The sequence below is a fragment of the Helicoverpa armigera genome, chromosome 11, assembly GCF_030705265.1.
Source record: "Helicoverpa armigera isolate CAAS_96S chromosome 11, ASM3070526v1, whole genome shotgun sequence".
In the NCBI taxonomy this organism is placed as follows: Eukaryota; Metazoa; Arthropoda; class Insecta; order Lepidoptera; family Noctuidae; genus Helicoverpa; species Helicoverpa armigera.
Genome location: NC_087130.1, coordinates 6,304,052 through 7,383,254, shown reverse-complemented (window position 1 = coordinate 7,383,254; position 1,079,203 = coordinate 6,304,052). Strand labels below are relative to the sequence as shown.

The 1,079,203-nt window shown below is 37.3% G+C and overlaps 97 protein-coding genes, 9 long non-coding RNA genes and 1 other non-coding gene across 149 annotated transcripts; 51 read left to right on the top strand and 56 right to left on the bottom strand.

The window, feature by feature from the left end:
* Nucleotides 1–7,849: 7,849 nt before the first annotated feature.
* LOC110380343 (uncharacterized) lies at nt 7,850–11,775 on the bottom strand. Its single transcript, XM_021340295.3, has 4 exons — nt 11,274–11,775; nt 10,817–11,171; nt 10,481–10,736; nt 7,850–10,278 (listed from the first exon to the last, which is right to left on the bottom strand). Exons 1-4 carry the CDS (start codon nt 11,773–11,775, stop codon nt 9,967–9,969), a joined length of 1,425 nt encoding a protein of 474 aa, XP_021195970.3. The 3' UTR covers nt 7,850–9,966.
* Nucleotides 11,776–11,785: 10 nt separating this feature from the next.
* Nucleotides 11,786–12,281, bottom strand: Cnir (cornichon related). Its single transcript, XM_021340300.3, has one exon. It carries the CDS (start codon nt 12,257–12,259, stop codon nt 11,786–11,788), a length of 474 nt encoding a protein of 157 aa, XP_021195975.1. The 5' UTR covers nt 12,260–12,281.
* Nucleotides 12,282–14,691: 2,410 nt separating this feature from the next.
* Nucleotides 14,692–49,095, bottom strand: LOC110380340 (uncharacterized). Of its 6 annotated transcripts, none has more exons than XM_049850930.2 (7): nt 48,898–49,095; nt 36,299–36,383; nt 22,580–22,802; nt 22,158–22,297; nt 20,455–20,520; nt 19,990–20,123; nt 14,692–19,847 (listed from the first exon to the last, which is right to left on the bottom strand). In XM_049850930.2, the coding sequence occupies exons 2-7, from the start codon at nt 36,381–36,383 to the stop codon at nt 17,682–17,684; spliced, it is 2,814 nt and encodes a 937-aa protein (XP_049706887.2). In that variant the 5' UTR covers nt 48,898–49,095; the 3' UTR covers nt 14,692–17,681. The 6 variants fall into 6 exon arrangements, with proteins under 6 accessions (XP_049706887.2, XP_049706889.2, XP_049706891.2 ...); XM_049850932.2 differs by lacking the exon at nt 36,299–36,383 and adding an exon at nt 34,348–34,405; XM_049850934.2 differs by lacking the exons at nt 36,299–36,383; nt 48,898–49,095 and adding exons at nt 34,348–34,405; nt 48,599–48,854.
* A 664-nt stretch (nt 49,096–49,759) lies between these two features.
* LOC110380336 (ethanolamine-phosphate cytidylyltransferase) lies at nt 49,760–56,777 on the bottom strand. 2 transcript variants are annotated; one of them, XM_021340288.3, is made up of 8 exons: nt 56,583–56,777; nt 56,047–56,297; nt 55,498–55,564; nt 54,370–54,447; nt 52,800–52,959; nt 52,113–52,301; nt 51,496–51,654; nt 49,760–51,332 (listed from the first exon to the last, which is right to left on the bottom strand). In XM_021340288.3, the coding sequence occupies exons 1-8, from the start codon at nt 56,633–56,635 to the stop codon at nt 51,150–51,152; spliced, it is 1,140 nt and encodes a 379-aa protein (XP_021195963.2). In that variant the 5' UTR covers nt 56,636–56,777; the 3' UTR covers nt 49,760–51,149. The 2 variants fall into 2 exon arrangements, with proteins under 2 accessions (XP_021195963.2, XP_049706906.1); XM_049850949.2 differs by having other exon boundaries at nt 52,800–52,956.
* A 3,064-nt stretch (nt 56,778–59,841) lies between these two features.
* LOC135117511 (uncharacterized) lies at nt 59,842–64,600 on the bottom strand. Of its 2 annotated transcripts, XM_064036894.1 has the most exons (5): nt 63,946–64,600; nt 61,332–61,538; nt 60,977–61,093; nt 60,213–60,329; nt 59,842–59,991 (listed from the first exon to the last, which is right to left on the bottom strand). In XM_064036894.1, the coding sequence occupies exons 1-5, from the start codon at nt 63,983–63,985 to the stop codon at nt 59,843–59,845; spliced, it is 630 nt and encodes a 209-aa protein (XP_063892964.1). In that variant the 5' UTR covers nt 63,986–64,600; the 3' UTR covers nt 59,842. The 2 variants fall into 2 exon arrangements, with proteins under 2 accessions (XP_063892964.1, XP_063892965.1); XM_064036895.1 differs by having other exon boundaries at nt 59,899–60,329.
* Nucleotides 64,601–66,261: 1,661 nt separating this feature from the next.
* LOC110380335 (meiotic recombination protein DMC1/LIM15 homolog) lies at nt 66,262–70,410 on the bottom strand. Its single transcript, XM_021340285.3, has 5 exons — nt 70,028–70,410; nt 69,452–69,619; nt 68,451–68,553; nt 67,569–67,736; nt 66,262–66,534 (listed from the first exon to the last, which is right to left on the bottom strand). Exons 1-5 carry the CDS (start codon nt 70,348–70,350, stop codon nt 66,277–66,279), a joined length of 1,020 nt encoding a protein of 339 aa, XP_021195960.1. The 5' UTR covers nt 70,351–70,410; the 3' UTR covers nt 66,262–66,276.
* Nucleotides 70,411–70,789: 379 nt separating this feature from the next.
* On the top strand, nt 70,790–80,751 carry LOC110380347 (zinc finger CCCH domain-containing protein 18). 4 transcript variants are annotated; one of them, XM_049850937.2, is made up of 16 exons: nt 70,790–70,920; nt 72,071–72,844; nt 72,954–73,111; nt 73,189–73,302; nt 73,430–73,565; nt 74,061–74,211; nt 74,563–74,713; nt 75,188–75,384; nt 75,784–75,949; nt 76,435–76,652; nt 77,888–77,953; nt 78,307–78,469; nt 78,634–78,721; nt 79,317–79,434; nt 79,900–79,979; nt 80,096–80,751. In XM_049850937.2, the coding sequence occupies exons 2-16, from the start codon at nt 72,073–72,075 to the stop codon at nt 80,233–80,235; spliced, it is 2,718 nt and encodes a 905-aa protein (XP_049706894.2). In that variant the 5' UTR covers nt 70,790–70,920; nt 72,071–72,072; the 3' UTR covers nt 80,236–80,751. The 4 variants fall into 4 exon arrangements, with proteins under 4 accessions (XP_049706894.2, XP_049706892.2, XP_049706895.2 ...); XM_049850935.2 differs by having other exon boundaries at nt 77,873–77,953; XM_049850936.2 differs by lacking the exon at nt 70,790–70,920 and adding an exon at nt 70,927–71,189 and having other exon boundaries at nt 77,873–77,953.
* Nucleotides 80,752–80,754: 3 nt separating this feature from the next.
* On the bottom strand, nt 80,755–83,683 carry LOC110380329 (ribonucleases P/MRP protein subunit POP1). The gene is given in 3 exon segments (XM_064036816.1): nt 80,755–81,063; nt 81,383–82,089; nt 82,167–83,683. Coding segments are annotated over 3 exon segments (2,391 nt in total). The 5' UTR covers nt 83,548–83,683; the 3' UTR covers nt 80,755–80,760.
* An 11,323-nt stretch (nt 83,684–95,006) lies between these two features.
* Nucleotides 95,007–107,294, bottom strand: LOC110380339 (uncharacterized). Its single transcript, XR_002429808.3, has 3 exons — nt 106,998–107,294; nt 103,461–103,559; nt 95,007–95,904 (listed from the first exon to the last, which is right to left on the bottom strand). It is a non-coding gene; the product is annotated as an uncharacterized LOC110380339 (long non-coding RNA).
* A 55,018-nt stretch (nt 107,295–162,312) lies between these two features.
* Nucleotides 162,313–204,581, bottom strand: LOC110379617 (zinc transporter ZIP11). The gene is made up of 7 exons (XM_021339354.3): nt 204,277–204,581; nt 203,955–204,189; nt 199,899–200,089; nt 197,909–198,102; nt 178,947–179,045; nt 171,113–171,271; nt 162,313–164,823 (listed from the first exon to the last, which is right to left on the bottom strand). Exons 1-7 carry the CDS (start codon nt 204,382–204,384, stop codon nt 164,745–164,747), a joined length of 1,065 nt encoding a protein of 354 aa, XP_021195029.1. The 5' UTR covers nt 204,385–204,581; the 3' UTR covers nt 162,313–164,744.
* Nucleotides 204,582–213,433: 8,852 nt separating this feature from the next.
* On the top strand, nt 213,434–227,092 carry LOC110379629 (uncharacterized). 2 transcript variants are annotated; one of them, XM_064037074.1, is made up of 9 exons: nt 213,434–214,093; nt 221,017–221,047; nt 221,519–221,754; nt 224,279–224,415; nt 224,594–224,726; nt 224,936–225,081; nt 225,398–225,606; nt 225,971–226,206; nt 226,415–227,092. In XM_064037074.1, the coding sequence occupies exons 1-9, from the start codon at nt 214,052–214,054 to the stop codon at nt 226,565–226,567; spliced, it is 1,323 nt and encodes a 440-aa protein (XP_063893144.1). In that variant the 5' UTR covers nt 213,434–214,051; the 3' UTR covers nt 226,568–227,092. The 2 variants fall into 2 exon arrangements, with proteins under 2 accessions (XP_063893144.1, XP_021195048.2); XM_021339373.3 differs by having other exon boundaries at nt 213,435–214,093; nt 224,594–224,735.
* Nucleotides 227,093–227,374: 282 nt separating this feature from the next.
* Nucleotides 227,375–229,130, top strand: LOC110379623 (aprataxin). The gene is made up of 3 exons (XM_021339362.3): nt 227,375–228,088; nt 228,261–228,431; nt 229,072–229,130. Exons 1-2 carry the CDS (start codon nt 227,665–227,667, stop codon nt 228,419–228,421), a joined length of 585 nt encoding a protein of 194 aa, XP_021195037.2. The 5' UTR covers nt 227,375–227,664; the 3' UTR covers nt 228,422–228,431; nt 229,072–229,130.
* On the bottom strand, nt 229,122–233,868 carry LOC110379621 (lariat debranching enzyme). Its single transcript, XM_021339360.3, has 6 exons — nt 233,510–233,868; nt 233,252–233,418; nt 232,907–233,132; nt 232,338–232,670; nt 231,331–231,967; nt 229,122–229,794 (listed from the first exon to the last, which is right to left on the bottom strand). The coding sequence occupies exons 1-5, from the start codon at nt 233,704–233,706 to the stop codon at nt 231,352–231,354; spliced, it is 1,539 nt and encodes a 512-aa protein (XP_021195035.3). The 5' UTR covers nt 233,707–233,868; the 3' UTR covers nt 229,122–229,794; nt 231,331–231,351.
* Nucleotides 233,869–238,768: 4,900 nt separating this feature from the next.
* LOC110379626 (transcription factor Sox-8) lies at nt 238,769–253,361 on the top strand. The gene is made up of 3 exons (XM_021339369.3): nt 238,769–239,007; nt 249,954–250,100; nt 252,325–253,361. Exons 1-3 carry the CDS (start codon nt 238,895–238,897, stop codon nt 252,716–252,718), a joined length of 654 nt encoding a protein of 217 aa, XP_021195044.2. The 5' UTR covers nt 238,769–238,894; the 3' UTR covers nt 252,719–253,361.
* Nucleotides 253,362–257,694: 4,333 nt separating this feature from the next.
* On the top strand, nt 257,695–265,372 carry LOC110379620 (N-alpha-acetyltransferase 60). Its single transcript, XM_021339359.3, has 6 exons — nt 257,695–257,878; nt 258,231–258,336; nt 259,024–259,255; nt 259,699–259,870; nt 262,789–263,001; nt 263,276–265,372. Exons 1-6 carry the CDS (start codon nt 257,862–257,864, stop codon nt 263,334–263,336), a joined length of 801 nt encoding a protein of 266 aa, XP_021195034.3. The 5' UTR covers nt 257,695–257,861; the 3' UTR covers nt 263,337–265,372.
* A 67-nt stretch (nt 265,373–265,439) lies between these two features.
* On the bottom strand, nt 265,440–314,100 carry Shab (Shaker cognate b). Of its 5 annotated transcripts, XM_049850954.2 has the most exons (14): nt 313,900–314,099; nt 313,708–313,804; nt 281,963–282,210; nt 281,009–281,236; nt 280,617–280,923; nt 270,436–271,282; nt 269,601–269,725; nt 269,205–269,297; nt 268,851–268,928; nt 268,232–268,382; nt 267,428–267,816; nt 267,111–267,183; nt 266,297–266,433; nt 265,440–265,891 (listed from the first exon to the last, which is right to left on the bottom strand). In XM_049850954.2, the coding sequence occupies exons 3-14, from the start codon at nt 282,136–282,138 to the stop codon at nt 265,793–265,795; spliced, it is 2,703 nt and encodes a 900-aa protein (XP_049706911.1). In that variant the 5' UTR covers nt 282,139–282,210; nt 313,708–313,804; nt 313,900–314,099; the 3' UTR covers nt 265,440–265,792. The 5 variants fall into 5 exon arrangements, 4 of the variants coding, with proteins under 4 accessions (XP_049706911.1, XP_063893082.1, XP_049706912.1 ...); XM_064037012.1 differs by having other exon boundaries at nt 313,708–314,099; XM_049850955.2 differs by having other exon boundaries at nt 267,428–267,777; nt 313,708–314,099.
* LOC135117585 (uncharacterized) lies at nt 271,770–275,632 on the top strand. Its single transcript, XR_010276978.1, has 4 exons — nt 271,770–272,422; nt 273,854–274,050; nt 274,318–274,494; nt 275,453–275,632. It is a non-coding gene; the product is annotated as an uncharacterized LOC135117585 (long non-coding RNA).
* Nucleotides 276,044–277,335, top strand: LOC135117601 (uncharacterized). The gene is made up of 2 exons (XR_010276991.1): nt 276,044–276,574; nt 277,282–277,335. It is a non-coding gene; the product is annotated as an uncharacterized LOC135117601 (long non-coding RNA).
* Nucleotides 314,101–316,376: 2,276 nt separating the features above from the next.
* On the top strand, nt 316,377–328,473 carry LOC110379634 (probable helicase senataxin). 2 transcript variants are annotated; one of them, XM_049850825.2, is made up of 17 exons: nt 316,377–316,468; nt 316,539–316,791; nt 317,431–318,514; nt 318,699–319,557; nt 320,515–320,675; nt 321,019–321,153; nt 321,668–321,906; nt 322,163–322,271; nt 322,554–322,715; nt 323,063–323,208; nt 324,264–324,383; nt 325,063–325,202; nt 325,514–325,658; nt 326,064–326,307; nt 326,681–326,837; nt 327,266–327,449; nt 328,317–328,473. In XM_049850825.2, exons 2-17 carry the CDS (start codon nt 316,609–316,611, stop codon nt 328,464–328,466), a joined length of 4,218 nt encoding a protein of 1,405 aa, XP_049706782.2. In that variant the 5' UTR covers nt 316,377–316,468; nt 316,539–316,608; the 3' UTR covers nt 328,467–328,473. The 2 variants fall into 2 exon arrangements, with proteins under 2 accessions (XP_049706782.2, XP_049706781.2); XM_049850824.2 differs by having other exon boundaries at nt 316,405–316,791.
* A 2,775-nt stretch (nt 328,474–331,248) lies between these two features.
* Nucleotides 331,249–338,384, bottom strand: Scny (scrawny). 2 transcript variants are annotated; one of them, XM_021339380.3, is made up of 11 exons: nt 337,894–338,384; nt 337,077–337,304; nt 336,606–336,759; nt 336,290–336,464; nt 336,093–336,206; nt 335,840–336,001; nt 334,756–335,696; nt 333,957–334,230; nt 333,597–333,737; nt 333,293–333,408; nt 331,249–333,148 (listed from the first exon to the last, which is right to left on the bottom strand). In XM_021339380.3, the coding sequence occupies exons 1-11, from the start codon at nt 338,162–338,164 to the stop codon at nt 333,112–333,114; spliced, it is 2,613 nt and encodes an 870-aa protein (XP_021195055.3). In that variant the 5' UTR covers nt 338,165–338,384; the 3' UTR covers nt 331,249–333,111. The 2 variants fall into 2 exon arrangements, with proteins under 2 accessions (XP_021195055.3, XP_021195057.3); XM_021339382.3 differs by having other exon boundaries at nt 334,939–335,696.
* Nucleotides 338,385–339,193: 809 nt separating this feature from the next.
* LOC110379615 (protein disulfide-isomerase TMX3) lies at nt 339,194–342,574 on the top strand. The gene is made up of 8 exons (XM_021339352.3): nt 339,194–339,366; nt 339,589–339,838; nt 339,921–340,104; nt 340,219–340,363; nt 340,491–340,713; nt 340,790–341,006; nt 341,679–341,874; nt 342,251–342,574. Exons 1-8 carry the CDS (start codon nt 339,327–339,329, stop codon nt 342,271–342,273), a joined length of 1,278 nt encoding a protein of 425 aa, XP_021195027.3. The 5' UTR covers nt 339,194–339,326; the 3' UTR covers nt 342,274–342,574.
* Nucleotides 342,575–346,048: 3,474 nt separating this feature from the next.
* LOC110379614 (probable ATP-dependent RNA helicase DDX20) lies at nt 346,049–348,917 on the bottom strand. The gene is made up of 3 exons (XM_021339351.3): nt 348,590–348,917; nt 348,070–348,240; nt 346,049–347,914 (listed from the first exon to the last, which is right to left on the bottom strand). The coding sequence occupies exons 1-3, from the start codon at nt 348,768–348,770 to the stop codon at nt 346,113–346,115; spliced, it is 2,154 nt and encodes a 717-aa protein (XP_021195026.3). The 5' UTR covers nt 348,771–348,917; the 3' UTR covers nt 346,049–346,112.
* Nucleotides 348,918–349,584: 667 nt separating this feature from the next.
* On the top strand, nt 349,585–355,814 carry LOC110379637 (SNF-related serine/threonine-protein kinase). Its single transcript, XM_049850469.2, is given in 10 exon segments — nt 349,585–349,866; nt 350,287–350,520; nt 350,889–351,094; nt 351,171–351,506; nt 351,906–352,196; nt 352,644–352,791; nt 352,868–353,071; nt 353,151–353,495; nt 353,498–353,543; nt 353,546–355,814. Coding segments are annotated over 9 exon segments (1,980 nt in total). The 5' UTR covers nt 349,585–349,866; nt 350,287–350,295; the 3' UTR covers nt 353,725–355,814.
* Nucleotides 355,815–358,451: 2,637 nt separating this feature from the next.
* On the bottom strand, nt 358,452–360,351 carry LOC110379627 (ubiquitin-conjugating enzyme E2 variant 2). Its single transcript, XM_021339370.3, has 4 exons — nt 360,097–360,351; nt 359,843–359,985; nt 359,641–359,766; nt 358,452–359,561 (listed from the first exon to the last, which is right to left on the bottom strand). Exons 1-4 carry the CDS (start codon nt 360,119–360,121, stop codon nt 359,421–359,423), a joined length of 435 nt encoding a protein of 144 aa, XP_021195045.1. The 5' UTR covers nt 360,122–360,351; the 3' UTR covers nt 358,452–359,420.
* A 1,219-nt stretch (nt 360,352–361,570) lies between these two features.
* LOC135117514 (uncharacterized) lies at nt 361,571–367,208 on the bottom strand. 2 transcript variants are annotated; one of them, XM_064036898.1, is made up of 3 exons: nt 366,660–367,208; nt 363,995–364,201; nt 361,571–363,756 (listed from the first exon to the last, which is right to left on the bottom strand). In XM_064036898.1, the coding sequence occupies exons 1-3, from the start codon at nt 366,697–366,699 to the stop codon at nt 363,632–363,634; spliced, it is 372 nt and encodes a 123-aa protein (XP_063892968.1). In that variant the 5' UTR covers nt 366,700–367,208; the 3' UTR covers nt 361,571–363,631. The 2 variants fall into 2 exon arrangements, 1 of the variants encoding a protein (XP_063892968.1); XR_010276948.1 differs by lacking the exon at nt 361,571–363,756 and having other exon boundaries at nt 363,777–364,487; nt 366,660–366,790.
* A 43-nt stretch (nt 367,209–367,251) lies between these two features.
* On the top strand, nt 367,252–375,230 carry Psa (Puromycin sensitive aminopeptidase). Its single transcript, XM_021339350.3, has 11 exons — nt 367,252–367,743; nt 367,822–368,780; nt 369,167–369,356; nt 369,869–369,982; nt 370,168–370,302; nt 371,753–371,845; nt 372,044–372,193; nt 372,371–372,648; nt 372,830–373,049; nt 373,261–373,383; nt 373,491–375,230. The coding sequence occupies exons 1-11, from the start codon at nt 367,372–367,374 to the stop codon at nt 373,701–373,703; spliced, it is 2,847 nt and encodes a 948-aa protein (XP_021195025.3). The 5' UTR covers nt 367,252–367,371; the 3' UTR covers nt 373,704–375,230.
* A 3,952-nt stretch (nt 375,231–379,182) lies between these two features.
* LOC135117515 (uncharacterized) lies at nt 379,183–380,020 on the top strand. The gene is made up of 2 exons (XR_010276950.1): nt 379,183–379,643; nt 379,817–380,020. It is a non-coding gene; the product is annotated as an uncharacterized LOC135117515 (long non-coding RNA).
* Nucleotides 380,021–380,166: 146 nt separating this feature from the next.
* On the bottom strand, nt 380,167–386,973 carry LOC110379628 (F-box/LRR-repeat protein 16). Its single transcript, XM_021339371.3, has 7 exons — nt 386,806–386,973; nt 385,130–385,805; nt 384,869–384,991; nt 384,315–384,483; nt 382,831–383,026; nt 382,203–382,351; nt 380,167–381,662 (listed from the first exon to the last, which is right to left on the bottom strand). Exons 2-7 carry the CDS (start codon nt 385,709–385,711, stop codon nt 381,514–381,516), a joined length of 1,368 nt encoding a protein of 455 aa, XP_021195046.1. The 5' UTR covers nt 385,712–385,805; nt 386,806–386,973; the 3' UTR covers nt 380,167–381,513.
* Nucleotides 386,974–387,266: 293 nt separating this feature from the next.
* On the top strand, nt 387,267–400,404 carry Nup160 (Nucleoporin 160kD). Its single transcript, XM_064037009.1, has 27 exons — nt 387,267–387,571; nt 387,688–387,793; nt 387,886–388,102; nt 388,238–388,343; nt 388,657–388,852; nt 388,972–389,144; nt 389,248–389,411; nt 389,495–389,588; nt 389,922–390,073; nt 390,545–390,684; nt 390,885–390,966; nt 391,055–391,181; nt 392,362–392,552; nt 393,054–393,180; nt 393,263–393,359; nt 393,798–393,938; nt 394,574–394,792; nt 395,177–395,295; nt 395,772–395,944; nt 396,271–396,366; nt 396,812–396,944; nt 397,449–397,610; nt 398,202–398,368; nt 398,552–398,633; nt 398,722–398,855; nt 399,585–399,791; nt 400,221–400,404. Exons 1-27 carry the CDS (start codon nt 387,478–387,480, stop codon nt 400,320–400,322), a joined length of 3,801 nt encoding a protein of 1,266 aa, XP_063893079.1. The 5' UTR covers nt 387,267–387,477; the 3' UTR covers nt 400,323–400,404.
* On the bottom strand, nt 400,350–403,935 carry LOC110379619 (peroxisomal membrane protein PMP34). Its single transcript, XM_021339358.3, has 3 exons — nt 403,703–403,935; nt 403,540–403,600; nt 400,350–402,617 (listed from the first exon to the last, which is right to left on the bottom strand). The coding sequence occupies exons 1-3, from the start codon at nt 403,757–403,759 to the stop codon at nt 401,896–401,898; spliced, it is 840 nt and encodes a 279-aa protein (XP_021195033.3). The 5' UTR covers nt 403,760–403,935; the 3' UTR covers nt 400,350–401,895.
* Nucleotides 403,936–405,381: 1,446 nt separating this feature from the next.
* Nucleotides 405,382–411,060, top strand: LOC110379635 (WASH complex subunit 5). Its single transcript, XM_049850467.2, has 11 exons — nt 405,382–405,738; nt 406,063–406,165; nt 406,367–406,558; nt 406,701–406,912; nt 406,980–408,397; nt 408,477–408,748; nt 408,885–409,012; nt 409,085–409,486; nt 409,829–410,058; nt 410,148–410,280; nt 410,839–411,060. The coding sequence occupies exons 1-11, from the start codon at nt 405,617–405,619 to the stop codon at nt 410,975–410,977; spliced, it is 3,351 nt and encodes a 1,116-aa protein (XP_049706424.2). The 5' UTR covers nt 405,382–405,616; the 3' UTR covers nt 410,978–411,060.
* LOC110379616 (leukocyte receptor cluster member 1 homolog) lies at nt 410,986–412,328 on the bottom strand. The gene is made up of 2 exons (XM_021339353.3): nt 412,206–412,328; nt 410,986–411,975 (listed from the first exon to the last, which is right to left on the bottom strand). Exons 1-2 carry the CDS (start codon nt 412,226–412,228, stop codon nt 411,138–411,140), a joined length of 861 nt encoding a protein of 286 aa, XP_021195028.3. The 5' UTR covers nt 412,229–412,328; the 3' UTR covers nt 410,986–411,137.
* Nucleotides 412,329–413,669: 1,341 nt separating this feature from the next.
* LOC110379630 (uncharacterized) lies at nt 413,670–421,508 on the top strand. Its single transcript, XM_021339375.3, has 6 exons — nt 413,670–413,778; nt 413,941–416,158; nt 416,353–416,528; nt 416,812–417,031; nt 417,859–418,002; nt 420,333–421,508. The coding sequence occupies exons 2-6, from the start codon at nt 413,957–413,959 to the stop codon at nt 420,483–420,485; spliced, it is 2,895 nt and encodes a 964-aa protein (XP_021195050.3). The 5' UTR covers nt 413,670–413,778; nt 413,941–413,956; the 3' UTR covers nt 420,486–421,508.
* LOC110379632 (uncharacterized) lies at nt 417,825–419,722 on the bottom strand. The gene is made up of 3 exons (XM_021339379.3): nt 419,535–419,722; nt 418,678–418,857; nt 417,825–418,442 (listed from the first exon to the last, which is right to left on the bottom strand). Exons 1-3 carry the CDS (start codon nt 419,625–419,627, stop codon nt 418,008–418,010), a joined length of 708 nt encoding a protein of 235 aa, XP_021195054.3. The 5' UTR covers nt 419,628–419,722; the 3' UTR covers nt 417,825–418,007.
* A 1,696-nt stretch (nt 421,509–423,204) lies between the features above and the next one.
* On the bottom strand, nt 423,205–431,779 carry LOC110379631 (general transcription and DNA repair factor IIH helicase subunit XPB). 3 transcript variants are annotated; one of them, XM_049850927.2, is made up of 16 exons: nt 431,642–431,779; nt 429,643–429,732; nt 429,356–429,503; nt 429,124–429,264; nt 428,810–429,004; nt 428,501–428,646; nt 428,115–428,272; nt 427,705–427,871; nt 427,037–427,207; nt 425,799–426,019; nt 425,291–425,474; nt 424,602–424,945; nt 424,243–424,385; nt 424,077–424,160; nt 423,661–423,873; nt 423,205–423,343 (listed from the first exon to the last, which is right to left on the bottom strand). In XM_049850927.2, exons 2-15 carry the CDS (start codon nt 429,698–429,700, stop codon nt 423,694–423,696), a joined length of 2,340 nt encoding a protein of 779 aa, XP_049706884.1. In that variant the 5' UTR covers nt 429,701–429,732; nt 431,642–431,779; the 3' UTR covers nt 423,205–423,343; nt 423,661–423,693. The 3 variants fall into 3 exon arrangements, with proteins under 3 accessions (XP_049706884.1, XP_021195052.1, XP_021195051.1); XM_021339377.3 differs by having other exon boundaries at nt 429,643–429,774; nt 431,642–431,775; XM_021339376.3 differs by lacking the exon at nt 431,642–431,779 and adding an exon at nt 429,859–430,095 and having other exon boundaries at nt 429,643–429,774.
* Nucleotides 431,780–431,813: 34 nt separating this feature from the next.
* LOC126055423 (uncharacterized) lies at nt 431,814–436,199 on the top strand. Of its 5 annotated transcripts, none has more exons than XR_010276962.1 (5): nt 431,814–431,832; nt 432,325–432,456; nt 432,542–432,680; nt 432,973–434,342; nt 435,330–436,199. It is a non-coding gene; the product is annotated as an uncharacterized LOC126055423 (long non-coding RNA). The 5 variants fall into 5 exon arrangements; XR_010276961.1 differs by having other exon boundaries at nt 431,818–431,836; XR_010276960.1 differs by lacking the exon at nt 431,814–431,832 and adding an exon at nt 431,958–432,074.
* A 4,428-nt stretch (nt 436,200–440,627) lies between these two features.
* On the bottom strand, nt 440,628–477,231 carry LOC110379624 (uncharacterized). 6 transcript variants are annotated; one of them, XM_049850772.2, is made up of 5 exons: nt 476,430–477,231; nt 450,469–450,590; nt 444,665–444,782; nt 443,753–443,933; nt 440,628–443,396 (listed from the first exon to the last, which is right to left on the bottom strand). In XM_049850772.2, exons 1-5 carry the CDS (start codon nt 477,002–477,004, stop codon nt 443,142–443,144), a joined length of 1,251 nt encoding a protein of 416 aa, XP_049706729.1. In that variant the 5' UTR covers nt 477,005–477,231; the 3' UTR covers nt 440,628–443,141. The 6 variants fall into 6 exon arrangements, with proteins under 6 accessions (XP_049706729.1, XP_049706730.1, XP_049706732.1 ...); XM_049850773.2 differs by having other exon boundaries at nt 444,665–444,765; nt 476,430–476,960; XM_049850775.2 differs by lacking the exons at nt 450,469–450,590; nt 476,430–477,231 and adding an exon at nt 447,788–448,277.
* LOC126056763 (uncharacterized) lies at nt 448,351–450,799 on the top strand. Its single transcript, XR_010276949.1, has 2 exons — nt 448,351–448,483; nt 450,417–450,799. It is a non-coding gene; the product is annotated as an uncharacterized LOC126056763 (long non-coding RNA).
* On the top strand, nt 460,318–476,944 carry LOC126056762 (uncharacterized). 2 transcript variants are annotated; one of them, XR_007512241.2, is made up of 3 exons: nt 460,318–460,652; nt 475,362–475,604; nt 476,276–476,944. It is a non-coding gene; the product is annotated as an uncharacterized LOC126056762 (long non-coding RNA). The 2 variants fall into 2 exon arrangements; XR_007512240.2 differs by lacking the exon at nt 460,318–460,652 and having other exon boundaries at nt 460,659–475,604.
* Nucleotides 477,232–504,730: 27,499 nt separating the features above from the next.
* Nucleotides 504,731–549,903, top strand: LOC110370133 (uncharacterized). Its single transcript, XM_049850778.2, has 5 exons — nt 504,731–505,039; nt 548,442–548,548; nt 548,693–548,809; nt 549,073–549,211; nt 549,465–549,903. Exons 1-5 carry the CDS (start codon nt 504,864–504,866, stop codon nt 549,607–549,609), a joined length of 684 nt encoding a protein of 227 aa, XP_049706735.2. The 5' UTR covers nt 504,731–504,863; the 3' UTR covers nt 549,610–549,903.
* Nucleotides 509,262–510,175, bottom strand: LOC135117592 (uncharacterized). The gene is made up of 2 exons (XR_010276982.1): nt 509,542–510,175; nt 509,262–509,397 (listed from the first exon to the last, which is right to left on the bottom strand). It is a non-coding gene; the product is annotated as an uncharacterized LOC135117592 (long non-coding RNA).
* A 106-nt stretch (nt 549,904–550,009) lies between the features above and the next one.
* Nucleotides 550,010–555,849, bottom strand: L(3)72dn (lethal (3) 72Dn). Its single transcript, XM_021325862.3, has 11 exons — nt 555,645–555,849; nt 555,184–555,563; nt 554,798–554,979; nt 554,356–554,546; nt 553,997–554,152; nt 553,559–553,895; nt 552,137–552,326; nt 551,758–551,981; nt 551,431–551,604; nt 550,949–551,026; nt 550,010–550,154 (listed from the first exon to the last, which is right to left on the bottom strand). Exons 1-11 carry the CDS (start codon nt 555,743–555,745, stop codon nt 550,035–550,037), a joined length of 2,133 nt encoding a protein of 710 aa, XP_021181537.3. The 5' UTR covers nt 555,746–555,849; the 3' UTR covers nt 550,010–550,034.
* A 399-nt stretch (nt 555,850–556,248) lies between these two features.
* LOC110370045 (type 1 phosphatidylinositol 4,5-bisphosphate 4-phosphatase) lies at nt 556,249–560,895 on the top strand. The gene is made up of 4 exons (XM_021325745.3): nt 556,249–556,466; nt 556,687–556,856; nt 557,049–557,258; nt 558,498–560,895. The coding sequence occupies exons 1-4, from the start codon at nt 556,424–556,426 to the stop codon at nt 558,780–558,782; spliced, it is 708 nt and encodes a 235-aa protein (XP_021181420.1). The 5' UTR covers nt 556,249–556,423; the 3' UTR covers nt 558,783–560,895.
* Nucleotides 560,896–560,947: 52 nt separating this feature from the next.
* Nucleotides 560,948–569,676, bottom strand: LOC110370046 (tubulin polymerization-promoting protein homolog). The gene is made up of 4 exons (XM_021325746.3): nt 569,564–569,676; nt 562,949–563,099; nt 562,420–562,701; nt 560,948–562,015 (listed from the first exon to the last, which is right to left on the bottom strand). The coding sequence occupies exons 2-4, from the start codon at nt 563,084–563,086 to the stop codon at nt 561,824–561,826; spliced, it is 612 nt and encodes a 203-aa protein (XP_021181421.3). The 5' UTR covers nt 563,087–563,099; nt 569,564–569,676; the 3' UTR covers nt 560,948–561,823.
* A 517-nt stretch (nt 569,677–570,193) lies between these two features.
* LOC110370042 (glycerol-3-phosphate phosphatase) lies at nt 570,194–573,659 on the bottom strand. Its single transcript, XM_021325739.3, has 5 exons — nt 573,394–573,659; nt 572,992–573,152; nt 572,541–572,678; nt 572,112–572,455; nt 570,194–571,732 (listed from the first exon to the last, which is right to left on the bottom strand). Exons 1-5 carry the CDS (start codon nt 573,608–573,610, stop codon nt 571,561–571,563), a joined length of 1,032 nt encoding a protein of 343 aa, XP_021181414.2. The 5' UTR covers nt 573,611–573,659; the 3' UTR covers nt 570,194–571,560.
* A 116-nt stretch (nt 573,660–573,775) lies between these two features.
* LOC110370044 (enoyl-CoA delta isomerase 2) lies at nt 573,776–575,191 on the top strand. Of its 2 annotated transcripts, none has more exons than XM_021325744.3 (4): nt 573,776–574,124; nt 574,210–574,594; nt 574,686–574,775; nt 574,861–575,191. In XM_021325744.3, exons 2-4 carry the CDS (start codon nt 574,223–574,225, stop codon nt 575,125–575,127), a joined length of 729 nt encoding a protein of 242 aa, XP_021181419.3. In that variant the 5' UTR covers nt 573,776–574,124; nt 574,210–574,222; the 3' UTR covers nt 575,128–575,191. The 2 variants fall into 2 exon arrangements, with proteins under 2 accessions (XP_021181419.3, XP_021181418.3); XM_021325743.3 differs by having other exon boundaries at nt 573,778–574,124; nt 574,213–574,594.
* A 921-nt stretch (nt 575,192–576,112) lies between these two features.
* LOC110370047 (sodium/potassium-transporting ATPase subunit alpha) lies at nt 576,113–585,601 on the top strand. The gene is made up of 18 exons (XM_064036953.1): nt 576,113–576,700; nt 578,771–578,920; nt 579,331–579,503; nt 579,919–580,089; nt 580,197–580,326; nt 580,595–580,831; nt 580,909–581,141; nt 581,599–581,619; nt 581,760–581,996; nt 582,257–582,428; nt 582,898–583,046; nt 583,208–583,409; nt 583,488–583,642; nt 583,728–583,914; nt 584,092–584,331; nt 584,760–584,948; nt 585,055–585,172; nt 585,248–585,601. Exons 1-18 carry the CDS (start codon nt 576,553–576,555, stop codon nt 585,360–585,362), a joined length of 3,027 nt encoding a protein of 1,008 aa, XP_063893023.1. The 5' UTR covers nt 576,113–576,552; the 3' UTR covers nt 585,363–585,601.
* LOC110370043 (uncharacterized) lies at nt 585,567–592,214 on the bottom strand. The gene is given in 8 exon segments (XM_049850779.2): nt 585,567–589,078; nt 590,529–590,622; nt 590,703–590,858; nt 590,934–591,003; nt 591,005–591,089; nt 591,092–591,364; nt 591,817–591,849; nt 591,983–592,214. Coding segments are annotated over 7 exon segments (864 nt in total). The 5' UTR covers nt 591,833–591,849; nt 591,983–592,214; the 3' UTR covers nt 585,567–588,908.
* Nucleotides 592,215–593,222: 1,008 nt separating this feature from the next.
* Nucleotides 593,223–610,521, bottom strand: LOC110370230 (dipeptidase 1). The gene is made up of 2 exons (XM_021325976.3): nt 610,083–610,521; nt 593,223–594,921 (listed from the first exon to the last, which is right to left on the bottom strand). Exons 1-2 carry the CDS (start codon nt 610,239–610,241, stop codon nt 593,578–593,580), a joined length of 1,503 nt encoding a protein of 500 aa, XP_021181651.1. The 5' UTR covers nt 610,242–610,521; the 3' UTR covers nt 593,223–593,577.
* Nucleotides 599,313–602,658, top strand: LOC135117535 (uncharacterized). Its single transcript, XM_064036930.1, is given in 5 exon segments — nt 599,313–600,315; nt 600,775–600,854; nt 600,947–601,002; nt 601,004–601,354; nt 601,356–602,658. Coding segments are annotated over 5 exon segments (2,247 nt in total). The 3' UTR covers nt 602,113–602,658.
* A 1,493-nt stretch (nt 610,522–612,014) lies between the features above and the next one.
* Nucleotides 612,015–621,126, top strand: LOC110370172 (uncharacterized). The gene is made up of 8 exons (XM_049850622.2): nt 612,015–612,413; nt 614,140–614,242; nt 616,419–616,550; nt 617,385–617,616; nt 619,103–619,258; nt 619,550–619,707; nt 620,055–620,109; nt 620,452–621,126. Exons 1-8 carry the CDS (start codon nt 612,339–612,341, stop codon nt 620,678–620,680), a joined length of 1,140 nt encoding a protein of 379 aa, XP_049706579.2. The 5' UTR covers nt 612,015–612,338; the 3' UTR covers nt 620,681–621,126.
* A 4,294-nt stretch (nt 621,127–625,420) lies between these two features.
* On the top strand, nt 625,421–629,462 carry LOC110370149 (opsin-2). The gene is made up of 8 exons (XM_021325881.3): nt 625,421–625,566; nt 625,639–625,830; nt 625,905–626,114; nt 626,541–626,677; nt 627,862–628,027; nt 628,115–628,301; nt 628,586–628,668; nt 628,983–629,462. Exons 1-8 carry the CDS (start codon nt 625,514–625,516, stop codon nt 629,092–629,094), a joined length of 1,140 nt encoding a protein of 379 aa, XP_021181556.1. The 5' UTR covers nt 625,421–625,513; the 3' UTR covers nt 629,095–629,462.
* Nucleotides 629,463–629,879: 417 nt separating this feature from the next.
* On the top strand, nt 629,880–631,366 carry LOC110370095 (uncharacterized protein C16orf52 homolog A). The gene is made up of 3 exons (XM_021325826.3): nt 629,880–630,194; nt 630,608–630,820; nt 631,077–631,366. The coding sequence occupies exons 1-3, from the start codon at nt 630,092–630,094 to the stop codon at nt 631,262–631,264; spliced, it is 504 nt and encodes a 167-aa protein (XP_021181501.1). The 5' UTR covers nt 629,880–630,091; the 3' UTR covers nt 631,265–631,366.
* A 1,661-nt stretch (nt 631,367–633,027) lies between these two features.
* On the bottom strand, nt 633,028–637,978 carry LOC110370199 (leukocyte receptor cluster member 8). Its single transcript, XM_021325945.3, has 5 exons — nt 636,583–637,978; nt 635,973–636,498; nt 635,646–635,850; nt 635,197–635,404; nt 633,028–633,706 (listed from the first exon to the last, which is right to left on the bottom strand). The coding sequence occupies exons 1-5, from the start codon at nt 637,659–637,661 to the stop codon at nt 633,544–633,546; spliced, it is 2,181 nt and encodes a 726-aa protein (XP_021181620.1). The 5' UTR covers nt 637,662–637,978; the 3' UTR covers nt 633,028–633,543.
* An 856-nt stretch (nt 637,979–638,834) lies between these two features.
* Nucleotides 638,835–646,829, top strand: LOC110370173 (vacuolar protein sorting-associated protein 8 homolog). Its single transcript, XM_064036929.1, is given in 11 exon segments — nt 638,835–638,994; nt 639,161–639,278; nt 639,961–640,140; nt 641,350–642,159; nt 642,282–642,613; nt 642,701–642,830; nt 643,081–643,234; nt 643,740–643,975; nt 644,923–645,093; nt 645,261–646,285; nt 646,287–646,829. Coding segments are annotated over 10 exon segments (3,423 nt in total). The 5' UTR covers nt 638,835–638,994; nt 639,161–639,188; the 3' UTR covers nt 646,582–646,829.
* Nucleotides 646,830–650,916: 4,087 nt separating this feature from the next.
* LOC110370138 (chromobox protein homolog 5) lies at nt 650,917–657,104 on the bottom strand. Of its 2 annotated transcripts, none has more exons than XM_021325869.3 (6): nt 656,669–657,104; nt 656,281–656,424; nt 655,489–655,629; nt 654,904–655,050; nt 654,210–654,259; nt 650,917–653,870 (listed from the first exon to the last, which is right to left on the bottom strand). In XM_021325869.3, the coding sequence occupies exons 1-6, from the start codon at nt 656,954–656,956 to the stop codon at nt 653,846–653,848; spliced, it is 795 nt and encodes a 264-aa protein (XP_021181544.1). In that variant the 5' UTR covers nt 656,957–657,104; the 3' UTR covers nt 650,917–653,845. The 2 variants fall into 2 exon arrangements, with proteins under 2 accessions (XP_021181544.1, XP_021181542.1); XM_021325867.3 differs by having other exon boundaries at nt 654,210–654,334; nt 656,669–657,102.
* A 1,461-nt stretch (nt 657,105–658,565) lies between these two features.
* LOC110370136 (acyl-coenzyme A diphosphatase FITM2) lies at nt 658,566–660,702 on the top strand. The gene has a single exon (XM_021325865.3). It carries the CDS (start codon nt 658,805–658,807, stop codon nt 659,891–659,893), a length of 1,089 nt encoding a protein of 362 aa, XP_021181540.3. The 5' UTR covers nt 658,566–658,804; the 3' UTR covers nt 659,894–660,702.
* On the bottom strand, nt 660,459–666,410 carry LOC110370137 (ganglioside-induced differentiation-associated protein 1). Its single transcript, XM_021325866.3, has 5 exons — nt 666,095–666,410; nt 665,743–665,935; nt 665,492–665,671; nt 665,126–665,326; nt 660,459–661,841 (listed from the first exon to the last, which is right to left on the bottom strand). Exons 1-5 carry the CDS (start codon nt 666,218–666,220, stop codon nt 661,540–661,542), a joined length of 1,002 nt encoding a protein of 333 aa, XP_021181541.3. The 5' UTR covers nt 666,221–666,410; the 3' UTR covers nt 660,459–661,539.
* Nucleotides 666,411–666,836: 426 nt separating this feature from the next.
* Nucleotides 666,837–671,198, top strand: LOC110370123 (YTH domain-containing protein 1). Its single transcript, XM_021325853.3, is given in 6 exon segments — nt 666,837–667,257; nt 667,259–667,725; nt 667,728–667,857; nt 667,859–668,256; nt 668,259–668,328; nt 668,330–671,198. Coding segments are annotated over 6 exon segments (1,311 nt in total). The 5' UTR covers nt 666,837–667,063; the 3' UTR covers nt 668,382–671,198.
* Nucleotides 671,199–676,330: 5,132 nt separating this feature from the next.
* Nmdar2 (NMDA receptor 2) lies at nt 676,331–686,333 on the top strand. The gene is made up of 16 exons (XM_049850627.2): nt 676,331–676,644; nt 680,054–680,458; nt 680,574–680,713; nt 680,814–681,029; nt 681,108–681,345; nt 681,504–681,817; nt 681,890–682,134; nt 683,047–683,248; nt 683,336–683,659; nt 683,784–684,061; nt 684,145–684,247; nt 684,437–684,585; nt 684,955–685,175; nt 685,332–685,426; nt 685,687–685,913; nt 686,029–686,333. The coding sequence occupies exons 2-16, from the start codon at nt 680,068–680,070 to the stop codon at nt 686,063–686,065; spliced, it is 3,180 nt and encodes a 1,059-aa protein (XP_049706584.1). The 5' UTR covers nt 676,331–676,644; nt 680,054–680,067; the 3' UTR covers nt 686,066–686,333.
* A 530-nt stretch (nt 686,334–686,863) lies between these two features.
* LOC110370060 (tether containing UBX domain for GLUT4) lies at nt 686,864–690,800 on the top strand. Its single transcript, XM_021325770.3, has 8 exons — nt 686,864–687,053; nt 687,176–687,368; nt 687,499–687,718; nt 687,791–688,148; nt 688,335–688,529; nt 688,785–688,947; nt 689,193–689,379; nt 690,061–690,800. The coding sequence occupies exons 1-8, from the start codon at nt 686,973–686,975 to the stop codon at nt 690,164–690,166; spliced, it is 1,503 nt and encodes a 500-aa protein (XP_021181445.3). The 5' UTR covers nt 686,864–686,972; the 3' UTR covers nt 690,167–690,800.
* A 182-nt stretch (nt 690,801–690,982) lies between these two features.
* LOC110370061 (zinc finger CCCH domain-containing protein 3) lies at nt 690,983–692,112 on the bottom strand. Its single transcript, XM_021325771.3, has one exon. It carries the CDS (start codon nt 692,109–692,111, stop codon nt 691,212–691,214), a length of 900 nt encoding a protein of 299 aa, XP_021181446.3. The 5' UTR covers nt 692,112; the 3' UTR covers nt 690,983–691,211.
* Nucleotides 692,113–692,576: 464 nt separating this feature from the next.
* On the bottom strand, nt 692,577–694,522 carry LOC110370062 (U6 snRNA phosphodiesterase 1). Of its 2 annotated transcripts, none has more exons than XM_049850633.2 (5): nt 694,382–694,522; nt 694,111–694,253; nt 693,847–694,030; nt 693,325–693,491; nt 692,577–692,762 (listed from the first exon to the last, which is right to left on the bottom strand). In XM_049850633.2, exons 1-5 carry the CDS (start codon nt 694,462–694,464, stop codon nt 692,719–692,721), a joined length of 621 nt encoding a protein of 206 aa, XP_049706590.2. In that variant the 5' UTR covers nt 694,465–694,522; the 3' UTR covers nt 692,577–692,718. The 2 variants fall into 2 exon arrangements, with proteins under 2 accessions (XP_049706590.2, XP_021181447.3); XM_021325772.3 differs by having other exon boundaries at nt 692,578–692,762; nt 693,329–693,491.
* An 87-nt stretch (nt 694,523–694,609) lies between these two features.
* On the top strand, nt 694,610–699,300 carry LOC110370115 (ATP-dependent DNA helicase Q4). The gene is given in 3 exon segments (XM_021325848.3): nt 694,610–695,246; nt 695,249–695,605; nt 695,608–699,300. Coding segments are annotated over 3 exon segments (3,843 nt in total). The 5' UTR covers nt 694,610–695,185; the 3' UTR covers nt 699,033–699,300.
* Nucleotides 699,301–700,884: 1,584 nt separating this feature from the next.
* Nucleotides 700,885–705,881, bottom strand: LOC110370094 (xylosyltransferase oxt). Its single transcript, XM_021325825.3, has 4 exons — nt 705,126–705,881; nt 704,689–704,831; nt 704,332–704,489; nt 700,885–702,842 (listed from the first exon to the last, which is right to left on the bottom strand). The coding sequence occupies exons 1-4, from the start codon at nt 705,716–705,718 to the stop codon at nt 701,037–701,039; spliced, it is 2,700 nt and encodes an 899-aa protein (XP_021181500.3). The 5' UTR covers nt 705,719–705,881; the 3' UTR covers nt 700,885–701,036.
* A 712-nt stretch (nt 705,882–706,593) lies between these two features.
* On the top strand, nt 706,594–710,302 carry LOC110370051 (uncharacterized). The gene is made up of 7 exons (XM_021325757.3): nt 706,594–706,734; nt 706,944–707,100; nt 708,385–708,562; nt 709,072–709,149; nt 709,329–709,475; nt 709,837–709,971; nt 710,084–710,302. Exons 2-7 carry the CDS (start codon nt 706,964–706,966, stop codon nt 710,252–710,254), a joined length of 846 nt encoding a protein of 281 aa, XP_021181432.3. The 5' UTR covers nt 706,594–706,734; nt 706,944–706,963; the 3' UTR covers nt 710,255–710,302.
* Trnae-cuc (transfer RNA glutamic acid (anticodon CUC)) lies at nt 709,601–709,672 on the bottom strand. Its single transcript has one exon. It is a non-coding gene; the product is annotated as a tRNA-Glu (tRNA).
* A 238-nt stretch (nt 710,303–710,540) lies between the features above and the next one.
* Nucleotides 710,541–712,882, bottom strand: Ecd (ecdysoneless). Its single transcript, XM_021325749.3, has 3 exons — nt 712,498–712,882; nt 712,203–712,405; nt 710,541–711,864 (listed from the first exon to the last, which is right to left on the bottom strand). Exons 1-3 carry the CDS (start codon nt 712,703–712,705, stop codon nt 710,581–710,583), a joined length of 1,695 nt encoding a protein of 564 aa, XP_021181424.3. The 5' UTR covers nt 712,706–712,882; the 3' UTR covers nt 710,541–710,580.
* Nucleotides 712,883–713,863: 981 nt separating this feature from the next.
* Pka-r1 (Protein kinase, cAMP-dependent, regulatory subunit type 1) lies at nt 713,864–719,230 on the bottom strand. Of its 2 annotated transcripts, none has more exons than XM_049850630.2 (7): nt 718,891–719,230; nt 716,084–716,245; nt 715,801–716,001; nt 715,506–715,725; nt 714,846–714,968; nt 714,329–714,503; nt 713,864–714,128 (listed from the first exon to the last, which is right to left on the bottom strand). In XM_049850630.2, the coding sequence occupies exons 1-7, from the start codon at nt 719,041–719,043 to the stop codon at nt 714,044–714,046; spliced, it is 1,119 nt and encodes a 372-aa protein (XP_049706587.1). In that variant the 5' UTR covers nt 719,044–719,230; the 3' UTR covers nt 713,864–714,043. The 2 variants fall into 2 exon arrangements, with proteins under 2 accessions (XP_049706587.1, XP_063892966.1); XM_064036896.1 differs by lacking the exon at nt 718,891–719,230 and adding an exon at nt 716,924–717,066.
* Nucleotides 719,231–720,477: 1,247 nt separating this feature from the next.
* LOC110370126 (nucleoprotein TPR) lies at nt 720,478–735,778 on the top strand. The gene is given in 14 exon segments (XM_064036924.1): nt 720,478–720,740; nt 723,369–726,854; nt 726,857–728,260; nt 729,147–729,340; nt 729,568–729,657; nt 730,068–730,203; nt 730,360–730,691; nt 730,820–730,948; nt 731,581–731,815; nt 732,147–732,243; nt 732,664–732,809; nt 733,681–733,781; nt 734,153–734,282; nt 735,302–735,778. Coding segments are annotated over 14 exon segments (6,741 nt in total). The 5' UTR covers nt 720,478–720,562; the 3' UTR covers nt 735,385–735,778.
* Nucleotides 735,779–739,718: 3,940 nt separating this feature from the next.
* On the bottom strand, nt 739,719–740,484 carry LOC110370167 (gamma-aminobutyric acid receptor-associated protein). The gene is given in 2 exon segments (XM_021325898.3): nt 739,719–740,274; nt 740,277–740,484. Coding segments are annotated over 2 exon segments (351 nt in total). The 5' UTR covers nt 740,335–740,484; the 3' UTR covers nt 739,719–739,981.
* Nucleotides 740,485–741,719: 1,235 nt separating this feature from the next.
* Nucleotides 741,720–743,955, top strand: LOC135116544 (uncharacterized). Its single transcript, XM_064036925.1, has 4 exons — nt 741,720–741,933; nt 742,934–743,173; nt 743,348–743,512; nt 743,664–743,955. Exons 1-4 carry the CDS (start codon nt 741,817–741,819, stop codon nt 743,799–743,801), a joined length of 660 nt encoding a protein of 219 aa, XP_063892995.1. The 5' UTR covers nt 741,720–741,816; the 3' UTR covers nt 743,802–743,955.
* Nucleotides 743,956–745,090: 1,135 nt separating this feature from the next.
* LOC110370103 (E3 ubiquitin-protein ligase rnf146) lies at nt 745,091–748,788 on the bottom strand. Its single transcript, XM_021325834.3, has 6 exons — nt 748,463–748,788; nt 747,859–747,944; nt 747,312–747,468; nt 746,434–746,625; nt 745,350–745,536; nt 745,091–745,249 (listed from the first exon to the last, which is right to left on the bottom strand). Exons 1-6 carry the CDS (start codon nt 748,497–748,499, stop codon nt 745,192–745,194), a joined length of 717 nt encoding a protein of 238 aa, XP_021181509.3. The 5' UTR covers nt 748,500–748,788; the 3' UTR covers nt 745,091–745,191.
* A 1,830-nt stretch (nt 748,789–750,618) lies between these two features.
* Nucleotides 750,619–751,271, top strand: LOC135117546 (uncharacterized). The gene is made up of 2 exons (XR_010276963.1): nt 750,619–750,700; nt 750,844–751,271. It is a non-coding gene; the product is annotated as an uncharacterized LOC135117546 (long non-coding RNA).
* Nucleotides 751,272–752,236: 965 nt separating this feature from the next.
* LOC110370206 (2-iminobutanoate/2-iminopropanoate deaminase) lies at nt 752,237–755,419 on the top strand. Of its 2 annotated transcripts, none has more exons than XM_064036978.1 (3): nt 752,237–752,312; nt 754,872–755,021; nt 755,096–755,419. In XM_064036978.1, exons 1-3 carry the CDS (start codon nt 752,305–752,307, stop codon nt 755,394–755,396), a joined length of 459 nt encoding a protein of 152 aa, XP_063893048.1. In that variant the 5' UTR covers nt 752,237–752,304; the 3' UTR covers nt 755,397–755,419. The 2 variants fall into 2 exon arrangements, with proteins under 2 accessions (XP_063893048.1, XP_063893049.1); XM_064036979.1 differs by having other exon boundaries at nt 752,247–752,312; nt 754,846–755,021; nt 755,096–755,413.
* A 752-nt stretch (nt 755,420–756,171) lies between these two features.
* Nucleotides 756,172–759,504, top strand: LOC135117568 (2-iminobutanoate/2-iminopropanoate deaminase-like). The gene is made up of 3 exons (XM_064036977.1): nt 756,172–756,348; nt 756,968–757,194; nt 759,127–759,504. The coding sequence occupies exons 1-3, from the start codon at nt 756,188–756,190 to the stop codon at nt 759,267–759,269; spliced, it is 531 nt and encodes a 176-aa protein (XP_063893047.1). The 5' UTR covers nt 756,172–756,187; the 3' UTR covers nt 759,270–759,504.
* Nucleotides 759,505–763,882: 4,378 nt separating this feature from the next.
* Nucleotides 763,883–768,861, top strand: LOC110370143 (uncharacterized). Its single transcript, XM_021325874.3, has 4 exons — nt 763,883–764,148; nt 764,757–764,945; nt 767,815–768,088; nt 768,684–768,861. Exons 1-4 carry the CDS (start codon nt 764,100–764,102, stop codon nt 768,832–768,834), a joined length of 663 nt encoding a protein of 220 aa, XP_021181549.3. The 5' UTR covers nt 763,883–764,099; the 3' UTR covers nt 768,835–768,861.
* Nucleotides 768,862–769,678: 817 nt separating this feature from the next.
* On the bottom strand, nt 769,679–771,931 carry LOC110370158 (RNA exonuclease 5). The gene is made up of 2 exons (XM_021325890.3): nt 771,747–771,931; nt 769,679–771,389 (listed from the first exon to the last, which is right to left on the bottom strand). The coding sequence occupies exons 1-2, from the start codon at nt 771,814–771,816 to the stop codon at nt 769,738–769,740; spliced, it is 1,722 nt and encodes a 573-aa protein (XP_021181565.3). The 5' UTR covers nt 771,817–771,931; the 3' UTR covers nt 769,679–769,737.
* A 2,366-nt stretch (nt 771,932–774,297) lies between these two features.
* On the bottom strand, nt 774,298–784,616 carry LOC135117470 (acyl-protein thioesterase 1-like). The gene is made up of 5 exons (XM_064036773.1): nt 784,447–784,616; nt 784,340–784,371; nt 784,034–784,247; nt 783,636–783,809; nt 774,298–778,215 (listed from the first exon to the last, which is right to left on the bottom strand). Exons 1-5 carry the CDS (start codon nt 784,495–784,497, stop codon nt 778,033–778,035), a joined length of 654 nt encoding a protein of 217 aa, XP_063892843.1. The 5' UTR covers nt 784,498–784,616; the 3' UTR covers nt 774,298–778,032.
* A 573-nt stretch (nt 784,617–785,189) lies between these two features.
* Nucleotides 785,190–788,261, top strand: LOC110370159 (UBA-like domain-containing protein 1). Its single transcript, XM_021325892.3, has 4 exons — nt 785,190–785,442; nt 786,102–786,179; nt 786,419–786,676; nt 787,485–788,261. The coding sequence occupies exons 1-4, from the start codon at nt 785,332–785,334 to the stop codon at nt 787,509–787,511; spliced, it is 474 nt and encodes a 157-aa protein (XP_021181567.1). The 5' UTR covers nt 785,190–785,331; the 3' UTR covers nt 787,512–788,261.
* Nucleotides 788,262–794,076: 5,815 nt separating this feature from the next.
* LOC110370097 (oxidative stress-responsive serine-rich protein 1) lies at nt 794,077–797,205 on the top strand. Its single transcript, XM_021325828.3, has 2 exons — nt 794,077–794,378; nt 795,127–797,205. Exon 2 carries the CDS (start codon nt 795,237–795,239, stop codon nt 795,762–795,764), a length of 528 nt encoding a protein of 175 aa, XP_021181503.2. The 5' UTR covers nt 794,077–794,378; nt 795,127–795,236; the 3' UTR covers nt 795,765–797,205.
* A 1,462-nt stretch (nt 797,206–798,667) lies between these two features.
* Nucleotides 798,668–805,389, top strand: LOC135117485 (sodium/hydrogen exchanger 8-like). The gene is made up of 7 exons (XM_064036824.1): nt 798,668–800,046; nt 800,188–800,344; nt 800,428–800,582; nt 800,735–800,886; nt 801,565–801,693; nt 802,258–802,350; nt 803,105–805,389. Exons 1-7 carry the CDS (start codon nt 798,822–798,824, stop codon nt 803,255–803,257), a joined length of 2,064 nt encoding a protein of 687 aa, XP_063892894.1. The 5' UTR covers nt 798,668–798,821; the 3' UTR covers nt 803,258–805,389.
* On the bottom strand, nt 805,164–806,361 carry LOC135117486 (probable prefoldin subunit 4). Its single transcript, XM_064036825.1, has 3 exons — nt 806,171–806,361; nt 805,885–806,106; nt 805,164–805,598 (listed from the first exon to the last, which is right to left on the bottom strand). Exons 1-3 carry the CDS (start codon nt 806,201–806,203, stop codon nt 805,446–805,448), a joined length of 408 nt encoding a protein of 135 aa, XP_063892895.1. The 5' UTR covers nt 806,204–806,361; the 3' UTR covers nt 805,164–805,445.
* A 1,712-nt stretch (nt 806,362–808,073) lies between these two features.
* On the top strand, nt 808,074–857,523 carry LOC110370067 (WW domain-binding protein 11). Of its 3 annotated transcripts, none has more exons than XM_021325778.3 (11): nt 808,074–808,351; nt 814,884–815,096; nt 824,658–824,828; nt 827,866–828,038; nt 829,676–829,819; nt 832,419–832,593; nt 848,238–848,408; nt 849,859–849,924; nt 850,572–850,733; nt 853,104–853,269; nt 856,762–857,523. In XM_021325778.3, the coding sequence occupies exons 1-11, from the start codon at nt 808,256–808,258 to the stop codon at nt 856,845–856,847; spliced, it is 1,623 nt and encodes a 540-aa protein (XP_021181453.1). In that variant the 5' UTR covers nt 808,074–808,255; the 3' UTR covers nt 856,848–857,523. The 3 variants fall into 3 exon arrangements, with proteins under 3 accessions (XP_021181453.1, XP_021181454.1, XP_063892922.1); XM_021325779.3 differs by having other exon boundaries at nt 808,075–808,351; nt 850,584–850,733; XM_064036852.1 differs by lacking the exons at nt 808,074–808,351; nt 814,884–815,096 and adding an exon at nt 824,135–824,191.
* LOC135117582 (uncharacterized) lies at nt 843,802–844,546 on the bottom strand. The gene has a single exon (XM_064037008.1). It carries the CDS (start codon nt 844,541–844,543, stop codon nt 844,094–844,096), a length of 450 nt encoding a protein of 149 aa, XP_063893078.1. The 5' UTR covers nt 844,544–844,546; the 3' UTR covers nt 843,802–844,093.
* A 9,784-nt stretch (nt 857,524–867,307) lies between the features above and the next one.
* LOC135117517 (BAI1-associated protein 3-like) lies at nt 867,308–922,768 on the top strand. Its single transcript, XM_064036901.1, has 25 exons — nt 867,308–867,604; nt 879,726–880,079; nt 880,971–881,175; nt 887,593–887,785; nt 891,323–891,542; nt 893,774–893,999; nt 894,781–894,959; nt 899,353–899,516; nt 901,201–901,487; nt 901,837–902,049; nt 903,745–903,828; nt 904,497–904,661; nt 905,338–905,389; nt 906,114–906,210; nt 909,946–910,093; nt 911,448–911,530; nt 912,931–912,994; nt 914,201–914,361; nt 914,587–914,677; nt 915,847–916,009; nt 916,359–916,584; nt 916,786–916,951; nt 918,033–918,192; nt 918,936–919,170; nt 920,218–922,768. Exons 2-25 carry the CDS (start codon nt 879,923–879,925, stop codon nt 920,310–920,312), a joined length of 3,834 nt encoding a protein of 1,277 aa, XP_063892971.1. The 5' UTR covers nt 867,308–867,604; nt 879,726–879,922; the 3' UTR covers nt 920,313–922,768.
* Nucleotides 922,769–930,042: 7,274 nt separating this feature from the next.
* LOC110370175 (ommochrome-binding protein) lies at nt 930,043–931,850 on the bottom strand. Its single transcript, XM_021325916.3, has 2 exons — nt 931,646–931,850; nt 930,043–930,674 (listed from the first exon to the last, which is right to left on the bottom strand). Exons 1-2 carry the CDS (start codon nt 931,848–931,850, stop codon nt 930,043–930,045), a joined length of 837 nt encoding a protein of 278 aa, XP_021181591.3.
* A 3,426-nt stretch (nt 931,851–935,276) lies between these two features.
* Nucleotides 935,277–937,444, bottom strand: LOC110370225 (lipase 3). The gene is made up of 5 exons (XM_064037002.1): nt 937,246–937,444; nt 936,765–936,969; nt 936,122–936,492; nt 935,879–936,037; nt 935,277–935,739 (listed from the first exon to the last, which is right to left on the bottom strand). The coding sequence occupies exons 1-5, from the start codon at nt 937,399–937,401 to the stop codon at nt 935,335–935,337; spliced, it is 1,296 nt and encodes a 431-aa protein (XP_063893072.1). The 5' UTR covers nt 937,402–937,444; the 3' UTR covers nt 935,277–935,334.
* A 3,633-nt stretch (nt 937,445–941,077) lies between these two features.
* On the bottom strand, nt 941,078–942,955 carry LOC110370214 (lipase 1). The gene is made up of 5 exons (XM_021325962.3): nt 942,763–942,955; nt 942,478–942,682; nt 942,018–942,388; nt 941,780–941,938; nt 941,078–941,544 (listed from the first exon to the last, which is right to left on the bottom strand). The coding sequence occupies exons 1-5, from the start codon at nt 942,913–942,915 to the stop codon at nt 941,140–941,142; spliced, it is 1,293 nt and encodes a 430-aa protein (XP_021181637.2). The 5' UTR covers nt 942,916–942,955; the 3' UTR covers nt 941,078–941,139.
* A 2,033-nt stretch (nt 942,956–944,988) lies between these two features.
* LOC110370176 (lipase 3) lies at nt 944,989–946,948 on the bottom strand. Its single transcript, XM_049850716.2, has 5 exons — nt 946,753–946,948; nt 946,472–946,676; nt 945,998–946,362; nt 945,762–945,920; nt 944,989–945,491 (listed from the first exon to the last, which is right to left on the bottom strand). Exons 1-5 carry the CDS (start codon nt 946,903–946,905, stop codon nt 945,084–945,086), a joined length of 1,290 nt encoding a protein of 429 aa, XP_049706673.2. The 5' UTR covers nt 946,906–946,948; the 3' UTR covers nt 944,989–945,083.
* Nucleotides 946,949–949,596: 2,648 nt separating this feature from the next.
* Nucleotides 949,597–952,583, bottom strand: LOC110370171 (lipase 3). The gene is made up of 5 exons (XM_021325911.3): nt 952,311–952,583; nt 951,586–951,790; nt 950,792–951,162; nt 950,555–950,713; nt 949,597–950,054 (listed from the first exon to the last, which is right to left on the bottom strand). The coding sequence occupies exons 1-5, from the start codon at nt 952,461–952,463 to the stop codon at nt 949,614–949,616; spliced, it is 1,329 nt and encodes a 442-aa protein (XP_021181586.3). The 5' UTR covers nt 952,464–952,583; the 3' UTR covers nt 949,597–949,613.
* A 1,174-nt stretch (nt 952,584–953,757) lies between these two features.
* On the bottom strand, nt 953,758–956,001 carry LOC135117534 (lipase 1-like). Its single transcript, XM_064036928.1, has 5 exons — nt 955,801–956,001; nt 955,453–955,657; nt 954,931–955,301; nt 954,561–954,719; nt 953,758–954,255 (listed from the first exon to the last, which is right to left on the bottom strand). Exons 1-5 carry the CDS (start codon nt 955,951–955,953, stop codon nt 953,818–953,820), a joined length of 1,326 nt encoding a protein of 441 aa, XP_063892998.1. The 5' UTR covers nt 955,954–956,001; the 3' UTR covers nt 953,758–953,817.
* A 761-nt stretch (nt 956,002–956,762) lies between these two features.
* LOC110370196 (programmed cell death protein 5) lies at nt 956,763–957,738 on the bottom strand. The gene is made up of 3 exons (XM_021325942.3): nt 957,562–957,738; nt 957,285–957,396; nt 956,763–957,174 (listed from the first exon to the last, which is right to left on the bottom strand). Exons 1-3 carry the CDS (start codon nt 957,625–957,627, stop codon nt 956,960–956,962), a joined length of 393 nt encoding a protein of 130 aa, XP_021181617.3. The 5' UTR covers nt 957,628–957,738; the 3' UTR covers nt 956,763–956,959.
* A 410-nt stretch (nt 957,739–958,148) lies between these two features.
* Nucleotides 958,149–959,867, bottom strand: LOC110370195 (tRNA-splicing endonuclease subunit Sen34). The gene is made up of 7 exons (XM_021325941.3): nt 959,547–959,867; nt 959,384–959,470; nt 959,172–959,307; nt 958,977–959,092; nt 958,788–958,898; nt 958,566–958,715; nt 958,149–958,365 (listed from the first exon to the last, which is right to left on the bottom strand). Exons 1-7 carry the CDS (start codon nt 959,596–959,598, stop codon nt 958,172–958,174), a joined length of 846 nt encoding a protein of 281 aa, XP_021181616.3. The 5' UTR covers nt 959,599–959,867; the 3' UTR covers nt 958,149–958,171.
* A 262-nt stretch (nt 959,868–960,129) lies between these two features.
* On the top strand, nt 960,130–965,029 carry LOC135117471 (epimerase family protein SDR39U1-like). The gene is made up of 5 exons (XM_064036789.1): nt 960,130–960,403; nt 960,895–961,096; nt 963,742–963,976; nt 964,137–964,370; nt 964,661–965,029. Exons 1-5 carry the CDS (start codon nt 960,379–960,381, stop codon nt 964,880–964,882), a joined length of 918 nt encoding a protein of 305 aa, XP_063892859.1. The 5' UTR covers nt 960,130–960,378; the 3' UTR covers nt 964,883–965,029.
* A 232-nt stretch (nt 965,030–965,261) lies between these two features.
* Nucleotides 965,262–972,668, bottom strand: LOC110370072 (purine nucleoside phosphorylase). 2 transcript variants are annotated; one of them, XM_021325787.3, is made up of 6 exons: nt 972,394–972,668; nt 970,276–970,388; nt 969,595–969,773; nt 967,822–968,064; nt 966,329–966,472; nt 965,262–966,058 (listed from the first exon to the last, which is right to left on the bottom strand). In XM_021325787.3, exons 1-6 carry the CDS (start codon nt 972,513–972,515, stop codon nt 965,858–965,860), a joined length of 1,002 nt encoding a protein of 333 aa, XP_021181462.1. In that variant the 5' UTR covers nt 972,516–972,668; the 3' UTR covers nt 965,262–965,857. The 2 variants fall into 2 exon arrangements, with proteins under 2 accessions (XP_021181462.1, XP_021181463.1); XM_021325788.3 differs by having other exon boundaries at nt 970,294–970,388.
* Nucleotides 968,951–982,867, top strand: LOC110370071 (farnesoate epoxidase). 3 transcript variants are annotated; one of them, XM_021325786.3, is made up of 9 exons: nt 968,951–969,214; nt 977,690–977,941; nt 978,055–978,280; nt 978,499–978,679; nt 979,393–979,492; nt 980,535–980,721; nt 981,416–981,533; nt 982,110–982,248; nt 982,419–982,867. In XM_021325786.3, exons 1-9 carry the CDS (start codon nt 969,211–969,213, stop codon nt 982,598–982,600), a joined length of 1,389 nt encoding a protein of 462 aa, XP_021181461.3. In that variant the 5' UTR covers nt 968,951–969,210; the 3' UTR covers nt 982,601–982,867. The 3 variants fall into 3 exon arrangements, with proteins under 3 accessions (XP_021181461.3, XP_049706669.2, XP_021181458.3); XM_049850712.2 differs by lacking the exon at nt 968,951–969,214 and adding an exon at nt 972,574–972,709 and having other exon boundaries at nt 982,419–982,864; XM_021325783.3 differs by lacking the exon at nt 968,951–969,214 and adding an exon at nt 976,797–977,624 and having other exon boundaries at nt 982,419–982,865.
* Nucleotides 982,868–983,017: 150 nt separating this feature from the next.
* On the top strand, nt 983,018–993,052 carry LOC110370228 (equilibrative nucleoside transporter 4). The gene is made up of 10 exons (XM_064036788.1): nt 983,018–983,705; nt 984,354–984,508; nt 987,533–987,736; nt 988,180–988,418; nt 988,515–988,590; nt 988,786–988,998; nt 989,370–989,557; nt 989,913–990,041; nt 990,439–990,550; nt 990,991–993,052. Exons 1-10 carry the CDS (start codon nt 983,536–983,538, stop codon nt 991,173–991,175), a joined length of 1,671 nt encoding a protein of 556 aa, XP_063892858.1. The 5' UTR covers nt 983,018–983,535; the 3' UTR covers nt 991,176–993,052.
* Nucleotides 993,053–1,000,088: 7,036 nt separating this feature from the next.
* LOC110370092 (enhanced level of genomic instability 1) lies at nt 1,000,089–1,006,678 on the bottom strand. 2 transcript variants are annotated; one of them, XM_021325821.3, is made up of 3 exons: nt 1,006,590–1,006,678; nt 1,002,724–1,006,368; nt 1,000,089–1,002,078 (listed from the first exon to the last, which is right to left on the bottom strand). In XM_021325821.3, the coding sequence occupies exons 2-3, from the start codon at nt 1,006,359–1,006,361 to the stop codon at nt 1,001,793–1,001,795; spliced, it is 3,924 nt and encodes a 1,307-aa protein (XP_021181496.3). In that variant the 5' UTR covers nt 1,006,362–1,006,368; nt 1,006,590–1,006,678; the 3' UTR covers nt 1,000,089–1,001,792. The 2 variants fall into 2 exon arrangements, with proteins under 2 accessions (XP_021181496.3, XP_021181497.3); XM_021325822.3 differs by having other exon boundaries at nt 1,006,478–1,006,604.
* Nucleotides 1,006,679–1,007,081: 403 nt separating this feature from the next.
* On the top strand, nt 1,007,082–1,011,832 carry LOC110370098 (cytochrome b-c1 complex subunit 2, mitochondrial). The gene is made up of 10 exons (XM_064036882.1): nt 1,007,082–1,007,245; nt 1,007,413–1,007,546; nt 1,008,264–1,008,438; nt 1,008,897–1,009,028; nt 1,009,320–1,009,490; nt 1,009,737–1,009,828; nt 1,010,139–1,010,236; nt 1,010,438–1,010,601; nt 1,011,050–1,011,271; nt 1,011,600–1,011,832. The coding sequence occupies exons 1-10, from the start codon at nt 1,007,195–1,007,197 to the stop codon at nt 1,011,681–1,011,683; spliced, it is 1,323 nt and encodes a 440-aa protein (XP_063892952.1). The 5' UTR covers nt 1,007,082–1,007,194; the 3' UTR covers nt 1,011,684–1,011,832.
* Nucleotides 1,011,833–1,012,495: 663 nt separating this feature from the next.
* LOC135117607 (uncharacterized) lies at nt 1,012,496–1,016,009 on the bottom strand. Its single transcript, XM_064037080.1, has one exon. The coding sequence runs from the start codon at nt 1,015,706–1,015,708 to the stop codon at nt 1,013,327–1,013,329; it is 2,382 nt and encodes a 793-aa protein (XP_063893150.1). The 5' UTR covers nt 1,015,709–1,016,009; the 3' UTR covers nt 1,012,496–1,013,326.
* A 3,789-nt stretch (nt 1,016,010–1,019,798) lies between these two features.
* On the bottom strand, nt 1,019,799–1,020,468 carry LOC110370059 (multifunctional methyltransferase subunit TRM112-like protein). The gene has a single exon (XM_021325769.3). It carries the CDS (start codon nt 1,020,331–1,020,333, stop codon nt 1,019,956–1,019,958), a length of 378 nt encoding a protein of 125 aa, XP_021181444.1. The 5' UTR covers nt 1,020,334–1,020,468; the 3' UTR covers nt 1,019,799–1,019,955.
* Nucleotides 1,020,469–1,021,103: 635 nt separating this feature from the next.
* On the bottom strand, nt 1,021,104–1,026,511 carry LOC135117605 (uncharacterized). Its single transcript, XM_064037079.1, has 7 exons — nt 1,026,369–1,026,511; nt 1,026,073–1,026,284; nt 1,025,705–1,025,781; nt 1,024,977–1,025,042; nt 1,024,188–1,024,274; nt 1,022,819–1,023,972; nt 1,021,104–1,022,209 (listed from the first exon to the last, which is right to left on the bottom strand). The coding sequence occupies exons 4-6, from the start codon at nt 1,024,990–1,024,992 to the stop codon at nt 1,023,464–1,023,466; spliced, it is 612 nt and encodes a 203-aa protein (XP_063893149.1). The 5' UTR covers nt 1,024,993–1,025,042; nt 1,025,705–1,025,781; nt 1,026,073–1,026,284; nt 1,026,369–1,026,511; the 3' UTR covers nt 1,021,104–1,022,209; nt 1,022,819–1,023,463.
* A 570-nt stretch (nt 1,026,512–1,027,081) lies between these two features.
* Nucleotides 1,027,082–1,030,806, top strand: LOC135117604 (DIS3-like exonuclease 2). The gene is given in 4 exon segments (XM_064037078.1): nt 1,027,082–1,028,040; nt 1,028,042–1,029,685; nt 1,029,798–1,030,056; nt 1,030,160–1,030,806. Coding segments are annotated over 4 exon segments (2,988 nt in total). The 5' UTR covers nt 1,027,082–1,027,165; the 3' UTR covers nt 1,030,370–1,030,806.
* A 627-nt stretch (nt 1,030,807–1,031,433) lies between these two features.
* Nucleotides 1,031,434–1,033,984, top strand: LOC135117603 (E3 ubiquitin-protein ligase Fancl). Its single transcript, XM_064037077.1, has 4 exons — nt 1,031,434–1,032,094; nt 1,032,261–1,032,419; nt 1,032,504–1,032,691; nt 1,033,008–1,033,984. Exons 1-4 carry the CDS (start codon nt 1,031,605–1,031,607, stop codon nt 1,033,110–1,033,112), a joined length of 942 nt encoding a protein of 313 aa, XP_063893147.1. The 5' UTR covers nt 1,031,434–1,031,604; the 3' UTR covers nt 1,033,113–1,033,984.
* A 4,487-nt stretch (nt 1,033,985–1,038,471) lies between these two features.
* Nucleotides 1,038,472–1,041,317, bottom strand: LOC135117503 (COP9 signalosome complex subunit 1-like). The gene is made up of 4 exons (XM_064036876.1): nt 1,041,175–1,041,317; nt 1,041,017–1,041,093; nt 1,039,582–1,040,928; nt 1,038,472–1,038,993 (listed from the first exon to the last, which is right to left on the bottom strand). The coding sequence occupies exons 2-4, from the start codon at nt 1,041,026–1,041,028 to the stop codon at nt 1,038,901–1,038,903; spliced, it is 1,452 nt and encodes a 483-aa protein (XP_063892946.1). The 5' UTR covers nt 1,041,029–1,041,093; nt 1,041,175–1,041,317; the 3' UTR covers nt 1,038,472–1,038,900.
* A 3,100-nt stretch (nt 1,041,318–1,044,417) lies between these two features.
* LOC135117520 (gamma-glutamyl hydrolase A-like) lies at nt 1,044,418–1,049,192 on the top strand. 2 transcript variants are annotated; one of them, XM_064036903.1, is made up of 7 exons: nt 1,044,418–1,044,440; nt 1,044,865–1,045,137; nt 1,045,440–1,045,490; nt 1,046,258–1,046,490; nt 1,047,047–1,047,153; nt 1,048,065–1,048,162; nt 1,048,780–1,049,192. In XM_064036903.1, the coding sequence occupies exons 1-7, from the start codon at nt 1,044,433–1,044,435 to the stop codon at nt 1,049,051–1,049,053; spliced, it is 1,044 nt and encodes a 347-aa protein (XP_063892973.1). In that variant the 5' UTR covers nt 1,044,418–1,044,432; the 3' UTR covers nt 1,049,054–1,049,192. The 2 variants fall into 2 exon arrangements, with proteins under 2 accessions (XP_063892973.1, XP_063892972.1); XM_064036902.1 differs by lacking the exon at nt 1,044,418–1,044,440 and adding an exon at nt 1,044,509–1,044,650.
* The last annotated feature ends 30,011 nt before the right edge of the window (nt 1,049,193–1,079,203 follow it).

Here is a 1,079,203-nt window from a genome sequence, read left to right as displayed (position 1 = left end):
TGCCGAGGGCCGCGACAGTCGCGCGCGAACGACGAATTTCGTGAGCCGCTCGCGGCCGTACGCTTCTCAACATGGTCTAGCGCTTAATAACATCTATAGAATTTTAGTAAAACCAGAATTAAATTGTTGACAATGCCGCGAGCAGCTTACGAAATTCGTCGGCCGCGCGCGACTGTCACGGGCCTCGGCAACGGTGCCATACATTTTCATAGGTTGACTATTGTCGCGTCCACGGAATTCTACCTTTAGATCGAAGTCGAAGTGAGAGTGATGTCGAAGTGAGTTGTGATATTTTATAGAATCGACATGCTGTGCTCGTCATGGGTGACTTCAACTGTCACCACTTTAGATGGGGCTCCAATCGTTGTGATTCGTTTGGGGAAGGTTTAGTAGAAATCTTGGATGATTTAGACCTTTGCATCTTAAATGATGGTAGCCCTACTCGTAGATCCCTTCCAGGACAGCAAAAGAGTTGTGTAGACCTCACATTCTGTTCAGTTGAGTTGGCGGCATCAATTCATTGGGAATGTACTACTCTGACGCATGGTAGCGACCATTTCCCCATTGTTGTAACTTTAATTAATAAAACTTATTTAGAGAAAACTTCTCCTCCACTATTGAAGTACAACTTGTCCAAACCTGATTGGTCGAAGTTTGCATCTTTACTGGAGGGGAAAATTAGTATGCTTCCAAATTTAAATTCAAGTTTCCAAGATTCTTCTGGTCACTGCCATGCTAAGAGCTGCTACGATGGCTTTATCTCGGCCATTACCTCAAGCGCAGACTCTACCTTTCCGTTGCGCAACTGTGCCAGAAATAAAATCCCGTCACCCCCGTGGTGGGATCAAGAATGCACATCGGTTATTAAAGAAAGAAAAGAGGCCGAAAAACAGTACAATGATGCGATGAATAGCGTCAATCTTATACGGTACAGACGAGTGTTAGCTCAATCTCGGCGGCTTCTTCGCAAGAAGAAACGTCGCGGTTGGGTTAAGTTTTGCACTTCTCTATCCCCTTCCACTCCTATTTCAGCAGTTTGGAAGAGCATTAATCGTTTCAGGCGAGGCTGCTCCCCATCTATCTCTTCCCGTATCTCGAGACAAACTGCTGAATCCTTTTTCGACAAAATTGCTCCAGCCTATGTTCCTTCTTCCTCAGAACTTCTGCTCCCGTCTGTAAATATTTTGGACGATCCTATGAATGAACCATTTTCGTTGGAGGAACTTGATGCGGTGTTACGTCATGTTAGGGATTCCGCCCCAGGCATAGACGGCATACCGTACTCATTTGCAGTTCATTTTGGTTTTGAAGCAAAAAAGTATTTTTTAGGAATAATAAATTATTGTTATCAATTTGGTTGGGTTCCTGAACAGTGGAAAGCTCAGATAGTAATTCCCCTTTTGAAGCCCGGCAAGACTGCTGATGATCCGAATGGCCTTAGACCAATTGCTTTGTCCTCAGTGTTGGCCAAGATATTGGAACATTTAATTAAAAATAGACTTGAGTGGTTGGTGGAGTCTAGGGATTTACTGCCGAGCCATCAGTTTGGCTTTAGAAAGGGGCTTAGCACCATGGACAGTGTGGCAATTTTGGTTACTGATATCCGTACAGCCTTTTCCAAAAATGAATCTGCTGTAGCCACTTTCCTTGACATCTCTTCCGCATACGACAGCGTCCTTCTTCCAGTTCTCAGGCAAAAATTGCAACAGCTGAAGATTCCGGGTAAGATGGTACAATGTATATGCGCACTCCTCATGTCTCGCTCTTTGATGCTCAGAGTGCAGGGGGAGGTATTTGAGGTGAGACAGACGTGGAAGGGCCTTCCCCAAGGCTCAGTTCTGAGCCCCCTACTATACAACCTGTATACAGCAGACATTGGCTCCTGCCTTAATTGTGACTGCCACCTTCTACAATACGCGGACGACCTAGTGTTGTATGTAGTAAATTCATCTATTGCGGACGCTGCCTCATCTCTCTGTCTCTCCCTGGACTCTCTGCACACATGGCTTTTGAACCATGGTCTCACGTTATCCGCCCCAAAAAGCTCGGTAGTGATTTTTTCCCGAAAACTACTGATCCCTCAGGTCTCAGTTAACATTCAAGGACAAGATATTCCCATAAATAATAAAACAAAATTTTTAGGCGTTTTCTTAGATTCAAAATTATCCGGGATTCACCACTTTAACTATTTGATCCAAAGATGCGAAAGAGCAATCACCATCTTAAAAGCTCTCGCTGGTGTCTGGTGGGGGGCCCATCCCTTCACTATGAAACTGGTCTACAATGCTTTAGTCCGCAGTATCCTGGACTATGGGTCACACTTGGTGATTCCAAGCAACAAAGGTGCCTTGGCCGGTTTAGATAGGATTCAGTCTCAATGCCTTCGAATCATCTCAGGTTGCATGAAGTCGTCGCCTATTAACGCCTTGCAGGTCGAATGCGCGGAACCTCCTCTAGCCCTGAGACGTCAGTACCTTGCTTCCCGTTTCCTATCCAGGGTTATTCCCAAGTCGTCCCACCCCCTCATCCCAAAACTCAGAGAGCTTGACACTCTTTGTCACAGCTCCAAATATTGGGAACACAAAGAAATCCCCCTATTCCTAAAAGCATACCGGTTTTTTCAAAATTTAGAATCCCCCATTGCTCCATATCCCAGACTTCCTCTATTTAATTACCCCTATGAAGTACTTTGCTTCACCCCTAAAATATTCTATAACATTGGCATATCCAAAAACTCCCCATCGGCAAATTCGGCCTTTAATGCGGTTTTGGGTGAACGATGGATTGGGTTTCAAAAGTTCTTCACGGATGCTTCCAAATCAAATGGTGGCTGTACTGGAGCCGCGGTTTACTATCAGAACTCTAAAATAATTTTGAAATTCAAATGTCCGAAGGAGTCTTCTGTATTTACAGGCGAGTGTGTGGCACTATTGGAAGCTTGTCGTTTTATAGAGTCCCATGAGATTAGCTATGGAGTTATCTTTACTGACTCCTTAGCTGTCTCCAAGCCCTATCCCAGAATCCCTTTAGAACTAAACTCCATTGTCCTATTGTCCTGGATATTAAAAAGTCCCTTTTCTCCTGCACTAGGCAAGAGAAAGAAGTTCACTTAGTCTGGATTCCTAGCCATTGCGGTATAGCGGGCAATGAATGTGCCGATGCATTGGCCAAAGATGCGTGTTCATCTGAGTCTGCTGACCTTGTACACTTCTCCCTTCAAGGGCATGACCTGCTAAACCTCCCTAAATTGAGTCTTGAGACCTCGTGGCAAGAATGCTGGAACATCTCCAGCAAAAAGAAGGGTAGCTCTTATTTCGCCATTCAACCGGTTGTAAAACCAAAACCGTGGTTTTCAAAATTTAAAAAATACCCTAAAAGGGTAATTTCAGTCCTGTGCAGAATACGGTTAGGTCACTGTTGTACACCGGTTTTTCTGCGCAAAATTCGGGTGCAGGATTCATCCCTCTGCGAGTGTGGACTGGATGAGGGTACCCTGGACCATATATTTTTTGACTGCCCTAACAACTCATCCTTTGATTTATATGGTCGTCTCCAAAAACTTAAAATTCCTCTCCCTACTAATTTCCGTTCCCTCTTATCCCACTCCTGTCCAGAACTGCTCCAGATGCTGTTGATGTTTATACATCAAAACAATATTAAATTATAAACTGTGGCCTATATTTAGGCCTCAGTTTGTATGGTTGTGGTATATGTATGTTATGTGTTACTAACATTTTCTTGTTATTTTTATATATGTAAATGTATTTCTGTTTGTTTCAGTGCCGTCCTACTAACACATTAAGTTACACAAGATCGGCCACAGCTCCGTCTTAAATCAATATATATATATATATATTTTTTTTTCATTAAAAGCACTACTTGCTTGTCATCCCACTTGTCATTGGCAGAATCGTCGAATTGACATCGACACGGATTGCCATATTCAAAAATAGAATAGAATACCTGCTGTCAATCGTCAGTGTATAAAATGCATGTCCGTTTGTGAGAACTGCTGTAGAAATCCTAACACCTAAATTCTACGAAATCACTCTTTGTTAAAATTGGAATGGTATCTACCTACTATTTAAATATTCTTAATTCTTAATAAGCGGGTAAGTAACCTAATCGTACCAGCACACTTATTATCCTAGATAGCGGCGCAACATTTGACTTGGTAAACTATCTGATGCTACCCTGAATGAATTCTAATCCTCACAAGAGAACTAAGCAGTAACACTTGTACCTACTTATAAATAGTCGCTCGTTCGGTAGCGCCTGTTCAAAGAATTATTTATAAGTCAGTAAATAAGGAGTACGTAAGAAGTGCTAATAGTAAGTAAGCTATGTGCAAGAACACCATTTAAGTGAATAAATTGTAGCTCATCTACACGGAAACTGCTAACGTATGTAGATTCAACGGTAATTCCAATTAATTGCTTTTTCAACATTTGGTTTGAAGAAAGTTAAGATTGATCGGAATTTACATGGACTTAACATCTTTAGACTGCCTACTAGGCTACCTTAATGGTGGACGTGCCTAGTAGGAACTCAATTATTACACATGGGCTGTAAGAAGGGTAAGAAGGTAAGATGTAAAAGGGCTAACAAGGAGTGAATGAACATTTTTACTGGATCAACTTTTTGGTGACCGACAACGACAACATGTCGTGTCTTAAGAGCAGGCCCGCCGCTAGCTGTTTGTTCGCCCGCGTGCAAAACTGATTATGCCGCCCTACGACTACATGCGTTTTGTCAAAAAATATAAAAGGGGGGGGGGGTCCAGGGGGTCCGGAAATTCATAGGTACATTACATACGTTACACATAACTTTTTATTTACCTACTTGAAATGTTCAGAGTAACCTAAGCAGTCCTGGGTTAGCCCATAAGCAAACTAAGCAATTACTTAGGGCATCAATGCAGTGCAATCATCACCCAAGTGGCCCCTATGTATTGAAAGATTGTGATTAACTTAAACTAACGCACTTAAATATCTATAACAATGTCAGTATTCAATATGTTAAAGTCAGTATTTAATATGTTATTTGGTGGGTTTCCCGTTGAAAGTCTGCTTATAAGACACAGTTAGTAAAGGTATGTAGGGTGAGTGCTAGCTAGCATGTGGTGTATAAATTATTTTACTGTATTGTCCTCTAATGTAATAAACAAATTAAATTGTATACAAATGTACATATCAAACAATGTTTAAGGTTCTTCTAACCTAACAGACAGACATGTGTTGCTGGGAGTTTGTTGCGCCACTTCTTCTTCCCAGCAAAAACACATAGGAAGTGGTGAAGGGTGGGCGTTTTGGGGGCTGTCTTTTGTAAAATTAATTTTTTGACGTTCGAAAAGTGCTGTTTTGCAGCCAAGTTTGAATAAATGACTTTTGATTTGATTTGATTTGATTTGATTTGATCATTCCATATGCAAGGAAGCGCGAGCGTAGCGAGCGCGAAAATTTTTTAGTCTAAGGACACAAAACAAATAAAAACCACTGTAAATTAACAAAGCAAAGTCAAAAAGTAAGATTATGCACAGAAGTCCAGTGCAAAAGCCGCGAGCGAAGCGAGCGCGATTTTTTCCTTAGAGTTTTCATGAAGTAAACATATGTATCATAAAAAGCCATAACGGACGTGCGCGAAAAATGTTTTTTCGGAATTGAATGCCTCAACAATTAAACAAAGATAAAATGCGATATCTGACATGGAGCCGCGAGCGCAGCGAGCGCGAATTTTTTTGGGTATGCAAAGGGTAAAACAGTCAAAATTGATAGGAGACGACCAAAGCTAGGGCGGCTTTTTCTGTAATTTTACCTATTGGTTTAATTTTGCCGCCCCCTAAATAGCATTTGCCCCACGTTACGCCACTGGTTGATCTTAAATCGTTTTTAAGAATCTTTAATTTTGAAAACGTCATTTCAACAGATGTACCTAACTGAAACCGGCAGTGTAAGTAATATTCTTGGCGCTATTGCTGTGTTCGGAAATCAGATTATTAGTAAAAAGATATTGTATTTTTTTAATACTACGTGATAACTCGCTAGATTTGCCGCCCCCTAGGACGTGCCGCCCGCGTGCGGTGCACGCGCTGCACGCCCGCTTACGGCGGGCGGGCCTGCTTAAGAGAACGCGTGTCACGGAGCAAAGAAAGAGGATCTAGTTTGTTTTCCGATATTATAAACAACTCTGCTCCTCTCCTGTATCCCTTCTGTTTCCTTTGAAGTGGAGTGGAAAAGAGATGTGGATTTCAGCCATGTGAATAGTGAATCGCGGCATAGCCCGTCTCCGCTCTGCATCGCTCAGTAGAACCGTAACTTAAGGATATGAAACATGTAGAAACCTTAACTATATTTCAAATCTTAGGATTCGCAGGGACCGTTTGGGTAACATCCAAGAACATAACACTTGGATTTTAAGTAGGTATCATTTAGAAAAGTGACGTTTAGACGTTATTATGTACTTAGGTGAAGATGTCTCGTTATTTCACCCCGTGGAACCTATTATTATTTAGGGGTACCTACGAAAAGCTCGGAGGCACTTCGCAATCCGCGTCGCATCCCACTTCCCACACACGACGCGCGCTAATGTCTTCTAAGCAACACATTAAGGCTCGTTACGTTGCGAGACTCGAGTAGAACAATGAATGCTGACTGCTAAGCTGCGTGTGATGCTACTCTCTTTTATGAGTCGTCAATGACAGCTCGAGGTTTCGCATCTTGTTAGTAAATAATAATAATTTGAAAAAGTTGGTATAATGTGCAGGAATACAGGTATGATCATGTGATGTCTCTCCGCTACTGAAAGTTAGCCATCAGTTCAGCGAATTTATCTTGTCCCAAAAAAAGTTTTAGGACTGACAATGCTAGTCATTTGGATGCTCGGCAACAGCCATATTTACAGGTGATTAAAAAGAAAACAATTCGTTATTTAGAATGCTGCGATTTTAATTACATATTTATCGTCATCGTATCTCTACAAATGTAGGTAGTTACAGTAATCATAATCACAATTAAAGCAACTAAACAAAATGTATTGGTTCGCTTAATTTCACATAGGTACGTAAATTCTAGTGTACTTAATAGGTACGTATGCATCTTATAAAGAAATGGATGTACGAATACGATTGCAGTTTTCAATATCAGTTTTACCAATATTTGATGTATTATCACACTTATATCGTCAAGAAACTTATTTTAACTTATAAATTACAAGTAGGATAACACAACTGCATACCCAAAGAATCAGGGGCGTAGCTACCGCCGTATCTGCCGTATCAATTATACGGGGCCCCCGGGCCACGGGGGCCCCAAAAGTGTGTAAGGACAAAAAATAAAAACTTCCTAATTTATTTTATTTTACAAATGTCAAAATTCTGAAAAGCAATTCTTTTTTTTCCCGCCTTAAGCGTGCGTTCAAAAGTTAACAACACTCTACATCGTTATGGCGGGCTGCGGGACTTCCCCGTTTTACTTACTTCATCTTCAACTCAGCGGGGAATCCTTCATCGATATCGCGATTTACGTGTACGTTGTTGTACTTTACATTGGATATTAAACCACGGAGTTAGTAGCAGCATAAGGGGCGGTACACACCACTGGTACCACGTCTCGGGGTGTGCCATCTCGGTCGACACATATCTGCACGACCAGGATGGCACGGGCAGAAGGGACAAGTCACTGAGGGTGCCATTCTAATCTGCAAAGCCTAGGTTCACTACCAGTCACTGCATGCTATTCAAATTTTAAACAAAACTACAACAGTGCATGTGCAAGACGTCGAGATGGCACTGAGAGGGATGCCAGTCCGGCTGTCACACCTCTCAATTGACAGTGACTTTTTTGTAATTTCTTTAGGTATCATTGCGTCCTGAAAATCAAAAATTTCGCGCTCGCTACGCACGCGGCTTCTTCTCTTTGCAGTGGTTTTTTTCACACCTGTTTATCTCAAAACTTAAAAACACACTGATTTTTAGGGTATAATTAGAGAGCTGATATTTTCACAGATGATGTATTTCTGCTGCCGCTATAACTCAGAAAACTAGAATTAAATGAATATTTTGGGGGGCTCCCATACAACAAGCATGATTTTTTTGTCCGTTTTATAAATAATGGTACCTACGGAACCCTTCGTGCGCGAGTCCGACTCGCACTTGGCCGGTTTTTATAAAACATGTTTGGGTTTTTTATATCCCAAATTTCAAAAATAGCGCTTCATAAGTTTGGAATGAGCCGTCTCCGGTTTCTTTACGTTAAACCTAGCAAAAACCACCACGAATGATTTCTACACGATTTTTAAGTAGGTACTTTTATTTACAATTTTAATCCATGATTATTGGGTGCTCAATAGTTAGTCCGCCGCGGGTGCCACCCGATGCTACGCCGGAGTGCAGTGCACTGTTTATTTACGCGCTTTATATAAATGTGCATTAAATGAATGAAAGGAAAATAGATTATCCCAGCGGCGCTGAGAAAAGAAAAAGTTAACAGAAAAGGGAAGAGGTTATAAAAAAGTGCCATATAAGGGCCTCCAAACAATTTTTTATACGGGGCCCCGACAAGGCAAGCTACGCCACTGCAAAGAATATAAAAGCGGAGGTCAGCTGTGTTGAAATGGTTCATCTTGTGATCTATCCTTAGTAACTAATAAAATCCTTGCACCATTTTGATAAGAATAGCAAAAAAGTGGAGTAAATAATCACTAAATCCCTCAATTGAATTTTGGAAGAAAAAAATAAAGTAAGAGAATTGAAAAATACGTAATTTTACAAATTATACACTCAAGTGCTTGTCTGACCTGAGGCAGTGCAAAATTGCCTGTCAGTACGGCTTTATGTTTATCTACCGAGGTAAGGATTAATTACCTTTTAAATTAAAAAAGCAATTCGTTGTCTTCAAATATTCCACCTCCTTTACAATTTTCACGTTGAGGAACTAACGAGAGTTAATTCACATAAAAGCAAAATAAAGTAAAAAAATGTTGTGTACACAAAACATATAAAGAGGAGACATTACAAAGCAGGAGGTATGTTGAAATACCCAACTATGAAGACAACATTTCCTGGGTAAGACGACCTTACTTTTATTTTACATATTTATTAATTATTATGTATTTTTCTGTTGAGTTGTTCGCGCATTAACTTTGACTAGAGCCTTTCTTATAGTATAATAGAACCTAGAGGGTAATTTCCAAAAAGTTTGAAACGTTCGATAATAGAGCGCCTATGTCGTCATAGCTGAGTTGGCGCCATAAAATCTAACTAAAATTATTTAGTTTCGCGCCTCACTAACAGTTCCATACAATTGTTGCACAGCAAACAAACTTAAGAATAGAAAAATATAAAAAAAAGAAAAACGAAAGAAACAATATAAATAATAACAACCATATTTCCGCGATGCGGTAAAAATTCAAAACGTAAACTTACTGTTACCTTATTTGTAATTGCATATGAACATTATTCAAAATGTATGAGCAGTCTCTGAGGTGCGTGAGCTGTGCTCTTCAAAACGAATCAGTAAGCCTCGTGATTGTTTTGCTCTTTACAATAATCGTAATATTTTCACAAAAGATATAAAAGGCTCACATATAATTTACCAAAGTGTACTATATTTTTATATCAATAAGACCGTAATAATTACGATTAAGAGGGCCCTTTTGATATAAAATTATCATTCCACAGACCTAATAAATTTAGAACTGTATGGCAGTAATGTTGGTTATGGGTAATAAATAAGCGCCTAAGTAGCTTGTTAGCTACTGAACTACACTATCTCTATAAATTCTTTTACCCTTTGGTACAGAATATCAAATTACCCTTAAAATAAGCTCTTACAATATTCATATTAAAAGTATAAAACACACAGATATTACAAAATTACACTTGATCTTATAGATAGGTAATGCAATCTACAAAATTATGTGACCAATATTTAGAATGTCAGAGTAAAATGCATGGTAGCAGTGGTGATGTTAAGTGGCTTCAGCGGGCGTCACAATGTTACCCCAGCCAATGTATACGAAGACTGTTGAATATGAATACATGAGACCGTATTGTGGACCGGAGTCTGCTCTCTGGCGCTTCACGTTGCTTGAGCGCGGTTCTGGCGGCGGGCGCTCCGGCCTATTGATTCCTAACTCTCCGTTGCCATAGCAACCGACAAGCCGAGTATTAGGGAATGCAGCCCTGAAGAATTCCTGCTCGTAGTCATGTTTATTATCGCGACCCACACACGACATCTTTATCACAACACTGTGTGTGAAGTGAGGAACTTTTCTTGCAAACTGAAACAATAATATTTTTTACCTAACTATGTTATATTATGTAGTATGTAGGATTTAATTTGGTGAAAAAAAGAAATAAGCCTTTGAATTGGGGAATTTATTTCTAAAATTTTTTCATGGATTTCCACAAAGTAATCCCTGATTCCATTATTGAATTTAGATAATAAATTGCTATTGGTTGTTAACTTGACCATAAACTTACCTCATTAATAGCAGCTTGTACCTTAGCCTTGGACCAGTCATGTGATTCAAGTATAAGTGAGAATACATCGAAGTTACAAACATCCATTTGAGAGTCCAAGACTTTAGGAACTGTGAACAGGCAAATGGATACAATGTTCTCACTCATCAGCTCTTTGCCAGCGTTCACTCCTTCTATCATAAAGTTCATATCTTCACTATCAGATACTGTGTCTTCTACTAAGCACCCACCCAGTGCATATGGCACATCCGGTTGGCTAAAACAAAACATATTTTAGGGAAAAAATTAAAATTAAATTGTTAAGGCAAGCATATCAAGACCGAAATGAATACTTACACATCCTTCAAATAATTTAAAAACACTATATCTTCCACAGAGTGGAGGATAAAGCTTTCATTGACAAAAACTAACGCTCCTTTCACATAGCGAGTCTCTGCCATCTTATCTATGGTTTTAATGAAGGTCCTTGGTATGTCCGCTAGTGATTTTATATTTATTACTTGAAACTCTACATTTGGTATCAGTGGTATATAGAGGCCGCCTATGAATGCACTGGACCTCCCAAACTTCTTGGTTACACGATACTGGTAGGTCAATGAGTGTTGCAGGGGCATGTATGATGTGTAACAGGCTTTTACTGCTAGCATACATGACTTCGGAACAGCTACTAAGTTTTTCAGCACGTCTAAAACTGAAAACAAAGTTTTCATTAGTATTGGCTTAAGAAAATTTAACTTCTCTTATAACATTACGTTACGTTGAGTATCTTTACATGTAATAAGTAAATACTTACGGTAATGGTCTTTATCACATGCTGGATCACAGGGGCAGGGTATCAATGTCTCACATTTGCTGGTAACAGAAAAGCCTGCCATATTAGCAAATGCCAAAACTACTAATGGTTCAGTGTAGAAACAGTCAGCTTGCATCAGCTTTATTCCATTTTTAATGTGACTAAGTCTTAAACTTATAGCAAAGTCAGAGGGGCCCATTTGCTCCTTCTGCAGTGTATGCACAGCCGAGCGCCACATTGAGCAAACATTCTTACATAGCAACTTATCTTGCCATTGCAGAAAGCTAAGTATTCTTTTCACTATTACATAGTTGGTAGCAACATTTTCCAACAAAGATTGGTCACATATAATTTGTTGAAAGCCTCTATTGAATTCCTGCCGCTTTAAAAAGGCAGCTATATGAACTGGTAGGTCTAACTTTACACATTTATTACTCTCATCAACTGTCTCTAGCTCATCAGAAACATTAAGAGAACTTGAAACTTCTAGATCTTCTGCCATCTTGATAATATTAGATTTCAGTTACAATTTGATCGTCTGCAGACCTCTGGAGGGGATCGCCTTTGAGCAACGCTAATATAAAGCAATAAAGATAAATGAAAAAGAATATCAAATAGTAGCCAACATAGATCATTATATCTCTTAAGTGTTTTCTTAGCTGGCCTCGGTTGAGGATCTCTGCAGGATCATAGGCACCCAAGTTTCCACGCGGAACAGTGAAATATTCGAAAGTTAGCCATATAAACAAAGGCAAGTTCAAAATGAATAAAATCAACTGGCCATGTAGTAACAATATGAATGTAATGAAAGTATGGGCTAGGTATTTGGGCAATAACCAGTAATTGAGCTTATCGCAACATTCTTGAGCATTCAAATAGTCGCACTCCAGGTCAGAAAGTGTTATTATGTAGTAAACTAAAAGGAATAATATACCACCGCTGTCGATAAGTGTCAAAGAAAACAGAAGCGTTTCAGCTAATATCATAACTAAATATTTTACCACGTTTCTTCTAAACGTCTGTAAAGCTTGAGCTTCAGTTATTCAAGATTCCACTAGCAACGGTATCGCAATCGAAATAATATAATTACAATCTCGCCACTGCTTGATTGATTTGACAACTAACTTGAAAAGATTTGACGCTTGAGGGGAAAATTTTCAACTTGTCAATCGTAGCGGCGGTACGTCAATTATGTCACTGTCACGTATTCTTTTTTGATCTTAAGCCTTGTACAGACTCGCGTTCATCTCACATTATACTCAACCTATAGTTACCGGCACGGATATTGGGCTCTCGGCGGAAGAGTGGGGATCGCTTTGCGCACCCGTACGCATAAGGCAATAAGGCAGCAAATCGCTTGTGCGCAGGTGAAGGTCAGGGCTCAATATCCGTGCCGATAACTGTACATAGTTGTTATTCTCAATGATATGCCTCGCAATCAAACAATCTCAATGAAAAGATGAGTCAAATTGGGCTCATTGTCCAACAGAGTTATAGCATATGCCGTTGGGAAGGTTTTTGTTTGTACTAAAATTGTTACTATGGGCACTACCTTCAATTCCATGGCAAAAAAAAGATATGCACCTAAACAGGTTTTGTAGAAAAAGAATTGTTAGGAGTCGTAGTGCGCTTGGTTGTTCATGACATAAAAGCTAATTCGCAGGATTTGATTATGCTAGGATTATGGGACCACTTTCATCACCAGATCAGGATCTGATGATGGAAACCCTGAGAAATCGAGGGCAACTTTAGAAAATTGTAGGCGTGCATAGGTTAAAAACTTGACAATGAGGTGTACGTTTGATAACACTATGCAACAGTGAAGGTTTGGAGCTGACCTGATGATGGAGACCGGAGAAGGTCGAGGGAACTCGACAACTGAATATGTAAACTACCTCGTGTTTGGGCTTATATTATTCGTATTGATGAGAACTTTCCACAAATGCGGATAGTGACAACTATGCTTGTCACTGAAAAGCCAAAAATAAAAAACTTTTTACAAAAAAATAAAACCGACTCCCAAAAACACTGAAAAGCAAAAAAATTCTTAGGTGCATCGGCATAGAAGTCGGTGGCGTATAAACTCAGGAACATCCATAGGAGACATCAGGAGACTCCATCTCGATTCAAGAGATGTTCGTGCACGTACATATTACGTATACATTCTGGTTAACAGAAACGAAATGGGTCGAGATGCCATCGCTCAGTATTAAGGTCGCACATTATAGCGGCACCGCAACAGCACGGCTGCAGCACGGCGTCGCCTCGAATTAAGACTACGACTAGCTGCCAGCGCGCTAACTACGCGTTGTCCGCAAGGTGCAAGCTCGCCGACCGCGCGCCGGTCGCGAGGTGTAAGCTTGCTGTCACCGCAAACTCAATATTATTTTAAGATAGTTATGATTGAACACGACGTAATGACGTTGTTTCGCTGCCGACTCGGAGTCGGCGCGTAATGAGCGTGCCGTCGGCGCGCTGTACGCATGAGGTCCGCTCGCTTGCAGCACGCGGGCTGCGTGGTAGTGTTGTGTGGTAGCAGCAAGCGCGCTGACTGCTCGCCGTTGGCTTTTTCATATTGACATTACGAAATATATTATAATATACACGATTTAATGCTCTAAATTGAATGACAACTTATGCTGGTGTGGAGCCGTGCTGTTGCGGTGCCGCTATACTGTGCCATGACCCTTACTGCTCGTGTCTAACAGGTAGACGCACAGTAGAAAGTTGTGCTCATATCATTTCAATAATATGGTATCTAGGGTTAGGCAGGCACACACAATTTAATCCACCGGTAGGATATTTAGACGACATTATTATTGATATTGATTGAAATGTTAACAAAAATAATTTTAACTGTTAGCAGTTGTTTTATTTTTTATGTATACATTAAACCTGGAATTAAAACTAGTTAAAGGTGTTCAATAACAAAACCTACAATGCCATAACAGCACTACTTTTTGCAGAATATTAGTTTATTTATGGTTAGAGAAAAATATTTATAGCAAAATAACCCAATGGATTCTTCGCAAAAATGAGTTTAAATCTTTATATTTAGTGCTTTACAGGTATATTCAAAGTGGTCTCATCTCTGTTGGTGGGTGAGCCCAGGCTTCATACATTTTTGCCCATGGTCCTTTGACATCCGTATTAATTCCATAAAAGCTATTCTAGGTTTCTACTGCTTCAGTTCCGTCTCACCTTGTGAGAACTAAGAAAGAGGCAGTTACTACTGCCTACAGAGGATCGGTTCAGGCGTTTTCACAACATAACAGGACTCAATTTCACGTGCCTTCCGAAACACGGAGGCATTCTTCATGTATGAATATTTGATCATCCTAGGGGCCAACCGCGCGAAGCTCTGCTAATTTACTGGTCGACCCATTGTAGTACTGCATACAACATAAGTGAAACAATATTTATCTCAAAAACTTTTTATTCAACATTCTCTCCTTATGCTAATAAAGGCTTGGTAAATATTTACAAGGCTTCATTACAGGGCAAGGTAAAAAAACTATCCAGTTACACTACAAATCCGACTCCTGTGGTTATCACATTATATTAAATTTATTGAATACTTGGCTCTGCTACAAACCAATGGCTTAAAGCCGTATTGCTTTTATCGCTTACTATTAAGGTACATTATTTCTAGTAAGTCAGTTAAAATGTATTCAACTGTGATCAATATTTAGTAAGAAGCCAATTGATTACATTATCTAAATATAAATATTTTTGCAGAGAGCAAATTAGGTAGCTATCGTAAATATTAGGTGCAGAATATTTAAGTCGGCATGGATATAACTTAGTATACAAACAAATATTAAAACTCTCCTAAAATAATTACAACAATAATAACAAGTATGCAGATAATATGCTATTTATCAAACATTAATCTCACTTAGTATCTCGTTAAATACATTTAAACTAATCTCTTACAGAAGAGTGAATACAAAGCTAATTAACACACTAGGCCTGTTAATATAAATATAGGAGATGACATGATAGTCACCTCCATACATGATTCGAATATATTTGACTAATATGGGTATAATTTTGATAATGAGCAAATAGATTTTACATATTTAAATCTAGTGTAAAGATTCCGTATAATTCACTTAGATAATGGAATATTACTTAAACAATAAAGCAAATTACAATTTGCGAGCCCTGTTTTTAATTTGAACGCAGCTTCACGCTGGCTCGGTGTTTTCGACAACTTTTGAAGTCCGAAACTAGCGACATTGATATAAAAATGTTAATCATGTTTATTTTTACATTTAGAGCCACACATATACAAATCCAATATACAAATTATGCAGTTATAAATATTTTTCTATATAAATTCAATGTTAACTTTTAATAGCACCATCCCATATGCGAATGTACTTCAGAGTTTTAAATTACAGTGTTCACATAAAGTACACGCGCATATCTATCCAATCATCCACCTGTCGATAAACAATACGCAAAACTTATCGCATTCAATAATTTAGGAAATATCCACCTTACTGCTTGGACTGTCGTTAATATACGTTTAGCCTGATATTGAACTTATTGGCACGTGTAGGGCAGTTATCAATAATTAATCGTTGTAGCAACAAGTATTCAAAAACTAAATAAATTGTAAATGCAAAAAATGGCAATATATTTTCGATTCTCAATTTTTGCTTTATCTAATCATTCTCCGATGAAGCAAAGGTAAACACTATAAACAACACGTGATATTATACAAAATACATTAGTAAAAACACTCACACATAGTAATGAATACAACAGAAACAAAAACCTGTAAGTACACTTGATTGACTTTATAAATAAATAAGTTATAATTATACACTCAAACAATTATGCAAGCAGACTGAAATTGTTTTGTGATTTACTTATAAGATTTACTTTACACGGTACTAAGGACAATAAATAACGAGCTAATGGTTAAATAAATAACTTAATCCTGACTACGTAACAGGTGCCACTTTATAATGGCTTTCATTAAGCACATAAGCAATTTAGATTACGTAAGCTATCTCTTTGTGAAGGCAGTTTCAAGCCTCATAAACAAAATTGGTCCAGTCGTTTGAGGCTCACTAAGATAAACACTAATTGTGCAACAGTCGGTAACCATTGCGTAATCGAGCACAAACGACAACTTATTGATAACGGCGCACCTATCCTACATTTTAGACATTATAATGGAATGATACATTTTTCAAAGAATGTTATGTTATTACAATAATTAAATAACTCTCTAGGTAAAATCAAATAATGAAGTTAATTTTGCAAGACATAATGACACTATATTTAGAAGAACGTCGAAGGTCTGCAGGTATTTATATAGAAGAGAGTGAATGTGTACGATTAACGAGTGATAACGAGAGTGCTTGCATCATTGCTTGAGTGCGAGGAGCCGGCTCCCTAAGATATCTAAATGAATTCATATCTAACATTGTTCCCAAGCTGGTCCCACCCATGACGATGGCTTGTGAATGTGCACCTTGTTCTCTGGTATTTTGCTACATTTTACAATTTTCACTAAATATAAACAATGGTTTTATAATTTGGTCAAAATTGTTAAAATAAATAATCATGATGCGAGAGACAAGTGCTCTTGTGCCACACTTTGCACTTCAACAAGACTGGAATGTCACTTATTGATTTGGGAAATAGCTATCCATGCGCTAGGGACAGCGTCAAGCGATTTTAACAATTGACACAACATCAATCATAAGCTTTTTTTATCGTATAATTATAATTAACACAATGTGTACGTGACCAGGTGACTCATAGATTGACTGTGACTAAACAAAAACAACTTTTCTTATGATAATTTTTTCCCTAAGTTTTAGTCATCGGGCGGAATGCAGAAATCCACAACTATGTTGAGTATTATTAATCTCAATATATACATAAGTAGATTATAATAATTATGCCTATAAATATTAAATAAAACGGACTTATCGTATTATGTGAGCCAAGTATGTCTGCACGCGACGGCGACGCGCAATCACTCACTAGTGAAGTAAATGAAACATTCAACTATTATCAGCTAGCGACACAAACGTTACATACAGCATTAAGTACATATATACTATATACTAATAAAGTAAATCATACAGTTCTATGTAAAATGTAAACACTTTGTGTTTCACAACATCTCTTATAGTTTTCAATAAAGTCAACACTATGGAAGAACGTGTCACGAGAGTAGACTAGCGCTTCGATCATCACCACTCCGCAGCGACTGATCCGAAGTAAGAAACATTTACTGTACAATACCACGTACACATCGTCCATTAGTCGATGGAGGTCACTCTTATGTACACGGAACCGTCACTCGCGAGAAAATGTAGAGCCGCGGAGACAAGAGGCGGTGAGAGATCATAGGGTAAGCAGTTGTGCGGCGGGCGGCGGTCAGGTGGCGTCATACTCGATGCGGTCCCACGAGTAGTGCTTGCGCGGGCGCGGCGCCAGCGGCGCGGCGCGGGCCGCCACGCCGCCCAGCAGCGGGTCGCACTGCGGCACGTGCCCGCGCCCGAACAGGTTGGGGATGAGCTCCGTGTCCATGTAGTCGCACGCGTCGCCGTCCACCGTCATGTGCGCCGCCGTGTCGATGCCGAACTCCTTCAGGTCGAACTCGCACGCGCGCTCGCCGAACGTGTCGTGCCGGGACTCCTCGTTCTGGAACGACGGCAACGACAAGTCGTCCATATATTCGAAACCGGTTCGCGTGTGATCCAATATGTCCCCGTTCGTTAAAGGAGTCATACTCATTCTTTCCGGTACGTCCTCGCCGATATCCATGGCCTGTGATTTATCTTCTATCCGGTCCCCGCCATCGCACGATAGTAAGCTGCCGAAAAAGTCATCGTTGTCCACAGAATTAGGATCTGAACCAAAATCAGTGTGAAATTCCCCATTAGACAGCAAATCCACTGTGATATCGGTATCTATGTCTGTTGTGGACGAGTCGACTTGGCATCGATTGCTAGCATTGACGGCTTGCAAGTCTGCATGATTCATGATTTCATTTTGAATATCATCAAGTTCCCTCTGCAATTCATCTGCGGCGAGCGAATCTCTAACGTGATTGTCGTTAAGAACGTCGTCTGTGAGAACATCTGTCGGAGCAAACGTGGTCGGTCCGTTAGAAACATAACTTGTATCCAATGATGGAGTGACTGTTACTTCACCGACAGCCGAAGGTGGCAATTCACCGTTCTCTACAAGGATCTCAAGGACGTCATCCATAATTTGACTATTCTCGGCATCGTGAACGTCCGGTGTTAGAGAAATTTGCGGCATGGGAGGTGGAGGAGGCGGAGGCGGGGGCGGGGGCGGAGGGGCGGCCCGCTCGGGCTCGTAGTGGGCCGTGGGCAGGATGGCGATGGGCACCACTTTAACGCCGTTCAGTATGTAGGCAGGGTTGGCGGTTTTCTGAGGCGCGGCGTCGGCGACGTCGGCGGCGGCGGCGGGCGGCGTGACGGTGAAGAGGCGCACGAGGCGGTCGGGCGCGGCGTCGGAGGCGGCCAGCACGTAGCGCGGCGGCGCGGGCGCGGGCGGCGCCTGCTGCAGCGCGTCCAGCTGCGCGCGCAGCTGCGTCACGCACAGGTGCGCCTGCAGCAGGCGCCGGCTCTGGTCGCTGGCCGCCGCGCCCGCCGCCTCGCGACGCACGGCTTCTAGCTGCTGACGAGACGCTTCCAACTTCCGCTCCAATTCTTCGATTAGCCGCCGCTGCGATTGAACGATGTCTTCGGGCGCCTCGGGCTCTAGTTTGACTTCTGGAGAGGCCATCGATACGAACGACGCGACCGACGCCGGTGATTTTGGCGGTTCCTCCTGTTTCTCCACAAGGAATGGCCGCAAGCGGTCGATCAGTTGTGGCTTCGGGCCGGAGACTCGGAGGTTGCGCCGTTTGCATTCAGCTCGCAAGTCTGAGACTTTCATATCTTCGAAGCGCGCGGAGCTGACGAGCGTGCCGCCGGACACGGGCAGTGGCGGCGGCGGCGGCGGCGCGGGGTACGCGTCGGAGGAGTCGGACGCCACGGACGCGGCGGACGAGGGCGCGGGCGACGCGGGCAGCATCAACTGCAGGAGCAACTGTTGCTGCTGGAGAAGCAGCTCGTACGGCGTCTCCACCGAACCGGGAGGTGATGATGCCTTCGCTGCATTCGGGGGACCTTTATATTCATGGAATTTAAATCTCGCTTTAGGTTGCTGTTTTTGTTTGCTCTTCTTTCTGTTCTTATCCTTGCCGGGCGCCGGGTGTTGCGGCGGCGACGCGACACTGACGGGGGATAACGTTGACGGCGGCGAAGGTGACGGGGATACTTCCTCAGGAGGTCCGCAATACGAGGAAGGATGTTGAGGTCGTCCAGATGCACCCTCACTGGTCGCCTTGAACGCTAGAGTTCCACTCTTAACAGCAGTTTCTATGGTCTCTTCCGTGTGTAGTATATTCTTCTTTATCAACTCAAGAGGCCCAGGCCTGTGAGACAGTTGGTCGTTGAGTTGATCTGCCAAACGTGCTTTCTTCAGCATGCGTTGTTTCTCTGCTAAACTGGGGTCTACATGGCTCTCCTGAAACGAAATTAATCATAATTCATTTTTGTGTCGCATTTCCTTCTTTCCTTTCACAAATGAGGAAGGAATTAGAGTGGGTAATTAATCTCAGCTTACTCGTGGTTCATAAAATATTTCAGAAAAATGACATTACACCTACTTGTTCCAGTATGTGTCTCCTCTCAAGTTCCTGTCGATCGGGACGCCGTTGAATTTTTGCTTTTAATAAGTCTCCAGTTTTCGCCCTCTCTAGTTGCTTGCATTGTTCGAAATAGGCTGGAGGAGTTTTCAAAGCTGAAAATGTATAAAAACATGTTAAAGATCAATCTTAACAACTGTTAAGAATAAGAACTATACTTTTATGTAGAATAAATTAATTTCAGACTTTGTAGGATTTAGTACAATATCGTTCTAGAAGCTAACAAAATTTATTCGATACAGTCATTCTCATTAAACGCATCGTTAAAATAGTAAATAAAATTCCTTCGTCCCACGCACATGTGCTGTGTGACGGTGTGCGCTTCCCGCAACACCAGGCACGTGTATACTATACTAATTTGCTATTTCACAGTATACGCCATTATCAAAGCAAAGCGAACGGACATTAATACATAACATCACTTACGCGGCATGATCCCTTGCGCCACAAGCTGGTTGATGGGACGTCTCATCATCAGCTTCACTTTTAAAGCTGTGAAACAAAAATATGTATCAGACATGTCGTTAACTAATAATAATGCATTGATTTGTATTACCTAACCAATTTTCCTTGTTATTTTTCCTTTGGCTCACAAACAATTCCAACAAAATCAGACCAACACAGAGTATACAATTAGTTAGAAGCATAATGCGACTGAATACCGATGTTTGCCGGTTACCTTTTGCATACAACAATGGGTACTGATTGAATAGATGGCATATCGTCGTGAAGAATACAGTGTTATGACGCCAGGTGACGAACTTTGACGTAGCATGTCGCGTGTGAAGTCGACGTGATCGATACGTCGATCGATACACCGAGATTATATCGATAAAGTTCGCAGCAGAGCGTAGGCGAGTGGAGCTATATTCTTGTTTGCTTGTAGACAAGCGGCGAGCAGGGAACGATGGGCGGACAACGCTGGCGCGACGCCAATATAAATAAACACTGCACAAGGAAACTAGTGTTATGCCGCGACCGTATTACAGACGAAACATTCACTACCACTGGGCCGAATATTGTGGGTTACTGGGCGTCTTTAGCTCGATACCCACTCAATTTTGCTTTACTCATGCATGCAGCTGGGAAATTATATTTATGGATCCGACATATTTTTTTAAGTATGTATTTTTATTTTACTTTTTTAAAGCGTAGGATTTGTAAAATATAGGATTAATCATATTTCACATGTTTATGTGATATTTTTGAGATTGCCTGTGTTATTCGGGCAAGGGTTGAGAATTTGTTTATTCGGGATGCGCGCAGACCGACAGACTATGCAAACATGGCCGGAAGTAGCGACAGCATTGGCATACTAATGCAAACAACAGACGAGCTACGAGACGAGCCTGGGGCCACTGCCCCTGAGGTTTCAACGCAATTTTAAAAAAATCGAGGAAGAAAAGAAAAAAAAAAAGGTTGAGAATTGCTTCCCGACAATCAGAAAGAATGTGGCCCAGAATGATGAAAGAAAGAATAAAACTAAAAACATTTAATGTCAATGTAAATTTTGCAGAAATTGCTGAATAAAAACAATATGTCAGATATCCATAAAGGCAAGGAGATGGATTTCAAAGTGGGCATTCAAATAGTTAATAATAAAGCGTATGCGTTTCACCATTATTGTTAACATTCATACATTCAACAAATGCGTCTGGCATGCGAGTAAATTTACAATATTCAACAGTAGACGGGAATGCAGCCGGGCTTGCAATCTTCAGATAAATGAAATATGTTCTATCATACCCTGACCAGCCTAAACTAAGCCGGTAAGTTGATTTGTAGACCGTATCAAGATTGCCACTTTTAAGGAAATGGTGATCACAATCTTGATCAGGGAGTACACCACGCACAAAAGGATTTCACTGATTCAGTGACATTCCACACAATTAGAACTTTTTCATGTCAGTTAGTAGTACGCCTAGTACATTTATATCTTCTATCCACATAAATATTGAGCTGGACACAACAGCCAACGTATTTCAAGTCATGAAATTTTACGCCCTTGTAACTAAACTAAGTATGCCAAAACTTACCCGGGAGTTACAAAATATGTTTAAATCGACACCTGAATTAGCAAAACCCATATTAATGACGGATGTTTTTTAGAAAGATTAAGTGGTACTTACATTCTTTGTGTTTGGTCATGGCTGGTTGCAGGGGGCTGTCGTCGACGACCACCTTAGGAGGTGAGACGCGCGGTGAGCTCGGCATCTCGCTAGCGCCGCTGCTGCTCGCCTGCCGTCCGGCCATCTCCTCCGCACCAGAACTGCAAACATACAACATGATATTATCAGGATTAACTTTTGAAAATGTGCCCATGTGAAATGCTGACTTCATTTCTTTAGATTCGGGAACAAATGGACTGCTGCTCCTACGCAGCTTATTTTGGGAAGTAAAATGAAAATTTGCGTGTAATGAAAAAATAAGCAGTGCATTTTCGTTTAATCAATATTTTTCAACTAAAGCCCAGCTGTATCTGAAGCTCAGATTTCGGTTGAAGCGATAGGGCGTATTATGTAAACTTGTTTTGAATATGTGTATTTGTTACCTAAAGGTGTCGTCTGAGGGCGGTGTGGCGGGAGTGCGCGGCGGCGAAGCGGGCGAGACCGGCGACGCCGCGCGGCTGCGCTCCCGGCGGTGCTGCGGCTTGAACCACTCGGGGTATATGGCGCTCAGGGTCTCCACGAGGTCGTGGTCCAGCGTCACACGCCAAGACGCACGCCCCTCCGAACCCTCCGAGTCGCCGCCTCCGCCACACGATGAACGGCTCTCTGCGTATCACAAATTAACATATAAATATCAAAAGTTCTACAGGATGACACCCAAGATCGACTCACATGAACATAATAATAGGAAGCGTGCTCTCAGCACGTTGGTCGTTGGGTGAGGTGAATTGGGCGAGGCGAACCAATGAAGCGCGTTGTGATCACGGTGCCCTCATTATTTCGGGTCCTTGAACGAGTTTATGCGCGAGAAGGTGCGTTACTTACTTTACTGCAATACGGCTGGGGAACGTTATGCCGTTTCAGTTTTATGATTACGTGAATAGGGTGAGAACAACATCTACAGCTTTACTGCATTTGATGTAAGTGTTTAGAAATTACGTTTGCCATGAATGTGAAATATTTGTGTATAACTTTTTATAAATAATGGAGGGATACACGCTTTACCAATAACATCCAAAGCATAACTACGCAATACATGTATAAATTATGGGTCTTTGTGAAGCTCTCTTTCAGTTTCAATCAAATAAATATATTGCGAGGCGCATTAACAAAACTATAAAATAGGCCTTAAAATCAAGAAACAGCAATTTGTACATATTATGGGTTTAGAGAACGTTTTTACTGTTACCATAGGCGTGGAGAGATGGATGTATTATGTAATGTTTAAAACTCTCATAAAGCTGGATATACGAGGGAAAGAAAATACGAGCTGAAAATAAAACATCTGTCTGTGAGTCACGCACAATATAAAACTAACAGTAAGGTAAACAAATGCAGTCTTCAAAATACGTAAAATCAGTGTTCAATTTTGCTACAAAATGCAACAGAAAATTAACATGTATTACCATTACGTACATGCAGTATGGAGAACGACTGAAAGTTTATTAGGTTTTCCATTTTACATTGTAGGCAAAGGTAACGCATGCCAAGATATTAGTTACATCAGCATGTTAATACATAATAGATAAAGTGCTATAAATGCTATCATTTCGATAGCTACACAACCGTAAATTAATAAGTGTGTAAATGCCTGTTACGCATTTCACGTCGGTGTTACAAAACAAAATTTTGTAAACAATCTGGCGCACGTGCGCACTGATGATTCATTACAAGTTTGGAGGAAATTATTTAGGCAGATGTACATAAAGACCCCAATCATTGTAGGAATATTGTTACTGAAACTAAAGAAACACCTTTCTTGACCTTGTCTTAAAATTCATATTATTGGAGGTGTCATTGCTATGCACAACTGCATACATTGCCAACAGGTTAACGCATGTTTCTTGCTAATTTGATAAATATTATTTTTGACATTTGTTGGGACAAAATGGATGTCCTACACATCCACAAGATACTTAGTTCTATCAACAAGACAATGACAAATGATAGGAATCTCCCCTCTCGTTCATTCGCATTCCGGTGTGTGTGCACCTAAACGCATTTCTAGTACATTCTGGCTTACTGTGTGATGGTAAAAATGTATAATGCACATAATTCTCTTAGTGAGGCGGCGACGTGGTAGTCATCGCAGCTGATTTGTCTCGTGTCCGCGCTGCCCACGCGACGTTGTATCATAATTCGGTATCACACGACACTACTTGCTTACTTAGTCAATCGGTCATTGGGCGTAATCATTCCGTTTATAGAACAGTTTTATTACTTTGAATATTTTTTACTTACGTGTATTTTATAATTATAGCATGACGTCGTTACTTCCTTCTAAAAATATTTAACTGCTTTATGTCACACATAATCTAATTAATTACAAGGGCTTCATATAAGAGAGATCTTTTAAGTTTTAATGTCTTGTTATAAAAAGTTTATGAAATAAAGGAACAAAAAAATCAAAAACACCGCTGGATTCAGTAGACTAGATCATGGATTTATTTACGTGAAAAGATTTTTGTTTTTAATATAGGTCAAGGCTTGCTCCTTTGATGTGAGTTCGCGTTTAAGTGGCTGGAAATTACGACGAAATAAAATGAACTAGTAGGCTGGCTGGTCGCATGCGTGATGCGCGTAGCGTAACACGTCAATCAAAATGTCAGCGTGGCTGCGCAGACGCCGCACACGTCCGCTAACGCATGCAGTCACGCAGTCGTCGCATCTAGTCTCAATTTTGTTGGTATCTGATTTATGGCCTGTTCCGAACACTACTCAAGCGTGGATAGTATTCTACTTTGTACGAATGTATTGACTTTATCATTCTCAGCTCATTCGCACCCTTGTAAACTAATCTGTTTATGTATCGCGCGTTATCAAAGCTATCAGTAGTAAAGAACGTAAAGTACCAAGTTTGTACAAAAAGGTATTAGTAGAAGTAGAAGATAAATAAAGATAAACCATAGGCTTGGCTCGTACACTAAAGGAAGATAAAGTAAAAGAAAAAGTGAGTCACCTCTTTGTTAATTGAAAAGCAACTCGATCACATTTTTAGCCAACAAAGAAAAACTGTTAACATTGTTTTCTTATATTCCTACAAATTACGGTTTCGTAGAACCGAAATATAGACCAGGGCATCCGTTTGTAACCCACGCAGGTTCTAGTAAAATTGAAAGTAATGTGTATGGAAATGAAGGAAGGTTCCGTATGCTACGTCATCGGAAGGTTGTCGCGGTGACGTCAGGTTGCACACGGCCCTGGGCGCTGCGTGGGCGCAAGCACCTGCCTCCACCCACAACACATGTTTATCAACTCGAATATCCACCACTGTCATGTCGAATTGACATTTAATTCAGTTAATAAGAATAAAGTACTGGTATAGTTTATACCTGTCTAGTTATTTTGTTGTAAGTCCTTGTTGCTAACCGCAGAACACAATCCTAGATCTGGTCTTGTCGCAATAAGGCGACATTATGTAGGTAATGTACATTTACCGACCGAATGAGACCTTGTAAGAAACTATTATTTTATGTTAGAAATGGAAGATATTGAATGGAAAGTAAATATTTTGCACCCCAATGACCCAGGTAACACTTTTGTTATGCTTGTGAAGCATTGTCTGTTTACTAACATTACATAAATGATTTAACTAGCAGTTCTTCGTGACATTAACATCAATCAAACTTAGTAAACAATTGAGCAAGATTCTGGACCAATCATCACTTCTATATATCCGTAGTACATAAAATGTTGGCTCATAGCGAGCGCGAATCATCGAGTAGCCCCAATGTCAGTCAACGACTCGGACGGAATTCATTTATCGACTTCCAAAAGTCAATAGGAAGATAATTTAGTACCTATCTTAATAGGCGTGTCTGAATTTATTTTTAATTACACTTTATATTTATACTGCTACTAAGCGACTGTCTATTTTATTAGCACAATACTATTTTAACATCTACTAAACGAATTGCAGTGGTGTCTGTTGCCTATGCCACAAAACAGAACTGCACTTTATTCACTTTGCCTGTCTGATGACCAATTTCTACATGACTTACGGTCTAAGTTCCATAGAAATTAGTCTATTCGACATTTAGAGCTATATAATAAAGGGCTACGTAGATATAAGCATTGATATTTGAACAAGAAATCTGAATTGATATTTGAAGAAATCTGATGTCAGACTAGCTGAATATTTTTGTTTACACTTATCTTTATTTACGTAATGTACTAACAGCATTCTGGCTACCAATCACACATTTCAATGCATCGTTGCGTCACAAGACGCAAAAATTAAAATATCACAAAAATGAATAGGTGGCTATCTCCTAAACAGCAAACACACGGACTACAAGTAATATGGAATAGCCATTGTTTTACACATCACGTAAACATTCGCGGTTGGTTGTTGATTTTTGTTGAAATGTATTACACTGCCTATCCGTCCAAACAATGAATCACCGTCGAGGTAAAAACATCGGCAACGTACAGTTTAATTGAGGTCCCAAACACAACAAACCTTGATGTATGTGTATCAATAGACATGGTTTATTGTATCAGTCAGTGAGACCATTTGGTCTGTTTGAAGCAGTCACAACTCGTATCTTTATTCATTTCTTGTGGAATTCATTGATACAGGTGAGACTGATTGAGCAATTATGAGCCAGTATTCACACCTCGAGCAGCTAATAATTGCTAGGTACCCTACGTATAAGAAGTGTTAATGTTTTTATAAATGCACTTATTTAGCGATTTACTACAGTTATATACCATATTCGATTTGAAGAAAGTGATGATGAAGATATCATGAAAGATATCAGACATACGCAGGCGGCGTCATCGAGGCGAAGAGCTGCTTTGTCTGTATTTCGACATTTGGCTTGAAAATATTTTGTTTCTATGGGGATTGATACATAAAGCGGAGAAAATATTTTAGAAAAGTCAGCATCGTTAAGATGTTGGTAACATATTATTTTCACATTATGTTTGTAAAAATCGTAGAAAAAACAAAAACAACAATCTTGTGGCATGGCGGACGACGGAACGGGGTCACTCGCCACACTTCTCTGTCGCCGTCCGTTCGAGATGCGTCCCACAAATCATATTTAGCCTAGCACTATGGAGAATTGTGACTATTGCCGTTTCTCTTGGAATAGACGGGTTAATGAAAGCGGGCATCTGATACATGGGACTGAGAGCGACCTCAATTTTATCCCCGAAAATAATTTCCATTTAATTAGGCACTATGTCAAATTAAAGAGCAGAATATAAACACATGAAATTCTATGAATTCATTTGAGAATAATTGAGACATTTAAGAGGCTATCAGCGATGAAACTTACGATGTAGAATTGATAACTATGACGCTAGTCCCGAGTACCGAATCTAAATTCTTTTCCAAACATAGACACATAATATAAGAACTTATAGCTCCGCTGAAGGCAGAAACCATAGCGAGGCGATGACGTAAAAGGATGTTTTCAGCGAGTCGGCAACAGCGGCCGTCTGTTTATCGTCGGAGCACAGTTAGAGCTACACCCAGTCTGGGCCTATGCCGAACTGCAGCTGTAAAAACACACGAATTACACCACTTCTGCCGATCGCAATAAATGTACATAGAATGCCTGTTACGCAACGCACAGCGCCCACAGATATGGCTAACCAACAATGTACGCTTAATGACGTGCGCTTTCAATACAATCATCTATGATAGAACGCTTTTGGGCTACATTTATATTGTATTGTATAGCTCAGTAGACTAATACAAATATCAATTATTTATCTTCTATATTGGGTACTAAGAATATGGGAGTTAATTTTGATGAAAAGCAATAACAACTTCAGGCTGCAAGTTCAGTAATCTAAATCAAGGACTTATTACTGAACTCTCCGCAGTCTCAGTTCCTAATTTTATAAGGTAGGTACTGTAACTTTAAATAATAATTAATTATTAATTTGCAAGTGATAAAAGTCATAATTTTGTAAAAAAATAGAGTAGGTAATATTTTTGAAAAAATACTAGAAATTCACTACATCTGTAATTAAATGGTATATTTACAATCTATCGCAGTTTTATTTTATAGGAAAATAGCAATAAAACACTGGTTCTAGTCGTTCTAGCATTATGCCAACTATGCGCGATTTCGCATTAAAATAAATCTAAATAAAAGTCAAGCTATGTGAAAAAATAAATGGCTCTTACGCAATATGCATGATTGGAGACATTTCAGTTGTTCAGCCAGTATAAACATTTCCACACATACAATTAGAATTTTCATCAAAATATATTATACACGCGTCTATTAATATGTCACATATTACTATCATGCGACTGCGCAGTTTTTATTCATACTAGTAAATCATAATTTTAGACATTCGACGACATCGCAGGCCATCGTTATGCCACTTTGGATAAAAAACATAATTTTATTTAAATTCGATTTAGCATGTACTTATTTTCCAACAGAAGTGAAAATATCTATAAAAACCGTATACCAAATTGGTACAAATATTTTATACGTGCAAGTTTGTAATGTACCTTTGTTACTCTCTCATGCAAGAACAACTGAACGAATTTTCTTGAAAATGGTGAGGGAAGATTTCCCTTTAAGAAATTATTTAGTACGAACAGGTTAATTTACCCTTTTTGCGTTATTTGTAAAAGAAAATCTTAGCAAGTTATTTAATTATGCGCAGAAAATTGTAGGTTTTACAAACTTTAGATAAATCCGACAATTTATTTTGTTGTTGACACTACAACTTATAATGCTATTTTTTCTTTCCTTATAATTAGAGTCATACATTTCCTGCAAGTGATTGCTACAATCTAACATTATTTTCACCGATGGCCTGACGCTATATTAAATATTATTTTTCCTGGGGACTGGCGACTGACATCAGTAGGTAAGGCTCATTTTAGCTTGTTTAGAGCGGATAAAATATAGAAAGAAAACGCGTATAGGTATTTTCTAAAAACGTTAAAGTCACTGACGCAAATCTCTACACATAAATTATGTGAAAATATTTTGGTTCGTTCACAAGTAGCTCTACATTCTTTATATTTATAAATAAGTGAGCGATATCAATCTGGTATATTTGGTGTTAGAATACTTTTCTTTTCGAGATAAATACTTGAATGAACTATTACAAAGGGCGATAAAACCTCTCGAGTCCCTATAAACAGACATTTTTACGAATGGTATTTACAACATAAACTTATTTACGTTTCTATTGAAGGAGCATAAATCTTCGAATTTTACGATTTAAAGCCGTATAGTAAGAATCTCTAAATTCATAGAACCGCAACACTACGTGAAGATGTTAACAATTTTATTTGTAACTGAAACATAACAGCTGTTCAGTATCAGGGGTGCCACCTCAACATTACATACTAAACTTTTTTATGTTTACAATCGTTAATTTTCTTGCACGAGTTCTAAAATTTATAAAGAAATCGTAATAAAATATTTTTAAACAGTTCCTCGGTTAAGATTAAAATCATAACACGAGCTTTTAAGCCGGCATCGTAAATCGCAGCCTTGACGACGTGCGACCCTGGTATACACCGACACTATGATGTCTGCTGATTAATCAGGATTTATAGATATTGGCAAGTGAGCGGAACTCACACCAGACAATTAACTGTAACACTTGTTAAATTGTCTCACGGAGACAGTAGGAAATAACTTTCGTTGGCAACGTTGTATCTTCAGCCACAATATGGCTGCTGGTGCTGTGGAATAAAGTGCCAAATAAAACACGTTTAACAACATGCATAATATTTAAGTAAATTGTTTTGTTTCGAATACTCACGTACGCCTGTTGTCTGTTATATAACCACGAGTGCAAATATTAATCCAGATAGAGGGAAAAATAAATTTAAACATGCTTCTTATGACCCAGTAACAACAAAACAAAATTTTCAAATGCCGAAATTACGATTTTGTGTTCATAAACCAAATCCTTTTGCCAAACAATCCGTTCAGCATTCACAGTATTTAACAACCAAAGCATGGCGAAGTTCATGATTTATGATCGCTCCACCAATCCCATAGAAGATTTTAAAACTGTTGTGGTATTGATTTAGCCAGAGATATTTGTTGCTACAAACTTCACTAATATGCATACTTAACACTTATGAATGACGCAAGTTTCATACTTCAGAAAATAAATATGATGCTAATTAAACTTGTGAAAAATTTAGAACCTCATCTGTTATTTAAATTGATAACTGTTTATATAAGTCAGTTTGTAAACAGGTAATAAATTCCAATAAATTGTACAGGTGTCGTTTTGGGCCGCGGTGTGTGGTTCGCTCCCGCACGTGACGACTCTGACGACCCCCATTCATCCGTCATGTTCCACGTGTGATACGGCTCTGCCTGCTCTGGCACTTTGCCGCGTGACGAGATCACACCACAATGATGGAAATTGTGCTTTACAAAACTCTTTAGCGTTCACTTCATCTTCATGCCGCATGGCAATTATTTGTCCTGAACACGCCGTAAACATTATTCAATACCGTGACAAATATCGATTCGGAACATTAAATATTTCGGATGATTGGTAAGTTTATGGCTAAATGACTACTAGTGCAATAGGCGGATGTTAATGTACATATAGTTCTGGCAATATTCACGACGGGCTAGTCGGCCACGCGAATAACAAACGAGCAAAGCGAGCACTGTTTTAGGTCAACGTTGAACAAATACCAAACGGGTCGGTCGGACGCTTCCGTGGTCTATTTCTGAACTGCATCTAAACGATGAGGACTGTGCTGGCGTTTCTGTCGCGACTTTCGCGACGTATGCACTCACACTCGCACTCCAGCTTTGAACTACTATGGTATGAGCTACCTATAAAGGTGTGCACCTTTCTATATTTTTCGATTTGGGGAACATGCAATTATTTTTTGTAAATGCATTTCTCTTCGAAGAGAATTGAATTATATTTCAATTGAAAAGATCGCCTTCCTTGCCTTATGAATTTGAAAACGCCGTCCAGAATTAGTTTGCTTATCATGCCTAAAATATTGACGTTCAGGTATTATAAAGGGATGCTCCACCCTTCATGTCCGATCAATACAGATTGCGGAAGTGATCATTCGTATCTATTTCGCGTAGCGGGCCAGGCGGCCCGATTGCGTGGTCGTCGTCTCCACTTCTATAATCTAAATAAGGAGCAAAAGTTCAACGGCCCGTCTCGGCAGACTAGGAAGAAACCGACAAAAGTCACCATGATATTATACATGACTTTTTCTAATTTATAGGACTGATCCCATTCCTCGAAGACGTCCCATTTGCTTAGTACAACAACAACTCAATAGATAGCGATTAACGCAACTGGTATTAAAATAATGAGATCGTTAAACTGAATGGGTTATAAATTAAATACTAAGATGTCGGTAAAATTTTCCCTGGCTCTAATTAAATCGTCAAATTTAAACGTGTAGAAACCACTAGCTAATAAATAAATTTGATGAAGTAAAAGAATCGGTTGTATTTAGTATTTTTAATACATTACACATACGTATTTTCTACAAATCTTGCTTGTCCTCAAATTCTCGAAATGTAATTAAAAAACTAGGTCATTATACCTGAAGTGAAGTCACCTGCGCGAGTTATTTCTACAAGAAAATAGGCTCAAAAGTCAAACGTCTCGAAGTAGCAGTTTCCTCTGCGTGTGGAGATGGCGACGCTTATGACGTAGTGCCTTGGCAAGCGCTAGAGCGTGAGACAGGAATTGCGTAAAGGTGTCGTGAACACTTCATTCGAACTGTCTCTGCGAACTTTTCACGACAACGAAAGTACAGAAATACCATTAGCGTCTGTCAACAACCACCAAAATAGTTGGGCATGTTCAGAATACTCCCACTGATATTTAATTGCTAATTACTTTAGGGCAAAATTAAATTTTTCTTTCAATAAAAACATATCTATTGTCTTGTAAACAAATGTTTGTGAGTAGTGTATTATTACGTTCATAAATAATTAAGATAAATTAAACAATTAATTGTAATATTACAAATAAGTTGCCCTAAATCAATAAAAAATGTACTCTATCCTTTAAACGCAACCCCGCATCCACATGTAAGCTAGTATTTATGTCTCATAAATACCATACTGACGCACTGAGCCGAAACATATTTTATTTTGAGATATAAAAGCTAGCAAAATAATGTTTTCCTATTCTAATAACGGCTTTGTCTAGATCAATAAGAGAAGATTAAAGATGTATAAAACAATAAAGAGATTTTTGTTGTGTTGCTCAGCAGCGAGGGAACGCGACAAGGAGTACATTGAATTATCGAACTAATCTACGAAACCTAAACGTGGAAAAAATCTTGGACGCACTCCAAGCAGCTGATTGATGAGGATGGTCATTTCGTACACGGCCAATCCCGAGATTTTTCTTATTATTTAGCAAAGTAGTGGACTAGTCTATTTCTGTGGCGAAAAACAAGCCGACGCAAAATATGCCGTCGATTTATAAAAAAACTAACTACAGAATTTGTTTTTGTAAGTGAATATTGTACGTTTATTTTACGTATGTGATATACTACGTAAAGACTACGCATCATTTGGTGCCCGTCATCACTTTACTTCATTTCCTCAAGGGACTCGTTTCACAAAGCTACTTTAAAATGTGCAGAATTGTTTTTTAACGAGTGATTGAGCGATATTATTTTGTTTATGAGCGTTTCCAGAACGATAAAATATGAGTAAAACAAGTAATTTGGAACTAGGTACAGTGAAAATAAATCAGGCATTAATTTATTAATGATCTGTGTTTCTGACTTACTAATAAATTAAACGATCATGTGCTGTTTTATGCTCCCATTGTTGTGGTCAACCGAGCATTTAACATAGAAGGCTGCAATATTTTTAAACAGCAAGGCAGACACCTTGTTGTTGAAAGTCCCGCGGACAAAACCGTGGGTATTAGTTAGTATAATATAATGAAATGAAACCAGCACGCGAAGCGGAGCAACAGCCTCAGCACGAGGCTCATAACGGAACCGCAGCTGCATGCAACGCTGCCTTTGATGCAGACTCATGAAGAATTATGCTAATTAATTGATTTAATATTTTATATTTATTCATATAATATCCGCGAGTGTATTCCAAAGATTATACTGGACTGGAACTGTTAGTAACAGTGTTGAAAACTAATTTATGCTTAGTACCAAAGGCATCGCACTGGAAGACCATGGCCTACTAACACGCGTTTCCAATTTTACATTAATTTTAAGAAAATACTTATGGAAGTCAATAAAACTGTACTACAAGATAATGATTAACGAAGTAAAAATGCTGCTTTTGGCCGGTGTGCAAGCGTGGGTGAGCCGAATGCGCTTAGCGACCAGATAAATAAAACGCTCCACATTTTGCACAGCTTGGCGGATATAATTCGACACACGATAATAGAATTAATAACAGCTGTTTTCTCAAGGAATGGCGCACACATTCACTAGCAAGTCCAATGGCTTTTATGTACTATACAATTTTCTGATACACTTTTCTTTTTATTGTTGTTGGAACTATCTATGCGTTTCATGAAATGCGATTAATCAGTATTCTGAGATTCTTATCCGAAAGATGCGATACAGATAGACGATCAGATTTGCCAGCGTTTAATTTATAGCATATTGCATCTATGGACTTATTTTTTGTCGTGCAATAATGAAATCTGGATTTATCAGCTCGTACGGTTCGGAGAATCAGTGGAAGTTTACATTGGACATAAGGAACTTCAGGAAAATGCAAGTTCTATTACTCTATCAACAAAACGGCGTACGTGATTTTAAATGTTTTCAAAGGGACGAGCTCGGCTTAAGACTAATTTGTACACCTGTCACGTAAATTAGTTCCTAACAATTTAAGGCACTAAAGAATTCTGCGCTGTGTATTTATTTATTCTACGCCCAAAGATCTATTAGTTATTTGATCTATTTTTTCTTAGAAATTCCACGTTCTTTCAGTTTTCAGATACTCATCTGTCACAAGTATGCACGCAAGGTTTTCCGACGGCGTAAGAGAGCAGGCAATTAAGAAAGTTTTTGTTTTTAAGTCGGATGTGGGTATATGCCTCTGCCAATATTATTTTAATTAATTAAACCGTTGAGAAGACCTCACAATAATGGAGTGGAGCGCCGCGTAGAGAGCGTTTCAGAGTGCAACTAGTCACGTAATACTGTCCCCAGACTTACCGAAATAATGTGCCAAGCATTTAGTCGTTCAGAAAGAAGGAACGTGAAGGTTAATTACCTGAAAATATAAAATAAACAATTAGAACTGGCGTACTGCTACGGCCTAAATAATACAACTAGGACTGCTCGGAAACATGTTTATAATGCAATTGTGAGATTGCACAAATTGCTTCTACTCAATATCCTGTAGTAGCACGAAGGTACTTGATTGAGTGCAAAATGAAAAAAGATGTTATGAGTTACTGGAATCAAAATTCTAAAGCGAATAATCAGTGAATTTTGTGGCAAACAGAAATTAAATTACAAAAAAATGTTTCTATAATTTTAGTAGCAATAAATAATGTGAAAGAGCAAGACTCGACGTATACACTATTTTCTCTTTTCAGGGGCTCGAACCTATATTCAGCTTTCCCGGTTGTAATAGGAAGGATAATGAAAAATTTTATCGAACAATAACAAAAATAGCTGAACAGGAACTTGTGCAGGAAAATCCAAAATTAACAGACAGATTAGGAATGTAAATTCTAAAAATAATCATAATAATACATCACGATGCGTTGGCAAAAGTTTAAACGTTTCGCTGGCGCTTGAATACGATTGTCAGAAAGCAGTACAGTAATTGGGGAGCACGCAAATAGACAAAACTTCGTAAACAAGTTTGACAGCATCGCCTGATACGACCCACCTACGCTCCAGTCGTCGCCCGAGCGAAACCCTAAAGAAAACAATATTATGTGCCCGACCATACTGCGAAATGCTATAAACTTTAAGGAAAAGTTTGTTTAACGCTTCTAGAACCTTTTATTTGATCGTATGTCCGTTGCTTATACTAATATAAGAATTAACTACGTATTCTGCTGTTGTTAGTTAATTATATTTGATGTGGATGATTCATACCAACTGAATAGTGCTAACGCAAAATGCAGCAGTGTGTATAGATATGGCAGGTATAGTCAATGAGTTACAGGTATGAATTTACCTGCACCCGTTTTATAGGTCATGCGGCTGAAGTTCGTTAATCTCTGAACTGACATTATTTTAGCCGACGGCGGGCTACGACCAGCGTATCGACAAGCCAAAAGGATCGGTCATTCTGGCGGTGTACCAAGGAACGCGAACCGGCCTAACTAATGTACATTACGAGACCCAAGTTGGCATTTTGTCTGGTAACCGAAGTTCCATTAGTTAGTTAGGTACTATTGGATCTTTGTCAGTTGAACGCCACAGCGAATTTTCTACGCTGATGCTGTCTTAATGTTATTAGTTTATATCTGGTGCCATTTCGGTTAGTTGTACTATTTCTACGGTGACTAAAACGTCGACAGGTGTTGAACGTATTGTATGTTATATTCAGGTATCAAAATAGGAAACTGCCAGTCTTACCATCATTGAAACTATTGTTGGTTATATCCAAGAAACCTTTTAACAACGCATAAGTACTGAGGTTTTATTTCCTCCAACTTTCAAATGAACACATCTTAAATCATGAATACCTGACTGATTTATCTCTTCCAAAACAATATACAAACTTTTACACATAACACTTGATTACTAAAGTACGAACTTAAATATCTTACTTTTACGAATACTATGCCAAGTAACATAAATAAAGCAGCTACATACATAAATCGCAAACGACCCTGTTAAAATTTACATATTTGAAATGAACTAGCAAATAGATTGACATTTATACGCCGTTAATCAACAGCACGTCATGTTACGAAGATGAAACAGTTTTCTTATTTAGTGTCGTACTATGTAAGAAACGCACTGCCCATTTCATTAATCTAAAATACATAATTCGTATTTAGGTCATATTTGGAAGACCAGAATCATTATTTGAAGACACGAAACTATATACCCAGCATTAGTTTGACTTTAACAGGGCCCCATGGAAAAGTAAATAAATAAAAAAAAGAAAATTGAACGAATAGTTTTTGTTATTGCCAACCTCTCTCATCCTGGCTGTTAGTTCGATATGATGATGCGGTGAGCGTGCCTCGTCTTTCTCCTCCACTTCGTTCTATTTTCGACATCTGTGTCAAAAACGTTGCATGTCAGGATGATCTAAATACACTACATTCCTCGGTATAAGGAAGAAACACTACGGATCTAATGTGAACTCAAGTATTAGGTATGAATAATGGCCGACCTAATTGATATGTCAAGGAACAATGCATGCGTAGCGTGTCTACAACAGGTGCAAGGCGTATCTGTTTACTTTATAAGATTAACATCTCTGATGTATCTAGTCAATCAATACATAATATAGAAGGCCATATGCCATTTTAAGCCGTTCATTGCAGTCTGCAGAGGAAAATTTAAGTCGACTATTGCTGTTAACAAAATGTGTCATGCATAAAATAAAAAAATAAATAATAAAAAAAATAAAATATTTATTTATTAGCGAAAAATTACAGATTACAGAAAAATTACAGATAGGTAGGCACAAAAAATAAATAAAAATAATATGCAGTGTTCGTTACAATGTACACGGGTACAATATTATTGTTGTTGCATTTGTTGCATAAAGTTTGGGTGTCAACCTAAATAAGATACTTATTTTTAACTATGTATGTAACCAATCTACAGTGAATTCTTCTACCCTATTTTCAATGGCATCTGTACCTTAATAATGAATAAAAGCATGAAAGATATAATGCAGGTAGAGTAGGGTCGTGGTGTATTCTGAAAACGATATTTTCTGAAAGGTAAAAATAAACCGGGTGGTAGATGAAGTGATCAAGTGACATTAAATATACTTTAAATAACAAAAGAAGTTTTGCAAATGAATAGGTAGTTGGTAAATTCAATGGCGTAGATAATTGCTATTTATCCACTTATTCGAAAACTGAAACGATACAATCCGGAATCGCGGACTGTGCTGAAGACATCCAGAAATTATCACTTTCGTCTGCAGTGTAAACTGACAGTATGATAGCCCTTCATATAAATCAAAATAATAAAGCGAAGCACATGATAATTTTCAAATGCACTGGTCATATATTGATCATCGAGCTTAATGGGACATGGCAAATACCATTCCAATAAAATAATAATTTCGCAGTCATATGGCCTGTATTTCCATCGGCGGGTGCGCATCGCGAGAGACGTTGCGAAATTCACGTCAACAAGCGCCAAGCGCACCCAGGCGGGACTGCCTCGGAGGATGACGCCCCCAGATGACACCGTATAGACAGAAATAAATCTGCAAGCTAAACAAACCTGGCATTTCCGGCGAACACGTGTGCACTGACACAATTAAATTTATTTCCCTAAATTGCATACCGGTTACAAGCTTACAACACGCACCGCCCCAGAGGTGAGCGCATAAAGTAAATAACCACTAGAGAGCGCACTCGCCAATTTCTTCTAAGAACACGACTCACCACTGCGGGCGGGGGGACGCGGCATAATCCGCGGCTACTATTGGTCAGTTCAAGGTCGAGTTGCATGAGTACGCTCAGCAAGGGATTGCTCTATTTCAATTAATAAATATCGATAAAATGTATTTCATCGTAGTAATAAAAACTCAATAAAAATCGTATAAGAATATTTAATAAAAATCAGTCTATTACAAAAAAGAACTCCTTACAAGAAAATGTTTGATTCTTAAAATGTGTTAATTTAGTATAAGTTTTTCGAATTATTGTTTTAGGGCCCTGATTGTTTTTGGTAAAAAACGATAATCGATCGTCTACATATTTCTTGATATATTTTAAATAGATACACGATGTAACTATTCCAAAATTATGAGTTTTATAAAAACTTACTAAGATAGGCAAAAACATTGTTGGAATCGCTGAACTAAATAAACGTCGGCATTATTTTAAATTACATTAAAAGTAATTTGTGGAGGCACCAAGAACAGCTGCCTCTAACGACGCTATAGTCAGTTAATTAACTCATTAGCCAAAATAAAACATATTTTTAAATTAATATTTTACTATTATCGATATCCACTTCATCCTTAAAGGTAACAGCCCGAATTTCATCGATAGGAATACAAAGGGCAAGAAAGAGATGGACGTATTAGAATTTCTTAATGAAAGAAAGGGACTTTTCCAAAAGACATCAACGAGCGTGAGCGCGGTTCACCAACCACCAATTTAAATAGACCCCTGTGGTATTTCGTAATATAATTAAATCAAAGCCTAATTTTGGTATTGATACTTGCCGATGCCATTCTTTTTGTAACTAGATGTCCTGGATTGTTTCCCGCACCATTTCATCGCGCATGTAGGCATTTTTTTTTATTTTTTACTAAATAAAATCCTCAATAATTTAGCGTGTTTGCAGGTCATAGACTTGGTCGCTACTAAAGGATCGTACTGATCGTAGCCTTATAGTACGCGCAAAATCACTAACTTTTGGCGAGCGTCGGGGCACTGTATGCGCAGTCAAGTGGTTTTATAGTCTTTGGGTGAGCGCGACGAAATTTCACTTTTGGCGACGATGTGCCATGAATGGACGCGTTATTACGTAACTTGGCTTGGTCTTCGCTCCTGACTCATTTGAACAGAATTAACATACATATGTGCAGTTGACTGGAACCTCCGCAGCTGCACTACATAAATCATTAATACAAATATTTGCTTTCTCGATTTTTCGGGAATTAAAATATATTTTGTTTTTGCGGCACATTATTCAAATAGGGAATTTGTTAGTACATATTTGGAAAATCCACTATCGGTAATTTGGGGACAAATTCACCTCCATCTACTCTATTGGTATGTATGATTTATAGCCACAGTGTGATGAGTGCGTGTTTGCCAAAATGAGGATTTGTTGTTGCTGGCATGCAGGAATTTTGGGAATTCACTTTTTAGTAAAATAAACTTCTTTCAATGTTCCAATTTCGAAATCAGAGGATGAATAAATAATCAGGTATGAAACATAATGATATTGTCCGTGGAATGGCCTTATGTTCCGGCTGTATAATGGATCGGCAACAAAACAAAACATAAACATTGTGTAAAAACTGTTATTTTTATCGTCGTCCATGGTTGTTTTAAAAACATTACAACAGAATGACGTTACATAACCCTAAAATCCCTAAAATAGTTAGAAGTAAAATGTACACCAGCTAAGCAGATAGACATGAAGTAGTTTCACATGCACTGATTCACTGAGCAACTAAACTAGCATCTTTTCGCGTGCATTTTAAAGCATTGACGTCAAAATCGCGAACAACTTCCAGCGCTTATATAACGTCGAGGAATAAGTGATGTCCAAACAGATCCGCTATACAACACCTGAGAGGGAATGAGATTCTACAGTTTACGTACATATTATCAACAGGAACTTCTTACGTCAACAAAATGAATCTAATGGAGAATTTACATTAACGTATTACATGTACGTGTAGTTAAAAAAGAGTTGTGATTGAATTGTAAACTAACATGTTTTCGAGGCAAAATTACAAAAACTGGGTAGTCACGACTCATAAAACTTTTAGTTTGAATGTATAAAACGTAGTACGTGACCCGGACCGGATAGACTAATCCAAATAGTCCCAATGTCGTGCTGTCTGAGACACTCTTTATTATATATTTGGGAATGCTTAGCGTTGGATGCCGAGCAGCACATTAATTTAACAGATTTGTCTTATGAAATCCCGTGAGTCGCCCCCGGTCGAAAGCGCGCGCGAGAACTGTATTTTTATTGGGCGTAAAGTGTATAAAACTACTTCATTATAATTTCAATGTAGTTTTTAACTACTTTAAAACTTCTATGTGAGTATCTGCGAGGAAGAAACTTTATTTGGCACATGTGGCAGATAAGAAAGTCTAAGGCTTTTGAGTTTACATTTTCCCCTTCACTCTGTAGAAAGTGGTTTTTCATTTAACCACTTGTGATTGTGATATGCTATTGGAATTTTTCATATTTCTTGCATATTATAAAAAAAGAAAGGAAACCCATGCGTCGTGGTTTCTACAAATTAAATCAATTGCGCACTTAACCTTTTACAAATAAAATTCAACCAGTATTCTAAACAAACATGAGCGTGAAACCATGTAAAAAGTTCTCTCTGAAATAAAAACAAATTCCGTTCTATATTTATCTAGGCGAGAATGGGAAAATCTATCATGTTAGGATTCCAGCATATTATTTTGGATGCCGACCGAAATATGTCTACACGTTGCATGTTGCATAATTAATGGGCGTCAGCATTAATTCTAAAGAATTTTCTTCTGAAATTTATTATAAGATATTAGCTTAAAACATTGGTTAATGATGCAGTTTTATAAAATTGTCAAACATTCCAACTTCATGCCAAACCTCAGCTTTTGTAATAGACATAAGGTGTATACTAAAATAAAGAGCTTTTATGATATTAATAAGAAGATTGATTTAATAAAGTCAGAAATTGAAAGTGTTTTGTCGGAGTCCAGTTGACACGGGTCCAAGATGCTGTCAGCAGATAACGGTAATATGGTTCATGTGGTCGGCGCACCTAGCGCTAATCGCGTTCGACGACACCTCCGCGTTAATCATACGGTCATACTGATTATACTGAATGCCCGACTCGCGTGCACGGCAAACGTACGAGCACGCATGGAGCTTATAAGCTCATGTCGTTATTGGTAATGCATTTGGCAGTAAACCACGGCCGTACACAATTCGTGTATAACGTACTATTATGTACCGGTATGTCGATTACCTTCGAGAACATAATACTATTACACCACAACAACAGAATGAATCGAATGATAACAACAACAATTAAGAAATTATGATATGTCGGCAACTTGCACCTGTCGTTTTACGAGTTTTACTAAAAGAAAAGTATAAAACCAGATAGTACATCGTAAAGTAACACAACGAGGTCAAGGTGGAGATTTAGAACGAGGACGAGCCAGCTAATTACTCAGCCATCGTCAATAATACATATGCTATGGAAAATAACAGCGATGATGGACAACATCGATTTAGGACAAAATAGTTCATGAAAATACACATGTCTTAATGAGCTACAGCAGCGTTTTCAACCTGTGGGTCGCGACCCTCTGGGGGGTCGCGTAACCAGTTTAGTTGTCCAGTAGTTGTATGTAGGGTATACTATGAGGTTAAGGCAATACATAAACACTTGTATAGCAAAAACAATATCGAGATTTATTTTTAAATTTATTTTTCAAATAAACTGTGTGAAATACTTCTTCCTGTAAAACAGTCATGAAAAAAGTTGCAAAACATTGAGATACAGAAAGTACGATGTGCTGGTCAATATTCAAACGTTATTTAGCATTTCCTGAACACTATACGCCAGGTGATGACAGTTTTATTGTCTCAATAGTTGTATCGTTTATTTATTGTCCACATTAAAGGCATTTCGATAATTAATAACACGTCATACTTGTTACGTTTTAATGTGAATAGATAGTTTGGATTGAACAAGTGGTTTATACATGAATTACACAACTACAGACAGTCAGTGCCAAAATTCTATTTGTGACGACAAACCGAGACTGGTATATTTAACTGCCACCCATAAACTGTCGAATAAGTACTGCTTCTGACAACACACAAAACAATCAAACAGGACAAGAATCACATCAACATTGAACTAACAACAGAAAATATCTAGGAAACACTAATTGTAATCTTAAATATTTTCTTATTCATCCTAATCTATTAATTTACACATGGTCACTTTTAGTGCAAAGAGAAGAGCCAAGTTGGAATAACACTAACCTATTTTCTTACAGTTTACTCTTACAACTCGCGTGGGATGATAGGCTGGTGATAGAAATGTATGCGGTTATACTATACGTGCTTATTCTGTTCCAAATAAATAAAATGAAGTACCTAGCCGTACAAAAATACAATGTTAAGTACAACATTGTTATCACAACTGTAACATTTACTAACAATACAGGGTATTATAATTTTAAGTGCAGAACAATCATTCACGTACTCAAAATTGATCCGGTGCTCAATTTCCAATGTTGGAATATACGCGAACACAATCACAGTAGAGTGCAACAACAACTGCCACATAATGCAATTTAAGCAGCTTGAGTCAGAGATAATGCCGCTTAACCCATACATTGTGTACGAGCTACTGTTCTCGGAATAATTATGGGTTTGTTTGCGACTCCTCAAACCAAACATTCCGTTCCTATGTGCGGTACGCACGACCTATAACACTACAGCGGCGACGCCGACGCTTGTTGCATAAATAGACTCATTTCTTGGATGGAAATTCACTTTTATTTTAAGGCCATCATCGAAGACGACGAAAACGTAGTCAACTAGTCATAGCCTCTGTACTATTTTTCGTGAAAAACAACGAAGCATGACGCCATGAAAGCAAACTATAAAAAAATACGATTAGTCCGCCGTGACGGTATAACACAGTTATTTTCAACAGCCAAACATGAATAAGCCGAGAATACGTAATGAAGCTAATAAAATACACAAATTAAGAATTTGGTGGAGTTTTTATCTTTTGAAAGAATGGCGATGGCGTCGATTGTCAAACTATATTTGATCACATTGTTAGGTTTAGGCAAACATAGGATCCGGACATCTCTAAGTAGGAAGCTAAGACACATGCTGGACAGAGGATGATCTTGAGTCGCAATAACGTATGGATGGAAATTTCTTCTCCCGTCACCACGAATACGAACCGAACGAACACCGTGTAAGATTTTTCACCTGGTACAACTTTTGGGATTTCCGGAACTATACAAAAAAAAGTTTTATTTATGTACCCACCAATTCTTAGACTCCCTCAAAACTTTGACAAATAATATAGAAAAAAAAAACAATATTTAATGCCAATTTTCTGCAATTCTGTCATAATTGAACTTTGAAAGCTTCGTGCTAATAATAGGAGATCCCTTCTCGTGGGTGTCACACAAGATGACTACGGAATAATATTAGGAAGATGAATAATACACATAGACTCAGAGACAAAACAACTCATTCATTGTTTTAAACATAGAAATATATAAGCTTTGGTTTTTCCAGAAAAAAGTTTCGCTAACGTGTTTATAGCAAAGAGCCTTCAACATAATCAACCCGAAAAAACAGTTATGAAAGTACATCAACATATTGAACTCTCATCATAAAAAAAGGCCGATACAAAAACAAATGAATTTACCTAAAGAAATTGATAACGCAATTTACGATGAACAAAACAATACACTGCTTCAATAAGGTAAATAAAAAGTCGCGATGACATAACGCAAATAGTTGTTCACATATTTGCGCTGGCATGTGTTGGGCGGGCGCCGCCGAACGTGGGAGCTGGGCGCGTAACCGCCCTACTATGCAAAAACAATTACGTTGCGACGCTGACCCCGTGACAACATGGACTCAGCACTCATACTATCGGTACAACATTTTACTTAGCACAGCATGCAATAGCATTTTCATTGTGAAAGAATCTCTAATGAGGAAAAACATCGATTAAAGAAATTGGCACAAAACGAAAGCTGTGAAGATAATATTTACTCACTGATTTCGAAATTTTTCAATGCACTCTAACAACTTTTAGCTTTTTTATAAGAAAAAGCAACATCAAAGCATCGCTAAACACTTTAAACATCAGAGATGACAGCTGTCAATCAATATTACTTTGTCCTCTACGATGACGAGCACCGATTACGCTTTCCTGACGTTTCAACAATCAATGCTAAACTGTAGACAGAAATTCATACTCATCCCCTATCATTTTACTTATACGTATATGCACTGCGAATGACGCAAAATAAAATTCCTAAATGGATGATCATGTGTTGACGAAATATAACTATTTTCGTGAACCTTCTAACGAGAACGTATATAGGTTAGCCTCGGAAATAAACAAAAATCAGAATGCATGCATCACGCATGGATTTAAAGAAACTTCTTAGAATTTAATTCTGGATACAAAGGCTAAGATTGTTTAAATGATTCTATCTATAGGATCTTCAAACTGTTGATTTAATGAACTGCTGTGAATTAGTTATTTTCACATCAGAAGGATTAACTAAACGTCTTATGACAGTCCTAATCACCTCATTGCCTTTAAAAAATGAGAGTTCATTCTCAAGATATATTAATGTTCATGGATCCATGATGTTTTTGTGTGGAGAATCCCCAACTTAAATCATCTTTTAGAAATACATATGTGCATCATTCCAGAAAGTAGTAGTCAACATTAAAAACGTTTCATCACAACTATGATGATAAGATCCACGACGAATTTACCAGATGTCTAGTCCCAATTAGTGAAATACACAAAGCTCAGTTTGGCATGAGTGCGGTAGCAGTATGTAGTAACAGGCTGCCAAGATGCCAGCCCGTCTGTCTATTACTGCAAGTTACAAGTTTACACAACTGTTATCCTTACGCCTAATAAGTATTACATGGAATGAGAGGAATGCTAAATTCCAGACCTTAAAACTTCCTGATTGTTGCGACAATCTCTGGTCTTCCTTTTTAAGTTATAATATCTGGATGTGCCTTGACAAGTGATATGCAGTAGGTACGCAGATACGACAGTTGAGCATCACAGCAACCATCTTCAGGGACTTTTCTAGCTAGACCATGTGATCAACATGGCAAATAACTAATCCGAATTTTACCCAATGACAAATGTTCGTAATAATTTGCATGACATAATACTAACTAGTGTTCTAGTTTCGAATGAATAGAAATAATAAATAGTACATGCTCTACAGTGGAGGTGGGCAGAACAGTGAAGATAATGCTACTACTTCTTAAACACGAGTTTCTATTGACATTTTCATTTTTGATGATGATTATGATCTATGTGGGTAATTAGAAACGGTTTAAGAGAGTATTTCCTCCTTATTAAAATCACAATTAATAAAGCGAGAGCAGACAGAATACCGAGCCAGTTTGATCGTAAAGCCGCGAGAGAGAAGTGACAGCTTGGCAAAGGCTACTAGCCTCATAGTACTACGTGAGCAACGATAGTTATGAATGATTCTACTCTTCTGATAAACGTGGAAAATAAACACAATGTTATTTAGAAGTACAGCCGAACTTGTGTACTTTCTTCACTTTGGGTTTCCAAAAGCGTAAGTCTTTGCATGTGCAGCATTTGCATTCATTAGCAGTGTTTAATTCAAAATTACTCTTAAAATTATCTAAGCTGTACTGCTGCTATAAGAATTTCCAGACACAGTTTTAACAGCTCATAACTGTTCCCAATTAATAAGATAATTTGGCCAGAATGTGCAGCTATGTATTTTGGCGAGATTCGTAATGATGACCGATGATTTCATTCGAGCGGTTGCGGTCTGCGGCTGTGGTCTCGACAGGCAATACTAATTAATCGACGTGCAAGTCTCGCCAGATCCCGTCGTTGAGTGACGCAGCACCTGTCACAACACCGGCTCAGTCACAACACACCCTTGCAGTATAGCTTGAATTAACAACTGCCAGTCAATCAATTCTGACTTAACTGCTGCAACAAACTTGATAACAGTAATTAAAATTATATTTCTGTTGAATAAGGAAAACACAAAGATGTGTGAATCATACTCGGTAAGGGTCATCGACATTATAAAACGGCAACTTGAACGCAAAATTAAAATGCGTTTACAGTGTGCAACGACGATACGTCTGCGATTAGCAAACCCTACAACAAAATAAGAGCGTACGAGCAATTCGCAACATGTGAAGGTAAGTCAGAATACGCATTTGTTTACGAGCTTTCTGTTACATAAGGTGGGGAATGTGGCCCACTCGTAGTGGAGTCTGAACACCTATTTATAAGCTCTTTCCATTCCCGACTGCGTGACACATATTACTTACTCCAGTGACTAAGGGCGGGCTAAAGATAATTTTCCTGCAGCGCAACCATTAACCGAATTTGCATTTCATTTCATAATTTCTTTTAGCACATGTTATAATGCGCTTCAATGTAAACAATGATTATGGTATGTACAGACTGAGATTCAACAGCGGGACGGACCGAGTAAAAATACATAAAACATTATCTTAACGATTTATTCCAGTTAAATATGAAGTAATGGTTTTCTTAATTGCATTGTTTCTATCCTTTCATGAATAAGAACACGCCAAGTAGCAGAAAGACCTATAAAGCGTTATCACACCTTGCCGACGGCAAGTGATAACGATCCAATTATCTCATAAAGTCGATGCTTACTATATATAATTCGGATATGAGTTATTAGCCAGTAAGAAAGAAGTTAAATAATTTTCATCTGTTTCGCTGTCAGGACCAAGTATCCGACTGTGCAGGGGAATGATGACCGCTATTTTATCAATTTGTAATCGAAAATAGTTCTTAACTATGTATTTATTATCTCATTACGAACTTTGGTAAAATGCTCTGTTCAAATTAGAAATGATGACTTCAAACTTAATCGACACATAATATAGACACCGATTATTATTAAAAGAATTGTTAATGTTTTATTTGATGGCAGAAAACACAACACTTCACGCGGTTTTATGTACTTTAATCCTTCAATTTCAAATCAGTGGATAAGTAATCTTGCAGAAAAGCAGAACTTGCGTTCAAGATAGATAGCCATTTTCTCCGAAATGTCAAGTATTACCAATAGTTCTTGATAGTTCTCGAACTCAAGCTGATAACGTGTTATTAGTTAAGGGGTTGGTTAAGACACCGAGTGTTAGATAAGTGTAATGTTTTTGCGAAAGGCCTGCGCTGCAAAGCAATGTATGTGATCGTACCGTCGCAGTGCCTGCAGCGCTTGGGCTCCGGGGGTGCGAGCTCGTCGCCGAGTTCGCGGTGTCGTACCGGCATGGCGGCGCATCCCGCGCCGGCGCCGCCACCACCCGTCTGTCAATACGAGGCTCGCGCGCTCCACCTCGACCGCTCTCTAGATGCGGCGGCGTCGCAGCTGCCACTGAGCTCAACCAAGCCGCCCGCCCCGGGCGGTAGGCGGCGCCCATTCCCAAGTTATTTTGGGCGGCTGTGACTCATGGCTCGAACTGCCCGAGGCGAGCGGCGCCTGCGCATCACAGGCTGTGCGGCGAATCCCGCCTAAGCCTACGCGCACTTCTAAGAGTCCTGCTGCATTTCTTTTATCGATAATTCGTCCTTTTCAGATAAAAATGGTTTTTCAAAATTTTCCAGACATACAGACGTAGGAAAACATGAAGGCTTTTCTGCAAGTTTGATGGGCTAGGTTATTTTTTTCTTAAATTTTATTATATTTATGTATAAACTATTAAATTATGAGTGGTGCAATATGAAGCTCAGATTTTTCCCATAATGCTAAGAAAATTATAAATATTCTGTCAGCTCTCACATCCCGCCATACAAAATCACATAGTTTGGTCAATCTTCAAATAAATTATTTAGATTGAGGAAGCTGAAAGGTTTTTTACCCCAAATGTTAAATAGCATCAAAAAAATATGAATTTACTTAGTACTGAGAATGATGGCAGAGAATAGTATCATGGGCAATCTTGGTATCCGATGCTCCAAATATCTGCATCTGCATTTGTCGCGATACAAGCATTCTAACTAGGTACACTCAATTTATCATGATTAATAAGGAAAGTAGCATTTATTGAATATGGGGTGACAATCTACAGCATTATGAGTAATTTAAACATCCTCATTTCTTCAGGAAAAAATTAATAAATTATATAAAAATTGCAATTTCTATACATATAAGGTAAAAGTGAATAATTTCCGTATAAGTAACCAAATGAAGTATAGGGAACAAACATGTGCTTAAAAAAACATAGATGAAGGTGTAACCGAGATTCCTTGCTATTTAAGAGTTTCGTAGTTTCTTTCTGTATAGTATAGAGGTCAAGTGCAATCTGAATTATACATAAACAAAGAAAGGCTATTTTCCATTGCACTACAAATAAATTACAGGCTCTAAAAATCTACAATTACTAGTGTTTTAAGCAGGTTACTAACCACTGTGTAGAACAAGCCTGAGAAATATAATTGCATAAAACAGCATGCCTTTCATGTAGTCGTGATATACTTTTTGACATAACTCTCCTTCTCGCGCAGTCGGGTAAAAACGTATACTGTTTACTTTTACATTGTGATCTTGACCTTGTTTTGAAGCAACTTTAGGCCACATTTGTTTTGTTCCAAAGTAGTCTTGAAAATTATACAACGTGTGAGAGTATGTATGTGATTTTGATACTATCTTATTTCCAATTAGTCTTTTGGGACCGAAATTAAACCGGCGTAAGTAGGTACCTTCATGTAACACATGAGTAATGACGAACTATTCCATTCAACAGGTGGATAATATTTAATTTTCTTTACCTCCAAACACAATCCTTTATTCCTGGTAACAACTGATGGAACCACAAGTTAATAATAACTTACAAATGCGTAGTGTCTGGTTACCGAACAAAAATCTATGTTACAATTGGAACTGTTTGCAATGTGATATCACGACTATCCTTGGGCTAATGTGACATTTATCAACAACAAAAGAAATGTTTATAATGGGCATTACTAATAAAAAGCAGATAATACAACGTGACACCGCAATAATAACTAGAAATAGACTAAAACGAAACAGATGAATACAACTGTGGGCGGCTACGCAAAAAACTTACCTTGTGTTTGAAATTATTGCTGTATTCAATAAAATCCCAGACCTAAAATGTTCTAATAGTATTCAGTCCAAAATCACTTTAATTCCGTTACACCACGTCACTATGATTTATTATTTCACAAACATAGAAATAAATATCTACTACTTGTTCCTGCCATTTTGAATTTTTGAAGAATGTTGCCACTCGTAGTGTCTTGTGAAAAATAATTTATGAAATGGATACCGGTCTTTTCGCACTTAAGCTCCATTCACACGACCCCAAAGATTAAACACAGACCTATTTTTTCATTAACGATGTGTTTACAGTAGGATGACTGGTAATCATATTAGTGACCAGTACTGGAACAAGTGATTCTAATCATGATAACTTTCCCAAAGTTACTTTTTATTTTTAGTTTGATCACGGAAACATAACAGCTGTTTCAAACTTTGAACTTTCTGTTTGTTTGTTTTGCTAGTGATTAAAGTAAAAAAAATTGATTGTGGGGAAACCACTTGTTCAAGTATCAGTCACTAATTAAAAAATGTGAAATACTTAACCAATTTTATTTATTTATTTAATTTGTTGTACACTTTTTCTTAAATATAATTTCCGACATCAGCATCCGCAGCATCTGAGTATTTTCAGCTGCATAATCTGTTTCGCACTGACGAATTTTCCGCGCGGCAATGTTCGGTTCGCACGGCACAAACTCAGAACTGCAAAATGATACAAGTGCTAATGACACCTGAGAGCAAGGGACAGGTTTCCTGCAGCACCACGATATCCTCTCTTGTGAAAGGGCCCAGAATTCATAATAGTCATCGGGTGGTGTAGGTACACGTCTGTGTTAGTTAAAAAAGGCAAAACAAAAAAAGATAACTTTTTATCTTCATACAACTTTATTGAAATAGAACGTGTTTTATTCTCGTAAACATTATTTATTATCGATACAGATTGTAGATTTAAGTCTACTTAATTATTGCGCCAATTTCATTTAACCTTGTATTCTCAAAAAAAAAAAACATTAAGAGAGCTATTAAAACTCGCGTCTAATGACGTAAATTAGATTAGATTTCGTAACAGAAATAAAACATATCAACAAAAACAATTTGTACATAACGTCAAATTATAATTAATTTTCTAACTTAGGAAATAACAATAAATTGTAAATACACCTCTGAACGATGCCACAATATTGATTCATAACATTAATAAATAAATCATAATAAATGTACCGACTGTATACTGCGCATTGTAATATTTCGTAATAAATATTAAAATCGATTTACATTTAAAGACAGTTGGACCATAAACAAATGCAATTAATTTACAACTAGGCAAAACGACAGTAATTTTACGGGCTATTTTATTATTTTGCTAACCTTACTGTACTACGTATGTATTTTCTTCCAAAGATTGTAATAAAATAACCTGTTGTTTTTTTAATATTACTAAAATAATAAGCCTTTTCTAAACCTTTGCAGGAACATTTCTACATAAAATATTTTTTCAGACAGAAAATTCAATTCCTCAACTATGTTTGCCAAGCTGTATGGAAATATGAGTCCAAGATTACAATTTTATACCTAACTATTATAATTGATAATTAATATGTAATTCATGCTCGACTACCGAAACATCGAATTTAAGTTAACGTTTGATATTAGTTCACTGCAACTTAGAAATAATTGTAATTAACAGCATCTGATGTGCTAGCCTTTGCTGTAGCAAATAATAATTTATTTTAAAATTAACTCGGCGAAAACATAAATACAATCAAATATTTGCTATGTTTGATACAACCTATTTTAAAAACTAATTCATTATAGTATAAGTATGTTGTAATTAATAGGCGGGCAAACACTGGAATTTCATTAAAACTATTAACTGACCCATAAAAAGTATTTACAGAGTAATAATGGCTAAAAATAAATTGTTTAATAGAGTTAGTGAAAAAAATCATGTTTCAATTGATTATAAGTATTTGAAGAATAAGCAATACAGAATAAATAAAATATTAGAATCATCACATCAAATCGAATATGGAAATAAATTATTAAATTATAATTCCTAATCGGTCCTACTGCGGAACCAGAGAAAAATATTTCCTAAATAGATGAACTAAATGTCATCAACAATGATTGTCCTTTGAGACAGTGGGGACTTCGCACTAACAATAGTGAACTGGTTTATTCTCGAATCTACACCTAAATAGCACAAACTAACACAAATATATTTGGTAAATAGAGTAAACTTCACAGCTCTCATCTTTAGCTAGTGTTGGCAATTTCACAATTGCCGTTTTGTTTAACATGCTGATCTTTTTTCAAAGCTTTCGATATGGCCAGCTCTTTTTGCTCTTTCCGTGTGTTGCGGACCTCAAATTCAAGACGATGGCGTATTATTCGTTGCACGATGTCTTCTGTTGTCATGGTGTTGCCAGAATTTATTATCTAAAAAAAACATAGTTTTAAAATTGTATAAAATTACGACCGATAGTCTGATTTTGCACAGCCATAGTTCTTCAATCCATACTTGAATAAAATAACTGTGCAAAAAGTAAACATCATTTTCGAGAGCATAAACGTATGCAACATTGGAATTTATTCTTCTTACCTTAAAGCAGCCGCGCTGTTTAGGCACTTTGTAAGGATCGGAGCCATCTGAATCAGTCGCTATCGTGGTCAGTCCGTGACACACCACCTTCACGCGGAAGTGGTCCATGAGATCAGCTGTCACGCTGTACGGTGCTCCGATCACAACTTCATGAACATACTGAAATAAAAATTCAATTTAATTGCTTTCAGGCTCAAAGGAAAATATGAAATTGTTGATTACATATATGGGTAATCTTCTGTCCAGCAAAATTGATGCATACAACCTGTAATCCAGGGTAAATAAAAACAAAGTTCTGTTACAGACAGTTTTTCTCATATTTTTTGGGACATGGCCTTGTTTTTACTAGATAGTGCTTATCAAAATGGAGCATCGCAAATAACATTAACCTTCTTTGTGGGACTGTGGTGTTATCCTACGAAAAATAACCTGCCCCTCCTACGAAAAATGCATCCCGGGTGCTACATGTAGCTCATGTAATTCGAGAATAGTGTAGATTTCAAACAGTGAAAGCATTCTTCGTCTTTCATTTATAATCGGTTCAATAGTTTTGGAGCAAACAAAAAGAAAATGTTTCCTCTTTATTCTATTAGTATAGTAGATAAAGCTTTATTTACCTTACAGGCAAGTACTGACAGCACCCGTTCATGTAAGTTCATGATTGGGTAGTTAGACCCCTTGTAGCGGTTCACTTCGAGATCAGTATGCAGGCCTACAATGAGGAAGTCGCCTTGTGCATGTGCAGCCTCTAAGAAGTCCAGGTGGCCAACGTGGAAGAGATCGAAGGCGCCAGCTACGTAAACAACCTGAAATAATTACTTCAGATTTAGTAAAATTATGGTAGATTTCTAAGATATTTGCGAGACATAATTTTTGAACTGATATTGTTTTTTTTGGAGCTTCGAGAAGTCAAGAACAACTCTCGAATATTGCAGACACAAACCACATAGCAACTTTAAAACGCGTTCATTTTTGTCGTCACTTAAAAGTAATTGCAATTTAGAACTGATCAGAAGATGAAATCTTCAAAGAATATAGCAACTGTCTCGTGTTTGAGCTTATATCAATTACTACCTAGCTGTTTTTCTCAGTTTCACTAGTATCGTGAACTTCCCCATGTATCTGGATAATACAATTTTATGCCACCCAGACATACTTTGTTTGACTTTCCAGCAGTCAGCCAGACAAAGACTGTTTCAAATCCGTTAATTAGTTACGAAGCCATTTTTCCTCTTTGTAATATTAGTTTATAAGACGAAAAAAAAATATCCAGGGTAAAAAAATCATAGGTAAAATGTACCAACCTTATCGGTGGGTTTCGGCGACAATCCACTGCTGAACTGTATGATCTTCTGCGTGGTGGGCAAGAATTGTGAGCAGCCAGTGTAAGGAGACCGGGCCGTTGAGTCAGTCCCCAGGTTAGATGAGTGCTCCAATGCTACGGAGTACTCTTTGTCACCTCTCCTGGAAATCAATAGGCCTTAAGTGTAAACGAGAATGAGATGATAAGGTGATTTATGATTTCAGTGACTCGATTGTGTGGCAGCTCGCTGTGACAGCATATTGAGCTGACATAGTGTAATCTCAATATATGACATGTCATAGAAACGAAAGAAGAGGAAGAATGGGTCGATTTAATGAATTGGTTTTTCATTCAGATTTTTACAAAGTCCTAATAAGACCATAGAAAAGGATTCTTATATGAAAACTTCATGTAAACTGCTATTACACTCTCATTTTTAAAATGGCTTAATAAGACCCCTAATATTCTTAGAGAAAAAACAACCTGTAATAAGACTTTACATTCTGATTTTTATAATGTTCTAATTAGACCCCTAGTAATTCTAAGACGAAAAATTCCGGTAAGACTATAAATGAATATAATTGTAATGTCGTTTCACTTTCATTTGGGTAAGTAAATAAATATTCCACCGCCAATATATAATGCTTGAATTTCCGGGATCACATAGACTTTATTTTTTGTTGAATACTAGATATTCATGAGAACATCTATCATTGTTTCAAAGAAAATAAAAGCGAAGATTTTGAGGAGCCTTGAGAATAACTGCCTATTCAATTCCTAGCATTACATAATCAAAGTATTTATTTTAAAATTAATTTATTAAATCATAATTTCTGGTTTTCAAAACCGGCCGCAAAACGCTTATTTTATAGCCTCATCAGGGTCAGGGTCGTGTCAATTATAGTAAGTCAATAACTTATGTTTAAAGCTAATTAACTAAGAAAGAAGGGAACTTCCTTGCTTATACACATTTTCTTAAGCATGTCTGACCGTCGCGTTTTCACGCCAAAATTACAAAACCGATTAACATGAAATTTTGAAGTCAGATAGACAAGAGCGTGAGAAAAGACATAGGCTTTTTACCGGCAGTGGGAAGTGGTTGAAATCGCAGGGAACAGCTAGTAAAAACATAATGGTTTAGATCAGCTGATTACATTTTTTTTTTATGAGTGTGTACTCGATTCATTATTTTTCTACCGCAAATGGCGCCTCACGGGTAAATACCAGAAATTGCTTGTAACTCTATTTATTTGACAGGCTTAAAAACGGAATCATAATTAACATAACATGTTAAGTATTTTAATAATGTTAAGTAGCGCCAACTCAAGGTAATGGTTATGTAATTAATATTCACTTCATAATTTACAATATTAATGATAATCATTGAAATAACATTAAACTCATTGAACCGTAAGCATTATTATTATTATGAGATCAAAGGTGACTGATTTTTTCCAACAATTCTCTAAGACAAACAGAATTTTAAATTATATCGACGTCAAGCGTCATAGCACGCGTTAAGAATCATTTTTCCAATGCTTAATTTTTATAAGAATGTCATGAATGTTTACTTGAAATGTTCTCTCGTAAGAAGTAGCATGCGCCCAACTAGGTCTGTGGTAGACACGCCAGCCGTCCTCTGCACTTCCCTGAAAACATACAAACATTCAAATAAAACATAACATTCTTAAAAAAAAAAACTGAAATAGCTAAGCAGGTTGTAATCCAGTCCTAAAAATATTATTCTGGCTTCACGGTTCATCCTGATTAATATATTACACCTAATTTGTAGGTCTTCCCAAATCAACACAATTATAAAAACAGATTTGACCGGGTGTATTATTTCACCTCCTTGAAGATTTATTAAGGCACTTAAAGACAAATAAAATTTTCCATCTTATTCGTAAACATTGCTTTTGCCAATAAATTACTTCCTATTTATAGATTTACATACGCAGGTACTTATTAAAAAATATCTTACATCCTAATAATATTTATCTTTGTGTATCTATATTTGATGCAAAACTGCTGAACAGATTTTGATGAAACTTGGCAGTAATATAGCTTTTATATTTTTATCCATAAGCGGAAAGTAGTCTCCTCGGGACGCGGGTGAAATCGCGGGTGGAAGTAGCGACAAATAAAATTGTAATAAACCTCAGAAAACCTGAAATAGGTATTCTAAATTTTTTGCTAGTAATGATTTAATCATAATAATATGCAGTGCATACAGTTGCTAATGGGGAAAGGTATCTTTTAAGGCTAAGGAAAATGGTTTATTAATGAATAACTTATATTACATTGTAAGTAATAATCTCATTATAAAAACCCAATATAGTAATAACAGAGGAAACAAAAACAATTGTATGGACATCAGAGGGTATGCTGTTCATGTGAATTAATTGACTCAGGTTTCGGGCATAATCGCAGAAAATTGATTTATGTTTTTAAGCAAGAGTAAAGCAGTATTTTATTGTTACACGAAATGCATAACAAATTAATTTTAATTGAAGTGAAAGTTAACGATAAAACAATGATTTTGTAATTTCAGAATGCAGGTTTTATTCTGCGTTTCACATTGACCAGTAACAATACATAATCTACAACGTTATAAAGTGTGAAATACCAATTTATTTTCAAGATTATGAATGGGCTATAAAATTTTATTGCATGCAGGTATTTTATGAACTTAAAATTACCTATAACGGCCGGCTTTTTTCACTAAGTGATACGTATCTATTCCATCTGCAGTCACTGTTATATCATCTGAAAATAAAATGTGCTTAGTGTTAAATCATTTAATCCACTATAACTTATTCCTAAGTAATAAAGAAAAAAAATTGATAACTTTGTTCAATGAGGTCTTTAAGCTAAAGTAGAATTATTTACACCAATGGGGCCAAAGGCCATAAATATTGAAAATTAGTCTCAGTATAAATAATGATTAAAAAAATGTGACCATTGATCATATGATCTCTGGGTTTTTTATGCCCAGAAGCATAAAAAAAGCAGAACACAACAAGTATTTAATATTTTTTGCAGTCATATTATAGAATGCAGGAAATACAATTGGCCCTGAAAAGATTACAAAAAAACTGTTTATAATGCAGTCTGTAAATATTTATTATTTACCTACAGTATTGTGTTTTATATAAAATATTTTATATGTTCATAATTTATTCACACAGTACATTAGTAATGAAAATAATATTTAAAATGTGATTTAATGAAACTATAAAAAGGATTACCTCCATGCACACAAAAATCACACTGATACTTGTCCAGAGTCTCAAGTGTGGTCACATAGGGAGCACCCTCCACCACCTGGTCAACCCACTTGATGGCACGCACCATTTTGTAGCGCTCCTCTTGTGTGAACACTGGGGGACCCTTGTGCTTCGAGATCTCTTCATCTGTGTGCACTCCCACAATCAGAACATCGCCCAGAGCTTTAGCCTGCCTCAGCGAATTTGCGTGCCCGAAATGCACCATATCATAACTGGAAATTAAACAGAAATCAGCACCCCACTTTGATACGCCGACTAATTATTTAGAGAAAACCATGTGTACACAGCGAGTGCAAACTGAAATCATTCGCGCCGGATGTTTTATAATTATTCCAGCGAGGTACTGTAGCTCATATTTATGAAAGTATTGCGGGACTTGTTCGCAAGATATGCTTTGTGACTGGAGCAAAACAACAGGAGCATTCGAGTAAGTGTAATGTTTCCAATAATCCAAGCACGAAGACATGAAGTAAAAATAAAAACCCGATATTACTCACCACCCATCGCACCACACACGAATTTCTTTTTTGTTTTCGTTATTTTCACTCATCTTTATAGAGCCTGATTTTATTTAAATCACACACAGAAAACTAATACTTTTATAGTAATATTTTTTGGTAATTGAATTAAAACGAAACAGTTCGCTCAACGCACAGCGCCTCCGCCCCTCGAAAGGTTCACGAAACAACTCATAGAGTATAGTAAATAGATTGGGAATAGAGAACCCACTTCGATTTTTTTCTGCAACCTTCAAACGATTTTTGAAGCGCCATCTGGTATCGTCTGCCGAAACAAATTGTTTATGTGTGCGTACATCCCATTTCACACACATGTATACATCAGTATTGTCTACAGGTTATTCGTCATCTCGACAGACTAAACTCACCATTAAAGTGTCGAGTTGGTGAAACTCGAAATTTGTACATTTATCATGTCGTCAACTCGCCACTCAAGATTTTCATTCGTGTCCAGTTAGTGAAACTTAGATTTTATCACTTTTATGTTTTCGCCAACTGGATACATTGTGTCACAAACATCATCGGCCACTGAACGTCCATTTTGCAAACGTTTGAAACGCGAAAAGTTGATTCCCAAACTTGGCGAAAACATAAAAGTGATAAAATCTAAGTTTCACTAACTGGACACGAATTAAAATCTTGACGTGGCGAGTTGACGACATGATAAATGTACAAATTTTGAGTTTCACCAACTCGACACATTCGTGGTGAGTTTAGTGTCGAGATGACGAATAACCGTCTATAGATATTCTAGGGAATTTGTTCATACGTACGTACTTACAAAATATAGCCACAGAATGTAGAAAATAGTTATTTATTGAAATATGGAAATACAACACAGATTACTACAACTCAACAGAACAACGTTATGTAGGAACATTTAGAAAGTACTTAGTAGGCGACCTGGAATTAAATAAAAATCATATTTACTTATGTTTATGTTTATTGTAATAAATTTGTGCTGAAAGTTTAGTTTCATCATCCTCATCACGATATTGGATTTTACCTGATAAAATTCGATTAATTGAGCGGCACCAACTATATACCAAAATATTTATTGTAATGTTTTCAAAAACATTTCTTAATTCTATCTTGTGGATATCGCAGGTGAAAGGATAATCCACAAATATGTCTAAAAACATTTTATCTTTTCTTTTAATTTAGTTTTTGGCACATTCTTTTCAAAATTTCTACTACAATATTTTGTATGTCTTTAAAACTTTTTCCGCCACTATATTGGGATACAACAGACAATGTTTTCCTTTTGTATATTCTTTTGCCCTTATATAACTATTTGATTTTAATTGACTGTCGCCAGTTAGTTCAGTTTTGCAGTGCCTGCATGATTTAGCAACTTTTTTAAAACATTTAGCCAGCACCCACCCACATACATAATTGGCCTGACCAGCATCAGCAGGCTCAGAATTTAAATTTATAAAAGGCACCTCAATTTCGTCATTTTCTTCTTGCTGAAATGGTAGAACCTCATTACTGGGAACATTAGAAGTGTTTTCTAAAAGTTTGTCTTCAAAAGAAACTCAATGTCTGAAGACAATCATTGTCATCATTTTCACAGTTAGCGTTAAGTGAATGGGGTGAGTTATAATTATTTAAAAGAAGTGATTTATAGGCACCTTCAAAGCTAATTGTGTTGGGTGCCGTATTCCTCACCCCAAAACTTCTAATGTTCCCAAAAAAATTTTCCAGTGGGTCCTGGTTAAAGTTTCTGGTCATCATTGTATCAAATAAATATTTTTGGGATAATATTTTCCACAACTGTTGCATGCCCTCAATAGTACGTATAAAATTTTTTATTGAAGGTACCGAACTCGTTTCAATTAATCTTATTTTATTTTCCTTTTCTTTTTTAACTTTAATAAATTTTATTGATTTTAATACCTTTTTGGCATTTTCCCATAATTCATGATGAGGAGAATTGTTTCTAACACCACATTTATACATTTTTCCATGTATCATATTAAATGAGCTTGAATTTAAGGAATCAAATAAATTGTCCATCATTTTGGTAAATGTAATTACTTGGCGGCACTCATTAGATAAATCGCCCCTAGCAGATAAATGTTCTGCAGCTGTAGCAACACTGCGGCTAAAAATTTGGGTTGCGTGTTTGACCTTCATTTTTTTTATTTTCTCCACATAAATATGTTCATCAGTTAGTTTCTGACATATTTTTAATTCACCATGTAATTTGTCCGCTTCATAAATTTTCTGGTAATATTCCCATTTTATCGTCTTTTCAACCTTTTCTTCGAAGTCGAAATATTTTAAGTCCTTCGTAAGTAAATTGTTTCTTACCCTTTCAATAAATGAGGGACATCAAATAATGGGATAATTTTAGATTTCCCTACTTCCATTACATCATGTCTCCATTCCTTATTTTCTTTTATGAATTTTATTCTACTATCTTCAATAATTTCATTCACTACACTGACATTTACTGTGCTTTGGTCGCACACTGTGCACAAAATATTAAGCCCTGTACCCTGAACATATTTAATGACTTTTATAGTCAAGGCTTTTAATTCTGCTTTGTTAACAGAATTTGTAAAAAGTATGCAACAGGCTGTTTAAATTTTTCTTTAATCCTTTGACCATGTAAACTAAAACATGGTCAGCAATTTTACTACGCCAAGCGAATCCCTTTAATTTATCCTTAGATCCGTCGTAATGGATCTGCGGCGATATTGACATCTCGTCAAAATAAGACAGCAGAGGCGATCTTCTGGACTTAATTCCTTCACAGTCTTTCTCATTTTTATGAATAAAACTTATTTAGCCCCGACTCTATTTCAATTTTCGCAAGAAGCCTTTTAATGATTTTATAGAGGGCAATGTAAAGTATTTATATAAAAGAGTATAACTCTTGGGACTCTTTTTGTACATGGAGAGACAAAACTTTTTCCTTTAAAGTAAACCTCCGCCCACGAGCTCTCTTGTGAGTTTGGGTGTACTGCATGTTTGTGAATATTTTTGCTGCAGTTGTCATATTTCTCGTTATTTTTTTTAAACAATTTGTATTGCTAATTTTATCAACGCTGGCTAATCTTTCTTTCAAACTACTACTCCGTTTACGTAACCGAATAATTTCGGTTTTTAAATTCTTCATTTGGAATCTTGAAATCTTTAATTCATTCTCCAGCGATGAAGTTGATTTCAGTTTTTCTGCAAAAAAAAAAAAACTTTTACTTTACTACTTTCCACACCCAGATAAAAGTAGCCTATGTATAAACATTTTTTTTGGATATCTTATGGTATAAACTACATTGGCACTTACTTTTGTCTCCTTTAAGTTTCCGTCTTTGTTGTATACCATGTTTACTGCAATAATTATGTTCTGCTGCTATAACACACGCATTGGGAGGTGCAGCTGAAAATAAAATAATAATAATTCACCATTGTCATTGTAAACATCAAAATTACTAGTGTGAGTTACATGAGGATTATTAACCTAAATTGTCATTACAATAAATCAAGTTGAAGTGTGTTTGTAATGACTACACAACAGTTACATATTACTTAATGCAGTAATTAATTATGGTAGCTAGTTAAACATAATTTGAGAATGTAGGTAGCCAAGCGTTTACATACCAGTGATTATTTGCTTTGATGTAGAAGGCAGATCCCATATATTATGTTCAGGCATAGGAAGTTCAGTTGGTATATGTGGAGTTGCAGGAGGCATATGAGCATCTTGTGATGGAGCACCTGGAAATAGTAAAACAAGTCTAAGATCCCACTAAACAACAACCTTCACCGAGTTGGTTAAGGGGTGAATGAACAGTATTTTATATCCAATTAAATATTACTATACTGCAAACAGGTGGCCTTAAAGGTATCTATGAAAAAATGAAATTTAAAAGCGTCGCCCCACCCAGAATACAAAGGGGCGGGATTCTCCATCGCGATTAGCTCCGGTACCCGCCTGGGGTATTATTACTCTATTTCGTAGTCGCATTAAATTATATTAGGAGCAATGTTTTAAAACTTAAGAAAAAAAAGTTAAGAGGTGAAAGAGAGAAGGTGACTGCAGAGTACATATTTTAAAGTAATAAGATATATATTTTATCAGACACTGAAGAGAAGGTAAAGGGAAAGGGAAGGTTAGTTGGGAAGTTGGGACCGTTAGTTGGAAAGGGTTAGCCGAGGTGTTATGACTATATTTTCTGATGGTACCTCATGTTTACCAATTGGCACAGGGTCGTCTAGTTCTTACTGACTTCTTTAAGCGTTCATGCCTTCCCCATCACGTCAAGGTGGCCCCATGGGGATTATTATTATAAAAAATGCAGTATTTAATTATGGCAGCTAGTTAAACATAATTTGAGAATGTAGGTAGCCAAGCATTTACGTACCAGTGACTATTTGCTTTGATGTAGAAGGCAGATTCCATATATTATGTTCAGGCATAGGAAGTTCAGTTGGTATATGTGGAGTTGCAGGAGGCATATGAGCATCTTGTGATGGAGCACCTGGAAATAGTAAAACAAGTCTAAGATCCCACTAAACAACAACCTTCACCGAGTTGGTTAAGGGGTGAATGAACTGCATTTTATATCCAATTAAATATTAATATACTGCAAACAGGTGGCCTAAAAGATTTCAGTTCAGTTTAATTGTGAATAATTAAGAATTTTGTTTTCTTAATGGCAATTTTAACTCAGTAGGTGGCATTGCGATCTAGTTCAAGAATAAAGATCTAAATCTTACCCTGAAGATGGAGAGTAGGAACAGCTATGTTATTTAAACGGTTGTTGCGATTCTTAAACTTGTCTGCAAAATGTATGTCACAGATGACTCGCTTTCTGTAAAATTTGATATCATCTGCAGTCTCCAGTTTTCCACCAACTATATTAACCCAGGCTTTGAATAACTCAGGATTCTTTTCTGGGTGTGGAAATTGATGTTGTGTCACACCTGAAAAATAAATTACAAAAATATGAAGTTTGTATGCTGATATTGTATAGTGTATGTATGAATGAATACCTATTACCTATGTATGTGTGCGCGTGTCTATCTATGTATGTCTATCTTATTAAATCATGTATCATTTCATATGGGATTCAGTAATAAATGGTTACTCGTAAGGAACTGTGTTTCTCTAAACGCCCAACCTTATAATTGACTGAGTTGGTATCTCCCGTGATGACAAGTTTATCCGGATGACTAGGAGCTTTCAGGAGCACGATTCTGGGGCCCGATTCTGTTAAGTTAATAATGTCAAAATTGAATAGAAATTGCATCGCAACAGCTTTTTTAACCATATCGGGCATTCTGTTACTAATATAAGACCAATCGTATTCCAACGACATTCGATTGGTTTGCGATTGGTCTGCCATTTTGGTCTATATTACCATAATATTCTTAGTCTATATTGCCATATTGCAATCGTAAATCATTTGCAGACAAAATGATTCATTATTGAATGACAGAAAGGATAAAACGTTTATTTCAAAGAAAAATTGCGCAGAATCCTGCCCTGCTAATTTTACTTTAGCGACATGCGATTCACATCCGACTGAGATCAATCACGACTCAATTACGATTGAAGCGTATGTGGCATTCCACTATTTTTCTTTTAAATAAACGTGTTTATCCTTTTCTGTGATTCAATAATGAATCATATTGTCTGCAAACGATTTACGATTGCAATATGGCAATATCATCATCCTCCGAGCCTTTTCCCAACTATGTTGGGGTCGGCTTCCAGTCTAACCGGATTCGAATTATTCCCAACTAGCGACCCGCCCCGGCTTCGCACGGGTAACAGTATTTCTCCATTATTTAATAGATGTTATTATACATAAAAACCTTCTCATGAGTTACTCTATCTATTAAAAAAAACCGCATCAAAATCCGTTGCGTAGTTTTAAAGATTTGAGCGTTCATAGGGACATACAACATGACACATGACAGAAAAAGCGACTTTGTTTTATACTATGTAGTAATAGTCCCTCTAGCTGTCCTCGGGGTGATAGCCGGGAATTGTCTTCCCAGTTATCACCGGGGTGACAATTGTGCCGACTGTTCCCTTTGAAAACTGACTAGAGGGACAAATGGGAAGTCTATTTCTCAGTTGTCACCGGGGTGACATTTGCTACGGTTCCTTCTTCCTTCCAAAGAAAAAAATGTAATTACCATAGATTTCAGGTTTTATTTATTATGCTACATAGAATCTTCCAAAGAAAAAAATGTAATTATCATAGATTTCAGGTTTTATTTCTTATAACAAACAACATTGTGTTTCCTTTAATAGGTACATCACATATTATTAATTTCTATTAACACCAATCGTTTTCTTAATTTTATTTAATTTAACAAGATTACAAACTGTGTTACAAATAAGCATGCGACTAATAAGCACTTTTAACTTAACCATTAGTGATTATCTGTGATTAGTATTAATTAAAGTTATCTGTGATTGTGCCTATTATAGGAAACATAATGTTGTTTTGTTTTTATAGTAGTATTAACTACTATAAAAAATCGATTTTGTAAGCCTGTTGACATTGTGTTAGTTAAAATAATAATATATATATTTTTTATGTGATTCTATGTAACATAATAAATAAAACCTGAAATCTATGGTAAAGAAGGAAGGAAGCAAATGTCACCCCGACAACTGAGAAATAGACTTCCCATTTGTCCCTCTAGTCAGTTTTCAAAGGAACAGTCGGCACAAATTGTCACCCGGTGATAACTGGAAGACCAGGACAGCTAGAAGACTATTGGGAATAATTCCCGGATTCAGCTGAGTACCAGTGCTGTACAAGGAGCGACTGCCTATCTGACCTCCTCAACCCAGCTACCGGGCAACCCGATACCCTTGGTTAGACTGGTGTCAGACTTACTGGCTTCTGACTACCCGTAACGACTGCCAAGGATGTTAAATGATAGCCGGGACCTACAGTTTAACGTGCCATCCGAAACACAGTCATTGGTTTCTAAGATATACTTAGAAAGTACATACAAACTTAGAAAAGTTGCATGGGTACTTGCCTGACCTGGAATCGAACCCACGCCCTCATACTTGTGAGGTTGGCTCTTTACCCACTAGGCCACCACGACTTTGAGGCAATATGGCAATATAGACTAAGAATAATATGGTAATATGTACCTATAAACCAAAACGGCAGACCAATAGCAACCAATCGAATGTCGTTGGAATACGATTGGTCTTATAAATATTAGTAGCAGAATGCCCGAAATGGTTAAAACTGATATTGCGATTTAATTTCTATTCAATTTTGATATTAATAACTTAATGATACTATTAACAGAATCGGGCCCTAGGTACTATGAACTTGATAAAGAAAGCACTTACCCGGGTTGTGTGAACATCCCAATTCGCACCGCCTCGGCATGATTATATGCACTCAAACAAGCGTCTCTAATCGCTAATAACACAATAACAGTGTCTATTTCACAAATATCACAAAAAAGGCGTCTTTATCGCAAATAATACTAAACACTAATGGCGTCTTTTCGCAAGTTATGTGAAACAATGAAACAGAGGAGCACAGCTCAACTCACTCACTAATTCACCGAAAACACAGCGGATGAGTAAAACTCAAATCAACGCAAGTCAACAGCAGAAAACACTTAAATGGACGAAAACTTAACACACAAATTGTATGTACTGTACTCGCCATTAAAATTCAAATTCTAACTTCAGCATTGGCAGTTGGCACGGTTTATTGCCAACCAAAAAAATAATTATAGAAAAATAATTTATGTATATAAAATAGTGTACAGATTTAATAAAAATAATTGATAGATTTCCTACGTAATACTAATATATAAAATAATTTTTAGATTTCAATAATTTTAGTGATATTTTATGGAAGTTAATTTTTGATTAAAGAGCCATCTATTATCACTTGAAGATATTAAATACTTTAGGAAGAGGATTGCAGATGGCGCTTTTCTAAATTTTTTACCGAAATCTAGTCAAGTACGGCAGTGACCAGCCCCTGAAACAACTGATAAAATTACGCTGTCACGTTTTTATTCTGCGTCATGTGTCAAAATGGGGAATTTTTTGGTGTGGTATTCTCGTTGTGGACTACACAGATTTCGCTGATTATTGGAGACTTCTGTTTTTTTTTCTGACTATGAAATTGATTAAAAAGCTCATTTTACTTTTGAGCTGAAGTGAGATTTAATGTATTTTTACATTTTTGATTCGAATAATGAAAGAAGTACAAAATAAGCACAAAAATATGTAAGTGGTCTGAGACATTACTTTGGTACTAGCACCAAAATAATGTTTCGTGTTCCATCAAATAACCCTGAGAAATATTTGTATATAGTTTATATCCTGATGCCAGGGCATTCGCAGACAGATTCCCGATAAAGATCCTCTTCAATATGAATCCAACAATGGTTAAATAGATTGAAAGGAAGGAAATCTTTATTTGTACAGCTCGCGCCAATTTTTTTGCTTGTCTGAAGTCGGCAATAGTTGACCTTACTTTAGTAAAATAATATGCACAAATCAAAAAGTGCAAAGTTTTTTGGCGCTACTGAACCAATAAGCATTTTTTAAGAAAAATAAAATGCATTCAAATATAAACCTGGAAAAAGATGAAGCGCTGAAAATAAATCAATAGGTTCTCATTGATACGCCTTGTACATTCACGTACACGACTTTTCGATGAATGCCGGCGTGGCGGGAAATATTCAATCATGACGAATAGTTCCACGATAATCATATCTATTGAGTAATGATACTGGTATATTTAGTTAATACGTACTGCGTACACACACGCGTGTAATAAACAACGTGTAGCGTAAATCATGAAAGTATGGTAGTTTGTTTATCTAATCGAGGCAAGGAACTTAATTGGTTCGTTTGAATCACGCCACTGTGTATGACGAAAACAAAACGATTTCGTTAACGATTGGACTTTGGGTTCGCTTGACTGCATATAGCGACAGAGCGGAGACGAACACGGGTTACAGAAGTTATCTCCATCTTCTGATTTTCAGGTCGATGACATTTTTGTACTAACAATTACGTACTTGATAATGTCTCGATCTATAATTAAATAGGTTTATTCTAATGAAGCCTTTTCAATGCGTGGAGAAAATTAACTTTTAGTACGCACTATATATTACGCACAACAGGTGAAAACTTAGACTTACGGGCAAAACTGTAGGGGGTACGGTCACCAAAATAATTAAAAGGAAAAAAATCTATACATCTGCGAAAATATGTTTAACCGTGGGCAGATTTTTTTATCTTATACATTTGATAATATTAAATACCTACCTATATTAGATGACTAGGTAGTGTCCACATTTTATCTTAGTGTTACCTACATGAAATCAGTCAAACGAATTAAGTACTTATCGTATCAAGAGTATGACGGTATGAGTAAGCGTCAATTCTGTCGTCTTAAATACTAATAACGTAATTCAATTTAATCTTGTATTACTCATTAGGTTAAGTATACCTATAGATTTTTAATTAGATAATTTAATAATTTACCTTGGTACTTCAAATGTGGGTCTTAGGTATGAAATGGTTGCTATGAACATTTTAATTCTGAACATTGAACAAAATTAATATGGGGTTTTTCCCCAAGAATGTTAGTTTTGGGAGGAACTCCTATCACTACGTAAATAAAACAGCGTATTGTTTCAATAATGTTTAATCTTTAGCATCAGCCACACCTCCATTTGTTATGGCAAAAGTGGCTTCACTTTCAGGCAAATCAGGCGAGTCGTATATTTTAGCGATTCTATTTTCTCCACGGCCCTTCCTCAAAGATATTCTCGTAGTAGATGCGTGGGCAAGAATATTGCCTCCTATAGGCTTCTTCGGGTCCACTTGGAAAGACAGTGTTGCCCCGGGATCGGCTGTCATTTGATTCGTTATAAAAACTGCCACATTATATTCTTCGGATATCTGATAAAAGGAAATAATAAAATAATGTGTTAACAATTTAAAATTCTCAATGAAATTATTTAACTCAGTATTCTTTTCTGTCTCTTTATTTGTATTTTTGATTTTTACCAGCTTAGAATTTTGCGCAAAGTACGAAGGGCAGATTGTAAAATAATAAAATTTAAATTAGGTAGGTACCTGATCGATGCAATGACGCAAGAAAGTAATTTATTAGCTAGTATCTAATTGTCCTTTATCTTTTTAATTTTTTGGTGCCAAACTGTCAATTCATGCAATATGATAATTTTGAAAAAATTGCAGTAACATGATGGTGCTAATTTTGACAATTTATGAACAAACTATTCACTTTAGGAACATCGATATCACTGTAGTTTTAATTCTTCAATGCGAAAAATCGCCACTAAAAGCCATGAGCATGACAAATGATCTTGATTAAGGCCGTCTATTGTTTTATCTCGAGTCAAGTAACTGAGTTATTAAACGTAGTTTCGTTCAAAACCGGATGCATGTTTATCTATTGAGACCAAACGAGTTAATCATGTGTTTGCTGTGATCTTGAACTCGCTCGGAAACTCATAACACGCAGTTCTTTTTAATTTTAGTGGCGCTTACAATACGCATGAAATAAGACGTAGAACACTGCGTGACACGAATACTGCACATGCAAATTAAGACGCAGTACTACTTTGTATATAAATAACAAAATAACTATGTACCCTATGTAGATGATGTGCCGATTTACATTCGAATGGATTTTATTCTAATAAAGGAATAAGTTACCTACTACTTACTTGGTGGCAATAGGCTCTATCCTGAACTAGGACTCAAACGTAACTGTCGCGGTTCCTTATGTGTTTTCAATGAACCCCATGAAATATTACACTTCAGCTTTAAGTGCCGAAAGGCATGATTTTATCCTACGACTTAAAAAGACCGCAACATTCTATTTTACTACTAGAATGTATTGAGATAGACGTATAATAGTACAAGCTACAGGTGATACGAACAATAGCTATCTCGGAACATGAACAAACCTTTTGTAACCGTGAGAGTACTTGCGCTAGTTTTTGCTGTCTATCAGCCAACTCGCCTCGTCCTGAGAAGTCGACTCTAAACAATGCCATGATAGAGTCTATTATAAGAAGCTTGAATAGACCAGCTTCTTCGTGGAACTTGGCTGCCACATAGTCTAGCAGTTCCGCCTGATTGTAAAAGACATGAGAAATTATATAAAACATTGATATTGATATCTTAGTATTTGATGTAGTGACTTCCTGGAAAAGTGGTTTGAAGATGTAGGAGGCACTTCAAACCTGGTTAGGTGAAGTCTCTCTAGAACATTCCTGGGGCACGATTCTCCTAATTTTACTTTAAAACATTCGATTTACGTTCGACTGCGATCCAATCCCGACTCGATTACGATTGAAACGTAGATAAGTGGCATTCCGCTATTTTTTCTTTGAAATAAACGTTTTTATCCTTTTCTGTCATTCAATAATGAATCATTTTGTCTGCAAATGATTAACTATTGCAATATGATTGTAGAGCAAACTACCGTGTAGACCAAAATCACCAAAATAGCAGACCAATCGCACACCAATCAAATGTCAATCGAATACGATTGGTCTTTTATTAGTAGCAGAATGCCGGAAATGGTTAAAACTGCTATTACGATCATATTGCGATTCGATTTCTATTCGATTTTGACATTATTAACTTAGGAGAATCGGGCGCCTAAGTTCGTGACTGCTGTACTTGAGTGAGTGCTTAGAGCAATATCGAGAAAGAGGAATAGTTACCTATATTGCGGGAAAACTAAGACGTGTGTAGGTGTTAAGGATGGACATTCAGAGTACTTAAAATTTCTAAGGAACAGCTAGAAAGTATATACCTAGGTACTTCAAGGATCTACTAACCTGATGTTCCGACGTGTATGCTCGGGCGTATAGCACGTTATCTAGGACTGCACTTTGGTCTAAATTGAATCTGTCTGCAATTGGCCGCAGTCGGTCAGGCCGGCTGATGTATTGTTAAGGAATTATCTAAATAACTACAATTTACAATGCAATGGCGAAGTCTTCTGTATACGATCCTAGTCAAGTCATCTTGATATAATATCTGGTATAGGTATTTACAAATGTATTATCTATATAATATGCCCATCATTACGGTGTTTTAAGCGTATTATTTTCCTAGCTATAAGGAAAATTAATAAACAGGTAAGTAGGTAGGTAAACTATATTTACCTACATAATATAATTATAAGGTGGTTATTCATGAATATTAATCAGGTGAGTACCAATACATCTAAAGAAAATGAAGCATTTATGCCATAACAAATATGTTGGCCTGAGATGGCCATGGCACACTTCTTAAAGGGGAACTATAAACTGATTTCTCTCTAACTGATCTCGTTAGAAAACAGCTAATTTTACAAAATTCGGATAGTAGTATCTCGGACTGGCCTCAAGCAGCGATGGATAGAGAAAAGTGGAAAGTTTTGGGGGAGGCCTTTGCCCAGCAGTGGGACAGCATCTACAAGCTTATCAAAAAAAATGTCGATAAATTACCTACCTAGGTACAGTTAACGCTGGCTCCCGACTCCATACACCTACCTACAAAAGGTCTGACAGCAGGAAACCGATTATTTAATAGGTAGCAAGGGGCTCCCGTTAGTAACACCTGTTATAGTACCTACAATCTATTATATTATTATATAGGTACCTACTTTGATATCGTATAGGTATTTATGAATTATGATAATTGCCTCTTAGGTATGCCTTAGAACACAGGTATTATATTTTTGTCGATCGTTTGAAAACTAATGTATTTTAATTGCCATTTAGTAGTTGATATCTGCTTTACATAGGTCGAGGTAAATAACTAAATTATATAGGTACTTAATCACAAAGGATACAATGTATGTTCAGTGTCAAGGAACATGACTTTCCCGCCGTGGTACCCCGTAGAGTTGGGGATTTGCGTTGTAACGCATAAAGTGTGCGACAGTTGAGTCTTGCCCGTGCGAAATTCACCGAACACTTCAGTAATCGCCATTGATTCCACTCCGCCAGCCAGTAACTTACTAAAATTATACAAAAAACCTATTAATTACCTACCTAGCTAGATCAAAAGTTAACCCCGTACCTACTCAGCAAGCACAATAGGCGCTTTGTAAGTCGTAGGTTTTCTATTCGTTGTATTCTAAATTCTTAGTAGGTACATTAATGATGGTCATATAAGAATACAAAATGCCATTCGTTGCTGGCTTTTGAATTTATCAAAAAAAAAAAAACTCACCTTAATTAAGTACATTTAAATAATGGTAGTTTGGCTAGAAAAACTTGATGAACGGACGATTGGAATCCACCAATAGTTGATAGGTCCATTATAGTTATAGCATTAACCTTATTGAAAACACTAGACAGGTACTTAGCTGAATAATTAGGAACATACTAGTAGATCTTTTAAATAAGTAGGTAATGTTACTTACTCTAATTCCGTACTCCCCGTACTGATTTTGAAAACTTGTTTCCGACGATCGCTGACTTCTAACGCTGTCATGAAACCAAGAGTTGCAACTTTTTGACAAGCTTCTTTGATTTTCTCAACTTTAGTATCAGAAAAACCTTTGATATTGCACAGTTTCTTCTTTGTGGACATCTGAATCCCCTTTATAGTGCATATTCCTGCCGCTTTTAATTTTTTTATGTCTGCTACATTGATACCATGCTTCTGTAATATGTCTACATCTTGGAAAAAGCTTTCCTCCTCGTCATTTTCAGACACGTTGTCGTCGAGAGCTTGATCAATCATTCTGAAATCGGAAAAATCGAAATAGGCTGATGAAATAAAAATAAAATTTTTTGGCGCCCTTTTTCGAATTCTTGAATTCATAGATTAGTCTATACTTTTTTTTACAAAAGCAATGTTGCCACTATTACAAAGAATTATTTTAGTTTATGGTGGCCTTGAATCCGCAACCAAGAAATTATGAATTAAATAGTCTCCAAAGTAAGACTGGAAGCCGACCCCAACATAGTTAGTTAGTGGCTTAATATTTTTCATATCTTTCGCATTTAAATTAAGTGTTAAACACTAAAAAAATGCCTGTAGAAAAAATAAATAAATCTTGAAAACCGTATATAAAGGTAGCCTTCCACGTGCCAAAAGCGACGAAAGCATAGACTACTTAGTAATAAATTTGTGTCCCACCTCTAGTTCACGGCGTCATTTTGGATTTTTGATTGATTGTGTTTTTTAGTCTATGGATTTGATGACTTCGCTTCGTTGAGAGAGAATCGTTAGCGGCGCAAATAAAGGATTATTTTTATTATAAATAACGATTACTTCAAGAAATTAACCGTCTAATCCATCTCAGTAAAGGTAAGGGCGTAAGTTAACCCTACGGAAGTACTGGAAAGTGATTATTTATTATGTTCATATATTTCCTTCAGTATCACAGCCATGTTGAAGTAGTGTTGATTTTACTAAGTTTTCGTCAGTTTATCGTTCAAAAAAGTTAAAAGTTGTTCACAAGTATATGTGACAGACCTAAGTTTCGTTTGTGTTGTGATTATAAAGTTGAAAGTCTTTGCAATATGAAAAGTGTTACAAAGTGCAACCAATTCTGGCTTCGAGGCGTCGTCGTGAAGGTAAGGCTGGATGTGTCTTCCAATATACATCACAACGTAGCATTTACCAGTTGTATAAAGTAATGAGTACATCTTTGAACCAAGTTGATACATTTTGATGATTACTTTTAAAGTTTTGATAAACATTCATATGATTCATACAAACATAAAATACAGAACTGGTCTTCATTGTAATGTCCTATTTGGTACTCGATAATGCAGGACTTGATTAAAAGTAGGTAGGTATACTCACGAATGATTCTAGTGTCCAATTTCTGTAGTAGTTGTACATTTAAAAATTGTTGTTAATTATTATTTATTACCAAACTACTAAGGTGAGTTAACAGCAGTATGCATGTTTTGTAAATCTTTTTCGGTATTGAAATTATTAAATTAATTATGATAATGCTAGTTTGACCTAACCTTGACATGTTTGTTTCAATATATTTTAAGCACTATTTGTGCTTTATTTCTACTTTCATGATAATATTAATGAATTAGGTGAGGTACTTTGTCAGGTGACAGGTAGCACACAAATGAATAGTAATCATTCATAAAGCATTAGGTATTTCTATATAATTATGTTTCTTGTACAGTCTATTAAGTAATTTGTATTATTTTAGTAAAGCAATCAAAAAATATACTGTTTTCATCATTTTACATGCTTTTTGAGTTTTTATTTATGGGATCAATAAAACTTTCAATGATTTTAAATTGGTCTACGGATATTTGCTGCTGTTGAAGTACATTGAAATTGTTTGAACTAACATTTTGAAACAGTATTGCATATTTTGACTGGTTGAAGCTATTGAAATAAATGAAATAACAATCAGAGTGCTTGTTTGGGTTGGGACCTATGTTCCAAGAGCTATAAGCTTCATTTGACACTTCCATTTTTACAGAGATGGATTCGGAAGACTCTCGAGATCAGTCTTCATCCAGTAGTAGCAGTACAAGCTCTAGGAGTAGAAGTAGAAGGAGCTCATCATCAGATAGAAGTGAACCTTCTAAAAAGGATGCAAAGTCCCCACCTCGCTCCCCAAGATCCCCAAGGTCCCAAGGACCACGCTCCCCTTCCCCTGAAAGTCGTTCACAGTCACCATCGCCACAGTCTCCAATTCATGGAAAGCCACCACGGTCACCGGATAACTTGAGTGGAGCACATTCTGATATTAATTCACCAGAAAATTCAATGCCTGGTTCACCAGTAGGCCCTAAGTCACCAGAAGGACCACACTCACCAAGTGATGTGGGTTCTAATGTGGGCTCACCTGGGCATGGTGATCAATATTCTTCAGCTCCATCAGCAGGGGATGGTCCTAAGACACCACAGAGTCCGAGTAGCTCAGCTAGGTCTCCTCCTGGCTCCCCAGATAATAGATCCAGACCTGCTTCACCTGACTCTGGTAGGCATGCCAGTCGCCGATCCCCCTCGTCAAGTCCTTCACCAGATCGAAAGTCATATAGATCATCTCCTCGCACTTCACCTTCTGTCAAACGTAATGAGTGGAGCCCAAAGGAGAGGAATGAGAAATGGAGGAGACATACAAAAGCTGAACAAAAGATGGTCCCTGTCCCTCGGGCCCGCAGCAGGTCAGACTCCAGTCAGTCTAGTAGGAGTTCTTCGTACAATAAAAGGAGTAATAAGGATCCTGCTACAGAAGAAATTTCAGAAGGTACTTTTCCTATTTGTAGCATGAAAATAAAACTAGAAGTCAGCTCTGAATTCCTGTATGTACCAATTTTACTTAAAAACCACAGGGTAATGAATTCGAACTCTTTTAGGTGAAATGGAATCAGATCAAGAGGACAGGAAATCAAGAAGTAAATCTAGGACTAGTGAGAAACCTGATGGAAAAGATCTTAATATAAGTCATGAGGATCTTTCTGATGTTTCTGACTTAGATTCTATGGGCCCAGAAGACTCTGAAAAAGGATCAAAGGTACAAACAGCACTTGGAAATACAGAGATAACTTATTACAAAGTGAATCTTGCTACAGTTTTTGTCTGTTTTTTTAGCCTAAGTCTCCACCAGCATCACCAGAGCACAAAGCGGAACCAGTGAACGGAACAAGTACACAGTCCTCACCACGTTCAGATAGCGGGAAAGGCGAAACACATAAACTCGAAAAAGTAAGTCTAAACAAATCCTTATTTTTATTCTAATAACAACATTGATGAGACTCATCATCTCCTGGTTCTTTTTTTTCTTTGGTTTTTTGATTTGAAGATTTTTTGACACATTAGTATGGTTCTTCAGGTACCACAAGAAAAGACTAGCAATACGGAAGATGGGGAAGAACAGTTAGATTTTGAAGCTGAAGAAGGGGAGTGTATAGAACCAAAACCTGTAGAACAATCAAATGGCGACGCTGAAGATAAAGCGACAGAAAAAGGTATGGTGGAATTAGGTAAAATAATTCAAAATATTGTAGGAATAATATAATAAGAAGATAGAATAATACAATATTTTTTCTATTCAAAGGGTTCTTAATTGGTGTTATGCATTGTACAGTCAACTTCAGGTCAGTGGTAACAGTTTTATAGGAAAATCGTACTTATTACTATTGAGTTAAGGTGCATGACAGTTACCACTGATGTGCGGTCTACCGTACATGTAAATAATACGTGTCAAATCGATAGTAGCACAGAAACGTGCTTATAATCTGAGAATTAGAGATTAGATAAAATAGATTTATCACAAAAAGATTTTTAATTTATAATTTACTAGCTTTTCCTGTAGAATCTACATACTGAACCTGAACAAAATCTATGTCGGCAGACCAACACTGAAAGCTTTTTTCAGATCAGTTAAACAGTTTTTGAGCCTTCAGGGCACAGAAAAAATCTCATCTTTATAATATTAGTATAGCAAATTTAATCATGTACAGAGGACGTAAGAGCGGCGAGGCGGTCCCGGGGTTCCTCGCTCGAGGAAGGCGAGGTGTCCGACGAAGCGGAGAGGCGGCCTGAGGAGAGTGAACCGCGGCCTGTCTGCCGGTTCTTTTCAAGGGGCGCATGTACTTGGGGAGTCAGCTGCAGGTATGTTAAAACTTGAAATTGGCAAGAAATTTGTATTAATAAAAATATCTAAATATCTAATTGACATAGATACTACCTACCATCTGCTCATACGATTTCTTTACGCCTGCCGACTCATCTCTTGTCAACATCACAACCAATCAACATTACAGTTTGTACAATAACAACTTGTAACAACCAACATAATAAGACCCAAAATCTGTTTACTAACGAAACATTATGCAATTTACATACCTTGTAAAATCTTCTATGAAACACTATAGTGGATCACCATATTGTCTTGCCACAATTGCTTGGATTAACAGTCGCTAACGACTGCCACTCTTAACTAACTCCTCTTTCCCCACCCAGGTTCCTGCACCCGGGTGTGACGGACAAGGGCAACTACAACATGTTTGACGTGGTGCGCGGCGTGCCGGCGTCGGGCGCCTACCCCGCACCCGCGCGGGACCAGGCGCCGCCCGAGTCCGCCTGGGAGCGAGGACTTAGGACTGCTAAAGAGGTGAGAGAAACACTTGGCCATACTTTGTAACTAACTAGCGACGCTCCCCGGCGTCGCACGGGATAACAGTATTTCTCCACTATTTAATGGATGTTATCATACATCTAAACTTTCATCTTCAATCACTCTATTTATTAAAATAAAACACATGAAAATCGGTTGCGTAGTTTTGAAGATTTAAGTGTACAAAGGGACACAGGGATATAGGGACAGAAAAAGCTGTTTTATGTAGAGATTTCAGTACTACAGTATTTGCACGTAAAGGTCATGACTGAGGCCAAAGTTGGCCGACACCATAAGCGGCCGTTTTTCTCAAAACAACTATATTGAAACTGCTACATGTTTTGAGTTTTGAATCAGTCTGATAAGCCTTTCAGTGAGTTTTACTGTTTTTTTAAGCTAACATGGTCTATTTGTATTACTAACTTGCCATGGGCCTTGGCGTCTGATATTAAAAGTTTTATCATCTCTCAGATGCTCCGAATAGCGAACAAACGTAAAGAACAAGACATGGACTTTGAAGAGAAGAAACTCCACCTCTCCGTGGGTGGCGTGGTACATGATCCGGACGCGGAGCTCGCGTACGCGGCCGCTGCCGTCGGCGCCTCCCCGCCGAGACATCACGACGGACCCGCGCCGCCGCATTATAGAGACCCTGAGGCTTTTAGGGGGTGAGTTTTGTATATGTGGATAATTTTATATGAAGTACTATTAAACACACAATGTAACAATGTCCGTCTGCAGACACTCCAATGAGTAAATGTTTATGAATGTTGCTTTAACTATATATGTATTACAATAAGGGTGAGTTGCTGCATATAATTATAACCAAAATCAGTCCTATACTTGCGGCCAAATCGGCGATTGAAATGATTATGGTTAACGTTATTGTTAAGTGGTGCAATGAACAGTGAATTTCGTTAATTTTCCTAAGAGCTGATAAAATCTATGATGATGTGAAGAATGTATAGTTAGTAAATCTCAGAATGGTCTTTTACTCAATATTTACTACAGCAGTGTCTCAACACTATATCTCATTTCAACATATAACAAATACATTTATTCTACAGTCCATACGGTCCTATGTACCGCGGTCGCTTCCCCCGACCCCCGGTTGACGAGCGCGAACGTTTCTACGAACGCGAGCACATGTACGAGCGCGAACGAGCCGCATACGACAGAGTGCCGCACTATGATGACAGGGTTCCCGTGCCTGAGGAAGGGCCATATCATAAGGTTTGTATCGATTTTATAGAGTTTTAATCCTGTAAGTAGGTCTTATAATAATGACTTTATTTGAAGAAATGAAATATCATTTGGGTATGTAAAAGTGACACCACTATAAACTGGTTAAAATACAAGCTCTAACATCATCCATCCTCCGAGCCTTTTCCCAAACATGTTGGGGTCAGCTTCCAGCCTAGGCTGCAATATAAGCTCAAACACTCGGGCAGTTATTAGAGAAACATTATTCTATAAACATTCCAGACGATGAAGACAACATTTCGGAAGATGCAAGACAGATTTGTAACTATTTGGTGCAAACAAGCCTTGATCTAACTTTAACACGATTTTTTCTGTACTCACTATGGATCTTCATACATCAATTTCTTCACTTCTTCTCTTCACTTTCTTTAAGTTCACTAAAAATACAGAACCTTAACTTTATTATACATATTATACTACTTATTTCTAACTGTAATACTTTTATTTGCAAACAGCGTCGCGTCCGTCCGTCTCGCGAAGTAATCGTCCAACGTGCGGAGGTAGAAAGGCGGGAAGGGCGCGAGGGACGCGAGGTGCGGGAGGGACGGGAGGGACGCGACATGCGCCGCGGGGACGGCCGCACCGAGGACTGGGCCGATCCCTGGATGCGGGCCGAACCCGCCGCCAGGAGAAGGAAACCACCCTCCTCTGATGACTCTTACTCATCATCCAGGTACGATAACATTCTTTATATAAAATACATGGTCAAAAGATATTGTACAGTTCTGGTCGAATAACTTTGACGCAAGTTTGTATTGCTATACACAAAAGCGGGCCGGTATTATTCGGCACATCTGTGCGAAAAAAATCGAGTATATGAATATTAATGCTCGGGAATCACTATGCGCTTGGCTGCCGAATCTCAAGAACCGCAAGAGTCGACGCATGCCGTTCGGCTTTTAGCGATCAAGGTAGTTTTTGATCGGCACAAGCCGAACAAGTGTAGTGTGCTTCGGGTCTCTTTTTTTTTTTTTTTAATGGTATCTCGCAGTTCAGCCTAGGAGGCTGTTGACTGCTTAACCGGTCAAATCCCTGTGGATGCCTAGAGTTTAAGGCCTCCAGCCAGGGACAAAAAAGCTTACAAACTAAGTGACTGCGCTAAGGGCACCCCCTGTGGGGTACGAGCCTCGGCTTAGGGCGTCGCTGACTAACAGCAAAGGGACAGGCTGGATCATGATTTAATTGTGGCTTTGTTGTTCGACATATACTGCCGAACCGATAATGCCGGCCCGCTTATGTGTGTAGCAACCCTCAATGATTTATTTTGACTGTACAATTCAGTTTTTGAATCATTTGGAGGGGCAAAGTTATTCGATTTGAACTGTATATTGAAAATCTTAGGATAAAAATTATAGTTTTTAGGTAGTAGGTAGGTAGTTTTTAGGTTGTAGGTCTACGTTGAGATATTGATACTAAGACAGTAAGACCGTGGTGCAGATAATATGAGAAGCTATTTAGGCATATTTGTATTCAATTAAGTTTTTTATAAATGTTGTGATTGTCTAAGAGGAGTAGAGCAAAGATGAATAAATGATACAGGTAGGTTTTCTATTATTATGGTGCACCCAAAATCGACAGGAGACCCAAATAGCACTACCTTATTTTTTGATATCTTAAAATACTTGTTTCCTGATGTAAATGTGATGTCCATGTTTATTTTACAATACAATATTTTAATTGAAATTTTCTCCTGCTTCGTCCCCCTCCCCTGGGCGATGGGTTTCGCTTTCATAACTCGTCTAACGTTGTGGTGTTTGCGGTGTTCGATTCCTCATGACTGTCATTATAATCTGGATTAACCACCACACTGCATGCTCGTTGTTGATATCATTGTCACATGTCCCGGCGTGTGCGTGTCGCATGCTGTCCCCGCCGCTCCCGCTCACTCCGCAGCTCTTCAAATTCCAGCTCCCGCAGCTCGCGCTCGCCCAGCGCCCGCCGCAAGAGGCGGGCCTCTTCGTCTTCCAGACAAAGGTGAGATAGATGTTTCTCCATTTCAATACAAAATATGCGTCTTCTTTATTCTTTAATTTTGCTCCCGGGAACGCGATATTCTTCGCTTATATCGAAAAGCGCGTTTTCCTGAAAATCTTCGCTATAATTGAACAATTTTCTTTGCTACTTCTTCTATCTATGGAAATATACCGAGTTTTTTCTAAAGTTCTTGCTATATTTTCTTCTGCGTCCTCTGATGGGCCTCTCCCATGCGCCACAACACTCGGTTTCCGCTGTTTGTTTTTTCTTACGCTGAATGTAGATTACCTAGATAACCTAGGCTGGAAAGTGCATCAACACATGGTTTGTATAATGAGGTTGGTGTGGTGCAGGTTGTCGCCGTCGGTGATAGTTCGCGAGCGGCGGCTGGCGACGGCCCGCGCGACTGCTATGAACCCGCCCGCGCCGCGGCGCCGGGCGCCGTCCCCGGCGGCGGCGCGGCAGCTGTCCGCCAACCCGCCGCCGCCCGCCTCACACGCGCTGCACCGACACAAGGTATAGTGGTGGATCTACCGTTCTGCTCACTACCCTAATTTACTTGTGACTTTTGATTTTTTATGTACTACTATAAACTCCCTTATACACTCTTATGAACTATGTACCTACCCTTATGTACTCTACTTACAAAGAGTATAAAAACTTAAAATATTTTCTACCAGGATGAAATGGACCCCTACGGGCGCAACAAGGCGTCGAGTCGCAACAGGGATAGGAAGAAATATTCACGATCCTCGTCATCAGGATCTGGTACGTATTTAAATACTAAATAACAGTGTCTCTAGTCACTTATTCATAATTTCACCAATGACCAGAGTGCTGATTCCGAGTTTTGTGTGCGTTCGCAACTCGATACGTAATTTAATTATAAGCCTATTGAAATAAAGAGTCATATTCTACGCCACATGATTTAGAAAGTACATGTTCATTTATTTTGCCGGTTAATAATGCTTACACTCGCAAAAGTGAGCTGGAGTGTTATACGACCAAGTACCGAAGACAGATTTTATTAAATAAACAATTCTATGATAAGTGCTACGTGATTCAATGGTATGATAATCTTCGCATCGAAAAAAATTACTTGCAAAACTCGCACTAGGCACTCAGTTACGATTAAGATCTCACAACCAACTTTCCATGGGGCGTAGAGCATATTGCTTGGGTAATTGGGTAGAGGGTGTCAGATAGGCAAAACCTACATATAAAACACGGTACTCTGCTGCATTATTGGATTAGACTGAAAGCCTTTTAAACTTTAATTTTGTTGAGAAAAGGCTAACAAAATTGATGATTGAAAAGGTACTTAAAAAAATTAATGTTTTATTATGTTTATGTTATGTTTTAGAATCGTCATCGTCATCAAGCGAGTCGGAGAGCGAGTCGCATTCGTCATCATCGTCGGGCAGCTCCGGCGCTCGCCGAGCACGACATGCGCGTCTGCTCAACGCCGCCGCCAGACCCAGGTAAGGAACCAGCTTGTAATTATTATTATAAACAATAATGTTATATTCACCGTTTGTGCCTACGGTTCTTTTTACTATTATCCAACAAAAAAAGAAAAGCTTATTGTCAGGCATAAAATACTGTCTGAAATAGCAACTGCGGTAATTTTAATATTATTATCCAACCACAAGTTAATGAAAACCAATTAAATCTTGATTATGATTGTTACCCGTTTGGGGAAAGTCGCGTATAGTCCACTTATACGACATTGCTGTAAGGAATCTTTTAACGCGACAGTTAAACCCTAGTTATTAATGTTAAAAAGAAAAATTACAAGCCTTCATGCGAGGAATCTTGTTGGACTTGTGCCTAACTTCCAAGACAAGACATACTGGATTTATCTACACTATCGATCCCACGATCTCGATAGTAAAAGCTAGATTCACTAGCTTCATGTGAAGTCATCATACAAAATTACTGCACAGGTTAAATGCAAAAACCAGCGCTGGTTTAGCGGCGGCCGTGACAACTGTCACAAGCAAGAAGGAGGTCCCCAGCGATAAAGGTAAGAATCACATTCCTATTGCGATATTATTGTATCATTGTACTTGATAAAAGTTAGCAATTACATTATGTACTAGTAATAAGAGTCTAGATTTCATGATCTTAATAACTTTTCAGAGTCGGGCGGTAAGAAGCGGTCGGCTACGTCTCCGATAAACACTGCGCCAGCCAAGAAATCAGTATCAAGGCGAGAGGAACTGTTAAAACAACTGAAGGCGGTAGAAGATGCGATTGCCAGGAAGCGGTCTAAAATCTAGGGATAATCTTATACCGAGCGTGTGTACATCTCATGATTTAGGCTGTTTCGGTGTCTGCGCCGAATATTCAGTTTTGCCTGGTGTTTGACTGTAGTAGCATAAATTGTACACTGTGTATCCGCGGGCCTATCCCACAAATTCGATGTACGCGTGTTACTGTAAAAACTGTATAGTTCTAGTGAACCTTTATCCAGGCAGAGTTGACCTCGTACAAATTTAAGCATTTAAATTATCTGCTATTACTGCAACGTGTTGATTCAATTATGAAATCTCATAAACAAAAGAAATTCTGAGAAGTGATTATGTTATGCTCAGATGTATTCCCTAATCATTGTTGTGCTGACGGAGAAAGCGGGTGTATCTTTAAAACTGTTGACAAGTGTTTGAACATAGTAAATTATTTTTGCTATTCATCACATACTGAGGGCGGAACCTAGAAATGTAGGTTTTTATGGTGAATTAGAATATGTTATAACATAATTAGTAAAAGAATAAAATACATAATTTTCTAAGAAATGGTTTTATTTACGTAGTATTAATGACCACTATATTAGCAAGTCTATATTTTCTTGATGTTGTGGTTCTCACAAGGACTTGGTTGAGTCCATTATTTAGTAGTAGTTGCAGGGCATTATATGCAATATAGCCAACACCGCAACTAAGTGCTTCAGTGAAACTGAATGCTCCTTGTGATACATAGCCCATCACTTGTCTCGAGGCTGTATTCCAGACTGTTACAACTTTGGATGGAAGCCATAACTCTCTCATTGATTTTACATATTCTGATGGCTCAGATTTTACCGTTTTTCGTAACTTGTCCGAAATTACCTGAAACATTCAGAACATGAGATAAATAAAATGTGTTATTATTTTATCATAGCTTCTTTTAAATACATCTGCAATCTGTCATTTATTTACATAGTTATATACATAGATATTTACAACACATAAAAAAAATATATATATACACAATATCTAAAAGGTGTCAAAAAATTCATCCCCATCGCTGTCAACTGGGAGCGTACCTAAGAGGCTGGCAGCATTACCTCGTTGGATGGCCATGCTGATCCTTTGTCCGAGGTAATAGCCAGCCTTTTGGTCACGAGAAGCGTCAAAATGTCAATTTAAATACATTGTATCAACATACCTTTTTCTTTTTTAGTTTTGCATTGTTTCTCTTACATTTTTTTAAGAATTTAAAGTGCTCAACATGTTTGAGCTTTCTAAGTTTCTCATTGGGGTCTTCATGATGTGGTTCAAATAAGGTTTTAACATTATTAACATCACTAGCTTCTGGTAAGCATATTAGTGAGTGTTTATGCAGACTACCTTTGGCCACTAATTTTATATAGACTGGAATTAAGCAGGAACCTGCATTTTCTACATTTGGTAGACTTTGTTTTCTAGTGACAGAATCCTGAAAAGCAAAATCGTTATTAATGTCATGTGATTAAGAAGAAAAATCTATGTTTCAGTAATTTTAGATTTTTACCTGGATTTCATTCAAGAGAGTTCTATTTCGCAATACAAAATAATCATTAATCTGATTTCCACACCAATCACTCAGCAATATGTTCCAAGGACATATAAAAGGGCTATTAATTCCTATTTTCACGTAATTAACCCGTTTGCTGGGTGGTAATTTAAAGTACTTTTCTCTTGATTCTATTTCTATTCGTTTTTCGTTTTCTTTTCCAGCATCGGAATCTGGTGGTAGATAACATTCCCCCATTTCAAATGCTACACTTTCCGTTTCTCGTAAACCTCCTGATCTTGCTCCAAACATAATGAATGTGAGCCAAAACGGCAGAGCGTAACCCCGAGGTATAATAATATCCCAACCGCTGCCATATCCTGAAATTTAAAATCGTATTATAAAAACTGATTGCATTCAATATTTGAAATGTATGTAAATAAATAAATTAACAAACCAATCTTCTTAAATTCAGAGTTCTGGGAACCGGATCTCTGTATCAATACAATAGGCACACTCTGCAATGCCGGATCGTGCTCATCAATCTCACCCGGAACTAATTGATTCTTGGTTATATGCTTTACAAACTGGCCGTTGGTCATTGATTCCTTTTTAATACTTTCATGTATTTTAACATCCCATAGTGGAGAACTTGACAGGTAGGGTGGAACAGTAAGTAAAGATTCTGTACTAATTTCAGTATTTGAGTCTTGTTTTGCCTTTGTGCGCCTTGAAGGCCGACTAAGGCGAGGATCTTTAACAACTAGCCCAACAATCATATTTGCGGGTAGTTGTGCTGGAGTGTTAGCTGTACTTATACTCTGCCAGTATTCATCTTTGTCTTTTAAATCTTTAGGCTTATGTAATGACACCCATTTGTCATTTTTGATGCAATCGATATCATTTACACACTTCAAACTCTGAGCTAGCACTGCATGGCTGTTCGGCCCTGTCAGACGAAATCTGTTGAAGGCTTGTGGCATTACTTGTATTTGAATGGTGGACTCATTCTCAACTCTTCTTCTTTTGCTAGCTACGTTATAGTCTTCTTTCTCATGAGAATTAGAAGCTTCTTCCAGTGCCAATTGTATGGATTTTATTTGCGATGGATGAACAAATAGCCACAGAGTTTTAACAATGCTCTCACTTGGCACCCAAATAAATTGTACTTTACCTATATAACCAAAAGGAAATGAGTTTACCCCAAAAATATGAGCTGTTCCTTGTCTTGTACCTTTTATATAAGCCATAGCACCAATGCTTAAACCACAAACACTACTAGTTATCTTTGCAAACATTTCTTTGATATTTTGTACATTGCCTGTTATTTGAATTGGTATGTGGTAGGATATATCTTGAAGAAGGCAGTGTGCAGAACTGCCTCTATAGCATGCTCTGAACGCCTTGTCGCACGGCGCGTATGGCAGGCGATGTCCCCAACGTTCAGTCATATGGAATCTCTTTGCATGCCAAATATGTGTTTCCAACCAAACATTTCGCTTTTGTCGTCTATTATACTCTTCTAATAGATTCGCTGGTCGACGTCTGTATTTCCTAGATGGTCGTTTTTGTTTAGGTGGCAATCCACTCTTTTTTAACTGTTCTAGATGGCCTTTTCGTAACTTTTGCGGCAATCGTTTGCAGTTGTGGCTCATAACCCGCCGCCTCATGTGTACCGGCAATGTTTGAAATATCAGTTTGGTTTTGCTTGGCCTTAGTATACTTTCAGTCATTGCTGCGATTTCTACGCTCCTGGAGGCAGCAAACTTCAAACTATTCGCTGCGTACGGGAGGTTTTCAGTACCACCTAAAGTGGCATCGAATTCCGTTGCTTCCATAGCTTAATATTAAACTTCACTGACAAAACTAGAAATTAAAATTACGCTTTCTTTAACAAACTTATTAAAATAACAAATTATTTATAAGCAAATGTAAGCAAAACGCCGAGGTTAACCTCAATCAAAACACGAATGTCAAAATTGGCATGTTGTTGACATTCGTTATGTCAGTTTTGCTGACAGCTGATGTAAATAGCACAAATTATATTTAAATCTGGCAACAATAAATTAAAAAATTATGGCCAAGAATAAATTAAAAAAAAAAAAACGGACATGAATGTACGATTGAGAAACGGTGGGTAGGCTTTTCTTGGGTAGTCTTCGCGGGGGCACTATCGTGTCCCAGGTCGTTACAAAAATGGCGAAGAGCAGTAAAACGATAGTCGTTTGCTTTACGGTGAGTTCATTTCACCTTTCATTATTTAAAATATTTAGTTGATTGAATGCTTGTATCATATTGAATGACCAATTCTGTTATCCATTGGCTAAAGACGGCCGTCGGGTCCCATCTTCGCCCTTGTTTGATTTGATTCAAATAATTAAAACACATTCCTTTGGTACTTAGGTATATTCCCAATTCATTTGTGGTAAGCGCAGCTTGTATTCTTCGATACATGTCTATAACGTCGTAGACTCACAGGTAATCTAATATAAGTTGGGGGGTACTTCGTACTCTCCCATCTCGCGGGTTCATTTTAGTCTCAAACCGAAACTTGGCAGCAGTTGTTGCATTTCCAAGCCAGGCTTTGCTCGTCGCGAGAACTCTTCTACTAGGGATCGCATTGTAGGTAGGTACACCTGCAGGGCACACGATAAGAACAAGAATATAGTTTTATAACGTTACGTATTTATAGCGTGTTCGGAGCCAGTCAACTGTGGATAGTATATATATTTTCCACTAATTCTTATTGGTTACCAGAAATTGTTGTTTCTGGGCCCAAATGGGCGAAAGGGAAGACTCAGCTTTTCATTAGATGGTGATCGGCTGATATTCGGGCTGTTGTTATCCCTACCTTCCTATACCAATCTAGAAATCATACCACACTTTTCAACCTACCTAAATGTATCTCTACTAAATAAAAACTTCAGCCAAACTCGCAGGCAATTGGTTGGGTGGTTACAGTTTGTCATACCTACACTTTATAGCTATCCAATCAATTGCTCAGATATGAAAATTTATTGGTAGGTACCGGGTTTATCTCATATACTTACGCGATTTGGTATCAGCAGCCTCGTTATCATTGTATGTACGTATCTATTTAGGTATAACCTACCTACCTCTTTACAAAGTAGCTAGTCCGTCATCATGTTTGCTCGACATTGATGCTTCCATAGTATAGTTCTGTTGAACAGTTGGTCCACAATCGTGTACGGTACACCGATTGTGGACCAACTTGCTTAGGTACACCGTGTACCTAAGCAAGTTAAAGCAAGCATGTTTGTACTTTATAGAACACACCCCTATTTGTTCACCCTATTTGTTGCCGTGAAAAAGGTGGCTATCCCCCTGGATACTATCCAGTTGCCTTTTTTTGCAAGTTAGTCAAACCGGGGGGTCGGGCTACTTTTGCGAAATCCTAGGGGAAACCAAACCAACGTTTTATAAGGAATAGATAGATTTAGATTACTAACGATAGGTACCTACTTAATTCGCAATTAATTTAGGATGGATGAATGAATGGCGGCAGGTAACAGGATGGGAACAATTTGTGACCACCGAATTCCCGTTAAACTTAAAGGGAGGATCTGTCCTGTATTGCTCAAAGCGGATGAATAGAAGACAGGAAGCGATTATGAGAACATTTAGAGGAATGTGTAATGGTAGGCGAATAGTATGTATATGTTATGGACCAAGTGATAAATTGGGCATTATACATAATGCCCGGTCATTATGAAAAATGCCCAATATGAGAATGCAATTTGATAATAATTATTCAAATAATCAAATTGACCGGGCACTATACATATTGCCCGTGACCTTTTGGGCAAAGTAATATAAACATATTTAATTTCATTTTTATTGTTATTGACATTTAACTTAAACTAAATATTAATAGCATGCAACATGCAGCAAGCATGGCTTCTGTCACGGCTCCGGCGCTGCGGGGCTCCGGCGGTCCCATGCGAGCTTATCGTCGCAGATGGTTTTCACGCTCACCGCCGCAGCTTCGGCTTTCTGGCCGGCTCTGCCGGCCAGCCTCAGCCGCGTCGGCGAGTGTTAAAACTACCTGCGCCTCAGCTCGCAGGCCGCCTCGCCCCTCCGCGCCGACGCGGTTTTGAATTGCCCTCTAGGGGTAGGGCAGACAAGACTACGTGGAGTCGGGTTTGCAGCGATTCGTTTTCGTCACTAACTTCAATTTTTTATTCAATGTTTTGAATCCAAATTAAATTCTACCATAAAAAAAACGAGCCAAGAAAAATGAGATCAAGAAAAACGATGCCGAGTAAGTAAATTAGATGACAATTGTCCAATAAATAATTTTGTGGTTAGACTTAAAATTTCCCATCAAAAAAGAACATATAATTTTCGAAACAATAATCATAAAATATGTAGCAACCGCATAAAATATAGCTTTATTATCAAATTGCCCAACTGTCATGTAGCAATATAATAATGCCCGTGCAATGTGATAAATAATGAAGTTAAGATAGTTATTAATCACTTGGCCCGATACAGCTAGACATTATTCATAATGCTCGGGCATTATAAATAATGCCCGAATTAATCACATGGTCCATAACATATATGTATGGTCAGGCTTATGATGCGGAGGAACGAGTATCATATTGTGAGGTTCAGGAGTCAGTTTCGGGTATGAATGTACCTCTATATAGAGGTGACGACCGAAGAAACGATGGATGTACTGTGTGAAAGTCGATATGACTGGGAAGATTGACGGTAGTATGGAAGAAGGAAACATGCTACCCCAACCCTAAATAAAAATTAGGATAGGGGTAGGAACATGAGGTGCTTAATTCACAGGCAAAGCAATCAATCTATTTACCTGCTTTACCTAAAGAGGATTCTTACCAGGCAAACAAGACCAATATGACTAACAAAAGGATGGAAATGTTGTGTACATACTAAGTCTTTGTTCGTTTTTTTTTTTTTCTATTGCTAGCTAGAAATATTGGGATTCGGCAATATTTCAATTAAAAGTCGTTAGATTTCTATAATATGCGTTTTATTTTAAGAGCACAACTTTGGCACAGCTTGACAAGACATGACAAATTTTCAAAGACAGAATCGCGCACGTTTGTGGAGACACTATCAAACAAAAGCGTTTACAAAGATATCTATCTTATAAATTTATTATTCAATACTCCCACTTAAATTTATAAGGTAGACGTTACAATTCACCAGGCACATATTTCAAAAACAACTTACAACTTATAGGCTACACTCATCACTATAAGTTACCATAACTTAAAACTTTTAACTTTTCTCTAGAAACAAAACTGTTAATTAACAAACACAAACGACAAGAATAGCAAAGCTCCCACTGCTTCTCTATATGGGAAATTAATAGTCTCTTTACTTGTATTCTTAGACAAATGTACATTTACATCAGCAGGAGTACTACTACTCTTAGCATCAAACATATTAAATTTATTTATTATCGTTTTAATACACTGTTTCTGACTAATACTTATACAATCTTTTTCTCTAGTTATTTCCATACCAATAAATGAATTACATTCTAAAATCTTAATATCAAACTTTTGTTTAAGACCATTTAATATATCTGACAAAACATCTTTACTTTTCGATAATAATAATCCGTCATCAACATAAATAACTAATATTACTTTGACATCATTAAAACATCCTACAAAAACACAATTATCAGACGGACACGGTTGGAAACCATAACTAGTTAGAAAAGAACTAAACTTCTCATTCCAACATCTCGACGATTGTTTAAGACCATATATAGATTTAAACAACTTACAGACTTTGGAAGGCTGAGTTTCCAATCCCTCTGGCACCTCCATGTATATGTCCTCAGAAAGCTCACCGTACAAGAAGGCTGTCTTCACATCAAACTGTTCGATGTGAAGCTCGTCTCTAGCAGCGATGCTCAGCAGCACCCTAATCGAGTCGTACCTGCTTGTGGGGGAAAAGGTCTCATTATAGTCCAAGCCCTTGACTTGTGTGAACCCTCGTGCACACAGTCGTGCTTTGTATCGTACTATTTCTCCATCTCTATTCTTCTTTATAGTAAACACCCATTTGCACGATACAGGCTTCTTTTCTTTCTTTTTCTTCTTTTCTTCTCTAAAGCTTTCTTCCACAGATGAGAATTTGGACTTTTCATAACTTCTTCATAACTGTTTGGAATTTCATATTCTCTATAATTAACTTCTAATCTTTTGTCTCGACGAGGACGTAATGAGATGGTTCTTGGTTCTTCCTGCATCAAATTTATACCTCTTGGAGGAACATAACTTTCATCCATATCTTCTAAACTCTTCATACTTTCATCTGATGATATTTCTTCAGGTTCAATATTTTGAGTTTGGGTTTCATTTAGTGGGGTAGATACTGTAGAATGTTCTTTTTCTTCTTCCAGCATACTACATTCATCAAACTTAACATCTCGTGATATTGTAATCTTCTTGGTATTTTGATCATACATTCTATAATTGTCGTGGTCATATCCAACTAACAACATCTTCACACTTTTCTTGGCAAGCTTCCTTCGCTTTTCCTTTGGAACATGTACATAACCAATTGATCCAAATATTCTGATATGTTGTAAGTTAGGCTTCACTCCATGCCACAGTTCAAATGGCGTAACATCTCCCGTCTGGCTTGATGTATTTCTATTCAACAAATATACCGCACAGTTAACAGCTTCTGCCCACAAGTTTAAAGGAATATCCTTTGCATATAACATTGTTCTTGCAGATTCCATGATAGAACGCATCTCTCTTTCTGCTCTCCCGTTCTGTTGTGGAGTATACGGAGCAGTACGTTCATGCGTTATCCCTTTACTCTCCAAAAAAGATTTGAATTCTTGGTTTACATATTCAGTACCATTATCTGTATGTAGTATCTGCAAATCACGCTGAAATCTATTCTTCACAATGGCATTGTACTTCAGAAAGCATTGAAATACTTCACTCTTATGCTTCATAAAGTAAACATGGCGATAGCTTGTAGCTCCATCTTTGAACAGCACAAAGTACTTCATACCCGATACAGAAGGTTCTTCTATAGGACCGCACACATCGCTGTACACAATTTCACCAGGTTGTGTTGGACCTCGGGTAGATTTCAAGAAGGGGCGTCTTGCTTGCTTTCCATATTGACATGCTTCACAAACAAAATTCTGATCACCGCTCAATGTAACTGGAATCACACCATTCTTTGACATATTTTGAAGTTCCTTGACATTTAAGTGTCCTAATCTTTCGTGCCAAACTTTTATATCCGTTTGCACAACATTACAATATTCTTGTTTGATTGTTTTTATATCCAATTCATATAAATTGTTCTCTTGCAACTGTGCACACATAACAACAACATTGCTCTTCATTATCATAGCATTCTTATTGTTCTTCACTATGACATATCCTCTTCTAGTAGCTGCACCTTCAGAAAACAGATTTCTTCGTAAATCAGGTACATACAACACATGCTCCAGTCTACATCTCTCCCATGTACCATTAACCTTCTTATCTATTAACACAGTTCCTTCGCCACATACCTTTATACTCTGCTTGTTGCTCAATTTAACGGAATTGTTGCATTGACATTCGTTCAACTCGCAGAAGTATTCTCTCCTGTAGGTCATATGCTTCGATGCTCCACTATCTAAAATCCATGCGTCTTCATCATGTTCAGATGAGCAACCTTCTGCGCTGAATGCCATGTTGTTGGTTTTCTTCTCATTGTACCTTTTCTTAGGCATCCTGCATTCTCTTGCGAAATGACCCCTTTTGTTACAATTGTAGCACACGAATCTGTGAGTTCTTTGTTCTGACGTTGGTTCTGACGTCTTTTGTTTGTCCTCATTTCTAGGTTTAAAATTTCTTTTTGACGTAACTAACGCGTTTTCACTACTATTACTCGTTTCATTGGCTAGGCTGGCTTCTTCATCAACTAAACGCGACGTAAGAGTTTGTATGGTCTGACGATCTTCATCGAGTGACAACCATGCTTGTCTAAGAGAACGATACGTTGACGGCAACGTGCTTAGAATCTTCGTCATAATGGCGGTGTCACTTATTTTCTCACCCGTCTCTCGCAGCTGCTTTGCCAAACTTTCAACCTTTGACACGTGCTGTGCCATCGTGTCACTGGCACTATACGAGTATTGATAAAACTGCTCATGAATTAACATCTTGTTGTATTCTGACTTCTGTTCATATATAGCTTCTAGTTTTGTCATCACTTGTTTTGCGGTTTCGCAGTTTTCTATTAACGATATCTGGTTTAAATCCATCGACGCGGTTAAAATAAACATGGCCATACCGTCGTCTTTATCCCACTGCACTTGCGAACCGGCTTCTAAGGGTCTTGCCTTCTCTATATTTAATCCCTTCGCTCTTAATGCGCATTTCACTTGAAATTTCCATTGTTTGAAATTTCTTCCATCAAACTTCTCGATTTTCATTCCGTTTGAAACCTCCATTTTACGGTCACTTTTATATCGGAAATAATCCTTGCTCTTAACGAACTAATAATTAAAATATATGCCTAGTTATGTGCCTGGGCCCATAACCTATTGGGATTCGGCAATATTTCAATTAAAAGTCGTTAGATTTCTATAATATGCGTTTTATTTTAAGAGCACAACTTTGGCACAGCTTGACAAGACATGACAAATTTTCTTAAGACAGAATCGCGCACGTTTGTGGAGACACTATCAAACAAAAGCGTTTACAAAGATATCTATCTTATAAATTTATTATTCAATAAGAAATTATAAAAGGCATTCTTATTTTAAAAAGTTTTTCATCAATCCATTCATATGATTACAATTTAACCCCTCTGCTCGACAAGATTTTGACATATGACTTTACCGTTGATTCGGCGGGAATTTTGAATCGCGACATGGAAGTCAAAAATTTGTACTAACTTTCAACACATGAATTCTAAGTCCGTAATGCCTGATCAGAAGTATTTCAACTATAACTTTAGAGCTCACTTATTTGACAACAACGTGCAAAGGTCAAATGGGGTCAGCTAATTCAGAAAAAGATAATAATTACGGTGTTTTTAAATCTATCGAAAAGTTAGGCATTTCAAATTTTGTGAAAACTTACCAATAAATAATCGCATCACTTTCTTAAACACAACACGAACGTTATATTTATAACATTTTCAATCCGTTGCAATACATCTCGTGCACTTATTTATGTTCAATAACTAAAAAATCAGCACATAAAATACACAATAAAAATGAACAATTATTTACAAGATCAAAGTCACAGACAAGAAGTAGAGAGTAGAGTTTGGAATGGAGTATTTTTTTTTTTCAATCAGCGGTGTGCATTCGATACCTAAATCGGATATTTATTATAAATAATCGAATACCAATTTTATATATACCAATTTTTTAATAGCAACTTATTTCAATTTTATTTATTAATTTTAAATTATAGGTTCAATTTGTTTTTGTTGTTAAGAAAAAAGATATTTAAGTTTTATGAAAGTTTTTAGCATTACATTTTTATATGTATTATTTATTTTGGTGTTGCGTCATTCGTAATAATTTTTAACTTTAATTTAAGTTTTATTACCTATTATGGAATTTTAATTTATTCTTATATTATTTCTCAACAATTCTAAGATTTTTGTTTCGGCCGAGGGTAAGCCTGGTGTTCTGAAATATAATGCTATTTGTAACTACCAAAGTAATGTACTTATTTGATGATGAGAAACAATAATAATAATTGATTGATTTTAAAGTCACCAAATATTTTTTACCGAATCCCAAAAAGGAGGTGGTTCTCAATTTGGATGTTCGTTTTTGGTCGAAAGGGTATATTCCCCATATTTGTTATTAGGTCCAGGATCTGATGATGGAAACCTTGAGAAATCGAGGGCAACTCTCGAAAATTGTAAGCATAGATAAGGTTATAACTTGACACTCAGATGTTTGTCTGATGAGATGTATGTCTATGAAACAGTAAAGGTTTGGAGCTGACCTGATGATGGAGACCATAGAAGGTCGAGGGAACTCGACAACCGAACTTCTCTCGTCTACATCTCCTTAACTGTTGCAGAGGCCTCGTAAATACGAATAATATAAGCACAAACACGAGAAAGTTTAAATATTCAGCTGTCGAGTTCCCTCGACCTTCACTGGTCTCCATCATCAGGTCAGCTCAAAGCCTTCACTTAAAATTTTGAATGTTGAATAGTGCTACCAGGCAAACACCTGAGTGATAAGATTTCAACCTATGTATTTCTGCAACTTTCGAAAGTCGCCCTCAAGGTTTCTCAAGGTTCCATCATCAGATCCTGACCTGACCACCTCGGAAGTATACGCTATCAAACAAAAAAAGAATCATCAAAATCGATAAATAAATGGCTGAGTAATCGCGTAACAAACCTACAAAAAAAAAACGGTCGAATTGAGAACCTCCGCTTTTTGGGAAGTTGGTTAAAAATAAGTCGGCGGCGGCCATCTTTCCATCTTGGACCAGCTTTCGATGAACAGCGAACTATTTGCCCTTTCAAACAATAAAATCGTCATAAAATTTTGCGATAGCTACACCTAACTACGGCTCTCGCCAAATAGCTTTGCCGCTCAGTTAAAAAGTTGGAAGTAACGAATCGCCATTAAGTTTGGCAGGTCTACAGGAATCCTGCACATAAAACACCCGAAGAAATAAATAAGTCTTCATTTGCCGTCTTCAGAAACCCTAAAAACCGAAGATTTTTTTTATTCCGGCTACAACGTATTTTCTACCACTGATGTCTAGCATTTTTTTCAAAATAAATTAAGTCATTTTACTTTTCCTAATTTATTTTCAGATTATGGTAAGTATACAAAAGTGCAATTTAGTAATATTATAATATCAAATAATATAAAATTATTAAATCGATTCTTTATGTCAATGAATCGGATCATTCGATGCAAAACTTCTATCACCGTTGCCATCTTGTCTATGCGTCTTCAAATTTAAAAAAACAACTAATGTAAACAAACATGGCGAGTTCGATCAGAATTCCCGGTAATTACGATTGGATTTTAAAAAGGTATATTTCTAACGGGATGCTAAATATGAAAGGTTTGAATGCGTACAAATAATTTAAATTTATTTAGTTATTTTATTTAGTACTCACAAATGTGGTTTGATTGGAAAGAAAATAAATATGAACGTAAATAATTAGGAAAGTGTATGACTGATTCGCAGACCCCAATTGGGGTCTAAACCGAGCTTACGGTGACATTGATGTTCAGACCCCGATTGGGGTCCGCTACGGATTTGACGGTTAAATGCAATTGCTTAATATTGTGAACTAGGCTTTAAGTTAGTGCTCAACTTTGGTCTAGGCTACCTGTCTGTTGACTACATATGCTATGTGTTTTACAATATTTTATTGTCGCGTAGATACACGGAAAGAGCACGAAACGACAGGCGCTAAAGTAGGCTGCTTGAATAGGCAAAAATGGCTCACTTTGAGATACGTTTTCACAAGTTATAAAAACATATTGTTAGTCACTTTTCCTTAGTATTATGATAAAGTAGTCGATTCACTTGCATATAGACGGAATCACGAGATAACAAATATTCCGTGGATACCTGCTTGCTTTTCATTTATCTCGGAAAGAAACGTTTAAATAGGTTCAAGAGCATAATCATGAAATCGTAGGAGACGGGTAGATGCATTCTTTTACTAAAGCGGTATTGAGTACCTGAAAATGTCGTATTCTCTTTAAATTAAAAAATAATTACTTTCTAAGTATATCAGCGTATCTAGAACGCTTTTACTATAGATACTGTGAAATCACGAATACCTCATGGAGCATGGTGGTACGCACGCTCAATCCTTCTCTGTGTGAGGAGGCCTGTGCCAAGCAGTGGGACGATAAAAAGGCTGATGATCATTATACAATGAGTAGTTACAATACGATATCATTGTCGACCACGTCGGTTGTTCTGTCTATGCAGACAGGACAGGACTTTATTATAGTGCACAGGCATTTGCGCGGGCACAGATCTAGTCCTGAGAATGCGCCTAGAATTATTTATTTGAGATTTTCAACTTTAGTCTGTTACTACGAAGGATCTTGTTATTAGTATGAGTAATAGATTCACGATCATTATTATATAAATCGGTCTCTTGATTAGGTACCTCAATCAATATACGTTCGTTAAAATTCAATTTTAATTATGTTACCTGTTTAAGGTAAAAATAAATAGTCGGAATGACCTACCCACTAATATTTTACACCAGAATTTTGTTTTCTTGGTGAGTTTTCTAACTATTGCTTCGATTTGGAAAATTCTTTCAGTGTCAGATTGTCCATTGATTGAGGGGGGTTGTAGGATTTGTGAAGAACTTCCCACGGGACGCCTGTGAAAGCTCTGCCAGAAGCTAGACGTTTTCTGACATGAATGTATAAAAGAAAACATGCTAGGAACGTCGTAAATAGGGATACCTCGAGAGAGCAGTGGCAATTTATACAATATAGGTATTTAGGAATAGGAGTTTCGAATCTTCTATTTATCATAAATCCTGTCGGTTCAAACGTACTTATGAATAGAAGCTACTCAGATTATTATGGTGGTAGTTTTGTATATCAAGGCTACCATTTTATTTTATGCCATCATTTTCATTATCAATTTGGAAGAACTTTGAGAAGAATATTGAAACAAAAAATTCTTGAGTAAGTAGCATATATTTTAATGAATTTGCATTAATTACATTGCAGAGGCATCAGGCTTTTCTCCTATTTTTGACATTATCAATTAAGTAGATACGGACAGTATAATGTAGTTGGTAATGTGAACGTAAAAGCAAGTTTACGCTAGATCCGTCCAAAGAAAGGGTGCAAAATAATGATAATTAACATTAAATTTTTTTCTTATTATAGTACCTAAGTATTATAGATTTTGCCAACAGCAGGCTATGTGAAAATTATTACATTTTACACATAATACATAACAGTAAGGCAGTACAGATTTTTGGAAAGCTTAGGCCGGCAATACACGGACCGCCTAAAGCAGCCAGGGGCGACAGCTTCAAGCTGTCGATTGCACAGTGAACTGCAGAGTTCTATGGACGCACAAACACGAACCGCTCGAGCAGTTGCAACTGATTCGGTCATTGAACAGCTTGAAGCTGTCGCCCCTGACTGCTTCAAGCGGGCCGTGTATTGCCGGCCTAAGCTTTCAAAAAATCGGTACAATAACGCATTTCTCCTCTGCGCCTATCTTATCTGTCAAAATTATTTAAGTTTTAGTTTACAAGAAAAATTATAAGGCTTAGGTTGAGCTTACAATCTATAATAGGTAGGTACTTTGTGTCAAATAACATATTTATAGTAAAACATTACGTTTGTATACATTTTACGCAATAAAACACACTCCAATATTAGTATTCATCCTCATTAAACATATATCAAAGACATTTTACATGATCACAATCCCATGATGATATTTCAGGGCTCATACAACCAGAAATTACAAAGATATTTTCCAAATAAATCACTTAATTTACACGCCAAAGTCTTTAATTTTTAACAAGTATTGAATTGAGTACATAACATACTTCTAAATATACATACATACACATACACAATTATACATTAAAATGACAAAATAATCTTCCTGTTAATTATTCTTCTCGTTGGTTGACAACCGCTACCGTTGAACTAGGAACAAAATCAGCTTTCACAATGATCTCAGAATATTGAACAATCTGTCAAATCATTATGAAAACCAGTTTCGTTATTCCTTTTCTTCTTTCTTCCAGATCTTCTTGCTTCTCTGTTCACTCCCCGGTGAAACCATTTACATTATAAACTAGGAACACATTATCTGTAGGAAAAATACCTGAATAATGTCCATGTAACTTACCTAAAGCGTAAATTCGCTGAGAAGAGGAAAACCGCAGTCAGTTAGCAACGAGCGTCATGTGCCGTTTCGTTATATGGACTTTAATTGCTTCGGAATTGCAAGAATTCAATGTTTAACACAACAGTTAACGGCAATGGAAGAATATGAATGGATTTGTCATCGCTCGATTGGGTGAAGTATGCGGCGGGAATGGGATGTGACGTCGGCGGCGGGACGCTCCCATTAGCCGCATCACCGCTGCTATGACATCATGCTGACTCAGGCGCACAGCGCGCACTACAATACTTCTCTCCTCCGCTAATTGTCATCCATCTGTAACACATAAAATAGTTATTAGTATCAACCAGTCGGAATAACTGCCCGCGAGTGTCAGTCGCTGCGGCACGTCCTTTGACAACTTATATTAGAGCTCATTATTATGTTTATATAATAGAAGTGAATTGACTAAAATAGTAATAAACGAAGGCGGCGGGGTCCGTGGTAAGCAATGCGGGCTCACCCACACCGCACGTCGGCTAATTAGGTGACGCGGTGTGAGTGCGCTGCTCGAGCCTCAAATGGTGCGGATAGCGGCTTCGGCCTTGTTCGGCCGTGCGCGGGAGTCGGCGCCACTACAATTATTTTGACAATTTATCGACATCGATGGTTGTACCACACACGTACCACCTACGACGACACGAAATCTGCATGCTCTTGCCGGACACGTCTAGCTTTCGATTTCTACTAAACAAATGCCGAAACCTTCGCATGTCTAGTCCAGCTATTAGCGTGGGAGTTGGCAGACTTAGCCTAGAGAAGACTCCGACTATGAAGGGTGATAGGCCGATATGTCACAAGATTAATTTGTGTTGATCATGTGGCTTGATTGGTCATACATTTGAATTTCGCAACTGAACAGTTTCCACAGAGAAGGTAGAAGAGTGTCTGGTGGTGGGAATGCGTGTGTTGGTGGTGGTGGTGGGTAGTGTGGCGGTGTGGGGGCGCAGGTGCAAGTGTGTCGCTGACGTCACGTCCGGCGCGGTGGCGGGAGCTCAATGGGCGCGCACTATGTGGGCCACACGTGTCGCCTCACCCCTCCCCGCTACTGCTCCCCCCCTGTGCCCTCACACACACAAACGCTGCTCTAATTGCTGACAACTATGGGAAATAGCGCAAATGTGTTACTTTTTATCGCGAAGCGTGTTTACACTTGTGATAATGACGAATGTGCCGTCTTTACATACTCATTTTTATCGCTACGAGTGCGGACCCTGTTTCAGCAAATTATATAGCCCAAGGAGACAGGTATTAAAGACAATAAAATAAATAAATACGAGTTCTAAGAACACTAAACGTCGACAAGTGTTACGAGCGAGGCGCCCCAATAAGAATGTGTGGCGAGCGGAAGTGTATAACGTTTTTGACAGAATTGGATCGTGTGAATAATAAACATCAGGTCCGCGGCATAACATTGTTGTATCGAATGCTTCGGTGTGGGACGATGAGAACCGGAGTTACGTCAGAGCGGCGCGGGGGCGCGGGTCGTCCGTCGCTGCGACGACGCACTCGCAGACGACGAACAATGGACTTAAAAATGGAATTTAGCGCATGAGGTGACGAAACGTGGTCCCGGCTGCGGCGCGGACGTCGCGACAAGTATGTAGGGCGGGTGACGCGCCGACTATTGATAGTGCGACGCCGCAACAACTACCATTATTCTCTTTACAATTCTGTGCTCTAGAATGCAGCGCGGAGCCGCTCCGAGCCTGCAAGCGGATCTATAGCCGTTCTATTTACAACCGGACTGTACAAACGCCGACGTGCCTTATATGTCGTGCCGTTTATCACGCTTATTAGGCATATGTTAAATATATTATGTGCGTTGTGCGTTCTTGCACAGACCGCTACTGTTAGTTTATAGGGCGTTTGTATTGAGCTACGCGTGTAGATAAATTCGTAGACCCCTGCTACGCCGTTTTAATATGGTGTCACATCCACTACGGAAGGAGAATGTTTTTGCAAATTCGGTTTTATTGAGAGATTTTATAGCAACTAAACCACAAAGTAGGTAGCACCAACAAGGGTAAAACCATGTCCAGTTCAACGGATTTAACCATTGAAGGATATAGGAAATGATAACAGTTCAGAAATTGTTGCAGAGGCATATATATTTCTACAATGCGCGAAAACTACATGTAATGTTCATAGTAGTCGTTGCGAACCATACCGCAAAGCATCAAGTGTAAGGAATACTTCTGATTAGCTATAAAAACTATTGCTCAGATGCATCTATTAAGACTAAAAGCCGGTTCCATAGTCGAGAAAAGGTTGATGAGTTATGATTGGTTACAATGTTGTGTATAGAGATAGAGCGGCATTCCGCGGCTGTAACGGTGAGTTATTTGGCGGGCGGCGGGTGTAGTGCGGCGTGAATGGCCGCGAGATGCAGCCTCCGCTGCAGCGCCGCAGGCTGCGCGGCCCCCGCCCCCCTCGCCCCGCGCCCCTCACCCCGCACCCCGCACCCCGCGCCCCGCGCACCGCGCCGCCGCGTGCGCATTCCGCCGAGCGTCGAGCGCCGCGAAGCTAGTCGCTTGCGCAACCTCCGTCGCCGCATTCCATTCATAGCGACGCGCGACTCGATAAACACAGCTTGTGACCGCTGCGGCTCGCTCGCGGCCCGACCTGCGCCGAGGGGCCCTCGCCTTCCCGGAATGGGAAAACGAGCGCAGTTTTTGAAATTTTAGAGCGTTACGCCACATTTGTTCGTGAACGTCACGGCGGCGCGGTCGGCCGGTGTGAATTCCGCCGGACGTTGACCCATACCGCCACTGCTTTCTCCGACTCAGTGTTTGCTATTGGAACGAATCTATTAATTGGAGAAACTCAGTTCACACATGAGCGTGGAAAGTAGACCGATGAGCTTTAGCTATTCGACTCGCACAGAACTAAAACGACATGCAAACGCCCTTTATGAATAATAATCATTTAAATTTAAGGTTTAAGACGGTATTTAAGTCATAACTTTCAAAGAATTTGAGCATGTACCGTCGGCGGTCATGTGCCGTTAAAACAGCGCTTGATTGTATGAGGTTTGTGTAAGCGGTAATAAAGTAGATCGGACTGTGCGGAGGGGTTTCCCGTGTATGTGATAGTAGTGCGGAGAGTCGACGTGTCTAAGCACAAGTGCAGCGCCGCGTGCGACGTGTGGCGGGGGATGCGCGTGCGCCGGCGAGCGAGGCGTGCGCCCGAATGCCGGAGGCTGCATTCCTCTCCCCGCCGCCCGCAGGTGAAATGTCACCAAACAGCATTCCGAAATATTTGAAACGACCTTTATGGCGCGAAAGAAAGTGTGTGGGGCGCGGGGCGCGGGGCCGCGCGACCGTGGGACAGCGGCGCGCGCGCCAGTCGCACGCCCCCACCCCCGCGCCCGCGCGCCCCGCGCATTCCAGCGCAGAGCCCTCACTGCGAGCGCGACCCGGCGCCGCAGCACCTTGTCCACTCGCCACCACCCTGTCACTGCATCCACCACCACCTTAGCTTCCTACCTACATACTGAACACACGTGTAATGGCGCTGACACACCGCTAACTAGCCGCAACACGAGTGCGCTCGTGATTCACTCACACCCAATCATTGACTATCAGGTATTTATACCTATTCGCGTTAATCATATTTATCTGATAAATTATCAGTTTTCGATGGGTGGCGGGGGAGTTATCAAGGATTCAAACAAAAGACTTCAACGCACATTAAGGTTTTAGAAAATGTATGCCGTCATCGGTCCTTTGGTATGTGTTCCGACTTTAGCAGAATATTTTTATGATTTGTGAATGGAGTTTAATCTTGATTGGTGGGAGTAGGTGAATATACCTAACTTGGCAGGTAGGTATAACAGTCACTAGCCAATCTATTTGCTAAGAAGTGAAGTGAATGGAGCTAGTCGAAAAAAATGAATGAAGAGAACGTACTCTCTGGAGAGTGGTCGAGGTTTGTGGAAGCAGTGGAAGAGTTGAGCAGAATGTGGTGTGGGGCGGCGGCGGTGTCGCAAATAGCCCGTGACGCGGCGGGCGCTGCACTTTGCGCGGTCATGTGCCCGGCGCCGCAGACGCTCGTAATCGCTCCTCTATTTAAAAACGTGGTCGTCGCGGCGCGGCGGGGAATGTGCGGCGACAATGCGCGGCGTCAACGACCGCTCGCAGCGGAAGCGACACACTTCCAGCCCGGAAATGTGCGCCCGCGCCTTAAGGGACCGCCGCCCGCTATTTATAACCGCGCAGGGCGCGCGTGGGGAGCCTCGTGTAATCAGCTTATTTCGGAACCGATCCCTTTACCCGCATGGCCGCGCGAGACTATCTACTGTCAAGCTAAAATTAAACCAATAACTTTGAATCGAGACATTAGGAGGACGTCCCTCGCTTCGTGCCGGCTGTAGCTGTAGGCGGATGTCGGGAACGCGCGACACTCGGCTGTTTCATTACTTCTCCGTCGGTCGGTTCCACTCGAGTGTGTGCGCACCATATAATTTCTATAACCGCAACTACGATCACAGTAATAAAAGAAAACTGTGGTGTTATTGTGACAGTGTTTCACAACATGGAAGTAATAACTCAATCGACTGCGGGTTCCCTTGCCTCGCTCCGGCGCGCGCTCATTAGCCGCGCCCGGGGTGCAGCCGGTGCAGGCCCAAGCCTCACCGGAGATAAGGTCAATAAATGCGCGCCTCTGAGCCTCATAATTAATAAGTGTGACGATAAGATCGCGGGGCAATTACCCAAATACAAGGAAAGCGGACCATCACAAACTCGTTACAACACATTCAATTACTACAATGTGCTTTAATAAGTACGTGCGGCGCATTACCGCTAGCTCGACTAACATGCTAACACTCGCTTATATTAATTAGAAAGAAAATATCTTGCCAATGTACATTACACAAGGTTAAAAAATCTATCAGCATGCCAGACAAAACGTCCAAATAGTCGAGGAAATTAGAATTAATGTACAATAGAGGAGCTCGGTCGCGTAGCACTTGACGAGCGCAGTCCCACGACTTTCGTGTCTTCAGAGCGCGTCATTAGCATTGTCAGAGCTCGTAGCTAATACCTCGCCGTAGAACGGGTCCCGCATATCAACACACGGTAATTAAGTCGGAACATTTAACATTTTTAAACTGTTAATCACGACCACGTATTCGATGTAAATATGACATGATTTTTGAAGCTGTTAAATAATTAGTTGCGAGCCTCCTCGTGGGAATCGGTGACGGAGTACCGTTAGGCTGGCTAGTTCACGCTCTGCTGTGCTACGGCGCTGCTACGAACTGCTACGAACGTTACGCTGTTTGACACTGTTCACTTCAATCAAGTTGTTCCGATATTTCATTGAATTGTTTTCGGATTGATTGTTGGTTTTACTATCTTGTGTTAGTGCGCATTTTATAAGTTCGTTTTAGTACAATATTTTTGAGTTAAAATTTCCATAATATTGCTAAAATATTGTTAAAGATGACAACTGGCGTAACAGACAGACTTTTGATAATTTTTGAAAAACAAAGCACAATTTTCTTGGTATGTAGCCAATTTCAATTACCTAGCTATATTCCAAAATACTAAGATGCATAATCCGCTACATTAAGAAATCACATTTAGGATGACTAAGTATGAGATAGCTGTACTAATTGTACAAAAGTATCTGTCCGTCAAGTCGACTGAATGACTAGCTAGACAATTTTTTCTATAAAAATAGCAAACAATACAAAATGCTTTCACAACAAACACGTTGCAGACACTTCGCATTCTCGGCGATTGCGTATTCGTTTACTGAATTTATTTACACAGAATAGACATTCTTGCGGCAGATCATATAACCAGCGGGGTGTCATTTACAAAAAATATTTATCGCATTTATAGTCTAATTTTCCGGTGAATGTTTGTTTTATTGTTTGTAGTTTGTGAAGGAATGTGGAGGTGTAAGCGGTTCGGCGGCGGACGTGTGCGTGCGTGTGTGTGTGTGTGTGTGCAGGCTATCAGTAGTGTTTCAGGCGTTGCGGCGTCGCGTCTAGCACTAGCTGTAGTGTTCGAGTTCGGCGGCGGCGGTGGCGCCAAGGCGCGCCGCTGCATGTATTATTCAAGCGGCCGCGACCTGCGCCGCCCCCGAATTTTGTTAGGCCGGCGCCCCACACTCGTCTCTAATTACATGCTATCATGACCGACTTTACGCTGTCACCATTATTTCGATTATCGTCAAAGTCAACAAGTTGTGGCGACACAAATGTTGTATGAATTACCTCTATTGTCGTTACGTCGCTATTATTTTGAGACGTTCAGCCACTGAATTAATCGCTTTGACGTAGGCAAATTTTCAGTTTCGTTTCTTTTCATTTATGAAGAGACAAAACATGGGGAGACATAGATTCGCTAGTAGCTAGTTGTTCGCAGAGCAATAGAAGATGATATACATTTAGAGGTGATAAGTACATAAGAGAGGGGGGCGCGGAGGGCGCAGGGGGCGGCTAGTCGGGTGTCGGCTCGGGTGTCGCGGAATAGTCCATTGTGCGCGCGCGCCGCCAGCAGCGGGAAACAGGTCAAGGTCTCACTGACGCCTACCTCACAGCACATACTGCCTACTTTATATACACCAATAAAACGTATCGAATTAAATAGCTCACATCTGTCACTATAACTTCACACAATTTTTATGATTCTATCCCAAATCTATATAAACTCGTATCGAGCAACAATGTTTCGGGAAAGATTTGTGTTCTTGATCTGATTCCATTAAATTAATGAGTATCGGCCTGTCTGGTTCAGTAAGCCGACGGAAGTATGTAAACGTTAATATTACAATATAAAATGTTGGCACGTAAACGCGATGGTCCCTGAAAATTTGTTTAAGCACATGTAAACGCGCGCCGACCGAGATGTGATGTGAGGCTCAGTTTAGGTGTGAAGGTCAATGACCGATAAGGTTGGCGTTACGTCGACCTCTCTTTTCCCCTCACTTCGGGCACTATCGCCAAGCGACCTATCAGCAAATATGTTGCCAAATACCTACCGTGCAGGACGGCCGGTGAGCTCAATACGTATGTGACCGACGTTGCCAGCTCATAATATAATCCGGGTTCAAACATTCGTCGTTTGCGTGATGTTTGTCAGAATATCGAAGCGTTGCCGATTCACTATCGCCCGAGGGAATGTTTACTGGGAACACATAGTGGTTGCGGTAGATTAACCAGGACACGGTTACAGTTTTACAATTTAATTATAAGGGCGTACACAGACTTGAGCACTTATAACGAGCACTTTGAAAAGGAGTAATTGTTTGTATAGTAAATGAGGGTATTTCCCATACGTGTCTGCAGTTGATAGTGTTTTGGTGGGCGCGAGGTGCGGGGGAGGAGGGGGGTGCTGCAGTATCGGCGCGGGCGCAAGGTGCACCTTATCGCGCCATTGTTAGCGCCGACAGATTTATAACTTCCCTTTGCCCTCAATAAGGGCCCGTGACCTGCGCACACCTTACGCTCCTAAATAACGCGAATACTTGAAACGATCACTCCAGTGCTCAATTCATATGCTTGTGTGGACAGCCACGGGAACGCGAAGTTCCTTCACCACTAAATATTGTATAGTACTTGTCCACAAATATTACTTATTGCGTACTTTAACTACAGTCAGTTCAGAATATTTGAGTAAATTTAGTGCATTTACAAACTAGACCGCCGTAAATAATAGCCGTAAATGTGTGTAACTAAATTAAGATACCTTAACTTTGAATAAAAATGCGATGAAATATTTACTAGGTTACAGACCCAAATTGGCTTTTCGTGTAAATAAATTTAGGTAAACAGGAAAATAGATGTTAGAAAAAATTTAAAGTAGGGACGTACATACCTGTCTAGTAGGGGAGTTCATCCAGTCCATCCAGTGTCGACACTCCAGCGATGAGGAGTGCGCCCGCGCAGCTTGCAGCAACTCTATCGCCTCACGCACCTGAAAAACCAATAAATATCTCCTTGAAATAAATAAAACACAAAACAATGACATACATATTAAAAAACTCTCAACGTTCTTCATTTACTTTTTATAGAAAATTTAAAGGATTGAGTTCCCAGCAGTAATTTAGACAATCTGTGAGAAATACCACTTGGCGCCATTCCGACTCCGCCAAAGTGACGTCCAATCATTAGGATTTTTTGTGCGAACATATATCGTATTTAGTTAATTGCCTTCCATTGCTATTTATTGATTTTACAGATAGTGGGAAACGTATATTTAAGTAACAATTATACGTTTCTATTGATCTGCCATGCGCATGCATATTAATTGTTCACTGACACTAGTGTGTCGCAAAACAATATTTTCACAGAAATTGACATTGTAATATCACGTTGAACCAGGAACCACAGAATGTAATGCAAGCGTTCCCCAAACAAGTCGAGCGTAAACCTAGCTTAACAAAGATACTCAACTCAAAACATCTTGATCCTATTAGACAAATATTCTGTTTATTTACGACTACCGTTATTCTAGCACTCGCGATGTGTTTATAAACCCTATGTTAACCATTTTGTTATAAAACTGGAATACTTCAGCCGTTATATTCAATTTTTAAGTGACTGTCTCTGGTTTTATTGCCCATTTAATTTATATGTTTATTATCGGAGATTCTAACGAAAAACTGTTAGTTTCGGTCGATGGCGCGTCACAAGCGGCGACAGTGATGATGTGATGCGTGAGGGCGGTAGGCGCTGGTATGCGACGCGCTAGCCGCATAACGGTGCGCGCGCGACGTCTGCGCGCGTTCCCAGGCTCCGCGAGCGCTCGATTAACGCCCCGAGATAAGCCCCATTCTATACGAAACCCAATAAGCCATTTCCTTGAAACTCTCACAGGAGAACCGCTCCCGTGAAAAAAAATGACCAAAACCATACAAAAAAAGCTCGTGAATAAGGCGGGAGCGTGAAATAAGAATGGCCCCAGTTCTGGGAAGGCTCGGCGCCGGTGCAGTCTTTACATCCTTTATAATGATCTTTTTTGTGGAGCGACCCTTAATGGCTTATCGTGGGGCTGGGAATGTTGGCACAGTGCGAAGCGGCGTGTACCTTATTAGCTGGCGAGCCCGACGATGTGGCCGAGCGGAAATCGACAATCGCTTAGAGATTTAACTGTGGAGATTGTGTGTGACGGAAGCGACGTCCGCGCTCAATAGCAGCCAGCATGAATGACGGAACGGTCGCAGTTGTAACTGCGGATACAACAATGACTGACCAATTTAGTAACGTGACATTTGCATATTACACTTGGATTCATCCTACACGCTGTCGCGACGTGTGGTGCAATTCGTGTCAATGTTTAATGAAGCGGTTTATGGGCAGAGTATCCATCGGCGGCGAGGTGTACGTCCTGGGTACATCCTCGGTGGGAGGAAGCGTGACGAAGGAAACGCTTATGAAATGGTCGCCCACGCGCGTGCGCCGCGCCGGAAGCGGAGGCGCGCACTCGGCAGCCGCGTGCGCCGTAGGCGTGCCGCGCCGCGCCGCGCCGACGCCGCCCGGACAGTGTAATCAATGCGCGATAAAATGAGAGCAAAGGTGAGAGGACCGAAGGGCGTCATGTGTGCGGCGACGTCACAGAGAGATGCTGTGACTCAGCGGGGACGAGCACACGTGTCGCTGACGTCACGTGCACCTGACTCATCACGTACTCATCATCTGGGAAAGACAGTGTTATGATAAACGCGCGCGCCGCCGGCCAGCGCTCGCCGCCCGACACCCAATCTAATGTCCCTCGAATGCACACACTGTACTTTTCCAAATAAGTTTCTACTTTGGGTTTATTATAACTGTATCTTCTTGTTATTCAAGCAATGATAATATCAAATATAGTTTCTATGATATAATTTACGAGATCCATTTTCATTTTTAAATGATTCCATTTTATTCTTCCCAAAAAAATTACCCAATTAACTGAAATATCAGGAAAAACTTCTATAATATTGGAACTGACATAAAAATGTAACTTGTAACTTTGATATTTTATTTACTTTCTTATTAGATTTGCAACAAATAGATGACTCCAATTTTCAAAATATGAAATTCAATATAGTTTTGCGGACTGACAAGTTTGACAGTTTCTTTTATTTAGGAGTTAAACGACAAAGTTTTTTGCAAATAATTTGGCCAAACTGGGAACATTATTATTTACTTTTTGTTACTATCACTAACAGGGACTAAGTTGATATTTTAATTCATTTATATTATTTAAAAGGAAGAGACAAACATACACACACGACACAGAACTTGTAACACTGATAGACATTATTTTCTGTTGATCGCAGCGAATGATCTCTGTGAAAAAGTGGAAAGTGTAACTGACCGACTCAATAGAGTTGGAATGCGGAGTGAAGTAAATCATCTAAATAAGCACAACGAGGGTAGGCCAAAGCAAGTGCCAGAGGGCAATGAACAGCCGGGGGTTAAGCAAAACTAGACGAGAGCAGGGCGAGTGTGCGAGCGGGACGGCCGAGCAGACGTCATGCTCTGGTGACGTACGTCCTGTCGGCAACGTGCTGGCGCGCCACACTCGGCTGCACAGCTGCGCCACCCCGCGCCACCGTGCGCCACCCCGCGCCACCGAGCGCCACCGAGCGCCACCCCGCGCCACTGTCAACACCACCCCGAGCCAGCACTGTCCAACACTCGCACAACAATGCACTCATACGGATTCATTAAACAACAACACCCTATCACTAAATGACAGTCATCATTTTTCAACAAAGTAAGAAGATAGCGACTACCCTCGTTTGCAAAAAAAATAATAAATGAATATTAAATTCGCGAAATTTAAAATTGCATGTTTCAATAATGTTCAACTGCTATTGAGGGCTTGCGATATTCAGACAGTCCAAGTATAAGAAAAAGAAAACCAAAATTAAATTTCTAATCTTACGCTACTGGGTGTAACATTCCATTGATACAGACGGAAAATCACTATGTAAATTCACTATGCACTAAATTTCACAGTTGATTTCGGTGTAGGGATTGAACGGACACTTGTTTCCAACACAACGCACGAAGTCCGGCCTCAACTAGCGGCGTTCACTAAACAACGTGATAATACAAAAAGAAGTCAGAGGTTACGATGTTATCGAGGGAGACATGAATATTCGAAGACGCGAGGGTCACGAGTGAGCGGTTGGCGTAGCATCGCGCGCCGGCGTGAATGGAACGACCGACATTTTATGAATCGAGAGCCGTCGCCCATTGAGCTGAGCGGCGAGGCGGGTGTCGCGAGCCCGACGGTGCGCGCGCGCAGCACCGCCGCCGCAGGGCCCACAGCTCGGGCCCGCTCCGGCGCCGGTTCCGGCCCCGGCGGAAGTGACGCTCCGACCGAACATGGCGGCGCGCGCGCAGGAAGTGCGCAGCTTACCTATCGGGACGTCTCCGCCGGCGGGCGGCGGGCGCAGCCGACACCCGCCGCCGTCCACCGCTTTGCGCAGCGCACGCGAACCCGCATGCGCCGATACCGATATCCGCAAAAGTGCGCGCGATCACTACCTTGCAAATAAATTATTCGTGCTGTTATCTAAAAATATTCGTGTGCGCCGCAGAGCGCTCGCAGCCCGCAGCCCGAGCCGACACGGAGTTGCACACGCGAACCGCTTCCCCGCTGCGGGGAGACTGATGAGGGCAGGCCGCGCCGGCGCCGGCGGAGGCTCCGACGCATGCGCACACCGCCGCCCGTCCCTTTCCGCGAACGCGCCGCCGCCGCGGAGCGAGCGGGACGACGACAACTCATTATCACAGCGGCGACTCGTGAACACCAATAGACCGAGGAGTAGGGACAAAATATTCGACCTTCACTTCACAACGCACACGAGCGCGTGGTCGGATCGCGTCGCGACAGCTCCCCACACATGCGCGCGCCTCGCAAATTGCTCGCGGCCGCCGCCGCGCCGCCGCCGCGCCGCCGGTGTGCTACATTTGACAATTTTTCCAGAAAACTGACATGCAGAGTCACCGTGGCCGAGGCGCGCCACGTGGCAGGCGCACCACCGACCACCGCCGCCGACAACCCGCGCACTCATTCCCACTCCCAACATACACTCGAACTACTGCTACTTCTCCAATCCAAATTAAAGGCAACTTAGATTAACATCTAAGTAGTCTGGAAAAAGTATTTCATAAAGATAGGTGCTATTAAATTACATAAGAAACCGTCAAATTTGAGTCAGCATCTACTAATTATTTTATGCGACTACCTACTATTCTAATGAATGCTGAATATAATAAACTATTTCATTCATTAGGTGTTGGTAAGCGGTTTGCAAAATAATGTTCAAATTAAGCTAACTTCTATCTATATAGATGTAGGTATGAGGCAGCTTATACAGGCATTAATTAGTAATATGACTTTTTATAATCTTCTAATGAAACACATTGAGTACCTGAATAAAATCTTAATGACATGTCTAATATTACAGAAGAGAATATTTCTGAAAAATTACTCTAACTCACATAGGTACACAGTTAATTCAAGCAAAGTGAAAATTATTACCTACCTAATGTAGGTGTAAGTAGGTACCTACTTACTTATATATTTTCATGAACTATTTTTTAATTCCTTATTACTCCTAATTATAAATAACTGAGGCATTAAATCAAAATTAAATTGTAGGCTAACTAATTGTAACAAAGTTACCTATTTCCAGTTTCAATTCACAATATTGCATTGCATCCTTTAGAGCTATGTTATTATTAGCTAATATTTTTATATATTTTTTTGTTGTAATTAAATAAAGATGTTTATTAAAAGGGTTTAAAATGGATACCTAGTTTCATAAAAAATACAAACTTATATTTTACCCATCACAAATTACTTAGGTAACATATTCACTAAAAAATATTTTTAGGTCTTTAAATAAACTCATTGTTCCTTAATTGAAACTTATTTAAATATTTTTAAATATCCATTTTTAAACTTTCTTTGTTTTAATCAAACATTTAACAAATATATTTTGGGTTCAAAATGATAGTTAAATGCTTTGTTGGAACATAATAGATTTTAAAAGATTTGAATGCGTTTTTCAATAGTATTTTTTATTCAGAAGACACAATAGAGAATTTATCTCACCTATTATGTGTGTAATTGAATTACAGAGAAATTTCATTGTTTGGTTTCTAGAAATACAAAATTTGGTTTTCAGCAAATAGACAAATGTTTATTTTGCAAAAAATATTAGCTTCAGTCTACATGTAAACTCATGCCAATTATTCCAAACAAAAAAAAGTGAACAAAATGTATTAAAGTGAAATTTATTTTTAAAATTATTTATTTTATTATAAATTATAACAATCAACTGATTTAAATTGTTTTAAAATTATATTTGGTCTAGTAAAGAACACTTGATGCAAAAACTAAGAGAAAAATGGCCCTTAAAAAAATATTTATCCATTATTAAATTTTCTTTTTCATTTATCCATGTTGCTAAACCTCCAAATAAACATATTCAACGCATTTGGAATAATTTAAATTACTAGTTTTAAAAAAATAGCCAAATATAAGTCTGATTCCAGTGGATTGAATCTGGCTTCACTAGGGCTAAATAAAGTGGCTATATTTGATGAAATTTATGTGAAAGTGTTGGGTTTTTTGTCAATTTCTAATAGGCGCTGAGTTATAGTGCGGGTAGATGTGGAAGAAGTACGCAGGAAGTGCGTGCCAGTGTTGCCACACGCAGCCGCGACCGTGCGCGGGCGCCGCTGTGCCGCGCGCTCTCACACACTCGAACACTAATATTTTAAAATCCACGCAAAATATGTGATTTAATTTTGCATTATTTTATTCCCTAATAATTCACATATTTAATACATTAAACAAAAATAATTATTTTTGAGTCTTTATTTTTGTATTTTTTTTAAATATCAATTTTAAGTTTTTTTTGTAACTTTACACTACATTTTCAATGATTAGAAATTAAAATTTATAATATTAAATGTCTTAAAAACTTCAAATTAAACATAAAATAATTATTCTTGTCAATTAAAATGAAATCACAAATTAGCCAATGGAAAATTGTTTGTGAAAACAAAGATAATCTTTTTATAGATTAGTTTTTATCATAAATGATTCATTAGGCATTGTTTCTGGCGATATTATGAAATGAATAATTAAAAATTAGACATTGAGAAGGTAAAAAGTTTTAAAAAGTACTGTTATTCAATTCTTAATTACAAGGTAGGTGGAAAAAAGGGAAATAGGTTGTCAAAAATAGTGGAAACCTATACCTATTATACATAGAATGATGATATTGTGAGCATGTGTGCGTAAGGTGGGTGTGCATGTGTGTAAATCGTTGGAATCCGGTGTCTTATCAGAAGTTAGGGCTGAGCCAATCTTATCTCGCTCCCACTTTAGCTCTTAGATAAAATTCACTTCTTTTCAAACATATTTCAACAATTTACCTCACATGTCGGCCCAATCATTCATTATTCACTAGAAATACTAACGAATATACGTTAATTGGCCGGTTTTCATGATATTAAATGTAGTTTAAAAGAAAAATAACAAAACCACGATTCAATCCATTATTAAAAAATATTTGATGCATAAAAATTACCTATTTATTTATTGAGAAAACTATATTGCCCGGTTTTCATGATATTAAATGTCATTTAAAAGAAAAATAACAATGAACTACAAAACCACGATTCAATCCATTATTAAAAAAATATTTGATGCATAAAAATTACCTATTTTTTTACTGAGAAAACTATGCAAAGGGTTTCTTAGGATAGTTCACTTTTAATTTTCACCTTTAAAAATTTTTTAAATACTATAACAACGAATATTTAATTACCAGCTAAATATATGTAGGTAATTCAATAAAAATGCAAGTAAATCCATAAATAAAATAATTTTCTACTATTTCAAACATTATTCTTTCACTGGCAATAACACTGTACTAAAGGTAGGATAATATAATTGCTCAAAACCTATTTCTAACAAAATAAACGCATCTTCTAATATTTTCAAGATATAAACCTAGGTAAAAAATACAGTTAGGTACTACTTGCAAAACTGTGATACCTAAACACAGGCTCTCAGGTATTTTTTTTTCAATACGTATGTAGAGACTAGATACGTTTAGGTAGTCTTTAATTTACCTAGGTATAATAATAGAAATTAAAAAAGTTGTAAAATATGCAGTGCTTACTATAAACTTTATTTTGCACAGTTAAATTAAAATAGTAGTATTTGCAATTATTGAAATGGCAACATTGCACGGGGAATACCCCAGAGTTAGGTATCAAACGTGCCTAACCTAGACTAAGAAACTATGTAGGTAGTTCAACAAAGTAAGATGAAGCGGATAGATTTCAGTTTATATGTGTATATAATTAAGTGGATACTTTAATGTATGTCCCTTCCTTAGTAAAAGGTATTTATTTTATTTGTCATTTACCTAATTAAAGTCTATATTTCTCCCTAAGGTTGATGATGGCTGGTATTTAAATTAAAAACTGAAAATTAAGGCAAAGACGTTACTGAAAGACCTACTGAATTTATTTTAAAGGTTGTTGAAGATTCTTAAATTCGGAAATAAAATTATTTGATTATTATAGTTCTGAAAAATAAATTAATTACTACCTACCTACCCGCCTCGTTAATAAATAACTAATTAATTCATATCAACTTATAAAGGAAATACCTATAGGTTAAAAAAATATATCTATTATGTTTAAAAAAGTAGTAAAGACCTACTTTACATTTAAAACACCATTAAAAATCTAAATAAAAAGTAAATTGAATCAAGCAGTGTACCTTAACTTACCTGTGCTTTTAGTATCACTTTGAAAATATTATGTAGTGCTTCTTGTTTTGACAATTTATCTTTTGAAAGTTCACAAAAATCAACGCACTTTTAAGTTCCCGAACCTCGCACACACTAAAATATTCAATTTGAATTCCGTTGCAATGTTCAAATCTCACTGGTCAAATTGTTCTACTGTCACCGTAACCGCGGAAACTTCAGAAAAGTGTCATTGCACAGAAATGCCGTTAATATTGCTGATAATTCGTGAGCCACAGATACACCAGCACAGCACATCAGTCCACTAACAGGGCGCTTGCCTCCACCCTCCCGGTTTATGATAACAAAGTCTTGGAGACACAATAGCGTATTAAGGTCGATGAATGTTCGTCCGATCGCTTGATTTATAAGAATTGATTTGAATGTGATGGGCTAGTGGTGTGCATGGGAGGCAGCAGTGTCGCGGCGCAGCGGAGGGCAGCCGGCGGCGGTGAGCTGCACTCGTCTTCTCTCAGGCGTGACGTCCGGCCGGGGTCAGCGAACGCAGGGCCGCCGATAGCTTTCTTGTGCCCGACAAACGACCCTCCGAGATGTCACTCACGTGTTTTCTGTCGCCCCTTCCCGGACTCACACTCGCCAACGACTATTCCGCCGTCCTCGCCGCGAACCCGCGCGCCCTTTGATTCTCCGTTTTGCTTCCAAACAAATGGCCCTGCAGGAAGTGTTCCGAACGTTCGGGTGTCACATTTTGAAGCACTATTATTATTTATTTGTACACAAACACACGCGGGACCCTCGTGAAGAGATATCATTAAGTCTGGGGGCTGAGTCTCGTTAATAGATAATTGTTGTGCGATATCATCGTTTGTTGGTCGCGGGCGCAGCCATCAGCGCTAACAGATTAATCGTGGCAATGTATCACACGTGCAGTCCGCGCTAGCGGCCCTTCTATTTGTAAACCGGCGCCGAGGGCCGCGCATTCCTAGCGTGCCTCGTGCCCTGCGCCCGCGCCACCCGAGCGCTCTCCGACGCAACTACCACTACCCACTATCGGTGACCGCCTATAGCACCGCTAACATCTACTACTACATTCTTATTTTCCCTACATTTGCCGCAGTGTATGGTGTCCATGGCGATAGACACTACTGCTTAACGCTTCCACTCGAGTTTGAACTCTAATGCTGTATTAAAAGCAATGCTACTGTTACTGTCAAACATTGAATATTGTTGAGAAGATTTCGTTAAATTCTTCAACCTTATTTGGAGTTGTAAATGGTTTCGAACGAAAGGTTTAACTGATTCTAAAATGTCATTTATTTTTGTATTTAAATAAATAAGAATTGTATGTAGTACAAACTGCAAATGGAATTAGTAAAGAATTTCTCAATTGATTTTTATTAACTGTTCCATTTTTTTTCCCGGCCCTTTTGAGCCGATTCTCCTTTAACTCTTAAGCGCTAAGGCTGTGCCAAATCGGCATGCAAAATAACAGTTACAGTTCCAATAAAAATTCTAAAGTGAAAACACTTTAGAATAAGGGCTTACAGGTCAAGATAACGAGTACACTAAACTATAACCCAAATACGGTTAAATAGCGTCTATTCATAATGAGATGTACCAAAGTACAGTCCCTGCATTCCGATGAATGGTGAGCGGGCGCCGCGCCACGGCCGGGTGTGCGGGGGAGGGGGGCAGCACGTACGCATGCCTGCGCGTGCGCCTGCCTGCGACAAATACCTGCTACAACTAATTCTAACAGGTGTCCACTTCAGACCAATTTTGGGCTTTTTGGACTACATGTGATTAGCGATCACATGTCACGTAGAAGCCCTTCGGATTACAGGAAGTTTAAAGCTACTAAACCAAATCCATTTGATCAAGAGCCTAAGAAAACTTGACTTGGAGAACAAAATCTTTGTCAATCAAGTATAAAAATCAAATAAAGAATGTGAACATGTCATCCGCAGCTCCATTCAATCAAAACATGGCAGTTAAACGATGAGCAATCATGACCATATACGGAACACTGTGACTCACCCGGATGCGCACGGAAATGAAAACTTCCGAATTTTCTCAGAACTACGCCATACATACCTAGAATCTAAGCAATTTCCGTACAGACGGACTCATTAATTACATCGCAGAGATGAATCAGAAGAATATAGCTACCTAATTTGCTCATTTACTGGTTGATTAAATAACCCGAATAGAGGCAATCAGCGGTCAGTGGTTGATCGAAGAGGTACTGCTTGCTGGAATGTTAATGAATGTGGTGCACTGTCGCAAATGACTCACACAGATATTTATTAAAGTGCCACATATTAAGAACATGTTCTAATGGAATGCGGATGCTTCCTGGAATCAGCAACTGTTAAAGCTATGACGGTCCTTCTAACGTGACTTGATTGTTTGAAACCGCTATCTGACTAACTTTGCTTACTTTTTGAAGAATTTGAGCGTTAGCTTTAAGTTTAGCTACCGTGAACTTGTATTTGTAAGAATGAGAAATAAGAGAGCATTGAGAAAGTTAGGACGCCACATGCACTAGGTACTGAAAAAAATACGTATTTATTGGAATTGATATTCAAAGCAATTGAACTCTTCAACATCTTTTAACAATAAGTTTGAAAATAAATAGAACATTATGAACTGTTGTGGCTTGGCTGCAGAGTATCCGCAAGAGGCGATAGTTTCAAAATTCAGAACCAGATTCTTCTAGAGGGTAAAATTTAAATTGAACCTCATCCTACTTACAATAATAGTGCGCCTATCCATTTATCTTAAAATCGCAAGATTACTATCAGTTTAATTCATGTATCTTACAGCATTTCCGAACGACCTCTTTAGCTAAGGAAGGAGTTCTCCAAGGCACCATTTTAGGTCCAACGCTTTTTTCTAAGACAATAAACTACCAATATAAACCAAATAGAAAAAACTTGGGCAGAAAAAACAATAATAGTTAAAAATAATAATGTAAATAGCGCATTTGCACTTAAGTTTTACAAAAGTTGCAATCTGTAGTAACAAAGTTGCGTTAAAAGCTGAGCGATCGTCCGTTGCGATAAGCGTTCAAAGATGTAACGATAGCAGCTTTTATGATATTTTACGAGAATTTTATGAGACAGGAATTTGTCTTCGAAGAAATGAAATTTTGTTAAAGTACACACACTTCTGGCTAAAAGCAAGAGTGTGTAATGGAACCTGTCTATGAATTTTAGAGAAGTTGCAGTTCCCATCAAATAAGTTCTCGCTTGCACAGTGACAACTTTTTACATGCATTTCGTAGAATGATTTAGAGATTTTGTTTGTAATGAGAAGTAATTGGTAGCTTAGGGACTAGGACTAGACTAGCAAAGCTGCGTGCAAAGGAGAAGATGATGATAGTAGCCGCATTAATCAAGCATTCATATTGTGGGCGCTGGCTTCTTCTTTCCAGCACATAGAACCTATTGTATTTTCAAAACAAAGCAATAAAATTGAACACCACGTGTTCCATCAAAATCAAATCAAACCGTAACATGGACCTTTAAAATTGAATTTCTTTATCCCCGTGGAAGCCTTGTTATCATTCCGATCATCATCATCGTCTCAGCCATAAGACGTCCACTGCTGAACATAGGTCTCCCCCTTAGATCTCCACAGATACCGGTTGGAAGCGACCTGCATCCATATCATTCCGATACTACATTTACTTACCTTTTGCTGGGGAGTTTGTTGAGCCACTTCTTCTTCCCAGCAAAAACACATAGGAAGTGGTGAAGGGTGGGCGTTTTGGGGGCTGTCTTTTGTAAATTTCTGACGTTCGAAAAGTGCTGTTTTGCAGCCTAATTTGAATAAATGACTTTTGATTTTAACCTACTAGCTAGAGTATTATTTGATGAATAAGCTTAAGTAAGTCAGTGTAAGTTAGTGGTGCAAGGTTCGTCGGCATTGCAGCTTGCGGCTCGCGGGTGGCTGCGGCGCGTGCGCGCGCAGGTGCGCCGGCGCACCCGGCCGCTTGTTGCAGCGCGCGTGAGAATTCCCCACCGTTGTAATTATCGACCCTTAGGGGTCTGTTAGCCAGCCTGCTAATCTTTAGCTTTAGTTAGTTAATTTCGCGTAACTATTGCGAATATCGGAAGTATTTAGAGGGTCATTTGGCAAATGCAAAGGGATGAAAGAGTGCATTGCTCTCTTCAGCGGAATTTCAATAGCTTTTTCATTTATTTAGCTTATAGTTTCGGGAAGCTTATAGTAAAATGATAAGAAATAAGAAAAACCTATCGATTTAAAATTGAATTAAGTTATTACCTTTTCATTTGTACTAAATGGTTAAGCATCGTAATTAATAATTGTGAAGCAGACTACCAAAATATTTTATTTACTCTCCATTTTAAACAGAATTTTAATGGACATTTGATAATAGGTATTTACTTATAGATTACTGATTGGATGCCCATTATCACTTATCGTAGTGAAAAAGACGATTATTCCAAAATTCTTAGGAAACCATTTATCTTTGAAACCAGTAGTAGAAGCACGTGCTAGATGATTAAGATATAATTTCAATCTCTACAATATATATTATTTTACTTATTTTTATCTTAATCGGTAGATATGCCTGCCCTTGTTTATTATTAAATAAAATAATAAACTAATCTACTTATAATTAACTTAATTGTCCTGTACCTAACCCGATATGTAGTGCACATCATATTTATAACGCAAGAATTTATTACACATTTTAAATACGAAAGCGATAAAATTCATTCAAAAAGGTCAAAAGGTTTTTTAATATGAAATAGAGAAAATTTTCACTATTATTAATTAAAAACAATATTTTACTAAAATCATCGTCTAAATAAATCAGTCAAAATTAAATAAAAGATATGACTCTAAATTACAATTTAAAAGCTGACTAAATTAATGGAATTGGAAATATCGAAGTTTATCGAATATTATTGACTGGCTATTTATTGACAATTATGCGATTGATCGAGTATGTTTTGCCTAATTTTTCATAACCAATTGATGTCATTTAATCACATACTATAATAACTTATTATGAGAAAATAATCCGCAAAATGAGATTAAAGTCAATTAACGGTGAGTTCATCAACAAATTAACTGTCTTTATCTTTCCCAAATAATGATTATGGCGTCCTTAATCCAATAAATAACATTAAATGAAAATTGCAAAATCCCTCAGGGTTGATAACCCCTTTTGGTTAAGCTAAAACTTTAAGAAAAAGATTGTTCTGTCTACTTGACACATTTTTTGCATAGCTAATAATGGTTTGGAAATCATCTCCCGAGATAGTAGTTTCAGGTAATCTAATCTCCAGAACATAAATTGTGACTCATATTCTACTAGAAATCAGATGACAATATTAACGAATTTCCTGATAAGCTCATTCCTTCTCTGTATGAGAAGACGCCAGGGTCTTGCAGTGGGACAAATTGCGGATGATCAAAAACATGTAATTATACTGAGGTTTCTACTACGTTGCCTTTGTGAACAGTTAACCAAGAACTGCTCACAACAGTTCAACTTTCAAGATGTAGCTGTAATCTTCAGCGCCCAAATACTCAAACGTCACCCAATCTTAAGCGGCATTTAAATCTCATGGTATCACCGTCACTTTAACGCACATAGTAGCAATAGAAATACTTTTAAGTGCAACTTAAAGTTAAGTGGTGTTTATAAGGGTGATATCTACACAGCTGGATCGACACCAACCAGTCATGTTCACAACTCCACAGAAAAAAACTAAGGCGCGTCCACATAAATGCCCAATTATTTTTATTCCACAATTGAAAACGTATCCCGAATAAGGAGTTTTAATTACAATGCTACAATGTAAAGTTCTGAGAAGTCGTCGGGTAAAGTGCTTCCAGTTAGATAACGTGAACGGTACTTTATCGTTATTTGCATTTTAGATAACATTCTTAATGGACACATCGTAATCCCATTACTAGCTCCCAGGAATGATCAGTCTACTAGTTTTTATGTTCGATCGGCTCCCTGTGACGCCCGCGGCCGATGGCGCTTGTAATCGTTTTCAAATGAATTAAATAACCTGTGTAATGTATGTCCGTAATAAAATGCGGTAAATTGTCGCCATTTAACTTAGTGGTGCAACGATTTCTAGCGGGTATTAGAAGGGTATGCGTTTCATCTGTTTACTGTAAGTGGATGTCAGAAAAGAGTTCCAGCTTAAGTTGTGGACATTTGGATTTCGTCTTTATTTCGGTAGAATCACAACGTTAGCTCATGTATCTCACAAAATAAAGAGACAGACAGAGTTGATTGAGTCGCTGAAGTATCCTATATGCATGCAGTTTCTATACTCCGTTTCGAGCAGATTTTTGGGGGCATTTACTGAATATAATTCAAGTCCAAAAATTGAAAGAGTGGTTTCCCATAAAATTTGTAACGCCCTTAAAATTAATCTTTTAAAGTATAACAAAATGATGTCTTACGAGGTGTTCTACAAGATATAAATACGTCACAATATAAGACCCTACGCTTTGAGCACATTGTCTGACGTTTCAGAAGGATTCACCCTAAGTAGCTCATGTTGGGGTGAGACGCAGCTGCTAAGAGCTTTAGTTGCTACGAGCGTAGTGTATAATGCTGTCATTTTTGACTTTTTTTACAATATTTTAAACTCACATGTACTTTTACTACATTTTGATGTTTTCATAGCTATTGTAAAATTATTGAATGCTTAACATAAAACTGGGGTAAGATTTTGATGTGATATTATTTTGTCTGTTGCAAATCCGAAGAGATTGTATGATGAAATATTGAGTAAATGTGATTTTTTCACGCTTAAAGGGTAGGTATGCATGATGGTTTAAGATTGTCATCGATAAGTATGAATCACTTGTTTTTTTGTGACTTCGTTACTTCTTTCTGAGAAACTTGAGAAATTGATTTAAAATAAAAAGTAAACACAATGACTCATGTTTTCGGGTGATAAGACTTAACTGAAAAGTGTCGATAGCAAAAAATGCATCATACTAATGTTTATCAGTTGTATTGGTGCATTATTTACAAGCTGCCCACATTGATTATTGTATTGTAATAGTACATGCATACTTAAGATACTGCAAGATTTTTTGTAGTCGCTTTACGCGAAGCACATGGCTAGGGTTAGGCTAGGGTAGGCTAGGCTAGGATTCAAATAAGGCGGACATTTTCATTTTTGACTTGTTTCATGATGAAGTAAATGGAACAGTCTTAAGAAGTGAGAGTTATCCTAAATAAGAAATTGTGGCTGGCATACAGACGTCACTACTCGTTGAAAATCTGACTCCCAAGTTTGGCATACATCTTTTTTTTGACTTCTTCGTTGATCTTCGTTTGAATTATTTTTTAGATGAAATAAAAATCCCTATTTATTTTTCTTGGTCCAGTTCAATTCGGTTGGAATAGAGTGAACTCATGAAATAAAGCGCTGAAAACTTGAATAAACTGCAAACTTATCTGTGGAATGTTAATTTGTTCGCGTATTTAACAGAAATCGTTAACCTAAATAGATAGGTGCGCATTTTTTTATTATCTGATGTTTTTATACCACAAATATATTTAATTACTGTGGCCATTTTGAACTTCAATTATAGATGTAAAACTTGCCTATATACTTCTCATACACCTTGGAAATCTGAATCGTTTAAAGAAGGTAAATTATTCCCTTAATTCGTATGAATAGGATCCAAAAATTTTACACTACAATATTTGAAAAGAAAAAAAATACAAGAAATACAAATAATTTTACTTGTAGTAATTAAAAGGATTTTTTATCTTTCTATATCGGAGAGAGAAAGATAATACACGAATCTTATCACAACATACGTCATTAATGAGCACATGGTAACTGCGATGAACCGCAAACTGTGGTGAACTCCTGTAAAACTGCGTCAAACTGACACGAAGAGACCTGTCGAGACATTTGCACTGAGTTCCATTTAACTACGAAGCTATTATTAAAACAATTATAAGAACAGTAATATTTGGCTATCGGCCACCGCTCTTAATCTCCCAGCTAATGATCTCAAATGAGAATTTTAACTTTTGTTGTCAGTTCACCCATTTTCTGTAACACATGACACGTGTAAAGACATTCTCATAGGGAACCGTTTTTGCAGGAGCAATGTCTGTTGTTGCTACAAGCTGCTTTTAACAGCACATCCTTCTTAAAAGGGGAAAATGTCCATAATTTCATCTCTGCTCGAAAGATAAAAGTTGCTGGGAGTGTTAAAAAGCAGGATCCACAAATGATGCGTAAATAAAGTGCGAAATGTTAAGTTTATTTACTGATTAGTTAATTATTTGCGCATGTAGAGTGTGTCATAGGGACACATATTACGCGATACAGATTGCGATGGCCGACCTTTTTACTCGCCTCTGCGCTGATAAAACGAAACAATGACGTTTGCGTACAATTATGTCCATTTCTGAGTAGCTAATTAATACGTTCCCATGAAATCACTTCAGTCATGGTAGAAAGATATTTGCATACACATAAATAAACAAGGATCGCGGTGTCCGCGCGAACAATGTCCAGGAAGTAGCTTAGCCGCTTTTTGTTTTCAATCAAGTACATTGATATTACTTATTATGAAATGTTATTCCCATGACATTACACGAACCATACTATATTTTAATGCCAAAAACATTTCAGCGGTCATTATTTACATTAAGTGCATTAGCGGTTCTACGCATTATTATGAATTACACGAAGGTCTCGTCTCGCTGCGTTCTAGCATTGAAGAAAAAATTGTGTGCTCGAAAGCGACAACAGCATTAATTCGATTGATAAACCTAAGTCGACTCGAGCAACGAAAGTGGAACAGGGTTTGTCAACATGGACCGTCAGCTGGCCCCGACGATAGTGCTTATCGCCTGCGGGACATAGTCCGCTCATTCACAAGCCTGTCCATTCATGCGCCTGCTCCCACCGCCTGCACCGGACCAATATAGTCCTTAAGACGCCCATTAAAGGGTTCAAATTCGTGTGTGGAATGTGAAGAGTGGGAGGTGGGGCGAGGGGTAATGTAGATCGAGGATATCGCGGGGTCAGCGCGGATTGCAGGCGCCCGATAAACGTCGATGGCGTCCAACGAGTCAACTAACAACCACACACAGGCTTGTCACCAACACACACACATGCTCACCATGTACAAATGTAACGCACATAAATATAATTGAATTATCACCCCATTAAATATTTTCAACATAATTTCTTACTCTCGTGCTGTCGATAAAGAAAATTTGTCATAAATAAAAAGTTCAACCGTCCCATTCATTTGTTGCGTGATAGTTAACTCGATAAGGGTTCAAGAGTGTCGGACGACGACGGCAGTTATTTTGTCATTTCACAGTAATTTCTCTATTTTGATAGCACCTTGCTGATGTAATGGAATCGCGGCATACTGTGTGCGTGTATTTATGAGCTGAGATGTTGACGAAAACAAATAGTTGTTTATTTGAGTTTAAGTCAACTAATCTGCTTAATTAAAAACATGATAACATGTCTTTGCGGTTGGCACATGAGCCTTACTTTCGTTGATCTTATACCGCAAAGTTTACAATTGCCTATAATATGGTACCATTTTATACATTGCAAGTAATTTAGGGTTGATGAACTCTAATCACTTACACAGGTAAGTTAGGACAGTCACAAGGGAACATTGCTCCACAACTTAGAGGGTCATATGTCATAATGCCAGAAGATAATCCAGAAGATGCCTGTCCTCAGAGTGGGTGATCATTTTACAAAATTTAGAGGCAGACTACATATCGAAGTTATTCTGCCTGATCAGTCACTTCTCGAGTACTAGTAATTATCCCATCGAACCATATTCCTGAGCACTATGTCCCTCAATTTAAAGAATGAACATACCTCTTACAGTGATATATTCATTGAATTCTACAGGAAAAATGGTATTAAGGTAATTTTGGTGATGTCAGACGTAAAAAATCTATTGTCTATAATACAATAGTTTTAGCTCGGGAATACAAAATCTAGGTTGCACCACTGATTGTAATACGCACGTCATTTTAATAATGACATGACGTGGTACACACGTTGACAATTGACGTTGGTCCAAAGTTGCGTCCTGCAAACCACTTATGAATACCCAGATAATTGTATTAGTCATTTATTTTCCTTCATTTAATATGCATTGATTCATTGATCATGTAAAATCATGACACATATGTACAATATGGTAACGATTTCCGTTAAAACTTGCAGGAGCCGACCCGCTTGACTTTTGACATCGAATTCTGAATCATCTAACAAATGTATCATGCGAAGTAACGACTGATTGCGTCAAACTTCTAGTAATTGTAGCTTGATACAGATAATTTACATAATCTTTGTTCTTTTTATGTTATCTTAAGTAAATATACTAAGTTATTCTTCAGCAGTCCCCATGAGTTTAATAGTTCCCCATAATACTATCAAACAAATGCGGGCCCATGATTGAAGACTCTTTCCGTTCCTCTTTTGCAATACTTAGTTCTAAACAATCAAGCATCAAAGTATCCAAGTACATTTCTAGAAGTAGTGCATACAGAACATATTTTAGTAGCTATGTACTACAAAAGGGCTTCTAGCGAAATTGCATAGTGATAAACTCAGACAAAAACAAACGTCATACTATGATGCTATACGAGCAATGAGCGAGCATGCTACATGCAATCGTCCATTATATTTGTAAGCATCACTCATTCATAATACGCGAAGCATTTAAAACGATTTTATTGTGGAGCAAAACAAACTACATTTACCTACGCAATTGATAAAATGGATTACACACTTGGATGTCCCCGCTTTGCGAGCAATCTGTAGCATTCTTTGTAATGCACGCGAATATGACGTCAATATAAAATGAACCGTAAGTGTAACGAGGCAAGGTTCTGTTTATATTGCAGTAGTGCACTTCATAATTACGTATGGCGCTGTATAAATGATTGTTTTGATCTGCCGAAGCCACTGCGTAATAACGTACGTACAAAGTTTAACAATGGTTTAAGTTACCATTGCATGTGGCGCCAAACTTCAAAAAACATATTTTACTAGCCCTAAAATCTGCCATGGTGCAGAATGAATTACCTATCTCGCTTTTGCCTTGATTAAAGATGATTAGGTATCAGAGCAACCCCTTAATTAAATCGTCAGTGCTTCATAGTTATATAATAAAATTATGAAATTTACAATCCCCTTAATCGGTCTTTCAGGATAGCTAAACATCAAGTGTGTTGACACGAAAAATGTGTTGAGCGCGATACAACAAAGCATTTTTGCTGTTGCTGCATCTGCAGTAATTTGAAACTACAATAGGTGAATGATTTGTCACGAGGCCATTTTCTTGAACGTATAAGAAGCCATATTGCAATGGGTAATTCGCATGCAAGTCCTATCGACTTGTTACTTGGTTGGCGCCCAAATGAAGCGTTACAGTCTTAAATCTCATTTTAGCAACACCAAATGCGCCAAACACCAAAAACGCGATGTTTACGCGAAGCCTGCCAGCTCGACCGGACGTCAGGGGATCTAACTTGACCCCGCCAATAAAGGGTTCCATTCATGACATCATTTATTGGCGACGTTTCCTACGAGGGTGCTTATCGAGCAACAAACTTCATTGATTGTGGCACGTCACAGGCGCCATCGCTAAATTCTATCGAGTTATCAATGTAAACGGTTTGTTTACACAGTTAACCGTAATCTTATCCGGTGACCTCCTTAGACTCTCCCGTTTCGAAATTGTATCGTCGGTATCGCGTAGTGTCCTTATTACTTGTCGGCGGAAGTGCGCGCTCGACTCGATCCGGCCACCAAACGTTCATTCATGTTCTACGTATTTATTTAGTGGCAAACGTACCTACCGCGCTCTTCAGATAATCACTTCAGACAGTTAAGGCACCTAGTTTATTTTTATGTTTATTGCTTTATCTACACGATGGTACTTGAATGAAGGAGTGACAAATTCTACAATGCGTTGGAATGCGCTTTGATGACAAAGAAAGTTCAAAGTCCTCTGTTGCATGTGCGTCGAGGGTGATACGAATTGTTTATACGAGGACAATTCTTGACGAAATGTTGTTCTTTTAACGGTATCTTTATTTTAAAAGTCATCGTTGTTTTTAACCTCGAAACTGTTGGGTTCACAATTGTTTTCAGAATTTATGTCGGAAATGTGCGTAGTATCCACAAGTACGGGACAGGTGGAATCCAGTGGATATGGAACAAAGCTAACACGAATGCTACCGATATCTATGTGGCTGTTCTGTTTGCTTTCCAAGGTGTCGGTTGGAGCGGAAGTGGCGAGTGGGAGCGGGAGGAAAGGGCCGCACGCGCAAGCTAATTGCCGGGAATTTCGGAGGTCGCCCGATAACCCGCGTCTGCACCGGAAGTTGATAGTGCTTTGATGTGCGGCGGTGGCCGCTCCCCTATGTAATGTACTTCACTAATAAACGGCCACCTACTAGAGCCCGCTTTCGCAACACTTTGGCGCAGTCGGTTGCATAAACAACTCATATTACGAATTCGTAATCCCTTATCTTGTACTTAGCATAAATCTTGGTTTCCTCTTTACTTTTCGGATATCACTGTTTAACACATTTTCAGCCAGGATCCCGTACTTTGGGTAATCAAGTCTTTGCAGAACAATTCTAACTAACTGATTATGAAAATAGTTCTCTTCCTGAAGATGTCAAAATGATTAGCGAGGGGATGATTAGCGACAAACGCAAGTGTGTCATGTTTACACAGAATACTCAGTACCAGAGGTTTTATTGGTTTCAAGAATTCTAGGTACTATGAGTAATGTGTCTGAGTGTATGCAGGAAAACTGCATCTTGTCATACAGGACGTTATCAGGAAAATGATGACTGATAATCATAATGAGCTGGGTGAGTAATAGCCACGTGGACAACGTGGACTTAGCACATTGCGAATTTTTTGCAGGCCGATAGTTTGTTTGGGCTCATATGGATAGTAGAATTCACATTACAACAATTCGATATTTAGTCGGCAACAGGCCGACTGAAAACTTTGATTGGATTAAAGATTTTCTTTAAATCTTTTTTTTTGGGTTCGACTGTCGGCCGAATGCTGCTGTTAGTAAAATACAGGAAAACTGCATCTTGTCATAGAGGACGTTATCAGGAAAATGATGGCTGATAATCAGAGTGAGTTGGCTGAGTAATAGCCACGTGGATGGCGAGGTCTGATTTTATAGTAGACATAATCAAACACCCATTTCTTGAGAAGGACAGACATTTTAAAGCAAAATGCTCAATTTTTTTTGGTGCGTCTTTTCCTAATTTGTTTTGTACTATATAGGTACTGTACTACCGGTATTCCACTCAATTAATAGAAATTGGCAAGTCAGCTTTCCTTAACGTGCTCTCTATTATTTAGGTTAATAAGGAGGTCTATTGTTTAAGTTATCATTTAGCTATATTTCCTCATTTGTTGCGAAGAGCGTGTGTTCTTTTGTTTTGCCTGATTTAATGCCAGTCATCATTTTCAACTTACAACTGTAGCCTTTACTATCAACATATTGTGTGACTACCCTCAAAGTGTGAAGCGGATTAGCGAATTTTGGTGTTACATAGATATTACCATTTATGGGGTTACATCTTATATTTACTACCTAATTAAAATTATTCCACCATAAAGACTTATCTAAATTCCAGCACAGGCTATCTTAATATGAACAACAATACACAAAGTTATAAATACAGCTCTTATCAAGTACTTATAAAAGGAAAATCGTAAGGTTTGAGCGATCCTGCGCACGCGCCTATTGAACAAGTTCCCCTGGGGATTACCGGCCACATCCCGGTAAATTAGTTGACGTCGTTTCCGGGACACATACGTCAATAACTTGTTACTATTTATAGATGTTATATTTCTTTTGTTACGCTAATTGGACTCGCTAACACTTGGTCGCGATTGGAACTATTTTTGTTTATTTAGGACTACTTTAGGTAGACATACGAATTTAAACAGGAAAATAGAGCTTGATTTCTCTTTCTTCTTGATTTGGTCTTTATGTGGTTTCATTGTTAGATATAAATGCAAATATTTAGGTTAATTTCGTCAAAATAAAAAACAGGAAAACATGTTGCGGTCCCAAAGTTTTTTGTTGATTGTGTAAGTATATCAGGTTAAGCGCCATCATCATTTACATGAGGATTTTAAATTGTCACGCAAACGCGATGTGTAACAGTCTTATCAATCTTCTAGTACCGATACATTCAATAAATAAATGTATGAAATTCATGGTGGTCCGGACCTTTAACCTAAGGTCTACTTAACCTAGTCAGTAGAGACACTTATCACGGATGCTACTGTGAAATAATTTCTGAACATTATGTGGACATTGTATAAGGAAGCTAATATATTAAGGAAGCACATTGCGATATTGTTTGGTGAGCTTTTTGGACTGGTTTCGGGACTGAGGAGCCCTTACATATACTTTCGTATGGAAATTTTCCGTAATTACTTACAAACTACGAACTTTTTCTCGTAGCTGGGGAAAAACTGGACTCTTGAAGTATTTTAAATCAGTTCAGTAGTTTTGGCCTGCAAGTGCGAGAGATAGACAGAGTATATTTGTAATATTAGAAAGGATCGACAAGTTTTCAGTACAGAGTGCGCGAAAACTCCAGCTACCTACATGCTTAATGCTTTTCAGTCACAAACATGGGCGTAGCGAGGTACGGGCAGGGAGGGGCAGCTGCCCCCCCCTGAGCGGGATGCGGGTCGAGCGAGCGAGAGCCGCGAGAGGCGAGGCATTAGACATGGGCAAAATGTGTCATTGAACAGAAAAGATAGATATGCATCTTTCAATCACTGGGATATGAATCACTCTTTCAGGTACCTTTTGTGATGAAACACACATGACATATTATTTTTGTATTTGTCAAGAAACAAAAAGTTAAGTACGTTTGGGCTAAATTTTACGTAATATTTGGTTTAAGTCCGATAAAAATTTCACGCTCGCTTCGCTCGCGTATTCAGAAACTATATGCCCTTATTTTTGCATTTGTCAACAAACAAAAAGATACGTACGTTTGGGCTAAATTTTACGTAATATTTGGTTTAAGTCCGATAAAAATTTCGCGCTCGCTTCGCTCGCGTATTCAGAGATTATATGCCCTTACTTTTGGCTTTTGTCGTGTGTGTGATTGTTTATTTTCTGTACCTGAAAATATATACCTCTCAAATTAAGGGATTAACAAGTTTGAGATTAACGGCTCAAGATACAAAAAATCGGAGGGCCCTCGCCTTCCCCCGGGGGATAGGTTGACTGCTGCCCCACCCTGAGCCCAAAGCTGGCTACGCCCATGGTCACAAATGAAGTTATACTTAGTGCTAGTAGAATAGGTGCGTTGAAAACATTTTCTGATCATGCAAACGCCTGATAATGTTTTTGTACATAGACTCTCAAGTAACGAAGATGTCCTAAGTGTCAGTTACAGCAACATCCCAATAGAATTGACGTTTATGAAGCAGATAACAACTACATTGAGTAACGGACTGATGAAATTTCGTCACTTTTTTATGATAAAAAATCAATTTGTGTCAGTCTGTTTAACCTTTATTATCAAAGGCCGCATGTTTTTGCTCTGGAATACTATCAAATGTGATAGTGCATCTTCTGGAGCATTTCTGCAATTGCAGCTACACACTTATTTATTCTTTAATGGATAATGTGTCTTCAATGATAGGTACTTGTTCTGTCAGAAAATACAAGCAGAATGTATATTTATACTCTCATCTCAGTTCAGTAAAAGATCCAAGTATATGGTATAGTATACTGGACTATCTAGGAAAGTGCGTAGGATTGGGGTTATATATAAGTACCTACATAGAAAAATGCACTGACAGCTTGACTTGTGCTGAGTGCAATTTTGTCCAAAACTCTTCTAACACGTGAAGAATATGCTTTTGAAAGGGCTACTAGACATATACATTGTTTCTGGGGATGATTTTGCATGGAATGAAACATAGTTGTCTTGTGAAATGATTGCCAGCGGAGGCAGTAAGTGCCACATAAAACATTATCGGGGCTACCACACGGTATCTATACGGTAACAAAATCTCTGTTCAATCCAATATTTTTTAACGTTATCTGTAGGAGTTGTAACATTTAAACAAATACGATAAGGGGACGGTAACTATATTGCTCCTACTTACGAAAAGTGTAACAACCGGATGTTAGGCAGTTCTAATGACAATGTTACAGATATCGCCGGTTCAATCTAAACTAATATCAATTTTCTGTGTACTTGTACTGGAATGTACTTTGATGGGTCGGGCAATGTGATTGAAGACACAAAGTATTATTTGTAGAGGAACTGCAGCATATTTGGAATACTGCAGGTAACTTGGAATACTTCGATATCTAAATATATATAAACGCCATCTGAGTTTTTATGCCGTAAACATAACGTCAAACGATAAACAAAGCCATACAGCATTAAAAACAGGACGTCATCTTGACATTTCGGCTACCAGCCCCCAGCGAACGAAACGCCTGATTTGAAAACTTTTTCGGTAAGAATGCAATCAGTGGTAATCATTTGCTGTAACACTCTAAATCTTTATTGTAATTATTTCAATTGCGGAGTGACCTTGTTAGTTTAAGATATTACTATGATTTTGTGAATATTTCTAGAATAAAAAATTTGACATGTAATTTTAAGTTAGGTTGGTGTGTTGTTAATTTGGAATACCGTGTTTTTTTTGCTTTTCAGTTTTTTTGGGAGTCGGTTTTATTTATTTGTAAGTTTCTTTTTTTGTAAAGAGCCAATGACTATAAAAATATTAGAATTCTATTAGTTTCTAAGAAAAAGTGTTAGCAATTTTCAAAGAAAAAAAAATGAATATAATTTGGAATACTATATTCCAAATTATCTGCACCCTAAGTCAAATCACATTTTTGGAGTATTTTTAGTTTAATAGGCATTTTGATAATATATCTGGTATTTTTTATATTTGATTGTTCTCATTATTAAAGTTTAATATTTTGACAATAATTTAATGTATTTTTTATTGAGCTATCCCGTTTCTCCTTCAATTTATTTTCAAAAAACAAACTGGTATTCCAAATATGCTTCACTTCCTCTAGGCTTCTTTTGTTATCAATTGATTCATTGACCTACTACTATACCTGGAATTACTATTATTAGCTTTTAAGTATAGTCTATCGATTCAGGTTAAAAAGCATTTCAGGAAAATTCCGAAGTAAGATTGTAGGTAATTTTGACATATCTGCATTTAGTCTACAGACTAACGTAACCGAAGGTTAGTCTTGAGTATAGTTGACATAGCTGGGGTACGCAATCTGCCAGGGCTGCGAACAATTGTGTAAGTGACGAGATATGCTCTGGACGGAAATAAGTAATATTACCTACATTTTGACATCCCCTTAACCAACCCAAAGTGGAGTAAGTTCCATCATTGCGAAGCTACAGATTGACATCGTATTTGTAGCATTTACATATTCATCATCATCTTCTAGGTTTTTTCTATCTTGGAGTCGGCTACCGGTCTAATCGGATGCATCTCAGTACCAGTGTTATACGTTAGTGACTTTCTATCCGACTTCTTCAACCCATTTCGTCAGACAACACGATTCGCTATGAGAGTGAAGGTTTAGACAGTGCTCCTGTGTGCCCAAATTCTTGTGCTCTATCCTGTTCTGCACATCTGGCTGATCTCCTTAGTGATACCAGTCGCCATTTCCAAAACTGATCGGACGCCATTATTATTATTATGTGACTTGTAAGTATGCTGGCAAGTCGTCATATTAAGTGAAAACAGCATATCCCAATATCCTTAAAAATATCATAACAATTGGTTTTCAATTACTGAATCTTATTTCCTAAACAGTCCTAAACCAACATAGAGCGATTAAAAGTACAACAATCGTGAGTTCTCGTCGCTTGTCGGGTTAATTCGTTGAGGTGTCAAACAATGATGTCCACGCCGCCTGCCGTGAGCACGCATCACAATTATCAACGACCTATTTACTGCCAACGATTATTTCGTGAACATACGCACCTACACGCGTCTACTAATCACACGTTTGATAAAACAACACCGTTCTTTTCCGTTCCTTTTCAATACAAAGACATTTAATATTAAGGTTATTAGTTAAACTTCTCTATGTTTACCTACTTAAAATTCTACAAATCACGGTACCTTGCAAAAACAGCTACTCACCATTGACCGGAGTTTCAGTACATCTGAAAGAAAAAGAAAATTCATTTCAGTAAAAGGTGGCAGGTAGTAAGGCCTATGTCCAGCAGTGGACTGCGATAGGCTGATGATGATGATGATGAGTAAGGTTGATGTACATGGTTGTTTATGTAAGCAAAGCCTTCGACTTCACAGATGTCTAAAAATACTTTTTGGGCCCCAATATTAGCCGAGTCGCAAGGATAAGGCGCGGAAGACGGTTGGTCTCACGTATATTGGGGCTGGGCTCTCGATCCGTGCTCCAGAAAACTGAGAAGCGGGCCGGCGGTCAGACAGTCTGCAATTAATCGATTACAATAATTGAATTACGTGATGACGTAGCGACAGCTGCGCAAGCGGCGCCGCTGTGTGCGCAGGTGCCGCTGTGACGAGCTCTTTGAGAAAATCAAAGGAAAACCCACGCGCTCGTCTCGGCCACTATCGACACGTTTTCATTTGCAAAATATTGGTGTTACCACCTGTAATCCGGTTACAATAATGTATTCTGCGCTCGGGGCGTCGACTTTGTTACTTTTTTTAACGAACATGACGCGAATTGTTAGCGTTCTGTATCATTAGCAAAATAAAAGTGGGGAAAATGTGGACATGTAAAGCATAATAAAATATATTATTCGAGCTCCTCGTATCTTCAGTCGGGGTGACGCTTGTCACCTTCTTAGTTAGTAAGTTAAATCCAATTAGCTTTTCAACGGGTTAAGAGTAATCGCAAATTTTCTTAGGACCAATATTTTCAGCTCAAAGTTCTCTGGCGATTGAAAAATCAGCCCTCAATAAAAATAATTGAGGTGGATGTTCTACAAAGTTCAAACATTTAAACTACTGATCTAAGCATGACATAAAGTGCACGCAGTACTAGTTCGCTGAGTTATTCGTCTAGCTAGGTACTCTAAAGTATGCAGCTTACTCACTGCATTAATGCAAAACTTATTACTGTTCACCTTGGGTCATGAACATCATTTAAAGTTATCCTAAGAACTGCGTGAATCATTCTCTGACTCATAATCAAATAATGATTAATCAACGACTTTTAATTTCAAATTGATATGAGCAATCAAAGCTTTGCATATTGTGATTCAGAATAAGACCATTCCATAAATACCTTAATCAATTTATTTATTTTTCTTAAAACAATATGGAAAATTAGTAAATCTAGGGCTTAAAACGAAAAAAAAATTGCTATCAATAAAAAATGCATCAATGAGAAAACATTCAGAAGTTAGGTACTTCATTTAGGTAAGGATCAGAATTCTACATTATCAGAATAGATGATATTAAACAAATGAACGTTAAACGTTATAGTTAGCTCGAGAAATACTCTTGAAAGCCATGAAGGATCTCGCTGGACTGAGTACAAGGAACTTTCAGGTGACTTTCAGTAACTATAGGAAATGGTGATAGCAGGAAAAACTGAGCTGTGCATCCTTTCTTCAAGTTGATTGATTTACCTATTTATATAAAAAATACAAGACCAGTCACCAAGTCTTCTAAGAAAATTACTCATGGATTTTTTAAGAAGAGAAGAAATTATTCACATAACAGTGACTGAAAGCAGCTGCCTTGCCACGTTGTGTGCTTGTGCTTTGGACAGAGCCAGCTTTCTGACTTTCATGCAAAGCGTTGAGAAGTCTTCTCGCTAATCATGTCTTCATATTTGAAGACACCAAAAGAATTCCATTTCGACAATACAAGCTGAATTGTCATATCAATCAATCAAAAAATCAAATCAATATCGTTGAGTGCTAAGCTAGGCAAGCAATATATCTAATATTGCTATCATTTCAGCAGCATACCTTATGTGGCTATCACTTGCATATTAGTCCCAACTTTTATCGAGGAAGATCTTACATTTTTCCTGTTGCCAAATATGATATTTAAAGGATCTTGGTCTATCAAAAGTTGTGACTGCAAGAAAGAAGAGGTTGCAAGTCAGAGGCCATTAGGTGGATTTGAGAAAACTATGATACTAAGGCTTGTTAGGAGGTGAGACACTGCAGCCCACATGATAATTTCAGTTGTTTTTAGAAATGCATATTATGTAATATACTTAAATATTCTGAACTTTGGCGTTCTTAAGTCTTAAGCAAATTAGAGAGGAAGCTATTGCTAGCTTATCGCCCATAAACAGCTGAATAAGCTGAGGTAGAGATGCAAAGCCTTGCAAATGTGTTAACCTGCAAAATACAAAGGTGGGTAAACTACCTCCCATTGAGAAGCAGAAAAAGGTTGGTTTCAATTTTGTTGAAGCCTAGGATCACTCATTATTATGTTTCCAACGGGATTTCATCCTAATGCTTAAAAACGGCTAGTATTTGAACACATTGAAGGAAATACATGGCGTATTTCCCTCACTGTCATTTCAACGTGTGTAGAAGCGACAGTCTTCTAAGTACAACACAAGTTAAGCGTGTTTAAGTATTTGGGAATTAGAGATGTAGGGACCTGCAGTGCAACATTCCATAGAAGTCGTTGAATTATGACAAATTGTATAGAAGTCATTTGGAAGTCGTGGATAAAGAAGCTTAAGGAAGTGGGTGATTGGCTACCTATATTTTTAGAACAGTTTTAAATAGGCGTAGGAACTAAATGATAAAAAAAAATCTTTTGTTAACAATAGCAACTTTGGCAAAATATTCAGCAAGTCTTTAGATTTTAGGAAGTGTATTAATCAAGCATATGTAACTGCCGCTTCTCCTCAAATGTTGGAAAGAATATCTTTCAGGAAGGTACTTAAATAAGTTTTTGGAGAAGAGTAGGTAGGTACATTTTCACAATTTAGTTGACACATTGGTAAAATTTGCGTATGGCAACCTAAAATAAGTTAGCCTGTGACAGTAAGTACCTATTTATAAATTTTAATTTTCAGGCATGCATCTTACAATTAGGTAGCTTCCTAAAATAATCATATTAATTAAAAAATAAATAATTAAAGCTATTACTAAAACCCTCACTAATCTTTATTTAAGTATAATTTTTAAGCTGTATATATTATGGTCGTAATTATAAAAAAATAAAATAAACCATAATTAATTAACAAAAAATAATAATTAACGTGATTATTGTTTAATTCTAAAAATAATTAATTAGGAAAAGATTTCAGATCTCAGTCGTTCATAGAAATACCTGATAATCCCAACTATGCAGTTAATTAAACAAATAAAATAAAAAAGATTTAAAAATAATAAATACGTATTGTGGTTTCAAATCTAAAGATTTTGAAAATATTAATAAATAATAAATTGGAAATAAGTGAAATGATATTGATATCGGGCGCAGGTTGTAGTGCGAGAGGCCGTGCGTGCGCATGTGTGCGTAGGTGTGGCTTGGTGGTGTGCGCGCGCGCCGCCGCGCGGTAGGTATGGTGAGAGGCCGAGCGGGGGCGCGAACACACACAGCCGCGCGGCGGCCAATCGCCGCGCCTCGGCCACGCACACCGCTGCGCGCCCGCTATGCCATAAACCTAGTTTTCTTACGAAAAACGAATTCATTTTGTGCAAGTTTAGGGTGTGGGTGCCCCCGCGCATGCCACCCGCCCTCACCACGACCACTATTAGCACTTCCACACATTCGGAACATATAGAAAAAAAATCACAAATATTCGCACTCGTACCGACACCCCACGGACTTCAATAAATTTTCAACATTTTTCCTGAACTTTTTTCTACCGATTAACTGCATCATTGGAAAGCTACTGAAACGCGCTTTCTAATGAGTGGAAATAGATCGAGAACACAAACGTAGAAAATATAATATGCCCTTTCAAACTCTACATATCTACCGACCGGTCTATTTTGACCTGAATAAAAAAAATGAGGTTTTTTATAAATTATTCTGATTGGAATATTCCTGTGGGAACCTTTTGCAAAATAAAATGTGCAATAGGAGCATGAATGTGAGGGTAAAGGCACTAGCGCGGGGGCCCGCCCAGGCGCAGTCGGCGCGGGCGCGGGGCGGCGGCTTCACTGCGCCCTCGCACTCGCACATAAGTGCTAAAAAAAAACTTCACCACCCTGAACCTTTTGCCCTCAATGCGTAGGCGCAAGTCTGTACATCACTTTTATAAAATAAAACCAGCGAAATATTCGCGCGTGTAACGAGGAAAATTGGTGAAATTTTTCCGACCTCACGGTTGGTTTGACGTCAAACCCGCGGCTCCCATAGTAATAAGATTTACAAAAAATATTTTAAATTGAAGTTTATAATTCATTTTATGCGGACAGTGCATAAAAAGTTACAATTCTTTGCAGAAAAGGAGAATAAAGTAAATTATAAAATCGGGATCATGCGTAATGACGCATTGGTTGAGGCGCTGTGCGTTGGCTGATATTAAAAAAATATTGATGTACTATAATCGTTCGAAATATATGTGAAAAGATAGAGGATCTAATGTTCTTCTAGTAGAGTGCATAAATGTGCAATTCATTGCGCGCGTGTCCTGAGCGCAACTGATCTGAACCCCAAAAACGTTTGCCCAAAACGCACTTTTTGTGACGATCGGTGTTTTTTTAGAGTTTATTCCATTTTATGTTATTTTTTAATTTAATTTAAAAATAGATTAAAGATTATTTACAAATACTTAAGAATTTGAAAAAAAAAAACTTATTAGAAAAAAATGACAAAAACCTGCGATCGAAAGGAAAAGGTCTCCATTGTTTTGATGAAATGGTCGACTTTTTAGAAGTCCCTCCTTAAGCCTTTTATGGTAGGTTTAATTTCAACCATTGGGTAATTTTTATTAATTAATAAAAACAATAGATGTTTTAAGTAAACAAATAAATAATTGTTTATTATGTAATGGCATGTAATAGCAAATTAAAGAAAAGAAAAAATTCAATCCACGAGGCGACAAAAATGATACAGGCAAATATTTTTGCAACAGAAACCATTAGGTTAAAATAATTTAAGAAACATTAACTTAGTTAAAGAATAGAACTTGAATATGTACCTACTTAAGAGTTGTTAAAGGGATTTCGTTGGAAACCTCAGTTATTATGATGAGGTATTCTGAACAGGAGAAGATCTGTATGGTATTTCAGGGTGAGAGTTTGCAAGAATGAACAAGTAGCAAGTGTTGCCTTTTGATCGTTACTACAAGATATTTTATCATACCTAGTACACACAGTTTTCAGTATCCTATATTTGGATAATGCACCTAATTGAGACCGAGAGAAGAAAATAATGTATTTCGAACAAACTAGAATAATTCTGAATCAAATATCATTAGAATAGTTTTGTTTTAAGGCACGTGTATGGGCCAAGGAATTTTATCAGCAGCACAGCGGTGTGGGTGAGATTCCCGGAATGCCGGGAACTAATCCTAGAGGCGCGAACACACACCGCCTCCCTGACGCCTGTGCAAGCGCACCGCACAACACACAACTACCAGGAATTTTTGTTCTTCACTGATAAAAAAATATAACAGTAGATGTCGGGAACATTTCCAATAATTTTTGAGAAAAAAAGTTGTCTTCCTGGTGTTTCGTTGAATTTATGAAGATTTGTTTAAGATGATGCAGTGCCATTTTTTTAATTGTCCAGCAATTATTTTTAATTTATTGATTTAAATATTCATTTCCAAAAAATATCTACTTAACTTAGGTATGTTTACACTTTGGCGCCAATGAAAATGTAGCCCTTGTGTTATTAAGAATTCTAAATAAAGAAGGGTGAACATAGATTCGCAGAAATGCAGTGACATCGATAACATTCGCAGTAAGCAGCGCTACTCTATTCGCATACCACTAGAATTAACACTAGAGTTGCAAGAATATCAGGGAAAACAAACAGATTACTTAGGAATTTATTAGAAAAGCTTGAAGGGTTTGTTTCGAGACCACTTCATATTAGAAGTGTGTTTTTACGGTTGAATTACAGATTGTTAATAACCGTTCTTAGAAGGCAGTCTTTACAATATCAAAAGAAATCGCTAAATAATTAGACAGACATCCACTTGTCCTTTGATCTCTCCTCTTCAAACAACAATTATAATCGCATAGAAGAATTAAGTACATCCGCGCACATTCCTGTAAGATTGTTAGCGCACAATGCTGGCATGCTTGGCGAAACATCACAGGTTGGCGCTATAGATTAGCCGGCTGCCGAACAAATGAACACAAACGTGATGCAGATTACACGTACTACAAGTGTCTATTTATACGATGTGGATAAAATTAATTATCATACAGTGGGGAGAAGGAAGGGGTGGAGTGCGTTGACCCCGGAACGGGAGCCTCTGCCTTAGCAATTGTTATTTTTTAATTTATCATGTGCAGGTGCTGAGTGGAATTTTGACGGCATTTTATTTTACAGAATAATAAATTAAATTGAGACTGGTAAACAGGCCAGGTGGCGCTTTTTTATGTTTGATGAAGAAATTAGCCTTCGATGGGTATTGTAGGATTGTGCGCACGCGCGTAGGTTCGGTGTACCTGTAGAGTTGCACGTTGCACCTTTGCACGTGGCTCCAAGGTGTCATATAGAAGTCCCGTCAAGTAACGCGACGTGCGTGTCTATATGTTTAATTATTATAATATTTTAGCTTACTTTATCGCCAAAGATCACTATCGTATCATATTTTTCCATCCGATGGAATTTTATTTCACAATTAATAACGCAATAATTGCTATTAAATATTTTAGAACCACCTATTGGTTTGGTAGCAAAATATGTTCGACTAATAATAAAATTAATTAGTTAGTTTTAATATCCAATAGGTAATTAAAGTTGGAACTTGCCAGTCCACCTGGAAACCTAAACCAGCTGTTGCGGTCCAACTTTTCCAAATGATATTTTATAAAAAAAAATGGCATAGGGACATGAGTACCTACTTAAGTATTCATAGGTCATAAATATTATTTTACACCTATTGTCACACTTGATATTTAATTTCAGCTTTTAATGAAGTGGCAGTTACTTATGTTTAACAGTTTTCTGTGTGACTGTATGCATCAAAGGTTTGTTTAAAGAACAAAGGTCCCTCTCAGTTAATTAAACGTGGTTTTCAACTTTATAGACGTTATTAATGTTTACGGTAGCTCCTTGTTTCCACAACTTTGCCCAAAAACTAACGAAAGTTTTTATTAATTCATAGCTAACAAAGGAAAATGAGCTTTCTCTATCGGCATTTAAGGTTTAAATTCGATAGCCGATCAGCTAAAGCAAATAGGACCTCTTCGTTAATTATAACGTCAGTAATTAAGTAAGACTTTTATTACTGTCCTTGGCTTACCCAAGGGAAGCGAAGGGCGGAAATAGAGTTTAGACACACGTGTTCCACATGCGACGATAACGATGCTTTATACTACTGCTGCCAAATATTTCCCACGAAACAAATAAGAATGTACCTTACACCGTGATGATAGAGTTAGAATTTCTTTAAAAAGTTGTACATTCGATAACAGAATGCACTGACAAAGGGAAAATATATTTGTCGTTGTAAGCGGGTAAGTAGAGGAAAATGATACCGCCTCGTGGCTAGGTAGGTGATGCACGTGGAAGCAGTTCCAAGTATTGGTGCACGGGAGCTAAGTATGCACGTATCTATAGCGCGAAATAGCTGACGTTGGCGTTGGCCGTGCGAACTATAGCTACCTAATAATACTGAACTAGCATGTTTTCCTTGTTGTCGGTACATTTTTCGTTTTTTTTTTAATCACTAGTACTTTATGTATGACATCATGTAAATAACCTTTTCCAGCTCTTCTTTTCAGAGAGAAGTTAGTCAGGTTATGAATATACAGGGTTACTGGTAAGTAGACCGCATCCTTTCAGGAAGTGATAGTATAGGTCAATACGGACAAATTTGACCCCGGGATACACCGGGCAAAAGTTGACCCGTTTCAAGATAATCGAATTTCAAGATCTTTTCTTTACAAGTCGTCTAGGTACACGAATACATTTTTATTATTAGTTAAAAGTCTCGTTTCTGCGGATTTTTGTGTGTTTTCTGCCTTTTTGGATAGCTAGATAGATGTAGATGTTTTTTAAGTATTCTGCACAAAAAAATGAAGAGTAACATTTTTGAGAAAATAACTACTAAAAAAGTAATTGCTGTTCGCTATAATTTCCTCTGTGATTTGTACAGTTTTATGGTTTGTTATTATGAAGTGATTCATCTTCTATCCAAAAAAACATAAACATCCACAAAAACGAGACTTTTGACTAATAATGAAAATTTATACGTGTACCTAGACGACTGATCTTGAAATTCGATTATCTTGAAATGAGTTAACTTTTGCCCAGTGTATCCCAGGGTCAAATTTGTCCGTATTGACCCATACTATCACCTCCTGAAAGGATGCGGTCTACTTACCAGTAACCCTGTATATATAGGTAAGGAAGATGATTGAATGTGAGTAATAGGTTATCAGCATCAGTCTGGATACTTTAGCAATAGATCAACGTTAGTCCAACCTTGGATGGCATGTAAAAGATGATAAGAAAGACATGGTGTGCTAACTCTCAATTTTCATGATAATATAACATATTACATATTTTTGGCATACGAATTTTAACTGTTCTTTAAATTCTAAACAGTGACATTATGGTAAGCGCAAAGCCACTGAAAACAACGCATGGCATACAATAACTACTTAATCAATAATTTCCTTAAGAAAAAACTGCAGAAATACCCTTTATCGACTTTCAACTCTTGCCGCTGTCGGAAAAATATTAGCCAAGAACAGACCACATTTTCGCCACAAAGGGAGACTGAAAGAACGTAGATCTGCCAAATACCTGCCTAATTGGGATAGACTCAGTTGTATGACGATGAAACATGCTACAAAAACTGTGTTGCGATGGAGAAGGAGAGAACCGAAAGAATGGATAGTTTGCCTGAAAGAGGACAGATTTTAAAAGGAACGTATTGCAAAGAGACGATGAATAAATAAAGAACAGGGCATTGAGGGCATAAAGAAGAAACTCATTTGTATCACATATAAGCTGACTTGGTCCTGTATATATCCAAAGAAACAATACCTAAGTAACGCAGTTAGAAAATTATTAACCATACGGTTGACTTTCCAGAGTAAGGTACCCACTAGATGCCCCAGGATAAACCAGCCAAGGAGTTTGAGGTAGGTACCTACAGATTCGCTTTTCCTTGCTTGCTGGCTTGCATTTCTGTCATGTTTCCATTTATTGTGAGAACAGACACAGATACATCAGGAATTAGTGGTAAGGCTTCTTCTCTTAATACAAGATGAAGATAAAAGCCATTCATTCAAAGCAGGTAGGCTAAAAATCAGCAGTTTTTGAACATTAATTTTACAAAAGGCAGTCCCCAAAAGCGCTCTCCCTTTAACACTTCCTATGTGTCTTTAGTGGAAAAAAATAAGAAAGAAGTATGTATGTTGGCAGTTTTGAGTTCTTTTCCTCAGTAGGAGTTTGAAATCTGCCATGAGTAATTTCAATTCTGGTGGGAAAAGTGTTGTGTTTTCAGGCACACTCACTGAAAGTTATTATATTATTTAAATGGATGTTTCGGTGTTAAATGTAGAAATATGGAACTCTACCATATACACATAGATATTCCGCCTACAATAAAATAAAAAGATCCCGACGAATTGAGAACCTCCTCCTCTTTGAGAAATCGGTTAAAAATATTATGGAGATGGTAACCAGATCATGATAGACACATGGTTCTATTTTATTATGGTTACTGATGGACTCTGTTTTAAGCAGCTGAACGTTTACTTAGTTTTCAAAAGCTTGAAGTTTTACGAGATCTTAAGAAGGACTGGACGCCTAAATTAATGTCAATTTACCATAAGTGTTTGATAGAATTTCGCTGATACGTTTTAACGCCACTTATCCACAGGTAAAACTTTATATTGGATCTAAAAATTCTCTAAAAAATAGGGCCAAACGATTAATCATCGATAAGGGAGAAAATTGTAAGAATATTGAAACAGACGTTTTAAGATCTTTTATACTTATTTATTTTAGATTCAATACTTATCGTAATCCTAGGTTAAGATTAGATGTAGGTCCCTTACGCACAAAATATCAACAATAGGTAGGTAGGTACATATTGATTGGTCGGCCATCGATATCTTTGTTATCTATGCAAAGATTTAAATGATATAGGTTGGTGAATTTTGCGCCATATCTTTATGTATCGATAAAACAATGATACTGGGTAAATAAGCTAGTGCTTATAACAATACCTAGGTATGTAATCACTAATCACCCGCCTACCTATGTTTTTGTCATATCTTTTATATACTAGCAATACCGATAGTGTATTTTATCGCCAGGTGTAATAATTTTGACGGTTGCTGTAACAGTTGCATCCTACAATGTAGCCAGTTCGTTACGATACGCATGTATTTTAATAGGTATTTATTCTTGTTTCTTTATATTTTCTTGATTTATTACTGAAAGAACATGTTATTTTAATTGTTTGCAATAAAATTGTAACGTTGAGAAGTTGAAATTTATTTTTTTTTGCGATATTTAGCCGTGAATTACGTGTAATGTGGTGTCAACGTTACGCTAAAGGCAATCTAAGTAATTGTGGTTAGAGATGTAGTGTTTTTAATTGATATGTAGGTAGAGCCAGCAAATATTACCTAAGGTTTTACAGAATTGTTTTCATAAAAGAATCTTCCAATACCTAGAAGACTTAGAAGTAAACATTATTGAAATAATGAGGAACCAATTAATTTTGTGGGTTATTCAATCTGATTTTTAAAAGATAAAAGCAGGAATGTTGGATATTTTGTAATTTAATTAGAAAATGCATTAAAAATATATTCGTTTATAAGAAGTAACCAAGTTACTTCAAGAATGTTAATAGAAGGCTTGAAATAAGTTAATCTAAAAAGTCGTACTGTGTTGTACATTAAAATGGTTTCTCTAATGGTGTATTGGTATGTAAAATATTTAAACAACTAGTATATTGCGACGAATCAATGGAATAAAACTCACAAATGAATATGGCCGGTGTGACCTCAAATAATATTTAGTGTTTCCTGGTTATATTCAACGGTAGTTTAGGTATACACAATGTGTGCGGAAAATTAGATTGGTAACTCATTAAAACAAAACTCTTTACATTTGCGTGGTGGTTCCAATTAAAACAATAGATTGCGAGTAGGTGCGTAGTCAATTTCCCTAATCGGTCGGCAATGTGCGCGTGCGCCGGCTACCTACTTGGGGCCGCGAGGGTGCCGTTACACACGCTGACACGCCTCCTAACGCACACCACACATTTATAAACCGAATATTAATTCATAATCGTATCAATTCTCATCTGAAACAAGTGTAATTCTCATCTGATTATCATCTTATTTGATACAACTAAGCTTGCTTGCATATTTTTCAGCGAGCCACAGCGAGAAGCACTGAAAACTTTTCTCGGAAAGTTCGGCCTCCTTACGCACACGCCGCTGCGTGAACCAATGGTTGCACATATATATTACTCACATATAGTCAGTTACGCACACATGTACACATTCGCCCCGTAGGTAGTTATATTTCTGCCATAGCGAGGATCGCGCAGAGGCCTCAGCAATATTAGTTACATTGAGTGGAATGTTCAAACCGTTGCGACAACGGTCGTTCATAACCGTTCGTGTATGAATTTCAATTGTAGAAAATATGGATTATGGCAGAGAGCCGCGCTCGGGAGGCGGTGTGAGTATGATCTATTAGAGCGCGCTTGTGTGAGTGAGGCCCACCAACTGCCACCGCCGAGGTTATCAATTTATGAATCGTAAAGTAAAAAAATGCGCATAAATGCGTACTGCGATCATGAATAGTGTCTGATCACGATCATCTAAGTATTATTTACAAGCCGTTACGTGTCAATGCTTGAGCTGAGCCGATATCACCGACCGACGGTTTTGTGTAAAGGACACGCCACCGTAAAGATAAAGTAATCACGAGGGCCTCGCATTCTACTTGCCGTCGTTATTTTTAAATAAATAAAACTGAAACTTGCGGTACTTAGGATTTCCTAGAGTATGAACACACTCTTTAAATTATTTTAGAGAGTGTACAGTCGGTGTCACAACTGTACATATTTTATTTGCATTGCTTAACACATAACGGATTGAGCGTACCTATTTGAATAAAATTAGAGTAAGTACATATTCATGGAGAATTCTTCTAAGTAGTTTAGAATCATTGTTTTAATGATGTGGTGAATTTTGAAGTTTTATAGCAGCGCAGATTTTGATCTCAGAGCCTCGTTAATGGACAGTGCAGCAGACATTCAAAATATATTTTGTGAAAACATAACTGAAAATTTTCTTTCTAGTCTAAAACCTAATGTAACTGTTTTTTCCTGATGTGCAATGTGTTTTTTTATTACAAAAAATCTTCAGCATGACTGTAGGTTATCTAGGAGCAATAAAACTAATTACCTAAAAGAAAAGCTTCAAGCTGAGCTTGGTCTATTGAATTGTCTATAAATAGAACATAGCGCGAATTCCATAAAGTTAGCATGTTATCGCAAAGGACGTGTGACAAAGTCGAATGTGTTGCAGGAACGCGAGCACGATTAGAGGTTGCATCGCTATGCAGGCGGCGGGGGCGCGGGGCGCGGGGTGGGGCGGCGGGGCGCGGTGCGACTGCGACGACCGCCGGAGGAATGCGACAGGTAACCAATTCCAGGAAGGCCGCGGCCCGTTACCGCGCCGAATATCTCCGGCAGTCAAACGCGCCGACAAGTGCGGCGGCCACTTGCGACAACACCGTCCGATGCGCCCGCGCCGCCCCGCCCCGCGCCCCCGCGCAGCCCGCCACCTGCATTCCACACGACATTGAGTTAGAAACCAGTCGAACGGACTCAGCGCATTCTATCTGCAGTACCTGGTGCACGCACCCGGACCTCCTTTACCTAATATCGCTTTACTATCTGTACTTCGGCCCGACGGTCGCTGTGAACCTGACACCACGCACCAGCTATGATGACTCACATCTGAGACCTACAGGGACGTAGTCGACTGTTGGCACTCGATATCGAAATGAGTTCAAATGCACCCCGGACGGAAACGGATGCCTATTTTGTTATTGCTTTTTTTAATTCTCCAAACTGATAATAAACTCTTGTGAACCCATTAAAGGAATGGTCGGCGTGCAATAATGACATTGATACCCACTAAACGGGGGTACTTAGGCGTTTGCGCAGTTTGTTTGTTTTAGGAAAGTCGTCGCGCGCACATTTGCCACGGTCTCGATACCTGCGTAAAGCACTTTAAGCACCCATTAAGGAAACATCTTTACGATGTTAACTTCGTACTTCTATTTATAAACAGTTTTACATTGTATACAAACTAGAAAGCGGAGCGCGTCTTTAACATTTCAATAAAAATGTCACTAAAGAATTGATCGTACACTTTTATCGGTAGTAAAATCAACCAAAAAGTATATTGAGAAGTTAAACGTACATGTCTGGGGCGACATCGAGAGGGCCCCGGACTCACCCGAACAAATTCATTCACATAATAATCATTCATAAGTCACAAGGACACGTCCAAGGGTCGTTCATTCATAAACGACCTACGTTTTCTATTTTGATGAAACAAAAAATGTAATGAAGCTTGTGAGCCAAATGTGTGGGGAGTAGCTCGGAGGTGGTGAGTGGTGTCGTGACATGGCTGCTAGATATCGGCTAGTGACAGATGTAGCCTCAGTTCCGAGTCCAGATGTGTGGGTACGTCACCAGCGAGGGAACTGCACATGTGGCGCCCAGCTCGCAGGAAACGTCTATTTGTTTCCTGATTACATTATCACATTGTAATTATGAGAGAGGAAATTGGAGAGCCACGATTGACTCGCTGGGAGAATTTTGTATCATTGAAACTATTTAATGAGTAAGTAGCTAGAGCATGAGATTTGGCTCCAAGTGTGAGATCCTCAGTAGAGAAATATTTCATGATCTTCAACTCAGTTCAATTGCAATTATTACAGATTCCCACTAATCAAAGAAAAGGAATACAATATTGATTCTGTGTACACCTTCAATAGTATGATTCAATAAACATGGACAGAATAAGAGCACCTTCTAACTCTGGTTAGTTAGTGATGTTGATTAATTAAATTGTAATTTGACTGTCTCTGACGTTTGGTTTTCATTTGTTTTAGGGTTATTTTCAGTGGTTAGAAATCCATATGGATGCTAAATCCCGAAACAAGGTGTACCTATAACAATATCCTTATTCTTGTACATATTTTAAGGAGGTACCCGAATGCTGCAGGTATGCAGCAGCTAGCATATGAATCTTTGTTTAACTACATAGAGTTAAGTGAGAGAGTTCACTGATTTGAAGACTTAGCATTAGTTCTAAAATATTATTTGTTTAATCTTATACCTAATTAGATTTTATAATTATAATTAGAGGACTTTATGTAGTAAGTTGTCGCTATCATCATACCATGTGTTATGAGAAGAGGCATTCACAAAATTACTTCAACTTAAGATTCAATTAACTAATCCTGATCTTTTAGGGTTTTCTAAAGTAACGTGGTCCAAGACAAATATTATTTTTGTATAAGCTTCAGCACATTCTTCAAATTCACCTTCATGTCACTTAATGCTTTTGAAATTAGATGAGAAATAGTTTCACAATCATCACCGTCCTCCCTCCTTGATTAAAATGTTATCCATACTTCTTTGTCTGATCTTAATAGATACAGAAACATAGTCTATAGATATTCTTACGACTTCTAAATATTCGCTGTTTTTATTCAACTTTAGTCTCTATTCCCTCTCAAACAAACGACCATAGGCATCCAAATCCCAAGGGATTATCGTCAGTAACCAGAAGATCGCTACGGTAACTTCATTCGTAAGTACAAAAGTTGTTTACAACGGTTTGTTTTTCTCCGACACTAAGTTATTTAACCTCTTTAAGTGAAAGCGTCACAGTGCGTAAACAAGGGACGTCATATCGACGCATTTAAGACCATTTGGGATAGAGGCAGACTCCACCAAAAAAATATGGCGGTGTGTTAATGAACTAACAATCGCACCAAATATGGTCACTTTAGAAAACGCATCTTCCACCCATTTGTCTCTGCCGTCAATTAATTTACGCCAATTAGAAATTGTAATTTAATTTTAAGGTAGCAATTATAGCGCAGTGGTTGTATTACAAAGTAACGCAGTAAGTTACGACGATTAGCTTAGCTATTGTGTTGTTATGTAAGTTAACTGCCCTAACAGAAAACTTAACGTCAACGCAAAACAGAGATGGTGAACATTTGGTGTAGGTTTTAACATATTTTTTGCACGGAGAAAGGTCATCCCTTGCCGACTGTCTAGATCTATTTACTATTGAAATCCCTAATTTAGAATTAGAGCAACAAAAGCCCATTCACATTAAAAGTTTATTTAGTTAGCTGTGTGATCCATTTACGGTTTATTGAAAACGAAGCATAATCTCACACAAATACTTCCCCGTCGATTAGTCACCACACATGGCGCGTCGGAGCTAAGTTTAAAGGAGCAAGCTATTTTGATAGTAGGGAGGAACCACCCCTGATTTATAAATATTATAATGACAAAAGCGAGCAACGGCACGGCTGCCACGTGGTCGCGGGGCCCGACACACCGGAAATATCATCGCGATATATTTTGAGAAGAGCGCCCCCTGCGACGCATCTCAATCATCCACTAATAAGCAGACGGAAGGAAAGTAATATAGACAAAAGTTTAAAAATAAGACGTCCAGGAATAGATCGAAAGGTGAGCTTGAGCGCGCCGGCCCCACGGGTTAAAAATACGTGCGTGTGGCGACGACGCCGAGCGGCCTACGCGCCCTACCGCCCCGCAGCACCGCCGCAAGCACCGGCCCATACACTCGTGCTTTATTTAAATAACTGTTCCCGATTCTACTCATTATACTATTCTACTATTTTCTATTACCCATAGAATAGGTACAGAAAAACGAAATGGGAAGAAAAATCGGTGCGCGTGCGTACGTAGCGTGTAGCATCAACTGTCAAAAATTTAAACCATTTTAATCTGTGGAGATGTAACGTCTAATACCCGCACAAAGTTAGCTATCAGTTTTACTTAAAAACTGTCTTTGAAGAGGTCAATGCCTGGGTATTATAAATTTATGTCCTGAAGAAAAAGAAGGGAACTCTGGAGTCTCTGACATACCTCTAAATAATGAGAAAGAAGCGCTCTACATAGTTCTGTTATGATAGTTCAGGACAGAATTTTGTTGGATACCAAAGGGTTTATTTGTTATCTTCCAAAAATGAACAGCGCCCATTTACAGAGAATGAACTTATCCATACATACTTGGTCATCTACCTGTGTTCAGAATAATGCGAGGAAAAACTACATGAATCCCATTAGGGATACAAAAGTCCCAAAATTAGCAACAAAAGCAAAATTTGAAGATGCCATGTGTTTTTTAACCATACTAGAGTATTGTAGCGTTGTCATTAAGAAATTAGGCAATCATACGTACGTAAGTAGTATGTACCCGCGTGCCATATCTACGCGAACTCATTTCGTATGAAATTAGGACAACGCGTACGTATCGAACGCACCAAGATAGTTTTATAGGTCGAGTTTAGTTTTATATTTATAAATGGATAATAACACGCATCTTGATATGTTTATTATGTTTTATAAACGTTTTTACATGATTGAGAAATGTTATTTTGATACAGAAACGTAAAACTGGCACAATCCCGCTTCGATCCTTTTTCAAAATGGTTTTTTGCCCAATAGACCAAAATTGAAGGAAATTCTACCAATTTCGAATTCTTATTGAGCAGTGCTTATGATTCCTGAAGGGATCGGTAACTATAATTTCAATATAAAACCTTGACTTTGGCAGAAAATAGATCCATTTCTATTTCAGCACCTATTCATATTTGACCTGAAAACATGGAAACTAGATTCTAATTTTAGTTTAGTACGGATAAATCTTTTTATAAACGAGAAATGAAGAAGATAATTTGAGATTGAAATGGTTTGTAAAGCCATTTCGCGTATAAAACATGAAATTACAAAGTTATGTGCGTTTAGTATTCAGTAAACGATATTTCAGAACTGCGGAATGAGCAAAACATTTAGATATTGAGAACATTTCAAAGGTTGCAGGAACTGCCCTAATCAGGGTTTCTTTAAACTACTTAAGTTAAATAGTTTTAATTAACATTCAGAATGCTGATGATGCTTTTGTAAATCCCCAAATTGTGGAAGAACCTACTTTATTTAGGTGTGTTAGTAGATGGTCTTTAATGGTTTCCTCCAAGCTAATCTGGAGATTTGCCCCTGTAGGTTTTATAGCAGCTAGTACAAAGTGGTTATACCTAACTTTTATAGGAGGATAACAGCACATATCAGCAGGCAATACGCTACAGCGTGAGCTACACCATCTGTATTCAGAGTTGGATGTTGCTGCTCTTTATTTTTGAGCAAAACGACAGAAGTAAACCCTTATCAACAACAGAGAGTCTCATTGCGTGCCATGTTTGTATTCAAGTTTGGAGATGGAGATTGCAATTTTTTTCTGCAATTCCATGCATCTTATGAAGTGAGTCTGTGTTATGATAGCTTCCCCTCTTGCAGTGAGTGCAGCGGGAGGGAGTATCACAGTTGCTTGGAGTTTTGTTATTTTCTGGAGCCGTGTAATCATAATCGCGGCATATTTTCCAAACACTCCCGGAACTCCGGTAGAGTTCTATCTATATCCCGGGATCTTGTCTTCGTAGATCAGCCTCAAGGGTTCATAGAGGAATACTCGCATCCATATTTCTACCTTTGTTTTATTCTGTGATGTTCGTATACGAAAGAAGTGATTAGTGTGTCGTACTTATGGGCCAGTGGGATGGTCGCGGCGTTTCGCGGAAGCCATGGTGTCGCCTTCCGTGTTGGATAGCTACGCGCATTTGACACGAGTGCATACGTCACGACTTGAGACACATTGTTGAGATACCTCGCATTTTAACTGTTGTTCTTGTGTATATCATTCAACAAAGGAGAGGGAGAAATTGAGAGTAGCAGTTATTCTGGTGGCCAGTTGATTCGACATTATTTAATTTTGGCGCCCCAGTGGGCCTTCCACATTTAGCGACAGCCTTCTCAGCAACCCAAAAACTACATTCTAAATACTATTAACAGATGATTTACAATTGGCTTTCGGCGACAAAAGGATGTCTTCTTTTCATTGCATTGAAAACCCAAGACCTTGTTTACATTTTCCGTAAATGAAACATTAGATAATCAAGAAATAATGCTAGTAAAGAATGTAATTGGCTTCAACGCAAGCAATCCCACCCTTTCCCCTTTGTTGAATCAATTTGTCGCTACGCTCTAACGCTCGGCCGAAGGGTGATTTTATCAATCTATGACCATTACGTATTACTTCCTCGGGTTTGAAGGAATTTCAATGTAATTATTGTGGCTTAATAACCCTTGCCTTTGTATAATGTTGTGCAAAATAAGGGCGCATACTTTTTTGCTTGAAATAGCATTACAGCGGCATTGCCACAACCGTTGGAGTGTTGAATGCAGTTTTGTTAACATGATGGGGCAAAAATTAATAAAAAAATTATCTTGAGTTGTATTTTATCTGATACGTCTGAAGATTTTTGTCCTTTCTTGGTACCATTTAGAATCATCCATTTCTGTGCCAGCCAAAAAAACTGCATCATATTTTTTACTACTAAGTAATTTCCATCAGTTTCATCACTCCTCATAATAGATCGTTTATTTTCCAGTACAGTAAAAAATAGATCCGTTTTCTATTCATAATATTACTAGCATCCGCTAGTTAATTCCTTTTTACACAGGACACAGTTTCATAGGTTTTAGATTGTATACATATTGTTTACTAATTGTTGACCGTGCGATTATGGGCGCGCTTCGTGCGGTCTCGTGGGAGCATAGATTTTCCCATATTTTTATGTAGCTGTGAGACAAAACAAACTATTCGGTATTTTGGCGGAAGAACGCTCATTCATCGGACGTTTAATTAGGCAATGTGTTTATTTAAATTTCAGCTGTAGTAATTGGATGATTGATTGCTAAGCGGTTAATTTAGTTTGTGAGGGTGGCGCTGTAAAGCTATTGAAGAATTTGGTACTTCTTCTTCTAGAACAATGAAGATAAAGCGGACAAATTGCCGTTAAACTTAGTTTGCTTATTGAAATGGGCCATTTGTTATATTCTACTTGATCAGTTATTATTAGTAGAACGCAGGCAAAGATATAACGAAGTCATGGCACAGTCGAATAAAGTATAATATAGCGTGTCAAGTGTTGAGTTGTTATAGTTTCAAAATTCAAACGAACTAATCAGAGAAGGCGGTTTCATACTAAGTGATATTTACATTTATTCCAAATACCTATATTTTAACAGCCATCTAATAAAAACTGAATTTATATAGAATACTTAATTATTCTTATTTCTCATGGATATACCACAGTTTTATAACATTTACAATACATTTAAATATTTTGGATATAAATCAGGTACCTACTATTCATTAGTATTGATGTCTATGTGCTTCAGAATGAACCGGATTTTCCACAAGTATGGAATACATCCTTTTGTTCTGAACAGCACATTAATCTTGCAGGCTGCCGCGTGAAATTCAAAGTATTCAGTTCTCACGGAAACTAAGTCCCACACAAAAGGTACGATTTTCAAAATGTAAGTCAAGGATGATTAGTGTTACGATGTGTCTAAGAACCGTGGGAGAGTTAGTCATCCCGCACGCCGCCGTACGTGACTAATACCTACTCAGCTGCTAGAAAAATTGTTGTCAATAATAATTGTGAACTCTGAAAGGAAGAAAAATAATGAGTAGTAGTAGGTCGCATGGGAAAGCGAGCTCGCCCCGCCCCGCTCGCTCCCACTAATATCATTATACGTGTTTCATTCATCTTGTCTTACAACAACGACATTTTATCTGGCTTTGTTTATGCGCGGCTCTCCGCATTTTGATGTCTTTTTTCTATTTAGGTATCTAGTATTTTATTATATTAGCTCCGTTTTGTGAACAAGTTTTGGCGTCGAGTTACGAGTTTTGAACGGAGCACTAGAAACAAGTAGCAGATATTGCGCACTCCGTTACACTCATAGTTTCGAAACTGTAGAGATAAGAAAATTAACACATATCTCCTAATATTCCTATCTATAGCATTGAGATTCAGTTTTATGTTAAAATGAGCCGAAGCAATCTGTAGATACGCTCAGCTTGTGCGCAGTAAGTTGTCGCCCATTGTGGCGGCAGCATTGAATGTAGACGAAGGAGACCGCGCGGATGTAAACAGACTTAGTGAGGTTCATTCAATTAGAGTCAGGACACTCGGGAGTGGGAGTCAGGGGTCGTCATTGAAGGGCCGATGGTGGCGCGGGGCGCGGGCGGCGCGGGGGCAGCCGGGAGCAGGAATATTCAAAGCGTGAGAACGCCGCGCGACCCGCATGCCGCGACTTCACATATCTCACGCGCAACCTCCACGCCCGCGAGCCACGCTAATACCGACTCTACGAGCCACATGTAAGGCTGTAATTCGGTTCGAGCCAGATTGTGGTTATCGCTTGGAACATCGAGGACAATACTTTTCTAGTTTAGGTACGGCGGTGTCGGCTGGCATTGGCCTGGATACTGCCGATGAGTGCGCACGTCCATTCGCTACTTACTGCCAACGAGAAGGATTCCTAATACCGCATTGGAATGTCTTACAGATGTCGTTACGGAATTGCAATAACTTGTCTCATTCTACTTTAACCTAGTCTACTTTAAAATGTTCTAAAGTTTATTAGTCACGGCGGCGTTGAATGTCACGATATCCTAAAATAGTCCTCTAGATGCCTGATCTACCACAAATTATGTGGGCAAGGTCTACGTCAAAAACTGCGAGTCGACAATAACTATTGTTTTATTGGTTGAACGTCGTGTTTATGTGTTCGTACACAGTAGGCGTGTCATAAAACATTTTCTTTCGGCCTCCACAACCGACCGGGCTAATCTTATTTTTGCGGTGAACTCAACGATCAACGTTCCTGGAAAGACAATATCTGGGAGGGTCACGGGGCGGCTGCGTGCCTGCCGCGGTGCAGTCAGCTCCACTCACCTTGAGACGGAGACGCACGGCTCCTAAATATAGGCAGGGGAAGCAGCGGCGGCGGGTGAGCTGCTGCAGCAGACGTTGCCGAAATGGGGGAATTTGGCAGGGGGTCAGGGGTGCGGCACGGCGCAGGGCTGCGGGGGCCGGGGTCGGTTTCGGTGGGCCCCCGGCGGGCGTCGACCTCGTGAAAGGCGCGCGGCGGATCCGCGCGCGCGCCGGCCGCTCGCCTTTTTACGCGCTCTTTCCCGCGCCGCGCGCCGCCGCCGCCGCCAACCCCGCGGGCCCCCGGCGCGGTCGCCGCCCGCAGATAGCGAGCCAGCCGCGACCAACCGATTCACTGTCTGCACCGCTAGCATTTATTTTATATTGACTGATGCTATAATTTTCGAGAAAATTTACAGTTTGACTTTTCAGCGGCCAATTAATTAGCACTATATTAAGATTGGCAAGTTTTAAAGAATTTTCCGAAAATTTTCCTGTTACGGTGAGAGCTTAACAAGTTTTTAAGATCTCTTTAGGCAGGGCCTATTTTTATCAAGACGATGGATCTATATCAACAAAATTAAACATGACGCCTGGCCTTAGTATCTACGGGAACCTAATGACAAAATTATAGGAAATCTGAAAATCTCTATTTGTGCCATTTTGTACGTTATTCGTATTGAAGCGGCGAATATTGTCAGCGAGTATTATGAAATAAAGCAAAATATAAATGAAAGTAATATTTACATGTAGGTTCACGTAGCGGGCCGCACGTGGGTGCCCCCTGGCCGCCGCTCCGCCGCCGCTTCGCCCTAATTAAACAATAATCGAAAAACTACAATGAACGGGCGCGCGGCTCCGCGTCCTCGGTGTCCCGCGCCCCCCCTCCCGCCCCACTCGCCGCACTGTGGCGTGACGTCACTATTGCACTCCTCATTATCGCCTCTCGACTCGAAGACACACTCACTAATAGATCCGACCGAAATATTCAGACTGGTTTTTTGTCAGATTTGTCTGCGAATTCGCGATGTCCATATCGATGAGAACGCGCTGTGTGCGCCCGCGCACCGCACGCTCACGCTCGCGCGCTGCAGCTGATGCGAACAGCTGTACGCGACGCTTGCAATTTCTGATGATTTATTTTTCTTTAAATATTACATAATAAATTATATTAATCAATAATATGCCTGTATAATTAAATGTAACAGACGTTTTGAAGAAATATTTTTCGCGAATTGTCTTACAAGTTTCCTTTCTTCCTCTGATAGCACAATACAACTGAAACACAATGCTCACTCACAAGATTTCTGTTCATTTGATTCTAAACACGACTATTTATAAACAATAAGAAACTTGTAATGAACTGAAGATTTGGGTTATAGCGCATGGGGATCCCATAATGATTTTTTTTAAATTAGGATTCCACAAATTCAAAGAAATTAATTGACGAATAAAGTATTGGATTATTTAGGAAAGCAAAAACATTAATCAATTCATTCTCAAAATACATGTCTCGTCACGGGACTGCGCCGATTGTCAATATCTAGTTCGTCAATCATTCCGTTACGTCACATCATCGGGGGTGGCCAACCTTCACTCTATTAATACATCACGGCTGTGAAACCTTACACCTTAATTAATAAGCATGTACATAGAGATTATGTGAAAAGCGGTGTGTTTGTCGACGCTGGGATTTACGCAGTGTCGTCACACACACAACGGTGACGCAATCCCAGCTGTAATGTATTCCTTCACTGCTACACGCATTAGTATGCCCAGTGCGATGCCTCACTTATAATGATTTAATTACACTAACAATACAATATACCATAATGCCATTGTAACCGCCACAATAACTCAACGTAACGAAGGGTGTGAATTTTAACTAATTACACATTAGTTCGTGCACGTACATGATTCGAATTGACTTGAGAAATGTTTGTGACATAAATACATACAAAATTTTTGAAGCCATGATGTCATCACGCTCCAAATAGATGCAAATGAATCGATTTAATTATAATTAAATAATTAATGGAAACCATGACCATTCTAAATTATTTTTTGGGTTTGTTTCATTTATTTATAAACATCCTACACTTTTAGTATTGCTATGATAAATACAGAGTATAGAAAGAGGAACAGTATGTATTTCCATTGTAGTCGGACACATAGCTATTTAAATGTTGTCAGCGCAGTATTTGTCTTAGCTTACTTACTTGTCTGGGAATTTAGCATATACTACGTTCAAACGAAAATAGCTCTTAAACACCTAGCAATAAAGTTCATTATCAATGTTTAGATTTTGTCTGAACAGTGATAAAGCTTCAACTGATTGAAAAGATGACGGCTGGTACTTATCAGCATTGTAATCACTTTTCACGACTTTGATTATTTTCCAATAAAAATATTAATTGTACAGGAAATCATTAGTCGGCTTAATACCATTTCTAAAAAGTAAATAATTTTGGCTTTAGTTACATAATTTTAATGATATTTAAATATTTTCTTTTACTATGGAAATTCTGTTTTATTAAAAAAGTCAATGATTTACATAACAATTTTCTTTCAGTATTTTTTATTCAATTTTGATTCACTAGTTTATCTTACTGTAAGGAAAGGAAAGGGAAAATATGCAAGTAAATATATTTACGTCAAAAAATGATGATTTAAAACTATTCCTAATAGTATTAAGGTCTCATTTCTCATGTAGTTGTCCGGTATGCGGTCGCACGACAAGGGTACTGCTATCATCGATGACGTCACAAGATATATTGTTCGCCGTTCATAACCTCGGCTAGGCCGTTGATCTACATCTAATACGTTTCTAGACGGTATGTACTTTGGGTAAGAATTAGACAAGGTAGAGATTCGGTGATGGCGCTGTTGCTACGAAAGTGGAAAGTAAGATATGATTTTTTTTAGGGCTACGGCTATACCAAACGGTTGTTAATTTAATTGTTCTTTTGACTAAATAAAATAATGTTTTTCAAGGTTAAGAAGAAAAAAGCAGGTTAAGAGAAGAAAATAGAGATTACCTAATTAAAAAAAAAACGAAAAAACAAAAAAATACAATGACATGAAAATATAGACAGAATGGTATTTTAAATGTGTTTTTCCTGTAAATAATTTCTTTCGCTCTATCCTAAATTCCTAAATCACAGGTACATAATTATGATTCTGATTTGACCAATGTTCTAAACAAAATTCCATCGTCTGATTCATACTCAGTGGCATCATAAGTACCTCAGCACAGACGGTGGGGGTTCGCGAGTGTGACGCACTGGCTGCGTCCGCGCAACAGCGTTAGACCATTGCTTATTCTGTACTAGGTACTGCCCGCGGCGTCGCACGAGTTCTTGTATGAGAAAAAAATAATTTTCGGATATATTTTTCAAAAAGAAAATGAGGGCGGAATTTCTGTTTTTAATATGTCTGCAAATCTCATAAAAATTGGTTCGCCCTTTAGAAATACTTTAAGTAAGAAATGCACTGAATTAAGACACAAAAAATAAACTACACAATTTTTTTGTCTTATATAAAAAAAAATGTGAATCTATTATTAGAACACAGCAAAACAGACACCTTAACTTTATACGTTTCTTTCTATTTAACTATTTACCACATAACTAACCTTACATCATAAGTTTTGGAAATGTTTTACCGCGATAATGCCCATTCATTACGTCACTCGGTATTTCGGGCGAAATGAGACTGTTAGTCTGCAATGCAACGTGACGTTTTGTGATTTCTTTTTTTTTTATTTGTAAATTCTTCATAAGTGACGGTATTACGGATAGGCGCCTAATGCTTAGATATATTCACAAGGATCTATGTATACATTGTTCTCGTAAAACCAAAGGAAGAATTTGTGCGAACAGTGGCGAATAGATCTGTTTTTTGGATATACTTATTTTGGGGGTTATTAGTATAGCTTATTTTATTAGTATAGCTAGATGCTCCGACCTGGCTCAGTAACAGTCCTAATTAGCTACAAGTCAAAAGCTGTCAAGAGTTTAGCAAACTCTAACAATGGAACTTGGGGATTTAATCCCCAAGTTCCATTGTTCCTGCAGCTCACTCGATATGAAGAAGACAGGGAGGATGATGAAACTACGAAGAACCAAACTGTACTTGGAAGTCAAGAAGGAACAGACTTAGCACATCCAGCTACTCCAATACATACATCCCATTCAACATTGAACCTTATTCTTTGGGGATAAAGTTGAAAATCTACTAAAAATGTCTGACTGTAGTAGCTTGAAGACAAACCATACCTAGGTACATCTGATCGTGATTGAAAGAGGATCGTCGTCGCCATCAACTTGTAAATTAGAGGAGACGTCTGTCTGTGGTACATAGGTACAGTGATCTATGTGTATCTCATTATCACCTCAGATAGTTTTTGCGCGGAGGCCCCGACAGACCGAATATTCAGTCGATTTTGACGTCACAATGTACCTACAATTACACGTTACATGATGTCTGTGAATTTTGTCACGATGCCGTCTAGAACCTGACGGATTTGAAAATTTGAATATTTATTCATTTTGCGAACCTACTTATTATCTCTAACCTGAATTGTGCAGTGCTTCGTGAGTATGGAATCTAAGGCGACTGAAAGCGGGAGAACTGCCGGGTCTGTGGGGTTGTCCGAAAGAGCTATCGCGGCCCTGGTACACAAAGTGCAGAAGAAACAAATGTGGATTTAGTAAAAGTCTGATGCTTCCCGCTGCACTAACAGTGAAAGGGGTTATCCGTCTGATGATTTTCGACCGCCAAAGAAGAGGATAAATGAGAATGAGATTCAATTCTTCACACCCTATCTGGAGAAGATGAATGTTCTATCTAGATTATATGTGTTCATATCTTTGGCAATAGCTATACTCCTAGGAAAATATATTTCGTGCACATTAAAGCGACAGGGCAACAATTCTAGACTAGTTTAGATTAGGTGCAGTATCAGAGATAAAGCAACACAAACACACAAAGTTGAAGGCTAGCGTTTACGTCCTAAGTTATAATTAGTTATGATTTTAATAAAATATATAATATCACACTGTACATATTCATGAAGACGCATTGCTCTTCAAACGAAAAGTTCTCTGCAGACCCGCGTCCCGAGGTAACTAATTCCTCATCAGGATAACAAGTACCTTTCTCGGACTCTAGAATATTTAGGAACCAAATTCAGTTCTTATGTAATAAATAATAAGTAGGAATACTACTTCAGCTTCCATCCCAGAATCTCGATTCAGAACCCAAGCCAGTTTCAGCAAGAATGGGCGCAGTTTAACAACTCACGAAAAACAAAAAAATGCGTTGATGTCTTTTGTTTTAATATTAATTTTTGCACCCTTATTTTGAGGTAATTTTGGACCAATTCCGATTTTTCATCAAATTGCTCATCCATGTCAAGAATGTTTAGTAATTCACCTGATTGGGGTACAGCATGGATAGGAAGCCCATTCCGATGCGTAATTAAGAAAATTGTACCATATATAAAATAGGTAGCTTGTCCTCAGATACTAACATTCAAGTAAGTCAATGTACGCCAATGATTTTTTTTGTTTCTTCAACTTTACTAAAAAGACCTCGGCCTCGCGTTTGATGGCTACTCGCTTATCTTGCGATTTCTTACTTACATCATTTGACGTAATTCATCGCGCGACAAAACTGATGATCCGTTCATATGTTCTTCCTCAAATCCTCAAGTTTGAGTAAAACGAGGGTCGATTAGAAACCTCATAAAATAGGTATGCTTATTGGTTGAAGTGTGTGTTTTTTAGTTTGACTGTGTCTTCGCAACATAGGCGCAGCAGAACTGCACTGGTCGTTCACATCTATTTGACTATCACCAACAACAGTTGCAGTCGTTAAATATATTTTAATATCCAAGAATAAGCTACTATTCTTTAGTAACTTTTTAACTTTCGTAATGTAAATAAATGTGGAATGTATTGTTTCTACAACGTCAACGAACAATCAGATACAGCGATTGATTACAGTATTACTTTAAGTTTTGTGTTGATATGTTACTGAACGTGTAGCGTAAACGTTGGTCGTCCATGCCAAATGATTTCCATAAATGGAGATGAACATTATGGCGATGTGAATTTGTATCTATTTACATAGTCAAGCGAGATGCTATCTGCTGATACGTATCTTTTGAACATTCCCACGATGATTTCCCATCAGACGTAACATCTAACATGTTGTAGTTGCACTGAAAAATGGCCTTTAAAACCATACGAAGTAGACAGGAATGTCTCAGCGTTGCTATTTATGTTCGTATTTCCCCGTGACGCAAACGATGCATCTGTTGCAACAGATAGCGCTTAATGCACAATATAAACGAAACAATCCACGTTATAACGCAAATATGGCGGGACGGGCAGGTGTGTGCGCCGGCGCAGCCCCTCAGGGCAGCCCCTGCCTGCTTCGGCGACCACTTCCGACGACGACTGCAACGCAAATTGCGGTTCACTCGCACAGCCGACCAACTCGAAATACGACCTTCATCCCAACACACAAGGTCCAATATCGAACGAACATTGCACCGCGTGTATTCATTATGTTAACGGTTTTTGATTTAATTTTAATGAAGCAACTAACGTTTAATTGATCCCAAAACAGACTAGCATAAGAATCCTGACCACACTTAAAATTGAACACCAAATATAAGTGAAGACAAGAACTGATGTGACGTGGAGCGACGCGACGCAGTATGTAAACAAACAAACAAGTCACGCATCGAATAGAGCGCATTGTGAAATGCACACACGGGACATGTAACACATGCATAACTTACGTGTTTATGCGCAGGCGACGGTACGTAAACAAAGCTGTAATAGTCCATCGATCGCTGAGTGCAGGGAACCTAGTGATCGATGGTGGCGCTGGCGCTGTGGCGAGGCAGTCTCGCGCGGTGCGGCCGCGCTCACCTCTATCCCGCACTACGTAAGGGTGAATTTAGTTAGAATGGTGGTTGCGTGAAGTTGGTCGGGATTTAAACGGGTGTAGAACGCGTGCGCGGTGCATAGGCCCGCGGTGCAGCGTGCAGCGTGCGCGGGGCGCGGGCGCGCGTCGCTGACTGCACGCGGCACCCCGCGCCGCCGCGCCCTCTGACCGCCACCACCATACATTGTCAACAAATGAATGGAAATCACTTTAATGGGCTTCTTCACGTTACATCGCCCATCAATGTTTCCGTACCATCTCGCAGTGCGCGCTCTTACATGCATATTTGAATTGCTCTAGTTTGATGTTTGAGAAAGTGTTTTGAATTTAAATGTGGAATACCTATTTATTAGGTAGATATGATATGATGTATGACCTGTAAGATAATTGCAATTTTGGTAATTACGAAAATATTTACCTAGGGATGAAATGTAAAATTTTTAGGTATCGAGACAGATAAGAGTGCAGAAAAATCACTAAAAATCCGTAACTCATTTTATTAATACTAATTTAGAGTTGCATTATTTGTAAATTGAAGGGGGAAGATGCATGTGTGTATTGAGTCGGTAGAAGCAGCATGATGCGGGCGTGATCCTCCAAAACAAATGCGTGAGCGCGCGTGCCTGGCCGGTGCTGAGCCACATGTAGGCATGCCTCGGATTCCATTCAGAGGGTTTTATCGGTGGCGGCGGAGAGAGGAGCTGCGTACGCGCAAGTATTCGGGTGTTTGGGTGCGCGCGGAGGGGTCGACGACCGCGTAGCGCCGCGCGCCCTTTGAGCGATTTTTCTAATGCGTAGCCGACGTCCCGCGCCTGAAGCGTACGGACTTCAGTTATCGCTTCACGTACGATAAACTTGATAAAGTTTGTTTTAGAGCTATTCGTTAAGTTCATGTTCCGTTACTTTCTTTTTGTTGATGAGCTTCTTCGGATTGTTTACTTTTTACTTATAATGACTTGGTTATCAAACTTTGGTAGCATGGTGGTTTGTTTTTTCAGTAAGTAACTGATTTAAAAAATACTTGGCAAACTTGATTTGTCCTGTTGTTTTGCAAATCACATTTCAGCCCTTCACTAACTCCTTCATTAACTGAAAGTAATAAATTGTTAATACGATATACTTTTTCAAGAGTAGTGTCTGCAAATTGCTTCTAATGGATTGGTTCTGCATTCTTTTTACGAACCAAAAACTGCGTTATTGTTGTCTTGAGACTACTTTGAATAACTTCATAAAAGCTAAGTTACTGATGTTTGTTTAGACTACCTACACTTTTCGCATAAAACTTTGCCTACCTTTTTGTGGCCAAAAAGTCCAGTTAAGTGTAAAATCGAGACAAAAATATGAATAAATCCGAATAACATCAACAAAATCCCAAACAAAATATTGAAATAGATCTTATTTGAAGTAGTTAAAGCTAAATAAATGAAGTCGTCACATGAGAACGGTCTCAGTAATGTTGTTTCCTGTTATAGATTACTCGATTCTCGGAACACTGATAAAATATCCAATAAAACAGTAAGGTTGACTCGGCCCACTGTGCTGTTCTAACTATACAGTATTAAAACACGTTTAACCAAAATAATAAAATATAAGTTTGTGTATAGGGACAAAAGTTCTTACACTGATGAATAAGTAGGCAAACGGTAGGTTAACAAATAATACCTATTTGTAAAGAGGGGGATGGTGTAGGTGGACCATTATCTTGCAATGCTTTTTTTTGCAGAATTTCAGGCAATACCACAGACAGAAGTAAGTAAAGATCCCCTTGGCACGGTTAATCTTAAAACGGGGTTGTTTAAAATCGAAGACGCAAAGTAGTCCTAAGATTTCAGCCCTAGCGAGTGCGGGCTAGCCACCCACAGTCAAAACTACTGAAATAACATCATTCTTTCTATCTCAAAATGTAAACAGTGTTATCTTGAGAGAGAAAAAAACTCACTTTTATCTTCCTTTATTCTGTTAACTGATAATTGTGAAAGTTTATAGTTATAGTTACAGCCTATTTATCGTCCCACTGCTGGGCACAGGCCTCCTCTCACACGGAGAAGGATTGAGCATAGAAAGTTTATGAGCAGCAAAATAAAATGACGGTAGAATGAAAAGGATGCATTTATGAATGAACGCGTTTCACACGAATTTCGATACAAGTTGGCATCCTTCGGTAAAGTTTAAGTTGCATTACGAACGTTACAAAAATTATTTGACACGTATACAAAATGCATTTATTTACACAGATATTTACAATACATATTTACAATAAAAATCAAAAACTATCCTAGTAAAACAAACAGTACAAATATTGCAAAGATGTGTAAAATAAAATAAGTTAAAGGCACAATAAGCAAACCCGGGTTGACTTGCTAAAAACCACTCAACTTTGCGCTCTTAGAAATAAAGTCGATAATATCTTGACTCACGCCAGTCTTTCCACTGAACCGGTGCAACATTGTTGCGTACTGAAAAGTTCATCGTCCCAAACAATTCAATTAGATTTTCAATTGTTTATTGTTTCTATCACCTAGTCACATGTGCCAGAATTTCTGTTGTTCTTCCAAGTCGTGTCTTCAACTTAAAACCAACAGCAACTGTAAAATCTTTGTGAACGATTTCTCTGACCGTCCCCTATAATATTAAGATCATAATGGTCCATTTTCGAGTTGCAAGCCTTTATTTATGGATTTAATTGATTTCTATAAAGTTTCAAAGTAAATAATTTTACCGGTTTATTTGCTGAGCGCTTGATTCTTCTACATACCTACATTCTTATGTCTAGCACAGCCGAAGACAATCAAAGTAGCAAACGGATATGCTCAGTGAAGTTTAATGTCAGTTATTAATTATTACTATTAAACGAATACCTACTTACCAATGATGGCTCTTATCGATGCTCCATACAGGTGTCGAAAACTTAAACAAAAATGTAGTTTGTTTTTTCGCGGTTACATTAATATTATTTAATTTCGACGTTTCGGATCACTTTACAGTATCCATGGTCACGGGCAGACTAAGGTGTTGGTCGTCTTGACATTTTAGTTACATACAGCTACCCTACATTTTGTTGATTATTATTGACAATCCAATATACGCAGAACGAGCTCACTGTATCCTTAGGTCAAGCAGATTTAGGCTTGGATTTGGATTTAATAGTTTCTATGATGGGCTGCCGAGCAGGTGGTGTGCTTCAGCCATCTTCTCTATTGAAATCGAAACTTCGGGATTCAATAAAATAAATATAACCGTGCTCTCTCTGTGGCGGTGTATTGGGCTGACATAGGGTAGTCTTAATATATGACATGTCATCAACACGAAAGAAGAAGAAGAAGAACTGCGACAAAATCCGTAAAAGTAGTTTATTTTAAACTCAAACAAAAATGTTGAAATTCGCCTTAATTAGGTGGTTGTATCGTGATGCGTTTACGTAACTGCGATAATGACGAGCGAATTCCTTCTCTCACTCGTGTTGTTATCTCAAGCTCTTCAAAAGAGCTTTGTGCACGTACCACGTGTAACTTGATGTATTATTGACTCGTTGTTTCTTGCGGTTTCAGCCGCGCCCTTTGGAAACTATTTCCCCTAGCCAGATGAAAAATATACTGAGCGCGCGGGGGAGTGCAGCTTCCCAACACTAAATCAATTTTCAAATCTTCTCAGTAGGTTCAGTATTATGATGCAAAGCAAAAATTCCTCTTTATAATATTGGTATCGGCAGTTTTAGTTTTTGAGGTCCCGTGACTGACTGGAATATGTCTTTATCCGAGGATGCTGCCAAGCCCAGTCTGTTCAATTTATATAATTTCAATAAATCAAAATTTTGCGGTTATGTATGTAGTTTAAGTTCTTCAGAAAGTATGTAGAGGGCCGTGTAGTTTTTGTTCCTCATGAAGGGAATCTTCATTGAAACGAAATGATTGAACAGAATGGTCGCTGACGAAGTCTGCAAATTATTCATAGTCCTTTTTAGGATTCACGAAGACATGAAAACCGCTTATGGTTTTTTGAAGAGCCTAGCAGGCACTATGGATATTACCTGTTTCAGTCACCCCTTTGACCGAAGTAGTCGGGCTTAAACTAGATTCTTCCCAACATTATCCACTTGACATGTGACAGCAAATACAAGAGGAAGTGTCGCTGGTACATATCTACAGCCAGGTTTATTAACGACCCAGCCGGGCCCCGTTTATCGGTCCCGTTCCATTTAAATACACTCGATAAGGAAAACTTTTGTTACGAGGTAAAATCACATTCCGTCCGTGGTTCATACATGTTCGGATAATGATGGTGTTTTTTAAGTTATGTAATTTAGAGTTTAATAGTTAGGTATTAAGGGTCAGAAGAAAACTTACTTACGTCGAAGGGTTTTCCATCTAACAAAAGGTTGAGAATTATGGGATATCAATTTCAATTTCGTTCATCTGGAACCATGCCCAATCTGAATTCAAAAAGGCATTTTTGATATATTTTGAATAATTAGAAAATTTTACGAAAAACTTTTACGTTTCAGTAGGCACATAAATAGAATTACCGCAAATGAATACATTCGTTAGTTAAATAGCTAAAAAAAACTCTTAAGATAATTGAAATTTTGAAATCAAAAGGGTATAAAACCCCTTTAACTCGACTGGTAACCAATGGAAAAGAGAGGAGGTTTTCAAATAAGACCACACAATGACACTGCATTTTGTATTATATAAAAACAAAAGTAATCTTAAGTAACAATGAATTCGGTCTCAAATTGTGCTATTGTGACAAGGTAACCTGACGATGAATGAATAAATGCAAAATAAACACTTTAAATTCACATAAAAACTACGTATACTTTGGAAGCACATAAATATAAATTCAGTAATTAAAATCTAAAAATAATTCAAAAATTCATAATCTTTTTTTGGAATAATCTATGGCCTAATTACATGCCCTAAGGTACTGAGCTCCGTCATAGCTAAATATAAAAAGTGCGTGCATATTTTGATTGAAGGCTAATTTACAGTTATGATTGTTCAAGAGTTTAGTATGAATTTTTACATATTTATACTACGCGTTTGAATAATTTAAAGTGTAAATTATCTTCGAACAAAACCAGAGGAGCTCACCCCTCACTATTTATCTAGTTCTGTAAAATGTGGTGTTATGTACAATTTCAAATTCTGAATATAAATTAGGCTTTTTCATGTCTTATAATAAATTCATATTGTCTTTTATTTTTATACTATAGGTATCATTAAAATTTCAAATAAGGCCTGTGTCTGTCACCGTCCATTCGGATAGTTTTACGAAATCGTATCTGGAATGCAATCGTCTAGCTGGTTCATAAAACAAGCGTTGTTTTCGAAGAATCCCGCACAGACATAGTTTAAGGAATTGTTAAGTTCTGTGAATAGAAAGGTCTGTCACAGCTATTTTGAACAGTGAAATCATTGACTTAATTGACTTAACTGGGAACATGCATAGTTATGCGTTCGCGTTACTGCGCCGGCGACTAGCTGACATGCACAGGCCTTAAAACGTTGGCTTACAATCAATAAAATACTCCTGAATAATGTAATCGCAGTAAAATGTGACTAAATTAAAGTGAAACTAATAAATAGTGCGACAACACCCGGGCGCAGGAGCAGGTGGAATTCGTAACTACTCAATAAATTTATCTACGCTAACCAAAATAACCGGAATACCACAAATATCTTACAGATACTTAAACAATACTTTGATATATAACACGTTAATATCATTTTTGGAATTATATATTTGACCACCTAGCGTGGGATAAAGCTTTCATTTATTTAATCATAAATGTATGTACCTATGTATTACTTATACGTTCTCAGTTATTTTGAACAGACCATTAATCTAATAAGAGCGGCGTAGGTCCATGAATATATTGTGTATGTATCGGGAAAATAAACGAACAGAAGTCAACTTTCAGTTATTTTTTATATATTTGCTGAATACAATGTTATGTAGCTAGCTACATACGGATTTATCTAATTGGTAAGTTCGAGACAAGATCGATGATTCTAAATTCTGCTAGACACACTCTGGTATTTACAGTTGTCAAAATATACATTTGACAACCGATGTGAATACAGGAATTGTATTTCGTTAAGTAAATATTATTTTAATACATACAGAGATTATGATTATATATTGTATATTTCAAAAGAAATATTCACCTGTGAAACTTCTAACCAATGGATTCGACTTACAAGGTTTGTTCATAACATTCAGTAGCTGCTTCGAGAAGAAACTATGCACATGCACCACTATATATCATACACTTTACATATTTACAACGAATTCCACCTTTTAGTAAATAAACATTGCCACAAATATATTACACATCTTTTTTCTTATTTCAAAGTTGAGATAAAGGTTCATATCGATTCTGATATAGAAGTTGCTGAACAAAAGTTAATTTAAAACATTTGGATATATAGTACGTAGGAAGGTAAGTAGGAATGATCCACATTTAAAATCTTTACTCAATAATAATTAATTAGTAACGTATTACTAAGTTCGGGAGTCGACATAAGTATCTAAGCCTAAAAATTTCACTTATAATCTGTATAATAATGTATACAAATGATTTTGGATACAATTGACATTCACGTCATCAATAGAACAACATTTACACGGAGACTTTCCTTCTAATATACAAGGCATAGTTTATTAAGTATCATCGGCGTTTGTCCAGTGTCCGTAATACAACCAATTATAGAAAACGTACAAAATCTGAGACACGTACACACTAGCCTGTAGTCTGTGCCGCGCAACTATTTCGACCAATGGATTCTTAACCTTTTAATGACCGGCTAAAACTTGAGATCGCTTCATTATGCAATTAAATTATTGAAACATTCCGATTTCAAAGTTTTGATTTGATTGTTTTAAGAACACATTTTGTGATTATATAATTTTTCAGTCAATTGACACATGTGATAATAAATACATTCCTATTATGTATCCAAAATCGAACGCTGATGAGCACATTTGAGTTAATACAAAAATATCTACATCTTAACTTAGAAGGGATACCTCATTTCGTTAATACTAGTCAGCATGAAGTCGGGTGACGAAGGCACGGCGTGAGAGGACGGGGCGCGATTAGCCGAGCCCCACGTCCAGGCACATCATGACCACGAAGCCGATGATGCAGCCCCAGGTCGCCAGCTTGCCGTTACCACTGAGAACAAACCACAGGCTTACTAACGAGCTAAAGGTAAGACGTTTTGTCATAAAATTGGACCTTTGACCTTCATACATCATCGTTCTGCTGTGAAGTTTTAACCTTATGCTGATCATATAAAATCTAAGATTACAGAATTATGAGTCATACTAAAGAAGGCTGTGGCAAAAGGCTATATTTGAAAGGGCAATAAACGTCAAGAGTTAAATACATATTGTTATTTCCATTCCCGCAGTTGCGAGTATTGCAACACGACATATTTATTATTTGCTGAATTAAGTTATTGCTAATTAAATTTTCCATTCGCGATTCCCTGCTTCCAGATTACGGATTACCAAAACGTGAAGGCTCGTAGCTGTTGATTTGGACAGCCGGAAACTTATATTACAATGTAAACGGACACATCATAAACACATTAAAATGTATGGCTCGTGTTAAGGAGGCAGTAATACGTTTACTGACGCACTTTGACTGTGATATACATAATGGTATGTACATAATAACATATAGGGGTCCGTTATAAAATTCTGTCGTCATACAATGCCGGCCATTGAGAAATAACGAGTAAACGATATTTGAATATCAAATAGGTAGCAAAATTACGATATCGGAAAGGCCGCCGATGGCGCTTGCGTCTCACGCACTCGGATTTACAGAACCCGCCGGCCGGAATACGCTAACTGGAATTACGGGCCATTACATTAAAACGATTCCTAGTACTTAGGTGCCATACCACGGTGTGTACATACACAATTTATTGGAAAATTGAACTCTCTTTAAACTTTACACCGCGCCTTATTAATAATCTAGGAACGAATAATGTTATACATGTTCATCTTTAATATTCACAAGTTTCTTAAGTTTCGCGGAATACAAATTTCCCAATCGAAATAGACTGATTTAGTATGAAACCGAGGTATTAGATAGGTACCTACGTTATGCAAAACAGAAGAAGTATGCATGATGTAACTCAGTATACGTAATTCAATCATTTAGTTTATATCTGTATATTTCGGATATATTTTGCCTCAATGTTGTTTTGCTTGATGCGCTAGCTCAGGACGTTCATTTTTAATTCATAATATTCTAGTAGCGTCTGTTTATCAATGTTTGTAGGTGACCTAATGCCAAGTAAGAATATTAACAGCACCTTAGGTAAGGTGGGTAATTCCCATCGTAACACTGTACCCAATCGTTGTATTACCTAATAGGGAATACAAGGGTCGTTGCAAGAGAGAATTGCCCAATGTGCACAACAGATTCGTTTGGCAGTCTGTAGTTGAGACATCCGGCTCGTGACGAGGAGTACCGCCGGAGTATGCAATGCTAACGAGTATGACAGCTCGGCGCACATTCCGCTCACGTGCCGTGGGGAACCCCGACTGGACACATGACAAGCACCTAAAAACCGCGGCTGACATCACGCCCAAAAATTGAGGAATTTTCAACAGAAACCCGAAGCTGACGTGAAAACTAATCAAGTGCTATCGTCGGAATGTATATTGTCATTAAATAATTAAGCATTGCACGCACGCCTGAATACGCAATCAGCTTTATTAGTGGAGTATGTAAATGATGAGTGGAATTATCTGAAAACCAACATTCCAGGGTTTTCTTGCGCTATATCAATTCTGAATGCATCGTAGAGACTTCTAAGAGTGTTTTTATAACTGAGGAGCGATCATTACAATATTCGGTCATCATCATCATCCTCCGAGCAATATTCCGACAATATTCGGTCGATCAAGAATATATGTTTTGCGTTAGGTAGGGCTACATCTATTTTTGAAATGGACTTGTCCTTTTAATAGTCATAACACAGTGTTAATATAGATAAAGCCAAATCCTGCGTCGGTTTTCGACCGAAAAAATGAAGATGCGGCAATTTGAATGTGAAAACTTGAATGGGGAGGTCATATCGATGGTGCAGTTGTCACACACGGGGTATATGCGGCGCGATGTCTGGAGGTAGGTCAGGGAGTGTCGGACGGCAGCGCACTGGATTCCCAGACAGTGACGTCAGCGCATAGACAAACTAGAGCGTCGTCACCGACTTTATCCCGGCAACAAACGCGTTATTTCTTATATTTATTGTTATTGACAGTGGCGAGACGGTGACAAGCCCACGCATGGCGGCGGCGCACCGAATTTACTTCATAATGCGCGAGGCTGCGCCGGCCGCCCTGAGCGCGCCGCCCGCCCGGTGCAAATAGACGCGACGCCGCATCCTCCGCCACCACGCAGACGACCTCTATCAACACGTCTACGCTATGTTACATGCGGAATTGTCTACGATATTATTTTAAGACCAAGAACGAATCAGATGTTATTATCTTTCAGTTTAAACAGACAACAGATGATCTTTTACTAAATTAAAAGTTATTCGTTTAAAGAAGACATTGAAATAAAAACAATAATACTTATCGAACGTTGAAAGCCTTCGTAAAAGGTTTCTAGCTCGATTTACACGAGTACACTAGTAATTTTCGCGAATAAAGTTGTCATTTTTCATTTCTCTAAAATATACATAGCCATAATTTCTTAGAAGTACCTATGTCTTTCAAAAGGATTGTCTATTGTATTGGGAACTCACGACAGCGAACCGACTCATTATAATAGCTTTAATACCGTTCTGTCTGTCGAAGCAGTTTTATCTAGTTAGCACTGGTTTTTTTGTTCAACTGTGTTACTGTGACACAGTACTGAAAACTAATTTATTGGAAAATCTTTGTAGGATAATTTCAGCAGTTCTTGATGTCATCTCTTAGTATGTTAGTTGCTTATTTATTTTGCCTTCGACGTCTTTAAGGCAAATGGCGACCATAAGAGCATCAATCAGAGCGATCGAATTCAATCGAATCCTTCAATATCAGCAAAATGTTTAAACATCACACCCTCGAAAATAACATTCTGACATTCAACTGCGTAAACAGTCCTGTCTCTGCTAAAACTAACAGTAAAGAAATTGCGTTACTTTCGACTCACCCGACTTGCGAACAAGCAGTAAATCAAAAGCAACACTTTCATATGCACTATAACAAATTACGAGTGGACTCATGAAAAATTGTGTCGTCTGGCGATTTAGTCGTAATTTAAATTTTATATTGTGGAGTAACAAATAGTGGGACATGTTGGTAGGCAATAAACTTCGGGCTATGTTGTCGCGTCGGCCGCGCGTCCGGGGTGTTAGACGGCGCGCCGCTATTTCGGGAAAGGGTATTTGCGTCCCGACGCCCGTCGCTGCGATTACACTTCACGTGCCGCTTGCAATGCAAAACGCTATTGTCTCACTTGCTATTATTGCAGGCTGGTATACTGCACACTGTATTCAAAGGTTCTACAGTTCATCGCGCAAGATGAACGCGTTTTCTTTTCGCTGCGGTCTGACTGAAAAACTGAATTTTCAAGGCTGAAAACTATTGCTGCATCGCCTGCACCCCTCTTTCAGTTTATTGGATAACTGTTGTTGATATGATATTTTAGGACAAAAACATAAGAGACATGAAAGAAAACTTCAAAGTCTACCTCATGTTTTTATGTCGAGTTTTCAGGAACAGGTAGATAAGTACCTACATAGGTATAACACGTTTCAAATAGAACTGCGTAAAAAAAGGGAAATGACAGTACATTCGTATACGTGCTATAAATATGATTTGGTCAAAGCATTCTCCGTGGACAAGAGGCTCGGAAGAGCACTCGTGGCGAGCAAACAGTTGTCATCTTCTACGACAATGCTAATCAGGCTGAGAGATGCGCGCGCGTGCTTCGCGGGGGAGTGTCAGGTGCTGCGCGCGCGCACGCTCTCTACACACTTATTTATTATTTATTTCCGTTATTTGACATTTCCAGTGCAAGAGTATTGGTCTGACTTTTATTATGGATATAAAACCTCTTAAAGCGTTTTTTAAGAACAATAAACAGTCAATAATTTCTAATGTTAAGTATAACCGCAAAAATTATTCCGCAATAACCCACCCCTACGTGTGCCTCTAGCATCAACAAATTACAGACAGAATAGTTTTATTATACGAGCGGGTAGACAGTTCAACAATATATGTAAGCAGTATGACTTTGATCCCTTTACGACTAGCGTGGCGTCGGCCAGAAGACGCATTAGCCTAAAGTTTTTTAAGTAGCATTTTGATTGTTTCCCTAGTTTTTAGAAATGTTTATAATATTTTTATTATTTAGTACTTTTTGCTTGTTAACTAAAGGTTTCTAGTTAATACTAATTGATCCTTGCAATTAACTTGTTTAATAAGCTGTAATGACTGTGTAAATATTGATATGCTCACTTCTTAATTGTAAGTCTGTTGCTATACGTGAGGACTTGTAATTGGCTTTCCGTAGTTTAGGTTGGCTTCTATTTTTAGTTAGTTTAAGCTGTAAGTTCTCCAGAGTGTAACAAATAAACAAATAACGAATCAATTCGGTACTTACTTATGTCAATCTTTATAAATTACAGACAATCCAGGCCACACAATTTGCTAGATTTCTTGAATTTAATTTGTCTTAACGATCATAATATACTTCATTATCCCACGTTTCATCAAGGATCTGAAACTTCGTATGAGAATCGCGAGATCCGTTGAAAGCTTTTATTAAAATATCTTTAGTAAGCTCTCATCATTATGTATTTGTAAATTGTACGTCTAGACGTCGAGACAGTGTATTCAGCAGACCGCAGACATAATAAGGCGAGCGACAATAGCCAGCGTTCATTAAAATCACACGACTTTATCGAAAGCCTATTGGCATCTGTATCTGTCTTTCATCTTCAAGCGTTTCCTCGTTGGGGTAAACAGTTAAGATTATTGTCAAAATTTTACAATTGTCGCTACACTTCCTTCTAGCCCGAACTCGTTGTATAAAAGAACTTGTATTCATACACAACGTTGTACGCGGTTACCACGCTTTGAAAGCTGTTGTTGCTTGGTCCCAGGACTAAACAATTAGTCAATAACGGGCCTCGACAGACAGGCTAGTCCGGAAGGGAGTCGCGACCGGTCTGCAACAATACTTAGATGGGCAACAATGCTGTCGCTAAGGGGAAGCATGTTCTTCGCTCGCACCCCACCGAACCTCTACATGTTGACGGTTAACAATCTATATCGGCCGAAATACTGACATGAATCAGAACAATCAAACACAGACGACCCTCGTCACTCCAATTATGTCAAGAGCCCGGAGATTCAATACTGTAGTTTTATATCGATATGTATAACGCCACCCATGTGTATGTATTCCGTCCTTATGTAGGAAGTTCTCAAACTAAATTAAGTCTCTTATGTTCAGCACAACAATGTCGACAGACACTCGCGTTATATCGATTTATGACTAACCCGAAGAAAATTATGCATTTCGTTGCTTTTAAAAGAGAGGCGCACACATTTTTGGAATGTATCGGCAATAAATGCAGGATAGACTTGACAAAATGCTTGACTCAGAAAAACTGCCAAAGGGCGTATTGCGGACACAAAACACAAAAGTATCATTTGTTTAACCTCCATCCACAGAACAATCCATTAGAAGTATATGTGTGATTTCGATCAGAATATTTGAACATGAATAGTAAAGAGATGCCAAATAAAAAGCGTTATTATCCTAAGCTCAGGTTAGGGGGCAGCGGCTGTCTCACAAGGGTCTACAACAAAGGTGGACTCGTACTCAAAATCTTTTTGGGTCATCTTCAAGGACAAATCCTTTAATTCGGCAACTGGAGGGGAAACACTGAGATCGCACATTATCTGTGCTAATCATTATGAACGTCTAGTCTGAGGTTTTATTCGGATTTCAAAGAAGTTGGTAGTTTGGCAAATTATTTAATACAGGTTTTGTTCTTTTGTGTGGGGTTCCAGTGGGTTTCTGGTTGTATTGTGTTAGGTGGTACATGTTGCTGAGAATGGCCTACCACCGAATTGTCACCATTAGGGTTCTTCGTCAGTCGTCCTAATTGATACAGATGCAGCATTTAAGGGAATGAAGTTTCTTTTCATACGAATGTACAGTCAACTTCAGGTCAGTGGTAACAGTTTTATAGGAAAATCGTACTTATTACTATTGAGTTAAGGTGCATGACAGTTACCACTGATGTGCGGTCTACCGTACATACCATACTACCGAACGCGATGAATGGAGAGACCAATTATTATCATTGCACTTATGTATTTATCAAGGAAGGCTTTAGGTTACTTTTTATTCGGGTTCGTGCAGAAGTTTCCACGGGACGTGGGTGAAACGTGAAACTGCTGACAGAAGCTAGTTAAAGTAATAAAAAGTCACTCACGATGCATTAGCTTCTGGTATGATGTCGTCCGCCACGACGTATATCATGGCACCAGCGGCGAAGGCGAGGGCATACGGCAGTGCCGGCTGTGCCGCGGCCACGGCAACGGCACCCAGCACGCCGAACACCGGCTCCACCATGCCGGAGAGCTGGCCGTACCTGTATGACAAAAATATAGTATGCTGAAATTATGTACGTGTACATCGGTAAAGTTGGTAAAAACATGTGTCGATACTACTTAATTGTATCGCAAGTCTAATTACCTACGGACAATATGGGAAATAAGTTTTATGACAATCCAGTATAAGTTAAATTATTGTAAGGGGAGGGGACGCCCGATTTTGTAATAGAAAACAATTTAGTTAATGCAATATACTTTTCCTCCACAATATTGATTTAATTTAAGAACCGTGCCGTTCTGGGCGGGAGTTGCTGTGGAATTATATCTAATGAATACAGAACTATTAAAAAAAAGTTTGCAGTAAGGAAGCATACAAGTATCTATTCCAAAACAAAACTGAATACATAGCAAAGTAAATCACGAGTAAACAAGGTACAACAATCCATCATATTTTTCTATCACCTTTGACTGGCTGCGCTCTACTAAATGCTAAGTAAGTACTAAATGCTCGCCAATGATAGGTTACGGCTCAAAGCCGAAGCCTAGTTGTAACTGTTAAAGCTAGGTGTAGCCAGCTAGAACCAGAGCCATCCCTAACATTAGGGCGGGCCCGGCTCGATAGGTTGACATGACAACGGGAAATGAAAGCCCGCGATGCGAAGCGAGGCGCCGTCAACTAGGAAAATTGATTGTTATACAGTTTAGGATGCGTTCCAAGTCTACGTGAACAATTTTCACCTACAATGATTTTCAATGCATGGGCGCATGTGCGCTTGTGTAAGAATTATGAGTTGTTTCGACGATTTATTTGTAATTGATGGATAATAAAATATTTTCCGATTGCTTTTCCAACTATTTCAGTTCAATGTGATTAATTTACTAACATTAGTCTCCCTGTTGGTACAACTAAACAGTAATTTCAGTCACTATCAAAGCCATAGGCTGCTCTAAAAGCATACAGAGTATATAAAACCGATGGAATTTCCAAAAGACGTTTTGAATCAAACGTTCATACTTAGTACAGAATCGGGTCGGAATCGTGTACGCTTTGCTCCATCTGATGCATTCTTGACGGTTAGATTGTAAGCTCTCATTTCAACTTTCTCAACATCCTGTCGGCGCGTCTCAACGCGCATTCTTTTATAATATCAATTAATTCGTTATTAAACGAAACATGTAACTAGATGGACGACCTTATGAACGATCGACTGAAACTTGCTTTCTGAACATAGGTAATATCGCCACCTACAAATCATACATCTACGGTATAATTTTGTTCAGGATACAAATACTTTCAGGTATGTCACCTTTCTCGTTTTTTATTGTCTAAGATGTATTTCATTGTTTGTTGCAAATTAAGAGCCAAGGTAACTTCTAAGGAATTCGCTCATATGCCGCTGCAGAGCCGCGTCACGTTTTTGTTCAAAGCAATAACGTGAGCTTTGCATACTTTCGATGAATGCTTGCAATTTCAATAATTTAATCGTATCGATCACTTTTTAAACATAAACACATTCAAAGATCTCGTATCTAATAGATTGGAGTCTAAAACGGAATCTCCTGAAAAAAGCTTTCAATGGAAAACTAACTCAAATAAGCATAAATGTCGAGAATATCGACTAAGTATCAGACTTTCAGTATGTTCTGAAGTAAACGTCCATGTAAAAGTGGGGCTAGTTTCAGGAACCTAACAAACACTCAAATGTTTAGAAATGCTATAAAATACTAAAACTATCGAACTTCGAAATCAGGTGTTGAAGATCTTTCAGACTGAAAGCATCGTATATTGGAAAGCATCCACCTCCAAGCCTAATATGTCTACATGTCTATGTACCTAGTAGGTAACGTAGCAAACTACTTTATCGTAATGTCGTATCTAGGGAGCCGGAACTGCAAAGGGCCGTATTCAAAATACTGATCACGACGTCATGTATCAGTAAGTTGTTAATTTTCACGTGTGCGGGTGGCGGGGTAGCGGGGTGGAGGGGTAGAGGCAAGCGCGCGGTGCGATGCCGAAAGAGGCCGCTAACGAATTGTTTTGGTGAAAGTGCGGGCCAGTGCCGCGACCACATTCCGACGAACTGGTCGAGGAGCCGCTGCTGTGGGAAACGCCGCCAGGGCCACCCCACACGACGACCAGCCTATATCTGCCTGCCAGCGATGCCTACCTCGCCAACCGACAACTCGCTGCTTTCTTACACGGGTACGCCCTGCGATATTAAACCGAACAGGCTCTGCTACTCTTTTGGGCACCGCCTAGATATTGAAAGTTTATCCGTCTCTGTTTGACCATGAATTGGAACTTTAGCAGAAAACCATTCACGGCTGAATAGAAAGTAGCTCAAAAAGAAATGCTTGAACATTTGAAAGTTTGGCTGGTTGTGTAAGGATATGATAACACGCACATAGGGAAGTTTAATTTGCATTAGATAACGAGTCGTGTAGTGGCAGCGCTAGGCGGAATGCGACGAGGAACGAGTTTGATGGAGTGGCGGTGTGCGGGGCGGCGCTGGGCGGCGAGCGCGCTGCGGCGGCGCGGCGGGTGCGCGACGTGATGTTATGTTATCGCATGCATTATTCAGCGGGTGGCGAAAGCGGCAATTTGCGACAATATCCACTGATTCGCAGAATCGCCGACTGTTGAGCCGCCGCCGAGCCATAAAACAGGATACCCGTCACTCAATAACTACGTTGAATTTAAATAAAAGCTCACGAATAAAAGACATACTTTGTACATTTTTACGAAATTGTCCATTGTTTATAATGGTACTTGGCAGTGATTTTTTGGTGGCGTGGGTAAAATATTGCTTTTACATAATATTTTTCATATTTATAATGAGTGAAGACAGAATGTTTATAAAAGTCAGTTCTGAAAGTCTTGGGACTCATTTATTTAGGCAAAGTATGTGGGCTTTGAAGACAGGTATGTTACGTATGAACACCTACCTACTACAAAATATGATGCGGTAAGAGTTAGTTGGTCACTCGATAACATTGATATTCAAGATATTTCTTCTTTTCGACGATTGAGGTTCCATTTATTTTTTATAGATTACGAAGTTTTCAGCGGTCACTGCTGTTGCTATATAAGTACAAGGAAGTCAACGGCATTGCAAAGCTAAATTCCCGTGCGTATGGCAATTATGTAGTAGCCAGGGTAAAGCCGTTAGAGACGACCGTATGGGAGAGATGGCTTATCGAAACCTTTTTGTCAGTACCTACTGATCATTATTTAGTGTTGAATTACAATTGGTTCGCTTCGTGCAGTGCTCGGAAGCAGCATACGACTTTTATGTTATTCTTATGAGTTTTTGGTGTTTAGTATAAAAATGTGTTTGGTTTAATATCATTAGCGGTTACTTTGTTAAATGTTAACTAAATATTCTGTACCGCCCTTAGGACAACAAGGAACGAAGCATGTATTCCATTCTACTATGGCAAGTCTCCCAGTTATGGCGGGAGGGATGGCCAACTGCTTCTCTATTCATTGAGTCGTTTTCCGTATAAAAAAATATAGTTATTAGTTGTTTATTAGGATTGCTGATTATTATAGAAACAAAGACTTGTACATGAAATAAATATTTTTAATTTTATGGCACTTTGAAAAAACTATGGCCGTCTCTAACGTGTTCGCCCTATACAATTGAGCATCACCGCATTCCTCCATGTTAAGGCCATATTAGTCATGATGGGTACGATGTCATCGTTAAAGTTAAAACATTGGTGTCGGAGGTATTCAGGAAGGTGTTCGAGAAGATTAGGCGCGGCAACAACGCAATATGCGGCCGACAAACCGGCCTCGATTGCGCAGAACAGCGCCACCAAGGCTGGCAGCGCCTTCCGCGACGACTTCTTCGGGGCCCGCAGCGGCCGCGCCGGTGCCAGTGGTCGGCGTCGCTCTCTCGATTTAATTATTTAACTGTGAAGGCCGATCGCCCGAGGCGGGCAGCGGGCGGTGCGCTGCGACTGGTCGGACGGGTGCGGTCCGGAAGAACGCGCAGACAGCGCGCCGCCGTCCGCTTGCCGCGCAACGCACCAGACTCCACGGCACCGCAGCGACACATCGCACACCGAGCTCACGCAACACTCAAATTTCGAAATAGACGACTTTCTCGGGTCCAGTTAGCAATGACCATCTGACCAAATAGCGTCGCTTGCGTCGAGAGCGGCCTCCAGACACGCGGACTCGGGCCCGTGCCGGCGACGGTCAGCCGCCGTCCAGCGCGCCCGACCGCTACTCACCGACCGCACTTACGAAAACTTTCGATAGGTAGGTAAATGTAATCGGTGTAACATTTTGGATATTTGCAAATCGATTTCATATCGATTGCACAAACCGAAGTCGATAAAAGAATGAACAAAGTCTCTTTCAATGTCTCAACTCTAACAATTTGGTCTAAATAAGAAAAAAGCCGAGTAAGCCATTAACAGTGATTTAATTGATTAGGTTTTCTAACGGATGAGGCACCTACTTGGTGCGTAAGCATGATGTTTGCTACGTCACTATGAGTCATATGCGCATGCGGTGAGAAATGTCGACCAGACGCATTGTCTACAACAATGGATCACTACACTGGTTAGACTTATATCTTGCCACAAAAAATTACCTCAAGTTGGTGCGACTAAACGACAGCCTTTTTTAATAACTATGCAAAGCTACGTTTGTATGAGGTCTCTTTAAATCTCAATTATTGTTTTAATAAATCTTACAATTATATCGTTCTTGTGTGCTAAATAGATCAGACATCAACATAGCTAGTGACACAGTTCAGTCACTTCACATAGTTTGGTGTCCACGATACACTATGAAAAGTCCTGTTCGATATAGTACGGAATAGCTAATGAGCTGCGGTACTATTCCAACACAGCTTTCTAAACGACTACGAAGCAGGATTTTTTTTGAAAGCCCTGTAAAGAAGATAACTCGAATCGAAACTTGAATTTCTTACTTTACTTTTTATCTAGCTCCGATCTATCAGACATGCAATGAATCGGACTGTTTTGAAGTCGACAACCAGATTCTAGCCCCTCGTTCATATTTTGGGTAACATTACCCAACTAAATGGCTTACGAACCACAGTTTTGGTTACACCCTGTTCCAACTTCTTGCTCAACATCAAAAGAGACAACAAAGGCAATTTAAACTGTTATGTCTCAACTCTGGTGTTAAGCTGTGTAACTCCTAAAAAATGCTTTTATGCTAACTTTATAAGGAGCAGAAGCAAAACAAGCCATCAATTCATTCTGATTGTGACACCGTAGATCGTTCAAAATGTCAATACCGATTTCGAAAGGTGCCTAACGTATAGGTACGAAACGGTGGCAAATGCGATCCCGTATCGGGCATGCGAGTTGGCCAGAGCACTTCTTGCTCAGTCCGCATTCCTCGCCCCTTGAATTCCGTACCGCAGACCCTATCGTACACGGCTCTACGTATGCTGTACGTACTAACATGCACACTTTCATTGAAATCAGTTTTAGATTCCGAATAATAATCAAATGAGACAAATGTTAAATATTTTCGGAACATTAGATTTACATAATTTACTTCTGATATATTGAGATCCTGAAGAAGCGCGGTTTCGTTTATATGTTCCTGAAGATATCGTTTGTGTTCGTGTAGCAGTTTGTCGTAAGTGTCCAATTCTCACCAACTGTTTCCGCCGATGATAGATAAAAATGTCTGTTTGACGTCAGCAACATTCACCACATTTTATGCTGCGTCTGCAAATGTGTACTGACTAACGTTTACTTATACGGTCAATTTTCAGTTCTTTATCGTGACGTTGGCTACGTAATCCTTTTCAGAAAGGAACAGTAATTCTTGAGTACATGAAAACTCACAGAACCTCAGTGATGGAAAACCGTAGACTTGGATTTAGTTTTACTCTCCCATGTCCCATAAAAGTCCTCCTCATATACAAAAAAAGTAATGTTCAGGTTACTTTTTTAGGCGACGTATCATCCCCTTCTAATAGATGGCGATAGAATCTTACCATACTCGACAGCGTCTCTATACCAAGCACGCTGCTTAGCTGCGCAGTTAGATGTAATTAGCAGCCAAGAATTCTATAAATTGCAGAGTAATTGCGTTTCATCGAGTAAATGCTTAGTTGTAAAAACGTATGATCGTTTAATTTTCCGCGGTCGCGTGCAACGTGTCTTAAGGTTGGGGTACACGGCACGAGCGCCCGGCCGGGGTCGTCGCTCGGCGCACATTCCCGGCCTACTCCGCGGCCAGGATTCCCACTCGAGCACATTCTTACAGCCACTGCCAGCTAAGGAGCTACGAAGTAGCCACACAGGACTCCGATTTTCTCCTCATTTTGGATGTGCTACTTTGTATTTTACTGAGTTTACGCCACATATCTTCCAATCTCTGTTATTTACTGGTAAGGAATGATGAGACGTAGGACTTCAGGATCTTTTAAGTGCGATGTTTTTAGTCTTCACACCACCTTCATTTCTTTAAACAGAAACCTTCATTTCCGAGATGTTTTCATCAGACATTTTGATACAACTTTTTAACAGTGTCATCATCCAGTTGTTACCAAAATGAGCTCTCTTTACAAGTTGGTAGTCTACCAGTTCACAAGTTGCCAAGTCACAAAACGTGAACAGCAAATCGTCTTTGAAAAGACAATTCGTCATAAACATAACGTATCTCTCTTGAAGGCAGACGGCGAATCCGTTTCCGCGTTCCTCAATAAAAGATTTTTAGCATTCTTTAAAGGCATAACGATTATGTACCGCGTTAGTTTATAAAAGTTTGTTAGCATTCTTCAAAGGCATATCCATTACCGTGTTTCGTAGCTCGTTAGTCGCGGGCTGTGCACCGGCGAAGCGGCGCCAGGGCAGCGGTTCCGAGAACACGACGGAATGCGACTATTTACAACTTTTACCTATTTGGTAACGTTTACAATGCGTGCACGTACCACAATGCCTAAGTAACCTTTTGCTCTGACAATTTAAATTTATTTAGAGTGTGTTCGCTTCATGACAAACGTTTTAGGATAAATCTTACTATAATACAGCTTTCAAGTAGATTGTTATACGTAATTAGCAATATTATAGATTGCTTTTCCTACTTAAGACTTACAGAGGTTAAGGAAAATGTGGTAGGTTAAAATAATCTGCATAAGTGTACAAATTTCTAGTTGCCGGAGGGACATCAAAAATCTGTGCGTGTTGAGCCGAGTTGGTCGGGCCGGCAACAGTCGCTAAATGAATTAGCCTGAACAGGAATGGGGTCGTCCAGTCTGGTTGCGTTGGCATCCGGCCTAACGACGAGCGGGCGCATTCTCTAACCGCGCGCCGTGCTCTAACTGCCGCCCGGCAAACTTGCTGCCACCATGTGAACCCTATTCCACAAACCAGTACGTGGAATCTTGTCAAACATTCATATATCATGACTTTGACAATTCGCTAAGTGACCTCTGAAATGTGGTCCTACGTATAACGACAGATATGAAACATGACAGTGAATAAGAAAGCGTTATCAGAATTATGTTCTTTTTGTATAAACTGAAATGTTTCTACATTTACATAAATATGCAAATCGCGTCAAGACAATTTGAAAGTATTCTCTTTGTTTAAATGTCGTATTCGTGGTACGTCGCTCGCCTAATATGTTTAACTTTTCTTTTAGGGGTTGGGGACATTGACCTGCGTAGCTGTACAGGTCGTGGTTATGATTTGCGAAATGTTGCTCACCAGAATGCTCTCCAGACGGAGAAGCCGGCAGCTTGTAGCGGCAAGCTGACAGCCAGCCCTTCAGGGAAGTTCTGGATGCCGATGCCTAGCGCCAGATTTCTGTGGACAAACAAAAAACTCAATTACAATAAACACTTTTTGTGGCCCCCTTAGGTACCATATCTCTGGAAAATGTAACCTATATGCTAATTGTTTTATGCGGACCTACCGTCAGATCAACTATTCACATACAATGTGTAACTGCAAAATAGAATAGTCTGATGACACCGTTACAAGGCATAAGCTTGACGTTTTCAAGGGAGAAATCGACGATGATTGCGAAAATGTTTGAGAAATAAAGCGGCGACCTTGTGCGAATGTGATTATTTTATTGCTTTTCCTTAGAATCAATGACTTGAAATGTTTAGACACTGATTAATTACATGAAACGTCATAAGAAGGGAAAAGTTTTTTAAATCATGCAATTAAGTGCGTATTAGTAATTATTTTTAATGACATCCTGAAACTGCGTACAAATATAAATGACAGTGTTGGTTTAGTAATAAGTTAAGGGATATTATAAATTGCATATCAAATAAATAATCGCCTATCAATAAATACTCATCATTTATATTCTTTTTACATCAAATAACTTACTTCACTACAAATAAACTAAATGTTTAACAAAACTCAAACTGCAGATAATTCGAAATGATACATCAATATGACATTGCTCTTTTTATTATAATGCAATACAGTTAAATTTATTCTTGTACAAAAATACTACATACATAGCATTAATACTGACTGCACAGCAAATTTTCCATATTTCATAGCAAAATAACTATCCCAGTCGCATATTAACCAGTAAGTACAACAAAACCTATTCATCATATTTGTCTTAATTTTCAAGAAGCCATGCTCGGCCAATTTAATGATTATTATAACAAAAAAATCCTGTCACATTGCATTATTTCTAAAACCAGAACAAATTAACTGAAAAGGTTCGCGGCTTCGCGCGCTTTTTCATCACTGGAGTGCAGAGTGGCGCGAGCGAGTAAGATAGAGTTCAATTAAAAAACATTGTATTAAAAATTTAAGCTAGTAACGAAAACGAATCGCTGCAAAACCGACTCCACGTAGTCTTGTTTGCCCTACCCCTAGAGTGCAATTCAAAACCGCGTAGGCGCGGAGGGGCGAGGCGGCCTGCGAGCTGAGGAGCAGGTAGTTTTAACGCTCGCCGACGCGGTTGAGGCTGGCCGGCTCTGCCGGCCAGTAAGCCGAAGCTGCGGTGGTGAGCGTGAAAACCATCTGCGACGATAAGCTCGCATGGGACCGCCGGAGCCCCGCAGCGCCGGAGCCGTGACAGAAGCCATGCTTGCTGCATGTTGCATGCTTACTTCCATGTTGCATGCCTGCTTACATGCTGCATGCCTGCTTGTATGCTTCAGGCTTGTTTGCATGCTTCTTACAGGAAAATAAAAATTCCAAAACTAGGCCAAAAGATGATTCTGACTATAAACATTCTGAAATATGATATTATAGTAGTAGCCTTTTAATGACTACTTATATGAAATGTATGCTAAAAGGAAATACTGACAATGACTGACAATGCACCAGCCCCATTTTTTTTAAGAACTATAGTATGTATGTGCAAGCATATCATCGGACTTGCGATCCGACTCAAGTACGTGGCGCCACCTGCAGAAGCTAAAAATGTTGCCTATTGGGCAAAAAAGGAGGCGTGAACGCTTATAAATAATTCAATAAATTACAATTTTGTATTTAATTTTATATTTTTTTGCTGATCTCATTATGCCGTAATTAATAAATAATAAGATGACTGTGACTAATAAAAAGCTGTTTTATTCAGAAAAACTGCTGTAAATAATATAAAAATAGAAGCTATATTTAAAAGAAAAAGAGTTAACATGTATAATGTGCATTAAGATTATTAGCTGTGCATTGATGAAAAAGCTTTTGCTTTAGGAAAAATCGCTGTACGCTGCGAAAATAAATTGTAGTGTGTTTAGTGATATTTTGAGTTGAATATTTTGCTGTGCAATCAGTAATTTTGATGGGAATTCGGAATCTTATTGCATAGAAAAAGGATATTTTTTGATTTGCGTTTAAATACTACCCATAAGTTAACATTAAGTAAACGTAGCACGAATACAGAATAAGATCATAATCAGGAGAACATAAAATGTGTACGATGTTAACATTAAGTAGCATGTATATCGTAACAAATAGAAGCAATAGCGGATATGTGCTGACACTGGCACATTCCTCTGCGCCGCGTCCCCCCTGCACCTGCCACCCTGGCCGCGAACCGCTCTAGGAATGCGACTAACTGTACTCCGCAGCCTCGGTCACCGTTAAACTCAACTGTTCCCGCGATGCAGCTAAAACTTAGCTCTCGTCATGTATTACGTAATGACGTAATAATATGCTATTCGCTGATTTCGATCGCCTTACTTAAAACGACCGTTAACTATGTCGGGGTACCAATCAAAGGTTCCTTTGTACTCGCTAACGTAACTGTATTACAGTAAGTATTTCAGACTGCCTCGTCTGAATGACGACATAAGGAAAACTGTTTTCTGAGGATTGATTTCAGTGGAAGCGTTAAGTAGCGCGAGTGTTTGTGGAATCAGTCGGATCAAAAGGGTTTATTGTGTGTTTTATTAGGACTCATTTCCGACTACGAGATCTTCGCAGGTTCGCAGTCAGATTATGTACCTTGCTACTTACATTCGAATGCTTACGCAAGAAAGAGAAGGCCACAAAGCTTTTCATTTAATATGACTTTAACGGGACACATTGAAGTACCATGACAACTAAAAGTACTAATAGCGACGTAAACGGAAGCCTCGGGAATTCCTGTTAAAATGGTTAAGTTAATAAACATGCACGGCGGCGCGAGCCTTTGAGCTCGGTGAAAGCTGCCTCGTGCGCGTGCGACACACCGCACACGGTACAACACTCATCAATTGAGTTTAAACTTCATCGGAACCAAACAGGACAGATGTACTTCAACTATTTATTTAGAAAATCACTTCGAGAAGTTATTTTTAAGAAATTGTATTAAATAGGAAGATGGCTTAAAATTTGAGATGGCAACCTGTGGTAGTATGTGGTATCATGACAACCAACAATGAGCAATGTAGGGACAAGCCATTACAGCGACTCCAAATTTCGGGAACGAGATGGAGAATATTGGTGATGGATATGGACATCCTTTGTGTCTTAAGTATAAATAGAAACAGTAAATGCATCATCGACATAAAACCTCATAGATTGCTCGTGGCAGATGACACCTAATAGTAGTGGACGAGGTGATGGTACCTGTATTTTTGATAGACAGTAGGTACTTAGTACCGATAATCTTACCCTTAGGACTGAAGTAGTAGAGAATATGTAAATTAAGCATTCATTTACGCGCACATTAAGACTCTTAGGAAAGAAGCGGAAAGAGGAAGACAAGCCGATTTGCTGAAGAACTCCCCAAAGTTTTAGTACCTATGTACAAAGTAAATGCTTAATACGCCTACAACGCTACAGGTACCTAAATGGTTATGACTGGATTGGACTCAACAGGATAAACATAAAAGAAAACCCAATTTAATAAACATGCAAAGGTGCTCCTAGTACTCTCTAGGTACCTAAGTATTTCGATATCGTTATTAGTTAGTTAAAAAAATAACGTCACTGAGAGCATTTAGATACGTTGATGATATTATTGATGTTTTATCGAAAGATGTAATGGTAAATGTATGTAGATAAATAAATAAATAAAAATAAATAAATAAATTTCTAGCACTGCTTCTAGTAAGCCATCTTTGGTTAAAGAATCTTTCTTCAGCTGATTGAATTGGATTCCAATAGTTTAGAGTTTCCAGAATTTATTTAGTGTCAGTCCTTCTAAATCACATAGCTTATTGAAAATTTAAAGTATTTACTTAAACGACAATCATACAACACATTCCAACCCACAAATATCAGGTTTCATATAATGATGCTTGGAAAACAACAATTGATTTGAAGTTATAATGGATCTTTGTTATATATATTTTGTATTATGTAAACTCATGTAACCCCATGTAAACTTATCTGCTTTTAAGATTCATATTTTTCATTCGGTAATTGCAGCAAGTATTTCCCGATCATGAAGAGATATTATTTATGATACAATTACGAAGCTTCGACTATGAATTACCAATGACTAACTGGCCTGAAGTCAATTGTAAATTCAAATTGGCTTTGTACCGGGGCTACGTCTGACTAAGCTGTTCAGAGAGATATGTAAACTACAAGTTATAACTTATGCAGTGGCGGCAGAAAAAAGTCATCTTACGCTTCATCGCTTCAACTGTTTACTGTGTCACGGAAACGGCTGCGGTGTGCGGCCTATTATGTCAACCAATACCTATAGAATTTTATAAGTGAATGGAGTAACGCTGACTCCGGATACATCCGAATTCCAATTACATCACAGACGGGTCCATTTCACTTTCCGACCTACCCGGAAGTGAATTCCTAAGCACGAGCATACGGCGCGGCCGAATTTTCAGCGACGCGAGCTAAACTAGACTTTGTGCTCGTAATCATAGAGCTCTCATAGCGAGCTGCGGCAGAAAGTCTTCGAGGCACGCACGAAACGACGAAGCGGATGTGAACGTTAGCAGACGCCGCTCCAAAAGTGACTCAGTTGTGTTGCACTAAAGTGCAAATTGTGATGATGGTGAGAGCGACAGTCGCGAAAGTAGTGGCAACTTTCACGGCACGATGGGGGCGCATGAGGCGGCTGCGCGGGGCCCTGCCGACGGCCCATTGACGACACCGTGACCTACATACCGCAGCTCCATTCATACCGTGGCCTCGCCAAGCGCGCACGCACAGGACTCTAGCCCGCACACTTGCCGCTGTTACAGCGACACCGGAATTTCCATCGGCCACTTACACAACTCGTGTCAGTCGCTGTCGCAATCGGACCTGCGCACTGGGCCGAGGTCGCACCACCATCACCACACTTGTTCAATTAGAGCCTCCAATAATATCTTCAATCGACCAAAATGTATTATGAGAAAACTAAAGCCACTCCAAATTATAAATAAAACATTAGGTAATAGCTATTAAGATAGCAATTAGCTAGACCATATAATGATAATTACATAATATTGTTTCAATATGAAACTGAAACATCTGGCGTGCTAATTGATCATCTAACGAGTAGGTAACGACGAGACAGTCTGTGTCAGCAAAGGTTTGACGTGACAAGTCAATATCGTGTCTCTCACGTCCTAATTATATACAATTTATGTATGAAATTCGCACGTTTTATAATACATGACTCTTAATTATACAACATTGACCTGGCTCATACCTTCGTAAAACTACAATAATCCTAGTAATCTGCAATTGCGGATTGCGTAATTAGGCAAGCATTCATCGCAGTCTTCGATTGTAAAATCTGTCTGAGATGCATATTGCATGATTCTGTCGCAATTTCCTGATATTTATAGCAAAAGGGGGCCATTACTAGCAGACCTAGACAAAAACAAAACGATAACGTTAGGATGTTTACAAACTTTCCATAACGAATGTCTCAATTTATGAATGCCGTCGCGCTGCGAGGACTAGAACTAGTTTCATCCATTTCTTGTAAAAGCTCTCCAAGAACAAAGCATTCGCGTCAATGAGTTATCTAAGCAATTAGATTAGGTCGTAAGACGCGAAATATTCTGATTTAAAATAATATTATGATGTATCTATCTAGTCAACCTTGGGAGGTGGCAATGAGTGAATTGTCGACGAGTATTTACTGTACCTAGCGAATATAAGGTGGTAGATGAATTAGCAATACGAGGTGGTTGCGCTAGGTATCGAGGCTTGCGGGGGGCGCAGGGGCGGCGGGGCGGCGCGTGGCTGCCAGACAGCGGGGCTCCGCATGGGAGGCTAGCACCAGCCTCTTGCATCGCTCGCTGCTCAACGTCGCGACAGCTTCACGCGCTGCTCCACTTTGATTCAAATTGCATATTAAGCCACGTTTACACGACACTTTAGCGAACAACATGTTAACTAGCTTGTGAGAACATTTCTGTTGACCTAGCCGAATTAAATAGGTACTTTAACACATCATGTCCGGCATAGCAACGCGTCACAAGTATAATTCAAGTGCTTGAGCAAAGATAAAACGTACCTAATACAAATATTGTGGGAATTAATAAAGGAACTAACTACCATTATTGAATTTACAAAGCCATCAGCCAACGGCCGAAAGAAGCATATAGTCTAAACAAGTACAATACTAAGTCAAGTCTGTCTATGTATGCCTTTGTTGCCGTATTACATGCTTTGAATATCAAACAAAGAACATAAATATTGAAATTGGGTAATTAAGATTAATCACATGAAAAACTATATCTTAGCAACTCTACACAAGGAAGGCACTTCGTTAAAAGTCATTTAATGACAGTATAATATCAATCTAAGTTGGCGCCACAGTCTACTTGCATAAACAAAGAGAGTGCGATTGTAACGCAATGTAGATCACTGAAACGCGCTTAGAATACAATCCTAATCGAAAACATTCAGTGCATTTGAATACTGCCATCTGATATTATGATTCTACTCACGAATGCAAATCTGCTTCTAATGACTTTATGAGCAAAAACTTTTTGGATTTCTTTAAACCCATTATTGTGAGAGATGGATATGGAGAACTAGCTGAACTGGTAGTCCAGCAACCAGTTTTACCTAGGGGTATTGGGTTTCCCAGGTAACAGTATTGAGGAGATCAGATAGGCAGACGCTCCTTGTTAAACACTGGTACTCAGCTGCATCCGGTTAGACGAAGCCAACTACAACATGTTGGGAAAAAGACTAGGCAGATGGCAGATAGATGTGATGGAGAACTACAGGGCAGATGAACAGAACATTGCCTTGTCCACTAAACACGTACCACACAGGAATTACAAAATGGTGCCAGAACATCAAAAAACAAATGATGTCTTCAACAGCAGATTGTCTTGACTATAACAAAGAAGATTAACCTGAATACTTAAGACTCAAAACGTACATGTGTTGAAGTACATGTGTGTGTATTGTAACAAGCACTCATGAACATTCCGAATGATACCAAACCAAACTTGCCTACTTAACCATACTATTTCCATATGGAGATATGTATGGAATGGTTGGAATGTAATATCTATTGAATGAGAGAGCAATTAATAATCAACATTGGAAAGCGTAAAAGATTACACGAGAGCCGACGAATTCCTTTGCAGCGCGCAGTCGGTTGCGGCGTTCATCAATAGCAGGACATTAACCAACTTCACCGCGGGACAGATGAGAAGCATCAATAACGACAAACCGATTGCCAAACAAAATTTACACCGCATTCAGTTCACTAACTGTAAAAAGGCATCATTAAAATGACTAATCAAACGATCGACGCTCAGGAATCTAGTAAATGTTAATTATATGTCGGAATTTATTGAAATTATTCGAAATAAAATTAATTCTTGTTGTGATATTTAGTAAAAGAGAGGTTTGGGTCGATTTTGGAGAAGTGGAAGGCTCCCACGGACCGGTTGAGGTAAGTGGTCCATCAACCTCTGCGGTTGGACGAACGCTCCGCTCGCCGCCGCCGCCGCCGCTGCCGCCGGTGCTTGGGACTTGGGCCCGCGCGCACAGCCCGTCAGACGCCCTTCACTATGTGCGCGCACTTCTAACCGTACACTCATTAGGAAAAACAACAAGCGCATTATGTATGAGCACATTCACAGACACCTGGATAGTTCTTGATTTTACCTCTTTATCGTCTAAAATATTAAGAATGTTGAAATACCAACTAAATTAGCAGAAGTTGCCAATTAGAAAACATCAAGAGAAGATAAAAGATAAACATTCACTACTTATAGCTATCAATTTTTCACACAAGATTCATGGCATTTGCTTCTAAATTCAATGATGATAGCAAACAAAGATAAAACAGTTGCAATGTATAAAATTAACTACCTACTAACTCCAAACTTTTCCCGAAATATAGAAAACCCAAATAGAAGCGCAAAACTGAAGAGACTAATGAGTATCAGTAACATCAAAAGATTCAGTCCATCCTTCAACGGCTCTAAGACTTTACAACCCCTAACGTAGCAAAAATCATGATTAAGATCTACAGTTTACTGAAGATAAGGCTTTTAAAGCTATAGATCCCCTAAATACGACCATAATAATGTACAAGGGATGTCAGCAAAATACAAAAGGCAGTGGTTGTTCAGTCAAAACTAAACACAGCAAGAAGGAATAAGGAAAGCCTTCATTACGTACCTAGAAATACGACTCCAAAGATGGCATTTCAATATTAAACACCAAAATTCATGATTTAATATGAAGAAGAATCAGTCTAAAAGAGCTATGTAGACCAATATAAATACCGCTGAACACTCCATTTAGCCAAATACCTCGACTTGCAATGCTTTTCTCTTAGTTAACGGAACAAAACGGACCACTTTCGAAGAGTTCCGTTTAAGTTATAGCTTCAAGCGAAATCGTTACTATGCATCAAACTTGAAGGCACACGCAGGAATGTGGCCGCAAAGTATTATGTTCTCCGACAGTGACAATTGTATCTAAGTATAGTACCGTTTGATGTCGCTGATAAACCGGGAAGGTTAAACCAGAAGCAGTTATTACAGAGTGTTTTTAAAATCTCAACACATAAGGCGCACCTTGGTTTGTAACTTTCCCAAAAGTAGAAGAAAATACCGTTAAGGCTGCTTTGAGGAACCCAATGTCCAGGCGCCATGATGGGATAATGATTTGAGGCTTTAGACTCAGAAGAACGATTGTATTGCAAATAGTAATGACTTTGACATAGATCTGTGTACTCACAGTTATTATAGGAATAAGGACTATACAGACTAAAAAATAAGTTAATGTTTAAATTGCAGTCAGACTTTTGAAGCAAGTGAGTTAAACAATACGTCTGTTGTCCCTACTTGTATCAAAGACTTCAGAACAGCAAGTATAGGAGGGATTTTTCCTGTATGCACTCACAATGTGAGCAATATCAAGCCAGCGAACTAAGAACCGTAATAAAGGCTCAATCTTCTAAGAACCTATCGATACTTTAAACCGCCCATGTTTTCAGCTGCTAAATAAGCTGTGGCGTTAAAACGAAGTAAGTCAAGGTACCTAATCGTAATAACGCGGTAGAACTGTTTGTGTTAAAGCAAACCCTTCGGTGAAGTGCATCGAGATCGGCGTCGGCGCCGCTCGCGTCACGCGACCGCATTCCATTGCGCGGGCGCCTTCATTCATGTCGTGATACTAGGGCTGCCAGTAATCCAACTTGAATCCCGGAATTCTAATGCCAATGAATAAGTTCCTTGAAGTTATTTGAATTTACATAAATACCAAGAGAACTAGTATGATAAACATCATTAGGATTATTGCCCTATTTGTTTTAATTTCTTGATAAGTTATTTTTTCATATTCTTATCGCTAGTTTTCCTTGTTTTCCGACTAGTTTGCCTGACTTATTTGCTGCTCACATAAGCACCCACTAGGAAGTAAAATAAGTACCTGTATTGAGGTTGCCAGCAAAAGAGTAGCAGTGATTCCTCTTGGATATCGATAAAGCAAATGGTTAAAGAAAAGTTGAAGCTATGAGAATCAATCAGTTCTATCTGGTATGCGTTTACTTAATATTACATCTTAAGATTGGCATGTAACTCTAATAAAATAGTTTTTAATTAGCGCTGTTCAATATATGCAAATTCCACGGGACTAGGCTAGGTGTGGGAATGCAAGCCCTATGCACGAGCGAGAGGTCGCAACGAGACCTTTGGACGGAACGAGAAAGGCGACGTGCGCCATTACCCAGTATGGGAACGCAATTCGTAGACGCACGCGCACGTATTTGATGCCGGACTTGCTGCGTTCCATCTCGCGCCCGTTTCCCGGCATAGCCGCGTCCCTGTCACTCACTAGGAGAATTTCCTTTCGGCGCAGTATCTACTGATGCGTCTGTTTGCATACTAGCGGTGTGATTTGATCGATCGCCGGTTTCCTGTGAGAAAAACAGGTTGTTTGTCAAGTCAGGTGGTGCGGTGCCTTACCGTTAATTCTTTGTGTGTGTCCGGACCGCACGCAATGCGTCTAGCCTATGTGGACTTGTACGGTTTATACGCAATAAAGTTTGTAACGTAAACAATAGTTGGCAGCCAAACAATATTAACTTGCCTTATCTACATCGTGGCTTTTGCGTTCTTATTGTCGTACTATAAAACAATGACCAAAATTGAGTTCAATGTAGCTACCCTTTACAAGTGTTCATAGCGAATCATAGCGCAAACTCCAAACCTCATAAACAAGAACAATGCAATAAGTGAATCCCAGTGTAGGTACGTCCACACAAAGTATGTGAATGTGAGGTGGTGGCTATGCAATATGCAGGTACATAAATAGCGACTGTTACAAAAAGGACCTGACTTGAAATTTTTAGCAGCTCCACGTATCTAGAAACATGAAACGTTTCACGAGCAATACAAGAATAGAGTATTGTCGCCCCGATACAGTTACGCTTAGTCACATCCGCCTATAAACATAGGTACACAATACAATAGCGAGAATTCTAAAAATAGGAGCAAAATGAACAATGAGACTTTCTTCTAAGAAACTGTTGCCGCTTAGCGCCTCTCTTATCCATATTTATATGTTTATTTAAAGTTTTTCGAAACGCCAATATAAGCAAAAAACAACAACCGTCCGCGCGCTACTTAGTCATCTCTGTAAAAGCAAGCAAGTATTACCTTATAAAATTAATAATAATTAATTGACCTAATTGATTCAAAGGATCTCTTATTTGGAAACCTCAGGTAGATTAATAATTTCTCAAAACCTACTCAAGCTCCACATGTCCCTATAACTTAATAAGTAGTGACTGATTGCACCCGAAGACAAATCAAATGTAGAAGAAACTAGACAGACACTTTCGTAGCTTCTGTCTAGCTACTCTAAATAAACACCATGTGCAACACAGACACAACAGAATGTGAGATGAATTACCAAAGCGAAAGATACAAAACCAGCACCAACTTAGTACACGAAGGAGGCTTCAATAGCAGCCAGACAGTGATAATGAAGGAGCATTCGAGATAATAACCGTTTCATATAAAAGCCTGTAACAGACCGAACTGTCTGTCGATTGCACTTTCAAGTATGCGACGGACAGTTTATTTTATATCACAACCTGGATTGTTGCCAAAAATGTCACAATAAGGAGAAAAATGTAAACACAGCCGCATTCTAATTCAAAAATAAGGTCGTCTCGTCTCCCTGTCCGTGAACGAGCCGAGGATGTCTCGCCAAAACAAAACTCGTGTTACCTACGAGTGCAGGGATTATTTCTGTGCAGACTCATTTATAAATACTTTAATGCTCTCAGACGACAAGACTAATGCTCTACAATATATTGAGACTAGTGCATGCCGCGACACTATACTCACATATTTATTAAAAGCTTTCTTTCGTAAGTTCCAAAGAGTCGTCACGCAAATATCGCAGTCTGCGCTCAGATCTTAAATAAAACGTCTGCGCCCGTGTTTACTTACATACAAAGCATGTGCATGAGTCCTTTCAGACCACATTTCATTAGCATGTAAACGATGAGCATCAGATATGCACCATTTAGCTAGTCTTCAACCTTTCTAATGCTAAATCTTCAGACCTTTTTGAGCATTTTGCTTCAGCGTGAGGTTGAAACAATTCGGAAACCTAATTTCGTAATATTCATGTTCAAGCCCTTTGTCAATCGCGTCAGCTATGCAAACGAATATGATGTCATGGCTGAGCAATATGCATAGGTACCTATCTGGCAAGTAGTTAAACAGATTATGTAGGTACGAGCGAAGGCGCCATTGCGGATTTCCTTCGGCGGTGCAGCATTCCTCGCGAGCCTCCGTCGTTAGTCAGCATCGCGTTTTACCGATAATCGCGCGAAGGTAATCGTTCGCATGTTGAACAGGTGAATTATGAATGGGACACGTCATTACACCCACGTGCGTGTCCGTGAAACCGCGGGCCCGGTGACACAGCAGGCGCCACCGACTGCTCACTGCACCAACAGAAGCCGAAGATACACACGATACTACCTACTTTATAACACGAGGGTAAAAAATTCAAAGCTCTTTACAAGTTAAATTGGCTTATTCAAATTCCTAGAAGCACATCTCAGCAGAACAAATCAACTGCACAACGCTTTTGATAGGCGATTACATTGACATTTCCTTAAACTTTCACTAGGAATATTGCAAAGTTTTTACGACAGTGATTGGTAATAGCAAGACATTTTCCCTTGCCTCCTACTTAGTATTTAGTCCAACTACAAAAGGCAAGGCGTCGAACCGCTGCTGTTATGGCATATTGATGACAAGGTGTATAATGTGCGAACTGAGTCATCCATTCATATCACCAAAGAAGGTAAGCGGCAACATCGTTTTGGAATGTATAGGTAGATTTACTCACCAATAAGTCTTAATAATCACACAACTTATTCATGCTATACTTGGAAAAATTGTGCATATGAAGAGAACCGGTCCGAGATGGTAAACAATCATGAGTCATGGATATCTGCAGTAAATAATTACTTATTCATATTATAAAAATAGTTGCGGATTTTCCTGTTGCAGGCTGTACGCGAGTGAGACACGAGAACATCAGTGCTGCATTCAGTCGCGTCGTGACTTATTGATTTGGTTCTCTTTGGCTGGCAGAGTGCGGCTTTTTCATTTTATTTGGAATGGTTGAATAACATAACAAGAGTGTACTTATCTATAAAAATAAATGAATCGTTTGCTAACGTCATGTCTGAAGTGCAACAATATAAATTGTTTGTTACCGGTGTGTTTAATAGGCAATTAGATGGTGGTGTGACGCGGGCAGCATAACGCATGCGCGTGCGCAGCTGACGTGTGGCGCGCACCCACCACGCACTAATTGATTCAGTTAAACAATGCCGTGTAAGAAACTGCAATGAATTTATGTAACTCATGATCAAGAGCACATGCTAGCTGCGCTAACACAAGTAAATAGTTTGCTAACGCTATAGCACCTCACACATCTGTACACCTACACTAGTCTGCGCAAATGGTCCAATGCACTATGTTCTACTGGCTCTCAAAAGCTGTTGTTTTGTACGATTAATAAAAAAGTTTGGATTCAAAAGCACGTCGATAAATAGCTGTCATTCCCACTAATATTTTGGGTATATCTTTATCCTATGGTGTGAACAAGCTCATAATACTTAAAGCGTTTAAAATAAAACAAAGCGAACATCGTCCGGCCGTGAGCAGCTTTAGTTCAGGAGCCCAATGTCCGGCGCGCGGCGATGCGCAGGAAATCGTAAAAGCTCATATAGAGCATCATCGGCGCGAGCGCATCTTCCGGTAAGGCGCTTTCCGACGTCTCGCGCGCACACTTCCGCCTTCCATCGCACTTTACGATTGAGTCCGGCGTTTACTGAACTCCTCTATTTCAGGAAATTATGTTATAATGCATTAATGGGTAACGCGAACCCAAAAGATGTGTTAGGAACGCATCTTTTGAGATTGAAAGGACAGTGATAAGAAAGATTACAAAGGTTGTGATGGTTGGAACTGGAATTGAAATAAGTTGGGGGCAATTCAAGTCTTAGACCTCGTTATGTAGGTAATTGCACACCTAGGTATATCACTTCATTTGGCACTAGAAGTAGGAGTCATAAAACATATCTGCATTACTATCGAAGACCCCTTTTTCGGGAACAGTGTTACAGATTACAATTTTACGGTGAATTCTTAGCGCAGCCATAAAGAGCGCCAATTGAACAAGGCGAAATATTTTAACTGCAATACGAAACTAACCGAGGCCAATCAATATAATTCTAATAGCAAATGCCTCAGATTCTACGGTAGGTTACTTTAACTATCCGTTCAGGATTTAAATGTTGCGAAAAGAATTTAAATTGATGGAATGTAGGTATTAACTTTATCGTATTCTAAAGTTGATTCCCTATCTACAAGGTGAAATTAATATTCAAAATGCATACTTTATCGAACAGACTAACCGAAGTCACCTTTCTCGAAAACACATTTCAAACAAAGCAAAAAATGTCAATACGTACAGGCGAACACTGTTTTAGAAAGTATCGCGTTAGTAAAGAATTCGTTATGAAATAGTATGAAAAGGTATTGTTTGTGGCGGCAAAGAAAAAATGAAAAAGCAAACAGTTGCGCATTCCATTGGCTAGTGCACGTGGTACATTCCAATGGGGTCATGCACCACACGGTGCGCGCGTGCGTAAAACAAGTGCAACGTTCTCAACCAATCCGGCCCTCTGCCTTCGCACATTTCACCCAAACGAGCCACGGCCTAACCGAAGTCTCTGTATCAAATCACATCACTAAACGCGAAACTTTACAACATTCGTTTTATTTGCAGATGCACGCCGCAATGTCTCAACAGTCTTCAATGAACATGTGGGTTCTCTACCAATCCTTCAAACTAAGTTTTACTTTGCATTATTTGATTTACATTAGATTCGATTTGATTTGCGGATGTACTGTCAGCTAGTGTGCCAATACATTTATGTCCATCAATATAAATGCAACAACACTCAATAGAGAGGTGTCATTCCGTTACATTTGCATATTTACTCCTACACACAAATTCTGAACTTTTTGCGGCAACACTGCAAACTGTAATGACTAACGCAAACAATGCCATGATTCAATCATGCCAAATATTGATGCAATGCATGCTTGTTCACATCCATGTGAAGTGGTGGTCGGGTAGGGTTTTAACGCGGGTATCGAAACTTAAAACATAAAGAGGGAAAATGAAGAATTACTACATGCATATTTATCATAACTTACTCTTGTTTCATCAAATTAGTGACTTTTACTTCATTGTCCGAAACGAAAGCATCTTAAGGGTCCAATTCTCAATCTACTGAAAGAAAAGCACATCGGGATAAAAATTATGAGTGTAAATCAATTTCCAAAACTAGAGCATGAAAGCTTTAGGATTCCACGTTTATTCAAAGCTTATGTCATCTTCTACCGTTTGCCGTCGTATATTAAACCTATCAACTACTTGACCGTAGACATTTGCGGAGCCTCTTATATTTTTTGCAGGCTCGGGTTACATAACAATGTCCACATAGACTCGTGATACGTATTTCGCTTTCATTCTATTAATACTCTATTTGTTACGCCGATGCGATGAAAGACACACCTAATGAGATCTCAAAAAGCTCCAACGATTCCGAAGAGTTCCGAGAATGAGACTTAATCTCCAAGACGTCCACAGCGTCAAAATGTATGGGGAAAGAATATATTTTTATGAAATTACCGAAAATAATCAGGCTTTCGCCACTGAAGCACAGCACAATTCAGAAGAGCCTGTTCAAAATTATGTTTGGCAAATGTCCTAGCACAATGTGAGTTCAGTATAAGAAATGTATGCAATGCTTAGATAGCATTGGGTATAGAGGGAAAGCGGCGGTCGGCAGAAGCTGGGACATGCGCACAGGGCGGTGGGTCGGAGGCTTCGCAGGAATGCGGCCGCTCCCCCCGCATCACCCTCCAGCGACCGCCCGCCCGCCCGCCGCGCCAATCATTATTTATGGACTTTGTAAACTTTAATCACAACTTTCAGATTCCTTTTCAAATTATAGAAAAGCTCTTTTATGACACGTGAAAGCAGGATTAGTGGTGGTTGGTTAGTGCTACCTAGATATTTCGAATCGATTCTAGTGTTCGCACTTTAGCAGCGTCTTCTAAGGGTTACAGAATTCTTCTCCATTTAGCAACCAGATTCATCATATTCTCAACCAGTTTTAATCTGTACCTCAAATAATGGTTTTCCTTAGTCAATTTATCAATTCGATAAATTACTGGTGTTCAATTCATTTAATTTTCAAATGATATTTCCAACGACTGATCTAACAGTTCGTCGTTTTTTCCAACCAACAAGAATTTTAATCGCCGAAAGGTACAAATTAAAATAAACCATAATCAGATATGATGCGTGTTAAGGCGTTTTCTGGCAAGGAGGAGGTAATATAAAATCGACAAAACGGCTCTGCGTCCATGGAAGGAGCGAACGCCGACACATTCCCGAGGCTTGAATCGTAAATTACGGCAGCGCGAGCGGCGCCGGCGCCGGGAGGAGCGCTTGTTACGATATTTGAACAAATTCCCGGCGGTGTTAATCTGCATAATAACAGCGGCGGATACAAAGCGGTTGCCGACTCCCATTATGCGCGGGCGCCACCCCCTCCCGCGCGCTCCCCGCTCCTCCGGGCACACTGCGCCCGAATACCTATACGTGATTACCCACACCAACTACGGTGTTAAATCCACCGCCTTATCGCTTGCCATCGTAATGAACGACCGCTACGAGTTTTCATACGGATTATTTATGAAAAATATGAAGTGATGGATAACGTGTAATTTGTAAAATCGTAGCATGAGTAGCACTTTAATGTACGCGAACTGAATTGTTGTTCCGGTGGTTAATAATAATTATGCTATCATCTTATTGGTAGGTTTAACTTTTGTTACACCTTTTCACATTCATATGCATACCTAATGGTTAATTTCATTCAAAGAATTAGCGGTTAACGTTTTAGCGATTCTAATCGTATTCGTGTAACAATACAAGAGAAGAAAGGTTATCGACGTTGCAAATGTATGCAGGGCTCTCAGTGCTACAAAAATAATTAAACAAACGTTAGCTCGTTAAAGAAGGTCCAATTATGAGTGTAATAAGCGGGAGGGCGATCTGCATAACAAGCGGGAACAAAGGAAACGCCGAGTGCTATCTCGTAGCCTCGTTACCTGCCATTACGCGGGGCGGCCCGACGCGAGCGAACCTACCCGCTGCGCCGGCTCTCACAAAACGCTATCGCTAAATCTTCACCTCAATATCAAACTTAATTCCTTTGTATTATGTGTGTTTTAATTAGGTCATGTATTTAGTGCAACAATTTTCTTTAACTTGAATTAGTTTATTAACTTTAGTTTTAGTACTTCAATAGTGTCTTTCTAGATATATCTATGATTTTGCACGAGCGTTGTTTTATTGCATAGTCGGCTGCTCTTGTAAGGTAGATCCGTGTGATTATACCAACACGTGTACTAGAGCGCTATATTGAATCATGCAGTAGTATAAGTTTTGTTTAAATAAGTACATTTCGCTATGATGATAAAGACTATAACGAAGATAGTAAAAGATCTCGTTATAGACACAACAACGGTGAGATTTCGAAAACATTCTGGGAAATTGTAACAAATGAGAAGAGTTGGAATCTTTCGAAAAGATCGGTAACGTCGCGTACATTTAGTGAGAGGTGCCAATATTTAACAGTTATGAATATGCTCGGAGGCACCCACGCGTCAGTATAGACGACGCGACAAATCGCCAAGGTTGACTTCAATGATACGGCGCGCGCCGCCGGATTTTTCAGTGAAATAGTTTCATCGGGCGGTTTCGGCGGCGGTGACGGCAACGTCTGCGCCGGCGCGCCGGTCGATGCCCCCGCGGCCACGCGATTTGGCTCCACTCGACGCAACTACTAATGAAACGCCGCTGCCAATACTCTCGCTGTGCCACTCGGCCGCGCTTCTACCACCTTTACCAACAACACACTTGCAGTACCTATCTCACCGACTCCTAATCACTACTCCGCTTTCATGCTGGACAAACCAGACATCCAAAATCTGCAAACAAATCGCTTGGGTATATAATCGAAAGTAAAAGCTCATATCTAAACGACCATCAGGCTTCACGAAAATCGGCGGTAGAAGAAACAAAGCACTAAATGTTTCATAATGAATTGGCAAAATGAACTCTTAATCTGTATCGCAATCCCCATGCCAAACGGCAAGTAGGCGTGTGACGACTCATGCCAAACACTCGATGAGACGAGACGAGACAATTCTCGACACTGCTTATCTTAAACGAAATTATACATTTATTTTTAGTTTGTGGAAACTAAAAACGAATCGGTGACAAACGACGAATATAAGCCCCCATCGAATGTACTTAATATGTTTGGATATCGATATAAATTAGAGTCAAGTTGGCGCAAGCAGCTATTGTTAACGTCGAGTAGCGGGTCCGATGCACAAGGCATAGTGCAGCCGTAGATAGCTAGCTGCATCCTGCTCGCGCCCGCAACTTATCAATGAAATGCCTGCGCAGCCGCCGCCGCAACGGTGCCTCGCGTTCCTTCTTCTGACGTAACAAAATGGCGGACAACACATTTACGTATGTACTTATCCTATTTAAGTATTTATAGAGAATTTGCTAGCAGAATTAACAATGCTTACGTTATACGCCATTAAATAAACATAATTCCCGAGAAGTACTGAATTTGAAGTGTCATGACTACGAAATTATGCTGGAAAGCACAGTTACACAACACAATAGATTTTTAAGAAACGACGATGTATTGGTATTGTGCTCTTTTACGTGGATATTGGTTTTAATTTTACATTAAGAATCATGCAATGGTGCGAGTATTTACGCCTTCTAACACGAGTTTACATTAAACTTCCTCAAATTATTGTAATTTAGAACCGTTATCACAGATATAGTACATTTTCTGTATTTTTTTCAATACATAAAATGTGTTTAGTAACGCCATCTACACATAAACCATGGTATCTGCAAAGTGCTTAAAAATTACTACTCGCATTCTAGTACCCGCGAACACAACAGAAGACACAAGTTTCTATAGATCCCGCTAGGTGGCATTGAGTTCAAACGCCGTTGATTTCAAGCAACATTTCATTGTGAAGCTAGATGGCGCTGCTAACACCTACTGACGTTGACCTTAGTTTACCTAAACTGATGAAACCTTTCGTTTGATACTTTTTGCTTTTTTTCGTCTGGCTTGAATGATATCATAGGAGATTTTTCCTTACCTGGCTGTGTGAAAGTTCGCTTCGTCGGATGAGCCGGCTGCAGCGAACGACACGCCAACGGCGAGCCCCTCGGGAATATTATGTACGGTGATCGCAACTACGAGAAGCATGATTCGCTTCCATTGCGACTGGCGCGCTTCTAGCGACCTCGTCACGCTGTCTCGCCGGTCACCTTCGCCATTCTCACCAGCTTTCTGAAATGGACAACAAAAGCTTTTAAAAATATATTCTGGATATGTTTTTGTCGTTTTAATTGAAAAAATAATCGTCTTTCCATAATTTTTTTCCCGATTTAGTTGATATGATGAGACAATTTCCATAGATTAAAATTGGAGCACACCTTAACTTGACTATAAAAATGCAAATAAAATGATGATCGATGGTGTAAAATATTATTAGAGTTCAATTAGTTTAAGTAGCTCTACAGATGCGGAATGATGAATATGATGCGGGCTGTTGTAGTATTTGGTTCATCTTGTTAAAGATAAATTCAAATACATTGTGAACCAAAAACGTACAAATCAGCAACAAGGAAAAAAAAAACTAAAATTACAAAACCATCAACATCGTAACATTTATTTTAAAATGTATTATCGAATTTATGGGGCATTTTGAGGCGCCAAATAATTGGCAAAACGAGTTTTGTCATTTTTTGTGTTCATTTATTATGCATGGGATTGATTTAAAATTAAAATTTTGGCTTTTGATGACGGATGAACCTTGCTATCTGAAGGTTTCTAATACCTACAACAGGGGTTACAGAATCTTTTACATCATTTTGATAAACATTTATGTACCGATAAAAATACATGATGATGTTTGTAGGGAATTGGCGGTTAATAACGTTCAATCATTTACAAAATTACAAAAGGGGTTAAAGAACCGATAACATATACAAGGGCATGGTCTTAGGCAGTGTCAATGCGCTGCTGAATAAATACAACTTTAAGTACTTAATCATAAGTCCATTAAGGATAACGAATGTGATTTTAAGTTTATTTTAGAATTCTTAGTTTATTCATTCAAGTGTTGTAAATATCTGACGACTTGTAAGCGCCCGCGGTTTGGGTTAATAATACTTTCGGAATAAAAAAGGTAAATAAACTGCGTCCATAGATACAGAACAAAGGTTAAGGTGAATGTAGCTCTACTAATTATAAAACTAGTTTCTATAACATTGACGATGTAGAAGATCACTGATCGTGAGTTATATGTCATCAATGTCACCTAGTGGTTATACGGACATTGTTTTTAACCGATCAATAATAACAACTAACAGTTAAAAGACTACAAATGTTTATGCAAACTTCTGTAGATAGGAAGTAACAATGCAATATACACGTACCAAGGCCAAAACCTGCTTTTTGTTTGGATACGAAATTTTGGTCCTCATCCTTAAATACTTAAAAGGACAGATTGTAGTAACAGCCTTTTCCGAACCTTGTTAGGGTCGTCTTTCATCTGCAGGCAGTTTTACCAATATTTTACTTATAGAGTCTACCTATATGTTCTCCTTAACCCAGCAACCTGGGCAACCCGAAACCCGTGGTAAGACTGGTTGTCTGACTTTCTGGCTTATGACTAGGTACTGCCAAAGATGTCAGTCAAAATGACAGCCGGGACCCATCAACTAAACTTCCGGAACATGGATATATCAGTCACTCAAATATAATAATGACTAACGTAACCAAATATTACCATCGCTTATTTTTACTAAGTCTCGGTAAATATTTGACACGTAAAAACAATGAATTGAAAAACGTTTCTCGATTTGCTCATTATTCATTAAATGGATAGGTACCTACAGTACATGCAATAAAACTCAGAGAAATTTTTAGTAAGCTTTGGCTGCGCAGAAAAAGAATTAAGGAACACAATTGTCTACTTACTACTCAATTGTCTATCAGCTAATATCATGACTTATTTTGGTAGTAGTACTGACGTGACGTGAAAGTTAGTCATTATTTATAATAATGAGTAGGTAACGAACCAGCGAGTGATGCGAGTGGTGATGTCCTCTTCTCCTCTGCGCCGTGTGCTGGTTGCTGATGCAGTCGGCGAAGTCTGCCGGCTGAGGGTCCATCGTCACGACACTCGTGTTGTTCGACGGCCGCCGGTTCAGCGCCGTCATCATCTCCAGGTCTTCCAACTTCTCCTTCGAGTCTTTACTCTTTGTTATAGCTGCAATGTTTAACATACTTCGTAAATACGCTGTAAATTATTCAAGTGTTATCCTACTTTGAAATAGTTCATGGGCGATAATTATTGCGCGGTTAAATAATAGCGATAGGCTCTTTCCTTATCATATTATTAACTGCGCTAATGCCTAAATAGAGGCTCAAATTAACTTCATAAATCTTAACGATACCCAGTGTAGGACTAAAAGATCATGACCAAGCATCGCAAATTGCTCTCTAATAATAGCCGTAAGTCATTACGCTACTCGTAAAGAAAATGTTTTGCTTGGGCGCTAGAATACCGATTACAGTGATCATTGCGAACAACTGTATAATAACAATGAATCTATGTAATACTTTGTTGACATGCTCATACTCATTCAAGTTATCTGCACTGGAGTACAAATCCACGAGTAGGTATTGTGATCTGGTTTAATTTGTAAGCAATGCAGTACAAAACTGCAGCGTCACGCCCAAATACTGTGATCGATATTACTTGAGCATTTGTGCAGGTACCGATACGGTTGAGCTTGAAGGACAACCTGGCTTTATTGCTTGAACAACTGACGAACTTTTAATTTATTTAAAATCCTCCGTAATAATGTTTACGTTCAAAACTTAGCAATATGTTATCGCTTTCTTCTATTTTATCTTCACGCGATCGTGGTTTTCATCACCTTTCGCCTAGGCATACAGTCATAAATATCCGAGTCACAAGCATTATATTTGTTCGTGTGCATATAAATAATTAAGTCAATTTGTTACCATTCTATTATGGCTGTTTATTACTAACTCCTGTAATTTAATCTTATGTAATTAAAGTAAATAGACGCATGTTTGTTTATTGTGATAAGAAACTACCATTTGGTTTAGATATAAGTATAATAACTTAAGTAGCTAGGTCTCGCAGATAACATAGAAATTCTTCATTCTTAGTTTAAAAACAAAAAGGATACACTGGAATAAAATATATAGAATATAATAAAGATAACAGACACTAGACTTACAAGGTAATCTTTGAATAAATACTCGGTACTTCCTTGAGCGCTAACTTTTGTCAGAAAACAAAAAAAAACGTACTTAATTTATGCCCTGCATTTTTCAATAAAAATAAATGAGGAAAATCATTAACACTGCACTGATACGAACTGTTTGGAGGAATTTTCACCACCTGTGTATTTTATCGTTTCTTAAAAACTATAGCGTGAATATTAATCTATCGTCCTCATTGACATTTATTAAGCGAGTCGGAAAGTCTGGATTGTATTTTTTTTGTTTGTATCGTAATAATCCATTTCTACATTCAACACTAGACTCAAGAACGGAAAATGATTCACATGCTCAAAACAGTAATAATGACTTTTGAAATGCTAAAAATATAAAAGGTCTTAACGTCCGTAATAATGTGTTTACGTTCACACTACCTGATTTACCAACTTTTTTATCATTAAGCTGCATTTATTTATAGTGTACCTTTATTTATATCTCTGTACTGAGAAGTTAAATGAAAATACGGGACATCATAGTCTGTAATTTATGAATGCATCTTACATTTCTCCACGTCTCAAAGAAACCTTCTGTATCAGATATCGAACATAGTAAATTAATGGACGACTAACTGAACTGCATTGATAACTGAACTCCCCATTAAAATTAATTGTACTGCCATTCGGAATTTATTTCAAACTATTAAATACATACCTATATTCTTTTATATAAATATAACATTTAAGAGAACACAAAGAAAGATATGATGTGAAATACCCTAAGGCGTTAAGTCCGCCGTCGTACATTGTGCAAAAAGTATAAATAAGTAAAATAATTGTATTATCGACTATCACAGTTATGTTTCAAAGTTATCTACCTCTAATAAATAGGCAAACGATAGCTTGCAATCTTGCTGCAAATTACATTTTTCATTTGCCTTTGTAGATTTTTTTCTATCTAATACGCGATGCATATACGTATGTAGGTATCTTCAGTATTTATTACATTATACGAGGTCAAAATAATATTTAATTAACCTGCACCGACACTTTTTGTTGGGGGGTTACCCGAAAGCGACATAATGAAGTATGCTATCGATGTTAAAAACATGTTGTTATTTCATTACAGAATTACCAGAATTACCTGATTGGCTGCTGAAGGTCAGCTAGGTGCACTGTGCACTAACCGTAATATTTAAATTATAAAAAATACGAATAAATTTAATAATACTCTGAGACATGAATGAATTAGTTACTGCAGCATTGAGCAAATGTCAGTAGATGATTTCTTTTTAAGTGAATAATATTTTTGGATTTCATTACAATGTTATAAAAAATATTCTATAGGTAATAGTTTCCAGTGCAAAACTGGTGCGGATAAGAAAATATGGATTTTTCGAAAATTTTCATTCGCATCTCATCCATTGTAATAGTAAAATAATTGCTGTGTTAATGTGCTCAACTCCCAATAAAACAAATGAAATCGTTAGAATTTAAAAAACTGTAGCATTCACTCACTTGCTGTGTACAAGTATCACCTTAATTATTCACTATGTCACAAATTTTAATTCATCTGTTTTTTATGCTTTTTGGAATGTATAAATTAGCCAAATATAATGCAAAGGTTATTGGGTGCAGTCCAAAAACTGGTTTAACTTTTTATAAACTTATTAAAATGAGAGTGGAATACTTTGCAGTTGTGGTATTTATATTAGAGATAGAATTGTTATGTATATAAGTATTTGAGTACATACATATTGTCAATGTACCAAGGTGCTACACATTAACTTTGATATTTTCTTATAGTATATATTGTCATCAAAGATTATAAACAAAACCTTGCTTTTTTTTGTTTGAAAAATAAAGATAGATTTTTAAAATTTCCATTACAATATTGAAAGCCAAGTGAACTTATTTACTCACTTGAATGGTTCTGGGAAATATTAAAGCAATATCAATATTGGTGTGTTTGTTTACCTTTAAATTAAGCTGGGTTTGTCCCAACTTTTGATCGATAACAAACAACTCTCATTGACATAGGTATATTCAGATTTTCCTTATATTTTCGACTAGCTTTGTCAAGCAGGTTTTAACCGCAGTGGACCCAAAGAAACTGAGATATTTTCCTCAAATGAATTGGAATGAAAGTCAAATGGGAAATGAATCTCTTATATTTGAAGCCCATTTCAGTCAGAGTTTCAACCAATTCTAGCCAGGTATAGTTAATATGTTTGATAAAATTACACTTTAATGTCAATATTAACTAAAGAATAATCATTCTAACATAATTAAAAAAACATAAATTATAATATTTCAAATTGCAATACTAGCAATTTCTCTCCCTCCTTAGTTCGAGAAGGAAAAGATATGGAATCACCATGAAGTTTATTTAGAATCAAATGTCAACCTTGATAACTGTTAAACTAATGCAATACTTTACTTGAGACTGTAAATATTGATAATCTTTATCAATGTCTACATCAAAACGATTAACATAATTCATATTTTATAGCACAATACAATATTTTACTACTGAGAACTGAACTAAGCTGCAATCGTCACTTCCTGAAAAAACTATGTAATGAAGAAAAAAACTTGTGACCAATTATTTTCATTGATTAATTGATAAAAGAAAATTAAATAATTGACATAATATAAGTTACATTACAAAATTTTATCAAGGAGTTTGCATTAACCGATAACAAAAAACACTGAGTTTTTGGTCAATGGGTCATCTTAGGGCATAAACCATTACCAAAATTTGTAAACATAGCTGGCACTTATAAACTTTGCACCTATAAAAATAAATGTATTTTATTTATCGCTAAAATATTATTTAATAGTCCTGGAAAATAAATAAAAAGAAAAACATTGAATACTTACTGATCATCATGCCAGTGGAGTTAATTCCTAAGTAATCCAGGAACTTATCAGTTCCAAAAACAAACACTGCTCCAAACAGGAATCCAAATGCAACTGGTAGGAAGGCATACTGTCCTTCAGATCCATATTTGTTTGACTTTTTACACATATTGATGGCTGGCTCCAGCAGAGACCAATATGACGCTGCGGTCATCACCCCCGCCGCGAAACCCAGTGACACGTCAAGTAATTTCCTCTAAAAAATAAAAACAAATCAATGATGCCCAATTTTGTCACTTGTTAGATAACTGTTTACGTATTTTAAGTAATCTGAATAACTTACATGTTTTCCCCTAATAAAGAATACACAACCGGCCCCCACAGCAGTTAATCCCCACGTCAGAAGGGTCCCTAGAAGGGCCTGGGTCACGGCTCCGTACCCTTCTATCATTTTGTACAATTTATTTCTAAGTAAACAATTTCAAGTTAAGTACACCTTATCACATAAACATTTTATGTGCACGAATGTTTCTTAAATTACGCGAACTTAACCATCATATTATCGACAAGAGTCACGACTTAAATCTTTTTATACATTCCACATGTTTTTATCGTAGTTTTGACCTTGTGTTGTGTCAGATTTTGTTCACAGATAATTTTACCACGTATATGTCACTGTCAAAATCTACTAAGTGTTACCAGCACCAACAGAGAAACCTTGTTTTAGAATGTAGAATATGTAAGTAAAAACACTTGTAATAAATACGCACTACCTATTGTAATAGTTTATGTTTAAAATCAACGAAAACGCTGCCTAATCACTGAAAATTTATGTAATATTGCTGAAATATTTCGATGGAATTTACAAGAATTTACTCCTGTCACATCCGTAATGTCAATGTCTCAAATGACGTATACTGTATAGTTCAGAAATATATACTGTGTGTAAAGATGAAAAAAGTTTTATGTGAACGTGTGCAAATGAGTAAAACTAACGTAAATGATGTTAAAATTATCGAGAACACTGAATTAAATAAAAATAGAACACAAGAGCTTGAAAAAACATGCGTGGTGCAGCATTCAGTATCATTTTTTGCGCAGGTTTTTTTTTCAAATATTGGTTTACATTACCAAATCCAGGCGGGGTTTTCAACTAGACACGGTGAAATCAATCAATTTATTTACTCACTACTATTAGTGGCTTGATAATTTCGGACTTGGCACGGGATCGGTACGAGGCTCCCGAATGAAATGTCTGGTTTTTAATACGCTTTTATTTGATTTTAAGTATTTTGGAGACGGTAGGTATAGGTAGAAATCCCCTATTTCTTATATGAAAAGTGTGCCACTTGATCTAGTAACCCTTTTTAAACGGGAATGACTCCTCCTTTCATGGAGTTTCTTGCCGGTTCTTCTCCATGAGACCAACTTTTTGGAACCGTGCAACTAATGTGACGTTTCATAGGTGCCTGCAAAGGCCTATGTGAAATAAAAAGATTTTGTCAGTCAGAGTCAGACAGTGTCAGAGTTTAACTGACAAAAGCCCAAGAGTAGGTACAAGGTAGCATATGTATTTTGGTCCTTCAGCTAACAGGGCTCAATATCTCTTTCGAGTCATCCTGGAGCCCTGACTTAAAAACCCTGACTTTTAAAAATATTGTTTCTGTTTCATATTTATTCAGACTTTGTCATTCTGTAGCAATTATTTGCTGGGATTAGGTACGTTACTGTAGGCCTCCAAGTTAATCATACTCAGAAGCCAAGACCATTTTCATCTAACATTGAATGGGTACCTAAACATTGTGTAAATATTTTCTTTTTTTATTGTTCGCACGTAGCTACCTACATAAAATAAAGTCAAGTGAGATAATATCATTAACATACTGTGAACGCAGCATTTAATAAAGAGTATGTTTTACTTAAATAGTGTATGCGTAAATTTCGTTCATATCTGTTTAACCGACTTTACACTTAAATTAAATGAGTCAGTTGCAGCAAACGCCGTTATAATGAGATGGCATTAATTAATAAAAACACGCAGTTTCGTACAAGTCCTTAGACAAACTATTTATTTTATCGCATGAGATATCAGTCACGTCGACGGCCCACTGACGAAAACTCGGTGTAAAAGTAAACAGCTTTTATGGCCCTTCTAAATTGCGTTAAGAAACAATTAAATAAGTAAGTATTTTTAATTGCCGTGAAAATGTACACGTTCCTGATTCTGGCAAGTAGGTAGTACAACTAAATTATAGGCAAACAATAAGCCTGGTAAGTGGTAATAAAGTAGCACATAATTATAATTATATGTGAATCATTATTGTAATTATTATTCTTTTGCTTCTCAAGAATACTTTCGATGAATAATTTTGATACACTAACCGTTACAATAAAGATTTATGTATTGTAATGTCTTTGGATATATTGTCCTCATTAGAATACTCGCAAGAAACGTCCAAGAGACAGTTAGAACACATCGATGTAATTACCGGCCCTGTTATTAGCGACAACCGCATACTTCACCTGTGATATATAGGTAGTACATTTTCCTAAGCAAACAATGGCTCTAGTCTTTGACAGCTGCATCTAATTAATTTTTACCGATATTGTAATTACGGAGTAATTTTACAGATTTTATTAGCGTATCGTTGCGACCTCGTCTCAACTCGTCTCTACCGCGTTTTGATCACCGTAAACGTGTCACTGGACCGTTACATTTTTCACTGATACGAATACAAAGGTAAAATAAAAATAACACCTTGTAGATTATGTCTAATAAAACTGGGTTTAAGAAAAATCAAACTAATCGTACCGATATCATTAGAATTTTAATGCAAAGCTCAGATACTACTCCTAGGTGCTAGTATTAGGTACAGCTATTTATCTACCTAAGAACACAAAAAAAATCCTTCCATATGTTCGTGATTGCGTGGATTTGTTTTATCAATACCTACAGTCAATTTCCGCACACAATGTATGTCAAAATACTTGACAACATGCACTTGACCAACATTTTCAACTTGCACTTGACTAGTTTTTTATGTCACCTAGAGCCTAATGATGAATAACATGTAGTGCGTGCCGACTACTTAAGGCTTGAATGGCGAAATATGCACGCAGAGCCGTCGGCCACAGGCATTACATTAAGCACCGTGCGCTGGCGCAGCAATCGCTGGGCGGTCCTGTCGCGGTGTAGCATTATGTCCCGCATGCTCCACATTCACCACAATTAGCGGGGAGGTACCTTGATACCTCATACAGCCGGCAAACTATATTGCCTCTTTGCCTTCAAACGGCTCTTGATAGCGAACCAGCTATCAAGCGAATAGACACAGCCAACCAATTACGTCTGAAACTGAAGTGTTGCGCAATTATGCCCTTAGCAGGTACAGCCAAGTAGGTAGGTGTTGTTCACTCAAATAAAGTAATAATTCTCAAATAAAACAAACAAGACTCATGAGGCGCCTTAATTCGGTGATCTAAATCAGACAACAAGGGAGCCATATAATTTGATGTTCAAAGCTACGCAACTGTTACAAATTCTCATGAGCGAGTGACGTGGTCTGCGTAGACGCAGCCACCGTAGCGTTAAACGAACAAAACATTCCGCTAGATCGTCATTATTCAAATTTTCGCTGTACTAGTTGCCCGCTTGTTCCGGCCTCTGCTTTTTGTCCTATTTCGTACTAGTCTGAAATTACGATTAGTCCGGTCAAAATGAGATGCGGTCATCCGTGGTGGATGGCCGTGTGAACGGTCCGTTATCCAAACAGCTTAAGCGGTTTGTGGAGATGCTCATTGTCTTGAAGGTTCCTAAGGAACGGAAGTAAGCATTTTGTCAATTTTCTTAAGATTAAAAGCATTAAAGCAAAGTGTTTTCTCGCATTTCTGGTCAAAACTGGACCAGCAACGAAAATATACCTACCTATTACAATCTGGCAAAATCATTGGATCGACATTTTATTTCTGCTGAGCGGTACTAGACTCTATTGAAAGAGTTTAGTTTGAATTTCTACCTGTGAGACAAACTTGAATAAACTATACATTATTGCATGCCTTTTTTCAGATTCCTACATAAGTGTAAATGGCTACTAAGTAGGTGAAATATGTGTGGTCCTGTCCTGGGACTGTTCTGCTGCCTGTCGTTTCGGGTCATCAATCAGATATAGAGTACGAAGCAATATAAATACAGGTACCTTCTATGTTCGACTCACCAAAATATACTTGAAATCAACCAACATCTTGTGGAAGTGTCAGTTTGTTGCCCTCATTCAGTATCGGTAATCTTTTATACAGTAGCAAGCTAAAAACTCTGCTAAGTACACAGACAAAAACCATACTTACGATCAAATAAAAAAGTACCTAATCGGAACTCCACCGTAGCAATTAAAAATTAGTAAGTAGGCTTTATAAATTTTCACGGACGGGCAAAAACGCGAGTTGTTTTATAAATCCAAGAAATCGATTTTTACCTCAATAATTAGTAAGCATTTGTTCCTTTTTCCAATCGGTTTATTGACACCTGGCACGGCTGCCCTTTACCTTACCGTTATGAAAGATCAACTAAAACGTAAGTACTTCGGTATAAAGTATGCGGTTTTACTGATTTCCATGTACGCTACCGCACGCTGTTACATAACGGGGCCACATACTGTTGGGATCAATTTCGGTGCGTCGGCGGATGATCTTTATACAATAGTAGGTGTCACTGCAGCATGCGGAAGACCGTAGATCATAAATCATAGAATTGGATTCGCAGCGCACGTCTGCAGGTAATGGAGGCAAAAACGCGCGGCAGCAATAGTCGCGTGCCTGGCATTTCCCGGCTGCAGGCGTGATTGTCACATCACATTGTAACAATTTACTGTTTCAATGCGCTTACATTGCTATTGCTTTATCGCTACATTGTTTACTTTAATGTATGATTTTCAGAAACATCTGTTTTTATTACATAGCCAGCAATATTGAAGATGTAGTTTTTGTTCGGTAAGGAATCTTTAAACCTTTGAACATGTTTACTTCATGCATTGAAAAAGGGGCTGGCCTATTTTTTAATGTTTTTTTTTTAAATGTCGACCAGTATGTACTTAACTAACTTGGAGTGGAATGTAAGGTAACTACATAATCTAACCATCCCAAGTTTAACCATCTTCCAAGGATCGCATCTTCCAGAAAATTGGCAACTGCATCTGCCTATGCAGCTCTGATGACAATACAATAATATGGTAGGTACTAAAGATTTGATCTGATGATGGAGAAGGAAGATATGAACTGGAACTTCGTGATGAATCCTTGTTTCGAAGCTATGTTTGGACTTGTTAGAAAAGTCTGTCTACGTGCATTTCTAAGAGCGTTTCTTTAAACTATTAATCGGGATATGTATAAACTTCGTATATGGTAAAATATTAAAGCCTGCTTTTTAGATTTAATATTTTAAGACCGAGTTCTATCCGCAAATTAATGAAAAAGTCGTAACACCTGTCAAAAGCACACTGAACAATGAACATCCATTCGAGAAAATAGCAATTATAGTGTTAATCAAAGATATTAGCGAAGACTTATCATTTTCTGGTCGACTGAATTCTTTATAATTAGCACGTCTTGTAACTCTTTACAATTTACGAGTAAGAAGTTAACTGCGCTCGGTGTCTATGAACATTTAGGAATTTTACAGCTTTTATTTACAACCTTCTTTGTATCGAAATAATTTTCCCACCCACAATAAAATTAATGATTACCAATGTAGTTAATAACGTTATTTATTTTTAATCAAATATATAGATATCTACACTATATTATGTACCTCTATACTTAGGTATACAAAAATAAAACATAAAGGTATTTATAAAAGAACATGTAGGTAGGTAAGTAATTCATATGCATTTTAATAATATAGCCATCTTAGAAATAAGTAGCAACACTATTGCACTAGGTACCTGCTGTAATAATGGTCGTTAATTTGACATTTATAGGTATGTAAATTAATTTTATTGACTTTCTTGTAGTTTCGAATTTTCTTTGTCATACTTAGGCTAGCCTACCTATTATAACAACGGGAACAAATATAATGACCACCATAAAATGCTTTGATACCCTAAGTTTTGCATCCAGAAATATCTACTGAACACCAGAAAAATAAAGTCTAAAAATGTAATAGTACCAGCTATTTTAGTCACAACTTCACTTTAAATTGTATTCGACCACCAAATTTAGTAAATGATCACCAACTCTTGACGACCAAATTAATGTATTATTTTTGCCTAAATAAGTCACTGTGATTGCCATAAAATGTAGGCTTATTACCAAATAAAGTATTATGATGCCATATTAAGTTATGTGTCCGGCTTGCAATGCATGCGTGAGTGTCAGTACGACGAGTGACAGGGGAAAATGGAAGAAAATGACATATTGCGCCGACCCCAAGTAAATTGGGAACAGGGCAGGAGAAAGAAGAAGAAGAATGTGTTTCTCAATACACTCCCTCGAAAACACACTCTTATCGCACTGTTTAGAGGCATGCAATAGACAATTTTCCACCCTAGTGCAGGAAAAGGGTCCCCATAATGTTATTACATCTATTGTATCAGGCCAACTTTGATTATCATTTTATATTAAAACACTGGTATAATTTTGATGATCATTTACTACTTTTGGTGATCATTTACTACTTTTGGGGTAACAATGATTAATTTGGACTCATTTTGCTTAAATAGGATAGCAGAATTTAAAAACTTTGGTTATAATCTTACTTTAAAATGGTGGTTTAATTTTGGTGATCACTTACTATTTTTGGCTTGCGCATGATTTATTTTGGAGTAATTTCACTTAAATAGGATAGCAAAGTGTTAAAACTTTGGTGATAGTTTTACATTAAAATGCGAGTTTCATTTTGGTGATCATTTACTATTTTTGTCTGCTATTTGTTACTATATCTGGTGATCAGTTAAACATAAGCCTATAACAACTAGGTACCAACATATCTTTTTGTTCAAACCTAAATATTTCACAACCGGAGTCCGTTATATACAACTGGATTATTCATTTTCTTTTAAAAGCAAGTGTACTTTTAAAAGAAAACGTTATGCGAATTACGTACTGGTTTGGAGCTAGACACAGCCATTAGTAAAATAGTTTTATTATACCTGTGTAACTGTTGATGTGACCATGAAACATATTTTAGTTTCAATAAAAATAAGTAAAACATTACTCAGTATTTTTAAGATGGCTTTTACCGTAACAACTTACAAGCTTTTACGGTAAACGTTAATATATGATGTTAATACCTAACAGAAAACCGATATTAAAACTGATTTTGCTATCTGTTTTATTGGCAAACAATAATTACCTAGGTAAGTGCATTTCTTGCGCAACTCGGTCCGAATGGGTCAATTTATTTAACAAAACATGTGCGCATCAAATGTTATATCAAAACGCAATTCAAGTGTAAGAAAGCACGTCACTCAAGCTCGTACTGTGTATGTAAACACAATCGGTGGAGGTTGACAGGCACTGCGTGTGCGCAAGCTTACTACTGACTACTAAATTGACCATCTGTCGGCGCGTCTACGCCGCGGTCCCACGTCGTTAGCATAAAAGACACAAACATGGCCAGTGACAGGTTGTGCTGCGATGGAAAACCTTTCAGTTGTGCATCTTCTTCCTTGTTGCATTGTGAGAGCTAGTTCCAGATCGCTTGCCGGTTACAGCCGGCTGTTCTCAGGAGATCAGCAAACAACGCAGGACATACTTACTTATTATACCTACTTAGGGAATTTATTATTTTAAATATTCGAACACAACACAACAGCCGCGGTGGGCAACTTTGATTTGATTATGTAATCAAATAATTTGCTTCCAATTGTACACACTTTAATTTACACATGGTGGAGTTGCAGAATCTGATAACGATCTTGTAAAACTAAATAATCGCTAGTTAACATAATTCAAACTAACATGAAAAGTTATGTTAAAGAAACACCCTATTAATCGGTGGGTATTTACAGCAAATACACGATAAACAGAGAAAAGTTCTCATAAAATAAAAATTGTGCATTTCATTACACGATACAGTTACTTTAACTTTCCATAGGGGATCTTATCTCTTGGTTTACGACATGCGCGCACACTTGTCAATTAGGAAATGAATAAAAGAGAAACTTTAATAATGTTATTTTATTAGTAAAGTTGTTGGTTCAATACACTTATTGTTATTAAGCGAAGTTCGAGTTACTGTAACCACGGCTAATGCACTTCTTTTTACTGCAGCAAAAACTCACACCGCCAGTCAAGGGAATGACCCATTAGATAAACTATCAATAGGAAGCTTACCACCATGGAATAGATTATAATAATAAGTTAGAAAAACTGAACAGTGATTCTAGTTGCAAGTTAATTAATAATTTCTTTCTTTTTATCAACTAACACGTTCAATGTTCATATATTATTTAAATTATTACTGAAAATCAAATTTTATTTTTAAACTTACCTACACTTTAAGTCGTCAACCTTATTATAAGAATGAGAAATTTTATTTGATAGAAACATGGTATGGTATTACAAGATGTTTCATCGCTCATGCGTGCAGTAGTTACAGAAAATCTTACATGAAAAAAATAAGTAAGTGCCGTCGTAGTGAAACAAGAATCTCGTGTTGACATTGCAAGGCTACATACACTTTATGGTAAAGATACGCAGTTGCCGGCACGAGCAGCTGCGGAAATATGCGCGTAAACCTAGATTAGCAAAGCAAGCAGCAAAGCATATTTAATAGGCTATCTAGACATAGATAGCTCCAGCACTTCACTATCACCACGACGTGGAAAGTAGGATAATTTCCCGAGTTCATGTCTCAACAGACGGATGATTGATTCAAATTACTATTGAAGACGACGAAGTCTACTGTGTTTATCTACGCAGAATGATAAAGTAGGACTTTTTGATTATTGTTTAAATGTGAAGTGGAGCGTCGTCAATTGCGGTTTACTTGGTCACTCACTGAATAATTCTGTCGAAAAAATACCAAAATCCGTTCCGTGTATTGCACCGCATCTGTTGATAATAATTGGAAACTATCCAGCCGTTTGTTTACTTTGGATTTACAATCGAACAATTTGCTGCTGACCGCTTTCATTCAATAGTTCACTAAATAAAAGAACCTATTACTTGGCCCAAATAGATTATTTTGAGACTTGACCATTTCTGAATATTTCTTATCTGCATCAGTATTTTGATAACTGCTTCGTAAGTTGGTAAGATAAACTATACAAGGCAAAGTCTAAACCTGCGTTAATCTTAGATTCGTAAGTACAACTGCAAATGATCATTGGATTGGTGAATTAAAAAGTTATCTTTTGCTTATCTGAAACTTTGATTGACTTTCTATAGCGGTTTAATTTCATATCGTTTAGATAGGCCCGTGCCCACGGTGCTCACCGGGGCTCACTCGGTCAGATATGAAGCTATTTGCTTATCTTATCTGCCAATCATCTTTAGCAGTCGGAGTCATCTTCAGAGATGGCGACCCAAACATAACAACGATGACCCGATACCGGCCGCAGCACCGAAATGCCACTCAATCATTAGGCAGGTACGCCGCAATTTCTCCACGCGAATGTCACGGTAATGAACGCGTCGCGGCGCTCGACGGAGCCCAATTCTCCCAATAATCCGACGCCAATCAACTATATAGATCACGAGATAGTTCGAGGCGGTTCGGTGATCGTGTCGTGAGAACGATAAGACACAGGCGAGCAGGTGGTTCCCTCCCCGGCCATGGCTAACTGTTCCACCATCATCAACGGAGCGAGCCGAGCGCGCCACCGCGCAGTCCCGAGACACCGGCGCAGCACGCGGGCCGCACTCGACTCCACCACCGCTACCGAATTGTTTGCAACTTGCGCGGGAAGCTTACCGGCGACTGTTGTGTTGCGCTATAGGACTTATGCAGTGCCAGTGAAGATACAACTATACTTGACGCATAAAATAACAGTGTTTATTTGTTTGATCGGATAGCTAATCCGAATTGTTGGGCGTATTTTTTTTGTATTTGAACGAGTACGGTAATCGGGGCAGATAGCATTAACGGTTGGCTCCGCGCTCGAGTGTGGCAGACCGCAAGCATGACGAGCGCCGGCGATTGCGCTCTCGTGCTCCTCCTATTGGTATGTTAAAGAGCTTTAACTACTCACTTATACTTTTGTCAATGAACACATAAATAAACGATACATAGCTCCTTCATTATGTTTTGAAAAATATCACGATTACGGATTCCCACTATTAATCGGATTGCTTAGAAAGTTAAGTGCATACTAATATAAGTAATGTAACGACTACACTATTTCCATTTAGCTATAAATCGTTTGGTTGCTCGCGGTGTGCTAAAATCTCAACGTTTCGTCCCCATTCTAGAGTATTGAAGACAAGTTTATATTTGAATCCGGTTTGGTTGTAGGAGAGTATAATCATAAACACAGTGTTTGTAATAAGCTCTAAGCTATATCTGCAACTGAACGCTGTCGACTGACCTACAATCGCATAGTTTACAATGTCGCGATCACCTACTCCACTGATCTGCATACAGAAGTTTTTGTGGAAATCAGGAAGTTTCACTATTTATCACTCAAGTTCATAAGAAAGTAATAGCTTAATAATATTGAATTGAGCTGGGTTTTACACGAGTTTGCAGGAACTGGTATGGTAATGTATTCACATACTCCGTACCTACCTGGTTTCGTGTTTCTGCGTAGAAGATACGAACCATCAAGTCAGCTACGAATTATTTCACAATGGCAAACAAAAATGAGCAATTATGTTTTCAACTGTCAGTAAGCCCAGATTATCAAGAGATTATCAAGTTATAATACGATTAACAAACTTTTGAGCTTTTCTTCATAAAATAGTTGAACCGAAGACCGAACAAACTGTTTGTAATTCTTAAGTACCTATCAAAAAGTCAATTCGATACCCGTTAAGTACATGACATCCAGTTTTTAAGTCCAGGACTTAAAAAAAAACTACTTACAAACTTCCTTAAAAACTGGGAAGTTTTTAAGTCCTGGACTTAAAAACTGGGAAGTCATGTACTTAACGGGTATCGAATTGACTTTTTGATAGGTACTTAAGAATTACAAACAGTTAGTTCGGTCTTCATCATTTCTTCTTCATCATTATAGGTACTTAAGAATTATTTGGCGAAGTTCCTACGTAATGCCTGGCTACTTTCATAAAACATCGTTATACGTAGATACTACTATAGGTAAAATTCTCATCAATAAATCAATGCTTGAACCTTTCGAACTGTTTTCTTGTTCTGAACTAAAACTTAATTTCATAAATTTCCATAAATGCAAAATATTAGCTATTAATATTTACTTGTCCTACTTTAAATCTACAACGAACGTCGGGCAAGCTACCAAAGGGTCAATATTACCTTACAGCTTTTCTTTTTATAACAACTTAATTAACAGTTCCGTCTTAATTATTACTTTACCCTCATTTTATCTGGTAAATATGAGCGATTATAATGAAACGAATTTTCATAAACTTCGCATCATTATCTACTTTCTCGCTACGATTCTAATAATGTGTTTCTGATGTATTTAGCTTCCGCATCGATACCGATCTCGGTTTCCGAACGTTAGCAAATTGCTTCTCATCGGCAAGATCTCTCGTTGCAATATATTGGGTATGAATTTCAGATAAAATATAGCCTCAAGTCCCATTATAGAAATTGCTCGTAAATTCGGTGTTCATGGACGGTAACTTTCACACGAACGTTTCAGAATCTGAGCTTTTCTCCGACTATTGCACACGCTCTTGATTTTTTCATGCACCTACACGAAGCTATCAATCCTTGCAATTAACTGTGTTTACGCTCTTTGACTATTGTATGCATATTTGTTTACATGAAATACGAGCCTGATTAACACTTTGATTGGAGTAATGATGTCGATTATTAACAGTTTATTGGACTCCCTGTTTTTTTCAAATGTATGTAAGTTTAAATAGCACGCATATAAGATTTAGGTACTTACCAACATCCAAAAATATTGGTGCTGACAGATTTTTTTCTTATGAAGAAAGCGAGCCATAATGCATGTGTCATAGTTAAAGTCGGTGCTTATATGGACATTCGCATTGTGGATTAATGTATGTGCCAATATTTTTCCTCAAATTGAATCTATTCTTAAAAGTATTTAGCAAGTAATCGCGTGGCGACAAAAATTGGCGCGGAAAGTTTTTTTTTAATGATCGTGCGTAGGTCACGTGCAAAGCTCGCGTAAGCGTAAACCCATGTGGAATTTAAGAACCTGACAATAAAAACTCTTTTCCGCAAAGCATACTATATACGGGTATAAATTCATTTTTTCTTATTATTATATTATTATTATATCTAGCCTGTAGTGTCCCACTGCTGGGCAAAGGCCTCCCCATCTCGCTTCCACTCTTCCCGATCTTTCGACCTTGTCCACCAATCCGGACGATAGGCGTCTAGTTCGTCACGCCATCTCTTCCGGGGCCTACCCCGCCTTTTTCTTAATAAACTAAAAATAAATCGTTTAAGAAATCTAGGTTACGTCTACGTGACGTCCTCTAAACTTTCACTGTTCGCTGAAAATGTTTTAATTTAATTTAGTTTTATTATTTTGTTACTTTTTTGGGAAACTAATCCAATTCGCTTTCTTCTTTGTTTGAGGTTCGTAAAAACTAATCGTTTTGCATCAGGTCTTATGGGAAAGGCTGATCATTGTTTTTTGTAATAGATTTAGAAAATAATAACAAAATAACGTGAGATTGGAGTGATTGATGAGTCGTGAAAGGTTTGGTTAGTATTTTTTTTTTGCAAAGAGCATAAAAAAGCAACAGCTTTTTAAATAGGTAGGTAAATATGAAATGCAAGAAACTAACTCGCAATAGTTAGGTACTTACAATTAAGTTTTATTTTCAGTTTTCTAGAAAAAATCAAATTTTGAGTAATAAGGTAAACCCAGTGGCCTAGTAACGAGTAGACCACACGGGCCATAAAATATTTACATCTAAAGGAGCAACTCTCTAGTGGCTCTAATGGCGCTTTACAACTGTTAAATCCGTTTAACCTCTTGATAATTTCCATAAAAACTGTTTGAAAGAACAAAATTACACGCAGTTTAGACATTTACATGATATTGTTATGAGGGAAAGAAAAATATACCAGACACAGCTTTCATGCTTAAATTAACTGCTAAACCAGAGATTAGAAAGTATTTTCTAAATGTTCTATCTTTCTCGACCTACTTATTGTAATATACACACCTATAGGTATCTACAACACAACGATGTAAATTATATTGCAAAACAATAACTTGGTATGAGAAAAACAATAGGGGCCACCACACTCTTCCGTAACAAAACATGGGCTACCCATCATTAAACTGCCTTCTTAAAAACAATAAATTCTGTTGGTAGGTACCTACGCTATGCCCCAATAACTTAATAACTAAATCAAGCCAACAAACCAGTACAGATCAAATCAAATTAGTATACAATTGTAACAAGTTGCTCACGGCGGTTACTCACCTCACGATCGATCGATCGATGATGATGGCTGTTACAGATCTTGCGCATGCGTGCTTCACTCGAATTAGCCTGCGCACGCTTTCAATGTCCGCTCCAACCAGACGTAACTGCATACTGCACTAACATTCGCATAAAAATGTCTTACTTTAATTTATGATGCATTAAACCTGATAGATTAAATTGATTCAAACTGATCAACGGTGAATTTATGAGATGTCGGCGAACAAAACCGTTTACGACATGGTAGTAGTAGGAGTTGAAAATATGAGTAGGAAAATCAATATTATATTTTATTTATAGACACATTAAACACTATAGTGTAAACTTTAATTTTTATTTTTGTCAAGTGGGTCACATTCAGTCTCCGTGAGAAATGCATCACAGTTTGAATAAAGTAAGTGTTGAATATGCATTAGTAATGACTTCAGCAGATTATTAAATCTCTAAGATACGCCTCTGCATATGCTTGATTAGGGTTTTACATTTTATGAAAAGCCTCGCCACCCTAACCAACGTACTTACCTACTTATTTTATTTGCGGAAAAATTGTTTTTCATACACTTCTACTACTTAGGTACTTACTTAAAAACAGGCTCTCGTTGTACTATTTTGAGATCTTCTAGTAACTATGTATAGGTATAAGTTTAACTTTTTGAACATCTTTGCAGACAAATAATTTACGCTAATTTTTTTTTTGTTGACAATGTCCTTTGAACAGTTTGTTCATGGAACCTGAAATAAAGCGATACATTTTTACGTCAGTATAGCTGGTGTTGAAAATCTTTAAAAATAACTAAGTAAACAAGAAAATTTTATAACACCACAAACCGAGCAAACCTAATGAAGAAATGAAACGTAATAAAAATTAAAACGGCATAAAATGCCCAGCCTAAATGGGTAGCCATTACATTTAAACAGTTCAGCACGGCAATTATACTTGTACAATAAAAGCAATGCTCTGGGAATATGATAAGGTACCGTGGGACTGTGAGACTGCGTAATCTCTAAATGAAGGAAGTGTTAATTTGTTGCTAGATAGTGCAAACGACTTGATTAGACATATTATGAGAAGAGAGTCTGCGCTTTACTATAATTACGGCGCGATACTAAATAGAAAACTAATGGACATGAATATGGACTTCATTTAGCACATAGAAACTGTAATTATGTAGATTGTGGGCGTCTGTAGTACTTACTTACGGATATGAGAACTTCTTATGTGATAGATGTTACTTGTAGTTACTCTCACCACAGACAGAGGTATGAATGAATGGATAACACTTACCTACATCTATTTACATCTGTCACATAGTCTCTATATTCACGTTACATACTTATATCTTATCCAGCATTCTGTCCTTATTAATAAGTAGGTTGAATGCGAAAGTGGATTTATCTGTTTGTTATATTTTCAAGCTCAAATAGCTGGAATCAATTTAAATAAAGTTTGCCACAGGGATCGGCTACGTCCTTTAATCCATGTGCTATGGCAGACGAAGTCGGGAGCGAAATCAATCCAGCAGTAAAATAATCATGTTTCTAAATAACCTGAGGATTTGATTGAATGCACTACTTATTGGTAAACTCTAGTTCTATCCTATAGATACCTTATTTCCTCGACACATACCTACGATATGATGATGACGATATCCTCCTAGACGTTTCCGTCGACGGCGACACCCTGGCATAGACACGTAACGTTTCTCATCTCGATTCTCGGTAGGAAATCCGTCAAATCATCCCGATGGGAATTATTTTTCTCGGTGTAAATGTGCTTAATGTCTACTAGTACGTTCAATAGCATTTGCGCCTGTAAGTAAGTTTCCGATCGAACTGGAATGTTGAGAATAGTAAAATTTTACGTTCTGAGTCCAGTGAGTGCTATTTGTTTGTTACATTTGTAGCAAGTTAAGGAATAGATCCATCATACACTGTTTACCCAGAATAAAGTACCCAAGTACCTATGTAGAAAACTGAAACTCTTATTAAACCATGTGGATCAAAAACCTTTGAATAAATAATGAAATGCTTTAGTGCAATACACTTACTTATAGGTATCCAATCCAAGCAGACAACAACGTAACGAAACCGTTTGAAACGCAGAATCAATTAGTTCCCCGAAACAACTCTTCACGCCCAATAATCAGAGTAAAACCGTTTTAGAAAAAAAAATAACCGTTTAACAGTCTGTTCAAAAATTTACATACAAGCAAGTAAGAGCGATTATCTTGCCGGACGTCGTTTCCGCACGAATTTCTGTGCCAACGGTCATCTGAATGACCCGCGTACGTTACCGAAAAAGATTCTCAAACGGCACACTTTTTAAACTTCGTATCTACTGCGTATACATAAGGCGTAGAAATATTAGTGGTTCGTATTGATTCAGCAATGTATATTGCACGATTCGCTATATTCCGAAGCAGTTGGAGCATGAACCGTGATAAAGTGTATAAAATCGACTTACTTTCAACGACGCCGCATCAGTCGACCTCACGTTCACGGACCAAATGATGTGGTATGGTTCGCTTCATTTGCAGAACCGCAACCACACTTGCTGGCTCACGTTTATGCGATATCTTTATAAAACTGCACTAGAAAAACAAAGTCGGTAAAAAAAACACGGAGAATAGACAATGCAGAATTTTCTTCTCCGTTCCTATTATTTGTAATTCAACAATTTTGAAGCTCTCTTAACGTATTTATATCGCAAGAATTGCTCTGATAAAATGCGTAGGCAGGAGCTCTAGGTAAATCTACCAATCAGAATCATTATCTATAAACAAAACAAACTTCTAACCAATAACGGCCACTGTCACAAAAACTCTAACAGTAAACATAATCACGTAAAACATTAAAAATAAAATAATACAGTGTCGACATCCGATCAGCTTTTCCGTAAAGATAATCGCAAACATTTTCTTTGTGGTCACTGTGATCGCTCCTAAGCTATCATTACGCTGATTTCTGGAATTATCTACGCTTAAGCGATATCCACTACCGATATATTTTCTTAGAACATCAACATTGGTTTATAAAAAGTTGTGGCCGTGCGTAATGCCACCATTCACAATATGGCTTTCATGAAAAGCAAAACATGCCAGTGAAGCATAGACGGTTTTTTTGTTGTAGTTTTATTTCTAAAAAGAAGATAATAAAAACACATAGTTATTGAATGGCTTAAAAAATTAAATTAGTTACAATATGGCTTAAATTAGTCATTCACAATTTCAGTCCGAAGGTTGATTAATTTTTAACTGTTCTAAACATCAATCTGATAAGCATAGGTATATAGACATATTTAACAATGGCACAGGATCAACTAAGATAACCATCAGATAAACTGAAGAATGCTTGTTCTACTGTAAGTCCCAAATAGATCTAGTCGTGATTAGCCTCAGAGTGTTTGTGAACACAATGTGAAAGGAAATTTGTGTATATGTGTGTAACAATACTTACATTCAATTAACCTCCTAATTGTTTGATGGCGTGTTAGTGTTCCTTCCTACAAATTGAATGCTCATTGTTACAGTTGCGGACTGCATTCGCACAAGACTACGATGGTACGTATTCACCGTTATTCATTCTTTTAAACTAGTATATTAGTTAACTACCTCGCTTCGATATCTGTGCCGAGCCTTCAGTTTGATTAAGAGGTCAAAGTTGGAAATCAATCCGAAAGAATACGGAGTCGATCTCTTTTTGATAACCGCAAAGCTATGTATAAAGCAATAGGTATGTACCTACGTAAGATAGCAATAAAATATTAAAACGATGAAACCCTAAATTAGGTCAATAAACTAAACATGATTTCCCTTACTTATTCCCGTCGTTAATTCTCATGTTTTACTGAAATCAAATGCTATTTATGATCATAAAACATAAATACCAATTAAGCGTGGCATTAATTACTATGATTATTAAACGACCTAAACACACAGGTGAAAACTCATTAACTTGGGGTCATGAAAATTGTAAAGTGACTAAGATGGTGACTACGACTTCAGATAAATTACAGCTACCATTTGTTTTAGTGACGGATATCCAGTGCACATTTGCGAGCGGAGGCACCGGTTTGCGGGATTCCGTCGCAGCCCTGCTGAGGAAGCCAGAGGGGTTCAGGGGTGCTCCACTGTTCGCCGATGACAGGGCCACGGACCCTGTAGCCGACCCTGTCTGCCAAATCCGACCTGAGCCTGAAGACCCCACCGGTCTACTGTACAGGCTACGGATCACGGATTTCTCGAGATGCGGCGTTCTCAAACGAAACGTAAGTTGAAAGGTCAATGTTTAGAAACGTTGTTTGATGTTATACTGACATTGCCTTGTACTAGGTTATGGTTTCGACTTTGCATTAGGTATGAGGATACGTCATGAAGTCATGGTACGTCCTAGGTAATATTTTTGCATGTCACAATTTGTTCCGTTTCTGTACCGATCCAAATAGTTTTGGTCGTTAGAGATCGAAATACTCCTATTTTTACGAGGCCTTTGTTTTTTGTTCACACATTAAATTAAAGTGTCGTTAGCAATATATCCGACAGACTATGTTCTGGACCACTTTATTTCGGTGTCGTACCGTGCGAAATACGGCTATTGTTTGTCGAGTTAGCGTTAAGTTTCGTGCGGCAGGCGCAGGCGCTTAATGATAACACAGACACCGGGTGTTGTGTCATCAGCAGATAATAACGTATTCCGTTACTAACAGTAGAGGTTCACAAGTGGCCTACACAAGGAGCTTCAGCTGATATATTATTAACCGCCGAGACCGGTACACTATTGAGGTAAAGAGAAATCTAAAACACGTGCGTCAATACGGGAATGTTGCATCGATTGAATACAATGCACAGCACTTATCTCGATGCCTACATTCTCGATAATTGTGTCAATCGATCTAGTTCTAGGTTACGGTGATCAGAAATCTGTTTAATGTCGCATAACAATAAGTTGGCTCACACTTTTCTCTACCTTTACTGCTGTAAAGTTAGTGGCTGTAAAAAGGGTTGTATTAATTAGGCATGATCCAAATATATACTTAGCTACTTCTACGTTCCCAAATACTTAGAATCACAGTACATATAGTTTTATTAAGTATATCAGATATTACAGTCTCATCATCCTTATATACCTCTACAATCAACTCAACAACAGTGAAATCAACAGATTAAAACCGAAAGAATGAACTTCAATAAAGTGCCTAATTAATTTTACCATCGCGATATGCAAAACATTTTCCTGCACGTTGACAAATAAGTACGAGTACCTAATAAATGTGGGTCCGGGGAAGTACCTAGATACATAAGCAGGTAGTATCGAACTGGTTAACCTGTTTGCCTATAAATACCACGATAATTCACTTCTCGGTTTCTCTCGGGCAACCGGCAACTGGCTGGACAATGATATGCATCATTTGTTAGCAATAGAATCTAGGTACTCCCTAGTTAATAAATGTGAGTTGGTTGGTTGTGATTTCGCTGTTGAAACGAGCCGATTGACACCATATTCGGTATGGGGATCGGTGCTTTCCAAGAGTGGTTAGAGAATTTCATTTCGATGTAGGCTGGTCTTAATTCTCAGTTATTTCTTATTATATTTTGTTAGTTTGATATTAGGTATCCAACATCATGATACCATGATGTAGGATTAAATACAGGCCTACGTCAAGGTTCTAATTAATTCTTATATGGAGGTTAAACATTTCATAATCTCCGGAACTAAAATATACATTATGACGTAGGAATAGAAGACGATTACAAAATTAATCTCATAATAAGGTCATCTAATTTAATATTCCAACTTAACTAACCGGAGCTCTGCATCTGGTATTGGATATCGGATTCAGAGAGAATCAGTCGGGATGTGCAAGATAAGAATCTGAAAACAAATCCTAAATGGAAGCCTCAATGGAGCCTGAACTAGAAACCCAGTTCTAACCGATGAGAAATAGGATACATCTAACTCAAAATAATGGTCATCAGAGAAATTGAAGCTGTAGACGGCGGAGTATTCCACTAACTTCTTTGACAAATCTTTTACTGTTCTGGCTGTTCAGCTATGGAATGCATTGCCCGTTAAGATAAGACAAGCTCAATCATTAGCGGTTTTCTAGAGTTTGATAAAAAGACACTTTTCCTCTTAACTGTAGGATTCAATATGTACAAAATATCTATATCTAACGTTGACATTATTTATAAGGACCTATATAGGTACGTATTTATTGTTATTATTTTATTTACTGCACCAAGATATACCCGGCTAGAGCTAGGTGTAGCCTCACTACCGGGTTTAGCCGTAACATATGTATAAATGTATGTGTATACATATAAAATCAAGTAGGTAATTTCTTTGTTAGTTATTAAGTTAATTATTCAGCGATTTCAAAGCGGAAAGTTATTGCTTCCATTTTATTGCAAGTGAAACCAATTATATATCTAATAAAATGTTCACATCTCGTTGTTGAGGCCATTAAACCTGCAAAAAAAATAATATTTATTACAAGCTTTTGCCCGTGACTTCGTTCGCGTTCGCGAATAGTGACTTCCGGCAGATTTTTGGTTTGACCAATAGATGATACTATTATGTCCGGAATAAATTTTATTTTTATATTTTTGTCGTAATAAAAACTATCCTATGTTTGTCAAGTTCCTACCTATGTCTGTACTGTACCAAATTTCACACAGATCGGTTCAGTATTTTAGGCGTGAAGAAAAGACAGACACACAGACAGACAGAAAGACAGACAGAGTTACTTTCACATTTATAATATTAGTATTATATATGCAATTTCCCCATAGGGTTTCGTCCACGTGCGAGTATGGTTCCCGCAATTCCCGGGCGTGGTGATGCAGTCAGACCAGGAGCTGATCATCATGTGCAAGCCGCCAGAACCCACCATCATTGAAAACAAAGCGGCAGGCTTCGCCGGAAGTTTGTAAGTCACATACACGTATCCTGTAAATTAAGCGTGTCCAATTTGTCATTTCAAGATTATGTATGCCAATATTTTCAGACAGTTATATTTTATCTCGTTAGGTAATTCATGCATTTTCCATTCACAGCCTGCTGTAAAGTATGAGTCCTATACATATACCTATGCAACTTTTCCGCAGTCCCCACGGAGCCCGAGTGTCCGGCGTGGTGGAAGAGACGCCAGGCCGCTTGGAGTACGAAGTGGCACTGTACAAGGAGGCGCCGCCAGTGACCAGGCACAACAACCATTCCGTTGACTTGCCTGTCGATCAGGTAACTGGTGTACGTTCCTTTGTTCTCTCTATCTCCGTTTAAGTCCTAGTAACATTTTAAGCCACAAAAATCTGAGCCCCGTCTGTCGAGAACAACATCAGTACCGTAATAACAAAAATATGGGAAATATGAAAAACAAAAGACGATTCTGGTCGTAAACCACTCTGTTGCAACTTTTATTGCAAATAATAAAACCGTCAAAAATTCAGGCGGTGCCAATCGGCACGAAGCTGCAGCTGCGTGCGCGCATCAACCCGGACTCAGCGTGGCGGCATATCAAACTTCTGGAGGTGGCTGTGTCGCCTGACCCGGATCGCCCGCACGCGCCCGGAGCCGTGCTCCTCGTCAAAGACGGGTAAATTCGCCAAGACATTCACATTTTTAGTTCCTTTTGTGACTCCAATTGGCAACGGCCGAGATATGCGTAGACGTTATGGTTTAGCTTGAAATTGCAAAAAAAAAGTAGCTACCTCAACGTGCAAGTTAGAGGCTAGCAAGTCTGTATTCTTTTTGATCATAGAAAATTGGAGGAATCCACCACCAATTGCACCTTCATTTATGGGTTACGAAAAAGCAACAGCAAATAGTGAAGGAACGTTAAAAACTCATAACAAAAATGAGTTTGAAAATAACGTATTTATAACGCACTTATTTTGATGGTAATTTCACAGATGTAGGAACCGTGACTTCGCGTCTATCATACCTCACCAGCCGGCCCGCTACCGGGAGCGGCACAACGAGGTGTTCCTAGACTTCGAGGCTTTCCTGCTCGCCTCCATGAAGGAGAGGTCCACGCTCTGGATACACTCGCAGATCAAGGCGTGTATGGACGCTGCCGACTGCCAACCAGACTACTGTTTAGACTTGTTTGAACCTTCAGGTAAAACCCTCGGTAAAAATACATAGAACTCATTTTTTTTTTCTAAAAACTACTATATGACCTATAAATGCGAATGTGTTTATGTGGGTATGTTTGTTCTATCATACAAAAACCACCGGATGGATTTTGATGAATCTTGGCAGTTCACATCACAATAACTAACAGGCTACATTTCGTCCGTAGCCGGGAAGTAGTCCTTCGAGATGCAGGAGAAACCGCGGGCGCAAATTAGAATAAGTAATATAGCCTGTAGTTGCATCCTAAATAAATCAAAACAACATGACATCACTTTCTAAAATTGTCAAGACAATAACACTTGCCACATTATATATGTATATTTAATTAAGTATTCTTTATTAAATAGGACACGGTCGCCGTCGGAGATCGCTGCCGGATGTTTCCCACAGCCACAACATCACGAGTTCGGCATTAACAGCTGACAACTCCACGACTCCATTCACACGGTTCAAAGAGAACTTGGAGTACTCTGTCGTGATGCCTGGCGAACTGTTCCATAGGACTCCTATAGAAGCTACTTGTGCAACCTCCATGATGGTAGCGGTGGCTTTGGGAGCGCTACTCTTCATGTCTGCTTTGCTAGTAAGTTTTAAATGGGATTTTGAGCTACGTGTTTGAGCTATGATCTTCTTGGGAAAGATTTTTTGGGGCTTTCCCGCTAATAGAGGATCATCGTAGGTTGATCATCATAGTGATCTTCAGTCTCTAAAATGCAACGTCTTTAGAAGTCGTTCTGCCATTTTTTCATGATAATAAATTTTGCAATAACTTGAACTGTTATCATTTTCAGATGTGCTACTTAGCAACGAAACTCAACTCCACGATGCTGAAGGCCAGTAATCTCCAGTCACCGTCTGGGAAGGGTTTTGAACAGATTCTAAGAGAGCTAGCGCATCACTCATTACCAGACACGGGCTACACCGGTCGTCCAACAGTGCAGTGATATTAGCTCTTCGTACCTAATATTTAGAAAATGTGCTCATTATCTTATTTTAAATCTATTTTCCTGAATAATTACCTACTTCGAACGTTTTCTATTATCAAAAAAGAAATCCCAAAGAATATGCAATGACTTGAATGAACAAAACTTGATCCAATAAGTCCCTACACAATGATTTACACGTCACATTGGTCAAAACTGCTAGCTAGGACAGCTTTTAGTGCCCTTGAATAGCTTCTGTCGTGAGATATCGCACTCCTCTAAAGATTTAACTAGGTTACCTTCAACGGCCTTTAAATTAAATCGTAATTTAAAAATAATTTATGTTAATTTAATTTATAAATACATTTAATTAAACTTATGACTGAAAAATCGCAAGTTTAACTTCATGCTAATTGCTTGGTAATTTTTTCAGTCATGACTGTCACATGAATAGTATTAATTATTAATTTAATGTCTAGTATTTAAGAATTAATTTATTTGGTACTAAAGTTATGAATAGAATAAAGAAAATTAAATTAATTGTTTTTTGGATGTAACATTATTTTCACCCATATTTGATAAGAAAGTGATCCCCACAAGTAGGAAAACCAAGTTTCCTAAATAATCAGGAAAATATACCGACTGTAGAACCACCTTTTTTGCTCTCTATATACTATCTCTTATATTTATGTGTTCATGCATTTGAAACGGTGCTATATCCAAGGGTGACTTGCACCATTCAACTATAACCATAGACATAATATAGCAAACATACCTATATAGACATAGTTTGGTATATTACACCAACAGTGTAATTGCCACCCATTAATCAAATCAGTGATTTGACAACTGAAGATGGGTCAGTTAATGTTGCAGATAAATGGTCCAACGCCCCGTGTTAGTAAGGTAAATAAATAAACAAAGAAAGAAAGGCGGTATAATCGAAAGATTTTAGCCTGGCGCATTGGCGAACAAAAAAATCAAGACCAACGTCATTAGTGTCACTTGCTAACTTGACAGTGACACAGGACACACAAAAATAAACAAGAATTTACCGATCAGTGACCAGTGAATTCGTTAATTAAATTCTTCATTATTTAAGAAAATACAAATCAAATATGAGTAAAAGAAGTGCGCCTATCGCGTCTGTGAACATGCACTCAAAGAAATCAAATCATTGGTCTTTAGGGCTAGTGGAATCAATGAAGGATCCCGAATGTATTGTGAAAAAAACTAAACAAGCTGTTGTTATTAAAGATAAATATCCTAAAGCTAAGATTCACTACTTAGTACTACCTGATGAAGATATAAACAGTATCTTTAAGTTAGATAAGTCCCACATAGGACTTTTGGAAGAATTTGGAGATGTCTACAACGAAATACAAAATGAAGTAGAATTACCAGTGAAGGCGGGTTTTCACGCTGTCCCGAGCATGCAGAGGCTTCATATGCATATAATTAGTACGGATATGGTGTCACCTAGTTTAAAAACTAAAATTCATTGGAATAGTTTCACTACGGAGTTTTTTAAACCTTATGCAGGTAAAAAAGATTGGACACTGAATAGGCTATTCAGCTATAAGTATACATATTATTTCATATTTTACTAATTAAAATACAAAAAAAAAACTGCAATTAGTTAAAAAGTTCATTTATTTAAAATTGATTATTTTCAAGGTAGAATAATAATAACTATGCCCTTATTTTGTTACAGAGGTCCTCGAAGAATTAAAAAAGAATGGCTGCATCAATAAAATGTCACCAGAGTTGCACAAAAGTCTCATGGCTACTGAACTGAAATGTAACCAATGCTCATACAAGCCTAAAAACATGCCACAACTAAAAGAACATTTACTTTCACATATTATGAAGTAGGAATTCATTCCATGGGCGTAGCGAGGTACGGGCAGGGAGGGGCAGCTGCCCCCCCCTGAGCGGGATGCGGGTCGAGCGAGCGAGAGCCGCGAGAGGCGAGGCATTAGACATGGGCAAAATGTGTCATTGAACAGAAAAGATAGATATGCATCTTTCAATCACTGGGATATGAATCACTCTTTCAGGTACCTTTTGTGATGAAACACACATGACATATTATTTTTGTATTTGTCAAGAAACAAAAAGTTAAGTACGTTTGGGCTAAATTTTACGTAATATTTGGTTTAAGTCCGATAAACGCTCGCTTCGCTCGCGTATTCAGAAACTATATGCCCTTATTTTGCATTTGTCAACAAACAAAAGATACGTACGTTTGGGCTAAATTTTACGTAATATTTGGTTTAAGTCCGATAATTTCTCGCTTCGCTCGCGTATTCAGAGATTATATGCCCTTACTTTTGGCTTTTGTCGTGTGTGTGATTGTTTATTTTCTGTACCTGAAAATATATACCTCTCAAATTAAGGGATTAACAAGTTTGAGATTAACGGCTCAAGATACAAAAAATCGGAGGGCCCTCGCCTTCCCCCGGGGGATAGGTTGACTGCTGCCCCACCCTGAGCCCAAAGCTGGCTACGCCCATGATTCATTCAATCTCATTGCTCATCCCATGTCTTAAAATAATATAATAAAACTACTGTTAATTATGAACCAATCTTTTTTTGTTACTTAACCCTGACTAGAACTGTAAGCGGTTTTCAGAAAAATTGCATAAGTAACTAATGTAGGTTTTAAAATTTAAAATACTACATACAATTTAAAAAAGGATTATACATATGTAAATTTATTTTAAGATAATTACATAAGCTACATTAATTACATGAGCCAAACTAACAACTGTAGAGCCAGACTTACACCTATGTCTGACTAATCTAATGATAAATGCAGCATTAGAGTATTTTAGTACATAATAAATCAATGTTAAGATTCATAAATGTTGTATATTATAAAAAGAATCAGGATATGTTACAGCACAATTATATTAAATTCTACAGATAACATGAATTATTCTAACGGTTGAGAAATTGCCAGGCATCTATGCAATCTTGTGACTTGATCATGATTCTAGCTTAGATCTAAATGAAGAGTCTATAGAAAAAGTTCAATACATTTTTAACCCTAATTTTATTATTTATCTATAATTTTTAATACATTGCACTTCATTATTTGCCTAAATTCGCATACATTTTCACTACATACGTTATAACATAGAGTTGAGCTGAAATTATATTGCTAGGTAGATTCACACAGGGCCTAAGGGTAGAATAACACCAGGAATGCATTGTCTGCGTGAAGCATCTTCAGATATGGTGTGCTGAAACCATAAAACAAATATCATTTTCTGCACTAAACAGGTAGGTAAAATATGAAATGTCAAGCCATGTACAGGATTACATTGTATCTATTACTACTTGTTAGTTGTATAGAAGAGAGTAACAGGCATCAATCTGTCTTTACTATAAAAAGGTAATATATGTTTGTTTGCATTGAATATGCTGAAGCTGAAGATACTGAAGCGATTTGAAAAAATCTTTCACTTGGAAGCAAGGAATAGGAATTCTCTGTATCCTGTACCCAAACAGGATTTCTAAGGGTTCGTTCACACAGACCGGCTCGGAGAGCATCGGCGCGCATTTTTCTTTTCACACAGACCGGAATCGGCTCCGATCGGCTGAAAGAGCGTGCAGTCGGAGACAAACGTCTGCAAGACCGAGAAAAAGTACGCGAACGGAGCCGGTCACACCGAGTGCCTACCAGCATTCTTAATAACAAATGCAGTGCACGTGTTAAGAATAGGCTAGTTTCCTAAAAAATAATAATTAGTCCGTCTTGTAGATTGTCCAAAATTAAGCGATACGTATTTTTTCTTTTTAGGGTTCCGTAGCCAAAATGGCAAAAACGGAACCCTTATAGTTTCGTCATGTCCGTCTGTCCGTCTGTCCGTCTGTCCGTCTGTCACAGCCGATTTACTCGGAAACTATAAGTACTACAGTGATGAAATTTGATGGGAATATGTGTTGTATGAACCGCTACAAAAATATGACACTAAATAGTAAAAAAAAGAATTGGGGGTGGGGCCCCCCATACATGTAACTGAGGGATGAAATTTTTTTTTTCGATGTACATACCCGTGTGGGGTATCAATGGAAAGGTCTTTTAAAATGATATAAAGTTTTCTAAAAAACATTTTTCTTAAAGTGAACGGTTTTTGAGATATCAGCTCTCAAAGTCGTAAAAAGTATGTCCCCCCCCCTCTATTTTTATAACTACGGGGTATAAAATTCTAAAAAAAATAGAGGTGATGCATGCTAATTAACTCTTTCAACGATTTTTGGTTTGATCAAAGTATCTCTTATAGTTTTTGAGATAGGTTGATTTAACTGTAATTTACGGAACCCTTCGTGCACGAGTCCGACTCGCACTTGGCCGGTTTTTTTAAATTGGATCAGAACTTGTTAAGATATAGCGTGTTAAAGTTGAGTGTGACGTCACAAGTTGCTACAATTTTCAGGACACTGTGACGTAAAAGGCCCCCACTCCTAATTTTTGAAGTGTATTATCTTTGTCATTTTATGTTTAATTAAAAAAAGAAAAAATACGTATCCAATATTTTTTGATTATCTAAAAAGCGGACTAAATATTATTTCATTATTTCGACCCTGGACACTACCCTATTTGCTCCCCGAGCCTGTCTGTCTGAAATTGTTAGTCTTTAGAAATCCTGTTTCGGTACAGGATTAAATTCTCCTTGAATGCAGAAGGGGTAAAATTGTGAACACCAGCTAGAATTTTAATACTAGGCATGATACATATGTTATGCAAATAGTACCAGTATGCTAAATCAACTTACATGTGTACTATATGTATACTTTCATTGGTATCCTCTGTAAGGTAATTTACTAGATCGAGGACTATCATCGAATGAAGAACTAGATTTAGTGCTAACACTCTCATCAGGATCTGGAGTGTAATTAGACATGTTACGTCTTTTAAAGGTTTTCTTTGGACCCGTAGACGTGGGGGTCCTACATTCATAAAACATTGTGCTTTCTGGAGTATCTGGTACTGTAGTAGTTTCTGGAGATGTAGCCTGTAGTGACTTCTCATTACTAGGAGTGACTGGTGCGGGGAGAAGTAATGACAGCCTTAATGATTTCATAGGGGTCTGAGATGGACTTTGAGATACAACTTGAGAGACATTCTCTTCTGAACTAGTAGGCCTTGTTCCTTCTCCGGGAGTTGCGGCATGTGGTTGTTTCATTGTGCGACCAGTTCGCGCCATTACTACCTGTACAGGATCATCAATACCCAATTTTTCGCACAGAGCTTCTGTTTGTGGATTCAGTATTGGTACAGTAGGAACAACTTTTCTAGCATTTGGATCGTGAATTGGAGCAGTCCTCACGAAACTTTCTTCCTTTATAACAAGGCTTCCAAGTAATCTGACTACATTTTCTTTCTCTTCATCAGTAGGTGAAAAATCAAACCTGGAGACAACACATTTGATCATAAGAGTTATTTAAATACAATCCTAACTAATATTATAAATGTGAAAGTAACTCTGTCTGTCTGTCTGTCTTTTCTTCACGCCTAAACTACTGAACCGATTTGTGTGAAATTTGGTACAGACATAGTTTGGAACTTGAGAAAGGACATAGGATAGTTTTTATTTCAAAAAAAATATAAAAAATAAAATTTATTCCGGACATATAGCGCCATCTATTGGTCAAACCAAAAATATGCCGGAAGTCACTATTCCATGCGAACGAAGTCGCGGGCAAAAGCTAGTATTTAATAAAATATGACTACTATATTTCAATTCTTTATTTATTATAACACAGAGTAGGTGATACAAACCTTCCATGTCCACCAGGCCCAGGCATGTGACAATTCATATTCCTTACACTCAGCAAATGATTAGTATTCTTCAATATTGCTAGCCATTCCACGTCATGTCTTAGGCACAACTCTCCGTCATACTCTGAAGGTATATCCAGTATTTGCAAATGCTTGCGCTTTGGCAAACATTTGTCCAAAGCCAAGAACTTAGTCTCCGTTTCTGTATCCTCATGTTTGACGAGGGCTGCATATTGACAATGCAGATGTGCTGCAAACCAATAGTCTGGCTTCAGAGTGCGAAGTACTTGCATCGCTGGGACACTGCCTAATCTATTAGACTCTATATCTTCCCTAAAATGAATTAGTTTTTAAATAAGCTTACTGTCTATGAGTAACACAAGACATGCCAAATAATTGGATGAAATAAATATTTTTAGGACACAAAATTCAAATTATTTTGTATTAACATGCATTCATGAGTGACATGAGAGCATTCCATCAGCGATCATGATTTAATTCCATAGCTAAAGCAAGTATTTTCTCTGCCTAGTCAATAATAAGATTTTAAAATAAATAAAATTACGTACTTCAAGAAAGTTTTCCATTTTAACAATTTGTTTGTATCACCATAATCTGTGATACCTCTTGGCCAGTCATGCGATAACATAACATGGATTTTATTTCTCAGTTGGCACAATCTGAACACTTCTAGAGACCTGACATGATAAACTGTTCTAAGAGAACTTTGATTATAAGGTAAACATTCCCAGTGTCCTTGTAAGTAGTCCTGTGGCTTGTATATTCCAGACATTCCTGAAAAAAAATTCAATAGTCACATAAATAAACTGGCTTGCAAATTACATATGTTACAACAATAAAATATGCTTGGATTTCTGGATTGTATCCAAAATATTGCTGCACATGATACAAACCTCCTATTCTTATATCTCCAAACTTCACAACTCCAGCTCGGCCCAAGTAATATATGTTAGGAGCCACCCAACCCCCGTAGGGGAGCTCTTGTAAATAGTTAGATGCTTCATGATTCCCACCAATAAATAGTGTTAATATCGGAGCTCTTTTCTCACCACTGTAATACCTGCAAACGTTTGAAGAAATATAAAGTCAATACGTAAATTTTTCTATAAATTTAGATAGTTAAGTACAGAATATTGATGACTGAAACTTACTTGTAAAAAGAGCACATATGTTGGTATTTCTCTGGTACAGCCATTGTCCCAAGATCTTCATGATTGCGAACAGATTGGAAGTCACCACAACATATCAATAAGTCAATTTTTATACGTTCTCTTCTCTGTGTTGCTTCAATACATTCATATATTTTTTCTAATTGGCCATGGGCGCATCCTTCTACAGCGATTTTCATTTTCAATCAATTAATTTTAAGTCACTAAAGCTTAAAATATATTATAGATTTTTAACCATTTATTATGTTTAAACCTAATTAAAATTACATTACTGTAAAAGTACAACAAAAAGCTAACCTAATAAAACTGAGTGAAGTCGGCAGAACCACAAACAACAATATTTTGACAATGACAAAAGAGAACTGTCATGGTGTATACAGATTATATATAATATATGTTACCGACCAAACTCAATTTCAGACAAGGAGTTTATCTCAGTGTGCCTATAAATATCAGGATCAACTAGTTTGGACTAGCCTAAACTGGTTTATCATTTCGGACTTAGGACAAATTAGTTTGAACTAGGCTATACTACTTAATACTATCGCGTGTAGGAAGAACTAGTTTAGCTAGGCAAAACTAGTTTGTCCTGAGATCGGGTTTGAAAGGTAACATGTATACTCTGTGATTTTAAAAAGGGCAAATGTTTTCATATTTTTTATGCGAATATTATTCCTTGTTTTAGTTGCCATGAAAATCGGATTAAATACTTAAAGTAATCGATAGCTTTACCTTAAAATATTCTTTGTCAGCCACTCTATGTCGAGTCACTCTAAATCGAGTCTCTAATCGCTAGTGTGAAAGAGCTCTAATATAGGAAAAGCCTTATTTAAAAAGTAATGGAAATCAAAGATCAAGAAAAATACCTAATATATTATGGTGGAGCTGCCATTCAATTTAGAATTGCAATTTTAAACTAAAAAAAAAGAAGTACAGACAAACCGTCCAACAACATACCTAATATGAACCAATTACCTAATAGACAAAAAACAAACTTTTACATTGTTTCGAATATTCCGCATATCACAAACACTAATTGAGATGTTTTAATCTGCAAAAATTAAAAATATTAAAAAAATAAAGAAAATACAATAAAGTTATAAAGTACTGGGAGTATAAATAATTTATACTCCCAGAACACCTTGTTGATGAGACAGGAAGAAAAAGAAAAAAATAACAATTAAGTAGATACCTAGCTCGGTACCTATTATTTCTTATTTTTTACAGATTCTCTGCTTATGCTTAAGAAATCTTTTCAAACAGACCCATCTACTTCCAAAACTTCAAAAAGACAGTCGAGAGACCCAGTTTAACCTGTCTCCCGAAACACGGAAGAAGTTATTATGTACATATAATAAGGTACTAGCGGTTTACCCGTGCCCTGTGAGAACTTCCGACCTATGCTACCCGGAGCCTTTTACAAACAAACAAAAAATCCGACTAAATTCAATTTCTATTTCCTGTTAAAATATTATAAGAATACTAGCTTTCGCCCGCGGTTTCACCTGCGTCCCGTAGCCGGATGGTGACAAAAACCCCTCTAATTTTCAGCCAAATAGGTCAAGCCGTTTTCATGTGTTATGTCGTGACAACTGAAACCAGAAAACTATATATATATATATAGATAAGAATAAGTATTAATATTTGTTGTTTTGTTTAGATAGTAGATACAATTCATTACATACAAAATTACTCAAACAATACGAAAAAGCTAAAACACTACTTTCCAAATTATGCACAATGTCAATAAATTAAACAAAGAATGTCAATTACAACAAATACTTAAGTGTAAGAAAATTAAACTTTAGGTATATGCAATATGCATATTTCAACAAATCGAACAAATGATGATTTTGTTTTAAATAAGTAAAGAAATGCTCATCCTTTTATTAGTACTAGCACTTTCGTAGCAAGTCGTAGCAGTCGTAGCACTTCGTTATGACGAAGATTTTTCTGCAAATCCCATTCTTGTGTCCGAAAAACACTAGTTCTGAAAGCAGTCGTAATATCGAGTAGATACCATCATGTAGGTATAATTATTTATTTTAATAGTTTATGTATACAGTTACACAGACAAGAACAAGAAGAAAAACCGGCCAAGTGCGAGTCGGACTCGTGCACGAAGGGTTCCGTAAATTACAGTTAAATCAACCTATCTCAAAAACTATAAGAGATACTTTGATCAAACCAAAAATCGTTGAAAGAGTTAATTAGCATGCATCACCTCTATTTTTTTTAGAATTTTATACCCCGTAGTTATAAAAATAGAGGGGGGGGACATACTTTTTACGACTTTGAGAGCTGATATCTCAAAAACCGTTCACTTTAAGAAAAATGGTTTTTAGAAAACTTTATATCATTTTAAAAGACCTTTCCATTGATACCCCACACGGGTATGTACATCGAAAAAAAAAATTTCATCCCTCAGTTACATGTATGGGGGGCCCCACCCCCAATTCTTTTTTTTACTATTTAGTGTCATATTTTTGTAGCGGTTCATACAACACATATTCCCATCAAATTTCATCACTGTAGTACTTATAGTTTCCGAGTAAATCGGCTGTGACAGACGGACAGACGGACAGACGGACATGACGAAACTATAAGGGTTCCGTTTTTGCCATTTTGGCTACGGAACCCTAAAAATGGAATATATAGTACTATATAAAGGCTCAGCTGATTTCTGAAGAAATCTCTTCCAGTAGGCCCTTTATGGGAGAGTTAGAATAAAAAGAAAATAATAACTGAATCTTCTAGTTTTACATGACCTAAAATAATTTGGTATGTCCTAAGTACCTACATATGATGATTTCTGCTCTACCCTAGGGGTAGTCTTCTTCTTCCGAGCCTTTCCCCAACTATGTTGGTGTCGGCTTCCAGTCTAATCGGATGCAGCTGAGTAGGGGTAGTGAAATACAAAATCACGGTGGCGCGGAGGGGTGGGGAGCTCGCGAGGTGAATAGCATGTAGTTGTAACACTCACCAAGCAATGGTGTCTGCTTTCCAACACAGGTCAGGCTTTTATGCTAAAATTGCTGGATCGATTAACATGTTTTGCATAAAGATAAAAGAGGTGGTGGAGATCCTATATCGTAAATACCTCGGGACTTGGGATGCAGTCAAAATCGCGATTAGAAAGTACTTAGGTACTTATGCATTGCTCCAGCCAGAAACATATACTTACCTACATAGATTGCTCTTTTGTACTACAAGACCTACCAAAACATACGTCAGTACATAGATTATTTAGGTACTTATGTATGTCGGTAGATTTTGTTTTACAAAATAGAATTAGGTACTTACCTAATTGCTAGTGCAATGTGTCCGTGACATCAGGCGCAATCCGATTAGATTGGAAGCCGACCTCAACATAATTGGTAAAGGGAAAGGAGATGCTAATGAGTTTATTTTATCAGTCAGATAGAAAGCTTCCTCTAGCGTTTTCACCCACCGCCTAGCTACTGCCCGCACCCGGATAAATTAATGGCAATGATATTTTGATGTACCTTAGTATTGGGTGCTGCCAAGTTTCATATTCTGTTCAGTCGTTTGCGCGTCAAGGAGTAACAAACATACTTACAACTGACACAGCACTTTTATAAATATAAGTGCGGCTAGTTCCTCTTTGGAAAAAATCTTTTCGTGTATGTTGTAAGTAGTGATGGTTTACAAGACGCGAACTCGGTAATTACTGACTTATAAATTACGTATTCAAAAATGTATTCCGCTCGTAATAGCATACTAAAATATTATAAATTAATCTGCTCTAGGCGTGGGTTAGGCTATAGATGGGTCACTGCTTCCTTAACATACCCGATGTTTCTCCGCCGGCCAGTCAGACAATGAGAGTAGAAACAACCGAAGTAACTAATAAGGTAATCTATGGTAAAACCAAGAATAGAAAGTCCTGTATGTAGCTAATGTGGTACACTTGTTCACAACAGCATGGCTTATTAAGCTGATCTCCTTCGAGAAAAGACGTAGTGGTCGAGAGACGATCTTAAAGACTATTAGCATATTTAATGTTATTTCTGGACGTTAAGTACTACACTCATTAGCTACGCACTTTATTATAAAGTACTTAGACGTTTTGCCGAAGAGCTTTCCAAAAATAAAATCATTTTTCAAATCGGTTCAGAATTTCCGGAGCTTTTATTTAGGGTAGGTACTTGCAAACAAACAAACAAAGAAATGTGTCTTCATTATTATATTAGTATAGATGAGGAGCTTGCCAGTTGCCTGTAAATTAATTATTAAAAATAATGCTATAAGTATAAGTAGGTAGGCATCTAAGTATGTATCTACATGTTTTACTAACTCGCTGAGGATAGCTCGCCTTCCTACCGCATACCTTGACAACTCAATTAGCGGTTACATTGCGTGAAGTGGGCACAAAATTAGATCGTGCTAATTGCTACGAAGTGGAAGGTTTAATAAAAAGCAACTAATTGCGTGTGTTAGTGGACCGTCGATCATGTAACGTGGCCGTAACACGTACCTGATGTTAACACTTGATCTATAGGTGTTATGCCCTACATAGTACCTACGTAGGTACTTAAGTTATTGTATTTAAATAATTCGCAATTGGTGTTAAGGATCTGTAACAAAATTTCTGCTTAAATGGGTTGTATGCGATTCGTAGGTGGCCAGTGAGATATCTCTATACTGAAAATGAACCTCGCTATCAGAGGTCGGACTAGCTTCTCCAGTAGTCACGAGATAAAGACCCGGGCGGTGTGACGTCAGAGCGGTCGCCGCGGCCGCGCGCGCCAATGACAAGGCGAGGCGGTGCTACAGGCGCGTGCGCACCGCCCACTTCACCGCTGCTGAAGGGAAAACTTGGAAAACTTGTAGCGCTCTCACGTTAACACATAAGCAATAGATTTATGAAGTAACTTACAAATCTGCATTACATTTTGGAAATATGTTTCAGATTTTGTTTACAAATAATTAAAAATAATCCTTTCCCTAAATTAATATATTAATACCTATGTTTCATTTACCACTGTATAAATAATTTTAATTTAGTTATGGACCGCGTTATCTGGCTGGGTAAAACATACTGAAAACTGTTGAATGTCATTCTATCAAGATATTTACTTAAAAGCATCTTTATAACTATATTTACTTTAAAAAGCAATATTATAATGAGTAATCGATAAGTAAACAAATACGAGACCGACGTATCAGCGGCCGGCGCGCGCGCCCCTTCTGTCAAACATTTTTATAGTTATGAGCAGAGCATAAGGAACTCTTTATAGTCTATGCGCGCGAGTCGGCCGCACGCGCGTTCATCTGGCGACTTAAAAAAAATCCTCGCGTTATTTGAATATTTTACGAGTTTATTTTACGTAGTTTGTGTTGACAATGAGCTGGGATCAAGATCGCAATCGGCCCTGTGACAAGCTCGAAATTAATGAAGCAGTCGGAAAACTTTTGGAAAGCTTCAACTATGACAGCATTGTGCCCCAACCGACGAGGTAAGTTTGTTTACTTACAATGTTTGCAATAATTTTCTTTTCACATTCGAGCTATGTTAATTAACAAGGGATACAATGTTAAGAAAAATAATATAGCTCCGTTTATAGAGAAATTATTAATTACGGAAAAACAGTTTTGGCGTGCGATGGTAGGTAGGTACATAAGATTTTCAATTTTCGTCGAATACTTATTCGCTTAAAATTTTTACTCTTTCTTAAGAAACATTAATTTCATCCAAAGAAGAAATTAATGTTCTTGATGAGCTTTTCGTCTAAATAGAGGTCTTAAACGTTTTATCGCGAAAGAGCTATGAAAACATATGAACATGGGTTTAGGCTAGGATTATGTAGTAATTAATACCTACCAAATGTTTATGGGAGACGTAATAAATATTATTATTTTAGATAGACCGGTTTATTTAATCTTTGATTTCCTCCAATGCTTATATTTTTTTTATAACGTAGATATGCTTGATAAGCTCGTACAAGTAAGCTGTATAACATCCTTGGACCTTGTACAACAAATAAATCGCGGTCGCGCCTGGTAACCTATTTGAGTACCTGGCGCTGTTCAAAATCGTAATTTAGCCGACTTCCAAAAAGGAGGTTTTACTTCGCCATTTTTTATATCTAGTCGTGTAACCTTCTTTTAAACATCAGTTTAGCGCATCAGCGCTTGCTCAATCTTCTAAAAGGCGGACTTAATTGCAAAAATATTTAGGAACTTCTGAGGTTCATAGGTCGACAGCTCGTGGCTTTCAGACCTCAGTAGGTACTTACACCATCAATGCTGAAATTTAATTGTCTAATAGTTTCTGCTAGCGGTTACACCCAAGCCTTCGTGGACACTTCTACTTTGAGCACTCGGATTATGAGAAGCCTATAGCTTTCTTTGATAAACAAACAAACTTTTCGGCTTATTAATATAGCAAAACCGGCCAAGTGCGAGTCGGACTCACGCAAGGGTTCCGTAGTATTATTTATAAAACGGACAAAAAATCACATTTGTTGTATGGGAGCCCCCTAAAATATTTATTTTATTCTAGTTTTCAGAATTTGTTGTTACAGCGGCAACAAAAATACATCATTTGTGAAAATTTCAACTCTCTATCACGGTTCATGACATACAGTCTGGTGACAGACGGACGGACGGACGGACTGAGGAGCGAAAACAGTAGGGTCCCGTTTTACCCTTTCGGTACGCAATCCTAAAAAGTACGAGTACCTATGTGTGAATACTACACTGGGAAAGAATGACTTGAGCTTACAACCGTCTTCAGTGGTCGTTTTCACAGTAAAACAGTTGCGACTTGGGACCCATTTAATCCGGGTTCGCGAAGCAGTGCACTTTACGATACCCAGAGGAAAGCGTAGTTTGTTTATGTTCCGTGTCAAAATATTGCTGCTTTTGTAAGAAATTTAATTGTAAGAAAGTTTATATAAAAAATTTTAAACACAATCCTAGATTCGTGAGGTAAAACTACTCTGCTCTCGATGCGACATTGTATATTCAACCAACCTTCTTCAAAAATTAAAAAGTTCTCAATTCGATTGCAACTATTCTTTCTCATACTAAAAATTAAATTACCTTAGTCTAAATCTAACATATTACGTCAAAATACTCGAACCCATTACGAATCCTTAGCCGTTGGCCGAAATAAACGTCAGCCTTTGCATTTTTGCCATATTCTTGAAAAGGAGCCTCTCGGCCTCCACGCACGACTATTCTTTTTAAGGTTTAACATGGACTACTACTAACCTTTGACGAAATTACCATTTGCCTTATACCTACAGTTGAGGGAACTCCTCAAAGCTTTGAAGAGTTTCCTCAACTATGCAGTACCTTGCGACCGCACACGAGCCTAAGCTAATCTGTGACCATACTAGCACGAAGGGTTAGTTTTTTCGCATTCATCTTTTAGTAGGCAAATATTACCTATGTATTCTAAATGGCTTATGGATTACGACATTAAGAATTTGTAGGTACTTACTTTATGTACAAAGATTAATTAATATAAATGATAAAATAGTAGATATGTATTTAACAACAAGTAACTCACCTGTTTATGTTATGGTTTTTAGTAGTTACTAGTATTTTCACCGAGATTAAGAACAAGCATTTTATCATGTATTTGTAAGCTATAAGCTGAACATCGCCTTCTACTCTAAATTCAAGAAAACTGCTAATATAAAAGCAACCCCAGCCGGAGAGACGATATCGGTTCCTCACCACTTAGAATTCCTGGCGTTTCAGACAGGATTTAAGCTTCTTCGAGTAACATACCGTACAATAACCAATGTGCTTTGGCCAACGTCCCATACTTATTTCATTTCTACGCTAATATGATGTCACAAGATAGGTATTCCCAGTAATTTTCCCAAGATAGAGATTACCTCCGCTCAAATAAATAGTGGTTGAAGCACTATAAGTAATTAAAGAACAATAAATTCGCTTTAAACGCCCATTTGTTTATCGTAATATTATTTATTGCTGAAGTGACCCCGTACAACATGAATTATTCCGTAATTAGTTATACTTATAGCTAAATAGATAGAGTAACTATCTAGCTAATGTCGACCCGGGGTCAGCGGGGCGGTGTACATGAAAACGGCACACGATTACCGCCTCTAATTGAATAGGCACTATGTTATCTGTTCCTTGTTTATTAATTCCGTATCCACTGCGTCGGCTCTTTACATCAGCCCCTTTCGGGACTTCAAGAATACGTTACATACTCTGTATCTCTATTTTTTTCTTGGTAAAGCATATTTTGTAATATGTAATAATTGATACCGTAACATGTACCCATACCAGCTACTGAAAATACCGATTTGAATACTGAAAATTGCCTAATTTTGTATCGAAACCACAACAACATTATGGACGGTGGCTTTAGCGATTTTAAGCGGTTACATCCAGTAATGTTGTGGTATTGGTGTTTGCCTTGTTATTAAACAGCTTTTTATAGTTTTTCCTTTCAGATAAGTTGTATTGTAAGGAGAAGCAAATGACTTTGCAAGTTTCGTACTATGCTCCTAAATCTTCAAGAATTTCCTTATAAATAAGAGGGCACTCCCGTCTGTGATATCCAAGTTTTCATAGAAACTGGATATCGGTGTATGAAAGACAAAAGGAAGCTTATAAAAGATTTGCTCCTCACTTACAGACTAGTAAAGCAAGTGAATAAAAGCTTACATAATTTAATATTTAATTTTATTTCATGACAGCGTAATAATATGTATTTGTAGAATGTTATTGTGATGATACGGAAGTAGAGAGCTACCTACTACTCTTCTACCCTACACAGTCTCAAGGTTTTCGACACTAGGCCAACTAGCGGTGTGTGATAATATTTGTAGTGTTCCCTTCCTGCCTGGCACCCAATTATTTCCGCGAGGCGTAGCGATAAATACGCCTGTGCAAACATTCTCAGTGTGGGGAGCTTATCTCCGCCGCCGTCGGCAGGGAGTCCCCGGACCTACTCCATGCCCATTCCTGCTAAACATTGACGAACATTAAAATTGGATACATAAGTATAAACTACAAATTAGACCACGCATGCAAAGAGTCCTTTTCGACACCATAATCACAATTTCCGGGTATTACTAGTTTCACAAGTCTCTAGTTGCCTCATTAGTTTTACCTGAATTCAAATTAGTTGAGACACTTTGAAAAGTTAGTGTGAACTATATTTTTAGGTACTCGTAAGAATTTCTTTCATTAGTCCTAAGTTATTATACGAAGAGCCTAGAGACTGTGAAGTTTTCAGTGCCCCAGTGAAATCAATACTGACAAAAACAAACACGATTTATCGAATACTTCGATCAATAAGTTAATCGTTTCGAACACATTTAGTGAGTTCAAAGAAAGCTCCGCGTCAGATTAAGATTTCCTCGCCTGCGTTGATCTCACCGGTGCGAGCAAACATCCCGTGGGTTTGCGCAGTGATTGTAGCCTGGCTTGTAAGTGTGTGCGCAAACAGGCACACAGGTGCCGCGCCGCCGGAACACAACCCCTGTTTGAACAGACCACTTCGCGCCCTCCGCTCACTTGTTACATCTTGACATTTGAACTTATAATCAAACTGTGGCCGCGGCTTCATTCATGCATTTAGGATAAGTGTTTATTGCTTTCAATCCCTTTCGGCTTGTAGTCACTGTAGCGCTTGATAAGCAAAGTCCGTTGTTTACTCTAAGTTAATTACTTACCAGTTTTTCTTAGAACCACAATTTACAAAACAGTTTTAGCAGATCTGTTCCTTCGGAATTATTTCTTTTGGATAAAACAGTGTGTACTTTTCACTCGTCGAATTTGCTGTCTTCGAGCTTGACAACATAATTATTTTTTACGACCAGCAAACTCTTTGGAATGACTTCATCGCATCGCCTGTACCGGGAGTGGCGGGATAGTTTCAAATATTGACAGAGTGTAATCTGGCCGGCACCGTATGTTGTTTAGCGGGGGCCCGGTAATGTGGCGAGTTAGCACTGCGCCTGCGCCGCGCACTGGCTCATTACCGCGACCCTACTATCTGGTACAGCGCGCTAAACGTTATTCGCGATGCCTTCCACGGACTGCGCAACATTTGTGCTTGTAATTGGATGAAGTTATGAACATAATGTACCTACCTGCATGTATATTTAACAAAAGGAAACGGTGAGGTGGCTTTGAATTTATAAACTGTCCAAGAGATATTCAGCTCTTCTCGGAAAGCTTTATATCGGTAGAGGCTCATCGTATGATAACCAAATTCAGCACATTGCAAATTTGATTCATATTTCATCAGCAGACTCAATTGCAATCATAACATTTACTTCAACCTACGCGGTTATTGAGATTTGATAAGAAAAAACCATATTATGTGCTCACATGACCACAATGTACTTTCTTAATGAAAGCTTTATGATAAGCATCACTTTGTATTTGAACGTCTTTTAATTAGCAAAAAAACTTTTAATTAATGGACTTGGACTTTTTTCCAAGAGGGTGAGTACCAAAACTAAAACTAATGATTTTATTTTGCCAATAGCAAGAAAAATATGGTTAAAACTTAGCGTACGTGCCGACATAAGTTGCTACGTACTTCCCTATTACGACGTATTTAGGTGGGCCCCGCAGGGCTCGTATTGACAAAGATATCGAGTACATGTTATCAGTGTTTTGTGGACACAGATGTGGTCTGCGAGTTCCCATGCATTACCACCCTTTCTTAGTGGCCGGTAATTGATCGCCCTAATGTAAGTCAAGGACTATTGGAAAATATTTCTATAAGTTATGACTTTTGTCTTATGTTCGATGTCTTTATTTCAATAAGACATGATTTTTCAAGATAAACTTGTGTCAATAAGCACATCTTTATTAACTATCGATTTGAAAAAGAAAATAAAATGGCCATTTGTTTTTTTTTTAAGTTATTTGTTGAAATTTCATTCGTAGGTAAGTAGGTAATCTGTTTTGTAGCAAGAGCTTTCTCAAAGCTCGAGTTCAGAAGATTTTCATTGCAATCCATTAATTTCATAGAAAATCTATAATGTAAAGCAAATTATAGAATCGTAGGAGTTCCGGGATGTAAGGCCAATCAGCTGATTCGCGGAACTCCGCCGGCTTATCTATTAAACAGTAAACAGGGCGCATCTGTAGGTAGGCGCGCCCTGTCTCGACTGCATTTGGTTTTTAACAAACAGATTTCAGAATCAAACACTTGAAAATCGAGAATTTGAATAGAATACAAGATTTTGTTCATATTGGCACTTCTTGTCATGAACTTTAAAGAATTGTTTTTCACTACTCACAGTTTTCTAGTACACAAGGAAACAGACAAGAAAAGGCGTTTCTATTATTTAAGAGACTGTAGCAGTATGTTGACATCATTTTTATCTTATCCTTAAAAAATATCATGTCAGATTTTCCCACTTCAGATACAGCGATATATTAAAAGCCCTCACCCTTCATTGGAATTCAATTCAGGGTGTGTTAACTTTACAAAACGTCATGTTTACTCTACAGGGAATTCTGTGAGAAAAATTTCCCCTTTTTCAATCGTTCGAATGGATTCCGATACGAGGACCGAACCCCGATTGAACCCTTACAAATTGATACGAATTTTCCCACCAACACTTGAGGCAGGTGCTACACATTATCTAATCAATAGGTAATTATTCGTTTGAACGCTGATAAAACTCACTCGAGTGGTAAAATAATGATTTTGAAAGTCATCTTTCAGCTACCGTCGGGTTTTACAGCGTCATTAATTGTTTTATAGCCGTTGTTACGTCCACTGTAAAGATAACTGCGGTCGTGGGGATGTTTATAAAATGCTGAAGGGGAGACTTTTAGTGCACTTTCAATGTAAACATCTCGGTCTTGGTTTTGACATTGATTTGCTAATACTTGACTGGTTTAGAAGTAGCGTTTTTTTTTTTTAATCAAATGGTAACAACAATTAAGCATAGGTAATTGTCGTTCGGTCTTACACCTCTTATTATACTTGCCCACACAAATCATAATAAGCTACAAAATTATTATGTGGAATGAAATAATCTTAGAAAATATTGTTTCTTTTGGACAGAATACTTTAATTGATTTATTGCGACCTTTACCATACAACTTGTTACAAACTTTAAAAAAATATTTTGAGTTTACAATATTTATCCATACAGAATAATCCATCTCTATTTCTTCAAGAAAATATCTTTGTACTTATTAAGTCAGCACAAATTAAGTTACCAAAGCTCATTTTGACTGTGATAAACTAATTTCGGTTTTTGAAAGTTCTCGAGTCGAAGGACAATTTGGTTTTAGTTACCAGGATTTCCGTATGGTGTTCGTATTATTGCAGGCGTAAATGGGTGCTACGTCTTAGTAAACACAATACATTAAGTGAAAATATTCACGAGATTCAGCCTGGTAACAGAAGGATGAAGTCTTAGTAGTAGAATCCTTTGTTCCCCGTTGAGTAGGCCCAGAAGACTGAATATCAAACCTCTTTTCTCTGAAACTTAATCTGAAAATAAAACTGCCTGAATTTATACATAGGTATCTTCTCACGTTCTTCGAACAGCATGTGTTATTAATTTTCCATATGCATCTAGATCAGACAGCGACCCCGCCCAGCTTCGATGTAAATGATAAGTAGGTATACTTACTAGGTATGATGTGCTAAAGTTTCATCATCATCATCATATTCATCTCTCTGTCTTATGATGTATGACATAGAAAATCGTTTAGTAATTTTATTTTGGCAGCTGAAGTAATGCCGATTTTTTTTCTTTTGAAGATTTTATGAATAGATATACCAACCTAGATTCATATAGTTAAACAAATAGTGTTGACCTATTCATAGTCCAGACCATTTTTCGCAGACCGTAACTAGTTATCAATGGGTAAATATGGTCGTAAGTCAGAAACGGCAACAAGAATGCTGCAACTAACGCACTTTGGCGGCAACACTGTCAAACGCCAGTTCCCTTGGCAAATTTATGCGCAATAACACAATAATACCTAAGTACGGTGGGCGGCTGCGTCGGCGCAACTCTGAAAAGCAGAAATAGCGTGGGCGGGCTCTTCACAGATGACAGCTATCTGTTCTGTTTATGACTTCCTCAGCCAATGGCCTCAGAGCCAGCGTATGCTTAGCCTAGACTAATTTGACTTATTAATAAATATATTTAGAAAAAAATATGTAAGGTTTAATATGTACATAGGAATTAGGTACATATGTTTCGTAATGAGTGAGAAAAGGGCTCGCTAATATTGATACTATGCGTGAAAATAGGTACCCACTTGAAAACATAATAGTACCAACTACTTGCAAATAATTTATAGTAAACACATACCTGGTACGTGTTCAAAAGTCAGCAAAGTATTAAACAATAGTTTTTAACTAGGCAATAGTTCTTCAAATGTAACTGTATCTTTGTTTTGGCACATCGATCACCGTAACTACCAGCTGCCAACATTGGGCTGCTGAGCTTTTCTAAACAATAGCTAATAACACATACCTACGCATACCTACCTTAGGACCACGTAATGTAGTTGCTCGCCGAAAATCAACGCGTGTAACCTTGAAAGAATTCAGTTCAATTGTTTTCGAACTACTTACTTAACGCTTTGTAAGAAGTTTTCAGTTGCTAGTCAGTTTTGCTACGTTTTATGACTTGGCTGACTTTTATCGGCTTTGTTAGAGTCTTACTGGCCATGGCATACCTAGCAAGGTAGCTTTCTGAAATATACCTAAGTACATCATAGCATAGCTGAAATTTCAAGCAACTCTGAACAAATAACATTGTCCTTTCATCTGTCGCTATATCAGTAGGTAACATAATTTTAATGCGAAAGCGAAACGCTACTTAGCTTTTTATCAGAACTTATTCATCAACACCAACTTTGAAACAAAACCGACTGGAGTCCATAACAAAAACATACTTAAATAAGATTGAGTAACGCGGATATAATAAACACGTGCCCTCTATGCCTAAAACTGAAACACTTGTAGATAAAAGGTGCGTATAGTTAACTAATACTTATGGCACTTATAAATCCTTAACATATACAGATGTACGGCAGACGGATGACTGTGAAATCTGGCCGTAAATCATTGCGCGCGCGACTATAAAACTTTTTGTCAATGACACGCCGTTCTATTATGTTTTTTAAATTATAATTGCGTAATGCTTGGTGAAGGGAACAAAGAATAGGTATTATAAACTATTATAGCCTGAAAAATACAGTAAGTCTCAAAATCAAGTGCTTTCACGAACATTTTGCAGTTTCATGAATTTAGTTTTCACATTAACCTATTTATTACCTACACCAACTTAGTAACCCATCATTTTTATTCAAGAAAAATCATCATCATCCTCCGAGCCTTTTCCTAATCATGTTGTCGGCTTCCAGTCTAACCGGATTTAGCTGAGTACTAGTGCTTTACAAGAAGCGACTGCCTATCTGACCTCCTCAACCCGGTTACCCGGGCAACCCAATACCCCTTGGTTAGACTGGTGTCAGACTTACTGGCTTCTGACTACCCGTAACGACTGCCAAGGATGTTCAATTTTATTCAAGAAAAATATGATAAAAAGAAAATATTTTGCCCTATGCAAGGTGTACCTAATGGTTTATCAGATGTATCTAAAAGATTTTGGATACTTAGCAAACTCACCTATACCGACTAGATATTGGCAGTTTTGGTGACACGTCAGCAATAAATCAAAGCGCAAAACGCCAAGAACCGACATAAATATTGCATCGATGCATCTTCAAGTGCCTAGTTTCATACAGCGATGAAATTTCTATCATTTCTAAATGACAACGGTGCCATATAAATCAGAGAGATCGCTGTGTAGGTACCACTTTGAGCACATTATGTTTGTTGTGGCAATTAAAGCAGGAGCTCCTATCAGTGATTGTCAGGAGCGCGATGTTACTAACCAGATGTCGGCGCGCGGAGGGTCTGTCGCAGCAAAAACTAGTACTCAATCTGTAATACAAAAGGAAGCGCCCATATGTACAACTACGCACTTTAATTTGTCATTCTTTGAGTATTGTGTCTGTCATGGAAAATTGTGTGGAATTTTCAGTATGGGGCAAAGCTTTTGCCAGTCACGGAGCTAGTAAACCATAGAAATATTTAAAATAAGCAACCAAAGTCTACTCATTTCTCAGTTCAGTATTAGTGTAATAAAAATGTTTTACATTAGGAGAACTCGTTCTGAGTAATAAACAAGGAAACCGCTGAAGTTCGCCGAAGCGGTAGGTGATTATTTCTCCTCATATTACTTCCCGAGAGTAATCCGTTAGAAATCGATCGACTTTTAGTGGCGTGTCAGTGTTTGAAGAAAAAAACATAATTTATTGTCAGCATTCAGATCGCAAGGAAACCCGAACGGGCATTAGAAAATAAAAAAGTAATAAAATAAGAGATGTTTACGAGCGTAAAATGACGTGAGTCGTGAGGCCGCGCCACTTGGGCTGTTTACAGCAGTTGGCAGCGCAGGCGCACCACTGTTCACTGCGACCGTACATAAAGGGTAAATCGTAATTTATTTTCTTTATAGTCGTTGGTCGTCGACGCTTGATGGGTTTGGTTACCTAGTAATTATCGGGCGCGCGCCGAAAGCTAAACCAATTTGAGTAGCGGGGCCGCGCCCGCTCAAGTGCGCATTTCATATTGTTTATGTCAATACCAGCTTTTTGTTCGGATATGGAAACTAAAACTATTTATAGCTCTGTTACCAAACAAAACAGCACGTTTTTATTACGTCAGTTTTTTGTCTTATACGGTTTATGAGTCTGACTGAGCAGAGGAGCTTAGATACAAATCCATACCATACCTATGTGTACTGTATGTGTAGGTTTTAGCCTAAAGAGCATTAACTTGGATACTAGATTTGCTTTTCACTAGAAGATGCCTGAAAATGAGAAGATGGGGTTCCTTTGTTGAGTAAATAAACTTTTACTTTCACCATCGTTTACCTACCGCATCCTGTATAACTAGGTACATTTCTCGGATGGAAACCATAGTTTGATAACGGATCGTCGTGAAGCTTACATGACATTATTAAGTTTAAGTTAAAGATTAAGTTTAAGAAAATTATTAACTGTATCAAAAAATAAGGCTTTTCGATTAAACAAATCTACGTTAATTTAAATTCTGCATCTGAAAACTAAACTTATTTGAGTCCTTTTTTTTTATTTGTGTTTCCTTTACTCCAAAGCTTTAAGTATCATTCTCCTGCCCTTATCATAATTTGATTACAGGTCGGCACAGCATGTTTTCTCCTTTAATATTCTTCTATCGGATATCTATCGTCATCTTACAAGTAACATTCTTGCTAGTTACATCGACTTTCACCCAAAGTAAAACAGCAAAGATTCTCTGATTTTTTTCGCCTATGATATTATTCCTGAGGTATCCAGCTTAACTTACTCAACCTTTTGTCAACAGGGGTGGTGGCTGCATGCGGCGGGCTCACGTCAAGAGGCCCATGAACGCGTTCATGGTGTTCGCCCAGGCGATGCGCCGGCGCCTCTCAGAGCAGCGGCCTGCGCTACACAACGCAGAGCTCAGCAAATCTTTAGGATCCATGTGGAAGTAAGTTGATCTTCACAGTACCTATTGCACTAATTTGTGTAAATGTTAAGTATCGTACCTAATATTCTAAATAGGCACGCAGGTCATCATCAATCATATTATTCATCATCATCATCATCATCATCTCAGCCATAGGACGTCCACTGCTGAACATAGGCCTCCCCCTTTGTTGGATGCAGGTCGCTTCCAACAGGTATCTGTGGAGATCAAAGGGGGAGGCCTATGTTCATATTATTCACTCAGTTCAAATTGTTACTTATGATTCATAAATACTTTGTGTGATTGGGTACCTATGTAATCAATATATGTATACTTAGATTTAAAATACATAGGTACCTAGCTAGGTATATCCAATGGCCCTCTGGATTCTAAGTTCCCTGTTACCTACCAGTATCTACCAGTTCACCATGAATTTTGGCCAGTTTTACGAAGACATATCGCATTCCTCAAGTCATATCCAAGTGAAATTGACCGGAGTGGACCGCGGAGCCGGGCGCTGCGCGTGCGGCGTCCAACAGCGCGGCGTGCATCGATTGTTTACTCATTAAAATGCTATCGCCGCTAACTGACGCGATAACATCTCTAACTGTTTCCACTTCGGCTCGCTCAAATAGAAAATTGTGGAACAAATTCGCACGGAGATCTTTCGGCGATCGAGTTTGTTGTCTTTGTTTGGGTGTGCTCAATAACTCGGAAATGACAAGAAATAAATGTATTTGTTTGTACCGAAAAAGATTTATTAAAAGTTATTTTATAAAAACTAAACATTTTAAATTAAAATATTTGTGAGTGTTTGAAAACACTACGCGCCTACGAAAAGCTCATAATTGACTACGCGACATTTTCGTAGCAAATGTAGCGTATTTATTGAGTCAGTTACTCACTCACGGGCAAGTTTGTCTTCGATTTCGATAAGAATTCTTTGAAATGAGTATACTATTTCCGAGCATGGGATCAAATAAGCACTAAGTAGTGCTGAGCGATCGTAAAAGCAACTTGTCGTAGGCCACCCGCGCACTCGCGCTCTCAAAGACACGATGACGAGAATGACATGACCACTACACTATAAGTATGAATAAACGTTATAGAGCCCTGATAACATTAAAAGGGTTTGTGGGCAATGGTTTGAGCACTTAATTTATAGGCTTGTTTTACATTTTCGGTTCTGTTGTTTTAACATTGTTTAAGTTATTAACTTTTTAACTTGTTATCTGTTTGTGGTTTTCAGTCATTTCAGACTTATTTTTCTGGTCTCTTTGTGAGATTGTATTTTTCCATATTTTCTGCGCTTTTAGCATCCATTGATCCGAACTTATACTAACATATCACATACAAAATCAAAATATTTTAACCATTTTGACCCACCTAACGATCAAGCCCAACCGCTTAGCGAAGGGCCGCTCTATATATTTTTTATACGCTCCGCCGTGGCACAAACTCTCGAATCATCAAAGAAAACAGTCGGTGAAGTGAGCCTGATTGGCGTGTTGTGATTGGTGGGCTCTCTTACATTGTCATCGCGCTCACCTCTCCACGCTGATCTCGATCAACTAGATTAGCAAGGTCGCAGGTCACAGATGTAAGATTGGCTTCAAATATTTTACGTAATTGAATGTCAGATCAACAAAATGTGAAGTTCCGAGACTTTTACCGTTGCTCCAATTCAATTAAGTTGCCATCTTCGGTATGAAATGACATTTGCTGGTCGGATTTTGAGATTTAACAGATCACAAATAAAACATTGTTAAAGCTCATAAATTATCTATTGCATTTGTATTCTGCAAGTAGTGTAAGTAGGGTCGAGCAAGTTAAGTGGCGCAGTGGAAGGGCTTACGGTACATTAGCAGAGCCGCCCGCGCCGGCATCTGGAAATAGTTCAGAAAAAACCGCTGTGACTCAGCAATTCACATCGAAATCAAAAGTCATGGAGGCAAATTGAGCGGAGATTCTGAATCTAGCTAAGCTTTACGTATATGTACTTTAAGAAATATAAATAACTATTTCTATTTGTAGTAACTAGTGGCTAGGTCAATAATGATGAAGTAGGTATGACTATCGGTCCCCTCCTACTTAGGGAGAAGACTTTTCACAAATAGCACAATAGGTACTTAGGTAGTTAAAAAAAATCGAAGTCATTGTGTGTCATGTTTCCCTGATTTGAAGATGAACTTTCACAATGTCGGCTAAGTATTGTTTAAAAAATAACCTACTATTTCCTTTACAGGAGTCTAAGTGAAGAGGAGAAGAAACCCTTCATCAATGAGGCAGATAAGCTGCGAACGCAGCATAAGAAGGAGTATCCTGACTACAAATATCAGCCTCGGCGTCGCAAGCCTCAGCCGACGTCGGCGGTTCGGCCGAAGAGAGAGCCATCCCCTGAGAGGGATCAGATCGACTTCGCTGGCATGCCGGACATCTCACCAGCGCTCCTGGCTGACGGCGCCCCTGACACGGCGGAGCTGGAGCAGTACCTGCCTCCAGGCTCCGTGCCCGACTATCACGAGCTGCAGCCGCGGTACGCCGCCCACAGCCTGCACCATCCCCCGCCGCCACTCTACGCCCCCGTGCCTCCTCGCCTCCACCCCGCGTGCGACTGGCAACATTACGCACACCCTTAAAATACAAAAAAATTTAAACATACGTGTCGTGATTTTACATGTTGCACATTGGTGCCTCAAAGACATTTAGTAATATCAAATAACTTATAAAATAGGTCAACCATTTGTAAATATAATTGGGTAGACGTAGTGCTGCGCGAAACGACGCGCACGTGCGTTTAATTTGTGTAAGCTGAATAAATATTTATTAGGTTAAAAACTTTATGTAAATTATTATTTTTGTTAACTATCGTGCCAAAATGTTTAAATGTTGTCCACGTGGGTTTACTTTATAAGTTTAATATGTAGTTGTACCAGACAAATTATTCCGTAACTTTCACATTTTAATCAGGGAGTGTCCACTCCTGAATTATTTCAGAACACATAGGTAGATACTATGGTTACAATAAAAATATGGGGTAAAATAAAAGCATCCTATAATTCAACTTGATCACTTCTCTACTTACATGGTAGGTACATTAGTTTGGTACTTTACGAAATTCCTCAAGTACCAAAGCTTAAGGTTAGTTAAGTGTAGTTAGGTTAAGTTATACATAGCTAGTGACTATAATTTCTGATAAGTTATTGTTGTGATTAATTAGTTTTATTTCTTTTAATAACAATCATGTTGTTCATTAAATATATTTTTCTATGTTCTACACTATGCTCTGGGTTTGTCTGCATCCTAAACCACCTTCTTTCTATTTCTCTTTGTCTGTTCGGTTTTAGGTTTCTTTTGCCTAGAACTACTTAAGTACAATTTCGAGGTACAATCCAAAAGGGCAAGAGATATTTCCTGTTTTTTCTATTGTTATCTTTATGCTATTTATTATTCACATATTTAGATAACATACTTTTTGGTACTTACTTAAATCGTATGGGGCGGTACAACATCACATATTACTAACTTTGTAGCCTAATCAAAAAGTATGTATCTCTTTGACAGTAGGTTCGTTTTCGTTTCCCCATTCGTCCCGCAGTTGACATTTCTGAGAAGAGGCAGTGGAGTAGGTACGGCTCGTCGGCTGATGCGCGATAGGGCGACCCCTGGCCGCCGCCGCTTCCGGCGCTCGCCCGCCCCGGCGCGGGCGCACAACGCCTCTCTTGTTCTCACCCCTATCTTATCACTCTCACATTTTTCGCGACCGACACTAATGAGGCCAATAAACATATCGGCAAATTATGTAATTATGACTACTTTAAGAGAATTTATGAGAAATAAGGCTGATTTATCGCAGGCGGAGTCTAAGATGTTACCGACCACCGATAAGCTCGGATCGAATCATCGATGAGCATCCGTTTGCTTTGTCTCAGGATAATGTAACTATATAGGATCGCGAGACATATGGTATGGGCACTTATTCAATAAGTACTTCATTATTTCATTGTAGCAACATGTCAACGCGCCCTAATCGATTAACATTGTTAATTTATCATCGCATGACTAATGTTACAATTCCGAGATTTCAAACTTCCAGAGAAATAAAAACATTGTACAAAAAGGTTGTTATGAATTAGTAATGGTGCATCGTGGCTGCAATATTAAGATTGAGTGCAAATGAAGCGCGAGGCGCGTGCGCCGGCGGCGGCTCGCGTTACACACTCGCTACACATGCACCGACTGACGGACGAGCGATATCTTATACTTTGACTAACACAGTTTTTGTGCGCCAACACATAAGATATTAATTACAGAGGCGGAGAACAGCATGCTCAATTTTACGCTTTAATCTCATGTGTTTTGCTCTTATTCGACGGATAAATACTTCATTAATATAAAACAGTGAGCTTAGGGACTGGCAAAAAGTGGAACTGAACTAAAAATTTTGTTAAATATACTACTCAACCAGAACTAATAACGGGCTGGGGATAAGGGCAGACATTTAGGCAAGTTTGTTAAAATGATAAAAATGAAGACTTCGAAACTGCGGTCTTATAATTGAACTGAACATTCTCAAGACCTAATACATAGATAGAAGCACATGTTAAGTTGGAAAGTAGCATTCTCGCACTGCAAGTAAGTATAAAACTAAACAGTGCAACTCAAGTGGAGTGATCGAGCGACATTTCGTGTGAACATAGTCCATCTGTGGCACGCTCAGTGTAAGGCGATACCGCGGCGTCTGGTGAGCATCGAGGAATCAAATCCTCCACTACAATAAGTACCCGCTGATACACTAACACATGTGGAATCACTCCGTTCAATTATTTACACTAGATGATCCTCGTGTATGGATTTCTTTATGGGTAGTATTTAAACGCAAATGAAAAAATATCCTTTTTCTATGCAATAAGATTCCGAATTCCCATCAAAATTACTGATTGCACAGCAAAATATTTAACTCAAAATATCACTAAACACACTCCAATTTATTTTCGCATCGTACAGCGATTTTTCCTAAAGCAAAAGCTTTTTCATCAATGCACAGCTAATAATCATAATGCACATTATACATGTTAACTCTTTTTCTTTTAAATATAGCTTCTATTTTTATATTATCTACAGCAGTTTTTCTGAATAAAACAGCTTTTTATTAGTCACAGTCATCTTATTATTTATTAATTACGGCATAATGAAATCAGCAAAAAAATATAAAATTAAATACAAAATTGTAATTTATTGAATTATTTATAAGCGTCCACGCTTCCTTTTTTGCCCAATAGGCAACATTTTTAGCTTCTGCAGGTGGCGCCACGTACTTGAGTCGGATCGCAAGTCCGATGCTATGCTTGCACATACATACTATAGTTCTTAAAAAAATTGGGGCTGGTGCATTGTCAGTCATTGTCAGTATTTCCTTTTGGCATACATTTCATATAAGTAGTCATTAAAAGGCTACTACTATAATATCATATTTCAGAATGTTTATATTCAGAATCATCTTTTGGCATAGTTTTGGAATTTTTATTTTCCTGTAAGAAGCATGCAAACAAGCCTGAAGCATGCAAGCAGGCATGCATCATGTAAGCAGGCATGCAACATGGAAGTAAGCATGCAACATGCAGCAAGCATGGCTTCTGTCACGGCTCCGGCGCTTCGTGGCTCCGGCGGTCCCATGCGAGCTTATCGTCGCAGTTGATTTTCACGCTCACCACCGTAGCTTCGGCTTACTGGCGTTAAAACTACCTGCTCCTCAGCTCGCAGGCCGCCTCGCCCCTCCGCGCCTACGCGGTTTTGAATTGCACTCTAGGGGTAGGGCAAACAAGACTACGTGGAGTCGATTTTGCAGCGATTCGTTTTCGTTACTAGCTTCAATTTTTAATACAATGTTTTTTAATTGAACTCTATCTTACTCGCTCGCGCCACTCTGCACTCCAGTGACGAAAAAGCGCGCGAAGCCGCGAACCTTTTTCAGTTAATTTGTTCTGTTTTTAGAAATAATCCAATGTGACAGGTTTTTTTGTTATAATACTCATTAAATTTGCCGAGCATGGCTTCTTGAAAATTAAGACAAATATGATGAATAGGTTTTGTTGTACTTACTGGTTAATATGCGACTGGGATAGTTATTTTGCTATGAAATATGGAAAATTTGCTGTGCATTCAGTATTAATGCTGTGTATGTAGTATTTTTGTACAAGAATAAATTTAACTGTATTGCATTATAATAAAAAAAGCAATTTCATATTGATGTATAATTTCGAATTATCTGCAGTTTGAGTTTTGTTAAACATTTAGTTTATTTGTAGTGAAGTAAGTTATTTGATGTAAAAAAGAATATAAATGATGAGTATTTATTGATAGGCGATTATTTATTTGATATGCAATTTATAATATCCCTTTCTTTATGACGTATTTGCATACTCGCATTCTGTTGATTTTTCCCAGTGGCCACCATTTACCTGTGACGTCATACTTCTTATTATTTATTTTTATGTACTTACCTTAATTATACTCTCCCATTAAACTTCCTTATGTAATACTTACCTCGTATACTCCATTACGTACCTACCTACTTAAGAACTTCCCTATGTACCAACTCCGTACCCCTATTTAGGTACTCACTTGTATACTAGCTCTGTATGTACATCCTTATGTACTCCTTATATAGCTCTATGTACCTAAATTTCATAAATGTAAATGTCGATATGTGATTTTTCAGCCATCTGAATCAGTGTCATCAGTGTCTGAAGAATGCGCTCACAACCTTTTCTGAGGGCTGGGTCCGCCCCTGATTTTTCCCATGTCGCCAGCACATATTTGAAAAGAGGAGGTAATCAGCCAAGATTTTCAGGAACGCATAGAATTGAGTTACATTTTTAACAAGTTGAAATGAATACGCCTTAAGGCCCGAACAAAAATAATAAAAAAAAAACAACTATAAAATAAATTGCATTTCCTATTTATTTTCAATATGAAATAAATACCTAACACTAGCTTCCTTACTTAGAATCACGACGAAAACAAGATTCTGTAGCACATTACGTGCTTTGTAAAATAAAATGTATAAAAATGAAGGAAGATATATGAAAAAACTACGGGTTCATAAGTGTATAACACAGTGGATTCTTGAGAAAAGAGAACTTGGACAGAGCTAAACCAAGGAAGGGCTGGCCAGTAGACTTTCTTGATCTAGGTATTTAAAAAGGTGAAGGCCCTTTTTCTGTAGCCAGTTTTTTTTATTTTTATTTATGACCATAGATACAAGGCTTTCAGTCAGAGATATAAATGCGAGATTGTAATCCTCTTTAGCCGCTTTTCCACAAAAGTTGCTACACCAAAAAAATTTTTTTTTTCATGTTGGCAATAAACGTCACGTTCCATGCCGGGGTTTAGCAATAACGACATATGAAGCATACTGTTTAGTAAGTTTTATATTTCAACAGTGAGTAAAAATCAATTATTATTACTCTCTATCACAAGTTATTTGATTTTATCTACTCGTTAGCTAAACGTACTCTTTAAAATCGACTATCAAAGCAATATTGAAAAACTTGCAGAATGACGCACTAGGCACTATTCTGTCAAATAATGTTTATGTCATAGTTGTCAATTGGTGATTAGGATTTGACAAATCGAATTTATTTAACTAGTCAAAAGGAAAATGTTATCGGATTTGCGCTTATAGTTCTCACTAATGCAATAGTATGAAAGTTTTTGGATGTGATAACATGTTTACTCGTAAAGATTATTGAGTGACAGTATTAATGGCCGATTTACCGAATGGCTGGGTTCAGCTGGTGAGTTCTTTTGCGTGTCCCTATTTATTTATCGGGATTCAATCGACTGTGTTTCTCGCTTGTTTGTGTGCCTGCTCTGTCTTCCTTGAACTCTATAATTGGATAAATTGATCAATTGAGCGGGCAAGGTACTCTATATTTGTTTTGAGTTTCAAATGCAACCTTTGTGTATACTTGCTTTAGGCGTGTTTATTATGCACTCTAAGCTGATTTTTAATTGTGTGAGAAAATATCATTTGTTCCCAATGCTAATTCCCTATACAACAAAAGCTAATAACATAAAGACTATGACATCATACAGTTTAGAATTATTTCAGTTCTGTAATAGTGTTTACTAATGGTTTTATTTCAGGTACCTTTCTGAAGGCTTCCAAGTAATAATTGAGAAGTCGAAAGACGCAAAATGCTCTCTAAAAGATATTCAGTTGCGTTTCTTGTGCCCTGATGACCTAGAGGAGGTTAGTGCTCATTATCACTATATCTGACATGACCTAATGAGTGACCCTGTAATATATGAACTCAACCTATAATAGGTCATAGCACCTATTTGATGTTTATCTTACTTATTTATAACTATCGTAAAATTCAAGTTAAAATATACATAAAATTTCATAATAGTTAAATCGGTTTCATAAGCTACAGTTAGGCTGTGAATTCATGTCTAAAAATAAATCCAAACACTGCAAAATTCCATATGAGTAATAAACATTTTACAGGTGGAAAAACATTTCCATAAATTAGGTGAGCAAGAATCATGACTCATTAAGTTGTGTAATAAATACACTATTTAATCAACTTCATACAATTTATTGCCTCTGTTAAAAATCTCAGGAATAGCCAATACTTTGGGTTTCCTCATTTAATCTTAGTAAGCAAAAGGTCACAGTTCAATATTGATTTAAGATGCAGTTTGTCAATAATTTTGTGAACAATACACATAAAATAATGACATTATTCATATTTCTATGGCCACTAACAATCACAGGGTTTCACAACATTAGGGATTGTAACCTTTCAAAAATAACATTGCATTGGTGTATGTTTATATGATTTCATGATAACGCTGCAGATCTGAGATATGTAATGTTAAGGTTTAACTTTTTTTTCTGTCTCTGTCAAACAATTTATTATTTTCGATATTTCAGGTGAGATCTCTATGCAGAGATTGGTTTCCTATAGAATACCCTCAGTCATGGTATGAGGACATTACTTCTTCAGAAAGGTTTTTTGCCCTGGCAGCGGTGCACAAAAGTGAGATTATAGGCCTTATTGTGGCTGAAATAAAGCCTTACTTGAAACTGAATGCAGAAGATCGGGGAATACTGTCAAGATGGTTCGCCTCAAAGGATACACTTGTTGCTTACATACTGTCTTTAGGTATGTTACTTTATTTACTGTTTTTATAAAGCATAACAATAAGTAAGAATAAGAAAGGCTACTGATTTTGAAGTGATTATCAGTGCATTAGCACAGAGCATAATTAGTTGTTGTTTCACAAACATCTAATTTTGTGTGCTCAATATTTGCCTGCTTGATGACTGCTTTGTTAGGTCTACTGTGTAAATAAGTTATAAAATATTACCAAAACAATATCCCCATTGTAGCATTCTAGGTGTGTTTTCAGAATAAACCAATAATGTACATACAAATACATATGTAAATCTTTCCTCTTTGTTATTGAAACTTATGGCCGTTCCCAATACATCGATCTTTTATGTTGTTTTGCTTATTTGTAATTACTTGTATGTGTGTCTAGTAAGCAAATCAAGATAGATTGAATATTGGGATTGCGGTTAATATGTAACTTGTATTGTCTGCAGGGGTAGCTCGTTCGTTCCGTCGGTCGGGCGTGGCGACGATGCTACTGGACGTGCTCATCAACCACCTGGCGGGCCCCGTGCCGCAGCCGCCGCATGAGCACCGCGTCAAGGCCATATTCCTGCACGTGCTCACCACCAACACAGAAGCTATACTTTTTTATGAACACAGAAGGTGAGTTGATTTTTTAATTATCAGCTTGTTTATTTCTTAGATAATACATTTAATTATCAGCTGGTTTATATTTTTCTTTAAGCCCATTTCTTTCATCAATAAGATAAACGTTATTTTAAGGGAAACTGCTGTTAAATTAGAACGCCCATTTGACTTTTTTTTTCGGATTTGGGTTCCTACAATACAATTGATTCCAAAGGCAAGGTTATTCAAAGTAAACCTCTAGGGGTCTAAAACTATTTCAAAGATAGCTGTACGGGCTACACTTAACAAATTCTCTATGTTATGTTGCTATGCGTAGATTACATTCGTTTTTAGTAGGTACATTGTTCGACATCTGTACTCAATGATAGGTGCGCCAATCGACGAAATGCGTGTCACGCTCATTCTTCGAAAATACTTTTTTATCAATAAGATATCGGTAGAGATAAATCGGTGTTTTCCTCTTACGTACTACCGATATAGTAAGTAGTTGAAAGTCACGGTAAAGCGGCGTGGGACTTTACGATACTCTACAAGGTTCTTTTTGCAATGATTCACGTTTTATCTTTCATTTCTGTTTTGAAGGTTTTTGACTACTTATGTGAATGTACCGAATTTTTCGTGCGAATGTACTAAGCGAAATATCTGAACAAAAAGTTTACTAAACGTTATATGAATCGCGAATTCATTTTCTCTTATCTGCCTGCATTCAGATAGATCAAAATATTTTACAACATATACTTATTCCGATATTATCTGTAGATATCTCACTAACTACTAACTTGATATTATATCAATTCGACAAAAAAATAGGTAGGTACTTATATTTAATCTTAATATCTGTATATGTGATATAAATTATGAAAATGCTCAATCCTTCTGCGTGTGAGAGGAGGCATGTGCCCAGCAGTGGGCCGATAAAAAAGACCGTAACGATATAAATTATGTAATTCAGTAAATAAAGTATTTAAACGCATTGAATTACACAAAATATTTATGATTAAAGATGAATAATAACTTATACTGCTTAAAAACTTTCTACTTTTATGACCTTCGATGCTCCACGTTATGTGGAATTTGCCCAAGGCACCGCTATTAGTAAAGTCTAGACAAAGTGCAAAGTCTGATATTATTCAATAGTAGACTTTACCAGTGATTCGCCACGCCTCGTGGGAACTACTTTCGACTTCGCACATCCGAATAAAACGTTTAAAAGTAAGCTATCTAGAATTTTTCAAATCAGACTAGTGTTCAGAGAGAGAACATTTAAGCAAAAAAGCAAACAAGCTCTTTTTTAACTTAAGCTTTGTAATATTAGTACTGACAGAGCATTAATTAACTTTTTAGTGAAGAAACAAATCTACTGATGTAACTATCTAAATAAACAGACATAGTGCACTAAAGCTTGGGTTTCCTAGGAAAGCGGTGCCGTCATATAGCGGCCGTCTTATTACGGACGCAAATAGACGGTCGTCTTTACGGTGATTACATGTGGAAAGTTCCACGGCCGTTTTAACACACCGTCATGAACTTTTTGTTAGTTGTATCATACTTACTAACCTGTTTTATTTAATATTTCTCAAATTTCACAACACCAATTCTGTTTCAGTTGACTTTTCTATAATCTCTACTTTTTATGTTAGATATTGCCTTCGTGGTTTCGAACGAAATCTATTAAAATTTCGTCGTCCTCGCTGCTCCAAGAGTTGTAACAAATTTTTGACGTTGTTCCGAAAAAAAAAACACAAATACGTATTAAAAAAGCTTCACCGCTTTCAATAAAACGTTCACCAAACTATCTGACACCGTCAAGACGGCCGTCATGCAAATGGCGGCACCGCTTTTTGAAGTTACGGCGTCAGTTACCGCTCTCTAGGAAACCGCCCCATTTTGTTTACATAGACAACGTTCTGGTGATGTCTTTCACCGCTGTATTACGGTCGCTATATGACGGCACCGCTTTCCTAGGAAACCAAAGCTTAATGCTCTTATAACGGGATGGTTCGATTCAGAAGATTATTATAGAAATAAGAACCTGTTGATTTAAAATACGCACTGCAGTATAATTGCATTATAACTGACCGGTAATAAATATCCGATTCATTACAGGATCGTAGTTTCTGATTCAAATATTAGACCTAAGAGGAAGGAAGCTTCCTTCCCTTCCAGTAATTTATAAAATATGATTTTACAAAGTTTCACTTATTCCTAAAATGGCAACAAGCAGCTAGGTTTACCAAAACTATTTTTTGTGACTCTAGTGATCTTCTTAACTTTCTGTCTGTCGTCTGTCTCATAGCTTTATTTAATCCATTGAAAATACCGATCATAATCCGTTCTGATGTAGTGACTAGCTGTTATCTTAAGTAGGAAGGTTTTATCATCATACAATACCCAATATGTCATACCTACTTGTAATAATATCTAGTTTTTAAACGTTGACGATGGAAGTACGAATGTACATAAACTATCTTATCAGCAATCTTAGATTGGATTTCCTTGACCTGCATTAGGTACCTACAGGTATAGTTACATGAAAACTATTTGTGAATGTAAAATAAAATACATGTAGAGGTACTATTTCAGTAAAAGATGTACAATGGTAACTATACACGCAAAGGTTTAGGTACTTGAGCGTGCATAGCACTCATTAGGTTCAAACTAAAATAAAATTTAGGACATAACAAAACACGAACCTTTTGTAATAGAACTTTTGTATAAAATAGATAATTATCAAAATCTAAATCTAATTTAAAACCAAGAGACCATGACGCTAACCCAGTGTTAAAATGGATAAACTTTCTGAACCAGACAGCACACAATGAACGTTCTGCTTTCTATAGAATCGACAATTGACTCCGCTAAGTTATTCTTCCTTTTAAATTCCTTTACATGTATTCTACTATATCTTAATAAATAAGTATTGTGTTTTGTAGATTTCGCCTGCACTCATTTCTGCCGTACTACTACTCGATCAAGGGGCGGTGTAAAGACGGCTTCACGTACGTGTACTACGTGAACGGCGGGCACGCGCCGTGGGGGCTGTACGACTACGTGAAGTACGTGGCGCGCGCGGCGTGGCGCGGCGGCGGCCTGTACCCGTGGCTGTGGGGCAAGCTGCGCACCGCGCTCACCATCGCCTGGCACAGGTAGTGCCGCGACCCCAGTGTGTCACACGAACAGTGCCGACTAACCTGCTAATATTACGCAACATTTTCGGTAGTTCTTAAACTAGTTTTACTTTTGTCATTCTTCTGCAAAGCATGTTTTTGTGATTGAATAAGTCCGTCGAACAAATATTGTGACTCACCCGATGTTTTTCCTTAGATGTAACAGGTAAAATCTGGCACTTCGTCAAAGGAATTGTTATTATTTTTACAAATTTAGTATTTAAGTTAAAATATTTTGCATTGTGTTTCTAAGGCGTTTCTCCAGCACGACGACGCGGATGGGCGCGGTTCGGTCTGATGGGGAAGCGATCTAACTCTACGCATTCCTGACATTCTCTCACCATGAGAATCGGAACACTTTATGGATTTCGTTTACAACTTTGCTACGTTTTCAGAAAATTCCACAAAACGTAGATGTGCAGTGTGTAAGCAGTGATTGAACGAGAGAATTTATTAATATCACTAAGTTATGAATAATTTATAGAGAGCACTGTTTATTGTTTTTATACATTGACGTGAAGCCAAATTTGATAGTAGTATATTAGCACAACAAGAACAACACCAACCCTGTGCTGTGGACATATTTTTATATTATTACGTAATTAGACTAGAAGGGGAAACACCAACACGAACAAACTCAAACAAACATTTTGCTCCCGCGAGGGACCATCAATTTGGCTTCATATATCAAACTGACAAAGTTATTTGTGATATTTTTATTACTCAAAGCTTTAAATTTAATAATTCATTGTATTTTCATATAAAACGAAAGAGGGATGATCATTTTGTACACGAAAATACAATTTGGTTTAAAATAGTTGCGTTTGTTTGAGTAAGAGGGACGGCATCGATTGCTACAGAAATATAACAAAGTGTCACGTGCCATGATATACTGCCAAGATTACTAAAGTAAGGTGCCTGTGTGTTCAATGTAAGACATAATGTACGGATAAACAATAATGTTGTAACAATAAAACTATTATTTATGAGCAATACCTGTATCGGCTGCATGAGCAATGCACGCGTGAGCGGAGAGATGGCCAATGGGGGCGAAACAGCTGTCAGCGTTAGTCTGATACCTACCAATCACTGCACAGACAAGACCATCTATTTCGGGTCAAAACAGACTATCTTCCTATCATGAGACTTTGGAACTTCGAAACACCAAATAACCCGAAATCATCTAATACCTTACGTATACGTATTGTATATGTAACAAGCCTATTGCTCCTTGAAAATTAATAGTATAGTTACATCAGATTTCGAAAAAGCTCTTGACTTTAAATCAGCGACTTACGCAATGTCTCAAACTGATGAGATTAAAAAAACTGTTTCATTGATGTAAATAATTATTATTTTTGCTGATTGCAGAAAATACCAATTTTAATATGGTTCTAAATATGACATAATGCTGATATCTGTTTCAAACTCTGTGAGTACGTCCATTAGTAAACGCTTTTAGTGTATAATATAATACTCTAATACTACACAATACCGTAGAATCTTCTCTAGGTAAATGTAAATTATTCGATTAGTAATTTATGTAAATAGTTTTTTAACGTGTATTTAAATAGGCATGTACAGATTACGAATAAGACGAATTTACAATTAATATTATCAAAAGAAGGCTGTTGTATTGTTTATTTCACGTGCCTAAACGTCTTCGAAGTTTTGTGAAGTATTAAAGTAAGATATGTACATTGTGTTCAGTTTGTAAAGTTTTTTAGTAGGTAATACACCTATGAAACTGAACAGTCTCTCCGATGCATGCATTTGTTACGATAAATTAATGTTCAAAGCCTCAGAGAGCTTTTCTCTCTAAGTGCTTTTAATTAAATGTACACTATCTAGCCGATAAATGGTTTAATTCACTTTCTGTGTTTCGTGTATATTTTGGGCACTTCAGAACAATTTATTTCTGCATCCAGTCAATCCAGTGTACGTAGATTTATTAATGTACTCACTTGAACCAAAGTATTTTAATGTGTTAGTTTTGTTATCACTCATACAATCGATGTTTAATTCTTTTTGATTTAGTATTAATTAAATTAATGTTTATCATTAATTTGAACATTGAGTATTATTATTCGGACCATTATTAAATTATTTGTATAAATTCCAAAAGCAGTCATGATAGTTGTATTACGTTTTGTAATTTGTGATATTGTCATCACTCGACTTGTAAAGTTTTGCAACATTGTAATATTAAGGTCGACATTTGTGTGTTAAATTGTCCTTTTCTATATAGCACGTTCCTAATGTTAAATGGAAATTTTACGTTATAATTCTATGTTTAATACTCTAAAATAGGAAAAGATTTTAGCTTCCAAATAAATATCATTGTTGACAATGCCTGTCTGTTATTGCGGTACCTGCCCAGCATCGAACACGCATAAAGGTTTAAAGAAAACAGTTGATAACAATTTCAGAAAATGTTTAATTTTAATAATTGCTTCATTTTTCATCAACTATGCTGTACAAACTATATCGCTTACATTAAAATTAGCAATTAATAATTGCACGTAAAAAAACTTAACAAATAGGTTTCTTCAACTTTTCGATTGGAATGAACGATTATTACAATAAGTAATATTTTTTACAATATTTATAATTCTACGAAATGAAAATCTATTCAACAAGCAGTCACAATCGCCCAATGATATGTTAAAATTATTTGTATATAATTTTATGTTATTGCATTCTAAGTATTAATGTTCGCGTCGTGTGTGGGGCGAGGCATGTCAAGCGAGAAGCGCCCTCTACACACTAACTACGTGACTAGGTTGTCTCTCTCCGCGGCGCCGCCCTTGTGGTTCTGCCCCTTGAAGTCTTTCAATCTAATCGGCGACGACTCGCTGCCAGAATCGCCCTGAAACATTGCCCCCATATAATCAATCTATCTAGCCTATCCCGTACAGGCTTTCGAAAAGCTACTACTTAACAATGGTAGGAACTCATTTTCAGATGCATCATTTGCAAGGCAAATAGGATTTCCTTATTTAGCGCATAACAATGAGGGTGAGTTGCACCATTTAACTTTATCGATACCCAAACTATTACCAGTCGTTAAATTGTCTCCCACTGGTCAATGGAAAATGGTTAAATGGTGCATCCCACCGTAATAGTCCCTTGTTTGAATAAGGAACATTTCACAACGCATAGACTTATTTTGCGGATAAGCCATAGAAAATGTTGGTATTTCACTTTTTTTTTGGTACGCTCTGTAGCAAATAGTTCTTATTTTAGCATAGTAAAATGTCTATGGTGTACTCACGTTGGCACCGAGCGAGGTGGTCTCCTGGAGTAGCAGCTCGCTGTCAGTGCCCCTCGACTCCTTGTTCTTGAGTATGGAGCGCGAGCGAGAGTCGCCCTCTAGCGGCCAGCCGCCGCCGCGCTTGTTGCCATTCTTACCTGTGTAGGTTCACAAAATATCAAATTATGCCACAAATCATTTCTTTTTATAGACCTGTGTGATAATTTTATTATAAACAAAGCTAAGTTTTGAGTCTAAACGAAAATAGAATTTTCAAGGAATGTAAATGCCGATGTGATGCCGGGACACTCATTTCGCGACGTTTTCTAGTTTGGTAAATTATATTATCATTCACCTATAACGGAATATGTAAGTAAATATCGGCTTTTAGGTTTTGACTACTGTCTCATTGTTTTTAAATTTAGTGTAGCAGCAGTGCATGATCGTATAAGGTAGCTAGGCCATTTTCTTCAAGGGGGAAAAAATGTAGGATTCTGTCTGTTTGTTACTGGACAAATCAAACCACACTGCAAAATCAATAATATCAGAATTCAGTTAAATGACAAAGGCATTTTAATAAGCCATTCAATCGTTTTCATTCTCAGACGTAGAAAATCACCTGTCTTAAATTATATATTATAGGCAGGCAAAGCTGGCATCGCAATCCGTATTACAGAACGATCTTGAGGCATGTTTTTTTTATAGCATTTGTCTTTTATAGTAAATTCCAGTCTAGTCGTATTTTTTGCAATTCCCATCGAATTATAGTTTGCCGTGTAGCTAAAGCTTACGTATATGGTTGTAAGTATGTATACGTAATTAAATAAAAACAAACCAAACAGGATGTGGTGATTAATGATCCTCGTGGCTATCCCTCTCGGCGGCTTCCTCTCTTCCTCCGTCCAGTCCTGTGGGACAAACGATCATGTTCGCGTTACCCACATGACCTTTGAAAGAAGCATCGTTATAACATGAAGGCAGTGACAGCACATGCATTCCAAACACGAGTAATATCTATTAGTCAAAATGTGCAACAGCATGCAACCATCACGTCGGACAAGGTTGGGAAGACGAGGGCACTCGGACACACTACCGAACCATTTGTATGAAGCTTGATATCGGTGAGCAGCGCTGCGGGTCGCGACAGCTCACCTGTTGGAAGCGAGCCTTTCTGTGTTTGGGCTTGGCGTCGTCGGCGGCGGCGGGCGCTTCGTCCAGCGGCTGCGGCAGACTCGTGCGCGACGCGTCCAGCGGCCGCGCCACCGCCCCCGCCCCCGGCGCCGCGCCCGCGCCCGTCAGGCTGACGCGCGAGCCGAGCGGCGACACTTCGCCCTGTGAACCTTTGGCACACAACACGCTTCCATCCCCAGATGCACTCCTGCGCACTCCATTATACTCTGCGGACACCCCGCCCCCACCCCCACCCGCGCCGCCACCGCCGCTACCGTCCAGAGGATTCACATACAAGTTTGATGAGTCGTTCTCGCATGCGATGTCGCCCTCTGAAGGAAAAGGGTGCGTAAGGCATGATGCAAATGTATCTGTAATGTAAGACATAATACGCACATGGAGCCGCACACGACAACATACGGCGTATGCTGCTCTTATACACATATCATACGATACACGTGGTTAGAGTACAATAAAAGGAACATATAAGTGCCGAAAGGACATCGACATCACAACAGTGAACGAATAAGGACAAAATACTAAATAGTGACAATTATTTATAGATCAAAATATTCTACGCCTACGGGATTATTGCACATTTAAGGAATACTAAGAACACAATCTAATAATTTAAATTGTAACAAAAGGTATGAACACGCGCCTCGTACACAACAGAATGGTTCGTACGACTTTTGCGACTTCGTGGTGAATTTATTAGACGTGTAAAAAACTTCTGTAGTCTACGGCAGTGTTGTGGCAGTGTTATATGTACATGTGCTTACGCACCTGGGCTGTCGAGGCTGTTGGGCGTGGCTTCGGGCAGCGCCTTGGGCGCGGGGTGTCGCTGCAGACACGCCAGCTCCACGCACACGGGCTGTCGCAGGTCCGACGTCGACATGGGCATCAGCTGCTCCGCGTCAATGAACTCCTTATAACCCTACATCAAGTGTTACGTTGACTGTTATTCATCTCAGAAAATAAACTACTAGGAATTTGTAGAAAATCGTTCTGAAATTAGGTACTACCGTAAACTTTTGAAACAATCACAGTGTCAGAGATAGAGAGAAGGAACTTCAGAGGAGAGAAAGTTGGAAATATGCAATTTTGGGCGCTATCAAGTGAAGGCTAGTAAGGTATATGTTTGATAAATATTACCTTTAAGAATCCTATGTTAATTAAATGATTAGCTGCAAACATTTCAACCGAAAGAAATCATACAAACCTACGGATGGGTAATTATTGTTCTAAACCTAAAATAATAAGTATGTAAATACTTACAGGTTAATGCTAGATGGAAATATTATTATTAGTCAAATACACCAAATAATAATAAAAGAAAATCGCATAATTAGGTAATTAATAATGAGGCAGCTACAATATCATGAAGGCGTTAGTATCTTAGTACCTTGAACGTGCAAAAACAACATTCAAACTCAGAAGGCAGCTGATCCAAGTCAAGCTGTTTGTCAGCCATCTTCTTTTCCTAGAAAAAGAGAAATCATTAGTAAGTAGTTAACCTCACTGCTAGCCTAAGGTTAGAGAATAAGTAGAAAATAAGTCCAAACCGCCGACGAGGTGCTGTTCGCTTTGAAGAATTAGAAATGCAATCGGTGATCGCCGACGGTTCATACAAGCTTAAATCTGTGTGCGTTTTAAATTCGGCTTTGACAAACAGGCAACTAGTATGACAGTTCTACAATGATTATTGTCGAATCGGCAACGACTGTTAGCAAAGGTGTAAACATAGATGATATCTTACTGGTGTAGGTTCAGGATTTATGAGCAAGCGTTTCTCCGGTGAACCGAGCCCCTCGTTCGAGTAACGACGCTCTTTCTGAGGGCTGCTCTGAAACTGTTACCTACAGTGTTAGCGGAAAGCCTATTGCTGCATTGTAACTACAGCTTCAAAAGGGTCCGTCCAAAGCTTAAAGCAGAAATATAAACGTTTTTAAGATGGTTAAAACGCGGTCTTCTCTAGTGTACTGCTGATATCTGCTGAAGCAAAAACAGATTGTGAAGTGAAATTGCAAGAAAATTGAGGACATTGTTTTAAATTGCTGTTTAAATATCTACGTAAAGGCTTGTTAGGACTCACCCTACTATAGCCAAGATGAATGTTGGACGTACCCAATACAGTTGAGAGCAAGTGTTTTACCTGGCTGGGGTCAGTACTCTGAGGCAGCTTACTGGTGATAGAGTGTTCGTACTGTTTGTAGCAGCCCGTGGTGGCCGGGGCCTCGCCCTCCAGGCTAGTGGCGTCCGCCTGCGACAAGTTGTGTCCTGAAGACACATACCACTGTGAGTAGCGACGTATTCCATATGGTTCACTATTATCCCCGTAATATTTACTGGTTTAATATAATTATAGTACGAAGAAACATTTAAAACATGACAAAAAACGGCGGTAACTACACAACACACATTCCACACGAACAGTACAGTACACAGAATCCAGCGTCCTCCGGATACACACATCAGACAGTCCACAGAAGATGAGTGTTATTCTAAGAAGCGTTAGGCTTACGCTGACAACGTAATCGACCTTATATTATAGTCTTCGTCGCACATCGCTAGCTACACGCGACGCGACTCGACCCCAAGTAACAGACTTAATATAAAGGGGTCGAGCGTGACCACTGTGACAGTGGCAAGATGCTCATCTGGCGTCGTCTCTCGCCTCAATGAGGACGCACTTGTCACCTGAAGACAAGGAATAAAACACTCTGAGTGCACCTCGCCGCAACCAACGAGTGAACATAGCGGTAGCTGCGATGTATCGTGAACTGTTTGGTTTGATTTGAGATGTCTGCGAGTCCGGAGAGCCATCGATGCGACGTGCACACATTCAACATTCATTGCATCCAATAAACACAGACACTGTTTGAGCACGGAAGGCATGCGTGCACAGTGATAGAGAGAGTTAACGTGCATTCCGAGCGAGAGACATGACATGGACAAGCGGCAAAGCGAGTGGTCTGCGCAGTACTGACCTGTGTCCACGATGACGTCGATGAGGTCCATGCTCTTGGCGAACGCGTCTCGCAAGTTAATGTGGTGGAAGGATACGATGGAGCCCTCGCGCTTGGCACGTTCGAGCGCCTCTCGTCGTTTGAGCGCCTTTTCGCGCCGCATCTGGTTCTTGTAAAACTCGGCGAAATTGTTGACGATAATAGGGATGGGTAACGCAATTACCAACACGCCGCAAATACAGCAAACTGAGCCGATGACCTTGCCCAACGGGGTCGTGGGGTAAATGTCACCGTATCCGACTGTGGTCATGGTGATGCCGGCCCACCAAAACGTTTCCGGAATGGAAATAAATTTAGTTCCCGGCTCTTCTTTCTCAGCGAAATATGCCAATGAGGAGAATATGAGTACTCCCATCGCAAGGAACAACATGAGCAATCCAAGCTCCTTATAGGAGTTTCTGAGCGTAAACCCGAGCGACTGTAGCCCGGTCGAGTGTCGGGCAAGTTTAAGAATGCGCAATATTCGCATAATACGGAAAATTTGCACAACACGACGCACGTCTTGAAACTGATCAGTGGCGTTCTTATTGGTTTCGAGCAGGAAAAGAGATACAAAATAAGGCAATATAGCCAGTAAGTCTATCACGTTGAGTCCACCCTTGAAGAACTTCCATTTATCCGGTGAAGCACTGAACCGCAGCACGTACTCGAGTGTGAACCACGTGATGCACACCGCCTCGACCATGGCCAGCTGCGGGTTATCCATGGGCGCGCCCTTGTCGTCGTACACTTGCATCTGGGGTATCGTGTTGAGAGTGAGCCCTATCGTGGACAGCACGATGAAGAGGATCGAGATGACCGCGATCACCTGCAAGCATGCACCAGTGAGCGGCGAGCGCGGGCGACTCGCTCGCCGCCACCGCGCTGCCACACTGCGCAACTAAGCCTCGGTACCTAGGCGTATGCCACATGTGTCAGATCGGTCAGTTATATGCCAGTGTCTATACAGAGCTACTCTTCCTACATGTTTGTACATCGGTAGTAATACTACTTAAATATTCCTAAGTTATATGTCATAGGTATATGTATTTACAGACAAACGGTTAAAGCCAATATCGTATGTAACAAAAACAATGTCTTAATAGTAATTGTAAATTTTGGTGTAGAAATAACATCTATTCGTGTGACTATGTTAGTAGTGTTGTGTGATTTCGGTGTAAATAAGTAGGTAATTTATAGGTACTAAAAGTGTGGGTGAACGGACGCGCGTCCGAGTTCGAAGTGAAATGCGTCTAGAGCAGAGGCGGAACGAAGTAGACGCTCGTCCGTCCATCGGCCGCATCGCTCGGTTAGTCGGATCAGTATCATGGGGATGCAACTGAAGTACAATAATTTTCTGAGGTTTTTTTTTAGAAATGCGCCATCTAGTGACGGATGCCCCGTAACTTGGGTATTTGTACTTCGTTTTAGTCACTAGATGTCACTGCACCTTAGACCGATATTTCATCGATTTAATAACAAATCTAAAAAAAGTTTTGTGATTAGAAATATTAACAAATATTGTAATTAAATAATTTTATGATTTATTTTTAATTCTTTTTTATCTATGAGGACGTCTTAGTTAATCACAATAATCACACTACTTGAAACCACTTGAAACACTGACGATTGACATTGACAGTCGACCATACTTTTAAATTAAACCGTTTTCCGTTTTCTAACGTGTTGGTTTATTCTGAGTGTTATTTTCTGGTTTTTTTATTACGATTGTTGCGTGTTCCTGGACTCTGATACTGACTGCTTCTGTGATTGACCTGGCTTCGTATTTTGGACCTGTGATCTACTGCATTTTCATTGACCCGGCTTTGTATTTTGGAACCTCGATCGACTGCTTTTACATTGACCCGGCACCGTATTTAGGACTAGAAAATGCGTCCAGTGGATCGTCTTAGGGGCGGAATGCCATCAACGTCAAGATATAAGTGCTACTTTGATTGTGACAATGACGGTAAGTTCAAAACTTTTAACTTTATAATGCACGTAATTTATCTTTTGCTGATAGGCTGCACAATATCCATTATTGTCATCCGTGCAATCTGTGGTCATCATAGTCCTTGAGTCATCAAAATCTAAGATGCACTACCACACACACTCCTGTCCTGACCCTACACAAACAATTGAAACTGCACATTAACTTTTATATCCAATCAAAGACTCGGAATCTACGTATAAGACAAAGCCCGCTCTAGACGACCCTCTGACCAAATAACTTCATCAGGTTTTAAAACTATGATTTTACAGTGGCGTAGCATGGGATTCCGCCGCCGAGCAGGTATATTTAGCTGCCGGTCAGTGGGTAGTCTTAGGGGCGAGCCCCCTTATTTAGGTACTTATTTAAATTCAAATGACTACAATTTAATAAAATTCTAAAGATGGTTTTGGCAAGAAAGAATTATTATTGATATCGACTCATGACCAGGTGCGGTCTCAGCCCATGATTTTGGGATTCACTAGGGTGCTGGAAGGAATACTTTCAGAAATTGTTACTGGCTCTCTTTGATATGTAGTGCAGCAGTGTGAAAATTTTAGCATCCTACCTAGGATTTTGTTGATTCATACACTAATGATCTATGTATAACTTTGTCGATTCATACAGCATGCAACAATATTTTTTGCAAACTAGGATATGTTAGATTTTCCTTTAAAGCTCAAAAAACATAAAGCCTTGTGTGGACTAAGCATTTATTGTCAAATTAAACGAAAAACAAGCAGATGTAAAAATTCAAGAGCGAGTCGAAAAATTTAGTACCCTGCCTGCCTGATAGGTTAGATCTTCTTTTAGTAGACAAGAAGTTATTGGGAGGTAGGCTAGAAGTATAGATAGATATCTATCTATCTTGTTGTATTTGTTATGGTGGTGGTGGTGGTATCTATACACACTATGTACACCATAACAAATTACAATTTAAAACTTAATAACTAAAGGGGTGTAACAATGGTGGTCTTATCGCTAAAAGCGATCTTTACAGACAACCTTTAATGTATAGTGACTCTTCTCAAGAAAATTGTATTATGGGGTGGCATAAATAGGAACTGACAATGTAAAGGCGGCAAAAAATGCCTTTGCCTCTACTGTCAACGCTATCAGCTTCTACTTGGCTTGATGCTGCAGCTAGGCGGCGGTGCCGGCCCCTAGAGTAGCGCCACCCAGGGCCATGGCCCCTCGGCACCCCATGCTATGCTACTGTGATTTTATTTACTTCAACTGTGGTGTTCCTGTTCTAGTACTGCTAGACCTCAGCTATTATTTCTAGTGTTAGATTAATATTCAAGGATGGTATCACAGTACATTACTAAAATTTTATACATATGATGATGATATCTATTACGGTATTTTAATGAGAGTGAGTTGTTCATGTATAAAACTTCTTGATTTCAGGCCCATTGCACCGATTTCCTAAACCTGAATACCCACATTTGGAAAAGTTTAACTCGTGGAAAAAGTACTAGATAAAGCTTTACAAGAGAAAGGCGACATCTACATTTATAACCAAATTCGATTTTGCGACAGACATTTTGAAGAGTGTTACCGTTCAGCCAGTCACCGACTTACTCCAAATGCAATACCAACTCTAGGTACCTACTATTTAGATGTCTTATGTTATTTAAATCTTAATAGAAACAAAACCACATTTCTTTGCCTTCGCTGTAATAACAAAATTGTTCCTCAAATATTAAATAAAATTTTCTACTGAATAATCTAATCCTAATTAGAAGAAAATAAAATGAATATTATATACCAAAATAATTGATGCAACATGCTATCTTCTAAGAATTAAATGAATATTGTTCTATATTCTACATAATTATACAGTAACTATAAATAATTTCATCCTTTTGCAGATTTATCTACATTACCAGTTGGTCAAACTCTTGAAGGTCCATCGGGACATGTCGAGGCAGACATGTCGAATTTATTAAACATTTCGCAAGATAAACTTGCTGTCATTGAGCCATCCAGCTCTACCCACTATCATAGTGATGTACAGAATGCATTACAGACAGCTGAACGCCCTAAAGGTAAATATTTTTATTGACAATTGACCTTTGACTTGTAACATTAGGTTTTTCTTTCCATCATCAGGATTCCAATTTGTTTCCACTGTAGGGTCATAAAACTTCTTGCAGAGAGAGAGTGGGCATTTAAGCGTACATAGGGAAATAAGGACAGAGAAAGCGACTTTGTTTTATACTATGTAGTGAAGCCTATGTGTTATTACATTTTTTATAAGCTATATTACTGTAAAGTTTCATCTAAATCCGTTTAGTAGTTTTCGCGGGAAAGAGGAACAAACATCCTCACAACATTTATAATATTAGTACTAGTATAGGATTATTTCATACTAACTGCGTCCCGCGGTTTCACCCGCGTATACCGGAATAAAAAATAGCCTATGTCTAATTCCAGGGTATAAGCTATCTACATACCAAATTTCATCCAAAGCCGTTCAGTAGTTTTTTCGTGAAAGAGTAACAAACATCATCCAAACTTACAAACTTTCGCGTTTATAATTTTAGGTAGGATTATTTCCGCACTTGCAGGAATCAATAAATGTAAGACAATAACAAATCTCCGAACTTGTAAACCTGAATTAAATGGATTAATAATAATAACTTGATATAATCCTACAACTTATGTGTCATAATAATTATTCATCCAAATAGCTAGTTCTAACCATCCATACCATTTTTTTTCGTTGGTAGAAAAGGCCCAAAATGTATGGAGTCTGAATGATCTTCTTTATATCCATTTTGTTTACCCATAAAATCCCCATAAAAAATATTTATCAAGCTTGTATCTGCTGTTGTAGGGAAGTCTCCACTTTTTGTATCTGTTCCTCGAAGCCTACCTATTCCAATCTCTGGTCATAATATAATAACAGAACAATATTATGTAACATATTTTTATCACAATTCTATTAAAACTTTGTGTAACACTATTTCTTTGATCTGAGGTGTAACATAATTTAAATTACAGGTTCTAGGAAAAGAGGGACTTGTCAATATTTAAAACGAGTCGTCACCTCCAAAGAGAAGGAGATAATAAAGTTAAAACAGAAAGTATTGAAGCTGAAAAAGAAATATAAGGAACAAAATAACAAGAAACTCTCTGCAAGGAAAATTTCCACATCAAAATCATTTTGAAAGAGTTAAATAAAATGCCTGCAACAATAAAAATATTTACTTCCCTCCAAATGAAATGGAAAAAGAAACCACGAGGCAGGCGATTTACATTTAACGAAAAATCATGGCATTGACCATTTACAAACAGAGTCAGAAAGCTTACAACCTCATGCGAAAAATGTTTGTCTTGCCATCAAAGCGCAGCCTACAAAAATGTTGAGTAAATTTGAACTGAAACCAGGCTTCAATCCTGATATATTTAAAATTTAAAAGCTACAGTAGCAAAATTGCCGGCAGAAAAAGTTGGTCAATTTACTGTTTGATGAGGTATCATTGGCTCCGGGTGTTTTTACAACCCTGCCCTAAAACAGATAACTGGTTTTGAAGATTTTGGGCACAGACAAACAAAAACTCGCAGATCATGCCTTGGTCTTTATGATCAAGGGTATAAAAAGCAAAGTGAAACAACCTTTATGCTTTTCATTTTGCCAAGGTGCCACGAAAAGGACGATTTAAAGAAGCTGATCAAAACAATAATAAAAGAAATCTCCAATACTGGATTGATAGTTATTGCCACTATATGTGACCAATCAGCCACAAATATTTCTGTGATAAAAGTCTTCAAGAAGACACAAAACGCAAATATTTACAAGAGGGTAATGAATATAGGACCCAAGCCTTCGAGTTTGAAGACCAAAAGGTCTTCCCATTATTTGATCCTCCACATCTTTTAAAGGGAATGAGAAATAATTTACTCGCCAAACATTTGAAATTTGTACAAGATGGGAAAACAAAGTATGCAAAGTGGGAACATTTGGAGATGCTGTTGAAGTTAGATGTTGGGGATGATGAAATTAGGCTTGTTAATAAATTAACAGAAAACCATGTTAATAAAGAGAAAATTCCAAAATGAAAGTGAAATATGCTGCACAAGTTTTCAGCCAAAGGGTATCATCAGCATTGAGATTCTTAGCAAGTAAGTATGCTTTTATTGTTCTCATTATTTTCTCTATATTTAAAAAATTGCTATTAATTTACTAAATTAGATTTTTATTTTTAATTTACATGTTTTAACCATCTTCATTCTCCACAGACAAATTAGAAAGTTCATTATTTTTCTTTAAAATAATATTAGATGTCCTGGCTACATTTATAAGTTCAAAAATATTTAAAAACAAACAATTGAGATGCTATTTCTCTCGATAAAATTCAAAATAAAAATACAATTCATATCTAATAATTTATCTAAAATTGGCTATGTCAATATTTAAGATGCATAAGATATATTGTTGGAATAACATTATAAATTGAAATGAAATAATAAATTAAAATTATCATATTGAAATAAAAATTTGAGACATTATGAAACTACAAAATATAGTTTAATGTTGGTTTCTTACTAATTATATTTACACCCACAACTATTTACTGAACCAACTGATAAAGACGCACAGTAAATCGTTACTGCCACTTTAAAGTTTGTAAGTTTGTGCCTTTTCGACACAGCCGTGAGGCACACCGTTTAATTTTTAATTAAATTTTTGTATTTTTGTTTTTTTATTGTGTCCCCTAATCTGGGTCGAATAAATGTATTTTCTTTCTTTTTTCTTTAATTTCGGTCCACAATAGCAAAAAAGATTGATATGAACTGTATTCTAGTACTTATTTAATATATTGTTTCAGAACACAACCTTCTTCCGGCGGAGTGCGAAGAAACTGCTGATTTTCTACTCATTATGGACAAACTATTTGATTCTTTCAATGGACATTCATATACAGGTGATCCAAAATTTTCAAGGGTGTGTAATGAATAATTCTCCTCATTTTAGATTATGGACAGAGGTAGTTCCTATATTGGATTCAATGACTTTTAAAACTATAAAAAAAAAACGGGATGGTACAGAAGAAGTAAGATATGAAAAAGTGCCATCCCTTCAAAATTGGATCCACAATATTAAAACGTTTAAAGAAATGTGGGAGTTTTAAAAATCAAATATAAAGTTACTAGCCTTTTAACCAGAAATTTCAATCAGGACCCTCTTGAAAATTTTTTGTAACATTAGAAGTAATGGGATACGAAATGTTAATCCCTCGTGCCTACAATTTATTAATGCGTTCAAAACTTTGTTACTTAATAATTTAAATTCGCCCCATTCTGTAAGTGCCAACTGTGAAAAGATGAAAATAAATCACTGCAATCTTTCAAAGATCTTCTTGCTGAAAAACAAAACAATGAAATTGAATTGGTTAGTGGTGATTTTCCTATTGATTCTTTAATTAATACAATGAACCAAATTAAATGGAATGACTCGATTTTGCATGCCGAATCAAAAAAATATGTAGCAGGATACATTGTAAAAAATCGAAATGTAAAGTGTTCAAAAATGTGGAACATGTACTAATGATATATTAAGAAAGGAAATTGATTTTGAATCATTTAATTATGAAATAGATTATACGAAAAATCCTTATTTAATGCATGTGATGATTTTATAAAATTATTAAATGAAATATATTATATGATTGTTGCATGTTTACGAGATTCACCTGAAATAAAATATCTGAAAGAAAAATGAAATTTTACATCAATTGCCATTGTGATTTTAGTATAATTACTTGTATAGTTCATAAAAATAAATTAATTGATTTTATAATTAATATGTCAATTAATTTAATCATTCACAGTTGGTGCACCGGGGTTAATAGAATAATTAACGGAAAAATAACAAATTTCGATGTAAATGATGAAATTAAGTTACAAGCATTTAAATATTGTAATACACATAAAAAAAGGAAATAAAATATACTTAGCCGATAAATGTACTCTTTATCTTTTGTTTTTTTATTATCTCCCATAATATTATTGACTAGACTAGAAGTTGGAAACTGAAAACTGGAAACTGGAACTGGAAATTGAAATCACTGTTTTAAATTCAATTTACAGTAAATTGAATTTAAAACAGTGATTTCAATTTTCAAATTTAAAACATATTTAAGAGAACTCTTGAAAAGCGCCATCTACCCTAACCATACATGAAGTAACCACGCCATCTTGTGACGGGGGCCCGTTAACTTTCACGCTAGTAAGTTGTTTTGAACGATGAGTTGCGTATCTATCTCTATATAGTGTATTATCTATGATCAGTATCACGAAGCGGAAGCGCTGGTGGAGGAAGGTCGGAGCGGGAGGCGAGCGGGAGCAGGGAGCGGCGGGCGGGGCGGGTGGGGACGCCGGCGGGCGGCGCCTCGCCGTGGTGGGAGGCGGCGCGGGCGCAGCGCGGCGCCCGGCGCACGCGCGTGCCTCGGGCGCCCGCGCTGTCCCGTGCCACCCCGCACGCCGGCCGCTGTGCGCCGCCCCGGCGGCGGCTGGTCACATCGCGTAAGCCCATCCCATCTTTGCAAATTTGCGACAACAATTAAGCTTTGTTTTTATTAAGTTCTCCCTATTGAGAACAATCGACGCGGCTGTGAACATTTATAAAAATTTACTGTAAACAAATATTATATACAATTCTGAAGGTTGCTGTGAGTCAAAACTAAATGTTTTACTTGACAATAAGCATAGTTTTATATAATCTTAAAGCAACTTTGAAAAGAAGTTAAGAATGTCAATCAGTCGATAAATATTTAAAAATATTTTTAAAGCCTTAATTTCATATACCTACGATAAATGTCTAGGTATAATCAATAAACTCCTTTTCAATATTGATCAATGTAGCTTAGAACGCCCTCTGTAGACTACAACACAACTTGGTTGCACAATAAGTGTTACCAACAATGTTAGTACATAAACAACCACTACTATACTATTACTACAGAAGGTACTACGGTGGGTCAGTCCGTATCTTGTGTTGTAGAATACGGTTCTATCTCACAATAAAACTTAATAGAAGGCGTAGAATCATGTAGTTACAGTAGGTACACATACATAAGTCTAAAATAAGTAAAGTAAGATATAATATAATATGTAGATAAATAGTAAAGATACTTATGCAATATAAGCAGTGTTCTGCTGAATAGTCACGTGAAATATATTTTATAGAATAGAAAGAACAAAGGTGTTTTAAGAATTTATACTTAAACATACAGAAATAAATAAATAAATAATGTATTATTTTAAGTTATACTTACATACGCAAAGGTTGCACCGCTGTTGTCGAAAATTAAAATGAAAAGTAGAAAAGTACACAAGGAAATAAGCTGAAAGGTGCTCAAACATAACAGTATACACAACACAATATCGATTCGACAAAAGCGATCAAATATTACGATCACAGATCACGATACAACATACAAAGGGAACACAACACCACATTCCATTACACGACAAGGAGGAAGTGACTTGCAACACCGAAGGAGCCAGCGATAGATGTTATTCATGCACCACAACACAACACATAGATATAAACTGTACCAAGCTTGTTTCCTAAATGCATTCATTCACCAAAGCTCAGTACTGACAATCAAGTCCTTGACAACGTGTGCTAATGTGAAATGTGTACGGATTACGAAACAAGCCCTTCATGTACATTTAGGAAATAGGTGTTTGTTGACCAGTTACTTAAAAGTTTATTATAGTCTATGTGTGTCACAGAATGTATTACAGTAGGTAAATGAAAGAGAACATTACATATAGAGTGTTTCAGATTTATGTTCATGGAATTTCAGTAAACAGTCTTTAGTGAGGTGCTTACAGTGCTTAGTGTACCTAAACTTAAATGAGTAGTATTTGAGAACTGTGCCCTTAATGGTATGTTTAAAAATTGTACAAAAACTACATCTGCAAATATCTACCAGTGACATTACAAATCTTGCACACATGGACATCTCAAGAGCCTTAAAACTCACAATTCACAAAAGCATCTATCTAAAATTTTACTAGATTTAGAAAAAAAACTAAGAAACCCTTGGATACCTCTCCCTTACATAAACTATCCTTGGCAGCTTTGCTAGAGTGGCAGGGTTAATAATATCGGTAACTGGTTACTGTTTCGGTTGAATACGCCGCGATACTTTACCCTGGCTGCTATACTGGTGGTGGGCTTCTCGAGGAGGTCCCAGAGCCACTTCTGGTACTGAGCGCACGTGCCCTGGCCGAACTCCTCTTCCTCGCGCTGCCGCAAGCTCTCGGCTTCCTTCCTCATCTCCTCGTGCACGTGCTCCTTGCGCTGATGGTACTTGTGCTGACAACACGACTCCAGGTACAGTTCGTCCACGCCCCAATACTCGAGATCGTCGCTAAACGCCAACACACACATTTCATCCACTAAATGTAACTTTCCAGTCCGATAGAAATTGAGTATTGAACTGAAACTCTTCGGGTGCCTGAAACAGTAAAAAAGTTTATCACAAACAAATACATCTATAGTCTTTTTGAACTTACTTAACTTAAAGAGGAAATAAGTCCTACCTATCGAAAAAATACTCGTTGTCTTGTAACGAGTAGTCGTCGCAGATTTCCGTGATGGCCTCGTGAGTGTTGCAGTCCCGGAGCCGGCCGAGCCTGGTGTGCGGCAGCCGCTCCAGCGTGCGCCAGAGCACCTCGTGCCGCACGCCGCCCACGTTGATGATCACTCGCTTGCTCAGCGCCTTCGCGCGGAGCATCATAAACGGCTCCGGTGGTAGCGACGACATCGACCTGCAAACGTCAGTTGTTTGCTCTCATTTATGCTAGAAAGAACCCACATCACAGGCATATAAGTTTTACATGTGAGTAACCAGAACACCTATCGATCAATTTGAATTTGAATGCTAACTGTAACATAATATAAAATGAAAGCGGACTCAAACCATAAAAGGGTTGGCATTCATACCGAATCCCTCGAACGCGTCGGGAAAATCAATCCGAGGCGGGGAGCAGCAAGGGTCCGGTATTTTGCTTACATGGAAAATAACGTTACGAAGTAGAACACTTCCCGGAAAGGACAATGGGCAAGTTGTTTGGGATTTGGTACCCGGTCCAACAGTACCGTATGATTATCATTAAAAGGTATCCATATACAGTGTAATAATTTTAAATTCAGTTCATAGTCATCTTTCATTGTTTGAGAGACATTCTATTATAATGGGGAAATTACATAAGGGAGTTTATGAGGGAGTATATGGGTAAGTATAAAGGGAGCATATGGTGTAAGTATATAAGGAAGCCTAGGGAGTAAGTACATAATGGAGCATATGCGGTAAATACATAAGGGAACATATGGGGTAAGTATACAAGGGAGTATATGGGGAAAGTACATAAGGGAGTGTATGATGACAGTACACAAGGGATTATATGAAGACATGGGGATATTGGAGTTAATGGGGTAAGTACATGTTAGTAATATATGGCAATATTTATTGTTATGTTCTCCGTGTTATGTACCTGGAGTGTGTCCGCTGGAGCACGGCATTGCCGGCGGGCGCGGGCGCGGGCGCCGGCGCCAGCCCGCGGTCCAGCGGCGCATCCTGCGCGGGCGCCGCGAAGCCCATGGGCGCGCGCGGGGGCGAGTCGCCCACGTGCCAGCGCGCGGCGCCGCGGCCCGCCCCCTCGCCCCCCATCCCCGCTAGCTCATGGCGCCAAGCGCCGCCGCCTCATCGGCTCCAGACAATGCGCACGCGTGCCCCACCAATCTGGAACCAATAACATTTAACGGTTACTGAACTGCAGCCAACATTGTATCATTCTGATAGATCATCCATATATTTCAGACTATTCTTGATCGGAGGGATTTGCCTCTTTTAACTTCACCTCACATCCGTGGTAACTTTCAAAAGATTTATTGATTTGTTGATCCCAACAAAATATAAACGTAAATGATGAGACATGACTGACCAAATAAAACCGTTTGAAAACGCAACTCCCTACCCTATCGCCTGTCTTTGCCCTCATGAATTCATAACTATAGTAGGTACTTATACATGTCTAAACATTCAGGGGTGACCAAGCTGACACAAACGACATTGTACAACGACCACAGACATTTGTGTCGAGCGGTGAACAACATCCCTTTTGAAATTTACTACCCTTGACCTCCCTAATTCATTTTTAGTAGATACCGAACGTCCCCTAGCATCGTTACCGTCTATTCTTTTGACATGAATTTGGTGAAAATAATTTCACGATGGCACCTACCTACCTACTGTCGCGAGATTGTGGAAACCTGATACTTATATAATCAGCACAAAGAATGGATTATGATAAAATCCCGAATAAGATTAATGGAGCAATACAATTTGCGGAATTGTGAAAAGGAAGCCTTCTAAAAACTATTGTGATTGTTAGAACTGAAAACTATGCGAGCATAGCGAACATTAGAAAAGCATATCCTAACATTTTACCCTACTGAAATGTTTTTAAGGGTAACTTGAGTAGTTCCTTATCAAAAGATCTCGGATGCCGTTCTTGTAAGTGAAAATATGAAGAAATACATGAAATCGCGAGCGGCAAGCTTAAGCAAATGTCTTTTTTTATTATGGAAGGCTGCTTTAATTACGTTTGTTTAAATCTTTATTTATATAACGTAAACGTTATTAGATTTTAAAAAAATCAAAGAGACGGCTGCCTTTTTGAAGAAATGAATATCTTCAGCCGTGATTCATCCTGTAGGGACGAACATTATATAAGGTCAGTGGAAAGGAAGGAGGTCTCACGAAACACAAAAGGTTATTCACCCTTGTAACGATATTACGAGTTCAGTCGACTGATGATAATATTTATATGATATCTTCTTGGACTTCTTCTTTTGGTCAATAAGTTATCTTTGATGTGAATAGCAAATAATAACGAACATTCAATTTTTTCCTTTATAACGAATCGACTAAGATCCAAGTTCACGACAATTTTCAAAGCAAACCATGGTTTAAAAAACGGTTGTCAGTGAACTTGGGCCTTAATGTACATCAATACAGAGGTTATTATTCCTATTTCAACCATATCGTGCTAACGACTTGATTACAAAACTGTAAGACTCCAACAGCTTTTATGAAAAGAACGTACCCACAGTTATAAAACTGTCAACTCACTGAGGCACGAACGACTATGTAAAAGGCAAAGCACTTCAACAAAGGCGATGGTATTAAATAATAAATTTGTGGCAGTCCAGCTGGATCGATCGGCTGGAACTTTACGGCAGCTATTCCTCGAAATATCACGTCTGTGCCGCACCAAATACATCAATATACATTCTAAGATATACTCCAGCCAGGCTGCCGGCAACAACTCCAACTGAATTCAAAATGAAATTAAAAATGTAGCTTCAACTTTGCCTTTAGACATTACGTGGGTACACCTACACCTGGATATAATGTTTGCTTTAGTATCTATTTAAATCGCTACACCCACGTAGTGAAGATTCTCAGGAATAGAAAATAGATATAATATTTCTTAATTAATTAATGCAGTGGCACATATGGCGTAGTGTGACGCCTGTAAGAGCTCAACAAGTTTCTCATAACATTCCCAACTGGGCTGAACACATTATTATTCATAATGTTAACTTTAAAGAAAAAATGCTAATACAAATTCAAACTTTGAATCAAATAATTCTTTCATAAAAATGTCTCACAAAAAAACCTCGTTTCAATCTGAAACCGATCCTTGGATCACAAAAACAATATTCATTATGGGTCGCATAGCAAAGAGGCAGGCGTAGGATAAACAAGTCTATCCTAATTTACTATTCAATCGAATCCTTCATAAAACTACCGAAGTAAAATACATAGAAGTCGCGTGGGTATATATTTGTCGGAGACGAGGAGAGCATTGAGAGCCGGTGGGTGGTCAGCAATCGATTACTGGGTCGCGTGGCGCGCCCCGCGACCCGAGCTTATCAAGCCTTCTGACCGACCCTAATCTAATAATAGACATCATGGTAACGTCCTCCACGCACCTATTATTTTGTCTACCCTTTGTTTGCATTTCAGTTTACAAAACATTGATACACCAGGTAATCGATATTCGACGACTTATGTACCTATTGACGCTGCCAACAATTTTCAGTTTTAGAATTTCGTGTTAGTTCGCGCTATTTCTCCCTGTATACATAAATTGCAATGCCTATCCGGGAACTCGTAAAACTGGCAATAAAACGCGCGCATAGTACAAACACGAAGAATTTATACAATTTTTGCTATTTGAAGAAATGTTTCCGGTTCCGCTATTTCCGCACAAACTGTGAGAGGAAAATACGTAACCCAGTTTAAGGCTCGCGTAATAACGTTACTCGCCTACCGCCTGCATTCAATTGCAGCTTTTTAAAACATTTAATGATCCGTCCGCCTTACGAATTTCCAGTTTAAATTCTGGAATTACCACAAAAGTCTCCGACATGAGATGGAAAATGTCCTAAATTGTCCGAATTAACTTGTTAACAATAGACTCACAAGAATTGTATAAGCATGAAAGTGGGTGCAATTGCAAGTAAAGCAATGCATTCAAGTTATGGTTCACTCCTTGGTGTAATAAAGAGTTCGTCTGGTACGTTAACCTCGGTATTTACTTTTAATGATCAAAATTCAATTAATGGTCAAAAGAGGAAATCCTATACTTATAAACAAAGACTATTAAACTTTCTAAAACATCTACTCCGTATGCTCGGAGCGTCGTATGTAGACTGGCAGTGACAGCCGACAAATGAGCTGAACATACCGTCTGCCGACTGTGCCTTCCAGTTGCTAAAACTTATCGCTTGAACACATTTTGTGGGTTCATGTGTTTTATAAAGCACCAGTATTTACTTTTTAATCGACTTCCCAAAAAGGATGTTTTTATTTTTTTATTCAAAAACTTAAAACCATAATGAGCTGTGAGAATCAGGAGATTGCAGCAATAAAAGGAGTATTAGATTCAAAGCAATCATGTCTTGTCACAAATAACAACATTTTATTTTCAAATCAAGTCCTTAACGCTAAAAACTTTGAATCTGAGGCACGGACGGAACCCTACAAGAAATGAATGGATTTCATGGAATTCCGTCCTTGAAAATACTAGTTATCCTTTTGAAAACTCTATATTTTCTAGTTTATTTTAAAGTCATTTTATCTTTCTTGACTCACTTTATGGCATTCCTCCTGTTTTAATAATAAAATAATTAATATGGCTTTAAATTACTACGCATGAATTCCAGAACTATAAATTAACCGAAACACTGCGGGCCCCAATGCGGGAATCGTAAATATGATTTTATGAGAATACATATATGTGTATAACATTGCATATGAGGTTCTCGTTTTATGTAACTACAAATACAGTTACCAATACCTATATAAAAGTAACCCAGTCCCTTTATATCTCATTGAAGCCGGAAGACTGGAGTATGTGACAGTGAACAGACGTCGAAACTCCATAATGGACAAGGTTCTCCCTCGTCAATCAATGAAAAGAAAGAAATGTCTGTCGCAACCCGTCGCCGGATAAAGGCCTTTTACGAGTTACGTCACAATAGCCCATTTTTTCCTTATTCGACATAAGGAAATACACAAAAAACTGACAAGATTGCTCTAATTGTACCAACAAAGACGGACGGTTAGACGATGTGCGCAGCGCCGTAGCTCATGTTACAACTCACCCCCATCCCTTAATAGTTCTAATGGGAACTGATGTGACAACCTATTTCAAGCTCCAGACGTTCGCCTTATAAAACGTATGATAAATATCCTCATAAATACAATAAGTAAGAGAAAATTCATGTGAGCGTGTGGCACCACAAAAGCGTGCTCCAATAAGAACAAAGTAGTATCTTGTAGTGGTAATGGTCTCGGCTGCGGCGAAAGTTCTTATTGGCCTATATACGTACAACTAGAATATAGGTCACGTGACGTTTATATCCGGAGCCAGCCATTATCTCGACGCCACTCCGTCTGCGAGGCCTACTCGTCGCACAGACCTACTTAAACCCGTACCCACCGCGAGTATACATACCTGACTTACAAATAAACTGTTCGGAATATATTATGACTTGTATATTCTGTTACTTTCTATATTTTGTGTCGGCAAGAGCGGGACGGAACTACGTAACTGCTTAATAGGCTTGCTTGGGACGAGGGTGGAGACTGGCTCCGTATTGATCTCAAGTCGTGAACGGGACAGCCGCCGCCACTAGTAAATAAGGCAAAGCTTCGCAAACTTTTATCATCGCCTTACTAGTTCTGTTTGCACGAGTCAACATCGCTACACCCTCCATCAATACACGCGACGCTATGTTCATGTGGAGCGGCGCTTCTGCACAGACACATTCAAACACACCAAGAATCCTTTGCCAAGTGTACGAAGGGCGAGGGTGGGAATTTATAAGCCTTTGAGCAGATTAAGTCTTCCGAGCAGAATAAACCCCACTGGAAGACATTAACACGATTTATTTCCATACAGATAGGACATGTTTTGCTCATATCGCGAACAAAAACATTATTACAGAGGTTCGCACTCAAAGAACTTGGTTAAATGACTGTTACATATCACATTGGCAGCAATCATACTGACCAAAGATTATGTAATAATAAAAGCTCTCATAAGCGCGATGATTAGTCTGTAGCATGGTCGTAACAGGGGCTGCTACGAGGCGTAGCACGTAACCGATTCGTAGCAGGGTGCTACGCGCTCTGGTAACCTCTGACCTTTATCGACGCGCCCGCGCCGCCCACCGGCCCGTTCCGGTTAATGTAGCCTCCACAACCCCTCTACACTGAGCTTCCAGTAATTGAATCCAGAGCACGTGTGCATGAATAAACCATTTTAATACCAGCCTTTGAACGACACCCGCATTATACCTGACTACTACGACTAATAACCTTTTACCGTCTACCATAACAGTAAAAGATCACCCAATAAATGTTACTTCTCCGATGATTAGCCATTCACGTTGTAAGTGGGACAATCACGCAAAATGTTGGAACCTATTAAAACCTCCGGCGGGTAATGTGAATATAATGAAAAACGATGTAGCGCCAATTACAGGCCTATGTATCATGTTTTAAATTAGTGGCAATTCTGCTTTTATCCTGTCCACGGATGCTATTATTATGTCGTTACACGTATATGGTTGCAAGCTGTATATTATACTGACGCGTTTACCGACAAATTGTATTCGTTTTACGGTTTACCTAAATAGTTTGTTATCTATAACGGCGCAATAAATATTATATGAGCCTTATATTTAACATTACAATAATGATAAGATAATGGTTATTAGATAGCGCAGCATGAATACAGAGGAAAGCTTTCAGGATGATTCGCGGCTATCAGATCGATGTGCAGTCACGTGCAGTCCCGCCACGTCTGCCATTGTCGTCCGCGGCATTACTTTACGCTTGTTTTATTTTGTGTGTTCACTGGAAAGTTCCGACGGCGATGGAATACATTTTCTAGTCCATTAAATTGATTCGAATTACACCGAGTGGCTGAAGGACTAACGACGCCAATTACGACATTGTTTATCTGTCCCTCAGCAGCGCCTTCATATACAAACACGATAAATATTATACAGACATATTATTCCAATGGCGCTGAGCTATACGCAAACAATAATAGTTAGCATTCATATGCAGTATTGCCAGTGAATTTATTCATTTATTTTCATTGAATACTTAACAAAATAAAGTTGAATTATTACTCTGTCTTATTTGTGAATGATTGTTTTGTTTTTCTTTCTATAAAATCTATTTTTGAACCACTTTCATTTAGATTCAATTTTCACTCCATTCTTGAATGTCACACTGAAGTTGAGAAGTCTTTGAGCCTGTATCATTCTTATATATATTCTTATATATAGGACATTCGAAGGTTTTGCTTTCACAAATATGAGTTAAACTAAAAGCCTTATTTTTAAAAAGAAAACTTTTAGTATATAGGTAACTAGCCGTTTTCCCGCGGTTTCACCCGCGTCCCGTGGAAGCTACTGCCTGCACCGGGATAAAATATAGCCTATGTTACTCGCAGATAATATAGCTTTCTAATGGTGAAAAAATATTTAAAATCGGTCGAGTAGTTTTTGAGTTTATCCATTACAACCAAACAAACAAACAAAGTTTTCCTCTTTATAATATTAGTATAGATAAACGAGTATTTCGTTATCCATAAATGACAACGCGGACATGGTCGTCAGCGAACTAAATATGGAGTTCAAACCGAGCAATTTAATTCGGTATTACATCACGTGATTGCTCAAAATGTAAGCATTATAATGTGAGATATTATATTATAAAAGAATCTTTACGTAAATAAAATTAAGTTATACTAGAGTGGCAACACTGGGTTTCATAAAATCGGCCCGAATATTAGTTATAATCCCTAAAAAGCTTTTAGTGTGAGCAAAGCGTGAAATAATAATCATGCTTACTCAACAAAAATACTTTTGTGGAAAGAACCACTCCTAGCACAATTTATTAGGAGGAGGGTCTGGTGAAAACATTAGCAATCCATTGGCTGAATAAAATTACAGTTACTTTATTAAAAGTCAAAATAATAAATGCCAAAACTAAACAAGCTGAATATTTGTGATTATGTCGGCAGCTATATTAGTAGAGACGTCATAATGTCGTCCGTTAATAGATGATCTACCTACAACAGTTATTTACAACACTCGTATTTTTAGCATAATAAAGATGTTCTTCCAATACAAATAAATACTCATCACAAGCGCATCGCAAACATAGAATTTGGTGCTGTCAATATGTTTTAGAAACACTGAAACACCCTTATTACATTTCTCGTTAAGGAAAAAATCGACGTTTTATGCGGGAAATAAAAAATGTCGTCGTACAATTTTCAGTCCATTTAGGGGTGACACGCATGTAAAGTGGCAGCGGCCGACACAATAATATGTATGTATAGCCGTGTTATTGACACGCGCACGCACCTACAAACCATTTAAAAAATGTATGTGATGTGGAAAAGCTCCAATAGATTTCATGATAAAGTTCACTCAGCGTCGTCAAACATGTATAACAAATTGGAGCTTTTTACGAATTCTGACTTTGAACTGAAATTACATTCACACTGTCGCTCGCATGTACATAATGTTCCAAGCTCACGTTAATTGAATTAAAATTACTATCTTAATTGCTTGACTCATTACTTTACGACTAATCCATTGAATACTTCGGGGAATACATTAATATTGAGCTAGATTTTGGCACTAAATAAACATGTTCCATAGAATATGACAAGGATAAACACGTAGGTAATTACGAAATGGACAGAAAGAAGTGCGCGGTGCGGTGGCGACGCGTGACAGTTCGCGCGCGACTCTCGCGTGACGTGGCCGCCACATTTAGCACGACCAGTGTTTTTGGCACAACGCACGATGTTCTTCCCGTTTGTCTCCCGCTACTCAGCCCACCACGCTCCAGAACGTTTACTACGCAAGATGACAACGAAAACAATCATAACATCATTAGAGGATCTTCAACTGAGTGACTAAGACTAACCGACTCAGTCTTCTGGGAGTTCTGTCATAAACATAGCTTCACATATTTCATGATTCTTTGTTTTGCACGTGCCACTTAAATGTGCGTGTATCCTCCTTTCGTAATGTAGCTGTTGTTTCAGTGTACATAAAATTCAGGCGGCTGTATACATTAATTTTGTAAAAATAAGTTTAGTCTGCAAAATGTCAACCCTTATAACGATCCAGGCGGAGATCGTACCCTTCCCAGGGGTGGAATTTACGATTGCATGAAACTACGTTGCGTGCTCGAATGAGGGGAACTTTTTACAGTCCAACAGAACCGTCACAAAAGAAACAGACAAATAGGCGATTATTCATGGGCAGCTAGGTCCGACCGTCGCCGTCACTAGCTCCAACAGGTTATTGTGTTTATCACACCCTAATGAGGTGGCTGCCTACTTATTAAATGCCTTAGAAGCAAACTGTTGATTCACGTCTAAAATAACTTATAAGAGTAATAAGGTTTCGTGGCAATAAGAAGCAGAATGTAGATTATAAATTAGTTATTTCACCTAATAAGAGGTACAATATTGAGGTTTCTATATTACAGAAGTGGTCGCATAGAGTGAACTACAATCGTTAGTCAAAGTTACCAGGAATACGTACCTATGAGTAGCATATGGATGCCTAATTAGCCGGGGTATGTTAAAGTCCATCGACACCGTCAGTTACGACATGTTGGTCTCCGAAATAACATGGATACGTGTGGCGCCGCGACGTAGGTCAAGACGAGTATTTTCGTCCTCGCCTTGATACAGGGCTACCGCATATCATACGCGGCAGTTTAATATTAACTACGCCGTCATTCGCAGAGCATGCCGATATTCCGATTCCTATTCAAACTCCAATCCCACTGACAACTTCCAGACAAGTAATGCCCACTTATAAAAAGCATCGAGTCACGTCGAACGCGGCGCCGATGTTTTATGTCTTATATCATCCAATATTAATCTTCGGAATAGATGTTAGTTTTCTTCTGAGATCGTTTGAAAACTTTCCGTGATTAAAAGATTAAGCTTTGTCATAGATAACGGCAAGGGTATGCGCTCGATCCGGCTCGAGACATTGACCTATCTATTTGCCCGACTATCGGCATTAGGAACGCGTACAGAGCTATAGATACGCAGTGCTATTACGAATATATGCCGAGTGGAGATATTTTTGCCGGAGCAGCTGTAGCACGCGACCGCGGCTCATCTGGCACATCCACACGTCCATCGACAGGCCGCCACTACATCTGTACCGAACTCGCAAACTTTCCGCGTAAACAATACCCATTTACATTTAATGTCACTGATATCACCCTTATTTTTATCGAAAAGAGCGCGCCCTGGTTTCATTTCACAAACATCGAACAAAAGAAATACCTACCTATACCAAAAGTTCAGTAAAAAAGAAATTGGCACCCAGTAAAAAGCTTTTAGACTTAGCTAGGCCGCGATAGTTAATGTCTCTACTACTTCGTTTGATAAGAATAAAAATAAAACAAAGATACGAGTAAGAAATACTAATTAGTCTTTTAGCAAGTCGGTATTCGAGTGGATCGCTAGACCGACAAGCTCATTATTTGTTAACTTTTTCTCGGTCACTGTTTCGAGATAATTTACCTACTATGTGCAATTCAGAGCTCGCTTTTGGTTCAATTTTTTAATTATGAAGCACAAAGTAATGAAAATTTTACCGAAATTACATTTGGATTAAAATTACTCTCACATTTTCTAAGAAGTTGCAGCTTTGGAACATTTTTATTCTGATTACCTAAATGTTTATTAATGAGTGCAAATCCGAGTGCAAATGAACGCACCAATGTAAATATTGAGGCGCTAAGGTATAAACGCATTCAAATATAATTAAATTGCGATAAATCGTGAACATTGAATGCATGCTTTATTTCTTAAATACTCGTAATTTCCACTCGTTTTGGTATTGAGGTCATGTAGTTTTAAGAAGGTACAAAGTCATTTTATTTAACAGCATCTGGTGTGTGCAGCATATTGTATATTGACGAAAATACTAATTTAGGAAAAAACGTGCGTTCTTGTAATCCTTTGTTTGCTTTCATTTGAGAAGTTGATCATGAGTTTTCTTACAAGCGTTATATATTCTCTATATAAATGTAATTAACTATGTTTCTACAATTATCCTGTTAAATATTTATCTGTTTGATGAGTTTTTTCCCTCGCGTCCACATGAGCAACCAAACTCTTCAACACTATATTTTACTAGAAACACGAAAAGGACAAGTTCATTATTAGCAATATGCCCTGTGCAACCCGTTAACAATTTTGTATTTCGTTGTAAACATAGCTATTATTAATCCATCAATGGACACTAAAGCACGTCCAACATCGACCAATATGTACGCACACGACCCTTAAGCGATCGACGTGTAACCACTACATAATATATCCACAAGTATATGTATGTACGTCTAGTGTCTATACGATATAATATTATACGACGGAGGCGGATAGGCGTAACGTTAAAGTAATGCCGAGCGACCGCTTTGTGCTATATTTCAAAGAAATGAACACAAATGTAACTCTTTTAGACTTTTATCTCCGAGGTACGCTTTACGCGCGCTTCAACGCTAATTCAAACGACTCAATCTCATATTCAGGTTAGCTTTTAAATTCTCAACTACTTTTATTATCCAGATACATATTATTCTATGTTTAGACACACAACATTATGTACACAATGTAAATAATTTAGTTATAAACATTTCGTGGTTGCCGAATATGATTTTCCAATAAATTACAACTGTATTTATAACACTATAAAATAGATTTTACACCGTCCGGTCGTAAACAATTGTATGACCGTAATTGAATTTGTTTGTAGGAAAATATCTAATTAAATACGTTTAGTAGGTGCAGTGATGGATGTAAACTTTGTCTGGTACAGAAATAAAGAGTTCCCCGTAATAGTTTGGGTGTAACCACTTGGACAAGTTTAAATAAGCAAATCGATGCATACGCAAAGCATCGTATTGACCAGACGTGTATGTTTTGTATACATTTGTTTCCCCTACGTGAACGGTTGGAAAACAGCAACAAACATAATGACGTACTAATACTGAGTGCAGCGGGATGTTTCTCGCCTGTAACGCCGTCAGTGCCGTGTCTCCAGACTTTATGGCGGAGTTGTTCACATAGCACTGACCTACAAACTACGACTGTACCTTTATATAAGTGCATAGTTCGTTTAGAAATAAATGTACGAGAAAATACAGTAAATCTCCAAATCAATATACAGAAATTAGCAGATATTTTCAAATCCAAATCAAGCTATGAAAAGTAACAAGTTTTCATTACGTTAGCTGGAAAATTGAAAGGAAAACAAAAAATATTTTGTGCGTGCTAGCTGATTTCTTACCTATAGATTTTTATCTCGACCCATCAGAAAATACTTAAATCAAGTTAATCAGTAAACAAAATCCATTTGGTAAAGAGGCTTCCGGCCATTTTCATTCTCGTTCGTGCAGTTACAAAAATTACATAAAATAGGAGTTTGTTTTTTGTTTTTGTAGCTTTTCGTCATTAGCATCGTACTTGGAAAACAGCGTGTCATAATTTGTTTACCATTTACACGGTACGTCTTTGACATAAGACGCAATGAACAAGGATAGTGAAGTTCTTATGTGAAAGTCCTGCTATTTCGTGAAACGCTTACTAGGTGGCATCATTGTCATCATCAATCCCTTTTCAAGTTCAAGCAGACGGTAACATTGAAATTGAGCTATTTTGTAAGCCGTGGTGCGTCGCGACCCATGGGCAGCCGTCACCGCGAGTCTCATAAAGACTCCAATTTAATGGCTGTCAATAATGGCCAAGTTTATGAGCCATCCTACCAATTTACGGTATATTGGCAAGCAGCCGATATAGTGCGTGTTCATTGTCTTACGACAAACGATAGCTTCATATTAATTGTTAGCGAACACCAACAACTGAGGGCGCTGCTATACACTCCATTCAATTTATTGGAAACAAAACGTTATTGCCAATTGCACTTACTAACTGATGATATTTATAATAGCTGTTTATGTATTGAATCGATAAATAGCTAAACACCTAGTTTATTTCATTTCATCGCATTCGATTTACAAACTACTAAATATCTGCAGAATTACAGATTAAAATCTAGTTAATGAACATATCTTCACTTCAGAGGTGGAGTGATTCTACAGTTTACCTACAAAATTATATACAAACACTATGTACGGCGAGTTCGTTTATGTAAACATTCAAAACCATTTGTGATTATATGTAGACTGGTGATGGTAAAATATCAATCGATGTTCTGTATGGTAAAAAGGTCGCTAACTTCAAACAATTGGCTCGGCTACCTTTTTATAAAGCATAGCCGTATACAGGAGTTCGACGATGGCTACGGTGGCGACGGGCATATACGTAAAATTACGCTCTGCCTACAAACAAAAAAAATAACCATCACAATACAGAATAACTTTCAGAAAACTAAAAAGCAGTGCACAAAAAACCAACTACGAAATAAAAATTGTAGCACTACTCGTAGCGTCTAGTCGTAGCACCTATGCTACGCCGGTCCGTCTACGAAAACTTCGTAGGTCTCGTAGGCCTATGGTCATAATTCTTCCGTTTATGTTTTAGGCTCCTCAATTAGTATCCGTCGTTTACAAAAGATGAAGGCGGTCGCCACATGTTGTGCTGGACACGTAATTTATGCTCTACTCTCTCTAAACATCTTTACGGCTATTCGTTTGTCAGACTTGTATATTACCACAGTAAACCTAGTAAATTATATAGGAGCTGAACTTTTGCCTAGCACGTTGTGCCAGATTAAAGTAAGCCATAAATTATATGCAGTTAAATGATACAGCACGACTCGTATCTTTTATTGACGGGTGTTCGAAGCTTCGAGCAGCTCGAGCACATAATTGATGAATGACCGACCCGGACGAGCGGCCGGCTGACACGATGTGCAACACGGAACGGGCATAGCGTCAGTTTGGAGTTCACTGCAGAGTACGCTTTATACCAAATTACTATAATGTTACTAAATACTGCAATGTATGCAATGGACACCGAAATGTACAGTAAGCATTAGTGGTGGGAATACCGGCCGACGACAGTATACGTCAGTGTGTATCTCACAAAACGTATCACGCGCGCACTCCAGTATGTTTGCTTACGCTCACGTCGAATCATCTGCATCTAATGTACCGAAGCTCTCAACTCAATAAAATACAGCTTCACTAAACTTGTTCAAATGTTAACGAGCCCCACGAGGCAACTTTAACTACAAGCAAATATTGGTAATCAAGGAAACGCTATCGTTAATTGTATTCCGAAAAAAAAAATTAGATTCTTTATCCGCGATGTAATTGTTTATTTTGTATGTTTGCCAACAATTACAGCCTAATTGACAGCTATAAAGCTAACGTAAAAAACAAAATCTTTGCACATTTCCATTTAACTACAGCTTGGCGTCAGCCTCCATCCATTCACTGTCACTGACGTTGCCGGGAAATTTATGTGCGGATGATGCCGATATTTTAATAAACGGACATACATTTTCATGATTTATATTACGCACGTAATATTAAAAATGAACTACAGCTGTATAAAGAAATAAAACACTGGGAAAACGTGACGTCAGAGTACGAAAGGTCATCGGACCCAACCTTGTCGTGGCGAACAACAACAAAATAAATCTTAAAACTAATACTAACTCGTTAAACCAAATATTTATGAAGGCCAAGTTAAATTTGGTATAAGTTTATCACGGGTATTGTAAGATCAACGATCCTCGCATGTTACAAACGTCTGCGATATAGTTTAATTATAATGCATCCTGTATTATAAAGTGCGCTATATTCGCCTCTTTAACATCAAAGCAACTCGATCAGTCCGACATTGTAAACACAACATCGGCAGCCCACAGAGTGCGACGCGGAGCACATTTTCTCAGAATATGAACCGGCCAGTTCCCTGTTCCGTTCTACGGAATGAACCGTCGCACTGTTAATCCGACGCTAATAGAGCCGACCTTGACAGTCGTAAATATTTATATCAGGGTTTACGATGGTCAGTGTGAATGTCTTCTAATTTTAAGATGAGATGGGACTGGAAGATATGTAAATAGTGGTGACAGACGTGCTTGAATAATATCAGAGTTCCGGATCCGTGTCCAAAGTTCATATTTTTACTTACTGGTCGTTATATTTAGATATATCATCATATAATATGTTTAACTATTAGATACAAAGTCTTAATAAAGTCGCAAGTATTGGTTTCAACTTATATTTGCATCTTAAGAAAACATAATATCTACCTACAGTATAGGTACTGAGGTACAATAACGTAGTCACATCTTGAGCCATTTGCAGCTAAGGAATGTCATCGTTAACAGTTACTACACAATATGAAAGCTTGGAATAGAATCGATCTATCATTTCTGTCGTAATTAAAAGCCAACGATTATTCATAATCATAGTTCAATGCTTTTAATTACTACGATCAATACATCCTTAAAGGTTTATAAATCTCCATACAAACTCGATGTTTCCAAACTGATGAGAATGTGAAAAATTACCATGGTGTTCATGGTACGGAATTTAACCTAAATAGGGGCTCGGAGCCAACCAATCGTTAATTAAGTGTCACGGTGTTTGATGAGCTTCGACTCGATCGTTAGTCAAATGAGAACAATGCTTTGCTTACAATTTGGGTTCTGTATTCATTAAATAACAAAGAAAACTCACCATTTTGAGAACATTTGAGACACACGATAGAAAAAATGTATGTAGGAAATAACTGCAACGAATTAGTTTAACCGTCATTACTTTTTCATTCATGTATTTGCGTTCGTCGGCAACTCCTAACGAATAGTTAAATATTAACATAAGCCCGGAACCGTGAGTAGTGCGGCGCCGTAATAGCGTCGCTCATGTAGTTTCGATTAGAACCATAAAGTTTGTACCTGACCTCATTACTTGATGAATGGATACTGTGTTCAAACATTCGAACTCATTTGCCTGTAAAAGCTAACTTCTAGTTTCGATCATTTATTATTATAGAAGGAAAATGTTGATTTGAAAAAATTAATGTGAGATCCACTAATTGTTAGTTCAGCTATAAAGATTCAACAGATTGGGGTTCTCAATTCATTGCTTACTTAGGTAGCTTTACAGACACATATCAGAAGATTGAAACAAGCATCATAATGCACGTTGTTTTTTTTTATTCTTCTCATTCGTATTTTAAAAGTGTTTTTGCAGTATGAATACTCCTAACCCGAAAATGTTAAGTGGATTGAATTCTTGGCATTTCACAACAAACAACGAAACATTTTTTGGACTGTAAAAACATGTGTATTCGCTTTGTGGTATTAATAGCTGACCCACCCAAGTAATTGCGTTTGTACGTATAAGTAAAATATTATATGAATTTATTATATCTATCAATTTTTTTATCTATCAGCCACAGGCTTTATTAAGAAAAAAAACTGAGTTCGAAAAACGCAACTATTTCTATGATCATTTATTATGCCACAAACAGTCTTTTAATTTTTCTTATTTTCAGTGTGGTATTGTGATGGTATGTTGTTATAGAACACGGTATCTATGGGTGTGTCAAGGGAGCATAAAAGTATAACATCCAATCGACGATTACTAACTGGAATTAAAAACGTTTACTAGAGTAAACATTGCAAGAATGGCGTGTTTTACAAATGAGTTAGGGCTTTAACCAGTCAGCTGATGTTTGTGTTCATATGTTTTATTGTTTCTTAATTTTCTCGATGTTTCGTCGGTTCTTTGCCAGGCTCTTTAATTTAATGTGTATATTTACTGTATACTTTATTATTTTGAGTTGCATTCGCACATACCTATTTCGTTTCGGTAGTTGCAGAATTGGATCATCAGGCAGTATTTACCTTCAACAATTGCAAGCTGGTACGCTTCAATGCAAAGTAATAAAACCTAGTGCAATGCATCAATCGTTATTGAGTTCAGTGTGACGGAGAGCCGGTCCATCGTCATCTATCAGGCACGGCTCCAATCCCGATCTATGGCCGAAAACCGTCTATGAGAAAGCCCCAATTACACTTTGTCCGTGCCTGCCCGAATCGAAGCCAAGACCTGTAAAGCGTTAGCGATCGAAACTAGGCTTACCGTAGTACCAGTATTACGTAACAGGAATCATTGACGTTCTATTTATAAACAAGCATCTATCGACGAAAGTATATTTTTTTATCAATTGAAAAAATATCTCAGACATAAATATATTTTTAAATCAATGTTTCAATGTTTTCAATACAGGTCCGGATATTCCTTGAATAAATATAATATCGGCAGAAAATACATATCAATACTTAAAACATCAGTTTCTGCAGGCTAAATTTAATTTTATTGCGAATGAATCACTATTTGTATATCCGCGGTGTGAAATGAAAAGTTGGAAATAAAACAACCAAATCAACAAATATTTGAAACGCAAACGTGATGAGTTCACATTGAATTTTGTAACATCTCTTGGGTGGATGAAAGATCTAGTTTATCTTTATGTCATTGGGAACATAAATTAAAATAAATCAACTACACAATTAATGGAGGGAGTTGTGGTCAATATTATTTCGCATTTTCATAAACCTCAGTACCTAAGAGCATAATAATAGTTCCATATTTTCCTCTTAAGCACAATGTTTTCAAAGAACGTGCTGTTTTCAATTATATTAACGACGTAATATAACCACAACTTTTAATAACAGCAGGAAATTGAAGTGGTATGCAATTAAAAGTACGCCAGCAAAAAACGAACAACTGCGAACAAAAAGACATTGTTATTGAATTAATTCATTTGTTCAATAACACGGTATAGATAGTTCAACTCAGATTTGCGCGCGGCCCTATGTGTGCGTCGGCTTGTAAATATACAACTTTCATTCGTGTGACAGTGACGTCGTCCGAGCATGACGTGTTCTTATCACTTTTTCTTATGGGTACAGTCGTTTACGAAAATACTAGTTATTCGCGGAGAAATTATTAAGGAGTCAGATAAAGCGTTTCAAAAAATAAAACCACATTCAAAGCTTTTTATTATTAAATATAGTTTTTCATTATTTTTTCATACGTCTTTTCAAATTGACATTGACAGTATCTAAGAATTGAATACTCCTTAAGTACATATTTTCTAGCTCGGGGTACGTGGACAATAAATAAAAGTGTGGACTAAGAATGTAAAAAGAGGTATAATCTAGTATAATAATGTAAACAAAATGTGTGGGGAATTTTAAAAAGTTATATTGCTTCGCATAATGTCGACCAAAATAACAAAATAATGAAACTCATAAATGAACGTTTAAGTCAAATTGATGAAGGAATGTGGCGTAATACTTGTCGACATGTAGAAAAGAAAAAAGAAGAATACTATAGACATTTTGACATTGGAGTCAGAATTTATAATTCTTCTTGGAGAGTAGCGAATCCGAAAATTCATCATTTGATTTTTCAAATAGCGATTCATAATCATTATAAATAAAAAACATTAAATTACGTAATAACTGTTTTTCTTTAAACCCCCGTATACAACCCCTAAATAACTGTATTGTACCCGACTGTACCTCTTGTCACGCACACAAAGTTACTGTATATGTACAAGGGTTACCCACACATAAGGCCGCGCGCACAACTGAGTTGAACTTACTATAAACAATAAGGTACCGGCATTTATTTATTTTCAGCTGAATATGAATAAAGCTTACGTTTATTTTTACAATTATTGAAGCGTTGGTGATTCGAATGAAAAATATTAGGGAAATATCATCGGAAATGAACTGGGTCCGGTTGGCTGCAAGCCAGTTCTGGCGCTGTTCCTGTCACACACTTCCCAATCCACTTTCACAGTTTAACATTTCATAAAACTTCAGACAAGTACTCCTCGAAACTTCTAACGAAATTAAATGAAGTTCGACCGAAAAACTACATACTTTTTGAGTGGTTTACTACTTGCAAAGTACGGTCTGGTTTCATAAAGAGAATTGTACAGGAATAAAGTATGTAAGTTACGTGCAAGTGTTGATTTATTCAACAACTTAGTCATACCATCTAGCGAGGATAAACCTAAGAGGAAATTGTACAGAGAATAGGACTTCTAAATAACTTTCATCTAGGTAGGGTCGCCCAAGCCATCAATTACTAAATATCAAAAGTCGTAGTAAGAAAGCTCATACCAGCTACCTTTGTACTCATACACTAATCTTTAACTAAATCTTAATTACTCCCTACTCCATCTCGTTTAAGATATACAAAACCTACCTTTTAATCAGTAGCTTCATAAATAAATAAGATTCATTCTTTGTTTGTACCCTTAGAACTCCGAAACAACTGAACCGAACTGAAAAATTATTCCCCCGGGACGATAGTGACACCACGGGAAAACAGCCAGTTTTAGTGAGCGTTTCACAATTATACACTATACTTGTAAAGCTGCGCACTTTTCTTTGTTCTGTGCGGCGCGACCCACAAGAGAGGCATGCAGGACGCTTTCCGCTCGAGTTAACGTCGCCTTCCATTTGTGACGGACCGCGGCGGGAAAGAGGAATTCCTTCTCATAAACCCCAAGCTCAAAGGGCTATTTGAAAGTTAAATTAAGTGGCGGTCGGTTTTTAGTCTCACTTTGTAGGGCAGTTCTACGATTTTAGTCTTTATGCACTGAAGAAAAGTGAAAGTCACGGCTGAATTAAGTTGTTGAACTATTTCGATCGATTCATTGATACCTTAAATTACGTCATGACTCGTGAAAATTTCGCGTAATTTTTCCTAAATTATCGTCACGTATATTGCAAAGGTTTGTTGTATAAATAAGAGGTATTTTAACTGTGTGTGTTTTTAACGATTCTCTATCACTACAGGCAGGGCACACACGAATAACAATGAAATGTTTCAATCAACGATACACACTTAATCACCAGCTAATGATGACTGTAGAGTATAAATCTCACGAGATAGTTCGCCGTAATCATTACGAAATAACGTGTGACGATACACTACTGACATAATATTAATATAATTACCTATAGGTACATGTATATCGATGTTGGTTCACTTGGCTCACGCAGCTTTTGTGTCGTATAAATTCGAGTTCAGTGACTCATGTACTTGTTATGAAAATATGAACCTAGCAACTACACCTCGGCTAATTTCATTTTAATGTTACAAATCTACATTTTTCGGCGTTGATCAGTCCCATGATACATACTAAGTACGCTAATAATTAGGCGGTATTACTATCAGGTAATTAATTTAGTGGGCTTATAATTGTATTATATTAATGAATCATTTAACATTTTGGATTACAGTTTATATTAGTTTCAGTTCAGTAAGATCTTTTGCTAACACTTTTTACTATTCTTCTATATTAAAAGCATGTACACGGTTCTTCGATCATATTCCAAAATTTTTTATAATTATAGAATTTCCAAAAATGCTTTCTCGTAAATAGCTGACAATATGACTGAATTAAAACAACGTTTGTCAGTTTATAATAAAAGTTTGCTAAACATGAGATTGAACTAGATAATACGACTACGTCAACTACTTAGTATGCGAGTCATGACTCTAATTAGTGGTGTGACAGGCGCATATGACGCAACAAACGCATCACAGCGGCCAAATGTGAGGCCGTAATGCAGCGCGTGCCCCAACGTAACCGCAGTATAGTTAGCGGTGACGCGGCCCAACAGAAATACACCGTCAGCATGTGCAGCCACCCCGGCCGCTGGGCCCGCCTGGTCACCTGCCAGCCTCCCCTGCCAACTGGGTGACCAGCCACTCCACGACCGCTCATACCATAACCAATGCCAAAACTGTGTACACAGCTCCAAACTAACATAATCTTCCAAAAGTTCAGCGAATAAAATGAAACTCATAAATCTTCTTTAGGAAGCTCTCCTGACGTTTCATAATATTTGCATACATATGCGATGTTTACACTCGTAAAACTTTTTAAGCTTACTGTGTGTTTTAATGTTATTTAGTATGCCGAGTAACTGTGCCTACATAAATAATAAAATACTAGAGCAGCTTTTAAAGCTGACGAGATGTCGCCAGCCATCCGCGCTATTGCCACCCCTTCCGCGGGTAGCGCGAAATGTCAACACCACAGCTGACGTGTACCGACATTCCACTATAAATTGAATAGAAAACTGAACTACATAGTGTTGTTAACTCTGTTACATTAAGATAACATTGGCATTACATCAATATACACAAAGATGCATCATAAGCTAACAGAATGCGTTCCGCCGATTGAAATTTTGCATGTCTAAACGTGAAAGATGATCTTTTAGCGATGGTGAACTCAAGCAGAAACGGAAAAGAGTAATAAATTGTTTGGCTCGGCTCGTATCTGAAGTGAAACATCACCGAAGGCTTTCTGAAATAGGTCACGGACTGAGGGGCTGGCGTATGGCGCCAGCGAAATAACAAATATCTTACCTTACCAACTGTAGGTACAAAGAAATACCTTGGCTTGTGGAGCGAGGCCTTCCTTTAATAAAACTAATTAAGTGGAAGTTCACTCTCTTTGTAAGTTCCTTGAAGTGACATTTACACGGCGCGCGTGTATATCCCAAACTTAAATTAGCTTAGGGCTCCACTGACACTCGTATCCGTGTGCGGGAAGAAAGAATGGGGCTTATTTACTTTTTGCCTCGAAAATATACCTGGCATTATGTCCACTACATGCTTTACCAATTAAAGACCGACTTAGTGTTCAAATGTTAAGCTGTATCATCATTTGCAGAAGGACAATATTGACTGTTCATCATAACCGTTAATCAATCATTGGGACATAAGCAAATAGCACTTGTGTAGAATACCTAATCCCATCGATTAATTAGGTGTGTACTCTGACTCTGTTATCAGTAGTTAATGATGTGATAACAAAACGCTGGTTATTTACACAGGCAATCCTCTGTTATCAACTGCTATATCGGAATCTGATGAACATGTATGTAGGTATGTATGGGAACGGTGCAGGTTATTTCTCATTTACTATGTTGATATATCTAAAGATATCTTACGATACAACCGAGCCGTGTATAATGTGGCAATTTCGATCGTTGCGTAGCAGAAATGATTTTCTGATATGCATATCGAAATAAACTAAAACGAGAAACGTTAAATGCGCTCCACTTTAGAGCAACATGTACGAGTATGTTTCACGAACAAGGTTATCACGGAACTGAAATTCATTTATTAGGGGGCTTTGTAGGTAAAATTAACAAAACAACTCTGTGTTGATGGTTGCTTTCTCCAAAACCTCTACCTTGCGGAAAAACGGTGATGGATGCTATTGCTTTATCTGTTTTTGAATAGATCAACTTTTCCTTACTAAGTTGCAATGAGATGATGGGCTTTTTAAATATTGCAGATTTTTCTTGTCAAAATGCACTTCATATAAATCTGTGAGGTTTTCCTGAGCTTTAGTATATAAAACCAGGTTGAGAGTTTTTCCGAGTTACGTGATTTTATAAAATGAAAAGCGTTTGAATAGAACCAACAGCCGGGTGGATTTTCTCGCTCTATTAATATGAGAATCCTTATTCCTTTCACGGTATTGTTTACGGACCAAACCTCGGCCTTCAACCCACAAGTAGGATGGTAGTATTATGTTCTCCAAATACCTATTTATTTAAACCACAAATAAGTTGTGCAAACAATGATCTCACCCACTCCCATCAATCTGGACTCAGTATTATCGAAAGCTCACATGATGCTAGCTTTATTTACGGACATTTTGTTTCTTGTTTTCATCAAACATATTGATAAATATACTTATGGGAGTGCTACCTGGAACCTACCTCAATAAGCCTCAATTACATAATAAATAGGTACAAATGATAAAATACACCTACATGGCCCTGGGTGACGAAAGTCAGTGAAACAAATGACGGTTATTTATACGGCCATAGTGATAAACATGTACCTGAATCAAATACTCTTAAAAATCCTTGATGATTATGTATAAACAACTATTTGGCACTGGTCTCGGTGGAATATTAACAAGAATACCCTCACTCAACACTCATCGGCAATTAACTCGGTATTAGAGCTAGTTTGATGAAGTCATTAATAGCCGCGAATAACATTCTATACTATTAAACATATTTTAAAATACTTTCTAAAGAAGTTGATTACAAATTTTCAATCTACATATATGGGTAAAAATATTGATTGTAAGTCATTTCCATCTCATTTTACCTCGAATTTAAAAATGTCTTTAACTCATTTTTGTTCGGAGAAATTATGAAATTGTCAAAGCTTTTGGAGAAGACGGAGAGGTGTTATAACATTGGTATGCAAGACTGTGACCCCATTATGTGCGAAGCGTGCTGTGCACAAAGATGAACAAGCTCCTCTTCTCGAGGGCACTTACTCTTTAAGGAAGATAAATATTTTTCAATTTTATATGGGTCAAAAAATGTGGCAGTAGACACTTATTTAATAGAGCTTTTACTTTAAAAAACCTTAAAGTAGACCTACAGAGCACAAAAAAGTGAAAAATAGTTTTCTTTCGGTTGCAAATTTTACATCCACCTTTAGCTCTAGGTAACTGATGCAGGTTACCTACTTTGGAACAAAGTAACATTAAGCATTAACCCTATTACCCTAAATTACAGTGCCAGGCAGTATACTTTAAGGTTTTCTCATGAAAGTCTCGTAAAACCGTCAATCCGTATAATTGTTACGGCTTGAGTGGCGATCGAACAAAAGTTTGAAAAACAAACACTGCTCCCTCACGATAAACAATTGGCGCGCATGCGAGCGGCGTCGACAGCTTGATGTGACTGTGTGAGTGGCAGCCAGGCCGGCCGGCCGGCGTAGCTGGTGGAGCGCCCTATGAACTTTGTAGATCGTATCACATTATAATATTCTGTATTCAAATTGTAATAAATGTAATTTGCCTTTGTAAAAACACTTTCTTTCGTGACTTATTATAATGCAATTTTATACTCACTTTCTATTTAGGCGATGTACCTACTCACGTATTGTGAAAGCTTTGATGATTTTTTAACAAGATATGGCTATTCCCAGGCATGATTTAGTAAGGCTCTGTCGAACCTCTGTAATCTTTTTAAAATACGAACGTGCATGCACACTAAGCGTATGTAAATACCATTAACAAAACATTGTTATGTTCGTCCAATGAGATCGTAGTCCTTAGTTCCTTATGAAACCGTTTGACCGGTGCACCAGGGAGCCGCCTGTTTTATCTCTGCCGATCTAGCCATAAATTATTGGCAATCGATTTTATGGCTTTACATTGTCTTAGAACACTTCGTTTCTAACAGGTTCCCCGCCTCACTATAATATATTTTATTGCAAATTTAATGGTTTGGTTTAAATATTTTTAGATGAGTGTTAGTTTTGTAAGCATGTAATAGCAACCTAGTTATTCAATTTTATTATTTGGTGATAAGGACTTCTTTAAAGTAGAGCATTAACATAAATCTTGGTTTTCAAGATAATGTGTGTTCTAGGACATTGGTGTGTGGCTAGGCAGTGGTCGGCCTCTGGGTGCCGGGCGCGGGTGAGCGTGGGCCGCACATAGCCGCCCGCCCTTTGTTCTCACCGCTCGCAACCGGCACGCGATCAATATTCACGCTAAGTCCAAGATATACACTTTTGTCCGGCCTAACCGCACAAGTCTAGATAAATGCCCCCCTAATTTACTTTGTGTAACTAATTTAAGCAACGTAACACAGGTTGCATTAAAACAAGAAAACTAAAATTGTCTCAAGTTTGTGAATTTATTTCCACAGCTTTCAATAAGCTAAAGTGATTGTTATTGATTTAAACTCGGGTCTCCGAAGACGTTGATAGATCTATACTATTTCCAATTTTAAAAGGACTCATTTTATCAACTTCTATCAATTGATATGTAAGTTTTTGTCTGCATATTAAAGTATTTTTTCGTTTTAATTCAGTGAATTCGAATAATTCGTACGTCTATTTATCGTTACAACAACGCTGATGGGTTGGTTACACGAAATATATTTCATAACAAATCAGTCAAACCGTTAAGTATGTTTACATTACACGTAAAAAATAACGAACAAATAGTTTACTGAAAGCCGAAACAATGGCATTCTGAGAGTTACACTGGCACCTTGTATTAAACTGAATGTTGTTTTTGTAGTAACTAATTTACAAATGTCTACATTAGTGCGGGGGCCCGAATTCTTGAAAGCCCTTTTACTTCACATTCCTGTAATTCCATATTAATATTTCTATGCGAAGTAATAAAGTAGAGTGGCTTTCCCGCAGATAACATCTACATAGACTAGACGTAGAAACACTCAACACATTTCCATTTAAGACAGACATCCGAAATGTACAAATATTCGACTATTTTTCGACGACCTATATTTAGATTTTAGAAGTAAGAGCTTATTTTCAGTTCTACCTGCAAGGTAGCTAATACCAATCAAATACTGCACCTGCTCCCATCTCTAATCCCTAAGCAAAACTTTTTACATTACCTATAACAAGATGAGTCGTTTATCGCCAATAAGGATTAAGAATTGGTCCTTCTTTTTCCTTCGTGATAAAATGAGCTAGTATAATTTAGCCCGTAAGTAAAATGCAAAGTGCGGTAAACTATAACGTTAAAGTGCTTTTTTAAATACTCGTTAAGGTGTTATAATAGGCTGTTGTAAGTTTTTCAATCACAATAAACAACCATGCAAAATGAAACAATTCGCAAAGCAATTCACCAACAGAGTTTTAACCGTATTTGCCTGTGAGAGAGCACACTAACCAAACCGACGATTAAATTACCTAACAGTAAGTTCCGTGGGTTTGTCATTAAAGTCCGGGCCGGCGCCGGATTGGTCACGTCACTACTACATAGTTGGCTGGAAAATAGCCAAATGTGGCACAAGCCCCGATGTGTACTGGCTTCGGACTAGATACATACTACCTTGACATTTGGGCCAATTTGGACATGAATCAGTTTGAACTTTTGACATGAGAAGATTATACGCGTATCTCTATTTTATTTCGGTAATAAAGATATTTTTTGGCAAAGATATAAATGCATTGGCATATATACGAAGAATAAATCTTTATTTCAAATTCGTGCAACTATCATCTTGAACCCATAGTTTCATGTCTTTGAAATATTAAAGAGATTGAATTTATTAGAGAGAGATTTAAAATAATAAAAAAGTCGTGGTGGCCTAGTGGGCAAAGAACCAACCTCTCGAGTATGAGGGCGCGGGTTCGAATCCAGGTCAGGCAAGTACCAATGCAACTTTTCTAAGTTTGTATGTACTTTCTAAGTATATCTTAGACACCAATGGCTGATAAAAAGGTGAAGGAAAACATCTTGAGGAAACCTGGACTATATAGTCTGAAATCACCAACCCGCATTCAGCAAGCGTGGTGATTAATGCTCAATCCTTCTCCGTGTGAGAGGAGGCCTGTGCCCAGCAGTGGGACGATAAATAGGCTGTAACTATTTAAAATGAAATACACAGATTTTTTATAAATAATTTTCCTGAAGTTTCTATTATGCTAAAATCAAATACATTATCTTAGGTGGGTATAGATTGCGTGAATGCAGTACAATGTTCCCATTCTCCTCCAGGTAATCCGATTACTATAGTCTACAGAACGGGAATGATGCATTAGGTCACAAAGCCAACTCCGCAGAGTTCTAACTGCACTAAGAGATAAGTTATGTACGTACCCACATAAACACGGCAATGCTTAATGAAGCCATATCATTATATACAGATACGTTAATTAGTGCATTATATAATGGTTATTAGCCTTTAAAGCGGATACTTCTGAAGTCCCATTACATATGTTGATAACACCTAACGACGGAGCCATTAGCCAGGATGAATTTATCTGGAAATCGTTTGTCATGCTACGAAGATATGTATACAAATATGTTAAATAAACGATTTCATCCCCATCACATGTTGTGGAAGAATGAAATCGGGAAAAATTTCACGCAAGAAAAGCTCTTTTCATGAAAATAGATACGGACAATTAACCAGAATGGGCAAAGGTTTTTTCTTCAATTTTTCATTGTACAACATTATAAAAGGGTTTGATAATTTAATAAAACTCCCAAAAACCAGTAAACGTGATCACAACTGAATCTATTATATGTAAACAGACCTTAGAACCATGTTAGAGCATACACTTCTCCAAAGCTTTGTCAGTTTCACCAGACCAAGAACGGAATCACAAGCTTTCCACTATTAAATTGAGGCACGGACATCACGTGCAACAAACCTGTATATTTTCATTATGACAGCTAAACACCGATACAATAATAGCAATAAATCCTTTAGTAAAGTAAACAGCGCAAAGGAAGTACCTACGTAGGTACACATTTTTTTGTTCCAATGATTAATAGGTGTTTCTCCAATACTAAACCGTGAAACATCCTCTTGAAATTATACAATTTAAAGCGCGCTAATGTTCACATTTTCCACGAACTTTTTACGATACATTTTATTGTTTCAATACAGCTTTTATTGCAAGAGAGTTGAGGAGAATCTGCGTTTTTTATTTGATTATATCCATCGTAGCGTTTCGGGTGAAACTAATTCATAAATAACGCTAACCCATACAAAGTTAAAGCAGCATATCAATTAGTTGACTAAACATGTCTATAGTACGGAGATTAGCTATAGCGTTATGTAGTCGTAAAACGTTGTAGTTGATGTTAACACGTGACATACAACTATAAACATCGCCGTGGGTGGTTATTACAATGAAGTGTGAACTGATGTATTTATTACTTCACTACTATTGGGCAGACTATATTTCGCAATATTTTCGTAGACTATTTCAACCAATGATAAATGTAACGTGAATCATAGGACATAATACACCACGTAACCTCGCAGTCACTTCAGTTTATGACTGAGTACAACTGTTCTGCCCATTTGATCCCCACATATATTTATTTTTAATGCATGCACATAGGTACGATATAGGAAGTTACAGTTAGATCACAATAATGCCTGTCCGAAAAATGAGACAATTAAGTTACAAATTTTTATTTAGTTTGCAATGCTTTTTTCACTTGCAAAGTAGCAATGAATCCACAAACCAAATTGATGGCAATATTTAGGCATAGATTCTTTGTCGCCGAAACAAAAACTAGTCTGGAAAACAACGATAATATTTAGGTAGATCCTAAGATATATTTAAGCACTAGCCAGTTTTTTTATGCTACATAGGAGACCTACTAGCACAAATAAACAAGAAGTTATTTCATATAGACTCGGAAAATAAAGCCTTTTGGCAAACAAGATATTATGTCATGGCTGACTTGCTGGATATTTGCCAGCCGAAGCCTCCCCGAGAACTTCTAGCAGAAAATTACACATGATATACATAGAGATGTTGGATTGAACTTTGAAGTATACCTATCACTTATAATTTGGGATAAATGTAAATAACACCACCTTATCAACAGAACCAATAGGATTACACAGGATTAGCTGTCTTAAGGAGAATTAGGGTCGCCGTGTAAACGCAAATTATGTATTAGCTGTTATGTAAGTAATATCTAATCCCGTAAACCGTTATGAAAATATCATTCGATAAGTAATGAGTATCCTAAGATTTACCTACCTATTCAGTTATTTCGGTTAACATTGCACATCATTAAATGGTAAAGATAGACCAACTAGCAATATGTAATACTTAGGTACTTATCATACTATAGACCTACCCTATTTATATACCTATATATTATGTACCTACTTCAAAATCTGTCATGAGAGCAGTCGCATCATAACGATGATCGCTCTTCCCGTCTACAAGAGGTCTGTTGACGCAGTTAGCAATAGATAATGGTCGTTCAAGTGCGCTCAATAGGTACACATTGTCATATATAAACAAAAAGTAGATATATAACTGCTACGTAGATATAGGTATGTAAGTATAAATGCTTCATCCGCACACACGCATAACCGTTCCGGATTCCAATATTATGATGATACTGCTAAGTATGGCATCATTTTGTTTTACGGCAGAGCCTGCCGCCAAAACTATTGAATTTTGCAGTTTCAATGAACTATTTTCTGTGAAGCCCTAGGCGAATTCAGGCTTTGTGTTGAACTTTCGAGGTTGACGTGGAACTCGAACGGACTATTCCGTTATTGTACGAACTAGTTTTCCGAACTACGAAAGTTCGGAAAACTGTTCAATGTTTCGCTACACTTTCTTCAGCAGGAGTTCTCACCGAACTCCAATAAGGTTTAAATAGTTGAATAGTTTAAACTTACGGAGCTACATAGTCAACACCAAATGCTGGATATCTAAATACCAGCTTATCTCATTATTGAAAAATATATTGTATAGGTACCTAGCAATAAAAGTTGACAGTCGACTAAAAAGCGGTTAAATGAATTGATAAAAGCGATTTCCTTTGATAGTAATCAGATAACGTTTTCAAAGCGTTTGCGGCAAATTCCGACATAGGTAAAATAAATAAATGATTGAGAGCGCCGTGTGCGGAACGATGAGATTCCAATAATACAGCGCGTCCGCGTGGAAGCACGCTGACTATGTCACACACATCGCCTTCATCTGCCACGATTAATTCAACCGGCGCCGGGTTTCCCAGAGCTTTTTTGTGCTAGAAACTTGGTCAACTTATGTTATGTATGAAATGCTAATTTTACTGATTTAAGTTAAAAACAGGTAGTTAGCGACACATGTAATTCTATAAATCGATTATATTATACTCATTAAATCCCAATCACATTTCAATGTATCTACAGTAAGTAAACTACCTAAGTGTGTTTATCAAATTGATGATTGCTATATTTTTAAGTAATATTAATATATTTGGAACTGTGATATTTTGAACAATTTCAGAAATACAAAACTTTCAGCTAAGCTTCATGTGTTTTCATTATCAATTGTAAATAAATAATATACTATTGCTATTTAGAAGATTATTTTTTGAAGAGCAGTCAATATTTCAATGTCCAGACTGGAAACAAGCGTATACAATTAGGTACTATCTTCAGGTAGCGAAGCTATTAGCATCAGTTACGATAACTTAGGTATTAAGTTCACCCACTTGCATAAAACAGCAGCTACTTTTAGCGATAACACTGTTAAATTGCAGAAGGCGTTTTAGCTCCACGGTATACCAAGCTAAGTGTTTACTAATGAAACTAATCAATAATAGATAGCACGCCAGCAGCGTCGTAAGACGTTGGATCAATATTGGTTTACGTTGTATTCATGTAAGTTGCACGGCGCGGTAACTCCGCACGGGATCCGGAGCTTTTTTATCATAAGCATATTCAATAAAATTGTTTTGATAGTAGTAACAAGTAATAGTAAAGCAACGCAAACTAAAATGTGCCTCCGTGTTTACTCATTTAAATACAATATTGGGATAATAAAAAAGGATTTAGGTAACTAAAATTCGAAAAATTATGTCCGTTTTCCACCACTCAATCCAACATTCCAGATTAGGCAGATCAATACATGCATGACTAGATTATTCAAGACGCTAACTTACATAAATACATTTAGATTATGTAAATACGATCCCTTGTAATGTTGGTTGAAAAAAGGCAAACGATTTCCTCATCGTGTTTGTAAAAGCTTCGCCGACGCGGTCGGTACAGGGGCGAAAAGCTTCCATTACTACTAAATGCACAAGAACATCATAATTTTAGATAGCTACCGATTGCGATATCGTATTATTGTAACGTTTTACATTCGCATGTACTGCTGTGTATTTCTGCATGCTTACTGTTCATAGGTTCTGTGAAAAGAGTACATAGGCACTTTAACATAGCCAGATTTGATAGATATAAGTACTTTTTAATAAATGTATGACTATGCATGACTCAGCCTAATAGCGCTGATTCTATACCTATGGTATGTACAATTCACATAGAAAGCTCGCAAATTGGTTTCCTTTCCTGTATTGAAAGTGTATCGACCAACGAAATTCTATTAAATCGTGTGCTGGCTCTAAAGTGTACGTCTATTGTAACGAACATTGCTACTATGCTTTCAATGTAAAACGTCTGGATCGATTTACATAAAATCTGTTGGAGCCTAGTTTTTTTTCAGTGTTTTAGGTTGGTCCCTCATACGTGATTCGAAGTACACCTCATACAGAAAAACCGCACCAAGATTAAATACAGACTGCAATGGCACTTTTGGAAGTGCCAATAGACTCGTGGCTAGTTGAAATAAAGCCATTGGGCCTGCTCCATTCCATGCCTGTTTATGATAAAGCATTCATATAGGACTCTCCATTCAATAAATTAGATAATACTCTCGTTAAGTGTTAGGTAATCTTTTCCTAAGACAAAGTTCCCTCGTCTCTGGCTACACAAGCTGTGACGGCGATGTGTTTACAGCACTAAGCATATAATTCCGTGCACGCAACCGCCTCGCAAACAATGGGGAGCTCCGATAGACCGATGGTATGTATTTATTCAAAGGAATTAGTTGGTAGAGCGAACACTTACTACTTAACTGATAGGTAGCTGCTACTCATCCAGCCGGTAAATAATAGTTCCGAGTACTGAAGAGACGTAGAAAAATTACGTACAAACATCGAATTCGGGCCTCTACGTAATTTTGATACCATGTGCGAGTGAAATGAATGTCGCTCATTTCTCATCGGTTTGATGAACTCTGTAAAGCTAAAGAGTACGTATTAAGGACGTACGTATTTTTAAATGGCACACAAAACCCTGCTTACAATTGGTAATTGCTCGAGGAAATTCAAATGTAAATGAAAAAAATATCTAAGAGATAGCTATTGACACTTTTCTTCCTTTCATAAATACATAGATACTATAGTTGTAGAGTTAAATCATTTACACCTATGTACCTATTTAAATTGTAATACTTAATGCTGGATTAACTGAAACAAATGCTAACTTTAGTTAAACTGTTCTAAATACTTTATTTACAAAGGTTTAATTTGGGAAACGTCAACCAACTAAAATTTTTTAAGGCATAAAATATCAAACTTAAAGGCATAAAATATCCAATTTCCTACACGACTTGTTACTGAATAAGTAATAAAGATGTGCAAGATCTCATATAAGATTATCTATATAACACAATAATTATATAGATAATCTTATTGTCTTAAAGATAACTTATCAAGATATCATAATCTCAAAATTGCCACGTCTGCACAAATTATTAAATAGTTGAGATCAGCCTGAAACTCTGAATTACCATCATTCATAAGCTTTGCCAATCTTTTGAGCCCGGTGTCTTGTAAAAGTTGTACGCGTTATTTCTCAAAATATCTAAGACAACAGTAGAAAATAAAATTGTCCCATCTACCTATTGCCAAACGGTTGTTACCGAATGTCAAAGTTGCGAAAATGGGTCACCGGATGGAATACATGCCATGCAATGTAATGTACCACAATCGATGCAATTTCACATTTGTGTTTCTCAAACGACGCCAGAATCTGCCAACGAGATGCGAATATTTTTATCTCAGTATCATTCTAAATTAGTCCGCACATTCTTATCTTCGAAATTGTTCAATAATAAACATTAAAGGCATTTGATTTTGAAACATTACATTTATACATTACCGAATAACAATTCCCATTCATTACGATCACTGAAACTATTTTTGATGAATGAAAGTGAAGTGTTTACCTGCCGTGGTGACCTTGATGTGTGATAGACAATGAAGAGGATAGTATCCGCTATCGATCCTGGAGCCACGTGCTCGCCAAGACTTGAATCACCAGCGCTGATGAGGCCAGGATTGCATAAAAGGGTCACAATTGCACAAAGGTTTAACGGTTTAGCTCACTATTGGTAAGGAAGTTAAGCCGGGGTACGTACGTAGTGTTAAGGCATAGGGTGGTTCACATTTATGTTAGGGTTCGCGCGCGATCGGTGGTGTCGGTGCGTGAGGTCGCGGGCTCGGAGGCGCGAGGCGCTGGGCGTGCGGAGCGCTCGGGCGTCGGGCGTCGGGCGCGGACTGGCGACCGTCGAGCCGAGTGTTCGGCCGCCTTGGCGACGCGCGCTGCCGCTATTTGCGCCCACTGCGCCCGCTTGCCGCCCGCCCCGCCCGCCCTGAGCTTTCTCTGCGCAGCGCAACAACAAACATTTCTTTATTCCACCTGTAACTGTTTTCTGATTGCTTGCACTCAAGACATACTGATAGGAACTTCGTATTAACGAGGTCTCATGTACCTACTCTATGATTGCATTAGGTAGCACCTACCTATGCCATACATGAAGCTCACCATAAAACTAAACCTGAAAGCCGGTTAATGAAACTATTATGTCTGAAAGGGGCTAAACCGATTTTGATATTCTTTTGCAGTAATTAGAACGAAAAGGGAGAACATGATAGGAACCTAACGTAACATACGAAAGCTCAGAAAGAAGTGAATTATAAAAAATAAAGGATTTCAGTAGGTACTAGGTACTACTGTAATAGTGGTCGGTCGTCGGTAACGTGGGCTGCTATGCTATGCGGTTTCCATATGCAAGTTTTATCAGGCTTCCAGTCGTGAGAGCCGGTGTTTCAGTATTGACTGAAAGAACTGACTGAAAGATGCAGAGGTAGTTGCTCTCTCATCTCACCACCTACACCCAGTTACCTGGACACCCGAAGTCCCTTTAATAGGACTCGTTTTCAAACATAGGTACTTCTGCTTTCTGGACTAAGTACATTCCCACAGCTTTTAATTTACTGTGCTCCTTGAGTAGGCAGAAGTAAATAAGTAATGTTGATAGGACTTTTTACAAAAATAGATACCTATTAAACAAAATCGTGCTCAAAACAACGATTCAATTGATTAGGTACCTAAGTAGGTATGATTGGTTATGATTGTTTACATCGAATTTTAGCCTCATTTTATTTTTAAACTGAGTTTTAATAAAAAGTTATATCAATATTATGTTTACATAGGTTTACAGGCTACTCAAATGGATCATAGCTTCCGGTGTCCCATCCTCCAGTTTAATACAAAAAGTAAATCAAAAAGTTTTATTAAAAAAAACCCACTTCAATAATGGGCATACCTAAGTCTGACAGATACTGTGCTTAAAAATAAGGCGGCCAACCGTCCCGCATTCTGCGGGACCGTCCCGCAATGCTTGACGAAATCCCGTTTTGAAATTATTAGTAAAATAGTCCCGCAAAACGTTGTTTGCGTCCCGCATGTCCCGCATCCCTATTTTTCTACCACACTTCTACACAACACCCACCTGCGCGCACGCTCTACAGTGCAGGAACACAGATTACCTATATAATATAATCTCGTTCTCTTTATTTCTACTGGGCTCGTGAGACCTAATGATTTTGAAAATAAGACATTAGTGCACGCTGTGACACGATATTGATAGGTTAAATTATAGCTTTTTGCTTACGGTTTTTATTTTATCAGTTCCGTCCGATCATTTTTCAATGCCCTCCCCCCCTCCCCCCCTTTTCACGAAATGTTAAGTCCCGCATTCAGTTTTCGGAAAGTTGGCCGCCTTACTTAAAAACCGCATTAAAATCGGTCCAGCCAAAAGTGAGATTTTCGCGCTCATACGTATCTACACGCGCTCATACCTGCAAAATAGGTCAAACTAAGAATCTTCTTTTTTGAAGTCGGTTATAAACAAAGCGGCTTTGGAACTAACACAGTAAATAGTCTTCTCTTGAAAGTTTGAAAAAAAAAACGAGTTTATTTTCATATTATACGACCGACTTTCGAATGCTCGGGTTTTTTTATCGTCTGGTACCGGTGCCCTAGACCTGATAGATTCCCTCACCAATTGCTTAGTATAATGGGCGAGTACAGGACTGTCCCTCACGGTAGTGGGCCCTCCGGACGCAGATGGATAAAAAATAGCCAATATTTCACAAACTTTTGAATTTATATTATACACAGAATAGGATTATTGTGGGCGAAGCCGGCAACTTTGATCAAGTTAATAGGCTCTAGGAATTTGACCAAACTTAACCGGCTTCGGCTCTAGGACCGTGGACCGTGGACCCTTTAGAGCCTTTGCTTATATCAATTTGATTTTAAACTATGCAAACACCGATTATAAGCAGTGCTGCCAATTACGGGAAAAATCCCCTTTTACCTGGAAATTGAGGGTAGAAACAGGGAAAGCGCTCTCTTCGTTCTCGCACACATTCACAATGGGGTAAAGCGTCGATTTAAATGCATAACGGTACAGCATAGCAGTAAGTATAATTTAATTTTGTATAAAACATTATTTTCATTCGTAAATTGTGGAGAAAGAAAAAAAGTGGAGAATTGACTTCACGTGACCGACTCGGGAAATCAAGAATACTTTATTGGCAACACTTAAAATGAGACAAAATTGCGCTATGTCAAACCTTACACTGTCAAAAATTGAAGTTGAGTTGACTGTTGGTTGATTGAAGCAAGAAACTTAAAAAGTTCGTTTGGTTCGATAAAAACTTTGTTTTTGATGGCGGTTTATATTTATAACATGTGTTCTTGTTCTAGTGTTGTTGCAATAAGCCGAAGAGAATAAGTACATATTTAGTTACTAATACAAAACATAAACGTGTTTAACATGGCTAAATGGAAATTAACTCGACAAAATTTTGGAACTGAAGAGTTCACAGTCTCGGAAGGCGATAATGTAACCTTAGGCAGGGGAATAAATAATATTATAACTCTTTCAAGCGCAGTTATATCCAGGAATCACTGCGTTATACAAGTTCAAAATAATCGCGGAATCATTACAGACTTAAAGGTACTGACTTATGATTATGTTTATATCTATAGGTTCTTCCAATGTTGAACTTACTCAGCGTTTCTAAGACGAACTTATGTCTACACAAAGATTCTGCCTGTCTTCACATATTTTATTTAAGTCTAACTATAACAACCCATTTAATTACAGTCATGCTTTATTATCATATGAAAATAGTGTCTACATAATATGGTTAAAACTGCTCATGGAAATATATTAAAACAAATAATGTGTCTCACTTTAATGGAAACCATAAATTTGTACATAATCTTGGTTAGTACAGATCAAAATGTTCAAAATTGGTGAATGTGTGGTTATGTTCTCTTGAATTAAGCCAATTTCATTATTTCAATGAATAAATTAGTATTAATACATGTACAAAACTAAGAAAATGATATCACTTTTTTCTAAAAGGAGTAAATACACAATTACATAATTATGACTGAAACACAAAAACAGGGTTATTATTTTGATCTGTTGTTTTGATTAAAATATTTACAAAAACAGCAGCAAATAAATAGATAAAATATATTTGTAATTTATTTAATGTAATCTCTATAAACATGCACAATTTTTAATTCAAACATACAGTTTAAAAGACTGAAAAATTGGTTATAACTTAGTAACTTTATTTTCTAGAGTTCAAATGGAGTATATGTTGGAACCACTAAGATACCGCCGAATACTCCATATGTCATACAAGATTCAGATATCATTGGTTTGGGTTGGACTGTTGGAGCACCCCTTGTTAACATAAATGATAGTGAGAAATATGTCTTCAAATTTATCAAAGAAAATTGTTCCTTACCTATTACAAAAAAATTGAAATTTCAAAGTGAGAATGAACTTGATGAAATTGAATCTAAAATTGCTAAATTAGATGGAAATGAGAACAATATTCAGACTGCTCAGTCTAAAAACAATAAATCTCCAGTTCTAAATGCTAAAGCACCACTAAAGAGAAAAATAGATCAAATAAATGTGAAAGAAGAGCCCAAAAGTGATGATAATATCGTGCATATTGTTTTATCTGACAGTGATAGTGAAACTCGTGCCAAACCACTTGAAACTGGGGCTAAGAAAACAAAACTTGAACCTATAAGTGAAGAACAGCTGAAACCATTACTAAAAGATATAGATATCAAGCATGAAAATGAAATGGAATTTGATGCATTTAATGTAAAACAAGAATATCTGGGATATGATGAACCAATTTCAATTGATAGCGACAGTGATAGTGAATCTGAACAATGGTTGATGCGTCTTTCACAGAGCAGTCCTGGAAAGCCTTTCTTGAAAATGGCAAAAAGCCCTAAAGTAGAAAATACTCAAGAAGACAGCTCTTACAGCCAACTGGATGATTTTGTTTGTATGAGTAATTTGGATTTTGAAGAAAATGATGATAAAGATGATGATTTCGTTGATGATTTAATTTCATTAAATTTGCCACCACCAGATGATGCAATTAATAAAGTACGTGATATAACAAAAGGTCCACAGGCTGATGATAATGAATCTGATGAATTGTTTGAACATATAATTTCTAACAAACAGCCGATAAAAGACAAGGATGAAATAGACGGATACAGTATGGAAGAGGTATTGAAAGAAGCAGATATGCTTTTAAAATCACCCATACGAGATTCAGTAAAGAAGGCACAATTAATAGAACCCATTGCTCATGGAACAAAACATAAATCAAACCAGATCAAAATAATAGAAAGTAAGTTATTAAGTTATTATAATTACAAACTTCTTTTACACTATGTATGTACACAACTAATATTTTTTGACGGCGCCATCAGTTTGTCTTTTACAATTAAAATATCATATCTGGAAGGTTATCCCAGATGTTATTCATTTAGATAAGATTGAAATAAAATACCTATTTTTTATTTATTTTTCAGTCAAACCAAAAAGTTCTTCTTCATCAAGGCATCATAAAGACAAATCTTCATCAAAACGACACATTTCCAACTCCCAAAAGGAAGAGCGTAAGAGAAAGCTGAAGGAAATAGCTTGCAAGGAGAAAGAAACTGAATCAATAGAGAATAGAGATTCTTCAACAAGCAACAAACCAATCTCCACAAATGTGAAGATAACTACCACTAACCGTGGAGCATTCTTAACAGATGTCGCACAAGCTATTGTAAATCCAATAAAAAGAAAAGAACATGTTCCCAAAGGGAAACAAAAAGATGGAGAAACCTCGCCGCAATCAAAAGAGGCAAAAGGCAAAGATGGAGATGTAAATGAAGATCTTGAAAACAAGAGAAAGGCACCAGAGAAAACACTCAAAGACAAAAGTAAAAGTTCAAAGCATAAAAGTCATAGTAAAACCGAAATCATACAAGATAAAGTTACTCCAAAGCCTATGGAAACGGAAAAAAGGTTGCCCTTGAAAATTATAAAACCATTAACAGATGGTGAATATTTTTCTGGCAAGCCAGTGTCCAAAGTAGGCCCTCTGAAAAACGAACAACAGAAGAAGGTGGTGCGATTTTCCGAAGTACCACCGCAAGTCTTAGTGTTTGAAATTGAACCTGGCAATAGAATGAAGAAGACCAGTTTGGTGAAAACAATGGTAGACGTGCGACAGGCGCCAGTGTTTTCATTAGAAAAATTGACTTTAATGAAAATACTACGATGGAATCCGCAGTGGTTTGAGGAACAATTAAATAATACTGAGCCTCCTCCCATACTGGGACATAATAATCCGCCGATGTCTGTTTTCCACTCATTCGTGAATCATAATCAATATGTACAGTAAGTACAGTAATTATTCTATCTTATAAACTAGGAAGTGTGTAATACTTATTGAGTACTGTTACACCTAGTACCACTCTTTCCATATCTATCAGTATACACCAAACCTCTTATGCGTGAAACTTAGTTGGCCCCATACATAATTTATTTATTTATTTAAACTTTATGCAATCATACAATTACAAAGGCGGACTTAATGCCATGGGCATTTTCTCCAGTCAACCTTAAGATGATGCAGAGATAACATGGTAGGTGCATTACTTACTTAGAAAGACATGTATAAGACAACTACAGATTAACATTTTAATAGAATACTAAAATAGACGTAAGTACATAAATATTATTACACATATATAACATACAAAAGATAAAAAATATATATATAATAATATATATATACATATATCTATATAATACATATACTAGCATATAATATTCCAATGATTATCATAATGGTGATTCATCTAGCAATTTATTAAGCAGAAACTTCCGCACGGCACTTTTAAATGATTGCTTACTGGCGTAATAATACATAATGTATGCTTAATGGCATAATGTACATTAAAAACATTTCCCACTCAATTAATCAAGAGTCAAGTTAGTGTGTGCTAATTTGCATGTATCATTATATTATGACTGAATACCAAACACACTGAAATTTTGTACTGAACCTACTGTATTCATGTGCAAATAAATACTTTGACTTTAAAGATAAATTTGACTCATTTAGTAAACGTGCTCCTACGCATTTTAAACATCCGATTTCATCACAATTGTATATAAACATGAGAAACTAAGCTAATACCTTCATTATGCACACTACATTTATTTAGGTACCTACTACCCGTGCCGATAAAGAATGGGATTAGAAATCGCGACAGCTGTATTCGACTCTCGCTCATGTGCTATAGTGTATTACTAATGTACGTGTTGTACTAATAAAATTACATATTTCAGATTGATAGGAGATTTACTTCTAATGGAGATTTGGGAATACTTAACGTTAGCATATATGAAGATACGTAATGAGAACAATGGAATAGAATTGAGAATAGAGTCGCTGCCGCCTATACCTTCACACGAAAGATGCCTTGAATTATTTAGCCTTAGTGTTAATGGTAAGAAGAAATATATATCTTGATAAATGTTTCACAAATTGTCAAGATATAGATATTTTTGACCAGTATCTCAGATAACTGCTATAACTACAGATAACAATAAACTAACGTTGTATGAGTTAAAAAAACATATCTACTATTCAATAAACGCAATGCTTTTATATTAAGTACTTGAAAATGTTAACTAGTATTTTTCCATCACAATGTTTCATTGTTCAAATCTATTGCATTCAAATTGCATCTTTATTACCATACAATGAAGTTGCATTTCTACTATTCACCTAAAAATTGCGGTATTTTTTGACTAGTTTTTGAGTCTCTATAGCTCGATTTTTCTTTTCAGTTTCTGTCCCTGAAAGGGGATCCAAAACGCTTCCTAGAGTGGGAGAAGTACTTCTGGTAAGTTTTGGACCAGAACATGCCAAAAATCAACGGTTTTTCTATGTACACAATGTCAGATGTCTTCCATCACCTCCAAGTAAGTATATATTTCAAACCAATACCAGAACTTGGATAATAATCATCCAACCATTCCTAGGTCTATATTGGGATTCCTCTTGCATTGTCTGCTAAATAAGGGAGCTTTTAGAATAATATTGCAATAATATTTAATTGTTATTACTTAGCAGTACAGCCATATTCACCTTCCACTATCAATTACATTATTGCAATCATGAGCCCCTTGCCAATCTCTACATGTATATAATTTTGTTTGTTTGTATCCTAATGACTCCGAAACAATTAAACCATTTGAAACTCAATGTTGGGAAGCTACATTATCATTGATTAAAAAAGGCTATATTTTATCCGGTGGGTATAGGCAGTAGTTACCACGGGTAAAAACTGCTGATAAAAACCTAGTCTTTTATATACCGTTTTGTTAGCCTGTGTTACTCTGGGATAGTCGAGCCTTTAGTCAAAAAACAAACGTATCAAAATGTATTCTCTTTTCTACATTAGTATAGATATAATAAAAGATCATTGTTTTTCAGGTAACAGGCACGCATTTTACAGTATATCTCTACACGCTACCTACACTGATAAAATGCGTACATTGAAACCGGGGGAGTTAATGATAGGGAGAAACTTAGCTTACATTAATAAGGAGTTGCAGTTGTTTGAAGCCATGGAATATTTGGCGGGATCGCCGCTCAGTGACGCTATACTCAGACCAGAACCACACCATTTTGTAATGAGTCAGCAAGTTCAGTCTTTTGATATGCAATCGCAGGTTTGTGCTTTTCAATAGACAAATACGGGTAATGTGGAAATCACCCATTTTCTGAAAGAACTACTTTCCGTAACCGAATAAAAAGCAGCTTGTTACTGCAAAGTTTCATCGAAATCCCTGAAGCCGTTTGCGCGTGAAGAAGTAACAGACATACACACACACTGACAATTTTTTTGCCTTCATACTACTACGACTATAAACTAATAGAGTGTGATAGGAATGTAATACATATAACAGATTATTTCCTATATTGCAGTGGACAAGAACGCTAAACCCTAGTCAGTTGATGGCTGTGAGTTCCTCCGTGGCGGCGGCACTGGGTGACAAACCTTCTATACAAATGGTTCAAGGTCCTCCTGGCACCGGTATGTGTACATTGCACTTTGAGTTCTTACCAATAACCGGGAAATACTACTTTATTTTGAACTGGCTGTACTGTGTGAACTTCTTCCCGAACCCCGCCAATAATAGGTATTCTATTCTGATATTGTATGTTGTGTAGTTCTATGAAAATAACAAGTTTTTTCTCGTAAGATCCAAACTTTCACGTTCATCATAATAATAGATTAGTGACATCGATTCTTTGTAATGTCCTCTATAGCACAAAATTACATTAAAATGTAACACTTATATCGTTGTACCCACAGGGAAATCAAGTGTGATATGCGCGATCGTGATGACTTACTTCTACAACGCGCAAGTGAAGAAACAACAGAACAGGGGCAAAATATTAATATGTGCGACGAGTAACGCCGCTGTGGACGGTCTAGTCATTAGATTACTGAATCTCAGACAAAGTTTACCAAAGTGTAAGTGTATTAAATTATAAGGCACTATAGATGAACCTTAAATACTAATATCTCCACTTCTAAGGGTCGATTTTTTCGTCGATTCAGGTTACTTATCGATCAGCGCATCTTTATTACTTTTCTGTATGAAATCTCGCAAACTACCGTATAACCTTAGAAAAACCTGAAAAGTATATCTTGAAAGTTAAAGTACAGCTACCATCATACAACTTTGACCTCCGAAGTCAGCTTTCACTTACTCCACAACAACCAAAAAGTACCGAAAAACAAAACACGACCACGAATGTGCCAATCAAAAATGGCTGACTTTTGACATGAGCATAAAATTTTATTGTTTGTGTTACCAGCGGAAAGGTTCCGCATGGTCCGCGTAGGTCGCGAAGAAGCGATGCATCCCGAAGCCGCCAACATCAGCTCGCAACAACTGGCCAAGCGGGACCTGGGCAGAATCAACTCCGACCAGCCTCCCGCGCCCGCAGGACTTAACGAAGAGGTACCATACATTCAAAAAATGGAAATACTATTTACACATCGAAAGGACAATGCTCAAAAAAAACCCAAGCCCGGCGCAAACGAAAAGTAACTCAAATTATAGGTAATAATAAGTAATGAAATACTGCATAGGAGGCATCATCGAAATCAATGGCTAAATGTATGAAATTGCTATTTGAATTTTTAAAGGGGTAACATGAGCAGCTGGGGCTTATAGTTTAATTAAAGTGCTATCTGAAACAACAAACAAGTAATATGGCAAGTAATAAGCTTCTCCAAAAAGATACATCAATGCCGAAGTACACGCTGCAGCGCCCACGTCATCGCGTCATGAGCGTTTTACATTACTTAGGGTGGGCTAGACATGAGGAACAGTTCGCGCATCCCGCAACATTTTTGGATCTCGTCGTGTTAGAAATAAAGAATCGATGACTTTTAAGCGTTATTATTAAAATGAAAAGTACATTCATATCCTGTTTTAGTTCTATCATCCTATTATCTTGTAAAAGTAGGTAGAATAGTGGAGAAGTTGCTATAAACATGTCATTACAACACTCTTAAACCACACCTGTATCTGTTTGCTGGTCCTTTTACTAATACACTATGTTACCCCTCAAATCTTGAGTAGCAATGTACCGCAGATGTTAAAATTCAAATAGCAATATCACACATATAGCCACTGATTTCGATAATGCCCCCTATGTAATATTTAATTACTTATTTTTACCTATATTTTGAGTTACATTTCTTTTGCGCCGGGCCTGGGTTTTTTTCTCATACTTCATGAGCATTGTCCTTTGAATAAGCTTATAATATAATATATAAAAAAAAACGTGCGCGCTAACCAGACCTTTTTTGGAAGTCTCAAATAATGTAAAAATTAACTCTACACGTAATTATCAAGTCATAGAACCTTAACATATCACGAGGTGTATAACAGGAAATTATAATAACCAAAATCGGCTAGCACCAACAACTATATAGGAGAAAATATTCATAGTAACTGTAATTGACTTGAAAAATTCATAAATTGCAATTGTTTTAATCTTCTTACAGATTCTACACATAGAGGCAAAAATAAACATGTGGAAGACCCAAGCCCAGGACGCGAAGGACCAATCAAGAGTGGCGTACTGCCAGGGTCGGGTCGATGACCTCATGAAGCGAATGGCATTGGTGAGCACATACATTTGTATTTTGTTTATTTATCCGTGTAAATAATCTTGTTAAAATGTTTTGCTTGTACGTTCAGTATGCAAATCATATAACTTGCAGGAACCATAACTATACTGCAAGTATTGTGCATAGCCTTTTATGCAAGTGCAATGGTGAATTCCGATTTAACATAAAGCCTTTTTTGTACGTTAACATTAGTGCAATCAATTGAAAGTAACTTCACTGCCAGGTTTATGTGTAGCTATTGTCTTTCTTAATTATACAAGCCAGTTGGCCAGTACGTACTTATTTCTTCATTGACTCATGTGATAACAACTGACTGAATAAGTTGCACAAATAATGGGCTGCACTTTTGTTGTTATAAGTTTGTGGGTGAAAATAGAAGCAGTAACAAAAGACACGTCTCTCATATTTTTTGCTTAACTAAAAATCTAAAAAAAATAGGTATCCTATACTTAATATTATAAAGACGAAAACTTTGTTTGTAATGGATAAACTCAAAAACAATTGGACCGATTTGTAAAATTCTTTCGTCATTAGAAAGCTATATTATCTACGAGTAATATAAACTATAGTTTAACCGGTACCGGAAGTAGTTCCCACGGGACGCGGATGAAACCGCGGGAATACGGCGAGTTACTTATATGTTTCATGATTAATCATTGTTTGTTTGCGGCAGTTACGCACGGGCTCTGGTCGTGCGGGCGGCGCGGAGGCGGTGCGGCCGGAGCAGCTGGCGCACACGGAGCGGCGCATCATCGAGGGCGCCGACATCGTCGTCACCACGCTCGCCAGCGCACAGAACTATAAGATGAAAGGGTCGGTACATGTGGTACAATTTTAATTATTTTTCGAAAATACACAAACATATATAAAAATACACGATGTACCCAAATACTCCAATTATAAATTTTAAAATTCCGACGAAATCCGTCGCCTAACGGTCCTCGAGCTAAAGGGGCCCCGAACCTAGGCTACCCTTTACACCTAAATTGAAAGCATTATTCGTTGTCTCTGGAATTTTGGGAGAAGTTTGTCATTTTGTGGCCCCCGCTTTTCCCACTTTCAAAGTATCTGCTGCTGTTATATGATCACCGATATGTTCTGTAAGTTTTGTATATGTACTGCAGGCTGAAGCGTCGCATAGCGCTGTGCATCATCGACGAGGCGGGGCAGGTGATGGAGCCGGAGACGCTGGTGCCGCTCACGCTGGACGTCACGCGCCTCACGCTCATCGGCGACCCGCAGCAGCTGCCCGGCTTCATCTGCTCACAGGTTAGTAGCAACGCACCCAAATCGAAATCAAAGGTGTAAGTTGCGCCGCGCCGTACGTGCGATTGGTCGTAAATCGACTGTTTGTTGTTTGCTCTACTACCTATATAGTATTTTAAGAAAATCGTACACACGGCGACCCATCAAGCTGTATAAAACTAGTATAAGCTGACTATTTTGTAGAAAGACGATGTAAAGCGATCTTTTATATCTTGATGTGTAAGCCCATGTGTACACCACATCCAAAAAAGAATTGACGTGTCTGAAACTAATTTCTCTGACGTTTAAGCTATTGTATTTGTTATTTTTCAATCTACCACATCAAACTGCAAAATTACCATTTTTAAATTAACACTTCAAAAATAGAGAAACATTTCGAATAATTTTGCTATTTTCTTTTTGTTTCAGCGAGCGAAAAGGCATGGTCTCAACGAGAGTTTGTTCTCTCGTCTAAGCTCTTGCACTGAGCAGTGGCCGGGTGGTAGTCCTGTAGTACTACTTAACCAACAATATCGTATGCAGCCTGATATTGCCGACTATCCTAGTCGAGCCTTCTACGATGGCAGAATAATCAGTGTACCGCCAACCAGGCCGGATATCGATATACCAGCGTACAATATTATTAGTATATCCAGTGGAGATAAAGGCCAAGGTAAGAATAGCTGTTCTATTGATATAGCCTGAAGTTTCCCATTATTAGAGGGAAATGAGGACCCGTTTCATCTCAACACCATTCGATCTTTTGACAAAAGTATATTTTTTTATATTACACATTCTGCCGTGTTGGCGTAGGTGTTCGGAGGTTCTCCAACTGCTGTGTTATATGGTTATTTTTAAATAAACTAATGTTACTTATCTTCTCTATTTTGAAGTCCACCAACAATATGAACGTCAGTTTTCTTAAAATTACTATTTACTATGAATTTTCACATAGTATTTTTAAATTTTATGTTATGTGGAAGTGTATTTGGCCGTTGCAAGTGGGTGTTAGTGTTATCTAGCTACACATGTATGTCTGTGGTCAGGCTTGTCGGGCGCGAACGAGCTGGAGGCGTGGGGCGTGTCGCGGCTGGTGGCGGCGCTGCTGCGGCGCCTGCGCGCGCGCCGCCTGCGCCTCGCCGTCATCACGCCCTACAACGCGCACAAGGACCTCATCAAGAGACATCTGCGGACGCTGCAGCTGTCAGTTACACTCATACTTTGCTAAATTGATTTATTTGTTTTCACAGTTTTACCTGAACAGGCTTAACAAGGGTTAAGCCAAAATCAATCAAGAAATAAAAACTTTTTCAGTGGTTTACTGCTCGTCATTCTGCTCATTGTAAACCTGCCGTTATGGACAGTCTTAAATGTTAAGAATTTCCTAAGGAAATTATTTTTTATCGCACCATATTTTGCTTCAATTGGTTAAATAAATTCCCGGTAAATGAATAACCGAAAGAAAAACATTTATTTTTAGATTGAATGAAAATATTTAATTGATGAAAGGATTAGCAAACAATGCAGAAAAATAAAATCCAAAGTGAAGTACAATATGGCATTTCTTCCAGAAAATCTTTGGATTTTTCAAACGAGAAAAATTGGTTAAAAACGATTTTTTTTCTTTCCAGCGGCGAGAATCAGGTGGAGGTGAACACGGTGGACAGCTTCCAGGGCCAGGAGCGCGACGTGGTGGTGGTGTCGCTGGCGCGGAGCCAGGGCGTCGGCTTCCTGACGGACGCCGGCCGCATGAACGTCATGCTCACCCGCGCCAAGCACGCGCTGCTCGTCTGCCTCAACCCGCATGCGCTCATTGTGAGTCATCTACTATATTCTATACTAGCTTCCGCCCGCGGCTTCGCCTGCGTGGTGTATTGTTGTAGCCTATGTGTTACCAAATTTCAATCAAATCGGTCTAGCCCTTTTTGCGTGAAAGAATAACAAACATACATCCATACATTTTCACCATAGACCAATATTCTCATCAACTTTCATATCTATACTAATATTATAAAGCTGAAGAGTTTGTTTGTTTGTTTGAACGCGCTAATCTCAGGAACTACTGGTCCGATTTGAGCAATTCTTTCGGTGTAAGATAGCCCATTTATCGAGGAAGGCTATAGGCTACTTTGTATCCGAGTTGTGCAGAGGTTCCCACGGGATGCGGGTGAAACCGCTGGCAGAAGCTAGTTTATAATATTTGTAGGATCTATAGTCTGCCATCTATTCTTTTATTCTAGTATCACAAAGATAACACATGGTTTTGTTAGTACGATACAAGGATTAACTAAACTACTAACCCGATCTGAAAAATTGATTCCTTTTTGGAAAACTACACTCTTCTTTAACATAAGCTATATTTTATCCTGGTACTGGCAGTAATTCCCACAGGGGGGAGGGGGGTTGAAAGCGCGGGAAAACGGCTAGTAGGCCTATATTTTTTGTCCGGTTAAACGATGTAGCAAATCAACTGCTGTCCAATATATTCTTCGATACGTCTTGTCAATGCTGTATATTTTGGCTTAATTTCCTCAGTTTCACAATCCCAGCGTGTATACGATGCGATAATACGATTACTATAGACAGCTTTAGCGCTACATCCACTTTGGAATCGAAATCTATCTTAAGAATTGCCAGTCCATTTATTACGATATTTTAACAAAGTATTTTTTGTTATTTCAGAAAAACCATCAGTGGAGAACTCTAGTCGAAGATGCCCAACGAAGAAACCTGTATAGAGAACTACCAAATAAAATGTGCCAGCCAATAACGGCGGCACAGTTGCCCAGTGATAATATTTTGAGTTATATAACACATAAAACTCACCGTTAATTGTTAATCTTAAAATATATAGCTTCATCAGTGATAAACTTAAATTTTTAAGCAGCTGAATTATTCCTGAACACGGTCGAATTTTTGTAGAAATATTCGCAAAACGCTTGTAACCAATGGTGAGTCTTTTCTGTAGTTTGTCGAACATGCGTTTTCAAAAGTAATCTGTAAAAGCAACCTAATGAATGAAGAAATAGATCAACAGTCACAGGATAACATTATGATGGTCTTGGGAAAATAATGGGAAAGCGATCATTGTAGCTTTTTTTTAACATTCTTTGTAGGCAAGTTGACACTGCCACGATCCTAGTTACTCTGCAAAGAATGAATTATGTTGACGTGTTGTACAGTTTTATACTCTTGTATGTTTATGTATTGTTAAAGATTATTCATTATAGGATGGTATTTTTCTATAATACTATTAGTTAATAAGTTTGCGTATATGGATTATCTAATAGAAATTGAAAATTACCAATTGAATGAAATCAGAAGCAGTGATTTCATTCGATTTCGTAAGACTGATACCTGGGAGGCCCAGTGTTTGTTATAATTTAAGTGTTGATTGGCAGTGTAAGATATGAGCTTGGCATTTTATTAAACCATATTTTTGCAATTGAAATGGTAGACGTAAAAATGTATATTGCTACGTAAACGTACAATCGAAAAGCCGTAAACGTAAACCAACGCAACAAAGTTACTCTAGCTAGACGCTTCATGTACGCGTCGCTTCTCATTGAACCAGCTCTAATATAAATCCACCGTATAAGCTGTTTATCCGATCTAAATTGGAACAACCATTTGACGACCATATTATTTGAATAATCACCTTGTGCCACAGTTGCCATCGTGCAATTTAAATACAATTTTTTGAAAGCCCTTCGACTTTTTAACACCCATGAACAGCCAAGTTGGTGGCTTCTGGGATTGTCTTCGCCTGTGCGCTTCAGTTCACTTTGCATCTCATCTTTCAGTTGTGGTATTCTTTAGTTCAGCGGAATGTATCTCGCGCAGCACAACCGTGACAACCGAACACACAAAAGAACATGTCCAATGAAATTAGGGTAGCAAACATGCAAAGTGCACCGGTGTAGATATAACACTCATAATTAACGTCGTAATGGACTTTTAAGTTAATTTTAATTACTAATCTTTTTTTTTATCTGTATTTTCAATCATTTTTTTATTTGATACCCATAATTTCTGTAATGCTGGGACTATCTTAGCCTTAAGACGAATATTCGTGATATGGTGCAAAGTTACCTAGATGGTCCTAGCGGGGCAATGGAACAAGACTTGAATGAATAAAAGATTTTGTCGCAAAAAAGACGAATTATTTTATGTGGCCACCCACCTCATATCGTAACATATAAGCTTCATGATGAATCTTCGTCTGCTAGTGTAGCCCCGGCATAAGGAACAACTATTTACCATTACTAATTTTATAGTAGTCAGTCACAGAATTAAGAATTTTCGTCAGTAAGTCAGTAAGAAATTACGAAAAGCGACTCACGAAGGACTTTTATATTTAAAAATGTATCGTAAATTAATAACGTAAGCTACTTTCGTAAACGGAATTTACAAGTGTTAAGGCGAATTTACTACAAAAAGCTAAAACATTTACTCTCTCAATGAACATACATAATTTACTTAAATAAGTGACAAACTATATTTACTTTTGTAGTAACACTAACGGAACAATGGTGTTTAGTGCTCATTTATCTCGCAGTTACTGCGCAAAGCGCTGTTTTGGCAGAGAATTAGTCATGACATCATTTTATATTCAATATTGTTTTCTACTACATTTATCCTACATACATACATACCTACCTTCACTCAAAAAATCAAAACGTTATGGATATTAATTGTTATTTTATTATTCAGGTTTCGCAGTTTTAATAAATAATGAAATAAAATTTGACGTTTATTTTGGCATCCTGAAATTGAGCTTATAGTGAAGGTATAAGTTATGAGTTTAAAGTTTTTATGTATGAGTACCTATGTACATTGTATACAAGACTTGATTTACTGCATTCACAGTCAATAAAATGGTTATTATATTTGTGTCTTATCGTTTATTAAGAATATTTTATATTTAAGCATTTCACATTAATCAAACACTTCACTGGAAATAATAATAATGACTTCCTAGCCAATTGTCCACGTCGCGTCGGCTGTTCTCATGTAAGTTCAGCCATTTATAGTCAGTCAGGTCAGACATTTATAGTGCACAAACATTTCAGGTGCCCTCCCCATTCTTACACTTTCATAGACCGATGGGATGGAAAATCCAACACGACCAGAGAGAGATCAGGCGCAGGTTTACGTGCTCTCCGATGCACGGGTGTAGCGATCACTAACTTCCTTACTGGGCTGCCTTCTGAAAGTTTCCTAAACCCACAAAGCGATTTCAGCCCGACCCGGGAATCGAATCCGAGATCGCATGCACAACAGTCGCACTATGCGACAACTGGACCAACGAAGCAATATAGTAGTAGAGACAACATTCACTTCAGTCTTATAACAGTTTTTTTTCCTTAGGTATGTCAACACGCAGCAAGAATTACGACTTTGTATGTGACGCGGGGCTAGCTTGCTCCCGGCTCAAGTCGTGTTCCGCGTCAAAATCGACAAGTATCGAAGATTGCGTGTAGTCTTGTATTCTGGACCTCCCTCCGAGTCTCCAATCGGGGTATGTTCATGAGATTTTCCCCTCATGAAAAAAGCTTGATAAGGTATCAAACATTAACTTGGGGCGTCAGGGTTCAATAAATAAAACATATAATTCTGTGATAATGTTTTGTTTGTTCACTTTAAATTGCGCCACTGCCATAATTTGCTAGTCAATTTAAATGGAAGTAATGCTTCTATATAATGTTGTCTGTCACCATCTTGGAAGCCTAGACTTCTCCAAACGTTAAACATTTTCCCAATAACTTTCGTACAAACAGATCCAGACATCTTCACAACCACGACACTCTTCTAAGAAACAATACCTTCTAATATATATACAACGTATATTGAAGTCAAATTAATATTACATATTTCATTTCAATCGGGACAAATAAAACGCATTGTTTCATAGAATCGTCATTATTTTAGATACAAGACAAATATATTTAAATGTGTGAAGGAAACCTATTTAAGGATCGTTATCTTTAACAATTAACAATGTGTGAAAATATATTATAATTTATTGCTTAACTATTCCCTGAACGGAATCCATTTTAGAGATCAATTTCTCTATTACATTCTTAATAGTGTGTCTAAATAAAAAATTGCAGCTTATATTGAAATTGAAACTGTGTTGGCAGTATATTACAGACAATTAAAACAGCTTTTTTTGTTTTAAATTTAAATTATTTCTTTTAGGTATATGTCACAAGCGTTATTATTTGTATATAAAACTAAACAATTACAATTACCCTTCAAACAAAGCAACATTCTCCATTAACAATATATGAGTTGAGAAGAAGATGAAATCAAAACTTTTTCTTAGTACAGAACTGTAAGCATATTCAATACTTTCGTATTACGTTACATTATAGATGAAAGTGTATATTTTTTAGTATATAACGAATTAGGAGGAAAGGTTCTTAATTAAATGATATTACATATATTCGTTAATATGAATTACAATGAATACCAGCATAATGTTTGTCTATTACGGAAATATAAATACATATTAAAAGGTAACAGTAATTTACTAAAACATAATTACTCTCAGTCATATTTTTATTTGATATTTACTACTTCTATATGGGGTCAACAAAAAGAAACTGTAATAACAATTTGAGCAGTGTTTAAAACTCATTTCATAACAGCTGCCCTAAATAGATAAAAATCTACAATGTAGGTAAATGATACTACACATAATAAAATTAATTATGTAAGATCACACTATCTGTAGCTAGTGGGTATAGCTAAGCAGTTTCGTAACTTTTCGTTTACATTAAAATTTAACTATTCAGAACTGTGTTGGCATAAATGTAAAACAATTAAAATGCACTAAAAGTATCAGGCAGAAAACCCATTGCATATCTCCTAATACAACAATGACACCACTGGGTAGTTGTTATCACACCCGCGCGGTAAGCAGCTGAAGCAATACTTTATTTTGCTTCTACTTCAAAATGAACAATTTAAAGACCGCTTGGAATAGTACTCTATACTTTACAAAAGGCTTGTTATAAATAAGTATATAAGTCCTTATTTCTAGCTATTACTTTTGTTTACGCCAATCACGATCATATTACTCTTAGTACAATGGAACTTAACATTTCATTAACTACACAATTAACCTTTGACTGCCGTAGAAAAACATGCAAGCTAACGTCGGTATGGCTTAGATATAATTTAGCTTTAACTATTTAATAACTTCTTATGAGGTCACTATTTGCGGTTACGGGCAAAGGCTGAATTTGGCAGTAATTAATCTTCTTTATCTTAATTTTTAAATATCTGTCAACTACAAATAATAATAATACTAGTGTTAACAAATTGCTCAGTTTTTGATAGTATGGCAGCAAACCATAGACTCCTGGAGAACTGTTTCTATTTTCCGTATCCGTGAATACTTAATTAACTATGAATTTAAGTCCATATGCTATCTATTTACACAAACAAGTAGGCACATACCAGCCGCGGGTCAATGGTGCCTGGGGTAGTGGTGACCGTTACTGTACCTGAAATGTAATAAGTGTGCATCATATTTGGGAAGGAAAATGTGCTGTGTTATTTTATTTAAAACTCGCAGTTTCAACTGCGTTCCGAGATATTACTGAATGAAATTTAGTCTATGTTACTAGGCGGTAGGGAAGATAGATTACCTGTTGTTAAATCGTTTGTACTTGTTGCTATGATGTTTATTGAAGTGGTGCGAGGGGCGTCGTTCATTGCGATATTTGTTGAAATTACCACCCCAATGTGGCTTGTTCTGCTTTTCCTGTAAATTATGTTTATACATAACAACTGCTATTTACCTTAACCTGTATCTCGGTATAAATAGATACATTATAATTCGCTTTATTCAGGGAAAATAGTAGAAGTCAACAGTAAAAATAATCTTAGCGCATAAAAACATTGCTTATTTAATAAAAACTATTTTATAGTCAGATAGAGTGGTGTAATTACCTGGAAGGGATTGTAACCATTTCTATTGTTGTTGAAGCGATTGTAGTGATGAAACTTTTTCACTTTCTTGTTACGTCCTCGATCCATTTCATCTGTGGCTTCGAGAGCTCGCTTGCGCTCTTCACGACGCTCTTCGAATACCTGGTTTAAATTAAAACAAAAATACTTTTGAATCAATCAAAATTTTGGTGAAGTCCACACGATTTTGCTTCAGGTACTTTTAGGTATATACTTCGGTCAGATAGGTCCCGTCCCGCGTCCATACCGCGCATAACCACCCCCGCTGTCTGCGTGCCTGTCACGCGAACTCTGGGAGTCGGTATGTGTGCGGACTGCCAGGTGATGAATGTTATAATGTACCTGTCGCGAGAGTGCGCTGTGCGTGCCGTTCCACGTGGCCACCGCCGCGCCGTACCCGCGGTGCGAGCCCGCCTGCAGCGCCCGCGCCGTGTCCGCGCCCGCCAGCACGCCGCCCGCCGCCGCGCCGTTCGTCCCGGCGCCGCCACCTGTGCCCGACCCATTCGCCCCCGCCGCGCCTCCCGAACCACTCCGATCGCTCAGCGGAGACATGCTGCTGACGCTCGTGTTCGGACTTTCATCATTTTCGGTTCGACGCTCTTCTTTTTCTTTAACCCTGAAATTGTATTACGAATATTGTTAAAAGGTAAGAGTTCCCGGAAGGCCTTCATGCACTAGGCGACATAAATCTTCAAACATTTCATTTAACTACCAGAATGTATCCGATAGGAAGCTCCTAACAGAGATGCACAGTTTTTACCCTCAGGCAATATTTATCTTCATAAATAGGCAGCTAACGAGCCGAGCGAGCGCACCGCATATCGTGTTATAGTTATCGCCAAACTCAATGGTGGCTCGCCACTAACCTCCGAGCGGAGGCAAGCCCATGCGGCCCTCAACCCCCGCGCGCCCTGGCCGTCTGGTGATACTTTAAAATGGTTTATGTGCACACGCAACATGCTCAAATGTAATTGATAGGCGATCGTACGATCAATATAATGCGACAACGGTCGCACGACGAAAACTAAACAATTTCGTATGGCATGATCGCGCGACTTTCAATAGGACATTCGGCATCGGGTAGTATGTTTGACCGCACGGTCGCGCTATCGCCTGAAGGGCGGAGGAGGTCGCGACGTACTTGGTGCTGGTGACGCCGTGCAGGCTGGGGCTGAGCAGCGGGCGCTGGCTGCGCACGGTCCAGGCGCGGGCGGGGCCCAGCGTGGACACCACGAGCCCGCGCGGCGACGAGCAGCGGCTCGGCGCCGCCAGCGACCGCTCGGTGCGCTCGTCTCCGCTCGACTCGGAATCATACGGGACCAACCTCGATCCCGTGCAGCCGTTCCTGGGCGACACGCCCGAAGAATCGCTCCTGTTCATCTGCTCTTCCAATTTCTCTAGCGGCGATTTAGGCGTCTTCATTATCTTGCTAGTTGAAGCAGATTTTTCCATATTCTTTGAGTTAATGACGGATCTGAGGTCTGACTCGCTCTTTGAAAGCTTGGGTTTAACTTGGCAGTCGTCACCATTCTGACGCTTGATTACGAAGCTTATTTTCTTATCGTCGTCCACTTTGTTGCCATTCTTTTCTATGCCATTCAGAATCTTTGGAGGCTGAACAATTTTCTCTACTTCACCATTTTGTTTTACAACCCAAGGTTCAGAATTGGAATTACTGGACTCTGACTTTCCCAGTGTACTATTTAGAATTATGGGTTTGTTTTCTGGTTTAGAAACTTCTACTGAAGTGCTATTAAGGAGAACTGGCTTTCTCTCATCATTTCTATAGAAAGTTAGTTTTAATGGACTTTTTTCTCTGTTAAGAATATTGTCTGGTAGCTGTGGGCCATACACCACACTCGAGGAAGAGGCTGCCGAGGTGGATGTTTCCTCTGTGGTGTTGTCTTTTTCAAAGAACATAATATAAGCATTTGTACCCAGCACAGCAGACAATGGTAAGGGTCGAACACAACTGTCATCAAATTGGTAATAATTCCCATTTGGTGCTTGGCCTATTGCAGTGTAATGGCCACAATTTTGTGAAGGTCCGAGGTGAGTGACTAAACTTACTAGTTTATATGACTGAAACAATAGAAAAATCTATTATATCAACTTGTTTAAATCCCTAGTATTGCATTTAAAATAAATCAAGTTATTTATATTTATAGATCTATGTCTTATTAAATCCAAATTTAGTATGATAGATATTGACCATGCAAACTTACCAACTGTTGATGACTTTTGTTGTACATATATTTGTTTAAGGTAATCTTCTTTCTAAATTGCACATGTTTGGAGAGCTTCCCGCCAGCCAGTGAGAATCGTTTTAATGCTATACAGAGCACCATAGGAGCGCGCTCAATGAAAAACTGTTTAGTGGCTGATACCTGAAATTAAATTTGAAATAATGCTTTACAAATGAATATATTAACCTTTATTTAATGCAATGGTTTTATGTAAAGGGCAAAAGTAACTGACCTTTTTATTGCATGCCTCACATTTGTAACCTAAATCTTCTAACCTTTCTCGAGAAAAAAAGGAATCTAATGCTTCATCTAATGTTGAGTGTTTTCTTATATCTAATAGTAAGTCCTGAAACAAATAAAATTCATTATGTAATCTGGAAAACCATATAAATAATTGGTAAATTGTTTTGTGCAAGTAGTAGTTCTTACCTCAAAATGCTGGTAGGTGGTTGATAAATGATGGCATGCAAGACACCTGACTGTGGACCGTAAGTATCCACCCAGAATTTGATTCAATGGAGTTGTCTCCTTGCTATATTGTTCCAATTTGTCATGGTTAACAAACCGATTCAAATAGCATTTTTCCATAGCTTCCACCAGGTACCTAAAAAACACAATCTTTTTTACCACTGCACCAATACCATGCAAGAAAAAAAAAATACAAACATCAATCATTTTAATTATGTCACATTCTTACATTACATAATAATCAACTATAATATATGGTTATTAAAGTATTTCTTACCTTAAAAACTCATGTGCATCCTCTTGCCTGCCTGGAGTGAGGTGTCTACAAATAAGGCGTAACTTGGAGTAAACCTGCCAGGGCTTAATTGGTGCTCCACCACTCTTCTGGGTAGCCATCAGAGTGGCGCGCATCCCGCATATCACACAGGCTTCTGAAATACCACAATACATATTCTGATAACACATTTTTTTATGTTATATTACACAATATCATCAACAACCAAAAATCTCATGATTCAGGTGGTCTACACATTATTGACCTATACATACCGAATTAACTAAATTAATGGGACAATGAATGAAGCATTAATAAATTGTCCATCATTAAATGGAAAGGCTTCATTAGCATTGTGTTCTGACATCAGATAGGTTATGTATCATTGACTTTTAGACAGCATCTTATTCATTAAGTAATCATGTTTTTTTTATTTATAGCAAGGATAAAGGAAACTAAGCACATTAAGCTTACCTTGTTGATTACATTTCTCAGCATGGGTCACTTCCATAACCAGCCAGTTTGCAAAAGCAGGCACATGGAACAGAGCCTGCAGGGTAGAATTCAAATAGCATGTGTTACCCACATTTTGCATGCCGGCACCAGCCGCCCATGCACTTTGCCATCCCAAGTGTACTTTTTCAACAGGAAATAGAACCCTTTTGGGTTTAGGTAATCCATCTTCAACATTTTTGTTGTTTTCTGAAACACAACAAATTCAGCATTATTTATGAGGAAAATGTCATATTCATATTAAGTAATAGTGTCTTACTAATTGGTCAACTTTATATTTTAATTCAGAAAACAAAAACCTATAAATTCTTTAAAAAACAGCTGTCTTCACTTGTGGACCATATGATAGGCCTACTGTCTGACTGTACAGTTTGTTAGCCTGCATCAGTCATGCGTCACTAAGCAAATAAATACAAAAAAATCAAATACATACAACCTTAGAGTGTAAATAGTAATATTTTATTACTTGCAAGACTAATGAAATAAGAATAGAGAGTTCAATGTACTGGAGATGTTTTCATCCTTAATATCAACATCACAATTATTTCACTTATGTAATACAAAATTCACTAATTACTTAAAAATTACCAGTGCCTTTATTTACTGAATGAAGACTAGTTTACTCAAAAAGGAATAGATTAGAATGCGATAAATGATTCCATGACGTTTATTGACAAGTGACCACAAGATATTATAACCTCTAAACTGATCTTATCGCGCATGTAGATAACAAACAAACCTACATTATTTTTAGTATCATAATCATAAAAGTAATTACCTGAAGCTTGGCCGGCAGAATTACACTCTTTTTTCAGTAGTTTATTATCATGCACTGTTTTTTTAGGTCGGATCACCACGTACTTAGATTTCAGTCCGTCGAGAACGTTACTTTGATAATCACCAGATTCTTCAAACTCAATCTTAGACAGAAGCACGCTTTTGGCTGATGAGTAGAGTCTACTATCCAACAATGAAGAACTTTGGGATTCGTCTGGGGTAAGAGACAAACGCAATGCGCTTGTTACTGGGTCGCAAATGGAAGCGGGCATTTTACCTCCAAAATTGCAATATCACGATATCAAAGCACAAAGCACTTCATATTTCAGTTAACTAGTCCATGTATAGCACTAAAAGATTTTAACGGAACCTCATAAAATAGTTCTGTAAACATGTGTATTTTAAATTAAATGCTGCAAAAGGAAAACGAAAGGAATCAAACACGACTGATCCTGGGATCCACGCACGACAACCGGACAATGTTGCCAAGCATCAAACCAAAGAAATAAAAAATTTCAGATTAATCGGTTGACAGGAAGAGGGTGAAATTTGAATTACTAAATTTGACCCAAGAATAAATAAAACAAACGGGGTGAGCTAAATAAAACCGTTTAAAAAAGAGGTGCTCAGTGTTTTAAAAATGAGAATCCATATAGGTACACCGTAGGGATAGCCATGCATGACGATCAACTAAATTGTGCAATATTGCGAATTGTGCAATCATAATATTTATGATTGCACAATTCATAATGTTGCGCAATTTATTTGATTTTCTTTAGATTACTTAACATAGAAATGTTGAAAAGTAATTATGCAATTAGTATAGCATTTAAAATAACATAATCTGCTAAAAAATGTGCCACTATATTCTAATGACATCATCTGTTTGCTCAGCCTTTTCCCAAACTATGTTGGGGTCGATTTACATTCTTAACTGTATGCACCTGAGTACCAGTGTTTCAGACGAATTTAAGCTGTGCAGGGTATCTTACTACCTGTAACCACTGCAAAAGATTTTCAGCCCACAGTTTAACGTGACTTGTGCAACAATGGAAATAACTTGCCGTGACGAGATGATTGCATTGATCACCGATCCAAGGACTGACCGCACCAAGCATTGGTTGACGTCGTTACTTACAAGACATGGGCTATAAGTCTGTAGGAAATGAAGGAGAAGTAGTGGATCTCAGAACGGAGCCTATCTACGGGGTGGGTGGTAGGTAGGAGCTAAGTAATATTTCTTTGGGGTAGAAGTAAACTCGAAAATACTGGCAACTTGAAGCTTGTCTGTTCTGTCAAGCAGCCAAATGTCAAATCAAAATTTCTGCTTATCGATTTGGTTGGGATTCTGTGTTCTGTTGTGTAAATTCGGCATTTTAAATTATGTCATGATAGATTTCTAATTAGTTTTAGAATAGGTAAATTACAGTAAAGATGAATTTATTAACTGGCCAATGTTTCATGATTTTATCAGGTAAGCATATTGTAAGCACGAACTACTACTTATGTTAAAACTGTTTGTAATATCTTTCATTTCGAACCCGATTTGCATTACAATTACAAATTTAAATAAAGTTTGGAATATTAAACTAGTACAAAATTTTGTAGTAACTCATTAATATATTATGTGTAATGAATCTTATGAATGGCATGGGATTTAACCAGAGTAAATGTTTACGCGCTTGTTTTGTTGCAGCACTTTGCGTTGTTTCTTCGTCCAGAGTTCTAGAATTAAGTGACAAATTTATCGATATAAGCAACGATGGCATGTGGTTCGTGAAGTTCTATGCGCCATGGTGTGCCCATTGCCGCAGGATAGAGCCTATCTGGGCGCATGTCGCTCAGTCGCTGTACAACAGCCCTATAAAGGTGGCGAAGGTTGACTGTACTAGGTTTATGGCCGTAGCTACTCATTTTAAAGTCAGAGCATACCCTACAATAATGTTGTAAGTTATCATTCAAATTAATATTTTTTTTTGTGTACTGTAAGGTATGCATTATTGTTGATTTGCTTTATTTGTTCAACAGTATTAAAGGCCCCTATCGCCATGAGTATGTAGGTGAAAGAGTGAAAGATGAGATGGTCAACTATGCCCTTCGCATGTCACAACCGGCTGTTCAGAGACTGTCACAAGCTGACAGCCTTGGGTACCTAAAGGAGACACATCCAGTCTTCTTTGGATATGTGGGAAAACAACAAGGAGCATTATGGGTATTATTACTTTATACTTATATGTCAATGCATAAGGTCACATTTATAAACAATGTTTGTACTGTTAACACACTAATATAAAACTTAATGATTCTGATTTTATTTTCCTTGTAGGATATGTTTACACTTCATGCTGAAAAGTATCAACCACATACATGGTTTTATGCTATGTCACATGATCTTTTGAAAAATGATGTTAAAATTCCTAATGAAACTGCCATATTTGTGTACAAAGAGGATGAAGCCTACTTTTTTGAAGGTATCTGTCAGGAAAATCTAAAGTATAAGAATATTAGATTGGTTGCTTGAATGACAGTCACAATTGATTATAACTCAATTATACAGCTCAGTGCTACATTCACAACAACTTTAACCTTGATTTACAGCAAATCCATTACTACTCCAAGATAGAGAAGCCTTAAATGTAACATTAGACAAATGGATCAATTCCGAGAGATTTGGATTATTCCCAAAAGTCACTCGATCAAATATCAACGAACTAATGGATATAGAAAAATACATTGTCATCGCTATTGTCTCTGAAAATAAGTTGAATGAAATCACACAAACAGAGAGGGACTTTAAGGACATGATTGAGAGTATCATTAAGTAAGTAATTCAGTCATGAAAAGAAAATCTTTGCTTCCTTATTTTAAACAAACTTATTTGCTGTGTGTTCTTACAGGAAGAGAAAACGCCACCTTCATGAAAGATTCCAATTTGGGTGGATGGGAACTCCTGAACTAGCAAACTCAATAGCCATGTCTGAACTGACAGTTCCTCATCTGTTGGTTCTCAACTCTACAACAGGCCACCACCACATGCCTGATGATGACCCTGTCCTCATGACACCTGAAGCAGTTTCAATCTTCCTTGACCAAATAAATAACCAAATGGCACCGGTACAGTATTATTCTTGCTGGCATCAGTTTAACTTTCAGAATCAAATTATAATCTACATATACCTACTTCTATATATCAAACACATACATGAATGTATAAAATAAATAAGTGAATGTAATGTGTGAAAATATACAATATCTATCCCCTATATATCAATTCCCTGTAATAAAATTATTTTCACATTCAGTTATAACGATTTTTGTATCTAAGGGTCAGTTCACACCGAGACGCGACGCGACGCGACGATACTCAAAGAGGCCAATGATTTCGCGCTGCGCCGCTGCGCCGCGCTGCGCCGCACAATGTAATGTGTATCTTTTCGTGTAGTGAATAAAGTATATTCTGAGTCGCTCTGTGAAAAATGTGCGCGCAGCGTCGCGCCGCGTCGCGTCTCGGTGTGAACTGACCCTAAGTGCGCTTTCAGACGGGCGGATTTATCGCGATATTCTGCACAATAAAAATCTGTCGCACGACTCCAAGGATTTATCGTTTGGATTAGTGCTTCTTAACATTGTTTATTGTCAACGAAGAAAACAACAACATCTTATCGCCCCGAAAGTCGATAATTTGAAAGCGCTCTTAAACTATTTTAATATCCAAATCAGGAGTGTTAGCCTATATGTAGGTACACCTTCTAATTTATAATCTTGAATCTGTTATTTTGTCTTCAGACGTATGGTGGGAACAGTTGGCCAGTACGTTTCTACCGAGGCTTCTTTGAAGCAAGGACCACTCTGACGAATATGTGGCGCGGAAACCCAGTATTAACGGCGCTCGTTTTTGGGTTGCCCCTCGGCTTCTTGTCTCTCATATGTTACTCTGTGTGCTGCGCTGATATACTTGATGCAGAGGAAGAGGAAACACCAGGTATGGATTTTCAAAGTAAAGTTATTCGCGCAAAACAGAGATCGCAAACTTACCGAACAGACACAAAATTTTATTTTACGCGTGCGTGCTCTAAAGATTAAACATATTATTTCATTGACGACAATATCAATCTGATAACTTCAGCCTTCTACTACTATGCCACAAAGACGCGTAAGATTATCACGAATTTGAAATGAAAATGGAAGTAGATCGATTTCGTGTTTTTTTTTATCGTTTTTGCGGATTCAGGGTTTGATTCTAATTGGATATTCGTGTACCTATGTGTGAAAAAGTCCTGTCAAGATTATTTAGTTAAGTGGTGATTGAAAATTGAAAAATCGATTTTGGGGTATTGAAAGAAATATTTTTGTTCCAGAAACACACGAGAAGAAGGACTAGACATCCAAACCGTCGAATATTATAATAATTATAATTAACCATTTTTAGTATTTTTACAATATTGGATATAGCAATTAAGCTGTTTTTGTTTGCTAGAACTGTATCTTTTGCATTTAAAACGTATTGTTTGGACTGTCTCAGTCAGTGACACATTTATCAGTGCACTGCTCATTTTAATTAAATACCCATTATTATTTTGGAAATCAGTCTGAAATCGGAGTGGAAGTCACGCCGAATTGTGTCAGTCAGATCTCATGATACTTAAATTTTACCTGCCGAATTGACTGGATTTAACTCTGTAGCATACAATTTTAAGTACCTACCTGATGATTCAATTACATGAGATGAAAAGCCATAATCGTTATAACATTCATTAATGTCTGGATACCTATATTATAATGAAGATATTGGGGAACCAGGACCTGTCGCGCCGGATGATAGTGTGTTAAAGTTTTCTTCCTTTAAATTATCAAATTGTCGATATAAATACTGACTTCAATACGTATCGATATGACGAATGTCTCCGATGCGATCGATAGTATTGCGAGTAAAATGCAATACCTTACCTAATTAGTTTATAATGTTAAGTTTTCTCATGTCCATTGTCACTATCGGGATAATTCTTGTGCTAATATAAATTGCAACAAATAGTTAAAAAGGTCTCCCACAGATCAGATCAGATCTTATTTTCATCTTTTTTATTCCCTTTATATTTCTTATTTACGTTATTTATTACATAGAATCATGGAGTCTTTATAAAATAAACGTGGTTTTTCAATGGCTAGTCTATTTATTACCAATTAGAAAGTAAGTCTTATAAGTACCAAGTACCTACCAAAGATTGATCAAAGTTCAAACTTGAATGTAAACAGGGGCCCGATTCTGCTAAGTTAATAATGTCAAAATTAAATTGCAATAGCAGTTTTAACCCTAGCGTGCATTCTGCTACTAATATAAAACCAATCGTATTCCAATTTTTTTTTTTTTCTCAATCCTGCTTAGCACAGCAATCTGTTTTTCCACATTTAGCTGTTATTTTCTTTGACCTCAGCCTGAGTGTGTCTTTAATTTAAAGAGGGGTCCATTGACTTCACTCTTTATAATGTTGGAAAACGGTTTTTGAGGGAGGGAACACTGTTTCTCCTCAGTCTTGAGTGCTGAACGCTGCCAGTGCCTGTTAGTTTAGTAGCTGAGGCATTTACATGTTTCGATAACTTGGTCTGATACTTGGAACTTCTGATGGAGATTTCTTGTTTCACCGTATTAAGATTTAGATCTCGTAAAATATATTTATTGCTGATGCATTTAGGCATGTTATACATGCACCTAATGCTCTTGGTTTGGAATCTTTCCAAGATATCAATATTGCTGCTGGATGCTGTGCCCCATAGTTCGATGCCGTACGTCCATACTGGCTTGAGGATTGCTTTGTAGATTAGCATTTTGCTTTCATTAGACAGTTGGGATTTTTTGCCTACCAACCAATACAAGCTTCGGAATTTTGTATCCAGTTGCTTCCGCTTAGTCCAGATGTGACTTTTCCATGTCAGTCTCCTATCTAAGTGCATACCGAGATACTTGACGTTGTCAGAGTGCGGTATTTGCTCTCCGTTAAGGGTAACTGGTGGGCAATCGCCTTTTCTAAGAGTGAAGGTGACATGGACCGATTTACTGTTGTTTGCCTTTATTCTCCATAACCCTAGCCATTCTTCAATTTCTATGAGATGCCTTTGTAGCGTTGCTGATGCGGATGCAGCCTCGGTGTTCACCGATAATATAGCAGTATCATCTGCATACGTGGCTATCATAGTATCTTCTTTTATTGGTATATCAGCAGTAAATATGAGGTGTAGAACTGGGCCTAAAATACTGCCCTGTGGGACTCCTGAGCTAATGTCATATAGCTCTGATGTTTCATTTTGAACTTTTACCTCAAAGCACCTTTTATTTAAGTAGCTTGCCAAAATGGAGTAGAATGAGTGTGGTAGCTGATTTTTTATTTTGTAAAGAAGACCCATGTGCCAAACCCTGTCAAAGGCCTGACTTATGTCCAAGAAAACTGCTGAACAAAACTGCTTGTTTTCAATAGTTTGGCTTATGGTGTTTGATATTCTATGCCAAATTGGTGTTCTGGGAGAATTTCTTCTAAGTGGGCGTACATTCTGTTGAGTATTATTTGCTCAAAAAGTTTACCCAAGAGAGGGAGGAGACTAATAGGTCTGTATGATAAGGTTTCCTCTACTGGTTTGCCCGGTTTAGGCACCATTACCACCTGTGCTATCTTCCACTGGGATGGGAAATGGCTCAGTCTTAGGCATGAATTAAAGAGCATCACCAGAAACATTATGCCCTTCTTCGGGAGGTTCTTTATTAGGGTCGAATCAATTTGATCATACCCTGGCGCTTTTCCAGTGGGTAGTGATATAATTTCTCTAGAAATTTCTTTAGGGGTTGCTGCTCTTAGTGGTAGGCATAATTGGTTGGGTGATTGAAGGAAATCCCTAATTTCTTTATCCTTTTCTTCATTCCTAGTCTCAAGAGGGGTGAAGACATCTTTGAGGTGAACAGCAAAAGCTGTCGCTTTTTCATAATTTGATCTGGCCCAGGTGTTATCTCTTTTTTTGATTGGCGGGATGTGGTTTACTGGTCGTTTGAGGTTTTTAGTCGCGCGCCACAGTGAATAATTAGTGTCTTTGTTAGGAGTCAGGCGAGTTAAGTAGTTTTGAAAGCTGAGATTTTCATAGTCGCTAATCATTTTCTTCAATTCCTCTGAGGCTCTATTTAATTTGGTTTTATCCGAAGGATATCTAGTCCTATGCCACTCTTTCCTTAATTTTCTCCTCGCTAGTGCTTTCATTACTACTTTCTTTGGATATTCTCTATGAGGGCGATTTGTATTTTTTGTAGGGGTTGTTTTGATGGCTGCCATATGAATTATGTAGTTGAATTTTTCAATACTGTTTTCAATATCCTCTGTTGTTTTCAATTTAATGTTTAGTTCTAGGTTTTGAGAGATGATGTCCTTGTATTTGTCCCAATCAGTGTTTTGATTGTATATTCGTGTCGATGGCTCAGAGGGCGATAGCGTGTCTTGGTGGGCAGTAAACTGCAGCAATAGTTGTATCTGAATTTTTGTAATTTAATTTGATCATAGTTGCTTGAATTTTATCTGTTTTGTATGGGTTTAAGGCATAATGCTTGATATTTTTTCTCACTATAACCGCAGTCCCACCGTGTGAATTTCCAGAAGGGTGGTCAGTTCTATAGGTTGTGTAGTTTTTAAATGTGATGTATGACCTCGGAGTTAGTCTTGTTTCGGAAATCAAAGCTATGTCAATTTTCTCCATAATCGTATTCCAATGACATTCGTTTGGTTTGCGATTGGTCTGCCATTTTCCATCATAAATAATATGAAGACAATTATTGAATCACACAAACGAATAAAAACGTTTATTTAAATGAAAAAATTGCGGAATGCCACATACGCTTCAATGGTAATTGAGTCGTGATTGGATCTCAGTCGGATGTGAATGGTATGTCGCTTAAGTAAAATTAGTAGAATCGCGCTCCAGAAATATATAAGGTTTAAAATTGATTTTTGTCAGCCACTAATATGGAAATGGTTTATATTTTGGATAAACCACGATACCTTCCACTGGAACAAAAGTAAAGCTCTTGGTCCCTTTATTTCTTAGAATATTGCAAGCCAAAGCCTTTTTAAATGTACTTCTTTTAAACTTAACTGGCAAATTGTGGGTCTCAATAAAAAATTAAAACATTTTGATATGTTTTATTTACATCAACTGGTTTTTATTTATACACATTTACAATATCTCATTCTATACCTTGGATAACTCTTCAATATACAAGGACATTCGAACTTGTTCTACATGCATTTTTAAGTTCTTATACCAATTCACATATCTTAAATTAGCAAACTGATCTATTTCTTGATTATACAATGGCGACACATTTTTGGCATCGCAACTATATTGATTCTCAATCTCATTATCTATTGTTTCATTGGAGGATGTTGACTTAAATGAGACTTTTCGATGTTTTTCTCGGCCAGGCGTTACTAATTCCCGTCCAGCCATACATTTGTCAGTTTCTTGACTAATGCTTGTTTTTCTTTGTTTACGCATAGTTCTTTTCTTATTTACCACTTTTGTAGCTTTATTAGTAGTATGCTTTTGTGAAGTATTTTCAATTTCATATCCATAATTATGGTGCTGTGGGGGATGACTTTTCTTTGTTTTGTATTTTCTGGATTGAAAAGATGTTGGAAGCCCTGCTTCTAACAACGGTTTTAAAGATTCGTTATATTCTAAATCAGATAATTCATGAGTGTGTAACAATTTATCTGGCGCATCTGAATGGGTTTCCAGAGGTGCCTCATGTTTTATGTTAGTATTACATGTTTCTTTTGTACATACCTTTACATTCTGATTCTTTGAATGTTTAATATCAATGCTTTCTATATTTTCATTTGTATTCAAATTTATAGATTCCTTGGTTTGCATACTTAAGTTTAGAGCACATTCATTATTGTTATCTTGAGTTAAACTTTCTTTGTGTGACTTAAAACAAGTTAGTAAATCATCAAATGATTCAATTTCGATTTCTTTTGTTTCTTGAAATGACTTGCATAATGCCTCAAAACTTTCTGTTTCTTCATCATTTTTAGATTTTCTATTTGTTAATTTGTCTATGACTTTAGCACACACTTCATTTTTTTCAATGCCCTTATAGCATAATGTATCAATGCAATCATCACAATTGTCAAGATCTATGTTTTCTTCGTCCCAAAAATTCTTAAACACCAAACCATTTATAGATCTAATCATTTTTTTAAATGTTGACTCTTCTTGTCCTTCACTAAGGATAGTGACAGCAGTACCATAAGATCCAAATCTTCCAGCCCTTCCAATTCTATGCAAGTATGTTTGCCAATCATAAGGAGGCTCAAAATTTATAACTAAATCTACATTGGATGCATCAATACCTCTAGCTGCTAAGTCGGTAGATATTAATATTCTACACTTATAATCTTGTAGCATTTTTAGAGCATCTAGACGATCAGTTTGTTCCTGTTGACCATGTAATTTCTCTGCAGGCCACTTTTCACGCAACAACATCTGACATAAACCTCTTACTCTTACTTGGTAATTGCAAAAGATCAAACATTGTTTAAAATTCTTTTTTGATAATATTTTAAGCAGTTCATCAAATCGGTTTTTAGTTTGTCTTACAATATTTGAGTTACTTTTAACTGTTAGTATTAATTGTTTGATTCCTATGAGTACTGTTGTGCTGTCAGGGCAGATGTGTTGAGCATTCTGAACATATTTAGTCATAACAGATTTTAATACTTGAGGATAAGTGGCGCTACTCATTATGACTTGCTTTTCTTTAGGTAATACTGAAAATATATAGTTAATGTCTGCTTGAAAATTCTTATCCATTAATTTATCTGCTTCATCAAGAACCAGTAATCGAACAGCTGATATATCCATGTGATTTGCTTGGATCAAATGCCTTAGTCGCCCAGGACTTCCGACAACAACATGCACTTTGTTTTTTAATTTAGCTATGTCTTCATGAACAGGCAATCCACCTATTACAACTTCAACATTCAAATCTGTAACAATGTGAGAAATTATAAATACAAAAGCTTACATATTATTATACATTTTGCAATTCACAACATAAGAGAAAATAAAATACATGATAAATTGTACATTCTTTAATGAGTTTGTATCACATATTAGTATGTAACAGATGACCAGCACTTACTTTTGTAATGTGATCCAATTTGTGTGATGACATTGGATATTTGTGATGCAATCTCTCTAGTTGGGGCTAAGATAATAGTCTGCAAGCCTTTCTTCAAGTCCAGTTTTTCCAGGGCTATTACTGTAAAAACTGCTGTTTTACCAGTGCCTGACTTAGCTTCAAGTATTAGATCTGAAAGTTTTTAATTTCTTTTGTCATTAGGTACCATAATTATCTTGTCATCATATTATTTAGGCAAATAAAAATTATAAAGGAAGAAACTAACTCAATGATATCAGTCAAATGAGCTAGCAACTATAAACTATTCTATCTGCACTAATATTGTAAAGAGGAAACATTTTTTAATGTAAAGTCTTCGAAACTGCTGAATCGATTTGAACAATTCTTTCACTGTTGAGAAGATGCCCTGTCCCCGAGGGAGACAGCTATGTTTTTTTGGAGTTCAAGCAGAACTTTCCCCAGTAAGAAAGCAACTAGTTACATATAAAAATAAATTTAAAAAAACACAGGCACCACTTACCGAAACCACATTTTCCTAAAGGTATAGCGTGTAGCTGAATAGGAGAAGGTTTATAAAAACCGCAATTAGTCAAACCATCCAAAGTATTTGGCGAAAGCAGCATCGTTTCAAAGGTAACATCTTCCGAAATTTGAACGTCTCGAGTTCTCAACCCCTCATTAATATTATGGGCGAGAACCATTGTAATTTATTTTGAGTATCAACAAGATTGTGAATACAGAGCAAGAGCACACCTCAGGCACGTAAGAAAATCTGCACTAATATTATGAAGAGGAAAACTTTGATTTATTATATATAGGATAAAGTAAGTTTTTATCACGAGAATACGTTTAATTCGAGCTCAATTTACACTAGCAAAATATCAAATTAGAACCGGAGATAATAATCCCATTTAATTTTCATATTGTAAACCGGCGCTCTCTTCGTTTCAATAAACTATTCGATTTGTCATTGTCAAAAATATGAAAATGTCAAAAAAGCAATAAGTAGAATGACGACAAACGATCCATTTCACGGATAAAATACGGCTCCCATCTCTAATATTAAAAGGCGCAAGGTGGCAGACAATAGCTAAACAATTACAAAGCAAGGTGCAAATGGTTTTTACAAAAAGGATCCCTACTATTTGGTCGAAGCCATCTATTTACTCGATAAACTAAAACTTTGATTTCTTAGGCGCTCCCTAGACGGTCAATGAAATTGCGCAATATTACGCATTGTGGCAGTCGTCTTTTCGGAGTGTAGAATTAATATTCAAAATTGCACTCAAAACAATAACCTTAATTTCACGGCATTTACGGTAAATTCTGCTCAATACATCATACTTTCAGCCAAAAGACGTCAACTGTTGGACAAAGGACTGCGCTCCGTTAAGGTTCACACTTCACTGTTTGTTTTGCACAATATGTACGTAACTTTGCCCAATTTCATTGATCGTCTAGGGAGCACCTAACAAGGACCGAGTGGTGCTTACTGCTTTTGGTTTTCTGTTTTTATTACATCTGTGGAAGACGTTATGTATGTGGATTGTGCTAGGGTGGTTTCTGAACGGATTTTTGTGAAATGGCGAATTTGTGATTCTTGTGGATCAATTTATATTTTATTTGAATAACAATTTTATATGGAAAATATGCAGTATTGTGAACTATATCATTCTGTGAATTGTATTTAAAATAAACCATATCTGTTAGTAACTCTGTTCATAATATGATACACGGAACCAGTTGATTGCATTTTTGTCAAGTGTTAGGTTTCCTCGCGAAACAAAATCTACATAGGTAGGCACCGTTTTCAATCATTATTATAAGTATTGCGTTGTAGTTTGTCTACTATGTTAGAATTATACATAAATCGATACTTCCCACTACTTTATCTATATATAAGACCCACATACTTACATTCATTCCAATTCATATGTAGGTCATAAAAATAATACACAAAGTATTATACCTGATATTGGTCTAACTTTTACAAACCATCTCAGAAACAGGAAAATCAGTGCAGCTTCTGTTATTTTCTATTGATAATGATTAAATTCCAGTCAGTTTTATAAATTGTACAGTTAGTATTCTAGAGATACAATTTGTATTGAAAATTCAACTTTGCTAAGTTTAGCAATAAAAGCAAGCTAGGTACGAAATTTTCCTAAGTGAAATGCAAGAAAGAATATGGATGAGAGCAAATACACTTTATTTTAGGATATAACTATGAATAATAACTGTGGTGGAGTTGGGGCTGGAGCAGTTGGCGGAGGAGGTGGTGCTTATGATGCTAAGATAGCCGGCTTGTACGACCTGCTCGACACTCTCGGCTCAGGGCACTTTGCAGTGGTCAAACTAGCCCGCCATGTCTTCACTGGGGAAAAAGTTGCTGTTAAAGTTATTGATAAAAGTAAACTGGATGATGTTTCTAAATCACATTTATTCCAAGAGGTAAGGCATATAATATTAACTGTTCTAGTTCTTATGAATGATTGTTAAATTGATTATCAAACAAGGAGATAACATTCAACGGTTCAGTAGCACATATAGTTCATTTACTTCTGGTACCACAGTTATTTCTTCTTTTTATGTACCACTCCCATGTATTCTCCCTATGAACTATGAACTTCCTTATGTACTACCCCCTATAAATACTTAAGGTACTCCCCTTATACACATAGTACTTTATCTTCATAGCTGGATTAGCCGATTTTGTCATTTGGAATTGTTATACTACATGTTGTCCCTGTTGGAAGCCGACCCCAACATAGTGGGGAAAAAAGGCTTGGAGGATGATGTTGTCCCTGTTATTGTTGCAGGTTCGCTGTATGAAGTTAGTCCAGCACCCTAATGTAGTGCGTCTGTATGAAGTTATAGACACACAAACTAAACTATATTTAATACTAGAGTTAGGCGATGGTGGTGACTTATATGATTATATTATGAGACATGAATCTGGTTTGTCTGAATCTCTTGCTCGTGATTACTTCCGTCAAATTGTTCGTGCAATTTCATATTGTCATAGGTAATAAGATTTTTATATTAAACATATTTTTTAAACTGATTGCAGATAATTTACTTACAAATGTTTTTTTTCTCAGGTTACATGTTGTGCATCGAGATTTGAAACCAGAAAATGTAGTATTCTTTGAAAAACTAGGTGTAGTGAAATTAACTGACTTTGGATTTAGTAATAAGTTTTGTCCTGGTCAGAAATTGGAAACTTCATGTGGCTCTTTAGCTTATTCAGCCCCAGAAATTCTTCTTGGTGACTCGTATGATGCACCTGCAGTTGATGTGTGGTCACTGGGAGTGATACTATACATGCTTGTATGTGGCCAGGCTCCCTTTCAAGAAGCTAATGACAGTGAAACATTGACTATGATTATGGATTGTAAATACACTATTCCTCAACACATATCCAATTCATGTAAAAGGTATGATTACAGTTGGTAATATGTTTAGTCTGTTTTAATTAAGAAAATTTATGCTCGTTTACGTCCTGGTGATATCTGTGATTGCAACATGTAGTTTTCAAAGAACAACTTTGATACTTCCATCACTGAGAAATGCATATATACCTACATAATCTAGTAAAGTAATAAAGTTAATTTCCAATTCAGTGTAGTTACTGAACACACAACCACATAAGTTCTTTAATCTATTTTAGAAATAAAACAAATATTATCAAGTAAATATCAATTGCTTTACATTGATGACCTTCCAGAGCTAGGAGGTCAACCAACATTAATGAATATGTACATTTGAATGACATACACTATATTCATGTTTCATTAATTTAAATAAACATCTGAATTATTTATTTTAAATTCCAGGCTTATAGGTAGAATGTTAGTAAGGGAACCAGAAAAACGAGCCACTTTGTCGGAGATAGCCACTGATCCATGGGTTACTGCTGGTGAAGGGGTCACAGTCGAGGACTTTGACACTCCTTTAGTGGCTAAGGAACAGCTTTCTGAAGATGATCGCTCAGCTATAGTTCAAAGAATGGTGAATGGCACCATTGCATCCAAAGAGCAGATCTTGGAGGCTCTAGAGAAAAATGAATACAATCACATTACAGCTACCTATTATCTTTTGGCTGAAAGAAAACTAAGATCTAAAAGGTAACATTATATCTATAAGTAACTAATCATAGATTAAAACCCGCTAGGGTAACCCATAAAATAAGAATACCACCTGTTTCAATGTCTTTATTACAATAAAGTATAACTATGATGTGCTGTGAAGGCTGCACGCTGTGTAAAGGATGGCACAATACAACATCTTGAAACCCAGAAACCCCACAAAATTTACTATAGTAATATTTTTCGGTCATTGCAAACTAAAGCCTATGTTTACCGGGAATAATGTATGTAGCTTGTAGTGAATTTTTCAAATAGGTACTGATTTGTAAACCATTTCTTTTAAGTTTAGGTGAAGTCGTTTTGTTATTATTGAGTAAATGTTTAAGTATTTTTTAAGTGTCTGCTTTATATTTGGGTTAGATATTTAAAAAAATAAATAACACAATTTTATATTCAGGTTTAAAAATAAAATATTGTTTTCCGCAGACAAGAGGCGACACTGCGAGCTCGGCGGCCCGAGGCGCTGAGCGTGGCCCGCGCCAGCCCCGCCGCCGCGCCCGCGCCCGCGCCGCAGCGCTGCCTGCTGGCGCCGCCGCTCTCCGCCGCGCCGCGCACCCCGCAGGACGTGCCGCCGGTCAGTGTCCGCCGCCGCCGCGCGCGTGAGCGCTACCGAGTGCTCACACAACATTATGTCATTGATATGTTCACAGCGTTCCCGGAAGTGCAGTATCGTCCGCGAAGAAGAAGATGACGAGGAGGGCGCCGTCGCCGGCGGCTGCGGCGGGCGCGTGGTGGACGCGCGGCGCGGCTCGCGCTCCGAGGGCCGCCTGCACCTCGCCGCCCGCGCCGCGCACCCCGCGCCGCCCGCGCAGCCCGCGCCGCGCTCCGCCCACCTCGCCGATAACCTCACCAAGGTCAGAACTCTGTCGCGACTCCCGGCTCTGTCGACCGATGCCCGGAAAATGCGACCGACCGAATTATGCCTTGCCGTAGGTGAACTTGGATGACGAAGGCAGTGCGGAATCGACGGCGCGCGGCGCTCCGCCGCCGGCGCCCCCGCCCGCTCGCCGACAGCGCCTCGAGTGCCGCCGGCGCCGCGCCCGCGCCGGCTCCTGTTCCTCCTCAGATCTGTCCGACGACGATTCCGAAAAAAAGAAGCGCGCCGCGGAACACGCTGACGGACCGCCGGAGCGCGCTCGCCGCGACTCGCACGACGACTCCAGCGACAGCCAGGAGCGCGGCGGCGGCGCCGGGCGCTGGGCGGCGGGCGGGCGGCGCGCGCCGGCCTCGGCGCCGGCGGCGGCGGAGCGCGGCGGCGGCGGCGCGGCGGGCGACGGGCGCGGGCGGGCGGCGGGCGCGGCTGGGGCCGGCGGCGGCGGGCGGCGCGCAGGAGTCGCGGCTGCGGGAGTCGCGCTCGCTGAACCGCATCGCGGAGGTGGAGGAGGCGAGCGGCGGCGCGCGGTGGGCGGGCGGCGGGCTGGTGGCGCTGTGCGGGCGGCCGCTGCTGCGCCTGCTGGCGGCGGCGCGGCCCCCGCCGGCCACGCGGCGGCTGCACGGCCTGTGCTAGCCGCGTGCCCGCGACCGCGCTGCTTAGGGCCGACGCCTCATGTTCCCGCCGATCGTCGTCTTTTTGGGCAGTTTTGGAGATTATTTATTCCGCCGGCGGTCCCTGCGATATCACCACCGCTCGATCGACGGTGATCGATTTCCGGATATTTATTTGAAGTACCATTGATGGACATTTTGTGCCCTAGTCGTCGCTACTTTAATCGCGTCTAGAGGAAAAGTATTATCGTCCGAGTTATCATCGAAGTGAATAAGAATTAAAAGCTGTAAACGGAATTCTACTATCTCAAAATAAGAGACCGTCGTTATCGGTTTTATGCTGTCTGGTATTTGAAATGTTTTTACTCATTGTATTTTTATAAAGAAAATCCTAACAGGTAAACAGGGTTTCAAATGGTTCAGTTTAAGCGTAAATTCAAATTCATGAGCGATAATGGTAACACGATAACGAAGGATAACAAACTGTTTTACTTCTAGTAGTACATTATCTATTGACTGATTCACTTTCATTATCATGATTATTCTTGACTATTCGAAATATGTAACAGGGTTTTAAATATTTGTTTGATCAACCAAAAAGTTTTATCTCATCACTCACTTCACTACTGTTTTACACCTTACACCTTGAAATGACTGCCGGAGTTTATATAATACTGGTTTTGTTTGTACCATATTTATGACAGATACAAGTAATCAAATACCACCAACACAACTTGTAGCTATATCATTGTACCTACATCTCTTATCGCCCATCAAAACTCACTTGACTCACATTCAAAAGTACACCCTCCTTGTTTCTAATACATATGGTTACAATAGCTTGTAGCCTTTTCAAAATTTAATGATAACATCGCGACTTCATATCATCGAATAAGTACTTATTTCGATTGCTACCATTTTTACTAATAAGACCATTGTACAGCTTGAGACAAACAATTAGAAAGAGTTGCTGATTGCTGTTGTTGAGGACACGCGCTCCTCGTTTAGAACTCTCACATGTTCGACGCGGGGAGCGGGACTTTTTATTTTTAGGGTTCCGTAGTCAACTATTTAAATATGCCATGTCTGTCGGTCTGTCTGCGGCTTAGCACAGAGACTCTACGTACTAGGATGCTTAAATATGGAATACACAATATTTAACGACAAAAATAAACTTAATTACCTATGGCACTTTGTGCTAAGTCCCCACGGCTACAAATCATCCTGCATAAAACTAGTTTAAGCTGACTGTTCAATTTATAGAAAGATCATAATATAAATCAAATCCAAGACAAAGAGATTTTTATAGCTTGATGTTTAACCGTGTGTACATGATTCGGAGTAGCTCATTGGAAATAAAAACTAAAACCCGTTTTGATGGCGATATTAATTTTTATACGGAGAGTTATTTAATAAATTCCTCCAAAAGTAATATTTTCACTTAACTATAGATCTTATGTTTATTTTGTTATTTATATTATTTACCTTCATCAAAACAACAAAATATTTTGACTTCATTATTTTTGACACAAATCGGTTTCTGTCGTGCATGCTTATGTTTGATAGGTTTCACGTTTCTCAATCAATTGAAAGTTTTACGGAACCACACACTTACTTACAACTGGTTTTGCATCCTTAATTGACTCTCATAATTAAAATATAATATAATCTAATTGTAAAGGGTTACTATCTGGCTTACCTTCATTGTACAAGGTTTTAATTGCCAATATAGCTATATCATAACCAGAAAAAAAAATTGAAATATAAATATACATTGTATCTTTCTCGTACTAATTATTAGATCCCTTCTTTAATACTTAGATTTTTGTAATATTTATACGCAAACTGGTAAAAAATTAAGCTCTTAGATCATTAGAGGTTTTTGTTATAATAATCGTTAGGTTTTGTCGCCAAAAATTATAAGCAGCGCAAGAGCTTAGAATTTTATCCAACACTGTGTATTTTAAGCACATATGTTTTGAATTTGACTTACGAAATATTTTTTACATAATTTTCTTAAGACTTCCTGTATCTGTATATTTTACTACCTCGTATTCCAGAATGTTATTTATTTCTATGTAGGTATAGATAGACCTTTAAAAAGCATAAAAAGTAAAATGTAACAGTAAAATAAACAAATAAAATTAAAACATAGAATAAGATCCTGAAACATAACAAAAACACGCCCAAAAGTCTTTCATAAATCTCGCTAACTGTACCACAATGAGTTTAATAACATTCTGGAAGATATTGCCATGATGAATACTTTACACATGTGTTATTGTGATTGTAAAACTTTTATCCTACAACAGTAGCCTGTAGTAGTATCAGTAAACCTCGAAATCTTATCTAAGGTGAATGCTTCAACTGCTACTGTTATATGTCATAGAACACTGTGTAGCGGATGGTTTTTTTAAGCACGAATTATACCGCATGTAAACCGAAGCGAGCTGCAAAATAGGTACACGAGAAACAGCTCCAAGCCTGTGTCCAAGCGTGGGTCTTCCAGAGTAATTGGCCCACCAAAACTGTGATTGCGAGTCTCTCTCGTTTCGCATGAATCAATACCTTCGCGTAGTAAACTTTGTCTTGTGGTTAATTTCATACGACGTTGAACTCGTCGCATCTGTTAAAATCTTGATGAGTGTCTCAAGTAACTGCTTAACATATTTACCTTCCTATATTATTTGAGACGAAACTTCACGTTAAGAACAATAATTAAATTCCATATTCCTCAAAATCAATGAATAAGCGCTTTGTATTCTTAAGTCATCCTAAATGTATGTCTCAGGTACCTTTAATATAGACAAAATACGCGCTGCGCCCAATTAATGCAAATAAAAAGATCTATGAATAGCTTAACAGTCTCACCTGTACCTAACTCTCAAAAAGTTGACGCATTTCATAAATGTTTAGCTATATTAGATTGTGCAAATAAAAATGTTTATAATTTGTAGAGTATAAATATGCATCTAGAGAATGTTTTTTTTTTAAAGTAAGTTAATGTTGTGTATTTAAAAATCTATGTACATATTTAAATTGTTGTAAATAAATAGTCTATTTCAAATATAACATAATTAAGTAACTTTTAGTTATTATAAAAAAGCAATGTCGCATACAATATTTTACTAGGTTGACGTTGTGAAAATAACTACACTATAAAGTTGGTTCATTTGGCACTTTTGATAGTGGTGCTCTAAGTTTGCAATAATTATACCCAGACCAAAGATTTAAAGAAATTGTGTGTTAATGCATTTCCTATTCTTGTGCTGTTCGGTGCCAACTTAAATATAAATTGTATAATTATGGTAAAATTCAGATGTGTGTGAACCACTGTTTTCCTAGTATATTTTGTGTCGGTGCTTGTTATTTAAATAATGGTCGAGATTAATTAATATTTGGAGATATTATTAAAAGTATAAAAGTAAAAATCAATAAAATCCTTATTTATTTATTATCATGTCAATCACGGAATCCAAAGGGTGACAGAAGAGGAATTATCTGTCTTATATTTTTTATTTCAGAAATTGAACTTGTGGAAACCATAGCTATAGTTCGACTAGAAAAAAGACTAGTTTAGAATACATTTGTGAACAGTTAACTTTAAATTTAAACTGCTTTATATATTTGAAGTAATTTTCTTAACTTTTGTGATTGTAGCCGCCTTTGGACAAGCAAAGCTTTTTATTGACTTGACAAGATCTGTAGAAAAAATGCTCGAGCTCGAACTCGAAGTAAGTTGAGTACCTACTTCAGAAATGCAAAGTTAATTAATCGTCCCGATCTCTATCGTCGTGCCATCAACATATTTATAACGCCCGTATACATTGAAACGAATAAAATAAGCCCAAACGCGAGGTATCTACTACGCAGTCAAGGACTTCCCTCAACTACCTTTTGTAATGTATCATCGAACTCTAGTCGGCTCCGTTATCTCATCATCATCATCATCAGTAGCCTTTTTACATCTAAGATGATTTAAGCTATCTCGTTATCTCATCAAGTCATTAATAAATCGATAATTTAGTGAGGAAAACACTTTTTTTTGTAGGAAGATTGAAAAATTGTGGGCACTATTCGTGCCCACATATGTATATACTCTCTTGCGAACTTCTACGTACCCCTATATCTATCCCAATATGCTCATAGGTATATACACCCCCCTTTGTGCTCCCTTACGTACCTACTCCAATGTACTGTGTCCTTGTGTACATACCTATATTCTCTCCCTGTACCTGAATATCGGATGGTGTGCCCACAACCCTTTTGGAGGGCTGGGTCTGCTCCCGCCTCAGGCATGAGTTGAAAGTCCATAACAAGTAGTAAATGACGGAGATTTTTTTTCGATGTCTGTAAATCAATCAAGCTAAATGGCACTATGCAAGAGAAAGCTCTCTTCTGTGGTCTCATCCCGCTAGCGTTTACGAGTGCGCACAATAAAGCGCTAAAGTTGCGCAACCGTGACGTTAGCGTCGCGATTTTCTTGTTCTAGAGGTAAAAATGGTGGTGGGAGTGGCTAAAATTAACCGACTGAAGTTCTGTAAAACAGTGCTTTTAGGGCGCCAATTACACACCTCGCATCACCTAAATCATAATAGTAGCAGTATGCCCGCTAAGGTTAAAACTTGCTATTCAGATTCAGTAGCTATCCAATTGCCAGAATCATGCCCCAGTCTATTACAAACAATGGAATATCAGTTAATATCTTATAGTTGTTCAGATACAGTCAGGTTAAGCAAGAAGAGACAATTTATGACAGTGTTATTTGATTTATTTATTTTTGCTAGTTATACATTGGTAAAAATATTTAATGCTATGAAACAATTTGACTTAGCATTTGGTTTGTAACAATAAATTCACGCATAACAGATGCAGGGGAACTAATGAAAGATTTATGTAGTTCCCAAATGATAAGCTACTTGATAGTTTGTAGCTAAAAAAATTGCATTACATGCATTAGTTATGTGTTTGAGAGAAACAGTTAACCTGATGCAAAGCTTGGAAATGAACCAGTAGTACTTTATCTTATGTTCCTAAGAAATAAAAATTTCCTACAATATTTTACACTTGATCAAGTTAAACTATGTAGTAAAAAATTAAGCAATTTTCTGTCATATGAATTCAGTAGATGACTAATTACATAGAAATAAAAACTTTAACCTTTACATTTCAGACAAGGGATACAGGTTTAAAAAAAAATACATTATGCCCAGAAATATAAACAACGAAAATGCATATAAATTTCGCCAAGAAGTCAAAATTAAATGATTAGTTGTATTATAAGATGGGCATAAACCACTTACCTAAACCAAGACAATCAGTAAAACTAGCCTTAATAATACCAAAAGCAAGTTTAACTTTTTAAAGGCCACAATAATTTAGGTAATATGATAAATAAATGGGTGTTACCCTCTAAATGGGTAATTTGAAGAGCTATATAAAATGAATTCTTACTTATTCACCCAATCTACAATTATTAAATCAAAGTAGCACTTAGCACAAAAGACTGACTCAGACAACAATAAATGCAATTATACATATCTAAGATACACACTAGCATAATATTACTTAAATTGAAGTCAAATAAATTTTGATGCAGGTTGTCATAGCTTATTATATAGGAGGAAATAAAGTGAAATACATTACAATTATAGTGTTGAATTCAAAGTGAGAAATAGGTAGATTGGGTCTATGGAGAAAAGTTTTGTGGGAGAGAAACTAGAAAGTGCTTCCCTCTGGGGGCTGTGACAGCTTCATGTTTTCCTTCAATGTCATGAGACGTCTCAGTTCCTGCAGGACTGTCTTGATAGTGTAATCACGTTGCCATCTAGCAAGAATTGGAACTTGTCTGTTATCCACCTATAACATAAACAGAAACTGTAGCACTTGTGTTATGCTATCAATATCTAATATTTTATAACTCAACACTAGTACTTACAAGTCCAGTCTGACTGTTAACACAGTTCATGTTGATTCTAGAAATAAAGCGAGCAGTTGGAGGTTCATCAGGGTATCTAGTACCACACTCAATTTTAAGTGAATACATCCTATTTTCATAAGGCGTCTGGAAAAGAATGTATAATTTAATGCTCAATAATATTTACAACAAATTAAACTAATTTACAACATTCGATTTTTACCCTAGGGGGGCCAATTATCATTCCAGTCCAATGGGTGAGGGTCATGTCATCATCACTCTCGAGGCCCCATGATATGGTTCCATCGCCCACTCCCTTTTGGCCTTGTTCAAGTTCTTCTAGAAGACGAAAGTTTCGAGGAACAACTGCGCAAAAATAATGTTCATTATAATAATGCAAGACATGTAGAACTTAAGTGCAAAGTAGTTACAGACAGCTGTCAACAAAATAATGAAATGTTTTTTACAAAAACTTACCAACGCCTGATGACGGATTCGCCATGATCACAATTTCACCGGCGCGCACTACCTAGCGAAAAAAGCGTATAGTTTAAGATTTATTAAGCAGGCATTTACCATACAAATCGTTTATTCGCTTTTTATAGCTGAGCCTCCAACAACTAATAACGATAAATGATGAAATTTATTCGCTTAAAATACTTAATTTTTTCACTCAAAGAGAAAAAAAGGAAGGTTAGCAATTTTTTGTTGACTTTGACAAATGTCATTGCTCTCTCTCTTCCTACTCTATGGCAAAAATATGTAAATCAATTTTTATTTTGTCTGAATTAAATAAATATACTCATCGATTAGGCTTTTTATTCTAATTTAAAGCACGAATTTATAAGAATTTGCAAGTTTCTAATTTTTGCAAACCTTGGGCTTGCGGACGAGACAGGTAAAATTGAAACTAGGGGAAAATTGTAAATCGACCCAAGTGGTTGATTGTAAGTGATTTATGAGAAACAATAGAATGTTACATAATAAGCGCTAAATAATCCACTAAAATCTACCGAAGTTGTGCTCTTCTGAATCAACGAATACTATTTTTTTGTGTCAATGCATTACATATGTACAATTATATTATCAGAAACAAAATCCTAATCGTGCTAGCATGAATTAATCATGATATGGTAATCAACTAGAATATAATAAAACAGTTATTTGGATTTTATTGCATAAAAAAACATAATTTTAGTATCAATAAATTACTTTTGTAGGTTTAAAAATATATTAGATTTTTTACTATGGTAGCACAGGCCGAAAATTGACATTTCATTTGCACATAACCTCAAATTTTGATTGAAATTTGTTGCATGGACCATAGAGTATAGTAAATAGATTGGGAATAGAGAACCCACTTCGATTTTTTTCTGCAACCTTCAAACGATTTTTGAAGCGCCATCTGGTATCGTCTGCCGAAACAAATTGTTTATGTGTGCGTACATCCCATTTCACACACATGTATACATCAGTATTGTCTACAGGTTATTCGTCATCTCGACAGACTAAACTCACCATTAAAGTGTCGAGTTGGTGAAACTCGAAATTTGTACATTTATCATGTCGTCAACTCGCCACTCAAGATTTTCATTCGTGTCCAGTTAGTGAAACTTAGATTTTATCACTTTTATGTTTTCGCCAACTGGATACATTGTGTCACAAACATCATCGGCCACTGAACGTCCATTTTGCAAACGTTTGAAACGCGAAAAGTTGATTCCCAAACTTGGCGAAAACATAAAAGTGATAAAATCTAAGTTTCACTAACTGGACACGAATTAAAATCTTGACGTGGCGAGTTGACGACATGATAAATGTACAAATTTTGAGTTTCACCAACTCGACACATTCGTGGTGAGTTTAGTGTGTCGAGATGACGAATAACCGTCTATAGATATTCTAGGGGAATTTGTTCATACGTACGTACTTACAAAATATAGCCACAGAATGTAGAAAATAGTTATTTATTGAAATATGGAAATACAACACAGATTACTACAACTCAACAGAACAACGTTATGTAGGAACATTTAGAAAGTACTTAGTAGGCGACCTGGAATTAAATAAAAATCATATTTACTTATGTTTATGTTTATTGTAATAAATTTGTGCTGAAAGTTTAGTTTCATCATCCTCATCACGATATTGGATTTTACCTGATAAAATTCGATTAATTGAGCGGCACCAACTATATACCAAAATATTTATTGTAATGTTTTCAAAACATTTCTTAATTCTATCTTGTGGATATCGCAGGTGAAAGGATAATCCACAAATATGTCTAAAAACATTTTTATCTTTTCTTTTAATTTAGTTTTTGGCACATTCTTTTTCAAAATTTCTACTACAATATTTTGTATGTCTTTAAAACTTTTTCCGCCACTATATTGGGATACAACAGACAATGTTTTCCTTTTGTATATTCTTTTGCCCTTATATAACTATTTGATTTTAATTGACTGTCGCCAGTTAGTTCAGTTTTGCAGTGCCTGCATGATTTAGCAACTTTTTTAAAACATTTAGCCAGCACCCACCCACATACATAATTGGCCTGACCAGCATCAGCAGGCTCAGAATTTAAATTTATAAAAGGCACCTCAATTTCGTCATTTTCTTCTTGCTGAAATGGTAGAACCTCATTACTGGGAACATTAGAAGTGTTTTCTAAAAGTTTGTCTTCCAAAAAGAAACTCAATGTCTGAAGACAATCATTGTCATCATTTTCACAGTTAGCGTTAAGTGAATGGGGTGAGTTATAATTATTTAAAAGAAGTGATTTATAGGCACCTTCAAAGCTAATTGTGTTGGGTGCCGTATTCCTCACCCCAAAACTTCTAATGTTCCCAAAAAAATTTTCCAGTGGGTCCTGGTTAAAGTTTCTGGTCATCATTGTATCAAATAAATATTTTGGGATAATATTTTCCACAACTGTTGCATGCCCTCAATAGTACGTATAAAATTTTTTATTGAAGGTACCGAACTCGTTTCAATTAATCTTATTTTATTTTCCTTTTCTTTTTTAACTTTAATAAATTTTATTGATTTTAATACCTTTTTGGCATTTTCCCATAATTCATGATGAGGAGAATTGTTTCTAACACCACATTTATACATTTTTCCATGTATCATATTAAATGAGCTTGAATTTAAGGAATCAAATAAATTGTCCATCATTTTGGTAAATGTAATTACTTGGCGGCACTCATTAGATAAATCGCCCCTAGCAGATAAATGTTCTGCAGCTGTAGCAACACTGCGGCTAAAAATTTGGGTTGCGTGTTTGACCTTCATTTTTTTTATTTTCTCCACATAAATATGTTCATCAGTTAGTTTCTGACATATTTTTAATTCACCATGTAATTTGTCCGCTTCATAAATTTTCTGGTAATATTCCCATTTTATCGTCTTTTCAACCTTTTCTTCGAAGTCGAAATATTTTAAGTCCTTCGTAAGTAAATTGTTTCTTACCCCTTTCAATAAATGAGGGACATCAAATAATGGGATAATTTTAGATTTCCCTACTTCCATTACATCATGTCTCCATTCCTTATTTTTTAGATTAGCTCCGGTACCCGCCTGGGGTATTATTACTCTATTTCGTAGTCGCATTAAATTATATTAGGAGCAATGTTTTAAAACTTAAGAAAAAGAAAAGTTAAGAGGTGAAAGAGAGAAGGTGACTGCAGAGTACATATTTTAAAGTAATAAGATATATATTTTATCAGACACTGAAGAGAAGGTAAAGGGAAAGGGAAGGTTAGTTGGGAAGTTGGGACCGTTAGTTGGAAAGGGTTAGCCGAGGTGTTATGACTATATTTTCTGATGGTACCTCATGTTTACCAATTGGCACAGGGTCGTCTAGTTCTTACTGACTTCTTTAAGCGTTCATGCCTTCCCCCATCACGTCAAGGTGGCCCCATGGGGGGGGGGATTATTATTATAAAAAAAATGCAGTATTTAATTATGGCAGCTAGTTAAACATAATTTGAGAATGTAGGTAGCCAAGCATTTACGTACCAGTGACTATTTGCTTTGATGTAGAAGGCAGATTCCATATATTATGTTCAGGCATAGGAAGTTCAGTTGGTATATGTGGAGTTGCAGGAGGCATATGAGCATCTTGTGATGGAGCACCTGGAAATAGTAAAACAAGTCTAAGATCCCACTAAACAACAACCTTCACCGAGTTGGTTAAGGGGTGAATGAACTGCATTTTATATCCAATTAAATATTAATATACTGCAAACAGGTGGCCTAAAAGATTTCAGTTCAGTTTAATTGTGAATAATTAAGAATTTTGTTTTCTTAATGGCAATTTTAACTCAGTAGGTGGCATTGCGATCTAGTTCAAGAATAAAGATCTAAATCTTACCCTGAAGATGGAGAGTAGGAACAGCTATGTTATTTAAACGGTTGTTGCGATTCTTAAACTTGTCTGCAAAATGTATGTCACAGATGACTCGCTTTCTGTAAAATTTGATATCATCTGCAGTCTCCAGTTTTCCACCAACTATATTAACCCAGGCTTTGAATAACTCAGGATTCTTTTCTGGGTGTGGAAATTGATGTTGTGTCACACCTGAAAAATAAATTACAAAAATATGAAGTTTGTATGCTGATATTGTATAGTGTATGTATGAATGAATACCTATTACCTATGTATGTGTGCGCGTGTCTATCTATGTATGTCTATCTTATTAAATCATGTATCATTTCATATGGGATTCAGTAATAAATGGTTACTCGTAAGGAACTGTGTTTCTCTAAACGCCCAACCTTATAATTGACTGAGTTGGTATCTCCCGTGATGACAAGTTTATCCGGATGACTAGGAGCTTTCAGGAGCACGATTCTGGGGCCCGATTCTGTTAAGTTAATAATGTCAAAATTGAATAGAAATTGCATCGCAACAGCTTTTTTAACCATATCGGGCATTCTGTTACTAATATAAGACCAATCGTATTCCAACGACATTCGATTGGTTTGCGATTGGTCTGCCATTTTGGTCTATATTACCATAATATTCTTAGTCTATATTGCCATATTGCAATCGTAAATCATTTGCAGACAAAATGATTCATTATTGAATGACAGAAAAGGATAAAAACGTTTATTTCAAAGAAAAAATTGCGCAGAATCCTGCCCCTGCTAATTTTACTTTAGCGACATGCGATTCACATCCGACTGAGATCCAATCACGACTCAATTACGATTGAAGCGTATGTGGCATTCCACTATTTTTTCTTTTAAATAAACGTGTTTATCCTTTTCTGTGATTCAATAATGAATCATATTGTCTGCAAACGATTTACGATTGCAATATGGCAATATCATCATCCTCCGAGCCTTTTCCCAACTATGTTGGGGTCGGCTTCCAGTCTAACCGGATTCGAATTATTCCCAACTAGCGACCCGCCCCGGCTTCGCACGGGTAACAGTATTTCTCCATTATTTAATAGATGTTATTATACATAAAAACCTTCTCATGAGTTACTCTATCTATTAAAAAAAACCGCATCAAAATCCGTTGCGTAGTTTTAAAGATTTGAGCGTTCATAGGGACATACAACATGACACATGACAGAAAAAGCGACTTTGTTTTATACTATGTAGTAATAGTCCCTCTAGCTGTCCTCGGATAGTTAAATTGTCTTCCAGTTATCACCGGGTGACAATTTGTGCCGACTGTTCCTTTGAAAACTGACTAGAGGGACAAATGGGAAGTCTATTTCTCAGTTGTCACCGGGGGGGTGACATTTGCTACGGTTCCTTCTTCCTTCCAAAGAAAAAAAAATGTAATTACCATAGATTTCAGGTTTTTTATTTATTATGCTACATAGAATCTTCCAAAGAAAAAAAAATGTAATTATCATAGATTTCAGGTTTTTATTTCTTATAACAAACAACATTGTGTTTCCTTTAATAGGTACATCACATATTATTAATTTCTATTAACACCAATCGTTTTCTTAATTTTATTTAATTTAACAAGATTACAAACTGTGTTACAAATAAGCATGCGACTAATAAGCACTTTTAACTTAACCATTAGTGATTATCTGTGATTAGTATTAATTAAAGTTATCTGTGATTGTGCCTATTATAGGAAACATAATGTTTTTTGTTTTTATAGTAGTATTAACTACTATAAAAAATCGATTTTGTAAGCCTGTTGACATTGTGTTAGTTAAAATAATAATATATATATTTTTTATGTGATTCTATGTAACATAATAAATAAAAACCTGAAATCTATGGTAATTACATTTTTTTCTTAGGAAGGAAGAAGGAACCGTAGCAAATGTCACCGTGACAACTGAGAAATAGACTTCCCATTTGTCCCCTAGTCAGTTTTCAAAGGGAACAGTCGGCACAAATTGTCACCCGGTGATAACTGGGAAGACACCCGGCTGTCACCCCGAGGACAGCTAGAGGGACTATTGGGAATAATTCCCGGATTCAGCTGAGTACCAGTGCTGTACAAGGAGCGACTGCCTATCTGACCTCCTCAACCCAGCTACCCGGCAACCCGATACCCCTTGGTTAGACTGGTGTCAGACTTACTGGCTTCTGACTACCCGTAACGACTGCCAAGGATGTTAAATGATAGCCGGGACCTACAGTTTAACGTGCCATCCGAAACACAGTCATTGGTTTCTAAGATATACTTAGAAAGTACATACAAACTTAGAAAAGTTGCATGGGTACTTGCCTGACCTGGAATCGAACCCACGCCCTCATACTTGTGAGGTTGGCTCTTTACCCACTAGGCCACCACGACTTTGAGGCAATATGGCAATATAGACTAAGAATAATATGGTAATATGTACCTATAAACCAAAACGGCAGACCAATAGCAACCAATCGAATGTCGTTGGAATACGATTGGTCTTATAAATATTAGTAGCAGAATGCCCGAAATGGTTAAAACTGATATTGCGATTTAATTTCTATTCAATTTTGATATTAATAACTTAATGATACTATTAACAGAATCGGGCCCTAGGTACTATGAACTTGATAAAGAAAGCACTTACCCGGGTTGTGTGAACATCCCAATTCGCACCGCCTCGGCATGATTATATGCACTCAAACAAGCGTCTCTAATCGCTAATAACACAATAACAGTGTCTATTTCACAAATATCACAAAAAAGGCGTCTTTATCGCAAATAATACTAAACACTAATGGCGTCTTTTCGCAAGTTATGTGAAACAATGAAACAGAGGAGCACAGCTCAACTCACTCACTAATTCACCGAAAACACAGCGGATGAGTAAAACTCAAATCAACGCAAGTCAACAGCAGAAAACACTTAAATGGACGAAAACTTAACACACAAATTGTATGTACTGTACTCGCCATTAAAATTCAAATTCTAACTTCAGCATTGGCAGTTGGCACGGTTTATTGCCAACCAAAAAAATAATTATAGAAAAATAATTTATGTATATAAAATAGTGTACAGATTTAATAAAAATAATTGATAGATTTCCTACGTAATACTAATATATAAAATAATTTTTAGATTTCAATAATTTTAGTGATATTTTATGGAAGTTAATTTTTGATTAAAGAGCCATCTATTATCACTTGAAGATATTAAATACTTTAGGAAGAGGATTGCAGATGGCGCTTTTCTAAATTTTTTACCGAAATCTAGTCAAGTACGGCAGTGACCAGCCCCTGGCATGGACAAAAAACTAAGCGTAACTTTCACTTATTCAAAGATCTATTTGACTGGTTTCCATGACGCTGCAATTACTACGCGTCATACGTAATTCATTTGCATTACCAACTGAAAATTGTTCACTTTATTTCGGCCGCCATTGCAGGTTCTTACGTAGCGAATACCGTTATACGGATAGTGGATTGAGACGCGCGAGGGGGGTACGAATCAGCAGCGCCGTTGGAGCGCGAGTTCACTCTGTCACTCGGTCATTACGGTATTTCTGTACAGCGCGTCCTACATTCACTATCGTGAAAGAAAGAGTGACAATGCCCGAAAACAAACAGTTTCAGCGTCTTCCTCGATTTGTGGTGCCCAAACATTATGATTTGCAATTGGTGCCGAATCTTGAAAAATTTACGTTCACGGGAAAAACAGCAGTGAAAGTATCGGTAAGGGGAAATTTCATCATCGACGATGCAAAAAGAATCGTTCCATGTGTCTTACTAATCTGATTTTGATTGTTTTAGATTCTAAGTGCTACAAATGAAATAGTATTAAATTGTTTGGATTTGGAGCTGAGTGATGTCAAGTTGCAGTACGAGGATGGAGGACCGGAGTTTATCAGACCAACTGACGTCCGTATCAGCGCAGCAGATGAGACCGCGACTATTGTGTTTGATAAAGCCCTCGTGGAAGGCGACGCTACGTTGCATTGCGAATTCAAAGGCGAGATCAACGATAAGATGAAGGGTCTCTACCGCAGCAAGTACCTGACGCCCAGTGGCGAGGAGCGTTATGCAGCAGTCACGCAGTTTGAAGCGACAGACGCTCGGCGCTGTTTCCCTTGCTGGGATGAACCTGCCATCAAAGCCACGTTTGATATTACCCTTGAGGTCCCTGCTGACAGGGTGGCTTTATCTAATATGCCTGTTAAAGAAGAGAAACCCCATGGTGATAAGAAGATAATTCACTATGACACTACACCTATAATGTCTACTTATCTTGTAGCTTTTGTTGTGGGTGAATATGACTACGTAGAAAAGAAGTCTCGAGATGGAGTCTTGGTGAGAGTTTACACTCCTGTTGGGAAAAGCAAACAAGGCATGTTTGCTCTGGAAGTTGCAGCTCGAGTCCTTCCTTACTACAAAGAGTATTTTGATATAGCTTACCCTTTGCCAAAGATTGATTTGATTGCAATAGCTGATTTCTCTGCTGGTGCTATGGAGAATTGGGGATTAGTGACATACAGAGAGACTTGTCTCTTGGTAGATGAGGAACACACATCAGCTGTGAGGAGACAATGGATAGCATTGGTAGTAGGACATGAGCTGGCTCACCAGTGGTTCGGTAACCTGGTCACTATGGAGTGGTGGACTCATCTGTGGTTAAATGAAGGCTATGCATCTTTTGTTGAGTTCCTGTGTGTCAATCATCTCTTCCCAGAATATGATATATGGACACAATTTGTCACTGAAAATTATATCAGGTATGGTGCACAATAACTACTTATAAAATATGACTTGAAGTATCATTGGATAATATTTTTATTAAAAAAACAAGTAATAATATAATGCAGACCCTCCTGCAAAATTGTTAATTCCTAGAATAAAATTTAAATATTGACTGGGAACCAGAATAAATCGTATTTACAGCATTTATAATAAGATGTGATATATCTTTGTTGTATGCTTCTGAGCTTGTTTATCATTGGTATCCTTTGAATGTTTGCCAGAATGCAAATTGTTAAGTCATCCACCCTGTAAACAAGGTACAATGGAATTATTTGAAATGACCTACATCAATTCAGCATTTATTATTCATTTTACTTTTCTTTGTTCAGTGTAATGAAAATAATGAACTTTTTTGTTACAGAGCATTAGAATTGGATTGTTTGAAGAACTCCCATCCTATAGAAGTTCCTGTAGGCCATCCTTCTGAAATTGATGAAATATTTGATGACATATCATACAACAAAGGAGCATCCGTTATCCGTATGTTGCATAAATACATTGGAGATGATGACTTCCGTAAAGGCATGAACATTTATCTTACTAGACACCAGGTATATTGACTTATACAGTTTTATCATTTCTGTACTTATTTAAATTATTTTAATTTAAGTTATCACATATTTTTAATAAACCAGTCTAACCCAAAAGTGTTTGTGTACGATTTGTAACTGATTTAAAATTAAGCAAAACAAACTTAAAACATTATGATGGTATTATTACTCAAGTGTTTTAATAAATATCAACTCTTCAACATATCTCCTTGATAATGCTGTCAACATAATCTAGGTTGTTTCACTAGACATTGAGCTGAGTAATTTGATATCATCTGATTTATACATACATAATATTATGATATTTGTTTTGGGTATACTTCAACTCTTCCATATCATATAACTGGCAATTGATAAAAGCATTATGAACAATGTAACATTGTTATCAGAAAATTATAATCTAAAAAGGCAAATATTATCATAAAGAGACATTTTAGAGGCATAGAGAAATAAAACTTTCCTTTTTATTTTAGATGAATAGAAAAATAAAGCTTTACTTTTTATATTTCCAGTACAAAAATACCTTCACAGAGGACTTATGGGCTGCCCTGGAGGAAGCTTCCAACAAACCTGTAGGAGCCGTTATGTCCACATGGACCAAACAGATGGGATTTCCTGTTGTGGAGGTTTGTATAACAATTTACTATTGAGAGTGAGTGCTAGTAAACCAGAAAATGCATACATGTGAAAAAAGCATGAGTATTTAGTAGTATATTGCAAAAATACAATTACTCTCTTCAAATTGTGTGACATGATACAAATTGCTATTGAACTACAGTTAATATCATGATGGTATTTTATTTAATTATAGGTGAGCTCAGAGCAACAGGGACCGGACAGGGTTCTAAAGCTGACTCAGCAGAAATTCTGTGCTGATGGCAGCCAAGGCGGAGATGTTCTTTGGATGGTCCCTATAACAATCTCCACTCAAGAACAACCTTCAAAGGTAAATCAAATCACATCAATATTGAAAGTCATGCTTTCTATAAAAATATTATTATTGAAGATGTTATCAACAATAATATTGATAACTGAACAGCCTTGATACCAGTTTGATAAAAGTGATACTTGACCTATTATAATAATAATAAATTTCTTTATTCGAGTAACCAAGACTCAATAACGTTAGTATTACTTAGAACTATGTTAGTAACATTACAAAAACTATCTAATTAGGTTAAACATTATTTTTACTCGGACCACTCACACGGGTCACCGTTGCTTCATCCCATGCGAGACGGCACAACAATGATTGACGTATGAGCAGTCCAGACGCCCAGCAATCATATTTAGGACACTGTTGGAGCTGGCCCGCACCCTGCGCACCAGGGAAGCACATCTCTTTCGCATGGTCGCATAAAAGCAATCTACGTGTGCGTCAGCAAACATCCCTGATGCACTACAGAAACGAGGCAGCCCCATCAGTATCCTAAACGCGTTATTGTATTGAACGCGTAGAGCGTTGTACGATTTTTGAGTATATCTGGCCCAAAGGCTGCACGTGTAGAAAGATGTACAATAGGCTCGGAAAAGTGTAATCTTAACCTGCAAGGAACAACGTGCAAACCTACGGGCCAGCATGTTCGCTCGGATCGACAACGCTCTCCGCTCCCGTTCAATGTCTTCATCGTCGTGGAGTCCGGGGGTCAAGACATGGCCTAGATATTTAAACTTATGAACTCTTTTTAGTGGAATCCCGTCGAGTGCAACAGGTGGTATAGCACTAGTATCTTTACCCCCAGCTTCAAAAACCATGATTTCCGACTTTTTACAATTATACGCCAGGCCATGCTGTTCTGCGTATCTTTCACAATGAGCCACAAGTTTTCTCAACCCACAGACCGACGCACTTAACAGCACCATATCGTCTGCGTAACTAATATTATTGACGCAGACACCATCTACATGGCATCCAACTCTGATGCTGCTCAGCTCCTCAATCAATTCATTAACATAAAGGTTGAAGAGCGTAGGTGAACTTAACCCCCCCTGCCTCACCCCGCACTCCAACCTATACGATTCCGACAGCTCTCCATTCCATCGTACATTGTTGATTTGGTTTCCATATTTAAAACAGATTTCAGATTTTATTATCTAGTACAATTGTTATTCAAAAATGATTCCAGACTTCCATGATTTGTAAAAAAACTGAATCGAAAATTTATATTTGTTCTCTGGTCTAGACTGAACTAAAGCTGCTGAAATAAAATGTCTTACAAAAATCTGTGATTGAAACTGATATAAAATAATGTTTTTATGGAAATGAGTGTTACACTGTTTTTCTAATGATAGACTTTTTTGAGACTAAATTATACAAAGATACAACAGAATTAATACCACTAACAAGCTTTCAAGATACCTCTGTGTTAGTACATATAATATGTTGAATATTTCAGGTTGCATTATCAACTGTATTAGAGAAGAGATCGCAGGAGGTAGTCTTGAAAGATGTCTCCGAGAGTTCATGGGTCAAGCTCAATCCTGGCACTGTAAGTTCTTTTTTGTATTAAACAAAATCAATGTATTGATATTCATTCAAACTCATTATTCTTTGCTTTTCTATTAAATTTGTTTTCTCTTGACAGCTGTATGATAAATAATCACAAGAATTGTCCTCTATTCTGTAAGAATTACCTAGAGCTAAGTTTATGTTTATCTGCTTGTACAAATTGTTTGATTACTTTCAGGTGGGTTACTACCGCACTCGCTACCCAGCGTCCATGTTGTCTCAGCTAGTGACAGCTATCCGCGACGGCTCTCTGCCGCCGCTCGATCGACTCGGACTTCTCGACGACTGCTTCGCGTTGGTACAGGCCGGACACACACAAACTGCTGAGGTAGTTATTCTTATATCACGTAGAGATTTTCAAGTTAAAATTGAACATATAATCGTCATGACAAAGAATGCTCACAACTTCAGAATTCTATAAATAATTCAAGAGTCATACTGATCGCTTTTTGTAAATTTTTCTTTTGTGTTGCCAGTCAATAATAATTCCCATTTTCTTTTTCAGTCTCTAAAACTTATTGAAGCATTTACCAACGAAACCAATTTCACAGTGTGGTCTTCTATCTCAAACTGCCTATCGAAATTGAGTGCCTTGTTCTCGCATACTCCTCTCGACAAGCCCTTGAAAAACTATGGACGTAAACTGTTTTCGAACATCACTCGGAAGTTGGGTTGGGACGCTGAGGAAAAGGAAAGCCATCTAGACACCCTGCTCAGAAGCTTAGTTCTCAATAAAATGATCAGCTTTGAGGACCCAGATACAATCAAAGAAGCAAAGAGTCGGTAATTATAACATTGATTTTTATATCGTATAGTTCTCACCATTTTTGACGAGTTGGTAGAGTTCGTGGGAAGCTGCATAGAAAACATTTTTTGCAACATTAAGTAACGCCATGAGCTGTACGTTTCATGTGACGTATCGCACGGCATGATGTAGGCGTTAACATTTAGTGCAATGTTGCAGTTTCGAGAAGCACATATCGGGCGCGTGCACGCTGCCGGCGGACCTGCGCTCGGCGTGCTACCGCGCGGTGCTGGCGGACGCGGACGACGCCACGTTCCAGCGCTTCCTGGCGCTGTACCGCGCCGCCGACCTGCACGAGGAGAAGGACCGCATCAGCCGCGCGCTCGGCGCCGTCAACGACGTCGCGCTGCTCAACAAAGTGCTCGACTTCGCTATATCGGTAAATATTTACAATGCAGATATCGTTTATGGGTTTTCGGTCCCTGCAAACTCAGTCATAATTCAATGAAATGCATTTAAACAACATTGCAACATTAGTTGAGCGAACTCGGTGCGAGCGCTTGCACTATTACTATCTTTTTCCGATAATTTATGACTGAGTTATTTTCGCACAGGTGCATTTATAAACACTTATTGTTTCCCCATTTCAGGATGAAGTGCGATCCCAAGACACTGTCTTCGTAATAGTTTCCGTAGCCGTCAGTAAAAATGGTCGCGATCTCGCTTGGCAATTCTTCAAGGACCATTGGCAACAGTTTATGGATAGATATCAGGTAAATAATAAATATTTAACATAATATTTCTGCAAACTGACTACTAAGCTATTGTGTATCCGATTTTAAAGAAACTGCAATTTATGTGTCATTTTATTTGATAACAGGGTGGATTCTTACTGGCCCGCCTGGTGAAGTCGACGACGGAGAACTTCGCGTCGGAGACGTGTGCGCAGGAGATCGAGCAGTTCTTCCGCACGCACGCGTCGCCCGGCACGGAGCGGTCGGTGCAGCAGGCGCTGGAGACCGTGCGCCTCAACGCCGCCTGGCTGCGCCGCGACCTCGCCTCCACCACCGCCTACCTGCACTCCTACCACTGACGCCCGCAGCCCGCAGCCATACCATCCTAAGCTTACTTATACGTTAACTATCTGCCGCCGAATATATTACTATTTTGTTATTGCCGATAGTAAATTATTTGCAGGACCAAATGATACAAGACTGAAAACTACAACGAAATCTACAGTAATGTTTTATCTAGCATTATCATTTTCATGATACTTTATGTTGCATATTTATTTTCGTTTCCTTTTACTTAATACTGTAATAAACAGAAGTAGTATCTTCTTTTACATAATATTTTTTTAGTTTACTTTTAAATAGTTATTATTTGATAATTGGTGATAGCTGATTTGTTCGGTTTTGACATTATCATGTTAATATTTCGCTAGTGAAACCGCAGTCCAACTACGAATACTGAGTTATTATTTTGTCCACAGAAAAATGGTAAAGCAAAGCTAAAATTATATTGTAACTGTAGTTTTGTCAAACTTTATTGTCCGGTCAGACAGATAATTTAAATGATACAAAATATCTACAATTTACACATATGCCGAAATTCTGTTACTAATAATACAAGTGGAAGTTCGAAACCTAGATTGATTTCTAGTATGTATTTTATTGCTAGAAGGTATAGTGCATAGAGTTGTTACACTCAATGTTGTTGCAAAAGAACTATTCTTATATACATAGATCTAGCATACATGTCTTTATACAGCTGTAGTTTAATTTAACATTAATATTAATTAGGGTCTTTTTACAAAGCTTTCGATTTCTTTGTATATTTAAAATGGGGCTATAGCACTCTCTGAAGATGCAAGTTACTAACGCTAGCGTGTCAATCTCCTTTCTAGGTGTCTTCTTGAAGTTAATAAAGTTGTAATCTGTGCATCTAAAATACGCCAATTTGATCTTGTCACGAGGTCAACAATTTACACAACACAGGTAAATCTGAGTTACATATTAAATTAATAAAATTTCAACAGCATTTCATTGTAAGATTGGGCATAAAATATTATCAAATTTCTTATTAGAATAGATGATATGCAAGGATCTATTTGGCATTGAGACAAGATCAAATATACTGAGTATAGTTCCAAAAGGTTTGGGCCTAAGTCCTACGTCGTATTTTGTAAATGTGTATAAATATTATTTAATTTTTGTTAAACATGTTAAGTGTTTACTATGTATTGGTGCTGAGTGCATTTTTGTTTTCTTTCAGTTCTGTAGGACTGAGTAATTTTGGTATGTTTTAATCGTTGCCAGGAAGCTACTTATTTGATGCATTTTACATACCTATATGTAATTTATTGGTGGTTTATAGAGACATTGTTATTTCTAAAGAAGTGAATCTAATTTGCATAGATAAAAACTTATTGTATTTGTTCGTACGTAAATAATGTGTGTTCAAATCATTCTCTTTATTTATTTGTTGACATGCAAGCTTAGTCAAAATTGTGATTTTGGGGCTATAACAATTTAAAGTTACCATTAGCGTCGCATTTGTTGTCATCATTGATTTTTTTGTAAGACTGTGTTATTGCAATAAATCGTACAAAATAATAAAATGACTTTTCTATTACCACATCTAACTGTGATGTTATTTTTGAAATGTCTACAAGGTCTTGGCGAGCACTTTAATTTCATTCTTTGGTAGCCAAGCTGGAGTCGGGCGCGAACTAGTGTATTCGACAGCATAGAATATTTACATGAAGTAAAATCCTTTAAAAATCCTCGGGACGCCGGTGAAACAGTGTGGAACAGCTAGTACATCTGAGATTTAACCAAAATGTGTGTTGACTGCTTTATTCGTCTGTTATTTGAGTATTTCAATTCATCTACCACATCTATATTTTTTATTTACTGAATAATAGGCGCCACTGGGACAAAATAATTATAACACTAATAATAAAACACAAAACGGACGAAGTCGCGAGCGACCGCTAGTTACTTATAATAAAGCAAGAAATGAAACAAATGTATAAAACAGTACATCTATATTGCACTATAACATCTCACTGAGTATTGTACAAATTGTGTATCATTATTACGAAAATGGATTATACTAAAATACAATCATTACACAGTGATGCCAATGAAATAGCTAGCGGGTGCATTATCACAACACAAACTAAGAGGTACACAAGTACATAGGGCACAAGCACTCCTTGCAACATCGGTTTATGAAAAAACTTATATTCGTCTGACAAACCCCTTGGCATAAGGGCACGATGGCGATGACTTTATATTTTATTAAATTATAATAACTAGTAATAATTCGTTTTCATAAGTCACACAATGTGAATATTATTGCGTCTTGTTAAAGTTGATCAAATAGCTAAGATTAGACGAGTCGCTTGTTCCAACTTTTACGTCACGAGTATGTTTAAATAGGCTTTAATCTATAATCTATTGCTTGTACGTAATATACATATAATTTTAATTACAACCTTTTATAATGCAGAAGTCAGATCTTTCAACAACATTTAAACTTCATTATTACATTTAATAGACTTCTTACTCATTAATTATAATTATTATGTACAAAAAAACAGATTTATACATTAAAGGTTCAGGTAAATACACGAATCCACGAAGGTAAAGGTACTATAGGGATGTTCAAACAGATGAGTGTTACCTGTATCCATATATCTATACGTACATAGACTTAATACTACCTAGTGTCCATAATATTTATTATCTAAGATGATACTGAATATTTGGTAATATCTCTATGAAATCTGTTTACTGTGCAGATTTGAAAGTTAATTTAAAAAATTACAACCATTTTTTATAAATCAAAAGAAGTAACAGCTTATTAGAAGCAGAAGATATTTTCCAAACATTCCGTATGATCTCTAGTTAGGCATGTTATACACTTATGAGGGTTAGAATATTCAATCTGTAATATGTAAAACTTTGACGTTATCAGATATTATGCCTGTCTGAAGCAATGCTGTGCAGACCCACACAAGCGTATAGTACGCCTCAACCACGATGAAACTTATTATGTATGATTAATATCATGTAGCTTTGCGAAAATTGACAACATTAGCATTATTACCATAGATCCCGTATTTTTATGCAAGTTAAACTATTGTAACAGGTAAACTGTTAGCTTTATTTGAAACATTGTTTTTTGAACGACCGATGGACGTTGCCTTATTAATTGCTTTAAAACTTTGGCGCTATTGCAGAAAAAGTACAACACGCAGGCTTCCGTAGAAATCAGGATATGTCTACTGGAAACCGGAGATCATTTTCATAAATTGAATATACTTTTTAATGCATGAATTACCTATACCTATTGTATGTAGTATGTGATGTTATTCTCTATTTCCTTTTTATTTTGCAAAATGTTCTAATCCTAAATCCACGCACTTAATATAAATACTTTTCGTACAGGCACAGAGAAAAGAGAGCATTTTTAAAGCAAATTGATGAGCCAACGTTCAGACAGTGCTGATCAATTAATTTTTTTCTTTATCTGTGTTTGTATAGTACCATCAGCATTAAATACATGCAAAAATATTCAACTCTCTTATCTTCAAAATATAAAGTATTCTAGCTTACCCAATTATAATTGTATAGTTATTTATATTTAGCCGTTTTTAACGGTCGCAAAGAAGTAAACACTTACAGGAGAGTCAGCCAGTTGGAATATTAAAATCGTTTAATGCTGACTGTACTAAATATATTTTGTAAAAATACAGTAAAAGATCGTCTGCTTACTTGTAGTACCAGTCAAATACATTAATATAATTTCGGACGGTATTTAAGTAGTGGTGTTTATTTGGTACAGCTCAGTGTACGTTCATGTGTTGTCCGAGTTGCGGCTTGCGTCCCTAACGTTTGCGGAACACGTCACTGTCACTTATATAAATAAATAAATATCAAAAACAATTGATTGAAGTTCATTACCACTGCTCACGTGATCTCTCAAAACATCAACGTTCATAGCAATATTATTCAGTAAGTAGAACTTTATAAAATTTGTATTTATTCCACTTATTGCATGCAGTTGTATAAAATAATAGCTGCACTTACAGGTTATTCATAATATTAATAATGAAATTTCCTTTGTAAAGAATGTAACCAATAAAATCAACTTTACTTTGAATAGCTATTGTACACTATAGAACAACAGTTAGGTTTCATATCTGTGAGCGATTATATACTGTCTCTTCTGTACTATACACTATTCTTCTACATACAACTTTTGTTGAAATATAATTACACTATAGCTAGTTTAGGTTTAATAAAATAGCAAAATTAAAAATAGTTGTTAAAATAAAGAATGACTAGAGCGAGAGATAGATAGAAAAACTGAAATATGATAAGAAATTAATAGCTGCTAAAAAGAATCCAGTTCTTCTCTTTCTGGATATCACGATTTTATACCAGAGGAAATTAATGATTATTGATTCGATATACTTGATTCAAATAAGAAATAAAATGTGTATTTACTTACTCACAATACACAAGAGGTACAAGGGTACATTAATACTGCATTTCTCTGAAAAACGTTTTAAAAAACAGAATAGTTTGTGAGACATACAGTACAAAAGCTGTCGAGTTTAAGTCATAAGTTTCAAATATCATTCTGTCGCTGACAAGTGTAGACGAATTAATGATAAAGCATGTTGTTTTAAATGCATTGCATATTGCTTGAAATATGTTAAGGGAGTAGTTATGTAAACAGTCCTGCATTTTAATATCAGAAGTCATATTTGTAGTATGTACAATAGTTCAGTAATGTATTATTATGGGATTTCTTATACTATTTATATTAGTATGTATATAAAATTGCCATTCCAGAGAAGAAGTTGTTTAAGTTAAATGTACATAGCAGACATTTATTTACATATGAAACATCTGATAACTGACATTTAATAAAAATAAAATATATTTCTATGTGTGAATAATATTATTAGCAATCTATAAATTACACTTTAACTAATGGACATCACCAAATCTCATGATTCGATTTCAAATGAATTACACTATACATAAAACCACACGTATTACCTATTCTAAGATGTCTCCTAATTGTCCCAAGTGTGAACACTTTTGTCGCATCTTTTGTACGAACTATATTATAACAAGCAGAATTTATATTTCTCTTATGAAGCAATATAGTGCAGTTTGCGTACAAATTATGAACAAGACTGATTACACTTTAGGATGTATAAGAAAACGGATAGTTATGCTTTCTCTTATAATATATAATTCACATCATTTTTGTAGGTTTTAAATATTGATACTTGTTAGGCATTATCAATAAAATAAACACATATAAAAAGTAATAAAAACAATGAGAGTGCTATGTGTGTGTAAAAATTTGCTAGATAATAATTATCTTAGTTTAAACAAGGTTTATTATTATTACATTTTATCTTAACTCGGATATAATGTTAGTCACGTCGGTACACACTTTTTAATGCTTTAGTATTTTTGTTACAGATGGAAGGTTATACATATAGGCAGATTAGAAATTCCTTCGCCAGACCCCTTCCCTCTTATTATAAAACGCGGTATCAAATAAGTATCGGCTTTTGTACTACCTTTAATCCACCTTTAAGTACGACCTTGAAAAAACGTTATTACAAAACGCAGTTTATCGCAAGTCCTATTACTATCTGTAGTACAAAAGATAAACCATCGAGCCCCCTAGTTTAACTGCAGTACTTAGTCGACAAACGTCAAGTTCCGACATTATTTACTTTTGAGGTTATTTGTTTTGTGATGAAAAAAACGAAAGTGGATATAAATATGTGTGATTTGGAATACTTGGATGTGTTAGAATACTATTGAGAGTGTCCGGGGACCCAACAGAATGCGTCATCGACAAAATCTCTTCAAATTACCTGACGACAATTTTCGATATAAATATCGATTTACGTTTTTCGAAATAATAGTCAATTGAATGCATGATGATAATCCAGGATGATCCTATGATGCTCAACTGGGCTCGCCACAAAGTAAGTAGCCTTTACAGTGCAAGTAGGTTGCCAAAACATCCTAATTAGTTGTATACGAGTCAAAGTTTTTATTATGGATGTTTGTTTATGTTCCACACATAAACTACCACATAGATTTTGATGAAACTCCGAAAATATATCAGATTATCATACAGTCTATTGTTTATTTGCAGATTCAAGACTATTTTGGCGTTTTGCACGCCGTATCTCTGCCAGTAATATGCAATGTTTGTAAAAGACTGGAAGCTTGCTAGAATGTACAAAAATGCCTAGATGAGAAAGGGAACAAGATTGTGTGATGAAGAACAGTGTCCAACATGTAGCAGTGCATTTGACTGTATAAATAGACATCGGAATAAAATATAATTTTCTACTTTTATGTTGTTTCAAATGTTTCATTTTCTTTTGGTAATTTAATGCACACGATATTCTGTGTGTAGGTAAGTTATTGTGCACTTAATTTTGAAGAGGTTCTAATTAGATGCACAACGTCTTATTTAATCATTTAAATCAGGATGAAAATAATCCAAATTATTTCTAACCTAAAAACAAAACAACTTGGATACGCGCGCTGGCGTTCCGTTATACGCGCAAACTCGATAGTTGTTTAAAAGAGAATAATTGGATCATGTATATCGTTAAAAGATACTAGAAATATAAAATTACCTTTAAATAATAAAAAGTAATATTTTCAACTGCAGAGATATTTTTTTTATTATCATAGTTATTTATTTTTCATCAAAATAGACTTAACAAAATAATATAAAAAGGAACGGCGCATAGAATTCGGAACGATTGAGCGAATGATTTAAATATTTGTTGCTTATAATCTGTGGATATTATTTGAACCACACACACACACAGACAAATCGAAGTACTAAACAGTCTTCTCTTAGTCTACGTTTTGTAATAAGGATGTCAAGACTATCGTAAGTACCGTAACAAACCAAGACGTCTTCAGTCGGGTTTAAACCACTACTTGCGGCAGTTTTTATAATAAGAGGGCTTTAGTTCAGGTGATCTGAGAGTGAGAAGTAATAGTTCACGACATCCACCACAACATGACATCACACAATTTGAGCAATTGCTTAGGAATAAGATCATTCGAAAAGTAAACAATATCTACAATAATTGAGATCAAGAACGCACTTAGGTAAACTATAAAGGAGAATGTTAGACTTTTGAATAATACTACAATGTACTAGCTATAGTTACTATTCAAGCGTAGTTGAAAAAGTTATTAATTTTAACAAGGTGTATAATTGGTGGGTTACCTCACTTATATAACTACGATTCCTTCATTAGTTTGAAAACTAGGACTAGAAGCGTGAAGTCTTGAAAACAATAAAAATGCAAATGATTCGCATCTGTATGACTAAAATAGAAGATACAACACAAGAGTATTAATAATCTACCATGACGTTACTCAACTGTGTACACCACACGATCATGAGTTTATGGACGATTCCTCTTTCGATTTATTTCTATTATATTTTTAAGTACATCAACATTTCGCGTAAGACAGCATGTCTCCCGGAAGTAGTGGTTGGCGAAGCAGACTCTACGCGTCGTTAACATATTTAGGGTTACAGACTGTTAAAACTGTAGCGCAAACCTTGTAACATACTATACTATTCATACCCCTAGAAATTCAACAATTTAATATTCTGACAGTCGGAAATCTACATAAAACAGGGAACATCTAGATATCAAAAGAAAATATTTCCACAGATTTGTACTGCGAAATTAGTGTAAGGTGCAACAACGACCTAACGTCTTGTGGCTAATATAAAATATGTAGCCCATAATGTATGTAATGTGTTTGTGACTGGTGGTGTAAATGCGGATTACAAGGTACATAAAGAATAGCTTACTCTATGATGAGGCATCTCGGTAAGTGTTCGTGGAGATAGTCGAAGAGTTCAGGCGAGGCGCCGGGGCAGTTCGTCAGCTCCAACTCGCGTAGCTGTCGCAGCTGTATGAGGCTCGACAGCCCGCCGGACGTCAACAAAGGACACCCTGCAAAGAGGTATGTAATGTATATGTAGCTAATACCGCAGTTAAACATGCAAAGGGTTCGTTACACAATGCCGTGCCGATCAATAAATTAGCAAGGTTAAGTTTACTGCGGTGAGTTCATCAATGGGTGCCTACTTTATTTAATATACTAAGACCTATTTTGTTTTCTGTGCCCAATTTTTTTCTGTTGTGACGGATTGGGCATAATTGTAAACTATTTTTAATAGTTGGCTAACCAATTTTTTTTTCAATTGGGATGCCCAGGTAACTGGGTTGTGGAGGTCAGATGGGCAGTCGCTCCTTGTAAAACACTGGCACTCTGTCGCTACCGGTTAGACTGGAAGCCGAAAATTGGCTTACCAATAATTTTCAACTGGGTTGTGGAGGTCAGTTAGGCAGTCACTCCTGTTAAAACACTAGTACCCCGCATCCAGTTAGACTTGAAGCCGACCACAACATAGTTGGGAAAAGGCTCGTGAGATGATGATAATACTATTTTTCAAAGTTGTCTTATCTGTTTTGAGACTAGTGTAAGCTTACCGGCGAGGGACAGCAGCTGCAGCGAGCGCATGCCGCAGAGGTGCTGCACGCCGAAGTCGCGCACCTGCGAGCACCAGCGCAGGAACAGCGCCACCAGCGACTGCATCGTGCTGATGTAGCCCACGCCGATGTCCGTTATGTGCACGCATCTGACAACAATACGGACATATTGATCTCTGACAATTACGCGAATATTAGACGTTTAAAATTTAAATAAAACTACTTTTACGGATATTATCGCGTTACGTGCAGTCTGCTGTAGTTTTATTCAAACAATTCATTTGGCAATGCCTGTGATATATGAGCCTTCTTTGTTGTGAAATCATCAAATGACATTCATCACGCCATAGTTGCAGCCCACCATGTGCCTTCTGGGGCTCTTTGTGTACCAGGGTCGCGATAACTCATTGGAACTTTTGGTAACTTTTTTTTATTACTGGTTGTTTATTGGTATTGTATCGTTTAGTGCCACCAGCTACTGTCTTACGCTTTCCTTTGAAAGTAAGCACACCAGAAAAAATATACATAACATTACCTATTAATACAAAAATATATAAGCAAAAACTCCAAATCTCAAATAAAAAAATAGAATTGGTTCTCGAAAAGATACAAAGAAGATCACACACACCTGTCCAACGTAAGCTCCTCAAGATGATTGAGATCGCATGCGATATACTCGAGCGCGTTGTCAGTGACGCGCGGACACCAGCTGAGGTCGAGACTGCGCAGGCGCGGCAAGTTCTCCGCTAGCAGTTCCACGCCCTCGTCCGTCACCTTGCTGCACCCGCTCAGGGATAGCACCGTCAGGTTCGGTAGAGAGTGCACTGGAATATTATATACTTTATATTATGTATCCGCCACTGCTAAACAGACTACACATGTCTCGAGTTCAGGTTCGATTCGAGTCTAGATGGTGATTGAAATCCCCCGTACTCTGGAGGGTACGTTGTTTGTCGAATGGTCATCCCATCGGACTATGACAGTGAGGGAATAGAGTACCTGCACACAGCTGTCTGATATTCTTTCAGAACCGAAACCGTTGCCGATAAATAGGCGTTGGACCATTATTATTTATACTATGTAGCCTCCCATAATTGTAACCTTCTTATCATAACCAAAAATTGAACAACGTATTTGATTATTATGAGTGGAATTAAGTCACGTTACATTGTTTACTTTAAAAAATTGCCATGACATAAGTTAACTGTGAAGAATTTATATCACATTTATATCACCGTTTCTAATTAATAAAATGACTATAGCAGCACTATAGCAATAGCAATGACTTATTCTCCTTTCATGAGTAAATAATAAATTGTTATTTTAGATGCAATTGTACTAATTTTGTTATGTGCCTGAATCATTAAATATCATAAATTATAAGGAGATATTATGTAACTAAAGAAAATATCGCTACTTACTTAACCCATTCACCAGTAATATCTAGTCATCATTTTATAGCAACTCTCTAATTATATATTCATTTATTCATTACATAATGTATAGTTACGGAAAGTACTAAAAGCAAGGAGGCTCAGCCTACGCCGAGCCCTTTCTCGAGCTAACTCGCTAGATGACTCTTGACCTGAATACATATGGAAGTCGGCCGGGATCGACTCGCAGTAATTGGGTGCCTATTGTTCGGCTCGGAAAAGAAGCTATAGATATTCCTTTCATCTATTTCTACTTTAGCCCGCGTGGAGCCGTATTCTTACTTAGAATTGAAAAAAAGTATAACATATCTTTCGGTATATATATCCTACTAAACCACACTAATATGTACATTACAACAAATGCACAAGTTTGTATGCATGTATGTTTTTTGTTCCTCTTTTACGTAAAAATAACTGAATTTTTATGACACTTAGCAGTAATAGATCTTATATATCAGAATAACAAATAAGCCACTTTTTCCCATGCTGGAAGTAGTTCCCTCAGGACCCTAGTTTTCTCACAATATTTATTTCTGTTTGTTTAAATTTGAAAAATTCTTTCACTGTTAGAAAGCTATGCTCTTCCCAAGCAACATAGGCCGTATTTCGTACGAGATACGGGTGAAACCGAGGGAAATCGGGTGGTATAGTATATATAAAATAAGGAACAAAAACTGACCTATATTAACAACGCCATGGTTAGTGAGCTCCCAGCAACTGTGCAAGCGCAACACACTGAGGGAAGCGCTCTGCTTCGGCGAGAAGTATCCTAAAGCGGCGTCCGTCACGTGGTACGCTTGAAGAGAAAACTCATACAGCGATGGTAGAAGTTGCGCTACTGCCCCGACCTGTGGATGAAATAAATCATTAGTTTTGGGTACAGAAATAAATTGCATTGAAAGATTTCGACGTATTGAGAACTTCTTGATTTTTTTAAGTTAGCAAAAAAATTGAGGAATTGATGAAAGTAAGCAAAGTTAAAGTGTGTGAATCCATAGATTGATTGTCACAGAGCGATACGCGTAACGCAGTGAAATCGCTACGTCGCATCGCGTCGTACGGGTGAATTGGGATTGATCCGTGTAAATTAATAGCAGATTGACACTGAAATATTTAGTTGAATTTGGATTGATATACCCAGACGCATTTTTTATACCTTTTAGAATTTTATTTGAAGATTTTCTCAGAAAGATTCTAAGTGATTATTGCAAATGTTATGTAACTCATACTTACAGCCTCGTCAGCAATGTTAATGCAATCAGTGAGTGTGAGAGAGACAATTCGTGGAGTTAGGCATGCCCACAAACCAGCCTCGGTTATTTCATTGCATCCAGTTAGTTCTAGCTCAAAGAGGACCTAAAAAGATATATGTTAATCTTATTAGAATTTTATATATTTTTATGTATGTGGTAATTATCTGAATTGCAGATACTAATGGTATGCACCTATTAAGCAGTTCTCAGGATAAATAGCAATTAAAAAATATTTTTTTACCTGAAGATGATCCAAAACAGCTTCCAGCCCTCTGTCAGTTATTGTACATCCTTTTAAGCCAATGGCATGAATATGATGGGCTGACAAAGGAAACTGTCTTATAAATTCATTGATATCATCATCAGAAGCAGATACTAAGACTACTCCACGTATGCCTCTCCTTATCAGAGAGTTGTAAAATCTTTGCATACAACATCCTGTGGCTGACCGTAGCTCTCGACAATCAAGTACGGCAACGAGGCCATTCCACCAGCGTGGTGAAGAGTACAGTATATCACGCCATCTGGTACACACTTGTGCAAGTGACCTTCTATCGTTTGCATTGAAGTATAGAAAAAACTTTTCTAGAAACCGCTCTTCTAAAATAAATTGATTCCAAGACAATGGTCTGGGTGATGGACGGCGGCGACGCGGCACTCGCGGCGCGGCGGCTGCGGCAGTGGCCGGGCCGCACAACGCATTGGCGACGCGTTCGACGACGCCGGGCGAACGCTTGCGGCCGCGCAGGCCCAGGCCGGTGATGCGGCGCGACAGTTCCGCCGAGGCTCGCTCCACGACTCCCTGCGCCGACACTGATGACATCTTCACCTTGACGCGGCGTATAGTGTCAGCCGCCGGCCGCCCGCCGCCCGACCCTGCGCCTCCCGCGCCGTGCTCACAACCCGCCACCGCGCTACTGTACAACAATATCTTACATTGAAATTTAAGTAAAGAATAAATATGTATACTAATAAAGCTACAGGTAATCAGCTCAGAAACTACTGCTTTGATTTGAAAAAAACTTTCCATACCTATTTGATGGACATTTATTGAGAAGAGTTACTTTGTAGTTTCACGAGTAATTACCTCAAGCAATGAATTTTCAATGGTCACAGACAAGTGTGTCATCATTATTCCCATGTGTGTAGTAAATAAAACTAACATCATAGTATTGTACATACACCCTACATTTTGGGCATTTATTTTTCATTGTAGAATTGAAATCTTTTCAGTGCCATTATGGAGTTTCATGTCTTTGAAGTAGTTCTTTTAACCCCTAATATGCCAGTGGTGCATGATCCTTGCGAGACACAATTGATTTTCTATTGTTCTCTAATTAGCGGCATTAAGCAGTTAATTATTTAATCATTTTCTTGTATAAAATATTAAAGTTTGATAACAATATTGATATCTCTTACATTTTTCTGAAACTAGTAGACTAGAAGGGATCAACAAACCAGTTTTTAGCATTTGCCTATATTTTAAAACAACAAAATGAATTTAATCAGCCCTGTGTAATGCCAGTTGAACTAAAAAGCATATAAACATGTATTTTAAATTAATTTCTGAGTACAGTGGACATTCATAAAATACCTTTCTCATTCTTCTTGAGTGACAACAAATCAAATGTTTATAAAAATCTAGATGTTTTATCGCTAACGATAGAACAGTTAGTTTGTACGGCGTTACTCGTTAGCGTTACCGTATGAATATGTTGTGGAGATCAACAAGGATTATACAAGGCACCTATAACTAGGACCCGAGTTTGCTTACATAAAAATCCGCAGGAACCTCGAACAATCTCATCATTAATATTATTTGTGACTACTAAAACTTACCCTGCTATCGAGGTTTATTTAGGAAATCATTTCAAACATTCGAATATAAATAAAAAATCGATTTACTTCAAAATTTACCTTTAACTTCTTTTCTGGAAAAATATAAACCATCGTATGATATCTGCAGCTGCACTGAATATAAAACTTTGTTATGGTTAATTCAACATTGGATTTATAATGTTGAAATTAATTTTTCACGAAATTTTTACAGCTACAAGAAAATACACTTGAATTCACTCACTACTAGTGTTGTCAGTCAGGGGACTAAAATTACTAAATATTGCGTTACGTCATTGAATCACAGACAAACTGATACAATATCGATTGAAACTTACTACTGATTTTGCAAAGAAAAGAATAATCGTTTGATAAAATTATCTGGAAAATCCGTAAATCCTAGACTTAAAATAATGCCGGTAACTACAAATAGTACCCAAAGATATCGGGCAAACGGGCAAGAATGTTTTTTAGACAGACGGTACAACATCTGTGGAATAAATGTCATGCCTTATAAAGTCTGTGTCAAAAACAGTCAAAAAGAAAAAAAAAAATGTCTGTGGTGGTGTTGTGATTTGAGAGTCTGTATTGTTTTCTAACCTAAAATTATTATTATCTGGAGGCCGATAACCGCTAAACGTTTAACTGAAATCGTTGCAAAAAGAAATAAGGAATTAGTTTTACGTAAATAAGTCTATGTATCAAGGAATTTGTTTAAAAATAGCAAGAGTCCATCCATAATTCGTCACAACGATGGAGTTCCTGGAGGCTATGCCAGTTACCTTCAAAGAAATTACACCAAATTATAATTTACCCGATAAGTGGAAGGAAGTTATTCTAAACACAGGTAATTATAGTTCATTACTATATATTTTTACCCAAAAAAGTGGATAGGCATGATTAATTCTACCTTAAGATTTGTGAAAACCGTTAAAAGTATATAACTCAAACCATTTATTTTAGGTGGTACTCATAGCACTTTACAAGACATCAAACTGCCACAAAAAGCCGGTGGATATTGGTACAAAGATTCCAAGAAGGTTTATACTCGAAATCGATTCATTTATTGGTAAGTTTTATAAGTTTGGACATAAATGTATCACATCTTAATAATTTGATTTTAACCTTGGGTTTTGTTGATTGCTTTGAACTTGTTTTCAGGCAAACAACATCTGATGCAATAGAGTTGTCTGAAGCTTCCCTAGATATCAATCTATCGTCCTGTAACTTGAGATGTAAAGTAGCTGCAGGCACTCCTCCGCTGAGCAGTATAACTGTGTATGAGAGAAGTGCATCCCGTGACGTGGTCATCTTGGCTGCAACTGTCTCATCTGTGCACAGATTAATATTCCCACATCCAGCAACATTGGATAAAAAGGTAACAATCTAATACATAAATAACTTGCTTTAATTGAGGTACTTAATTTGTTCTTTAGTATTTTTATTATATCTTTACTTTTAATTCTTTTATATGTTCCATTTTTGATAATAAACTATTTTATTTTCATTTCAGTCTACATTTGGGTCATTGAGCAGTTCTTCACCCTCTATATTTCATGATATAAGTTCCATAAACAATCCCAGCAATTACTGCATTCTTAATCAATACTCCAATGCAAGTAAGTATTCATTAGCCTTAATTTGATTTGTATGAATCTAATCTATTGAGCATGTGACTACAGAGAGATCTTTTTTTGTTGTAAGTGGGCTAGAAGTCAGAAGCAAATTGACACAATTTTGTTGAAATGTAACAAATTGAAAAAATATTCCTTAAAGATTTACAGCTTTTATTAATCATTTATATGAAGATTGCACTAGCCACTACTTTGTTCATTCTTTGATATACGAAGATATTACAATAATAAACTTCTTTAAATGGTTTTGTACATTTTATCCAAAGAACAGAGTTAAAAATCTTCTACATATTTTCAGCTACAGGTGTTGCTCACACTTGTGCATCCCTGTTAAGGGATAATGGTGAAGCGGTATTTGCTCTGGCATTCGGCCATGGAGGAGAAGGTGGCCTGTTGTTAGTCAAACTGCCTGTAACTGGTTCAGCTGTCACCACTCTATTGAAACGAGAGTCAACTGTCCCAAGATTTTTGTCAGGCCTCACAGGAGCTTTGAGGTAAACCTAATCTCTGCAAATTTTTCATCTTGAAAAGTAAATCTAAAAGCTTTACTAGAAAAGTTTTACTGTAAATATTTACTAAAAAAGCTTTACTAAAAAAGTTTTACTTCTTTTAGGGGCAAGAGTAACACAGATGGTGTTGAAACATATGGAGTTGTGTTGACGAGTGGCTTAGCAGTGGCAATATGCGGCGACACGTGCCTCCGAGCGTGGCCTCTAGACGAGGGCGGCGCGCCTATTGCCGTGTCCGCCCCACTGTCTCAGACATTAGTCAGACCGAAACCACCACGTAAGATACTTTGAATTTTACCTTCTCTATTTTCAGCTTACTATCGATTGATTTTGTATGTCACTGTATATGTGTAATATTTTAAAATAAATCCATATTTCAGCTCATGGCCACATGCTACAAAGAACTATTGGGTCAGATGGAAGTGTGTTATTGGTAGCATATTTATCATTCCCTAGTGAGTGTGAATTTGTTGTCATGAAAATGCACGATGGAGGTTCAGGAGGCGTAAGGTTTTCTCACATCAGCCGTATCTTTGGACCCCAGGTATAACCAGTTTCATAACTGCTTTTCACTGGAAGAGTTTTGTGTCCAATTTGATTTCAATATGTATGCAATTGTTGTTCTAGTTGGACCTCCTCGATTATGCAATTGGTTATGGAGATGGAAGTAATGTGATTTGGGCATTATGGAGTCAGCCAGATGGTGATACAATTATTACAAGTGAGTATTGAAAGAACTTTCGGAGTTAAATAAAGGCAACAACATTACTTTGAGATATATTTTAAAGTCCATTTCACGATAGAAGTCTCGCGGAAAATTGTGGAACTATATATTTTTGTACGTATTTATTGAGCTATCGCTATCGGCACTTCTTTCGTGAAATGGTCTTTACCACGATTGATAAGAAAACTCCATCAAATGTTAAATATGTTTTTTTATAATTACCCACTACGAGGCGCAGCATTTACCTTATACATGTATGCATACATAGCAAAAGATTAGCGACTGTTTTTTACTATGTAGCGAAGTAATGTATGCTGTATGTTTGTGCAGGCGTATGCGTGGGCGCGGAGGCGTACTGGCGCGCCGTGGCGACGCGCGAGGCGGCCGCCGCGCTGCCCGCGCTCAGCACTCACCAGCAGTACCGCGACCGACTCATGGCGCCAGGGCTCTTCCCGCCCGCCGTCATCAGGAAGGCTCTAGTGGTAATTATGAACTTTGCTGGTATTTACTGTAAGAGTTTCAAGAGTTCCAGAATCCACCTCAGTGTTATCCAAATGCTAAATAATTCTAGTGGCTTATTTTACATTTGCAAACTGCTGCTGTTGATCAAACAGGAATAAAACAGTTTTTAGATTTCAAAATCAAATGATGATGCATTCATAATGTATGTAGACTGGTGTTGCGTTGACAGTGGTCCAACGAGCCGCGCGTCTTCATTAGGCGGGCGCGGGTGTTTCTAATGGCTCGGTCCGCCCCTATCGTTCACACTGATATAGCGTCTGATGCACTTGTAACAATGACACTCGTCGCTCGTTCGGCACTGTGAACATGCAAAACAAGACCAGAGCGCCAACGCCTCTCGTCGCACGCGCTTGTGCAGTCTAATTTTGCCCTAAGCCTCGTTCATCAACAGAAGAATAATTTTGCAAACTCCTTTCCAATTTCTTATCTAGATCTACAACCGCACATGGGGCAGTAACGAGCCAGTGGTTGAGGGCGAGCTAGGTGAAGCAGCAGCAGGGGCCGTGCAGGCGCGGCTGCGACACCTCACCGCGCGGACATCGGCGCCCGACCACGCGCATCTCATGCACAAGTATGTCACTCTAGCTGTTCCACGCGTTGTCTAGAGCTGAAGAAAAGAGGAACGATAGTATAAAATTAGAATCTCGAAAAAATACAAAAAAAACTAATAAAAGTGTATTGAGCCTAAGTATTTTAATACTGATTTGTGCGTCGCTTTCCCTTCTTTATATTTTTCTGTATGAGTTGATTTATAGTTAATGTTTCTTCTAGATGTTGGTCAGAGTTGTACAGCTGGTGTATGCAGTATATGGAGAGTTTGCAGAAGCCTCTCGGACTCATGGTGTCTAAACAAGTAAGTGCCCACTAATCAGATCAATTTGTAGCAATGGGAGCTTAACCGAATAACAGTAAGTAAGTAATAACTTTGTTATGTCTGATAGGAATCTGATGTTGAATGCGGTTGGTGGTGCGCGGTGGTACGGCGTGCCGGAATTTCGCTCATTTGTGAATTGGAGCCACTCGAGAGAATGATGCTGTCGCCAGACGTGTCTCTGCTGGATGGAAATGGTACAGAATTATGTAATTTAATAATTAATGATTCTACATATTCGATGTTGGGTTATTTAACTGAGTTCATGTTTGCCATTGCCTTTTGTGCCTCCCAAGGTACGAAAAAAATATGAAAGAGTAGAGTGCATCGTAGCAGCATTTGTTTCTTTTAAACTATTATCGCCATTGTTTTTAACGAAATCTAAAATACGACGATGCGCATCGAGAAAAGTTAGTGCGCTTGAGAAGTACATAAGGGTAATACATAAGCGAGTACATAAGTGTAGGTGTACTCAAGGCTAGCATACAGGGAAGTACATAGAAATAATATATAGGATATGGAGTATTTAGGGGGAATACATAAAGAAGTATATGAGGTTGTTCGAGAGGTAGAGGAGAGGTACATAATTAGAGTATGTAAGGGTAGCAAATTAAAAGTTGAAAATTGTAACGCCCCAACAAAGTTATGGTTGCGAGTTTACAAGTAGCGGCATATAAGTTTGGCGCTGAGCGATACGTGGACGGGATTACTGCGCAAGTGTACTGTCGCGCACGTAATACATTTATTTGTAAAATAACGTTTATGACATTATTTTAATATAAAGCCAAAAGATAGGTCTAGTGCTAAACGAAATGTTTACAGTTGCCTAAGAAATAGTTTTAACAAGTTTTGTGGAAAACAAAATCAATTTACGTTGGAAACCATTTTCTTTACCTGTCTTTTCAAAACAGGATTAGGCATCTTTATTCACTTTTAAGTCACTACACAACAGAAACAAACTTAACTTAACACAAAATTCAAACTTTGACAAATAAAAATTAACAGCAATATCAAAACACTTTATGACGCGATTGTACACGACAAGTGCGCGGCGCGTCGGATTGGCTGGATGATCCGAATGCGACCGGAGAGCCAATCAGCGCTGCGCACGCTCGCCCTTCATACCGCGAGCCCCCCTCGAGTACCTTGATTTTTACTTTTGCGCAATAACGGTCAGCGCTAAAGTTACGTACCGCTAGTTATATTAATCCGTGGTTATACCCCAGTGTCCACTACGGTAGACCCGTTACTAAAGCCATAGTACCTATAAAGAGAGGAAGTACTATGGCGCACACATACAAGCCGCGCGCGGCGCATTTTTATGAAGATAACCTACTTACTTTCTTTATGTATGCTAAAGCTATTGTGCATGAGCAGGTTGCGTGGGCGAGCTGTCCGGTGACGCGGTGCGCGTGGTGGTGGCGGGCGCGCGCTGGGAGCGCGGCGCGGGCGGCGCGGCGGCCGAGCTGGAGCAGCGCCTGTTCGCCGCCGCCGCGCCGCAGCACCGCCTGCTGCCGCGCCTGCTGCACCTGCTGGCCGCGCCGCAGGACCAGGACACGCCCGCACCCGTGAGTACCAACTTCTAGATTCTAGAGTGTTCTAGAAAAATTGTTCTGGTCTCTATTGCGGTGTTGCCACGCGAGTCTTCGTGGTCAAATTGAATCCCTCTTATTGACTTGAAGACTGAATTTGCCATGGGTAATACAATTCTGGCAACGGTGCCATGCTTTCAGAATGCAAGCTATGAAACAAAACAAAATCAGACAAATTGTGTCTGTTTTTCGAGGGCATTTGAAGTCACTGCTTATTTGAAAGTTCAAGTTGTTTAAATGCTTCATAATCCTGACTCTCCTCAATATTTCCAGAAACGCTTTTAATTAATTGCCATTGTACTTAATCTCAATAAAGCTTGCCCAACATCGACATGTAAAGATGGGACCCTTTATTATCCTTTCTCCTCCGTGTTCCACCCCATAATTCTAATCGTTATGATGGATTTTACATTATGTAATATGATTCCACTCTAGTATATATTTTTATGCCATAACTTTTGTGTTTCTATGCTACAGGCTCTAACACCGCAGCAGATCGATGACCTCACCTCCATTCTAGAACCAATCAAGGATCTTCAGAGCGCTGTACTTGAGTTAAACGATGCACTGAGATTAGACGTGCCTGAAATAGATGCCACTAAAAGTGAGTAATGCATAGGTAATTAATTTATATAGAAAAGCATTGTGTAAGAATTGAAATAAAATGGTTATGTTTGATTGCATAGGTGAAGAGGAAGATACCGGTGAATATGACGGTCTTTTAGCAAGTGACCTGGGTGTGGCCATAGTCACTGAAGCCATACGGCAGATGGCAGAGATGAGGTATGTAAACATTACATTGTGATGCACAGTTACTGTACAATTGTATCCAATATCCATGTGGATGATAAGAAATAAATAGTAATTGATTGATTGATTAGGCCTACAATGTAAAACTCCTTTTCAAACACGATGCAACTTATGCTTTGTATAATACATATAATAGGTATGTATGTTAGTCTTTAAGGTATATTATATCTATGGGTCAATACAGCCTGAAAATAAAGGCATTTGATATAAATGTTTACGAACTACAAGACAGCTATATTTGAACCTATGACATGATTCTTCAGATTATGTGTGTATCTTATTCTGATTCAAATGACAGTCGGGACCCACCAATTTATCGCGCTTTCTGGAACATGGAAGAACTCGTCACTGTCGCCGTGACTGCCTCAACTGTGTGAGGTACCTATACTAATGCGAGTGTTATGTCCTTAGATGTCGCGTGGTGCGCGGCGCGGTGTGCGCGCTGGGCGCGTGGCGCGGCGCGGGCGGCGTGCCGGGCGCGGGCCACTGCGCCGTGCACTGGCAGGCCTACCGCGCGCTGCTGTGGCTGCGCGCCGCCACGCTCGCGCCACAGTTAGTATCAGTATATCTACTATGCTAAATTCATCATCATCATCTTCCTGCCCCGTTCCCAAGTCTCTCTGTCAGACGTCATACTTACATCTACTCCCTTTTGCTTCATGTGAGAACATGAAACGTGAGAGAGATTTCAGGCAATCAATCCATCTTTTCCTCGGTCTGCCTTTGCCTCTCCATCCTTCCATATTCATAATTACCTACTACGCTAATTACTACTCTTTAATGACGGCTCCACATTATCGTGAATTCGCGGCAATATAAACACTGATCAGGGGACAAGTTTGAATGCGCGTGGACCCTGAGAGTATCGTCCACATTCACATTCATGCCCATTACGGAGTGTCACGGCACTAATGTGGAGCCTCCATACTGACTTCTAGCATAAAATTTTTCTCTGTTTTACAGCATAAAATTTTTAACATAATGCCATTTTTGGAAACATAAAATTACTATGTACTCTCATAGTGATAATTTTTTTTGATATCTTCGCAAACTCGTTCATTGTTAGCTATTGAAGTGTAGCACTATTTCCAAAGTTTAGAACTAGATTCCCTTTTTAATTGTCATCAAAAAACTTCTACTCAACCAGACCTACTAACATCTATATCATTCTTTTGTCACATACACAGGGCGGCCGGTCCGTCAGAAGCATTCCGGCTAAAGCTGAGCGCTTTAGGCGCGGAGGCAGGTGCCGAGGGCGGCGGCGCGGGGCGCGCGGGAGGTGCAGTGTGCGCGTACGTGCGCGCGGCGGGCGGCAGACGTGCTAGAGACCACCTCGCCAAAGCACGTGCGCCCACCACCTGGCATCAAGCGCTGCCGCTGCTTGCGTACCATCTCGCACATCAACTGTATCCTTTTACTCACCAATATAGAAAAGTCATATTGCGGTGTACTGCGCTTTTCTAAGGTTTCTACTGTAAGGGTCCGTTCACACATACAGATTCTGAGAGCATTTTTCTTTTCACATAGACCGGAACCAATTGGCTGCGTGAGCGAGAGCATGCAATGCAATCGGAGCCCAAACGTCTGCCGAGAAAAAGTACGCGATCGAGCCAGTCAGTCTGAACGGACCCTTGTACATATATGGCGTCTACACTTCAGTCAACAGTTTTAAACGAAAACTGCACTTAACTGTACACTCGAATGAAAGAGTTACTACCGCAATGTAACTTGCATAATTATTTTATTTGCTTAAATTGTATGTAAAATTACTTTCCTGAACGATAACACAGCTGGGCAGTTAGTGGCGGTTTCGAGTTCAGTTGGTGGCTTGCCACTATTGATCAGCCTCGTCTAGTACAGAAGTACGTCACGATGCTCGAGCCGTGGTGCGAATGGAACGCTTGCTCTCGTACGTAAAAATATTTATTTACAGAAACAAAAATACGAAAATTGCTAGTCATTTTCTGATGTTAAACCAAAGCCACCTTATTGTAAAACGTAATTTTTTTTGTAAATACCGGCTTTAGCACTAGGTTTAAACCATCGTCTCCAAAAAGTTAATGGTTTAAACCCAGCACTAAAGTCGCTTCTTTTTAAGACCACGTTTTATACAAAGTGTTAGGCCGCTGCCTCGAATTTTGCGGGCAGCGGGGCGGCAGCTCTTACGCGTATAATCAAATGGACCGGCCCTCGAATACAGCGGCGCGGGGAGTGGGCAACGAGCGGTGAGCTCCAGTCAAACGGTGACCGCCCGCGCCGCCGCCGCTGCCGCCCCGCTGCCCGCAAAATTCGAGGCAGCGGCCTTAGTTTTCAAAGAAATTAGAAATGTACATAATATTTTTTTCTTACAACTATTAATGCATAAAATAATCTTCTTGTTTCCAGGCCAGTTTATTCTCGGTCTAGCACTGTTAGACCTAGATGACGCCGAAAACGCATATACAGCTTTCTGTAAAGCGGCTAAAGGTGTGAGCACAGAACCCTTCCTACGACAATTAGTGGCCGCGCCCGACGCCCGGCTGACGCAGCACCAAGCTCTTGTACTTTATTATATGAAGGTTAGTACTAAAATATAAGTATGGTCATCATAAGAAGCGTTGTCCCACTGCTGGGTATTAGGCCTACCCTCACATAGAGAAGAATACATATAAATAAAACAACTTGACTACGTTTCAGAAAGAAACAACATTCAATGCTTTTTTTCTTCAATTTTGCATTATTTTTTATTTTTCTCATACGTATTATGAAATTGTCATTGACCAGTTAAATTAAAAAATTAAATCAAAAAACTAAAGAGGTGAAATAAATATCAAATTATTAAATACTTTTTACATACATACTAAAATAACGGACCGGTACCTAAAGTTTATTTCTAAATGTACAGGTGATAAAACTGTTTGAAATACATGATGCGGGCGCATGCGTGGTCCGTCTAGCAGAAACAGCCATCAGCATTGCCGATAAGGATGACCCGAACTTGGTGAGTATTCATTTACTACTACTGTCTACAAAAATAACATACATGCGGAAGCTGTAGACTAGTTCCGCTTTTCGTGTCGTCAATATACACATGGAAAGTACATAAATAAGCGTATTTTTGCGTTGCAATGCGGCATGACTCAGCCCATCTATGAACGCCAGCTTAAGGCGGTTCGCCCACGTTTGGCGTTTTGACAACTAGTTCACACATACACACATCACAACTTAACCACATAAAAACATTTTATAAGATTACCTCAACATCCAAAGAAAGTTGCTCCGTGTACATACGTCAGCACATCAACCTACCTTAATCTGTCTTCAATAGATTTTCAGCCTTATTCAATAGTGGAAGGGTAATGTTCGATTGGTCAAATTTGAGAGATTGGGGTAGGTTGACCTACTAGCGTCTAAAATTGTGTAGTAAACTCTTTCGTGTTCCGCAGGCGATGTTCCAGTGGGTGGTGTTCAAGTGGCACCTGGCGGGCGGGCGCACGGCGCGGGCGCTGAGCGCGGCGGCCGCCAGCCCCGCGCCGCATGCGCGACATGCCGCCGCCGCCACGCTGCTCACCACGCTCGGTAAATACACCACGTTTTTCCGACATGATATAATGAATTAAGAATAAAATGAAAATTCCTTGGCATTTATTTTGGCGAGAGGCATCATCATCATCATCCCCCTGCCCTTATCCCAATTTTATTTGGGGTCGGCGCAGCATGTTTTCGCTTTCCATACTTTTCTATTCATAATATATTCGGACCTTAAAATACTGCAATTTGTTTTTAAAACCCTCCTTGGTAATGCTATTGAGGTGGTTTTTCCGCCACGTTGCGGGTAGCCCAAAGTGCTGGTGGAATGCACTATGCCTTAGCTCCCTTAGTCGCCTCTTACGACACTCACGGGTAGGTTCTATTCTAATCCGGGACGGTCACGGTTACTATGGCGAGAGGCTGTGTAAGAAAAAGAATAAAAGATATTAATTTTTTTTCATCCATTCAAAACTATGAGCAGTAATGCCTAACCTGACCTTCAGATGAATTATACAGTCGAACCGTTTAGCATTCTGCACTTGTTTATTCCAGCGTCTCGTCGCGAGCTAGGCGCACTAGTATCATGCGCGGCGCTGGCGGGCGACGCGGAGCGCGCGGCGGCGGCTCGCGCCAAGCTGCACGACGCTCACGCACACAACCCCTACTACGACTTCCTGTACGCGCTACACGTGTCCCGACACCATTATAGGAAAGGTACACTTAGATTTTAGATTGATTCTATCATCTAATAGCAGCTATTTAGGTATTTTGGGAAGGGGAACGCCTTGAACATGGTCCACCTTATTATTAAATGTGGTCTTAAAAAGTACCGGGCTTAGTACTAGATTTAGAACATCAACTTTGATCGAGACAATGGCTTAACCAATTCTAAAGCCGGTACTTTTTACGGACCGTTTTATGATCAGTCGTGGGTGCCTAGCAGTGGATAAAGAACCAACCTCTCGAGTATGAGGGTGTGGGACCGATTCCAATTCAGGCAAATACCAATGTAACTTTTCTAAGTTTGTATGTACTTTCTAAGTACATATATCTTGGACACCAATGGCTGATAAAAAGGTGAAGGAAAACGTCTTGAGGAAACCTGGACTATATAGTCTGAAATCACCAACCCGCATATAGCAATCGTGGTGATTAATGCTCGATCCTTCGCCTTGTGAGAGGAGACCTGTGCCCAGCAGTGGGACGATAAAAAAGGCTACGGTAACGTTTTATGATAAGGCGGGATAATTTCCGTAAAAAAAATCCTGAGTGAAACAGTCTTTAGAATTAGATTCTATCTCTTAGCGGCTGCGGTGATGTACGAGCGCGCGGCTCGTTGCGGCGCGGAGCGGTCGGAGGGCGCGGCGGCGGTGCGGCGGCGCTGCCTGGGCGCCGCGCTCACGTGTCTGCGTCTCGCGCAGCCCGACCACGCCTTCCTCGCCAGACCCGCGGCTGCAGGGAAGCATCTCCAGGTACCTACCAATATTCCTTAAACTTTTTGTCGTTACGGATTGCACTAGCCGCTGATCAGAAAACAATTATAGGCATCAGAGAGCAGCGGGAGTGAGGCCCACACTCTCCGAGGGCAAGTCCGCGAATGTGTTCCTACTTATCTCCTTTTCAAAAATATGGTTAAAATTCTGTATTTTTGACAGGTCATAGGCCCAGAGGAATTAGCTGCAGAGCTTCGAGAGGAAGATCCTGATTCTTTGGACCCCATACAACAAGCATTACTTAGTAAGTTAAAGTTTTGTCGATACGCATTTTGCAACAGTTGACACGAATTTAATAAATCAATAATCAAAAAATTCATGTTTTCTTGTAGGAGGAGATAATATCGATTTTGATGCGTTATATCCAAAATTGAAAGACGCAAATCCAGAAACACTACTAGCAGTATTAAAGAGAACAATCAGTACTGGACAGTTCCTCCCTCACTGGTTTCTGCAAACATATATGGTAAGCTGATAATAATGAAACAATATGTTAGAACTGAGTAACTGCGCTTTTTTTGCGATTTTATAAATCAATCAATTAAAGCGGACAATAGCTCGTAAACATCTTCAAGATCGAAATCTTATACTGTGTATATTTTGCGCACTACAAGAAAACTAATCCTTACACATGTAAAAAAACAATATGAGCCCCGAACGGGTCTCCTCCTTTTGGAAACCACGGCTAGCCCGCCGACCGTCTTTTCTTTTTCATCGAGTCTAACAATGGATGTGCTTTGTTTCACTTGTGTGTAAAAGTCGATTTTGTTCGCTGTTTTAAGCAGCAAAACCTACATATTTGAGCTATTGAAATGAAAAGTGTATTGATGCTTTTGAAGATATCAGCGGCGCGATTCTACTAATTTTACTTAGCGACATTTGTACGAGTCACATCCGAATGAGATCCAATCACGACTCGATTACGATTGAAGCTTATGTGGCATTCCGCAATTTTTTCTTTTAATTAAATTATTGTAGAGTTCTGTCTGCAAATTATTGTAGAGCAATCTACCGGATAGACAAAATGGCAGACCAATCGCAAACCAATCGAATGTCATTGGAATACGATTGGTCTTTTATTGGTAGCAGAATGCCCGCTAAGGTTAAAACTGCTATTGCTATTACATTTTGACATTATAAACTTAGCAGAATCGGTCCCCAGTACTTTATTCGTTGTTTTCCTGTGGAATGTTAGGAGGCGGACGCCGCAGGTTGCGTGCGCGCTCTACTGAGCGGCGGTCGCGCGGCCGAGGCGGGCGTGCAGTGCTGCGCCGCACTGCGCCGCGCGCTGCACGTGCTGCTGCCGCACTGCCCCGCAGCACCCCGCGCCGCGCCTCTCGCGCTCGCTGATCTCCTGCTCGCCGAACTTGCACACCATACCGCTGATCCTTACGTACAACAGGTACTCTACCCATTCATTAAATAAAAGGCTATTTATTAAACGGTTTTATCCTACTACATACAAAGTGTGTCGTACCTAATCACATTAAATTATGTATATACATTAATATACTGGTAAATAAATATATGTCGATTAGCACAAAGAAAAAAATAAAATACGTAAAAATAAAAATAATTAATTTTTCAAACAAAATAAATGGAATAAAAATTTGCGAAATTCTGAAATTCTCCCTTGAAAACATTCGATACTCCTAACTTTAACTCTGTTTTGCACATGATATAAATTATGAAAACGAAAAATGACTCTGTGGCTAAACCACTGAATGGATTAGGTTATTAATAAATAATAAATAAAATTCGCCATAAATTATCATAAAGTATATGTGATAGGATTCAAAGTCATTTATCAATAAAAATGTATTTTTTTCAGGTTTACAATGATCTTGATGGGTTAGTGAAGGAGTACACTAAAGTAGTTATAAGGGTTTCTGAAGATATGAAGCTAGCTCGATTGGAACACGCAGTGAACTAGGATAATTGTTATTTAAATAAGAAATGCTTTTTTTATAACCAACTCGTTTTATTAAATAAATAAATAATTATAAAACATGGAATTAATCTGACACCTCCTCTTACCATCCTAGAATTGATTTATTTATCATACACCATCACAAAATTATATTTACTGACCAGTTATACCTTTGTTACATCACATGACCGTGACGCAAAATTATCTTTAAATCCATATTTAAAGTCACACCTTAACACAAAATTCTTAAACCTACATGGAATTTTCCAATATTACTTTGATATACCTCGAAAAAGTTTTAAAGGGTAATATATCCTCCACAAGATAATTAAATGTACATCTAAGATTGAATTACTAAAGAGAGCAAATAACATCAAATAGGTCCTTGTCATGATTAAATAATTGCCTGGAGATGCACAAAGCGCATTGTCTATGTCAATATTATGGTATAGTATGATTTTAAACGTACTTACAATATTTCGTAGTGTGAAATAATGTTGGTCACATGACTAAAACAAACAGGATGTTTTACTTGCTTGGCTTTAAGTTTGCTTGTTTACTATCAGCTCAAATGCGGTAGTAGCAAGTTAATAGAATACTTTAAGTCACTTATTGTTACACAGTTCATCACAGTTGTTAATGTACCACAGCAACATATTTTTTTCTTTCTTGACTGTCGGTACCTACAGTTTTATTTAATGCGTTTGGGGCTCGGCCTGCTAAGACATAACTACGCTGCATTAGCTCGTCAAGCCATTTGACTTGTACTATGGGGTAACATTACAAAGGGTTCAGGTATAGATCACGCTTATATTGTACGAAGAATTTGTCTATTTTGTCTTGCCATCCGGTTCCGGTACAAGTGGACTTTGTACATGATAGTTAAGCTTAAACATAATATTTTATCTTAAGGAAACTACTTCAATAAGTCTGCCCGATTTCATTGCAGACTATAGGTTTCCTTATCAGGGACTTTAGCAATATTGCTAATTCTCTATCAATGACAAAATTATACACACTTAACTGTTTATCTTAACAACCTTGACTTAATACTTATGTTCAAACAGTCAAGGTCACTGGATCTGCGTATTTGTAATACCTGACTGGATGGTAATCATGTGATTACACGCAGGCATATTACGTCACTCTGTATAAATTATATTCATAAACCGATATAAAAAATTGCCTAATAAAGCAAGAATTTGGCATATGCTTAGATGAGTTAAAGTAACAACCTACTTCCTTTTTATGACAATAAGACGTCTTGTATACGGCACGTTTTTAATACGACCCATAAAAAAAATTCACCGCCGTGGTGTACCTAATTGCTAGATTTTCACGGCAAAAACGCTCTAATTTAGAATAGCTCTATCGAATAGCTCTAATTTAGTACTTAATATAAAATCACAACATATTGTTTCATCATAATTAAGTCCAAAGCCACCAAAGATGCTCCCTATAAAGTATTTAGAAACCTTGATTTAAATCCATGCAAGATTGAGATACGACCTTGTTTAATATCGCAACATTGCAACAAAACTGGTTTTGGTTTGTTTGATGTAAAATTTCAGGAAACTCAATGCCTAGCCATCCGTACTCTCATTATTGTTAACACCAAACGGACTAGTTTTTCGTAAATAATGAACATGAGAGCAGCCGTCATAATAGTCTGCAATAATTTCGCTTCTAAACCACGGAATGCCACAGATGGCTTAGATTTGACGTCCCTAAACAAGGGCTTTAAACTAGTACCAGCACGAAGCCTTGATTGTACCAACTGGAGTGGGTAGGTTAGAGTGGTTGCTACAGCTTTTGCAACAGCACCTATTAGAAATGCAGAAAATGTATCAAATAGACCTTTAGATATTAATTGTCTTTTTAACGCCTCGTAAACCATGAACTGAATTGCTGGGTTCGAAACTAATAACAGGGATGGCACTGTACCAGACCACAGACCCCGCGCGCCTTCCTTTTTAAATAGATCTATGAGCCCTTCTGTCAAGCTATTGTAGGTTGACTTTTCCAGCTTCATTCTAGTGTTAACAACCCACAGTGGTGAAGTGAGAAGAACATTAATGCTGCCAGCAATTAAACCAAACATCAAGTCTTTTAGCGCAGATGTATCTTTCGACGACATTCGACGTAAACCATGGAATGTATAAAAATATACAAAATTGGATACAGAGAGTGACTGTAGAACAGGCGCCAAACCACGGTACAAGGAATCCAATCCTTCTTCACTTGCTAATTTTAGCAGAAGTTCAATAGATGATCCTTGCAGTTTATTGGAATCTTCAACTGGAATTAAATAAAAATACAATTTTGGTTTATTACTTCTAGTTGAACCAAAAAACAAAAAGTAAAGTATGTCATTTAATGTTCATTTGCATTGCTAGCTTTGATTAATTTTAACATGTTTTAAGAAAATACTCAAGACAAATGGAAGTTATTTTTCAAATTATACATAGGTATATGTGTAATTGCAAATATTTAAGGATCAACATGTTAAAATTATGTCACAGTTTGAAGTTTTAGAAAAGAAAGTTAATTTTCCATGTTTATATTTTTGGAATTTATTATGGTGTGTAATTTTTTAAAACTTGCACCCGAACATTCCTAAGATATCAAAGAAGTATTTCCAGGTAACTGATTACCACCAGGAAATATTTCTGGGTGGTTTAAAAAAATACAGATATATGGCCTATCCGAGTTGTGTATGTGAACAATTATAAATAATTCATATCTGAATATTCAAATATATAGCACCATTGAATATTTTACTAGGTACTGCATGTAACTAGCTGTTTTCCTGTGGTTTCACCCATATCCCATGAGAACTTCTCAAACCTGGATAAAATATAGCCTTCATTACAAAATATTCTTTTTATCATTTCAGTCAATGCGTTTAGGGTACAAACAAACTGTAAAATGTTTCCGCTTTATTTCATAACTATAGATTTACTAAAAAAATACAGGAACTAATGCAGTCATTCGGTTGTCTTATATTTTATTTCTCTGAAACTGCATTTCCAGAGACCAAGATTACATTATGTTAGTAACATTATAATACATAACATTATGTTGTCTTTATGGGCCAATGCAGCCTGAAAATAAAGATATTTCGTTTGCATACTTTTAGTGAGAATAGATTATTGTATGAAAAATATGAGGCTCCTAGTCTTGTGGAGCAAATTTAATTTAAGGATTGTTAATACTTTACCTTGTATTCTTGATCTCAAAGTATCCAATGGATAAAACACAGCCATTCCAACTACACTGCCCTGAAAATTTAATTAAGGTGTTATTGCACGGACATATCATGCATTTATTACATTTAAATAGACATATAAGAATTACTCATTTATAGATACGCAGATACGTACTGTAGCTCCTGCAATCGCATGCACTAGGGTTTCGTAACTAAACAATGAAGGCGCCATGGTGAAGGATACTTGAAACACCTCACAATTTTTATAACAATGTAATCATTGAATGAGATTCATCGCACTTTGACCCTGGCGTTGTTTCGTTTCCTTGGAATTAAATTAGTAAAAATTGTAGCAAGACGTCCGGCCCCCTTTGCGACTCGTCTGCCACTGCCCATAGCCCATAGACTACAATAAATTTTGCATAGACTGAAGCGAGGCTGCAATGTCAATTGTCATGTAGACAAAGAGAGATTTCACAAAGCACGAGACGCATGCATGTGAAAAGATCCTTACCAAGTACAGCTCTCGTGCAAAGAAGTCTCCACTAAGCTGTGCTAAGAAGTGTGAAGGACCCGAAGGACCCTACTTTGCCAAGTTGTACTCGTTCCTCATTAGCTCCGATTCTGGATAATCTGTGCGGTGTACCCTTGTGTCCACTGACCTCTATATATACCACTGGGCAGGCTGTTCCGTACGTTTGACAGCAATTTTTTTGTGCCCATTTGAAGCGCCAATATCGTCTAAGCGAGCGTCCACAGAACAAATTTTGACGTATAATTTCAAATGGCTGTGAGAGAAGTGTTTGTTCATTGGTTCACTGTAAAATAATTTTAGTACCACGAACACTCGCTACGTCTAACAGCGCCAAAATGGCGATTATCAAACGGGCACAAAAGCACGTTGACAGCAGCCTGTCCAGTGTATAAATATAGAGGTCAGTGCTTGTGTCATGCTACTGCTCCACCTGCGTCTTAACGCGTTAAATTTTGGCATTACGCAGATGTGGCCAACGTTTTAATGTCAATTTATACTAATGGCAATATAAATAGCATTAAACGTTAAGCGATAACTCGGGTGTCGGTTTTTTGGACGCATCAAAGGGTTTTAGTGCGTAGCTTATAGCGCTAAGTGATGTTGGCTACATTAATGCCATCTCATTGCACGCATGCAAGGACGAGTGTAGATACTTTGTTTAAGTTGTAACTGCATTTTACGAGCACGATAATGGAATGGTCAAATGAGAAAGCTTTAGTTTTTAGAATTATTTTGTGTGTCTGAATTTAATCTCTTTAATGTATGTTAACGCTAACGCAGGTGGAGCAGGAGCATTAACGCGTTACGGGAGCATGATGCTCCTGCTCCACCTGCGTTAGCGTTAACGTTAATGTCAATGGCCAACTACACGTTACTTATAGCATTAAAAATGCGTGTTGGCTACACTTACGCAAAGAGTTAATCCCTCATGAAGTAACGCGTTAACATACATTAAAGAGATTAAACTCAGACACACAAAATAATTCTAAAAACTAAAGCTTTCTCATTTGACCATTCCATTATCGTGCTCGTAAAATGCAGTTACAACTTAAACAAAGTATCTACACTCGTCCTTGCATGCGTGCAATGAGATGGCATTAATGTAGCCAACATCACTTAGCGTTCTAAGCTACGCACTAAAACCCTTTGATGTGTCCAAAAAACCGACACCCGAGTTATCGCTTAACGTTTAATGCTATTAATAATGCCATTAGTATAAATTGCCATTAAAACGTTGGCCACATCTGCGTAATGCCAAAATTTAACGCGTTAAGACGCAGGTGGAGCAGTAGCATCAAAATCAACTCATCCATCAACTGTCAAAAAGTTGTTTATAATTGTTTATCTCGGTTGTTGATAATTGTTTTCCTGTTTTTCAGAATTATGAATGCTTCTTCATTGGTTTTTAACGCTTTTACATCTTGGTAATGTTCACTGATTTTCAAAGGCTTACCGGTAACGTTATTGATATGAAACTAGTATAGTATTTTTAATCAAGACTGGATTATCTTCAACTGCCTTTGGACGAACAGTCTGAATAAATCTACATGAAAAATGAAGGTGTTTATGTCGGAAGATAATCTCTGCGCTCAGAACTTATTGACTCTAGTATCACACGGAAATGCCATAGTTGCTGAGATATTAAGGCTAAAGGACCATAAACCCAGTGCCTACCTGTGAGTATATTAACTGAATCTTAGAATAAATACCCACGATAGTTGTATAATGTCCTGAGACTCAGGCACACTACATCATCCCACCTTAAGCCCATATCAAGCATGTATTGAAAATACTTTAGCATAAGAGATAAAACCGATATTCTCTTGTGCAGTAAATTATGAACTTCTATCATTTCAATGTACAGCCTTGTCCCAGCTTATCTCTGCTTGTACCATTTTTTGTAGATGTCTGGGCTATATGCTGAAACTGTGTGGGTGTAAGCTGTGTGGCTGGGTTGTGTAGCTGTTTGTACCTAACACCAATGTTAAATATAATTTCAGATTAGATAGTAAGGATGTTGTCCAAAAGTATCAGGATGTCATCATGGACTTCAGTTACTTTAAAGTGGCTGATGCTCAAGAAAAGAAAATTAACGCCAGTGCTGTAAGTTCACTATTTGTAAAATATATCTTTCTAAAGCCAAAAGTTAATACTGGAATGGAGGTAATCAAATTTTATTGAATCAACCTTCCATTTTATATTACAGTGGTAATCAATTCAGCCCTATACTAAAATTAACAAAATACAGTCCAATTATAATTATAACATGTGATCATCTACTAATTAAAACAATTTTATTTTCAGAAATTACAAGATTTGGATGATGAGCTAAAAGAAAAATACTTAGAAATAATAAACAGATTCTATTTGCTTTTTGAAAATATTTATCAATACATTGTAGATCTTAACTCCTTTGTTGATCAGCTACATGATAATACCTTTATCCAGCAAAATATTGAAACTGTTCTGAAGGACATTGAAGGCAAACAGTTATTGGTTGGTAATTTTTTTATTTCTATGTTATTATGTAACTAAATGTTACATTATGTTTATGACTATTATTGAATTACAGATATTATAATGAATTTAACTAACTTTACTCATTCACTCACAACTTTATTAAATTTGTTGTTTTCAGTGTGAGAGTTTATACCTCTATGGAGCTATGCTCTTGTTGTGTGATTTATACATTCCTGGTCCCATGAGGGAAAGACTTCTTGTAGCATTTTACCGCTACAGTACAAGCCAATCACAATCCAACATAGATGATGTATGCAAACTTCTGAGAGACACTGGATTTGATCAGCTTAATGGGAAAAGACCTACAGATTATCCCATTGAATACTTTAGGTAAATATGGTTCTCCATTGTTTTCTTGCTGTTTGTAACACACCTACATTTTTATTTCACATTTTAGCCGTGTCTACATTCGTCCTGAATTTGTTGAGAAAGTTGTGGGTAAACTTCGGTCTGAAGACATCTACAACCAACTGGCTGTTTATACAATTCCAGAGCATCAGGCATCAGCTTTGGGCACACAGGCGAGCATGCTAGTTATCTGTTTATTCTTCACTCCCCAATACCTACACACAGATACATCCAAAATGAGAGAAATAGTTGATAAGTTTTTTCCCAGCAATTGGGTCATACCAGTTTATATGGGTGTAACTATGAACATTATTGACTACTGGGAAAATTTTAAAGCTGCTAAGTCTGCTCTGAGCAATACATGTAATGGGAAAATGATTAAAGAAGTATTTGCTAAAAGAGGAGGTTCAGTATCAATGCTGACAACTAAAACACACCAACTATTAAAAGAAGGAACACTCACTGATGATTTTGTGTTGGATAATATAAACAAAATCATAAACCTATTGTTGAACTCCAACTTAGTATTGAGGTGGCTCCTTCTACACAACACTGATGTAACTTTCTATGATAACAATAAAAAAAGTAAACAGCTCAGAGAGCTTGTTTTGAAGGAATCAAATTATGATCCTTTGAAAATTTTGGAGCTTCTTGTAAGTACTGCAGAATTGGAATTGAAAGTCAGGGAGATATTGAATAAATTACTTGAAAATAGGGATTCTGCATGGAATACCAATAAGGCTCTTGCTATTGAAGCAGTGAATAGTTTATCAGAACTATTTTCTGGAGCAAAACCTGTTGCTAAAATACAAGAAAATGAACAACTGAAACTTTGGTTTGATAATATTGCTAAACAAATTGCATCTCTAGGTGAACCAACTTCATCAAAATCTATCAAGAAAGTTACTCAATTGTTACAAGCATTAGACGAAGTCGAAGAATTTCATGGTATAAAGAGTACTTCCACAATTGTTCAGTATCTGGCTGACAGTAAAGATGCATTAAAAAATCTTCTGAGGACTGTATCCTTAAAAGAAGATTCCTTAGTTAATTTGGAAACAATTGCAGATGTAAGCTATGCTTGGTGCACAATTGATTTATACACAAAACATATGCAAGATAGCATTAAAGAGAACCCAGCTGTCACCAGTAGGCTTAGGGCTCTGTTCCTAAAGTTAGCCAGTGCCATGGAAATACCACTACTCAGGATAAATCAAGCTCATAGTGATGATTTGGTGTCCGTGTCACAATACTACAGTAATGAACTGATTAAATATATCCAAAAGGTATTGCAAATTATACCAGAAATGGTTTTCAATATCGTAGAGAAAATAATTGATTTGCAAACTTGGGCAATTAAAGAAGTGCCAACTAGATTAGAAAAGGAAAGATTGAGGGATTATGCACAACTAGAAGACAGAATGGAAGTTGCGAGGCTGACCCACTCTGCATCCACATTCACCACAGGTCTGTTTTTGTCAACAACTCCATTTTATAGGTACATCTTATGGTATGTTAATTAATATATGACCTGCATTATTTTTAGGAATTTTGGACATGAGGTCAACATTAGTCGGCGTAATAAGAGTAGACCCTGCAGAGCTGTTGGAAGATGGTCTGTTAAAAGAACTAGACAGACATATCAGTAAAAAGTTTGTTGAGTTTTTAGAACCTCAAGGGAAAAAATATCAACCAACAGCAAGTAATTTGATGGGCCGACTGCAAAAACTTGCTGAAAGTATGGACGGTTACAGGCGATCTCTAGAATACATACAGGATTATATCAATATCCATGGCTTACGAATTTGGCAGAAACAGGTATGTTTTAAAGTTTTAATGCTTCTTATATGCGTTCCATAACCGAGCATATGATGTATATTGCTTATGTGCATTCCTACCCTGCAATTGTTACCCTGCAAAACCTTTCAGTAATAGATTTGTTATTTTGTACCAGATAACTGCGATCATTAATGAAAGTGTAGCCAAGGAGATAAGTTTCCGAAAGGGAGTTACATTGTACAGCCCCTCGGCTGGCTTTATGGGCAGTTTAGCTCGACAAATACCGCAATTGTTGGACGCTCGGTAAGTGATCATAATATTAAAGTAACATTTAATTATTATAATAAATAATCATATATCGATGTTGGGTTTCAGGATTTGCACGTACGTTAACGTATGCGCAGCCTGGTACGACGTAAAAACACAAAATGAAATAGTAAACAACAAAACCTTCGGAAAACTTAATGATGCCATCGGAGTAGTAGGTCTTCATGGATTAGATACCTTGTATGGTTTCATGGTAAAAAATCAGATGCAAAATGTTCAAGACATATTCAGATCCAGTCAAGACAAAATTCTCTTGGGAAACATAAGTGCTGATATGAAGGACATTGACCAGATTATTACCAAAGGATATAAAACATTCCAACAGTTATCAGATTTACTCGTTTTGATTGGAACCTTACAAATTATAAGAAGGCACATTGCTTATCAGTTGAATACAACTTGTAAATTTGACTCTGCACAGTTGGAGGCTTCACTAAGGACTATGAATGAGTAAGTAACCAATTAAAAGTAGGCTTTAATTGTCACCTAACGTTCTGTACAAGGTGAGTCATGTAGGCACCTTACCTACAGTCAACACTAAAATCTCAAAACCTATATTCATGGACTTAGGATGCTGACTGTACATAGAATCGGACACATCGAAATTCTTACTTGGAATGCTTACAAAAACTTAATATCAGTTACAACTTCAATTTACTTCAAGTATACTAATTGCATTAATTGACTATTAAGAGACACTAGTTTCAACTAAATAATGCTTACCCATTTTAGTTCAACGAAATACTTAGCAAAAATAGAAAGCTGTGTATTTAATGACCATTAATGTTGCAGGTCTATCATTAACGAATTAAAGATATCGGCTCATTCTGACTCACAGCCAAAAGTATCGTCACTACTTATGCAAAATCTGGAAGAGTATTTAGTAAGATGTGGTATTTACGAACCATATGACAAAATTTACGTGAAACATGCACAGGAATTACTGAACGCAGATATGGGTCGAATTCTCGTTGTACTCTTGATATCACAATTACCTAGATTGCAACTGTGCCATACAACAGGTACGCGCATATACATACATACGAAGCCTCATTAAGTACTATTATAACTATGTACTTTTATGTTTTACTAACTACTATTTGCATTCTAGGTGATCTCATAACGAGAAAAACAGGCGATAATATAGATGGGTACCCATTATTAGTGGGGATCTACTCTCTTTTGCGGCAAAGTAAAACTGATAATGTTGACATCTTTGTTGATACTCTATGCACGTATGTAAGGTTAGTATTATTCTTTGTTGTAGTGAATAAATAAAGTTGTTTGTTATTTATGTGGTTCGCGCATTATCGACTCGACTCCTGTATTTATCTCACTCACACTCACAGGCCTTGGGAAGAGCGTTACATTAAAAAAACATGCAAATCGATGAGTAGAGTCTATTATCATTATCGTAATATATTGTTAATTAAACCTAGTTTCTGCTAGCGGTTTCGCGCTCATCGCGTGGAATTCACCGTAGCTAAAATGTAGCTTTCTCGATAAATGAGCTATTTAGGATTGTTTTCCCATTTATTAATATGACACCTTCGAGTTACTCTATGAGCCCTTCTAGGGCTCTCCTACTACACTGAGCGAGTATCCTCGTTCATTTGTAGCGCGAGGCCTGAAGGGCTCTAGATTTTTTGAAAGAATTTGTCCAAGCTAACCCAGCACAGAGCTCTCAGTTCAATATAATATGTATAATCGTTCATTGAACAAGCATGGCAAACCACAACTGTCTTCACATGGATTTGTTTAATTTTACTCAAATACATGCAAAAAAATATATTCTATTTCAGAATAAAACATGCAGAATCACATGACGCTGCTGCTATTATCAGGATTCTACAATTATTTTCTGAAACATTTAATTATCCATTTAGTAAATTGGAGGACAAGCTGCCTTTAATATTGCTTACACATACACTCCAGAAATAAAATGAATATTTAAAGAATTATAAATATATTGTAATGTTATATTATATCTGATTATGTTTAAGATTAAAGTAATATACAATCAATGATGTGTTGACTTAATAATGCCCTTCCTATTTATATTTTCTGCAACTATATTGTTATGAATATGCATAAAATATAATTATCTATAATTTTGTCGTGCTAGTTCTGGATTAAATTGTGAATTATATTTTGGCTTAATTCTAGTATCTTTTACAGTTTCTGGTGCAGAAGGATTATGAAGTCCTTTAAGAAACAACTCTGTTCTATGTCTTTCTTGCTGTTCACGTTTTAGGCGAGCCTCTCTTAGTTTCTGCAATTTTGCATCTTTATCTTCTTTTTTATGTTTCTTGTCTTTCTTTTTATGTTTACTTCTTTTTTCGGTAACATCTTTTGTTACTGTTTTCTTTTTGTCTTTATAAGAATAATCATGAAGATGTTTGAATGCATTTATGGGATCAAGCATTTGTTTCTTCTTCCAGCCAATTTCTCCATGTTTTTCATCTGACTCTTTAATTTTAGGTTTGCCATCTGCATCTTTCAATACCAATTTGTCATAAGTGTCTTTTATATCAGTAGACCTGGAGCCTCTAGCTGTCTCTGGTGGCACCTCATACCAATTCTTTTTGCCCAGGGCCTCATTTGTATCCTGACCAAGATAAGTTAAGTAACCAATTTTTTTCTCATACTCTTCCTTTTTTTCCTTTACATCATTATCATGATCTTTATTTGTGGTTTTAATGGCATCTTCTAGATTTGCAAATAAGTTAATATGTTCAGTAGTTTCTTCTTTCTTAGATCTTGGTTCATCATCAATGCCATATTCTTGTAACTTTTGTCTACTTTTTTGTTTCAACACTTGGAGCCGTGCTTCTCTGTCTGCTCTTTCAACCCTTAATTTTTCCTGTTTTTCTTTTTCTGCAGCTTCAGCCTCATCTTTGCGTACTCTGGCTATATTTTCCTTTGTTCTGACGTGCCATCTATAAACATAAGAATATTAAGGATGATTATACAGTTTTGGTAATCTATACTCCTTTACTAATATAATAAAGGGAACTTTTTTGTTTGTTTGTATCCTACAGGCTCCGAAACTAGTGGACTGATTTGAAAAAACTCTCACTGTATTTCGCAACAGCAATTTATTTAAGTATGTCCGTTCAATAAAAAGGAAAAGAATACCTATATAAGATTTATTACTTATAATATTTACCTTTTCTTTGGAAGAATATTCATTTTACCCGAATAATAATAAATGGGCAAACAATTCCTGTGACAAGTGACAAAAACACAAGCGATTTCACAACTATCTCGCACGTCAGCTATGTCACTGTCACATCGGTGACAGTCACCAAAAAAATTTTGACCCCTCTGATTCCCAGCCATAGACATAATATTAGTAAACAGGACTGCGCACCTATACCCAAAAAACGAGCCGAGTGAAACAGTTAGTACCGAGGCTGTTTGTCCCTTTCTAATAGGGTGACTATGAGATTAAGCTATGTGAGACAAATCCGAATTTGCTAAGATTATTAAACACAGATTGGTATTGAACTTTTAACTTACGCAGTTTGTGACCTTAAGATACTAATATAGGCTTTTAAAAATTATCCCGCTAATTAGCCGTATGAAAGCAGGAAGATTCGAAGTGAAGACTGATTTGTTTGTATTTTTGCTTCACATATAGACTGCTAAGCCATTTATGTCGCCTTCCTTCATTTTTTGGGAAGCTATAATAATAGTACAACAGTTTTAAAATCCATCACCCATATTTTGACTCATTACAAGAATTCATGGACACCCTAGTTGTTTGATTTACGAAAATGTTAATATTAGCTAACCTGTGAAACGATATACTGCAACCCCCATAGGATTCACTTTTACAAGTATAAAAGCAACACTTTTTCACCATTTTAATAGTTTAAATTGATTAAATACAAAAAAATATAAACAAAATTTTAAATGCTGATTACGCGCCAAGAATGTTCAGGGTTACCGCTAGAAAATAAAAAAAAAAGCAAAATAAAAATTTATGTTGTTTATGTTTTAAGAATAAATACGAATAAATTAATGCGATTGTTATTAATTTGTTGACTTACAATTGTTAAAATAAGATAAAAATATAAGTGATTCAATTGTTTTTTGGGAAGACAAAACTTTTGATCACAACATTTTTTTATGCTGGCAAGGTGTTAGAAAGAGACAAACAGCCTCCGTTCGAACTATCCCTCTCGGCTCGGATTTGCCTCTGTGTATTATGCAACCAATTTAGTACCTTATTGCGTTAGAATAGAGTTCATTTTCGTAAATATATATTTTGAGCGTGCGCAATCTTGTTTAGTAATATTATATCTATGTTCCCAGCCATCCCAGCAGCCCATCAACCAAAAATTGAACATTCGTGTACTTTATATTTTACTGGGCCCGCCCACTCCTACTTATTTACAGCTTACTGTGAACAATACTATGTAGAGTCGCTTGGTCAGCTCATTGCTTTCTTTTTGAATAGTTTTAGGTTTTGTAAAAGAATTAGTTTTAAAAGGTTTTTTTAATATTACTAATGAACTAAATACAAAAATATTAATTAGAAAAGCTCGGCCCATATTGATTAAATTGTTTTACTATATCATTTAATTTGTAATTTTAGTATGTTTTTAAATGACAACTATTTGTTGATGGTCAATCAATCAATCTCCTCCCTAGTTCGCGTAATGGACGTATGTCGTACAGACGCAACGCAAAGCAAACTTTGTCGTTTGATTGTATTTAACTTTATTTGAAACTGGGTAATCCGTGCTAATAATCTTAAGAATTTTAAACGTAACTTTAGGATAAATGTGATTCGATTGGTTGTCGACAAAAACATTTACGCTGTGTAGTTTGCATTCGTCAACGTAATATAGGTTATGCATAATAAAAGCAATAATAAAACCTTTTCATTATTTTAGTGACGGTTTTGGCATAATGGAAGCTGTAGAAGAGCCTCCACTTATTAATGCTGCAGTGGACGGCATGAAAGTAACGGTAGTGGTCGATGAAAACGACGAAAACGCTGTGGCTTCGGTAGCATCGGATGTATGTCACAAATCAAACGGAGTTGCCGATTCGGAGACTGCAGAAGTCGCCGCAGTTGAAAGCAATACTGCGCCCAGCGAAGACGGAAAATGTGAAATTGAACAGTCAACGGACGTGAAACATGATTCGCAAGAAAATGATAAAGTACCGGCGGCATCTGATGTATCTGAACTAGATAGTAGCACCGCGGAGGTAGTTGTTAGCGATGCTCCAACTAACAAGGAGGTTACTAATGATCCTTCGCCTGACATTGCTGAAGCAGTGAAAGAGCAAATTGAGGATAAAGACACTGTGAATGTGGATAATAATACAGGCACAGCAGAAACACAATTAGAGGAATTGGCTGAAGTTGTCAAAACTGATCCATCTATAGAAAGAGTCACTTTTCAAACTGAAATTTTGGTTGAAACAAATGACAGTGAGATCATTGAAACTATTACTGAAGAGGTTATTGAAGATCAGGATTCCAACAACTTACTTAGTGAACTTGGTCATGGTATTGAATTAAGTGAAGCTTTACGCTCATCAAATGTCACTGATAGTGCAGAAAACAACAATTGTGCTGTGAGACAGGAAGTGTTCAATAAGGAGGAATTATTGGACATCTTGGAAGGCAATGATGAGGGACAACCTGGAGACTTACTGCCACCCAATTTTAAAAACAGGCGTTCTGATAAAATGTTAGAAACACAAATAGCTTTGCAACAACTTTCAAGATTGAAAGGGAAAAAAACTAAGAGGCGGCATTTTGATCGTCAGCCTAGAGCCCAGAAAATTGTGAGAACTGATAAAGTTCAGAAGGTAGTCACACAAGAGCCTGTTGAAGATGAAAAGGTTTCTTCTGAAAAGAAGAATGAGGAAAGTATAGTCAATGTATTGGTCAAAGAGTGGGATGATGAAGAAGCCCCTGAAGTTGAAAAGTCAAAGAAGTTGTTAGAGGAAAGTGAACAGTTGTTGCAAAGTACTGAAGAAGTTGTAAAAACACAAGACACTGTCTGTAAAGAAGAAGAAGTATCTGTTCGAACCTCAATTGATTCCTCAAGTGAAGCTAAAACTCCAGCTTTAAACAAAAGCAGTGATGAAGGTCAGCCACAACGAAGGCTTGGCAGAGTTATAAAGAAGAAAGTTATATTTGACCCAGATAATCCTGACACCTTTACAAAAAGCAAATCTGTTTTAAAGAGCAAAGAACCTAGCATGGAAAAAGATCAAACTCCATCCAAAATACAAAAAATTAAGACTGAACAAGCTTTTCAGAGGTCCAAATCTAAGTCACCCACGGCTAAATTGCAATGGAAAAAGCCTTCTCCTAAAAACTGCAAACAAAATAAGCGTCTGACTGAAGTTGACAAGTTACTAATGGATGAAGGAGCTGTAAATATGATTTATCAACTCACTCCTGAGGCTACAAAAGGGAAAAAGAACATGAAAACCAAAGCAGAATTCATCAAAAAGTTACAGAGCTCTACACCTGATTCGAAAGAAATGAAATTTCGAGAAAGAAAAAAAGAATCAAAGTATGAAGATGGAGAAGCTAAGAAAATTCTCGGTGGCAAGCAGAGACCTTCCCTGAGTAGTTCGGTCAAATCACCCTCAGTATGTGAAGACTTTGAGGCGCACAGTGCTGATGATTCCATTATTTATAGACGGCATTCATCAAGTTCTTATTCCAGCTCTTGCATGAGTCCACGCCGGCTAAGTGATGTGGAAGCTAGCAATCAGGGCAGCTCTCGTAATTCTTCACAAAGTGCTCAGGTTGATAATTCAATGCAAGCAAGTATTGAAGGCAATAGCAATCGCTCTACTGCTGATGTGTTCATGTCGGAAACAGACCCCATCAGGACTGACATTATAAATAAAGATGATTGTTTGTCTATAAAACAGAAACTTAATTCCAAATTAAATCTTGCCCTAAATAAGAGAAAGCGGGAGAATTCCAAACCTGAAAAACCATTAAAGATAAAAAAAGTTATGAAAATTGATGAAAATAATTCTGTAAATACTGAAGATTTTAAATACTTATCCATTAATTTTGATCAAAGACTAGCTGAAATAAGTGTACAGAAACCAGGGACCAAATGTAATGTGGAGGTAAGTGCCATAACCCTTATTGTCAATACCAAGATTTATGAAATTAATATTGTAAATATAATGTAAAAGTTTTTATCTATGTGCATATGTTGTAGGTTACCTTGCTGCTCATGCAAAATCTGTATTGATTTTTCATCAGCTATCATTGAGCTCATCAAAAATGAGAATATTAATCAGTCATTTTTCTTTCACAGCTAATAAGGGAGTTAGAGAAAGCCTTACAGTTGATAGAACTAAAAAAAGACATATCAGTGACTTTATTACCATCTGAATGTGGGACTACATACTCAGAGTTAGATTTACGACCACTGTTGGATGCTAATATGGAAAAATCAACAAACTTTGCATATGAACTGGCTGAATCTATAAAGTAAGTTGTGTATTAAGTAAGGGCGACAAGGGCACATTTATGGTAGCCGAAAGCTCTCAACGAAAAGGATTAGAAATTATTTACATTGAAATGTTTGTAACCTCTAGTAAAAGAAACTGCATTCACCGGCTCCGTTAACCGTGCACTTTTCTGCTTAGTTATACCAAATACCTATGAGTTTAAGTCCCTATCGTGTAAATCTCGTAATAATCGTAAAAAAGCTCCCTCTACGAAGCATCCAAAGTTGTTAATTTTAGTCTGAGTATTCAATACTTATTTACAGGTCCCTTTTGCAAGCAGTGGAACAACACACGAAGCTCATATGCTCAGGAGTTAGTGGTAGATGTTCCGGCATCGGTCTAGCTCTGATAGGCTTGAGCGATGTGGCGTTAGCTTCGGAGCGCGCAAGCTTTGCTATCAGCCCCAAGTCACACGGTGCGGCGGCGCCTATACAGCCAGGATTATCAGTTTTCACCTCAAATGCACCCCTCTCACAACCTTTAGTAAGTTTCTACATTATGATCTTCTTAATTATTAGATTTGTGGCCAAAAACATATTTTTAGGGTTCCGTAGCCAAAATGGCAAAAACGGAACCCTTATAGTTTCGTCATGTCCGTCTGTCCGTCTGTCACAGCCGATTTACTCGGAAACTATAAGTACTACAGTGATGAAATTTGATGGGAATATGTGTTGTATGAACCGCTACAAAAATATGACACTAAATAGTAAAAAAAAGAATTGGGGGTGGGGCCCCCCATACATGTAACTGAGGGATGAAATTTTTTTTTTCGATGTACATACCCGTGTGGGGTATCAATGGAAAGGTCTTTTAAAATGATATAAAGTTTTCTAAAAAACATTTTTCTTAAAGTGAACGGTTTTTGAGATATCAGCTCTCAAAGTCGTAAAAAGTATGTCCCCCCCCCTCTATTTTTATAACTACGGGGTATAAAATTCTAAAAAAAATAGAGGTGATGCATGCTAATTAACTCTTTCAACGATTTTTGGTTTGATCAAAGTATCTCTTATAGTTTTTGAGATAGGTTGATTTAACTGTAATTTACGGAACCCTTCGTGCACGAGTCCGACTCGCACTTGGCCGGTTTTTTTTCTTAATATAGCACCATACCAGTTATTTTAACACACTAATTTCAAAAAATTATGACAAAGTTAGATTAATAAAAATTATGTATGTTTTACCCGACTGCGCGCCGCAAGTAGGGTTATGTGTTTTGTATATTATGTTTCGTATGACTATGTGCCATAGTGGTGTGAATAATTAAAACAAAACTTTGATAATATTTTATTAAAAAAAACTACTTTTTACAGCTAAACGACCTAATCGTTTTCGGGCGCCGGCTGACCGCTGCGGAGGCGTTGCGCGGTGGTCTGGTGAGCCGCGTGCTGTGGCCTGACAACTTCAACGAACAAATCCACACTATCGCTAAAGATATCGCTGCTCAACCTGCGCAAGTGAGTTAATACTCTTCGTAACTATAGTCGTCTTCTACCCTTTGACAGTGGGCTTTCCATCCTCTGCTTTCGTAAAGCAGTTCTGAGATGCGCGTATGCGGAATGCCTCCGCTGTGCACACAAATGTGATGCTTGGGGCACAGGCAGGACTGGTGTAGAGCTATCAGGTCGTAGTTAACGTTCCCACAGAACTCTCCGGTCTTACATAGTGGCAGAGACGAACATCGGTACGTTCGACGGTTATCGTCACTAGATGCCATCTTCCAATAATTGGGGCTCCGGCAGCGACAGTTGAAAGTTATATTTGGCGGAGTAAGTTGAATGTTTTTATGATGCATCTCTTCAAGTTCATCAGGATTCATACGTTGATAGGCTGTGGTTACATTTAGGGCGTTTTCTTGGATGGCACATTCTGGCCAGTCGGTGACAGGTTGGCAAAACTGTAACAAAGCACGTACACGAGCTTACATAATTATAATCTTGAAATTTTTGGGTTCCCATTACTTTTACATTGTTATTTTTTTATCATGTTTAATTCCGTCTAACATTTTATGTGCCGCAAAGTGACGCCTATAATTTATCCCATGATTAAGTTGACGGTATATTATACGCCTAATACGAGAAGTATTCTGAAATAAATGTACGTGAAACATATCTCGAAGTAGTAATGTGTACCTGTAGATAAGCTCTGTTGTTGAGCTCGATGAGCCGGTCGGCTCCGGCCCGCGTGTCGCAGCGCGTGCGTCGCGCGCAGCGGCACAGGCGCACGAGCGCCGGCGCGCGCCAGTAGCGCAGCACCAGCGCAGAGCACGCCTGCCGAGAGCTGCAGGCCGGCAGGCTGCGCTCGCTCTCCTCCTAACCGCATGTTAGGATACGAACGATGATATAAGAAAAACGTTATTAGATTTGACAAAAAAAAAATGTTAATAAATCATCATCTGCCTAGCTTTTTTCAACTATGTTCTGGTTGACCACCACTCGGTTAGACTGAAAGCCGGGTTATCTGATATGGTTGGGTGACCATATCAGCTGAATATGGGTTTCTCAAGAAACAACTGCCTGCCTGACCTCCTAAACCCGGTTACCTGGACAACCCTTTCAAAAAAAAAATTGCAAAAATTTTAATAAATAAACAGCCAAATATTTTTAGACAACATCCCTATGGGTACTGATGACATCATGTATTCGAATTCCAATCCAAAATGACGCAAGTTCGCAACCTTAGATACAACTTAGGAAGAGCTCTCTAATATAAATAGTAAACTTCGTGTGGTTTTTAACGTTTGCCTGTTATTTATTAAGAAAACGTTTAGGATGCAACTCAATCAATTATATATGTTTCTGTCAAAAGTTTTTACACCACATCTGCATAGGAATTTACGATTAGACTTTTGAAGATTTTTTGTATTTCATTTTTGGTAAAGTCAGTAATAGCAAAAATAAATTATAATAGTCATATTGTATGTGTTGTATGGCACTACCATTTACTTTTCCTGCCTAAAGATCAGACTGCACTGTAGTGAATTACTTACGAGGCCGTAATAATATAGAACAGGCTCGTCGTTGTCATCGCTAGAGGCTGCACAGGAACAGAGCACAAACAGCAGTAGTATGTTGAACCACATAGCCGTCGCCACTGCAGTACACTAAGCTAAACGCCTTAATGGGTCACAACCTATACCGATAAGGATAACCTTGTGGCGAGATATTAACCAGAGGATTTAATTCAACTAACGTTATCGTTCAATTTAGTTCTATGTCAAACTTTGCTTGAGACACAATAACTTTTTAATAAGGTCAAATAATGCTATTTACGCAAGAGGTATTTGCTGCGTGCGTAACATTTTGCAAATCGAGAGAGATAGCTTCACTTTTATCAAGTTGATCTAAAGTAAGCTATGTTTGCACAATATGTAACAACTAAGTAACTGGTTGAAAGCGACAGTTTTGTTTACAATGCTTATTACTTCTAATGAATGAATAAATAATAGTAGAGCCGATGACCTAGGTTCGATTATGGGGTAGTATTTCTCAATCAACTTGTCTAACAAATGAGGCTGTACTATACTGTCACTATACGCCTCTATCAGTTCATTCAACAGGGTGTCTATGACTTTTCAACCAACTGAGATAAAAGTTAAGGTAATAGGACGTGCACTGGAAGTGGCTCTAGATAATATAATTTTCCTGGCGCAGGAAGGAGTTCCAACAACAGGGGGTGGGTAGATTTGTAATAAAACTGTGATCCCTTGACAAGACACCAAGTTAAGGGTTCACCGTCATGATGGAAGCTTAGATGATTTTAAATAATATTCATCTTTTGTTTTCAGAACATCTGGTTAAAGAAGCAATTACTGAATATGAAAAAGGGTGGGGCGGAGTCTACATTCCTGGCGTATTTAGAAAAGGAACGGGATCTACTCGTAGAGTATTGGACCTCTGTTGAAGGGCAGGAGATCATTCGCGCCGCATATACCGCCTAAACTTTTTGTTTTAACACGGTCAAAACAATAATTTTATTGTGACTCGCTATTATTTAAAAAAAAAAAAAACTGTTCAAATATGACTCCATTCAATTGGTTTTTAATACTTTTGTAACTAAAAATATACAAAAGAAAGCTAATAAGATTAAAATATATTCATGAATTTTGTTTTAAGATATACGTGTTGTTGTTGGTAAAATATAAATTGGCTGAACTTTAGTAATATGACCAGCTGTCAGACTGACATCAAAATTACTGTTACTGTAGGTAGTATGAGTACGAGCCCTAAGGGGTAAGGTATTGTGTAAAGACTGCTATCAATGAGAGGGTAAGAAAAGTAGTGTGAATGCATTAAAAGTTTACATGGAGTGGTTTGATTTTTGTCTAAAACAGATTGAATACTTGGTGTTAATTAAATTTGAATCATAGAAAAATTATGTTATGTTATAGATTAAATTGTTTATGTCCTTGTTTTAGATTTTTTGAGTTTATAAGTTAAGGTTTAGCATAATTTTCTTTACAGCCAAAGTTCGCATTCACGGCTTTATTTACAAACATTTCTGCAAAATAAATTTTGATTAATGTAATGACACGTTATAGGTCATTGAAAAATAAAACAGAGGTTTTATTTGCGTGGATAGATATGTAAGACTCACTACAGGGGCTTATAAGTTTTCCGTGAAAGGTCTTGATATTAATGTTATGTAAATAGAGCAGTAAATGTTATTTCATAATAAAATCTCTGCCCTCGGTTATGTGTATTACAGATTACACTTAGTATTTTCATTCCATTTACATGGAATATGAGTTATGAATGTACTGTAATGCATACTTATGTTTCGATTCAAAATATTGTTAAAATTACGTGTTCTTATATAAGTGTACCTACCTAGTGGTAATTTATTTCTTTTTCTTTAAAATAAAGTGCCTTTTATAATATCGAACTCTATATATTTTGATTGTATACTAAAAATGTACTATAATAAATTTATATGAAATAATAAGTAGTACCGAAACTATGAATGATTTTTTAATATGATGATTGGTGCAAAACATCACATGAATTGTACGCTACGGCCACATTGACGGTTAAGCTACAGTTGTCTGGGCTGGTGTGGCAATCAAACAACATTACAGAAAGGATTTATTTTATTAATCATCAGATTCATAAATAACCATTATTTGAAGTTATGGTATTAAAAATACCATGTCTAGGAAAACCTATGACATGCCACTTCTCGCCTCGGAGAGAAACTACCTATACCCCAATCAGATGTATAGTTTTTGAAAGTAACGATTATAGATTATTGAAGTAAACAAAGCAACGCGAATACATAGTTTATGTGCATGAGATGCACGGTAAATGTTGCATTTTCACCACATAGTACAAAAATATTTGTGTGGTAAGCGATTGTCGCAAATAGTTTAAAAATTGTTATTGGAGCACGTTTAGATTTGTTAGTTTTCGAGATTGCGTCGCATTAAAACAATGGATGTGTAAATACTTAGTGGTGAAAAGGGTTTGACAAGAATATTTGGTGGGATTGGATACTGATCCGAATAATTTGTACATAATGAACTTTACGTTGACGGATTTTATACTACTTTGATTGATGTGACACCTTCAATGTTTAATGATATAGGAAACTATTCCACAATGTGTTATACTTTAGTACTTAGTTTACACTTAACACGTAGTTTGTGTTCTATCTGTCTTGTTGGCACTCTGATGTGCATTATTCTTTTACAACTTTAGTGTCATTACGATAGTAACAACTTCACCATCATTTGCGATTTCAGTTTGAAAATACATATCTACTCCACATGTTGTGTGTACCTATTGACTAAGATTTCTATGTACGTACGTGTGCTACATTATTTTTCAAGTGTTTTGTAATAGGAAAATAAATAGCAATGTATTGCAAGTGAGCGAACTTGAATTATTTGCACTTTGGTGTCAAGTCAATGTTTGTGTTACTCTTTCTAAACTGGTACATGTGTGGTGTGATATTTTTAGATGCATAACTCTTTTCATTAAAACAAAACATTCGAAATTATTAATTCATCCATAGTTAAGGCAATTTAATTTATGGGTTATATAGTTTTTAAGTCACATCATAGAATGTGAATAGTGTAATAAATTATAATTAAGTACTGTACAATGTTTTTTATTTCCTACACTGCACACACTCAATAATAATACATTCTTTATTAGTTTTCCATGATTTTACACAATTTCAAGGTGTCCTTTAAAGTGGTAACTCGAAGCGAATAATAAATATAACTGGGCTTAGATTCCTGCGCCTTCAGAAATATACTAACATCACTGGCGCAACAGTTAGACCAAGACGGAGAAGCGCCAGATACCTTACAGGTCCGAGACTACTAACCGATAGGAAAAAATCTTTCAATGGTGGGAAGCCTCTCTACCCCAGAGTAACATTAGGCATATTTTATCAGCGCAAGGTAATTCCGAGATCTCAATAAAATAAATAACACGAGATTGTGGTTAACTTCGTTTAATACATAACAAATATCACACCTTTTCTGCTACATTGGAGATTATGGGCTTAGGTCTAGATTTAAATAATAATTTCTTTTTGACGATAGCCTTTACTTTGTAAGCTGTCTTGTCTCCTTCTGTGACTTTTTCAATGACCGCCATTGGCTGCTCCAATTTTTGTTCTTTGCCATTTAAAATGTGATGACCGAGGACTAAGACAGGGTGCTTGTTTCTATTGTAATAATGCAAGTCGCCGACGACTGTCGCCTCTGTGATTCCCTCCTTCTTCGTTTGGACAAGGCCTTGAAGCTCGACTATCGCCCATTCTGGAGTTCCGCCGCCGTCATTGTTGTTACTGAAATTGCCAAAAGTATTCGTTAAATCTTGCCAAAAAATGGAGAGTATAGGTATAAAAATAAAACAAAAAATTGGATAGTATCAGTGCCATTTATTTACAATAGACAGTCAGGGGCGGATCCAGAACCATGAAATACATGGGGTATTACATAAGGAAGCACATAGGGGGAGTTCATGTGGGATTATACAGGGGGAAAACATAAGGAGTCTTTGAAAAATATATAAACATCCGAATTGGTAACCTTTATGGAAAATCAGTTCATAACCGTGTCGATTTTTCCCCTAAATTAAAACGTTTTCTACTAATGTAATTACTTTATATTTATGATCAACACTGGTATCGCTTGCTTAGTATCGGAACTTCTTGAAGAGCGGGTGCTTCTGTCCGCTGTTGTTGCGGCGGTGCTCGAGGTAGAGCGCGTCGTCGGCGCCCGCCAGCGAGGACAGCGCGCCCGGGCGCCGCGCCACGCCGCCGCCCACGCCGCCCTCGCGCTCCTCCTCGCATTCCGTCTCAGATGCTGCCAGTACCTGCGGACATCATGGTTCATCGTGTTCATGTATTTTTTTATTTTAGGGGTAGTATCATTGGCAGACTTCTGCACAGTCGTTTCAAAATATTTTATTCTCAATGTAGTTGTATTAAAAACATGTGAACAATACGCTAAACAAGACGCAGCAAGCTCAAATAAACAATGCTATAAAAATAGAATTCGTAATAGAAAAATCCGAACCTGCTGAAGAAGCATGCCTTGTTCCTCTCGTGTACCATAGAGTAAGTCCGGCTCCGTATCCATGCCCTTTAGCTCTGTGATAACCTGTGTACAAAAAATATTTAATACAACCTCTTTTACTTTAACAGAAGCTCCAAATAAATGTTAAAAATGTTCTTAACGTTACCTTATAACTGTAACCCTGGTTGACAAGAAACCGTTGTCGCTTGCGACTGTATGCCATTTCTAAAGTATCTTGTGATACCAAGGTGTAAAAGAAAGCGTTGTACTCCTCAGCTAACGCGCCTTTTTTCGCTCTCAAAATACGACCTGAAAATTGATACATATATAATTATCTCTTCTTGTATATTGATAGTTTATTCCCAAATTGGCTGGAAAGGTGAATTAGTGATTATTATTGTTACCACACAATATGATCAGAGTCACATGTTCTTACCTCACAATCAACTTTCCTACTCTATAACACCACATGGTTGTTATATCTGTGACTGTTAAGCTCTTATACATATAATAAACGATTCTTACCCAATCTCTGAGCTTCCTGTCGACGTGACCCACCGTGCGACGAAATTTGTATCAAAACATTAGCTTCGGGCAAATCAAAACTCGTATCGGCGACTTTACTGACAAATATCGTGTTGACTTTAGGGTTGAACTTGAAGTTCTGTAATATTTGAATCCTTTCGCTCTGTGAGGTGGGCCCGTAGATGTAAGGTTTGTTCATTTTGACGGCGTAGTGTCGGAGGGCGAATACATTGTCTGAGAACACTATGGTCTTGTCCCCGCGCCGCTCGTGGTAACGAACTAAGAACTGACACGCGCGAAACTTTGATGGGTTCATTACGTATAGCAGCATCTTCTTGTTTATTCTGTGAATAAATTCAATAATGTTAGACAATGTAGATTATCGTCGTGGGAATGCCTGTCATTGTATGGTCATGAGCATATGATGCAGAAGAATGATAGAGAAGTAATTTGTCTATGATAAGAAGTACTCTTATGTTTGATGGCTTTACTCATTGGATGGAAGAGATTGAAACATCTCACATAAAACATTTTTGTTAAATGTTGACTCTTTACCAGAAGAGAGCAAATAGTGACATTTCGTATATTAATATAAGATACTTATATATACGTATATTAATATAAGGTATTAGTTAACTCAGCTTTTCTACCAAAAATAGACTGAATCTAAAATAACTTTATTTACATACTTCTGTATGAGATATTCCCTGTAGAACTCAGGCGTCATGGGACACCACACCTCAGCGCACTGCACTCGCGCGATGTACCCGTTGGCTTGTAACTCCAGCCAGTTCGCTTCGTATAGCTTCGGACCGATCAAGAAGTTTAGGTCAGCGATCTTGTCGTCCTCTCGAAGTAGTGTTGCGGTTAAACCTGAAGGAACGTTAAGTATCGTAACAAAACAAATATGTACGTGTCGCAGGTATTTGCTAAAGAACTGCTGTCAAAGCTACATTGCATGGTTGTGCACACAAGCAATAGTGTTTAATTTCATGGCTGTTCAAAAACCTTCCATTTGCATCTCTTAAAAATATAAGTCAGATAAACAACCTTCTTTCTCAATTTTCATGTTAAATTATATCACCGGGCAACCACTTTTACTAGCTAAAACCCAACATGTTTTTTCTTGAGCCCTTTGCTACCAGGGCAACAGAGCAATCCCTCAGCTACAGTATACTCAAGTTACGAAAAACTTACCGAGCTTAGCATGCGAGTGCACGATAGTGAGTACCCTTCGGAACATTTTGGCCGGTATAGTGTGCACCTCGTCCAACACGACGAGTCCCCACTCCTGAGCTTGCAGCCACTTCATGGTCTGTTCCGCCTCCCACGAGCGACGCTGGCCGTGAGTGATCATAGAGTATGTTGTTATCAGGATGCCCGCGCCCATTGGCTTGTCTTTCGCTTCTGATGTGAATCTGTCGTAAAACGTGTCGGATTTTAGAGGTATTTTATTTAACTCTATGTTATAAAATTACAGTTTTACACAAATATTATAAACGTGAGCTTTTCTAGGTATACAATTCATTTTCACAGCCTGCTGTACATTTGTAGGATAGGAAATAAAACTCAAATAAATCATTATGATCTGCCACTACTGTGTTGCGGCCTCCTCTCAACAAAAGATTGAGCTCAATTCAGGTTGGTCAAACCACTAGGAAGGAAATAAAGAACTTTTTCCTAAAACTATTAAGCAGCCACAAATCTTCTATGGCAATCTACGGGCAAATCTTGACCGTATTTATGTCGCAGGGATATGATAAAAACGGGGATTTGATCAATTCCCTAAGGGATTTGATCAAATCACGGAGGATGTTAAAATAACAACACAGTTTTATCTTTTCACTAAACAAATCTAGTGAATTGAACAAATCCCTAAACTGGTTCAGTGAAATGACAAAAATAATTTTGCTTTGATATTTTAAAGGTTTATTTGGTAAGATATACCTGCATAATTATGATAATCAGGTGTGTGCAATACAAGGAAATATTGATATAAAAAATCAACATTACTCAGAACAATATTTTTGAAAGAATGAACAAAAATTTATTTAAAAAATATTTTAGCTGCATATGATATGCCTATTTGTAATAATCACTTATTAAAACATGTAGCTGATTTGTGGCATCATGAATTACATAATACATTATTTTTCTTACAGGCACATCTATTCGTTTTGCATCGTGCGTGACAGACACCTACGGCTTGCCTAGTGTTTGCAAGCGCGACCCAAACAAAAACTGACATATTTGTCATTTCACTGAACCAGTTTAGGGATTTGTTCAATTCACTAGATTTGTTTAGTGAAAAGATAAAATCGTGTTGTTATTTTAACATCCTCCGTGATTTGATCAAATCCCTTAGGGAATTGATCAAATCCCCGTTTTTATCATATCCCTGCGACATTTACAAATCATCATTTTTACAGCAGTACCTGCAGATCATGCTATCATCAGCCGTGGACCAGCACTTGAACTGCTGCTTCCACTGCTCGACGGAGACGCCGGAGTTGCACAGCACGAGCGCCCGCTTGCGCACCGTGCACACCGCCGTCACGCCCACCAGCGACTTGCCCGCGCCGCACGGGAGTACTATCACGCCTGAACTACGTACAGAAATTTTTACAATAGATTTTCAACCTTATGACAATAGTGGAAGTTTAATGTTCGATTTGCAAAATTTTACAGATTCGGGTATGGGATTACATGGAGAAGTAAATAACGGATTACATAGAGGGAGCACATGACGAGTATACATGTAAAAAAGTATATGTATGTGGGGAGTACATAAGAGAGTATATAGGGACAGTGTATAAAACAGTCTTTAAGGAAGCAGATGATGAGGAGGAATAAATAAGTAAGGAAATTAATGAGTACTTTGGAAAGTGTAAATGGGGAATATATAAATAAAATATAACGAAGTACTTAAAAGGAGTACATAAAAGTGTGACATTATAACTAAACTAGGATTGTGGGCCTACAGTGCCGTACAGTGATAGATTCAGCGCTGCGTCGAAATGAAATCTCTCAATTTGATGAAGTTGTTTCAAAACGTTAATTGTTCACACGTATAACATATAACACATTATGTTGGGATACATACCGAGCACGTCCATTGCCGAACATTTTGCGCAAACTCTTCTCTTGGTAGGGGCGTAGCACCGCGGTGGGCTTCAGGTCAATGTTTATATCAGGATTGATGCTGTCGTTGCGGAAGTCGTACTCAGCAAGTAACGGGTGTTCTAGCTCGATGCAACGCTTTTGTATTACCTGGGAATATCAGAAGTATAAAAGCCTTAGTGCAATTCTACTTGGCCTAAATATTATGTTTTCGCTTCACAATTGTCCCTTGACTACTACATAATAGGGATTGTTTACGAAACTCGTGAAAATACATGGTCGTTTTGTTGTACAAGAATTTTGCACAACCCTCCAGAAATAAACCTGTTTCTTGTAATAGTTTATGATTTCGTTCAATTTTTCTACATATTTCTTTAACACTGGACAGCATACCTCAATCTTATCAGGGTCGACTTCGAATGCGACGGCAGTATTAGCGGTAATATCTGTTACGTCATCATCGTCATCCTCCTTGTCTAACTGTTGGTAGAACTGGCTGATGTCATCCGGCACCGTGCCGTTAGCCGGGGGAGGTTTGTCACTGGTCTCGCCTAAAAAAATAATTGGGTTTTGAAATGAGAACATTAAATGCTGGTACCCTTGAATGTTTTTTTTTTTTCATTGGCGATAATTGCGACATCATTTGAGGTTTTACGTAATGTGATGTACATAAAGATAATCTGAGTCATTCTTTAACAAATGTTTGTAAACAGTAAAATTTTGCTTTATCATTGTTTGCTTAACATTTATCCTGTTTCATAGACTACAGTCAAACCCACCTGGTTTAAGTGCAGTAGATGGTTTGTCGGGCAGTGCTGATGATAAGAAGTCGTCATCGCCATCACGACGCAGTCGACATTGCTGAATTATTGGATCCTTGAGCAATTTCTGTAGGACTTCCACATGTTTGCTCTCTACTAGATACCTAAAATTCAATTACCCTTGTTATTCAATTACCATTATCATCTGAATAGCCTTTTCCAAGTATGTTAGCATCGGAGATAGGATGCAGCGGAGCAACTGCTTGCCTGACCTCAACCCAGTTGTTTGTATTTGAGTAATGCAGTTCAAAATAAATAAAAGATTACCTATTATGTTTTAGCACAAGCTTCACTTTTCCATAAGACAGTGTACACAGCTGAATGAACTCTATAATGCCTGCAGGTACAGCACACTTGCTGAGCCTCTGCAGGTATTCAATAATGTCTGCTGTTTGAAGGCCCACGGACACAGCAGCATATAAACTGTAAGCTGTCAATTTGTATTCGTGGATGTGTTGCGGACTGAAAATGGTCAAAATTACATATATAAATTTAATAATAATTAACACATTGAATGAATAAATATGTTTTGTACAAAATTTTTGAAGTAAATAAGTTAAGTTTTGAAGTAAACTGCTTACCGGCACACAGGCTCTGCAATAGCAATAAGAAAATCGTGGGCATGTTTGTAGACTGGTGAGAATGCTTCCAAGAATATATGACCATTTGGTGCCACCCACAAAGGACGGCTTGCATTGTCAGCCTTCAGGGCCATTTGACTTCTAGAATTTGAATAAAAAAAAAATTGGAATCATAAGCAAGATCTATTATCTTATAATTTTGACTCGGTATAGACAAGAATGGATGTTTAACCTATAATCTTTGGCACCAAATTCATCTTCAGGCACTTGATCATTCTTCTCTGCATCCTGCATGGCAGCGCCCGGCACACCAACATTCTCAGAGTTATCATCATCTACTAAATCTATGGTCATCTCTTCTTCAACCTTCTTTTTCTTGCCTGTTGAGAACAATGTTGCATTAAGATCCAGAAATACATATTCTACATATCTGACTCCGAGATCATTACATCAGACTTGGCAAATTTACTTTTAGATATGTTTGTATAATTTTTAGGTATATTTTGTTGAGGTACTCACCTGATCTATCACTCCCTGTTCTTGAATCATATTTTTTGAACTTCTTTGGAGGACCCATGTTGGAGTTACAATGTACTTGGCTGCTGTATTCTATTTATCTATTTTTGACCGGATTAGTAGTTGTCAATTTTCCTAAAACAATTTATTTAACAACAGTATAGACAGCACTTTGATTTTAAATATTATTCAAAGTTTTAAAAACAACTGCATACTTACCACCAATGCAAGAAATATAGCAACTTTATTATTTTTATTTATGACAATGTTTGTGTTGAAAATTTTAACACTCAAGAAAATTTGAGGAATACAACTCAAATCTATACCTGTCTTAAAGATTTACGAGTAAGTATTTGTTATTGTTTTAATATTCTGATGAAATAAAACACAAGTCTCACGCTCACTTTGACACTACTAAATCACATATTTTCATTTTGCTGTGCTCCATGAATTTATGTATGAAACGTTGACATCTTGAAATCATCTGACATTGACAGTAGCAACATCTGTCACAACTACAAAGTTCACTGAATAGTGTTGTCCCGATGCAATTCAATTTAGATCTAAAAGTATGTCTCACTGATTAAAGAAAACTTGAAACAGTTACTGTTGTTGTAAAAAGACGACAATTGCTGGCCTTTTGTACATTATTTGAGTATTCATGCACCCAAAAAGTACCTAATAATATGGAATCGTTATAGAAAACGGTACACCATACGCCTGCCAATATCGTAACTATTTTAGAATATAAATAACACCGTTGATACGTGGTTGATACCCTATGGCCGCTGCCTCGAATTTTGCGGGCAGCGGGGCGGCAGCGGCGGCGGCGCGTTCGTTCACCGTTTTGAATGGAGCTCACCGCTCGTTGCCCGCTCCCGCGCCGCTGTATTCGAGGGCCGGTCCATTTGATTCAAAGAGTAAAGTAATATATAGGGAAAAGAGAGCCCTCTTGCGTGATAATCATGCAAACCTATTTGTCAATGCGCCATCTCTCTCTAAATTGGCCCCGAACTACCTACATAGCTATAGCTATAAAAATATATATGCATCATATTCATAACATTTTCTATTAGGGTAAATAGCACCATGTAACTATAACATTGGTTATCGTTATAGTTACATTATGCTACTTACCCTAATAGAAAATGTCATCGTTAATATAGTAAAAGGTCGAAGGAAAACAAATAATTATTATGTATTATTACTTTTTATACGCGTGTACGCAGAATGCAAAAACCGCCATATTGATATTTTGTTATGATCGATGATCGGTTTTGTTAAGTTACTTGGAATACTGACACCAGGTCTTTTTAGATTAAAATTGATATTTGTGCTTTTTCAAACCGTATTTAATTTATTCGCCTATTTTATCTTTTTTTTAAGTGTCTAATATTTTCCTCATACTTTTCTCTAATTAATATTGCATAAATAATTTTATATTGACAAACAAAAACGATTATAGTGTAGTGCCATCTGTTGGTAATTTAAAGTATCTTTTAGATAGTAAATAGTTTCCGGGCCAAATAAAAGGTGGCGACTCTTCATTCACTTAGCTGTCAAAATGTACGGAGTGTCTCCCCCCTGATTTGATTATACGCGTGAGATCCTGCCGCTCCCGCGCCGCCGCCGCTGCCGCCCCGCTGCCCGCAAAATTCGAGGCAGCGGCCTATCACTTATTCATAGTCCAAATGTTAACTACTTTTGAAACAAAATATAAGATATAAGGCCATAATTTATTCGGGTAACGGAACGGCAATCCCGTCATCCCGTGTTCCCAAGTGACGCAAGTTAAACCGCGGGAAACAGCCAGTTCCACTGATTAAACGTTTAATCGATGGACTAAACAAACTGCATGATTTAATCGGCGATTAAATCGAATCATTGATGAAAGATAAGAGCAAAACTTTTGTTTATAAATATTTGGTATGTCGTTCATAGGTTATAATAACAATATGATTCTGGAGGTATATAACGGTTATCCTGTTTTATTAATACTGACCAGTCTATATATATTTGCATATTCAGGCTGCTAATGTATGCTGCAATGCTGCTTGAAGCACTACGGTAATTAACAATAATACGAAAGTTTAACTTCCTTGAACTTTTTTATAAACAAAACAGAAACAGCTGATTTTTTTTTTTTGCCCATAGGGCAGGCTAAAGTCTTTCGACCATACTGCCTAGTCTTTCGTAGGTATTTATTTCTTTCGTAATATTTTTTAAAAAATTTTGTCATACGTGTTTAATTCATGTCAAATCAATAATTTTTTGTCAAGTCATTGTCTTCTTTTATTATCCAGGTTTTTTTTCCTAATCCAGCCGTTAAAGGCATAATTTTATTTCATGTCAAGTCATATCAATTTCTTTTTTTTTTTTTAAAGACAGTGTCAATGTCAACGTATTTTTTTACGTCAAGTTGATGTTATTTAAAGGTTTCACCTTTTTCCCCTATTCATATGCTATTATTTATTTATATACACCATAAATTAGACAAATATAAAAGAATATTTTAAAAAACTATATATAAATTATATATACAAAGGTAATGCTAACTTTTATGAACATTTAAATGTCATTAACTGTTTCCAATATGAATCTGTACAAATATATATAAGTTGAAGCATTCATAAGCAACTCCTGTAAGCTAAGCGGGACCATTTCAGGATTTTTGTAAATTTTTAGAAGCTCATCCGACAACACAAGGCGCTGAATGTTGAAAGACGAACACTCAAAAAAGATGTGATGTAGTGTTTGAACCTTTTGCAATTGACAATAATCACAATATGCTGAGCTGACCATTTTGAGACGATGAAGGTGATAATTTAATCTGCAATGACCAAAACGCATACGACAAATAATTGAATAAAATTTCCTATTTAAAAAAATGTTATTTTTACAGAACCAAGGTACAGTATTAACTTGGACATCGAGAGTATTAAACCATGAACCCACATTTTCATTGTGCACACAATTATATGAATGTCTCCCCCACGCTTCACACATGCGTTGCCTTAAGAGACTAACTACATCTGTGTAAGGTATGGAAACACTTTTATCGCTGCTGGGAATTGAATCCTCTAGTTCGACAATTTTTTTGGCAAGATAATCTGCTTTTTCATTTCCTTTAACGCCAATATGAGATGGTACCCATACAAATTGAACTTCAATATTTGACTCAATCAATTGTACCCACATTTCCTTAATCAGATGAATAATGTAGTTAGTGTTAGCATGGAATTTATTATTTGCTATATTTTGTAGGACACTCATGCTATCACTTATTATGACCCATTTACTAGACTCTAAATTGGATTTTTTTATATGTTTCAGTGCACTCAAGATTGCAACAGCTTCAGCTGTAAAAATACTGGCATTTTTGTCAATTTTCATGCCTATACCGATATTTGAAGTAGGCTCATAAATAGCAAAGAAGCCGCTCTATCATTCTTGGAACCATCAGTATATACAAATTTGTGATCTGACCACTCTGACAACATATTATACACATCCTCTTTAGAAGACAATTCTTTTCTCTTCTTTATAATGACAGTTATAGCTGGAAATTTACTACTAAATGAACCTTCATAACAAGGCAGGATATGTTTTGATTGATGAATGTTAATATTTTCAATAAAAGCTTTAAATTTTTTAAGACTTTGTAATATATAAAAGGTTTTAAAGTAGTATGTGTAGCTAAATGTACAAGATTGTTTAAAAGACTATTACCAGAAACACTATAAAGCTTCAGAAAGAATCTTTCCAATAAGAAATCAAAACGAATAGCTAGAGGTGCAACATTACATTCAATCTGCAAAGCGTTCACAGGAGTACTTCTGAATGCCCCAGTAATAACCCGCAAACATTTGTTTTGCAAAATATTTAAACTATTTACATGTTTTGAATCTGCAGCAAAGCAATAAAAACCATATTCAAAGTGACTACGTACTAAAGATTTATATAACAATAATAATATTTTTGGGTCTGCTCCCCAGTAAGTTCCACTCAAGGATTTTAAAACATTAAAACCTCTATTTGCTTTGGCAACAATATTCCTAATGTAATTACTCCAGGACAAATTGTGTGTAAATATAACTCCCAAAAATCTAACTTCAAGAGAGCTGGGTAATGCACAATTATGATACAACACAGCGGGTAAATTATGGTTCCGCTTACCGAAAACGACTACTTTGGACTTTAATGGATTGATAGTGAGATCAAGGTAAGAGAAGTAATTGTGCAAATGTGTTAATGCAACATTGACTGTCTCAACTACTTGCGAAATGTTCTTCCCAGATGAATAAACCACAAGATCATCTGCAAACTGTAGATTTTTAACTTGAGCCCCTAAAATTAAATTTAATCTATGTATATACAATATAAATATTAAAGGTGACAATATTCCACCTTGACAAACTCCCTTAGCCGATAGTCTAGGACCATAAAGGTGCCTATTAAATTTTACGAATACTTCCCTATTATTAAGGAAATTTGATAGCCAATTAATGATTTTTCCGGAATCCCTATCTGTGATAACTCATCACATAGAATATCTATATTTACACTATTAAATGCACCTGCAACATCAAAGAACACTCCAACCAGATTTTCATTTGCTGTTATGGATTTATAAATATCAAGCTGCAGTTGACAAATACTTTCACGAGCGGAACGATTCCTACGAAAACCAAATTGATTTGATGGTAAGATACTATTTTTTTCTATATAAAATTCTAAGCGTTGTTTTAACAGTTGTTCAAACAATTTTCCAACACAAGAAGTAAGAGCTATGGGACGATAAGAATCGGGACACATTTTAGTTTTATCAGGTTTTAGAATAGGTACTAGGCAATCAACCTTCCAATTATGGGGTATAATATCATTTTCCCATAACAAATTCAAAATTTGTAGAAATAATTTTAAACCTGAAATATTAAGTTTTTTGAAAAGTATATACGGCATTCCGTCAAGACCACATGTGGTATCTCTCCTGGAAGTTATAGCCGCCATCAACTCTTGCAATGTAAAGGGATCAAGCATGTAGCAATTACTAGAATTACAACCAGAAGTGAAAATTTTTGCACTTGATGGGACAAAATCTGGTGTATATTTTTTAAGAAAATCTAAAATCCATGTATCGTCTTCATGACCACTGACATTGTATGTTTTATTATATTTGCGCATAAATTTCCATATTATTGATATCGGTGTAGATCTATTAAAAGTTTCACAAAGGGAAAACCAACTTTTTTGCCTTTCCGTTTTTAAAACCAGTTTTTTAACTGCCCGTAACCTTTTAAATTGCAAATAAGTTTCTTCGGATGGATTATTTTTAAATTCCACATATGCGTTTCTGAAGTTTATTACAGCTTCCGCGCACTTTTGATTCCACCAAGGAAGCAAAGGTCGCTTATTACTTCTAATGCAACAAGATCTATTGGGAGAATGTGCAGAACTGACTATAGAATTGGCGGCTGCTGTACGCAAAATGCTACAAAATCTAAGATATGTGTCAGTAATACATAAACTGTCGATTTCAAAATCATATAGCAATTCATCAACACTACTGGTATATCTCTTCCAATCTACCAATTTGTAATTTGGATAAACAGGCAAATGCTCAACATTAGAAGAATAATGACTGTTGTTAATGTAACTATTATTGCTAATCACTGCTTTTATGATTACAGGGATGTGATAACTGCTACCAAGAGGACAATCATGTACGTTCCATTCACAATTCAGCGCTAAAGATGATGAAACTAATGTCAAATCCAACGCATTAGGACGCCAAGTCAAGGAGCCAACAGTAGTTGGTTGACCATCATTGAGCAGAACCAAATTATTATCATCAATAACCTGTAGAATACTGCGCCCACGCACAGAGTCCGAGCCACAGCCCCAAGATGTGTGATGAGCATTAAAATCACCAGCCAATATGAAAGGTTCAGGAATAGATTTTATTAATAGATCCAATTTTTCCTTTGAGAATTGCGGATTACAATTCAAAGGACTATAAAGACTGACTATACATAACTCTTTGTTATTTACTTTTATTTTAACACAAATATTTTGTAATGAGTTATCACAGAAGGTTTTAATTTGAGTATAATTAATACTTTTATGAATGATTATTGCAACGCCATTATGTTTGTTACCAATATCATTTCTTTCAATATTATAATGTTTAATTTTAAAATCGTGTTGCGGTTTTAACCACGTTTCACTAATGATTGCTAGATGAATATTGTGTCTATAAAGAAAGTCAATAAATATATGTTTGTTACTATTTAAGCTTTGTGCATTCCATTGAACAATATTCAATTCCGAAATATCCATTAACAGGCAGAAGAAAATTTATCACATAAAGTTGATTTGAGAGCTTCTTTAATCGACATTGAATTAATGGGTGTTTGTTTATTGCTTAATATTTTCGTAAGTGTTTCCACTAATGTATTTATAAATTTGTCTGATTTCATAAGATTATTTATTTGCGTGTCAATATTGCGTGCCGTTAGAGCTGGGAATGAATTCACATTAAAAAGGTCTGAATAAGTGGCGTTTCGAGATTTTATTTTATTTTCCTCTACCTGCTGTTTTTTAATTGGACAAGCTGAAGATATTGCAATGTGATTGCCCTTGCAATTTGCACATTTGGCATCCTGCGGAGCAACGTTACATTTTAAAATTGTGTTGCTCAGAACAGATCGAGCAGACTTCCGAGTTTTACAAAATTTGGCGATATGCCCATATCGCATGCATTTAAGGCATTGCTTAACAGGAGGGATATATTTATTTACCTCATGCCGCCAAGAATCCAAATATATGTACTGCGGTAAGATGGTTGAGGCAAAAGTAACCGCTACTGCCTGTGTAGGAACGAAAGAGAACTTACCTCCATCACCTCTTACCCTGCGCATGAAACGCCTTACCTGGATGACATTTTTTGAACTACCAATCAACGAAAAAATTTCTTTATTTGCCATATCAACTGGTACTGAAGTGAGTACCCCAGTGACCTCAGTATCACCAGCAGGAATAGACGCTCTGAGCGATAATTGCTCCAGCAGTTTTTTGTTCTTCAGGAACATATTTGCGTTGTTCGGTAAGTCGAAAGTGACGCCAACCTTGTATCTATTAATGCTTCGCAAGTGCATCACCCCAGACACACCATGCTCCCGTATGCCCTTAGATAGAGCCATACGATCTCTGTCAGTAAAAGTCCTGCCTTCGTCAATATGGTTTAGGAATACAACCAACTCCTCCTTCTTACAGTCCTCCGGATATTTCCGTGCGTAGCCTTTGACTTTGTAAATGGCATATTTATCTTTAGACTCCTCGACTTTGGAGTTGGAGCATGCCGACACCACCGAAAGTTCGGAGTCCGAATCTACAGACTCAGGCCGATTCACGTCTGGAGGGACATCTATAAGATCATCTTTCCGCCGCCTCTTCTTCCCCATATTTACAACTATTTATTTACAACTATTTATTTACACTGTGTTCACACTATTATTTACAAATATAGTCCCGAAAAAACCGAATATTTTAATTTTAATTTGCTTCAAAATCAAAAAGCGCGCCTTTCCACTTCAATGGTTTCCCGCCTTTTTTTTCCAGAAACAGCTGAATTCTTCTCGTTAAGTTTGACAATGACAGCCAGTTCGTTTACACGCAGACTAATGTTCAGACGTTAAACTTTTGATGCAATATTATGAAAAAAATACCCCCTTCATATTTATACTATGCTATATTGCTATAAGTATACTTTTTACGCGAACGCTTTGAAGTATCACAGGGATGTTTGTACGGCGAGGCTATGTATAGCTCTTTACACTGCGCCTGCGCATAAATGCGCGCTTCTTGTAAAGCACTGGTATACAAGGTGTTGATTTGCATTTGTGCCATAGTTCAGGAGGAGGACATACAATAAGGGTATAATTTAGGCGGTCACCAAAAATATTTTTAAGACTCTAAGCTGAGGCACCAAATAAAATAAACAACGCCAAAAAAAATAAATTGACTTTATTAAAAGGGCACTAAAGTATATAATGTTGTGATCCAAAAAAAATAAAATAACATCAGAAAAATCGCTAATCTCGCACAAATATTATTTTTGGTTCCCAAAATGGATTAATGGTCACCAAATTCTATCCAACTAAAAGATTTAGTGCCCTTTTTATAAAGTCAATTTATTTTTTTTTTGGCGTTGTTGCAAGCCGAAGCTGCGGTGGTGAGCGTGAAAACCATCTGCGACGATAAGCTCGCATGGGACCGCCGGAGCCCCGCAGCGCCGGAGCCGTGACAGAAGCCATGCTTGCTGCATGTTGCGTGCTTACATTTTAAACGCACTGAGTTACACCCAAATTCATATAACAATAAATAAGCGACGTACGTTTGGGAACCCTAGTATATTAATTGGTATTTGGGAAATATTCTAGCGATCGTTAGCTTTTTTAGTTACATAATTGGTAACATCTAAGTAGTGACAATATATAATATTTGGTCTAAAGTGTATTTTAAAGGCGTCCATATATTTTTTTAGTAGTCAATAATACGAAAAAATGGTTTTATCTAATAATATTTTTGGAAACGTTATTTGGTGACCATTTATCCATTTTGGTAACCGTTTAGAATTTTTTTGGTAGTAAAATAGGTACTTTTTTGGGTGGTGTTTCCAAAGTAATCCAATTTTATGAATGAAATTTATGAGTGATCGTTGCGTATGCTTTGTGTTTGCGTTTGTGTGAGGGTGCAGCGCGGTTTTAATGCCAGTAACATACGCGCCAAGTTTAAATAAGGCTAGATGACATTTACGGAATTCCGAAAAAAAATTAACGAAAAGAAATTACGTACCAATTTTTTTATTCATTTGGGCCGAGAATCATTAGCATAATTACCTCCTTGAATATGGCACGGATGCAAATCAACAGCTTGTATATACTCAGCTGAATCCGGTTAGACGGGAAGCCGACCCCAACATAGTTGGGAAAAAGGCTCGGAGGATGATGAGCTGTTTTGACGTCGTTTCACGTGTGCCCCGTGGGAACTACTATTACCCGTACCGGGATAGAATATAGCCTATTTTATTCGGGAAGAGTGTAGCTATCCGACGCAGCTTTTTTTTCAAATCGGTTCAGTAGTTTCGGAGCCATTAGGGTACAAACAAAAAATGATTTTGGTCTCTTTATTATATTAGTAGGTATAGATCCATATTCTGGTGGATACTTCTCATACCTGGGCAAAATAGAGCCTATTATTCGGGGATAGCCTAGGTGCCTGACTACCCAATAGTGAGATTTTTTCAAAACAGTACAGCAGTTTCGGAGCTTTAAAGATACAAACATGTTTCCCCTTTCTGGTTACGTATCTACTAGGATTCATACAATATGGACTGTAGGGTTACAACAAGACTTCGTATTAGAGATTTTAAATTCGTCATAGGTGTCACAACAACTTTAGGTAGCATGCACCATGCAAACCAAGCACTGGGGATTAACTCCGCCAACTTCCTGAATCGCGGCTGTTTCAAGCGTCGGCGGCAAGCATTATGTTACTCTTTCGTATTCGAACCCGAAACCCCGCTCCTACGCAGACGGATCTGAAACGGCTTACCAACGGGGTATTCGATAGTTATGTGGTACATACTTCATTAATTTTTATGTATACAGAATGGTCCAAAAGCTGATGTCGAAACGCCAAATTTGGATTCCTCATGCATAGGGGCACAAAAAGAAACCCCATCATATAATTCTGTGATTTTCGAGTATTTTACTTTAAACAATTATTATTGGTTGTGGGTAGTCTGTTTTTCAGCTTTCTCTTATTTGGTGGTCTATGCCAGGGCTGTCCGACAATCCCAAGCAAAAAAAATGGAATCGCCCCCTTGCGCTAGACAATTACAATGATTGCCAATGATACAATCTTTACAGTTAAATGTTTATGGTCTCGTTTGAAAGCCTATACTTTTAACTTTAAGTAAAGGGTAGAAACAAAAAAAATCATTTCCGTATTTCAGGAGCTAATTATCTTTATTTAAGACAGCGACGAAAATTAGGCGAAAAATAAAATTGAGCTTAGCTGAAAAATTGAACATTTCAAACAAAATCAAGCATAGGTAATTGTTTCAGAATTTTGTATTTCCTCCTCTAGCCCTTATTACTGCTTTTTACGGTTTCTCATGGAACTGATGAGTTTTTAACTGCTTCTTGCGGTATTCCGTCCCATTCCTCTACCAGCGCCATTTTCAGCTCAAATGATTTTTTTGTTTCTACCTTTAATTTAAAGTTAAAAGTATAGGCTTTCAAACGAGACCATAAACATTTTACTGTAAATATTGTATCATTGGCAATCGTTTTATTTGTAAAGTGCAAGGGGGTGATTCCATTTTTTTGCTCGCGAGTGTAGATATGATTGATGGATGAAGCACTATTGCAGTTAATACCTAACTACCTAAAAATAATTAAAAAAAAAAACGAAATTTCTTTCAATTCAAATGTCTTTTTATAATTTTTGCATTTAAAAGTTTTAACAGAAAGATATTTGAAAGAAGATTCAAAGTTGAACAGGAAAATCAATATGTTTCCCCTGTTCACTAGCACAAATAACAGGAACGGCAAATATAAAAAAAAATATTTAATAGTATGAAAGTAAACGTTTTAGTAGGCAATGTCCCAGCCTGCAGTTTTGGAGACTTGCATGAAAATTTTCTTAAAACCGGGTGTCATGTCATGTTGGGGATCAAATAGAACAGAAGCGCGGATAGGGTAATTTACTACCTTTTTGCATTCATAATATCCATAGAATTCTTTACTTGTTAGTGTTACGTACGTTGAAGAAGAGTTGTCTTTTATTTGGTAACATCTTTCCCATTTGATCCATATTTCGAGGGACACCCTGTAGAAGATAGTTTATTGTAAACATATTGTAACGGTCGTTCGGATTTGCTATCAACGTCAAATGTGGAATTTTGAAATGAAAATCGTTGATCATTATTGGTAGGTCATAATTTAATGCAGTTTTCTTTTATCATTAAACATTTGCTTCTGCTTTTACTTATTAATATGACAAATGGAATATTGTTTGATATCTAGATTAAATATCTATTCTGTGAGACTATTTTAAACAACTTTTATATTTCCATCAGCATTTTGTACAACGATTGCTAAAATAGCGCTTTCGACACTAATTATAATTTTAAGGCAACGAAAAGACATGGCGGGACTTAATAAAATGATAAGCTGCGTTATGTATTACAATACTTGTGACCGTAAAATATAAAACAAAAATATAGAAATCCGAAAATTAATTCCTATATTTTTGTCCTGTTATGCAGAATACTGTACAACTCGATCATTTAGGGATGTTCAATGTCTCTCAGAAGCAGTAAGAACTCGAGAGATTCCATTAATGCACATGTTTCAACGTTAACATTTGTATGCTGAACATACGCACTCTATTTTAAGGTGTAGGCCACAACAATAGTTTGTTATATATTTATATTAAGTATATACAAAAAGTTTAAAATAAATACTAAATTGTCTTTCAATGAACTATTTTTATCAATCGCCATATTAAAACATCGAAGACAAACAATAAATATACAAAACAAATCAGTTTCAAGTAATTATAATTACTTATTTGTTTAACATTTTGAACATTATATTATGGTTCAGTCCGTAAAAATGGCCGCGTATAGCACTCCAATGCTGTCAATGTAATAAATTCAATAAAATGCGCAAACTTTTGTGCCATTTTACTAAGGATACAGACAAAGGATTGTTTCGCTCCACACATACAATACGTAACGAGACAACGCACACGTACACACTCGCGATAATAATGCACTACACTATCTCTTAAGTAACAACAACGTACTTATGTTATAGCTATTTGGAAAATAGGGCACATTTCAATGTATTTCCTTTGTTTGTATTGTGCTGCATACAATTCCAGACAACGTTATAAATACATGGACATTCTCAAGCTTTCATAAATAAGTTATACAACATTTTTGGGATAGAATCAAACTACGCGTGGTAGCGACTAGAATACATCTAAATAAATATAATATCTTCAGGAGTCACATGATTGAACGAACCTCGGAAGCATGTGAAAATTGCGTTATTTATAACAGTTAAAAGAAGTTACATCTATTGCGCCATTTTATTGTAAAATACTCCAGCATTGTAGCTTACTAACGGCAAGTGTTAGGCTTAAGACCCGTAATTGTATTAAAATCAAAACACTTTTTGACCTATTATATTAATTATGTACAGGAAAAATACAAGTGTTCACTGCAACCTATTGAATAAAGTATAGATGATTAGGCGAGCGCCTTTTATTATAAATGGACTAAGACAAACGGTGTTTGATTGCGTGTGTGTGAAAACAATGGGTATGACAAAACACTATTCAACTAGATCCGTTGATGATATCACGGATGCAAACATAGTTATAATGACTGTGGTGACACTTCAGTGATGGCCGGCAAAGCAAAGTCTAATAAGCAAGGTAGAGCAACTTGTCATACAGCACAAACTGACTCTGTCTGTGCCACTATAACATGCAAGGACTTGTTCTGCCGACCGAATAATATAAATAATAAACAGCTAATTTATAACTAAAGAATTCAATATTTTTCTTTTTATGTCTATTTTCTAATGAGATTTCTATTCATCTGCATTTTAATTATCAGTCACTAATCGATTGTCAATTATTGTCAGCATGACTAGGTATCGACACAGGCGCCCCAGCAGGCATCGTGACACTGGACACAGACATACAAGGACTAAGGTAGACAGGTGGAAGCAACTAGTACAGTAAGTATTATCGAAAATATTTCAACATAAATATGGAATGTAGCAAACACTCAATTGAAAAGACCCCCGGGTTCTGGCGTTCGGCCATAATAATTAATCTAATAATATTAAATTACAGACAATATTTACAATAAAATAGTAACTATGCAACGTAAATTAATATTCCTTGCGTTTACTGTACTGATATGCATCCTTTACATACAATTATAAATAAATATAAAAGTTGTTTAAACACAGAGTTATAGCTGCTGGATAGAAATTAAACTTTAAAATAGGTCACTTAAACATGAAACTGTACACTGCAAGACTTCAGCTCACCGTCGACGGGCCCTCGGCTAATACACGATATCATCGAGGGCGGCCGTCGAAAGATTCATTAAATATTATAATATACCTTTAATCGTTTCTATCTGAATCAATTTCACCTAAGACAACATACTTCAACGTAGACTTTATAACGTTATATCTTTTTACTTTATCTCAGTCTTAGTTTTCGCGAAACTCTTAGACGGCGCTCGGCGCGGCGGGCGAGCCGCCGGCACCGCCGCCGCCGCCCGCCGCTCCCGAATAAATAAATACCAAGTCTATAATACTCCGGGACGCGCGTGCACCGCGGCTCGTCCGACCGTCCCGATAATGGAATGTAAGCGTGATATGGTCTCCGGACGGCTGGCGCGGCGGTCACGCGTCGGGCGGCGGCTCGGGCGCGGCGCGGCGCGGCACCATGACGCAGGGCGGCGGCGCGGCGGGCGGCGCGGCGGGCAGGCACGGCGCCGGCCGCGCGCCCATGCGCACCCACCAGCGCGTGGCCTTCTGCAGCAGCCCGTCCTTCTTGCGCCGCGCCAGCGACGCCTCCGCGCCGCCCGCCCACTCGGGCACGTCGCTCACGCACTTGTTCGGTGGAGGCTGGAAGCTGCTTCTCGTCAGCTCGGCTTGCTGCAAACCACCATCATACATCTTACTTCATACAATCAATAGAACTTCTTGAGAGGTCTCGTGACTGAGCCGGACAGGACATTTAGGTTCTCGAAAACCAGAATATCTGATGGCCAGTCTGAGCAAGGCCCTAATTAAACTGTTAACTGTTAAATAGTTGCATAATCTAGGAAGATGAGCATATATGCATTTGTTTGTCAAGCATTTTCATATACAGATGGGTGTCAAGTTCTGGTAAATTATTGTTCATCAGGACCATCTACTTTTTTCAGCACTGATATTGGGAAGTGCAATGAGACAAACCCACCATTGACAAAGCCTATATTAAGTTGATGTTGTTGAAGTTCGCATGATACCTGGTAAGGGACTCGTAGCTGCAGATGCACGTCCTGGCCGTACTCGCCGTCGGGCAGCTGTATGCTGGGCGGCAGGCCGAGGCGCTCGGCGGCCGCGGCGGAGCGCGCGCGCGTCTCCTGCTCCACCATCTCTTGCAGCCGCCCCACCATCGCCTGCAGTCTCTGCTGCTTCTCCCATTCCCTGGAAACCAACACGAGTTCATCAGTATGAGAGCATGGCAACTATAAAATGAAGAGGATTATTGATGATGATATAGAGAGAAGGAAAGACTACAGGCCATGCTTCTGCAGTTCACAAGTGCACACAGAGTTCGGCGGATATAGAGGGCTTAAGCCAGTAAGAAGGTAATTGCATTTATTGAAGACTTGTATGATATTTAATATGGAAATAGTATTTTACTATTGAAATAAAACACTTCATAATTCGGTCACTATCCTGTTGGTAATCTCAATTACGTCAACACGATTTTGAGTGGCGGTATCAGTCATCCATAATCTAAACCTAATATATCTCCAGCAGAATTTAATAAAACATATGAAAAATAGCATTAAAGCATATTCGACCTAACTTTCAAACTATAATCAGAAAGAAGAAACAAGACCTAAGCCACCAACAACAACTAGACCAAGTGTTGGTCTAAACATGCTTTGGATTATTATTCATAGTATGGTTTGAATCTAGGTTCAGTAACACTTCAGCAATAGATTTGATCAAGAAGACACGCAGTGCTCTCAGATGATTGAATACAGAAAACGGAAAAAAATATTACATCTTACAGTCTGACTTGATCCACCTTAATGACAGGGGATGGTGCCACTACCCAAAAGGTACCAACAGGTGACCTTTCTTTGGAAGTCCTGAAGGGAGTTGGTACGCGAAGTGCTTCGTTAGTTAGTGCATGGCATACTCACAATGTGGAATGGTGATGTCTGTGATCGTGCCGTAGGCGCGGTCCCCCCGGCGCGCCCAGCCGCTCCATGCCCGCGCACCCCGGCACTTGTACCGAGAGCATCTGCAAATCACAACACACTACTCTCACTTATGTGGTTATCCTCGGGGTTAATATTCTATCGCTAAAAGTGTTACTCATGGATATAGCCGCCATACAGATCAAGCGCTTGTCCTTTGCCTCATATGTGAGAGTCTAGGACCAAAATCATGAAGAGCACATTTTTTTTTGGATATTTAACGTTGCTACTTTATACCTAAGTTTAGTATTGGCGATGTATTCAGCCTTATCACAATGGACTTAATCACATTATCAGAGAAGTGTTTGTATTTCAGTAGGTACATGTCTGCTGTAGCCTCTACCTCATATTACGACAGGCACAGCCGTGACGTGACGGCTATTACATTTGGTCACAGCCAGGGTTTAGTTAAATTAACCAAGCCATTGTTCAGATGGCATATAATAACATGGACTTGGGTATTCATACAATACAAAATTGTTTCTATATTTACTAAAGTTAATATTAGTTTATGGGATCATATTGTTCTATCAGATATTGTTTGACTTGTTGTGTAAGGTGGATACCCTCGAGAGAAAATCCTGATATTGGATTATTTCTGTATTAACATTAAAACAAAGCATTCAATACCTATACCTACTTGCTTTATCTAAATAGGATATTCCAATAATTATTTGAGTTAATTTTACCTCAAGTAATTATGGAATTTTAAATGGAATTAGGTATGCTTATCAGAGAATTTTCAGCTGATATGTGTTTCCTGACAAATTCATCAATTATTGCAAAATGAACTTAAGCTTTATGAAAATAAGATAGAATATATGTAAAGTCATAAGAACATACAATTCATACTGTAACATGAACATACACAAATTATGTTTAACATGTTATGTATTCGAAGGTTCTGATTTCTAATTTTTATATGTATATTTTTTTTATATTGATTTCTTTCATTGGCTTGGAAACAGACACTGTCTGGACAGCAACATGGATTAAGTTGATTTACTTTTAAATCTCACCAACTAGACTGCAATTATCTTGTCCGACAAATAATTACAATTGTATAAAAAGATATATTACTTAAGATGTTCATAGAATTTATATTATTTCTTACCATTTCTAATTATCATAGTAGACTCATTAATTTGTGAAATTTACAGAGCTCTAATGACTAAAAGTAATTAATATTATTTTATAAGAAGCAATAAATAACTTATTCACTTTAAAGTGTCAGATACCCCAGAAAATAATAACTATATTACAGAAAAATTTTGAGAAGATAAGTGTATGTGTCATGTGCTATTTTAACTCTGCAATTGATAATATTTTTTGATATCTTTAAATAGTAAACAAGTATTTAGGTATAGAAGGAGAGGTCAACGCACTGTCACATTCTTTTGTTTGGTTGAACAATCAGTTATCAACTGAGGAAGGTGCCTTAGTATCACATTGTTTCACAAATAAAAACTAATATTTTGATAAGTATGAACACAAAAACAATTCATTTAAATGATTGTGCTTATCTGAATCAAAATAATGTTTCAAAAAGGGCATTGTTCTACTATTCAAGCTTTAAAAGATTACAAATAAGAACACATAATGTGGTAAGCAAGAAACATCATGACTATGTATTGTTTTGTCCAAAGTAAGTTACTTAGGGCCATATGTTTTTGATCGTTCAATATCAGCATTAAAGCATAAACATTAGCAAAAAAGAAGTACCTATTACTACCTATCCTATATAACCTGGATAGAAAATCTGTCAATCATTGAAATGGGTTATTTGGGCTTTGCATCATTTTGATCTTGTATTGAAACAAAACAAACTAAAGTCAATGTACTCATTAATGAAACATGCTTATCTGTCAACATTTAAGAATATTTTCCACATTGAATCTATAGCCATATTTTTATGCATGATTTACTATAACACATTCATATCACTGTTTACAACTAAGCAACCAGAAAATGGACACAACAGAGTACTGACATTGAGGAAATTGTATATCTCAATCGGACTAACCTAAAAACATGATCAGGACGAAGATTACAGAATGAGTTGTAAGACCATTTCTATACTAAATATGAAGATATCTTGGCTACGTATTAGTCAGTTATATTTAAGAATCTTCAGGATAATAATTTATGCCTATTGAAATGTCTTTACCAATAATAATTTTTTTTATAGATTATCAACATTTTTATCATTCAGTTTCCACTTCTGTTATCAAGATAAGAACACATGTGTCTATGTGAGTCTCTGGTTGAAATACAATTCTTTAGGGTTTATTAAAGTGTGAAATATCCATGACAAGTACATGTAGTAGTTACATGTCATGAATAGCTCTGCACTGGCACACAATGTTGATTAATATTCAACAGACATTCATTATGATTTTGGGCAATGTTCTAATTAAATACCATTTCAATATTCTTACAAAAATAATGATTTTACGACACCGAGATTATTCATTAGCTAAACCAATGATAATGTAATGTCTGGGATGGAAATAACCTTTTTGTTGTGATAAGATTTGATTTGATTTGTTACACAAAGTATTGAACCATTTTTCCTCAAGAACTGTATTTGTAGTCAGGAATAGACAGCATTACAAGATAGTTAAGAATTATTTCAATAATCTTTAAGTATACCCACTGTTTCTGATGAGCATATTTTCAAGCTTTGCACTTATTATTGAGTTGGCATGTCACTACTATTATACAGCAAGAGGTGATTACGGAACTGTCTGTCATGAAAATTTATTTAAATTCACACAAACAACGTCTGGGTGTGACGTCGCTATCGGCGCGCCTCTTATCACTTGGCACGCTCCCGCCGTCTCGCGGCCATCCGAGTCGCCTCGGGCCTCACTCGATTCCAGTACAAACATTCTTCTATTCTGACCATATTGCAGATATTATTTACTCATTATCGTTTAACTATTTCACTATGATAATTTGGTTAATGTAATGGTAACATTGACTGACATCACGCTGTAGTTTTCACGAGATCATTCTTGGAGTCAAATTTTATTTAATAGGTCTGGGTAAATCAACACTACTTACTATTTGAAACAGTGTCGTCCACAATTCTTGTAGGTTTTCCACCTATGGATGACAGTTAGTGATGTGCATAAAAATCCAAATACGATGGCACAACAATCGAGACACAAATAAGTGAATCGATCACGAACATTTAATGTTATGTTTGATAATTACACTACACAGTCACTGACATTTGCATATTTTGTTTTGTTGAAGCTGTAAATATTTTAAACAAAACAATCACAGAGCACTATAGAGATATTAGCGCATTTACAATAATTAACTATCATTCACTAATAAATAAAAATATGTTATTCAAGGCATTAACACTATAAAAATAAAATTATTTATTAATTAAGAATAACATATAAATTCCACTATCGCGTGTTTTGTGATGGAGTTTCTTAACTCCTTTTTTCATATTGGCAGAAAGACGCCTGCCATCGAGCGAGTCTTGTTGTTCAATGACGCGGACGGACGCGGCGCGCGGTGTTCGCAGTCGCGTAGCGGGGAGGACGGGCGAGCGGGCGGTGCACCGGCTGCCCCGATGTCGCCGCACACTAAAGCGTTCGTAGTATCATAGTGTGTAACATTGCTATCTCACACATACAAACAATCTGTCTAGTTCACTTTGTGTGCTCAATCGGTACTTCGGTCGTCGGTACACGACTGTGCTTCGGTAGGTGGGTGCGATGATACGATGTAGCTAGTGCGAGAGTGAGTGTGTTTAGAGATTATAATAGTGAGCCAGCCGTGTGTGTGCATATGAGCTGGCACACATGTAAGAGAAGCTCGATTGCTGCTACCGTCGTAGTTGTTATATATGCGCACCTATAACTGTAATGCCGGCCATACACTCTACGGTCTACCGGAGAGGTAATCTGTGCAGGTATGCCCGCGCAGGTCAACCGAACATTGGTAGCGTGTATGGGGACGTTCCGGTGTATCGGAGCGGTCCTCAGTTCTTTTTACGATGGCATCGAATGTGGACGATGACACGCTGGAATTGCTAGGTCTTGCTTTAATTTTGAAGATGAATAATACGAAAAAGAAGCGAAAAAAGTGGTGTAAGCATTGGTTATTGAAAAGAAAAACATAGTTATGTTAATTTATTAAGTGAATTGAAATTTGAACCAGAAGATTTGAAAGAAACACTAGAAAACAACTGACGCGACCTGCGCAGGCGACCGGAGTACACGCACACACGCACAGGTACACCGTACGGTGTCACTCGAAAGAATCGATTTTCGATCTTGCGCCGGTTGCCTGCGCAGGTTCAAAAAACTGCACAGGTCTATTCCCACACACATTCCGGTCTACCTGCGCAGGCATACCTGCACAGGTGGACCTTTCCGGTAGACCGTAGCGTGTATGGCCGACTTTATAGTGAGCGATGACGCGTTTGTCGGCTCGCGAGACGAGACGGTTGGCATTGCTCAATGATCGAGTTGTAGTCATAGAATGTACGTAGGTAGGTAACTAATAATCATAGGTGTATGATTTTTTTTCTGTATTTATACGAAGTTCACCGTAAAAATTAAGCTTGCTAGATCCAAAGATTATACTTATGTGTAATCTTATGGTTAGGGAATTAAGGTCGAGTTTCATGGCATAAGTAAAACCCTGACACCAGAGCCACACAGTCCACTCGATAAGAAGATGGCATAAGTAGTTATTAGGATAAAGGTCAGTCCAGCAGAGGACTTTTGAGGCTTATGATAACGTTACGTTAAGAACTTCTTTTAAAATCCGTTTAAATATGACCCTATCTATGTCTCCGGAGTACCACCTACAGCCGTGCAAATTTCATTTCAATCGGTCTAGTGGTTTTTACAAACTAACTTACTTTCACATTAAAGTATTTTTATTAAGTATTTAAGTTATCTACCCCTTGTAAACTAAACATCGTCTTCTAGACCAATGCAAATGTTTTTTTTATTTAGCTTTATACCCCTGTATCAGTGGAAAGTTCTCATCAATAGGAATATAATAAGCCCAAACACAAGGTTGTTACTATACATATACCGTTGCGGAGTTCCCTCAACTCTCTCTCACCTCCATCATCAATTTAGCTTTAAACATATTATTATATTGTTCTACTATGATGTTATCAGTCATAATCTGTTAAGTCTTTACCATAGGGTAAGTCTCTTTCTTAAAAAAAAAATGGTTCAAATCGGTTCGTAAACGACGGAGATATGTGCGAAAAAATACAAACACCCGAACTGAGAATCTCTTCCTTTATGGAAAATCAGTTAAAAACCCTATAGTCCAGACATTTTGTTAAGGACTACCTTGTAATAATTTAGATTCGATGTTTAAAGTTCTTCGTATTACCGAGTGTCATTGACTATAATATTATTTTATTACAAATAGGAACCAAAACACAGAGAAAGAAAGTCTTTTCACGTATAGTAGTTTTTCACAGCTAGGAAGGAGACTTTGTTGCAGTTCTAATTCAGCGTTATTTAAAGTCTTTTTTCTAGTTAATTTCCATTAAGTTGCTATAGGGAGAAGTAAATCGTAAGGCAAGGGTATAAGAGTCTGAAGCTCACTATTCTTAAAGATTTTTCGTCTGCTTTTGCTGACTTTTGGATGATTTTAATAATAATCTGTAATATTTTGTAAATGTATTATAAATATATTGCAGCGATCGCGATGTGGGCATACCCATTTGTAAGATAGTGATGACAACGACTCACGGGGTTGGCGGCGGCGGCTGCGGCGGCAGCGTGTCGGCGGCGCAAGTGCGGGCGGGCCAGCGCGCCCGCGGCCGCACACACCAATACAGCGGCGCCAACGCATACGCCCGCCCACCACCACTCTGAAAAAAACACATTACAGGTTATGCAACAATAAAAAAAAAAATACAATCGATTAACCATGATACAACTTAATCGAATTAAACATAAGGCGTTGGTACATCACTATAATATAATTTTGACAGATTGACATTGACAGAGACATAATAATCGTATTGTGACAAAAGTTTAGTTATAAAAAATTTAAGGAAAATAAAATAGTTTAAAAGACCGCAAGTTTTTCACTTGTAAGAAGTTTACGGCAATGGCAAAAAATTGACGCAGGTGTCGCGACATGGCTGTTTTAGGAAATATCTTCATAAGGTAGCAAGACGGGAGGTAACGCTTTTCTGTCATCATCATCATACCCTTGACCATAGATTTAAAATAAGTTCGCGCCCTGCGCCCTTGACCAGTTTTCTGCTTTGAAAGAACCGCGTCTTGCCCTCAGATCAGTGGTCGGGGATGAACTTTCGCTGTTGATCTTGGTTACAGCTCGGTATGGTTGGCAGCGAGGATTTTTGGAATCCAGGCATCTTCCTTCAAAGATGTCATCAATGGTAGACATCCTTGCTGTCTCGATTCTCTCTTTATTCACTCCGTCGCAAGCGCACGTGTAGGCGCAGCAGGCGAGTGCCTTGCTTATACCATCATGACTAGCCAACGGGTGATAAATCGGGGACCATAGCACTGCATTGCACGGCTTTGTTTAGAATAGCGCTTGAGAGGCTGCGAAAGTCATGCGTAGCTGTTCTCATGACTCCTCTGACAACAAAACGGGAGTTGGACTTGATGGCAGAGTTTTTAGTGGGTGGAGTCCCACATAACCAGCTCGTTTCTCCGAGTGATGGTGGTATGCGTCTTCTTCGTTAGACACTTAAAAATAAAGGTACACAATTTTATCTTTGCTATGCAAACATGACGTCTGTGTTTTCTGGTATTTAATATTCATATAATCTTAAACGTTTACCTACTACCTATCGTGGTTCGCCTTCATCTTCTCGTGTTTGTGTTTTATTTGGTTCGGAAGTCATCAAATTGTCCTCCCAGTGCGTCACTCTTACCGACGAAAAGAGCCCTTTATGTACCAGGGCCTTAGTAAATCTTTCGTACAATTCCGCAGCCCCGGTAGCGTTTATGTTCATCTATTTAACCTCTTTCAATCTTTAACTGACTGCAAAAAAGTTTTTTTTTACCGTTGCATTTGGTTTTCAATATGGCGTGACCAAAACTAAAGGGAAGTCGATGGGGGCAGTCTTCGCGGGACTCATTTCTCTAGGACTCTTTTTGTATTTGACCGCCTCTTGTGTCTCCGAGTCTGGGTGCCGCAAGTGTCGAACTCCTAACCAGTTGTCCTAACCTGTTGTTGTAATTTTGAACAGACCAGTTGGCTAAGCGTTATTTAGTTGTAGTGTTGAACGTAGCATCTAACAAAGAGTCTAAACGACGTATAGACGTATGATTGAATGCTTGTTCAGTGACAGCTTTTGAATTTAACGGCTATTTCAATAAGTTGGCTCATTGGCTTGACTTTTATTCGAAAGAGGATACTTTCGAACCAAACTAAACCACACCTCGCTTTTCTCTTCATGGTTACCTACATATGACAGTTCGCAACGCGGCAATGAAGTTGAATGGATATTATTTACCTAATTTATTAAAATGTAGGTACTTCCTGTTCCTATACCTCTCATTTTTTATTAGGTTTCCAATTATTTATCAACAATTAATAGATGTTTAAATAGCTGACTTAAACTTGAAATACGTAAATAATTACGATAGGTAGACATAAAAAGTGTTAAAAAGTTACAGGTTAGACCTATACCTAATGTTTATTAAAAAAATAAATGGCATAACTATTACATTTTGGCTTGTGTTTAAACACCACCCAAAAAAGTACCTATTTTACTACCAAAAAAATTCTAAACGGTTACCAAAATGGATAAATGGTCACCAAATAACGTTTCCAAAAATATTATTAGATAAAACCATTTTTTCGTATTATTGACTACTAAAAAAATATATGGACGCCTTTAAAATACACTTTAGACCAAATATTATATATTGTCACTACTTAGATATTACCAATTATGTAAAACCAAGACTCCTAATTTGATCATTTTTGTTAAGACTAATAAAGCTAGCGATCGCTAGAATATTTCCCAAATACCAATTAATATACTAGGGTTCCCAAACGTAGGTCGCTTATTTATTGTTATATGAATTTGTGTGTAACTCAGTGCGTTTAAAATGTAAGCACGCAACATGAAGCAAGCATGGCTTCTGTCAAGGCTCCGGCGCTGCAGTACTCAGGCGGTCCCATGCGAGCTTATCGTCGCAGATGGTTTTCACGCTCATCACCGCAGCTTCGGCTTGCTGGCCGGCTCGGCCGGCCAGCCTCAGTCGCGGCGGCGAGCCTTAAAACTACCTGCGCCTCAGCTCGCAGGCCGCCTCGCCCCTCTGCGCCTACGCGGTTTTGAATTGCACTCTAGGGGTAGGGCAGACAAGACTACGTGGAGTCGGTTTTGCAGCGATTCGTTTTCGTCACTAACTTTGATTTTTGGTAGTAATTTTAATCTTTTAGTTGGATAGAATTTGGTGACCATTAATCCATTTTGGGAACCAAAAATAATATTTGTGCGAGATTTGCGATTTTTCTGATGTTATTTTATTTTTTTTGGATCATAACATTATATACTTTAGTGCCCTTTTAAAAAAGTCAATTTATTTTTTTTGGAGTTGTTTATTTTATTTGGTGCCTCAGCTTAGAGTCTTAAAAATATTTTTGGTGACCGCCTAAATTATACCCTTACATTTTTCATTAAAAATACCAAACAACGACAAGAAAATATCACGTCAAAGGAAACCGAGCAAAATTGTAATGCAATTTTAAGCTAGTTTAATTTTTTCGTAGCTAGTTACGTAGCACTTGCGTAGACGTATCGTCGTAGCAAACGTAGATCAAAATTTCGTCAGCGTTCACTGCAACATACGTGTTATGCTTGAAATCTCTTGGTCAAACAAAATAAATTATCCATTTTTCGTGAATAATAATGTTTTATTTTTGTAATCAATGTCAAAACATTAGTTATAAATTCTTCGGTTAATGCAGTTTCGCATTATGTGCCATTCTATTTTTGCTGGAGAGTTTGTTTGCGTGGTTGAGTTAAATTTAGCAAAGCTTTATCAGAATATCTCTCTTGACGGCCGACCGGAGTAAGACCGAGCGCACGTTTTCATAACTTAATTGTATGGTATGTACCTCGGTATTTACATACCAGCATAATGATGCCTAAATACATAGTTATTTATTGGACGGGGCGTGACCAATATACCTAAACAGATATTTTTTTTCGATTTGGCATGTTAAATTGATTAGTATTTTAGTTTTTCCCAGTGGGAATTAGGACGGGATAGTCCAAAGATTGTACTGATATTATATCACCATCGTGATATCTTACATTGAATATGAAAAATAAGTATTAAATTCTTGACCGTTATTTGAAGCTTACTAGTTTGAGATAGGCACCTACGTGTTTTCCGCTTTTATCTCCGTCCTTTTCTACCCCATATCTTGCATCTCTCTCGCACATCGACCAGTTTCACTCCCCACCAGGCAGGAGGCGACGAGTGTTCTCGGCGGCCACAGTTCGTCATTGGCGTCTTGTTTTCCGCCCGAGAAGGTTGGTCTAACCAACCGCTGTAGTATTTCGTTGAAAAATAAACTCAGTGCTCTCGCAGAACACAGGTGAGTTTATAATATTTTATACAATGTGTTAACGGTTTTACCGTTCGATATTCGATTTTGCGAAATCAAGTGTTAATATTTTGTACATCTACCCCTTTTTTGTCACGAGTTTCTTCCGTGTACTTTTTTTTTTTTCAGTAATTTGTTTTCAGAATGAGTGACTTATAAAGCAAATACAGATGCGGTAAATAATAAAGCTACCACAGCCCGTGCACGTGACTATGGAAAAGAAAGCAAGCCCGATGTCCCTAAGGCACCTGTGGCCCTAGTTCAATCCTGCAAGGCGTTTCAACGGTTTGACAAAAAAGAATGGTGTGAGGTGCGGTCCAACCAGCATCTCCTTAGTTCGGACTGATCACTACCGCACTTGAAGAGGGCTGATGGTGTCAAGAAAGCTTTTCGGCCTTGAAAGACTTGGTACGCTCCCTCGGACTGCCAGTAAGTCTGTTAGCCACCCCCCATGGGGGTCGGCTCATTATCACGGCGTGTGATGGTTTTCGACCTCGAAAGACTTGGTACGCTCCCTTCGGACTGCCAGTAAGTCTGTTAGCCACCCCCCGTAGGGGTCGGCTCATTATCTCGGCGTGTGATGCTTTTCGGCCTTGAAAGACTTGGTACGCTCCGCCTAGGACTGCCAGTAAGTATGTTAGCCACCCCCCGCAGTGTTTGGCTCATTTTCACGGACCCGCGCAGGGTACCAATCTTGCATGTTGCGAGACGCAGCATCATTACAAAGTGGGGACCAGTAAGTATACTAGCCACCCCCCACAGGGGTCGGTTCATTATCACGGACCCGCGCAGGGTACCAATCTTGCATTTTGCGAGTCGCAGCATCATTACAAAGCAGGGACCAGTAAGTATGTTAGCCACCCCCCGCAGGGGTCGGTTCATTATCACGGGACCCGCGCAGGGTACCAATCTTGCATGTTGCGAGTAGCAGCATCATTACAAAGCAGGGACCAGTAAGTATACTTGCCACCCCCCGCAGGGGTCGGCTCATTATCACGGACCCTCGCAGGGTACCAAGCATGCATGTTGCGGGTCGTACCATCATTGCAATCTACCCTCGCAGGGTGGCTATTTGGATCGACTTATAACCTATTGGCTATTTGGATCGAAGAGTCGCCATTATAACCTTCCCTCGAAGGGAAATGGTAATCACACTCACGCTGAATGGCGTGTGACGCAAAACTCTAAAGGCTCCCTTGGGACATCACGAGTAAATTACAATAGGAACCATGTCCAACAGACGAAACAAAGCGTCCAGGACCGCAGGCGGACTTTGATGCGTCCAACAAGGCACGTAAGTTATGACTTTCGAGGCGGGTTGCCTAACATTATATCAAGACCAATGGAAAGAAATGGGAGCTCCGCCTTTGTCAAAAATAATAACTGGGTATCGGATACCATTGGCCAAAAGCCACCTTTGATAGATAATGCCAGATTTGACCAGAGAGTCCAAAGAGATGGATGTCGTCATATCCCAAATGATAAAACAAAAAGTTCTATTGATAGCTGCAAATTCTGCCAGCTTTCTTTCCAATATGTTTCTTGTGCCCAAAGGCAACGGAAAGAACCGTCCAATATTCAATCTCAAGGTTCTCAACAAGTTCATAATTACGGAACCCTTCAGTTTAATAAATGTTTTTCGGGTGCTAGAGTTTCTTCAGAAAGACGAATGGCTGTGCAAGTGGATCTCGCCCAGGCTTACTTCTACCTTCCGTTAGCCGAAGGTCACAGACATGTTCTTCGACTAGTATACAGAAGAAGACTGCTTCAGATTACGTGCCTACCATTTGGCTTAAGCACGGCACCCAAGACCTTCGCCACAGTGACCAATTGGGTGGCTCAAACTTTGAAAACTCAAGGGTTACTTATAATTGTGTATCTCGATTTTCTGGTGGCTCACCAAGATATATTCGCCTACTTTGGGATCATTTGCACCACGTTTTGGATGGCAAGTGAATAAATCGCAAGCATTATCAACAAGATAATGACAAAACGCACTACGTGACAAACAGCACGACAAACTTAGAAGACCTGCATAGCTTGATAGGACTTTAAAACTTCGCAAGTTTTTGTTGTCCCATACGGCAGACTGCATTACCGGGCTCTCCTCATTTCCCTCAATGCAGTGTTGAACAGCAATCTATACCTACCCTATTCATGGAACCGTGAGCCAAACGGTGAACAAACCATAAAAAGGGTTCTTATAAGTCACGATTGAAGTAATGATCATATTTTATAAAAATAACTACGAAAGTAATATACTGACAACATTAGAAATTATATTTTAGAACGATGTCTGTGGAACTTATGCAATCTTTTCAAACTTATTTGAAATCAAATATAATAAATGCCGTAAATTGTTTTCTTAATTTTAATTAAATATGTAGTAAATCGTTTACATGTAAAAGGAACCTAGAAGTCTTGACTGTCATACATAGAACCCTACTTAATTGAAGACCACAGATACTAAGAACATTTTACATAAAATGTGACGTTTTTGTCATCGGTCGGGTTATACCCACCATTTTGAAAAGTGTCATTCGTTGGTTACATTGTGGGCTCACGGCTCGGTGAATGGAGTATAGCAATGTTGAACCTACCAGCAGATGCCTATGCAGATCTAAAGTGGTGGCTGGTCAGCTGCCACCAAACCTTGGATATTCATACGCCACTTCCCTGTCACCTTATAACCACGGACGCCTCCGATGTAGGATGGGGGCACAACTGAACGGAACTCCCGTAATGGGTTCATGGAACAAGAGAGAAAAAGGCTTTCACTGCGATCTGAAAGAGACGCTTGCAGTATTAACTGGATAATCACGGCGAGTTGCTAAGGAGATCAACAGCCATTTTTCAATGCAAAAATGGGACTGTAGTGTCATATCTAAGAAATCAAGGTGGCACCCGATCAAGGAGCCTACCGAACTTGACGTACAAAGTATTCAGTTATCTCGAGCTGTATCAAATCTATCACGTCGTGAATCATATACCAGCCCTATTCAACAGTCATGCAGACCATCTCTCCCGACACAAACCTCCACCGGAGGGGCATCTTGTATCAGCAGTGGACCTATTTGCCTCGAAGCGAGCCCAGGGATACATAGTTGTGTACTACGTGCCCCTAGATCTGAAGGACCCGAGAGCGGGGTTCCACGATGCCCTTTTTCTCAAGTTTGGACTTACCCGCTAGCATGGGTATTACCGCCACCTGACCTTATACCGTAGGTCCTCAGTCATCTCAATTCAGGAACGGGAGTTAATCTCATAGTAGTTCCTTCGGTGGCACCAGGTATTTTGGCGAGCAGATTTGAAGTCCCAATCATTAGCAGTATCCTACTCACTGATGAACCTCGAGCAGAAACCGATAGACACAGCAACGGGGATACCCCCTGCCAAGGTCAAGGAAATGGGAGGGGAGGGACAAGGAGTCTCTCCGACTGAAGTCTTCTTCAATCCACACGCAAGACTTATCAATCAGCTTGGAGTCGATGGTTAAATTGGGGCGAAAAGTATGAAATTGGATCCTATGAATCCTTGAATCCCTATTTGGACCTATACTTACCCAATTTTTTGCGGACTTACATAGTAAATAAACTAGCATACAATACTATTTTATTACACAAGTCAGTTATAGCTACACTATGCAATGCAGAAACCACTGGAGAGCTAGGTTCACACGTTCTAGTCGGATACATTTTAAAATTAATAGCGCTGAGCAAACCTGTTCCCCGGGAAGCCGTCCATCTGGAATATTGACCAATTGGTAACCTACTTAAGTGCAGTAAACGTAGACAAGAATAATCCTTTTGCAACTTCCAGGCACACTGCTGCTCTTTCTTTGCTAGCTTGTTTCGGAAAGGCGAGTCCATGATCTTTCCTTGCTTGCAATAGACCCAGAACATTTCAAAACAACAAAGATAATTTAATCTTATGGCCAGTCTTTGGCTCTAAGACCGACAGTTCTAGTCATAGGCAGTCGGGTTGTTGTTTGATGGATAATCAGGAAAATATAAATCTAAGTCCAGTGTATTGGGTCAGAAAGACTAAAGCCTTGTTAGAAGATAGACGAACATCGGCTAATTCCTTAAATTTATTTATATCCGTTAGAGGCCAACCAAAGGCAGGCACCCGAACGATGATTGCGGGTGGATTAAGACATTGTTAAAAGAGGCAGGAATAACTACAACCCCAGGAAGCTTCCACTCGGCGGTAGCGTCAAAATCGGGGTTGACAATATACCTTTGGACGATATATTAGCCAAGGGTAATTGGCGATCAGGCAATACATTTGCCCATTTTTACAGAAGGGAAAGATACCCACTAAATAGAAGTAGCAAGTTATCTCGATTATTTAATTAATCCAGCTGATTAATGTCTATATTTTTGTTACTATTGTTATTAAGAAGTATCGCAATATTTTTGTTAATTACTATTAGAAAATGAAATCAATTTTGCTTTTGTTCTTGCATCTCTCTTTTAATTTTTATTACTCATCCTCCGAGCCCCTTTCCCAACTATGTTGGGGTCGGCTTCCAGTCTAACAGGATGTAGCTGAGTACCAGTACCAGTTAACTTTTATTACATTAGTATTCCAGGACGCAATACACATACTTACATGTGATTACTCGTGTACCTAAGTACCTATTTACATACACAATTTCATTGTGCTTTTGCTCACATTGGCGTCCACTTCCACCAGGCGATAACAAACACGTCTCAAACTAGTAAGCTTCAAATAACGGTCAAGAATTTAATAGCAGCGTTTTACCTGAAATAAAACGCATATTAAATACTTACCTTATTTGAAGCTTACATTTTAATTTCTGCCTGGTGTTTTCGACTCAATGACGAACTGTGGCCGCCGAGAACACTCGTCGCCTCCTGCCTGGTGGGGAGTGAAACTGGTCGATGTGCGAGAGAGATGCAAGATATGGGGTAGAAAAGGACGGAGATAAAAGCGGAAAACACGTAGGTGCCTATCTCAAACTAGTAAGCTTCAAATAAGGTAAGTATTTAATATGCGTTTTATTTCAGGTAAAACGCTGCTATTCAGTACATGTTGAACGTATTGAACAGGACTGAGATAGGATTTGGTCGGCTACGTAGGAATGTTGTCAAAGACTGGATAATGTAGAGGCGGATTACATCGGCGGAGTATCAATGACAGGAGGGATGTGTCAGCCGCGTCACTCCTAGCGGGCAGCATCAGCGAGCCGGATCTCGTTAAAAGTTAGCGCGATCGCGGGTTAGTGTCGGCGGTTGAGGCCAAAACAAACGGCATGTGGTCGTGCGTACTCGACAAAAATTCGACATCGTTCGCCCAAGAATGCACAGTGCGGTTATTTATAGAGGTTGGGAGGAGCGCGGGGGCGGCGGCGACGTCTGGTGTCGGTCTGCCGGGGCCTGCCGCCGATCACCGAAATAGCTTCTCCAGCTGGCGGTACCTGGCCACGTGGCGCGAACTCGCCCGTTGAGTGCTGGCTTACCTGCTTGAGCCTTGTCAGCGACCACGTCCTCGCCGCGCTCGTATCACTGTCGTAAACGCACTGCTCTACTAGCCAGTAGGCCGCTCTACGTAACAGTTTGTACTACATCTTAACAAGGTTGAATTGAAAAACACAAACGCGAAGGGCCCGCGCCGACGATTGATTCGATTGTGTTGTGCGAATTGTGTAGATTGAAGGCATATCAACTATAGCGCTGAGATTCAACATGTTTACCCAAAAATCTGTCACTAACCAAGTTCTGAAGAGGTGTGGCAAAAAGCGTCACAATTATAATCTATTTTGTGGTAAACAAATAGACCGTGATAGCTGTCTAGTCGAAAGTTTGATATCAATCAGATATGGGGAAAACTGTGCTAACATCATCATAGTTGTTGTCGTCTGCGTAATCGCGATTAAATACGAGCTTAAATTCAATGCAAGTGTAGCATACAAATACGATAAATCAATATATCGTTAAGTACATACCTACATTTGTTATCAGTACCAGACGGTGACTGAAAACATGGCGGAGGAACGAAAACACATTTTTAAAAGTTTGACGTGTTTAGTGGCCTGACGCTCCTGGCGTCTGGGTACGGTGAGTGCCAATTATCACGTTGGGCATCAACTATCTGTGCGTCGCAGACATCGTGTGCTTTGTACCTATTGCGTATTACAACGTTGAAAACCTGGACTAATATTCACTCCTGCTCAAGAAACTTACAAATACTCGACAACTCGCCGTGGACATAATTACATGTTGTATCTATCGGGTTTTTGATATTCTTTCTTCTCTGTTAATGTTTGCAAGATCTAAGGTGGTCTACAAGAGGAAAATAAAATGTAAGTAACATCTCAAATTGTTAACTTTGAATTGCTGATGAATCACGCGTTCAAAATTTTCTTGGAGTGGGATCATGTGAAACGGTAAATTCTTAATTGGTTTATTAGGAGCGCTTGATATATTAGATAACCAGCCAACTGAATCAATGCGCATGTCTCTTTTCAAGAAATAAATATAAAAAATACTTGCGTATACAATCATGAAAATTACGAAAAACCAATTCGTAAATTCCACCTAACCTTTTAATGTCTCCAATTTGGTGAAGAGTGTAATTTCATCCGTGCAATCATGAGACATTGGATAAATAAATACAATGTCAGGTTATGCATAATTTGACCCATTCTACTTATGTATGTGCACCTAAGATAATTAGTATCGGAGAACAATCACGTCAATGGCACGGGAGATGCGACCCTTGTCTGTTTGAAACTACATAATATACCGTTTAAATAATGTGCCTAATATCAGCTGTAATTTATGGGGAGTTTTAAACTTCTTATCAGTTTGTACGATAATGTCGCTTTAATAATTGCGTTGAATCACCTCGGTGGCGTTTATTTAGAACAGTATTGTTACTCCTCAACGAAATCTTGAAGTATTCATAAATACGCATTAAAACGATGTTTAATCCCTACATCTTAAAGATTTCAGGATAAGTCACAACTATCAGACATTCGCTTGCAGGGCAAGACTTTGTATGATAACAGACTAGTTCTTATCTTTCTCTTTCATTTGTAACTAAAAGTGTCACGTTTTTTAAATTTGTTCACTGACCTTTGATTTGATGCTTATTGTTATAGTTTCAGTATCCGTATCATTTCTCTTTAAATATAATCTCTTCTATAATCTCTTTGGTTAACCCTCAGTACATATTCTCAATTAATGTAAGGAAGAAGAACTATGTAGAAAAGGTTAATTTGCGAAAAATTATGAGAAATGATCTTCGTCGGTGTATTTATTTTATAAATCATGATTACTCATCTAGAACTCGGACAGAAAATCATCGACACGTATAATTTGATTTGCCTCTGATGTTCGGAGAAAAGTCAACTTTGCATCGTATGGTAATCTGAGAAACCAGTTCAAATTGAACGAAACTTAGTGCGGGAATATTTTCTCTGAATAAAGAGATACTTTCGTAGCGTCCTAGAAAAAAGATCGTAAAGAACGGGCCGAATAAGTACAAATATGTGCAAAATTCTAAGCCGTATTTGATAAGGGGGTGGCCCGGGGTGTGGGAGGAGGCTGGCGGGACGTCTAGACGCGGCGTAATTAGGAAGGTAGAGCGTAGGCAGCCGACGCGGACGAACCCGGCCCGCCCTGAACGTTGCGTCACCTCTAATTAATATAACAGGTAAATTACGCATTATGGGTGCCAACAACACTGCTTTAATATTTTAATAGCCATGTGAATTAAAAGGACGTGATGAGTTTCCTATAGATGAGCAGTTTAAGCCTTAATGCCTCTCTTAATATTAAATCTATTGACATCAATGAGAAAATGGTCCAATTTTGCTGAAACAAAATGTACCAAACAGCTTGGATTTATAACTTGCAATGGAGTTACGGCTGTATTCTAGAGCATCGTAGTAGCATGAAGGAAATTTTATTTGTCTGTACTTGTTACGAGTATATCGGTCTGTGTCCCCGAAACGGTTCAATGACGTGTCTCGCGGATTTCGTCTTGTTTATCTCACTATTCCTCTGGCGTATCTACTGTACCTATTCATGAGTAAATAAACTTTATGTAATGAGCGTTCTTGACGTTAGCCGTTGTAGTCGATGTAGAACAGGATGCATTCAAACTAGATGTCTTATTAAGTATTATAAAGTCGTCGTAAGTTGTGTGCCAAAAATAACACTTAGTAATGACCAACCTACATTCTGGCTCTTAATCTAATAATAAACAGAGCATTACCCTAGTAAATCTAAAATGTGTTTTTTAATCGTACTTTTTTCTTTTGTTTATTTCCGTGCCCGTTGTTTGTGATAATAAACACTCTCCGTCTTACCACAAAAACTTATAAACGTCAGTTTATGCCTTGTCTAAAAAAATGACATATTATGACGTTGACATATGGTTCATTTTGCAGCCAAAATTTTATTAGACAAGTGTAAAACAGGGTTTAAAGTTTTTGTAGTAAGGCCCTCTAGATTTGCGATGTAAAGGCATCTAATGATATTGTATGTTTTAAATGTTACCACATGTTATGACGCAAATGTACCTTGCGTGGTAATTTGAAAGATAATTTTGGTATTAGTGGAGTTGAACTACTCTACTTCTTGTGTATTTGATTGAGTGCTCAAGTTGAATGAATTTTTTTTATTAAGAATTTGATGTACCTACAAGAGAGACGAGACAAACAGAAGATTTGAAACTGCGTAGAATCGACCAAGTGAAATATTGCGTAGTGTTCGGAGCTCTTGAATAAAGGGGAGCTCTACTTAGTCTTTCAAATCGTCTAGAAGTACGTTTCCAAAGTTGATTTAGGCAAGAATTATTTTTTTAAAGAATAGAATACATCTAACAAGACATGGATTTTGTAATACCCATGGCTGTAGAGTAACCTTAGTGGTAGTGGCTTTTTTCATCAGTATTGAGTTCAACATTATTGTCTTCCTCCTGCGCTTTTCTTATATTTTTTATGCGTCAGCCTAGCATGTTTTCTTTATCCATACTCTTTCGTCTGCCGAATCTCACAAGTAACATTGTTTTTAGCCATGTCGACTTTCAACAATCGAAACTTCAAGTTAATAATTAATAATATAATAATAATATAATAATTTATTTATTTCACAAAATAGGACTTTTTGCACTGTATACAAGATAAAGCATTAATATAAACAATATCATATTATCAGCACAATATACACAACTCTATCCCTTAAACTAGGTCTAACCTGTATCTTAAGAGATAGGGTTCAGCTACAAGGTAACAAAATTTATAATAATATGACATTCGATAGCGAGTACTAAAACAATTAAAACAGTGTCGGTGTAACATTAACAAACAAAAAATAAAAATAGAAGATATTAAAAAAATTTAAAATAGACAAGTCTTTATTTATACTGTATAAAAGAAAGAGATGAAAAAATAAAAAATAAAAGTGAAGTGTGTTTAGTGTTTTGAGTGTATTGTTAAGAGTTTGTGTATGTGATGCACATCATCACTTGTGTGTGTATGTGTGTGTGTGTGTGTGTGTGTGTGTGTGTGAGTGAGTGGTTTTTGAAATTCTTTATTACGAGATGAATGTTAGGAGATTCTCTGTTGTAAGGTAGTCTTGTTGAAGTAGCCATTGAGTGATTTTACCTTTGAGAGTGTGCCTGTTTAGGTCAAGAATGTTCAGACTTTTGTGTACTTTTTTGTATATGTAGGTACTTATAACATAATGTTGGCGTTTAGCAAATGTAGTTTTATGACGTACACCTGATGGGACATTTGTGCGTTTTTTTGGGTTGGATTTGGGAATACTTCTATGAGTTCTGAGGATAGATTGCAAGATGAAGAGCTGTCTGACTGTTAGCACTTTACAGTCATTATAAAGTTGTTTAGTTGGATACAAGTATGGCTTCTTGGTCATTACTTTAAGTACAGCTCTCTGAGCTCTCTCTAACCTCAGGAAATTGGTTTTACAGGTACCACCCCACGCAGTAATGCAGTATCCGATAATCGACTGACACAGTGCAAAATATACCATTTTCAATGTGTCTATATCAGCCGACTCCCTAAGCAATTTAAAAACATATATAAGTCGCATTGTTCTGTTGGTAACCATTTCCAGCTGTTTGTCCCATCGTAGGCCGTCATCTATAAGCAGACCCAGGTACTTCACACATTCACTCCTTACTAGTATGGGACAGGAGCAAGGTGCTGCAGAGTTGGAGCAGGTGTGAGCAGTTACAACAAAACTCTGAGGTGGCTTAGTGTTTTGCCGAATTGCGAAAGGGATAAAACAGGATTTTTCCACATTTAGGGTAAGGAGATTTTGGTGAAACCACAGCATAGTAATTTTTAGAGCAGCTTCTGCCTTACTTTTAACCTCTTCCCAGGTGGAACCATAAATGATCAAAGCAGTATCGTCTGCATATGCATAGACTTTACAGTTTGGGAGGGTAATCCTGCAGAGATCATTTATGTATATTTGGAATAGTGTGGGACCTAATATACTTCCCTGTGGCACACCGTACGACACGATTTCCTCCCTACTGAGAAAACCATCTATTTTAACTTGTTGCGTACGGGTTTTAAGATAGTCCTTAAAGATGTCAAGGGCAAATCCACGTATACCCAAGAGCTCTAGTTTTGATATAAGCTTGGGAACAGGAACTCTGTCAAAAGCTTTCGAGAGATCCAGAAATATCCCCAAACACTTAGCCCCACTATCTAATTTTGCAGCTACAAATTGTGTCAGATCTAAAACAGCATCTTCAGTCGAGACCCCAGGCTTGAAGCCATACTGGTTCTCAGCAATGATATGCTGTTTATTTAAAAAGCCTCTTAGCTGCCTGTTAAGGATCTTTTCCAGTATTTTGGAGAGCGAGGGCAGAATGGAGATTGGCCTGTAATTGTTGACACAGGTCCTGCTCCCACTCTTATAAATGGGGTGGACTATGGCTTTCTTTAGTCCGTTTGGAAATGTTCCTGATTGCAAGGAGAGATTGCAGATGTGTGTAATGGGAGGCACCAGAACGCGGTGACAAATTTTTAATAAGTTAGATGATATTCCATCCCAGCCCACAGAGCAATCATTGCGTAACTGTAAGATGATTGATTCCACCTCGTCTTCATCAGTGTTTAGTATAACGAGGGAGCTAGCTGGGGATGAAAATATTGTATTTGTATATTGAGTACTGCAGGGGGAATTATTACTTAGACTTTTAGATTTTAGTATACCTGCTGCTAAATTTTTGCCAACATTGCTGAAGAACGAACATACTTCATTAACAGAAGAGTGAGGATTATCACATAGTTTAAGCAATTGATCGGCACTGGTACGCTCTCTGCGAGTATTAGTGATATCCTGTATGGTTTGCCAAAGAGCTTTAGGGTTATTTCTAGATTTTTCTAGTTGACGTTTCTCAAAGGCTATTTTAAGTTATGATCATATTGTTGAATATCGGGTTGTTATCACTGAAACAACGAACAGGTCGAGTTGAACCTGTCTAATAACTTAACCCAAAGTTTGACTGGAGGCAAATAATAATTGCTTGGGTTAGGTCAGCTCTAACAATATCTATTTGACCGTAAAGTTTGGGTGCAATAACTGAATTGGAAAATGCTAGGCAACTGCCCACCTTGTAAGATACCCACTGAAATTTGCGTCATTTTGCAACGAAAACACATAATGTTGTTGTTATATTCCCACATAGACGATATACGCGCGTATCATTGTCATTCGGGACGCTGCGAATGACACTATGTTGAAGGTCATTACAAGTGAGGATGTGCGGAGTAATGGTCGTGTTCCTTTGCGGAGCGCGAGCGACGGCCGCGCCGAGATGCTGCTAATACGAGTTGTTTGTCAACGTCGGCGTCGACTGGTGCCGCCGGTCGCCGGTCGCTAGCTATAAATAAATAACATAAGCAACGCGCCGCGTCATCGCCGTCACTTCACGCGAAATACGGTCGCGCAAACAATTGCCATTGTCTATGTGAATGCAACGCCAAGCCGATGTTATTCAGGGACGTTAATGCATTTAGGATGAATGGCGTGTGTCGTAACGTTTTGTTACGTTGTTCATACGTTTCTGTTGTTTATCTGCCTTTGACGAAATTAGTACCTACCATTTTATGAGTTTTCATTTATGTGTCAGCTGGCTATTATTAGTAGGTAATAAGTGTCTAGAAAACCGAGCCTTCGATGTAGGTATGTGTTTTTGAGGCCCATTGAAAAAATAATAATGAATGTCACGATAGTATCATACTTTCGGCAGCAATATTACGTAGTACGTACTACTGCAGCATCTAGAAATGACCATATGGAAGACACAGTATATTTACAGGCAAGTGAATGTATAGTTGGTATAAGTCGGGAGCCGCGGCTGGTGGCGGTAAATAGCCGGTTATTTCTATCGATCCCGCGGCCCTCCAACTAAGTCCTTAGAGTACGACAACATTGTTGTGAGGACTGACTCTCGCTACGTGTAGGTACTAAGCGAGTGCTTTTATTATACGTTTATACATGGACACTGGCACGACTGACGTATATTTGTCGAATAGTGACTATGCAGTATGTAGGAAGGTGAACTGACCTACGTCTGTCGTGTAACAAACTACATTACTACAGTGCGTCAGTTTCCTGAAATGTATAAGGTTTTTATCATAAATGTAAACGACTATGGAATAGGAATTATTATTTAAAAAATATAATATTGTCAAGTAAAACTACCTAATTTTGATGAGACCCAAAGAAGGTAGGCGGATTGATATAGGTCATGGTCATAAAAAAACAGGAAAGATTTGCTTCTCTGACCTACATTACACAGATACGTCACTTACATAGTAAGTAGTCAGTTACAAATAATAAAGCAGTTTGTATTCTCAATATTAATTTGGCATACCGAAAAGATGTCGCAGGCAGAGAGAACTCAGGTGGAAATCATTTCAACTCGTATTGTTAATTGTCCTTACTTACATACTCGCGTGTGTGCGCATACTTTTGCAAAATCAATTTGAGGTCGAGTATGCAATATCGATTTTGTGCCGTGAGGTGCGGGCTATGGGCGGCGACGCGGCGCGGCGGCGGCGGCGTAGCGCGGGTGGCGCGTAGCCGACCGATGTAGGGATGCAGCAAGAATGCGACACGGCCGGTACGCGCCGCGCTCTTCTGGGACGAGAGCCCGTCAAACTTACTATAGTACGCGCCAAATAAACTTGCAATAAAGGTCATTCAACCGCCCCGCCGTCAGGGGCGCATCACCTGTTCGCCATTTTGAAACAATGTCCTTCCGTCATTTCGAATTTGGAATGCGCTTGTCTGCCCATATTTGAACTAAAAACGACTGATCATAATTTTGACCAAAGGTTTGTAATCCTTTGCGACAAGGACGCCTCCTACCACGATACACTTGTATTGATCGTGTTAGCGACACTGCCCATACATTTTTTTCGTATCGTTTTGAAATATTGGGATACATTGGTAGAAGGAGGTGAACGAACTTTATTGCACGCTTATTTGGCGCGTACTATAGTTAAACTGGAAACTGGTATGCTGGCGCATCACTACTCATTAACTTTACTTGCGTTTAACTTTGTTTCTAGTTTCTTTTTTACAGAGAATAAAGGTCTGTAAGATGTTGAAATCAGAATAAATATATATTGTTTTAATTATACGATTTATGATGACTCATGAACCAATCGATGGCTTGTTGCGTGAACGGTGAGTTACGCAGCTGCCGGTGGCATGCGGTGGTCGCGCTACGTGTGTGCGTGGCCAGTGCGTGGTGGCACTTTCTCCGACACCAGGAGTCGGTGAGCTGGACACTGGCGTGCATATTTCCTCGTCATTTTTGCGCGCGCATGAGGCCGCAAGCGCGGTCTCGATTGTTTTCGTCGTGTTTCGCGGGTTATTTCGGGCGTGTGCGCCGCGGCAGTGCAAGCCACTCGCGCACGTCCGACTGTCCACAACGCTACCACTACAACACTTGATATTCGATCGTTGATGTTGTATATTTTGATAGAGCTGGAAATCAACGGGCATTTTTTGTTCAAAATCGTAATTGAAAATTGTATTGTAGGATTAGGGTAATCCTATATCGACAATTGTTAGTACCTGTTTATATCTTTATTTCTTCACTTAAGATATCTATTTCCACTGAAATGGGCCTTAACCGGTACTACCGAAACTACGTAAGCTTTTGAACAAGCTTTTTCAACACGTGCTGCTCAGCGAATGGATAAAGTTAATCCAAAATAATAATTGGAACTAACTAGTTTTCAGCAGCGTTTACTATAAGAATTTAGATATCGATGAGAGATACCTAGATAGATCACGCATCGCAGGTATGCATGGTACATCTGAAATGTTTTAGGATTTATGTTTTAGTTGGCTATTTAGGCACTCATATAATATTTTTATACGAATATTAATCATTCACGTTTTTTTTTATTACAGGTGTCGTTTTATGTTCCAAGTGTAATTTAATGTCTTGTTTAGGCCGTTCGATTTCTCCGAGTTGTTTTTTCCTATATTTATTCTAGCTGGCCACTGACTTCTACTTTTTTAAGTTTAAAATGCAATAAATATGTAAAATGGATTCGCAAACAAATACTGTTCCGTTATTGTGCGCATTTTATTATTGGCTAAATGGCCGTTTTAAATGTTTTATTAGTAGCATCGAGGAAAGCCTACGTGGTAAGCAGGTTACCGGATTCTAGATATTTTAGCGCCGAATTTATGATTACTTGAACATCTCTTAAGTGTTATGCGAAACGTTGAGCTGAGGGGTAGCGGCGGTCGTAGGTCGTCGGCAGAGGCCGGGCTCGGGCGTCGGCCCCGCGACCCACTTCCTCCCTGGCCCTCCCCCGGCCCCCGCCAGCGCCTCCCGTCCCACACTCCTTTATCACAGTGATAACAAGAAGTTGGCCTGATCCTGCAGTAGTCTGGACCAACTTGGTGCACAAGCACCAACATTTATCATACCCCTACGTCGTACATTTGAGTGCAAACATTTAGAGATAGGTGTATCTTCTAAAATAATGACTGGTTATTAGATACATTTATATTTTTCTCATTGATGCTTCTCGAAATAGGCGGATTTGGAAAAAAGTATGAGAGGGCCCTGCATTGTAGAGGCCGGGTAAAACTAAACAGTGTTTGCTATCAGATTGCAGTTCAAAATATTCATCCGAGAAATTGTTGAAATGAATGTTAAACGTCTACAGTGCCATTAACAGTCGAAAGAATCCTTAGCATAGCTAACAAATACCTATATTGACTGTTTATTTATCTGGTGATTAGGTATGTTTGTGCAGTTTCTTAGTATAAGAACAAGTGGTTTGAATTTAGCTAGCGAGTCGTGAACTAAAACTAAAGTTATATATAAACAATCTTAAGAAATCCAAAATAAAACTTGTAAACATAACTGCACGAGCAAAAAAAACCTGATCCTATTAAGTATGTATAGATACTGAGAAGAGTTAGCAAAGCATTCATATCAAGAATATCTGACGTCATTTAAAATATCTCGCGTATTGTTGCGATGACCCAGCTCAAAAGCGGGGTTACCAGATTTTTTACTCGTGTCTCACATATTTTGCGATTTATCTAAACTACTTTAAAAACCTGTCTTGGTTAATCGGATTTAAACGATATTCCAAATGCATAATTCACCATATGAACGTAATAGTGCAACATGCTTGACCTTTCCGTGAATCTGAAATCGGGCGTCGCGACATACGTAGGTATGTCGGAGAATATTTACGATCGATCGAAAGGAATAAATCGATTGGCGTAAACAGTAGCGGAGTGGTCGGCGGCCGTGTTGTTGGTGTAAATATTGAGCAAGGTGTGGAGAGGCGCTGGCGCGATGGCGATGCGACAAAGGCTATGGTGTCGCGGTTGGCCAGAGGGCGACAGGCGGCTGTGTCTGCCGGCGGCGGCGCGCCGCGTTCGACGACCTACCGTCTCAAGGCCGCTCTTACACGTGCCAGTCGTGCCACCGGGCGCTTCCTGCCGCCGCCATAACAAATCTCTCCCCGCCCCACACCCTCTCGCCCAGCCCAGCCAAGCGCTGCTTCGGGACCGAATGGGATCCCAGAGCGCACGCATCTTACCCAATCCTTACCCGATTCTTAGAAGAGGTCCTTTCCTAAAGCAATCATTCACAAGATTTAATATGATTTCAGATTTTTCAGGCTTCAGCTACGAAATAATAAACTTAGCTATAATTCGTTCGTTCCTTCGGGAAAATTGTATTTGGATTCGGATTCTTAAATGAAAAACGTATGATGTGTTTCTGCCAACGTACCTAATCATTTTTTGTCGATACAATGATTTGTGAGATAACTTATAATTTTTCGTGTAATGTAGATAGATAGATATTTTCAGTGGATATGAATTTGGTTTTGTATGTAATATGTCTTTTCGGCGCAAAGGACCTGGGAACCTAATCAATATTGCCACCTGTTGCTTTCGTGAGATTGACTTTTGATTGTTGAGACCGGCTTGATGACATTGTAGTCAGGATTCAAGTTTGGTTTAGTATGGTTTAGTTAGGTAAGTGTGGCTTGGAACTTTAGTTATATAAACATCCAATTAGTAAAATGTGGAAAAACATGTATCGCCTACTCTTCCAGAATTCTTCGAAATGTTGTGCAAACAGCACACGCCTATACACTTAGCTAATGACGGCGTAACAGCCAGGCCCAACATTACCGGGGTCACTCAGATGTCATTAACAAGAGTATGTGCTCATAAAGAAGTCTTCCAGGTAGAATAGTGCGTATTATAGGAAAATCGTAAAGTAAATACCCAATTTGTAATAAGTTACTTGATATCTGACTTGATAAGCTGTTACAGAACTGCGTATTAAAGGTTACAGATGGCTATCTACTAATTTTCCCGAAAGAATTAAATGGGTATTATCTCTACACACAACATATGTTTGCTCTGCATGTCATTGTTATTCTGAAAAACCCATTTGAGAATCGCCACGAGCTAATATGTATATGTATAGGTAGAATATTATATCAGCCATATGTATATAGTCGGGTTAGTGTCAGCATATACATAGCTAATCTCCTGACGTATCAGTATGAACGAATGACCCGGATTCATTGCTCCCTAGTGTACCTTATACATGTAGTTTGTCTAGTTTATATTCTTGTTCTTGAATGAAACAAGTTACACTGCTGTAAAGGATCCTCATTTATTGTGGAGGTTGTTAATCTTGATGGCTTAAACGACAAAATAACACAATAGCAAGTGGTTATGTGATAGATAGAGCAGAAAAAGTGATGCAAAGAAAAACGTGTTTCGTTGTGGAATATAGATTTTAGAAGGTATTGTGTTATCATCTTCAGTAAGTTAATTACATATTGAGGAGCGTGACATCGTAATACACCTTTAAAGAAAAGTATACAAAGCCTAAGATTTTGTAAAAAGTCGTTTCGACAGTCTTTACGGACAGGTCAGAACATTCTATAAATGTATGTAGCATTTATTTACAAGACGCTAGTTTACCACAAAAGCGGATCATAAATTACCCCTTTGACAATGACTGCAGTTGAAGAAAAGAAAATTCATCTTACACGTGCGCGGCCTGACTGAAACTAAATGTCAATGTCCCGTCTGTTCAAATATGATTATGGAAATGGATCTCTATGTATTACGTACTTCGCCTCAGGTAAATAGAATTGGCTAGACACTTACATTTAGTATATCTAATATTGAATTGCTTTTGATTCCTATAATTGCTCTTCCATCAAGTAAATATAATCCTAGGATAAGGATTTCAATTTAGACTACGGGCGGCTATCTATTCTTGGACACTATTTACTATTGCTAAAGAAAAACATTTAGAGAAAACTATGGCCGAAAAAATACAAAAGGCTATCGCTATTAAGAGAAAATCCCAATAATGATGGTTATTTGTAGAAAAAATCATAATGGACAAATAGAAATAACAGTCACGCTAATTAGAGCTCGTAAGCACTCTGGTACCTTTCTGAGGCCGCTGATTTGGCAGGCACATTGTTTACTAAGATCTGTTTCTAATATTTAAAAACAAGATAAAACAGCGAAGACAATTTTTTTTGTAATCCTCTCTAACGTAACAATTGATTTTCTGTGTCTGTTTGCTACGGGATGGCACTTTAAACTGGGAACGTGAAAATAACATAGTACCTATCTACACACCTATGTACATGCTACACAGAAACCCTACCACATGAAAGATTTGAGTGAAACGAAGACGGAAATGATTATTTTCTCACGTCAAGTCTAAACATCGAGTGCTTACGTTAAACGTATCGCTTTGTTGGTCGTAAGTATGTAGTAGACACATCAATCAGGCGCATACGCATAACGTGAGTGAATACATTCGAAGAACATACTTCAAAGAGGCTGCAAGTACATACCAGCTAAATTTTTGATCGTTTGAAACTTTGTAGTACACGTGATGAGCTAAAGTGAAGTTGGTGCAACATGCTTAAGTACCCATTCTCAAGATAAAAGTACGAAGGAGCCGTAAGCACAGTTTTGCTGCATGTTATGGTATTTATCACTGTAATGTCACGCTTGGTAGATGTAAACAAAGTTTTTGAAATAAATAATGAACATCATTTTATGTTTTGAATGAAATAATAAAGCCGAGTCATGAACAAGTTTTTTTTTAAAATCATTTTCGTTGAATTCCCTTTTTTGATCCCCTTTTCTATTTTTTATTTTTATATAGTATGCTACAAAAGCATTTCCTTTATTTTTGGAACTAGAAGCTCATCTTTTTCCGTTGTCTATTAATTTGTTTTCACTAGATCATTCTGATTAGTGCAGGTTATCTCAGTGGCCAGTAACTGCGGCAATTAATTGATAATATGTATAAATAGTAGTTTCCCGAAGATTCCTGACGGTTATAGAAATCAATAGTGATGCAATTTGAAACGACGAGAGAGTATGTTTTTGTGACAATATAATTTGCCATACTGGGTAAATAAGATCTATACGATAACATAAATAGACAATAAAAGTAATATCATTGCTTCTGTTAGATAGTGCAGATAAAAAAAAATACATGTAAGTCAGAAAGAAGTAAGAATAAGTTGTCGGTGATATTGTGATAAATTCATGTGTAGATTTTAGGGCTCCGCTTTTTTTTGTTTATAATGCCCGCACATTGCGGTACATATGAAACGATGCTTTTCATTGGCATTAGTAAGTGGAAGTAACTAGTTTTAGTACAGATCTCTGAATAATTACTTTGTGAGCTGTGAACTTGTTGACCATAAGATAAATAGGGCACTTATCAGAGTTCAAATGATGTGTACCTACGTACGCGTAATGCGGAGAGTCCGAGATTATGTTTGAAAGTTAGTCATGATGATGATTGTATTATTAATACAAGTTCATCCAGGAAAATACGACGCGAAATATTTGAATTAAATAATATTTTGTACTATCTGAATAGCTAGCCTGCATTGCGTTAAAACAATGTAAAGTTTTCAAACGTTTTAAAAACGTTACTTTAAATTAAAATGGCTTGTGTAGTCCCCCATTATAAAAACTTCATACACAATATTAAACAATTTTCATTTACATTTACACTAAGAGGAAAACGTACATTCTCGCTCATGTGTAAATGGGGATATACAGGTTTCAAACCGGAGCTATGGTTTGACATTTGTTATACAAATAGACGTCGAGATAAAATCTGAAGAAATGGTAGTCACTTAAGCCTCTGAACATTGTCGTTTAGATGGCTGATACAAAATACAAACGTTGTTGGTATTACTTGCGTTCCTTATACAAAAAGATAATCCTCTGTATTGTTTGAGAACTTATAACTTGACATTGAAACTGAAGGCCTTCATGATGTGACTGAAATTGGACTTTAAGTTTGAATGTGGAAAGTACTTACACGACTAGCTTTTGGGCATGATCCCGGTGACACTAAGACGCGGATCAGGTTTTCGATATTTTATTTTAATTTAATTTTTCTTAATTTTTTGTGCTTAAGACAACTACTTGAAATATGCAATTTTAAACGATTTCTTCAAGACTAGAAGACTCTGCAAAGAATAGATTTTCTCCTTTCAGTGCGATTACGGATTCACTCATTTACACAGATTAACATAATGTAAGTGTTTCTCAAAGTTTTTGTTACTGTAGTTACAACGTTACAATTTATAGTATGAAAACAGAAAGGGAAAGTTCCTAAAACCGTAAATTACTCAATAGAAAGTTAGTTTATTTAGGGCTGATTTTTCAATCGCCAGATAACTTTTATCTGTGGAATATATTTCACGTTTTGACAGCTTTTGTATGGAAAATATGTCAAACCGCCATATTTATTCCTCAGATAGAAGTTAACTGATGATTGAAAAATCAGCCCTGAGTCAAGCATTAACTTTCTTGTCTATAGCAGGAAATTACCGACTTTAATGACGTTTACCTCCTTAAAAAACTTGGTGTTTCAGGTTAGCTGTATAGTTGATCTCAATATGCCGTATATAGAATATTGTGGCTTTTGAGATGGCATAATTAGATACCTATATTTGGCTTAAAGGTTCTTTCGTTTATAGAGTGAATGATCACAAAAACATCACTACAGCGCGTTCCTGAGCAAATGATCTGAATGAATTAGTTTTGTCTTAATTAATAAATTCTTATTTATATAATTATGGTAGAACTAACGATGTTATTTTAAAATGAAATTATGTGTTGATTGATTAAAACTATTCATGGTCCACAAATACTTTTACCGTTGTTTATTGTATCTCATTATGTTAAATAGTAGTCAATTAAATAGATAAAATTATCGCTGTACAAGACCTTAGACATGGTCTTATTAGTGAGCGGCCTAATTAGCAAATTGAATCACGCTTCAATATGCCTATCGGTATTATTTGCATGTGTGTTAACTTGTATACGCTTATCGTGGCTTAATTGCCTCTGTGACCTGTCTGTTCGATATATCTTCATTTTATGGTAATGATTCCGAGAAACGCGATTCAATTGTTTTGTCTTTGTTGATATCTCGAGTTGTTCAGTGCCTACAGATATAGTAAGTAGAGTGTTGCGTGGAGGGGTCCGTTGCGCAGTGCGTGTGGCGAATTCGGCTCGACGGCTGAGACGGGGAGGCAGCCGGGGCGGGTGCCGAGGGCGAGGGCTGGCGGCGACGGAACCTTCGCCCTGATGACCCACATCCGCGCCCGCCGCCGCACCGCGCGCCGCGCCCTCTGCCGCATTTCTTTCTACATTCTCCGTCTCAATGGAAACGGTCATTACCTCTGGTACGACTCTATGTCATTACATTGGAATTTATTTCAAAAGAGTTTCGCATTTATAAATCTTTAAAATATCTTGTAAAATGGATTCACCATTTTCAATAGCATTTTCATCATATAACCAATGATGATATAATACATCTGTTTTTTTAAATAAATAAATATAGTATTTTTTAAATATAAAAATAAATTGATGAAATATTAAGAATGAACGACAAAATTATGTTTTCAAATTGAAAGATTTGGTATTTCCGATATCTTTATCGTATCTCGTCATGTGCGAGAAGCAAACACCGATTTTAGAGAATATCCATGACACTAAAATGATCTTAAAATAATTCGGTACCTCTAGCACTTACCTAATTAAAAATATCGTTTGGTAAATATTTATGTAAGCCACATCCATAGCATTGTTTGTTTTCTACCAACTGATAATAATGTTATCACAGTTATCAGTTCAACACACCTACTTACTAAGTGACTTCAGTTTCATGTCTGCGCGGTATGTTGACTACATTCCTGTGTATGTTTTGTGTCATCCTATTTATCTCCAGAAATTTCCACATCTATATTTTCAGTATTTTAAATATTTAACGCATGTTTGAAGGCAACCCCTTGATGATAAGGTTAGAAGATAAGTCAATTAATTGTTGTGCATTTGTTTTTTGTTATTGTAGTTGAGGCGTCACACCACGTGCGTGCCAGAGAACGAAATTGATAATAGGTTGATGAGTGAGTGAAGCAAAACACCGGCGTGCGGCGCAATGGCGGCACGGCGTGGCGCGGCGCGGGGTCGGCGCGGCGCGTGGGAGAGAGCGCAGGTGTACTGACCGGGGTGCGCGGGCGGCTCGGGCGGCTCGGGCGGCGGCGACGGCTCGGTGGTGTTGGACGGCGCGCTCGCGCAGGCGGCCGCCGACGGCGCATCTTCCGCGGCGCGGGCGGAGGGCGGCGGCGACGGGCCGGGGGGAGGCGCGCACAGCGCGACCAGCCGCAGCAGCGCCACGCACCACCACCAGAGCACGGCGGCCAGCGCGCGGGCAGCGCGCCCGACGCGGCCCGGGGCCCTCTCGCGACCGAAATACGCGCACCGTTGACTCGTGCACCGGCGAGCGAGCTCCTTCACCCGGGTATTCGTGCGGCGTCGGGACGGCTGGCGAGGCGACGCGGGTGCGCGCGCGCGGCCACACGGCGACTGGGGCGCCGTTCCCGACGGCGTACGACCGCGCCCGAACACTATTTCGGGAGCGACGCTCCGCGCCGCTGCCGCCGCCCGCCCGCCGCACGCTGCCAATTTTACGCGAAATTGCGGGCGGGCGGTGATGCGATATGTACCACGCCGCGGCCACCTGCATCTGCGGCACCGGTGCGCTGCTCAATAACATTCTGCAGGGATTTGCCTTTTTCATTGAGAGGGTTTTTTTGCGAGAAGGTGTTGAGGGCGCGGACCCGCACGCTTGCGCCGCCGCCGCCGCTCGACACGTGCGCCACCCGTCTACTCAAAATAGTCGGCGGCGAACGTGCTGCTGGCCCGTGTCAATAGATACAATGTCGCAGCTATTGGCAAGGAAACAGAGACTCGCACTATCTCACTGTCTCGCGCTCTCTGTGTTGTGAATTCTTATGCACGGTTTATATTTAGACGTAAAATTATTTCTGATATAGATAGGTGTTTGACATTACGTTGAACTCTCATACGTCGGGAAGCTCCACCTGTATAAATATTCTGTGCCACAGGAGCGTAATGTTTGAAATGTTATTTAGCATTTCTTTAGTGCAAATATCTACAATATTACGAAACGACGTGAAGCTAAACAGTAATTTATTTCTTTGGTACACTATTTTGAATAAGAAATACTAAATAAATTAATTAATCGGCCTTTTGATTGATCTACTGTTAAGCAAATGTTTTTTATTTATCAAAATGAGTGTACTGGAGATGGATTAGATACAATAGAGACAAGATAATTGTCTGTGAAGTTATTTAACATTGAAAAAACGGTTACCTTTGTATTTTCAAATTACAGCTACTACCGTAATGAAAACAATAGGCCAATAATATGTGCATATTGAGTGTGTATATTGAATAGGTACCCACGTGTTTACATCAAATGTACTATATAATCTATACCTTATTGTTTTCATTATAGACAAATTGGAAAACTGAAAAAATACTTCACTATTAATTACTCTTTATCATTCCTGAATTTCTTCCAAATCTTGCAGCCATATTGTCTTTCACACAACCCTACCATCGTGTCTTTGACAGTCTTCTTCCTCTATATCCATCTATGTTATTGTTTATGCTCAACAGTTTCCTCACAAGATAATTCTGAATAATCCGCATAAGTTATAAAAAAGGACACTTCTTAACCTTAAATTTAATGAGGTATATAAATGTAAAGTAGCATCACTAAATAGACCAGATATTACTCAAATAAAGCCGCTAATTGTAACAATGGGGAAGTACTATGCAGAATTGAAAAAAGTGCCTATATGTGAAGTATTGAAGGATGTCATGCAGCGAAGTATCTATATACTAAACTTCATAAATAATTGCTCCAGCTATTTGACCGAAAAGTCACAAAGTTTATTAATATATTTAAAGTTCCTACCTGCTTACATTTATTTCTTGAAAGACACATTCAATACGTGTTTACATATCTATATAAAAACACATTTTATTACAAGATCAAGACAAAATTTTTCATTTGCTAAATATTTGTCTACATAAGTAGATGATTCACATTATTAAGTGACAAATAATTTAAATGCAAATGTGACTTTTTAAAGCAATTATGTTTAAAGGTTCCTGCCGAAAGTTTATTTCAAAATGTCTTATCCTCGTGTGTCAAGTTTTGTTATGAAGTGCCTCTGAAACTTTTGGTTTGATTGCTATTCCATGCGATTTCGTCAGAAGGGATAATTGTGGAGTTACATTTCGCTCTTTTATTTAGTCAAGGTTATTTCGTCAGTGGCAGAAAAGCAAAGGAAAATAATATGTCATTATAAAGTTTTTTTTTGCATCTACATAATCTACATACACTATCATGTACACTTCGTCAATATATCACCATATCTGTAACATACATTTTCTGCAAATAAATGATTTCTATTTCTATTTCAAATCATCTGATTGCGATGCACTGGTTTTGACGCAAAAAATATATTATTTATTCATACCTACCAAATCGGAAAAACCACGAGTGCTAACTGAAATTCATGTATGTATATTTCTGAACAGCATAAATAAGCTACTGGCAATTTGCACAAAAGGATTTTTAGAGACTTGTACATTGATCTTTTTATTTTTGGTTGCAGAACACAATCCGATTTGTTCAAACAAACATAAATAATCTAAGGAATGTCATATTCAAATAAATTGTGGTTTTAGAACCATTTCAGACTAAAAATAACAAATAGTTTGCGTTACTAATTATTTCTAAAAGCGGTTTCACATTAGCGGAATTTGTTGCTCGTATAACTAAGGATAAAATAACGATCTTTGTGAGTTTCAGGTGCAATAATTTGGTTGGCATAATGTTAAGTTTTTTTTTTCCAAAAAAAAAACACAGGTGAAAAGGTTGTGAAACTTAATAATGCAATGTATTATGAAGCTGTAGTTGTAACGTAGATACATGTTCTGTTGCATATACATGTAGCTACGGGATTCACTTTATTAAGGACTGGCTTCCGCCCGCGGTTTCACCCGCGTCTCGATATGATTGTTTCCCGTAGAAGGATGGTGACAACCCTATGTCCTTTCCCCGGGCCTAAGCTATCTCCCTTCTAATTTTCAGCTTAAACAGTTCAGCCATTCTTGAGTTATAAAATGTGTAACTAACAGGACTTTCTTTTATATATTAAAGTATTTACTCCTTTAAGTGTATATATTAAATACATAAAGATAATAAGGGATACCTTAATATTCAAATATAAGTACTTTCGGACGTAATGAAACTTATCTTTTCCCCACCGATATGCGACAAAACTTATTTACAAAAGACAAAACTTTTTTCCATTTTCAAGTTAGATTGCTTTCATGACCTCGTAAACAAGAACAGAAATGGAACATCCGCCTTACTTTTATAAATTCATTAAATTTTTTGGCTTCGAGAAGGTCCTTCGCGTTCTCCATGCGAAAGTGTAATAAAATGTGACACGATTTTTTCAGTCTTATTAGACCGTTTAAAAAAGAGGGGTCAATGAGAATATGCCAAATATGTAGTACATAAGGGATTGTTCACACCAAACGTATTGTCCGCCGCTGACTGTGAGCGCGCGCAGTTTATTGCTTTTCCATATATATTGAAATTGTCGTTCACACCGAACCGACTATACGCTGTTACGTCGTCTGTTGTAGCTGACTCTCAGTAGCCGATTATTTTACTACGCGACTATGCACGGCGGACGCGGATTGGCTACGCGGACGCAGTTGCCGAATAGCGCCGCTCCGCCGCGTACGCACCGCCGCTCCGCCGCGTCCGCACCGCCGCGCAGTGATGCCAGATTGGGGGGATTCCCCCCAAATTTGGGATTTTTTGGGGGGAACAATCCTTTGGGGGGATCAGCGGGGGGATTAAATTCACCTTCACCTTCTATAGAAGACATTGAAAGAATTTTGCAAGGTGATTAAAAGAACAATGTCAGGTTTCGGCCCACCCAATCAACTTTTAAAACTAAATTCTCACTTACACAAAGTTCTTTACTACAACAATTTAAATATAAAATACTAACTTCTTATAAAATATTTAATTGTTATCTAGAACTTTTCCAAAAAAAAAATATCAGTTTAATAAGTAATTATTTTGTTTATCGAGTTCAGGTTTTTCGTTTTAATAATTTTGAATAATTTGGTTTTGAGAAGTTCAATGCAAAACTGGAAAACATAGAAAGGCTTCTGACGTTAAACTACACAAGAAACTGTAAGAATTTTCACTGTACATGAAATATTTTTATTGAGCCTAAGTTACTATGGACGTCTGACATTGTTCTTTTCGCAATTGTTTAAACGTGATTGATTTGATTATAATAAATAAGTGTTGATTACAGTACAAGTTGTTTTCCTCTTACCTTAAAGTAATTGTCAATCTTTCTTCTGGCTGAATAGCACGTCGATAATTAGTGTCCCTTTTATATAAACTTATACGTATTAAAGATAGTAACTCATCGAATGTTTTTACTGTCATACGAAAATATTTCTTGAACTTATTTGGATGAAGTCTATATTCGAAATATAAAGTATGAAATTGACCAAGAAAACATCTCTTCAAATTTAAGGGATGTACCCACAATCTCTTCTTTTTATTATTTTCGTCTTCCTCTAGAGCTTCGCAAATGGCAACTATCTGAATGCGCATCATTTAATTGAAATATCAGTAAACGTCCGATTTTTTTAAAAAATACACTAGTTTTATCGTATGGGAACCACGAGTGATCTCAGAGATCGTTTATAAAATACTACGAGCAACTTCAAATACTGAGCTCTTTTATGTGTAGAATAGTCGGCCGCTCAGCGTACGCATCTAGTGTGAACCTACACGAGCGTATTCTTTTGTTCACACATGTAGCGCATCGTACGCTATAGCCTATTGTCGGCTTGGTGAGTACGCGTACTGCAGATTGAGTCGACGTTCACACTGAGGCCGACTGTGAGTATACTCACAGTCAGCGGCGGACAATACGTTTGGTGTGAACAATCCCTAATTCTAAGCAGTCGACCGACAGTTGGTCTGATGGTCGTCATTTTTTTTTCGTGAGTCCGTTCAAAGTTGGGTCATTACTTGATCCTTTTCGTGTGTGTACTATAATTCAACTCTATATGCAGAGCCATATATTATGCGTCTCGACAAACTATCGGACGATTAAAATTTAGCAATGAGCAATTAAATCTGTTGCAGCAAGTTTCAGTTCTTTTACTCTATGCCGTACTAGCACTGGATGATCATATATTTTCCATACCGTCTATGTAATCAAGAAACTCTCGATGTCATCAAATTGATTTTCATCATCATCATCCTCCTGCCCTTATCCCAATTTTATTTGGGGTCGGCGCAGTATGTTTTCTTCTTCCATACTCTTCTATCTGCCGTCATCTCACAAGTAACATTCTTTCTTACCATATCTACTTTCCCACAATCCATCCATCGTTTCCATCCATCAAATTGATGTTGTCAGTCGTTAAGGTTGGTAACATCGAAAGAGTTTCACTCACTGAAGAAGTTGAGATATTTTTGTTTGTACGTTCCAAGGAGGTTTGTTTCAGGAAGTTATCTATGGCAAGCTGAAGATGGAGAAAATGACAGCGAAACAAGGAAATTTAGGAAAGATAAAAATACCGTGGCAGTAGGACGAACCGCTTCAAAATGATCACAGCTTGAACAGGGTATCAGACTGTAAAAGTCTGACACTTCCTACTGCTTCAACTATAGCGAAAATGGTCATTGTAAAACAAAACAGCAGAGAAAATAGGTACTTCTGTCAACCTGTGCTAGGACTGCTGAATTGACGGAAAGTCCATGTTTCGCAGAGAGCTTGGTGAGGGAACAAATAGTACTTATAACGTACATGAAAGGTTCCGTACAAAAAATAATGTTTGTTGTAATTTTTTTTAATTAATGCTCAATCCTTCATGCTCAGCAGTGGGACGATAAAAAGGCTGTAACGAGGTTTTTTTGTATTTGTTTTTAAAGTGGCAATAGACATACATCTTCAATGAAAATGTCAGCTGTCTACCTCTTCCCATACCTTCTTGTAATATAGCCTGGTGACAAATGCCCATATGTCAGACGAATAGACGGACAGCCAAGTCTTAGTAACAGGGTCCCGCTTAACCCTTCAGGTAGGGACCCTAAAAAGAAATGTGTGGAGGCAGTTAGAGTAGGTGCAATGTGCTCATGTGACATCTCCGGCTGCACTAGGCGGCGGCGCGGCGCGGTCACTGCACTGAGGTCGCGATGCACCGGAGCATGTGGCCACTTCGCGCCCCCCTCCGCCCCTCGACCCGCCGGTACAGCCTTCAGCGGCAAGGCATGAGAGAGCAGCGGTTGATCCAAGCAGGATGACTGTTGGGCAGCTAGAATTGTCTAGCTTTTATTAAATAAAGAAGGATAGGTGTTAAATAATTTATGTGAGAAAATTCATCTCATTCGGTTCAGTATTTTTAGCGCGATTACTACACAAACTTTATTATATTTGTACGGAAGTTTAACAAAGTAAAGATCACTTGTTCCCCCCAGCAAAAATACAAACTGGTGAAGGGTGGCCGTTTTGGCGGCTGTCTTTTGTTTTTGACGTTCGAGAAGGTTTATTTGCCTAATTCCAATAATCGTTGACAGCGTCACTACAAAAACTTATCTGTAGAACACTTGTCTAAAAAATGACAGATTATGACGTGGAAATAAAGTACGTTTTGCAGCCTCACTTTTTTTGGATAAGTATTCAACAGATGTTTAAGTTTTTGTAGTAAGGCTATGAGTGATTTGGTTTCGTATCCTTAGCACCCGCTTGTGTTGTAGACCAGTTGGTCGCTTGCACCGGTTACTTTAAATTTTCATTAGCACGGCGGACCGCGCCGCCCGCCTCTCGCCGCCCGGCGCCGACGACGTCGCCAATTACATTTCGCAATTTACAAATTGTCTTTTTATTTACGATGTGTGCTTTCGCGAACACTTGCTTTGTCCTTAGCTAAGTTTAATTGCAGATTTATTTTGCTTTAATTTGAACCGTAAGAGAATATCTGAAAGATACGATTTTGTTGAACATATGTCTTAAAAGTTCACTATATTTGTCTGTATTTTATTATTTCTACATGGCGTTTATTTATTTATAATGTATTTATCAATAAATAACAGCGTTTTTAACCTATTTAAGATTACTAAATCCAGGAAATCGAACTGAAATATTTTAGATGTGTACGCGTTGATGTCTTTTGTTCTATTGACGGTTTTAGTAACTTTTAATTTATTCGAATTAAAATAAAACATATAAAAAGTCGTTTTAGTTTTCATATATATAATCAGTCATATCGTCTCAGTATAGGTACTAAACATATCATGTATCTCAGTTGCTACACACATTGTTATGTTAGGCAGATTACGAACGTCCTTCCATCACCTACGTACTCTCACAGCATAATTAAAATATTGGAAAGCTTTTCATGTAGCGTAGTCGAAAGGCTTGATTTGTATAGTAGCTGCGTATCGCAGACAAGGCTATGATCAGAGGTAATAAGCACGGTGGTACCACATGACGCGGCCGGTTCGAAACAACTGACGCTCGCGTGCTTCATTGCACATGATTATGAAGGAATAGTCGCAACGTTTATGTAATACTCGGTAATCAACACCAACAATGCCTTCTTCGAGTTAGCATTAAGTGTAAATAATTGGTGGATTGAGCGTTATCGGGAATATATCTCTGCTTATTTATATGTATGTAAATATAATGTATGGATTGTAATGTTCATTTGTTTCGACTTTTCATGATTGCAAATTTTTATAGTAGTTAAATGTATTTGGTGCATATCGAGTGATCACTTTAATGAGAACACCGATAAATAAGTCTAGAGGTCTAATACTCTGAACTATCAGAAGTAGTACCTATGTCGATAAATCGTTGAGGTTGACGTTTTAATTTGTAAGAGGAAGATTTTAGGTCCTTACAGTTTGCTTCAAGTGTAGCGAACACAAATACTCGTTCCTTAATAATTTTACGTTTATCAGAATCAGAATCAGCATGCTTTATTTGTAAATATAGGTCAAATTACAGCAATGTGAGATGTTACAAGTAGGTTTTAGTGTTTCTATGTTTTTATGAATACGAAATTAATTCTTAAGAAAATGCGTTTGAAAAAAGCCGCTGATTTTATGTCTTTTTAACTCCAATAATGTTTTATTATAATACCCGAAGTTAACAAGATGCACAATAAACTAAGTGAAAATTCTGACAGCTCGTTATAAATAAGCTGGTAAGTTTCAGAGCGGGAGGCGTCACCGCCTAACTTTCATGGTGTGTTGGCGGCAGCTCCTTCACAAAGCTTCAGTCTCCCGGCGTTACTGAACTAAGTCTTGAAGCCCGCACGAGGTACAACTTACTTATACTGGTACTAAGTTACGTTCAGATTTTTGAGTTCTTTATGTTTAATAGTAGTGTGCTTGTGTTCGGTATGAGGTGATGATGATGTGGATCAAAGAAAACTGATGTTAGAGCTGTTCTATAGAACTAGAAGTTCTAGAAGTAGAAGCAGTAGAAAGTAGAATATGTAGCTAAACCGAAGAAGTTTCAAGTTAAAGTGCTTACTTTTTTATTCACTGTAGATTAATACGCTGTTTGATGTTTTCAGAACTTAGTATGAAGCCGTAATTTCTGTTATGCATTGCCCAGCCTTAGCCTTATTATTTCGTCTATTTGCATTTTAAAACCATGAAAAAATTGGTGGGTAGATATATCGGGAACAGGTCCAAGCATTATTACATTTATTATTTTTAGATCTACTTCATGACATGTTGTTACATGTTGATAACTTTTTAGTTTTACTTACAAATTAAACTTAACTGCTGACGCTTCTGGCGGCTGCATCAAATTTCAATTAGTTTTAACGATGTTATATTTTTACTGCAAAATGTTTAATTCGCATATATTAGTTGTTATCTAAAGTAGCGTGTTTATCATAAATAACGACGACTTAATGTGAATAAAAACATATAATAAACTTTAACGGCTCGCTATTATAGTTTAATCTTAATAATACTATATACTATTACATTAGATGCTCTATTAAAAAAAGTTTTATTCACATATTTATATTATATTCACCTAGTATTGATAGTCTCTTATAGTGATAGTGAAATAGTGTATCAGAAAATTATTTGCCAGATAAACTGTAGCTTTTGGTTTCAAAGGTCTCGAACCGCAATATCTGGCAGAAATTATAAACAGCATTATCAGGCAGATAGCATTAACGGATAGCTAACTGACACTTTATCAGTAGCCAATGAAACTGGGCTTAGCTTCTTTAGTGTCATTTATAGGTGCGTGTTTCAAGTTCCTAAATTGTTAAGAGACATCTGTATAAAAAGGAGTGTCAGTGGGCGTCGCTGAACTTGTCAACCGCCGCCTTTGTTTTCAAGACTCAGGCTTCATTCTGTAGTGCGAGGCACAGACTACAAACCACGGCCATCTGACACTGAGCTTTGTCACAAAAAAGTTAAAATACTTTTAATATTTTCGAAATTAGAATAGTCTGCGTTTTAAGGTTCAATTATAAAGAAAGAGGTACTATATAGTAATGTTCTGAGTGAACACTGGCTGAAAATAATAGATCTGTCACTTCAAAGGTTCAAGCTCATAATATAATCGATTCATAAAGGTGATTCATGGAAAACAAGGCTGGAGTCCCTTCATATCATTGTAATAACTGCATACATATGTATACTGCACTCGGTGACCGTATGTGTGTCGCCTGATGTGACAGAACAAAGGCAAACCTTTAGTTGTAAGTATTATAATTAATGGATTGACAAGAGAACCTTTTGAAGAATAATTCTTCATTGATTAATTCTTTGAGTTCATTAAACATGAAAGTGTCCATGTATAAAATTGTCATGTATTCTAATTGAATGGACAGGCCTGAGCCTTCCTGAAACTTTTCCAATCATGTCCGTTTAGGAAAGTTTGATAGATTCGTAAAAGGTGTGCGAGAATGATGCATTCCGAAAAAGGAAGTGTAAGCCTTTGTTTGAGCTGTATCGAACGAGTTGCATTAAAGAGTGGGCAGTGTCGTGTAATCAATCGGAGTTATCTGTTTACGTATGGAGCGTCGACCTCGCGCCCCCGCGCCCCGCGCCCCCTCCCCCGCTCCCCGCCCCCCGCGCGCCCCGGCTCGGGCGCCACCGCTGCACCGCCGGCCCAGCCGCGGCCCGCGCTTATCGCTCGCTGTGCACCCGGTGTTCCGCTTTGTTCTCAATTCCACGCTGACTTTGTACACACACATATAAACGCAATTAATTGTATGCTAATAATATATTACCTATAGTAAGTGTTCGTAGTCAGGTTGCTGGCTGAGTATCTATTCGGGAGGACTGAGGAATAGTTGATATAAAAATTGATGACAGAAATTAAAGTACATAGATATTATTTATTTATTTAACCATTTATGTGCACACAGTAAACACACACGAAAGAAGAAGAAGTAACATAAAATAGTACAAATGTACTGCTTATTTCTAAAGAAATCTCTTCCAGCAGACCCGTAGTATTAATCATCAAGTAGAATGCGACAGCTAGATTTCAGTCAGTATTATTCTCTATAGACTGTAAGAGTAACTTAGTAATTATATCCTGCTCGTAAATAATAAACTGCAGTAGGAACATAATTACTGGTAGTTATATCTCTTGATAATAGTTTAGTTAACCTCGACGGGCTAATCGCGTTTAGAATAATAATTTTCTATCCCATGACAATCATGCATGACGCTGCACAACCATTCAGCAACAGCTATCAAACACTCTTTAAAATAGCTAGTTACGTCGCTTCATGAGGATTTCTTTAGATTGCCTCGTTTCAAGAAAGTAAAAAATAAATACATTTCATGCACTAATATTGTAAGCTCCGATAGTCAAGATTTATATCTTGTGAATGCCATCAGTCTCTCGGTCGTCCGTCGAGACGAATTTTATTATCTTATGCATAATTTTGTTAAAATATTATTAGTATATCTTGAAAGTTGCACTGCTATGATATATTTACCTCTGTCTGTATGTGATGTTGAAGTTTTATTAGTGTCATCTCGTTTATCTAGTCTAGATATACGAGTAATCGAGTAAATATAGGAATCTTGCTCAACGAAATATTTCAAAATAATGCGAGTCCATCTCAGCTAAGCCATTAAAAGAGATACATCGACTAGTGTTGGCCCGAAAATGTCTAAATGTCTAGACTAGATGAAATGTTAATAACGAAGAGTGATTGGAACAGCCAATGAATAAAATTAATGTCGTGGTATTTATTTCGAAACGAAGTGGATTCAAATTCTTTCACTTAAAACTTTTTCAATTTATTGGCGTCGGTGTATTCATATCTCTTCCGAGTAATTCGCAATTGCTTTTTATTCTTGTCTGAAATAAAACTAGTACATTATCTACATGATAATGTAAATGGTTCGTATGTCTTTTAGTTGAAAAAGCTCAATATTAAACAAACCAAGCGTTACTACGAACTCGTAGCTTACAGCCGCTATCCGCCTACCAGTAGGTTATCGGTACAAATATATCTAGTATGGTATGAGTCACATATCGAGTATAAAGTTTATAGTGACGAATCGCTCTTCAGATCATGATTCCAAAACATGTAGCCAATAACAAAATAACAATTAATTTCACCTTGTAAGTTGAAGGTGTACTAAATTCGGCAAAAATATTAACGAAACCTGCCAATAAAAAAAATAACTTAAAAGGTAAGTGTAGTCATCAGACAAAAGGGTTATTTCGGTTTTTTGTTGGTAGGTTGTATGGCTACATATGTGCAGACTGTGCAGTGACGCACCTTGCGGGTTGCATTGCACTGCACGTTTAGCAACCCGACGCCTCACCGCGACCGCGGCCGTCGAGAAAAAAACCACCCGACTTCCTGCTCCGTCGCGACCATCCGACTTCGCAACCTGACACAATGTACTTCACTTGTATACTTGAACACATCTGTACATAATACTTTTTGTACTTTTTCTTCCTTTTATGTACTTGCCGACCTTTGTGAGTGTGCGGCTTTTATGGATTTCATTTAATATAGCATACTTGAAGTGTCATTAACATAAGTACTGAATCAAGGCCTGATCAAGGTAGGTCTGGTTATGAAGAGTATAAGATATCGACCCCACCCGCATAAAAACGAAGCTACGAGAATTTGAACCGCAACAACTGCAGCACAAAATGTATATTTTCGCGAACCGACCTTTCAAAGGTTTGCATCATTAAATGCATATTTCCAAAACGATGCATTAGAAACACGTAGGTAATGCAATGTCCGTCTGAGAGGCAGAGGTCAGCGTCAGACTGCACCGCGTGGCTGTGTGAGTGTGTAAGTGAAATCGGGCGATGCACCGGGCGCTGGTGTGCGTGAGTGGCAGTCGCGCGGCGCAGCCTCCATGCGTCTGCCGCCTGTCTAGACACCCCCCCTCCCCGCCCCGCGCCGCTGCGCCGCCGGCCCACCCCGCGTCGCTGCTGTGGTTACCACTACTTGGTAACAATTTCATTTGGTCAAGCTTTAATATAATTTCTATGTGGTTTTGAGTTAATATAGCACCATAATCCCAAAATTAAATAACGAACTTAATCAATTAATAATATCAAACTTTACAAGAGGAAAACAATGATTACTTTAAGTTGCAGTCCAGCCATAACTCGATCACGTTATTAGGTAAAGTTTTTCGCAGTTTTTACAAAAACATATATTGTACAAAAAGCGGCAACGGAAAACTAGATCTCTATCATTGCGGATTTATTTCTCGGGTATTTTTTTATCGAGATAATAATTACCAAGATCCGAACGTGAAATATACGAATTAGATGTTTTTGTGGTAATTTTCGATACAATTTATGATTACAAGTGGTAATGATCTAACTGGTAATCTCCGTAAGAATCGCGATGCATATATACAATAATGTTGTTGTTATTAGAGATGGATCGTAAACACGTCGTTACAAGCATTCCTGAAAGCTCTAAAGTTCACACATGCGTGACTGCAAGATATGCCGTCTTATCGCTCGGGGCTAAGCGGAACACGGTCGGCGGTACTGACGCTATTATCAGAAATTGAGTACTTAGAAACACAAGAACAGAAGAAAATGTTATATTAGACGATAATTTGTATTGTTATACAGAATTGTTTTTTTATCAATGTAATTTTGATTAATTACGTTAATAAATTAAGACTTACGACCACAAATTTATTTTTGTCACAAAGAGCTAGTATGCATTTGTTAGTCATCTGTCGAATATTTCATGAGGACCTACAAGCTTACCTTTGTATGTTGCAGAAGCTGTAGGAACTAACTTTATTGAAGTACCGAATAGAGTATCTCCGTAATGTTTAAACTCAATTTGAAGTACACAGGTACTTTTGTGTGCTTAATCCTTTATTTGCAAGCTCGGCAGGGTGCAGACGGGCAAAAAGGTTGAAGTGAGCGTAGAATGAGATTAGTCTCGGGCCCTGGGGCCGGCTTTGCGAGTTGCAAGCTGCGCCGCCGCCCGGCACCCCGGTCCGAGCAACATAATAAATAAGAGGCGTCGATACAATGTTGCGGTGTTCTATGCCGACTATGTCTATGTGGTGGATAGCTATAAATAGACGGGCGTGTGGTGTGACCACCTGCCGGGGGCTGCCGAGTTGCAGACGGGACGTAACCGTCAATGTTCCATACTTACTGTATCATATTATGATTAATCAGTAATGAAAGTCTCATTGGTAGTTTGGTAGTATTTCAGGATAATCGTAGCTACAAGTAGTTATACTCATAATCCAATTTTAATTAGCATGTCAGTTCCATATTTGCAGGTAGTAAATTACATATCCTTATTTCTATTTATGTACATCTGTATCATCATGGAGTTAGTTTGATATAACAATAATGAAGTCGTTCGAATGGACTTTGAGATGCACTAAGGAATATAATTATGGTGTGGTATTTGAAGTCAAGTTTCCAATCAATCATAATTGCAATTGCGAAGGTCAGTCTTGTCTTTTTGCTCTGTCATAGAAAAACTGCTGAGCCGATAAAGATCAATTTTGCTGTAGAGATTGATTGCATTTAATGTTGTTCAATATCAAACCTGTCAATGAACTTATTTATTTCGGTATAAAATTGAATAAATCAGTGTTCTAATCTGCTGTTAACACTGGCTCGTGTTAGTCACCGGACGCAGACATGTTTGGCGTACTCATGTCAATCACTCATATCGCAGCTCAGAGATAACGCGCTCTTTACTCATATTCCTAAGAATAAGGAAAATGGAACAAAGTATTAAATGCTAGACAAAGGTAGGAGGAAAAGAATTGGTTTCTGAGCATTTCTAATTGTTTCGACGAAAACCGCTATCTAGAAGATATATAGCTCCCAAAAAAGACGAACATCACGCATCATCTGACTAATTTCTGGGAATTTTAAAATTAAATCCACATCGGCGTAGACCTCGCCAGACTACGTGAAATACCTGATGATTCAGTGAAAATAGTCACAGACGACTATTAATTCTAAATTACGTCACGTAATCGTCGATTGTGTCGGGAGCCCCGTTTCGGTGTCTGAATAAATATGTGAAAGCGGTCGGTTAGCTCACGACCTCCTGGAACAGACGTCTAGACACATACTCACAGTCTAGATACGTGCTGCTAAACGGGCGGGCTTTCCCCTCGCAGCAAAAACGGTGATGATCGGCCGCGTGCGTCATTGCACTGCAACATGTCATGAAGCAACCTAGTTGTAACCAAATCCAATTGGACTGATTGCGTAATCATGTCCGTGGATACACCACAATCCTGTCTAGACGGAACGCAATAATGTCGGAAAATACCAAATGATGCATCGAACACTGAAAATAAAGTGTTTTTATCATGAATTTTTCCCACCAAAAGATAGAAAACATTATCTTTATAAGTCCTTACTATCAAAACGTCTTGTTTACATTAGCATATCCCTAATCAAATATTGCTTAACGCATTTCAATCACAGCTCGTACCTGAAGTCCGGGTCGCACTCTTGAACCTGTTTACCACGTCTACCTGAGTTGAATGCTGACACCAGTGACACATAGATTATGTATTATATTTGTTGAGTTCCCAGTGACTCAAAAAATGGCGCACATTCGGGTTTCATTTGTTATTTCAACTCCAATTAACGAAGCAAGAATGCGAAAAATTCCATGTTCATAATGTTTTATTTATGAATATTATAAATGTAACAAGTTGACCGCGACCCCGATATGTTTCAGCAACGTAACCCATTGTTTTGGATTAGAGCTAAGTGGCGGGCTAATGATTGTCCTCCAGACGTAACGTAATCACGACCTTGGCCTGACGCGCACTTGTGTCCCCTATTACTAATACTTGTACATTTATTTTTGTCCTTTTCTTTTGATTTTACAACACCGATACGTGTGAGGACACGGTCAATGCCATGATTTTATTTTTTTGTTAGGGTTCCGTAATCGCTATTTAATGATACCTTTTTCTGTTCAGGTTATACCTATTATTTTCAGATCCAAATAGACATAGATATTTTATACATACAGTCTATCAAAATTATTGTACACGAAATTATCTATGAACCTTTATAGAAAAATTGATTTGTATATTAGATGAGTTATTCTTTCAGTCTATGAGTTTACAACAAAGGCACATATCTAAAGAATAAAAAAAAAAAACATAAGCTCCGAAGTATCATTAGCTACGGACCTATATGCCGCCCAAGAAATCTATACTGAAGTAACTCTTTTTAAGACCAATCGTGGTATAAATTATTCGAACTTGAAATGACTTACGAAAGGATAACTCGCAAAAAATATCAGTGGGTTTTCAAATTATGTTTGACATTTTCATTTGTCTGACTGTCAAGAAGGTTATGTTTTTCATTTGGGACTGTATGAGTATAATTTGAAGTTAGAATGCAAATGCGCACAACAATTGTGAGTGGTTAGGTGGGTACCGCTGCAATAGAGGCGACCGAGCCGTGCCCCGCTCGACTCGTGCCTGTATTAAAAATTCGTCTGCGGCCCGTCTAGACGCGCTCCGTTTACATTGTGACGTCACCACGTGCCACCACAAACATCTACTTAACTTATGCATCTAGCTCGTATATTAGGGATTGATTTCGGCGTCTGAGAATAATGTCGGTACCTATGTATTATGTATCTAAACGGGTTATTATAAAGTCTGCTTAATACATGCCGAGTGGCCGGTGTCTAGACTTCAGACGGCTGTTTTGTGTACTATTGTAATTTTCGCCCGGTGCATGGATGATGAAATACAGTTCGAAGAAATTTTGTCTGTTACCTATATGCTAATCGAATTGAACAACGATACAAATTGTATTTTTTTTTGTCATCACAGAAAGACTCCTTAAACTTTTTTCAAAATTATAGCTGCGTATTTTCGGTTTTTTGTAAAATCGGTTAGGTACCTAGTAAAAAACGTTATAAAACTTTTTTTGGGAATTCAAAATTAATTTTAGGTTTATAAATAACTTTCGAGAAGCATTACTTTCTTTTAGTGGTTTTAATTAGATACATCCCGCTGCAGTGAAAATGCATCTTTGCATGCACCATTGATTACATACCACGCTCACATACAATAAAACCAGTCAATCTCATGTACAGTTAAGTCTTTATAGCCTACTCTTAGGACCATAAAGCACTTTAACGAGCATTAATTGAAAATGTACTTATTGTGATTTCCTCACACTTGCTAGAGATACAGCAGCAACTGAATATGACTACAGGTTGAAACTGACGTACCTATCTAAAATTTAAATGGGCAACAGACTGTCTGAAAAGGAGCGTAATAAAGTAGTATTTTGATTTGAATTCACGAACAAAGCACTTTGCTTGCATGATGAACATAGTTCTCGTATAAAATACAGCAATGTCTAGTTTACAAGTCGTGGTGAGTCGCTTGATAATTTAAACTCTGTAGACGCTCTCGTGTACGAGTCGACGCTCTCTCCTCGTCGAGTTGACTCCTCGCTGCACCTCTGCACATTGCGCTATTTGCGAATACCTAGCAGCTCTTGCTAGTGTTGTGTCAATACACCGCATTCGCTGTGTAGTCTCTAGAGCACGTACGACTTTAGAACAAGAAAAAAATTGGAAAACGAATGGTTAATCGTAATCTCTACAGACACATAGTCTATAAGCGGCTACAATCTATAGCAAAGCTCAGACTGAAAAAATATACAGAACACATTTTTTACAAAAGAAATAATATAGAGTCGTAATAACAAACCGTCTCGTCTCACGCCCAATTTAATTGCCGTATTCCGTAACTAAATTCGTCTGATTGTATAAATCGACAAACTCACAAACATAAAAACGTTGGTACACAATAAGGAGACTGTATCTGAGCACGGAATTCGAGATGTGCCTGAATGTGTTCATTTTAAATTCCATTATCGTCGAAACATTCAAATATCCTATATGTAATTATTATGTACCTACTGCTAACATTTCTGTTTATGTTATGATGACGTACCTTCATATGTTCGCCGACGTAGATGCATTGGATCGCCTATTAAAATCTAATTTGAAATCGTTATGGCTTGTGTCTGATATGAATCTCCAGACATGATTACATTCATTTTTATTCATAGCGTCGTGCAGAGACGACGATTGTAAAAAGCCAATGGCATTTGGTGCAAAATATATGGTGTGTCAATCATTATAATATTCAATGCACATTTTGCTGTTCGCTTTTTGTGCGGTAGACAAATAGCAAGAGCATATGCGCGGCTTAGTCGACGCGGATGGCTTGTCTTGACATACAATTCATATTAGTCTATCCCCAGACTGATCTTGATCGCAGTTCGTAAAAAATACCAGTATTATAGTCTCATATAGCAGAAAACAGACGCGTCAATTAACAGCTGTAAATCATTCGACACTTTGCGCTCGGTCACACACAGGACAATTTATTTATTATACATATTACGTTCTTTGCACTATTCATTAGATATTATATCGTTTCTTAAAATTTGTTATTATTTTGATAATTTAAAATATTTTGGTGATGAAGTCACGGAACTCTGCAGACTGCCTGGATTAGCAAAACTGATAGAAAACTAAATCTCTACTAGTGTTCAGTTTAAGTCATTTCCTATATTTATTGAATGCTTTGTTTTCGGTTTAACTATAGTAGTTGTCCTTTCGTTTGTCAAGTACAACCATTTTCCTTCCTGCAAGTGTGTGTAATGAAATCCAAAAGGTTAAGTCAATAACAAAACGAACTGCAATGTCTTGCACATCTGATGTCGACCGCTCTTACCTGCTTCAAAATGACCTTTAAAAACATGCATCCTTTTCCTTAAGTTTCATGTCGTCGCTAACCAATGACGAATTTTAAAACCTGAATTTTAAAATGCCTTAAGTTGAATCGTGTCCAGTTTTCCAGTTGATCTCGAAAGTGGACGTACGTAGTGTTCAGGTTGGTTCATTATGTTATACTTGCTTAGTGTCTGGCAGGTGGTAGGTATGTAGGGTTGGTCGGTTGGTCGCAGCGGCCGCTGCACCTTGTGGTGGAACTGGTCGGTGGGGGTGGCGCGGGGAGGGGCAGCTCGGGGCTCATCGACCTCGGTGCGAGCGCTTCCACGGCGGCGCCCGCGACCCGCAAAAAAGCGCCTAACCCAAATTTCGGTAGCCGTCTGGCACGAATGCACGATCTCTCCCGAGACGTCTGTCGCGCTGGGCGGGTCGCGGGCGCAGCAATTTGGCTGTATGTAATCAGCACGCGTGCGCGCCACTGCAGCGGGTTTAATCGAACGGTTAGTCACGCTCGCAGCTCGTGTCACACTTTTCTTTATCAAATATTGTTTTGGTACCAACGTATGACAAAAACAGACAGGTTATCTGCACAAAAATGATTAATTAACCTGTTACCATTTGGTGTTTGTTATAATTATCCTACCTATAACGGATACCTACACTTTTGTCACGGCAATTGATGCTGGTTAGCTGAGCAATATTGCGTTGTGAACTAAGAGGGATCATCCGATCTCGTAAATACGATTTCCGCACCGAACCCTGATAACTCCGATAACACCAATTTAGTCTTTCTACTCCCTTAAAAAGGACCCTTCCGACTTAAACCCCTAGGAATGAAACGAGTGACAGGAGAATGAATCACATGAATATGTTTTAGTTTTGCTATAGGTAAGTACTCAATAAAATATTTGATTTATATCCGGTTTAATTTGTAATTCTCAATCAAGGAGGTATGTCATAAGCTTATAAATCTTCCTATAAACTTGTGGAACGTTACTAAATCAAAACTGAACACTGAATCAAATATCTAGAATTGACTCGATTGGAATTGCGTAATTACTTATTGGTATGATAAATGTCTTTAAACATTTTGACTCAGGTTGAACATAATACTCAAAATATTAAAGATTTTAGCAGAATTTAACAAAAAATACTTTTACATTACCAAATATGGGATCTTAATACGCTAGGAGAAAGCTTTTTACCTATCTTTAAGCAAATCGCGTCATTATGGATGGGAATATTTAATCTCAAATATGGAAATAGTAATATTTTTGATGACAACCAAGGACTTTAAAAGTTTAAATTATGCTGTATGCATCTATGTGCGATAGAGTGACGCAAGGCGCCTTAATTTTTTAAGTTTTTACTGTTTCATGTAGGTACTTAAGTAAATAATTTGTCATAATAAATCACTAGTTATCATTTACATACGTTACATTGTCTTATTACACCTTATGATGTATGTCATCCTCATTGTTTTCCTTGGGAATGACCAATCCTATAGACACAGTTTTTCATCGCAGATTTCCCGTATTTCTACGCGTACCTATACGCAGTCAGGTGGATTGCGATAGATCGGTAATTATTAAATAAGTGTTGATTGTCTTATCAATGGCACGAAGGCCCTTGGATTCCGACATTCCGTTGTAGCGTGACGTTCACACTTTTGGCAGGCACTTCCTATGTGATACCAACACTGACCATCGAATCTGAACAAATCGATCGAACTGTTCAAGGAAGTGACGCGTTATCACAATTGTTTAAATAGCACATCTAGATATTTGTTATCGATAAATTAATGTAATAGGTACCTAATATTATATTAAATCTTTTAAATGGTGAGCTCAATTTTTTTTGTCTGCTAATAGGTATTATGTTAATCAGCCGAATGAATTGAATAACCATTTAAGTCGATAAAATTAATTATTATAAATTAGTATTTCAGTAACATTTGATGTTTTGTGTTTGTAATAAAACATTGATCGATATATTTTATTTTGAATGTTTCTGCAGACATGTCCATCTACTAGAATCTAGAATATATGTCACCAAGGAATATTTGTTCTACTTTTGTTAATAAAGTTTATTTTCAGATTTTCTTAGTGGGAAAGTTTTGTTTTGCTGTAACCTTCTATGTGTTTTCTTTTTTTCACAGTATTTAGGAATGTTAATCTTGATTAAAGAGGTGAGAGGTGAATGAACTCCATAGTAGTACACTGATAAGATATACTATGTAGTTGATACATCACTGGAATATTCCAATATTCTGATAATGGCATGTAATACACACTTAATAAAACCATAGTAAGTTACGTAAGTGTACGATAGCAGATGATTATTTTAACGTAAACAAATTATACCAAGTAACGCCCGAAGGGCAATTTTAACGGTAGCTCTTTATTAGAAAGAACTTAACTTGAGTGTGTTTTAAAGAATTAAAGTTTGTTACACTTAAACTTCGTCCAAAGGGGAGCGGAGCAGAGAAGTTTTGAAACCTACAGAATTTTGTAGTTCAGGCATATGGCTTTACCCCAGCTCTGCATCTTCCACTGAGCGGTGAAAATCAATTGGTTGTATAAAAATTTCTTTGCTACGCTTTGGTGGAGTCCGGGGACTAAGCTAGGATCATGATATACTGTCATGATAATATCAGTACCAAATAAGGAAATTACGAACATTGAACATGTATCTAAACGCAGATAAAATACCTTTGAACATCTGATTAAAGTTTACGAGAAAAAATGAGTTAGGGAGATAGCTTATAACAGACACCATTGATAAAAGATACAGACATCCATTTGGGCAGGTTATTTACGTATAATATCAATATTCGGATAAATCTAGTTACGACTGGTAGCAATCCAATTTTACTTAGGTACGACAACTACTACTTACATTATGTGCATTTTTTCCGATTAAAAGTTGAATATAATCATTATTCGTCGAAAATACATCTAATATTTAGCAAAATAATCGTGAATTGCAAGGTTATGTGAAAACCTGAGGTAGGTACCGATTTAGGTAATTCTAAATCAGGCTTATTATTTCTATAATGATTATCTATACCTACTTATATGGGCTGATATGGATGCACCTAAACAGGAAGGACGAAGTGCAGTCACAGTTCATAATGCTGTGATAAATATAGACTTAATAATGAAAATACACCACAAAACACAAAGTAAGAAGGATTTCAAATGATAAGTTTTTAATTGATTTATATTTGATATAATTTTTAACAAATATCTGTAAATCCAACATGAGTTGAATTATGATGTAAGTAGTTTTCAAGTACTTTTGTTGTTTTGCTGTTTTATCGATGACCATGTCAAATGGCTGGTGAAACATATTCAGCTCAGCACATACTTAGGTACTCTAGGACAGTATTTGCTAATAAATTGCATTTTTTTTTGTTCTAAGATCCATACATGAAATAGGGTTTCGGAAATTTGGATATAGATTTGACATTTTTTATCACTGTTGGAAAGCTACACGATCCCCGAGTGACATAAGTTTTGGGATTAGCAAGTAGAGAAGAAAACAGCTTGTAAGTACCTACGTAATAAGCAGCGGTAAAAAGATCAGTTGATTCAGCAGGTAGGTAGAAAAGACAGCGTTATTACGACGCATTTGCAATTACATATCGCTTCTCTATTGGTCTACCATCACCTGAATGGACTTTGGACATTCGTCTAGTTTGTTGATGACGTCTGATAGCTCGATATGTGAAACACACTCATCTGAACTACATCCTTACTAAAAAGTAAGTTTGTTTGTTTTGCTTCTATGGTGAACTGGTTCAGATGAGGTGTGGACTCAGCAGAATGTTGTAAAAACTTTCCTCGGGATTGGGGTAAAAAGTCACGCAAAAGTCAGTAGTACCTATACCATAAGCAATTATTTACACGTGCCTGTAACTGAAAAGAGGCTCTACCGGGGTGAGTGAAATCACGCTCAAATACATTGGCCTCTATTATCAATTTGATGTGCTTTACCTGGCGTATTGATTGCGATAAGGTTGTCTTTCAGAATGAAGTTTGGAGATAACACTATCTTAGCGTAAGTAGTTGACTTGTCATATCTTTGTGTAATCTGATGTGTTACCTACCATTGTTGTGAAATTAATAAAACAAAACCTACTCGCTGTTTAATTTTGTTATTAAAATTACTGCACTATGATGTCATAATGTATTTAAACTATTTGTCCGTCTAATTAAAGCATAAGAATGAGTAATTTGATATAACTGTATTGTTTCAAATATGAAAATACTTCAGTGTGTTTTATTTCAAGTAAACTGAGTACTTAAAACAAAGTATGTTATGTGCATCTTTATACATAGGTATTGGCCATTCATAGAATCACATTATCCTACAGTGGCCAAGTTAAGGCTCGAGAAATAGGAATCTGAAGGGCTGTCGACTGAAGTACAATTTACTATATTGCATAGCTTACGCACTTTTTACTCGAACTCCCGAATTTTATTAAAATGTTGTCCCATTGCATAGCCGGATCGAGTCAGACTGTATAAAGATCTTAAAAGAAAAACCAATAACAACAGATCATAAGAGTATTCGGAGTGCATTCTGCGAATTTTCCGACAAAATTTCCATGCTATTGCATTTGGCTAAGCATCCATAACTCTTATTTAGAGTTTTACCTGTACTCGGTACTTGTTCGAGACAAAATCGATAATCCGACAACCGAGTGCAACGTATTCACAGGACTATAGTAACCGCACAATGTGCTGTACATCATTATTGTTTGAAACCAAATGAATTGAACATGTACGGTTGTTCGCTTGTAGCGCCAATATCAAAGAGTGCCATGCAATATTTTGCACTATACCACTAAAGAGTATAGTTTAGAAATACCTAATTAGTACATGTTAAAATAATGTAAAGACGTGCTTATGTTTTATTCAATTCATGGAAAAAAACGTCATTTAAATATTTTTGCATTATTTTCTAGTATGACTGATTAATGTAGGTAATATTTTTCAGTCATGTTTTAAATATTTATTTATTTACTGCAAATTGTATACAGATGTGCATCCTTATCCTAGGTATACATTACCCTGTTAGGGCGCAGCAAATAGAACCCTTGAAATGTAGTAAGTAGCTGGTGTGCACCTAATAAAACAATATTAATCACTTACCTTATTAATTGTGTACCAAGTTGATGATTTCATAATGCATTTTTATATAACTTCAAAATATCATATAAAAATATTTACAAATTATATATTTTTTATTTCAAAATACATAACATACTTTCGTAACAATGTATCATAATCTAAATTCTTTTTACGTCTATGTGACACTAATGAGTGAGTTATTTTAATGGACTCTTATAAATATTAAATTATGACATTTATTAAAGCAGAAAGGAATATAAAATTATTATATTAACATTTAACATCCAATTAAGCGCATTTTTTTATGAAACTCCCAGTAGACAATTCGTGTCCAAATTATAGGTTATCTACTGCACAGCTATAATTAAATCTATTAGCAAGATAATACCTGTGGGTTTGTCCGTGCATTTAGCACAATTTATCATAAGTTATCTTAATAATAAGCAAGCGAATCGGAATTTCCCGCAGCGTAGCCGGTGGCGGCTCCAAGCGGTGGCTCCCGGAGTCAGCTCAGAATTAGCTAGGTACAGTTGGGTACAGTTTCATAGACAGAGTTTAATTACATAGCAGACAATTATGCGCCAGACAGACGTGATAACTCTGTCTAGGTCATTTCGTTTGTACAATGAGAGCTAAAATAATTTGAGCGTTGTAGGTACATGTACTTTCGTGAGAATTGTTTTTATTGCACATACGCATTGCGTGACTGAAAACTTATTCAGAGAAAATAGCTGGTGTCAGTGCGCTCTCATCCGAGCGAACATAATTTATTAGATATTTATTTCTTGTAATACGTACAAGATTTTAATTTTCCTATAATGTTATGATCTTTATCTATTCAGATAACATGGAGCATGGAATCTTTGTACCACAACAAAAACTATGTTATGTTTCTATAAAAGTACTGAAACTCAGACGTTAAACCTAACGATACAAAGATGAGCATCTTCGAGTTCTCTTAAACAGGGCATACTGAGGACATTTTATTAAAATCAGTTGAATGCGCATCAAAAATTAAGAAGGCTTTAACTGTGCTAGCTTTTCTGGGCTTAAGTTATCGATAGCCGATGTTGCATGCTGTCTATTAACATTTTCAATGGGTATTGAACTCAAAAAAGTGTAGGAATGTCAAAAAAGTAATGAATCTAACTCTTTGAAGGTTTAATCATTATCATTACAGGAATTTCTCAATACAATGGTGTATATTGTGTAGATATGTAGATCTATTCAGGTGACACACGTTTGTGTGTTATCTTCTATCTGCATTAGGTACGTCCGTAGGAAGTGATAAAGCAAAGAATTCACTTGTGATAAAATTGGTTCCATTACACCTTACATTACACCTGTTTTTACAATGCGATCTATTAAGGAAATAGACATACCTAATTTAAACGTTAGTTTTTAGGGTTTCCATTTTGTACAAAAATAAATATAACTTAGGAGACACTTGTGTGCTCGTATATCCTATGTACATTTATTCAGTTATATTACCCAAAAACATCCATCATGCGAGACAACTATGTCACAATTGACAAACTTATATTTCTACATAAGGATCTGTGCTAAATACGAGCAAGCGTAGTATTTTTCAGAAAATTACGATTTGATTTGATTCTACGTTACATTTTCTGCGTTTTTCTATAATGTTGCCAATCTGCATAGATTTATACTTAGTTATTTAATTGTACTACTTAAATGCAACAACTGTAATTAAAATTGACGCTCAGACGCAGACTCTTAATCCATGATACCGATTACCGTGCACAATGTGCACATTATGTAATAAATAGATTATATATTATAAATGATCATCCAATTTGCTATGCACGTGGCCTGGTTCATTGACCGAAATGGCAGTTAATAAGAGGAGTCACAAATTTGTTACCCACCGAGACGATAATTTACTACCTACGTCGCTCGCTTGTGTGATGAAAGTAAATTTATTGGGGCGTAGGCAATATTCCTAGTTTAACGGCTATTGTGGATTATAATAAGAAACAACCTGGGATCACAATTCCAGGTTGTCTGGGATCACAATGTTTATTAATCCTTAGATCTTTCATAAATCATGGGCCAAGTGCGTGTTGAGACAATTAGCCTGGAATATAGGTGTATAGCTCGGAGTATCGTCTTAGACATTGCTCCGAGAAAAGTTCCACAACCTGATCTCTGAACTGGAAAATTGTTTTCACGCGCTCGTAATAATTTTAAATTACATACTTATCTTACGTTATACAGAGTGAAAACGGGGAAGAATATTATGTCTGCTTCGTATTTCAGGTTCATTACTTATTTTTCGCGGTATAAGAGACTTCAAAAAATATACAACCCCGGCTGTGCAGATCCCCGATAAACCTTCTTATTTGAATTTTTCGTTAAATTAAATATCGGTCACAGTCCGTAGGGAAAAGCCATGTAACAGTCGGGGGTGATTGCTTCTGACATTTCGTGTCGGATGCAGAGGACAGCGAAATCCAGCCAACATTTTTTAACGGTGTCAAAAAATACCCAATGTTTGGTAGAACTAACTATAGCTTTCAATAAAATGTCTAAAAAATAATTCGACTTTTACATTTATGGCTACTGAATAACAATCAGTTAGGATCAACTTTATAGCTTTATAGCGAAAGCATTTCACACACTTTTCACTTTGATCGTGTATTGTTTTGTAAAAGTCTAGAAAGTTGCCAGTATCGCAAGATAACTTGCCTTTTTTGGATTATTTTTTCATGTTAGTCCGACTTTGTTCTTTCGACAGTGTCTGGATTAATATTAATAAAGATAAATATGTGTCGCCATTTCATTAAAGTTGTCTCAAAAGGGCTTCAGTGTGTTGGCTTCGGCCCCACGTTCGCCTTCCAAAAATCCGGGGCTCTGTAGTCCCGTGGTCGAGTAGAGACATACAAAAGATAAATATTAATAATATGTCCTTCTTGAATCATTGGAAGGTTAAATTGAGAGGTGGCTTTGAGTGGTGTTTTTCCACGTTATTTCAGGAACCACTCTGTAATATACCAACATAATCCTATACAATGTAAGCTAAGCTCTCCCTACACAGATTTATGTGGGTTTATTATATAGGTCATATTACAATGTACCCAAAATTAGCTAAGCATATAATATTTTCGCGTCAAGAAAAAGCCAGTTAAGCCATATTAATTGTAAGAACGCCCCTTTTTTGGAGAAGAAAGAAAATATAAAAAATATTTTGAACTTTTAAAAACTTTTCAACATTTTGACAAAGTTTGAACTGAAAGTATACAGTCGCTTGGAGTTTATTCAATTACATCGGTTGTCTATATCCTAGACTTTGTAACGTGTCTAGACTTCAAACATAGCATCTTGCCAGTTGCCGTCATAAAGATCAAAGACCTCAATTTAGACACGTAAGAGTGACTTCACATCACCGACATGGAGTCACCAATCAAAATTAAAAGTATATACAGATTTCCACATGGTGCAGATACTCGTAAAGCGAAGAACATTTACGTAACTTTAAGGGTCAGGGAAAGCGTTACATAGGTAACTAATGAGAAAATCTGTAATTCAGAAAGCCCACTTATAAACATAGGACCATGGGAGGCGAGTCTTTTGTCGGTCATTTACCGAGTATAATTCCAAACTGCTAACAGCTACTAAGAATTATCTAAGTGGAAAACCCAACAAAGCTTTGCCTCTTAATTGAAACCGCTGCGCTCGGCTCGCAGAGATGCAAACGTTGGTGAAATTCTTCTTGCTTTTATACTTATATTGATTTATAGCCCTAACATGAGACTACAATATGCTTAATGCCCTACGGATATTTTATTTCCTACGGACACACCTTCATCAAAACGTATGAAACAGTCTGGCTATATTGATTTTAATCTTCAATAATCACCTGCTTCCTCTTTATCTCACCGTGAATCAGTTATAACTTTAAGGCGAGCGGTTATTTTTTGTACGTTTGAGTTGGATTCTAATCATTTGACTTGTTAATTGCTATGTTATATGTTATTTATACTATGTCCTGTAACACATGATACAGCGTCTGCTACTGTTTATAATAAAAACTCCGTCTGGTTTCTTTGCCTCTTTTTTATGATGAATCTACATATACATACTTATATTAGCACCTACGAGGATTTAATAAGAGATTGTTGCTGAATGCCATAGGTTATAAACTTTAATTCATATTACATTTTATTATGAGGAACTAAGATGCGACAGACCAAGACCAGTATCGAAGGTTGCATACAGGGCACGCAGTCCTCTGATGGTAATTTGCGATGTCGATAAAGATAAACTGTCAAGGGAATTACTTTAAATTATCGATACTTTATGCTACTTTAAATTTGCGGTATGGTCTATTTCGTCAATCTGCTGCACATCACATCAGCTCTTACTTGAAATGTCAAATGAAATCGAAACCGATTGTAATTGTAATACCCAGACATGACATGATTTTGGCTGCTCAATCAACTTTGAAATATCATGTTTATAAATAGTTACCCATTATATGTATGTACTTCTTGGCCATAATTTATAGTTCACTAATTTTATCACTAGATGCGAAGTATTGCTTCCTTTATATTATGGGAAGACATGGATATGCGTCGTACCTATTTACAACCTGAGTGACGTATGTTGGCAACACTAAATGGGAGTCATTACTGTAGGTGTCAGTAAGGCGACTGTCCATTGTTGTCGCTAATAGAACTTGCTTGAGTGACAGTAAACACTAAAAGTAAATCTATTTAGGTTTCATACTTGACCTTTCATTGCATATACCTATTACCTATCTATTTATGTGCTGCTTGATGGTCCCGCCCGTGGCATTACTATCGCCACGCCACAACAGTGAGCGAGCCGCGGTGCAGGGGTGTCATGTGTCGCCTATGGTGACCGTCGATCGTTATCGTCGAGTGCATCGGTATAGTGCAGCATTACCGCTTGAAAAGATAAGCTGGTGATCGAAACAGTCAGTGCATAGCTGTCGGGTGGCAGACGCGGGGCGCGGGGGGCGGCGGCGCGGGGCGGGGGGCACGGGGCAGGCGCCCGTCTAGACGCTACGTCACGCGGCCTCGCGATACCGCGCCGGTAAACAACAATGTGCACTGACCGAATATGGCACCCGGCACGCCGGAGCGGTCACCGGTCACCCTGCTCGGCCCACTGCCGACGCCGCTGCACATCCCGTGCTGCCCAATGCACCGCATCGCCATTAGAATGCACGTGCTTGGTGACACACCCCGCGGCACACATGTTCCCTCATCTCTCTCCAAAGCACGTGAAAGCATATGGTGGGTACCTGTAGTAAACAGCTGCTGTTCGAGAGCGCATACCAAAGTAAAAACCAAAACTTTCATTCATAAACATCTGCTACACCTGTATACCTAGGTACCTATCTATAGGTAGGTAGGTAGTTTGAAAGTTCTACTCATTAACGTATGTCAAAATTGATAATGTATAAGGTAGATGTTTACCACGTTTTCTTTATACTTTGTAATGAGTCCTCGGTTACGTCTTTTAGCCAAACAAACAACAATTGGTGAACACACCTTGATGAATGAACCCGTGTGTACTGAAAGTCATTGTCATGTCAATAGACGAATTGCTAATGAGTAGTGTTTAACCGACTCGATTCATGTTGGAGGTCGTGAATTGACCACCTGTATTTCAGGTGACCCGTGTAACATTACCGAATTCTTTTCTGTTCATTTATTATTTGAGTGGAAAATTCAGCAATTATAATTAATACATGGTGGCAATCATTTCCTGATGACACGTCTATTCGTTTCCCCAAATAGTATTGGCATCAAAGCGAGCAAAGATTACTGAGGTAGGAATTTTAATTTATGTGTGTGAAAGACCACGCATGATACACTTTATTGAGCATAAAACATGTAACACGGATGCATCATATTGGTACGCAATTCCTTTCATAGAATGCTCAATGAATTCGAATTTACATTGAGCAGGTAACGGGATGTAAATCCACTGAGCCGTTCATGTTCAAACGTTTTGTAAACATCTAAAGACTCTGCTTTATAGTTTGGCTGCAGTGGTATCGCTTTCAGTCCATATTGTTTTGGGTTCGTGTATCTGCTACAACTATTTGAACAAAACAATGATAGGGTTGAGAAAACGTCTGCTGTTTATCTCGTTGATACCTTTATCTTTGACATACAAACCAATAAGCACATAGTCGCACGTACGCACGAGAAAAACAATGCGTGTGAAATGGTGTCAAAATGCTAATTTTGTATCACAAAACACGAGGAAGTTTAGGATCGACGACAAGTTTCCAAATTAATTGCAATACATTATCCTTATGGATGTTAACATGTAGGGCTTTACATTTAATTTTAGTACATACATGGAGAAACCCGTAATCATGGTATTTGTAGGCGGCGACACGACGCTTATGCACAGCCATTGCGTATGCGTATTATAAATTGTGCTGTTTACGTCCATGCGCACCTACATGGACTGATAATAACATTAATGGTGTCGTCGTAACTCGTCCCCCATTGCGTAACCCTGATAAACATTTACGTTACAACCAACATATTTCGTAAAACATTTCAGAAAGCTGAAAAACTACCAGCAAGTTGATTAATATTGTCAGTCTGATGATGTAACAAAGTACAATTGTTAGTAAAACCAGCATACTTCTGAATGTAGGCCGCACTGATATAATATGCCTTCTGTGTGACAATGGAGTGATTTTGCTCTCCAACTAAGGCACAGCTCGTAAATTACTTTACAAATGAGGGCGACATAAGGCGTGTACCAGATCTGGTTTAGAATAGTCCCCTTAGTTGTTCACTTATGGAATACTCCCCTAGTCTCCATAAACAAGGATTTAGTTTAAACCATGGAGTTAGCTTTTTGTGATGAACTTTAACCAACTTGTTTGTTTGGAAGATGTCTTGGTAGTATAAAAATGTCGTCAGTGCTGTAAATAATTAAAACCCCTTTTTGTTTTCTAAGGCGATTAAATTGACTTCTGAATGAATCCTACTCGAAACGGCCAGCCCCTACTAAGGCCTTGCACCTTCTGAAAATGCATGATTAAGTATATACAGATACTGTAGATACATAAATTGTTTTCGCTAATTAAAATGCAGAAAGATGTCACTTGCAGCTCTTTGTTACTTAAGGTGAAGGCATTAAAGTGATCCTTACGGATCTATCAACTTTCACATTGTCTGGCAAACTGTTTTTCTAGACGGTAACAACTGTCTGGCTCGCGTCTAGCCGTTAGCAGGAAGTACATCGCAATATTCAGCATGATGGTGCAAAATTACATTCCGACTCTTTGAGCAATCCTGCCTATTTCTGTGACTACAATATTTGTATCTGTCTTCGGTGAAGAGTTCTTTTTTGGTGTAAACCTTCTTTGATTCAATTATTTTTCAGAAAATTCAGTATGTTTAATGTGAGAAGAAAGTATTCGAAAAAGTCTTTGGGTAGATTCTACAGTAACTGAAATGATTATCCTTAATTTTTAGCAATTGATTTACTTTCCAATTTATATAATTCGCAGGACAATTATGTCTGATACAAAAGCAAGACGTAGACCAGGCAGAAAACAACAGTTTGTTTTATATAATAAAAATAAAAAAAGATCAAAAGACCCCTCCTTACGGTTGCTTGCAAGTAAAAATAGAGCACGCGCTCATAAATTGGGACAATGTTAATTAAGTAGGGTGGCTCCCTCCACTACAACCGGTTTGGCAGACGACTGCGGAAAAAATAAACGTAATTGAGGTGTCTGTAAGCCCTGCAGACGTTGCCCCTGGAAATAACAGGGTCCAGGTTAGGATTATTACTTAGAGCATCAATGTTTATGAAATCCTTTGTCCTGAGTTGCTGATCTTTCCGTCATTCGTGCTGACAGGTGGATGAACGAAATGAAACCACGTTGTATTGAAAATGAATGTCCATTCTCAAACAGGTAATTAGCAAATCCGTACTTTCAATAACACAACAAAGTCACATGTTTTTGTCAACAACAACATTATTGCAGCAATCGCAGACACGTCAAATTATGCGAGCTGTTAATTTTAACCTACATTGAACTATAGACAACGATAGTTCGTCTGTGTGCGTCTGTTAGTCACATAAACACTAATGCCCGTTTTCACCAACGAATACCTAAATTTAGGGAGCATTTACGGAACACTTAATAAGAATTTCATTTTCACCAAAGCCTAGGTGTCAAATTATAACCTTAAAATTTGACTTCAACTTGGGGGCCCGATTGATGCCTGCTTAAACAACCCCTATCATTATCATTACAGAATACAAACATATTTTGAACCGTGGATAGTGAAATGTACCTTTATATGTTATGTAACACCAAAAATATCATGTTTAAAAAGCAAAAAAATACAAAAAAAAATGAAACGTAAACTTTTAGAAAGTTTAGAAGCTGTGGAGGTTGTGGATATGTAAAATAATAATCATTAGAAAACCACGTACCTATCTTACGTGAAAGAGCAGATGACTGAGAAATAAGTACGATGATCATGACTTTTTTATAAGACTGGCCGTTTTCCCGCGGTTTCACCCGCGTCCCGTGGGAGCTACTGCCCGCACCGGGATAAAATATAGCCTATGTTACTCGCAGATAATATAGCTTTCTAATGGTGAAAGAATATTTAAAATCGGTCCAGTAGTTTTTGAGTTTATCCATTACAACCAAACAAACAAACATTTTCCTCTTTATAATATTAGTATAGATATAGATTATAGGTTATCACTTGCTATGAATGCACTTGCTAGGTCGTGATGTCGCTGAATTATTCAAAAATAGGTAGTCCTGCATGTCCATAAATATACAGACCATAACAGATGCAAATCTGGTAATCACTGATGTAGTTTCGCGGTGGCCGGGACATCTATAGGCCTATTCAGACCTAAGCGGTATTCGCTACCGTCTACGGCAGAGAAAACCCTGTGGGTATGCGGTAATATGACTGTTCAGACCTAAGCGGTATTCGCTACCACCTGCGACAGAGAAAACCCAGTGGGTATGCGATAATATTACTGTTGATGTTCGGGACGTATGCCGCTGCTGCCGCGCGGTATGTACTTCTGCCCACAGTGGCAGTGAATATCGCTCAGGTCGCTCTAGCCGCGGTAGGTATAGTTATTGGCACGGATATTGAGCCCTGACCTTAACCTGCGCAGAAGCCATTTATTGGTTTATTGCCTTATGTACAGTGCGCAAAGCGATCCCCACTCTTCCGCCGAGAGCTCAATATCCGTGCCGGTAACTATACTTGATACTAAATACCTGAGCGAAACCCGTGCGGTATCTACCTCTACCCACAGCGGCAGCGAATATCGCTCAGGTTTGAATTGGCCTTAAATACCAAAACTGCAGAAGATACCAATGATTCGAAAATGGTAAATATCGAGGAGCCTATCTCCTAGGTGATAGGGGATACCCTCTGGAGGTAAGAAGTAGGCTAATATTGAACATAATAAAATATATAAATTAAAACAAAGATAGTAAACAAATATTTTAATATTAGTCCTCATATGATGTACCAAACATTATCATCATCCTCCTGCACCAATTCAATTTGAGGTGGGCTGGGCGCAGCATGTTTTTACACGTCTTTCCAATTTCTCGCACCACCTGAAACTAAATAAATGTATAATTTTAACCCCATACTTAAATCCATCAACTCATGGAGAACAAAAATACAATGAAGTCGACAGTAAAACAAGGAAGACAGTTGAACGGCAATATCTTATATTATTATACACAGATATTATTCACATTTACCTGTAAACGGTTTCTATCGCATTAAAACTATTTGTAACTGGATCCAAGCTTTGTTTTTGGCTTCGTTCGTGGTCCCATCCTTTTTTTGTTTAATATTGTGTCTCTATGAGACGTCAGCAATTTCACTAGCTTGTCTTTTTCTTCTGCAAGAAAGGTTTATCCTCGTTTTCTCTTCTCTGCCAAAATAAACTTATCTATTCAACAATAATAAACCCAAAATTAACCTCACTCTATGTACACATACACATCAGTCAATTTGACAAACGCGCGAATGACATAGGTAAAAATTCACCTATAGAAAACCTCTTTACTGTTTTATTGCATAAAACATAGCGTAATGTAGTTTAAGTTAAATTAAAATAACATCACAAGAAAAAAAACTCACAGGCTTTAGTAATATATACTCGATAGACGTTTATTTCTTAAGAAGTAGAGAAAAATCATTTTATCGATAAAATATCGACTTTGCATTATCGTTTGTAGAACTAGTAATCTGTCACTTACTTAAGGGATTCATGTACAAGTGTGGTGAAAATGAATTTAGGTAGGTGTCAAATTGGGAGGGGTCCTTATTAAAAGTAGCTTTTAGATAGGGAAACGGTAAGAGGTTGTTGGTGAAAACGGGCATAAAGGTTATAATTTTCCACTGTTCAGTAAACATACGCGTTATAAGCTAAATTGAGGAGCCGTTACTTCGTAAATATTATGGTAAATGTTCCTATTTATAGAGCACTTACAATCATGATAATATCCTGTTATGTCTTTCAATCTTTACGACTACGATCACGTGTATGTATTAGTCATTATACTACACGAATTAGCTGTCTACAATCAAACAGGAAATAAGACGTAAACGATAACATTATCATTGATGTAGATTAAAAAACATATGGAACTTGATTAATATTAGGTCAGTTTTCATATAGCAGTGCATCTTCAATGGCATCACATTATGAAAGAGTGTTGGTATTCGTTTTAACTTATCTGTACCGATATAATAAAGAGGAAACATTTTTTGATTCTTTTGTACCCTAGAGGCTACGAAATTGCTGAACCGATTTGAAAAAATATTTCATTATTGAAAAGTACACTCTTCCCGAGTAACATAAGTTATATATACTTTATTCCGGAAAGTCAGTACCTAGTTCCAACAAGACGTGAGACGTAAAATCGCGGGAAAACAGTTAATATTTTCATAAATAGAAATCTTATGTATTTAAAACAGTACTAATGATATTGATACGAACAGTTTACATTGACGCAAGTCTGGCGAAGTTATTTGCTTATCATTCCAACTTATCCATGTTATGGCTAGCTACAGCAATTTGAAAACAGTCCATCAAACCGCGAAGTATTTTATCAATCAGGTAAAACTGTTTTGCAAATGCTGCAAATATGAACATTTCCTCATTTTGAATTTATTAAAATGAATATTCCATGACGCAAATACATAATGTTGCAATAATTAAGTCATTTTTCCGTTATGATTTGTCACATAATGATTGTTCAATTTATTATCTTGTTACAGCGCGAAGTCAAAGGTGGCAGGTATGTGTACACTATATTTGACAATTCCTCAAAAAATTAGTGCGTACCGTAATCAATTTGATTCTTGGTAAGTATGAGTAAGACCCTGTCTTAACGGTTAAGAGGACGAATTGGAATTTTTGGCGCCAAGGATGTCAATTTTTCTCAGTAAATACAAAACGGATCAAAATACAACTTGGTTACCTGAAAGTTCATGATATAAGCCTTATTTTGTTAGTTGTAGAAACATGATTAGGTAACTTTTATAACAGAGAAAAATATATCAAACATACCTCTTTTTAAAAAGAGATTCACATATTATGGGCAAACGGGACCGATTTAAGCCTCTTAACTTTTTTAGTAGTTGAGTATATACATACTCTTTAAAATGGTAGTAGGAATTTTTATTAAATTATCATTTCTAAATATTAAAATTACAAAACCATTTTGTCGCTTACGACTTTTAGTTATAAGCTAGCGCGCGTATTGTTATCCTCGCCCCGCTCAGACGCTCCGACCCCTTTTGGCGCCTTAGATGCGCGTGCCGGTTATGGAATTATTGTTGACCACTTCCTCGCCTTAATGATTCAGTAAGTAAATTATAAAATGAAAATATTGGTTGATCGTGATTCTAACAATATGTAGGGCCCCAAAAGTCCTGTAGGCCATCGACCATCAATGCAAAGTCCGGAACTGAGTTTGACCAAGGCCGCTTTGTAACTGTACTATGTAGGTCGTCATCACAGTCACCTTATTATATTAAAGTCGTATAATTAGAATGATAGTCATATCATGCAATTAATTTTATGACTTAACCATATGGTTTATCTACATACAACGATAACCAGTAACAACTATGCCAATGTAACATTACAAAACGCCTCGTAATGAAAACGATAGTAGAATTTCAAGAATATTGCATCAGAAAACATATAAAAAATCGACACGTTTATGTGAGATCGTGTACAATACACGTCGTTACGCTAACTTACTTTCATGTACTTACCATAACACATTTGTAGGCAGTTAGAATAAATGATTGCACAATTAGAGGCAAACGAGGCGCTCTTCACATTAATAATGCGTTGCGGTCAATTTAACATTCACATTACCTTGCGATACGACGGTGTCCAAAGAAACGAGCACACCTGTCTAGACGCGCACACTTCCACACATAGCTAATGATACGAGCTGATACAAGGCCCACTGCTACAATGCATCTTCAAACCTCACTGCACGTAAACACCGTCCAGATATCCAGCCGACTATGATATATTTTAGATGTCTGCCATAAAAATATCATCTCGTTAGTCATGTTGATTTACATAATATTATGTATATGTGCTGTAATCTAGTTAATCGTGTGTCTATCTTAATTAATGCGACAGTTAAACTATGAAAATCAAACTATATTAATTCCTCCCAGCAGAATGAATGTCATAATATTAACTTGTCAAAAGTTTGAAACTGTTAAACGTAGTGTAATTACCAACACGCTTCCATGTTCTTACATAAAGTTAGAGCGTGAAGTCGTAACAATATTTTAGATGTCACATGTAATAAAACTTAGTCCGGAGTCTTGACAATCATTCGCCTGTGCTACCGACTTTAAGCCGACAATTATAACTTTAATCTTAATTTTGATAACCGACTTATTTGCTTATTCTTTGTTTATAAAATGATCTCTGAACACTAAAATTAGCAAGTTAATTGTCGCCTGACATATTTTAGTGTCGGTATAACTTCTTAAATTAACTTAAGAACGTAACGCTTAAATTAACTTAAGATACAAATATTCATAAAGCAAAAATAACATGGCTGTTATAAACACGTTTTGTTGTTAGGAACATTGTTTCAAAAATAGAACAGTGTATGCGCGAATGAATGCAAAGATTCACAAGAGTTAGTAACCGACGCTGTTTCATAGTTTAGTGTCATGGTCACGCTGTGACCAGTGCATACTTAAGGAAGCGGGAGCCGGCCCTGGCCGCGATACACACGCATTCATTCATTCACATTCACTCACCAAAAAGAACAATCAATATGAAACGACGATACGGATCTATGAAGGTTACCTCCAAACCTCACAGTGCTTCTGTTACCTGATAAAACGCATCCTTCATGCAATGACATCCACGAACTACTTGACTTTTAAAAAATAAATAATTGATTTAACTGAAACGACTGCGCTCTAAATAGAAACGGTGCTGAAATTTTCGTTTGTTCCTACTTAGGTAGGTATTTGGTTAAAAGTTTTCCAAGGAAATATTTTGCTTCAATAATAATGTTTTAAAAAAGCCAGCATAGCATAGTAAATTATGCAAAACATTTTCTCGGGAAAACTAAATAGGAACTGTTAACTTGAAGAGAAACTTCATGGCGATCATTGACATTTTGCTCACCGTGAACATTACTACACTTACTTTTATATCCATGCGAACTTACGGTTCGTTTAATGGAAAGTCGCAAATCTGCGCTGTCTACCGGGTATTGGTAGTGGAGTGCAATAAAACTGTAGTCTAGTCCCACCTTTGTCTAAATAATGTACTTCCTGTAGACTATCCGCTGCGTCCGCTTTCGCCCTCAGTGTATGGAATCTAGCCAGACCAGACGCCACGCTCCGCTGCCTGAGAAAAATGTGTCTACCAGCATAATAGTTTCAATAGAAATAGTTCTAGAAATCACATTCAGTTAATAGCTCTATGGCGAACTGAATTTGATAAATAATCACTTTTGATTGATGTCTCCATTTGTCATTATGTAAAACTCGTGCGTAACATGTAATACATTTTCTTTCATGCAAGTATGTTATTTAATGATTGCGAATTCGAAACCTACGGTATTGTTGTAGTAGTTTATTTTTAGACATTCATACCGTTATTATTTTTCATTTTTCTATTTATTTTCAGTTGTATTTGATATATCTACTATCAAAACTAGGTAGGCAAGCGATATGATATCTAATATCTACATAGGTAGAGTACCTACTAACTCAAATGAATTGCATCTGATACTATAGTAGCCCAGTCTTTCTTGTCTGTGCCAAGTGTGCCACCCTAAAACACATATGTAAACATAGTTATCTCAAGATGATTATGTATGAGCCAATGTGTGAAGCACAAATTACTTATAACAAAGATTGATTGAATGGGTACGGGATGATAAAGACGAAGTGGTAGGTACCTAATTATTTTCCAACTTCTTATGTAATCGATTTGTCTGATTGAGTCCAAATTAATTGCTCACTTAGTAGAAAACAGTTCTAAGATAATGATGTAATATATCACTTACAAACTTCTATCCTCAGGATTTGTCTACAATGACAAGTAATTTAAAATGTTTCAGCAATTGATTTAGTTTGTCACCAACTTTAAATGACTCTGTCCAGATGAAGCTATCCATAGTGTATAAGTACCTGCTGCTACTCTGTTTATTCGTAATTCTAATTCCCCAAACGAACCCCGTCTCGTTCGGCATTGAATGCTGGCACAACACGTCTCGATCCGATTGTTTGTATTCGATTCGTTCGACATCAAGAGTGACGTGACAATTAAGTCACGTGAGCTGGGCTTGCGACACATGGTAGGCGCCAGACGTCTAGACGGCCCGTCGCGTCACCTGAAGGCTCTTCAGGAAGGCCGCCAAAATTCCTCTCCCCAGCGCCGCCCTCCCCCCGCGTCCCGCAGACGGCAGGCGGCCTCTACTTACCTATATACGGTACAGCTACAGTCCGCACACAAATGAACTAGGTACGCATTCTACAACATTACTGTAATCCGTGGCTTTAATGGTTTTTTGTTGATTGCTCAGACTACTTTTAATCCAGACAGTAATTCGTGATGGTGTATTTAGGTTAAAACCTTGTAGGTTAGTAACCTACAGAACTAATATAAAGCATTGTTTTCATTTAGAATAGTTTTTGTTACCTGTTATCTGACGCGTCTGTTTATATGAAATGTATGAAAATGGAAAAACCGTAGCGCATGCAAAATAAATACGGAAGAATGTCGGTATGTTATCTGTAACGTATTGTAGCGCGTGGCGCGCTAGGAACCGGGGATCTTCAGGTTATTAAATTAAAACATTCAATAATAACTTTGACTTTTCGTTTATTCGCTGACTCGGGGAGAAGTGACATACTTCAATATAAAAAACTATTCTATTTCTATTTATATTATTGTCCGGCCAGTATCAATTACAATTAATAAAACCTACTTCTAATCTACTTCGGTACTACAGCTCTACATCAGCTACGCCCTTAGGATAAAGTCTAAACTTTATCTCAAAAGCGCAGCTTTAGGCGGACAATCATATAAATGTTACCTGCCTAAAACCTATCAGAAAGTTACCTACGCACGGAATTAACAAAAACACGTCCCTTACAATGGGATAGTTAACGATAACATGCGTAGTCAATGATTTAAGCGTGCCATGTTGCACCACAATAACGCACGTTAGCATTAACTCGCACGCAACAAAAACCGTGCGAAAAAGTTGCGTGGCGTGTTGCTAACAGCAAAGGATATTCAAAGTGAATACCCGTCCTGAAGGGATTACTTTTCAAGCGAAGAAAAACTCTGTATTGACAACTTACAACTTCTAACATGTCAGATGAAGGGATAAGTCACCGTTATCAAAGTTTCTCACCTAACGTGATACAACTAAACATCTTACCCACTAATTATTTTTTCCAATTTTGGAATATTAAATAATAAATAAATCAAATATAGGGATCATAAATCTTCGGCAGAAACCATTGTGTCAAGCAAACACTCTTCGCGAGGCTATGCCCCTTATTGCGAAGTTGATCTCAACCTCAATTCACCATCCAAATATTTTTTTTTCAAAACCAAATCAGATAATAATTTTGGGATCAGATTTACAGAGCCATATTAAAAAAACTTATAAAAATAACACAGGCTTGACCACATTGGTTATCTTCATCTTCCTTCGTACTGAAGATGAAGTAGCTCTGCCGTGGACATCATCTTCTCACGAATATGCAGTAGCTCATCACTTCATCCACACTCGTACAGGATAACATGAAATTACAAAACACACATTAGAAAAACGTCATATAAAATTAACGAAAATGTTTCCTATATTTATATTTATTTACATTTTGCCTATTTAAAAATATTAAATTATCGTCAATATTACGCAGCTGTATTTGTTTTTTATACTGCGTGCCTATCCTCCCCTCAGAAGGATAAAAATAATGATACTCATTATTTTTCTTAACATTTTTCCGATAACAATAACAAGAATCTACAAACTTCTTATTGTTTACCACCTTTGATGATGTAGAAGTCTGACTAGACTTCAAAACCATACGTTTACGTCGCTTTCGCAAAACTTTTCTTCGAATATTATTTACTTTTAGTTTATTCGCTGACTCGGGGAGAAGTGACATACTTCAATATAAAAAACTATTCTATTTCTATTTATATTATTGTCCGGCCAGTATCAATTACAATTAATAAAACCTACTTCTAATCTACTTCGGTACTACAGCTCTACATCAGCTACGCCCTTAGGATAAAGTCTAAACTTTATCTCAAAAGCGCAGCTTTAGGCGGACAATCATATAAATGTTGTAGCGCGTGGCGCGCTAGGAACCGGGGATCTTCAGGTTATTCAATTAAAACATTCAAAGGAACTTTAACTTTGCGTTTATTCGCTGACTCGGGGGCAACTCCAATCTTTTAATTGAAATTACCTGAAGATCCCCGGTTCCTAGCGCGCCACGCGCTACAGTATCTATATTTCGATGAACGTCATGTTACGTATTTAATTCCTTTGATAGGTATTACGAAGTACCTACGTACTAATTAAATCATAGACATATCAAGTAAAGCAGCAAAGGTCATGCATAACTGTGAAACAATAATTTAAATTACGTATTTAATTATGAGACCTTAAGAGCGAAGGTCCCTCCAAGGGTAAATGAAGGGCCTTTTTAATTCAGACTGAAAATTCGAGCATAAAAATGCTACGTTCTCTAAATTGTTAATAAAAGTTAATGCGTATGATGTAAGATTGGCGAACATTTAATGTGAATCGTAATAATTGAGTGTAATGTAATATATTGTCCAGAAATAAAACGACGCGGTCTGATTAAAACTGACCGCTGAGCTGACATTTTACAATGTTGCGTCATTAAACCTGTGAGAGTTGTCTCCTTCTGCTTTATTATATAAAACAAGGGCTTTTCAAGCATTCTATTAATTCATTTTATAGGTAGCTGCATGAGGCACAATTTCAGTGTATATCTCAAAGAATGAGGCCACCTAACTCATGCATAAATTGTTTGATTTCAAACATGCTGAATTTTGAATCTATCATTATTTTAGTTACACCCAAAATATTCTAACTGACTCTCCAATTACTTTGACTTACAGACTTATAAGACAATAACAGGTATAATTGTAAGCGTTGCTACCATTGCTGAAATATATCTTTCTAAATTATGAACAGACTCTAGCATAATATTAATTTTGATTCGCAACTGACGTCAAGTACCCTTCACATTTAGAGAAATAATAAATTCTAATGAACCAATATTCCAGAAGAGGGACTTGAATCTATAATTTCGGTCGACTTTTCATCTCATTACTTTTAGTGACGAAAAAGCTGAAGTTTTATTTGATTTAGCAATGTTATTTGTGGGTCTAGGTAGGTATACATTATTAAATAAAAAGCAAATATGCGCACGAAAATGCCGTTGTTTTAATAAGTTACGTCAATACAATACCTACGTAATATTTTTCTGTAATGAAACATGTTTCATGATTTTCATATTTTAAGCATAAGTACATGGAGCAGGAATTTATCGAATTGCTCATTTATTAAACGTACCTACAGACAAATACGTTCTTCTGTTTACGGAAAATATCAAAAAAGATACTTTGAAGCACATATCTGAATCACCAAGAACTGACTAATAGCGTCATCAAGGAGGAAACGAGAACTTCACAAAATGTTACAAGTATATATTACTGCCACTTGATGATCCATCCACTTGATAAATAATCATCATAATGCTGAGTAGCCTTGACTAAACGAAAGCCACAACGATGACTAAACGTTTATCAGACAATTATGTAAACATCAAAGATACGTATTCCCCGTATGAATTTTTCCACTGGCAATTATAAGAGGTGATGTTGACCTCATTAGTGGGTAGACAGAGCGTAACGTGGCTAAACAAACATTAGCGCAGACAGATAGAGTGCAAACGTTGCGTATCTGTGGTATCAAGTGCTATCGGCGCTGATAACGACCGGCCCGAAGATAATCGTCGGCCGACAAGTGTGACACTACACGCCCTATAAAGCATGTTATGTCTACCCTAATTGCCGTTAAAGGAGTTTGCTCTTTGTATTTGAACTTTGAAAGTCGAATTTCCCTTAAAATCTACTTTTCCCTGGAGGTCCATAAAAGTAAAGCTTTACCTAATTATGGTAATAAAACTCATGGACTCACTATGTCTACTTTGCATTCGTGAAGACAGGTCAACTTGTACACAGCAAAATTAATTTTGGATAAGATTATTTCACTAATTTGAATAAGATCACATTTGATTCATTTCCCATTAGATGTTCTCTACTTTTCCCTTATTCGATGTATATATTGCAGTTTTTTTTTAATAATTTTAATGAAAAACAATAGGTAAATAAGTTTGCCAATCGTTGGCCAAAGTTCATTTAAAGATACTCGTTTCGTGTTTTATGATATTCCGATGTCTCACACATTTATTTAAAGAAGATAAAATTTACTCAGAATTTTATTTTTAGACTGATAATAACCAGACGTAGGTAATTATATTTGCAGCAATAATCTGCGCTTGAAACGTTTTATTAGGCAAACACGACAGGTTGACGCGACGCGGATGGTTCGTAATATAACGCGAAACGAATTTTTACGCTCCTCAAATGTTAAATGTAAGTTTTTGCGGAACAGCAAATGTCAGCTTAGGCAAATAATTAGTATTAATATTATGTGAAGTATTTATTGAAAGTTTTAACACGTCTAGCCAGATTGGTGATAAAAATGTAAGTAACTTCTTTTATATCGAGTCTCTTTAGGCTTGCTTCAACCAAGTGCGCTTGTAAGCGACCGTGTCCATTCCATGCTTCACATACACCATGACGCGTAGTTAAAGAACACTGAATAAGGTGACATTACCAAATGAATACATAAAAAATATTTCAGAATAAAACCTTGCAGCAAAATTGCAACAGTAAATATGCAGCACATTATGTATGTGTCGTCACGCCCCAGACAACCTTACAATGCTATCTGGAAATCGCGCCATAGTTCTGGCTCGTTTCCTATCCAATCTCGGCGGAGTCAGAACAGTGACAGACCTATTACTGTCACGAGCCTCGCTGATTAACATCCAGACGAACTACTTGATAGTCTTAACGAATTTTCTGATATCATTAACAATTCATGAAGACTAGTGAAGCATTAAAGGAGATCAATTGATAACAATAAACAGTCGACGGAGACACTAGACGCCTCTCTAAGATACATAGTTTGCTTTAGTAGTTGACGTTCTAGCTAGGGAGACGTGATGGCATGAAATTTTTGGATTATACCCTATCTAAAATGCTATGTCGACTTCTATGGGAGAAGTTGACATAGCGTTTGCAATGTTCAGGCGACCTAAAGCTACTGTTACTTTACCAAGGCAACAATTAATTAAGTACATTAGGTGATTGACTTCTAACAGCCTAACAGACTCAGTTGCGATTGTGCAAACTAGGTAACGAGGCGACCAGACAAAATCACCAACGATAATAAATATGAGCAATCTAGAGCAAATAACTCGATGAACCATAAAAATAAGATATCACGAATTGAAGGAATTCTTAATTCATCAAACGTTCATATTTGACGAATGGGTCAGTCAGAGTCCAGCAATTTTGACGTTTAGTTTCTAAACTTTGGAAAGGGAGACTGCTGAAGGGGATGCTTACTACCTGTTGACTACTTATGTGTGTATTCGCAATTCAGACTAAGTATTTCAGACATTATAAAGCCTTAATGAAAGCTTTAAATAATCTAAATTTCCGAATTAACGTTAACGATCACTATTTACGAGATAATTTCGATCAAGGCTTCTTCATTTAATCATTCCAGCTTTGTTAGTTTTGAATAAGTATAAGTTGTCTGCAAGAGTCATTGAGACAGGTTCGCGTGATGCAAGGCTTGCTTCACAAGGCAACCAGATAAAAAATCACCCGTTTTGAGATGTTATCGACTGCAAACTGAAATTACCCACATGTAAATAAGACACTTTAGACTCTTAAGATCTATTATCTGTAACGCCAGAAGACAAAGTTTTGTTAACGATGAACAGTAGTACAATTATCCTGAAAATTGCAATCTACGGCGTATACACAATGGCTCTATCATTAAAACGTGTGTTCGCAGCCGATGTATTTAAAGTGTGACCGACATTAATTCCTCGCTTCATGCACACTGCGTTTTAATTATGTATGTTGGGCGCTGTGGTGTGTAGTTGCAGTCAGGTGATTACGAGGTGTCATAGGCCACGTAAACATGGCGGTGGTCAGCTGAGGCTGCGGCAGACGGCGGCGGCGCGGGCACGACGAGGCTGACTCACGCGCCCGCTGTCTGCCCGTTGTTTGGCGCTGCCGGCGGCGGCCGCGGCGCGAACTAGGCGCGCGCCCTCGCGCCGACCTTGCCTCGACACGGATTTATTGATGCGTCACTACGAGACACGACGCATGCCGCTTGACGGCTCGCCTCCACTTACGTGCCGGGTTACGTGCAGGTTTGTTCAGCGGAACCGATCCAACTAGCGGACCACCAATTTGTTCCACACAGGATTACTAAATATTTTAGATTATTTAAATTGCACTAGGTATCTTGTTACAGACTAGACATTTACCTCGCTGACAATAGACAACGCAATTCTAAGATAATTTATATAATGATGGATGATGATTATGTTGTAAAAATTGTTTTGACCCAAAATACAATGAGACACCAGACAGCAGTCGACGCTACATTGTGTTGCTGAAATAAAACAACAAATTCGCTCGCTATAAATTCCAATAATCAGATAGGTATATTTGATTTGCATTTATAGATCAATAAAAACAACTCGTAATTAGATACATTTGCAACCAAAAACTGCAAATATCACATTGACATTTCAAAACCGGCTAAGTAAGACCTCAGACTCTTGCGCAGAATCCAGAAGGTTCCATTTACTTAAACTAAGTATTGGTGCATTTTTTGTAAACGACTTTGTGGTTGCAATATTTTCAGAATAATACAATTTATGATGTGACGCCAATTGAACTTTAATTTATTTTCAAACTTATGTTGTGTGCCCGCTGTCAGGACTCTGTCAGTTAGTTATTAAAATGTTGAGTTTCAAGTACGGAATACTTAACAAAATAACTCAAGTTAAACTGAAATATAGAATTTAAAAAAATATCTTTATTTTTTTATTTTAAAGCATCCGACATTCCCTTATTAACTTACACAAAAAATACATACTTATTATTGGATACAGAACTCGAATATGGAATATAAAAATAACACAGAATCTTCGGAACTCGTCAGTTGTGTGAGCGAGTGTGGAGTGACGTGATGATTGCAACAACAGCGTACGCCCCACGTCGCGTCGCCGTCCGTCGCTCGGATGCCCGGTAGCCTGCAGGCTTTCACGGACACCGCTGTCTCTGAAAAACTGCGATACACTCGGCCATTCAGATTAAACGAAAATATATACTTACAGTTAATTACATAGTATTATTTACATAAGTAATTTTTGTAATATTTTCAATAATTGGAAAAAGAACCTTTGGCAATAACGCTAATTTGGAAATAACGGGTTGCTAATGGGTATTTACGTTACAACTTCTGTAGTAACTCATTAAGTAATCTGTGGTATAACTTTAGCGAACTTCAGGCTTCAGCCATAACAAATAGATGACGAAAACCTTTATCATGTATTACATACGATACACTGCAGTCTACGATACGCACTCACTGCTACTCGCAGATTTAATGGCCCATAACCACAGTGTCGGAACTCTAGTAGCCCGATGATATAATGGCTGGAAGCAGGAACACTTTATTTCCTATCTAAAGTTATGTACATTAGTTATACGGAGGAACGTTTTACGTTTGTAGATGATCTCCAGAAATACTTTTTGTTGTTCCCCGATTGAAAGGCTACTATTTACTCTATTTTAAAATGACTTTGGACTTTTGGACTATGTGTTAGATGCATAGCTGTGACGACGGGTTTTTTGTTTCTATTTGTCTGAGATTTTTTTTCAATAACTTCACTGACATTAATTAATTATTCAGGATGACACTTGAATCGTGTAGGTATGAACTTGAGCTGTTTACTTAAAATCTAAAACCTTTTGACACCTTTATATTGTCAGCTAAGTAGTGCTAGTGAGCCTGAGAGAGCCTGAAGTTTCAGTTACGTTATCGTCATCTTTACAATCTTAAGTAAGTCGGTGTGACTTAGGTTAGTTACGTCAATTGAGACATTGTTTAATGAACTACTCATAAAATCATTTGAATTGGTCAGACCCTTGTCTGACTTAGCTGTCATTTTTATATTTAGGAATGTATCTAGTTATGTCTCGTCATTTCGTTTTAGAGCTCGTAAAATGTTTAAATGGGATGGTCAACGTTGGCTTGCTCCGCGTGCATATTGCGACTGAGTGCACATTGCACGTCAATTTACAAACTTTGAGATTACGAGTGCGACGTCAATGCACGGATTATTCGAGAAGAGTGAATTGATGTACTTAAGTGTGGGGTGAGGGGTGCGGCGCGGGGCGGTGCACGTTGCATTCGATGCACCACAGTGTACAATGCACCCGGGGCGTCGCCCGGCGCCCCCGCTGGCCATTGCCACCGATTTCACCAGCACTTACGAACTCTTTGCATTACGTTATCCGTTGGACATGTGAAGAGAAATCTGCAAACGAAGTCGTTTTAAATGTCTGCAATGCACTGTTTTTAAAGAAATACGTAATACACACTTAATCAACACACAACTCCTACATGTAAGATAGAACTGATATATGAAGATTCAAAAATTAAGAATAAACATTGATCAATGGCTAACCATACCATATAGTTACGTAGGATCACATAATTATTATTATCTGCAGCATTGTTGACTTTTATGCGTATGATTGGGTATAATGCATATCATAAGAACGTACCTACTACAGCTTATTACATTTTGCCAATAATATACAGAGCTCATTTACATAAGTAAATGAAATTAAGCAACATAGAATATATAGGAGGTTTGTCTTTAACATCTCTTTGACTGACAAAACACGACATTAATATTTTACGATCATCATTGAATGCAAAATGCATCACGTTTATAAGTTGTCTGTGTTACTTTGTAATAAAATGCGGGAGAGTCGTTAATTCGGTTCATTAAAACTTGCATATCAACATAAAAAGAACGTTAAAATAATTCCGAGGTCTGCCACTTTGTACAGGTTACTTAGGTGCTACAGTAATATATCTGAAAGAAACGATTCCTACTGGAGAACAATTTGCTAGACTGGGAGAGGAACCAAATAAAACTAGCTAACACGCTAGTACCTGTAACGTTGCTGTCCGGTTGATTTATAGAGCACTTCTACTTGCAGGCCCTAATGCTGCTCTCCGCCAGTGGAGGCTTTAATTATCTATTGCGGTAATAGAATAAGGTATATACTCGCGAACGAAGACTGTTATGTCCTTTGTCATGAAAATAAAAATATCAGAGGCTTCTAGAATATCATATTACAAATAGTAAAATATTTCAGCTTAACGTACCGTTCCTCGGTTACCGTATAGTCATTATTTTGTCATGTAGATAATATTATATGACAAGCTTATTATGTCTTCATTTCATGTCGGCGAATGGTATGGACATTTGTGAAACTCGATGTCAACGACCCCGCGGCCAGGGCTCAGAAATTGGTTAAAGAGTCTTTTAAAGCATTTTTGTGCATATTTGACAAAGCTTACGAGTTGCTATGCTCGAATGTGTGCAATAAAAAGGCTCGATTTATCGTGCTCTGTCGTTATAGCCGACAAATAAAATATTTGACGGTAAATAAATTACGTGTTTGCTGTCTCAGGCACACATAACATTTTATACTAAATTTATTGGCGAATGAATTAAGCAATCTTACAATGTATGGGACAGTATAATCCGCTTTACTGGCACATATATTTTTATATAAAAACAGGGCTTGGAAATAAAGTTTGAAACGATGTTGAAAATAAAGCATTGCTGCTGTACCAATATTATTTAAAAATTTATGGAATTATACTCAAAAGTCCCAAAAGGTTTAAGACTTTAGTTTCATATTGATTAGAATATGTGTAGAAGTAATTTCCTATCTGAAATCATAAAAACTTTTAACGTAAGTATAACTACTTCATTAGCACTTTGGCTCATGTAAATGTAAATTAAAAAGAAGTAAGTAATTGTTTTAAACTCACAGTAAGTACATTAGGACGGAAATGTGTCGTCGGAGCGTTAAGATGGAAGTCCTGTTCGGGCAGCGCCGCGTGAAAATCCACGCGCTGCACCGGACGCGCGCTAAAACACCAAGCTTGTTGCACCTCCCTCCCCTCACCGGAGCACCACATCCCACTTCACTCATCGAATTTGCACTTTAAAATAAGTGATATTTTGAACAAAGTTACTGCTTTCAAAAATTCAACGTTTCAATAACTTAAACGTTTTCGGATTGGTAGGCCAGGAATCTATGTATAGTGCTTCTTAATTACCAATCTCATAATCAGATGGAAACAGGATATACCCATTGATTTGTCTATTGACAGTTGCAATTGTTTATTTTCAATAGCACATGGATATATGGGTTACGATGACACCATTTCATACCGAAAAACGGCGTTACGAATAACTGTAGCAGTAGTACCTAAAAATTGAGATAATCTGCCGAATCTGCGGTAATTAAGGTACCCGGAGAGACTGGAAGCCAACTTCAAAGTATTTAGTTGGGAGAAGGCTATAGGCAAATAATTTAAGTATAATAAACATTTAATATTTTTTCTGCTAAATCATATCAGCGGCTTTGAACAAAGGTGATATGCTTAGAAAGATGATGACATTTTACGCAATTTTAACGTAAACTTATCATTAATTACACACATATATGCGACAAAGTTAGGTATTCATCAAATAATGATGTAAGTAAATCGCAGTTACCGTCAAGCAAACCTAAGTGATAAAAGATAATTTCCTCCTAACTTACATCAGATTTCTTGACTTGTAAGTATTTCATCAATTGCAGCTCTTTTCAAATTATATCATTGTTGATGGACGCCAGGGCCGACTGCGCCTTCCATAACTGCAGGGCACAGGCCTCTCCTCACATAAAGATAGAAGGAACCTTATCACTGCGCTTTTCAAGGTGGATTGAAGATTTCAGACAGTCCAGGGTTTCTCAACTTCTTTTTGTACTTACTTTACTAGAAGTTAAGTCATTGGTGTCCAAAATATGCTTGTAAATTAGGTATGTGTATAACTTGAAAAATTATTAACTTTCCAAAACCGAGGTCCTCAATTCGACCGCTTATGTACTTTTTTAGAATCGGAATTAACTTATGTGTAGTTTTAAGTTACAATTTACGTTAAAACCATTGGTTCTTCTGCCATTTTTAAGAGTAACGTTAAGAACTGGCCGTTAAGTTAAATTCGTGACAAGTACTTTTTATTCGATAACTTCCCGGCAAGGTTATCTAAGGGTTATCTTTACGGTCCAAACGACGGAATTTAATTACCTTAATTTATAATTAACTATGTTTGGGCCCTGCGTAAGTACATTCTTAGTGCAAGACGAAAATTTTGTAGCTGAACGTTTAAAAGTTTTGTCACAACAACTACCATTTTTAGACTAGAAAATATAGACTTAATTTCTTATTTTGAAGTTGGTTAAAAATAAACTGATCGTCAATTAACTAGTGGCATCGCAACGTCCTTCTCGCACTATTGGTTAATTAGAGCGCCATCACATACACTAGGTGTTTGCCCAGCGTTGGCGTAAGCTACGAGGCAGTGCAAGACTAAAAATGCATACAGGTGCGCGATCCTAGCCCCAGTCGTTCTTACCTATTTCTTCTATGTCTAAGAGAAGAGAAGCGTAGAAGTCGGTGTCGGCAGATTGCTCCTGCTGTTGATGGTCCTTCTACACTTCTACAGCAACTGATCTATTGATGCCCGCACAATTTTGGAAAAACAGATCGGAAAATCTACTAGTGACACCACCTCCACGACATTGTACACGCGTCCTAACAACATGTCATTGTACATGAAAGCCAAATATTACAATACTCTTTTGTATGACGCTAACGTCTGCCGTAAATTGTATTTAAATGGATACCTACGTAAGTTAATGATATTTTTATAGATCTGGTATCAACATATTAACTTTATTACCCACATTAAATAAGATATACCTACGATAGCATTTTATTGTTTTAAGGCATTATTATTATGGGATTTTCAGATGCTCTAAATATTTTAGGAAGGCGTGATCATAAGGGTCACACATAAACATTTCTGTCGAAACTCACAATTTGAAACACCTCTTTCTTTGTAGGTATCTGATGATCGACGAAACAGATGCGTCTTATCAAGCCCAAAACTTTATTCACGACGCCACCACTGCATAGTGCTGCGGGATGGGTCGATAAACATAATTAAAAATTTAACATCGGCTGCAGTCTGGCTGCAAAAAGTGGTCAATGATATTGAATGCAGAGAGGTCGTGGTCACAATATGATGACGCGGCGCCAAGCCGAGACGACGACCGCTGTCCTTGCAATGACACCACGGCGCACTTGTCTCAAAACGATTAACAAGAAGACAATCGACAAACCTTTTGATCATGACTACTATAACTAGCCTGTTTACCCGACTGCGTCTCGCAAAGGAAGGTAAAGTGATTATCAGCTTACGGGGGTTATTCCATACTTTTGTGGCAAGTTTAGACCAAAAACGTCATTTGATAAACGGTACGTCAGGTCGTTTGATGCGTCATGAGTCATGACGGCACGATTGATTTGGAAAGCATAAAAAATGGGAAAATCAAAATAGCCACATAACATACAGGAAATTGACAGCTAAGTTTCCTATTGAGAGAAAATTTATATTAAAATCCTACCCAATACCTAACAATGTGACTTAGGTATACATAATTTCTTGTACTAGGTATGCAGCCCTTTCGACACTACATCTCGAATCAGCGAAGAGGTTAGGGGACTATACTTCCCGGGAAAATAGAGGCTCTATGGTTGGACTTTTTTCGAATCATCATCGCGTCATAATGATGTGTCAAAATTTTTCTTTATTTAAACCGAATTTCGAACATGATCAGTTTTTTGTTCATATGTGTCTGGTTGATATAAAGGCATGGTTGAAGGCGAATGGCGTGGTTGTCAGCAAGAGCATCGGATTGCAGCTAGCAGGGCGCGGAGGTCGCGCGGGTCGTTGCGGGCGAGGGCGCATCGCTTGCAGCGCCCTCTGTGCCCTTGCGGACGCACGGTGCATGCACCCTGGCTGCTACAAGTCAGGCAGTCAAAGAAAAACCACTCTGTGCTGCTGTGGAATTTGGGCGCTTCTTGAATATTTACGATTTTTATATGATAGTATGAACGAAAGAAAACATTTGTTTTAAGAACATACAAAGTTACCTGAAAAATGAAATCTGTTACTACTTTTAACATGGATACACATTACACATTAGTAATACCAAAAACTTAGGAAATCATTTTTCTTTTCAGGTATGTGAAATCAGTTTCGAATATACGTATTCCAGTCTTCCTTCAGGCAATTTTCAGTTCACACTCAGGTACAACACCGCTAAGTTGATCTCTGTTTGGAGGAAAAAGTAAATTTTCCGTCACGTTCCAGCTAAATTTCCTCTGTTCAATATAGTTTAACTTCTACGCATGCGACAATGATAATCTACTTAGCTTTCCTTTTGTTTCGCGTTTAAAGGCCATTTACCTTCACGTTGCAGATAAGAATGTTTAATAAAGAAATGTAGTTGTCTTACTAGTTTTCCTTGTCTGTGGCCGTGCATCGCCCCACCCCGCTGACGAGCGCCCCTCCCCCGGCCCCGGTACGCTCACATCGTCGTGATGCTGCATTTTAATAACGTTTTTGACTTACATGTCCAGCCAGGACGGGAAAACTGCTGTTTTTCTTATTTCATATCATTCTCTTTACATGAAGCTGCCCATTATAATATTGGGCGTGGCTTATGCTTTTGCATCGGATTATTCTTGCAGTATTTTTGTATTCAATTCTACTTGATGGTGTGCTTAGTTAATGTTGTAGATACCAACTGCTGCTATGTTGTGCTTTACAATAGTAAAGCTATAACACACAACACACAAACAAACGCTGGAAGGTAATTACTTAGACTTGGATAGTTGCCTCGCGGACTAGCCAAAAAAACCTCGTATCGATAGATGGAAAGCTATGGTTAAAGTCTTTGCGCAACAGTGGGACACCATAGGCTAAATAAAGAAAACACCTACTTGTTTGAATTATTGGTTCACATATGTACTTAAGTAGGTATATTACAATTGATAAGCAGGTGATCTTATACGGACTTCAAGACACCTGCTGCGAGCTCTGTTAAAGAAATATTACCAGACAGCTTACCAGATGTTCGATAAATAAGTAACTACTTAATTAGGAAAACTGTGTTCTGCTCTAATCCGAGGTTTGTAAACCTATATCATTTAACAATGTATACTTGCAATAGCAAAAAGTCAAAGAAGTCACCATCGTCCAAGTCAGTTTAAGTCACCCAAGTTATGATAAGGTTAGTATAATGAGTTCTACATCCTTTGTAAAAACAAATATAAGTTTTCGCTAAAAAAAACTTGGCACGCGCGACTGTGCTACACTTTATTGTAAGGCAATCATAAGTACGTAACACGGTCTACAAATTGATGTCAACGCCTCTCTGTATGGCCGCTTAACAAATTTAATTCACAATAAGTACAAGACTTTTGTGCGTCCGCGCACAATACCTATTCAGATTTATTGAGGAGCTGAATCGGTAATCGACTATCTGGTCGGTCGGTAACCCTTCATTATCAATGCAGCAAAAGGATGGTATTATGAAATCAACAAAAAACTCTTTGTTCTCTGCCTTTGTTACGTACTTAGGTATGTAAAAAATGTTTTGCATACTTTGACGCTATGAATATTAGCAATGGAAGCTAAGTAATTTGCAGTTTATTAAATTAATATCCATAGTTGGTACTTTAACAATTTATTAATTGTATCACATTAAAAAAATAGATCTAGGTACCTTCATGTAATTAATCATTATTATTAATCTTTTAGCGAACTCCAGATACTCTACAATTTGTTCAGACTAATTCGATGACGGGAGTACCTACCATTGGATCTCCCGCGACACAGTTACCCAGTATTCTTAGGGGGTTGCTTTTCCATTGCAATATCGACCAGAATTTCAGTTTGTTAGTAATGTTGCTCTTTATCACTACAACAATTTCGTATATTTAACAACGTAACTTGTCAAGAACTTACATTTACAGCGGCATTGTGATAGGTGCTTAGTATTTTTTTTAGTAATTATTTACTGAACTTTATGTAACATGCTACTGAAGACTTCCACTGGTAAGCTTCTGACCCTAAGCCATATGTAATAAAAAAGAAATCATGTTATTACATTTTAGTAATCTGTCAAATCAACTCTGGGTAATCCAAGGAAGTCTACGTTACGTTAGAGCAGTATGTATAGCTAAAATCATACATAATAATGTGCCTTTGAAAACAATAGTCTAATGTCATAGACAATGACCCTGAAAAGGTTTGTTAATGAAACGCGAATGCATCGGCGGGCCGCGGTCAACGCGTCATTATGCCGAATAGTTCGGCGACGGTGTCAGGTGCAGCCGACCTCGCATGGTCGCCATGCCGTCTGCTGTCTAGAGGACACGCGGTCAGGTCGACCATCAATTCACATTAGACGTCACTGAATTCGACACTGAAAACTACAAGTCTCATAGTCCGCTGAGCCTCTACTTCAACAAATTGTTTGCAATCTAATAAGTGCTGTCAGTTATATTTTTCTTATTTTAACAAGAATTTGCTTGCATTCATTCTGTTTATAAGTTTGTATATTGATATCATTAATTTACTTGACATATATTATTAACTAGCTGTAATCCGCGGTTTCACCCGCAACTATAGAAAGCTAGGTACCTCTCGCCCTCGGATGAAAAGAAGCCTAAGTTTTACATCAGCTATCTGCTACTGAAAGTCCCAGAGACCCAAAGTTTCAGATATTTGCCGGAACAAACAGGCAAAGGCAAAAGTTTAAAACAATTTGGTCAATTTTGGTCGTATGTCCCGTGTTTGTCACAAAGTCTTTCTTACTAGACTATTCATCTTCCTAAACTGTTCCCAATTAAATTTGGGGTCGGCCCAATATGTGTTCCCCTGTCATTCCCCTCTGCCACTCATATCAAGTCATATCAGACAAACATTACAAATTGCTTACAAGAAATACTCATAATCATACTTTATTGCTGAAGAAGTAATGAGTATTATTGCGATAATGTTGGAAGCTATCCACCCGCAGTAACAAAGAGTCATTCTGTACAAACGAAGCAACAAATGTTACATTGAGATTGAAACATCTCATTGAGTGATTCTGTTTCAATGAACGGCTGGGAACGGCGGCTTGTAGACTAAATAAACATGAAAGCACGTAAATATTTCCTCGTCTGGTCTGTCTTAAGAAATCGAGACGCAGACAGTAAACACTACATTATTAAGTACTTACATAATACGAGTGCTTTTGCAGCGCATCTTTTAATCTAAGAACGTTTTTCGTAATTGCTGATCAATTTGACTCTTCAGAAATTGAGCGTATTGTTACAAGCGACGTGATTTATGGGGAAGAAGTTAATTTCATTTTTAAACGACACTTGAGGTGCATTTTCCTGAAGATTTTCCTTTATTTCGTGTGATTAACTTATCAGACATTACCTGACATAATGTTTTAATGCTATTACAATTATTGCAAAAATGCTGTAAATTAAGCGGAAAATGTTAGGAGACATAACAATTGTAATCAGAACACATAAAGAGACCACTTCTAAACAACATAACTATCAAATGCAACATGAAACCAAATCACAAAGCAAATTGAAAATTGGAATAAAATAATTCAAGTTGTCTAATCAATACAGTATGACTAGACGTTATTGCGTGTATTTAACACGACTTTCAGCTTCATTTATCGAGTGCCGAGACGAGAAAGGAAGGGGTCGCGAGGGTGGCGGGTTGCGATGACGCCGCCTGGGGTCAGACGGCGGCGTTCAAGGTTAAGGCCGCCCCCCCCCCCCTCGCACGCACGCCCTAATGATACTTATACACAACCCACTGACGCACCTGCACCCTGCACCCAACCCTTTCAATAAGCTCCGTTAAGTCTAAACTTGATATAATGTTTTTGCTGTTTCATCTTCAATTATGGTCATCTATTATAATACTGTGCTGTTATTGTTTAATTAACCCATTAGTATTTTATTGTTTTTTTTTTTTTATAATATTAATCTTTAATTATGTTTGGCTAAATCAAATGCAATAAATAAAAACTAATTTTTAAAATTAACCTGTCTACGTCAATTTCTGTAACCTGTATGTGTTAACGAATCATTTTTAATTTTTAATTAATTATTACTGTTGTTGTAGATGACGAGCAGTTCTTTCATACATTAACAGCCTTACTTATAAAAATCAACAAATCATCTTCTAAGCATTGTTTTAAGTAATTACTACTTAAAGCCTTAAGTAGTGATTAAATTATTTTGACCTATAAACGTTGCTTAAGCATGTCTTAAGTAATGAACAGATAATGACATAAAAACATACTAATTTCTCAACACTACCGGAATGTTGGTAGCTTAAAAAAATATTTGTCATCAAAACGTTGTGTAATGGCAACAATGGCATCCGTAAAATATAAAATTAAAAAGTTGAGCTGTCAATAAACCGGAAATGAAAAATCAGCTGGTAAGAATCCAGCCATTTTGATAATTAGCGGGTTAAACAAGGGTGTGAGGCTACTTAATTTGACAGCTCATTTAAGACATTGCTAAGAAAATGATTTATTTCAGCCACGTTTATAAGTAAGATTTTTTCTTAAACATCTCTTAAGTATAACTTATTATTTTATAAGTAAGGCTGTATGTCTTTCATGATAAATACAACTGCATTGTCACTTTGATGTAAACAATAATTTAGAATTAACTACTTACTGTCTGTGACATCAGAATTGCTAAATGTCGTTGACGGTTGAGCGCTTACAACAGCATTTAAACTGTAATTTTCCCGACAAACAAAGTAACCACGTTGAAAAATATGCAAAACGTAAAGCGCGTGCAACAATACGACATTAGTTTTCCTATTATCAATCATAGCAATCGAAACTTTTACCGACGTCGACTGCAACTGCTGTTCGCTCTCTCTCACCTGCATTTGAATCTATGAGTATGAAAAGGCACCATTATCGACTTTGTTTCTGCATATAGGAAGCAGTGTCGTGCCTACTGAGCGTGCATAACTTTGGTCTGGCAGACTGTCCGACGTCGCAGACGAAATGCTATTAAGTGACGTCACAGGCTACCTTGTATAAGGGGACGCGTAATCGCGCACTGCCGCCGCCGCTGTCATGCAACCGAGGTAATTGTGTAAGCAGCACGCATTCAATAACAGATTCATTTTATCGGTAATGTCTGTATTGTGCCTATCTTAAATTACGTCTGCAGTTTTTACTGAAGACTATACAGTTTCCTGAAAATTTTCCGATGTAATTTTGAAACAACTGCGTAGTTAAATACTTACTATATATCTTTTCATGTTTAAAAGTCAAGTACTAGGATTAATGTTTACTGTAACAATGTCAATAGAAAAAATGATTCAGATCATTATTATTTTTGGCTAATATTATCATAAATTAATCTTCATGAAAGAAGACTGAATCCTACGACAAACTATTAAGTATCTTGTCATTACTTTTCATGCAGCACTGAAATTCATAAAACTAGCAATTTTGTTGTTACCTAATAAATCTTCGAATTTCAGTAAATAATTAATAACATAGTTCCATTATAGGTTCATTAAAAAGAAAGTTTTGGTAACAGGTGTGTCAGAGTTAGAACACCAAAAAGAGTTTAGATAATAGAGTATCTACGCCCGCGCACAAAGCAACTTTACAATCTTTTGATAAACTAGTTTTCCACTAATTACTAAATTCTCTTTGTAATACCAAACATAATGAGTCAAACAGAAGTTGCCTTATAACAAAGAACTTTGTTATAAAATTTTATTTAACGAGGTACGTGTATGTTTAACATGATGATGATAAAAATAGGGCTCGTTAAGATGGTGACATTTTTTAATAACAATGAGGAATCTATAAATATTTAATGTTTTTTACTTCATTAGCCTGATTGGATATATTTATTATTATTTATGTATAAACTACGATATATCTCTCTAGCAACGTTGTAAGATCCCGGTCAGAGGATTTTAGGAAACTTTAGTACTAGGCTTGTTAGTGTTGATCAATTAAAACCTGCTGTGTGCATTCTGTTTACCCGATAGTCCGAAAGAGTTTCAAAGAAATGTGATGCGGTTGGCGGTTTGTATGACTATCATCAGTTAGGTGTAGGTATGAAAAATTTTACAGGCACGGGTCTCCTTTTACTAACTAATTCCTCATCATCATTCGTACTTCAAAAATATATCCTTCACTTGGAAACGTTAAAATGTTTTTTAAAATAAGATATACTAATAATAGCTGTCCACCATGAACGTAAACGTAGGTACATACGTTTACGGTAAAGAGGAACTGTTACATGATTTTAGAGTGATGAGTCAGTTGTGAACCGGTGGCCGACGGATATGAGTCCTTCCTCCGCGCTATCGGCCGGCACTTTTGTTAAATTAAAATGGATGAGGTTTAAAGTGGAGCGGTCGTAACTAACGGTTGGCGCGGCGACGTCTGTACGCGATTGCGACAATCTGCCACGCGGTAGGAAATAGGACGCGTCGCCGCCGCGCCGCCGCCGCGCGCCCGCCGCCGACCACGACGCGTGGGGTCGCGCTCCCTCGCCTCGCCACTCAACCTGACTCCAGACCAATAACGACTATCTGTAACGAAATCTCTTGTGGTCCACTTCGCCGCCAAAGCGCTCCTCTTCACGCTTCACACAAAGGTACACAAACTACCCGCATAGCAAAGAAAGCGGATTCACAAAAGCTTTAAATTTATTCCTGCGAACCCAAAAAGCTTTTAATTTTAATGTATGTGATCTAATTCTTTACTTCAATATATTATGTGGGACGTATAAACAAGTCAATTTAAGTGAGATTGATACATTTTTTATTTTCACTGGTAGAGTTAGAGAGACTATAAACTCAGGAATACACGTACACCTGTGGCTACACGTTGTGCGTGCACGGTAGTCTTGTCTCCATAGAGATTTACTGATTTGACCCAAATCCAACCTGAAAACGTAGTATGAAATAGATATAGCTAGCTACTATGGATAAAAATTCAAACGCTTTCTTGTCTTACCATTTAATTTATTTCGATTTAGGTTGTTAACATATTTATTAGAAGTCGTTAAAAAATAATTTTCATTTTATACATTGCATGGATAGGTAGGTGCCTATGTCTGCAAAATAAAAAGTTAAGTAATCGTTAATTCGATCTATACACTAGTCAGAGGCACCTGGGCATAGAAACAATCATAAAACAACAAACACCAAATATAAATAAGTGGCAATAACAATCGTATTAGTGGAAAACACGTTCACGAAAACAATTGAGTGTTTTTAAAATGCCACGCACTTAGCTAGACACGGCAAAACATTTACAGCCTTACTTATAAAAATCAACAAATCATCTTCTAAGCATTGTTTTAAGTAATTACTACTTAAAGCCTTAAGTAGTGATTAAATTATTTTGACCTATAAACGTTGCTTAAGCATGTCTTAAGTAATGAACAAATAATGACATAAAAACATACTAATTTCTCAACACTACCGGAATGTTGGTAGCTTAAAAAAATATTTGTCATCAAAACGTTGTGTAATGGCAACAATGGCATCCGTAAAATATAAAATTAAAAAGTTGAGCTGTCAATAAACCGGAAATGAAAAATCAGCTGGTAAGAATCCAGCCATTTTGATAATTAGCGGGTTAAACAAGGGTGTGAGGCTACTTAATTTGACAGCTCATTTAAGACATTGCTAAGAAAATGATTTATTTCAGCCACGTTTATAAGTAAGATTTTTTCTTAAACATCTCTTAAGTATAACTTATTATTTTATAAGTAAGGCTGTATGTAGTGGAGTTATCAATTACACCGTCTGAGTCGGCAGTCAGATTAGCAGGTCCAATTTTGCGGTTGTTTTCGCCGGATCCAAATTGTGTATCACGATGAATGAAATGAGTTAACAGTAAAAATAAATGCCGTACCTACTATCAACATTAATTTATAGCCATAATAAAGATTAGATCGGAAAGCAATAAAACTCTCAATCTGTTAATTAGAAATTCAGGAACTGTCATCACTATTACATAGATAAGTATACTTATATATCAGGTAAGAGACATCGCGAAAACAAGATTTATGTTTTACGATGCCTTTTGTATGTTAACCTCTGAGCAATGTCGATGAAAGTCAGGCGATTTGATTCGATCTTATTTTGTGCGTCCTTATAATCATTAGCGAACTTCAAGCATTGGCTAGCTCACTTGTCTGTCCGCTTTCAGTTCAGTGAGTTTCAGCTATTAGGCCCAGGTCCCCACTCCAAAATATAACAATTATTATTCTATTTACAAGATTTTTTCAGTTTCTAAAGTTACTTGTTCAAATGAAAAGAAATCGCTTAGAGACTACGTTAAGCAACAAAAGATGTAATAAGCAATTCATATGCTCAAATATGTGTATCGAAGCAGTTGTACAGTAAAAGCATATAATGTTAAAGTCTTGAGAATAGGCGTCTAGATAGGTATATAAATTTCCATAATGCAATTCGTCTAGACTAGACGAAGTGCGCTCGCCACGCGCGTGCCGCAAGGAGACCGTCTAGAGGTGAAGCGAGTCGCAATGCACTGCTGTGCACTTAGTGAGAGAACGCATGCTGCCTCCACACCCACTTGACTCTTTGTACACGCACCAAAGTCAAACTCTTGTTCTTATTGTGCTTATTATACCTAAAATATAAGAGGGATTTCACAGACCTTAAAATTATCTAATGATTATAATTATTAGATTGCAAGCACTTGAAGCTTGTGTCATTAGCTTTTCAAAGTCAAGAAAAAGTTCTATTACTTGCATATTAATTAATACGTAAACTATGTAAAACAGATTTTTGATTAAGTAAAACTTTATTTTAAATCAAGATAGATATTAAAAAGTTGTGGATATTTCATGGTAAACCTATATCAATTTACAACGCACAGATAGAAATTTAAATAATTGTTGGCATGTCTATAGATATCCTAATTGAATTATACAGATGCAGGTAAGTATATTGACGGTGAGATTGGTTATCATCACACTAGTGTAAACTAGTAAACATTTACATACAAGATAAGGCACTGCATTGCAGATAACAGATAAAAACTATAATTGGTTATCTCTAGGTAATAGTAGGCAAAGTTTAATATCCGTAAATGTGTTTGTATTTTTAGGTTTAGATTAGATGACGTCAAGTCAGCGTCGATAGGTGTTTGTCTAGTCTAGACGGTGGTGAGGACAACAGTCGAAGCGTGCCGACCGAGCGTCTGGAGGTGAGGCGAAGGCCTCTCATTGCCTTTTACGACTAAATGCATTCTGGACCGTCTAGCCGCCTAGATCCTAGACGAATGACAATTCAACTATCTTATATTTGCCATTCGTACTTATCGACATCTAGTTTATCTTTATACGATGTAGGATTTTATGAAGTCTGTGTTTTCGTTTATTTTTAAAAGTCTTATTTACAAAATCTGAGGCGTATTTAGATGGGTATTTTCAGCTTATTATTAAAGGCTTTTATTTAAACTCATATTTATATAATTGGTTGGAACAAGAAGAGTAGGTAAAATCTATCCCGTAATTAATAGGACTACTGAAACTTTTACTCAGTACCTACAATACAACCAATTAGAAAACTCTCAGTTACCAGTTGGCTGTCTAACAAGTTACGAGCGAAGCGTCGTTTAAGTTAATCGAAGGCTTAAGGGCAATTAGCGAGCTGAGTACACACTCGTGCAACAGACGGACGGTAATATTAATTAGTGTCGTGTGCAGAGGGCGCGGGCGGCGCGGCCAGCGTCTAGACAGCCTACGCCCGCCTCCCGTGCCTAACTGCCTAACTGCCTACGTGCACCGCAAACGCACCCCTTTGTCACAGACTTCAGTTAGCGCACCTACCTGATGCTACGAACTTAATTCAAATACACTCGTTAAGCTTGATAACCACGGTGACGCAAATACATATGGTTCTATGTCACCTTTATCTTTGCAATCGTCATTATTAGTCATGCGTCTTTATATCAATGTGTATTAGTCACATACCAAGGTTGCAAAAATCGTATCTTGAAACAAAAGTAGTTACCTAATAAGTTTACATAAAAGTATGCTCTACTTCCTAAATGTTTCTTGCCCAGTAAATAGACAGTCATGAATAAAACCTTATTTATTTTTGCTCAAAAAAAGGCAAAAGGATCTTTAACAACTCTATGTTTACAGTTTTATCCCGAGGTATTCATATTACCTACTTAGGTACACTTACCTACCATACTGCCATGTAAAGTGTCTAACAAAACTGTCGGCTTGATACTTGAATACAAAATATAAAAATATAATTTAATCTATCTAACTAATAGAATGCACCTTTACATAAAGTTGCATAGTACCTATAATATTCGCCAGACAAAATAACTGTATCACCGACAGCGCCAAAAAAGTGGTTGCATTTAGCCAAACCACATCACAAAAACTGAATGCAGGCATTTATACCTAAGCATTAGACTGATATGTTTATCTATGACTCATGATATTATTAGGAAAATACGCTAGAAATACCAATATTTTTCCTTTCTGCAAATACTGCACTGAAGGAAAAATATTAAGGAATTGTTTCGAATTCACGTAATTAATATGCTAAATCAATGTCATGCGAATTATAAATAATAGCAACACATTAGTATTCAGAGTGATCAGTAAATTGCGTGCAGTTACTGTACTATACCTATGTTTGTGCTCTTATATTGAACTGGCGTCTAGACGCGGGGGCGGACGTGCCCAAAGGTTAGATAGGTACGACTCGGGCCCTTTCCTTTCACGACCCTTCAGTGCGGCTGTATGCGGAATTAGGTCACACACACAAACCCACATTTTTACTACAGAAACAAGCGTAAGACATCGTGGAAATACAAAGCCGTTTACAAAGACGAACGAAATATTCGTTTAGATTTATTGTACCAACAGACCATTATAATTTTAATCTATGACTGAATGGAAGCAATTAAAATAAATAATACGTATAATGTTAATGTATGCGAATTGATGAATAAATAACAATAAATCCGGTGGCTGAAGATAAGTAGTACAATGAACAGACATCGTCTGACGCGTCTGGAGTCTGACCCGACAGCGCCGCAGACGGTTGTTTCCGCTTACGATTTTATTGACTTTAACTTTAACATAAATATAACCTGGACAACTCGCTTGGGTCAAACACTCAGACCCATTGACTTATTTTATCAGTATAATAAAAGTGTCATAATACGAGAGCCTTTAACAGCCTAGTTATTTGCAAGATCCAAAGATATAGCTCTCTGTACATCCTGGCCATTTTCTGATTAATGTTTGATAATAATAGCTACAATAGGTTTTCCTTAGGAAAAACCTAAATAGCATGAGTTTAAATAATTGGAAATAATTAATTGAATTGAAATTGAAAATAATTGGAATCTTTAGCGACACTTGCTGTTATAATAACTCGGAATAAATTGCCCTAAAAACTCCAGAAAATCTTCCACTATTCGCAGCTATAGGCAGTGTCACCTTGAGTTGTGACATAGGCTATATTTTATCCGGCAACGAGAAGTAGTTTCCGCGGGATGCGGTCGAAGCCACTGGCAGAAGCTAGCATGAACATAAATTGAGGTGAATACACGATAAGGCGTATTTAATTCAAATCGGTTCCGTTCATGCAGTGATTAATAAAGCACTTAATGTTTTGTCTAGATAAAAATATTAACTTCTGTTTGTACTTGCGCTGCGAAACGTTAACTGAAAAATATGTGCAGACTGTTTCTATCACGTATCTGAAGTGTGTAGGTCTAATATGTGTTACTAATAGCGTCTAGACTTCGTTTAACACGAGCTTGATTCTGTGGATATTAACACAGTACCTATGTATACCTACTACACATAGTGCTAACTTTGCTGTAAGGTCACTCAGGTCAGGCCGTCAAATCTGTTTTCGTTCATTTTCTCCGATAGAAGTTTAGTGTTGTTATTGCAACTGATCTATTATTTTAAAATTTTGTTTTTCACTGTCTCTACGTGATTTTAATCTTAATCGGGAGATTGATCGCAACGTTATTATCCGATGGGGCCCTCCCTATTATATTATGCAGTCGAACCCTTGACAGCGATTGTTCCTCTATTTGAAGTTCAATATGACAAAATTGAGATTTCTCGTACTTAGTGGTTAACCAGCTTCTGGATTTGTTTACATGTCTAATATCAAATATACTTAGGTAACAACGCACCCACGCAGTAGGTACTGTCTGGAGAAAATCCTTGTGTGCACTAGGTACATAATATTTGTACGACCTACAGACAGTTCCAGGTCAGGTTATGCGTCATATAGTAAGTTTGTAAACGCATCGTCAGACGCGATACCCGAGAAATATTATTAAAACCATTCTTCCAGCACAACCTAACAATGCATTGTTTGAATAACATCCATGACTTGGCTGATCTTATCAGTCCGTAGGCCAATGACTCAGTCTAGCACTTCGTTAATAAGGAGTTTGTATGAACTACATAACATTCGAGCCTCACTGATGTAGATAAATGGCTTCTACATACCTTCTCATCATTGTCATACCTGGATTCTGGATTCGAAAACCATTCTGAATCAGCCGCATTCTGAAGCGGTCACTGAAACCTGCATAAAAATAAAACCAAAAGGTAGTCATTGTCATTATCTTATCTAGATATAATTCTCTAGGGGGGTTTGTTCAAAAGACTTTAGGCACCTACTGCATTACACATACGTATTTGATTATTGATACTTATGTATTCGGAGGAGTTTTCTACAAACAAATGTACGACACTACTTCTCTCCGCTTACAACATACGCGACATTTAATTAGACTAGAAATAAACAATAATATTCTGAGATGCAGGTGTTCAATAGACTAATTAAACGTTAAGAAGTAATTACATATTTGTGCGTGATAATAACGTAAAATCGTTGAGAGCCGACGATAACATTATCATTGTGCGAGGCGTCTAGACTTTTGAAGTGCCTACTACGCAACAAGTCTACGACATTTACAACATAACTGACATAACATAGCTCTCAATATATCTCCATTTTGTACTTATACCAAAGGCTTTTCATCTTTGGTAACCAGCAATCTAAACTTTTCGGTGACACTTTATGTAGGTAACTTGAAAACCAAAACTAAGCCCATCTATATCTATTAAATTCTTGACCGTTATTTGAAGCTTACTAGTTTGAGATAGGCACCTACGTGTTTTCCGCTTTTATCTCCGTCCTTTTCTACCCCATATCTTGCATCTCTCTCGCACATCGACCAGTTTCACTCCCCACCAGGCAGGAGGCGACGAGTGTTCTCGGCGGCCACAGTTCGTCATTGGCGTCTTGTTTTCCGCCCGAGAAGGTTGGTCTAACCAACCGCTGTAGTATTTCGTTGAAAAATAAACTCAGTGCTCTCGCAGAACACAGGTGAGTTTATAATATTTTATACAATTTGTTAACGGTTTTACCGTTCGATATTCGATTTTGCGAAATCAAGTGTTAATATTTTGTACATCTACCCCTTTTTTGTCACGAGTTTCTTCCGTGTACTTTTTTTTTCAGTAATTTGTTTTCAGAATGCGTGACTTATAAAGCAAATACAGATGCGGTAAATAATAAAGCTACCACAGCCCGTGCACGTGACTATGGAAAAGAAAGCAAGCCCGAAGTTCCTAAGGCACCTGTGGCCCTAGTTCAATCCTGCAAGGCGTTTCAACGGTTTGACAAAAAAGAATGGTGTGAGGTGCGGTCCAACCAGCATCTCCTTAGTTCGGACTGATCACTACCGCACTTGAAGAGGGCTGATGGTGTCAAGAAAGCTTTTCGGCCTTGAAAGACTTGGTACGCTCCCCTCGGACTACCAGTAAGTCTGTTAGCCACCCCCCATGGGGGTCGGCTCATTATCACGGCGTGTGATGGTTTTCGGCCTTGAAAGACTTGGTACGCTCCTTCGGACTGCCAGTAAGTCTGTTAGCCACCCCCGTAGGGGTCGGCTCATTATCTCGGCGTGTGATGCTTTTCGGCCTTGAAAGACTTGGTACGCCCCCTCGGACTGCCAGTAAGTCTGTTAGCCACCCCGTAGGTCGGCTCATTATCTCGGCGTGTGATGCTTTTCGGCCTTGAAAGACTTGGTACGCTCCGCCTAGGACTGCCAGTAGTATGTTAGCCACCCCCGCAGGGTTGGCTCATTTTCACGGACCCGCGCAGGGTACCAATCTTGCATGTTGCGAGACGCAGCATCATTACAAAGTGGGGACCAGTAAGTATACTAGCCACCCCCCACAGGGGTCGTTTCATTATCACGGACCCGCGCAGGGTACCGATCTTGCATTTTGCGAGTCGCAGCATCATTACAAAGCCGGGACCAGTAAGTATACTAGCCACCCCCCGCAGGGGTCGGCTCATTATCACGGACCCTCGCAGGGTACCAATCATGCATGTTGCGGGTCGTACCATCATTGCAATCTACCCTCGCAGGGTGGCTATTTGGATCGACTTTCGAAGAGTCGCCATTATAACCTTCCCTCGAAGGGAAATGGTAATCACACTCACGCTGAATGGCGTGTGACGCAAAACTCTAAAGGCTCCCTTGGGACATCACGAGTAAATTACAATAGGAACCAAGTCAACCAACAGACGAAACAAAACGTCCAGGACCGCAGGCGGACTTTGATGCGTCCAACAAGGCACGTAAGTTATTACTTTCGAGGCGGGTTGCCTAACATTATATCAAGACCAATGGAAAGAAATGGGAGCTCCGCCTTTCTTGTCAAAAATAATAACTGGGTATCGGATACCATTGGCCAAAAGCCACCTTTGATAGATAATGCCAGATTTGACCAGAGAGTCCAAAGAGATGGATGTCGTCATATCCCAAATGATAAAACAAAAAGTTCTATTGATAGCTGCAAATTCTGCCAGCTTTCTTTCCAATATGTTTCTTGTGCCCGAAAGGCGACGGAAAGAACCGTCCAATACTCAATCTCAAGGTTCTCAACAAGTTCATAATTACGGAACCCTTCAGTTTAATCAATGTTTTTTCGGGTGCTAGAGTTTCTTCAGAAAGACGAAAGGCTGTGCAAGTGGATCTCGCCCAGGCTTACTTCTACCTTCCGTTAGCCGAAGGTCACAGACATGTTCTTCGACTAGTATACAGAAGAAGACTGCTTCAGATTACGTGCCTACCATTTGGCTTAAGCACGGCACCCAAGACCTTCGCCACAGTGGCCAATTGGGTGGCTCAAACTTTGAACACTCAAGGGTTACTTATAATTGTGTATCTCGATTTTCTGGTGGCTCACCAAGATATATTCGCCTACTTTGGGATCATTTGCACCACGTTTTGGATGGCAAGTGAATAAATCGCAAGCATTATCAACAAGATAATGACAAAACGCACTACGTGACAAACAGCACGACAAACTTGGAAGACCTGCATAGCTTGATAGGACTTTTAAACTTCGCAAGTTTTTGTTGTCCCATACGGCAGACTGCATTATCGGGCTCTCCTCATTTTCCTCAATGCAGTGTTGAACAGCAATCTATACCTACCCTATTCATGGAACCGTGAGCCAAACGGTGAACAAACCATAAAAAGGGTTCTTATAAGTCACGATTGAAGTAATGATCATATTTTATAAAAATAACTACGAAAGTAATATACTGACAACATTAGAAATTATATTTTAGAACGATGTCTGTGGAACTTATGCAATCTTTTCAAACTTATTTGAAATCAAATATAATAAATGCCGTAAATTGTTTTCTTAATTTTAATTAAATATGTAGTAAATCGTTTACATGTAAAAGGAACCTAGAAGTCTTGACTGTCATACATAGAACCCTACTTAATTGAAGACCACAGATACTAAGAACATTTTACATAAAAATGTGACGTTTTTGTCATCGGTCGGGTTATACCCACCATTTTGAAAAGTGTCATTCTTTGGTTACATTGTGGGCTCACGGCTCGGTGAATGGAGTATAGCAATGTTGAACCTACCAGCAGATGCCTTAGCAGATCTAAAGTGGTGGCTGGTCAGCTGCCACCAAACCTGGATGGCTATGTGTATGTTGTGTATGTTGGATATTCATACGCCACTTCCCTGTCACCTTATAACCACGGAGGCCTCCGATGTAGGATGGGGGCACAACTGAACGGAACGCCCGTAATGGGTTCATGGAACAAGAGAGAAAAAGGCTTTCACTGCGATCTGAAAGAGATGCTTGCCGTATTAACTGGATAATCACGGCGAGTTGCTAAGGAGATCAACAGCCATTTTTCAATGCAAAAATGGAACTGTAGTGTCATATCTAAGAAATCAAGGTGGCACCCGATCAAGGAGCCTACCGAACTTGACGTACAAAGTATTCAGTTATCTCGAGCTGTATCAAATCTATCACGTCGTGAATCATATACCAGCCCTATTCAACAGTCATGCAGACCATCTCTCCCGACACAAACCTCCACCGGAGGGGCATCTTGTATCAGCAGTGGACCTATTTGCCTCGAAGCGAGCCCAGGGATACATAGTTGTGTACTACGTGCCCCTAGATCTGAAGGACCCGAAAGCGGGGTTCCACGATGCCCTTTTTCTCAAGTTTGGACTTACCCTCTAGCATGGGTATTACCGCCACCTTACCTTATACCGTAGGTCCTCAGTCATCTCAATTCAGGAACGGGAGTTAATCTCATAGTAGTTCCTTCGGTGGCACCAGGTATTTTGGCGAGCAGATTTGAAGTCCCGATCATTAGCAGTACCCTGCACACTGATAAACCTCGAGCAGAAACCTATAGACACAGCAACGGGGATACCCCCTGCCAAGGTCAAGGAAATGGGAGGGGGAGGGACAAGGAGTCTCTCCGACTGAAGTCTTCTGGTGGTTAAATTGGGGCGAAAAGTATGAAATTGGATCCTATGAATCCTTGAATCCCTATTTAGACCTATACTTACCCAATTTTTTTTTGCGGACTTACACATAGTAAATAAACTAGCATACAATACTATTTTATTACACAAGTCAGTTATAGCTACACTATGCAATGCAGAAACCACTGGAGAGCTAGGTTCACACGTTCTAGTCGGACACATTTTAAAATCAATAGCGCCGAGCAAACCTGTTCCCCGGGAAGCCGTCCATCTGGAATATTGACCAATTGGTAACCTACTTAAGTGCAGTAAACGTAGACAAGAATAATCCTTTTGCAACTTCCAGGCACACTGCTGCTCTTTCTTTTGCTAGCTTGTTTCGGAAAGGCGAGTCCATGATCTTTCCTTGCTTGCAATAGACCCAGAACATTTCAAAAACAACAAAGATAATTTAATCTTATGGCCAGTCTTTGGCTCTAAGACCGACAGTTCTAGTCATAGGCAGTCGGGTTGTTGTTTGATGGATAATCAGGAAAATATAAATCTAAGTCCAGTGTATTGGGTCAGAAAGACTAAAGCCTTGTTAGAAGATAGACGGACATCGGCTAATTCCTTAAATTTATTTATATCCGTTAGAGGCCAACCAAAGGCAGGCACCCGAACGATGATTGCGGGTGGATTAAGACATTGTTAAAAGAGGCAGGAATAACTACAACCCCAAGAAGCTTCCACTCGGCGGTAGCGTCAAAATATGTGTTGACAATATACCTTTGGACGATATATTAGCCAAGGGTAATTGGCGATCAGGCAATACATTTGCCCATTTTTACAGAAGAGAAAGATACCCACTAAATAGAAGTAGCAAGTTATCTCGATTATTTAATTAATCCAGCTGATTAATGTCTATATTTTGTTACTATTGTTATTAAGAAGTATCGCAATATTTTTGTTAATTACTATTACAAAATGAAATCAATTTTGCTTTTGTTCTTGCATCTCTCTTTTAATTTTTATTACTCATCCTCCGAGCCCTTTCCCAACTATGTTGGGGTCGGCTTCCAGTCTAACAGGATGTAGCTGAGTACCAGTACCAGTACCTAACTTTTATTACATTAGTATTCCAGGACGCAATACACATACTTACATGTGATTACTCGTGTACCTAAGTACCTATTTACATACACAATTTCATTGTGCTTTTGCTCACATTGGCGTCCACTTCCACCAGGCGATAACAAACACGTCTCAAACTAGTAAGCTTCAAATAACGGTCAAGAATTTAATAGCAGCGTTTTACCTGAAATAAAACGCATATTAAATACTTACCTTATTTGAAGCTTACATTTTAATTTCTGCCTGGTGTTTTCGACTCAATGACGAACTGTGGCCGCCGAGAACACTCGTCGCCTCCTGCCTGGTGGGGAGTGAAACTGGTCGATGTGCGAGAGAGATGCAAGATATGGGGTAGAAAAGGACGGAGATAAAAGCGGAAAACACGTAGGTGCCTATCTCAAACTAGTAAGCTTCAAATAAGGTAAGTATTTAATATGCGTTTTATTTCAGGTAAAACGCTGCTATTAATTTTCACTGTGTGGATTTTTTTATGTGTTATCGAGTTAGGTACCAAACTTAAGTTTGTTTTAGGTCCAACTTAGTTTTTCACAGCGAGCGACTCTATTTATTTATACAGTTGAAAAAGTTAAATGATTATAAGAGGCGTATCTTGCGGTGTATCTTACAATATTGTTTACTTTATTTTAAAAGAAAGCGTTGAGAATAAAGTAAGTCGTTCGCATTGCAAACTGTCTGCCCTTCCGTCGCCCTTTGTCTGTCTGTCTAGGCTATCACGATATTCTAGGTATACGCACACTTGCACGCCGTTACACGGACCTTTTGAGTCCACAAACACACTGAACTAAATGTTTAACAAAGTAAATTGCGAATCCATAACATTAATACAAAATTAGATTTAGTCTGCCACCTAAGTACCAATATTGTACGCACCCAAACTGTTAAATAAAATAAAAACTTGTAGGGATCAGATGATTAAGTTCAAAAAACCTATTGATAAACAATGAAATACTTCTCAAGATCATGGAAAATTGGAACACACCGTAAAATATAACGTTTCACTTTGATAATTAGGTTTTCAGGTTTTTTCCCAATTCGGGGCAAGATCATATTTTCAATCAATCAAGCTTTGTTTGTAAACACAGGAGCATAATAATCAAACAAAAAGTATGGGTATCTTCAGAGGTCAAATAAAGGTTCAAATATTCTTATTATAAACTTATTGACTCAAACACATGCTTAATACAACACACATAACAGGTCTTTAATTTTATTAGATAAAATTAATTTGGGACAGGACGTTTAAATTAAAGTCGACCAAGCATAACAATCAGGTTACTAAGCGTTAGTTTAGGGCACCGTAGGTCACATCTTTTGACCTTTTCAGAGCAGGCTTTTCCATTCGCGTAAATGCCGTAGGTAAATAAAAGTAATATGCTTGAGAAAGTTTATAGGCTGTCTGGTCTAGACGTCCCGCCTAACATCGTCTCGCTTGACACTACACAGAACACGTCGGTAGCAAAACTTTGAATTTTGTAATTGACGTCGCTCGCTCTAAAATAAAGCACTGGAGACGTTCCATTACTTACAGTTTAATAACTATGAAATGTAGGTTCAGCATTTAGGTATATAAGATATTTAGAATTTAATGTCCCTACGAGATATGGAGACGAGTAGGTAGGTAGTTAGGAACTTTTATGTACCTAAATTCCTGCTGGAATCAGTCTAAAAGGTTTGTTAGAGCTGTAAGTGATCGAAAAACATCATCAGGAAACCGGGATTCTTGGATTAGAGATGATGAGTATGTTCACATTTAAAACTTTATGGGAGCTTTAAAAAGCTAGTGAAAACATTGTGAACACTATCATATTTTTTATCTATGATATATTTTGAAACAATCCCACCGAATTGTTATAAAACATTTCAACAAAAATTGAATGCGGTGCTCCCCCTTTCCTGTTTGTAGGCATGAACACCAATGGCTGCATAGCGTTGTAGGGGTAACTACTATGTACTAGTTGTTAGGCAAGAAGTTACCAACTGCCGGCTAACAATATCACAAACGTCAGAGCTTCTAAAACAGTTACCTAACTTACGTCTCCGATTGCATGACATCAAAGGATTGAATAAACTTCCTTCACCGTGACTTTTGATTATAAAATTGTTATTAATAATTCCTTTTTATTGCTTGATCGATTCCATTCATCACCAGAGCAACATTCTGCATAGGGAACTCGAAGGGTCGGAGTTTTATCTAGTAGTTTCGAACTCTTGCAAGAATACAGTTGACAAAACGTCCCAAAACGTAGAATTATAAAGAGTTTAATTAAATATGGAGGCCCCAGCACCAGCTCCGGCCAATATAGGTGGTCGCCGCGAGCCTTCTACTGATCCTGTTAAGGCTCAGGGAATATTGTAAGTTTTATCTTAGAAGTTTTCTTTGTGTTAGTCGTAATCTGCCTTAGGTAGGTACTTAAAATGAATAGGCTTACTGTATAATTTCTGAAATCCCTAGGGACTTCGAAAGGGACGCCTACGTATAGTAGGTACCTAATTCAAGTAACCAAGTTAACTATTGAGATGAGCTCCAGCTTGATATGAGTGCAAGGAATTTCAGTTGTTGTTTTTTTAAACTTGAGTTAATTTTGAAAGAATCAGGATTAATAAAACACTGACAAAAAGTTGAGACGATGAAATATCTAAAATTCTCAACGTTAACTTGTAGGTAAGCACGTAATAACATTTAATTTTAAATGTTTCAGGAATTCAGTTATGCGCAAATCGAAATCCGCTGCGAAGCTCTGGCCGCAGAGGTGGTATTTTTATAGCAAAATTAGAGAAATACAAGAAGAAGAAGCTGAGAAAGTCGGTGAGTAGGGAAGCCCTGTGAGGACTTAACAACTTTCTCCGTCGTTCATTCCCTGAGATATAATAGAACCAAATTAAACTTCTGATGATTTTTCACACTGAAAACTTTTACATTTACAAGAGGTTTTTGTTTAAATTCTGTCAGGCATGACTGTGGAAGAATATCGTGCGGCTCTGCAGTCACACAGCAGCCAACTTGAGCCCCAGCAGTACCCAGTGACCGTAGACCCGTCGCCATCTCCTTTACCGCCTACCTCGGCAGGTAATAATTATCTTCAGAAAACATAGTTTTGCTTTTTCATCGAACAACATTACGATAACATCGCGCAGACATCATAAAATATAACTTAGCTAAAAGTTTACAAGTCCTTGGGCACACCAAAGGTGACCGAAACATTGTTACGCCAACGCAAAAAGTTAAAAAGACCACGAAATAGAAAGTCTGGAAATAATTTTAAAAAGAAGTGTTCAAATTGAAATATTTTTCTAAGGCAGTTCATGCAATAGTTTGAAAACTTTTTCCAGCTATGATCGGGCGTCGCGCGCAGTGTCCTCTGGAGCGATTCGGACGTCTGGTGAAAACCGACCGAGATTATCCGCTCCGCCCACCATTAAGACCCGGACAAATTTACGATCCTTACAAGCAGACTGTTGTATTCTTAGGGTGCGTACCCATAGTATTTTAACGGCTTTATGGCTAAACCACGGTTCTCGTAAATAACACATACTGTGCCACAGACCTCTCTCACGCTTCTTGTTATTTGTCTTCTTGGTATTTGTTTGTTGTAGTGTTTTATTTTTATAATCTTCGTGTAGAATAAAAGATTCCTTTATTATTTTTTGAAGATTCCCCACCATAAAAACCTCGCTCGCTATTCAACATTACATGATTTATTTATCGACTTGTTATCTCTCAGGAGCGTGGATGGTGACCCGATATCGTACAAGTTGCCGCCATCCCGGTGTGAGATGACAGACGAGATGTGGGCGCGCCCGCAGCAGCTGACGGTGTCGCCGCTCGGGTGGGACAACTTGGAGCGAATCATGAATGAGACTGAATAACTTCCTTATTTTAATCACAACCACTTAGCTATTTTTTGTGAAAAAGTTTTTATACTAACAATAACTTTTTACAAGCTTTTTTATAATTAATAACTTCTAACCTCCCACAAACATTTTTGTCCAAAATTTTCGACGCTAAAAAATTAGTGCACATTTAAACCTTTAAGACACAACTTTGTATACGATACCTATAGTTCATAATCTTCTTAACCTATATTCTTATGTAAACTTTTTCAAGAACTCTTCCCATTCATTTATACCATACACCCTTCGATTTATAATCGAATATTATTAATTACAGTTATCGATTAAAATGTAACTTCTTTTCTACGTATAAACTAATGTACGCATTCCATAATTAAGTTATAAGCGATTAACAAATAAACAGAAACAGATTAAATATGATAAATGTCATTTATTTCACATCATATGTGTCCATGTCGTTTCGTGGCGGCGATCGGCGGCAACTGTGACACTATGTTCTCTGGTAACACTTCCAGCGTCACAGCCTCATCTGTGTCCAGCCAGTGGAAGTCAGCCAAATACTAGAACAAGTGGTCTTACGTTAAATAGCAGTACTTCAGAAAACACTGTGAAATAAATGAAAGTTGCGTAACATTTGACACATTATGATCTTATATCAAAATGGAAATAATTAGTTCAGGTAGGTCCAAAGTGGGGTTTATTAGGGCCAAAGCTTGCCGGGGCTGCGGGGTTGTTCGAAAGAGTTACCGCCGACCTGGTACATAGAAGGAACATGGTGGGTTTTGGTCAGTGAGATTTTCACGCTGCACACAGCGGGGCAAATCAAATCAAATCAAAAATAATGTATTCAATAATACGACCCACTGACCCAAACTTGCAAGACATCACTTTTTGAACGTCAATAATTTACAAAAGACAGTGCCCAAAACGCCCGGGTAGGGTCATCAGGTGGGTCAAGATATTTTCATGAACAAGTATTTCTATATGCTTATGGCTTTACCTATAGATACATTTCACGTTTACAGAACATGGGATCAGTATTTCCATAATAATAACTTGCATTTGTTTACAGTATGAAAATGTCGTAATACTCTATAATGTGCATATCAATATAGCGTGATGTAATATACTTTTGCGTTCATTGACTTATTTCATGGAATCCATTAGCCTACATTACCATTATTCTATAACTTTCAAGAAATATTTAATGGTAAGGTATTATGTTAATGGATAAGATGGGAACATTAATTGAGACTGATGATGCAAGTTCAACTAAACAGTGACTAAAATAAAAGACTGTGGTAGCCAAAATAATAACACCACAATGAACGTTGATTTATAAAATTTTGCTCACCTTAATGGGTACGATTCTTAGAGCGACGTTCTTACTGCCGGGTTTCGATTTCCTCTTAGCAACGGGTTCTGAAGCCTCCTGAAAATACAAAAGTGGGCTAAATCACAATAAATAACTAACTTGGGATGATGAAAGGGATTACGCTAAGTAAAACTTTAGATACAAGTGATAATCAGTTTAAAAATAATACATGACAAAAATAAAAGATTCCGATGAGTACCTATGTAACATCGAGAAATAGCAATCAAAAACTACTTGAGTACCTCTAGTGTAGTCTCTCTTTTGCAGTTGATATCACTATATCGCGAAGGTCCCTAGGTTCTACCCTAGAACTCATTTATTTTTACGAATGCTGGGTAACCAGTTATTGGCGACTGTGTAGGTCAAAGTTGATAGTGATATTGTTATAGAGGTACATTAGTTGTTTTAATAACTAAAAAAGAAAACTGCGATAAATAAAAGAAGGTCTGTTATCAACAGACCTGTGCAGTTTTCTCCATGATCCACAGTGAGGTTTCGTCCTGGAAGACGACGGCGTCGCGCGACGGGTGCGCGGCGACGCACGACACGGCCGACTTGCGCGACAGCCACGCCGGCGGCAGCGCAGAGCCCGGCCAGCTTGAGAACCGCTTCTCTTGTAGCTCGTATTCTACTATCTGCGAAATAAAATTGAAGACTGAAAATATCGTAGGTATATGGAACAATATTTTATGTTTAACCGATGTCAAAAACAGAAGTTGTGGTTGTTGTGGCTATTTGCTTTTCATTATTTTTTTTATGATGACTGATAAAGAAATTGCATAACTTACCTTCTGATCAACATACGTCACGATGAGGTTTTCTTGTTGGCTGTCCACAGTCAAAGCTGATGGCACACATTGATATTTCGGTAAACTGACGTAGAATTCAAACTTTTTAGCGTTTTGTGTCCAAACGGCTATGGAGCCCTGAGTGTCGGCTACGACCAAATATACAACGCCATTTGGACTTCTTTTTGAAATGAAGAGATGTAATAGTGTCTTTCCTTTTAAATCTGCAACGAAAACATAAATAGATTAGAATATTATTTTATTTTATTTGTTATTGACACAAAAGTAGATCATATTGTAAAGAAGATGTTGAGTATGAATGAACAAAAAAAGGGTCTATCGAAGAAACGATGGATGGATTGTATAAAAGATAACCCACATTTATCTAAAGTAATAGTCTGCACGGGCGTAGCTCCAGCTTCCGTATCAACTTGCAAGACATGTAGGACGCCAGCGGAGTGCACGAGCAACATGTTGGAGTCTTCAGTGAAAGCCACGCGTTCGCAACCACCGGCCGGCAGACCGTTGATCAGAACTTTAGATAAAGATACGTTTGACTGCTCATCATCCTGTAAATATGGGATATTTGATTGAACTTTTAAAGCCCAGTAACGGGAATTATATATCTTGGTGTTTTTAAAACACAGGAAACACTTTATACTTATAGTAAGTTCAACTCAGTCGTGCGCGCGGCCCTATGTGTGGGTAACCCTTGTACATATACAGTGACTTTGTGTGCGTGACAAGAGGTACAGTCGGGTACAAATACAGTTATTTAGGGGTTGTATACGGCTGTTTAAAGTACAGTTATTACGTAATTTAGTTTATTTATTTATAATGATTCTGTATCGCTACTTGAAAAATCAAATGATGAATTTTCGGTTTCGCTACTTTCACCAATGTTAATTATAAATTCTGACTCCATGTCAAAATGTCTATAGTATCCTTCTTTTTTCTTTTGTACATGTCGACAAGTATTACCCAACATCCCTTCATCAATTTGACTTAAACGTTCATTTATGAGTTTCATTATTTCCATCTTATTTTGGTCGACATTATGCGAAGCAATATAATTTTTTTAAATTCCCCACACATTTTGTTTCCATTATTATACTAAATTATAGGTCTTTTTACATTCTTAGTCCACACATTTATTTATTGTCCGCGTACCCCGAGCTAGAAAATATGTAAGGAGTATTTAATTCATCTTAGATATTTCACTTCATTTATTTCTTAGATACTGTCAATGTCAATGTGAAAAGCCGTATGAGAAAATAATGATAAACTGTAAAATGTAATAATAAAAAGCTTTGAATGTTGTTTCATTTTTTTGAAACGCTACCTGACTCCTTAAAACATTTTCTCCGTGAAGAACTAGACATTTTCGTAAACGACTGTACCCATAACAAAAAACAATGAGAACACGTCATGTTCGGACGACGTCACTGTCACACGAATGAAAGTTGTATATTTACAAGCCGACGCACACATAGGGCCGCGCGCAAATCTGAGTTGAACTATCTATATCAACTTATGGAATGCCATTCAAGCTATCAAACATAGTTATCCAACTGATATTATAAACCGAAAGTCCGTTTGTTTGCTACGCTTTTACGCAAAAACTACTTAACCGATCATCATGAAACTTTGTACACATATTCTTGGTGGTATAAATGAACTAGGATATGAATGAACATAGGATACTTTTTATCAGCAAACCACGCGGTTGAAGCCGCGGACGGAAGGTAGTAGGATATAAATACTCATCATCAGTGTAATAATTAAAATCATGGTGACTTACAGTTTCCAATTTAAACAGCCTGATATCAGTAGCTGTAGAATAAACAACTAGTTCCCCAGTGGGTGACAGCTGACAGCAGCGTATCTGCTTCTTTCCTTTAGTTTGTACAGACAGAAGTTTCACAGGCTTGTCTGTTAGTCTCAAACTCTGTTTCTGTGTATTTTCTGCCTTCGCTTTGTTGATTATGTCAATTGTTGAGTCTTGTTCCAGGTCATTGTTTTCTGTTTGGCTGTCTATTTGACTGTCTAGTTCAGTGTTAATGTTTGTGACCAACACATTACCACTGTTGTTGGTTGCATAAGAACCAAGTTTCCATACTTCCAGAAGATTGCTGTACCTGGAAAATTTAGAAAGTACATTATGTATCCATCATCCTCCATCAATTTCTCAAAGTTCAAACAAAAATTAAATTTATACTTCAGATCCTTGTATAATTACCTTAAGAGAAGCAGTTTCTTTCGACTGCAAATTGAAGACCTTGGAGCTGGTATCATAGGTGGCAACCTCATTACCCATTTCGGAGGATAGCTTGAGAATGTGAGGTAGCCATCAACACCAATTGAGATTAATTTCTCGCCATGGATGACTAGTCCTCTGAAATTTTAATTATTAAGTTAGACATGATGTGACCACATTTCTGAATAGAGCGGTGTATAACATATTTTGCTTGCAATAAAAATGCATGCAGTAAGAAACCTAGATTTAATGCATGGTGACTTCTTGACTAATTCAAGAGAGAATAGTCTTTCTTTATATCAAGAGAGACTATTCTTTCTATATTTATACATTAAGTTTACCTGACGTCATGTTCATGAATATTTCTCTGCACATTCTTGACCCACTGAGCCTCTGACTGTTTCCCAGAGTTCTTGTTAACTTTAATAAAGTTCATGATGACAGGGTCCACTCCACTGCAGAACAGACTCTTCTCATCATCAGACACAGCTATTGACAATATGTCTGCTTTGTGTGTTGAGTAGGATTCAATCTGGAAGTATAGAAGCAGTTGTAGAAACAAATGAAGAGCTTGTGGCTGAGTCAAAGCTGCATGGGTCATTTTATCATAAAGTAAAGCATGCCTGACAGTCTGTGCACGGATGGCATTCTTATCATGACAAATTCTTCCAATGTGCTAAGAAAATGTTTAAATCTTTTTGACTCAAAACCCTTATTAGCTTAAAATTAAAATAATGCTCTCATTGATACTATCTATTTATACAACAAATGTGAAGGTTTTACCTGATCCCCAAGAGTACCATCCCAAAAGATCAGTCTACCCAGACTGTCACCAGACACAATGGTATTGTCTGAGAGTATGCCCAGACACCACACTATAACTTCTCTTCCTCTGCGAGTCACTGACATGCGGCTTATGGCATGACCTGTTGCCACATTCCACACCCTTATTGTATTTATTGATCCTGAAATATGGCAAAAGAATTAAGCCTAGTATGCATTACAAGTGTTTAGGAGCTATGATATGGGTTAAAAGTATGGTAAAACCGGTAATATGAGAAGTCTTTAGTAACACATTGAAGGGGATGTGCAAAATTGATTAGACATCAATGAACCTAAGGTAAGGGTAAGGTTCAATTTAAGTGCGACCATTGACATCGTATTCTTACCTGTGACAAGCACATTTCCTGTGTTGTTGAATTTGCAGCATAAGATCCTGCCTTCTTGTTTGTCAAATAACTTGTTGTAAGTAATCTCGTCATTCTCGACACTGTACAGGTTCACATACCCTTGCTCAGTACCCACTGCTACCAATGTATTATCTGGATTCACGTCCAGACACCAAGCTGCATAGCCAGTCAGTAACACCGTAGTCTTCAGGCATAGCTTATCTAAGTCCCACTCAATCAATGCTCCCCCGAGACCAGTCGACAACAATCTGTCATTCACCCAGCCAAGTGCTTCTACAGAACCATTCTCCACACCAGGAATGAACTTGATGAGATACGGCGCGTAACTCAAGTCCCATATCTCGATGGAAGCATCTCCTCTAAAATAACAATATTAATTAATAGATTAATGAACTATTTCGCATGGTAAACATTGTTTAATTTTGTTTACAAGAAGTTACCTAGCCACAGCAATGTGTTTACTTGTTTTATTGAATGATACACAATTTATAGGTTGTGGTTTTGCATTGTAGTAACGAACTCTATGTACTTTACTTGCCATCGCGAGTTTTTTGTACTTAAAAAGTAGATAAAAGCTATTTTAAATCACATGTATTATAAGTACAACATAACCTCTGTGAAAATAACACATTGATATGACAGAATTGACAGATGACAGTCAATGACAAAGTCAAAAAAATACTTGCCAATAAAAAAAGTGTATTATATGCTGTCTAGCCTGCAAGCCAAAGAGTAAAGTAATATATAGGGTGCAAGCCCCGTATCCGTATCTCTAGACATTGTTTATATTTATTAAAATAATGTTAATCAATAACCATCTATGATATAACGATGTATGCTACCAGAAATAGTAATTCAACATTAATTGCTCTGTTTTGTTTGTCAGGCATAGATCAAAAATATGATAACCAAAATATTTACGCAAACCGTTGAGAGTTGATTAAGTAAATAACATCAAACCAGCAAACATTGTCATAGTTAATTATTTTAAGCACAGTATATATTTATTTAGGTACACATTGTATTCTATGAAATAAAAAAAACATTTAGTGGACTAGTGCTGCAAATGCGGGTATCCAAAACTAACAAAGACCTCTTTATAAAAAAGTAAAAAATCAAGTTTCGAGGATTGCAGTACCGAGTACATATTTTCGTCTAAATCGTGATTTAATTATTGGGTATTTGCATATTACACTTTCCAAAGCTTATTTTTTATAAAATGGGGGACGATCAGAGTGAAACTAAATCCTTGCTAAGGGATGGTGAGTTTAAAATTGGTTTTATTGTTTTGACAGCTGATGATTCAACCAATACTTTTGTGATTTTTGTTGCTAAACAATGGAGTTAAAATGGTTCGTAGCAGCCGCTACGCAGTCTATCAAAATGCTGGTGTTGTGCAACCGATTTTCCAGTTATTACATGATTGGTTACGTATTTCTAAGTAGATATCTAACACGCCAATGTAATATTTTTGTGTGACAGAGGAGGTAAATGTCAGCACAATATCTCCCATCGGACCTGACGAGCTGCCTCCACCTTACCAGCAAGCGGGAATGCCGATGGTAACATGTCGCGTGTGCCAGGCTATGATCGACATATCAGGCAAGAGGGAGCAGCATGTGGTCAAATGTTCAGAATGCAATGAAGCAACGGTAAAAACATCAGATCCAACTTGTTCATTTGTACTAGAAACCCTACGCCTACTTTATATTTTGGGTTATTGATGACTAATAAAACTGATAAAATATATGATAATATCTTAATTGTTTTCTTTGTTTATCAAAGTTTATTGCTTGTTCTTGTTATTGAAAGTTCACTGACTTGGTCTCAATTTATAATTTCAGCCAATTAGGAATGCTCCTCCTGGCAAGAAATATGTGCGTTGCCCTTGCAACTGCTTGCTGATTTGCAAGTCATCATCACAGCGCATTGCCTGCCCCCGAGCAGACTGTAAGAGGATCATCAACTTGGCACCCTCGCCAGTCACTCCACCTGTGCCCACCTTGCCTGGCATGTGCAGGGTCATCTGTGCTCACTGTCAGGACACATTTCTGGTATGTATACTTCACCCTTATGAACAAAAACTTGCTTAATATTTAGGTGGTAATGTTCATTCCACTTCTGTAAATAACATTTAGTTATAAAATCAAATCAATACTTTCACCAATATCAGAGTCTGATTAATGAAAGGCTCTTTTATGTGAGATAAACAGTAACACAACAGACAAATACAGCTAATGAAAGAGGTGACATCATCAAAGTTAATTTTATGAACTAAGGAAGGAGAATAGCAGGGGCACTATTATTGATAATAGTCATATTAACTGATTAATAAATGCATTAATGGTAATCTAAAAACAGACCTTGCAGGTTAATATTTTCAACATCTAAATTTACTGAAATCTGAGTATTTGATTATAGTTTAGGAATTTGAATGGAATATTATTCTGTTAAAACTTATGACTAATGAGTATGACTATTTTGGTTTCTGCTTATTTATTTTATCATACTAATATTAAATTCACATTAATATTTTATTGTTTTTGTAAATAAACTTAGACTTATTTTTACAACTGCCTACAGGTTAGGAGTTTGTTGTTTATATTATGTTTGATAAGCATATTCAAAACAGTTGTTTGTATTGAATTTTATCATTGTTGAAAGGTAAATATTATGGTTTGATGTTCTTTGTCTCTATCATTCCCTCAGTGCTGCATGTTAGGACTTTATTTTAACTTATTTACTGTTGAGTTAATAAAAGTTAAATCCTTAATAACCTACAAACATACATAATTTTCTTTCCGACAGTTAAGAGGCTGTGCAGGATATGTATTTTTGAGATGTTTCTCTTTCAACCTAAAACCTAAATTATAATGTGCAATTGTGCATCACATAAATGTGTATTGAAGTTGCACTAATTAATCTACTTTTTGACTATTTTTTTTAACAACGCATGTGCTACTTTATATCCTTAGCATTTCTATGGCATCATACAATTGGTTTAGAAATATAAAACCAACACCCTGTCTTGGTATACAAAATGAAACAGCATTATACATTATTTTGTGTATGTAACAGTTTCTTGTTTTCAATTTATGTGTGTTTTAATTTGTATGAATATGTGAGCTGTTCCTTGTTAGATAATGGCAATATGTATCTATTATCACTGAAAGTACTACGTATTTAGTATTATATTGGTTTTTATCTCCTTTATAGAGATGTACACAATTGCTGAGGTCAGTGACCTTAGATAACATTGATAGTGTAGTGATGTATTTGTGTGCATGTTTCAGTACCAGCTGCTGAAGAACGCGCCGGTGCGCTGCCCGCACTGCCGCAAGGTGTCGTCGGTGGGCGCGCGCATGGCGCGGCTGCGCGGCGCCACGTTCGCGGTGCTGGCGCTGGTGTTCCTGGCCATCGCGCTGGGCGTCACGCTGGGCACGCTGTCGGCCGCCAAGACTCACGGCGGCGGCATCTACGTCGCCTACGTCGGAGGCTTCCTCCTCGCCTTCATCCTGGGCAGTCGAGCTGTCTACTACTTCGCTATGAAAGTGAGCACGATTGAGGGCCCCATGTAATAGTCTTCGAGTCAAACGACTTTGTGATAAAATTTGTATGACTAGAAAATATATTATTATATAGAAAATTCTCAATTCCATATAGCATTGTTATAAGAGCTTGGTATGCCAAGTATATTTAAACCATCTCAATATAGAGCTCAGTATGTTCTAATTGATGATTAGTTTGCGTCGATATTGCGTAAAATGAACCTAAAATAACCTTGGGAAGACAATTGTATAATTAAATCGAATAAAGTGTCGGTAAGGTTTGCCCTATGGTTAATGCAGTGGACGATTTATTGTATATGTTTAATCAATCTTGTCAGATAAATAAATGACTAATCGAGAGGACAGATGGTATCTGGGATTCTAGTTCAGCTTTATCAGTTATCTCTTGTATAGTTTATTGTTATGAATATGCATGCTACAATAATTAAGAAGGAATCTCAAATCCTTATCAGCAGTTAATTGATCCGGAACTTGCATGTAAACACAACAATTAACTAATTACTCACTGTCTCAGCATTGTATGGCAATCATTTATACACAGCATACTGCTATGAGATTAATATATTTTTATTTAATGTTCAAAATTTAGTGGAGGGTATTATGTTAACAGGGTGAAAATAATATTTGCCTAAACTCAAGGTTTTACATTTGCAGAAATTTTACTGATTGGAGTTATTATGTTTTTCAGCTCACAATTATGTCTATAAATATGTACCTACATGTAGCAAATTGTAAATATTATATTTTCTAAAACAATTGACGTAATGAATTTAAATATGATATCATTATTAATGGGAGTCTTAATTGGTCACAAGAAGTAAAATTAACTTTGAACATAATAATTTAAACATAACCTTAATCATAGCGTGTGTGAAGTCATGTGGTATACAAACTCGTTTTTTATACTTCTATATTCATTGAAACGAGTTAAGAAAAGATTTAAATGACTTCCCAAGGCCATATTAGCTGTCAAGTACCGAAACGTTTAAAAAGTATGTCATATAAAATTAATGCAAATATATTGGCTAACCTTTAGATTTGTAGACTGACTTCAATGATGTTATATTAATTCAGAATAGCTATCGATTAAAATTCATCGTCACTCATTTATTGCCGATTTCATGTCACTATTACTTCGTAGCATAGGCGTACGAGTCAAATTGAAGTGAGGTCGGTACTAACAATATAACTCCTAATAATATAACAATAACTTGTCAATAAATTCACACATATAAATTAATAAGTAGTTATAAATATAATCCACATAATTCAATAAGTAGATACAAATAATTTGGTGCTGAATTTTATAAAGTATGTATGAGTGACGATGACGGTAAAGCCTTACATTTGCTACAGCATTCCTCGTCTTGTACATGGCGTGTGTTTTTAAATAAAAATGAGAGATATAAACGAAAGATTTGTGCTAACCCGACTTTACTGTGTCTATCGATTAAGTTGCATTATCGTCATCACAACAATATAGGTAAATTTATGAATGAATTTGTGTGGTAAACCACCAACGAGACCAACTTAAACATGCAATGAACGGCGTCAGAGAATACTCAAAGAAATTTAGATGGAGATCCTTTTACACAAGGTTTCCATACATATATTTAAACGCATTTTCTACTCAGAAAACCCCCATATTTACGCCTTTACATGTGTCTGGTCTGTGTGCCCTATGTGTGCTAACTATAATGCAATAACTTTGTTACTTTCGCTGTCGTAGTTCTAAATGTGAATATTGAACACGAGTGACGAGAGTTGGGAAATCGGCTGTATTAGGATGTGCACAACAATCTGTACCTATTATTTAATCTTTTGCATTATATTCTTTGTCTAGTTATTTTTATTTAAACAATATATTATTATATCGGAAGGTAGTAAGGGCTAGCAGTCAATGTTTGTGTTATTATAATTATATTGTATAGTTTACTTATAATAATCGAACAATACGTGAGTTAAGTCTTAGATTTTTATTTGCTTTCAGTAAAGAAAATTAATAGTACCACCATATAATAATACCATGTATAATTCATTATTAATTATTTCATGAAATGTTAGTGCTTTACACATGTATTTGTAGTTATAAGTCAAATAAATTGTACCAATCGACATCTCACTTGATTTTCAATTTATACCTCAACTAACGTAAATAAATTAAAGGGACCAGATATAATTATGTAGTATTTTATTAATAATAATAACAAAATAAATTTAAGGTAAATACATTACAATAGGTAAAATTAATGTCGGTGTATTTACCAGTTTTAATGAGAACCTATAAAATCTAAAAACTTATAAATAACCGTGCACTTAGTTTATATGACACATTTATATTTTTAAAAAGATGTAATAGGTAAAATGAATTTAAAATTCTTAAAATAGGTACATTACGTAGGCTGCTACGTAGTTTGTACATTTCAATAATATTAAGATGTGTTGTACTATTCATTACACAGTTTTAGTACTAATGTACAGATAAAATACAAGAGATACATTACAAAAAATACCATCATTTTATGACCATTTCATTGATAAAATACATTGAATTTTAAATAGTTTGTAAAGAATCTAACTCTACACACGACTAGACGTACAGATTAGATAAAACTTTACCCTTCTATTTAGCAGTCGGGTATAAACTTGCCAGTGATACTTATCGGAGAAAACGTTCCAACTTACTATATTAATTTACTTTCTAAGGAAGGAATGTCTTTCGCACAACACACAAAGCATCAGATTGTTAAATGCATAAATACAGCAGTTATCATAATCACTATCGTAGTTATTGCAAAAATTGATAATGGTAGAGAAGCTTCGGAGTGGTCTTTGGACAATCCCCTGATATAGAGTTGTACCTGGCCTAAAGGATCCTATTATATTAAAATATTTCGATTCCACATAGAGAAAAAGACGGTGATATTATGCACCATCCCTTTTGTAAGGAAATCGCTGTATATTGTCGTTACATAATAATTGTGGTCCGAAAGACGGATCCTGGGGTAAATATAATGTTTAAAATGTAAGCCGTGTGAACATATTGATAGTTAATGGGTCTTGTTGTAAGAGTCCTTGTGCTGATAGCCGGAGACGTAGCCCGAGGCGTCGACGAGGTCCTTTCTGCCAGCGATGCCCTTGCCTTTGCCTGTCTCATCGAACCGCTGCCGATGGGAGCCCGTGTATTTGCTGGTGTCCGTTAGACGGTCCACGGCCGCTGCAGCCGCTGGTGACTTTGTTACCTGCAATTGGGTATTCAAGATTTTAATGAGGCTCTACTTAAATAGGTTGGTTACAGGTTTTCAGTCTTCTTCTAACAGAGATACTAAAATCCCTACGGCAGTTAGCAGCATACAGCCAATGTATAATCTCCAATAAATATGCCACACTTGTATGAGGCACAAAAATTATTCATCATTGTCATACGAGCTGCCTATCATAGAATGGTAATTAATAAATAATATTTAAGTAGGACTAAATTGAATTGGTGACGTAAAGGAAAATAATTTACTTTGTACATTAGATATCTACAATAGTAAGTGTGTAGGTACCTACCTACCGTATTACCTACAACGTGACTCTTTGTTGATAAAACTCAAGGTAGTTATGAAGAAGACAATGCATTAAATTGATGACTAAAACTCACGTGTGATGAGACGCCGGGCTGTCCACAGCTTGTAAGCTTCTTCTTTATTTCTTCCACTTCGATCTTTTTACTTTTAGCGAGATCCTCGAGGAATTTTTGATAATCATCAATGCCAAGTTTGAGTGTCTTCAGCTTCTTGAAGTGAATGGCTGTGTCGGTTGTAGTGATCTTCTTTCCATCGATTACCTTCGCCTGTTTCATCCATTTATCGCTCTGTGACAGCGTTATCGTTTTGCCATCTGACTTTGGGTCTCCGAATTTAGAAAACGCTTTGAACGCATCCTGGGAAACGTGACATCGATTAGAACAAGGAATGTTAATAGGTACTCGAACTAAGTAGGCTAATGTTGGGAAATAGGTCTTTAATAATTAGGTACCTACACACATAAGGTTTCGTGTTGGTAACCAGTGACCCTTATTTTGCCAACATCTCCCATCATCAGGTATCTGCTTCTACTTTAGCTGTTAGTATTTGGTACGTCCTTTAATCTCCAGCTTTCAAAGAGGGTTATTTCTTGATATTATTTACCTTTAGCGGGATAGTTCCTTCGCTTTTGTTGGCCGTTCCGTTGAGTGCTCCCGGAGCAGTTCCATTCTCCAGCTTGACGTCCTTGACCTCCTGTGTCACCTGCTCCACGGCAGCGTCTGCTTGTGCGCCCTCAGACATCTTGCTCTGATTACTGGAAATAACAAATGAATCTATCAGGAACTAGAAGTGATTGAGTCACGTTATAATACATTTTGGTGAAAATATCGAAATGGTTCGTCGGATACCTATATTCTGAATATAGAATTCTTCAGTTTGAGATAATTATTCAAAAAACGACAGTAAATCTAGATGGTCAAGTCTCTGATGGCGTGGCAGTGCCTTGTTTTTCTATTCGTTAGGATTTTGTATATCTGCCTGTCTGAGCTTTGGAATATCAGTAGTGGTATGGTAGTAAGATGATACCTAAGCAACTGGAGAAATGTGGATCAGAGGGAATTTCGTCCTTTAGGTATAGGTACCGAACCACTTCAGCCCCTAGCCCCTGTGACCGATAGAGGGTAGCTGCCAGTACCAAGGAGAATAAGAGCGTGATGAATATCAGTAGGTACCTATGCAAACATGAATAATATTGCCATTACTTGTGCTATGTTTTTGCTGCTAGTGGTTTACTGGAAATATTACCATGCTATGCTGTAATTACCTAGCTACATATAGCTTAATACCTAGGTAAGTAAGTACTTATTTATTTTTTACACTTTCTGCATATATTTCAATGGTACTTAGATACAGATCTGACTATTAATATAGTATAAAGTAAATATTGTTAAGCACCTTCAAACCTATCCACACTACCGCAACAATTAAATTTGCGGAATAAAACATTAATTCAATCTTCGAATAATTATGATGGTCAATTATCTTCATTGTGGTTTTGACATTGAATGTACAGGGGTGATGTCATATACAAACATCCGAATATTCATTTGTTACTATCGCGGAATATCGTAGGATAACGCGACTCGTAGTGGCTCACGTTCCAGTGCTAAAACTGGCAATTACATCACTGACCTTGCGCACGAAACGATTTGACGGCAACTTGCTGTAAACATCAGCTGAGATTCCAAACTTGCATTAGGTAAAGTGCTTAAATAAACTACTTGCCGCCTACATTTCCTCAGTGTCTGTCGCTCAAATAAAAGCTTAATACCTAGTCGTTTGTTCTATTAAGGAAATGACATGCCTGATTTGGCAGTTTGACCTTGGCAACTAGTCTAATCCTGGAAGACAATGCGGACTACAAATGATGTAAACACAAATTCATTAATCAAATAGCTTGACACGTTTGTGGGGGCTCAAGAGGAACAATATGCTATTACACCTCCGCTGATTTGTCACTGTGGGTGCCCTCGTACATTATTCCTATCTAGACTAAATGATCTGACCTACGGAGCTCAGAGTTAGAGATCAAGGCTGACCGTACAATAATTATGATTTGATTTAGAACAGGACTCGATGAATCACTTCCCTAATATGGCTAGGTAACTATAGATCTTAACAAGTGCAACCTAAGACAGCTTTTACCTACCTATAGTTAGGTACACATAAGCAAGGTATACCGTTTTGGGGTTGAAAGTGGGTAAGTCGACAAAGCAACGCCCTTGACTAATATTAGTTGTGACGCCTTTGTTGATTTTATTGAAATGTTAAAAAGTCGCAATGCGTATTTTAATAGGGGCACTATATTCGCAAGGACATAATATGTCTATTTCTGTAAATAATGTGTAATTTTAATATGTCCAGCTAATGTTGAGTAGCTGGCAAAGTAACAAAGTAAGTAACCTATTTGAATTACAATAGCCGTTTTGTCTGAAAGTAATTTCGTAGTTTTGAAGTAGATCGGTTGTTCAGATACCCGCAATAGCTTCATAGAGCGTCATTTATGGCGCAAGTACAATGGACCTGGATTGGACGGCATGGTGGCACCTCTCCGACCTACTTCTCGCTTTAACCCATATTTATACAATTCCGGTCATAGCTCTCTGCATGTGCGCGGTCTGTTTACACTGAGCTCATAGCACCGCCCTATTCATACAGAACTGAATAGTGCCTTTTGAAACTGCAACTGCATACACATGTTTATCGATACAAACTGTAATCGCAATGTGATAAAATTAACAACATGTGTAGTGCAGATATCTAATCTTATCTAAGTAAAAAGAAAGGACATCAGAATAATGAGTTAAGCAAAATATTTGGTTGTAAGAATACCCTAACTGCTACCATTTTCTTGGTTACCTCTTTCTTGGTACTTCTACAACCTAAAGACATGCTCATTAATATTTAAATGCAAAAGTAAGTCTGTATCTATATATTCTGTTCGTCGCACTTTCTCGCCTGCAAACTGCCTGCAACCTAACTGAGTAATAGAGTTAAACAGGTAAGCTACACAGATAGTCAGTCTGAGGCCTGAGAAAGGACATACATATTTGCTACTTTTTACCAGAAATAGGTGCCGTGAGGAATTGTTGGGTGTTCCCATACAATTATAATGTGTCCTAGTGACCGAGGCTGACGTCATCCCCCCATCAACATTCGCATAGATGTCCTCGAGCAATGAGTCATTCTTATAAAAAAATACAAATAACGCTTACGCCCTTATATTAGCTCATATAACTCAACTTTCCCCTCAACAGACATAGGCATAGATAGATACGAGTACGTTTCTATGGACTTCCTTCGCGTGACTAAAACAAATCAGAATACACGTTGGAAAATCGTGGAAACAGGTTTTAGAAACTTGGCTTAACCTTAGCGATAAGCCCTAGGTTTGAGACCCCAAGCTTTAAGTATGGTGATATTTATGTTTCTAGTAGGATAGTCAGGTACTTCGATCGTTCAATGACACGCTCCTTAAATTTAATGTACTTCGGTCGTAAACGGCACAATAGGGAGGCAGAGAGGCAAATCATTGAGCTACGTTCGACTCGGAACGTGATTTGTCTGTCTAATGAGTTACACTCACACCTATAACATAATGAAGCTATATTTACTTGAGAATGATGTCATCTTTGAGATGACCGACAGTCTAGAGCTCTTGCTAGTTGTGTAAGCCGCCGACTAGCCATGCTAATCGAAAGTACATAGATAAGTTATGTATGTAGGGACGGTTAGGGACCTATACTGTGAGCCTACAATTCTTACGATGGCGAGCCGTGGTTTAAGCATGGAGTTATAATGTTTATATAATATCATGTCAATATCCTACTCCGAAAAAAACATCCCCGTCAGAATGCCCAAGGCTATGAATTAGCGGGTAGCGCCAAAAAGACAAGGTCTCGCCTTGCCTTATTAACTTTGGCTGTTTGATCATCTAATGGTGTAATACAAACACCTTTACAGTAGAAAACACGTTGTAGAGTTTCAAGTAAAGAAAAGTTTTTCAGGAACTTCCAGTTGCTTAGTGAATTCAGAGGTACCTACTGAGTTTCCTATTGAGGACGCTTAATATAACTTGTGAATAAAAACAAAAAAGAGCGTCATTTGGCGTGACTGGAAGTGACCTTTCTAAATTCCGAAGGGAGCGCGCCAAATCAGATATGACCCTCCTTCCCCGTTAATAAGTAGGAACCCTCGTGTAGCTGTCAGTCCGGAAACAGAAACCACTTATAATAAGAGAAAAATTGCTCCATAAAAAGAATTTACAGGTAACTCGGTACTCCTACAATGGGGAAGAAGGGAGAACTTTTAAGGAAATATAACATGCTACTTAGTAAAATATACATCAGGACGCTATAACTTAACCAACGCAACGCTATAAAGTCTGATGACTAAATTCTCATTTTCTGTCAAGTACCTACCTACCTCAAATAAATTGGGATTCACATCCTGAAAAATTGCAAACGCTTTATTTTGTGGAGCTAACACAATAATTGACAAAAACTAATTCAGTTCTTTATAAAAACTTTGTCAATATAGTTTCACAACTTTATAGTGAACTGTCTTCACATTAACTACAAATGGAGGGAAATCGGGAAAGTGAGGTAGCGTGCGAAAAACTAGACAGAATGTGAACGGCCTTGCAAGTTTCTATATTAGAGTTGATAGCTAAATGTTCTGCATAAACTTTCCCTGCTGGTGGTGCCGACGACACTGAGCCTTAAGCCGCACCATAACCATTTACTTAGGTATATAGATACCTACAGTTCTATATTATTCTACAATGACCTAAGTTTAACATGTAATTGTTTTGTCGTTAACTCTACCGCTCCTTATTCAGTGATTACCGAAACGAAATCTAGTATTGGAAAGCACAGCATTGATAAAGCTGAAGAATTTCATTGTATGTTTGGCTGAACGAATCTACCTATAGATATCAAATAGAAAAAACTGCATTATGCAATGCACTGTATTTGGTGAGGCCTGTATCTACCCACACCCACATAGAGTTTGGTGCATTAGCTACCCAAACCTTATGTGGAAAGGCATGTGCAAATGTGCAATGACTTATAAAACAAAGGTAAGGCCGGGAAAATAACTATGCTTATGTAGCTTTGTTAGATATCCTGCTTGACTGAAGATAAGAAAAGATAAATTTAATTGCTGGGCCACAGTAGGTGCTGTTCTCTGGAGTATTCATGCTAATGAGTACCCCTCTCTGCTGCAAAAATCAAAAGTTAGTGGATGCTTGAAGGTTGAGACCTACGTAGCTATTTAACCGCATTACGTAAATGCGAATTATGGCAGTCGTCAGGTTAATTGATTGAAATAATTGAATATATAAATTGCGCGAGACTACGTACGTGAGTTGGTGTTAACTGAGTAGGTAAACGAGGAGCAGATAGGTACCAGTTATCTCTCTGTTTAGTCCTCTTGTTAGATACTCGCGTTTAACACAATGGACGTTCAACGTATAGGAACCTACTTAGGTACTTACTTTGTTATTCTCACTAGGTGAATGAAACTGAAAACAAGCTAGACACGACGTTTCGAAGTTCCAGTAACCTTTTATTTACTAAACCAACTTATTTATAAATAGGTACCTTGATGCTTACACTTCAGTATCGAGGTAGATACCCAAGTTATTAACCTAGGTACTCTTTGTATGTACTTTGGTACTTATATCTTAGACCTAGGTCATTTGTTACAACAATAAATATTTCAAGGTAAAAATGACATCATTCGCTCTATCGCAAAATAAAGTTGTTTCAAGATATGTGGAAGTTTTAACAGAATTATAATTTACCTAAATGTTTGAATAAACAATAATTATAAAATTACAAGTAGATACCTAAGCAACTGACTGTTACGTTTATGAAAAAGAAACATGGTATTTTTTGCTTCCTTCTCGGAAAATAGTAAATACCAAAGGTTCATTCAGCTAGCAAAAAAAGCTAATATATGCGCATTTCCTACAGCAACAACGTATTGGTAGGTGATATCATCTCCTAACATAAACTTTAAACAGGCTTTCAATAACGGCTTGGCCGTGTTGTAAACTGAGCAATATTGCAATGCAGTTAACTATATACTTATCGTGGATGTACCTATGTATGTAAGTATAAGCACAAGCCTAGGTACTATCTCTACAATACATAGGTACTTAGTTGAAAACAAAATACATTATTTTGTACCTGCGTAAATAATAATGAAGCTAATTGTGTGTTGAAGTCATTCAAGGTAAGGTAATTAACAAATTGCAGAATCGTATTTATCTATATTACACATTTTATCACCATTGTAAATATATCAATTTATTACTTTTATAAACGGATCGCAAAATAATGCAATCAATTTTGGTATCCAAAAACAAGTGAGCAAATGTACCTATCTAATGTAAATCCAGAGCAGTGACAATAATAGTTTCGTTATCGCAGATCGCACACCTATGACAATGTTTATTACGGAACCACGCAGCTTATTCAATGATTATCAAAGTGTTTGGAGTTGACGAAGGTTGTAACAGCTACCGTGACTGTTAGCTGTTATCATCATAATTGCACGATGAATTTTGAGTGCGTCGATACTCCAGATAAAGTGTTTATCGCCAGGAAACTTTTTAGCGTTAAATCACTTATTACGTTTATCGCGCCTGTTGTAAATACGTCCAAATAGTTATGATTATGATGCAAGAGCTATGGAAATATTTTTAGTAGGTACGGATTGATGGATTGCTGAATACATTTCTTAGATTGTGAATCTAAAAATACCTAGTGGTACCGATGAAGGCACTGAGATTGTAGCTGGATAAAGAAATGCTACAAAAATACGTTTTATATTTCCAACAGTTTCTGGGATGGGGAGCTATATGCGTAAGAGGGAAAATTAGCACCCCTCAGTGTACCCGAAATATGTCAACCCCTAACGCTTTCTTTGTTTTCCTAACACAAACGGGACGAGATGGACTTCCCTCGTCATACTTTCAATAATCTTACGGTGTAAGTAGAACCATGGTAGGGTGGAGTATAAAAATTGTAGCAATTATTGTTTTGATCTTACAAGTTCCTAAACATCTAACGGATACCAAAAATCTCTAAATTTAATTAACAAGGATATTGGGCCTTCCGAATATCTGAGAAGAAGTGCAGTTACAGTCTTGTAAATGGTTTCGTGCAATTATACATTGTAATTTCATAATAAATATAAATTTAGACTCACATCAATGTTTCAGGATATGAGTGAAGTAAATGAGATCACATGAACTAGCGAGTGCGGAGCGAACGCTATTTGTGGCGGCGCGCGTCTATCGCGGTTGCACCAATACTGGCGCGAAACAGAGGGGACCTAAATGTTGACAAGCCCAGAGATGCGCAGCGAATTGTGATACTGTACTACGCATGCGCCGCAAAGAGTTCCGTGTCTGCCGTACGCCGTCTTGATGGCTTTGGCCCAATATACGCCCCATGAAGCTAACGAACCCAATCTTATAATCCGCAATAGAGAACAGATATCGCATCATGCCCTAATTTCATTAGCTAGCGGATGGTTCTTTCTATTTAGGACTTATTTTATGTCCGCAAATGTTCTGTTTTTTTACATGAAGTTTAAATAAATAAATACCGTTTTTTTTGACTCACCATTATAATCCCATAGTAGGTAAAAATCCTATTGGACTCTACAATCAGACCCTGTTAGGTGACAAATTGCGCTGTAGACCGTACCAATGTTTAATATGTAGGTACCGTGTAATAGTCCTTTTACGTAGATACCTGTTGTGTGTCAACTGCACAGTTCAATCAGGGTGCTCGACTTAGTGACTTAGATAGAGGGAAAATAAAAAAAAAATCGAACGATGTAAATCTTTTATTAAAAGCAACATTGTACATTATATACTTCACAACTGTAATAAAATATGAATTTACTTCTGTACACGAATGAACACATACAGTGATAGAGTCAACAAAGCAATGTTAAATGATAAATAATATGCCTATGTAATAAATTAAATAACAGTAGTCTGATGACCTAAAATAGTCTGATTTATTGCCATTTTTTTCCAATTTCACAGTTAGGCCCTTATTCATTTTAATATACATATCTTTATACATGAATATACATATATAGGTAGATATTTGATTTTAGGGTTTTGACACTATCCTTTGTTTTTGGAACAAAAGCAAAGCAATGTAATTAAATTAAATTGGCATTCATCAAAAACATTTTAGAGTGCATAATAAAAAAAATATATACATAATGGGTGGTTACAAAATATCTTATGGATAAATAATTCAGCAGGTTAATTAATGCATCACAGTATTAAGATAAATCAATAAAGCATCGTTGACGTGGCGGGTTCGATGAAGCGTAGAAACTTAAAAAGCTTAATAGGTATCACAACTACAAAAAAGTGAAGGGCGATATGAAAGACAGAGTTATGGCAATTAGAGCTTCTGAGCTGCATAGATAACACATACTGTTGAACTTGTAAGCCTATTATATATCACAAATGAAAGCCTTTCCACAGTCCAAGGTTAAAGCTATTAAAGCTAAAACTTCTTTTTTTGACCCTTTTTGTTGCTGTACGCTACGTTAAACTTATTTCATGTGTACGTTATTTTTTATACTAATTGACCGATTGGGATCCATTTTTTTTCTGACCGGAACACAAAAATATATGTACCTAATACAAGTATAGAATGAAGCAAAAATACTAAAAGTTACATTTCAGTTGTGATTACTACATGTGCATTAAAAATACTAGGGATACCTACTTATGTCGTAGATAGTTTGTGTCTAACATAATGTTTCATGGAGTTCAGGTGAGGTAGACAATGAAAATGATGGTTGAACACCTAACATTCTTTATAACATGAAAAAATAAAATTCTGGGAAGGTGGGCGCCATATTACATAATATTGCTCTGCATACAAAATTTCCTATATCTATGTAAAAAATCACAGTTTAATAAAACACAGTAAGCGCACTGGTAACAACACAAGTCACGCTAGTTAATTAATAAAATACCTCATGTCAGATTGTGCTGGCTATACATTTTACTTATCTAAGTAATGCATTTTCTATTTTGAATAATATATTGTAACTTAATAATACATGTGTGAGTACACTGCTTATGAATAACTACCCTTGGTTTAGAATTGACCTATGCATTGAACATTCTACTTTGTCTACCATTTTATCTAGATATTGTACTTGTACTATGACAGTAGTAGAGGGAGTAGATCCCCTAACTTCGGCAAGACGACGTCAGGCAGCGGCGGAGTCTTTTCATTGCGCAGTTTTTCCAAATCCTTGTTCGAAGTGACTCCTGACAGCACCAAAAGTGTTTGGAAGCCGCAGCGCACACCCAGCTCGATGTCAGTATTGCACCTGAAAAATTAAGAATAAATGATTGAGTTGTTGTGAGTGAGAATTTTGAATGAAATTGTGAAGTCGAATTGATTACAAAGTGAATATGAAGCAGCCAACTGATTGAAATAGCAATTCAATTAAACTGGCTAGCAGCTTAATTGAATGGCTATTCAATCAGTTTTCCTTTGACCAAAACTGATTAAAACTGTCTATGAATCTTATTAGTGTTAGCCAATACCTACTTCAAAATATGTACAGTAGAATGTTTCTAGCAAAAAAGGTAATCAATCTCAAAGGTCTAATAGAATCTCTTCCAAACTAAGACAAAGTTCACAGTCGTACAATATTTATAATCTGATATTTGAAAAAGAGGGGTTGATAAATAAAAAGCCTTTACCTGTCCCCAATCATCAAAGTCCTTGCAGGGTTCAGTCCACATGATTCAAGATACTTTCTAACATAACTATGAGGCTTTCCAAGAACCAGGGCTTTCCTTTCAGAACAAGTTTCAACTGCCCTGACCAATGTGCCAGTTCCCGGCACAACAATAGATCCGCCCTTAGGAAACCTTTCGTCAGTATTTGTTGCAATGAATAAACATTCTTCAGATGCAAGGTAGGAAGCTGCTTTCATGAACTTTGGGTAACTGACATGTTCGTCAAAGCCCACCACTACTGCCCCAACTTCAGGATCTAATTCCGATGGCTGCATATTTTTAAAATCTGGTTTCACAGGATCAGGCTGAAATTAAATATTTCATTATTAATTCAAACCTTAAATGCAATTATTTAAGAACTAATTTTAAATACAGTTTTACATAACTTACCCCTACACCAATATGTCTAATTCCAACAGCTTTTAATTCTTCTCCGATACCATTGGAACCCAGTAAATATACCTTTTTAGTAAAGCCAATACCTTTCAGGTAATGAGCCACTAGGAATGCTGTTGAGAGGATTTCATCCTGCAAAAGATACAAAGGTTTTTCAAGAATTATTAGCAGATTACATATAAAACTTGTTAAAAACATGATTGAGAGTTGATGTGAACATTTTTTTCAGGTTTTATGCAATTTGTAGCAATCAATGATATTACTATAATTTATTAGAATTTAATATTTCATGTAGTAATAGATAACTTGCGAGATGACAGTTGTTAGAAGAGCACGGCTTAAGAAAACATGCTCTGCTGACCCTTCTGGATGATGTAAATCTGTTTTCACAGCCTGCTTTGCTAAACTTATGAATCTGTAACATTTGTCTATTTTCATAACTTACTGGATTAGCAATGAAGCCCAGCTGTGTAGCTTTAGCAGCAAACTCACTGCGGATTTTAGTAGAATTGTTTGTTACATAAAATATTTTCTTTCCCAATTTTCTGAAATGATTCATTGCATCTGCAGCACCAGGGATTGCATTATTATCAATCCAGAGAACACCTAAAAACGAAAATCATTGTCAGTATACCATAATGTTGAAAACTGTCAGAAGGTTTTATTCTATTACTATGCAGACCTCTAGGTGAACAGTTATCTTTATAATCAGTGTGACTTTATAATTTCTAATATTATTGGTTATAATAGTTCCTCTGAACAAATGTTTCAGGGACAGAAAATAAAGATAATAAGCACACTGCTAAGCAAGAAACGATACAGTAGGATGTAATAACATTTAACTTACCATCACAATCAGTTAATACCGTATCAAAAGAATTCAAGAACTCTTGAACTTGATCTTTTGAAGCATCTTGGAGACTGAATACCGCTGACTTAAACATGGTGCCGCTCGTACTCAAATGCCTGCTTTGGTGCGGTAATTTAACTTTACCATATATATTTATGGAAGAATGCAAGCTGACGCTGTTGATGTTCAAGATCTTATTCAGCAATTTAAACATTCCCGTTCGTATGAATCCAAGGGCTAGGCTAGGTCAAATCTGTCAATGTCAGCTGTTCGCTGTCAGGGCTTATCATTTTATCATTTTGACGTTTGACAGCTGGCTGATTGTCAAGCGTCAGCATGCTGTGAGTGTGAATGCTATGCTAATAAAAACAAACAGCAGGGAGGGAGGGCTTTTTAACATTTAAGCGGTTCTTGAATGCCAAATTTATGTTAATTCTTGCTCACACTCATTTGACCTATCAGTGAACTGGAAAGTCCAGTCGGCAAATCCATTCTAAAACTAGTTCGATAGAAACAATACTGTTGTTTATTTTGTTCGTCTGATAAGTTGATAAGGCTGGTGTTTCTGCCTTTAAATACTAACTGCGATCATATTTTTGGGCAAAACTAAACCGGCATCTACTTTTAACTAATCGGAAAGTATTCGAAACGTTAGTGTCGAAATAGCTGCTGAGCAATTCTCTTGTATCAAGTGTTAATTAAAGTCTGTCAAGAATTTGCTTGTTTTGGTAAGTACAATTTTTTTTTGTACTTTGCACTTTGGACCTGAATTGAACATTGGACTTTAGACACTAACTAGGTATTTGTTGTCAGTAGATTCTTCAAGATGGATATCAAAGAGACCATTATTGAAACTCAGCAAGGAGGTGTTAAAATAGTTCAGTACAACAAGCCCAGTAAGAAAAATGCCATAGACCAGGTGATGTACAAGCGAGTAATAAGAATACTGAATGAAGCTGCAGTAGATGAAAACATTTCTGTGATGGTGCTGACTGGCACTGGAGACTTTTACAGCAGTGGCAATGATTTCTCTGCTCCACCGGATTCCAATACTGGCAACCACTTGAATGTTCTCAAGGAATATATCAATGCATTTATAATGTTTCCCAAGATACTAATAGCGGTTGTGAATGGACCTGCTATTGGTATTGCAGCCACAACGTTAGCACTTTGTGACATGGTGTTCGCTTCAGATAAAGTAAGTATATTGTATCTATATTTACCTAAGTAACCCTTAGTAAAAATGCTTAAGCATGTAGGTAATTTATTGAAATGTTTCTCTGTTCCAGTCATATTTCTTAACTCCATTTACGAAGTTGGGCATTGTTGCTGAAGGGTGTTCAACATTCACATTTCCACGACTACTTGGTGAAAGGAAGGTATGTAGATATTTAACATGATTAAAATAGCAATCAAAATTACACCCCCAAAAAAATCACTTATTTTTTTATATTTGAATTTCAGGCAATTGAGATGTTGCTATGTAACTACAGACTATCTGCAAAAGAAGCCCTTGAATATGGTTTTGTAAATTACATTTACAAGCCTGAGGAAGTTCAAAGTAAAGTTTGGGACAAAATAGTTGAGGTGTCAAAACTCCCCAAGCACTGTATTACAATCACTAAGAAGTTAGTAAGGGATGCTGTGAGAGAAGAACTGTTGAGAGCCAATGACAAAGAAATAGAGGAACTCAATGCCATCTGGATAAAAGGACAGAGAAGTAAAATATAAGCAAAACTTGTTTAATATTTATGTGTAAAAAATGCATTTAAATATTTTTATAAGTATGTATGTAGTGTACATAAATGTATGTAGTTTTTGTGATCACATTTATATTTAATCATTTATATTTTATCTATTCTTTAAGCATTTAAACACTCAAAGTGATCCATATATGTATTTTGAATTATCAGTATGCATTTAAGATGTGCCACCTGTTAAGGAAACTGAGATCTAAAAGATATCAGGTGTTAAGACCAGTATTTTTCGGATTTTCCGATTGTATACATACTTAAAACAAATAAATAAGTATATACCTATATATTTTTTTGTTTACATTCAAACTTTTATCCCCTAAGATATAATAGGTATTTGATTTTTTGTAAAAGTGAGTTCTCAAAACCTATAGTTAGGTGACTTCAAACCCTTTAAAAGGTGGACCAATTATTTGGTTGAAATTATATTGTGTCAGAACCGATAGGTGGCGCTAATGTCAATATTGTCTATTAGCGGTGCAAAGTACACATGGTTTCAGAGGCTTTCATCACGTTTTCTAAATCTCTACCTACCTATACTACCCGTGCCAATAAAGAATGGGATTAGAAATGGCGGCGCATCTATTCACTTCTCGCTCGCACATTATTTCCGTCTATACTCACACTCTTTGGTACCGACTGACAAAAAAATAACGACTTTGATTATGCGTTCCCTCCCCTTTGGTGATATTGATACGGTAATTGCCGGCACCAGCAAGATGTGAAATTTTACTGGAAATTTATTACATCCTTTTATTTCAAAACTAGCCTTTGCCCACGTGAATGTTGCGCATGCGTAGAAAGTCGAAGAAGAATAAAAAGTAGCATATATGTAGTAGTAAATTAGCCTAAGCCCAAGGAAGGCTAGGGATTCAAGTTATCTCCATACCAAATTTCATCAAAATCGGTTCAGTGGTTTAGCCGTGAAAGCATAACAGACAGACAGAGAGAGAGATTTACTTACACATTTATAATATTAGTATGGATATTTAAGATTATTTAAAGTTATGAAGCGAAAATAGTTTATATCCAACCTTACCCTCTCCGCGATTCAGGTAATGGTTTTGTTGACAATTTGTGTACCTACGTAATGTAGTCTCAAAACGATCACAAATTTAACTAACATAAGCTTTATTTTAATTCATGAAATAACGAAACACTTTCAACGGTAACGATATTTTTTAACGTTATTCAGTTATTAGTTTTTATTGTTATTGCATTGTTATGCTGACGCTCCCAGCTCAATGAGCCGCCATTTCTAATCCCATTCTTTATCGGCACGGGTTGTACATAGATGTAGCCAACAGTAACCAACTAGATTGTATAAGAAAAAAATCTTCATTTATATGCCATTTGGTAGTTTAAACATTAACGATATATTAGCAAATAAATAATATCAAAAATGTCTTCGGTCAGTTCAAGTACCGCTTCGATATCGGAGTTTTTTCGCCCGATCCGGCCGAAAGGCCTGCGACCAAGAGATCTGAGTAACACGCGACTCAGTTTATTGAAGAAAGAAATACAGACTGATATGCATCTGATACCGTTAAGTAAGTAAGAAGTATAGTTCTCTACAAAATACTAATTAAACGAAGTTATTAGAAAGATGAAACTTTATTGTTACATTCTTCCTATTAATATGACAAATGTGAATGGGTTTTAATAGTTCCTCAATCACGCTTTAGCACGAAATGAGCTGTTTCGCACTCAGTAAAAATTGGGATCCTAATTAAATTACTTATACGATACATTTTACCAGGATGCGATAAGTCGTTCCCTTAAGACGCGGCTGAAACCATGGACGAAAGCTAATGTTTTAAGCTGAAAGTATTAAAACGAGGCAATAGTGGCCGAATTACGTAGGTAACTCGTGACCTATAGAGGAAGTTTGGCCGGTTGTGGTGGTATAGACTGCTAAATAAGTTTGGTCATTCTATTGCAGTGGCGTAGCGTGGGGGGGGCAGGGGGGGCACATTCCCCGGGCGGCAGCTTTTAGGGGGCGGCAAAATTTACCCAATTAAAAAAAAATTGTTCGCAACTAGTATCTGCGCTACATAAAATTGTCTAACAATAACAAAACATTAAACAAGTTGAAACTTTTTAAACTTAAAATTAATTATTGTTAAAATTTGGTACTTAAAACACACGTGACGTAAAATGTAGTTTACGTTATTTTGGTTTTGAGTCTTCAATAAAAATAATTAAAATTTCGCGCTCGCTTCGCTCGCGTATTCAGAAACTGTATGCGCTTGATTTGCATTTGTCAACAAACAGAAAGTTAAGTACGTTTGGGCTAAAATTTACGTAATATTTGGTTTAAGTCCCATAAAAATTTCGCGCTCGTTTCGCTCGCGTATTCAAAAACGATATGCCCTTGTTTTTGCATCTATCAACAAACAAAAAGTTAAGTACGTTTGGGCTAAATTTTACGTAATTTTTGTTTCAAATCCGATAAAAATTTCGCGCTCGCTTCGCTCGCGTATTCAAATACGATATGCCCTTATTTTTGCATCTGTCGACAAACAAAACATTTAGTATGTTTGGGGCTAAATTTTACGTAATTTTTGTTTTAAGTCCGATAAAAATTTCGCGCTCGCTTCGCTCGCTTATTCAAATACGATATGCCCTTATTTTTGCATCTGTCAACAAACAAAACATTAAGTATGTTTGGGGCTAAATTTTACGTAATTTTTGTTTTAAGTCCCATAAAAATTTCGCGCTCGCTTCGCTCGCGTATTCAAAAACGATATGCCCTTATTTTTACATCTGTCAACAAGCAAAAAGTTAAGTACGTTTGGGCTAAATTTTACGTAATTTTTGTTTCAAAGCCGATAAAAATTTCGCGCTCGCTTCGCTCGCGTATTCAAATACGATATGCCCTTATTTTTGCATCTGTCGACAAACAAAACATTTAGTATGTTTGGGGCTAAATTTTACGTAATTTTTGTTTTAAGTCCGATAAAAATTTCGCGCTCGCTTCGCTCGCTTATTCAAATACGATATGCTCTTATTTTTGCATCTGTCAACAAACAAAACATTAAGTATGTTTGGGGCTAAATTTTACGTAATTTTTGTTTTAAGTCCCATAAAAATTTCGCGCTCGCTTCGCTCGCGTATTCAAAAACGATATGCCCTTATTTTTACATCTGTCAACAAGCAAAAAGTTAAGTACGTTTGGGCTAAATTTTACGTAATTTTTGGTTTAAATCCGATAAAAATTTCCCGCTCGCTCGCTCGCGTATTTGGAATTTTAATACCTTCCAGAAATCAAGTAACAAAGATATAAAAGAAAAGTCTACTTGAGAACCTCCCCCTTCTGCCGGGGCTGCGGGTTGTTCGAGTTGTAAGAGTTACCATAAAACATAAAAGGCCTTCGACAGAACACGACGGTTTTTAATCAGTAAGAGTCTGACACTCCCTCGCCGCCGCTAACCCACAGCGGGAAGGGTCATTTGATGATTTTTAACCTTTTTTTGAAGTCGGTTAAAAATGACAAACGGCCAGTAACACTTGTTAAAAAAAATACACGGGAAGCGGCGGCAAAATCGACAACTGCCCCGGGCGGCAAATACCCACGCTACGCCACTGTTCTATTGTAAGTCAACTTTCGCATTTTGTAGAACAATTATATGAACAGCTGCAGACAGACCCAATAAATGGATTGACAAATGCTAGAGCTCGAGAACTGCTTGAATACTATGGGCCCAATACGCTAACACCTGCCAGTGAATATGGGTGGCCAAAAGTATTAATAAAATCTCTGTGTACAGGTAAGTTCACCACCTCTGAAAAAACATGCAGAAATTAATATAGGTATTTCCAAATCACCGTTACATACCTACACATTCAAATTCATTTAGGTATTTCAAGTAACAATAGGACTCATATTAAGTATTTTCGTAGTTTAACACACTGAATACAAAAAAACAATTAAACTTTCACATATTTTATTACCTACGTATTACCTATTTATGGTCCCATCATCTCGGGAGCAAAGGTTATCTAAATAATGTGTTTGTTTGATTGATAGTAGGTACGTAGTTAACGTAGTATTCTGTAATCTGTGGTGATAGTTAAGAAAGCTGTGTCCTGAAAAATCACAAATTATAAATCGATATCATAGCAGGGTTTAGTCAGGTACTCGTGACTAAGAATGAGCTGTTTTTCTTTTGAATTTTAGGGTTTTCCATACTAATCTGGTTGGGAGCACTAATGTGTTTGGTGGCGTATCTAATAGAGTCGTCATCGAAAGCGAACCCCACAACTGATAACCTTTATCTGGGTTGCGTGTTAATTGCCGTCGACCTCACATGTGGGCTCTTCAGTTTCTATCATAACTATAAAAGTTCCAAGGTTTGCAATTATTCTTGCTTTAGAGATTATATTACCTAATTTATTACTAAATATAACCCAGTGATGGATACTTAAGTAGGTAGTCCCAAAAGACTGGATGTGCATAATTTTGAAGCCCCAGATGGACAAGAAGTGTCTTCTAATAAGAAAAACCTTTTTACTTCTTTTTTACCTTCATACCCAATTAATTAGGATATAAGGGATTTTTTTATTATTGACAACAACAGTGGTACCTACCTTTTAGTAAGCAACCACACACAGTATGTCACAGTATTCTAATAATAGCTTAAAATAAGTGCTAGGTAATAGGAAGGTAAGTGGAGAACACAATTGTACCCGCCTACGTTAAATCCTGATGGAAATAATTTACCCATTGTTTCATATCCTGGCTGAATGATCCTGCCGTCTATTTCAGATAATGAAAATATTTAACAGCATGATACCACCAACCGCGAGCTGTATTCGAGCAGGGGTGTTAAGTACTGAGACACCTGTGCGTGACATCGTCAAGGGTGATATTGTGATCGTTCAGGCTGGAGACATAGTGCCGGCAGACATACGTATTATCGACAGCAAGGGATTCAAAGTACGCATCATCATATTATCTGCAACTGACACGTGCACATACCGCGTGAGGATGCAAACGCACGTGCTCTAGTCTAGTTTAGTAATGTAAAGGTTATCTATTCGCAGGTTGATAATTCCTCTTTGACTGGTGAATCAGTGGCAGTAACCAAGAGTAATACTGAAGGAGTTCCGAACATTCTTGAATCGGCAAATGTTGCTTTTTTCTCGACCCAATGTGTGGAAGGCTGGGCTTTGGGTATATTATTAAATTTCGTTACAATCGAGGACAAGAACATAATTATTGTGCCCAGTAAATCTTCTATAAAACAAAGATAATAGAAAGATGACAAACTAGCCCCTAAATGATGTTAAGTGGTCTCGTCAATTAGCTTTGCTAATCTGAAGTTAGCCATTTAACGTCTCGCACATGCGCAGTAGTGGTTTCTTCGTGCATTTTGACTAGCAAAGTTATTGGACAAGTTCTGTAGTCCACTGGTTAGACTTATAGTCTGTTCATGATGCAGGTGTCGTATTGTGTTGCGGTGACCTGACGGCGATGGGTCGCGTGGCCGGGCTGGCTGCGCGGCTAACCCCGGGACCATCCCCACTGACTCGAGAGTTACACCGCTTCATGCGGTACATGTGCGTATGGGCTTTAGGACTCGGAGTGTTTATAGCATCTGCATGTTTAGCTCTCGGCTATCCTTTCATGCAGACTATCATATTCGTGATCGGGATGATTGTCGCCAATATTCCTGAAGGTGCATGCACTTTGTTTTCAATAATTGTAATGTATGATAATGAAAGTACTTACCTACGTATTTTTTTGATGATTAAGGTTTACAGCCAACAGTTACGGCTTCACTAACTATAACTGCCCAGCGAATGGTGAAAAAGAATTGCCTGGTAAGAAATTTAGACGCAATAGAGGCTCTGGGTGCCTGCTCAATAATATGCTCCGACAAAACTGGCACACTCACGGAGAATAAGATGGTCGTACAACATATATGGACTTGGAACAAAGTTTTATTCGTTAAAGACTCGGAATTCAATAGTAAGACGACTGTTATTTTTTACTACTAGATTTCTCAATAACTAGCTGTTGTTCACGTTTTCACCGGTTCACCCACGTTCAGGGAACTACTTCCGGCAACTGGATTAAAAGTAGCCTAAGTTCAACTACGTGTCGCCCGTTAAAAATCCCGTCAAAATCGTTTCTGCTGCTTTCAACAACAAAAATTGAAAAAAAAAAAGTTGTTTTGGTACATGTACCGTTCTTATATACAATGGTATGCTCTTAGTTAAAAGAGATCGGACACCGCTATTAGGCAAACGTAGTGCAGGACGTTCTGCTCCACCGTTGACGAGGATTTTAGTCGACGACGGGCAATGGATGGATGCGAGCTGCCCAAGACCGGGATGATTGGCGCTCATTGGTTGAGGCTTACGTTTAGCAGTGGATAGCAACAGGCTGATATGATAAAAGACTATCATGGACTGATAAATTATTTTAACTAATTATTTGCAGATGCGGTTCAGAATAAGCACGGTAAGTAAATACCAACTCACCTATCTAGACATTTTAAATTATTCGTTCGATTCCTTTTTCGTATATGAATATATGTAGGTAGTTAATCAAGGTAGGTAATTACTTTATCCATTAGATATAGGTAGGTACCTTATAGGTAGATTCCTAATCATTTGTTTAATTTTCTCCGGTTGTTTCTGTTTCCAGCCTACGAATACTTGAAAAAATGTGGAGCATTGTGCAGCAACGCAGACGTTAAGCGTGGCGGTGGAATTCATGGCGATGCGTCCGAGACAGCTATTTTAAATTTCCTATTTCAATACAATGACCCAATTACTGTCAGGAAAAATAATCCTAAAGTTGCTGAAATACCCTTTAACTCGCTGAATAAGTATCAAGTAAATCTGTGTTTTCTTCCTTTGCTTTAGAAATATCTACTTACTTGTAGTTACAGACGTAGTTATTATCTATCAATAACCTCCAGCCCTTAGGTACAGTAAGCATTTAGTAATCTGTACCTTAGGTACGCACTCCCATAGGTAGCCCTGTGTGGTGTGATAAGCTGATATTGATCGTTAAAACATCAAGGTAATCTGGAAATAAATACTTAGCGACTGATATTCCGAATGACGCATTTTAATATTTATTCAAATACTAGGTCAGTGTGCATCTCGATACATCGTTGGGGCAATTTATAGTAATGATGAAAGGGGCGCCGGAGATCATCTTCGCTCGCTGTTCCACAGTTGCTACTGATACCAAAGATATAACTTTGACAAAAGATATGAAGATAATGGCTGACTCAGTCATTGAAAACTTGGCCAGTTCTGGTCAGTATTCACGTCCAGTTTTACCTACTTGTGTAATAAAGATGTCCATTTACATTTACCCAAATAAATGAGCCGCCTAACGAGATAAATTGATCCTGCTATGAATATTTTTGTTGCTATTAATTTTCTACAAATTCAACGTAGTGTTATGGTTGATTTCATAAATATTCAGTCAGATTCAGTGAATGGTACGTACCTATACCTACCTACCAACCTGAATGAAAAACAAACATGATTAAATAGGTACCTACACCTAGAACTGTACTTTGAAATCATACCTAATTAATTAGGTACATATTGGCAACATGTACCTATTATACTTACAAAATAGGTTTATTATTTAATGTTCAGAAAGTAGGTATAGGTAACTTAAAACTTACTGAAATAGGCACCTACTCGAAGGTATAGGTACCTACCCCTAGGAACTCAACTCCTTTTTGATACCGTCACAAATGTGCATCATTTTAAGGTGAACGAATCATGGCCTTTGCTGACCTTCTTCTAAATGCAAAACAGTTTCCTTTGGATTTTCGGTTTGACACGGATGATGTTAATTTCCCAGTGGAAAACTTACGCCTACTAGGCGTAATGGGTATCATGGATCCACCTCGAGAGGAGGTCAGTAATGTTTGATTTTGAAGTTAAACTCACTAATTTTATAAACTAGTTTTAGTTTAAGTTACTACCTAGGTACTTAACAAAGGCATGCTCATTAGGTAGATAGGACTTTTGTAACGATTTCGAAAAAGCTAAAAAAAGTTTTTACGTTTTTATATTAGGTTCAGACAGCAATAGGGCGTGTGCGCGAGGCTGGCGTAAGAGTGATCATGGTGACTGGCGACCACCCAACCACCGCGCGCGCAGTAGCCACCAGAGTCGGAATAGCCACGAGCCCCAAATGTCATGTTGTCACTGGCAACGAACTGAGAAACATGACCCCTGATCTATTAAATTGGACTCTTGATAAACATTATGAAATAGGTAAGAATATAAAAAAAATAATTATTAATTGATTATTACCAGACTTAAGTCAATTTCGCGTCATCTGCATCTTTTAAGTGTTTGCAAGAACTTCTCCCACGCAAAAACTTCAAATAGTTGAGGCTTGTCAGCGTCAAGGTAGCGTGGTGGCTGTGACCGGGGATGGCGTTAACGATGCGCCGGCGCTGAGACGAGCAGACATTGGGATTTCTATGGGCATCACTGGATCACAGGTGAGTATTCACACATTTTGTAATGGTAGTAGGTACATCGATGATTTCCGCTAGAATCATTTAAGATAACTAATCTTTCTTCTAGGTGTCCAAACAAACAGCAGACCTCATCTTGATGGACGATAATTTTGCTACCATCGTGACCGGTATCGAAGAAGGAAGGAGGATCTTTGACAATCTTAAGAAATCTGTCTGTTACATACTCATTTCTAACGTACCAGAAATAGCACCAGTGTTAATGTTCATACTGTTTTCTATACCTTTACCATTAAGTAAGTAAAGTAGGTACCTACGTTGACAATTTATAGTTTCGTGTTATTAAACAAAGAAAAACACCAAACATATGTAAAATACATTTAAAAATGGATTTGATTCGCGCATATCGCATTAAAATTCATATGTCTACGGGAGCGAGGAATATAAATAACATCCGTGTTATTTTGTTAAAGGTGTTATGACCATATTATGCATAGACTTGGGCACAGACATGTGGCCGGCTGTGGCGCTGGCTTACGAGCATGCAGAATCTGACGTCATGACCCGAAGTGCTCGCGGCCGTGACCCTCTCGTGTCGTCCAAAATGTTAAGATTAGTGTACGGACATTTAGGTCTCATAGAATTTGCTGCTGGCATGTATGCTTACTTCATTGTTATGGCCGAACACGGCTTTTATCCTTCAATTTTATTTGGTAAGAAATAACTCCTTTTAAATTAAAATTTCTTCATGTCTAGGTAGGTGCCATGTCGTGATAGTTCCTATTCTTACGGATTTGACAAATAAACTTGTTCTTAGTTGCTAGTGTTAAGTAACATAATAAGAAATGAAATCCTTACACGATAACTGACTATTCGTCCGACTGTCCTGTTTCTCAGTAAAGAATAGGTAGATACATACCTAGACAGATCAAAATAACAATATCGTATTCCTGGTGCTGGAATAATTTGCATCGAGAAGTAGGTCCTTGTTTATCTACATCATGCAATCCTAAAAACAATAATTTTGGCTTTATTTATCCCCAATCCCAGGTAGGTGATGCATTACTGATAAAATTGCATATTTACCCTTTGTTCTCATACTTTTCCCAAAATCTGTTAAAACTAAGCACCCTTGATCCAGGCATAAGACAAAGATGGGACAACGAGGCTGTCAGTGACCTAACAGACTCTCTGGGTCAGGAGTGGACCTACGAGGAACGCAAAGAGATTGAGCGAGCTTCACAAGCAGCTTACTTCGTAGCCGTGGTGCTCACGCAAATGATGAATGGCGTCATCTGCAAGACTAGATATAACTCTTTGTTTCACGTCGGTAAGAGGATGGAACTGCTATAATTAAAATGTTGGGCAGCTGCCAATGTTTTCATCTCCATCAATTCTTAAATAAGCCCAATAAAATGATTTTTAATGAATTCCAGGAATGAAGAATAAAATTTTAAATATGGGACTCGTATTTGAGCTAGTACTTTCATGCGCCATTTGCTATATTCCCGGACTCAATGATTTCTTCCACACGTACCCTCTTCGCCTAAGATGGTAATGGTTACCTATATCTATTCCTTATTTTAGCGTAATGCGTGGATTAGTTTTGTGAGACCAGTTTTATCACAGGTGGTTCCTGGGATTGCCATTCTGTTGCCTCATGTTCGTCTTCGATGAATTCAGAAAGTACTGCATCAGAAGGAAACTGTTTGGGGGATGGTATAACTCTTTAACGCTTTATTAATGTTGCTGTATAGCAAATAACGCTAAATACCTACAGTAATTGTCCATTACGATAAAGTTTCCTGTTCTAAATTAAAGCAAAATAATACATAACTACGCCGTATCCGCTGATAACTGTTATATTTAGTTAATGTATATCAACAGGTTATTTATAACAAGCTCGGTAGGACAAATGTGTAACGAATTAATAAATAAAACAATTGAATCCAGAAAATAGTAGGTAGTTTACTGAATTTTATTTTACATTTTGATCCCACACACTCAGATCTCTAAATAATACAAGTTAAACATTTAAGTACCTAATTTATCTAATGAGCAAAAATAATATGACATTTCAGTATCAGGTCACATTAACAAACATCACAATAGTTTAAGGCCGGTGCACAATTGCAGACCTTGGTTCAGGAAATGAATGATCGCTACGCTACCTTACATTTTTAAATAACATACATAAATTAATAATAGGGGTTAAAGTATGAAATTGCCGATTTGTACTGAAAACCTAAATTGTATTTTTTTAAAATTTTTAACAAACTTATTTAATCAAAATAGTTGCCGTTATTATCTATACATTGCGGTCATCTAATAAGAAGGTCATTTATGCCTTTACGATAGAACTCTGAGGATCTAGACTGCACAAACAGTGTGAAAGAATTTTGTTCTGCCTCCTGGGAAGAAACTTCTTGTGACGTAGATAATTGTCCAAATCACAAAAAAAAATGGTCGTCCGTTAGAGCAAGGTCTGGCGAATATGGAGGAAGACGAATAGTTTCCAACTGCAGTTCCTGAAGAGTTAAAACGGTTTATTTTGCTGTATAAGGCCTCGCGTTGTCATGGAGCAATAGCGGTGAAGGTCGATTCATGAGTCGTGGCTGTTTTACTGCTAATTTTTTCAACATTATTCGGTGTTCGGCTGGGTATCTGGGTAGTTTGACTAGGATCGGCGTTCACCGTCTCTCTTAATTTCTCGTTAATCACCTGTCAGGCGGTCTTTCTCATGGCTCGTTCTTCAAGTCGAAGTTTCCACCACGAAAGCGTTTAATCCAAAATCGCACGGCGCGTTCTTTAGCAGACACCTCTTCAAATGCAGCATTGATATTGCGGGCTGTTTCTGCCGTTTACTTCCGGGTCGGAACTCATATTCAAAAATTACTCAAATTTTCGCAGTATCCATCTTTCTTGTTTAAGTTGAATAACAAAAACAATTGAACATCGATAATCAAATGTTTCACATTTTTTAAAAGAAGAACATCACAGAAACCACGTGAAAAAAGTTCCATTCGAAAACCTCAAACCATGAAGACTCTATGGCAATTCAAAAACCTACTAGAATAAAACGGCAATTTCATACTTTAACCCCTAATATTAAGATCTCATCTAACAACTCGCGTTCTGATGGCTAGCGACACATTTTCACTCCCTATCATATAGGAATGTTGTTCTTAATTTCTCTGCAAGTGATTGATTTATACACGAAAATTAGCGTGCACTAGATGCATTTCAATCGCTTTCCGAGACTTAAAAACTTTGGTTAGGAACAGTCACATACTGCGTACACAAAGGTAATAATCATTACTTTTGATTGAATAATGATTCTTACCGCCCACATAAAATGCGCTAGACATAGGAATGATTTGACTTTTCATAAATATGCAAGTACCCATTTAGATAAGGCACAAGTAAATAAAACTTATTCATCTTTAACAGTCATGATTTAAATTAGTAAATATTTACCTAGTTCTATTTATGATTTCAATATATGTAAGGAGGTAATTAAATATATAGGTAGTTTTTTTTACATTTTGTTCTTGCATATCTATTTGAACACGGAGATTGGCCAATATTAGTGCTTTAATACATAAATACCAAGATATGTCATTATTACTTAAAGCAATTGTTTATCTCTATAATCACTAGTTAAAGAAGCAGATCTATGAAATACAATATAATAAAACACATAATAAGAAAAGGGCTAAAGACAATACTCCACGTCTTAATCCATCTCGAGCGATCTCGAGATTTCGTTACGTATAAGTTTACTTTGAAATGACTGCTAAAATATATATGCATTAACACTTCTTGAACCATATTTATATAAAAAGTTACATTGACAACTTGCTTAACCATATTGAATAAAATTTGATAAAATTCAACTTTGCTTTGGTAATACAGCCTACAATGTTAGTGTGTAGATAGTTTTATCTCTGAAATAATAGAACATTTTCATTAATATATCAAAGCATATTTTTTGTACAAACTATACTAAAGAGAAATTGAAAGATCATAATATTATCGCTTAAACAACTCGTCAACGTTTTAATAAGTCAATAAATATTAATTTAAGTATTATGAAAATTATTACATTTATTAATATTCATTATTAACTTTCGTAAGTAAATCAATTTTAGATAATTGTTTTGCTTTTTATCTTAATGTCAGGCAAGTTTGATATGACTCTTATGTGACTAAGTAGGTATCTAAGACACAAAATAACTACATTAGTATTTGAACTATTCACATAGCATATCAAACGATAAGTACTCAGTCCACACTCACGCGCAAGTAGGATTTACAATAACATTTTACGCAGTACTTACGAACTGAAATGAATTACTTATCTAAGTTTAATTATCAAAATGATCAACTGCGAAGTAAGTCTTCTATAACTACTAGGTACTTTGTTTTTAATAATTTAATAAAGAATATTTTATCTATACATTCTGATTTTTGTATTGCAATAAGATTATTTCTTGGCCTCTTAAAGTTCATTACTCAGAGACATTCAGACATAAATTAACTGTCTACAAATAGCTTATTTATCACGATTTTAAATCACACATAGACATTTAGGTATATTATTATTTTAAAAGGAATATACGAAACTGACTATTATGACTAAGGCATTTTTTTAGTATTTAGCCTTACGGATAAGGTACAGATTGTGATTTAGTTTTGTGATTAAAATCAACACAATTACATTATATTTGTTCCATTTAATGGTATTATAGTCTTTTATTTTTATGATATCTAAGTAAGTGTGCCTACCTACGAAAAAACACCCTTCACCAATTATTTGAGCTTAGAATAATTTTGAGCTAATATGAAAACTTATTGCACAGATTTTTTAATCAATTAAGCGTTTAACGAATCATTTATTATTATTATGTACACCAGAAATCAATAACATTTGGATGAGTCGTTGGCATATTAGCTAACTTCATGAAATGCTGGATAATTTCATGAAATGGTCGTATTTCAGGATGTGGACTTTAAAAATATTTATTGGAAATCCAAAAGTCCTTTTTAGAAGCGGAGATACCAAAGTGGTGTTACTTTTTTTACTGGTTAAAAAACAAAAACCTAATAATCTAAACCGACCGCATCCGTGTAATGTTGACCATGCTCGACCTCACCAAACCACATGATGATGTGGCCAAGAGACACAAAAACAATGAAATGCGACCACTTCATGAACTTAACTAGCATTTCATGAAGAGAGCGAAGCCATGGTCACGACATATAAGTTTTTTTTTTCGTCATAGCTATGTTAGTTGTTACGCATGCGCGCGGCGAGGATAGCATTAAGATTAGGTTGAGTTCGCATATCAGCTATAGAATGTCTGGCTTTTATTACCGCCTCTTCACGACAAACTTCATCTTGAAGGATGCAACCAATTATTTTAGCTACAATTGTCGACGGTGGAACATGAGGATTCCCTGAAATTGTACAAACTGAGCTAGATATCTTTGACACTATAATTAAAACTAGACATAGAATTTACCGTACCTCCATGCAAGGACTGATACATTGAATCCGTGCGCAAGTACCTACGTGGCTACTCAGGAGAAGTTCATAATTATGTAATTTCTTATACATAGGTACAACAAACTGACCGTCAAGTTTTGTCCAGCGTGTAGGCGGACAAGCTAGTAAGTAGATACATTACATTAAAAACTCCGGAGTGAAATAAAATTTCAAATAGACACGTAACTACCCACGCAGCAGGCTTTTTTATGTACACAATATTAGTCACCAAGAGAATTAATTGATAAGTTGCAAAATGAAAATTACTAAGCGAACCTTTCAAGTAAGATGTCGTGTCTAAAGTACCAGCTAACACAGACAACACAGCTACAATTATGTTAGTACTTACTGCACTGCAATCTCAGGAACTTGATATGACCTATGACAACTCGAAGAAACGGGTTTCATAAAACGGCAAACAGGCGTGCAGTGTTCTGTTAGTAATTGTATTAAAATTGTTAGTATTCCCCTTCACCAAAACAAACCAGGAAAATTATGACGAAACGGTTAATACCCGGATCTGAATTAAGTGAGCTATTCTTGGCAAATGATTATTTTAATACATCATTCAAGGGCGACAAATTTATTAGCAGTTGTTCGAATCTTTAGACTTTAGATTGACTGTGTTTTGATTTCTATACTGCTACCAGGCAGTTAGCGAGGCTATACATTTTCGACACTCTCACTCACTTTTGAAAGTTCGTCAAATAGATAATTCATTACAGATCCTAAACATGTTTCGAATAATGTATCTACCTTTCAAAACGAATCGTACTAAAAGAAAAAGTTGTAGGTATATGGATACGTTTGTCAGAATAGTAGCAGTTCCCCCAGGAAGCGGGTAAAACGGCTGGCGAAAGCAAGGAAACCTGATGTATTTTTTTTAGTTTACCTTGGATTTTAGAGATCGCTATCGATAAAAATAACAGTAAGACGCCAACAAAAATACAAAATCTATAACAGTTATAGCTCTCATAATTGAAATCCGAGTAATTGAATATATTAATCAATAATACCCTCAAAATATTAGTAATGTAATGTGTTTAAGTATTTCTATAATTTTAGATACTGACTGCATTATTTAATGAAGCTTTGGTATTATCTTTAAAAACATGTGTTAGTATAGGCCTTCATACGAGAATTTTTACGGCTGTAATACGTAAATTCAAGCAGTTTGATGAAGACTTAATCAGTACATCTATAATAATAAAAATGACTGTCGTGATAAAATTCTTAGTATTACCCCTTTATATATCAAAAGCAATGAAATGAATTATGTAAAAGTTCTCCCAAGATAAACTCTGCAATGGCGTGTTAATATCACCAAACAAGATACCTTTTAAGTTTTGAAATATCACATACCTGTCAGTCCTCTGTACCCGAATATACCACAATCGTGCATGCGCATTGAGTGTTGTTCCTTCTTGATAAAATCTTCTGTGCTGATGCCTTTCAGCTAAAATAATACAAGTCAAAATATAGAAAAGGTAACAAATAAGTTACTACTTAATTAAATATTTAGACAACAATACTAACTTTGGATGGAGCTAAAAATCTGTCAGGTATCCTTTGCAATTTTTGCTGCTTTTCACTTGGCCCAAAGCCTAGAGCTATTAGAACTGACTCTGCATCAACCTTTCGTGCTCCCAATACGTTTAACACTGAGCTGCCACTCGATCCACTATTATCAGACTGAAAACAATATCATAATAAATAACAAATTTATGAGGTTTACATCACTTCACAACAAGTCTACAAGTCTAATACCTGGAGAGAATGATCTCTAAGTAATGGGTTCTTAAACTTAGGAGAATATCCTTCTGATTGTATTGAATGCTCGCTGCAATCTCTTGACATTGGTCCTCTGTGGAGTACTAGTGAGTAGAGCACTATCAAGTGATTTTCTTTTCCATGCTTCTTTACAGGAACTTCCAAGTTTTGCTCCTCTTCCTCCTTTTCTTTGACAGGTTCAATGACTGTGTTCTCAGTTACTGTTTCCTCTGCTTTACTGTCATCAGACTTGGGCTCAGTGACTTTCACCTCTTCGCCAGTGGTTTCAGCCTCAACAGGTGCATCAGCTGGCAAGGAATCAAGCCACTGTTGTACTGGGCTACTGCGCCTCATGTCGTCAATTACTCCACTTAACCAACCTCTAACTTTTCTCTCAATTATTGTTGACACCGATTCATTAAAAGTATCTACAAGAACAATCATTGAATTAGATGTAAATTAAATAACCTTGCGTATATTTTCTTTCACACTAATTAAAAATTAGGTTAAGCAAAAACATTAGGTAAATAATTAAGTTTGTAAATATTTTACAATCTAAGAAACTTAATATTAAAATTGTATTAAAAAATAAAGCCCCTAACAATACCCAAATTAAATATTGTGCCCTAATTAAACATACTTATCTGTAAAATAAGTAACTGATTTTGACTATAAATACATCAGGATCAACATTTATATACTGAAACCCACCTATTTTTTAACACATTGGATAACTTAATTACACACCAAGTACACGACAATGGCCATTAAGCAATGATTAGCGTTACAATTGCATATATTGATTGGATAAGGACATACATGTTTGTTATGATCTCTAATACACTAAATTCGCTAACTTAATGTAGCTGGTGAGACCAACCTTGCTTAGGATCCATCTTCACTCAAGGTAACGCTGCATGCAATACGAGGAAGTTCATGAATTAACGTGCAAGATGCTTACGATGGTTACAAAATTACTCTTTAATTTCCTACCATTTTCCAGAAACAAAAATACTAAATACATTAAATACACAATCGTGACTTACCTTCTACGAAAATGTATGCATAGGAATGTTTTCTCTTAAACCACAAACAGTCTCTATATATATTTTATCCAACACTCTTGAACAGAACGCAGTTTCTCAGTTAATTTACGTCTAATTTAATCATTTGAACAATTTATTAAAAAAATACGTATTTGTTCTCCACAGAACTCAGAACTGCAGCACAGTCAGTGACATTTATTGACTGAGTTTGACGCTTTGACGTTTATTTGACAAATAGGTTTGAAAAGTGTTGACGTATTTCAGTGACATTGACGTTGTCAATATAAGTTATGGTTTGACCAAGAACCTTTTATAACATGGAGTATGACTGTTCGTTCACTACACCTCTGTGGGTTATTTGTTACTGTCCTACACTTTTCGTGAAGCTCAACTCCAAGTATTAATTACCTGGGCAAATGTTTAGTACAAAAATTTAAAAAATATCATTCTATTTCTATCAATATCTTCTATCTAATTCTATCAAAAATATCATCATCAAATATTTATAATATATTGAGGCCAGTGGAGTAGACAATTTCATTCAAGAAATGGAGACCTTAAATAGTTTTAGTAGATGTCTAAATTCTTGCGTACATGCATAACTTCAGCATCTCGTTGGTAACTAAGTAGATTCTGTAAAGCACTCAGTATACGCAACGGAAGATCGGTTCCATTGCGGAGCATGCTGTGCCTAGTGCCTACTACCTACATGAGTCCGAAGTTTCGCGACTGATTTTATATTCCGACGCGTTCGAATTTGAAACAGCATATATGCTGAATAGTCCTAAACTTACACCTCAGATATTTGCAAAGCTATTGCTTTGCAATGCGGGCATGCCAATGAATTACCGCTGAACTTACACGCGACTGAAATTCTGCTGTTTTCGGCTGTGCGACGTGCACTGTAACGCAAAGTAATTTCAATATAGGTACTTTCATCAAAACCCAGTTAGCAGTTTTACATGAAAGGGACATAGAGACAAACATCCACTCATCCAAACTTTCATGCAAATAAGAGTGATAATCCTCTGCTCTCCTCACAAGGCAACTCCTCCGTGCTCTCGGAAAAAGCAGTAATCTAAAACGGATATAATTTTCCAAATCGGACTAGTGAGATTAGTGCGTTCAACGAAACGAACTCTTTAGCTTTATAGTAGGTAGGGTATTAAGTAGGATTAGGACAGATTTACAGTTCTATATCTATCTACTTACTATTCGGAATTCACATTTAATAAAAAACTTTTATATTATAAATAAAGAATATTTATTTTTCTATAAACACATTATCCTTTTATATCATCAATGGCTGACATCATTATAAATCGCGGATCGCATTGGGCTTTCGTCAACGAAGTCGAGTGCATGGATGGAGAAGAGTTCAGCGGCCGAACCGCGGCCGATGCGCGACGCCGAGACGAAGCGCCCAGCGCGCGCGGCTCCTTAGCTAAACAATTTGTGCATCGAGGTTCAGGTAGAGATTACTTTAATCGCTAAATCACATTTGGACACTAATATACATGTATAACTACGTTCAACAAGTGTCAATATTGAGCAGTACGAGGGGGGCCGCGGGAGCGCGCGGCTCGTAGCCTGCGTCACGCAGGCCCGTACACGCAGTCTCCGCGGCGCGCGCCCGCCGTCTCCTCGCCCGGGAGCACGGCGGCGCGCCGCCATTGGTCGCGAACTCGCTCCACGTGCTGTAGCACGCGCACCACATTCATGCCGGCCAGCTTGCGCACGTCCTCCTCGCTCCAATCCGGGTCGCGCAGCAGCTCCGCGAGCAGGTGCGGGTAGCGCGACACGTCCTCCAGCCCCTCGGGCGGCGCGTCGATGCCGTCGTACCCCGCGCCCAGCCCCACGTGCTCCACGCCCGCCACTCGCCGCACGTGGTTTATGTGTGCCACCACGTCTTCCAAAGTGGCTCGCTCCCCGCACGTTACTAGTTTGGCATAGAAATTTATCATGACGACTCCACCGTTCGCAGCTATCATGCGAAGTAAGTCGTCGGGAACGTTTCTACTGGAGTTGCATAGGGCTGCAGCTCCTGAATGCGAAAATACTACAGGCGCCTGTGACATTTCTAACGCATCGCGGGCTGTTTCTTCTCCCGCATGCGACAGATCTACGATCATACCAAGTCGATTCATTTCCCGTACAACGGCTCTTCCGAATTCACTGAGACCTCCTGCGGTGCCCGCAGCTCTTGCCCATCTTGTATCACATGTATGTGTCACTGTAAGATATCGCGCACCTAGTTGGTAGAACGCCCGGAGTACTGCTAGGGAATCCCCAAGAGCATGGCCACCCTCTACGCCAATAAGGGAAGCGATGCGACCATCACGATGCGCATCTAGTAGTTCCCCCGCATCAGTCACTAGTGCTAAATGCGCAGCATTCAATTCTACAATACGTTTGATAACGTCCATCTGTTCGAGCGCCAGTTGAACTGCGTCACGATCTCTTGCTCCACATGGCACATAAGCTGACCAAAATTGAGCACCGACCTGACCGAGCCTCAAGCGCGGGATATCAGTGTGCGACCAGCGCGACCGCGCCCAAGGTTCAATTCCGTCGAGACCGGCACTCAAATTAAAGTCACCTATTTTATTATGTAAAAATTTCCGTACATTCCACGCTAAGTCATTGTGACCGTCGACTAGCGGCGAATCTCGGAGCATGCGACGAATAGTAGTGAGTCGTTGTTCTGGAGTGGCGCGCCCTCCGCCGCCGAGAGCGAGGGGAAGCGCCAGGGCGGCGCCGAGCGCGGCCAGCACGACCAGCGCCGCCAGGGCGATGCGCCAGCGCGGCCGGCGCGGGATCGTCTTCTCGTCCGAGCTGCCCGACGCCGACGCCGACAGCGAGTCCGGCGCCCAGCGCCCGCACCGCTCCGCCACGTCAGGCAGCGGACCCGGAAATGTCATACCTTCTGGCACTGCGGCCTACAAACAGAAAAATATATCACGTTACTTACAAAACAAAAGGTTTTGTTGAGAGTTAGGTAAGATTATGTTGTAAACTATGTAGGTATAATGAATGGCTTTTTTCTACGAGAAGGTACTTATGCCAATTCCCAACCGTTAATTTAAGATCCTGTATTATACCTAGGAATTATATGAATCTATGTAGTTAGGCATGTAGGTAGTGGGCACACGGTAAAGTGGCTTTGACAAAGCTGTGCCAACATCGGCTATTATGTACTACATAAGCATATCATTTAACTTTGACCCACATCGACCTAATTGTTTGAGTAGTCAATACCAACAATTTTACACTTTTTCGATTTTAACTGTTATCCTCATATTAAAACATGTTAGTAAGAAGACAACGATAAATAACAAGATTAACCTAGGAGAACAATAGAGCAATCCTTCCAAAGGTTGCAATGTGAATAATTTCGAACTTTCTACTTCATATACCTAGGTACTATTGCTATGTTTAAGTCATAGCTATATATACTTATACTTGTTTCTACACCGTACTTCGAATTATGTAGCTAGATACTAGCAAAGAAAAAACATTCGTTAAAACAAATCTAGGCAAATTCAACAAGTAAGTACGTAAATATTCGAGGTCTGCACGATATTTCCTTCCATAGGTGACTTATTATTACAACTCCGCCCGCCTACTCTATCCCACATCATGTTTCCTGATTAAATATTATCTTGCAGACGCAAAGCGGTTATAATACAATGGATTTAAAATGACTGGCACATTACGTTGCTACAGCATATGTCTTATCTAAGGTTTAAAATATGTAGGTATATCTACAACATGTATTCATGAGCGCAATAATTAATATATGAACTGAAAGCGAATTAGAAATCGCCTTTACGTTTATTCTCTTAACTTCAAAACAGAAAGGCCATGTTTGTATTTATCTTCGTCACCACAGAAAAAACGTACCTAAAACAAGTAAGTGAAACAGGATTAAAAGGGAAATCCATGCCCTGATTTTCCCACAAATTTTTCACCGTGATTTGAATGGAGAATATTGTAAGCGTTCATATCAGTCGATTCAGGCGTGACAATAATTTGCCGCGTGTTCAATTATGCAAGGGGCACACACAGTTAGGGGACGAGACTGTGGGGAAGGGGCGCACAGGGTGAGCCTGAATAGCTTCTGACCCATTTACAGACAGAACTGGCGCGAAGGCCCCAGTCGCCTGGATTTTAGTCTTAACTGAAGCCTCCTTTCTAATTACGATGCTCATATTGCATTCAATCTGATTGAACGGCGTGATATACTTTTTTTCTCTGTTTTAGTATTTACATAGACGTCTATGAAAATTGAGGTAAGTGGGCAAGATAACTTAAAACATGCGTAAACGGAACTTTAATTATAGCATAATAGACCTAATTATACTGTTTCTACTTTATCTTATTTTGTATATCTTATTGCTTATCTTATTTTGTTTTCCAAAAGTAAAATAATTAAAATATACATACTTAGTATTTCAATTTCTCACGGCCCTTTACAACGTGCGCCAAGTTTAAAAAACAGCCTCAAAACTACTGGAACTAACCACTACTAACTAATTGGTTGTCTTTGTACCTAATTATTCACCAAGTAAATCCGATCCTTATATATAATTTGTTGAGAAATGACAAATAACTACATAGTACATGTAATTATAATAAAGCTTCAAACATTAATTACACAAAATAGTTTAAAAGGCACTCAAACCAATAAATCCATGAAACTACTCTACGCATACCTATGTATTTCCACTGATAATTTAGCAAATAAACAATTGTCCCCGTACTATTAGTGGGCAAGGATAGTACCGGAGTTTATAATTGATTAGCTTTATTTGTAAACACAAAGTTATGCGGGTCAAATTCTAGCGGAATATTATAGCTCCCCAATCGTAGTGTTCCCGGCAGCTACGTATCATTGAAACTCAAAGTGAGACGTAACTTTTAGTTTCGCTTTCCTAAAAGGATTAAACGTTTGCACGAAATGGACTAACTTCCCGAATTCCTGTAGCCAGAGTTTCCATTATCGATCAAAACATCACCAACTGTCCAAAACTAAGCTGACTTTACTTTGAGCCATTTTTGGATAAATGATGAAAAATTCATTAGGTTATAGCACCGTTATGAAGTTACTTTATTAAAAGTAAAAAAAAAACTTTCAATCCCAGACAACAATGAGTAGACTCATCGTTGGTATTCAAAGTCATTGACCGGCTTGATGAGAACCGATGTAGACGAAGGCCCTTTATTAACACAGAAAAATATATCTCCAAAACTTAAAAAAAAAACACATTTGTTATAATTAACTGTCATGTAATTTATATATGATAAGAATAATATTTGCGAAGGCGATGAATATCATGAAAACAGTCGGCGGGGCGAGGCAGGTGCGGGGGCGGAGCTGCATCGATTCGCTGCATGCCAGACAGCGAGATCGCGGGCCTCGAAGCTTGGCCCGGTCCGCGGCCACGGCTCACAGGCCACGGCCCACGCCGCGGCTGCTGTGGCCCCCACTGGCCCCCGCAACGACATAATGTTGCGTGAAATTTGCGCCCCCATTGTAACCTTACCTACAACTAGCCGTCCGTCCGTAACGCCTTTATGGAGCACGGACCTGGATGCTATATGGACCGAGTGTGAATCACACACGTGACGGGCCATGGGTCAATACGTTTTATTGTATTTTTTATTGTTTCCTATTATCACACAGTTCAGTATGTTTTCATCCTGAATTGTTTTGAAATAGGGGTAGGTAGGGACTTATTTTCATTTTGTGATTTATCTATAAATTATACAGCGTCAGCAAGGCTTGATGAATGTTGCAGTACCTATTGTTGGATCATGAAGTGACCATTAATAAATTTTGTATCTAACGGATCATTTACTATCGGAAAAAAAGTTTAGGTAAGTAATTTATTTATTTTCATTAGATAAATAGTGCGATTAAGGCTGTATGAATGTGTTAATGTAAGTATATCAACTATACGTATATATGTGTAAAGAGTATTTAATTCATATACTTAGAACTTAGAACACATTCATTATCTTATTGCTACGCGGCGTTTTGTTGATTGTAAGCTAAAGGTAAAATGTATTTATATAAATTCGCCTATCCCGGGTTAGTCCGTCAAACATGGACTCCCCATTCTCGTTGCGGATGTTTGATTAGAAGTTTCGCTCACAGTATCTACATAGTCAATATCAATTAAGCCCATTAATTGTTTAATCGTTTCAAACTAAGTGCTTTGTGGCTTCGGTTTTGTTTATTAATGTAGGCTGCTTGATTTCTCACTCAGTTTACACTGGTTTGTTCTAAGGAGAAATCAATGAATATATCCCATTGTTACTGGGTCTGATGCGCGTCTGATGTCTTTGTAGCATTCCAATAAAACTCCTTATAAAAATGCCTTGAATATTATTAGGTATAATTTTTTTATATCTATATTGTGTGGAAATTCCGATCTAGTTTATAATAAAACATAGATGTTTAAACAATTCTTAAAATAACATGATTGAGATTGAACTGTCAACAGACTTCCATCCGCGATAGTTCTTAGTATGCTATAATATAAACTTAATAGAATACACCTTTCATAGGAGACACAATATAAAATGAAGTAATTTTAGTTTTGGTAACTTAAGCAAAGATTGGCTCTAGGTGAAACTTCTCGTGTGTTGAAAAAGCGAGAAAAAATCCTTTGTATTTTCTTAACAGATACACAAATGTTGCCACAATATACAAGACGATTGGATCTACAGGAAGAAACAATCAAGATCGTTTCAACAAATCTACACCGATACAAATCACATTTCCGAAACAAATGTGGCGTCGGCGATGAAGCGACAGCGAAGCGGCTCACGACTGATATCTGCATTACTTATAATAATATCAATCTATTTCAACATTCAACCTTCTCATTGTTTGTTTTTTTTTTCAATTATGTCTAGTCTATAGTTCTCTATGCTTTTTATTTGCAACTAAATATACTTCATCATCAGCAATCAGCATCGACTTGTATTGCATTCCATCGGCAAATATGTATAGTAAAAAAATATGTGAGTCCTTTATTAGCATGTCGGCGCCGCCGTAGAGAATATGCGAATACGTCGGATTAGAGTGACAGCTGAGGAAGTGTCACTCTGACGGAGCGTCAAGTTGGGAGCAGCGCGGGAACTTTGACATAAAGAAAAAGGCCCGCGCGCCCTCACCTGGCGAATCGTCTCAATTCGACGTCGTAATTTAGTTTATTGTTTGTTTTTCACCATAATTGTTATTTCTTACTATAAAGTGTACTCAAGACAGTGCTGGCATTATTATTCATTATAAACTAAGCGTCTGCGGCTAGAGTAAACGATGGAGATTTCTGATGTTGGTAACGAAGAGCCGACATCAGAAGTGGGATCGAAGAGAGGTCATGCCGTGGATACGCAGCCATCAAAAAGCGACCCTGCAACGCAACTATTGTCAAGCATGGAGTCGCTCTTATCCCGGTTGGTCTCAATCCCACCGCCCCAGGCAGCAGTAAGTTCTAATGTGACACCAAAACTCATCCCATACGATCCTGACGATAAGGCCGCAGATATTGAAGATTGGTGTGCACTAACCGAAGTCATAGTAGAGAACAAAAATCTCGATGGTGTCGACTTACTAATGGCACTCACTAGAGCACTCAAAGGTCGTGCCGCTACCTGTTTAACCAAATTAAACTTGAAGAACATATCCTGGTGTAGTATTAAACAATTGTTATTGGCTAGATTTGCCAAACCGAAACTGATTCAAGATCATTTTGATGAGATATTGCGATTTCAAATCGAGGCTAAAGAAACTGCACCTGAGTCTGCGTTGCGCTTATGGAGCATGATCGAGCAAATTCCAAAAGCAGAATTATCCGAAGAGGTTATTACTGGGTTTGTCATATCTGTTTTATGCCAGAAGGATAACTTGATACGTAGAGAGCTAACATCCCATGTCGTTACTACTCGCGCTCAGCTATTTCGAATTCTTAATGGCATCTCGCTGAAACGCCGGACGGATAATACGGACGGGTGTCAAGACCCTGATGTGAAGCGACCGCGGACGGCAGATACGAGGTTTCTTGGCAAATGTCATCGTTGTGGCGTAAGGGGTCACAAACAGTTTGAATGCAAATCGCGTAAGGAAGATCAAGTATCGAAGCCTTCAGATTATTCAACTTCCACCAACAAGCAAGACAAAACCATTACCTGCTTTTCGTGCGGAAAGACTGGACACACATCACCAACTTGTCCAGACAAGAAGAGGCCCGGTGGGTTAGCGAACAAAGAAGTCAACCTCTGCAGCCATGACCCCTCCAGATCCTCGCTGGAGACATCTTCCGGTGAGCGGTTTCCTTTTCTATTCGATAGTGGATCATCTTGTTCACTCATAACTGAAAGTCTCTCTAAGCGGTTTCCGGGTACTGTACGCAACGATTTAGTTTACCTTACTGGTCTTGGCGGTAACGACGTCAAATGCTCTAGTCAAATGTTAAGCACAGTTACGATTGGTGATGTTCCGGTTGACATTACATTTCACATCGTGCCTGATTCCGATATTTCTGTGCCGATTATTATAGGTAGAGATATTTTGGACAAGGGTTTTTATGCAACAATTGATAATAACAAAGTTGTGCTTAATATGAAACAGGAGGCTAACTTTTGCATAAACAAATTTAATGCGTACTTTGTTTCTGAGGTTGACACGGACTTAGTAAATGAAGATAAAGCACTTTTAAGAATACTGAACAAATATTCTGATTATTTTGTTGATGGTGTACCAACAAGGCGCGTTAAAACAGGGCAGTTAGAGATTAAGTTGATAGACCCGCATAAAGTAGTTCATAGGTCACCTTATCGTTTAGCACCGGTAGAAAAACAGGTAGTTCGTGAAAAAATACAAGATCTTCTTGATGCAGGAATTATTCGTGAGAGCTCCTCCCCCTTTTCAAGTCCTATACTTCTTGTAAAAAGAAAGACAATACGGATAGAATGTGCGTCGACTACAGGAGCTTAACTCAAACACTCATCAGAACATTATCCATTGCCTCGCATAGAGGAACAGATAGATCAACTGACTTGCGCTAACTTTTTCTCATCACTTGATATGGCTAGCGGCTTCCACCAGATCCCTATTCATCCGGATTCAATTGAAATGACAGCCTTTGTAACTCCTGAAGGGCAATATGAATACCTCACTATGCCCTTTGGTTTACGTAACGCTCCATCCGTTTATCAAAGGTGCATCAATAAAGCCTTGCAAAATCTCAACGACAAGCCTCTAATTTATATGGATGACGTTCTCTGCTATTCCCCTGATATTTCTCAAGGCCTGCAACGCCTAGATGATACCTTGTATGCCTTGACAGATGCTGGTTTTTCCTAAACCCCAAAAATGTAAATTCATGAAAGTTAAAATCAATTATCTGGGTTATTCAATACAAGCTGGCGAAATTAGACCAAACTCACTTAAGATTCAAGCTTTGGCAGATGCACCTCCTCCAAAAACAGGCACACACGTTCGTCAGTTTATTGGACTCGCGTCTTACTTCAGAAAATTTATTCCCAGTTTTACAAATGTCATTGGACCTCTTTATCCTTTAACTAAATTGAAGGGACCGATTAAATGGACTGACAAACATGAAGATATCCGTAGCAAGATAGTTGAGATTCTGACTTCCGAACCAGTTTTAACAATTTTCGACCCAGAACTGCCTGTTGAATTACATACAGACGCCAGCGCTGATGGCTACGGAGCAATTCTCATTCAAAGGAAAAACCGCTTGCCTCACGTAATAGAATATTATAGCAAACGTACATCTGAAGTAGAATCTCGCTATCACTCGTATGAATTAGAGACTTTAGCCGTCGTACGAGCGGTAGAACATTTTAGGCATTACTTGTATGGCAGGCGATTCACTGTTTATACAGATTGTAATTCGCTAAAGGCATCAAAGTCAAAGTTGACCTCACTCCACGTGTACATCGCTGGTGGGCAATTTTGCAAGCGTATGATTTTGACATTGTCTATCGCGAAGGTCGCGGAATGGAACATGCTGATTATCTCTCCCGTAATCTACAACCCGAAGAAGGTGCCTCTTCTAACATATCTCCTATTAGGAAAGAAGTTAAATTTGTAGAACTACATCAAGGTTGGCTTTGCGTGGAACAGAAACGAGATAGCGAAATCCAAGACCTAATAAACAAGCACAACAACAATGATATGCCTGATTCGGTAGCTCGCACGTATGACGTTAGAGATGGTATTTTATATAGGAAAGTCGAACGAAATAAAGCTACTGTGTGGTTACCTGTTGTTCCCCGATCCCTTATTTGGACACTAATTAACCATGTTCATAACGAAATACAACATCTCGGTAGTGACAAAACGTTAGACAAACTTTATGAACAATATTGGTTTCCCCAAATGTCTAAAAGTGTGCGACAATTTGTTGATTCGTGCATAGTTTGTAAAGCGTCTAAAGGGCCTTCGGGAGCTCAATCAGTTCGCTTGCACTCTATCCCTAAAGTACCAGTGCCATGGCATACGATCCATATAGATTTCACTGGGAAATTGAGTGGTAAAAGCGATCGCAAAGAATATTGCTCGGTTATCATAGATGCGTTTAGTAAATACGTTCTTCTCGAGCATACGGCGTCACTCGACGCCACTAGTGCGGTGCGTGCTCTAGAAAAGCTGTCCATCTCTTTGGGGCCCCTAAACGTGTTATTGCAGATCAGGCTCGATGCTATATTAGTGCCGAATTCAAGAAATTTTGTACTGAGCATAAAATCAGTCTTCATTTCATTGCAACAGGTTCTAGTAGAGCGAATGGTCAAGTAGAGAGTCATGAGAACGTTGAAAAGCTTGCTTACGATAGTAGAAAATGAACAGAACAAAACATGGCGTGACGAGCTAGGCAATATTCAGTTAGCGCTAAATAGTACGAAATCCACAGTGACTAAATACTCACCAACAGAATTAATGTTCGGGATTCGCGCACAATCATTGGGTATGTCTAAAATTTCTATCGCACAATCGGACGAGGAGATTAAAAGGTTAGATTTAGAATCCGTTAGAGAGAATGCGTCAAATAATATCGAAAAGGCTGCATTAGCAGACACTCGTCAGTTTAATCGTGGTCGCGCTAATATCAAACCATTCACCAAGGGTGACTTTGTTTTCTCAAAACCGGTGAACGAAACCAAACTAAATTAGACAAGAAGTTTAAAGGGCCATTCATTATAACATCGGTATTAGAAAATGATCGCTACGAACTGAAAAATATTAACGGTTCAAATCGCGTTTACAAATATGCTCATGAGAACTTGCGTCCAGTACCTAAGGGACATACCGGTTTACTTGAAATCACTGACAGCCTATTGAATGAAGAGGAGACCGTGTCGGCGTCGGATGAATTGACACAAAACAGTAATGATTTCGGGGATATGTTGCGTGCAGACTCGGTCACTGCTTCAGATGATTCTGAAACGCTCACTGCGTGGTCAGATACGCTTAGCCTCTATGACTCTGACACCTTAGATGTACAATATGAAGTCGAAGTTCATACTGAGCAGGATCGTCCATAACAGAAAGGTTAGTTACTGTGTTATGTATTATGAATGAGTATGTGTGATAGATCAAGGTTGAGAGACAGTGCAGTCCGGTCTATGTTTGGGATGTTGTGTTACACAAGCTGGTCGAAGGGACAGTGTCGTCCGGTCCATGTCGCTTTGGCGGCTGGTCGAAGGACACTCGTCCGGTCCATGCTTGTGACAAACTGGTCGAAGGGGCAGTGTCGTCCGGTCCATGTCGCTTTGGCGGCTGGTCGAAGGACGCACTCGTCCGGTCCATGTTTGTGGTTGTGTTATACAGGCTGGTCGAAGGGGCAGTGTCGTCCGGTCCATGTCGCTTTGGCGGCTGGTCGAAGGGACGCACTCGTCCGGTCCATGCTTGTGACAAACTGGTCGAAGGGGCAGTGTCGTCCGGTCCATGTCGCTTTGGCGGCTGGTCGAAGGGACGCACTCGTCCGGTCCATGTTTGTGGTTGTGTTATACAGGCTGGTCGAAGGGGCAGTGTCGTCCGGTCCATGTCGCTTTGGCGGCTGGTCGAAGGACGCACTCGTCCGGTCCATGCTTGTGACAAACTGGTCGAAGGGCAGTGTCGTCCGGTCCATGTCGCTTTGGCGGCTGGTCGAAGGACGCACTCGTCCGGTCCATGTTTGTGGTTTTGTGTTATACAACTGGTCGAAGGGACAGTGTTGTCCGGTCCATGTCGCTATGGTGGCTGGTCGAAGGGACGCACTCGTCCGGTCCACGTTGTGGTGTGTAATGTTATGGTGTATGAAGTTATGGTGTGTAAAGTTGTAGTATGTAAAGTCGCCGTGTGTAAAGTTGTTGTGTGGGCAAAATGTTGCTTCTGTATTATGGTAGGCATTATGTTCGTCAGGGTGGACGAGCGGATCATTAGCCTTGTACTGTTTTGATCTTTCCAGGACGCCATTAAACTACTACGTCCGAGGACGGACGATTGTCAGTCTGGCCGTGTCGGCGCCGCCGTAGAGAATATGCGAATACGTCGGATTAGAGTGACAGCTGAGGAAGTGTCACTCTGACGGAGCGTCAAGTTGGGAGCAGCGCGGGAACTTTGACATAAAGAAAAAGGCCCGCGCGCCCTCACCTGGCGAATCGTCTCAATTCGACGTCGTAATTTAGTTTATTGTTTGTTTTTCACCATAATTGTTATTTCTTACTATAAAGTGTACTCAAGACAGTGCTGGCATTATTATTCATTATAAACTAAGCGTCTGCGGCTAGAGTAAACGATGGAGATTTCTGATGTTGGTAACGAAGAGCCGACAAGCAAATAATAATGCCCTTATTGTTACTTTTCCATCTCAATAAATAACATCATCCGATATTTCATTCTTATTCACGGATATCAATTTAAATACCAATTCTACAAACGGTGACCATAAACTGGTAATAAATTATTATAATATTTGGTCAGCTCAAAACTTCATTGACATCAATATTGTGGTTAACACCAATTCGCACTCGCAGTCAACGTCTATTAAATCAACAGCCACCGTAAACACTGCAAATAATACGCGCGACACTAACTGTAAATTAATTAAAATATTTGCAGCATTTACCAGATGACCGTGTTTTTATTGTATTTTTCGTAGCAGTTTCGTAGGCGTGCTACGAAAGCGTAGCGCTTGGGTAATTTAGAATTATCTATCTGTTAGCCTATTGGGTTTATGGTTTAGTTTGTAGACTAGACTTAACAAGTATCCAAGCAGTATGTCTAGTCTAGATGTATTAAAGAATTTAGTTAAATATTTTTATAAATACTATTCCGTTTGTAAATACTGTCCTCATCGGCGAGTTGTGGAGACTAAATAGCGCTTACAAGAATGAGCTGTGGTTATTCTCTGAGGCAAATTTACGTCTTCCGTAAACATAGATCTACGTGCGAAGGTATAAATAAGGTGTATGTATATGACGGCACATTCTTGTATAAATATCCGTTGATGGCGTCATTGTTTTAAGTAAATTCTCTTTTGGATGACCGAATTTTTCAACTAGGTCATCCCTTAAAATTAGATGGTGGACGCGGACCCTCATGAGCACACCGCTGCTCTAATGTTCCACAAAGATAGCTCAGATCGATATCTCAATATGGACCGTCTGTTTGGAACAGTGCAAATAGCGAGTTGACAAGGGGAAAGATAAAACTTGTAAGTAAACCACGAACCACTTTGATGTCGGCTATACATAAACAGTGATGCGTGAACAAGGCGATATTTTCGACGTCAAGTTTCCCTTAATACCTAAGTACACCAAAAGGAACTCATAAAAAGGTTCCAGGAAAATATTTGAAAAACGGTGAGCGCGCGGTACGCCGTTTACGCGCCATGATTAAGGAAGAGATATCTGATGTTTTCCTTCCTTTGTGGACCTACCTCTTACCTGCACGACTACATAAACGATTCTCCCCCACTAACATAATTTATTAGAAATGGGCAAACTAAAGCTATTTGTTTAAACGAAAAAGAAGTCTTAGTAATTGCTAGCTAGGAATGTATGTATAAAATCAATAAGTAGGTACACTATGTAGGCAATATTTGCACTTTTAAAATTAATATTTGCATTTAGTACCTACGTACTGAGTAATGGAACAATAAAGAATGGCATAGTTTATCATGCCATAAATTGCTTTATTATATGTATTCTACGGTCATTTATAACTACCAACCGTTTTCCAGGTTTTCCCCACATTTCGAGGGAGAATTTTTAATAAGAAACCAACCTATCCAGGATACATGCCCTATTTCATCCCCGTTCTCCGTTTCAGTGCGAAAGTGTAACAAACAAATAAACAAAGTCACATTCGCTTTTACAATATCAGTCAGGATAGTTTCATTAAATAAACTTCTCGCTATCTGTAATCGAATCAGTTAAATCCATTTGCGTACAAGAGACGTGACATTCTTGTACGGTTGATTCATGCGTGCATTCATTAAAAAGGTTGATAGGCTAATTTGCCGCGAGTACGTAAGTTGTAATCGACTGTTTGAGAAACAAAGAGATAATTCTTCGATAACAAAGTAATTAGCATACTTCATTAATGATGATTGAATGGTTTTTAACATTATGTTAATGATGAAATAGAAGTCTCAGCAAAAGTTTCTGAGTAAACTGGCCGCCATTTAGCCATGTCTCGGGCTTCAAGTGACGTGCATGGCCACTTGTGCTCAGGTGTGAAGAGGCCTTTAGTCACAAAGTCTAAGGGAACAAGCTCGTTACCTATTAGCTTGCATATTTAAACTTGTTGAAAATTGTTTATTTACTGCTCGTGCAAGACGCCCCCAGACTAATTAGAGGGTAATCATCCTTTATTGTTAGTAGTTAGGCAAACAATTTGCTGAGTGTGCACATATGTGTAGTTAGGATTAAATACTATGAAATATGTTGAAGATTTTATTTAACTGATTACTTTCGTAGATTCTACTAATGACATTCATTTGATGATCTGATCAAACCATAAATTATTTTCTTTATTCATGTTATCATATTTTAACTACCTCTGTACGCCAAGTTCAATTCAATCAGTACCTACTTCTAGCGTAAAAAGGCTAACCAACTCGTCCTAGACTTGTACACCGATGAAACCACTGCACCTATTTAAACGTATGACTGCGCACTCAGAAGACTTTTTTAGAAATTTGCGGGCAGGTAGACCAACTGTTTGAGGATCAATGAATACATGTGAATAGTTTTATTTCCCAATACGTTCACGTTATATTAATTCCCGTTCTTCGCTGGAAATGAGACCGAGCTAAAGATAAAAATAAAGCTGTTGAGTTTAAACGGAAAATATCAAGCGTCTCTAAAGTTTTTAATTGTTTTGTCTACATTTATTATGGGTGGTGATATCTACAGGTCGATGATTTTAAGTTAATACGCTGATGAATAAAGCTAAAACTGTTACATGTTAGTGAAATACAAACATTTTTTGAAATCACTAAATGTTAAAATAAAATATTTACATAAACTTAATAAATAAAGACACAATACCAACATCAAGTGCTTGTTTTGCAAACACAACATAACACTCTCAAATCTATTCAATTTTATGCTTTGCTACGAGTCGCGTATATTTCGTGGAAATAAAATTGGCGAATATAGAAAAAATGGTGACGGTAAATCTTTTTAGTGCAATAAAATTGTATAGCGTCTGAATTGAGATGTAAAGAAGAGAAGAGTCCCGGCGGCAGGCTGAAATGAAGTCGCTCTAGCACATGTACAACTTTATGACCTTCCAACCTAATGCGCTAATAAAATGGACAAATACTTCATCGTTTTTATACCACTGTTGCTCGCGATGTCTGTATTAATCGGTGTAGGATTGTGAAGTAAGAGGAATATACTGCTTTTGCACATAACATTATTTTACAGAACTATTTTTTCATATTTCAATAAGAAATAATGTCTACTCTGCATCAGAAAGTCTAATCCATCTTTGAGAATCATGTCAGCAAGTATCTATGTATCATCCAATGTTTTCCCAAAACAAGATACATAGGAAGATGTATTGTTTAGATAAATATAATTCATCAACATATTCAAATCAAGCGAGGTTAATGACTTGAGCGCTGACTGAAAATAAACGCGCCACCGACAAACAGATTGCGGTTAAGAATGTTGACGCGACTGTCGTGCCTCCCTTTACGCATTGCTACGACCTGTTATTACCCCAGTAACTGTAAAGGCATTATTAATAAACACAGATTAACGTTAAACTAGGAATGACAAAGGAATAACCACGCATTTTCATAGGTTTAAACTTGGAATAACTGAGAGATTAATATTTTACGCTATAATGCAAATCTCACCTTACATCAAGGTATAATTAGATCGGCTATATGTGAACCACATGAACCTTTCGTGCGTTAAGCGTTGGTAAATATCACCCATAAAAAGATAAAAAAATTGTGTTACTTTAATTTTCTATAAAGGGTTGTTTTTTTCATACTAAGTAGATTAATTATTATTTATTAAAATCTGTTATATTAAAAAACAACAATACCTACATGTTATCTTAAATAGAGTGAATTAAAAAGTAATGTGATTAACTTCTAAAAATACGCTGCAAAAATAAATAAACAAGTGGTCTTTACAGGAAAACTTCACCCTGATACCACTAATTTATGTATTCACTGCGCGGAATCCAATTTAGTAATTTAAGCAAATTAGATAAATAGCAAGCCTTTTCCGTCTAAACCGGTTGCCTACACGGTCTTTGTTCGAGCCGGCCTGAGTAGGGCTGCGAGCAATATAAACTTTAATATAAACGTCAAGTGCACCGCTTGAAGCCCTATTAGAAAGTTATATAATTCTACGTTAACATCAAAGTGACCAAAATATGTATATTTTTCCCTTTTGGAGAATCGTGTATTGTATTATATAAACCTTTGCTATATATTTAAACCTGTTTTCTGTATTTAGAACTAATACAAGATTTCTATATTGTTTAGTATACGTACAATACGTTTAACAGGTATATAAGGTAGCATGATAACAGTAAATGGTTTTTATAGGGTGAAACACGGAAAAACCGCTCGACAGACTAATGGAATTTCCAGCAACAGGAAGCTGTAGATCCGGTTAGCATGGTACTTATTGTATAACGGAAGAAAATACCAGCTCGAGGGGAAATTAAGAAACCATCCTATGTGAGCAATGCCTTGGTCGCGAACACAAGGACTTGTAGGTATTATTAGTATATAGAAGGAGTGTGTTGCGAGACTATCGTGACTCTACAACTACCTATAAATATGGCCTTTAGTTCTGACGTATGTAACAAACTGATAATTGCATCTTAACTTGATTTGATACTTGAACATCTTTGTAGATAAAATTTTGAATAAAATACAATAATTACTATTTGATGATCAAGAATGATGATTCTGTGTAATGAATATTATGAAGAAGGACGAACTTTAGTACTAAACTCTCAGTTGTTAAAGACAAACATGCAAACAGGCAGATGGGAAAAAGTTTGATCTACTTGACTAACGTTGGAATGTGAACGGAGTATGATCAACACAAACATGATAATGATCACAAACTAACATAATTACACACACAAAAGGTTTATTATTAATCCAAAATAAAAGCAAATTCAGGTTTAAGTTGAATATGCAGATATTTACGGATCTTCATATATGACCTTGCTCAACTAAACTGACGAAGATCATAACATTTTCCTTTTAATTGTAAGTTGTAATTTACATCCACTTATAATGAATGATGCTAATACGTGTGAGTAAGATTCAATGTCAAACAATCATAAAATCTTAATATGGAAATCAAAATAAAACGAGATGAATGCGTAAATTATATTAAAATAACATCACTTTAACAAACATCAATGTTACATAAATCACAGGTACAAACTGAACACTACGTTATGCAGTTGAAATGACATAATACGACCACTACAAACAAATCAGCGTGAAGACGGTCCCTAGCGGACCGCGGCAAGATCATGCGGGGGAGGGCCGGAGGATGCAAGCGGGCGCGGGCAAACAACGACACGTACGTGGGCGTGCGGCGAGGTGATCGCGCGGCACAGGCAGGCGTGCGCCGCCGGCGCCACCTGGTAGTCCATATAGTTCCCGTAGCCCATGTGGTCGCACGTGCAGGCACAGTTCTCGATGTGCCGACGCAACTCCAGCTCGAGCTCCCACGGCGGCTCCATGAGCGCGTCGAGGCGGGCGGGCGCGCGCCGCGGCGTGCCCGCCTCCGCGCGCTGCGAATGCGGCCCCGGGCCGGGCGCGGGCCGCACCTGCGCGACGCCACCTGCCTCCCCGCCCCCCGCCTGGCGCGCTCCACCATACACCGGCGGCTAGCGCGCGGAGGCGCCGGCGACGCGGCCCTCGCAGCGAGCTCGGGGCCCTACCCCCGGAGAGCGGCGAACCGCGGCTCGCGCGGCGTCCCGCGTGTCGGCGCGCATAGCGTGGCGGTCGCCTGCCGGCTGGGGAATGCCGCGCCGCGAGCTCGGCCGGGCGCGAGACCCGGGCGGCCCGGCCGCGCCGGCGCCTCGAGCTCCACGTGACAGCCCGCGCTCCGCGCCCCCGCTGCCCGACTCGCGCCGAGCCTGCTGCGACTCTCACCGCCGGACACGTCTTTCAGATGCACAATCGTCAACCATCAATTAACTCAGCGACGTAGCTATATTTCACGGAAATTGAATTGCGCATCCAACAATGAATACCAAAACACAAACACGAACCAAGTAGATTTGCGGGGATTTTACAAATGGAAAATACTCTAACACCTCTTTAATTAATTTTTATATCATACTTATTACATAGGAACGCAAGAAAAATTTATTGCAAACATAGATATACCCACATGGTATGAAATAACTTCACTGTATATAAATTCGCGATTTCGCACAAAAAATATATACTTTCTTATTAGTGTTCTTGTCATTCTCATTCCTATTGTCTTTACTTTCCGAGCCTTGTTTTTCCAGGAGTTCGAATCAATGTTATCCAGTTATCCTGGCAGTTTACGAATGAATGCGGATCAAGTTAAATGTGAATCTCATGTTGCGGCTTCAAGCACTAAACGTTCTATATAATATAAATAGGTATATAGTACATACATACATTGATAAATTATGTACAAACATTTCACAACCTCGTCAGTAGTGTGCAGTCGCGATAATTTCAAGTCCAGGACTACTAACATTTTTAATTACTTGCGTTAGAAAATAAGTCCTCCAAATTCGTTAGGTATTATTATGAAGCGACAAAAATTGGATGCACTAATAGGCTAGTTTCCTAAAAAATAATAATTAGTCCGTCTTGTAGATTGTCCAAAATTAAGCGATACGTATTTTTTCTTTTTTAAATTGGATCAGAACTTGTTAAGATATAGCGTGTTAAAGTTGAGTGTGACGTCACAAGTTGCTACAATTTTCAGGACACTGTGACGTAAAAGGCCCCCACTCCTAATTTTTGAAGTGTATTATCTTTGTCATTTTATGTTTAATTAAAAAAAGAAAAAATACGTTTCCAATATTTTTTGATTATCTAAAAAGCGGACTAAATATTATTTCATTATTTCGACCCTGGACACTACCCTATTGCACCTAATCTGCATTACCCTGTTCATAATTTAAGAGTTATGGACTCGTATGCCTACATTAACATGCATGCCTTACATACACATACCTAGATCGATGATGTCTTCCACTCTAATCTTACGTATGTACCTACACAGAAGCGTTTCTACATTAACCTATCAAGTGTTTTCAAATTGTTACCTGTTTTTACAGGTAACAAATAAAACACTAGGAGAACTTAAATCACCAAATAAAATCAAACCATTGGTTATGCTCTGGTTATCACTCAGATTAAAGAACAGTATCTATATAAAGATCATTGGCCGAAATTGGAAACACGATGCACACAGTACGATGCGGTCAGACTTTAAAACAATGAAAAGTGTGCCAATGTAACTGATATTCAATTTTATTACAATGCTCATTAACATTATAAAAAAATGCAAGCTTTCATTCGATTAAGTGTCGTTCTTAACTTAACGTCAAGAACTTTTCATTGTTTTATGAATTTAGAACATTTCAGGCAACTCCGTATCGTCGTCCTCTGCGTAATCATTAATCATTAGTCTCCGTGAACCCCGTAGGCTCAAGCATCATCTGCACAATTCTCAAACATCGTAATTTTTATTAACGGAATTAGGACGCAGGTGGACTGGAGCTGAGAGGCTGCATGCGTGCGCAGCGGCCGCGGCAGCGAGCGGCCGGCGGCGCGCGGCAGTCGGCATGCGGCGCGCGCGGAGCGTCACGGGGCCCTTGCGCCGCGCCCACCCGGCCTCGGGCGCCACCTGGAACGTCCAGGTACCCACGCCACCCACCTGCCTAACCCCTTACCCCAAACTCATCTCATCCCGCGCGCCGTCTCCAACCTCTCAGGCCAGCCTCGCCACTGAGACACCTAGGCCCTATGACAGTGTATCTGAATCATCTTGTGAATGTGATTGCTGGAAGCTGGAACTCAACAGTTGGCAAAAAACTTGTTGCACAATAACTCTGATCTTTGAATACATTAAAATTATTACCATCTACTTATTTATCGTTTAAGTATAAGAATAACAGACATGATGAAAGAAACCCTTTGTTATAATGTCAACATCTTTATGAGAATCGATTCTAAATGAGTTGAAAATGATCCACCATATTTACATGTACTCATATAAAAGAAATTATGCAAATATGTCCTAGAAGATAACCGTTATTAGTCAGTCATGTATGTTTGGGTCATAAAGTTAGTTGATTTGCTCGTTTACGAGTCTGTCTACTGATCACCACATTACAATGGCACCAATCTACATTTGGCGAATATTCTAATGTAGGAAACATATTTATTTTGGCGACTCGTGAGACAACGTCGGCGTTGAATTGTGTCGAGTACGTGACAGCTGCGCGTTGAAACCGCGCGCTCTCCTATTTATTTACAGTTTCTGATAATATTGCTATACAAAGAGAAAACATATAAATTTTATTTTGGACACTAATGATATTGATACTATTAATACATACAAATTAATTTAACTTTTGTAGACAATTGACGTTTCATAATAAACCGAAATTTTGTTCAAGATAACCATGACTTCAAGATACATTCATATTTCTACAAAAGTTATGCTTTATTCACGATATGTATTGATGTTATGAATGTATACGTTATGTATATGTTATGTATTGATGTTAATGTATATGTTTATGTTATGTATTGATGTTAGTATGGAGTGTGAGCACCGATTCGACTTGATATTTTCATTCAAGTAATACTATCACAGATCATAACACCGTGGATACCACACTAGTATGTGCTGAAGAAAGCAACGTCTAAACAAAAAATGATTCATTGTTATAGGAAGGAGGAACAAAACACTCGATAATGTTGAAGGAACTTTTTGGACCACCGCACATTATCCGATTCGGAATACAGATCGCTTCAATACATATTCTTTAAAGAAATAAACATTGAACTTACGAAAATGCCTTGCAAAGGAAAAAACAAAGAAGTGTGAACTGCCGTTCAAAGCCCGTTGACCCGAATCTTCTCTAATATCTACGAAGCCTTTACCGACCAATAGGACACTAAAATCGCGTGATAATCAGAACAAAATCTCATTTAAAAAATATTTTTATAGTTCGCTTTCTTAAACTTAAGACTTATAAACTGTATTCCTGAAAACAATTTTATTTATCCCTGTTACCCGTCAAGTTATAATTTTTATTTATTTATTTAAAAACACCTTAATAATTTATCTTATTCATATGAACATAGGTATTACGCCTTTAGAGCCCATATAAAATATTCTATGTATTTACATAAATATTATAACATTGAATTGAATATTAATTACGTTATACAAATGCAACTTAAAACATGCACAAGCTTCCCTCCTCCTACTACTGCTAACTAGTATTTATTTACTAACCCCTAATGGCCAAGCATAGGGAACAAACAAAAATGTAACGTCTCACACTCATGTGTATCTGTACCTATGTTTAAAAATAAATAAATCTGAATCTAATGTGTACACTTTGTGTTCAGGTGGTGAAGGGCAAGATGAGCTCGACGTGTCTATGGCACGCGTGTCGAGCGCTGTCGGCGGGCTTGCTGCTCATGCTGCTGGGAGCTGCCATGGCCGTCATAGGTAACGTTAACTATTTAAATTAATTTGTTGGTAACTGCTTCCTGAGGGAACTGGAACATAAACATAAGAAAACAGCAAATCTTAATAAAAAGAATTCCCGGAAGAAAGCCTGTAACATTTCTTGATTCTTCTTGAACGCTGACAGATTTTTTTAAAAATAAATTATTTAAAAGACAAGTAATCCACATTCAGCAAGAACATTTTGCTAATTTCAGTAAGAAACATAAAAAAGCCAGTAAATTTTAATAAAATGCTGATGGATTGTCTATAAATTGAATGTAAAGGAGGTGAACTCTGCAATAATGGAGTTATGTCAGAAATCACATTCGTGACCTTTTGTATTAACCGAGTATTTTTTTACTGTTCTAACGATAAGCACTTACCCTAACCATAGTATAAAGTTTATACTATGCCCTAACGCGACAAGAAGAGCAGCGATTTCGATTTGAACCGTTGAACCAAATATTTTGATAACTTTTATTTTATTGCAAAAACGATAAGTACGATATTTCAAGAGGTTTACGGTATTAAAATCTACTTTTACATAATTTCCTTCCATCAATCTTTCCCTGGGTATGTTTCTTACATTTATATGTAGGGTACTTTTTATCCTTTAATGGGAAGCATTGACCATATATATAACCATATGACTGTAAAGTCACGCCATAACATAATATAAGACGACGCTATTGACTGATCTATTATGCTTTATTCGTAATAAAAAAATCTGAAATGAACAATCGGTCACGAACGAACTGCACTCTGAATAACGTATTTAAATTATAGTTAAATTCCAAAAGACTAGATAGAAGAATGTAGATGTTAACAAGCTAAGTCTGAATTCGTTTTACCGCCCCGAGCGATACAAGCGCGAACAAAAGCGCCCGCCGGGGGCCGCAAGCCTATGCGTGTGTACGTGATGTTACGTACACACATACACGCTTGATGTTATGCATGTGTGTGTGCTTCCTGTCGCCTGCACGTGACGGCTGACGCTTCCGGCTGGAGCCTCCGGTCTCACGTGCTGTCCTTACTTATTGATACCTCGCCATACAGTCCCGGTCCATTGTTACGCTGCGATCTATTTTCTGATTGCATTCTGTAACTGCGCCTCTGGAATATCGTGTTAAACATGTTATTTAGTCAAGTCAAAGTCAAGAACGTTTATTGGAAGTGGGCTAGTTTTTAGCCACGTCAAATTTACAAAAGGACAGCACCCAAAACGCCCCCTTTCACCACTTTCTTGTGTTACGGCTGGGAAGAAGAAGTAATTTATCTGATGCAGAAAATATTCAATTTCGTGTCTTAGCGCTGTGGTTCTATCGTCCGAAATAAACGCTTGTCCTTATCCCATTAGTCTGCTCATATTTTGTACAGATTATCAGTTATTAATCAACGCAAAAACGCACGATGGCAGAATATTGCTTTTTGTGTCAACCTATTTAATCTGCCTAATGTTTTGCTCAGAAAGCCATACTAACTAGGAATCCTAAGTAATATTTATATGAATACATAAATTAATACATATAAATCAATCGCTTTATTAATAAACTGGTTTCTGCCAGCGGTTTCACCCGCATTCCTTGGGAATCTCTGCACGAACCCGGATAAAAGTAGTCTATAGCCTTGATCAATATAAGAGCTTATTCAAGTCAAACAAATAATATAAACAATCAAATCTCTCTTCTTTCATAATATGAGTGTAGATATGTGATGAGTATTATAAGATTGTTGAAAGGTGCTTTTAACCTACAGACAGACATGTATAGGTACATGTTGAACCTCACTTACCTGGGAAGTTGATTGCGCCATCGCCACTTCTTCTTCCCAGCAAAAACACATGTGCCAATGTTTTGAGGGCTGTCTTTTGCAAAAAAAAAAAATTACGTTCGAGAAATGCTGTTTTGCAGCCGATTTTGACTAAATTATTTTTCAAAGGCTGGCTTTTATTTCGCACAGAGGTTGAGCATTGCCATCCAACGTGGCAATGCTGCCAGTCTTTTGGGTACATTACCCAGTGACAGCGATGAGGAGCAATTTTTTGATGCACTGTATTAGTTTTAAGTTGTATATATATGAGTTTTTTTTTTCAATTAATGTAAATATTTTGTGAATAAAAACTTGTACTTAGCTTTTTTGAATTTTGATTTTAATATCTGCACGTGTCACGTTCCAGGGTACTACGCAGACACGCTGTCGGTGGCGCAGGAGGTGCGCGGCAACTCCACCGTGTCGGTGAAGGACGAGGCGCGCGGCTTCCATCTCAACAACCTCTCGTACGCAGGACCTATCGTCATGGGCTTCGGAGGTACCATCACTTATATACATATAATAGTAATAGATATAATCAATATCTTCAAAAATACCCTTTTATTTGGGCTAATAATTTTAACTTTTTTTTTAATTTTTATTTAATACGTATATAAATTAAAATTACCCTCTTATACAAAAATTCTACAACCCAAAACACACAAATTATTTGCTAAACTGACGAGGAAATCTTAAAAAAGCGCGGTGACGACCACACTTACCTGATCACAGTCCTAATTTCTACTTGAATTGTAATCCACAATTTTATTATCTACACTCGGCTATGAGCACAGAATATTTGTTTGAGGTTCGTTCTAAAATTAAATCCCAAATCAAAACCATTTTTAAAACGAGATTGAGTAGCTTGCGTTTGATACTACGAAATGCTACGCGCTACGGCTACGATAGCTACGACCAAACGCTACGTGCGTAGCCGCTACGCAGTTTCCGTAGCTCTACGAGACTACGATCGTTGTCTTTTTTCTGCGAGTATTCGATCGTTTTCGATCTACCGGAAATTTCATTTTAAATAGTAGTGGTTAGGTTAGGTTATTTATTTTGACTAATTTTGAGTGACTCGCTCTTGTAAGTGCTTCAAATCTCATAAGCTAGTTGCAAGTTAAAGGGCTCACTTTTACTTGCTTCCGAAAAGGATATTGTTATACGAGCCTTTCATTGCTTGAATGTCGCTAATTAGAGGCGATAGAAAATCAATTATGTCTCGCGTGGATCCGCGCACTGGCATACAAGGGGCTAACTGATTTGATTAAGCTTTTTCAACAGTACTTGTACTACACGACTCACCAAACAGCACCTCTCGTCCACATTCCAGGGTTCATAGTAGTGGCGGCATGCGTGATGACGTTCGAAGCGCGCGACAGTGCGGCGAAGGTGACGCCGGCGCGGCCTCAAGCGATGCCGCGGCCTCTGCCGAGGCGGGGGCCGGCCTGTGCACCTGCACGACTCGACCAGCTCGGCGTCTACCGCCTGCCGCACGCCTTGCCGCTGCCGCACGCATTGCCGCTCGCGCCGTTGCCGCATCGACACCGCGCGCCGCATCACAGGTACACTACAATCTACAAGTTGACAGACGACAATAACCGCTTGTATGCCGCTAATTATAGAACAATAGAAAATCAATTGTGTCTCGCGATATCTGCGCACCGGCATACAACGGGTTAAAGACACATCTTGGAAACGAGCTGCCGACTGCAATTGTCAATCGCACGTACAAGGCCTGCATAAAATTGGCCTGTGATGTTTGCTAACTAATTAATATCTTCTCATCTGTATGGTTCTGTGGAACGACTTGTCGTGCAGGGGAAAGTTGAAGGCACAAAAGCGCGCAGCCGACCACCGTTGCGTTGGGCTGACCGGATTGTGAAGTTTGCTACTACCCCTGATATGACGACCACGACCACTCTGCCAAGAGTGTGACGACAAAGAAGATTCTGTACGATGAATTTCTATTGTCTAGTTAAAATTATCAATACTGATGAATGCAATACGTGTTCACACCACAGGCCCTTAGGGCGACTGCAAATACTGTTGCCACTTCGATCCAAAACGATTTAATGTAAATACATACAAACTGGTAGTACAGCTGCTCGTGCGGTCGGCTTTTGCAGTCAGCAGCTCGCTCCTAAAACATACCTTTATGCCTAATTTTGTGTTGATCAGTAAAAGTTAAATGCCTAGTCTAAATGGTGTGTGCTTACTATGCAAAATAATACAGGGTGTCCTGGTATGTATGGATATAATCAAATAAAGGAATGGGTGAAGTCATTTCCAAACTTTATTTCGTGTATATCTTGTCTTACAACTGATGATTGAACTGGTTCTGCCGTTTTAGTTCGGTTTTTCATATTTTTCATGAAAAAAATATTAGCACACATATGTTCAAACATTTGGGAATGACCGTACCCATACTACTTTTTGATTCACGCCTGTATAATGCTGACAAAAAGTATTAAAACAATGTTATTCACAAAAGACAGTAAGCATGCACTCGTAGGATCACCAAAGAGTAGACATCCAGTCCCGTAGAATCTCCAACGGCTTACCCCACGCTCACTGACACATGTCATTGCTTACCGTGAACAGGAGCCTCGCTTCTCTTTGTGCTAATACAACATTATATCACAAAGCATAGAAAACAACATGATTTAGCGGAGATGCCATAATGGAAAACCTCCTAAGAAAATAGTGCAGTGTTTGGGAGACGAAGAACGTTGCTCTCTCCGTCCTTATGCCACCCATTTTTTGCAATAATAAAAATCGTTGACAGATATTATCTCAAAGAAACCGAAGGCCTCTTTAATTCACACGTAACTGATAGTTTTGAAGAAAGCGCCTAACCTAGGTAGGTCAATGCAGGTGCGTTATAACATCTCCGCTCATCTTTCTTAATTCCGTGTCACAAAGGCATATCGCAAGCTCGTGAATAGTTTAGGATGGACAGACAGTATGTACATCTCTGGTTATCGCTGAGAAGCGTTGCTGAGACACAAGCGAGGACGATGATGAGGGCAGTTAGTATATGTAACACAGAGTTGGTGGCGAAAGAGCGAAGGTTCGGGCTCGGTTCGGTTCAGCGCCCGACCTGCATAGCGCGAGCACCCGCGCGGCCTTGCCCGTCAGTGCGCTACGCCGCCCGCTGCGCCGCTACGCGCTCTCCGTAGATGAGCCGCCGCATTCAGCCGTTAGGTAAAGTCCATATACTTCACGCTAATGTCCGCCTTCATTTTGTTTTACCATTTCAGCTCAGTAATACCCTCGTTTTGATACCTAGCTTGCCTATTTTTTCTGTCGATTTCAGTTCTTTTACTAGTTCAATTTATTTTGATATACTCCTTCCCAGGTTCACCGATTACATAAACGTCCGTTTTTACTTTGAACATGAAAGTTCATAGTAAACAGTTGTTTTAAGAAAACCGACGTTTATATTGTTGGTGAACATAAGTTATTTGATTAATAAATAATACATAACAATGACAGTGCTAGTGCGGCGGAATCGGAGTGCGGGTCGCAGTCGTCGCTGGCGCTGGACTTGCACGGCAGCGGCGCGTGCGCCGGCATCACTCTGCGCGTGCGCGACAACACGCGCCGCCGCCCGCTCGCGCGGCAACAGCGGCTCAGAGACGATACCGTTCACCGTTAGTATCCTTAAGGGCCTGAACTCACTGGTGACTAGTCGCCAACGACTGTGACTTTCATTAGTTTAATTACGCACTTGTCTCCGGCCTAGAGTTGCCTATGTTTCGGTCGCCGAGGGACTGAGTCGCCGCCGACCCTTTATAGCCCTTAACATCATGGGAATGAGAAAAAATAAGAACAATATTAATTTCATCATGCCATCTTACAAAAGAAATAAATATGTAATAATTACCAACTTATCTAACTTTCAAATATATCAATAGAGTAGGTAAATAACATCGCATGTTGCTTATTTTTATGATGGTGAACTAAGAAGTCTTTTATTTATATGTATCTATATTTTCAGCAACTCCGGTAGCGAGTACAACTAACATAAACAACTTAGAAGAACCCACTGTCAGGTAATCATTGCCGGAATACAAATGATGTGGCAGGAACTTCTTCCTGTGCTACATAAGTACAATTGATGTACCAGGAAGAGGTTCGTGCTACATCAATTGTATGTACTTATATTTTAAGTAACAAACTGAGCAACAATGTATTGAACCTATTACTTTATTGTCCGTGTCCACTTAATTCTCAATTGATTTATTCATCTTATTATTTTCATTCTCATTTTTTTAAATAAAACAATAAATAATAGTAGTTAGCATTATTATTAAGTTAATTTTTTTTGCTACCAATGTAGGAGACACTACAAAAACAGATATCCTTACTCGTTAAACGTTGTGCCACCATTTCAGAACGGACGAAGACGTCAGTAAAAACAACATGGAGGTGGTGCATTTGCGCGTGGAGCAAGAGGAGCGAGCCAGCAGCGCGCCGCCCGCGCCGGCCGCGCTCGCGTCGCCGCCGCCCTCGCCGCGCCTCGTCGTCACCGCGTGCTTCTCCGAGTCGCCCGCCACGCCGCCCGACACCTGCATCACCATCGAGCCCGCGCCGCGCACCGACCCGCCCCCGGCAGACAAATGAGAACAACCTGCGTCTCGCCCCGACGAGACACCACAACTGTCGGCAAACGATTGATACACTTTTGTATGAAGTATACAACTTTTAGTTATTTAGACAAGAACAATAAAATGTATTGTACATACATACACTTACACGAGTTTTCGATGTGTCTTCATAAATTGGCGACAATTAGTATCTATTTTTTAAACCTACTATTGTAAAGTAGTTTATTTGATGTGTATAAGAGCATTTTCATAATTTATAAGGGAAGACGAAAGAAACGGGGGCCTACGAATTGGCGAACATTAAATCTAAATAATGTGGTGCCATAGTAAAGGAAGAAAGACATGATTAATTATGTCTCACGTGTTATATAATGTTGATCATGCATAAGTGTATTCATTTGTTTTATTCTGTATTCTGATATACAATGACCGCGAGGGATGACGTATAAATAAATAAATAAAAAATGTAAATGTCGGGATATTTATATGGTTTGAGGACAAACCCGAGCGTGCAGACAGTTGCTTTTGTGTAAGAAGAGTAGAATGGTCTCATATATTGAGAATTTTATTATGCTTACATACAAGCCATTTGTCGAAGCCGTTTGAAGTAGTTCTGTGAAGCCCGAATATTGTTCGTCGTTGTTGTTGGTTGAAATATGTAAGATGTTAAGAATTTGTGATGTTACTCTTTTGACCTCCCTGTTTCACGTGTTTTCAATTACTCCACACAAAGCCTTATGCTCTTGTCAATATTCTAATCTACAAACATAGTGCAATTAACTAACATCTCACCAAAGATATTTAAGTGATCACTGATTAACGACTAGGCCAATAATAAAAAAGATTGTTAAAATAATCAATTTAATAATATTAAACCATTTTAATTTAATCATCCGTTGTTAAATTAAAAGACTGATAAAAGCGAATTTCATAAAAAAATAAATCACATAATTTTACAAGCCATTAAAATTAATATATATTGAATATGGTACGAGAACTTTCATTGCATCGCCCACGTATTCCATTCATTATATTTAATAAAATCTTGGTTAAAATTATTTCCTAAAATACGATTTGGCAAAAATACCTAGTTGCTGAATTCACTTAAAAGTTATGAAAGCCGAAAGCATTATCTCACTCAGTCAACACTTTAGACTCTGGGACTTTTCTTTGAAAGAAAGACATGCCTAGATGCTAATTCAGATTTCATTGTCACCAACAAGCACATAGCTACTTGTAGACTACTTTTTTGTAATTTATTTATTGTAAATAAAGTATGTGTGTAAAATTTTAATGTAATAAAAACAACTTATGAACTTATCATACATTCTAAAACTTAAATTAAGTTTCAACTGGTCTGTTACTTACACATTCACGCACGATTCTATTTAATGTGTACAAGTTAATTTCATGATAATGTCTAAGTAAAAAATAAGTCGCACCTAATTCATTAGGTTGGATTGTGAACTTCAATATGTTTAGGCAAAATTGTTAGAGTAGAAAATGTATCGGTTGTAATGTCGTCAGTTGACTTCATTAAAACTTAATCATTACGTCCAAATTCTAAATACCAAAATGGTACACAGTTATTTGAGCAAAATAATCTATGAAAAATATTTTAATTTTTAATATTTTAAGATATAATGAACTTACCAACAATGATTAAAAAAATATAAAGAGCTTTGCTTATTATATTTTACATGAAAACTCGCTGAAGGCCTAACCGCTAAAGAAATGCAACTCCGCATTTTATATTAAGTCAGTAGTGAAGTCAAATAGTACAGTGTCGATGTTATTGAAGGCGTGTTTGTTGTGGTTATGTATAAGCGGACTGAAACTCTTTCGTAGATACAACGTGGACAGGTAGGCGAGTCTGAAGGTATTCGGCTGCGCAGTCTTATTTTGTTGATCTTTTAGGAGAATCGCCTATCCCTTCTAAAACTGCTTTGATGTGCTTATGCAGCTATGCCACGAAAATGTAATAGCGTAGCTGTGTGACCTTTACCACAGATACCAACCTATGTAGCGATACGATGCATGATAGAATGCAGCATCTCATATAAAATCATAGCTTAGTAGAATTCCTTTCTACCTACCACTGATAAACTATGATGTGCATCCCTATCAATGTATCATAGCATATCTCCGGTGGAAATGCAGACTAATTCAGGCTCGTCAAGATACGTTGGTCGTAGTGTAATTGTGTTAAATAACCCTTTAGGCGTGCACACATACACGAAATGAAATATTGTGATCATGAACATCAAACAAAAAACCATCACCGTGTTCGAATTAGTAACTTTTTTTTATTTAAATAGCTTACATCGTTCATTGATACAACGATGAATACTGCGTCTAATTACTATGTACTCTATTTGATCAAAATATGATCATGTTTTTCGTGTATGTATACACTTAGTAAAAACATTCAAAAAGAATTTAGATTACAGACGATTTACGAACGGTTAGCTGAAAAGTTTTACCAGAGTGATAGTTAAATCAAATTTTAAGTTACTTCATTGAATCTATAGCTGTTAATGTTATATGTGTATTCTAAACCTGCGCTAGACAGCGTGCCTAACAGTTAGTGAACATTGTCTGTCTATAGTTACGTAGTTATTTTTCCATATTTCATTACAATTAACATAAGTAAAATGCGTTACTTTAATTTCAAAGTCAATTAATGTGATCAGCCGTATTTCAAGGCAAAGACATCAGTAAGATTAAACAGAGCTTACTGAAAGGGGCGGGGAGGAGTTTTGTAAGGGTTTTTACGCAGTAAGGTAACTATAATTGCATTTATACCTATTAACGTTAGCTATTAACCTAGTAACGTTTATAGGCTCTTCAGTCCATTGAAGCAAGGGCGGATCTTGAAGTTATGGGGCCCCGGGCTAATAAATTTTTAGGGGCCCATACTTAATTAGGTACCTAAATATGTATGTCCCAGATTTCGTTCATTTAAAAAATTTTGCCAGTATAATTACGGATACTTAAAAAAAGCCAGAAAGTCTGACAATCAACAATATGTTAATCTGGCCACCAACATAAATACGTAAAAAAGTTTGCCAAATTAGGTACGTAGACAAAATAGGCATATTATGTTTTGACAAAAAACCCAGTAGTTTTGATAAAAAGGGCAACAGAACAGGAATAGTTAATTTAGGAACTCAAAATTAGCAAAAAACTAGCTTTCAAATAAAACACCACATCTACCTATAAATCAGTTCATCAGTCGGCCAAATTTGACACAAGCCTCGCAGCCTCTACGGTGACCTTCTATAGAAAAAAGTCCCATTTTTCGAACTCAGAGGCCCCGTACTAAACCTTCTATGAGCTACTGATACTGGCACGCCTTACCCGCGGGGCCCTGGGCTTACGCCCCAAAAGCCTATATGTAAATTCGCCCCTGTGCTGAAGTGAGGCGAAAAGGTCGCGTGGTCATCATGCAAAGGTGTCGTGTGTCGGATTAAATACATAAAGGTATTACAGTTTGGGTATCAATAAGAATAGACGTCGAGGTCGAGTTCTGACTGATCCGCAAAAATATTAATTGTACTTTTATATTATATGAACTTTAAAAAGTTTTATACGGTCTGTAATTATATTATAGGATTCTTGTATATAAATATTAGCAGTTATTTTGTAAATTAGAAATGTGTACTCAATCCAAATGGTTGTTGTGATGTCTATTAAATTGTTGATTATTCGTTTTGTTTTAGTATATCCCGACAGATACCAATTCTCGAGAACCAAATTGCAAGAATAATAATAAGTTATTTTATTAGATTCTCTTTATGAGAAATACTTATCACAATAGACCTTGATAATATTGGTTATACTAAAAAACACAGATGTTTGTGTCCACATTAACTATTTTCTATGAATTCACGAAAAATTAACGTTGAGTCTTAAGTATAACATATAACAATAGCATAAAAATCACAGTTGATTAAAATCTGTTCCTGGGCTGAATGGGGCATCAAACACAAGCCCTAATCCTGAAAGTATTGCTCAAATCGACATCGATTCTACATATGGCGGTTCCTCTTCTGGGTGGAGTAAAAACCTTATGATTTAAACCGGCCGTATCCGAGTTAGATTACCATATAATATGACCATTAATGAAATGATAGAGCATTTCTTGAAGTGAGCAAGTCTACTACAGATGGCTACGGCTACGAAGTAAGACCTTCATGTAAAAATTCACGTGGGTGGCGAAGACGTGCAAATTACATTATGACGGATAAGAAATAGCTTCTTAATTCCTTACCTCTAATTTTTATTTGAAAGGGAATAATTGGTCTTTATCGGTACCCTCCTCGGTCAGTAGATTTTTTTCATCAATTATAGTTTCAATTAAAATAAGTAACTTTAACAAATATTTCTGAATACGATTTGAGGAAGTTTCTTTATTGCGTTTAAAACTACCAAGACGTTTTGATATATGATGTTACTTTCACTCTTTGACACTCCTAACAATTAGATACAATGTTGGGAATGATCAGCGCAAACTTCGACTAATATTTGGGCGGGAAATAGGTAATACAATACCTAATGTAATTCTATGGTGGCTTCCTACATACAGTACAAACACATTATATCCGCATTAAGGTAGAATTAAACACATTACCAACCACATCTACAGAAATCTCTGGCCGTGTGTAAGCCAAATCTCTGCTAATCCTATCAAAGGTGTCACAACGGATAATCCATTCAATCTAGTTAGTAGTAGGACTATGTGATATAAAAGCATAGGGCGAACTGTGACAGACAGCAGTCAGTCTGTGCAGTGGGCAGTCAGGCACACTACCGAGGACTGCTCATTCCTTCCCTACATTAATTCAACATGTACAATCAAACAGAAAATTCATACTACGATGCGCACTTTGCAGCATACAAGTGAGTTATTTTTAACTTATCTCACTTTTTATTAATTAATATTTTTTTATTACAATAACGTGTAACTTTTAGGTCTGGTGGGGCGGGTGATACGGAAATGCTGGGCGCGGGACTGACGGGAGAAGACCTGGCCATGGTGCCCGAGCACTGGCTGTCGTTTCCTGCGCCCCCGGCCAGCGCTCACACTGCGCTAGCATTGCTCTACATATTCTTTACTGCAGCAGCGCTAGTCGGCAATGGACTAGTTATTTTCATATTTTCAACGTCTGTATAATCCGTTATTTTGTTTATTTTAGTGTAATTTAATTTAATTTTAACATGTAACATTTAATTTGCAGAACTAAAAGCTTAAGGACCTCAAGTAATCTTCTAATCCTACAATTAGCAATTTTAGACTTTATCATGATGGCGAAAGCTCCAATATTTATATACAATAGTGCAATGCGTGGTTTTGCTACTGGCACCTTCGGTTGTCAGCTATTCGCGTTGATGGGCGCGTATAGTGGCATTGGTGCAGGTATGACAAATGCTTGCATCGCTTACGACAGGTAAAGGGACGACTAATTTTAATACTTATTTTTATGTTTTAACCGACTGCTTAAAAGGCTTTTCTGCGTATCTTGTAATATGCGTTTTGTATTATACATTTACGCTATTCTTTATTGCTTTGTATCTTCTAAACGGCCCAACTGATTACTACAATCGGGTTATTAGATTCAGCCTAACTACTTATGTATCATTAAATTAATACTAGTCTACACTAATACTAGTCTTATTTAAAATATAGACTGTTCGAACATTTACTTATGTAGCAAGGAAGTTCAACAGCTGCGATTGTCCAACTTGTTTCTGCCATTTCAGTCTGTTGAGTTGTAATTTTTCCTGCAGGCGGGGTTATTTATTACAGTTGGTCAATCATCTTTGATAACCCCTTCGTTTTATATGTGTAATACGTTAAAATTCTTAATTTTCAGGCATTCAACAATCACTCGGCCCTTGGACGGACGCCTGTCCCGAGGCAAGGTTCTGCTAATGATCGCGTTTGTTTGGATATACAGTACGCCATGGGCTCTGCTGCCACTCTTCAAAATCTGGGGCCGATATGTTCCTGGTTTGTACAGTTCATTTACAATTTAACAACGATTACGCCCAGTGGCGGATTTACAAACTTGCCGCTAGTAGGCCATTCAATTTTTGCCGCCTCTAATGATTGTGAACTTAATGATATTTCTGTCAGTTACTAGATTATTTTTGCAAGCCTCTATGTACCGAAGAGTTTAATGTTAACAAGTTTATATGACAGCGACTTTGAAGCGTAAAACCTCTGTAACTTTTAAACGGCTCAATCGAGTTTCATCAAACACTAAAAAAAAACTAGGGTGCTATGATGCAGTGGTGACATAGCATCGGGTGGCACCCGGGGCGGACTACCTATTGTGCAGCCCCCCAAAAAAATACGACAAATGTAAAAACTTTTCTGTTCCAAAACTCAATAATTTTGTACCAAAACGAGTAAAAAAACACCGCCGTAAAGTGAAAAAGTCGCGAGCGAAGCGAGCGCGAATTTTTTTTTAGTTTTGGTACACAAAAATATCTACCCAAACAAGAGTGGTAAAAAAGCACTTCAAAGAGAAGAAGCCGCGAGCGTAGCGAGCGCGAAATTTTTGATGTTTGGGACGCAAAAATACCTAAAGAAATCAGAAAATAGCCACTGTCAAGTGAAAGGCGCGAGCACAGCGAGCGCTAAATTTTTTGAGTCTTGGAACACAAAAATACTCAAACAAGTTTGAAAAAAACCGGTGTAAAGTGAAAAAGCTGAGAGCGCAGCGAGCGCGAAATTTTTCGAGTTTTGGGACACAAAAGTCCTCCACCTCATAAACAGCTTAGAAATCGTCAGTTGTTTTTGCTAGTTCGGTGCTTTAACTTTTTGTTAAATTGAGGACTCAAAGAGCGCATAACAAACCAGGAATGATGAAAAAAGCCGCGAAACCGCGAGCGAAGCGAGCGGATTTTTTATTTTATTTTTATTGAAACGCTATTAGAATATTTTAAAATTCATGATCACGTAAGTACCTAAGTATATATTACAGTTTATTAATTTTGCGTTTATTAATCGTCTATTTATATATGGATTGTGTACTCATATACTCAATTATAAAAAAAACCTGTAAAAAAAATTGCTAAATTTGCCGCCCCTCTAAATCTGCCGCTCTAGGCACTGGCCTACTTGGCCTATTGGTAAATCCGCCACTGATTACGCCCATTGACTACAAATATTTTGTTCTTTTATTTCAGAGGGTTATTTGACATCATGCACTTTTGATTACTTGACGAACACTTTTGACACCAAGCTATTCGTGGCTTGCATTTTTGCCTGCAGCTACGTTTTCCCCATGTCGATGATTATATACTTTTACAGTGGAATCGTTAAACAGGTGTTTGCACATGAAGCCGCTTTAAGGTATTTTTCAATTTTCTTATTTAAATAATAACTATTCCATTGTGCGACAGAAATCCAGCCGTAAGTAAACACTCATATTTTTTTCAGGGAACAAGCTAAGAAAATGAACGTAGAATCACTTCGAGCTAACCAGAACGCAGGTGCAGAATCAGCTGAAATCCGAATAGCCAAGGCAGCTCTCACCGTGTGCTTCTTATTTGTAGCATCGTGGACACCCTATGGCGTTATGGCGCTTATAGGCGCTTTCGGAAACCAACAACTATTGACACCTGGGGTAAATATCACAAAACCACATTCATCTTTGGTCACTATTTTTAAATAGTACTTCTTATCTTATTGCATCTAATTTAATAAAAGTCTACTGTAATTAGAGCCTTATAAAGCCTTGTACCTAATTCGATTTTACGTTACCCATATAGCTATAGTATATCATATCAGTCGTAACGGCAATCTCAAAATATTTATCAGTACTTAGAAGGTAACTACTACCTACATTGTAATGTACTAACATTGAAGGTTTTTGTATATCAATGTGTACTAACTACATTTTTTGAACAGGTAACAATGATTCCGGCGGTCGCCTGTAAAGCTGTTGCTTGCATCGATCCATGGGTGTACGCTATTAGTCATCCAAAATACAGGTACCTATTCTCAACTCTCTGTTAATTATAATTTTAACAAAACTATATAATTTGAAAAGTGTTATGTCGTAAGTTTCTCATTAATCACATTAATGGATCGATTTTGAATACTTAATTGGCTTAAAATGTCCTTAACCAGAACTTAACGATCGAAAACCATTTTTAATTGAAATCAAATCACAATTTTCGGTAAATAATGTTTCCCTTGCTCTCATAATCTCAGACTATTAACTATATCGATATGTACCGCCTCTCTGTTCTACAAGTGTCTCTGAGCACCCCCTCAACATACGACGATATTTTCATATTTTCAGGCAAGAACTACAACGTCGCATGCCATGGTTACAAATTCAGGAGCCTGACGATACAGCCTCAACAGCTACCAGCAATACAGTATCTAGCGCTCCAGCCGCAGCACCCGCCTAAACACTGAATACATTTCCTAAATGTTAAAATTTAAGCTCAAAATGGCCTAAAGTTAAAATGGCCACCACTTGGCAAAAAGTCTAGGCTTAGGACATTTCAGGTTGGCTAAATGTTACTTGACAGAATTATTCCATCATCATGATAGACATAATACTTTGTCGTACCTACCTACCTATAAATAGTTTAGCCGTTACAGGTCTTTTCCCTTAGATTAGCAATTCAACATAATACGAGTACTATTTTATACATACGACGACTACGGCAAGTTTAAAGGACTGAATTTTTAATATTTAATACTTACAATAGTATTACTATCAATATTATGTGTAAATGTTTATGATATGAAATAACAGATGATGAATTCAAAATGGCTGCTACTTATTTACCAGTTTCCCGAAGTGTTCCCCTATCTAGTCGAATGGTGTTTTAATCATATTCTGTACTCAGATAAAATATAGCCCATGTTACTCAGGAAATGGGAGTAGTGCTTCCTAATAGTGAATGTTTCAAACCGGTTCAGTAGTTTCGAAGTTTAGGGTAAAAACAAACTAAACCCCACCTATAAAACTATAGAGGTAAGGCGTGAAAACAAGCCCTTACCTGCTTCGGTCAACTTTACCTCGATATCTACAACCCTTTCTTTTTAACTCCGATCTACTTTACCAAGAACCTCGATTTAAACTTTGTGGGAGTTTTAATACACATAAGAGAAATTCATAATTTCCTACCATTTCTACCAAACCCGATGATTAGATGAGTTGGCAATACAAGTATTGTCACTATCTGTCACTTCTGGAATATCTGACATTATCTGTCATTGTTTTTATTTATCTAATAAATAAATAAAAACCTTGAACGAAAGCGATACTCGATAGTTAAAACGTACCTAACGAGGAAAAAATAGTTTATAGACCTTTTAAATAATGTAATCGATATCTACATTAACATCTGGTTTGAAACAGTGAATAGGAACAATATTTGAGAACGTATTTTCGCCATGGATAAATTAACAGTAATATCAGGTACGCTGTTTATGGCAGCAGATGTTTTTGCTATTGTGAGCCTCGCAATGCCAGATTGGATTATTACCGAAGTTGGAGGTACGTATAATCTACACTTACTAGATGTTTATTACCACCAAAGATAGATTTTTAACAGACTCCCCAACAACGAATGAGGTTTGTATTTTTGTAGATCCTACACTTATTTTACTCCATTATTATGTTGAACACTATGAAATTGGCTGATGTCAATTTAAGTTTAATAGCTTTCTTACTTCTAATGACCCACGGGTTACTAATATTAAAAATAAATATACAAATAAAACTATATTTTTAACATCTACTACAACAAGCAATAATGTATATCCTTTCCTATAATGTCCTTAAATATTTATGCAATACTATTATTTGATCACTAGGATAATATAATATTAAACTTAAATTCGTAAATCTCAAACGTTCTATTTTGTACTCAATATCTTCAACCTATATTTTAAAAGGTTTATTTTCAGGTGACACAAGGCTTGGATTAATGTGGTCTTGCATTACACTGTACAATCGGCCACAAGTTTGCTACACTCCCGATCTACAACCCGAATGGTTGCTTGCCTTGATCTGCATCTTCATTGGATGTATATGTATTACCACTACTGTGATACTATTGGCATCCAGTCATTTTGATAGAAATGTCATACCATACGCAAGATGGGTTGGATTTGCAGCAAGTATGAAACTTTTCAATATTGATAGTCTAACTTGTATTGTTAAATGTGAATGTTTGTTACACTTTCATGCAAAAAACTTATAAAAAAATAAAATTATATGGCAATAAGAGGCCTTGAACATGCTACAACTTATTGTGGTACACAATTAGTTTCCCTGAGATACAGCAGAAATCGTGAGGCACAACTAATTTCTCTGCTGTTAACTGTAATGAAACTCATAACAACATCAAATTGATTGACTGTATCTTGCTTTCAGTGGTTGTCTTCTGCCTAGCAGCTGTCATATTCCCAATGGGATTCCATGTGGACGAAATTGGAGGTCAACCCTACCAGCTACCAAACAGCCACCAAGTTGGCATATCATACATATTATTTGTTCTATCTCTTTGGATTACTGTGATATCAGAATTATTTGCTGGCAAAGTGTGCCTGCCTCATTTTTAGTCTAGGCGTTAAGAATCTTCAATTACTCGTAATTTATATAAGATGTATTCCATGTAACTATTGGTTGTTGTTATGTATAAAATAAAAAATCATTTTAGTTTATCTTATTTTTGGTGTGAAAATAAACACTTGACCAAATAAGCTCGGATCTGAGACTCCCAAGAACAGAATTGTGATACTGGCGTCCTGGGGCCCGATTCTCCTAATTTTACTTAAGCAACCATACGATTCACATTCGACTACGATCCAATCACTACTCGATTACGATTGAAGCGTATGTGGCACTCCGCTATTTTTTCTTTGAACTAAACGTTTTTATCCTTTTCTGTCATTCAATAATGAATCATTTCCTAGACCAAATTCCAGAATCATAGACCAATCGAATGTCGTTGGAATACGATTGGTCTTATATTAGTAGCAGAATGCCCGATATGGCTAAAACTGCTATTGCGATCATATTGCGATTCGATTTCCATTAAAGTTTTGACATTATTAACTTAGGAGAATTGGGCCCCCGAACAACACAAAGCGATTTCGGATAGAACCGAGAATCTAACGAAAGGGGTTAGGAACCTCCTCCACTCATCCATCCTCTATTTCCATCCCAACCGCTTCAGCCATTTACTCGTGAAATTGAAATCATAGTCTCCCGCTGATGTATGGGGATACAATACGGCTCAATTTACACTGCCACGGAATGGAATGGAAGTTTTTTTACAACATTGTGTGATATAAAAATACAATCGCGGCCGTATTAGATAGATATAGATAGATAAAACGTTAATTCAGGACAAAACAAAAGTAACCACAAAGATAACAAAACAAAAAGTGGGTAGAAAGTCAGACATAAAATACAAACAGAAATTAACGGCGCGGTCCAGTGTCCTAAGTTTGCACCGAGTGGGAGTACAGCTCAGCATGTGTCAGGTAGAATACCTGGCGCTGGTATTCTGCTGGATCCCTGAAACGACGCACGCGTCGAGTAGACGATTAGTGTGTGTGTGTGCCCTGTGTGTATTTGAAGTACCTAAGTGTTTTATGCTATGTGTGTGTGTTGTGTTTGAATATGACCTATGTATGATTAATATTGAAGTGTAAAAATGTGTTATTGTGTAAGCGGCGACGAAACACCATCACGGCAGGTAGGTACCTGCTATCGCTGTATTCTAAAAGCAACAAGAGTTTTGGTATTTCTTATTGGCGGGGGAATATTGTTCCAGGAGCCCGATTCTCCTAATTTTACTTAATCGACATACGATTCACGTTCGACTCGATTCGACTGAGATCCAATCCCGACTCGATTACGATTGAAGCGTATGTGGCATTCCGCTATTTTTTCTTTGAAATAAACGTTTTTATCCTTTTCTGTCATTCAATAATGAATCATTTTGTCTGCAAATGATTTACGATTGCAATATGATTGTAGATCAAACTACCGTATAGACGAAAATCACCAAAATAGCAGACCAATCGCAAACCGATCTAATGTCGTTGGAATACGATTGGTCTATTGTCGTTGGTCTTATATTAGTAGTAGAATGCCCGATATGGTTAAAACTGCTATTGCGATCATATTGCGATTTGATTTCTATTAGATTTTGACATTATTAACTTAAGAGAATCTGGCCCCAGGCGTAGGAGGCCAGGCCCAGGAGTCATACCGGAATGGCAGCCACGCGCCGAGCACTTTCAGTGTGAAATCCATTTATATTGGAACGTTTAAAATTGTGGGGTTCCAACACTAGCATTAATGAAACGAAGTATTGTAAAAACCAGAATCATTTATTAAGACTATCTCTAAAATAGAATTATTTGCGTGCTTTAAAAATATTTCATAATTAATACAAATAAAACTTGAAATAGACAATCATAAAATCGGAATATTTACAAAAACCGTATGAGATAAACGTTAACACTTAGTCCATTCAGTAGTACACTGTACAAATAAAGTCTTCTTTAAGTCTGTTATCACTTCACATTAAAATAAATTGTTTATAGATTCCCACTGAACATTGTGCATATTAGCTGTTTACTGTCGGTATTTATTCTGGGTTCTTCATATTGTAGCCTTTTCTGCTGTACAACTGAATATGCCACTTTTCATTATGCCGCCTCATCCTAGCAAAGCGCTTAAAATTAAGATGTAAATTATGTTGAGCGATGATCACGACTGGCTGACTGGCTGACAGGCACGCAGCAAACAAAGTGCAGCTCCATAATCGTTACATTACCACGCAACAACACGCTACTATAACAGGACGGCTATCAAATAGGAAATGTTATATACTCGAAACAGCTGGAAGACTCGCCTTGCAATCCAATTGAGATTGATCGCAATCGGTATACGAAAGTGGGAATTGATTTAAAAATTCAACTGCTTTAGAGCTTGATTCAAACGCCAACTCTCGAATGATGAAGTCCACAGGAACACTCTGTCTGTAGCTGCACATATAAAGCAATGTTAATAAAACACAGCCAGCAATGCTGGCAAGGTACATTTTTCAAATATATGGTAAATAAGGTGCTTGCGATATGATATACATACACAACCCGCATTACCATGGAAAAGAGTGAACGAGTGCATTACCGATTTGTAAAAAACGCAGTTTGTTTACTCAGGAACTAAACTGATGATACATTCGTGTACATAGGCATAGTCTACTCACAATAAGTCAGAGGATATAAGACTAACTACAAACTATAATTTAAGGCTATTTTACCTTTGTTTAGTTTAATGCCTGCCTGCTGATGGCAATTTTCATAATTATTATGCAGTGTGTAGACATTCGATCCCATATAAGAATCTCAAAATTCTCTTACAATTATTATAAAAGTTGTTAAATTTGAATCCTTCGAAACCCTTCTAACTGAAGTTGATTACTCAAGAAATGCCAGTAATGCGAATATGGCAAGAGTTGTGAGGCAATATTATACCAGCGGATTGTAGCCGCTTGTGTGGTGTGGTCTTAGGCCCTAGTATTAAAGATGGTTAAAACTTTCTGGGTATACCCATTTTTTAAATAAGAAGATAATTTATAGCTATCCTTAATTATCACTCTCACTCTTGACACTATACCTAGAGTGAATTAGCTGGTATAAATAACTAGCTTCTGCCAGCGGTTTCACCCGCATCCCGTGGAAACCTCTGCACGAACCCGAATAAAAAAGTAGCCTATAGCCTTCCTCGATAAATGGGCTATCTAACACCGAAAGAATTGTTCAAATCGGACCAGTAGTTCCTGACATTAGCGCGTTCAAACAAACAAACAAACTCTTCAGCTTTATAATATTAGTATAGATTCGTCGAAGTGAAATAATTCGTCGACTCGAATTTAATTCCATATAGTGGGCAGTTACAAAATTTTTTTATTTGTTTTATTTATCAAAAACGTTTCACGTGAGTTTTGCAGCATTTGAACCAAAGCAACTGTGTACTCATGAGTTCGTTACTTCTTGGTTGTTCCTATAAGGATTTTGATGAAACTAGGTATAATAAGGAGAATAACATGTACTCAGAATTAGACAAGGAGTGTGAGGAGTATTTATCTCGGTATCTTTCGGTATCATTTAATAACGACATTTTAGAATTTTAACCATAACTGATAACTTGAAATTTAATTCGCAAGTACGGCAACATTAAGTAAAGAATACTATGCATTATTACAAAATATAAAAAGACAACAAAGATCGAAAATGATTTCTGCATAAAAGTTAGTTTTGCCCAATTACCAGCTACTTTTTAATATATCCAAATTTTAATATGAGCTTTAATTTGGTTACCCTAATTTTTTTTCTTAAGAGAAAGGAAACAAGACCTTAATGGAGTTTCACTTTTATACTGATTGTTTAACTTTGTGGCTCTAACTGACAGCTCTAACTAACTGACAGTGGAGCACCTGGCAAATAATTATAATAGAAAATAAAGGACGTACGACTTTATGATGTATTTCAGGTACTGCTTGCGTTCTCGTTCAACAAACCAGTCCATGAGATATCCTGCCATCAAGGGAGCCGTTTTATACAACAAGAAAAATTTGTGTAGATTTCCTGTGGCCCAAGCACATCTTGTTTGTAGTGCATGTTTAATACACTCATTTTCTCTATCTTCTTTTGAAAGAAACTGAAATATTGTGGTTAAATCTGAAAAAGTACCATTGTTATTAATTTATGAAATAAGAAAATACCATCTACCCTACCCATCTGCATCAGAAAAGACAGCTTAAGATTAGCTTTTGTCATGTGTCATTGACAAGAGACTTTTTTTAACCCAACAATTTTTTGAAATTTTTTACACAGTAGAAAGCAATCAAAATGTTGTAATGATTGAAACAGATATAAAGTTGCCAAAATATAAATAGGTTTTAAACATGTTTTAACCAACCTAATGTATTTTTAGTGAAAATGTAATACAGTATCCTGTAGGCAGTAAATTCTGGTGCATTGCTTTTGCTATCAGGCAATTCACTGTAAAGCATTTTGAGCTGTGTCTGGCACTGGTTGAACTCCTCATGATCACCTTTCTCAAGAGCTATTCTTGCATGAGTCTCATATACCTCCACAGTGAAATTGTCACGAACACCTTGTACCTGGAGAACATATTACAAAAATCATTGATTATTGTGAAGAACAAATGTCATAAAAACAATGATAAAAACATGCTCTTATTACGAGTCATTCTATAACCATAATGTATATCAATAAAACTTACTGTTAAATCTTGTCTGATTGATTTCAATTGATCACAAGCATATCTATAGTCTTGTTTGTCTATCCATCTTTCTTTAACATTCCTGAGGGAACTTCTCAAAACTGTGACTGGTCGCACTTCGCATGCTTCAGGTGCCTTGGTCAGTCTTAAAAAGGATTTTTCAATATCCAAGCATGTGCCTACTATATGCATGTTATTGATTTCATAGTCACCCTCAGTGTCCTGTATGATTGATTTCCTTGGTGTTGGTTCTTGTTTCTTGTTTCCACCCTGTAAAGAGCTTGCTATGGAAGGAACATTACCTGCACTACCGAACCTCTCAGCCCGTTTGAGAAGTTTTTCTGCATTACCCTGTAAATCTTCAACAACAAATTGATCAAAAGAAGGTTTCTTCTTATTAGCACTTTTCTGATATACTTTATCTATTTTCTTTTGATCTAAAGATAGTCTATCTTTAACTTTCTGACGACCTTTGCCCTTGTTATTTTTTTTATCTTCAACCTCATCACCAGAAGCAGAAGAAGCACTAGAAAAGAAAAAAACATTGTTAGGCCAAATAAGCAAGAGAACTTGAATAAACTGATATTTTTATAGGTGTAAAATAACATACCTCAGCCTTTTCCTAGTAGGACTCCTCGATTTTGATCTGCTCCGTGAGCTGAGACGCCTTCTACGTTGTTGAGTGTTTCTGTGACTGTTAAAACCTCGAGCACCTAATGGGCCTCTGCTTTTGGGAAGTTCCACAGCATTTTCTAACTTTTGGTACAAACTTAATGTACCTCGTACTGGTTTAACTGACAAATTGTTCCGTTCACTATGGACACTTGGAATTGGTTCTTCATCCCAATTCCTAGTCCATATTTCATCTTTATTGGCAGCTGCTGTTATTCTTCCTTTTAGGCATATATCAATTTGATCTCTATCAAAACCTGATTTACATTTTTCATAGCATCTTTTGATATAGCGCTCTAAGCTTTCAGGCCAAGTGCCTGTAGCAGTAGATTTAAAAAAGTTAGATGAATTATTATTTTGAACAATTTGTTCAGCTTGTGCATTATCATTGTTATTAGATTGGAGCTCTTCTGGTTCTGGTGGTTGAGGTATATCTTCAGTTGCCAGTGGAGGGGGCAGTGGTACATCTAGGGGTGGTGGAGGAGGCTTAGGGATGTCTGGAGGAGGGAGAGGCGGTAGAGGAGGTGGGTGATCAGGCAGCGGCGGCTGTACCTCACTTCCACTCTCTATTTTATCATCATTAAATTTGTTGTTATTTGGCTTCTTACGTTTCTTTTTAGGGCCATTATTGGTTGAGAGGAGTGGATTTTCATTAAGAGCTATTGGTGCCGGTTTTCTTATGTTGTTGAGGTTAAACCTGATAGGAGGTTGATTAAAAAAAGGGCGATTGGTATCAAGTGGGGACATTCCAAGTAAAGGAGTGGTTGGTGGTGGTTTCGAAAATTGAGGATGGTTCAGATCCAGCTTCTGGTCCTTGTTTTGATGAAACTGGTGAGGATTGCTGGCAAATCCACCGTTGTTGGCCATTTGATTGAAATATTGATTATAATACGGTGGATACATGCCACCATGATATCCATTGTATTGGTGGTACATGTTATACATCCAAGGATTATGATTATGTGGCAAACCACTAACAGTCTGTATTGGAGGTTCTTTAGAATTATTATCTGCCATCGCTTTTAATGTGACTTAACGTAGGTTATTTGGATTATAAGAACATTTTTGCGTTATGACCTTTGACAAATCGTTACAAACAAAATGGCGACAGACAAAATGTTACATACGATGTCCCGTTACCTCTGCCGTATTTGTCTGAAGGTCAAAATTAGTTTCCTTTTGAATGATTCACAATAACGCATTCAATATTTCTAGATTTCTGTATCCCGTTCTCACTTGTAATGTAATAATCACTCAGGCAAATTAAAACCGAATACAACAGCAATTCGCGTGCGATAAAATCCACAAAGCCACAAAGTTACTATCTATACTCTATGATGAATCCACAACTCTCACAACTGCCAACTGCTGCCAGCCGTATGAATGCATGGCATAATTGCGTTGGCAACACTTAGCATTGTTGGGAGGAGGGAAGCATGCAGTGCTGCCAATAATGTTTCCCCTGTTTCCCGGATTCCTCGCCGCGTTGGCATTGTCAACTTATCCTAAAATTCCCCGTGTTTTTATTATTTCCCCACAAATTCCCCAAAATTATATTTTTTTTAACACGCTTATATTAGCTTCACTGGTAACTATGTATGTAAGAAAACCTTGGAATCTTAATTTGACCCACTTCTCGGTCTTCCATTACGATGAAATTTTGCTCACGCTGAGTTCTGATGACAATATAAAACCAATAAATTCCCAACATTACTCCCCAACTCCGTTTGGAGCCTTACGCGATATTATAAATACGAAAGTGTGAGCGTGAAGTGATGTCTGTCTGCATGCTTGTTGGATGTGTGGAAGGAAGCGGCTGGATGGATTTTGGTGAAAATTGTCAGAAATATAACTATGAATAACATAATTATTTGGTCTGGCTTGTTCTTTGGTCTAAGAATAAACATTGCCTGGCAATGCAACTAGTTTTCTATGATCTATACTTGTGAAATGTGTGACAAGTCCCGTAGACGCAGCGTTAGTGTTTGTCTATGCGATAGCTCAGTAAATTAAATACGTACAAAAATATATAGCTCCACAATTTTCCGCGGGACTTCTTTCATGAAGTGGACTTAAGTTGGACGTAAGTTCCGTACTTACGTGTCCACACTGGTCCATACTATGCGCTTACGATACGTTTGGATACGTTACCAACATAATCTTAACTTTTTTCATTTCTTTCTGTCACAGATGACAGGTAATGACAATGACAGACAACTTGGTGGCAGAGTGACAAGACGAACAATTACAAATTACAATACAATGATAGATAATGGATAATTAAAAGATTACAAATTCATATTGTAAATAAAGAGGGAGAGGCGTCCCATTACATCCCATCCCTTAGAAGGTATCTATTTCCACGAATACCGTTTACCTATCACAGTTTTAAAAAAGAGTACGATTCTTACAGTAATCTTGATTGCTGATGTTTTGCTGTGCGATTTAATATCTTTTAATTAGGAATTAAAATAATTTATACGAGAATTATAATATCTATGCCTATTATTTTTCACAGATATTCAGCAAGACCTGCTTGAAGTGATGGATTTACTAAAAACACCTTCCGTTCAGTCATTATTAGACTCGGATCTGGAATCAGTTGAAAGTCTTCAATATTTGGATATTGAAGAGGTAAAAACGTTTATTAGTGCGCCAGAGTACCGAAATTTATCGTTAAAGTATATAATATTTTGTGTCTACTAGATTCATTCTTTATTAACCTAGGAACATTATTTTAAACTGTGTTACATATTATTATCGCTAGCTACGCCCCCTCCCTGCTGCTATAGTATAGTACTAAAACATTTACTCATTAAGAGTTTGCCATCTAATTTTTCACTTCTTTGCTGATCTACATAATTTAATGTACTTAAATCTTACTCATGCACTATCTTGATCCTGCTTATACATTCAAATGAAACAAGAAAATAGGCAAGATAATATATTTTTTTAGTTATATTCATCAATGGGTCAAGCATTCGACATTGTGCTAAAATAAGTAGGGTGTATTATTTGATATACAACATAATATTTATTAGTGCATTTTCTGTTTGAATAAGTTATATCCCCATGTGAAATGGTTCCCAGAAAAAAAGTTATATATATCCTGACAACAAATGATATAGTAACTCTCTATCTGTCACAAATTCGCAAGAAATTGCTCTACAGCTATGGGTTCAGATTTGTTACAAAGTTAACTTGAAATTACATAAAACTGTCATCATCTGCAAGTATAACTTACAAATAAAATAAACATTGTTGTGCATGCACATTTTAAATAATAAATCTATTAATATGTTCATTTTATTCACAGTTGGATGAGATTGAATATGCATTGCCAGCAAGTGAAGCTCCAACATTAGCCGAGGTATTGTCTACTGAAGAGGAAGAGGTCAAACCCAAAGAAACAAAATATATTGAGGATCCAGCAGCTTGCTCTGCATTACAAGTAGAATTCTTACAAGGCATATCACAACAGCTTTTACAAGCACAGGTAAGTACTTCTCCATGACATGACCCTTTGTATAAAATGTTTCAAATATATGTATATGTAAAACTGAAAGGGTCAACTTTTAATTTAATTGATCAGCAATTCCTGTTTCAGTAAAATTAAGGAATAGTCAAGTTTTGCAAAAAAAATATGTTGTTGTAATAACAACAAAATGTACAGAATTTTATATTTAATCATGGATAGTCGCAAAATTTTAATGATATAAAATAATTGGAAAAGGACAATGCTCAAAAAAAACCCAAGCCCGGCGCAAACAAAAAGTAACTCAAATTATAGGTAATAATAAGTAATGAAATACTGCATAGGAGGCATCATCGAAATCAATGGCTAAATGTATGAAATTGCTATTTGATTTTTTAAAGGGGTAACATGAGCAGCTGGGGTTTATAGTTTAATTAAAGTGCTATCTGAAACAACAAACAAGTAATATGGCAAGTAATAAGCTTCTCCAAAAAGATAAATCAATACAGATAATCAGAAGTACAGGCTGCAGCGCCCACGTCATCACGTCATGAGCGTTTTACATTACTTAGGGTGGGCTAGACATGAGGAACAGTTCGCGCATCCCGCAACATTTTTTGATCTCGTCGTGTTAGAAATAAAGAATCGATGACTTTAAGCGTTATTATTAAAATGAAAAGAACATTCATATCCTGTTTTAGTTCTATAATCCTATTATGTTGTAAAAGTAGGTAGAATAGTGGAGAAGTTGCTATAAACATGTCATTATGTACACTCTTAAACCACAACTGTATCTGTTTGCTGTTCCTTTTACTAATACATTATGTTACCTCTAAAATCTCGACTAGCAATGTACCGCAGATGTTAAAATTCGAATAGCAATTTCACACATATAGCCACTGATTTTGATAATGCCCCCTATGTAATATTTAATTACTTATTTTTACCTATATTTTGAGTTACATTTCTTTTGCGCCGGGCCTGGGTTTTTTTCTCATACTTCATGAGCATTGTCCTTAGTAAATAATTGAAAAGGCTACATAGTTCTCACCACACTCACAAGTAGTCAAAGCTCTTTTTCTGGTCCCAACTAATTTCTGAGCACATGAGTGAGAGTAATTTCTGAATTACATAATGTTGCATACCTCTGCCATGCCAAACCAAACAAAAGTACCAAATGGTTTCAAGAACTATAATTATTTTCTAATATTTTTTTAATTTCTTCTAAAGGAGAGGTCATCAGCTGGAGCTGCAACAGCACTGAGTGTTGGCACAGAAGCTAAATTAACTGTGGGAACTGCACATGGCCACCTACTGTCTTTTCATGAGCAAACATTAAGATGGGTCTGTGATTTAAATACTGATCGGGGAGCAGTATCATGTTTAGCTTACAATGAAGACTGCACACGACTTCTTGCTGGATATGCTAGAGGACTTATATGTCAATACGAAAGTCTACGTGGAACTATACTGAGACGCGTCACTCTGGGTGGAGAGTTATGGGGCACATTGCGTGTCACTTGGGCGGGCACTTCAGGGCTGGCTTTGGATACAGGCGGTTCTGTATGGCTGATCAAATTTTCCCGGCCCTTAGGAGTTCGATCAGCACGATCCTCTTGCCTATTCTCTGGAGCACGAGGAGAAGTAGTAGCGATGGCGGCGCGTGACGCCCGTATTTTAGCACTGGCCACATTGTCGAGGGTTATTATAGTTGCTGGGGGTCGGGCAGCGGGATTACGCCTCACCGGACCTCCGGACACGCTCCCGGTCTTAGAGTGGAGCGAAACGGACGATAGAGTGCTGGTATGTGGTCGTGCTAAGACACTGCAATGGCTATCATTGACTATTACTGGATCATCCATATCTCTTAAACCTATCCAGAGAGTCGAATTAAAGGCAACTCCTTTATGGCTGGGTTGGCTAGGCGGTAATCTTGCTATTTTCGACGCTGATGAGAATCTAAGATTGTGGGGAGATGATTATGATAAACCCCTGGATCTTTCGCATATGGAACCAGTATACGCATCAGCCTTTTTCAAGGTATGTACCGCTGGATAGCAAAATTGCGAGTGTTGCTGTAAGGAAGTGCAATACTTTATGTGTATATTCACGTACACGAGTAGTCGCACACGTCGTGAGGAGTGACAGTAGTATAATTCCAGGGTCACTGGACGGACGGGCGCGTGTCGCGCGCGATGTGCCGTGCGGGCGGCAGCGCGCTGGGCGGCGCGTGCGCGCGGTCGGGCTCGCTGGCGCTGCTGGGGCGGCGCGGCGTGGCGCGCGTGCGCGTGCGACAGCTGCTGGCGCGCGCGCATGCGCTCTTCGCCTCCGGCCGCCACCTCAATGCCATGCGCCTGCTGTGCTCCACTCAGGGACCTGAAGCCGAAACATTAGCTTATCAGTTCATAGACAATCTATCAGAAAGACCTCACATCCTGAGTAATAAGCAAGTTGCAGACCAAGCGGTTAAGGTGTGCTTGAAATATAACTTAGGGTAAGTTTCCACTTATGTAAAAGATAATATTTGATTTGCTTAAACACATTAATGTGTTACATTAACCAAGTTATTTAAAAATTTTAGGGAAGAACTATGGAATCGTTTATGGGAACATTGCTCCGAGGAAGAAGCCTTCGTAGAAGCAATAGGCGACGCAGCTGCTCGCGGCGAGTTATCTTCAGCTGAGCTAGCGCCGTCACCGGATTCCACACAAGTACTCTTTTTTAATATTGAAAACTAAGTTTTGCCTGATATTTAACCCATTCCAAGGAATTCACCCTTTAAAGGTCTAAAAAACAAACAGCTTTAGAAATATTTACAGCTCTTGCGAAAAATAGTAACAAACATCTTTACAGTAACTTGTCACCATAACGAGGTATTGTTTTCCAGGGTTTGGCTATCGTCTAGCTAGCTAGTTACAAACTCAATAATGGTGGAACATGATCTTATTTATTGTACTTCAGGCATTGATCGAGAGGTTGGCTGATTTCGAGCCGGCTCTTATAGAACGCGTCATAGCGTCGTTGCCGTTGACGGCTATCGACCCGCACCGCGCGAGCGTGTTCACCAGGGAGAGAGGATTGTGGAGAGCCGTCGGCGCCATTGCCGCAGCACTCGGTAATCACATAATATTCGTGTAGTGTTACTGAACTGCTTAACGGCGATTTCATCTGCGAATGTATTTACATGTTTAATTTGTTCTATCTATCTTTCATAATAATACGATAGAAGCATAAAGGCTGTTTCCCATGCTTATCCAGATTACCGCATATTTTATTGTGATTTGGTGGCAAACCCATGCTCCCGCCATGTACCATTCAATCGCAACCTTTACAGCCACATATGACTTTTTCAATTTGAAATCGCATGCGAAGTAGTAATTTGTCTGTTGCCAAATTCATAAATATGATTGTTGAGCTTTATCAACATCATCTGCCTATTCCCAACTGTTGGGGTCGGCTTCCAACCCGATGCAGCTGAGTCTCTGTGTTTTACATAGAGCGACTGCCTATCTGACCTCCACAACCCAGTTACCTGAGTTACCTGATACCCCTTGGTGAGACTGGTTGTCAGACTTTTTGGTTGGTGGTGTTTAAGATGTGAATAAATAAGCGTGTGACAGGCGGCGGGGGCGGCGCGATGCGCGCGCTGGCGCGGGCGGCGGAGGCGGCGCGGGCGGCGGAGGCGGCGCGGGCGGCGGGCGCGGCGCGGTGCGCGCGCGGCGCATGCGCGGGCTGCGCGCTGGTGGTGGCGGCGGCCGACGCGCTGGCGGGCCGCGGCGCCGCCGGCCGCGCGCTGCCCAGCCACGCGCGCCCCTCCGCGCGCCACGACGCGCTGCAAGCCATGCTCGACACTCAGGTACGTCACATATATACACCACCACCTCGTTTGTTTGATAAAGAAACACGAAGGAAAGATGAGCGGAGATGCCATAATGCAGGTAGGTCAGGCGCCCTCTCAGTCTAAGCTATGACGCGTTCTAAGTCAAATACGTACAGGAGTAGGTACGTGATTAAAACGATCAGTTAAGAGTGAACTATCGGGTCGTTGGAGTTCTTTAAAAAATCTATCAACGATTTTTGATATTACAAAAAAGGGCGGAAGCAATAAAGTTCCTCGTCCCTCGAACACCCGCACTTTCTAAGCAGATTCTACATTATGGCATCTTCGCTAGTCATTTTATTTTCCACTAGCTGCCACTCGCGGCTTCTCCCGCGTGGTGTGTGATAAAAAGTAGCCTATGTGTTAATCCAGGGTACCACCTAAGTATCTGCATACAAAATGTCAACTAAATCGGTCCAGCCCTTTTTTCGTGACAAACATACATAAATTTTCACATTTGTAATATTAGGAGGAAGTAGGATTAATAGGATGGTATTTGGACCGCTTTCATCGCCTCCTGCGTCAGCGATCTCAATGCGAATGCAAAACGACGCGGTGTGATTCGAAAGCGGCAAACAGTCCCCACTTACTTATTGAAAGTTCCTAGGTAATCAAACGCACATAAAATATAGTATGCTGCAAAGCAGCCTGAATTCGATCTTTGTCTTTCTTCTCTTCTATGTATTTACATTTTACGAGACAAAACTTAACTGCGTAAGTTACGGGTCACGCTTTTTCGCACCGCATTGAACCGCATCAGATCGCTCCGCAATCCCGTTCACATTGAATTATTGGAAGGGATAGTCAACACTCAGTGGGGATAGTAGGACTAGGTAGATATAATATTTTAGGTAATATTTATCTACATTTCGAGGATGCTTATAAACATACATGCAGGTATAAGATAATCCATCTATCTACAGGATGAAATCGGAGGGCGATCACCGCTGAAGGTGATGGTAGAACATGACGCGGCCTCGGCGGTCCGGCTCCTGGAGCAGAGTGCACGGGATCCACCATTTGTCGGACCCCTTGGGAAACAGAACAAACTGAGGGTTGCCCGTGCCTTACTTACTTTTGCGCGAGATTTACCGGTAAGTTATTCATGTGCTACACTGCTTATGCACACTTGTCAACAATATTAAAACTAACAGGAATGTGTGAAGTCTATTTAAGAAATGCGTATAGAATACTTGCTAATGAAACTACTTCTCTCAACCGGATAAAAAGTCATATTAAGGATTGAAAAATTATCTTTCAGGAAGCCGAAGACCGCGTAGAAATATTGGAATTTTTAACAGGGCAATTAAATTCAGGCGCACTCCCGTCCGACCAAGATGTAATAAGTAGCCTTCGAGAGCTGGCGGCGATCACTAACTGCGAGCGAGCCGACCGCGCGTGGCTCGTGCTGCTGACCCGCGGCCGCGCGCAGCCCGAGCTGCTGCTCGAGCAGTACGCCGCCGCCGACCAGCGCCCGCGCGTGCTCTGGCGCATAGATGCCATGCTGGCGCGACATCAAAACGCACTCGACCAGTTCTTTAATATCGTATCGCCGTCTAATGCCGACATAGATGAACTTTTCGATTACCTTCAAAATCTGGTGGAGTCAAATGAAGATGCGTCAAAATCATTGGAAACATATCTTCCGGCATTGATAAAACTAAGACCGCGTGCGGCGGCCTGCCTTGCAGGCGAACGCCTTTCTGACTTCAATCAAATCTTGAAATCGATTTCTGACGAACAAATAATTGAATTTGGTCAAAGTCTTCTGGAGGCGGGACATCTGCGTGATGAAGCTGCCGCTGCACATTTGCGCAACCTTTGTCGAAAATGTCCAAATCGGGTGCGATCATTTCTAGCCGATAATGTCGGCCTCGTACGTCCAGAAGAGGCGCTGGCTATTGTCCGCGTAGAAGGTCCTCCTGAAGCCGAACCGTCGTGTCTCGAGGCGGTAGGGGACCCGAGCGCGGCTCTGGACGCGATCCTCCGTCTGGCCGCCGCAACCGACGACGATCAGATCTGCTCGCGCTTGGTGACCGAGGGCGGCGAGCTGTGCGCGCGGGCCGCGGCCGCGCTGCCGCCCTCCGCGGCGGCCGACATGTGGGCGCGCCTGCTGCGTAGCGCGCGCTCCCCGCCGCCCGCGCTGCTGCTGGAGGCCGCGGCCTACGTGCCCGTCGCCGACACGCTGCGCGCCGCCTGCGAGCCGCGCGTGGCGCTGGCGGTGCTGGCGTGCGCCGCCAGCCGGCGCGCCGCGTGGCAGAGCACGGCGCGGGCGGCGGCGCGCGAGACACGAGCGGCTGGCGCGGGCGCTGGCGGCGGCGCGGCGCGGGCTGGCGGTGCGCGGGCGCTGCGTGCGCTGCGGGCGGCGGCTGAGCGAGCGGCCGGCGGCGCGCACGGGGCACTGCGGCCGCGCGGTGCACGCGGACTGCGAGGCGGAGGCGAGCTGCGGGGCGTGCGGGCGCCGCGCGCCGACGGACGAGCTGACTCTGGCGCCGCGCGCGCCCCGCCGCCGCTCGCCTCCGCCGCATGGTTTCGAATTAGTTTTAGTAGCTCCGCCGCGACCTGACCTCGAGGGTACATAGACATAAGCAATTTTCTATTTACGATCAGTAAAAGAACAGAAAATCAACCTTCCTCCTAATCTGTTTTAAATTACGTCGGATTTGTGTACCCATTGTATGTATGCATAAAAAATTATAACTGCGCCAATTGACTCCGTGGGGAGGGGAGGAGGGGTCACCGCAAACTATACTCACAATTTGATCATTAGGTATTATACAGAATTTACCTATTAGTGTTACTTATATAATAATAAAACAGAATATTATATTATTTAACGTGTATTTAATTGTAGCACCTAATCACCATTGTTGTCATAATACCTATAATATAATAACGCCTTGTGATTTTTAACCCCCGACGCAAAAACGACGGGGTGTTATAAGTTTGACGTGTCTGTGTGTGTGTGTGTGTGTGTGTGTGTGTGTGTATGTGGCATCGTAGCTCCCAAACGGATGATCCGATTGTAATGCGGTTTTTAGGGTTCCGTAGCCAAAATGGCAAAAACGGAACCCTTATAGTTTCGTCATGTCCGTCTGTCCGTCTGTCCGTCTGTCACAGCCGATTTACTCGGAAACTATAAGTACTACAGTGATGAAATTTGATGGGAATATGTGTTGTATGAACCGCTACAAAAATATGACACTAAATAGTAAAAAAAAGAATTGGGGGTGGGGCCCCCCATACATGTAACTGAGGGATGAAATTTTTTTTTTCGATGTACATACCCGTGTGGGGTATCAATGGAAAGGTCTTTTAAAATGATATAAAGTTTTCTAAAAAACATTTTTCTTAAAGTGAACGGTTTTTGAGATATCAGCTCTCAAAGTCGTAAAAAGTATGTCCCCCCCCCTCTATTTTTATAACTACGGGGTATAAAATTCTAAAAAAAATAGAGGTGATGCATGCTAATTAACTCTTTCAACGATTTTTGGTTTGATCAAAGTATCTCTTATAGTTTTTGAGATAGGTTGATTTAACTGTAATTTACGGAACCCTTCGTGCACGAGTCCGACTCGCACTTGGCCGGTTTTTTTTGTTTAAAAGGTATGTCAGACGGGAGTGTTCTTAGCTATGTTTGGTGGAAATCGGTTCAGGTCTTCAAGGTCATCAGCTCGTTTGCTAGATGTGATAGGAATGTTACACGCTCAGTTTACTTGCAAGTATATGTGGGATCTGAAATTTGAAACACTAATGTCTTTTGGAACCACTGAGCTGGTCTGCTGTTAGGGCACGAAGGTAGGAGACGTAACCCTGAACTGCCTTTTAGTAAACCCATCGAGTTTGGGCTCGTTGAATTTGTCTTGACGAGTCCTCTTCATGTTCCTGATTGACGAGAACCTGATGCTGGAAATGGTATGTGGCGGATGAAACCCTGGAATGCCGGAATGAAACGGATAAACCGATTTATATTTTTGCTGAAAATCTAGAATGTCCAAAGGTTAATCTTTATTGTTTCTCAATCTGTGCAATTCTCCCAGAGCCAGTTTGTCATGAGGATTGTTAAACAGCTTCCTTTGGCTGAGATCGCATATTATAGCGACCCCATCTTAAGATAAAATAAATTAAATGAAAGAAGGAAAAATTAAGGAGCTCCTTTAAAAAGCATGAAATAAAATTAAATTATAAATTTAAAAAAACCCCCGACCCAAAAAAAGTAGGTACCCAATAATTATGACAAAAGGTTAAAAACGCTAAACCCTATAAAAAGCAAAAAATAACTTAACACTACGTAAACTAAATTTTGACGTGTCGGGGGACCGCTTTTTACCTTCATAAATACCTACTTACATAATTTTCATTTATTTATTCAGAACAACATTACATTGTGTAGAACATACAACTTACAACTAATAGTTAAAATGATGTTACAATTTAATTCCCTGACACAGTTATAATTGAAGAAATCTGACACAGAGTACAAACATTTTTCTAACAAAAATGCCTTTAATTCCTTCTTAAATGAATTAGGGCTATAAATTAATAGTTTGAGATTAGTTGGTAGCCTATTAAACAATTCCACTGCTTGGTACCCGGAGCAATGCTTAGCTATATTAAAATTTGGAGCTATCTTGTACTTGAAGGTTTTCCTTCTTGTACTTTCTCGTATCTTTCTTTCCTCTTGTGATTCAAACTGATGAATATACTTAGCAAAGTGACTTAAGGTAGTTAATATATATAAACTTGGAACTGTTAGTATTTTTAATACTTTAAAGTGTTCTTTGCATGACTCTGTCTGTGCGATCCTAACAATAGTCCTTATGGCACGTTTTTGCAAGACAAACGCTCTCTGGCTGTTATAATTGTAGCTGTTTCCCCAAAGCATGATGCTGTATCTCAAACGAGATTCTACTAGTGCATAGTAAATAGCCTTAAGATCCAAAAACTCTCTAAGGCTCCTGAGTGCATAGCACGCTGATGAAACAGAAGAGTCAACAGCAGCGAGTTCATGTTTCCAATTTAAATTCGCATCTATAATAACTCCTAAAAATTTGGCTTTGTCTACTAATTCGATCTTATCTCCTTGGATCTGTACATCTAAATTATCTCTATTGCGAGTTGTAGTCTTAAATAAAATTATGTTAGTCTTACTAGTGTTTAATATTAACATATTGGCTGAAAACCAGTCACTGAGATTTTGGAGGCACTTATTAACAGTTACTGTCAAATTTTTTAAGTCATTTGCAGCAGTTATTATATTTGTGTCATCTGCAAAAACAACAAGTCTAACATCTGGCTGAACATTATGCATATAATTTATTAAGTCATTTGTGAATATAATGAAAAGTATAGGTCCAAGGATTGAGCCTTGGGGTACTCCGCGTTTTATATTTGCAATTTTAGACGTATTCACTACTTCATGATTAGTATCATCAACACTTTTTATTTCTACATACATTCGTCTATTTTGTAGGTAAGATTTTAAAAGTAGTAAAAACTTTCCTCTGACACCGTAGTGCTCTTGTTTATTAAGTAAAAGATCGTAATCCACTGTATCAAAAGCAGAGCTGAGGTCGATGAATAACCCAGCAACTTTCATTTTGTCATTTAATTTATGAATTATGTCATTTATAAGAGTGTCTATGGCATCAAAGCAACCGACGCCTTTTTGGTAACCGAATTGTCTTAGATTAATTATTTTGTTTACATTTAAATGTGCCATTAGTCTATGTTTAATTAATTTTTCAAACACTTTAGATAAAGTGGGTAATAAAGATATTGGTCGATAGTTTTTCGGTTCAGTCTTTGTACCTTTTTTGAATATTGGAACTACTTTAGCCAGTTTGAATTGGTCTGGAAAGACTGATTCTTCAAAACATTTATTAAAAAAATCTGATAAAGGCAAAGCTAAAAACTCTATATTCTCCTTTAGAATAGATATTGGTAAATCGTCAAAGCCGCAAGATGTTTTATTTGCCATTTTATTAATAATATTAGCTATCTCATATGGTGTGGTTGGATGGTACGTTAAATTTTCATCTAGGTACTCTGTTTGTCGACTCTAATAGATACGACATTGCTCTTTCTTTATCGATGCTACTTGTTGCTGATTTAAAAACGAAACTATCAACAAAAATATCAGCGACCTGCTGAGGATCAGTTATCAATTCATCGTTAACTTTTAGAAACAAAATCTTACTGCATCTACTCGTTTTCTTCTTTTTTGTACTTTCATTTACTAGTTTCCATGTCTGTTTAGTTATGTTTGTAGCATTATTCAATTTATTTATTATGGCATTTTTCTTGGCTTGCTGAATTACCCTTCTTCATAAATCAAATGATACCTACCTAATTTCAACATTCGTTTAAAAAAAACACATATCTAAAGTAATGAATTAGAGCGGTCCCCCGACACGACAAAATTTAGTTTACGTAGTGTTAAAAGTTATTTTTTGCTTTTTATAGGGTTTAGCGTTTTTAACCTTTTGTCATAATTATTGGGTACTTTTTTTGGGTCGGGGGTTTTTTTAAATTTATAATTTAATTTTTTTTCTTTTATTCCCATACGGCGCGCACTGCACGCGGGACGCATCAATGTTTGGGCGCGGTTTATTTGTGTGTGAAATGAGGCAGCATAACATTTCAGATTAGTAGGTCAACCGAGGCTGACAAGGTTCAAACACATATACACACTCCTGCACTTGTTGACAAGCTGCCGCCAGTTCGGTTAGAATATATGCAAAAAGAATTATCTACAAATTTGTGACCTCCTTTACTCCTTTGTATGGTCTACATCGCTGTACTTACATGAATTATTACGACTTTGTTTTTTTTGGGAATCCTCCTTTGCGTGTTATGAGCAAAAAATACATTAATAAAATATATTTTTCATCACAATAAGATATCAAATAAAACAATTTATTTCAATCTTCTTTCATTATATTATCTACTTTAGTACAGAAGTTAAAAATGAAATGCACACATTAAACCACTTAATTTTTTAACATAACAGTTTCGGAATAAAAACGCTGACCTTATAGAAAATATTAAAATGATGGCAAATCAACACCTAAAAGGAGCAAAAGTATCTATGACACCTTTGATGTTCGCAATTTGTTGTTAAAACCACACTAAATATAAATTGATTATTATGATGATTAATATTATTGAGGTTATTTCAAACTCAAAAATAACCCAACCCTCACAACCAATAAGCCCAACCTAACAAAAAAAGATCCTGACTATTTCGGTGTGAGTTGACCCCAAAATAAAACAATAAAACTGGGCGCTTAGTAATCACCCACCACTGAGTACTGTCAGTGTGACAGTCCCCCCACTAACGAGCTGGCCAGGCCATGATTATGGCCAACGTTTTTATTCCGAGACTGTATATAGGACTTCTTTAAAATCTAAATAAAGGCTTAGTATATCTATGTATATTTTTCAAAATGAAAGTTATACATCAATCCCTACAGTATTTGCTTATAAGATAAAAATAAATCTAGTATAGTAACGAGCAATCAATTTTTACATTAACTAATATTATTCATTCTTATAATGGGACCGATAATTTGACTTATAAATATATATTTGTATGAAACACATGCGCGTACATGCTTAAAAAAGTGTTTAAAGAACACGTAGCTACGCGCTACGGCTACGTTTGCTACGATTAAACGCGCCGTCCATAGGCACTACGTGGTTTTCATAGTTCTGAAAAAAGACAAAAACCGTAGCCTCGGAGATGACGTGTTGTTTAATTATTTTTCTTAAACATGTATAGAAGTAGAAAGCATAACAGTTGTGTGCATTGGTGCGGTACAGTTATAGTTTGCTTGCTCTTAAAAAATAAATTCTCAGTGTTATCAACCTTTACATATAACTTTTCACTTAAATTATTATGTATGTATAAAAACATGTTTTTATGATACCGACTTTATAATAATGTTTTCGTGTGTAAAAAGGTGAAAGGAAATAAACTATGTTTCCTGAAAACACTAAACGCATTTCAATCATGCATTCGGTAGAAAGTACAAACTATAACAGCACCATTTATATGAATCGTTTATGTCGATCCCATTATTAAATCAGTGGTGCCGTAGTATAAACCTGTTTCGATTTTGTCTACGTTACATAAAATAAAGAAATGCAACTACATTTATGTATGTATGATACAGCAGTCATAAAATTGCATACAAAATCACTAGATAATTGTGTACTTAGTACAGTTTGTAGCTCAAAATTATTTTAAAAGTAATATTCTTTTTGCATAATTGATCAGCACTGTTAGCGAACGATATAATAATATGTAGGTTACTTTAATTATAATCATTTTAAACCATCTCAAAAAAAGATGTTGCCTAACATACTGCGTATGCCTCTCAATAATGTTTTACATAAGATCATCATCTATCCTGCTGTGACTTTAAATATTAATACTCCATTTTTCTGTGCACAAAGCACAGATTATTTATAAATGGGTCTTTGGACTTAGGCTAAGGATTGAAGGATTTTCGAGAACGAAATTTCGGCAAATAATTGTCGAATAGACACGCAGCCGGCTGCTCGTCGCTACATCCAGCTAGACTATAGTGAGGCAGGTTAAAAGAGCTAAAGACAAAGTTTGGAAGTCTGAGGTAAGGCATAGGGGGAATTGAAACTGCTTTTTCAGCGAAATGACGGATCCAGTTCAGGAAGTCAAACATGCTGCACCTAATACTGGGGACTGGCCTACAAAAGCAGCGTTCTTGCCGGTAAAGGTCCGTCAGGTGGAAAATTTCCATGCAAATTAATGCTCGTAAACGAAGGATTCCTACTATCGTAGGACAGATGTTCAAAAAGAGATCCACTTGAATAGCATGATGATGAAGCTATGCCAAATATGTAGCCAGACAATTCGGAAACTGAGATTCTGAGAAAAAAATATAGTCTTGCTTCTTGCATTCCTATCTCAATATTGGTTCTTCATGACGTTTGCAGTTCAGTTATATATTCAACTCGAAATATAATTCACAGATGAAAAGGAAATTATTGTATATCAGTATGTCCGCCAATATTGCTAAAATATTTTTTGTAAAGGTGGTGGTTACAAGCTCATTCTACCAGTTAGAGACTTTGATGACGTATAAATCTACAGCTGAATGATAGATTGGAAAAATGGTTCACCAGAATAACGCGTGTAACCTCCGCCTTGCTGTCATATTAATAATAAGTCTGTGTTCCGAAATTAATCTCAGAGTACTTGCTGACCAGTGCTCATCACCATCACATTAGCACACCAGTACAATATGGTGACCTCACAAACTCTGGTCAGAAGTCAGATATGGATTGCGAAAAACAGTCATTGTATATAATCTTTATAACACAATCACATAAATAGCGGCTCTGATTAAATGTAAATTATGGTAATATAACTCTGACTCCACCATTTTTCAACAAGGTATATTTGAGTATAACCAGATTTAATTAGAGCCACTCACTGTACACAAATGAATGCTATTACAATTAAACAATTTCTGCCATTCATATATTCATAAAAAATTTAAAACTGCAAGACTTTACATTCTTTATTTGTGACTAGCTTCTGCCAGCGGTTTCACCCGCATCATGTGGTAATTTCTACACGAACCCGGATAAAAACGTTGCCTAGCCTTTATATAAATTCTTATTTATAAAGGCTTAGATAAATGTGCTATGTAACATTGAATCGGATCCGTAGTTCCTGAGATAAGAGCGTTCAAGCAAACAAACAACCAAACTCTTCAGTTTTATAATATTATAGTATATAGTATAGATTAATTTGGTACACAAACATACCATCCTATAATTCAGATATTGCGCACATCATTACTCAGCATTGTCGTAACGCACTCTGTAAGCAAAAGATAATTACTTATATTAGCATTTTTGTTCATTTGTATTAATTTTCGTATGTGAAAACACACTAATATTAGGAACTAGCCTATTTAAATTCTGATATACTTATGTTCTCCCCGTATACACTTCTTTATTCAATTTTTAGGTTGTACAATAATTCATAAAAATACGAAAATTATATGGCAATAGAGTACACAATATCTCGAAAGATATTAAAGCTATTGAACCTTCAAAGCATTTATACAAATATACACAATTTTAATGAATGAAGTATATAAATCGTACTCATTCTAACAGTGACAATACACAAGTCTACTATGAAAGCAAATCTCACCTCTGACGCTGACCACGCCTTTTGCTCAGTCGACGTCCAGATGAAGGGTCCTGCAATGTGAATCGGTTTGTCGTTTCAGGAGCCACTCTTAGGTTTCGAGAGTCCACAGATCGAGCCCTGCTCACCTGTTAGAAAAATTAACAGATTATAAAATACTAGCTTCCGCCCGCGACTTCGCCCGCATCAAGTTCGGTTATATCGCGTTTCCAGGACAACTCTTCTAAAGTCCAGGATAAAAACTATCGTATGTTCTTTCTCAAGGTCAACTATATCGCTGTATCAAATTTTACTAAAATCAGTTCAAAGTTTTAGACGTAAAACAGACGGACAGACAGACAGAGTTACTTTTGCATTTATGATATTAGTAGGGAAGTAGGGATTGAAACCAACAATATAATGAATATTTGACATCAATTGAAATTCTTAACTAATATAATTGTTGTTGTGACTAAAGTTAATTCTTTACCAAACTTCAGTAGAGATTTGTGTAATGGGCTCCCTCAGAAAACATATAGTTCTGGCCGTACATTCCGCAGGGACATCACGTTGATCTTAATAATCGCCAATACAAGTTTATAAAACTTGTCACACGTTTGGCTATGTAGCCATTTAAACTTTTGTACACATTCCAGAAATATAATGGAATTGCTGGATGTAGCTTTAAGTGATAAATTCAAAACTGTGGTAAATTTACCTTATCCATAAACTTCTTAATCAACTCAGGACAATTTAAGTTATTTTCTGGCTCCCATGAATCAAATTTACTTGACCATCCCTTCCAGTGAATGAAGAAATCTCTTTTCCCATTCTTCTTGTGACGAACCTCTAAGATCCGTTCCACCTAGAACAAAGTATATAATTGTAAATAAATATGAATAAGGCCATCATACGGTACATAAGCCTCCCCAATTGAACTGATGGAAGCAGCTACTGCTAATTTTAAAGAAATCAGAAGATATATTATGTATTATTACTATCAAAAGAAACTACCTGTATGTTTTAACTTGTAATAACTTTTAAAATTTCTTTACTTAAGCTAAGCTATTCGGTCTATTATAATAAATATTTATGACTGAAACCCCAGACTATTATTGTAGTCTGGGTTTTACACAAGGTTGGACATAGGCAGGAATAGGTTTAACAGTTTAAAACTAGTCCAGACTCTGCCTAGATGGCTTGTAAGTTGGGACAAAGCCAGGGAACTCAGACGGACGGCAGTCCTCGTTATATGTAGAAACTTACAAAATTGCCAATCAATTAATTGAAAGAGTTTGCTTACTTCATACTCAGCATTTTCATCAGCATTGCTACCATCCCAGGAGTTTTTAGCTCTTTTTGCTGGTACTTTGGTTTCCTTTTTAGCTTTCCTTTTATTGTTCTTTTTCTCTGCTTTACTTACTTTATTCTTTGAATTCTCCTTCTAAAACCAAGAACCACCATGAAGAAATAAATCAAATATATCAACAGACAAAAGGACACTATCAAATCTCACGGCCGGTTCACACATGTCTCCGTTTTACTGTTCCGTTTTATCGTGTACGTTTTTTATTCGTCGATGGCGTTTTTACTGTATACAGAATACTGTGCCATGTGTGAAGTCACTCATACAACTACATACGCCATCGACGAAAAAAAACGTACACGATAAAACGGAACAGTAAAACGGAGACATGTGGGAACCGGCCTTCACCATGGCTTTAAGGTTGGCTGTAAGAGAACCCAATTCTGGGTTAAACTCGCCATTGTACATAAACTGTCTTTATTCTTTTTATATGTATTGTTAAGTGTGCAACAAAGAATAAATAAATAAAGGACTGGGTCCTTTGGTTTGGGTTTAAGCCTTTGTTGATACATTGTTTGTTGATACATTGTTGATAGTTACATCCCCTGAGCACCCACACGGACCAGGTGAGTGTCACTTTAGTCATTTCATCAAAACACTGCACCAAATCTCATAATTAATAATAAAAAAATATATACCCACTATTTTAAGCTGCAATAACTGTGATTAGCTCATTAGCATGTTACCCATACCAACTTAGAATCACTCCATAAAAATACCAAACCTTACCTCATCATTATACTTGTTTATCAATTCAGCACAAGAAAGAGTGTTCTCAGGTTCCCAGGTGTCACTGTCAGCAGAATAACCCTTCCAACGTATTAGATAATGCAGTTTCCCTTTAATCTTTTTGGAATCAACAATTTTCTCAACCTGAAATTGATTATTTACACTTTTCATTTCAACTACAAAAGTTTGAGTTCATCAAGCTTCTTGCCCAAAATCATTAAATGTATTTCTGTGTTTAACGTCAAATAAAAAATCACAATAAAAACAAGCTTTCTGCGCATATACGAGATTTAAAAGATGTATCAAAATACTGAGATTATAATTTTTTATCAAGTAAGTGTATCTAAATGCTATTGGCACTGTTTACAAATATGATGCTACTACAAACCTCGTATTCTTGGTCCGCGGTATTTTTCTCCGATTTCCTTTTTTTGGTCTTTTTAGCTTTTCCTTTTTTGGGAGTCTCTTTGGTGGTACTTGTTGATACATCCTCATTTAATTCGACATTTTCAGTTGATTCAGATGCAGGCTCTTTTTCGTCAGGGTGATCTGGGTCAGCTTGGCGTACCGCGTCGGCATGATCATCAATGGCATCATTGGCATCATTATTATCAACAGACCCATTCGTCGACGATATCACATCATCGTCTGCACGACTTTTAGATATTTTACGCATTACGAATTTTGCGATGTAAACAATACTGTACGCTTTTAATGCCGATTACCACAAAAGGGGGGAAATCCTAGGTAGGAGTACTTACGGATGCCAACCAAGAGCTTGATATTGCCTTGCTTTGGCTTGGTTGCCCAGTGTTGCCACGACTAAAAACATATTTTCTTATTATGAATTTACGGGGTGGGGTGCGGTGGTCTCACGCCATTCTCATACAGCCGGAATGGCCTCATGTATTTGAATTCTTTATTGGCATGGAATAACGTACAAATTACTTCTTCTCATACATTCACATTTTTAGAATCTTGAGGTGAGTCTTTGTGTCTTGTTTGTAATGGCGCCCTAGCCGATTATCGGCCGCGGCTGTTTTTATATAAGATCAGCCAACTACGCAGACATAAGCACAGCAATCTCGGCGTTCCGGGCGTTGTTTCTTAGTGCCCTTTTTTATAACAATAACAAAAAAGAGGGGCAGCTCGCAAACTACTCGCGAGCTACTCATTAGCTACATATTCGTCAGATGTGGATTCACCCTTAGGGATGCGAGCGTTGCTGACTCAACGCAAACCGAACGCACGAGAGTGTAAAAGGCACTCGCTACCTCGCGAGCTGCTAGACGAGGTAAGAGGCGAGGCGCGAGGCGAGAGTGTAAACCCGGTATTACGTCATATAAAAAACAACTCAAGTCGCGTTCACATTACCCAAGGACAACTAGAATCGAGAATCCTATCTCGAAAAAGAATCCTATCTCGTTGGAATCGAGGAACTTCTTCAACATATTTATTTATTTAGTACTGTTTCTAAACCCCACAATTTTTTTTTTATTATATTCTATGTACAGACACAGTTTTTTTTTTACAGATTTATTATATGTATAGATTACAATCACGTTTTCATATAGCCTATATCTTAAATATGTACCACCTATAATATTATCAAGATGAAATTGTTGTCACTTGTTCTTACTCTTTTGTGGGATCATAATAGATCGGAAAAAGTGAGCGCATAAGGCATTTGCGTTTCCAGGTTTCCAGGCACCGAACCTAACCTTACGTCTCCAGAGATTTAGCGCAGTAGCCTTATTCGCTGACTCCACTGACAGCTCGCAGATATCATCAATTGGTAAAGTGTACATTAGTAAATTGTCAAACAGCTATTTTCTTATTCGCTAACGCCAGTTACCAAATGAGATGACGTCATCAGGCTGATATCCACCATGACTCATTTTGACAGCTGTTTCTGTATCGATAAACGTTATATTGCCATTCCGTAAGCCCAGTGGACATAATGGATAATGGATAAAAAAATAGAGCTGTCAAATTGTCATCGTAGTTTTGGCGTCAGCAACCGTGTAACGATATCCACCGATATCCACTTCATGCGATACAGAATACCAATGTTTTGAACTTATCGGTTGACATCAAAGTTCCGATGACAACTGAGGCCAGTTGACATCTGAGAATTCGAAAGTTAGCGAATAAGCCAGCAGAACCGACTTCAACATCAACATGCACTCAGACTTCAGGCTGCTTTGTATAATTAGTTTCTAAAACCCACAAAGCGATTTCAGCCCAATCCTGGAACCGAGTCTCGAGACTTCAAGCATGACACTTCTGACGTCACACAAGTGACAATCGTGACAATGTCAAATAAAGGTGTCCTATTTTGACGAGTGAAGTTAGTGACTTTTCTTCAGGTCTTCGAATTAAATATAACTTTTAATTTCTGCTAATGGCTAAAGATAGTAAGAGAAAGTTACGAAGATTCTAAAAATACATACTTTACTTAGTTTACAATCATACATTAATATTCCCAAACAAAGGCCGTGGTGCCAATGAAAATTTACAAATCATGACAACCCGAGGAAGTTTTAAGAACGCCCGGATGAACTACAAAGTGCAAAATGATCCCGTTGACCCTAAAGGTACCAAGCCAACTCGCGAAGAATCCTCAATACTTGAAATTTTCGTGTTGATGATTGTGCACATTTGCAAGAAGATTTTGTTTTTTGACACAAATTTGAAAATAGCAGTATACTTAGGAGCGCTCTTTTTACTATCTATCGTTGCTGATGTACTAACGTTCCCGAAAACATACTTTTCGAGGAGTGATAATTTATTCAACCAATATTTTGTGAAAATTGGGTGGTTTTGGACTCTATTTCTGACTGTGCCTTATGTATTATTAACATCCTATACAACATGCTGTGGAAAGAGAAGGATAATAGCAACATCTCATTTATCAAGATTATTGGTTGCTACAGCATTTTGGTACATTTGGACCACTGTTTTTAATATGATAGAAACCAGTTATGGGCGCTGCAATAATAAAGGTTTTAACAACAAAATATCATGCCTTCAGGAAGGGCATTTTTGGAATGGATTTGATATATCTGGCCACTGCTTTATTCTTATTTATTCAAGTTTGGTTATGATTGAAGAAGCAAAAGCCATCAATGGATGGGAGAGAATAAAAGACTACATAAGAGATGAGAAGTATGCTCGCAGTGTAGATGACAAGTCTGCAAGCGTTAACCCATTGAAAAATATAAGTACAGATGAGTTGACTATATTAAAAATATCCTATGAAAATTTTACACCATATGTAAGAGCATATTTAATAGCCATTGCTTTGCTGCAGTTGCTCTGGGATGTCATGCTTGTGTCCACTATTTTATATTACCATATAATGGTGGAAAAGTTTATCAGTGGTGTCATAGCAGTGCTCACTTGGTTTGTGACTTATAGGGTATGGTTTACCATACCAAATATTGTACCTAATTTACCTGGAGAAGGTATATTTAAATATAATAATAGAAATAATGCAGTACCTACAACACCAGTATATCGAAAAAGGAGTTCTACAAATGGCAAACATTTTATGGGTATGCCAATTAATACAAGCTATGACTCTGAAAATACTAAAGAAGAGGCAAGATAGAAAATTCTTGAATGGTGACATATTTAAGTGGGTCTGGTTGTATTTAATAGTTTGGGATATTTCAGTTTGGGTTTGTTTTTTATTTAATTAATAAGTTATAATTATGTAAGCAACCAGTAGGTTTATTTGTACTTTTTTAGGACTTCCTACAAATTGTGAATACTGATACATGTGGTTCAGTATGCTTGCCCTAAACATTCAAGATATTATCTATTCTGAAATAACTTAATTTTGGATTATGTTCACTTGTTTTGTTTCTTTGGTGACTGCTAATGTGAAATATTATATTGTGGTTATTGGGCACATTTAAAATAAACTTAATAGAAATCTAAATTATCACTAATTGCACCAACAGTCTTTTTATATAATAGACATATGTCTATAAATAAAATTAAATAAAAAAATTTAAATGATTGAGTGCCCATGGTACCTTTACTTGCATCAGTAATTTTCTTGTGTTTTAAACATTACAGTAGTAGTTGTTATTTATTAACCCAAGCATTTGGATGGTATTTATTGTCAGGAATAAATTTAATTCTAACAATATCTTGTAAATAAAACCAAATTACATATTTTACGGTTTTAATAAATATCTTAAAAGGTAAATAATACTGCTTTTATTGTTATTTTTTAAAGATAGAAGTTTAATACATAGGTACATATAATTAAGATAGTACTTAATTGTTTACTAGAAATAAGGAACAGATCATTGCTGCTAGCAACTCTTCATGTGATCTAGCTATTCCACCTCTCTCTCTCTCTTTGAAGTCAATTGGAAAAAGCTCAAAAAGTCTCAGTCACTTTTTTTTTTTAAATAGGCCTATAAAAGCTCTTTCGAAACTAGTTGCACATTAATGATCATAACTGTGTGGTGCTGTGTGAAAAGGAAAATTATTTACACAGTTTTAAGGAAAAAGTAATGAAAATAATGTGTGGTGTACAGTCAAATAGCGCCAAACGGTTAGTGCTTATAATAATAACGCTAGTGAACTAGGACCCATTACACTATACAAAGTCTTGGTAAAGTAATACTGTATTCACTTAAATAGATGCAATCAAAAAGTCAAGAAGTCTTTGCTGCACTCTCAAGTTCTTCCAATTCAAAATAGATACAGTTACCGGCACGGATGTCGGGCTCTCGGCGGAAGAGTGGGGATCGGTTTGCGCACCCGTACGCATAAGGCAATAAGGCAGTAAATCGCTTCTGCGCAGGTGAAGGTCAGGGCTCGACATCCGTGCCGGTAACTGTATGTAGGTAACCTCATAGCAATATAAGCTAGCGGCAAGTCAACGTAACGAACATCGCTCACATTGAACCTGTTGCAAAAAAACTCCTATCTAATGCCGGCGCTGCGCAAAGAATAAGCTTTGAAGTCCATAATCAGTTGACCACTGATAGGTACTTAATTAGCTATCTCCATAAATACATTGATTTTAATTTTTAGTGCCAGCAAAATGTTTGGCGAGAACTGAAAATGTGAGCAAGGGGCGCAGATATAAAGCATCATGGTGTAACTATCTACCTACAGTTACTGCCTCAGAAATATATACAAGAACAGTAAAAAATATGTTTAGGTAAATCATAAAATATAAATAACAGGTTATAATGGAATATTATTGGCCAATTTGGTTTAGACAAGCAATGCTTAGCGTATAATTTTTTTGAATATATATACAATTGCAACAACAACTCCAATTGATGCTGCGCCTGCAGCGCCTAAATATGCTGGTGGTTGCGACATCACAATCATTTTCAGATGAACTGGTAAATTAGGTATGGTTTTTTTAAAAGATTCTCGTAGTTTGACACGATTGTAATAATTTTCTAATAAGGGACGTTTTCCAGCCGCCCAATATCTACCTTCATATCCAAGTTCCCAAAGGCGTTGGAGGAGAATAGCTAAATTTATGTCCGCAATGGTAAAGTTTTCGCAGCACAGCCAGTTACCTAAAAAAATATATAAGATACATTAGCGTCCATTGGTATCCAATTCAGTGGCGGATCTACCTCAGTCAGTGGGTAAGGGCACATCAACAACCCTAATTTACTTCTGACGTCACAGTCCTTTCCTAATGTGTACTCCCTCATTATACTCGTACTATAATAATATAATATACTAACTTATTTAATCCCCTATCTTCTACTTCATGGTAAAAACCCTTTTTACTTCCTATACACGTCCTATATTATTATACTCTCTTTTGCAACCCTGACGTTCCTACTACCCTACACAAATAGAGATGAGAAACGTCGTTAAATGTAATCACGGACAATGTTAGTCTTTTTTCTGACTTTTAAAGTAGCTTCCGTAAAAATAACGAAAGTAACAACCATAAGTAGTAAGAAGTTCTAAGAAATTATAGCATAAAACAGGAAACGGAATACCTGTACATGTGATAAGAGCAAGAGCGGCAACAGCGGTGATGCGCGGTCTTGTAGCTACTTTTTGGCGCCATAATTATTAATGTGTATCAAAAACATATTGTATAAAAAACCCCCCGACCCAAAAAAAGTACGCAATAATTATGACAAAAGGTTAAAAACGCTAAACCCTATAAAAAGCAAAAAATAACTTTTAACACTACGTAAACTAAATTTTGTCGTGTCGGGGGACCGCTCTAATTCATTACTTTAGATACGTGTTTTTTTTTTAAACGAATGTTGTAATTATGTAGGTATCATTTGATTTATGTAAGTATTTATGAAGGTAAAAAGCGGTCCCCCGACACGTCAAAATTAAGTTTACGTAGTGTTAAAAGTTATTTTTTGCTTTTTATAGGGTTTAGCGTTTTTAACCTTTTGTCATAATTATTGCGTACTTTTTTTGGGTCGGGGGGTTTTTTAAATTTATAATTTAACTAGCTTTTCGCCCGCGGCTTCGCCCGCGTGGAATTCGGTTATATTGCGGTATAAATCACAACTATAAGAAAACTTCTCATTCCCACGGAAAAATCTAAGAAGCGCGATGTAACGCTGGATACGATTAGTTGTTAAACCAAAACTGAATGGTACACTATATTATACGTTTTCCCTTGTGGAGCAAAAACATGCAGATTTTGGGCACTGGAAACCCGGGAACACGCTACATAGAGCTGACCATGCGAAAAACAATGTTTTTCTAAGTGTACTCCAGCAACCCTTAGAGTTTGGCCTTGTGCTTTATTAATGGTCATTGCAAATGAAACCCTTATAGGAAATTGTAGTCTTTTAAATTGAAATGGGAGGTCTGTTGTAATTGGGTGGGTTAGCAGCGGTGAGGGAGTGTCAGACTCATAGTGACTAAAATCGACGTGTTCCGTCATAGGCCCTTTATATACCAGGGCCGCGGTATCTCTTTCGAACAACCCGCAGCCCCGGCTGGCCCTGGCCCTACTGGGCCCCACCGATTTCAAAACACCTTAAGACTAATTCGCGGCGAACCTTAACACCGCGATACAGAAAAGCACAACGCCATCTATCGAGCTATCGGGAAGCTCGCGATGAACAATGAGCTACAGGTTAAAGCGCGAGATATCATTGCACTTCTTATGTATCTTAAAAAAAACAACGTCACCACGTTTTAAAAAGCTATCATTCCACTTCTTACGTATTTTAAAAACACATCGTTACCACGTTTTAAAAACACCCAGCGCCATCTATCGCATACCTCAAGAACTAAATAACTTAACTAATACTTATACAAATTAGTAATTCGTTGAATTATACACACGACAAAACAAATTGTATTGTATTGTATTGTTGTACGATAATCGTATCATTTAGCTTCTAAATTTACATGTTTATATTCGTTTGCAATATATTACCTTGTTTTAAACGACACACAGCGCCATCTACAATCCATCCATCAAGCAAACAATATTTTTGTTTTCCCTCGGGAATATCTATTTTTTCGGGATAAAAAGTACCCTATTATTTAATCCGGACTTCTAACTTTACGTCTGCAAAATTTCAAAGCAATCGGTTCAGTAGTTACGGCGTGAAAGCGGAACAAACAAACAAACAAACAAACAAACTCACTTTCCGATTTATAATATTAGTAAGGATTTTATTTCATGCTTTTTAAAGGAGCTCCTTAATTTTTCCTTCTTTCATTTAATTTATTTTATCTTAAGATGGGGTCGCTATATGCGATCTCGGCCAAAGGAAGCTGTTTAACAATCCTCATGACAAACTGGCTCTGGGAGAATTGCACAGAATGAGAAACAATAAAGATAATTAACCTTTGGACATTCTAGATTTTCAGCAAAAATATAAATCGGTTTATCCGTTTCATTCCGGCAGTTCAGGGTTTCATCCGCCACATCCCATTTCCAGCATCAGGTTCTCGTCAATTAGAAACATGAAGAGAACTCGTCAAGACAAATTCAACGAGCCCAAACTCGATGGGTTTACTAAAAGGCAGTTCAGGGTTACGTCTCCTACCTTCGTGCCCTAACAGCAGACCAGCTCAGTGGTTCCAAAAGACATTAGTGTTTCAAATTTCAGATCCCACATATACTTGCAAGTAAACTGAGCGTGTAACATTCCTATCACATCTAGCAAACGAGCTGATGACCTTGAAGACCTGAACCGATTTCCACCAAACATAGCTAAGAACACTCCCGACTGACATACCTTTTAAATAAAAAAAACCGCATTACAATCGGATCATCCGTTTGGGAGCTACGATGCCACACACACACACACACACACACACACACACACACACACACACACACACACACACACACGTCAAACTTATAACACCCCGTCGTTTTTGCGTCGGGGGTTAATAAATAGCAAATGACAAAAAAACTATGGCTAACTACTGGATATAATATGTGTATATTATTCAAATAATTTTTTATAGATAGAATGATAATCTGCAGAGGTATGCGAAGTTTAATTTATTGTCGTATTGTCATCATCAATTTATTCGTAGTCTCACTTGTGGGTACTCCTTTATGACTTACTAACTATTCCCCGAGGTTTCACCCGCGTCTCGAGTGAGTTTTATTTTGTTAAATAAAAAGTATCCTATGTTCATTCACATCATTCACATTTCAAATGCCGTTTATTATTTTCCGAGAGTTGATCAACTACCTAGATAGTTGATCAACTTACGAGTCTTAGTATTTTCTGGTGACATGTATACAAAGTTTCATGATGATCGGTTAAGTAGTTTTTGTCTGAAAGTGTAGCAAAAAAATGTACTTTCACATTTATAATGTTAGTAGGGTGTTCTAACTTACCTTCAGGCTGCTTTTTCAATTGTTCTTCCACATGAGTTAGAACTTGATCAATAACTTTGAGGACTTTGGAGTACTCCTCTTCATTGGTTATTATTTCATGTTTTCGATCTTGAATCTCAGCTTTGTAAAGTAATATACTTCTAGCTTTAGGATTTTCCTCAGCTAATTTTCTCAGATTTGTAGAATTTCCCAGGTCACCACCTGGCAACATAAGTAGCATATATATAAACACTGGCTGTCTCCAACGGTGACAAAATGCTTTGAGGGCAAAATTATTTGGATACTCGAAAAAGTAATGAGAAAGCTTAAAATTTAATACAAGCTAAGAGATTCACTCTCATTTCAAATGTTTACCTAGATACTCACTTTTAAGTATCTCACGAACTGGCTGAATAAATGGTAACTTGGGAGTTCCACTCAGATGAGGATGAAAGAATGAACCCACAGTAATTAAACCAGCTGGTAGTGCTTCTAACATCTCACGGAATCTATTGATATTATCCAGTACTTTACTGTCTGCTGACACATTTATTAGTGACGTCAATTCTAAAAAAAAGACTTATATTAAAACATTCACTTATCAATAAAATTAAATGTGTATATTGTTTTAAACAAACCTGGATCTAAATAAAATTCCAAATAATCCAAAATTCTTGTAGAGTCTGGTATAACTTCATTTTTTACCTTTAACACTGGTATTTCCCCTCGAGGATTTATATCCAAAAACCATGAAGAATACTGCTCTCCTTTTGTTATGTCCACAATTAAAGGCTCAAACTCAATATTCTTTTCGTAAAGCGTCATGAGTACCTACGAAATAAATGGTAGACAAAGTAAACAACAATAAACTCAAATCTCAGTTTTATTTTTGAAACCACCAGTGGGGTTTATAATATATATCGAGTTGAGTACTTTTACGTTACGTTAATTTAGTTATAACAGCAAAAATAAATATAAACGATAACTTACCTTTTGTGAGTAAAAACTGTAATAATTACAGTACAGATAAATGTTTGATAGCTTTTTACCGGGTGTTGGATTGATATTAATTGTTGGTATTGGTATTTTCTCTAAGTATTTTTGAACATAATGCATTTTTAAGGATATCAGATGGCAACGAAATACACAAAAGTAGAAAATAATAAATCAGCAATTAGTTTCACATGAAATAAGGAGTTAACAAGAGTCCTGTAATCTTGTAAGTTTTCTTCAAACTTCTACGCGCTTTTTTCGCAGCCTACCGCTACCAACATTACGAAGTTAAAATCAGCTGACTGACAGGACCCAGGCGGAAACACAAACTGTACACTACCGGATATCTAAAACCATAAACTAAATAAGGTGTTTTTTTGATAATTTAAAATTCCAAATAATTATAGACAGTGACATTTCACTGTGTAATGTAATCACGAAATATGTTCCTAATGAAATCACCAAATTGTAAAACATGGTCCCACTCAGAAGAAAAATTTGATAACTTTCATGGTGTGAACAACAATGAACAAATATATGTATAAATGAGAATGTTGACCTACGGCTGTTAACTGTAATGAAAGTTAAATGATTCTGATATGCTACAAATAATTCAAATTCATTGCATTTCCATTCTTCCTGAATAAATCCTGAACCACCCTGAGCTCAAAATACGTTGTCTCCAGACTGCAGCTATTGACGTAAAATTATATATTTTTGTCTATGGGGTTCACCAAAGACAAAAGAGTTTAATAAATTCATTACGTTTTGCTGAACTTGAAGTGAATGAATAGTTTGATTGAATCGTGTCGTGTAATTTTTATTATTTTTGAGAAATGTTGTAATTTAGTACTTGACATGTTATTTTAGAAATAAATACTATGGTTATAATTAAGTGTTGGCATACTAATTGAATCTGTTGACAAACTTTTGTATAACATTATTAAACAACAAACTGAACTGAAAATGGAGGTCTCCAACAACACCGACGCCGTCAACCTTGGCGTTGGTGAAGTAGAAGCTGAAATTGGCGAAGAATTAAAACAATTAGAGGAAGGAAAAGATTTTGATACACGAAGTGAAGTGTCTAGTACGTCTTCTAGCGAGTCAAGTACTCCAAGTATTAGTTCTGTTAGCACTAGATCCAAAGAGAGACGCAAATCGTAAACGTACCAAGTCTGAAAGCCATTCACCTCCACAAAATAAACGACGATGCCTTACAACAAGCAGCAGCAAAGTAAAGACGTATGATTATATGACCAAACTGAATTATTTATTCAGGGACACCAGATTCTTTTTGATTAAATCGAATAATGCAGAAAATATAACATTGTCAAAAGCGAAAGGTGTATGGTCTACACTGCCACAGAACGAAGCCAATTTAAATCAGGCGTATCGTGAGTCCAGGAATGTGCTACTAATATTTTCAGTGAAGGAAAGTGGCAAATTCGCTGGTTTTGCACGCCTGGGCAGTGAATCACGACGAGATGTCGCTCCTATATCATGGGTGCTACCGCCAGGCTTATCAGCCAAAGTTTTAGACGGCGTCTTTAAAGTTGATTGGATTTGTCGCAAAGAATTGCCATTTAGTAACACACTACACCTCTATAATCCATGGAATGAAGGAAAGCGGTTAAAATTGGAAGGGATGGTCAAGAAATTGAGCCAAAAGTTGCTGAAGAATTATGTAGGCTTTTTCCTGAAGATGAAGGTATTGAAATGACTCCTATACTCAGAAAGTCCAAGGAGGCTTCCAAAAGGCTATTTGAAAAGTGGAGGCAATTACAGGACATATCGGGCTCCTTTGTCATCTAGAGGATCAAACTTTAGAAACCGCTTGAATTCTTCCTCCAGGAGTAGGAGAAAGCCATTTATATCACCTAGAAATCGAGTTTCATCAAGCTCGTACAAACGCAGATCACCTTCACCATACATGAGAGAGCGCTTGCCAATTTGGTTTGGACGCAATCGAGAGGGTTATGGTAGCAGTAGTACTGCAGCTGAAGCTTATGTGGCAGAGTATATGCGATCAATGCATCATCAGTTGCCTCCATTGCCTTATGTACCCCCACCAGGATTCAGTGGAGCACTGTCTTATGATGGCATACCGCCACCACCCCCACCGCCTCCTCCACGTTACTATGACTTAGCTGATTATCCCGTTCAGTGTTAGTTTATGATAAGAGGTCTTATGAACGCTCAGTGGATGAATTTCTGTGGCGTATTCGTTCCGTGGCGAAGTCGTGAACGTGACTCACATAGATCCTACCGTGATCGGCGATAAAACTGTATCAACCCCAATGTAATGATATAATTTCTGAATAAAAAAATTGTGTTTGAACTGTGAACTTTATTGATGGTTAAAATTAATTATGGTAGTGTTGTGGTGAACTTTGATAATAATATTTTCGAACTTTGTTATGAATTCGGACAATTTAACAAAAACAGGTAATGAAAATGGGACTATTGAAAATAGTTACAATTGTGTGGTTCAAGTGGAAAAATGCAAGGATTCTATTTTTACAGGGTATAAGATATGAAAAATAGTGATGAGAATATGGTATCCGATTATGCTAGATGATTTTTCAAGACTGAAATAGTGAAAGTGTAGCATCAGCCAAATAATGACAGTGTAGTTATGAACTGCATAACTTTTTCTTGGTTGATGATACAAGTCACATAATCAATAATTAAGCAACTTAATAATAGGTAATTTTGTACAACTTACAATGGTTGTGTAAATAACTGTGATAAATAATTTCCACCTATTTTTTACTGTAATTTTAAATAAATTATAATGCTGTGTCCGGCAAATAATTACAACCAAAGAAATAGCCTCCAAATTGCATTTCAATATATTTATTATTGCATGTATTATTTTTATGTTTTGAGTTAGCCTTTACAAACTGTATGTACCTACATTTTTTTTTTATAAATCAAAAGATTGTTTATTTTCTATTGTTGTCATAATTACTCAAATGGGATTCCATAATCATTTGATTTCATTAAGATTAAGTTTTTACCTAAAGATTATACTCCAAATCAGTGCTGAGTACATAATATTATTATGCTTATAATGTAAAAATACACTAGACATCGGTAAGATAATAATATTTCCTTTTTGAGTGACAGTATCTGTGCATAGCAACGTGTGTGAGAAGTTTATCTTTTGTTCTTCTGGCTGTGTGTCCCAAAGAAGACATTTAGTTGCAATGTAATAACAAAAAGCCTAACCAGTACTAAAATCTTAACCAGCTTAGTATAAATCTATTAATGAACACCATTACCATACAGAATTATCCCCTAAGCCTTAGCTTAAGCAAATTGGGTTGTGTGTGGATGGATTTTACCACCTTTTTCGGTTCTTATGAATGTGGTTGTTGCATCTTGTATGAAATCAATAGCCTACGGACTCGTCTGTCAAAGGCGTCCAATTCCGTCTCGAGTCCATTTGAGTATGCCGAAAGATCACATCGATTGACATGGTCCAAACTGTCAAAGGCTCCTTATTCACCACCCGACAACATTTTTTTTTCTTCATCATCATCATCATCTCAGCCATAGGACGTCCACTGCTGAACATAGGGCTCCCTCTTAGATCTCCACAAATACCTGTTGGAGGGGACCTGCATCCAGCGTCTTCCGGCGACCTTTATGAGATCGTCTGTCCACCTTGTTGGTGGACGTCCTACGCTGCTAGTCCTGCGTTGCTAGTCCGTGGTCTCCACTCCAGCACTTTTCGACCCCATCGGCCATCTGCTCTGCAAGCAACAGCCCATTGCCACTTCAACTTGCTAATCCAGTGGGCTATATCGGTGACGGTCTACGGATTTCCTCATTTCGGATTCGATCACGTAGAGAAACCCCGAGCATAGCCCTCTCCATAGCTCGTTGAGCGACTTTGAGCTTTGAGATTAGGCCGATAGGGAGACCACGTTTCGGTGCCGTAAGTCATCACTGGTAACACTCATTTTTTTTCTTACATAGAATAATATCTTAACATTATTTTCTTCTCTAAAATTATAACTACAATTTTAACCGACTTCCCATAAAGGAGGAAGTTCTCAATAAGTCGGGATCTTTTTTTTTGTTATTTATGTTCACCGATTACTTACAGACACCTGGACCGATTTGCTAAATTCTATTTTTGTTTGAAATGGTATACCTACTTCCCAGGTGGTCAGGATCGGAGGTCATGGAAACGCTAAGAAATCGACGGCAACTTTTGAAAGTTGTAGGCATGCATCATCCTCCGAGCCTTTTCCCAACTATGTTGGGGTCGGCTTCCAGTCTAACCGGATTCAGCTGAGTACCAGTACTTTACAAGAAGCGACTGCCTATCTGACCTCCTCAACCCAGTTACCCGGGCGACACGATATCCCTTGGTTAGACTGGTGCCAGACTTGCTGGCTTCTGACTACCCGTAACGACTGCCAAGGATGTCCAATGACAGCCGAGACCTACAGTTTATCGTGCCATCCGAAACACAGTCATTGGTGTCTAATAGTCGGTTTACACTCTCGTGCGAGTGGCGAGGCGAGAGTGTAAACGTTTCCTCGCGCCTCGCAGCTCGCCTCGCCACTCGCGGCGCTCGCCTCGGAGGCGGTTTTTTGGGCACGAGTCAAAGGGATACGAGCGTTGCTGGCTCAACGCAAACCGAACGCACGAGAGTGTAAACAGGAACACGCTACCTCGCGAGCTGCTAGACGAGGTACGAGGCGAGGCGCGAGGCGAGAGTGTAAACCCGGTACCTATTAGATATACTTAGAAAGTAGATACAAACTTAGAAAACTTGCATTGGTACTTGCCTGACCTGGGGCCCGATTCTCCAAAGTAATAATGTCAAAATTGAATAGAAATCGAATCGCAATATGATCGCAATAGCAGTTTTAACCATAATCGGGCATTCTGCTACTAATGATGATGATGAATGATTTAATATAAGACCGATCGTATTCCAACGACATTCGATTGGTTTGCGATTGGTCTGCTATTTTGGTGATTTTGGTCTATACGGTAGTTTGCTCTACAATCATATTGCAATCGTAAATCATTTGCAGACAAAATGATTCATTATTGAATGACAGAAAAGGATAAAAACGATTATTTTAAAAAAGAAATAGCGGAATGCCACATACGCTTGAATCGTAATCGAGTCGGGATTGGATCGCATTCGAATATGAATCGTATGTTGCTTAAGTAAAATTAGGAGAATCGGGCCCCTGGAATCGAACCCGCGCCCTCATAGTCGAGAGGTTGGTTCTTTTGCCCACTAGGCCACCACAACTTGAAAATTGTAGGCATTTTTACCCTATGTAAAAATTCAACACTTAAGTATTTATGTCTGATAACACTATTCAACAGTGGAGGTTTGGAGCTGACCTGATGATGGAGACGATGGAAGGTTGAGGGAATTCGGCAACGGCACCTACATAACTACCTCGTATTTGGGTTTAAATTATTCGTATTGAACTTTCCACTAACGCGGATAGTGTTTTTGGAAGTCGGTTTTATTTTTTGTAATTATAATAATTCTGTTCTATAACAACAGATGGGTTATTAAGAACTTAATTAGGAGGTCTTGATTCTAAGGGCATTTATAATTTTGAGGCCAAACGGGCTCCGAACTGTGAAACCACTCCTTATTATGGAGCGTTCCACCCGTCCCAAAACATTAATGAATATGGAAACTATAATAATGGCGTCCAGAGGCCCGATTCTGCTAAGTTAGTAATGTGAAAATTGAATAACAATTGAATCGCAATAGCAGTTTTAACTATATCGGGCATTCTGCTACTAATATAAGACTAATCGTATTCCAACCATATTCGATTGGTTTGCGATTGGTCTGCTATTTTGGTGATTTTGGTCTGTCTATACGGTAGTTTTCTCTACAATCATAATATTGCAATAGTTAATCATTTGCAGATAGAATGATTCATTATTGAATGACAGAAAAGGATAAAAACGTTTATTTCAAAGAAAAAATTGCGGAATGCCACATACGTTTCAATGGTAATCGAGTGGGATTGGATCGCAGTCGAACGTGAATCGTATGTTGCTTAAGTACACACTACACTGAGGTCCGACCCTCTAGTAATACTTCCATGTTCATCAAGTGCAGCTCTTGAAAGTTGTAGGCACGCATCGGGGGAAATTTTGAATTGGATGGATGAGACTTTAGGACCGTGAAGGATGGGACCTGGCCATCAGGTCATTGACGACGGAAAATCAAGGGAACTACGCATCGGTATTAGCACCTACCTAGTGCTTAGGCTGATTTCATTTGTATTGACGAGATCTTTAGGTAGGTACCTACACCGTACCTAATATAACTACCATATCAGGGGCCCGATTCTCCTAAGTTAATAATGTCAAAATCGAATCGCAATATGACCGCAATACCAGTTTTAACCATATCGGGCATTCTGCTACTAATATAAGACCAATCGTATTCGATTGACATTTGATTGGTGTGCGATTGGTCTGCTATTTTGGTCTATACGGTAGTTTGCTGTACAATCATTTTGCAATCGTAAATCATTTGCAGACAAAATGATTCATTATTGAATGACAGAAAATGAGAAAAACGTTTATTTCAAAGAAAAATAGCGGAATGCCACATACGCTTCAATCGTAATCGAGTCGGGATTGGATCTCAGTCGAATCGAGTCGAACGTGAATCGTAAGTAAAATTAGGAGAATCGGGCCCCAGACCTGACAAAGAAGGCAAAGTGGAGTTTAGGGAATACCTTAACGGACCTTTGAAAGCAGCTACATTGTGATTTCATGTTTTGTTTATATTGGTAAGGATAAGGACCTTCCACAAATTATTGATTACGACTGGGGCCCGATTCTGCTAAATTTATTGTGACAGTTGGATAGCCTCAGATCAAAGACTTTGATCTGAGGCCGCGGCGCGCCACTGCATGCCGCGAGACGTATGGGACACTTAGAAGTCGTCGAATTATGATTGCTAGCTAGTTGAGATACCTAAGGTTGAAACTTGTACAGCATTTCAGTGGGGCGCAGGGCGCAAAACTGATGAATGCCAGAGTGGCTGGGCTTTCAGCTGGATGCCACGGCATGCCACTGCATAACCTGCGGTGCCATGCCGTGCCACGCCGGCAGTGGGCGCCGGCCCTTAGGCAATATGAAGGTAGCAGTTTTACCAACGAGTACGTACCTACCTATCTACTTATCGATGCTACAGTCTTTGGATGCTACTAAAGCGCTATTAAGTATTTCTGTAGGGTGGTTACGCGAAAAGAATCAAACGATTGCTCTAAATTGAAAAATTACTTTTATGTTGTCTGCCTTGCTATCCGGATAAGATTTGTATGACAGGAAATAAAATAAAATCAATAAATTAAATAGGCGCTCTTAGATAGGTAATTAGGTATTTGGTAGGTGCTATTATAAAAGCTGAAGAGTTTGTTTAAATGTGCTAATGTCAGGGACAACTGGACCGATTTAAAAAAACATTTCAGTATATAGATAGGTAAAACCTAATTATCCAGGAAGACTAGACATAAGTAGGTTATTAAGAAGGCTACTTTTTATCCGGGTGAGCGGAGTAGCTCTCAAGGGGAAAGGGTAAAACGACGGGGTTTATGGGTGTCCATTTCGACCGCGCGGCCACCTCATAATTTTTGATGAAACTTTGCCAGGAATTAGTAGTAATTTGTTACTTTTCACTCCTCTTTTCCTGAATTTGTTACAAAAAAAACCAAGCCGCTATGACAAAGAACAGTTGGCCGCTAGAACCGCCACTTGCCGTAGTCATCGCCCGTGATTACTCAGAAACTATACAATGCAGATAGACGAATGATACATCAAAAGAAAGGTCTTAATTTGTTAAATTTGTTACAAAAATAAAAAAGGTCAAAACGTAGATATACAAAAAGTTATGCAATGTTAAGTTTTCAGGTTATGAGTAGGTAAGTATATCACCGTAGGCACCAAATTAATAGAGGCTAATGTGTATAGAAAATTAGTCTTTAATTTGTTACAGCGAAAAAAGACAAAAAAATACTAGAAAGCAGGTTCAATAATATGTTAGAGTCGATTTTAGTTGGCCGCGCGGACGGCAATATGCCTAAAATACAATTTCGTTTTTCTCGTTATTAAAAGTAGGTTTTAGCTTAATTAAAGTACTAGTCGATGGGTAACGTACCCTAGTTTGAATAAATATAGCGAATTTAACTGCAGCATTCGTATTTTAGGAGATATTTACAAAAACACAGTGGTATGAAACTGTATGAGAGTAGGGTGTCCATGCATTTTCACATATTCGAAATTTTCGTTATTCACGTCTTATTTTTTTAGGGAGAGTGCATACTTTATAAATATCAAAGTCACAAATAGATTAAAATTTCTTTATTTACAATCAACACAAAGGCAAACAAATCAAGTAATAAAAGACAACCAGATAAATATAAAATCTTCATAAACTAACATAATATTTATAAATTCTGTGTCACATTCTGTGTCACATATTTCTGTCTGTTTGTTGTATGTATTGTTGTCTGTTAGACACGAAAATATGTGACACAGAATGTAGACATATTTTCTTAGAGGTACTTATTTCAATTTTAAAAGAATTGTCGTCGTAACAAAAATATTTATTGTTATTTAAAAAATGACATTTATAGTGGCCTATTTTTGTGTCTGGTATAAATTCTATAGTACCAACTAAGAAATAATAATTATCCTTAATGCTAAGAGTAATCGGCAATTCAGTGAGTAAAACTGAGTCTGCAGCTCCGTTTAAATCAAATGTTATGATCTCGCCTAGCTTAAGTTCACCTTTCAACTCTGTGTCACATTTTGACATTGTGTTAACAAAAGCAAACAATTGATTTGTTTGCCTTTGTGTTGATTGTGAATAAAGAAATTTTAATCTATTTGTGACTTTGATATTTATAAAGTATGCACTCTCCCTAAAAAAATAAGACGTGAATAACGAAAATTTCGAATATGTGAAAATGCATGGACACCCTACTCTCATACAGTTTCATACCACTGTGTTTTTGTAAATATCTCCTAAAATACGAATGCTGCAGTTAAATTCGCTATATTTATTCAAACTAGGTTACGTTACCCATCGACTAGTACTTTAATTAAGCTAAAACCTACTTTTAATAACGAGAAAAACGAAATTGTATTTTAGGCATATTGCCGTCCGCGCGGCCAACTAAAATCGACTCTAACATATTATTGAACCTGCTTTCTAGTATTTTTTTGTCTTTTTTCGCTGTAACAAATTAAAGACTAATTTTCTATACACATTAGCCTCTATTAATTTGGTGCCTACGGTGATATACTTACCTACTCATAACCTGAAAACTTAACATTGCATAACTTTTTGTATATCTACGTTTTGACCTTTTTTGTAACAAATTTAACAAATTAAGACCTTTCTTTTGATGTATCATTCGTCTATCTGCATTGTATAGTTTCTGAGTAATCACGGGCGATGACTACGGCAAGTGGCGGTTCTAGCGGCCAACTGTTCTTTGTCATAGCGGCTTGGTTTTTTTTGTAACAAATTCAGGAAAAGAGGAGTGAAAAGTAACAAATTACTACTAATTCCTGGCAAAGTTTCATCAAAAATTATGAGGTGGCCGCGCGGTCGAAATGGACACGTTTATGGCAGATCCTACTTGTGAAGCCTTGATAAGATGTTTTATTTAATGCCCTAGCCATGACCAACCATAATTATTGTAAAATAAATTGCCTTCTATAATTATTTATTTATTTTATTTTTATTTATTCCTTTATTCCAGGCAACCAGGGCCCATAACAATATAAAAAGGTAGGTACACATATACAGTAAATAATGAGCCATTTCATGCTGTGGTCAATCAAGCGACGTACACCTAGATAATTAGTTACAATAGGTGGGTAGTAGAGTAGAAGTACCTGCAGCTAAAAAATGCTCTTGCCCTAAAGGACAGTACCTTCATAATACCTACCTATTGCAGGTAACTACTAATATAAACTAATGAACATGTTTGTATAAAAACCCGACTTTATTGCAAGATATAGTGGTCATTGAAAGTATATTCTTGGCAATTAGATAATAAAATTAATAATTTCCTTATTAGGTAAGAGATAAAAAATATAGAGATCATATCAAGTTTCGATGGTGTACATCAGTGTGTGAGGGAGCCGTGAATGTTTGGTCCCATTATGTAACAGGACATTGGAAGGCTCGCTCGCAGATATTGTAAGTAGCTAGCGCAGGCGCGAGGCCGGATGGCGCGCGGGGGTGAAGCCGCGTCAGTCGGCGCTCGGCGTCTGGAGGTGCTTCGCGCTTCGCGCCGCGCCCCAAACAGCCGGAGCGTGGCTCGGGGCGTGGCGCTTACGTAAACACGCGTGGCTCACAGCTCGTGTTACAGGCGGCGCGGTGCCGCGCCACTGTCCGTCCCAGAACGACCCCATGTTGGCCCGCGCCGCCATCTAAGTTTATGTGGATAGTAGCGCGCACCCTGTCGCGCGGCCGCCGCTGCCACTGTCACCACCGCCGATTAACGCGCTTATAGGTACTTATTTTATAAGATAAAAAAGCATTTTATTTGCATATTTTAGTTGAGTAGGTTATAGGTGTACTTAAACAAGAAAATCAATCTAAATTCATTACAAATCTACAATACCTTATTATCAAGTGCTACCTAAATAAATATGTACATAGTTATAATAAGGACTCATTTTGTGCTCGTTTAACGTGCCTGTAATAATGATAATCTAACATCATCTTGTATACCTAGCTAGATACAATAAGTGATCCAGAGTAAGTTGCGTCCATGGGTTTGTCTACTAAGTACTGATTGCTGATTGTCTGCTCACTGCCATATTTGTACTACGTAACTATGTACATATCTAATTACAGGTTTTTGTTCGAAATTTAGCTTTTTTGAGGTCGTCAACGTCTTCGTGCCCGTATCCCACTTTTTTTGGGTTGGTCAGTCTGTCCTTCTACCAAACTCTTTGGGACGGTAGAATTTGCAAAATGCCCTTGTGCGAAAATATATCGATAGGTGCCTTTAGGCTTTAGGTGTCTACTTGCTAATAAGTATCGTGTTTTGTTTGGAGGTTGTTGTGTTTTACAGATTTTAGATAGCTTACCTATCTACGGTACCTACTATTAATCACAGGTGGATTTTCAATTATTTTCATTTGGAACGTAGTTTGTAACACTAAATATTGGTAATCTTTAGATAACTGAGACACTTGATAGTTATCATTAAAGAAACTAGGTACTATAGGTACCTACATGAATGTATACTACCTACCTAATTTATTTTTAACGAATATGTTAGTAGGTGGGTTATATTCACGAATGTTTGTATCTAAATAACATATTTAGGTACATTACGCCTATCATTGTTATTTTGTGTTGTTGTTTGTTTGTTTGTACTCTAAAGGTGCCGTAAGCACTGAACTTTCCTGTTGGGAAGCGATATTATCCCTGCGTGACATAGCAATATTTTATCCGGGTACGTGAAGTAGTTTCCAAGGAACGCAAATGAAACCTCGGAAATTTGTGGCAGCTGATACACGCTGTAAAACATCCTGTTGCTATAAATATTTTAAAGTTACAAATTATACAATAGGTATCTGCTGACCTATATCAATATTTACCTACCTACTTAATTTTGTTCAAAAGGGATACCCGATACTTACCCAGCACCTAGATAATGAATATTGATTAACTTAACAACTACTTATAACTTTATACATACGTACTTACATACCAAAATTAAAATGCTGAAAAGGTTTTTAACAGGAATATCTTCCATATAATTAACTAATTCCTAAAATAGGTAAGTTAGTAAGTAAAAAGTAAAATAGTAAGTTCTGCTCTGCGTTTTTTAAATACAAGATTATGACTGAAGTCAGTTACTGTTTATTTCTCTTAGTAGAACGTAGTAAGAAGACAAACATACTTTTTTGTCTAAAAATAATTTTGAGTCGTATTTGTATAATCAATTAGTACGGACTTGTTGTGACTTATTTGTACCGAATACTGTAAGAAACTATGAAAAATACAAATATTAATTTTAATTGATAGCTCTAATAAACTTCTACATACTTATATGCCAATTAATTTTTCCAATTGAATAAACTTTAAGGGCGTATCCTTCAAATTATCCATGGGACGAGAGGATGTTTGAACCGCGCCTACAAGTACCTACAGCTGCGATACATGACATACCCAGTTCTTTACTTAAATAGAACAAGCCAGTTTTCGAGTAGGAAATGCCTTTTAAACATTGGTTTAATTGAAACAATTTAGTTTTGAGCATTTCAGGAAAAAAATAAGTAGGTAACTATTTAGATAATCTGTAATTCTGTACAATCTTGATGGGAATTTTAACAATGCAAAATGCATTTACAAACTATCCAGCAAAGTAAATGGGTAGGTACCTGTTTTATAAAGATGTTAATTATTTACATTTGGAATAATTATATAGAACAACAAACCTCAGGCTAGATGTTGAAAATTAGTATCGCTTTATTGAGGGCACTGAAAGATAATTTAAGAAGTATTTTATTTGTAGCTTATTCCCGCCATTCGGCGTTTAAAGCCAACTATTAAACGTTCTGCACCCGGATGTCAAATTCATATCAGCTTGTAATGTCAAATGCGCGAAATCTGAAAATAGTTCCATTAGAACAATGAGCAGAATCAATTAAACTTCTTCTAAATATACGTTACACTTTTCATTAATAACTATGATATTAGTAATTAATTAATAGGGTCTGAGGTTTTGCTCATTTAACGTTACCCGTTGTCCTTCCAATACTAAACAAATCAGTTCAACAAATTTTATTGAAAGCGTATCAGATACTTAATAGCATAATTTCGGGTACTAAAAAAAACTTAAGTATTTTTTAATATCTAGACCCGAATAAAAATGCATCATCCATCCATCTTCATCGGCACATCCCAAACCATGTCCATAAGTTATCTTTGGTTTTATGAAACGAGTCGAGGTGGCCTAGTGGGTAAAGAACCAACCTCTCGAGTATAAGGGTGTGGGTTCGATTCCAGGTCAGGCAAGTACCAATGCAACTTTTCTATGTTTGTATGTACTTTCTAAGTATATCTTGGACACCAATGGCTGATAAAAAGGTGAAGGAAAACATCTTGAGGAAACCTGGACTATATAGTCTGAAATCACCAACCCGCATTGAGCAAGCGGGGTGATTAAAGCTTAATCCTTCTCCACGTGAGAGGAGGCCTGTGCCCAGCAGTGGGACATAAATAGGCTGCAACAGTAACAGTAACAACAGTTTATGAAACGAGGGTGCGAAGATGCCTTATGTACGTAATTTATAAAGATACTAGCCGTTTTGCCGCGGTTTCACCCGCGACCCGTGGGAGCTACTGCCCGAACCGGGATAAAATATAGCCTATGTTACTCGCAGATAATAGAGCTTTCTAATTGTGAAAGAATATTTAAAATCGGTCCAGTAGTTTTTGAATGTATCCATTACAACCAAACAAACAAAGTTTTCCTCTTTATAAGTATAGATATTTTAAAACGCTTCGATGTATATAAGAAAAATATAGAAGATGTTAACTCATATGAGTTGAATCACGTCATAATCTTTTTATTTGTTATGAACTTATTGACTGGATATGATATGATATGATATATATTATATACATCATGCCTTGGGTGGGTGGTCATGAGTCATCATCCCGAAAGCAAGGACTACAATATCTCTCGATGGTTTTGGTTTTACTAACATGGTCTAGGTTTCACGGCTTTCCGTAGCTGAAATGTTAGAGTTTATTTTATCTTTCTTATTTTAACGAACCTTAAATAGACTTGGAATAGTATAATCGTTTGTTAACGCTACATATTTTTTCTAACATTGATGTCAAAGATTTTCACAAATTAAGGCCTGATTCCATAATGGATCTATTGTTTGTTACTTCAGCATCAAGAGTGGAGATGCAGACGCGCACAGCGCTGATGGCGCTAGCGGCGCTGGGAGCGCTGGCGGCGGCGGCAGCGACGGCGGCGGCAGCGGAGCGGGGCAGCGGCATCAAGGTGGGCGGGGGCGGCGCCGGCGGCGGCGCGCGGGACGGCGGCCGCGGCGGCGGCGTGCGCATCGGCGTCGACGGGCTGCGGCGGCCGCGCACCTCGCCCGCGCCGCCTCCGCCGCGCGCTCCCTCATCCATCACAGCAGCGCTTGTCGTGCCACATAAAGCCTTTGGCACACGTGATTACACTAAGGCCGAGAAGGCAGCGCTATCAAAGTTGCCGCGTAAACTAAAACTCTTCTCGCACGTGCGCCTAAATATTACGCTTTCTACGCAAGGCTTGACGCCTAGTCCTATGTGTAAGTGATAGTTTTCAATTGTCTAAAAGCCTTAGAAAACTTCACATCTTTCTTACAAACACGTCATTACAAACGCTCTCAATAGTCCTAGTTTACTAATTTTGAACGCTTTCAGCTATCCTGGATTCGCTATGTAAGGAATTTCTAGCGGTCAATGTGTCTGCTATCCTCTATCTTATGAATCATGAACAATATGGGCGCTCTACTGCCTCTGCACAGTATTTTCTACAACTCGCCGGCTATCTTGGCATTCCGGTAATACATTTTATCTTTGCATACAAATTCATGCTTTTTACATGTTCGTTATAATATTTTAAACGAATTATTATAATTAAATGTGTCGTTTTATTTACAGGTTATAGCGTGGAATGCGGACAACAGCGGTCTCGAAAAGCGAGCGTCGCACGCCTCTTTGCGGCTGCAGCTCGCTCCCTCGATAGAACACCAAACATCAGCCATGCTATCTATTTTAGAACGATATAAGTGGCATCAATTCAGTGTTGTTACTTCAGCCATAGCAGGCCATGACGACTTTATACAGGCTGTTCGTGAAAGAGTTACAGCCCTACAAGTATGTATCATCTACCTACTAATAAAAGTCGTTGCTTTGTAGTAAGAAAAAGATTAAAATTGCGAACATTATTCACAGGATCGGTTTAAATTTACGATATTGAATGCAATCGTGGTAAAGCGGTCTTCGGACCTAAATGAGCTGGTTACGAGCGAAGCGCGCGTGATGTTGCTATACGCGACGCGCGAAGAGGCCGCCGAGATCTTGTCGGCCGCCGGTGACTTGCATCTCACTGGCGAGAATTTTGTATGGATAGTCACACAAAGTGTTCTTGGTTCGATGCAACAGCCGAACAAATTTCCAGTGGGAATGCTTGGTAAGCCCTTATCTTTTTACTATTTAAAAGCAGCTTTAGGTTAACTCAATTTATTAGAATAATAAAATTGTTAAGTTACACGTGTAAGATCTTTGTCTACATATATACATGTCGTTTTCTTCTTCTTAGTAGGATATTTAGTTATATTTTCGTTTTAGGTGTACATTTCGATACGTCAAGTTCATCGTTAATCGCGGAAATAGCTACAGCAGTAAAGGTGTTCGCGTACGGTGTGGAATCGTATGTGTCGGAACCCGAGAACATACGCTACCCGCTGGGAACACGGCTGTCGTGCAGTGGCGCGGGCGCGGGCGAGGCGCGCTGGTCCACCGGCGAGCGCTTCTACCGACACCTGCGCAACGTCAGCGTCGAGGGCGAGGCGGGCCGCCCCAGCATAGAGTTCACGCCCGACGGAGAACTCAAAGCTGCCGAACTCAAAATTATGAACTTACGGCCGGCACTCGGAGAACAGGTGACGCATTCAAATTATGTCATACTGATAAGATGACAATATATTTACTAATTAATTTATAAAAATCCTCAGCTGGTATGGGAAGAAATCGGTACGTGGAATTCATATCCAAGAGAAAGGCTAATTATTAAAGACATAGTATGGCCGGGTGGCTTACACACCCCACCTCAGGGCGTGCCGGAGAAGTTCCATATGCGTATAACATTTTTGGAAGAGCCTCCTTACATCAACCTGGCACCGCCGGATCCCGTGAGCGGGCGGTGCTCGCTGGACCGCGGCGTCATCTGTAGAGTGGCGCCGGAGGTGGAAGTGGCTGGGTAAGAATTCATACATAATAATAATTTTATAATATCTTGTGGTAACACCATACTTCCTTATATTACTAGCATACAGAAGACTACTATCAATTCTAACAAGGCTCATGCGCACGTTACGACTAAAACTAAAAGACTTCCATAGGTACAAATTCGTCTACTACATATTTCGGTCGATATCGTAAACAAGCACTACTACAACACACTAAGTCGTAGCGTGTATCCTAGCTACACAGTGACGTAGCACATCGACTTGTCCCAGCTACACTACGTCGTAGCGTATCCTAGCTACACAGTGACGTAGCACATCGACTTGTCCCAGCTACACTACGTCGTAGCGTATCCTAGCTACACAGTGACGTAGCACATCGACTTGTCCCAGCTACACTACGTCGTAGCGTATCCTAGCTACAGTGACGTAGCACATCGACTTGTCCCAGCTACACTACGTCGTAGCGTATCCTAGCTACACAGTGACGTAGCACATCGACTTGTCCCAGCTACACTACTTCGTAGCGTATCCTAGCTACACAGTGACGTAACACATCGACTTGTCCCAGCTACACTACGTCGTAGCGTATCCTAGCTACACAGTGACGTAACACATCGACTTGTCCCAGCTACACTACGTCGTAGCGTATCCTAGCTACACAGTGACGTAGCACATCGACTTGTCCCAGCTACACTACGTCGTAGTGTATCCTAGCTACACACCGAACGTAGCACACACTACGTCGTAGCTTCGTAGCATATTCTTGCTACAAACTACGCCGTAGTATATTAACATTTTCGAGCTACACACTACGCCGTAGCATATTAAAAATTATTCAAGCAACATGCTACGACGTAGCATATCGAAATATCCTGGCACACTACGCCTGAGCTGTTGGTTATATGTTTGCATTGTATGTATAGTTTGGAGGCGGGCGCGGCGCACGGGAACAGTTCGCTGTACCAGTGCTGCAGCGGGTTCTGCATAGATCTGCTGCAGCAGCTGGCGGAGCAGCTCGGCTTCACGTACGAGCTGGTGCGCGTCGAGGACGGCCGCTGGGGCACGCTACATCACGGCAAATGGAATGGTCTCATTGCAGATCTAGTCAATAAAAAAACTGATATGGTACGGATGATTAGCACATTTTTATGTAAACAATTGATGTTATTTTCGACTTTTTTAAATAATTTCTGAACATCGATCTTATTTTAGGTGCTAACGTCGCTGATTATAAATTCAGACAGAGAGGCTGTGGTGGATTTTAGCGTACCTTTCATGGAAACAGGGGTTGCAATCGTAGTAGCTAAGCGAACAGGCATCATATCGCCGACGGCATTTCTGGAGCCGTTTGACACAGCCTCCTGGATGCTAGTAGGAGCAGTCGCCATACAAGCGGCGACTTTCTCAATATTCTTCTTCGAGTGGTTATCCCCGAGTGGATTCGATTGTTCAACTGGCAACAATTCAAAACGAGTGCCACAGAATCGATTTTCTCTGTGTCGAACTTATTGGATTGTTTGGGCAGTCCTTTTTCAGGTAATTTCACTGTATATTAATTGATCGTTGTGTGTAGTTTTGTATTTCGGTAAATTTTATGAAAATGTATTATTATATAATTTAGAGGGCTGGTTAGGCATTGTAGTGTTTTATACGATTGCAGGCATCAGTGCACGTGGACTCACCTCGAGGTTTTACTGCTCGTTTTATGACCAACATGTGGGCTATGTTTGCGGTGGTATTTCTTGCGATATACACTGCCAACCTAGCTGCCTTCATGATCACGCGGGAAGAATATCACGAGTTGAGTGGATTGGACGATCCGCGGATAGCGAGGCCTCTCACTCAGCGACCGCCACTGAAGTTCGGAACAGTCCCGTGGTCCCACACGGACGCGACTCTTGCCAAATATTTTACAGAGCCTCATGCATACATGGCTCGGTAAGTTACAAAGTACAAGTTGGAACACAAAAATTAAGATGTTTGAATTATGAACCACTAAAGAGTTGTCAATTTGTTCCCAGGTACAATCGCAGCACCGTAAGCGCAGGCGTCACCTGCGTACTCACAGGAGAACTCGACGCCTTCATTTACGATGGCACTGTACTAGACTATTTAGTATCACAAGTAAGTTGACATGCAATTTTATATTTGCATTTTTTATGCATGAATAATAAATATTTCTCTAAGTGAGAAACATAACATAACAAACTATAAGTAACAATTTTACTTCAAACATTATTTCACTACCCTTTATAATGGTTTCAAATATCAGAATCTATTGCTGGATCTTAATAAAACATATTTCTTTTTAAGGATGAAGACTGCAGGCTTTTAACTGTAGGTGCATGGTACGCTATGTCCGGATATGGACTAGCGTTCACTCGTAATTCTAAATATGTCAGTATGTTTAATAAAAGATTACTCGACTTAAGAGCAAATGGAGATCTAGAAAGATTACGAAGGTGAGTCAAGAACTTTATTATTAACACAATAAAGTTGTCGCCGCACGGCACAGTTATGTACATGTGGTATATTAGAATAAATACCTTGTCCTAATTTTTTATTGTTACATAGGAACAATCAATCTATGTTTTTCTAAACAACATTACAAAAAAAAAACGTCTGTATAGCGTAAAGGTGATTCGTCGTCGTCAGTGACTTGAGCACTCGGCCTCGTGCTCATAGAGTTGTCACTAAAAGCAGGTCTAGGGCCTCGCGAACAACCGCTGTAACCTTTTTTCAATTTTGAATAAATTAAATTAGGCGTGGCTGATGTTGTGTTTCGTCTTCTTTGCTCCTACAGAATAATATTGTTTATAATGTATTCTCAGGTATTGGATGACGGGGACGTGTAAGCCTAACAAACAAGAACACAAGTCGTCCGACCCCCTGGCGTTGGAACAGTTCTTGTCGGCGTTCCTGCTGCTGATGGCGGGCATCTTGCTGGCGGCGCTGCTCTTGTTGCTGGAGCACGTGTACTTCCGATACCTGCGCTCACACCTCGCGGCCTCCAGCGCGGGCTCGTGTTGTGCGCTTGTGTCTTTATCTATGGGTACGTCTCATTTATTAAGGAATCCTATTTTCCTTTTAAGAGATGAGCCCAGTGATCTTCTTTAAACTTAAAGTTGAAAGTGTATTCAGGGAAAAGACATTCCCCATAACATAGACTGATTTTAAAGTTTTCAGCACGGACTTGATTTACTTACAGGTCAATCCCTTACATTTCACGGCGCCGTCGTGGAGGCGGCGGCGCGTGGATTTGGTGAACGGAGTCATTGCCGTTCCGCAGTTTGTGCTGCACAGGTACCTACTATTATTATAAATCACACAGTAATATAAAGCTGTTTGAAGTCTGCTACCTTTTGACAGAAAAATTGCTTAATGCATTTCGATGAAACTTAAGCAGGTACCTACCTAACATGAGAATAACATGAAGGCTATTTAATTTCTTATCCAAGTAAGGGAAGAACCTAGTTTCGGTCAGGACATGGAGGGCCACAGGGAACAGGTAATAAAAAAGTGTGTGATCAATGTAACTGACTTGTGATGAATGCGCGACGTAGGTGTGGCGAGCGCGGCACGAGCGCGACATGGCCGTGGCGCGCGCGCGGCAGCTGGCGGCGGCGCTGGCGGCGCACGGGCTGGCCGCGCCGCCGCGCCGCCTCGCCTCGGCGGGCGCGCTGCTGGCGGTGGGCCGCCACGACGCCACGCACGTGCGGACGCTGCGCCCGCCCGCCGATCTGCTGCCCGACCTCGATAGACCGCTCTCTTGCGGAGATTTACGCTCAAGGTAGGTTTTTGGTGAAACCCGAAAGGCCCTTTTGGAAGGTGCAAAATAATACACCTACAGCAATGTAAAGACAAAAGACTGTATTCGTAGTGTTTAAAATGTTATCTCCTTTCAGAGAACGGACGCGAGTAGAAATGGAAACAGTGCTGTGAGGCGTGTATAGCGCCACCCTATTTCAATTCCTGAAGGCTGTTCTTACACCAAGTTATACAAAACGAAATTAGTTATACCTAATGTTAAAATACGGACAGATAAAAAAACGTTGTAATTATTAAATAAACTATTACAATTATTAAAACAGAGAGCTGGATGTAGATAGCGAAGCGTTGTTGTGGGACTCGCGCGCGGTGCAGGCTGGGCGCCGGGCGCGTGCCCCCGTGTTGTCTACTACAATAAAATATATTTTTTGGACAATATAAAGTGTTTCATTTTAAAGAAGTATGGTTTTCAAAGCTAAAGGTAAGATAGGATAAATAATATTAAATCAACTGATTCAGAAAACGTAACGAAATAATTTAATCAGATGGAATGGTGCAGCATTCCACCAAACTCTTCAAATGTAAGATCATAATTATATAAAAAATAACACAGCGCCTAGAGCTGTAAGTATTTTTTTTGCCCAGCAATAAGGTGATGGCATTCTTAGGCGGCCCCTAGAACTACAATAACATTGTGGGTATAAAAATTAAAAATACAGCACATAATGTTGCGCAATTTTAATGACCGTCTAGCGACGGCCTTACAGGATAGCCTTTAGATAAGGCAAAAAATTATCATAAATATTGATTAAAAAAACACATTGCTGCGTTCTGTAATGTGTAGGATTCATAATACACAGACGAAAGTAATTTAACGCGTCCATTACAACAGCCTGGAGAGAACGGGAAATGCAGATCGATTGTACGTCCAGCGATGTCTTAAGGTTCGTGGCCTTTGACTGTCTTTGACACTGTCATTGTCACTGACACGATGACTTGAAAATTGCATTCATTGCATTGCAAATAAATTTAACTTTCGAGTTCAATTCGTGAATTGTAGTGATAATATTTTATCCCAACCATGTCCAAAGATATCATTGTTCTGGCGCCAAATGGGAGGAGGCAAAAAGTACACTGTACGCCTGACACTAGTATTTTACAGGTATAAACACTGATCAGTTTCAGGATCGTCGGCTTTTGTATTTACATGGAAACACAATATACTATTTCATTATTTGTTAAATCCATAGAATTTACCTATTACTACAGACTTTGTTATTACAGGTGTTGGAAGATGTATGCCATAAACAAGGTTTACAACCTTCGGACTATGATTTGAAGCATCATAACCATATTTTAGATCTAACAACCACTGTAAGATTTTCTAATCTTCCCAACAAAGCAATGCTTGAAATGGTAGAAGCTGATAAAAAAAGACAAGAATCAAATGTCACCATTGGATTGCAATTGGAAGATGGTAAAACATTTAGATATTCATCTGAATTAACTAACTGTAAAGGATTTTTCAATATACTTTACTTTGTCTTCATTTTCGAAACAAGCAATAGATTTTAGTTTGTATTTCAACAAAGCACAATTTATTGTAGGTGAGAGAAGAACAGCTGACTTTGCTCCCAACACAGCATTATATGACTTGATTATATCACTGGCCCCGGGAGAATTGAACTCTTTAGACCAACCAACTATCTTGTACATGAGACAGGAGGTTGTGGGAGAACCAGCTCTGAAGGAAAAGACTTTGAGGCAGTTAGGATTAATAAAAGGCAGAGCAATACTCAGGTTGCTAAACAAACAAGCAGAGGCAAGGTATTATAATACCAACACATAAAACACAATATTATTATATTACTTAATTTCTAATAGTTCTTTTATTTTCAGACAAGCAAATGTTTCTGCTTTTTATCGATGTCCAGTCCCTGACTCAAAGGTTTCAGATGGGAGAATCGAAAACATAGAAGACAACCCTGTGTCAGGACCTTCAAATATAAATAAACAAGATCCACATCCAGCCAGGCAGCCAGATATTTTAGCTAAATATAAGGAAAGCACTATTCAACAGAAAAAAAATGCTGAAAGTAAAGCGATTGAACATGTTGAAAGTCCACCACCAGAACAAAAAACACCGGCTAAAGAAGAATTAATGGAAGTTGATAATCAGCAGAGTAATACTTCAATCAATTCTCAAACAAGAGAGCATTTTGAAAGAAGACTAAAAATTGAGGAAGAAGTAACATTTGTAAGTGTCCACATAATAAATTCTAATTGTAATGCTGAGTAAGCAAGTGCTGCAGGAAAACACCACAATAAAGTTTACTAGGACACCTATTACAATTTCTGTTGGCATGATTTCTTCTATGCTCAGAAATAATAACTAATATATAATTTTTCTTATGACAACTACATAATTCTGTTTTTTTTTTAGTTAGGAGCTCAGAAAGCTATAGCTTTTACGCAGCCTGACTTCATGGAAGAAGAAATTGATGATTTACCAGATGACTTTTATGAATTAAGTATAGAAGAAGTGCGTAAGTTATACCATGACTTACAACAAAATCGGATTACCTTAGAAAACACACCACTATTAACTTCTTCAAAGCAAAAGGAATTTGAGGAACAGGTAAGCCCTCAATCTATTGTATTTGTCAAATGCCATTTGTTTCTCTAAAACAGATTGGACATTTGCACTATCCCATCGTCGTGCCTTTTTACACATTTAATTCAAAACTTTCAGACTAGCACAACACACAGAAAGACACTCCTCAGTATTTAATTATTTATGTCAATGAGTATCTTTTGTTTTCCTCAAACGATCATTACGCCATGTATTGAATCTCCAACATGCTTTTAATTTAATATCTTACTTATTTTACAGGCATCCATACAAAAGCTAAACTTATACAAGAATGTTGTGGTCCGTGTGCAATTTCCTGATCATATAATTCTACAAGGAATATTTACACCAACAAACACAATAGAAGATGTTACAAATTTCATAAAAGAGCATTTACGGAATCCAAACAAGCAATTCCATATATGTAAGTAAATAATTACAATACTTTGATAAGCGTTAGGTTGTTTGTTTTTCTTCTGTCTCATTCTATTCAGGAATATAACTAAAAGAATTGTTAAATAAAAAATGGAGTAAACTTATATTAACCCAGAACAGCAGCAACTGTTAACTTGTTCTTGTAACTGTTATATGTATGCAACTATGGAACAATAATTTTATATTCTTCCTAATGTAAATTTTTTTACCAGATTTTTTTTTCATGTTTTGCAGTTGTAACTCCCCTGAAAGAAACTCTTCAGCCTAAAATGACTTTGCTGGATGCAAAATTTGTACCCTGTGTTCACATGCACTTTAAATGGATAGAAGAGGACAAGATGAAGCAACCATATCTAAAAGATGAGATATATCAAAAGAAAACTGCTTCAGATGCTGCTAGTATCCTCGCGTCTAAATACAGGTAAGATTACATTAGATATTCAGAGTCAATCAGAGTTACATAGTTATCTATATCTCTACTTCTATTTACAGTATAGTAATAATGTACTCTGTGACTTCTATACTACTCCTAGCTCCTGTCAGCGGTTTCACCCGCGTCCCGTGAGAACTTACCTTACTTGATAAAAGGACTTTATAATACTTACTGAAAGAATTTTTCAAATTGGATCACTAGTTCCTGAGATTAGCGCGTTCCACACCGACTTTGGTATGTAGTACAAACGGGACTACATTTCGATTGTCATCTGGGGCCCGATTCTCCTAAGTTAATAATGTCAAAATTGAATAGAAATTAAATCGCAATAACAGTTTTAACCATATCGGGCATTCTGCTACGAATATAAGACCAATCGTATTCCAACGACATTCGATTGGTTTGCGGTTGGTCTGCTATTTTGGTGATTTTGGTCTATACGGTAGTTTGCTCTACAATCATATTGCAGATCGTTTGCAGACAAAATGATTCATTATTGAATGATAGAAAAGGATAAAACGTTTATTTCAAAGAAAAAATAGCGGAATGCCATATACTCTTCAATCGTAATTGAGTCCAGATTGGATCTCAGTCGGATGTGAATCGTATGTAGCTTAAGAATAATAGCGGAATCGTACCCCTGTTCTTTATTCATTTGTTTTGTTTTAGGGCACCTTCCAGAAGAAAAGCAGAAGAAACTCATCAAAATTCGCATAAAACCCCAGCAGCTTCTACATCAAAGAGCAGCAGATTACCGAAATGGTTCAAGAATTAAAACTTGTACAATTTTATTATGAACCATGTTTACTGTTTGACTTCTGCCAAAGCAGCATAATGAAACGGTATTAGATTTTAATATTTAACTCTTATCTATACTCACTACATCAAGATACATGTACCGGTTTATACAGCTTGACAGTAGTTTATATTTACCTATTTATTTTCTAAAATAAGCTCTTTTCGTACTAATAGGCACGTAGTTACACCTACGAAGATGTTTCGATCAAAGTTCTTACAGAATAACTGTCTACTAAGACAGATCTAAACTGAAATTCTTACTGTTCTGGTTTTTGTTGTTATGTGTAACTCAAAGGTTTATCCAGTTAGACTGGAAAAACACAATTTATGCATTTTAAAAAATCTGTAAAATAAATTCACATTCTTAACCCGTTGTATGTCGGAGCGCAGATATACGCGTGAGAGAGAATTTTCTATTGTTTTTATAATTAACGACAAGCAGTTAATGAATAGAATTTGTCGTTTGTGGCAGCCCTAGTGTGGTAACAGTAAAAAAACTGATCAGTCCAGTTGATAGACAAGACATTTTCGAAAAGCAAACCAAATAACTGGGTTATTTAAAGACGTCAGCGTTACTACAAAATATAACGGAATATACTACTGAGTAAATATGAAGTGTTTCATTTATTTTTTAAAGTATTCCTATAACTTATGACACCTAATTACAAACATAGTGTATTAGTGTAACTTAGCTTCATTATAGCATCTCCGCTACCTTTACTGCCGAATCTTACCTTTAAGGTAAGAACTAGGGAATTTTATAAAATAGTTAACTATGAAATAAAAAAAAATATTAGGTAAACATTTTATTTTATTGAACCCAATACAGATTGGATTAATTTTACAAAACAGTACAAAAATATTACACTATCACAGTGTCCTCCTACCATCTTATTTAAGTCATTTTCCTCGTCATCACTCAAGCATTATAAATTCTTCTTTAGTTAAATCTTTCCATTGGAAAAAATACAGAAACCCAGAAAAACATAATTTTGTTTTTTTTTCATGATCGTATAAAAATACTACAACTGTATGAATGAGGGTAATGTTCCTAATTTACATCTGGTGGGCTTTATTTCATAGGATTCATTAGTACACTGGTCCTCTTTCTGTTCTTTGTAGTATCTATTATGATCAGAGTATTTTTCATCTCCATCTTCTAACGATTTAGCACTACTGAGAATTCTTTTTTCCATCTTCGGCATCACTTTGGTCTGTTGTCTTTCTATCTTATTAATGCCTTTAATTATTTTCGGATTACGTTTATTTATAAATGGTTCTTTTATTTGGGAAGAGAGCTTATTTTTCGTATTTGTAGAAACATTCACATGTCGTTGCAAACACTTACTACCTTTTTCACAGTAGCCCTTTACAAAATCTGGGCATATCTTTGTCTTTTCATTTAACTTAACATGTAAGTATGGGCATTCTGCCTTAGTACACGTCCCTTGTAAGTAAAAGTAACAGGTAGGCATTTTCTTAGTTGTTAAGTCATGAGACAATAGGCAGTTGCTGTCGTGACATAGGCCTTTGATAAATTTTCGACAAATTGAGATATGTTTTTTATCATGCAGAAAATCACAATTCCCACGTAGACTTCTTAAACATTTTCCAAATTTACGATACGAGGGGCAGGGTATGTTATTTTTCTTTAAATTTCCTTTTATTTTCTTTACTCTTGTTTGAATAACTAGATTCGATTTGTAATTTCTTTTAATATTGTCTGAGTTTATTTTAGATTTTTCATGTTTCACAGGATTTTCATAATTAACAAGTTTAAATTTATTTTTCCTTCTATTGATACTAGTATTTTTTTCATGGTTAGTGTGAGAATGCTCTTCAAAAATGGGCACCTGTGTCGTATGTTTTTTAACATTGTTTTCGCCACATAGATTATTCTTAACGTCTTTCCATTGAACCATTTTATACTTATTTATTTGGAAAGTCTTTTGGGTTTTCTGGGACTGATTCTCTTATAGAGGTTTCGATTACATGACGCCTATCTAAAGTGTACCGAGAATGGGCTACAGGCTGTGTAACAGCTTTTGCCTCGACGTCCACAGAGTGTTGAAAGTTTGGACCCTGTACCTTATTGTATAAACATGGATCAGAACCAACATCGTGATTAACAGCAACTGACATACATTGGTCACCAGTGCCTTGGGTTTTGATAAAGTTAGGGTTTACATAAATCTTGTTCTTACTTTGATTTCTGTTCTGAATGTTTGACACTAAGTGTGGGAAATTTGGATTTACATGCATAAAGCCATTGCTCGGTAGAATATTTCTTTGAGGTCTATTGAAATTAGGGTTTATGTAAACTTTATTTCTACAACTTTCTGGACAATTCATGTTAAATAATGTATTCGTTTGGTTTGGAATAGCCATATTTAACGCAACCTATACTGAAAGTACTTATTACCACTCTTGCAATTAATTGTCTCTACCAATACAGCATGCAGAGACTTTTCCACCTCTTGAGACAAGATTTCATTCAATTCATCCAGAATACTATCAAGTTCAAACTTCTTATCTCCATTGACCCACAGTATGCTCATATGAAATGATGGATTCTGGAAATAAAAAAAATTTGATCATCAATTACATAATTGTTGGGGGTTAACTAAGCTTTGACTCATCAGTCGTAATAAGGACCAAACTTATTTTACAGTTGTTAAGTACTTGAGTCTTTAAAATTATTAATATGGAATAGTTCAATGAGGCTGTTTAAGCCTCCTTTGAAATGAGCAATATGGCTTCACAAAAACTGGGTCAACAGCAGCTGGTGATGCTCTTTTAAAACAAGTTTTCAATGCATGGGAAAGCTCTCAAAATTGAAGCCATGATACATTACCGCACGAATTATATTATTATAGAATCCAAATTTTTGCACGGAGCATAACAGACTCGTATTTAAATTCCATGCAAGGCGTAGATGTCAATGGCGCCAAATCTTTAGGTTTGCCACAGGGGCCAATATTAGAACCATTCTTATTCTTGGGAAGGAAGAGTTTCTGGCTAAGTCAAAGCTGAGCGGATTTATCAATCATAAGGAGCAACGCTTGACACAACAGGTCTGTGAATGAGTAACCATCTTGTCACAACAAGTCTTTAATTAAACAAATATAATGGAACCCACCTCATAAAATGGGGGCAACTGAAATTCTGTCAATACTTGATCAACCTTATTTGATATCTCTTGTAAGTGTTTTTGTGCAAATGGATCCACTTCAAGAGATATAAATGTTCTTGAGCAATCTTCATTACAATATATTTTCACTGCACCAAAACCAAGATGAAAACTGAAAAATAAAACAGTTGTAGTTATTCAGTATATATATATTACGAATCTTTACATGCAAACTAAAAGTTGTGGAAGTAAATAGGACTGTTTTTATCTAACATTTGCAGTTTCACACAGTTTTGCTTGCTACCCAAAGTGACTACTCTAGACTCTAGCTAGACCAATGTCGATTTTGAAACTCACAAATAATAAAGTGGCTTTCTATGTTTTAAAATTACAGGGTTATACAATTGTATCCTTTTTTCAGTGAGAAAATCTTATTTAAATTATCTATTAGATATCTGGTACATGTTTTACTGAAGTAAATGTGTAATACACAATAAATGTGTTGTAATATGAAAGTGTGTACATACCTTTCAGTGTTAGCAAGACATTTGTGAAGTGAGGAACTGAATGCTGATATAAAATGATACTTCAATACAAATGTTCTAGATAAACTGATATGAAAATCATCACAGCGATGACATGACTCACTTTTTGTTACCACAACTTCTTCCAATTTATCAATTAAATTACAAACAGCATCAATTTGATCATCTAAAGCAGCACAAAAAACATTGTTATAATTGTTTAAGATGTGTCTGATTTTGATTTTAATCATTCAAAGATGTACTTACAGTTGACATAAACAAAAGAGGCCCAGTTTCCTCTAACATGAGGGAACAATCGTGACCTGCCACCATGAAGCTCTGGATTGTCTGTATGTGTGTGAGAGGCCACCACTGCTACTTTACTTAAGTTAGGTGCAGGTAACTTAGGCCTGAAAACAACACACATGATTACTCACATCTCTTTAGACATTCAAGCGATCTACCTACTTACCTACGTATGAAATCATATCCGAATATCGAAATATATATAAAGAATGGTGGTTTATCAATTTATTACCTATCAAATTCTTGGCCTTTATCTGTATCGCTATCTTCTGAGTTAGATCCATATTCATCACATATATACGATAGTCCTGACATGAGGAATCAACTATTATATATTATAAACTATTATTACTCTTACCATTAAAACAGGTGTTAAAAATATTGCTAATCGCAGGATTCGCAGCGTACACACATTGACACATTACACACTTGACAAGTTGACAATAGTTGACATTGACACTAGTCATGGGTGACATTCGGTTATTCGGGAAAAAATAAGTTAATTTGAAAGTCCCAGACATAAAAACTCAAAATTCACTTTGAAAAAGAATCCTACTAATATTATAAATGTAAAAGTTTGAGAGAATGTATGGATGTAAGTTTGTTTGTTATTCTTTCACGCAAAAATGATTGGATCGTTTTGGTTGAAAACACTAATGAATGTGAATGTTGCTTCCGCCCCTAACATTCTTTATGGTCAATTTTTGACTGTTTGACCTCTTGACATTCATTGTCATGTCAGATTTAAGCGGGAATCGGGAAGTCAGTGTTATTAAAATGGTTTAAGTGTTAAAAAACTTTGTTTATGTGATTGTGATAATCAAGTCAGTCGTGATAACGTTTAATCTTGAGGGTCTTGGAACAATACATGCACAAACAGAAAAATCACATCAAAGGTCGACTTTTGAATTGCCTAATTTCTCTACAAAAATATTAAATCTTTGTCGTTCCTAAGGTTGTGGATACGTCTTATTTTCATTGTCGAATGTGTGTAGTACCTACATGAATAGTGAGCGATTAATATTTGATTAAAAATATGGATATCATAGAAACAATTAAAAAGGACAAAGCATATTTGAAATGTAAGCTCATCGTAAAAGTTGGGAAAAGGACTTTAAGTCGAAGTATGGTCGAACGCCAACGAAATTCGACATTAAGGAAGCGCCGGCTAAAATCAAATATGCTTATAAAAAATACTTTCAATTGAAAAGCAATGCTCTTGAAAATTCACTTTCAATATGTGATATTGATGACGAGCCTATTGTATCGCCTGACGTTACACAGCAATTTGAATTCACTGCCAGTGAGTCTGTGAGTCCTCAACGGGAGCTTCCTGCCTTACCTAGTGGCCAAGAATTAGAAAAATTATTATCAAATATTGATAATCAACAAAAAGTGCAACCTTTACAAACATTAACAAATAGTAATACTCCATTTACTGAAAATTTGTCCAAGAAACTTTTCAAAATAGAAAATTCTCACTTAGGAACCCTAGAAAGATCACATTGCCAAGAACACAGCCTAAAAGTGAAAACAAGACATTTCCAAGTAAACTTATATCAGGCAGCAGTCTGCAACCTGTTTGTTCTGATAGCGATGCTAAACTTGAAATTGCTGTTGCTGCCCATTCTGACAGTTCACTGAAGTTTTCTGACAGCCCTGTTTCTATTTTAAATATTTCAATGCCCACATATCTAACAAACAAGCCTGATAGTGCAGTAAGACCTGCAATAAGACAGTTAAATGATGCATGGCTTGGCAGAGTTTCAGGTGATGTAGCTGAAGTACTTGTAGAGAAAGATGATGATTCAAATGAGCCTCAAAAGTTTGGATTGGGAAATATCAAAATGTTGGGTATGAATAACAAAAATGTTGATTATGTAGAAAACAGTGAATCAGAAGAAGAAGGTGTTGTTGATTATAAGTTTAAACCAGCTCTGAAAAAGAGGAAATTAAATTCTGTTAGTGATGTAAGCATAAAACAAATTTGTAGAACTAAAAAACAACCTTTGCATGATCAGGTTCGCCATTCTGATACAATACAGGTTAATCATACTACAAAGGCTGATAACCATGGTCAAATCTATAAAAATAATGACAGTAATAGTGAACAGCAAATGCCAGATATTCAAGAATATATTCCTTTTGGTTTAGAAAAGGATATTCAACCTCGTCACTTAGAAATTATGTCTGCACTCAATAAAGTTGATGCCATTGTTGACAATACTAAAAATAATGAAGACTCCAAAAATAGCAAGAGTTTGGACAGTAAAATTAAGGCTGGAACATTAAATGACAATTTTGTAAAAATAAATATTGAAAAAAAAGTGTTTGCCCGGGGAAAGAAGAATATGAACTATAGCAAATATAAAAAGTCACTATGGAAATCTAAAAAGAGTGGTAGTCTTCATGGTGGAATGGAGTTTCCTGAGTCTGGTAAGATAGCATGTTTCAAGTGTGGAGATACTGGACATATGGCTAGATATTGTAGAGCCCATAAGGGTGAAACACTTTTGCCACTAGAGAGTTACAATGAAAATGAAATACCTACCCTAGAAGACATGCAAAAGTATGCCTCCGATCCATCTTGCAGTAGTCAATCAATAACCGATGAATTACATCAGTCCATGTATGAACCCAGTCAAATTCCAGATTATGTCATGAAAATGCTAGCTGTATCAACAGATGAAGATGAAAATGGCAGTGGCATAAAGCCCTTATACAATAATTATGATGATAGTTCAATTGATTTGAAGGAAACTCTAATGAAATTTGGCCATCAATCATTTCGTCCTGGGCAAGAAAATGCTATAAAACGCATTTTGTGTGGAAAGTCTACGCTACTTATTTTGTCTACAGGAGGTGGAAAATCCTTATGTTATCAGCTTCCTGCTTATCTTTACAGCCAACATTATAGATGCATCACATTAGTAATTTCCCCTTTAGTTTCACTAATGGAGGACCAAGTGTTAAATGTTCCTGAATTCATTAAGGCAGGTTGTTACCATACAAATCAATCGCAGACACAACATGCAAAAGTCCTACAATGTCTTAAAGATGGCTTACTCAATATACTTCTCATATCTCCTGAAGCTTTAGTGGCAGGTGATTCAACAAATGGATTGTCAGGCCTATTTAAATCTCTTCCTCCAATTGCTTTTGCATGTATTGATGAAGCACATTGTGTATCACAATGGAGTCACAATTTTAGGCCAAGCTATCTTATGATTTGCAGGGTTTTGAGAGAGAAGTTAAATGTAAAATGTATTCTTGGATTAACTGCAACTGCAAGTCAGACTACTATAAAAAGTATAATCAGTCACATTAATATCCCTGATGGAGCAAGTGGTGTTATTAGAAACCCAGCTCTGCCAGACAACCTTTGTTTATCAGTTTCCATTGAGAAAGATAAAGACAAAGCCCTGGTCTCATATTTGTTATCTGATCAAATTATACAATTTAATGCTATAATAGTATATTGCCATAGGAGAGACGAATGTGAAAGAGTTGCAGCTGTGTTAAGATCATGCCTGCAAGAAATAGGAAAAGTGAATATGGAAAGCAAGAAAAACAAAAGGAAACGAATGTCTTATATTGCAGAAGCATATCATGCTGGCATGTCTGCAGCACAAAGGAAGAAAATACAAAAACATTTTATGGATGGAACGCTACGCATCATAGTGGCAACTGTAGCTTTTGGTATGGGTATCAACAAGTCTGATATAAGATGTATTATACATTACAACATGCCCAGCAGTTTTGAGTCCTATGTGCAAGAAGTTGGGAGAGCTGGTCGGGATGGACAACTTGCGTACTGCCACATAATTTTAAGTAAAAGTAGTAATGACAAAAATGAGCTTTTGAAACACATTCATGCAAACTCTATTGATAGACCTACTATTAGGAAATTACTTTCAAAATTATTTATTCCTTGTGAATGCCCTAAATTGAACAGTGATACATCTCAATCCTATTGTAAGGGTCATGAAGTTGGAATCCCTATCGATGAAACAGTGGAAGAACTGGATTTGCCTTCCGAAAATATTGCTACCCTACTATGTTATGTTGAACTACATCCTAAACAATATATAAAATTTTTAAGTAACGCTTATATCAATTGTAAAATTTCTTCTTATGGAGGTCCGAAAAAAATTCATGAAGCAGCAAAGACATGCCGACCTTTGGCAATGGCATTATTACTAGAAAATAAAAAGGACCCTGGAGTTATGAGTAATAGTGTCCTAGAAGTTAATGTAATTGAAATAGCAGCTGCTATTGGCTGGGAAAGTGGCGTAACTAAATACCAACTAAAAAATTTAGAGTGGATTACTGAGTCAGGAATGTCGCAAAGGTCTCATTTAAAAGTAGAGTTTAATACTCTTGGTTTCAGAATTAGAGCTAGAGGAGATTTAAGTGCAGTAGAACTCGATAGTATTTTGGATGATTTGCATAATTCTGTGATTTCTCAAGAAAAGACTCGGCTGTACCAGTTAGAAGAATGTAACATAGCTTTCCACAAGTTGGGAAATTATTCGTTAGAAAATACCCACTTATCTAATGAGGCCCTGTTAAAAACTTCAAATGAGTTGAAAAATACAATACAAGACTATTTCGAAAGAGAAAATCTACCAGTATCCATGAGTTTAGAAGAGAGACCACTAGACGTCGAAAGAATCATATCGGATGTTCGGTCTATTATATGTATTTACAAGGACTGCACTTTTACAGGGCGAAGTATAGCACGAATATTCCAAGGAATCTCTTCTCCGAATTTTCCCGCTATTGTGTGGGGGAAATGTAAATTTTGGCGGTCTCATTTACACGAAGACTTCAATGGAATAATTAAAATAGCTACACAGCAAATAATTCAAATGAAAACATAATACCAATTTCTATATTTTACCGAAAGTTTGGCCAGAATACATACTAAGAGATAAATGCTGACCAGGTTCTTTACAATAAAAACAGTATAAGTACCTACCTTGCTTCCTTGCTTCATAATATTATTATTTTAAAACGAATGACGTACCTACGTTTGGACGAGGATATAAACATTCGAATTATATGCGATCTTATATCTACTTACCTAATAATTATTATTGTACACGTGTTTGATAAAAGTGATAATAAAACTTAATTTATTTTGTCATAGCTATTGTTTTCTTTATTCTAGAACCAATCCAATTTTTGTACCGAGTTAAGAAAAGTAAAGTAGAAGTAGATTAAATAACATCATTACTTTTAACCGACTTCCCAGAAAGGAGGAGGAGGATATTTACATTTTTATTAGGTTTGTTCGCGCTTATCACCTTCATTTTTCAATATACACTGGGTATATTGAAAATTAAAAAGTCGCGGTGGCCTAGTGGGTAAAGAACCAACCTCTCAAGAATGAGGGCGCGGGTTCGATTCCAGGTCAGGCAAGTACCAACCAATGCAACTTTTCTAAGTTTGTATGTACTTTCTAAGTATATCTTAGACACCAATGAGGGATTATTCCCGCTCGGTAACACCCTTTCGTCGACACTGTGGACTATCGGGAAAAAAAAGTTTCGTTCGTTCCGTGTCCATGAATGCTGGTTTTTATTTGTTTGGATTTTTCCAGATGGTCAACAGTGTTACCGAACGGGAATAACCCCCAATGAGTGTGTTTCGGATGGCACTGTAGGTCCCGGCTGTCATTGAACATCTTTGACAGTCGTTACGGGTAGTCAGAAGCCAGTAAGTCTGACACCAGTCTAACTAAGGGGTATTGGGTTGCCCGGGTAACTGGGTTGAGGAGGTCAAATAGGCAGTCATTTCTTGTAAAGTACCGGTACTCAGCTGAATCCGGTTAGACTGGAAGCCGACCCCAACATAGTTGGGAAAAAGGCTCGGAGGATGATGATGACACTATATTGAAATTGTACAGAATTCATTCAAATTCAAAAGCTGATTGATATAGCGCGTAATGGGTCCTTAAAAAATTATCCGTGGGCCCTACGGTTTTGGTGGTCTCATGGCTACTGGTAGGTACCTGCCTACTGAACGTCAGCGTTTTATGAAATCTGAGTTTTTTTGGTTCAAGAGATTTACTACTTGATCTCAGGCTTCCACGTTCCCTCGAAACCAATTAAACCTTGGAAACGGAGCCAGGAAATTCAGCAATCGGATTGGATCTCAGTCGAATCGAGTCGAACGTGAATAGTATGTTGCAACTATAGCGAAGGCGCGAGAATGCGCGCGCACCAATTTGAGTAGTTAGCGCGCGGCGCGCAGACGCGCGAATTCCGACGAATGCGCGCCTTCTCCGAAGTAATGGTGTGCGTTATCTGCGCTGTGGAGTTAAGGTTGAATTTGTTATGTTCAGTTTTGGATAGACGCTTCGATGCGCGTCGACTCTGCGCTAGTATAAATCGACTCTTAGAAGAAAACATATACGCTTCAATCGTGATTGGATCTTAGTTGGATGTGAATCGTATGTCGCTTAAGTAAAATTAGGTAGTAGAATCGCGGCCCAGATCTAAAGCAGAGAGCCAATCCCGCATCCATATGCAGGGCATTTAATATACGAACAATACCTACGCCATAATAGTGAAATATTATAGACTAAACAGGGCAGTAGGTACCTACCTAGATAACAGATAAGTTGCAGGAATAAATAAAACTAAGATTGTAACTATCACAATTTTAAAGGTATCAGTCAAGTTCATACACAATCGAATTTAGTTATACGGTCCGAAAAAAACAATAATATCGATTTCATTACGTATATTAATAATTTGTAAGAACGGAAGTCTCGATGGGCGAATTAGACTCGCACTTAGCTCGTGTAACTGCTTCGGATATATAGCTCTTGAGTATACTTCAAACAATTCTAAGCTATATAGAACAATTATAATTATTTGTCATACTCTTTCCATTCGGCCAGTTACCTTATTAACTTTGCCAATAGTACCTTTAGGATCTGGTGACAAAGAACTCCACTGTGTTGAAACACAATTTTCAAATTTTTGGCGTCCGCATACTAATTTATCATCGATTTCTTTATTTAGCATAATGCATGAACCCAATACATTATAAAACTCAACTGTCAGTCCATCAATCCACTCTTTTAAATCTTGATTTATCCTTTGGACATTTGAATGAGATATTTTTTGTAATAAAATACTTTCTTCGTATTCAGGAACAAAGTTCTTTGGTTTGATATTTGAAAAGTTTTTGTAAGAATTTTGAGATCCACTGTGAATAATACTAGATTGTTGATGCGTCAATTCTTTACCGGAAAAATATTCTAAAGGTGATATAAGAAACTTGGTTGCTACTATTATTTTATTATTTTCTAATAAGCCAACTTTCCAAATTCCGGGTAAAAGTGGTGACTTTAAATTTGGTTTCACTATATTTGTAAGATTGTTTTCATCCACATGTATGTTATTAACGTCACCAATGGTCCCTGTAGGGTCTAACCAAATTAACGTAAAATTTTCACTCTTTTTATCAATCTGAGTTGAAAATTCGTATAGCAGCATAGGCTCAGACAAAGGCCCTAAAATATTTGCTAAGTTCCTGAATGTCATTTCTTTCTGATCATAATCAGAACTTACTTTAAATTGTTTTACATTATCTACAATTGGGTTTTCAAAATTTAGTTCTATATGTTTTTTAGGTTTATACCAAGTTTCCAATAATATTTCTATGTTACCATTAACAAAAGCTTTGTGAAGAATTAAATTGCCTTTATAAATATCTGCATGATTATATGAATTAATTTCAATGATCTCATCAGGTTCTATAATGCAACCTTCTTCAAACAGGATTTTTGCGTTGTGTCGAATTATACTTCCAGCATGTGTTAATATTATATCGTCAGAGCCAGCTGTTAAATCTTCTATATTGTATATACTTTGCCAATATGCTTCTAAGTTTGGTATCAAATAATGATCTTTAAATCCAATAAATTGCTCAACTCTGTTTAATATTTCTTGATTAATTACAGGTTCAAACTTGCGAGCAAAAAATAGCTGCCTGTCTTGCGTGTTTTGGATTCTCGGCCAATCTTCTGTTCGGAAGTCGTTAGGAGAGCACCCGCACCAATCAACCACGTGTTTATACTGACATTTACATCCCAATTTTCTTTTCCAGTTCGTAACATGTAAATTATTATCAACATAAGAGTTACAAAAATGGGAATTTCTTAATACTGTATGAAAAAACGATTCTGCTGGTAACAGCGTATGCTGAAATATTACATCCAAACCACTTAAAAGTTCGTCTTGTTTTCCAACCACATATGAAACAAACTGTGGGGACAGCGCAATCCAATCGCTACCACCGTCTATCACAATACCTCTGGGTAGCTTCCTTTCACCGACACGCCACATATGCGTATCACACTCAATGAATGTTTTGTCAAGGCCCTGTTTCTTTATAAATCTCTGTACTTCTCGTCCATGTGACTTCACAAAGTTAAGGCCCTTATTAACAGACAAAAAGTTTTCTAATTCTTCTAATGACTTGATAGGAAAATCACTTTCACTTAAATTTATTACAAAATCCCATTTCCATCCAAGTGCCATAAAATCTTTCATAGCTGCGAGTAACATTTTGAGCAAAGAAGCGCCTCCCCAAATAGTGGAATATCTATTTGTAGCCAATCTTATATTTGGAAGCTGCTCAAGCACAGACAATTTTCTGTGTAAATAATCCTGACGCTGAAACAAAATAAAATAGGCAATAGAAATACACAATATTATTATAAAGGTGAAAAATGCACAAACGGCTTATTGGATTTTGTTAAAACCTGGCAGCAAAATGGCTTATATATTATTATCAGAATAAAACAACATGTTGTATGCTATTATCCCTACTAATATTATAAATGCAAAAGTAACTCTGTCTGTCTGTCTGTCTGTTAAGCTTTCACGTCTAAACCACTGAACTGATTTTAGTAAAATTTGGTACAGAGATAAGAGTTGACTTTGAGAAAGAATATAGGATAGTTTTTATCCCGGACTTTTGAAGAGTTCTCTTGGAAATGCGATATAACCGAACTCGACGCGGGTGAAGCCGCGGGCGGAAGCTAGTATATATTTAACTTTACTATTTTATTTTAACCAACTTTCCAAAAAGAGGAAATTTTTCAAGCAATTTTTGTATCTACCTATGATGTCCTCCTACTCGATTATCGGATGCTGTTCTCATGTAAGGCGATTAGCCAACTGAGTAGGACACATTACATTGCACAAGCATTTGCGCAGACAAGGTGCCTATTTGCTAGGACGGCAATCCGACACGACCGGAGAGAGGTCATGCGCAGGGCCGACATTTACGTGCTATCCGATGCATGGGTGTATCAATTATTAACTTCCAGGTTCTGGGCTGCTTTGTGATAGTTTATAAAACCCACAAAGCGATTTCTGCCCAACCAGGGAATCGAACCCGTGATCAGCAGTCGCGCTTGCGAGACGACCAACGAGGCAGTTAAACGACATCTATCTATCTATACTGATATTATAAAGAGGATTGTTTTTTTTTCGTTTGTTTGTTTATAATGGATAAACTCAAAAACAACTGGATGGTTTTAAAAAAATCTTTCACCATTAGTAAGTTACATTATCTGCGAGTAACATCTATATAAAAAAAAAACCGACCAAGTGCGAGTCAGACGAAGGGTCCGGGCCAGGGTAAAATAAGCAAAAAAATCACGTTTGTTGTATGGGAGCCCCCCAAAATATTGATTTTATTCTAGTTTTCAGTATTTGTTGTTATAGCGTCAACAGAAATACATCGTCTCTCAAAATTTCAACGCTCTAATTATCACGGTTCATGAGATATAGCCTGGTGACAGACGTACGGACGGGCAGAGGAGCGAAAACAATAGGTTCCTAATATATAAGCCCTAACTTAAAGGCTTCTAAACTATAGAATCGATTTAAAAATAAAGTCAAAAGAACTATCTAAAGGATTGTAGTAATTACATAGTGTTTGGGCTTATTTTATTAGTGTCGATGATAATTTTCCACAGTAGTGGGTTATTTTATGACAGCAAACATAACATCATCATAACAGTAAACCCACTACTTCTAAAGCAAACACTAGAAGGTGCTGCTATTGGTATTGTATGAATGGCTAACAACAATAATAGCTAACATCTTGTATAAAATACTAAGGGATAGGAATACTAGACAGTCTTTAACTTACCTTATCAACGTGTATATAAAAGTAGTGATTGCTTCTGTACAACGCGTTAATTAATCTATGAACTTGTCTCAAAGCACGTCCATTCAGTGTCAGCAGAAATACGATTTGTACAGGTTCTTTAGTTAAGCTTGATGTTTTAGGTACTTGCGGGGTAAATTCTGCAAAAAAATATGTAAAATATATTTATTACTTATGTAAGTAACTAAAATAAATATAACTTTTTCAAAAAAATTCTACAGGTTTTGTGTTTTAACCTAATGAACCATTTTTCTCTCAGAATTTAATAAAAAATTAGGGTGTCTGAGGTTTTGCACATTAAATATAACACTTTTTATAATACTCTTAAGTATTACTTACTTGATAAACCAGTTTCATAAATATTCATTGTGAAGTAACCTCCACAATGTTGACTGGAATTTCCTGGACATTTCATGTCACACAAATGGTCTGCCACTGCTGCCGCAGTCTGAGGTAGATTTTCTCCACAAAAGCATTCTGACCTGAGGAAAAATTTTTAAGTTATCCGTATACAGAAGGCTACTCAAGTCCTCATTGGGATATTGACTAAAATTAAATACCATAAGGTACAGACAAGACATATTCTCTACTTGAGGCTCAGTTTCAGCCGAGTGCAGTTTAATTATTATTCTAAAAAAAGAACAATCCTCAAATTCAGATTCTATATTTAAAATATGCTAAGGTAATTTAATATCAAGCTGTATTAAGTGTTCTGGATAGGGTAGAGCGCTCCAAAACAGTGACCGTAAAACATTAAATCATATAATGTTACTTACGCATACTGAACTCCAGCATACAGAAATCCACCTTGGATGCAAATATCCAAACAAGCAGATGGTGAATTTGTATTTGCATAATTCCCATAGAATCCTGTCAGCAATCTCAGTTTCTTCTCATCTGCGTAACATCCTAAATGTTTGCCATAAGTTGTTTGGCCTCGAAGGCAAACATTTGGTAATTCTACTGGATAAAAATTTCCACTCTGAATAAGACATGTTTTATTTACTATTTGCTGTTTGCAATTTTGAGTCTTAGCACGATGAATAGCAGATATAGATTCTCTGCTTTTAATTTCACAAGAAGGCTTAAAGTCTAGTTCTTCAAGTCGTAGATATGTTGACTGTTTTTGATTCTTATTATTTAAAGCTAAATCCTCATCATCACTAAATCCAATGTTATTCTTCCTAGCCGAGACTTCACTCACTATCTGTCTTACACTGGAAATATATCCATTCTTTTTCAATAAATTATCATTTATTGAAGGAAAAAAACTTAATGCTATAAAAATATGAATAAAGAAAGCAAGCAAAACAGTTATCACTAAACACTTTGTATATTTATAATAGTATTTTCTAAACGTAAACGCCATGTCAGAGATATTTCATCTTGTGAGTTTTGCTTAAATAACTATTCATGTGTATAACACTAAATAAATTATCCATTTATAAAAATAATTAATTTCGCTTCATTTTTAAATTATCTTAATATTTAAGGTTATCTAAAGACATTTCAGTAATCACATCACCATAGACAAAATAACATAGGTAGGTTTAAAAAAAAATTGGAGATCATCCAGAGATGTCCAACACTACTGCCACAGATTATTTTTAACAAGCGTAAAGCGATCCCTAAACTGCACAAGATAATTGAGCAAAATTACGTTGTGCTTTATTGATGTTAAGGGTTAATATTAAAGATTGCGCAATGGTTTGACGACTAAATAATCTGTTTGTCGTAACCAACACCTCATGAGGCTTTCGTTAGGCGGCTGGATCAAGGGACTGATTCAGAAGGCAGTACTCCTGGATACAGCGCGTATTGTGAGGAGGTTTCTGTCTCTGGGACCCTAACCACCGGTACCTTCGACCCTGTGCCCGATATCAGCAACCTATTTTTTATATGTTTTTTATTTTTATATTTAAAAATGTAAATTATATGTTTAAAAACAAATAAATGACCAAAATATGTATGTTTGTCGTAATAATATTGACCGTCTATCCCGAGACCCCATTGCTTGCTCCCGTGAATATACGTAGTAACTTCTGTATGTATAGTCGTCTTACAAAATGTACTCTGTGTGTAGGTACGTCCACCTTTTAAAGCACCCTAGCTAAGAGTTACCAAGATATACATTATTTGTAAAACCTAAAAGTCAAACGATTAACTTAAAACTTTTAACTATTACAATATAATACCTAATATTACACTAAGAAAATACTTTATTGGTGCACATAATCGATTCGTGGGATAGGTATTTTATTACCTTGAAATCAACCATTCGCATAACAAGTTTACTTTATAGTCTGTGATTTCGATAATTGTTGATAAACGTAGTTTAATGTTCATTTAATTTTTGACTTTTTTATCATAAGGATAACTTATTTGGTAATTATTACGCCATTTAACACCAGTGTAGTGTAGCTGAAAACTTGTCTTTCGAATTCACACTGAGTTTTTTAAGGTTTTGCGATCATAAATAAAATTGTCATCTTTAACTAAACTTAACACTAATAGTAAAAGAGTACATACGTATAGGTAGGTACACAGAAGATAAATACATTAACTTATGTTTTTTTTTATTATTTTATTTTAAGAATATAGACACATAAAAGTAATGTTTCATACCGTAAAAATGTTGTCAAGACCGAATAATTTAATAAAGACGATCCCAAATAATTTGAGCGCCAGAGAGGTTCACAACAACGGCAGGTTCAAAGGCAAAGTGGCAATAGTCACCGCCTCGACGGAAGGGTAAGTTGTTAACATAATTGAAATAAACCTTAGCATTATCTTGATGTGTCAATATAATGACGCTGAACATCGATTTTGTCAATGCACTGGATAAAATTACATAAAATACATTACATTCCTACTATTTCCTACATAAAATTATCTCTCAGAACTTTGCCCCTGATGTCCGCGTTATATACCTATCTTAGGTAGGTACTTTGTACCAAATTCTATACTTACTAACCTACCTATTACGATGAGTAGCTTCAACGTTCAGGGTCGCCCAGTTACACCAGCCAGACGTAGGTATCATTTTGTATTAGACTAGGGCTGCCATCCGTCCGGGTTTCCCCGGATTTGTCCTCGTTTGGAGGCCGTCCGGGGGCCGTCCGGGCGGGGTTTCAAGAAGGGTCCGGGGAAAACCCGGACACTTTTCATGTAAGAAAGCACCTCATTGAATTTAAGTAGATATATGTTAATAGTAAATGGATTACAAATTAAGTATTTTTTTGTTTAAAAAAAATAGTACTCGTTCGGGGAAAAAATGCGATTTACGCCAAATGTCCGGGTTTTTTTAACGTTTGTGCGGGTTTGGCGAAATTCGAGATGGCAGCCCTATATTAGACGGATACCTAGGTAGGTACAGAGTTCAGAATGTGAAGGTGACAGGTTCTGGCTACATCCTTATCGTCCTAACTCAGCTGACGTGCGTGTAGCAGAGGTAAAACAATACAGGGGTCCATCATAATAGGTACCTAACTGGCTCCACTACTTTTTGGCCATGTGCGGGAAAGCTACTTTTATATCCTTCGGGACGTAAGTGAAACCGCGCGGTTGGAAGCTTTATTCACATTTACGTAGGTACGTAATCGTAATTGTAAAGGCGTGGTGGGCTGTGGAGATGCATCGTGAGGGGAGTGTTAGATTCTTACTCAAGAGCTCTTCTTATATCAGGGTTGCGGTGACCCTTTTGAACAATCTCACGGCCACGGCGGCCCATCAAAAAAAAATACCCTATGGCATATTTATTATTCCCACGAATGATATGGTATCACGCCTAATCTTTATACCTACTTATAAAAAATATATATCTATATCCCTTGGTCACGCGCACGTCACGCGCGAACGGCTGGATGAGCTGAAAATTTGAGGGTAGGCAGCTCAGACCCAAAGCTAGTATCTGATATTTACTTTTAGGTAACATATCCCATTTTAAGTTTTTTAGCGCTTCTGTCGTGGCATCCACTTTATGTCAAATCAAAATCTACTATAAAAATGAATACTAATCGTTTTATTTGTTTCTAGTATTGGATTCGCCATAGCTAAACGTTTGGGCAGTGAAGGTGCGAATGTTGTTATAAGCAGCAGAAAGGCAAAAAATGTCGAAAATGCAGTCAAAAGTTTGCGTGATGAGGGCATTACGGTTGAGGGAGTTGTATGTCACGTAGCCAACGCAGAACAAAGGAAAAATTTATTTGATGTCGTAAGTATAAATAACGTTCATGTACCAATCACTTATAGTTACGAAGAGAAAGTTGAATTATTATGGAATCCCTATGAATTGATGAACCATGAAAGATTGGCTAGAGAGCGGAGTCACCACGGCGGCTAATAGCTTCCGGCTAACAGGCGCTTAAGGGACGTTAAGTGTTGGTTAGCGTCTGCAGATGGCATCATTGCGGCATAAGCCATGGCGACAGGTAGGCCTGTGATACACCTGCCCTGCTTGCTCTATCATCCGAACAGAAACAGGCCTGAAGAGGGCTGAGTAATGTTCGTCACCCACGCGTCTAGTAGGTGAAGGTCCTGCAGCCGCTGGTTGATGTGGCCCATCAAAATTAATTGTCAGGCTAATTACCTTATTCGTGTCGTGCAGCACAATAACAAAGTGATGAACATTTTATTTCAGTTTTACAATTTTTATATTCCCTAAGTTATGGAATACATAAATATTACCTACAATTAATTGGTCATTATTTTTTATTATTTCAGACTAAAAGCAAATTTGGTGGTCTAGATATACTGGTTTCCAATGCGGCAGTTAATCCTGCGGTGTCGCCAATCTTAGAAGTAAGTTATCTTACGGTATCTACCAATAACATTGTGGGATAAATAATTTATTATGTAATTAGGTGCGTTAAGCAGGTTCCTCACCTTTTAATTAAATAATAATACTAGAACTACTAAATATAAAGATATTCAACATACAAAATTATTTAACTGAATATAAATACATATTTTTTTTCTAGACTGATGAAGCAGTTTGGGATAAAATATTTGAAATCAATGTCAAATGTTCCTGGTTGTTAGCAAAAGAAGCTTATCCAGAAATTGTTAAAAGAGGGGGAGGAAGCATTATATTCATTTCGTCGATTGCCGGATATCAAGCAATGGAGGTAAATTATTGTGAATAAGAACCCTTTCTCCTTACATATTTACTATCCAAATAAGCATTCTGAAAATAATATGGAAAAAAATCATCATAGCCAAAAGCAGCAAAACCTCGAATGACAAAAAGAAATTCCGATACCGGGAATCGAACCCGAGCCTCCTGGGTGAGAGCCAGGTATCCTAGCCACTAGACCATATCGGATGCTACGCAATACATTGAAATTACAAATGAGATCCCAAATCTATTTTCATACTTGTAATATTTATCCCATCCCACCGCGCGTCATGATCCATCAGGGGAGCCGGTTCCCGTCCCACACCCTATAAATTCTAACATCTTGCTTAAAAAAAATTACATTCTTTCAGCCATTAGGTCCATACAGTGTGAGCAAAACAACTCTTTTGGGGCTGACTAAAGCAATGGCAAACGAAATTGTCCATGACAATATCAGAGTAAATTGTGTTGCTCCCGGAATAGTTGCTACGAAGTTTGCATCTGCCGTAAGTATTCAATTATTGTCTGTGTGCCTGTCTTTTATCAACGATTATAAATATAAAATTGTGGTGGATTGATCATTGCGGTGGATTGACCATTGTCCATTCTTTTTTATAGATCACAAGTTCGGAAGCAGGCAAAGATAAAAGCTTGTCTATTGTGCCGATGAAAAGATTTGGAAAACCGTCAGAGATCGCTGGCGCAGTGGCCTTTTTAGCTTCAGATGACGCCAGTTACATAACTGGAGAAACAATTGTAACAGCTGGAGGAGCATACGCTCATTTATAATAGAATAAACTTTTATCATGGTGTGGGACTTTACAAATTAAGCTCAAACTACAGACCATCTGAAATTATGATGCTTAATTACCGCATCAACTAAACAGGATTCCTATAGGATTTATAATAACTGCCAGGCATTAGAGAATTCAATCCTAACCTATTTATGAATAAAAGAGTGGGTTCCGTATCTCTGCGGCAGTAATAGCTTGTTTGGGTAATTAATAAAGATTTATTTGAAGGGTATTTATAAGGATGTATGAAATCAAATCGTTATGGAATAAACTATACAATGTTCAAAAATAAATGTTTTACTTAATAATTAACCTTATAATTTAATTATCATCATCAGAATCCAATAGTTCAGTTTTACTGATTCCTAAACTCCTCATTAAATTGCTAGATGGCCCTGGTGCTGCTTTTTCTTCCTTCACACTTTGAATTATATTACCAAGCACGGATTGGCTGTCTTTCAAATTTTCTGTTGTCATTTGTTGTAATTTGGCTTGAAGTTCCTTATCACACTCATCAGAATCATGTTCATTATAATCCATACTGTCGTCATCACTCTCGTCACTTTCACTGTGTTCAGTCCCTGTACTTAATATTTTCAACATTTTTTCTATACAAGAAACAAATTGGTCAGAGTCAAAATTAATGCTATCTGGTTCAGGTAAATCATTGCGGTCTGACTCGATTCCTTCAAAATCGGATGTTTCTTTTAGAAAAGAAGACAATTCCTCTGTTAATCTTTGAGATGTAACCACATCATCAGTTTTTATTTTGGACTTTTTGCCATAGCGAGTATACAATAATTGATTTAATTGTTCTGGATTTATGTTTAACCAGTCTTCATTGTCTCCCAGATTGCTTGATTGTTCAGTTAATTGCATAGACTTCAAAGACTCTTTCAATGTTGAAAATTCATTTGACACCATAAGGTCTGTCATAATAGTGGAAACATGGGAACTGACAGGGCATTCTACAGTAGAATAATACTGTTGTGCTCTTTCAAGTAAGCTACTATACTCTTTTGAGCCCTCAATATTGTTTCTAAAATATCCATTTTGCTTTAGGCTTTTTAAAAATCTATGATACTCTTTTGATGAATACAGGTCATTGCCAGAGGCCTTGTTCATTATAATTTGATACCCACACATTAATTTAAGACCTAATATATTTTTCTTATCATTTTTCAGTCCAATAAAATGTTTAGCACTAGTTATAAGTTTTGAATGCACTAATGAAGCATACAAAAATTTCGTGAATTTAACTTCTATTGTAATGCAATCATCAAAATTTATATTTTTACAACATTTTGCATCTATCACATCATGGTTACAATATGCATCAACAATTGGTGCAATCAAAGATGGTTTTAGAGTCAATAAAGTTGCGAGGTTGGAAGGTAATGTTACTGCAGCTCTATGAATATGTTCCAAAATTTTTTCAGGATAATTACCTATACGATTCAGGATAGCTTCTTGAATTTGATTAGGAGCTTGTGTTAAATGTGGTGTTTCATTTATAATTCTCAGAGCTTTTTGTAACTCAAGCTTATCTTCTAGTGGTACAACTTGTGGAGGTATAATGTGAATATGATGGTTGTAAATGAAAACCTGTAACAATTATACAAATTAAAAAAGGAAACATTTTTAATGTGTTTAGTTAGGTGCTTCTTATTCTTACTTAAATTAATCAAGTACTATAGCCAATTATTTATTAATAAAAAATATTTATAAGTACTATAACAAAACTACTAAAGTACAATTAGGTAGAAAATATAAAATGATAGTCACAATTATGGACCCTGATGGGCACAGCAAAACAAATAGAAGAGAGGATTCTGACCATGAAAAAATATTATTACATTATTGTAAACACAAAATTTACACGGTTATTGGTTAAAGAGGTACTTTAAGACGAAATTTCCACAATAAATATAGAGGCGACTTACCCGATTCTCAGTGCTTTCAGGGTTAGCCCAAGACTGCAATAAGTTGGCAGCTTCTATCAGAAGAAAATCACCATCATTGTCTTTCACTTGAATGATCAAGTCTTTATATTGTTTGGATAATTCCAAAATAATATGAACTATAAACCACTCATCTTCTAGGTTATCACCAAAACATGTGGTACTACAGAGGTACCTAGGTTGATCTGCAAAGAAAGAGATTAAAACTTAGAAAATATATCATTGACTAAATACTCTAGTTGCATTAAAAAGCATATACAGATGACATTAACTTTACCTGTATCTTTGTTGACAATAGGAACATACACTTGAAACTCATCTCGATGCCAAATGTAATCTTTACTTTTGGACTTTATGAAATTATTAAGCTCCAAACACCGCTCTTCAAGAAGTAATGTATTGGAATCAAACTTGGAAGAGAAAAACAAACACAGAATGGTATCATCAGTAGGAGGTTCTACTGGTAGGTTACATTGACTTGACATTTTATTTGTAGTTATTTTGCAGTATTCAGTACGTTTTCAAAAGGATTCTCTGAAGATGCAATATCTGAATAGTGTAATAGTGTTATAATTGACGCTTTTCCCCAGGAGGAGATGTAGTAGATAATAAAGAATTGAAAACAAACTTGGATTGTTTCTCAAATTTAAATTGACATGATTGACAAGAATGTCAAAGTCTTAAGTCAATCATTGGCATTTCTTTGATATTTCTTTGACATTCATGACATTAGTTAGTTTTTTTTTTCTTTGGCTCAAATAAGGACTGGACCACATGCATGTTCAAATCAAATCAAATTAAATGGTTTATTTGTGAAACACGGGTATGGTACAAAGATCTTAAAAAATATACAATTGTTCATGCCGTGATCAGCCACGTGTTTATAGTTTAAAAAATCGGTAAAGCTCGATCCATGATAATAATCATCATCAATGATATAATCAGCTTACTGAGGCTAAGGCACTCCCTAGACGATCAACTAAATTGCGCAATAATATTACGTATCGTGCATCATCCTCCGAGCCTTTTTTCGTGCTTTTTTTCCAATCATGTTGGGGTCGGCTTCCAGTCTAACCGGATTCAGCTGAGTACCACTGCCATCCGAAACGTGGCAGTGGTATAATCACAGCCATATTACGTATCGTGCATTGAACTTAATATTGAAGATTGCTCAAGGATTTTTCACTACTACTTAATCTTTTTATTGCAAAATGGTATTGTAGGTCTAAAATTTTGTAGGTAAAAAAATTGATAAGGCCGCTTTACACAAACTTTTTTTCATTTTGGCGTTCCAGCTGTGCAAGAGAGCGACAGCGACACCAGTGACTTGTTCCAATAATCACCTAGGTGATGAGCCCCTAGCATGGGCAGACCTACTTAACCAGATCTAGATTCCAATCCTCAAAGCCTGCTTTTTTTTTCAAAAGACGGCAAATCAATATGTGCAGATGTTTTTAGTTTCTACAAGTTATACTACCAAAAATATTAACTTATAAACAGAAAAATATACTTATTAAAATCGCAAATTTTTATATCTTTCATTACCTATTTTTTATATATATATATAGAACCTGGGTATAATAACAACAAAGATTACTATGTACTTATTACAAAAAATCGTGATATGTATTAATAAAACAATATTTAACATTCCCACTGGCAAGTATATTATTATAAAATTAATCGATTTTACAAAGGTGGTAACCAAGTTTTATTATTGAATATATTAAAAAGTACTTAAGTACTGACATAATTACTTCTCCTCACGTACCGATATTATCTATTCTTCATCTTACTCTATTTGTAAGACCATGAAGACAATGTTATACAGACAGCGAAACAAAACTGTTGTACTGTGCAATATTGCGCTTCAAGATATCGGCACATAATCCCAGCACTCTTTCAAATCTGAAAACGAAATGTAGATCGTTTATTTTTTATCATTATAACAGTATAACAGTCCAGGTAACTTATTGGTTTTTTGAATTACATACATAATTTCGCTTATAGTTCTTTACAAATTCATTCAAAGAGAAAAATATTTCCAAAGAAAGGGGTGAAAAATCACGGGAAACAGTTATTATTTAATAATGGCCGTAAATATTTACCGGGCGCGATCAAGCTTGACACATTTAAGAGATCCGGCAGCGCGTACTGTTGCTGCCCGTGGCCTGTCCAATAACAGTGCAATTTCTCCAAAATAATCAGAAGGTCCCAACCGACCTACTTCTACTGCTGAACCTTCTCCCTGGCCACTTCTTTGCTGAAGCACTACTGCGGTTCCTGGAAATAGTTCCTCAATCGTTACTTTTTGCTTGTTTACGTTGTATTACGTCTTCACGAAAAAACTGCTGAGTTGATTTATGTGTAAGTGAAATTAGGCATGCAGACAGATCCTGGGTATAATCTAGAATTTTCTAAAATTATGAAGCTGAAGAGTTTTTTTGTTTGCTCAAACACACTTAGGAATGACTGGTCTGACCGAGTACGCGAAGTGCTCCCGGGTGGGTGAAACCGCTGGGGCATGCTATTACCAAATATTTTCAAGAACTGCTTTAAAAAAGAATCGTCAAGTAGGACAAGGAATATTTCGCTATAGCTTATTCGAAATTGGAACAACATTACCTTCTACTATTATATAAAAGTCATTGCCGGGTTCTCCTTGTCTCACAATGATCTCGCCATCAGTGAATGAAACAGGTTCTAATGCATCCGCAACTGTCAGACGTTCCCATTTCTCTAAGCTTTCTGAAACATAAAAAAAATATAAGGTACGCATTTTATTTCTATACTCATAGCATGGGGAACTCGAGGTGAAGTAATAGCTGCCCCAATGGTTTGTTCAGAAAAATCAGTCATATCATACTAATACGTAAGGGTCCATTCTGATAGACCGGCTCGGAGAGCATGGGCGCGCATTTTTCTTTTCACACAGACCGGAGTCGGCTCCGATCGGTTGCGATGCAATTGGAGCCAAACGTCAGCAAGACGAAAAAAAGTACACGATCGGAGCCGATCGGAGCCGGTCGGCTCCTCTTATTATTTCACACCGAGCGCCTTCGAGCATTCTTAATGACAAACGCAGTGCGCGTGCAAAAATAAACCTTACTTCAATCAAATACTAAGTACTCAATTTCCAACGTGTTAAGATTTTGCTCTCCTCTCCGGTCTGTCTGAACGGACCCTAATGCTTAACTACTAAATACATAGCCCGTCTTAGTAAGTTCTAAATGTATTAAACTTTCTTTTTTGCGATTGAAATACAGATAACAAAATATCACTTACCTAAAATAGAAACACGCGACAAGAATTCATCGTACATACGTCGTTTTCTTATAGTGGAACCCATTAGTATACGACGATAAGAGTCGCGATCCAAGCCCCATAATTTCAAAGGAGTGCGCGCACGCACGGTGGCTGCTCTGGGAGTTCCGTATATCAGTGCCAGTTCACCAAAACTGCCTCCTTCCCCAATTGTTGTAACAGGTTCTCCATTCACTAAAACCTAAATTTTCCAATAGTTAGCATTTGATCATGCTCTAGATTCTTTTTATTTTTTCTCGTTTAGGTAAAAACTTACTTCAACTTCACCAGAATCAATAATGTAAAAGTTGTCCCCTTCGTCTCCTTGCCTGATGACTGTCTCCCCAGGGAGACACTGGACGGGGAACATAGCATCAAACATATCTGCTCTCTCCGATTCATCCAAATGTGTAAAAAGAACATTTGAAGCTATGGCACGCGACAAAGCACCCATTGTCTTGTAATCCTTTGGCACCACCTAGAATTATTTCAAATGATTTCATGTCAAACGGAAGGAATAATATATATTTTTTAACACAAAAAAAAAATATTCTGGTTACCTTTTTAACATAGCTGGTAGCATCTTCCTCTGTGACTGGTTCTGCGCTAATGCCTCCGCGTCTGCGCGGGGGCTGGCCTCCTGGCACGGGTAGTGGTGACAGTTCACCGTCCGCTTCACCTTCCGATGCCGCAGCCGCAGCTTGAGCAGCCTTAACTTGTTCCTTAAAACATAAGCGAATATTTATAACTTAAGAAAGAACTTTTTAAGGAATACAGATTTTCCTGAAAATTAATTTTCGTTCAATCATATTTATATAACTAGCTAGTAGCTTCAGCCCGCGACTTCGCCCGCGTAGTGTTCTGTTATATCGCATTTCCGAGAGAATTCTTCAAAAGTCAGAGATAAAAACTATCCTATGTTCTTTCTCAAGGTCAACTCTATCACTGTACCACATTTTATTAAAATCAGTTCAGTGGTTTAGACGTGAAACTCGGTGAAACCGTAACAGACAGACAGTTACTTTCGCATTTATAATAATTAGTAGGGATAATTATGCCAAAAAGTACAGACGATAACTTTTGGATGACCTGCTTATTTATTTTCGTTTGCAAGTTGGCTTTATTTAAAATCGAAACTAGCATAAGTCATCGCTTTCACAAGGGAACTACTCGAACATCGCGCACCTGGAGAATTGTATCGTCAAAAAGCGGGCCTAACCCAACACTGAAAGAATTTTTCATATTCGTTCAGTAGTTCCTGAGATTATCGCGTTCAAATACACTTTTCGCCCACACAATATTTATTATCTGATTATATTAATGTATGGCCATACCACTTTTAGATAAAATATGAGAACATCACCATTAAGTAGATTACACAATAAAAGCTAACCACATACCATCACAGAAATGTTGACGATCAATCTGCAATCATTTACAGGACCAATATATAAATATAACACTATTAATTATTGCACATTAAATTTTTACTGAAGCACTTGAGGAATTACTGTATACTGGTATTTAAATAAACCAGAACTCATATAGAAAAGTAACATTATACATGTTATTCATTTAACAATATAAGGAAAACTATCTGTAAACCTATGAGGATATTTCAGGTTTCTAATTAAAATACCTACTTCAAAACAGGAGGAAGATTTGGGCTGATGTTTACTATAAATATGTAATTTATTGTATTGCTATTATACATAAATTTAAGATATGAAGAATGGTTATACATTATAATAACAAAATATCTACATGTATTTAGATGTTTGTAACCAACTTCCAAAAAAGAAGATACTCAATTTAGTTGTTTATTATACATATATGTAGGTATATTTTTATTTATTTTTGTTTGTCTTAACCAACTCAGCCATTAAAGCCAACACATTTTCTTTTTCCCTGATTTCAAAAATAGGAGGTTTTCAGTTTGACTTGTGTGTAGTATATTTTTGTATGCTGCGGTTTTTTTAGCATATTTATCAGAGTTAGAAGTATGTTTTAAGATTATTGAAGTTGATTACTAAGGTCTGCCCCAGGTATCAAGCATCGAGGGGTGACAACATGCTACATAAGTGTGTAACTGAATTTACGGATAAAAACACTCTCAAATCAAATTTAATTAAAAAAAGCTTAATATTTAAGATTATGTTGATAATAGAAATAGGGGGCATTTATTTATCTCAATGTGTTTGGCTGCCCTGAAAATTATTGAACTGCATTAGTATACAAGAAAACAGGTTAAAAAATTATATGATTTTCATGATTTCTTACGTAAAAAAATTGCACTTAGGTACATTACATTACTTTATCAGCTTCCTATCATTATGTAACGAAGTCCTTGTGAATCTGAAAATTTTATTTTCATAAAAATTATCCATGGAGTTTCTTGCTAGTTCTCCTCCATGAGACCACTTTTTTGCAACCATGCAACTAGTGTAATATTTCACAAGATCCCGCAAAGGCCTATTTGGATTGAAAAGATTTGACTTTAACTAGTTTGATCATTCTTATAACATAATTGTCATTACTGTGAACAAACCACGTCTTCATATACTAATATTATAAAGAGGAAAACTTTGTTTGTTTGTAATGAATAGGCTAAAAAAGTACTGGACCGTTTCTAAAAATTCTTTCACCATTCGAAAGCTACATTATCCATGAGTAACATAGGCTATATTTTATCCCGGTACGGGCAGTAGTCACCATGGGACACGGGTAAAACCAAAAACGGCAGGCTAAATGGAAAACAGCTAGTGCAAATATAAAATTGTAAGTATATCTCGAGAAAGAAAACTGGTAGAGATATAAATTAATAAAATGGGTTTATAACCAGAACTGCAATTATGGTGCTTTATAAGATAACATAAGAAGCTGTCCTTATATTTAGATTGGTATATCTGGAGATAATAATGAATATATACATGCAACAGCAAAATCTGACCATAAGATGAGCCATTGACTGCAGTACTAGGTCCAGACTTCGACACAATGTCAAATAATTTATAAGAAATTATCTGTTTGCACCATGCAAATTATATGTTTGCACCTTTGCACCAAAGATGCTGCAGACAAGTGTTATCAATCAAGTGAAACTGGATAAAGGCAGCTGAATAATAAATTAATTTAATTCCCAATTATTAAATGAATTTGTAGGAAATAAACAAACAGGTTTACATAATAGAGTTGCCTATATTTTTTAAACAGTTTATGCCAAGGAGTAGTTCAGGAACCAAGTAAATGGCTAGTTGTATACAAAACTAGTACTGAAGGATAAGCAAAACGAATAACTCTTGATTGAACACCCTTTGCTACACTCTGACCCAGAAGCCACATTCTTTACTTTTTTTACTTTACTCACCCGTTCTAGTTTCTGGAAGTACTGTCTTAGAAAAGACACTGGATTATCAGGCTTATTTACACACAACTGCACTATACAATCTTTCAATAGTAAAGGAATATTATGGCTCTGAATATAGTTTTCACACTCATGTAAACATTGTTCTTCTTCCATTTTTCAAATTCCAATCTGGAAATTAGATTGATCTGTCATTGAGAGGATTTTTACTATTGTTTATGTATTGGCCTGCAGGTCTGTGAATATGTTGTAAATATTTATGTATGAATAAAAAGGCTCTACAGTAATATTAAAATTCAGTGCCAATTTTCGTAATATCTTTTAGACTTCTACGATTTTCTACAAAGAGACAAACCACAAACTGACAGGAACATTTTTGCTCTAATAGGTCCCTCAGACGATCAAGTCGATTTGACAAGTCTACAAGCTTAAAGAAAATAAAATAATAATAAATGAGAATATTGTTCGTTTACTAACGTGGATTTGATGACTTGCTTTATAAGAATTGATAAAAAAATAATTTCAAGAGTTTAATTAAGGAAATTTCCACATTTTTGTTACTTTATTTTGGTATTATTAAACCAGTGCTTTTATACCAATAATAACCAAATCATTCCAATTTCGATAAACCAAAAAGACCAATCGTAAATTACAGCCTTCAAATAATTTATTATTTTCAATTTAACATAATATATAAGTTAGTAATACTAATAATCCCATTGTATTGTTTTAAATGATATTTAGCATCGCAATGTGAGTGAATTGAGGGATTGCCAAAAGTGATTTAATTTGGGCTATGGCTACTTCATCGGACGCACGCATGGCGTCAAGTCCGCTATCAAGATCAAGTGAAACTTTTAATCACGTGAGACTTGTCAAGTCTTGATCGTCTCAGAGACCCGTAAGATACAATCCTACATCTATGGTATGTACTCCTAATATAATCTGTAGAAAGCGGGGCCACAGATAGTAAAATTATTAAGGTTGGAACAGACTTCACGTCGCGAGCGACGTATTACTCGTCGTTCGTCGTGACTCTTCGTCCTCACTTCGCTTCGGTCGGGAGTTTGTCTATGGTTCAAGTGATGTGAAAGTGTTCAAATGATAGAAAGCGGTTAAAAATATCGATTCTTTACTCGGTTTTGGTATCATACCAAAAATGCCAGTATCGTATCAATAGTATCGATTTCTTGACGTATGTCTCGAATATACCTTTATTCATTATTATTTTTTTTACCTATTAGGTGTTTATTTATTAATTACAATACTAATAATTACAATACTATTATTTTGGATAAATGAGAAAACACATTTTCATTATTTAATTATTTTTTTTTTTACATTAACATTGTTATTAAATTAATTTTCAAAATAAGAGATTTTGCATAACTCAACATTTGATATGTACATGAACTGTGATCTAAATAATATCCGTCAAAATTAATTTCGATGTCTATGTTATAACTTGGTAAGTTTTTTTTGTCCTTAATAATCATTAAAATGATTTCTTTGCTTCTGGGGCAAAAGAAAAACGTATCGATAACTCATAAGTATCGTAACTAATATATCGATACCAAAAGTAGTCAGTATCGATACCTCATAACGGAACGAACCGATAACCAAACGGACATCCACATCCATCACTGCGCTGCGCCATCGCCATCATCGGTCGAAGATGGAGGCTGCCGAATCTGACGCCGGTGCTAAAACTCATTTGGAGAATGCTCTTACAGAAGATGAAATCGCCAATTTACCTCAAGTTATTGCGGGGAAAATCAACGCATATATCGACAAACAGTTTGAAGAATATTTAACAGCTAAAGCACTTCATGAAACTAACAAGTCACAGATTGGTGAGTGACCGGTGTTTTCTGCCTGACGCTTTCACAGTATTTTTTACTACACAAAACATATGTAAACATGATATTCTTGACTATGAAATAATTTATTCTGGAAACTAGCCTTTTTAAGGCCACAGTTTTACCGATCGTAATCACTTTTATGCAATTTATAACTTGTCACACGAAATGGTACTTACTACCTACAATGTATCCTCATTGTTTAGTTTTATCAAAAACATAACCTTTCAGACATGATTATTGTCTGACAACTACTAGTATTCTTTTTCTATTCATCGTTTTAGCAGCCCTAATAATCTTTTTATAAATACCCTATCTTCTTGACCTAATTATTTAGGTTTATGCATAATTTGGTTCAGACTGTGTTGTCCAAAACTCCAATTCAGTTTGAACTCCAAATAGGTATTGTAATAATTTGCTTGTTTGCATGTTTAGTAATGCTAAGTTTTGTTTATTTACTGGAGAATAAGAATCATGTGTATTATTTCTCTCACATGGATGGAACCTATATGGTAGGTAGTTCATATTGCATTTGTTTGATGGGGCTAAAATACGATACTTAGGCTGGTTTCTATATAAACATCTGTGTTCAAAAATTAAAACCTTGGAAATTGAAAGTGAAAATATATAGGTTTACAGGTAGTTTTAGGGAAACTGTCATTTATTTTGTCATTGAACTCAGGCCTTATTACACTTTTTACATATTTATCAATTCCTTCTCAAATCTATTGCAATTGTGTGAGATCTCATAATGCATTTTGTTAGGTGTAGGAACTATAAGTACTCAATGTTAATAGGATTTTTTATTAAAATACATATTTTAGTACTTTCTTATTTTAGGCTAAAGTTTGGATTTTCACAAGATTTTTAGCGACATATTTAACCAAATGTAGTTATGTAAAGACAATAACATCATTTGTATTTTACAATAGGTACTTATATAAATACCCTTTGGGGTGCCGCCAGCGACTCCAATAAGATAATCATACGAAGGGTGCAAAACTACATCTTAAAACAAATATCAAATGCACTCTGGTTTAGCAGAATGTCAGATGTTCACAAAGTACTCGGAATACCGAAGGTAAAAGAGTGAATCTTAATGCTGCCAGTTACAAAATTAGACTACAGAAGCACCCAAACCAACTTGCGGGGCAGCTTACAGTACCTGAGACCACTCATCAGCTAAAAAAGCGGCAAGACATCTACACGTTTAGTTGACCAAGTTTAAAAGAAAGGTTCTGCTCCACTGGGAGTACTGACCTACCCACCACTTAAACTTCACCATATCTGCTTGTAGTCATAAGACTGATCGCATGATTGCAATAGAAAAAAAAATATATGAATACCCTATCTTCATGACAAAAACGTACTCATTCAGGGAAAAAATGCGATTTACTCCAAATGTCCGGGTTTTTTTAATGTGTGTTTGGCGTAATTCGAGATGGCAGCCCTATATACAGGTAGTTTAGGGGTAACTGTCATTTATTTTGTCACTGAACTCTGGCCTTATTGCACTATTTACATATTTATCAGAGCATTCTCAGATCTATAGAAATTGTTGTAGTTATGTAAAGACATCATCTGTATTTCACAATACTTAGGTACCTATGATAGGTTTATATTTTACTACTCTTTTTAATGTAGAAAATTAAATATGTTGGTACTAGATTTTATTTGAGCAGACACTTAACTAAAGGTAAATAATCTTGATAGGATTTTCAGGGTTCCATAGTCAACTAAGAAAGAACCTTTATAGTTTTACCTTTTCTGTCCATCTGCCCATCTCAGTGACCATACTACAGAACTAGATAGCTGAAATTTGGTACATGTAATGAGGGGTATGATTTTATTTTACCTTCCAACCCCAACATGTGATATATTAGATAGATACGTGTTGAATAGGTATATAAAATAAATAGGGGCTTACTAAAATATTTGGTTGATAATGTTAATATTTTTGGAATTAATCGCTTCGACAGTTGAGAAATCTGTCCCGTCTAACTTTTGAAACTTAAGTTTCAAAATATGTTTAAATTACTAACTCAATTTCCTGAGAAACGGTGCTGTACCTTGGGCTACTTTGCACTGTTGAGATTTTTTTAGACACACAACACGCTCTTGGATAGCTTTTCTGTAGCTAAATTTTATTTTTAAACAGTTTTTTAATTAAAAAGTCATATCAAGATAGCTTGTTCTTTGTTAAGTGCCTTTTTAAACGAAGTATAGACAATAGTAGAGAAGTCCAACATAACAATTTTAGACTACAGCCATTTCAAAGTGTGACCTTTTTTCTGAAACAAGTTACTTAATTTTTTATTAAAATAATCAGCTACAGACAAGAAAGAATTGTTCAAATCAGTTGGTAAAAGCAAACTAACAGAAACCGTACAAATATCTAAATTGAGAACCTCCTCCTTTCTGGGCGGTCAGGTTATATCAGTTTTATCAGCTTTGGAATTAATAAAAACATTTACAGTTTAGGCCCAATCTGCTTGTGATTTTGTCTGTAATAGTTACATTGGGCAGCGTTATCTCCTTAAATGTAATCAAAGAAAATAGTTGTTAGTAGATATGAAAAGAAAAAAAACTTGATAATAACATGCAATGTTAATCACTTTATAGGGGATAAAGTTTCAACATTAGAAGCGCAAGTTCTTGAATTAACGGCTAAATATGACGATGCAGTAAAGAAGTTGTCTACATCAGATGAAACTATAACTGAACTGACACATCAAGTAGAATCATTGAACACGGAATTGGAAAAAGCTCGTGATAAAATAACCCGCTTAGAAAATGATATTATTTCTTTCAAAAGTTCAAGGGATGCTGCTGTTGATGAAAGAAATGACTTGACTAGAATATTGCAGAGGCGAGATGCCGAAATTGAAAGATTAACTTCTAGTGAAGCTGCACTATCTCAACAACTTCGTGCAGCTATAGATGCCAAATGTGAAGCTCTGGCATTAAATGATGAAATACAGAGCAAGGAGCTTTCACTACAATATCGTGAAAAACGTATAGAACAAGAAAGAACATTACTTAATTCCCAAATAGCTGGCTTAACAGAGGAAGTAAATCGTTTAACTTCAGAGCTACAAACTGTAAGGTTAAATAACACCAGCCGTTCTGTGAACTTAGAAACACAGTTAGCTGAAAAAGTTGAGGAGTTAAATGCTGCAAATGAAACTATAACTCAGCTGAACGAAGTTAAAAAGAGCCTAAACAATAGAGCTGAAAATCTAACACAGCGCTTGATGGAACAGAGAGAAATAGAAAACAAAATGTCAGAAAACTATAAAAAAGAATTAGAAGCAAAAACGAAATTGGCAGACTTGTTTAAAACAATGCATGATGATGCTGAGGCTAAAACCATGGAGTTGACTGAGGGCATTACAGAACTACAGAAGTTACTAAATGAAGCAACAGAGAAGTACGGCGAATTAGAGACAAAGTATAAACAAGCTGATTTGGATCATGAAGAGATGATGGAAAAGAAAAATGAAATTATTAGTTCCTTGAAGAATGAATTAGAACATGCAAATGATCTATTGAAAGCGGCTAATGCTCAAAATCTTGATATGGCTTTAAGTGATTTAGCACCTTCAGCAGCAACAGCAAGTAAACTCTTGAAGTCTGGTATGTCTCTCACACAAATATACTCTCAACTAGTTAAAGTAACTGATGAACTGGCTCAAGAGAAGGAAGAAAATAGAAGACTTAATGTAACAATTAATACCATTGTTCAAGAGTTGGAAGAAAAGGCACCTCTGCTACAAAAACAAAAAATTGAGTTTGAGGAAGCTATAGAAAGCAATACTGCATTATCCCAGCAAATTGATTCATTAGTAATTGAATGTAATAGACTTCGAGATGATTACAGTGAGTCATCTAAAATAGCTAATCACTACAGTCGTGAAAATTCTAAACTCAAAGGAGAGCTAGCTGACTTGGGCAGACAGGTTTGCTTCTTACTAAAGGAAATTGAACATAGTCGTGGCGGTTTATTACCGAATGGTGATCACGATTCTTCACAAACTGCTTCCAATACAACAAATTCGTCTGAATTAAGTTCATCTAGAATTATCTCTAAAACTTTAGTAACATTCAGTGACATACAAGAATTACAATCTAATAATCAAAAGCTTTTACGAATGATTCGTGAAATGACAGATAAGCAAGAAGAATTTGAACGCCATAAGGAACAATTTGAAAGTGGTGAAATGCAGAATAAAATAGAATCATTGAAAAATAGAGTAGTTGAATTGACTGAAGCTCAAGAACGTCAAACTAAAATGGTAAATGGACTTATAAGGCAAAGAGATATGTTCAAAAAGCTTTACCATGATCACATGAAAGGTAAACGCCATGAATTGTCTGCATCAGAGATATCAGAATTAGAAAAGAGTGGCATCTATTCAATGGAGTCCACACCTGAAAACGAAACTAAACACCCCAACGTAGAGGTTTCTTCGTTTGAAATAAAATATAGAGAAACCGAGAAACAATTAGAGATGCTGAAGGAAGAATATAAAACATACAAAGAAGAAAAGGTCACCAACGAAAGAATGTTATTTGAACAAATTGATAATATGAGACAAGAGATAGGAAAACTTACAGCCACAAACAGCAAATGTGCTTCAACTTCAGAGTATAATAACGAGAGACTCAAAATTTTGCAAACGAATATCACTACTTATAAGAAACAAATTACTTCATTAGAAGAAAAAAACAAAGCATACAATGCAACAATTGCCAAGCACGAAGTTTCTTTACAACACTTGAGGGATGAAGCTCTGAATGCTCAGAGTAAACTTGCTGCTGCTGAGATACAACTTGAAAATTTAAAACTTGAGCTTAAACTACTTAAAGATTCTGAGTTACGTATTCAAACAGAGAAAGAAATGTTAAACAGAGAACGGCAAGGTCAATCATTACTGTTGAAGAATTTGGAATTAATAAAAGCTAGTTTAGAGCGCGTTGAAGCTGAAAATCGAGCAAAAATAGAAACAAGGCTAGATGAAGCTACTAGAGAATGTTCGGCTTTAAGGAGAAGACTTCAGGAAGAACAGGATCGGTTTAGAGAGCTGGCATCACATCTCGAAAGACAGACAAATACCGCAAAGGAAAGAATGCAAGAAGAAAAGGATGCAGCTGATGCATTAAGAAAAGAAATAACAGAAATGAGACAAGATTTGTTGGAAAAGAGCAAGGCTAATGAAGAGTTAACAAAAAAACTCAAAGTTGCACTTTCTCCAAACACAGATGGCTCATATGATACTGTTAAAAAAATAAGAGATCTGGAGAATAAATTGTCCGATAAACAAGAAGAAGTGAAATCTCTTCAAGAGCAACTAAATGTAGCTAAGGAACATATAAAACAATACTGCGACATTTCAGAGAGTGCTGAGAAGGAATTAAAGGCTCTAAACACTGAATATGAGGCATATAAAACAGAAACTGAAGCAAAATTATCTGACTACAGTACTAAACTTCAGAATTTGGAAGACAAATGTTCTGAATTAGAGGCAGAATTATCATTGCATGCTAATGGAGAACACTCTTCTAGTAACAGTACACTCAAGAATGAATTAGCCGCAATCAAAGAAGAATTAACTAATGCTTTGAATACCGCTAATGGATACCGTATGGAACTTGAATCTGCTCGTGCTGATATAACTAAGTTGTCAGAAGCCGTTCAGAATGCAGAGGAAAAATATACCCATGAAATGATTCTACATTCCAGTGATATACAAGTTTTGTCACACATGAAAGAAGAATTATTAAAAGCCCAAAATCAAATCAATGAATTAACCGCCTTAAAACTGCGTGCAGTTGAAGATTTAGAAACTGAAAAGAAATCATGGGAAGATAGACAAAAAATACTTATCAGTGAAAACAGTCAGCTGACTGAACGTCTGAAAGACCTAAATGATCAAAATACATTATTGCATGACCAAATACAAGCTTTGGGGACACAGTTATCAGTCACTCACGCATCTCGGTCACATACAGACAGCTTAAATGAATCTGCAAATGATTCCAATGTTAATATATCAGTTAGTGAAGAAGATGGAAAATCATCAGAACAATTATTCCAAATTGTTAAGTTTTGAGGAAAGAAAAAGACATCGCCATGGCTAAATTCGATATTCTACAAGCTGAAACTATGCGACTTAAGTCACAGTTAGAAATAGCTGAAAAACAGCTTGATGAGACAAAGTTAACTCTGGCAGCAGAAAGAGAAAAGTCCGAAGTGAGTATGGTGACGGTGACTAGACAGTCAGATATACTGAGAAAAGTTGAAACATTAAATGCTTTAACAGATAGTAACAGAATTTTACGAGAAGAGCGAGATGCATTATCTTCTCGGGTCGAAGAACTTACTGCTACAGCAAAGACAATGGAAGCTCAATTAGCGCCGCTACAAGATAAAATTTCTGACATTACATCGAAAAATGAAACTCTGCAGTCAGAAAATAATGCGTTGAAGGCAGATTGCGCTAGATGGAGAACAAGAGTGAATGCTTTAGTTGAACGTGCTAACAAAACCAGCCCTGAAGACTGGAAACGGCTACAAAACGAGAGGGAAACTCTCGCCAAAATGTTAACAAATGAAAAAGAAAATGTTAGAAAAGTTAACGAAGAACTAAGTTCATTAAAGGTAGAGAAGATTAAAATAGAAGAACAATATTCCTTGTTATCGAGACAACATAACGCTTTAGCGGAGGAAAATAAGAAACTTAGTGAGGAGTTGCTCACTCTTAAGGAAGATATGACACGGGTTACTGAAGAGATTACAAAACTTAAAGCAGATCAATCTTCAATAGTTGCTTCAAATGCGAAATTAACAGATGAACTATCTAACAAAGATGCATCGTTGACGGATATTAGAAATAAAGAAAACCAAATAAGGAAAATTGCTAAAAAGTACAAAGCTCAATATGAAGAGTTAGTGAAAACGGTAGAAGAAGAAAAGAAAAAGAGTGAGGGTGATGTTGCAGCTGCTGATGCTGCAATCACCGAATGTAACAAGAAGTTTGAGGAACAAATAGCTGAGCTTCAAGCTAAACTGGCCACCGAAAAATTGAATACAGATAAATTAAAACAAGAACTAGAAACACTGCGAACTGCAAATATGGAAAAAGAAGAAAAATCTAAACAAGTATTAAAACAAGCCAAGAGTAAAATTGTTCAGTTGACAGAACTGAAAAATACGTTAAGTCGAGAATTAGACGAATCTCGCAATAAAATAGGTGCAATTGAGCAAAGCACACGCGATGAACAGGATGTAAGACTAGCTCTAATAAAATCTCAGTATGAAGGACGGCTGTCGCGATTGGAGAAAGAGCGGAGTGAAGCCCAAGCTGAAAAAGCCAGAGAGTTAGAAGCACTGCATCAAAAAGTAACCTTGCTTCAGCGGCAGCTCGCCACTCAATCTTCCTCTTCAAAACAGCAAACTTCTACCGAGAAAACTACTACAGATCCACCTACGGCTAATATCAAACCTATGGCTGGTAAGTGAACTTTTTTTTTTATTCCAATTGGTTATGAAAATGGTTTATAAAAAGTTTTGATGACAATATAGTGTGTTGATGATAAATGTTGATAACCAACTATAACTAACTCAACCCAGGCAACCCATAAGTGGCTGCTGACTTACTGGCTCCTGAGTTTTCGTAACGACTGCGAAATATGTGCAAATGACAGCCGAAACAACAGTTTATTCGGCTATATTCAAACTAATAATTTGTAGAGGTGTTTAATTTATTCTAGTAGTCATCAACATTTTTTTAGGGTTCCGTAGCCAAAATGGCAAAAACGGAACCCTTATAGTTTCGTCATGTCCGTCTGTCCGTCTGTCACAGCCGATTTACTCGGAAACTATAAGTACTACAGTGATGAAATTTGATGGGAATATGTGTTGTATGAACCGCTACAAAAATATGACACTAAATAGTAAAAAAAAGAATTGGGGGTGGGGCCCCCCATACATGTAACTGAGGGATGAAATTTTTTTTTTCGATGTACATACCCGTGTGGGGTATCAATGGAAAGGTCTTTTAAAATGATATAAAGTTTTCCAAAAAACATTTTTCTTAAAGTGAACGGTTTTTGAGATATCAGCTCTCAAAGTCGTAAAAAGTATGTCCCCCCCCCTCTATTTTTATAACTACGGGGTATAAAATTCTAAAAAAAAATAGAGGTGATGCATGCTAATTAACTCTTTCAACGATTTTTGGTTTGATCAAAGTATCTCTTATAGTTTTTGAGATAGGTTGATTTAACTGTAATTTACGGAACCCTTCGTGCACGAGTCCGACTCGCACTTGGCCGGTTTTATAAATAATAATTCTAATTATTCAAGTGTAATTCATTTTTTATTTCTTAACCTGCAATTAGGAGTAGCTCAACAAAGTGTGACTGCAAGTCGGCGTGGTGGTGAGACACCTTTGGCATCAATTCGTCCAATGGCCCAAGTGGGACCCACAGCGCCTCACGATGCCCATACAACGGAGTACATGCCAGCATCTTCATCACGCCCTCTCCCCAGAGCTGCACTAGCTGCATCCACAGCGCCGCCAGAATCCACACAGGTCAGTATATTAAAAAAAAAATGTAAACGACAATGTCACATCAAGATGAGTCTGGAGTATGGAGATAGCTTGATGTCTGAGAAAGATCTGAGAAAATGAGATCATTTGTCAAACACCAAATAGCGAAACAGCATATCATCTGGCGTCTAATTCTAAATATCAAGATCTGGTCTGAGGTTGAACAACATAAAATATTAGTTGTCTCAAATGTGAAATTTTAATTTCAGGATATGGATACGAGTGAAGCTGGCATGGGCAGCTCCGGTTCTAGTGACAACACAGCGCAACCATCGACACATTCACAAGCGCCTCAACAGGTAATTCAATCAATATTTATAATGTCCAATTTATACACTAACTATTTATAATATAACAATGTTATTATTTCATAGTACATTTCAGAGATACATTACAAAAATATCAATTAATTTATAAATTACTGGCTGGTTACCCGTGATATCACCCGTGTCCCGTGGGAATTTTTCCCGCATCTGGACAAAATATAGATTTTCTGACTCTGGGATAGTATAGCTTTCCAACTGTGATTTTTGAACTCGACAGACACTACTTTCGCAATAATAACGTTAGTAGCAGAACATATCCAGTATTTTATTTCTAAAATGTAAATTAAATGTCCGTTTTGTCACACATATGTACGCAGGAGTGTTTGAACGCTCACATCCACCCATGTATGCAAATAAATATGTAGATGTATTATTTTGCGTAGGCTGTGGCGATGGTTATGCCTCGCATTGAGCAACCCAGCGGGGCTGCATCTGGCAGCGTGACTGGTGTAGCCACAGCGAGTTCAGCCGCGGCGTCCAGTGTGCCGACGCCTGCTGTTTCAGCGCCCCCTTTAACCGGTATGTTAAAAAGCATCATACGACATTATGCAAAAAGATGCATTGGAATTGAAACTCGTCCACTCAGAAATTAATTGACCGTTTAAAATGCCGTTGCATTGCAGTCGTTGATTTTTTATTTATCAGGCCTAAATTTGCGAATATTCTGTGGTCTAGGAGCAACAGCAGGTCCTTCAACCTCGGGTCCGGTGTCACAAGCATCGGGAAGCGTGAGCACATCGCACGCACCTCCCGGAGTGAGCACGTCACAGGCCGTGGCCGGCGTCAGCACATCGCACGCGCCCGCCGGCGTCAGCACTTCGCACGCGCCTCCCGGCGTCAGCACGTCACATGGCCCGCCCGGCGTCAGCACATCGCATGGCCCGCCCGGCGTCAGCACGTCCCACGCGCCGCCCGGAGTCAGCACATCTCACGCGCCTCCCGACGCGCGTCCCCCTAAGCGTCGCTTACAACAACGCCCGCTCGCTGCCAAAAGAACTAGGGTACAAGTACGTTTTATCCTGAAATCTAAGAAAATAATTCCTACTTCCTTTTTTGCTATGAGTGTTACTGTTAAAAGGTTCTTATCCGTTTAACATGCTACTTCAAATTGACATAAATTCTTTGCATGGTTCAGGGCTTTGAACGATCGGTCGAAGTGGAATATCAAGTGCCGACATCTTCACGCTGTGATCAAGACGACGAAGGCGTTATAGTCGTCGACTCTGAGGAGGACGACGAGCGGTGCACTGGCACTATGTACAGGGTACGATTTTAGCTAAACATTGATTTCCAAAATGCATATGAAAATTAAATTCATGATAACTTCATGTGTCAAGTCACAACTTGCTGTATCTCATTCTAAATGTAACCTATTATATAAGATGCTTTAAAATTACCTGCCAGGACTTGAATGGGGGGTAGTATTGCGTTTATAGATCACAATAGTAAAGATAAGTAATTGACTTTTTGATATATTTTTTTCATACAAAAAAAAAATACGTATAAATTTAACTTAATTTATTAGTTTAAAACCATCCAGTAGAGTTGCGCGTTGCCACTCGTGCAGAACGGATAGAAAGAGATGGCAGTTGTTTTCATTGACGAAGCGACACTACGCGCGTAATTTGTGAACCACGTTATGCAGAGTAGAGCCAATGTTAATTTAACTTGTTTAATTTCTCAAATTGAATTGACTGTTCCGGGGAACGAAATTTCTTCACTATTGTAATCTACAAACGCAATACTACCCCCCATTCAAGTCCTGGCAGGTAATATTAAAGCACCTTATATGTATTGCGTATAGTTTTGTAATACTGTAATATATTCTTTTCCCATATATATAAAATAAATATCCGCGATGAATCGTTCATAAATATTTGTAATAATAATGAACAGGAGGGAGAGGAGGAGGAAGAGGACATGGAGGAAGAGCAGGAGGTCGAGGCGGGTGAAGAGGAAGAGGAGGTTGAAGGAGATGACACAGACAATGCTGCCCGACAGTCAGAGTCGCCCGCGCAGTCACCGGAGGCTGGCGGCGAGGGCGAGGAGGGCGAGGCGGCGCGGGCCGAGCCCGACAGCGAGCCCGCGCCCGCCATACAGCAGATCGAGGCCATCAGCAGCGGCACCGAGCGTACGTATGCACTGCCGCACACACCGACCATGCCATACATACTACATCACTACATAGTATATAACAAATCGCTTTTTCTGCACTTATGCTATGGGCTTTGAGTTGAACATGGCATCGAGCTCCGTTTTTTTTCTATTTACAGACGATAAAATTGTTGTAATTCCACGGACTTATTGCATTTGATTATCAAAGTACAATCACGTGGTTTCCGTTGAGTTAAAGATGATCCCACAGTGAGGATTAATCACAGCGTGACCAGTACACCGTGCTACTAGTTCGCTCAGATTGTCCGCATATTTATCACTTATTAATTGTTGTTTATTTTTCACAGAAAGCGGAGCATTATCTTTGGGCAACAATGGTGATGATGGTGATGACAGTATAGTGCCATCTACACCTACACTTTACGTTCCGAGACGAAATGACGGGTAACTACAGCAATAGCATCATTAATAATTGTTAATAAATATTGAATAGTATAAAGATTTGCAATCGAGTTATTTTATTCAGCCCAAAAATGAAATAGGTCAGTTGAGTGATTTTTTTCATGTGTGAGTGTGTGCTATTTTCCTCAACAAAAAAATCGGTATTTGTGTTAATCACCACGCTTGCTCAATGCGGGTTGGTGATTTCGGACTTTATAGTCCAGGTTTCCTCAAGATGTCTTCCTTCACCTTTTCATCAGCCCGCATTGTCTAAGATATACTTGAAATTACATATAAACTTAGTGAAGTTGCATTGGTACTTGCCTGACCTGGTACATGAGCGGTTGGTGCTTTACCCAGTAGGTCACCACGACTTTTTTTTTAATGTAGTGGTGTATGTGTTAATGTGTGTGTTGTGCGTAGGTTCGGCGAGGCGGTGGTGTCGCCGGTGGGCGCGGGCGGCGGCGCGGCGCGCTTCACGTTCGCGGAGGCGAGCGCCGCGCTGGCGCACCACGACACGCACGCCGACCTCGCCGCCGCGCTGCCGCCCGCGCCCGCGCCCGCGCAGAGTACGTACCACAGCACATCTATATACTCACTTTACATGTTCCTCTGTTTGTTTGTATACTCGTATCGGACAAAATATATTACTTGGGGATAATCTAGCTTCCCAACAGTGAAAGAATTTTCAAATCGGTCCAATAGTTTCGGCAATATATACGGCAACGCTGCTAGCTGGCGCGCAACATGACAAACAGAAACAAAACAAAAGTTGCGCGCTGATTTTCAGCGTGCGAACAAGTTGTTGTACGTGTATCGTTGGCTAGTGGAGACGCTATATGTCGGCAGTTACACGGACCGCTTGAAGCAGTCAGGAGCAACAACTTCAAGCTGTCCTTAATTTTGTTGGGCAATTTATTATATATTTTGATGCACATCACGTAGGGGCTGTTGGAGTGTAGTGTTGTGCAGCGTTGCCGTACATGTTGCCAAAGATATTGGACCGATTTGAAAAATTATTTCACTATTAAGAAGCTAGTCTATCCCCAAGCAATATAGGCTATATCTTGTCAGTAATATATACGAGAATGGCTTCTCAAATGTAGTTGAATGAAACAAAAGGAAACAGCTAGTATCACATATAACTATACAATTCTCTTCGATTAGCTTTTCTTGCCCACTACAATGCTAATGTGGCCAACACGAATATTGTTGGCAGACAGTGCAATCTCGTATCCCACATGGTGGGGTCAGTTTTCCTAGTTTTTCATCTCAACTTAGCAATATCTATGACATCGCTTTCAGTCACCCGGCACACCTTCATATCTTTCACCACTACATCCTGCCATCTAGTATTTAATCAATACTACACAATACAGATAGGAAAGTTACAAAAAGTGTTAAAAAATCATATTAATAAATTAAAATTGACACATCTAGGTGCGGAAGGAGGCGAAACTAGAGACTGGGAGGAATCACGAGTCGAGGAGGAAGCCACTGCAGTCAGCTCACAGGGCAGTGAACCCTCCTCCCCACACCAAGTATGTATCTTTCAAAACATTATTTTTACTGGTTAGTATCAATACTACTGGTTAGAATTGTCGATTTGACAAGGAGGCCGAGGCGATCCTCGTTAGTTCTAGTAACTGATGGGTTTGATCACGCCTACCGTATGTTACCGGCTCCTACATACAAGAAGGAGCCTGACCTAACCTTCCCTTTGGCATCTCCGCTATCGGTCTTTCCTCCGCGATTAGATGTATTGCTATAAAGTTGCATCAAAATCCGATCAGTACTTTTTGCATGATAGAGTAACTCATATTTTCATCAGACAGGCTATCAGAGAGATTATCGGTAACCTGTGAAAATTGTTTAAAGTGTGGTAGTGAATGTTGTGATCGCAATTCAGCAGGTGGCTGAAGAGGGTCGTGAGGCCGAGGCCAGCGCCCCGCCGGGCGTCGCGCGCCGCGCGCACGCGCAGCCGCACCCGCACTCGCCACACTCACCACACTCACAGAACCAGCGGTGGATGCGGGCCGCAGGTACGGAAGCTATCATGATACTTATTTTCACGCCAATAGCACAAACATGGAGGTTTTGCTGCTCAAAACCAGTTAGCAAAATCGAATTTTACTCATTTGTGACACAAAGCCGTGACCACGCTGATTTAAGCCATGGTTTAAGCAGCAAAACCCACGTGTTTCAGCCACTGAAGTGAAAATGAACTTTGATGTCATTTCCATTGTGTTGTCCGGCACCTACTGTATGCAGCGAGGCCCTCTGGAAATCGCAAGATTTAAAAAACTGTGGGCAGTGAGATGATTCCATTGTATATATGTCAAGAGCATTCGGCCAACCAATTAATAGAAAATGAAAAAAGCTATCCGTGTCAATGGCCATACTGAATCATTTTCAAAATTTCTCTCACTGTTGAAAAGCGAGTAACATAGGTTGTATTTTACCTTGGTACAGGCACTAGTTTTTAATATGCATTTTGAGAAAATAACGAAGAATTTGAACAATAAATAGGAATAGTAATAGTATATAGCGCATATAATCCGATATGTAACTGTAACATACCGCCAATCACGAAAAAAACAAATAGAGTATTTTCTTTCATGTATGGTTGAAGACACAATAATAAAGTCATCAGGTTCTATGGCGCTTGATACTAGATTTTGTTCGCCGCCATAGATTAAGTGATACAAAATGGACGACGCAAAGAATCTGTTAAAAATGATTTACTGACTTCTATATTTTTATTGTAACAATGTTTATCATAGTAACCAATAAATTAGTAGGCCGTTGATACATAACGTAAGCACTACGACGAGGGGCCCTTGCTCTTTATATCTTTAACGAAATAGTTACAACACCGACCACCGGTCTGGACCGGTCATCGATCAAACATACGCCCGCTCTTTGCTCACGAGCACTAATCTACAACAGTTAATAAAATAATTCTGATGCTAAATTAAATATGCTGAAAAACAATGAGTTTTAAAAATTCAACTCAACTTGTCAGAATTCAGCTGTTAAAATAATATGTTAATTTTTGCAGACAGCGAGAGCGGAGCACGCGGCCGCGGCATGCGATCACGTGGCCGACCTTCCAGAAGATCCCACAACTATATGAGGTTTTAGGCTCTTATAAGTAGTTCTACGACGATAAATCCTATTACATCCATAATATTATCCTTTACCTAGTTAAGTGCATAGTAGTATTTTCCCTAAATTAAAAAAAAAACTTTGACATTGTTATTCCAGAACAAGTATCATTTGTGAACATAATTTAAATATTCCATAATAATTGTTTTCTTACTTTCATATATTGTACGTTTAAGTCTATTTGTCTATAAATGGTTTGACTGGTAATGTCGTAAACAGGTATTAATAATAAAGTGTCACCAGCTATATTAGTTTGTTCTATCAAATTTCTGTCATCGGCTTACCACGATTACTGTTATAAAATGATACTTTCATGTAATTAATTTGCACATGATTTATTAGATTAAATCTAAGTGATCTTGAAACATAATTTGTATTTGTTTATCTGTACACACGGAACACTGGTACCTAATAGAGTGAAGCGTCTTACGACCGGACGACTGTTTACCCTGAACCTGACTTTTTTTGTCAAGGGGTAAATACTCATGGACTTTACTCCACCTGGGGTCGGTGGAGGGGTTTTCTTGATTTTTACCAGCTAAAAACTACCTGGTGTTCATTTACCGTAGCCGTCACCTGGAGGCCGCAGTAAACTCCACTGAGAGGCGCGCGCAGTCCACCGTCTCGAAGCCGGATTGTGTTTGGACGACACACTCCCCAAAGTCGCGAAGAAATGGTTGTCGAAACTCCCATATTAGTTCGGATCTATTTTAATAATAACCTTCATCAAATGGTTTTCAACTATACCTAACCTTACTTTCAATCTTGTGTTATTCTGAAAATAAGCTTGGGACCAAAAACGGGATAACATACTCTTTCCAGGTATTTCATTGGTTAGGAATGATGATTATTTTTGTTTCAGACATTATAATACTATATCAACGTTCATCCGTCTACTGTACTGTAAGTCGTCGTACGGTTTAATGATAAGTACATTTCTTTATCGCACGACCTGAATAAGAATTAACACTAAATAACGTCTGCCAAGTAATACGTTTTAAAACAAGCGTTACGAAAATAGGCTTTCGCGTTACATGCGTCTTTATAATGTATAGTTTTCTTTCACTTTCGGTTTAGGAAACTACCACTTCCGCGCTACATTATTACCAAATTTCTTTAAAATCTTTTCTGCCGATTTCGCGTGAAGGAGTAACAATCAAGAACATAGAGAATCTGACAGTCTTTCGCTACTTTCATATTCGTTTTTTCAACAGATAGTCAGTAGATTAACAATTTGTCGATTATCCATTTTATACCTACTTTGTTATTATTTCTTACATCCAAGACACAGCTGCAATTATTTGGACAGTTTGTTATTTGCATTTTTAAATATGTAATTTGTATTTAACAAAACATATTTTTTTGCCATATAATTTAATGTTAGGTATGTGCTTGATTCGTTGTTGGCAGAAAAAGAAACAAATGATTTTAGCTTAGTGTATCCATACTTACTATTTATACTAATTGTTGTAAACAGTTGTTTTAAGAAAACTGAAATGCATGTTGTACTTAAGGTACAAAGAAACTACCGTTTTTTGTGAACTTGGGCCTAAATGCTCCGGAACTACTGAAACAATAAAAAACAGCAATTGAAAGCGTCCCGCGAAAAACCTGTTGACCATCACTACAAGGTCTGCTGGTCCTTTTGCCTATTATACTAAGAGGCAAGCCAGTTTTTCTCAGGGCTCCTGGGATAGATTTCGAAAAGCTTTGGTCTGTGACCAAATGTGAACCCATGGAATATAATTCCTACTCTATTGCGGTTATTGCGTGCAATTTTCGAGCCCAATTTCCGTTCAAAGGAAAGCTTGTGTTTTGATGTTTTTCAAATCTATCAAAGTCTTATAAGTAAAACTTTTATGGGGCCTTACGAAAAGATGTATTGGAGCTTATTTATTCTTTAAATAGTATGGACAAACGTTTTGGCCTAATACTAAAACTTTTTCGGACACATTATGCGCTAAGCACAGTAAAGTCTCGAGAGGCTCTTAATTCTGGGCCAAGTCGAGGGCAAACGTCCCATGGGACATATATAGTTATTGGCACGGATATTGAGCCCTGACCTTCACCTGAGCAGAAGCGATTTATTGGTTTATTGCCAGATTTGTACAGTGCGCAAAGCGATCCCCACTCTTCCGTCGAGAGCTCAATATCCGTGCCGATAACTATATCAGCCATAGTCGGATGCAGCCAAGAGCATTGTCCATGACATAGAATTTCGATATAATATGGAGCGTTAATTCCGCGAGACAATAAATCGATTTTCGGATTCAGGACGTCTCACTCTCCCGCCCCTACGCAGATCCATAAAAAAGACAGTCACCAAACACATGTCACGTATGGTTCGTTTACTAAATTTGTGTCTATGCATTTGCATGATACCTACTTTTGCTGCACATGTGAGAGTAGATAGTATGTGCCTACATGCCAACCTTGTTTTATTGTCTCGCGGAATTAACGCTATATAATTTTCCTTACATTTTATGAATCTCTTTCCACTGCCTTTATCCCAATTTCGTATTTAGGGTCGGCGCACCACCTCTTCCATTATTCTGACACCTCACTAGTGACATTCTTGCCAGCCATATCAACTTTTACACAATCTATCTATTGTTTCTTTGGTATATAGAAAAGTATGGAAGGAGAAAACATGCTGCGCCGATCCCAAATAAAATTGGGATAAGGGCAGGAGGATGATGATGATCTATCGTTTCTTGGGTCCGTGTTCTACATGCTCAACATTTTCCTCCCGTCATAATCCTTATTCCATTCTAAAACATGCTCCTGCCATGACAGCCCTGTGTTACCGGTGCCAAATTCTAACTTCCTACTTAGAGAGAAGTTAGATAAACTCATTTCTTACTTTATCCACTTTCGCTCCACCAACTGTTTCGTTCCACAATTCTCTTTACCTGCATTCTATGATTTTAATAAGCAAATGCTTGCACATCTACGAAACACATTTTCATTAAATTATTTATTTTGCGGTAAGTAAAACTTCACGTTTTAGATATATAATGGTTAATTCACTATTTGAAAGGACTCACTTAAGCCCCTTTCGTCTTTACTGGTACTTTGTAACACCCCCTGTATCCCGAAACGCGAAGGAACCCGCCAAAAAAATATTAGAATTGCCAGAAAAACTTACTAGTAGAAGAAAATAAATAAAAGGTTTCTTTGATTTTATGAGCTAATCATAATAATTATTTTTTCGCTCCCTATTTCGTCAATTTCATCATCATTTCATAATTAGGTCTGAGGTAGGTATTGCGTTGTATACTTATGATTCATACATCCTGTCTACGATTACGGTATTTTATATTTTATCCGGAAACGGGCAGCAGTTCCCACAGGACGAGGGTGAAACCGCCGGAAAACAGCTAATTCATAACTTATGCAAATGCAAGATGATTCATAGTCATAGAATGAACAATCGAAAAAAAAAACAAGATAAATGTTATTTAGTCAAGTGAAGATCGCGATATGTCAGAGCGAAAGTAGGTAGATTGTTAGGCACCGTACATTATTATTCTGCTGCTAAAACTTCCATTAAATACCTACTCACTTGAAGTACCTACCTATTAAGTGTCTATCACAAATACTCACGGTTTTTTCAGCGGGTAGATAACTAATTGGGTTAGTCAAAATAAACTGACTAAATTAGAAATCACTAGGTAAGTAGGTAAGTAATATTTAATTATTAGGTACGTTGTTTATAATAGGTTCCTACCTGCATAATAGCCTGTGCGAAGCATCATTTATACCTACTACAAACATGTAAATATATGCTGTTATGGTTATATATACCTAGAAATTAAAATAATAATACTAAAATAATGACGTTGTTAGATAGATATCTAAGTAAAGGTTTTCCAATCAGAATGCAATGAACACAATAACATAGCTATCTTGTTTTCCAATGTACTATTATATAGGTACAGACGAGCGACGAAAAGAAAGGATGAATTTTGAAAAATGCTACGTATCAATTTCATGATGACATTCCACTCCACAAAAAATCAATGTCTGCACACCACTCTGGAACTACAAAATCTACTGTGTAGGTACCTATCTATTCCGCACTTTTTTCGTGTAAATATTTGCTTAGAACTGTTGGCGATTCAGTATATTCAAGTCACTTGTAAGATATCTTGATATTTACCTATATCTGTTAATTTTAATGAGAACAAAGAAATCAAACATCCAACTAAACAAAACCCAGGTGCGTGTAGGTATAATAATGTGACAAGTTGATTTACATAATAATTTGCTAAATAACCTTGTGATGGCGTATCTGACAAGAAAACACGTTATATTTATTTATGTTTATTGTTTTGATACAGGAATAATTACATGCCTAAACCAAACAAAGAATTAGAAACATTGCAATATTTTCTCCATAAAGTGGTTTGTAATATTATCATAACACAATGTGAAAGTGCTAATAATTATATTAATCACCATTATAACATAATACATCATTATTAAGCTAAACCTTAAAATTAAGTTTCACCATATGGTCAGATAAATCAACACAGTATAATTAAAATAATGAAAATATCGTAATATAAAATTAATATCCATATACATTCTCATCAGAAAATGCTATATAGAGGAAGAAATCTTCATCATGATGTTCCTGGTAGAGGGACCCCATTGTAGCCGATGTTGGAGGAATAACATTGTTGACAAAAAAGAACAAAGCATCTTCAGGTCGTAGATGTATGCGTTTTCTGATCAGGAAATAGAATTGTCCAACTGTTAAATCGGATGGCACCAAGTATTTCTTTTTGTCGAGGTCTCCGAGTCTAGCCTTCGGGGCTTTCTCGACAATTACCGGAACACGATCAGGATACTTCCTGCGAATTTTTCGCCTTCGGTCTTTCTCTTCTCAAAAGAATGTTCTTCTTTATATTGGAATTTCATGTTGAGGTGTTGCGCACTCCACAATTTTCAAAACTATCACCAAAAGTCGGATCTGATATCTACTGCGACTTGTTTTTTGTTTTTGCGTTATATGACTATGAAGCAATGACGCAATCAGCTGATATGACAAGCATTATACAAAGAATACAAAGCATTTCTCTCTTTTTTAAGTTGGCAACTTATATTCCTAAAGCCGTAACATACTTATGACACAAATCTGGTTACGAAGTACTTAAAAATCGCACCTTCAATCCAAAATCGTCACTATCATAAAAAGGTAATTTTATATAGGAGAGCAGCTGTTTTAAGATTTATGGCAAAAAATCACTGTTACCTTTCAGGTTTTTTTTAAATGTGTTTGATAACTATTATTCAGAACAAAAATAAAAACTTTTTTTTTTAAGTAATAGTATATGTAGAAAACAAGATTAATCCGTCAGTCACGCTCGAAAGGATAAAATAGGCACCCTAACCGGAACATGTTCAAAAATGTTTGGTAAGGTAGAGCAGGCAAACTGTGTACTAAATAAACCCGTATAGTTTTCGGTAAAGTAATTAAAAGAAACAAAAAATCAACTAATTGAATCACAGTAGTATTGAAAAGGCTGCGTGACACGCTATGGGATCCAAGAATTCCATCGGCGCTGAGCGGATAATCCACCAGTGTGAAAGCGCTGTATACTATTATGTAAAAAGTACAGTCGCGTTTTTGGAGTTTCAAACATCTCGTAGGTCAAGCTATTAAGTTGCCAAGGAGTTTCGAATATAATAAATTTTAACCGGATATTCAATGCACTTTTTGCGCTTATTGTTTGATTCTGCTGGCCAGTGCGGTAACAGTTTTATGCAAAACTTGTTGTGAAATCCACATCTTAACATTGCGCAATTATATTGTGTGGTCGAGGGACCGCCTTACAGCTGGGCCACGACCTTGCGGCTTTGGCTAGAACCAGCTTTTCCATATTTATTTGCAACACTGACTCTGACTAGTTGACTACCTACTAGCGCCTCCTAATCAAGCCTCTACGAAACTCTGTGATACTCTTGCTATGTTTTGAAAACTACAGATGTGATAGTCGAATTTGTGGTTTTAGTTCCATCTAGGGAGTTCTGGCACTGCGATCGCGTAGCCATAGAGATGTGTTACGGGTCTCAAACCTGTAATTGAGAGTTAAATAATCTTAGTAAATTTAAATTGTCTCACATAGCTGTCTCTTATAGACGCCCTATTAAAAAGGGACAGCCGACCTACTTCATTTAGCTCGTTTTTCGGCTGTTACAGGCAACTACAGATATTAAAAGGCTTATTTGCTGCAGTAGCGCCAAAATTCCCTAAGTGGAACTAAAGCCGTCAGACGCCTGGAATGAGCGACAGCGTCTTTGAAAAAGATCTCAAGTTATCTGTGGTTTACGTTCGGAGTTTGGCGTTTATTGGCGTGGGTCTGAATTTCTGTAATTCCTATTTGTATAATTGCAACAAGCATGCGGAAAAGGAAATCAGTAAAGAAGAATGATGAAGATTCTGATGGTTCTGAACCAGCAGCGGAACCAGAAGAATTCCAAGACTCTGGGGAAGATTGGACACCGGACGCCGATAGTGTAGGTTTTTTAATGCTGACTGCACTTAAATTCTTTATATTTCTTTATAATTGACGCTCTATCAGCTACTGTTTTCTTCGTATTAAATGGATTTTGATAAAAGTTACTGAAAACAAATCCAGACAAATGTTAGGTTATGTTAGCTAGACGGTCTGTTTCACTATGTACCGATAAGTGCAAGTTCCGAATAAACTATTTGTTACTTCTTCGTAGGATAAATTCAATTGTTGCATTTCACGGCTTTCAAGTAGCCCTATATGACATCTAAGTCCACGATAAGTTACTGGTCAGACAATGTTTGCAAAAGGCATAGGTATCCGACACATAAGTGTGTATGTTTGACAGTTGAAATAAATAACATTGTCTTTCTTTCGTTCGTGTTGTATTTTAAACTACTTTATTTAAGTAAAAAACATTTCCTCTAAGTTTTACGGACATAACTTAGTATCTGTATTAGTGTCAGACGTGATTTTTTGGCATAATGAGGTAGATTACATATAACGGAAATGGAGATGTTTGAGACTCTTGAAGATTGTTCAATGAATATTTTGATAGCATCATAATGCCATACGGGAATCCTGTTTATCAGAAAAGAATAAACTAAACAATAATTGCCATTGTCAAACTCGTTTCATTACCAGCTATATTCATTTGCTATCAAATCATTTCTGATAGTCATATATTTTTGTATTTAATGAAATGACATCAAAACCTGAACATGTATATATCTCATTACCGCCGCACTTACAATGTAGGTCTCATTAGTTATTAGTATAGGTCACATAAAGTTATGAGTGAGATGAATTATGTTTGTGTAATGCAAAGTTTTTAGGGCGTGTTGCCTGGGTGTGTTTCTGTGTGGAGGAGGTCAGATACGCAGTCGCTTCTTGTAATACACCTATATCCAGCTAGACTTGAAGCCAACCCCAATATAGTTAGGAAATAGCTAGGCAAATGATTATGTTTGTTTACTACAACTACTACTATTGTTTTTCACCAGAATGAACAACCTGGACGTGGAACTCGTAAACGGACATCCAAGGCATCCATGAACAATACTAAAAAGAAACGCAAAAATTCTTCGTCCGAGGAAAGTGAAGGCGAAGGGGAGGAAGACGAAGAAGCAGAAGATGAAGAAGGAGAACTTGATGAAGAAGAGGGCTCAGATGATGAGAAAAATGGGTCAGACGGAAATAAGTCTGACTCAAGTCAGTCTAAAGATGTACCAAAGCATTTCCATGTGAGTGATTTTGAATTTTTTGACTATTCATGCAGACAAGTTACATGTGTCTTGGTTCATTTGAGTTGTAAAAATTCTGTCTGAGCTTTGTTTGTCAGGGAACAAAGCAAGAATTTTATACTATCTTATCTAAGATTTCTTCCAGCTCACATTTTATTTACTTATTGTTCACAGTCTGGGAACTTTGTATTGCTAAAATCTGATGTCAAATGGTCAGGGGATACTGTAACCTCTAGATTGGATGAACTGAATTTGTGGAAAATAGATGGAAAAGCCCTTCTGCAAAAATTTATTCCAATGGAATCCAACGGTAAAATTTTGCACAAATGCACATGTGTGGTGAGTATCAGTTCTTTCGTGTGAATGTATCTTCTTATATAGTCATAGCCATACATTTGTTAACAATGAATTAATGCAAAAAGAAACCAAAAGTGCATGCATAATACTTTTAATAAACCTCCATATTTTAATCATTTAAATTTTTTTACAGTACTCTGGGTGGAATGTTGATAATAGGGACAATTATTACCCTATCACTGAAATACTGGACCGGAATCCACGTACTGACTCCAAGGAAATATGTGTAGCACTAGATCTAAATGATCTTATCAAAGTAAGGGACAAGTAAATCCATGGTATTTTTTACTTAATTCAATTAGATAAGTGAAAGTAAATTAATTAATAATGTCTTAATTCCTGATTACTTGCGTAATTCAACTTCATTCCAGATTACTTTGTGTAATATTTTATAAGCTGGGGATTAAATGTTCAATTCTACAATAGTTTTCTGTGAGTTTAATTTACATTTACCTAAAGGCGCGTACGCACGTACGAACACGAACATAGCGAACACAAAGACCAGACCCGAACATTTGGTTCGTACGTATGGACGGCATATTCGAACACGAACGCAAACATAGTTCGAGTCGAGTTCGCGAACAACAGTCGTGAACTCTATCTTAGTAGCCATGACGGCCCGCACCCCGCCCAGATCTAGGTATACGAACAGTTTTGTTGCGTAACATTTATTAAAGCTCTTCGAACACCGTCCATACAGAACACACTACAAGGATCGCCGCGAACATGTTTGACGAACAGAGTGTTCGATGTTTGATAGTGGTACGCACGTGCGAACCAAGTTGTTGCATATCATGTAACGCAACAAATTTGTTCGTACGTGCGTACGCGGCTTAAAATCCTAATTGAATACGTACGAAGTCGCGGGCAGAAACTAGTAAAAACAGTTATCAGGGGCCCGATTCTCCTAATTTTACTTAAGCAACATACGATCCACATTCGACTACGATCCAATCCCGACTCGATTACGATTGAAACGTCACATACGTTTCATTCCGTCGCATTCCGTTATTTTTTCTTTGACATAAACGTTTTTATCCTTTTCTGTCATTCAATAATGAATCATTTTGTCTGCAAATGATTAACTATTGCAATATGATTGCAGAGCAAACTACCGTATAGACCAAAATCACCAAAATAGCAGACCAATCGCAAACCAATCGAATGTCGTTGAAATACGATTGGTCTTATATTAGTAGCAGAATGCCCGATATGGTTAAAACTGCCACTGCCATCATATTGCGATTCAATTTCTATTCGATTTTGACATTATTAACTTAGGAGAATCGGGGCCCTGTGCCGCAACGCATTTTGTGCTCGCGTTCGTACAAACCCACATTGTCCTGCCCAATTGCCAATCTCACCTGGTGCACCATGCTGAAAAACTGACGATGCTTTGCTGCGATCTACTGGTAGCGGTGTAACCACCCACACAGCATCAAGTTGGATAATTTAATATCCTTGGTGCTCACCAACAGGCACGCACAGGCGCTGTGAGTATGGGTAAATTCCCGGGGTCGCCTTTGTTCAGCCAGTGGTTTCGCACGAATAAAAAAAACATTCCAATAACAATAAATATTATTTAGTGTATTAAAATACAATAATAAAACATAGACATATTGAAATGACAAAATAATGTAAGTAAATAATATGCTTTACAATCAGGTATCTTCGTCGGTGATATCGCGGGAACTATTTGGCTGTTGGAGATTTAATGAGCTGAAAAAAGGAAAAAGTGTTTTATTAATTCTTGTCTAATTAAATTAACGGGTGTCATACATACATTTCAAACATAAATTAATATTATAGAACTTTTTACCTTATTCTATCCACTATGTTAGTTACATCTTCAGGGTGAATGGGCAGTGTGTTAATGGAAGTATTAATTTCATCATCACTAATTTCAATAATTTCTTCCACAGTGGGAATATGTACAACATCAGATTCTTCATCTTCAGTTTTGACTTGCCTTATATTTGTCTCATCAGTCTTTATTCCTGCTATTCCTGAAAAAAAAAAAATCGATGAATAATTGGTTTAGCTTCCGGCAGTGGTTTCACCCACGTCCCGTGAGAACTACTCCGCCGAAAATGAAAAAATCGTTTATTGCTAGTAGTATTGAATAAATATTGGTCACGCTCTACATCCTAAACTAGAATTCCCTGTGCTGTAGGCCCTAAGCTCTACGATTCGTTCACAAAAACTAAATTCTAGAACTTAAAACCTTAACTAGAACAAACAACATAATTTGAGTATGTGTGTGTGTGTGTGTGGGGTGCATGTGTGGTGTGTGTACTGTTGAGTGACTGTCTGGATGTGTGTGTTTGTATGCGTGTCTGCATCTTCTAATAATCGGTTTCTTCTAGTTGGTCCCATAGTTCAGTAAGCTGGCAAGCTCGTTAGTGATAGTCCCATGGACCACGATGGTGTGCGGGGGACATAACTGTCAATAGGGTCGTTTCCAGTCCTCCATAAAAGTACATATTTCAATGTGACCAAGTACAAAAATCATCATCACCCTCCTGCCCTTATCCCAATTTTATTTGGGGTCGGCGCAGCATATTTTCAAGACATGACCAAGTACAAAAATATTAGTATAAAATTAAGAAATCCGCTGCCTAAGTCCCGGTCCTCGAGTGCACCATGGGAGTGTCATTAACTCACATACCGATTCCAGCCCGTTCCAGGAATCGAACCCGAGACCTCTGCGTATTAATTTATATATAGAACTAGCTTCCGCCCGCGGTTTCACCCGCGTCGTGATACGATTGTTTCCCGGGTCTAAGCTATCTCCCCTCTAATTTTCAATTTAAACTGTTCAGCCGTTCTTGAGTTATAAAATGTGTAACTGACACGACTTTCTTTTATATATACACAAACACATAGTTAAGGTTCATACATACCTTTGGAAGGAAACATTGGCGTATCTCGTCGCACTCGACGCCGTCTTGTTTGATCACTTCGTCTGACTTGTGTCATGCTTTGAAAATCTATGATGTACAAAGTTCCAGCTAAGAGCAGTGTACAGTCAGGGTCGCCACCATTAAAAGCGCTTTCTAATTCAAGGTTACTTCGCTCGTCATATTTCCACCATCCTATAAAAATAGGTAAATTTGAAAAGCCGGCAAAGTGCGAATCGGACTTGTACATGAAGGGTTCCGTACTATTATCTATAAAAGTAACACAAAACACGTTTGTTGTATGGGAGCCCCCTAAAATGTTTTATTTTTATTCTAGTTTTCAGTGTTGTTATGGGGCCAAAGGAAAAACAGCTTGGTGATAGAGAGACTGAAGTCCATTTGAGTAGGCATTAGCCACTAAAATTCGCTAATGTATTATACCAAAAGGAAAACAGAGTCTGCATTATTAAATATTACATACACCACTAGATTATGTACTTTAAACTAAAAGTAGAAGGCCTCCCCCACATTAGGCGTGCGCGATCCTCGGGCGTGTGAGTAGCGCGGGCGCCGCTTGCGCGCTGCGTGATCGTCGCGTTTTGCTGTCCTGCGGCATGTGCGGCGCGCACTCCTTGGCGTTTAACAGTAGCGGGCGGCGGGGATAGCGAGCGAAGAGGCAAGACGCGACGAGAGCAACGACGCGACGAGAGCACTCTTCACACATGCCGCTGGGTAGCAAAACGCAACGTTCACGAAGCGCGCTCGCGACGTGCGTGTGGGGCCCGCGTTACTCGCACGCCTAAGGATAGCGTACGCTTAATGTGGGGGAGGGGAAATTTAAATCAAGAAAATACTTTTACTTCAGTCATAAAAATACCCACCGTTTCTACCCTCATAGAACCACTGATGTTCATCTTGAGAAGAATTAATATTAACTTCTTCATCAGAGACTGTTCCCAGTAATATTGGATTATCCAGATAATTGGGAGGAATGACAGCTCGACACATTGCACACTTTTTGCTTTGAAAGGCAATACCCTGAAACAAACGGTACCAGAAAGTTATTTTTAATATTTTGTTATAAAGCATGCAATGCCAATTCCACAAAGTTTTTTACAACTTTTTTTATATATATTTATTAAAATTTAATGAATAAGGAATGCAAAAAAAAAAAAACATAATAATCACAATAAAAAAACATCAATTAATTGAATTCGGAATTTGTTACATAAATACACATAGGTCCGTGTTTTTGGTGTGCAAAAACTAATGAGTTTAAGAATATTTGATATATATTTTTAGTACCTATGTTTAAAAATGTTATAGATATAATAGCATTGTATACAGATACCGGTCTTGATGCCTGAATAAATGTGTAATAATTTGTATGCACAGGCTCTAGCAATATTTAGTACAAGCAAAGTTTACCTTTACACAGAGGAAACAAAAAACATGTCCACAAGGTAATTGTGTTGGATGGTTACATTTTTGTAAACAAACTGCACAATCCAACTCTGTAAAAGAAAACAAATTGTAAACAAAATATAAGCATAGGTGTGGTCCAGCAGCCTAAACCCAATATTGATAAAAAAACTAGCTATTTCTCTACAGTTTTAACTTCTTCCCATAGATATTTGGTCAAAATGCAGCCTTTATGAATCAGAGAAAGTCTAGCTTCCTAAAAGTAAAATCATTTTTCAAATCAGTTCAGTCAGTGGTTTCTAAAGGAAGGATTGAGTATTGGTTATTATTTTATGGTGTTGTTTTAGCGCATTATTGAATTGGTTACAAACTAACAAAAATTTCTTTTTTAATTAATTAGTACAGAAAAACAATCTACAATGTTCTTTGGTATCTAGAACATTTTAATGTTGTGCGAGCCAGTGCGGAAATACTTCTTGGTGTTGTAACACGGTCAGAAACTAAAAAAGCTTCTGACCTTCTTATGAACAAAAAGTAAAAGTTTGGGAACATTTCATATGCCTTAACAATCAATAGTTACACTTACTACTAGTCTTTAAATAGGACTCACCAGATTTACAACAAGCCTTCTGGTCATTTTCGTTCATCTTACTTTAATTAGTCTCCAATTTTAATGAGGAGACTAAAGTTTTGTTCTGCTGACTACTGCTAGGTTTTAAATTATGACGTTCTTAATCCATATTATTATATATTGAAACTTAGGTTCAATAGGCGAAAGCAAGTTCTCTCCAAATTGCTGCAATATATTTTTCTTGTGCAATCTATACTCAAACGAATAGAAGTCGAGAACACATAAAGTCAGAAACTTAAGAGATTCGCTGTGATTTTTGTTTGACGGTATTTTTTTGATTGATGTTATTCAATAAAGTTGATGTTGACAATGACATTGACAAGAAGTAGACAATGTCACAGAAGTTAGAAGTACCTGATAGTGAAGTGCCTATGGAGATCAGGAACATCAAAGACCAATTAAAAAAAAATCTTTCTACTCATGACGACGATAGGGTGTCCATAGTTGGTGCAAAATAGGATATTTTTCTCGAGTCACTCCCCAAAGAGTTACCGCCAGTATTGGGGTTTGTCCTAAGTTAAGGACTTCTGCGAGGCAGTTTTACAAGCACATTTTTTTCATAGTTGTACATCGCTACATATATAAAATAAATGTGTTATAGTTCGGCCGTTCAGAGAATGCGTTCCTGACACCTATCAGTTAGGCAGGACTAGTGATGGGCACAACATAATACTAAGTTCGTTACCGTTCCCCCAAAATAAACCGCCGCATTATTTTAAGATTATTTTCGTTTTAAATTGGCGGAATCATTTAAAATTTATATTTTAGTTATTTAAGTGGAAACCAAAAAAAGGTAATATTCATATAATAAAATCGTTTTATTTATTCTTTGTTACAAAGTTACAATCTGTATTTCTATGCAATAAAGTAAGTACATTGAATTGAATGTGCGTACAGAATGTTAATCAGACTCCGATTCGCTTGAGGAGGTGGTGTCTTCATCATCATCTTCACCTACGTGTATATTACGTGTATATTAGGTATTATCAATAACAGAATCAATCCTGATATCTCGGTCAAAATCTTCCAAAATCAGGTTTTTAGAGCTCTACCTCACTGGGACGCCATGGCGACGTCGCCAGCGGCACAGGTCTGGCTACTTCTGGCATCCAAATGTCGCCAAGTCGAGTGGCCATGGCGTCTCGACAGTCAATTGTTTACGTCGTCGCTCAAGAAATTGCAAGCTGACTGGCGACCACATTGGCGACTGTGTGAGGGAGGTGCGCTTTACCGTGTACATTATAGTGGCTACTGTGGCCACGTCGCCAAGTTGCCACGGTAGCCAGAAGCCACATAGGGAACTGTAGCTCGTGGCCACGCCTCCAATTTGGCGACGTTACCAAACCGTCGCCAAGTGAGTACATACATTTCAATACTAACTGCTTGGATACGTAGCCGGCGACGTCGCCATTAGCGTCCTAATGAGGCAGGGCACTTAGTCTTAACGCACGAAACGACAACAAATGACTATTTAGCGTCACAAAATGACGGCCCATGATGCCATTTGGGGTTACCATTTTCAAACTAAATATAAAAATGCTACTTTCTTTCGCGCGTTCAGTTTGATCATAGTTTTATTTTTATATTTCATAAAAGTTATCCTATAGTCCATTATTTTCAAATTCTTAAAAAGAAAAACAAAACGTATTATTTTATATTATAAGTATAACTGTATAAGAACCATCAACCAGAACAGATTACGATACTTGCCTGTTATTTTTAGCACAGCACTACAAATATAAAGCGCTGACATAACCTTGTAATAGCGCAGTATAGATTTAGAAAAATATTGTTTACCAAGTTATTTGACACTCAATTTGGCACAAAATTACAACATTCATTGATTATTATTGATATAATAATGTTGTTTTAATGCTCAACAATTGTTAAAACGATAAACAACCAGCAAAAATATTTTTATCGTACTGCAACGCCATTACAAAGTTACGTCGTCAGTTCAATCGCGATGTGTCAGAAACGCATTCTCTGAGCGGCCGAACTATAATTATTATTCTAGTATTCAGGATAACTCGCCCTATGATTTTGTTTCTACGCGAGCTAAATTCTAGATTTGAACTGTCAAGTCTGTGTCATTCGAAACCGTGTACCTGTCAAATCATCCGTCAAAGTCAATCGTCAGTCAAAGTCAAAACACTAACCTAACTTTTCGAAATCTTCATAAAAGATAGTTTTGGGGTTATTTATGAAATAAAACAGGTAAGTTAATTATTAAACCTTGAAATTCAATGACTTGGTCAGCAGGTATCCCTGGGGGCACAATGAATTTGTGTTTATATACAAAAAAATAAACTATTGTTGTCTTTTGCCCTTGTTATAATGTTATTATTTCTTTTTTTCAGGCACAATGCAAAGACTTATGTCCGTTTTGAAAATATTGACACCTATAAGGAGTTTTCCAATCAGCCATGTACCGCTATTGTCGAAATTCAGCACATTTCAACATGTTATTCGGCAGCCACTTTTACAGCCATCTCTCCCAATGATCAATCCAGTTTGTGGTTTCAAAGTAAAGGGTCGCCTGAGACGACGCTGTAAATCATGCTATTTTGTTGTTAGAGATGAAAGGTTGTATGTAATCTGTCCAAAGTCTCCCCGTCATAAACAGATGGCAATGAAACCTAAACCGTTAAATACATGGATCTTAACACATGCTAGCCAGAGTCCAGTGCGACCATGGTAACATTTACTCTTAACTATAAGCAAAAGAAAAGTGTTTTAATTATCTTGTTTTAGTTGATTTTAGTAATTAAATAATTTTAGTATCTAATTCTGAAGTTTTATTACAGGTATAGAATTGCTCAGATCCCCAAAGATCTAGAATACATTTAATTACCTAAATTGATAACAAATTCAAAATTTTGACCTTTTGGCTCTCAATTGAGTTACCAATTTATAGTATGAAAAATCAAAAGGTTTGGAGGTTTTTAATAGTGTGTGATTTTTTTCACATAGTTGAAAAATTCACCATATTACCATTTTTTTAGTCTGAGAATCTCATTCAAAGTAACGTGTTTTTTTTACATGATTTGAATAATATACCTTGAATAATTTTTTTATGTTCTTATATAATGCTGAGATATATATTTTTTTCAAATCATCATCTCCTAAGCCTTTTACCCAATTATGGGACACAACCTGTGTCAATATTCTTGCGCCATCCCACCTTGCAAGTTCTGCGTGCTGTGTTGTTGCTGCCGCTGCGGCTGCGGAGTACCTCCAGCGGCGGAAATATAGTGGCCTTGTCGGCAACTAAATTTTCGGACCGTTTGGGGTTGAAACCCTCGTGTCGTGGGGTCCGAATGCGCACACCCTATTTAAAGATCTAGGCGGCTGGATGACGCTTCTGACGCTTTTTAGTTTGTACATATTATAGCAATGGAACGTATAGAACCCTTCATGCGCTAGTCCGACTCGCACTTGGCCGGTTCTGTACCCAAAGGGTAAAACGGGACCCTATGTATATCTATTGTTTTACACTCTGATACATACCTTGCATTTAATGAGTTTATCGGAGTAATCAAAAATTACTTTGAAGATTTTTAGCGACTAAAACAATTGTTCATTCAATTATTTCATTGTTTTACCGATATTGCGCAATTTAACTGATTGTCTAGTCTAGGTGGTGCCTAAGCTCGTTTTGTTAGCTTCATTCAATTTCATACTTTTTACAGCATCAATAGATGTTTATTACGTATTACAGCTCATAGAAAAAATATCGTATGACACTGACGACTACTTTAAAAGACACTCAGGTTGTGTTTGGGCAAATTACACATCTGTATATCCGAATATAATTCACAATGATAGCGTAGGTTCTTAATATTATTTATAAACACAGTAGCAGTAGCTAACCATTCTCATCGTTTTAACGCACAAACTTGAACCCTATCATTTATAGATTTGGAGTGAAAATTGAAAACTCTCTCTTTAAAGAACATCAACAGTAATCGTTACTAATCGTTAAGTATTGTGTCTGTGATCAGTCTTTTAGTGGATTAAAAGCTTTGTGAGTGCCGTATGCTGTGATATTGCTAAAATTAACGTACGTACACGTTTCGATATACTCTGTTACAGGCTACGGAGAACTACAAAATAAGTGTTGTTTTATTCTGCAATTAACTTACCTTCAGCGCCGGTTTTAAGTCTACCAGCGCCCTGGGCGAAATTTCTACGGCGCCCTCTAACTGCAATTTAAACCCATACGAAAAAAAAACGGCCAAGAGCTTGTCGGGCTACTCTCAGTCTAGAGTTCCTTAGTTTCCCGAGTATAATGTATCGCCCATACCTAACAAGGGTCACACAACAATTGTCAATAACACAGATCAACAAATGAAAAAAAAATTTTGGTGCCGCGCTTAGTGGTTTTGTATAATGTGTAAAAGTATGCATTGGCAACACTATAATATTCTTTACGCGTAGTTTTGTGTCTACCCTCTGTTTTTCAAATTTGCTGTATTTAATGAGTACTTTCGAGAACAGTTTCAAGTCTTATTAGTACCTTTCTACAGGGTTACTGGTAAGTAGACCACATCCTTTCAGGAGGTAATAGTATAGGTCAATACGGACAAATTTGACCATGGGATACCCTGGGCAAAAGTTAACCCGTTTCGAGATAATCGAATTTCAAGATCAGTCGTCTAGGTACACGTATTAATTTTCATTATTAGTCAAAAGTCTCATTTTTATGGATTTTTGTGTGTTTTTGGATAGAAGATGAATCACTTCATAATAACAAACCATAAAACTGTACAAATTACTACAAATCACAGAGGAAATTATAGCGAACAGCAATTACTTTTTTAGTAGCTATTTTCTCAAAAATATTACTCTTCATTTTTTTGTGCAGAATACTTAAAAAACATCTACATTTATCTAGCTATCCAAAAAGGCACAAAACACACAAAAATCCGCAAAAACGAGACTTTTAACTAGTAATAAAAATTTATACTTGTACCTAGACGACTTGTAAAGAAAAGATCTTGAAATTAGATTATCTTCAAACGGGTTAACTTTTGCCCAGTGTATCCCATGGTCAAATTTGTCCGTATTGACCTAAACTATCACCTCATGAATGGATGCGGTCTACTTACCAGTAACCCTGTATAAATAAATCGATTTTGATATCATGTCTTCATCACGACGAAGTTGTCTCAATCTGAACGTATTTTGTTACATTTGTGGGGAATATACACAAGAAAAAGTTCAGGAAACCTATAACAAATTTTGTAAAGAGTGCTTATTTTTCGTAAGTACTTTAAGTTGCAAATTGTTTGCAAAATGTGCACTGAACACTTGAGACGGAGGGTTAGTGGTAGAAGAAATGAGGATCGGGGTGCCTATGCAATGGAGAGAAAAATACTAATACTTTGATGGACATGTTACATCCTAAGTTTTTTAATTTTTTTATTATCTCCAAAGACACCTTGACCAGTTTCCAGAAAATCCTGATACACCGCATCTGCGAAAATTATACGCTATTTACTCTGTTAGAAAAAATAATTTCTTAATTTTTACTCCCCTTATGTACTCCTCTTATTTACTGCTCTTATATACCTACTCCTCTTATGAACTCTATTATGTACTCCACTACCGCCACTTATTTACTCCCCTCATGTACTCCTCTTATGTACTCCCCTTATATACTCCTCTTATGTACCTATTCTCTTATTTAATCTATTATGTTCTCTCTTATGTACTATTTTTTGTAGTCTCTTATGAATTCTCTTGTGTACCTACTCTATTATGTTCTCCACTTATGCCACTTATTTACTCCCCTCATGTACTCCTCTTATATACCTAGTCTCTTATGAACTCTCTTGTGTACTCTATTATGTACTCCACTTACGCCACTTATTTACTCCCCTTATGTAGGTACTCCATTCAAATATGTATACACTTAAAGGCAAATCATCTTAATATTATTGTAGTGTTTACATTAATTTTGAGGAGTATTAATTTTTAAACTGAATTTTTGATCAAGTCCTTTTCAAAAGTCATATCGAAATTGTTTATCTTAAGTTTCTAGAGAATCAAATGGATTATAAGTGGGAGCTATAAGTATTTTGAATAGTTAAGCCTAGGCTAGTTCCATTCAAAGATTTTCTTCGTCGACTTCAGCCTAAGGCAAGTTTTATTACTATAAGTTTGGTAAGTAGGTAGGTATCATGCGTGTGATAAATAATAAATGTATGTCTGGGCTATCGTTTTTCAATAGTATTCATTGTTATTTAGCTTCTAGTTAAGTATTATGTTTGTCTTCATCGATACTCGTTATTGGTGAAGACTTAGCTCTCGTTGTATTAACTTTCCACACCTTTCATATCACTACATTCTTGCCTAAGTAAGTACAACGGTTAAATGTGTGCAGAATCAGAAAGTTTTTGCCTAAGCACAATCTTGGAGTATCGTTAAAGATGAATTCTATGAATCCAAATGCTACATCTAAAGCGAACGCTCACAAAGTTACCAAGACTATTGTCACATCTCCATGTATTTATAAACCCGTTGGGCCTTACAGGTTTGTTTATTTTTTAACACTTCCATTACCTACGAGAAATAGATGCTTTATTAAAATAATAATGTCGGTTTCAGCCAAGCAATTCTAGCTGATAGAACACTCTACGTGTCGGGGCTACTGGGCATGGACCCTCAGGCACAGTTGGTATGCGGTGGCGCCGAAGCTCAAGCGCGGCAGGCGCTCGACAACTTGAAGCTCGTGCTAGAGGCGGGCGGCGCGTCTCTACATTCCGTCGTGAAAACTACAATCTTGCTCGCTCGGATGGACGACTTCCAAGCCGTAAACCAGGTTTATGCAGAATGTAAGTCTGCAAAAACAAAAAAAGATTCTGACGAATTGGAGGACTTCCTCCTTTTTGGGAAGTCGGTTAGATAATACCACTCATTACCACTACGCAAAAAGAAATAATATCCACACTAAAATGGGATAGTAGACATGTAATGTAGGTACCGTAATATTTGTGGTTCTGAGCTAACGATGTTTGTTGGTTGTAGTTACAATTATTTGTTTTGAAAATCTTTCCTTTCTCTTTAAACTTGGCCATCAAATGGAAAGATTCCATACATAGGTAAGTATTATATCTTCCCTATTAGTTCCATATTTAAATAATTGTCCTTTATTTATCTCTTAATTCGTTTGTGTTAGGTAAGCCGCGTGTCGTGTGTCTCCCGCGGTTTCTCGCGCGTCCCAAGGGTCAGTTTCGGAGCCATTTAGGCTGTGTCCACAGCGAGTAATCCGTTAGCAGCCGTCTGAGTGAGCCAAGAAAAAAATGTATCTTCTTTATTATAAGTATACAGTCAGTATCTGTGGATAAAAGATTCTTGGCAACGTACACAGAGCCGTCTAACGGGCTCGGTAGGTCTTCAGATAACTAGTAACTTGGATTAAATCCTTTTAATTAGATCGTTAGGCACCTACCATGCTTGCAACATTTTTTTTGAGATTGTCATCGATGAGACACTGACACGGATATTGTTTGTCAATTTTGTCTTGAAATATCATACGAATGAAACATTAATAATGTTGTGTAATTTCATATAAGTTAGCTTATCTATCATTAAACATACCAACTAACTTACCTACCTAAAACTTTATCTGTCGTTGAATATAAATGAGTTTTGAACTTGTGACCCCGATAGCATACTTGTTTACAATTTCATTTAACAATGAGTGAGGAGCCAGAAAATACTGAGACAAAGAACAAGTTAGACGGTTCGTCCAAGATGAATCCTTCAAAAGTGGACCATAGTTCTAAAACTAACGTTCATAAAGTTACCAAGACAATTGTGTCATCGCCACATATTTATAAGCCCGTTGGACCCTACAGGTATGTAGTTATAATTTATTTACTTAATACGAATGAAACGGGTGGAAAACGCGTTTCATCCGTTGAAATCTACGGTATTTAGCCAGTGACGTCCACTAACTTTTTATACTTATATCTTATTAGGTTTAGATAGGTCCTATACTATATTGTACCTTTCATTCAACTATTAAATAGTATGTGGTATTGGCCAAGGCACTGTATCTAGGTAAGACTGCAGCTTATATAAATTTATATATATAAAAAAAAAAACAAATTAAGTGGTTATCACAATTGCACCCACGTCTCTGAGAGTTCTGTTTACCTGGATGCCTGTAATAATATACATTGCCTATAGACAATTTCATCGTAAATAAGTCGTAACGCATATTATAACTCCATTATATTTTACGTATTCATGGTACATTTATTTCTTTTATATTTTATGGGTATGTATACCTACATTATAAACCTTACTTTTGAATCACTAGATCTATTTAAAAAACCTCATCAACATACGTTGCGTAGTTTTTTACATATCATTATTTCAATTTCAATCTCATGACCTAAGAACAGATATTACCAATTATAGTAATCTGAGCTACTATTTAGAAATAAATGGGTATGATTCTGTCGGTTTCAGTCAAGCTATTCTTGCGGATAAGACACTGTACGTGTCTGGGGTACTGGGCATGGACCCGCAGTCTCAGCTAGTAAGTGGCGGCGCCGAAGGACAAACGCGACAGGCTCTTAGCAATCTGAAGCATGTTCTAGAAGCAGGCGGCGCGTCTCTAGAGTCTGTCGTTAAAACTACAATACTTTTAGCACGAATGGAAGATTTCCAGGCGGTGAACCAAGTTTATGCAGAATGTAAGTGCTGCATGCCCATGAAACGAACAATTCCCTATACCTACATTATATAGTATAGTCATATAGTGTAAACAAATATACTTAATCAATTAAAAAAACTAAAAACACGCTTTTTATAGAAAAACGAACTAAAAATTAGAAAATAAATTTTAATGAATTTAAATTAAGAAAACAGTGTTAAAAATTTCAATGAATATAAATTAATAATAGTGTGAATAAAAAAAGCGTGTTTTTAGTTTTTTTTAACTATTATTTATTTTCTACTTTTTAGTTTGTTTTAAAACTACTATTTGTTTTGTAGAATTAAAAAATTCTCTTTAGTATACAAAAATTTGTCAATATTAGAGAAAACGGCTAAAGATAATTATTGGAAATAAAAATTAACATCGAGTCCTGCCTTATCGACTGTAGAGAAAAATTCTAGAAAATTTTAATTAATTTTCTTACCTTATCGACTATAGATGAAAATTATATAAATTAGCAAAAATCATATTTTGCAAATTGAGAAGCCTAGAAGTCGGTGTCTAATGGATGTTACTAAGTTAATTTTGCCACCGACTTCTAGGCCGATGCACCTAAAAATAGTTTTTTTTTTTGCTTTTTAGTGTTTTGGGAAGTCGGTTTAATTTTTTTGTACAAAGGTTATTTATTTAAAGCTTTTCAGTGATACGAATAGTTGTCACTATCCATACAAGTGGGAAGTTCTCATCAATACAAAGAATATAAGTCCAAACGAGATATTTTACATATTCAGTTGCCGAGTTCCCTCGACTCTCTCTGGTCTCCATCATCAGGTCAGCTCCAAACCTTCACTGTTGCATAGGTCTTGTCAATACGAATAATTTAAGCCCAAACATGAGGTAGTTTACATATTCAGTTGTCGAGTTCCCTCGACTTTCTCTGGTCTCCATCATCAGGTCAGCTCCAAACCTTCACTGTTGCAAAGTTCTTGTCAATACAAATAATTTAAGCTCAAACACGAGGTAGTTTACATATTCAGTTGTCGAGTTCCCTCGACCCTCTCTGGTCTCCATCATCAGGTCAGCTCCAAATTTTCACAGTTGAATAGTGCTTTTAGGCGTACACCTGAGTGTCAAGTTTTTACCCTATGTATGCCTACAACTTTTGAAGGTTGCCCTCGATTTCTCAGGGTTTCCATCATCAGATCCTGACCTGATGACTATGGGACCAACTGGCAGCTATTCCAAGTCGAACAAAAAAAGAATCACGTAAATCGGTCTATAAACCTAGGAGTAATCGATGTGTATGTGTAACCTCCTCCTTTTTGGGAAGTCGGTTAAAAATGGAATAATTTTATCAAATTAGTGTATTGTCATCGGTCCTCAATAAATCTACAAAGTTTGAACGAAATCTGGCCGTTTAAAGTGGGTCAAAATCGCGCCCAAGGAAGTCGGTTACAAACAAACATACAAACATACAGGTGAAGCTAATAAAAAGCGTGTAAAAATAAAGTCTTCAGTTCTCGTAAATCGCTCATTTGATTGAAGGGAAGGGAAGGTCCCCAAAAACGTCTCAAATGTAATTAGTTTAAATTATGGAAAGACCATTAAAACCAGAACTGGTAACTAGGACAGTAGATTACCAGCCTTGATTCTATAACATTAGAAATGACTAATAATAAGTATTTCAATGATCTCAGGATATCTGGTTTTATTTTTTGTGAATAGCTTTCAAAGTAAGCTTACCGGAAAATCTTTGGTTGACTTGGCTTTTACGTTTATTACAGTAGGGTTGTTTACTGATAAAAGTGAATAAATAAGTTTTAGTAACTACAACCAACAATTTTTAAAGTTGTACATCGGTATCAAGTTGCAATTCTTCATGTTAATTATTGTGCATGTTGTTTTCTATAAAAAATTAACTGTATTGTATGTACTGTTATATAATGTATAATTTATATTTAATTTGCAGTTTTCCCAAAAGACTTTCCGGCCCGTGCTACATATCAGGTAGGCAAGTTGCCTTTGGACGCGGCTGTGGAAATAGAAGCTATTGCACTTAGTGGCGATCTGGTCGTCGCTGAAGCCGGACCCTGCCCCTGTGCACGCACTTAGGAATACGTGACCACCGTAAATTAATCTCGTCGCTTAGTTGCCTATTGTCGAGCGATATGCAAACGTAATTAAGGCACACACCTAGGTAGTTTTAGGTATCTATGATTGTTATTTTTCTGTTAAATACTAAGATGTTTAAATATTAATTATGCTATGATTAACATATTTGTTTGTATGTGGTTCTGAAAAACGAAGTTGTATTAAAATATTGTTAATTAAAATATCATCTTGATTATTTTTGGTGTCAAATTACTACCTACGTTAATTTTGGTCGGCGCAATGTTTTCCGCTACCATTCACACTCCACATCAACATCCACTCCCTTTTAATTCATGTCATATGTCAGCTTCCAGGTAATCAATCCATCTATTCCTTGGTCTACCTCAGTTCTGCCTTTAATCTACATACATATTTACCACATACTCTACATTCTCTTTACAAGTTCATACCACGACAGACGCTACTAAAAGAAAAGGCTAGGCAGATGATGACCACGGTAAACGCTTAACTTTCATTTTGGCAAGTAGGTATACCTAATTGTAGATTAGGTACTAGTTAAATTGACAGTTAGAGCAGCCTATACCTATCTTCCATTTATATACACTTAAATCCTTTTGCCCCTTCGAATGCACTAATCGAAGCATTGCCTAGGTAAAATGCTATTTCTGTTCTACGTTTTGAAATGGCATAGGTACGTATCTATGAACTAACATACCTACATAACATACTAACATCATACCTACTTAGGGCCTAGATCGGAATATGGCGAGCTGCTCCGCTTGAAAGGTCGAAGACATTGCACGCTATATACCTATTGCTTTAAAGAAAATAATGCGTGCTTTATTACAAGGTCACGTTGGCCATTATTTATTAGAACAGTGACTTTATACCTCAAGTAAGGCGGGATGTTGGTAGCAACGATCCTTCGGTAAAAACTATTTAAATATGATTAAAAATAACTGCTACAAATATTTTTACTTAATAAGTAGGTACCTTTTCAGATAATTATGTTGCTGAAACACAACCGGTGGCTGGCGAATCCAGTAAAATAATGCATAAAAACTACCTACCTTTCTGTGCTGCTAATTTTGTTATTTTTGTATTTTTGGTCTATCCTCTTCTGCAGTTGCCTTTTGCTAGAAAATAGGAAATCCCTTTCATTTATTTTTGTTCCTGCATGAACTAGTCCGAAATGTTAAGTATATCATGCCTACCTCATAATTGAGTTAAAAGTTACATGCAAACCTATTTATTATTCAAATAAATAAGACACTATTTTTAAAACTGTGACCTAGAGTGGGTGGTCATGAAAACGGTAGGTCGCAGCGCGCTCCTCGGCCAACATGTATAAAGTTTGCCATGCACAATACGATTTTGGTACAAAACGAAAAAGCCTCAGTTTACTTTTACATACTTACTACATAATCCTTTGGACTGAAACACCATTTGAAAGTCAATATTTTCAACTAAGAACCCGACAAAGGAACAGAGAAAATAAGAATTTCTGGTTATCTAAATACTTACATAGTTTTTGACGTATATATATATTAGGTATGTACCTATTTTTTTTTTGTTGCTTTCCTCTCTGTTTTCAAGTAGGCAATTAGATATCCGATCTACCTACATATTGCATTTAGATGCCTTTTTACAATCCTTTTCTGGAAGAAGCGCCTGCCGGTAAAAAAAATCAGAATGATCGCTCTCATCTAGTTTTTAATCTCTAGTCACCTGATATCTACTTCAGTACACTTTCGAGTCTAAAATGTAGGCTCTAGAATGGGAGAATATGAGTCGTGGCTAAGGCGGAGACGGCGTAATTTATATGTACGAGTATGTTGGGCAGCGAAATAGCGGCCGTAAGCCGAGTGTTGCGTGTGTTTAAGAACAAAGAGCTTTTGCCGTTAACTAGCCACTAAGCTTTATTTGTTAACCCCACTTACATATTTATAGCAGAACAATTATAATTAGAATAATATAATTGTAAGCACGTAAGATTTTTTAACAAAACCGACTAGGTACCTACCTATACAAAATCGGTGCATCGTCTTCTTGCAATGAATCCTTAGAAGTTATGATACTTTTACAAAAATGAAGTACCTATCTAGGTAGGTACTAAAAATATAGTCGGATAAATTATTATAACTATATCTAAAATTATAACTAAAAAGCACGCCTATACAATTATCCTATCAAGTTTGTTTTACATTTAGTTAAATGCCTTCTCAAATAATAGAAATCAAGATCTACCTAGGTTAGGTAGCCGTACCGTACCAGGTACTTATGGGAACCTGTTGTACCTACCTACGGCACATACATACTCTACCAAAAGCGGAGCGGAAATGTTTTACACCATCAATAGAATTTCATTATTCAAACTTGTCTCCGCCTACTCAGACCTGCCATCGTAGCCAGGTTTTAGCGGCACAGTCCCGATTTTTAAATCATGGTGCGGGACAACCTCAGTCGCTCTTTTCGGTGATAACTCGACGATGCGTGCTGTGGATGGAAGCGTGTGCGAGTAGGTTGCCCAGATAAACAGGTATAGGTAGATTTGCAGTAGGTAAGTACTACCTAAAACTTCGTTAGCTAAAAAAATTGGATTATAAATTAATAATCATTTTTTCATGGATTTAAAAAGAGTTGCATGATTTCAAACACGAAAAAAAAATTGTATTTTACCGTAGGTAGGTACTATAATGACGGGTTTGCGTTCACCATAATGGTTTAATGGAGACAGTATGCTATACCCTCGCATACATGATGTAGGGATTGGCAACTGTGGGCAACCCTACGTCTACAGACCTGTTGCCGTTATCAATATCGAATTAAAACGACCAAAAATCAGGTTTATGTATTGCATAGGAGCTCATTCAGGAAATGATTAGGTAACTACCAAACGAAGAAATATTATGTAGGTACTGAATAATCCGTCCAGGCCCGCCGTAAGCGGGCGTGCAGCGCGTGCACAGCACGCGGGCGGCACGTCCTAGGGGGCGGCAAATCTAGCAAGTTATCACGTAATATTTAAAAAATACAATATCTTTTTACTAATGATTTGAGTTCAATATTTCCGAACACAGCAAGAATATTACTTACACTGCCGGTTTCAGTTAGGTACATCTGTTGAAAGGACATTTTCAAAATTAAAGATTCTTAACCAGTGGCGTAGCGTGCGGCAAATGCTATTTAGGGGGCGGCAAAATTAAACCGATAAAAATTCAGAAAAAGCCGCCCTAGCTTTGGTCGTCTCCTATCAATTTTGACTGTCTCACCGTTTGCATCCCCAAAAAAATTCGCGCTCGCTGCGCTCGCGGCTCCATGTCAGATGTCGCATTTTAACTTTGTTTAATTGTTGAGGCATTCAATTCCGAAAAAACATTTTTCGCGCACGTCCGTTATGGTTTTTTATGATATGTTTACAGTTTACTTGTTTCATGAAAACTCTGAGGAAAAAATCGCACTTCACTTCTGTGCATATCTTACTTTTTGACTTTGCTTTGTTAATTTACAGTAGTTTTTATTTGTTTTGTGTCCTTAGACTAAAAAATTTTCGGGCTCGCTCCGCTCGCGCTTCCTTACATATGAAGTGTACCTTATAAGTTGACTTTTCAAAGGGAAACCCACCAAATAATGGCTGATTTACATTGAGTCAGTAACTGACGTCAGTCCACTGACAAGTCAGTGCTGACCCGGCACTGCCATCGTGTAGATTGATTTGAAGTCAGTACAGTACTACTGACGAAACACTGACACTACACTGACTTCGTGTAAATAGCACGCGTCAGTTTTCGGCGCCTACACTGACGTCAGTTACTGACTCAATGTAAATCAGCCATAACATATTTTACTGACTTTTGTCCGGACCCCTGGATCCCCTTATATATTTTTTGACAAAACGTATGTAGTCGTAGGGCGGCATAATCAGTTTTGCACGCGGGCGAACAAACAGCCAGCGGCGGGCCTGAATCCGTCCTAGCTGTTGCCACTACCATGTCTATATAAGAGCAGATAAATAGCTTGATCTATCTGTTGAATGAGAGCCCCTGAATATTTAATTGTATTCGTTATAGTTTTCATTACTTATTACACCTTAACGAGCAAATAAGAATTTTGAGTTTGAGATTTATCATCAGTGCAGTGCCTACCTCCTAGTTTTTAATGCCTTTACCTGATTTATTTCTGGTAAGTACCTAGTCTAATATACGTCCACTCGCTCCAGCTTACGGTTTACCGGCTTTTACTTTATCTTGGGCATTTTATTTTCGCTTTCACTGAGGTTTTCTTTGGTTTTAATGTACCCAACTTACCTTTGAATTAATTGCGACAATGCAAATACTGGGTAGCTTGTGGAAATAACTATTGCAATTAACTAAAAGCTAGGTGGGTGTACCTAGGTAGCTTATCTTGATGGATGACTATTAGTTTTTAATGGAATAGTAGCTACCTAAATATAACCTTAGGATCATTATGATTAGAAAATTAATACTCCATAAATTAATTAAACGGAAGAAAGGTCTTTCACAAAACCATTTGCGAGTCAAAGAATGTAGGTACTATGTTCGTTTAATAGGAAAAACGCGATGGGGGTGCGAGGTCAGTTTAGCGGGCTGCCTCCTCTATAATAGGTAGGTTGGTATGATACGATCTCGGGGAGTCGTATAACGGCCAGCGGCCAGTCGAGCCGAGTGCCCGAGTTGCTGTACACGGGTGGTTAAGTGCTAAAGTTGGCTTTCGCCGGAGAAGTAAACATAATCGCGCCTAATTTTTTACTTAGATTTTTGTACCACAGTCGAGGTGCCTATGGCTTTTTAAATCGGGACTGTCGCGATCATGGGTTGTACCAGCAGTGCTCCAAATATGGTCAGCTCAAGCACGGCAGGTATGCTAATGTGACATTTGGAAAACCCTTTTCGCAGTTACAAAGTATTAATATTAGATGCCTAGGTAGGTACCTCCTCTACAGACTTTATATTACTTGCTGGCTATTTCTATAAAAAAAACATTCAGCAGGAATGGTAGCGCTTAGAAAAGAAAACTTAAATAAGTCTTTTAAATCCGTAAAATGAGACGAATAAAAATGATCTAAGGTTGCAATGAATTTTAAAATGTAAATAGCCTAAGCACCTACCCCATTTATTTTTTAACACACAGTAGTTGTAGTATACCTATGTAGTTGCAGTACCGACACGGACGGGACGACACGTTGCCCCTTACTTGTTACTTGCCGTCCACAAGTTCGCACCTAAAGGGGTGAAACCACATGGTACATATCAAGTAAAGGTGCCACCACATGAGTTCTGGTGCTTACCCGACTGTACAAGATACCTAATATCCGTTAAAGACAGGACAAACTACTGAGACCATTTACAACATTTAAAAATCCGTATACCACTGTGGTTATTAAATATTATACTTAAAAAATAATATTTTACCGTCATGATTCTATCAGCCTTTGAATTCACGCTATACCTAACTATTATTTTTCAGAGAAAAGCATCCAATTTGAAGAAGAAATGAGCGATGAATCAGAAAACCAGTCGAATGTAGAAGAAATAATTTATAGAGCTGAAAGAAATTCAAACGAAATAAACAAGCTTCCTTCAAGTGATACAGCAACAGAACATAGTGCAGATATAGTTAGAAATAGATCTACTCATAGTTTAAAAAATCAAACAGGTAGGTAATCAAAGGATGAAAGGATCCCGTCTTTTCAACGATTTTCAAGGGCTATTCACCAATAGGAAGAGGGTTTTCATGGGGAAGTTAGTACGAAGCATGACAAAAGGCAAAAGTATCTGGCGTATAAAGTTGAAGAGCTTTATTTGTTACGCGCATGTTGGAAGCGAGCTGCCGACTGCAATGCCACGACTGCATGTGCATCGACTGCTGGAAAGAAATCACCTGATAGTAGTGAGGACGACTGTAGGTATACATACCTAGGTAGGTACATACATACAAATCAGTAGTGAAGTTGCGGTCTATGAGCAGGCAGTTGCAGCATTTACTCGTAAAATTGCAGTTAGCAGCTTTTTTTTTTTTTTTAGCGACGTAAAATCATCAAATGACCCCGTTGTGGGTTAGCAGCGGTGAGGGAGTGTCAGACTCTTACTGACTAAAATCGTCGTGTTCCGTCATAGGCCTTTTATGTACCAGGGCCGCGGTATCTCTTTCGAACAACCCGCAGCCCCGGCAGGCCTTGGCCCTGCTGGGCCCTGCTGGGGTTGCTGACATCTCTTTGAGGAGCGCGTGGAACAACGCGCGCCGTCGACACGGGTCTGTCGTCTAGAAAGACAGAGGGACGATGAGCCACCCGAACTCACCGCCCACAGACCCACGCCTACGGTGGCCGGGAGTCATCTTGCGACACCCGGCGCCCATGGTGTCTACCTGGTCCAGCGCGGCGGCCGGGATGAGAGGTGCGAACTCTCTGGCGTTCCGCCTCCTCCTTCTCGAGCATGACCGCTTCGCAGAAGGAGGCGACGGCATCCCATTCCCTCGCCCCGGACCATGGCCTGAACCAGGGCCGGACGCGAGGTCGCCGCCACCCAAAGCCTCGACGAGGACCCGGCGGTGCCCTCCCATGCGGGCACACCTGGACTGTGTGGTCCACCGTGTCCTCGGGGCTGTCCGCACAATGGTGACACCCGGGCGCCTCCTCACGACCGATGCGGTGCAGGTACCTCCCGAAACAACCGTGTCCGGTGAGGACCTGCGTCATGCGGTACGTGAGGGCGCCGTGACTCCTCCCGAGCCACTCCTCAAAGAGGGGACTTACCGCCACGATGGTGGCGTGCCCTGCACTGGGTTGCGACAGTCGCTCCCTCCAGGCCACCATGAGATCGCGCCGGAGCTCCGCCCGCTGCGCGACAACTTGCCGCGGCAACGGGGTTTCTCCCCGGCGCTGAGCCTCCTCGCGCCAGTCGTACAGGCGCAAGAAGACCCTCGCCTCCAGATCCCACGGTGGCAGTCCAGCAAGTAGGCCAGCTGCTTCGCGGGAAATCGTGCGGTACCCCCGGATTAGCCTAATGGCTATCACCCTTTGGGGCACGTTCAGGTAGTGTAAAGCCCGCGGCCGTACCGAACGTGCCCATACCGGGGCCCCGTAAAGAGCCATGGACCGCATGACCCCCGCGTAGAGTCTGCGGCAGGGGGCGTTTGGGCCGCCCAGGTTGGGCAGGAGCCGCTTGAATGCAGCACCTGCCTTCTCCAGTTTGGGGCCCAAACGTCGGAAATGCTCGACGAAGTTCCACCGGCCGTCGAGGACGAGTCCCAGGTATTTCATCGCCCTCTCAACGCCGATGGTAACCCCCCCCACCGTGACCTGGGAGCCTGAAGGTGGCGCGTTCCGAAGCCCATGAAAGCACATGGCCTCGGATTTGTGCAAGGCCACCTCCAGGCCCAGCAGCTGGATCCTCTCGATGACTGTCGCAACCCCGCGCGTCATTATGTCGGCCGCCTCCTGGTGCGACCTCCCTTGTGCCAGAACCAGCGTGTCGTCAGCGTAGCAGACCACGCTGACGCCGCTAGGGAGGTCGGCGCCTAAATCACCTGATAGTAGTGAGGACGACTGTAGGTATACATACCTAGGTAGGTACATACAAACCAGTAGTGAAGTTGCGGTCTATGAGCAGGCAGTTGCAGCATTTACTCGTAAAATTGCAGTTAGCAGCTCGCTTCCATTTTCGCACGCTTACTCAAAGAAACTACTGAACTGTTAGCTCGAGCTAGAGCATCGGGGGAAGACATAAATGCAACTTTTTTCATTCCTTTAACCAAGGAGCAGAAATACCTAGTAAACCTTCCCGATCAAATACACACCCAGGTACCTCTATCTACATACGAATATCGAGTTTTCAACCGATATACCTATGCTTATAATTTTCGAGGGTTGCCCTCGTTTTCTTCAGGATTTCCATGATCAAAGCGAGGATTTTCTTCCATATAAAGACATAATTTTCCAAATCGGCAACTATGAGTAATCGAGTAGGTACCTAAAAAAAATCAACGGTTGAATAAAAGAGCTAACTTTAGGTACTGTAAAAGAGTATCGTGTGATAAGGTGAGGGTGACAAAACTTTTTATTTTTATGTTAGTTGCATATCAAATCTAAAAGCGGTCGTCAATGACCTTGCCAATGTTTCAAGTTAAATATAAAAATATCCTTGAGTAGAATTACAACTTTTTGTTTTTATGTAGTCACTAGTCTGTCTAGGTAGGTACCTTTGGATTTTTTTTACCGTGTCATTTTTAATGTACCTATTACTCTATTTTGGTTCATCGCTTTTGAGGTCGGTGGCGAAATAAACTTAGGTAGGTACCTACCTACCTACATCTACTAGAGACCGACTTCTGGATAGATGCACCTAAAATTGTTTTTTTTTGGCTTTTTAGTGTTTTTGGAAGTCAATTCTATTTTATTGTAAAAGTTTTCTCCCTATCTCTCTTTTATTTGAGACTTGTGATAATGAGCTGTTTTTCCTCATACCTATTGTCCTATACTTATTTTGATTTAGAAGAATCTTGGAAAACTTTTTTTTTGTTTCAGACACCAAAGAAGATAGATTTCCTGGTCATCAAGTTATGAATAAAAGCGAATCAAGTTTGGTACTAGAAGAAGAACATCCACCTAAGTTAGAAGAAGTAGTTGAGAAAGTTGTCGAATTACATTCTTTAGAAACTGTAAACGAAATCCAGCCTGTTACAGAAATGACTGTCGAAGACCCGCCAAACAAAAGTGATGATAACAATAGTTTAAAAGAAAGTCATGATACAAAGGACAATGAAGAAAAAAATGGACCAGCAGAACTAGATAAACAAAAGTAAGTTTAACTACTAAATAGACTTTAGAGGTAACTTTGTGCATTGGCCATTTAGGTCAGTGTAGCAATGCTACGGAATGCAAGATATGGGGGCCGTAGAACAAAACCAAGTTTGGCTTATCGCGTCAATATTCATGTGCCTATTCACATTAAATTCCCATTTGAGTAGGCTCTCAACTAAAGGCAAACAATCTTGATATTCTTGATAATAAGCTACTGCCTAAAATAATAATTCAATCGATTAAGCAATTCATCTGCCTAGATTTTTACCAACGTTAGGGTTGGCTTCCAGTTTAATCGGATGTACCTGAGTACCAGGATTTACATGGGACGACTGCCTATCTGACCTCCACAACCAAGTTACCCTGGCAACCCTTGATACGACTAGTTGACGAACTATCTGGTTAAGTAACTGTCATTATTCTATTGTCTAGCTACATTACATTTTTACCTATTATTACAAAATTATTGGTGTCAAGAACAAAAAACGTTTTTTCATACATATTAAAATAATAGGAAGGTACCTATAAAACCTAAAAATTCTACATAATAAATATGCGGCTGTTAATTTGTTTTTATTTCATATCTTAATTAGAGAGGAGCATCCCGAGGAAGCCACCAGCCCGAGTCAGTCGGAGAGCAGTCGTGCAACTCGATGGGAGGCTCTTGCTGACATAGCCGCCGAGCTACCGCCCTCCCTTACAGTTGATCCTATTACAGGTCAAATTTATGCGCTTTCAAAATAAATACGTCCTATTATCTAATTGTGTTTATTTATTAACTTGTACAGCTGGCACAAAATTATTTAATTGATGCGTTTTATAACTTAGGTACTACTTAGCTACCTATAGGTACCGACTAATGATTGTTATAAAGCTGTAATGCGGGTAGGTACCTACAGTTTGAAAAAATACGAGCTACCTATTTCAGTGTAGTGTCAGGGTGTGTCCTGGGGCCCGATTCTCCTAAGTTAATAATGTCAAAATCGAATAGAAATCGAATCGCAATATGATCGCAATAGCAGTTTTAACCATATCGGGCATTCTGCTACTAATAAAAGACCGATCGTATTCGATTGACATTTGATTGGTGTGCGATTGGTCTGCTATTTTGGTGATTTTGGTCTGTACGGTAGTTTGCTGTACAATCATTTTGCAATCGTAAATCATTTGCAGACAAAATGCTTCATTATTGAATGACAGAAAAGGATAAAAACGTTTATTTCAAAGAAAAAATAGCGGACTGCCACATACGCTTCAATCGTATTCGAGTCGGGATTGGATCTCAGTCGAACCGGGTCGAACATGAATCGTATGTCGCTTAAGTAAAATTAAGAGAATCGGGCCCCTGCACAGGTGAATAAAGGCAGTACAGTGTGCCCGCCGCGCCGTGTCGCAGATGAAACCGCTGTCAGTGAAAAAATCCCGCTTTTACACTAGAAAAAATCAAAAAGCAGGCTAAACATGGGCATCAAAATTACGTTTTCAATCGAAGGCTTGAAATGTCTTACCATGCGTTTCTACTGAGAATTTTCCACTCAGTGAATGCACTGAAGGACAAAGACAAGACATTTGAAGAAAAATATAAGGATTTGGTAAATACTTTTTATCTATTTAAAACTTAAAGCTATTTACATGCAACAAAATAAATTATGTGTTTTTCACTTTCACTAATGCCAGTCCATTGCTGTTTGTAGTCCCACCAAACACAATAACACACAAAGAGGATGACACAAGACTATCCCAAATTGTTTTAATCCACATGTCAATTTTCTTCATGGCTTCTCTATTCTCATCAGCACCAAAATTAAGTTTCAAATGAGCCATTGTCAAGTTATAATCCTTTGCAGATTCAGTGAAAGATGAAATTACTTCATCCACACTGTCAACAGTCGCCAGTTTAATCTTCTTAGGATTACCCTTTTTTAGATGAGCAGACATGCTTTCCTTTGCTTGGGTTAAGTATGTGTGATAGTCACCAGTTATATCATCACAGCCTATTATAACAGATGATTTCTTCTGTTCCAGCATATGATTAAATATGGACAAGGCATACTGTGGTGTTTTTACCATTCTTATAATATTCTCTTTAAATTTCTCTCTATTTGTATGCACAGCATCTCCAAATTCCAGGCTTTTACTAAGTTTTAACTGTACTAATTTTAATGCTGCTAAAGAATCTTCAGTGGAACAGTGACCATCCTTACCCATTTGAATATTTTCTTGTAAGAACTCTCTTGCCAAAGTTTTGAGTTTAGGTTTTCGATTTCTTTCACCAGCAAAATTATACAGTAAACTTGTATCAATAATATATGGATGCATCATTTTTAAGGCATGCATGTCTGTGTTTAGTGACTGGCCCACTAAAATAGCATCAGGAGGTAATATCCCTCTTAAATCATTCTGGACATCTTGGAGACGTTTAGTAACATTGCTTAATAATGATTTTGTAATACCTGAAAACCTGGTTAAATAATCTGTTATACTATTATAAGGCTTCACTAATGATTCATACACTAATTCATGCTTTTCATTTACCACTGAGATCCTAGTCAGTTCTGAACCTGCATTGGTTAAGCACATTTCACAGTCAATGCCAAACAATGGTGATGATGCAGTAACTGGTGCATATTCATCTTTAGTGAGTACATAGTCTGCATATGCATCACTTAATTTTCCCTTCAAAGGTAATGGATAGTTTTCCTCTATCAACTGCCAAGCTGATAAGACTAGTTGGGTTCTAGGAAATTTGTCTTCCGTTGTTGAAACAACTTCATTTGTGTTTTCCTCACCAATAGGAAACACAGCCTTCATCATTATGTTTAGATCTTTCCTGGCTTCAAGTGCTAAGTTCATGCTCCCATATTTTTGAATGATAGTATCCTTTTCCGACTCTGATAATGGTACTAGAGCAAGTTCTTGGACAAGTGAACCTCCGTAAATGGATGGAGTTAAAACTTCAACCAAATCATTAAATATATTTTTTGTGTTTTCATATTCACTGCAGTATGTATTCCAGTGTTCTATAGATATGCCTTCCAAAATTAAACAAGCTGTTTTCTTTATTCCCTCACACCTGTCCAGAACATACCAACGCGGTGAATCAGTTAGATTAAGATTTCCCAGCAGTGAGTGTAACAACAAATATTGAATGTCCGTAAGCGTTAACGGAACTCTTTCACTGCTTCCAATTGACAAAGAAGCATTCTCACCATTTGCCTTCAATCGAAAATTTGGACATTGTTTCTTTTTTTTCTTTAATTCCTTGTCTGATTTATTGGTTTGTTCACTGTCTGCAGATGCTGCAAAATGCAAGTGTTATATTTTATAGGTTATATTATCATTCATCAGCACCACTTAAATTGCATATTAAACAACTCATTAAAAAATAAAAAGAATCACCAAATCCACTAATATCAATGTGGTAATGACCAATATAGGATTCCTTTTATTAACAGATAGTACAGATTTTAATGGGGTTTCTACAAGCATAAGGCGTATAAAAGCATAACCAATCTTGGCAGTTGGGTAAAATCTAGAGTAGATTTACAAGCAAAACAAATAGTTTCTAATATAATATGAACATTAAGTATTAAATTTGTCTTATGTTGATTTGAATGTTATAGAGTTTTAGAACGGAGCATTAAATTACGATTTACCTTTTTCCAATTCATTTTGAGCTCGTCTCTTCCTCGATGTAGTAGCAGGATGTGAAATAATTTTACTCATCCTTATTCAGTTCCTAAAATTTGAAATAGACTATTAAACTTGGCAAGCCAGCGAACAAACATGTGCTTCTGCTTCGTATCAACAACAACAACATTTGACAAAAACTAAACGTCAACGTCAGATGAAATCATAGGATGACAATGTCAAATGTTGTCAAAGACTTCTTGGCAAAAATGAAGATAGTCTATAGTCTGTTTTTTAATCTCGTAGACTAAATTGACACTTGCAAAATGTCAAACTTTCTAATAATTTTGCTAACTCTGTGGTGCAGTGTTGTACTTACGATACCGGTTCGTTGAATCGTAACTTTTTATCTATAATAGACGAATTTAATATTCATTCAAAGTTTTATATTTAAAATTCACGTACGTACACATGGCTGTACGACGTGCTACAAACTGCCAGGGATATCTGACCACGCAAAGCCATGCGTAATCATCAAGGATAAGCCCATTATTTCAGGATGACTTATTGTAAAAAGTTACGATTCAACGAACCGGTATCGTAAGTACAACACTGCACCACAGAGTTAGCAAAATTATTAGAAAGTTTGACATTTTGCAAGTGTCAATTTAGTCTACGAGATTAAAAAACAGACTATAAAATAACTTAAGTAATCACTGTCTATGTACTGAGGCCATAGATGTAATATACTTAACAAGATTGCGCACTCTCAAAATGTGTATTTACGAAAATGAACTCTATTCCAACCCAATATGGTACTAAATTGGTTGCATAATAAACAGAGGCAAATCCGAGCCGAGAGGGATAGTTAGGGATAGAAACGGAGGACGTGTGTCTCGTTCTATCACCTTGCCAGCATAAAAAAATGTTATGATCAACAGTTTTGTCTTCCCAAAAAAACAATTGAATCACTTATATTTTTATCTTATTTTAACAATTGTAAGTCAACAAATTAATAATTTATTCGTATTTATTCTTAAAACATAACAAATTTTTATTTTGCTTTTTTTATATTTTCTAGAGGTAACCCTGAACATTCTTGGCGCGAAATCAGCATTTAAAATTTTGTTTATATTTTTTTGTATTAAATCAATTCAAACTATTAAAATGGTGAAAAAGTGTTGCGTTTATACTTGTAAAAGTGAATCCTATGGTGGTTGCAATATATCGTTTCACAGGTTAGCTAATAATAACATTTTCGTACATCAAACAACTAGGGTGCCCATGAATTCTTGTAATGAGACAAAATACGTGTGATGGATTAGAATCCATACAATAGTACAACAGTTTTAGAAAACTGCCCCGAAAAAGATTTTTACTTGCAAGAATGTCATATTTGTAATATTATTGTTACCCATGTCGATGTTGTTCTTTCGTACACAGGGAATTTTCCCAAGCTTTTAACCTGGCAACATTTTTTGTTTTTTTAATGGGAGGTTCTCTTAGGTAACGTGAATGCAAGGAATAGAACATCTTATCAACGTCATACAATTTTCAGGTCGCATAACGAAACGTTTTTGTTACCAACAAAAATTAAAAAAATAGAAATTGGGGATTTTTTGTACTTCTTTTTGTTCCGTTCTTTGCAGTTATAACTGGAAAAGATTGCAACTGCCTACACAATTTACAAATTAAACAGTCTGGATACCTTTTTCCCAACTATTTTGGGGTCTTACCGGATGCAGCGCACTGCCTTACATGGAGCTAGAGCCTATCTGACCTCCTCGACCCAGTTACCGGCGCGGAATCTGATACTCTCTTGGCGAGACTGGTTGTCAGGTTGTTGGTGGTACTTGTAGAAAAGAATAGAATTTTATTTTGCAAATATGGGTATACCTACATGTAGGTAATTATAAACAAAAAACACAATATTTGGGTTTTCTTTTATAGGTATATTTGTCCTTTTAAAGTACAGAACCCTCAATACACAAATCTGTTAAACACTTGCCATTTCTTCTCATATTAGAATTTTATTTAGGCCAATTTAATGGTGAACGCAAATCTGTTAGAATCGACCGCGGCGAAGAATTCGAATTCTAAGGAGGCCTTGCACTATTAATGTATTTCCTCAACAGCGATATCGGTATTTGAAGCGTCTCTTATTTTTTTTACAGATTATTATAATCATTTTTCAAAATATCGCGGGTTTTGTTGTTGACATTTGCGATTGATACACGCAGGCCCCCCCCGAAACATGTTCGTTTTTGGACTCATATTACAAAGAGAATGCAATCATTATGTAAATCACATAAGAATCCTATCATGTGCGATCCTAAATCTCAGGTCGTTTCTGTTATTCTATTATTCTTCTAGATGTGGATGCTTCGCCGCGCACGAGCTTGCGAGGATTCGTACGATTTCGATCTTTGCCGCGGTCGAACCTGACAAATATGCGTTCTCCATAAGATTTACAGGTAGAATTATCGATTTAATTATACTAACAATTGAAACAATAATTATACTGGACACGACTTCATTTCATAGAATATCTTCGCCATAACTAATAATACCAAAGAATGTTTTCAAGAAAACTTTATTGGGGTTCCTCCTAACTTTACAAGAATAATATCTACGTATGTACAGTATTACACATTTTATATGGCTAGATTTTTTTTGAATACGCCAAAAATAATAAGTATATTTTTATACAAGAATAAAACCTTAGTACATACCAATTAGATAAGTGTGCATATCATACCATTGGATACTCCCATTATCGATTGAAAAATTTGACTATGACATTATCAGCCAGTTTCTTCATCAAAAGTAAAAGCCAAAGTAATGTCATAAAGTAAAAGTAACGGTCAAATTCGTTTTTTCAATACTAAAGTAACAGCAAAACTAATAAGTAGATAAAATCGTGAAAAACGAATTTGACTTTTACTTTTACTTTACGACATTACTTTGGCCTTTACTTTTGATGAAGAAACTGACTGTAACGGCCAGTTTCTTCATCAAAAGTTAAAGTTATTCCAAGGAAGTGACAGCAAAACTAATAGAAAAATTGAATTTGACCGTTACTTTTACTTTAGACATTACTTTGGCCATAACTTTAACTTTTGATAAAGAAACTGGCCGTAAGTGAAGTAAACATACGAAAATAATCTCTTTTTTTTATTTAATGGCCGTTTTAAAGCGTAATTTTTTGAAGCTATTAGTTCTTACAAATGAAGTCTAACAGCCAGTTTCTTAATCAAAAGTATTAGCCAAAGTAATGTCTTAAAGTAAAAGTAACGGTCAAATTAGTTTTTTCTATTAGTTTTGCTGCTACTCAGCCTTGAAAAAACGAATTTGACCGTTACTTTCACTTTATGACATTACTTTGGCTTTTACTTTTGATGAAGAAACTGGCTGTAAGAGTGCGTCCTTCTTGAACGAATCAATGCGAATGTGAAGCTATTCGAAGCAAAATGTCGAATGTGTGCTGCACCGCGCAGTACTGGGGCACGATTCTGCTATACTTAAGCGACGTACGATTCACATCCGACTGAGATCCAATCACGACTCGATTACGATTGAAGCGTATGTGGCATTCCGCGATTACTTTGAAATAAACGTTTTTATCCCTTTCTGTCATTCAATAATGAATCGTTTGTCTTGCTAATGATTTACGATTGCAATATGATTGTTCTTATATTAGTAGCAGAATGCCCGCTAAGTTTATAACTGCTCTTGCAATTCAATTTCTATTCAATTCGGACCCCTGCGCCACGTCAGCGTCGTCGGCCACTTCAAAAGAAATCGACTGTTTGTTGTTGTCGCGCCTCGCTGCGCCGCTTCGCATTCGCATCCGGATCGCTCACAAAGGACGCACCATTAGGGTGCCCATTGAGTGTTATGCTGCCATAGGGTGCAAAGAGCGCGGTCATATGGTTATCTCTGGCTTGTGTACCGTTAGTGGGTATAATTATCGGTCCTGATGCTCAAATCAAGTAGTGTGAGCGACGAGAACAAAATCATCGTGATAAAACCGCGTAATAGGACTACAAAGAGTTGGTATTTACGCTACGCCATATATGATGTGTAGACCTGCACCTAACTATGTATCATCTTTTATATATTATCCTTAAATACCTACAAGCAGCAATGAGTGTCGGGAAAACTAGTTGTAGATCCAACAGAATTTTCTTTTTTTATTAATGCGATAGTAAAACCGTGTTACCTTTTGGACAATCTTTGGTTGGTACCATTATTTACAAACAGGTTTCGTTAAAACCATGTTTCAACGAAAATCAATATCACGAATTGCCAATGGATATGTACAATAATTTGCCGAATCTCGCCAAATCGAAATATCATTAAAATAATGTTTCATATCTAATGCTTCTATGCTGGTACTACTACTAACGTAAGTACTATACTCTGTCTTTTTTTTTAACAAACGAGAACTTGCTGCAGATTTTCACTGGGTTTCTGGGTGATTTTTATAGAAACAACCAAGTCCGTTCCACAAGAACCAACCTCTCGAGGATGAGGGCGCAGGTTCGATTCCAGGTCAGGCAAGTACCAATGCAACTTTTCTAAGTTTGTATGTACTATCTAAGTTTAACTAGACACCAATGACTGTGTTTCGGATGGCACGTTAAACTGTAGGTCCCGGCTGTCATTGAACATCCTTGGCAGTCGTTACGGGTAGTCAGAAGCCAGTAAGTCTGACACCACTTTAACCAAGGGATATTGGGTTGCCTGGGTAAATGGGTTGAGGGGGTCAGTTAGGGCAGTCGCTCCTTGTAAAGCACTAGTACTCAGCTACATCCGGTTAGACTGGAAGCCGACACCAACTTAGTTGGGAAAAGGTCTCGGAGGATGAGGTTGTTTATGTAAATACGTTAGTTGGTAGCTGTTTGGAAATTGCAATTATTTAATGAATGTTCAATAGGTGTTGCTAAAAAATCTCTACAATAAATAGTCAATATGAATGTGTCCTTAACAATTACAAATTAAGAATACGTGTTGACTGACCCCGCCCCGACTGACCCATCTCACTCTCGTCAATACCGGAAATGTGCGAGATATACACTCAATACTCCTTTGTTAAAAAAAAAAATCGACTATTATATGGACAAAGCTCTAATCTGCAACAGCATGAGCAGTTACTTCATTAAATCCTGAAAGTTCCTCAACTTGCAAAATACCTAATTAGATTTTTATTTTGCCGCGAAATCTTAAAAGTAATTTACTATAAGACTGGCCTATGATTCAACCTAGAATAGTTAGGGAATGACAGGAAATTTATTTTGAGGGTATTTACATAATAATGAACAAAAAATACAGATAAATAGAAAAGAACATAAACTTTGTTCAGTAAATAACTCTATTTTAGTTTGACGTGAACAATAAAATATAATAAAAAACAATAAAAAAAATATCTACCTACCTAACAAAGAACTGTATGTATGCAAACACAAAACTAATGGAATAATAGAAAAAAAAATGATTAGTATGGTGTTTCTGTTTTGGTTTGTATGCCACATCTAGTAAATTTATAATTTTACTCGAGTTTCAGTGGTTTGTCTATCTATCTATAGGCTAGGCAGTATTTATTTATGATGCTTCGCCTGCTCGCTACTACATTGTTATATCTGGAAGCTAATTATTAAAACATAATAACGCTGTTTCTCACTGAGTGTGTTAGATACTTTTATTTATTATCAGGAAATTAAGCTTTTAAACTAATTTAACACATCATCGGCCTATTTATTGTTGCTCTCATGCATATCGTGGTTGGGATGTAGAGATCCACCCACCACAACGATGTCGTGATACCTATGTTAACGCGCCCCCACCTTCGGTTTATTGTGCCTTCTAAAGCAATGAAAACTTTCCAAGTTTGTCTTGGGAATCGCATCGAAAACATCGTATTGAACACGAACCCGATTACGATATCTATCTGACATCTATAATACATGAGAGGTTGTAATGATTATGTATTACGTCTACTAGAAGAGGTTAGGTAATGGGACACAAAGACAGTAGGCAAACCCAGTTGCTATTAGATACACTTACATCATGTTTAAATGATAGCTAGGCGCAACTCCTTACACTAATTTCAGGTCTGTTGGAATTACAACCCAAATTCCACAGAAAACTGCCCATGATTCTATCAAATGGAATGGAATAAGATAGTAAAATGACGGATTTACAGCCAAGGTTCCAAGTATTAAGTTACTAACAGTTATGTTATGTACCTATTTTAACATGACGGGGATCATAAATAATTTCTGTACTTTTATAAGGATCCCAAAAATTTCTTTAACCCAGAGTTTTTGCTATAAATGCTCTCATATCTTTAAGTTCTGCTTCTGAAGAACTATGTGTCAATCCTTGGTATGTTGTGAAGTCAACATTCTTCATAAATGTCTTGAGGAATGAAGCTGTCATTTGTCCCCATTTGAATGGAACGACTGGGTCACAGTCACCGTGAGCTTGAAATATCTGAAACAAACATTTATATGCAGATTAATAGTTAAGTTAGTACCTTTGCACCCCTGTTTGTATGTAAAAACTGGGTTACATCCTACTTTAATTACTGTTTTTTTTTTTTCAAATTTACCCTAGCATGTATGTTACTTTTAGGTTCAAGGATTGAGTTGGATACCGCGCGCACATCTGTCTATTAACAATCCTTTTATTTTGTCATGGCATTATCTAACTATCCTGTATTATCATTTCGGGTCCGACCAGGTAATCATTACACATTATTTTTAACTAGCGACCCGTTCAGGCTTCACACGGGATAACTATTTACCCACTATTTAATGTATGTTATTATACATATAAACCTTTCTCTTTAATAAAAAGAGGCATGAAAATCCTTTGCGTAATTCTGAAGATTTAAGCGTACAAAGAGACACCGCGGGGACATAGGGACAGAAAAAGCGACATTGTTTTATACTATGTAGTGATAGTGACGATACGTGCCTCCCTATCGTAATATACAAGTGTTATCGTAATTTAATGCAGCTGTAAAATTACATTAGAAATGCAGGACGTCCAGTTGATTAACCTGGTCCTTCTGATAATATCAATAATACATATTGATAAATGTATATCAACAGACTACAATGATCATTTAACATATTATTCTAGCCAGTTGTCGAAAGAAATACAATAAAACCTAATTTACTATGCAGACTAAAGCAAGCATTCAGCATAGTGTTACTACATATATTCGCTATAGAGATTATTTACAGATAAGTATTTGACAATTCCGCAAACTCAGAGGACCTTAAAAGTCCGACTGTAATATCTCCCTAATTGGTATTGTTTAGGTAAGTAGCACTTTTATAGCTGGAGAGGTCTTGATTGCACTGTTTACTAAAGCTGGCTGTATTATTTTTTACATGTTGTGACTACTAGATGAAACTACAAAACTTTTTTAGGATTCCCTACCCTAGGGTAAACCGGAACCCTATCACGAAGACTTCGCTGTCCATCGGTTAGTCCGTCTGCATCTGTCACCAGGCTATATCTTATGAACCGTGATAGCTAGACGGTTGAAATTTTTTACAGATGGTGTACCTCGGTACCTATTTCTATTGCCGCTTTAACAACAAATACTGAAACATTTCTGTACAATTTTACATTACAATGCGATTAAAATTTTGGTGATCTACACTATTTTTGTCTGATAAGTAAGGTATGTTAAAACATAAGGCGTAAAAATATCTAAATAATGACGTGTGTGTTAAAGAATTGTTCACTACAGCAGCGGTTCCCGAATTCTTTTGGCTTCGGAACCCTTTTCGTTTCACCATTTTTCGACGGAACCTTAGTTAAGTAAGAAGTAAACTAAAGACATAAATACACTTAGGTACGGCTCGTGGCGCGTGGTAGCGCACCAAATGGTTATTATGGTTAGAGACATATTCAGTATACTCAGGCGTAGCATGGCTATCTGCCACACGGGCCAGAAAACAATTTAGCCGTCCTTGACTTTGTGTATTATGTGAATAGTTTTCAGTTTGAAGACTGACAAAGTAAACGCAAAAAGAAATAGATTGGGTTTGCACAGGTGCGAGCCGAGCGAGCGTGATTTTTTTAACTAAAAGAAGAAGTTCCAAGCACCCGCTAGCATTGAAAGACATTCAGTGGTAGCCGGTATCGCGAGCGAAGCGAGCGCGAATTTTTTTTAGTTTAAGTACCTACACAAAATAAACAAAACCACTGTAAAAGGATAAGGTCTCAAAAAGTACAATATCCACACAAAAAAGCAAATGCAAATGAATAAGCAGCTAGCGAAGAAAGCGCTACTGCTTTTTCTGAACCAGAGGAATAAAAAATAAATATCAAAGGAAACCTCGACGGCAGAGCGCGAAATTTTTTCGGTGTTGGATACTTGAGCAGTCAAACGAACATAAAAGCATCACAAGATGGAGTCGCGAGCGAAAGGAGCGCGAAATTTTCGTATTCGCGGAGGTGCAAAAATTGGAAATAATGTCACACTTTGATTCATGGTAAAAATAGCCACTGGAAATACTCGTATGCCGTGTCATTTCACGTCATGTCAAATGTATGAAAACGTATAATCCTGGCGATGAAATAAGCCCAAAAAATGCGGTGATTTTTGGCCGACTCGCTACCTACTTTTGCCGATTGCCGAAGATCTGGAGGTATTAAGTCTACAATTTGTAAAAAACTGAATTAAATTATCTGCTGCCGTGGCCTTCCCAAACCACTTGTCGCGAAAGTACGAGACTTACACTCCCGAGTGGTACCCACAGTGGTACATGGTGCCTAAATGGAATGGATGTTTTGGAATGCAATATTTAAAACAATTTAATTGAAAATGAATAATAATTAAATATTGTCAAAAGTGAAACGATTTACCATATGGAAAATTTGAATTTTCCACGGAACCCTTGAGGGCCTGTCACGGAACACCAGGGTTCCGCGGAACCCCATTTGGGAACGGCTGCACTACAGATATGTTTTTACGGCAATTCCATTTTTTATTAGCATTATGCTGTCCATGCATGATGATTACATAATAATAATGAATGATTTACGTATGGGACATCACTAACATACAAACTTTTTTATAAAACAGTGCTATTCGTTAATGAACACATTTCTCCCCTTTGCATGACGCAGTCAAATAAAAAATGCTCAATAATTGTTTACTTTTTTTTGGCAACATTTACGATCTCTTTTTTGAAGTTCATTGATATGTATTTACATTTTACATTGACAAGGCTGAATAAAAGTGAGTATTATTCAATATTATAATTAGTTGTTGAATCATTCATCAAAACAAAGGACAATCGGCAAAATGACCCACGTGTCGTAGTCGTAGCTTTTAACAATAAATCAGTTGATAGATAAGTATGGCTTTTAGTCCAGTCATTTTAGGCATTATAAACCCCAATCTGGGAAGAAAATCCTAGTGAGCTTAATTTTTATGTCATGTACAACTTGTTTACTGTTGTTTAGTGTTATTATGAAGTTGAGAAAAATCGACATTGATAGCGTACCATTTGTACCGGTAAAAAAATTTTGCAAGGGAGAAAAGGTCACGAACAGTTTTTCGAGAGGTCAATACGGGTCATTATAAAAATTGTTACCTCATAAAATTGTTTGCAAAAATGTCTCTTGCATTTTTTGTATAATTCGGATTAAAGCGCTGAGAAAGCAACTAGAATGGCCTCACATAGGTACTGTATTGTATTACGTCCACGAAGGCGTAAACAGTATTGCTTTGTATTGATGTCTTATAACTTTGGACGATTCGGGTAAAATATCTTAAAGAGGTTTGTACGGCAATGATAAGAGTTTCGGTATTTTATTTTTAACCGTTGTACTGGTCGGATATTGTAAATTCAATTTTGAGGCGCGAATCTTGGGCTGCGATAAGACCAATTTTAAGTTAGTGATGCTGAGAGCAAACCGTCTTTTATGGGATTTTTACGATTAAAAAATGTAAAAGGTGGAAATGCGAGTTAAAAATAATATACTATAGCCAATAACGACTTTATACTACCAGCAACTGATGATCTACTGAACACAATCTTTTGTAATTTATTGTGAAAATACTCCGGGTACGAAAACAAAGTTCCCAGAGTGGAAAACTTGTAAAAAAACAAGACAATTTTTATGAATTGTTTTAGTTCTGCAATGTGAACACTGCTAGATGGCTTTTGGGCATTCTCCTTTTGACAGATAAACGAGGCATTCGTTTATCTGTCAAAATACACCTCTTAAATTATTTCATTTATAGGGTAGGGCTAAACTATACAAATCTGCCCATTCTCCTTGAAGAAAGCAAAAAGTGCGTGTTATATTACATAATACATAGTTTTTAAATTATGTAGGTACCTAATATTATAATTACGTTTGCTACTATTAATTAAAGACTGTCTAGCGTCTATACCTACTGGTATATCTTTATGTGAACACTTCACAATTTCTGGTCATGTATTGGCTGTCGTATATGCACGTTATGAAAACTGCATAAATAACTTTATATTTTACATTAGCTACTACTTCTCGTACCCAGATAAATATAGCCTATGTAATTCTCGGATAGTGTCGCTTACCAAAAGTGAAATAATTTTTCAAATTGGCTACTGAACTGATACAAAAAGGCTCTTAAACTTAGATGATATATGTATATATGGCTTTTGTAACATCTATATTGTATATAGATATTTATCTTCTCAGAATCAGTTTTAATTTTCCTGTTATTCATTGACAAGGCATGTTATCACATCAAGTTCATCGGGCGAATATGCAATTAATTTATATGCATATTCTTGAATACAACCAAAACGTGCCAAAAATACAGCATTTTTTTTTTACGACGTCAAAAATCATCAAATGACCCCTCCCGCTGTGGGTTAGCAGCGGTGAGGAGTGTCAGACTCTTACTGACTAAAAACCGTCGTGTTCCGTCATAGGCCTTTTATGTACCAGGGTCGCGGTATCTCTTTCGAACAACCCGCAGCCCAGGCAGGCCTTGGACCTGCTGGGCGCCGCTGGGGTTGCTGACATCTCTTTGAGGAGCGCGTGGAACAACGCGCGCCGTCGACACGGGTCTGTCGTCTAAGCAGACAGAGGGACGATGAGCCACCCGAACTCACCGCCCACAGACCCACGCCTACTGTGGCCGGGAGTCATCACGCGACACCCGGCGCCCATGGTGTCTACCTGGTCCAGCGCGGCGGCCGGGATGAGAGGTGCGTACTCTCCGGCGTTCCGCCTCCTCCTTCTCGAGCATGACCGCTTCGCAGAAGGAGGCGACGGCATCCCATTCCCTGAACCAGGGCCGGACGCGAGAGGTCGCCGCCGCCCAAAGCCTCGACGAGGACCCGGCGGTGCCGTTCCCATGCGGGGCACACCTGGACTGTGTGGTCCACCGTGTCCTCGGGGCTGTCCGCACAATGGTGACACCCGGGGCGACCTCACGATCGATTCAGTGCAGGTACCTCCCGAAACAACCGTGTCCGGTGAGGACCTGCGTCATGCGGTACGTGAGGGCGCCGTGACTCCTCCCGAGCCACTCCTCAAAGAGGGGACTTACTGCCACGATGGTGGCGTGCCCTCCACGATGGTGGCGTGCCCTATACAGCATTAACCTAACACAAACTTAAGAGATCACTAATTGTTACCCCTTTTCAGTAATTAGCTGCTGTAAATAATTTGTATATATTTTTTTTACTAAATGTAAATTAAAGAGGTAGCTTGAGGAAAATCATTTGAAGAGGAACTTCTTTAACAAACTAAAATAAAAATAATACCCGAACACTGCTCATAAAACCTGAAGTACTTTTCTCATCCTACTGCCAAATACTCATCCTGATAATTCACCAAATTAAAATCATTTTGAATAAATAACATTGTATGGCCACTGAACTTACCAGCATTTCTGCAGGAACCTTCACTGCATCAGGAAAGTGGGCATGTCTGGGTAACCAGCAGGACAAGGACATTACTCCAGCAAGAGGTTCTGGATATGTCAAACCAGCATGAAGAGCCAAAGCTCCTCCTTGAGAAAATCCACCCAACAGTATTCTATTAGGAAGTATTCCAGCCTGCAAGTTAGAACCCACAGATAATAACATGATCGTTCTTAAGAGCTGCTAATACTGCAACAATTCAGACTGTCCTGCAGAATACTTGACACCAAAGTTATAAAGTGTTATTTAATCATCTCTTTAAACACAACCCTGACAAGGGCATATTATGGCGCATGACATTATTCACCTCAAATCACTGAACCACTTCGAATTTCTCACACACTTCATTATCTACTTACTTTAATTTCATTGGCAATGAGACGGTGAACAAGGTCAGTAGCTCTCAATATACCCTCTTCATCTTCAGGAGCAGTAGCATCCAGAGTCCGTAAATCAAACCATGACGGCATACGGAAACCCGCATTTAACGTCACTGGCATAGTTGCAGCTGTCGGACATATTACTTTTATGTGGGGCCCACGGAGAGCCGCGATAGTATTTGCCCACCCATGGCTGTAATAGAGTTTATCATAAAATTAGATATACGGGATTTTTTACTTTATAAGTAAAAATAAAATGGTACAATTAAAAACAGAAGTACTAACCCAGTGTCACCCAGACCATGAAGAAATATAAGCTGAAATTAACCGATGAGTATTAGTAAAACAATGTACACTATTTTGTTGGCTATTAAAATAACTATTTTACTTACAGATGCCGTTTGTTTAGCTGTAGCAGCAATAATTACAGGATTTGGTTCCATTATATAAACAATACGAGAAAATCAATACTTAATATCTGCAAAACAGTTCTTGCCAGCTAGCAGTTCAACAATTTTTACTGATCAATCAAACTGATCTGATTTGGCGACTGACTTGACTGACTTGACATTCAATGTTACCAGCCATGATTAAATATTTAAGGCGATTAGAGAGACTAGCGTGTATATGATAAAAGGAAAAAAAATCCACTGGTGCAGTATGGAGCACTGAGTACCCCCTTAAACGGAAATATTGAAATATGTAAATATACATTTACAAACAAAACGAAACATTTATAATCGAGGGAATATATGGAGAAGATATGATCTTTGCGATTTGCGTTATCCTCCGCTTAACTTAGAAACTTACTTCTACTTCGGCTTACAATACAAATGTAATCCGATGAACTTTTTGACGCAAAATAATAATGTAAAAGCATTTTTAACTCATAATTTTCCGCTACCAGCTGAAGCGTCCACCATATACGCGACCATACATAAAAACATGATTTTAATTAAAATCTGATGACTTTGTTTCAATTAAAATGGAGTCTAAAACTTTAAATATTACTAAAAAAAATATTGCGTTGTATAGTTTGATTATAATGGTAACCCTAAAAAAAGTAACAAATTGGTGTCTATAGCCACATTAAAATAAATTGCTGATTGTTACGTAAACTAATCGAATCTCTCTTTCACACTTGTTGTATTTGTGAAGCACACTAGCGCTCAGGCTTTGACTACATACGTATTCTCAGCTTCTATTTTCATTGGTTCAGTTGTTATTTCTTGGATATTCGGAGGACCTCTTTTTATATTTTGTTGAATTTTGTTACAATGGATTCGACTTTACGAGAACAAGTCATGATAAATCAATTTGTGCTAGCAGCAGGATGTGCACAAGAACAAGCGAAACAGTTATTGCAAGCTGCACACTGGCAATTTGAGGTAAATTTTATAATATATGTAAACAAACAGTATGTAATCATGAAATGGCTGCTTGATATTTTGATTTACAATAGCCTTTTGCAGTGACACATTGTTATCAACAATTATATAAAAGGTTACTGTATGTTTAATAATGAATTCAAAAAAATGATCTTAATCATCATTAAACATGTCTAGTACACTTATATTTTAAATGTTTCTATTTCCATATTATTCTTATTCTGTAAACATCATATTATTGATATTGACAAAATAATACGCAATAACGGAGCTAGTAATTTAACCTTGATATGCATATAACAATAATTGTTAGGTACTATTATGTTTCAGTGCCTAGTCAGTCCCTGTTTTTGGTTGATAGGTACTTGTAATCTTGTGATCTTGTTAACAATAACAATATTTAAATTGAACAAAAGTGATTTGTATGCATCAATGTGTTAATATATTTGTTTATATTTCTAAAAATTATACTTAAGACTAGTGTTCATAGATTTTGTATCCAATTTGGATAATTTTGTTGTAGTTGCATTGACCTATTTTGGGTTATATCCTTTTCACGTAAACACCAAGTTGGTCATTAAAAATTAGAACATATATGATATTTCATTCTTTATAATTTCACAAGAGTAACAACTGTTGTTATTTTATTTTTATTTCAGACAGCATTATCAATATTTTTTCAAGAAGTGGCAATTCCCGCTGGTGCTAATGGTATTGCTGCACCACATTATCGTCAGGTACTGTGTGACTTATTCATAAATTCAATTCAACAAGCTGGCTCTTGGTTACACACGGACATGTCCTGGGAGACTTACTTAATACATAAAAAAACAAAATATATTATTGGATGCTTATGTTTATCAATATGGTTTTCAGAGTTGTTGCTAATTGTTTCATATGCATCATTGAAAATTCCATTTTGACTTGAGTTTCTTGTGGTGAATAAGTATAAAAAAAATGTAAATATGTATTTCAGCAATTGATGACACCCTGCAATACTCCAGCCACACCTCCAAACTTCCCTGATGCACTAGCGGCATTCTCACGACTGTCGACGACGGGCAGCCCCAACAACGCGGGCGGTGGAGGGTGCGCGGGTGCAGCTGCGCCCCCAGTGTCCCCGCTCGCCACACACCCACCGCCGCCCCCTCCAGTGCCACATGTGCAGATGAACATGTTCCCTGGCACTCCAAACCCTCAGACAAATTATTCTTCAATCTCCTGCTCAACTGCCGTAAGTATTTTTAAAAATCTCATCAGACCCTGGGTTATTAGTGATCAGCCAGTGATGATTTTGGTAATAAATGCAGTCTAAACTCCATGTAACGTCACTTGGATTTAACAGCAAAGTCCCTAAAGTGTCCAAATCAATTGGCTTTATTATTATTTTTTTTTTATTTCACATTTTGCTTTAGTTAATTTAGCTTGTTTTCCATACACTCTCCTCCATTTAATACCAACTTTTTATAATGCTATAAAATGCAGTCCCTTCATTGTCATTATATATATATAATTTACTATACTAAGGGCTGATTTTTCCATCGCCAGATAACTTTTATCTGAAGAATATGTTTGACGATTTGACAGCTTTTGTATGGAAAATATGTCAACCCGCCATATTTATTCCTCAGATAGAAGTTAACTGAGGATTGAGGAATCAGCCCTTACTGTTCTATCCCCTGGTGTACTATAAAAAATCTGGCAATAAGCCTTACATGTATGAGTATGAGTAAATACAGTATAGTATTTGAACAGGGGTGTAAAAGCTTTAAGAAGCTCAAAGTAAGGTAAACATCAAAGGCTGCTAATCACTGAATGACTTGATTCATATAATTTTGGTGCAGTAATATGCAAATATATTTTTCCCAAATGGTCCATGGTATAACACGCAGTAAAAGTAATTCCTAGTTACCAGAGCTATCATTTGAAACAAATTTCATGACTGGGTGCTGATAGCCCAGGAACACCCATTCTCTTTTCTGGCTTGTGTTAGTCCAGTCATAAAAGGACCTTAATGATGAATAAACTTATTATTCTTTCAGATGTGCAGCGAAAACATGCCAAGATAAATTGGATGGTGTTAGTTTAGGAGCATCTATAATTTATTTTTCTAATGGTGCGCAATGTGAGCTGTGGAATTGTGTATGAAATGTATATTACTTTAGGAAACACCCCATAGCAGCGTTGGTTTGCTGGACAATATTTGGGGTGCTGTACTGTAGTCAATCATGTTAAATTTATTACAAAGTGTCGTATCTACATTATATATATTATATATACAGAGGTTTCAGAATGTGCACAATAAATACTATGAATTGTGTTAGTTTTGGTAATCGAAATTTATAATGTGATTGTAAAAATATTGTAACAGAAATGTAATCTTAAATAATCATGACTTTAATAACATACAGAGTGAGAATTTTGCTTTAGCTTCTAAAGTTATCGTCATACTTCGTTAATTATTTTATAGTTAGAATTGTGAAATAAAATCATATTGACTAACCCCATTTATAATACTACATGGACATACCTTACTACATAACCAAGTTAAACAATAATTAGTTAAAAATAGTTCCAATTAGCAGTTCTGGCATATGTTTTTTATTTATAAGTCAAGTTATTATTTTCTGGAGTTAGTCTCTATCTACTTGACACATTCTTCTATTTAAGAAAGAAAAGTTCTTTACTAGTGGCGTTGTTTTTTGTGAATTTCTTAAAATTTAATGTAATTTAGTCATATTAAATAACCTACATAAAATAAAACCGACCAAGTGCGAGTCGGACTCGCGCACCGTAAAATATACGCAGTAAAGTCGCAATTGTCTTTTTTTCCGAATTCATATTATTTTTTCACAAATGCGTATTAGAAATTGTTAAATGTAATAAGAACAAAAGATATTTTTTTTGGAGTTTCCCGAAAGGACATTGGGCGTTTTGGTACCCTGCCCAACATTGTTGATTATATAGCACCATTGCGTAGGTAGATCTAGATAGACAAAGCAAAAAAAAGTACTAAGGCTCGAGTCACACCGGAATGGCAGCGACGCGGCGAGCACTTTCAGTGATAAATATTTAAACTTTAACTACATACTTAACAAGACCAACCGGGCGCCTCGTTGGTGTTTCCGCCCGCGGCAACGCGAGGCCGCTTGCGGCACCGCCAGTCAAGTAAACTAGTCAAGAAGATACCAGGCGCGCGGGTCTGGGGCCCGATTCTCCTAATTTTACTTAGCGACATACGATTCACGTTCGACTCGATTCGACTGAGATCCAATCCCGACTCGATTACTATTGAAACGTATGTGGCATTCTGCTATTTTTTCTTTGAAATAAATGTTTTTATCCTTTTCTGCCATTCAATAATGAATCATTCATCATCACATCAAACTACCGTATAGACCAAAATCACCAAAATAGCAGACCAATCGCACACCAATCGAATGTCAATCGAATACGATTGGTCTTTTATTAGTAGCAGAATGCTCGATATGGTTAAAACTGCTATTGCGATCATATTGCGATTCGATTTCTATTCGATTTTGACATTATTAACTTAGGAGAATCGGGCCCCTGGTCGTGAGAGGCCGCCAACACGGCCTCTGCCATTTCGGTGTCACTCGGGCCTATGGCGACTAGCCTCTTGAGGAGTCAAGAGGCTCAACGGCCTTGGAACACAGTGACCGACTGGTGTAGGTATTGGTGCATCTGCTGGATTGAAGGCCCACATGAAGTGTACCTACGTAACGTTTAATACATATAATATAGTCCATACATGCCATTCTAAGATGTTCTTAGAAAAAGTTTTTAAAACATTTAACCGAGAAAAAAACAACTTTTTTCTAAATTAGTATAATTTAATGTTAACAAGATTCTGATTCAGGTTCAATAACTGGATCTTTCTTTTCTTCCTGGTTGTTTGATAGATCAGCATATAATAATGATGGATTAGCTGCTAGGGCATCGCTGCTTTCTATTGGGCTCACAATATTCGAATGCTTACTTCTTTTAAATATAAGCTGAAACAATGAGTAAGGTACCTAGGTAATAAAATATTTTATAGGCACGTGTGTCTATTGTGTCTAATCTAAGGCAATCCCTCGACCCGACCCACAATAATGTGCACATTGTCATCTTCAAATTGAAATCATTTTTTTTAAATTTTCATTCGCAATAAAAATTTACTAATTTTTTATATATTTAAATATTGTTTATGGTATATTGAACAATGAACAATTAAATTGACTCTACGGAGTGCCTAAGTCACAAGCATTCTGAAAATATAAATTTAACCACTCACGCGAATCAACCCGTTGTTATCAGCATAGATATGCAATAGTAGTAGGTATATCGGGGATTTGTGACGGTCCCGGATCAGAATAGGACCCCCCATCTTTCTTTCATGGGTATCGTACGAGGCGGCTAAGGGAATTAACGGCCACGATGAAGGGTAGATAGAAAACATAAAGACACCACAACTGCATTACCATGGGCGTAGCCACACTGGGGCACTTGCCCCACCCTGGGCCCTGGCTCTGACCTATAAAGTGTCTGATTAAACAATGTTTTTTTTACTAACTCTAACTAACAACATCAACAACATATGTACTATCCGCAAGTTATTGCACAAAATAAATTTCGACTTTGAAAAGAGCGCGATTAAAACAAAATGCCTGCCCGCTCGAGATCCCGAACACAAAATACATAGGTACAGAAGTCAATCTCATGTATGTACTTCACTTTTCATGCCTAAACTCGGCGGTCGCGCTAGGGTTGTCAACTGTTTTATGCGCATAAAACTAACGTGGTAGTGGTACTCTTATCTAATTATTTGATGTATTGTTGAGAATAAAACAGGAAAAATGAAATATAAACCAATAATAATAAAATATTTTATGTGGCATACAAGAGGTTAATAAACACTTTCAACGGAAATTCGTTTGAACGAGATACCGTTTTTCAGAAACCGCAATTTATAATTTTGTTATTCATACATACTTACCCTACTCTTTACTTGTGAAAAAAATATTTTTGTATGTAATGGGTTGGTACAGTCCCTGATCTAAGCTTGCTTCTACCTACAGAAAACTTGATGTGCGAGTTTTATTTCGTCTACCTTACAACATAGTCTCGCCATGATCACAAAAATTATCAACTCCTACTAGCAATAATCTTTGTAATCTACCCTAATCAATAGTCAATAATCTACCCTAGGTAGGCAGGTTCGCCTGGGTCGACACTAGCAAAACTTATTACGGCATTGGGCCAGAGGCCGCCGCCGGGGCGCTTACCTGCCCACCTAACTGTACCTACCTACTGCGTTTATTAAACGAACCATCGAAATATGAGAAAATAAGTAGGTACATACTATAGGTAATACGGCAGGCTAAAAAAACGACAATTCACTGTTTATTGTTGTATAAAACAACCGTCAACTTGTTCAATTATAATACGAATTTTGTTGCTCCATTATTACTTTTTCTTTTGTTATTAAAATTAAAAATATTACAGTCAAATTACAGTTAGGTAGGTATCACAACGCGTGCACATTTATCTACCTTTGTGTGACGCGCTTATCTCAAGAAAGCGGCAGCCGCGCTCGCACTGTTTTGAGTTGTTTTGAGACAGCGCGTCTGTGAACACGCACACATAGACACCTTTGTCTGCGTGACTCGAACGCGCTTTGTATGTAGATTGACTTCTGTACCTATGTATTTTGTGTCCCGAACGTGCGCGGTGCGCGCGTCATTTGAAACCGAGCCGTATTCCCTAAAAGAATAGTTGCTATGTGGCGTAGCGAGCCGAGCCGTCCATCTAATCCAAAAAATAATGCATTGAAGGAGATGGAACTGGTAACTGGTAGATGTGATCAAAATTTCGGAAATGCAATTTTATCCTAGTGTAAAAACCGCGCTCACTATTTTGCTTGCCCAGCCATGTACGACCTGTACAATAGAACGATCGTTTAGCACAGTGGTTCTTAACCGGTGGTCCACGGACCACGCTTAGCTGCGCGACGTTGCTATACGTTATCTAACTTTATTTTTATCGACTTATCTAAGCGAGCGAGGGGGTTTTCATAGGGATGTAAATCGGGTGTCGTACCTAGTCCCCCCATTCATGCGCAACGATTTTTAGTGTATTTTTTTTATTGTACAACATTTACTGCACAATGTTATTATAGGTCCAGATAGCCCATTTATCCATGAATCTAAATCCTACAGTTTTCATGAGACGCTTGTGATACCGTTTTGGTGGGCGCTGTTTGGTAATAAAAAAAAAGTCGTGGTGGCCTAGTGGGTAAAAGGACCAACCTCTCAAGTGTGAGGGCGCGGGTTCGATCCCAGGTCAGGCAAGTACCAATGCAACTTTTCTAAGTTTGTATGTACTTTCTAAGTATATCTTAGACATCATTGGCTGTGTTTCAGATGGCACGTTAAACTGTAGGTCCCGGCTGTCATTGAACATCCTTGGCAGTCGTTACGGGTAGTCAGAAGCCAGTAAGTCTGACACCAGCCTAGCCAGGGGTATCGGGTTGCCCGGGTAACTGGGTTGAGGAGGTCAGATAGGCAGTCGCTTCTTGTAAAGCCCTTGTACTCAGCTGAATCCGGTTAGACTGGAAGCCGACCCCAACATGATTGGGAAAAGGCTCGGAAGATGATGATGTTTGGTAATAAGAATACATAATGCTAAGCGACAATCTATGCCTACCACTTAACTTACCTTATGAAATTGCGGTTTTTCATATATCCACAAAAATAACAACGAGGCTATGATCACCGTAATACTAAAAATCAAATAATTTGTAGAATAACTATAGGCATCCAAGAATATACCATACCAACAACCAGCACTTACATTCAGCATACTTTTTTGTTGTGTAGTATTTACTAAGCAAAAGAAGTTAAAAATACTTTAGGCGAGTACTTCTTGGTTTGTATTACGATAAAACTAAAAGAAAATGACAAAGTGCCTATAACCTAGACAGATTATTAGACAGTCTGTCATCAGTTGATCATCAGCTTCAAAGAGTACTCTTAAAATGAGCTTTTTCTATCGTTCATAGTATACATACATACATTACTTATGTATTATCCCTATTATTTATTTACTGGCTTCCGCCCGCGTTACTTTCGCATTTATAATCTTAGTAGGGAGCACAAACACAGCTATCATAAGGGTCTCCCCACAAAAAAAAACCTTTAGTCTACGCGCAATAAGTAGCTTCTCAGATGTGTGCGCTGCATGGCTCGAACGCGCCACAAAATACATAGGTACAGAAGTCAATCTCATGTATGTACTTCACTTTTCATGCCTAAACTCGGCGGTCGCGCTAGGGTTGTCAACTTTTTTATGCGCATAAAACTAACGTGGTAGTGGTACTCGTATCTAATTATGTATTTATTGTTGAAAATAAAACAGGAGAAATGAAATATAAACCAATAGTAATAAAATATTTAATGTGGCATACAAGAGGTTGATAAACTACCGAACTTTTTCAGAAACAAAATAATTTTGTTATTCATACATACCTATATACCATAAAACATTATGTAAAACAAAGTACCTCTTTACTTGCGAAAAAAAATTTTTTGTATGTAATGGGTTGGTACAGTCCCTGATCTAAGCTTGCTTCTACCTACAGAAACCTTGAATGCGAGTCCGACTCGCACTTGACCGGTTTTATTTCGTCTACCTTACACAACATACTCTCGCCATGATCACAAAAATGTATTAACTCCTACTACCTAGTAATAATCTTTGAGGGTAGGTAGGCAGGTTCGCCTGGGTCGACACTCATCATCATCATCATCATCATCAGCCTATCGGGGCGCTTACCTTCCCACCTAATTGTACCTACTGCGTTTATTAAACGAATCATCGAAATATGAGAAAATAACATACTATAGGTACTATAGGTACATGACATACCTCTCTGAATCAACCGGCAGGCTAAAAAACGACAGTTCACTGTTTATTTTTGTATTAAAACAACCGTCCACTGAACAATCATAATACGACTTTTTTTGTTGCTCCATTATTACTTTTTCTTTTGTTATTAAAATTTAAAATATTACAGTCAAAATACAGTTAGGAATCACAACGCGTGCGATAAACCTTGTGACGCGGGTATCTCAAGAAAACGGCAGCCGCGCTCGCACTGTTCTGAGTTGTTTTGAGACAGCGCGTCTGTGAACACGCACACGTAGACACCTATGTCTGCGTGACTCGAACGCGCTTTGTATGTAGATTGACTTCTGTACCTATTTATTTTGTGAACGCGCTTTGCATGTACCTATGTATGTACCTTGATTTTTTTGCAAGTATTAATTTTGTGTATCAACGTCCGCGCTGCACGCCCCGCTGTTCCAAATTTGAGACCTCATTCAATAATAATGTGCCTACCCTTGGAGTATAGCATTATAGCATCAACTCCCGCCCAAGAACATTGGATCGCGAGCGACCGCGCGCCGAGCCGCGCCGCGCCGCCGTTTGCGATCGGTACTCGCCTCTCCTATCATAGACAAATAGTTTTTTTTTTGAGCAAAATCAGAGCCAAATAGTAGGTTTCATTAGTCTTTGGTTTCATTTTTCATCTGTACTTTTTTCACTTTGATAGTTTTTATTAATCTGTGATTCGAATTTTTTCTAGAGATTTTCTGTGAGTGAACATGACGTAAACACAATATATAAAAATATGAAATGTCCACAAAAGCAAAAGAGGCTTACGATCAAGTTTAATGAAGATATATACAAGAAAGCACATATCTAACAGTGTTATTTTAGTGTTTACTCTCTAGCTAGCAAACGGAACATTACAATATTTTGATCTTAAGGCACATGAACCAAATGGTAAGGTACCTATAAACAAAGAATTCTAGAACGTTAATGCTCATCAGTGACCTATGCGTTTGAAGAATATCTATGTGGTGTTTGAAGTAAGTCTTATTCAATAATACCTACCCATTGTGCTAGAAATGTATTTCGAAAATATGTATAGTAATAAAAATAACCACTTTGACAATTCGCATGATTTGTCAATGTGTATGTGTTTTCATTTTTGTAGAATTGACATAGTTTCCCAATCTTGTAAATAGTATAACAATTTATTTTATTGTTAAGAAAACTAAATGTTATAATCATAAGCCTTTCTTCGTCTCACTGGACTGCATGGCGCAGGCCTCTTCTCATGTATAAAAGCATTGAGCGTTAATCACCACGCTCGTTCAAAGCATATTAACGATTTCAGGCTTAAAGGTTTCCTTTGTGGTATTTGCTTGAACTGAGCATTTCTGTTTTCCTAGTATTATTAATAGGTAAATAGCAGTCATCATTAAATTAAGGTTCACCAAAAGTAGACCTTTCTAAGTCTACTTTTGGTGAACCTTAATTAAAGTAGACCTGGGATTAGTAGTTGTAAAAATACTAAGGTGATAATAATGAAAAGGAATACTCATATTCACTTTAGTACTGGAACTGGAAGGTTTCTACTTGTCCTTCAACAGTCTTAAATAAAGGAATTAAAATTCAATTGTCTTATAATTAACAAGGAGTTTTTTTGGCAAAAGTAACTCTTTCTAGTTTGGTAAACTACTCTATCTCTGGGTGAAGTTCTCTATATTTTATCTGGAACTGCCTCAAGTGAACCTGTGAGAAACTAATTTTACTACTTTTATTTTGTTTCAGTATCAGGAACCATGGAAAAAGAAGATATAATACTTGGAGTGGAAATGGGACGGTTAGAAATAGAACCACTTAAATTACATAAAACAGAAGTAATGAAAATCCATTTATAAATGTCTCAAATAAAAAAAACATTTCTTAAGACAACTCCACTAACTAAGGAAACAAGATGCTCATGTTCCACTCAAATGAAACAAAAACCAGCAATCTACAAAAAGAAACATAGAAAAATTATAAAAGAACCGATATTGAATATATTAAAAAAAATTGGTAATGTCAAATTAGAAACAGAGGACCGCCAAGAATCAATAAGTAAAAACATGTCAGATATTGAGAGATGTGACTCATTAAGTTTATGCACACTTGTTGACAATTGTAACCAGCTAACAATATCCTCCAATGCCAATCTTCAGAATTTTGTAACATCTTGTGAAAGTAATCAGACTAGATGGTGGAAAAATGATGCGTCAACTTCGCAGGAGCAAAGAGGATCAAAACAACAGAGTAGATCTGGCAGCTGTTCTCAGCAAGCTCTTAATCCTCCCTGTGATGTCACCATTGATGAATTAGCAAGTTATTTTGAAACTCTAGTACATATACCAAAAAAAATGTCATCTATGGCTGAAATGATGTACATATGATAAAAATGATAAGTATACACAACACTGACCAAGAATAAAAAAATCATAGTAGTACAAAATGCAAATATATTATGTTCCATTTCATTGGATGGGGAAAATGTACTATTAATTTGAAAAGATCCTTTGCGTTGCTTTATATATTATGTATTATCAGTTTTGTCAAGTCCATGTTAAATATAAGATCAACCTGATTACAATGTAGATATGCAATTTTAAAAACGGAAGACGCTGGATGCAGGTTGCTTCCAACAGGTATCTGTGGAGATCAAAGGGGGAGGCCTATGTTCAGCAGTGGACGTCCTATGGCTGAGATGATGATGATGATGATGCAATTTTACATTCAAGTCACTGTTATTAAGAATGTTTATGAACTAGTTATTTTTAATTAAGGTAAATGCTTTAACTGCTAGTGTTCTTACAATTTGAATGTAATCTGATAAACTTTTTGCAAAATATAACATATCGGATTACATTTGAATCCGATATGTTACGAGTTACGAGGACATTAAAAATGGTTTGAGGTATATTATTACCATGATTGATTAGATCACGTATATTGAATGTTAACTTAGGTAAAACATACAAAACCATTTTATACTTGAATTTCCTGCTGATAGTTGAAGCATTCACCTTAAAAGCCATTTCATTTATGGAGTTCAAAATCTTTGAAATTCTCACAACAATGTGAAATGGCTATCAAATCCTATCTATTATGATTTGTATGGTATTTTTTGGTGACATTCTATCTTCAATCAACAATTGCAAGTAGGTGACGTACTATCTAATGCAGACTTTGAAATGGTTGAGTAAGAGCTCACATTTACACAATTCCAATCTAGATTTCGTAATTTTAATATTATGCTGTGTCAGCTGTTCCAAAATACAATAAAAAGTACGTAATTATCGAATATGTTGTATCTAGTTTAAAATTTATGTATTTTTGCATAACATGCTGACAGCTACATTTAGGTGAATTTGTGAGGCGTTAGGCCGATACCCTATCGGCCTAACTAGCTAGTCTTTTTGTAGCGTTTTTGTCATATCTTCTAAAGTTCTAACGCGTGTTAGGTGCTGGCATTTGCAACATGCTACTGTATCGCTACAAACGCGCGACCGCGTCGTACGACATCAGAGAGTGAACACAGGGGGAGAGAGTTTTTTGAATGTTGTAATGATGATGATGTCATCGCGACTGAATTTGCTCCCGTGAGCGAGGGCACACAGCTAGCGACCTACACGATGCTACACGCGACAGCATTGGTACCTACAAAAAGTAGCCGTGGGCAAGGGGCCTTATTGACTCGACCGTTTTATGTCCCTGACCAGTTATCTTCTTGGCATTGTTGAATGAAGCATTTAATTTTACTTGTAACTTGTAAGTAAAGTAAAAAATGAATAAAATAATTTAAGGATTGGTATAATAAAAAAAAGAAGTAAGTAATTGGTATTTTTATATCCATTAATACCCTTTAGTTCAGTGGTCGCAACCCGCGCCTGACGCTCCAAGCAAACATTAACCACTGCGCCAGGGCTCGGGATCTTGCTCCAGGAGCCCGATTCTTCTAAGTTAATCATGTCGAAATTGAATCCCAACAGCAGTTTTAGGGTCAATTCACACTGAAAGAGCAGCGGCCGGCAGCGGCCGTAAGAGCACGGAAAATGTAAGAGCGCGGCGCGATGCGCGCCGCGCGCGCCGCGCCGCGCTCACGCTCAATCCCTTGCAATTACGGCCGCTGCCGGCCGCTGCTCTTTCAGTGTGAATTGACCCTTAACCTTAGCGGGCATTTTGCTACTAATATAAGACTTTTTGCGTTTTGGTTTTTGGTTTGCGATTGGTCTGCCATTTGGTCTATAGTATACGGTAGTTCGCTCTATAATCATATTGCAATCGTAAATCATTGGCAGACAATATTATTCATTATTAAATTACTGAAAATGATAAAAACGTTTATTAAAAAGAAAAAATAGCGGTATGCCACATACGCTTCAATCGTAATTGAGTCGAGAATGGATCTCACGTCGAATGTGAATCGAATGTCGTTTTAGTGAAATTAGCAGAATCGACCCCAGAGCATGGTGGATTGAATGATCGACATCCCACTCGTCGCCGAGCTGTATCATGTGCAACTCAGGGATTACTTTGTGTATTCAGCAACTGTTCGGTGGTAGGAGTGCCACCGAACAAGAGCTGCCGTGGACACCCTTTGAAACCTTCACCCGGGGGTGAATTTTATCATTCGTGGGAGTGTAGGTACTTTGCCCTCAGCCTTTCTCTCGCCGACGTCGCCTAGGTCGCGCCGGTCGGGGGCTCAATTCTACAAATTTTACTTAAACGACATACCATTGATATTCAACTGAGATTCAATCACAATTTAATGGGAGGGTTTCTTTTGGAGAATTAAAAAAAGTTCCCAAAAATAGTGCCAGATGGCGTTTTACCTAGGTACTATGTGAGTGAGCCTTTGCCAAGTAAAAAAAGAGTATTGCACCGAGCCCTTTGAGCCGGGACCCAAAAAATTCCAGATTTCTTGTCAAATTGTTTTCAAAATCTCTTGGAATATTTGGATAGTTTTCTGACTAACTTCTTTCTCCTTTTCTTTTAGGGCCAGGTAGCAGGCGTTGGAGAGCGCGAAGACGCTGTCTGACTCTTACTGACGAAAACCCACCATGTTCCTTCATTAGCCCTTTATGTACGTACCCAGGGCCGCAGTAACTCCTTCGAACATTTCCACAGCCCATTACAAGTAACCTTAAGTAAGTGACAAAATGTTTATGAAAACTATAGCCGGCATCACACTATTGAAACTTGTCGACACACAGAATTAAGGAGCAAGCGGAACGCAGCAGTGACGTGCGACTTGACACTTGGCAGGCTGACATAAAATCTCCATCCCATCTGTCACCAAACATTGTCTTGTCAACGAAGCTATAATAATTTTCCATAATTTTCCTCTACCCATAAATATCGGAAAATAGAAGTTTAACAAAATACAAACGACTTGAGAAATACAGTGAGAGGCTCTTAACTGATATAGTGAACACCAAAAATTTACCAAAATGCCATGTATTCGAAAGGACATATTTTGGATCGGTATAATATGTTTAATTAGTTTTTGTTATGGAGAACATTTGAAGTCGTCATCTTCATCGAGCGAACAGAGAAACCAGAAGTCGGTATTTTCTGAGCCACATATTAACTGGAAAGATAAAGGAAATGACAATAATAAAATTGATCATGAAAGTGAAATTTTATCAAGGTCAAAGCGTGCCAGTATACAGAACCAAAGTATGCAAAGTTCCAGTGAATCAACTGTAAACAATCAAATTGTGAATTCAACACCGAGCTCTTCTACTGAAAGTAATATGGCTGCAGAAAAGAATGAATCTATATTGTCAGTAGTACTTGTAAATATTTCTGCGTCTGCAACTCCTAATGCCTCTGTGGTCAGCCCATCAGATGCAGCACCTTTACCTGAGAAAAGCTCTGCTGAAGATGAACACAACAGTTCTATGGCCATATTTTTTGTGTTGTGCGTGCTAGCACTTGGTATTCTACTAATTCATCTTATGCTTCAAACTGGATTCTCATATTTGCCTGAAAGTGTGGTAATAGTGTTCCTTGGTGCTTTGATTGGTATGATTATAAACTTGATGTCCATTAAGAACATTGCAAATTGGAGGAAGGAGGAAGCATTTTCTCCAACTGCCTTTTTTTTAGTACTCCTACCTCCTATAATTTTTGAATCAGGTTACAATTTGCACAAAGGAAACTTTTTCCAAAACATTGGATCAATTCTACTTTTTGCAATAGTTGGGACTGCTATATCAGCATTTGTGATTGGTGCAGGCATATATTTGCTGGGGCTGGCCCAGGTAGTGTACAAACTGAGTTTTGTGGAGTCTTTTGCCTTTGGCTCCCTGATATCAGCAGTAGACCCAGTTGCTACAGTAGCAATCTTCCACGCACTTGACGTAGACCCAGTGCTCAACATGTTGGTTTTCGGAGAGAGCATTCTGAATGATGCTATTGCTATTGTTTTGACAACAGCTGTTTTGGATTCTAATGATCCTCTAATGTCTACTGGTGAAGCCATCCTTTCTGCAATAAATAGATTTTGGTTAATGTTTTTTGCCTCAGCGGGAATAGGAGTCTTGTTTGCACTTGTTAGTGCTCTACTTTTGAAACATGTTGATCTACGTAAAAATCCATCTCTTGAATTTGGTATGATGTTAGTTTTTACTTATGCTCCGTACGTATTGGCTGAGGGTATTCATCTATCAGGTAAGTGTCATAATTCATTAAATCATTAGATCTACAAGCTTTAAGAATTTAAAGTACATTTTCTTGTTAAAAATTGACAGTTTTTTTTAAGTAGTTTGCTATTATCAAGCATTATTTAATCAAGAATTATTTTTATTTCAGGAATTATGGCAATATTATTTTGTGGAGTAGTAATGTCTCATTACACACATTTCAATTTATCTACAGTGACACAGGTTACTATGCAGCAGACTATGAGAACTTTAGCTTTTATTGCTGAAACCTGTGTATTTGCATACTTAGGATTGGCCATATTCAGGTATTGTATTTGAATCAATAAATTGCCACAACAATTAATTTATTGTCCTGAAATACTATATACTAATGTTTTTGTATGTCCAGCTTCAGACATCGTGTGGAACCAGCACTTGTAGTTTGGAGCATAGTCATGTGTTTAGTTGGCAGAGCTGCAAATATTTTCCCACTTGCTTTACTCTGCAATAAATTCCGCGAACACAAGATAACTAAGAAAATGATGTTTATAATGTGGTTCAGTGGTAAGAAGTTATTTTTTTTGTTACAAATATTTTTAAACATTATCCTTTTCTCAAAATTTCGAGGATATTATTTAATTAATTAGCCCATTTTCGCAACTAAACTTATTTTGCTTGTAAATAAATAATTTAAGAATAAATTGATAATTTTGCAGGACTACGAGGAGCAATTTCCTATGCACTATCACTACATTTGGGTTTCTCTGACGAAACACGTCATGTGATCATAACCACGACTCTTATAATAGTATTATTTACAACTTTATTCTTTGGTGGATCAACAATGCCTTTACTCAAGTTTTTGAGAGTAAGTAATTTTTTTTTATGAGTAAGAAAAAAACTGTTATTGCTTAATTAAGTTCTGCCTACTGCGAAAATAGTAAGTAGGTGTTATACTTGTAACTAGAGTTCATTGCAAGTCCAAAAATATGCTCATTCAAAATGTTGTTTGATGAAAAAGAAGACATACAGCCTTACTTATAAAATAATAAGTTATACTTAAGAGATGTTTAAGAAAAAATCTTACTTATAAACGTGGCTGAAATAAATCATTTTCTTAGCAATGTCTTAAATGAGCTGTCACATTAAGTAGCCTCACACCCTTGTTTAACCCGCTAATTATCAAAATGGCTGGATTCTTACCAGCTGATTTTTCATTTCCGGTTTATTGACAGCTCAACTTTTTAATTTTATATTTTACGGATGCCATTGTTGCCATTACACAACGTTTTGATGACAAATATTTTTTTAAGCTACCAACATTCCGGTAGTGTTGAGAAATTAGTATGTTTTTATGTCATTATCTGTTCATTACTTAAGACATGCTTAAGCAACGTTTATAGGTCAAAATAATTTAATCACTACTTAAGGCTTTAAGTAGTAATTACTTAAAACAATGCTTAGAAGATGATTTGTTGATTTTTATAAGTAAGGCTGTCAATATTTAATTATAACTATACTTATATTAATTTAAATTTTATTACAGGCTAACAAAAAAACAAAGCGTTCACGATCCTTACGTAAACAGAAAGAAGTAAGTTTGTCAAAAACACGGGAATGGGGCCAGGCCATAGACTCGGAACATTTGTCTGAGATAACCGAAGAGGAATTAGAGGTAAGGGAAAATATTCACTCACCTATTACTTACTTAAAAATGTGCTTGGAAATTAGCAGCTAGCCGCCATTAAACTTGGAGAGAACCATATTTACATACCTACGCATTGTTAGTAAGATAGCAATTACACTCAAATAAATAAACTGCTCAATAGGGACTTCTTTCCGTGCGTAGTTCATGGTGGGGTTTATATTACGAAAGAAATCGTAGTTAGGCCGTGGTTGCCGTGTTTATCATAATCTACGTTTTGTTATAATTTCTTAAAATATATGTCTTAAAAAAATTAAATAATTACCTCCTTACTTATAAAATCTCTAATCACCATCTAAGCAACATTTTAACTAATCACTACTTAAAGTCTTAAGTAGTGATTAAATTTTAGTTAAGACATGCTTAAGCAACGTTTATTAGTAAGAATTTTCTTAAACAGCCCTTAAGTATTACTTATATTTAATTCACGTTTATAAGTAAGGCTGTAATTGTATTGTTAATATCTTTGTTTGGCACGAACAGAGTTCTTAAAATACTGAAAACAATTAAAAAATAACGAGAACAATGTTTCAGGTAAATTATTCGCATGCAACCCGGCTGCGAGGCTTTGTGCGGTTAGACATGAAGTATCTCACCCCTTTCTTCACCAGGAGATTTACTCATCAGGTACTTATTTATTTGCTTTACCCCCTTATCTCTATAGCCGCATAATAATTGAATGATCAACCATTCGGTCCAAATAATTTAATTTTAGTCTATGTTCAACAGGTTACTTTGGTACTCATCCTTGTAAAAATAATCAAAATATGGGCCGACTCAGCTAGCTCAATCAGTGTGCGACTATTGAATTGCTCGCATATAAGTTACAGTTGCACGTTGCACGGGTCGTTCAATATTTTCCGATGTATCGGATGTATGCAAGCACGACTTAGGGCATAAACTGCGTTAAGCGTGTGCACGCACGTGAGCACGTCGCGGGCCACGCTTCTGGTGCACGCACGTGAGCACGTTCGCGTGCTTATGCGCGGGCACCGGCGCGTGCATCCGCGTACGCAGTTTTCTCAGTACAATTTTGACGTTGGAGGTGTACAGTCGAATAAGTAATAATGGATAAATTAATGTTGTATTATTTATCAAGACGGCGACGACGAATTGCCAAAAAAAGACGCCAGCCAGTAAGCCCGTTCGTTGAATCTAGGTTACTGTGCGGGGAATTCGTGGTGCGTGATGCGTGATCACGTCGCGTGCATGCGTGCCCCATTGCACGGAAGTATCACGCGACGGGCTCACGAGCGTGTGCACGCGCATGGGCACGCGCGGGTCGTTTTTGTATGGACACGCGAGAGGCACGCTTAACGCAGTTTATGCCCTTACAGATGAAAGAAATTATAGTCGATAAATTGCTTTATCAATGTTTCAGGAGTTAAAGGATTGTAAAAGCCAAATGACGGATCTTACCAACCAGTGGTACCAAGCTATTAAAATATCGAATGATCGCGAAACTGACGAAGAAGAGAGTTTACAACAAAGCTCACATTCCAATTCGCACAGCAGTCTGCAGAGAGGTGTTTAAACCATCACATATTTACGTATGTTGATATACTGAGCCTGAATTAAGTTGTACAACTTGCAGATGATTTTAGGACTATTCCATAACACGTAAACATGTGCGGTGTTACAAAAGTCAAGCCGAAAGCCGTACGCGTACGCTACATTTTTATCTAATATGTAATGAGCGCAACGAGGAAAATCACAACCAAATGTATAGAGTTTGCGTAGATATTACAAATTATGATAAAAAAGATTTTTTGGCTATGATAACTTATTATATTTTTAAAAATACTTTTGTAACACTGTTTATTTAGCTATCTAACTGCGTGAAGTGCAAGCTTAGGGACAGAAATAGCTGACGGAATAGTTAATAATGTGACCTGATTTTTTGCATTTTTGTGCTATCTTTTATTCTAGTTTAGTTCGCGCGTTTTTCGGTGTAGTCTTGAGCTTGCACTACTTCTACAAATTAAAGAAAATGTAGTCTATGTATGTCTATTAAATGAAGGCGGGCACTCTTTTTTATTGTAAACGTTAACGCATTAAGAGAGAGTACTCGCCACGACTCCAGTGCGGTGGAAAATTGTGGATTTATTTTAATTATTAAGCAATAGCAAAGACGCTGGCGCCGCGTCTGTGGTACTCTCTGATTGAACCAGCGAAAGTGCAATTATTATTTTGGGAGACGGAACAAAATAATCCCCGAGCAATGTTCCCTTGGGACCGCCACCGCGCTTGTATACAACATTAATTCATTTTCAGCAAATATACCGATTAAAATGGATCACCGGATAATTAAATGTTCAAAAATTTTCAGTATTGTCACCAATTATGTAATTGAAATAATTGTATCAAATTCGGTTATGATAGCAATTACACATAGTGACTATTTTTATCAAGGATTCCTATCGAGTATTATAATTTATTTTAGTCAAGAAATGTGTGATATGATTGAATGTTTAGAAATGGATTCTTATAGCTATAACTTTTAGCTAAATTGTATGTATTGTATTGTATTTGTCTTGGGCGTGGTATGTAAATTAATTAACAACATGCGCCTGTCACAAGAGTTGCCATCGAATGGGTCTCTCAACACAAGTTATTATTTACAATCGCAAATAATATATGCTTTATCAGGCCATTGTAGTATTTTGGTTGTGTAATGTAGATATACACATTAAATGTGATTTAATAGTAATAGGTATTGTAAATGGTATGTACTTAAGCATTGTTAACTAGCTTTAATTTTATTTTTTTCATCTCAGTGCATAAATTACATTTAGTTGAAATGATCATGGTTTAAAATTCAAGATTGACTTTTTGATAGTGTCATACGTCTTACAATCAACATTGAGATTCATGTCTCATATATGTATATCTTGTAAATAGTTTGCAGTACAATTCTGTGCATTGCACTAAGATTTGATTACATTCAAAGCAGATATGTCACTGCAAAGAATGGGAGTGTACATCACGTTTCTTTCTCAGCTCTTGGATATGTCTGCCAGTGGGTGCATGGAGCAATACCTTATATTGATACTTTTGAGTAGCAGACACAATTATTGTTGTGTTCTGTCTTATTATATTTTGACCACATCAGCACTATTGTAACTACGTAAATGTGGATTTTAATATTATAGAAAAAGCGAAAGGATATAAAAACAATTACAATTGCTGCAAATAAATGCATGTATGTGTAAATATTACAGAAAATAGATCCTTTTTTCTGTATCAATTATACTATGTTAGATATATAACGTTTGTGTTTCGTTATAACTGCACAACATGTGATTCTGAACTTTACAATCAGTTTGTGTTGTTGAGATTTTGTTCTAACATTACATTACAATAGTATAGCAGGGGAATGACTTTTTGAAAAAGTCTAGTAATCTTGTGAAAACATATAACTAGTCTAAAAAAAAGAAATGTGTAGTTAATCTTTTATTTTAAGTAAATGTTTTGTTAAACAATAATCATAAAATGAGTACACAGCTTCATCCCAGATGGCTGAAATATTATAATAATGTTATAACTATCTAAATTTTCAAAATAATTAGTTGTGATATTTACTTAAGCAGCTGTAATATGTTTTACTAATAGCAATTATGATTATATACTTAAACCAATATATAATATAAATATTTATTATGTGGAGTGCTGTTTTTTATTAATGTAATCCAAATTATAGTTATAGTAAAAGTAAAGTAAAGTTAATCTTCTTCATTCTCCAAATTTATATGACTTCCAAACTTGCCATAAAGATGGGCTTTTAATTCACCCATTTGAGATTTAAGCTCATCGCACTTGGCTTCAAGCTCATTTATTTCATTCACTTTTCGTGACTTGGCTTCATCTAATGATTTCTGAAAAATAAGTGATTTCTTTAATAAAGTACTGACAAAATGAGGATGGTAAATACAGAATTGAACATTTTATTTATCAGAGCTAGCCAGATACGTAAACAATCATAATAGTGAGATTCTACCAACCAGAATATTTGGTCAGAGTGAGGAGAGTAATACTACTGTACATGCTAAATAACCGACAGGAGCTTGAAACATCCTCATAGTAACAGACAATACCTACTTCAAAGGAGTTTTCTACGATTATATAGATGAAGTCATATCCTGTTTTAAAAATATTACTCACTAATGTATCTTCAAGTCCTTGACAAATGAAGACCTCGCCAATAAGGTAAGGAATTTTTTCTCCATCATCAGCAAGACTGAGTTCTTCCACAGCTTCTTCTAAGTTTTTCATATCGTTCTGTTTAACTTTAAGTTCTTCTTTGTAGTCGTCTACTTTAGCATTTAAACGAGCAAATTTATTTATTTTCTGTTGATCTTCGAACGAAATGTGAACATCTGAGTCCTAAAAATAAAAATGTGTGAACAGACTGTAATATAACCTCATTTTAATAATTACCTGAACTTACTGGTTGAAAAGTTCCTTTTCCCGAATTAGCCATAGTATCTTTGGGTATAGCTTTTAATTGTTAAGCAAATAATATTTAAATTTTGGTGTTTAAGGCCACTCAAGTCTCTAAACACAAAAAATTACACCACCAGAAGCCGCACGAAACAAGTATGACTGTCAACTGTCTAGAGCAAGTAAGTGTCAACTGTCGACAATCACTATGACTGTCACTGTCACTTGTCAGAGAACGGATTGACCATATTGGAGGACTGCAGTTTGATTGTCTGGTACACCCCTAAAACTGCGGCCACGAGCTTAGTTTGCTTATGGGCTAACCGCTAAAAATCCATGACTATGAGAAGCGTTGCTGTTTGTGGTCCAAGGTTACTGACCATAATGGTCAGTGGTCGTCATAGGATTTATATATAAATATATTTTAATTTGGCTGAGCGGTCCAATTTAATAGATTCATTTATAAGTACAAGTAAATGTACAAGATTGGATAACTTTAACAGATTAGCACATTGGCACTCTCTTATATCCTATTTTAATTATAAACGTAACTATAATTGGAGGCTTTAATTTTCTGGGGCCCGATTCTCCTAATTTTACTTAAGTGCCATACGATTCACGTTCGACTCGATTCGACTGAGATCCAATCCCGACTCGATTACGATTGAAGCGTATGTGGGATTCCGCTATTTTTTCTTTGAAATAAACGTTTTTATCCTTTTCTGTCCTTCAATAATGAATCGTTTTATCTGCAAATGATTTACGTTTGCAAAATGATTGTATCTACAGCAAACTACCGTATAGACCAAAATCACCAAAATAGCAGACCAATCGCACTCCAATCAAATGTCAATCGAATACGATTGGTCTTTTATTAGTAGCAGAATGCCCGCTATGGTTAAAACTGCTATTTCGATCATACTTAGGAGAATCGGGCCCCTGTGCTGTTTATTATAAAAATTAAATGGTTGAGTTAGGTAGCATGTGGTGATAGTTTTTAACTTGATTTTAATCATTTATATCAATATTGCTCATTCTATTCCGTTGTATAAGAATACCATCCATCTAGCCTACTGATAGACATGTAGGTATTGCTGGGGAAATGCGCTACTTCTTCCCAGCAAAAACACATTGGAAGTGGTGAAGGATGGGTGTTTTGTGGACTGCCTTTTGTCAACTTCGACTAAAAACGCTGTTTTGCAGCCGAGTTTGAATAAATGATTTTGAGTTTTACCTCCATGGACAGGATGTCCATCGAGCTAAAACGTGCTTCAATAAGTTGGAGCAAAATACAGCTAATTACTATATAAAACAGGCGAGGTAAAACGATTGGAAACCCTGCGTGCGTCCTACCTACATTAGAAAATTAGAAACATCGTCATAGTAGAAGGGATGCTTGAAGGAAAGAAGGAAGGGGTCTTCCGAGGCATAATTATGTTCATCAAATCGAGGAGAAGGTTGTGACTTGGGTGTAAGGAAGTATTAGAATTGGCACAAGATAACCAAAAATTTAAGAAGAGCACCCTATAAGAAGCCCATTAGCCAAATAAGCTTCTGTTATACTTTCTGGGTTTCCTTGATTAATTAGTGAGTGAAGGTACCTACCTATTTTATTTCTAAGTAGATACCTAAATAGAAAAATTAAGTCTTAGCTAGGTCAATTGGCTCTAATCTATGATTAAAGTACCGACCTATTTTGAAAGTGCGCTTCAACTAGCAAAGTTTTCAAATGTAGGTGCAATGTGGATCGAGGGCTTGTTACGGTGTGGATGCTTCAGCTTAAAAAAAAATGAAGCTTTGACTTCAAAAATAAGGCTACGCTGCCTAATGGCTTCATTCTTGGAGAAAGAAAATACTCAAGAGTACTAAGTCTCTTCACTGTAGTGTTAGCAATGATCTCTCGGATCTATTGTCATACATAAGTGAATGTGCTGCGACGGTGTCGTGCGGCCCCACCACGTTTGTTACGACGACGACTGCGCCTACGCCGGGCAGTGCCGTTCACTCGCGCGCACTTCTACATCGAACGTCAAACATTACGCGCGTAACAATACTTGGGCTCTATTTTTTTTTGTGAAGAATAAATCGCGTGATGGAGAAGGAGCATCAACCAGACTCCATGGCCACCATCACCATGAAACCGGAATACCCACCATCTGAAGTGTACAGCACGTCGGAACCACCACCGGTATGATGATATTTTCCGTTACTTCTTTGAATAAACTTTAACACATAACGTGTAGGATTGCCAGTGGCCCGTCACCATCGTGACTAGCAGTTAAAGCTTTGTATTTTACATACTGAGCCTTTGTATCAGGAATGATCTTGTTTAAATAAGGGCTCTTTTAGTTTTTTCCGAACGTTGTGTTTAGGGCGTTACTAAAAGCTAAAGTATAGTTTAGTTAACACGAAGGTGCTATTTTTGCTTTCTAAATCGATTGGGGTAATGATCTATTTCTCTAGTGATAAAATATAGTATAATAATTGAGTGGTCCACTGAGTGCGGGATATAACTGCGGGAAAGCGCCTTTCTCTCAGACTCACTTAGCTAGTGGCACCGAGGCCGCTGGTGCGTGGCCGCTTGTTTGTAAACATGCTTTGGTTAACGTCAATGCTAGTTGTAATTTACCGGTACAATATATACCCTAAAAATATGTTTCCAATTGTCTAATACGGTAGGATATCCACTGTTATCCACATTGATTTTACTCAGCTATTTTTACGCGGTTTAGGTAGAGCTACTTTACTATTTTAATTAATTTTATTCAATATAAATAAAATTACACTATCGAACTCGCTCTCCTAGCTAGTTAATTGCATAATCCAAACCCTCTAACATCACATTGTGAAAATTGAATAGAGATACTGACAATATAAAAAAAAAAAACATTTTAGAGAAACCAAGTATTTTGCAAAAAAAAGAAACTATCTTTAACCGTAATTATTAATTATAATTATCCCATCGACAGTTAAATGGGCATCAATTAGCTGGGGTATGAATGAATACATGCGGGTCGATAGCAATATCTGCTATTAAGTGTGATTAAATTATAATAGAACCTGAAGGTTTTGTTTTTTTTGTTGACTGTAATAAATTAATAAAAACGTATTGAAGAAAAAATAAAATAAAAGATAAAATTATTTTTAGATTTTATTGTTATCCAAACGGAATAATAGGACCCAGAATTTCCCTTTCTTTGGACACGCATTAACCTGGCCTGGAGGAGATTCAAAGACGCCTTTAGGAAGAGAAGAGTTAAGACGTAACTTTTAAAAAGCTAGAAATAGTTTTTTGAGATAAACCTTTAACCTTCGTGAAGGAGAAACATTGAATAGAGAATCCTACTACTACAACTCGAAAGTTTATAAGGACGAATGGATGTATGGATGTAGAGATTACTCTTCTAGTCAAAGCCTACTGAGTGGCTTTTGACGAAACTTGGATCGATATAGCTTAGGTATTTATAAAAGATAATAATATGTAGACTACTTTTAATCAGGATGTGGGAAGTAGTTCCCTCAGAAAGCAGGTGAAACCGTTGGCGGAAGCAAATGATAAATAAATAATAACATATTTGCGCCTATATACAACTTTAAGTATAAGTTCAGGACGGTAGCAGAAGATTAGTTTTGCATTACTTTTATCATCAATCAAATGAGCTACGTATATGTTTAGGTTGGTTGTTGAAACAGATATTTCTTTCCGAGAATTGTAATATGTCTAAGATTATGTGGGAACAATCATTGTTCTATTGTCTCTGGCCATCTATTAACATAGCCTTCGCCACTTATCATAGTTATCACGCAACTTCATCATAGCCTAGTAAATAGGTCCTTGTTTAAATAGGTGCTAGCCTAGGTAAACTGTGACGTCAGAAATTGCACCACCCATAAATAGTACTTACTTACATGGCGGCGACAATTTACTTGGTTACCTACTTATTTGCGAATAGTTGGTGCGCATAAAACTAAAGCAGTCTCTTCTATTTCATTAAAATGTTTTTAATAAATAAATTACATCAACGTAGTCATATTACGACAAAATGGAAATAAATAATTTCTCACGGTTTTTCTCGCGTCTGGCTCTATGTGAAAGTCTGCTATATCAATAGTAGTCAGAAGATTTTTGTGATTTTGAGCATACTTTAAAGTTTTCTATTAAGGCTTTGAGTCACAGAATTATGAAAGCTCCCAGAGAGAGCATGTCAGTCTGCCTGAATTTCAACTTCGGCTTTTCTGGACTACCGCTAGCTACCACTATATTTACACAAATATCCTTATTAATAGTAAAGGCTTTTACAAACAAATGCACAACAGTGTTGTTTACTAATGGTTTCTGTAACTTACCTAGGTATCTGTTGATTCGTTTACTGGAAATAGAAATTGATTATTAACTGACATCATTATTTGTATGGGGCTTGTATGTCCAAATTCTATCTCTTATCTGCAATTCATTGGGTTCAAATAAAATAAATTTCATCTGATCGACGACTAAAATTAGTAGCAGGTATTTGGCAAGATTAATAAAAACACACATAATCCATTCCATTTCCAAGTTTATCAACGATAACCTGTTTTGAGAATCCGTTGTCTCTAGCCGAGATCGGTTGGCATACTTCACATCTTCCCAAACAAACAACATTCTTTTGTGGTACCTGAATACAACGTTAAAATAATGATAGGTAAGATGACCTAAGAGACTAGGCAGGATTTATATAGTATTTTCAATCAAAATTGTATTCCCTAATCATATAAATAAAACTGCAATAGGCAGACGGACCATCTGATAGGGACTGATATAAAATTCTGATATTTGAAAAAGAAAAGAACTAAGAAGAAGAATTAGTTGCTTAGCAACATAAACATCTTCAGTTTCCTTGAAACGCTCTTTCAGGAACTGTCCTATTAGGACCACCAACGTTTGGAGAATAAGGAGGCCTTGATATACGTTTTATACTTCATAAGTACGGTTTAAATATTGAATATCTGTAAATTTTTACTGACTAGTTTCCTGTGGCTTTTCCGCCCTCGCATAAAAAGTAACCTTTGTTCTTTCTCAGACCAAATTTTATTTAAATCGGTTCAGTAGCTTTTGTGTAAAATGCGGACAGATATACACAGTTACTTTCGCATTTATGCCAAATATTAGTACCTAAATCATCAGACAGAATAATCGGTTCTCAAATAAACATCTTCGCTGAATAATAAAACGAAGTTGAATGCAAGGTTATTGCGTCGCCTGGACAGCAAAAATATAAACAGCTACAATCTGAGTGAAATCGTTATTGGTCAGTCGAGCAAGTGGACACAATGGAGCTTGCGTCACATCCGAGCCGGACAGCTCGCAAACTAGATATTTGCACGAAATATACCTACATACATATTCATCAGGCTTATAAAAACATAATTGTTTACATGGAACTCGTGGTTAAGAATGACTGCAATGCTTCTAAGTGGAGATTCGCGTCAGTACTTTTTGTTTAGAACTTCTAGATTGTGATGGCCGGGATGCGAGTAAATGATGATAAATACCTATAAGGCTCGCTATTAGGTAAATTATTACACAATAACATGATTGGTCGTGCCGACATGTAACTGGAGCCAAGTGAAGTGGTTACTGCCATGTTTTCATCATATTAGGTAGGTAGGTATACAGATGAAGAAAACATGCTGCGCCGACCCCAAATAAAATTGGGATAAGGGCAGGAGGATGATGATGATGATGAGGTATACAGATGTTTAACGTGTTTTTGTGGAGGATTAAATGTGCCATTTTATGAATTTACCGTTGATACCAAAGAGGTACCTACCTCATTACTAAAGTAATGCATTATGCTTAGTTTCCGATAGTTTTACTCAGACATACATATGCCTATTAATTTTCTATTGGTTCATGGGTGGGCAGAAGTAGGCTGATATGATGATAATAGACACTTTTAACACTGGAATTTACATATAGGTACAAAGCATGTGACAATTATTATAAAATCGCAGCTAGTTGGCAGAAAGCTGCCAGGTTATGGCTATAACGTAACTGAAGAGACATAACAATGTGTGATTACGTATTGAAGCACTCAACCCAACAACAAATTTCGTAGACATGTTTAATTACGTCCACAAATGAAGTTCACTTAATTTTTAAAGAATATACAAAATGCAAGAATATTCGTTCAAAAAGCTAAAAGTTAAATCAGTAAAAACATCTTGAAAACAAATGCAAAGTCAGCTGTTCCAAATAATATAGTTCGATATGCTTTAACGAAGATGCATCAACGAAATCGACACAATTTTGTGGCTCGGTAAAGATGATGGATTTCACAAATACAACAGAATAAGCACTTTCACCGTAGCTCACTGGAGATCCCCCTTCTCCGCGTCCCGCCTGCGCCGGCGGCGATTGCCCCCTGCCGACGGTTATGTAATTTTTGTGTATCTACACCTCGAGTTGTTAGTAAATCACAACTTCATTAACTACACCTCGCTAAGGACAAAGAACTCTCAGGCTATTGCAGGCGCGCTTTGCTGTAATTAATTCTCATGTATGTATTGTGTGGGAGATATCTATGAAGTATTGTATTTATGACTCAAATATGTTCTTTGTTCAAATGCACAGAGATATGTATGAAAGTACATGTGTGCAAGTTTTCTTTTTTATATTGGGGTTTAATTATTAGATTGATGAATGGGGATCAGAATATTTTGGCAAAGATAATTACCTAGTTGTCAAATTTTTAAGCTAATGCGTGTTATGAAAATAGATATGAAACCGTACATTTAAAAGTGCGATACTTATCTAAACTAATATTAGGAAAAAGAAAAGGAAAAAGTACCAGAAAAAAAAGTTGTTGTTTATTTGTAAAGGCTACGAAACTACTGAACCTATTTGATTTTTTTTTCACTGTTGGAAAGTCACACTCTTTCCGAGTAACGTAGACTATATTTTATCCCGGCAAGGGCAGTAGTTTTAACGGGGCGCAAGTGAAACCGCGGGAAAACGGCTAATAGTATGTAACAATTCGTGCTTATTTTTAACTTGCGCGTGGGATTTCCCCGCTTCTTACAGGTAAGGACTGTAAGGAGGTACTAAGTAACTACTTAAATAGTTGTTTTGAACAACGGCTTGGACTAACTGTGACGCCACTGTCAGTTCATATCCTTTATGATATAACCGATTCATTTGTTCAAGGCCTTTAAAAATCTAGCGTATCTTCATCATCATCATCTTTTGAGAATTATATTATTATGATAGACTCTTACTAAATGCAGTTAGTACTTAATTATTTATGTAGCAATAGTTCGAGGGGCAAAAAGATGCTCATAATATATTAAACGAAATTCAAAGGTTAATGTTCTATTCATACAGGTTCCTTATAAACAAGCAAAAATAAATCATGTTATTTATCGCGTTTTACTTCAAACATTAATTCTAATTTATTTTTTAGACACGTTACTGTCTAAGAAGAAGGTTTATGAAGATGAATGGTAAACAATTGAAAAAATAAGTTATTAACGAAAACAAATATAGTAGTGTACAGTATAATTGGTGTACAAATATACCTACGTTGTTTTTTTTGACGCTTTATTTAATAATTCGATACCGATATTTTTTCCTTTGTTTCTACTTTTCGATATAATTTTCAGAAATGCTCTAGACTCTATAGAATATGGACATCAGATAAGTAAATTATAAACCCTTCTCAACGTAATCTGGTGATCTGTGGTTAATGTGGGTCAGCGTGATCTGTGCTACAAGCATAATGTCACCTCGACACAAAGTCACACAATTTATTTCAATTAGTCTTAGTTCGTTAAAATAAAATTAAAAAAAATATTACTTTAGAATTTAAGCCAGTATTAATCACAGCATCTTAGCGGTTTTCAGAGATTTAATTATATCATAAATCGAGGAATAAAATAAAGCAAAGACATAATTGTTCAATTAATTAAGCAATTAATTAAATGTTTACAGTTATGAATTTAAACTGTTCATAGCTAAATTCTGCTACAGCACTGCATGCATGCGTTGAGATCTTTGGCATTCAACATTATCTATTAGCCACTACAAGGGATGCAAGTTGCTAATATCGGCACAATTTTTTTAGGGATCCTTAATAGTAGATATTAGCTAGGTATGTACCTGTATAAATTCGAGAGTATAAATATCTAAGTCGAGAATCTGAACTGATTATTATGCTATTGTATGTAATTTATTGATTACTTGGGTTTTTCATCTGCTGTGCGATATTGACCTTCTGCGTCACATACTAAGTATATGTAGGTATTTACCTTTCAAAGATATCACGATCAGTACTAAAATAGAATGTTGATTTCCAACTGCGGCTTGATTGAACGATTCTTTGTATAAGCCAAGCTACTGTTGCTGTAGAATATAAAATAGGAGCAAGAGATTAACATATGTATTATTTATTTCAATCACAATGCACCTAAACCATAAATATTTGTTTATGTTTATTTCTATACTTAGAATGGTTAGAACATAAATAAATTATTAAGCATTATAAAGGTCGAATTTGAAAAATGCTTGTAGGTACCGGTTGTCAGTTCTATCTAAAGATTTAGTTAGGTACTTTGAATTCCATTAACTTTATGGCGCTTATCAAAACGAGTGCTCTTCTTCCTCTCTTCTCCCTTTCATTTCCTTGACACTGACTCAATAAACCAATAAAAAAATTGTTTTAACCTATACTTTTTGGCGGCAGGCGTATCGGCAGAGAGTGTCGTCATCAGTACAAATAGCGAGGATCGCGGCGCTGACGGTGGTGGCTGCCTCGTTCATCCTGGGCGCGTTTATCCTGGCCTCGAGCTGGGTGGCCGCGCGCGCCTCCTGCCACCAGCTTGAGCAGCTGGATGCCATGCTCGACAAGGAACTGGCACTTGAAGGACGCGCGTATGGCAATGACGCCTTGCTGGCTGTAAGTACAAGCTTTAGATACATATTATATTTTAGGAAGAGTATTATTTCACGACGAAGCAATCTGGTGCTTCGTAATCCTGCAGTTTAGAGCTTTAGACTACCAGCTTGAGTTCTAAAGAAGTGACATATATTTTTGGCTCTTCATCATAGAAATAGTTACAATAAGGTTTCAAAGTACCTACGTGCTTTGAGCCGGAACTCATGCTCAGTGTAGATGTAGAAAGGTTAATTTTCAGAACTGCATTATAGCGTGGCAGGCTGCCAACCTTCGGCTATCTACTTACACATCGGTTGTTCTTTCCTACAGAGCCTTCACTTGTGGATATTATCGACACTCTAATCGTAGCTCGGTTTGATACACTAAATATAAATGTTAGACCACAAAGGAATTACAACATCTAATGACATCATATAATAAAGTATTCAGATTATCCTATGCCTGTTACTTAGAGGGCTGTTCTAGGTTTTACTGTAAAAATTGTTCCATCAGAAATGTACCTACTCATGTGATGGAAACTTAAACATTTATACTATAGGTAATCATGCGGAGCTTGTCGATACGCAACTAATGGATACGTAATAAGAACAATACAAGAGCACAAGATTTTTTACACATAATAGAGTCATATATATAAAGTATTGTTTTCACGAGTAATATGTCTTTTGATATGTACGCATAGGTATGCTGCGTTATTAATCTTTAGCATTGAAGTGACAATGAAGATATTGACTGACTTTGCTTTTTTATAAAATTAGGATAAGTCACGTTTGTCAAGTCGTGCAACGCTTCCGTGCATGACTTTTTGGTACATCTTTGTTATCAAGACTTTATAAAGAAGTCGGTTTTATTTTGATTTAAGTACTTGCGAATTTAAAATGACTACTGTGACTGAATTAACTTAACACAACATTTCAAGTTGTGAAAATGAATAGGTACAAGTACTTAAATTGATAGTTCTTAAGTTGTTCAACGAAAATAATCATTGAGATTTAAAAAGAAAAGTACAATTTATCAAGTATTTAATTTGATAGGAGTATCTATCTACCCAGGGTAGACACGCACGTTTATTGATTATAAGGCGCTGCTGTTCCACACGTTCATACATTTGCAATTTATTTCAACATTTATGTTCATGTCGAGTATGTATTTAACAGTAATTACACTTCTTGTCAACTTCCAATATTAATGAATACCTCGTGTTATTATGTTGTTACCTTTAAATAACCTTGGAAACATCATTAAACTTAAGTTTTGACTGTCTTTGCCATAATTTGTCATTTTTTGTTATATTGTTGAGAGGAAAACGCAATAAAAACTGAATATAAGCAGTAGATGTCCGTCAACCGTGTCACGTAGTTGTTTATATTTAATGTTTATTCAAGTTACGTAATCTTTGTAGAGATGGGCCGGTTCCGTGTACAGGCCGGCACTTAGGTGTTGTAATTGCTGTGAAACATTGTACATACTTATATATAACAATGTGAAGGAATAACAATACTACACTTAATACCGAGATGGAAAATTAATAATTATCTGTATTATTTAGATATTCATGTTTTATCAACACAATGCTTTTCGAGAATATTCTTACAGGGTATCGGTGTCGTTCTTTTGTTACGTTATTCTAGATTTTCTTCGTTCGCACACTTGACGCACTTGGTTAGATTTAGTTTTTCAAATCCATGCATTAAAGCGTAGAGACAGACATGTGTCGTGTTACGTTCTCTAAGAATAAGTTATTCCGATAATATAAGCTTTCATGAAACTAACATTTTATAATACTTTGTTTAGAGTAGAGTTATGATAACCATAAACACGACTAGGTCTATCTCTCATGTTTGACTGAACTGAGAGTGATTTACCATGGCAAATTTGTCACGGTAGTGTTCTATAGGCAATGGGCTCATTAATCGTGGTGTGTCGGGAGGGCAGCTCGTGTGTAGTGGACAACAACGTGACACCTACATATGATGTAACTGACCAAAGCTTCACGTAAGTTAACTATGTGCATGTTGTTATAGGTCCGCACGCGATGAGGAAATACTGTAGCGCAATATTTACTTGTACCTACATGAGTATATATACGTGTAACTTTACCACACATCATATACATGTTTGTAAGCTGCCTTAGTCTGTGGAACATTCAGTGAGGAGGTACCGTGTTGCGTTGCGACTGGATCACCTTGAATTTGTACACAGAATATGGAGTTGTGGCTCCAAACTAACGATTTCTGTTACTTACTATTGCGAAAGTTGATGTATCTCTAGAACCTATCGCCATATTTTGTTGACAGTCCGTCGCGGATGGTTACTTAAGCTTTCTGTTGTTCGGCCCGAGGCTACGTTTGTTAGTTTCTGGGGCCTTTCCGAGAACTTTGATTTATAAACATTGTACAAGAATAGTCATTATTTGAGTTTCAAATTGTTTACATTTTAAATAAAAATAACAAAAATGTTAACACGAGCGTTACAGTTGTGAACAACGTAAACTCGCTTAACAAAAGACAGACATGTAATTTTATCTTAATATTTAATTTCAAATACTTTTGGGATAGCTTGAAGTTAAGTATTTTAGCTGGAAGGCAGAATTCAAACGATCAAAGGATTGCACTGGGGTTAAGTCAAAGGTCAGCCGCAGCACATCTAGAGAGAATTTATATGTAGGTAGTGCACAAATACCTGGTCGGTGCTGGTGATTATGTATTTGTAGCGAAAGCGGCTGGCAACTGGGGTCGATGAACCCATGACGCCGATGCATCACTTCGTGACATATGGCCATGCGATGTGAACTTATGAGCGTTCCGAGTTAAGCAAGAATCTATGTACATATTTCATAATCTGTAATATGATATTTCGTGTGATATCATACATATTTGTCTCAATTCTATTGAAATTCAGTATTGAATAACATGAAAACATAATATCATTCCGAAATGAGTTTTGGTTTCGTCATGCATATTTTCGTTTGCCAGTAAAGTGAATGTCGCCTCTTATGGCCCACAGACAATACAAAAATAAACGTTCTTACATGATTTCATATTAGTCTTTGTACCACATCAGTTTGACGTGGGGACGGTATTGGTAATAATCTGTTAAGCAGACAAAAAGATGGACCATTTATTTAAATGAGGCTATTAGACAGTCTGCGAATTCTATTCAGATACACTTTTAGGAATTTTCAGCATGATAATGATTTGGTGTAGAACCCAATGCGCTATCATAAACTAGAGTAGATAACTTTTTTTTCGTGAATTTCCTTTTGACTATAACATTTATGATACTGTAACAGTTACGAAAGTATCATTGATCATAAAAAGTTATTTCAATAATTTCCGCTGCATGTTTCAGTTTTTTTAATTGACATTGCCCAACTGCGTGGTAACTGACATTAGTCACTGGTATTTTCTACCGTAACAACAGTTACTGGTGTTATTCAGGCGCAGATCAATAGTGGCCAGTTTCAATACTTTCAATGGACTTTCTTTTCTCTTTGTTTTGTTTCTGGCCTGTAACACATTCGTAATAGTGTCGTGATGGCAATCACGGTCATATGTGCTCTATGTATTTACACCTTATTTCTTACTGTTTCCGATAACGTACATTTTGGAGGGATAATGGGTCCAGTACTTACAAGACAGAACATCGAACTAACATATTTTGTGTAAATATTGGTGGACCTACCTATAATTCACAGTGATCAAACTACTACTAAATTACGCAAATAAAATCGTCACTCGTCTTTCGTCGTGAATATAAAATTAGAAGCGATTTATTTACTCGTATTATTAAATTATTATTATTGGCACCAAGGTGATTATTATTGGTATAATTATGCAGTTCTTGACCTTGAAGTATTTCCATTTAGTACATTTTGATTTGTAAAAAATAGAAAAGATTTTGAATGACAGTAATTCTCTCTATATTTGGCCGGATACTTTCTGCTTTCTGGTTCTAACCCAATAGATATAGTTTGCAATACTTATTCACTGGCACAGGTCGTTGTACTCATTACATAAAATCTGTCGATTGGTTACGATTTCATCGTTAAGCATAACTGAGTTTATTGGTATAAAGAAGTCGTGTTTTGTGTAGTAGGTAGGTAAAGTTTTTAATAATTTGTTGATGTTACCTATTTAGACCCTGAAGATAGTGGTGGGCGGATAATCCCGGTATTCTTATCATCTAACCTTACTATGATCTACTCAGTCCAACTGAAAAATCTACTCTACCGTTTGCACGTGAAAAAGTAACAAATACTAACAATTAATAAAATTATTAGATACCTACTGGCCTACATTTTTTCAAAGTTAAGAAATCTTTGCCGATATAAAATAAAATACCTACCTATAATGCGTGAACCTTTGAAATAAACCTAAAAACAATAAACTTAATTTCGCGAAAATCAACAACCTTAATTATTTTGAAATTGGTTCGCTAGTTTTTCCCGCGTTGTTTTGCAATTTGACAGCTGCAGTCCTGCAAACTGCCTACTACGGTATTAAAATAATAGTGAAGTGCCAAAAAAAAAGTAAATTCAAATGTTTAATTTTGGAAATAAGAACGGTTAAATAGTCTGTTGATATCGGTAAATTGTCATAAAATAGTTTTTTTTTTTAATGAAATTGAAATTACAAACTCAATTTTAGTATTCATAAACCTTTAATGCGTGTATGTGTATACTTAATCAAAGCTACTCCTTGGTTTAATTAAAAAAAGAATCTATAAACCTTTTTGCACTAGCGCGGGAAATAGCATTTTACCGTGCCGCGCTGTAGACGACGTGGTAAGTATCAATTTTCAGGCAAATGTATTGAAAACAATATTTTGATCCGTAATTAGGCTGTTACTGTAACATATACTTACGTACTCGCCAGTCTCATAAATCTTATGTTTATTAATGTTTACTTTCTCATGTTTCATAATCATTTATCATTCGTTTTGAATATTATTTTGTTGTCATTGGTTTTCCTTTTGTAATCATTTATTGGTGGAGTAAATGATAATGAGCTTCCTGTGTCATATTATATATAAATAGTTCAGGTTATTTTTGTACTTATTCAGTTCACACAAGGGCTCATCATCGATACATCAAACCATGTTTTACTCTGTCACGTGACAATGCTCACAATCATGTTCGAAGAAATAGTTAGACATACTTACTGTGGCCAAGCCTAATGATGATCATTTATCTACGTTCCTGAGAGATATCCTAATAAGGGACAGCTTGGAAAATTGTAAGCATGCTAGAAACTACTAGACTTTGTATACCAAGGCCGCGGTTACGCTTCAATTCCCCAGGAAACTTCACCTGCTTCTGCTCTAACGGACACGGACGCTTTGCCGACACTAGGGTGACCAGTCGTCTCTCTACTCCTGACTCCTACGGTATCTCATAAAGGGTTCAGCTTGGCGGTTGAAAATAATACCAAAAAAAAAACCGCAAGAAGGAACTTCAATCAGAATTAAGTAGTATAATACTTACTGACTTTCAATGTACACAATCTTCATCACAGATTAGGAGAACGTTGAAACTTAGCATCAAAGCTGGAACACAATTCGTATGCCTAATTATTAAACCACAGGTACTCGATTAATACATATATTGGTAGGTATTGTAGGAAGCTAGGTACTTTAAAACCTCTATGGTTGTAACGTGGAAGCCCCAAACGGCATGATAATATAATTATGAGATGATTGTTTTGTATCATATTATGTCCCGCTCTGATATTTACGTTGGTAATATCATTTAACGTTTAATAAACTTTGACTCACAATGTTTTTGGCAATACCGGCGGGAGTTGGAATGTAAACACTCAAAAGGCGTGAAGTCCTTGAGTCAGTCGCCGTGACCGATTGTATTGAAAATTAACATGTACTTGGTTTGCCCATTACAATGAATTTTTACATCGCACACTATTGGTAACACAATGTTAATTGTTGCAGAAATACCCTAATTTTTGTAAGCACATATGCTTAAACGATCACATCTAACTAACTGATTAACGTAAGGCTTCTGCATTGTAACAGCTCTTGTTATAAAATATATTTCAATAAGTACTTCTGCATAAATCTTTTTACGTAGGTACTTTTGCAGAGTCGCTGAAGTGTAACTTGAGCCAGTAAATTATTTTTTGTTGCTATGTAAGTAGCTTCTAATTGATATCTAATTAATAATGTAGTAAATTCTATACTTTCACTCTAGTCAGTTTTTATTAAAGTACCTATACCTATGTTTAGGTGAAATTCAGTTGTATAAGTTGGTACTTTTGTACAAGCATTATGCAGGGAAGGAGTATTTCAGAATTGGTGATCACGTAGGTACTGGCTTATCAGCAGCAATTCTATCCAGCAACCAAAATAGATATACTTATGTGTAATTCATGTGCGCACATCGCGTGTGTGTGCGTGTTGAGCGGAAGCCACCGATTTTCCGCGCACGCGCACCACAATGATCTTCGTCGCATCCGTCCACCCGCGCGTCCCACCCACAGCACTGTCATCGTCTAATTATTGACTCGCCATCGTACTTTAATTAACATTCTTTATGCTCGGGTGATCCCAACAAGTGCTTAACTTGAGAGCCGATCATAATATGTTATTACATGTAATGCTAGCCCGACTCTTAGGTGTTCAGTGACGGCGGGATCGGGTACATTATTTCATTCGAGTTTCACCTAAGTTTTACAATGTCATTCTTGAACACTTAATAAAATATCCCACTAGCACTTTATTATTCATTGGTCTATGATATGCAGATGCTGAGGAAATAACTCAATAAATGCCTTAGTCTCTATTATTGAATAATATCCATTTCATATCGCAGGCATATTAGCTTATAATATTCCCCCTAGTTTCTTGAATCATCAAATCACACCACAATTATAACTGGTACCGTGTTACCTATGTAATACCTACTTAACAATTTAGTGTATTTATTAGTTATTGTAATTCATTTCTAATACTAAAATAAATCCTTGTGGCAGTTTCTTACCCTGACCTTTAAAATAACTGTTTATCAAAGTTTCAAAGATTGAAAGTTTCCTTCAAAATTACCAAAAATTCTTAAACAAAATATTTTTGTCTTAGGGGACAAATGTTGTTTCGTGTAGGCTACACGATTGAGATGAGTCATCGGTGTTTACTTTGTGTTCTGTTGAAATAAGATACAGTAAAATAATAAATACTATATTATACTTGCTAATTAAACCCTCACGGTATTCACATGTTTTATCAGAAACTTATCTTTTCAAAGTAAATATTCCTCGACTACATTTTAATGATGAACGAGGATTAAATAATTCATTTTTAGATTTACTCCCCTCTGCCGGATATGCCTAGATATCCCTTTTTAGAGGCCAGATTTCTGTGCCCAAAATTGATATCGATTCATTAGTTTTATCGTAAAAACGCGGCAGACAGACAGGCAGAGATCCAGTATCTTCCATCAGTCTATAGGTACATCTTTATTTAGTTAAAATTCACTGCGTGTCCTTATGAGTAATCTCAGTTTACCTTGACTTGGCAAATTGAGGTTGTTTAGACTGTATTTAGTGAATGGTCATTCGGCTCTAACGGAGACTCTTTGGAGCTCGATAAAAACATCAATATGGTCCCGTAACAAGAGGTATAAACGCTTCAAGTAATGAATAACGCTCGATAATCGAGGAAGTGATAAATAAAACAACAATCATGAAGTATTTTTTCAATAAGAATTTAGTTATTGGATTAATTTATTTGACTTGATAACAAAAGTTTTATTTATGTTGTGTCATTCACATGCACGAGCACCATTAGTATTCACCTGCTGACCACCGTTGCTAGCTCCTGCTTACGTATTTATAAATAACATTGCGTATAGAATTTCAATGGTTCTGAGCAATTTTATACCATTTGTACACGCACAACATGTCATTGTGTTATGCTATTTATATTTTGTGTTGTCAATTTTTTCTCTGATATAGCCTGAAATTCTTTGTTCATAGACGATTGCTTGCTTTCTGTGTTGGCGAGAGGCGCAATTTCCTCGTTATCACGCAACGGTCGGCTCGGCAAGCGACAATAACTATTAAATGTTTAAAACGTTTCGTAAATCCAGTAAAAGTGTGGTGGGCGTAGTGCACAATGCGACAATAGCTGTCGACGTAATCGTCGTTTTCTATCAGTTGCGGTCGCAAACATTTCGCGCTCCGCTGCGCCCTGATACTTGACAGCACACACAACATCATTTACACAAGATACGTACATCTCTTTCAAAATTAACAAGTATTCCTCGCTGAGTATGGAGTTCATCCTGTTCTTCAACTGTCATAATCGCTCAACAAAGCACGTACTCGTACCTTCAAACATGACTAAGCTCTGTGTGAGCCCATACCATTTAAGTACCTAATAGTAATTGTTGTATTTTCCAAGATTTCAAAAGCTTGCGTAGGCAGAACTCTCGTGGCGTGCATAATTTTGCAGTGGAAAGGCAGCTCAATAAAGACGCAATTCGTTTATATTCGCGTTTAATTCCATTGATAGCCTTTTTTTGTTAAGATAGACATTCGATAGGCACCTAACATCGATACTGTTATTGAATTTGAAAATCATGAGATAATGTTAGGAATCGTAAAAAGTTTGTTCCAAAATTGCAAATTATAGTCTCGATAATTTATTTTAGTTAAAAGAACAAACAGTTGATAGTTGAACCTTCTTTGACCTTAGCAAACCAATAGTAGCGTCGGCGTCTCCGAAAACAATCGCGATTGTTTTGAAAAGCGTATCGAAACTTTGACGTAAAATAAATTTTATTGTTTGTTTTTTAACAATTGTCGAACGTTTTGCTAGGCCTGCAACCTTGCACTTTTGTACCTGCCTACATGGATGTTTTTAAGCACATTGCATGACTGATACCAGCCAACTGGTCATTATCCAATGAGAATACAGCAATTGACATGGACAATGATGAGACGCGATACCGTGTGGGTAAATACATAGGTACGTGAACATAGCCTACGTACTCAAGTTACGTAAGAGGTTGGCTGCATGCAAAAGGCATCCGCCATTTTGCGATGAGCACTTTGATGGTTTTTGCGCGAAAAGTGAGCGGCGAGGTTGGCAATGCTTCAACTTTAATTTGTTGTAGAAATTACGATTTTGCAAAGATTTCATAAATAACTTTAAACGGGTACAAAAAGTGGTTACGTGGAAAATAACATTGACACAGTCGTGGCTGGATTTACCGTTTCTAGAACTTACTGGTAGCCATTTTCATTGCAACACCACAATAGGAGTTAATTGTATCCTTATGTGATTTCAATAACTGATTTAGTTTTCTACTTCTAAAATTATACTTATGCATTAAGCATTGTATCTAGAGCCCGTTACGATATAACGTATAATCAAATCTTTCCAAGTTATTTTGATGTAATGGTTTGGTACACCAAGTTAGGATCGATCCAGTACCTACATAAATATGTATTTGATACAAAATTGGTTGCGAATGATTTTGGTGTCTACATTTAATTAATTGCAGACTTCAGACCTCTTGAACTTACTCCTGAATATTGTTTATTTTAGGACGAGCCCCTGCCCCTCAGCAACGCGCACGCACTGCACGGTGTGCCGCCGCCGTCTGTGGCGCCGGAGCCGTCTGCGCAGCCCAGCCAGCCAGTGCCAGTCCCCGCCAACCAGCTCAAAGACGACGCACTCAACCATGCAGAGTCTAAGATCGACGAAGACAAATTACAGGTAAATATGTTTTCCCACACTGTCGCCGCTTGAATACTAAGCCGCTGTCTACATTATTGTTTGTGAGATACCTGCGAAGTTTATTTTGAGGATAAAGCCGACTTGAAAGTTTTACCTTGTTGCTAATTTGTATTAACGCTTTATTCCTATGGAATTTATGCCTAAGTCCTAAAAAGATCGTAAATGTTGGATGAAACAATTCGGACTACAAACCCTAAAGTTTGTTTGACTCTCTATTTAAGCGAAAAAACCAAAAATATCTTTTTTTCTGTTTTCTAGAACATATGGCTATTATAGTTCGGCCGTTCAGAGAATGCGTTCCTGACACCTATCAGTTAGTCAGGACTAGTGATGGGCACAACATAACACTGAGTTCGTTACCGTTACCCCAAAATAAACCGCCGCATTATTTTAAGATTATTTTCGTTTTAAATTGGCGGAATCATTTAAAATTTATATTTTAGTTATTTAAGTGGAAACCAAAAAAAGGTAATATTCATATAATAAAATCGTTTTATTTATTCTTTGTTACAAAGTTACAATCTGTATTTCTATGCAATAAAGTAAGTACATTGAATTGAATGTGCGTACAGAATGTTAATCAGACTCCGATTCGCTTGAGGAGGTGGTGTCTTCATCATCATCTTCGCCTACGTGTATATTACGTGTATATTAGGTATTATCAATAACAGAATCAATCCTGATATCTCGGTCAAAATCTTCCAAAATCAGGTTTTTAGAGCTCTACCTCACTGGGACGCCATAGCGACGTCGCCAGCGGCACAGGTCTGGCTACTTCTGGCATCCAAATGTCGCCAAGTCGAGTGGCCATGGCGTCTCGTCAGTCAATTGTTTACGTCGTCGCTCAAGAAATTGCAAGCTGACTGGCGACCACATTGGCGACTGTGTGAGGGAGGTGCGCTTTACCGTGTACATTATAGTGGCTACTGTGGCCACGTCGCCAAGTTGCCACGGTAGCCAGAAGCCACATAGGGAACTGTAGCTCGTAGCCACGCCTCCAATTTGGCGACGTTACCAAACCGTCGCCAAGTGAGTTAGGTTCCATACATTTCAATACTAACTGCTTGGATACGTAGCCGGCGACGTCGCCATTGGCGTCCTAATGAGGCAGGGCACTTAGTCTTAGCGCACGAAACGACAACAAATGACTATTTAGCGTCACAAAATGACGGCCCATGATGCCATTTGGGGTTACCATTTTCAACCTAAATATAAAAATGCTACTTTCTTTCGCGCGTTCAGTTTGATCATAGTTTTATTTTTATATTTCATAAAAGTTATCCTATAGTCCATTATTTTCAAATTCTTAAAAAGCAAAACAAAACGTATTATTTTATATTATAAGTATAACTGTATAAGAACCATCAACCAGAACAGATTACGATACTTGCCTGTTATTTTCAGCACAGCACTACAAATATAAAGCGCTGACATAACCTTGTAATAGCGCAGTATAGATTTATAAAAATATTGTCTACCAAGTTATTTGACACTCAATTTGGCACAAAATTACAACATTCATTGATTATTATTGATATAATAATGTTGTTTTAATGCTCAACAATTGTTAAAACGATAAACAACCAGCAAAAATATTTTTATCGTACTGCAACGCCATTACAAAGTTACGTCGTCAGTTCAATCGCGATGTGTCAGAAACGCATTCTCTGAGCGGCCGAACTTTAGTTATATTTATTATTTTCTCTGTAGTAAAAGTGGTGACGACAAACAACCGATTGGTTAAGGCCAGCGAGTGGTTTCTCTAGGTAGTTTCACGCGTGAAAGGCCTAAGAAATTTTAAATCTTGTTAGACACAGGTCATCTTCGCTCTGAGACATTAAATAAAAAGTTATGTAAGTAAATAGGGAAATCCTAGTTGATAACTCAGGACAGGTTAGGTCTGCTATTGATAATTACCCTTAATCTTTTTGTTTGTAATTTGTTGCAAAATTTAAAAAAAGGTTTATTTTGAATGGTCATGTTTGTAGATATGTGCATTTGTCAGTGGGTGCAAGTAGTGACGTGAGCCAGCTTTCACTTGCGGTGAGGGGGGAGAGCGGGGCTTACCGCTCGACTGTTGCACCACGAACACGTGAAAGCGGCCACTTTGTATTATTTGCATTGCCCAGATATTGTCTGCAAATGCGAAATTACATGCAGATTGAAGATGCCTACAATACGTATGTGGTTTCCGAGAAATATGGAGCTATTTATTTTAGAATTCTACCTATAAATTAAAATGGTCATTTGTTTGAAGTTTTCTTTTAAATTAAGATAAATAAGTTATAATGAGAAACGTTTGGTTACGATATAAGGATATTACTTTGGCTGGCATTAGTGTGAAGGCAGAGTAAGGCTGATGTGGAAAACAATACGTTATGCCTTATATTCTTTCGATACAATAATAAGATTTGCATAGACGTAGGCTGATTCAACGATGAGCTATCTATCCGAATGTTAGTAATATTTACAAACGGAGGGCGGTTGAACAATGGCGCGCGGGCGCATTGTCTCGCGCAGGATGTCCGAACCCATTGTACCGGGTAAACAGCACAGAACGAGATATATAATGTTCTTGTTTCACACGTCGCTTTTCCATTAAGTGTTAAATGCAATTTATCGCAGCATTTTTATGACGTTATAAAAATATATATTAAACTCTTTCTGCACACTATCTCTTTAATAAATGTCACTGCTTTCGTTTCCTTTCTTTATAAAGCGTTACGAAAGCGAAAGCTACCTGTCTAGGGCCGTTCAGGTCAAAGGCGTTAGAGGTCAAGCTAGTTCCCGATATTCTCGTGTACCTATAGCCAATACCGTAATACATTACTGCATAACAAGAGCCTTATAAGAGTTAATAGGAAATCATTTCCGTATATTCAAACTAGGATGTTACATCGGTTGCAGAACTACCTATTTACTATAGAATCGTCAGAAGGAATCTTCAAAGTAACCATTGAATAATTAAATCTTCAGGTTTAGTAAAATGATCTATGAAATTAATTGATACTTTCAGAAAATCGACGATGAGAGAAATGACTCGCCGAACTCAGCAAGTGACGACAGCTCAGAGTCTGACAGTTCGGCTGAGGAGGAGGATGAGCTCGACGCCGTCAGGCCCATGCTCAAGCTGCCCATCCAGTTTGACCTCGATGAACTAGCTGGAGCCTTCCTGGCTAACAATCAGAAGTAAGTCCCACACAACACATTCATCTGCCTTGCCTCAGGCTTGTGGCCTCTCTCTGATCTTTTGTGGACCGCTCCTTGACATTTGAGGTTAAAAGAGAAGTTTCAAGCATTCTTCAAGATACATCTTAATCTACGTTGGTCGCTTGCTTCATTTCATCTTAGTGTTCGTGAGTGCTTCACACTGCTACTGTGTTTTGACATGACGTATAATATATTCGTTACAAATAAATAAATTCACTCTAGATGCACAAGTAAAACAAGCACTTACATAATTAGTTGGTGGATTACTCATTAAAACCGCGGATTATACAAGACGACGTTTAATGCGTTTGTTGTTTATTTAAAATTAAGTTCTGCTCTGACGAACAATTATGTAAATAAGAGCAAGGTCAAGATCTCCCGCGTTGTATACCAAGCGTTTGTCTTAATTAAGTATGCTTTGGACACCTGAATAATTGGGACTTAAAAAGTTGTTCAGTAATCATCACCCATAGACCATACATATGACTATACAGCATGTATAAAAATAACCATAACTATTCTCGAAAGAAAATAACTCCCGTCACAACCTTTTTCCTTAATTCTGTTTTGGAATATTTATTAATTTAGAACATGCTTGTAAACTACGAAATAACAGTAACTTATAATTGGCAGAATTTAAATACGAATGAGTCAAAGGAAACCATTTCCTTATGAATAACTATGGACCAAAGCACCATCATAACGGACTCAAGCCATAATTTGGCAAAGTTGTTAAAAACGGTATTAGCAACAAAAGGAGGACAACAGCGATGGTTCAATAAATAAATATTTGCAGTTAGTAACTTGTAGTAAGTAGTACGCGGAGTTTTCCCCCGAGTGATTCGCTCCGTTCTTCCTGTGTTCTCATATTATAATGTTTTGACTAACTAGTTGTGTAACATCGAGCCGGCGCTAGGCGGAAGGAGTCGGAGAAACTTGTGTAATCACATTAATACGAGCTCATTGGTAATCCGTAGGAGCATGTGTCATGTGACCCAACGCGGCTTGGGATCCACGATGCGCTATTTTGAATATTGCAGCGATGGAGCGTTTTATTTTAAAACTTAGACATATTATTAAGGTTTTAATGTAGTGATTGATGACTTACGTCACTAACGCGATTTACGTGTAGGCACTTAAGCCAGTCTCAAAAGAAGATTATGTAATGGAATTAGGTCATGTTATAGAAAGTTGCCGCCAGTGCTAAATAAAACAAAATATTTTGTTAAGAAACAAATGGCGGCACGTCATAACATCGTTAAAGCTTGAAGTGAAGCTAATTGTAGATTTTCATCACATTAATTCATCGCGAAATGAACATTTTATAAGTCTGTACAATAATTTCTGTTTCTGCTCTACAATGATAAATTGGATGTAACAAAATTCTCAATTAAATGGAAACCCAGAAAAGGTTTTATAGTCAATGCCTCCATAAAAGCAGCAGCCAATCGGCTAGTCACATTTTTACTGTTTGATAAAAACTGCATAATGAAGGTCATGAGGTTTTTTAAGCAAAAAAATGTGTCGGATTGTAGAGATCTGTTATCATTGCGACTACATGAACGTTGACCTTTTAATTTGTAGCAGGTTATAAATGTAATATATTTTGTTTCCAGGGGCCGCATGAACTGCGTGGTTGAGAAGCGTCGCGACGATCCCATGGAGAGGCGATTCCCTTTCAACATCCTCGGAGCCTTCGCCCCGCGCAGCGCCCACGCCGAGCGCATCGCCATCATCTGCCACGGAGGCGACGAGCCCAGGTACATCACACCAACGTCCATTCTGAATGAGCACATCTTAAGTTACATTGAAACTGCTGATCAATGATCTTTGTTATATTATAATCTAGGTATTCTAATCAACCAAAGAAAAAATATTTTACAATAACTGAGGCATATCATGCATAACATTCATGATTGTGGAATTAATAAGAATAACGTGTGTACTTGTAAGTACAATCGAACTTTCTCGATGACAAGTATCCAGTATTCGCTCTTAGGTAACAATTCGCTTTGTACTGTTTTTGTGTTCGATTACGTTAAAGACAGGTTTGTTATTGGTTTCTGACCTTTCTGAAGTAGATCAAAGATATTATTGTGTACCCACTCGTAATGGTATACCTTGAGTCGTGTGTAAATAACAAACTGTTGTCAAGCCTGACCTCTGACTTATTTGATATAAACATAATGTTTATATATTGTGTTTCAATAAACTGAGAAACTACGGGAAAAGTAAAATCATTGTTTAAGGTTCACTGTGTCTCCGTTACGTTCAAAACATATAACAATACGGATTAAATTCTTTTGTCGAGTATTTTGCGTGGTTCGCATTGAAATGCGGCGGAGTGGACCGATTATGCTTGTTTCTTAGAACCTCCGAAGGCTTAGAGTTCTATTCTTCTTGCTTTATTGTCGGTACTGTGTTTTATTTTTTATGTCCTTTTACAACTTTTGTGTGACGCGGACGAAGACTTATGATATGTCACGGTATTATAAGGTCAAGCGTAGGCTTCAGTTGCGCACAAACTTATTGTTAAACCTTAAATATATTGAGTCACGTAATGGGCTGGCACTTGTATTCAACATTCCATGCGCTTTTACACAGCAGTACTGACAATACACATGTTACGTTACCGTTTGTTAAGTACCTTCGTGTCACTAATCAGCTGTCGCATTACGCAGTCAGTTGAAAGTGCAATTACGTTACAATCGTTTGTCTTCAATACTGATGACAAAGTGAACGGCTGGTAGTTAGCAATAAAAGGACCCTACGAGCGTAGTTGTAAAATTTTATCAGGCCGTAATACACTTGGGAATCAACGACTTGCTTACCTCCGTATTTTCCCTGTATTCCCAAACGACAATTGTTACAAACAGCGGCCTATGCGTTCAGAATATTATATTATTGTTACTTGATAAGTTCACTGAACAGCAATACTGATGTCACATATCCATTTATGGCGGGTGTATAAATTAAAGTGGACATCCATTTTCTCTGGTTTTCTAATGATGATTCTAGCAGTTTCTGATTTGATGGTATACATATGGGATTGTGATGCTTTAGATTGTTTTCAGCAATTTTCAGCTCATCTTGTATTCAGGGTCTCTTAAGCATTTGTCCACCGACTCATAATACAATCGCAATCAACCATTAGTCATCAAAAAGCTCTGTTATCGTAAGTTTTCTTGATAAAGATGAAAAACGCTTATTTTTGTCGGATTTTCTTCCAACATGACGGTGTTCTACTTTTGTAAGCTCCTACACGTGCCGTCATTAGTAAAAGTTCATGAAAGCACATGAGTTTCAAGGGCGTATGTAGAGGTATAAAGTGAATAGTTATGTTATAACTCACTCGGATCTCAATGAAAGTACTTCATTCACTGAAAAACTTTATAATCGACACTAGGGCCAAAATAAATTTTATCGAAATATGTATATTCAGCTGTTTTATCGTTCAAGCCTGTTACACTTACATTTGAATTTATATCTAGTTAGGGTACGTATCTGTATGATTGTGTATAGAATTACACAAAGCGCTTCTCTGTTTGAAAGTGATAATGAATCGGCTTAGGCACGTTTTGAATTATAAGTTTGGGATGTTCAAAGCAAAAGCGGGTGTCTTGTTATTTGAAGACAAATAAGTCGTCAGCAAACGTAAGTGATGCCTTACATCTTGCCTACGCCTACGTTAACCAATTAGCTAAGTGATAGAACGCGATGTTAGTGGTTGCTATCGATCTGCACAGATTATTTTCATGTGATTTGTGGTTTGAATAATCAAATAAAGGTTATTTATTTGCCACTGTTTATTCATATAGGCGTAGGGGAGGCAAAGTTCTTTATTGAGATTTAGTAGTGAAGTAGCTGTCCCACGGTCTCTCCGTCCGGAGGGAAAATGCTTCCATAACCGGAATGTGTGAGAACTCGATAAAACTCCCATATGACACTGAAATATTTGGCAGTGTACATTATTCCTGAGATAAGCGCTCTGCAACCAACCAAACAAACTTTTTAACTCTATTAGAATAGATTACATTGAATATATCTGTTAATTTTGTTTTATGTTGGCTACAATATCAATGAAATTGGTTTCTTTTATTGTGTCTCTGATGTCTTTCCTGCTATTTTCTAGATTTTATTCATCAATTACAGTTTTAAAGCCTCTTTAACTTAAATGGATAATTAAAAACAAGTTTAGATGTCTTGCTCAGGAGTATTGCAATCGTTTAAATACAAATAAATCGTTGTCCTGGTTTTGTTACATAAACAATGTCTGTGTTTTAATTGGTCATCAGGTTCAAGTGTATTTGCATATCTTACCCGTGGTGTTATAGAGGTGAATTGTATTATTTGTTTTAGGCCGATGAACTTCCCGGAGCCCCAGTCGCAAGTGTTCGCGTTCCCGCTGACGGGCCCGGTGCGCCTGCCGCTGCGGCCGCAGCCCGAGCGCGCCGCGCCGCCCGCCGCCGGCCCCGCGCCGCGCATGCCGCCATTCGCACCCATGACACACCGACAGGCACCTTTCCCCCTCCCAGTAAGTACCTAGATTTTACAAAATATATATCCAACAGTTTTCCTACACTAAGATCATGCCAGACTTCTCTTTGTCTTGCTAACGATGATTAATATTCACCGTGGAAAACCACCGCTTCATGCCAACAGTTTAATATCGCAAAGAAAATCTTGTATCAGACTTAATATAACCCCGGAAGCTGCGGTCACCTTGTGTTAAACGAGTGAGGCATTTTAATGTGAACATCACAAGTTTGTAATTGACCATAATGGCTTGAGTTGTCTTCCGGAGTCATAAAGAATAAAACAATTATGTAACTAATTGAATAATGTACAAGGAACGAGTCTGCACGTAATAAATGTGATGGCGACATGAAGAGATAATGCTAGGAAATTAAGTCGCAGGGTTTTGTCTGAGAGAGAAAGGGATGACTTGTGACCCTTGCATGTATTCGTTTGATGTGGCAGAGAGGCACGTAATATGAATTGCTATTTGGGTCAAGTGAGACCGTGATTGCTGGGGATTATCCTACGATCGTGTCGTTTATCGACCAAAGTGCTCTAACAGTTTCAACTGGCAGGCTGAGGCTGAACATTTCTTTTGTATAGGTAATCGTGCGGCGAAGAAGACTTATACCAAATGCTGTCTTTTTGCGTTATCGAATTTAGTGAAAAGTGATTTGTGTTGGGGCCGAAATAGGTTCTGGAGAAATAATATTCTAGCTCAGTTCTTGCACCCGTTCCCATGTGTCATTTCACAAAAGTATCAAGTGTGATCCCTAGGGTATCAGGCGGCGTTTGAAAAGAAAACTTAAACTAGATTAATTTTCAATAGGCCGACCAGAAGTTTTTATATGGCAGTCGGATGAAAGTAAAATCAGAAAGCAGATTATTTGAATATGCTAAAGCGTTTGTGAATTCATTTCACACAGGTCACAGGCATCACGTCCTTTCAACGAAAGGTTTTCAGATTTTCAGTTCCTTCATATGAAAGGAAGATATTCATCTGATTAATGGTTCGTTTCTCGAACGTCGTGTAACGTCAACCGCTGTAGCACACCGGCGAAATTAAGGCTATTGTGTTCCTTAAGAGTCTGTACGTGAACTTCTTTGAGAGACGTCCGACAAATGACACCCATTGTTATTGGTGGTTCGAGTACTCGTGTGTGGATCAAATGTTTAGTCGCTAGCCAACAAAGTGCTATCTTTACTCATATTTTGAATATTATAATTACGAAACTTGATTGAGATTGTTGTCTACTTGTTTAGGACAATGTGACTTTTGAGTGGAGTCGAATCTGACGATAGCTGACCGGTCCGCGGTCGTGCAAGTCTCCAAAGGAATTGGATCTTCAATCTCAAAAGAGTTTATACACCAGCATTTAATGATAAAGGAACATTCAAAGTTATAGCAGTGTTTAAGCTATATTCGCCACAGTTAAGCGCTTAGAGGTAATAATCTCCAAGAGCACTAATATGAATATATTCGGTATCACTATTAAAGCAATGTATTCGGGTCACAAAGCACTTGAAAGTGCTAAACAATAAAAGTGATGTGTTTCCACGCAATAAGAGCTCCGTCGGCGGGAGAGCATTTATTACGTCTGTCATGTGTTATGACCGCTATAATAATTTCATTACGCCTTGTCATAACATAATTGACGCATCTGTGTAATGGTAACTTAACTGGCGCCAAATATTGTCGTTAAAACAATAGAAGTTTAGTATTTATTGTAAGTTGTTTGCAGATGTTGCAATAGTAGGTACTGAACATTTTCAAAACAGGACTTAGCTTTGAAATCTCTATGAACGAGAATTTATGTTAGCAAACCTTGTAAATATTTTACGTGGATAATTTTGAAGAACCTGGTATAGCAAGCGTATTAAGCAAGTATAATACTTGCATAAATCTATTACAAGAAACATATGTTGCGAGTCACATGCGGAGTTCAAGTTCGCAATAGACGTAACTTGAAGTGATTAGTCGCTCAGAGCATTAACATCGGCCATATCTCTCCACCGACTGTTATAACTTACGAGGCAGATAAGTACTCCATGTGTCTCTTTAATTACTAGATCGGCATGGGAATACACTGATTAAAACTGCGCGCTCGTTTCACGTAAATTGCTACTAAAGTACGTACAAGGGTTTTATCTGCAGATTTATATTGCAGCTGAATTTTCAGCAGAGTAATATTTTAAGCGTAGTTCTTCCTGCTTTTTTAACAAGTAATTTATGTATCGTTTTGCGATGGTTATTTATCATCTAGGTTGGCTCAGTTAGTTGTAGTGGTTTTCCATTACAATTTTAAAAAGTTGTCAGATGAATGAATAATAGAATGTAGAAAAGAGCTTTGATCGTATGATAAGTCTTTTATTTAGTATGGGGAGATAGAATGGAATTAGCGATTAACTTGATAACGACATGATGAGGTTGGTTACTCGTTGCGGCGAGCCTGTGATGTAATCTAATGAAGTCGAGCAATTTTCCAATCTGGAGAACTACCTACGTCGCAGCGCGGGCAGGTGAAACTCCTGAATGTTTCAGTTTTGAATTATAATTCTACATTTGTTGTAGATAAAACATGTAGATCATTTAGAAAAATGGTAAACCATATACTGCAAATGTATTGCATTCCATAGAAAAATCTTTGAGAATTTTTTGATGCTACGAATCTCACAAGTTTCATAACAAAATAAAACTAGTTATGAAATTCCTAGACGTTGAAAGAGAGGACATATAAACATTTTTGCATTCAATGCAAATAACAAATATTTTATATTATGTCTATAATACATAAAATTAGGCGGATGAATATCTGTTATAAGGTAAAAGCAGTAATGTTTTTAAAATGTCCTGTTCCGGCTTATGATAAATAGCTTCAAACGCTCTCTATTAACAACAAATATAGCGTTGGTTGTGTGAAAGCTGTGTTGAGTTAGTCGTGTCTTCTAAGAAAGATTATGTGGAAATTATGAATCATTATTGCTCTTGTATGATCGCATATGGAAACTTAGACTAGTGGCCCAGAAAACTTATTTCTTTCTATAGGTATCTATAAAGGAACTTACCAACCAAGACTGACTCAAAGTGAAGGAAAATATCTCGAGGAATCCTGCTGATTCGCTCAATTCTTCTTCGTGTGAGAGGTGGCCTGAGCCCAGCAGTGGGACCGGACGGTTGAAAGATTGATGATACTAAAAATACTGTACCTCTACATTCCAAAGAGTTATTTTGTTCAGTCTACATCTAACATTTTCTCCTTCCCAGGGTCTAAGGTAAAAAAAAACTAGCAACTGGTATTTAACTTATGTTATTTTTGTAATATTTCTTCTTAGTATATATTCTAGTAAATTATTCTAGTTAATTTTAAGGAGGAGGATTCCATATTTAATTTGCCATACACCAAGCATTGAATATTACGCACTAATTTTTCCTGATCTCTGAATAGTAAGCATCTATGGATCCTTCAGCAGCCAGTTTTCCATCTGTTTGGTAGTTAATCAAGTGCGTCTCAACTCAGCTCAAGACGTTGCTCGTCGAAATCCAATTTTAAATCAGCTTTATTCGTTACCAATTACGTTGGCGGATTTGAGCGTTGTTTTTGACGAAATTGGGAATTTAGGCCCTTCTATTATTATTATTAGGAGCCTGTTGTACATACTCCTACATAGCTTTTGTTTTGATGTAGAATTACCGCGGGGTAATCCTCGACTTTTTAAAAGGATCGTGTAACGATGTCTATTATTTTCAGCACTTGGGTGTAGGGAATAGGTAAACGGATTGTTGATGTATTCATTTAATTAGTGCATGTCGTCTGTCAGTAAAAATAATTTAATTATGAGGAAAAACACTCTGTACGTCAAAGATTTATTTCTGGTTATGATTTGACGCTCTGTTTTTCCAATGGTAGATGGCAACTGTAATCTGTAGGTATATCTATAGGTAAACTCGAATATAGACCTATTTAAAGTTGAGTGAAAGATTTCTCCATAATATAGAGTTTATAACAATACATTAAGTACCGTCATGATAACAAAGAAATCAAGGATCCAGATCATTTGTTATGTTTTTAGTTTTTTTAATATGTGAGTCACAGTGTGTTCCCTGAAAAAAAAGTTGTAGGTCAAAGTAGTACTTCTAGCGAGGTTAATGATAATTCTCTACCTTTATTTATGCAGCTAGACATGTACAGTAATCGTAACAAAAATCTGTGTATTGTGGTCGAGGACATATGAATTACGATCACTTATTAAATAGTTGCCACTTACTGTGCCTACTACCATAATACTAACACACTCGTGTATGTGCGCCGACATGCGCTCTAAGTACCAACCGATGTTAGCAGCCGCCACTCGCGATAATATACTGGATATTATCCTTCTTTATTATGTCAGTCGGGTACTAAGAGTTCTTTTGCTCCCAAAAATTCGTTTTCCGTGTACCACCGTCCCGGGTCCCCCTAAAGGTATAGGAAAGCTATGCAAAGTGAAAGGTTCCTTAAGATCCGACCACGCCTCTTGTTCCGTCGTAAATAGAAACGCTTTTTGTGTTATTCTGTATACTTTTATCTGGTTTCTATGACAACTTTTTGTAAGAATCGGACACATTTTTCCTTTAAATATTTTTACGGATATTCGCTTTTATCTGATTTCTATAAAGATATAATGTACTACCTATTTGATATAAAATGTTTCCTGTATAAATCTTGTTATTTATGTCAGTCATAAGAAACATCAAATATTCTTCAGTTTTCCTGGAAAATATTTAGATAGCTTCCTTTAAAATGTTTCTTCTAACAGAGTAACGCAATGAAAGAAAGTGTGAAACCGTGTAGTGACGTGAACTGTTTGAGTTAAAACGTTACCCTTCTTTGTACTGTAAAAAGGGTATTATCGCGTGCGTCCCCTGACCCATCCCGCAGTAGCAGATAGCGGCAACAAAGTAGACGCATCAACAATATCAGCTTATCCGATACTGGTCTACACAATAGTCTCTTATAGGACTTTATAGCTTCGAGGATGTTGTCCTCGTGAGCGCTGAGATATGATCCAATGCCTTCATCTGATCCATAATTACGTTAAAATATATCGTTTAATGTGAAACTGAAAAAAAGGAAGAAAAAATACCTTAAGTACTTGGTATTTAACGCTGAAAAAAATTCAAATAGTTTAGCTGAACATAGTAAGTTGTTTATTATTTTACTGTAAAAAGCAAAGTAAGTCGGTCAGATACGTATGTTCAGAAAGCAAAATCCGCAAGCTCGGACATCCGATTTTTAAAGAATGTTGACATGGTAGCATTCTGTTGGCTAAAGGTGTGTGACAATATAAGAACAAGTATTTTAAAAGGATTGCTCCCTGTCGCTGTATTGAACAAAACTAGCTTGACCGGTGTTGGTAAGATAAAAATGCATATAGAGGCTACATCTACCTATTGTACCTTTAAATCTGCTTAAATTGAACTGAATTTGACTCGAATACCCATACTTTCTAAGAGGTCGTTAAAAGTTTTCGTACAAATGCAGCATGACGTGTGATCGCACTTTCTTAGGAGAAAGTTATTGGATAAACAACTTTCTTTTGTGCATTTTATGCAAATAGCTCGATTAAGTTTCGAATGATTCATCGTTCCAATGGCGATATCTGCGTTATTGCTGAGTAATTATTGGTAGTTGATGGCCAATAGACAGCATTCTTTGTTTATGCTTTTTTTTATTTATATATAATATGTTATAATGTTAACAAAATAATCAATCTCATTTCAATTTGAACCTACAATAAATTGTCATATCTAGTCGTAAAAAAAGATATACGTGGGTATATTCTGTAACATTCTAACAATCAATCATTTTCATGCCATTAAGCCGATGAAATTCTTGAGTAAAACACGTATACACAGTCATATAATATATGTACCTATTCGACGAAGTTACTCGAACATCGTCAGATTTTAAAAGCTCTCGAGGCTCGGTACATGAACCGAAAATTTTGCAAAAAAATCAGGGTCGATCGGTCATCGGCCCCGAGTCCCCGACACTGGTTGCAGCGTGCACATGTGCTTATGCAATCACCAACGTTCCGGTTTTCGGCTCACTTTACTTGTTTTACCCTTTCATTTATCATTATCGAGCACAGCAGCTAAAAAACAAGCTAAAACATAAAACACGGCCGCATTGCCTCACGTTGCGTGTGACCATTTACGAAACTGCTGTAATTGACTTTATCTAGGGAACATTAGAGACATTAACATCATTCCATAGAAAGTGGATAACAAGCGAGGTACATTATCCATCTATCGATATTAATATTCACTTAATGTTTTTTTGTGCTACAGTTATTTACTTTTAATGCGAGGAGTTTGACGTAGGTATTGATATGACATTACTAGAAATAACACAAAAGTAATTAGAAATAAATTTTCACCTTTGGATCCATAATAGAAAAGTGGGTGCGTTGGCAGTCAAACGATTTTCTTTAGTTACTGTTCTGTTTCCACATAAGCGTTTTCCTCTCGTAGTACATTATAGCTAAGGCAAGGCTGAAAAGGAAAACAAATTACTCAGAAGATCCCAACCCTCTTGAAAATATTCAACCGATAGGTTGCTTATGTACAAAAACGAAAATGTTTAACTATCAAGATATAAATAGTATTTATTGGTACATAACAAACTAAGTTCATAGACAACTTTCGGAACCAGTCATTTGAATTGGTAATAGGTGCCTTAGTTGTTGTATTTGGAAATTGATGAATACTTCTAGAGTAACAATAAAAGCTGTGACAGAAACAGAATACGGTTGCGGTTAATTGAAAACCCTGAACCTGCTGCTTATGTGACATGGCTCTTTTGGTTAGGTTTGAAAGTCCCAGTATCAAGGTGTTCCATTTCATGTATTTGAGTTTGTATTTTAGTCGTTTCTCTGTCTCCTATAGAACTTGGAACTTTTCCTAACATTACAATTAAAAGTAAAACTAACTCCGTATATGTACAAGTTTGCAGTAGATTACCTTTTAACTACATTCGAAATATAAAGTTTGAGAGGTGTGTTACTTTATCTCAATTTGCACGAGGGTGAAGATATGAATGGAATATGATTCAAGTCACGCGAGTTCAAATGTGTGTTTTGCCCCATCCCTGGCGGACATCTCGCGGTGACAGGCGTTTCGACGCTTGTTGGGGGAGGCTCGTGGAGTGCGGCGCGGAGGCGTGGGGTGGGCACAAAGACATTTCGAGTTTGGCCACGGAGCGGAGGCGTGCGCGAACGTAAACAAATGTGAACGGGCCCGATCACAACAAACGGGTCTAGAGGCACAGCCTCGCGGCGGCTCTATTACACGTTCGCGGGACAGATGTTATAATTAAGTTCTCATCTTTGATTGAACACGAAGGCCTCGATATAATACTCCGAGATTAAGTTTTTGTATATTTTATAGTTTTTGTCTGGTTATTAATTAATCAACTCGTCTGCAAATGTGTTCCGTCGTCAGGTAGATTAATAAGATAAGAAAGATGAATCACGCCTACTATAAATACATACGTATGACTAACAACTAAAACCTGCTTAAACAACGTTGTAATATTATTCTAAGGATGTAATAATATGTTACAGAAAATGACTTTGGAAACTGAGCTTTAAATAACTTCCAGTAAATAGAGCCTTAACTAACAAAATGAAATTCTTTCATGGCGCGTATTGGTAAACAGAATCAACTTAGTGAGCCTACATTTAGATTTGCATAAATATCTTGCTTATCGATAAAGATCATACCAGCCGGAAACCAGATCTTAAGATGTATACATTCATAAACCTTAAGGCTTATTGATTTTATAATAGTGTTGCTGCGAGGCTTTAAGTAAAGTTCACATGAGGCCTATGTAGATTGTACCTTAGTTATTGAATGACAGTTACATGACAAACCCAATGGGCAGTCTCAACTAAGATAGCTAATGAAATAAAATTCTGAGCGGTGTAGAAACGTACCGTAGTTCGGACAGTTTGTCACGCTATCAAACAATAGAGTTTCACACAGTTGTAAGTGTGCAACTGCACTCTAATAGTTTGTACACATGTCAGTTTAAGTTTTCTCTAACTAGTTACATATTACTTCCTGCTCAAACTCATTTCTGTGGCAATTTACTATATCGACTCTATCTCACGTTGATATCATTCATAGATGATTACGTCCAGTTTGATTTATGCCATGAATAATAATAACATTATTATATATCTGCATTATTTCAAATGAATAGGTTAGGCCTTGAATAGGTCAGCTCGGTATACTTACATACATATAAATACATTATGTGACTACTACGTCGATTATGAATACATTTAATATTTTATTATGTTTTTTGTAGTTGTTCGGTTTCAAGATTCATTAGCACATTTGATTGAAGTTGTTTGGGTACATCCATCTGGAATTATTTTCGCGTTATGAATATCGGACTACTATCGAGGAGCTGGCAATCATATGGACCGGACATGTTATAACTTCATTCCATTCTGTCTAACATAAACTTTCATTCTGTATTTAAAAATATCTCCAAGAGTTCTTTTTTCAGGAGTATTAAATTTCAAAGAACATGGTGTACAATGATAATTATGTATGTGTAAAAATTAAAACGAATCGGCAATGGGCCAACGTACTTCAAATCCAAATGCATAATAGATTTTACAGATTATCCACATTCCTTTAGAATAAGGTCAAATAATACTTAAATAACCTACTTTCGTACCATGACAACATGAAAGACAAGGAAGTGGCTTTTGATAATTCTGTCAATACAGATGGCTTTGCATTTACGACCGTCTCTTGTCCTGAATGTCTGAACAAACAAAAACGTATGTTTGAAAGGAGTGTGAGTACCGCTTAGCTGTGGAATAGCGGTACTAGACTGTGCGACTACCTACATAAGACAATAATTAGGTGTCAGTCGGCCAGACAAATCGTTCATCTCATACAGAAAGTTAACTGTACACACCGTTTTTACACGTCTGACAGCTCAACAATTGTCGAAGAGAAATAAGCGCTCACCTTTGTACTAGTATCATTGAAAGACGTAGAGATATTAAGCGAAGCCTTTCTAAAGAACTTTCTTTAGGTAGCAGTTATAAAGTTATAACAGTACCTATTTTAAACATTTATAAGTCTTGAATTATCTTATTAACTTAGCTCTATGTCAAAATGTAAATGTTATTATGTGTGTGAAATCATTAAACATCCAAAGTTTTGAGATAAAAAGATCAAGATCAGTTCTGTTTTTTTTGTGGTTTAAAATACATCAGAGGTGATGATATCTTGCTTCTTTTATACAAATGCGTTAGAATTACTTAGCCGAATGTTCTCTTCAACTTTTAACTTACATGTTACCCTTCAAAACGTAAGTGACTTTTCCCCGATTCACTTACATTGTTATGTTATAACATAGCTTAAAGATAGTGTTTTCTTGCGAAATCACATCATGCCATCGTGAAGGCTATTGTGTGTATTCAACGTCTCAAGAGCTTATGTAGAAAGAATTAGAAAAAATAAAAGAAACGTACTTAGGCTTAGGGTACCTTTTAACGTGTCATCACATAAACCCATGCTTACTGAAAACAAACATTTCAAAGACAGCAACAATCTTATGAACCACTTTGCAAACTAAGTACGTTGAAATCTGTCTTCGAAAATATTAAGTTGTTTATATTATTGGAGAGTTTGAGTGAAGGCAGTAATTGTGTAGGAGTAGAGGGCGGAGGGTCAGGGTAGACGTCGGTTATAGGCCGTGGGGACTCGCGGGAGTAGAGTGCTGTCGGGGTAGACTGCACGCCGACACCCTGACAACTAGTTGCCGGTCGCCACAACACCCAATAACGATATTCTCAGCATTCTGACCATCGCTTCTTAATCTCTTTGTTCCACTAAGTTCCACTGAATCGGCGAGTGGACCTCTAGTGAATACTATTCGCTAAAGTTTGCATTACTGCTGTATTTTCGAAAACAGGATTCGGTTTGTGTGAGGTTACCGTCAAGGCTTCTTGCACTTGCAGTCGGAAGTACGCAACGAGCTCTGTATTTGAATTTTTATTTAAAAAATCCAGTTGGATAGATATGACCAAGGATTTCTGTTGCTGGGTTGAATAATACAGGCGTTTTGATTTTAACTTTGCTGTTAAATATAGCTCTTGCAGATAAAATGTACTTGCTTTGTTTTCTGTTTTGTTGGTGTGTTTACCTGTGCACATTGTAAGATCTGTCTTACTTAAGTATTTAATATATTTCTAGTATAACTTCATTTAAAAATAGGTACAAAAATTATGAATTGAAGACTACTTAGAAATTCTGCCGAATAAAGACTAGTTTTAGAGCCCGTTACTCTAAAAGTTTAATAAGTATTAAGCACTAATAAAGCCTAAAAGTAGGTAGCTATTAGAACAAATCGGAGTCTATTATCTTCCAGTCTACTTTCTAATAAAGATAAATTAACTAGTCTCTTTGAACTCGCGACTTACATTACTTAGTACACTTATCAAGAATAGTAAAGTTTGAAATAGATTTGTTCTTTAGAATTTTCGCTCAGTTTAATGATATTTATGTGAGTTAAGGTGACTGCATAGGTAATGTTAATTATATCTAATCAGCTCGGCTTGAGTAAGAACTCTTTGAATAATTACAGTAACAATTGATGCATGGCTTCAGAAAGCAGTCAGCAGTCAAGCATAATGCCTAAGGACAGGCCTGGCTGACACCAATTGTAGCAACTGCATTTTAACCTCGCATACATTACGTTGCATTGTTCCCATTACTAAATGATAGGGTCTAATTACTGTAATACCCTGTGCGAGACTGTTCGTGTTTACACGCGATGCCTTCATTGTATTATTGGTTATTTGCTACCTATTATATTACATCGCAGATGTCTGCCGAACACGTCGCAAATACAATTATTATACAGGTATAAAAGATTACGAATAAGTACAAAAAAAGTCTTAGAATAGGTACTACGTGACCTCCCAAGATCAATTCACAAACGTGAATCTATTTTTTTTCTTTTTGAATTCTATCGTAGCGACGAGTATTTGTCAATAGCAATTTGAATTCATTGCTTCGAAATAATTTTCCTAAAAACACATTGGTACATGATTCGATTGAGATTAATGCAAAAAACAATAACGCTTTATTAATTAAAAAGGATTTGAAAGTAGAAAAGGTATAGCTTCCACACGGTGAAAAAATCAAAGTGAATTAAATATTATCGTGTATTATCTAATATTACCTAATACAAAACTTTTGATTACACTATCATAGTGCAATAACTAGATTAAATCTATTTACTCTGTCAATCGTTGCCTCCAATCCGTTCGGGTAACGGCATCACTTGAGCGTTCGATCACAGCCACTTCATATAAATAACATAAAACTTAAGTACAGTCTGAGCTTGGCACGCGCACGTCAGGGGGATGCGGGGCTCGTCCTCCCGTGGTAGCGCGCAGCCTTGACATTTGCTGGAGACGCGCACCGGGGCGGCGAGCGGCCACTAGCCCCAGCGCCGGAATCTCGTGTAGTTTGGCACGGGGAGGTACGGGTATCGCGCCGGGACTCTCACGTTCTCCAGGTTGTATCCTCGCCGCCGTCGGATCCTCCCATCACTCACTTGGCTGTTCACGTTTTTTTTCCCTGTAGACACTATACTTATCATATTTGATTCTAATTTCACATTATCTGCCACAATGGCGTCATCGGGCCTCTGCCTGGTGATGAGTTTCGCTCTGTTTTTCTGCGAGGCTAGATACGCTTGGTTGAGTACGTAGGAGTCCAGGGGTTTGGGCACCAGGTTGTACCTGGTGGAGTCGATTTCCCGCTCGTAGCCGAGGCGGGCGGGCGCGGGCGCAGCGAGTGCGGGCGCCGCGAGCGCGATGACGAGCGCGAGGTACGCGTGCATGATGCGGTGTGTGTCGAGTGTATGAGCCGCGCTCGAACTACACATTTTTATATATACCTACCAGCTATCGATACCATTCGTGCCCAATTTGTGTAGGTTGTTATTTATTTTTTGTGATGGTGATGCGCGAGACGCTCTTGAACTTGGTAGTGTGTCGCGGAGATGCGGCGGCAGACGGCCAGGCCGCTGATGGGCCCCGCGACGCCGCAGCTCTCGCCTGCGCGCGTTGTTCGCCGCGATGCAATTATCCGTATAATTTGATGCACCGGTGACTACGAACGCTCATGAACCTTGTTCCACTTACATTAACCAACATTAAGTGATGTTGTTCTCACCGGTACAAGGCGACCGTTACATAGTTAAAGAGAACTTATTAGCTACGTCGTTTGTTGTAAAAAAAATATAGACCTATATTTTATTTTATTATAGATAAGCTTACAAAAACCTTGATTTCTACTTGAAACACCTTTTGATGTTTTGAATTATTATTACATAACGTTTTCAACAGGTTCTATGTATTAGGTATTCATGTTCATCTTTTCTTTGTTTAGTTTCTTTCGGTACCTACTTGTACAAAGCAGTGTATTTATACCGAGACTTAAAACTTAAAAGTATTTGTATTATGTTTACATATTTAAAAGTTTAATTTGTGCTCAGAGCATAACCACCTCAAATTGCACATTTACAAACATAGAGCACGATCCGTTCAAGGATACTTCACCGACAACTGTATGTAAACATGAAAAGTAGCCACATCTCGTGGTCATTTATTTATTTAGGAAATTTTGTGTTTACTTGTTTTTTTGCGTAGGTTATGTCAATGTGTTTAGACGATTTAGACTTTTTTAGTTTTCCAAATGTTTAGAGCGAACAAAAATTAACTGGATAGTGCACGTAAATATGACAAGACGTTTATGGTAAATTATTAGTGCGTATTGACCAATGCCCTTGTCATTTTAATGATGCATAGACTTAGATGATTATTATGAACGGATGGATGCTGATTTAGTGTTTGCAGGAAGTAGACTAACGCGTTTAAAAATAACTCTTAATTAGAGCGCTTTCATAACAGTGGATGTCCCGTGCGCTCGTTTGTAATAACAATTGTCAATACCTGAAACCTGAAACCGCGTGACAGATTTTTTCGCTTGGAATGTGTCGCAAAACTGAACATGTATAGGTACGTAGAAGGGATAATCGGAAATTAATTAGGTAGGTACTAGTAGCTTTTTTAACTCAATCGTTTAAAGCTTATGCTCTGTCCTTCATACTGAAAATATTTTGTGCTACTGAGTATGATATATTTTTTTTCTTCCTTATTGAGTTTGACGTGTAGAAACTAACAAACGATTAATTACAGCTATCATTAAAAATAGAAAGCATCCGGAACTTAATTCACAAGGTCTTCTCCAAAACATGTGTTGGTATAGAAGACCAGTATCACCAATATATTCGGTTTTATACAGGAAATACAGAGCAAGCTGTCGACCTTCCAAGATCTGTCTTGGTCCGGTGATTACATAACACTCATACAAGTAAATTACTTGAGATAATGTAAACATACTTACGGTAAATAGAATACATTTTCTACGGTTTGTGGCAGAACTTAAATATGCGCGATTATGAATATAATGTTGGACGAAAGTGGTCTGTCTGCTTTGTTCCTTAAAAAAACATTCTTTATTACATCTTTATTTAAATTTACTGGATATGTTAATTAATAGACAGATTGGAAAAATATAAGAGCTTGCTTTAAACAACATTATAAGTACTTTCGCTATTCAACACTTTTCGATTTTATTTTCTTTGGAAAGCGGTGTTCATCTATCAAATTCATAAGTAGGTGCTCGCTGTCGATACTGCCAGCTGCCTACTCAATTATGTAGATATTACACATAAACTATTTGCACCTCAAGTAGAAGTAAACTTAATTATCATATGTAACGCGTAAAAAATGTTCTATTTATATTAAATGGTAATGAGTGAGGGAACAGGTTTCGGTTTGCTAGGACGGAAATCGTTTAATTTTAAACGGAAGCACAGTTAGCATGCGGGTGGATGTGAATGTGGATCGAAAGGTGTGGAAGTAGCCAAGGCGAGGAGTTATGGATTATACGCGCAATATGGCGCATATTTAGTTTAGCCGTAACTTCGATCATCAACTGACTGTATACCAATTGATATGAACACTCATCTACACCATTTCTGTTATTATTTCCACTTATGTTTATAAGAATTATTCACAAAACAGTACCTTTAAACCAAGTTTTTTGGTTCGAAGAGCTGAGTTCAAGTCCTCATCCTCATCCTCCGAGCCTTTTTCCCAAACTACGTTGGGGTCGGGTTCCAGTCTAACCGGATGTAGCTGAGTACCAGTGCTTTACAAGGAGCGACTGCCCTATCTGACCCCCTCAACCCAGCTGAGTTCAAGTATTGAAAAAAAATACCGTTCATGTAAAATTTCATTGTTTGGCATTTTATTAGGGAAGTGGCAATTAACCTGACACTACACAGGCAATGTTGACCACTTTTGAAGAGCACAGTGTATGACATGACCATAATTGACCAGTGCTTGAAATACGAATAAAATATAACGTTTCTACTTATGGCATTATTATTTTAAGTTTCAAATTCTACCTTCCCAATTTTTGTACTTACATCGATAGTATCAAGAGAAAGCATAATTATGTTTTTATGGTCTATTAAAAGCTTACGCAACATCTATTCCATTTGAAACCAGTAAAAAGTATACATGGATGGCGAGGCTAGCTAAAGCCAGTATAATATAAATCCATCAGCGAAACTAATGACGTTAATTAATTCAATCATGCTTGATAACGAAGTGGTCAGTGCCGGTTCTCTGTGATCAATTAGATCTGACAGTGGTCACACCGCACGGGTCTGTGTGCTGCACAAAGAGCGAGGAGTCGACGCACAAGGATGAACGGACAATACTGTGCTCGTCACTGCTTCCGTGTTTTTGTCTCGTTCCGCATCAAGGCATCATCATTAGAATATTAATATTCGTTATCCTAATTCAATGTTCGCCAAGCTTCTTTGTCCACACAACTCTCGGGTTTTTGCTACGCTACATCGTTTAGCTTTGTTGATCTAACATTTAGTTTTGTAATTTTGGTTAGGTATGTACCCGGATCAGAGTTCATGTTTTATTTTTGAATATTTAATATCAAATGCCTTTGTTGATACTACATAGGCCAAGGTGCCAATATTTTATCTTGACAATGTCTAAACTCTGCGCGGTGGGTGTCTGTCTATTAGTTTTGACACATCAGTGTCTGAGTTGCGTGTCGCGAACACTTCGTCGGCTTTGTTTAGAGTGGCGCGGCATGTGCCGGCGGCCCGGGCGGGCTACTGACGGGCGCGGACGCGTCCTCGGGTGTCAGCGGTCATTGCTTCCTGATCACCCGACTTTATCTCTTTGAGATGTGACGTTCCTGCTGCGTTTGCGCAACGCACTACATGAATTATTCATAGCCATCGTATTCGTGCCTCCATTATCCTTTGTTCCCCGATAATTTCATATTACGATGCTAATGTACCTATAAACTGATTACTTGGAGTCGTTTTATTAGGTGACTCGATATTTGTCGATGTTATATTCACATGCCTCATAAAATATGCAATATGCAGCACCAAGATTGAGTTCAATTGGTTAATAAACCAATAGGGATAAATATTGATGAAAACAAAGTTTTCTTTATAATATTGTTTTGTTTAGATGCCATGGGACTCGTCAGAGGAGCAGATGGGTGGTCCCCGTGAGATGCGCATCCACGTGCAGCGAGTGATCGCCATCCCCGCGCCGCACAACATGCCACCACCACCAGAGACCATGGGACCCTTCGCGCCTCCCCCACCACCACCACCACAAGGCCATGACCAGAACGAAGTAAGTCTCACTAAGGCCTTTCTAGCACATAGTTACTTTAGCGATGATCTCAAGTCAACATTGTCTAGTAATATAGGCAAAAATGGCAAGTTACATTTTCTAGGTTCTAGGTAAGCAAGGGTTGATAGTTTACCTGCCACGTTTTTGCGCTCGTGGCCCGCCTGGGTACCTTGCGATGGCATTATAAAAACAATCAACTGAGCGTGCAGTCAGCGCGATTGATTGTATAACACGCCTGCCTACTAAATAAACAATGCCGACAAAATGTATCGTTAAAAAAACTTTTATTACGCGGAAAGGTCACACTAAGAGTGGTACTATGAATGTACGACATTGTACGTAGTTAAATTGAACTTACCTACGCAATGAAAATCTTCCTTTGCCATAATTTCCAAGGTAAGTACTAGACTAAGTACAGATTCAGTTGACAGTCTGTAGTAAAATAGGGTTGTTTAAATACGTCTTATTAAAATTGGCTCTTAGTAGTTGATAAACATACATTTTTTAAATGCATCTCAGGAATATTCATATATGTTGACACATTTAAATATTACACTTAGTAATAAAATGTATAGCTGTTAGTATAATTAAGGTCTTTATCGTCGTCTCAGCACGTACTACAAAACTTAAATATAACTTTAAGGCTGCGGTTAATACGCAATGCGTACATACATGCATGTATGATGATGATCACTTAATTCATTAAATTAACAGTTTTATAGAAGAAGTAACCAAACATAAATAGTTACATATATTTAACTTGTGGTTTTAAAACGTGGTGGTCTCAATCTCAAGGCACCTTAATTCAATTTCGATAAACTAATTCCATATCACGTAGTCAGGTGTCGAAAAACTTTGTGAACATAAAAAACACTCCGTTAGCAAGCAATTTACAAGTTCAGGAACGAGTGTTGAGATGATGTTACACGGAAGCTTAAGTGTATCATTATGTATGTGTGGATGTGCTTCGATAATAGCACTTGCCAATAATATCGAATAATTTAAATAAATACACCAGTATCACGTTAAGAATCGTAATTATGTAATAATAAACATGTCAGGTGTGCCAGGGCAGGCTCGTAACATCATAACTTCATAACTATATTAGAAAATGATTACAATACCCACTTACATACAAACTTAGTTTAACAAAGTTACATAAGCTCAAGAAAATAAGCCCTTATTACTAGAATAATTCAATTTTAAACAGCAAAGAGCTGATTTCGAATTAACTGAAGGAATGCATAATATATTACGTGCATATACAAAAACTTAACGTAGAGATCAGTGAAGCGTTTTCTTAGCAGAGGTTAAAGAACTCGGCGACTGGGTATCGCGTGGCGCGGCCCATACGTGATTACATGCCTTTTTATACAAGGGTCCCTGCGATGAGTTTTGTTTCCCGTTTGAATACTTGTCAAAATAATAATCTGGTTTTTCTTCGTTCCAGCAACCCACCGTGCTCCACCAGTTTGTGCCTCAGTCTGCTCCTACGCAGGAACTCGAACAACCTGAGGTAGATCTCAAACATTTTATTGTTCAATTCTTCCTACTAGTCTATTCCATCACACATGCAGTTATTTTTATGATGACAAATGATAACATTGCTTCCCGATAATAAACAATGCGATACGGCAGTATAGATTAGTGATTAACGATGCCATTGCTCCTACGGTTAATTACCCATCGCTTACAGTACAATACCATAAACGCAGTCTGCAATGTATTCAAACGAATGTTTGCTTGCTATTGATTCATTTAGCTGTGAATGTCAAATAGCTTCTATAAACAAAATGAAGATTTCCGTTAACAGATCTTATTTCTTTGTGTGTACATACACAATTTGCACCAGCTTGATCTCCGAAATGTAAACAACTTATGAGTTCAATGGTTTCAATCGGAGTTGCTCTAACTGCGAATTATTTAGCTGTCACAATTTTTGACATAATGTTTATTCATTTAAACCGACATTCATTTTCTTACGGAAATACAATTAAATAATTCGTATGCAGGTATTCATCCTTATTTGGCTGGTCAAGATTTTTCTATCAACCTTACGCAAGATTACTTAACGATTAGAATAATTATCCTTTTTCAGTGTGCATCGGCACGCAATGATCTTGAGCGAGATTCCGTTAGAGATTGGAATGATTAAGAATGTAGTTGTATGTGCAGGTACAAAAGATCCCCATGGAGGGACCTGCGGTGCAGATGAACCTGCCGTGGAACCTGAGCCCCGAGGAGCTGCACATGATCCACCGCACGGCTGAGGACGCCGCCGCAAACCAACGTCGCGACCAACAGATCGACAATGACATGCAAGAGGTACGGTAATACTTCTTTGGTAATCCGATGACATGTATATCACCGTCAGCTATGTAGGTATATACGAGATATAAGTACAGTACAATTTAAAACTGAGTTTCGATTTAAAGTAAGTTATAAATGCAAATTATTATATACCTATATTAAATATTTAATGAATACGGACACAGTTTGATAGTATTTTAATTATGAGGAAAAATAAGAGTCCCTTGGAGGATAACTTATATGTAGTTCATCCATATTTATTAATTAAATTATCCTTGAATTAAATGCGGTGAATGACGTGAAATATTTTTGTACTTTGGTATGTGACAAATAGCAGGAAGATAACGGAGGTGCATACTGTTCTAATTTTAATATTGAATATGTAATGCATACGAAATATACAGGAAATCATCTTCTCTAAATTCGTGAAATAATTATATATTCATTTATGGCTGAAAGATATCTGGTGTTGCATTAATTGAGCTTATTGAATACTCGGAAGTATTGTACCATCTATTTCAGTTTGTAGCCGTATTGTGTGTCCAGCAGTTGTGTCTGACTAGCGAGGTGACAGTATCCTTTGTGCAAAATACAATTAGACGGTTCAATAGATCGGTTGCATACCTACATGCTGCGAACATGCAAAACAGCAGCTTTTGTATTGAATGCGGTAGAGACAATAGACAATCAAATATTTTTAGTACGTTCCCTGTTTATTTATTTGAGACAGTACCTAAAGTTGCGAGACCTATTCTCATTTTTGTCTTTATTCTATGTTCATAAATAAAGTATTATGCATAAACTTAGGTAAAGATTTGTAGTAAGTTTTACTCATGAAAAGTGTGAGGGGTTTGGCATTAAGATTAAATATTCATTCATGAAAGAGGTCGTTTAAAGTCACGTGTGGGTTAGACGAAGGTTTGATGTTCACATGAAGGACCAGATTTAATACAGAGGGTTTTATAAAATTAAAGTTAAGGCTTGCATGGAAAGTTTTGAAGGTGATACAAAGAAAAAGTCACTTTTTAATCTATGTGGTACACTAGCAAAAATGTATGACATATATAAATATGGTAAATACTTATGTACATAGGATGGACGGAGAGTATATGAGCCAAGATGACAGTCCCGTTACGAACCAGCAATCAATAGCGACAAAGGCCGAGTGCAGGAAATTAACACTATTGCCTGCTCCTGTAGACACTCGATCGGAATCGGAACGGAAAATACACACGTTTTCTCAGTATTTTAATATGAATAATGTAAATGGGAATCCTGGTTGTTCCCTTTATTTTGTACTTATACGCCTATGTTAGGCGTTTTACTAAGTAGTTATTGGTACTCATAACAAAATGACCTTCAGGTTTTGAAAAATTATCAGTGACATACATAGGTAGTTTTTTTTTACCCAACTTGCATCAAATCTGCGAACATAATATGTACCTACCTATTAATGCCTTCTGATATTAAAATTACAGAATATAAAGTTAGGTAAAGTCAGGGGCAAGACAAAAGATAACCATGTTTAATTTTAACCTGTTTGTTAAATCTAAGTAGACGAACACTTAAATATTCCCGGTTTTACATTAAGCGGATCCTTCCCGACTGCTCCCGTGGGATAAAGATGCTCTTATGTATTTGGTCATTTAATAATTTATATGAAGCAGCAATTTTGGCTTAAATAGGAGCGCTTTGGTTTATGGCTTCCGTCTTTTATCTTTCTTGGGAATTCGATTTTCGGTTCACGTGTTTTTTTACGTAGCAGGTTATTGCTTAAGACAACTATATGCGTAGAGTTTTCTTACATGCCCCCCTACTAAGTTTCGATAAAAAGTAAGCAACGGAGCGAATCTTTGAGTAAAGGATTTTCAATACAGAAGCATTTCTGCAAATAAAAACTTGGGATTCGGAAGGTCGAGTCGGTATGAAAAATTTGTGCCATCTGGGACACGCTAGGCTTAAAGATTGCTTACTTTGTAACTGTATTTTGTGGACAGTAAAAAAGTTTAACGTCTGACAAACCTTCATTTACTTCGAGTTTCAAGTATTCGTAATATTAATAAATTTTGCAAACAGTAGGTATATTTTCCATTACTTCAAAGTATGCAATTGACGTAGATGTCTGGATGTGTACCTACCTATAACAAGAAGAAAATAAATATACTGAAAATAAATTCAATGATATTAAATTTACATGGATGTATAAACCTACCCATTAAAGGAGGAAATACTTTAGCAGCTAGCTCATTATAGGCTTTAGCAAGAAAATTCGAGTCTACCGCAAGGACAAAATGCAACCAGTCATTCAGTTCTTGAGTTAATTTCAACGTCGAGAAAATATAGAAATTTCGTCTATGACTATTTGATGTGTATGTTCTGTTGCAGGTGAAGACGATCGTGAAGACGCTGGCGGCGGCGGCGGAGGCGGAGGCGGAGGCGGAGGCGCGCGCGCAGGCGGAGGAGCAAGGCGAGGCGCGGCCCGAGATGGCGCCGCGCGCTCCGCGCACGCTGCTGCTGCCGCAGGACATGCCCTCTGACGAGAGGCCGCACTGTGAGTACACCCCAACACTTACACTTTTAATGCCGTTCCCAATATTCGATCTATCTGCAGACTCCCTTACTAGAGATACAATTTTGAGTTGAGTCCCATACAAGCTACACGGTTTCGATATAAAGGCGTTGGGATACCTAAAGTCGAAAGGTTTTTTATTTGCGTGGCCGACAAAAGTAGTCGTGGCATTTCTTTCTTTCCACTTCAGCCCGTTCCAATTGACTAGAACAAGAAAAGTAAATATATACAGCCTTTTTTATGCAAAATGACCCCTGCCCCTGTGGGTTAGCAGTAGTGTGGGTCAGACTCTTACTGACTAAAACCCATCATGTTCCTTCTTAGGCCTTTTATGAACCAGGACCGCGTAACTCTTTCGAACAATCCCAGAGAATATACATACAGTCTTCGCTATCGATCCAAATGTCTTTTTGAGTGAGCTTTTTGATCGATCAGGAATTTCAGTTGATGTTCATGTGTTACATGTGTTACATCCATATTCACGACTCCACAGCATCTATGGCCGTTGAAATAAGGTTTACAAAAGTACAATAGCAACGAGGTGCTGGTTTGCTTACAGTGAGGCGTTAAGCCCAAAGGGCGCTTGAACACGCTCAAGTAACCCAAGAATTTGAAAACCTGTGGTTGACTGCCTCTTAATCCGTTTGTCGAGCGAACTTCGATCAGTGGGATTTGTGGGTTTTTTGATGCGATTTTTAGTTCCGTTTCGGACGCTGGATTTGTAGATTCACAAGGGTATAGTACAGGGGTATTATGAGACTGCTTAATAGCTTTCTATACCTAGGATTTTTTATTTAGTAAATAGAACAGCTGGATTTTGTATCGTTTAAAAGTGCAAAGTAAAATTGCACTAGAGCGATATTTAAAGCAAACAATCATCGTCACTGGACTCGTGTAATTATGTACACGACAGTTAACGGGTGCCTGAACTTTTGAATATTACATGCAGTGAGTACACTGTCTGGCAAAATAATTCACGTAACATAGCACTATATTTTCATCACAATTTTGTAGAATATAAAAGGGATCGGATGGAGATAGCTAAGTGTATTAGGTTGCCGTAGTTTATGAAAGACTGAAAAATTGGTTACTTTGTTACATTGCTTACCTAGGGTACAAGCTTTTTCTACTATTATAGGTGTATAGAGAAAATTATTGCGCATCGGCCGTTCATATTAAAATGAAATATGTAGTTGTATATTAAAAACAATAAATAAAAAAACGGCATATCTAGTAAAAATATGAATGTTTTAATTAATATTTAACCGAACAAAATAGTTTCAAGAATAGTTTCAGCATGCAATGTTTTACGTAATAATATTTGCTTTAATGCATGATACCTGGAGCTAACACATAAGCTCTTTCAGGACTTGTGACGGGAGCTTCGCTGATAATTATAATCAATAGTATACGTGGAACTGGCCAGATTTCCTCCGACAGATACTTGGAATACCCTGTTACTAAAGCTGCCTGGGACTAGTTGTTGCGTTTCACGAGAACTTAAACACTATTCATTCGAACTTCAGCTCTATATCACGTCCATAACGAGTAAATTCATTTGCAACCATTAAAAGCTTTACTTTATTATTACGCGGAAAACGTCCTTTCATGTTATTGCAGTGAAATTTTATTGAATCTGCGTTCAGGGAAAGTTATATGTTTGTTGGAATTGGTAAATAAATGCAGATATGAATTTACAATATTGAATTAGTTTGTATAATTTGAAATGCTATTCGTTTGAAACCAAAAATTCATTTAAATAACGATACATAAACGATGCACAAATTAATATCAAAAGTTTAATTAAATTAATTGTTAAAAACACAATCATGTTATCAAAGAAAAATAGTTTTACTAGAGAAAACTTGGTTGAATTGTCATTAATTTGCAGCTGTCATGTCTGGTAGTGAACAATGTCTGCAAAGTTATATTCTGCACAATTTGCTAAGCTTGTTAACATTCATTTAATATTGATGAAGCTGCAGCGACAAGATTAGGTTGTACTTATATAAACTGGATATGTTGAATACGGCGACTCTGTCTGTTTAGATAATGAAACAACATCTTTGAGTAACAAAGTGATCCAGTGACATGCCTAGAAGTCAATAGATACTTGCTGCAGTTAATTTAAATGTATAATACTGATAACTGCGCAAATGAATTCCTCATAACACATATGTATTACGAGTAAACCAATCCAATAAATCTGATAGCACACTTATCTATTTTAGTGAGCAATAACATCACTTCGAACAAGTAGAATCATAGTGCTCATTCATCCAATGTTTCCTCAAACAAAATGAATGAATAGACACAATGTCTACCACAAAAACACATGAGTCACATCAGTTCTAATAAATCAGTGTCGCGTGTCTATGTAACGTAGTGGCAAACTTGTAGCTTTGCCAACTTGTAATAGTTCAGGTGAACTTCTTGTACGAACTGCCTTATAAACACTTACTCGTACCTCCTAATTTAAATCCATATGACAATATGTTACCATAAATACCAGAATACATGGAGAAAGAAAAATGTTTCCATTGACATATTTACATGATGAAAATAAGGAAGTTTCAATAAATACAAATCTGATAAACATCATAATATGGAGCGGTGACAATACAGAACGGCACGTGTAAAGAGATTTTATAAACATTTTTATGCCACGTGTATCATAGAAGCAATCACGATCCGATGTTGTTTGAATTATATTTATTTAGAACGGCGCATGTTGACACTTAGCGTTTCGTGTTGATTAAGTATATCTTGTAATCTCCTTGTCGAGAGATTGCGGTCGTGAACTTTGTTAACAAGCATGGTTTTGTAAACGGAACGCGGATTGAGATCAGAAGAATTTAGCTACGTACAACGTTTCTCTGTACGATCAATGATTTGTAATTCTTACAGGATACCGACAGTTAATGTTTATTGTATTTTCCATTTAGAATTAGTCAGCGTAATCGCAGTAAGTGACGATATACGTCGTAGCAGTAGCGCAGTGTATTGGCATCGTCCATTGACGTCTTTGCACGTAATTTCTACAGTAATTGGGTTGTTGTTGCACTCACTAATTACTCATAATTGGTAATTAATACAGGTCAATAGCTGTTTACTGACCTAGATCGTCTTAACATGTGTTGCTCTTGATCTTGCCCTAATTTGGTTACAAGAGCGTAAAGAGAATAGGGGCGTGCGTACATGATCGTTCAACGATATTAAGATAATAGAACTCATGCATGCGTGCGTGTCTAACGTCGTACCTAACTAGATTTTCACGAGACTTCAGTAAAAAACTAATCCTAATAATAGCAGATTTTTAAAGAGTCTAAGCTTTAAACAAAAGTTGTTTTTAATCAGCCTATATTGGTGTTCGGGTATAAAAAAGGTGTATCCTTACTTTGAGAAGATACAATAGGGTTCTTATCGAAGCTTTAATAAATTTTGTAACTTATGTATTATTTGTTGTGTTTTCAGACTTGCAGCCGCGCTCGGTGCGCAGCGTGGACGCGCTGGTGGCGCGCGAGAAGCGCGTGAAGCGCTGCGCGTGCAGCTGCGACTAGAGCGCCGCGCATGCGCTGTGCCGCACTAGCGCACAGCGGCTCTCTCCGTCCATTTTTCTATCTCCAATATTTTGTAACAGTTAATGAAACCTGTTAGTTAACATAATAACGGCTTGTCTCTAACATTTCTGTAAATAAAGTTGTTAATCCATGAGCTTCCGATGATGGTTTTTAATTACCTATCGCTGCATAAAGGTTGTATTTATGGGAAATTTTTATGTTTGTTAAATAATTATAAATTTTATAGTTCGTTTGTTTCCTGTTTCGATGTACCTATGAGTTTCTATTATCGACTGTTCACGTCTTGAGAATGCAATATGTAAGGTATAATAATAGTTTTAACATTAGGTACGTATGTATAGGTACATATGTGCATGTTGTAATTGTGAGGGTAGGAGGAGGTCGGCGATGCAATATCCATCAGCAAGATTAATTCACAACCGCGAACACGCTCTGTTCAGCTTGTTGTAAATTGGTTTATGAGAAAATAACTCTGATTTGTTAAGATAAGAATATTTGCATTTGTCTGGGGTAATGGAAATGCATTTAGTTCTGGAGGAACTCTAAACCTTGTCTGCAAACCTTGCTCCTTAATTAACTTGTGGTGATATTGTAAAATTTAAATCAATCTTGTATTCTATTATTGTGATCCTAAATTAAATTTGTACTAGTTTTATTTGGCTGATGATTTTATTTGACACTTCGTGACTGACCCTAAACAAGGTATGAGATATAATTATATTCCATAAGTATTCTAATACTCAAAATAGATATCGTGGTAAGTATGAAATGCGTAAACTTTTTCCTTAGGCGCATGAAAAATTTGCAACTTTTACTCTTGGCTACCTTTCTAAGTGTCTTTATCCACATAAAAACCTACATAAATTGATATGACTGGTCGAATATGCACGTAAAGAAACGAAGGTTTGGCTTACCCTATTGAAAAGGGGCTTGACAATCCTTTATTACTTATAAACCTATCGTAATTTGAGGATGTTGTCTGTGTGCTGGAGTGGTAGGTGCCCTACTTACATCTTCGTGAGTAGTCTTGTGACCATCACATCATGTGAAAAGTTTCGCTATACATGTTTTAAAATTATCTACAGGTAATCTTATCGCTCATTTCATTACTCAGCTTGCAGACCGGTCGATTTTCATGGTAGCCATTAACCATGATGTCACGATTTCATCAAAACACTTGACAAGGCTTTAGTTCGCGACGCAGTAAGCGTTGTAATGTCACCTTGGATTTAGATAATGCATTACAATACACTTGAGCATAGTGTTCATGATGTTAAATGCAATTTTGGTTTGGAAATAATCAGCTGTGATTACGCACTACAGCTTAAACATAATCACATCAAAGCATAATATAGAAACGACACGCAGACAAGGTACCTATTTCACTTTTCTTACAACAATGAATTTGGAATGAGATGGTTAAGACGGTTTCACAGATTGTTAGATATATCTTAGTCTTATGCTTTACAAGGACAATTGTTGATCGATCTTACTCAGACATAATGTTACATATGCACGTACAGATACACGCAAGACTGAGGCAAACGCCGGAGATGCTCAGTCACCCATACATTGCGGCAACAGGCTTTGAGATGAATTTAGATCTGTATTGAGATTACACACACTGACTTCAATGTGCTATGTACTTAGATATATTATAATTGTATCATACGTAATTGGTAGTCCGAAATCAAACACAAGTTTATGTTCGATGCCAAAATTGCCTATCGCAGTGAGTTAATTTTGGTTCTTTCAACTATTATGGACATTCAGCTTAAATTATCTCAACAAGTGAAACCAATATAAATTGTTCAGTAAAGTACACACATACTACCGATCGTACATTTAAATAACAAACGTTAATTATTGCTACTAAGTACACAAAAACTGCCAATTCCATTTTAATTGAATAGGCGCGCGGTTGTGGCTACCGACCACTAATGATTAAGTGGTTTGAGCAGCCCAGAACTGCTGTCGGGATCAAACAGATTCCGATATCTCTAGCAGGCTATGGGAATACTTCACCATCATAGGTCACTAAATATGACCTACTGGAATTGAAACAATCTTCAATAACTGGAAGTATGACCAAGTATTGTATTATATCCTGCTTCTTCAAAGGTTCTGACATCTAGTTTTAAGAAGGGTTATAGTTAATCTGATTGAGTACCTCAAGTGGTAATGTATGCTGAAACATACATATATTTCAGCATACATTACCACTACTTAAGTATGTATGTTTAATAACATATGTATGTTTCAGCATACCTACATTACCACTACTTACTACTTATAGCCTGTAAGTACCTATGTAGGTACTTACAGGCTATAAGTAGTAAGTAATAACCTGTAAGTAGCTATGTAGGTACTTACAGGCTATAAGTACCTACATATGTTTATGAACTTACAGCTTTGTAGTTTTATCATAACCTATCGCCAAATTGACAGCATTGGTGTTTTATTCTATCTTCTTTATAGATATTAATTCCGTACCAGAATTTTATAAAATGTTTCTTAAAATAGAAGCCTTTTAAAGCAGCACTTTATTAATCAAATAAAACGACAGCAGCTGGGGTAAAATAAATTATATTTCTCGAGGTTACGTACTAATTATATTCGTTACACAGTAACACAAGTTAAAATTACTCACTCACAATCCAATCACTAAACTGGAAAGGGGAATAGTTAATATTTCATAAACATCGCTAATTGCATTCATGTAATTTACGAGTTGTTATTAGTATACGGAAGTCACTTTCAGACATTCTACAGGAGGTAAAACATAAAATTTCGAATTTTATTTCACCTTAACATATTGACATCGGCTAAACTATAGTCAGGTAATGTTCTCGAGGACTGTGCCTTGTTGTTATAAGTTAATATTATTAAAATGATGTACATACTGAGTATAAGTAAATTCATCAGAAACCCTGATATATAACTTATTAATAGTGTCAATAGTGATTTAAAACACCACAATTCTATGACATCTTTGGAAAATAAATAAACATTTATCGTTAGACATAGGAAAAACGTGACAACAGCCAGACTTCTGGCGAACTGTCTTATTTTGTCTGACAACACTCTGTGCACGATGGCTATGTAAAGCCCCGTGCCTATGAATATTAGCGGCCACCTGAACACACCACAGATCAACAAGTTGACGTGCTGCCGACTCAACATGTCGGCCACGATCACGCTGGTCCACGCCACACTTATGGGCACTGGTATCAGCCATGAACAAAACAAAACCCTGAACAAACTGTTATGGCTTATTTTCACTAAAACTATTATTAAACTGTTGTACATATGTTTTATAAAAAAGAACACTAAAACTACAATAACAAAGTCTATATAAATCTGAAAACAAGTCAATACATATTCAACTGTCTTACTAATTATTATTTGTTCTCGGACCTCTACAAACTTAAATGTAAAAATAATTCGTTTTATAAACCTTGCAAAAGATAACTGCATTAACATTTGGTTTCTATAATTTCTTCTCCACCGTGGCATCTTGATAGCTGCAACTATTGATATTATTAACTCTAGAGTGGTCATGACCAGTTCGATCATAACGAATATCTGAAATATTGGATATTCATTGTACAGTTCACTTTCCGGGTTTGTTATGTTTAGGGCACTGGTATCACTGATATTGGTAAACTGTCCTTCGGAAGCACTAGTAGGTGATATCAATCCACTTTCATTGATCGGTGTGTCTACAGTAGCTGCCGCGATGGTCGTCATCAGGTCCGCAACACCGCTGTCGGTGACAGGTGGTACACTTTCAGTCGACATTTTGACCACATGGATGTTTTTACTATTTCAAACGTAGCACGTCTTATGCCGCGTCTTCACGTCAGTGTGATGTCCTGAAGGCAGCGGACAGACCGCTGGTTATAATGATACTGTAACGAGAAACGGGAAACAACAACTTACATAGGCAGATATTATTATTCATAGGTAAATGATACAACAAGCAATTGGAATTTGCGGTTAGCAGACGTCATAGCGGTGAACACAAAATACCCGAGTGCGACTTATATCCCGTCTTTATTATGTAGATTTAATTCATTTTCAAAACGCATATTTTTCACGGCAAAGTAATTTCAGTGTTTATGATATTTATTTGGAAGCAAGCACAGGAATAAAATATTTGCTCATGTTCGGAATTTAATATCGTACAAAGTTACCTTCAATATTATGGGAATATTAAATGCTATTTCATATTTATCACAACTAGGTTACTGAATATGCAATGTTAAAGCGTATATTAAAATATTACATTTTATTAAAATAAGCATATTTTTATTAAATTCTTTTCTTCGATATATTTGAAAGTACGAACCTATTAAGATGTTCCCAAAATAATGACGTATGAGATGCACTAAGTTTGTGTGAAGGGAAACTTAAGACATGTCTTAAATTAAGTGCGTTTCTGAATAAGGTCGTTCTAATTGGAGTCTTTTGACTGCCGTAAATATTAATTACTTTAGATTTTGTTTCAGGGTATTTTAATAAGCTTATTTCTGAGAAAGAAGCTCATTGGGTAAACAGTAACAAAGGCCTTGAAAGTAGTTAATTTCTCCAAGAACACGCAAAAAGTGAGTGTTTTGTAACCGAAATAACCTCCAGTAAAACTTGGCACTTTTCCTTATGAATACCTCTAACTGCTCCAGATAAACATGGCTGGAAATTGCTCAGTGTGTAGGGTCCTTGCGAGAGCGGTACGATCGATAGGTTTAAAATATGGGTCAAGCTCAGCGCGAGTCCTACGGTACAGTGCTCACCTGGGCCGCGGCACTGCACACTCCTGCTGACACTCACTGCACTTACGATACATTTGCTACGACAACTTTATTTTATTAGTCAATTCAACATCTTACTACACTATTGAAATATAGGTAAGATGACGGCGATGTTTTAAAAAATTGTATGTAGTTTGGGTACTAGACTTACACGACCTGTCTTGGATTTAAATTATTTCAGTGATAGTTGTTAAATTATTTCTACTATAAACATAATATTAAGTCCATATTTTTCTTCTAGGGAACATTATGACAGCTAAGTTTAATTTGGCAGAAGGTAATGTGGTTTTAGCTGAAGAAAAACGTCACTTCTTTCACCCGAGGGGGTTGTAATAAGCGACAGAGGGATTATCTCGAGTGGGCGAGCACCTTCACGTTAACAGCGCGTTTGTACTCAGCTAGATGTGTAGAAACATCCAAAATTATAATCAAATACCTGAAGTAGTCGTTATTATTTAGTACTTTATCTAAATGTTTGTTGATTGTTTATAGAATAAGTACTTACATATGTAGGCATAGAGACGAGCTATTTATACTCTTGTTATTGTTCTGTAGAGATAATGAACCTATCAAGTACTGTTGAGTTTGGTTTATGAACTTCCCGTTTACCGCAGTTAGGGACTTACGAGTATTAGTCAATGTTATTTCAATTAGTGATATTTGTTTGTATTGCTCATATTGTAGTTCGGATTATCTACGTTAATCCGATACGGATTAGCATTGGTTTGCATATTGACTGAAATTGATTTATCATTGTTATTATTGTAGTTTCCTGAATGTTAGGGAAAAGTAAAGTCCAGTTTCAAAATACACAATACCGGAAAAAAATTGGCCTAAAATAAATCAACTTAGATTTTTACTTTAAGGATTAACATAGTATACAATAGTCTTTATTACGTAGAAACAGGCCAAAAAATAACCTTTTGAAGCGAATACAAACCATATGTGTTAAAATCATAAAATGTTCTTAATTGCAAAGTAATGGCTCAAACAACACACAATTTAGTACGTAGTCGTTGTAGGGATCGTAGGGTAAACATTTTAAGTTGGCAGGAAGTGGGTTCTCGGCACTAATTCTAACGATCACACACTAAAATTAAAAGGCAGAAGATCTATGACACAACAAAAAAATCGATGATTTTTTTTTTCTCATGAATCAAACGACCTGTAACGTCATATCAGTTTTTACGTCATTGGTTTATCATGAAAGCAAAAGGAATCACAATGCGACGAATTTCATTCATGGTTCGAAGGAATTAGAAAACAAACGTGACACAACGTGGGCTGACTAACAATCGACCATTAAAGGAAGTCGCGAATTTTACCTACATATGTGTGAGTCAAAAGCATTGAACGTATTTTTTTCTGCTCTTCAATATCTTGAGGAAAGACCTCAGTTCCGAATACTTGACGTGTCGTCATTACATACGTAAGATGAGATCTTATCTCAAACCTATGTTGTTACATCTAGATTTGAAACCAATTCATTTAGGTACTTATATTCATTTTTCTATTTCAAATTCATTTATTGATGTTATTTTTGATACGTTCATGGATTGTCATCACATCATCATCAAAATAATTCTATCATTTTCTAAACGATTTATTTCTTTACATTTACGTTGCATTCGACGACAACAAACAACTGATCCTTACCACTGCTTGTGAAAATCGGTTTGGTTCTTCTGCGGTGCAGCACAAGGCAGTAGTGGAGTGGCCGTCACTCGGCGCGCTCATTTCCGGTCGCCAATCGATAATCAGATCCATTGATGTGCACTCCGCTTAGATTGGATTTGCGACCTGTGGACATACGCCTTGCTTCGGCACGCACGCCCGCTTAACGATATCATTATCCTACTTAACCTTTTAAACTTTATTGCAATCTTTTATTACTTAACTGTTATGCATTTATTTTCTAAAATGTTCCTACTTAATTATAATACCTAAGTTTTCTAAGAGGTAGGATTAATTTATCCCCATCTAGGTTTTTGGAAACTAGTGATATATCGGATTTAGATTCTAGGTAGATAACCAAATAAATAAGAGTAGATATTTACTCCACCATTCTAAAGTTCTCAATTCCTTAAATACTTTTGAAAGTTAGTGAATTCTGAGGAATGTACCAAACATAGTTTTCAACTAGGCCGCAAATATTTTTCCTGAAAGAATGCTCTCTAGATCAAAGACTAAATATATCGTTATTTATTCGGTTGTACGTTTGTAACCATTTCGATTTTGACAGTGGTACGAATAAGTCGAAAGCTATTTCACAAACGTTCTCCGGGGACAAAGGTTGCAGTCGTGTCGAGTTCATCGTGTTTTCCTCTTATTACTTTTTATATTGAGCTGTGTGTTCTCAACATGTTCGCACTATCTACTCATTTTATCACTTGTCATGTTTGATGTGTGATAACATTCAATATGTATTTTTATCGCCGAATTGTAATAAAGCTCCATGATGAAGGTTGGTCCTGTTTATTCTTTTTCTATGAAGGTTTATCGCGTGTAATAATCTTCCTGTTGTTGCTTCTGACGTACAGCGCTCGAACACTCAGACTCCGTAACTTGATGCGTATTTTATGGCGTGTGTTAATTTACGCGCTCGTAACATCAGCGTCAGTTGGTGTCTAATGACTGTGGAAGACAATCAGAAAACTATCTAATAGGTTGTTTACTCAAATGTGTACCCACATCCGACACAGACCCTTGTTGACATGGAATTTGAAACTTTGCATTATTATGACGGGCTAATTAAATTAAAAGCTTTCGCGCAAATTTTGCCAAATTATATGATGTGTACTTTGCTAACATGTGGTAAAATTTATAATTATAACTTGTATTTTAAGCAAATATGTAGATATGTATTAATGATTTATTGTTGTTTGGAATGATGACTTCAATAGTTTTGGTATGCTTAGAAGTTCTAAGTTAGAACATTCTGCTAGTAACGATAATAGCTGTCCGTATCTGCAATCGATCGAAACGGATGAAGCTACGTTCAGATTAGTTGATTAATTGGATGTTGGACTCAGTAGCTGCTGGAGCTCGATAAGGCGCAGCCGAACTAGGCACTGGCGCAAACAAAAGACGGAGACTTAAGCGAGTCAGGGGACACTGCTCGGAATAATTACCCGTCCTCTACAGATTTACTTTTTATATTATTCTGGCATTGTTTAAAATGTCGATATCATAGAATCTTAGATTTCTGTTTCATGTAGGTATAGCTAATGTGACATTGACGTCGTATACCTCCATTTACAGGATAAGGTGTCATCTGCGCTGTTGACACGTTGACACGAACCCTTTCGCCGGACCTGTCAACTTGACAAATTGTTCTCACCGACACTCGTCACGTGTTACATTTACATGAAATTAAGGAAAACTATGACAATATTATACCTACCAACGTTGAAGTCTATCTTTTTGCGTCGAATTATGATGCATAAATTATAGGAATGTTAAAAATTTACCTAATTACCTAGTAATTTCGCTGTAAACATTTTGAGGAAAGCTAATTAATATTAAAATTATTAATTTCAAGGGAAAGCGGTATATAAATGATGACTAAATATTTTACTATATTATTTATATTCTTATTGCAGTCGAACTCATTCTATTTTTATTTTGTTTTGTATTTTTTCGTCTCGGCAGGCTACCCACCTATTTTACTGTCCAAAGAACCCTTCTAGTGTACTTAACGTCCTCTGCGCGCTCTAGTAAACATATCTTCCATTTATTTGGATCTTCAGAGGCTTAGGCTTAGCTTTGTGCTAGTGACATAGGTACGAACAAACGTTTTTTGCTCTCAAATTGATTTGACCTCATAATTAACTTTCTTAACTCAAAGTTAAAAAAAACTTGTAACGTCAATAACATACAACGTCTTGATATATTAAGCGAAATATGAAAGTAATTTTACTTGTTTTATCGAGGGACGGCGTGGCAGTCAAAACTTTGCTAATCACCGTTCGAACGACCACTCGCTTAAGAATAAATTACCACGAGAAACTTTTACGCGAAGTAATTAAGTTAGCACAGTTAAGTTGGCACTTGGTGAATGTACCAATACGTGCTGGAAATCGGGCTAACTCCGTAAGCTAACAAGTACACGAGTGGTTCAAGTGTTGGCCAAAGTTCGCGGAATGCAGACGGGAACAGTCAGAGTCGTGAGTCGCTTAACTATGTGCGCTTGCGACACCAATTAACGTTCACAAAGAACACAAACGTACAGTTGTGTGGAGTGTGCATTGTGCATTTACGATCGAATTTACTCACGAATTTAATGTGCTTCACATGTTTTGTTGATTATGCAGCGATATGATAAGTTACTACTCCTATTGAATATAAAATGCCCACTACTACTTACAAATATAGCTATCTACTGGTAGAAAACTTTTCAAAATCGGTTTAGTAAAACTTTGCGTCCACGAGGTGGCAGCACCGAGTCGTCAGGTCCAGGTAACTGTCAAAGTGCTTATCTTTACTATGAATAGTGAACGATTTTAGTGTTTTTTTTTTTTATTTTATAATTAAAGCACTGCATTATTGTTTTACTATTGAGGTTGAGTAAATAAAAAAAACTAAATCATATTGTGTTAACAAATTTTTCAATAAGCTTTTCCTTAGTACCAGTGACTTTTGCACCCTCTCTCTTAGCTCAATTTTTAGTTCGGAAACCTTATTCTGACCGTAGTCCATAATAAAATCAATAACACTTCCAATATAACAGAATTTCAATAAACAATAAGTTCGGACCCAACAATTCCATACTATTTGACAGCTGTTTGGACCTGACGCATACGAAGCGCCGCCTGGCGGCAGAAAAAGTATCGAAAACCCTCATTCAATTAAGGTACTTGGCTACCAGAAATGTACACCAAAACTTGATACAATTATACCCTCAACATATTCCGTTTTCCTCACACACATAGAAGTCATTAAATCTTTGTATATTTCCCCTGAAAGAAAGAAACGTAGCGGCTACGCGCTACACTTGCTACGCTCGCTACGCGCTACTACGCGACTATGTGCTACAAGCGTCTTGCTTGCAATTTTCACATTCAAACATAAAACTCTTGTTTGAAATATTAACATTTCGTTTTCATATTTTCAACAGAAAAGCATCTTATTCACAGTTCAAATATAATAATATATTTTTCTATTCGTGGGTTTCTTTGTTTCTTTCAGAAGTTGTAATTTGTAAGTATGAATCGTTCAGAAAATGAAAAAGCTTTTCCTCAAAAATTACCTTTACTTATCTATTTAATTCTTCTGTATAATATACATAACAGTAAATAATGAACTTTGTTGCGTAATTGTAAAAAAGCTGTTTAATTTTACTTACATTTTAACTTCCCACTGAACGTTACGTGAAGAAGAAATTAAGATTTTTATGTTCCAGTAGCCAGTGCGATAAGCGGAATCGCCGTTATCTGCAGTTCCTAGCAGATTGCTAAAGTAAAGTCGAGGTGATGTTCTATAACAATAATTAAGCTTTGAAGCAAAGGTCAACAAATCAATAAAGTGATAGAGTTGTAAACAGAAATGAGTGATTAAAAGAGGTTTAAGATCACCTGTCGCGTACACGATCAACAGGAAGGGATCCGGGCGAGGCTCGGGCAGGACGAGCCAGAGGACGTCAGTCGCCGCCCAGCCGCCCGCCGCGCGCCACGCACCCTCGCGCCGCCGCGCCGCCCCACCACCGACTACTCGACTCACTTACGCTTCATCACGTACTGAATTCGGGTTTTGCATATTTGAGCCTCGCAAAAATCAACAAATATCTCTCCCGAAATAAAAGCTTTTAAACGTCGCAAATTAAGTTCGGATATCGGAAAAAGAACTGAGATCGTTCGAAGTTTACAGAGTGCCAACGGATAGCGAAGGATTCTCCGCGCCCTCATAATGTATTTCGCTTGAGGCTAGGTAAGTTCTTAAGTAACATTAAGTGTCAACTTATATTTTGTTAATAGTTTTGTATTAAACTGTGTTTAATGTTTTGCTTAATTCAATGTTTTGTTTACAAATTCTGTTACTTTATTTTTTAATACGTAGTTTATTTATTTGGCAATTTACATTTAGTTTGATATTTCGTTTATGTTATGTGATGTTGTGTATTGTTGTATCTGTAATGTGTGTTGTTTTTTATTTTTGTAAAATATTGATAATAAACTATTTTACCACATTTTGCGCATTCATTTTAACACTCTTGAAAACCAATAGGTATATGGTAAAGTGCATAACATAAAAAGCTTTTCCTGAACCGTACATAATCAACACAAAGAAAATACCCACCATACACTGCGTTCAAAAACAAATAATACATTCTCTCAGCGAGGACATTTTCTTGTTTGTACTTCGCAAGTTTTCCAATGAAATTGTATAAAATACTTGTTTATATTGTATTACTTTCATGACAAGCGCACAGTTGAACGTGCCCCGTATCTGCGATGTTCTTTAGCTTTGTCTTACAACGTAACTGTAGGTAGGTGGGGGTACACCGAAATGTGAAGGCCGGAGCATCGAGCCACTTAATTGCAGCTCTGCATTCGTTCCGCTCGGGGATGTGATTGGACACTTTAATTTGTACGTGACGGCTATAAGTCAACACGTTAACTTGTGTGACGTTTTGTGTGTTCAGACGTAGATGATTGCTTATTAACGTCCATGAAGACATGCAAACGTTTGTTATAATTAAACATTTACAAATATATAGTCTAGTTGGCCGCGAAGCTACTGTAAATATGTACCCAACGAAGGTTTTGTAAAGCTCGTTTTGAAGCTGTTGCATAAAATCGCCGATGGAACCAAAGTCCACAGCAGCGCTCTTTTTAATTATTCGTCTGCCGTTTCCACTGTTGACTATTCCCATTTATGAAACACGTCGGAACGGTGACTGACTGTCGGAAAACTCGTAATTTTCGGAGCTGGACTCTCAATCTGAATTCGTGGCTAAAATTCAATTTCAATTCAAGTTACAATGGACGAGAAACGTATTCTTTATGATTACGTGTACCACAATCGGCATACGTGTCGTTTTTAGAGCGTTTATAGTATTAATAATATTATTGTAAGGTCTTAAACTAAATCTTTATAATCTTGGGATTATTCTAGAGATCTTGAGTACAGCCGTGTGGCTCAGTTTAGGTAAGATGGTACTAAATTAGATACTGCGGTTGAACCTCATTATGTTTCTGAAGTGGGTGAGAAGCGAGTTAGGTTAGTATTTATTTACGAGCAATATTACTCTTACTTTTACAATTACCACATTTATAAATGAAGAGAGATTTTCAGTATACTCTTGAAACTGTATCAAAATGTTATGGTCATTAGTTCTTTTAGTAGGTAGATGTCGTGTTTCTTAACTCTGCCTAATGTATTGCAAATAATTAATTGCAAAGTACTCTTAAGAGAATATTGTAGCACTATTCAGATTCATACATACATATAATGTTATGGCCCATAAAGTCAAATTCCATACGGTTATCTTAACTTTATGAATTTAAATCAAGAAAATGTTATGTGCAGTTGTCAGCTGTCAATTTTCAAAAAAATATTCTATTCTATTCTACTTTGCTATTTTTGTACCGACTGACAGGATTGTCAACTGCGCCAAAAATAGTCAGACCATACACATATGTATGTTTTTAATAGTGCTTGCTTACTCGACTTGAAACTGATAGTATGCATGTACAGTTACCGGCACGGATGTCGAGCCCTGACCTTCACCTGCGCACAAGCGATTTACTGCCTTATTGCCTTATGCGTACGGGTGCGCAAAGCGATCCCCACTCTTCCGCCGAGAGCCCGACATCCGTGCCGGTAACTGTAGGCATGGGGTACTATGAAGTCAGGTTAAGCCCCCTGTTTAGCTAGTAGTACTTAGTTAGAGTTGGTGGTTGATGTCAATATAATGAACTTTTATTTCATGTTACTGAAATATAGCCATAAATATAAGTACCCAATCTAATTTATGCCACCATCTGGCACCTGAAATTAGTCATTGTTAAATGTTTAGGAGTATTTAGTAGATTAGACTGTGATAAAAATCTAAAATTAGGTATTCAAAATCTTCGACTGAGATTTTTATATTCTAACTAAAACACCATGACACAGTGCGTATCAGTCTGTAAGTCATCTGAATCAGTTTACATTGGATTAAAAGTACTACCTTTTTTTTTTAAGTGACAGTCGCGTTTGTCTTATTTTGACAATCAGTGCTGCGTTTGCCTTCCGCCAAGACTCACGTGGTACCTAGTCTTCAAAGCAGGAAATTACGTTAAAAATATTCTAGAACGATCTTTTATACAGTAGCGAAACAGGCATTACGCTTGCTAAAAAGTACCTACTCCCACTACACCGCAGACTTTACGTGTGTTATGTAAAATACTCAGCTCTTCTCGGAACAACGTCTTGTAACTTCATTAGTGTATCCGACCTAACCTATAAGAAATGTACGAAGACTTTTTAAATCTTTGACAAGAAATGCCCAAGATTTTCATAAAAGAGGACGACATTCTTTTTGTCTCGGCCGAAGAATTATGTCATCCGACTTTTTGTTTAGGGCTAAGCGACATGATATTATATTTTTCAAGAAATATTTTTTAATCACGTTTCAGTATTTTTCTTCGTATCGTAAAGGCTAAGATTTATTCGGTAATCTTCGGCAAAATCCTACAGGATATTTTCATTTCATGTAATCTAATTTTCTTTTCCTTATGGGATTTTGACGAATTAAGTTTCGACAGTTTCTGTTTGTATGATTCCTGCGTGGGCGTGCTTTTCGTCAGTTGGGAGTTAGCAAAAATATTATACGTAGAAATAAGTAATTTTGGACCCGCATAGTTACTTAACTTGTTCTTTCTTCTAAGTTCATATTATGGCACAATAAATATTTCAGTTAATACAAAAGTGAACTTAGTATTTTGTAGTATGGTTTTGACATAACGTTGTTGTGAAATATTGCTTCATCATTTGATTGATCACGTAATTAACTGGCGAGTTAGTGGCGGCCCATTACAAGTGGTCCACTTGAACTTGTGCTGTAATTTATCAACACAATTGCTATATTATTATAAGGGAACTCATTAGTAACCAGCGCAAGCTACAAAAACTGCGACTACATGTCACGAACCAGCAATGTCCTCTTATGTTTTACGATTTTGCATAAAGGAAACTAGACCCTACAGCAGAAACTATCTTATAATGAGTAGCAGACAATTTGAGCACTAGAATGAATTTATGCAAGAACCTCAAAATGTACGGTCGTTACTGAAGGATCCATAGCATACATAAATTAGGAGATTTTTTATAAGCAGGTATGTTCATCGTCAACGGACCGTCCCTTAGTGTCAGTGAGGCGAGGCAAAAGCAAGCCTTACAATATTTATCCTTAAAAAAATAAATTGCAAAAAGTCTGTCTGTTTATTGCTCTCTTAAGCCAAATTGACTGTTGAATGATTCTAGTGGTTGGTACACAAGATAGCCTGCCTGAGAAAGATCAAATTCCACATTTTACCTAGTTTCGGGAAGTGGTTTTCCCGGGACGTGGAGGAAACTGCGAAGAACAGCTAGTAATAAATAAAACTTAAACGTTGAAATATGGCAATTTTAAATAAAATCCAGTTTAGATGACATTTAAAGCACCTAAACCGAATGAAAAAGAGGCAGAGGAGATGGACGTCGCAATTTACATGAAAGTTTATTTGCCAAGTCTGCGTCCGACGCGAAGTAGAAGCTTTAATTAAACGAACCACAGGAAGACCCAGCTGACTCAAAAGATTATTTTGTAATTTATTTTATTAATATATTTGTATTCAGTTGTGCTGTTACCGTTTCCTTTATTTCACGGAGCCTCTTTTTATTTTTGGCGTGAAACTCGATGTGGTTGTGAATGAACATCAGTCCCGCGTTAAATCATTTTATTCTATTTTTGCTTTCCCTCTGTGAGGGTCGGCTTTGAATCGGACCACATGATTCTGCATAAATGTGTTCTCAGTCCTTATAAAAATTACCATTTTCAGCTATTTTTGGCCTCATTACAATTTAGTCTTAATCCAAATCAACTTAATAATGATTATGTAGTTCTAAAGTTTATTACGCGTTTATGTTTTTCACCAGTCTTATATCATTATTACCGGAGTGTTTTTCGAAGCAATTACGAAGCGGCCTTTGTTTACTGCACCTGCATTTACTGATAATTAATTTGTTGTGCTCCAATTTACATGAGCGAGGCGAGTATTGTTTTTTGACGGACAAATAAATAATGTGTGTTCATTCACGAGTGTCAACAAAAGAGTGTTACCACAAATGTTGAAGTGTAATTAAATTGAATTGTATTTACGAGTACGTGTCAAATAGTCTGAAAAATATAATGACTGTCCATTTATACAGTCATCTCATAAAATATGTGACCCTCTTAGCTCAGAGTTCTAAAGTTCCCTCTAAATATTATAACAGCTTCACCTCCATAAGGATTTAATAAGTGTCAAAAAAATTAAACTGTATTACTGTTCAAGAGGAGTATTTGAACTTTTCATTCCACAAATCATGCTAGATATATAGACTTCAGAGAACATAAAGACGAGCTGTGGACATGTTTTGGAGGAAACGCACAATGTAGCGATAACACTGGTGCCTTTTCATCCCGGTTATCCCGAAAGCCGACCTCAGTATAGTTGGTAATGGGCTAGGCCTGATCGCAATGGCTGATTAGACAGAACCATCTTTTAATGAAATGTAATCGCGTATTAACCTATTCATATTCAGTCAGGGTTGATTTTAAAGGTAGCAGGCACACAAATTGATCTTTCATTGCTTTAATCTAAATGATTAATTAATGAAGTCGAATTAAGTAACAAATTAAAGCGTTCAAATATTTCAATGTAAACGCTTAGCAAGCGTTATCTCCAATGCGTTGAATCGCTTGGAGTTACGTTTCCGAAGCACACCTTCGTTTTGTTTTACGTAATAATTAATTCTATTGTTCGATCCACGGTTCTGAGAATGACAATTTCGTTACCTGTACGAAGTGTAGGTCCTTTCTCACGAAATTGTATTATAAATGGGAAAATAAATTTTGAATGTTACAGGAAAACAACCTGAGATTGAATAGTAGAGATTTATTTTGTGGATCATTTCAGAGTTGGTATTTGCTATACCAGATTTATTTTTTGAATTGCAAATGTCGATTTTCTTCCTGACTTTAGAGAATAAAAAATGGGACAAAGATTGATTCAATGATTATTGCTTTTCTTCCAAATTGCGAAATTCGTTCCTACAATGTTTTCGATGCTGCTTTATTGATAAGAAAAAAGAAAAAAAAAACCTTTTCAAAGGATTAAGCTTGTACTTTTTTTACAAGCAAGTAAAAAATGAATTTATGAAGTTCCAATTACAGAAATTCCTGCAAACAATTAATTGAAAGAGAGAGTCGGCCCACTCTGTCCAGCTTTCAGTATGGTTTTATAAAATTGAATATTTTCATTAAATAAATCCAATATCAACTTTAAATGAAGTTTGAAAATCGTTTGTACACCTTCATGTTAATATACTTTGTTTAGATGTAAAAATAAATAGATACATTTTTCTTTATCTATACTTCTTTTTGTCTAACAATAGTTAGAAAGATGAGTAAGATTGTTGATTGACCGTAATAATCTCAGGAGCATCTGGTATGAGGCAGCCCATGTATTAATCAAAGCTGTAAGCTATGTCCTTCATACTTATGTACCTACGTTCCACATATTAATTAGGTATTTTGATAATTTTAGAAAAGTTTTATTTTTAGTTTCAGGTAAAATAAACATTTTACGAATGTTGGTAGGTAACCAGATAATTATATAATTGAAAATCTTGCACTATGTATCACACTCTCAATTTAATAAGAATAAATTCACAAAAATACTTGGAATGTTTTCGATTACAAAAACAAACAAGACAAGAGTTACTTTAGTCTGAAATATTTAAATTTAATTAAAATACTTCTCACAAACACGTCGCATACCAAAATTCTAGGTGTGAATTTTTGATAAAAACCTCATTTTAACGAAATTAAAGGCGGGCAAGCTGAGAGTGGCCCCGAGGGAACAACGCAGCCATCTGGGGGCCCGCCTTAATTTGTTCATTAACCCTTAAACAGGAGGCGACCTATTTGCAAAATTCGCGCTTTTGTCCACACTGCGCCTTTCCAAACTAACATAATAACTTTTGATTTAGCCTTTCTGTGCTGATCTTTAGTAGTTGGCCCTAACTATGCGACGGGAATATTAATCTTTTTATAGATTTATTTGTGCTTATGAAACACGTTTTGATTAAGAGTAGACATTTTAGCGCTTAATTAGTTTTATTTAAGTTATTAGGTATCCCGTTAAGTAAAGCACATAAAGCTACAACATATCGATTTAATATAATAAATGGTTATACCTGGATGAAATTGAAAATTGCAACAAGGTACAACGAGAAATTATCTAAGTTAAAGAATTTAGGTAAGGTAAACGCGGGTGAAGTCGTCATGCCCCAATAGTCGTCAATTAATCTTAAAACTTTTATTATTATTTTCTACTGAACTTAAAATGGGCCGGTTTATATATCAACATATTCTTGATAATATATTGCACAATTGAAATAACAATACGGGGTTTTAACAGTCACGGCTTCTAAGATATGTTATTTGAAACGTGTGTGCCCTAACAAAATCGTTTTTTCGTGAAGTTCAGCTGTCAAAAGTGAAACTCAGCACGTGGTTTTGTGTTTTGATTTACATAACCCCAGTGGGGTCTGTGGTATGTTTCTTTGTTTAATTAGATAGTTAAGTTTATTTGCTAGCGATGTAATATGCAATTTGGAATACTTTTAACATAGAAGATATATTTTTTTAACGTGACATCTATTGGTACTTCAAAACTCCCATTTGACCCAAAACCCGTCAATTTTACAATTATTATGACGACTACTGGGACATGCCCAAAAGTCGCACCTAAACTCGTCATAATGAGGATATTTTGTGTTTTACAGTACAAAATGCGAATAAATAGCTAATATCAGGATTTTTACAAAATTGATAACTGTCTAGAACAAACATATTTAAGGTTAAGACTACATTTGTTCATAAAACTGCGTTTCTTTTAAGCTTTTTCTTAGGGGTAAATTTTACTCTGCTGGTTCTAGATGCACGTACACAGTCATGTTATTCGATTCAATTAATATGTTTCTTAATGGTTAAATCCCCTGTTTTCTATAAGTATGCACTTTCTACGAGTGTTTTTTCAGGTATATATTGGCCGCTGTAGGCCTTCGCCATTTGATTAAGGTCTACCGCTTTGGGTACAAGTAGGTCTAGCACTAGCCCTTGTTTTATTACGCTTGGATTACAATTTGTGGCAAACAAAAATTGACTGTTCTTACACTATGCTTTTTGTTCGAAATAACTGCATTTCGTCACGCGTATTGTACCGCGTCTTCCTAACGTGCCTGTAATAGCGCCTGTATAAAAATTATGTCATTCAATTAGTTTTGACGCAAAAATATTAATATCAGTTTTAAAACTAAGATAACATAGCTTCCATCGCTGGCACTTCTTTGCTTGTCGTATTCGATATTGATGGGTAAAGAGTAATCTTAAGTAAGATTTTTTTATTTAAAATTATCCGTATTTAGTGATTGCATGATCGTAATTTTAATAGCAGATCATGACTGAAAGAAACTACAAGCAAGAGGGCCTTTTAAAAGTCATAAAAGCTGTAAATCAAGGGCCCACACACAACATCAGATGCAGCAAAAAAAATTAAAACGCCTTGTTAATGTCTTAAAAGTAAGACAACTTTAATGAAATGGTGACACAAAACCGACGATTATCCCTGTATATATACTATAGAAATGAACCCAAGGATAATCTCCGGTTCTGTGCTAAAGTATTGCTAACTATGGAGGAAAACTACTTGGGCTATTGCGTTGCGAGGGATGTTAGTGGATTAGGATATAGGAAAATAAAGGAACTATGGCACCTGGAAAAAAAAGTCGTTGTGGCCTGGTGGGCCAAGAATCAACCTCTCGAGTATGAGGGCGCGGGTTCGATTCCAGGTCAGGCAAGTACATACCAACGCAACTTTTCTAAGTTTGTATGTACTTTCTAAGTATATCCTGCAATGACACCAATGACTGTGTTTCGGATGGCACGTTAAACTGTAGGTCCCGGCTATCCTTGAACATCCTTGGCAGTCGTTACGGGTAGTCAAAAGCCAGTAAGTCTCTCACCAGTCTAACCAAGGGGTATTGGGTTGCCTGAGTTACTGGGTTGAGGAGGTCAGATAGGCAGTCGCTTCTTGTAAAGTACTGGTACTCGGCTGAATCCGGTTAGGCTGAAAGCCGACCCCAACATAGTTGGGAAAAAAGGGTCAGAGGATGATGATGATGAGGAACTATGGCACCTGCCGATGACAATGTATAAAATACATGTTAAAATGGCAGGTGGAGACTCGCCAACTCACTTACTGGGCCCCCGGGAATCAGTTGCTAAATCGCAACAAGAGGGCAACAGGTACATGAGCGGCTGAAGGGTGAGGATACCTCGGCGGACTTTAAACGCAGATCACGAGCTCCCTGTGGGTCCAGCATCACCGGCCCACTCGCCACTTAGCACGAGGCACCTACCCTCCGAGCAGGGCTGCTAACCCTGCTCTAGCGACTCCACTCTGGTCGGCCAATGAAGGCAAGCCAAGAGGCGGGAGACCTTCACTCCGGCAGGCCGGAGATGGGGGACAGTATACTCTCCCCGGAGCACTCGGATATATAGCCCCGCGGGGTCGCTACTCCCCGTCATCCACCTCAGATGCCCTTGTGGGGCTTATTAGATATTATACCTGTATGTCTCTTCCAGACCTCGGGACTATAGAGTCCCGGATTTTTGGGAGGCGAACGTGGGGCCGAAGCCAACACGCTGAAGCCCTTTTGAGACAACTTTAATGAAATGGGGACACAAAACCGACGATTATCCCTGTATACACTATAGAAATGTACCCAAGGACAATCCCCGGTTCTGTGCTAAACTATTGCTAACTATGGATTATTATTGAGTTTGAACGGTTAGTTGTACCTAATCATATTTTATTTTTTGATTGATACCTTTAAGACAGCAGACAGTTTAAACTGTCTATAGAGATTTTTGCAAATGGTACTTAGCATGCGCTAAGTAGTTCAGAAGTTTTGATAAATGACAACCTTACCTACATATCTTTGAATGTTAGTAATTATTTCGCGGAAAGCTATATAAATGATTGTGGCTTTTATTTTTTGTGAATACTAATTATTTTATTTTACAATTTAAATATTTTAAAAGTAATTATTTTACTCGTGCTACATATGCACATAACTGCATCGTTATTATGATTTAAAAATATAACATACTAGCTTCTGCCAGCAGTTTCACCCGCATCCCGTGGGAACTACTTCCCGTACCGGGATAAAAAATGGGCTATCTAACACTGAAAGAAATTTTAAAATCGGACCAGTAGTTCCTGAGATTAGCGCGTTCAAACAAACAAACTTTTAAGCTTTATAATATTAGTATAGATATTTTATAGACTGGTTTTGTGATTCCAAGCGTTTGATAGATAGGAATATAAATTAAAATGCAACCATGTATCTGTTTTATTGAATTCCTGCTCTTCTAACAGATTATGACCTGCTATCTAAATAGGAATTTGGTTTTTTATCTATCTACCTACCTAATATTTCAAAAGCACAAGTATGCTTAACAAATTCAAGCACAAAAAAATGTACATAACTTGAACCTTATGTTCAAGAGCAGAGAGTTTACATTAGCATTAAAAGTTGACGAGTACTGGGACAATTTGACGAGTATCCGTACAAATCAGACGACTATTGGTACAAATCGCCCTTTTTTTACTTTTGCCTTAATAAGTATATAAACCCATCAAAATTATTAAAAAAACATTAGTTAATTAGAATAATGAATAAATACTCTATCACGTCATGCAAAAATTTTCATTTCCTATTGAATATTTAACACACAGTAGCGCTTCAAAGTCAGTGATTTCCGAAATCCGACGACTATTGGTACGTTTACCTTACCTAGTCATACAAATAAACAAGCCTTCTAGCTTCATCCAAAATCTCAAAAATTCTTAAGGATTAAATCTGAAAAGTTATCTATCCCCAGGAGTAATGGATTTGATGTTAAAGACGCAATTTCCTTAAGTTGATTCATTTATAATTCAAATACTTGAGTCTAACTTTTTAATAAAAGTATCGAATGCGAGCGATCACTATGCCATCGCGCTATTACAAGGCTATTGATTTTACTTAATTGCTTATCATCTTCGATTTAGCTTCCGAGATTTGTGAATTATTGAATATTTGCACAAGTTTGAGTACCAACAGTGTTGTTGATTATATTTGAGATGAATTGGGGAATAATCGACCTAGTAACCATTGGATGTGGGAAGGAAACGTACCGGTCGTCGCTCGTAATAGTGTGGTCCGTTTAAACAAAGCCCTGCCTAATCAAACCCCAGTAGGCCGTATTGTAGCGTGCTCTAGCCGGGGGTCAATTCCCAATATTGTAAGTACTGAGGAGGCGGGACTATGGCCGAGCTTCAGGCTCCTAACATAATAGATTCACTACTAGTAACTGGCCGCAAACATGCCCTGAACCTCCTTGCTTATTTACTCAAGTTTGGCAATCGTAGTTGTTTGCACGACATTTTTCAGCCTCCAATTACATAATTCTGGCCAAAAGCCCAATCTTAATTGTGAAAAGCTTGTTATTTCAATTTCCGAAGACTTGTACCTATTTATAAAAAGATTAGTAGGTAACTGTTGTTGTGGAAAATATTGTTTTCCTTTGTATTCATTTTATCGCAACAGTAGAAATTAATCTAAACAAACCTTTACTGAACAGACTCTGGCCGGAGGGTAAATAATGAATTTTCTCAATAAAAAATCTTATAGTGTCCATAAAATGTAACAAAAGGCATCTTTTTGAGAAAAATCCCCGCAATCGTAAAATGTTTATAGCTTAAATTTATTACCTGAAAATATTGAAGGCTGCCTTTAATATTTGATATTTACCAGATTCCTGGAATGAATGATTCCTTGAATTTCGGGTTGAAGATACCTGGCAATTGGTCCAATACTTAATCGAATAATTTTACTAATATTTAAGAATATAAGGCGAAAGTTTAATTGGGTTTCAAGAGGCTTGACATTTCCATATTAGAGCTCCGTACATTGCAGTCTGAACAGTCGGCTGATAGCGTATTCTGCTAGCCTTTAATTAAATATTATTCTGCTTACTGAGTAGACACAATGTTTAATTTAAAATATTTGACATTACATATGATTTGTACGCGACTGGGTTACGTGATTGTATCCGGTGGTGTTGTGTTTTCCAATACAAACATTATCTAATGCTTTTATGTGCTGATCTCGACGTCCGCTGTCCGTTGCTTACATACGAGGAGAGTACTGGGAATATTAGAAAATAAATCCATTTATGTAATGTCCCTTTCCCTTTTATTTATGTTTGAAGAAGAAACTTCTAGAAATATTACTCTTTTATATAATAGGTACTGAAAGGTATAGTTTTCATTAAAGAAAGCTGTACCTCTGTTGTGTTATTACTTGTATCACAAATATGTACAAGTCCGACATGATGAGGCTATGTCCGACACCGACCTCGCCCTCAAACAATTGTTGTGTAGACAATGCCTCTGTTCTGTAGGGAACGTGCAGATTTTATAATAATGGACAGCAATATCCCTTCGTGTCCATATTTCAATAATGCTGTTCACTGTTTGACGGGGGGCTGGCAACCTGACATTGTCTCCTATTAACCCGGTGCAATATTACCAAGCCTGAATGTCGTTATTCAAACAACGCAATTGTGTCAACCGTTTCCAGAAGTCTTTCGGCTTAATTGAAAGTCAGTTTGAGAGGAGAAGCTCGTCCTGACGTAAAAGGATTAACAGTTATTTCAGAAATTCAGTTCGTGTGTTCAATGTTCACGTATGTTTTGTTTTCTTTGCAGGTGAAGTGTGGACTACATCTGGACTGGTGCGACGATGAGTTAATCCGTGAACGTTTCCGACGGTACTGTGTATTGAGATGAGTGTTACATGTAATTGACTGGATAGGAGTTGAATGAAATGAGTGTTGCAATAAATTGACTGATCAGTGCATGGTTTCAAATGAGTGCTTTGTTCAACTGAGTGGTGTACCGCAGCCATGAGTTTCCTGACGTCGCTGGGTCAGTATGTGGCGGGCGTGGCGGACAGCGTGGCGGGGCTGGCGCTGTCGCCACGCCGCGCGCCGCCCTCCCGTCATCGCTCCGCCGAGGAGTCGCAGGCGCACCCGCCGCCACCATCTACAGCTACCATGAGAGGTAATCGAGTCATCTGTCATAATTAGCTTTTGACATACTGATTATTAAAATTAACAATTAATTTCCTGTAATTGGAATAGTTAATACAAACACTAAAGCTCGGCGTTTGAAGCCACTCCACATATGAAGTACTTATAATAAGTCTCAGTATCTTTTCAAAATGTATGTAGGTATACTTAAACTTTTTATTTGTTATTCTTGAACAAAAACTCATTAAAATGTTAGGTAATATAGACACGAGTTTCGGTAGTATACTTATTACGAAGGGTTCGTAATTTTCATGTCGAACGCACATACTTTGCATTTTTCATTGATCAACTAAATAAAGGATAATTTAAAAATGTTGACTGAACGTAAGTCTCTGTACTGGATAATGTAATAAGCTCCGTGTTTGTTTATTCCTGGCAAACTTTGAAAACGGAAGCAGTTTTAGAAGCTGAGGAATTCTTAAAGACTTCAAAAGTTAAAGTGTGCCAGATTTGAAAGTGTGTCGTCATAAAATTTTCTTCTTGCAAGATTGTAACTTTGAAAGAAAATTTTGAACTTGGTAAAAGTGTTTGTCCTTAAGTACCTACTAGAGATTTCTGTCAAACGCAAAATTGTTTGGACAATTAACGAGACGATTTCGTACGAATTAATAGGAATAACATTTATATGGGTGAAGTGAAAGAAGGTGTCAGGTCTTTTACTGACTTATTTAACCCTTAGCGTTTCAAGGCAACTTTAACTTTAATTGAACAATTCCACAGCACCAGATAATTATTATATAAAATATGTATGATATACAGTACCTATCTAAAAAGGAAATAAATTCAATTCTATTCTATTCATAGGCTTAAGCTAAGTTGTACTTATCAGTCGGTGGTTTTAAAACCATTTTATTATTGGTAGGGTTTCCTCGCGTGGTACCAACGGAAGGAGCGTCAGCACTGAGTGCTCGGCGCCGCACGCTGGACTGCCTGGCGCCCGCGCCACCACCTCGCCGTGGAGGGTCACTGCGCGTGCCTCGCAACCAGCAGCCGCCGGAGAAACCCACCATGGCATTCTGCAAACGACGCCTCTCTTGGCCTGAAGTTGACAACTCTGTCAATTCCGGGTAAGTGAAACCTCTGCATTTCATTAAATAGAACCAACACTTCCAAGTGATCCTCAATAGCCCATTTTCGGACCTAAATCGAATTTTGAAGGTAAAATTTCCAAGTTGCCAATGATTAGCTAAATCTTTGAGATTTGGTTCTTGCCGCCGCTCAACAAAGGCTATCAAGACAAATAATGATATTGGGGAAATCACAGGCTCTCGAAGGATATTAACGTGTTCCCAAGGCGAGGGGAATTGCAAATTAGCGGTAACTCCTCACGGCCCTGAGACGAAACATGTCACGAATAGAGATTAGATGTCCCCTAAACCAAATACTTGAGAACGTATTTTAGGTAAACACCAGCTGTCGGAGATGTTTTTTATTACGTTTGTCCAAGAGACGCAATTTTATGTAAAGCTTGAATGATCGTGAACAATAAATTGAAATTACGTGCAATGAACCTTTTATAAAAGGCTTTCTTTTGTGCGTCCTTCAAAGGCTTAGGGCTTAGAGCATCACGACACTCGCAATACATATTAATTCTAAGAAATTCATTGTGTTAAATAAGATGTGAGAGATGTGATGTCGTTAGATGAATTGACTCACAGCAGGAGCCCCATTTGGAAGTAAAGAAAACATGATTAAACCAGCAGGTGTCTTATTCATGCTTTCATTTGATATGAAATTTATATGGTATTTTTGAAGGTTTTATTCTGGATGAGTGAGAGAGTGACTAGCCACTCAATATTATTTTTAACGAAACCAGTAGATTGGCATTTACTTTAATGGTTTATCTAAAATTTCAATACTTAGCAGCGTATCTCTAGTAAAATCCATTAGGCACTCCGACTAGTCCATATGGTTCACAGGAAATTTTATTCATTAGCTCGTTGATAAGGTTTATTAGTGCGGAGCGGCAACTGCCAGCGCTCGTCAGATGAGTTTATGTGGCGTTATAAAGCCAGCCTTATTTCGAGTTACAAAGTTTTTGTGCGAAGTCGTCCCCTCGCATTAGCTCGGTAGTGTCTGACATAAGTTGACACGAGAGGTTTTCAATTAGATAAAAGCTGGCAACAGTGGTGCGATGATTGCGAAGTAAAAGGCGCGGGATGAGGGGTAGTGCGTACTTGCGTAGGTGACGTGGGATGGGGAGGGGACACGTGCAAGGACGTGCAACAGGTCGCCCGCTGACCTACTTACAATAACATTATTAATCACTGAATATGTTTATTGATTTGCGACATGATTTATGTACTGTATCTCGTAAGCTTTATTGAATAGAACATATTATGAGCTTCAGAAAAGTGACTTGACATGAAAGGGAGTTGTCCAAAAGCCTATCTCGTTTTTTTTTCAACACTTTCATGAAGTTAGCATTTTGGCTTGACCTGGCAGATGTCCCTGGGCTTGAGAACAGTTGTCGTGGCCGAAATCCAGCCTACAAAGCGCCATTATATTACAAGGTACGGCATAGGTAGGTAAAATAATTTCCAAAACACAAAGGGATCGACGGTTTCTGTTTCGTGATTGGCTTCGACGGCTCACAAGACATTTACGACATTAACAAGGTATTTCACTTAGCTCCAAACACAGTTAATGGAAACCAGAAATTCATGGAGCGAGAGTTAAAATTTAATTTTCTTGTATTTCATGCAACTGGCATTGTTTATATATTCCTGGATGGTAGAATTATTATATTGAATTCGCAAACAGAAATGTGATATTCCTGGTACGGATATCAATGCATACGTTTTTCTCGTTAAATAGACATATGAAAAGGAACAGAGAAATTCCGCGGTTGGTTTACACTTCGCTGTGCGTGGTGAATGAAGCTGACAGATATAAAAAGGAGAGAGAAAAGAGTGAATCGATATACAGGTAGCTTTATTTATAAATAAACTGTGTAACGTGGGTTTAGTTAGAACCTATTAGTACCTATACAATTATAAACAATGTACGTTCTATTTCTGTAAATAAGTAGAAATTAGGTATATATTCGTATCTACATCGTATTTCATTAAGTCTATTATAGCTTATTTCGAGGCGATTGTCTTTAATTATAACCACCGATTACAGAATAGTTAGATACTTACTACATACATAACTGTCCCAAATTGAAATCTCCAGCTGGCTGAATTTGGATCTGACTTCAGACAATGTGCTCAACTGCGAACCTTAGAATCTGTTATGAATAAAACATTAACATTGCTATAAATCATAAACGTGTAATATATTACAATACTCGTGAGGAAAACTGCTACGAAGGTCTTATGGCTGACCGGAGCCCCGTGAGGATTGGTGGCCGTCCCTCACCGGGGCTTGCCCCACATACGCCGAGATAACGTCACGTCATGCCAACTTTGTGAACGTACCACAGATTAAATACGTGCCATCACATCCAAATGTATTCACAATTCACAATAACATAAAGATCTTGTTGACAAGTCAATGGCCAGCAAACCTTTCTCAAAGTCATATGTTCATAGTTCACGTACAGTTACCAAATAATAATGCCTGTTCTAATGAACTTTCTGCTGAAGGTTGACTCGGCGAGACGGTGTAGAGTTACCTACATACGTATTATGATTATGAGCTGCCTTTCTGGGCTTAACCGAAAGATTAGTCTGAACGTTAATCCAGATAGGGCGGTATTCAATTGCAAATGGAATTCATACCGGTAAATACCAAAATAATTTATATTCTCAGAGCTTCGTCATTTAAATTTCCATTAACCGCATTCGAGTTCTAGGAATTTTAATGCCATGCATAGGTAAATAGGTATTGAAGCCTACTAGTGACTGGACAAAGCTCTTTACAGTTGAATTTCCCGGGAGAGCTTATGAACGGATATAAATGAATGGATTTTTAGTTTATTTTTATTTTAGCACTTACGTATTTATATTTTCAATCAAGCCACCAGAAACATTAAATTATCATGTCATTATGTAACTATATTCTCTAAAAAATATAGATAAACATTGAAAATAATATTTTCAACAATTTGCTATGTCACTTTTGTAAAATGACAACAAGAATCAAGATGATGAAAATTCTTAGCTAAAACTGCTTAGCTTAAAATTGTTTAACTAAAATAGCGCTCCTGAGCCCCAGTAAGGCTGTACACCGTGAGTCCTTGTCTATCAATTTCATTATCAGCTCGTTAACGTCCTGCCCCCGGCACAATGAATGGAGGCCCATTTGTTGTAATCGTGGTCACGCAACCTTTAAAAACCTTGTCTATGGTACGCTGTGCCAGTCAAATTACACAAAAATCGTTCCTTTTATACTGAAGACTTTATTAGGATTTTTCGGCACTTTTTCTTTGGCATATTTGATTAGATTACTTAAGTGGATCGAGAATTAGCCCTCGTAAGATTCAGCTCTCTTATTGTTAATTAAGAAGTTTAAAATAAAATGTTCGTAGCTGTGATGAAGTAGGTACTTAAATAAGATAATGAAAGTTTCTTAGTAAGCTATTGATATTTTTGATTACATTTGTGCCTTTGATGTAATTTTTCGACACTTTGATGACGCTTTATTTAATGTCTAATTAAATATTGTGTATATAATATTTAAAAAAATGGTTATTGAATTAGAAAGAAATGCTAGCAGGTAATTATTTAGATTTGTAGAAGCTACGTTTGTATGCATTAATGTCGTCTCAGAATCAAGCCAAAAACTTATCATAATCTTACAGGAGATAGTATTTTATGTTTATGTATATCTCAAAGTAGAATTTAGATTTTTTTTCAACACAAAGGTACAAACCCTTTTTAAAAGTGTTTTTATTTAAAATATGTACTTGTTTCCATTAACTTGTCATCGAGGCATCGCAGAGATAAAATTATTATAGTCTAGCTAGAGAATTAGAGACTCATTTTATTTCAATTCAAATAAAAATAAATTGTTCAATTTCAATGAAATGGTTTTCTAAATAAAATAGAGAATATAATGTTTCATTTATATTAAAATTGCGAACGGATTGATTCGAGTCATAAATATACATTAAGAAAAATAAAATAAGTCTTGCAAAAAGTTAGCAATAAACAGTTGCTGAGAAAAGAAATTTAGTTCTCTGTAGAAAAACCTTTGTTTCTCGACGAATGTTTACAGCCTTCGTCGATAAAGTTATGTTACACATATAAAAAAGGAACGCTACATCCATAGTTTTGTTCGGCCTTGTATAAAGTTCGGGTATGTCGGGCCGTAGTCCCAAGCTCTTGTATCGCGGGTAATGTGTAAAAGAAACAGCAAACTGACCGTCACGCACATGTCACGCGTTTCCGATACGCGTGGGACTGGCTTTATGTTACCTTTATGTCTATTGTGCCTACCCTCCCCTGAACCCGGCGCGCCTCTAACTATTAAATAAAAACCTCGGCGTTACAAGCTTACTGTAATACGAAAGGGTTCCGAATCAATTCTGATTTAATAGTATAGATTGGACCCTCGTGATATTTAATGCTTTTTGTATTTTATTATATTCGGAAATCTAGGTTATTTATGTCCGTTTATAATAGAATTTCATAGGCCTTTGACAGGGATGGATATAAAATCATTATTAATGTCATTACAGGAAATCAACTTACATTTATATGCCAATTGCGATATACCTTTACACTTCAGCAGTGTACTTGTGGGCAGATTATTACCACACCTTATTTGTATATTAAACAAAGGCAAATAAATAACACAAGTATCGGTTTTCAGCGTAGGGCTGGCGTCCTAATAGGGTTCAGTGCGAGTGTCAGCAAAGTCCCGCGCCCTTGTATTGATTGCCAACATCAATCAGTAGCAACTTGTTGTTTCCACTTCGACCGTAATTCACAACACCTTTGTCGACTGAAGGTCAAATACTTGGTAAAACCTGGTACAAACTACACTTATTATGTATAGATTATTATCTGATAGCATTTTTCTCAAGTATGATTTTGTTAGGGCTGCCAATCTTATCGGATAATAACTGAGTATCAGTGTTTCACGTAAAGCTTCTGTAAGCCTACTGCTTCAACGCACTGTCGAAGTCAAAGTTTAAACAAAAGTAAAGAGAAGAACGGGCAAGACACACAATGGACACTGTTATAAAAGAAATACCTACTTAGGTATTATGTTTTTTATAAACGGCTTTATAAAATACTATGGTTTTTTTTTTAATCTTCCTTTTGTCTTTAAACAATCTGTTAAAGTTGATGTTTTTCTGATACCAAATAGATCAGCTAAACCTTGATCAGTAGATAGATATAGGTACTTAGTTCTACGGCTGTTGCTTAGCCAGAGGCGTCTCATTTATAATATTTAAGACAACACCCAATGCTAATTACGAAGAAAGCCGCTATTGTGTAATTTCCTATTATTCTAAATGTTCGGTTAACAACGATCTTAGTTAACGCCTATTGTTGTGTCACAAACAATAGTCAAGGCTATCGTTAAACCTCGTCTCGTATTATGTAGGTACGTTATAATACGGACACCTATAGTTTCAGTAATCTCGATTAAATTAATATTATTTGATGCCGTTTTGGTCATGTTCACCACGTTTACTAATATCTAAGTCAATTGTTCAACATTGCCAAAGATTCTACTATTTGATTGCAGTATCATCTGTTACTTAAATAAATCATAGTACAGTTTATGCATAGCAGTAAACCGTAATATTTATTGAAGTAAATAAATAATACGAAATGGTATACGTGATAAATGCTCCATTGGACCGATTTAGGGATTATGGACGAATCACGAATGTTGGTGCCTATCGATAAATTCAGGGCTAAGTACAGAAAATACAGAGGTCATTAGTTAAGTACATATTTATTAATTTGACTTCGACGCACCTACGCAAATAAGAAACCTATATAAGTAAATAATATTTTTGAATGTAGCATAACGCTAAGGAAAGTTTACCTCTACATTTGCAAAGTTCATTTAGAACATTTCTAAAGTTCGTGTGATCTTGAGACAGTCTACGACTTCTTCAACATTATTTAAAATGAGTTTTATTTAAAGGATTTAACGAACACTAATGGATATTTTTATATCACTTAAGATTGACTAAGCTTTTAACAACCGAAATAAGTAATAATTAGACTTTAGAACAAAATAAAGGTCTACATTTTCAAATTATTTCAATGTAATGTTTAAGAATTTCGTCTGAATGAAATTACAGCTACCTAAGTCCCTTCAGTTATTAATGAAGCTCACTATAATACCTAGAAGCTTCGAAAAACATTTCAATAGATTCAGAAGATAAAAGCTAGGACTATGTGGTCCTACATAAACATTGTTTAATAAAATAGTATTATGTCAATATAAAATTATTATTTAATATATAACATAAATATGTTAAAATAATTATAATTATTTCAAGTATTTATAGACTAATTGTATCATCGTTGTGTAGTGACGTAGTGACAACTAATGTGTTGTTCTCTGTCCAGGGTCCAAGACACAGACGGCTCATACTTCGAGAACTTTACTGCGCTGTCATGGCGTCATGAGAACAGGCGCCTGGCAGCGCTGAGGCTGGTGGAAGCGCGCTCCGAGAGGGCACCGCCTGCCCCGCACGACCTCGGCCTCCCCAGCGTGTCTGCACAGCTGTCGCACAAGGAACACGAACATCTGTATACAGAGGTAAGTGTTGTCAACAAACAAAACTGTAAGATACAGTAGAAGGTTTGAGCAGAAAATGTGCATTAGCTAATAAATGCGAGAGAATTACAACTTTGAGATCTTCACTGGGCTTCATTTTAAATTTAAAAAAAAAATCGCATTGCTATCGTATATGACAGCTACCCTATTTATGCATATAAAAGTACATAATCGATGCAGCTTTATGAATAAGCCGATATGAGAACAAAGGAGTCCACAGCTTCGATTCATATTATAGGTCATTAAACTAATAGGTGCACCGTTCATACCTCAACGTATTCTTCAAAAGTCTTTCATAAGTTTGAATCATAAGTTTTATTATAAATCTGAGCTGAAAGCAAAGGTGACCTGAGTAAGTGCGAGAACCCAGGGGTCGATGTATCGCTTATGTACTACATTCTGCAAAAATATTACAACGCCTCAGGGGTAAAATTAGGAGCTTACCTTTGTCTCAGGTATTAGGGGCTGACACTGACGGCGCTTTGTTAATGTGAATTTATACGCCAAAGTTCAATTTGTGTGTTAAAGAAATAAATATTTTGGGAATACGGCAGGGATAACCAACTTTATTAAGTTTTGCTTGAAGCCAAATAACAGTGATTTATTGATTCATACCTGAAATGTTAAAGGTACAAAGCAAACATTGGTATTATTTCAGGAGGTTAGTAAAATACAGATAATGAAATTAAAATTGAATCATGAATATTTGATGAACAGATTTAATCGAAGTAAAAAGCTATTCCATAAACTAATTAATAAAGCGGCAGCCCGGTTTGTAATCCATATGTCATGGTTAATATGCGTGAATGGGATAATTGGCGTATTAGGCAACTAATTTGCATATATACCAGTATGCGATCGCAATTTGATGTTTAATTTATGAGCTTTGGGGCGGTGGTAGAACTTAACATTTCTTTTGTAGAAACTCATGTTTATTCGTTCTACATGAAATTTTATGTTACATGATAATGCCACGTTATTTTTTTAAGTTATCATCTGCTAAGAAACCCATGTTGGTCCGCAATATTGTTGGAAAATGTTATTAACGCTGTGAGGAATTTGGAATGTGTCTTTCATGGGCAGTAAGGCGAGCTTGTCCAAAAGATTGACGATAACGATGCCACTAAAAAGGTTCCATGAATCAACCGACCCTTTCCTCCGGACGTCTCAACTAAGGATGAAAGGGCACCATGAATTTGATTACCGATTAATTAATATAGAAGGGCTAACTTGATGCGGGTTTAAAAAGCAATATCGTATAGCTTTATTAATTTCAAACTAAAAATATAGGGTAAGGTTAAGATTCCCTATATTGTAAAAGTTAAAGCTGTCAGTTAAAGCTTTAAGTCGGACATACATGATACAATACTTGGCAAATTACGTTTGTCTGTCTGTATGCTTTTCATTCAGTTAGGTATTACTGACATTATGTAATTGAAAGTATTTAATATGCATTAAATATAATGTGTACATATTATTTTTTTAAACTATCTAGACAGATAACAAATGTTATCTACAACGTTTGTTTTTAATTTTAACTAGGTACCGTAAAGGCGGGTTACTTTGACCCTAGGGCATAACTTTGGCCCAAATCGAGAAAATGTTAGAACTGTCCGCCGTGTCGCGACCATACAACCGAACGTCGTAGATTCTTCGGTAACTAATAGGTGGCGATATAGACGTGTACTTGTGGAACTTTTTTACCGACTCAACTGCACGTCGCTACATGTTCGCGCCATTTGAAATTTTGACACTAACACCGGCGTATTTTTCTGCTGCAAACTTTGATGTGTATTGCTGAATTTTGGTAAGTTTTGCAATTGGATTGTTATTTATTTTCTTAGGCATGTATATAGGAGTATGGCAATTGTTTTTTAAAGACGATTTACTTGTGTGTTGGGACTTAAATTACAGATCTAGAAAATCGGTATACATTGAACGCCTTTTCGGGTAACTTTGGCCCGCAGGTCCAAAGTATAGCTTCTCGTGGAGCTTCACGTCCTCAACTTGATAACCTGGAACTCACGCAAATACCCAGGGCAAGTGTTATCAGTATTCGAGGAAGGAGCCTTTATAACATGCATGAAAAGAGGTAAGACGTACTGGCGGTGGCCCGCGATTAAAGATGAACAGCTTTATAGTTGGAACCATATAGTACGTAAGATTGAACCTCCTAAATTTGAAAAAAAAAGGGTTCTTCCTCTGTTCCTGAAATGAACGAGTGACAAGAAAAGGTTTTTCAGTAATGTTTGTAATATTAGATTAGATGCTACTTGTAAACGTTGATTCTCATACCTACATTGACTGAAATTGTAATTTTATAAGAATGAAAAATAAAATATGTCTCCGAAGGTTACCTAATTAATCTAAGATCGTTACGTTAAAACCGTTTAAGATAATATTATTTTATGTTTTGAAAGTTTCTTAAATTTTTAGAGATATTCTGTAGTGTAAATGTTTTTGAAATATATAAAGGTGATTTAACCTCGTGTTTTAATTTTTTGAATTTTTTTTCTTACATTAAACCCCTCCTGGATATTCAATCTAACCGCCCTTGATGGTTTCTTTGGCCCCTGATAGCTGCAAGTGCGATTTTTCACCAATAAAGTTTATGGGATTAAAGTAACCCTTTCCTAAGAATAACTTTGGCCCAAAACTTTTAATAAAAAAAAAACAAGTTACGCTTATCATATTCCTAAAATATACTTCGCATCTTGTTGTTTATATCCTTGAGCTTCTTTATAACTTTTAAGAACACTAAAAAGACAATACCGATACAAACTACAGATAAAATTCATAAATTATTCGAAAAAATTAGCTAAAGTAACCCGCCTCTACGGTACTTATTTATTTCATAAAATATAAAGTAATCATGCAACATGCCAGACGATGAAATCTGCAAATTAACTTTTCACAGATGTTTTTTTTTAATATGGTTAATTTTGGTGTTCTAAGCCACAATATTTATTTTCTTGCTGCGGAATGGCGCAATGTTCGAGTAGGGTTCTAAATTTTCACTTACCCGTAATGTGAGAACAAAAGAAGATAGAATGTACCATAATTGAATACTTTGTCTCTTGCGTATCTATGTTGGAGCATGTAAAGCAGTCTTCCCGCGGAGCACACATTCCGTCACGTCAGCTTTTCTTTACGGAGTCAGTCTTGAAAAGGTGATACTTAATATAGTGGAACGTGAGCACGTTTTTCACGAATATCCGTTTTCTGCTTTCATACATTTCTTTACCTAACATAATAAAGTGCCAGCTGATATGGATAACATCTAAAATAGTTTTCGCGTAGGTATTTGCTTACCGTTGGGATATACGGCATAAATAAATACTTATTCTGAGAATTCGAAGATCTACAAAGCTTGGGGGTAAATCCACAAGTACCATTTTTTTCTTAAATTGCGTAAACATCTAACATTAAGGAGGATTTGCCTATTAATAGCCATGCTCATTAGTAGAAAAAGGTAAAGGTAACTAACAGTTATTCCATTAACAAGTCCGTCAATCCTAGGTGCTGTACTGCATCGAAAATGCAGTGGGTGCGCCGGCCCCTGATGGTCAATTCGCAGCTTACAAGGAAGAGGTGGTGGAACACGCCCGCCGAGCATTCAGGGTGTCTCCCGAGGTGCACGCGCGCGCCATGCGCTCTGCTGGTAGCGAGCGACCGCCTACTGTCGTGCTCGGCTGCTCAGTACTCGAAGCTGATGGATTGGAAGCTAAAGACGCTAATGGTAAGTCCTTAAAAGTGAATGTTTGTGGTAGGGAGTTTTAACAGCGCCCTGTACATAGTCCTTATCGTGTTAAAAGACTGAGGACATTTTTAAATCGGGTTCTCAATAAAAAGGAAGTTCCCAATTCGGATGCTTGTTTTTTAAGCTCTGGTAGTCTCGAACTTTTTGAGAGCAATAGCCGAATTTGGATGAAGTAAACAAGATGGCTTGAAACATCAAAATACTTATTTCATAGTTAAATAACATACTTACATCCATATAGATTCTTACAAACTTTCGCTTTATCATTAAGTAGGACTAGAAGTTGTGTTGTTCCAAACAACCTTAGCTACATTTCGGTTATGATCTAATTAGATCAAATAATAATTAATAGCTCGGTATTCAAAAAGTTTCCCATCGTGCTGGCACGTGGTAAGTAAACCTGCCCTTAATAGACTTAGCTTGTTGCTCACACGTCCTCCCTTTATGTGCCTTTAAATCATATTCATAAATTATGAGTGTCGCCGTGAATACATTTCTGGGCTTTTCGTCGCTTGACTTAGGTACCTGAGGTGACATTTGGAACATTCATCCTAATACGACGTCTCTAATGTATCATGACATTGTTGTTTTTACACTTTATTTTCTTTTTGTAAGTATATTTACTTGTACATAGAAGTCTAACGTCGATAGGTATCTGTGTGATGAATCGCTTCAGAAGACATGCCCTATTTCTTGTTTCGAAATATGTTGATTTCAACTTTTGTCAGTATGAAAAAGATAAAAGTACCTTTACTTTTTTACTAAATCTGATTTGATACTAGCTTTCGCCACCTACTACTTTCTGCATCTGGATAAAAAAATAGCCTTTATCTTATTCTGATGTACAAGTCATATTCCTCCTAACTTTTATCAAAATCTGTTCGGCCGTTTGCGTGTGAAGAAGTAACAAACATACACATACACACGCATACATTCACACACCAACTTTAGCCTTTTTGTAAAAAAAATAACGAAGTCTATTAGACGTAGAGTAAGTCCACTTTACTGTATCTACAATGCGCGCACTGAACACGACAAACATTTCTAGTTTCCAGCACATCCTTTTAGTTAGTCTAAGCATATACATACAGTTATATATAGGTACTTAAGTGTCAAGCTTATGCGGGCTACATTACAGTTACTTCTATCACAATAGCATTCATTTCTAACGTCCTAAATTGTTAACATCCTTCAAAATTACCAAGTTACTACAATACACAATTTTTAAAAAGACACGACGAACTTAGGGCGCCTATTGTGACAAAAATGCCTTCGCTAAGTAATCAATTATGTTGTGGCTGTTAAATGCGGAAATTGCTTAAAATGTCTACGTTAACGTCAACGTCAACGTCAAAAAAAAATGTGTAACAAGCAACGTCTGAGGCGCATAGTGTGAAGCTGTGGTGTTGACAGCTACGCTTGTTATATTGAATTACGCGAAAACGATGGACGCCGAGATACCGCGCGATCCTGCCTTAGCGAGTGAACACTGGTCGTAATAACGACAAATGACAACATAATTTTGCATTAAGCAAACTCCATTTTAACAGCGAAATAATGTTTTCGTAAAACAACCACATTTGCTGTAAAATAAATGCTGCTTCCACTGAAAGTTAAAATCAAATTTCTATTCAAGCAAAACTTTGTTTCGACAGCTACTAAAGTTGAAAGGTATTCAATTACGTTTCTGTGAGTTTCACAAACCATATACATATCGAATGTTGCGGTACAAACAAAGCGTAAAGTATATTTCTGTTAGTTGAATTTTCACTTTGATATTAGACGATACCCACTTGCTGTTTTAATAGGTACTGGTTTATACTTCTATCTATGTAAACTAAGAACAAGCTACTCTATCTTTTATCTGGCATTGATTAATCGAGGTCAGGACGGACAGACCCATCCACTCACCTGGATACAGATTTCAGGAGAAAAATAAGTCTATTTTAGGTTAACCGTATAAAGAATAATAACATAATAATGTTTATTTTTATGAACATTAATTATGTTGGCTTAATTACAGGCCTCAGGTATTTCTGAGTTTTTTTGCGTGGTACATAACTCACCAAAATACCTTGTGTGGGATGGCTCACGGTTATTTGAGCCGCTTAAGGTTAAGGATACCTTCAGATCTGTTTGAAATATACTAACGAAGGGATACCAGTTTTTGTGCCACGAAGGATTGCTTTTGATAGGATTTTTTTCTTTAGGGTTCAGTGACCCATACTGCATGTTGGGTATCCAGCCAGCATCTCTGCCGGCTTCTCCTCGCGCCTCCGAGGACGAAGGACGCAAGCATGGCTTCAGGCTGAGCTTCAAGCGTCGGGATGGCCGCCAGCAGCGCGACAGCCTTGGTAGACTGCCAGCGCGATACATACGAGCCACTAGCGTCCGACCTCACACGCTCTCGCCAAAGTGGAATGAGACGTTCAAATTGTAAGTGCTCATTGCATCCGCGTTATTGATAAAGTAAAATAAATCCCGAAGCAAAGGCCCATTATGATTATAACCTAGACAAGTACCACATTATTAATTTAAGCCGAACCCAATTTGGACTAAGCAACGACACCTCTTACTAACGTGGTAAATACCGGTGGTGGTAACCTTAAACGTCAATTTTATGCAATATCGAAATATAGCGCAAGTTAATGGACCGTCTAGGAAGCGCCTAACAGTACCCCTATGACAATGACGACAAAACAGACCCAATCAAAGAGCATTTACTAATCTCAGGCCCAGCAATTCTTTTTATACAACATTGCTGGAGCGGTCTAATGTTCCAAATTCAAAAACGCGCCTGCAATGAATTTGGTTTTCATTGTCCGTAAATTCGATACCTCGATGTTCTTTTTTTAAGCAATGACAACATTTCAATGCTTGTTTGAGAAAAAGCAAAATAAGTACATTGAGAAGAACATATCAAATTACAAGAGTCATTAGAATCTCTTTGAATGTTTTGGTGATATACGAACTCGTTTTGTGACTGGCTGGAAATAATTTTTCGCGTATTTTTTTATTGGCGGTTCTTTAACGATTTTCATTTGTTTCTCCTTTCGTAATAAAAACACGTTCGTAGTTTTTTAACATTATTTTACATTTAAATCACAAATGACAATTGGAATTTGTTTAATAAATATTCAGTTTTGTTTATATCCTGTGATAGGATAGGACATGTTAGTAATTAGTGAATCGGTATTGATACTTTTTTGTATTGCAGCGATATCGATGACATCTCTTCGGATGTCCTGCACCTGGATATCTGGGACCACGACGACGAGAGTTCGGTGCTGGATGCAGTGTCGCGACTCAACGAGGTCCGAGGAGTTCGTGGCCTCGGACGCTTCTTCAAACAAGTCTGTCAGAGCGCTCGTCAAGGCAGCCAGGATGACTTTTTAGGTAAGATTCACATAAATATTACGTGCTTGTGTATGTCTTTTTACCTCGCTGTCGTTATTTCAAAAATAGAAAAAGAGTTGCTTGATTGAAGTAAATGTTGTAATTTTTTTATTAAGGAGTCTTAATTTTAATTCTAAAGCAGGTAAGTCAAACAAATGAATATAATGTGGTACATAACACATACCCAGTTTTCCAAAGTTAGAAAACTTCGTTGGTGTAAAGTTGTCAGACTTTCAAGCCGAAGAGTACCTAATCAAGTAAAACTGTGGCTAAATAATTATGATTGCTCTGACTACTTAATATATGCCAGGAGCTAACTATTCGTTAATATTAGTTTGCCTAAAGTTCATCCACGTGAATTAACTTAGTTACTAACTGACATTTAATTTTAAATCGATTTGACGGCAATTTGCATCGCTCTGCTGAAGTCTTACTTATCTACAGTCGAATTATATCTACTTAAAGCCAAAAGCTAGTGTAATTATTAATGCACAACGTTTTTTTTTATTTGCCTGTTTCATTCTTTAATAATTATATAGATATTTTACTTAATAATATTACTTTTCTATGAACAAAGCGTATACGTACTTAGTAAGTAGATTGTTTTCACTAGTTATGTGTAACGTCTTGTTAGCGTAACTTTTGTATACGTTTGGATTTACTTACTACTTATTTAAAATGTCATCGCAAGTGGCACACATTCGAGTACGATTTCGATTTTCACGAGATGAAAATATTTGCAAGTCCTACGGGTAAACCTGGTTATATGCGAGCTATTTGTTTTAAAAATACGTTCTTCATTCGTGTTTTGAAATCTGACACCATAAAAATGTTTCACATGTTCTGGTTTGAATTTGTTCAGAAAATCAGAACGCGAGTTGGGTACTGGGTAGATCCTTAGGTAGTCATATATACAGAAGCTTCAAGCTAACGATAATTCTAACTGTTTTATATAATGATCTCCCTTGGTGTCCAAGGAACCTAGAAAGTACATCCAACTTAAAAAAGTTACATTTTGTACTTGGCTGACCAGGAATTGAATCTGCACAATCGTTCTTGAGAGGCTAGTTTTTAAAAACACAGTTACGTATCCTTTGACTGAATAATACTGATATTACCTACTACCTATACAGCCGTGGTTAACCGCGGATTCAACAAACGTAATTATGTGTATATCTTGCTTCGGTTCCGGGATCCGCACATAATCCTTGCCATCACGTAACATGCTAGCTTCAACGTATCAGCTTTAGTCTGCAGTAACAAGTTTTGAGTAGACATTTTATGTCGTGCATAGACTCATAATGTATGAAAGTATGTCAGCCTTCAGATAAAATGCAGCGAACATTTTATACGCTGTGTTCAGACCTCAGCCTTTTCCCAATGAAGCGAAGATGCCATAAAAACAAAAGCCAAACAAATAAGTTCTTTATTTGTTTTGTTGTGTTGTGTACTTACTAGGAACGACTTGCAAAGAGTTCTCAGAAACAGGGAGGAGTCTGTTACGCGAACTCATCTTACTTAAGTTTTCTTAGTACCCTTCTGTAAACCCTGGGACCTGATCTGGGTATATTTTTAAAACAACTCGAATTGGTTGAATATATGCACTGACAGGAATTTTAGTCAGTGAACTAAAACGTAGAATGAAGTCTATTCTTATTGAAAGGTTCACTGCCATTTGTATACTTTAATAATTCTATTGGAAATTATGTTCAAAACCAAATATTGATACCGATAAGTAAAGGACATCGAAATTGAAAAAAGAAAAACAGTTTCATCCGGCTTTAATTTTCCAATACTCTACATTGTAAACCTTTGCCATAAACTTTTAAACTCATATAGATGCTCTCAAGACTTTTTTAAATACAATAACTACTTGTAATATAAAAATAATATACAAACCTACATAAAACCGTTGGAAATAACAGAGATGGATCATCCCAGATAGATTAATTATAACTGACAGAAAAGCTAATGAACATGTGTGATGAGACAGCTGGGCCAACATAATTAAATACGTTATTTTTATATCTATCCATCATTCCATACAACTACTGGATTCGCAAGGATAAATAAATGTTACAACTTTAGCATACTTGGGTAGGTACTTTCCTTCTTTGATTATTATTGGATTTTCCATGAAATGAAAGCGTTTTTAGCAATTAGGATATTTTAATCAGCATTGTGCATCATTATTATTTTCAAATCATAAAAATCATTCATCAAAACTATATATGGTTATTGGTTGGGATGATTTGGGCCACAGCTTTTAACACAGACTTTTACATTAATCATACAAATTACAGTATTTATTGAACCATAAAATACAGTTAGTTGACAAATTACACATTTTATGGATAGAAAACACGCAAAACATTGGACAGTACTATTAATACCACGATAAAACAAACAATGGTTGTAGGTACAATCTGAATATTTCGAATGAGAGGTGCAAAAGCGCTTGCATTTCGGGCAACATACGTCAAATCGAACGGGGTGCAGTGGTGTGGGTATAGTACTAGATGAAACCTAGCACTACGTTCCATTATGTCAATGTTTGAACAAGGTTATTCCCACTCACGCACGCATTTCACATAAATCTGTTTATGGTAGAGAGGGTAATCTGATAACATTGCATTGCTCTTGCGGTATCGCCACCCTTCTGACGTCAAGTCTTGGACGCGCGTTCATGAGAATCGATAAATAGCCTCACCATGGCTCTCATCAAAAGGGCTAACTAAATTACATTAATAGGCTTCTAATTAAAACCAACATGTGTAAACATTTTTGAATATTTCTTGAGAGCAATTATGACTAACAACGAACAAATTAGCGTGCAAAAATTAATCACAGTTTTGCCTAAAGTTAGCATGTTTATGAGGTGTTAATCAATGTTCGTTCCTATTTGTTTAGTCAAAAAGGCCACTTTAGATTTTATCTGAGAACATGAATATTGTGCCTAGGTTATAGGTACGTACCTATTTTATTATTCTAGTTGATAATATCCCTTACTGTACCTATATTGTCCAAACCACAATTATATGTAAAGCCTTCCGTATCTCCAACCCAAAACCATTCAGTAGAAAGACGTAGAATATATAGTGTCACCCTCTCTTTTCACATGAGAGCTCCAAATAGTTTTAATATTTAAATAATAATTACAAAAAAAATTAAAGAACTGAATCAATTTTCACATCATAATCGTAACAATAGACTCTCACTGCTATGATAAATAAAATGGTGACAGATAGGCATTTTTAATCCCGGTTTTCAATTGTTGACACATTGAAATCTCTTTTAGGCTTAGAAATGAATTGTGAATTCGTCGAATATGATGAAATTGGGTATGATTTATGACTGTGATGATTCGACGAATGGAATATAGAACATAATTCTGACTGTAAAATGTATATTTCGGACAGGAAATTTCACTACGAGATAAAAACGTGGTCGTTACAATGTCGTATGAAGACACGATTCATTTTATAAGAACATTTATTCATAATATTATTATGATGGAATTTACTTACCTGATGTGCCACCACTTTGCATCTTCAATTTTCTTTGCCAGTTTCCCAAACAATAATAGGATGGAACTCAAAAGTTCTTCAGTACCATTTTGTATTTTTAGATGGACTTGAGTGATAGATAACTCATTTATTAGAGATTTTTTTTCTTTTTACGGGTTTTTTCTTTCTTATGTGCCTCGGGGTTTAACAACTTTGTTTAAATAAACTAATGCGTCCAAGTAATCGGAATCGAATCGATCATTTTGCATTTTCCATAAACATTTTCACCTAGCACGAACGTTCATATAATAGCATTCAAATAATTGAACGGTATTGATTTTACAAAATTAATATCGCTTTTACATTAAGGCATAAAGTGTGTCAGTTAAAATAATATCAGAGAGCGAAACAAAGCTGTATAATATGGATGCATCAATTTAATTTATTTCGTAAACGTAATCGGCTTATGAAACATTGCAGAAATCTGTAAAATTTTCACAACGAAATATACCGGAGAACCTGTCCGTTCTCTAGAATATAAACACAAATATTTTGCCAAATGAAAATGTTTCAAATTCGCAACTTTGAAATGGAAACACAACTTCGTAAACAAATAAGATTGAAAAATATTACGTTTTTGATCGCACTCTTTTTATTAGATGTTTTATTTTTTTATTAACTTGATTCGACTCTAATGTAATGTATCGCTTTTTGCAATATAACTGTGAAATCCTAATCCCGTATATTACCTATAATAATGTATTTACATATTTTGAACACTGAAATAGAGATTGTCTATCATGATTTAATTCGATTTCGTTATGATGATGCTTGTATAACTTCGATTTCTGTATAGCTGTGTGACGGCATTTTTTGTCCACATACAGGCTGCGTGAACATTCCTCTTCGCGAGATTCCTTCAACTGGCGTAGAGGCGTGGTACAAGCTGGAGGCTCGCTCCCAGCGCTCGTCAGTGCAGGGCCGCATTCGCCTGAGACTGTGGCTGTCAGCTAGAGAGGCAGGCCGCCATGATGACGACAACTGGCAGCAGGTAACTATAGAATATCAAGAGGCAAACATATCGACGGTATTTTTGTTTTTTTTACTAAGTTTGGTGTATACGAATTAAATAAGCAGCACTTAGTACATTCCTTGCACCATCGTGGAATAATATATTTCTCCCTTGACAGCAGTAGATACGGACATCGCATCTGCACAATCTGCAACTACTTACTTACTCTGCGCTTCATTTGCACATTGATTTATTCACAGACTAGTCTGCTTGTGTTCAAACAAATAAACATCCACTAAAATAAAAGTTAGCTAAAACTGAATCGCCACAGTCCTTTGTACACAAACACAAACTCATCGTTAGTTTACAAACTGAATAATCAAAGTACCGTTTCGATCGTTTCGAAAAGAAACGTTGATTGGACGTTTGATCACATGAAACAAACAAACCTTATTTAGTAGACCATTATACTCTATGCGTAGATCCAAACAAACGTGAAATCGAAAACCAAAGCACTTTTCCGTCCGAGTGGAATAGTACAATTCAACGACGTGATTTTCTTCTTGCTTCGTTTAGTCTAATTTAAGACTTCACTGCCTCCGATATTAATAACGGTGGCTTCTTAATATCGCTGGGAGATGTTATCTTAACCAGCTTTGATAAATGAACACTAGAGATAATCGTTTTAACGCAGATTAAAGGCTTACATATCAATATTGCTGATCAACGTGGCCACTGCACCGTCCATAAAACCTTTTATTGGCTTTTGCACCGAACCATTAGGTGATATATGAAATTGACGTACATGTGTATAGACGGGCTTTGTGTAGCAGCAAATATAGCGCTATCGTCAGGCCCGAGCCGCGTGTCGACCACGCTCCATCGCCCATGTTGTTATTTTGGCTCATATTGCCTCTTTTATTTGCTTAACAACCCATAACCGATATAGATTTATCAGCTACAATGTCAGGTTATTATTGGCAAAGAATTATATTTAGCCTTGTTTTTGAAGATTGTCACTTATAATAAATTGAAACAAAGCAAATTGTTCACTGGCGTCACTACAATTTTACCTAATAGATATAGTAGGTACCTATTTATTCATAAAGACAGAGTATTAGCCAGTCCTTATCCAACAACTTCGATAAGAATAAAACAATTTAAGAATCTCACCACGCCGATAAAGATTTCTCCAGTATCTCGATAACGTATTCAAAGTATTCATTGACTGAATCTCTCTTTTAGCCCCGCGTAATCAACTGAGCGAGCGACTGAAGCGAAATTGCGATTACACGATAAATCCAATTTATTCCTCATAGGTGCTTTTTTCAGTGTGACAGAGGGACTGGCTTTTGTATGCTTCAAAAATTGAAACATTGCCATTTTATTATTTAGGGTTTAAGCTTTATGTCTGTTATAAAAATCTTTTGTAAATAAAAAGGTTCATCAGATTTGGTTTCCCGCTTTTTACTTTTAAGTCATTTTTACTTGTTTGAACTGCCTGATAGTATGTATTTTAATTATATTTTCTTTTATTCATATTTCATCCTTTCCCTACCCATCTTTCAATATATTGAGTGATTTTCCAACGACAAAGAGCCACATTAGTGTTCTATAACCAAACGGTCTACGGTCTCCCTCATTCGAAACCTAACAAAACAATCAGATCAACTGCTCTTCTGTGGTTGTGCCAGATTTGATTCCTCCGAATACTTTTGCAAAGGTGCGGCAACACGAACGCCTATTTGGCGTGCTACTGGCACATGAAGTGGAGCTCCAACGCGCTGCTGCCGCGGCCACAGCTGCCGCCGCCGCAGCCGCCGCAGCTGCCGGCGAGCCCGAACCCAGCGCCGCCACCCCCACTCCTCCATGGGACGGAGACCTGTGTGGCGCTGCGCAGACTTTGCTCCACCAGCATGCAATACAAGGCGACCTCAGCGCGCTTCAAGCAGCTATTGCCCGATTTGCCGCAGCATGCCGATTAAATGCTGATGCGCCTCTTGATCCCAAGTAAGTCATCATCAGCCTTGTATTTTTGGTGGCTTTAATCGAGTTTAAGAGGCTTTTGCTTGGGGCTAGTGGTATACATGAGTTGACTATATTTCGACTACAGTTAGCGTCTGTAGCCACAGTTAGCTACCGTTAGTAACTGGATGACATGATATCCTTAGGAAAAATGTCTGGTACCCACTCATTGTCTTATGGATTTTTTGACTCAGGAAACAGATTACTTTGACGTTGAATATTACTCATTTAGGAACTGATGTTACTAGGCTGAGCTTAGACTTTTAGATTTCACCCATGCTGCTTGTCTATAAAAATGTTTTACAATGCAATCATAGTAAAACGTTTGGCAAAGGTACATGCACAAACTGCTGATTGAGTTGGAGCGCGCGTGGTGCGCGTGTGAAGCGATATCAGGCAGCGGCAGTGGAGACTCGGGCTCGGGAGCATCGCGCGACGAGGAGCGCTGGCTAGCCGACTGCTTCGGGGAGTACGTAGACCGCGCCCTGCACCAGCTCCGACTACATCGCGACTTGTACCCGGTGCTGCACCAGTACAGCATTAATAAGTTAGTGTCCTAATCTTTATAGCTGAACAATTTCTTCTGTAGGTATAGCTGTTTCTTTAGCTAAACTCAGAAACATCAAAACGATATCTTATGTGATTCTTAAAAATAACTGGGTTTTAACTTTAGTACCTATACAAAACACTACCATTATTATTTAATTCAGGTTCTCCTATTTAACATACACGGAACACCTACAGAGATAGTATATGGCTCAAGTAATCGCATAGATCTGCGTAATCAAAGCAGCAAACTACTGTGTAATACTATCTACGGTTTATATTCAAAACATCTCTCCGTAGAACAAAACTTTATCAAGTCTATATTGGAATTGAATAGGTACTTTCCATTCCTATTTAGTCGCTCAAAGCGAGCTCTTACACGCACGAGATTCGATTTACTTTTGTTCGTGGCATCTGTCTAGATAGAACCTTTTATTCCCACTATGCTTTGTTATTCTACACTATGAACTTTATTAACTATCAACTGAATTTTTGCTCCAAGTACCAAATTAAAGGACTTTGAGCATTAAACCTTTTGTGTGTAGATTTTAGGTACACTGCCGAAAATAGGCTTAGGAATGATATCTTGAAAGAAAATTCATAATCTTATCATAAGCTAAACTTTCTACCCAATAAGAGCTTAGACTTGATCAACTGTCAAGTGTTGCGTGCAAAACAAACCTTAGAAGTAAGTAAACAAAATAAAGTCCATGTTTCTGACAAGTTTACAATGAAATCTACCCGTGTAATCTTTAGGGTGTTGGAATAATAATTGATTGGAACAAGTAAACAACGACGAGTATTCGCGCTCGAGCCGCATGGAAGTCTAAACACGATTAAATGTCGCTTACGATTGATACCGATTATTAATAACACCGCAATATTACCTGTATCCACTGCATATTCAACAAAGCATACATTACTGAAATATTTTTGGTACCAAACTGTACCTCTTAATTATACAGCACGAATGTTATAATTAAACACGAATTAATACATTGGTAGTCATGTGGTTATGTAATTAATGTTGAACTGAAACGCAATACCTATATGATAAACCACATTAGCATGAAACTAATAAGCACAAAGCGGCATTGGTGATCATAAAATATCCAATTATCTATGAATATCGATTACTATAATATATTCCTACAAAACACGAGTCGCCCCAGCAAAGAAGTCACAAATGAACAATTTATTCCGCCCTCTTCACCTTTGTTTGTGATCAGCGTTTCTTGATCCATGACTGAAGAGAAAATAAGTTATCCAAAGTGAAAAAATTATCCAATTAGGTTGAGTGGAGGCACTTCCAAGATTACCTACTTCAAGCACAAACAATATTTCTTCTCTTTATTATATTCCTTTAGAGGCGGAGTCTTAGAAACCAACGTTTTGCAGAAAGAAAACTTAGAATAGCTATTTAATATTGTTGCAAACAAGTGGGTCCCCTTTAGATTTATTTTTAGGGCTACAAGATAAATCATTCTGAATCTGAAAATCATGTCGAAACAACACACAACAGGGAATAAATCTGGTTGGAGTACAGATTTGGATAGTTGTACTCGATCAGTGTCAAAGCTAGGGCCTCTATGGCCTAGTGTTTACAAATAAATGATTCGTGATGCCTAAGTTTCTGTAGCATAATAACATTATTGAAATGTAAGTCGGCAACTTTAAATAGACTAATTATCTCCAGGTTGGAATATCTACTACGATGCTTGAGTCAGCTATCACAAATGAAGGCTTTCTGGCGTTGCTGCCCCTTTAACAAAGAAATAAGGTAAGTTGTAGCTTTTCATGTAGGTATTCCTTAAGAAAAAAAAATACAATGCGTGTAAAAGAAAATTGCTATTGAAGTTGAAATTCAACCATAATTCATATTAAATACGTACAGAAATGAACGTCAGAATATAAATGTAATAATCAAGCAATTATAAGCCAGGGAAAACTTTGGACACGTCAGACAAGCGTAAATTATTCGGAAGAGACAGCGCGGTTTCATAGTTCTGCGAGTATTTTTCGCGAGATTAAAGTCAGCTTTTCGCCCTCGCCAAATGAGTTGGGGGGAAAGGATCTAGCACAGCATTTTCTAAATAATTGCCTTTGCAAATGGGGACTTTAAGTAGCTGTGAAAATGAAACTGTGGTGGAGCGGCAGCCAGATTACACTTTTTAAGAAGGTTTTCTGTATGTGGTGTTCAAGATTGAGATTTGAGGGTCCTGACTTAATTAACTATTTACAGTTCATTTTTATTTGTGTTGTTTTGTTCTCGTTTAAAACAAACCTTTAGGTACATTTAATCCATCAAAATATCCTCTCGCAATATACAGCAGCAATACGCATCTATTGTCCTACTAGAATTCTGTAGGCACGTGTGCCACAAATATTGAATCCAGACCACAAAGGCCGTCACTTGACCAATAACCCGACAATAACTATTGACAATAGGAGTGAGATAGTGAGCGCTCTCCGCAAAGGCACATCCGAGTGGTACGAGGCTCTATGCGGCCAGGATACACATTCTGAACGAGGGGAAGACCTCGTCAACCTCATCACGCTCATACAAATCGACTTGCAGCAGGGACTCACCTACTATCACCCACTGTTTGAAACGTAAGTCTAGTTACAGTCTTGTTAAACGCCCACTCATATTATTTACGTTTAAGTTTTCTGGGGATTTTCCCGAACTTGATAATGGAAAAACTTATAATTAATGAGTGTTAATTGAATCATCTTAATTAAAATAGTGCTTAATTGACTATGATATTGGAAGACCTTATAAAACTTGTGTATTATTAAATTTATTAAGTAATAATTTTGCCTCCTAATAATAATACCCATCTACAGAAGTAACATAAACTCAATTCAGGACTAATCTCTACATTAACTTTGAGTCACGGCTTCAATTCTGCTGTCTTGTACACTCTTTCCTGCCGACTAATATTCTCGAGTCTAATTGCGGCTCAAAGGCTAACAACCGGAACCAAAGCCCCTTGCCTAAGATCCAAGTAATCGCTCCCCATGGAGGACTCTCGAGCCGAATTTGTCAAAATTTTCCTCGTAAATTGACGCAATCAAGATTTAATCGTGATTTACTACCTATTGTGGATTAGAGTAAAGGCGGTTCGTATGTGTTGGAATTTATTTATCGTGTTCGCACCAAAGGCATTTTTGTGTAGTTCGTGTCCCCATTCTCTTTGATGAAGCCAGCGAAAAGAATTGTAAGCGAAGTGCCCAACCATTTGTCATATTTTCGTTGATAGAAAAATCATGTACCTTTTTGTTGCAGGACTAATAATGTACCGTACTTCAGCATAGTTTTTACTCAGATAGACAAAATGGTAAGTGGACTACGAGGAAATCTCATTTCATTTTTACAGGCGGGTCAGCATATTGCATTAATAGTAGCATACTTGCAGAATTTTGAAATTGGAGTTCTTCAACTGTATTAGCCTACAAAAGCTGATTTTATGCATACTTAGCATACTATGATTTATCAGTTAAAACAAATACAATTAACTTGTGTACAAAGATATACATCTGTTTCTTCCCATGACCCATAAGCAACGCAGGTGGTGCATTTCATTCTATGTTCCCACAGACTATATATTTAACTTCATTAACTAGTGCATATTTCAATAACTGTGCGAATCGGATCATTAAAGGCCGCTGCAAAACGCGACCTTTTTTCCATAACTTTGTAGGTAGGCGATTAATGTGGTCTTTAAATTAAGTTTCTATACCTACATACTCGATATGATCGATCAGCCAATAAACCCCTGCATTCTTTATATAATGATACTTATCACTAGTTCAGTCTCGATGTTAGTCGAAAATAATTATGAATAAAGCATTTAAATAAGACAATGATTTTTCAAAACGGAATAAAAGATTACGACTAAATTCTAAGTACAGCTAAACGAGTTCGGAATCCCTTTCGGTTTAAAGAGATTACTTATAAATCCAGTTGGTACCCGGATCAGTTTCTAAAATACCTCATGGTAAATGGGATTAGATTCGGAATAGATATGGGTGTACCTTGTAATGTATGTAACTGTTTTATAGCTCTCAGAGGATGTGAGGCAGTGCGTGGAGCACTGGGTTATTGAAGGGTGGTGTGGCGTCGTTGAAGAACCGATGTATGATGAACAAGGGAATGGTGGTAAGTTTACACACAGTTATATATTTGCTAGACAAACCCTTTATATAGAAGATAGTTATTCTTTTAACAAATAACAAAACTATTACTAGTGGATTTTCAGGGAAAATCGTTTTTTGAATGTGTCTGTTTGGTTGAAGTTATCGTGCGCTATTGTATAAAAAGTTTGGTTATTTTTTTTTTCATTATTTATTCATATTTAACTTATCAGTTAAAAGTGTGTTTAGAGTTAGGGTCCTAAGAAACATTTTGCGTGAAAGATCATAATCCTGAAAACTGAACTTTTTTCCGGCTGAGATTCATACTTAAAAGTTTCAGTCGCTTAAAAAGAAAAAAAATAACTCTTTTTTTTTTTAAACGGTTTTATTAAACGGTTTTATTTAGCTCACCCCGTTTGTTTTATTCATTCTTGGGTCAAATTTAGTAATTCAAATTTCACCCTCTTCCTGTCAACCGATTAATCTGAAATTTTGTATACACCTTTAATTCCGATGACAATACAATATAGTAATATCAATAACATTGAAAATCCAATATGGCCGCCGGCATAAAATGGCGGATAACGTAGATTTTATCAATCCCATCAATATGGGTATCAAATGAAAGGGCTCAACAAGCAGAATACAATATACTATAAAAAATTGAAATCCAAGATGGCGGCCGCTACAAAATGGCGGATAACGTAGGTTTTATCAATCCCATCAATATGGGTATCAAATGAAAGTTCTCAACCAGTAGAATACAATGTACTATATAAAATTAAAATCCAAGATGGCGGCCTCTACAAAATGGCGGATAACAATTTTTTATCAATTCCACCAATATGGGTATCTAATGAAAGGGCTTCACAAGTAGAAAACTGTCAGTAGGTAACTCCAGCGGGGCCCAATAGGGCCAAGGCCTGCCTGGGCTGCGAGATTGTTCGAAAGAGTTACCGCGGCCCTGGTACATAAAAGGCCTACGACGGAACAAAACGGTTTTTAGTCAAGAGTCTGGCACTCCCTCACCGCTGCTGACCCACAGCAGGAGAGGTCATGTGATGATTTTTGGGGTCGTTAAAAAAAAAAGTATCTGGAAGGGCTATGTATTGAGGAATTACATTGTAATAAATTGTTAGGTAAGAGACCGTGTAATAATGATGCACTAAATGAATTAAATAGAATAAGGAATATTCGGTAAGCATTTTCATTAAATACTAAAAACTAGAAAATAAAAAATCGGTAAAAAAACTTTTAAGTTAAACGGTTTTATCTTATGTGCACTGAAAACTAGAAAATAAAAAATAGTTACTTACCTGTCAACCTACGTAAGTGGTCCCGGTCATATTAGACTAAAATAAAAACGTGGGGCCCTCTGAAATCCTACCTATGGCAAAGCATATCTTTATACTTTGGTAGATCATGAGCTCGGCCGCTACGGCTGATTATTATTGATTGTCAAAATCTCCAGTTACGATTATAGTAAGTCGATGCAATCCACACCTATTATACCTCTAGAAGAAAGTACTACAGCAATAGTTAATGGGCCCCACGTTTTATTTTAGTCTAATATGACCGGGACCACTTACGTAGGTTGACAGGTAAGTAACTATTTTTTATTTTCTAGTTTTCAGTGCACATAAGATAAAACCGTTTAACTTAAAAGTTTTTTTACCGATTTTTTTTCTCCTGCTCTCTTAATAAGGGTCTTGCAAAGTGTAAATAATTCTGCTATAGTTATCTACCTACACTTAGGTATTATACCTAAATGTTTTCAACAGGGATTTACTGTTATGCCCATCAGTATAAGACTGTCTAAAAACATGTCTAGACGTATCTATTTTTCGCATCTTACCATGTCTCCAGGGTAAAACCTACGAGCTTTAAAATGAGCGACGATCACAGAAAATTTCATTGTAAAGTTAAAAGCAAGAAAACGGCCTTTTTATGGGTATTCCTCAGAATTACTTTAATTGAGTTAAAGATGAGGTACGTAATAATTTTCCATCTCACATATTTTAATTGTGGCTTTAGGAATTTGCTTTCTAGTATTTACAAAAGTTTTATCAGATTACATAGATCCAAGCTGTGCACTACTTTTGCTGAAATATAACGCATATAACCTTTGCCAAGCATTTTAATTGGAATATTTTTTTCGCTCGCAGCTATGCAAGTAACCCTGGAGGGAGCGACTATCGCAACCCAGTGCAGGGCACGCCACCATCGTGGCGGTAAGTCCCCTCTTTGAGGAGTGGCTCGGGAGGAGTCACGGCGCCCTCACGTACCGCATGACGCAGGTCCTCACCGGACACGGTTGTTTCGGGAGGTACCTGCACCGCATCGGTCGTGAGGAGGCGCCCGGGTGTCACCATTGTGCGGACAGCCTCGAGGACACGGTGGACCACACAGTCCAGGTGTGCCCCGCATGGGAAGGGCACCGCCGGGTCCTCGTCGAGGCTTTGGGCGGCGGCGACCTCTCGCGTCCGGCCCTGGTTCAGGCCATGGTCCGGGGCGAGAGGGAATGGGATGCCGTCGCCTCCTTCTGCGAAGCGGTCATGCTCGAGAAGGAGGAGGCGGAACGCCAGAGAGTCCGCACCTCTCATCCCGGCCGCCGCGCTGGACCAGGTAGACACCATGGGCGCCGGGTGTCGCGAGATGACTCCCGGCCACCGTAGGCGTGGGTCTGTGGGCGGTGAGTTCGGGTGGCTCATCGTCCCTCTGTCTTCCTAGACGACAGACCCGTGTCGACGGCGCGCGTTGTTCCACGCGCTCCTCAAAGACGTCAGCAACCCCAGCGGGGCCCAGCAGGGCCATGGCCTGCCGGGGCTGCGGGTTGTTCGAAAGAGATACCGCGGCCCTGGTACATAAAAGGCCTATGACGGAACACGACGATTTTAGTCAGTAAGAGTCTGACACTCCCTCACCGCTGCTAACCCATAGCGGGAGGGGTCATTTGATGATTTTACATCGATAAAAAAAAAAAAAAAAAAAAAGCTATGCAAGTAACTTGATACGATGCAAAAATAAAAACCCTTTTGATTGGCCTTTTGAATACACGAACCTCGAATGCCGGATACCGGGCGCTCAGCAAGTCGTTGAATTTGTTTTTTACAGACAAATATCGCGCATCCCTTCACTGACCTATTCAAATGGTGCACGGTACGGTAGTCCCAAATTCCCCACGCACGGACTGCCCTACTCTATGCCGAAACGGCTCGAATATGTACAATATTTCCATGTAAAACGTATTTGAAATAAAATTTATGGCTATAAATACACATACGTAAAGGTCAGTCAAAGATGCAAACTTCGAAAAGGTCAATGTTAGCGCTATAATTATTTCACTTATCTATATTTAGAATTTAATTTCAAGTGGACTCGAGTACCTATAAAGGACGTGGGATGCAAGATTGACAAGTTATAATTTAATAATAGTTTATTAACTTGTAAATATATCTCGTGTTTAACATTTTATATGCCCATGAAATGCATTTCTATTGCATCGACGTCATGCCTGAACTAGTAGACGTCTTTGGATTGAAATACATACATCGAGTATTCCCGTGAGTCAATAGGTTTGGTTTGTTAAAAAATCGTAAAACCTATACTTAATATAATTTCGGCCAATTACTGAACTAACATCACTATAAAATTGATACTAGGTCACCTGAGTATACTGTCGAGTCCACCACATCTAGATTTATTTAGGCAATGTATTAAGGAGCCAGGCTTTTATATTAAGTGTAATGTGTTCCACCAGTGTGCCTGGTGACGATAGCGAAGACTCTGCCGTTTGAAGTGTTATCAGCGGTGCGCGAACTATGCGCGGCCGCATCCGTCGCGCCGCAGCCGCAGACGCATCCCCATGCACCGCACGATCCGCCCCCACAGCTGCTTGATGCGTATCTGTGAGTATCTGCTATTAGTCCACTACTATCATTAGTGCCATGTAACTTTCTACTAGACACACTACACGTACACATTGTGAATAATGAAGTAAGTGCGCTGCTGGTCTAGATTTCACGGCCATCCTTCTACATTGACTTGTTATTCAGTACAACATATCACTATGACCTTGAAATGCTCTCGAGTTATGTTGTGGTTAGGTGTTATAAGTACCTAATTATTTTAGAGACCCATTCTAATTCTAGTTAAACAATGGTTTTGCAATCAAGCAACTATTTCTAGAAGTATGTACGACGAAGCTAGATAACAAGGCAAGCTTCCCGTCACGCGAACTGTAGCTGCATGCATGTCCGAGCTTGCATATCTGTAAATGTTTGAGGAACAAATTCACCCCAGAGAAACTAAGAACGAGTTGGTTATAATATTGAAATTTTCTATGATCTTAATGTAAATACCGCAAATCTTTACGGACTTTCAGAGCAGAAGCAGAGGGACAGACTTTTTGTAAAGTTCCTGAAACTTATTCAAGCACAGCGTTTTGTTCAACCATAAATAAGACTGAACAGTCACGCTCAGACCACACAATAGTTTCCTACCTTTCCATCTACTACTGGCAAACTATGTTAAGCTCTGGAATATCCAGCAGTAGGTAATAGATTCACGGTAACAGGATCTCCGCTGGTCTGTCACGCTGTATGAATGGACCGTCAACGATAATCCGTTTTCCGGCTAGTTTGCCGGCACACGGATTGTCACTGACAAATGATTGATTAAAATCCGAACAGTGATAAAAGGCAGCCATTTTCAAACGGAATTGGAATTTTTGATTTCATAAACAGATTTTGGTGAAATATTAAACATCCTCGAGTTGAATATGATTCTATTTTTGTAGGTCGTCCCTCGTCTGTCAATGTCCTTAACGTAGTCACCCCATAAATTGCAAGGCAATAAGTTATATTTTTTCCTAGAATACAAACGCAAAACAAAATTACTAAAAGCTAGTTATTTACCAGTCAATGATAACCAAATTAAAGTTTGCAGTTTCATGTATCATGTTTCATTGCTCGTTCATGTTTTACTCGAGCCTTTAATGACTTAATATTAAATTCCCCTCTAGAATTCAAAACCCAAACTCAAACTATAAGTTTTTGTCTAAACTCTGAGTCTTATAAGTCTTGTTAATTAACAAGTCTTATCAAAGCTGAGCGGATTAAGTAAAGGAGTTGGTACTCGCACTGTTCATGTTGCGCAACTTGGTAATTAGTGGTAATTAGCAGGAAAGCGTAAACGCGGTTGATGATAGGGATACTCGGCGACTTGTCTAAACTATTGCTACGTATATTGTTTTGGTCGCAGGTGGTTTGAGCCGCTGATCGATCGATGGCTCGCCGTCACCAAAACTATGGCGCTGCAAAGAGTTCGAGCTGCCGTCGAACTTGGTAAGTTGTGACCTCATCTCTTATTTGTTATTTGCAGTTTATATTTGCTACTTTCCGTTTCAAAAAGGACTTGATATTATTAGTATGAGGATCGAAATAGGAAAGGGCTTCAAAGTAATGAAATATTAACTGACTTTCTGACATTTCGTGAGCAGTAAGACTATGGAATTTAAAACAAAGCGTGTACGTACACGGAAACGTTATTTTGCCTAAGTTCCTTTTGTTATTTTGTGAATATATATACCTACGTAATATAAAATGTTTGTATGTAAGTAATATGAAAAGTAGGTACCATCAAAATATGAAAACAGCCATTCTTTGCTTAGCTAATTATAATCTACCTACGTAAAAACCTTTCCAAATCCTCGAAATAACTTATTAAATTTTCTCACAAAAGCTTTATAGGAAACCAAGAATTAATTATCTATGCATTATGAATTTGTTGATGGGATAAACTTCGTAAGGTTAGAAATTCAAACTTTATGTTCGGTGTGAACAGTCAAATTATCATAAAAATTTCGTAGGTACCTATAGAAAATTGCGATTAAGTTTAGAGATCTAAGTAAGTGAAAAGTTATAATCACATTTGTTTTCCGTAGCGCTAGGTAGGTACCTATACTCAAAGTTGTTAACGCAAAATACAAAAAGCAAAATTCTTCTAACATTTAATAATTGAAATTCCCGTGGCCAAGGCTTATCTACGATATCGATAGATACAATTACGCGGGGAAGTGTAAAAACTGTTTTTCAAAAGAGGCAGTGTAATTGTTGTGTAGGCGAAAGGCGAAGGTTCACACCCCGCGTTAGGCGGCCGCCATTTAGATAAACATCGACTTCTAACTGTACCCTAGCACGAAACCTTTTATTGGACCGAGACAAATACACAACTGCTTGTAAATTGTTAATATGCGTATAGATGACATACTTATTCAGAAGTCACCATGACTCCCTAAACTAGACGTTACATTTTCAAGTTTTGCAAATAACTGTATATGTATTTGCTTCCATTAACTGTCCTTTCTTCAAAAAAATACCTCTGAATGTATATTTGTGAGATGTTATTTAAATTGCCTTCGAAACAATAGAACTCATCGTCAAAACAGAAATCCGATATCACAGTTAATTACCAATTAATAAGTGCCATATTAAATTACAACGGTAAAAGGTTTTATCCCTAATTAATCTTTGACTGGCAGTTATAGCGAATTCATAAGATTTGTTTTTACTTCACTGAAAAAGCGTTTTTGGAGGATATAAAAGTTCATCGGCGTTGATATAACCAATTTCTTGTTATTTTTTGAAAATCTTGTAAAATACTTAATGCATAGGTAATTTTCATGCTTACTTAAAAAATCATCTAATTATTGTAGTCTATCAGTAACACAGTTTATGATTTACAGACAGACCCGTAGAGGGGGAGCATCTTGTAAAACACAGTACGTCGTCGGTCGACACTGCAGCCTGGTAAGTTAACACAGATTTATACTTCTAGCTTTCATAACATATTGTAAGTGTCTACATCACTATTTGTCATATTTTTCCTGAAATATCTGTAAACGACTTCAACCTATTGAGAGTTTCAGGTCACACACCCTTTTAAAGGTTAGGCATTCAATACGTACCTACCTATTATCTGACCTACTTCTTTTCGAAACTTAGTAACCACCTGCGACTTCTTGTATGTACCAGTGTACATTATCAGGGTTAGTACCTACGACAGTCCTTGTTACAAACCCACTTAAATATTCTAGAATGGTTAAGTCATTATAACAAACAATACCTGAAAATAATTAAACCGACTTACGGGAACAAGAGCATAAACAGTGTTCGCGGAAATGTTTTATACCCACTATGAAGCTCATTGCTTTACAGTTTAGTGCTCTCAACAGGTAAACAACCTAATTCTGGGAAAATTATCCGTATAACAGACAAAGTAGAATTTACTACCTCTACTCAAAAGGCCACGAGTGTGGGGTTGATACCGACTAAAGTCCAGCTCGGCACATATTTAACTTTGTCACTGTTATCTGGCTAAAAATGAACAAGGCGGCCCGTGCCCTTGTTTAAACAAGCTTTTTGTGCATGAGGCGAACCCTGTGCCGGACTTTCGTAACTTTTCACTTTCATGTTTTATTTTATTCAACAGTCGCTGTAAAAATACACGACCACTACGCATAGGTAAAACGTACTTACCTCCGTATTTAAAGTCATGAAAGCTACCTTTGAAGGACTAATGCACTAAAGGTAATAGAATGGCTGTATTGTGGCTGGCTTGCGAACTTAATATGCTCATAAAGAGCTTTATGGCCATCCTATATACTTTCTGATCGCAAAAGCTTTATTATACCATTTATCTATTTCTTAGATTAAAAAGTGAGCATTTTGCTCTGCAATGTCTTTGCTTTTAAAATATCTCAGGCACTTTTCAAAATGAATACCTAAATATTTTGGCAGCCAGTATGGTGGGTTTTCATGCGAACCCCTTGATTCTGCGGTACGATGGTATTTATTTTAAGAATGCTGGGTTTCATCCTAGCCGGGATTCGGGATTCTTCTAAAGAGTTTTTGCAGCCTTCTAAAGGTAGCAACATGGGGAATTTAGAAAGAGGTTGTTTATTGTTGTAAAAATATAATTTATGCGACGGTTTTCTTATAATGACGTGGTCGTAGTTTATACCACATGCGGCTGGTGTGGCGGTCGGTGGGCGGTGCGGAGGAGTGCACCGCGGGCGGCAGCGTGCGTCTGCTAGAAGCTGCCTGTGCCACAGCACTGCACTATGCCGACCTCGTCCACGGCGCACTGGCAGACCAGGGATACTACGAGAACTACGGTAGGTACTGTTGTTGCGCCCTTTCATAACCTGAATCGAAAATCGTTTATTTTTGCGGAGTCTGTTTCAATGAATAAAGCTCTTTAAGTTCTCAAACAATAACGAAGCAGGCAGGGCAAATAGCGGATGTAAGAGGAACATTATTTGATTTGCTTCTCATTTTTTTTTTATACCAATTACATAATGGAAGGAAAAACTTATTTGTACAATAAAACTTTATGACAGGTCAAAACAAAACTACTGAAGAAATATGCACGATCGTGAACAACTTGGAATATGTGCGACGCTCTCTAGCGGAGTACGACGACGAACACATGTAAGTGCGAGCTAATCTCTGGACCGTGAATATTGCGCGTTCTACACTCACGACACGACGCGCTGTGAAGCGCAAACTTCATAAATTCCGCACAAACAAATATAACGCTTAAGAGCACCGGCTTAAAGCTCATCTCAGCATAAACTTGGCGTTACTTGTGTAAGTTACAGAAATTGTCATGCAGCGATTGATAGAACATAAAACGCTTAGCTGCACATCGCCTTCAGCCAAGCTGAAAATAATAACAGTGTAATCTGTCGTACATGTTATTTCACCCTTAGATGTTGAGATGTTAAACTAACATTATGTATATTTTATATTACGGATGAACAAACAAGCATCTTAGGGAGCGGGTGTATAATATATCTAGAGCTAAACTATAAATTGTTTTCCAATGCTGTTTTTGTAACTGAATTGCTTCGTATTAGCTTCTGAACATTTGTTTGCACGCAAAGCATTCAGTTACACGCGCCACATGGCCATTCCGAAGTTTTAGTGGTTCTTAAGAACAAATCGCCCTGGGATATAGCCATCTCATGATAATGGCCGAACTTGTCCCGAATGAACTGTTGAAGAAAATCTTTTCGCATCTTACGACGTAGTACCTCAGCAAGTACTTACAAGTTGTAACATAAATACTTACCGCGCCCGTTGCCTATAAATCTTAATTAAAACTAAAACGACTTGAAAACTATCTCAGTTTCAAACTCAATCAAAAGTTGGCACATTACGATCAATGTAAATCAATAGCCACCTGACAATTTATCAGTTGAAATGTGTACTGTTTTGTGTTAACACGCGTGTTTATACTTGGACGTTTGCATTTCAATTAGTGCACTGACATCTCGATTACAGTTTTCAGATGCATGACATAATTGATGATACGTGCTAATGAACACTTCCAATTTCAATTACGCGGATTCAATTTGCGTTTAGCAGTGTAAATTCATGCACAATTGGGTTAATGACCTTTTTGTAAAATTTTACATCTACAAATATAGTAGTATATAGTACATAAGTAGATATATTCCTTTAGTTCTTTTCAGTTTAAGTGTTAACTGGACCGATTTCTGGAACTAGAACTATTACATTAAGCCTAAATTAAGTTGATGGTGCATGAAACATACAAACGTTGTCCTTCGAGAATCATGATCAAAAAGTTATTATAGCGTGAATGACGACAACGCACGTCAGCTGGTGCGAGGTGCCATCGGAACTCTGGAGGCGCGAGCTGCCCGCGCCGCCGCGCCTCTCGCCGCGCGCGCACGACCACCGCTACGGAAGGCCGTGTTCCATCTAGCGTGGTCCCCCGATACGCTACCCACTACACAGGTAACTTGTACCATCTTATGCATAAAGTTATGGAAGGCGTCTGAACATCAACATGCCATCTGCTTTCCCAAATCTGGCAGCTTCAAGTCTAACAGCCTTTTACATAGAGTTACTATGTACTCCTTGGAGGATGAATGGTTGTAACACTTTCTGACTCCTGACTGGTCAACCCTAATGATTTCCAGAAATGTTAGAGTAATACCAACGACAGCCAGGCCCTAGAATATTTAACGTACTTACCTTCTAAAACATAATGGACCTATTACGATATAGATCACCCGTGCACGTACCAACCGTAAAAGTTGTGAGGCGACCAAGCAGACTGTTTCAATTTCTTCACTCACCCTAGGCAATAACTCCTCTACTGGAGTTTCTGGATCAACACCTGTCTTCGTTGAACACGTGGCTGCTGCCTCGTGCGTTTATACGCGCGTTGGCTGGTTGCTGGAGCGGCGTGCTCAAAGAAGTGTCCGCGCAAGCCGACGCGGGCGGAGCCGAGCGACCGCGCGTGTATCATCATAGACTCAGAGAGGCACTCGACTTGTTAGCCGAATTTTTCCACGCTGAAGGAAAAGGTAAATGATGTATACAGACACCAGATAATTTATTACTTTCGTTTTGTAACAAAACTTTTCAACAAAATATCGCCGTACCTACTAAATTCAAACTTCATCTAGTGGAAATTATCACAAAGTTAGAACGAGGAGTTAGGAACTCTCCGGCGGAGGTCGTAAGAGGCTTAGTTGGTAAACAATGGTTAATCGATATCTATTTAGGTCTCCCGATGTCGGAGGTGCACAATGCTGAGTGGTTCCGTGTGGAACAAAGGATGGAATATCACCAGGCGCCCACCGAGAAACTATTGGAGCTGTGGCTAGCGGACAGGCTCGCTGAACAAGCCCGCACTCCGCTGCCCTCACGATACGGCTCCATTCTTGTACGGTAAGCACTCCACTATTTATATAGCTATGAATGCAGTCCCAGTTTTTCATTGTTATGACTTCTATAATATTTTAGAATATATGTCATCTTACTTGTTGGAGTATTTTACCTATAAAACTTGGTATCTGCGATAAACATTACATGTCGAAATTGCTCGGCCGCCTTTGTCTGTGTTTGGCTGTCATGTGAATTATTTGGATCGAGTACATTTTCGCAGAATAAACAAGTTTGACGAGCCACTGAGCCATAGCAACAAGAAGTGCTTCAAGTTTTCCTTTATTACTTTTGGGTTTGTTACATAACAAGTTTTTTTTTTCCGTTTTCACAAAGGCTTTATGTAAGTCTGTTCGATAGGACAAACATTGTTCTCGTGTTTTGCAAATAATATTTAAGTTATTGTTTCAAATGTTTATTAAAGTAAGCATTTATGGATCACGTTATCTGTTGACCTGAAGGTATTTAAAGCGCCCGAATTAAAAAGCGTTCGTATCAGGACCCCATCTTCTTGCAAAATTACATAACTGTTGAGTCGTTTTTCCATACAAACAGATAAATAAGATGACATTTTTACGAGCAATATAAGACGGTATAGTACGGTATAGACGGTAAGAGGCTGTAGGATGATCTATGATTTTCTTCGCCACAATTTGGAACAAATAAACAAAAAAATAATTTAATAGATAAGTACCTATCAAATTCCTTCGCCCCAAGTATAAAGCCAAGTCCGCAATTTGCAATTTCATTTTAAAAATAAATCTGAGTAGAAAATAAATTGCCGCATTCCCTGCTAGACGTGCATGTTTATCTCTTTTATAAATCATTTGAACTAGATCTCACGGAGATAAAGTCCTCGACTTTTGAACCAATTTGCAGTCGACTAGTTTTTTATTCGTATTTAGTTTCAACTTTCTTAAGACTTCCTACCGTCTTCAAATTACTCTTCAGCAGATATTGAAGATATTGAATTCGATGAAACAGGGAATGGATGAACCTTATCTTGTTATTGATAATAATTATGATTGGTAGATGAACACTGCATATATTTTTTATAGAAATATCTCAGATTGATTGGTTGTCGTAGAGTGTACTTCAACCACGACTCGCTGTGCGTGGAGGTGCTGTCTGCTCGCGACGTGATCCCGCTCGACCCCAACGGCTTGAGCGATCCCTTCGTGGTGCTTGAACTGGTGCCCAAGCGACTGTTCCCCAAGGCGCATGAACAAACAACCAATGTGCAGAAGGTATATTAATATCTACAACACATCATTGTTATTGTAAGACTTGCCATCAAAAAAAAAAATTTGTTGTCTATTCATTGTGTCCCAAAAGCTAATCAAGAATTTTCAGCTAACAGACAACCATTGTATTTAGATACTAAACTAATTTCAGTGATGACACATTTCCATTTTGGAAGTTTATATTTCATAAGTTAGTTCTGAAAGATATGCCTCTTGTTATAACTATGAAGCTCCTTGACAACACTTCATAGTTCAACGTCGAATTTCGTGCTCGAAAAATTCGATTCGAGCGAAACGACAAAGAAAATATGCTCCATATTTTTCAATCTGAAACTTCACGATTCGATTTTGGGAGTACTTAGTTGAAGTGTACCTGACTCGAACTGCAGGGTTCTTAATTCTATTAGTACTTGTCATCGTCTTCTATAAGGGGATTCTTGACGGTCAGACATTAGTCATTGCCGTTTATCTTACTCAGTGATCCCAACTGTTGTGATCACGGAAGAAGGAAAGATGAGCGGAGATGAAGGCAAGTATATAGTGATAGGTCAAACAAGTACGGTGGGTAGGCATAGGCAAAACGATCAGTTACGAACAAAAAAATGGGCGGGTTCTAAAAGAGTATAAAGAGGGAATTAGTAGCGGTCCTCAACCGAACACACCCGTATACTTAGGAGAATTTTCGTTATGCTACCTCCGCTCGCTATCTTGCTCTCCAAGGTTGTCATGTAATTACACGACTTTAGAAAACCCTGAACCCTATATGGGACGAGTGCTTCGAGTTCGCCGTATCACTGGATGCTTGCCGCTTCCCTGGCGCGGCGCTGGCACTATCCGTGTGGGACCGCGACGTGCTGACGGCGGACGACTTCGCGGGCGAGGCGTTCGTGTCGCTGGCGCGGGTGCCCGGCGTCAACAGCCACGCGCCGCCCGACCCGCTGCGCCCCATCGAGTTGCCGCTCATGCAGCTCCATGACCGCAGTCAGTCTCTTCTTATATTATATACTAATATTTTTTTTATTCAGTGCATGGAAAACAACACTAAATCCACCTTTTTTTTAAAATGTGGAACTAAGAAAGTGCCGGCTTTAGCACTAGGTATAAACCATGCTTTAGAACAAAGTTGAAGCTCTAAACCCGGTGCTTTTTACAATCACGTTTTATAATGAGATGGTATAAGAATAACTCAGGTCTTATTTTATTGTAGGTTCATACCTACCTTTATTTACATGTACTAATGTAATATTTACGATAAATATTTTATTCATCTACAAATAACAATAAAAAAATAACACAATACACTAATTATTCCGGGATCTTTTTGTCCACGTTTTACTTCTTTCTTCAAAAACAATGACATTACACAGTGATTAAAAAATATTCCTATGTCACATTACAATCGATGTTTGACGTGCTAAATAAAACTCACCTCTTTTCTTCAATTCCTTTCCATTTTCACTTTTTCAAACAATCTCACAGCTCAAGCGTCTTTGAACTTTGGTCCCTCCCTTTATATTGGCTTCTCTTTTATAAGCACCTTAAAAAGAATATTAGCAGAAAGGGAAACTGCGGTATCCCAACTAAAAAAACATTCAATCAAGGACTTTTATTAATAATTACAACACAGACAGGACATAGGCACGTCTCTATGATGTATTTTGTTTACAAATTGTCAATTTTGCAGGTGTACCGTTCGAACGGTTCCTTTCAGTTCACAAACGAAGCCTTAAAGTTTAATTTGTGAAACATTAAACATTTTCTTAAAACTGTGTATTGATTGCAAAGTCAATTTTGTATTAGCGTTCTCATTAACTGCTACGGTTTTACCGAGCCTTTAAACGGCCCTTTATCAAGTCTGTCTTTGATGATAAGTTGTACAAAATTAAACAAGAACGTGCTATACATACAATCTCTTTGATTGCTTTGAACTCCCATTGAAATGTTTATTCAATTCAAAAGACAAAAATATAATGAGCCATTAAATACATTTTTACCGAAATAATTTATTTATGAGAAGTTCGTTTTCAGATCATCCCATCATACAAATTTTGGAGTCACGTACTACGGATAAACTGGCCATTGACTTCGTCAAGAAACAAAAGTTAAGATTCGCTGAACAGTAAGTTGTCTGACAAGTTTCAAGCATCTGTTTCTTACTACATGTATTTCGTTATTTCTATTTACGCACAACGTCCATTAAAATGTTGACAATATATACTTAAAAAGAATACAAAAATGAATTCAATATTTTTTAAACTTTTTAGTTATTGATTACATACGTATTTATTATTGTTAAGATGTAAAAAGCGTCATCAGTATTAACGTATGAAATACTACAAAGACTGTGTAATTCTTCTACTCACGAGAGAATATGAATGTAAAAAGGTATTGTGTATGTGTAAATTTCAATGCATTTTATATGTGTATAGAGTTAGTACGCACCCTCGGAGCTTATGTCCCTAGTCGTTAGTCTCTATTAGAAGTTCCCGACCAAGTACTTTAAGGCTCGTTGTTTACAATTTCATATACGTGCTGCTGTTCTACACCTGCCTTCATCTTCTACATGGACTTATTACTGTTGAGCACTTTCCCCACCAAACATAATTATCATGGTGTTAGATATCGTACACCGTAACTTTGTCGACGGTATATGTATATAAATAAACTTAAATGCAATTTACATTACAATACCATATTGCTCGATTAGCATTTTGACCCTCAGATTTATGTGTTGTACCTATTTAAATCCGTGCTTGGTAAATATTTGCGATACGTTATTATTTATGTTCAACCCTCAAAGTTGTTATTTAAATGTTTTGTGGCTTCTCTCTCCGGATTGGGATCTTACGATGATCTATTGATGTCGGACTCACAAAGAGTATTCAAACTTTCATTCAATTCAAACATTAGTTAAGAAGTTACATGAGTTTTATATAACGTTATATTTGAAATGATTATATCCCGAAGTGACATCCGAATGATTTCAAAATTATTTATACAATTAAATATTAACCATTAGGTATGGTGCGTATTTCACAGCTCGATCATTGGGGAAAATTTTATTATTTATAAAAAATATTGTGTACAAAAATTTTATAAAACTTTATGCATATATTTATAAAACGAGCTTTTTATTACCAACTGTCACATCTACTACTTAATAAAGAATATATAATTTAAATTATATTATACTGTAATATATATGGAATGCATTGTCTTCGACGACTGATTTTCATCGTTAGATTTAATTGTATGAGATATATTTTATAACTATACGTGGCGTATGTACACTGTGTATACAAGTATATTATTGTAATAGATGATGTATTGATGTTTTAAATTAGCAAATGAATATTATATACCTACTTTATACATGTAACAATTAGTGTAAATCGAATGTTAAAGATATTGAGGTGGATTTGTATCTAACGAACACGAGAAATCGTATGTAACGGAAGGACGCGCCAGATTTATTATGTTTCATGAACGTACGAGAAGAGAACCAAGTTATAGAGTAGTAGCAACCACTCGGCGGTGCGATATACTCGTACAGACTTTCTTATAGATTGAAGAAACTGAAATGGAATACTAAAGAAGCAACTTGGGAATCCGGTTAGCCATAGTAGATATAATTCAAAATCTTAATTTTAAATTAATGTGTGACAGTTAAATAATCAAATAATATATAAGAAAACCATTCGTATATGATGATGTTGTAAACTTTCTGCGCTCCTGTGTACTTACGAACACACTGTAGTATAAATTGTGATTGATGGATACCTACTCCGCACCTAATAGCAACCTCGAAGTCATATCCAGAGCTACCCTAACCATATCGCTGAGCTTTTAACGTCTACCTAAGATATATGTATTTTAAAGTTTATACCTGCGCAGCGGGCCCGCGTCGAGATGCCAATCTAAGTAATCGATGCACTACCGCTTATATGCCATGCTGTTTTTGATACGTTGGTGAAACCTTCATATTATTATATATCTTATAAGCATAATTAAATCAAAATTTATGATCCTTTGGCTGAACAAGACCATTCCAAAAGTCAATTATTTAAAATAGGCTACAAAGACAACATATTATACATTCAAAATCTATATATTTTGGAAAGTATTGCTCATGAGAAGAGTCATGTGCCAGCGATCGACTTTTTTTATATAAAATCATTATTATACAAAAACTTTTTATAAAATTCTACTGCTCACCGACCCAATAAGTAGAAAACTAAAAATATTATGCGTACCTTTCTAATATAAAGCAACAATGCATATTTAAATGAAATAAAAATTGCGATGAACGTATTACAGCTCGCTATAAAACTACTGCTTCCCTGATTTACCCTTCGACTTTATCGTTTGATGTATGTTATCGACGTTACGCCAATCTATAGAAATATAAGAAACCGTTAGTATTGATATTGATGTACCCGTACCACATATCTATTTGTGTAATTTATAGAACTCTGTGAAATCTAAAACCACTGCATTCTGTGACTGATTCATTCAAAAGCGTGACTTGAAGTTGTATGTACTATTGACACTTGTGTTCCTGGCTTTAATAAACTCTTAAAATAAATATTTTTACGTTTTATTTCAAAAAATACAAACCACTCCTATTTTTATTTGTAGTCGATAAAAACTCAAAATGTCAACCTTCTTTTAATTGGCACTCATGGTTTAAGGTTGATGTTAAAACTCGTTTTTGCAAAATGCGTACCTATTTACCCTTTAAAGTTGTCGGGATTAACTTATAAGAACAAAAGAATTTAAAAACTCAGTACACATTAACATTATTGTCTACAAAGAAGAAGGCTATGAAGTAAATATGATAGAGGTGAAGAGCGAACAGGATACGAGATATTTTGGATAATTGACTAATGAAGCAACTTCGACCCGTAAATGGGATTATAGTCACGAGCTTTTAATGGCCCTATAGTTATATGACACTTCAATCAATAACTCCTCGTAACGAAGCGGTCGAGTGTAGTTCCCTCGTTAACAAACTTTATGAAACCTATCACAAAAGGCACGACTCGCAAACGATCTATCTGCGTTCACAGACTCGCGATAAATTGAAGAATCCTTTTCAAGTCGACGGTAAATGACTAGTTTAAATGAGAATGATATTGCACCCGGAAGTTTATTGCTCTAGTTTTCTTATTCAATGGGTTCCAGTTCCAGACCTTTTGATGAAGCTACAGGTCAATATATATTGCAAACTAAAAGTCTATACATAATGTATAATAATAAGTTGAGTATTAATAACTATCGTAACACACAATAGAGAAAGCGCTATATCTTTGAGAAGCTGTTGACATCAGCGTATGTCTTACTTATCCCTTTTCCCAGAAACTTGTGGTTCGCTGACCGTTAGGTATTCTCACAGCGATATGGACTCAACTGTATTTCAGACACGCAACCACGTAGGCGGCACGAATAACGGGAAACTTACAGAATAACCTGTATTTATCATTTATTTCATAGAAAGCTAATATTCTCAGGAAGTTCACAAATAGATTTCTATTGTAGAGACATTCTATCATCCGGCAGAGCAAAGGTGAGGAGGTAACAAGATAATAAATTAGATTATTAGTTAGGTCGTGGTTCCGTGATCGTTATGAAGTGGGCTTGTTTGCGGTCACGGTGTTAACTCGTGTCTCCAACTAACTAAATAATTAGATCTTGGCTGACGGGATGTGCCGTACAATGTAGTATGTCATACTACACTACATTATGCATTCCGAATGTAATTAGAGTCCATGTTCAAGGTTTATAATTCAGTTACACCGAGTAAGTGGTGAGTTGTCGAGAACACGGTAAGAGGAGGGACAAGGAACCACCCAGTTTTTTGGTTGGGAAAATAATATAATCGTGGACCAATACCTACTAGTACAATTTATAAATATTAGTATTATTGTAGAATTATTTACGGGAAAGGTTTTGGTTTATCGCTCTATATCAATGCTGAAAGAGACTACCTAATAATTTAAGGGTATTTTGAATTTGACGATGCCTGAAAAAGGACAGCATTAAATATTCACACATTGTTTTTTCAGGTAATGGTAACTTTAACGGTCTGCTTTTATAATTAACAGTATAAGTACCATTGAAGCAGGACTATCTCATTGTTACAATAAGTACACGTAATAATTAGTCTCAGTGACTAATGCGACATTCTTATTACATTGATAAATAAATTGTAAATTGATGTACACATAATTAATTTTCTGACCTTTGATATTCATTATATACTTATAAATCTTTGATATTTATCTTATCATTTGATATGGTTACATTCGTCTAAATACTTATTAAAGGATTTGTATCTAAATACTAATCAAAATTATTACTTAACTTTTTCTTATTCTTTACAAATTCTTTAGTTTCTAGGCGGCAATTTTTCGAGTTTTTCTTAGACTAGGTCTTGTATAGTACCTATAGTATGTACCAGGATCAAACCTGGTCTATGAAAAAGTTTGCTTATAGTGAGAATCGAATACACTTATCGTATGTACTAAAACATGGATATGATCTAGATACCCCACGTTGCGTAGGTAAATAGGAGGATGTTAATTGTTACTTAACTGATTATTTAGCAGAAAGAGTGTACACCTTCAAGCATAAACAAAACAACAGAAATGTTTACTGCAGATCAAATATCTCGTTAAATGTTTATATTGACGCTAATGAGCGAAGGTTTAAATGAAATGTTTTCAAAACATTCCGACTAAATAATTTACAGGCTGTTTTCGCTGTTTCCACTGCATTGGGTAAAGGTAAATCAGCGAAAAACGCTAACGAAAAATAATGGGTTTCGATCAATCAATAGTCGGATGTCGGTGTGAATAAAAATCTGTATCTACATTGCAGCCTTGCTAAATAATTAATGCAAAAGTAATTCTTCATGTCTGTCTGCTGACATGTCAGCTGTCTTATTTGTTTATGTAAAAATGTTAATGAGATAAGTAGGTTCATTGTGTAGTAGATACAGCGTATATTGTTGTTGAACGGGTATTTCCCGCATAATGTTTACTTATTCCTTCACTTCACTTAAGGCTTCGAAGAATTACAATTGTCTCAAGGCCAAGGGGACGAAAACTTAGTTTCGAATTTATCTAGTTCTTATAAACTTAGATATCTACTGACGAACACAAATAATATGATTGTTTTAGATATCAGCTAATAGGACTGCGTCATAGCTATGATTTATAGTTATTTATCATAAAAAATAGTTTGATAACTCGCAACTAGAAAGCAATAATATCATCTCACTAAAAATATTAAAAATTTGAAAATCATCGTTTTAGTCCTCGATATGGTTTGAATCCTATTTTACACGATATTGAATGGCACACATTATTCTACACCTAGGTAGTTTTTCATTTTAAGAAAGTTACTGTAAAAACAGATAGATTATATAAAGTTTATATTATGTACACACACATAAAGTTTCATAACGGTACTCATTCTACAACGAGCAGATGTTATCGTGTTTTTAAAATTCACTAATTGCAAATTTGCAATTTGTGTCTATTTCATTACATATTAAAATATTTTGAAACACCATTTGAGATTTAATTTTACGCACTTTGATGATAATAAGTAGTGGAAACTAAACCACACATAATTAGCTCGGTAACTCGGTACGGTAACTCTCTCTCTTTTTCCTGATACTTATCCACATGGTGGTGGGGTCAACTTTCCTAATTTTTCTTCTCCACTTCACTCTATCTGTAACATCGGTCTTCTTTCTTCATGTCTTTCGCCAATACATTCCGCCATCTGGTTTTGGGGCGGGCCTCTCCATCATCGACCTTCGATCTTCGGTAACTGACAAATTAAATTGATACCTACTTATAGCACAATAATGATAACAGCATCGTCAATAAGTATCGCGAGATCTTTATCGATATCAAAATATTGAGATAATATAACAAAATATCAGTAACCCATCTACATAGCTTATGACGTAGTAAGAAAAAAGACAAAGGCTTGACAGAAAGGGTGTGGTAAGTAAACATATCAGGTCATGCAGAGGAAATATTTCACAGTATGCACATGATCGCGTCAGCCGGCACGTGCCAGCTATTATGTTCGGGGAAGGACGCCGCGGGCCGCCGCAAGCATTCCCGGGGGCTTTCCAATCCCGGGACACGAGCACAAAATTTAGATCGAGTAAAACATTACGCCTAGGGTTAAAAAGTTTCTTGTTTACTTGACTTCTGGAATTGGTACTGATTATGTTTTTTTGTAACAAGGATCATTTTCGAAGCCGACATTGCCTGTACTACAGCTACGTCAGCTACTATGTTTTACGCCGATATCCAAATATATTCTTTCAATAAACTGCAACATTTTTTTGATAAATATTTACAATCTTAGTGAATGTACTCAGAAATTCCTGGTACGGTTTTTCTAGTAACGGAACAACAAAAGTAACGGGAATGTGTAGTCGCCCGGGAATCTCGAAAATGGGAATGGAACTAAAACCTTATCCTCGCCTCGCCTCGTGGCTGACCGCGGCGCCCTCTGAATTATAATAAGCCTGATATCGACTAACTTTCCACAGAAATCTACTACTGCCGCTAAAGGATTGTTACATTCCAAATCAGTTTGCAATTACCTAAGCTTTTAAGGTTCCCTAAGGTAAAAAGGACGTAGCCCACGAGACTTTTATGCTGCGGAAATACGTAGGTACTTAAACCACTAAGTACTAGCTTTCTATATTTTTTTAAACCCTATGAATGGTAGGAAGAGGTTGGGACTATGCAATAAATAAAGTTCTGTTTTGAACACATAATTGAAAACATGTCTTCTACGACATTTTATTTAAATTGCTGACGTGATTTTATCGATATCGTCAAGTCTCTGAGATGAGAGCCGCTTGTTGTTCTACGCACGATTAGGTACAGGAAACGACCGCGGAATAGTCACAGGTCAACGGTTCTGCGACGCACCACTTATTTACGACGATTTTTAAAAGTATTCCGGTTTTATTTAATTCGTTTATTTAATGGTGATTAAATAAAGTACTCATAAAAACTTGTCATATGAATATTCATTTCACAAGTTAGTAGTAGGTACTTACCTACTTGCAAACGAAACCACTAACGGGTAAATTAATTTGAAAAGAAAATCTTTCAAAGAGTTTATTTGTCGTGAGCTTAACTAAACGTAGTGAAAATAGCTGGGTATTAAGAGGCTTCAGTGTGGTATTAATGTAATTTGCTTTTGTAAATAAGTAATACTTGTTCTGTAAGCTCAGTGGCCCCGTGTATTCAATCTCAGTAGCGAACCGGCGTGGGATTCTTTCAGCAAACGCCCTACAATTCCATTGAATAAAAGCTTTATGAAATTCTGTAGCTTTTGTCGCGATACTTTTCCGAGGGGATTTATGTTCCTAGTTTATGACATCCCCGCTAATAGTGAAAGACATGTATGTACGTAGTGTGTACTACAACAACTCAGTCTCACATATAAAATTAAGTAGTTGTTATTGTAGGAATTGCAAAGACACGAGAAAAAACTGCTTACACTTATAACTTTCGAATTACCAGTAGCGCTTCTTTTCGTGGCATTTGTACGTAATTAAGATAGTATTTTGGACATATATTTAAGTGCCAAATGTCTAATAAATACTGGAATAAATATATCAGCAAAAATATTCCAATACAAGTAAACCCCAAACAAAGCCTACAACAATCCTACACCCACACGATTAGGCAGTTTAACTCAAAAGAAGGACGCGTTACAAACAAAGCTATAACCTTTTCCTCGATTTAGAAATCTTAGTTTCTGAGAATCCCCGACTGGTGTTTCCTTTGCGGTACCTATCGTGGGTACTGACAATATTGTGGTCAAGTAACCACAGCCAGATCTCTTCTACTTAATACTTTTTAATCGAGAGCAATACGAACCTAAGGAGGAAATCCATATGCCCCGTGTAATGCTCCTAAACTAAGACGTTTGCTTGTATCATCTACATTATCTGGTATTGTCAATGCGAAGAAACAAGTGAACGACAACAAAGTCCCGATAGTGCGACCCGAGCATATTGCCTCTGCCCCGGGCTACCGACCCTTACCTAAACCGTCTTGGGACACATGTGCCACTCCAAAATACTTACATTATATTGGGATTACACATTACTTACCTTTAGATGCTTTTTGAGTAGTCTTTGAGGAGCAATTTTTTATAAAACGACCTACATAAAGTACCTTAACATCCCCGATAAAGATACGTACGAATATAAGTAGGTTCAGCCAGGATAAAAAGCTTAAAATTACGTTACGTAAATATTTTGGAGATTCTTTGCCGTGCCTTCATTATCCTTCCTATATAAATAGTTCTGATCGACTCGACTGAAATCTGTACCGACTCTATAAAGAATTTAATCATAATACTCCAATAGATCTATAGACCTACTCCCTTCAATTAACATATTTTCACCCAGTTCTTCGAATTTCATTTGAATATCCGAAGCTAAAATTGGATTTTAAGAAAGCATTTTAATTTAAATAAAGTGAACTATCCATCAATCACGGAGTCGGATCAATCTATCAACGCGAGACGTTAACGAGTGAGTCGCGTGATGAGTCGTCGCTGGTCGCCTCTGAACTTAAACAACACATACGCACTCAATATTGTTTGCAACAGTTATCTATCGCGAATTAATTACATTGCCAGTAATTTAGCATGTAGTTCAAATATCTAATCTGTTTACATCAATTACATGACATGTCATTGACGATGAATCATGGTCAATACTTTGATTAAAATAATAACACCTACGTATTAATTAACTGTAGATAAACTAGTTAAGTTACGCAACTAAGTTTCAAGGACCGTGGTGTGAGTCTGCCCGCTACTACTAGGGTGGCTATATGTCTGGGAATATAGGTCTTTGTCCGAATTGCGTGAAGTTCGAAGGAAAATATATTTTTCCTTTGTTTATTTAAATGCTTTTCGTATCGTAAATGTTCACAAAAAGGATTTTTACTAATTTTTCACTTTTGCGTCAACTGCAACTCGAGCGTAATGTGCTCTGACAACCTGTATGGGATAGCTTGATAATGTTATACTTTAATGATGCTCGTCATTATTTATGCAATAATTATGATATCACCATATCAACGAAATTATACTAATTAATGTTATTTTCGTCCTCGTATTCTAGATACTTCCTATCATTATAATTACTTATGCTCTTTACATTTTGATAAAAGATGTGCGACGATTTAATTTTGATTAATAAAAATATGATTGTACTTAATCAAAATATGGTAACGGTGATACCAAAAACGTGGTGTTTATTTTTGACTTTGTTACCTTATTTAGAATATTCGTTTATTTCTGAAAAGTAATTTAATACAAGAACATCATTAGGCGCCATGTAGCTACCAGACAGGGTAAAAAGGACTGTTAATATCGAAATTACCGAAACCAAGATTCATTTATTTCCATTTGTGTCATTCCACATTTTCTGGCGGAGCGTAGCCGTCCCCTCGGGCTCGCAGCTGGACTCTCCACGAATATAAATTACATTTCATTTTACCACTTACAGTATGCGCGTAAGTAATGCCCTTTGAAATGATTCAAACCTTCAGAATATATTATAATTCAATTCCATTCTCTCATTAGCTAACGTTTTGAGAGAAAATACCGCTACATTTTATTAGTTCAACCATAAGGTCGGTTTTTATTAATAGAGGTGCTGTAAACATGTAATACAAAATATTCATATTCACGTATCAACTCCAAAATACAATATCTTCGACATGCCACAGTTTAACAAATTCTCCAATTCGTTGATCTTACATATTTCGTTGTAAATCGCGTCCACATTTAATAAGGAGTCAGGATGTTCACGGAACGCTCTTCGCTATAGACGATGTTATTACTTCGATCGAAAGCTAACCCGTAGCCGTTATTTACCGTCACTACCAACACCAACTGTTTACTCTCTTTATCAATAGAATAAATTCCATTATGTGCTACAAAAAATGGTGTTCCGTATGTATCAGTGGTGGCCCCTCGAATACTTATGTCATTACCATAAACGAACACAGGTGATTTACTGCCCTTTTCCAACACAAACAACCCGCTGGGATTAACAAAATATAAATCACTGTTGACATCTATTACAAAGTGCTGAATTAGATTTTCCTTTACCTCTGTGACCAAACACTTGTTGTTGTCTTTGAAAGCATACAGGTTCTGTTTGCCTGTATCTACAAAGTACAGCTTGTCATCGAAATACATGTCGAAGATGTCAGTTCGGTGAACTAGCGCCGGCTTTTCGATGTCGTTGCTACAATAATTGTATTTGTATATACCGTCGCTCCCTCCTAGGTAGACGTCACCGGTCGCCTGATCCACAGCACTCGCAAATCCATTACGAATTCCAGGAATAATGGAGGCCAACCCAGTGTCAAGGTTCAACACCACCGACTGAAAACTTTGGTCCGAAAACTCATCTGCGTTTATACAGAAAAACAAAGAATTCTTCTTTCTATCTATTGAAAATTTATATGGGATGTTCACATCTGCAAGTATCACATCCTTCTTATGTGGTACACCACATACTAAATATTCTAAGTCTTTTGTATTTGTTATCATTTTTTATATAAACATTACGAAACAAACACAACAAATAATTTAAGAAAAAAAGTTCGTTTATAATACCACTACGATTTTTTAAATGACATAACTCAATGACAGTGATAACACTTGGTAAAGAGTAAAGACTTGCCCATAGAGTGACTCACAATTTTGCATAAATACTGCGTACCTACTACTACCTACATGCTGGGTGTATTGACCTCTGACTTGAGAGGTACAGCTTTGTATTCATCACAAGTTTTCCTCCGTACTTAAGTACTTATGGAATTTAATTTATGATTCTTATATAATATCTACAACCTCGTGAAGGAAAATGGAACCAAATACTATATGTAGTTGGAGCCCTTTGAGAGAAACCTCACTCTGGTGATTCTTTGATCCTGAGGATAATGATTGCCCATAACTCTCATTATAAATAATAGCTACTAATAAGCTTACCATAATAAAGCTCATAAACATAAAGCTATGGATTTTAATCTATCAACAATTTTGCTAGAACCCATAAAAACAATTTAAAAGAGAACCTAATTGATAATGTTTTAAAACAGAGTACATAGGTACCTAATCGCTATCGTAAAGAAATAAAAAATACAACAACTGAAATTTTAAAGGACAAGTTTATTGAAGACACATCGTACAATATTACAATAAGGGTACTTTTCGTTTTACATCAAACACTGCCAAAATCGTTTAAAAAAATACCAATTACTTTGGTTGTTCATATAAAAAAAATATTATTTCACCTGTAACTAATCTGCCAAAGATGTTAATTGGTAATAGTTGCGGGTGATCACGTATTCGTTACCATGTTATGTTTCACACCAACAGTTGACATTGGCGAAGCTTCCACAATGGCCTCCCTTGTAGCCGCGTCTCTTGCACTCGCCGTTGCAGTCGGAGGTGTAGTTGACAGCGCCCCAGACGCAGCTACCAATCAGCTTGTCAGCCACGGCGGTGTTCTTCGGCGACGACACGATCACCAGGAATGTCACGCAGACCAGCAGAAATACGGAACGGTAGCTCTTCACCATTGTTACGTTTTTACTTTGTTGTAGTATTGAATACTAACTGATGCTTCAGCTTAGAGAGTCAAGCTTCAACTGTTAATGATGCCTCCACGCACCCCGTATTTATATTTGCCGGCGGGAGTGTAAGTAAGTAAAAAATAAGGAAAACTGGGCCTCGATTATTAAAAGCGGTTTGCGCAGTTGATCTTGACCATGACTAAGTGGATGATTTTTTTTTCCTTGTTTGAAATCTTCTCATACATTTCTAAAGGGTTTTTAAAAAGCTTCTTTTAGAAATTGGTGTGTACTAAATAAACTTAGTAATTATTAACTGCACAAAATTGCATAAAATGTCAATCTACATATCGTATAACGTTATAAATATTTTTTGTAAACTGAAAGAAAAGACGGTCAAACTTGCAAGTATTTACCTAACTTGTAAATTTTTTTTTTATCCTAACAGATTATGAGCCATTTGCATTTTAGAAATCACAGGATGAAGAAGCGACAATCTATAAAACATCAAAATAAATTAAGTGCTACAGAGTCTGTTACTTGAAACAAAATCAAGGGAATATACCGCTTTCCTGAAAATAATGTAATTTAGGAGACACCGGTACGAACCTCATGAAATTATTGATAAAAACTGAATTTCCCGAAGTTACCGAAGTAATAAGGTCTAGAGTTTTCAAATACGATACGTAAAGAATTATTTGTATTGTTTCAACTTTCTAGTTGTTCATGTATACAGATAGTTTTTTCCGCAACGCGTTAAAAGGGCTCGACACATAAGACCTAAGTTGTACCTATGTCAAAACGGAGTTTCTAGTGGTTCAATCTAATATCCACAATTTTAGATTAGGGTTTTATAAGTTTGCATAAGGGAAAAATAAGTATTTCGTCTAAATAAACTATTTCATTTAGCAATGGAAAGCGCTCGTGGCTAAGGCAGAACCGCTCGGATCGATCTGTCAAAATCAGCGCTTGCTGCGGTCGGTCCGTAGATGGGACCATCTTGTCATGAGGAGTTATTCCATGTTCCGGCTGTCATTTGAACATACTTGGTAGTTTACGGTTAGTCAGAAGCCATAAAGTCTGACAATCAGTCTTACCAAGGGACAGACCAGAGCTGTGAAGGTCAAATAGGCAGTCGCTCTACATATATGGTACTCTGTACTTAGTTTCATCGCCGTTAAGTCTGGAAGCCTACTTCAACGTAGTCGGGTAAAGGCTAGGCAGATGAGGATCTAATTTAACAATAAGTATTTATCAAATCATTTAGAGACTGAGTATGTAATGATCTTCATTAGTAAATGCGTGTGTTCCTTTCTATCTTTTTAGTAACGTAGAGAATAATAAAAAATAACTTATTATATTATGCCTATTGGTCATCAGAGACCTGTTGACAGAGGTAGATACCTTATAAATAACGATCCTCATCTTCGAACATCCTGTAGTAAGGATGTATTTGAAAACATTTATCATGCAAATGTGTCGTGGTTTCTTCTTTTTTGAGTTTTGTTAAATATTTTCCTTATTTTGCACGCATACCTAAAACGCATTTTTTCCAAAATTCCTAGTATCATAAAAATACAATTTTGCAGAAAAGATTGTCGAAATAAAAAAATATCTTTAAGAATTAAATAGGTAGATCTCAAATGTGATTTGTACATAAACAAAAAAAACTACTTATATGTTCTACGGGTATAGAACAAGTTCAATTAGCACTAAAGTTTATTTATTATTAATAATACCTACTTAATATGCCTATATCTCGAGCGATTAATGAATCAATTACCTACAATATTAGATTAAAGAAACCCCATTATAAAGCAATTGCATTTTAATGACTAGCACGCATTTTAAACCGATATTAATCATTTCGTTTAAGTCATTAGCTATGCATTGATATAATTTGTATCACACCCATTGTTCTTAGGCAATCTGCCTACCTACCCTACTCCTATAAGTACCTACGACTCCCTAAGTACGTACTAAGTATATCATTATATTTAAAACCATTGTTTTTCTGTAGGGTATGTGCCAAGACTGTTACACTTATACATGATCAAAATATTAACAAGAAAAATGTTCCTATTTGTTGTATTTTTGAGCATTGTGACAGCCATTCGCATATTCTACAAATAGCGCATTTGCATACCTATTCTAAGAACAGAGCATTTGCAAATTGACCACTGAACCATGTCGCTAATTAGTCATCATCATCATCAGAATTTGTTCTACTGTCCCGCTGTACATGTCTCTTCTTATGCATAGATTGGATTGAGCGTAAGTCACCACGATCACTCCAGGTTTCCTCGAGATGTTCTCCTCATCTTTACTCAGTCTTTTGTTGTCAAAATCTAGATACTCTTAGAAAGTAAAACCCGCCAAGTTTTACTTAAGAGGCAGGTATTTTAAGCACTACGCCACCTCGACTTGCTAAATGGTGTCGTTTATACAAATGGTAAATAGTTACAGTGAATTATGACTAGGCGCAAATAATATGCCAATTTATTTTATTGACATGTTTGTACGCAGTTAATTCCTGTTTTTAGTAAATAACCTACACCGAGTTTATTTAACGAGCGAAAACAAGTGAAGCTACTTGTTTTACAAAACATGTAAATCGGGTCCATTGCAGACACGGGTACTAATTTGAACGGGTATTTCCCACATAATGTGGGAAGTTTCATTTTCCTTAACTTATGTCGCATAAGATAATATAACGCTTACTTAAACTAGTATTTTATGGTTTTTGATAACCATAAGTCGTAATGATTTTATCAAAATATTTTGACTAATAATTTAAAGTAATGTAATTTGTATGTCAACAAAGTTCTTGTTTACTACGCAATACGATTTCCGTGGTTTTGATGACTAATGCCAAGTACTTCTTAAGGGTACCTACGGTAAATCCTTACAACAGATTTTTCGCTGGTTTTCCCGATGGTATTCTAGGGAAGATCACTTTGTCAACTGTTTTCAATTTTGAAACTGTTTTCAGTTTCAATTTATCTTCATACAAAATTCTACGCAAATAGCTAAATCTGTTGCAACAATTATTTTTCTATGCAATACAGACAGACAGTTTCTTTCGCTCCTATAGTGTTAGTTAGGGTTTACCCGAGCGCTGGTTTAGATTCTGTAACAAATGGTAGGTACCATTTTTTGCACTTCTTTCCTTATTGCATATTTATACCTATCTTTAACACCTGTAATTATTCAAACCTTTTTAAAAGCCTAAATGATTGATCGTTATTAGCATTTAACGCACAAAAATATAATGTAGATACTCTTGGTTTTTTGTCCTGATAAAAATATAAGAAAGAAAAAGTAGTTTTTCTGACAAAGCCTTTCTACCATTCATTTCCATATTTATTAAGCGGACTAAAAATTCTGCTGTGCGCGGGTACTCTAAAGGTAATTTATAAATAATTAAAACAGTACTTTGATAAATCAACATTTATTTCGCAGCATCATATGTAAATCAAATATAATTTTCATGTTATACTTCATTCTCCACTAAATTAGCTTCTATATCTTTCATTATCTTGATTACTGAGTCATAGACATACTCTTTAGCGTTAATACCATAAACGAAATCAACGTGACTGAACCTCTTCATTGGTACTCTATACTTTATTGGCCTGCCCAGTTCACTATACAGTCTATCAACATCCTTGACAGGAGCAAATGGGTCCTTTTCGGAGTAATGTAGGAACACTGGAGCGGTGATTTTGGAGAGGTCGTATTTAGGTGGGGTGAAGGATCCGTAGGCTCTGTAGTTGGAGATTCGGGAGCCCATGTCGTAGCGTCGGAAATGGCCGGCGTCGATGCTCTGGCCGTAGTGTGCGAGCTGCCTTACTGATATGCCGGCTGGAGCGTGACCCATGATCAGCGGCATTATAGTCTGAAATGAGTACGTAACTTAGATATTTTTGCTACTTCAAATACCGTATCATTAACTGAGTCCCATTAATTAGTTCTAAAAATAGAATAAACAAGTGAAGCTAGAATCGAAATAATTATTCTGTTATGTATGAACTTACTGCGTTATGCTGTGGAACGTTCCATCCACCAACCAGAAGTAAGAAGGTGCTGCAAATACGTTGGGTTACAGCTTCATCACTGCAATATGTCTCTCCGATCCATTTAGTGAAGGAGTTACTAGGCATGAACTCTCCTATGCCGATCAGAGAAGCAATGCTCTGAAAAATTATGAGTTGTTCGTTAGATACAAAATAACAAATGAGTTCATCATTGTAGATATAATAACCCTTCAATTAACTTACTTCGATCCTATTAGAGTGAGGTGCCAAAAATCTAAAAACTGGGTTGCGGTTGTTAGCCATATAAGCAACGGGCGCCAAAGCGTGCATTGAAATAATCTTGTCGTTATAATTCGGTCGCAAGGAACCAAACACGAAGAAGGATGTAGTTCCCTGAGAGTGGCCGATGTAGTGCAGTTTCTCTTGACCTGTGACCTCCAACGCGTAGTCGATCATGGCAGGCAAATCCTTGTTCCCTATTTCATCCCAAGAAAACCGCCAGAAAGCGGTGCTAAGGAGAGCATCAGGGTTCAATCTGACGTGTTTGCGAGAGTAGTAGTTACCGCGAGCGTTACCCAGCCACACGTCAAAACCTTCCTCTGCGAGGAGGTATCCTGTAAAAATAATTTAAGACTACATTATAGAGGAATATATGATTTGTATAAACGTTTAATTTGCAAAAACCTTCTTCGGCAAAACTGTATGCTGCCAAACTCAAAAAACTATTTCTAAGATTTGTTATAACACTGAATTTAACATCGTCTTAATCTACACAGAAGCTGTTGGTAAACCCTTTAATAAATAAATAAATAAATAAATGTCTATGGAAAGAAATTTAGTTCATTTGGACAAATGGAGTATGTATATTATAAGGTTAGGTAATTACCAAGAGCAGAGCCGGGGCCCATTAGAACGTAGTCAGCAGATGAAGTTAACATTCCATGCATGATGAGCACAACTGGCTTCTTCTGATTGGGAACATTGTTAGCGTCACGACCATGAGGAATACGGTGCATCTCCAATATGTAGCCATCTTCTGTAGTCACACTGTGAACTTCTACTGGGTAACGGTATTTTCTGATAAGATCAGGCTGGAAAATATGAGACCGAATTATAATTATGTTCGTAAAAAGTCATTCAGACTTTTTACAAAGGCTACCACTCAAGCACTCAAACAGGACATGCTGCAGTACACAAGAATTTTGCAATTATTAACAATCTACTCTTGTTCCAAAAAATACAAGGCGAAATATGACGCGGCTTTCCCACTATCTTAACAAAAGCATTACGCTCGGTTATATCTTTACTTATTTGGATACAGTTCTCCCCAAGGATCCTGCACAATAACACAGAACACAAGAACTCACCACATCTAAACGCGCATCTTCCAAAATGTTATCGGAATAGCGCGCGCCAGTGCTTCTGATCAACTCGTCAATTTCATCTGCATGAGGAGATCTCCTGGCCGAGACCAGAGCCACACACGTGGTTAACACCACTAACAACCCTCCGCTTAACATCATATAGATACAGTTCACATACAGAATAAACTACATATCGTAAATAATCAAAAAATACGCCTTTTATAACTTCTGTAAAACTGATATCAAAATTAAGCTTCGATAACGAAAGCAATCAATGCTAAAATCTTGCATTTTTCACAACAGAATCATACCACAGAGATACAGACATGTTTTAATAAATAATTATAGTACACGATACTAGCTTTTGCACACAGTTGCACTCGCAAATTAATGTATTTCATGTACCCATAAATACGCCTACACCGGGGTACAAAAATCCATAGGGACGTTCCCAATATAACGGTTGATTTGCTTAACTACTAGAGATAGAATCTATACTAATATTATAAAGCTGAAGAGTTTGTTTGTTTGAACGCGCTAATCTCAGGAACTACTGGTCCGACTTGAAAATTTCTTTCAGTGTTAGATAGCCCATTTATCGAGGAAGGCTATAGGCTACATTTTATCCCGGTACGGGAAGTAGTTCCTACGGGATGCGGGTGAAACCGCTGGCAGAAGCTAGTTTTAACATATACCCCATACTAGGGATTCCGAATTCCTATTTCTAGTAATCAAGACTCAGATAAAATATTGGAAACGCTCGTTAGCCATCAACTGCTTTAATAGGCATCTTTGAAAAGTGTCAACGACTTAATCATGGAAATCTTTTAGATATACACGAGATGTAGGTACCTACAGATAAATGTATTTTCCCATTTACGCCGATTTTCAATACGTATTATGAATAATTAAGTAGTTGAAGCTAGAGATCTATCAGTTGATAGACTGATAGACTGATAGACTTTCAGCTCGCACGTCATTGAGGTCCAATCTTATCGTAGCGTAACGAGTAGGTACATAGTTAGGGTACTTATCAAGCCACAAGGGGACTTCAAAGAAGTTTATTCTTAGTCCTAAATATTGTATTTGCGTACAAACAATATTTTGGGAAGCTTTGTATAGACTAAAATAGGTTCTGAAATGATATGAAGGTACTTAAGTACGTATTGTAATAATTGCCTTGGTAAATTATTTTATCTAGACACACGGCAGTGTGTCCGCCAAGTTCGAGCAAAAAAGGCGACACACCGGCCGTGGGTTATATTACACGAACCATTTCGGACCAAATTCGACCCCCCTGTAACTCAAAATCTATTTTATTTACGCATATCAAATTTCTAGTATCTGTTGAGACCCCCTCACTTATCTAAAATACAAAATTTCATTAATATACCTATTGTAGGTCTTGAGATATTGACGTCAGAAAATCGCTATTTTTACTATACACTGATTCACTGATTCACTTATTCACTTATTCACTGACTCACTCATCAAAAACCTAGACCACTTCCAATGGTCGTATTGACTTGAAATTTGGCATGGAGGTAGGTCTTTATGTCAAGGTAAAGGGAAAAATCTGAAAATGGCCAAGTGTGAGTCGGTTTCAAAATAATGAAGGTGTTTTATACCCGGTGTAAATTTATACCCCTAAGGAACTAAAACGAACTAAATTTATCTATATTTATATAATATATCTTCGAATGGTACAAAGGTTTGTATTTAGTCAAAGTAAAGTAAAATCTGAAAACGGCCAAGTGTGAATCACTTTCGAAAATAACGAATGTGTAACTTTGATCCACGAACATAATATATGATAACATGTCATGTCAGTCAGTTGGTAAATCTAGTCATAGTTAATCTAGTTCATTTCTTTGTAAGAAACATAGTGCATATTAAATAATCTAAAAGATAGTATAAATGAGACATTTCTTTAACTAACTTCATCATAAGAAAAAATAAAATAAACAACCTTACAAAATAAATGAAATCCCACCCAAAACAAAATGTGAAAGACTGCCAAGTTCGATAATATGGGAATGCTTCGCCTATAAAAGAAGTGAGATCTGAATAAGTACCAAGTTCCATACACATACCTCAGTTAAAAATAGTTACTTTTTAATGATGTTACTTGGCAAGTTTTAATAGAAAATTAAATACTTGATTCATTGCGTTTAGTAGGTTTATAACAAGGTGTATGAAAACTTGCCAAGTAACATCATTAAAAAGTAACTATTTTTAACTGAGGTATGTGTATGGAACTTGGTACTTATTCAGATCTCACTTCTTTTATAGGCGAAGCATTCCCATATTATCGAACTTGGCAGTCTTTCACATTTTTGTTTTGGGTGGGATTGTGATTTCTGATAATATTCTTTTATATAGGTACTTACTTATCTACACTTATGTTAATATTATTTACTGTCGAAACATTAATATTTGTGTATGTTTGTGCGTGTGTTTGTGATGAATAAACTCAAAACCGCTTAAAAATCTTTTTTACTATGTGTGAAGGTACGGGAAGAACTTTCTCCGGGACTAGGGACTCTCAATACAGAAAGTAAGATGTTATAACGTAATATATACTACTTAAAAGAATATTGCTCGGTATAACGTCTCAAATAAATCAACCTACACCTATGATCCTCATTTTCATAAATCTAGTAAATGTTTTACTGAGCCAATTAAGTTTAGAAGAGTGACAAAGGAGTTTCAAGCCGACTTTTTACATAGAACCATTTTTTTTACTGCGCATCTAGCTTTACGTTTTATATTGAACTTGTTATTTAACCCTATAAGTAACATTGTAACTAGGTATAGGTATTCTAAGGTCAATTAATCGGCGACACTAACGCGCATATTGTAATTGCGTTATTTACCCAGCATTGTAGGACAATAGATTTGTCATCAACAGGTTTTCCTTAAACCAATCATCTTACAGTACACTAGAATGAAAAAAGATGGAATATCCATACACAATTGTTAAAGCAGTTTCTTGCAGCTATTCCAGTGGATAAATAGGAATCTTTCTAAATTAATATTCTTCAGTGGAGGTCATTGACACTGGGCATAAAACAATCTTGCATCAGTCATTACGGCAATCAAAGCACAAGAAATGGTAAGTTATCAGTAAGGTAGAGACGTGTCGCGGCTAGCCCACACATTCCAAAACCACATAATAAAAGTCCAAAGTATTTTCTTCTAGATAATGATTTAATTATCAACAAAAACGGATAGCATCTCACAGTACTCCATGATTTTACAATAAATTATTTAGTGAAACAATAAATAATTATTGAGTAATATCACGATATTATGATAGTAGCAATTAGCATGATGTCTTATCGTTATGATGAATTGGTAGTAGAAATATTTTTATCAGTGTTTTGCTATTACTAAAGTATTTAACGTAGCATGATTATCCTCCTAAATCGGGAAATATTAGAAACAAGGTATTTAAATTCCGTTTATTATAACATTTATTTTGTAAGTGAAATTCTTTCAAAAACATTACTGTAGTAAGGGGAAATTTGTATTGATACAGGTAAATAAAGATATCTTTATTAATTACTTTTTTAACATGACATATGGCTACCGTTTGTCCTCGCAATGAAGTGACGATGCGGCTTAGGATAGCTCCGGACTAAACAACAGTCTTAAACGTATCTTAGAAACTTACAAATATGCTCACAAGCTAAGCCAGTTGCCATATTTAAAAAGTTCTGATTATTTCGTGAATAGTCTTGCGTTTATTCAGTGCGTCATTTTGGGGCCTTATTTGAGTTTCAAAGGAGCAGAAGGTTGAGTGTGTTTTGGAAAAAGGTAAAATAAACAACAATACGGTTGCCTGCTCGCTGTCATGTGCAAACAGTATTTATAATATAATTTTTTAATTGTTGATTAAGCCTCGTCGAATGCGTTGGCGTCCATAGCCTTAATAAGATTGATCACTCTGTCATAAAGTAATTCTTTGGCATTAATAGCATATATGAAATCAAGATGACTGAAGGACCTCAGGGGAATTCGGAATTTGCCGATGGGTCTACCTAGTTCCCTGAACAATCTGTCTACGTCGTTAACATGTGCCAATGGATCGCTGTCAGAGTAATGAAGGAACACTGGAGTGGTAACTTTAGATAAGTCATAGCTCGGTGGCCTGAATGATCCGTATGTTCTGTAGTTTGATAGACGAGATCCCTGGTCGTAGCGACGGAAACCTCTGTCGGAGATTCCTTGACCGTAGTGAGCTAACTGCCTCACCGACGCACCAGCAGGGGTGTGGCCGAATATAGCGGGCATCATGGTCTGCAATCACAAAATATAAGACATTTAAGGGTTTAAAACTTCATGTACTTGTTATATCTAAAGATTCTGCAATAAACTTTACATAATCCAATTGTAACAAAAGACAAACAGACATCTTCATCTCCAGAGAAAGGGCAAAACTTGCTTAGTCAGGGTAGTATATAACTACCCTAGAAAGTAGGGCTAGGTTTTCTTTCATGTCTATCAGAAGTTCCTTTGCTGGTACTAGACTTACCGAGTTATGCTGATCTTCATTCCATCCACCAATCAAGAACAAGATGTTGCTGCAAATTGGTTGGAAAATCACTTCATCGCGGCACAACGCCTGACCAGCCCACGTGAAGACAACGCTGTTGGGCATGAACTCGCCGATACCGATCAGTGAAGCAATGCTCTAAAAGAATAAAAGTACAGGTTAATAGCAGAATCACCCCTTTCGTAGGAATAGTTAATCAAAATCATAATTCACTTACTTCAATATTATTCGAATATGAAGCCAAAACCCTCAAAAGAAGGTTCCTGTTATTCGCCATGTAAGCTACTGGGGCCAGAGCGTGCATGGAAATAACTTTTTGGTTGTAAGCAGGTTGCATGGAGCCCATCACGAAGAAGGCTGTAGTGCCTTGCGAGTGACCAACATAGTGCAACCTTTCTTCTCCAGAGACGTCTAGAGCATAATCGATCATAGTCGGGAGGTCAATGTTTCCTATTTCATCCCAAGAGAACCGCCAGTATCTGGTGCTCAGGAGAGCGTCAGGGTTCAGACTGGTGTGTCTGCGAGAGTAGTAGTTTCCACGAGCGTTACCCATCCATACGTCAAAACCTTCTTCCGCAAGAATGTATGCTGCAAAAAAACATTTCACGTCAATTACACAATCAATTTTGAACAATGAACTGTGGCCGTGAATTGATTACAACGAAAGAGATTCTTACCCAAGGCGGAGCCAGGACCCATGATAACAAAATCAGCAGATGAGGACAGCAGTCCATGCATGATGAACACAACTGGCTTCTTTCGGTTGGGAACATTGTTGGCGTCACGTCCATGGGGAATACGATGCATTTGCAGAATGTAGCCATCCTGTGTCGTCACATTGTGAACTTCCACGGGATAACGATACTTCCTGATAAGATCTGGCTGAAATAATACGGAACAAATGAAAATTACGCACAATTCTAATCAATTACCAATCAACAAATTATGAATTTACAACTTACAACATCCAAGCGTGCATCTTCAAATACATCAGTAGAGTAACGCGAGTCGATGCTGTTCAAAGTCTCCAGGATTCGGTCACCTTCAAGTGACCCCCTGGCCGCTGCCAGGGCGACACATGTGGCAAACACCACATACAACCCTCCGTGTAGCATATTTCACATCAAACAAACACCGTCTCATTGTTTAAAATCCTAGTCGTGGCATTTATAACTTCTGTAGAATGAAGATAAAGAATTAAGCTTTGATAATTTTAGCAATCACAGCTAAAATCTGACAAAATGGTTACAATAATAAACAAATTATCACAAGATACCTACTCGTGTATGTGTACAACCTTACGTGCGTATTTCAATACCCACTGCGGAGTACCTAATTACGTCAATTAATTAATACTTTATCTTATCATAGACTCACATCTGTGGAATTCATGAAACCATAACCCCCGTGAAAAGACAAATAATATAGCCAGCCTCTTAAATTTATGTTAGTAAAGTTATCCAAAAAAATCAAAACAAAACTAGAATGTTCCAGGTATACAGATAGGTCTTATACTGAATACTACAGCGCGCTTTTATTATATAAGATTAAATACCGACTATGATAGCTTATTGGTATTATTATCAAACCAATTAAATCAATTGTGATAACCACCACATGAACACATGTTGATGATAATAATTTGCTACTGTTATTACGCCTAGCGACTTCCCATGTCGATATACGATTTCATGTCCTCATAATTTTCAGGGGCGCAAAAGGTTCTTTATCTCTGATATCATATTTAAATCATTGTCAACACATTTTAATAATTTGATACTGTAGATATATGGCTACTGTATACTTATCACAAATTATTTTTGTTGGCAGGGAACATTCTCCATTATAGGTACCTATATTTATTTATAGCATTTTCAATAACAGTTGCCATGCTTATAGGATTTTATCTGTTCTTGTAACCATCAAATAATACTACTCATTCTTAATGCTGAAAAAAATAGACAAATGTGGCTGAATTACATTCCATCATCCTACGAGCCTTTTTCCCAACTATGTTGGGGTCGGCTTCCAGTCTAACCGGATGTAGCTGACAACCAGTGCTTTACAAGGAGCGACTGCCCTATCTGAACCCCTTGGTTAGACTGGATGAATTACATTAAGTCTTTTTTTTAATTTTACATGCAATAGATATCATTGCCTATTATAGAGTACCAAAACATACGTAGGAAATATTATTCTACGATGGTAGTATTAAAGGATCCCAATGTATCTCGATCCCAATGCACCTTGATAACAAAAATCTTACTAATATTTTAAACGCGAAATCATTCTTTCAAGCATTGTACTTCTAAATAAATTTTGATAAGAGTGAGCAGTAATATATGGAGCTTTTACATCAGAATTGCATACAGCCTACTTTTTATCCGGATACTACTGTTGGCTGAAACTATTGGTTTAAAAATTACTATTTTCCTACTACATTTTTACTTTTACTTCCTTTTTACTTTTATTTAGGTAACTACCTACTTTACCTACATCTTACTTTTCGAGGAAGCTGCTCGCCAGCACCACATCGAGTGAAGATATGAGAAATCAAAACATTGCTCAACGATTGTGAACGATCGTGATGCCATCACAATTACTTACTGTTATAAGAAAATGTGCCTAAACTCCTCATCAATGAAGATGTCTGCAGTTCCGCTTCCTAACATCATTGAACCAGAACTAATCAGTCCATGGTCCAGAACAAATCAGTTTCGGTTCAGTTCTTACGCGGAGCACTTCCTCGTGATCGTACACGCAAGCCCTTTCGGTACTTCGGTATTGAAGCCATAATACGCAATGCCATAAGATACTATGATTACAAGGGTAGGCGCTTGGTGTTGAAGCTAATAAGCAATTAACACTTGTTTAAGTTTTGCTAATTAAGAGTAATAGGCACCTAAAACCTAGTAGTCCTATTAGCAATTATTTTTCAGGTGTACGTTTCAATTCTAGCTATTTTCAAATATGTTATAATTTTTTGCAATCAGTACCTACAAATTCTTTTTAAATCTGTAAGTCAGAAACTACTTTTGAGGAATTACAAACTACTAGGTACTTTAACACGACCTAAAAGTTCTTACCTATCCGTGGATCCAGCCAATATGATTGCATACCCAAGTATGTCTATGTTTATCATAGCGCCCAATGGATGAAACCAAAATTAAATTAACAAAAACAATCTCTATATTTAATTTGATCATTTATTTGTACATAAACCAAAACATACCTACAACAAATTCAGATAATTTTAATGATATTACATTCATGTTACAGGTACTTAAACATCATTATTAAAATTACTGGCGTCCATGGTTTTCATTATATCAATAATTCTGTCATAGAGTAATTCCCTTCCATCAATGGCGTATATAAAATCGAGGTGAGTGAATTTGCTCATCGGCACGAGGAGCTTACCCATCGGGTTTCCTAGTTCCCTGAACAACCTATCGACATCTTCAACATGCGCCAATGGATCGCTTTCGGAATAATGAAGGAACACTGGAGCAGTTATTTTAGATAACTCATAATTCGGTGGTCGGGAAGTCCCATAAGCTCTTATATTTGACAGTACATTTCCATGGTCGTACCGACGGAACTCTCCGCTTGCGATGCCTTGGCCGTAGTGAACGAACTGCCTCGCGGCCGCACCAGCAGGACTGTGACCAAGTATGGCGGGTATCATAGTCTGCAATCATGTAATGAGTTTATTTCCTTATTTATAATATTATAAATGCAAAAAATTCTACGTATACGGATGTTTGTTGCTCTTTCACGCAAAAAGAACTTAATGGATTTTGATGAATCTTGGCAGTAACAGCTTATAAGTACCTATATTAAAATATCATAATAGGCAATCTTTTTATCCGGGTGCGGGAATAAATACCCTCGGGAAATAATAAATCTGCTAGCAGAAGCTAGTAACAGTATAAAATCATGACGACAATCCTGAACTCACAGCATTGTGTTGATCTTCGTTCCATCCTCCAATTAAGAACACGATGTTACTGCACATCGGTTGGAATACCGCTTCATCATGACACAGGTTCTGTCCAGCCCAAGTCAAAGCTTCACTGTTGGGCAAATACTCGCCGGTACCGAGCAAATATGCAAGCCTCTAAAAATGAACACACATATAAAAGATATGGGCAAATGAAAGTAAAATAATATCAATTATGAACATTTTCTTCTTACCTCAATATTATTAACATAGCGCGCCACTAATCTTAAGAAAGGGTTTTCAATATGCTCGAAATAAGCTGATGGAGCCATAGCGTGCATGGAAATAATTTTGTCATTGTAAGCTGGCTGCAAAGATCCTAGAACGAAGAACGATGTGGTGCCTTGCGAGTGTCCTATATAGTGTAGTCGCTCCTGTCCTGACACCTCTAATGCGTAGTCGATCATAGTTGGAAGGTCAATGTTCCCTATTTCATCCCAAGAGAACTTCCAGAATTTGTTGCCTACGTCAGGGTTTAGACTGACGTGTTTGCGTGAGTAGTAATTACCGCGAGCGTTACCCATCCACACGTCAAAACCTTCCTCTGCGAGGATATAGCCTGCGAACATAATTTAAGACAACATTACATATACAATTTGTGTGTAATGTGCAAAAGTGGCATCATTAATATTCAAAGTTGTATGACTTGGTAAACAAAAGGCACTTACCTAGAGCGGAACCAGGGCCCATTATAACTAAATCGGCAGATGAAGAAACCATTCCATGCATCAAGAACACAACTGGCCTTTTCTTATTCGGATCGTTGTTAGCGTCTCGGCCGTGAGGAATACGATGCATTTCCAATATATAGCCATCCTTTGTCGTCACGGTGTGAACTTCTACTGGATAACGATATTTTCTAATAAGGCCGGGCTGGAATAATGCAAAAAAGATTAATTAAGATTAAGTATAAAGGTATATATATGCCTAAGTGAACAAAATAACTCACCACATCTAAGAGTCCGTCTTCAAACACGTTGTCCGAATGTCGCATGTCAATGCTTTGGAACAACTGTCTGACGGTGTCAGCATGAGGAGACTCCCTGGTTGCCGCCAGAGCGACACATGTGGCCAACACCACGAACAACCCCCCGTGTAACATTGTTCTCTTGCAGCAGATAACTACTCATTCGAAATGGCCAAATATCCGTCTTATATGAACCGAGATAAAGGATTTAGCTCCGATAATATCAATAATCGAAGTTAAGATCTATGATTTGCAGAAACTTTAGGCAGAATCTGCTTTTAATTACTTGTATATCATAAATAATGAAGCTATTATCATATAAACATAGATTTTAAGTCTCTTTATCCAGACCAGGTGTAGGCATAAACACCAAAATTAATAACAGCCAAGCGTGAGTCGGACTCGCGCTCACAGTATATACCTTAATCACGCGAGAAATCACGTTCGTTGTGTAAGAGCCCCCTGAAAAATGATATTATTCCAGTTTTAAGTATTTTTTGGAAAATGTAAACTGCCTAACTATCATGTTTCATGAGATATAGCCTGGTGAACGAATTGACGGACAGCGGAGTATTGATAATCCCATTTTACTAGAAACTATAGAATTTTTAAGATTATTTTTTTATATGAAAAACTTTTTGGGCAAAGTAGTCAGTTGTTTTATTTACTATACATAAAGTATTAAAAAAAAAAATAGTTCCCACGGTGCACTCAGTCTATGCAATATCTCAAAGCGTTACGCTACGTGACTACGTGCTGCTACGCCGTAGACCCTGTCGCTCGATGCCCACTAAGCTTTTATGTAAACCGCAAGTCTGTGCCGAAATAAATTAGAAATAGATAGTAACAAATTGTATAATGAAAGATTGAATGAATATAATGAAAGAAAATAAATTATATGAATTCTATCAATTTGAGGTTTTTTTACTGGTACTTATGATACTAATTGTTTGTCAGATAAAATTTAACGAACCTCTCGAAGACATAATATTTTCTTGTATTTTATCATAACCTCTACTGAAAAATAACACAGACGATCACAAGTAAGTAGACTAATGTCAAAAACTCTTGTAGGTACAATATTCAGTAGCATTACCATTACAACTATTTCGATTCATCAAAAGTATAAACTTCCATCGTATTCACGTCTATATAAAAAGCCAGACATATTTCCATCGAATACATAAAAAAGCCAGACAATCACAGATACAGAGGCAGAGTTATCAGCAAAATAATTTTGTTTAGATCTCGTTGAACAACACTAACAGGACGGCAAAGTTGCGCGCCTACATAAACAAGCCGAGAACTTCAAATCGACTGTAATAAAAAGTTTATGATGTCATACAAGTTGCGGCTGTTTGTTATAACTTGAACCTCAGCCGCCGGCATATCTGTAAGACTTATACTTTAGAAGACGGGAAACTATGTTTACTTTCGACTGTTCTTTGTGACAAATAAGTGGAATGGCCTCGAAACCCCGTGGGTTAAGATTGGTAGTCAAGTGAGTAGGTTGGTGTAAAATTATGTAGGTTCTTGTAATATTACCGTATTTGAGCAGTAATGAAAATGTTTTACCCGCTTATTGTATTTATTCCAACCGTAGATTACACATAGAAAATAACTGTTGAAAAGTAATTCCTTTGCAGTGATGGCAAATCATCATCATCATCCTCCGAGCCATTTTCTCAACTATGCTGGGGTCGGCTATCGTCGGTGAAGGCAAATAAAAATATATTTTTTTTTTTTACCCAGTTTCCTGACAATCTATCAACATCATTAGCATGCGACTCTAGCTGGATCACATTCCGAGTAATTAAGAAACACTGGAGCAGTAATTTTAGCTAAATCGTAACAATTGCTGGTCTGGATGACACATAATCTCCCTAAGTAGTATATAGTGCTTCCAGACTGAATATGACCATTTTTAACTTCTGTAGCCTACATTTTGCTGTCCATCGACGGACTTTTACTATTCCGTGTGTCCATCTATACGTCCGTCTGTCAGACACCAGACTGTTTTTCATGGACCGTGATAGTACGACGGTTGACATTTTCACAGAAGATGTGTTTTTTGCCGCTATAATAAGAAATACTGAAATCTAGAATAAAATAAATAGTTTTACTCACATACAATATAAGTTTGTGATTTTTGCTAGTTTTATAGATTGATAATGGTACGGAGCCCTTAGTTCCCAAGTCCTACTCGCACTTGGCTGTTTCTTGTATTAGGTATCTCAGATAAATAAGCTCTGGTAATGTCTTTGATATAATCAGCGAATCACGTATATGTTTATGCAAATATAGATTTAATTAGGTAGGTACGTTTATATCATCAATAATTAATCATCAAATCGATCAATTACAAACAAACAGAGATTTATGAGAATTTTACCTAAACGGCACGTGCGTGAAATAGAAGACTCGTTTCTTGAATTAATTGAGTCGCCAGCTCATTGACTTGTCTAACAAATCCATATTATTGGTACTTTTAACAAACAGTTCACAAATGGGTATGTATAAAAAATATAGTCAAATAATGTTTAAAAAACAAAATTTCAATCTAACCTAGTCACATTGGATTGGTTTATTTAAAGCAATTTAGGTATTTTTTAAAGATTCCCAAAGGGGTCTTACTCACTTTAATTCCTGATTAACTTTCTTATCTAAAACGTGTAAGTAATTAATTCACGTAGGTACGATGTGGTGCGGTTTGTCATTATAGTCTGTACCGTCTGTACCGATTGGCATCGTCGAGCTGGGGCTAAAAGGTGTATTATTATTGGTTGACAGTGTACGGTAAGACCTAAAAATAATACAACTTGTATCTGACCAATAAGTATAATTTAGTTTTGTAATCCGTAATCGGTGTTTCTATAGTCACCATCAACGTCAATTTCATTGGCATCCATAGCTTTGATAAAACGTATGACTCTATTGTATACCAACTCTTTAGCGTTTATACCGTATACAAAATCGATATGACTGAAACCAGACTCAGGAACCCAGAACTTACCAACTGGTTTTCCTAATTCCCTGAACAATATATCAACGTCTTTAACATGAGCCAACGGATCGGCGTCAGAGTAATGAAGGAACACTGGAGCTGTAATTTCAGATAACTCATAACGTGGTGGTTTGAATGACCTGTATACTATAAAATTTTCCAGTGGAGACGCATATTTGTAACGACGGAACTCTTTCCCGGAGATTCCTTGGCCATAGTGAGCGAGTTGCCTCACCGACGCACCAGCAGGAACGTGGCCAAAAATAGCGGGCAGCATGGTCTGCAATTAGGAGCATTAACACGTTCGCGTAAGCAACGTCTTACAACGTCGTATTGATATAAGTATGAAAAGGCCCAACGTCGTACGACGGCCTCTAGATTGTCATATTTATTTTGACGGACCATGTCAGACCTATGTGGTGGCGACAACGTTTATAGACGTCGGACGTGAAATAACGTTGCGCCACATAACACAGATTATAAGACTACGTATAACGGCGGGACGTCTTAAGACTTGGTTTAATTTTGTGTGCGAAAAAGGTGCGCCACAGTACCAACATTTAAAAATGAGATTGCTCACGCGAACGTGTTAACCAGTATATTAACGTACATATTTAACTTTATATAAGTATTATTCAACTTGGGCACTGAGCAGATCCCTTATTATGACCCAGTGTTTTATTTCAAATTTTCAATTGATGGATACTCACCGACGTATTGTGTTGTATTGCAGTACCTATATAAAACATTACTTATATCATTATGTAAATAAGTACTTGCCGTATTTTGTTCATTTTCGTTCCATCCACCAATTAAAAATAGGATATTGCTGCACAACGGTTGGAAGACTACTTCATCCCGGCATAATGCTTCTCCAGCCCATGTGTAGATAACCCTGTGAGGCAAAAACTCACCCAATCCGAGCCAAGAGGCAATACGCTACAAAATAAATCATTACATGCAAGTACTTTGAAACATTACATACACCTGCTTACTTACCTATAATAAAGAACTTACTTCAATTTTATTAGAGTAGGGTGCCAACATCTTAAAAAGAGGATTTCTGTTATGAGCCATGTATGCTACAGGAGCCAATGCATGCATTGAAATAATTTTGGCATTATAAGCAGGCAACATTGATCCCAACACGAAGAAGGCTGTGGTGCCCTGTGAGTGTCCAACATAATGTAGTCTTTGCTCTCCGGTCTCATCTAATACGTAGTCAATCATAGCGGGCAAGTCCTTGTTTCCTATTTCATCCCAAGAGAACTTCCAGAATACGTTGCTCTTATGTGCATCAGGGCTCAGTGTGACGTGTCTGCGAGAGTAGTAGTTACCGCGACCGTTACCCATCCACACGTCAAAACCTTCCTCGGCGAGGATATAAGCTGTGAAATTGTGAAAAAATGTGTCGGAACAGAGAACAAATATTATAAATAGGTTTTTGGAAAATTCGACTGAATCAATGAACAGCTAAAACCACGTTTAAAATTGTAATGTTTTTATTATTAGTATTTATCTGACTTCGTGATGACTAAAAGTTTATGTTATTATCACGTTTCCTCGCAAAACATGAGGTAATTAATTATTCGTGTCCGTACCAACCAAGTTCTATGATAGAATTAAATCGATACTTAGGTAACTTAATACTAACCCTTTGCTTGATTTCAGAAAACATTGAATAGTTATGCATGTTTGTAAGAAAAGACTTTTAAGCGATGTGACCTCCTACTGGACCTTTTGTATGTTGTCCTTTATATGTTGTCCCCGTTTGGTCACCGATAAAGATAAGTCTATTCTAACCTACTTACCCAAACCATATCCTGGACCCATAATGACGAAATCAGCAGACGAAGACAGCAGTCCATGCATCACAAACACAACTGTTCTTCTTTTATTCGGATCATTGTTAGCGTCTCTTCCGTAAGGAATACGATGCATTTCCAATATATAGCCATCCTCTGTCGTCACACTGTGAACTTCCACTGGGTATCGATATTTTCTAATAAGGCCGGGCTAGAATAATTGATATTTGTGAAATGCCTAGAGGTATATATGATAGATAATTACAGATAGTATATGCTACTCCATTCCCTCCTATGAAACCTGAAACCTCCTTCTCTTCCTTTCGTAGTAAACTAGAAACCCTTATTATTATACGTTTCATTTCAGCCAGAACAACTTTTCTAAGTTTATATGTAGGTACCTACTTTATAAGTATATCTTAATCACCAATGACTGTGTTTCGGATGGCACGTTAAACTGTAGGTCCCGGCTGTCATTGAACATCCTTGGTAGTCTTTACGGGTAGTCAGAAGCCAGTAAGTCTGACACCAGTCTAATCAAGGGGTATTGGGTTGCCCGGGTTACTGGGTTGAGTGGGTCAGATAGGCAGTCGCTCCTTGTAAAGCAATGGTACTCAGCTGAATTCGGTTAGACTGGAAGCCGACCTCAACATAGTTGCGAAAAGGCTCGGAGAATGATATAATTCAGCCAGAAAAGAAATCAATAGCATGATATCACAATCACAACTCACCACATCTAAGTTTGCGTCTTCAAGTACGCTATCTGAACAGCGTGAATTAAAAGTTCTCATTATTTCGTCAATGTCTTCATAGTGAGGAGATCTCCTGGCCGCGGCCAAGGCAAGACAAGTGGTCAGCACTACGAACAGCTCTCTGCGTAACATTGCACCCAGCCAGGCCACTTCTCATTGTGGCAATTAGATATTTCTGCCTTTTATAACTTCGGTAAAAGTAATTAATATTATGTTTTATTTTCGTGGACTTCGATAAGAATATGTTTAATGTGATGTAAAAACGATAAAACTGCTGTTAATACGTAGGTAGGTACACCTACTACGTATTTCAAGTTCCATAGGTGACGATGGCTTCAATACAGTTACTGCTTCCAATTTAATTTGTTATTCTAGGTGTGTTGTATACTTACTAATCAAGAATCACTTTTTGTGACTATCGGATACCTAGTTTAACAAGTTAATGAATTAAAATAATATTGATCTAAGATAACAACTGGCATTCAATGTATGTAGTTGATACCGACGATAATGTTCAGCGTTAGGTATACCTTCCTAATAATTTCCGTAATGCCGAGGATATCACATTTTCCTATGTTATCTATTAGGTAAGATAATGAAGGTAATTCGTCAAAATATCAGTAAACAAATCAAAAGTTCCTGTATATTAAGCAGAAATTGCAAACAAAAATTCCATTAGGTCAGGCTTTTTTGTTGCTGGCCAATTAATTTTCTGATTTCTCGCAGAATAGGTACTAAGTACTTATCTACCTTCCTATCAATATTTGATTGAATGTCCACTTATTGCAACTCATTACCGCTGCTAATCCATGTTATCAGCTGTCTGTTTAATTACGTTTTTATTGGATAGTACCTACCACAAACCCTCTCTCTATTGCTAATGATCTCGTCGACCAATCTGGTTCTCTTTTGCTTATAATCTCGCAAACACGAGACACAATGCCTAAATGCAATTAAATCGTTTTGCACTTTTAAATTTTGCCTTCATGACAAAAAAAATGTGGCCTACTTAGACTTAGATAGCTAAGTCTAATCAATATGATCGTCATCCTCCTGCCCTTATGATGACTTCTCTATCTGAATTCTGGAAGCATTTTACAAGTTATATTATTTTCATCCGTATCGTATTTCTTTCACACAATCACAATGAAAGCGTAACCAATTTGATAACTTAATTATTTATGTGCCTACCTCTCCACTGTTTTTCAGTAATCGGTATGGTTGGCCACTGGACTCATGAAATCAGTCTTAAAAATAAGAATTGAATACCTGCTACCTACTTTAAACATGCAAGTGAAATGTGTGCTTATCCTACAACATGCCCCATTCTCGACGGGTTGGTTCAAGAAGATTCTATGAATCCAGAAGACATTCCTGACTCAGTTTAACTGCATATTTCTGAGGAAATGAATATAAAACTCAACTTACGTGGGCAATAAAGGCGAGAAATCGTCACTTTTATCAGACTTTTTATTCATTAAACTCTTTAATTTGATGAAAAATCAATTTGGTTTCGTAATAGTTCATCGTCGAATGCATTAGCGTCCATAGCTTTGATAAGGTTGATGGCTCTATTGTAGACCAATTCTTTTGCGTTTATACCATACATGAAATCAATGTGACTAAAGGTAGCCTGTGGAACTCGGAATTTGCCAATTGGTCTACCTAATTCCCTGAACAATGTTTCGACGTCCTCGACATGAGCCAATGGGTCGGTGTCGGAGTAATGAAGAAACACTGGAGTGGTAATTTTAGACAAGTCGTAACGTGGTGGTTTGATTGACCCGTATGCCCTATAATTAGATAGTGCAGACCCATGATCATAGCGACGAAATTGTTTGCCGGAGATTCCTTGTCCGTAGTGAGCGAGCTGTCTCACCGACGACCCGGCCGGAGTGTGCCCTAAGATGACCGGCATCATGGTCTGAAATCAGAACGTGTTTCACAGGTTATACTCATTTCTAGGAGAGTAAATAACTCCATGCTTTCTTTCCCATATTTTTCCCAGAGCTTCTTCTAACCTGACCACATTCTTCTTTGTCCTGCTTTGGGTAGGTAGCTACAACTAACATCTACCTACTTACGTACCTACTAATTTGTTAGACTTAGATCAGACTTCATCACTAAGTGCATAAGATTGCTAGGTACCTAATGGGTTTTCCTGCCTAACTATCATTATGCTTAGATATTAATTTAAAATTAATATAAATGTTTCATGTAGGTACTTGCCGCGTTATGTTGGTTTTCGTTCCATCCACCAATCAAAAAGAGAATATTGCTACATATCGGTTGGAAGACCACTTCATCGCGGCACAGTGCCTCCCCGGCCCATGTGAAGATAATGCTGTGAGGCAAAAACTCGCCGATTCCCATCAAAGAAGCAATACTCTGCAAGATGCAAAACAAACATTAGGCATACCTATGTAATGCGAGTTTCCTTATCTTCTTATCGAGTGAGCTGCCGGTTTTATCATCTGACAAACCCAGCTGTCTGAAATCCACCTGACGGCCTCTGACTCGGAATTGTAACAACGATTTAATTATTCCTAAGTTTCCTTAAATGAAATGATTATTTTTCTTTAGCAGTTTATGAACTTACTTCAATATTATTGGAATAGGGTGCCAACATTTTCAGAAGAAGGTTTTTGTTGTGAGCCATATATGCCACTGGGGCCAATGCTTGCATTGAAATAATTTTGGCATTGTATGCAGGCAACATTGAGCCCAACACGAAGAAAGCTGTGGTGCCCTGTGAGTGTCCAACATAATGTAGTCTTTGCTCTCCTGTGGCCTCCAACACGTAATCAATCATAGCGGGCAAATCTTTGGTTCCCATTTCATCCCAAGAGAACTTCCAGAATGCGGTGCTCAAGATTGCATCAGGATTCAGCCTGACGTGTCTGCGGGAGTAGTAGTTACCGCGAGCGTTACCCATCCACACGTCAAAACCTTCCTCTGCGAGGATATAGCCTGCAAATATTTAAATTATTGCGAAATCTTCTCTAATCTCACGTAGGCAAAAATATAAATTAGTGTTGATTTATGTTAAAAGGATGGTTATGGTACCTAAATAGGTACATCGAACTTGAGGAATATCTATGATATGATGTCTGATTCTTACCTAAGCCAGATCCAGGACCCATAAGAACGAAATCAGCAGATGAGCATAGCAGTCCATGCATCACAAACACAACTGGTCTTCTTTGATTCGGATCGTTGTTAGCGTCTCGGCCGTGAGGAATACGATGCATTTCCAATATATAGCCATCCTCTGTCGTCACATTGTGAACTTCTAGTGGGTAGCGATATTTTCTGATAAGGCCAGGCTGGAATTATTTTAAAGTACGAAATATGAAATATAGCTCATAATGAGTTGAAAAAGGTATCTACCGCTACACCTACATAATAGGTGCTTACAGCTTTAGTTTATTCAGGGAAGAAAAATAGCAACAATAGAAACCCAACTCACCACATCTAAGTTTGCGTCTTCAAACACATTATCGGAATATCGTGAATCGATACTTTTTAACAATTCCTTAATATCATCACCGTGCGGAGATCCCCTGGCCGCGGCCAAGGCGAAGCATGTGGCCAACACCACTGACAGCTCTCTGCGTAACATTGCACACGGCCGGGTCACTTTTCATTGTGAAAATTAGATAAATATTTCAGACTTTTATAACTTCTTACCGATTAATTAATATAAGTGTTTAATTTTGTAAGCTTCGATAACGCTATCAAACAATCCTTACAACCGGTGCCTTGGTAATAATTGGTATAATACACATTGATAAGTAGGTAGTATTTTTTTAATTTCAATAAGGGTCTATTCATAAAGAATTAATTAGGCTACACTACGCGGTTTAATCGCCAGATTACGGCGAGCGTTTGTCGGGAAGCAATGCTGCATCACAAAATAACCCATAGGTACTTATCACCTAGGCATACTGGTTCTCCGAAACTCACCACACGTGGTATGGTAGCTACTTCAAGATTATCAAGATCATCGTAGAAACAAGCATACGTACGAACAAAAATTATTACTAACAAAAAAATTACGAAACAGTGTTCACTTATTCAGCCACTAAAATATCTTGTAACTGTCACAACTTCAGAAGCAACTGATACACCAGCCTGAACATCAGAGAATTGCAGAAGTTACTAAACACAGCATTTCAGTAAGTGTTCAAGAATTTTATTTTGTAGTTGGATTGGATTTACTTTTTTTTTACAAAATTGACAAAATGGAACTTCTGTGTGAAGGTGGCTTTGGGTAGATAATCGTATAATCCTCATATCTAATACTACTTAGTGCATTGATCAGCTGTTAATTCATTAATTATACATCCATAATAAAATATAACACAAGATTATCATTCACCAAACTGTCTGCAGTTAGGTACATACAACAATAAGGAAAATAACAAAACATAAATGTATTACTTTTATATTGATATCCATTAAAAATCATGAAAGTTTATTATTATACAAATAAGTACCAACTAAAGTTAAAAAGTACCTTTAAGTTTCAGAAAAAAACGATGTATTACATATAAATAAGCATTTAATATCTTGTTAAGACTTTGCAGTATAAGTGTTATGACATGAGTAAACTTAATTAAGCAGTGCTAGAAATCATCATCATCCGAGTCAAGAGCGGCCCTCCTTCTGTCAAACTTTACAGTGCTTGAAGATTTAGGCATTTGTTGGTTCAGCGACTCTAGGAGTTGTATCAGTTCTGGTTCTGTAATTTTATTGCGAACTTGACCCATTTGGGCCATTCTACAGATCATATTTTCAACCATGGCACCCTTTTCTGGTCTACTCAGCTTAATTGTGTTCACTGTAACAAAAATATTTATTCATTAAAAGAGGCCTATTGTCATTGTGTCCTGTCTTGGCATCACAGCAATCTGTGTTTAGATATTTTTTTTACAAATAATATGTTATTACATCTGGCTCTGGCGTCTTGACTAAGTGCTTGTGCAAGTATTGTGTGTTTGGCTTCTTCCATTGCCTGCATCCTTTCTTCCTGTTGTTTAGCATGATTCGGATCACCTGTCCCCTGAAAGTAACAGTCAATATTATGAATACAAAATAAATATTTCATAAAAGACGTGCCTCGTAAGAATTTTAGCAGTGAAAATTAAACAGATTTCTAGTGCATTCCAAAAATATAAAAACAGATTGACCCGGAGATAACCTATATTAATGATTCATTCGCACTCACCCCATGTTGAGCCTGAAGTTGAGCCAATCGCTGTTGTCTAATCTTGTCTAACTCCGGGTCATCCATAATTATTTTTCTTATTTGATTATAACTTCACAGAAACAGAAAGATTTTCAATTCAGTGTGTATGTATTGCTTTAGATTTTTGACATTTAAGGCGGTATCGCGTTCCATTTCTTGACATGACATGAGCATAAGGAAGGTATAGATTTTTGTCTCTATTTTTAAGTGCAAAAAATAAATATATCTTTTGATTAATTAATGATGAATTAATTAATTTTAAAAGCATTATTTATAAAAAACTGGCTGTCCAACTGCGAACTTTTCGCCTCAGACTACACGGACTGCAGCGCCATCTATTGAATAGAATGGAAGGTTTTCTTTTTGCCGAGAATCTCCGTCAATAAGCGTGAACGAGGTGTATGGTTTTCGCGGGGGTTCTCGCGTATTCGAAGGCCTGTTCTGTTCCGCGATCAGTGTCTGTATTTTGTCCGGATTTTAAATAATAAAAACCTAGAAATAGCCATTAACTTAGCAAAAATGCTATAGAACAACTTCTATTATCTTGGGATCAATCAAGAAAATAATAAGGGTTCATAAACCTGTATATTCAAATAACATTATCATGCCATTGGAGGGTTTGATATTCTAACTTCCCATGACAATTATAAAAGGCTAAGACAGCTAGTTTGTTTACTGATACTGATAATCTTCCAAATGCCACAAGCTGTGCGGGACTGATAGTAGCTGTGTGGTCATAGATACATCGCACCATGTAGGTTGCATGGAATCTCACTGGGTCTCCTGAAACATTAAAAATTATTGCCTCTATTAACCAATAAAATTGAAATATTTGGAATGGAATTGATTTTGATACATTTTGACAGAATTACTTGCCAATTCCAATTCACCCACAGTTCATTTTGTTGCTATACAAATACTAAATTGTTCAATAGTTTACGTATTCCCACAAAATTAACCCTTATCATTACACCTTCAATTACCTGGATATAGAAGATAATCACAACCGAACTTTGATCCATTAGTTATATGATAGTGTTTTTCCCATAAATTCTTGAAGATTTTATATTTTATTGCACCTTTTCCTTCCACAACACTGGGATGTAACACATCAATATTAACTATTTTCTTTTCTGTAAGAATAACATTTATTTAAATTTTGAGATGTATTTTCATTTCTATTCTAAATTTTTTTATATAATTACCTGTGGCGATATAATGTTCTGTTGGCAAGTGTGTTAGAACATGAGCTGGAGCTAACTTTGGCAATTTACTAATTTCCTCTTGCAATAGTGTCTGTTTATCCAACTGAATATCTGTGAATTGAACATATTCAATTAAAGAAATACTAGAAATTAAGCATTAATTTACAAATCATAGCTTTATATAAATACCAGTAACTCCTTTGGACAATAATTTTTGTCTCTTCCCTGCAATTATAATGTCTATCTTCTGTGACAACTGTTCTATTTTCCGTTTTTTCAAAGCTTCAGTTTGTTCAGCTAAAACACTACAATATAAAAAAATCTAAGTGCATGTTTTCGTCTACATATTTTAAATTATTTCTGTATTTTACAACAACTCTTTACTTTTGTTCCAGTTCCTTTATTCTCTGCTTTTCTTCTTCAGTTGGTTTTGTTGTTAAATTAGGTAATGCAAATAACTCGCATACTCCTTTCTCGACTAACAATGCAGCTTCCTCAGAAGTTAAAGCCATAGGTAGTCCTTAAAATAAAAAGTATATAGTTAGTTTAATTCTCTATAGTTTAAACATATATTAAAAATTTATTGTTATACATACCTAAGAAATCATTTTGCCTCGGGAATGATGGTATGGAACCGATGAGGGAACCACATATGCGATGATTAGCTCGTAGGATAAACCAATCTAAATTAAAAAAAAAACATATTAGTGCTTAACTAAAATTAAGAACAAACATTAACACAAAGTATTTATTAATTACCTTCAGAGTTCCACACATATGCAATGCCATTTTCAACATATAAAGATATCATATTTAGCTTATTTAAATTAGTTCTTAGTCTTCTAAACTTTTCTCTATGTGGGTTTGATGGGAATCAAACAAAATAGATATTTCAGAGGAGATATTTTCATGCTAATCATAACATGGCTGTCTTGAAAGCGTTAAGACTTTTAACACGAGGTTAAAACATCAATTTTCTCATTGCACGCTGTTTGTAAAATAATGGAAATACACTTTTTCAGCTTTTTCAGCAGCCAAAAAATATTTATTTACAATTTAAACTGACAATGACATTGACATGTTGAGAATGTAGAGTAATTTAACTAACAAATCAAACGTACTCCTCTATATAATACACTGTAGGCAAAAATAAAAGTTAAATTAATTACGGTGTTTTATTCATTCGATTTACTAATAGTCTCTTAAATACTCTTAATGAAAATAATAATATAAATGTTCATTTATCAGTCAACCACATTGTAAAGTAACCACAGAATTAATTATCTGCAATACCTTCTCAGTTTTAGACAGTTTTTGACTTTCTGTCTGACGTTCAATCATGTCAAATTGACGTAATCAGCTGTGACTTCTGTTTAAAAATAAATGAAAGAAAGATAACCTTCCAAAAATATGGAATAACAAATCTACAGCAATATCTGAAGAATAATATTATTACATGACTTACTGATAAATTTAGAGATGATTGTTATGCTATGATAATAATATTCGTTATAACTCTTGTTGATGACAAATGATATTATAGTGAGAGAACAAATTCTTCAGTGATTATATAATTTGTCTATTATCAATAATGGCAGGTAGAAAAATCATAATTGGTACGTTTTTGAGAACTTTTTTATTTAATAAAGATTATTTATAAAGAGCACAATACAACACACCACAAACAGACATATATACCTATTTTACGAACTTCTTAAAAACACCGGGAAACTTAAATACTTACTTCATATTTTGCATATTTGCTACGGTATATTGCAGATTCTCTAACAAATTCTAACTTCATCATATACAATATGCGTTCTGCTGATATTATAAGAAAAAAGAATAAGCAATATGTGTAAACTTGTAAAGCTATCAAAATATATAAGCTATAAAAGCAAAAATAACAAATAAGTATATAATAACAAAATAACAATCTAATTGCTGTGATATGAAATTTACTTAGTAGTTGTTTTAATTGCAGAATATATTAACTTTTTATGGTAAATTTTAGTAAAAGTTAATAGCCAATACATGAAAAAATACACATACATTACATAGTTGGTTATAAAATTGTAATTGTAGAGATTATAAAATAATTTTTCAGGTGGTGGTACAGGCTTTATTGGAAGCCATTTAGGGGAACTTTTGACCTCAAAAGGCTACTCTGTTCTCAATGTAGCCCGGAAGCCAGCCACAAACAATATCTCGTGGTCAGTCTTAGAGCAATCGGGACTGCCCAAAGCTTGTGCAGTTGTCAACTGTGCTGGACAACAATTTATGGATTTCACAAAATCCTGGACACCTGGGTGAGAAATTGTGTTTCCTTTATGTGTGTAATTTGGTACTATATATTACCTTTGCAAGTTGCATTTTTATACTTACAAGCCCCCTTTTTTTCATTTAACCCCTCTGCTCGACAAGATTTTGACATATGACTATACCGTTGATTCGGCGGGATATTTTGAATCGCGACATGGAAGTCAAAAATTTGTACTAACTTTCAACACATGAATTCTAAGTCCGTAATGCCTGATTAGAAGTATTTTACCTATAACTTTAGAGCTCACTTATTTGACAACAACGTGCAAAGGTCAAATGGGGTCAGTTAATTCAGAAAAATGTAATAATTACGGTGTTTTTAAGTCTATCGAAAAGTTAGGCATTTCAAATTTGGTGAAAACTTACCAATAAATAATCGCATCACTTTCTCAAACACAACACAAATGTCATATTTATAACATTTTCAATCCGTTGCAATACATTTCGTGCACTTATTTATGTTCAATAACTAAAAAATCAGCACATAAAATACACAATAAAAATGAACAATTTACAAGATCAAAGAGAAGCAGACTTTGGAATGGAGTATGTATTTTTTTTTTTCAATCAGCGGTGTGCATTCGATACCTAAATCGGATATTTATTATAAATAATCGAATACCAATTTTATATATACATACCTATTTTTTAATAGCAACTTATTTCAATTTTATTTATTAATTTTAAATTATAGGTTCAATTTGTTTTGTTGTTAAGAAAAAGATATTTAAGTTTTATGAAAGTTTTAGCATTAAATTTTTATATGTATTATTTATTTTGGTGTTGCGTCATTTGTAATAATTTTTAACTTTAATTGAATTTTTATTACCTATTACGGAATTTTAATTTATTCTTATATTATTTCTCAACAATTCTAAGATTTTTGTTTCGGCGGAGGGTAAGCCTGGTGTTCTGAAATATAATGCAATTTGTAACTACCAAAGTAATGTACTTATTTGATGATGAGAAACAATAATAATAATTGATTGATTTTAAAGTCACCAAACATTTTAACCGAATCCCAAAAGGAGGCGGTTCTCAATTTGATGTTTGTTTTGGTCGAAAGGGTATATTCCCATATTTGTTATTAGGTCCAGGATCTGATGATGGAAACCTTGAGAAATCGAGGGCAACTCTCGAAAATTGTAAGCATAGATAAGGTTATAACTTGACACTCAGATGTATGTCTGATAACACTATGAAACAGTAAAGGTTTGGAGCTGACCTGATGATGGAGACCAGAGAAGGTCGAGGGAACTCGACAACCGAACTTATCTCGTCTACATCTCCTTCACTGTTGCAGAGGCCTCGTAAATACGAATAATATAAGCACAAACACGAGAAAGTTTAAATATTCAGTTGTCGAGTTCCCTCGACCTTCACTGGTCTCCATCATCAGGTCAGCTCAAAGCCTTCACTGTTGAATAGTGCTACCAGGCAAACACCTGAGTGATAAGATTTCAACCTATGTATTTCTGCAACTTTCGAAAGTCGCCCTCGATTTCTCAAGGTTCCATCATCAGATCCTGACCTGATGATAATGGGACCACCTCGGAAGTATACGCTATCAAACAAAAAAAGAATCATCAAAATCGATAAATAAATGGCTGAGTAATCGCGTAACAAACATACGAAAAAATGGTCGAATTGAGAACCTCCGCTTTTTGGGAAGTCGGTTAAAAATAAGTCGGCGGCGGCCATCTTTCCATCTTGGACCAGCTTTCGATGAACAGCGAACTATTTGCCCTTTCAAACAATAAAATCGTCATAAAATTTTGCGATAACTACACCTAACTACGGCTCTCGTCAAATTGCTTTGCCGCTCAGTTAAAAAGTTGGAAGTAACGAATCGCCATTAAGTTTGGCAGGTTTACAGGAATCCTGCACATAAAACACCCGAAGAAATAAATAAGTCTTCATTTGCCGTCTTCAGAAACCCTAAAAACCGAAGATTATTTTATTCCGGCTACAACGTATTTTCTACCACTGATTTTCTAGCATTTTTTTCAAAATAAATTTACTTTTCCTAATTTATTTTCAGATTATGGTAAGTATACAAAAGTGCAATTTAGTAATATTATAATATCAAATAATATAAAATTATTAAATCGATTCTTTATTTTAACGAATCGGATCATTCGATGCAAAACTTCTATCACCGTCGCCATCTTGTCTATGCGTCTTCAAATTTAAAAAAACAACTAATGTAAACAAACATGGCGAGTTCGATCAGAATTCCCGGTAATTACGATTGGATTTTAAAAAGGTATATTTCTAACGGGATGCTAAATATGAAAGGTTTGAATGCGTAAAAATAATTTAAATTTATTTAGTTATTTTATTTAGTACTCACAAATGTGGTTTGATTGGAAAGAAAATAAATATGAGCGTAAATAATTAGGAAAGTGTATGACTGATTCGCAGACCCCAATTGGGGTCTAAACCGAGCTTACTGTGACATTGATGTTCAGACCCCGATTGGGGTCCGCTACGGATTTGACGGTTAAATTACCTATGATGTAGAATTTTTTTTTTATAAAACACGCATGAAAATATTTCTAAATTTATTTTTTTATGAGTGCATCTTCTCCAAATTAAATACAAAATAGCACATGATCTTTACCATTTACAGATTTAAACAAAATGTCAAGAACTCCAGAGTTTACACAACTAAAGCATTAGCTAAAGCAATTAACGAGAGCAAAGACAAGCCAAAGGTTTATGTTGTCCTCACTGGCGTTGGTGCTTATGAACCTTCAACGTCAAACATTTATGATGAGTGCAGTCCCACCACAGGCCACGATTTCTTTTCTCGACTCACAGTCGAGTGGGAGAAGGCTGCTCAAGTGGATGAACCTGTTAGGCTTGTAAGTGTTCACATATTTTGATTTAAGACAATTCTAGCTTCTAAACATATATGTATATTATTCAATCAATTCGCTCAAACCATTGTAGGGTCGCGCTTGTAAGCTTATAAGAGACCCAATTACATTATTATCCATACATTACTACATGATCCTTTTTTAGGTAATAGTTCGTTGTGGCGCTGTCCTAGGCCGTTGGGGTGGTATGATCAAAAACATGTTCCTTCCTTTCTACCTCGGGCTCGGCGGCCGCATTGGCAGTGGCACGCAGTACTTACCATGGATCCACATAGACGACCTCGCTCGACTGATACTATTTTCAATCGAAAATGAAAATGTTAAAGGTGTACTAAACGGTGTGGCGCCGCAAGTTATAACCAACGATGATTTCACTAAAGTAAGTAAAAATCTAGTCTAATCTAAATCGCTAACTTAGTAGTTTCTTAGGACCGAAAATTCTCAGTCTAAATGTAAATGAAATATCATCAGTTTAGAATCCTAATCCCAGACTTCGTTCTCTGAATCTCGTAAAATAATATGATGTACAAAATTATTTATACCACATGACATCAACAAGCCCTATATAACTAACGCATTTTCAATGCCTTAAAAGTCCAAAATTATTATGTACTGTAGGGAATACATTGTGTCGTGTGTGAAATTTTAATTGAATAATATATTTTCCAGTCGTTTGCTAGAGCGTTGCGGCGACCCGCTTTTTTCCCAGTGCCGGAAGTTATTCTAAACATGGTGTTGCATGAGGAGCGAGCTATGATAATGACGAAGGGCCAACACGTCGTGCCGAAGCGAGTCTTAGAATACGGCTTCGAATATAAATACGCAGATATCGACGAAGCCTGCAAAGAATTCGCGCACCTCTGTCCTCCTAAGAAACAACCGCTTAAATAGATACGTAAGTAAGTAGTCGCAAATTGTAATCGAATGACGTTATTTAAATACGATGCATTTTTAAAGCAATCTCTGCTTATGTTGTTTCTGTAATTGTAATTAAATACTAGTGATTGTTAAAGTCTTATTAAATAATAATAGTATTTATCTAAAGTTTTTAAATTATTCTACATGCCTACATACAACTAACTGTATCATTTATGATGGTTCCAATGAGCAGCTGTAGTAACTTTAAATATTTTTAAGCTGAAGGCTGGAACAACTATAATAAAAAATACATCGAAGAAATTTTATGTGGCCGATCTATGCTTGTGGTAGGTATAAGTTGGTTTGGAATTTGGGAAGTGGGGTTCCAATTAAGATATTAAAATATGCTGTTAGTTCTTTTTGATTATTTATTACGGAATCATTTTCACTTCTTTCTTTTTCAACACAACTTTGACCAATTTCAGTTTGTCCATGCTCAAAATCACTTAAAATTATAATTTCTTAATTATTACTTATGAGTAATTTATATCTAGGTACACAACAATCATATAAAACTTAAAAACAATTATAACATCTTAATAGTTATACGTGAATATTTATAAATTGGCCTATCTAAACGTAATTTAACGTCTACATTTATAAATATAAAAAGTAAAAATTTGGACGACTACATTATAATTGAAAATAAAAAGATCTAAAAATGCACAGTGGTATGATGTATGCAAAGCGGCGCGCGCGATAGGCAACGTTGTAACGTTGCATGGTGCGTTACGCGCATTGTTGCTTGATAGCATAACCGAATAGTCGAATAAACCAAATGTCAAACATTCGTGAGAACCTGGCAAATACCTATAACCTAATAATGAAAATTTTTACTCTACATCAATTATTCACAATAACAACTCCTTAGGGTAAGTTCATCAAAGACCTGAGTTCGCATCATGAGTGTAGAGTATCTATGAAGTTCAGTGGGTACGCTGTTGATGTTCATGGGTTCTTGGCCTCGATCTGTGCGAACCTTTCGACGAGCTTGCTGACGAATTGGCGCAAGATGTCCTGCCGCATGCGACCTACGTCTAGGACCTCTTCGTGGTTCGCCTCGTCATCATTGTCGTAACTCGTCACACATTCGTTGGTGATGAGGGATAGCGCGAATACGTTCAAATCGCAATGCCTTGCTGTGATAACCTGGAAAGAAGTGTGTTTGTAAGTGACTGGTGTCCAATTTTGCCTACTATCTATAATTAGAGAGTTTAAAAAATTATTACCTACTCTCTAATTATGTATGAATTTCCAACAGCAACGATCAAATAGGAATTATAACATAGATAGGTATGTGCATGGAAACGTGACCGCAAAAGCTCTGAGGAAAGTGACCAATTGATTTCTTCATGGATATGAACTGAAGAAATTTTGGACGATAAGTACTTCTAAGATTCATATAAATGTGCTTTGTACCTCGTGTACGGTGGACATGCCAACAGCGTCGACTCCGACCATCTTCAACATGTTCAGTTCAGCAACGGTTTCGAAGTTGGGTCCTCCGAGACAAGTGTACACTCCCTCTCTCACTATGTTGTCGATGTTCAACTCTTTCGCGATCTGTAAATAAGATTTCAAAGTCAATTTAGGCCCGTAGAGTTGGTAAGGTGACAGTGGATTTTACAGCTGTGAATATCAAGTCCGTGTAAATTTCTTAAGCCACTGAAAATAGGAAATGACTAGACCAGATCAATAGCCAGCGACTTCTAATCTGAAACTTTGTTCATGCACCCGTCCTTCAGGGGGTAGGCTGAAGTAAATTGGGAGGTCTGTCACTGGCTCTTAATCTATAGTCTCAGAGGTTTTTGTAGAAGGCCGCCTAACTACAAATCAACTTTTCAGTTTTAACCAATTGTACAGATATATATATTTCTGCTACTAAGATATCACAAAAGGCCTGCTTACTTAGTTCAATAACAGTATTCTTGATTGAAACCTTCCAACAAATGAAACAAAACCCTTCATCGAAAACAAATAGACTTGTTATTTAATAGAAGGGATTTCAATACCGCTATTATGAAGTTGGATAATCCATAACCAGTTTTAATCTAGGTAAGTATATACCTACGTATAAATATCCAAAGTAATCTCAGGTACCACGTTTTTAGTTTCGTGACACTGAAACTACGTGTTATCTGGTAATGGCTTTGTGTTATCGTCTAGTGAATTTAGTATTTATTTACTAAGGTACTGTAATCTTACAATGACTAAAATGTCATAAACGTATTTTTCTATCCTCACGTGCTATTTAATCTTATCCGTAGAAATTGGTAGTAAATCAAACCCCGCGACTTGACTTAGTACTAAATGTAGTAACTATTTATAATTAAGAAGAGGGCTTTATTTGAACTAAGGAAACAAACATTAAGGTAGGCATCAAGCAAAACACTACGCAGCTGATATTTTGTCGTGCGTCAAGTTGTAAATCGTACTGGGTGACCCCTGATAACCTTGGCTCTAGTTATGTTAATGAAACCACAGTGCGCATTCACAAAACATTTTAAGGGTAACAAAGGAAGTCGTAATAAATATAATCTCAGATCTTAACTTGCATTTTGCCTTTAAGACGCACTTCATAGGTCAAAAGCTAAAGATTAAAACTCACGTGCAAGAGAATGTGTAACTCGTGTTATCTGACACTAAGACCCCCCGTGACAATGATATATCCTATAGAGAGATAACACCCTCTAGATAGGTAGGTATACATAATTATTATTTAATAAGACAAATCTTTAAGTTAGTACTTCTAGTTATGTAGTAAAATTAGCAATAAAACAAAACAGTTTGTGATCTAAATTGCATTACAAACTGTATTGTGTTGTCTTTCATTGTCTTATTTTTGCAGACCTCTAATGGTTGCCCGTCATTGGCACTCTGATGAATATCTAAAGAATAGCCATAAGACTTACCTCTTTTGCTACTTTTCTATATTCGTAGTTGTAAGCTTTGCTCATAGGTGGGAAGCGAGGGCCGAACCTCTCGTCATTGGGCCCGTGCAGAGGATTGTTACCGGCGAAACCCATCATGTTGATGTGATCCTTCACGATCATGATGTCACCAATCTTGTATGAAGGATTTAGCCCTCCAGCCGCATTGGTGGCAATCAGCGCTTTGATACCAATGAGCTTCATCACACGTACGGGCAGACAACACTGAAATTCGAAAAAAGATTTCGTAAGTAGGTTGTAGTCTTTATAATTTTATAAGTAATCATAGACCTGAGGCATAGACATTCAGTAAGTTCTGGAATTAAATAAATAGGAATCGTTCTATGTTATCTATCTTATGTTAAAAAGTTAAGTGTAAATCTGGTAAACATATAATGGTTTGATGTCGATTATGTAAGTGATAATTCTTAATTATTATAAAAAAGAAATGCTATAATTATGTGTGGAGAACTTAATTGTGAAGCTTGTTCTGTGATTTTCTGAATCTACGAGTCGAAATCGCCTAAGTATCCTTTTGTAAAGAATACTGTGTTTTAGCGTATACCTAAATCGTCTTGAATTAAATTGATAACATTTTAGCCGTCAAGCAACAACCTGAAAGCAGAATTCCCAAAAACATTACTTATCAGTTTTACGTACCTACCTACCTAATCTGAAATTAGCGTGTAGCACACGTGACGGGTATTTGTTTAGTCATTTGTTTATTAACTTTTAAGTAGTCGGATTTCTTCTTGGGAAAAGAGTCAGCGGGATTTACCAAATCCATTGTATTTTTGCACGCTTTGGAGCATTAACATTTTTGGTTTCGGTACCTACATATTAACACTTTTAATTAGTAAAGTCGATTTGAAAACATACATTAAAATAATAGACAACTAGATGCCTACTGCTTTAAGATGTAGAAGAGAACCTATATTATCTTAAATACTTTTCATTAATACTTATTGTGCCAGAGCTGGCCTAACGTCAAGAGGCACAAAAAAATAAATTCTGGATGTCCATGAACGTTAATTTAGGTAATAACTAGATATCTTCAGTGACTAAGGATGTGTTATTGTGTTGTTATCATCATTACTGGTGGTTACGTATGCAAAAAATCTAGTTTTACTTCGCAATCTTGTGCTTCTATCTAGGCTTACACTCCTACTACTTATCATCATTATTTTCGTTTTCTTAACTGTATTTTAAGTTATGTGACATATTTATAAAACGATCACTAAAAGAACGAGAGCGTCTGATATTGGAAGTATATTATCTCGCCGTGTCCGTTACTCTCCATTGTAATGCTCATAACAAGAGATAACCCCCCCGCTGGGGGTCGCGAGCGCTTTGCATCAGCCACATCCAGATATGGGTATGTCGACGACGAGAATTTTCCGTAGATTACAGAAATGTTTATTTATATACGCGTAGTTAAGAACGTAAAGATCGTAAGACATTAGGCGGTTACATCATTGTTATCTGCTTAATCTAATAGGGAAAAACAATGTTGTTGATTCTGTTACATTGTAAGCTCATGTTGAGCCTATTTATCCTAGACAATTCTAATTAATACTACTGAAGAGAAACTATGATCTGTTTCCGTACCTACACATTCAAATACTTCAGTTAAGGTTATGTTATTTTTTAAATTGTTAGAATTATAAAGGATACATGAAATGAGCTATAAGGTCAATTGTTATGCCTATTTTAAGGTAAATAAACTGCATATATATAGCTTATAGTGTCATCTACCTTCCATAGTGGGTATCCTTCATAGTAGTGGAAGCGTCCCTGCATGGCTACGACGGGGATACCGCTGATCTTTCCGAAGACCAGTTGTCCACGGTGACCCTCGACTGTGCTCACAGGGAAGTTGGGAATGTCCTCGTATGAGATAGATTCAGCATCTGTGATAGTTTCAGCCAAGGAACCTGTAGAACAAATATCACATACAGTGTAATTGTGTGTCTATTCAGAACAGTCATCAGAATTTTTCTATTGTGCAACGAGTTAGTCTGCTCACTTTTTGATTGCACAGATCCGTTATGTCTGACATGAATAGCTTAGCTTATCGAACACAATTGTCAACTACAGGTATATACAGGTGTCGATAAAAGCAGATAACACTGCGGTGTTACTAGGGTAACAAAAATAGCGTAAATATTCGGTTGAGGTGCATATTGCTAAGATAAATGTGCCAGTCTGACTCATTACATGTGCAAGACGAAGCTATGCAAAGTGAAGATGTTTTATTGTGTAATATTTAAAACCACCACCAAGTCAAATGACCGTAACTGTGCATCATCATCTCCCTTTCCCCAACCATTCTAGGCAATAACTATGTTTTAGAACCATGTCGAACCCAGTCTTTTTGGTCGATAAGTTTCTCTTTGCATAACTTCGTAAGAAAAATTAGCGTGAATTAATATATACCCTCTTTCCAATACGAACCCATCCCAGAGCCGCAAATAATGCCGATGTGCGGCTTCACAGAGATACGCGACAGCAAGAAGTTTGCTATTTCTAGTAGAGTTTCGTAGGAGTATCTGAAACAATAAAAAGAAACATCAAGGTTGTGTAAAAAAGACAACCTTCACTAACCAAAATACCTAACTTAATACATAAGTACTGCCTCCCGCTCAATCTGAAAGAGATCCAATAGCAGTAATCCTATCCTTCAATAGAGCATCAATGCCATATTCGTAACGTAAATCAAAAGCTTCCTACATCGTCAGAGCTTTATGAAAATCAATTGCTGATCATGGCAGCTTCGTTGAAAGCGTTGGTCAGTTGCATTGTGACACGGCCTAATTTATATGAACTCGATGCGTCTGCTGTACTGATACGCCACATAAATTGATGCACTTGGCTTAGAGTTCATAAACGAAAGGAACTTTACTCCCTACTAAGATGAGATTAACTTTTACGTCATAATGCATCAGCAATAATGCCAGTCTCGGTCTTTTATTTATAGAATTTTATTTATAACTTCAATACCGAAAACACTTGATAAAAAATTTACCATTTTTTCTTCGGGTTATTTTAATCTGAACGTCCTCCATATAATTATCATGAATGTTATTTATTCTTTTAAGGGCAATGAATCTGCGTTATACAAATTCCTAAATCGTTTCCACGTCGTCGCTTTATTACAACCTCTGGCATCTGTTTCTTACAGTGGAATTTCCTTAAAAAGGATATGGATTTGAATAACACTGCCTACCTATATGCCCTACTACTGTCTTAGTTATGGGTAATTATGTACCCACGTTAAATTATATATTTCAGATCTCTTCTTTAAAGGATCAATGAATATCATATCTTACGAAATATTTTTAATTTTGCGTTTAGTTTTAAAACTGTTATCAAACTCCTGGATATGTTTACTCGTCGCTTTATCTAAACCACTATCAGTCAAGATTACTTGACACGCCCCCTTCAATAAAAATACTTTTGGAATCCGTTTGTAAATCATGTTGTATATTTAGTCTTTGAATATATTATCACGTCAGAAGGTTGTATGGAATTTTACGAGATGGACAATCCAGTTTTGCCTCAAGAATGTGTAACAAGAACACTCATCACCAGTGTGTTAGAGTTTCCGCACGCTTGTCCAATTGCATGTAATTGCAATCTGCATCTCTCCCGGCTTCGTGTCGGCGATCATACGTGATTGTAGTCATTACCGGGCTATTTCGTTGAGGAAAAAAGCCGGTTAATTACAATTCATACTATTTTTACAAGACCACATTTTTGCGAAGTCGGTGCGGGCCTTTATGCGTAAGTAGAGCTACGTATAACGTTTATTAAATTTAGTTTATCAAAGACAAACCACAGGTACTTTTCCACTAAGTACTTTTTGACTAATGGTTAGTCAATAAAATATTGACTCATAGTAGGTCATTACTCGGGTTAATTCCCCCATTATTTTCCTTCAGGTGTGTGGCTAAAGCCCAATTTCATGAAAAATATGTTCACAACAATACTAAGGTAATTGTCGTAGAATTATAGTTAAACTTGTAAGTATATGTGCCTGCTGCCTACACGTTCAATGAGCCGTCTGTTCGTAAGTAATTGATTGCACGAATATAATTTTCAAGGATGAAGAAGTTTCTGTACACAGCGATTGACTGTTATGATTCTTTAATTTATCGTTTAACCTTCGTTAAAGTATTGGATCATGGAACGTAAAAGCATAACAAACAATAGATCTATCTAGAATTTTTACTGAATAGAAGACGGTTAGAGTTTGATTTAAAGATGGTGAAAGGAGCATATAATTATTTAATTAAATTAATTGGCTGGCAATTGCTTTGTAAATTATTATAACGGTTTCGCAAGATTGATGTTGGACAGGTACACTAGAATATTAAATTAAGTGAAAGTTTTTTTTTGTAGATATGGGTATACAAGTAGGCAGGTTTAACAAAACTAGTAGACAGATGAAGCATTCAATATTTCCTTTCATAAATACTAGAGGATAATATAGCAGCTATTCCAACACGACAATTGAGTATTTGTAAACACGATAATCTTAGCGTCGGTACATACCCTTTAGGTGAGTTCCCATTTCCGTTTCCATTGGCAACATCCGTTTCAACTTCAGGGAGAACTTTCTTCGCCGGCACGAAAGCCTTGGCGTCATTTAAGTCATTCGCGTTAATAGGAGCCATCACTGCACTTGATTAATTGGTAAATTAATAAATAAATTGTTAGCGTAGGTCTCTATTGGTCGATGTCCGAGAATGAAATGCGGCGGACGATAGCCTTCGTCAGTTTTATACATTGAGTCAGTTCTCGCATTGATACAGTTATCGTGATACAAGTTCATTGGGTGTAGGAGTTTCAGCCAGTGATCAGTGGAAGGGTACGTCCTCGGTTATTGATAAAAAATAAATATTTTATCTATGTTTTTATGTTCACGTAAGAAAATTGTGTAAGTAGAGTTTTTGAGATCAGTGCACAATCTTGCGGTAGGTTGCATCATTTTAGCTGCTTGACTCAGTGCTTATCAAAATTTTGGTTTTTTATATTGTCTTAATTGAGTAATGTACATCATACATATGTTAACGAGAGTAATTATAAAATACTGGAATTGATAAAAGTAACTTTTTAGTTTGTTATAAGTAGCGCAATTGTCACAAGATTTGTCTTTTTCATGATCATCAGATTACATACTTACATTACGAATTATGATGAAAAGGCGTAAAAAATACTTATCATTCTAACCTTATCTCTGTTGTTTATGAAAGATTGAATCGAAGTCGCAAAGCAAGAGAGAACATGATTGATTAATATTGATCTAAAAATTATAGGAAAAACACAACAATGCATCTTCGTAGGTTTCGAAGTAATCATCAATATTCCTTTACAAAGAACAGATTAACCCTCGGTGGGATTCGCTCTTTACCGATTTTTCCAAGTAAACATTTTGCTTCAGCACGCGAAACTGCCAGCAAGCTGCACGAAAGTTTTGTGTTTCTTTTAGCAATTGCAAATAAGATCTGTAATTGCAAACTTGAATACAAAAAAATGCAAATAAATTTCGAGACAAACACTCTTAGTGGTCATTGAATGCTTGCGTATTTGCGTCACGGGTCATGGGTCCCATTAAAGCGCAAAACAATTAATCTTAGTACGACCAACAGGCAATGATTGTTCACAGTCTAGCAATTCGTGGAGCATATTTTTATGGACATGTACAAATATACGATACTGTTTACTGCTGTTGGATTCAAAAGCAGTATAAGGCAACAGTAGAATAGGAACCTAATATGTGTGAATGTTTGTAAGTTGATATGCATTGCCTCCTAACTACTGAACCGAATTTAAAGTTGCAAAATAATTTGCTAGCTACATATAGTTCCGGTACTTATTAGTTTAGACACAAATTCCTACAGAAACTTTAGACTTAGTTCAAGGATGTAGGCCTGCAAATATCATGGCCGTGTGTGTAGGCACGTTGACTGACAAGTGACATGTATTAGGAACACTAAATTTCCTTTCCATACAACTATAACTGGCTGTTCCCCACTGTTTCACTTGCATCCTGAGAAAACTAATTCCCGAAACTATGACCTTTCAGGCTCTAGACTGCATGTTTTGCGAGAAAGCTGGTCAGAGCTACTTTCGCATGTTTAATATTTTGTCTTTTATGACACTTTTTTATCGTTATCATTTTACAAAACTTAATTCTGCCTTCAATGATTGATTTTCCAAAAAACAAATCAGCTGTTTTAGCTTGATTTCGAAAATAAATTAAGTACCTATATCGAAATGTAGCTGACATTACCGATGATAAATGAATTTATATTTTTGTTGTTTTCCTGTGTCACGGGCAGCGTCAACGTAGCAGGTATTTAGTATTTACGAAGGACCTTACTTTGACTGAAACACGCTAAGTAAGAAATATGATACTAAGCATGACTAAGCCACTGACTTCTCTTGAACGCGTTCACATTTAAACGTCAAAAATTTTAAGGAAACTGGTTCAACATGAACTCGTTTGAATTAATTATGGTGTAATGCAAAATAGACTGTGAACTTTGTTAAAAAACACGTGGTTCAAGTCAGTTGATCTTGAGTGATCGTCAGTGTCCAGTTTATTATTTATTCAAATAAGAGTTATATTAGGTATCTTTAGTGAAGCCAAAGCTCTGATGGTCCCTTTTTGAATACTGTTACTGTTACTGTTACAGCCTTTTTATCGTCCCACTGCTGGGCACAGGCCTCCTCTCACATGGAGAAGGACCTTTTTGAATAATTGATAATATATGCGCTTACAGGTCGGTATTACTTATACATTCCTTACAATTTACAGAGAAATACTTAGGTACCAACCTGTGATAGAAGTTCCTAGTAAAATTAGCACTGAACACAGTTGAGCAGACTGTTGAGCAACTCCTGACAGGTTAGAAGGAATGTTCGATATTGATCAGGAAAGCTTAGGGGCTATTATCAACAAAAGCAATGCTTAGCTGTTAGTACAGATCAACACAGTTGAGATTACAGTGATGAAACCATTACCAAGGAAGAATCTCGTTAAAAAGAGCTTAATTTACACTAATTACGTATAGCACCGAGTTCAGATAAGCTGAGTATCTTCATATCTAAGTATGCCCCATGGTCATCTTTACTATCGGGGTGAGTTTACTATCTTGACGTAGAAAATACGGAACAACCATTAAGTAAATAGGATATAAGTAGGAAAATGATGTAGGTAATTATTTCTACACTGTTATTTATCCTATACGTAGAAATTGTATTCATATTATACTAATATTGTAAACCTGAAAAGTTTGTTTGTTTGCTAATCGTGCTAAACTCAGGAACTCGAGTCTCGAATCGAGGAAGGATATAGGCCGCAAATGAAACCATTGGCAGAAGCTAGTATGAAATATTTTATATTGCTCAGCAAAGATTTTAATGAAGTCTACCTATATAAATTCAAAAATTCACTTTCGTTAAAACCCATAACAATAATTATGTAAAATAAGAGAATTGATGAATAATTTAGTAATGATCTGTTTTATTACTAAAGATATGCGGTCTATTTTAAAACACGAGTGTAAAAATTGACCTTTTCTTCAAAATGTCGTGTGGTTTGATGGTATTTAATAAAAATATTCCAATCAGGCAAGAATCTGAGATATTATCGTGAGATCCGGAATAGCTGGTCTGAAATTTTATAATAAAAGGATTGTTATCATTCGTAAATGCACTTTATCAAAAAACCGTCGAATCGAAGAATTTGATTGTAATCTTAGTGACATTTGAAAAACAAAAAGAAATCTTCGTTTTTCGATAAGTAAAATAGTAATGATGTGTCATGAATTTATGACGATACCACGCCCCCCGGTCGGGCATATTGATAACAAGTATGATACATTTTACTTCCAAGCATTTCGAAGTATTTAATTTTATCTAAGCTAATGCGTATATTTTTTATGCGCCATTATTCGAGAAACTGATTGATATAAAATTAGGTTACCAAAACATTACTTTAAGATATAAAAAAAATGTGCTGAAAATTGTTTCTTTCTACTTAATTTTGTGAATATTTTAGTTACGATATGAATTATTTCCCATCATAATTTTCCAAAAAGGATTAAAAGGTTACCTTTTACATATAACTATCGACTAGCTAGACTAACTCAAGCACTGAAAAAACGAACGTCAAGTTCGCCTTAAATACTAACGCTTTTCCTCTGCTTTCTTCAGGCCTCTTAGTACCCACCTATAAAAAAAAATGTTTCTTGATATATTGTAATATCTATTATGTTTTCGTTCGAGAAAAAATACAATATGAGACATCTGCGCAATCAGAAAATGTCAGTGCCAGCACTTAGTCGGTCATGTTATCGGTCATAAGACAAACTGTAATAAATAAAGAATCTTCTGGACATACTTCACTGGCACGGAAGCGATGTTGTCTATTATCGCTTCATAAATGTCGCTGGTCACAAACATTTATTCTGTACCGTTGTACCGTTAAAACTTAATGTCAATTAACAACACGTCATATTATTTTGATGACGCTATACCAGTGTTAAGTAACTTATTTGTTTTATTTGTTGTTTAAATGATGTAATTATGGACACCAAAACAATCATTACTGTTGGGTGGGGGTGCTGCTACACGTTTAGATTACTCGAGCTATATTTACGATCATGATTATCACCAACAGTTTTTATTTTAACAAAACAAATTGTCTTTATGACTTTCATACATACTACAATTACATTGTATATTCATATATTGAAACGGTTTTCTTCTTCGGCCACCTGGCATGTAGCGGATAACTATAGTAGTACCTGTATAAATATATGTATTCCTTAACTGATCAGTTAAGTTTTCTAAACTGAGCGATGTCGTGCATAGACAGATTTCAGAAACTGAGAGGCGGTCGTAAAATCGTAACGGGTAGTCGAGCCTTGTCTATCAACCAGTCTTATCTTAAGAGTATTGGGTTGAGGAGATCAGATAGGCAGTCGCTCTTTGTAAAACACTTGTACTCTGCTGCATGCATAGACTGGAAGCAAACCCCAACTTAGTTGGGAAAAGGCTAGGCAGATGATGATGATTCTGAAACTAAGAGGCTTGATCGCTGGAATTTTCTAAATTATTTGACATCCATTAGGAAACTCCATCCTACCTATCTATCCGAGCGTGGTGTTCAAGAAAAACGTTGATATGAAATCAAAGTTTTACAAAAACGTAGGTAATGTCATCTTTAATAGGAATATGTATGTATGCTACAAGCTCACATCGAATGAAATGCGTCAGATGCGTTAAAGGTCAAAATTAAGTAGATTTATATTGCTGAGTCTACGATTGGACTTTGTCTTGATTCTTGATGACGTATTCTCTTAAATAATATTGCGGAAAGAGCGATCTCTACAGTTAAGTAAATATGTAACATAATAAGTTTTTTGAAAATGCCGTAACCACTAACAATTTACGCCTGAAAATGGAATTACTGAATTAATTTGGACTTTACCTCTTACTATATCTGACGTTGACAGAAAAGGATAAGGTTTAACTGAGCTAAGGACATAAATACCCCGAACAAGTATGAGGAAACTTATAACTTATTCAAACATAGATTTGATCTTTGAAAGACCCATCGGCGCATACAATAAGTAGGGACGTAATCAGGACATCACCTTCAGTTCCCTGTAAGCAGTTAGTAAGAACGATGTGGCCCCTTATAGCATTCTCAGTATTTTTAGCGTTCTATTTCCTCAAAAATAAATTCAAAAGACCACGCCTATATCCACCAGGTTGCATTTTTCAGTTTTCATTTATATTCGTTGCGAAATCTATTTTATCGCTTGTAAATTTTTAGGACCGACACCTTTGCCGATTTTGGGAAACTTGCTATCCGTTGCTTTGAACTTGAGGTCTAAGATACCTCACCATACTCTATGGCGTCGCTGGGCAAACTTGTATGGGAACCTGCTGGGTTTGAGACTGGGACTCATCAATGTTGTCATTGTCTCGGGGAAGGATTTGATAAAGGAGGTGTCAACTCGTGAAGTTTTTGACGGGAGACCCGATGGGTTTTTCTTCATGATGAGATCGTTCGGTAAAAAGCTCGGTAAGCTATTTTCATTTTTTTTATAACACTTGGTAGGTAACGCAGTTTTAATCACTGTAACATATTTTCATATAAAGTCACTTTGCTTATCAATGCACCCACAAATATTTTAGGAATCGTTTTTAACGATGGAACCTCGTGGTCCAAGACAAGGCGCATTGTTCTAAAATATCTAAAAAGCTTTGGATACAACACACGTTTCATGGAAAACTACATAAGTGAGGAGTGCAGAGAGCTTGTTAAGTTGAGAACAAACGACGCCGGGAGGCCGATACTAGTGAATAACATGTTTAATATTACAATCGTCAATATACTGTGGAGGCTCGTCGCTGGGAAAAGGTCAGTACTGAGTTTGTTATTTACATACTTGCATATCATAAAAACTTTAATCTTATTTATAGCCGCACCTATACCTAAAGTCAAGAAAATAAGTGTTACTCATTTAGAATCTACAGACCAACAACACACAGCCCCAAAAAAACAAATACCTATAGTTTTTGCTTTTTATGTTTATGCACACTCAGTGCATAAATACCTAATTCATTAACGTATTGCAGATACGATTTAGAAGACAAAAAGCTGAAATTGCTTTGTGACCTGATAATGAGGCTGTTTCGTGCTGTAGATATGAGTGGGGGCATACTGAATTTCATGCCGTTTATGAGGCATGTGTTCCCAGGACTGTCAGGATACAAAGAATTGAGTGGCATACATAAAGCTCTTCATGAATTCTTGAAGGTGAGGTGACGTATTAATGGATAAATAATCGGTGTGATATTTGCATGATTAGAAGTATTAGTCAGAAGTGTTTTACAAACTTTTTTATATTGATTAAATATTTGAAGTTAAATTGGAAACTAAACCAATTGTTTGAGGCGGACAATGCCAAAATCAGAATTTTCCACATATTTCGACTTAGTGGTGGAGGGACAGAAACACGTAAAAATATAGTATGGTGAGGTCAAGTTTACAATAACAACATATCTCACCAACGATAAAGTTATTATTCAGTTCAGGGACTGGTGTTGTGCGTAAGAAACTCTGAATACTGTTGACAGGTTTATTATTATCTTTTCAACAAGTATTTTTATTCTGAACCAATTAAATCTGCTTTCAATAAAGGCGACAATTAGCTCGGTTGACTGGTAATAACTTGCAATGCTTTGACATTGCGTATCGCGGGGCTTTATTTAAATTGACTTAGCATTTTCAAGTACATATTTGTGTGCAGAATAAATTTAAATCTACGTATGATTACCATGAATTATATCAGACTACCGACTGATAATAATATACATTACGTTTAGTCAGAATAAGCCTGTCCGCGCGTATAGAATCAAAAGACTGCTTTATGTATTGCTATCACTAGTTCGAGGTCTCCCACACTTCCTATTTGCTATAATTGTGCTTATATAATTAAATGCAATTTTGTTCTAATGCGTAATCAACAGGAAACCATACAACAACATGAACAAAGCATCGACGTCAACAACCCTCGTGACGTCATTGACGCCTTTCTCATTGAAAAAATGGAATGCAAAGATCAATTCTGTACGTACCTATATGGACTATTCTATTGTCTATTATCTATATCTAACAGATTTCCTTCTACTAAAACTACTTTTAACATGAAACCTTGTTAAGATGGTTTTCTCTGTTCTGTTTTGAACTCTTTTAGGAAAAATCACATACAAAGAAATAGTTTATTAACTCACATGAGAGTTGGAAATTGGGTGATGAATAAGATTAAGTGTAGGGTTAATAAAAAGGTATGATAAAAAAAATCAGGGTGAAATAATACAGTGCCAAAGTGGAACAAGTTAATGACAATATCTTTGCTCTTGCAAGATAATGTTAAAATGTAATTAACTTATCTTATATTTGTTAATGAAAAATAACTTATTTTTCGCTGACGTAAAAAGCTTGTCAAATAACAAACATGATGTTTTCTTAATTACATGGAAAAGACACTCATTTGTTAGGATTGTGTATTCTATCATAATCGTGTACCGTTTTTTGTTTTAATTTATTTACAGTTCGTTCGGTCATAATGAGTTCACTTGTTTTTATTCGAACTCATATCATAGGGCCAATGTGCTACTTTTTATCAGTTTTATTAAAGTAAGTTTTCAGTTCAGGGTGGACCTAACACCATAACCTGAACTAAAAAGCCTCGGTGGGTACTTCTTGACCTAGTAATAGGACTATCTGTATACCATTAACCCTGATAAAACAAAACCAACAATAAAAATCCACGTTCATAGAAACTCCCACTGTATTACAATCTAACACCTTCAAAGACCGCAGAAAAACAAACTTTAATGCGCAAAGCAATTACTTATTAAATTACTTAATAATTTGATGACGAAATATGATTGATTCATAGAAAGACGCCTCGTCATCTTACTAAAGTTACCAAGTTACCATCTGTCTATCTGTACTGTACCTATTTGTACGCATACAATATGCTAATGAGTCTGTTTGACTGCTCCAATCTATGGCACTTTCCTCACAAACTTTCATATACCTATCATTAATCAATATGAAAACTATTTTGATATTGTCCTCTTTGCTCATCCGTCATCACATTTAGTTACAGATGAAGAACTTCAAGTTGTCTGCCTAGATCTCCTGGAAGCTGGCATGGAGACAGTGTCCAACACCGCGGTATTCATGCTGCTACACATAGTCTTGAACGATGATGTACAGCGACGGCTGCATGACGAAATTGATGACGTCATCGGTCCCCTCACACCACCTGCACTCAGCGACAGAGCCAGGTTTTTATTTTCTGTGTGATTGAGTAAGATACCGCATAATATTTGTCTATTATCATTATCGTCATCAACCTAATTTATATCGGGTGTGTCGTTCACAATCACATTAAATCATATGGCATATACTTTGTGATATTCTATGGCGAATTGTAAAAAAAATAACCTAATCCATTCAGTGGTTTAACCACAGGAGTCATTTTTCGTTTTTATAATTTACAACATCATGTGTAAAGCAGAGATAAAGTTAGGAGTATCGTATCTTTTGATCAGTTGACAGCTGTCAGTTTTCAAGGGAATATTTCAGTTGTTTGTAATGACTGACTTTTATATGGTGTTCTAATTTTTGCACATTTTTATTCCATTTACTTTGTTTGAAAAAATCATTTTTTTATTTTAACGTATTTTTCTTTTATCTTTGTGTTAATAGACATATGTTAACCAGTATATTAACGCATTTAATTTAATGTGATTATGAACGACACACCCGATATAACAACAATGTTTTATTCACCCTGCTTTGAAAAGAGGCTGTTGTAGCTCACCTGATTTCATGATGATAGCGGTACTGAGTGCTCTAATTGCAGTCAACTTAGGGAAAATGTCCCTACCTGTTTTTAAGCCCCCAGATTTTGATGCAAATGGTCATGTGCTGAATATAAATTCCCATGTACGTAACCGATGTCTGTAATTTGTAAAGGATGGTGTACACCGAGGCGGTGTTACTGGAGTCCTTACGAATATCAAGTGTCGCAGCCATGGGCATCCCGCATATGGCCCTTGAAGACGCGCGACTCGGCAATTACATTATACCCAAGGTACTGCACTTATTGGAAACCTTTAACGTTTCGTTCCTATAATTGTGATTGCTTATAATTTGATTTTAATTAATGGTTAACCAGAGTTTTCTATTGATTAATTGGTCACAACAAAGTTAGATTGAGAATACTGATTGATCTCAAAGACAATCATAATTAATAAGGAAATGAATAGTGCCTTTCAACGGCCTAGACGTTGGGGCGACTAGATGCGGCTAGCGGCGGATAGGTCTCCTTTCAGAATTAAACAGCACAATACTGAGTCTCTCTGTTTTCATTTAGAGGTAAATCAACGATTTTTACAGCATTTTCAGGTGGCTTTCCGTTAGTTATATTTTTCATCAAGATGATGTTTATCCTGCGACCAAAATAAATAGTAATATCTGACGAGAATTTAATCAGCTAATTTACGTTATTCAACCATAGTCTGAACAATTTTACTAATTACTTACAAATCGATTAATTCCTAATGCGCTACCTATCCAATTCATAATGCAAGTAGGAACGCAAAATTATATAAAAGATGCGTTAAAATAATTAATGTTAATGACTTTCTAATTAGTGTATGTTCCCCAGGGGACATTCATTCTGTTGTCTATGTACGACCTGCATAATGGTACGCATTGGAAGGACCCCGACACATTCCGACCAGAGAGGTTCATCACTAAAGAAGGAAATCTTATTCAAGACGAGTCGCTTATGCCTTTTGGAACAGGTTAGTTCTTTTTACTCTTTTAAAACCTGTTTTATGTTACCTTTGCTAAAAACCAAACAGGCATTCTAAATTTAACTCAATATGTTACAAAAAATGGTATGTACGTAAGTCGTTCACAAACTAAAGTTAGGTTCTTATTTCTGTTGACTGACATTTGATATTTTTTCCAGGAAAGAGACGTTGCATAGGGGAAGGGTTAGCTCGATCGGAACTGTTTATGTTCCTTACGCATATTCTGCAAACGTTTCGTATCAAGATACCAGAAGGGGATACAATACCATCTATAGAACCTAACGACGGACTCTCGCTGTCCGCCAAACCATTCAGAGTAATTTTTGAAAAAAGAATTTGAGTCTTGTCATTTGTTTTAACGGCCTACATTGTTCATCCTACATCATTTGTTTATAGGTACTTGATGAATGGAATAACACTGATTTGATTCTTGTGAATGGAAAGACGGTTTAACTAATTAAATGTCGTTAGCTCTTGCTCAACTTGTTTTATTGATGACATTAGCAGAATTGTTGTGAAATGAAACTTCCCCGTCATGATTTAAAAATTCAGATTCTCAAAGCTAATGTAAATTAGTAGGCAGTAACAACACAACGTCTTTGAAATTTTACGAATTCGACTAACGTGGTCTTAACTGTGTAGCCCAAATCTGTATAAAATGTTCATGCATAATGCTAGCTATACCTAATTTAGCTAGCTGTACCTATTTATTTTAATAGGTAAGTATTAAGTAAGTATTTCGAAACTATTACCTGTAAGTAGTTACCACAAATGTTACTAAGGAACCTGTTAGCTGTTAGTCTTGAGGATGCCTAAGGGTAGCGACTCGCACCCAAACTTGTCCCCCTCACTGAAAATCGATGTGTATCACGCATGCGTAAAAGATTTTCTTTCGCTGCCTGTCAAGACCGCCGGCGAAGAATATTGTTTATAACACAGTGAATATTAAATACTCTACAAACAAAACCATTCAAAATAAACGAGAAATTTCATAATAGTAAAACAAAATTAGTAACTCAATCAAATGTGAATATAGTATTAAGTGAAACTAAGAAGCACAAAGAATAATCACGGATATACGTAGGTGTGATTAAAAATTGACTCTTATAGATTTTAAAACAAAAGCTATCATTAATTGAAAATAACTAACATGCGCACATGTTGTTTTGAATTGATTAAATTAGTTTCAATTTAGGGTTTTTACTGTAAACAAATAACTGGAGTAAAGAAATAAAGGATGTAGGTAAATGTGAGAGTGGTGATACATTTGGCAAAATGAATGAGACGCTAGGCCGGGGGTACGCCCGGATCGAGGCGATCCGTGCGGCGCGCGGCGAGCCCTTGTCTTCGATGCCCGACCCGGGGGCGCCGCCGCCGGACCGGTACAACTCCGTCTACCTCACGCTGTTCGTGGCAGGAGCTGCATTCTTACTGCCATTCAATAGGTAACTATTCATCATGCAATACATATACGGCCCAAGCCCACCAACAAATAGAAATCAGTAGGTTTAACTGTTTGCTATGTATTTTCACCATCTTCAAAATAGAACAATAGTTTTAAGAAATAGGGACGTTTACACTATTGATGTACTAGGGCTAAAGCGTGAAGGTTGTTTAGATGCATGGATGAACTGTTCCTTAATTTATTTTCAACCATGTTTCTTTATCTGTGGACACCGGGTATTTAAACCTATAGAATGCCTTCGATAGTTTTATATCCGTTTGCTCCTAGCGCCGGAAATTCTTCCGGAAAACCAAGTGAAGAAGAAAATGGCTATGAGCTTTTTCCTCTGAACAAGCACAATGTGATCAGGTCAAAATTTTATTTAGCTACATGGAACTTAGATCAATCTTACAAATTATATAGCTCATAATATCTGCCATTCATAATATCTCTATTAATACCTACATCAGATCTTCTTTCTTTATTTATGTCTTTATATTAAAGAATAATTAAGGTCAAAAGTCGAAAACTTTAAGGTACACGAAAGTAGGTACTATGTACCTGCCTACGTAAATTGCCTAGGTATATGGGATACTAGGTATAGGGATGCCTAGGTATATGGGATATTACCTTTGTTGTTATATTTCAGTTTCATCATGGCGGTCGACTACTTCCAGATGCACTACCCGAACACGACGATAATGTTCGACATGTCGACTGTGTACATAGCGTCGGCGTGCGTCGCCGTCTGTCTCAACAACCTCCTGCTCGATCTGTTTACATACAACACTAGGATCACTTTCGGTTAGTTCTTTATTTATAAATATACACTCTTTTGCAAAAAAAGCGGGCACCTATGCAAAATCTTGGTTTTAAGGACTTTACGTGTATTTCAAAGGGTTCTAATGACTGTAGGATGTTACTAGCATCAAAAGGGCTAGACAAGCATGCGTGAGAGTGTATTCTAAATTTGAATTTTGGAGAAATGTTAAGAAAACGGTTAAGGCCGGCAGCACACATCCGGTTTCCTGATCCGGTTTCCTGATCAGGAATCCTGATCCGGAAACCAGAATGCTCTTTTTTCATACAAAATGTTCACAAGAGCGCACACGTTCTTACTTTTTCCGGACGGAAAAAAACCTGACATTCGGTTTAAAATTTTCTCCGTGCGTTCGGGTACTCAGAACGGAATAAAACCTGATGACGTCATTCCGAACGCAGCGCTCGCGAACAATTTGGTTCGACCGCCGCACACATACGGAAATTTTCATTCTGAATCAAGGTAGCCCTGTTCCGAATGGACGTGTATCAGAACATTCAGAGCCCGCCTGTGACTGGCTTTTTATATAAATATGTTTTTATTTTTGTATTAAATATTATAAAAAAACCTGTTTATTGAACAATTAACAATAAATACCCAAAAATAATGAGTTTTTTTATTTCTCTCATATCTATGCCTTTATAATAATAATAATCAATTTTTATTCAGATAATACAATCCATTATTGTTAGTAAAGACATTTATGAAGTTCATCAAAGGATTTAATGGACTTTCTATAATACTTAATAAATAATTCTTCTGGGTATGCTCGTAATTTAGCTGTTTTAACATAGAATTGACTTTTGGATAATCTTTGAGCATTCGACGGGTGTACCCAGTAACGTCGTTTCCTCTTTTTCTTGTTTAGCGCAAGTAAAAGTGCAACAGCAATCAATATTCGTCATAGTCCATGATGTCGTGCCTTCAATATGGTTCCTCTTTACGTACTGGCCATGTAAATTCCGAATGAAAAAAACCGAATGTGTGCGCTAGTGACACGGAATCCCGAATCTTAATTCCTGATCAGGAAACCGTATCCGGAAACCGGATGTGTGCTGCCGGCCTAAATCTTGCTTTGGACTAGTTCCTACTAGAAAGTTCGTCGGCGTTTTGAAAAGTTTTTGACGTGATTTTCATAAAACTGATAGTGCAGTTTTATTTAATGATTAATGGACTTTTCTATTACATCAAAACATTTTTTTAAAACTATGCGTTTTTGATAAAATTTTCACCTGCTCTAAATGATCTATAGTGATGATAGGTGGCAATGTTAAGAGTTTCGGTATTTTTGTGTAAAGTGTTCTATTGTTTAGATATTGTATCTACGCGGTTTTAAATATCCCTTTCTCACAAATAAACACAATTTAGAATAGTCTCAGTACTTTGGGCTGCGACCAAACCAATTTAAAGTTAGCAGTGCCGATCACAACTCATCTCCTATCAGACTTTGACATTTAAAAAACACAGAATTTTGTGATAAATGTGAAATTAACCATATGAAAAATGATGAGGAGGGCTAAAACTATCCATACAGTCAAATTGTTGCCTTGTTGAAGCTCTGGATAACTCCATAGGTGTCGTGTTACTAAACGATGATTTAGCTGAAAGGGAGTCATGAATTAAAAATTATTGGCCAAAGGTATGTTTCTTAAGAAATGAGCAGGTAGCTAATTATTGTTATGGTTTAAGCAGGAAAGTACTGTAGATATACGAAAAACTCGGCGCAGGCAACTTTATTTAACAAAATGCCCGTTTGATGAAAACACGTTATTAGAACGCTCAGACTCATAGATCTTCAGAGGTCTACGGGGTTTCCCCAGATGCGAGGTTGTTTAAAAATCCGTAATTACGAGACCTTAAGGCTTTATGCTTACAGTCTATCCGATATTTTTTGTATTTTGTAGAATTTCAAGATTTTTCAAAATGTCAAAGTCTGATAGGAGATGAGTTGTGATCGGCACTGCTAACTTTAAATTGGTTTGGTCGCAGCCCAAAGTACTGAGACTATTCTAAATTGTGTTTATTTGTGAGAAAGGGATATTTAAAACCGCGTAGGTACAATATCTAAACAATAGAACACTTTACACAAAAATACCGAAACTCTTAACATTGCCACCTATCATCACTATAGATCATTTAGAGCAGGTGAAAATTTTATCAAAAACGCATAGTTTTAAAAAAATGTTTTGATGTAATAGAAAAGTCCATTAATCATTAAATAAAACTGCACTATCAGTTTTATGAAAATCACGTCAAAAACTTTTCAAAACGCCGACGAACTTTCTAGTAGGAACTAGTCCAAAGCAAGGTTTAACCGTTTTCTTAACATTTCTCCAAAATTCAAATTTAGAATACACTCTCACGCATGCTTGTCTAGCCCTTTTGATGCTAGTAACATCCTACAGTCATTAGAACCCTTTGAAATACACGTAAAGTCCTTAAAACCAAGATTTCGCATAGGTGCCCGCTTTTTTTGCAAAAGAGTTTATTTACGAGAAACTCTCTGCACCCAAATATGCGCGTAACTGATTGATACTGACATTCGAGTTGAGAGCTTCCTTCTTTTTGGGAAACCGATTGAAGTAAAACAAAATTTATTTATTTATTCATCTCAAAGTTACTATGCCTTTACAGAGTTAATCTAATACGACATAGGACCTACTTACAATGCACTCCTCTAAATTATCGCGAGAACGCAAGCTTCGATATTGGTCATGAAAAACAGATTTCGGTCAAACAAAAACGGAGTCTAGTCAAAACATCGTATTTTTCTGATTTCAGAATGGGATTTACTTCTAACCGTGCAATTGTGTGTCAAACGTTCCATAAAAAAATCCTTGGCGCTCTTCCTATTTGATATTCTGAATACTTTTGATCTTGCCTCACTAGCTGCACTAAACAATTTCAGTCCCTTATCTGATCCAAATGTTTACTTTTGCACTGACGTCTTGATTCACTTGTAGAATCTTTATAAGAATTTTGTACTCCAATTACTTGCTATCTTCCAGGCATCCTCGTTTCCCTAGCGACGATGTTATTCGTAGCTGTGTGCAACATTGGCTGGGACGGGTTCTCAACGCGGGTGTCCTACACCATCAACCTGGTTGCCATTGGAGTGGTTGCTTTTGGGTGTACCGTTCAGCAAGCCTCGTACTACGGCTTCACTGGTTGTTTGCCGCCGAGGTACACCCAGGCTGTGATGGCGGGCGAGAGTAAGTTACTAAAAATATTATAACTAACAAGAAATATCGTCTCAAGGAGGAAATTCTTTTTTGCGACTTATAGAGTAGGTACCTACTCGCACTTCGCACACTACAAACTTCTTGTAAACCGATAGTTTGCTTAAATCAGTACGAAGATGAATGGAACACACATTACAAGATCTGGCATTTAGCAGGTTCAGACCGACTGAATAGTTTGATTCAATTCACGATTTTCTTTTTTTCCCCCTTATCGGACAAACTGTCGGCCGTAATAGCACAGATTAATTTAATAGTTACAGTCTTAAAGCACTTATTGTTCTGTCATTTAATGTACCTATCGGTTTTCTGTGTTTGTTATTGTACAACGTAATAATATTTGGAAAGCTTTAGGATATAAGAAGCAGAATTTAGCATAAAAAAGTAAATCGTATTTAGGCCCTTATTTTCTCTAGGTGCTGCTGGATTTTGGGTGTCCTTGGACCGGATTGTCACCAAGTACGGTTTCCGTCAGCCGCAACGAAGCACGTTCATGTTCTTCGTGTTCTCCATACTGATCTTGCTGGGACACTCCATGTTGCATCACGTAATGATGCGACATCCCCTCGTGCAACATTACTTGCGACTCACTAATGAATCGCGGCACAGGAGGCGTATTCAGCTTCACTTGAATCCTAACGAAGATGCTACCTTGGTAAGACTATTAGAGGAATTAAAATTTACATTGTATGTAATTACAAAGAACAGTGAACAATAAGCCTTAATAAATACCTAAATACTTAAATTACAGATGGAAAGCGAAGCTGGTGAAGCTAGTTACGGCGTTTTAAAACTTCAGAGTCCTGTGCTCTCGACAACTGGACAAGGTATGTAGTATATTTGATGTACAAACATCCTTTGTTCATGATAGGGTACCTTCCCAACAGTGAAAGATTTTTTCTTATCCGACGACTAGTTTCGGAGTCTATTGATGTAAAAGAAGAATCATGTCTTTCCTCTTTATAATACTAGAGCAGAGTATATATCAAAACTATTTATTTTCTTAAAATATACTCTTTCAGGAGAAATCGAGAGCAATGCTTTCAGCTTCGCCAACCCGGTGTATTCGCCGACAGCTGTCGCGCCAGTGCCGGCAGAGGGCGCGGTAGAGCAGTTCCCTGAAAGCGTGGCGTCAGAGACCTCCTCCACTCTGCGCACCCCAAGACCTTCCTATAAAGTGGAAGACGTGGTCTTTGAGTCGCCTGAAAGACCCACCTCCTGGAGAGCCTTCAAACGTAAGCATGTTGATTATTTTATCGAATCATAAATGAGAACCAACCTTCTACATAGGCTGTTATTAGAAAGATGAAATTAGTAAATATCGGTTAATGGAATATTACAAACAAACAGGAATACCGAATACCTACAGTGCACAGTACTTTCTTTAAAGACAGATGTCGATGGTAACATTTTGTAACCTTGTCCATCTTAGTTTGAGGATTACGGCTTAGGAAGAGACTGAATATATCGAAATAAAGCTCGTCTCTAGGACAGCAATTGCGCTGTTTACTATCATCATCTGTTTGCCTTTTCCCAACTGATCAACTGCAGCTGAGCACCAGTCTTCTACATAGCACATCATCAATGTTATTACGTGTGCTTCCAGGTGGGGTGTTGGCTCGGTGGGCAGTGGCCCGAGCGATCTACCCGTACATGGTGTCAATCGGACTGGTGTACTTCACCACGTTGAGTCTGTACCCTGGCATCGCCTCCGAGGTGCCCTCCTGCCGGCTTGGCACCTGGATGCCTATTATACTCATGTCTGCCTTTAATCTTTTCGATTTTATTGGAAAAGTAAGTGGTTCTTTTAATGCCTTTTAGTCATAGTTAAGAATGTTAAGAAAGTACAGATACAAGCACGGACCACAAGAGTGAATTTTTGGTACCTACCTTTGGTGGCATAGAATATATTAAGGATAAGTTTCACGTTCACGTTAGCAATTTAATTGCACAATGGACCGATGTTATTTTTTTTGTAATTTCCTCAATGAGGTGGCAGAAAAAGTTACGTGCTGCACTGGAGTGCAAAGATTTTTCACCTGGTGCTCTTTTGGTTTCCTCGTTATCTCTCAGGATTATAACTTTTGCCCTCCGAAACACTGAAGGAAGATCCAAAGCTTCTTAGTAATAAGTTATATTCCTTGATCAGATAGCGGCAGCGTGGCCGTATGAATGGAGTCGCAGTCAGCTGCTGATGGCGAGCGGGCTGCGGTTGCTGTTAGTGCCGCTCATGCTGCTGTGCGCTGCGCCCAGACATTCGCCTCACATCGTTGGAGACGTACGTAACCTATCGTATTCTATACGTATATAATAAAGAAGAAATTTTTTTGCTTGTTGATTTGTACCCCAAAAAGGAAGCTGGACTAGCTAGTAAAATATGCTAGAGGTACTTATATTTTTTTCAAATGCGGGAAGAAATTCTCCAGGTATGTGCATTAAATTGCGGGAAAACAGTCTTAGATACTCGGAAGCAACTTAACCTTATTTCAGTGAGGGCATTCGTCAGTATTTTACTGAGTGCACTACAGTACTATTTTTCTTCTACCTAAGCGAATCGGTGAAATACACAGCAATAAGGTAGCAAGTAGAGACGACCAACACCGACCTCTAGACCGATTTAGTTGTTATGTACCTAGTACATGTTAACTGTGTCATGTAAATAAAATTCATTTCAGGTGTACCCTATATTATTTTCCGTGGTGCTTGGCTTCTCAAATGGCCTGTTTGGCTCGGTACCTATGATACTAGCGCCATCTCGCGTTGGACGGGAACATCGTGAGATTGCTGGTAAGTATACCGTTCCGATTTAATATTTTTTTCAGTACCTAATCTACCTACTCGATATATTCCATTACTTTCTACATATACATATATGTATAAGTCGTTGGAAATAAATGCACTATCTCTGTGGTGCAGATAAGATAAATCATCTCAAATGTATTTGTTGCACAGCTGATTATATGAGATTGTAGAACAAACCTGTAAGTGAAGCAAGCAAAGTTTTTAAAACACCCAAGTCATACAATTTTCCTCCTATACCTACCTAAAAGTTTACAAGGCGCACTTGGTTGCCCGGGTCGGGTAACTGGATTGAGGAGGTCAGATAGGCAATCGCTCCTTGTAAAGCACTGGTATTTAGCTGCATCTGGTGAGACTGGAAGCCGACCCGAAAATAGTAGGGAAAAGCCTCGGAGGATGATGATGACCTAAAAGTATCTCGTTGTCAGGTAACATGATGACACTTTCATACAACGGCGGGCTGCTATCAGGCTCGCTGGTATCGTACTTATTACTGGGCATGCTGGGAGCGCCGGCGGGTGCGCCGTGCCGCGTGTACCCCACGCCGCCGCTGCCCACGCTGCCGCCCGCCACGCCACCCAACGTCACCTATGCCGTCACCGCGTCACACTAGACTAAGAAGGAAAGATGACCGAGATGATGATGGACATGTCATAAGGCAGATAGGTCAGGTAACGTATGGTATACGTGACCAAAACGGTCATTTACTAGAACTAACCCTCGCACTCAGAGACATTAGCCATTCCTTAGTGAAAGATTTCCTTGACAATCCGTCACAAGGAGTTACTTAAGTCATCAATGCCCATTTTCACCAACAATCTCTTAATCTAAGTGCCACTTAGAATAAGGGCTCTCCCAATTTTGACATAAATAACTATGGATAAGGGATACCTAAACTTTGGTGAAAACGAAATTCTTATTAAGTGTTCCGTAAATGCTCTTAGGGGATCCCTTAATTTAGGTATTTGTTGGTGAAAATGGGCATAAATGTCTCCGAGTGCGGGGATAAGAGACTTTTACCGTTCTGGTTCCTTGGCGTATGAGGGCGGAGCGAGTAACTTTCCTCGATCCCCGAACACCCGCATTTGACGCGCTACTTTCTTAGTAAATTTTGCGTTATGACATCTCCTCTAGTCATTTGGTTCTCCATGATGGCCCTATGTGTGAGATCTGAATACTCGCTCGTCGTGAGCACGCTATTGTCCTATGACGATTGATCGCATCTAGTAAAGAAACAAACCTGTGTCCATTCTGTTCTCATGTGCACCTGTCGTTATTCTATATTTCAACACAAGATGCAAGCAATCTTCATAGCTCATAATGTGCGCATGACCTGTGATTTACTGAACAATAAGCCTTAGGAACTTAATATACTTATATTATGTACTATGTTTTGTCACATTACCTACCTGATGAAAGTTATAATTTACCTGATTTGTATTATTTTCGCTCAGTAGAAATATTTTGAAAAAAAAAATCCTTTATTTTCCAAATCCAAATCCAAAATCCAAAGCTCCTTAACTTATTTCTGTCACATTACTTATCAATAAATGTGAACGAAATTTTAAGGCTGACACGACTTTTCATTTTTCACTAACAAATAGGACAGTTTTATTTGTGAAACTATAAAAGGGAGATGAGTTTTTTTTTTGCAGATATTTACCTACGTTAATATATTCTAAGACAACATTAACGATAGATACACACATAGATTAAAATAACGATATCAGGAATAGGCTAGGCTATTAATTCATAAGTTGTGTGTACAAATAACTTTTTAATTTGTAAGCTATCAAAATAATAACAGTTGATCCTTATCCCTTTATCCCTAATATAAGTTAACTCGATAATAAGTCGGTTAAATTAAATACGAAGCGAGTGGATTTCTTACTGGCAAAGTTTTGATATAGATTTGCCAGTAAGATCCAGTGAATGCTGACACCTATCAAAATAAGTAGATATAATATTATAAGTAGGTCCATATTATATTGTAATTGAGCTGAAGATGTACAGCCTATATTCACTAAAATATACAACTAATCAGTAAACATTCCGCCGTTACAATTAAGTATGATAAAATATTTCGTGACAGCGACTTTTTGCTATTAAACTTACATAGGCACTTTGATTGTTACGATAGTAGTTAAATAGATAGTAAAATAATATTTTTTTAATGATAGTTATTATTTAATTACCCTTACAAGAAAAATAATGACGATCGCTGTCATTAGTTAACGTATATTTTGCAGTTTTGCGTAAAACGGAATGGTTGTAGGTACATGTTAAAGAACCCTTGTGAGACTGAACACAAATGTTATTGTGAATGGATAAGTGACTTATTATGACTTGTATGTATTATTGTAAAATATCAAATATGAAATGGCTACCTCTTGCTTTTCTACGAAATGTATTTGTTCTACAATGTAGATATTTGATTGTACATAGCACCTGTGTAAATAATTATCAATTAAATAGAAACATATCTGGATATTTTTTTTTGTGTCATTATTTATTAACTTACCGAAGCTTTTAGTGCAGAAAATAGTTTGTTCTACACTCAAGCTTCAGCTGATACATTTATCTTTCCCGACTTTCCACCATTTCCCAGGTCCGTGAAAAACCTGGAGTTTTAAAATATCCTATTTTAGTACGTAATATAGTGATTTAGCCAATTCAGAAACGTGTCAAAAGCGTCAAGCCTGGTTATTTCGTCTAAAAAATATTTGTTTACACGAGCACATCACACGTAGGACGCATGCGAGTTGTCGACGCGCGACGCCACCCGGGGCGCCTGGCGTCACCTCTTTACGAAGGAGGGTAATGCTGTTCGAACTTATCACAGCATACCTAGTATATTGTTCTTTATAAGTATATATGTAAGTACGTTATTACTTATATTCAAGTACATTATGTTTTAGTTTACATGGGTAACTAAACAAGTATATAGCAAAAAAAAAATATGGCTCAAGAAAATAAATAAATAAAATACATTTATTTCGGACAACAATGATCCATAGAAAAAAAGAAAAGTTCATCAGGTTAGGTACGTTTTTAACTTCCTATGGTTTTTTCGTCGATTTCGGAGTAGGTAATAGATGCTGAAATAATCAAGATGAGGCTATTAGGTAATTAATACTGTCTTATTGACATTAATTTACGAAAATGCACATATGAATGGGTATCGCTGAAATAGGTTGGTCCTGTTATACTTAGGTTATTTTCACAGAAATCTTTGCCTTATTATTAACATTTCTTTGGGTTTTCTCTACTCAAGTAACTATAAATCCGTAAAAACACGAATGTGACGTTGAAAAAAGCAACATTTCTTTCAACAAGTAAACAAAATCTGCTTCGACTTAATGATAAAGTCAAAAGTTTAATTAACGTAAAGTCGATTGATAAATCATGGCAAAGGTCGTCCTATTTTTAAAGAGGTCTGCCAGACAAAAGAACTTGTAACTGGCGGTTTCTAGTAACTACTATATTTTAATAAGCGAATTATTAGACTTCTTATAGAAAATAATCTAATATCTATGAGCAATTTTCTGCACAACTTCACATTACTGACTTATTTCAGAACGCTTATCAATAGTGTTCATTTGATCCGAGGGCAATGTCCCTACGCACGATATATGTCATTTTAGAATAATCTTCTTTGTCATTCATGAATGTAAGTGAATAGTTTCGCTGCTACCTAACTAAGTAGTTTATCAATTAATTATATTTTTATAGAATAGTAGTAGGCATATAGATAAGTGACTAGCATTCAGTTCTATGTATTGTGCTCTATCAATAGACCGTGCCTTCCGAAGTTTGTCTCGTCTGAACATGACATAATAATTCATCCATTGGTTGCTTTAAAACATTATTAAACAACAGTACCTAAATATTAAGGCCCACGTACACTGCAGTGACGGATCTACCGTAGTGGACACTATGGGCAATTGGCACGTTTCTTATTTTTATACTCTGTCTTAAGTACAGGGAGTATGTTATATTTAGGTATTTTCCCTAAATAGGTACCTACGTTCCTCACCTTATATATATACTCCCTTTTGTACCCCCCCATTTACCTACCTATATGGGGACCTATGTACTCTCTTATGTACTATACCCATACATACTAGTGAAACCCCGTATGTGCTACCCTTTTAGTTTCTCTTTTATGTATGTACTCCCCGAATATACTCCCTTATATAGGTACTACCCCTACGTACGAACTACATTTACATCAGTCAGTCTTCTTACAACAACTGTTTCCTTTGAATTGAACATATAAAATCAAAATAAACAGTTGTTTTAAGAAAAGCTGACGTTTCTGTTGTCGGTGAATTTGGGTCTGACACTCCTAAAAATACAAAACGAGTAGTTTCAACGCGGCTGAGCATAAAGTACAAAAGGTAGTCTTTGAACGGGTGTTTCCAAAAAATTCATATGTTAACTTATCTACCCAGGTGAACTTAACTACGCAGAAGTGAATACGCAGTAAACATTGTTGTGATAAGTTCGGCAGCTTTTCTTTGCAGTTATTTTTTTATTGCACTGAATCGCGCTCGTACCTACTATTTCTTTCGTTACCTAATGTCCATACTTCAACGCTTCTCAACCAAATAACTATATCCTAACCAGAGGTATGCAAATGTGAGTTCGTTTATTTGTCACTCCTCCGCGGTTAAATTGAGAGACCGATTTGAATACTTTAATATTGTAAAGTAGATGGGACCCTTCAACCCTTGCAACGGTCACAGCGTCCTTACTTATTTACCAAGATTCAAATGCAAACGTTAGATCTCTGAAATGCGCAGGTAACGTTTAATACAGTAGGTAGGTATTTTTGTTAATCTGTAAGTATCATGTTTTCAAGATGAAACACGAGACCCAAAGCAGGCAACCTCTGCCACCAATCACGTTTACGTAAAGACGTAAAAGTAGTGACGTTCGCAACTTATTAGCACCAGATTTAATTGAACTTATGACCTGTTAGTATCGGTCTCGTTTAGGTACACGCTCGGTGCTTCATTACAATACCATTGTACAAGACTTAAAGATTAGACTAGAAGATAATTAGTAAAAATATAGCGTTAATTAAGATGACTTTGGTGTTATATCAGTGTTAAAGTGTTAAAGAGGTTGTAAGATTACCTACCTTCATTAGTTAATCTGTATGTATCTTTAGCCTGTTTAATATGGTCCAAAGTTTAAGGAGAGAGGATGTGACGTGACCAGCCTTAACATAATCTACTTCTCTTTACGCATCTACCGATTTTCATAGATCCTCAATGCGTCTTGCCTTTAAGCATCTTACTCTAGGTTCACATGCCACGTTTACGACTCTGAATCTTTTCTGAAAAACCCGTAAAAAACTAGTTACTTACATAATTTGCTATTATTTCCGCAACAATGTATTCGATTACTCAGTGCATGATACAACTCTTAGAACGTTACCAAAGAATGAATATCTAAAACGAAACGTTTTACACAGAGGAATAAATTCTAAAAAAGGGTGAAGCCGCACGGCCTAGCTAATATACTGTCCTTAGTAACAAACACACATCCTCTCCATACATACAGTGACCTAGCAGGATCTATTTCATGGCGCATAATTATCGACAACTTATTCGGAAAAGGATTACTTATTTAGGGGGAAAAATTAAATTTTCCTTTTGTTTCTAAACTGATGATGTAACCGCAATATAACTAAATTACACCAAATTACACCAAGGTCTGGCAAAATTAATACTATGTTCCATCCCTTGACAGCGGGCAACCCGTGACTTCCAATTCAATGTAGTTCCACGCTATCATTTCGACCTTGTTTAATACAATATGAAGGGTCATACATTGACCTTTGTACCTGAACTTCAAATGTTTTGCATCCGTTCTGGATGTTTGTGATTTATGAGCACATTAATTGTATCAGCTAGTAATACATTATGTATCTATATAATTTATTATTCTCAGCTTCCTGTTCAACTGAACATTTATGACAATTTAGATTAAATAGAGGTCTTACTAATGGTATAAAGAGGATAAGATTTCTAATAATTGCATAGTAAATATTCTATTCGTGAGAACAAGCTCTAAAACTATCATATTACGTCATTACCTAATGAGTACCTACCTAAACCTTACATCAAGCTACTCAAAGACTCAACCATAGACATTGCAATCACATAAAATATCTGGATCTAATGTTCTGGGTTAATGAAAGACAGATTCGATTGTAAATAATAATTTAATTAATATCGTTAACAATAGTAAGTATACATTATGATATCACAATTGGAAGGAGTGGCTGGAGTGCCACCGGGTGGTCGGTCGTCAAGCGTTGGTGTCATCTACCGACGCTATTGAGGGATGGCATCCCTAGATGAAAACTCGAGTGGTGTGTTCAACACTTTCACACTGGCCTATCTCTTGCGGCGGCGCGTGCGGGAGCGCTGCGAGGAGCGCGAGCTCCACTCGAGGCTCAGATCACTGGACGAGGGCGGCGTCTCCGGGAACTGCGCATGCGACGTCCACCGGCACGAGTCACACGCTGATTTCGGGATCTCTGGTATTTTTCCTGGTTTCACATTCGGACTGTACGACTCCAGAATGTGCTTGTAGGCGCACTCCAAAGGTTCGGGACTCCGTCCCCTGGCTGCACACAAACGAGCACGCACGCAAGCTGTGCAATAACCACAACGGTCTTCGCGAAGAGCACTTCGAACCATTTTGAGTAATGTGTGAATATGGTGACGCACTTTGAGGACTGAAGCCGGTTGTCAGAGAGCGATGATATTTATGCGCACGCCGGGCGTCGCGCACGCGCCTCGCCGATAACCCCGGCTCCGGCGCCAGTGTTACCGACCGCGCAACACCAACTGAGCCAGTGCCAGAAAAAATCCTAATAATTTATTATTATATCAACCTAATCAACCACTTTAATGATCGCCAAGTTATCATGTATCTCTACTACTTATGTTATGTCCAAATAGTATGAGTAATAAACGTGAGTTTTTGGATGTTTGTTCGTAAATAAACTTTTAACTGACCTCTGTAAGATGACTGAATTTGCATGAAATGTTCACATGTAGACTACTATCTTATTTACGTACCTACTTAGATGTAAAATGCTTGTATTTGAAAGATTTTTTTCAGGATCTAACCAGCATCTAGGCCAGGCTTCATCCCCATGGAAAGAAGTTTTCAGGTCTAATAGGCACCTAATTAGGTACTTAAACAAAACGATGATGATCAGGAATTTCGAGTTGAAGTGACTAGGTATCGCACGATTCTCGTCAAATAGTTAAGGTTTAATATGTTAGATAAAATAAATGGTGATTTCAGATGGGAAAAGTTAATTGAAAAGAATTGTACACGAGGCTGCCCTGGTGAGTAGATACAGCGCGCGTGTACGATTGTGCGTGTGTGACACTAGCAGTAAATTATCTTATAGTACCTACACGGATACTTATAGGTACCTAGTAGTAGTAGATACACAATCATATTTCAAGTAATGTCGTAGTAGTAAGTAATATTTTACGATTTACTGCTGCACATGGTTACAATCGCCTTGATAACACCGAGCTCCAGTGTCTATCACAAGCCGAAGTCGTAAAACACTGAAGATAATACTAGCTATCTCAATTAAAAGAAAAGTAAGGATCCAAGATGCAGAACAAATCCTTATAAATACAGTTGCAGGCCTACTTTCTCGAAGGCACACGACACGAAGCTTCTAAAAAGGCTCAATCGTCATGTGTCCACTGCTACTTGTGGCGAAAAGCCCTAGGTTGGTATTTTGGTGACTAGGATTACCCGACTGAACTAAAAGAAGGTTTATGTTTTCAATACTCGATTAGGAAAGTATGTATCGTTAAGAAAAATATTGAGTGAACATACGTTTTTTTACCCTATTCGGCCTCAAGAAACTGTATAAGTACGAATTTTAACAGATGTTCAGTAGTTGGAATGGCAAAACGAGACATTCGCGTGTAATGAGCTGAATCAAATCAACTAGAATATTAGGTGCGATTGTTATAGCATATTCTAGATAAAGGCAGCTTAGTTGCTCCACATCTCTACCGGTTATTACCAGTCAATGATACTCGTTAGTGATCGTAATGCATTGATGCGATATGTAAATAACTTATCTCTACAAACAAATAAATAAATTAGACGACGCCGAAGCGACGTATCATATTTGAATTTAAAGCCAAACAGGACATATTCATTAAGTACATATTTAAATTTTATGTGTATGGGTCAAGAATCAAAAATAAGTCACTGTATAAATATTAATAACGACTTTGAAGTTTGTCGTGCATGCAAATAGCCGAAGAAATGCATTCTGGAAACATCTGGACGTAGCTGTGGCTGTTATCTATCGGCAACACGGTGTAAACAAGTGGACTATTTATAAAGTCCTGCAAATAACTTGACCACTTTGTGACCGATCGTATCGGGACTTTTCAAAGCCTTCACTCGAGGTCGGTGGGGCCACCCACAATGATTCACAACCAACATTGATAGTAACATTAAACTAAGCTGATTGATAGAAGTTACTACAATATCTATTAATAACTAGGCAAGATAACCTTTACCTATTTGTTTTAATTATTTTTATTTTCTTCTCTTGTTGCTAGTAGGTAGTACCAGGTTTTTGCAGGGTAGAGTAGTCATCATAATTAATGTATTCCTAAAGTTCAAAAAAGGTACATAAGGGTGCAGAAGACTGCACCAAATGATTGATTCATGATCAGTGGAAACCAGGTTTCAATGACATTTTTCGGAGACCGAGAGCGGGACTTTAGAGACTAGGATATGTGCTGTGTAGTATGTACCTATATAGCACACAGGCGCTTCGGGGATCGCATCGGCTCTCTTTTTTTTTTCGAAGTTAAAAATTATCAAATGGCCGCTGTGATTTAGCAGCGATGAGGGAGTGTCAGACTTTTACTGACAAAAATCCGCCGTGTTCCTTCTTTACGTAGTACCAGGGCAGCAGTAATATCCCGCAGCCCAATTCGCAATAGGTTCGGCCGTGAACCTGTCATACAATCCCTTATGGATCTTCCGGTGACTTAAATAACAGAAACCTATAATCAAATAGCTTCACGCTACTAATGTCTCGAACTTGAAGTAGCTACTTTGCACATCCGGCTAAAAATAAGTCCCTTAATAAATGGGTTACCTAACAGTGAACCTTTTCTCATCTTATTTTAATGAAGTTCCTGAGAAAGCTTACAATAATTCCAATACATTGCAAAAACATAAACAGGACACACTTTTGTTTAAAACAATGAGCACAAAAAGCTAATAATTGAATCATTGATTGGTGGTACGCCCTTCGAGATGATGAAACTGTCGTGTCTTATTACGGCCGGATTATTCTCATTCACTAATCAACGCTCGGGGTTGCCTGAGTAAAGTGATAAAATTCTTGCATTATGTCGGCCAAATTGCAAGCACTAAGTATTTCATTAATGACGCAATTTCATGTCTGTACACATTTAGATTAATTTAAACACATTAATTCATTTGTAAACTCCTGTTTTATTTATTTAAATATCAACAACACAATAATTATGATTGATGTAAACGTGATGTCTTAGAGATAAACTCCGTTATTGATTAAAGATTTTTTAAGAATCATTATTAGGCATTTTTCTGTTGTTATTGTCTTATTGTAATTACTAATTAGCACGATCTGGATGACCGCGTAGCCACGGACATATCTTATCTCCTTTTACAAAATGTTTCTTTAAGAATTATCATATTCTTCATTAAGAGCGAGTGTTTTTCCTTTGAAAAAAAACCCTGAAAAATAACTATTTACATATTTATATTAAGAAGATTATCTTTTAAATTGAGTATGATGGATCTTCAGATACAGAAGTCTCCGTTGAGTCCTCATTAGGTGTAATTAAGAAAAAATATGTGTAATGATAAGAGGTCATTGACTACAATTTTTATACTGTGCGTATAAAGACGCGGTTTGTGAAGGCAACAGTGGTATGTTTTAAAGTTCTATTAGATAGGAAATTACAAATACTTAAATAGAATTAGCTATAAGAAATAAATAAACTTAGGTAAGTTATCGCATATTGAATCAAAAATGAAAAACACAGGCGCCTGATAGCTTACTGTATAGAAAGGAGAACTATAATGAAAAGGTGTATTTCTTCACAGAGGGGGCGAGAAAAGTTTAGAGAATTAAATTCCCTTTCAAGGCACGTTGTAATTTGATTGAACAATAGTAAAAACCTTAATGAGATCTGTTTAAATATGTATTATGCATATTTGTCTACAAAACCATCAAACGCAAAAACGGTTTACAAAAAAAGGATATTGCTTGTTGATCTGCCAATTCTCACACCAAGCATTACTACTTCGGCTGATGGCAGATAAACCGTATCTTCAACATGATTTCACTTTTACGCTCGCACTCACTGGTCGAACCCCGAAGTGTACAGACGTTTAGAACAATCTATTCACAATTCATTTATTTTATTGTCACATAGAAAGTTTTGGAAGAAACTTAAAATATACCTAACATGTAAGATACGGACTTATCAACAGTTCTAAATTTTCGCAGTCGGGTCACAGCGGCAGTTGGCGCCAAGTCTAAATTTACAAAGTCAAGAACTATAATAGGAATTCAAAAGATTGTGTTTATATAAACTGCCTGTTACCAAGTAATTAATTACATTGAAAAACATTAAACTTAAGACAAATTTGTTATTTTACAGATATTGTTATCTTCACACTTACGTGATTAAACAATCATTTTGTTCACAGACAGACTAAACAGGAATAAGTGCCAGTTGCCAACAGATAAATTGTATCAAGTTGGTGTTCTTTGAAAAATAACTTTAATTTTAGCAACATGATCAAAAATAACTGTTTTATCAAATGTTGCGTAATTATCTACATGTTTATGAGTTCTCGGGTAATAATGATCCATGGTCAGAGTTCGCGGACTTTGAAAAAAAACTTTCTAGCATATCTGATAAAGGCCCTAAATACTTATGCATCTAAAACAACAGTATACCACAAGGAGTTAACACTGGAAAATTACCAACTGGACATCTTTCACCATAGTTATTTACATTTAAAAAAATATGTAACTATACCATTTACTTACTATTTCCACATTTTGAAATAACTATTATGATTTAAATTAAATATATTCTAAAATACAATTTACCTACAGTACAAGAAACATTATAAAATCATTCATCTATCATTCATTAAAATTATTAATGTTCAATTTAGTTCCCTCATTAGAACACAAACTGTCACAGAGGTTATCGAAAGTATCACTTTTACAAAGAATACTGAGCGATTTGAGATAGTGGCAGAAGCGATTGTTCCTCTTCATGTTGGTATCATTTTTGTTCTTTTCTAGCCTACATATAGTTCTGCAAGAGGGCCAGTAGTCCAACGCGAGACTTCTCCTGTCCAGCACAGCTGACGCATTCAAATACCCAGTCACACTGCTGTGCCGAGATACGACCCTGTCTCGTTGTCTGAAACAAATTACAAACACAATTAAACTAATTACATAACAATGTTACAAGATATCATTAATACGTAGAATCCCAAGATGACATTAAAACTTGACCCTTTGTTTCGTACCTAACTCCAATCCGTTTTACTCTTTCATTTTGTAACAATCGATTTATCACTCAAAAAAAAACTTGAAAATTATGAACCTAATTAAGAGATACATTTAAAAATCGTTTGTTAATTTGAAGCGGCCAAAGAAGTCGTGGAAAATTGTGGTTAAGTGACGAGAGAATGGCGTAAACATTAGGGCGTTTACACATTACGTCGAAGCTGCACCGGGTTTTTCTCTTAACGCGTAGTTTTTAAGCAGCGCTGCCGTAATGTATGAGCCACATCCATTTGGGACTACCGCAGCCGTGCCGCATACCAAGTCAGTGGTGGTAACGCTGCTGCTGCATGTGTAAAAGCTCTTATTGCAGCATCTGTGAGACTTTCGTGACGAGTTCAAGGGCTAAGTTTCGCTGCACAGCAGATCAAGTCTCAACAAAAATAGGCGACCGTCATTTACAAGTAAAATCGTGGCCCGGTTGCGCGAGCCTTCAATATTCTGTAGATAATACAGAATTCGAGAATATGTTATAAAAAAATAATAATATAATAAGTACCTGTGTAAATTCATTCCTGGGAAATGTATGTTTGTGTTCCTATCACACCCCAACACATCTTGAGCTGTCACAATGGAACTGGTGACCATTGTTTGACAAATCTCATTAGTTACTTCATATTCATTATGATAAGAGTCTAAGTTCTCTCTCTCTGAAACACTGTGACCTTCAGGGAAACACCAAGGGTCTGATGCAATATTCGTATCGGAATCTGGATTGATGTGACTGATATAATCTGCTAAAGAAAACGCATCTGCTGCATTAGCCATTGCTTCAAGTTCCAGACTAACATTCTTCCTACTTGGTGGAGAGTCCTCAGATTTATTTTCTGTAGCCAAAAGATGAGGCATACTCCACCAAATATTAAATATCTGTGCAGGATAAGTAAAGTTTGTATGTTTTTCTGCAAAATCATTCCAAATTGTATTTGTTTCCAAATTCACAGTTGGGTCTACTAATGTACCAGTTCTTCTTTCTGAATCATCATTATCTGCCCATGACATGCAAGAATTTTCCTCATCTATATTGGCCTTGTATAAATCTACATTTTGGGATGCTGTTTCGTCTTCTGATGCTGCACCGTTTAAATAACTAGTTATATAGAACTGTAAATAATTAATCGTTTTTCTAATGTCTCCTTTAAAGTAATTAAGGAATTTGGCTCCAGCACCTGGCCAGCATGTCCCACTATCTGCCAGACACATTATATCCAGCCAAGTACCAAGCATCCGAGGTAGAAGTGGATACATCTTCAATATTTTTCCATTTTGCAAAAATCTCTGTAAATGAGGACACACTAGAGATGATGTGATTAATATGACTGGCCGTTTAGAACACTGGACCAACTGCACAATAGCAGAGGAAAATCCATCATCCTGATCAAACACAATGTCTGCGTCATCAATCAGAATAAGAGATGAGTCTGTTCTAGTACTTTCTTGGCTGTATGACTGTCCACTTGATGTACCACTTAGGACTTCGGTTTTTCCTACTTCTTTTTTAGTTTTCTCCTCTATGGACTTTTTTGGTCTTCCTCTTTTCTTAATTTTTATTTTAAAATCAGGTTGACTTTTCTCTTGTGACTTCTGACTGTTTTCCATGTTTCCAGTTCCTCTATTTACTTTATGCGACTGTGTAGCTTCTTGCAAGTCTTGCAACATTATTTTGCCTGTTCTTTTACTACTTGAATTAACTTCAATGACTTTCATAGATAAATCGGATGCAACTGCATAGATACTAGCAGTTTTACCACATCCTGTAGGACCAGTCAATATTAGGAGGTTGTTCATTGACTTCATACTTTCTCGACTGTCTGTGTCAGATTGATAGTAGTCAGAGGAATCTGACCCAGGTTTTGATTTTGCCTTGAATTTAACATTATTCTCAGTCCATGATATCAACCATTTCCTTAATTCCTTTACAGTTTCAAAATTACCTATGATTTGACTTGTTGACATAGCCTTGTATTTGTCAGTCCAGTTTAGTCTGTCTGGGCTATCATTGGTAACATCAACCACATCACCTATTATTTCAATACTGTTATCTACATCTACAAAATTCTGAATACAGTCTTTAATTTCTCCCCTTGCTTTTCCTCTCAAATAACGATATGTTCTGTAAACTGGAAACTTTGGATGCAACTGTTTTATTATTTGTAACATTTTTTGTGTACTCCTCTTCTGATTAGCATCTAAGCAATAAGAATGAAGTGGCTGATTGAGACATAACAATTTTCGAAAAGCATCTTCTCCATAAGACGATGGACAGGTTTCATCAGTTATATTTATTAAAGGAATATTGACAGGAATTTTGTTTTCTTCTAAATTGTTGTATTGGCGGACATGAACAACTACTGGAAAGCTTGTATCTGGAATAGAGTTAATTTTTTGTTGGTGAATGATTTTCTTTAATTTTTCTGGCACTCCACTTTGCAAGAATTTTTGCTTAGCTTCTAGAGCAGCAGGATCAGTTTGTTTAGGTGTAAATATGGGAGCTAGTTTTGCCGGTTTCTTAGATATAACTGTTTCCTTGACAACCTTCTCTTCTTTTTTCTGGCTCTTTCTTTCCACAGGTTCATCAGAAGTTTGATTAGATTTTGTATTCAGAGGTTTTTTGTCATGGATTGTACCATTAATGTGTTTCTTCTTTTTGGGTGTGAAAATATGTAAATCTTCATCAGAACTTGATAGACACATGTCATCTACATATTTCATTGGTCTTTTCACAGACCTCTTGGGTCTGCTGTCATTATTAAGTATAGTATCTTCAGATTCATTGATTTGTTTAGCATCAAGTTTAACAGTTCTTTTCCGCTTTTGTCTGTCTTTCTTGCCAAAATTAGCTTCAACCAGAACATCGTCACACGTTGTGACCTCTTCAACCAATACTGCTTCAGGAACATGAATATTCTCTACATCCACCTCTTCATTTTCATAGCTAAGCCCATTTGCTTTGCTCATTTCCTCTACCTGAACTATGGTGCTTACTTTATCTGGACTATTATCTTCTATAATGTTGATTGTATCACCAGAATCCAAAGGCTCTTTTATCAAACTCAGCTTTTTCTTCTTTCCTCTCTTTTTGTTTCTTGTTTGTAACTTTACCTTTATAATATTTTCATTTTCAGTACTTGTAGGTGATACATCAGAATCCCTATCCACTTTTTTAAAATAACAAAGCATACTTTCCTTTTTCTTTAAAGATGGGGACAATTTCTTTAGAAATTCTTGATCTTCTTTAGATATGAACTTTTTTACTGGACTTACATTAATAGGGTCTTCAATTGTGTTAAAGATATCCACATTTGTTAATGTCTTAGGTTGTTTCTTTCTATTATTATTGTTGGTAACTTCTACCTTGTCTTTAGGTTTCTTTGGGTCAATACTATCCTTTGAAACCGTTGCCTTTGACTTTTCAGTTTCTTTTACTTTATTGTCCTTTAAAATCATACTTTTCAATTTCTCTGCTCTCTTTTCCAATTGCTTTCTTATTATATTGTCTTGATATTCTTCTATTTCTTTGTTTCGTATGGACCCTTTGGCTTCAGCCATTTTTTGCAATAATAAGTTTCTTTTAGCTTTAATATTTTTTCTTTCAAGTGCTTCTTCATTATCTGAATTCTCACTGCTTTTTTCTTTACCAGGAGAATTGGTCCCAAGACTTTTATTTCTAGAGTCCATTAACAGCTTGAATGCATTAGTCTGTTTCTTTTCTTGGCCTGTGACAGCTGAAGGAATACTAACAGTCTCATCTTGTATATCCACTTCTGTATTGGAATTCTTAATGTTGTCACTTATTTTAACAGTTTCCTTTTTTCGTACCATTTTAAAGAGATAGTTTTTTGGTCTCAATTCTTCAAATTCGCCTTCAATTATAAAAGGTTCCTTCCCACTGTTTGGAGACTTAATAACAAGCGATGAAATGAGGATTTTTGAGACATCTAGCACATCTTGATCCTCCTCTCCATCCTGTCTGAGTTTATACTTCCTTAACTTCCTTTTGAGTACTTTGGTGCATTTGTGATTGTATGTATTTTCCTTGGACTTAAGAATATGTCGACGTCTACGATTCTTGCTACAAATTAAAGGATTGGTTATGTCGTCCACTGTGAAGAGCTCAGTCGCTAACAAAGTTGTCATTCCTTCCCTGAAATATAAAGGAATCATCTTAATTTGTATATTTTTATTGTAATGAGCAGTTAAAGTGAAAAAATGGATCATGCTTTTCGACAACAAACTGAGTTACATATACTGACTATTTTTCTTCTGACGGATAAAATACCACCAATAACTTTATTTTTCGAGTATATATTTCAAAACACTGAAAGTATTTCACGGAATATGTCTAAATATGTTATGAATACATACCGAAATCAATTTGGCGGCATTATTGTAAGCGACGAACGTCACTTTGACATTTTAAGTATAGTTGTCATTGTCAGTCATGCGCAAGGTTGTTGACACATAAAATACAGATCAATTATTAAAAAAAAATGCTACCAAAATAAATAAGGCGCTTCCTAGACAGAATTGTTAAATGTGTGCAGTGTTTACATAATATTGAGCTAGCGCAATTTCAGCGCTCTCTAGACGGTCAATATAATTGCGCATCATTACGAGAATAATTGGTCGTCATTTCGAACTTCTGTTAAGTTATATACAAATACCATTTTTATGAGTAGAAGCGCTACTACTCTACTAACGATGTTCCCATTTACATGTTCACTATCAAATAAAATTGGGAACAGGACAGGAGGAAGAAGAAGAAGTATTCATTTTCACGTAGTTTTTGTATTCACTGCATAATGACTGCATACCACTCAACAGGGAAACGATGTGGATCGATTTTAGTATCTGTCAGCCTGTCACTGTCTTTTTACAATCTGTCATATCGATTTTGAAGTTCTGTAGCTCATCCCTAAAACGACGTGCTACTGATTGCAGTGCAGCCTAAAATCAGATTTTTCCTTGAAATGGCATCGAAATCGAAAACTTTCGTGACCCCTCTTATTCGTCATGTTACGGTAAATATAGTTAATAACATTCAGTAACTTTACTTAATATCGGACAGCGAAATTAGTGGTATTTTAAAATAAATTACTTCTGATCTGTCAAACCCCTGTTATGTAAACCCTTTTGACATTTTCCTTGGTTAAATCAGTCGGAAACATGCCCTTTTCTTGGCTTACAGACCAGGGGTTATGCTCAGGCTGCACCTGGTGTCAAGAGAGAGCCCAAGGTCTCCTGTGCGGTGCTGCCGAACAAAACTTTTGTAGCCGCATTGGACAATGGGTCCCCAGTCACTCGCGTAACCGTAGCCTTCAAGTAAGTACTTATATTTTAGCAGTCCAAATGAGTAAGGTGTGCCAGCTTTTCTTATTAATCAGGAAATAATGCACTGAAAGCACTATTAATTACACTTTATTGTAAAACAGTACCCCTTCCAGGCATACGTTTTCAAATTTTATTGGTCTTAATTGGATATCTCACATGTTTCAAACATAAACCTGTTTTTGACAAGATATTATATCATCATCCTCCGAGCCTTTTTCCCAATCATGTTGGGGTCGGCTTCCAGTCTAACCGGATTCAGCTGAGTACCAGTGCTTTACAAGAAGCGACTGCCTATCTGACCTCCTCAACCCAGTTACCCGGGCAACCCGATACCTCTTGGTTAGACTGGTGTCAGACTTACTGGCTTCTGACTACCCGTAACGACTGCCAAGGATGTTCAATGACAACCGGGACCTACAGTTTAACGTGCCATCCGAAACACAGCCAATGGTGTCTAAGTTATACTTAGAAAGTACATACAAACTTAGAAAAGTTGCATTGGTACTTGCCTGACCTGGGATCGAACCCGCGCCCTCATACTTGAGAGGTTGGTCCTTTACCCACTAGGCCACCACGACTTTTTTTTGACAAGATATTATATCATTCCCAAAAATAAAAATAATTGGTATTCAATTTATACAACTAGTAGGTACTGGTGATGTTTGTCTCTAGCCAATTTACTAATACACTGACTGCTGTAAATTCCAGGGCTGGTACACGATATGAGCCTCAAACCGAGCTGGGTATTGCCCATGTTCTCCGGTCTGCTGCCGGGCTCAGCACCAGGAATGCCAATAGCTTCATAATGGCACGTAAACTGGCACAGATTGGAGCTTCTGTTACAGCCTCTGGTGACAGGGAGTTTATTTACTACACTCTTGAGGTAAGCTTAGCTACTTAGCTGTTTTAAATTTTATGGGGTGAACAACCCCATAAAATTTTAATTATATTACTAAGGTTTTTTGGCAGCGATAGGGTTGCCTAAAGATATGTTATTGAAATATGCAGGAACAATTTCATAAAACCAACCTACATAAGTGGTACACCTAGTGCATGTAACTTTCAATAGACACATACTTAGCAAGACACATAATTTTACAGAATAGAGAATACATTTGTTGGCTTATTGTGTAATCTAAAAGATAATTTTAAGATACCAATAGTATAAGCATTTATTAGACATTTATGCAAGATATGGTCCCACACACTTGTATATAAGTATATAAATATTATGTACATACTTAAATACTTTTTAAATTGCTACACAAAACCCATTGTTTTAAATTAAACTGATGAGCCCAATTAACAATAGAAGACTACATAACTAAACATACATTGCAGACCACCCAAGACAATGTTGATGAGGCAGTGGAAATCCTCACCAACATGGTATGCTGCCAGGAGTTCAGACCTTGGGAGCTCTCGGACAATAACGCCCGCCTCAAGTTTGACATTGCTGCTCTTCCACCTCAGGTATTTATATTAATTGTAGATTTTTTTAGTGAAAATATACACGTTCTGACATGTTAAAGATAAATCAACTTGTTTTGCAATAGCTTACTGCTGCAGACTTTAAAATTTGGTTTATGGTCAGGATAAAGAATGAAAATCCAAACCAGAACTATAGCTAATGATTCATTATTTAGATATGTAAAAATAACTGAAACAAAAGTTTATGCTGTTAGTAAGGTGATGCTGTCATTTTTCTACTGTAATAATGACCTTGGAACACTTTCTACAACTATACTATGTGTATACTCATAGATCCGTGCTGTGGACTTGCTGCACAAGGCTGCCTACCGCCGAGGTCTGGGCAACTCGCTTTTCATCTCTCCCAAGAGGATTGGCAAGATTTCATCTGAGTCTTTGCAGCACTACTCATGCAACTTATTGGCTGCACCTCGTTGCGCTGTTGCCGTAGTTGGAGACTCTCAGGTATGATCAATTTGAAGCAAAAGGGCTTAAACAGGTGTTATACTACTACATGTTTGTGTAAAAAATAGAATGTTTAACAATTTTGAGGAAAAACAAAATTTGTCTCATTGAATTCCAATTGAAGGCATACAAACCAAACTTAGTAAGCAAACATCAACTTTGTGTTTCTTTCTACTTTTTGTATATTAGCTTTACTGTTAAAAATAAATTATTACATAATTCCTTCATTTTGTGTTGAATTTACAGGAGAGAGCCAACATGATTGCCCAGAACCTCAATCTGACTGCTGGTGACACCCAAACGGGAGAAGCCACCAAATTCCATGGTGGGGAGCTGAGGTAAGGTCTTCTTGTACATATATATATCAAAAGAACAAAAAAAGGTTTTTAAAAACCTGTGAATACCTAGTTGTTACACATTTTATCATCATTATTATAATCTTACATTATGCACTACTCAGGCACCATAATTATTGAGACATGGTATAGTTCGCGCCAAACTTTTTCCAGAAAACAATTCTAGGTATCAGCAAGTTGTATGGACATATGCACAGACTTTTGTTCGGAATTTAGATTCGGAACAACATCGAATTTTATGCGCTTATATGAATCTAATGAGTTATTCATTTGTCTCATGTTTTGTAATCAGGAAGGAAATGGGAGGTGATTTGGCGCACGTCGCGCTGGCTGTGCCCGGAGCACCCGCTGGCTCTACGCAAGCACTGGCCCTGGCTGTTGCTGCTAAAGGTAATTCAAAAATAATACTACATATATCTTTAATTATTATTTATTCCCATCCAAACTCCAAGTGCTGTTCTATCAGGTAACTCCTAAAATTTTAGCAATCCATCTCAATTATTCTCTGTTGTCTTTTCGAGTCTAAAATTATAACCTTTATGCTGCCTGCCTGTTTTACAGAAACAATAACAAAATGATCCTTGATTACAGCTCTTGGCAATGGTCCAGTCACCAAGTGGGGTACGGACAACTCGCCCCTGGCCAAGGCAATTGGCAATGTTGGCCCATTCGCCGCGGCTGGATTCAGCGTGTCCTACTCCGATAGCGGTCTCTTTGGTGTTGTCCTGTCGGTGCCAAAGGATGAAGCTTGTGCTGTGAGAATACATTTTTTATTATTTCTATTTAACCCTTTAACAGCTTATGTCGCGCTCGTGTCGTATTTTTACGAAGAACATGCACGTTTTTTCGTTATATTTTTGTAATTAACTGCGTGGTACAGCTAAAACTATTATTAATAGATCTATTACTTACAAGAATTACTTCAAATCATGTTTCATAGCTCTGAGCATTGAAAAACTTAAAAATAATAATAAGTAGTAAGTCGATCTTTAGCCGCGCGCTAGGGGCACGGCAATTGATATTTAGCCAAGCGCTTAAAAAGTCCTACACAAAATTCTCCAAGATTATGTTTTTATTTCAAGACAATGTGAAACTGCATAATTGAAGTGGTGTTATGTTGCCAGACATACAAGATTGTTAAACTTATATAGGACTATATTTTTCAGTGACAAACATTACTTAAGTTTATTTTTAATTTTACAGGCTGTGAAGGCAGTTGGTGGTCTTTTGAAGAAGCCAACACTCAATGACGCAGCCATTAAAGCTGGCAAGAACCAACTGAAACTGGAGATCCTGAATGAAGCTGATGCTGGCACTTCTCTTGCTGAGTGCCTTGCAGCACAGGGTCTGTACACAGGCTCCATCAAGACTCCCGCTGACCTTGCAAAGGAAGTTGATGCAGTTTCGCCAAGTGATGTGTCTAAGGTAACTTAGTCTCACCAAAACAATAGTATACACATACAAAATCATTTGAGAATATTGTGCCATTTACCATTCTTAAATTTACTTCTTGTTCCTTATAAGTTAGGTAGGCTCATTAGGCAGTTAATTATAGCAACTAACTTATTTATATGCTTGATACATTATAGCATCTACACTAATCTACAGGCATATTAAGTACCTATAAAATCATATGTGCCGATCACGATATGTAACCACCAAGTAAACATGTAACTTAAATAGAAGATTTACTGACAAGTCCTCATATAAACCAGTCTCAAAACTAAAATTAAATCATATTTTATTTTTACAGGTTCTGTCAGCTGCTGCCGGAAACAAAGTCGCCATGGGTGCTGCGGGAAATCTAGCATTTGTACCTTACGTAGATGAATTATAAATCAAACCTTGTAATAGTTGTTAAAATCACTTATTTTATAGTACGAAACATGATGTGAGAAATTACCGGTATAGTATAATGTGAGTCATGTGTCACTTATATTGATTATAATTTATTGTTCAATCAAAATAAATAAATCATTACTTATTTATGGTTATTTTATTTACCCTTCCAATGTAGGTGCAAAGGTCATCCTGGCACACAACTGGTAAAAAGGAATATTTCCGAAACAACGTAATCCCAGTGATACTAGTTTAGCATGTCTTCTTTAGATGAGATGTCAGTGATATTCTACTACTACCTATAAGTGTTACAGTTATGCTTCTGGAGCACCTTGTGTACCAGGACAGTCATAACCGTTCAAACAACATAGGAGCATACTCCATGTTGAGCAAGACCAAAAACCTAAAAATAAACTGTTTATTTGTTAGTACCAAAAATATTCTACTATACCACACGGACTAGTAAAAAAAGAACTATCTATACACTATTTATTTATTTTTTGATGTGAACTCATCAAATGATGTGGATTAAAAGCGTGAGGGAGTGTCAGACTCTTACTGACTAAAACCAATCATGTTCCTTCTGAAGCCCTTCATATAGGTACCAGGGCCGCGTTAACTCTTTCGAACAATCCCGCAGCCCCACTACTAGCGGTCTCTTCTTCGGCGGCAACTTCGTCCGCGTACAATTTTTTTATCATAAGCATAAAAAAAATATATAAATCATAACGATATTTTTTTTAATGTACAACCAAAGTAATTTACTGGTGTTTTTATAAAATTTCTTTTATAAGGCTCCAGAACTACTAAACCAATTTAAAAAATTCATTCACTGTATGGGTGTTTCTCATTTTTTGATAGAATAAAATTTAATTTACTGAAAATGGTATTCAAATGTAATTGATGATGCATTATAACAGATTTGGTCTTGTTTATCATAGAAAAAATACTTGCCGAGCTCGCAGTCTTTTATATATTGAATTAAAAGGGTTGAAATAAAATTGCCCTCCATGGAAGTGACTACAGATCCACGGAAGTGACAATCCATACAAAAATATTTTCCATGGAAAGATCAATGAAGTCATGTTTTTAAATAAAAAAATCTACTATTTCATCATTTAAAAATTTATTATTTATCTTAATCTATACTAATATTATAAAGCTGTAGAGTTTGTTTGTTTGTTTGTTTGAACGCGCTAATCTCAGGAACTACTGGTCCGATTTGAAAATTTCTTTCAGTGTTAGATAGCCCATTTATCGAGGAAGGCTATAGGCTACTTTTTATCCCGGTATGGGAAGTAGTTCCCACGGGATGCGGGTGAAACCGCTGGCAGAAGCTAGTGAGTATATAAAAAAGCTTGAAGAAACGCGCTCCATGGAACTGACCCCATCAGATCCACGGAAGAGACAATAAATATCTAAATAATATTTTGAAAATAAAAGGTTCTACTACATATTTTATCATTTTTTTATTTAGGTATCTTATGAATATGTAAACTTCAACTTAAAAACAAAACCTTTCATGTCAATTATTTATTATGCAGTCTCAGTAATCAGTCTCACATTTTTAACCAATTCTAACATTTAGGGAGATATTTATGCATTAATGACCATCTAAATACTTATTCTGTTTGTGGCCATTTACTCAATATTTCTGTAATTTTTAAGCTCGGTATTGTTAAACAACAATCGTCCCCGCCGACCGGATGTAGGCTCTTTCAAAACACACATTACATCATCGCGAGGAACAGGAAATATGTCCTCAGGGTCTATCCAAACGAAAACAGCATGATCTTTTGTAATTTGTTTCTTTTTCGCGAATTTTATCCTGGGCTCATCGTCATCAAATCCAATTATTTGACCAACGAAATGCTTTTCCGTTTTTTTTAACAAAAACTTGGCAATAACCCACATCCCATCCTTTAGTGCTATAAACTTTGAATTAAGTTGCACGTTCTCGTGTACTTCCTTCACTGGCACGTTTTCTTCATCTGTTTTTGGACTTGTATGAACGTCTTCATTTATTTCAGGCCGCGAAACAACTTTTTCATTATTGGAACTCAATATCTCTTGCGATTGGATAAAATCGGTTACAATTGGGCTGCTGACAAAATCAATAAAACCTTTTGACAGTGAATAGTGAGAGCAAATGCTACCAGGTTCACAAGAAATGCATGTGAGTTTTCTCAAATAAATCCTTTTAGGATTGGTAACAACCCAAGTGACCTGGTGAATTTTTAAGGTGCCGCTTATGCTTTTTCCTTGGTCAGTCAAAACTTTGTCTATGTCTTCCATGTTCCCTTCAGTCACAACAGAAATGTCAATGTTAGTTATGTTTGTCTCTACGGCTTTAACGAAAGCGGCAAAATCAGGGATATCTTCTCCATGAGCTACTAACCGATCTGCTGTCCTTTTTATAACCGCTCCAACTCCGTCCATCGGACCCTTGCCATGACCGGCTTCGCAAAAGTTCCATGAAGCAATTTGTATACCGTAGCGCTGCGTGATATATTGAGAAAATAGAAAAAACGCCTTCCTATTCCTATATTGTGCTGTAGGCCCATCGCTTAACACATGCAAAGTTTTTATAGGATGTGACAAACATATCGTATCCAGAATTTTTTGCATGTGAGCAAAAACTGCACCAGCGTCATGCCGCAAGCATTCCGAAAGCGTGCAAAAAGATTTACTCTTCACCTCACTACTGTCAGGGCATCTGTAGTAATACACACCGGTATGTAAACTTATTTGCAGCCTTGAAGCACCGAAGTGTACTGCTTGAATTTCATCGGAATACTTGCAACAATAATTTTCTGCGAAGTCGACGTGCATGAAAATCTCTTCCACAGAAAGATTAGCCTTAAGTTGAGTTGTAGCTAAGTACTGATGCGTTATAGTGTACTGGTGTTGCAAAAATTTGTCCAAAGCTTCAATGAACTTCAACAGCAATGTCTTTTTCGTTATTTTTATTTCTTTCTTCACTGTTCTGCGTATTTCTTTTTCCTTGCCTTTTATTATCCGATTTTCCTTAATCACTGTCCATGATTTATAAGTAGTTTCAGTCGAATCATCAAAAACATTAATATTTGGGACTTTGTTCTTACACGTCGAGCATTTGCGTAATATGCATATCTCTGAATTGATATCACATACTATATTTTTACAGAGCTCCCTTAAATTCAGATAGGAAATTATGTTGAGGTACTTTAATTTGTCAAACATAAGTTGCATGTTTTCATGAACCGCGCAAAGACATGTGTCTCTTTCAGATATTTTTCGTACTGTAATCCAAAAAGGTCTTAGTCGGCAAAAAGAAGCAAAGCTAATTTTAACACTATTTTCTGTCAGGAATTTCTTGTGTAGGTTTAGCATAGTGTCAAAGAGGTATCTTTTTTGCTTTTTTACTTTATTTCTGGTGACACAATCTTTTTTTCCGGGGCACATTTTGCTATTGTCATCTCTTTGAAGGAATGTAGTAACGGCTGTACGAAGTTTCTTTCGCTTTGATACTTCTGTTTTTACCTTGAGAGGGCTTCTCTTTTTCGTAACACTATCCATGTCTTTCTTTCGTTCAGTTGCTCTCAATAACTTCACTTGTAAGGTATGTACTTTTTTCTTCATAGCCTGTATTGTCTCTTTTTGTTTTTTTATTATCAAATTTGATAACTCTCTTCTTAGTCTTGATGCTTGTACACCTTTTTTCTTTTGTCGGCTTACTATCCCACATTGTGAAGAGCTTGGACTAAGGTCTGACAGCATTGTCGGTGTCGATCTAATTGATTCCGAGCATGTGGTAACATCACTGTCACAATTAGACAGTCGACGGGCCACTATCTCAGGGACGCTTTCTAAGATAGATGCTGATTCTGGTCGGATGGGTAAAACTGCCTCATCATCAGTAGTTTCTGGAGTGTTCTCTCTTAAGTGATTTAATAATATTTTAGCACGTTTTTGTTTCAATCGACTCCTTAATTTGCGTTCTCTCCACTGTTTTTGCTGCATTCGATGTTCTCTAGGTGTCATATGAACTACAAGCTTCACTTTATTCTTCTTTCGTTCTCTATCTTTTTCTTTAGAAGCTTCTTATAAGGCAGCATTTTCTTTTATGCGAGCTCTTCGCCTTCGCTCACACTCTCGCTTTTGCTGACGTATCTCTTCCGCAGTTTTTGTACCAAAATATAAACCAATATGTAAATGTGAACACCATGTAGCATTTTAATTGTCACTTTATCCTCATTTGTCTTTGCGATTCTACATGATCTTCGCATGCTTTTACTGTATGTATCAATACATACAAATTGTAATACTATATTATTTTAAAAAGAGTAACCATGGAGTTTCTTGCCCGTTCTTCTCCATAGGAAGCTACTTTTGGAATGGGCAACTAGAATCAAACTTAGTTATAATTTTGACGTTCATAAGTGCTTGTAAAGGCCTAAATGAAATAAATGATTTGACTTTGACTTTGACTTTGACTTTGGGCGATTTTTAGTTTTAGGTTTACCCATCTAAAATGAAAAAGAGCAATATTTTTCATGAAGCCAAATAATAACGTCAAAACCACCACCCTAACGGTGCGCACAGACCTATGTAATATTGTTATATAACGAACTGCAATACAATTTAACATAAAATAGTAGTCATACAACTCGAGAGGATCGGCACTGTTACTTCTTAATACAGGCTATTTCATAGCCTAGCAAGAACAGTACGTCACCCATTTGATAATCAGAAATGTAAAACTAGGTACCCACTTTGTGAAAAATGTAAAATGTACTACAATCTATTTTTTTTTTAATTAAAATAAATTATATTATTACTTTGCAATGTTAAATAACAAGGTTACATAGTGTAGACATGTTATAAAACACAACTTATATATAACAATGTTACATAGTTTGTACGGACCGTAAAACATGCACAAGATCTCTCCATACAAAGTCACTTCCGTGGATAGCAGTCACTTCCATGGGCAAATTTTTATCCATGGAACCAGGGAAGTGACCTCCACGGATGTGACTTTGTCTGTTCAATCTCTGATTACATAACCTCCAAATCGGGAATGAACGAGCATGTTTAGCCACGTGTTTTTGTACACCAAAACGCATCAAAATCACACCACCTAATAACATAGTTGTAAAGTACATACCTTTGACGACCTACACAGATGTGACTACTTATGCTCGACGAATTTTAAGAATAAACTTTTATTTTTTATTTTCACACAGATGTTACGCCGCCGGTAGAAACTGACAATTGAAATAAAAAGATGGCGTCTCAGGCCTTGTCTGTGGCCAGTTGCGTTCGGAAACGCTTGCGTTGTGTTTCTAGTATGGCCGGTGTGACATTGATCCATGGAAGTGACAAAAAAAATAATCACAACATTTATGAGAAATTTTATGCATCTTCTAGTAGCTTCTTAAACGTATGTTATTACATTTACCGTGTACATTTAAGATATTATTAGCTCACCTTTTTGCACATTCACAGAAACAGATAAAACACAGCATTTTTTTTTCTTCATAAAACCTGTATGATCACATCCATGGAAGGGACAATTTTGTTTAAAAAAAAATTAAAAAAAAAATTAAATTAGCATTAAATGTACCATTTTTGTCTCTAAAATATTGTGTCATAAATATACTTTAATATCACAAAGCACAACTTTATCATTTAGTTTCAACCAGTTAGATAATTTAAGATCACAGTATTTTTTTTCAAAAATGAGAATTACCCGTATAAAGTGAAGCTACTCTTTATTTTAAAGCCGCGTACGCACGTACGAACAAATTTGTTGCGTTACATGATATGCAACAACTTGGTTCGCACGTGCGTACCACTATCGAACATCGAACACTCTGTTCGTCAAACATGTTCGCGGTGATCCTTGTAGTGTGTTCTGTATGGACGGTGTTCGAAGCGCTTTAATAACTTCACAAGCGACCACTTCCAAGGGCGCCGTCATGGCTACTAAGATAGAGTTCACGACTGTTGTTCGCGAACTCGACTCGAACTATGTTTGCGTTCGTGTTCGAATATGCCGTCCATACGTACGAACCAAATGTTCGGGTCTGGTGTTTGTGTTCGCTATGTTCATGTTCGTACGTGCGTACGCGCCTTAATACAAACTTTAAGGGTTCCCCCAAGATGCAGGCAAGGGCGGATCCAGCTTCGGCGCCAGGGGGGGGTCACACAGTCGTGGTCAAGTCACAAAAAATATTATATTGTAGTGTATACTTCTTTTAATATTAAAAGTAGTAGTATAAATACAATAAGCGCGATCGTAGCGAGCTCGAAATTTTTACGATTACGAAATTTTTGTTAAGAAAAGTGTTTTCATGTAGAAAATGGCCCGAGCAGACTACCACACACACGGGCCAAACAAAAAAGCGCGAGCGAAGCGAGCGCGAAAATTTTTTTTCAGGTCGAGGACTAAGGTTAAAAAAGTGTTTTTATGTAGAAAATGGTCCGAGCTGAGCGAACGCGATTTCTTGAACATGAGCGCGAAAATTTTTATTCAGTTCGAGGACTAAATGTAGATGAAAACGCATTCTTGCTGTATAACAAATCTATAGCACAAAAACAAGAAAGCGCGATCATAGCAAGCGCGAAAATTTTTTCAGGTTGAAGACTAAACGTTTGAAAAGTATTGTGTACGCAGAAAAGGGTGCGTAGGTACGTTTTTTATTGCAGCAACAGTAACACATTTTCTGTGAAACTTCAATTGTCTTACTATTGGTAAGGGTTCGTGAGATCAGGGCCATCTCTAGCTCATGTAGCGCCTGGGTGCAATCATCACCCAAGCGCCACCTATGTATCTATTGAAAGATGTTGAGTAGTACATGTACATATTGATCGAAGTACTTTACAAGGAATATAAATAAGAACGTTCGAACGAAAGTCACTTTTTTGGAAGGTAAAGGACTTAAAAAATGTTTCCTAATCATTGTAGGCTCAAACTGTTAGCCAGATTTAAGTTATGAAGGTAGAGACAGGACAATATAATCGTAAAAATTTGCGCGAGCGCAGCGAGCTCTCAAATTTTTTGATTTTGAGACACAAAAAGTCATAAGTTTTAAAAAGCGCTGTAAAGTAACAAGCAGTTGGAAACGCAAACTGTTTTGTTTATAAGGACTCCATATTTCTTTTTTTTTGCTATATTTGACTTATGAAGTTATCAAGACAAGGTATATATAATATACCGAAACAAATATAATATATATAGCGAAATTTTTTGAGCCTACGACACCAAAAGCACCTGATTAAGAACATTGTAAAGCAACAAGTAGCCGCGAGCGCAGCGACGCGAACTTTTTTAAATTAAAAATAATCAAAATGATCCAACAAAGCGAAGGTGTCTTTTTTGTCAGTATCATGATACAATGCGGAACTTCCTTATTGAACTGGTGTCATTTCTTCGAAATTTCCTGATGGTGGGCGTCTCGCGGCGCCCCTGATATATCGAGGCGCCCGGGTTATTCGCACACCCTGCACCATAGGTTAAGACGGCCCTGCATGAGATACAGCATGTAATGTAGACAACCCGGACAGCGGATTCTTAGTAACAGGGTCCCGTTTCCTCCTTTTGGGTACGGATAAAGAGTAAATAAAGAATAGAGAGCGAGCGCTGCGAGCACGAATTCCTGCAACTATGTAGGTATCCACCTATTCACTCGGAATAAAAAATATCTTATACTTTTAACAAAAACATAAAACATCGTGTTTAACCATTTCAATTATTGGTCCTCTTAGGTCCTGAACCTGGCCCAGGGGGGGGGTCATGACCTTGTGACCTACCCCCTGGATCCGCCGTTGGATGCAGGTAAAACTGTGGGAAACAGCCTTTATAGACATAAAGTTAGAAATTATTTAAAAAACTGCATAAATAAAACCTTAAAGTATTTATTATTCGGGATCTTTTAAGAAATCCTTTAGCAGTGTTATTTGGTTTATTGACTGGACTATTAGTCTAATGACGGAATACTCTAATTCCATACTCAGCTTCATCTGGTTAGACTGGAAGCCAACCCCAACATAGTTGGGAAACAGGCTAAGCAATTGATGATGGTTAATATAATTACACTATAGGAAAATACATAAATAAAAAAAATGATTAAATAAATTCCTGTTTGGAACAAAATATTTATTGTTGCAATCAAAGTTAAATATTATGTACACTCATTTCTCTGTACAGTTATAATGCTAACATTAAAAAAAATAATTACTTAGTAATTTAAAAGAAAACTTAAAAGCGTAAATTATAAATAGGTTTATTGTACTTCTGCTTCTGTCAACAACATATTTGGAATTCCCTTGGAGATGGGAAACTGTCTGCCGGATTCTGGGCAAGTGAGATTTCCTTCTTCAACCTCTACTTCCAGTAAGACTTTGTGTACTTTCTTCAAAAATTCTTCATTTTCTTCGTATTTTGGTTCTAAAGTTTTGGGTAGACCATCACCATGGCCAATACTATTGGCAGCTGCCCAGAGAACTTCCCAATCCAATTTCGGAATAACACGCGTTATAAATTCTGGATTAAAGTCAATTTCTGTTACTTTTACATCTGTAGCATTTATAGCCAGAGGATATCCAGTCATGACACCTTTTAAGCACTTCGATGTTAACATGTTATGCGTTATGAGCTTCATTTTGAAATCACTGGATTTAAAATTCTGCCAGTAAATATTGTTTTAATTTTGGGTATTCTGTTAACTTTGAAACCACATCCAAATTATAGGTTATCTTAGCTCCTGTTTGTTTGGTTGACTGACAGACAGACCGAAGATAGACAAAAGACATTGACATAGGGACTTAAACTTGACAGTAACAGTGACTTTCGTTAAAGTGTCAATAAAGAGGTAAACCGAAAGTTAACCAACTAATTTAAATTTAAATTAAGGAATATGGATGCATCATAGTTGCATTAGTTCCCCTCTCGGCTGATGGCCACATCCGCAAAAAAACATGTCGATGTCAGTTTATATTTTAAGTTTATTTCAATAATACTCGTGATCCTTGGGCCACATGAGGTGGCATTATTTTCCAACAATCCGCATTATGCACACCTTTTACGCATTTAGGTACAACACTTATTTCAATTTATTTCATAATGTTTCATAACAAATTGTAATATAAAATTTTAGGTTGGTAACCTTGGTCTAATTTGTCAACCTTAAATTTTGGTAGATATAAAAAAGTCCATAAAATTCACAGAGTACTTTTTATATTATGAAATAGAGGTCCAACTCGACTACCAAACTAAGTAAGACAAGTGGCGCCTTCTGAACGCAGGTTTAAGAAACTATTTGTCAATATATATACATATAGCTACATAAAGCAGTGGTTACTGGGTCTAGGTAGATTTTTGTTTCTTTTTGTTTAATATTTATAAGATGTTTTTCAATAAATAAAACACTGATAACCTTTAATATAATTTATTTTTTTCTTTTAAAACATTTCATGTATAATTTTTTCGCTTTTAGCTTATAGGAATCCGTATCATCATCACACTCTCTCCTATTTATTAATATTTTATTAATATCTTTACAGTAATTGTAAATAAAGAATCTGCAGGATATATTGATTAAAAAGTCTATTAATTTTTCTTTATGAATTTCACATTTTATGAAATCGAATTTCAAATGTATAAATATTAATGTTTTGATGAAATCTTTTAAATATTTTTTTTCCAAACATTTTTTAATTATTGTGTAATTTATATCCTGCAGATTCGAAACACAATTTAAGAGAGAGTCGCTGGGACTGCAAAGCCATTTTTTATTAGCATACTCTCTATATTTTAAATAATCGTGTTCCTGATCGGACATTAAATTTTTTTTACATTCACTACAACCCTTGAAGACTTTCTTCTTAGCGGTTTTAATAAAATAACCGCTAACATATTGTAGCCCCCCAATTATACGGGGGTCGCTTTTGTCTTCAAGGGCTGTAAATTCAATGTCCGGAATCTCAGAGAGCTCACAATTTATTTGTTCTTTGCAGGCCCGCTTGTGATGAGAACTTCATGCAAAGCGTGGCAATTATCTGCCTCACAATTTGTCCCTGGGGCATGGACACTAGATAGGCTGTTTATTAAAGGCTGCTAAATGCTGCTTCAAATCCATCTGGAGTAGGGTTTACGTTGCGGCATCCTTGACTCCTTATCGATCCAAAAAAATTTTCTATTGGATCCTGATTCAGATGCCGCAACCAAACCGATGTCACTCCGTACTTCGCAGCAATTTTTTAAAAGCAGTTCTATTCCTTCTAGTGTCCATACCCAGTTACTTAAGGTGGGAACATACTCCACATTCGAGGTTTTTACATTCACAAATTTCATATTTTTTAAAAATATTTTTGCCTCCATCCATGTTTTGTGATGTATTGAGTTCGGCGTCGCAGGTCCCAGCAGTGGTTTACTGTGCTTCCTTTTCCCGAAGCTTCCGTTAATGGAGTCAAAAAGTTTGTCAAAAAACAAGATGACGTCCGCTGTATTTTGCGCATCTTGAGAGATTATTCCTTTTTCTGCAAAAAAATAAGAAAAAAAATATTAATAAATATTCCTCACACGTTCTTACAACGCAATCTAGTCCCAAACAAAGCATTGCTTGCTTGTAATTTGGGTACAGCAGACAACCAATAAATGAACTTATATAAATATAAATATTTTATAAATAACATAACATAGTGTACATATGTAGAAACACCCACACACATAAATGTTTGACTTATGCGGGAATCGAACCCGCGACCTCCTGTGGCAGGCAGATACACTGGCTACTATGGCATCTAGTCATCAATAAGAAACTTGTTATTATTAAATCTGAACTGGGAGCAGTTTTTAATTTGTGAAAACTTTTACTATACAATCTTCCGCCCGCGGTTCTACCGCATCCCGTGAAAGCTACTTCGCGCACCCAGATTAAAAGTCACTTTTAGTCTTCCTCAATAAATGAGCTATCTAACGGTGAAAGATTATTTCAAATTAGACCTGATCGACCTTGGTGATTGGATTGGTTCTTCAGATTAGCATGGTTAAGAAAACATACAAACAAAAAAATCTTCAGCTTTATAATATATAAGTATCGATAAAATAATGCAATGTGAAAACATTATGTAATAAAGTTTATTTACCTGCTAGGTAGCCCATATTTGATGCTACAGTTTGGCTGAATAGTTGCGTAGCAAATTTAACTTTCATCCGTGGAATTTTACTGGGAATGCAGTGGGAGTCTGTTAATTTTGGCACCAGTCTTATGCCTTTGTAGCCTGGGTTTTCTTGGTGCAGTGCAGTTATGTGTTCCCACTTTGCCATTAGCATTTTGTTGTCTTTTTTATATAGTAGATTTTTCGTTATTAAATTATTTCTTATACATTTCATTAAGTGAGGTGGGTCATACAAGGGAATGATTTCCTGTTTATTTATTAAAATAATATTTCCCTCAGGTTCTTCTGATTTTCTTAACAGAATACCTCTTGTTTCTTGTAACAAGAATTTAATGCAGTTAACATTATTTGTTCCTTGGTCGCACACTGTTGCTACCACATTAAGACCAGCATTTTGTAGTTCTGTGATGACAGCCTTTAATTGTTTTGCCAGTTCTGGTCCCTTTGTGGCAGACTGAGAAAATGTGTATGCAACGGGTTGCTTATAATTTTTTATAAGTCCTCTTATCATAAATACCTGCGCATGATCTGCATACTCAGGCAGTGTCTCTTGCCCATTGGTTACAAACCCACTCACTCTGTCCTTCCTTTCATTGTATGCCACATTCGGTTTTAGTGACATTTCGTCAAAAGAACCACACATAATTTGTGCTCTGGTTTCATTTTAAGTGTGGCTTTTTTTATTTGTGCCATCAAATTTTTATTGATACCAGCATTTATATCTGCCATATTAATTAATTTTATTAAAATTTGGCGTGATGGCAGGATAAAGATTTTCCTCAGGAATCTGTATCCTTTTGGGCTTTGCTTGAGGATAGTCAAAGCTACAATTTTTCCTCTAATGTGAAACGCCGGCCTTTTTTCCTTTTTGTGCTCCCTGAACTGCAGCAAAGTTAAAATTTTTGATGTGCTAGACATTTTGTCTAGAGTTTCTAAAAATTGAGGGTTTGTAGTAATATTTTGCAGGGCCTTGATCTTGATTGCCTGCTTTTTAACCTTGCTACGGCATTTGCTGAGTTTCACACCAACTTGCAGCATTTTCTGATACAGAGCACGCTCAGTTTTCGTAACAGCAACCTGTTTTACCGCCTTCTTACTAACACATTTAACTTTGCGATGCACTGAAAAATAATAAGAATCATATGAATAAAATTGCAGAATTTAAGAGTACATATGAGTGAGATAGCATCAAAGCTAGTTGTGTGTGAAAGTATCCCATGATTGAAATATGTATTAAATCTATAAATCAGTACCTAGTTAATAAACCATGATAGTGAGTGTAACAAGCAAACTCAGCTTTGAAGTTATTAAGTTTGATTACAATTGTGTTGCTTACCAAGATCTTTCACCACCTCAACATTTTCTTCTTCACTATGAGGCTGTCTATCACTGTGTACAGACTGAGATTCTGAAGTGACAGGATCTGAAAGGTCATTAACATATTTGGTAAGAAATGTGTGCCTATTATATACAAACCAATTAAGCTGATGATCATTACCATCATCATGAATGTAGCAGTTCATATTGAGTAACCATTATTTGAATCATATTGAATTAATTAAAGCCAGCCCACTACTAGACAAAGTTACTTTTTCTTTTATATAGTTTATAATATCAACTAGCGACCCGCCCCGGCTTCGCACGGGATAACAGTATTTCCCAGTATTTAATGTATGTTATTATACATAAAACCTTCCTCTTGAATCACTCTACCTATTACAAAAAACCGCATCAAAATCCGTTGCGTAGTTTTAAAGATTTGAGCGTTCATAGGGACATACAACATGACACATGACAGAAAAAGCGACTTTGTTTTATACTATGTAGTGATAAGGATGTTAACATTTTAGGACTTATGCATATGACATATAAATGTAATTTAACAAACTGTATTTCATCAATCACTCTTGTCTTAAGGGATAGGTTTATAGAGAGGCTAGTTTACTTTAATTGTTTGCAAAATTATAACTCAGGAACAACAAAAATAATTCAATTTAAGATGATTTTAAGGTAAATTAGCACATTTATCGAGAGAGGCTACATTTTATCCGGGCATGAAGGAGTTCCAGGACAGAATATGTGTAAAATAATTGCTGATTAAATGCTTGTATGTAGGATCACTCACCAAGATTCTCTTTCATTTGTACATCTTCAATTGAACCTTGTGAGTGTATATGTAGATGCGCAGGTTCTGTAAATAATAATATTCAGTGATTAGTATATGTTATTATTACATCATTTATTGCTAGTGTCTATCTATCAATTACACTATATGCTGTCCGCATGGGTGCCGCATATTATGCACAAATATGTTGACATTATTGAAAAGAAACAAGTATTAAACAAAACAAAGTAATACAAAAGTAAATTATTTCAGACATGGTAATGGTTTTGTATGCCTAAGTGAGAGTAGTAGAAATCATAATTGACATGTACCTTGAAAACTAGACGTTATGGATACCACATATTATGTTTGGAACATTTGATCTATGATTCATTACCTATTCATTCAGTCAAGAGGGTACCAAAATTGTGTAATGCAGTGCTATTTAAGTATTACAACAAATTAAAAATAGCAAAGGATTTTGGTAAATGTGACATTCAAGTTACTCAATTTCAGCCTAATTTGTAGGAATAAATGATCTTTGAAATAACTTCACTCAAAAATGGCTGGACCGATTTGGTTGAAATTTGGTATGTAGATAGGTGATACCCTGGATTAAGACATAGGCCACTTTTATCAATACACCATGCGGACGAAGCCGCAAGTGGAAGCTAGTACATACGTAATGTAAATGTATGTATGTATGTATAAAATGAATTGCTTGTTTATATGTATATGATAAAATATACCTTTTGATGTAGACGGTCCTGAAATCTGAAGAGGTCTTAGTGCTCTTTTTCAATGCTGAATTTCGAGCAAGATAATCCTGTAAACAACGATAAAATAATATGAATTATAAATATAGTAAATTTTGAAATGTAATATAGAAACTCTTGTATGACATACTGCGTACATACAGAAATTGTGGCTCCAAAGAAATCTCTATTCAGATGTTTTAGACTTACTGCAGCTTTTCATTTTGTGATTTGGAAAGTTTACTTTAAACTCAAATAACATGACTGTTTATTTCTTTCTAACATCAACTCTAGAAATTTGAGACTTAGGTACTCTTTAAGGTAAACAGGTACCTTAATTTGGGTATTTTACTAAAACTAACCTGGCATGTTTTTTGTAGGTACAGCTCCTTTGGCAAGTCGGTTATTCCGGCACCAATATTTTGGTTCGAAATGATCATTACAGACGCGGCGGTATTTGAAAATATGGTTATTTTCAAGTTGCAAAATGTCACCACCAATATGAAAGACCCATGTATTAAATAGCTGCCTATCCTTATCTGGATTAGGGAATTTATGTAAATACCCGTAGTGTCTGAAAAAGGGTAACAAGTTAGAATTCAGTGGAGTCGTGACAAAATGACGACTATTTGTTTTAAGGATGTTGATAAATGCTTACCTAAGCCATTTGTACATCCGGGAACACAACACTTTCTATTAGACATGATAAATATTAATTATCACAAAACGGGTCAACGAGTCCTATCTCAAGCACAAAATTCACAAGATTTCGATCACCTCAAGCACAAAATCGACACGGCCGAAGGAGCAGAGGCTCAACTTAACGGACTTAGGTGGATAAAGCACTAATAGGGATAAAAATCTGGAAAAACAAACAAGACACCGAAAAGCACTTCAGCGCAAACCGGCAGCCAAATTTGTTTGATTGACAATTTTTGCATAATGTTGCATGTAGAAAATGGATTTAATGTTGCCAGTAGAAAATAAATTCTTGAATTTTATTTTATTTCTGGCTAATTGATAATAAACATTAAATTTTAGTAATTGCTTCAATATGCAACTCAAAATTTTTATTATTTATTTTTTTATTTTAGCTGAAAAAAAAGATAGGGTAAGAGTAGAACCAATAAAAGATGTGATAGCGCCCTCTTACACACCTAAGCATAACTACTACGCAATCGCGCATCATCGTCATTACAAATAACGCCATCTATATTTCAGTTTCTTTAATATCTTACATTATAATACTACCAAATTAAAATGACACTTCCATGTAAGGACCTCAATGTATTTACTGTCTCACTTCATTTTGCAGACCTATAATGATACGTTTTCTCGTTTGCCACTATTAAGATTGTCACCCCTGATAAAATTTTAATTGCACGCTATATTTGTTTTTATGGAAATTTGTTGTTTCATCAAATTAAGTTCAAGTATTTTGATAATTTCTTAACGATGTCTCATCTGTGTGATTGTGTATCTGAAAGAAATTTTGACGTAAACAGGCCATCGGGTGCCCAACTTTCCACGTCGCAACCTTTTCGTTCTAAAAGTTCAGTCAACAATAGGATTCAAGAACATCAGAATCACTGTCCAGCGAAAAAAGCTCAAAAGCATGCCTCGCTTTCACGGCATAAACAATCACAAGGTGAGGCTGCAGGAATAAATTCCCAGACGTATACTAATTCGACGATAAGTGATATATCCACTCAGTGCCAAAACATAAATATAAACAGTGAAAACGATGAAGTAGACCAAGGAGACAGCCCAGCCTATCCAAAACGAAAACATTCAAAGAAAAAAGAAAGAATAAAGAATTTAAAAATTCCTTCAAGAGAAGCTATGAATATACCACAAACATCCGAGTCGCATCGCGCCCAAAACGATGAGGCATCATTGCACGAGTTTTTTGCACACCAAATAAGTCCATTGTATGCATCTACTAATTCTCGGTACCTTGAAAACCTTCGTCATCATCCTCAGTTTCAGCTTTCGCAAAATATGCAGGACTCAAGAGAGTATTTGACTAATGCTCAACATGCTGCAAGTTTACCCAACACTCCAAATTTTCAGGCAACACAAAGACCTACATCAGCTAGTATACCAAGCTCACCAGTTGTTTTAGTTGACTCTATGACTCCTAAATGCATACAAAATTTTCTACAACATCCATTACTTAGCAAATCTTTTAGTGTCAGAAGTACGGAACCTTTCAAATTTTTAACAGGAGAAAATGCAGATAACAGTGATGTCAACACAACCCCTAAACATAAAAGGAAAAACAAAAAGAAAGCTAAAGAAACTGGTGATATTAAGTTTGACCCTTACATCTCAGCAGAGAATGGAAGCTGGGCTAAAAGATAATGTCTTTATTGAAGGAGTATTGAGGATAAATCCTAAACAATTCCAACATGCATATGTTTCTAGCAGTGACAGAAGTGAACAAGATATTCTTATTGATGGAATAAAAAATCGTAACCGTGCTTTAGAAGGTGATGTTGTAGTTGTACAGTTTACAGACAGTGATAATGAAGACAGCAATGATGACAACAAACAGAAAAAAGGAAAAGTAGTTTATATCAAGGAAGTAGTTCACAACAGAACCTGCATAGGCTCTCTGAAGTTGATGCCTGATAAAAATAGGCAGAGAGCCTTGTTCATTCCACGTGATCTCAGAATTCCAAGGCTTAACATACCATTCACAAGTTGGCCTGACAACTTTTATAATGATGCCAAAACTTATGAGAATACATTGTTTTTAGCCAAAATATTGGAATGGACAGATACCAGATTTGCTATGGGGAAAATTGTTTGTAACATTGGACAGTCTGGAGATATGGTAACAGAAACAAAAGCAATATTAGCTCAAACCGATTTAGATGTTAAGCCATTTGGTCCTGAAGTCAGACATTTGTATCCAAGATTAGATTACAAAATTCCTGAAGAGGAGATATCACTTAGAGAGGACTGTCGGAAATTGTGTGTGTTCAGTATTGATCCATTTAACTGTCGTGATATAGATGATGCTGTCTCTTGTAGAGAACTGGAAAATGGGAATTACGAAATTGGAGTTCACATAGCTGATGTTGCTCATTTCTTAACAGAAGACACTATACTGGATGAAAAAGTGGCAGACAAAGCAACAACTATTTATTTGGTGGAAAAAGCTTATCATATGTTGCCTGATGATCTCTGTATGCTCTGTTCTCTTTTTCCCGGGGTTGACAAATTAGCCTTTTCAGTTTTCTGGGAGATAACTAAAGATGGAAAAGTTCTAAGTCATAGATTTGCAAAAACAGTAATTAACTCTTGTTGTCAATTAGCATATGAACATGCGCAATCAGTACTGGAAGATAAAGAGGATTCTGAAACAAGCTTTCCTGAAACATATAATAATTTTGGATATGCTGATATATCAAAAGTAATAAAAATTCTTGGGAGTGTTGCTGCAAAATTCCGCAAGGATCGTTTTGAAAGTGGGGCTTTAAGAATTGATCAAGCCAAAGTTTCCTTTCATTTGAATGCTGCTAATGGCTTGCCAGACTCATTTTGGATATACGAGAGTAAAGAAAGCCATCAACTTATTGAAGAATTTATGTTACTTGCTAATATGACTGTAGCTGAAAGAATTCGAGAGGATCACCCATCATTAGCATTTCTGAGATGTCACCCAAAACCCAGTGGGTACATGTTGAAACAACTTGCTAAATCCTTGAAACCAATGGGTATTGAATTAAATATCAACTCTGCTGGTGAGTTGCATCGCTCCCTTTTGGAACATGTTGGTCCAGACTGTACAGACAAAGGCAAAGTGATGGTTTTAAACATGCTGTGTGCTAAGCCTATGACAAGAGCTAAATATTTCTGTGCTGATGGGTGTCATGATGATGACTTTCATCACTATGCTTTAAATGTTCCACTCTATACACATTTCACCAGCCCTATACGAAGATATGCAGATATTATGGTGCACAGGTAAGAAAATATTTTTAAACTAATGAGTAATGATAGAATGACTATGGTTTGAATCCAATAAATAACCAACTCCAATTTCTAGTTTTTCAACACCTTGTAATACTAATTTCAGGTTGCTGGCAGCAAGTTTGAAATATAGAGAGACCCCAAAATGGGATGTAGACAAAGTTCGTATGATTGCAGCCCAATGTAACAAGCAAAAATACAATGCAAAAAAAGCTGGTGAATTGTCAACAGAAATGTATACACTGAAGTACATTGAAATGAAGTCACCATTAGTGACTGAAGCTGCTGTTGTAGAAGTGAGAGAAAAATATATTGATGTTATAATAATAGCCATGGGGTTAAATAGAAGAATATTTTTCAATAATGTAAGTTGTTAATACCTTTTTCACTCAATATATCTGACTGTATCCAATAAGTAATCCTGCGGTTAATATGATAGCAATATAATTTAAACCTTGAAATTTTCAGGATTTTCCAGGGAAATACCAATGTATTAAAACAGAAGGATGCTCAAGGCTCTCTAAAATGGAATTAACATGGAATGCTACAAATGATTTACCAGAAATCAAACAAGTTATTCAAGTATTTTCTATTTTACAAGTTGAATTATATAGAGGTGATGACATGGTGAAGGTTGAAACCAAACTTGTTAGGCCAACTCAGGAGCCATCTCCGTAATAAGTACTTTTATACTAAAACGAAAGGTACCTACATAGTGTCTTAATGTGATAGTATTTTACAAAAATGAAATCAAATGACACCAAAATAATACTATTTTATCATTATTGGCTAATAAAATATGAAATTCTTAATTGTAATAGTCATTTTAAAGATTGTTGTGTAGGTATTTGTGTTAATTTTTAACTTTTTAAATAATGAAATAATGTGTGGTTTTATTTACAGTGGTCAGTAGGTATTTATATTCTTACGTGTGTTTTAGCTTGCATGTTTACTGTAGACGTTTTACTTAGTACAAGTAAATAGTTAAATATTTTTTAGTTTTAGGGCAACAAGCTCAATCAACATTTGAAACCCGCTAATCGCGGAATTAATAAAATTTGTACATAATGTATTGTTTATATTTTCCCTAATTAAATAATCTATATTAGTAAGAACTTGTCTTTTTTTTCTTTTGTTTTGAATTGATGCTTTCACTGCTGGAAAGCTATGGATGATTATGACAGAAAAGGATAAAAACGTTTATTTCAAAGAAAAAATAGCGGAATGCCACATACGTTTCAATCGTAATCGAGTCGGGATTGGATCGCAGTCGAACGTGAATCGTATGTCGCTTAGGTGAAATTAGGAGAATCGGGCCCCTGGTACCTAATCGGCTGCATCCGCAACTTACTTATGAATAAGGTAGTCAAATTAATATTTACTAAATTCCCTGCGAATCTTATTTAGTTTCGTTTTTCGAACACAAAATATGTGGAGAGTAGTATTCATTCGAACTGAGTTGGGACTAGTTGGGTTGGGGGAGAGATCGACGAACGACTGGAATATCTTTACCGTGACTGGAGCTACCATCATAATAAATAAAAAAGTTTTATTTGTTCGACTCAGAATGAAATTCCAGAAATATCTTTCTATCAACCTTACCTTGGCACGATTTTTTAATTATTATTGTTTTTTTTTATTATTTTACTGAGAAACTTGGGGAGAATAGGAAACAGGGATCGGGTTGTTATTTCTTTAATTATCTGTCGGCATAAATTTGACAATGTCAAATTGTCAAACGGCCAAATGGCCATGCGCGTCATGTCATCTCTCGTCAATCAATCTACAATAACAAACAAAGAAGTTAGGCACCTATATTGTAAAAGTCGTAAGTCAGTAAGGATAAGGTGTTCTGGTATTGCCGAGAAAATCAAGATTTGAACTCAGATCACATATAATTTTTGCCAAAGAAAATGGATAAACTGGGGCTGAATAGCTCTATTACTAAAACTAAAGAAGACTTGGATTTACTATCAGTTTTAGAACGTTTAGACGATTCTTTGCAGCAGAATACACAACTTATACAACTGGTAAAATCGAACCTGCTTGATGAAGACATTTTAAATGAAATAAAAACTATAGTCAGTCTTGGAACACTTCGCTTGTACTTTGGTAAAACTATGAGAGACTTGAAAATTGTAATAGAGGATAATGATAGAGAACACGAAATAAAAGTGCATTACAAAGGCCCTAAACATTTGATTATATCAGATGTAAAGTTGCCCAACTCTTCAGCACATGAACATGAATTTGGATGTATCACAGAGATTACTGAGTTATTCAATCAGAATGTGAAAGACCTGGCTAGATATTTTTATGAATTAGAAAATATTGATGAGTTTTGTACTGTTATGGAACCGATTGTAAAGTCATTCAAGGATAATTACAGAAGAATATTCCTTGGTCAGTTTGAAGTGCAACAAGAATATAACATTCATTAAGAGAGAATTGATGATTGTATTAATACTACTGACTGTGCGGCCTGTTAAGCTAATGTGAAAGCTTACATAGATGCTTAAAACGTTACAAGCTAGATAGAAGCTTGAATTAAAAGTAAGATATCTTTCAGATGATAGGACATGGCTGCATGTGGAGGTGACCCCTGAAGGCTTTGCCACTAATATTCACCTTGTTGGTCAGTCAGAGTGTTGGCACAATAAGCTACAGGCAGGGCTTCTCCATTGGGATCATGATAAAAATATTGTCGATAATATTATGGCCATATTTGGTAATTTTCAATTTACTATGATACTTAGCGCTTAGTTAAACATTTGCTACATAAGTTCTAGTTATTTTTTTTTGTTGTTTTTAGATTTCAGTCAATTTTCACATCCCACGTCAAGTACATCGGAGGTTCCAAAAATGGATAGTGAAGATGATAACTCTGCAGCATGTGGAATATGTTTATCCACAAGTCTACCTGATGTTCCTGGATTGCCACTACCCCTCTGTCAAAATTCATTGTGTGGGGTTTATTACCATAGGACCTGTTTGTATCAGGTATAATACCTATTACCTATACCTACCCATAATAATTTTTGGTTTATTTCTTTCTTTCCAAAATCTTTGTGACAATTCAAAGTCTTGTAACATCATATTTATCCCGTTGGTCGGTCAGTGGGTCGTCTTAGGGGCGGACAAACTTTCACAAAGCAGCCTGGACGTTAATGATTGATAACCTGTGCACCGAAGAGTATGCTAATGTCAGTCTCTCCAGTCGTGTCCGTCCCATAACTGGCATGCTCATTTCCTGATATGAGATATGAGTCTAGGACACTGTTAAAAGCCTGTAAATTTATTTATCTTTTTTTTTCAGTGGTTAGTGGCATGTGCTGGTAGTCGGCCCCCTGCCTTTGGCGTCGCGAATGGAAGTTGTCCAACTTGTCTTCAGCCAATTACGTGCAGTGAAAAAGATAATTAATAAAATAAATAAAAATGGTACCTGAATGATGCCTAATGTTTATTTGATGCCCAATGCTGTGGTTGTTTACATACCTTATCTAAATAATACGTAGGCATAAAGGTGCAAATAATAAAATAAGGCTCTTAAATGCAAAAGTTATTAGGTACCGAAGGTTGATGTTTGTTACTGTTTCACGCTAAAACTACTGGATGAATTTATTTTTGTTATCAACGTGAGGGAATTAGTTTCCACGAGGCGCGGGTGAAACCACAGGCGAAGCTGGTTTATACTTTATCATGGGGTGCTCTGTCTGATGAGTATGGGTTGGAGTGCGGGGTGAGGCAGGGGGGGATTACCTCGCCTCGTCTCTTTAACCTTTACGTCAATCGCCTGATTGTTGAGCTCAGCAACGCCAAGATCGGCTGTCACATAGACGGAGTCTGTATTAATAACATCAGTTACGCTGACGATATGGTGTTGCTGAGTCCTTCAATTAGCGCCCTCAGACGACTTGTTAAAATCTGTGAAGATTACGCGGTAGCACACGGACTCAGGTACAACGCAAAAAAATGCGAGTTATTGATTTTTAAGGCAGGTACCAAATGTTACACTAACGTACCAGAGGTAACTATAGGTAATACTCCGTTAGCCCGAGTAACAAAAGTTAAGTACCTGGGTCATTGGGTGACTGATGATCTTAATGATGACTTAGATATGGAAAGGGAGCGCAGGGCGTTGGCTGTGCGAGCTAATATGTTGATCCGCAGATTTGCACGTTGTTCCAAACATGTTAAAATAACTCTTTTCAGAGCATACTGTCAATCATTTTACACGTGCGGTCTGTGGGTCAGATACACGCAAAGGGCATACAACGCCCTGCGTATCCAGTAGGTACAATAACGCATTTAGGATGCTTATGGGCCTACCGCGTTTTTGTAGTGCCTCTAGGATGTTTGCCGAGGCTAGGGTCGATGGCTTTCATGCGATTATCCGCAAGCGATGCGCTTCAATTCTGAGGAGAGTACGCGATAGCTCGCACAGCATCCTGAATGCTTTGTGCGATAAATGGGACAGCCCTATGCTAGCCCATTGGATACGGATACATAGTAATAATTTAAGTTATTTTTACTAACACTAGGTTAAGTATTCTTTTACTAACATCTTATGGATCGTGTATTTTGGTCTGAAATAAATGTTTATTATTATACCTGTATGTCTCTTCCAGACCTCGGGACTATAGAGTCCCGGATTTTTGGGAGGCGAACGTGGGGCCGAAGCCAACACGCTGAAGCCCTTTTGAGACAACTTTAATGAAATGGTGACACAAAACCGACGATTATCCCTGTATACACTATAGAAATGTACCCAAGGACAATCCCCGGTTCTGTGCTAAACTATTGCTAACTATGGATGAAAACTACTTGGGCTATTGTGATGGGATGCTAATGGACTAGGAATGGGGTAACTACGGGAACTATGGCACCTGCCGATGACAATGTAGTAAATACATGTTAAAATGGCAGGTGGAGACTCGCCAACTCACTTACTGGGCCCCCGGGAATCAGTCACTGAAAAGCAACAAGAGGGCAACAGGGACATGAGCGGCTGAGAAGGGTGAGGATACCTCGGCGGACTTTAAACGCAGATCACGCGCTCCCTGTGGGTCCAGCATCACCGGCCCACTCGCCACTTACCACGAGGCACCTACCCTCCGAGCAGGACTAACCTTGCTCTAGCGACTCCACTCTGACCGGCCGATGAAGGCAAGCCAAGAGGCGGGAGACCTATCCCCCGTCATGCTTCACTCCGGCAAGCCGGAGATGGGGGACAGTATACTCTCCCTGGAGCACTCGGATATATAGCCCCGCGGGGTCGCTACTCCCCGTCATCCGCCTCAGATGCCCTGCGGGGCTTATTATTATTTATGTTATTTCGTTTCCTTCTCTTTAGAGAGAGTATAGAACCTTACATGCGGGCCGGAGCCAAGCTTGTAAGGGATGATTATATAGAAAATGTAGATGATAGTGTGGATGATGTAAGAAATTTGCGTGTAATGCGGCAGGTGTTAAGTATGGTGGCTTTTTGAAGCATGTGTAGTGTATGGGCTGGCATGTGTAGTGTGTTGAGACTTTGTAAGAGAGATTTGGGTATGATACCGGTAGATGACAGGACTATGGGGACGATGTGAACGGTTTGCGCTTTCCACTGGGTTTTTATTTCTATCGCGAGATCCTGGTATTTACTCAGTTTCTCCGAAATGGTGGTTTGGATGTTGTGTGAATTAGGTATTGCAATGTCTATTAAGTAAACTGTTTTAGTAGTTTTATCGTGTACTGTTATATCCGGTCTATTGTAATGTATGGTTTTATCTGTTATTATTGTGCGGTCCCAGTAGATTTTATGATTCCTGCCTTCTAAAATTGTCTCAGGTTTGTATTTATAATATGGTACTATCTTATCTATGAGTTTGTATCTGTAAGCTAGGTGTTGGTGTATGATTGCTGCAACCTGGTCATGCCGGTGTTTGTAGTCGGTCTGCGCAAGGGATTTACATGCTCCCGTAATATGTTGTATCGTTTCAGACGCAGTGTTGCAGTGTCTACATAGGTCAGTCGGCTGAGTTTGGTCTTTTATAATGTACTTTCTATAGTTCCTAGTAGCTATAATCTGGTCTTGTATAGCGAGCATGAACCCTTCGGTCTCCGGAAACAACTCGCCTCTCCTGAGCCATTCGTTCGACTTAAGTTTATCGACGTGTGGCTGGCACAGGAAGGCTCGGTGTCTTCCGTGTAAGGCTTTGGTGGACCATGCTGCTATTTTTTGTTGTGTGTTTGTTATTGTTTCGTTAGTTTGTGTGTTTCGGTCGTGTAGGTTGAGTGGTGTTAGTTGTATGTCGGTGTTCGTGATGTGTCTGTGTAGTGGTGAGTGTTCAGATTTGTTGTGGAAATATGTTCTGAGTGTCGATATCTGCTTGTTGTGTAGGTTGTGTATGTCTATCAATCCTCTTCCTCCTTCTTGTCTTGGTAGTGTGAGACGTTGTGTGCATGATTTGGGGTGGTGTTTTCTGTGTTTAGTGAATGAAGTGTTAATAGTGCGTTGTAGATTTTGAATGTCGGTATTAGACCATTGTATGATTCCGAAAGAGTATGTGAGGATGGGTATTGCGAATGTGTTTATAGCTTTAATTGTGTTTCTGGAGTTAAGGTTGGTTTTTAAGATGAGGTTGACGCGGTGTGTAAATTTTTTACGTAGTTCTTGTTTTGTGATCTTTTGCTGTATTTGTCTGGACTGTTTGAACCCTAAGTATTTGTATGTACTGTGTTGATCGACTGGTTGTACTGTTTCACCAGAGTCAAGTGTGTAAGTGTTATTTTGTACTTTACCTTTGACTATTGACAAGATTTTGCACTTGTCTACGCCAAATTGCATGTATATGTCATTGGAAAACTGTTGAGTAGTGTCGGCTAATTTAAATAGGTTGTTTATGTCAGCTGCGTACAATTTAATATCGTCCATATACATGAGGTGTGTCAGTGTGTATTGTGTGTTGTTGTTAGATAGTGTGTATCCTGTGTTAGTTTGATCGAGTAAGTGAGATAGTGGGTTTAGAGCCATACAAAACCACAATGGACTTAGAGCATCTCCCTGGAAAATTCCGCGTTTTATAGATATTGGTTCGGTAGATACAGATGAAGGCCCTTGATTGATTTTAAGTGTGGTTTGCCAGTTTTGCATGGCAGATTGTAAGAAAAGTTTAAGTGTCGGGTGGATTTTATAAAGGTCTAAAACATGTAGTAACCAACTGTGAGGGACGGAATCAAAGGCCTTTTGATAATCTATGAACATCGCATGAATCTCCTTTTTGCCTTTGACTGCGCTGTTTGTGGTGACTGCGTCGATTATAAGTTGCTCTTTGCAACCTTGGCTGTTCTTTCGACATCCCTTCTGTTGTTCAGCCAGTATGTTGTGTGTAGTTAGGTGGGTGTATATGACTTCACTTATACAGGCGGTGAGTATTTTGTATAGGGTTTGTAGACAGGTGATTGGTCTGTATTTGGCTGGATTGACGGTGTCGTTTGTATCCTTTGGTATCATATACGTGACTCCATGTGTGATGTATGTTGGAAGTAAGTGAGGTGAATTAATGAATGTGTTCAGATGATTGTGTATGAATGGGTGTATGCGAGTGAATTTTTTATACCAATAGTTGTGTATATTGCCGTAATAGTCGTGGTGGCCTAGTGGGTAAAGGACCAACCTCAAGTACGAGGGCGCGGGTTCGATCCCAGGTCAGGCAAGTACCAATGCAACTTTTCTAAGTTTGTATGTACTTTCTAAGTATATCTTAGACACCATTGGCTGTGTTTCGGATGGCACGTTAAACTGTAGGTCCCGGCTGTCATTGAACATCCTTGGCAGTCGTTACGGGTAGTCAGAAGCCAGTAAGTCTGACACCAGTCTAACCAAGCGGTATCGGGTTGCCTGGGTTACTGGGTTGAGGAGGTCAGATAGGCAGTCGCTTCTTGTAAAGCACTGGTACTCAGCTGAATCCGGTTAGACTGGAAGCCGACCCCAACATGATTGGGAAAAGGCTCGGAGGATGAGTTGTGTATATTGTCTGTGCCTGGTGCTTTCCAGCTGTGTGTACGTTTGAGGACATCTATGAATGTGTCTATTGGTATAAATTCATAGTTCATTTCGCTGATTTCAGATGAAACTTGGTTTAACCATTCAGCGTTGTTGTTATGCTCTACAGGGTTTTCCCATATATTTGCCCAGAATTCTCTAAGGGCTTCAGGGGAAGGTGTTTCAAGAGTGTGTTGATTAGTGTTGCTGTTAGATGTGAGGTTCCTGTAGAAGATTTTCTCATTATTGATAAATTTTTATTATTATACTTTATCATAAAGAGGACACGTGTTTTACGTTTGCACCTTAACTACTGAAGCGACTTTGAATTATTGTTGGTAAAGTTGTATCCTCGGCCGACAGTCTATATTTAATCCCGACACCGGAAGTTGTGGTTTTAATAAACACCTAAACCGATTTCCTAGGATGCTCCTTCAAAAGTTGCCATGTTAAAATGTTGGGTTGCAACCCGTTACATTTATTGTAAAGACCCATTGTATAGATATGTGGGTAGGTGTAGCAGTTATACTTAAAAACGCTTTCGTTTGCACTGAATCCGAAAAGGGCTCTGACCTGCCTGATGTCTATATGTCTGTACCTTGACCTGTACCCTATTAAAAAAATATTTCAGTTGGGTAGCTACACTATTCCCAGATGATATAGGCGATATTTAATCCGGGTACGCTAAAGCAGGTTACACGGGACGCAAGTGAAAGCAAGAGAAACGGCTACTATTGAATAAGTAAAACAATTGATGCTTTTACTTTTTAATTAAAAATTACGTAGACATAATATTTTGTGGTTACATAGAATAATTCAGTATAAACAATGTTGAGAAAGAATGCTTGCACCAGCTGTTCATGTTTCTGTGATTGCTGATAAAACATTTTCCTTAAAACAATAATTATCAGTAGTTTGCAATGGCAAAACTGTTGAAACTTTGCGGGCCTACTCCTGCAGTCTCATTAAACAAAAAAACATAAGCAGATACTCAGTACACAAAAAGAGTTCTTTTTAAAAATAAGATCTGATTTCATGTGACAATATAAATCCAATTAGAGAGGAGCAGTAACAAAAAAGTCCAACAATGTTCATCTGTATGAAATGCTTGCTCTAAATTGGTTGATAGTGGCATTTAAATTGTCACGACAAAACTTTAAGTAGACTATGAGTAAATTCATCACAACGGCACTGTGTCAAATGTACGTGGAGTGAGGCTGGTGCTGGATCCTGGTGCTTCACCACTTTGCGGGCCTGTGTCTCTGCCAACATTCTGAAAACACATTTTATTATTTTTAATTTTACATAGTTATTTTTATTTAAAACTAGCTGACCCGAGAAATTCGTATCGTTTAAACCTTCCCTGGACCTCTACAAACATTTTAAAACCAAAATAAGCCAAATCGGTCCAGCCATTCTCGAGTTTTAGTAAGACTAACGAACAGTAATTCATTTTTATATACAGGAATGAATTTTATCCAGTGCGCAAACTTTGTCAACTTATAGTTAAATAAGTTTTATAGATACGTATATTTTTATTTTGTAGTGTTTTAGTACAAAAAAAAGTTATTGATATCGAAAGATGTTTATTTTGTAACCGATAGTATGGTCACAGTCGTCATAGTAGGCACGGCGGAAACGCGAAACCGGTTTACTAACGCGAGCTCCGCTAGGCGCGCGTAAGAATAGTTGGTATCCATATTTTGCTGATTTTGGGGCGGACAAAAGAATGAAAAAAATTTTTTTACTGATGATGTAGAAATGTTCTGTTAATGATTCTGGACCACCAGTTTTTTTTGCGCACTGCTTAAACTTCATTCCTGTATAAGATAATAAAACAACCTAAAGTTTCAAATCTCACCTTCACATGAATTTGATTTTTGAGCATTGCAGCACGTAAAATAAGCATAGAAGTTCTTCGTTGGTATTCTTTCCCCATGGCCAGGCTCCTTTCAAAAGTAGTACTCCTTTGATCCACATCTTTAGCATACAATATTTTGTTGTGGGAATCAATACGAGCTTGGATCTGGCCATCTAGTATTAAAAGCATCAACTCATCCTCCAGAGCATTCACAGTACGATTGAATGCTGCAGCCATCAAGCGCATGTCAGCCGACAGGTATGGACTGAAGTATTGAATCAATGCTCTGTTCCTTATTTGCATGTACAGTGAGTTTAGATGGGGAGCTAAATACATGTCTAACAGTAGATTATCTCTTATTTCATCCAATAGCCTTAAGCAGGAAGCATACTTAGATTCATAGAATTTAAAAATTATGTCACGTAACTGCGGTTCTAACTCTAAAAATAATTTAAAAGAACTGCTAACTATGACTTGCTTTTGTAATTCAGAACGATCAAATGTAGCAAGTGCACACAATCCACCATAAATGGCAACATTATTGCTGCTAAGAAGTTCAGGGTAGTCACAATGATCAATGCTGGCTGCTAGGAAGTGTTTAGCAGCAGACTTGTACTTCTTTGTAGCTAATTCTGCTAGACCAGCAGCACATTTTAAACGGGTCAGTATTGACTGGTTAGAGTCTTTACCGGGGACTTCATTGAAATCTGGAGTGCCTTCTGCTTTAGATACGTAGTTAAGAACGTGAGCCCAGTTCTGCAGATACACTGAAACTTTCACAACATTTAAGCACATCATTATAATGTGTTTGCCACTTGTACAGTAATCTCTGGCTCTTGAGTAACACTTGAGGGCACTTGTGAGGTCACCACAATCAAGATAATGGTCACCAAGATCATCATGACCTCTTCGAATACTCTCTTTTATTGAATTTGTTTTGTAATTCTTGAGGTCTGTATCTAATTTTTCCAACTTTATAGCAGCCTTCTTGGTTTTTGATTCAATCCATATAGTGTCCAGGACTGGGATATCTTGTGAACCCATTTGTACGGCAACATCAGGCAAGCCTGCAGATGCAACTGCCTCAGCCAGTTTTTTGTGAAGGGTTTGGTAAAGGCTTACGTTATATGTTGTCATGACGTAGGAAATAGCCATTTTCAGAGCTTCCAATCTGAGGGAAGGACAATGGTCGGCTACAAACATCAGTCTATACAGTTTAGCAAATCCAGTATAAGAAGCGGCGTATGTTTCCAGATCCAGAGTAGGATTGTCAACCACATAACATTCAGTTTCATTGTTTTCGTTATCTTCAGGTGGAACATCCACCTGCATAGGTTCAGCTGTGTTCTGAAAATAAAGACATTATCGTTATGTTTGTTACTTGTATTAATGTAATCATTGTCTACAAAGGACTCATAATTGCAAATATACTTACCATTTCGAACATTTTCTATTGTGTACTTGACTTGTAAAGAAAATACGCGAATTCCACTGTCAACGCAGAAAACCAACCTAAAACAAAGTGTTTTCAACAAATTAGTTGTTCAATATATTTGAAATGGACAAAGGTTAATACCAAAATTAAACACTCACTCAGTATATGTACACAAGATGATGATTGTAACAGTAATAATTATTATCAAAATACCTTTATCATTACGTTTCTTCTTGGCAGCGGCATTTTTCTTTTGACGAGGTATATTTTAGTGTTGCCAATTATCATTTAGTATGTTTTATTTTCATACTATGTTGCCATACATTCTGTAAGTAATTTAGTTGGTTGTGTTGATGTCAGATTATTTGCGGATCAACATAGTGAGTTTCACGGAGGAAACTTCTGTGAGTGCAGTGGCGCTTCAGTCGACTGTGCCATCTCGAAGTTCCGTGACATACCTATTATGATTTTTAGTCAAACCAAAGAGAAACCCGAGACCCCATTACAGTTTTCTTAAAACTCGATTTTCGAACTCTTTTCGAAACTAAATCCGCGCCTGAGTGCGCTCATGTACATCCCCATACAATACATGTCATGTATGTTCATTCATACCTAGAATTAGTTTGGACAGACTCCTACTTAGACTTCGTTTTCGGTCACCAAGCTGTTTCATAGGAAAATATGATGTATGTACCAAGTTTTATTTTTACGACTATAACAAAATATAAGGTATTATAAATATTTTAGGGGGCCCCTATACCATAAACTAATAATTGCGCTTGAAATATTCACAAAACTAGCACATAGTACGTTTGTTATTTGTGATATTACTTAGATTAAAAGTACCTAAATTGTTGTATCGAAATTAATATTTTGAGTGGCTTCCATAATAATAGGCGTTAGTTTTAGGGTTTTAGGCATTGGTACAAAATTTTATGTCAAGATGGTCCTAACCACAGACCGACCGACCGACCGACCGCGCCAAACTTTGCTTAACCGACTGATCTGCAATCTGCAATGGGGTCGTTCAAATATTACGTTAGCAGATTTATTACAATTATTTACCCCCATCTCCCTTGTCAGCAAAAGTAAGCCAAGCTTTTACCCTCCCCATGCTTACGTAAACATTTCTCAATTAAAATGTATTTTTTTAATATTATAATTATAATGTATAGTATCCGAACAGAACAATACAAGTGAACAGCGCGCGGTAATTCCCCGAATCGATTCTAGGCGAGCGCCTAAACGTATGCGTGTATATTTGAGGGAATCCCCGAAAATGCGTTTCGTTTTCAAGCATAGACAATGTGAGGGTTGCCATTCGTGTAAAAAAGTAAATACCTATCGATGACGTAATCATCATCTGGACTCCCTACCCCCATGTCATCAAAATAAGCAAAACAAAGTCCCCCCAGCCCTCCTATAGTGCTAACGTAATACTTCTGGAAGACCCTAACATTTCTGGGAAAGGGATGATATTGTTTTCGTTTCGAAACATTAAACTGAAAATTATATTTTTATGAAAATAAACTTAATCAACTTCAAAAAGAAGGACATTTTTATTTGTCTTTTTGTATGGTTGTTGGAAATTGAGACATAGGTACCTACCTAGTCAAACAGGAAAAGGTTTAGGATAAAGTTCTCTGCATTCGTACCTTCTTCGAAAATATTTTAATTTTTAAGTAAGCTATGATCATTGTCCAAGCCGTCCGTTTATCTTTTGTCGACTACATAAAAAAAATATGAAGGACCTACTTACCTACCATAAGCATTTTACAAAAGTGATTAATTTGCGTGATTGCTTAGTGTTGGATAAGACTGATTTCTGTCGGTTATATACCAACCAATATTTTGCCTTAGTATGAATAGGTAGCGTAGTTGAATATCTGTATAGCCGAAGAAACATTTGCACACCGTATTCAAATTTTGAAATTAATTATGATATCCATCATCGCTTCGAAAGAAACTTAGGTAACTTTTCATCGATATTATCGTAATTTCACAGTTTAGGTAGGTATTGCATAATATTATCATGATATTGTGAGTTTTGACACAAATTGATAATGAAATTAGGTACCTTTTTATCATGAAATGACTATGCGAACCGAATTCACCCTTTGTAGACCTTTTTTGCTGAGCTCATCAAAGAGTGCGAGACCACGCATGCGCTACCCATTGGAAAATGTCGAGGGCTGCCAAAGGGCTGCGTTACATTCCTGTCAAACTCACAACACAACACAAGATTCTTTGGCTTAAAATTAGGAGATTGTATGAAATGTACTACTTTAGCCAAATCCTTTCAAAAATTACAAGCATGTTCACTGAGATATTATGTAAATTGTTTTCCCGATATTTATCCATAAAGAGAACAATACGTTTAGCGATTAAAGGTGAGTGCCAGTCATGTCTTGGTATTTCTATTGGTCCTCTGCTTGTCCTCTGTAAACATTATTGGAAGTAAGTAATAAATGTGAACAAAACGCAGCAACGCAATGCACCTACTTATTTACTTATTGCAATTCATCTTTTTGAATAAGTGCGTAGACATAGGTGAGTAAAGGGAAGGACGACCAGAGATCTTGATCTCTGGAGAACCAAAAAACGAAAATGCTTAAAGAATGCAAGGTATGTAATAACTATGAGATTTCGTCGGTTGGAGAACTACGGAAGAAGGTATGCTGCGCCGAGTCCAAATAAAATAAGGTCATTAAGGTGTAAATGATTTAAATGGCTTGTTTGGATCTTAACCACATTGTTTCCCATCTGCTTCGGAATCGAGAAAACGTTCCAATATGAATTAATCTACCAGAGTAATCTTATCTAGACGTTATTTAACTGGCGCAGTTATGCTAGTAGTCCTATATCTTTACGGCGGCGAGTGACCCCTTGTTCGCCATTCGCAAGCTCTTATTATCATTGATTTTGGAACGCTCTATCCTTGGAATTTCAAACCGAAAAGGATTCTTTTTGCTTACACGTTCCGCCTTTGTTAGCGTTAAATTCGAAAAAGCAACACTTCATAAGACTGGTTGTAACACTTGTAACGTTTTCTTTATTCTGACTACCTTAACGACTGCCTAACGTAAATGTGCGGTGCAATGACAGTTATAACAAACGGCTCAAAGGGCTTGTCTGTTGGGGTTTTTTTTCGATGGTCGGTGTACCAACCGATGTATTTTTTTATGACATACTAAGATCCCCGCATCGATAAACAATGCACACTATTTCTTGCATTTTAACAGCCGGTGTTCGATATTGATTTATCATTTTAAGGAGTTCGATATGAACATTAACAAGTAGTTAAGATAATGAGCACTTAGCCAATTTGTTAATTTTATTAATTATATTCTGATAATAATCGGTTGCTATCAGTTTAGTTATTTCTTTGTTAACCAGGATTTGTTTGTGGTAATTAAATGCATAGGTAATTACAATTTTTTTTTAGAGAAGAATTTCAAACAATATACATACCTACATATTTATCTTTGTCTCTCAATCACGTGTATTAGACACATTGTAGGAGAGCATTATTTTTAGACCACAAGTTTATTATAAATCAGATGCGCGCGCGCACAGTGCTTCAAAACATCATAGTTTGCTTAGTTAACGATGGTGTCAATATTGTGTTGTTGAGGTTAGTTATTATTTGAGACTATACACAAATCAACATAGTATTTTTTGTATACTTATTAATGCAAATGAAAGCTGCTTAAAAATAAAGCCGGCAACTACAAAGCAGATTTCTTTGATTGAGTATTTCTTATCTGATGTTACGTATTGAACGGACCACTAAACAATAACAGCGATTTGGCTGATAACAGATATGTGTGAATTCAAATAAATTTTAGGTGGATGAGTGCAGTAGACAGTTTGAGCGTGACGCTGATCATGAAGGGGGCTGTGCTGTTGACGGTCGTGTATTTGTTGCACTGCGAAGGTGCCACGGTGGTGAGGACGGATGACTTCCCCGTGGTGAACGACCGTCCGATCATCGGCGTGTTGTCGCAGGAACAGTCCATGTACCTGCACACCAAGTACCCGGAGGAGAATTACACCAGCTATATCGCCGCATCGTACGTCAAGGACGTGGAAGCTTCGGGAGCTAGAGTTGTGCCTATTCTGTGAGTAACGTAATCAGCACATAGCAAAAAAACAAAGTCGCCTTTACTGTCCCTTTGTAAGCTTTAATCTTTAAAACAACGCAAACGATTTTCATGGGTTTTTTTTTAATAGGTTAAGTGATTAAAGAGGAAGATTTATATGCATAATAAGATCCATTAAATAGTGTAAAATGTTTAGTATCAGCATTGCACCCGTGCGCAGCCTGGGCTAGTTATAAATATGTATTAAGAAAAATAATTTAAAATTATGATTTTTTATTTGTTTATACGGTTCATTTATTTGATGTGAAATAATGTTACAGAATTGGAAAAGATCGTGCTTACTATGAGGAACTGATGGGCAAATTGAACGGGTAAGTTCGTCGATAAACCTATGTAAAGACACATTTTAGCCAGATCCAACTTCATGGACTTAGATATAGTATTGATAAGAAGAATAATACAGGTGGTACCATAGTTTCATATCACAATCGAGCGCTAGATATTTTTTCTAAATTGGTACTCATGTTAGTTCTATAGTTTATTAACTTGGTGCTAATTATCCCGAATATTGTTACTGAAGTTAGTCATATGTAACTAGGTAAGTATGAGTAGGTAATTGTTGGTTAGATAGCATAACGGGAAACAATACATGGTCTATCGCTAACGGATGTTATTATTTATATCACGTACGGTTGACAAGGAAATTGTCCGACTGTCCGACAACAATTATACAGAAAATGCAATTATGATGATATTAATAATGGTACAGATTTACTAAGTGCAAATAATTAATACAAAAAAGATTAGGTATCCTATTTTTGATTGTTTCATATTACACTAATATCTACATTTTTCACACGCCTATATTACCTACGTCGACCATTATGTAACTAGGCATGTAGGCATCTAAGGTAGGTAACTCTATAATTTAACCATCCTCCAAGGATCGTAGCGTCATGAAAATTGGCAGCTATATAAGATACTGTCGAACTAACTATGATCAGATGATGATGGAGCCGGTAGATTTGAACTAGAAAGAATTTAATGATGGAACATCGTATAATAGCTATGTTTGAACCTGTTAGAAAAGGAGTATAATATATATATCATACATACATTCCGCCGTTTATTATTGCAGCGTTCTGATTCCCGGCGGAGCTACGTACTTCAACCAATCGGATGGCTACGCCGACGCTGGTCAGCATATATACGAAATTGCTCAAGAAATGAACGACGCTGGCGACTATTTCCCCATATTTGGCACCTGTCTCGGTTTCGAACTGCTCATCATCTTGGCTTCAGGCCGAGGATACCCAGAGAACAGGATCAGGTGCTATTCTTACGGGAATATTCCTCTTGATTTTACTGATGGTGAGTAAAGGTCTTCATTTTTTTTGCATGACCTAAACAAATACCAAGATTAGTAGGTATTAGGATTTTTACCTTGTAACGCCGACTGACTGACCAGTAAGGTCGGGATAGAATTTACTGTGGTTTTGTGGTCTGCAATCTTTTTACGCGTATTTATACAACACTAGCTTTTGCCCGCAACTTCGTTCGCGTGGAATAGTGACTACCAGCAGATTTTTGATTTGACCAATAGATGGCGCTATATGTCCGGAATAATTTTTTTTTGTAATAAAAACTATCCTATGTCCTTTTTTAAAGTTTCAAACTATGTCTGTACCAAATTTCACACAAATCGGTTCAGTAGTTTAGGCGTGAAGAAAAGACAGACAGACAGACAGACAGACAGGCAGACAGAGTTACTTTCGCATTTATAATATTAGTTTGGATTTATATATTAATCCGATTTCTGACAGTTTTTCCATCTTTCTATGAATAAAATTCAGTGATCTAAGGATTAAGGATCTAAGGATTTGACGTAGGAGCATTCATATTCTAAGTTATATATTTATGCTTGCAGATTACCAATCCAGTAAGATGTTCAGAGAAGCACCCGAACAAGTTACAAAGGTTTTGGAAAACGAAAATGTCACAGTAAACGCACATCAGTTCTGCATCATAGATGAGGTATGTAGAGTGACGGGATTAGGTGTTGGAATAAATAATGTAGATATGTTACCAAAGCCTGAAATGCCGCTACCTACACCTAGTTCTAATGGGCTAAAGCCAGATTCAGCCGGCCACATGTGGCTTAACTTAGTTGTATCCTCTTGTGTTCGGTTAGAAATAGTTCTAGCTTTCATCATAATGGTGAAGGCAGTTTACCTTTACGTAGAATTTATCTCACATAGTTCTTAACTACTGCTTTCTGCTTAACACATAAATAAGCATCATATTTATTTTGTTGTAAGCACTTTACGAGTACGATATCGCGACAATTCGTAGTATTCGTATGTATGCTTCATCATGTCTTATGTACTTATTAACTATGTTTGCAATAAATTAATTTGAGTTTGAGTTTTATGAGTAGATTCACTTTAAGAACCTCTTATAATACTTACTTACCGCATAGCAATGAATTTTTTTAACACAAATTTTAATTTTTAACTTAATTTTTTTCAAATCAGGCGGATATCCAACACTTTACCAAATGAAATAATAAAAGCTTGTTCTTCTTTAATTCCTATGTACTGAAAGAAGTAATGGGAAAAACCCCCTTATGACTCCTTTGGACTAGGTACCTACTTGAGCAAATAAATATGTCATTTTTTATAGTAGGTGCCTAGGTATTAGTAGGTACTGGATTACATTTAAGAAGAAAACTATGTACACTTTTCTTTGCTTTTTTTGTTTACATGAAATTATTTCAAGCTCGCTACACTCGCAACTCCATGCAGGCACAGTTGAAAATCAGGCACTATTTTTTCTATTGTATTTCTTTTTATCATTTTATTAATTAATATTTCTTGTATACATGTATTTTCTTTCTTCTTACTTTCTACATACAACTAAAATTAAGACGTTATTTTTTCTTCTAGAACCTGATATCTTACAATTTGACAAATGACTGGCGAGTCACCTCCCATTCATTCGACGACTATGGAGTCAAGTTCATCGCCACTGTCGAACACACCAGGTAATAAATTGGTTTGTTTATTTAGCCAACCTCACCAGCCTATGGTACGCTCTGTTGAAAAACTGACGAAGCTCTGACCGATTAGTGGCGGTATAACCAACACGTTGATTCAAATAGCATAGTAAATGCTTTACTCGGTGATGGGCAGTAGCATCTCCAAAGGTAAAAACATATATCCCACACAGCTCACCAAAGCGCATGGTAAGCGCGGCGGGTATGGGTAAATCCCAATCATCAGTGGAAGTTTTAGGCTCTGACGACTAAAGGGTATAAAGAAAACCAGTAACATTTTGATAATCTTCCGCGTTCCCCCCTTTGGTTAGCAAGGCTGAAAATTGTTATCGTAATGGATTAGGTTTCCTTATTATGTCAAATCATAAATTGATTGATGATAATATTAATTAACATTAGAATTATTATGTTTTCTTAAGCATTATAAAAAGCCCGATAAGATTATTTGATGTAGCGAAAATTAATTTCCTGATATCCATTTATCTGAGGTCATGGGGAAATCCAACTCTGGCGCAAAATCTTTATATTATTTGTTATGTTCATTATTTACAGAAAGCGGTATTACTACTAATAGTTTGTTCAGACAATAATTTATCTTATTTCAGGTATCCCTTCTACGGTGTACAGTTTCATCCTGAGAAAAGTTCTTTCGAATGGAAGCTGTCGAAGAATTATGCTCATTCATTATCCGCGGTGAAAACAAACCGTTATTTCATGGACTTCTTCGTGAAGGAATGCAGAAAAAGTTTGCATCAGTTCGCAAGCCAGGCTGAGGAAAACCAATACTTGATATATAACTACGAACCTCGTTTTACAGGCGTCTTGGGTAGCGCTTATCATCAATGCTATTTCTTCGAACCAAGAGGCACTAGTGCGTAACGACAAATTACGGAAATATAAATAAATACTTTTTATTTCGAAAATGACTATTGAAAAAATGGCATACGATGTAATAGATTTAATAAGTTGTAAATGTTAAAATAAAGAGTTTAGTTTTTGTTGACTTGTTGATATACAAGCATGGTTTTATTTGAAGTGTAATAATACCTTATCTATCTATATTATTTTCTAGATGCACTCATTAGCATTAAACGTGAAGTAACATTACACAGTATTTTGTTGTGTGTTTCACACATTATGAACATTGATTTTGTTGTTTGACTTACATAAACGGATAAGAACACTGAATCATAGGCAAACGTAAATTACTTACTTATTTCATGTGTCGTAGAGACACGAATAGCATATACTCGAAATTAAATCCAACTTGCTTATATTTTACTAGCTTCCGCCAGCAGCTTCGCTCGCGTGGTGTGTTGATAAAAAGTAGCCTATGTGTTAATCCAGGGTATTATCTATCTGCATACCAAATTTCAATCAAATCGGTCCAGCAGTTTTTGCGTGATTGAATAACAAACATACATCCATACATTCTCACAAACTTCCCTGGACGATTATTAGACTTTCTGACCCACCAAGTCCCCCGCAGAATGTACGAGGTCTGATCCATCCCTTTATTTTATTAATATCGAAATAAATTAATAATTTAAAAAAAAAAAACACGAGAAAAATATGCCCTTATAAATGGAAAACTTAATCGTGGTCAAACTAAATATCTTTACTTTTATAACAAGCATAACACAGTTATGGTATGATGTTCCATCATGAAGTTCCACTTCATATCTTCCGGCTGAATCATAGGATCTTTTCGACATGACGATATTATTGTATTGTCATCAGAACTACATACAACTACCAATTTTCATGACGATTACCTTTGATATTGTTACAACTTGGGCTGACGTGATCTCTCTCCGAAGAGTCGGATTTCTGTCCCATCAGAAACCCAACTTTGAGAGTCTGGGCACATTGGTGTCTGCACAAATGCAATTGTTACATAGTTATTCATTTATTAGTAAAAGGAAAACCAACAGCTTCTGTGTTTAAATTAACAAAATAAAAGGATTACAGGTTGGCTTGCACAGTTTACAGGTGAACCAACATTTACAGATAGGTATGTGTGGTAACTTAAACTACCACTGAAGAGTTCCTGTCGCTACACAAAAATGCTAGCCTGACGTGGCAACCTGCGAGTCATCATAACATATCAAGATAATGCCAAAAATACCGCGGATATAGATATCGTGGACATAATCTTGTTTTTTTTTATAAATATCTCTTAATCTTATCGTTGCTACTTTGTGTTTCCAGACTCGACGGTCCTGTCAGACATCTCTTTCTATGACAACAGGTCGAGCTCAGTACTTATTACGTGGTAATTTGTTAAATTATAAGTCAGTACACCCTAAATTGGACCGAGGGAGCCGTAAATAGCCGACACGGCGTTTGTTTGTGAGGGCATATCACCGGCTTGTATGGCCCGACGCTACCAGCGGGGTGTCAATGTTATTGAGAGGACCAATCTGCTAAAATAAACCTAATAAACGAATGTACAAACGTTACATAATGAACAGTAATAAGGTAGTTTTCTCCCTAGGTATATGACATAAAATTACAACAACTATGTTGTCACATAAGCATCTATACATTCTTCCTATGGTCCCTGTTCTCTTGGAAATCAATGGTCTTATGACTGAGATGATGAAATACCTATACTTTCATGAAAAACATGCGAGTACAATAAAAAGTGATATTGTGAAATGCAATTTATGTCTTACAAATATAACGATTGCAAAACATTGTTTTTTGTTCCTTGGAAGAAATTCAGGAAACCACCCAGTGCTCCTAATTAATGAAGCTGATGAAGCAAAGGAACTAAGTAAGAATTATGCGATAGGTACCAAGGCATTTGCAAAAAAAATCTAAACATACAATAAATACGAGTAAATAGTGTGTATTTCAAAATGCGATATGATTATGAAAAATATGTAGGGGAACGATCGTCGGTTATGAATCAGGGGTATTGAATATCGGGGAATGTATGAAAGAAAGCAATATTTCATGCTCGTATCTCAGGACGCAGCGTCCACTGGCGCGGTCATTGGCATGCGAATTCAGCTTCATATATACCCACATGTAGGAAATTACAAACCTTTTTGGACGAAGGTTCAATTTGTTCATACGTTGTGTCGTGAATTTTCATTCAAACGAAACAGTCAATGAACTCGAGAATTTGTGTACCATAAGTAATCACGGTTCATTTCCCAGTGTTTGATACGTCTGAAAAGGTTTACCTACATTGAAAAGTTAAACGTACCTACGACTTTTCTGACTGAAGAAATAGGTACATAGTTGGTAAATAACTCGCGCAAAAACTATTGAACGGATGTTGGTTAAACTTGGCAGTAAAGTAACTTATATAATATCGGAATAATGTACAGGCATTATTATATGTTTGGGGTCAAGCAGTTCCCTCTCGGTACGACTGTAAAACCACTGGTTAGTTATGAATAAAAAGCATATTCTTTTAAAAAAATAATGACATAAACATTTTTGCCACTCCGAAAGGTAAGATTAAAATTGGATACAATTTCAGGCTACTTACTAAGCACACTTTCATTACTTAAAGCAAATATTTCCTCCTCGAGATGTACAAATATATTCCTACTTTCGAGGCGAGAAGTCACCGACCGATTGGCCTTGACTTTCACAGACAGATCTTTTATTAATGGTACCAGCTTACACGGTACACCTACCCGTACCCTTATTGAACTGAAAACAGATAAAGTGAACGTGTTACTCGTGTTCTACAGGTTGATTTTATGTTACTATTTCCCGCGGTTTCAGTTTCACTCTTGTCCTGAGGAAATAACTCTATGAATTTGGTGATCATTTTGCATAATCTGACTAAAATAAAATGATACTCGTTGTATAACTGTGAAACTGCAACTAATAAAGAAAAAAAGTATGTGTCGATTCGCTGTTGGCAGAGCGGTCGTGATCACGTTGGGGTGTCCACATTAGAGGCGGACACAGCTCTTTTCACGATCTCCTAGAGCTAGAGTATGTTAAATACGATAGATACCTATAGAGGTAAGATTCAATTGGGATGTTAGCTACAGTACATACTTGTAAGTATATTTATAGAATTAACTGAGTCATTATGATTTTTTATACCGTTAAGTTCAACAATAAAAATGGTCTCATAGACTTAACCTAATGCAGGCATCTTATATAATTTTGTTTCAAACTAGTATGAAGTGATATTTTGAGACAGTATTTGGTACATTTCCACTGAAGATTAAATAAAGTGCGTCAACTAGATTGGCGTGACGTGCTGAAGGAATACATTTACATTTTATGTTCGTTGTTTCGTACCTACATTAGCGAGGGTTTAGGAGATTCAAAGACCGAGTTTTTGAAACTTTCTACCATTGGTAAACATTTTTTATTTATAATTATTAATTTGGATGATAGCTGAGGAAATAGTAGTTCACTCTGTTTATTCAGTAAACCATGGAATCTATCATAATAAAGAGGAAACATGTTTTTCATTGTTTGTACCCTACAGGTTCCGAAACTACAGAAGCGTTTTGAAAAATAAATTCTTTCACAGTTGGAAAGCTACACACTTTCCTAGTAACACAGACTATATTTTATCTGAGTACCGGAAGAGGTTCTCCCGGGTCGCGGCTGAAACCGCGGGAATACACCTAGTATATTATTTGTAAGTACTTATGTTAAAGGTACAGTCAATGACCCAGTATCGTGTGTTACTTTAGCCGCTTGACTGGCTGAAGGTTTTTGTAAGCAAGTGACATCTGATAAAGTTGTTCAAAAGGATGATTGATGCGCTCTGTGAATAAAGCTCGCTATGTGTATATGACATCCCTTGACTCTTTACAACCTTTATGTTGTTGAGATATTTGTATTAAATAGCTTATAATATCGTTACTAAAATACTTGTGTCATTTTTGTACGGTTAGTTATCGAATATAAATATAATTACAATATAATTAATGTACATACATTAATTATTATCGATTTTTCGACTGCCAGATAACTTTTATCTGAAAAAAATATGTTTGACGTTATACGTTTGGACTGCTTTTGTACAGATAGTAAAATATGCCCAACCTCCATATTTGTTCTTCAGATAGAAGTTAACTGAACATTGAATAATTGGCCCTTAACCTTAGTACGTTATTGAAGATAGTATCCGTAGAAACAATAGCGTGCCACATCCTGGCGGGTAATTAAGAACAAAGTTTTATCAAATACTGGAACCCCGTGAATTCAAAGAGGCAAAGTTTATAAACTTTTGTGATATCCTCCTTACGTGTAGATATTCTTGTGATAGTGTCAATGACCTCTTAAACTCCCTGGCAAAGACAGGATATCCAAGAGAAGAGAGGAGAAAAACGATCTTCGAGTTCCAAGAAAAATAATTATGTGCGAGAATTATCGAAAGCCTTTGTTGTTTCAACTTTTAGTCTTATTGTAATGTTTGACACACTTGTAAAAACCATCCTTTATTTGGATACTGAGGACATGAACGTTATACAGGTATTTCCAAGTAGCTTCACCCTCTTCTTGAGAGCTACTTTCTCTTACCCGGATGGGAAACAAAAGTGGATAGGCCTGTGACTTTTTACTGAGTGACCCGTATGTTTGCTTGAACCCTTTTGTGTTTCACGGTAACCCCATCAAGCAAAGATTAAGAAAGTTTTATTATTTACAGTTGATAACTAGTATCTTAATGGAAGTTCATCAACCGTATCCCGTTCTATTTATTTGAGTTCAAACCTCAAAATGTTCCACGTTGTTGTATTATTAGCTATAGATGCTATTTATTACGTCGAACTTAAAAGCCTTTTAAGCCTTTCTGTTCAAGTGACTTCCAGGAAGCTTGTTAAATACGTTTCACGTGCCTTCGATGAAGGGCCTATCTTTGTTCCAGGGATTAATAAGTAATAGTATTATATTATATTTGCTGTTTTACTCGTGTCCCGTGGAAACTACTACCGTATCCGAATATAATATAGTCTATGTTACCTGGGGATACTGTAGCTTCCCTATAGTGTAAGAAATAAGTTATAACAAACTTTAGTCTCCGCCGCCGCGGTGTGTGATTGCACCTAGTTCTGGGCGCTTTGATGAAGGTCGTACCTACATAGTTCTAAACGAACAAACTCAAGATCGTGCACTTCTTCGTTAAAGTAACTCAATATTAGTAACTCGCAACTAACTCCTCTACTGGTGCGCGCATGTCGCCATATGAATTGTTCACTGGTGCTCATCATAAGGAAAATAACAAATTATTGAACCTTAGTTTATTTTCTGACCCAGAAAATTATTTTCCGTTTTTATTTATTAAACAAAAAAATAATTGTTTTCTATTGCCGGTTGCTTTCTTTTTCCTTTTCAAGTTAATGATGCCTCGCCGTTAGATAGCGGGCTTTACCTTAGGGTATCCAAACTTTTCTGCCCCATTTATTGGGAGCATAGGTAATTGACTTTTATCGGTCAATGACATAGGGAAACTGAAAAAAAGTTCCCGCCAGTTATTTATTTCGACATTTGAGAATTTGACCCTGTTTCTGTATTGGGTGCTTTGTATTGCGACATCAAAGCAAGCTTTTAAGTTTTTAAGGCCATCGGAATTCCGCATTGACATAATTCGGTTACCTATTTTGATTATGCTCAATAGATTGTACCTATTGGCTTATATTTTTGTGTTCTTTGAAAGTTTTCGAAGGCTTCTTGTTATTAAAATTTTGCTGTATGTGGGGCACTTAGAAAAAATATCTTTACAACTATTTTTATTGCTGAAAATTGAAAGGCGTTCTTCAATATGTTTCAGAAAAATACTTACTTCATTAGGTTCCACAGCTTCTGACCTTCCCGCAACACAACCATACACTGATACCAAAAAATGGTTTCTGTGCAACGATACCAAAAAGTTTGACGACAACAAGCCGTAGGTAAAATCCTTTTAATCTCAGTCGGTATCAATGACTTGTTAGAATTATCTTAGACACGGCTAATGGACGTTAACACGTGTCTCTTCAGTTACAGGTTCATTGTTAGGCTGTGACGCACGAGGCTGCATTCTTTGCACGTACTTTGTCATCCGATGCCTCATGTTGAAGAATGTGTACTTATCTTATAAACATATCAAAAAGAACGCTGTGCTTTTGTTCTACGTGTGGAAATAGAAGGAACGTCAGCAGCGTTGGCTTTTACTTTATGATAAGTTTGCGGTGCATGTGAGCACAAATATTTATTAAATAAATATTTTGGCAATCAATTGTGCAATCAATTGTGTTAAATCAATATATAAGCCAAAATATTTAACAAATACCTACTACTATCGTCGTATTTATTTACTGTAATTTTTTTATAAGAGATTTATTTTAGATAAATGGGTCACGTATTTACATAAGTTATTAGATAATAATTATATTTCAAAAGAGTGGACAATTTACAACTTTGTATTGAAAACCTAATACGGGTTGCCTGGATTTACCTTTTGCACTCTATCAATATACTTTCTGAGTCTCTGAATTGGCTTTGATAGTAATATAAACGTGTTAAAGAGGATAATTAAATGGTAGTAAGATAAGACGGACAAGACATTTATTTGATTCAGTAAATGGCATTTTCTAACTTTGATCTTTAAACTTCCCATACACTTTTACGATCTTTGTTAGGCCAACTTTTACTATGTTCCAGAATTCAAATGAAAATTTCGCTATAAGATATGCATGACACATATGTTCGATATCATAATGCATTGTCTTTGGTTCGAGGGCCCTTTGACCACCGATGTTCAGAAGACCCACATCGATAGCGGATCGCGGGTTTAATGAAGGCAATATGCCTCTTTGTTACATAAATATAAATAAGTATATACCTATTATATGCAGTTAAAAATAAATAGTTGTTGTAAAATATATTTAACATTTTATTAACTTTAGCTTTATTTTCAATACAAGTTCCCTTTTTGGATACACAATTTAACAAAAAAAGGCTCGAAATAACATTACCAACAAAAAAGCCTAATAACCTAAATAACGGTTAAAATTCAAATTAGACGTGACATCGTCTGCACTGCACTTCGCAGCTCTTGTCTAAAGATAGAAACTTCGAGGAGGTCTCGCTCAAACAATGGCTCGTAGTAGCCACAGTAGGGAACTATCTATCTTTAACCCACTTGACGTGTGACTGATCTCCAAAGGACTAATATTTCATCTTTGCACATGTCGTGCTGTAGGCGGGGTAGACGTTAATTCCTAACGGACACAGTTTAAACGACGCAATACAATACAGTTTATTCCATTGTGTTTGCATACAAACTCATTAATCTTTCTGTTAATACCCAAAAGCTACTTAATTGCACTACAACCACAGCGGGGTCATCTGATGATTTCCCCATCCTAAAAGGACAAAGAATATAAAAATAGATCGAATATCGTGCGGAATATTTCCAACTTATTAAAATAATTTTTACTCCATTATTTTCCCATAAAGGAACAAAGTACAGCCTATTGTGTTCGAAGTTTATTAAACCTGATACTTTGACGCATATTCGACATTAGTGACACAAACTCATTGAATGCGCCACGGGTGCATTCACTCAGACATATAACAAGGCTGTTATGTTCTACCGTCTGAGTAGGCTAGGCTTTTGCTCATACAGAGGTGATTGGACTGAACCGTAGCTCAAATGTCAGCCTGCAATTGTTTTATTGTGACGCATATTCCGAGTTCAAAGACTACGGTTATGACAGGGCAATTTGCAAAATGATTACAATTATAATAACTACGGAATGGTTTTGATGACTGTCTGTCTTGCTTTGTTGAAATAGTTGTGTATTTGATTATTTTGGTCTATTAAAATAATCTCATTTGCCATGAGAAATATTACTAACTCCATTTATAATGAGCGGTTCTATGTAGTTAACTCAGAAGTGTCGAGCTTACCGATTCATTCCCTAATCAATCAACGAGCTTCGTCAAAGGTCTTACAGGTACTTTCAAGAATTTTAAAGGACATGAAGAAACAATATCACGTACTTGACATTTAACTACTTTGAAGATAATTTTATTGAACAAATTAATGTGAATGGATTGTTTCAGATTTCAATAAAATTAATATTAATATAATGTCAATGGCTATAAATTGTTTTGTTATCGCTCATTAAATACTCAGCGCTAGTATCTACGTAATCATATACGATTAGAAAAAATATGTGATTATAATTTTAGAGGGTAGTAGAAGAGGCACTAACTGCAAGGCTATCTACACAATTTGTGCTGGTAACAAAAGTACCAGGGGCCCATAACTAGCAAAGAGATTGTATACATAAAAATGATGAATGATGGTGTAAATTGGTATGTTTATCTACAAAAAAACGTAAAATCCTGACACTCTTAACTGCTATACTCCTGTAAGTTATGCGGTCCTAGTACACGGTGGGCAGTTCCATGGACACTCGTTGATTGGTATATTACTCATCTGATTTATGCGAGCCTGGTATTTTGGTTTTGGCCGTGTGGTGTGTGACGCCGTTGAAATCGCGATTTTATTAATAGCGTCTTGCCATATTCGGAAAAAACATAACCAAAATAAATAAATAAAAAAAAACATATTACAATATTGTAAAGCTTATCTTGTTGACAGTACTTTTTACAAAATAAAGTACGAATGACCAACTAAGCAAAATAAAATATTTTATTGAATGACCAACTGGGACACGTTTTTTATGGATGCCAAATCACTAAAATGACGAATCGGGCATAACTCATCCATGACATCATGCTATTGTTAAAATGCACTTCTCCTATCTAAATATATAAAACTCAAAGGTGACTGACTGACATAGTGATCTATCAACGCACAGCTGAAACCACTGGACGGATCGGGCTGAAATTTGGCATGCAGGTAGATGTTATGACGTAGGCATCCGCTAAGAAAGGATTTTGATCAATTCTACCCCCAAGGGGATAAAATAGGGGATGAAAGTTTGTATGAAACTTTGTCAATTTTAAACCGATGGGACTGAGACTTTGCATGCATAAAGCTACTATGGCGTAGGCAACCCTTAAGAAAGGATTTTGATAAATTCCATCCCTAAGGGGATAAAATAGGGGATGAAAGTTTGTATACATCTTCTTAGATTTGTACACGCTAATCTTCCGAACTACTGAACGGATCTCAATGATTTTTTCTTTGTTGTATCAGTATTAAGCCTGGTCAACATATAGGCTATAATTTATCTTCGAAACTTGAAGACCTGATGCAGAACTCCAACAGACCAACAAAACTATAAGAGATACAAAAATAGTGCCATAGCAAAAATTGTTTCACGTGATGAGCATTTTCAGCTGAGATAATAAATTTTAAGATCTGGAACACCTGATGTGGAACCCCAAGAGCCCAGCTTCTCTATACCATATACAGGTATGACGTTTTAGCAAAAGTTGTTCAATTTGATAAGCACTTTCTATTGACTTACACAAATTGAAGATCTAAAACACCTGATGTGGAACTCCAGGGGCCCAGCTAGACTATAGCATATAGAGGTATGACGTTTTAGCAAAAGTTGTTCAATCTGATAAGCACTCTCTGTTGACTTATAAAAATTTAACCACACCTACACCTGATATGGAACTCCAGGAGCCCAGCTAGACTATAGCATATGAAGATATGACGTTTTAGCAAAAGTGGTTCAATCTGATGCACTCTCTATTGACGTATAAACATCGAAAATCTGGAACACCTGATGTGGAACTTCAGGAGCAATACTACACTTGAAATGTATAGAAATGAATGTTATGAAATAGGTATGGTGAATCAAAAAAGTAATTAGTCCGTCTTTTAGACACGTATTTTTCTTTTCTCTCACACAAACAAATAATAACAAAGATACAACAACGCTTGAATTCACTGCTTAGTACAAATTTTACATACCTAGACGTGGCGTCACGAGCCCCCACTCTCCGACTTTGTTGCGTTATATCTCATTATTATATTGTATGTCTCTTCCAGACCTCGGGACTATAGAGTTCCGAATTTTTGGGAGGCAAACGTGGGGCCGAAGCCAACTCGCTGAAGCCCTTTTGAGACAACTTTAATGAAATGGTGACACAAAACCGACGATTATCCCTTTATACACCATAGAAAGGAACCCAAGGACAATCCCCGGTAGACGTCGTTAAAAAAAGACAATCCCCGGTTTTGTGCTAAAATATTGCTAAATGTAATATAATGGATAATGTATAATGTTTACGTAATAACACTTGTGTAATATTTTTGCCACACACAAATGCGGACTAATTAGAATCACTGTTTTTATCCCTATGGTCACGTCTATTGCGGTTCAGTTCTCAGCGTTTTGTTTAGTCTGCTGTGCTTTTGCTGTTAAAGTACAAAAATTAAGTATATAGAACGTTTCTCTTCGGTCCCTTAAAATTCAATATCAGACTATTCAGATCTTTGATTTTGCTGACCCCGTAGTCGCTGGCATAAGGGACAGGATCCGTGTACGAAGTCGCGGGCAACAGCTAGTTAACTATATTGTGAACATTCCGATGGCCTACAAATCATTGTTGAGTGCTAGCACTCAGTGTTAAACAATATTATGACGTCACGTACGTATACCTGGTCAAAGTAAGCGAGGTCTCCGAAACGAAGTAGGCCATACCTTCCATAAATAGTAGCGTGCACTGAAATATGAAACATGGCGCAGTACCTTGGGCTCTATTTATAGCCAGTTGGCGTTGGCTATAGTTAGCGGCTCTGTTCCGGGGCTGGTCCTCATTGACGCCGGGCCATCGATCGGAGGCGGGGCCCGGGCCTGCTGCTGCAAGCTCTGACCTAGTTTGCAGCCTCAATGAAACAGGGGGATGGGACAGACCCCAAGCGAAACCGAATAACTCCGCAAAACAAAAAAATATTCCCAGCTATTTGTTTTGGGTTATCAAACTTGTTTTAGTAAACACAAAAATCAATTTAAATCTGAATCAACCGATCTAATCAAAATTTTTAACTAGCTGCCATGCGTTCGATGTCAATTTAAAGTTGAACGTGAACATTTTGTAATTGCAATGTTTGTTTGTTTCAACAATTTTTGTCCACGTGCCCCTTTGTTTGTTGATTGGTTCTGTAATAGTGTAAAACTGTGATCGTTGAACTTGTTAAAAGTCTATGATTTGCTGGTATTTCGTAAAAAACGTGTTTGGATTGTTCTAGCATGCAACTAAGCACAACAAAGATGGATGATAAAAACAAAAGTTTTCATTCCGACAACATAATAAAAAAACAAAAGTAGATCGCGAGAAACTGAAATGTTGTAGTTGGCGCGGTTTGGACGAGCCCCCAAGGACAGTGGTGTTGGTTGTGCAGCGGAGGCCGCGGTCGTTGACTGCGCGGCCTAGTTTCCGCCGTTGACGTCACAGTTACGCCTCTCTGACGTCACGCGTGAGCCTCCGCGAGCCCATTCAAAACTAGATCACAGGCTCGGGGTGCACTCCGCCTCACCTCTCTCCGCAGATACACAATTATCATCGAGGCCGCAGCACTGGATGTAACGCCGGAGGTCGTTTCACCCAGCTACTATGCATACCCCGCTGGTATTTATACCGGCTTAACATATATACAAGTATAATCATGGCAATAATATACTTTCGAAAAAAGTATTTGGGAAACAATCACTAGAAAACTTAGTAAATTTGTTTTTTTTTTCATTTGGTAAAAATGTTGATGAACAAAGTACAAGTAACAGTATAACATAAAATAACCTAGGTTATTTTATAAGTAATACTTAAACACTACCACTATGATGAAATGTATGTATGAATTTAAGAGTTGACATAATAAAACCTTTTCCAAATACAATCAAAATATAAATCTTCAAGGTATTTTTTTTGACAAAACATTTCTGTAAATAACCACTAGAAAATATTCTAAAATACTATCTGCCTATCTGATAAAATTTTTGATGAATTCAAGTATGTAACTAAGAAGCATTTTGCAATGCAATAACATGTAACATAAATACCTGGGTTTTTTTATAATAAATACTATTATCTATGACGAAATGTATTTGTGAATATAAGAGTTGACATAGAATTAAACCTTTTCCAAATAAAATCTATACTAATATTATAAAGCTGAAGAGTTTGTTTGTTTGTTTGAACGCGCTAATCTCCTGGTCCGATTTGAAAATGTCTTTCAGTGTTAGATAGCCCATTTGTCGAGGAAGGCTATAGGCTACTTTTTATCCCGGTACGGGAATTAGTTCCCACGGGATGCGGGTGAAACCGCTGGCAGAAGCTAGTCAAAATATAAATCTTTAAGGTGAAGAATAACGAGTAGGTACCGATGGGCTTGGCCTGCTTAGTTAGTTTGTAAACATAACATTTGAAATGTGGAGCAAGGAGCAACTTATTGACGAAAGTGTCTAAATTAGATGCAACTTTTACTTTCGTAATTTTTTCTTGTAATCTACTTAAGTTTTGAGTTTAGTTACGATTAAATAAATGAAACAAAACCGTTATAAAAATTAGAAGTGTTTATGTCTTTTTTCTACTCAGCCTTTTTGTCCTATGTACCACAGCAGGGCAGAAGTCTCTTCTCATACAGAGAAGGAATGAGCATTAACCCACATCGCCTGCCGAAGGACGCTTGGCGACTTTAAAGTCCAGATTTCTTCAAGATCCTTATCTAGCCCTAGGCAATTAAAATCTATAAAGCCTAGGATGCAAGTAGCAAATCCAAACGCTCTATATAAAGAACAATCCTTGACACGAATAGCTCGGGTCGTGCCCTTTTGAGAGCGCAGCCGGAACTCCCAAGGTTTATACTATGAAAATATTCACTGAACGTACACCACAATTTGTTTCAAATCAATTAACATTCAGAAATAACTGTAAACTTGTTATTTTTGTTGTTTCTCAATGTTTGTTTGCTTAACAATTTTATTTAAAGCCAAACAAACTGATCTCCATATTTTTTTATGTTTCAGTGACTTTTGTATAAATTATATTATTGTAAGAATATTAATTCATTTAGGTTAAATTTCATTTATTTAGTCTTCGCTTTCATAGTTTTTCTTCGATCTTCTAAAGGCAAACGAAAATTCCCTTATTTAAGAAAGTAAAAACTTAAGTTATTACCTAATAAAACTTAGTAAGTAAGTAAGAATAGGGAATTAGAAAGCTTCTGATATTCTAGATATTTGTTCAGTATTCGATGTCAGTCAGTAATGAATCGTAATAGTATCCTACAAGGATAAAGAATTCCACGAAGTAAGTCTACATGTGTTACATCACTGGAATGTCAAATAAGAAGATTCCTCTTGAACGTAAAGGTTAATTAGCTTATTTATTTGCACTACATCACTTCAAGGAACTTTGTATGAACTTACATATATGAATATAATGAACAATAAAATTCCTCAATTAATTTTAACATTTCCTTTATTCCGCAATTACCTAAAAAGAAACAAAACGAAATAAAATTAGCTTATAAGTATTTAATTACGTACATAATTAAAATAAATTGATCAGTTTAAGAATAGAAGTATAGAATGGACAGCCGCTTCGTCGGGTGGGCGTGGAAAGTTTCATAAATAACTTCGGACTATACAAAAGGCATGAAGTATTTATTTTCGGCTTGACGTTACGGATCTGGATTTGGCTGGGACTTAAAAAAAAAATCTTCAAATTTCTTCTGACGTAATTCATAAAATGTATATGCACATAAGATAAGTAGGCACATTAGTCTTTTAGTAACATTTTATAAATAGTCAACTTACTGAAAAAACTGTTACAGGAAAAACTATTCTTTGATTGTAAAGGCCTAGATTGATGGTGTTTATGAAACTACTGTGTTAAGCCCACAGTTCTTAATGCCCCAAATCTGGCAAAGGAATAAAATAAACAGAATGTCAGATAGTTAATCTCCTTTCATCCAGTATATCTGGGTCATGATCTATCCCAGTGTGAACATCAAATTTTTTCCCATCTAAGGTTACGACATGACCTAGCTCCATTTACTCGGCCACGTCATATGTATAGCTCACTTTATGTCATTTTATTAAAGTTTCTGGACTGCGGTATATGACTTTGGTCATAACAGAGGATAAAGATGGCTGCTTTACCTTCACACTAAAGGACACTAAGAATTTAGTATCGGCTATTGCTTCAGTTCAGGTACCTTTTACAATATGTAGGAGGATCAATTAAATAGTGCCCATTTATAAGGTCATAGCAACTGAAACGAATCATTGTTAACAAGAATGGAATAGAACAAAGTATGTTCAGGTCAATTAATATATTTAAAGAACTTCTTAGACTTCACTATTATGGTAATGTGTGGTGGTAATTGTAACAAGTAACGTATAATGGTCAAATACACAAAAGATACAAAAGCATTCATAGGTTGACACAAGGTGAGTGACATTTCAGCGTTACTTCACATAATTATGTGAATGCGTAACAATTGAAGTGTTGTAATTGTTAAGTTCATTGTTACGCTACTATTAGCTATAGCTTTAATTGTTCTTCTGTCATCGGCTCGAAGGGGACTTGGGTTCCATGAACATTTGGAAATGTCGTTCACGTCTGGGCATTTTTGAACTTCTGAATAGAAATACAGTAGAGTTCAATAAGTTGAATAGCCAATGGCTTAAGAAATCAATGCAATAATACTAAAGCAGTTTCAAAGAGAGTTCAAAAGACTTTGTGTAGGTTATGGTTAGAATAAAGACAGAAACAGTAACCCCATCATAGCTATGTGGCCACTGGCTACTCAGTACTCAGTTTCCATTGATCATTTCAACATAGTCGTCGCTCACTAATTAAATTATGGAGCGTTATCCATTAGCCTTTGGTTGAATTTGTGGGAAACGCGATTATTATTAAATCAACTGTTGATAATGTCCTTTAATGTTTTATTATCGTAATTGACGTCATAGGTCCGTATTGGGAGATAAATAATGTACATATCTCGAAGAGATCAAATTCCGCAAGTTTAAAGCTCTTTCGCCCTGAATCTTATTTATATTACATTAGAGAAAGTTTGTGATGACCTAGAAGCATCACCGCCTTGGTTCAGTCGTAACAAGCACCTTCTTATATGGCTCCCCGCTCGAGGTCGAGTCCAGGGTCGAGCATAAATACTAGGCCTTGCTTTACTGGTTTGCGATATATTTAGAACTTGAACTTTCCCGTTAAAAATGAACAGATGAGAGTAAATCAGAAATCACTTACAAAATTAATTTCCTTATGTAATTTTTTTCACAGAAACCTGCCTTTTTGAGTATGGCGTTATTAATTTATTATATTGTAAGGTTTGAAATAGAGGAGCATGGTGTAACAGCAGTAGTGCGGGGCTCCGGTCACGTTTGCCAGCACGCCGCCGCCCGCCGGCTTGCTCCCTTCAGCGGCAAATAAAAATAACTTACCCCACCGCTGTTTGGCTAGTTGTGCTTGGCAGATTGTGAAATAATGTCATTCATGCTTAAAGTCTTTAGAAATATTTATGTTTATTTTTACAGGCTTTTATTTAACTTGTTAATTATAATTTTCGTTTTCTGTTTACCAATTCTGTCTGTTGCTGCGATGCTGTATGTATTAGTTGCCCAAATATTATAGGAGGCATCATTATGATAATTGGGTGGATGACTAGGTCAAAAATAAATTACGTTGTCATATTCATTTAATGAAGCATCTAAAAATAATGTCACTTCCATTTATCGTTTTGATGGAATAATTGATTAAATTTTTTTATTGATAATATAAGCTAAATAAGAATCCAGTTTGATGTGAAAAATCTGTGACGTCATAAGTTGCGCTCTCATACATATTGCAAAGAAAGTGACAGTTTTTGACAGTTAAATAAAAGTAATGAATTTGACTCGTTGGAAACTACCGTATTATGGTCCTTTTGTCAAAAGAAACTCCTCTTTTGGCACCGTGTATGTTATAATGAAATAAATAATAAGATGACTTCATGCAAAGCTGTTAATGTTCATGTAATATAATGGAAACCTTGAACTTTCTAAGACTTGAAATTCCCTGTCAGATTTCTATAACGAAATTGTCCATGTGATGGATAAATATTAGAGTAATTATTTTACTTCGAAGTATATATTGACTATCTAAAAAGTTTAAACATTCTGTTACAGTAATAAGAAATTACACTGGCTCGACAAATAATACATAACCTACGTATTTGTTTCTTTTTGTAATAATACAATTCGGCTACTCCTTCTAAGAAAAGAAACACAGATGTAGCATTCATACTCCGAAGTACGATGTATATGTTTTTACCTGCCTACTAACTGGTAGTCAGAATTCGAGATATACAGTCATGGACACATAATTAAAGACACTGTTGGAATCTTATCTTGCTGCCGCATTTCATCTGTATTTCTTTTTTCTGATTGCTACTGGAACTTTATTTTCTATTTTAAAATATTTAAGAGGGCATTGTGAAATATTAAAACTAAAGACTATCTTCAGTGATCCTTCGCGACAAGTTTTTTTTCGCTTTATCCTAATCTCGAGCGGTATGAACCATAACGTGGCCTGGCCATATAATTAAAGACACTCCATTTGCTCAGAGGAAGAAATGCAAATTATTAATATTATTGATGGTACTTTTCTATAACAACATTCCCTACACTGTAACTAAGCATACTAATGAGTACTAATATTTGGTTTATTTCCTTTTACCTCAATGACAGCACGACATCCCTAAGCGTGCAAGCGGTCAGTTTTGTTTTAAGTCGCTACGGGAATTTTCTTCCATGCTTCATAAAAATCTGTGTAAAATTGATCAATGTTTCATGTATGACTTATCGCCATTGTGTTTTCTGGCCGATCACCAGTTTTTTTTTCTATTAAATTTGCGATGGGCCAAACCAAAACCGTCATAAGTTGCTCGATCAAAGAGTCCTTTTTACTACTCTTACAGTGTTTTTCAGATCTTTTCTAATTTGGAAAGCGCCAAGGACCTTAAATTATGCTTAGCATATAACAAAATGCTATTTCTAAAATATTATAGTACTTTAATTCGCCTATTTTTAATAATATCTTTCTAAAAGATCACCACACCAAGTAGTGGAGAGAAGCCCCACACTATTACTTTTTCGCCTCCTATGTTTGAGAACTTTCTTAGTGTATTTTGGTTCCATCTCATGTTTTGGAGGCGACTAATTTCGATACATTATTTTAGAATTATTCGTATCCCTTTGTTTAATGAGAAAAAAAAATCCATTTTTGAACACTTGTTAACTGCACCTATAAGCATGTACCTGTAAGGCATGGGTATCTTCCGATACCCATGCCTTACAGCTTTTCCCGACCCGGTTGTAGTCTAAAAGTTCTGCAGACACAATTGTCGTTTTAGCATCAGATGACTCCCAAAAAAACCAGTACCGAATCATGTAAATGGTTCACTATTTGCCTATAGCACCGCCTTAAAGTCTGTTTGCGGACAAGTTTTCTTTGGGGTCGGTTTTGAGTTGTTCTCAAACCATGCCTTTTTTAGTGCCATTGATAAGAAATCTTTAATAATAAATTTATTACCATGTCCTTACTATAGATCAAGTGGTATGAATAAATCCGTATGTCAAAATATAATATTAAAAAGCCTAAAACATTTTACTTACCAGAATTTTTGTTCTAGTCTTATTGATAGGACTAAAATGAAAATTTTTAATGAAATAAACCTAAATTATTACCTAATTCGAGTTTTCATAAGTATTTTACTCACTTCTAAAAAAAAGTATGGCAACTATTTGTATCTTTCGTTTTTTTTCTTAACTGGGCTTTAACTGTCTTTAATTAGCTGACCAGCCAAGTATCAGCTACAAAAGTTAGTGTTCATTTCCCATAGAGCTTTATATCTAAAGTATTAAAGAAAGAAAATATTTTTTGTCCTTAATTTAAAGAACACAATGTAATGTTTGTTTTAATAATTATTACACTACAGTTTATACCGTGCTTAAGCTCATGTCAGTACAATAACTATTTATTTCACTTCGAGTGGGGGTGTCTTTAATTATGTGTCCATGACTGAATGTATTCCCGAGAAAAACATCTGTACAAAGGGCGAGTAAAAATGTGATAGTACACGTGATAGTCTAGGTATTCTTTTCAATAAAACGTGGAGGAAAATCACTGGCGTTCAAAGTTTTTTCTTTAATACTTTACAGTTTTCTTTTTAATAAGTTTAGGTACTTATAAACTATATTGGCTATCTAAGTCAAGGAACGATTGTGCACAAAATAGCCTAATAGTACCTTATGTACACAGTTTTGTGGTCGGTAGTCATAGAAATGAGTTTCAATGAAAAATAAGGATAATTCAAACCTTATATAGATAGATAAAGCATAAACAGATGAGTTCTGTTGTAATAAAAAAATGGAATTTCATAAAAAAAGTGATGAAGTTATACCTAATACCTAGGCTATTTAATTTTGAGCACCGCTGGGCGTCACGGGTTGAATTCTTGCGGGCGACGAGCCGCGTGCATTTAAACGAGGCACTATAAGAATTTCTTCTCGGACATGAAAGAAACCGTAAGACGGAGGGTTTTATGTAATTCTGGACTTAGAATAAAACGGGAGTGGGCGTAACAGGTTGATGCGTAGGAAAAAAGCGAGCAAGCTGGAAACAACCAAGAGATTTGAAATAAAAGATAAATTATTGTATTTTTAGCAGTGAGATTTGATCAAATGAAAACATTTCCGACTTTCTAAAATACATACTCATACACGTTCAATTCTATTAACGTAATTTATAATGTAAAATAAACGCTAAATTTATTATGTGACAAATTACATTTCCAAGGGAATATCTTTTACATCCGTGTTCCCCTACCTTATCAAATTCTTTAAACGGAAACTTTAGACTATCCTTCAAGTATTTTCTTGTGCGATCTTCAGTTTCATAGTGAAGCAGATTCCCTCGAAATTAAAATAAATTTTAAAAATCCTTATAGATTCCACAGTTGTTACTCATAGCAACCTTCAAGTACAGCCTTATAAATATAAAATAGTATAAATGAAAGGCATGTACTTATATGTTACTGAATTGATATCGTCACTTTGACCAACAAAGCCAATTTAAACTAAGACTCTCTTACCTGGCCTTCCCTTTTGTCAACTATAACATCTATCAGTAACACAATAAAATAATTTGCTTATCGAACTCATATAGCTAACTAAGTATTAATTAACTCACATTATTATGTCCAAACACACAATCCGCTTACAATGAGTCGGCAGATAATAACAAGTAATTGTTTTGTCCGACATTATTGTTTGTTAGACGGGAATAAGGATTAGTGATATCATTTACATTTCGTCGTACTAAATACATACATTATGTATCTGACAGTCATTCGTTGTAAAGACTTGTTTATTTGGACCTTTTAGTGATCGTCATCTGTCTAGCCTCTTCCCAATTTGAATAGAGGTCGGGTTCGAGCGATATAAACATAGATACCACAAGCCTATGCTGTGATTGTCATATCTTTAAATTTTGCTAAAAAGTCTCATGCCGATATTGTTCAACACCACAAGATCTATGTCCACATATTTAAAATATTACAGTAGTCTTTTAATACTTTGATGTACCAATAGTAATACTAGAAGTATTTTAATTCAAATTCATTTTTCTATAGATTCCTCTTAAAAAAACACGAGAAACTTATATCTTCTATTATTAGGGATTGTATGCAGCGACAGCCGTTTTCCTTAATTTGACGATAGTGGTGGTATGTCAAAATAGTTACAATCCTTATACATTTCTAACATTCTTTGTTATTATATTTTCTATCCCGTTGTATGTCGGAATGCAGATATTCGCGAGATAATTGATTTTCTTTTGTTAAACAGTTACATGCATGCAGTTAACCACCCAACAATAGCATTACATTTAAGGCACAAAAAGAAAATCCTCTTTTTCCAAATAGTTTTGCATAGATTGCACAACATAACACACCTACATTATTTAAGTTGTTATTTATGTTACGATAACATTTAAACTGACAGCGATTACAAAGTTTCGACGATGACGACGACGCACGATTATCTCGCAAGTCCCACAATACTTATTGTTTGCACGTTTTACTTAAGTATTGTTTAGCTTTGGAAAATTACTCGTGATCAACAGCTTTGTACAGTCAACTTCAGGTCAGTGGTAACAGTTTTATAGGAAAATCGTACTTATTACTATTGAGTTAAGGTGCATGACAGTTACCACTGATGTGCAGTCTACTGTACGCCTAAATGTCTTGTGACGTCACCTCTATAAGGAGAAATAACAAGTTATGTTATCAATCTGCCCACTTTTGTTATCTCCGTAGTTTGGCCCATTTTACTAGGAGTTACGAATGAAAGGATAAGTACCTTTTTTTTCAACAAAAACGCATCTTATCTGTACTCTTATACAAACAGGAAAGATTTGATTGCTTGTTTGTTTGAATTGAATCGGCTTCAGAACTACTGAACTGATTGAATCTAGACACACGGCAGTGTGTCCGCCAAGTTCGAGCAAAAAAAGCGACACACCGGCCGTGGGTTATATTACACGAACCATTTCGGGCCAAATTCGACCCCCCTATAACTCAAAATCTATTTTATTTACGCATATCAAATTTCTAGTATCTGTTGAGACCCCCTCACTTACCTATCTAAAATACAAAATTTCATTAATATACCTATTGTAGGTCTTGAGATATTGACGTCAGAAAATCGCTATTTTTACTATACACTCACTGACTGACTCACTCATCAAAAACCTAGACCACTTCCAATGGTCGTATTGACTTGAAATTTGGCATGGAGGTAGGTCTTTATGTCAAGGTAAAGGGAAAAATCTGAAAATGGCCAAGAGTGAGTCGGTTTCAAAATAATGAAGGTGTAAATTTATACCCGGTGTAAAATACCCCTAAGGAACTAAAACGACCTAAATTTGTCTATATTTATATAAAATAACTTCGAATGGTCGTACCGATCTGAAAACGGCCAAGTGTGAGTCGAAAATAACGAATGTGTAACTTTGATCCACGAACATAATATATGATAACATGTCATGTCAGTCAGTTGGTAAATCTAGTCCATTTAGTTAATCTAGTTCATTTCTTTGTAAGAAGCATAGTGCATATTCAAAAATCTGAAAGATAGTATAAATGAGACATTTCCTTAACTAACTTAATCATAAGAAAAAAATAAAATAAACAACCTTACAACAATAAATGAAATCCCACCCAAAACAAAAATAAATGAAATCCCACCCAAAACAAAAATGTGAAAAACTGCCAAGTTCGATGATATGGGAATGCTTCGCCTATAAAAGAAGTGAGATCTGAATAAGTACCAAGTTCCATACACATACCTCAGTTAAAAATAGTTACTTTTTAATGATGTTACTTGGCAAGTTTTAATAGAAAATTAAATACTTGATTCATTGCGTTTAGTAGGTTTATAACAAGGTGTGTGAAAACTTGTGTGTATGGAACTTGGTACTTATTCAGATCTCACTTCTTTTATAGGCGAAGCATTCCCATATCATCGAACTTGGCAGTTTTTCACATTTTTGTTTTGGGTGGGATAATTCTTTTACTGTTAGGAAGCTAAACTATCTGAACATTGGGCTGTTTTATTCGGTTACGGGGAAGAAGTGAATCTGCGTGGAAAAGCTAGTACATATTAAACGGTCTGATGGGTAAAATGTTGGGGTCATTGACCTTAGCGTTTCGGCTTTGTGTTTAATTATGAAGGTTTTTTTTTGGCTTTTGTCAGAGAAACGTATTAAGCTCGGTCATCCGTATTGTACAAAATTCGAGTAAAACTACATGTTACATATTTTTTGAGCCTATACAGTCAAATTTAATTTAATGTTCCGATCCGATTCAATGTCTTATAATTAATAAATATATATAAGAAGCATTTTAGACGATTTCCTATCTCGTTTCAAATATTAATTGTCTTAACTACGGCTAAAGGTCAGTTTCAAACTTAAAAAAAGTACAAACATAAACTTCGAAAGGAAGAACCCTAATTAAAAGGGTATCCCATTCATGTTTCAACGTAATTAACAAGACAGTAACTTTTCTAACAAGCTTTAAGTATGTTCGTAGCGCGTAGTACGCCGACGCTTACTACGCCGTAGCTGTTTGCTACGAACACGGCTACGAACACTGTGAACATTGATCAACATTGATCGTATATTCATGATGGATAGCTTAGACCCAATAAAAAAGTACTCCGTCTTTGTATAACTTGTGTCAATTATGTTTGACCGACTCATGGTCATTTAATGTATTAGTCTTACTTATCACAGAATACTGAATTGATTAACCTAGATAGGTAATGGTTGTTGCAATTATCTTCAGTCCAAAAAACTAAGACAAAGTTAATGTATGGTCGAAATAAAAATCTGATTGATAACACATGGGGCTAGAAAAGGTAGGGAAACATCAGTTTACTTTTTTAATTAACTAAACCAAGCCTTGAATTGTATGTGATAAATGTAAATACAACATATTTTTTCAAATCTTTAAATCGCCTTGGAATTATCAATTTCTAAGAAATATTTTGTTACTACGAGAAATCTATATGATTTCCAATATTATGACCAACTGATTTGACGTTGTCTAGGTCACGAACACAGCGGGGGGTCCAATCTTCACTCATTAGTTTATTGACTGTGGAAATATTATATTCATTAGTATCGTTTCTTTAAAAATCGACGGTAGAAATAATGTCTTATATTTTTCAGACATCTTGCTATATTATAGCAAGGAAAATATTATTATTTTTTTTAATAGTTATTTACCTAGGGATATCTATTTTTTTTTTGTTTAGTCCACCCGACTCTCGCAGTCAGATATTTTTTCGCCTAGATATTTCTTCCAAATATTTTGAGTGTTATTTTCTTCGTATTTTTATGTTCGTCTTTTTATGTTATACCTAAGAGGTTGCATAATATTGTATTCGGAGTAAAATAAAGGAGTTTCCCAACACAACTGCGAGTTAAAACCGTTCTCGAGTTCTTTAAAGTATTCGTAGGTAAGAGGAAACATGCTCTCAACGTGACTACAAAATAGGCTTTATGTCGCAATTTATGACAGTTAAAAAGTTAAAAAAGGAGGCAATGGTGTCTGTACTAAATGTCTATTCAAAAGTGTTTGTTTTGATTGAACGCGTTAATTTTAGATTTGAAAAATTATTTCCGTGTTTGTTGGATAAATGGAACACGTTGGTGGAAGCTATTTTAAAAATAATTAAATGAGCACATATTTTTCGAGGAAGTGTCTGTTATTCATAATGACAACCTGCTAAAAAGTAATCAAATTGTAATATTGAAAAAAATCTAATTTTAAAATTTTGGGGAATTTTACAGACAGCAGTCGAGTCTGTAATTATTTTCGTAACACCCTAGTTACTCAATAATACAGTACTTAGTAAAAATATACATCTGAAAGCAAAGTTATCCAACGCCAAGATGCCAAATCGAGACACGGCGAAAAAAAAACCCGCAAAAATTGCCCAACATTTACACAACAAATCTAGTCAGTTTAAAGCAGCTATTTTGGTAACCTGCGTTACTTCCGTACCGTATATTTTGTGTTAAACTTTTGAAATGGCATTTCGAAAATGAGGTGGAAATAAAGTGGTTACGTTAAGTTCGTGCGTCACAAGGAAGCCGGTTCCTTCGAGTTCGCCTTTGTGCAAGCTGGGGCTGCGTGACCTGCGGATCACGAGTCGCCGGTCTCGTGTACCGTCACATTGCCCAGCTTGATGACTTATGACGAAACGCTCCAGAGCTATTTCATAACAAACCTTTTTGGTGTCGATGTGGAAATCTCTTGAAGCTCCTCCAACATACTGTAATTTTGATAGCTAAAATGACTTCAAAATCTCACTTTTGTTGCATGTTACTTTGTTCATTGTTTTATTTAATAGTAAAGACTCTTAATCAAATACCTCAAATTTCGTTCTGTGATTATTTTTCACCACGTGATAGACTGACCAGTTGACACATTGTTTTTAATTCTAAAATATATTTGAATCGTAAAGTTTTACTATAGTAACATTACTAAACGACTTAACTTTTCTAACAGGGAAGTACTTGAATTGTAGGTAGGTATGTGTCGGAAGAGGAAATAATAATAAGTTCGATCAACTTCTTAGATTTTTCCTCGGCAGTTATTTTAAGCCTCAATTGGCTCAGTGTTTCATTAAAACCCTACCTACGCTGTCAGTCACGGGTTCAATCCCCGCTCGGAATAAATATTGCTTCATACGAGTATTTGAACACGTTATCGGGTAATCGAATTTCGGAAACCTACCTATGGCACATTCAAAAAACTCAAAGTAATATAAATTATTTAGATATTGTTTTACTATTCAATTGATTTGCTATACATTGCTTATGATACTAAAATCCAAGCTATAATTTAAATAATTAATCCAATTAGATTTTTCTAATAACCGTTTGTTTTTAAAATTGACGATGTGACTTAAGACAACAAAAGACGGTTGTATGTTGTAACACACGTAAACAAACGATTGACTGAGACAAAACTAATTAAATATAACTGCCTGCCGACTTCCTTTAACGTTGTTGAAAGTTTGGTAGACAAATAATTTGACCTGAGAAAGGATATAGGTAGTACAGTAAGTACAAACTAGTTTTATCCGGGTGCGGGAAGTTGCTCCCCCAGGGCGCGGACGGCAGGGTCAAACTGGCATTAATATAAATAGTTCAAGAGCCAATAGCAGATATACATATAATAAGTAAGTTGCACTTTAGACTGCAGCTAGAGAAGGACATTAGCAAGCCTTGAATAATGTGGAAGAAACCAGGTCACGGCAGGCGTGCAGATTTGCGCATTCTATTGACGTAAGCCACGGTTCAATAACCAATACTTTAGTTGTATCTCAATGTACCAACATTTTAAAACATATGATGAACAAAAAATGGCTTTCTTTTTTTGAGTTCATTCAGAGGGTAAAATTTCAGCTCAATCGGATCAGCCTTTTCCCTTTGAAAGTGTAAACAAAATCACCTTCGCATTGATAAATTATAAAGTTAGGATTCACCCCTTGCCCACCTTACTGTACAATTCATCCATAGTCTTGTGAATACTCTTTCCCCTATGTCCCAACCCATACTTTGGGTTAAATTGTTTGAAATTAATACTTACAGTTCCAACTTATTCTAGAATACTGGACTTGAGACCTAAGAACCGCTGCCGCGCGGTCAGGGCTTTCAGTTCCAGATGATTGGTTCTTGAGGACAAAGTATCAATCATGCGAGTATTGCATCCGAAACATTTGATCTGAATGCGGTGTGACCTAGTTAGCGTTACTTAGCACCAATCGACCTATTCATTCATCATTTACGCGGGGCGGCACGGGAGGGGTCCAAGGCTCGCACAATGACGTCACAATGTTGGGTTTAAAAATGATACCCCCCTCCGCTTCGTACAGCTGCAGTCCTTTCACGTGACCTACTGACCCAAAACCCAGGGATCCAAGTGACGTAGGCAGTACAACCCCGGTATCATGTTCCGCTGCTGAAACTCAAGGATTGTATCGAGTGGATGGCAAAACTTTTTGGAAGGAGTAGGAACTGCGTTTTCAATGGAAGTTTCTACGTCAACTGTGTATGTTAGTTGTAATGAATGTGTGTGTGTGAACAGGTTGGGTGTGTGAGTAAAACGGTAGCACCGGTGGGTAAAACGGCCTCCTGGTAGCCTCGGGAGGCTTCATGTACAGATGTGGCTATTGGAAGGCCACTGCTTGAAGCTAAAATTAGACGTGTTTGAGCGTCAAGCACTGGTGTGAAGGTTGTGATTGTTTGTCATGACATTTCAATCATTAAGCAATTAATCACAAATAAATTACAGCTGTTTTCAATGTTAACGATTTATATAACTTTAGTACTGATTTGGAATTAAAATGGTTATGCATTTACCATGTATATGAAATGATGAAAATATCTACATAAGTTGTGTAACGACTGCTACTTTAAATCTTGTTCCATTACCCATCAAGGTAGAATTCGTAGCCTCGGGGGAAACCTGAAGAAATGTGACTTCCTTGAAGACTATTTTTGTATCTCTTTGCCTAGTGAACGAATGAAGACTAATAGTTTTAATCAGGGACTTCGAATCGAAATATCTTCTTCGAATGTACTGCAATAAACTTTAGTTCGACAACTGGTTCCTTGTTCACTCCTACTTTCATGGTTTTATTTCGTAAGTTTCACAGATGTTGGACAAAGGCCAAGGAAAGGAGGATTTTGGCGCTCTTTATGTTACTAAATGCCTCTCTTACTATTGGGGGGATGCCAATGTGGGCTTATTATTAGTGCTTTTCTCATTGAAACATATTATGATGAGTAAGACTTGTTGCTTTAAACCATTTGCTGTTATTTGGGGTTCAAATTAGAGGATACTTATTTTATAGTCTCTCGACATCAAAACACAGTTAATGATTACATAATTGAATTAAATAATGTAGACTGTCTTATAAGTAGATAAACTACAAAGTTATTTCTAACACGTGACATAAGCTTTGAACGTGTAGCATGTTCTCAAAGGTTTTGTACTGCCGTGAACTTATGTAGAGTCATAATAATTACGTGTTAGTACGGTGTCTGTTTATACCAGGGGACGTGGCAGGCTGACACGCATACATTATGATAATTTATCACTTCAGCGTCAACGGAGTTCCGCGTGCTTCGATCAGAAGCTGAGGGTGCTGCTCCGGTGCGCGTTTGCGTTGAACTCAAACGCTTATTTTATGAGTGATAGCAATCACGTAGCAATAATGTGTTGTGTTTTCGAATTGCAACGAATTTGATTTACATAAAAGGTGATTTATGTAAGTCTGGTTGTATTTTCTACGCCTAAAGCTCAGGTGAAATCGTTAGAAGTGATTTTCATTTTGTTTGCAAAGTTTTTAATAAGTCGTAGTAAATCTCATAGAAGAATAATAAGTTGAACATTTAAACACAAATCAATATATCTTTGTTTTAACGTGACATCAGTAATGCGTGGCTTTACAGAAGCTTCATTCTCGTGAGACAATGCGCCCAGTGAACTTGGGCCTTGATCGGCCGATGAACTTATCCAATAATCTCCTTATTTCCACATAAAGTAATTTACAGCGATGTCGATGTTAAGTACTTACGATATGATAACCCTTATGTTAAACAAATCGTGCGCCAATATCGTTGTGAAGTCATGTTTTATTCGATATTTTGGTGAAAATCCACTTTAAATATTTTATTAAGCGTAACTTTATACGTTGCAAAGGGTATGTTTGGTAATTTTCAGAGATATCAGCGGAGATGTCAATGACCTGTTTGTTTGGGAAATTGCTGTATTTTTTTATTTATCGGTCTTAAGGAAAAACAATGTGGTAATTTAATTCTTGTTTTCTTAGCGATGTTTTTTTTAAGGGACACTGTCGTGTCTACAGTATAATTGCTCTCTCTATTATTTATTTTATTTTTTGCTTTTGACAGTGCCTTATTCCAGTAACATTAGTAATGAGATTACAGAGTTAAAGGATCGGAACTCTGTTGTGAAAGTGTGTTTTACTCACGATGCTTAGTTAAATACCTAATCATATATGTAGTAGTCTACGTTGTGGGTATTTAATAGTCCATTAAGCCAGACCATGTGCTATTTAAGTTAAGCCCTTGGAACCACATTCAATATAGCAGAATTAATTACACCATCAACCTTTTTATTGTCAAACTGCAGGGTTGCGGCCTCTTCTCATACGGTGAAAGAATGAGCGTTGATCACCATGCTTGCTCAAGGCAACCCCTATGAATATAATACCATATACCTATTTAAAGTAATTCTGCGTCTACTAGGAATAGGAAAGAAAGTACAAAAAGTTAAGTCTCAAAAAAGGTTCATCCATTAGGCATGAAAATCATAACTTAGAAAACTTAAATATGGGTAAATATGGATCACTGCTTTTATGTAGGTACTTCTACATTGTTATTCTCCCTATAAATGTAAGAGAAAACATTTTCTACTGGCACACTGAATGAACACACTGCATCACAATTTATGTGCATAATGATCGTTAGATAACGTGCAAGGGATGGCGGAGGCTGGGCGATCAATAGTGCATCGGTCGTTGACCTCTCTGCCCAACTCTAGCTTAATATAAACCTGTGCCGACCAGCCCGAAATATCTATAAATTGCTGGTCTATAAATTGCTAATGACACTTTTGACTGCATTGCGATTTTTATATTTTGTTGATAGCCACGAATGTTTGAGGTGATTTTAAATAATTATTTTTCTTGAACGGTAATGCAATTTTAATGGCTATAAATATTAAATTGAGGTTTATTTTTAGACAGGAATAGCGTGACCTCTTTTCTGTGTTTATTTATAGGCTTATGTTTAACTGATCACCAGATATAGTAACAAACAGCAGACAAAAATAGTAAATGATCACCAAAATGAAACTCGCATTTTAATGTAAAACTATCACCAAAGTTTTAACACTTTGCTATCCTATTTAAGTGAAATTACTCCAAAATAAATCACGCGTAAGCCAAAAATAGTAAATGATCACCAAAATTAAACCACCATTTTAAAGTAGATAATAACCAAAGTTTTTAAATTCTGCTATCCTATTTAAGCAAAATGAGTCCAAATAAATCATTGTTATCCCAAAAGTAGTAAATGATCACCAAAAGTAGTAAATGATCATCAAAAAAGTTTTTACATCTTGCTATCCTGTTTAAGTAAACTGACTCCAAAAAAATAAGTTCGGCCTGATAAAATAAATGTAATAACATTATGGGGACCCTTTTCCTGCACTAGCGTGGAAAATTGACAATTGCATGCCTCTAAACAGTGCGATAAGAGTGTGTTTTCGAGGGAGTGTATTGAGAAACACATTCTTCTTCTTCTTTCTCCTGCCCTGTTCCCAATTTTACTTGGCGTCGGCGCAATATGTCATTTTCTTCCATGTTCCCCTGTCACTCGTCATACTGACACTCACGCATGCATTGCAAGCCGGACACATAACTTAATATGGCATCATAATACTTTATTTGGTAATAAGCCTACATTTTATGGCAATCACAGTGACTTATTTAGGCAAAAATAATACATTAATTTGGTCGTCAAGAGTTGGTGATCATTTACTAAATTTGGTGGTCGAATACAATTTAAAGTGAAGTCGTGACTAAAATAGCTGGTACTATTACATTTTTAGACTTTATTTTTCTGGTGTTCAGTAGATATTTCTGGTTGCAAAACTTAGGGTATCAAAGCATTTTATGGTGATCATTATATTTGTTCCCTTATTTATATAGTTAGCTGCAGTCAGTTAGGTTGCAGGCTAATTTCGAAGCATAGTTAGCACTTAATTTGACTCAAATATTTTGTGAAGTGGGGTAGTGCAGCTTAAATGACATACCTACTCATTTAAAGATGGGTAATAATTTAAGATCTGTAATTCAGCAACTTGAGTAAAGTTTGAGCTTCTCTCTCTTTGCCAAAAGCTTACAATATTTTGCAAGATAAACACTGCCTACCAATAACAGATTTTCAACAGCTTCTAAATGATAATAAACTACATATCTTTTTTGGCTGCAGTTTTATTGTACGATCACGTGTTGCATGGTGCGTAGGCGTCGGTCATGTGCGGCCGCTCCGGGTGACCAACATGTCCACTATGTGCTGACTTGCTGACAAAGCTAGCGATTTTCATTATGTGTAGGCGAATATATGGTGTATCAGTTAGTTTGTAAACGTGATGATGGTATTGTAACGGTTGGTTGAATCCACGTTTATTATATTATGAAATGTTGCTCTGCCTCTCACACGCCTTCATAAATGAAAGCAGATACCTACAAACATTTGGGTAAACTTAAGTATGACAGAAGCGCAGTTCTTTGTGAGATATGATTGATTGGTTGATTTTTTATTATCTTTATAGTTCCAAAGTTAGATCATGAATTTAGTGTGCAAAAACATTGCTTCCATTTTTATCCATTTTGATAAAAAATATGATTTGAAACTATTATTATCTGCTATTGTAATTACATACATACA

Bases quoted from the DNA above. Each gene is read 5' to 3' on its own strand.
- LOC110380343 (XM_021340295.3), bottom strand. From the start codon at position 11,775: ATGGCAGAAGATCTAGAAGTTTCAAGTTCTCTTAATGTTTCTGATGAG. The intron at 11,172-11,273 runs GTAAGTATTTAC...CTTTGTTTTCAG, and splicing joins ATGTGATAAAGACCATTACC to TTTTAGACGTGCTGAAAAAC. The intron at 10,279-10,480 runs GTAAGTTTATGG...TTATTGTTTCAG, and splicing joins TACAAGCTGCTATTAATGAG to TTTGCAAGAAAAGTTCCTCA.
- Cnir (XM_021340300.3), bottom strand. From the start codon at position 12,259: ATGATATTAGCTGAAACGCTTCTGTTTTCTTTGACACTTATCGACAGC.
- LOC110380340 (XM_049850930.2), bottom strand. From the start codon at position 36,383: ATGTCGAAAATAGAACGAAGTGGAGGAGAAAGACGAGGCACGCTCACC. The intron at 22,298-22,579 runs GTAACAAATACA...GTATGTTTGCAG, and splicing joins CCCTCAGACGACACCTTTAG to TTCTGGTGCGGAGGAGATGG. The intron at 19,848-19,989 runs GTAGGTGTAATG...ATTTCGTTTCAG, and splicing joins GGAGACACATACTGGAACAA to GAGAGCCATGTAGACCCCAG.
- LOC110380336 (XM_021340288.3), bottom strand. From the start codon at position 56,635: ATGAGTGAAAATAACGAAAACAAAAAAGAAATTCGTGTGTGGTGCGAT. The intron at 51,655-52,112 runs GTAAATAAAGCT...TTTTTATTTCAG, and splicing joins TGTCAGTACTTGCCTGTAAG to TATGTTCATGAAGTTGTGAT. The intron at 51,333-51,495 runs GTAAGAAGAATA...TGTTTTTTTTAG, and splicing joins AACAGCGCGGCTGCTTTAAG to ATAATAAATTCTGGCAACAC.
- LOC135117511 (XM_064036894.1), bottom strand. From the start codon at position 63,985: ATGCCGAGGCGGTGCGAATTGGGATGTTCACACAACCCGG. The intron at 60,330-60,976 runs GTACGTAAATGC...TACTATTTCCAG, and splicing joins ATCAAAGCAAATAGTCACTG to GTGCTCCATCACAAGATGCT. The intron at 59,992-60,212 runs GTATGTAAACGC...TTTTATTTTCAG, and splicing joins ATCAAAGCAAATAATCACTG to CTGCACCTCCCAATGCGTGT.
- LOC110380335 (XM_021340285.3), bottom strand. From the start codon at position 70,350: ATGATTGATCAAGCTCTCGACGACAACGTGTCTGAAAATGACGAGGAG. The intron at 69,620-70,027 runs GTAAGTAACATT...GTATAATTTTAG, and splicing joins ACGGGGAGTACGGAATTAGA to TAAGTTACTGGCTGGCGGAG. The intron at 67,737-68,450 runs GTTAGTAGATCC...TTTTACAATCAG, and splicing joins CATACACGTCGGAACATCAG to GCGGAACTGCTAGACTATGT.
- LOC110380347 (XM_049850935.2), top strand. From the start codon at position 72,073: ATGGATTCGGAAGACTCTCGAGATCAGTCTTCATCCAGTAGTAGCAGT. The intron at 72,845-72,953 runs GTACTTTTCCTA...GAACTCTTTTAG, and splicing joins TACAGAAGAAATTTCAGAAG to GTGAAATGGAATCAGATCAA. The intron at 79,435-79,899 runs GTAAGGAACCAG...ATTACTGCACAG, and splicing joins AACGCCGCCGCCAGACCCAG to GTTAAATGCAAAAACCAGCG.
- LOC110379617 (XM_021339354.3), bottom strand. From the start codon at position 204,384: ATGATAGAAGGGTACGGAGCCGTGACCCAGGCCCTTCTAGGGACCCTT. The intron at 204,190-204,276 runs GTAAGTTATTCA...TTTATTTTTTAG, and splicing joins TCTTTATTAGGGGAAAACAT to AGGAAATTACTTGACGTGTC. The intron at 164,824-171,112 runs GTGAGTGACTTT...GTTTGTTCTCAG, and splicing joins ATACCAGAAGCTAATGCATC to TGGTAACGGCAAGCTGGCGA.
- LOC110379629 (XM_021339373.3), top strand. From the start codon at position 214,052: ATGACGAGCGCCGGCGATTGCGCTCTCGTGCTCCTCCTATTG. The intron at 221,048-221,518 runs GTACGTATTCAC...CATTTGTTTTAG, and splicing joins ATTCGCACAAGACTACGATG to TGACGGATATCCAGTGCACA. The intron at 221,755-224,278 runs GTAAGTTGAAAG...ATTTCCCCATAG, and splicing joins GCGGCGTTCTCAAACGAAAC to GGTTTCGTCCACGTGCGAGT.
- LOC110379623 (XM_021339362.3), top strand. From the start codon at position 227,665: ATGAGTAAAAGAAGTGCGCCTATCGCGTCTGTGAACATGCACTCAAAG. The intron at 228,089-228,260 runs GTAAAAAAGATT...ATTTTGTTACAG, and splicing joins GTTTTTTAAACCTTATGCAG to AGGTCCTCGAAGAATTAAAA.
- LOC110379621 (XM_021339360.3), bottom strand. From the start codon at position 233,706: ATGAAAATCGCTGTAGAAGGATGCGCCCATGGCCAATTAGAAAAAATA. The intron at 233,133-233,251 runs GTTTGTATCATG...ATTTTTTTTCAG, and splicing joins TGGAGATATAAGAATAGGAG to GAATGTCTGGAATATACAAG. The intron at 231,968-232,337 runs GTTTGTATCACC...TGTTGTCTCCAG, and splicing joins GGGCCTGGTGGACATGGAAG to GTTTGATTTTTCACCTACTG.
- LOC110379626 (XM_021339369.3), top strand. From the start codon at position 238,895: ATGAGCTGGGATCAAGATCGCAATCGGCCCTGTGACAAGCTCGAAATT. The intron at 239,008-249,953 runs GTAAGTTTGTTT...TTTTGTCAACAG, and splicing joins ATTGTGCCCCAACCGACGAG to GGGTGGTGGCTGCATGCGGC. The intron at 250,101-252,324 runs GTAAGTTGATCT...TTTCCTTTACAG, and splicing joins TCTTTAGGATCCATGTGGAA to GAGTCTAAGTGAAGAGGAGA.
- LOC110379620 (XM_021339359.3), top strand. The intron at 259,256-259,698 runs GTATGTTACTTT...TATTGTCTGCAG, and splicing joins TGCTTACATACTGTCTTTAG to GGGTAGCTCGTTCGTTCCGT. The intron at 259,871-262,788 runs GTGAGTTGATTT...TGTGTTTTGTAG, and splicing joins CTTTTTTATGAACACAGAAG to ATTTCGCCTGCACTCATTTC.
- Shab (XM_064037012.1), bottom strand. From the start codon at position 282,138: ATGGGGGGCGAGGGGGCGGGCCGCGGCGCCGCGCGCTGGCACGTGGGC. The intron at 280,924-281,008 runs GTAGGACTTATT...TTACTGTTTCAG, and splicing joins AACGAGTATTTTTTCGATAG to GCACCCGAAGAGTTTCAGTT. The intron at 269,298-269,600 runs GTAAAACACTTG...TGTAGGTAACAG, and splicing joins AGAGTACTGACCCCAGCCAG to TTTCAGAGCAGCCCTCAGAA.
- LOC110379634 (XM_049850825.2), top strand. From the start codon at position 316,609: ATGGCTAAATGGAAATTAACTCGACAAAATTTTGGAACTGAAGAGTTC. The intron at 320,676-321,018 runs GTAAGAAGAAAT...TTTTCTTTTCAG, and splicing joins ATTTAGCCTTAGTGTTAATG to TTTCTGTCCCTGAAAGGGGA. The intron at 324,384-325,062 runs GTGAGCACATAC...TGTTTGCGGCAG, and splicing joins TCATGAAGCGAATGGCATTG to TTACGCACGGGCTCTGGTCG.
- Scny (XM_021339380.3), bottom strand. From the start codon at position 338,164: ATGCCCGCTTCCATTTGCGACCCAGTAACAAGCGCATTGCGTTTGTCT. The intron at 335,697-335,839 runs GTAAGTTTGCAT...CTATTGTTTCAG, and splicing joins ACAAAAGTCATCAACAGTTG to TCATATAAACTAGTAAGTTT. The intron at 333,738-333,956 runs GTACATTATAAC...AATTTAAACCAG, and splicing joins ACAGCGCACTCTCGCGACAG to GTATTCGAAGAGCGTCGTGA.
- LOC110379615 (XM_021339352.3), top strand. From the start codon at position 339,327: ATGAATTTATTAACTGGCCAATGTTTCATGATTTTATCAG. The intron at 340,714-340,789 runs GTAAGTAATTCA...GTGTTCTTACAG, and splicing joins ATGATTGAGAGTATCATTAA to GAAGAGAAAACGCCACCTTC. The intron at 341,007-341,678 runs GTACAGTATTAT...TTTTGTCTTCAG, and splicing joins TAAATAACCAAATGGCACCG to ACGTATGGTGGGAACAGTTG.
- LOC110379614 (XM_021339351.3), bottom strand. From the start codon at position 348,770: ATGGTTCTCGCCCATAATATTAATGAGGGGTTGAGAACTCGAGACGTT. The intron at 348,241-348,589 runs GTAAGTGGTGCC...AAAAACTTTCAG, and splicing joins TTTAGGAAAATGTGGTTTCG to ATCTAATACTTGAAGCTAAG. The intron at 347,915-348,069 runs GTAAGTGCTGGT...ACATTGTTACAG, and splicing joins AATTGGATCACATTACAAAA to ATTTGAATGTTGAAGTTGTA.
- LOC110379627 (XM_021339370.3), bottom strand. From the start codon at position 360,121: ATGGCGAATCCGTCATCAGGCGTTG. The intron at 359,767-359,842 runs GTAAAAATCGAA...ATTCTTTTCCAG, and splicing joins TGATAATTGGCCCCCCTAGG to ACGCCTTATGAAAATAGGAT. The intron at 359,562-359,640 runs GTAAGTACTAGT...TTTATGTTATAG, and splicing joins TTAACAGTCAGACTGGACTT to GTGGATAACAGACAAGTTCC.
- LOC135117514 (XM_064036898.1), bottom strand. From the start codon at position 366,699: ATGCCGAGGCGGTGCGAATTGGGATGTTCACACAACCCGG. The intron at 364,202-366,659 runs GTAAGTGCTTTC...TTTATTTTTCAG, and splicing joins GGGATGTTCACACAACCCGG to GTGTGACACAACATCAATTT. The intron at 363,757-363,994 runs GTAAGATTTAGA...TACTATTTCCAG, and splicing joins TCCTACTCTCCATCTTCAGG to GTGCTCCATCACAAGATGCT.
- Psa (XM_021339350.3), top strand. From the start codon at position 367,372: ATGACGCTGCAATTACTACGCGTCATACGTAATTCATTTGCATTACCA. The intron at 369,983-370,167 runs GTTTGTATAACA...ATTTAATTATAG, and splicing joins TGGGATTTCCTGTTGTGGAG to GTGAGCTCAGAGCAACAGGG. The intron at 371,846-372,043 runs GTAAGTTCTTTT...GATTACTTTCAG, and splicing joins TCAAGCTCAATCCTGGCACT to GTGGGTTACTACCGCACTCG.
- LOC110379628 (XM_021339371.3), bottom strand. From the start codon at position 385,711: ATGTCATCAGTGTCGGCGCAGGGAGTCGTGGAGCGAGCCTCGGCGGAA. The intron at 383,027-384,314 runs GTCAGTTTTTGT...ATAATATTCCAG, and splicing joins CCATGGCGTTGTTAATATAG to TGCACTCTCTACCGAACCTG. The intron at 382,352-382,830 runs GTGTGTGTGATC...TATTGTTGTCAG, and splicing joins GAGGAGCTTACGTTGGACAG to ATGCGTGCACATAACGGACA.
- Nup160 (XM_064037009.1), top strand. From the start codon at position 387,478: ATGGAGTTCCTGGAGGCTATGCCAGTTACCTTCAAAGAAATTACACCA. The intron at 388,103-388,237 runs GTAACAATCTAA...TTTTCATTTCAG, and splicing joins CAGCAACATTGGATAAAAAG to TCTACATTTGGGTCATTGAG. The intron at 393,939-394,573 runs GTTAGTATCAGT...TCACATACACAG, and splicing joins GCCGCCACGCTCGCGCCACA to GGCGGCCGGTCCGTCAGAAG.
- LOC110379619 (XM_021339358.3), bottom strand. From the start codon at position 403,759: ATGGCGCCTTCATTGTTTAGTTACGAAACCCTAGTGCATGCGATTGCA. The intron at 403,601-403,702 runs GTACGTATCTGC...TTAAATTTTCAG, and splicing joins ATGCGATTGCAGGAGCTACA to GGCAGTGTAGTTGGAATGGC. The intron at 402,618-403,539 runs GTAAAGTATTAA...ATTTAATTCCAG, and splicing joins TTTGAGATCAAGAATACAAG to TTGAAGATTCCAATAAACTG.
- LOC110379635 (XM_049850467.2), top strand. From the start codon at position 405,617: ATGAAGGTGTTTATGTCGGAAGATAATCTCTGCGCTCAGAACTTATTG. The intron at 406,559-406,700 runs GTTGGTAATTTT...TGTTGTTTTCAG, and splicing joins TTGAAGGCAAACAGTTATTG to TGTGAGAGTTTATACCTCTA. The intron at 410,059-410,147 runs GTACGCGCATAT...TTTGCATTCTAG, and splicing joins GCAACTGTGCCATACAACAG to GTGATCTCATAACGAGAAAA.
- LOC110379616 (XM_021339353.3), bottom strand. From the start codon at position 412,228: ATGAATATTCTTCCAAAGAAAAG. The intron at 411,976-412,205 runs GTAAATATTATA...TTATGTTTATAG, and splicing joins AATATTCTTCCAAAGAAAAG to ATGGCACGTCAGAACAAAGG.
- LOC110379630 (XM_021339375.3), top strand. From the start codon at position 413,957: ATGGAAGCTGTAGAAGAGCCTCCACTTATTAATGCTGCAGTGGACGGC. The intron at 416,529-416,811 runs GTAAGTTGTGTA...ACTTATTTACAG, and splicing joins GAACTGGCTGAATCTATAAA to GTCCCTTTTGCAAGCAGTGG. The intron at 418,003-420,332 runs GTGAGTTAATAC...TTTTGTTTTCAG, and splicing joins TCGCTGCTCAACCTGCGCAA to AACATCTGGTTAAAGAAGCA.
- LOC110379632 (XM_021339379.3), bottom strand. From the start codon at position 419,627: ATGTGGTTCAACATACTACTGCTGTTTGTGCTCTGTTCCTGTGCAGCC. The intron at 418,858-419,534 runs GTAAGTAATTCA...ACATGCGGTTAG, and splicing joins TTCTATATTATTACGGCCTC to GAGGAGAGCGAGCGCAGCCT. The intron at 418,443-418,677 runs GTACACATTACT...GCTTTGTTACAG, and splicing joins ACAACAGAGCTTATCTACAG to TTTTGCCAACCTGTCACCGA.
- LOC110379631 (XM_049850927.2), bottom strand. From the start codon at position 429,700: ATGGGTCCTCCAAAGAAGTTCAAAAAATATGATTCAAGAACAGGGAGT. The intron at 429,265-429,355 runs GTTAAACATCCA...TTCAAATTCTAG, and splicing joins TTTGGTGCCAAAGATTATAG to AAGTCAAATGGCCCTGAAGG. The intron at 427,872-428,114 runs GTATGCTGTCCA...TGATATTCCCAG, and splicing joins TCGACCCTGATAAGATTGAG to GTAATACAAAAGCGTTGCAT.
- LOC110379624 (XM_049850772.2), bottom strand. From the start codon at position 477,004: ATGAAAAAGGCAAATCCCTGCAGAATGTTATTGAGCAGCGCACCGGTG. The intron at 444,783-450,468 runs GTGAGTCGTTGT...AAGTGAGAGTAG, and splicing joins CAGCCGCCGCCGCCAACCCC to TGTGTTGTGATTTGCAGATG. The intron at 443,934-444,664 runs GTGAGTATGCCA...GTTGGTTTCCAG, and splicing joins AGACATCACCATTCCACATT to GGAATGGGAGAAGCAGCAGA.
- LOC110370133 (XM_049850778.2), top strand. From the start codon at position 504,864: ATGGCACCCGGCACGCCGGAGCGGTCACCGGTCACCCTGCTCGGCCCA. The intron at 505,040-548,441 runs GTGGGTACCTGT...TAAATGTTTCAG, and splicing joins AAAGCACGTGAAAGCATATG to GAATTCAGTTATGCGCAAAT. The intron at 548,810-549,072 runs GTAATAATTATC...AACTTTTTCCAG, and splicing joins TTTACCGCCTACCTCGGCAG to CTATGATCGGGCGTCGCGCG.
- LOC110370045 (XM_021325745.3), top strand. From the start codon at position 556,424: ATGGGGGACGATCAGAGTGAAACTAAATCCTTGCTAAGGGATG. The intron at 556,467-556,686 runs GTGAGTTTAAAA...TTTGTGTGACAG, and splicing joins TAAATCCTTGCTAAGGGATG to AGGAGGTAAATGTCAGCACA. The intron at 557,259-558,497 runs GTATGTATACTT...TGCATGTTTCAG, and splicing joins ACTGTCAGGACACATTTCTG to TACCAGCTGCTGAAGAACGC.
- LOC110370046 (XM_021325746.3), bottom strand. From the start codon at position 563,086: ATGTCTGAGGGCGCACAAGCAGACGCTGCCGTGGAGCAGGTGACACAG. The intron at 562,702-562,948 runs GTAAATAATATC...CACGTTTCCCAG, and splicing joins AAGGAACTATCCCGCTAAAG to GATGCGTTCAAAGCGTTTTC. The intron at 562,016-562,419 runs GTGAGTTTTAGT...ACCCAATTGCAG, and splicing joins AGCCCGGCGTCTCATCACAC to GTAACAAAGTCACCAGCGGC.
- LOC110370042 (XM_021325739.3), bottom strand. From the start codon at position 573,610: ATGTTTAAATTGCTGAATAAGATCTTGAACATCAACAGCGTCAGCTTG. The intron at 573,153-573,393 runs GTAAGTTAAATG...TTTCGTTTTTAG, and splicing joins GGTATTAACTGATTGTGATG to GTGTTCTCTGGATTGATAAT. The intron at 572,679-572,991 runs GTAAGTTATGAA...TATCTTTTGCAG, and splicing joins TGGGCTTCATTGCTAATCCA to GATGAAATCCTCTCAACAGC.
- LOC110370044 (XM_021325744.3), top strand. From the start codon at position 574,223: ATGGATATCAAAGAGACCATTATTGAAACTCAGCAAGGAGGTGTTAAA. The intron at 574,595-574,685 runs GTAAGTATATTG...TCTCTGTTCCAG, and splicing joins TGGTGTTCGCTTCAGATAAA to TCATATTTCTTAACTCCATT. The intron at 574,776-574,860 runs GTATGTAGATAT...TTTGAATTTCAG, and splicing joins GACTACTTGGTGAAAGGAAG to GCAATTGAGATGTTGCTATG.
- LOC110370047 (XM_064036953.1), top strand. From the start codon at position 576,553: ATGTCTTCGGTCAGTTCAAGTACCGCTTCGATATCGGAGTTTTTTCGC. The intron at 579,504-579,918 runs GTTTGCAATTAT...CGTCTATTTCAG, and splicing joins ATAACTATAAAAGTTCCAAG to ATAATGAAAATATTTAACAG. The intron at 581,620-581,759 runs GTAAGTAAATAC...CCTTATAGGTAG, and splicing joins TGCGGTTCAGAATAAGCACG to ATTCCTAATCATTTGTTTAA.
- LOC110370230 (XM_021325976.3), bottom strand. From the start codon at position 610,241: ATGGAGCCGCCGTGGGAGCTCGAGCTGGAGTTGCGTCGGCACATCGAG. The intron at 594,922-610,082 runs GTACGTGTCGTT...TTCTGTTTGTAG, and splicing joins TCACCTCGCCGCACGCCCAC to GCCGCAGTGCCAGAAGGTAT.
- LOC110370172 (XM_049850622.2), top strand. From the start codon at position 612,339: ATGCGGCGCGCGCGGAGCGTCACGGGGCCCTTGCGCCGCGCCCACCCG. The intron at 617,617-619,102 runs GTACACTACAAT...TATGTAACACAG, and splicing joins CACCGCGCGCCGCATCACAG to AGTTGGTGGCGAAAGAGCGA. The intron at 620,110-620,451 runs GTAATCATTGCC...CCACCATTTCAG, and splicing joins TTAGAAGAACCCACTGTCAG to AACGGACGAAGACGTCAGTA.
- LOC110370149 (XM_021325881.3), top strand. From the start codon at position 625,514: ATGTACAATCAAACAGAAAATTCATACTACGATGCGCACTTTGCAGCA. The intron at 628,302-628,585 runs GTAAATATCACA...TTTTTTGAACAG, and splicing joins AACAACTATTGACACCTGGG to GTAACAATGATTCCGGCGGT. The intron at 628,669-628,982 runs GTACCTATTCTC...TCATATTTTCAG, and splicing joins ATTAGTCATCCAAAATACAG to GCAAGAACTACAACGTCGCA.
- LOC110370095 (XM_021325826.3), top strand. From the start codon at position 630,092: ATGGATAAATTAACAGTAATATCAGGTACGCTGTTTATGGCAGCAGAT. The intron at 630,195-630,607 runs GTACGTATAATC...GTTTATTTTCAG, and splicing joins GATTATTACCGAAGTTGGAG to GTGACACAAGGCTTGGATTA. The intron at 630,821-631,076 runs GTATGAAACTTT...TCTTGCTTTCAG, and splicing joins ATGGGTTGGATTTGCAGCAA to TGGTTGTCTTCTGCCTAGCA.
- LOC110370199 (XM_021325945.3), bottom strand. From the start codon at position 637,661: ATGGCAGATAATAATTCTAAAGAACCTCCAATACAGACTGTTAGTGGT. The intron at 635,851-635,972 runs GTAAGTTTTATT...TATGTTCTCCAG, and splicing joins CAATCAGACAAGATTTAACA to GTACAAGGTGTTCGTGACAA. The intron at 635,405-635,645 runs GTTGGTTAAAAC...GTACTTTTTCAG, and splicing joins TTTCACTAAAAATACATTAG to ATTTAACCACAATATTTCAG.
- LOC110370138 (XM_021325867.3), bottom strand. From the start codon at position 656,956: ATGCGTAAAATATCTAAAAGTCGTGCAGACGATGATGTGATATCGTCG. The intron at 656,425-656,668 runs GTTTGTAGTAGC...AATCAATTTCAG, and splicing joins CCGCGGACCAAGAATACGAG to GTTGAGAAAATTGTTGATTC. The intron at 655,630-656,280 runs GTAAGGTTTGGT...TCTTGGTTTTAG, and splicing joins TAAACAAGTATAATGATGAG to AAGGAGAATTCAAAGAATAA.
- LOC110370136 (XM_021325865.3), top strand. From the start codon at position 658,805: ATGACAACCCGAGGAAGTTTTAAGAACGCCCGGATGAACTACAAAGTG.
- LOC110370137 (XM_021325866.3), bottom strand. From the start codon at position 666,220: ATGCATTATGTTCAAAAATACTTAGAGAAAATACCAATACCAACAATT. The intron at 665,936-666,094 runs GTAAGTTATCGT...TTTATTTCGTAG, and splicing joins ACAGTTTTTACTCACAAAAG to GTACTCATGACGCTTTACGA. The intron at 665,672-665,742 runs GTTTGTTTAAAA...TCTTTTTTTTAG, and splicing joins GGAATTTTATTTAGATCCAG to AATTGACGTCACTAATAAAT.
- Nmdar2 (XM_049850627.2), top strand. From the start codon at position 680,068: ATGCAGACGCGCACAGCGCTGATGGCGCTAGCGGCGCTGGGAGCGCTG. The intron at 680,459-680,573 runs GTAAGTGATAGT...GAACGCTTTCAG, and splicing joins CTTGACGCCTAGTCCTATGT to CTATCCTGGATTCGCTATGT. The intron at 685,176-685,331 runs GTACGTCTCATT...ATTTACTTACAG, and splicing joins GCTTGTGTCTTTATCTATGG to GTCAATCCCTTACATTTCAC.
- LOC110370060 (XM_021325770.3), top strand. From the start codon at position 686,973: ATGTCCAAAGATATCATTGTTCTGGCGCCAAATGGGAGGAGGCAAAAA. The intron at 687,054-687,175 runs GTATAAACACTG...TTGTTATTACAG, and splicing joins CTGACACTAGTATTTTACAG to GTGTTGGAAGATGTATGCCA. The intron at 687,719-687,790 runs GTATTATAATAC...TTTTATTTTCAG, and splicing joins AACAAACAAGCAGAGGCAAG to ACAAGCAAATGTTTCTGCTT.
- LOC110370061 (XM_021325771.3), bottom strand. From the start codon at position 692,111: ATGGTTCAATGGAAAGACGTTAAGAATAATCTATGTGGCGAAAACAAT.
- LOC110370062 (XM_021325772.3), bottom strand. From the start codon at position 694,464: ATGTCAGGACTATCGTATATATGTGATGAATATGGATCTAACTCAGAA. The intron at 694,031-694,110 runs GTAAGTACATCT...GTGCTGCTTTAG, and splicing joins CTCTTTTGTTTATGTCAACT to ATGATCAAATTGATGCTGTT. The intron at 693,492-693,846 runs GTATGTACACAC...TTTATTTTTCAG, and splicing joins TGTCTTGCTAACACTGAAAG to TTTTCATCTTGGTTTTGGTG.
- LOC110370094 (XM_021325825.3), bottom strand. From the start codon at position 705,718: ATGGCGTTTACGTTTAGAAAATACTATTATAAATATACAAAGTGTTTA. The intron at 704,832-705,125 runs GTAAGTAACATT...ATTTTTCCTCAG, and splicing joins TATGCTGGAGTTCAGTATGC to GTCAGAATGCTTTTGTGGAG. The intron at 702,843-704,331 runs GTAAGTTAAAGA...ATTTTGTTTCAG, and splicing joins TTTATATACACGTTGATAAG to CGTCAGGATTATTTACACAG.
- LOC110370051 (XM_021325757.3), top strand. From the start codon at position 706,964: ATGTTTCATACCGTAAAAATGTTGTCAAGACCGAATAATTTAATAAAG. The intron at 707,101-708,384 runs GTAAGTTGTTAA...ATTTGTTTCTAG, and splicing joins GTCACCGCCTCGACGGAAGG to TATTGGATTCGCCATAGCTA. The intron at 709,476-709,836 runs GTAAATTATTGT...ACATTCTTTCAG, and splicing joins CCGGATATCAAGCAATGGAG to CCATTAGGTCCATACAGTGT.
- Ecd (XM_021325749.3), bottom strand. From the start codon at position 712,705: ATGTCAAGTCAATGTAACCTACCAGTAGAACCTCCTACTGATGATACC. The intron at 712,406-712,497 runs GTAAAGTTAATG...CTTTCTTTGCAG, and splicing joins TATTGTCAACAAAGATACAG to ATCAACCTAGGTACCTCTGT. The intron at 711,865-712,202 runs GTAAGTCGCCTC...TAATTGTTACAG, and splicing joins CTGAAAGCACTGAGAATCGG to GTTTTCATTTACAACCATCA.
- Pka-r1 (XM_049850630.2), bottom strand. From the start codon at position 719,043: ATGGAAGAAGAACAATGTTTACATGAGTGTGAAAACTATATTCAGAGC. The intron at 716,002-716,083 runs GTAACCAGAATA...AAATAATTCTAG, and splicing joins CTACCAGCTATGTTAAAAAG to GTGGTGCCAAAGGATTACAA. The intron at 714,504-714,845 runs GTAATGTTGTTC...AACTATTTCCAG, and splicing joins CTTTTATATAATAGTAGAAG to GAACCGCAGTAGTGCTTCAG.
- LOC135116544 (XM_064036925.1), top strand. From the start codon at position 741,817: ATGCGGAAAAGGAAATCAGTAAAGAAGAATGATGAAGATTCTGATGGT. The intron at 741,934-742,933 runs GTAGGTTTTTTA...GTTTTTCACCAG, and splicing joins GGACACCGGACGCCGATAGT to AATGAACAACCTGGACGTGG. The intron at 743,513-743,663 runs GTGAGTATCAGT...ATTTTTTTACAG, and splicing joins TGCACAAATGCACATGTGTG to TACTCTGGGTGGAATGTTGA.
- LOC110370103 (XM_021325834.3), bottom strand. From the start codon at position 748,499: ATGAACGAAAATGACCAGAAGGCTTGTTGTAAATCTG. The intron at 746,626-747,311 runs GTGGGTATTTTT...CTATTTTTATAG, and splicing joins GTTCTATGAGGGTAGAAACG to GATGGTGGAAATATGACGAG. The intron at 745,250-745,349 runs GTAAAAAGTTCT...TCCTTTTTTCAG, and splicing joins AACATAGTGGATAGAATAAG to CTCATTAAATCTCCAACAGC.
- LOC110370206 (XM_064036978.1), top strand. The intron at 755,022-755,095 runs GTTTGTTTATTT...TGTCGGTTTCAG, and splicing joins AAACCCGTTGGGCCTTACAG to CCAAGCAATTCTAGCTGATA.
- LOC135117568 (XM_064036977.1), top strand. From the start codon at position 756,188: ATGAGTGAGGAGCCAGAAAATACTGAGACAAAGAACAAGTTAGACGGT. The intron at 756,349-756,967 runs GTATGTAGTTAT...TGTCGGTTTCAG, and splicing joins AAGCCCGTTGGACCCTACAG to TCAAGCTATTCTTGCGGATA. The intron at 757,195-759,126 runs GTAAGTGCTGCA...TTTAATTTGCAG, and splicing joins GAACCAAGTTTATGCAGAAT to TTTTCCCAAAAGACTTTCCG.
- LOC110370143 (XM_021325874.3), top strand. From the start codon at position 764,100: ATGGGTTGTACCAGCAGTGCTCCAAATATGGTCAGCTCAAGCACGGCA. The intron at 764,149-764,756 runs GTATGCTAATGT...ATTATTTTTCAG, and splicing joins GGTCAGCTCAAGCACGGCAG to AGAAAAGCATCCAATTTGAA. The intron at 764,946-767,814 runs GTAGGTAATCAA...TTTTTGTTTCAG, and splicing joins TAGTTTAAAAAATCAAACAG to ACACCAAAGAAGATAGATTT.
- LOC110370158 (XM_021325890.3), bottom strand. From the start codon at position 771,816: ATGAGTAAAATTATTTCACATCCTGCTACTACATCGAGGAAGAGACGA. The intron at 771,390-771,746 runs GTAAATCGTAAT...TGCATTTTGCAG, and splicing joins TCAAAATGAATTGGAAAAAG to CATCTGCAGACAGTGAACAA.
- LOC135117470 (XM_064036773.1), bottom strand. From the start codon at position 784,497: ATGGAACCAAATCCTGTAATTATTGCTGCTACAGCTAAACAAACGGCA. The intron at 784,248-784,339 runs GTTAGTACTTCT...ACTCTATTACAG, and splicing joins CATGGTCTGGGTGACACTGG to CCATGGGTGGGCAAATACTA. The intron at 783,810-784,033 runs GTAAGTAGATAA...TCTAACTTGCAG, and splicing joins TCATTGCCAATGAAATTAAA to GCTGGAATACTTCCTAATAG.
- LOC110370159 (XM_021325892.3), top strand. From the start codon at position 785,332: ATGGATTCGACTTTACGAGAACAAGTCATGATAAATCAATTTGTGCTA. The intron at 785,443-786,101 runs GTAAATTTTATA...TTTTTATTTCAG, and splicing joins CTGCACACTGGCAATTTGAG to ACAGCATTATCAATATTTTT. The intron at 786,677-787,484 runs GTAAGTATTTTT...TTATTCTTTCAG, and splicing joins CAATCTCCTGCTCAACTGCC to ATGTGCAGCGAAAACATGCC.
- LOC110370097 (XM_021325828.3), top strand. From the start codon at position 795,237: ATGTCTCAAATAAAAAAAACATTTCTTAAGACAACTCCACTAACTAAG.
- LOC135117485 (XM_064036824.1), top strand. From the start codon at position 798,822: ATGCCATGTATTCGAAAGGACATATTTTGGATCGGTATAATATGTTTA. The intron at 800,583-800,734 runs GTAAGAAGTTAT...ATAATTTTGCAG, and splicing joins GTTTATAATGTGGTTCAGTG to GACTACGAGGAGCAATTTCC. The intron at 800,887-801,564 runs GTAAGTAATTTT...ATTTTATTACAG, and splicing joins CTTTACTCAAGTTTTTGAGA to GCTAACAAAAAAACAAAGCG.
- LOC135117486 (XM_064036825.1), bottom strand. From the start codon at position 806,203: ATGGCTAATTCGGGAAAAGGAACTTTTCAACCA. The intron at 806,107-806,170 runs GTAAGTTCAGGT...TTTTATTTTTAG, and splicing joins GAAAAGGAACTTTTCAACCA to GACTCAGATGTTCACATTTC. The intron at 805,599-805,884 runs GTGAGTAATATT...CTTATTTTTCAG, and splicing joins AAGGACTTGAAGATACATTA to AAATCATTAGATGAAGCCAA.
- LOC110370067 (XM_021325778.3), top strand. From the start codon at position 808,256: ATGGAGAAGGAGCATCAACCAGACTCCATGGCCACCATCACCATGAAA. The intron at 808,352-814,883 runs GTATGATGATAT...TTTTGGCGGCAG, and splicing joins GCACGTCGGAACCACCACCG to GCGTATCGGCAGAGAGTGTC. The intron at 832,594-848,237 runs GTAAGTACCTAG...TGTTTTGTTTAG, and splicing joins AGGCACCTTTCCCCCTCCCA to ATGCCATGGGACTCGTCAGA.
- LOC135117582 (XM_064037008.1), bottom strand. From the start codon at position 844,543: ATGTGTAGTTCGAGCGCGGCTCATACACTCGACACACACCGCATCATG.
- LOC135117517 (XM_064036901.1), top strand. From the start codon at position 879,923: ATGAGTTTCCTGACGTCGCTGGGTCAGTATGTGGCGGGCGTGGCGGAC. The intron at 906,211-909,945 runs GTAAGTTTACAC...GTGTTCCACCAG, and splicing joins TGATGAACAAGGGAATGGTG to TGTGCCTGGTGACGATAGCG. The intron at 916,585-916,785 runs GTAAATGATGTA...ATATCTATTTAG, and splicing joins TTTCCACGCTGAAGGAAAAG to GTCTCCCGATGTCGGAGGTG.
- LOC110370175 (XM_021325916.3), bottom strand. From the start codon at position 931,850: ATGGTGAAGAGCTACCGTTCCGTATTTCTGCTGGTCTGCGTGACATTC. The intron at 930,675-931,645 runs GTTGGTGTGAAA...GTATAAACGCAG, and splicing joins AAGCTTCGCCAATGTCAACT to ATGAGTTTTCGGACCAAAGT.
- LOC110370225 (XM_064037002.1), bottom strand. From the start codon at position 937,401: ATGATGTTAAGCGGAGGGTTGTTAGTGGTGTTAACCACGTGTGTGGCT. The intron at 936,970-937,245 runs GTGAGTTCTTGT...CATATTTTCCAG, and splicing joins AAGATGCGCGTTTAGATGTG to CCTGATCTTATCAGAAAATA. The intron at 936,038-936,121 runs GTAAGTTAATTG...ATAATTTTTCAG, and splicing joins CTCACTCTAATAGGATCGAA to AGCATTGCTTCTCTGATCGG.
- LOC110370214 (XM_021325962.3), bottom strand. From the start codon at position 942,915: ATGCTACACGGAGGGTTGTATGTGGTGTTTGCCACATGTGTCGCCCTG. The intron at 941,939-942,017 runs GTAAGTGAATTA...TTATTCTTTTAG, and splicing joins CATATTCGAATAATATTGAA to AGCATTGCTTCACTGATCGG. The intron at 941,545-941,779 runs GTAAGTCTAGTA...TTGTGATTGCAG, and splicing joins ATGAAGATCAGCATAACTCG to ACCATGATGCCCGCTATATT.
- LOC110370176 (XM_049850716.2), bottom strand. From the start codon at position 946,905: ATGTTACACGGGGGGTTGTTCGTGGTGTTGGCCACATGTGTCGCTCTG. The intron at 946,677-946,752 runs GTGAGTTATTTT...GCATTATTCCAG, and splicing joins AAGACGGACTCTTAGATGTG to CCCGGCCTTATTAGAAAATA. The intron at 945,921-945,997 runs GTAAGAAGAAAA...GTTCATTTTTAG, and splicing joins GCTATGTTAATAATATTGAG to AGGCTTGCATATTTGCTCGG.
- LOC110370171 (XM_021325911.3), bottom strand. From the start codon at position 952,463: ATGTTACGCAGAGAGCTGTTCGTAGTGCTGACCACTTGTCTTGCCTTG. The intron at 951,791-952,310 runs GTGAGTTGTGAT...CAATTATTCTAG, and splicing joins AAGACGCAAACTTAGATGTG to CCCGGCCTTATTAGAAAATA. The intron at 951,163-951,585 runs GTAAGTAGGTTA...ACAATTTCACAG, and splicing joins GGGTCCAGGATATGGTTTGG to CTTATATCCTCGCCGAGGAA.
- LOC135117534 (XM_064036928.1), bottom strand. From the start codon at position 955,953: ATGTTACGCAGAGAGCTGTCAGTGGTGTTGGCCACATGCTTCGCCTTG. The intron at 955,302-955,452 runs GTAAGAATCAGA...AAATATTTGCAG, and splicing joins GGGTCCTGGATCTGGCTTAG to GCTATATCCTCGCAGAGGAA. The intron at 954,720-954,930 runs GTAAGTTCATAA...TGCATCTTGCAG, and splicing joins CCTATTCCAATAATATTGAA to AGTATTGCTTCTTTGATGGG.
- LOC110370196 (XM_021325942.3), bottom strand. From the start codon at position 957,627: ATGGATGACCCGGAGTTAGACAAGATTAGACAACAGCGATTGGCTCAA. The intron at 957,397-957,561 runs GTGAGTGCGAAT...TGTTACTTTCAG, and splicing joins AACTTCAGGCTCAACATGGG to GGGACAGGTGATCCGAATCA. The intron at 957,175-957,284 runs GTAATAACATAT...TTTTTGTTACAG, and splicing joins TCAAGACGCCAGAGCCAGAT to TGAACACAATTAAGCTGAGT.
- LOC110370195 (XM_021325941.3), bottom strand. From the start codon at position 959,598: ATGATATCTTTATATGTTGAAAATGGCATTGCATATGTGTGGAACTCT. The intron at 959,093-959,171 runs GTAAAGAGTTGT...TTTATATTGTAG, and splicing joins ATAAAGGAACTGGAACAAAA to TGTTTTAGCTGAACAAACTG. The intron at 958,899-958,976 runs GTATTTATATAA...TTCAATTCACAG, and splicing joins ATTGTCCAAAGGAGTTACTG to ATATTCAGTTGGATAAACAG.
- LOC135117471 (XM_064036789.1), top strand. From the start codon at position 960,379: ATGGCAGGTAGAAAAATCATAATTG. The intron at 960,404-960,894 runs GTACGTTTTTGA...ATAATTTTTCAG, and splicing joins AGGTAGAAAAATCATAATTG to GTGGTGGTACAGGCTTTATT. The intron at 964,371-964,660 runs GTAAGTAAAAAT...TATATTTTCCAG, and splicing joins CCAACGATGATTTCACTAAA to TCGTTTGCTAGAGCGTTGCG.
- LOC110370072 (XM_021325787.3), bottom strand. From the start codon at position 972,515: ATGGCTCCTATTAACGCGAATGACTTAAATGACGCCAAGGCTTTCGTG. The intron at 970,389-972,393 runs GTATGTACCGAC...TTATTGTTTCAG, and splicing joins AATGGGAACTCACCTAAAGG to ATACTCCTACGAAACTCTAC. The intron at 968,065-969,594 runs GTAGATGACACT...TTCGAATTTCAG, and splicing joins AAGGATACCCACTATGGAAG to TGTTGTCTGCCCGTACGTGT.
- LOC110370071 (XM_021325783.3), top strand. From the start codon at position 977,540: ATGTGGCCCCTTATAGCATTCTCAGTATTTTTAGCGTTCTATTTCCTC. The intron at 977,625-977,689 runs GTTGCATTTTTC...GTAAATTTTTAG, and splicing joins ACCACGCCTATATCCACCAG to GACCGACACCTTTGCCGATT. The intron at 978,281-978,498 runs GTCAGTACTGAG...AACGTATTGCAG, and splicing joins AGGCTCGTCGCTGGGAAAAG to ATACGATTTAGAAGACAAAA.
- LOC110370228 (XM_064036788.1), top strand. From the start codon at position 983,536: ATGAATGAGACGCTAGGCCGGGGGTACGCCCGGATCGAGGCGATCCGT. The intron at 983,706-984,353 runs GTAACTATTCAT...GTTATATTTCAG, and splicing joins TTCTTACTGCCATTCAATAG to TTTCATCATGGCGGTCGACT. The intron at 988,419-988,514 runs GTAAGACTATTA...CTTAAATTACAG, and splicing joins CTAACGAAGATGCTACCTTG to ATGGAAAGCGAAGCTGGTGA.
- LOC110370092 (XM_021325821.3), bottom strand. From the start codon at position 1,006,361: ATGACAACTTTGTTAGCGACTGAGCTCTTCACAGTGGACGACATAACC. The intron at 1,002,079-1,002,723 runs GTACTTATTATA...AATTTGTTTCAG, and splicing joins CCAGGAATGAATTTACACAG to ACAACGAGACAGGGTCGTAT.
- LOC110370098 (XM_064036882.1), top strand. From the start codon at position 1,007,195: ATGGCATCGAAATCGAAAACTTTCGTGACCCCTCTTATTCGTCATGTT. The intron at 1,009,029-1,009,319 runs GTATTTATATTA...GTATACTCATAG, and splicing joins TTGCTGCTCTTCCACCTCAG to ATCCGTGCTGTGGACTTGCT. The intron at 1,011,272-1,011,599 runs GTAACTTAGTCT...TTATTTTTACAG, and splicing joins CGCCAAGTGATGTGTCTAAG to GTTCTGTCAGCTGCTGCCGG.
- LOC135117607 (XM_064037080.1), bottom strand. From the start codon at position 1,015,708: ATGACACCTAGAGAACATCGAATGCAGCAAAAACAGTGGAGAGAACGC.
- LOC110370059 (XM_021325769.3), bottom strand. From the start codon at position 1,020,333: ATGAAGCTCATAACGCATAACATGTTAACATCGAAGTGCTTAAAAGGT.
- LOC135117605 (XM_064037079.1), bottom strand. The intron at 1,023,973-1,024,187 runs GTAAGCAACACA...ATTATTTTTCAG, and splicing joins TGAGGTGGTGAAAGATCTTG to TGCATCGCAAAGTTAAATGT.
- LOC135117603 (XM_064037077.1), top strand. From the start codon at position 1,031,605: ATGGATAAACTGGGGCTGAATAGCTCTATTACTAAAACTAAAGAAGAC. The intron at 1,032,095-1,032,260 runs GTCAGTTTGAAG...GATATCTTTCAG, and splicing joins TTACAGAAGAATATTCCTTG to ATGATAGGACATGGCTGCAT. The intron at 1,032,692-1,033,007 runs GTATAATACCTA...TTTTTTTTTCAG, and splicing joins ATAGGACCTGTTTGTATCAG to TGGTTAGTGGCATGTGCTGG.
- LOC135117503 (XM_064036876.1), bottom strand. The intron at 1,038,994-1,039,581 runs GTGAGATTTGAA...ATGTGTTTTCAG, and splicing joins AAAATCAAATTCATGTGAAG to AATGTTGGCAGAGACACAGG.
- LOC135117520 (XM_064036902.1), top strand. From the start codon at position 1,044,577: ATGCGCGCGCGCACAGTGCTTCAAAACATCATAGTTTGCTTAGTTAAC. The intron at 1,044,651-1,044,864 runs GTTAGTTATTAT...AATAAATTTTAG, and splicing joins GTCAATATTGTGTTGTTGAG to GTGGATGAGTGCAGTAGACA. The intron at 1,047,154-1,048,064 runs GTATGTAGAGTG...TTTTTCTTCTAG, and splicing joins AGTTCTGCATCATAGATGAG to AACCTGATATCTTACAATTT.